Here is a 1,153,433-nt window from a genome sequence, read left to right on the forward strand (position 1 = left end):
TCCAGTGTGAACTCAGCAAAGTAATCCATGGTTGCATGTTTTACAGAATTTGCACACAAATATTTTAACATGATTAAGTTGATTAAGACCATAATCTCTTTCCACTTGGATTTTTCCTCCATTACACTTCTACAGTTAGTTGGTGTTAGAGTTGTTGGGAACACTTGGGAATCTGCTGGGGAACTGAATTTGGGAATATTAATACATTTAGTTTGGATTGTGGGATATATTTATGTGGTTTTCGGCATCTCCACAGTATGGTCACATTATTGCTTAAATTCCAATTTGTCTATTGTGCAACTCACCAAGCATTATACCCAAGATGCAGGGCCAGAGATTTTAAGACATGAACATATCCTATGGCTCCTAACACTGAAAATATGTAAGTAGTAGAGGTGAAACAAGATTTGAAATGTACAGCAGTAGCAGGTGGCATGTGGAAAATTATTCTAGGCATCAAAGACAAAGTTGCAAGAAGAATAATTATCTCTAATTCATGTAATTTCTCTCATAACAGTAATATGTTCAATAATATAGTGTATATGATTTTGTATAACTGTAAATGCACCAAACATTTCTTTCTTTTTGATGTAAACAATGTAAAATGGAATTTATCAGAATTCCTATTCGTAGGAAACAAACCTGTAGCAGCACCACAAACAGTAAGTGTGTGTGTGTGTGTGTGTGTGTGTGTGTGTGTGTGTGTGTGTGTGTGTGGGTAGCATTGCACATTTACACAACCTTTCTATCAATAATAAAGATCAACTAAACCAGAGGAAAGACTGAATTATCTTTTCATTATTTTGCATAGAAAAAATGATATTAGAAAATCATATGAAAGACTGTCAAAGAGAATGTTACCAACAATATAAGAAATTATGAAGGTGAGCCAGGCTGATAATAAAAAATACATTGTCTTTCTAGACTGTTATGCTTATAGTATTAGTCAATCTTCAAAAATCAGTAATTTGCATAATTTATTTTTCTATATATATTCATTTTAATCTAATTTTTATTCCTATTATTAAATCTTTTTCTTTAGAGAGGGTCCCCCCAAATTATGAAAACTTCAGATCCCACAAAATCTGGATCTGTCCTCGAGTGCCCACTATGTATCAGTTATCTGCTCATTCCTACAGATAGAGATACAGTGATGGATAAGAACCAAGTGCTGGCCCTCAAGGAGCAAGCTTAATGGGGGAAACAGATGAGAAAATAAAGTAAGATGGGGGAATCTTTCTACGGGGCAAATGTAGGTCCCCAACTTAGTCTAGAGGGCTCCTAGAAGGCTCACTAAAGGAGATAATTGTCAATACGTTCTCTTCTCTGTCTCTTGAGACCACCTGACTTCCACAAAAAGACTGTAATTCATAATTTATGTGATAAATGAGAAAACCTGAGGTTCATCACACTGTAACTGAATTGCCATTCCCCAAGCATAAGTACTATAGTCCTCAAAAGTATGAGAATAACCTAAAGTGCTGATCCTTGAAGCATTTAAACTAGGATGCAAGAGTAGTTTAGAAATGCTAAGCTTTTTTGTACTGAAAAGTCCACCAGAGGGATAAACTTCTGTATATATCTTAGAGCAGAGTATTTACTGTGTGGCAGGTGGCCCAGGAATATTAAGACAGCTGTCAACATCAAGGAAAGCACCAGCCCGTGAAAAAGCAAGCAGATGGATTGGGGCACTTCACTAGCTGCCTCCTAGAATAATAGCTCTGCGTGGCCAAATGAGGCAATGTCATGCTGCCTAGGGCAGCAAAAAGCTATTACTGAATATAGGCATTCAATTAGGAGATGGGGTGGGGGAATATCCTCCCCTTTCTTTTGTGTGTACACTCAAGTTTTCATTAAGAACCACCACAGCAAATAAGAAAGGGAAAAAATGATGTTAGCATTTATTTCTGTTACTTTCTGATTATCATGGTTTATAACACAGGGAAATAAATGCCTGTCTTGTTGCTTCAATGAGAACAGATGGTAAATTTTTAAGTAATTGGTTATTCCAACTTCTATGAGACGCATGACGTTTTATTGTACTGTTTTTCTGGTTTTATTTGCAGAACATGTGGAGATTGAGATCTTTCAAATATACATCTTTAATGCTTAAATTAAGTAAGATATGTTAGTCTGACCTAAATTACATTTACACTTTTCTCTTTTTGATATGACGATACAAAGAGAAATAAGTTCTTTACAAAGATATAACATTAACATTAAAAATTAAATATGTACCTTTCAAACAGTGCAAAATTTGCTAATATTTAAATGTTGTACTCTTAAAACTATACAAATAGAAGGAGGATGTTTTTGGCAAACTCATATTATAAAATGTATTCCGAAATAGTTGTTCACACCAATTCAGTTTGATGTGTTCTTTATCTAAGTCAAATGCTATCTGAAATATAAAGACATATGTAGAATATTAACTTTTATTTCTGTAGCTTCATAAGCATAACATAGATCATGGTTCAAAATTATAACTTACTATTACATGAGAAATTCAGCCTCTGTATTCTATTTTCCCAAAATATTTCATCTGAGTACATAGACTATGAACTGTATTATACATGTCTAATATACAATATTAAATGCATCTATTCTATAAAGAACAGTCATTTTTGGACTATACTATATTAGTGTTGATTATAAATTTTGTTTCTTAGGGCTTCATGAAACAAAGCTTTACAGTAAAAAATAAAAAATGGCTTGTGAATTAGCTTCCTTTTTTTTATTTTGATGTTTTATAACATACATATCTCAGAAGCCTGAGCTCCCTTACTATGGACACTTTGTTCCCAGTTTGATTTGCTGCAAATTGTTTAAAAACAAAGCATAGAGGCAGCTGCTATTGTGAGCAAATGTTTTGATTAGGGAGAGAAAGCAGCTGGAAATGCTACATGCTGTCACATAAGATAAACCACTGTTTTCACATGGGGACTTTACATAATCTAAAATTGAGATTAAGATTATTTCCCTTACATGAGTTTTTCCTCCATAGAATAGAATAACTTTGATTATAATCTGGAATGATGAAGTAATGAATATAACGGTGAATGTAAACTTGATATACTTATCTATGGAAATCTTACTCCATTCTGAAATAATATCATTAACAAACTTTCTGAAATTTTCATTTTAAAATATGGCTAAATGTAATAACAATAAATTCATATGGAGCTTATGTTACCAAGTGTTATGGTAGATTATATAATTTTTGATTTTTTTTAGACATGTGGCAAGTATATTTCTCAATGACCCCACTTTCATTTTGGAAAATTTGTATAACTTAACTGGCTTTGCAAATAATGAAAAAAAGCACCAGACATCAAATATTTTCATTAGTCTATCCTACCAATTGAATTCCTTCCCACTTCTTCTAGTCAACTTTTCATTGGTAAAGGAAAAAGAGGAGTTACGTATTAAAAGAGGTCAAATGGAGGACAAGAAGTTAGGTTCTATTAGTTTTTTCCCTTACTAGAAATTTTTGCCCTTTTGCCCTCTGGAAATTTCATCAGTGAGGCTGGGGATACTGAAATGTGTGAGTGTGTTTTTAATATATGTCTTTTTTAAATTAACATGAAAAGATGTAATAAGTATTATTTAATGTACTTGGACACATTTTCACAATTATTTCTCACTTTGAAAATTACTGGAAGAGATGTTGGGTACTTGACTCCCAGAGGACAGTAATTCTATCCAAGACCCCGTTATGATGGGGTTTGATTAGATACTGCAGAAGCACTCTGTTTAGCAAAAGACAATAAGCAAAAGGAATGATATTTTTTCACAAACTTTCAATAGAAATATTTTGACTCAAATATCAAAGTAAAAAGATGGTTTTCAATTGATTTCATATTAATAATCATTCTTAAGTTTTCATTTTTTCTAAGTTCTCTATCTTCTATTTTATTTTTATTTTATTCAGTTCCCTAAATAAGCACCTCTAAGTAGTCATTTCAATATAGGTCATTTGGTTTACTTTTCATACATGTAAATGTATTGACATGGTGCTTTGAATTATCAAGTCTAGAATACAATTAAATGAATAAATTGTTTTTTATAAACCTCACAGTTGGTATTAATTTTAAATAACTCAAAAAATTAGAATGATGATTCCACTTCTGTCTGGTTCAACAGGAACTCCACTTCAAATGATCAATTATGTACATCATCAAATGAAGTAGCTGACCACATCATAGTATAATACCTGTCTCTATAAAAGCATTAGCCATAATGCAGCCAGAGGGAAATGGAAACAAATGTATTCACTTGAGTTCTGCCATTTTCATTCTAGTTCTTCCTACCACTTATCTATATTCTATGGCTCCATTTGCTCTCTGTAAGTTGAATAAAATACAATCTAGTTTAGAACAAAATGTATCTTTAAATAAAATTTAACAAATAGCCACTGGCAAAACTCTTCCTTAGTAGCTCAGGAAGGTAGATAAATAAATAAAAGAAAAGAAAAGAAATAAAAATATTTACTAAAAAGCGTATTAATCACTGTACATTTCAGAAAAGTCTATAAATAACTCTACATTTCAGAAAATCAAGAAAATGAAAACTTCTTAAATAAAGATCTAGATCAAACCTAAAGATTATTGACTTGGTATTCATCCTCTGTTGTTAGCTGCTTAAAACTTGATTGGGAAAGGTGGTCATAGGAATATATATATTAAAAACAAAGCAACAACAATAAAAATGCCAATATCCTATCCGCAAAGTTATTTTATACTATCCACCCATTCAACAAACATTTATTCAATTCTTTCAGGCAATGTGTTTCAGAGCTTAAATACAGACTGTGATCTACCCTCAAGAAGCTCAATCTCAGAGCAGGAAACATACAAGCAAGCAACAGTTGCAGGATTCCAAGACAGTGTGATATATATGAGCCATGGGAAGTATGTACTGTCATACCTCCTCTCACTGCACTTCACTTTATTGTGCTTTGCAGATACTGCACTTTTTATTAATACAAATTAAAGGTTTGTGGCAACCTTGTATTGAGCAAGTCTATTGGCATCATTTTTCTAAAAGCGTGTGTTGACATCCTGTCTCTGTCACATTTTGGTAATTCTCACAATATTTCAAACTTGTTCATTATTATTATATCTACTATGGTGATGTGTGATCAGTGATTTTTGTTTGATACTACCGTTGTAATTGTTTTGGGGCACCATGAACTGCACCTATACGACAGCAAACTTAATAAATGTTGTGTGTGTTCTGATTGCTCCTCTGATCAGCAATTTCCCCATCTCTCTCCTTCTTCTCAGGCCTCCCTATTCCCTGAGACACAACATTTTGAAATTAGGCCAATTAATAACCCTACAATGGCCTCTAAGTGTTCAAGTGAAAGGAAGAGCTGCACGTCTCTCACTTTAAATCAAAAGCTAGAAATGATTGAGCTTAATGAAGAAGGTATGTCAAAAGCCAAAATAGGCTGAAAGCTAGGCCTCTTACGCCAAACAGCCAAGTTGTGAATGCAAAGGAAAAACTCTTGAAGGAAATTAAAAGTGCTACTTTAGGGAACACATGAATGATAAGAAAGTTAAACAGCCTTATTGCTGATATGGAGAAAGTTTTAGTGGTCTGGATAGAACATCAAACCAGCTACAACATTCCCAAATCCTAAATCCAGAGCAAGATCCTAACTCTCTTCACTTCTATGAAGGCTGAGAGAGGTGAGGAAGCTGCAGAAGAAAAATTGGAAGCTAGCCTAGTTAGCTTAATTGGAAGCTAAATTTTAAGTTAGTTCATAGGCTTAAGGAAAGAAGATATCTCCGTAATATAATAGTTCAAGGTGAAGCAGCAAGTGCTGATGTAGAAGCTGCAGGAAGTGAGCCAGAAGATCCAGCCAAGATCACTGATAAAAGTGGCTACACTAAACAGCATATTTTCAATGTGGATTAACCAGCCCTATACTGGAAAAAGATGCCATCTGAGACTTTTATAACTAGAGAGGAGAAGTCAATGCCTGGCTTCAAAACCTCAAAGCACAGGCTAACTGTTGTTAGAGGCTAATGCAGCTGGTAACTTTAAGGTGAAGCACTGATGTTGATGTACAGGGAGATTAATGTTGTTTTCATGCCTGCTAACACAGCATCCATTCTGCAGCCCATGGATCAATGACTAATTTCAACTTTCAAGTCTTATTATTTAAGAAATACATTTCTTAAGGCTACAGCTGCAACAGGTAGTGATTCCTCTGATGGATCTGGGTAAAGTCAATTGAAAACCTCTGGAAAGGATTTGCCATTCTAGATGCCATTGAGAACATTTCTGATTCATGTGGAAAGGTCAAAATATCAACATTAACAGGAATTTGGAATAAGTGGATTCCAATCCTCATGAGATGACTTTGAGAGGGTCAACACTTCAGTGGAGGAAGTAACTGCAGTTGTGGTAGAAATAGTAAGAGAACTGCAATTGAAAGCAGAGCCTGAAGAAGTGACTAAATGGTTGCAATCTCACAATGAAACTTGAATGGATTAAGAGCTATTTCTCATGAGTGAGCAATACAAAGTGGTTACTTGAGATGGAATCTACTCTTGTTGAAGATGCTGTGAACACTGTTGAAATGACATCAAAAGATTAAGAATATTGTTTAAATTTAGTTGATAAAGCCATAGCAGAATTTGGGAAAATTGACTGCATATTTTGAAAGAAATTCTACTGTGGTTAAAATGTTATCAACAGCAGTGGAAGGAAGAGTCAACTGATGTAGCAAAATTTCATTGTTGTCTTATTTTAAGAAATTGCCACAGCAACCCCAATCTTTAGCACCCTGGTCAGCAGCCATCAACATGAAGGCAAGACCTTCCCCTAGCAAAATGATTATAACTAGCTGAAGCCTTAGATGATCATTAACACTTTTTAGCAATAAGGCATTTTTAAATGAAAGTATATACTTTTTCTTAAAGATATAATGCTATTGCACATTTAATAGACTAGAGTATGGTGTAGACATAACTTTTGTATGCACTGGGAAATCAAAAAATCCATGTGGCTCAATTTATTACTATGGATACATTCATTTTATTGCAGTTGCCTGGAGCTGAACCCATATCTTAGAAGTACATGAGAATGGGGAGGAGAAGGTGCCTAACTATATGACTTGGGAAACTGTGCCTGGGTCTGGGATAGATTTCACAAATCACAGCTGTGGAAGCATGAATGGAAAACTCTCCACTGGAACCCAGTTAAACCACTATTTACCAGATTTTAAATCTATTGAAACAGATTTATATTAGGAATGTCACACTAGTCAAAAAGCAATATCAAGGACCAATAGGAGTGTACACAATACTAGCCCAACCATACACACATAATTAATATTTGCTTGCTGTCTGATTTTGTGAGGAAATATGACAGTAAATAAGTGCTACTGCATTGTGAATCATCAAATACTATGTATAACACAAGGACCTACAAGGGCTTTGGAATGTTAATGTGAAACTACCTTTAAGTGAACTCTTTGCTACATTCTCGTGACCTCCTTTAAAATAATTGCATAATTAAAAACTAAATGACAGTGATAAGGTATGAGAAATACACAGGCAGAGAAACTGCTGCACTGATCCTAATGCGGCCTACGTAATTTGAGTTTACAGCTGCCAATTACTGCCTGAGACAGGTTAGACCAGTAAATCAGGCAGGAGAAGTCTTACTAATAACCAAATATCTAATTTAGGACTAAAATCAAGCATATACAAGAATCAAACAGTTTGACAGTTGTTTGGCATTCTTACATGAATTGCCTTCTCACGGTTATGGTCTGGAACTCACTCTAAAGTTATCAAGTTGATAGTATCACTATTGCAAAATCCAGAAAGTCACCTAGTCCATCTTTATGATTAGTGGTTAAACTGTTCTTTTTTTAATTGGTAATAATACTGTATTTTTCTAATATTATATCCACAAATTTTAAGAATTTTGTAATTCATATAAGTATATTCACATTTCCCATATTGGTTACCATGATCAACATATTCAAGCATTTGATTTTTATAATGAATATTACTGTTTCAGACATTCTTTTTTGAAAATAAATTACTCATCTACTGCATTGTATTCTAGTTCTTTAATATATAAAATGCCATTTGCTGTATATTACTATTTCATATAAAATTATTTTTTTCTAAATTTTTATTTTGAAATTATGTCAAACTTATTGAAAAGTTACAAGAATAGAACAAAGAACCGCTTTTATTCTCTGAACCATTTGAAAGTATGTTGTCAAAATGATGTTCCATAAACATTTGAGTGCAGATGTCTTTTTTATAGAATGTCTTTTGTTCTTGTGGGTAGATGCCCAATAATGGGATTGCTGGATCAAATGGTAGGTCTACTTGTATTCTGTTTAAGGTATCTTCATATTGCAACCCAAGTGCCCATCAATACATGAGTGGATTAATAAAATGTGGTATATGTATACCATGGAGTACTACTCAGCTATAAGAAACAATGGTGATATAGCACCTCTTGTGTTTTCCTGGATAGAGCTGGAACCCATTCTACTAAGTGAAGTATCCCAAGAATGGAAAAATAAGCACCACATGTACTCACCAGCAAATTGGTTTCACTGATCATCATCTAAGATCACATTTAGGAATAACATTAATCGGGTGTTGGGCAGATGTGGGGGAGGGAGGGGTTGGGTGTATATATACATAATGAGTGTGATGTGCAGCATCTAGGGGATGGACAGGCTTGAAGCTCTGATTCGGTGGGGGGGGGGGCAATAGTAATATACGTAACCTAAACTTTTGTACCCCCATAATATGCTGAAATAAGAAAAAAAAAAACCCGATGTTCCAACATACCTAAATACTTTGATGTGTAACTCTTACAAACATGACCGTTCTCCTAAAATGCTAACTGCAATACAACTCTCAAAATCAAGAAATTAATGTTCATGTGTTCCACCATTTTATCCTCAGACCCCATTTAAGTTTTGCCAATTGTCTCACTAGTGTCCCTTACAGCAAAGTTGATGTAGTCCAGAATCGTGTGCCACATTTAGCTGTCATATCACTTTAGTCTCCTTTATTCTGTAAAAATTCCTCAGTTTTTCCTTTGCTTTCATGACCATAACACTTTAGAACATTATAGGCCACATTCTTTGGGAAGCAGGATATCCCAACATTTGAGTATATTTGGTGTTTTCTTATGGATAGATTCAGGCTATGCATTTTTGGCAAAAATATCACAAAAGTAATGCTATATTCTCATTGTGTCAGGTGGTACATGATTTTGATTTGTCCCATTATGGATGCTGTTAACTTGGATCACTTGACTAAGGTGATGTCTGCAAGCTTTCTCCATTGTAAAGTTCCTTTTTTTCTCTCTGTAATTAATAAGTATTTTCGGGAGAGGTAGCTTGAAGGTATGTAAATATTCCATTTCTTGACAACATTTCATCATTATTTTCAGCATCCATTGATGTTTCTAGACTGAATTAATTATCATCATTATGGTGATTTTTCTTATTCCATCATTCTTTCCACATTTATTTGTGTTTTGCTCATTTTTTATTGTTGGCTTCTTTTTATTGGTATGTAAGTGTCTTTATATATTACATAAGTTCTTTATCAGATGTATGTTTTTTGGATATTTTCTCCTGTTATACAACTTGCTTTCCATTTCTAAAAATTGGATTGTCTGTCTTACACTTGGAAAGAATTTGCCATTGTTAGGAGAACTATTCTATAAATATGAGTAGGGTCAATTTTGTTGACTATTTTGATTCAGATCCATCTGTGTCTCCTGAGTTTTTGTCCAGTTATTTTATCAATCGCCAAGAAAAAAGTGTTAAAATATCCTACCACAATTGTGGAATTGTCTGTCTCTTCCCTCATCTGTCAGTTTTTGCTTTATGTATTCTGAAACTTTGTTATTGGGTGCATACACATCTGTGACTCCTTGATGAATCATAATAAAAAGTCATTCTTTATTTCTGTTAATCCTCTTTGTCTTGAAGTCTATTTTACCTTATATTAATATAGCCACTCAAACCTCCTTACACTTATTGCTTCCATCATATGCCTTTTTCTATACATTTACGTACAACATACATGTATCTTTTATATATGAAAAGCATCTCTTGTAGAAAGCAGAGTCATTTGTTTAAATCCATTCTGATTATTTCTGCCTTTAATTCTAGAATTTAATTTAATTACATTAATTCTAATTATTGATGTAATGGTATTAAGGGCTATTTGTCCCTTCTGTATTTTGTTTCTTTGTTCCCCCTTTCATTATTATGTGGATTATTTAAATATTTCTTAAATTCCATTTTAATTTATTTTTTTGATATACCTCTTCCATATTTTTTAATAGTTGCTCTAGAAATTATGATATACATCTTTAATTTACACTGTCTATTAGAGTTAATATTATATCACTTCTTGTAAAATGTAGTGGTCTTTTATCACCTTTCCCATGCTTTTTATCATAGTTGTTATATGTCATTTATATTACATCTACATTATGAACCCCATAAGAATATGTTGTACTTTTTGCTTAAATATTCACACATGTTTTATAAATATTAAAGAAAAAAGTCTTTTATATTTACCCAGATATTTATCATTTTATTACTTCTTGAAAATGAGATTTTCTATTTGGTGTCATTTTCAGTCAGCCTGCATAATTTTTTCTTAGTTTTTTATCTTAGAATTCTGGATTAACTTTAATTTCTTCTTTCAAGATTTTTACGTTTTCTTTCAGTTTTTTTTTTAATACTACTGTATCTGGCATGGGCAGTTTCTGACAAAAAATCCACAAGAGTTTTTATCACTGTTACTCTGTATACACGGTTTTTATTTCCTCTAGATTTTCTTGTTATTTTCTTTGATTTTCAGCAATTTACTTTAGTATTAATATATCTACATTTATGTATTTGTTTGTATTACATTTACTTGTTTTATATTTCCTCTGTTTGGGGTTTTCTGAGCTTTTTAAATCTGTAAATTATGCCTTTCATTCAATCTGGAAAGGTTTCAGCCATTATTTCTTCAGAACTTTATTCTGCTGTATTCTTTCCTTTTTCTTCCTGTGGGACCCCAAATATATATTTTAAAAAAAAAAACCTTTTTATATTATCCCACAGGATCCTGAGGCTCTGTTCGTTTTTCTTTCAATATTTCTCTCTCTCTTTTCTCCAGATAGGAAAATTTCTACTTATCTAGCTCCAAACTCACTACATCTTTTCTCTGTCATTTTCATTATTATACCTGTAATTTAAAATGTCAAGTATTATATTTTCCAGTTCTATAATTTCATTCTGGTTATTTTTATATTTTCTATTTTTCTGCTGAAAATTTCTATCTTCACATTTATTATAAGCATATTTTCCTTTACCTCATTGATCAGAATTCTGATAGCTGCCTTACAGTCCTCATTTGGTCATTCCATTCTAATCATCTCAATTTAGCCTCCATTAATTATCTTTTCCCTTGAAAATGGGTTCTGGTTCTTCACATGTCAAGTATTTTTAGATTACATCTTGGGTATTTTATTATTAAGCTGTGGAGATTGTAGATTCTATTATATAACTCCAAAAAGTGTTGCCACCTTTGTTTTATGAGGAAAATAAATTGGTTAAACTCAAACAGAAAATTTGCAATTATTTAGGTCTTTTATCACCTCCTCTATCCTTTAATCATAGTTGTCATCTGTCATTTATATTACATCTATATACATTATTAACCCCACAAGAATATGTTGTGCTTTTTGCTTAAACATTCACATGTATTTTATGAATATTAAAGACTGTGTACATAGTAGACATCACTGAAATCTTAGTTCATTCTTTTAGCCTTAGCTGAAAGCGCATTTGAGTCTGCCCTGTTTGCACATGGTTTGGGGCTCAGCCAGAGAATTGGAAATATTTACACTTAAGAGTTTTAGGTTCCCATTCTTTGGATTTCACCTGTACCATATCCTCCTCCCTTCGCCCTCCAGTGGCTTCACTTGCCCCATGCACTGTCCTTTTCTTCTTCAAGACAGAGACACAGCAGGTTCACCGTCAGATTTTAGTCCCTGTGCTATGACTGTGGTCTGCCCTCAGGCTAAAGCCTTGAAATTGGAAACTTACTCTATTGCATACCTCCCATCAAGTTTCAACTCCCCTCCAAAATATGCCTGCTTTTGTTCATTCTCAAGATCTTTCAGGTAGTTGGATTTTTCTTGTTGCCCAGAGTTTATAGTTAACATTTGTGGGAGGGTTGGTCTATTAAAACATATTCCATCATACCAGAAGCAGAATTCAGTCTAAAAGTATTTTTAGAACAATGAAAAAGATCACACTACTAGCCTAATACTTCATGGTTATAAGCTTAAGAATATCTTCAGGAATAGAAGTTAAATAAATTTACATATAAGAACAAGTAGTTAATTATTGAATAATTTAACATTTCATTTACATTAATAAATCAAAATATTAACCTTCACTTACATTTCATTTCTTTAATATGCACCAAAAATCCATGGACCAAGGCAAAACTTACACACACTCTTGGCTTACATATTCATTCATTCATTTGTTCATTTAAGAAATATGGACCTACAATATTCTTGATGAATACAGTTGCAAAAATCCTCAACAAACTACTAGCAAATCAAATTTAATAGTACACTAGAAGTATCATACACCATGAACAAATGGGATTTATCCCTGGGATGCAAGCATGGTTCAATGTCTGTAAATCAATAAATGTGACACCACATTATCAGAATGAAAGATAAAAGCCATATGATCATCTGAATAGATGGAAAAAAGCATTTGGCAAAATTGAACATCCTTTCATAATAAAACTCTCAACAAAGTTAGTATAGAAAAAATGAACCTCAACACAATAAAAGCCATATGTCATAAACCCACAGCTAATATCATACTCAATGGTAAAAAGCTAAAAGCTTTTTTTCTAAAATAAGGAACATGACAAGGGTGCCCACTGTTACCACTTTTATTCAACATAGTACTGGCTGGGTTTGTCATATATGGCATTTATTATTTTGAGATAAGACCCAAACTACAAGGCTATCATAATCAAAACAGCATGGTACTGGCACAAGAACAGAGACACAGACCAATGTAACAGGACTGAGAACTCAGATATAAAACCATCCTCATATTGCCACCTGATCTTTGACAAAGCAGACAAAAACATAACACTGGGGAAAAGAATCCCTATTCAATAAATGGTGCTGGGAAAATTGGATAGCCACATGTACAAGATTAAAACAAGATCCACACCTCTCACCGCTCACAAAAATCAACTCACATGGATAACAGCCTTAAACCTAAGGCAAGAAACCATAAGAATTCTAGAAGAAATTGTTGGTAAAGCTCTCATAGTTATTAGCCTAGGCAAAGAATTTATGAAGACCCCAAAAGCAATCACGGCAACAATAAAAATAAATGGGACCTGATCAAATTAAAAAGCTTCAGCACAGCCAAGGAAACTATCATCAAAGTGAATAGACAACCTACAGAATGGGAGAAAATATTTGCATGCTATACATCCAATAAAGGACTAACTAGAATCTATATAGAACTCAGGAAAATCAGTAAGAAAATATCAAACAACTCCATTAAAAAGTGGGCAAAGGACATGAACAGAAACTTTTCAAAAGAAGATAGACTAAATGGCCAAAAAATGTAAAAAAAAAAAAGCTCAACATCTCTAATCATCAGGGAAATGCAAATCAAAACCAAATGAGATATCACTTAACTCCAGTGAGAATGGCTTTTATCCAAAAGTCCCAAAACAACAATGTTGGCATGGATGCAGAGAGATAGGAACTTTCATACACTGCTGGTGGAACTACAAACTAGTACAACCTCTATGGAAAGTAGTATGGAGCTACCTTAAAGAACTAAAAGTAGAACTACCATTTGATCCAGCAATCCCACTACTGGGTATTTACCCAAAGAAAAAAAGACATTCTGTCAAAAAGACATCTGCACTTGAAAGTTTATAGCAGCACAATTCATAATTGCAAAGATGAGGAAACAACCCATGTGCCCATCAATACATGAGTGGATTAATAAAATGTGGTATATGTATAACATGGAGTACTACTCATCCATAAAAAATGATGAACTATCTCTTGTATTATCCTGAATGGAGCTGGAGCCCATTCTTCTAAGTGAAGTATCACAAGAATGGAAAAACAACCACCACATGTACTCACCATTAAATTGGTACTAACTGATCAAATTAGTGCACATATGGAGGTAACATTATCGGTTGTCGGGCAGGGGAGAGGGGAGGAGGGGATGGGTAAACCCACACCTAACGATTGCGGTGTGTGCTGCATGGGGGATGGACATGCTTGTACCTCTGACTCCGGCGGTGGAAAGGCAATTTATGTAACCCAAGTGTTTGTACCCCCATAATATTCTGAAATTAAAAAAAAAAAACAACAAAGGTAAGAGGTAGTATATATACATAATGGAAAGAAAAAAGAAATACTGTCATTTGTGACAAAATGGATGAACCTGAAGGACATTATGCTAAGTAAAATAAGGCAGACACAGAAAGATAAATACTGTGTGATCTCACTTATATGTGGAATCTAAAAAAGTTGAACTCATAGTAACAGAGAGTTGAATGGTAGTTACCAGGGACTAGGGGGTCAGGGAAAAGGGAAACTGTCGGTGAAAGGGTACTAACTTTCATTTACAAAAGGAGTGCATTCTGGGGACCTAATGTACAGCATGGGGACTATAATTAATAATAATGTATTACATACGTGAAATTTGATAAGAGAGTTGATTGTGAGTATTCTCACCACCACCACAACAAAAAGGTGAGGTGATGGATATGTTAGCTTTATTGTGATAATCATTTCACAATGCATACGTGTGTCATTTTCTCTGGCATCTTTCAACCTGAGCTTCTGAAATCTGTAGGCTATGCCTTTCAACAAATTGTGAAAATTTTTAGATATCGTTACTTCAAATATTTTTATGCACTATACTTTTTCTCCTCTTCTAGGACTCTGATTACATAAATGTACCCTTTTTGTGTTTTGAGACAGAGAATTGCTCTTTTGCCTGGGCTACAGTGCAGTAGCATCATCATAGCTCACTGGAACCTTAAACTCCTGGGCTCAAGCCATGCTCCTGTCTCAGCATCCTGTATAGATGGGACTACAGGTGTGTGTCACCCCACCCAACTAATTTTGTGGGTTTTTTTGTAGAGACAGGGTCTTTCTATGTTGCTCAAGCTGGTCTCAAACTCCTGGCCTCAAGTGATCCTCCCACCTTCACCTCCAAAGTGCTAGGATTACAGATGTGAGCCACCATGCCTGGACAGTAGTACTATTTTGAAAGGAATCTTTTTTCTGAGCAGTAGGTCTAAACAGTGGGCTTAAAATAGTAAACCATGTGTAAACATATGTGCTGTCATCCAGGCTTTGTTGTTCCATTTATAGAGCGCAGGCAGAGTAGATTTATCAAAATTCTTAAGGGCTCTAGGATATTTGGAATCAGCATTGGCTTCACCTTAAAGTCATCAAGGGCCTTAGCCCCTAACAAGAGAGTTAGCTTGTCCTTTGAAGCTTTGAAGCCAGGCATTGATTTCTCTCCAGCTATGAAAGTTCTAGATGACATCTTCTTCCAATAGAAGGCTGTTTCATCTACATCAAAAAACTGTTATTTAGCATAGCCACCTTCATCAGTTATCTTAGCTAGATCTTCTGGATCACTAGCTGCCACTTCAATATCAGCACTTGCTGCTTCACCTTGTATTTTTATGTTATGAAGATGGCTTCTTTCCTCAAATCTCAGGAATCAACTTTTGCTGGCTTCCAACTTTTCTTCTGCAGGTTCCTTACCTCTCTCAGCCTTCACAGAACTGAAGAGAGTTAGAGTCTTGTTCTTGATTAGTCTTTTGCTTAAGGAAATGTTAAGGCTGGTTTGTCCTTCTATTCTGACCACTAAAACTTTCTCCATATCAGCAATAAGGTTGTTTTGCTTTTTTACCATTCGTGTGTTCATTGGAGTAACACTTTTAATTTCCTTCAAGAGTTTCCCTTTTGCATTCACAACTTGTTTAACTGGTACAAGAGCCTACCTTTTGACATACCTTGGCTTTCTTTCTTTTTATCCCCATTGACTTTTTATTTATATCTATTCATGTGGTACTACAATTTTGCTACATTGATATATTGCATTGTGGTCAGGGCCTTTGGTGTATACATCACACACGTTGTTACCCACCAAGCAACTTCACATCATCCACCCCTCTCCCAGCCCACTCCCACCCCTCTGAGTCTTCATTGTCCATCTTTCCACATTCTGATTCCATGGGCATACATTACCTACCTTGGCTTTCAACATGCCTTTTTCATTAAGCTTTTTCATTTCTAGCTTGTGATTTAAAGTGAGAGATGTACAACTCTTCTTTTCACTTGAAACTTAGGGTTCATTATAGGGGTAATAATTGTTCTAATTTCAATATTGTTGTGTCTTAGGGTATAGGGAGATCCAAAGAGATGGAGAGAAAGGGAGGAATGGCTGATTGGTAGATGAGTCAAAACACATTTATTAAGTTTTTTATCTTTAAAAAATATATTTTTTTAAATTTCTAGAGACAAGGTCTCACTCTGTCACCCAGGCTGGAGTGCAATGGCATGATCATAGTTCACTGCAACCTTGAACTACTGGGCTCAAGTGATCCTCCTGCTTTAGCCTCCTGAGTAACTGGGACTACAGGCATGTGCCATCATACCTGGCTAATTAAAAAAAATTTCTCTGTAGAGATGGGGTCTTGCCATCTTACCCAGGCTGGTCTCAAACTTCTGGCCTCAAGCAATCCTCCCACCTCAGCTTCTCAAAATGCTGGGATTACAGGTGTGAACCACCATAACTGGCCAAGTTCCTTATATAGGTGCAGTTTGTGGTGCCCCAAAATAACTACAATGGTAACACTCAAGATCACTGATGACAGATTATCGTAAGACATGATAACAAAAAAGTTTGAAATAATTGCAAGAACTACCAAAATGTGACAGAAACACATGAAGTGAGCCCATGGTGTTGAGAAATGGTGCTGATAGACTTGCTTGATGCAGGGTTGCCACAAATCAATTTGTAAAGAAAACACAATATCTGAGAAGTGTAATAAAGGAGGTATGCCTGTAATTAGGGAGTTACAGTATTAAATTATTTTTCTGATTGCAGTTTATTAGAGTACTACCTTAATATATGCCTATACATTAATATTAATTTAGCCCCTTTGAAGAACAAATTGAAATAGGGCTAAAGGAAAAAAGGATGAAACAATAAAACCATGAATTAACTGAATAATATCAAAATTTATTTAGAATAAGACACTCTTGGCATTACAAAGTTTCATTCTGTTATGTAGAGACCTGATGTAGATACCCCTTCTCAATTTGTTTCTGGGAGGTAGAATACATAAGATTGAAGACAGATATTTAAATAAATCTAATAAAAATAAGATTGTAATGAAGTTAAATACAGAATACTACATAATAGTTAAACCTAGGTAAGGTCTTCTTTGAGGTGCTAGTAATTTCTTTCTTTCTTTCTTTTTCCTTTGAGACAGAGTCTTTCCCTGTCGCCTAGGCTAGAGTGCTGCTAGAGTGCTGAGGCCTTAGCCTAGCTCACAGCAACCTCAAACTCTTGGGCTCAAGCGATCCTCCTGCCTCACCCTCCCAAGTAGCTGGGTCTACAGGCATGCACAGCCATGCGGGGCTAACTTTTTTCTATTTTTAGTAGAGACAGAGTCTCATTCTTAGTCAGGGTGGTCTCAAACTCCTGACCTCAAGCGATCCTCCTGCCTCAGCCTCCCAGAGTGCTAGGATTACAGGTGTGAGCCACTGTGACCAGCCAAGGTGCTAGTGATTTCAATGTTAGATTAAAAGGAATATAAATGTAGGCTTACTAAACATAGTTGTACTTTTATGCTTATTCTATTTAGGGAAAACCCATTAACAGAAAGAGTAAGAAGCTGTCCACTTAGCATGACTTGATTGGTATTGATGTAAGTGGAAGGTTTCACCTCAGGCTTGTCCTGATGTCTTTTAAGAAAGAACCATAGTCTCTTTCTTAAGTTTATAGCCATTCCTCACACAGACAAGCTCTGTGATCATTACTGAATATCTCTGCTTATTGTATCTGAAGATCTAATTAGCAGAAAAATATTGCCCCTTGCCTTTATGTAGAGAGACTAACATTTCCTTTTCAGCAGCAAACATACCAATATCATTTCAAAAATAGTCCAATGTTAGAAATATTTCATATAAGAAAAGGCAGATTTTAACATTAACAAGATACATGTTGATAGAGGGTTTTGGAAATCTTTTTGTTTTTAAAAAAGTCTTGTCCTGCTATGCATATATGAAATGAAATTATTCACACTATGGGGGGGGAGGTTTACAATGAGAAAAGAGATAAGTAATATTTTATGAAACTATAAACTTACCAAATTAGTGGAAAGTAGTCAAAACTATAATCATTTAGCACCTAAAATGCATTAAAAACTGTATTAAATAGGTATTAAAGTTCCCATAAATGGTAAGACATATGAACTGATGTACCTTTTTAAGAATTACAAAAATAAACAAAATTTAAAAATACCTAAAACCTGGTAAAAGCAACATACTTTCAGGACACATCTATAAAGCTGCCCAAGAAAATTCCAGGGAAGGGATAACTGAAGGAAGTGAAGTGTGAGCTTCCTATGACCTCGGAAAGGTGCATTCTGACACACACACACACACACACACACACACACTACACTGAGCCTGAGAAGACACAGCTTGAATATTAAATGATTAAATTAAATTTAACTGGAGAAAGCATAAATCTATTTTAATAATATTTTACTAAGATATTATGGTATTTCATAAAATATTTGGAAAGATTTATAAACTTTGTCAAGACAGAATAAAAGAGATACTCAGTCAAGTCCTTTATGGATATGTTATTTCTCCAGGAAAATGGCAAAAATTTAGAACACTGAGGCATAACTGTCAAATATTTGTAATTAAGTAAATATTTTTATCTGTGGTTGTCACATGTGGTCACATAACTTAAAAAAGCGAATATACACAAATTGAATTTTGAATGTTTCTACTATAAGAAAGTTTAAAATTTTTCCCCTGAATGTCCAATAATTTAAATCTATGAAACAAACTGATAATAGATTAACAGGAATAAAAGGAATACAAATTTTATTACATGCACATGTATGCATGGGAGTCACTCGAAATACAAAACCTCAAAAAAATGGCCAATAGTTGAAGCTTTTATACCATCTTGAGGTTACAAAAAGAATGCAGGCTTGTGGCATAGCCAAAAATGAGTTACGGTGGTAAATGAGGTTATGAGGGCAAGACAGAGAGAAGAGGACGCTTGGCTAGCAAAGGTGGTCTTGTTAAGTAGAGGAAACCTCACAGGTAGCAGCCCTTAAAGAAAATAGATGATAAAGGCTTCTTTCAGACCCTAAAAGGTGCCATAGTCTCAGTTTATCTTTCCTATATCTAGACAAGGCAGGGCCTCAGAGAAAGCTTGGCAGCATCTATACAGATTTTCTCCACAGATGCAAATCTCCCCCACAAAAGACAGCTTTGCAAGACTACTTCTGTTGGCAAGGCCTCTGAGTAGTCATCTCAAAATGTTAAAGAAGTATATTTTGGGGTAAAGTGTTTTGGCTTCCTTCACTATATTCTACCATATACATTCAAGCCTATCAATATGAGTTACCATTTATTTTAAAATATTGGTAAAAATCATGGGAAAATCTGGAAGTCCAAACTGGGTACAATATGTATGTTAAAAAATATGTAGGAAAAATTCTTCTAGACATTGGCGTAGGCAAAGAATTTATGACTAAAGCCCCAAAGGCAAATACAACACACCAAAAATAAATGGGACTTGATTAAATTAAAAGGCTTCTGCACAGCAAAGGAAATAATCAACAGAGTAAACAGACAACCTTGGGAATGGGAGAAAAATATTCACAAACTACACATCTGACAAAGGACTAATATCTAGAATCTACAAAGAACTCAAACAAATCACCAAGAAAAGAACAAACCACCCCATAAAAATGCGGGTAAGGACATAGATAGAAGTTTTTCAAAGGAAGATAGACAAATGGCCAACAAAAATATGAATAAAGGCTTAACATCACTAATCAGGGAAATGCAAATTAAAACCACAATAAACCATCATCACCTTACTCCTGTCAGAAAGGCCATTATTAAAAAGTCAAAAAACAACAGATACTGGCATGGATGCAGACAGAAAGGAATGCTCATACAGTGTTGATGGGACTGCAAATTAGTACAACTTCTATGGAAAACAGTATGGAGATTCCTCAAAGAAATAAATGTAGACTTATCATTCCACCCAGCAATCCCACTGCTGGGTATCTACCCAAAGGAAAAGAAGTCATTTTATCAAAAAGACACCTCCACTTGAATGTTTAGTGCAGCACAATTCATAGTTGCAAAGAAGTGGAATCAAACTAAATGCCTATCAATTCATAAGTGGATTAAGAAAATTTGGTATGTATATACCATGGAGTACTACTCAGTCATAAAATGGAATCAAATATTGTCTCTTGCAACAACTTGGATGGAATTGGTGATTATCCCAAGTGAAGAATCTCAAGAATGGTAAAACAAACACCACATATACTCTCTAATAACTGGGAGCTAATTGATGGGCACACATGAGCACAAAGAGATGTAAAAGTCATAGGAAATTAAGAAAGGGGGAGGGTAGAAGGGAAGATGTACCTTACCTATTGGACAATGAACACCATTCTGGTGACGGACACACCAAAAACCGTGACTGAAGCATTATAATACAAGGTATCCATGTAACAAAAACATTTATATACCCTTAACATTTCAAAATTAAAATAAATTAATGTTTGATACTTCATCATCTGCATCATCTCTTGCCATCCATTTAAATAAAAGAAAAAAACCCTTCAGAAGGCCAGGACTGATACATATCAACCTTACTGGGAAAAAGAATTTTAAGGAGCATCATTTTCAGCAATTTGCATCTAAGTTTTCATCTTTAATAAAATTATTTAAGGAAGTAATTTCAAATTGTTTTATTTTATTTTAGAATAATCTTTAGCTTTTTTGAGAAGCCATATAGAGGGTAAGAACACAGATTCTGGAGCCAGGTCTCCCAAACTCAAAATCCGGGTTCTTCCATGTATTTGCACTATGACCTTAGGCAAGTTACTTAACCTCTATTGCCTCATTTTCATCATCTTTTACAGGGGTCAGCAAACTTTTCATGTAAAAGGCCCAGACAGTAAATATTTTAGGCTTTATGAGCCTAAAATCAGTCTCTATTGCTCCTATTTTTTTCTTTTTTTAATCATTCTTTAAAAATATAAAATCATTATTAGTTCAAGGACAGTACAAAAACAGGCTAGCAGTTTGCTAACCTCTGACCTTTATACTAGACATAATAACAGCATTTATCTTGTTAACTGAAAAAAAAAATAATGAGGTTTATATTTTGGAAAAAGAGACTTATTTCTCACAAAGGGTTTGCAGCTCGCAGTGGCCATCCTGTCAGGTTGGGAAATGGCTCCCAGCCACAAGCCAGATATAGGTGCTTCAAGGGAAGAACAAAGGGAACAGGATTTTATACTGAGTTGGGTGGCTAAGTATACATATTTAACAAGCTATAGAAGGAGTCATGAATATTTATGCAAAGAGAACTATGTGCCTGCGCAATGGGGTTTTTGTTCTTTTATTAGGTCCATGTTTAAAAATGGCTGCCCTCTATGTCAAAAAGGTGAAACAAGGACACAAAAACCTACTTTGCACATGTTCAGTAGACTGTTAAAAGCACTTTATGGTTGATGTCCTTTTATCAGGAAAGAATGCTGGTCTGGCCCTTAAGGAAATAAAACCTGATGGCCATTCCATCATGGCTGTGAACTCAGTTTTAAGGTTTCTCTGGGGTCCCCTTGGCCAAAAGGGCTCCGTTCAGTCAGCGGGAGCTTAGGATATTATTTTTAGTTCATAATCTCATAGGTTTGTTATTATAATTAAATGAATTAATATATGTAAAGTGTTTACAAAGTGTGGGCAGATAGTAAAAGCTATAAAATGTTCATTATTACTACTATATTTTTAACAAAATTTTATTTTCAAAATACCCACTATTCCTGGATGACTTTGAGCATTCTTCGGTGATTTGAAACTTGGAGAAAGATTTACTTTGTCTTTCTAGTTTATTCTAAATCACCAGATAAGTGTAACACGTGTGTTGCTAAAGCTTCTAAATGTGGCACTAAAACTGAATGATGGGAAGGTCAGTAATGGTTCTGAGGCAGTACTTTACCTTGCAAACCCAAGCAAGAGCATCTACACTGAGAAAGATTCACTGTGAAAATGTAATAACTGAGCAAACTGAAACATTGTTAAAGTCAATAATCTTTTCTCAAACATTGTAGTATTTCTTTCTAGTCACAGAAGTATACAAACCCATTCATTTAGATAAACTTTTAGTATTAGTCATTTTTTTAAACAAAGAAATAAAGGAATAATCAGACAGCAGAGAATATACACAGTTAATATACAATAGTTATAAGCAAGAATTTGCCTTATGTATTGCAATGGACTGAATGTTTGTGTTCTCCCAAAATTCATATATTGAAATCTTAACCACTATGTGATAGTAGGAAGTGGGGTCTTTGGGAGTTAATTAGGTCACAAGGGCAGAGCCATGTGAAAATGTAATGGGATTAGTGCTCTTATATAATAAAAGTGACTCCAGAGAATTCCCTTGCCCTCTGTCATGAGATGATACAACTAGAAGACAGCAGTCTGCAACCCAGAAGAGGGCTCTTACCAGAAGTCAACTGTGCTGGCACCCTGATCTCAGACTTCCAGCCTCCAGAACTGTGAGAAATAAATTTCTGTTGTTTATAAGCCACTCAGTCTATGGAAATTTGTTATAGCAGCCTTAACTAAGACAAGTATTCTCAAGAGTAACTGCATATATTTATGGAAATCACCACATGGTATAAAAAATTACAAAGGAAAAAAAATCCTAAGCAATCAGGAGACAAATCATAATTTTTAGCAGATGACCTAAAAATGAAAAACAAATATATAAAACTCAGCCCTTTTGTGATTTATAAAGCACAGGCTGTATAGAGCCACATACAAATATTTAAATGCAAAACATATGATAAGTTTTGAACATTTTATACGTGTTATACATGTTATATTCAAATGTAATACTTAATGAACTAAACTTTATAACAGTGATTCTAAATATGAAAAATACTTGCTTCAGCTTTAATAAAATGCATTTTAATTGTATAATATGCTAAACACAAATGCAATGGTTCCTGTGACTACAGTGTTGCCAAACTTGCATTTATATAATCTTCTCATGGAAATACAGAGTAGGAATGGCTGTTAGACTATAAACTAGATCTTGGTAATCATAGAAACAAAGGGAAAAGTCAGTACTTCTCTTTTTTCTAAATATTTGCATAGGTATGAGTTACTATACTTTGCAGAATACTAAGTATCTTAGTTATCAAAATAGTTTTAAGAATTATTTTTATCAAAGTCATTTATGTCCAGAGTTTAAAATCTGAATAGTGTTAATAGCCTTAAAATAAAAACAAAAACAAAGAAAAAAACCTCAGTAGTCCCTGTCTCTGACCTTCTTCTCACTACCACACCTCTGGTTTCCTTCCCCAGTAAGAGCGTTTGCAATCATTTTAGTTACTCTTCTGACAGATATATCTATATTTCTAACATACATCATACTCTTGTCTCTTGAATCATCCATATTAAACAGATTGCTTGGCTCTGAATCCCAGTGTCACCATTTATTATTAATATTAATAGCTCTGTGACCTCTGGCAAATTATATAACCTAAAATTTTAAGGCCTCAGTTTCCTAATCTATAAAATAAGATAGTAGAATCACCATTGCCCAGGACTATGCCTGACTAGTAGATGTAGAGATGTTCAACATACATTGAATAAATAAATCCAATAATTCAAATAAATAAATAAACCAAGTTAATGACCTAAAATCATTTACAAATGTTTGACAGTAAAACACCAAATAGATATTAACACAGCATTATTTTTTTCAGCATAAAGAGAAGCACACTAGTTAGTACATTACATTTTATGTTTTATTGATGGTGACACATAGTAAAAATTTAATATATATTAATTACCCATGGTCCCTTATAAATATTCAAAGTTCTTTTTCACAAGCACAATACATACTGCAAAGTCATACCATAAACTAAACTTTAAAAAAGACAATTTAAAAAATAAAACACATTAAAGATATCATAAATCACGATGGGATACTGAGATGGCTTAAAACTCTGACTTTTAAACATTCTAATCAGATGCAGAGCTTTACTTATAATTCTAGAGAGGCCTTTTGTGGGAGGACTTAGTTTTCAAATAATGCCAGATTAGCATACCTGAAGTCCTAGGTTCTTAAAAAGGTCAGAGTCCAAAAATGCAAGCTGAAGATTACAAAGTATTCTTAGATATATAGATATCTTTCAAAAAATGTAAAGTATTCAATTTGCCTTAGATACATTCCTTGAATTGAAAATTGCTGGGGTTTCCAAATGTTATCTTTTCATGTCTTCACAGCCTGGATCTGATCTGATAATAAAAACAAACAAAAATTATCCGTCTGTGTAGGGTAAAATCTATTTTCTAAAGTAATCTAAGACAAATCTATACAACACAGTAGAAGCTTATGCATATACCTGCTTTTTAAAATTTTTATTTTTTATTTATTTTTTTAGAGATGGGGTCTCCCTATGTTGCCCAGGCTGGACTTTAATTCCTGGCCTCAAGTGATCCTCCCAGTTTAGCCTCCTGAGTAGCTGGGACTATAGGCATGCATCATCATGCCCAGCTACACCTGCTTTTTTAAAAGCACAATTTGTATTGTAGTTTTTATTTTTATTGAAGTTGTACATGCACTTAAAGAGTCAACGAGTTCTACAAGGTTCCTATGAAAAATATAAGTACCTTGCTTCATCTCTTCTTCTTCCCCTTGCAGAGGCAACTACTTTCAATTCTATTTTAGGTGAATACTTGTGTATCTCTAAATAATATACTTTTATTATTATTAATACTTCTTGAAATATCAGTTCCTTCAATGTAATATGAGGCTTCAGATCTCTCACACTCCCACACTGCTCCTATGAAACCCTCACAATACTTCTAATACGCCTATTCTCCTAACATAGTATTTTAGTCATTATCAATATGATAACTATGTAAGTGCCATTCACAGCTGAGACAGATGGTTACATTTCCTTTCCTCTACTACTTTTTGTTCCCCCTGGAGTTAATAATTGTCTAGCCCACCCCATCCAACTCATCTGTTTAGTTTTTTAAAAATATATTTAAACACTAATTCAATCATACTACTCTCACAGTTTAAACCTTTATTATAATGAGGCAAATTTAAAAAGTCCATCAATTTCATCTTTTTGAAGAACTCTCCCCTAGACACTTACAAAACTCTCTACCTTAGACCAGTTGTTTTCTTAGGACATCTCTTTTCATTATTGGTCTAGGATCTCCATTTTAATATCCTGGGGATTCCTTCCCCCACTCTCTTATGTCAGTTTTCCTGTTTCATGATCCCTTATTTTTCTTTTCTTTATTTCTTTGATTTTAAGGTGTACTTTTCTCAGTGGCTACTTTAGTAAAAGGCATAAGAAGTAATTTTTTGAGACATAACAGAGTTGAAAATGTCTATATTCTACTGTCACAAATGCCTGTCTGATATTGCCTGAGAATATAATTCCACTATTTCTTTCTTGGGCTTTTTCAGGCATTGCTCAATTATCTTATGGCTTCCAAATTGTTGCTGTTGAGAAATCTGATGTTACTGTGTTTCCACATCCTTTACATAAAATCTGTTACTTTTTTCTCTTTGAGTTTTTCATTTCTCAGGAAGCTTGCAGAATGCCCTGTTTGTAGTGCTGAATTTTAATAATGACGCATGTTGGGGTGGGAGTACTTTTATCCACTTCATTGAGCTCTTGAGAGGCTTTTCAACTGAAAACTGATCATTCAGTTCTGGAAAACACTGTTTGACAATTTGCTACCCTCTATTTTCTCTGTTCTCTCTTTCTGAATTTCTTATTGTTTGGATATTGGGCCTCCTGAACATAGCCTCTCACTTTCTTTTCTTTCCAATGTTTATTCTTTGTCTTTTTGCTCTACTTTCTGGAAGACTGTCTTTATTTTATCTTCTTTTTTATTGAATTTTTCAATTCTACTATTCTATTCTTATTTTCCAAAAACTAACTTTTTTGTTTTTGTTTCAAGTTGTACCCTGGTCTTATTCAAGAAATATCTTCTCTTATCTCTTTCAGGATACTAATAGTTTTATGAAATGTCCCTACATAAATTCTACTTCTTCTGAGTCGCTTTTCTTGTTTGATTGTTTGCATTCCCATATTTTTCATAATGTTTTCATTCTCAAATGCCTGGTGATCCTTTTCCATCTGCTCACATGAGTGAACACTAAAAAGCTGATTGGAATTTGGAAATCTGTAGGAAGCTTGTCAAATGTGGTCTTCATTCTAGTGTGTCTGGCTAAGCCATTTCCTTGGGAATCTCTGAGATTAATACCTTTAGTTTTATTTTTTCTTAGGCTAGTCTGATTCCTAAAAGATGACTCTTCCTATTTCTTGCCTACTGCCAGCATTTCTGGGAGACATAAGAGAAGGCAAAAGAGGGTGTGTACCTAAGGTTTTCCAGTCCAGGGACATTCTCTTTGACTCGTTGCAAAGAACCAACCTGAAATCTTCTTTTGGGGGAAGGATGTTCAACTATGTTCTTCTCTCTTCAGCTATACCTTCATCCTTATTTTTTTATTTTTTTGAGACAGAGTCTCACTTTGTTGCCTGGGCTAGAGTGAGTGCCATGGCATCAGCCTAGCTCACAGCAACCTCAAACTCCTGGGCTTCAGCGATCCTACTGCCTCAGCCTCCCGAGTAGCTGGGACTACAGGCATGTGCCACCATGCCCGGCTAATTTTTTCTATATATGTATTTTTAGTTGTCCAGATAATTTATTTCTATTTTTTTAGTAGAGATGGGGTCTCGCTCAGGCTGGTCTCGAACTCCTGACCTTGAGCGATCCACCCGCCTCAGCCTCACAGAGGGTTAGGATTACAGGCGTGAGCCACTGGCCCCGGCCCATCCTTATTTTTAATGTCCACGAATTCTGAGCCTTTCCAAGGATCTGCAATGTAAATTAGGCTGCTTTCCAGCTTTCCCCTGCTGAGAACTCAGCTTTCTCAGGTCTGTTAAGTCATTTAATATTCACTGGATATCCAGCTTTCAAAATTTGGTTGCCATTTTCACCATTTCCATTCTTTTTCCTCATGTAGGTTAATGTCTTTTTAAAAAGTTCCTTTATTGTTAGTGAGAGCTGGGGAGGGGATGAAATTAAGTGTGTATGCTCAATCGTGTATCTTTCATTGGAATACTCATGCACATAGTTTATAAAAGTCTAACATCAACATCTGGAAGCATTATTAACCTTTTCTGTGCAGATTAGAGTGATAAAATGAATAAGTTTCATTAGTTATTTGGGAAGATTTCTTTTAAAAAATACCTCATTTGAAAGTTTCAGAGCTAGAAAATTTATAGTTCTGCAATAGTTTCCATATATTGTTTGGTGGCTTTAAAAAATACTTAATAGTTTACTCAAAGGTTCTTGTTTTTGAGTTGTAATTATTATATAGATGTAATTATTGAGTCTCTTTCCAAAAGAAAAGAGAATTATCTCATTAAATGTGTCATTTTTATTTCAACAAAAAGTTTCCAACCTTAAACTTAAAATAATAAGATTAATTTGGCACAAAATGAACCAAAGGCCTTCTTGTTTATCATGCTAGGAAATTTCAGAATTCTGGAAGCAAAATGAAGAGCTGTAAGTTCAGAACCTCTTTCACAGATTCACATAAATGCCTTTGGCTAACACAAACTAGTCTCCTATATTTATTGCTACTTATTTTGCAAAATAGGTTTTTATCTCTTTGCAAATTGAGAGACAGGTGGAAACATGAAAATGTAAATTATTACATTGGAAATATGAATAAAGCATCCTCTATTTGAAAGCAAACTGATAGATTTTTTGATCTATGTATTTAGATTCCTCCTCTATTAAATAAGGTTGTTAGGTAAGAGGGTAAAAACATTTATTGAGTGTTTTCTTATGCTAGGTACTTTAACTCACACAGTATCTAATTTAATCTGTAAAACAATTTATGACATTTTGTCTTCTAATTTTACAGATAAAAAAATTATCTTCACAAGATAATAAGATATATTAGCTAATAGGTAGAGAGGTTAATTAATAAGTAGTGAAATAAATGTGCTGGGCTTTTTACTACTAGTCCATGATTTCTATGTACAATAGGGATTGTTCTATGTACATACTGTTCTATGTACAATACTACTTACCTTCCAGAGGACTGTTGTAAAGGGTACATAAAGTAATATGACAACACAAGGACACAAAATTATTTCCAACAATGTGCCTTCTTTACAAAGACTTGGGAGGTAAGACGGATAATGGATCAGAAAAGTCGAAGAAACAAAAAATTAGGTAGCAAGACCAGAGTTAGCAATTAGTACTCTGATGTTGGATCGTTACTGACACCTAGTGGTCTGACTGCTACAGACAAAATAAAACTGGGGTGCAGGGTGGGGGGAAGGGATGTGAGAGCTACAGTTTAAAACACCTAAGTCTATCAACCTATTTTCAGTAAGTACTGTGCTTTGAATTACTTTATCATGAGTGATAGTAGGGTTTCTGTCCATGCTATATCTTCACTGTGATCAAGGGTAAGCACTTTGTAAAAGAATTCCAGGCTGAAAATATGCTTCTGGTATCTTCTCTATAATCTGCTTCTGGTGGGAATCCATGCCATAACCTTTACCACTTCTCTACCACAGTCTAAGAAACTCAGTCAGTGGGTTCACAGAAAAATCCCACTAGTTCCTCTGAAAAGTACTAGAGGTTCTCAATTAAGTTTTACTTAATTGTAAAAGACAATTAGAATGTTCCTTGCAGATTAGTAGTAAATGTCATGACAACTACATAAATAAAAAAAAGAGTGAAATACAGTAGTGTCTGCAGTTAACTAAAACACAATATTTTACTAATAATACAACTATTTATGAAATGTGTATTTAGTACTTTAAAACAAAGAAATATTATGCCTTTTTATGCAGGGGCAAGCAGGCTTCTCTTAGATTCACCCTGATTGTGCTACATCCCTGCTGTTGTTTCCAATATTCAGAAGAGGAAAAAAATTCACACATAACTGGCATCAAAAGGTTAGCGTAGAAGAATTTATAACCACAAGATTACAACTAGCATTTATAATATCTTATTAGTCACCCTTGCTCAGGGCAGAGAGATTCCCAATAGGATGATGTTCAGTTGTTATGCTCACAATTGGAAATTTTTGACCTAGCCATCAGAATCCTGCAATAAAGACCTACAGAACTTGGTTTCATTCACATCCATCTGTCTATTGCTCTGTGTGCTTTATGCTATTCCTATGGCCAGTAGACAATGTAACCTTAGGGAAAAAGATATATCTTAATTTATTCCCTGATATAGTAAGCCTGTACCAACCTATGATAACTATTTTGATGAATAACACAAGAACTGAAAATATACAAAACATCAATAAAATAGTATTTATAATACTAACTGTAAGTGTTAAAAGTTGTGTATACATGCTATGTATAAATGGAGTTACATATGGAGTACAGCATGATTCTTAAAAGATACATGTAATTCATATTTTAGCTATTGACAGTAAGGTCTGACATTTGTCCCAAAATTTAAATGTGCTTCTACTGCTAGATCTGACAGAAATTTGTTGCCATAAATTAAAATTTTTTCTAGATTTGTTATATATACTGACTATAAAGATACAAACACTTTATATAAGTAAATCCATTAGAAAAAAATGTGGTAGAAGTAAATGGAGCAAGGTATTGAATACTTACTGTATTGTTTTTTCTGACAGCAGAAATAAATGGAAACAAGAGGAAAAAGGCAATGATATAATAAAAATAAAATTAAAAAAAGAGATAAACATATGAATGGAAAGGAAACAAAGGCTGAAGATACGTAATATTTTGTGATGTACCTTGAAGCCAGTCTACACCTTCTTGCAATCCTTCTCCTTTTATGGCATCACTAGCACTGCAATAAAATCCATAAGAAATATATCCATTTCATTATAGCATAAAACTGTAAGAATAAAGGATTATAATTTTCCTATATGGAAAATTAATATATTATAGTAACACATATCTGAGCAAAACTAGTTAAGCATTGATATTTAATATAAACAGAAAATAAAAAAAATAATATAAATAGAAAATGAAAGTCTGTGAGTGCTCAGAAGCAAGATAGGAAATTATTTATAATTTTTATAGATATTTTGAAAAGTATATCATTAAAAAGTTATTATTCTACAAATAGTTATAAATAGACTGACATTAACAAAACAGTGGTGGAAAAGTTTTATAGAGTCCACTATTCTACTTTACCCAGCCCCAATGGTTCAATAATAGCATTTATTTATTAGAAATGCTTGACTTAAAAAAAAAAAAAAAACAAGAAATGTTTAACTTAGTTTATAGCATATAGCCATAGGATAGAGTCACTTTATTTAAAATGGAATTTGATATCTAAAGGGTATAAGCCCATAATTATAGCTTTGGTAAGATGGGAAAATAAAACAAAAACCCAGTAGATTTCAATCATTGTTTTATATTTACTAGCTGCAGGGATCTTCTTCTGTCTTCAGTTTTAGCACCTGTGAAATGAGGAAATACTACCATTGACCTAATACAGTTATTGTGAAAATTAAATATTTGAGGTCTATATATAAAACACCTAAAATGGGATTTCTTCCATTGTCTTTCCATTCTTAAGAGAGTACACTTAAAGCCTTATGGTGACAATTTGTATATAATCATACTAAAGTATAAAAATTAAAATAATAAAAGGCAGAGGACTTTTAGAGCATCAAATAATCTTTTTCAAAAATGCAGACTGATAGTTTCTCATAACATGTTACTGATCCAGTCATTTCTTTTCAAAATATAATGACTGTATAACAGTGATATATATATAACTATAAAAAATTAGATTTTCTGAATAATTAGGCTTCCTTTAGTGTGGTGAACCATGACTTTAAAATGTGAAACTAATCAAAAGAGAAATCACTTCTAAAAAATTACTTATTAGACTAAGAATATGGCATATCATGGAATTATTTTAAAATAGGAAGACAGAAACAAACAGCATGTGATACACAATTATTCAAAGGAAACTATTGATTATCCATAGTAATAGCAAAACACATCAGTAACTGATATACTTAAGTCAAGAAAGGTTAAGGCATTACACATACCTAAAGTTCCAAACAAGTAATACAATAAAGAAATCCTTCCCTTCTGGCGGAGGTATCACTACCCTACTAAAAACCCTGCATCTTCTCCTAACAAGTCCCAAATGTTTGCATTTTACCTTTCCTCTCAAATAAATCATAAGAATAAAAGTCTAAGTCTTCACTTTGTTCTACAAGGTCTTCTGTGAAATAGTCCCTGGTTATTTCTCAGTGGCCTTATCTCCTACAATTTTCTCCTAGATGGCTCTGCTCCAGCCAGCCTGGACTTCTTGCTGTTCCTGGAACATACCAGATACATTCTCATCCAAGAGCCTTTTTCTTGCTGGTCTATCTGGGAAGCTATTCCTTCAAAGCTTCACATGAATTGTTCCCTAACTTCAATTAGGTCTTAGAGACAGAACAACTCTTATTCTCACACTTTATTTTTCTTCATCCTCTTAGCTGATATTTTATACACTTATTTACTCATTATCTGTCTCCCCCACAAGACAGAAAATAATTAAATACATATATATCATGCCAGAGACTAAGTCAAAAAACATGCATGAAGAATAACACAATCAGACCCTGAAAATCAGAGTTGACTCTATGTTTGGTACAAGAGTCAAACATAAACCACAAAATTTTCCTTTAATTTACCAGACTATACTTTTCTATGATCTTTTTTTTTTTTATTGCCTAGTAAATTTGCTTGTACCTAAGGCAAGAGACAGGCAATATTTTCTCTCTATATCACTGACCTTTATATCTAAAACTGGAAAAGAAGGGTATATATATTTTCAATTTTATATACGCTTTAAAAAATATTCCCCAAAATAACAAACCTAACAAATGAAACTCTAATTTGAACAAGAGATGTCCAGTGTGAATTAAGGAAAAGTCAAAATTATAGACAACTTAAAAAGAAATACTTGGCATTCTTCTACAAGTTACACAGAAAATATAGAAACTGGCAATATAACATTCCACATCCTTATAGTACCTGGACATTACTTTTTCTTTCACAGAGAAATATTGAGATGTCACAATGGCATAAATAGATCTTCTAAAATTCAACTGCTAATTATTTTAAGTAGAAAGAGACTCAACAATTAGACTGTTTTTGAACATGCACTTTCTATCAAAGTAGTCACAATACTTAATACAATACAAAAATTATTCTACTTTAGAGGTAATCAGTTGAGGTATGACTTAGAGAAATACAAAGTTTCTATCTCAAAATGTTTCTCTATTCAAAATCCCACCTTTCCTTACCCATTAAATACCACAGGATCTCAAATTCCAACTCAAGAATCATTTCTTAAACACTTACTTTTCCTCTGATAGCAAAATAAGGAAGGTTTTACTTCTTGAGATATGCAGTGTTTTGCTCCTGGGGAGAGGTGTTGGAAACCTTGAGTACTACAGAATTTCAAGGACTTTCTCAAGCTATATGCTATTACTGTTTCTGCACCAAAACTAGCTCTTAAAGTTCTTTTCTGAGTGTCATTACCTCCTTGCTTCATATTCCAGTTTCCCTTCTAGAGGCAGTGGATTTTTCTGCTTCTATGTCCAACCTTTCCCCATATATACACTTTCTTTTAGAAAGGGGAAAACTCTGGCAAGGAAAGGACTTCTTGCAGCAGGGAGAGGTAGGTGGGTAGGTGGGTAGAAGGGAGCTTAAAAAGGTAGTGCTAGACTATATAATATGCAATCTCTGCCTGTCCTTGTTGGAATACGTTGGGAGAAAGGCATATTGAAGTTAAATATATTAGTAAGCGACTGGTTTCCAAATAAACAATGCATAATAATTTCAGAGACTATTTATTTAAGAGCTCAACCTTATTAGTATGTCTAAATAAAATAAAAATTTCCATTTCTATTTATTCTTCTTAACAAATATTGTATACCTATTATATACCAGGTACAATCACTATTGTAGGGGTTACTGAAGTGAATGGAAAAAAAAAGAAGAAGAAGAAAAGAAGTCTCATAGTAATAGTGACTCTCCCGAAGTACAACAGCAAGCCAAGAAAATTATTTTAGAAAATGATTCAGACAAGTAGGGGACACAAGTACACAACACCCTGAGGTGGAATTGTGCTTGGCTGATTCCATGTGCATAACGAAATCAGTGTAGGTATAATGGGCGAGTAAGTGAGCTTTTAAGTTATTCCATTATAAGAGTTGTTTATATTTTTCTGTCTCTAAAAATATTTGAAAAGGTTTTAACAGTAATATATTCATGAATATCTGCAACACCACAGCTGTATAAAACAAAATCCTTAGCTTATTATATTCTACCAGAGGTCAGAAAAAAACCCTGAAGCTTCGAGATTTTTCAAAAAGATAAAATAAAAAGTAAACATAAAACTTTACCAAATGTGCCATGGTTTATCTTTGATGTTCTCTAAACACAGCAATTGAGACACTTTTACAGATGTCACTGCATCTCTAAGATCCATTTTGTTTGCAAAGAATAGGATTGGAATTCGACGATGTTTAATATCTAAAAGAGAAAACAAGACTATCATCACACTTCCAGCTTTTTGAGTCACTTTGCCCCAAATCTTTAAAACTGAAATCCATGAAATTATTTTCCAATCACTCCTTTCTATATCACACATACATAAACATTTAAAGACACATACTGTCAGGCATGTATTTGAGCAAAAAAAAGAAGAAAAGAAAAGAAAAAAGAAAATTTTAAAAATACTTCTTCCTAAGATCATCCATCTGTCCTCTGTTTAAGAACTTTAAACCAAAGAAAGGTGGGATGGGAGTCGGGGGCTCAACACAGAGAAGCACCTACACAAAAGGGTCAAATATTTTGTTTGTTTCCTTTTCAATGTGAACAGAAAGGAGGCAAACTTCAAGTAGAAGAGAAACTGCACCCTAATTTTAGTTTTTAGTCACCGTATTACAAGTAACAAGCTAGATATTTTAACATGATATTTTTACCTTGTTACAATTTTGGAAACAATTTGCATTGTTTTGAATAGATAATACATTGAAATAGTTCAAAACACAGAAGACACAAAATGGTATACAGTGTAAGAATCTCCCTCCTACTTTTGTCCCAGGCCATCCAATTTCCCTCTGTAGAAAAGGCAACCCATAACATCAGTGTCTTGGCATCTTTGTAGAAATATTTTTTATACTTGTAAACATAATTATTACACATTATTTTCATACAAATAGCAGCAGACCAATCTCATTATACGTTTATTTTTTCACTTAATTATCTATCTTGGAGATGGTCCCATATTAGTACATATAGAGTAGCTGCTTCATTATTTTAAGTTATGAAATATTCCTTCTTTTACTACTATGTACCATAATTTAAACAGTACCCAACTGAGATATATTTGCTATCTTTACAATTACAAACAATACTGTAATGAATACATGTGTACACAGGTAATTTTGCACATGGGCCACTATATCTTTACGATAAATTTGAGAAGTGGAATTACTGGGTCAAAGGATATGTAAACTGTTATGATAGATGGTGATTACCAAACTGCTTTTCCTTAAAAGCTGCATCAATTTACATTTCAACAACAATGTATAAGAATGAGTGTTTTCACTCCCCTAGCCAAAAGAGTGTTATCAAACTTTTTGATATTTTCATATGATGGGTAAAAGTGTGATCGTAATATGTGTACTTGGATTTTTTTTTTAGAAAAGCCAAGAATATTCTTTCCATACATTCAAAACATGTTTAAATTTGCTTTTTTTGTTGACCCATTTTGTCATATCTTTTCTCCATTTTCTATTAAGCTTTTATTTTCATATCGATTTGTAGGAACACAAGTAGTACAGAAATAGCCCTATAGCCATGATATGTGTTGCAATATTTTCATTTGCCTTTGACTGCATATGGTACATTTTGCTATTCAAAGACTTTTTATCACCTTGTATTTTTTTTAAAAAGTTCATACATATTTCAGCTCAGAAATTCCTTCCTTGCAAATGTATCCCATAACATAAAAGAATTAATACATAAAGATACACAGACAAGGCTTCAGTTGAAGAAGCAAATGTTCCCATTGTTTTTGAAACAGATTTTATAGGAACTATTTCATTTTATTAGTCAACATTCCAACAATTTTTGGGGAAAAAGTGGAATGATTAACACAAAGGGAATGCATAATCAAAAATGCATTATCAACTCAGATACAAAACTGATTAAGTTTTAAAGTGAAAAAGTCACATAAAAAGTATAGGCTGGGTAAGTTTTTTTTCCAAAAATTTGAATAGCTTGGGGTTATCCAATAAAAATACAAAACATACTGTGGTTAAGTGTAAGAACTGTTAGAATGCTCCACACTATTTTCATTCCATTTCTAACAAACTCACAATCCTTTTAAACCACTATTCTTTTTTAAAAAGTCCTAGAACAAACACTACTTAATCTTTTTGACTTGAGTAAGGCTAGAAATGCAAAGTTCCACAATACTTACTAGAGCATTGTCTATAGTGGTGGGGGAAGGGGCAGGGGAAGAATATCCATGAAAAGGTATATGACTGAATAAACTGTGGTATGCTCATAGTACACCACATTAGGCATCATTAAAAAGAACAATTATATAATTGTATACAACTTGTCTTGGAAATATTTCCATCATGAAGTGCTAATTGAGAATAGGAAGATGCAAAAGAGTGTAAAGAATATAATCCCATTTTGGTAAATAACAATGACAGTCCACAAAGCCCTCAGCCCTATAGATATTTTGGGGGGTTGTGCATATGTGTGCATGCATTTGTGTATGGTATGGTATGTTAAAAAACTACCAAAGAAAAAATACCAAAATACTTGTATCTTGGAAGACAGACAGACACGCACACATACACACATAATGATACACACAGAAGAATGCGTGAAAATACAGAAACCAAAATAATTTTAATGGTTGTTGAAATAGAGATTTTAATTTTCTTTATTCTTTTTCCATCTGATTTTTTTTTGTTATTGTCACATATTTCTGTAATCAGAAAAAAAGGGGCATACTTATTTTTGAGAAAATAAAGGTTAGAGACCTCAAGAACACTGCAAAAAGCTTTAAAATTTTAAAAATATGATGTAGGTAAATATATTATAAATTCTATATAACTAATGTTTTGAAATTCAAAATTTTAAATAAAAGATGTTTATATAATGTAACAAGTACTCTTTGCTGATACCAAAGAAAAAATATCACACATATAAGGACCCCAAAGCACAGATAACATAGACTGAAAGACACACACACATACCTGGATGATTCAGAAGAGTATCAAGTTCTTCTTTGGCCACAACCATTCTCAATCTATCACTACTATCAATGACAAAAATAATGGCTTGTCCTTCTCTGTATAATATAAAGAAAGCGAAAAATTAAAGCTACACTTATAAATTTTTCTGTTTATTATCCATTTGCATTTCCTAACCTATGTGTTATCTCTTCATATTCTATGTCCATTTATCAAAGAGATTTTGATTTTTTATTATTATAGTTTATATGATTGCTATATTAACCATTAGTTGTATTTCATGGATAACTAATTTATTTCATGTATAACATTTCATTTGCGTAATATGGTAAATTTAATGCTATTTCATATATTAAGTTTTTGTTTAAAAATTAAAAGATGAGAAAATGACTTAAAAAACTATAATCCTACTACACAGATATAGTCAGTATTAATATTTTTGTATAAATCAATTGATACTTTTCTGTGTCTTTTACATATGAATATCTACATCTGTATTTAAAATGGAATCCTGCTGTTTTATACCTTACCTTTGTGATATATACGTAAATTTTCTTGATTTATTTTTACAGTATTGTTTAAATTACTTTTACAAGAAACTCTAGAGGTCTACATTTAGACCTCTAGAGTGCTTCTCAAATATTTTTTACCATAAACCATAGTGAGAAAGACATTTTACATTTAGATGCACTAGATACACAAGTATACATAAATATATGTGAAATAAAAGCCTTTCTGAAACAGTATTTAAAAATAGCTTTTATTTTATTCTATTTGTTTTTTTTTTTTTGAGACAGAGTCTCACTTTGTTGCCTGGGCTAGAGTGAGTGCGGTGGCGTCAGCCTAGCTCACAGCAACCTCAAACTCCTGGGCTTAAGCGATCCTACTGCCTCAGCCTCCCGAGTAGCGAGTAGCTGGGACTACAGGCATGCGCCACCATGCCCAGCTAATTTTTTCTATGTATATTTTTAGTTGGCCAGATAATTTCTTTCTATTTTTAGTAGAGACGGGGGGGGGGGGGGGGGGGGGGGGGGGGTTCCCGCTCAGGCTGGTCTCGAACTCCTAACCTCGAGCGATCCACCCGCCTCGGCCTCCTGGAGGGCGCCCGGCCTTATTTGGTTTTTTTTAAGCTGATAGCCAGAGAACTGATTTAAGGATTCACTTAAGGATTTAATGGATCATATTAGCACTTCAAAAATCACTGATTTCTCCGCACCTTTCTTTTAATGGTTATAAAAAATTCCATTGCATGAATGTATCATCGAAACTTGTGTCAAACCTCTGTTGTTGGACTATTAGATTACTTCCAATTCTCATTATTGTAAAAAACTTTGGAATAAATATCCTCCTATGTACATTTATTCTAAAATTCCTTGATGCTTTAAGATTTTTTTCTTTGGAGTAAAATTTCTACAACTACATACATAAAGTTTTAGATAAACATTGCCAAACTGACCTCCAGCAATGCTGTATGAATTTATATGACTATCAGTATTTTTCCCCCTCCCTTGCCAGCAATGGCTATTATAATTCTTTTCAATCTTTGCCATTCTAAGAGCATATTATCTTGCTTTGTAGTTCATTAATTGCTAGTGAGGTTTAATATCTTTTAATATATTAATTGGACATCTATATATTTTTTGTGAATCACTTATTTCAGTCATACATTAAAATTTTAAGTTGAATGTCACTAGTAATCAAATAAATCAAATGAATATAAAAATAAAACTTTTTATATACCACTTGCTATCATTTAAAAAATGACAATGCAAATAGATTATCATGGTCACATTATTATTAGATTATTATTAGTGGATATAGAAACTGGGACAATCAGAAATATCTAGCAAGAGCTTTAAAAATCACTTTGAGCCAGTGATTTTGTTTCTGGAAATCATTGTAAGGAATTGTGAACTGTGGCTAAGATTTATAAAACAAGATGTTAATTGAAGGACTGTTTATAATCTTCCAAAATTGAAGAAAGCAAAAGTAGAGAAACAATTAAATAAGTTTTGGCATGGCTATATGAAAAAATACTGGGCAGCCGTTAGAGTTATATTCATTGTATGTTTTTTCTGATTCATCCATAAAAAAGCAGGATACAAAATTACACATGGTATACATAATTTAGATGATTGCTTTCTCTTTAATATGTAATTATTTATTTTAAAAAAGAACATACCAAAAAGATTAATGATGAATTTACAAGTACTTTTATGTGAATTTTTAAATATTCTTTTCCATATTTTCTAAATTAAAAAAAATGTACACCCCTTATATTTTATACTTTATTACTTTCCTATATTATAAGAATAAAATGTAAAAAAATATACGATATTTAACATGATAGAATCATATAAATTAAAAAGTAAACTTCCATTGTAATCTTGCTGTTCCCAAAACAAACGCTATTAATGGTTTGGTGGATAATCCACTAACACTATATACTAAGTACATATTCATATTAAGAATAATATTTTTCTTTACATAACTGATGTGAAAAAATATAATTATAAGCAACGCTAACACACACATCTTTCTACGTATACCTTTGCCCACTAGTCCTAGCTTTAGGATACTTTTCTGAAAGTAAAAATGTTTGCTGGAGAGTATGAACATTTTTCATTTTAACAGATATTTATAAATTACTTTGAAGAAGACATTACATTCTGACTCAAAGGAGTGGCTCACTTTGACAACAGTAGACTTTAATAATCTTTTAACCTTGTTTCTGTTTAATAGATTAAAATGTATTTGTTTTTTCATAATTAGAAAAATATAGAGATAGAAGAAATAAATTTAAATTATTGTAGACTTCTCAGTAGTAATCACCTTTGTCATCAATCCACATTTTTTTAAATTAATTTATTTTTATTTTATTTCAGAATATTACAGGGGTACAAATGTTTTGGTTACATAAATTGCTTTTGTACCATTTGAGTCAAAATTATAAGTGTGCCCATCTCCCACAGAGAGTGTGCATTGTACCCATTAGGTGTGAATTTACCCATCCCTCCTCCCCTCTCCCTCCTGCTTGATTTCTGATGAATGTTATTTCCATATGTGCACATAAGGTTGGTTGATAAGTTCCAATTTAATGGTAAGTACATGTGGTATTTGTTTTCCCATTCTTGTGATACTTTGCTTAGAAGAATGGTCTCCACTTCCAAACAGGTTAATACAAAAGGTATTAGTTCACCATTTTTTCATGGCTGAGTAGTATTCCATACACACACACACACACACACACACACACACACACACACACACACACATTTTACTAATCCACTCATGTATTGATAGGCACTTGGGTTGTTTCCACATCTTTGCAATTGTGAATTGTGCTGCCATAAACATTTGACTCAATCTACAATTTAATCACAATATTTCAAAATTCATAGATTTTTTTTCCTAAAAGATTCTGAAGAAAAAGGAGCTAAAATCAGGAATAAAAAGTTTCCGTTTTTGAAGTACCATTTTTTAGGTATTTTTGTTCTTCGTAATTAAAATAAATATATTTTTTAAATATAGCTAAAGTAAATATATTTTTAAAAAGGAAATTATTTATCAATTAATTAGAGGAAGAATTTAAAAATCCTGTACTGAAAACTAAAATAGAAAAAAAAAATCCCACTTTTCCCCAGATAATTTAACATAGAATACCACAAACTTGCCACTTTTCTTTTTCCAAGCATATCTGAAGTACTCTCATTTCTCTCAACCTCAGAAGTACTCTGGATCTATATGATTTAAATAGGCCTTCAATTTATTAACTTACTCACTAAAAAGAATATCTTGAATAAATCTCCATTGGTTCATATCTCATTTGTTCTCACATTAGCAGGAAGAATTAATCAACCAAAATCTAAATCTAATCAGGCAATCCTCACATACGATTTCAAGACAGGAAATTCATAATGACAAAGGGAGTTTAGTCAAGAGATACTGTTTTTAAGTTTCAGACTCTGAAGGTGAGTTACATTGCTCCTAAATGAAGGAGTCCTAGCAATACTGGAAGTTAACGAATTCATTTTAGTACTAATGCAAATCTTGAGAAGGTATAATAATACATTTGGGTCCCAGTAACTTGGCAGCTGTTAATCTGAAGTACAGTTGTCCGTCAGTATCAGTGGGAGATTGATTCCAGGACGCTCCTAGAATATCAAAATCTGCAGATGCTCAAGTCCTTTATATAAAATGGTTTAGTATTTACATCTAACCTATGCATAGCCTTCCATATACCTAAATCATCCCTAGATTACTTATAATACCTAATATAATGCCTATACATCATTTCAATCTCATGGATTCAACATAGTACTTGGTGCATGACAAATTCAGGTTTTGCTTTTTGAAATTTAGTGGAATTTCTTTTTTTTCCAAATATTTCTGATCTACAATTGGTTGAACCCGAGAATGCAGAACCCATAGTGAACACTTGATTTGCATTTGCTGAAAAATATCTTGTTTAAAATTGCTCATAGAACAAAAGGATCAATTGTTAGAGAATATTGTTATTTTTAACTCAATTTTAGTCAATATTTACTAACCTATATGTTAATCATCATATTAGAAATAATCTGAATAAGAAATAATCCCTTCCCTTGAGGAATTCACCATTAAAGAGGAAAGAGTTATGGTACATGATTTCAAGACATAAATATGATTACAGAGATGCAAATGGACAAAGTACTGTGTCAACACTGGGGACAGAATAACTTGACAAAATGGTGAAACTTCAGAAGAGGTAACTTTTGAATTGGTTATTAAAGCATGAATATGTTAAGCTCAGACTGAAGACAAATAAGATAGAACAGGGCATTAAAAACAGAAAGAACACTACATACAAAAGCCTAAGGTCATGAAAGACCTACCTGAAGCATTTGAGAAACATGTGAAGTATGATTTATATTTTTTTACTTCGAAAATGCACATAAATTATATAAAAAATAAACATATACAACTCAGCTATATCATTTGAATCTCTAATCATTACTGTTAATAAAATATAACCATCTAGTTAAGCAACATTCACAAACGTACTTACTTATAATAATGTTCCCAGAGATTTCTGTATCTTCCTTGACCTGACATGTCAAACACTGTAAAAGATAAACTACAAAAAAAAAAAAAGTGCAAAGCATGACTACATTATAAGTTAACTTTTACTTAAACTTTTAAATTGTTCTCGGTAATCACCCTTGATATATAATATTCAATGTGGGCCAATTTTTAAGTAAAAAAGGTCCATAAAATGAATTTTTTCATATAAATATGATTTTAAATAAATAACTAAAAAGATGTTTTCTTTGCTAATGAAATGATCAGAGTTTGCCTAAACTCAGAATTCTGAAAAATAAACCAGAAGTAGTAGTACAAATGTTAATACCTACAGGCTTCTGAAACAACAATTTACTTTTTCTAAGAGTAGGAGGAACGATCAAGTAGATCTAATATTGTTATTTTTCACCCACAACTTCTTAGTTACAGGGATAAAGTAAATTACCTGGATGATTTGAATTTCTCTATGCTGAATCCTATTGTTGGAACTATATCTTGAGATTGAGCCTTTAAGAAAAAAGACAAAGTTTAGAACTTTGCAATTATCAGAGTTGAATTTTTCCTCAAGTTAAATAAAAAGTGTTTGGATTTTCCATTTCTAAAATCTGCCACTAAGGACATGATAGGATTAAACAAAATTATCATTTTTTCAATAGGATCACTGTGTATAAATTCCTTACAGAGATATAAGGTTTACTAATTATGAATCTGTATAAAGTGTATGTCTTCATTAACATTTTGTGGCTTGCTGCAAGTTACCAAGGACTTAACATGTTTTAAGTGGTTCAATAAGTCACCTCTAGTTCACATGCAGGACTTTCTAATCTTTCAACACATACTTATTCAGTTTATGTATGTTCAAGACTGCCCTCATGTCTAGATGGCCCCTGCTCTTGTGGATTTTATAATCTAGAGGAAGTAAAGAAAATAAAAAACTAAGTAAAAAATGAACACAATTTTGGACAGTGATAAATGCAAATTAAGGTAATTAGGGGTGGGAGGCAGCAGGGCAGGAAGTGGTGGGAAGGATGGCATGGAAGAGGGTGCTCAGGAAAGGCTTTTCTGAGAAGGTGACATCTGACCCCAGAATGAATGACAGGAAGGGGAAAAGGTATGACAAGTTCTTGGTAAAGAATCTTCCAGTCAGAGGAATCAGTTAGTGCAATGATCCTAAGGCAGGAAGGAACTTGTCACTCAGGAAAAGTAGAAAGCCTGAATGTCTACAGTGTATTGAGTAAGTGAAAGAATGGTATGTTGAGGTAAGAGAGGTAGGCGCTTGAAAGCCAGGATAGGCAATTCTGTGTAAGGAAGAGACTGAAAGAGGGGGTTGGAGTACAGCAGAAGACCTTTTGAAAAGTCCCATAGGCAATTAAAATGGGTTATACTGACAACTTGACTCATCAAATGCCTCCTGGCACTGCCATCATCAAACATGTTCCTCTGTTTAAATAAAAATCCATCCACTTTCTGATACAGATGCTTCAAAGGTATTCTTGACTCCTCCTTTTTTACATTCCATATATAATTTGCTAAGCTTTATTGTCTTATCTCACTAACTTGGTCAGACCCTTATTATTTCTTGTTTTGAATAACCACAACAGCCTCCTAATTGCTCCTAATTGGCTATGATACCTTGGATAGGTTACTTTTCTAAAACTGGCTTTCTCAAACGTGAAATATATTATTATTATCCTTAACTCATAAAGTTACTAGGAGAATTAAATGACTTAATGGATGCAAAATACTCAACACAGTAAATATTCCACAAATGTCTGGCATTATAACAATTATAATCACTGATTTCAGTCTCATCCCCAGTTTTTTTCCATACTGCCACAAGTACAACTTAAAAAAAAAACTTTCCCTTCAATGCATCTTGTTGCTTTTATGTGAAAACAGGAGTAGCAGAGGGGAAATTTTTCCCTCACATAATTATGTTCACTCTGATAGTCTACTTCTGGAAAATTTAAATTCAAATGGGAAGACAGAAGCTGAAGACTCATTGAGGCTTAGTCACTTCGAGTAGTAACGTGCTAGTGAAAAGCCACTGTCCCCTCTGAACTGCCCTGGTTTTGCCTTTCTGAGGTTTGCTTATTCAGCTTTTCCTTCCATCCATCCTATGAGCTGTCCCAGTATTTTTCCAAAAATATCTTTCTTTTGTTTACGTTAGGAAAAATTTATTTCCTGATACTAAGATTCCTCCCTCACGCCTTGGGGTTCCTTCATTACACAACCTTTGGAATAGAGTTTCTTATTTTTTGTTATTCTCCCAAAGCCCACCATTTTGATTTCAAGGATTTTTAATATATCAATCATGATAAAATCATTAGTTATTATTATGAGAAAAAACATACAAATAACAAAACAGTGAGGAAGTTAAAAGTTTAAAAAATCTCAGATCTCTTCACTGAACTGTAATTAGAACATTTGCCTAGCCTTCCCACAATCACCTAGCTTCTTCACAAACTGTTTTTATTTCCAGAGAAGCTCCACCTTACATTAATATTTTATTTGCAGGGATAAAATTCATAAACTTTTTCTTCACATTTTTTCTTTTTCTCCTCTGACTGTAGATTGAAAAACAAAGGGATAGAAAAAGAAATTTCATGCAATGGAAACCACAAAAGAACAGGAGTAGCCACACTTATATCAGATAAAATAGACTAAAACTCAAAGACTATAAAAAGAGATAATCAAGGTCACTATATAATGATAAAGGGGTCAGTTCATAATAAGGATATACTAATTGTAAATACATATGCACCTAACACTAGAACACCCAAATATACAAAACAAACATTAACAGATCTAAAGGGAGAGACAGATCATAATAAAATAATAGTAGGGACTTCAACACCCCACTCTCATCAATGGAGAGAACATCTAGATAGAAAGTAGTTAAACTGTACTTTAAACCAAACAAACCTAACAGACATTTACAGAACATATCATCCCAAAACTGTAAAATACACATTATTCTTAGCCTATGGAACATTCTGCATAATAGACCATATGTTAGGCCACAAAATATGTTGCAACAAATTCAAAATGGTCAAAATCGTATCAAGTATCTTTTCTGACAACAATGGAATAAAATCAGAAATCAATAACAAGAGGAACTTTGGAAACTATATAAATACATGAAAGTTAAACAACATGCTCCTGAATGATCAATGGGTCAATGTAGAAATTAAGATGGAAATTTGAAAATTTCTTAAAAAAATGAAAATGGAAATACAACATAACCAAATCTATGGGATACAGCAAAAGAAGTACCAAGAAGAAAGTTTATAATAATAAACTCCTACATCAAAAAATTGGTACTAATTGATTAAAATGTACATGTACATATGGAAGTAACATTCATCTGGTGTCAGGCAGGTGGGAGGGGGATGGTGGGGATGGGTAAATTCACACCTAGGTGTGTACTGAGCGCTATCTGGGGGATGGGCACGCTAGAAGCTCTGACTTGGGTGGTGAAAAGGCAATTTATGTAACCAAAGTGTTTGTACCCCCATAATATTCTGAAATAAAAAATATATAGGTGGAAAAAAAAAGCAGACAGATTTAAAATAAACAGCCTAATGACACATCTCAAAGAATGAGCAGAGCAAGAGTAAACCAAATCCAAAATTAGTAGGGAAAAAGGAGAAAATAAAGGTCAAAGCACAAATAAATGAAATTGAGACTAAAAAATAAATATAAAAGATCAATGAATTGAAAATCAATGATCAATGTTCGAAAAGATAAACAAAATTGACAAACTGTTACCTAAACTAACCAGGAAAAAAAGAAAGAAGACCCAAATAAATAAAAACAGAAACAAAAAAGGAGACTGGTACCACATAAATCAAAAGATTATTAGAAACTATTATGAACAACTACATACCAATAAATTGAAAAACACAGAAGAAATGGATAAATTACCGGACATACACAACCTACCAAGATTGAACCATGATGAAATAAAACTCTTGAACAGAGCAGACCAACGATGAGTAATAAGATCAAAAGAGTAATAAAAAGTCTTTTATCAAAGATAATCCCAGGACCTGATGGCTTCACTTCTGAATTATACCAAACATTTAAAGAACTAATACCAATTCTACACAAACTATTCCAGAAAACTGAAGAGGAAGGAATACTTCCAAACTCATTCTACAAGGCCAGCATTACCCTGATACCCAAACCAGACAAGTACACAATAAAAAAAGAAAACTACAGGCCAATATCCCTGATGAACATAGATGTAAAAATCCTCAAGAAAATACTAAGAAACCACATACAACAACATATGAAAAAGATCATTCACCATGTTCATGTGGGATTTATCCCAGGGAGACAAGGATGGTTCAACATATGCAAATCAATAAATGTGATACATCACACTAACAGAATGAAGGAGAAAAACCACATAATCATTTCAATAGATGCTGAAAAAGCATTCAAAACATTCAACATCGTTTTACGATAAAAACTCTTAATAAACTGGGTTAGAAGGAACATACCTCAAAACAATAAAGGCCATTTATGACAAAACCACAACTAATATCATAATGAAAGGAAAAAACTGAAAGTCTTTCCTCTAGGATGCCCACTTTCACTACTTTTATTCAACATGGTACTAGAAGTTCTAGCCTGAGCAATTAGGCAAAAGAAATAAAAGGCATCAAAATCGGAAAGGAAGAAGTCAAATTAGCCTTGTTTGCAGATGCCATGATCCTTATATTTAGAAAAACCTAAAGACTTCAACAAAAAACTGTTAGAACTGATAAATTAATTCAGTAAGGTTGTGGAATACAAAATTAACATACTATTAATAAAATCAGTAGTATTTATATATAACAACAGTGAAAATAAAGCAAGAAAGTAATCCCATTTACAATAGCTAAAAAATTTTAAAATACCTAGAAATAAATGTAACTAAAGTGAAAGGTATCTACAACAAAACACTATAAAGCATTGATGAAAGAAATTGAAGAGGACACACACACACAAAAATTGATAGCCATTCCACAGTCACACATCAAAAGAATATTGTTAAAATGTCTATACTATATAAAGCAGTTTACAGATTCAATGCAATCCCTACCAAAATACTAAAGACATTCTTCACAGAAATAGAAAAACAGTCCTAAAATTCATTTTGGTACCACAAAACACTCCAAATAGCCAAAGCTATCCCGAGAAAAAGGAACATAGCTAGAGGTATCACACTCCCTGACTTCAAAATATATTATACTACAAAGCCATATTAACCAAAACAGCATTGTTCTGGCATAAAAACAGATACATAGACCAATATAGAGAACGCAGATATAAATCTACATCCTTGCAGCCAACTCATTTGCAACAAAGGCGTCAAGAACATACATTGGGAAAAGGAGAGTCCCTTGAATAAATGGTGCTGGGAAAACTGTATAACCATATGCAGAAGAATGAAACTAGATTCCTATCTCTTACCATATACAAAAATCAAATCAAAATAGATTATAGACTTAAATCTGTGGCCCACATCTATGAAACTACTAGAAGAAAACATATGAGAAATGATTCAGAACATTGGTCTGGGGACTCTGGGCAAAGATTTTTTGGGTAAGACCGTAAAAATACAAACAACAAAAGCCAAAATAGACAAATGGGACTATATCAAGCTAAAAAGCTTCTACACAGCAAAAGAAGCAATCAACAAAGTGAAGACACAACCTAAAGAATGGGAGAAAATATTTACAAACTATCCGCCTAACAAGGGATTCATAACCAGAACACACAACAGAACTCAATAGCAAAAAAACCAAATAATCGAATTAAAACATGTCGAAAACCATCTGAACAGACATTTCTCAGAAGAAGACATACAAACAGTAAACAGGTATAGGAAAAATGCTGAACATCACTAATCATCAGGAAAATGAAAATCAAAATGATAATGAGATATCATCTTACTTCAGTTAGAATGGCTTTTATCAAAAAGACAAAAAATAACAAACGTTATGAGGATATGAAGAAAGAGAAACTCTCATACACTGCTGATGAGAATGTAAATTAGTATAGCCACTATGGAAAAGAGTATGGAGGTTCCTCAAACATCTAAAAACAACTACCATATGATTCAATAATCCCACTGCTGGGTATACATCCAAAAAAAAAAAAAAAGAGATTTCTGTATCTCATGTTTAGTGTAGCACCATTCACAATAGCCAAGATATGGAATGAAACTAAATGATCATCAATGGATGAATGAATAAAGAAAATATATATATATACAATTGAATATTATTCAGCCATACGACACCATGAAATTCTGCCATTTGCAGCAACTGGAGGTCATTATGTCAAGTGAAATAAGCCAGGTAAAGAAAGACAAATATCACATGTTCTCACTCACATGTAAGATATAAAAATGTGGATCTCATGGAGACAGTGGGTAGATTAGTGCTTACCAGAGGCTGGGAAGTGAAGAGGCGTAAGGGAGATGAAGAGACGTTGATTAATGGGTAAAATAAACAGTCTGATAGAAGAAATAAGACCTAGTATTTAACAGAACAGTAGGGTGGCTATAGTTAACAATAATCTACTGTATATTTCAAAATAGCTGGAAGAGAATAATTCAAATATTTCCAGCATAAAGAAGAGGTAACTGTTTGAGATGATGGATATCCAAATTACCCTGGCTTGATTATTATACAGTGTATGCATGCATAAAAATACCACACGTACCCCACAAATATGTACAACCATTATGTATCAATAAAAAAGAATATAAAACTGGATGATGTGACAATGAGAGCATGAGTGCTGGGAAATGGGGGAAAGACTGAAATTTTAAAAGAAAAGTATACAGAGTTTGTCTTTAAGAAAATGACAGCTAAGACTAGATTCTTGAAAAGAGTGATCAGATTAAAATATCCCCCGCTCTCTCCCTATTCAGTTCAGAAAATGCCAGCAACCTCAGTACCTTAATAGTAAATAAACATTAGGACAGCTTAATATTAAAACTAGTTTGGGCCTAGGAAATAGCTACTTACCTAAAAATTGATTTTATTTACCCCCCAAAATGGGAAAACTTTACAATAAAATGAGATGTGTACTTTATATGAAATAGGCATTTCCTATCAGAGCGTTGTAGATTTCTATAATTAATTCATTTAATTCATTAAAAATAATGTTCCAGTAGTGGATACAAGCTCACAAGAGATTCTTCTTGGGGTCAGAGTAGGAAGGAAGCAAACGTAATATCTATACCTGAGTAACAGAGATTTGGGAACCTTTAAGAAGGCCCACTGCAAGTGGCCCCTTGGCTATTATCACCAAAAGACAAAAAAAAAAAGGCAAAGCAAATTACTTTGCTCTCAGGACCTGGAGGTCAAATTTTCTAATAAGACAGGATAGCTGCCTAAGAATAAGGCTCAGGAAGTGGTACCAGGAATTAGGAAAGCACTGTTAGGTGGGTTTTCTTTATACGTAGCAGAATCTATCTATAACTTATATATCATGTTTTGAATGTGCTGGCTTTATATATTTGTTACTAAAATAGTATGTTCATATAATTATTGCTTAAAATCATTTTGCTTACTATTACTATTACTCATACCACACTTTTGGGAAAAATTGTCTCATTATCCATAGAACCTATAAAAATGATTTCTTTCTCTTTGTTTTGCTTCTCCTGTAGAGGGAACTAAAAAGAAGGCAATGCAACCTAAAAGTAAACAGCAAATTTGTGAAGATCTTCAGGGGAAAAAAAGACATTTGAAAAGAATATTCCAGCTTAATAATCAAGATTTACCTATATACTGCAAAAAAAAAAAAACAATGCAAATTATGGCTGACTGATATTTTTTTGTTACTGCAAGGTTAACAGAATTTCATAACATGACTATGAAGTCATAATGTGGAACAAAATAATTGTGCATATTAACTTTTTTAGTGGCAGAAAATATATAAAGCATTTAACAAAGATACTTACATTTGAAGGCTTAAGTTTGTTAATGATTGTTGTTTTGCCACTATTATCCAGCCCAAGGCACAAAACATGAACCTCCTTCTTCTTTAGGCCGAGCAAGCCTGAAAGTTTGTCTAGCAATCCCATAATGTCATTCAAATATTTACAAACCAGCTGCAAGTAAGAAAAAAATATTTATTACCCAAAGGTACCTTAAGTATGGAAAATATTGGTATGTGTATAAAAAATTCAATAATTTAAAGGCATATGATGATAGTGTGAAAACTATGTCAATGTAGCTTTGCACTCAGTAAACAGAATATAAGCTGATTACCAGAAAGGAGCCTTAACTGATAGCAGATTTGCAGCTTATAACACCTGGTAACACAGAATGATGTCTTTGAAAGAACTACATTTCTCATTGTAATTTACAATATTGAAGAAGAAAGTGTCACCTTAAAGACATCTGGCAGTCTGTTAATTGTGATACTTGAAAGTATCTATTAATTAGGCTGCACCCTTTCTAGAAAATCTGGAACAATGTATGGGCAATGGAGTTCATGTAGAGTCTGATGCTTGAAGCTCAGAAAGCAGAAGGCAGACCGGAGAGCAGAGAAAAACTGAGATTTCAGCTACAGCTTTTGAGCTAAATCTTTACCCAAAGCCAGCCCCATTGTTATATTTTGCAATAATATGAAGTCATAATTAATTCACAGCTTTTGCTTGCTTGCTTGGTTAGTTTAAGTTTGGGTATGGTTTTCTATCAGCAGAAGCAAAGAATCCTGATATTCTTACCCATATTTCCCCTTAGCCCTTGCGTATCTCTTTGTAAATCACCACAAATTCATTTGGGAAGAATGTGATGTATATACACACAGAAATTTATTGAACCTTATTAAATATCTGTTCTCTTAACTGTAACTTATCTGGAACATCCTACTGTTTTTTTGTAAGTGTTAATGTAAAAGAACCTTACCATACTAGTATACAATAAGTATATTAGTATACTAGTATACAAAAGTAAACACTGATCTTAGATTTTAATTTAGTTTTCTCTAATACCACAAAAGTTTCTTTGCTAACTTGTCCCTAAAGTGTCCATTTTGTTTGTTCAACTCTAGCAACTCTTAGGAAAAAAATTCTTTCTAATGTAAACTTTTTAAAAGACTTTATCAGCAATCCAAAGATATGAGTATTTTTGAATTCAAACAAAACTGCTGTGGACATATTGCTTGTTATGTGATAACTTTAACGCTGTTCATATTCATCTAAGGTACTGTTAAATTTATACTTCAGGTTTTCTAAACTTTTCAAAGGAATTCGCTTTAGGTCCATCATCCCCCAAAACATTACTATATGGTAGGAGGACAGTTATCCTTTTTGCCAGTCCCCAACTGTTGCAGGAACTGTCACAATATAGCTGTGTATCAAATATTCCCCATTACTTTCTGAACATTCGTTTTCAAAGTTCTCTAAATATTCATCTCATCAAACTGATTTATTCTCATCTCCATCTAAAATTCCATAAGCCTGTCATATCACAGTTCCTTCAGTATTTATTATTCCATATGATCCCAGGCAAGGGCATGCCTTGAAGGATGTGACACTGCAGCAACTTAACCAACAAAAGACTTTAAAGACAACTGCAACTGAAAGGAGGCTGCATAGCTGACATTTTGCTTAGGCCCCGTGGGAGATCATTATGGGTAGAAATTTCAAAACTGAGTTTCAATGATGTGTAGAAAACAAAGAGTGCAGTGCCATACCCAAGAGTGGGTGTATAACAGAGCCACATTTGTCTTCCTCAAGGGATGGGTTTGATCTCAGTTACTTCCATTTGTGCCACTTGAATCTACTTTTCTTCTTGTATTAGAGACTCAAATCTCAATCCACTTCTTTCAATTTCAGGTTAAGTAGTAGCATTTGCAGAATTTATTTTAAATTTACCTTCTGATGTGAAACAATTCACACAGATCATCTTAATTCAAAGTTAATTTGCTATTACTTTATTTATTGAACTAAACATAACGATAAAAATGCTTACAGCTCATTTTACATTTTCATGCAATTTTGAGTTCATTTTTTAAAAATATGACCACTTCTCATATCTCTCCCCTCTGGGCATATATTAAAAAGCACTGGTTGTCTAGAGCTTGATGAATATTTATTTTTCATAGTATCTTGTATTGTGACTTTCTATCCCTTTTCCAGGGATTATCAAACACCTGATATTTGTTACTGAAATATTTTGAGACATACTTTTTACAAGAGAAGTCAGTTTTTCTAAAAGATATAATCATATTTATTGATTGCTTTATAAATATTATATAGCCATACATACTTCTATTTTTTCAGTAATTATAATTTTCCTTTTATAAGTCTACTTTCCGCATGCATACGTAAAGGAACTAAAAGAAAAATCAAGACACTCAACATTTATTTATCCTGTCTTAAGTGCACAGTGGGAGATACAATTTTTTTCTGTAGCTTCCTACTCCCATAGCCATGATTCTCAACCCTGGCTGCACTCTGCAATCAACTGTTGAGACAGAATTTTTGAGAATAAGAACAGGGTATCTGTAGTTTTAAAAGCTACACAGTGTTTCTGATGGACAGGCAGTATTGAGAACTACTGGCTTTCAAAATAAAGTTCAAAGTTCCATAGATAGCTTTTAAGGTTGTTCACAATCTGGCTCCAGTCTACCTTTCCAGTTTCTTATCTTACTGTTCCCCTCTCTATGCACACAGCCAAATTCTCTCGACTGTTCTCTGAAAAAACTGCTTTCTGAAGGATTACATGTTGCCACAGAAGTCCAGAAGAATTAGGATGTCATCCACAGCTAATAGCTTAGAAGGTAAGCTGTAGAGAGACATAGTGGTCGGGCAGAGAAAACACCATTACTGGTACTTTGTATGCTTTAAATACATTTGTTGGTTGAATTGCTGCATACTCTTACTACCCCAAATAAACATTCTTATTTAGCTTTCGGTTTTGATGATGCAATTTCAATTATACTTTCCATACACCAAATAAAAAGGGCCAAATTGAACAATGTTAAAATCAAACAAAAATTCGCCCAAGCCAGTTCAATTTGTTTTCTAGGGCCCCTATTACCGCATAAGCACACTTCTTTTTAACCTCTCACACACACATTAGCAACGACTACCTGCTTGGAGTGAAAAACGTGGGAAAGAGCAAAGAGGAACTCTAAAACCCACGGGGCGGGGTGGGGGAGTGGCCACTGGCTACAAAAACCGGGGATGCGGAGATACCTGGCTTTTGAGGTTAGTCCCGCGAGCCCAGGAACTGGTGAGAAACAGGAACGGACGCACTCACTCGTTTTGGTCTCTGGGATGGAAATCTGGTGCGGAAGTCCCTCAGCCTTCTTCTCTGTGCCTCCACGGGAACGCTCCCTGGCACTGAGCACAGACGCCTCCACAAGCTGGGAGAACTGGCAGCGTCTGCAGCAGCCGGAGCATCAGTCGCTGAGCAGGCGCCGGGGCAGGCGGCGTTCCCTTGGCAACGGGAGCTTCTTCCGGTCCCGAAGCCACGCCTCTCCGGGCGGTCTTAGCAGATCAGCTTCTGTGTTCTAGCTCCTGGGTTCGAAGAGCTCCCGAAAAAGGCCAGAGGCATGCCGATGAACCGTTAATTACAGGAGATTTAAGCACAGGTGGCGAGGGAACTGCCGATTTTCTTCAAGGAGCCTTGCAGTTCCCGGTGAAGCATGATGGGAGTCGTAGGCGCTCGCACAGCCTCCTGGGAAGCGTGTGGCGCCGCTTGGGCGGCTTGCGTGTGACTCGGCGCTGGTCCTCCGCGAGACTCCACGGATCCCCGGGCTCCGCTTGCTGTGGCGCCTAGAGCGCAGTTCCCGGGCACCGGCGCAGCGCGGTGGCAATGACTGCGAGACGCAGCTGCCCCGACTGGGGCATGTGTGCGCGGGAGTTGCCCCGCTGCCCATCGCCCCGGCTCTCCCGGTTCTGATAGGCTTCTGACCCTGAGTCCTGGAGAAGTAAAGCAATTAATGTAGGAAGGGAGAGGAGAGAAAATCGGTGTTAAAAAGTCAAAGGCATCATTCAGCAAAGGTAGTTTTCCTGTAAACCTGCTTCTTAGCTGTCTGGTCTCCTGAAGAGATTTCCAGCAGGCATAATCTCCCGTGAGTAGATTACAGTCTCCAGAATCAAATCGGCAGGTGGTCAGGAAGGGCATTAATAGTACTTAAGGTTAGCCACCTTCTTAAATTGCGCTTGGATGTTATAGTCATAGTAACAAATGATCCTCAAGTTGAAAATATTTAAACATACACGGTTCCCCACATTTTTATTACTACGTTTTCCAACGCGCAGACTACAGATGCAGTCGTTTTAAAGATCTGGAAATCTTTTGTTAAATTTTTAATCTGCCCAGCCCCACCAGCCTCCCCTGCTGATGAATGGCTTTCATGATTTAAACGTTCCTTAAAGAGGAATTTTCATCTCTTCATTTCCCTTGTTGTCCATGGGTATAGGATTTTTTTTTTTAAATTTCCAACTAGCTAGTGTTATGTTTACTACCCTACCTGTACTCTGGCCTGTCAGTTAATTTGGCCTTTTAAATGGACTAGCAGGGTGAAAAAACAGACTGAATGCTACATAGAAGGAATTTTGGTAAAGTAATGGTGGTGGTCGGGAGGGTTGTACTTATACAATTATGGAGGTCTTTCTTTTTCACTTCTCCAAGTTTCCAAATGTGGTTATATTATTTTTAAAATTAAAAAAAAATGTGGTTCTAGGATAGTTACTCTGTGGATGCATATGCAAAAGTATTGACATACAAACGTCCTTGTAAAAATAAAGTATGTGGTGGTTGGGGGGAGAGTCCCACCTAGTCAGGAAGTTGAGGCAGGATCATCTTTTGATCTCAGGAGTTCCAGGCTGCAGTAAGCTATGAGTATGCTCTGTACTCCAGCCTGGGTGACAGAGCGAGACCTTGTCTCTAAGAAAAAAAAAAAAATCATAATAATAAAATATGAAAATATATTGTTTCCTTGTGGTCTTAGGCCAGTTAACCTTTCTCTATATTTCAGCTTCTTGGCCTTCAGAAAGATACTATTTATCTCATCTGGTGGTTTTTAGCATTAAAGAGGTAACATATAAATGTTTGGCACATAGTAGGTGTTTAATAAATAATTTCTTGTCTTTTGTCCCGAAATTATTTTTCTGTGAACGAAATTGACCTAATCCCTAAATATGATTGTTCTTTAATTTCTGACTCTGAATTCTACACTGAATGCATTGACAGGGAAGTGTTGATCATTTTTCTGTGTGCCTAGGTGTTGTAACTCACTTAGATAAGAAATGGAAGCTAATTTGCTTATAGCCAGAGTATAACATTTTTTTTCCTAGAGATAAGTGAAGATCTTATATTCCACAAAACTTTCATGGACAGACTTAATTTTTTCTGTTTGGAGTTGATATTTTCTGCCCCTAGTTTGAGTTCTTGTTTTTTTGCTTAGTATAAACCATTTGGTGAAAACTGAAAATATAATGGGCACTTTCAGCATCCAAGTTCTCAGTAAACTTAGGCAGATAGATAATTCTTTAAAAAACAAAATAAGTAAATATTTGTCTTAGATAAGTATAATTTATGCGATGGTTTATTATTGTTATTAGAGATGAAAAAGTGGTCATGAAATCTACTCAGTAATCTAGAAAATATCCTGAAAATGTCCACTTAAAAAAAAAAAAAACAAATACTTCATATGATTGAATCTTGTGTTTTGGTGCTTTGCCAACTGAAACTGCTCTAAAGGGTACAGTCAGAGGCTTAGCATAAAATTGTTCCACTTGATTTAAGAAGTTAGTTTGACTCTCTTCATTTTATTATGAGAATAATAGACTTTAAAAATATTATGTGGTCTTCTTAAGGCTGCCAAAGATACCTGTAGAAGAGAAGAGAGTTTTAAGTACTTTCTTGCCAATTTTAATTTCATATTGGCTTTTGGAACTATAGTGGGAAAATTATAAAAAAGATGAGAGTGAGATAAACAATGAATATAGCACTATTCTGATTAATTCCCAATACTTTTAATGTATTTTCTTAACAGCAACATTTACAAGAGTATAGAAAATCCTTTATAAGGTATTGGAAATTTTTAGAATAAACATTGATGGTCTAAAGCTGTGTTTAAACAGTTTAATGTTATGTGTGCCTTTTTTTATCTGCAATTTGTGTACAGTATTACCTCTGCAGTGAACAATTTAATTCATTCAGCTCTCACAAAATATTTTGTCCATATAAAATCACTGCAAAAATATGTATCATTTATTTATAGTGATTTATGTGAATTTATAGTGAGACCTTAATGACATTATTTTGAACAATACAACTATAATTTTGCATCCAGCATTACTAAATTATCTAAAGAGCATCTAGATTTAGTAGACCAAAAAAAATTACATTAAATATACATCAATAAAAGAATACAAAAAATTCACAAATTCAACCACTGGGACTATAACTTTTATTTGCTAATAGATATTTTAATAAACAGGCTTGTTCCATCTATAAGACCCTGATAATGCCTCTTAGGAAATCATAGAAAAATAAAATACAATAGTTAGTAATTTGTACTTTGTACAAAAATCTTATTATGTTGCTCAGCAGGTAGTTTTGCTAAACACCATATTCTTTCAGCAAATAGATGACATATGTTGTGCAGTTCACCACAAACAAACCCTCATGTTGAGAGCTGAGCATTCTATAACACTATTAACTTGTAAGCATGCCAGAACATGTAAGTTTACATGGAACATCATAACATAGTAGATTTCTGTAAGATGAAAACAATACCACCTTCAAATAAATCTGGACTACTTCACTGTTATAGTGAAGTAGATAATAGGTAGGATCGTAGTTCAATTGTTAACACCCTTTTACTGTGCTCATCCCTCTACCATATTGTGATTACAACCAGAAAAAAGAACACAGCTGTGTGAAGAACCTGAGTGGAAGGCATATATTGAAGCTCTAAATGGTGATATAATACCAAAGAGAAAAAAATAATACAGTGCTGCACTTCCTTATTCTCACAAACAGATCTTTCCCCCCTTTTGTAAGAGTAGCTGGTTACAGTGCTAAATCCTTAATTGATAAATAGGATTATGACAAGTTACAATGGTACTTTTAAAAAATCATTTATACTTACAGGAAGGAAAAATATTTTCAGCTATAGTTTTTTATTAGTCAAATATATCTCTACAAGGGATTAAATGTCTCAACCTGGACAGATGTTATCTAGGTATTTTATACAAATGTACTATTTAGTGTTCAATTAATGATCTTTAGGACTTGTGCTACAAAGATTTTTATAGCAATTATTTTGGGTGCACTGAAATTATTGATATCATCTACCATTTAAAATTTGATGTGGCCATTTAAATATTTAAAGTGTTTAATCAAATACATATTTGTATTTACACATATATCTTTATATTTTGGCTATGCTAGAACAGCAAAAAAATGGAGTGCAACCTTATTCCATTATTCACAATCTAATTTCACATCAAATCCAAAGAAAAAATATGCAGCTTTAAATTCCAACACATTGAATTACATATAACTTGGATATACATATAACTTGGATATACATACAAGAAATATGTATATATCTCTAGAAATAATGCACCATACACAATTAAAAGATCACATCCTTCCTATAGGATAGGGAAGGGCACAATGAGTAAAACAACCATATTGCCCATGTGTTTTCCCTAAGTGACAAAAGGTATTGATGTTTTTCATATGAAAACAAAATAATTTTTACTAAAAGATTAGTTTCTGTTTATCTTTTTTTTTAATTCAGATGATATCTCAATACCCTCCAAAAGATGGTTTGAGAAAAGTAACAGGCTGAGTACACAATATACATGTTTCAGGATTAAACTAATTTTAATTTTCATAGGCTTTGAATTATAACAAAAATGTTTTTGCCTTTTAACCTGTAATAGATAAAAATAAATAAACATTAGAAGTATCTGTGGCATTGAGAAGTCCTCACTTAATCTCTACATTATGGAAAATACAGAATTCAAAGTTTCAGGTCTCAAAAGTATTTAGTAAAGATGCCTTTAAAATGTTTTCTACAATAGATTTCCTCCTATTATGTATTACACACAAATACCCACTATGTGTGTATGTATATATACATGTATAAATGTATATATATGTTCATTTTCCCACTCTCCAACTGCTCACACATCTCACCTCCCACCTATACTCCCCAACCCCCATATCAACTTTTATCTTATTTTTGGTAAAACTACTCACAGTGACACCTTACCTTTTTATCGTAAATCTACCAACCTATCTGCATATTACACACTCTGCCTTCCCTCTCATTGGAGTTCTATGTCCATGCTCCTATCAAAAAAGAACTTCCCTACTTAGAATCTGAATCCTAACCCTCTACCTCTCAAGGCCATTGATATAATGATGCTTTTCCTTGCATAGTCAATTTTCACTTGTCTGCCAAATTGTTCTCATTAGTATATAATACTCTCTAACATCTTTTATCTGAAAACAAAAACAAACTCTTTTAACCCCATTTCTCCCTCTAGTTACTGTCCTATTTCTCTTTCCTGATTTACAACAAAACTTGTTGAAAAAGTTGTTTATAGATACCTACTCCACCTTATTTCCTCACATCTCTTCTTAATCCACTTCAGTTAGGCTTTGACTTCACTATTTCATAAAGACTGCCCTTGTCAAAGTCATTAATAACGGCCATGTCGCCAAATTCAATGGACATTTCTTTGTTCTAATTTTGACTTCTTAAAACCATTTAATCCTGGTGACCGACTGCATTTCTTTTTTCTCCACATTGCTTTATACTCCTCAGTTTCCTCTGCTGGATTCTAATTCTAACTTCTAAACATTGAAGTGCCTGAGAGCTCAATCTTGGGCCTACCTCTCAAGAGACTTTTCCTAGGTGATTTCAAACTTTATTAAATACATGTATATTTTGATGACTTCCAAATCTTGATCTCTCTCCCTGATTTCTTGATTTTTCCTTGTAACTGTCATATGCAGCTGTCTACTTGATATCTCCATTTGAATACCTAACAGACATCTCAGACATAATGTTGCTAAAACCAAACTCTTGATTTTTGCCCTCCAAACCTGCTTCTCCTTCACCACTATCAATTCAGTTGCTTATTCCCCAAATGTAGAATTTGCCTTCAATTTTTCTCTCTTCTTCATGCCTTATCCCTAGTCCATTAGCAAGTCCTGTCTTCAAATAGATACAAAATCCATCCATTTCTCTCTATTTTTACCACTTCTACTCTAACAAAAGCCACTTTTTTGCTTGAATTACTCCAACAGCCTCACACATGCTCTTTCACCCCATCTCCTTTTTGCTTCTCTTTGCCTCATCTGCTGTGTACCAAGAACACCATTCTCTCTATTCTCAAACACTCCAAATTCCCATACCTTAACTGTTGCCACTGCTTGGCATGCTCTGCCCCCGAATCTTCTCATGACTGCTTCCTTCATGATTTTCAGATATCAGTTTAAATGCCATGTCCTTAGAGAAGATTTCTTTTGCCTCTTAATATAAAGGACCAACAGCCATGCTATGTAACATTGCTAATTATCATCACAACACATCATTATTTCTTTGTTGTGTGTCTTTACTACTAGGAGGTCAATTTCATAAGACAGGGAGTTTGTTTGTCTTGGTCACTGTGCATCCTCTGTTCTTGAAATAGGACACTAGTCCATGGTATTGTTCAATAAACATTAGTTGAATGAATTAATGGATTTACAGATAAGTATATTTCTAAAGTAAATCAGTATATAGGTATATGTACTTATTTTAAAATTTAGGAATATACAATTTTGGACCAGCAAACAGATATGACTGCTTTTAATTTTTTGTTGTTATATTTGTTATATAGTGTAAAGAAGTTAACACAGCTTTGACTAATTTTTTGTTGTTTATAAAAATTAAATTATAAATACCTAACTATTGCATTTAATGTTAGAGCTATCAAGGTTGCAGGGTGGGAAAGGGAATTTTGTTTTCTCAAAAAAATTTTTGGAAACTCTGAAAAAAATAAACAGATTATATAAAAATGGAGTGGCTTCTCACTCTCGTTTGAGGCTTCTGATTTGGTGAAATTTTTTTTAATAAAATCGGAATAAACAGTAAGCAGTTAAAACTAACTATAAAAAAATATTTATTATTTCAAATTCACAAAGTTCAATGGAGAATTTTCTTTTTGTGTTTCCATTCATGAGAAAGTAAGAGAGTTGGTTTTCTCTAGCAAAATTTATGGCCTATCTAACCAATATTATTTAAAAGAAGAATAACTTCTAGCCACTATGTTATGACATTTGGTTTCACTCTTTGAGAACTGGAAAGTTACAAGCATTATGAGACTGAATGGAAATATAAAATATAAAGTGGCTCTTTTTTAAATACTTAAAACAACTGGAGTGAGAAGGCAAGGTCAAAATATATCACATAGAATTAAAATGTAAATACCGTATTTTTTAAACATTTAAGAACATGTATAAAATTAGTATAACTGCTTAAAAGCATAAATTGATGCTAAAAGAGAATGTTTTCAAATCAATTTTTTTTCTACATCATATATACTATTTTTACATTTAATAATAGGAAAAAAACCTTAATTACCAACTGGATAATTTATTAATATGTTTAAAGTACAATGACAGTTCAATATTCCATGTATTATTGTTTGGATTATTTTGGCAAATTCTTTGATTATATATGTCTTAGAAATCAAACTAATTAACAGGATGGAAATGTTAAGAATTGTGATCACTTGGTCTATTAATGAAATTTTTAAAAATAAACTTTTCCTATTTTTGATATTTTGATAAGATTTCTTTCTAATTTTGCATATCGATATATATTTTAACAACTATTAGTGGACTTATTGAGATTCCCATCTCAAAATGCATTTATTAATAGTTTCAAAATTACCAGTAAGAGTAACATGACAATTTTTATTCATTCTTTTCTAACAGTTTTTTTAAATGAGGTAACAATTTTAATACAATCTCCTCCTTATACTATATTACCTTTTAGTCTTTTCCTTAAGTTTAATTGAACTTAGTCTGCTGCCATGTTCTGCATTCATGCTCTCATTCTGATTCTTCAAAAATGAGGTTACTATAGCAGGTATAACATAACTAACATTTTAGGAAACATAGACTGTTAGTTAACAATTATTCCTTCAAAATTCAAAATTAAGCTGTCAAAGTTTTTACTGTATACAAAATTAAAACTAAGTATAGATCATAAAAAATATCTCTAAGGTATTTAAACCCTGTATATATTCAAGTTTTCAATGTCACAATCCAAGATGGAGTGTGATTAATAAAATGATTAATAATGTATCAGAAATCAAGCACACACAGTAATCGTTAAAATCAAGTATCACTCATATTCTTATGTGTTAGCACTGCTCAGGTTTTGTACTCTACTCCCCCCAAAATACTCCCATTTTACAATTTGATTGTTTTTACTCTTAAAGGACTAAAATTATATCCAAGCTCCATTTTTTGGTAAGAAGAAAATGATATTTTTGCATAGCATGAATATATTAATACAATTTTCTTTGAAGACGTATATTCAGCATGGAAAGAAAGAGCACATTAAAGTAAATTGAAAACTTCAATGACAAACATATATACACATTAAACCTTATTTTCCATGCAGTGCAGAAATTTCAAAAAGCCCCAATCATTATTTATTTTAATATTGTCCATGATATTCAGCATTGTCTTAAAGATACTTTGAGGATATTGCAATAATAGCTCTAGATAATATATCAATAGATATTTAAACAAGTTAAATTTAACAATGCTCACATCAATCACATTGACAGAAAAAATAGCTCATTAAGTTACAAGTTTTTTAGCAAATGAGTGGCCATTGATTTTGTCATAGAGCTTCTAAAGACCACAATTTTATGCAGATTTATTTTAAAGTCAAAAATAGCATATGGAAATAAATAAAGCATGCACAGTTAAAGAAAAACTTCATTATGACTTTAATAATGCTATTACTGGGTAGATGAGAATTCTAAAGAGAGCAATATTTATCACTTTGTATGAAAAATGAGTTAATAGAATTAACAATATTCTGGCGTTTCTGATTAAGTTAATGAAGATGTGTTTAAATGAAAATTTAACAAAACCAATTTTATCTAAATGCATACAGTTCATTCAACAAATTACCAAATGTAGAGAGACCTTTAATTATAAAAGCAGTGGAAGAGGACATTTCAAATTAGGTAAAAATCTTAAAAGTGTATTGTTTACTCATCTTTATGAATTAGCATTATTCACTCATCTATTATGATTTCAAAAAATTAATGATATTGGGTCTTTCTAGAACAAAGGCAAATTAAGACTGTTCTAAGGATGATGATCTATAAATGTGGAAAAACTTGTATAGAAATGTTCACATCAATATTGCTTGTCACGTAAGCTTGTAGTTACACATGAAAACAAAGTTATCTATCTTCGGTTCCTAAAGCCTAAATATAAAATTTGAATCAGTGATATGAAAAATGGTGATTCTTATGTCCTTGGAGTTTTCTTAGTGATAATGTATTATTTTGGGATAAAGATAGTTCTCATTTCAAGGAGGGATAATAATATGGAGACATACTAACTAAATAGGAATCCTGAAGTAAGATTTTCCTCCCTTTATTATTTTGTAGAACACTCTATCTCAGTTGTTCTGATTTATATTTGAGTTGATAATGTATTACCTAACCAAAAGTGAGTTTATTATGACTAATGAAAGAGAGTTAGAGGTTATAAATAGTGGAGAAATACAGATAGGAACAGAGTTTTACTTGAGAGAAGATTTTCATTAATTTCTATACTTTTCTAATTTAGAACTCCTGGAAAATTGTGTTGTTGATTTAAACTTTATTTTCTCATCAAAAGTAGAAACCACATCTTTATATTACACTTAAGATCTGAGCTATCTTTTATCCTCATATGTCTGGTAATTTTTTTAATGCCTTTATCATTCTTAAGGATGAATTAGTTATTTCTAAAGGTAGTGGGAATCTTCTTTGAGATTTTCTCTATAATGAAACAAATCAAAAACTCTCTTAATGACGTAGAGATTTGGTACTATGATTAACCAGTATGAAAATTCAAGCAAGAACCATCTTTTGTTTTGTTTAAAAGGAAACTTTGCTTTCCCTGGGAAAGTGAAAAAATATAATAGAATAGAGGTGACTTGATGTCACTAAGAGATACATAAACTTTGTAGTTGACAGATTTGCCTTTTTTTATTTCAATAGATTTAGGGGGTACAAGTGTTTTTTGTTATATGGATGAATTGCATAATGCATAAGTCAGGGCTTTCGGTGTACTCGTCACCAGAGTAGTGTACATTGTACAAATTCCTTTTTAAAAGGTGAAGTTTATTCATTTAGTACTGTTTGCCTCCCTTAGTAATTAAAAAGTTTTCATTGTTGTTTCATTTTTAAATACATTAATGTGGAATCAATACTGATTAAACTAAATATAAACTTTAAAGTTTAAAGCTAAACATAAATTTTAAAATGTATCTTAAAATCTCAAAATAGCAAATGTCAACCAAACAAAAACACTTTCGAATTAAAAGCAGGGAACCGAGCCTTTCAATTAAGATGTGTATATATATTCTTTTTTATGAATTTTGTATAAATTCATTATTAACATGAATCTAATTATTAGTCAGAAAAAGATTAGTTAAAACTACATTTTGATGACCTGTGTGTTCTTCTGGATTTTTTTACCTTTTTTTCCTAGAAAACATATATTATTACATTATGTGACATCCCTTTATAACAAAAAAATTTAATATTTATCCTAAGACATCTTTGAAACACCTGCCCAATACTTGTTTTTTTAAGAGACCAGTAAGACAGAGATGGGGTATTTACTTATGCAATATAAGATGTTTCTTTTCCATTATTTCCCTTAGTAATATGTCAGATAGGGTCATCATCTGTTTTCCTTGTTAAATGAATGGAGTTTGAAAGGATTTTATACAACTATTGCATTTTATACTTATTATTACATTTACTAGGACCAGTGAATTAGCTTAGTCAAGAGATTACTCCAGAATTATTTTTGGAAAAGGGCTAATGTTTTTTAATTGGAGGTACCTTTGAGGTTGTAAGTTCACATATGAATTGAAAGGTTTGCCACTGGACAAAAAAAAATCTGTGACTCCTGATGAGGATCAACTGTAATAAGAGAAGCTGTCTGTGATACCACTTTGTGCCCATGTGTGCCCATCACTTAGCTCCCAGTTATTAGTGAGAACATGGTGTTTTTCTTTTCCTGAGATACTTCACTTAGGATGATGGTCTCCAGTTCCATCCAAGTTGCTGTAAAAGACATTATTTCAGTTTTTTTATGGCTGAGTAGTTCTCCTTGGTATATACACAGCACATTGTTTTATACACTCATCAATTGTTGGGCACTTAGGTTGATTCCATATCTTTTCAATTGTGAATTGTGCTTGATAAACATTCAGGTATACTATCCTGGTGAGGGGTACACTAAAAGCCCTGACTTCTTATACATTCATCCATGTAACAAAAACACTTGTACTCACTTAATATTTTGAAATTTAAAAAAAAAAAACTGTCTTAGAGAACCCAGAGTATGGGGTATTTGGGAAAAATTCTATGGGAATTTGAGGTCCAAAATATTTCTTTCTGTAGGGAATTGCAAATCCAATGCACACTGAACAAGTTCCTATCTATCTATATGTCTGTGTATCTATCTATCTATTTATTTATATTCTATGGAAAGAGCTAACCCCTAATAACATGGTAACCATAGCAAACATCAAATAAACCTCAAAATTTTAAGTTTAAAAGGCTAGGACAGTAGAGGCAAACTTATTTTTGTGATAAAAATTTTATGCATACATTGATAGGAGACGCTACATAGGTATTTGTTAAACTGAACTAAATAAAGTTTACACTGCCTTTGATGAACATTATAAAAATTAAAGAATTGTTGAAAGTGTTAATCATGAAAACCAAAAGTAAGATGTCGTTAGTGCCTGGTGTCTTGATGGAAGAATACCCTCAATTTTACTCAGGGTACCCCTCTAACTTTTGGAATCTTCATATAAAAATCATTTAAATATTTTTGAATTGAATGTGAAGTAATACGAGTCTCTTTTATTTCATGGAATATGAGCTTGGAAAAGTTAAGGTGATGATACCAAAGGAAGAGATACATCTGCTTCTAATCTCTTTGCTATATAAAGACATGGACACCAACTGTGATTTCATAATAACGGTTTTTGATTCTTAAAATACTAATTTCTTTTAAATATATAATAAATTTCCTTAGCTAAAGCTATAGAAAAGGATCATCATCATCTATTTCAAAATCACTTTCCAAAGTACTTAGTTTGCAGTTAAGGAAAACCCAGAACACATACCCTTTGTGAGAGCAAATGCTCTCATTTATGCTATAGGATCCAAAATATTAAAGTATAATTTTTGCTACCCCTCCCAGCCAGCCTTTTCTAAGGAGATCTATAAAATCCTTTCAGATTTGCTATGCTACCTTTCTTATGCTGACAGAGCATAAGAAATAAGTGGGGTGATACTAATAGAAGCTGAGAAAGGAAAAAAAAAGGATGGGGGAATTAAAGAGAGAAAAACAGAGCTGAGAAAGAAAATTTGGAACATTTAATAAAGGAATAGAAAAAAGAGATCTAGCACTGGTGAAAATTTTGAGATGAGAGATTTGACTGATGCCTTGCAGAGTAGAAATGTGGTAGGGAAAGACATCAAAACAGATTTTTAGGAAATGTGGTTGGGTGATATGTTATATAATTCATTCTTCACCATCTCTTCAGAAGAACTTTTATAAAAACTTTGCCTTTCAAGGACTGGATTTGGATATACTTTCCATTCATGGTCTGAGATAGGCCATAAAGCTATAGCTGGAAGGTAATTTTATTCAGGTAATAGTTGGATAGATTTTATAAAGTAATGCAGAGTGAAAGAAGATGTCTTTTTTTAAATTACAGCATGCATAATTTAATTAACAATAGTTATAACTCAGTGCAAAAGTGCTGAAATTCTTGATTCTTGTTAAGCCAAGAGTTTTGCAATTTCTGATTACCTTTTTTAGTTTGATAATTTAAACACCTCATGTCTCTCCTTGATTGTACATTGTTGTTTACACTTTTCCAAATATGCCTTATATTATAGATATTGAGTTCATTATAGACTAGAAATTGAATATCTAGAAAATAAAATAAAAATGGTTTCTTTAACTGTCTGATTAAAAGAAAACCCTCAATAGTATATAGATTAAGAAATTTAAAATAAAGCAGGTACTTGAACGTATATGTGTGTTTTAGTTATCAAAGATAACTCTTAAAGACTTGTGATTTATGGAAGTTACTTATTTTGTTTTTATAATTAAGTTTTATGCTTTTGCATATTAAATGGTTTAATCACTAAATATGGCCACCAGTAAATCTCAAATGTTTCATGTAAAATTTCCAAATAAATTTGGCATTTTAACTGTTAATATTCCTAGATATTATAATACCCCTGGGATCATGGGGTCCACGATTGGTAGGCAGTAAAGAAATAAATATCCTTATATTTTAATATTTCTGTTTAATTTTATACACATATTTCAAGCTTCCCGTGAACATTATGGGGTTCAAAATTACACTTTAGATTATTATGCTTATGATTCTGAAAAACAGAAATATAATTTAAAGAAATTTTGAAGGAGCTATGGGATGAGGGACAAAGCGAAAAGGTAGTTTTATAACACCATAAGAAGATGTTAGAGAAGAGAAAAAAAGAACACATTAACCAGATATAGAATAGGCTTTTTTAAGAAAAAAGTTCTTACCAGAGAACTTTAATCTTGCAAACACTGAACTCCCACCCCATAGAAGTTTAAATACTTTAATAGAATTTATTTCATCATGGTATACAGATGTTGTTGACAGAGTCCTCTGGAGGATCATTTTATTCTATTCCTTATTTTTCTAAATACCTTTTTTATATTATAAAAATAAATATATGATTAATAAATTTAATCTGCTTTACATCTGTTCTTATTTAATATATATTTGAAGATAGGTAATATGGAAATTTTATATTTCCTCTAAATGTATCCAGATTTGTGTAAATGTATCAAGCAAACTGCAGATAGTCTATGAGTGATGCACCACCGTGCAGACTGATGGCTTAAAAATGTTGCTAGCTATTTCTGACACACTTACTTAAAAAGTGATGGATTTCCCACTTTTTCCTTTTTTAGTATATTGTAATAAATACTCTACAGATTCTTCCTTTTAGCTCTATACTTTTGTTTGAAATAAGAAAAATTAAGAAGCTGTGGTAGGCAAAAACCAGGAGATAAGTCAGCAAAAGAAAATATGCAGTGGGATCTAGTATAATGGGACAACCAACAACATCTAAAAATAAGGAAAAAAGAAAAAGTGAGACTCCTTTAACTGAAAGAACATTACTATCACCAAAAAATGTAATTTAGGTAGAAATCTGAGAATGTGGGTAGGGCACCTTTATCTCTGAGATCCAACAAAAGCTGATTTATTAAATTAGCATCTTTAGACAACTTGCTGTGTTTTTTTTCCCCTTAATACATTCTCCTTACTCTTCCACCTAGCACAGTAGTCATCTTTTTAGCTTTACAGGGAGCAGCTGATTTTATAATTGAATTTGTACATCAGATAGCATTGTTTTGATAAGCTGACTCAGCTTAATTCACTGAAAAATATATTTGCCTTTTTTTGCAGCCTCTGAGAAGATTGTGACAACACACCATAGCTGTGTTCACATTTTATGAAACTATATTATGGACCCAGGTTGACACTAATTTCTTAGAAGGATTGGAAAAAAAGCTCAGCATGTTCATGTAACTTATTTTTTCAAACAAAACATAAGAATTATTCACTTTGCAAAATGTACCAATGACAATCCACTAGATGTGTTTCTTTTCTTGGCCCACCATAGAGATACCATAAAATTCTGTTTCAATTAAATTAATTAATCATTTTACATTAAATCTAAGGGTATAAACTTATATATGTTATTCAAAGCAATTCTACTGAGAATGACTAATTTTCTCAGGGCTTTGATAATTACTTTTGCAAACGTGTGAAGATGAACCAAGAGAACAGTCATGGGTTTATACCAAGCTTCCCTCTACAAAAGCCATTAGATCAATGAATTCACTCTTGATTGTTTCAGGGGTGCTCTTTGTAAGGTAGTAGAGAAATATACTATAGTTAGTAAAAAATTAGAGGGGCAAAGCCTTTAAACTACCACTTACTATGAAATATGTAGGACGCTATAAAGTTGATTTAAAAAACTGAAAAACCCAGGCTTAGAAGATTTAAAAGCACAGTATTTCTCTCCCTATCCCTCCCTAATAACTCCCTTCTTACTACAGTCACATCTGACAAAAATTCACTATGTGTTATCACTGGTCATTTCTGCAAATAATTCTACAATATCAGGCACCACCAGTTAAACAATTAAAAAATAAAGTAATAATACAACCCATAGAGTTGAATGTAATTACCTAAAAAACCAACATTTATGTCAATTTGGAAGCTACTTGATCACAGAACATGAAAGAAAGGTCAACTATTTCTTTCTCTTTTACCATCACACTCTAAATACATCATTAAAGAACCCACACCTGCATAAATTCCTCTAGGTTAAGTCCGTGAACACTTCCCATATACTGCTATACAAAGTTACACATCCATGCTGAGTTATTTACCATTATGTAGTGGTAATCTGCAGTGGGCCAGGGTTTTATCTGCAGGTTATTCAGAGAGGACTTATGTAGCATGATTTTAAAATCCAGGTTGGAAGCATAAACATAAGGTGTGTGCCTATAGTCTGAACAGAAGACTGCAGTTTGTAAAGTGATGTTTGGAGAATAATAAGAGAGGGTAGTAGAAAGGATATCTTTCATTTTAGAAATGCTGAGGCACAAAACACAGGTGCTTGTAGTACTTTCATACGTGAAATCCTTTCTCCTGTATGTGCATCATGTGTAAACGTAAAGTCTGTATGCTGCTGACTATTCGTCTCTGGTGTCCAATGAGTATGACTCCAATTCTTCTAATGTCACTGAGAGAGAGAAAGAGAAAGAGAAACAGAAAAAAGAGAAAGAGAGAATATGAATATTTAGATCTGGTAAATGCAAGAGAGAAAATGAATATTTAGATATATTAAATATGTACTATGTCACATTTGTCAAAAATTGTGTAGCTTAATTGTTAAGCAGAGATATAAATGAACAGCAAGAGTTTGTTATTTTTTTCTCTCTGGCTCCATAGAATACATTGAATTAATCTCAAATTTAATGATACAAAGAAAAATTTCATATCCAGGTATCTATGTAATATTAAGAAATTTCATAGGCCTAAAGGCTATATAAGATAATTATATAAATTTACAACAGTATTAGCAAAATGGTGAGTATGTAGGATAGAAGGTATATGTGAACTCCATTTGATTTCTCATAGTCTTTCAATGATCTAAAAAAATGCCATTATGTTGAACAGTATGAAATTGCCATTACTATCTTCAAACAGTGGCAATTTAATTCAGCTCAACCTAATCATTTTAGTATCCAGTCTTTTAAGCACATGTTGAGCATTTTTATTGCACCTAGGCAAAGGATAATCTTTGAGACAGTGGAAAATGGTTGCTCATTATAATATGCAAAAGGAGCACTGAAATGACATGATAATATTGCATTAATTTGATGAAGGTAATAGGAATTGATTATGCAACATTAGTATATGTGAATAATAAATAATTTGCCAAGGTAAAACTACATGGATATAAAGTCTATGATGTGGACAAGAGTAATAGGCATTTTAGAAAGCACTTAAAATATTTTAAATAGCTATTTCAAATAAATATATTCCTTCAAAAATAATAGCTAAATGTGTAATGTCCAACTTCCATTAGAACGATAGAAATGGTGAGGAAAGACTGGAAATTATATACTAGCTTAAAAAAAGGTGTGCTTGATATAGCATTTAAATTTATAATCCCCTGAGCAGAGCATCTAATTATAGTAATAAACCTAGTACTACTTACTCGATGCTCATTCTTGAAATTAGGTCAAAAGTTGTAAACCCTGCTGCCATGAAGTTATTCTTATATTGCCCCATCTTTATAGAATCCAGCCAGTCACCAACTGTGACAAACAAAGGATATTCAGGAACTTCACCAGGAGACTCTGGCATTCTGTAAGGAAGAAAAAAAAAACCCATAGAGACCATTTAAAAGCCAGATAAAGCAAGAATTATCTATTTTTTTCCCTTTTATAATACTCTTTTTTGTGACAGATTTTTACTATTAAGATTATTTTTAAATTTCAAAATATTAAGGAGGTACAAATGATTTTATTACATGGATACCATGAATAATATTTAAGTTGAGGCTTTTAGTGTGCCCATCACCAGAATAGTGTTCATTGTACCCAACAGGTAAATTTTTGTACCTTACACCCCTCCCACCTTCCCCACTTCTTGGTTTCCATTGTCCTTTACGTCTGTCAGTGCCTGTGTGTCCACTGTTTAGCTCCCAAATATTAGAGAATACACGTGATGTTTGTCTATTCCTGAGATACTACACTTAGGTTAATGGTCTCTAGTTTCATCCAAGTTGCTGCAAAAGACATTATTTCATTTCTCTTTATGGCTGAGTAGTACTCTCTGATACACACACAACCACACACACGCGCACACATATACACCACATTTTCTTTATCCATTCATGAATTGATGGGCACTTAGGTTGATTCCACATCTTTGCAATTGCGAATTGTGCTGTGATAAATATTTGGTGCAGGTGTCTTTTTATGTAAAATGACTTCAACCTCTAATCCTCCATCTAATATTATCCTTCATTTATAAAAAAATCTCTGATTTTTCATCTTATTCAAGTCAGTCACTTTTAAAAAATTTATTTATCAAATCAGTCAGTTTTATCTGGTGAAACATTTGTTGGTTTCTTTTGTCTTTTTCTGCTTTTTGCTCCTACTGGATCTTAGACTTGATAGATCTTGAGAAGACTCAGATATTACTATCTCCTTTTCCACTTTTTTCTCTTGCATAAAATTGTGTTTTGAAACACAATAGCTTATCCCTTATCCCTACAAGGAGAGTAACTAGCGGGAGGCCATTCACTCTTACCCTTTCTGACCTTCCGCTCTCCATGTCCTTTTACCTTTTCCATATTTGCTAGGATAGCTCTTCTCCCTTTTTATGGCGAATTCATTGGTCAAGCCTCCATTTATTTACTCTCAAACATTCTGCGAGAATTTACTATTTGTTAAAAAGTAATTTCTGCCATTATAGAGTTTAGTTGCATGAATAAGATTTTCATGCATACAAGCATAGGGTACTGTAGCCTAAAGCACAGATAGTAATGAGGCACAAAACAAAGCAAAAGCAAAGTAAGGTTGGGTTAAGAAAAGGAATCCACCATTGATGGGTCTTAAAGGCAGTGATACAGCAATCTTTATTTTTGTTTCTAAGATCTGATGTAAAAGGTCATTCCAGTTGGAAATATTTTTGTAGTTTTAATATAAAAATAATATAAGGGTATTACTTTGAAAGGCTAGGGTATATATATATATGTGTGTGTCTGTGTGTGTGTGTGTGCTAACATACATATATACATTTATATGCTATATATAAGAAATAGTTTTTATATAAATATAAAATAGCTAAAGTCAGAGGGAATAAAAATGGAATTAACCTTAGAAATTATAGTAAAAATAACCCAAAATTGTGTATTTAAACCATCTTGACAATAAATTATATTATTTTGCTTATAAAAATATGCAAAATTTATATTAAAAATATTTTGCATGTTTTAAAAAATAGTAGTAAAAGTGCATTTATATTAATAGATGTGTTATTAGCCCTCTAGGGTAATAAATATGTCATCTTAAGAATTCTTAGAACTAGAGTTTATATTAATTGGTAAAGCAGTAACAATCTTTTAAAAAAATATGTTTAATGTTTGAGTCAAATTAGTACTAAGTATTGAAAAGCATTTTTATTAGAAGTTAATCACTGAATTATTTTCATTAGAATATTGAAGTTTGTCCAACTTTCATGTACTTTGTTTTAAAAAATTTATAAAGTTAAAGAATGAATGAATCCATAGAGGCTAAAGTAGAGCCATAGTTTTTAATATTCATATTTGGAATATTTCATCATAATGTGTTTATCATTCACATTTAAACTATTTCAGCTTTAACTAGCAACTGGTAATATATGAGCACACATAATTAAACCATATGAAGTAAGAATTCCTCTACTGTGAAACAGAAAGGCATACATGTAAGTATATGGGAATGGGAGTTAGGTTCTAAGGTTAATGCTTAACGTGAAAATTTAAAATCCTTAACAATCAAAATTGCCTTTAAAAGGACCTGAGTCTTTCAGGAGCACAAGTTGTATATGTTACAACTCCCAAAGACTCTCAGAGGTGCCCCTTGGAATTCAGGACAAAGTTCCTGCTAAAGGCCTAGAATTCATTCCTTTGGTTTTTCTTTAGTTGCTACGTTGACTTCCCTTTTTCTAAACTGAGGTCTAGTTGAAGGTGGAGGTGGGGGTGCACAGGGATGACAGGGAAATTCAGGGGCTTTTGCTCTTTATATATAATTGGAATTTGCATAAATTAAATGCATGTATCTTATGATTACACTTTAATCCCTATTGAGTGTAGTTACCCTCAATAGTGACTTCTGTCCTTTTTACCACCTCTCAATTCTATTATCACATTTCCTGTTTGAGGAGTGTTAAGCCACATTCTTTTCTCCCATACTACATATTGGAATGCTATTTGATTGTGGGCTGTTCCACTTTAATTAATATCAGAATGATTAATAATTTGATCTGAAACAAAGATTAGTCATGTTTAAGGTCAAAAAGCTATCATAGCATCTACCACCAAATACATGAATTGTTGCTATACTTCTTCAAGGTTTCCTAGGGGTGTTTATGTTAATAAGTATCATCAAATAAAAATTCATATGTAAAAATAAAATAATAAAAGTCTCTGTGGCAAACAAAGAAGTTTTTTAATTGTAGCATTTTTCAGAGTATTCACTACTCTAATGTGCATTTTAAACATGTAAGATAATTCAAAATAGCTTCTGCATTATTTTCCTGAATTATTTGACCAGTTTCTATGGCATACAGTTTGGGAAAGCCTGCTATACTTTGCTAAGTTTAAATATCAAAATGACCAAGATACCCTTGTTGCTTATTTTTTTTATTTTTATATATTTTTATTTCAGCTTATTATGGGGGTACAAAAGTTCAAGTTATATATATTGCCCATGCCCTCCCCATCCCAAGTCAGAGCTTCAAGTGTGTCCATTCCCCAGACAGTGTGCATCACACTCATCATGTAGGTATACACCCATCCCCTCCCCCCACCCCCACCTCTATCCGATACCCAATTGGTGTTATTCCCAAATGTGCACTTAGGTGATGATCAGGGAAACCAATTTACTGGTGAGTACATGTGGTGCTTATTTTTCCATTCTTGGGATACTTCACTTAATAGAATGGGTTCCAACTCTCTCCAGGAGATGAAAAGGGACTCCATATCACCGTTATTTCTTATAGCTGAGTAATACTCCATGGTATACATATACCACATTTTACTAATCCATTCATGAATTGATGGGCATTTGGGTTGTTTCCACATCTTTGCAATTGTGAATTGTGCTGCTATAAACATTCAGGTGCAGGTGTCTTTTTTATAGAATGACTTTTGTTCTTTTGGGTAGATGCCCAATACTGGGATTGCTTATTAACATAAATAAAACCACACATGTTAGAAAATTGAATGTCCTATTTCAAAACAATGTGGCTCTCATATCTTTTAATTACTTGTCAAAGTAGTTTGTTGAAAGTGAACAAAATTAAAAGAATTTATTTAAATGACTTTCCTGTCATAGTCTTAGACCATTCTCAATGCACAGACATAGTCAGATGACTTCCACTTCTCTTTCCTGAGATAACACCGGAATAACTCTTGAGCTTTCACAATTTCATGTAATTGGTGAGTGGACATGTAATTTGCTAATTTTATGTCCTTAGTGTAGAAAGGTCATGGAAGGACATTCTGTATATTGTACGACTTAAATGGCCTATTTCCCTGTTGAAAAGCATCCACTATTTGCTCCCAGAATGTTTCAATACTATAATTCCCTTTCTCTACACACCTCTTTTACTCTTTGGCCTCTATATGACTGCAATGGCAGTTGATTTAGTAAGGTCAGGGTCCTCTCATTGTTCACAGCCACTGTGCAATAACTTTTCTTTCACCTTATCTAATAACGAAGTTGAAAAATGCTGCTATTTGCTGGCTTCGAGGGCTGGGTACCATCATCCTCACATGAATTCTCTGGAATATTACCTAATAAACAATAAATGCCCTTTCTTATCAAACATGTACAATGATAAATTTAGTCTGCTATTTGCTGAGGATGTAGAAATTTCTGCTATTTGGTGATTAGTGGGTACTGCCTGCCTGAGAAATGTCTACAGCAAAACCTGCAGATCACATTTAAAAAGTACATATTGTAGAACAGAAGGTCAAGGGTCTACTTTTTTCCTCAGAAAAATGAGAATGGGCTAGCCTCAGGAAATTTCAGGTATAATTATGGTCAATTTATATTACAGAAAGGGCTGGAGTATAGGCATAATAGGTAATGTTACAGTTTAAGGGGCGATAAGTATATAATCCTAATGTATCTAAATATGTAAAAAGTGAATAGCTCTGATAGAGCCCAGAAGTTTTTATTCTAATGAGCCCTTTGAGTTCACAATAGTACTAGCCTTTTAACTTAGAAGGTTCTTAGATAGGTTATGAATATGCATCAATACTGCCATTAAAAGGCAAGAAGGCTTTTATCCTCAAAACTTTTCTGTGTTTTATATTTATCACGTAAATATAATAGTAATAGATATATTAAAATGATTTAAGAAAGGTTATATTTTGAGAAACACTATTACAAAGTAGAGTACTATTTCAATACGAAACTTTCACTAACTTACAGGCTTTTCTATCCTTACTACTTTTTTTTTTCTAGCTCATACATTTATATATGGTTAGCAGAAATGTACAAGGAGGGTCTATTCTATTTCATATTGTCTTTATTTTGAATATTTATAAATATTAATATTTTCATGTTTCAACAGTCTTCATAATCAAATGAGTATATAATATTCTATATGTTGATTGCTTAATAATTTGTAATTCCCTAAAGTTAGACTCTTAGGTTGCTAGCATTTATTATACATGATTATGCAATCTTAAACCACATATATTTTTGCTTCAGTTGAATTGCTTTCCAAATGGGGAAAAATCCATAAGACAGAGAATTTTTTTTTTTTTTTTTTTTTTTTTTGAGACACAGTCTCACTCTGTTGCCCGGGCTAGAGTGCCGTGACGTCAGCCTAGCTCACAGCAACCTCAAACTCCTGGGCTCAAGCGATCCTACTGCCTCAGCCTCCCGAGTAGCTGGGACTACAGGCATGTACCACCATGCCTGGCTAATTTTTCTATATATATTTTTAGCTGTCCATATAATTTCTTTCTATGTTTTGTAGAGATGGGGTCTTGCTCTTGCTCAGGCTGGTCTCGAACGCTTGAGCTCAAACAATCCACCCGCCTCGGCCTCCCAGAGTGCTAGGATCACAGTCGTGAGCCACCGCGCCTAGCTGAGAATTTTTTTAAAAGTGTAAGTGAAAACTCTGATGGCAGGAATCATCTCTTATACATCTTTCTATTTTCTGTAGGCCCTAGCACAATGCTGAAAACATTAGAGTAACTCATTAAATAAGTGATACTTTAGACTTGAATATTAAATTCTCTGCAGAAAAGTTTGATCCATTACAAGATGGACCAATCTTAATGAATAATCTGTTTGCATTTAATTCCAGTAAGTTTAAAAAAAACTAGAAAAATAAGTGCCTGTTGATATAATGGTCAACCTATTAAGGAATATGCTGTTTATTTAATTAATTCCTTGTATTGTGAAAATAGTTTTTTATTTTCTATTTATAGTTCACAGAGTGGAGGAAGAGGCAGCTATAGGTGGAGTCAGGTGGCACTGAGTTGAGGGCTCATATACAATTATAACCAGACTTAGAACTACAACAGCACATTCACCTTATTCAATATCACTGCTTTTACATGAGTTTCTCATATCATTACTCAGAGACTGCACTTCAAACTATTCAGTTAATATATATACCTGACCTTTTAAGGAAGAAGTTAATCAGATAAAAAAGGAAACATTGCCCTCTTTACAATTAAGACTAACATTCAATTTGAATGCAAGTTAAATTAATAAAAGAATTTTGCTAAATAAAAATTTTTAAAGTGTAATTTTACTCGAAATGCTATAAAATCCCAAATGCCACGTGCTATATATCATATGGATATTTCATGTTTGTGGGCAAGATCTATTTATTCAAAACAGTGACTCTCCACAGCATTAAATTGGAGAAATGAATTATTTTTTGTCAGACTTCTATTTTCATCAAGTTGTTTCATTCAGTTGTTTTTTTTCTAATTGATATGATTGTTTCATTCTCCTAATAAAGCTAATAAGTGGCAAATGGTATGGAAAATGACAAATTTTCAAAGAAACTGTTAAAAGTATAGATGTATTTGAACATTAAGAGGGATAGATGCAGAACAGGAATAAGACTTTTACAAAATCTCCTGTGATTCTTAGTATCCGGCACATGGTTCCTAAAGCCAAAGTAATAGATCAGTGAATCTCAAGGAAAGCCTGTTTCTGTAAGAAAATAATTGAGAGTCAGGAAATAGATTTCATATTAAATGCCAACTGCAATTCATTGGCAGTGGTTGTCAAAATGTGGTCATGAAAAGTATACCGAGGCAGCATCTGGGCTCAGTGGGAAAGAGGACTGTGAGATTAGTAATGTCTGCCATAGCAAGGAAAAGAAACAAAACATGTATTTGCCAACATTGGAAAAATTTAATATATAGAAATGCCTGAGGATATAATTCTGGAACTATGTTACTGCCATATTTTCCTCAAATTCCTATATTGTTACAGTTACTACTTTCTTTTTTCAAATAATGTTCTTCAAGTGTCTGGGCATTGTGGGAGAATGTTTGAGTGATAGATGAACAAGCGCTGATTATGTACTACCTATATGGCATTAATCAAGAACTTTTCAAAATGAATGGAAAATTTTATATCAAATTGCTGAATGTTATTGCACTCAGAAGATAGCATTATTGGTGCATTATTAATTGAATGGAGGGGAGTAGTACTATTCAGTCTTAGAACATTACACACCATTCTCTAAAGCAGAGGTTCTTAATTATGGTATTATTAGTATGAGCTTTTCTCTAGCTCAATGGTTTACATATTATCAGAAGCCAAGTGCTTGAAAGTTCTATGATAGACTTATATGTACTAAAGAAGGCGGTGCTTGCAATTACCAAGAGTTAATATTCTATAAGATCCCTAACAGTGGCCCAGTGGGTGGTAAGAATATTCATTCACAAGGTGCCTTGGCCTGGGCAGCAAAACATGATTTCTGATGCAGTTGATTATCACAGACTGGCGCCATCCATCTGGACAGCTGCTGCCCATACCTGGCTGACACCTTTGAGCTGATAGTCAAGAAGCCCATAATCTGGAAAATTCTTTGTCAGTGACAAAGACCTAGAGCAGGGATTAGAAGAAAGCATTATTTTCCCATTACACTGCAGCTCTGTCCCAAAGGGCATTGGCTGGCTGACTGCCATGTAGTATACTCAGTAGTCTTCCCCGTGTGGAGGAATGAGGGTGAGGGTTGAGGATGGAGAATGAATATGTACGACAGTGTGGGTGGAGGTGGGGGAGGTAGGGCTGGGTGAAGAGACACTGTGTGGTCATTGAGCCACATAGTGCTGTTAAACTATAGGACCCCAGATGTAACCCTGGACTCTGTGGGAGTATGCCCACTTGGGGCTGGGAGCAGCTACAAAGCAATCCTGAAGGTTGGGGGAGAGGGAGAAAAGGGTGTTTCAAAGTGCATGGCTAGGCACTGTTTCAGATGCTGTTCTACACAAAACCTTGCCCTCAAGCTGGGTCCTCTCTCCCAGGGTCTGTGCACCACGACAGCTACAAATAATTCTTTAAAAGGTGGTGATAAGGCATTATTGTAAAATGAAAGAATGTGAGGGTAGTTTGAAATTTGCATTTATGAAAGGATGATGGCCTATATTAATATGGTACCTTTGTGAATTATTTTTTTTACCATTAATTGGATTTAAGATTGTACTTATAATGTTGCCACCTTCACTTGTACAGTATATCCATATACTTTCTTGGGTAGGAGAGAAAGCAAACATGTTGGGAACTGCACAGAGCTCTGAATATTCCCATAGGGAGTGCATCAGACACAAGAATGTCAGCAGGAAAAGAAGGTGAGAATTGCTGCTCCAAATAATGAATGGCTTCTCTGACCAACACTTTTTCAATTAGGCACTCTGACTTTGGAGAGGAAAAACTGCAGATGTAATGTTTATGAAATTTCCAATATGCTAATATAAGATTATTAAGCTTTGGGTGTCACAGCCTTCCTCATCCTCCTTTGTCATCTTCATTTCTTCCCCTCTTACTACTATGTCAAGAGAAAGGATAAAAGCTTCTCAGGTGAATTCTTGAGAAAAAAGCAATTGGAGTGGAATAAAAACCACGGACACCTAGTGGATGAGAGAGTTATGTCAGCATAGAAGTGTGAGAGAAACCTGGGAGCTTGGGGATACTAGAGGAAAGGAGTGTGTAGGAGAGTTTCGTAAGAGTTGCTGTGGATTACACACTTAGACCCCTTTACAGGTTTGACAGATATATGGGAGGAAAGATTGAAATTCTGCACTGTGTCATGTTTCCTTAACCCAACATCACTCTGGGACAGACAGCTGGGTTCTGCGACTTGGGAGATGGAGCGGCAGTGTCATCGTTTCATAAGCATAAAGCAAACCAGGCATCTGTGAGCTAACATTGCTGTCCTTTAGTCTACCACATCTCTTTCCCCTAAATAGTCTCAGTTCTCTGGGATCAGAGATAGGGTGGATGGGTGGTATTGGGGGTCAGGAGGTATACCCAGGGAGCCCATTCAGGCTGCTGTGAAAATAAGAATGTTGATAAAGGTTCAGGCATTCTAACCTTAGAACCCTGGTTCTTTTTGTTTCTTAAGCAAAACTATATTAATGGCACAAGCTGTAGCCCATATGTCTTTGTCAGAAACAAGGAGAGCATATCAGTCACAAAAACTTCCATTTGGTCTCCCAGAGATTAGATTTTAGAATTGAATCAAGCTGCCAACTTTATATAAAGCACCCAGCTCCTGGCCTGCGTGTGGTGGTGGTCTCACGAAGCCCGCCGCTCTCTGGCCTGTTCCGCTGGATTGCTGCGCACCCCGCTAAATCATAAACCTCTGGCACCCAGACACACCCTTCATTTTGAGGTGACCTCTGGATCCTTTTTACTTTTTAGCATTTTCTCATTTTAGATCCTTCATCAGTATTTTCCAAATACAATGATCATTCACAATCTTGAAAAAGCAGAGAAAAAATTGTTTTACCTGCTTTTCTTCAAAAAGGACCCTCTTACCTGCCTGCTTCTATAGCCGTAGGACAGTCAGACAGCTTTGTTGATGGGCACTGGCTGTGGAGTCTATTGACCCTACACCACCACCACAAAAGGCCCAGACCAAATGATTTCAGTTTATAGATGCCAATGTCCTCTTTCATTATTGCAGACTTACTTCATGATCCCTTTCCACTATTAATAGTTCTTTCACTTCAGTGTTAAAGCATAACCAAGTCACTTTAATAAAACATACAAAAACAAAAAGCAACAAACATTTCCTCTAACTACTTCTCTTTCTCATCATACAGGGTTCTTGACATAAAAAATCAGTGCGATGTATTGCTCCTCTCTCTGACCTCATAGTCACTCCTCTCTTGCAATATGTCACATACAACTTCATCGAAAATGCTCTTGCAAAGGCTTCCCATGAACACCTGAATACCTCATTGCTAAATCCAACATGCTCACTTCACATTTTATTTCACTGAAGCTTTGTAAAGCCATGGGCATTCTACTCCTTGAAACTCTCTTCCCTTGGCTTTTGTAATACTGTTCTTTCCCTGTTTTCTTCATCACCTGTCTGGCTCTTCTTTCTCAGTCTCCTTTGGGTACTCTTTTTCAGTTCATTCCTTAAATCTTGGCGTTCCAGGGGTTGCATTCTTTTCCTCTATTTATTTGCATTCTTTATGTTCTCTGCTGGTTGTCTTAACTACATTTAATGCTTCAGCTACAATCTATATGCTGATGATTTTCAAATCTACATATCTAGCCCAGATCTTTTCACTTGAGGTTCAACCTATAAATATAACTGCCTAGATGTTCCACAGACATTTCTAACTCAGCATGCTCAAAATGGCCTCATTTCTATTCTAAAAACTTGTCGCTCTTCCTCTGTCTGTTAGTGGTAATACCATTCACCAGTTTTATGAGAAAGAAACTTGATAAACGTCTTTGATTTTTTTTATCGTTTTCCCTCCATATTCAATCAGTGATTAAGATACTTTGGTTTTCCTAATAATATTACTATTTATTATTAGGAAATAATAATAATAAATTCATTCTCTTATCTCCTAACCCCAAGCTCATTCCCATTTCAGAAGTCAAGCCCTACTCTTTTCTAGCTTTGATTGTTGAAATTGTATAACTGTCTCTATTTCCAGTCTTGTTCTTTGTTTTGTACTCACAGTCTAAATCATCCCTAGAGTGATTTTTCAGAAATGCAAATGTGATCATGCCATTCTCTTGCTTGAAATCCTTCAATGGCTGTCCATTGCCTTCATGATAAAATCCAAAGTGCCTTTCCTCCCCTTTACTGCTTCTTTTGTTGGACTGCTTTAGGGAAGATGGGCTAGAGTAATAGTTTAATCTCTAGCTATTTCATGCTTGGCTTCACTTTACTGAGGCTGCCAATTAGTGATTTAGAGGTGAACTCTTAAGTGCTGTGCTGTGAAGTGAGCCTTGGCCTTGAAGAGATCAGCCTACTGTCACTAAAAACCTGCACTGACTTGAACCTATAACCTGAAGTTGAACGTCTATAAAGCTCCTTCACTATCCCCTGAGTCAGGAAAGTGAGCTACAGAAATGCTTGGTTATTTCTAGGTCCTATTTGGCCTAAATGAAGAAATATATCTTTGATTTTCTGATATTTAAATTGTAATATTTTCAGACATAGATGATAGTCTTTTTTTTCTCCTACTTTTCCTGCTCTTATAATTGCTTTTCACAGAGAGGTGAGTAGACCTTCTCAACTCTACTGACTTTTGCAAAATGGTGCATGAGTGGCTTCATTTTCTTGTCTTGTCATCTGTTCTTTCTGATATAAAGAATGGAAAGTAACAACAACTGGGTATGATCATATCAGCAGGGAACATCCTTGGTCCTGGTTGATTCACAAATTGCCCCTGTCTTGCCTGCCATTTCAAATACAGGGACAGAACATGTAATGGACAAGAAAATTAAAGGGGCTGCACATATACACAAACTCTACTTATAAAGGTAGGAAAGGATCAGTAAATAAAAAAAGGCTATAAAAATCTCAAAGACCCATATAGGAAAAGATATAACCAAAGTAATTCAGTATTTAGAGAGAGAGAGAAAAGAGAAGGGGAATCTGTTTTCTTATAAAAAAATCAATTTTTTATTTAATATTAATAATTTACCTTTTCAGCAGATAAATAAAATATGATTTATACAAAGTTGACAACTAGGCAATTATCAAGGCAAATTTTTCCCTCTCTACCTGTTATTCTTGTTCTATAGCCTGTAAGAAATTATGATTATCAAGATAAAAAACTCAACATTATTCATCTTACACAAGGATGTCCTCCACCAGGGTGTGAAGGGCACTGGGATTGCGGATGAGTTTGTCAAGGAAGCTGACAATGTCGGTAAATTTTGGTCTGTGATTTCTCTCCTTCTGCCAGCAATGGAGCATTAGTTGGTGTAGAGATGCTGGACAGCCCATGGGAGCTGGAAGTCTGTACCCTTCTTCAATGGACAGAATGACCTAAATGCAAACATACACAGATTATTCTCTTATTTGGGGGACAATAACATATATGGTAACTTACAATTCCTTTTTTATACAAGCAGTAGAAACAAAAATAATAGTAAGCATGAAAACCACTTGTGAGCACAAGAGGTCTAAATAAGGATAAATATAAACATTGTGAACAAAAACTGCAAGTAGCTCCATTGCACCTGCTCACCCCACCTGAGAGGAAAATATGTTTTAAACATGTGCTTCCAGTACACAGAAGGTAGGTTAAGTTTCATTACAATCTCAAGATTTTGTTTTTCTGTGATTTAGCTAGAACATCTCAAAATCCAATTAGAACATCAGAAAGTCAGCATGAGATTGATGCATTTAGTACAAACTACATGTAACAAATGTTTTAAGAAAAATTTAAGCAAAATTCTACTGAAGCACTGATTTCCTGAGTCATTTTTTTATCCTTTTATTATAATGACAATATGTATTCTTTTTCCAACCATGATTCATTCCTTTTTTTGTTATCATTTATTTAATTCCTCTTCTGGCTTTCCCTTAGTCTGACACTGACCTGATTATAAAGTCATTCTTCCATAACTTCCAAGGTCATGTAATCCTTGAAATACTATTAATGGCTAGTTTAAGGCCACAGAGCAATAAGAGCATTCAGCCTGATTATTTCTGGGCCAGTGTGCTCCAACAGAACTTCTGTGATGAAAGAAATGGTCTCTTTGTACAACATGGTAGCACATAGTCTCCGCACATGGCTACTGAGCACTTGAAATGGACTAGTAGGCGAGAAACAGAATTTTTAATTTTAGTTAGTTTTAATCAATTTAAATTTAAATTTCTATAGCCACATGTGGCTAATGGCTACTGTATGGGTCAGTGGAGCCACAGGGAAAGGAATCTATGTAAGAACCGAAGTTAAGAGTAAAAACGAGATAACAATAAATATCTCTCTTGGTATTTAGGAAATCACATACAAGATAAGGTAGGACATTCATCTGTTGAATACATAACTTACTTGTGAATTTCCTAACAATGTGATAAAATTGACCCTGAATTTACGTAGCTTAGGTTTTTATGAAACATTCAAAAGTATTCACCCGAACATTTATTCTTATATTATCTCTAGGAGAAAGATAAAGGAAAGGGTTTATTACCCACATTTCTGAGGTGGGAAAACTCACCTCTGAGAACAGACTAATACTTAAAGACAGGCAAATTTAACCTTACCCCGGCCATGCCCCTTTCTAAAATCAGAAATGTAAAAATGCAAATTAATTTCTTTTTTAATTGATACTATTTGACATGACTCTGAAATATTTTTAATTTATGTTAGAGACAGTTTGCAAAAAAAGGAGCAATAATATGCCTTCAGGAACCTCTTAACTGCTAAGTTTTAGCTTTCTTAGTAATAGGGAATTTCTCATAATCTCATCATTGTCTTTGCGACCAGAATACTTTAGCCTGTCAGAATACCAGCAATTCTCTACTCATTTTATATTCCATTATTGAACAGGATTTTTTGTCATATGTTTTCTGACTACTCTTGCTACCAACTGGGCTTGAATTTTAAGACTTTTTTTTTTTGCACATTTTAGTAAAACAGGATGTTTTAACAGGATGTGTGTAAAAACACTTGCAATGCATCAAAACTATTGCAGATAGCTTGGAGAAGTAACTAAGAAAAGTAGGATAGAATTTCATTATAGAACAACTTTGAAATTTGACCCTTGGAATGCTCAATAGTCAATTTACCACAGTTACCTAATTATAAATGCATGGAATAAAATAGGTGACAAGTGAGGTTATATTCTGAGAAAAAAAATAGCTGCCTTTATTGCATATCTACCACGTACTAGGTGCTTTGCATATTTTTCTTCATTTGCTGGTTAAAATAATTCAATGTGGTACTTATTATTGTCCTCATTTCTTAAATGAGACAATTTAAACTCAGAAAAGTTAGGAAGCTTGCCAAAATTCACATAGCCAGTAAGCGGCAGGGTTGGAATTTGAACTAAGTTCCTTTTAACTTCCAAAACTTCCCTCTGACCATTCCCTAGAAATGCTTTTCAGTTCTCATGATATAACATCTTTTTCTCTAATTATATCTTACCCAACACAATTTTAGTAGTGAATACCATGTTACCTTTTGTCATAGCATCTGCTAATGGGACTTCAATATTTTATTTAGATTCTATATTTAATATTCTGGGTAAATAAAAAAAATTTATTTTATAGCTTGCAAAATGTAACGTCGAACTGAACCAAGTCATTTCTAAATGGTACTGAGTCTTGTGCACATTTCTATTATTGTAGCCATTACATTGCATTATAATTTTTTCATCTGCCTTTCCTCTAAGGCTAGACATACTTGAAAGCAGGAATTATGCCTCCATATTTTGTCTGCACATGATTTAGTACCATGCCTGACACATTAATAAATATTACTGACCTAAACAGAAGCTATTAAAAGAAATGTTTGGACTTGTCTTGATAGAGAAGCAGATTCTTAGAAAACTTCGAGTCTCAAGGTACCAAAACACAGTTAAAGTGCAAGCATGAGAGCACTGGAGGTCCTCTTTGAAGAAAATATTAATTACAAACATGATGCATCAAGCACTGGTGTCCAAAAATAATTTCATGATGTCACTTTGGTTTGCCTGGACAATGAGTCAGATAAGACTGGGCAGTTGCTCTTTCCTTGGAGGTAGGTACTTGACCCAAACTCAGGTTCCTATAAGACCGGTGGCTGCCTCCTCCTGTCCAGAGGGGTTACTATTTCCCATTGGCTGCAGGTCCTCAGCTGCTGGGTAGCTGACTTTCCCAGACAACTCTGGTAAACAGGTGGCACCCAAATCTAGACTGCTTAGCATTAAGCAGGCTGTTTATTTCCTCCTGACAAAGTTGCTCTCATGCTCGTCCTGTAAGAGGAGAGAATGTGAGAGGGTAGGTTTCCTTGTCTGAAACCTTTTTACCCATCATATGTCCAGCAGGTGTCTGGTTCCAGCATACCCCTCTGTGTGGGCAGTGGGAGGCTCAGGACACAAAGGACGTTGCTTCTTGCTGAACTCTGGCTTCTAAGTTTCCTCAATTCTTTAACTTGTGACCTTGTGAAATTTGTTTTGAGCCCTGGCTCATTGCAGCTTCCAAACACAAAGGAACCCATCTTATAGGAAAATAATAACAACAGTGACAATGATAAAAACAGGTAATGATTGAGAGCTCTTGAGTACTTTCAAATGCCAGTTCTAAATGATTGTACATGTATTAATTCTTTTAATCCTCACAATTTTAAAAGGTAGGTACAATTGTTATCTCCATTTTACAGACAAACAACTGAGTTACAGAGGGGTTTAACTTGCCTAAGATCACACATCTGAAAATTCTGCCTTCAAAGGCAGCCAGAGAAGAAATTTCTATCTTTTAAGCAATTCACAAAATTGCTTAAAACATATCTTTTAATGGACTTTTTAATTTATTCATCCAAACAGATACATATTAATCACTTTAAACAAACTTTTAACCATTCTATGTGTAAGGGATAAGATAATGGGTAGGATATATCTCTGTCTTTAGCAAACATATTATTTAGTTCAAGAGTGACCAAGGAGTACAAACATGACAAGTGCCACATAGAACAAGGTGCTATGGAAGCATGTGGGAGGAATACCTAACCCAGCCCCAGGAAGACTCCTCAGAGGAGGTGAGCTGAATCTTAAAGGATGTGTAGAAGGCAGCGGGGTCAAATAGGTGGGTTGAAGAAAGGAGATGTGATCTGGAATGAAAGTAGATTTATGTGGCTAGAACAGAGTCCTCAAGAAGAATGGTGAGGTTTGAGGCTGGGAAGTTAAGTAAAACTATATTTCTTGAGGTCATGAATGACTTAGCATGCCATAAACTTAGACTTTATGCAAAGGGGAAAAGGATTTTAGTCAGTAAATTATATTAGATTTTCCATTTAGAAGAGCTCACTCTGCTGCACTGTGGAGAGTGCACTGGAGAGTCAAGGGTGGCCAGGAAGGGGGTTTACAGTGGTCCAGGCCAGGAATCAGGATGGCTTTAGTGGAGGCAATGGCCACGGTGGGTGTACAAGAATTGGACTGACTTGACAGGACTGGGCTGAGATCAGATGTGACAGTAGAGGGTGGAGACAAACATAACTTCTAGGTTTTTGGCTTGGTCAGCTGGTAAAGAGAGAGGACAGAGGAGAAGAAGCAATTTGAGGGCTGGGGTGGATGATGAGTTTCGTTTTTCTGTGAGCTTTCTGGTTTTAGATTCAAGGAAAATATATGCCTCCGAGGGCTTATTATGTGTCAAGTTCTGGGTCAGGTGTTCTTTAACACAGTTTACCTTATTTAGGTCTCAAAATACCTTATTATGTGAATATGATTATACACATTTTATAGGTGAGAAAATCAAAGCTCAAACTGATTAATGGATTGGATCAATATCACATAGCAGATTTTGGTTATTAGCCCTTTATCAGATGTAGAGCATGCAAATATTTTCTCCCATTCTGTAGGTCTTCTAAATGAAGTATTGCGAGAATGGAAAAATAAACATCACATGTACTATTAAATTGGAACTAATGGATTAACACTCGTGCACATATGGTAATAAAACTCAATGGAAATCAACCAAGGTGGGGGTAGGAGTGGATAGCTAAATTCACACCTAACGGGTGCAATGTATACTATCTGGGTGAGGGCATACTTATAACTTTGATGCAAACAGTACAAAAGCAATTCATGTAATCAACATGTTTGTACCCCTGTAATATTCTGAAATTAAAAAAATCACATAGTAAACAATTTCCTGAATAATAGACTAATAATATCATCATGGTAGCCTCTGAATTGCAGTAGAGGTAGAGAAAATCTGTCCTGAGTCTTGAGCCACATTCCTGACTTATTCCCTCAGGAGTAGATCTTGAGCCCTCTCTGTGTGCTCTCATATACTCTGTGCTATGACTTCCATATCTGCAGTTCTAGCTCGGCTTTCTCTCCAGATTTCTATATTTACCACTTATAGGATATATCATGTCATAAAGGTGTCTTGGATTTCTTTATGCAAAACTAATCCTGCTGGTCCTTTGGGATTTCTGTCCTTTACAAAGGGGTACCATGATTCTTCCAGTGACTCAAATTAGTGGTCAGGCCGGGTGTGGTGACTCGTGCCTGTAATCTCAGCACTTTGAGTGGCTGAGGCAGGAGGATTGCTTGAGGCCAGGAGTTCAAGACCAGCCTGATCAACAGCAAGACCTCATCTCTACAAAAATAGAAAAATCAACCAGGCATAACCCTTGCTACTTGGGAGGCTGAGGTAGGAGGATCACTTATTTGAGCCCAGGAGTTTGAGGTTGCAGTGAGCTATGATGACACCACTGCACTCTAGCCTGGGCAACAGAGTAAGACCCTGTTTCAACAACAACAACAACAAAAAGTCAGTGGTCAGGGAGTCATTTGGGCCCCTGTCTTTCCTGTTGCTGAAAATTAACTTAAGTCATATGGATTCTACCACCTTCACACATTTTAAATCTGATCCATTTTTTATCCTTTCTCCAAATGATTTATTTCCCATTTTGATCACTAGAATGGCCTCTGAATTGGTCTCCTTGCCTCCTTTTTCCCCCTCCAGTTACCCCCCACAATGCAATGGAAGCAATCCTACCGAAGTGGAACTGTGATCACGTTCCTCCCACACTTGAAATTCTACACTGGCTCACCATGAGCCTGACTCTTGGTGGTCCTCACCTCTGATTGCATCCCATTTTACCGTTGGCTCTGGCCAATGCAAACATTTGCAGTCTCTCAACTTGGGTAAACCGAGCTCTTCCAAAGCAGCAACTGTTTCTTTTTTCCATATATTCCTGGCTACTAGCACAGTGTCTTGTCAAGTCACAGAATGGGGCTCCACTTGTCAGATATGTGATTTATGAAAGTTGTATTTTAGGATTAGCTTGAGAAAGCCCATATTAACCTTTATCTTCATAAACATTTCTTTTGTGGAAAGTTTTGCTTTATAGGTACTTTCTGATTTTCTGATTCTTTAATTAAGGACTGACAGGGAGCAGTATACGGGGCACTTTGTCTAAAAGACTAATTGAGGTTTGTTGCTTTAGAATATGAAGGGGTGATAATTAACTAGAGAGAATTTTGTAACAGTTTGGTTTTATGATATTCGTAGGCTGTCATCCTTTGGGAGAAGAGTTATACAAGGTTATACCCTTATTTAAAACTGTAAGAAGAAAATTAAAATAAAGTGAAAAAATATGAAGATGACTGCAATGATAATTTCCATGCAGAGTTAGAAGGAATTAGATTCTGTCTGAAATTATTATCTACAACCTGGCTGGTTATTCTAAATAGACTATACCGGTTCCTTGTCATTGACACCACAATTTTTAACAGCCTAGAATCAACATAAGGCTCAGTTGGGGCATGAAGCAGGCTGTTCTGCTCTTGTCGAATCTGATGAGTTTTCCAATTGTGTTGACTGTTTCTGAATCAAAGCAGGCAGTGTGCATCTTTTATTAGGGAAAACAAGGATTAGACAGTCAATATGAAGATGCTGCGATGTCTCTGAACAATACCATTGAGCAAGGACTGCTTGGGCTGTGCGGGGTATCACAATTTTTAGGTTATAAGGCTGGTAAATATCTCCAGAAAGAAGCACATTGAATTTAGCTATGCATACGTTCTTTTAAAAGAAACTGTCTCAAAAATTTAGCAAGGGCTGAAAAGTACACTAGTAAATGGAATGTGAAATGATTTTATTTTTATCTTCCCTCTAAATATTCTTCATGACTTTGTGGAAAACCTATCATTTCAGTTAAAAAGGGGGATAGTGAAGTAAAGGGTCACAGTATACACTTACTTTTTGTGATAATGATTAGTTATATAGATTAGGATATTTCTATACATAACACAATAACACTGAAAACACTGGTAATGTATTTTCCTGGTGTGCTATATAAAGATTCTGTCTACATGGGCAAAAAAAAAAAAAAAAGAAAGAAAGAAAAAAGAAGTGGTTATAAGTAAATAACACTTAAAATCTTATACTTACTTTCTCATTCAATGTTTTCAACATACAGAATTTATAATTCAGTTAAAAGCAATCAAGACCCAAATGAAATTTAGTGTACTAATGAAAAACAATTAATAGAAAAAAGAGGTTAGGGTGATGAAAGAAAGAAAATACTTTTCAAAGGCTAATTTTTTATTTAGTCTAAGATTTCCTTTTTAATGTCAAGATTTCCTTTTTATCTTTAAGATAAAAACCCTGCACTTAAAACAGTTTTCAAACCTATTTTTGGAAGTCACAATAGAATGTCAAGGACCTATATAAAATGGAGAGTACTTGTCTTTTAGAAGGTCACCACTTTTCATATTGTTAAATGAGTGCACAATTTGGGGAACAATATGAAGTGTAGGACTCTCATAGGTTAAAAGGTTGTCAATTTATCATTTAGAAAATCTTGATCCCTGAGAGTTGAAAGTCACACTTCTTGAGAATAAGATAACTAACACCTTCCATATAATTCTGCTTCAGTTTGTAAGTCATGGAAAGAGCATTGGTGAAAGAGTTGCCTGAACTGCATCTGAGTCCTAAGCTGTCACTAACAAGCGCTGCCTTTGGGCAAGTCTCTATCTTCTCATCAGTAAAGAAAAGAGGACTGGATTCTGTTTGCAATAGTACCTTTCATCTCAAAAAGCTGTTTCTAGAGTCATTGAAACTGAAGACAATCTATGGGAACTTTGGTAGCATCTCCAGATCTGGAGTTTCTGTATCTTTAACACAGGATTTTGTCTTCATTGCAAGGATTGTTTCCACAGAGATCTGAGTGCTTACATGGGCCTCTCTATGGAGACAATAAACCAGGTACAACCAGAGCATGCCCTTGTAAACCAAAACTAGGCAGATGTGGGGCAGCATGATATTTCTTACTAGGCTAGTTTCTCTACAACAAGTTACACTTTTTGAAAATATAAAGACAAATCCCAAATCTGCCTTTTTGAAACCATTTTTTCTGTAAGAAGCTAATGTTCTTAAAATTCAGGACTATTTCTCAAGAACTCTCCAGGAATAAAATATGTCTTCACTGGTGCTCAAACACTTTGAGATTTGGGATGAGAGCTAAAGCAGGGAGAGAGAGGCAGCTCAGTGTGCAGGCTCAAGATAACATGTTCATTCATTCATTCAACAAAAATTGATTGAGCACCTACTGGCCCTGCACTGCTCAAGATACTAGGGATTTGGTGGACAAGAAGATGAGGTTGGAATTTATAGTCTAGTGGGGGGAGAGAAACAATAAAAAAGAAAACAAGCAAAAAAAAAAAGTTTTTAAAAATATTCGATATTTTTATTATCTGCATAAAATAATGAACATATGAACAAAATACTTTTAGAAACATCCCACCCTCTAATTTTTACACATGAGGCAACTGGTAAACAGAGTAGTTAAGTGATTGGTCCATAAGCACATAGCTAGTTAATGGCTGAGTTGGAGCTGAAATCAAAAGAACTATTACCAATATTCTTGTGTGGTAATCATAGCCATCCCCCCAAAGGACCACTATAATTTCTTGACTTTGTTCTTGAAGCATGAGTTACTTTAAAAGATGCCAATTAACAAACGTTGTTTCTTTTCAAGTAATCATTTTGATTTTAGAAAGATATTGGATAACTCTAAATAGTACATTTCTCAGGTACCCTAAAAACATCTAAAAGCTATGGAAACACAGTTTAGGAGTACAAAGGAAGAGGGGATTTAAAGATGCCCTCTGTGTAAATGCTCCAAGGGGGGTAAAAATGAATAAAAATCACAAGATCTAAAGAAAGTAAATATATTTCTTCCAAATAGAACTTGAAAGTATAATTAACTTTTAATGAAAACATTGCTGGCATGTATACATTTTCTAGTTTTGTGCTTATCTAGTTAAAAAATATTTCCTTTGAAAATTACACTGTGATAGTACCATATTGGTTACTGGTTTCCTCTACTTGGAACTTAACTATTTGAATTATTTATGATGATGATTGATTACATCTCATAATATTCCCAATTACTCTTGCCTCTGTAGCAACATACATCATGCTAGTGTAATTAGTATGCATTTAATTAAAATCTTGCTGTTGCTTATGTACTGAGAGTAGGAATTACTTAAAAATTGAGAAGAGGAAGGCCTTTTGGAAAATTGCTTTGGTAGAATATATATTCAAATAAATGCAAAAACTCCCTCTGTAATATGGAAGGTTGAAATGATAGGAATGAGCCTTTAGCAATTTACTGTATCTTACACAGATCATTACGCAAGGACCATTACATAATAAAGTAGAGTTTGGAAAATCTAATCAGAGACAAAAATTGGAAATGACTGGACTCTCTGAGTCATAAAATCATACTGCATTTCTAGGTAAGTGGATTCTACACATCCAACATTCTTGGCTGAAGTATTGACCCATAATTGAGAAAGGTTATAGAATTATGAGGACAAATAGGAAATACAGTAAAAGGTTATTTTCTTCCTTCTTAAGTTTTGAAAAAAGGAATCAATTCAGATAAGGTCAAAAGGTTGTTTCCAACCACATCACCTATAAAAATAAAACTCTAAAGATAAACTCCATTTTTTTTTTTCCTTGGGTAAGCTTCAGAAAGCAATCTAGAATAAAATTCATTATTATATAAAAGCTTTTGAAAAGTAAAGAGGGGGGAAAAAAAAGATGACAAAAACATTGAGCCAGCATTATGTTTCCCAGTAAACCTCCAATGAGATGCTCCCTGATAGTTGTTCTGTTTCAGGGAAGCTACACTGGTTCAGTAGCATATGCCTAAATGATACCATACCCACGAGGCATTTGGGTTTCAAACTGCTTCTAGGCGATTTTTGTTTTGTAACAGCATCATGTCAGGAAAACAAAACAGAAACAAAACAAAACCCAAGACTCCAATCTTACATTCAGATCATTAGCTTGAGCTAAGTCGCCTCTCATTTAAGCAGTGCTAGATTTTTCCCTACATATTGGCTCTGTGGGGATTTGGTTATTTAATGTTGCCTGCTGTTCGTGTTTTGCTTCCATTTTCTTCTGTTAAGCACATTACACCATGTCTAAGTACTGGAAGGAAGAACCCCAGTGCCCTTGGTGTCATCTTTGAAGCTTGTATAGCTCTAACATTACAATGTACTACCATTATGTAGTGAATGACAATTATTTTGAACTTGGATGAAAATAACATAAAACATTACCTTGAAATACCTCATAAAAAAAGAAAGAAATCTTCATATGCTAGAAAGTAGCAAGGAACTATGTACCTTCAAGGCCTGCCTTACCTGGAATGTTTCTGGTAATAGGCTAAATATGCCAATCAGTAGAATGTGATTTTAAGCTACTGCCTTAAATATTTTTAAGAAGTATAATAACGACATGGTACATTCTATAAATTTTTATTATCAAGACAAAAATATTGCAGAAAAGATTTATATTTCCAAACAACTATGAGTCAATCCATATTCTTTTGCTAATAGGAAATAATGAAAACACTTCTCTTGTGCTAAAGTAGCATGCATAATTAGAGATGATTTGATTTCATTATGTACAACTTTTGTGGCATGAAGACTCCTTTGAAAATGAGACCTGTACAGTTTAGCTTAGTGGGTAAAAGCATACACTTTGGAGTAAGCAGGGGGCTTGAACTTTGGTTTCACCACTAGCTATGTAACCTGGGGTAAGTTACTTATACTTTTTCAGACTCAGTTCTCTTACCTAGCAATGGAAATAATAATAGTTAAATCAGAGAATTATCTTAAAAACTAAATGAGCTAGCAATCTAAAATACTTGGCTCTTAATAAGCTCAGAAAATCCAAGCTATTATTTCCATTGATTAATTAAACACCTTCTATGTACCAGATGCTTTACATACATTATCTCTAATTCTTTCAAATTCTGCAGTTGGATAATTTGAACCCTGGTATGGACAATATCTCAGAAAGCTTAACCCACTTGCCTAAGATTTTATAGCCAGTGAATTGTATATCTGAGATTTGAAGCCAGATCTTTCTAGCTATATAGCAGTGGCTCTTAAATGGTTGTGATTTCGACCCTCATCTTCAACTGGGCAATATCTGAGGACATTTTTGGTTGTCATAACTGGGAGGGTGCTACTAGCGTCTAGTATATAGAGGCTGGAGATGCTGCTAAATATCCTATGATGCATAGAACACACTCACCCTCCACCCCCAGCAAAGAACTATCTGGCTCTAAATGGCAACAGTACTGAGGTTGAGAGACCCTGTTTGTTCTAAAGCTCTACTGGTTTTTCTAATATAATCTGCTGCCTCATTAGAATACAGTGATGTACAATATCAATATTTTGGTGCCATTTGATACTGCAATAAATAAAGATGCTCTTGAAAACAATGTATACCAAAAGAAAAAGAAAAATATAATACAGCTTCCAGAGGCACAACTGCTTTTCTTTGGGTAATTTCCTCCTTAGTTCATGTGATTATGGGGACATTGCCAATTACAATGCTCCACCCACCTTAGAATGAACAGAATGGCACATAAACCTAGCTGGACCAATCATAGTATCCATTTCCCTGGCATGGTTTTTGTTCAGGGTTTGTCAGGGCCCTAACAGAGCCAGCCAGGGTCTTCTCTGGGACTGGTATATGACTTTTCACAGAAAGGTCTCATTCTGCTGGGTTACTAAGCTGGAGTGCTGAGACCTAGAGTATAAGAAAAAGATAGCAAAGAAGAACTTAGCACTAGGAGAGAAGGAGTTCAATGAACCTACAGAAACACTAAAAATCTTGCATGATTCCTTGGATCCAGCAATGTTGAACTACATTCTTAGTTTCATAATGAAAAAATTTCCTTATTTTTGCTTAAGTTTGTTCAAGTTGGATTTCTGTCACTTATCATAAAAAGAACCCTGAAAAATAGAGTCTGCATGCTTTCTTGGCATATATATTTTTAAAAAAACAACTATGTTGTGTTCACACATGTTATTTCTATTTAAAAAAAAAGACAAAAGGCACAGCATCTACCCTTAATGACCGTTCATTCTATTTGGGGGTGGGAGTAAGACTTACAAATGCCAGAACTTCATCTCTTTACCTAAATATTAATAGTAAGTTATTTGAGAGTGAGGACTGGGTTTCCTACATCCTTATTCCCATTCCACATGCACACTTGGTCCAATGACTGGCACATGTTTAATAAGTAATTGTTGAATGGCTAAGCAGATGGCACCTACTGTTATTTTTTGTTAGGACTTTGATGAACTAGTTCTGTGCACTCTGTTTTTTTTCATTTCCTTTCCTTAATGTACAATACCACTGACCTTTGCAAAACTCATTGTATTATTCACTAACACAGACACAGACTCTGCAAACTCAGAATTGTTCATTGTAATAAAATACACAACAGTCTGCAGAATGGAGAAACTATTTTATAAATACTATTTGAAGTTTCCTAAACTCATTTAAAATCATAAAGCATGGTAACATTCCATTTGATCTGTGCCCATAGCTTTGTTAAACTCACCAAAATGTAGTAAAAATATAAAATATTCAAACAAAACATGGTTGAATTTGTATTGTCTATGACATTACTTTCTTTATTTAAAATAGACCTTGCTTAGAAAAAAAATCAAACGTAAGACTATATTTTGACCAAATAAATGAAAAATGCAGGGCAGAACAGCCAGTATTTGGAAAGAGCAGCTGGGAAATTTGTGATTAAGTTATTTCTGCTTCCTAACAGGAATTCTGGTTACAGAATCTGTCACAGATATGCTGACTTTCAATATGTTAAGCTAAACAGAATTTCAACTGTCTTTACTGCAGCAGCAAAAAATACTCACAAGATAAATAAAAGATTTACCTCTTACTACTTTCCTCTAGTCTTGTATTGATCCGAGGACCTCAAGGTTTGTTTTTTCCCCCTAGACTACTCCCTTCCTACTTTCCCCTTCCTTTTCTCAGATTCTTGCTTGAATATTCTTTGGTAACGCACACCAAGACTGTGAAAATACACCAGCTTAAAACCCTACCTTGGCCTGGAAAAACAACCAAGTTCTTGTGCTGTGAGCGTTGGCAATCCTGAACAAATGAGCATAGGCTTAATGTTGGGAGTCTATTCCTGGCTGCAGCAGCTTCTCCTGGTTCCAGATAGAGTCTCCGTGGCCAAATGAAGTTTAATAGACAAAATCACTCTCTAAATGGTCATCTTGGACACTGATCATCAATATACATGGCCAGAATGGCTGGGTAAACTACTGATCAAGATCCAGGAGGGGAAGGGCTGACAACAGGGTTTGGACTACGGTAGGTAACAATTAAGAACAATTTACGTGGTGGTTGATGATGAAAACTACACATTTGGGCTTTTTCTTGCAGAAGCTGTTCTCCTAAAAAGTCTGTCTTGTGGCCAGGCATCTTCATCTGTACCTGCTCTGCTCTGTGGAAGTCCTCTCTAATTTTTGGCACCTTCACAAAGATTCAGGAAAGTCCTGAACATCAGAAAACCAATCTGAATCATTCCTTTGCTGAGAAAATTGTGATAACTATTTCTCCAGAGATTATAAAATCATAGCATGTTACTAGAAAGAGGGACATTAAAAAATCATCTAACCCAGTGCATTTATTGTATCTATTAGTGATGAAACTGAAAAGTTTCATGACTTTCATGGTTGAAGTAGAGTCCACATAACCATGTCTGTGGTTACTAAATTGGCAGTACAACAATCAAAGGAGCAGGAAAAGCCATGGAACTTCTCTTTGTATTTATGTGGATCATCCTATTATAAGAAGGACTATTTTTGAATGTCTAATAAGAATGACTAATTATGACTTTTATGACCATAAAAAGATGACTTTCACAAATGTATTTTGTAATATATATGATACATTTAAATCAACTTCCCAGCATTTCTTATCCTTCTGTCTTGCTTCCCCCTGCCCCCAGCCCATGGCAGTGGTTATTATGTTACATACTATGTCTTTCACGTATTTATTTTGTTTATAGTCTGTCTCCCTTCCATTAGAATGTAAGTTCTGTGAGGGCAAGAAACCACTGCCCCTACATAGGGAGCTACATGGACTGTAAACCAAACCACCATGAAAGACATAATTATTCCCTCTTCTCTTCTCCTTGCCCACGACTTATTCTTGAAGTTTATCATAATTATTCCAAGAGTACTGACAAATCACTTGCTGTGTGATCTTATGGAAATCATGCCACTTTTCTATGCCTCAGTTTCATAGTTAAAAAAAAAAATGATTGGACTAGATAATTGTTATGGGTCCATTCCAGGTGTAATATTCATTCTCTGATGTACCCCTACTTCCTAGAATGGAAAATGCACCCAATAAACATTTTGAAATGAATATGTTAGTACTACTGTATATGATGTGCAAATAAATATAGATATGTCACCTGTGGATGTTTAAGAACTTCTTACTGATACAGGCATGTTATTAGTAAAGTTTGAAGTCCTCTGCAACAATTATTAAAAATTTTAAGTCTTTCAGGGAATTTGTTAAGACAAGAACACAGTAAGATACTAATTAAGGAGAGTACTGAAGTGCAGCCTCTTCTGCACAGTGATGACTGTAACTCATCTAGAGGAGGACTTTTCATTCTGGAGATTTGCTTGAGTGGCCTATTTTAGTTGAGTCAAAATAGGACAAGTAGGCAAGCAATATCTTGGGTCTAGAGTAGAACAGGAACTATGGTGACTAATCCAGGGCTTCTACTGCCTTAGATAACTGGTTAAAAACAAACAAACAAAAAGCTGCCCAAAATATGAGTTCCTTTTGGGAGTGAAGGAACAAATTTCTGCTTCTGGAATTGAACTTTAGGAAGAGCTGGAAAGGCAGTCAGAAAGTGCCCCAAACAAGGCCCAATGGCAGGGAAGAGCAATGGGTTATTTCCAATAAAATTTTCTGATAAATAGCATTCTCTAGCCAAATGACGCTGATCCAAAAAGTCTAAGTGTTGAAGGTGGAGCAGAGGTTGCTGGTTGTGGGACACTTTGTCCTTAAGGCCAGATGTTCTGCAGGACCCAGCCACATTGGCTCTGTGTTTTGATGTTATGCTTTGGAGAGCAGTGACTGGGCAGTGTGTTTGACCTAAACCTGCTGCTGTGTAGGTTTCTGGACGTGGCATTTTCCAGTAGGCACCACAGGACTAAGCAGGAGTTAGCTTCAAAAGCAACACTATATGATAGGAAGAAACAATAGCTATGGCCAACTAACCAAAATCCAGTCTTGTCTATGCCTGGCATTAGAAAAGGATAACTTTTCTCTGTGATTGAGTAATAAGATACCTGGACAATTTGAAGTTGGGATGAAGCAGTAAGGTGTGAAGTGTGGAGGTGTGTGGGAGTTATTCCAGCGATTAAATGGCAAAAAGAAATGAGATGTGGCAATAATTATACTCTGTGTGTTAGGGATTATTTATAGTTACATCATCTTTGTTTTCACCTGTAAACATTCAGAATCACATTAGAGGTGATTTCCCATTATCATTGTCTCAGAAACTATCAATACTTTCAGAAATCAAGTGGGTAGACAAAGCCTGAATTCCAAAATAAGGAAGTGGGAAATTAAAACATATTGTTATCTCTGACAGCACACTCATTTGCATTGTCTGAATACCCGCATCTTCTCTCTACTGTTTCTACCACTGTGAATAGGTCATAGGGGTTAAATGGATGAGCTATGCTGTTCTATAATAGTATCAACCACCAAGGTAATTTTTATAGATAAAATATAAACAAAAAAGAATGCAGTAAGGATCATATATCTCAAAAGAACCATACTAGATGACACATTGAGAACATATTGCCTGAAAACATGCACTCTTTTTCTTCTAAATAATATCTAGTCTAAATTTACTTGCTCTTTACAGTGTTGCATTGAATTGCCCTAAGGAAGAAGTGAGAGATAAACATTACTCTTTCTTTGTTTTACTTGTAGGTCAAGGCTGTTGCATAAACACAGTAATGCCGCATTACAAGTGTGGAAATCTCCTATGTAAGATGTGGATCAGGTAAGTACATGGCACAGCCCATCAGCTGACTTTTAAGACACCAAAGCTCAGAGTGAAAGGTTACTCAGCTTTTTAGACTCAGCCATAGACCCTGTGCACTTTTAGGAAAATAAGGGTTAATCTGAGTGAGGACAAAAGGCATATTTCCCCCTCAAAGCTAGCACTAAGTTTACCTTCACAAAACGGTGGTTTAACCATTGGTAGCACTTACATCTTGGTTAGACATTTCCCAGTAAGGTCTCTCTCCATAGGACATGACCTCCCACATGACAATGCCATAGCTCCATGCATCACTTGCTGAGGAGAATTTTCTGTAGGCAATAGCTTCTGGGGCTGTCCACCTTATGGGGATTTTCCCACCCTGGAAAAGAAATTGCAGATTTCTTAGCTGGCTCGCAAGTGTATTGTAAAACAAAATGGTATTCCAATTAAATATCTTTGTTAGAAAGATCTAAATATTTCATAACAGCATTGGCATTTTAAATTAAAATCAAAAGAAAACCAGAATAATGTTAAAATGTCAGAAATATTTTTTCTCTAATAGTTATTCAGTGAAAACAGCTTTAATGGGAAATAAGTCACACTTCAGAAATATTTTATTTCATTCATTAGAGAAATTTATTTTTACTTTAGATTCACACAATTAAACCCACTATTATGCCATTTGAGGAAAGTTCCAGATTATAGGACATTAAAACTAAATATCATTCAACACTCATTAAACATTGTATTGCATTTATAAATAATAATGAGAATAAGCTCTAACTTAATTGAAGACAAGTGGTTAAATACAGAATTGAAATATTCAGTGCTTTCCAGAATTTATTTCTGTTCTCTTTTTTCCCTTTTCGTCTGCTATGATTATATTTATTTTAAATGAAAACCTTCTTTAACAGTATACAAGAGCACCTTAGAAGGATAATCTTTCTTACAAACACTTTAAGCTAGTTTATATTTTTGTTCTTCAGTGTTCAATTTAACATATTAATATATTAAAGAGATTAAAATGCATGAATTTAATCTATAACGTTCAAGTATTAAAGCCCGTCATTGTGTTACACTTAACTTTTATTAACATTTATCACATTTTATCTGTTGAAACACTCTATAAATCCCTTTTTACTGTAATGACAAGAATAAAACAATTCATCCATTTGATTTACAATCTTTAAAATCTTTGCAGCTCGGAATCGCGAGCTGAGCGGAGGAGAGCGACCCTATCGCCACTAGATGGCGGAAGAGAACAAGGAGCGGCTTCCGATTGCTGCTCTCAAACCGCGGAGAGGCCTTAAGTTCACCGCTAAATTATTTTCCACCATCAGCGCCCAGCACAATGGGATTGTTTCCACATTTATCAGCATTTTCATGATCACATCATCTGATCACCCACTGTACGCAAAATCTGATGTTAGGGGGAGCAGAAATGGAAAGAATTAAAAAGTGCGTTCCTTGGCCCTTGAGAAACTTAGGTTAAATATCTTTAAAGGTGAAACTATTAATTGAGTAATCTAAGTATTACTTATTTAGTAACTGAAACACTATGCACCTGAAGAGAAAAAGGATTCCTCCGAAATGGAAACAATTTAGGTTTCACAAGGCAAATGAGAGCATTAACGGGATTCTCATTGCAGACTCACAGCATGGAATTGTTAGAGGGAGCCTTGGGGAAAACACCTTGATTCTGAGCCCCTGGTTTTACAGGTGAGCCAGCTGCGCCCAGGGTTTAGAGATTTGAAGGATTAGAGACTTCTCTCCACATTATTAGGCACCTGATGTCTGCATTATGGGGCACTGATATAAAAACGCAGATACTTCACCATACGGGAAAAGTTGGGTAACATGGAGTATCTGTAACCATGTATCAAAGCAGCATAATGGGAGGGAGCCTGAAGCCTGAGGTTTTCATGTCTTGGAGCAGAGGTTAAAGGCAGCACCAAATTAAGACTATGAAATTAAATTTATGCAGTTGTTGATAGTCGTTTAAGAGGGTGTTGGTGGGTAGGGAGTTGCAAGGGGAGAGGATTCATTTTTGGATCCAAAGTAGAGCTGTGATATAAAATTGGGATTTACAGTTAAATTTGAGTTTCAGATAAATAATGATTTTTTAGTATAACTATGTCCCATGAAGGATTTTTTTTTGGTCTAAGTATGTCCCAAATATTGAATAAGAAATGTTTATACTAAAAAAAATGTCATTCTTATCTGCAATTCAAATTTAACTGGATACTCTATAACTCTATTAGCAACCCTAATCCAAAGCATTAAAAAATTTCAGAAATGGGAACATTGTAAATGACTCAACTGAACATGCCATGTTCTAAAAAAACTGGTGTGGTCTTCACAAGGGGGTACAGATACCCCTACTTGTATTTGTGCACCAATACTACAGCTTCCTTTGTTTTTTTGTGTGTTTATGCTAAAGTGCCTCAGTCTTGTGGCTCTGCATGTTGAAACCACTTAAGTAAGATTCCAGCTTGGTTCAAACATGCAAGCTACACTTCCAGAGAATAAAGACCAAATCTCTAGATTTGATCCCAAAATAGATGTAACAACAGCAGTCTCATCTGGCATATCTGACTCTGAATTTTTCCTTGTCTTGCAAACAACGTACAAAAGTGTGAGTTGCTAGTTTTCCTGGCTGTTCCTTTGCTAAATCTTTGTGAGTTCTATTAAGATAGGTCAGACAGCAGAGTTATTGGTTATTTTATGTTCATTTACTCATTCACTTATGATATCTCATATAAATGATTCACATGTAAATTTATATATAAATTATAACTTTATCACCTTCCTTCATAAAATTTTATTTTTTATTCAAGGGGAAGGTATTACAGAATATTTGATTGATTAATAGCATTACCACCTGTTGTGGACTGAATTGTGTTACCCTAAAATTCATATTTTGAAGCCCTAACACCCAATGTAACTATATTTCCAGATAGAGTTTTTAAAAAGATAGCGAGAATTAAATGAAGTCATGAGGGTATAGCCCTAATCTAATGACTGGTGTCCTTATAAGAAGATGAAGAGACATCAGAGGCATGGAGGGACAGAGAAAAGGCCATTTGAGGACATTCTCAAGAAGACGGTCATCTGTAAGCTAAAGAGAGAAGCCCCTGGAGAAGCCAAATTCAGCAACATATTGATCTTGGACTTCCAGCCCCTAGAACTGTGAGAAATAAGTTTCTGTTGTTCAAGCCACCCAGTCTGTGGTATTTTGTTATGGAAACCCTAGCAGAGTAATACACTACTCAATAAAATACCAAATTTTTTTTTCAAAGTATTTTGTTAAAATGAACACTGCAAAATGGACAGGACATCTTTATTTCAAATTATATTCCAAGAGTTGTCTGTAATGGAAAGTGTGAGCTAGCATAAATCTTAAAATATGAAAAAATTAGACAGAAGTTTAATGTAGTAAATACAATTCTAATGAACAAATATGCATAACATGAACCTGAACCATATTCCAATATGCACAAACTGGAATAATTCTGAGCATATATGGGATAGAGGTAAGGAAGCATGTAATTTCTTTTTTCAGTGAGAGGATATATACTGGATATAGTTTATATCTAATTGCAAGATGAGGCAGAAAGGAAGAAGCCCTTAAGACTATTGCATTGACTCTATTTCCTACATTACAGGAAATGTAAAAGGCTAGTTCTTTTTTTTTTTTTAATTGAATGAACCAACTGAAACTTTTGTGGCTTAATCTCATCTACATGTTTTTGCCCATGATCTTGAATCATAGACAAAGGTAATACACTAAGGTACTTTTTTCCTCAAAGCATTAACCACCAGATGTTTGTTTCAGGTTTCAGGAATGAACAAATAGTACTTTAGATTTGAAATCACAATCATTGGAACATTACATGTTGCTTTACCATATGTTTATGAGAGAGAAAAAACATTACCGAAGATGCTAATCAAAATGACTGAATGTAACTCAAAAACCTTTCCATTTACTAATATCTCCCTTACAGAGCGAGCGTAATCACTTAGGGAACAAAAGAGAAAAAGGAAGTAAGCAAACTAGATCGCTACTGAAATGGCTATTAGTAAGTCGTTTTTGTTTTCCAACTCATATTCAGAGACTGTTGCCTAATGAGGTAGTGGGCTGTAGCTGAAAAAGTGCTGAAGACAGAACCAAGAATACTGTATACTTATACATTCTCATATGCCCTATATCCCCGGAGAGGAGTTGCATTATTGGTGCATTTAACATCTGAGCTTTAGAACTTAACCCTCTAATTTTCAGAAGAGGACCAATCAATTGAAATGTTGTAAGGTTATAGAGGCTGAATACTGAAACCAAAAGGAAAAATTCCATAGAGAAGCAAGAACACTTAAAAAATGTCTCTCCATTTCTCATTCACTGGATTTGATGGTTATCTTAAAGGTAAATGATTTGAACAGACGATAATCTGCCTGCAGAATTTCCTTTTCTCATGTCCTCAGTCTGTCTCTGTAGTACTCAAACTTTAATGAGTATAAAAATTATGGTACATAAAACATATATAGTATGCTTGAAGAATAATTTAAGAATTTTCTAAGGGCAGTTTTGACTAAACAACACTTTTGCTTATGAACTGAAAATTCTAAACGAGAAGCAACTCTACCATAATTCATTGTATGACCTTGGGAAATCTTAACCCTTGGAGAACTAGATTTCAGATCTGAAAAATGAAAGAATTTGAATTAATAGCCATAAGATAGTAAACTGTAATGAGTTTTGATATTTGCCCACAGTGCCTCAGCTCCCATTCAATTGTAAGGAGATGGGCTACATGAGTTGGTGCCTAGACTACGTGAGCAGACTGCCTGATGGCCAACAGCAAAAGAGACAAGCACACTGTGAGGTTCCTTATATCCTAGGCCAATGATTGATGGTCACAGTGATATCCTGAGTGGTACGCAAAAGGCAAAGTAACTTAAACACTGTTTGTTTAAGAAGACAACAAAATGAATAATACATCTTAGAAAGGTATGGAACCAAGACATTGACTTTTCCCCTGCTTTTTGTTTTTTAACTCTTAATGGGTAACCATTGGTTGTTTGGAAAATTTATTATACGGAGCCTTCCATGTCAGATGAAGAAGGCATTAATGTGCTTGCTGAAGGATTACCTTATACTGTGAATTCTTGTCGGTGGGATTATCTGTGGCAGAGGTGGTCTTGCTCAAGGAGCATTGGTGGAGGGGTCAGTGTTCTGGGCCCTTCTGCCTTAATTCACTATGGAGTCCCAGGAAGTCAGAGCAAATCACAGAAAGATCTCACATACATTAGTCATACAGACAAACCTCACTACGGAGATATTCTTCTCTCTCCTGAGAATCACTTATCTTGAGAAATAAACCTATTTCTTGAGCATCTCTTCCTAGTTTGTATTCCCAAATCAATAAAATACTACGGTTCAAAATTATATTGTGCATGCCTTTTAAAACTACATCCCCAGCTCCTCTCAGAGAGGCATGTACACCCCTCCTTCACTGAGGTGTACTAATCTAGGGCAAGTTTGGTACTCTGTGAAGTTTTATCCTTTGCTGAAATATGGGGACACTATTTGGTTATTTGAAGAAAGACTGAGGACTAAGAGTGGAATGAATTCATTTATAGTTACAAAGGAAAAACTTCTCATATTTTGGCTTCTAGATAACATTTATTAAGTGGATTCATGAGATAGTAGACATGAAGCATCTCTTACCTGCCAGCACATGGTAAACACTCAACAAATGTTGTTTCCTTAATTTACATATTTAAAATTCGTCTTTTCTTTGGACCTGCTTGGCTTCCAGCAGAGATCAGCATCTCAGTCCCCTCATCAGACATCACTGAGCCCACCCCCTCCCTACAGTGCCTTCACTCAGGGGTGATCGTTTTCTCAAACAAAGGTTTTAGGGATCAGAGGCACAAAGTCAATTCTGCTGATACACAGGCTCCGACCCAGTTCTAGTAATTCAGACCTTGTCTTGCTAGTCCAAGGAAGTCTGTGTGTCTTGGTCCAGTGAGTTTGGTCCCATGCCTAACTAAGCTTCTGCCGTTGTCCTGCCAGTGCCCTTCCGAGACTGAAGATACATCTTATCCATCTTAATATTTCACAGGTAGAATTCTGCCATCAAAGAACATTCCTTATAGTTGGATGTTGGCAGGCCAGACTTCTGCATGCAGCTTAACTTGCCTGATAATACAATAATAGTCTCTGGATTTCTTGATTTTCCTGAATGTTTTTCTTCTTTGTGAGGTCATGGCAGACTAAATAAGCTATGAAATGTCTCCTCCCAAAATGTATGTGTAGACACAGTCACACATTCATGCAAATGCATGCATGCATGTGCAAGTGTGTGTACAAATACACGCAATTTTGCATCAATGTCATGGGAATCACAAATGTCAGACTAAGAACACTCTTACTATAAGCAAAAAACCTCCCTTTTGGCACAGTATTTAGAAACTATCACTTGTTCTTAACTATCAATTTTTACAAGATGATAAACACTGTAGAAATCTATGGTAAACAGACTGTTTTCTGTAACAAACATATGAAGCTAACCTTTGTTACAATGTTCTATAAGACAAAGACTTCCTGAAGGTTGTCCCTGTTGCAGGCTTTCAATGTCTGTGCCAAGGTCCCGCGTGAGGGTGTTCACTGAGGTCTTAGGGTCTTAGATTTTATGAACCCAGAGCTCACCACCTGTTTGGCCTTGAGCTAAAAAAGGCCTGCAGTTTGATTTTTCAAGGCTAAGTTTTTTTTTTTTTTAAGTGCATCTAAATGTCTTCAGACAGGGCGCAGGCTCCCGAGAGCTTCTGCCCCACCCTCTCACCACGTCTTTTATCAGATGCTCTTGCCCCATATCCATTATCTTCCTGGCTCCGTAGGCATTGCTGTCCTTCTGCCCACTCTAACGCTAATCCAATCCCCCTGTTCTGATTTTGAAATAAACAATTACCTACTTTTGAAATTTATTTTACAGCACATTTTTCATAAAGAATAGGGGCAGATGAGAAATGATTTCAAATAAACATGAATTGCTAAATCACCAGCTTTGTTTTCTACCAGCTAAAAAATTCTTAACTACGGAAAAACTTTCTCATTCTCCTCTCTTCACACTATAGGCTTGGAACTACACTATATTTTAATTCATTGTCTAAATGTATAAGCAGCTCAGTGAATGCTAATTTTTTTTGTTCCTGTAATAAAACACTACTTATCATACTATTCAAATCCTGAAGAATTAGGATCCTTTTCACCCACTTCCTCCCAAATTGCTCCTGAAAATAATTCATCGCCATCTATTCCTCAGTGCTCTCTTTCAGGGAGAACATAGGTGGGTGCTACATCATTGAGTGAACAACACTGTGCTGGGGGACATCTGTTAAATTAGATTTTCTATTCCATCCTCTAAGGTAGATAATGTAGGACACAATGCTACTGCAATGTGGGAGAATTAAATATATACATTATGAGGATTGCCACCGTATCTGAGTGTAGGTAACTTAAACACTGCTGACAGTATAGGCAATTTTTTCAAAACAACCCATCCCTGATTATGACTTTGCAAGTATCCTGTATGGTAAAGTCCCAGGGGGATAGCTGATAATAACAGAGCTCAAAATACAATTCCCACTCTTCTCTGGACAGCAGTACTCTTCCCTAGCATCTCTCTTGAGTTATTTTCTCTTTCTCTTTCTTTTTCATCCAGCTCTACAGAAGACTAGCTACCCCAGCCCTCCCTCCCCAGTGTATTTTAATAAAGTTTTTTAAAGCTTCTCATCTATAATATTTATGGCAAAGACCTGTGGAAATTAGCACAGAAGTAATAGTTTTAAAAAATTTGTGTCATATAAATCATAATAGGGAAGTGAGGGATTATTTTAGGCCATTAGCAATTGTTAAATTGATATATTTAATATATTAAATCTTTAACAAAAATATAATTCTTCATGTATATAACATTTGGAAGTTTACAAAGCATTTTTATCTAGTGGCCTCAAATTGATATGCAGCACTAAAGAGTGAGTACTTTGCTTTCTTTTCAGGTTGTACTGTGAGAGTAATATAATAAAAAAAACCAGTGATTAATACCTGTACCATCTGTGATGGCTGACTTTATGTGTCAACTTGACTGGCCTATAGGCTGATCTGACAGCTGATAAAACATTATTTCTGGGTGTGGCTGTGAGGGAGGTGGACGGAGGGTGAATTTTCTCTCTTTTCTGGAGCTGGGACATCCATCTTCTCCTTCCCTTGACATCAGAGCTCTAGATTCTTGGGCCTTTGTACCTTGGGGACCACACCAATCTTGCCCATCCTCTTACCCCCTTCTCAGGCCTTTGGATTCAGACTAATTACACCATCAGCATCCTGGTTCTCCAGCTTGCAGATGGCATATTGCGGGACTTTTCGGCCTCCATAATTTGCATGAGCAAATTCCCATAATAAGTCCCTTCATATGTCTATATATATCCTACTGGTTCTGTCTCTCTGGAGAACCCTGACTAATACACTATCTATCTCCATCCATGGTTGGATGATATTTATTTGAGGAAAAATTTAGATCCTGTCATTAGGAAAATAAATTGCATAAAATTGCATTCCTATATTTATACTAGTATTATTTGAAAGCCCTGTTTAAAACAAATATTCAAAAAGGATGGAGAAAAACGTATAGAACTCTGAGGCATACACAGGGGTGACTCTCATAAATCCTGGGGTGCCTGCTTTAGAGAAACAGCATACAATGTGGAGAAAGAAAGCAACTATGGAGCTGAACACTTGACTTCTCATCTTTTTTTTTTTTCGCTAATTTGTTCTGTGATCTTGGGCAAATTTTTTTCTGTAAATTGAGGGATTAGTCAGTGATATGTTGTTGTTCATATGAAGGTCTAATATTCTATGATTTGTTCATATATGTAATACTCCAGTGAGTTAAAATAGAAGGAATAATCTTCACTCTAAGGAAACACAGAAAGAAAGGGTTAGTGCAAAGCTCAGTAGTTTCCTGCGTCATTGTTATGCCCACAGGCACTTTATGCATTAAATCAGACTCTTCCTGACAGATCCACAGTGCTTTCAGTGAACATATCTGAAAGTCAGGTCTTCTTTTGTAGCTGTTGCATGTAGTGGTGTGATACATCAGTTCAGAGTAAAACAGTGACCTCAAATTACCATTGTCAGAAAGGCTAGCTCTGGCTAAAATCCAAGAAGAAGAGACAAGATGACAGAATGACATCTTTAGAGGCAGTCTGTTTGAGACCAGCCACTCAGACTGATGAACACTCAACCAAGGAGAGGCAGAGTCTTCTGAAAGAGTGAGGAACATTACTCTATGGGAAGGGCAGGGCTGAGAGGTCAACACCCAAAGGTGGGGAAGAACTTGAAAAAGAGTTTAGAAGCACCTAGAGCTAGGAAGACCCAAAGATGTTTAATAAAAATCAGTCTATTTTAAAGGTAGACTTTGGCTGAAATAATTATTAAAATGCTAGTATTTTAAGTAGGTTTTCAAAAAGTTTTTTTTTTTTTGTAGAGATGGGGGTCTCTCTACTTTGACCAGACTGGTCTTGAACTCCTGGCCTCAAGTGATCCTTCTGTCTCAGCCTCCCAAAGCTCTAGGATTACAGGCATGAGCCAACACGTCCAGCTTTGAGTAGGTTTTCCAGTTGGGGTAAACTGATTAAAGAATGGAGGACAGTTTATACTTATCCTCAGGTTCACAGTTGCTAAAATTTACACCAATTTTGTTCATTCCATTCTTCTAATATAAAATGCTATCTTCTCAGCTATTCTCCTTTCTAAAGCCAGTCAAGTCTTCAGATCCTAGTTTGTTCATGACCAAAGTGATCACTCCTATTATTCCTGCCTGTGACACCCATTGTCTGCCTCGCTCACTTAGCACTTAGCATCATATGCCTGCTAGGTACTGCTGTTTGGCTTCCTAGTGGGTGTACTGTATTTCCAGAAAGGTTATAAAAATTGTGAAGGGTCTTTTATTTTTCTTTGTAATCTACTTTACAGTATTTAGCATGGTGCTATGATTATAATATGAATTTAATGATTATTTGCTGAGAGGATGAGTGGATGGAATGAATTAGGCAAATGATGCAAAATGAAAAGCATAGTCTCAAAACGATACTGTATAAATGGAATTCAAATTTCACTTTTTAATTCCTTCTCAGTCATCAGTATGAACTTGGTTAATGACAAGGAAAAGAATAGAGGGGGATTTCTTAGTCTGAATTTTCAGTTTATAAAGGGCATCACTAGAAAGGCACTTAAGGTCATTGGTGGCATTCATTCATTCATTGCCTTAGTCTTTCTTTGATCAAACAAGTGTTTTGGGATTTTATAGTGTTTATTATTTGTATGCTTTATTTTTTGTATTTCAGAATATGATGGGGGTACAAACATTTTGGTTACATACGATGCCTTTGAACACTTCTCTCATGCCAGGTGCCAAAGACACAATGAAGACATGCTCCTTGTTTTCAGTGAGATTCTGTTACAGTAAGAGAGACACCAATGTAAATAAATAATGGCAGCACCAAGGGTAAGGGGACTAACAAAAGTCTGTACTGGATTTGGCAGCAAAAAAAAGGATGGATCAACTCCTTGGGATGGCTGTGGGATGAGGCAGAAGGCTTCATAATAATGTTTTAGGTAGAGCTGAAAAGAAAAGTAAATGTTTGACTAGTGAGGCACAGAAGCCAGGCTTCCTTTCAGAGAAAACAGTGAATTCACAGAGCCGGGAACAAAGGGGTGGAACAGCACTTTACATCCAAGGAATTGAATTATAAGTTGTCTGAAATTACTGCTGCTTAGAGTTCAAGGAGGAAACAGATTACTGTGAGGTTGGAGACATCAGCAATAGCCTTGTCACTGAAGGCTTGATTAGACATTCAGAATAGCAGGCAATGGGATTTCACAATGTTACTGTCACTTGAAATGGGTTCCTAGAAAATTGAATCTTACAATTTGGGTTGCATCTGTCACTATTTCTATATGCAAAATTATATACATTTTGGTTTGATTTTCTTTCTGTTTGTTTTGTCCTAATTTTGTTGTGGCTTAAAAATCTGCATCTTGGGATAAAAATGATATGTTATGTTTTTAATAAAAATAAAAGGATAACAGGGATCCTAAATATTTCTTTTGACCTTTTGCATTAAATATCTAATAAAAAAATAAAATCACTTTAAATCTGGCAGAATCACCTGCAATAAAGGTGTGCAATCATGCATCATACCAAGCAGGTTGAAAGGTCTAATTTTACTTGCATAATATATTCACTGTTTTATAGCAGACTTTTACCAGTGAATACATTTTGGAAAAGCAATGCCTTTTAAAACAAGCTTCCAGCTTGTTTTGCTCAGGTTTAAGCATATCATTTGGGTTCTGAAGCCTTGTTCATTGTGGACAGCAGATGGCTCTGGAAGATATCACTGGAGAATGAATGGCATAACATGACAAAATCTGGATGTACTTGGCTGCAAGTAGAATGAAGCAAGAAACAATTTCTGTCATCTTCAAATGATATTACAAGCCAATGGCAAGGGACAGTTTTAAATAAAAGAGGTTTTATCTAGTCATGGGGTGAGGTCTTTTAAAAGGTCAATCCGGATTTCTAAGAGCCCTTTCCATTTTTACCTTGAATGTCCCCTGGCTCTTTCTTATTTTACTCTATATTCTTGTTCTTGATCTGTTGTTGTTATTTTTTTTTTGTTCTCTATTTTCTTGATTTCTTTCATTCTGCTTTTGCTGACAAATATTCATTGTGTGCATACACTATAGATTCCCTGAGTCGGGAACTTTGTTTGCTTGTTTTTTTGATGTTTTCTCAGTGCTTAGAAATGAGTCCTAACATAAGAGATATTCAATTAATATTTGCTAAATGAACATTGGAGATATAGCATAAGATCACAACAGTGCTAATCATCTCATGGGTAATAAATCATTTAGTATGGCACACATACTAAATGATGCCATGGAATGTGAGAGGCACCATGATAGTGGAGAGTAAGGGAAGGCTTCCAAGAGAAAATGAAGACTAGGCTGTGACCTTAGGAAAGACTGTAGTTCAGTGAATAAAAGAGGAGTGAAAGAGGAGGGGATTGGGCTTGGGGGAGGGAAGACTGGTCAGATAGAGAAAAGAGAGAACATAGCAGTTTTAAAGGTACTGAGAGAAGTTGAGCACAGTTGGAGAGCAGAGTGTGAGACGGGTGGGAAGAGAGATGAAGCTAGAGAAATAAGCAGGGGAAGGATCATGACGGGCTCCCCAAGGCATTGAGAGAATGTGGATCTCATCTTGTAGCCATGGAAAACCATTGAGAGGCTTTAAGCAAGGGGATGATAAAATCATGGTTTTTGTTTTGTTATTTTTTTAGATCACTTTGGCTACGCTGTGCATTGCTGACTGGGGAGGGGAGGGAAAATAGAGGGAAGTGTAGACAGGAAAATCTTGCCATCTCTAAGAAGTTAGTAACATTATTTCATAATTTATGTGATAGTCACATATGACGCCAAATTTTTATACATTAAAGACATTGATTTCAGTTCCTCTGATGAGATATTTTCCATATCACAGGGGAAAAAATGGAATGACATATACTCTGCTTACCATAATATAAACAGAGAGTCCAAATCAATCATGTAAACAAAGTTGAGGAGGGAATATTTAAAAAATTAATTTTGGAAAAGTTTGTTTTCAAGGACCATCACATACTATAGAAGCACCATTTACATATACTTTAAATTTATGTATTAGAGTACATATTCTGTATGAGAAAGGGTTCTCCAGAGAAAGATAAATAGGATACATACAGACATATAAGAGGAGATTTATCATGGAGGATGGATCACACAATTATGGAAGCTGAGTAGTCCTATGATATGCTGTCTGTAACAGGGACAACGAGGAAAGCCTGTGGTGTGGTTCAGTCAGAGTCTGAAGGCCTGAGAACCAGGAGATATATTGTAACTCCTAGTCTGAGTCGGAAGGCCTGAGAATGGAAGGTGGAGTGGCCGGGGCTGGTGTAGGTCCTGGGTCTGAAGACCTGAGAACTAGGAGCTCTGATATCTGAGGACAGAGGAAGATGGATGTCCCAGCTCCAGAAGAGAGGGAATTCACCCTTCCTCTGCCTTTTGGTTCTATCCAAGCCCTCAGTGGATTGGATGATGCCCACCCACATTGGTGAGGGCAGATCTTTACTGAGTCTACTGATTCAAATGCTAATCTCGTCCAGAAATGCCCTCACAGGCATACTCAGAAATAATGTTTTACCAGCTATCTGAACATCCCTTAGGCCAGTCAAGTTGACACATAAAATTAATCATCACATCCTCTAAGGACCTGCCAATTATACTAGAAAGATTTCCTATAGATATTTAAAATTAATAATGCCATGTTTAAAAAAAAACAATCCACCCTTTCCCATTGATTTCATAATGTTTTTTGTATAATTTAATCTATACTAAATTTCTAGTTTAAGTAGTTTGCCTGAAGGGAAAGAATGACAAGTGTCCAACTTTCTGTTTTTGTGTTGTTTCATTTTGCTTTCTCACATATAGATGTGTACTGGGTATAAGAAGAAAGAAATTTCACTCAGGTTGTTTTTCAGTGTTCTCATTTATGAAATTAAATAGGACCAATTTTTATTTTTCCCCCCTGACAACAAATTTGCTCAGGGCAAAGGACTTCACATGACTCAATGTTGGGTGGACAAAGGTCAAGTTGCTGAATCAATTCAAGAAATCAAAAACAGCAGTTATGGTTACCATGAGCTTCATCCATTATTTAAGCACCAAACAAGATAATTTGATTGTGTTTTTGATATAGTGGTTTTCATCTATACACTTCAGTCTGATTTTTATTTTGGTTTGGTTTTTTTTTTTTTTTAGTTCACTGGTGATTTTACAGCCAATGGTGACCAGAAAACAGATGATGTGTAAGTTACTATTGTATTCAGTTCTGTTTGTCATATTATTGCTCTAAGTAAACATCTTTCACAGCTTTCAACTTGTTCTCATACCTGTCTGGTAAACAAAACTGAACTTCAAGCAGAGCCCTGAGAATTCAGGAAAAAAAAAGTATCTACTTGTAGAAAAATACCTGAGATGTTAAACCCAATATGCTATTTCAAAAAATAACATCCTATTTGCAGAAAAGTTCCTTTCATTTGAGGATGGCTATGTTCATATTTTTCACTTGAAACATGAGCTCAGTCATCTCCAATTAGTCTTGGGTAGACGTTTGCTAGCAGTACACACCCAGATCCGTTGGCCCAGTTTTACATTATTGACAGGCTCCTCCCAAATGGCTTCTTTCTGGAATCCAGAGGAAGTTTCATGTCAGCGTTGTAGTGCATTAGCGTGGCTGTTAGAAATGCTTCCCAAGGGCAGACTGCTTTCTGCCTGACTTCAGCCAGTGCTGTCAATCTTTCTCTTTGACGAACCCTAAAATGATCTCACCCTCCCTTTCCCGAATATCTCTTAAAAAGGAAAGATTAACTTTTATGATTTAAGGAGAAAGAGCTGTCTTAAATTTAGTGCAGCAGGTGCTCGTGTTGTTGATGATAAAATGGGATGATAGGTTAACTCTATTAAACTTGGGTTTCTTTATTTAGGATTTTTGTTTGTTTGTTTTAAGACAAAGTCTTAGACATTTTTATAGTTCATTCTGTTAAATGATGGAGTTTACAATCTAAACTGTCAAAAAAAAAAAAAAGGGTGATTCAATCAACCCATGGGGGTTGAAGCCAGAATGATCTGCACATCACCTCCTAAAAGTACCAGTGGTTACATTGGTATGATGATAAGAGAAATAATGATTAGCTTGCTGTACCAGTATATGACAGAAAAATTCAAAAATTCATCATTATTAGACATTATAATAAGGACAATATTACCTTTAAAATAAATGGAAAAAACCTACTTCTAAAAGTTTCTCTCTGTGCTTAGATTTATAAGTCAAGGTTGTTTTTAAATTTTTGCTGAAACTTGCTGTAGCTCTTCTTGGAAGCATCATGTTTCTAAGAAAATTCAAAACTCCACACTTTTATCCCTTTTCTAAATGCTCATCTATTTTGACCAGATGCTTAGTTTCCAAAAGTACTATGGAATTTAAACATTGCATCCATCCCTTACATAAAACTTTCTCATTTTGTCAAATGGGAACTTTCAATAAGTAATAAAAATCCTCATTAGTATTTTCCTTATACCAAATCACTGCAGCATTAAAAGAGAAAAAAAATTTTTCTTCTATTCTAACACATCAATCTTTGCAAAGTTGAAAGATAATAAAATATCTGATAAAAATGCATAGCTTTGACCCTCAAAATCCATGTAAGTGAAAGGGGAGTGAATATTTCTGAATGCTAAAATTCATACTACAATAATTTTTTCTTGGCAGTCTGATTTAAAGAGCTTTATATGACAGTCAAGTTATACTAGCCTTGACAGTACTACTGGGTGAAAAAGATTCAGGACTGTTTTTATATTTAATTGGAGTGTAAGGGTTAGATTGTCAGAGCAGGATATTCTTGCCAGTTGTGAGGAGGGACTACCTTTGAGAACACTGAAATTTGGAATATAGATGCCTGATATTATTTTTAACTTGTCACTCAATTTATAAATTTGGGGAAATGGATTAGTATCTCTATCCATTATTCCTATCACCTATAATTTAAGGAATTGACTGCAGTATACTTGATGTGGGATGGAAAGGAAGAAGGAAGGGATTACAGGTGAATATAAATGTTAAATTATAAGTAAAGTTATACTGTACAACAGTCAAGAAGGTAGGTATATCATTGTTAGACAAAGGCAAACAGTACTCATCTTACATTTTACTATTAAATGAAATTATATATATGATTGATAATCTATGAGCAAAAGAAATACATTAAAGGAGACTATCAAAATATACAAAAATTATAGAAGTTTTATATTTGTTGCTAATCCATAATATGTATTAAATATAAGATATAATAAGTGTGTAATACATTTTTACTGAAAAGATATAACTGTCAGTGTACTTCAATTCAGGAAACTTAGTAATTAAGTGACTTGTTTGGCCCTCTCATCTGACTCCTTGCCTCATAGACTTCTGATCCGTCCAAGGTAGAATACTCAGCCAATACTAAGCTCCTTCCCAGGCTTTGGAACAACTCTTATCTCTATACAGGGAGCTCCTGTAGCTGTAAGACTCAACACTGAATCACCCATGTGGGTGTCCCCATCTATTAGCTCCTGCTTGGCTCTTTGAGATCAATCCCCATCCAGTTTTCATATCTGGATACTTGTCCTATGTTTATCTGGTTATAGGTTTTATCACAATAAACCGATACTGGAATTCTTGACCCTAAAACCCAGACTGTGTCTAGTACAAAAATTGTTCACCTTCCTGAACTATCACTCATTACCAGATTTTCTGGATAGCATGCTCTTCCCACCAACAGGGAAACCCTTCTCTTTACCCCCTGACACAATCTACCTGCCTCCCGGCCTTTGGCCTGTGATGTGGTCCATGTGGGGTCGCCAAATGTTCTACTCCTTCCCAATGCCTTTTCCACCCTTTAGCCTGCTGTGTCAGGGCTGTCCTGTCCTGGTCAGCCACTGATGGAACACTGGCTCTGAAGAACCACATTGAAAATCTACTGGGTGTGATCAATTATAATATGCAGGACTGAATGTTTTGTGACATTGAAGGAAATTATATATATATATAAAATATACATATACACATACATATAGGTGTAGAGTGTGTGTATTTCCTTTTCCTTTATATCCCATTCTCTAGATGCTATTATGCCTTATGGGAGATATTTCTTTCTTAGTGGCCTTGACTTTAGATATTCTGTTCAGCTCAGCTAAGGAGGTTGATTTCCTAAAATCACAATTATTAAGGAATATGTCAGTTTTTATTAGCTTCACCTGCCTCTTGGACCATGATCCTTGGACCACTTGTCTTGGGAGTGCCAGGCCACCCAGTCAGGTCCCATCAGCCCAGAATTTGTGACTTCTACCACTTCTGGACTTGAATGATACACTGCATCGGGGAATGTGAAATCTGGCATCCCATATGGTCATTGAAGGTGCCAGCTCACTCCTTGGGAGCAGGAGAGAATTAATTCACAATATGACTAACATTGGTCAAGCGGAAACAGACAGAAAAGAGTTGCACAGGGATCTCCATCTTTCTTGCTCCTTCCCATAAATGGATTCAGAGTATGGTTTCTCTGTACTGCCCATTTGGAGCAAGTTCTGCATGGTTAGTGGACACGTCTCCCAATGGTTGTGTCTTTTTGTGGTCCACATGAAGAAGCAGGAAGCACTGTAATATATCTTAGTGTTGTGTCACATTCTTCCTTGCCTCACTTCCATTTTCCCTTTGTCCAGCTGCCCTGGTTTTGTATTAAATACCTCCAAAATAAAGCATCATCCTTTTAAATCCTTTTCTGAGGCTCTGTTTTCTAGGGAACCTGTGCTAAGGCAGTTGCCATAGAATCAATATTTCTGTCATCCCTTGAAAATTCAGGGAACTTATTCCAGTCATAAAGCAAGTTCAAACAAAATATATTTAGTTAAATGCTTATCTGAACATGTGTTGTAGAAAATTGTGGCATAAGGGAATAGCAGTAAAAGAAATTAATTTTCATAAGTTTTCTGGACATTTTTTGGTCATTCTGAGAAGCACAGTTTATTCTTGCAGGCTTTGCATTCTTGCTGAGTTTTAAGTTTTAATGTCTGTGTTGGACTTGGGAACTGCATGTCAGGTTGCTGTTTTTATGTTCAAAATTTCTCTACTTACTATACTGTGCATAAAAGTGAGCTTAGGCTCTCGAGTCACACTGCTTAGATCTGAATCCTGGCACTGCAACTTATGAGCTGTGAGTCTTAGGACACATTTTCTTAACTCTCTATACCTCAATTTTCTCATCCATAAAGTGAAGATAATGATAGTATAAGTTTGTTGTATGGATTAAAGAAGAGAATGTACCTGAAATGCTTACAATGGTACTGAGCTCACATAAGAGTAATTATTAGTATTATTTCTTTTCATATTTGTGTCTTTGCTAAACACTTTATAGAACACACTGATGAAAAAATTTTTGTTATTTCAAAATGAGAAACAACGTATTAATATTATACCTGTTTTATATACTTTATCTTCACCAAGAGGGGATGCATCATAGTAATTGTTACTAGGAATAAGTATCTGCAGAGACTTAAGGGGAATAAACTAGTTCTCACAATGGAATACCCTGAAATATATATTTCTGAAATCTGTCTATATACACCTGGGTGTTCTCTTTTATAGTGACTGATGTTTCTTTTTTGTACTCTATCTATGTCAGAATTTCCAGAATTTGATCCTGTTCTCACAACTGACCATTGCCTTTTCCTTACTGGTTGTGTAACATTAATTCACTTAAACTTTCTAAGCCTCCATCTGCTCATCTGTAGATGGAAGATAATAATTCCTCAGAGACATATTTACTTATCATGATGCATTTATTGCTGGGCACTGTGCTATGACCAATGGACACAAAGACAGATAAGGTACAGATCCTGTATTCAGTTTACTATGGTGAATAAAAAGAGTTGTCACCATTTTCAGAAAAATAAAATGAAGGTCAGAAAGGGCAGGAAAAGTTTCCAGGACAACATGGCTGGCAAGTGCCAGAGCCAACATTTACATACAGGCCTCTGTCTTCAAACTAGTGCTTCTTCCATTCCATAATACTATCATCCTTTTGTCAAAACCCAATAAAATATCATGAATAAATTATTCCATAAATGTTAAGAGCTTTACACATTAACTCTATTGTGTTATCTTGAAATTTATTATTTCACCTTCTTAAGCACTAGAATTTCCTCTTTCAACATTGAGGGGTAAAAGACAAGCTTCCCACAAGGAAGAGGAATTTGTAGGTGGCAAACTACAGTTTTACAAAAACACCTTTAAGTCAAGTATTAGATTGGAAGCAGTTTGATTGCCACTAATTGTTTTCTTCTTAAGACAATGACTATTGTCTAATTCTTTATTAGTAAGGAGATGAATAAAACAAATATACATTAGCTATTTTTTAATGCTTTGCATCTATCCTTAAAAGTCATTAATATCTTACTTCACTTAACATGCCAATAAGGCTAAGGCCCAGAGTATATAAAAGGAGTGAGAATACTCAGTCAACCTATTTTGGGGGTTTTCTTGGAAGCAGTTTGGGGAGGAGAGCCAGCGGCACCCTCACCCGTGGGATAGATTGATATAAAATGATTGCTGGGACCCACAGAGCTCCACATCCTGTCCATTCAGTCAAGTATATTAGGTGCTCTGGAAATTGATAACACACCTCCAAGCCAAATTGAGCCTTGACAGGTTGATGCCAACTTCATCATGATCTAACCAGTGGATCCCTGGAAGCACTCTAGCACAGGCTGCCCTATTGAAATTGCACACATAAATCAGCTGCAGTAAAAACTCCTTTCATGACCCTGAAACATTTCTTGAGGTCTTTCACACATCCATCTTTTGAGGTTTTCACTACTGACGAAGAGACATATCACTTGTTCCTAGAAGCCATACACTCTTGTATCCTTGCCTTTTAGGTTACAGAAAACGTCCTTCATTTTTTATAAAATGATGTTAAAATAGGACTCTTTCTGTCTCAATTTTGGTTGAGGCCCCAAAAGGCCAAGGAGAAAAAAAAAATAATACCTAGCAAGTATCCTATGTTGTAAACCTATCCTACATTATTCCAATGATTGAAAAGGAGCTTTAGAAACAAAAGAAAAAATATATTGGTTTTTGATCCCTTGCTCCATACCCAGATCACTGAGGTGGAAGAGGTGAGAATCACTATTTTTTGGAGAACATAGCTGGAGTGTTGTGGCACCCCTCATATTAAATCTACTGAGAGGCCTTGATAAAACAAACCCCTGGGAGAAGTTTTATTCACCACTAAAGTTTGGGAAAATACAAGGCACTTGTTTTGAATCCACGCCTGGAAAAGCTTAAAGGAGAGACACTGGTTGGTTGGTACCTGTTCTAATGAGAGAACAATAGTAGGTAGTTCTAAAACTAAATTTATTATTTAGTGCTCATACTAAATGTACAATTAAGTATCATAGTTACGACATGCACACTGAAGCTATGAACACCAACAGCTGAGGCTTGGCTCTCCCAACACTGGGTCTTGTAACACTGGGTAAATCAATCTCTCTATGCCTCAGTTTCTTTATCTGTAAAATTAGGATAATAATACTGCCCTCCTCTTTTAGAAAATTTTAATAAGTTAATACATGTAGCAATGCCTAGACCATGGTATATGCTCAGTATAATTTAGTTACTATAATTATTATTGAAGTAGGATACAGCTGTGCTTTCAGTGACATCAGGGCAAAGGAGTATATTCCCTGTGGATCAGATATGAGCCTTGTGGGATGGGGCCAGCTTAGGTCTTTTTTTTTTTTTTTCAAGGGGACTTTGTTCAAAAGTATAAGACACTTACTAGGATAAGGCGGTGGCAACAGAGAGGGGAACATCTGGAAAACAGAGACGAATGAGGTAATCTTAAGTCATAAGCTCTAAAAGTCATGGAATCTGTTAAGAAGCCCTTAGGAAAGGGAGGTATAAGGATAGGAAGGAGGTCCCCAAAGAACCTGTGAAAGTATTCCATGAGAGAAAAGTCAGTTTTAATTACCTAGGGAGCTCAGAGAGCATCAGTGTCAGATCAAGAGAGCATCAATCAAATGAGATCTATCTTGCTCTCCATTCTCCTCCTCATAGACCCTCTGAAGATCAATGGGTCAGAGACCTTAGCTAGAAAGCGTCAGGGAAGAAGCAGAAATATTAGCTCATGAGATCATAATGGAATAAGCACTACTGGGAAAAATGAAGCTGTTTTCTATTTGCAATCCATGGTGTCTGGCTGTTTTAACCTAATATTATAGTTTGGTGTCAGACTTGTTATATCTGAGGTTTTGAATACAGAAAGTTATAGGAAAAAATAATTAATTTAATTTAGCAAGTATATTTTCTGTGCCTAATGTGTACAAGGTTTTGTGCAAAAGAAGATGCTATAACAGAAGTCATCAGTTTATACTCTGAGTAAATTAGCTGTCACTCACCAATGAAGTCTAGTGATATGTGTGGTTAATTCAGTGATTTGGGACATAATGCATATATCATGACAAAGTGTTACCAGTAGACTGCAGATTTATAGGATAATCAGTGCTCTTACAATAGATGGCTTCTTGTAAGGAGTTCTCAGGCTTCTTAGAGATAATTAAGTAGAACTATACCTGTCAAATGTTTGAATAAAGGACAAAGGATGACTTTTGGTTTATATTTAAATATCCACTCTGTCTACAGTAATAGTATTTAAATTGACAGTGCTTTTACAACCTCACCTCATGGACTCATCTTTCTTTAACTTGTTTTCAGTTTCAAAGGACATTTTAATATACCACTATACATGAGTTCTGGCACTAGAATATCACCAACCCTATTAATCAACAGAATATACTTGTGGTTTTCCATAATGGTATCATTTTTTGAGTAATACAAAATCAGATAATCTCTCACTGATGATGTATCTCACTAAATCACTCTCTGAGTGCTGATAACATAATGACAATAACATATTAGCATAATTCATCATCACATGTACCTTTGCTCTGGGGATGTTTTATTGTAATGTATAATACACTGGCTGTCACACTGATGATATATTACAGCAAGACTTCCTCAGGAAAAAAACTCATTTTGATGGAATACTACTCATATCAGATGGTACTGCCCAGGGATAAACAGTTAAAAAAAGTTTGACTGCATTTGCTATAGAATTTGCATGAAGGTCAAAGGCACTACAAATAGTAAAAGAGAGTTTGAAAACAACAGGTATCTCTCTGTCTGTTATGGAATAGTTTCTAAAAGTTCAATTTTAGTTCCAAGTAGGTTAAAACAGGTTTTTATCCTTAGTAAATATTTGATATCCACAGCATTGACACTATACAGTGAAAGTTTCTGCAGCCTGCAGTACTACTCAATGAATTGACTCTCTTAAAGAAGATGTGGAGCTTGCCTGGGGAAGAGGTGGGGTGAATTCCAAGGACAGATTAAAAGTGAAGACAATATATTATAATACTTTCCCTGCAATTCTGCTCCTTGAGCTACCCCATAGAATATTGGATATGAAAGGGACTCAGATATCATCTATCCTAACTGTAGCCCAGAAAGAGTAAGACTTACTGTATGATAGTGAGTGGTGGAGTAGTACTAGAAACTAGGTTTTCTGACAACTGTTTGTGCTTGGTATAAAATAGTCAAAGTTAATGTGGACCATTGTGACTTAAATAGTTAAAATAGGGAACAAATTTGGGAATAATATGCTAGGTACAAAGGAGTTCTTTAATTCTATTACCTTAGATGAAGAGCTTTGTGCAAATCAATGTGACCTTGACCTAGCACAAATGTAGCCATCTCCTAGACAAAAACAATGATGATGATGATGATGATAGCTAACATTTATTGAGTGTTTTTTACTAGGCATTTAGCTAGACATTTTGCAAATATTACCTTATTTTGCCTTTTTAATTTGCCCAAACACTTGCTCTAAGACATGGACTCTAGAAAACAATGGTGTTAAACCACTATGCATAATCTTATCAACATCATTTCTTCTTCCATACAAAATCCTTGTTCAAAAGCGAAACATGGCCGGGTGCAGTGGCTCTTGCCTGTAATCCCAGCACTTTGGGAGGCCGAGGTGGGAGGATCACTTGAGGCCAGAAGTTTGAGACCAGCCTGGGCAACATAGTGAGCCCCATCACTACAAAAAAAAATTTTTTAAAATTAGATGGGCATGGTGGTTCATACCGATAGCCCCAGCTACTTGGGATGCTGAGGCAGGAGGATCACTGGAGCCCAGGAGTTTGAGGCTGCAGTGAGCTATGATTGTGCCATTGCACTCAGCCTGGGTGACAGAGCCAAACCTTGTCTCAAAAAAAAAAAAAAGAAAAAAGAAAAAAAAGTGAAACATACAAGGTTCATATGTTTTTCATGTAATCACTTTTGCTGATAATTATATCCATGAGATCATCCTAACTAAATTATCCAAATAGAAGAAACAATTGTCCCTTAAAAGAAACTAGATATTTATTTTATTTATTTATTCCAGGCTTCTGATTAGAAAATGGTTTTATTTAAACAAACAATGGTGCTGCTGATCCCAGAGGTCTGAATTTCTCTGCCAACAATTTATGTGCCTCCCCTTGTTCAGTTGATGCTCCTCAGCATTTTCCCTGGTTGCCTAATTTAAATGACAAGGCACCCACGTAGGCAGGCCCCCTGCATCTGCTTACGCTCTGTGTAGGGCAGAGCACTTCATGCGTGCTGTCTTCTTTACAAATGCCTGTCTCACCGAACCAGACAGCATTTTCCTCATGTGCTTTCTTTCTTATTATCAGACCATCATGAAGCCTTGACAAGGGCCACTTACCAACCACACGTGTCATTCCCTGAGTCACCATCATGGCTGCAGTGTAAACATTCCAGCTGACCCTAAGACATGTGAATCATATTACAACTTTTAATATCTCAGTAGATGCTCATAATGCTCTCCTTCATTCTAAAGGTCAGGTAACCATTGGTAATGGCAGAGTGCACACAGGATAATGATCTAATGGGTAATGCTATTTAGTGTGTGACTTTGTGAAGAAGCTGCCCATATGTATTTTTTAATTTGAAAAACAACAGGGCAGAAAATTGAGGTCACCGATAACTAAGCCACAGTCATCTGAGTATGAATGGAAAGCATAATGTGTTAGGAAAGTTTTTCAGCAACTTTCCACTACTATGAAAAGATGTCACTGTAAATCAAAAGCAAATAAGTCACACACAGAGATGTTTCAGTGCTTTTTACAAGGCACTGTAAATCACTTGAATTATTCAGAAAATGGCAGTGAGGTCCAATAGAACTCCTGAGCTAGCTGGGATTCAGCACAGGAGGGTCAATTGGATTAGGACAAGGATAGCCTTTTTAAGATTTATGATATTTCTGGCAAGTGTACCACAAAAAGGCCTGGGTCAGAAAAAATAAATAAAAACAAAACCTTGGTTTTGAAATGTCTTCCAAGCATCTTATTTAAAAATTCTGATCCAAGACTGATTATTTGCAAAAGGTTTACTACATATTCCAGAAGTTCTTCTTCATAATCTTTCATTGAGAAAGACTTAAAAATAGGAGAGTTAATTATATTCAGCCAGTCAAATTTTGCATAACTATTAAGAACAGGAAAAGGAAAGACAGATGAAAACAATCTGCTTTAACAAATTTGGCAGTAGGACAAAATCTAAATAAAAAACATTTCCCATGCAGTGAAAAAGGTACTGACAATGGATTCCATGTTTTATAGTCTAAATTATTTAGATTTGGGGACAGAGAGGTGAGTTTATTAATTTCTTAGGGCCATGACCACTAAGGAAGCCTCTCCATAGTACCTCTGTGCCAAAATAAACTCAGATCCAAAAAACAATTATGATTGTTGGGCAAAGCTTTGAAAGTAGCAACCATTTCCTTAGTTCTGTGAATCCTTTCTATGACTGCTCTTCTCTAGTTTTAAGGGTTGCTTTAAGTTTTTACAGTTAAAAGTTCAAGGCAAGAATTTCAGAAGGGGCTAGAAGTGGATTTTATCCTTTTTTCTCCTTGGGATGCCATGTGGTTTGTGCCCTTCCAGAATTAATCACATTCACATCAATGTCAATTTACAACTATTGCTTCACTGGATATTTTCGTGCAGTGAGATAAATAAGTTGCTATATGAACTGAGTGTTAGGGTTATTAGAGTATAAAACTCAAATATATACTTTTCCTTAAACAACAATATTTAAAGCTTAGAGATGTTTTAGAATGTGAATATATGTATATTTATAAAAGTCAATAACCATTCCCCTAACCACATGCATATTGTTCATTTTATGAGATCATTTACTAGGCTATGTGTAATTCAGGCCAAAAATAAATATCAACAACAACAAAAAAATGGGCTAAAAACTTTATATCTGGACTTTAAAAATTAAACCAAGATGCAAGGGGCCCACAATAGCCAAAACAAGCTTTAAAAAGTACAACAAAGTTAGGGGGTTCAGATTATTAGATTTTAAAACTTACTACAAAGACATAATAATCAAGACAGTATGGTACTGGAGTTCTATTCAGCCACAAAAATACAATGGTTATCTAGCACCTTTTGTATTACCCTGGATAGAGCTGGAGCCCATTCTACTAAGTGAAGTATCACAAGAATGGAAAAACAAGCACCACATTCGCTCACCATCAAATTGGTATTAACTGATCAACACTCAAGTACACATATAGTAGTAACACTTATCGGGTGTCAGGCAAATGGGAGTGGGGAGGAGGGGATGGGTATATTCACACCTAATGGGTGTGGTATGCATTGTATGGGGAATGGACATGCTTGAAGCTCTAACTCAGGTGGGGCAAAGGCAATATATGTGATCTAAACATTTGTACCCTCGTAATATGCTGAAATAAAAAAAAATAAAAAAAAAGACAGTATGGTACTGGCATAAGAATAAACGTACAAGTCAATGGAATACAATAAAGGGTCCAAAAATAAATGATTATAGATGAATGTTTATGGCCAACTGATTTTAGGCAAATGGGCCAAGATAATTCAATGGGGAAAATAGTCTTTTCAACAAATGATATGGGACAACCGAACATCCATATGCAAAAAAAATGAAATTAGGCTCCTTACACCATATGCAAAAATTAGTTCAAAATGGGGACCAGATATCTAAATGTAAGAGCTAAAATTATAAAAATATTAGATGAAAACATAGTAGTATATCTTTGTGACCTTGGGTTAGGTGGTGATTTCTTAGACACAACAAGAAAAGCATAAGTGATAGAAGAAAAATATAAAGTTCATGTCCCAGTAATTAAAAATTCTGTGTTTCAAATGAAACCTCCAAGAAAGTAATAAGAACAACCAATAGAATGAGAGGTAATATTTGTAAATCATATGCTATCTGAAAAGAGACTTGTATCAGAACATATAAAGGAGTCTTATAACTCAACTGTAAAAAGACAAATGGCTCAATTTAGAAAATAGGCAAAGGATCTGAGTTTTGTTTGTTCCAAATAAGATATATGAATGGCTAATAATCACATAAAAAGGTGCTAAACATCATTAGTAATTAGGGCAATGCAAGTCAGAATCATAGTGAGATGTTACTTCATACCCATTAGAAATGGTCATAGTCAAAAGACAATAACAGGTGTTTGCAAAAATGTATTGTAATGAGAACTCTAATTCATTACTATTGATATAGTAAGATAGTGCAGCCACTTTGGAAACAACTTTACAGCTTCTCAAAAGTTAAACAGGGAGTTAATTTGGTTAACTATACCATGACACAGCAATTTCACTTCTAGGTATACCAACAGAAATGAAAACAGGTCCACACAAAAATTTGTAGGGTTCATAGCAACATTCTCCTTAATAGCCAAAATGTGGAAACAGCCCACATGTCCTTCACTGATGAATGGATAAACAAAATGTGGTATAGTTATGCAGTGGAATATTACTAGGCAATAAAGAAGAAGGAAGTATTGATATATGCTACAACATAGATGAACTTTGGAAACATCATGTTTAGTGAAAGAGGTCAGTCATGAAGGACCACAAATTGTATGATCTCATTTGTCCAGAACTGGCAAATATATAAAAATAGAAAGTAGATTTGTGGTTGCCTTGGGCTGCAGGGGAGTCGGAAGAGTATAAGGAATGACTGCTAATGGGTATGGGGTTTTGGCGGGGGGGATGATGAAAATGTTCTAAAATTAGATTATGGTCATAGATGTACATATACAAAATATACAAATAATCATTGTAAACATATAAAAAATCATTGTATACTTTAAATGGATGAACTTTGTAGTATGAAAATTATATCTTAATAAGGTTGTTTAAAACAAAATGCAGCAATGAGAAAGGTCGGCTCACTCAGCTCCTGGAACTAGGTTCTAGGTTCCCAGCTGCTCAGCCCAGAGTGGGCAGCTGGGAGGGACCAAGGAGGTGTCATTTTCGCCTGGATCAGGTCCATGGAGATGCCTGCCCAGCACCCTGGTCAGCTCTCCCCACCAAAAAAATTATCCTCCTGAACAAAATTAATTGTTATATATCTAGCCAAAATCAAACCTAACATTTTTTCAGCACATTATCGATTCTGATGGACTTGAACATACATGTTATTATTACACTCTATTACACTGAAAGGACAAATTGTTGGCAGAACCATAGTTCCTGGGCCTTGTAAATAAGCTGAATATCACAGATGCTTGAATGAACACAAACCATGTGGCTGATCTCGAATATAAACATCAAAGTTTACTTATTATTCTGTGAACTTTCATATGACTTTATAAGTTCCCATTACCTGCAGATGGTATTATTTGGCAAAATGTGCCTACTTCACATAATATCTGATGTTATGAGTTTAATGTGTGTAAAAGTAAATCAAACATTTAAAAATCTTTGATTATACCAACTTATGAAATATTATAGCAAATATGAGGCATGTCAAGGTTCATAGGAAGAACTTTGAAGAAATAAAGATAAAAACTATTTTGAGTATTTAAAATATTGGCATAATCTATACAGTTGGTTTACTCAATGAACAACAACAAAGTTAAAAATGCAAAGAATATTTAAAAATCTTCATTTAGGATGGTGGTATGGTTCTTTTATGAACGAAAGGGGCTTTACTCTTTTAATTAAATCATTTCTTTCCCATATGTAGAAGTGGGACAAAATACAAGTTAGTCTTTTAAAAAGTTAAAATCTCTTTTAGAAAAAAATTGGGTAGACGTACATGTTACTTTTTAAAAAAGTGGTCATCCATTTCAAAAGAATCATATTACTAGTTTTATATCAATTTCAATAAACTGTGGTAGGAATACATATTAATAGTATTCCTTGATCTAAGTTGAAGACACGAAAGACAAATAGAAGTAGAAAATTACCTATCAAATAACAGAAGAAATATACTCCAAGAAATAAAGGTGGCTTTTCTTGAAGTTTATTGAAAGACACAATTAGAAATTGCCCATATGGGGAAGACAGAGTCGTAATTGATACTTATGGTGGCTTGTGTCACTTGGTCCTCCCTGACCTGGCCGTTGCCCCCTGGGAGGGAAACATACTTCCCTGCTTCGGTGACTTTGAGCCTGACAGGAGGCCTGTCTGGCCAATGGAATGTGAGTGAGGAACATGTGTCCCACCCAGCCAGGTCTTTACAGTGCTTGCATTGTTTGGCTAATCATTCTGGCATTTCTGCACTGCACCGTGCACCATGAGAAGGGCATGCTCCTGAGAACTGCTGCTCCTTCAACCTGGGTCCCAGCCTGACAAATGTGGAGTAAACCTAACCCTAACTGACATTTTAAGCAGAGCTGCCTCAGCTGACCTGCAGACTCCTGCAGGAGAAATAAAGGCTTCTTATTGTCGCCTCTGAGATTTCTGGGTGGCGGCCTGTTATGCAACATTATTACAGAAATTACTCTTTATTTCTTATTTGTTTGCTTTGTTTTCCCAAACTTTCTATAATACTAAAAACATTAATAATTTCAACAAAATTATATAGCATCTGCTGCAAAAGAAACTATGTGGAAAGGTATACCTCATGCCCAGAAAGGAAAATACAGTACAAAATAATTTAATTTACTCTTGATCTTTCCTCATAACTCCTCAGAGTCTCATTCTGAAATAGGGACTATATTTATTACATTTCATTATATTACAATCTCTGACAACTTACAATGAATAAGAAAAGCTTGCTTTCAGTTTGAAATTCTTGAGAAATGCTAAAATTTTTGAATATAACATTATAGCAACATTATACACAACAGTGTCCAATAATATTTTAACAAATATACAACTACCCGTACTTCTACAGAGGAAACTGAAGACGCAGATCAAGCTAAAATAGACCCTAACTAGTTGTGGAACATAGCACAAATGTTATATTTCACTGTTTTTTCCCTAGTGAAAGATCCATGGCAGACTAATACATATAGAGCATTTGAAAAAGATGTAATTAGAATAGAAAGCAAAATAAGACTTTTGACATTGAGAATGGAGATAGGCTATCATGCCAGTAATTAAAGTTTGTTAAAGTAACTTTCATGAGCAGGAAAGATATTGCAGGGGAAAGGACTTTCATTTGTCCTTTTCATGCACCATAAGAGACAAAAAGCCTGACACACAAATCATTGCAGGTGAAGTACAAGTAAGACTTTCTACCGGATGGCTGTAAACAACTCTCAGAATTGTGAGAGCCAGGCACTGCATTTCCCCCACAAAATATGGGAGATTTTTTTTTTCTGTGCCATAGGTAAACAATCTATACCTTAAAGCCAGTGAAGGTAGAAAGATACTTAATAACAGATGCCAAAGAACACACACTCCAAGATCCACTGTTCCCTGATGGTTATAAATGCATCTCTTTACTATAAGTCTGAGTGATTTCAGTGAAAACACTTGAAATCTTATCTAGGCGTAAAGCTATAGCACCATGTGTCAGTGCAAACAAATGTGGGCACAAAAGCCAGGAAAGATAGGGCATGTCAGCTGTAAACATATCAGTGAATGAAACCAAAAGGTCTTATGCAGTAGAGAGGATGTTAAATAAATTCACAGGCTGAAGGCTGTAATAAACATATCTTGGCAAATTACAGTCTTGTCCTGTGCTATAAAATCAGGCATATATGTAGAGTTTGAATTTCAGAAGATTTTGAGTGTGTCTTATTGAATCTTGCATTGCATTTATGCGTCTGATTTACAGCTGTGATTGTGAGTTCCTTGGGGATAGATCTTATTTCTATTTCTCTCTCCAATTCTTAATACTTGCCATCTACCGGAATGCAATAAATTTTTGTGAAAGAGAAGGTGGAAACAAGTACGGGAAGAGGGTGAAAAGGAAGGAAGGAAGGGAAGGAAGTCTATTGATCATTTGCAATGAGTCATTCTGTTAGATGTCCAATAGATGACCCTTTAGTCTTCAGATAATTCCTACTTCCAGCCAGTGTTAGAAAGTTCCCTCCTATCTTTCCCCATGAAACCGACGTGACAACACATCATAAATGAATGCTTACATTCATTTATAATTTCTGAACGTGCTTTGCAAGGTTTGTTGAATGAATATAATGAATGAGAGTTTAAGCTGTGTTGCCCATTAAACTAGAGAATATGTGGATCTTGCTTGTGTTACTTGTCATGATTTCTCAGCAAGAACATAACGCTTAAGGTAATGCCATTTGCTATTCCAGGGCTCAGGGATGTACCAAAAAATTTACGTCAAAGGAAGTAGAAGCATAGTGGTTAAGATGTGGATTGAGCCTGGATTTGAATCTTAGATTTGCATTTTATTATTTGTGTAATCTTGGCTAGTTACTTAGCTTTCTCCATGCTTCAGTTTTCCTTAACTAGTGATAATAGTACTTACAGCAATCATCATTGACTGTTTACAAATACCTGTTCTTCTCTGTTTAAGTAAACAGAGGGATTGTTTTTGCCCACTTCTTTGAAGTTAGGCCTGGCCGTGTGACCTGCTTTGGTCAACAAAACGTAGGTGTAAATAATAGTTGTCACTTCTAGTCAAAGGTTTTAAGAGTCAATGATACTGACTATGATATTATTTTCTATAAAGAAATCATTGGCCAAAATTTGGTTTTATTATTAGTAGAAAAATTTCTTGAAGTTTTATAACATTTTATAGATAATGTCACATAAATTTTTATGATGGTTGTTAAATTGGGGAAAACTTATCACTTTTCTTTAATATATTAGCTGTTATAGGCAAACTTGCTGTTTGTAGTACTGCTACAGAATTTGTGCCCTACAAATACAGGAATTCTGATAAATTCTGTTTCATGCAACACCCACTCAAAGTGAAAAAAAGGCATGGAGCTTTTAAAATTGGATGCATTGCATCATCAAAAATATTTTTGACAGGAGAGATCTTCTTCTGTTTTGATGGACCTTGATAAGAACTGCAGCCTCTACTTACAATTTTACATATCTGATGATAGAAAGGATTTTGTACAGACTAGTTTTCAGCTCCTTTCCTTTCAGTCCTTGTTTCTCCTTCACTATTAATACTTTGGGGGCATACACTGTATGGCACGTTCCATCACAACACCTCTGGCCCTGCACCTTTGGGTCACCTTGCAGTGACTCAGCATGGTGGGCAGAGAGTGATTTCGGGAAACCATTCCTATACCAGGTGGCTAGCAATAACATTATTACACAACAAAGTGACTGAGAAACAAATGAATATATCCCACTGAACTCCAAATAAATGTATTCTCAGCTCAACTTTCTGATAACTGCATTCCCAAAATGCTCATGGTCACTTCAACACTGAGAGAAATGTGATAGAGGGTAAGCCATTTAAAGGGGAGTCAGCAATTTTAACCAATTGCAGTTAAAATATCCTACTTTTGTGAAATTTTTAATAATATATTATCGCATATGAATGTATTTCTAAAGCTTTTCTTTGGTCCTTCCTAAGGCCTTTAAAACTTAAGCTTTGTTAACTTCACTGTAAATTTGCTTCTATTCTTATGATTATTCTAACATTCATTCATTCATCCATTTATTAATTGGAAAATATTTGCTAAATGTGTAACACGTATTGAGCATGAATAATAATTAAGCACATACAAATGTGAATATGAACTAGCATGCATTTTCAGTGAGCATATATTTTCACAGGGAGGCCGACATGTATATAACAAGCAGTAAATGCAAGGAGCGGGAGACACTGGATACTGTTTCAGGTCTATCCAGTAAACATTCACCAAACTATTTCTTCTTTTCAAGCAGAACCCAGCTTATGCTGGGTAATCCACCCTATTCCATTTGGCCATGTTCACAAAACCATTTGTGATAATCCCATTCTATTTGCCTGTGATTGATTTAGGAACGGGCATCATTAGCTAACGTGATACGAGAAGAAATCAGCTGGGGTGCTTCTGGGACTGCTTAGTGAACAATTCCTCTTCCTCTGGAAATACTAAGTCTGGGTGGCATGACTAGAACTGCAATAGTCATGTTGCAACCAGAAAGAGAGCTAAACTGAATACAGAGGGGCAGAGGAGAAACAGGGAAAGAAGGAAAGGGGCTTTTGTGGGGTTGCTGAGTAGCTGAATTAATTAGCCCTCGAGCTACCCTGACCCTGCACTGACAATGCTTCAGGGAATTTAGAATTCAAAAAGAAAATTTTTAATAAGCTAGAAAACCTCAAATTAAACCATGACAAGCTTATTTTTGCCAACCACTCTCCTCTCTGTAAAATTGTGAAGTTTCATTTTCCATTACTTGAATTCTGTTCCAAGTATGAAAAGCAACTGAATACCTCAGAGGGTGATTTGATTATCCATTTTATAGTTACTACATCTGCACTAATGTATTGGGGGTTATTATGCTGTTTATTTTCTATAATTTTTCCCAATTAACAGTTATTACCAGAAGCTATCTTTGTTAAATGAGTATTGTTGTATATATACATATATATAAAATATATATATAATATATATATGAGAATGTGTATGATATGAGGCAGACAACTACCGAAAAGACAGCTCTTTTTTTATACAATGGTCAGGAAACTAAAATATCACCTTAATGCAATTAAAATGGTACATATTCACAAGAGCATGCTGCCAATAAAGTCTGAGTTACCTAAAATTAGTAGCATTTAGCTTAATTAAAATTATAATTCAAAAGTATTCTAAGACCTCTTTTTTCTTAAAGGAGCAACAAATTTTTGTAAAGGTTTCTGACTGACAAATGTAGATACAACCAAGAAAAATGATATCTGGGAAAGCACTATTAAAATTTCTATAAATCTTATGAGAATGCACTCGAAATAGAAGGGAAGCTTTTTGTTGTCAGTGGTGCTTGTTATTAAGATGTAGTCAGGTTACAGCAAGTCGCTGACATTTGTTCCTTTTCAGCTGTGAATAGGTGGGTCATCTCTGTTTATCAATTCTTACAGTCCAATATAGGAGAATGCATTTTGTTTCAAACAATTGAATAGTGACAGACAAGCTGTCCATAGAGTACACAGATGACAGATCAAGAGGAAAATAAGCTCTTAGATAGTTTTTCAATGTCCTTCACTGGAAAAATAGCCATGAGACATGTGTACTGTGCACAGTGGGCTTCCGTGTTAGTGTTCATGCTACTGGAAAATGTATTGCTTGAAATACTAATGCACCCTCTATTGAGCACAAATGATTCAACCACAATTTAATAGGGAGATCATTACTTCTGCAAAAGGATTTTCAAGATGAGCAGTGAGCAGTTATAGTCTATGGAGGAAATCGAGACATTACTTGCTCAGCATTGTAAAACTGCATGGCAGTAGAGATAGTGTCTGTTCTTTATGACAATAGGTGGAAAGGTCAGTTGAAAAAAATAGGAATGTTTCAGGTGTGTTGTCAATCAATACTAATACTTGCATATATCCTTATTAATCCCTAGGTATTGTTTATTTCTCTTAAATCATTTTATTTTTAGCCTCCAAGGGTGCTCCAGAAAATAATCTACTGAGGGATCAGAGTTGAGGCATGTCACCATCATCTCCACGCATCTTCAACCTGTTTAAAGCCATGATGGTTTTCATTATATCCTTCACTTTCCACGGATAGGTCAGAGTTCCCTCTGAGAGCTGGCTACTGCCTCATAGCCTACCAGGTGGTAAGAGCCACAGACTATATAAAACGGAAAAGGAATAAACTTAATTAATTTTAATTACTTATTTTGATGTGCTATCCATTTCTAAGGAAAAATTTGGCTGCTTAAATTACATATTTGATACATTTTTGTTGCAACTGATTCAGATTATACAGAACTATGTAGAGTAAAACATGTTACATGTAATGTAGCATTTTGTTCAAAACAGATTAATGAACCAAATACTTCTGTAGCTTAAAGAGCCTTTCTAAGTCACAGGTTTGTTCATTCAATAAACATATACAAATTTATATAAATGTTGTTATGCTCAAGTTTTTAGTTTCTAATATGCTTTTAATTTCTTCATTTAATAATATGTTTTGGAGATCTTTCTAAGTCAACCCACTGAAGTTTGCATTATTTTTAATGGCTGTATAATATTCTATGGTATGACTATATAATAATTTAAAATCCCTATGTTGGAGGATTTTAATTTGTTTATAATTTTTCTCTATCATTAACAATGCTGCTATCAATATCTTATATATGTCTTTGTTCTCATGTGAAAGTATTTTTTGTAGAAGAGAGTTCTAGTTGTCTAAAAGTTGCAAATTAAAAATTTGAGATACCGTCAACTATTCTTCAAAATAGGTTTATCAATTTATATTCCCATCAACAGTGTATAAAAGTGCTTATTTCCATTTATCCATGCCAGCTCTGGATATTATAAATCCTTTTAATTTCTTCCGGTTTGATGGTTGAAAACACAATCTTGTTTTAGCTGGCATTTTTCTGATTACTAGAGATGTTGAACAGCTTTTCATATATTTACTGTCATTTGTATTTCCTCTTCTGTGAATTCCTCTTCCTCTTCCCATTTTTTTCTATTTGGACATTCGCTTTTTTCTTATTGATCTATGAATCTAATGTCTTATCATTTTTGTCTTTACTTACTTGCCTTTTGTTAACCCTCACATTAATATTGTATATTTTCTTACATTTATGTATGGTAGAAAAGTTATAAAAAATGTTTAATAGATATTCATTACAAAAGTAAAACTCATAAAAGTAAAAAGGCTTTTTACTTGTTCACTTTTTTAAAAAAACACTTAATTTCATGTTCCCTTTCATTTAAAATACTTTGGTGTGCCAAATATTTGAATGACAAAGAGAGAAATTCCAAGTCCCAAGATTAATTTTTTTCTTCATTCATTCATTTAAAAATATTTGTGCCACAAGCTGGGCTGGACATGGTGAATATAATCTCTGCCATCAGTTTGGTCCTAGACAAAGGGATACTGATATGTAAATGAACCATGATAATATAGTCAAAGGCATGTCTTAGGTCAAATGCCTAAATCTGAAATCACTGAGAAGTGGGGAAAGCCAACTATTTGTCACTCTTCACATTTATTGAAATGTAATTCATTCATTCAGCAATATTTGAATATCTATATTGCAAATAGTAGATAAATAAAAATAAATACAGCATTAGATGCCTCCTTCAAAGAACTGAGAGTCTAACTAGAGACACAGATACATACATGTAGAGAGATCCAAGGCAATATCAACCATGGCTGGTGGTACACTTGTGGGCCGGGCCTGTTTCCACATGGGCAATCTCTCAGAGAGAGCATGGTTAGGGATAAGGGAGGGAGCATTAGGGGCCTGACATGTTTCCAAATCCTTACACATCAGAGAAAAGTGGTAATTCTGAGTATAAATACCTATCGCTCTAATATCTTGGTCCATTCCTACCATTGGGTTTATATTTGAATTGTTTGCCGACCTGGGAAGTAGGAAGGGAAAGCTGAAAGTCAAAATTGACAGAGATTTTCATTAAAACTCTCTAAGACATCAACGACACAGGAAATACTTTGGGAACCCTGTAATCAAGTGTAACTCGAGAGAAGTGAGATTGACTTCTCTCAGCATTTCACAACAGAAAACCATGTAGCAGCATTTCCCAAAATATGTTCCACTGAAAATAAAGTGAAAGCAAAAGGTTGCACAGGTAAATAACTTTGGGTCACAAAGGGTTAAACAAGTGTCTTAATGTTGGGTCGTCTGAGACCCTTTAATAAGTTAATGTACCTTGGTGAATCTCTAGGAGAGAAGTACTGAACTGAAATTAACTTAAATACAGAACCCTTTTTGGGGTGTCTCAGGGAAGCATTGCTCAGTGAAAAATGCTTTGGCATATTGAGGAGTCTGGTTTTGCAATGTACGTACAAGATTCCTATCTATTCACATTCAGGACAAGATGAAGGTAAAAACCAAAATAGCTGAAGTTATTTACTCTTAGGTGTATTTAAAAGCAAATGATTGACTAGGGACTGAATTAAACATCTAATTATATTCCAGTTAATGATTCTTTCATTAAGCATGTGCCATATTACAGTACATTAATCAGGTACGAGATACTTAAAATTACTTTTAAACAGCTTCCTGCAACCTTGCTTTCATGCCCACCAGTACCACAGAATGCACTTCACATATTAGAAACAGAGATTTATTGGTCTGGGTACTTTGGGGAACCAACACACTTTATATGCTACTCACAGAGTTCTGTGATTATCTTCCAGTTCAGGGAAACTACCTGACTGTGTGTGGCTAAGCCCTCCACATTCCAAATTCCCACTGAAATGAGGAAAGGGATTGAATAGACTCCAAATCACTTGCTAAAATCTTGGAAATTGTGGGGAAAGAGAAGTAAAAACTAGGCAGATTCCAATCTGCCTCACAGTTGGCAGGGATACAAAATTTGTTTTTAAAACAATTTAAAGGAAATCAATAGTAGAAAAAATTGCAACACATAATTTTAAATCACTGATAATATACAAGCAGCTATTTTGATTAATATAACAAAACTAAGACCATAAAAAAGATAATTTGGAAAAGATCTCAGAAGTAACGCTAAATGTATAAGTTATCACAATAAATGAAGATGGATTAAAATATTTACTAAAAGATAGAGACTCAGATTGAGTCTTATGCACAGCCACCTAATTATATGTTATTTGTAAGACATATATCTAAAACAACATGATCCACTAAACTCAAATATACAAAAATGTATAAAAATATTTCAGGACAATCAAAAGTAAAATAGGGGTTTGTATTATTCATATCCAAAATAATAAATTTTGTATATCATAAAATTTTGTATATCAAATAGCCAACATCAAAATATATAAAGCAAAACTATTAGAGCTCTGAGAGAAATGGGACAAAACCACACTCATATGGAAGATTTTATTAATACCTCTCTGAGTTTACATTCTAAGCTTTCAGGTAAAGATGCTAGTAAAGTTAAAAATAAATTACCTTTTTAGGCTTCCTTGCCTCCATAGCAGGAGTGAGGAAGGGCTCCACATGCCTCCAATATCCATCCATATCCTTGCCTTAAAAACAGCAGGACCAATCTCATGGGCCCCTTATGTCCACTCTGTCATTGACCATAGGAAACTCCAGTCTCCTGGATCAACTCTCATCTTCTGCCTTCTGCACTTCAACTCTGAGAGCCTTCCACTGTGCCCTCTGGATTTCATGGCCCATAGTCAATCTTTTCTTTGATATTTCATCCATCTTATTGTTAACCAAAAACTAAATTTTCCTTGAGAGCACATCTTCCTCTCTACAATTTTCATGTCATGGCTGTTTCCTTTAGTCCTACAGGCCATATATGTTGGGCTGGGAGAGGTATTTTCCTCATTCTACCTTAACACATCCAACTTTGGACCTCAAGTCACCGGACAGCTGTCTTTGTTGCAGTCATCTATCAACATCTCAAGTTATCCCCACTTCTTGAAGACTTTTGCTTCTGAATCACAGTCCCTCTCTCCAATACTACTCTTGTCTTAATTTTTATTGGTTTTATTATACGTGTAAATAAATTTCCTTTTTAACTATAGTTCTTTTAATTCCTCTTCCTTTCCACCTCATATCAGCCATTCACTTCAATGGTCATACTCTAGACCTTGTCATTACCAAACTGCATTGCTTCCTTAATCTCAATGTCAAGCATCTCATTCTCTAACAACCACATTTTATCTTTCTTTCTCATTTCGCTAGTAGTTTGTCACTAATAATCCTTCAACTCCTCCAAGTCCAGGAATCCTTGGATCCTACTAGTTTTCATTCTACTTAACCCCTTCATGTCCTTATTTTGCCACTTAGCTTAAATTTCATAATCAATCATTTTAATAATTCCCTTGAAAGCACTTTTAACTTCCTTGACCCTCTTTTGCTTTGTTGTATTCATTTGGCAGAAGCCCAACCCTGGTTAATCCAATTGTCTGCCTACTCCACACCTAATCTACACATGCCATTGACCATGGTTAGAGAAAATCATACATTCTGATGGCTGGTTTCACTTTAAATTCATGACCATTAACCTCAAGTGAACCTTAAGGACTGCCTTGCAATCATATTTCATTTCCCTTAGCTCACACTTTCTAAAAGAAATATAATGTGGGAGTAAGAAGGGAAAAATAAGCACCACATGCACTCATCATCAAATTGGTTTCACTGATCATCACCTAAGAGCACATTTAGGAATAACATTAATTGGGTGTCAGGCAGACGTGGGCGGGGGAGGGGATGGGTGTATACATACATAATGAGTGCAATGTGCACTGTCTAGGGGATGGACACTCTTGAAGCTCTGACTCGGGGGGAAGAGGTGGGCAAGGGCAATATATGTAACCTAAACTTTTGTACTCCCACAATATGCTGAAATTAAAAAAAAAAAAAAAAGGAATATAATGTGGGCAGGGCACAGTGGCTCAGGCCTAAAATCCTAGCACTCTGGGAGGCCGAGGCAGGAGGATACTTACAGTATTTCTCAATTTGGATACTAAATTTTCATCAAAAATGCTTGATCTGTATTTAGACTTCATGAAATTTGCTATTAAAACCACAGAGTTACATATTCGAGCTTTTACAAACATTTCTAAAGTTTTTAAAAAACTAAACATGAGTATCAGCTTCTAAATCAAAATTAAAATTAATTAAAATTAAATTAAATTTCAAATTCAGTTTCTCATTTGCACAAGTCACATTTCAAAGTGTTCAACAGATACATGTGGCTAGTGGATGCCACATTGGACAGCAAAACCTTATAATTTATTTTCCTACTCTTCTAGGTGACTATTCCATATCTTATTCTTTCTTCTTAAATTACTAACACCTCCTCCCTCATCCTCAATTTTAGCTGATTACATTTCTAACATAACAGAGAAAACAAAATCTTTCTGAAAAGGACTTTGAAAGAAAGATATGATTATATCTGGACCCTTATGTATTCTGTTTTTTTTTCCAGTACTAGAGATGAACAGTTCACACTCCAATCTAAAGCCAATCATTCCAGTTGCGCACTACATTCTATTCCCTTTTGTCTACTCAAGGATATAATTTCAGGAAGACTATTCTTTCTTTCCTGCATCATCTATTTTTCCCTTCCCTGAGCACACAAACACCTTTAAAAAAGTTTTATTGACATCATTTTTCCTTCTAACTAGTGCCCCATCTTTCTGCTTCCTTTGATAGCAAACTCCTCAAAAGTTATTTATACTTCCTGGCTTTGAGGTGTCTACTCTCATGTTCCCTTAAATCCAGTCCAATTAAACCTTTGCCTCTACCACTTTACCAAATCTATGCTTTCAAAGACACCAATGACCTTCTTGTTGCTAAATCAAATGGTTAGTTCTCCATCCCCATCTTGTGTGAATAACTCCTTCCTTGGAGGAGTTCCTTCACTTGGATACCAGGGCACCACTCATTTTGGGTTCTTTTTCTACCTCTCATCTTCTCAACCTCTCAGCTCAGAGGGCCCAGTACTCTTCTCATTTTCTTGGCAATCTCACACAGTCTCATGGCTTTGAATACCACTGATATGCTAGTGACTCTCAAATCTGTATCTTTGGTGTGGACCTCTTCCTCGAACTCCAACCTTTCTGCTCAACATCTCCACTTGGCACATCAAAATTAACATATCCAAAATTAAGTGGGTTTTTTTCCCCTCCATGACTGATCCTCCATGCATTCTTCCCTTTTAAATTGCCCAGGAAGCCCTGGAATTTTCTTTCATGTCTTCACTTTTTCTTATATCCAATGCAATAGGAATGCTATTGCTGCTACCTTAAGAATACACCCAGAATCAGATCACTTTTTATTGCGCCCATTTTTTTTAACTCTGTGTACATTTTAGAATTTGGAGAAGGCAGTCATTCTTTTACCATTGAAGTTAAAAGACTCTAGGCTGACATCCATTATAGCAAAAGTCTATTTTTACGTAAGATTCAATTTATCTATAAGGTTTCCTGAAGTTCAATGAAAAAATCTGATGGAAAACTTAGTTTTGTTCTTATAAGGTATATAAATACACATTCAGAGTTTATAGAGAACAAATGTTCCAGATTAGGTTATTGCCCCATTTATTATAAAAGTAATTTTAAAGTTATGCTGATGATCTAGGTGACCTATGACCTAGGTTTTGGTCTACTAGGGTTCAAAACAAGAATTGTGCTATGTAGATTCTTTGGGAGGTCCCTTTGCATTTGGCCTTTGATGCTCTTTAAACTTCCCATTCAAGGCTTGCACATTTTAACTGTAAAACAAAAATTGAATCAGGTCTCTAATTGCTTTCTGCAGTTTTTGTTGGGGATTAAAAGAATAACAATGTATTGTTATTTCTTAGTTTGTCTCCTGCAAAGCATAAGCCCAGAGATGTTATTTTCATCTGATTGAGAGTAAAAGTCCCCATATGGCTGTGCGTCTTGACATATTAGAATCCTTCAGGGTTCTAACTGCTCACTTAACCTCACTCAAATTCTGATGCACGCCCCACCTCCTGGCTGAGAACTCCTGATGAAGTGAGTGAAAAATGGCCATTTGTGCCACAGCCTTGAAATAGACCTGGATAGAAAAAGATGTAGAACCACTGGCTTACAAGGTTGTGGTTTCAGAGACGTGCTTTAGATGATAGCAGTGAATAACAAACACAGTGCCTGCTTCAGCAAATGGTTTTCCTGTCTCCTTTTAATTGAATCAGTCAGTTATTAGCCTCAAATAACCATTTCCTAAAGTGGTTGCAATAAGCAGAAGCCATTGTACTGTACTTTTCAAAGACTTGATTCAAACTCAGTAATTGAATTTTCCTGATTCCTCTAAGTCACAAGGGCTACAACGCTGGCAGAAACCAGCAGAGTCTAGTCCTGCCTAAAGAAAATCTGTTTTCATCTCCTTTAGGTTGAAAATGCAGAATATAGGTTTAATTAATGAATAAAACAACTAGGTAAATTGTTTTGTTGCCTAAATAGGAAAATTATTTTGTATAGCAAGAAGTACCCAAATATTCTGTATGTTCACATAGATAAAACTGAATTGCTTAAAATAAGCGCATTGCAACTGTTCCTGCCTATACTATGAAGCATTAGTAAATGAGCAGGTATAGATCAATGTAGCCTTATTAAAATCCTTAGGTGGATATTAGAATTATGACAATATATACAGGTGGTTAGAATGTAGCTCCAGGTACTTAGAAAAGAAACATGGTATTGTTAATATGGTTCCATATCCATTCACATAGACATTATTTCTAGGGCAATGAATCACTACCTAATCATCTAGATTTTTATTTTTCTTGGTTTAGTGTTGTGCTTAGCTTTTAGGTTTCTTTCTGTTGTTCTGCACACACATCATTTTAAGTATAGCTCTATCTTATAGGATGCATCTTTTTTCCTTTGGAATATTTTAAAATACTTTTCTAGAAAACCCTTTATACCGTACTACTACCTAAGTTATATCATCCAAATCAAAGACGAAATATATTCTTGCTAATAGTAGGCAAAGTTATAATTTAAAAATTATTGCAGGAAGCAAGAGGCAGTTTTTGTTAGAACATTCAGATAAATGTCAGGCTAAAGCTGGCTAATATGGCCTCGGCTTGCCATGCAGGGGCATGAGCCCCTTGCTCCTCAATGCCCTCAGAAGTGCATTAAGTCTGAAAAAATAGGTTCTGACAAAGATGGACTTGGCCAAAGGGCCCAGTTAATAGTGGTCCTTGGAATAAGGTTCACCCTGATTTAGGGGACTATTTTTTGGGAAATCTTGTTGGAAGTCCTCGGGTTGTAGCAAACCTATTCTTACATATGACTCCGAGTGCGGTTAATAGCCTCACCTGATCCTTTGGGGCATCTTCTATCACATTAGGTTATATTATTGGCAAGACAACCCCACACTTTGCTGGATAATCACAAAGGAGGTTCATATTCCAATAACTGTGAATTCAGCTCATCTTCTCTCATTGAGAACTGAATGGGGACATTATTCACTCAAAGCAATGATTTTATCTCCTCTCTTCCTCTGTTTTCTGTCTGGAATTTGCTGGAATATTCATGCCACTTCCCTTCTTGGGCAACACCTATTGGCTCTTCCTCTTCCTTCTTTGTCTCCCACTTCTTGTCTCTGTCTCCCTTCTTTAAGCTTTTTCACATTGACATTATGGAGATAATGCCTCAGAAATGGACTTTTGCAAACCAAATACATTCAACTTTAAAGAAAAGAAGTAGAAACTGGTGGTGAGAAAGGGATGTGAGGGTAGTTACTCTTTAAAGAGGTTTCTTGATTTAAAAAGAGACTTCTCCACAGGGTTCTGTTAATTGCCAGCCTTCCCAGGGACTTTATATATGGTCAGATGTACAGGAATGTGCTTTGCAGAGCTTAGTTCTACACCCTTCTACTGCGAGGTATGGATAAATTTTACCTGATAAGGTCTCCATTTTGTTCTCACTACTGAGATCATTTTCACTTTGGAATGCTAATGCATCAAAGCTGAGGTTTTTGATTTGAAAAACCCATTTCAGTGAGATCAATTTTAAAGAAAAATATATAGTTTAGTTTTTTAGAGCAAGGAATAAATTTCTGCTCTCACATGACCTTGAGAGTAGTCACTTATGCAAAATGGTAACAATAAAATCCATCTCACTAGGATTTAAGAAGGGCTCATTCCAACAGGTTTAAAGGTATTTTTTCTCTCCCTCCCTCATTCCCTCTTTCTTTTTCTTTTCCTTCTTTCTCCTTCGTTTATTTCTGTCTTTCTTTTAGAACTAAAGCACAGTAGGGTATACTTCCACCCTTCTTCACAGATTTGGCTCTTTTGCCTCCATGTGACCTTCACTGTTGTTTCATTAATAGTACAATTGTCCTTTTCCACCTAGAGTTTCCCTAACTCGCCTCCCCTTATGCCCTGCACAAGTAAAAAGAATTATAATAAATAAATCCCTGATGTTAAAAGCCAACAAAAATACACCTAATTTGCAGAAGAAGAACCGTTTGGAAAAAGGACTGGTCAGAGCAAAACACTGTTCAGAGAGGCAACGAAAGAGAGAGAAGCATGGGTTTATCATCATGAAGGCAAGAAATATGCAGCAGAAAGTAGCGTCCTTTACAGTTGGACATTGGAATATTATTTGGTAGACCTGTAAAAGCACTTTGGGTGATTTAATAGGTAAGACCAGATCTTGAAATTGGAATTGAAAAAGACTTATTAGATAATTTAGTCCCTTTGGCCAGGAAAGGAACAATACAATATTGGATCTAAATTTAATTGGGATTTAACTAGATTTTTTGAAACTTTTTCATTTTGCATTTAGAAAGCACCAAGTGTTTATCCTTTCAGGAACAGTGGTGGACTGCATGATCCAACAGTGCATGGTATATCCTAAATCAAGTTCTGAGCAGCCACAGTGGGGCAGTCAAAGGTGTCAGACTGGAATGAGAATCTAAACAGCTTTGCAGTGTACACAGGGAAGGAGGTTAAACCTTTTGGATAGAAAATGATCAGAATCATAGCTTCTGTTTCTACTTTTTTTCCTTTTTGACATTGAAAATCTATGCTGGGATTTCATCTTTTGCCCCAAGACTCTTACAGCAGTTTCTTGACAATTCTTGCTTACATAGAACACTTTTTTTTAAAAAAAAGTATTAAATCATTTTGGCCTGAGTCTATCCAAAGCCAAAGGTGTTTTAAAGTACCATCTTCCAGGCAAACAATACCAAGATTACAACAAGGAGATTTGACATTAATGAATAATAAGGCAATGTGTAAATTAAGCATATTATGTTTGACTTCTAACAAGGACTATTCCTTTTGCATAATCCAATTGAATATGCTCTCACAAACTCATATTTTCCAACACATAGCTCTCATATGCTACTCTGCAATCATACAAAAGATCAAGCTAGGCTTGATTAAAAAGGATTACAGTGACTAGAAAAGAATTTTTCTCAACTGCTATTTTCTTATGAAAATATTATAGAAGTCCGTAGTCTTCTCATCTGTCATTATTCTTTCTCCCTGTCACCTCCCCCCCCCACAACTTGCCCCAGCCTTTCTGTGATGATAGAATTGAGAGAGAGAGAAGCCATATGATCAAATAGAGTGAGTGGCTAGTGGCTATTTGTGAACCTGTCAAATCCAAAATCTCATGATCTCAGCCAAAGTTCTGCTCACAGTAAGCTATTTGTGATATAGACAGGCCAAGTTTAGAATGAACCACACCAATGAGATGAAGGGTATCAGTTACAATTTCACAGATGGGAAAACTGAAACTCTGGGAGATAGTACTAAAAATGTATGGTCAGTAACTGAGTTGACACCACACAGCAGTCAACAAGGATTTGGAAAGAAGCTATTCATAATATGGACTCTCTAGAAGATCCTCTATGAAAATTTAAACATCGGTGTTCTTAGAGATCCTTGGTCATCCCACAGATCCCAGATCTGATGAGTAAAATTCTCCTTTGTAGAAGCCTTAGGGATCCTGAACAGATGAATAGCAGCAGTCTAGTGAAAAAATTAGAGAAGCTATCATAATATCTGTTTTAAAGAAAGTGTGTAGTGGTGGTGGTGGTGGTGATTTACAAAGAACCTTTCTGGATAGTGAACAGACTACAGTGGAGTCGTATGTCATGTGCAAAAAAAAAAAAAAATCAATAAGATATTAGCTATCTTTTAAATCAGAGTTTTTTTGTTTTTGAAGGCATTATGAATCTTCATGCCTTGTACATAAATTACTTGAAAGTGGGTAATCTGGGCCCTGTAAGTTGCATGACCAGATCATTAGCTATATAAGAAAGAGGCTGCCATTTTGTAAGAATGGTCCTAAAACTTGATATGCATATAATCAACAGGTCAGCTTGAGTTTGGCGATAATATCCTGGGAAACCTCAGAAAACCCTATGGAAAGAAAGATGGCATGAAAGAAGGAAAAAAATGACAAAGTAGGTAAGTCTTTTTTTACCTGGGTTTTTGACCTGGGGCTAAAGATGGCCAAATATTCTGTTTTCTACTTATATTTGTGGATATAATTGAGAAAAAAGGGTTGCTTTTGTCTCTTTTTGTTGAATTTCTTCCCAACTTCAGACAAAGATATCAGTCAATGGTATTTTCAAATCCCCAAGGGAAGCAATTTTTATACCCCATGCTTGATTATTCAATAATCCAGTTGTATTTATGGTGTTTATGTAAATATTTAGCAATATGCAAGTTACTTATGTAGTATTTTATTTTCCAGAAAACAGGTAAGGTCTTGTAAGGTCTTTTCTGTGTTTGCTTGGTTGGTGAATATTATAGCTAACTCTTTATTATCTATAGAAGGGATAATTCTTTTAGGTAAGATATATAATATATTGCACAGAAAATCCATCAACCACATTCCAATATGTCTAGGAACTGGGCCTTTCATCAAACTTACTAACAAGTTGCAAAAGATGAGTGATTTGTCCTCCAGAGAAATAGCCAAATGCATTAAGGAAAAGGCAGAAGCAGCTGAGGGCTTGGATAATCCATCAGCTGGTTAATTCACATCTGAATAATTGAGAGTTTGCTTTACAGTTATTGAATATTTATGAAGGTTCCACAATGTGCTGAAAAGTAGATGTAGCAAGTAAAAATGCCAAATAAAACCAAACTGCACACAGATTTGGTTTAACAGATTTCTTATTAGTTGATTAGAACAAACAACATAGAATGTGTTTTCAAACTTCAGTGTGCACAAAAATCATGAAGTAGGGGGTGTCTGTTAAAATTGCAGATTTCCAGGCCAACCTCAGAGGTGTTCTTCTAGAATCTGCATTTTAAACAACGTACTCCAGATTATTCCTGAGCAGGTGGTCTAGAAACTACTCTTGGAGAAAATATCACTCTAGATAGTGACAGGAAAAGCTTGTTTCCTGGGAGGCACAAGATAAGTAACCAGAGATACACTGAACTTACAAAATGAAAAAAGAGAAGCAGCCAAAAGGGAATGCATATTAGCATAAAGGATAGCATGGATTAAAAAAAAAAAAACGAAAAAGAAAAACAGGAGGATAGATAATAGAACGATGGATGTCATAAAAGGTCTTAGTATTCTAAAGATTTCCTATAATGCTCTGATGTCTGTAATTTACTGAAAGCTACTGCAGGGTCTATAGCTAGTGTAAGTTTTACTTTAGGTGTGATTAGTTACTCCTACTGGGATCTCACAGCTCAGGGATGGCTCACTAGCATTTTAAAAGGAAGCCTAGACCCCACAGGGGGCTGACACACTGATTTGGCTGTTTATACTGAATCAAGACCAGAAGCTTTAATAATTGAACAATGAATGTCAGGAAAGAAATTTCACTGGTTAAATTAGCGGAATCTTAATCAGCATAATGGGTTTTAGAAGTGGGCCCTCATTGGTGCAATCAGAGGCATTGAAGATATGTGGACTGGCTAAACCATTTGAGAGAGGATATGGGAATGTAGAGAGGCCTATGGCTAGCCTGTCACCTGAGGGATGGATTCTAATCCTGAAATAATCCCTAATGGTTCAGGCAGTGAGTCTGTGGATTCCTGACTACCTGGACAATAAGGATCTTGGACCTGGGATGTTGTTTAGGCTTCTTCGAATTGCTTTCATCAGGCAAGACGCTTGAGTTTCCCCTATTAGAATGAAGATTTGGGGCTTCATTGAGTTTATAGAACAAATCATATAAAGGTATTTTACCTGTTTGTTAATATTTATTTGTTATTATTTGTTTAAGAAATGTCAATATATGAGGCAGAATTGGTCTAACTTGCTCTTATTTTACCCTGAAGCAAGATTGTGAAGGCAGTTGCTAACTCTCAGCCACCTCAAGTATTTTGGTGGCTACAACTATCTACCAAAAACACCTTTTGTGAGTGTCACGACCTAACTTGCATAGACCATTCCCAACACAAATGCAAAAAAAACAAAAACAAAAAACAAAACCAAACTTCAATTAGAAGAGAAATTTGGTGACCCTTCTCCTGGTGATTTTTTTTCTTGTGAGAAAAATTGATAAAGCAACTTACAGTTTATTTATTGTTCTCTCATAAGGCAGGAGCATTCACTGTTCTGCTCATCTGGTCCCAAGAAAATATGAAAAGGGTCAACAGAGGCTTGAGCAGAAGTAGTTTCCAAAAGCAGGCAGCTTCTTCTGGGTTACTCACCTCTCTGATTTGATCCACGAAAAAAAGCAAATATGAGAAATGGAGGTAGAATTTTGACCTTTCAGACACTGACCCAAGGTACATTCCAATGGGCCATGCTTTCCATGTTATTTAAGAGGTTGCCTAAGCAGTTCTCTGCAAAGGTACTTTTTCTCTTATTTTGATTGTCTCAATTCTCTCCTTCCCTCACTCCAACTAGTTGCTGTTTCTTAAAAAAATAGATTTAAAAACTAATCAGAAAGCTCTAGTTGTATGTTCTCCAATTTTCTCTGCTTAAATATTTTGATATAACAAGATGCTTTCAGCATATCTGCCTAGAAAAGAAGTTATATCAGTTAATACTTTTCACATTTATTTATATACAGGCACTTAGATATAAAAATGTTCAAATGTGTTGCATGATAATTTGTTTTTCTACAGTATAAATGAAACTGTAAATGGAAAAATGGAAATGTTGTATCTACATATTTATAGCAACATCTTTCCTGAGGTGATACTGTATAAAATAAATTCAGAACATGTAACTAAACACCCTTCCATGTTGAATAGTAAAAATATCTGTGAGGTCATTTCAAAATATTAAACTGTCACATCATGGAGCAGCAGATTAATTAAACCATAGACATTGTGAATGTTTAGGAATCTTACTCTAAAATGTCACACTTTCAATAAAAGTTAGAGATTTAGTCTGGTATTCTGTCACTTTTATAGTTGTATGATTTATTAGACAATGTTAACATGCAGAGAGAAAGTAAGAGATTATCTATAAATAACTTTGTATATGTTTGCCACAACTTGCCAGCTAATTATCATCTTGAGATGTGATGGTTCTGATTAATAAATCAAAAGGGAAACTCAATTATGAATGCATGCAATCAAACTTCATATGGAAGCCAAAATAAACCCGGCATTTGTAAGTCAGAAGAACCCATTAAGGAAACTAATATGGTAGTGTTCCAAGGCACATTGTGTGGAAAATGATGCTCTCTAGTTTAATAGAAAGAGGTAAGTGAAAGAATACTTAAAAGACAAACTGCATGAAATATTGCATATGACAACAGGACACTAACAGAAATGAAAGGCTCAAGTTGAAAGAGAAATGACAATGCCTTCAATTCTTTGCAGTTAAGTTTAAGAAATATTTATTGAATAAAAAGCCAAAGCTTCTTCACCATAGGGTTGTTTTTAAATCAAGGAAAGGCAACCTCTCATTGATTCTGATCTCCGACACATGGGATTGTTATTGGTTGAATTCTGTTCTCCCAATTTCTTATGCTGAAGTCCTTAACCATCAGTGCCTCAGAATACGACCTTACTTAAAAATACAGTCATCGTCGATGTAATTAGTTAAAATGAGATCACAATGGAGTAGGGTGGGCCCTTATCCAATATAGCTGATATCCTTATACAAAGGGGAAATTTGGACACAGAGACATGCATACAGGAGAATGTTACATTAGCATGAAGGCAGAGATAGGGGTTATGTTTCTACAAGCCAAGGAGCATCAGAGATTGCCAATAAACCACCTGGAGCTAGGAGAGAGGCAGAGAATAGGTTATCCCTCACAACCCTCATAAGAAACCAAGCCTGTAGAGTCCTTGATCTCAGACTTTTAGCCTCAGAATGCTGAGACAATAAATTCTGTTGATTAAGCCACCCAGTTTGTGGGTGGCAACCCCAGTATAACTTTGTTATGGCAGCCCTAGCAAACTAATAACAGATAGAAATAACAATAAAAACACAATCTCTCTCCTCAAAGTGCTTACAAACAGTTCTATTGTACAAGTTTATAGAGAATTCTATTGGAAAAGTTTTGTCACATAAACAGCAACATTTAGGAGTCTAGAAACAGAACCAGGTAAAAGGGGAAGCATGTGCTACTCAGGGCTGATTTTTGACAAGGATGAAAGGGAATGGAATGGATGATTCAAGGCATTAATGTACATTTTTCAAATGGTGGACTGTGCTATCCAGGCTGGGAAGACAAGTAAGGGAAGACCATCCGGAAGAGAATGTGTGTTGATGAAATGGATAAAGCTAGGAAAAGTGGGGTCAGTGGGAAAAATGGAAGAATAGGTAGTTATAGAATTTTGTTTTAAGGACTTCCATTCTTTTGGCTCTGGCTTTGGGTAGATGTGCTTTCTATAAAGGGCAAATATGAGGAAGGAGGATCTTTTTAACATTTTAATATGCTAATATATGTCTCAAATTCGAATGAAAATCAGAGTTGTTACCCTATCAGTCTTTCTAAAAAATTTCCTCTTAAAATATTTCAAACACATAAAAGTCACATAAATGACTAATATGATGATCATCTTTGTATCTACCACTTTTCTTTAAAAATACAATATTTCTAATACAGTTGAAGCCCCAGGGGTTCCTTTTCCAAGTCTCATTCCTTCCCCTGACTCCAACTGTATGGTACTCCCTACTCTGAACTTGGTGTTTATCCTCCTCACACATTCCTTTTGCATTTCCTCTCAGAGTTGTCTACAGTCAAGAGGGCCAGAGTCTATATACCCCATATCCCTGCTCATCATTGGTCAAAGACTGTCCCTCTCCTTGGATGTAAATTCCAAGTTGCTTCCCAGCTCCTTTTGTCTGTAGAAGAAGTGGGTGCCCGCAGCCTTTAGGGCTGTTGGAGTAATGCATGGAAGCCTGTGAATACATTAATAGAATGGTAAAGGGAGATGAAGACCTAGAGGCAGCGTACTGTCATATCTGCTACCTGCCCCATCACACGGATACATCACACTGTATTTACCTATTTTCTTGTTGGTGGACATTTAGTTCAAGTGAACATTTATTCTAGTTTTTAACAATAGATGCTAAGGCTATGTCATAAAAATAACCATTTTTAAACATTCCCTAAAAAATGCACTTCATTTTGAGATTTAAGAAATAATATATCTCCCATAATATTTTTCTCTAAGGGAAATCAGATGAAGGACAGGAGACGGATAATTCTGGACTGTTGGAGATGAACTGAGCTGGGAGAGGAGCCAGGACATGTACTCACGGAGGGCAGTTGGTTTTGCTGCCCTAGGTCTGAATGCTCGGGGTGAGGGCTCCTTACTACAGTCTGGGACAGGGCCCGCAACCTGGCCTGCTAAGAAACTCTCACCAAAGAAGAATCCCTTTTCCAGGGTGCTTCCAAGCCCTTTTTAATCTTCTAGTTTACACCTTACTTAATCCTTGGTTGTTTTATTTAATGTTTTAAAATATGTGTTTTACCTTTATTCTCTTTTCTTGTCATGCATTAAATTAGTATTTATTAAAAATTTTTAAGGTGAGAATCAGGAGATAAAAGGGACAGGCTGATTGCCTAAGCCCAAAGCAAAAGAGGCTTGGTATTTTTTCCTCCTTCCATCTCCCTTTTCTTAGCTCTTAGTTTTGAGATGCTATGATACTGCTAGAAAGACCTTCATCTCTTACTTGAGCTACAGATGGTCTCTAGAACCTAGAGGGAAGCCTATGAGATAGGCTAGTGGCCTAAATCACACACACACAATGCTTTTGACTCATGGCATACACTGGGAGAAGGATAGATTTTCAAACAAAAGAGCAAAGTATTTTTCACAAATTTGCTGAGGAGCAGCCTCAGAGCAGTGCTGAATTTGCATACGCAGATCATGCACTTTATATACAAGGACACTCGTGGGAGAAAATCCAAAACGTGTAACCCTCAAACTTGTGTAGGTTTGTGTAAGCCCAAAGAGAAATTCAGAAGGTTGTGATTGGGAAGTAATGTTTAAGGAGGACCTCCGAAATGAAAGCAAACCTCACTACAACTTTAGTTTTAGGATTCTTTTACTTAAGCACTGGAATTTTCACTTTAATGGCTCAGTTTAAGAATAACCAACTAACATACAACCGCCACCACTGCAAACACAAACTGATCTCCTTTCAAGGCAGAATTTCACAACTCTTTCAGTTTTAAGTTTTTTAAAAGTCAGCTAGGATAATGTAATTTCTAACAGGTTTTTTAGTCCCAATATATGCAAAACCTGATTATTCCACTTAAAAATTATAGAATTTACATCTTGAAAACCAAAGTTTTCTGAACTATGAAGTGTCTCAGTAATAGTGCCCCACCCAACATAAATTCTAATGTTCTATAAAGTTTTTTGAGTGTTCAAAGCCAGCAGAGGAGGAACTCTTGAACCATGTTAACATCTTAAAATGAACATGGGAACTTGAGACACCTCCAAGTAAGCTGACCATCATTAGGGAGCCCAGTCTTAGCTACAATTCTTTTTGCTCTGAAATTGTTCTGATAATGTTATACAAAAAAAATCTTTCTTGATATTTTCCATTTATATGAAAAATGTAGTGTATAATAAGAGGCGGCAGAAAGATACTTGGAGGTGCTATGGCACCACACAAAGAGATGTTATTTCTGGATTTATAAAAGCAGCAGGGAACTAATATTTTCCACTTTATTATAGGAAGTAATTCACTTTAGAAATACAGTGAAAAATACCATACCAAAAGTGTACTTTGAGCAAATATACTGATAAAAATGACAAGATATAGAAAAGACACATTGAAAACTGGAAGAATTCACATTAGACCAAAACAGGACTACTGTCTTATACAATTTTTACTTAGAAGAAATTGGGATTTAATTTTAGGATGTCATTTTTTATATGTTGAATAGGCCTGTGGTTAATTTAATACATTTATTTTCATAACATGAATTTAGGCTATTTTAAGTAATCCCTTTGTCATTCCAATGAATCTGAGAGGGGTGTATATCTACATGATGAGTGCAATGCGCACTGTTTGGGGGATGGACAGGCTTGAAGCTCTGACTTGGGCGGGGGATGGGCAAGGGCAATATATGTAACCTAAACTTTTGTACCCCCATAATGTGCTTAAATAATAAAAAAATTAAAACAAAACAATGCTCTGCAGATATTGTCATCTGTCAATACCTACACTGGCGGACCCGCTCTGGTATGATAGCTAAGATTCTGGACGCAAGGCAGGCAAATCAGGCAAACTTCCAGAATGCTGTTTTAATGGGGCCTATTTCTATCAGAATGTGCCACATTCGTATCTCATTTTTGTTTTTCTCATTCTTGTTGGTCTATCTCTTGTAAATTGTGGCCTACCTCACTTCTCCTCTCTTCTGTCTTGCATTGTTTCAGGCAAGCTAAATTCAAGCTGCATTGAGTGAGGGACAAGAGACTTTACAATCTGGTCCCAACACCTTTCAAATTAGAAAGTTCAGATGCATCTGAACTGCATTTCCTGCCAATGTGAATGGCAGGATGGCTACAATCTAGGGAGTAGCAGGTCATGATGAGTTTTTAAAAACTCTTATTAGAAATGATATTGGTAGAAATGTGACCTAGATTAGCCTTATAAATTGAAAGCTAGAAAGCTAGCAAAAATGCATATATAGTGATATTAAAAAAAATCAGGAGGACAGCACAAAATACCAAAGGGAGTATAATGAATGATATTATATATGATTGTTATTATAATCCTCTTCCTGTCAATGTTTTATGGATATTCAAAAGTAGGAATAAAAAAACCCATAGGAATATTTAGGAAGAAACAGAATTTAAAATATCACAGAAAATATACTGATCTATTCTTGAGATTTCCTTATATTCCTGTTTCCAGAAAAGAAAAATGACCATCTACAAATAGTTTCCTGTATGATCTTCCAAGGTGCTAAGATGCCTTATATTTTTCTGGGCTATTTCCAATATTTAAACAAATTGTAATGGTGGTGGTAGGGTGGGAGGCTCTTACTTCAACAAATGTGTTCTAAACTCAGTATAAAGTCTATGGTAATGCAAGAAAATCATTGAAAATTGTTTTATTCAAATTCACTAACATATAACCATTCTCACATCTAATAGGTAAATTAATGTGAAAACATATCCATGAGGTTGAGAAAATATACCCATAAAATAAATACCACTTATTTTTCAAAGTGGTGCCTGCAATAACAAAATTATTGTTATCACTTCTAGTAATTTTCCCAGTATAAGAGAAAATTCACTTTGGTATAGTTTATATTTTAATATTCTCTTCAGATTTAATCTTTTACTGTTTCTCTCTTTATTAGTTAGGGTTTAATCAAGTTGTTGGTTTTTTATAGATCTGTATTTTTTCCCTATGTGTATCAATTAGATTATAAAGTAGAGGACAATTTGATGTAAGCTACTGAGGCCAAATTTGTAGATGCTCTCACTGCCTCACATCTGTCTTTGAAATCATGGTTGCCCTCTTGTCCTGTGGGAAGTTTTCATGGTCTCTTCAATGTTCTCAAAACTATTAGTTTCATTCATATGCAAGAAAATTTAGCATTGGCATTTTAAAATGTCACTGAAAAGTCTGCATGTTTTATTTTCTTTTCCATGTTTCTCTCTACTCCTTTCTTTCTTCCATCTGATTTGTTCTAAACACATGCTTCTTTCACTTATTTTAACAATTCCTTTTTCTCATTTTACATTTGATCTTTTCACTGGGGTTATGTTTCTAATTATAGCTTAAGTTTTATAGATGAAAACACTGAATGAATAAATTTAAAGTCCATTACTGGAATCCCAATTTAAATCTGGGAAGCTTCTCAGCTAAATATTAGGAGACAATCAGTTTCCTCTTCTCCTTCCTCTCTGGGTAAATAGTTCAGGGTCATTAAGTTTTAATAAACATACCATGTAAGTAAAATCCTCATTTATCAGGATTCTTTAAAATGTGTATCTTCTCAGACAATATTAAACTAAGAAAAACAAAATTGCTCTTTGATTTTCAGAAACCTTTCCAAATGTATTATGTCCCATGCATTCACCACAAGAGGGCACACCTATGTATTAATAAATGCACTATGAGCCTTTGGTAGCATGGTTTGATGATGATTTTATGAAGATCTTGTTTTATCATGCTTTTATGTCTTTTTTTTCCCTTTGGTTTGTACAGTTTTTCTAAAGTGATCGTCTGACTACTGTAGTTTCTAATGTTGAGAATGAATTTCGTTTTAGAACCAGAGGGATATTCTTGACCAAAAAACTCTGGAAACTGCAATTCCAGCAGTTTCTTCTATTTCCCATAAGGTATATGGAGTTCAAACAAAATCTAATCATTTCCACGTACCTTAAAACACCAGCAACTTTAGAGATATTAAACGTTCAATGACATGATTTGAAAATATGTAATTGTTTTAAGACTCTGATATAAAATTCAGCACCTGAGGCAACTGAATAACTTCGGTGTCTGAGAAAAGTTTTCATGTTTTGGTCACAGGTTATAGTTATATAATAGCTTAAAGCATTTTCACAAAATTTTATAGGCCTTCAATAAGTTCCCAGGGAGGGGCATACACTTTTACATCAGTCACTACTGGAGAAAAATGATTATCACAGATATCTTAAGAAGAAGAAACTGCAAAAAGAAGGTAGCAAAGTAGAAAATACTGAATTCATCAAAGGTAACAAGAAGAAAACATCAGGGCTAACAATTTCACCCTTTATTATGAAGTATGTTTTACACTAAAAACTATCTTCTATTCAAAACTGAAAAAAAAATACATGGGCTAGATAGTATAGCATAACACCAAGAATAATGTCAGGGAAGTTATTAATTTTTATTATGCAGTATGTTCTTATTAGTGTAAGTAGAACAACTCTAGCTTCCAATCATCCACTCCCATCTCCTCCTCTCCCATCTCCTTTCCCACTGTATGGACAAATCTTTTACCTGCTTGTGACTTTTGTCTTATCTAATGATGTGTAAGGCTGGAGGGGGAAACAATTGCATATGTGTCTAAATTGTATTAGAGCAGTTAATCAAGATGGAGCCCTAAGATAACCTGTTTCACAATCAATTGCATGTTTATTAAAAACCCAGATTTCCAGATCATATCTTGCTACTCTTTCCTCAGACCTACTGAATGAAAATGAATCTTTGGGGCTAAAATTCGGAATCTTCATCTTAAATAAGTGTCTTAGGTGATTCATATACCGTTAGTCTCAATAGTGGCTAGGACTCATACTTTAAATTATTATCTTGTTGTTTCTTATAATATTCCTGTACAGAGCAACAAGATTTATTAATTCTATTTAAGATGTGGAAACTGAGGCATAATGATTTTAAATCAGTGACCCATGTTTGTTCACTGAATGGTGGCCAAAATGAGATTAAAATCAGAGCTCCAATTTAAAACCCATTATTTTTCTACCATATTATTTCTACAGTGTTTTATTCATTACTTAATGACTCCACGTCCATATTGGGCTACTGAAATGCCTCAATTATGAAACCTAGAGAGGATGGGGTGCAGAGAAGGGTGTAAAATAGCTTACTCCTTGACTTCTTTGTTAGTTGCTACTTTATATAAGAATGCAACTCGGTTCTATTGAATTTCTGCTTTTCCTTTAGTGTCAATTATTTTTAAAAGCAAATGTATCTTCACCTTAACTAAGAACCACAGCCAGAAAACTTTCCTACAAAAAACCTGAGTCTTTAGAAAAATATATGCTATAACATTTAAATTTAAAATGTTGGCTTCCATTAAAGAATTTTACTTTTATAGCATGTATGAAAAACAAACTTTTGAACCACTAAAAAGAACCAGGTAATGATTCAATTTCTATAAAAAGAAGAGAGTGAGGACCAGAATGTGTTAGGACCTAAATTATGCAATATATACACGCAAGAGTATTCTAGAAAACATTATCTTTATATATAATTCATTTAGCAGCTACTTATTTGTGACACATATTACACAATGATTAAGAGCATGGTTAAACAACTGAATAATGTACATGCTTTATGATAATATCCTGTTCTTATTGCAGGTTTAAAGAAACAAAAGTAGGTATGGTAAAACTTTGTGCATTTATGTTAATGCAAACAAGGCACGATATGTATGTATGAAAATATTGATGGATCATGGATACATTCAGAGGTGTTCCTTGCAAAGAGAAAGAGGCCCAAAGGAGAGACTGGGGAATAGCTCTTTTCAGTCATTTTATCAGTGGTTTTCTTTTGCTTTCCTGTAATGAACCATGCCTGCAAATATTTGACCTATGAAAACACGATCAGTAAATAGCTCACCCAAACCAACCAAGGAATAGCCAGGTGGGAAAATACAGTAAATGGGGAAAAAAGGTCTTTATTTCATAATAAGGATACTGATAAATTTCTATCATGCTTGGAATTCAGTATTTTATCTCTAAAATGCACACTTTGAGATTCTGTAGTGCTTTCTCTAGTTTGGATCTCCTAATGATAATTTATAGGCCTGGAAAAGTTGATGATTGTGGAGCTTAATGGTAAGCCCTGTGGTGACAATGAGGAATAGGTATTGAATTTGAAACTCTGGAAGAATCTGAGGTTTCTTGGAATACTGCCCAGAATTCCATTAAAAAAAATCAGTAATAGTAATGTTCATTTCCTTAGTATCTTTATTTTTCATTTAAAAATAAATGTTGCCCAGTGAAATGACCTTCAGCTATGCTTTTGATTAAATAAATAAGTCTCATTAAAACAAACTACTAATACAAGGGAGAAGAAATTTTAAATATACCGATCAGAGGCATATATTGGAAGTCTGTCAGGAACTATTTCCTTCTCTATTTTTTATAACATATATTGTTTTCTTTCCCTTAACATAGCATTAAAATATTATTGTAGAATAACTTTCAAAATTTGAAAAACAAAATTAAAAAAATTCTGAGATATGTTTGCATTTGTAATATGTATCGCCAGAGACTAAAAGATATTTCTCTTTGTTTCTTAGCCTTCAAAGACTTTCAAGTACTGCTGTCCACTGCCTTCTGCAAGGGTCTCAGAGGTGAGAGATAAAAGGACTTTGCATACGATAGAAGAGAATTTGCAGTGGGAAATACATAGTTTCCCATGGAGTAACCATGTGACTTGTGTATATCACTTAATTTCTTTGGGCCTCAATTTCCTTATCTTTAAAAACAACACATTATGTGTGTGTGTATGTGTGTGTGTGCGTGTGCGTGTATAATTTCCAGGCACAAGATAGCCCAAGTCTCTCCACCACTCTTCATTTTTTCAATTACCAGCCTATACCAAGCACCATCATTTCCTGTCCAGGGTGGTGCAAATGGATCTCTTTGTTCTCTTCCTGTCCCTCTGCAAATCATTCTCCACATATCACCCAAAGTGAGCTCTTAAAAACACAAATCTTATTATATCATCTTCTGATTAAAATCTTCCAATGGCCTCCCTTATAAATAGAATATAATTTCTACTCCTTTCCACAACCTTTGAATTCCTATAGGATCTGAGCCCTCTGTCCTTATTTCCTTACCACTCTCCCCTGCTTCTCAGTGTGTCTCCCATCCTGGCCTCATTCCTAGTTCCAAAATATGCCAACCTTGTTCTCACCTTATGAGCTATATTTGTTTTTTCCTCATCTTAGAACATTCTGATTTCAGATATTTTCTTGGCTGGTACCCTTGTAATTTTCAGGTCTCATTTCAAACATCACCTTAGCAAAGAAGCATTTCCTGGCCATGCCTTCTAAGGTACTGACTCATTTCTGTTTTTTATTTTTTATTATATATTTCCAGTATTTATCTCACTGAGAATATCTTTTTTTCTTTTTAAAATTACCTTTATTTTTGCCATACTCAAGACTGTAAAGTGCATGAGAAAAGCTTGTTTACTGGAATATCTCCAATGACCAGAAAAGTGTCTGACACAGGTAGGCACCAATACACATATGTTATATAAAATTGCACGGTGTAATTAAATATTCAATAGCATGATAATTTAATGTCTCTCTTCTCCCCAGACTCTAGCATTTTTTCAGCTTTACTGAGATATAAGTGAAGAATAAAAATTATACATATTTAAATTGTACAACTTGATGTTTTGATATATATGGTGAAATGATCACCACAATCAAACTAATTAACAACCATCACTTCACCTAGTTACCTTTTTTTAAAAAAATTTCTGGTGAGAACACTTATGATCTACTTTCTTAGCAAATTTCAAGTGTACAATACAGTATTGTTAACAACAGTCACTATGCTGGACATTAGATCTACAGAACGTATTTATCCTAACTGACACTTTGCACCCTTTAACTAACATCTTCCCATTCTCCTCTCCCCTCAGCCCCTGGCGACTACCATTTCACACTCTGCTTCTGTGAGATTGACTATTTTAGATTCCACATATAAATGAGATCGTACAGTATTTGTCTTTCTGAGTCTGGATTATTTCACTTAGCATAATGTCTTCCAGGTTCATCCATGTTGTCAATAATTGTAGGATTTCTTCTTTTTAAAGGCTCAATAATATTCCACATGTTCTTTATGCGTGCATTCATTTTGTTTCTGTGTCTTGGCTATTGTAAATAATGCTGTAGTAAACATAGGAGTATAGATATCTCTTGGAGATGCTAATTTCATTTCCTTTGGTTATATACCTAGAAGTGGACTTGCTAGATCATATGGTAGCTCTGTTTTTAATTTTTTGAGAAATCTTCATACTGTTTTCCATAATAGCTGTACTAATTTATTATTACCACATACAGTGTGCAAGCATTCACTTTTCCTTATATCCATACCAATACTTGTTATCTTTTGGTTTTTTGAAAACAGCAATTCTAACAGGTGTGAGGCGATATCTTATTGTAGTTTTATTTGCATTTCCCTGATGATTACTGATGCTGAGTGCCTTTTCTTACACCTATTGGCCATTTGTATGTCTTCTTTTGAGAAATGTATATTCAGGTCCTTTGCTTATTTTTAAATGAGGTTATTATAATTATTTTTATTTTTGCTATTGAACTGTATGAGTTCTTTATATATTTTGGATATTAACTCCTTATCAGATATGAGGTTTGTAAATATTTTTCCTATTCTGTAGGTTACCTTTTTATTTTGTTGATTGTTTCCTTTGTTGTTCAGAAGCTTTTTAGTTTGATGCAATCTCATTTGTCTATTTTTTATTTTGTTGAGACTCTAATCACTTTTGTCTTCATTACCCAATTTATTGATTTTTGTTTTCTTACGGAGGTTTCAAATGTAATTTATCTAGTACTTCTTATATTTTTCTTTCCAGTTTTTTTGTCACAGGAATATAGCATCCTTTTGACATTAGAGATGAAATTAGTAATTAAACATTAGTAATGACTTTATTTCCTTTGTTGGTACCTTTGAAACTCTAGGTCTAAAGTCAGCAGGTTTGCATACATTGTCCTATTTTGTCTCTTTTTCTGCACAAGCAAGATGAGCCAATGACATTGTACTCTCTGCTTGCTAGACATCTGGTGATTGATCTTTCCCAGTAAGTAAATTTAGTCTGGGTTTATTTTAAAATCACTGGGAGCTGGGAGAGTAACTCTGAATTGGACAGTGTTGGATGTTGCTAACACAAAAACAAATAGCTGTTGGTATTTCCTGTGATTCTTGGTTAATCATCAGGGTGTGTATGCCAAACATCTTGAGAACTGTGACTGGCATTTGATTATTTCTCATTGATCAGCATTTAAGTTAGAAGAACTAGATGTATTTCAGATGTTTGTAGGTACTAAAATATGTTATTTTATTAATCATCCATCTTAGATTTTATCCAGGCTATAGGCATCTTTTTGTACTCAAAGCATTTGGTAGAATGCTTTCAGAGATTTTCCCCTGTGCTTGTGAATTTTCTCCTCTGCTTGTGAATAGCCTAACCCATGGTGGTAAATGCTTTAACATTTGCTACATTTGTTACTTTCTATTGATAAATTTTCACCTGTTTAGAATATATTAAAGATTGTTTTAGGCTTACTCATTTGATGAGTTGTGATTATCAGTGATATCAGAGAAGAAATGAATGTAATTTCACTGAAGACAATGTACTTTGTACTTTTAGTTGCAATCACTTTCTTTCTACCTGTTTCTTATTGGTTTTATTACCAGTAATTAATTAAGCAGCCATTAAGTAGTTAGTGTATTATTGTAGCTGTTGGAAACCTTTCAAAAACATAAAAGATAAATCTCTTGCTCTCCACAAATATCAAAGGTATATTACCTTAGACAGAAACAAAATAAAACAACTACTTGTAAGTCATATGCCAGATCTTGAGTGCTGAAAAGAGTTTCTCAGGGTTCTCTTATATTAAATAATGCCTTACGAGGTCTAAGGTCTTTTGTAAAAAAATACATATTGGAGAGACAAAAGGATTACACTTAAGGGTTTCTTTCTTTCCTTTTGTACAGGCTTTGTACAAATAAAAGATAGAGGTTGTTTCAAAGCTTGGCTTGACTTCTTAATAGTATGTATGACTGAGCCAGATGGATCCCTCTATCTTCACAATTTCTGATGGAGCTTTTTATGTCATTTTTTCCTGTGTATGTTAATCTTTTCTAGGTGCTTTGCTACAAAGAGCTCTGTAATTATCATAAACCATTGTTTCCCAAGCTTCAGAGATGAAGGCTTTTCAGGAAATAATTCTGTAGATAGTAATTTCCTTTGGTGTTATTGATTTCCATTTCCATGTTATGCTTAAGATCTGCTGTTTTCAATTCACCCAAGTAATATATTTCATAGACGTTTAGTGCCCTTTGATACCACCATCTCAGACAAGTACCATTAGGATTTTGGATCTCTCAGCCTGTGATTCCAGCTGGTATATGCGGTGTTCATTCCTGGAACAGTTATTAGAGAAGACTCTTTGCATTTAGCACATGTTTTCTCTGGTTTGTTAAGCCTTGTTGTTCTTTCATCTCCATTGCTGTGGAATTGCTTTCTGACATATAGACTTAAGGTGTAGAGACCACTAACTCTGAGGATATACCTTTTATACACTAAATCATTAGAATTTCTTTTGCAAAATATTTATATTGAAAAAGGTAAATAAAACCTGTCAGACTTTTCATGAATTAATCCATCAAAACTTGCTTGTTCAAGAGTACTTTTTTTCCCTTTAAATTTAGGAAATTCTAGTATTGGTCCATTGATTACTTCCTCTTCATCTAATTATAATGATCTACATACTTGACTGATTTTGATTGACTATGATCATACTATCTGTCCAGTGAGAACTTTTTTTTTTTTTTTTTGGTGAAAAGTCATTTTGTTGTTTTTCCTAAATGGCATAGCTCCTTTCTTGATGATGAATTTGGTTCATCCAGCCTAGATTTTATTGTTTTTTACTCTTTCAAAGTTTATTTATTCATGATCTTTTTTACTGAACAAGAAGTTATTTAAATCTTCACATTATAGCATTCTGATAACATTGCTATTTTTCTCACTTCTTTTCTTTACACTCATGCTGCTGAATTTAGTTTTGCCTAAAAGAAACTGCCATTTCCTTTACTTGAATTTTTAAGCAAATTCTGTACAGGAGCCTGTCCTTATATTCTATTTATGCTGCTCTATGTAGCTTTTTGCACGCTAGCAGTTTTCATGGTCTTCTTCCTAAGGGCCTGCCTTTGCACCCAAAGCTGTCAACCCCCCCTCCATTTTTAGCTCGGCTAAGCCTCAAACAAAAATTAAAGTCATTCTTCAGCTTGGCCCTGGTTGAACTAGAGTAGACTTAGAGTAAGCTATACATTTTATTACATGTTGTATCTTAGCACAGTACCAGCCACACCAATGACTTGATCAACAGAGAATCCCATGGTAAGATTTCAAAGGATAAAATTTTATTCTTCAACATCGAAGAAATCAGAAACATTTCTCTGTGCAAGTCCTTTTATTCAGTGCATTGATTATTGTATAATTTTAGTTGAAAGTGTTAAACTTTTTTTCTCATTGCATAAATTTTTATACCATTAATTTAAAAGAGACAAAATGAGTGAAAATTCTGAGTATGTTTTCCTAAAAGGTTAAACATGATCTTCAGGCAAATCTCAACTACTTGTGTTAAATTAAAACACTTAAAGAGAGAATAGTAAAGGATCTAGAATAATTTTTATCTGACTTGTATTAAAAAATATTCTTGAAACTGGACATGTCTCAAGATTTAAAAGTTCACTTCAGGAAAATCACTCTAATTCATAAATGCTTGAATTATGCAAAGGAAGACCTCCCCCTAATTTTATGCATTAAGTATGTCCCCTTAATGCTGCTTCATTATTTGTTGTAATTATCTCCATGTTGGGTATAGGCTGTGCCTTCTTAGACTGATAGGAGATTTGACTTTTTTCATATTTTATGTGGAACAGGGGAGGTTAAGTGTTGGAGCTTGGAAGAGGTCCTATGAATGCAAAGTAAATAGAATTAAGATGTTAACAGAACTGTAATTATGCAGATTATGTGTTGTCAGTAATGAGGCTCTGTATTTCAACAAAGAAAATACTTATGTGCAATTGCTGCTGTCAAAGAAAAAAAAACAAAATTTGCCATGGATAACACAAAATGAATGCAATTCAAAATTAAAATCAAGGCTTCACAAAGTTTTTAACAGGTATTGCAATAAAATGATTCTTCTATTTTGCTTTGATCTTTAAAATATAAGATAGAATTTACTCATAATGATTTTTAAAAAATCTGAACATTAACTGCCATTATATTTTAAATAAAACTTATCTCTTAAAACAGATGAGTGTGAGCCATAATATATCTTTTAATGTTCTTTTTAGGTAAACAGGATCTCATTTCCATAATTGAGACCAAAAAGGCTTAGCATTTTCAATGTAAGTTTAAGACTGGGTTGCCTAGCAATGTATAAATGAAAGAGTCAGTCCCTCCTCTGGAACTGGTTATAAAACAGTTGTCCATGTGAATGTGTGTCAGTTCAGAAAAGGAAGTGATTTCTTAGTACCTGAATTATAAGCAGACAGAAGAGCATGTAATTCAATGAAAACAATCCTGTCAGTAACTTTTATGCAGATTAATTTAGCCAAATAACACTAATTATATATGCATTGCTAAATGTGGGTCATAAGCACTTACCAGTCTCTCCTAAGTGCTTGGTAAGCTTGTAAGAGCAAGACCTCAGTTCTCATCTAGATCCTATTTTTTTCCTTCTATTTTTGATCCACAATGTATATTTCTTGGTTTTCATGTCATTACCAGTTCTTAAGGTCTCTTTTCAAAGGCTTGATGTACTTTAGCACAGGGCTTAAATGCTTTACCAGAAAAATCTTGTCTTACTCTTGTTGCCTTTCATGATGCATTGTTCACCCTTGGTGTTTGCACATATGCGAGTCTTATCATATGCTGTATTTGGTTATTCTTAGTCCTGTCCCTGTGTAGCCATTTATCTCTTCTCAACAACCTAGTTATTTTTGGTTATTGGTGCAGGACAGTTCTTTGTGTGGTCTTGGACAGACTCAGTTCTCCTCCCTTTCTTGTTTGTAATTACCTAGAGGAACTGTAGAATATGTTGGGAATGTAATACCCTTATATAGGGTGGAACTGTCTAAAATGCCTGGATTTTGTTCCTGTCCATTCTCAGGAATGTCACATCTTGAATTCAGGAGTAAAACTGCCCAGAACAGTCCAAGCTTTGTTCCTCTCTCCCTGGAAGCAGGATGTTCTTCAAAGCTTTGTCCAGTGTGTTCTGTGGCCTCTCAGGTACATAACCCAGGGTGGGCTGTCTTGCAGAGTCCCCCAGCTGTGGTGAAAAGTAGGGCATGTGCATCAAGACTCATCCACCCTGGGTAGCTTTCTTGAGCCTTGGGAGATGCATTCACAATGGACCCAAGACTTCTGTCCCTTGTGGACTATCTGTAAGTAACAAACCTACTTCAAATAACTTGTGTGACTATATTCTGACTTACTGGATTCAGACAAATAGGTAACTGATGCATGGTGGACCTACGTAGTGGCTCAGGATGCAGTGGGCATAAGTGTATGGACTCCTGTTTGTAGTGCTTAGCATAGTGATGATCTTTTGATCTTTGCTATTCTCCACAGAGTGGGAATCTTCTCTTGGGATTGGCAACTAGTGAAACTGCTTCACAATTGGCCCTCCAAAGAATAGGGCCTGAAATATGCCACCGCTATAATAAACTATGTCAAGCACACAATGAATGAATGTGTCTTAGCCATAGAGCAGGGCACACAAAACACTCAAGTTGTAGGAAGAAATATTAGAATTTCTACTTATATTTAGTTGTAAATATCCTTCTCTTTAGTGCATTTTATAATGTAGATAACACTGCCATATATTACATGTATATGACTTTTGAATAGGGCTCTAAAGGACTCAGTCATTGTTGGAGGGTAATCTCTCTTGTCACATCTGTTCTGGTCTGGCCACTCCGGTTCTCATGGCCATTCTCCTTATCTGCACATGTGGACCAGTCCAGTACCATTGACAGCGCTGGGCTCACTCTGCTCACTCTGTCTTTCCAGCCTGTCTTCTTTAACCAGCTCTGATTGCTGTTGGTTGCGGTATGTGGTTCCCTAAATTGGCAAAGTCATCGTAACAGAAAATGTCTATCTATTCTGCCCCTATTTTGATTAGAAAAGGATAGCTTCCATGTAGCACACTGTTCTAAAGATATTTTTTCCCTTGAAGATTACAAAAAAAATAAAAGTATGCCAAAAAACTCAACCTTTATCCACAATGTCTTCTTGTTCTTAAACCCTCACAAGCTCCCTCTCCTCCAAACTCTTGCTGATGCATAATTTAAAAACATTTACAAATAACAAGGAAATAGCAATTATATTTACACAGCAAGAGAAAAATCAAAATCATCTAAGGTATAAGACGTGTTCCAAGATAGTTATATATAGATACAACTTCTAAAAAATTGAATCATATTTTTAAAGACATATCAAGGGAGCTTGCTCTTTAAAGTTATTTTCATGTAGATACTTTTATAAAACAAAGAATCATTTTCATATAAATGATCATTATTTCCATGTATTTTATTATACAGAATATGCTTGAGTTGAGGTATCGCTTCACTAGGCAGTAAAGTTTTCTAACTATATAATTCCTTTTAACAGGAAATATAAAGAGTGTTTGGGAGCTGAATACATTCATATAAAGCTCTAAAAGTTTTCTACAAAGTGTCAACGGCATGCTGATGCTCATTCAGCATTATCTTGATGACTCAGAGACAGAGTATCTGTGAACTTTGGTTATAATTTTGCTTTATAATCTAATGCCATCAGCCAGGGCATCTCTAACAGGGATCCTCTGTCTTGATTAATGGCATCTCCATTCCACCAGTTGTTTAATCTAAAAACATTAATGTCATCTTTAAATTCTCCTTCTTCCTTACAATTTGTAGCTAATTAGTTATCAAACCTTATAAACTATATGTTCACAGTGATTTTTAATTCTCTCCCCTCCTCTTTATGCCAACCACCATTGCCCTAGTTAAAGCCAGGTGGCCTTTCCAATCTATAGAAATAATGCCTAACTGCTCTCCCTGTTACCAAGTCCTCGTGTCCTTCAATACTTCCTTCCTTTCTTCACACTGTTATCAATAATATCTTCTAAGACTGCAGTCTCCAACCCTGGGCTGTGGACCGGTACAAATCTGTGGCCTGTTAGGAACCAGGGCGCAGAGCAGGAGGTGAGCAACAGGCTAGCCCCTGAAGCTTCATCTGTATATACAGCCATTTCCCATTGCTCATATTATCACATAAGCTCTGCCTCCTGTCAGATCAGCGGCAGCATCAGATTCTCATAGAAGTGTGAACTCTACTGTAAACTGTGCATGTGAGGGATCTATGTTGCATGCTTGTTATGAAAATCTAATGCCTGATGATCTGGGTGGAGCTGAGGCAGTGATGCTAGCACTGGGGAGTGGCTGCAAATACAGATTATCATTAGCAGAGAGGTTTGACTGCTCAATAAATGTAATGCCCTTGAATCATTCCAAACCGCATTCTCATACCTCCCCACCCACCGTCTGTAGAAAAATTGTCTTCCATCAAACCAGTCTCTGGTGCCAAAAAGGTTGGGGACAGCTGTTCTAAGACATACTTTCATTTTTGTTATTCCCCTATTTAAATAAGTCAATATCTGTCTTCAGTTGCTATTAAAAAAAATTTAAAAAACCCTCAGATTTCTTGGAGTACCACTCAGGTACCTTCACAATTACTTCTGAAAAACTTGGGCCCTCCACTGTTCTTGGCCCCACACTACCATTAAGATGCCCATTTACTTCTCTGGATTTCCATGACTTTTCTCTTTCTCCTTCCTCTGTCTGGACTACCTTTCCTCCAACTGTCAGCCTAATGAAATCTTCTAAGACTTGGCTCACATTTTGTCTTTTTGTGACGCCTTCTTCCTACCTCAGTAACATTGCTTAATGCACTGAATTGCAAGGATGCATTAGTTTGTCTACCCTGTCAAAGCATAACATCTTTGAAGGCAAGAACTTTGCTATTTTAAGTCTTGAATGTCCATGTTCATTATAAAGTGAGTCCTCTGAGCAGTAAGACTTTAAAAAAATATAACTTGATTACATTATATGCCATTTAATTGATACCTCTTAAATTCAGAGATTTATTTCTTAATCAAGACATAATCTGTAGCTTTTCACAGGTACTTTTTGGAGTGTTAATATTCTGGTTACCTAATTTGCTATTTAATCCTGCAGTCTGATCTAAATTTAAAACAGCCCTATTTTAGGCCTCTTAGTCTCTATAACGACACAAGACAGAAAATGCCTAGAGTCTAGATGTCAAATTTGATCTGACAAACATATATATATATATATAAAATAATTTAAGTTACCTACCAATTTTATTACTATCTTAAATTTGATTGCTAGCTTCCCATTTTAAAAGGCAGTTAAAATATTATTTTATAAGGGATTTCTATATAGGCTTACAGCCAAGGAGTCTAGTAGTTATTTCCTATTTTAGTCTTTTTGCAGATTGATTTGTTGCAATTTTTATAAATGTTATAATTTATAATATATAAAATAATTTTAAACACTATTCTCCACTGTTGGAAATAATGTGCTAAATAGAAAAATTTTATATGCATTGTTCTATAACTCCAAAAGTTGTTTTAAGTTATACATTTATAAAAATAAAAGAGAGGAAAATAAAGACCTTGAGAAAAATAAAAATAGTTATGATATTTTTCAATTAAAAATGGAGTCAAAATGCTTTTTCTAAAATAAACAAATCATTTTCAGAATTGATAGACTTTTTATGAAGTTTTCCTGGTCAAATTAAAAGATCAATAGATAGTGCTACTTTATATATTGGAAAATGAGAGATTAAATTATTTGCCTTAGAACTATATTTCTTTGTTGAAGAAATTGTGAAAAAATCATTGATGAATTAATATAGAGCATTTCTACAAAGCAAATAGAGTAAGGGTATAAAATATTCTATTCATAGTATTAAACCTTCATCTATTCTGGAGTAATTGAATACAGCAAAGTTTCAAAAAATCTCATAGAAAATGAAATAAAAAGGAACTAAATAATGGAGCTGCATCTTTCAAAATAATATGTAAAGTTAGAAAAGGAACAGAATAAAAACATCTTGAATAGTTTTATTGACTTATTTTTTCATTGAAACTGATTTTCAAATAAGTTAATAGTGAGACTTTGTTTAAAAAATAACAGGATATAATATAATTTTACAAATAATAGTTTTAAGATAACTCTACAGAGACTTTGAGATTGAATTTCTCAAAACAATAACCAAAGAGATCAATGAAATGAATTGGCTTAGGGCATTCAGAAATATTTAAACTGTTCATGTGATGAATTGAGATTATGTAATTGACAGATGATAGTTTTGTTCTACAGTTGTAAACTTTTATTCCTGCTCACATTTTCCTCAAGTATCATTTAGAAAAAGGTATAGCGTATACTTACATATCTCCAGAGAAACCTATGCTGTTCATTTTAAGATATGATCAGATCATTCCATAACATTTGAAAAACAAATCATTTCATAATCACTAAATTACTATCATTGAGTTAGTAATGGATTGCACTATATGTCTATTGAACTCTATATAACATAAATAATTATTGAAGCAACAAGAATTCTTCAGGCAAAGACAAGTCTGTTGTGAGGGCAGTCATGAGATGTACCTCAAGTGTGATATTAAAGTCCCAGCACATGAAAGAAAGAAAACAGTCAAATATAAGTTTCAAATTTTTTTAACTAGGGACTCAGATAAGGCAAATACTTCCCGATTAAATAATGATGTAAAATTAGCAAAATGATAAATGAAAGCAGAACACTGGGAAAATGAAAACAGAATTACTCCAATAACACTAAAAACAATAAAAGTAAATTATATTGAGAAAGGGCGTATAACTTACAGTAGTTGTATAAGCAGCTTCTGGATCATCTTCTAGCACTCGAGAGAGACCAAAATCAGAAACTTTGCATACTAGGTTGCTATTGACCAATATATTCCGAGCCGCCAGGTCCCGGTGCACGTAACCCATGTCAGAAAGATACTTCATGCCCGACGCGATGCCGCGGAGCATGCCGACCAGCTGGATGACTGTGAAGTGGCCATCGTGTTTCTGCAAGAGAGTCACATCGTTTAATTTGATTTATTCGAATGCAGTGTGTATACGTATGCATTAAATAAGATCCTTAAATTTAATTTGCTGGCTCCATTGAAGACAAGCATCAAGTTTGATGACCATTTACAATTTTCATAAAGAAATGTAAGAATTTGACTTACAAAGGGAAGGGAAAATCTAGCTGGAAATGATGAAGGAGAACTGAACAAAGGACAGAAAAGAGGCAACCAAATTAACTGCCAGAAAAAATGATGTGAAAAACTTTAGGTAATAGGAAGGAACTAAAGTCAAATGAAGTAAGAGCGAAGGCTACCAAGAAAGAAGAATCTACTTTCCATAGTTGTGAGCTTTGAACCAGCCATACACGCGGGCAGAAGGGCAGCAAAACCTAGGATTGATGGAACCTGTGTGGTAACTAGAGACACTGTGAAAAATGGGAGTCAGGCCAGGTCACTCAAGGGAAAGAAAATATGATGGCACAAGCAAAAGTTTAAAGAAACTGCAAGAGAAAGAAAAAAACACAAGCAAACAGAAAATAACTAGATTTTTCCTTTTTCTTTGTTTTGTTATATAGGGAAAATACAAAAGAAGCTGGTGGCAACTGATTGAAAATGGGACTATTTTAGCTTTTGGTTAGGGCATATTAAATTAAATAATATGAATAATGAGCAAGGCACGATATTGGTATATAGTAGTAAATCCCATCTTGTTCCCTCCACCTTGATTTTAAAATAATGTTTGTTTTTTTTAAAAAAAAGAGTAAAAATAATCTAATTGTCATCTGTGCAAAATGTATGCACCAGTGAGACCAGATACAAATAGTATCTCTTAAATCAGAAAAAATGAAATAAAAATTCTTAAGTTTGAAAATAATGTATATTGTTCTATTTATTTAGTTACTGTTGACTTTAATGGAGTTATAGAAAAATTCTCAAGTTGTTTTTATGTATCAGGCAAAATTTATTTATGACTGATTTTAAAAATGAATATCTGTAAGAGACTATAGGGTATATTAGCTTATGCTGTATAGGAGAAGCACAAGTAAGAGTATCTTAAAATTTTTCCAACTTAAAGCAGTTTTCATGAACACACATCTGATTGCAAACCATAGCATAACTCAATCACAGGGATGATCTGACCGTATCTGTCATAGTGACATAGTTTCCTATACAATGATGATTCATTGTTCAGACAAATGAATAAGCTTATACTACAAATGAAATAAACTTTCTCTTACTATATCAACTTATCTCCCTGATAGCTCTGTGATAATATCTCCTAACTTAAGTGCAGAGTAAGGAAAAGTATACTCTCCTAAAATAAACACTCTTACCGTAAGAGTATCCATTTAAGCAAGCTCTTCTGTATAATTAATGTGTAAAAGACAACCTAGCAAAGAAAATCTTTGGTGTTATTAGCTCTTTATGTTTCTAATCCATCTTTTTAGACAGTACATTATTAGATGAAGTCTACATCTTCTATCATGTACTCACATACCTCTCCTCTATTAGGAATCTCAAAACCTTTGAGTAGAATTGAAAACATAAATTCTTTTGGCCTGGGATGAATTACACTAAATTTAAAAAGGTTTCTGTTTTACCTTTACAAAAGTGAAGTTGCCTTGTATCATAAGTTCTAGTCAAGCAGAATTTCTAAGTAGCAGGAAGTGTTAATGGGCCCCCTGAAAACTAAAGAGTACCTCAGTTTACTTATATGTGAGATGGAAATAGAATCATCTAACTCAGAATTGTAGGGAGAAGCACACATAAGATATACAGCACAGATTCTGACTTATTTTAGTAACAGTTATTATTTAACAAATCCTTGTCATTATTATTATTATGTGTAGTTTTTATAATGTTAACATGAGTCAGAAAATTCTCCTCTTACTTTCCTGAAAAATTGTCAACATAAGCTCCTATATGAATAAAGAAAAATAATTACTTAAGACCAGGTTGAAATTTAATTTTATGTCTATTCTGAGGGTAGCACAAAGCACCAAATTACTTTTTAACAGCTTTATTGAGATATAATTAACATACCATAAATTCATCTTTTTAAAGCATACAATTCAATTGTTTTTAGAGTATTCACAGAACTGTACAGCCATCACCAAAGTCAATTTTAGAACTTTTCATCACTCACAGAAGAAACTCCATACTCACTAGCAATCACTCCCCATTGCTCCCCAATCCCCCCCAACATCCTAAACCACCACTAATCTATTTTCTATCTCTATAGATTTTCCTATTTTGTATATCTCTTAAATGGAATCATATAATATATGGTCTTTTGTGATTGTATTCTTTCACTTAGTATGTTTTCAAGGTTTGCCCACATTGTACTATGTATCACTATCTTAGTCTTTTTATTGCTGAGTAAGTTTCTATTCCTTTTGTTTACATTCATCAATCAGTTGCTGGACATTTGGGTTACTTCTACTTTTTGGATATAATGCAAGTTATTTTTAATTAATTATTTTGAATATTTTTGTCATCAACATTTGAAGATATTTTGATTAATTGCTTTCATATTAATCATATGATAATCAGAGTTCTAATATCAATAAATGCTATCATTAAAAAAATGAGATTTTTATGTATGAAAAGAATCTAAAAAATGAGATTTTGATGTATGAAAAGAATCTTTCTCCATATTCTGCCATTGTACTTTACAGTGTAGTATATTTATTTCTAATTCACTTGACCAAGACTTTTTTAGGGGTCCATGGAGTCAAAATTATTTTCATAATAGCACTAAGATGTGTATCTGCCTTTTTTCACCAGGTTGATATTTGTACTAATGGTACAAAAATCTGATGGGTAAAACTTCAGGAGTCTTAACAGATATAGGAATCAGGGCAGTAGCATCAAACCAAACTGTAATAGTATCCTCATATTCTTCTCTGCCACATGCTTGAACAGAAAGAAAGAAGAAACAGCTGGTTTCTCTTAATAATGGTGAAGCAGTAAAACTTATTAATTTTATTAAATATTGATCTTTGATTATACACTCTCAGGAACAATACCTGTTAGGAAGAGAAGAAAGCAGGATTAGGCAGCAGGAGAAGTTCAAGTGCAGTGCATTCACTACAAAGACCTTCATCCATCCCATGGGATAGCCTGTATCTGAGATAACCCTTTGGAGTTGGCCCAAATTGAGGAAAAGGACTGGGCCCTTCTACTCCCACATCAATCAATCATTGGATTCAGGCTGCCCCTGTAAAGGGGTCACGGCCTTGGGTGAGGTGGCTTTCTCCAGCCAATGGTTTTTCCTAAAGACTCAGCTTAGAGCTGTCAGCCCCCAAAACTCTACAGTCTGTGAGAATAAGGGAGTTGATCTTGAGAGCTCTCCCAATAAAATTCCTGCATGAAAATCTCCTTTTTCTAATGTGTTTCCCAGGGAACCCAGCCTGTGAAAATCTCTCTCTCTCTATCAATCATCTACCTACCTACCTATCTATCTATCCATCATCTATCCATCCACTCATCTATCCATTCATCCATCCATTTTCTGCAGATAAAACATAGGCTTGATGAAAGAAAAGCTCCAGAAACAGTTATATATTCCTTTGGGAATGCATTTCTTAATTTCTGCCACATGATTATAGGGAAAAATAGCTAAAATTCATTAAACACTACAAACCAGTGACAGACTAAGCTCTTTACAGGTCTCTCATTTAGTCTTCACAATAACGATATTATGTTAGTGTAATCATTATCTCCATCTCATAAGTGGTCAAACTGAAGGACAAAGAGATTTAATAACCTAGTAAGTGGTGGAGTCAGGATTTGAATCTAGGCAATCTAATTCCAGAGCCTGTATTCTTAGCTAGGAGTTGCTGGAAAAAGAGCTGGACAAAATTTTACCTCACTCTGGGTTAGTTTGGGCAACACAATTTGGCATAATGAAGCAAGGTCTACAGCCCTCTGAGACCAACAAACCAAAAATAAATAAGAACACTGCAGATAAACCAACAGATGAGGATCCATTCATCTATGTCTGGCGAGAGGAACAGCCGTATGTATTCATACATAAAGTGGCACAAATCTATTTCTCTACAAATGATGTAACTCTCTTCTTCAAACAGAATCTATATTCCTTTTTTCTAATTCTTGTCAATAGAGCCTCCTCAAGTTTGTTTTACATATTAGTGTCCTTGAATACATTGGATAGCTAATAAATGGTGACTGAATTAAATAACCTTTGATACTGTCGTGTAGTGCACTGGTTGCTATTGCTATATTGTTCTTATTGTCTTGTATAAAACAGATTGTTTTCTTTCCTTAAGCTAGGACATGGGTTTTATCCCTTTTACGTTGCATTTCTATTACAGCATCCACCATACTGCCATGCATTGTGTCATAGCTCAATAAATATTAAATCAAATTGAATTGAATTGTTTATGAGGGGAGGAGAAAAATGTGAGAGTGCTGAGATTTAATATCTTTGGGCTTCCTACTGAAGATTAATCAAAAAGAAACTATGAATTTATTTATGACACATGTTTTTTTTTCCAGGAAGACAGATTCAAATGAAAGGGAGTGAATGTGGCATATTTACACACTGCATCTCAGAGCTTAGTAGCTAGAATTCAGTTTGTCTTCATCCTTCTCTTTGCTCTCTCAACCTGATTGCTGAGAAACATGGAGTTTATCCCCTCACTGACAGAAAGTGTGAGCCTGATTGGAAGGGATTTCTGAAAGCTATACATAATAATGTCTACTATTTCTGAAAGCTGCAGACCTCCATCAGACCCTCTTTCAGACCTAGAGCACAGCATCCACCCGATCTGAGCAGTCACCACATGTCACATTGTCTCTGCAGTAACACGAGCTCTTCATAGTGGTTTTCAAGGCATTGCCTCATGAGTTGCATCCCACAGACTCTTTTTTTTTTTATTTCAGCTCATCATGGGGGTACAAAAGCTCAGGTTATATACATTGTCCACGTCCCACCCATCCCCCTGAGTCAGAGCCTCAAGTGTGTCCATTCCCCAGACAGTGTGCCTGGCACTCACCATGTAGTCATACCTCCATCCCCTCCCCCCACCTCCCACCTCCCCGAGTCAGCACCTTCAAGCATGACCATTCTCCAGACAGTGCACAATGCACTCATCATGTAGGCATACACCCATCCCCTCCCCCCACCCCTCATCTCAGTCTGATATCCAGTTGGTATCCTCCTCCGATATGCATTTAGGTGATGATCAGGGAAACCAATTTTCTGGTGAGTACATGTGATGCTTGTTTTTCCATTCTTTGGATACTTCACTTAATATAATGGGTTCCAACTCTCTCCAGGAGAACCAAAGAGATGTCATATCACCATTATTTCTTATAGCTGAGTAATACTCCATGGTATACATATACCACAGTTTACTAATCCATTCGTGGATTGATGGGCATTTGGGTTGTTTCCACATCTTTGCAATTGTGAATTGTGCTGCTATAAACATTCGGGTACAGGTGTCTTTGTTATAGAATGACTTTTGTTCTTCTGGGTAGATGCCCAATAATGGGATTGCTGGATCGAATGGTAGGTCTGCTTGAATCTGTTTAGGTATCTCCATAATGCTTTCCACAGACTCTTGAAGCCTCTCAGTGGTCCATTCATCTTAGGCTGAGCACAAGTAGTTAGACTAAGCTTAGGACAAATGTAGGATTTGAGAGCCACGTTATCCTGAAACCATTATATTACTGTCTAATAATATTTTTAAAAATATATATATTCAGATCCTATGAAAACATAAATCTCACACTGTGATTTGTTTAAAACCCTTCAGTGATCTTGAATGACAGAATAAAATGCAGTGTCTTCAACATGAATACAAAGATCTGACCCTTGCTCATATCTTTAGTCTCATACCCTTATTCTGCTATTTTTTTTGTGTTCATTTCACCCCATAACATGTCATTTTACATCTAATGTACATTGCTTATGCAGTTCCCTTTTCCAAGAATGTCATTCTAGTCTTTTGTCACCTGAGTTTTTCATGACAAGTATCATCTCTCCTAGGAAGAGATGAATTCTGAATTGCTGAATTGCCAAGTTCATTCTTTGAAACCACACTCATCAAGTACCTACTAAGGACCATATATTGCTCTAGTTGCTAGTGGTCAGCATGAGAAGCAAAACAGAAAGATGCCTGCTTCAGTTGTACCTTATATTTAATTGGAGATAGAGAAATGGACAATAAATAGGTAAAAAGTAAATGAGATAATCTTAAATAATGATAAACTATAAAATAAATAAAATGGAATAATATAAAAGAGAATGACTTCGTGGAGCCTGAGAATAGCTCCCAGTATGTACAAATGGCTTAAGTTAGGAAGAGTTTGGCATGCTTAAGAAATGGAGACTAATGGGCATGGAGCTTGTTGAGTGAGAGGGAGAGTAACGGGGATACTAGAAAGCTTGGCAGAAGCAAAATCAGGAAGGGTCCTGGAGCCATTATAAAGAGCTTGAAATCTATGAAAACTATAATGAGAAGTTAGAGAAGAATTTTAAATGGGGAGTGATATACTCTGGTTAGCAGATGGAGAATAGAAGTGGAAAGATTGGTTTGGAAGCTATTAGAGTAACATAGGAGAGAGATATTGGGTGCTCGAACCAGGTCAGAGATCTATTTTAGAGGCAAAGCCAAGTTGGGCCAACTTTCTTTCTCTATTACTCTCAAAGCACACTGTCTACACCAACGTTGGCTAAAACCATGTATGTATATGTATGTGTTTGTCTCTCCCATTGGCTTGAACACAACCTCTTCTAGGGGAATGAACATACCTTATTTTGTTCATCTTTGTAATCCCAGGGCCTAGCACCATGCCTGGCACACAGTAGCTATTCGATAGACTGGATTGAACTGAACCAAATTTATTTATTTTTCTCCTAAAGGAGTGAAGCTCTTCAAACTTTTAGCATGCAGTAAGATATTTTTCTTAAAGTATTTCTCATGAAAAGTTATATTTGCTATAGCAGATTCTTCGTGAAGATCATGAGTGAAGAAGAAGTATCAAAGTATTGACGACACTTGCAGTCATCTCCACTTTTGAGAGGAAGACTCTTTGATTATGACTACCAGATTCCTATATTTTTGCTGCAGAGTGAGGAAAAGGGAGCTAAATACCTTATATAGATTTCTTCTATATTTTTTTCTAATCTTCACTGGAAAATCAGTGGTGTTGACCCACCAACCAGATAGCCTTAGAGACTATCAAAGATCTGTGGACCATAATATAAATCACTGTCCTCAAACATTCTTGCTGAAAAATGTGAAAGACTCTTTATATAAAGCAGATAATTCTAGTGATTCTGTGTCCTAAAAAGGTTAAATATGAGTGACAAACAATACTACACCCAGTAGATGATAACCTGCTATTCTTGAGTAGAATTAATAAAAATTGCACATCACTCATTTGACAAAAATTTACATAGGATCAAAATCACAATGCAGTACCTTGGTTACCTATAATAAATAGATTGCCTTTTGCAGATTCCTCACAAATCTGATATAATAAATACTATCAAATAATGAAAGTTTAAGCTCAAAAGTGAAGTTTGGTCATATGTATATCAAAAGACTTTTTGGCTCACTAACTGTGAGTTGTAAGAAATGGAATGTCAAAACAGAATGACAAAATTAGAAGGCTTAGCTGAAGACTTGTAAAATTATTACTTCCAAACCTTTGACTAACCCATTTTATAAAATGGCTGTACACGAAATGTACCTTACTAAATGATCTACAAAAGACTGAGGTAGACAAACAGTAGATACTATAAGTCTCTTGTCCCCCTGTTTTTGTGTTGCTAGAGGCCATTTTGAGAAAACCAGACAGCAGAAATACAAGGGATTCATAAGAGACAGAGGATGAGCATCTATGAAGAGCCACAACAGCAGAGAGAAGCCAGCCTCTGGGTTCCTGATTGTTACTTGGTCTAAAAATATCCTTACCTGCTCTGTCTGTGTGTTTTCACATCTTTTTGTTTTCCGACCTGAAATTCTGCCATTAACATTCTATTTAGGTTTGCATATGCATGTAAAAGATGCAAAATCATCTGGAGGAATTAGAATATTATTTGTGAGTCACATACTAGCATGAATTACTCTAATTTTATCTCCAGCTAAGACCTGTGCCAATGAGAGAATGGGAGCTTAGATTAGGATGGGGTGATGGTCCAGGTTACAGGTGAATTTAAAAGGTGAAAAAAGGCCTAACCCAGGGGCAGGAGGGAATGGGAAAACATGCTACGATATGGGATTTCTAACAATAAAAGCTGAATATCTGAAGACATGAAGAAAGGGGTAGATGACATAGAAAATCGGTCTTTAAAAAAATTTTGCCCAGGGCAAGTTATATAGAGGGAAAGGCAACAGAATTATCCCATTTTTGAAGAAAACTCCTGGCCCTCCTCCCTTTTGGAAGTTACATCCTATAGCTGTAGTCTATGGTAAAAGAGACTTTTACAGGTTTGCCTGGGGACTTAAGCAATATTTTTAAAAGAAATATTTACAGGAAAATGCATTCTGAGTTCTGAACAATTGATTTATAAGTGACTTTTCAGAAAACATTCCTTGGAGGATTACTTCTATAACTTAAGTTTAAAGTTAAAATTCAGTTTTTATGTATTTCTAAATCAAAAAGTTGACCAGGCTATGACTTTTTAAAATGCTCTTGAATTTGAAAAAGACATGGCTAGGGTTATTTATAGGTTTGAAAAGACCAAATCACTCTTGTTTTAAAATAGCCATTGAATAAATAAGAGTCAATATCTCCTCTTGGTTCTTGTGGTTTCCCCAGTTGAAAATCTTATTATAATACCCATTAAATTCTTTAAAGCTCTTTCTCTTGTGGCCATCATGGATTTGGAACTTAAGCTAAGAAGAGTTGTATTTTTAGTTATGGAAGAGAGAGGCCACCAAGAGTAGAATCAGAAATTTCAATTGTAAGGAAACTAAAATGCCATTTCTAAGATACTTAAAAAATTTAAGAAGAAAAGAAGTAGATATGGATTCGTGAAGCATGGCAGTTGGATTTCAGAATTACATTTTAAGAGCTTAAAAAGAATCTGAATATAATATAACTTTAGCTTCTAAGGCTTACTACTGAATTTGCTTTTTTATTTTTTTTAGTTAACTTTTTGCTTAGGTTTGTATGAAGGCAAATCTATACTAGCTACTGTGTGCTGCATTTATATAAAGTCAAGAAAATTTAAAGTTGTTTTGGCTGGCATTTGGGGCAGGTTGTCACAGAGTGCCATCATCTTGATAAAGCATCATTATAGTGTATCAGAATTACACAGGGAAGTTTTTGCAGAATATATCTGCTTGTGTCTGCATATGTATCTTGTAAAATCTTTCTAGGATGATGATTCTGGTTTTCATGCATGGTTGAGAACCATAAGTTTTAGATTTAATATTCAGTTCTATAAATTCAAAATGTCCTGTATAGTCCAAATGTGGGGATAGGAGTGACTATAGATGAGTTCAGGAAAAATGCACAAAATTTCTCTATATATCAGGATAATTATAAATTATATATAATTAAAAAATAAACCTGAAGTCCTATATGCAAAAGGGCAATTAACAAGGAGAATTATAAAATACTATTTCATGATACTAGGTAATAAAAATGACACTCCACATTAGAGTACTAAGATGTTTAAAGAGATCAATTTAGGCTATTGGATGTTGTTGCTCTATTCGTAATCTAAAAATAAAAGTTCAGCTATCCATATATTTGGCTCTGAGCATACCATGCTTTCAAATATTTGGATGTTTAGTGTCACACTATTTTTACAATAGTATTTAGCATTAAGCTTACACAGGTGCAGTAAATAGTATTATTCTGCATAAAGATTCATATATTTTTCTGTTAAAAATATAATTAAGATGTGATTCAATTATGTTTTTGTTTTAAAAATATTTATTGGTGGGTGAATGCAATTTTATTTTTTCTACTGTCAAAAAGAAAATAAATGTGATGTAGATTAATTTCACTCTTATACCACCCGAGCAAAAATATGATCATGCACACACAATTTACAAGAAAAGTGTGCTAATAAAATACAGCTCTTATTATTAATAAATAACTATCATAAGGTAAAATGCCATCTTTACCAGATTTGTAATTTGAGTACATAAATATTTAAAAGATCCCTTTAATTTTTTAAATTAATATTTGCTTTGCATTTGCTCATGGAAACTCTTCAAATGGCTCACATTTCTTTTGAAATGCTGATATGCACTTATATGTATTATTTAAATACTCATATTCCTGAGTTATATCCAGATTTTTTTAAATGGTAAAAATTAAAACTATTTTTAGCCACCTGAAAAAATAGACCAGGAAGTAACAGACACTTTACAAACTCTTAGTGACATCTACTGATGTATAGTAATGTATAGTATAATAAGAATAGATGACATCAGTGATATCTCACTATGCGCTAAACACTGTTCTAGGGGTTTTATGTCTATTAGCCATGTAATACCATAATAATCACAGTAACCTTAGGAAGAAATTATTGCCTATTATTGACCTTTTTTTGTGGATTACAGTTGCCCTTGAATCTTCTCTTTTACATACTTTATCCAATCTGTGAGCAAATCCTATTGGGTCTATTTTCAAAATGCATTACAGAATGTGGCCATTTCCCATTCAACTCCACTACAACTATCCTTGCCTAAGCCATCATCATCTCTTGCCTGGATTATTATTGCAAAAGACTCCTAATTTCCCTGCATCCATTGGTGCCTCACTGCAGTCTTTTCTCAGTATAGCAACCAGAGTGATCCTTTTAAAATATAGGCCGGGCGCGGTGGCTCATGCCTGTAATCCTAGTACTCCGGTAGGCCGAGGCGGGTGGATCGTTCGAGGTCAGGAGTTCGAGACCAGCCTGAGCAAGAGTGAGACCCCGTTTCTACTAAAAATAGAAATAAATTATCTGGACAACTAAAAATATATATAGAAAAAATTAGCCGGGCATGGTGACGCATGCCTGTAGTCCCAGCTACTGGGGAGGCTGAGGCAGTAGGATCGCTTAAGCCCAGGAGTTTGAGGTTGCTGTGAGCTAGGCTGATGCCACGGCACTCACTCCAACCCGGGCAAGAGAGTGAGACTCTGTCTCAGAAAAAAAAAAAAATAGCAATAAAATACAGTAGATCATCACCTTGTGCCTCTGTTCCTGATCCTACAATGGATACCTGTATTACCTAGAGAAAAGCCAAAGTCATTATAATGGCCTACAAGGCCACATTTCAGTGATTTTCCAACTTAGTTGCATATTAGACTCAGCTGGGGGAACTTCTGACAAATACTGTACCTGCTATATAGACCATAGCCTCTATTATCTCCACTCTTATATTTGGGGAGTTGAGTGTTTGTATAGAGCCTATTGTTTATGGTCCAGCATTTTAATGAATCAGCTACTCTTCTTTTTAACTTCAGCAATTATTCCAAACATTCACCTCAATATGGAGGTTTGTCCTCGAAGTTCCACAGAAACTCTACTTCTACTTTGTGTAGAAATGTAACAGCATCAGGTACTATTGCCTTCAATTCATGCTTGTTCCTCACAAACTTATCTAGATCCACAACACACAGTCCCTCTGATCTTGGAAGATGTGGAGGCTTCTTCTGTTCAAAGTCAATCCTTCACCAGGGTCCTTGATTTTATACTTTTCAATCTCCGGAGATATTTTTCTTTATCAATTTATTTTCTTTAATTCCTCTTCTTTGTCTCCTTCATTGTATACATTGCCTAAATTTCTTCTATTTAAACCTCCTTGATTTTATGATACAACAATTATGAACATTAACAAAACTAATAACAGACCAACAAAATATATGAAGCAAAAACTGATAGAATTGAAGGAAGAAATAGACAGAATACATAGTTCTGCAATAATAGTTGGAGAATTTAAAATCCCACTCTCAAAAATGGATGGAATAACTAGAAAGAAGATAAGTGAAAAAAACAGAGGACTTGAACAACACAATAAACCAATGAGGTTAACAGACATGCACAGCCTATGTGATAATAGAACACACATTTTCCCCGATTGTGTATAAAAGCCCTGGACTTGATGGCTTCATTGGTGAAGTCTACCAAACATTTAATGAAGTAACAACAATCCTTCTGAAACTTTTCCAAAAAATTAAAGAGAAGGAATACTTTGATTCATTTCATGAGCTCAGGATTGCTCTGATACTAAACCCAGACAAAGACACTGCAACCAAAGGAAACTATAGACCAATATCTCTTATAAATATTGATGAAAAAAATCCTCAACAAAATACTAGCAAACTGAATTCAGCAGCATATTAAAAGGATTATACACCATGACCAAATGCAATTTATTCATGGAATGTAAGAATGGCTCAAATATGAAAATTGATCAATTTAACACACCATATTAGCAGAATGAATGGAAAAACAAAACACATGATCATCTTGACTGATACAGAAAATGCATTTGAAAAAATCCAACACCCTTTTATGATTCAAACACTTAACTAACTAGGACGAGAAAAAAACTACTTTGACATAATAAAAGCTATATATAGAAAACTCACAGTGAATATCATTTTCAACAGTGAAAGAGTGAAATCTTTTTCTCTAAGATCAGGAACAAGGCAAAGATGCCACTTTCACAATTTCTGTTCAATATAGTACTGGAAGTTCTAGCCAGAGCAATTAGACAAGAAAAAGAAAGAAAAGGTATCCAAACTGGAAAGGAAAAAGTAAAATTATCTCTGTCCACAGATGATATTATCTTATGTGTAGAAAACTCTAAAAATTTCATGCAAAAAATATTAGAACTAATAAATGAATTCAGCAAAGTAGCTGGATACAATGTCAACCACAAAACAAATTGTATTTCTGTACAGTAACAATGAACAATCTAAAACAGTAATTAAGAAAAGTTACATTTTTTAATAGCATTGAAAGGAAACCAAAGAGGTGAAAGACTAGTATAATGAAAACTACAAAACATAACTGAAAGAAATTAAAGAAGATATAAACAAATGAAAAGATATCCATATTCATATGCTGGAAGACTTAACATTGTTATTATGTCAATACTACACAAAAAGGTCTACAAATTCAATATAATAATCTCTATCAAAATTCCAACAACTTTTTTTTTTTCAGAAATGGAAAAATTCACTCTAAAATTCACATGTTATTTCAAGGGAACTTAAATAGCCAAAACAATATTAATAAAGAAGAACAAAGTTGGAGGACTCAAACCTCCTGATTTCAAAACTTAGTTTAAAGCTACCAGTGTGGTACTGGCATAAAGACAGACATATTGACCAATGGAATAGATTAGAGGACCCAGAAATACACTTTTGCATGCATGGTTGCTATGGTTTGAATGTATGTGTCCCTCCAACATTCACAGGTTGGAATCTAATGTGATAGCCTTAGGAGGTGGGGACTTTGGGAAGTGATTAAGTCATGAGAACTCTGCTTCTCATGAAGGGGGTTAGAGGTCTTATAAAAGAAGTTGAAGGAAATGCCCTAGTCCCTTTTTGCTCTTTTGGTCTTCCACCATATGAGGACACAGCTTTTGTCCCTTTCACTATGTGAGGATGCAGCAAGAAGAGGCCATCTTGGAAGCAGAGAGTAAGTCATTAGCAGATACTGAATAGATACTTCTACCCTTGGTCTTGGACTTCTCAGCCTCTAGAACTGTGAGAAATATATTTCTATTATTTATAAATTACTCAGTCTGTGGTATTTTGTTATAGCAGCAGGAAAGGACTAAGACACTGGTCAAATGATTTTTGATACGATGGTAAATTATTCAATTGGCAAAGGGCAGTATTTTTAACAGATGATACTAGGAAACCTAGATATCACCATGCAAAAGAATCTAAAACCATATACAAAAGTTAACTCAAAATGGGTCAACAACCTAAATGTCAGCCCTAAAACTATAATATAAAACTCTTAGAGGAAAACATAGAACAAAAGCTTCATGGCATTTGATTTGGCAATGGTTTCTTGGATATGACACCAGAGACACAGGCAACAAAAGAAAAAACTGACAAACTGGATCTCATGAAAATTAAAATGTTTTGTGCATTAAAAGACACTATCAGCAAAGTCAAAAAGCAATTCAAAGAATAGAAGAAAATATTTGCAAATCATATATCTGCTAAGGGATTAAAATCCAGACTGTATAGAGAACTTCTAAAACTCAACAACAAAACATCAAGCAACCTTATTCATAAATAGTCAAAGGACTTGAATAGATAATTCTATAAAACAGGTGTACAAATGGCCAATAAGGACATGAAAATATGCTGAACATCACTAATCAATAGGGAAATGCAAGTTAAAACTTCAATAAGGTACTCTCTAAAATTCATCAAGATAAAAATAAACAAATACAAACAAACAAAAACAGCAGAAAATAATGTGTTAGTGAGGATGTGGAGTAATTGAAATCCTTGTACTCTGTTGATGGAAATACAAAATGTTATGACCACTGAAAAACATTATGGTGGTCCTCCAAAGAGTTAAAAGTAGAATTACAATATGATCCAGCAATTCCACTTTTGGATATATACTCAACAAATCGAAAGCACAGTTTTGAAGGCATATTTGTACACCCATGTTCATAGTAGCCAAAAACTAAAAGATGCATGTGACCCAGGTATGAATGAATGAATGAATAAGCAAACTGGGGCATATGCCTACAATAGAATATTATTCAAACTTAAGAAGGAGATACTGACATATACTTCAACATGACTAAACTTTGAGGATATTGATGCTAAATGAAATAAGCCAATCATGAAAAGACTAATACTGTATGATTGCACTTATATGAGGAACTTAGAGTTGTCAAAATCATAGAGACAGAAAGTAGAATGGTGGTGGTGGTTGCCAGGGTCTGGGGGAAGAGAGGAATGGGGGATTATTATTTAATGGGTATAGAGCTTCAGTTTTATAAGATGAAAAGACTTCTGGTGATAGATGGTAGTGATGGCTGTACAATAATATGAATGTACTTAATACTGTCGAACTGTACATCTAAAAATGTTAAGATAGTAAATTTTATGTATATTTTATCACAATGAAAATTAGAAAATGCTTTTTTATTTCAGCATATCATGGGGGTACAAACATTTTGGTTACATGTCATGACTTTGCCTCACCCAAGCCAGGATTGGAGGTGTGCCCCTCACCCATACAATGCTCACCATGTCCATTAGTTGTGAGTTTACCCCACCACCATCCCCCCAACCCCCAGTGAATATTACTACTGTGTGAGCACCTTAGTGTTGATCAGTCAGTGCCAGTTTGATGGTGAGTACATGTGGTGCTTATTCTTTGGAAAACCCTTTCTTTCTTTCCTTCTTCTTCTTCTTTTTCTTTTTTTTTTTTTTTTGTCTACTAGCAACTGAATTATCTCTTGCCTTGACATCTCACCTACTTTTTCTGAAAGGAATCATCTCCACCTACTACTTCCTGTCAGTCTTTCACTTTCATTCTTGCCCGCTGCAATCTGGCATCTGCCCGGACCAGTTAAAAGTGTTCTTGTTGAGATCACTGAGGACTTCTTACATGCTAAATGCCATACGTGCTTTTCAGTCTCTGCCTTTCAGAATTTCTCTGCTGCACTTAACACAATGGCTTATTGGCCTCTGCCTGAAATGCTCTATTTCCTTGGGTTTGGGGACTCCATGTTCTTCTCTCCCTTCTTGTTCCTCTTTGACCACTTGTGCTTAGTTACCTTTGGAGACTAGACCCACACTGCCCCTCAGGTTGGTATGGCCCAGAGTTCCAACCTTTTTTCTTTTTTTCTTTCTAGAAAAGTTCTTCCTAGGAAATATCATGGTTTGGGTTTAATAACTGCCTTTATGCTACCAACTCCCAGATCTTTTACTTTAGTCAAGACTTTCCCAGTGAGATTCAGATTTATATTGCCAATTTCTGTCTGGACATTTTCACTGGATGTTCCACAGACATCTCAAATGTAACATGACCAAAATGAAAGCCATCATTTCCTTCCAACTACTAGTCTATCCTGTTTCTCCTTTGTGTCTTTAATTTACCTGGTAGCACCACCTTTTACTCTTCTTGCTCCCAACCATACTTCCCTGACCATATTTTGAGCTATGTTTTCCTTACTCAATTCAGTCCTGCTTGCTTTTTGTCTCTGTTAATTTCTCTTAGATTTTTGGCTTAAGAATGACACCGCTTCTTGTTTGCCCACGTGATTGTACTTTGCAAAAAATTTAAGTACATTTTCTCACATGACAAAGAATTTGAGGTTTGAGTAGAAGGCTGCAGTGTGAACACAGTACATCATCTTTAACTGAAGTCAGTGGTATTATATTTTGGTATGACTAAATTTTGTAAATGATAAACAAATTCACATTCAACAAATGTTACAAAATAGAGCAATAATTTTTTTTGGTTGACATGTAACATCTCAAAGTTTTAAAGTATTTTATAACTATTTTTATTTGGATTGCTAGTTAATATTGTTATAAAAATGGAGGTTCTAAGATTTAGAGGCAGGTAGTTTCCAGGTAAGTGTCAAAAAGTGTGTTTATGAAATCCATATATGTAGTTGCAGAAAGACTGTATAGGGATGATGGTCAATACATTAATGCACACTAATATTTCCTTGGAAAACCTGAAAAATCTGAATGTTGTTGATGTTGTGCCTTCTGGGCAGGATGGCTGATGATTTGATTGCTAAATCAGAATGTATTTAACTTTAAAATTAAAAACGTACACAGTGGCACACACACCCCTCCTCTACACACATGTATGTGCACACACATATACACAAGACTGCACACCTTCCCACTGCCATATCTATCTGGAACAATGTCCACAAGGATCCAAAAAAACATGAGATTTACAAATCTGGAACAATATCACAGCCAGTCAGCCACCAGCATTGGCACTAGATTGTAATCTTGTACTTAGTTGTGCTACGACTCCTTCATAATAAAATAGCAGATTGAAGTGCTTTTCAAATGGTGTGGGAGACCAAAAGGAAATCTTTTCTGCCTCCAGTAAGCACACAATGCTATTAATGATCCATGGATGACTCCTCTACCACACAGTGCATTTAGCCACTTCTTTTTTCCTGTGCTTATGGAAGCTGTGATTATCAAATTATAAAGCATTGTTTGAAAATGACTTTGCTTTTAAGAATTTATGGGCTATATATATTTATATATTTTATTTCTGCTTGCTATGGGGAGTTGAGTGTCTGCCATTGACATAAAGTTTCTAAAGCACTTTGAATTTCTGGGATAGAAGGGATAAGATTACAAAGAAGTGTAAGAATATTAAAGAAGGGTAACACAAAAGTATTGACCCTATTTTTTCCATTCATTTGATTTTTTTTCATTATAATCATATTATTTTTAGAAACTCTATGTGCAGAGGGGACACAGAACACATGGGGAGATAGTAGTGAATTCATAAGGAAAAGTAGTAAGCAATTTAATAAAATAATGCATAGTGTATGAGAACATGGCTTTTTGAGTTATAGGAACTTGAGTTTGAATCCTCACTCTGCCACTTACAATGTGTCATGCATTATTCTATAAGCTTTATAATAATCAAATCAATCTTTATAAAAATTTTATGAGGTGAGGTAGGTGCTGTTCATATCTGTATTTTATAAGAGTAAACAGAGGTACAGAAAACTTGGTTACGTGCCCAAGGACACGCAGCCCATAAGTGGCAGTCAGGATTAGCGAAGTGCTCAGGTTTTAATGGTAGTAATGGCAGTCACCATCAACTGAACATTTACTTTTTTTCCTAGACTCTCTGATAAGGTCTCACCTACATGGTAAATAATAAGAGCTAAAAAATTCTAGCTTTTAAAATTCAAATCATAAAAAATACACCACTTGTAAACATATAGTAGGATGTGCATAAGTAAATCTTTTATTTATAACATATTATGGTTTCTTTATTACATATTTTAACTGATTAATGATTCAGCAGAATAGAGTTTATAAATTAGGTGAAAAACTAACATTTATCACCTAATATGCTTGTGGAAGTCATTTGATCCAATTTTCTGCAGCAATTTAGATTGAATATCTGCTACATTATTTGCCATTTTATTCTGCTCTAGGATCTCGCTGATACCAAAAAGACAAAAGAAAAAAAAAAAAAGGAAAAGAAAACCAACCTATCCCAAACATCATTAGATAATGAATCATTTTGATATACATCTGATAAAAATGAGTTTTGGAATAAACATAATGAAAAGACATAAGTATATGCGCATTTCAAGTACTGTAGGTGGTCTTGATACATTATTCTAAAATAATTTGGAACAGGTGAAATGAATTCAAGCTATAAAATAACACATTCTGGGAATGGCTACAGAAAAGAACAAACAGTTCATGCCTCCAAATACCTTTGAATTTCATTTTGTCTTAAAGATCACACTTGGTTGAGAATACACATTGCACGAGTCGTATTGCTCTATAATAATGTGACGATTCTGCTGAATTCAGCTTCTGGTATTGAATTTGGACATCAAGTCCAGTCACAGTGTAAACATATCATCACTGCTAACATTGAAGAAGTTGGAAGAAGAGGGCACAGAATCAAGAAAAATAAATGAAAATGAGATCAAGAAAGAAAGGTGAGATGCAAATGGAATTTGTTCGAATAATGTGGGGCAAAAAATGAAGTGAAGAAAGAATGTTTTATTTTCACATGAAAATAAAGAAGAAAAATAATATAACAGATTCCAAATGGCAAAGTCCAGCCATTTGGAAAGCAAGAAAAATGGTTATGTCTTTTTCTCTCTTCTCTCGTTGTATATAAATATAGATATATATGTATGTGTATATACATATAAATATGTATATATATGAATACAATGAAATGCAAATATGTGACCTCCACTGGGGATGAAAAATATTTACTGTAGTGATTATTTTTAGATTTCACTTTTTTCACTACCAGTGAATATTTTCATGGCACAGGATGGCTTTTAAAATCTTAAACATATTAAACGTGCACTTTGAAACATAGCTCCTGGTGCTTCTCAGCTTTGTTATTTTGTACCACTATATAAAATAAATTGTTTTCTGTATACGCTACACTTTTAAGGATAATTTACTATAGACAGAATGCTTTTTAAATTTGCATTCTAAAACAAATCTCTGCTAAAGCAGTTTTTTTTCTTTCTCCTTTTGTTTTCTGAATAGTCAGCCAAATGAACTTAAGAGGGACAAAGTTGATAGAAACATATTTGTGAAATGAACTTGAGTCATTGTTGGTAAATATATATCAAATTTATGGAGTTTAGCATTATAGATAGTGCATGAAATATATTGAATAGTTAAGTGTGACAAAGCAAAATGAATGGCTGTGTGAGGCAATTGATTTTTATTTAATCTCTCTCTTCATGATAGCATTATTTGCAGTGTATATATATGTATATGTACACACACACATACATACCTGTGTATGTGTATATATGTCAAGTGAATTTATAGGTAAAATCAATTATATTATTAAGTGTACATCCTCCCCCCCTTAGTAACACTCTAATGTATCACAGTATCAGGGAAATGGTACCCTAGAGAAAATGCTGCTATTCTTCACATAAAATTCATGAATAACATTATGCAAAAATTAATTTATGATAAATGATTTAAATATAGAACTCAGAATAGCTTATTTAAATGCCATCAGAGAAGAACACCTCACCCGCAAAAAGGAGTCTAGGGATCCATTCTCCATATATTCTACCACAATCATTACTGGTCTGCCTGCAAAAGAGCAAGAAAACACACAAGGATTAGAGCAATTACAGAAATATGTGCTGCAGTTAGGAGATATCCAGCTGTGGCAGCTAAATTATTTGTCTTTTATTAATAGGAATTTCATTTTCCAATCCGCTTCTATAAAAGTACTCATATTATACATAGACATTTCTCTATTTCTTTATAGCATTTTCTTTTGAGTTCATAAAAGGGACAAGAATTACAATATAAATTACAAAGGAATTAAGCATTTCTTTTCCTAAAGCCCTGCAATCACTTGTTTAGATTATGTTCTTTTTGTCCTCTAGTTATTCCTTAAAAGACAAATCAACAAGCTGAAGTCAGGGTTTAAGCAGTTACTGTAGCCACTTTTGCAGTTGTACAACTTTCAAGGCTGTACAGCAGTTTGGGCTGACTTATATTAGAGTGGGGAATTCTGAAATATTTCTAAGGCAAATCATGAAGGAGGAATTTATAAATTCTCTTTAAGAAATTATAAACCATCAGTCATAGTCTTATTTTAAAGGATTTAAGCAGAAAATTTTAGTAGATTGATGAATGCTACAAAGTTGGTAGGATTTGTATTATAATAGCTCCTGATCATGTCTTTATTGGACATAGATTTGATCAGCAGAGCAATGAAGGCAGTACAGAAAAAATAAGTCAGTCTGATTTTATAGTCTAGTACAGAAGCTAAGATCAGAAACTGAACATTATTTATTTCTCTTTTATCATATCAATTGTTATAGTTCCCAATACTCCTCTATTAGGTAGAATATTAGACATAAATAACTTTGATTTATTTCAAAGAAGAGAATGCGTTTGTTCTGCCCAATTTCCCAAGTTTAAAATATAAACTCATTTCAGATAAAGGGGAAATGATATTCACCTGAAATAAGTATGTATGACATATTTACATTTATATCTATATTTCTCACTGCTCATTGGAATTTTTAGCAATTCAATCTGCACTCTGCATAGTTTTCCTTACAAACATAAAGAAGATCTGGAAAGAAATTGTGTGTACGAATAATAGAAATATTAGATCTCATTGTAATTCAGGTCCCTTTTATGAACTTAAAGCATTGTGGGTTAGAAAGGGTGACCATCACAAATTGGTACGATGTATGCAAATACTAGATTTCACATTTGAATCTATATTTTAAAGAAAGATGTGTTAAAGGTTAAATGTAGTAAAAAAGCCCCAATTTATCATGCATAAAATTAGAACTCAAAGTTTTCCATTTGTAGTGAATATTAATGTATATCCTATAATGTTCCTCAAAGTCATTAATTTTACCCAAATATGAATAAAGAACTTTATCAGCAATTATTAAGGTCAAATGAACTGTCAGCACTCCTGTGGGCAGGGATCTAGAAGATTCAGATTTTAAACCTGAAAGATCATCATTAAATTTTTTATTTGGCCATTGGTTTCAGAGAGCGTGGAGATAGGAGACTGATGCAAACACTTAGGTAAAAAGGTGGGGAAAATAAAGGTCATTTTTGTACTTAAATATAAAAATCCAGAGACCAATATTCCAGTTTGAATGATAATGGATTATGAATGTTAAGGGGAAAAGCTGAGTGATTAAAATGATGCCTGATTTTTTCCCCTGCCTGAAATTTCACATCTTTTTAATCTGTTTTGTCCACTGCTGCCAGGAGAAAATCTTTGTTTTTTTAAAAAAATTTATCCTCCCCTTAAGAATGCCAGTCTTATAGAATAAAAAGAGCTTATAAGCTCTTTACTTGTATTGCTACATACCATTATTTTTCCTATTACACAGATAAGGAAATTGAGGGATAGAAAATTAAACTACTTATCCAAAGTCAAATAGCTAGTAAGTGGCAGTTTCAGGCAGTCTGTCTCAGAGCTTTTGATATTAACCTCTATACTATAGGTGACTCTCAGGCAAGATATATAAATAAGAGCTCTTAAGTCTCATCTTGTTAGCCAATTCTCTCCAGAGATGGACTTCATCTTTCCTAAATAGCCTTAGCATCCTCTGCTCTATCAGTTGTCATTGCTTATACTTGTTCAATATTATATCCTTTTGCCTTTACTTTTGGTATTCACCTTCCCAGATTATCTCTCAATTTGCATCTCCCTCTAATCTCACCACACATGCCACCCAATCTCCGGAATTTATACACTGCATCTCTTCCTTGAAAATCTCGCAAGGTGATATTTTTCTTATAGCTGAATTTCTGTCACACCCATTGTGTGCACTATGAAATGCTGTGCCTAGTTTTATATTAAGTTGTTTTTCTTTCTTATCTTTCCATAAATGCTTTGTATCCCCATTCACTGAGTTTCTCAAGGTCACTTCCCATAGAGCTAAGCATAGTAGATGCTTTATAAAAATAAGTTAATTTTTCATGTTGATTTTACAATTCTTAAGAAAGTAACACTAAAGTTATTTCAGCAAGATTCTGATCTATGTGAATACAAAGTACTTTGAAATTAGTTCTATCTATAACTCTTTGGGAGATACTTTAGGCAGTCTTAAAATTCATCAGTGACAAGTTTCATTTTCTCATTAAGAATAATAAAGAATCAAATGAAGACTCCCCTGGCTTCTTGTGAATTAGAAGTTTCACATTTGAGCTCTTCATTTTTTGTATTTTGTGCAGTACCATCAATTGAGAGCAGCTGTTAATTGAACTAAGAAGCTGTTTTTTAGACTACTGACACTGGCATCTAACCTGTAATTTGTTTACTAGTGGTTGTCTATAGGGAAGTTAGTTATACCGTGAAGATTATAAGCAACTTTACAGTTCATTATTATATGTTATAATCAGGAAAACAGATAAGTATAAGAGAAATTATGAAAATTAGGATGCTATTCTTTAGATTTGTTTTAGGTGAGAGAAGTCTATTAGTAACTGTGGTATTATTTTTCAATACATAAAAATTACAGATTGCATTATTGGTCTTGGAAAATATATTTGGAAGTAATTTATTTCAAAATATTACAACTTATTTCCTTTTGTATAACATTAGCCAGTTGCCCCAGTGCCTCATGGCACAGAATCATCTTAGAATTTGAGTTTTATTAAAGTCAATGGAAAAACTAGGCTTCTTGAATGTTAGCCAATTCTCAAAATCCCCAGATTGTTTTTAGAAGTCTTATTGGTTTGATTCAAGAGATTTTCAAAGGTACTTCTGCGTGACACACAAAATGAATTTCTTAGGTTTTCCTTCATAAATAGCCCAGAAATGGTTATGAATATTTTAAACTGCATTAGAATGAGGAGCCTCTAAGAAATCACTTATTTATATTCTGCAGACAATGAATTGCAAAATGCCTTATCATCCTTTTCTGTTATAAACGAGAACAATTATTTTCTCTTATTGACACTTTTAGGGACTATTGGAAATTATTTGAAAAATATATACTTATGATGATTTTGATAAAGGTAGTGTGCAGAAACTATATGATCATAGGACAATACTCTTCTCATGTTGCTAAATAAAACAAAAGAAAAGCATTCCTTAAATGTAGCATAGAAATCTTGGAAAGATATTTTGCCAGTGAAATAGTCTTTTTATTTTTTTCTTGCCTCAGAGAATATTTGTGAAAAAAGAATTGCAGAGATTTAACATTTTCATATAAATAATGAGTTTATGCTGGATGTAGTATTTTCTGTTAGTTTGGCAATTTCTAATGTGCAGTCAATAAAATCAACAATCGAAACGAATCTCAACAACCTCAAAACTGTATTATAGATTTCAATCATTCTAGTTTATTTAACATTCTATCATGTCTATATTTTGTCTACCAGGTAATACAATTTTTAGTGATAACTTAGATTGATAGAGTATTTTTCCCCCTAGATGCAATTCAGGAATCTTTGAACCGGTTATTTAATCTATTTCTACCCTCCCTGTTTCTGCTGTAGAGATAGTTGATTATAATTATAATCTCAAATGGATTTGATAATAAATGGAATATTCTTATCCTGCTAAGGCATTCATAATATATGGATGATACAAATTTGAACACAGGTATATTATATTAAATCATTGCTTTTATTCACATAAGTACTAAAATTAAAGAATTATTCTCCTCTTAAAGTATTGCCTTGTGATTATCAGATCATGTTCCAAACAAATTTCATTCTCAGTGAGTCTGAATCCAAACTTTTAACACTCTCCCTGAACTTTCTTTTCCTCTTACAACTTTTTTTTTTTGTTAAAACATCACCATCCATCTAGTTACCCAGCTTCGAAACCCTACTGTAATATTGGACTTCTCATTTTATTGAACCCTTTTTAGTCCACAGATTAAGTTCTGTTGATTCTATATAAAATCTATTGTCACTGCACACATTCTGTCTTTGTTTACTCTTGCTTGACATATTCTATTGCAACAATCTTTTACTGGTTTACTTACTCCTATTTTTGTATGCCTTCCCAGACTAACTCTTGTACACCATTATTTTTTTTTTATATTTGCCTTTTATACCTATATATGTAAATCTGTGTAATATGAACCAATGGAGAAAGAAACACATTCTAATAACATATTCTCAGTATTTGCTTACAAATGTGTTTCTCTGTCAAACTCTTCCATTCAAGGAAAGAAAACAGTTTATGATGCATCTTAAAGAAAGTATGCTTATATATTTGTCTTTGATTGCTGGATTTCTCTATGCAGCCTATCAGAGCCCAATACAATCATTATTTTTGAACATTCAGTGATAGATCAAATAATTATTTAAGATGCCTACAACATAGCAAGTACTCTTTCAAGTTCTAGAGATACATCCTCAATCAATACAAGATCCTTCCTCTCATGGGGTGTAGGTGGAAAGGGCAATAGAAGTAAGTAGACATTCAATTACTTTAAGCACTAATTTCTCATTTCCTCACTTAAAGACTGTTATTTATAGCATTGTTTTCTGCAGGATTAAAGTCTAAACTGTTTAGTAATTAAGGTCCTTTACAATCTCTACTCTACCTTCATTTCTAGTGTCATCTTTTACCTTCCCTATTCCCCTACCTCCTGTTTTTCAAATTCTCTAGGTGACTCATAATTCCCTGAGTATGACTTGTATCTTCCTCTCTTCTTTGAAAGACTGCCCTCTCATGGCTTCCACTTGGTAAAAATCATATGCTTAAAAAAAAAAAAAAAAGTGTAAATACCATTTATTCAAAATAAATTTTCCCAAGAATCACTTTCCCTTTTAGGAAGTCTTTATTTTTTATTTACTTTCTCCTCCCTTTACATCTTAAGCAAACAATTATATAACACTGATGGTATGGTATGGATGTTAATAACCTGTCTACCTCGATTCTATAGTAGCTTTGAGGTCAGGACTTGTTCTTAGTTTTTCTCTGTTAGTTTCACTGTCTGAGCACAGACCCAGACACAGAGTAGGTGCTCAATTTTATTTTTTGAGTTGAATGCCAGAAGGAACACACACATAAGGATGTTCTCTAATAATTCTAGACCTAGAAAAGATTTACTGAAATAATAGAATGCCAAATCAATAACTTTTTAATCCTAAATTACTTGCATTATAAAAATTATGGTTTTGAAAAAAGAACAAAATTCATATTTCAGCTCTGCTACTTATTAATTGCATTATTTTGGACAAGTTGTTTTAGCTTTGAGTCTCAGTTTTTACATCTATAAAATGAGGATAATATTACATACCACATAAAATTTTTGAAAGAATTAAATGAGAAAAATGTACAATTAGCACAACAGTTGTCACTCAAAAGTGTTGGTGTCCATCGACTTTCCTTCTCTTTTGTGCACAATTATCTGCTTCCTTCTTACATTTGTCCATCATGTAGCAAAAAAGTTTATAAAAAGTGGATCATTTTTATATTTTATTGAGGTTTGGTATTGCTATGAAAAGTCTTTTACTTTCTATGACAAAGTATAATGAAAGTTTAAATGATTGCTAATGATATGTTTGATACGATACACTACATTTCTAGTTTTAACATTGAAATTCTTGCGTCCCAGGCAAACTGGAATGGTTGGCACAAGGTACCAAGGGACAAGCTGTGGGATTAGAGTCAGATAACCTGATAGTGAAGAGTTTTTTCTACTTTGGACAAGTGGCCTTTCATAATTCATTGGTCATCTCACTGTCTTTGTTTCCTCATTTGTATATTGCATTCTTCTCATTTATATATTACAAATTCTTCATTTGTATATTTTTATATTATTATATGTTATATATAGTATATTATTATAACCTCCTCCATAGGGTGGAGGGGAGATTAAAAAAGATAATGTATTTAAACACAAGACTAGAACCTAACACTAAATACTGAATCAACCAATAACAGCTGAATCAATGAATGGATATATGTTGCGAATTATATCTTGCCTTGCTGAGTAGATGTTGAATCCTAAACCAACAAGTGGTTTGCAGAGATAAGAAAGTTCATTGCTGAAAATGATTAGGTCAGTATATTTCGGAGCTCTCTTGATGGGTCTCAAAGATCCATTAAGATCCGATTTACCTGAAATCGACAGGTTTGAAGTCGTTTTAATGGATAAGATGGTTTCTCCTATGCTAAAGTAAAATAATCCAAATGAGCATTTTCCTACTTTAAATAACATACTATAATATATAGTTTCTTAAAAAACAGCTTTAGTCAAAAGCAGGTTCTTATTCCCATCTAACCAGCTATGTTGTGTCTTCTGTTCTCTATTTACAGATTTGTACCTGTAACATGTTTTATGGTTAATCTGGAATTGATGGTTTTAACCTTAGAGCTATTTGAAAACCCTGAGTTTATGTAATCACTATGTTTATTTTGTTCCATTTTTTTCTCTTAATTCCTTTCTTTTGTTTTTTAAAATTTCATGGTGATCCAAATGCCCTAGGAGAAATGCTGAAGAATAAAATACTTTAGTGATAAAAAAGCTGAACAGAAACTAGGAGAGGTGGTCTGCAACTATGAAGACAGGAGCATTCCTTAATTTAGATTTGTTTTAGAGTAAATAAAAGGTGTGAAGCTAAAGAAAAGAAACAATTTTCCTGCCAGCCCCAGGGAGCAGAAGCATGCCATCTGCATCAATTAACTTTAGTAATATTCAGTAATGTCCTTCTTTCTACTAGAAAATATGATATGGCCAAAAAGTTTTCTCCTTATCTAAAAGTATCATGTTGACCATGACAGTTACTGCCAAAGATGCCTGATGTTGGACTGTGTTTTCAATGTAAGGCACCAACCAAATTGCAAAATGTTTAAAACACGAGTTTTTAAGAATGGTTTTCTTGATTTTGTATTACATCCATGTTTGGAAAAGTAATAATGATAATAAAATTAAACACATGTTTTGAAATTATTTGTCACTTTTTGTTTTCCAACTATTATGAAAGAAATAATTGATTATGCAATAACCAATAGTATAATTACTATTAGGTAGCAATAAACAAAAAAGAGAGCATTCTCATGCTTTGAAATAGTCTATAATATCTAAGTTCAAAACTAAATTAAACTGCCTGTCAAATAAATAATTATATGCTGCTTTAGTTCTTTATTTCTTTCTGTGAATACCTTTTGTGCAGATAATTTTAAAATCGATACTAAATTTAAATCAGCATATATGTATAATAACAACTTTTTATAAGTTCTTCAATGTGCCAGGCACTGTTCTATGAGTTTTGCATGTGTTAACTTATTTAATCCTCACATCAACCCTGTGGTGAGTGTAATTATTAGCTCGATTTAGTAGATAGGATTACTGATGCACTGAGAGTTTAAACAACTTGCCCAAGGACACACAATAGACACATTGCAGAGCCAGGGATTGAAGCCAGGTAATCTCGCTACAGAATCTGAATGCTTGGCCATTTTATTATACTCCCAAATAATACTTGGCTCTCCATTAGTAATTTGGAGAACATAAAGCATTACCCTAAATCTCTGTGTCTCCTAGAAAGGCATTACGAACTAGGCATTGCGTCACTCCCAAGGATGTTTTGTCAAGAAGTTCTAGGACTTTAAAGGCCAGCAAAATCCCAAAACATTTGATATAAACAGGAAGTGTATACTAAGGAAACTGGCTGGAAAAACCTTTAGATGTTGCTTTCCCTATCTTCCAAACATCAGTCTGTGATAATCATCTTCAGATTCCATTACAAATTAATTTATTTTAAATTATCCTTATATTCTCATAAAAGGCTTATAAGGACGAGGCTTAGCAGCTGACATTTCAGTTGTAAGAGGCATTTGTGAGAACATTTAAGAACAGCAATGTAATATGTTTTTGCAAAACCTATGAAGAAGACATTGGGGATACTGTTACATTCTGAATATTTTAACAGAATCTCTAAGATTTTGGTAGAAAGCACCATATTTTCCAGCAGTATTTCAAATGCTATGCTTTGCTTCTGGCTTCAAAAGTGTCTTTTGGTTACATAAGTGTTCAAATATTTACCTTTCTGGTCTTCTGTATCATTCACTATCAAAAGAAAATTACCAGAACATTTAAAAATAAAACAAACCTCTAGACAGGATATATTTAATGTATCCTAACTACATAGGTTATTTATGGAGAGATTTTAATTATAACGGAGAAAACATTTGTTAAATGAATCATACATATGATATAATTAAATCACTGACTACTTTCCTCTTTTTCCCCCAGGCAAATTACTATTTATTTTTAAATCTTTTCTGCAACTCTTACAAGATGTTTAATTTTTTAAAAAGTTCAATTTTGTTAAATATACTCTCTGCAAGACCTCTGTGAATTGAATTATGAAAAGCCAGTATAAGGCAGCTTTCATGGGGTGTTGTCCTACAGAGCAAAAGAATGGAGCTGAGACGTGTTTCAGACCAGGACTGGTCTGTCTCCATGTTACTTGTGTTCTCAAGTGGGCAGCAGCCCGTGAGGGCATGTATGCCCCTCTGAAGGGATCAACATGATTCTCTGGAGAGGAAGAGACATCTGAGCAGCTTAGTTGTTTATTATGTGTCCAATTAAGGAGAAAACACACTAACAAAACCACCTCAACCAATACAAATATTAAATACTGATTTATATGAAGACTCAGGTAATTTAGCAAGCTGTAAAAGTTTTTTCAGAATTTTTTTTTTGTGTGTGTGAAGAAAATGAATCGGATGAAGCTTTCAAAAATGTTGATAGTTTCTTTGAATAGGACCAAAACAAATGGCACAATCTGTAATAATAAAACATGAGGATCTCTAGGGAGTGGATATGTTCTCAACAGAGAATTTAAGTAGCCACATATACATAATATCTACATTTTTAAGATGCAAACTTATTCAAATTATATTAAGATAAAAGAAGCATTTCTGCTAAAAAGAATGTTTAGTTAAGGCCAAAGGCTAAAACTATTTAAAGATTCTGAAAATAAGGAAGTAAAAAAGAATTAGTAAAAAAACCCTGGGAATTATTTAAAGGCTCTTTTAAGATTTTTCATGTCTTTCTGGTAGGAAAAAATAGAAATTCTCTTTGTAAATACTCTAGAGCTTGATATCAGATGCATCCTGCAGCTCTGTGGGTTTTTTTTTTTTTAATGTACTGTCAGTCTAACATAAAGATGATGGTGCTCACCCATGTCAGTTAAGTATAATTTTATACACAGACACTGAATTCTTAAGAACAAATTGTTCCTCATGTATGAACTTCAGGGTGTCCAGAGACCTCCTGAAATTGTATGTAAACATTTATATATAGGATCAAATGTCCATTTTCATGGAGAAGAGAGTCTATAGCCTTCATCTGATTTTCAAAGTCAGGGTTGGGGAGGGCGGTTAAAGAATCACTGGTCCTTTATAACAAAGAGTCTTATTTTTGGCCAAGAAACAAAGTAAAATCCATAATAAATCTAAGTCCATGACCTGTACCACAATATCAGGATCATCTGTACATAGGAACCTTTAAACTCAGACTCTGTAATGGATTAAAGTTTTTATAAACCGAATGTTATTTGAAAGTTTAAATTATACCTTCAATTTTGCATATGTTCCTATCCTAACTTTTCTTATTCCAAGTGACATCTTGAACTTGCCTTCCTTAAAAGTTTTAAATTATTTTCTAACCTTTGTGTATTTCACCTCAAGTAAGCCAAGAAACCAAAGGATGAGTTACATGCTCTTTGGAACCGACTTTAAACAATAAAGTGAGCCGAACGAATGCAACCTTGACATTATCTGCTTAGCCTCATTTGTACTCATTATAAAATACATCCTAAACAGGTGCTTTAAAATCACCCTCTAATCTAGCACTAACATCACTGCAAATATTTTAAAGGGGTTGTTTTGAGTTGTATAACTAGAACCACGATCATGCATCTCACCCTCCTTGTGCTTCGGTTGGTTGGGCGTGTTCTATTTGTTATTCTAACAGTGACCCTATGTTCTCAACCTCTCTCATTCCTGAAATAGCAATAATCTTGGTCTCCTGCCCAGACCTGCCTAAGATTCCCCTTCCTAGTTTTTTAATAGTTGCTGTTCTGCAGGGTTGCCTACTGAAGCCTGCAGCTGAACAAACTTTAGGGGAGGAGCATTCTCCAGGGAGAACTGTGCTGATGGGTATTCAGTAAGGCCTGGATTGGGGCTTGAAATCATGTAAATGGCAAGGAATAAAGAAAGTAGGAATTACTATTCCAGATAAAGGATTTTCTTCTGATTATAGTTTACATTTTGAATGGTTTATTCAAGATTTTACTTTGCACATTTAATCTAGTTTTTGTTTCCCTTCATAATTAGCTTTTGGTTTAAGTAGATCCACACACTCACTCACACATACCTCATACAGGGTAATTGGAGACATTCGCAACTGTAGAAATGTCTAAAATATATACCCTTAAATTAAAGAAGATTTTGCGTCCTCCTGAAGATCTCTTACTTCAAGAGTAAACCACTGTATCTTATGATATATAGACTTATTACATCAATATTTTGTTAAAGACAAAATAAGGCAATTGTTATACATGCTACAGAAAAAGAGGCAAGAATCACTATTTTTGGAAGAACTATAGCCAATAGAAATTTTTTGTCACAAGTGATTAATTCTGAAATTTAAAATTGTGGATCTAAAACAAAGTTACTGATTTTTATAATGCCTGAAAATACGAAGAAATGAAATGGTGTACTTTGATTTTTCTGAACTGTAGTTTGATTATATTTAAAATGTATATACTTTTCCACTGTTGATTTCCCTTGGAACATTGAATTTGTGCCAAGTTACCTTAATTCATTGTATGTTCCTTCAAAGTCTGCCACCTAGTCTTATATATTTGCTTTTCTACAGTTCTCTATATGCATCAAAACCTGATAATATTATATTCATCAGATCCTAGATTTTCTGCAGCTTCAAACTTATTTATCATTCCTGGCTCATTTATAACATCCAAACCATATGTTTTCTTAATAAAAACATTTTTTTGACTGGTAACAATGCATGCAATATTTTCCCTGACTCCATATCAGATAGGATTTCACATGAAATATGGAAAGGAAAATATTGACAATCATTGTTAATGGACTGTGAAGACATTTTAATATTGGCTCAAGACTGCACATCCTTTGTTATAGAAATGGTATAGTTAGATATGTCACTGGTTTATAGAAAACTAGACTGTGAATTCATTTCCTGACATGGCTAGTCAGGGGATGGTGGTGAGGATATGAATCTCTTTCCAAAGGACAAATAAATGAATAATATTAAATATTATTATTAATTATATACTCAGGAATTGCAAATCAGGTTTTCAAATCCTCATGTATTTATATTTCTCCTGTTGTTTGATTCAGAGTAGCAGAGAGGGAGTCTTACTATATCTGCCATTTCCTTTGAATGTAATACAAGTTATACAATGAGGAAAGCTTGGGTAAAAATGTCAGGAGGTGTTATATATATAGCATGGTATTTCAAGCACAGGCAGGCAAATTGAGATTGTGCTTCAGAGGGACATTCCCTGGACAACTAAAGAGATTCCAAGACTAACCACAAGGGAAGTATTAGGGAAACCTCCAACACTGAATTTTTGCAGAATTTATCTATTTCTAAATCCCAGAGGCTACCTATTTCCTATGTTCTCTCTTTTATAGACTTCCACTATAATTGACAAAGCTTGTTAGTTTAAGGCATGCATTTGAGTTTGGTCTAGGACCTAATCTATATATAAGAATTACTTCATTAGTGAAAAATATTATCAAATCTCTCACAACAGAAAACTCACACAAAAATGTAAGCTAAAATTTTGTTGATCTCTTCATACTCAATCCTAAGATATTATTTTCTCACTAATTTGCAGGTAATAAATATGCCTTTATGTTTTATAAGTTAGTCTAGTTTTTATTTATTTATTTATTTTTTGGAGACAGAGTCTTGCTCTGTTGCCCAGGCTAGAGTGCGGTGGCATTAGTCTAGCTCACAGCAACCTCAAACTCCTGGACTTAAGCAATCCTTCTTCCTCAGCCTCCTGAGTAGCTGGGACTACAGGCTTCAGCCACCATGCCCAGATAATTTTTTCTAAATATTTTTAGTTGTCCAGCTAATTTCTTTCTATTTTTAGTAGAGACGGTGGTCTTACTCTTGCTCAGGCTGGTCTTGGACTCGTGACTTCGAGGGATCCTCCTTCCCCAGCCTCTTGCAGTGCTAGGATTACAGGCATGAGCCACTGTGCCCAGCCCAGTAAGTCTAGTTTTTAAGATACATTGTAAAGGTTGGATCTTATGTAAATGTAAGATATCATATGATGTCAGATATTACTGAGAAAATGACAAAGAATATTGAATCAATGAAATTTCCCTATATTACTTCATCACTATTAATGCATAATTTTATTTTTTCAATGCTTTTATTATTCTACTTTCATTTGTATATGACAAACAGATGAAACTGCCAAAAATATAAAGGATATGGGTAGAGGTAGAGTCTGTCATAAGGTGAGCCACCAGTGTAAGACTATGTATAATCAATACTCCATGGTATATAAAAATGTTCTGAACTACTTTCAAATACTGTTCGACCACAGAATTAAGTCAAAGAAATGAATAGATGGAGCAAAAAGAGCAAGCTAATCATTTTAGATTATATGCCTGATAATCCACTTAAAAAGGGAACACTCATTGTTTTCAAGGAGGTAGAATTTGATTTAAATAGTGAGGAACACAGTGGGGTAGGACTCTGCTTTAAAAAATATAATTTTAGAGTTATGTCATTCTAATATTTCCTCTCCTTCCACTTCCTTTTCTCTTCCCTACTCTCCTCTTTTCTCCCTCCCTCTCTTCTCCTCTACTCTTTTCTCTGGTGATTTCTTACTTCATCAGGTGGACTGCAAAAGATATTTCATTAAGTATATTACTATAATTGCTGGTCAACTTTCAGCTAATATTTCCTGGTGTTTTTACTAATCTGAAACTAGGTATAACAACATTTTGCTATTTACTATAGCCTTTCTAGAAATGAAAAGTTAAAAACAGTTGACAATTGTTGCATTAATACTGATTTCAGGTTTGTCTGTTTTCTGGGTCATATGATTCAATGATCCTCTTATTATGGCAGTATAACAGTAAGTACTGTAGAAATATTGCTCTTTGATAACAGCATGTTATAAAGCATAAAAACTATTTTATACAATTCATAGTCATGTATCTCATTTAAATTTGATTGTTATATGTAACTGGAAACAAAATTATTAATGGTACCCTCACTAGAACAGGTTTTGTAATTCCTTGAATGACATAGAAAATGTCTTACAAGACTCTCAAAGTACTATGACATGTAATCAATTGGTAGAAAGAAAAATTAATTGCTACCCAGTGATCATCAACCTTCAGCCAACGATTTAAAGTGTCATGGTATGAGCCATGAAGGGAACTGCTTCTTGCCCTCCAATTGATGTCCTAAACCTGGAGAGTATCAGTTCAGCTATTAGATGGCAAAGACATACTTTAGAGTTATTTTTTTTTAATGAAACAATAAAAACCTCTCATGATTACTGCTGCATTCCTCTTTGCACAAAATTATAAAGGAAATACTTGGGAAATAAGCTATAGTTGAATGGGAGAGGATTAAAATTATCTTTGAAATCATAGTAGTCATTACTGAGAAGTATCACACAAAGTGTACAGGAATGACTTATCAAAATGATATAAGCCAGGAAAAGTGAGTTGAGTTAATTTCAGTTTGAGGGAAGAGGACGAGTTTAGATCTATAAATTTTTTATGAAGCAATTTTGTTATATCTGATTTGTATGTAAGTCATGAAAACTGAACTGATTTTTCTCTCCTATGAGAGCTGGAGGCAAATTTGGCTGAAAGCCTAGAAGAATAGAATGCTAGAATGTTCTTTTAGATCCCTCTCTGGAAAGTTGTTTCTGTTATTTGTGTTGTAGAAAGATCATCTTGCTTCTGTCATTCTCAGTGGCTAAATGACATGTTTTTTTTTTCTTTTTCAGTGATGCTGAGTTACAAGTCACTACTAAACTTCATGAACTTCATAATATCATTTCTGCCAAACATATCTAAATTCACCAAGATTTGTCATTAAGAGTTAAGGGTTAAGCCATTAAACTATAAATAATCCGTTTATCTTTTCAATTCCAGTCACTGAGATATCACATATATGAAAGCTACATTTTTATATTTTTAGTCAACTCTGAGACCTCAGCTTATGTGGATTTTTTCCCAGTCCTTTGGAACAACAACAACAACAACAACAACAACAACAAATTCCTGTGCAATTAATAGCATTTCTATTTCTAAGGAGGAAAAAGTTTGGCATAAGACCCATTAAAATTAAAATTGCTAATCTTTTAATTCACCTAAATAAAAGAATGGTTTCTACTCTATCAATGGCATTGTTGGCCACAAAGTCTCCAACCATATTAGTAAATTATCCAGTGATGAAACCAAGTGACATCAAAACATATTTATTGTTACTTTTTGTATATTTTAATTAGGTAGACAAAGGTAATTGAATGGCACAAGAAAAATAGTACATAATGATTTTAGGATTTTTGTGTATAAAGCAAGAAATATACCTATTGGGAACTTGTTCTTATTAGATTTTCCAGTCTATTCAAATGTTCCCATTACACTGTGGGCTGGGCCAGCCCTCCTGAATACATTATTGTAATTATCATAATTTGTAGCATTATTATGATAAAACCAGAAGAATTATGATTAAAAACTCTAAGAATCAATATTCTAATTCAATTTTGCTAAGACACATAAAATATAAAGTGAGCTTGCATCCTTCAGGTACAATGGAACAAGGCAGCTGGATATTTTACTAAATGACAGGGAAGAAACAATTTGTGATTATAATCATGCCACGGATAATCCACAAAGTGTTTTAGTGCACTTTGAAATTACATTTTAAAATGCTCAACATTCTATATTTTGTTTCTCTCATTGGTAAGATACAGCTTTGGTCAGATTGATATTTTTAGGGAGAACTACAGATTAATTTTCTTTCTCAAAAATTTTTTCCAAATTTGCTACTTTGTGGTTTTTTTTCTTCATTTTTCTTTAGTAAAATGGTACTTTAATTAAATCTCTATAAACTCACCCAAATATGGAATTACTCTTTCTGTCAAGAACACTTAGTTTTTAATTCTTTTCTGGTCAATTCCAAGTGGCAAAGTGGGTTAAATTCACTTTTATTTTATTCTTGAGTTATGAATTTGAGATTTGAAGCTGTAGTTCTTAAGTAAAAATTTTCTCAGAAGAGGCAGCACTATGTTAATTGGGTGCTCAGAGTCCAGATCCTTATTGCATTTTCTTTATGCTATTTTCACGCATTAGATTTCACAAATGTGGTTCCTGCATTTAAAAAGTCATTTGCATTCCCTTTTAAGAATGTACTTCAGAAATATTCATTTTTGTATTGTGGAGCTATCAGTTTTGAGCATAGTCCTACTGGTGTATATGGTGGCAGAAAACTTCACCTGAAATACCTACCAGCAGGAATCCTGGGGGGCAGAGATCCTCCCCCTGGCACTGGATGCGGGGCCTGGATGCTATTTAAAAACCCTGCCCTCAGGAAGCTGGGGCAAAACGCCTCCACCCCAATGGCCGGGAAGGATCCTTTTAAGAGATAAAAATTGGCATTAATCAAAGTCTTCTTTATGGAAAAGTTGTTGATCATTTACTTGGAATAAAACCTCAAATTAACAAAGACATCAAACCTTACAAGAAAACTATAAAATTAAAGGGATGGGATACATTTACTCATAAATTTGTAAAATCAACCTCTTTTCTTAAAAAGAAAGCTACTCTTAACTAGTTACAATTAAAAAGGGTTTAGAAGCATCAGGATGCTATTATAAAATGAAAATTTTAAACCTATATTTTAGAACATAAAATCTTGCCATGGAATGATCAAGTGAATATAAACACCAGTCATTGATGTTATTTGGAGAATTCATGCCCTCGTGAGTTATAGGCATGCAGGAAATAGCCACAATGAGATCTGAGATCTAGGCTGCATCAAAAGGAGCAGTGCTTTACTCTAGGTGTATCAATACTAACGCCTAAAATAAGGAAAACTTTTATACCATACAGTAATTACATGTTTTTGAAACAAGAAAATCAATGTACACAATTATTAATTTGTTACACTTTTCTAGTATGGACAAGACATGAGAGTTTGCAAAGGTAGAACCATATGCTTTTTCATTTTTTTTTTTTTTTTGAGACAGAGTCTCACTCTGTTGCCTGGGCTAGAGTGAGTGCCGTGGCATCATCCTAGCTCACAGCAACCTCAAACTCCTGGGCTCAAGCGATCCTCCTGCCTCAGCCTCCCGAGTAGCTGGGACTACAGGCATGCACCACCATGCCCGGCTAATTTTTTCTATATATATTTTTACCTGTCCATATAATTTCTTTCTATTTTTAGTAGAGATGAGGTCTCGCTCTTGCTCAGGCTGGTCTCAAACTCCTGAGCTCAAACAATCCGCCTGCCTCGACCTCCCAGAGTGCTAGGATTACAGGCGTGAGCCACCAAGCCCGGCCTGCTTTTTCATTTTTAAGAAGGATATTATGAAGCTACAAAAAAAGTAAACTGCTTGGAAATTTATCCATGAAATTATATAATGAACCATAGAATAAAAGAAGGTCAGAGCTAGGAAACACTCTAGAGATCATCTAGTCAAAATCTTTCATTTTACAGACTAACAAACAGAGGACTGGTGTCACGTGGTGGTAGACTACCAGGATGAACTGTTCCCACTATAGAATAAAAATAAACAATGAACTAATTCTTATCCGGGAGATTACTGTTCTCTGCATGTGAGTTAGATACCCTGCACTTTGGAATATTAACGTCACACTTTGGTGTCTTAATGACTCGAGAGATATTCAACATCACTCAGAAGAAAAGTTAATAGACATGCAACATCAGTGAATAGGCAGCACGGGCAACTGATATGGCCAAAGGTGAAATCACAATAGCTCCCTGAAAGCAGGTTACAGTGATGGTTGTAAGAAACCGATCTCGTTCAAGCCGTCTGAACTCCCATCAAGCAGAGCAGCTTCACATGTTGAGTCCTGCGGTCTTTCCTCCCACAGCGAGATTTAGCAAGTCCTATGTTTATGAAGAGATGTCATTCTGTTTCTTGACACACATTTTCCACCAAAAATAAGATAAAATTTGAAGCTTCTTTGAACTTGGGTCAGAATTAAAGGGACTGGTATACTATATATATCTTGCTTCTATGGAAAATGTTATTAGTAAAGAAAAGCTGGCATTTTTTAGATCTTCCGGAATGTTTTTATGAAAGAGCAAAGTTACAGTGTGTATTTTAATGGGTGAGGCCCATACATTGTGCATTGGAGTAAAGAAAGCATAGAAAGAAAATCACATATGGTGGCTACACTAGTTTTGTTGTTGATTTTATGGGGCTTTAGTAAAATGGTCCTGTCAGGCAGAGCTGGAGTCCCTTAAACATTAAGAGATGTGGCAAAAGTGCCAAGTGGTAGGCCAGAAAGTGCTCTGAGGTAACTTTCAAGGAACAGTGAAACTAATTTCTCCTTTGTGATTGCATGAAATGTTTGTCATTGAACACAAAGCTAATATACGCTTGTGTGCAATGTTTCCCACAAGAGGAATTTTCCACATTGCAATGTTTCATCATTGTCTGGGTAAACCTTCATAATGAAGGTGCTTCACTGAATACCAGGTGGAGGTAATTATATCATATATTTATATGGCATTCTTATTTAAAGTTACAAAATAAATGATATTGTTACAATAGGGAAAATAATTACAAGAAATGCAGATTTTATTATATGCTGTGAAAAGCTAAAATAATGCAATTTTAGCTGATTAGGGATTTATTGAAGCCAAGTAATAGGAAACTCGGTTCAAGAATATCAGATCATAAAGAAAAAGAATAATGATCATGCATAGCAAAGAAAAAAGGATATAAATGAAATTATCTTAAAGGAAATTTGAAGAAAAACAAAAACATGTAGACCAGTGACTCTAAATAATGTTAATATGCTACACATTTGGAGATTTTTGTCTGAGTTTTTGTTATTTTTGCCATTATTCAAAACTGTAAAGTTAGAAAGATGCCCATTATGTTAACTTTGAAAGAAACTAAGTACAAATATTATTTTATTGCTATGATTACGTTGATTGCTGTTTTTATTGTTGTGACAACCTGTCATATTTAATAGCAGCTTTCATTTTTCTAAACTTCCTGCATCATTCATAATGGCTTTGTTATGTTTCTTTACCATGGGTAAAAAGGTCTTTCATCTATTGTGGCATCTCTTCCTTAAAGAATTTTCACTTTTTATAGCTGAAAAAACAAAAAAACAAAAAACAAAACCCAGAAAGACCGTGGAACATGAATACATATTCGACTGAGGTATCATATTATGTGATAATAATGCTTTATCATTTTTCTCCTTAAGATCAGTCATGTCAATAGAGATTGCATGAAATATTACAGCTCTAAGTTTTTGCAATTAAATCAGAAAAAAATGAAATTCTTCTTTATTATAATTCCCTTATTTCTTAATCCATAAGAAATTAAGTTTTGGGATTTTACATGAAATAATTTTGTTTTGGTTTGTCCAATTGTTCAAGTTGCTGATTCTCTCTGACTGGTTTATATTTTTTTAAAATGAATTATGGAATTTATTAATAAATTATATTATTGCTGAAGAATATATACAATATATAAAATCTGTAGCAGGAGAAATGTCAGTTTCCATTTTTTTTTTTTTTTTTTTTTGAGACAGTCTCTGCCACCCACTCTGTTGCCCAGGCTAGAGTACAGTGGCACCATCATAGCTCACAGCAACTTCAAACTCCTGGGCTCAAGTGATCCTCCTGCCTCAGCCTCCCAAGTAGCTGGGACTATAGGAACATGCCACCATGCCCGGCTAATTTTGTCTATTTTTGGTAGAGATGGGGTCTTGTTCTTGCTCAGGCTGGTCTTGAACTCCCGACTTCCAGCAATCCTCTCACCTCGGCCTCCCCAGAGTGCTAGGATTATAGGTGTGAGCCACTGCCCCCAGTTAAGTATTTTATTTTTAGGTACATTCAGTAGAGTATTTATTAATGTAAATTAGATTTTACATGTAATGAGAGTATTTCTCTAGCCATTACAAGTTCAAGATTTAAAATGTGTCACTTCCCACACACTTTTCTAAAACTTGAATACATGAGTTTCCAGTTTGTGAGTGATCCTGAATCTCTCCCTAGTGCAGTGGTTCTCAGTGTTGGTGGTACCTTCCTACTTAGGGAGAGCCCTGAACTGTGTGACTGGGAAAGGCATTTCAGGGTTTAGTGAGGGGGGGCGCAAGGCATTGCAAAGTGATATACTCCCTGAAAAAATGAGAATTCTTTCTCCAAATACTAGTATCATGCACTGAGAAATACTATGAGAGTAAAGAATTGTAAAAAAGTTGCTAGGTAATAGGTCATATAATGGGACACAATGTGAAAAAAGAGGTTAATGTGGCCATGGCCTGGATTCTGTCATCTGGCTTGATCAATTAGTGGAGCATTTTGATTGCTCAGATTATCTGAAAGTAAACTGGCCTACACAGTAACCAGTTTTCAAATAATCATAATAAAAGATATTTAATACTTAATGCTCTATGAAACAAAATGCCATTTCTAATTTGATACTGTAGTAATTTCCTGAAATAACTTTACATGGTAAATTAGGTATCATTAAGAATTTGTGTAAAAGAAAATAAACCAACAATGATCTTAAACTCTTTGTCCTTTAATTTTGTCATCTACAAAATGAATAATATAACTGATTTTACCTCATGGAGCTATTTGTGGGGATTAAATGAAAGCAAATGATCATAAATATAAGCCAATCTTATTATTTAACAGTCCTAATGTTTTTTAAAGAAGAAATTTTTAGGTGGAAGATAAAAATAAAGATAAAAATTGATGACATTTTCTAATGCAGATCTTCCCATACATACACAAACCCCTAATAGATGAAATCCCTTCTTTGAAGATTATGAATCAATAATTTAATTTTCATGCCAAAAAGTTTAATATTAATAATAAGAACAATATCCCTATAATATGAACTTTTGAGATATGGCTCCTTCAAATTATTTTCATTAAGTTGAATTTTTGCAAATATCCATAATGTGTAGATAATGGGCACATTGGCTTAATTAAAGACAAACAATTTTGAATTGGAAACTTCAAATACATGAACATGCACCCATATTTGAGGTGGTATAGGAAGATTAACTTGCTTGTTATTATGTTTGGTCCTCCTCTATGATAAGTTTACTTCATACCAGTGTTTTCCAAAATAGGGGGCTTGGGGTGTACCAGCAGAGTGCGTGCAAAATAGGCAGTAGAAAGAAAATACTAGAAATTCTATGTCTATTTATGCTTTACTTTATCCTTTAGTAATTGCTATGTTTGTGTATCTTTCGTAAACATATATAATACCATACTAATTCATATAAATAAATTACAAATAAAATATACTAATAATAGCCCCTGTAAAAGTTGCTCAAACATTTTTATTGTTAGAAGTGTGTGGTATGAGAATTCTGGAGATTACTTGTTAAAGAAATAAAACAGTGAGAAAAATACCGAAGTATGGATGAAGTAAATAATTCACTTCAAGGGCTTGAACAATTTGGATAAGACTTTGATTTTACCTGTTCTAAGACAATGATCTTAGAAGACCATGCTACTCCTTACACAGTGGTTCTCAACCTTGGATATACATTAGAAAATATGTAATAAAGGCCCAAGTGAGCAAACAGAATATAGAGAATCTATTCAACTCTTAAAATGAGTTCTTTATCAACTACACTATGAAAAGCAAGGATGATATGATCATATCTAAAAAGAGGGGGCCACAAAAAATCACTGAGATTATTAAAAATATGGATTTCACTCATATCATTACAAACCTGGCCATAAATACATAGCATTTTATGTATGTTGTGCCTGTGTGTAGTGTGATTATTATGTGAAATCAAGTATTGAAATAAACTTTATTAATGATTAGAACCTTAATTGTTAAATTCTGTACCATTAACATATAAAGTTAATATTTTAAAATATTTTCATTTCATCCTTTTATTTTATATTTTATATATTTTATAATAAACATACAAATATAATAAATAAAATTACACACATATATGACTTATAAATAAATAAGTATCCATTCAGTGGTGATTTTTGGCTCAAAAATGTTTACTGATAGGGACATGACTAAAAATTTGGAGAGCTGAGAATAGAGTTTGTATGCATTCAGAGGGAAGATCCTTTCTTCAAACTTGGGCATTCAGTATTGAGTTTTGTAACTGGCACATAGTAGCCACTCCATAACAGTGTTTTGGATTAATGACGGCACTTCTGTGCTATACAAACAGTAACTTCAAGGTGCAAAGATAACATAGTCTATTAAAACAAATGCTATGCCAAGAGCTGCTTTCCCTGAGGAAGGCCCGCTTGTGAATCTTCAGATTCTCTACCTCTTTATCTATCTCCTATCTCATTTCACTTGTCCTTGCTTTACCAGACTGTGTGTTTCCCTCTACTTGTGTGAACTAGTGTTTTCTCTCCTACAGGCTTTTCTCTTCTTTTTCTAGTTACAATAATTTATAGAATTATACATTCCCTCCTGTACTAAGAGAAGTAAAGAAGAAAACCATAAACCTGTCATGAGCAAATGCTTCTTAGTTTTATGTGATGATGGATGAGGCCATAGACTCAATATGCATAACTTTACATCACCAATGAGGAAGACCAGGAACAGTATGAAGACACATTTCATGGGAAGTATTGGAAGAATGCATCTTTTACTCCATGGAGACTTTTATTTTGGATCTCTTTAACTTATAACATGCAGTCTAGGAAAGACGAAGCTGCTCTGCCTATTGTGGTAAAGAAAAGATTACTGTTGTTGCTGTGATTGCCTTTGGGGTCTTCTTTTTTTTTTAATTTCAGCTTATCATCATGGGGGTGCAAAAGTTCAGGCCACATACACTGCCCATGTCCCACCCATCCCCCCGAGTCAGAACTTCAAGCGTGTCCATTCCCCAGACAGTGTGCATTGCACGCATCATGTAGTTATACCCCCATCCCCTCACCCCACCCCCATCCCCCTGGGTCAGAACATTCAAGCTTGACCATTCCCCAGTCGGTGCGCAATGCCCTCATCATGTAGATATAAACCCATCCCCTCTCCCCACCCCCCACTTCAGTCCGATACCCAATTGGTGTTATTCCCAAATGTGCATTTAGGTGATGATCAGGGAAACCAATTTGTTGGTGAGTACATGTGGTGCTTGGTTTTCCATTCTTTGGATACTTCTTCATAAATTCTTTGCCTAGGCCAATGTCTATAAACGTTTTTCCCACATTTTCTTCTAGAATTCTAATAGTTTCATACCTTAGGTTTAAGTCTGTTATCCACCATGATTTGATTTTTGTGAGAGGTGAAAGGTGTGGGTCTTGTTTCGGTCTTCTACATGTGGCTATCAAGTTTTCCCAGCACCATTTATTGAATAAGGATTCTTTCCCCCAGTATATGTTTTTGTCTGCTTTGTCAAAGATTAGATGGCTATATGAGGATGGTTTTATATCTGGATTCTCAGTTCTGTTCCACTGGTCTGTGTCTCTGTTCTTGTGCCAATACCAAGCTGATTTAATAACCACAGCCTTGTAGTATATTTTGAAGTCTGGTAAATTAATACCTTCCATTTTGTTCTTATTGCCTAAAATTGCTTTTGCTAAATGGGGTCTTCTCTGGTTCCATACAAAGCATAAAATTATTTTTTCTATATCTGTGAAAAATAATGTTGGTAATTTAATAGGGATTGCATTGAATCTGTAGATCACTTTGGGCAGTATAGACATTTTACCTGTGTTGATTCTTCTTATCCATGAGCATGGTATGCTTTTCCACCTGGGATATGATTAAATTAAAAAGCTTCTGCACAGTCAAAGAAACTGTCACAAGAGCAAACAGCCAACCTACAGAATGGGAAAAAATTTTTGCATGCTACACATCTGATAAAGGGCTGATAACTAGAATCTATTTGGAACTCAGGAAAATCAGCAAGAGAAAATCAAACAACCCTATCAAAAAATGGGCAAATGACATGAATAGAAATTTTTCAAAGGAAGACAGAAGTATGGCCAACAAACATATGAAAAAATGCTCAACATCTCTAATCATCAGGGAAATGCAAATCAAAACCACAATGAGATATCACTTATCTCCAGTGAGAGTGGCCTTCATCAAAAAGTCCCAAAACAATAAATGTTGGTGTGGATGCGGAGAGACAGGAACACTCATACACTGCTGGTGGGACTGCAAACTAGTGCAACCTTTATGAAAAGCAATATGGAGGTACCTTAAACAGATGCAAGTAGATCTACCATTTGATTCAGCAATCCCATTATTGGGCATCTACCCAAAAGACCAAAAGACATTCTATAAAAAAGACATCTGCACTTGAATATTTATAGCAGCACAATTCACAATTGCAAAGATGTGGAAACAACCCAAAAGCTCATCAATACATGAGTAGATTAATGAAATGTGGTGTATGTATACCATGGAGTACTACTCAGCTATAAGAAACAATGCTGATATAGCACCTCTTGTATTTTCCTGGATAGAGCTAGAACCTAGTCTACTAAGTGAAGTATCCCAAGAACAGAAAAACAAGCACCACATGTACTCACCATCAAATTGGTTTCACTGATCATCACCTAAGAACACATTTAGGAATAACATTAATTGGGTGTTGGGCAGATGTGGGGGGGAGCGGATGGGTGTATACATACATAATGAGTGCGATGCGCACCATCTAGGGGATGGACATGCTTGAAGCTGTGATTCGGAGGGGAGGAGGGGTCAAGGGCAATATACATAACCTAAACTTTTATACCCCCATAATATGCTGAAATAAAACAATAAATAAATAAATAAAAGAAATGATTGCTGCCTCATTGTGGGGCATAAGGTGGGTCAGCTGGGAGTTCACTATGTTCATCTCTGATGCGAACGAACAGAGGATGCACTGATTTGGGTTTCAGGAAATGAAGTTGAATAAGTGGATACATAAATGATCAAATGAAAAGTGACAAATTGCTCCTTAGGCAAATATCTGGCTAGGATCTAAAGGAAGTACTCTGCTTGCTCAATTGCTTCGTAGGCTAATAACAACTTCCTATGGCTAGAAGGGAGCTGATTTTCAATTAGGCTTAGATGTGAAAAATACCTATTCATGCATAACTCATTCCTTTATCTTTTATCCATTTGTTGACTTATTTATTCCATAAATATTTATTCCATAAATATTTTTTTCTGACACACATTTTTAATACAAAAAATAGGAAATCAAATATTTTTGACATGACACTATTATCAGGAAATAATGCTAACTAAAGTAAGTCAAAGATGCAATCACAGAATTTTTCCCACTTGATAAATTCTTATAAGTAAATAAATCCCTACAATTAAATTAGTATTTTCCTCTTTACTTGCATTAGCTAACCTCAATCCAGATTGTTCAGCACCAAATACAATTAAAGATCATGTGACCATTACTGTTTTGTTTGTTTTTACCTTTTTTTTTACTGCTTCAGGTCACTGAAATATGAGTTTTATAGATTTCTCATCCTGTTGTTCAATAGGTCACAATAAAAATATTGAAGCAAAAAGGGCAGTTTCATGGCTAGATTTTTATGAAGTATTTCTTCAGTGCTGTTAAAAAGAAATTTTCAGCTTTCCCTGAGTTATTTTTTAAACATTTAAAACTTGTAGAACATGTAGGGTAAAATTATGGTTGCTATAAATTATTTTTTTAAAAGCTATAGCATTAATAAGTAGAATTAAAATATTTGGAAGCTAATTAAGAATAAGACACTCATTGAAAAGTACATTCAAATTTATATTTAAAATAGAAGTTCTTTGACTTTTTTAAAGTATATATTTTAAATGTCTGCGTTTCCTTACTGTAAAATGATGAACTTGTACTAGAACTTTCCTAAGTTTCCTTTAAGCTCTAAAAGTTTGTTTATATAAGTTTTATTCCATTGGCTACATTGAAAGAAGCTAAATTTTCTCCAAATGTGGGTGTTATGTCCAGTAGCTTTACCTATGTTTATATTCAGTGGGACTTAGAATGGTAATTACTAAAAAACTGTCCTGAATAAATTTGTAATCTACTGATATACCCAGAAGGTTTAACAATAAAAATGCCTCGGTTTGAGGCCAGGCAGAACCTTGAATTCTGATGCTACCATTCATTAACTGATTAATCTTGGATAAGTTATTTACCTTCTCTGATACTCAGTTTCCTCCATTTGAAGAACGGAGCTAATAATGAACATACTGGTTTATTGTGAATTATATGAGAAGTGTGTATTGGTGACCAACAGTAAGTGTTCAGTACACGGGGGATAAATATTTTTCATCTTTCTCCTTTTCCTCCTTGATTTCCTAAACTTGACCTGCCATTTCACGTCTCCATACCTCTATTATATTCCCTCTGCCTGGTTTGGCAGGTATCACTTTCTCTATCAAAACATGCTTGACATACCTGTGGAGAACTCACTCGCTCTTCTCTCCTCTGTGCCTCCATACAGCCTTAGGTATTATAATAGAGATAAAACACTATCATACGTACAGTATTTATTTGTTTATAATTTCATGGTACCAAACTCAAATGCCTTTAGGGGCCAGTCAGATACAATAAGTATATCAGGTTGGTGACAAAGTCATTCAGTTGTACTGAAGGGTGAAAACTCTGACTAAAGACAATGAATTCCAATGTTTTAAGAAACACTGTCAAAATCAAATAAAGCATATCTCTTGGATGACTTCAGCATGCGGGCTGCCAGCTGGTGACTTCTGGCTTACCCGTTAGGCTGTGAACCCTTAAGAATAAGGATGAGTCATGCATGCATGTCTCATTGACACGCCCAGTCCCAGAGCTTGCATATATTAGAAGCTCAAGGTAATATTTATTTAAGTGAATTAAAATAGTCTTTATATGAATAGTTCAAAGGTAGTTTGACTTTGTACAATAAGAGACTGAGTTTTTTTCGATGTCAGAGCTTTCAAAATCATGTATACTCTAATAATATGAATATCCTCAAGAATGTGTGTAATTATTAATGTTCAATGAGACTGGTGACTTTCCACTTTAAATGCTTATGAAGAGCTAGTGTTCAGGAACCAGGAACAGACTAAAATTCTAAAAATTCTAAAATTCTAAAGTTCTTTTATCTATGAAGAGATGAAAGGGTGAACTGAACTTGAAAAGCATGTCCTTCCAACTGAGCCACCATACAGGCTGCTTTGGTTGAGAGATTCTTACAGCTGTTTCTTTTTGAAGCCATACTTTTAAACCACACGTCCTTTAAAAAATGCTTTTACACCTCAGGTGCCAAGGAGTCAGCTAAGGAGTTGTTAAGCGGCATTTATCAACATGTATGAGAGCCAGATCTATTTAGCTCTGCAGCCAAAGTGTGCTATGTATTTAATATTTATGAACTGTGGGTATATCTGTCACATTATTAAAGTGAGGTCTGTGCCTTTAGCACACCAGATAAAGAGGTCATGAGGCAGACTGCATCCGCCTCTTTGTAATTTTCCAAAGTGGCCCACAGACAAGACTGGCCATTCCTTGCTAGTATGTATCCTGCTGTCACATACATGGCATTGTTTCTCTCTCATAGACAAAGTTTGAAAGAGAATGTTCTGGATTTAGTTTCACTCACAGATATAATGATAACACCCTTAGCAGCGTTATCTACAAACAAATGTGCTAATGCATACCAAATATTTTTCACTTAAGGCTATGATATTTAAATGCATTTCAAAGTGTTAGTTTTTTCAGGTTAGAGTGGTACCCATTTGGCATTTATATAGTGAGAATGAGGTGGCAGGATAATTTGGTTTAGTAATTACCATGTTACTATTTAATTACCATTTGAGTGGTCTTGAAAATAACCAGGAAACACAATTAGTCTTGAAAATAATTAAGAGCAGCTGACAGAAAATGACACTAAGCAAGTCCCTAATACGACTTTGCATCGCCTCTGATATGACAAATGTGTGAGGTATGTATCACCATGGTAATGATGGTAGTGTGTTGGTGGCAAAGATATGTCCACTTTTGCAGATGGCCACTTTCTCCCTGAGGTAAGCATGTGGGATGTCATTCCACACCCCTCCTTGCAGCCATACATGGTATAAACACTCCCGTGGACACCTCCCTGAGGCCTTCCAGTTTAGATTATGTCACTCCTCAGTTAACAATTTCAAAATCTCCTTACTGCTGAGTACAAACCCAAGACATAAGAATGGTTTCAAAATCCTTCACACTTATTGCAAACACACTAGAAGATTCACTGTTATTTGAACGTGTTGTTCACTCCTTACGGTACAATGTGAGAATACCCCATCTTGGTAGGACTCATTCTAAATACACTGCTCAAATACCACGTCTTCTAAGAGACTTTCCATTTTGTCACTGTCCTTATCTGTCCTCCCTCAGGAGGCAGCGAAGTTGCAATTGGGAAGAGCACAGGTGTTGGAGCAAGAGGGATACAGTTTCAAACTTTGCTGTGCCAGAGCTTGGTACATGACCTCATGCAAGTCACTTAAATGCCCTGAGCCTCGGTTCTCATTTTGGAATGTGCAAGGCATAGTATGTTACCAGCACAATTATGCAAGATACTGTTTACAAAACAGTCACCCAAGTAAGGCTTTACTACCCATCTTTCTTGGTTCTCTTTCACTTACAATGCTATTATTAATACATTTTTCCTTGTAGTCATTGTAGTATAGTTATTTTTCTTCATGACATATCTTCCTATAAATTCTTTGAAGAAGCTTTTCTTTTTTTTTTAATTCAGGATATTCTGGAGGTACAAACATTTTGGTTACATGTCATGCGTTTGCCTCACCCAAGCCAAGGAGACAGTCTTGCCCTTCCCCCACACAGTGTGCTCTGCTTCCATTAGTTGTAGGTTTACCCCCCTCCCCCACCCCACCTGACTGGCATCCAGTAAGTATTACTACAATGTGAGCACCTTAGTGTTGATCAGTCAGTACGAATTTGATGGTGAGTACATGTGGTGCATGTTTTCCCATCTTTGTGATGTCTCACTTAGAAGGATGGGCTCAATCTCTGTCCAGGATAATATAAGAGGTGCTAGTTCACCATTGCTTTTTGTAGTTGAGTATGATTCCGTGATATACATATACCACATTTTATTAATCCACTTATGTATTGATGGACACTTGGATTGTTTCCACATCTTTGCAATTGTGAATTGTGGTGCTATAAACATTCGAGTGCATATGTCTTTATTATAAAAGCTTTTCATTTTTCCATTTGCAATAGAACTTGTCATGGTATGTTGCATATAGGGGGTCAATTGTGAAGGTAACATTTGAAAATGGGAATTATAAAATATACTCATGCTTTCCTTATTTTTGACAGCATTATTGAAGCTGTCAATGATAACAACTTCTAAAGGTGAAATGATAAAATTCATGCAACTGGTTTAGGAAGTTAATCAAAATATCATTAGAGTCCTACAAATGTGATGACAGGTAAAACCACTCTCAGACACCAAAGGATACAAACAGCCAGACATAGAGCTTCCACACATATACTCTGCTGCATTTCTCTTAGTTTTGCATATGTGCCCTCTTATTATGTATTTAAGGGACAGAGTGAGAGATCTTGAGGGCAAAGCAATTGGGACTACTTATGTGAGCACGAGAGAAAAGAGAGGCACTGAGAGAGATGCTGTTCTGGTGTGGGGTGGAGGGGAGAGACCAACTCAGCATTCATTCTCTGCAGGCCTAACTCTCCTAGATGTAAACCAGCCAATTCCATGTAAACTATGGCCTTGAAGCAAAGTAATAATAGTGTGTTGGGCTCTATTTTCAAATAAGGTCATAACTGTAAAATGGGATTGAAAAGAGTCAGGCATTATACAGTTTAATGTATCTTTTAATTTTTATTGAGGCTATTCCTTTTATAAGCTTGATGACATTGAGGCTGATATTCATTTAACTTTCACATCTGATCTGAGGTAACACTCTTTCCTGATAATAGCGAGAAAATGGAAATAGACACAAAGATGCCTGATCTTATTACCCTTCAACCACATTAACGGGGTATGTCAAGGCTGCCTGGAATAATACCTCCATTCACCATCCTCTAGCCTCTTGCTGTGCCACCATTTACAACTCTGTTTACCATTAGGCCATCCCTGAAAGCCCATTAGACTGAGTTCAAAATGAGGATCCAAGTACATCCTGTTCCATGATAATATTATTGAAGGAGATTTCTTTATAAAAAGAAAAAGTGAGGAAAAAGGAGTAAGCAGGTGTGGTTCATTGCTGAAAATGCCCCTATTAGTGTATTCTTCAGAGCTAGTTCCTAGACAATTTCAGACTCTGGTGTCATTAGATTACTGGTTCACTTAACACACATGCTTTTTATTACATTTTAAACATTGGCTTGGATGTAAATTTGGGTAGTTTGCTAAAATGTTCCACTAAGGGTGGTGAATGATTATAGCTTCAGAATACGGTGACAGTGTAAGAAAAAAAGCAGCTTCTGACATGATATATGTGGAAAGGAAACCATTTGGAAGCAGTTTGAGTGCATTTTATTTCTGCATGGACTCTTTGGGCACCCAGCCACTTTCAAAGCATTATTTAACAAATTATGGCACCACAAAAACTATTTTATGCCCTAGATGTTAGTTTTCAAGAGGAACTGATAAATGTCTGAAGTTTTAATATCTAAGAGAAGAACAGGACTGAGTTAAAATTAAGAGAACATTTATATTTGCAAGTGAAAAATAAAAACTTACTGCTTTCAAAGTATTACATTCAACTTTATTGCTATTTAAATAGGCTCATTTTATGTACATATTGTTGTGTTAATAGTTAAAGAAAAAGATGCTTTTTTATTGATATTTTTAAGAAGCCAGATCATTTTACTATGTGATGGTGAATTTATCACCAAATTTTACAGTTTCAGAATTTAGAGAATAGTGATGCACTTTTGTTTATATTTGACTTATACAAAACCCAAACAAAATGGGCTCTCTCATTTACCTTTTATATACTGGTATATAAATTCTGAAGTGGTGCAGATCATTGTGTAGTCTTTGGGAGAATACTGTGTCATATGAATCACCGCATGGCATTAGTAAGGTTGGGCCAGTTGAGAACTGGGGAGATGAAACTACTCCCTGGAAGGAAGCTGTTCACCCATGCGAGGCAAATTTAGTGTGCAGCATGAAGTAATTTACTAAAGGGTACGCTTGCTGGTGCCCTAAAAGACTTAATTCACCTCAGCTGAATGAGCATTTGGATCAAACTCAATCATTGAGAGTTGCTCAGTCATACTCAAAGGCATACCGATTTCAAATTGAATGTTCTTTAATTGAGTGCATATAGCTCGGCAATAACCTGGGTACAGGGTTGGGAAAATAAAAAAGGGAGTAGCCTAATTAGGAAGCTGCATTTAAATTTGCTTTCAAATCACATCTTTGCAGCACTGAGTGACAGTGACCTAACGAAATAAAGTATTTTCAGGGGAGGCAAAAGCAAGTGACAATATCATTGCTTAACTGTAATCACAAACTCTGAGTTTGGAGAGAGTCCCAGAGAGTTTGTGTTTAAGTATGGATTTAGCTATAATCTAGCAAACTGTATTTATAGAAGAGAATTTCTGGCAAAGATAAATACTGGATAGTGGAATAGGCTTGTCAAGAAATAAACAACGAAGGGGAGATAGATTTTTGGGCTAATGACATATACAGATAGACCAAAGAAAAATGGCTGTATAAAGAGGTGTGTATATGTGAGTATGTTTAAAAATATTGATTGACCAAACTTTTAACACATTCTTATACAATGAACAAATGTATGACTTCTTTACAAAGGTTCAGTTGAATGAAACAAAAGCTTTACTTCCCTGACATTTTTTCTTTGATTTATAATGTATATCTAGTGGAAAAAATTTAAGAATAATCTCTACTATCTGAAAATATCCAGTCTGGAAAAACCTTTTAAGAAGACTAAATCAGCCCCCAAAGCACATGTCAGGCATCCCACAAAAGGAATAATCTCAGTTCATACTTAGTGACCAAGGAAAGTCCTCTACCTCTGGTCATGATCTGACCTCATGGTGGCAGAGACTGACAGTGGCCCTTCAATATCTGTTTTATTTTACTTAATTTCAAAACTCCCAATTTTAAGCTGGCACATGGCTGTCCAGAATAAAGACCAAATTTTTCCAACTCTCTTATGCATCCAGATGAGGCTGTGTGATCAATGAGTGTTAGTGGAAGCAGTGGTTGCAAACTTCAGGAAGTATCCCTAAAACGAGGAAATAGGATCACACGTGCCTCTTCCTCCTCCTGGAAGCATGCAGTTTAAGCAAGCATCTTGTGCAGTGTGCTGAAGATAACTGCCCAATATGCTGAAGGAACCTGGGTCTTTGAGGGTCAGGAAGCAATCCTACCAGCTGTATACTGCTTACCTCTGGAAGTTGCTTCTGTGTGAAAGAAATAATCTTTATATTTTTAATCCACTGTTATTTGGGATTTTCTGTCACTCACTCCAGAATCTGACCCTAAAGTGATAGTTTGATTTGTCCTCTTTTAACATCCTGGTCCCCAAATTAATTGTGTCGATATCCTCTGATGACTTTATCTCATGCTTAGATTTTGAAACAGTCTTCAAGGATGTCACTTTGGCTGTTCTAGACCATTCTTTTTCCTCTATCTGGGCAATTATTTAAAAGTCTATCCACCAACCCAGATGCCACTCATCTGCCTGGATTGTTCTCAATCTGTCATTGCATCACAAAATGAATGAGAAGTGAAATCACATTGTAAGGTAACTAGCAAAGCCCCAGATATTACTCTACCTCTTTCTCCTCCACTAAAGAAAATGTAGGGAGAAAAACAGGATTAAGAGTGATATTTAGATAAAATGGCTTAATATACTTTTTTAAAGAAAGTATTTGCAATTTTTGTTTTGTTTTCTCTATTATTAGAAGTGAATAGCTAGAGATACAATTCTTAACTGGTAATATTATGAGGTGCCTTGACACCTCAGCCAAGAACATTGCTTTAATGGGTCCTGACTCCTGGAGAGTCATTGACTTTGACTTCCTAAAGGGAACAGGAAAGAGTATACACATTGGTAACATTTTTTTTTGGTCAGTTTTAACAAGATGAGAAAGTTTTTATTCATAAATGTGTATCCAAAGCTTAGCTCAGTGCCTGATGCTTAGATCCTCAATGAATGGAAAAGAAAGAGAATGAGAAAGGAAATAAAAAGTCTCAGAAATCAATAGCTTATCTTCCTTCACTATTAAAAGAAAATTCCATCTTTAATTGTGAATAAAGTTTTGCTGTAGGAAACATCTGTCTCTGTTTTTCTCTGTACACATATGTATTTGTTTGCTTTGGATAAGTCTTGCTCAAAATTTTCTTTCTTTGCAATTTTATTTTCCAGTTCCACAACTTCCAACTCTATGTTTGCAATTTTGCTTTCAATCAAATATTAAGTTTTAAAAGAATAAAGAAAAAAAGTACCAGTCCTCTCAGTCTTGCCATCCTTATACCAACATAAGTGCCCTTGAGATGTACTTCTACATTAGCCTGTTCTTTTGCTAGTTCCAAAAGACTGTAATTTCCACAAAGGCCAATATTTCGTAACCTTGTTCACTGTATTCTAAATACTTAAAAACTGATGAATGACTGAGTAAATCGTTTTTATCTTATATATTCTACCATGATTTAATATAAACTTTTTACTTTTGACAAAGATGAATTCTGATTAATAAATGCAAACATTTCATGGGGCATTTCTAATCTAATTTTAATGTCACAGTTTTATACACGAATGAGGTTTAATTTTCATCTTTCAACAGTAAAACAAAGTCTATAGATTAAATAAAGATGGTATGCTTTGAACTTAGACAAATAAGTGGCCTGCCTGAATTGAATCCTTCTTCCACTTAAGTTCTATAACCTTGAGATCAACTTAAGGACAAAAAATATTGCTGACCCCCAAAATGCAAGCTTGTCAAGACTTATATATTAGTGTGCACCTAGGGCATTCTGACAGAAGATATTCCATAAAGTTTTGAGACTTCCAATTGAGTGTGAGCTGCTCAGGCTGCTTGGTGCGTGGGATGGAAGGAAGGTGGCAGGGGTACAACTCTTTAGTGGATAAAAATGATAGCCCTTCTCTCACAGTGATAATATACTCATGTCATGTAAATGTAGCTGCTCCCTGGATTACTCAAGGACAAAAAATCTACTGAACAACTTCTTATGGAATCTAGACATTTCTTGAAGCTTTATAGCATATTTAGATGGAACTCATTTCCCATCAACTCCCTCTATAGAGAATGAGCACTTTTTTCTTGGAAAAAAGATTTGACAGAAAATCTTTGATAGTTCTCTTACTCAAACCCCCAAATTCCTCAGGATAACAAGAGTCTAGGAATCACACTTCCTATAGTCCACTCCCTGTTGTCTCCCCCTCACCCTCCACATTCCTTATCTCAGTGAATGGACTTGACCATTCAGTCAGTTGCTAAGTTGGAAACTTGAAGCTCATTTAGACTCTTCCTTCATGGCTACCTTCTAATCTCAAGGGGGGTGTCCTATAGACTCCATGCAGTAAATACATATCTTTCGTAGTCACCCTCTTCTTTCCATCTTTGCTACAATTACGCAGACTTATTTAAGTTCATCCTTACTGTTAACTCTGGATTATTGCCGTCACTTTTTATTGACTAACCTGTCTCCAGTTTAATTTCCCCCAGTCCCTCTTATATTCAACTGTCAGAAAGATATTCCTAAAGTGCAAATGTGCCCATGTGATTTCCCTGCTAAAATCTTTCAAAGGCTCCCCACAGATTTAAGAATAATGCTTACAATTTATATTACACTGCAATACACAAACTATTCTTATTAACATTTAAACAAATTATAACAATTAAAATTCCCTTTTATCATTCATCTGATCCCATCCCCCTGCTGTTGTCACTTTGATGTGAACTCTCTCAGATGTTTTTGGATGCCATACTTGCTTATATATGTAGATATGAAAATTAATAGTTTTGTGAGTTTTATAAAAAAATGAGATTACACTATATATATAGTACTTGCTTTTTTAAAAATTTCAGAATATTATGGGGGTATAAATGTTTTGATTACATGAATTGCTTTCATACAGACTGAGTCAAAGTTATAAGTGTGTCCATCACCCAGATAGTGTGCATTGTACCTGTTAGGTGTGAATTCACCCATCCCCTCCTCCCTCTCTCATCTGCTTGATTTCCATTGAATTTTACCACCATATGTGCACATACGTGTTGATCAATTAGTTCCAATTTAGTAGTGAGTTTATGTGGTTTTTGTTTTTCTATTTTTTTAGGATTTTTTAAATATATATTTCAAGATATTATGGGGGTACAAATATTTTGGTTACATGTTATGACTTTGCCACATCCAAACCATGATTTGAGGAATGCCTTTTCTCCCCTAGAATGCTCATCGCATCTATTAGTTGTGAGTTTACCCAGCCCCAACCTCCTAATCCCTGAAGACTATTATTACTGTGTGAGCATCATAGTGTTGATCAGTTAGCGCCAATTTGATGGCGAGTACATGTGGAGCCTAATCTTCCGTTCTTGTGATACCTAACTTCAGAGGATGGGCTCAAGCTCTATCCAGGAGAATATAAGAGGTGATAGATCACCATCATTTCTTATAATTGAGTAATATTTCATTGTAAACATATACCAAATTTTAATAATCCACTCATGAACTGATGGGTACTTGGGTTGTTTCCATATCCTTGCAATAGTGAATTGTGCTGCCATGAACATTTGGATGCAGATGTCTTTATTATAGAATGTTTTTTGCTCTTTTGGGTAGATGCCTAATAGTGCTATTGCTGGATCAAATGGTATTTCTATTTTTAGCTCTTTGAGGTATCTCTAAATTCTTTTCCACAGAGGTTGCACTACTTTGAAGTCCCACCAACAGTGTAAGAGTGTTCCTGTCTCTCCACATCCTCACCAGCATTTGTTGTTTTGGGATATTTTGAGAAAGGCCAATCTCACTGGGGTTAAGTGATATCTCACTGTGGTTTTGATTTGCATTTCTCTAATGATTACAGATGTTAAGTATTTTTTTATATCTTTACTGGCCATTATTCTGTCTTCTTTTGAAAAATTTCTGTTCATGTCCTTTGCCCATTTATTGATGGGGTTGTTTGATTTTTTCTTGTTGATTTTTTTAAGTTCTAGATAGATTCTTGTTATCAGCCCTTTATTGGATGTGTAGAGAGCAAATATTTTCTCCCATTCTGTAGGCTGTCTATTCACTCTAATGATAGTTTCCTTGGCTGTGCAAAAGCTTTTTAATTTGATCAGGTCCCATTTATTTATTTTTGCTGCTGCTATGATTGCTTTGGGGATCTTTTTCAAAAATTCTTTGCCTAGGCCAATGTCTGAAAGGGTCTTCCTAACATCTTCTTCTAGAATTCTTAAGATTTCATGCCTTAGGTTTAAGTCTGTTATCCATCTTGAATTGATTTTTGTAAGAGGTGAGAGGTGGGGATCCAGTTTCAATCTTCTGCGTGTAGCTATCCAGTTTTCCCAGCACCATTTATTGAAAAGATATTCTTTTCCCCAGTGTATATTTTTGTCTGCTTTGTCCAAGATTAGATTACCATATGCCGATGGTTTCATCTCTGGATTCTCAGTCCTGTTCCAAAGGTCTATATCTCTGTTCTTGTGCCAGTACCATGCTGTTTTAGTTACTATAGCCTTGTAGTACAGCTTGGAGTCTGGTAGACTGATACCTCCCGGTTTGTTTTTGTTTTTCCATTCTTATGATAGGTTACTTAAGTGGATGGTCTCCAATTCCATCCAGGTTGTTACAAAAGGCATTAGTTTACCATTTATTTTTATAGCTGAGTAATACTCCATGATACATGTGTGTACATAGACATATACATATACCACATTTTATTAACCTACTCGTGTATCAGTGGGCACTTGGGTTGTTTCCACATCTTTGTAATTGTGAATTGTGTGCTATAATCATTACAGAGCCAGTATCACCATGATACCAAAGCCAGGAAAGGACACAACAAAAAAAGAAAACTACAGACCAATATCCCTTATGAATATAGATGTAAAAATTCTCAATAAAATCCTAGCAAACCGAATTCAGCTGCACATCAAAAAAAAAAAAATAATCCACCATGATCAAATGGGCTTCATCCTAGAGATGCAAGGATGGTTCAACATATGCAAATCTATAAATGTGATTCACTGCATAAACAGAAGCAAAAACAAAGATCATATGATACTCTCAATAGACACAGAAAAAGCACTTGAGAAAATTCAGCACCCTTTTATGATAAGTACTTGCTTTTTAATGTTTAAACTTGATTCTGTGTTTTGGAAACTCTTCATGATGTTAATCTACCTTCTTTTCGACTGTATCATAATGCTCACTAGGACAAATATAAAATAATTTATTTCCTTCCTGATGAGTATTTAGGTTATTGCACACTTGAATATGCATATATATCTGGAATAGTTACACAGATGTGGAGTTCCTGAGTTAAACAACATGGACATTTAAAAATATGATGGAAACTTCCAAATAGTCAACCAGAAGTCTACATGAATATATCAACAGTAAATGTAAATATGTTCTAATTTCCCCATGTCCTCACTAACACTGATAGTATCAATCTCTTCAATTTTTACTAATCAGGTTAAAAATGATTTAATTTTGATTTTAATTTCCATATTACTTGCTATTAGAGAAATTGAATATATTTTATCATTGTATTTATTTTTATAAAAATGAAAATTTTTATATGAATATTAGCTGTTTATATTGGTGACCCATTTTTATATAAGGGGGTCTTTTAAAAATGATTTGCAAGAATTTATTTTATGATTTGCATATTAATCTTTTGTTTAATAACTATTATAGTTTTTCTCTATCTTTGGCTTTTTCTTTATCACTTGCTTTTTTACTTGTCAATATCTCTGGTCACACCTCCCAAAACTGGCTTCATACAACTTTTGCTCCTACAATACTCCTACAATGAGAAAATATTTATAGGTCTGTAATCCTTTTAAATCTGTTTCACATTTTTGTAGCTTCTTCCTATATGCTTTTTCTGTTAATAATATACCCTTTCCTTGCCTTTCTAATCCAGCTAACTTTTTGTTTTGATTTGTGTTTGTTTGTATTATTTAAATGACTTTTTAATAAAAATTTCAACAGGTTTAGGAGATACAAGTGCAATTTTGTTAAATGGATATATCGTATAGTGGTAAAGGATGGGTTTTTAGTGTACTCATCACCTGAATAGTGTACATTGTACCTAACAGGTAATTTTTCATCCCTCACTGCCCCCCCCCATGTTTAGAGTTTCCAATGTCAATTATTCTACTCTGTATGACCATCCAGCTAACTTTTATGAATCCTTCAAGACTCTGCTTAAGTGTTACATCTAGTAAGAAACTTCCTTGTATTCTCTTTTTTATTTATACAGAGCCAATATGCCTGCCCTGAGCCTCACTCATTCATCTATCGTACATTACCATCCTCAGGTAAAGCTTTACCTCTCAGTACTATTAGAGGTCTATACTCTTTGAGAGTAGAGACTGAGCCTCATTTGTATTAGGATTCTATTCACTGCTCAATATGTGTTTGCTAACTGAATAACTCTGTAAGTGCAGCCTTTAGCATAGATTATTAAAACTATTTCTCTGTTTGATAATGAAATTTGGATTTCTCCAAGAGGAATCCATAATTTTTCTCAATTAAATAAATACTTTCTTCTGAGTTGCTTAAATAAAGATAGAGGGTAAAAGAGACTTGGTCCACATTACATAATATGTTAATAGATAGAATGGAAAAACATATCATGACTATCATTCAAGCAAGAGATCATGAAATTAGGAAGAGCGTGGACATCCTTGAACTATTCTATTTTCATCTCTGGGAGACTATGCCATTTCATTGTTGGGATTTCCTAATTAATGTTAAATCAGCACAAAATTTGTCTTCATGAAACATTCATTTGTATTCCATTCACTGGTCTTAATTTTGCCCTCTGAAGTTGAATATGGCAACACAAATGATAACTAGAGAGATCTAGTCTCTTTCCTTCCATTTTCTACCTAACTTCTTGACTGTGGGTTAACTGTATCTTTATCTAGCAGACTCTCATTTTAAATATCTCATTATCCTGGTTACTTTTCTTTGAGAAAAACTACACTTTGTTAATGCTACCCTTAAAATTGTCATTTGGAACTGATCATTGTACATCATATGTGGACTTCCAAGAGTAGACTATAAAAGGACTCTTTAATTTAAAAAATAAAAAGCTTCTCTTTTCATATTAATACAACCTAAAATACAGTTAGCTTTATTCTAATAGCTGTATCATACCACTATCTGTAATTAAACTTGTGGCCAACCAAAATCTACTGGTATTTTTCAGTTGACCTGTATTAAAGCCTTACTCTACTTAACATAATCTAAAGGCACATTGTTTTATAGTTATTCTTTTAAGTTCCTTTTGTTGTTTTGGCCCTAGTTAAGCATAATGAATTCCTTGTATACAAATAAGAAACAGATTGAGAAACTCATTAACACTATTCTTTAAATAATCCAACAATTACCAAATCAACTCATTGGGGGGGGCATAGAAATTCAATATACACATAGTGGTTACTAAAAAGCTGCAATAAGAGTTTAATATTATTCTTTACTAAGAAACTTGACTGTTTCCTTGCCTTATATTTAATTCAGCACTGTCATACAGATAGTAGTACAATATGATTTATATGGATTTTGTTATGAAGACGTGGGCAGAAAGTAAAAAATTCAGTCTAATATAATTAAAGGGTATGAGCTTTGGAGTCAGATAAACATGAATTCACCTCATGACTTTGCCACCTACTAGCTGTGTGATATTGAACAAATTACTTAACATTTCTGAATTAAATTTCCTAATTTGTGAAATGGGAAAAAATAATAATTAGCTCTGCAGTTTTAATGAAGATTAAAGAAACCACATATGAAAAAAGTATAACATTATCTGTCACATAGTAGGCATACAACAATGGGCAAACAAGAAAGAAATCACATAGGGAAAGTTGATCTCTCCTGAGCCAGCTATACAACAGCACAGAGGAATCCAAAAATAAAAATATGTCACACTTGTATACTTTTCTGAGACCTAAAATCTGGGAACCAGAAGGCCAAGAATCATGTGGAGTATCATTGACTATGCTCACACTCCATTATTTGGCCAAGGTCCCATATTACTGAGAGTGCTTCATAACTCAATAAACATATTAAAATATATCAGCATAAAACAAATTCAGAAAAACAGGAAAAAGGATCACCTAAGAGATTAGTGTTTAAGGTGACACAGGCATTAACCAGAATATAGATTTTTGGTCCAAGAAAACTTCTACTTTAGAAAAATTGCCAAGATAAAGAGGATAGCTTGCATATATACATAAAATGCTGACTGAGGGAAAAAAGTAAAACTGGATCAAAATAACCTTATGGTTTTATGAACGGAAAGTGGCGGCAGAAGCATACTGAAAAGCTGCTGGTGTGCTATACATTGCAATGGTGGTTCTGAGTCCAGAGCTCCTTTGCCAGCAAGTTTCATTGACCTTCTATATTTCACATTGACCTTGATGTTTATAAATGCTGCGGGGCTTGGCAATTAGTCTTTTCTGAACTGAGAATTCACTTCATTGTAGGTTCTTAATGTTTGATCTCAATTAAAAGCTATTCAACAGCAAATTCATGGTGAGTCGGAGTAACAGAAAAATTTGGATCTAATGCATGTCTGTTGTGTGGTTATGAAATAGAAGAACGAGTGTTCATTATGAGTTTGGAGGCAGACTTTCTTTTGGTCTTAGGGAAATAAGATTTATGACTTACATGTAATTTTGTCCTTTGAAGGTTACAATGTAATGAAATAATAAGAAAAAATGGCATTTGAGATGATAACGCAGCAGCCAGGTCACTGAGAGAATGACTTTTCTAAAGGTACAAGAATTTAGCTTGCAAGTCAGCTTCAGAATCTATCAATTAGCACTTAAATTTTGGAGAAATTGCCTGACATATGCAATTGCTTCAAATGAAAGCGTTTTTAACTTTAAAACTTTTTTTCAAAGGAGTGTTTTTCTCTTGAATCTTCTTCGTGTCAACCCCTATAATCTCATTTCTACCACCCCACCTCTGGCCCTTACTACCCTTAATTTTGACTACTGTCAGAGTCTGCTAATTGGTCCTTCTGCTTCCACTCTTTCCTGATTAGGTTTTATTGAGTTCCTGGGCCACCCTGGCAGCAATATTTTTTAACAAGTGAGATTGCTGTCCCAAATGACACCTCCCTGCTGTGACACAGGTGATATATGTATATGTGATAACACAACCATGTGCCCAATTTTGTTCATTCCAGAATCCACCCTGTATTTAGGCTTCCAGTTACAAACTCTCCTTTTCCCTGGCTATAAATGTGCACCATCTTATTCTGACCTTTCTCTTGCCGACCCTTTCACTCTTAACAGAATCTGATGATGACTTCTTTGCTGCCACATTCCGTGCATTTAGACTCTACAGTTGCTTGTGGAAGGAGATTATTTCCTGGAAGTCTGGCCTGAATTTAACCTCTAGTTTGTCCAAGTAATTCTGCACACCACCCCCTTCGGGCAGAATTGTCATCTTAAAAATCTTCACAACTTTCTATTACATTTTAGGTAGAGTTAAGATATGGTTTGGCATTTAAGGTTTTCTATCACACCTTTCCAATTTATAGCCTGGTTCCTCCCATATAAACCTAATGCTTAAGGCAGATTGAGGTGTTGGCCATCTCCAAAATACAGGAATGTTCCTGCCCTTGGACCTTTTCTGACACAGTTTCCCCTGCTTGGAATGCCTTCCATACTGTCCTTTTGACTGTACAACTTCCAGGAGTCCTTTAACTCTCGATTCATGCCTCTTTTTCTCTATAAAGTTTTCCTAGCCACTTACATCTATGAATTCCTTATATTTGTATACTTACCACAAACTTATTTTATTTTTATTCTGCTTATTGTGGACCTATTTAGCTAAATCATAAAATCTCCAGTGGCAACTGGGTGGGATAAAAATAAAATAATGATAGTACAATAAAATTAAAAATAAAAATTAGTAGTACAACCTGGCAATAATGCCAGTGGATTCTGCACGAGACACCCTTTTTTTTTTTTCATGTAGAATTCAACAGGGTTTGAGTCAGCAAAAGCCACTGTGACTTACATACCCCTCATGAGTCCTACATTCCAGTACACAGACAGAAAAGCCTTGGAGTAAAAACTGACTGCAGCAAGCATTTGTCCAACATGCACTAGGATAGAAAGAACTTTGTTATTTTCAATAAATACATGTATTTTTATGTGTATACTGGAAACTGAAGTACCAGGAGCTACAGAAATGCAGTTCATAATTTAACCTCAGAGTTTTCAATATACAGAGACAGAAAGAATAAAAATTCCCTCTAATTAAAGCAAAAGTCTTACCTCTAATTTTTGTCATTGAAAGTATTTTTAAACAAAATGTATATAGCAATTACCATACTCTCATTTCATCTTCGTAATATACTTTTCATAATATAAATATATATTTTATTAGTTTTCCTAACAACCTAGTAAAGAAGGAACTATTACATCCCAATTTTTGCAGAGAAGTAAATTGTCCAAAATCACCTAAATAAGTGACCAAGCGGGAAATCCAAGCAACCTGACTGTAGAGTCTATCCTTTTAGCCACTGCCAATGAATACAAAATCAAGCATTTATTTACTTTCAGGTGAAATACTTCGCAGGGGGACTGTTGGACTCATTCACTATTTACTCTTGCATTTGTTTATTTATTACTTTACTTTTTCATTATTCATTAATTCAGCAGACATTTACTGAGCACTTATTATGTGCCATATATTGAGATGCACCATAGAGAATCCCTGCCTTCATAAAGTGCTTGGGGAGACAAATTTCTATAAAATAATGAGGGTAACACAGCGCTTTAGGTGCTATGGTAGTGACAAAGACTTCATCCTCTGACCAAAACTTTAGTCAGGCTCCTGAGTCCTTTCTGACTAGGCCTGAACTTGGCCTTCCCTCTCTGTTCTTACAGAATCCAGTTTGAGCAAGAATCCTGCAAAGTCAGTTTAGCAAAAATCCCCACCCTTTGCATCAGATCATCCTGGATGCCTTATCACACTGGCCTGTCTTCAGCAACAATTCTATCAAATCACTTTAGCCAGAACCCCCTTGGCCTTGATGTTTACTCTAAGTGTAGTAGTTTCTATCCACTGATCCTCATCCTGGCCCTTGGTTATAAATACCCACTTGTCCTTACAGTTGAGTCGAATCTCTCTCCCCCCACCGAGAGACCCATGTTGCAGGGGTTTTTATACCTATTACCATGGCCCTCCTTAAATAAAGTCTGCCTTACCATCTTTAACAAGTGTCATGAATAATTTCTTTTTCTTTAAGAGTACATATGTGAGTAAAGCACAGTGGGAAAAAAAGGAAGTCATGATTCTACATGGAAGAGAAAAGTCTTTATTTGAACCTAAAAAAGGTAGGTATTCAACACCGAGAAAGAGGAGAAGGGCAATTCAGGCACAAGGAGATGCTCTGAAGAGCATGGTGCTCTCTGAGTTTTAAGTGGCTGAATTAGAGCTGAAGCATGCACAGCAATTAGCACAAATGATTCTAGAGAGGAAGCAAGTGCCAGATCAATGGGGGCCTTGAATACTCTGCCAAAGAACTTGGACTCTTTCCATCAATCTGTGGGAAACCTTGAAGATTTTTAAGCAGGGGGGTAATGTTATCTGTTTTGCATTTTATACAGATCACTTCTACAGCAATGCACAGGATGGATTGGAGGATAGCAAAAACGGAGGCAGGGATGCAAATTATGTGATTCTCTGTAATTCAGGAAAGGAAATGATGAGAGATTTAACTAGTTAGTGTATTATAAATGTTTTTAGATTTTCTATATATTTTGATGTTTTGACATCCTAAAAATCTTTCTGGCCATTGAGAGACTGACCCTCCAGGGACTAGCCAATTTTCAGAGATAGCAAAGGACTCAGCCTTGAGCAAGCTTCTGATATATAAACTAACCAGCCCAGAGCCCAATCTCCTCCACCTGGCCCATACACCCCAGAAGGCAATATTGCTCTGCTTAAGCATTACAGGGCCAGGAGCCAGGCAACTAGGGACCACCCCTATAGCCCAGAGCCCACCAAAATTCAAACTAGCCAATCCTAAATTGTTCACTACCCTGCCTTGCCTTTCCTGCAGAGACCCCAATAAGGGCTCTGGCCTAAACCTTCCCCTGCTCCTATCTTCTGCCTCCTGGCCACCCTGGAGGCCCTAGCTGGATTGCTGTGCCTCTGTCTTCAGGACTTCTGAATGTAATAAACTTTGTTTTTCTGTGTCTCATCTTGTGGCTGTCCCTGACTGACTATCCCATAAAAGAATACAAAGAGTTAGTAATGGAGATGAAAAGGGGGAGATAGATACGAGAATGAAGAAGTAGAAGCAGGAAGCTTGGTTCTGATTTAGACATGAAGAGTAAGGGCAAGGGATGATCTGTGGTAACTTCTGGATTTATGATAGGGCAGAAGCATATTTGGGGGAAAGATCATGACTTCTGTTTTGGACATGCTCAGTTTGAGCCGTGCGTTTGATATCTAGGTGGTGAAGTGTACCCAGCCATTGTGTAGTTGAGAGTTCAGGAGAGGACTATTGGCTGTGAATATGAATTTGCTATTCCTAGAATGGTCATTGATGCCCGAAGTAAAAAGAGAACTGACTGCTAGCTGAATGCTGGGTTCCATCAATACTGAAGGGCAGAGGAAGAGGACATAATAAAAACAGAAAATAGCTAATCAGAGGGATAAGCAAAGAGCTGGGAGAGAAGGGTATCAAGTAAGATAACTACACTACTATATTAACTAAAACAACATGATACTGGCACAAAAATAGAGATACAGACCAATGGAACAGAACTGAGAACCCAGATATAAAACCATCTTCATATAGCCATCGAATCTTTGATAGAGTAGACAAAAACATACACTGGGGAAAAGAATCTTTATTCAATAAATGGTGCTGGGAAAATTAGATAGTCACATGTACAAGACTGAAACAGGATCTGCACCTCTCAATTCTCACAAAAATCAGCTCATGGTGCATAACAGACTTAAACCTAAGGTATGAACAGTAAGAATTCTAGAAGAAAATGTTGGAAAAACTCTTATGAACATTGGCCTAGGCAATGATTTAATGAAGAAGACCCAAAAGGCAATCACAGTAACAACAAAAATTAATAAATGGGACCTGATCAAATTCAAAAGCTTCTGCACAGCCAAGGAAACTATCATGAAAGCAAACAAACAACCTACAGAATGAGAGAAAATATTCACATGCTACACATCCGATAAAGGGCTGATAACTAGAATCTATTTAGAACTCAGGAAAATCAGCAAGAAAAAAATCAAACAACCCCATTAAAAAGTGGGCAAAGGACATACAGAAACTTTTCAAAAGATAGACTAATGACCAAGAAACATATGAAAAAATGCTCAACATCTCTAATCACCAGGGAAATGCAAATCAAAACCACAATGAGATATCACTTATCCCCAGTGAAAATGGCCTTTATCAAAAAGTCCCAAAACAATAAATGTTGGTGTGAATGCAGAAAGATAGGAACACTCATACACTGCTGGTGGGATTGGCAAACTGGTACAACCTCTGTGGAAAGTAATATGGAGATACCTCAAAGAGTTAAAAGTAGAACTACCATTTGATCCAGCAATCCCACTACTGGGCATCTACCTAAAGGAAAAAGACATTCTATAAAGAAGACATCTGTACTATAATGTTTATAGCAGCACAATTCACAACTGTAAAGATGTAGAAATGATGCAAGTGCCTATCAATACATGAGTGGATTAATAAAATATGGTATATGTATACCATGGAGTTCTACTCAGCCACAAAAAACAATGGTGATATAGCACCACTTATGTTATCCTGGATAGGGCTGGAGCCCATTGTACTAAGTGAACTATCACAAGAATGGAAAAACAAGCACCACATGTACTCACTATCAAATTGAGATTAACTGATCAACACTTAAGTGCACATATAGTAATAACATTCATCGGGTGTTGGGGAGGTGGGAGGCGGGAGGAGAGGATGGGCATATTCACACCTAATGAGTGTAGTGTGCACCGTCTGGGGGATGGACATGCTTGAAGTTCTGACTTAAGTGGGGCAAAGGCAATATATGTAACCTAAACATTTGTACTCCTGTGATATGCTAAAATAAAAAAAATTTAAAAAGTGGCAAGTGCTATAAAGAGCTACAAGGAGATGTCCAAAATTAATCCAATGATTGTTGAATATTCTTAGTTTTAAAAGTGTCAATGGGTTTAAAATACGTAATACTCTATTTTAGAAAAACTGAAATACTTTGAATGTACATAATACTTTCAAATTTAACTATGATTGACTTCAATTTGGCTGTGTTAGTTTCCTAGGGCTGTTCTAACAAAGTGCCATGAACTACACGACTTAAAATGTCAGAAATGTATTCTCTCACAGTTCTAAGGGCTAGAAGACTGAATTCCAAGTATCAGCAGTGTTGATCCCTCCTCCTGAGGGCTCTCAGGGAGAATCTGTTCCATGCCTCTTTCAGCTCCTGGTGGTGACAGACAATCCTTGGTGTTCCTTGGCTTGTGGGTGCATCACTCCAATACCTGCCTCCATCTTTACATGGCCATCTTTTCCCTGTGTGTCTCTTTCCTCTTCTTGTAAGGACACCAGTCATATTAGAATAAAAGTCTACCTTACTCTAGTAGGACCTCATCTTAATTTAACTAACTACAACTACAACCATCCTATTTCCAAAAAGGTCACATCTGTGGTACTAAGGGAGGGGTAGACATTAACATAACTTTGAGGGGGACACAGTTTAATCACTAACAGTAGCCAACATTATGATGAACACTTTCAAAATACTCTGTATTATTAGCTTCATTTTATAGATGACATTTCTGGATTTCTTCTATTGTATTCTGTGTGAATGATGTCCCCCGAAGTTGTACACTATGACAGGCTTAGATTTATTTTTGGAACATGAGCATTTATTTACCAAGCTCTTTTTTCTTCATCAAATCATTTATAGGATTGCAATGATCAATATATTTTTAAAATGCTTTACATATGAAGAAAGCAGACTCAGAAAGCCTTGGAAATTTACTTAAGGTCATAAAATTAGATCTTGCTTCCATTCCCAATGCTCTTTCTACAACAATACAATACTAAATGTGCCAGATGTTATATCATCTGTAGAATAAAAAACGAAGCCAATCAAATATAGTAGACATCTGCTTTTGCTTGTCTGCAATCCGTTTTTCTGTGGTCTTAGAAGATACATTGATTTTCCTTAAAAACCACCCTTTCCCTTTTCTCAGTTCATGTGGTTCCTATTTGGTAGGGATGTAGTTTAAATCTACCTTTCCATGCCTGTTGAGTTCTAGAGGTGGATCTATGATATCTCAGGGCACTGAGGCTCAATTCCAGGACTTTTTTTTTCCAACTATTAAGGAACAAAGGCTAATATTCACTGAAATTGAAATGGGTAAGTGGTTAGCCTCAAGATACAGAGGGCTTCCATACAGTAACAGCTCACCTAAGAGGAAAGCCATTATAGAGGAAAGCAGAGCTAAGAGACTGAAAGCACCTAAGTCTTTTCTAAAATCCTAGATCCAGCCATACCTGCAGCTAAATGACCCTGGATTTCTACGGATAGTTATAAGAGCCAATAGATTCTCTTTGAATTAAGAGAGTATGACTTGGGTTTCTGTCATTTCCCATTGAAAGAGTCCTGACAAATACATTTTGTAAATTAACCCAGATAATCAATATATAAAATTGACTTCAAGTCATTATTTTCCAAGATGGGATTCGAACTCAATGCTATTGCTATAATCCTAGTTTTAGTAAAATGTATATGATTTTTTTATCAGAATCATTCTTTACAGCTGCAGTCCCCAACCCCCAGACCAGAGACTGGTACTAGTCTGTGTACTGCTAGGAAGCAAGCTGCACAGCAGGAGGTGAGTAGCTGGAGGTGAGCAAAACTTCATCTGTATTTACAGCTGCTTCCCATCACTCACCATCCCATCCCTGAGCCAACCCCCTACCCCGTCTGTGGAAAAATTGTCATCCATGAAACCAGTCCCTGGCACCAAAAAGGTTGGGGACCACTGCTTTAGAGTCTTAGGTTTTTATTGAAGTTGAGGTAGTTTGACTAGATAGATTTAGTACTAAGATACTCTTCCAGCATTTACTTGGTAAATTCTGCAAAAATTCTTTCTTTCTGTATGAGATCTTTCAGTGGCAAGAACTTGAGATTTAAAAAATGTTAATAAACTTGTAATAATATATATTTCTGATTTATAAATTTTGATATTTTCTTACACTATTATCTAATCCATTCAAGGTACATTCTGATATGCAGTTACTATTAGTGTTCATTGACTATGACTTGTCACAGAAATATTTAGAAAGCAGAATTTTAAAGGTTTCTCTTCAGAATTTGTAAATCATACAGTTATTGAAATGTATATTTCTCTCTATTCAAAAATTGTAATCATAGATTATAATTATAATCTGTAATGCACAATTGCTGAACTTTTTTTCTTTGAGCTAATTTTTTAAAGTATTTATAGCATGTGCTTTATAAATCATGGCATCTGGTTAATGTAGGGGCCTTCAGGGTGCTGTTCTCGACTGGTCAGATTCCTTTTGATGTTTGTTCATTTCTTCAAGTACTTGTGAAAATAAATTCTCTTATTTTTTATGAATTTTGGCAGGAAATTTCATAGACTTATTTCTCACCTTTATTACTTCCCGGTCAATGACTTTCCCCCTAGTGTATGGATTGAATATTATGATTATCAACTCTATGCTGGTGAGTGTCACATCTATCCTTCATTTTCTACTCCTTTTTCTGACATTGGAAATGGAATGTTATATTTTAAGTTTTTTCTCCTCTTAACATGTTGTGTATGCCAGACATTTACTTGAAACATGCCTAAGCTTTCATTCTCTTATAACCTCTGATTATCTAGCAATTGGTCTGAAAGGGTGTAATAGCTGCCGACTTTTTCCAATTTATCATTATCCTCAGAGATCTTCACACATTTAATAGTAAATCTCTATATTGATCAAATCCAATAAAATGTTACAGTTCTCTTCCTTTTTTTTCCATGTACATAATCCATTATGTATGAATTGTTTACCTCTTGGGAAATGAAAATGTTGGATGGCAACTTTTGTCATGACCTGTGTGTATCATGGTTTTTAATACGCACTGTGACTTGCAATTTTTGTCTATTTGTTGTTTCTTTAAAAGTTAGCCCTTTTACTCAGCATCCAAAATACGTAATTTTGACAATAAATTTAAGTTTATAGTAAGGAAAAAGATAAGTGTAATTGTTTATAATACAATATCAGTAATATTATATTTTATGTTTAAAAGTCTTATATAATAAAATTATTATAAAATAAGCACATAGTTACAAATGCAAATTCTTCAGAATGGTATTAAACAACAAAAAGGTCTACTATCCTATGTAACCCTCTTGCTCCTCAGAGGTAACCATCTTTTTTAAATTTCTGATTTGTTCTTCTAGGGATTATAATATAATTATAAGTAACATGTTTTACGGGTATTTTTTGATTTGTCTGATTTAGATAGAATCAAATGACTCCTTACTAAGTTATTGACTTTTTCCTGAGTTAGTTTTGTTAATTATGTTTAGTTTTTCCCCTACTAATTAACTTAATGCTTTCAAATAATGTTCCAACTTCTATTAATTGTTCCATCAACATTTGGCTATGTGAAATAAAAGCATCTGATGTCCCTTTATTAGCCTCCACCTTCTGAATTGTCAGCTATATAATTACTTTTACGTGTGTAAAAGTAACTATCTGTAACTATTAATATCATTTTGTTTCATTCTTTGCTTATAGATTGATTCTGAACATTTGATACCAATGAACAGGATTCATAATAGATTGCTTACATAAAATTATTCTCTGTAAAACTCAGTATTGTGATTAATTCACAGAGAAGGAAGTACAATTCTATTCATAAAACTGCCCATTGAAGGAGAATATTTCAGATCTCAAGGTGAAATAATGCATAATTCTTATACTCCATTCATAAGATGGATTTAGTTTGCTTCATATTTGGACTAGGAACTTTCTGGTAAATATATTTACTTTTTCTGAAGTTTTCAAAGAAAAAGTTCACTTCTCTTCTTGCACTCATATAATTTGTCATAAAAACAGCTAAAGTGATGGGTTTGAACATGTAAATTTGATGCCACACCTCACTCAAAAATTAGCCATCATCCCTAGAAAAAAATTTGCATCCTGACTCTTGCTTGTATGTTCCCATATGTTCTGTCTCCTTCTTACTTCTCTGATCTTTTCTCCTGCTATGTTCCTTGTTCACTGTTTCTGCCACAATAGCCTGCTTGAAGTTCTGTGGGACATTCAAGGTTTTTCCACCTCAGGGACTTTCTACTTGATTTTCTCTCTATCTGGAATATGCTCCCAACAGATTTTCACGGGACTTCTTTTTACCTTACGTCCCTCAAACTTCACATTCTCAGAGAAGCCTTTCCTCATGCCCAGCTTTAAATAGTCTCCCATCCTCAACCCCTCCATACCTTAATACTGTTTTTATTTTTCCTTTTAGCAGCTGTCAACCCATTACATCATATTATGCATTACAGGCATACCTCAGAGATATTGTGGGGTCAGTTCCAGATCACCAGAATGAAGCAAATATTGCAATAAAACAAGTCTTATGAACTTTTTGGTTTCCTCACACATATAAAAGTTGTATTTACACTATATTGTAGTCTATTAAGTGTGCAATAGCATTATGTCTAAAAATGCTCATATTAAATGCACATAAAAATACTTTATTGCTAAGAAATGCTAACAATCACCTGAGCCTTCAGTGAGTTGTAATCTTTTTGCTGGTGGAGGGGCTTGCCTTGATGTTGATGGCTGCTGACTGATCAGGGTGGTGGTTGTTGAAGGTTGGGCTGGCTATGGCAATTTCTTAAAACAGACAAAAATAAAGTTTAGTTCATTGACTTACTCTTCATTTCATGGAAGATTTCTCTGTAGCTTGTGATGCTATTTGATAGCATTTTACCCACAGTAGAACTTCACTCAAAATTTGAGTCAATTCTTTTAAACCTTGCTGCTGCTTTATCAACTAAGTTTATGCAATATCCTAAATCCTTTGTTATCATTTAAACAATGTCCATAGCGTCTTCACCAGGAATAGATTCCATCTTAAGAAACCATTTTCTTTGCTGATCTATAAGAAACAACTCCTCATTTGTTAAAGTTTTATCCTGAGATTGCAACAATTCAGCCATCTTCAGGCTCCACCTTGAATTATAGTTCTCTTGCTATTTCCACCACATCTGCAGTTACTTCTTCCACGGAAGTCTTGAACCCCTCAAAGTCATCCATGAGGACTAGAATCAGTTTCTTCCAAACTCCTATTAATGTTGATGTTTTGTCCTCCACCCACAAGTCACAAACATTCTTAACGACATCTAGAATAATGATTCCTTTCCAGAAGGTTTTCAATTGACTTTGCCCAGATCCATTGGAGGAATCACTGTCTCTAGCCTTATGAAATGTAGTTCTTTAATAAGATTCAAGGTCAACATTCCTCCTTGATCTGTGGGCTGCGGAATGAATGCTGTATTAGCAGGTATGACAACAACATTAATCTCCATCAGAGCTCTTGGGTGACCAGGTGTTAATAAGCAGTAACATTTTGAAAGGAATTCTTTTTTTCTGAGTGCTAGGTCCCAACAGTGGGCTTAAAATATTCAATAAACCATGTTGTAAACAGATGTGCTGTCATCCAGGCTTTGTTGTTCCATTTATAGAGCACAGGCAGAGTTGATTTAGCATAATTCTTAAGGGCCCTAGGATTTTCAGAATTGTAAATGAGCATTAGCTTCAACTTAAAAGTTACCAGCTGCAGTAGCCCCTAACAAGAGAGCCAGCCTGCTCTTTGAAGCTTTGAAGCCAGGCATTAACTTGTCCTCTCTGGTTTGAAGAGAGTTAGGGCCTTGCTCTGGATTAGCCTTTGGCTTAAGGAAATGTTGTGGTTGGTTTGATTTATCCAGACCACTAAAACTTTCTCCAAATCAGCAGTAAGGTTATTTCACTTTCTTATCATTCATGTGTTCACTGAAGCAGCACTTTTAATTTACTTCAAAAATATTTCCTTTGCATTCACAACTTGGCTAATTTGGCATAAGTGCCCTAACTTTCAGCCTATCTCAGCTTTCAACATGCTTTCTTCATTAAGCTTAATTATTTCTAGCTTTGATTTAAAGTAAGAGATGTGTGACTCTTCCTTTCACTTAAACACTTAGAGACCATTGTAGGGTTATTAATTGGCCTAATTTCAATATTATTGTTTCTTTAGAAATGACAAGGCCTGAGGAGAGGAAGATGAGGGAAAAGGTGGTAGGTCGAGCAGTCAGAACATACATAATATTTATCAATTAAGTTTGCTGTCTTATATCAGTGTTGTTAGAGACACCCCAAAACAACTAGAATAGTAACATCAAAGATCACTGATCACAAATCATTATGATAGATATAGCAATAATGCAAATGTTTGAATTATTGAGAGAATTACCAAAATGTAACACAGAGACATGAAGTGAACGAACATGTGCTGTTGGAAAAATGGTACTGATAGACTTGCCTAATGCAAGGTTACTATAAACATTCAATTTGTAAAACATGCAATATCTTTGAAAAGCAGTAAAGAACTGCACAATAAAAATAAGGTATGATTGGCCTGGCAAGATGGCGGGTAAGAAGCAGCCCCTGTGCATCAATCTAAAGGAGAGAAGAAAAGTTCCAGGTGGATGCCTACCTACTAATGGGCCTTCTTGGAGAGAGAGCATTGTGACACATCAGAGAAATGACAGGGGACAATCAAAGTGAGGAGAATGTGACAGGGTAATCCATTTGGCAAGATTGGAAGGTACCTGGGGGAGGCATCCACATGTGGGGAAGGACAGGAGGAAAAAGCACTGGAGCTCTACACTCCCCTGTGGACACTGTTACCCGAGCTGTGAGGTGGTCCCAACCAGTGCTGCAGACCTTGGACTGATCAGGCAGTTGCTTGGAATCTGTGCAGTGACATTGCACCAGAGAGCAGGCACAGCAGGAACCCAGTGATGTCAGTTCCTGGGTCATTACAGGTGACAACAATGTGAGTTCTCGGGTCCAGGGCTCTTGGTATACATAGGGCTTGGCCTTGCTGCAACCACCCCAGCATTCCCCCAGCCAGGCTGGGGAGGGAGCAGGGAGAGTGGATGCTCTCATTCATCCATGACAGGGGCCAGAGCACCCCTCCTTTTCACAGGGGAATTGAGGAGAACAGGCACCGCAGACACCACCTGAGAAGTCCCATGGTGACTGCCTCTGTGGGTCTGGGGCAGGGGGAGATCCCCGGCTGCTGGAGGCCCAGCCCTGAGCCCCTGCCCCTGAGGCTCCAGTGCCACTGCCACCAGGTCCCACAGCCCAGGCCCCAGTGGCCTTGTCCCTGAGGCTCCTGTGCTGCTGCCTCTGGGCTCTGTAACCCCACCCCTGAGGTTCATACCCCCCACCTGGAGGAAATCACCCTTTGGTCCAACATTCCTCCAAGTACCTCCTAGCTGCGAGCCACCATTATGTCTGCAGCCCTGACACCCACGGCCGGTTGCTGCCTAGATAGCCTTGCCCAGCTGCCGCTGTTACCACTGCAGGAAGATCCAGGCAGAGCAGTCTCCAGCAGCACCAGCTTCTGTGGAGAGAGGGTCTCCCAGGCCCCTGCCTGAGCTCCTAACAGCAGTGTAGAAAATAAACCACCAGTCCACATGGAGATAATCCAATACCGGCTTGGACTGTGACAATTGCAGGGGAATGGGACAACACATAACAGCTGCAATACGGGCTCTCAGTGCATCTCCCCTCTCCTGCCTAATCAATCTTCCAGAAAAGGTCACAAAAGCACCATATAGGGACTTCTCCATCTTCTCACTAAGTCGGAGAGTTCCCGGCAAAGGATAATAGGTGCGCTGCAAACCTATGTGCCTCGAACTGAGAGAAGAGGTTTTGGATGAGAAGAAAAAACTCTGGCAACAATAAAAACAAAGTTAATTTGACACCCCCAAAGGGATCACAGTAGATCTACAGCAACAGATCTATCCAAAAGGAAATTGTCAAAATGTGAGAAATGGAATTCAGAATATGGATGGCAAATAAGATGAATGGCACTGAAGAGAAAGTTGAAAACTAACACAAAGAAGACAAAAATATATTTCAGGACATCAATGAAAAAAATGAAAAAGTCACTAAAGAGATAGAAAAAATAAGAATTTACACAATATTCTACCCCAAAACTACTGAATGTGCATTCTTGTCACCAGCACATGGGACATTTTGTAAGGTTGATCATATCTTAGGCCACAAAACAAGTCTTGGCAAAGTCAGAAAATTCAAAATCATATCATCTGTCTTCTCAGACCACAGTGGAATAAAATTAGAAATAAAATTCACAGACCTCATAAACAGAAGCAAAAATAAAGACCTTATGGATCATCTAAATAGACGCAGTAGAAGCATTTGGTAAAATCCAGCACCCTTTCATGATAAAAACCCTCAAACTCTAGATATATAAGGAATATACCTCAAAATTATAAAAGCAATATATGACAAACTCATGGCCAACATTGTACTGAATGGGAAAAAATTAAAAATAATACCCCTGAGAACTAGAACAAGACAAGGGTGCCCACTGTCACCAACTCAATTCAACATAATACCAGAAGTCCTAGCCAGAGCAATCAAGCAAGAGAAAGAAAGAAAGAAAGCATATCCGTACCAGGAAAGAGGAGGTCAAACTAGCCCTATTTGCCAACAATATGATATTGTATCTATAAAAGCCTAAAGACTCCACCAAAAGACTTCTAGAATTGATAAATAAATTCAGAAAAGTCTCAGGCTACAAAATTAAAGTACACAAATTGGTAGCATTTCTATATGCCAAAAACAGTAAACCGGAGAATCAAATCAAGGATTCAATAGCATTCAGAATAGCTACCAAGAAAATAAAATACCTAAGGAACATACTTAACCAACGAGGTGGAAGATCTCTACAAAGAGAACCACAAAACACTGATGAAAGAAATTATAGATGCCACAAAGAAACGGAAAAATATTCTATGCTCACGGATTGGTAGAATCAACCTTGTTAAAATGTCCATACTGCCCAAAGTAATATGAAGATTTAATGCAATCCCTTTCAAAATACCAACTGCGTATTTCACAGATCTAGAAAAATAATCCTAAACTTCATCTGGAACCCAATAACATCCTGAATAGCCAAAGCAATCTTGAGCAAAAAGAAGAAATCTAGAGGTATCACATTACCTAACTTCAAATCATCCTACAAATCTATAGTAACCAAAACATCATGGTACTGGTATAAAAGCAGAGACATAGACAAATGGAACAGAATAGAGAACCTCAAAATAAAGCTATCTGTCTACAACTAACTGATTTTTGAGAAAGAAGACAACATACGTTGGGGAAAAGAAGCCCTATTTATCAAATAGTGCTGGGAAAACTGGATAGCCACATGAAGAATCAAACAGGACCCCAATATCTCACCATATACAAAGATAATTCAAGATGGATAAAAGGTTTAAATGTAAGGCATGAAGCCATAAAAATCCTAGAATAAAAAGTAGGAAAAACTTTCTAGACATTGGCCTCAGCAAAGAATTTATGACTAAGACCCCAAAGGCAAATTTCACAATAACAAAAATAAATAAATGGGACTTACTTAAATTAAACAGCTTCTCCATAGCAAAGGAAATAATCAACAGAGCAAACTGGCAACCTACAGAATGGAAGAAAATATTTGCAAACTATACATCCAGTAACAGGCTAATATTCAGGATCTACATAGAACTCAAATAAAACAGCAAGACATAATCCAATAACCCCATTAAAAACTGAGCAAAAGACATGAACAAAGTTTTTCAAAAGAAGTTAGACAAATGGCCAACAAACATATGGAAAAAATGTTCAACATCACTAATCATCAGGGAAATGAAAATTAAAACCACAATTAGACACAATTTTACCTCTGTCAGAATGGCCACTATTAAAAAGTCTAAAAACAATAGATGCTGGCATGGATGTAGAAATAAAGGAACACTGAGACATTATTGATGGGACTACAAATTAGCACAACACCTATGGAAAACAGTATGGAGATTCCTCAAAGAAATAAATGTAGACCTACCATTTGATCCAACAATCCCATTGCTAGGTATCTATCTACCCACAGGAAAAGAAGTCATTATATCAAAAAGACACCTGCACTTGAATGTTTATCATAGCACAATTTACAATTGTGAAGATATGGAATCAACCTAAGTTCATATCAGTTCATGAGTGGATAAACAAAATGTGGGGTGTGTGTGTGCGTGTATGTGTGTATACATGTACACACATACACACACACACACACACACCATGGAGTACTACTCAGCTAAAGAATCTTTGAACCCACCTATAATCTGTAAGCCCCAGCTTGGAGATGTCCCAAATTTTGGGGCCAAACGAATGTATATTTTCCAGATACAGATTTATGATTTTACCTGCAATTTCTATATCCCTACAATTTAAGAAACCAAACTGTAACCAGGATACTTTAGGTTCATTTTCTCAGGACTTCTTGAGATATGTTTCCCCAGCCTTTGGTCACTTATAGTCAGTTCAGAATAAACTTCTTTAAACAAAACAAAACAAACAAAACAAAAAATGAGATATGCCTGTATTTGTTTATTGTCTGTCTGTTAGACTCTAAGGGCTTTAAGGACCAGGCCTTTGCTGACTTTTTATGGATTCTATATTCTTAGCTTGTCCTATTCTTCAAAACAAAGCTATTCAATGGATATTTACTGAAGAATGAATGAAAGAAATATGCTCACCATATCACCAAGATCACTAGGCTTTTCAGCAATGCTGAAAAGTTCTATGTCTGTGTTGTCCAATACAGTAGTCACTAGCCATATGTGGCTACTGAGCACTGAAAATGTGGCTAGTGTGACTGAGAAATCAAATTATAAATTTTATTCATTTAATTAATTTAAATTCAAATGTCAATAAGCACATGTGCCTAGTAGCTACCTTTAGATACTCCAGTTTCTTTCTTTCTTTCTTTCTTTCTTTCTTTCTTTCTTTCTTTCTTTCTTTCTTTCTTTCTTTCTTTCTTTCTTTCTTTCTTTCTTTCTTTTTCTTTCTTTCTTTCTTTCTTTTCTTTCTTTTCTTTCTTTTCTTTTCTTTTTTATTTCAGCATATTACTCGGGTACAAATGTTTTGGTTACGTATACTGGTTTTGCTTCACCTGAGTCAGAACTTCAAGTGTCTCCATCCCCCAGACGGTGTGCACCACACTCATTAGATGTGTATATACTTCACAATCACATCTGTTGAACAAAATTCATACCATTCTTATATTTAAAGACATTATTTTGAAGCCCTAAGACTACACTTCTGATTTAAACCAATTGTTCTCAAAGCATTTTGCATGGCTATCCTCCATTTTTATTTTGTGCTCATACACCACTTAAAAAAAAATCCAAGTCTTTCTTATCTCATGAATTCTTCTTTTATTTCAATGTTGGTTTCAGAAAAGGAGGGTTTCTTATTTCTTTGCATGTCTAAACAACTTTTCTTTGTTTTGATTTTTGACCCTCACTGGATATAGTTTGGCTTGAATTTTGCTTTTCTCTTAATGGCAGCTTGTTCTTGTTTTGTAGTTGTGATATTGTCCCCCTCTCTTTGAGAACATCAAATGGACTTTAAAACAAAAGAGATTTTCTCATGTTTCTTGAATAATTTTTATGGTCATTAGTTGTGTTTTTACCTCTTGTTGCTTCTCATTTGTGTCTGTTTTTATCATAATCTGGTAAACCTGGTTGTCCATTCTTCTCCATTTTCCTGAATGAGAGAGCTAAGAGCTGTCGAATGGCAGTTTTAACTTTAGTATGTGCTAATGAATGATGAACCGGCAAGTCTACCCACGCCTAATCTCGTGAAAAAATGAGAAAGACTTACTTTCGGGTGGCAGCACCCACATTAGCTCTATTTTGCTCTTCTGGTATCTTGCTTTATGTATCTCTTTGGAAGGCCTTCTTCCCCTCTTAGCCCAGGGGTATACACCACCACTTTCAGTGACTCTGATGTGTGGGAAGGAAGTGATTAGGGTGGGCAACAAAGGTTTGGTAGAAATTCCTTCAGTTAGTCACTCTCAGTGCCTTCCCAGCTCCACCACATCTGCTGATTCAGAATTTCTTTGTAAATAGAGGAATGGTTCCTAACAGTTTTTCTTATGGATTTTTGAGCTATATGCTCTGCCTTTTCTGGTTCATCTATCTATTCAAACCCATCTACTCCCTATTTGTACATATTCATCAAAATCTCCAGAGTTCTCTCCTGCTATTCTCAATACTAATTCATATTTATTGTCTTATCTGCATTGTCACTATCATTTCAATGGAATTATAGGAGTAAGGTGAAATTAATTCAAGTTTTCATCTTTCCCTTATTAATGGCTGTGTGTATTCTGTAATACTGATTATATGTATTGTGAAATATTGGTAATACTGGTAGTTTGTTTTTCTTTTACCTGTTCTGGAAAAATCCCTTTTGTCAGCATTATACTGTTTACTCTGAAATCTCCAAAGTCTACTGTTCATCCTTATGTATGCCATGCATTAATTGTAGATAAATTCTGTTATTTCCAATATTTTTAAGATGATGACACATATTTTGTTCCTAAATTAACTATGTGCATATCTCACATATATTGGTTAGTTTACTGTCAATTTCTACAATTTATCAATAAGTACTATATTAAACAATTATGTAAAACAAACATTTTAAAATATAAAAGTTATTATATTTTGCTTCATCATTAGTATGTGTAGAAAAAGTTCAATATAACAAAGATATTCACATTCTAATTTTGGATATTCTTTGTAAGTCCAGGCAAAAAAAGACCATGATACTTATTTTTATTTCACATGTATCAAATACTACATGTATATTGCTTATATATATTGAAACCTTGTACTGCTTCCTAAGAGTCCTTGAATTTAAAGACTTAGATATATTTTACCAAAGATGTATAAAGTATTGTTTTTACTTCTATTTTTTATATAATATTGCCTTATACACACACACATATATATATACATATATATATATATGTATACACACACACTTACACATAGATATATATGTAGAGGGTGGAAGTATAGCAGAAAGCATAAGGAAGGGGAGAAAAAGAACAAAAGACAAAACACTCATGGCTTTGGGAGATACAAGAAAGAAGTAAGCAAACATGAGGGAGAAACAATTAATGATATTTAATATTTGCTCGTTGACTGAATGGAAGATAGCCAGTGGCCTGGTATAAGACTCAGTTCTCTAGCAGAACCTGAGGGGAAGATGCCAATCCTGAGACTGTCTTAACAAACCCAGAAGCTGAGTGTATGGTCTTACCACAAAAGAGGAAGTTGCACTGCGGCCAGCTGCCTGTGGATATGGGAAAGCCAGAACCCTGGGAATAAAGTGGCCTCTCTTCCTCCACCCCCTCCTAGGTTTTAGTAGGTAAGCTCTACACTAGAAAAAAAGTCTAATTAATATTTAATTGATTGCCAGATCTACTTTACTTGTCCTGCACCTGTGCTTAGGGAACTTTTCAACTTGAATCCGCAAAGAACAGTCAGGTGGAGTTGAACAAAGGAGGCTGAGCTGAACCACCAGAGCAGATGGCTCACCTAAAGTAGATATAGCTGAGGAAATATATGAGTCCTTAAAAATGTGTGATGAGAATTATTAAGGGGATATACTAAGACGTTATTAAATAAAAAGGAAAATGACCTAAAGAAATTTAAAAAGACAAGGACGCTACGGAAAACTCAATACTCATTTTAAAACATATAGATTCTCTTAAAATCACATGAGAATGGAAGATCTTGAGTGAAGATATGAAATATAAAAGGGATAGATTCAGGATATTCTGCATATTCTGTCAGTTCCAGCAAGAATGAAAAAAAAAATAGAGGAGAAGTAATTTTCAAAGAAATAACTGAAAAAAAAAATTACTCTAAAGTGGAGAAAAAAATGAGTTTTCAGCTCTCAAGGAAACACTGCAAGCTAGTCAGCATTAATGTAAAAAAGACATATTCTTATACATATATGATAAAGTTATACATTTCCAGCCAGAGCTAATAGGATAACATTAATGCCCCTGGTTAATAATGAGTTATTTATTCCAAGTTAATAAAGAATTACGAACATGAACAGGCAATTATCAGATGAAAAAGATAAATATGGCTAATAAACTTATAAAACAATGCTAAATATCACACAGTCAAGGATATACAAACTAACACAATCACGGGATGCTTTAAAATCCAATCAGATTGGTAATAATTAAAAAGATAGGTAGCAGGTAAAGCTAAGTAAAATCAATGGACATTTTTATTATTTTAAGAGAATTCTAAATTGGTACAGTATTTTGGAAAGTAATTTCCTAGTATTTTAAAAGAAAACCATATACCCTTTGACTCAAGAATTACACTTTTAGGAATCTATCCTATGATAATAAAAGCATGATCTGGATGTAAATTATAGCATAGTTTATAACAGAGTGAAAGGTTGAATAAAATGCACCTATTTAATATAGGGCAGACACAAAAATGAATATTATACTAATTTGGAAAATGATACTGTCTTAGCAGAGGCTATCAACCCACAATATCCATTATTTCATTTTTATACTATAACAGTACCCATTATTTTAATACAATTTTTAATTGAGATATATATTCACATATCATAAAATTCACTCTTTTAAAGCATTTTTAGTTCTGTGATTCTTAGTATATTCACATAGTTGTGTAACCATCGCTATTGTCTGGTAATATTTTAGAATATACCCTGGATTTGCTTTGATCAAGTATAGTAAGACATACAGACCTGAAAATAACGGTTATGAAGAAAGAAGTTTTCATATTCACAGATCCCTAGAAACAAGAGGCACAGGACACCATGCAGGGCCACCCAAGGAAGCACCAGGGTTGATGAGGAGACAGAGGGAGTGAGGGGGAAACTTGTACAAAAACCTTTCTTGTGTTTTTTTTTTTTTTTTTTTCAAGAAAGGAATGGGGAGGCAGGGTAAGCAGGCTAAGTGAGTTTAGGACTGGATAGCTAGAATAATTCAGTGGGCTTCAGGGTGTAAGGGCTGCCCCTAGGTGTCCTATACCTGGCCCTGGAGTGATTTGGACAGGGCAATAACAGCTTGGTATGTGAGAGCTCAGTAAAGGAGGACATTGGGGGAGTGTGGGCTTCACTACATGGTCTACATATGAAAGGCACATTTGCAGGTGAGGCCTTTACTATCTCTAGACATTGGTCTATCCAGTCCTGAGAGTGGCATTCTATCCAAGATCAGCTAGACCCAGATGTCAAAACATCAGAAAATAGAAACTAAAATGGTATGATTAATACAGAGAACATGACCACAAGGATAAAGACTACATTTTCCAGCCTCCTTTCCATCTTTTCTCAGCACAACTCTCAAAGTGTTTTGTTTTGAGATTTAAACAAACTTACTTGCACAGCAAGATTCCATTTTTGTTCATGAAACAATATATAGAAAAGCAAAGATATAGATGTGTCTATATACATTTATAGAAAATTTGGGAAGCCTATCTAGATTAACAGGGGTTAACCCTAGGGGGATGGGACTGGATGGTAGAAAGATAATCATATTTTACATTTAACAGATAACTTTTTAATGGAAGGTTTATGATTTGGTTTTACTTCTTATATTTTTGGTTGCATTCAAATATAAGAAAATAAAAAAATCCATTTATTTTCTTAGCTCCTTTTATAGGCAGCTATTGAAAGAAAACATAATTCATAGTTAATGAACAATTCAACCATGGTTACACAAAGTTGTTGTTGCCAATAATGTATCTGTTTTCCTAGAATATTGACTTTCTTTCTATTCTCTTAGTTATTTTATGAAACATGCTACAAAGCTAATAGCATATATTATTGTTATATATAGATTATACATACAAACATGGAAAGAATTACTATTGTAACTATCAAAACCAAATAAATTACTTTTCTAGAGTTTTTTTTTTTTGAAATCCATATAGTAAACATCAATTACTTTGCTGTCTTCTTTTTGGAAATGCCCTTTGCTGATTCCAAGCTATTTTTGTCAGACTCTCGTTCAATGGAGGGAGGTATGTGACACAGTCTGGCCAGAGCTTCCCATTCGCCTGGACACAGTGATTACACCAGATGGGCATGTGACCCAATTAGGGACACTTTAGTCACTAGATCTGCAGAGAACCATCTTCCCCAACAAATGGAAAGAACCTGCCTGAAAAATAAGCCAAGGAGAGTATGCAGAGAACAGTAGTAGAGGCCGCTTCCTTCCTTCCTCCCTTCTTTCTTTCCTCCTCTTCCCTTCCCCTTCCCTTCCCTCCCCGCCTCCCTTCCTCCCTTCTCTCATCCCTTTCTCTCTCTCTCTCTGTGCCACCATTTTCTGTTTTGTGGTTTCAGTTTTATTTAAGCCCCTGGATCTAGCTGTCCTTGGATTACTTTTAGACTTTTCAGTTATATGAAACTCCAAATACTTTAGTTTTCCCATAAATTAGTATGTTAGTATATGTTTGATTTATGCCACTGATTAATTTGTTATTTTATTTGACATTATGTTTCTCTCATATGTTTTAATAAACTGTTCTAACAAAAATATTATGCATACACATAACACATTCCATTTGTAAGTTAGCCAACTCACCTGCAAATTGAGTTTCTTAGAAATGAGACCTAATTCATAGGCAGAACCATATGAAATCTCCTATATTCAACCATTTTTAACCTATAAAATGACAATGTCATAAAATTGTTAAATTCAATATAAGGAAATCTTTCATCATAGTTTAGGAGAAAAATACCAACACCTGTTTATTGTAGAAAACATGGATGATATAACACAAAGATGAAAATGAAAAAAAAAATATTGCAACACTATAACCCAAAGATAAACACTATTACATTTTTTTGTGTGTTCTTTCTCAGGTAATAAACTTGGTTTAGAAAGTAATTTTATTGAACTAAAAAAAACACAAGTTGATGACGTTTGTTATTTTGAGAATCCATTTATATTAAAAAAAAAACTTGCTTCCTAATAACCACACTTTGTAAAATTAGCTTACCTAAATAAAATGTTCTGCTTTAAGCTTTCCTTAAGGTTCATTTTATTAACTAATTTTTACACAGGCTAATCCATCTAAACTGGAAAGACTTCTCTATAGAATTCCCAACATATGCAGTATTTGATAATTCCATTATTTACTACATAATCCCAACTCCAGAGTATTTAGATTAATTATATGCCTGGTTTATAAATAATTATAAAGAGATAGGAATCCTATTATATCCAATTTGATATACTATAAAATATTTTACAAAACACATAGTTCTTCTTTGGTCTACATTTTATTTCTAATTTTAAACTGAAAAATTTATTTGCTTTAAATAATCTATACTTGGAAATGTGCCAAAATAAAGACATGAATGAAACTCAAAATTCCAGAAATTCTAGTATTGAATTGTTTTAATCATGTTGTTCCATAAAAAGAAATCATTATATCAAAAAGATACTTGCATTGTGTATGTTTATCACTGCACAATTTACAATTGCAAAGATACAGAATCAACTTAAGCGCCCACCAAATGATAAGTAAAGAAAATGTGGTTTACACACACACACCCACACACACACACACACACACACACACCATGGAGTACTACTCAGTAATAAGAAAGAATGAAATAATGTCTTTTGCAGCAACTTGGGTGGAACTTGAGGCCATTATCCTAAGTGAAGTAACTCAGGGACAGAAAAATAAATGTTGCATGTTTTCACTTGTAAGTGGGAGCTAAACTAGGGTTACACAAGGACACACAGAATGATATAATGGACATTGGAGACTCACAAGAGTAAGAGGGGAGAGATGAAAAAAATACCTTTGGGGTACAATATACACTACTTAGATGATGGGTACAGCAAAAGGCCAGACTCCACAACCATACAATAGGTACATGTAACATAATTCAATTTGTACCCCCTAAATTTATTAGTATTTTTAAAAAGAAAAAGAAAAAAAATGATTCATTCATTTTTACAGCCACTTAGTGTTGAGGGACTACTTCTGTATATGCCAGTACTTCTTATGATGTAGGATCTTCTCAGCACATTCCAGGAGTGAAGCCCATGTGATTTTATAAAGTTATACATACACTGGAAGAAAACAGATCAAAGATATAGGATAAAGAGTGTCTGAGAGTGCGGAGGAAGGCTACTTTTTATTTAGGTAAAGTTTTCAAGGTTTTCAGAAGGCCACCTTGTGAGGATATGTGGGAAGATCATGGCAGTCATGGAAAAAATGTGACAGCCCCGAGGCAGCAGAGATATTGGTGTGTTCAAGCCACACAGTTGGTCTCAGGCATAGCAGATTAGAAGGGGAGAGAGGGAGAAGAGCACATCTGAGAAGTAAGTAGGGTCGATAATCTTGTAGGCTAAAGTAAAAACTGGATTTTTGTTGTTATTGTTTTTCCTAAGTAATTTGCAAAAATTTTGTACCAAGAACACTTTGGAGCTGAGAATGAAGAATGGGTTGTGGTGGGGGCAAGAAAAAAAGCAGGATGAGCAATTGAGTTTCTTTCATTAGTCCAGGAGAGATTTCTTTAATTCAAAGTACTAGAGAGTCACAAAGTAGACATTAACATGTTCTCCAAATTCTCAATTTAACTGTATCTAACCTGACCATTGTGAGTAATGCTTTTGTAGGACACAATTCAGAGAAGAAAAAAATGTTATGAGATATTAAAAACACAAGAGGGTGTAGATTTTAATATCCAAAATATACACTATTACTTGATAATATTATTTTATTATTTCTACATCAGTGAAGAGGTGCTTTATGGACAAAATTTAGAAAGTGCAAACCTAGAACAAAGCTGAAGGCATCACTTTACCCGACTTCAAATTAAATTACAAGGCTATAGTAACCAAAACAGCATGGTACTGGAGTAAAAATAAACATATAGATAAATGGAACAGAATAGAGAACTCAGAAATAAAGCCACATATTTACAGTCAACTGACCGTTGACGAAGTCCACAAGAACATACCCTTGGGAAAGGACATCCTTTTTAATAAAGGGTGCTAGGAAAATAGGATTGTCATATGCAGAAGAATGGACCCCAGAAACTGGACCCCTATTTCTCACTATATACAAAAATGAACAAAGGATGAATTAAAGACTTAAGACCTGAAACTATAAAAATACTACAAGAAAATCTAGGAAAAACTCTTCTGGACATTGGTCTAGGCAAAGAATTCATGACTAAGACCTCGAAAGCATGGACAATAATAACAAAAATAGACAAATGAGACTTAACTAAATTAAAGAGTTTCTTCACCACAAAAGAAATAATCAACAGAGTAAACAGACAACATGCAGAATGGTAGAAAATATTCACAAACTATGCATCCAACGGGGGACTAATACCAAAAATTTACAAAGAACTGCAATGACTCAACAAAAAGCCTCCAAATAATACCATTAAAAATTGAGAAAAGTGCATGAATAGACATTTTCAAAAGAAGACATACAAATGACAAGCAGGTATATTAAAAAAAATGCTTAACATCACTAATCATCAGAGAAATACAAATAAAAATCACCAAGTGATATCATCTTACATCAGTCAGAATAGCTATTATTAAAAACTCAAAAATAACAGATATTGGCAGGATGTGGAGAAAAGAGAACTCTTATACACTGTTGGTGGGAACATAAATTAGTCCAACCTCTACAGAAAACAGTATGGAGATTTATCAAAGAACTAAAAATAGAACTACCATTCAATCTAGCAATCCCACTACTGGGTATCTACTCAAAGGAAAAGAAATCTTATCACAAAGATACTTGCTTTCATATGTTTATAACAGCACTATTTAAGATAGCAAATATATGGAATCAACCTAAGTGTCCAAAATAAATGACTGGATAAAGAAAATGTGGTATATATGCACAATAAAATACTACTCAATCATATAAAAGAATGAAATCATACCTTTTATAGTATCATGGATAGAACTAGAGGCCATTATCTTAAGTGAAACAACTCAGACACAGAAAGATAAATACTTATAATCAGGAGATGAATAATGTGTACACATGAACATGGACATAGAGTACGGAATGATAGAAAATGCAGACTCAGAAAGGCGAGGTGGTGACAGGGGGATGGATAACAAGAAATTACTGAATGGGTCCAATGTACATAATTTGGGTAATGGATGAGCTAACAGCCCTGACTTCACCACTGTATAATCTGTCCATGTAACAAAATTACACCTGTACCCCATAAACTTACACAAATAACAAAACAAAACAACTAATATTTACTGTAATACCTACTTCTAATGCTACCCACTGAGGTTAGCAACTTAGTTTTTTTTTGGTAAAAATTTATGGGGCATGAAAGGAGGGCCAAGATGGTGGACTAGAAGCAGTCTGCAATCAGTGCTCTTAAGGAGAAGATTGAAAGATACAGGCAGAAATTCACCTACAGATGGACTGTCTCTGAGAGAGCATTGTAAATCAACAGAGAAGTGACTGGAGACACCCAAAGGGAAGGAAAGAGAGGTGGGGTGATCTGCTCAGAAAAACCAGAAGGTACCTGAGGGAAGTGTCCACATGTGGGAAGGATCAGGGGAAAGATCCCTGGGGTACCACACTCCCCAGTGGACACGGCAACCTGGAGGAGGCTCCCCCACCACTGCAGGCTTCTGAACTGATCACAGGGCAAATTGGAGACTGTGCAGTAGTATTGCACCAGAGAGTGGGAACAGTGGGGTCCACTGTTCTCACCCCTAGAATGTCCAGTCTCAGAGGGTTGATTCCACTGTAGCTGCATCCCTATTAACCCTGCCATGGCAGGGAGGGTGGAGGTTCTCATACGAACTGGGACTGGGTGCCATGCATCCTCCAGACACCCCCTACCAGCTATCTCCAAGGGATCCAAGCAGAGCAGGCTTCCCTGGGCCCTCAGCATCTGCCACTACCATCTTGCCATCTAGGTAGTGCTGCAACTGCCACCTGAGTAGCACCACAGCAGCTGCCACAAGTTGGAACCTGGGTGAAGGGAGAGCCCCAGCCACCTTCACTTACTGGCGGGGCATCATGCATCTCCCTAGCCCTGTCAGCTGTGGGCTGCCTGGCCACTGCAGACCGGTGAGCTGCCCTGCCACTGCCCACTTGCACAGTGGTGATGTCTAGGCTTTTAGTATAACCATCATCCTGAATTTGAAGTAGGTTTGTTTTGTCTTTCTGTGATTGACTTAGCAAGATTCTAAATTGTAGTACGGCTTTCATCATAACGTCTATGAATAATATGTTATTTTTTAAAAGAGAGGTTTTCCCTATTATAAGGGAGATATTTGTAAAACAAACAAAAAGTGCTTATTCCATTAAATTTACAACTAGGTTCTTCATAAGCCATTGAAGGGATTCAAATTTGATTTAGCAAGGGGCTTGCTCCATTCATACCAGCCTTTTTTTTTTTTTTTCTTTCCTGGCCAGTTCTCAATTTCTTAATTAGTATAAAGAGTAGGTCCCTGTAATAAGACTGAAGGGTAAACTGCCTTAGCAATTAAGAATTTTCCTCTAGCAAAAATCTGGGGAATATATCAAAGAACCAGAAGCATTATTTCAGTTATAGGTACAGCTGCATTTGTCCCATCTTATAAAAATAGTAATTTTAAGTTTACATTTTGTAAAATTAAAACTTTCATCATTTGATAACCATAGTCTTCCAAATTTTCCACTTGGAGGTAGTTTGTGTGAAATATTTTCTGAGTCTGTTATCAACCAGCTCTATGACCTAGGAACATTGTTTCACTTAAGCAGAATAATTTGGAACATTAGAGTTGACATGAGGGAAGCTTTTGTTTTAGCAAATTTATTTAGCTAACATTTAAGAAATAATTATATTAATTACAAATCCCCTTTTAGAGAAATAATTAATTTCTCCTTTTTTTTTTTTTTTTTTTTAGACCAAACTGAGAAACCTCAGGAGGCTGCCCCTTGAGTGTACTTCTCTTTAAGGTGATTTCTCTTTGCTCAAGTCCTTCCAGAAACCTAGTCCTTCCTTTCCAGACCTGTCTTCCTTAGGGAATATCCTGGAATTTCTTTCAATGAGATCTAATGTAGGTTAAATGAATAATTAAATCAAAGAAACTGTACCTAATGCAAGGCATTCTTGTGTACTATCATTTCAGTGTAATGGAATATTTCAGCCATCAGGTATATAAAAGAGTAATAAAGTTACAGAGGTGTGATAGCTTGTTGTATTTATGGATGGCTATTCCAAATACGATAGCATGTTTCATATAATATATGGCTATGCCAAATGAAAACTGAACCTATTTCAAAAGAATCATGCTTACCTAATGTTTAGGGGAAAGGTCAATGCATTATTTTCAGGGCTAAGAATTGTGAAACAGCCATTGCATCTGAATGAAAAGGAGAAAAAAAATCAGTGATGTGTTTGGTAGACATTTGTGATGGGTGGAAAATGAAAAAAAATATACCCACTGTGATGGATATAACCTAATAAAAATATCAATAAATTCACATCATTCTGTTGCTTTATCTCAATCACGAGTGAACTAAGGTGTGTCTACTTTTATTTCTCAAGTCTAAAAACACAATTTTGTACTATATTTCTGTATTCATTCCAAAGTTGGGACCTAGTGGTATAATATATAAGATATAGACTAGGTAATGTGGAGGAATATAAAGATGAATTAGTTATGGTCCTACTTTCAAGTTGATTCTGGTCCACAGTGAAAAAGACATGTACTTAAATAATTGTAATGTAGAGATAGTTAAAAGTTCAGGATAGAAACACACCTAAAATGTACTTACTGTTCAGAGGTAAGAGAAACTGCAAAAGTACAGAGAAGCACAATTATGAGAAAAGTTGCCAATTTCATTCAAATGCAATTGATATTAGAGAGTGTTAAAATTTAGAATTGAGCTTGAAGTCCTTAGAAAATTAGGTTCCTTCTTTGTATTCTTTCTTCTTTCCCTTTTTTTTTTATATGTGCATCAACATTTTTTTTTATTTCAGCTTATCATCATGGGGGTACAAAAGTTCAGGCCACATACACTGCCCATGTCCCGCCCATTCCCCCCGAGTCAGAACATTCAAGCGTGACCATTCCCCAGAGAGTGCGCAACGCACTCATCATGTAGTTACACACCCATCACCTCTCCCCACCCCCACCTCAGTCCGATACCCAATTGGTGTTATTCCCAAATGTGCACTTAGGTGATGATCAGGGAAACCAATTTGCTGGTGAGTATATGTGGTGCTTGTTTTTCCATTCTTGGGATACTTAATAGAATGGGTTCCAACTCTATCCAGGAAAACAAAAGGGACTCCATATCACCGTTATGTCTTATAGCTGAGTAATACTCCATGGTATACATATACCACAATTTACTAATCCACTCATGAATTGATGGGCATTTGAGTTGTTTCCACATCTTTGCAATTGTGAATTGTGCTGCTATAAACATTCGGGTGCAGGTGTCTTTTTTATAGAATGACTTTTGCTCCTCTGGGTAGATGCCCAATAATGGGATTGCTGGATCGAATGGTAGGTCTACTTGAATCTGTTTAAGGTATCGCCATAATGCTTTCCACAGGGGTTGCACTAGTTGGCAGTCCCACCAGCAGTGTATGAGTGTTCCTGTCTCTCCGTATCCACGCCAACATGTGTTGTTTTGGGACTTTTTGATAAAGGCCATTCTCACTGGAGTTAAGTGGTATCTCATTGTGGTTTTGATTTGCATTTCCCTGATGATTCGAGATGTTGAGCATTTTTTCATCTGTTTGTTAGCCATTCTTATATCTTCTTTTTAAAAATTTCTATTCATGTCCTTTGCCCACTTTTTGATAGGGTTGTTTGATTTTTTCTTACTGATTTTCCTGAGTTCTAAATAGATTCTTGTTATCAGTCCTTTATCTGATGTGTAGTATGCAAAAATTTTTCCCATTCTGTATGTTGTCTGTTTATTCTTGTGACTGTTTCTTTGGCTGTGCAGAAGCTTTTTAATTTAATCAGGTCCCATTCATTTATTTTTGTTGTTGCTGTGATTGCCTTAGGGGTCTTCTTCATAAATTCTTTGCCTAGGCCAATGTTTGTAAGAGTCTTTCCTACATTCTCTTCTAGAATTCTAATCATTTCACACCTAAGATTTAAGTCTGTTATCCACTGTGATTTGATTTTTTGTGAGAGGTGAAAGCTGTGGGTCCTGTTTCAGTCTTCGACATGTGGCTATCCAATTTTCCCAGCACCATTTATTGAATAAGGATTCTTGTCCCCAGAGTATGTTTTTGTCTGCTTTGTCTAAGATTAGATGGCTATATGAGGATGGTTTTATATCTGGATTTTCTGTTCTGTTCCACTGGTCTGTGGCCCTGCACTTGTGCCAATACCAGGCAGTTTTAAGAACCACAGCCTTGTAGTATAGTTTGAAGTCTGGCAAATTAATACCTCCCATTTTGTTTTTATTGCTTAAAATTGCTTTTTCTATACAGGGTCTCCTCAAAAATAATCTTTTTTCCCTTCTCTTTACCCTTTCTTTCTTCTTTCCTTCCTTTCCCTTTTCTTTCCATTTTCCTTCATTCAAAGGTACTTATTGTTTAATGTGTGCTTAGCAATACACTAGGAGCCATGACAAATAAAGTCTGTCTTCAATAGATCATAGCTTCCCCAAACCCCTATCCTAATACAACACAGGATTTTCCTCTCTATTCAAAAGCAAAAACATTTAAAACGTATATCAGGGGCATATGTTAGAGATTTGGGGAGGGGGAGATTAAGGGGATAATAAGGGGGAATAGAAAAAATGTTAAGATCAAGTTGAGAAAATGGATGGCCAGCACACTGTGTTTAGGGATTTATTACCAGGCTCATCATAAACCAAATGAAACTGTTCCAGAGAGATTTTGGCTGCTCTGAGTACATGAGACCAGCTTTGGGAGCCAAGTGACAAATGGAAGCACCAAGTAGATGAAGGAAGCCTATCTATTCTCTCTACTCAGCACAGAGCCAGGTAAAATTGTGGGGCCCAGATAAACCCATAAATGACATAACTTTGTTCTACTAATGAGTGGGTGAGTTGGGCGCAGCCTCTAAAAGCGCTGTGGGAGCGGTGTGTAAGTGAGGGGCCCCCAACAGGGTAGGAAGGCAGTGTAGATGCCAAAAACATCTGAGGGCTGTTTGAAAAAGCTGCTGAAGACCTAAGGGCTAAGAAAACAGTAGACTGTTGGGTCATGCATATAAATGGTAATTATAGTCAACCATTTTAAGTGCAATGTGGATATCTAATGCAGCATAGAGACTAAGAAAGCATGTTTCATGTTTGCTGGCTTAGTTAAGGATGAGCAGGGCAAGGGAGAAGGAGAGTTTTCCAAGAGGGCCAATTATGATCAAATCTTTGGAGTAAGAAACCACGTGGGGTATTTTGGGTAACTATTAATGATTCACTGCTAATAGAAGATAAACTAGGAAGCAGAAAAAGCAAGCGATTAAATTAAAGCTATGTTGTGAGCAGGGGCCAATTAATCATCCAGAATATTGAAGTTTATATTCAGGAGCTTGGATTTTTTCTTGTGGGTGAAGGAAATCCATCAAAGGATTTTAAAGAAAGAAGGGAACTTTAAAATGAGGAAAAAAACATGTTATATCATAAAAAAATTTTGATCCAACAGATAGTACTGATATAGCCCATATGCAAAAAAATGAATCTTGACCCATTCCTCATACCTTACACAAAAATTTACTCAAAATGGACTATAGAACTGTATAGATAGTATAAAACTATAAAATTTCTAGAGTGCAGGTAACAAGTTTCTATATATACCACACCTAAAGCATAATCCATGTAAAAAATCATAAATTAAATTTTGTCAAAATTTAAAAAAAAAACCCTACTCTGCAAAAGGCATTGTTTAGAGAATGAAAAGACAAGGTAAAAACTGAAAAAAGATCGACAAATCACATTCCTGACAAAGGGCTGTAATCAGAAAATATTTTTAAAAACTTTAAAAACTCAATATTAAGAAATAACCCAATTTAAAATATGGGCAATAACCTGAAAACACACTTCATCAAAGAAGATATATGGATAAAAAGTAAACACATAAAAAGATGCTCAAAGTCATTAGTTATTAGAAAAAATTCAAATTAAAATGACATTAATATGCCATTTTTATATTCACTAGAATGGCAATTTTTAAAAAAAAAATGGCAATACCATATGTTGTCAATGATGCAGAGCAACTGCAAATATCATAATTACTAGGGGGAATGCAAAAGGTAACATCTTGTTTGGAAAACAGTTTGTCATTTTCTTATAAACTTTATGACCCAGTAATTTATTCCTAGGTATTTACACAAGATAAATGTAAATACAGTCATGCGTTGCTTAATGATGGGATATGTTATGAGAAATTGTGTTGTTAGGTGATTTTGTTGTTGTGCAAACATCATAGAGTGTACTTATATAAACCTAGCTGGTACACCTAGCCTCGCTGCTGTATAGCTTATTGCTCCTAGGCTACAAACCTGTACAGCATGTTACTGTACTGAATACTGTAGGCAATTATAACACAACAGTAAGTATTTGTGTATATAAACATATCTAAACATAGAAAAATACAGTAAAAGTATGGTATAAGAGATAAAAATGGCGCACCTGTATAGGATACTTTTCCTGAATGAAGCTTACAGGACAGGAAGTTGCTCTGCCTGAGGCAGTGAGTGAGTGGTGAGTGAATGTGAAGGCCTAGGACATAACTGCACACTACTGTAGACTTCATAAACAATGTACACTTAGGCTACACTAAATTTATAAAAAATATTTATTTTCTCCAATAATAAATTAACATAAACTTACTATAACTTTTTACTTTATAATTTTTAAATATTTTAACTTTTTGGCTCTGGAATAACATTGAACTTAAAATGCAAACACACTGTACAGCTGTATAAAAATATTTTCTTTCTTTAAATGCTTATTCGATGAACTTTCTTCTATTTTTAAATTTTTTAACTTTTTAAACTTTTTGCTAAAAACTAAGACACAAACACACACATTAGCCTAGGCCTACACAGAGTCGGGATCATCAATATCACTGCCTTCCACCTCCACATCTTGTCCCACTGGAATGTCTCAGGGCAGTGCCATGCATGGAGCTGTCATCTCCCATGATAACAACGCCTTCTATAACACTAACTGAAGGACACGCTGAGCTCTTTTTAAGGACATGTCACTCTTTTCAGAATTATGTCCATGGTGATTTGCTTGGTTTGTTTCCTTTTTTCATCATATAGTTGCTTATAAGCAGATAACGCACCATGAACATTCTTCTCTATTAATGAAAACCTTTCAGTATTGGGATCCATGTTTTCAAACTTTTTAAGGAGCTTGTTGAGGTCTGCAAAAACCTGCTACTAAAAACTTCACTGTGAATTTTCTTGGAGGTTTTTCTTCCTTTTCTTTTCTTGAACTTTTCTTTTGCCTCTTGGTCAGCTTTGTATTCTTGTTCCAGTTGTAATAACTCCTCATTAGTTAATTCCTCAGGAACCACCCCTAGGAGCTCTTCAATGTTACCCTCATCCACACCCAGGTTAAAGTTGTTTGCAATCTCAATCACAGCCTTATTGATCTTTAGTATTTCCTCATCCTTGGCAAATCCTTTGAAGTCATGGACAAACCTGAGTGTTTTCTTCCAGATGCTATCCATATGCTCCTTAGTGCCATCACTCCAAGTCCAACCAAGGTTCTTTTTTTTTTTTTTTTTTTTAACAAACAACAGAAATTTATTTCTTACATTACTAGAGGCTGAGAAGCCCAAGATCAAGGTTCTGGCAGATTCAGTGTCTAGTGAAGGACTGCTTCTCCATAGATGGCCGTCTTCTTACTGAGTCCTCACATGGCAGAAGGGCAAGGAAGCTCTCTGGTGCTCTTTTTATAAGGGCAATAATCCCACATACCAAGCAAGGTTCTTAATGCAGACATAGATGTTATCATCCTTCCAGAATTGCATCAGGATCTTCTTGGTGTCTTCCTCAGTTGCAGCAATAGCCTGGGCAAAGGTCCTGCTCAGGTCGTAGGCCTTAACAGCTACTATAACTGCTTGATCCTGGTTGTATCAAAGAGGTGGCATTTGGAGGAAGAAACACCACTGTGATACGGGGATAAAGATCACCAATAAAAGGAGGATGTGTTGGAGCATTACCAACAGTAAGCAAAATCTTGAAAGGTATGTCATTCTCCAAACAGTACCTCTCCATTTTTCTGGCATAGCAATTCAGGAGGGCATTTTGGAAGAGGGGCTGGGTCATCTATGACTTCTGATTGCTCCTGTGGTACACCAGCAGTCTGCGCTAATCAACGTTCTCAAAGGCCCTGGGGTTCTCACTGTGCCAGATCCCGAAGGGCTTCGATTTGTAGCCTGCAACATTGCCCTCAAACAAGACTGTTATCCTGTCCTTAAAAGCCTTGAAATCTGGCATTGATTTGGCCACCTATGGATAAAAGTCTTTTCAGGCATCTGTTTCTGGAATAGGGAGGTTTCATCCGTATTGAAGATTTGCTCTGGCAAATAATTTTCCTCCACAATGAGCTTATCTCGAGTGTCCAAAAGTTCTTCAGCTGCCTTCACATCAGCACTCACATATTTAAAATTCACTACCACTCACTTTCAATGAATGTATGAATGTAATGAATAATGGTTCTTGAATTGTTTAAGCCACCTCAGCTAACAGTAAATTGAACATCAGAAGTTTCTCCATGTCTGATACAGGCCCTTCTCCAATTTCTGTTAATCTCATTGCCTTCAATAAAGCAGATTTTTTATCAGTTTCTGCCACTTTGTTCTGCTCTTTAAGATCATACCTATGGTGGAATGGGACATGCCTGCCTGGTAAGCAATAACTGTCACTGATTTTCCAACTTCCTAGTCCTTAATTGCTTTTAATTTCATTTCCAGGTAAATCACTCGACATGCATTTTACTGGCAACATTAGCAGTAAATTTTGTACACTTAGGGGCCATGGAAAACAACACAAGATTAAATCTAGCACAAGAGAAAATGATGCAATCAAGGGACAAGGTAAACATGAGATGTATGAGGCTGCTGCTGGAATAATGCCACACACAGTTTTACAGTAAACTTTTTGTTTAGTGAATAGAAGTAGACTCTAAAATAATGATAAAAAGTGCACAGTAGTAAATACATAACTAATAAGAGTCATTTATTATCGTTATCAAGAATTACACACTATACATAACTGTATGTGCTTTATGTTTACATGACTGGCAGTACAGTAGGTTTGTTTACACCAGCATCACCAAAAACACGCCAGTAATCCATTGCACTAATGATATTAGATGGCAACGATAATACTAGGTGACAGAAATTTTTCAGCTGCATTATAATTTTATGGGACCACCACTATATATGATGCCTGTAGTTGACCTAAGAATAGTTATGTGGCACACAACTGTGTATGTCTACATACAAACCTGTACATGAATGCTCATAGCAGTTTTATTAATAATCAGCAAAACTAGAAACATCCCCAATGTCCTCCAACCACAGAATGCAAAAAGCAAACTATAGCGCATGCATACTAAGGAATACTGCTCAACAACAACGTACACGGCTCCATCTCAAGGGCATTCCACTAAGTGAATAAAGCCAGACACAAAAGGCTACAGATTGCAAAATTCCATTTATGGAACATTCTGAAATATAGCACTTCTCTAAAGAATTCAGTTAATAAATACAGAATGAAAGAGAAAACTATAAAAATCAACATTAGAATACAACAGAAATAATTGTCACAGGCAAGATCTACTTATGGATGATAAAATATGTGGGCAAAAGTTTGAGGAGAAGCAGGATATTTGCACAGTCTAAATTATCTCTCCCTCAAATATTTATTATCTTAAAAGGGGGAAAAAGTAACTTTATGGTGGAATAATCTAGAAGATACCCCCTTAACCAAATGATCCATGTTATACCCAGGAATAAGGCATGAGGGCATCATGTATCCCCTGATAAGATGCACTGAGAGGCATACATAATTTCTGTGATGTTCCTGCCAAAAATGTATAATCACATCTAATCATGAGAAGACAATAGACACAACCAAAATGAGGAACATTCTACAAAATAACTGATTAGAATACTTGAAAAATGTCAAGGTCATGGAAGACAAGGCAAGACTGAAGAATTGTCACAGATTGGAAGATACTAAGGAGATGTGATAACTAAATGCATTGTGGAATAGAAAAAAAAGGACATTAGTAGAAAACCTGATAAAACCTTAGTGAAAGTCTATAGTAAATACTACTGTACTAATGTTTATTTCTTGGTTTTGATAATAGTCTTATGGTTATGTAAAATACTAAAATTAAGGGAAACTAAATGAAGGTTATATGGGAACTATATTATTTTCACAACTTTTTCTGTAAGTCTGAAATTATATAAAAATGAAAATTTAAGAAAAGTCATGGTAACATATTCCAACAACAGCAGCAGCAACAACAAAACAAGCATTAAAATATTCATCATGGGATTAAATGAAGGCCTTGCTAGATTTCCATTCATTGATTTCACTGATAATTTTTTTATTAGGAATCACATAATGAGGGGACCCATAATAATTTTCAGTGATTAAGGATTTTACTGGTCTTTGACCAGCCCTACATAAGACCATTATAAACTTGGTGAAGGTTTCTCAGAAATAGTTGATTGCCTTATCCTGCAGTGTAGCAAATTAGTTCTTATTTTGCTGAATTCATAGATTCAAATTCATGCTCGTTAATATGGGTTTATCTATATAGCCCTCCTCAAATTTGGATTTAGCACACTCTTTACCCAGAACAAATCATATCATTAATGATTTGGGAGGAGTTTTTAATTTCTGAAAATGAACAGATTCCTCTCTTAAAATGGCTTTATTCAATTTTATTTAGAGGTATTAAAAGGAAACAGCATGTATGAATAAAATTCTAGTTACATTCCCTTTTCTCTTTTAGCTCTTACAGTTTACAGTGTTACCTTCACACTGAGAAACTTGTTACTAGATTTTATTTTTTAAAGCTGTTACTACTTATTACAGTCTACCCAATAATTAGCAGGATGGTTTAGGGGCAGACAAAACCAGAGGAGAGAGCAGGGTAGAGGGAATTCTAGGGAGGTTATTAGAATGAATGACCTTGAGAAAAACCCATGTACTTAAACTGGAGGGACAAAAATAAATTCCTCCTACATACAGAAGAGTTTATTCCCTCTTCTGAGGAGAGAAGTACACTCTGGTAGAGAGAGAATCATCTGGTGATCCCAATTAGCCCCAGTGCTGCTTGAGCACAGTGTGATACACAGGGCCACCAGGCTGTGTCATCTTGTTACTATTTGTTACAGTCATTTTTTGTTTATCAATATGTACACATTATAATTCCAAATGGCAAATACTTCACCGTGAATGTCCTGAGAATCCATTGAGACTCTAGAAATTGTGCAAGAATAATTCATCACTGTTTTCAGCAACAGCAAAAAGTAATATTAAGGGTGGTAGGAGAAAAGATAAAGTATAGAAAATCACCATTTCCTCTCTTTCTGCTGCTTCCCATCTTTTTCTTTTCCCTCAGGTTGCATCTCTTCCCACTTTCATCCTACCACTCCTTCCCTCATTGATAACAATGCTCTTTGGGGCTGCAGGTGCTGTCACAATCTCCGGGTTCCTGAGTCCTCAGTGATGCTCATAATCTTTCTAACCTTTCCTGGTCCATTTCTGTCACATTTTGCTCAGGAGCCACTTCAAACATTCAACAACTCTTCAGCCCTCTATCTACCACCTCAGCAAATGATCTTTCCTCTTACATCATTGAAAAATTAAACAACAACAACAACAACAAAAAAAAAAAAAACAAACAAAAAAAACAAAGACTGGTAACTTCAGAGAAAGCTGAGCTTCTAGATACCACACCTTTTTCATTTCACAGTGATTTGCTTGTGTACCCATTTAGGATCGGCTTGGTACATTTTTTTCTAGCTCCTTGAGGATTTAGAAAATGAAGAGAAACATGAGAGAAATGAGAGCAAGTTTAGAGACATCTTTGTCATTTAGCTTGAATGCAATCTAGGATTCAAGAAGAATGGTGAAGAATGAAACCAAAAGAGCTAGACCCAGGGACATGACCCAGGAGGGAAGGAACTTTATGGCTCTCTTATTCACTGCTGAACACCTAATGCTTAGAAAAGTGCCTGGCACATAGCAGCTAGGCACATAATAAATATTACTTGAGTGAATGAATGAATAATTGAAAGAATGCTAAACATTTGGAATTTAAGTAAAAAATCAACACAATCTAATTTGTATTTTTAAAACTATCAGTCTGATTGTAGCATGCACATGACTTACTTTGTATCCATTGCAATCCGGCCTCCACCCTTCCAATATGCTATATGGACTGTGCCCTTCTCATTGCTCTATCCAATGGATGCTTCTCAATCAGTATCTTACTTGGCTTCCCAGCTCATTTTATTCTAGTAACATCTCTCATTTTTAGAAAACTGTCCTTCCTCTTTCAGGTTGCTCCTCCATCTGTTTCATAAAATTCTCTTCTTCAGTCTGCCTGCTAATGCTGCTTCTCCTGAAACTTCTGGGTAATCTCATTCTCCCTATGGTTTTAATGACCAACCATAATCCACCTGTCGAGTACTCCTTATTTTGCACCTGCAGCCCAGACCACCACACAAGGTCCAGAAGCCTCCTGGAAGTCTTTAACTAAATGTCCCAGGTACCTCAAACTTAACATGTCCAAATAAAAATTCATTATTTTCCCTGTCCATCTGTTATTTCTTCAGAATTTTCTCTCTATCCTCTTAGTTAGAAAAACCATTAACTTGGAAGTCATTTGAAACTATCTACTCTCTCTCATTCCTCCTATACAATCAAGCAGTCACTGAAGTCTCTTAATTATTTCCAAAATTCAAGATCTTGAAAATAGGTCTTGAATCTATTCCTTTCTTTTTATCTTGACTTATTTAATCAAGAGAAATTTTCTCATTATTTTTCACTTGTATTACTACACTAGACTCCCTACTATTTTTCCTGGAGTTTTTCCTTTCATTATGTAATCCACATGGTTAATAATTTGCTTTAGTCTTTTTTCTGCTCCCCTAACATGTCAAATTCTTTCTTAGACCAAGGGTTTAGAACTAGTTGTTTCCTCTGCCTGGAATACTCTCCCACCACACCTAGCCATGGTTTGCTCCCTCCCTGCATTCCAGTTTTTGCTCTTTACCTAAAATTATATTTATATGTTTAGATTTCTTTTTGTCTTCTCCAGTAGATAGTTCTGTCTCTTTCACTACTATACTGGTAGTGACTAGAAAAATGGGCACTAAGTAAATATTTGCTGAATGAAGAAATTAATGAATAATTGTGTCTAAAACAGACATGCCACACTATATTGGGAAATAATGGCCTACTTATATATTGCTCCCAGTGGACTGTCACCAATAAATGAGCTTCTCAAGAGCACTGAGACTTTTTCTATATTCACTAGGTTTTAATCAGCCATAGTGCCTGATACCTTCTGGTGCTCAGTAAATGTTTCTTGAAAAATATAAAAACAAACTAATAAAAAACCTCTTAATCTACCTTAGCTAGTAGAGGAGCTGAATCCCAGAAAAAAAATCTAATGTCTATTATTAGAATCATATTTACAGAATATTTTACTCTCTAAAATGTAGATTACATATATCCAAACCTTGATTTTGCTTACAGCGAAATTTTAGCTATAAATTTTCTACTTTATAGATTGTAAGTTGAAAACTTTATTGAAAGCACTTTTTCTTTGTTTGTTTGTTTCTTCCTGAACTTTTCTATCTTCTTCTTGGATCATCCATATGAACCTGAAGTTGTAACAAAGTTGGAGACGGGGTGATAAGTTATCACTGGCACAAATTTCCTCACCAATGTCTCACAACTCTTCTTTTGGCAAAGGAATGTAATCACAAAATATTAGGGCTAGATGTGACCTTTAGTTTTTTTTAGTCTAACCTGCACTTTTCAATCTTTTGTGCAAAAAAAAAAAATGAGGTGTAAAAAAGTTATGTGACTAGCCCAAATATAACGAGGTGGAGAGCAGGTATCATTTGAGTGGCAACAGTAATGCAGTATCTTGAAGAATGTCTATTTCTTGGCAAACAAAATACAATTCTGGGATCAGAGAGGCAGTTCTTGTGCACGCACTAAAATGTATTTGACTGGCTTGAATGTACGTTCTTATTTAGATTCCATGCAGATCCACCAAGACTTTCTGGAAGGAAAAACTCATAATATTATTGAGTACTTAAAGAGGACTTGAACAGGCCAGAACTTTTTTGCTATAGCTTCGCTATTGTCTCATGGAATGTTTAAGGAATGTTCTATGATGAAAGAAAATTATGTTTGCAAATTTGTTTGCTTTCTTGTTTGGCTTCTATTACTCTTTGCTTGATTTGCGATTTATTTGGAACATGGTTAATATATCTAAACTTAGTTGTTATTCACTAAGCTTGAAGATAGGCACTTTATTTTCTTTCTTTTTGGTTCTTCTATCATCAAGAATTCAAACTGCAGGGCTCAGTCTTCTGAAGTGTGGTGACTGAACTGTATTTCTTCACCACTAAACCACAATTCTGTCTTTTTATTAAAAAATAGCTCTTTCTCTTTTGGTTACATATAAACATATATATGAGACACTGGTGTATACCTTACATGTTACAAATTGCTACTGTCCATGCTACTAATGGTTACAAGTCTGTCCTCTAACTAATGGCTTCTATTTGCTTCTTGGAGAAAAAGTATGTGCTAAGCATATGGTTATAGGTCAATTAATCTCTTTTAATATCAGTTGTATCTTAACAGGTTAATGAAATTGTGATGTATATCAAATAAATAGGTTCAACCTTTATCAGATATACTTTTTGTAGGATACAGCTTTTAATCATTTAACTTTCAAGTTTAAAATAAAAGCAGTTATATATCCAAATATGAAAGAGAGAAAAGTCTTCCCCAAAACTTCATAATACATATCTCTGAGAGATAAAACATATATAAGATAAAAAGTATGCATATTAAAAATTTATAAAGGATCTGATGAAGATTTTGATCTGTAATTTGTATTACTTTCAATTCAGAGTCTAGGCATTTATTTCTCAGAACCCCAGGATACTCTGCAAACATTCCCTCAAAAGCCTCTATTGCATCTTTATCTTCATCTGTATTACCTTTTACGCAATAGGGTGCTCCTTAGGGAGCATTAATTGCTAGCTCTCTCTTAGCTACTTAAGGGCAATCTTGGAAAAAAAAATTACCACGTATTTATGGGAATGAGGCATTCATTTATTTATTGCCTTCTCCTAACAATCCCATAGCAATTGAATCAAGATGGTAACAGTATAAACGTGTCCACTTATCTTTGCGGGGATTATCCCTTTCTTCCTCTCCACCACCCACCTTGGCGGCACCACATTGCCCTTATATGGGCCACGCTCTTACAAGTTAATGCTAAAATGCTGTTTGCCACTCAATAGCACACTGAATGTATCCTTTCTCAATTTTCATATAACAGAAATGGAATTTTATTTTCTTTTTTTTCTTTGAAGGGCATGATAGTTTATTTTAAAAAATTGAACCACACTGATCATGATGACCAGCATACACATGATAATGGCTTTTCTCTTGGGTATTAACATTGCAGTATTTTTGTGTACTGAAATGTTTCAATAGGACCAAGAACTTAGAGAATAAGGATCTTAGATGAAAAAGAACGTTAATAATTCTGATGTCCTCCCCCACAGAATTTAAACCCCTTATGACGCAGTGGCATTGTAACGTTACATAGTTATGAAGAATGAAAGTTCTCTTAGGAACAGGCAGCATGAACTTATACTTCCTTGCACTTTCATCTTTAGTTTTATAATTTATGTCCACCCTGGCTAAAGTACAATCATACAAGACACCTCAGATAATTTCCATGCTACCATTTCACAAGTTTAGTCATTTTACTTTAAAAAAAAAATCAAACCATCAAAATAAAGAGGCAAATAAAAGTGAATTTCAAATTATTTGAAAAGCATAGTGATTATTTGTCCAATACAGACTCAAACTTAAATTAAATGCTCTATTTATAATTTCCAAACTTCTGCAATAAAATTAACATTTATATATATGGGTTTTGTTTATAGAATTTATTTTGTAATTAACAAGAGAAAGTTACTTTTTAAAGAGCAATATATTTGGTTACAGTTCCACATACCTGTAGTAAAGACAAAGCCACATGATAGTAAATCTGGCTCTAAGTAACCTAAGTGCAGACTTTGTAGACCTCAAAACCCATGAAGGATCCCAAAGAAGCTGGCTGGACAAAAGCCTGCTGTGGATGCCTTTTTACTCTCATAGATTGGGATTACCTAAATTCAATTTGTTCTCTGTTTACAACTCCAACTAGAGCAGCAATGCGACTTTGTGCCTTTAGACTTGGTTTTTCATTTCTTCCCTCCTCTCCCCTCCTTTTTAAGTAAGACACAACTTTTCTGATTGAAAGAGGGAAAGGCCAGTGCATATAATGACAAACTGATGATAACCTCATGTTGGCAGTGGGGCTGGAGTGGAAGGATCAGCTGTCATTGATCTGCACAGCAAGTATTATCTCCTGATAAGATGCTCGTGAATACAGAGGAGTGAACTCAGTGCTCTTCTTGGATACAAAGTCTGTTAGGGAAGAAATGGTGCCACTATATTCCCTTAGATGCTACAGCAGCATAGCTTCTTCACACAAGTGTCTCTTTCTTTCTTTTTTTTTTTTTAAGATATGGAACAAGGACTTTGACTTGTAGATCATAAAAATTTAGCTAAGTATAGGTCACTAATGTCATTTTTAGATGAGATTGTTAAAGTTATAAAGCAATCACTGTGTTGGTTGTTTGGATGCTTATGTGAAATGAACTATTTCAAACTGGCAGACAAGTGCCACAGAATATCATATTAAACCTATTCAGTTGATTTAGGGTAAATGATTTCTACTGTTTCATAGGGCTATATATTTTTCCCTTTCATATACTTTAATGTATGTGTATGTATATATATCTGAGAGATAATATGTGAATAAAACACATAGGACTATATAAAAAGACACATAATTTGATTTATTGAAGGAAGAAAATAGAGATCTGATACCTTTCAACCTTTGAATGTATTTTTGGACACTTTTTTCCAGATATTTTGTGCATAAACACATATCAAAGGACCTCAACATCATACTTAAATTGTTATTTAAAATGCTCTGCTAACTTAACTTTCAAATTATCTTTTGCCTACCAGAGAGATAGAAAACAGAAATAACTTGAAATGTTCATTTTAAATCTATGACAAGGAAGTGAGAAAATATAAAAGAAATAAATATTAATAATATGCTATTTCTTCTCTCTTTTGGATTGTAATCTTTACTAGGTACTGTAGCATAGATGGCTCTTTCCAAATTTGACATTTTAGGGATAATTTATTTTACTCTAGTCAAATATTTTTTCCTATTTTGAAAAGTAGTATTATATTATTTAATTCAGGTTTTTATTTCATGTTATTTAATTCAGATGAGATAATTAATGTGTAAAACTTTCATTGACTGTCATAGCAAAAGCAAAAAAAAAAAAAAACCCACAAAAAGAAAAAACAACATGAGTTTTAGAGTGGGACAGACTTCACTCTGAACACCATTCATGCCACATACTCTGGGTTAGAGGCTCTTAATGTGGGTTAATTAGCCTGTCTGGGCCTCAGTTTTCATCTTTAAAATGTGAATAATGACATTCATAAGAGTTGCTGTGAGGATGAAGTGGTAACATATATGTGTAAAGTGCTTGGCACACATAGTTCCAATGATCAATACCATTTAACCTGGCTTACTATGAGATACAAAGGATGCTAAATGCATTATACATTTACAAATTTAATTCTTACAGTATTCCTGTAAGGGTTATTTTGGTCCCATTATACAGATGTATAAATAAGTATAGAGATGTTGATTAATTTAACCATAGCTGCATAATAAGTCTTAAGTTGTAGGAGCAGAATTCTAACTGAGGTTCAGCTATTGGTCATCTATTGCTCTCTAAAAAACCATCCAAAACTTAAAACAGCAAACATTTCATTATATCTTATGATTTTTGTGTTGATAGGACTGAGGTGGGTGGTTCCTTTGCTCCATAAAATGTCAACCACAGCTGCAGCTATATGATGGTGTGGTGGTAGAGTTGGGTGTGAGGTTGTAACGTCTGAGAGGGTTCACACTCACAAGACTGGCACTGAACGTTGACTGTCTTCTGGGAACTCAGAGGGGGCTGTTGACTGGAGCACCTCAATTCTCTTCTTTGCGGTACTGCATGTAGCCTCATCATGTGAATTGCCTTCACTCAGCATAGAGGCTGGTTTCCAGAAAGAAATGTTGCAAGAGAACAAGCTCCACTGCGCAAACATGTAAGATGCCATCACATGCATCACTCTTGCTAATGTCCCATTGACCAAGGTTAGTCACATGGGAAGGACCAGAGTCAGTGTGGGAGAGAATTATGCAAGGGCATGAATACTGAAAGGGCCCATTAAGGCCACTAAAGGAACAGTTCACCACAACACTTGTTATCAGAAGCCCTCTTTTCTGTCCTCCAAACTATCATGTTGTCAATAATCTTCTGTTCCCCTTGGGCAGCATGTTGGCCAGTCAGTGCCTTTTGAGGACTTAGGAGTTTCTGACACAGAGTCAATTACATGTTTTTAGTAAGTTTTTACACTTTCCTGCTTCCAAATAAGACATAAAATTTCAATTTTATATAGTTTTGAAATAAATTTTAGTTTTATGAAAGAAAAAAAGCCTCTCTCAAAGATTTAAGTTATTTTTATGAAATTTTTAATGCTATTCTCTATTGGGTTTTATGTCGTAATTCATTAGTGAACAAAATAAGGAGAAATACTGTTACATTTTATGCCCCATCATTATACAAATAAAAGTGAATATGTAGCAATCATTTCTTAGAGTTTATGACGAATTCTGGATTTTTTAGAAATTTCCTTTTAAAGGAATAACCTTTATCCCATTATTTCTGTGAAAGCAGAGTTTTTTCTTCAGAAATTATAATCTTTTCCTTCGTTTTATATAAATTATAATAATTTCTATTGCCATTTATGTAGATGGGATTCATATAGAACTTTCTGTTTAAAAGTTTTACTCCAGATAAAGCATTCTATTTGTATAAGAAATTTATTTCTAAAGTAGAAGTATTTTACCTTAATAACCCAAAATATTGAGATTGTTTTCCTCTGTTAGTATTTATGTTTAGAAAAATATATGTAACACTTTACTCTTGATTCATCAAAGTAAATTAACAATGATTTACAGGTAATATCATTTCAAAGCTGTCTGGTGACCAATGCAAACTCTGATAATGTCAAAACCAAGGGACAAGACTCTGAGGGGTGATATCAGAAGACGATATCCACACTAAGTTATTCCCTTAATGACTGTGATATTATTATTAAGTCTTTTCTTTTTCTTAAAGGAACTGAGATAGATATCTGAAAGAGGTAATAAAGAAAATCAGTAACTCACTTTTTGTGACAACACCTTCTAGGCGAATGATATTTGGGTGGTCAAACTGACCCATGATACTAGCTTCTCTTAGAAAATCTCTTCTTTGTCGATCCATGTGGCCGCCTTTCAAAGTTTTAATGGCAACTGGGATCTCTCTTTTCCCTGGTGTCTTCAAACGCCCACTGCAGACTTCTCCAAATTCACCTTAAAATATAAACAAAAGCAATTATTTGTTTAAACGGAATATTTATATTTAAGAAGAGTCAAATTGCCATACAGTGACATCCTTTTTTGTTTAACAAAAGGACCCTCATGTGTGTTATTTTCCTATAAAATTTCTTTCTTAAAAATTAAGTTTGTAAAGATAATATGCTTGACTATAGCATATATAATAATGGAATGCATTTTCATACACTGTATCACAGGCATTACCATTAATGGATATTTCTGATCTGCTGAGAAATCATGACTAGCAGAATAAGTAATGCTAATGTAATTCCATAGAAAAGCAATCACCGTGTAGTGTTTCCTATTCCTGTTCTCAATTCTGATATATGGGCCAAATGCTTGATCTATTCAGGGAATCGATTATGCATGTGTAGTTAATTTGATCCTGTAGGTCATATGCCTGGGTTTTATTGATAATTAGAAATCAATGTTAGGGTCAATTGGTGTATGAACATATTGAAAAATCCACACCAAACTCAACTATAACAAGTGATTACACAAGCTAAATTACAAGCCACATGGATGTCTCTATTAAGTTGATTAAATAATAACCAAATATTAATCAAGCATTTACAATATACATCTCCAGTGCTAGAGCGTTGTGAGTTTCAAAGAAGTATAAAACTTGGTCTCTGGTCTCAGGAGCTTATTATCTAGTAGGGGAATTTAGATAAACATAAATGAAGCACAAGGAAGAAAGGAGATAGGAGGGATTATTGTGGAGTAGAAGTCATAGTCTTTCTCTGTGCAATGCAATAAATTCAACAAAACTTGAAATTCCAGACTCAATTTTTCTAGGGCTGATTACCTGCATTTATGTAGGAGCATATTTGATGTTTTATCCCCAATTTAATGATCTATAAAGTGAGAATAATAAAACCTTTAATAATCCTATAACATCCTTTTCCTGTAAGGATACTGGGAAAATCAAGAGTGACAATATATGTGAAAGTGCTTATAAACTTAAAGTACTATTCATAAAGTACTTTAAGTTATCTAAATGTTTAGAAGGATAAAAGAAATAAAAATTAAAATATCTTCAATTGGTCTGTTAGCAGCTCTGTCAATTGTATGTAATATAAGTTTAAGTGTAGAAGATCATATTAAATTTCTGAAGTGCAATAGATTTTAATTATCCATGTTTTATTTGAACAACTTATCACAGTCAACTAAATGCTGACTATACATGCATATTAACTACCTTTTGGTGTAGATACTAAGATTTTTTAAGGTTAAAAAAATAACGAGGAAGGAAATAAGGCAAAACTTTGCTTTCTAAAAATTATGTGTACACATGTACATTAGACACAGAAAGCAGTCTAACAAGAGGGTTTGTTGTCTATTTGTTAAGCAAAGAAACAAGCAAACAGAAACCGCTGACTAGACTGTGGTTCCTAGGAAATTCAGTGCATATGATACTGGGGTTTTACAAATTTTGCATAAATTTGTCATCCATCAAAGACAAAAATAATCCTTTATACTTAATGATACTGTCAATTTCTTGGAGGATAGATATTCTCATTTCTATCTATTTTCAGTTCTTCTTGTAATACTTTTGATTTTTTCAAGATTTTCTCTAGTATATAAAATATACCAATTGATAGAAACTTTCAATATTTTTCTACTGAGACCCAAACCTTGAGAGAAAAGGTGTGTATATGTGTTTAAATTAATGTCCGATATATCCAGGTCTATTAAAATACTTGAAATTTATTCTCAGATCATTCTAACTTGTTCTAATGAATATCCAGAATAAATCATTTTTCTTCTTTTTTCTTTTATTTTGTCTTAATACGTCTGCTAGTATTTATAAAAGTTCAGCAATATTTAAAAACCTCTCACCTGCAATGCACCCATAATCCATGTGATTTTTCTGTTCACATTTCATAGGAATTCAAATAAACTTTTGAATATAATGAAATGAATGAGAACTCTGTTGTTTTTTTATCAAGACAGACATCATGGTAATTTTCTTTGGTTTTCTGTTGTCTGAAATTCATGTATCTTATTAACACCAGGCAGGTATTTCCTTCATGTCAAGCTTTGCATGATCAAGCTGTTATCACACTTATTTCAGTGGCACTAAATATGGTTGCCTCAATTAAAGATCTGAGACTCCTAGTACATTCTTTAGGCAAAGTCCAAAAAGCTCAATCACACAATGTATTAAAACTCTTATCCACAGTAGGCATAGGTGTATCATACATATCAGGCAGACAGGAGGAAATATTTTGAATTAATAAACAATTTTGGATATTGCTTGAGACTGATTCATTATGTGATTGCCCTGGTAGCAAGAGTGGAGGCCCCGTATATAACCATAAGTAAGAGAAATGATCCCTCAGTGAGATCTGTGAACATTTATATATATGCGTCAGTGTTATACTGATTAGTATTAATATATAATTAACTCCTTGGCTATAGGGATATGATATTAACTTCTTTTCCAAAACATGGTTGTGATAATTAATGGAAAGCTTGGACTTACATAGATAGTGCTTATCATGCGCCAGGTCTAAGAACTTAATATATGTTTTATTCTTCACAACAAATCTTTGAGATAGGTACTGGTAATTACCTGATTTTACAGACAAGGACACTGAGGTACGTGATCTAAGTAACTTATCTATGGTGACACAACTAGAAAGTAAAAGAGCTGTCTGTCATTTGAACCGAGGTTGTATGGCTCCAGAGTCCATGCTTGTAACACTATTCTCTCCTGTCTGAACTGTTTATCATCATTAATATTTTCTTGTGTGAGTGTGCTAAATTCTCAATTGGTAGCAATGGTGTCTTCAAACCAACAAGTGCATGGAGTTCAAACACATGAACTGGATATGGACAGGTGGATGGAAGAATAAAACCATATCCTAGAAATCCTTCACTACTGAATGAAAATGGAGACTTTGCTCAAATATGATATATGTTAGATAGTCTGGAAAAATCACTACAGTCTAGTCTAGTTTCAAGAGAGCAAAGAAAATCATATTTAGGGTAATCGATCTTCTGCCACGGATAGCCCATTCACTAGCTAACAACCCTATTTATCTCCCTGGATGTTGGTAAAACATTTCTGGACAAGCAATTTTGTTGTATAATATACTGAGTAATATTAAAATATCAATTAGTATTGGATTTTCCACATAAGGCCCATATAGTTTAACTAAAACTGGGAGGAGAGGGGAGGGGAGAGTCAGTGAAGGATAGTTTGTTTTAGAGGACCCTTATATCAGGATCACTTGGCAGCTTTCTAAAATTTCACTCCCCACATTCTGAGATTCTTGTAGTCCCCCACCTCCAATCCTTCGAGAGTCACTGAAGCAAAGAGCCACACTCCTGATGATCTTTTATCATATCTTTCAGGTGTGGTGAAATGTTTCTTTGCTCATACTTGCTGTTTCCCTCTGACAAGAATGATTCCCTCAAGTTGTCTGTCTTCTTCCCCTGTCTTCACCCTCCTCAGTCCTTCTCTATGTTGATGGCACCTTATTAGCAGTGAAGGCTGAGATTTGATGTCCCACCTTCAGGAAACTGAAGGTTTCCTTGACTAACCTATCTAATTTAGCCACCCACCATCAACAGGTCCTTTTAACTGTAAAAGAAAAAAAAAAAAATAGCAGCCTCTGATATTTGGAAGCTGGCCTGGCTCTCAGAGCTAGGTTATTTTATTCCCCTATTGGATATAATACCAACCTCAGACAAGGCTACTTTGAGGTCATGATAAAATGAGACAGAGTAGAGACACTTCATAATTTTTGTCTAAGTCCAGACAATGGCAGGGTCATTGTGCCACTCAAGAATACCAAACATCCCCTGTCTCTTAGCTAAAATGAGTGCTACTTTTTTTTAGAACAATTATAGCTTTATTCTCATTCTAGTCTCCCCTCCCTATAGCTTAGATCCATTAATATACTACTAGGGGAAATGCTCCCTGACATGCCTCTGAGCAAAGATTTTTTGCATATGACCCCAAAAGCATAGGCAACAAAAGCAAAAATAAATACATGGGATTGCATCAAATTAAAAAGGTTCTGCACAAAAAAGAAAACAACAGAGTGAAGAGACAACCCATAGACTGGGAGAAAATATTTGTAAACCATACATCTGATAAGGAACTGGTATCCAAAATATATAAGGAACTGAAACAACTCAATAGCAAGGTAAACAACACAGTTTAAAAATGGGCAAAGAATCTGAATAGACTTTCCTCAAAAGAAGACATACAAATGGCAAATGGATATATGAAAAAATGCTCATCATCACTATTATCAGGAAAATGCAAATTAAAACCACATAGAGATATCACCTCACACCTGATAGAATGGCTACTATCAAAAAGATGAAAGATAACAAGTGTTAGCAAGAGTGTGGAGAAAAGCGAAATCTTGTGCATTGTTGGTGGGAATGTAAATTAATACAGCTATTAAGGAAAACTATATGAAGGTTTTTCAGAAAAGTAAAAATAGAATTACTATATGATCCATCACTCTCACTTCTGGGTATATATACAAACGAACTGAAATCAGTATGCTGAAGAGATATCTGCACTCCTAAGTTCATTGCACCATTATTCACAGTAGCTAAGGTGATGAAGCAACATAGGTGCACATTATTGGATGAAGAAAGTGTGGTGTATATATACACAATGGAATACTATTCCTCCTTAAAAAAGAAGGAGAATCTGTCATTTGTGCAACATGATGGAACTGGAGGACATTATGCAAATGAAATGAGCCAGGGACAGAAAGACAAACACCGTATGATTTCTTATATGGAATCTAAATAGTTAAACTAATAGAAGTAGAGAGAAGAATGGTGGTTACCAGATGCTAGGGAAGGGTAGTGGATAGGGAAAGGGAAGATATTGATGAAAGAGTACAAAGTTTCAATTAGACAGGAGGAATAAGCTTTAGTTATCTATTGCATAGAATGGTGACTGTAATAAATAATAAGGCATTGCATATATCAAAGTTGCTTAAATACTCTGATTTTAAATATTTTCACCACAAAAACAAGATAAGTATGTGAGGTGATGGATTTTTAAATTAGCTTGACTTAATCATTCTACAACGTAAATATATAACAAAATATCACATTGTACTCCATACATATATATAATAATTATTTGTCAATTAAAAATAAAATTAAAAAAAATAAAATAAAATTTAAAAAAAGGACACCTAGTACTAAAATTGCCTTTGCTCTCTAGTAGCATCCAATCTAGAACATATCCCTGCTTCCTTAGACCATCTCTCACATAACTCACCCAAAGCCCCAATCCTATAATTAGTTCTTTCTAACATCCCCCTATCGACACACACTATAGTTTGCCACGGTGTGTTTTCTCCTGCAATAAACTCAACTTGTTAAACTATAGTGCGTTCATGCTGGACTCTGGCTTGAGAGTATTACCATACTTACTGCATAGCACTTTTGACTATTTGAAATGATCATTAAAATCCATTTTTAACATGCTTACTGATTTCTTAGCTGTCTTCTCATTTCAAACACTTCCCCTGATCTCACCCTGTCAACACTATTCTAAGTCATGAAGGCATGGGCCTTGATTATCTCTATTTTCTTTTGTATCCATTGCGTGCTTGGTACACAATAAACACTTCTTTAATATTTGTTGTATGAATGAAATAATTGAATGAGGGGAAAAAACTACTCTAGACCTAAAGTTGGGATATTTTAGAGTAGAGGTAGAAGTCAAGGAATTTTCTAATATTTTAACATTTTTAAAATTTACATAGTATCTTTTGTTTTTTTTGTGTGTGTGTAGGGTTCGAGGATGCCTCAAGATTTCTGTCTTTAGTTTTGTCTTTTTTTTTTTTTAAAAAACTTAACTGCACAGAATTCATTTTCCTATTGTGTAAAGGTAATAGGAAAATATTTTTAAGTATCATATAAAGAAGGAATTAAAAAAGATGAGGCATAGAGGAAAAACACATAACATGAGATTTTTAATTCAGTTCTAGAGAGACATGTTAGTCTCTTGGGATCTTAAGGTAAATTCCATTATTATTAATGTTATCAGGAGAGTCACCTACCTAACTGTATTCACTGCCTGTCAATCAAGGATGAACTACCAGTATTCTTATGATTAATTCTATCTGATTTCTTCCTGATGCACAGCACACCTACATATGAAAGAGAGCACCATTTTAAAGAAAACTTATATTCAAACACCAATTGAATTGATATTTCAATGCTTCTGATTCAATGTCACAGAAAGGTTCAACACAATGCAAGACTTCTAATACTAAATGAAGCTTATTTAATAGGAGGAAAGGACTAAGACATGCAGCAGGACAGGATCTTAGAAGTTAGGACTTCTATTTCTGGCTTCACCATTAATTTCTTTTATGGCATTAGATGAAGTCACTTTACATTTCCTGAGTTAGTATGATTGTGGGTGGGTTAAGTACCTACCACCTATTCACTTCTTGAGAGATAATAGATAAATGCGTAAATATTTGCAAAGCTATCTGTGTCTTAGAAAAGTTCCACGTAACCACTGAGTCTTTTAAAATTATACTGATACCACAGAGGATATATTAAATATGCTACTCCTTCATTGCTAGGTCTGCAAAGTCTAGGCCAGAAAACAGGATCGCTTAAAGACCTGAAAATGAATTTTTAAATATTCTTATCAAACAATGGTTAAACATTTCTTTAGTAAGTTAAGTAACACATTAACAATTTTCTTTTCACACCATATTCTAAACATTAGATAGCGCTTTTTTCTTTTTGGGCAAGTTTTTATTCTTTTTTGCTATAAAACATGTTCCCAAATATAGCACCGCCCTCAAGGAGATTCACATTTTCTCTACCCTTAAATCATAAAGTCTAGGACATGACTTACTGAATACTCTTAATCATAGTATTTTTGATTTTCCAAGCTCCTTGATACCTTTACCCTTAGAACACCTTTTTGATCCAGTGTATTAGCCTCTACCAGATGGCCTCTCATGCCACCTGCTTTCTTGCCTCACGGTATATTGAAAAAGTTCTTCTTTAGAGTAAAAACTATTTGCATTTCAAAACTAGCTCTGCCTGATGAGCTATCAAAATTGATTTTCCATTCTGCCACTAGAAAGATCCTGTTAGAAATCAAATCAAACAAAATAGTCTTTGTGACCCAGGGAAAATTACACAATGTCTTTGAGTCTCAGTTTCCTTTATCTATAAAATGTGACTATCTGTTTTGTAGAGTTATAGGTAGTAAAGGTACATAAAACACCTAGGACTGCCTCTGGCAGCTTCTGTTATTGTTACCACCCGCTCCACTACCCTTTGGCCACACACCTCCTGCAACAGAACCAATTCCACCATCCGCCCGTTCTCCGGCCTTAGTCACGCTACAGGACACATTTGGAGAATTGGATAGTAGTGTTACTAGAAGTGTAAGGTTCTGCTCTCAGCTATATTCTCTTTTTAGTATATGTAGTATCTCAGATTAATATCTTTCACCACCATCAACTGCTGCCTTTAGGCTAATAAGTCCCAAATCTCCATCTGTAGTTCAGCCTTCTTTCTTGAATTCTGTACTTGTATAATCACCTGAAAGTCTCCTAAGGATCATCTCCTATATTAGTCAGCTCAGGCTGCCAAAATGAAATATCACAGACTGGATAGTTTAAACAACAGGACTTTATTTTCTCACAGTTCTGAAGGTTTTTGGAAGTCTTCAAGATCAAGATACTGGCCAATTTGGTTCCTGGTGAAGGCTCTCTTCCTCGCTTGTGGGCAGCTGCCTCCTCACTGTGTCACATGGCCTTTCCTAGATGTGTGTGTGTGGAGAGGAAGTGATCTCTGTCTTCCTCTTCTTATAAGGCCATGATCTCATTTAATCTTAATTACCTCTTAAACGCCCTATCTACAAATATAGTCAAATTGGACATTAGAACTTCAACATATGAATTTTGAAGGGACACAATTCAGTCCATAGCATCTCCTAAAACCCACTTCTCTTTCTTTATCCTTAATTCATTTAGTAGTTGTGGTTTGTTGAATAATGGATCTCCAAAAATGTCCACATTCTAATCCACAAAATTTGTGAATATGTTACCATATTTAGCTAAAAGGACTTTAAAGATGCATTAAGTTAATGACCTTGAGATGTGGAGATTATCCTGGATTATCCAGGTAGGCTCAGTGTAATCTCCAGGGTACTTATAAGAGGGAGGCAAGAAAGACAGTCAGAGAAGGAGGTGGGATGATGGAAACAGAGGTAAGAGTCAGTAAGAGATTTGAAGATGCATGTTGTTGACTTTGAAGATGAATGGACAATAAACCAAGGAATGCAGGCCATCTTTACAGGCTGGAAAAGGGGAGGAAACAGATTCTTTCCTAAAGCCCTCAAAAGATACCAGTCCTCCAAAACCCTGACTTTTGCCAGTGAGACTGATTTTGGAATTCTGACTTCAAAAAATGTATCATGAGAGCAAATAGACAACCTACAGAATGGGAGAAAATATTCACATGCTATACATCCGATAAAGGATTGATAACTAGAATCTATATAGAACTCAAGAAAATTAACAAGAAAAAAATCAAACAACCCCATTAAAAAGTGTGCAAAGGACATGAATAGAAACTTTTCAAGAGAAGACAGAAGAATGGCCAATAAACATATGAAAAAATGCTCAACATCTCTAATCATCAGGGAAACGCAAATCAAAACCACAATGAGATATCACTTAACTCCAGTGAGAATGGCTTTTATCAAAAAGTACCTAAACAACACATGTTGGCATGGATGGGAAGAGATAGGAACACTCATACAGTGCTGGTGGGACTGCAAATTAGTACAAACTCTATGGAAAGTAATATGGAGATACCTCAAAGGGCTAAAACTAGAACAACCAAAGGACACGCTTGAGGCTCTGACTCAGGGGGATGGGCGGGACATGGACAATGTATATAACCTGAGCTTTTGTACCCCCATGAAGAGCTGAAATAAAAAAAAACAAAAACAAACAAAAAAAAAAACTAAAACAACCATTTGATCCAGCAATCCTAGTACTGGACATAAACGCACAGGAAAAAAAGACATTCTATAAAGAAGACATGTGCACTAGAATGTTTATAGCAGCACAAGTCACAATTGAAAAGATATGGAATCAACCCAAGTTCCCATCAATTCATGAGTGGATTAATAAAATGCGGTATATGTATACCACGGAGGATATTGAGCCACAAAAAATAATGGTGATCTAGCACCTCTTTTATTATCCTAGCTAGAATAGAGCTGGAGCACATTCTACTAAGTGAACTATCAAAAGAATGGAAAAACAAGCACCACGTGTACTCACAATCAAATTAATATTAATTGATCAACACTTATATGCACATATGGAGTAACAGTCACTGGGTGTTGGGCAGGTGGGTGGGGAGGAGGGTATGGGTATGTTCACACCTAATGGGTGCAGTGTGCACTGTCTGGCGGATGGACACACTTAAAGCTCTGACTTGGCTGGGGCAAAGGCAATATATGTGACCTAAACATTTGTAACCTGGTAATATCCTGAAATAAAAAAAATATACAAAAATGTGAAATAATACATCATGTTTTTTTAAAAGCCACTCATTTGTGGTAATCACGAATGGCACTTAGCACAGGGCTTAGCACAGAGTAAATTCTCAGATATTAGTTTTCATTTTAAGCTAAACAATATCCTTCTTTTAAGCACAATTTCTCAATACTCTCTAATGTTCCCTTTTGCGCTCTTCTCTTAATAGCATTTCTCTGATTAATTGTAATTTTCTTTTCATTTATATCTCTCAGTAGACAGTGAAAATTTTTTGTTTTATTTAGCTTTTAATTGACACATAATTGTATATATTTATGGGGTACAGTGTGATGTTTTGAGATATATATATACACTCATATAAACACACACATACACATTGTGTAATGATCAAATCATGGTAATTAGCATATCTACTTTTTCAAACACTTGTCATATAGTTGTGGTGAGAACATTCAGAATCCTTTCTTCTAGCTATTTTGAAATATACAATAGCCACCCTACTGTGCAATAGAGCACCAGAACTTATTCCTCCTGTCTAACTGTAACTTTGTACTCGTTGACCGTCTCTCCCCAGCCCCTGCTTCTCCCCAGCCTCTGGAAACCACTATTCTACTCTCTTCTGCTATGGTATCAACTGTTCCACATAAGAGTGAGATCATGAGGCATTTGTCCTGTGCTTGTCTTACTTAGTTCACTTAGCATAATGTCCTCTAGTTCATCTATGTGGTTGCAAATGACAGGATTTTGGTTTTTTTTATGGCCAAATAGTATTCGATTGTGTATGTATACCACATTTTCTTTAGTCATTCATCCTTGATGGACACTTCAGTTGATTCCATATCTTGGCTATTGTGTATAGTGCTACAATAAATACGGAAGTGCAGGTATCTTTTCAACATACTGATTTCATTTCTTTTGAATATATACCCAGTAGTGGGATTGTTGGGTCATATGCTAGTTCTATTTTTAATTTTTCGAGGAATCTGCACATTGTTGTTCTTAATGGCTGTACTAATTTATATTGCCACCAGCATACACTGTGAAATTTTTGAGGACAGGAATTTTGTCTTGTTTTTAATCACCTAGTGTCTATTGTAGTGAACACTGTGGGTAACTAATGCTACTGCATGATTGATTAGAAAGATGTACTATGATAGAAACCTGAATCAGTATTTAACTCTCTATATGAAAGTGTGCACTAAACACTTTCAAGAGTTACTTGAGAAGGCAACCATGAGAGAATACCATTTACCCCAGTATGTGGGAATTTCTGCATTAGCACAAATAAGACATTTTGGAATTCAGTCAGGCAGTAAAAGTGATCAGTATTCGCAGTGGAGGGCTTGTGTTTAGACAACCATGACTAAGAAGCTAGTGGATTATCAGCTGCAGTGGTCAAAATGCTTTTAAAAATGGAAGAAAAAGCATCTTTCCAAAAATACACAGGTAATTATTTTGATTAAAAAAGCCAGTGAGTAATTCTGCATTACTATTAAAAATGATACTATGTAAGGCTTTAACAGCAATAAAAACTTTGCATAGCTTTAATATACTAGATGTTTATAAATAAAACTATATTATTAGATCATTTTATCTTAAACTAAAGAAAATATTCATAACCACTAACACCTTTGCAAATTAAACCATGATTCAGAATTATAGGCATTTTAATGCGATTTTATTTATTCTTCAGGTATCATAAGAGGCAGATGTTCTAATAGAATAATAAACATGAAAAAATTTTTTTGCATGTTAAAACTATATTTTCACTAATATAAACCTTGTTATTTTAGGTAAAATTTCATCCAGTCAGGTTGTCTCTCATAAGACATTTATCATACATTTTTAAAAAGTATATGTTTCATTATTTTATTTATTAAAAATATTTTTTTTACCAAGTCCTAGGTTGCAACTATTGTTATATTACATATACATCTGGGAAGGAAATGCTGCCAATTAAACTACAAATCCTGTCAATTATAAGAAGCATTCCAAATTCAGTGATGTTAAAATGAATGAGAAATGAATAAAAAAAATGTATCTTAGGATTAATGAAACACGTGCTGGCCATTTTTGTTAGGTTGTCTATATCATTAAAAAAATTATTTCATCACTTTTTTTGGCTTTGCTTCAACAAGAATAATGTAAGTGCTTATTTGTTCAATTACTATAATTGAAATTTTAACAAATTTTAAATTATAAAAATGTTGCTCTATTATAACTCATATGGCATTTAATAATAAAAGCAGGCTTATAAAAATACTAGAAAAAATTGGGACTAATTTCATTTTTTTAAAAGGAATTTGTTAAAATAAGTTGTATGTAATAATATGAAAGCTATATATGCTATATCAGTAAGTGAATATAAAAGATCCTTACATATATACATAAAAATATTATACAGTGTGATTAACACTTTAGGAAAAGAAAATATAATCCTTATGCTTAGGGAATAGATTAGAAGGAAATATACCAAAATGAGATTGCATTTCAGTTATTTGGCCTATAAGTAAGATTGTCTCTTCATTCTAACTTTTTATATTATAATTTTTTGGTTGATATGTTAGGAAAAATTAATCTTCTAATGTTTTAATAGTTTATGACAGATGAATAATGCATTTTGGGAAAAAATTGTATAAAATATTGAAAAACTTGGTAATTAAAAGATTAACTCCATTTCCCAGCATTCTGGAGAGCTGAAATTTTCACGTACATATCAAATTAAAGTCTTCCAATAATTGTGGGGAAAAAAGTAATAAATAAGGAAGATTTTACAGTATCTATAAATACTAATATAAATAATGAAAGTAATGAAAGTTTTTGAATTTTCTAACAAGTATTTTCTAAAAAGAGATAAATTTTATTCTTAATCTAACATAATGTGAGAATTTGGACAGTCATTAATGCCGTCAAACTTTAAAACTCTAATATAGGACAATGGTGACAAAAGTAGCAACTCATCTTAATGTTTGAACACGAACATGAGAGCTTTCTTCCAGATAGTTCTCCAATTCATCACTACATACTAAAATTTTGCCATTAGATGTTAGCTTCCAGGTACAAGAGCATTCCAACTGTTTAGTACCAGATATTTTTTAAAGTGGTTTTGAACTTTGGGGCATGTTTTATGTATAAAAATCTCAGTGAGTTAATTATTAAAAATACTAAAATCTTCCAGTTTGTTTACATGAGCCACTTATGGTCATAGAATTAATTAATTCAAGGATGTCCAGAAGATATCCATCATTTTGGAACCTCAATAGGAGACAAACACACTCTTCTTCATGATGTCTACTACCACTCTCATGGTTGAGGTGAATTACTGCTCTTATCAGTATGATAATACTACAGTTTTCAAGGATATGAAATAGTACATGAAATATGGAACTAGAAAATTATAATTTCATCAGTCTGGCATTCTAGGAACATGCTTCTGAAGCAGATCCTTAGATTTTTTAAAAATGCATACATTTGGGATGGTACTTACAACTTCAAAGTCAATATATTTTCTGCATCCTCAAAGACATGGATAGCAGCAGCCACCAAAAATTAGACAGCACCACTTATCATGTCTGAAAGGGAATATAATGGCATCAAGTCTGCTATTCTACTTGAGCTCTGCAAGAGTATCCGGTAAAACACAAAAATAACATCTAGTCCTGTTTAGCTCAAGAAATGAATGACAGTTGTAAAATTATTACAAATTTCAAGTACTTGTTAAGCTTAAATACATTGTATTCTGTCAGTCAAGAGTTAAAGGAAAAAGTATAGAATTTAAAAAGTAGGTCAATGGAAGACAGAAGTAAAGGGAAATGCATTTGTAATAATGTAAATAAATATAAGTCTTTGAAATTGACATTAATAAACTATAGATTTTTCAGAAACTTTTAAAAGCTTTTTGTGGCAGGCATATAGGGCTGCAAGGAGAGCAGAGAAAGATACTAAATATTTGTTCTTGTTGATGTTTCTTTTTCTTTTTTTCTTTTGTAAATAATAGAAGGCTGGGCAATTGCTTTGGATTTCACTGCACAGAAAACCACAAATAAAGGAAAATCTGATGGTGTTCATGTTCATGTTAGTGGAATAAATGAAAGCTGCCTGTCATGTGTCATGGATGTTATGTTTCTTTTTGATTTGGAAAGAACAACACTCAGTAAAAAATCCACAACTGAAAAGTAAAATATATCGTATTTAGTCTGCATACACAAAGAAAATTTTATTTGAGATATCATAAAACTGGTAGATCCACACACTAGCTGTTCTTTAGATAAAAACAGATCAGTCTATTTCTCTATCCATCACTTGCTTTTATGTTTAATTTAATTAAAAGTAAGCATAACATGTTCTTTAAACAAAGTATTTTGAATAACATGGAGTACTAATCTATTTTTAATGTTAAATATTAAAGTTTATCTCAGAAAATGCATTATAGTAATCTTGTTTCATGTTGTAAAAAAAATGACATGGAATGGTCTTAAGGCTAAAAAAGAAGGGAAAAGTGAAGAAATCAGTATATATTAGAAGAATATACTTATTTTTGAGGGATCTCCAGTATTTATCTCATTTTGTAGACCAATGAAAACATAGCCAGCCTGATTTCTGGTTAAGATGGCAAAGCAAATGTTTTTATCTCCTTTCCTTCTCTGAGGCCCCTCTAACAATAGAAAAGGAAAACACTAAGTGTAAACCCTCAAGGACAAAGAAGACAGAGACAGGACTCTACTGGATGAGAGTCCAGCAAACTTTTGTAGTAATTAAAGTGACAGTGGAGTATTGATGGGGGTAGCAGGGCATAAAAAGGAACACAAGAGGTTGATTTTGTTGACAAGAGAGCAACTCACATGTAGGAAACGTAGACAGACTCTTGGTTTAGGTGCACCTTTTATGGCAAAGGGCAGGAGAGAAACATGGGCCCCAAACAGGGCAAGGGTGTAGTTTGAAAGTTTTACAAGGAAGAGTTGACCACTAATTTCCACAGAATATCAAAAGAGTCTTTTTTTTAGGAAAAAAACAAATGAATATGGCCATGCAAAAGAAAAAAACACATACTGGCATTGGAGATCTCTAATAAAACAGTTCCCTTACCACCCAAAGTGAGACCCACAGTAGACATGCCTGTATTCTCACACAGACCCTCCAATCAGAGCCTCATGTATAAATATGACCAGAAAGCCAAGGATTGCCAGATATGTGAGAAGCATCTTCAATACTAAAGAGACAAGCAAGAATAATTAAATAATCAAACAATAAGCAAGGAAATTAGCAGAAACAGCAGTGGTGTGTTACAAGGTATTTCATCTATCGATAAAGATCTGAGGTTAGGAGTTTGAGACTAGCCTGGGAAACATAGTGATAACCTGTCTCTTAAAAAGTAAAAAAAAAAAAAAAAATCAGCAGAGCTGGGGCATAATGGTGAGCATCTGTAGTCCCAGCTACTAGGGAGGCTGAGATGAGAGGATCACTTGAACTCAGGAGTTGGAGGCTACAGTGAGCCATGATTATGCCATTACATTCCAGCATGGGCAACAGTAACACTTCATCTCCAGAAAACAAAAAAGAAAGATTTTCCCAGCACCGTTTATTAAATAGGAGTTCTTTTCCCCAGTGTATATTGCTATATTGCTGTACACTTTGTCAAAGATCAGATGGCAATATGTGGATGGTTTTATATCTGGGTTCTCTTTTCTGTTTCATTGGTTTATGTTTCTATTTTTATGCCAGTACCATGCTGTTTTGGTTACTATATCCTTGTAGTGTAGCTTAAAGTCTGGTAAAGTGATACCTCCAGATTTGTTCCCTTTGCTTAAGGTTGCTTTGGTTATCTGGGCTCTTTTCTGGTTCCAAACAAAGCATAGAATTATTTTTTCTAGATCCATGAAAAATGACATTGGTATTTTCATATGGATTGCATTGAATCTGGAAATCACTTTGGATAGTATGGACATTTTAACAATGTTGATTCTGCTGATCCATGAACATGATATGTTTTACCATTTGTTTACAGCCTCTGCAAATTCCTTCCTCAATGATTCATAGTTCTCTGTAGAGACCTTTCACCTCCTTGGTTAAATATATTCCTAAGTATTTTATTTTCTTTGTAGCTTTCATGAAAGATATTGAATATTTGATTTGATTCTCAGTTTGACTGCTGTTGGTGTATAGGGATGCTACTGATTTCTGTACATTGATTTTGTAGCCTGAGACTTTGCTGAATTTATTTATCAATTCCAAGAGTCTCCTGGTGGAATCTTTGGGGTTTTTAAGGCATAAGATCATATTATCAGCAAAGAACAATAGTTTGATCTCTTCTTTCCCCATTTGGATACTCTTAATTTCCTTCTCTTGCCTGATTGCTCTGGTTAGGACTTCCAGCACTATGTTGAATAGAAGTGGTAGCAGTGGGCATCCTTGTCTTGTTCCAGTTCTGAGTGGGAATACTTTCAACTTTTCCCCATTCAGTGTGATGTTGGGTGTGCGTTTGTTGTATATTTTGAAGTATGTTTCCTCTATGCCTATTGTATAGCCACATGTAGAAGATTGAAACAGTATCCATATCTCTCACCACTCACAAAAATTAAGTCAAGATAAATAACGGACTTAAATCTAAGACATGAAACCATAAGAATTCTAGAAGAAAATTTCGAAAATCTCTTTCAGATATCAGCCTAGGCAAAGAATTTATGAAGAAGACCCCAAGGGCAATCACAGCAACAATAAAAATAAATAAATGGGACTTGATTAAATTAAAAAGCTTCTGCACGGCCGAGGAAATGAACTTCTATGCCCAAACTACTTATTGTATTTATTAAAAAAAAACATTTTCACATATAAAAGAATCCAGAAAACACAGTAAATAGACAACCTACAAAATAGGGAGAAAATATTCACGTGCCATACATCCCATAAAGGGTTAATAACAAGAATCTACAAAGAACTCAAGCAAATCAGCAAGAAAAAATCAAACAACTCCATTAAAAAGTGGGCAAAAGGGGTCAAAACAATAATCACAGCAGCAACAAAATTAAATAAATGAGATCTGATCAAATTAAAAAGCTTTTGCACAGCCAAGGAAATTATCATTAGAGAGAATAGATAGCCTACAGAATGGGAGAAAATATTTGCTCTCTACACATCCAATAAAGGGCTGATAACAAGAATCTATCTAGAATTTAAAAAATTCAACAAGAAAAAATCAAACAATCCCATCAATAAATGGGCAAAGGAAATGAACAGAAACTTTTCAAAAGAAGACAGAATAATGACCAGCAAATATATAAAAAAATGCTCAAAATCTATAATCATTAGAGAAATGCAAATCAAAACCACAATGAGATATCACCTAACCCCAGTGAGATTGGCCTCTATCAAAAAATCCCAAAACAAAAAATGATGGCAAGGATGTGGAGAGATGGGAACACTCTTACACTGCTAATGGGACTGCAAATTAGTGCAACCTCAGTGGAAAAGAATTTGGAGATATCTCAAATAGCTAAAAATAGAAATACCATTTGATCCAGCAATAGCACTAGTAGGCATCTACCTAAAAGAGCAAAAGACATTCTATAATAAAGACATCTGCACCCAAATGTTTATGGCAGCACAATTCACTATTGCAAGGATGTGGAAACAACCCAAGTGCCCATCAATTCATGAGTGGATTATTAAAATTTGGTATATGTACACAATGTAATATTACTCAATTACAAGAAACAACAGTGATCTAGCACCTCTTATATTTTCCTGGATAGAGCTTGAGCCTATTATCCTAAGTGAGGTATCACAAGATCAGAAGAACAGGTTCCACATGTACTTGCCATCAAATTGGCACTAACTGATCAACACTATGGTGCTCACACAGTAATAATTTTCTCCAGGGACTAGGGGGTTGGGGGGGTAAACTCATAACTAATGGACATGGTGAGCATTGTAGAGGGGAAGGGCATGCCTCTAACCTTCGCTTGGGTGAGGCAAAGATATAAAATGTAACCAAAATGTTTGTACCCTCGTAATATCCTGAAATAAAAAAATAAAACAAAATAAAATGATAAAAAAGTGGGCAAAATACATGAACAAAAACTTTTCAAAGAAGATAGACTAATGCCCTATAAATATACGAAAAAATACTCAACATCATTAATCATCAGATAAATGCTAATCAGAATCACACTGTGATATCACCTAACCCCACTGAGAATGGCTTTTATCAAAAGTCCTAAAACAATAGACGCTGGTGTGGATGCAGAGAGGAAGGAACACTTATACACTGGTGGTGGGAATGCAAACTAGTGCAGCCTCTGTGGAATATATTATGGAGATTCCTCAAAGAAATAAAAGCGGTCCTACCATTTGATCAAGCAATCCCACACTGGGTATTTACCCAAAGGAAAAAAGTCATTTTATCAAAAAGACACTTGTACTTGAATGTTTATTGCAGCAAAATTCACAATTGCAAAGATGTGGAATCAACCCAAGTATCCATCCATTCATGAATGGGTTAATAAAATATGGTATATGTACACCATGGAGTACTACTCAGCCATAAAAAATGAATTAATACCTTTTGCAACAATCTGGGTGGAACTGGAGACCATCTTCCTAAGTGAAATATGGCAAGAATGGAAAAACAAACCCCACATGTACTCTCTATTAAAATGGAACTAAGTGATCAGCACTCAGGTGCACAGATGGAAGTAAAATTCAATGGAAAGCATGCAGGTGGGTGGGGGGAAGAAGGGATTGGTGAATTCATATCTAACAGGTACAATGTACACTATCTGGGTGATGGGCACACTTACAACTTTGACTTAAGCAGTACAAAAGCAATCCATGTAACCAAAAGATTTATACCCCTCTAATATTCTGAAATTTAAAAAAAAGTGAAGGAAAAGAAAGATCCAGATGCTGAAAAGCAGAAAGAAATATTGATAAAATTAGAGAGATACCTAAAAATTAAAATGATAGCAGAAAAAAATGAACTCAAGACATGTCTTGAAAGATTTATAAATATAGTTGAGGAAGTCTGCTAGAAAATAGAACAAATTTGCACCAGCAAGGAACAAACCCAAACATGAAATATATGAGCTTAATTCTTAGGAAAGCAAAAGCTCAATCCAGGGGTTCCATACATGACTGACAGAAATTCCACAGAGAATAAGAAGACACAGGCAAGGAAATTAGCCAAGAAATAATACTAAAGATTTTCAAAGAACTAACATCTCCAGATTGAAAAAGCCTGTATATGCACAATGCATTAATATGTCATTACAAGGTAGGATCTTCCTGGCATAGAACTTGTCAGCAGCAGTACTGTCACCTAGAAAACAGTAGAGCAGTACCTTTAAAATTCAGAAGGACAAATATTTTTAACTTGAAATTCTATGCCCAGAATAATTATTTTTTTCTATTTATTGAAAAGACATTTTCACATATAAAAGAATCCAGAAAACATAATTCCTCTGCAAACTTTCCACTTTTAATTAGGAAGCCAATTGAGAATTAGCAAAATGAAGATGGTAAATTAAGAGAGGAGACTATCATCGTATACTGAAAATAATGGTTCCAACTTAGTTTAAGGGACAAGGAGAAAGGATGAGACCTGTGCATCAGTCTGAACGGAAGCAGGTGGAGAGAGGCTTTAGGAGTGCAAGTACTAGCAGAGTCTGGGTACACTGAATGATGCTCTAGTCTAGAGCAGTCTGGAGTAGGGCTTGGCAAACTTTTTCTGTCAAGGGCCTGATAGTAGATAATTTAGGCTTGTGGACAATTCTGTCTGATACAAGCACTCAATTCTGCAGTCATAGCACAAGAGCAGCCATAGACAATAAGTAAATTAATGTGTATGGCAGTATTCCCATAAAACAGGCAGTTTGGTCTGTGCCATAATTTGCCTGCTCTAGAGAAGCTCAGCCATAAATTTCCAGTAGCATTACCAAGAGGATATCAGAAGAGCAAACCTACTCAGATTAAAATGACATCATTAAAAAGGACCTACATAAAATTCAGCAGTCAGGCTCAGAAAGTCTAAATCTTCCTTTTTTTCCCAGCTGAGCAGAAAATGGTATCTGACTACCACAGGTTTCCATATTGGAAATCTTAGCAGAATGGGCCAAAAGGTTTTACAAACATGAGTACGTGTTGCATAACAATATTTCGGTCAATAACAGACCTCATATACAACAGTGTTCCCACAAGATTATAATGGAGCCGAAAAATTCCTATTACCTAGAGACAGTGTAGCCTTTGTAACGTTGCAGTCATAGCGTAATGCATTACTCATGTGTCTGTGGTGATGCTGTTGTAGACAAACCTACTGTGTCAGTCGTATGAAAGTATAGCACATACAATTATGTATGGTACAAAACACTGGATAATTTTAATAAATGACTATGGTATTGGTCTATATATTTATTATGCTCTACTTTTCATCCTCATTTTGGAGTGTACTTCTTCTAGTTATTAAAAAAAAAAGTTAACTGTAAAATAGCCCCAGGCAGGTGGTTCAGGAGGTATTCCAGAAGAAGGTATTGCTATCACAGGAGATGGCAGCTCTATGCATGTTATTGCCTCTGGGAGAAGGAGGGAGAAGTGGGAGAAGATGTGGAGGTGGTGGACAGTGATACTGATGATCCTGACCCCGTATAGGCCTAAGCTATTGTGGATATTTGTGTCTTAGTTTTTAACAAAAATGTTTAAAATGTAAAAAAAAAAGTTTACAAATTTAAAAATAGACAAATCTTGTAGAATAAGGATATAAAGAAAGAAAATATTTTTGTACACAATGTGTTTGTATTTCAAGCTGAGTGTTATTACAAAACACTCAAAAAGTTAAATATAATTAAAATGTTTATAAAGTAAAAAGTTACAGTAAACTCAGTTTATTATTGAAGAAAGAAAATTATTTTTAGAATAAATTTAGTGTAGTCTGAGTGTACTATAAAGTCTACAGTAGTGCACAGTAATGCCTTAGGCCCTCATTCACTTGCCACTCACTCACAGACTCAGCCAGCACAACTTCCTATCCTGCAAGCTCCATTCATCATAAGATGTACCATTTCTTATTTTCTGTACTATGTTTTTATTGTATCTTTTCTACTTTTAGATATACAAATACTTACCATTGTGCTACAATTGCCTACAGTATTCAGTACAGTAATATGCTGTACAGGTTTGCAGCCTAGAAGCAAATACCATCTAGCCTAGGTGTGTAATAGGCTATAACCTCTAGGTTTAAGTACACTCTATCATGTTCACACAACAATGAAATCACCTCATGATGCATATCTCAGAGCACATCCCTGTTATTAAGCAACCCATGATTGTATAACAATTTGAAAATAAGCTGTTTGTACATTTTGCATTTTGACTATAGGTAGGAAACTACCATAAGTATAAAAGTAGCACTTACATTTGTGGCAACAAGATATAGAGACAAATATTATATTTAAATAATCAATACATCATCAGTTACAAAGGTAACAGCTATATTGAGAGGAGAGGGGATATGGGTGTTATCAGGATGCTAAATCTCTATCTGTGATAACAGGAAGTCAATAAATAATGTCTAAGGTTAAATGAATATGGAAGTAATATGAGAATTAAAAAACAGAATCAGTTAAAAATCCTTGCCACAGATAAACAAGAATTGAGGTTGGATGGAAAGTTAAGAGAGGGAGTGGTATCCTTATACTTTTCATTACAAGCCCCTCTATTTTTCTCTATTTTTTTTAGATACGTGAAAATCATTTTGATTTAAAACTTAAAGTTTCTTAAAAAATGGAGTAAAACAAAATGTCTCTATAATTGTAATGAAAATCTGTCAACCTTCAATCCTTTTGACTACTTCTTTTGTAAAGAGTGCTGTTAAACTTCATAGAGAAAGGGGAAAGCTGCCACTGTTCTCCAATACTATAGACATTTGTTCCATCAGCCAACAAGTGAACCTTAACAGTTTCATACATCAAATATAACACCCACATTTATTATTTTTTCAAATTTACTTTTTAAAAAATGAAATTTAACTCTCTTCCCTACCTCTTCATTTTTCTCTCCTTAGTCATATAATGGCTTCTGAAATAACTGGGCCCACTACCCAACAGTGAGCTGAGCAAAGCCTTCTGGACTTTACTTATAACTCCAGCAAGCAAGACATCCCTGCCTATTCTTGGGCAGATTTCACTTTTGCTCTCCTTGTCATGCACATTCAGAAATGGGGCATTGTGACTTACGGATTTGCCTTCCATGAGGCAGGGCTCTACATTACTACTGATCTCTTATAATGTCTAAGTTCACTTCTTGTCTTAATAGGAATTATAGATAATGGGGCAAAGAAGTGTTACTTAATATATCAAGAGCATAGTGATTTTCATCAAACAGTAAGAAAATAGCCCAGGTTTTCATTCTTGTCTTAAAAGCCATTTGATTTTTCCATATGATCTCAACATGTCAAATCCTCTCCCAGATATTCCTATGTTCTTTACTTCCATTATTCTAGTCAAAAACCTGAGACTGGTTCTGTGTGCCTTGGTCTCATGAATCTGTGCATTCTTACTGGTTTCTCTGCTATCAAGCACTGCTTATCTAAATCTTTCCTCCACACTGACATTAGAGTGATCATTTTAATTGCAATCTATCTAACTCTAAAATCAAATTTTATTTGTATGCCTTTTCTCTGAGAAGCTAATGTACCCATATCAAACCTTCATCACAATACACAACCCTCAGAATATATAAGGGGAATCTTGTCCCCCTCACCTCAACCCTACACCAGGGTATAACCCTTTTGAGAATCAAGTCATGTAACAGATAAATAAATACTTATACTTGTAAATTTTATATCCATTCATTAAAATTTATATAGTCCCTACCACATGCCAAGTACTATTTAAAGGGCTGAGGATATAGTAGCAAATAAGAGAAAGAAGACTGACAGTAGAAAAAACAAAACACACAGATATGTCAGTTGCTAATAACTGCTATGGAGTAAAAGCAGGTAAGGGAGAAGAGGCATTTGGAAAGAGGGTTACTACTTTATAAAGGACTTGAACGTCCTCTCTGATAAATTCACATTATCACAGAGGTTGGAGGAAGTGAGGGAGTGAGGAAGGAGCCATGGTATTACTGGGGCTAAGAGCTTCCCAGTTAGAGGGGAAAGGTCTAGAGACAGGAGTGCACGCAGTACATTGAGCAAGAGCAAGGACACCAATGTTGCCAGAGCAGTGAGTGAAGGGGAGGCTGTGGGAGGCAGCATAGAAGAGGTAACTGAGGAGGCGATCAGGCTTTTACTCCAAATGGAATGAAACATTATTGGCAGTATAGAGCAGAGAGGGACACAATCTAGTTTATATTTCAAATGAATCTTCCAATTCCAGGGTTCTATGTGAGGTGAACGTGCCACAGAGCAGTGGAAGGAGCGAGACCAGGAAAGATGTTGGTGGGTTGGCCAGGGTAGTACCTGTGAAGTGGTCAAAGGTGGTTGGATTCTTGGACATATTTTGAAGGTAAAGCCAACAGGGTTTGCTGATGCATTGACATGCCACCTGAAAGCATGTGAATCATGCTTCAAATAAGGGAAATTTGTATTCTTACGCTAAAGAATGATTTCATGACAATAATCAATATCCACATTAATACTGGTCCTGCCGAGGCACTTGGTTTTTCAGTGCATCAGTGAGCTTAGAGTTAGGTAGTGGTAATTCCCTCTCCCCCTACAAATCACAGAAATTCCGATCAGCAACTGGAACACAGGTTTACGTCATGGAGTTGGGCAGTGACTGCAGACAGACAGATTGATAGAGGGCTGGAATGAAAGCAAGGAACACAGGCAAATTCACCCAAGATAGGTAGAGATTGTGTAATAAAGGACAGTTTATAAAGTAGCAACTTTAAAAGTGCCAGAAGATATTCTTATAAAGGAAGTATAGATTCCCAAATGTAAAAGGTTACGTAATGAAGTCGTAGTTAAAAGAGCATGAGCTCTGAAATAAGACTACTGTGGGGTTAAAACTGGCTTTACTATTTATAAGCTCATTCATTTGGATGAAATAATTTAATCTAAGTCTTACTATCCTTATCTAGAAAATGGACATATGGGAGTTTGTGATTTGTAGGGTTGTAAAGACTAGAAGAGATGATAACATGTAAATCTCACCTAAGCATGTGAACATTTAATAACTCTTGCCTCCTATTAATATCAAAGAAAGAATATCTTTTTTGATAGGTTGAAGCAAGGAGGGAGCCTTAGGGAAAGATTTTGGCAGAAACAGAATATCAGAGGTTTCCATCTAAATAAGGAACTGCATTAGACCACACAGAAAGTCCATGTGCTTCAATTCTCAAACAATCCTTTCAGAACACACTTTCCCATTCTGTGAATTTATTTGCTCCACCAGTAAAGAAATAAATGAGAAGATACAAAAGATCATAAATTCATACCTTTCTGCCTTTTCCCATCTTTCACAAAGTCAACAGAGCTGTTACTTGGACTTAGCTCTGAATAAAGACTGATGAAGTGTAAGAAGTCGGGACTTCGGGAAAAACTGACCATTTTCATTTTAAGATATGTAACAGCCTAGGAAGAAAGCACTGAGCATAATCGTAGGTGTTAAACTTTGCAGTGACAGTTAAAAAATTGTGCATGGTTTGGGTATAACTTATGATCAGAGATTCTATAAAAAGCGCAGGATAGGCATCTATAAAATACAGAATTCCAACAATGCAAACATAATTATCCCAATGAACAAGAAAATTAGACTAACTAAATAATTGTAGCACAGGGAGTTCTGAGTTGTTATGATGAGGACACAGCTAACTTGCAAGGCAGAACAAATCACGGATGTTACCGGGAAGGACAATAATTGTCCTGGCTGATCTAATTAAGATGGAAAAGAACATGAATAAGTTAGGAAATTTTACTTATAGAAGCACAATGAAATTTAACAGAAATATTTATGAGTGGGAATATGAAAAATATATAATAGATTTATGTAGAGAGTATATACGATTTACACAGATATATAATGTAAGCATATACAAGTGTTTTTTTCCAATCTATGAATATTTTATTTTTTTAAAGTTTGTTTGTTTATTTATGTATTTATTTATTTATTTATTTCAGCATATTACGAGGGTACAAATGTTTAGGTTACATATATTGTCTTTGCCCCACCCAAGTCAGAGCTTCAAGTGTGTCCATCCCCCAGACAGTGCGCACCTTAACCCAATAGGTGTGTATATACCCATCCCCTCCTTCCCGCTCCCACCTGCCCGACACCTGATGAATGTTACTACTAAATGTGCACATAAGTTAATACCAATTTGATGGTGAGTACATGTGGTGCTTGTTTTTCCATTCTTGTGATACTTCACTTAGTAGAATGGGTTCCAGCTCTATCCAGGATAATACATCATTGTTTTTGTGGCTGAGTAGAGCTCCATGGTATACATATACCACATTTTATTAATCCACTTATACAAATGTACTGTTGCACTCAATGTAATAAGGTCAATTGGACAAGTATAGTAAAAGGCCTGGCTTAGTAGCAACTCCTCTGAGCAAGATCACTGGGGCTAAGCTGGGAGTAAGCGCTTCCTCTGCCAACAGTGTGGCAGCTGTTCAAAAAGCAAACGCAAACTCAGGCTGCATAAATTGAGGCACAGCAGGAAAGGTGCTACCCCTGTGTTTTTTTTTTGTTGTTGTTGATTAGAAAATATTTTGAATATTGGGATAATTCTGAAAAGACTTAGAGAAAAACTCTAGTTCTTCAGAGGAAGGTGACCAGAATGATGAAGTATCCTGAAATCATGTCAGATGGAAATGGTTGAAAGATGTAGACAATTTAGGCTGGAAAAAAGATTTATGAGGGTCACATGCTGTCTTCAAATATTTGAAGGGTCATGGTGTAGGGTGGAAGAAAGATTAGGTTTATTATGTATAAGTCCAATTCTGCAGAACAAGTAACCAGTGGGTAGTATTAGAAGATTATATAAGAAAGCACACTTTTATTCCCAAATATCCTTGATTCATTGGAACTGTTCCCAAGGGAATGGGTGGTCTGGTGAGGGAGTGAACACTTTCACTGGTGGTGTTCTGATAAAGACTGGATGGTCAGTCAGAATATACTTTATCTCATTTGCTTCTCACATCAATCGTGAAGGAGCAAAGACATTTTATTTTTATTTCACAGATAGGAAAAGTAAAGCTCAGAGAGGTAAATTGGCTAGTGCCTCTTCTTGTAATTTAAACTGAACTTTCCACTTGTCCACTATCCTGAGTGGGCAAGAAGTTTGAAGGACAAATATAAAATGAACTCTAAATTCTAGGGACAAGATCATGAAAAGACAAAACTTAGGTCAGGAAGTGCTACTCACTGTGAGGAAAAGTTGTAAGATTTCTAATCATAGATGGATTAACTGGTTACAGAGAGGGGAAAAAAAAAACCTTTGGAAAGAAATCCTCTATATCTATGATATAAATATTGTTTCCTGATAAGATTAATGCACTTCTCCATTGTAATCAGAGAATGGTTGACATACAATATGCACTGATGTTAATAAAGGTTGTGATTAAATGTTGAATACTGATTTTTAAGTAAAGGTTCTAACAACTGTTGCATGCACCTTCTAAAAAGATAACCTGATCCAGAATGGAAGCTTCAATTGTACATTGAAGAGCTTGGTCTTAGCTTTGATACTAAATTTATATTTTCATTGTAGTCTTAACAGCAATCACATCAGCACGTTACATGAAAAGTAACTGAAAATGTACCATCTGTACAGATTCTACTCAGAGGGACCTGCTGCTCTCTCCCTTCCCCTGTGGCTCTACCACACTCTGGACACACTGGTAACCATGAGATCCTCTTTTAGCTCTTGGCCTAAACCCAGCTCTAAGTCCAGATCCCTCCCAGTAAGACAAACCTAGCACGGATTCCCTTTATGAATTTCCAGTTTTCATTCAAAATCTGCCAATGCAGGTACTCAGACAATAGTGACTAAATTTCACATCAGCTACTATCTCATTTTCTCTTCCCCCAAATGGATTGAATTATGTTCCATCAAAATTCATATGTAGAAGCCCTAACTCCCAATGCAATTTTATCTGTAGATGTAGTCTTTAGGAGGCAATTAAAGTTAACTGAGGTTATCAGGGTGGGGCTCTAATCTGACAAGACTCTGTATGGCCTTATAAGAAGAGGAAGATCTCTCCCTCTTTCTCTCTATCTCTGGCATGTGAGGACACAGTGAGAAGGTGGCCCTCTGTGACTAGGAGAAAGCCCTCAATCAAAACCTGACCATGCTGGCACCCCCATCTGACACCCCAGCATCCAGAACTGTGAGAAAATAAATTCGTGTTGTTTAAGTCACCTAATCCATGGTGGTTTGTTATGGCAGCCTGAGCTAATACACACAAACATACAGGTACATCTATATGTGTATGTGTATATGTCCATGTATACACACACACACATGCATGTACACGTGTGCACACATATGCCTGTAGATCCACATTTTTCCTTTTTCTTTTCCTTTACTCAATAAAAGAAAGCTATCTTTCCTCTTTTCTTTAATAACTTTGAAATTTATATGTCATTATAAACTAAAAAGTCACCAACCTAAAAGTCACTAATAGCCATAAAGCAGAACTAGAGTTACATTTGCATCAAGAGGAGAAGCCTAGATTTTGAAGAAAAATTAGATATAATAAGAGCCAATGTCATCAAACTCTAAAATATCTTGAAAATGTCCAATATTCCTCTTTGCAGTCTCCACACCTCTTATGCTACCACTTCTATTGTTCTTCCCCTTTCTAAATTGCCTTTTCTGCATCTTCACATTCTTTACCTTCAAGAGAGGGTTTGAATGGCTAGTGCAATCTCCCTAACGCAATCTGATCTCCTAGTCTGGAGTGATCTCTAGATTCTTTGAATATTAATAGTAATTTATATGTATATTTTGTTCACTTATGATCCTTCTTCTATCTTGTCCTATTTATCTCCTTTCTACTTCTCCTTTCTGCTTTATATATTACAATTTTCTTAGTTTTCCTGTTGAACCTAAGCTGCTTTATTACTTAATTTTGTGAGCCTCTTAGTACCTAATCCAAGGCTCATTACCTAGTAGTTGCTAAATAAGGAAAACATTAATATCATTTGTTACAGGTACAGAGTAAAATGGTCTTTGAGGTAAGATAGCAAGTAAATTCATAATCTGTTATCCATATTAGGTTTAAAAATAATGATTCACTTTTTAAAAAATATATCAGCTATATGGTAGATTGTAAAAAATGGCCACAAATTCCTCCCTAACCTATATGTATGAACCTTTGCAATGTGACTTTGCTGTTCTTCTCATCAAGAAGTAAAATCTATTTCTCCACCTCTTTAAATCTGGGCTGGGTTTGTGACTTGCTTTGACCAGCTTAATATGTCATAATTGTGATGTGGGAGTTCAGAGCCAAGGCCTCTTAACTCTTGCTCTAACCTGCTTGGCACACTGCCTTGAGACTGCCATGTCTACTCCCTTGGTGGAGGAGAGGTCATATGAAGTACAGTTATCTGTGCTGAGACCCTCTAGCTCAACCACCTGACATCTATCACTCTCTAGTCATGCCACCTGATGATGGCATTTACTGGAATGAGCTCAGGCAAGACTAGCAGAAAATGTCCCCGGCCCTGGCTGAGTCCAGCACAAACTATTGACCCACAGAGTTATGGGTAAATTAAATGCTTGTTATTTGAAGCCATTCAATTTTGGGATGATTTGTTACATAGCAATAGATAACTTAGACAGGCTACAAAGACAGAAGTCATTAGTTAAATACATAGACAATTAGATTGAGAACACAAGTATCACTACGGGAACAATCAACTAATTATCTTGTGCCAGACGAATTACAGTATGACATAAGCAAATCCTATAATCAAATTTATGGCCTTAATTCACATCTTACTGTTCACCAATGTAGGATGCACATGGTCCTTCAGGAAGCCTTATTGAGTGTATGGCATAATGAAATAATCTTAAAGCATAAACAACCTTTCTCTTCTTTGTAAGATATATATTCAGGACTGTATTCAATTGGCATCTAAACTTATTCTCCAAATTGTATTCTGAATAAGAGCCTGCCATCTTTAATATATTCATATTAAGCTTAAAACTCCAAATGATCTTCAGGTTTAGAAGCACTTAGTATACTATAATGGACATGTTATGAGTATAAACTTAATGATAGGTGTAAGGTTTACCCACTCAATCCCCTTGCAGGGCCAACACTTTGTGCCATTTGGAAGTATGATGCAATAGGCCTGGGGATTGCTGGGTATCTATTACAATGAGAACTAAAAACTCTGGTTACACTAGAGACATGGCCACCTCAGCACAGATATAACTCTTATAAACATTAAAACAAAGCTTACTCTTATATTCTTAGAATAACTTAAACTCCCTTTACGAAAGAAATACCTGGTAAGTGACCAGGACTCAATATAGTTATAAGAAAAGGAGAGGGATCTCCCAAAATCTGATGATGGTTTCCCAACAGAGACCCTCCTGGTCAGTTGGTCATCTGACCCCCTGACTGTATCCAGCTCCAGCTATCAGCCTGCTTCCACTATCTGTCTCATAAGCGCACTGCCAGAATAAACTACTTGAGCATCCAATGGTATTTAAAACTCATTATGTGAATCAGACCGGAGGGGACAAATCACAGGACATATCACAGAACCTCTGTGGATGCTGGTTAAGTAGGACCACCTGAGAGTCCTAAACATGACAAATCAATACTATATGTGGTAGAGAAACTTCTAAGATGGCCTGTAATGACCCCTGCACCCTGGCATTCATGTCCTTGTGTGATCTCCTCCCTTTAGTGTGGGCTGGGCCTAGTATCACACTTATAGTCACTAGAACATAGCAAAGGTGATGTGATTTCACTTCCATGGTTAAGTTATAAAACATCGTGACTTCTGTTTTACTAGCAGACTCTCTGGTTGGCTTTGATGAAGCAAGCTGCCATGTTGGAGAAGCCCATAAGGCAAGAATCTGAAAGTGTTCTTCAGCCAACAGCCAGTGAGGAATTAAGGGCTTCTCTCCAATAGTCCTCAAAGTACTGTATTTTGACAGCAGCCATATGAGTGAGTTTGGAAGTAGATCCTTGCCCAGCTGAGCCTTACACGAGACCTTAGTCCCAGCTGACATCTTGATTGCAACCTTATGAGCAAGCGTGCAGGAGCTAAGCCATGCCTGAATCCTGACACTGACACTGTGAGATAGCAAATGTTCTTGTTTTAAGTATTAGGGTAATCTGTTATGCAGGGAGAGATATTTAACATACTATAGTAAGATAAGGGGTAACAATTGCTGCTGTTGATGTGTAGGTCTTCTTCCTTTATTGATTCTCAACCTTAAGAGAATATCATTCTCTTTTTTTTCTATATAATAAGATGTATCAGTCTCCTCTATATCCTTGAAGTACTTTTTTGAAAACAGAGGTCAAGTTTCCTTCATTTCACCAAATATTTTAGCAATACACACATTAGAAGGAAAAAAACAAAGACAGAACAAGTTTGAAAAATTAATAAATTCTTTGTAAGTTATAAAAAATTCTTTAAAATTTCATTGCCTGTCATACAAACTCAAATCAAAATAAAATGTCAATGTAATGTTTTCATTATGATTCTGTATTTTGCTATGTAAATACAAAGGCATATAATAAATCTTATGATTTTGGTTTAATATGTCAATTAAATTTATTAACACAAAGTCATGCAATAACTATAATTCACAAATGTCCTCTATAAATTTGTTCTTCTGTCTTATTTTTTATTTTGTGTATATAATACATTTAATGTTATATTATTTTGTGTCCTTTAACTTACACTTCATTAGGATTTTTGTGATAACCAGATAGACATAGTCATTTAAAATAATTACTTAGAATAATTCAATATCCTTTTAGCCATTCATTTATATTTACTCATTTACTTATTTATTAAACACATATTGATCAAATTATTACTATGATGAATTAACTTGCAAGATCGGGGAATCATACGTAGGATAGCAAATGTGTAATAAATGGCTACCAAATAAGATATAAAGTGTTGAAATATAAGTAATCATTCATAAAATTAATGAAAATTAACTTAAAGCCTATTAAATTGATATATAGTCCTGTTCCTGATAGTAAATCTAATTTCTTAGATGTAGAAGGAATAAATTGACAGACTACTTACAATAGTTTTCCATTAAGAAATTTAAATAGAGAGGGGGCAGAGCAAGAAGGCTGAATAGAAACTTCCAGCAATTCTCCCTCCCTGTGAACACCAAATTCAACAGTTATCCATGCAAGCAAGCACCTACCTTCATGAGAACCAAAAATTAGGGGAGTAATCATAGTACCTGGTTTTAACACTATACCAAGGAAAAAGGCACTGAAAAGGGCAGAAAAGAAAGCCTTGCATTGCCTATGCCACCCCTCCCTAATCCTTCAGCAGTGTCACACCAGCATGCCTAGCAAAGAGAGATCTGTGTGCCCAAGGGAGTGAAAGTGAAATAATTATGGGTCTTTGCATCAGAACTCAGGGCTTCCCTGGCACAGGGGTACACAGCACAGGGCCAAATTCCACCAGCACCCATGGAGGAAGCATTTAGACCAACCCAGCTAAGGGAAATCCTCTGCTCCAGTGGTAGAAACATGAGTTCCAGGTAGCTCTACCATCAGCTGACAAAAAGCAGCCTGGGTTTTGGAATAAATTCATAAGGCACTCAGGCCACAAAGGCTGCAGGCATTGGGCAATTCCTAAGCCTGTGCTGGCTTGGAGCCAGTGGACTTGGGATGCACATGACCTAGTGAGACACTAGTGGCAGTGGAAAAGCCAGTTTATATCACCCCTCTCCCAACTCCAGGCAGTGGAGTTCAGGGACAGTCTTATTTTACCTAAGGAAAGGAAAGGATTGACTTCAGATGACTTTGTTTTGCAACTTGGGTGCAGAGTCACAGTAAAATAAAGTACCAAGCAGACTGATGAAGCCCCTGATTCCAGGCCTTAGTTCCTGGACAGCATCTCTTGACCAACTATGGGCCAGAAAGAAACCTGCTGCCCTGAAGGGAAGGACCTAGACCTGGCAGAATTCACCACTTGCTGACTAAATAGCCCTTGGACCTTGAATTAACATCAGAGGTAGCCAGGCAGCAGCGACCATGGACTTTGGGTGAGACTGGGCTGGCTTTAGGTGTGACCTGGCACAGTCCCAGTTGCAGTGGCCTTGAGGGAAAGCCCACATCACTCCTCCCTCAACTCCAGCAGCCCAGCAGAGAGAGTGAGGGAAGACAATGAGAGACTCTGCCTGGAAATTCAGGAAATTCTCCCATATTTTACCCAAGTCCACCAAGGTGGTACCACCAGGAATCTGCAAAAGTCATAGCATTACTGGGTTTGGGGCATCCCAGTGCTGATAGGACTGCTGTGGACAAAGGCTTAGATGACGAAACTCAATTCCTTTTGATATGTTGTAAGCCTTCTCAAGAAGGACAGGTTGAAACAAAGCCAGACTATAAAGATTAGAATAAATACCCAACTCTTTAAAAAATAGCCAGACATCAACAAATATCCACAAGCATTAAGAACATCCAGAAAAATATGACCTCAGAAAAAGAACTAAATAAGTTCTGACCAATCCTAGAGCAATGGAGATATATGACCTTTAAGACAAAGAATTGAAAATAGCTGTTCTGAAGAAGCTATTTTCAATTTGAATTTCAAGCCAACACAGAGAAAGAATTCAGAAGCTTCTCAGAAAAATTTAACAAAGAGATTGAAGCAATAAAAAAAAAAAAATCAAACAGAAATTCTAGAGCTTAAAATTTAACTGACAAATTGAAAAATGCATCAGAGTCTCTCAAGAACAGAATTGATCAAACAGAAGAATTAGTGAGCTTGAAGATAGGCTATGTTGAAAATATACAGTCAGAAGAAAAAAGAAAAAGGAACAAAAAAGAATGAAGCACACATACAAGATCTAAAATATAGTCTTAAAATGGTAAATCTAAGAGTTACTGGCCTAAAAGAGGAGGAGGAGAGAGAGATTGGGGTAGAAAGTTTGTTTAAGGAAATAATAACAGAGAACTTTCCAAACCTAGAGAAAGAGATCCAATGTTCAAGTACAAGAAGGTCATAGAACATCAAGCGGATTTAACTCAAACAAGACTACATAAAGCAGTTGACAATCAAGTTCACAAAGGTCACAGATAAAGAAAAGGTCCTAAAGGAAGCAAGAAAAAAAAATCACATAAAGGGACACCAATACAGCTGGCAACAGACTTCTCAGTGGAAACCCTACAGACCAAGAGAGAGTGGCATGACATATTCAAAGTGCTTAAGGAAAAGAACTTTAATCCCAGAATATTATATCCTGCAGAAATATCCTTCAAACATGAAGAAGAAATAAAGACTTCCTCAGACAAACAAAAGCTGAGAGATTTTGTCAATACCAGCCCTGCCCTATAAGAAATGCTAAAAGTAATACTTCAATATGAAAGAAAAGGAAGTTAATGAACAATAAGAAATCAACTGAAGGTATAAAATTCACTGGTACCAGTAAGTACACAAATACAGAATAACCTATTCCTGTAATTGTGGTGTATAAACCATTCATTTCTTGAGTAGGAAGACTTATAGTCAAATCTATCAAAAATAATAATTACAATAACTTTTTAAGAAATACATAGTATAAACAGACATAAATTGAAACAACAAAAATCAAAAAGTGTGTGTGGGAGGGATGGAGTGAAAGCATAGAATTTCTATGAGATTTCTCTTTGCTTGACTGTTTGTAGGCAGAGTTTAGTTGTCATGTGTTTAAAATAATTGGTTAACAAATGTTTTTTGCAAGCCTCATGGTAACCTAAAATAAAAAAATCTGAAACAGATACACAAAAAATAAAAAGCAATACATTAAAACACACTACTAGAGAAAATCATTTTTATACAAAGGAAGACAAGAAAAAAGGAAGAAAGAAAAAGAGGACCACAAAACAACCAGAAATCAAGTAACAACATGGCAGTAGTAAGTCCTAACCTATCAAAAACAATATTGAATGTAAATGGACTAAACTCTCAATTAAAAGATATATAGGGCTGTCTGTATTAACAAAAAAAAAAAAAAAAAAAAAAAAAGGATCCAACTATACCTTGTCTCCAAGAAACCCACTTCACCTATAAAGACACACATAGACTGAAACACACATAGACTGAAAATAAAGATATGGAAAAAGATATTCCATGCAAATGGAAACAAAAAAAGGGCGGGGGTATCTTTATTTCAGATAAAATAGATTTCAAGAAAAAAAACACTGTGAAAAGAGACAAAAAAGGTCATTATATAATGAAAAGGGGTCAATTCAGCAAGAGGACATAACAATTCTAGATATATATGCACCCAACACTGGAGCACCCAGGCATATAAAGTAGATATTATCAGAACTAAAAAGAGAGATAGACTCCAATACAATATTCTCTGGAGAACTGAATACCCCACTTTTAAGCACTGGACAGATAATCTAGACAGAAAATCAACAAAGAAACATTGGACTTAATCCACAGTATAGACCACATGGACCTAAGAGATATTGACAGAATGTTTCACCCAACAGCTGCAGAATACACAGTCTTCTCCTCACCTCATGGATCATTCTCAGTAATAGACCATATGTTAGGCCACAAAACATGTCTTAAAAAATTAAAATCAAACCAAGTATTTTCTATGACCACAATGGAATAAAACTAGAAATTGATAATATGAGAAACACTGGCAACTCCACCAACACGTGGACATTAAACAATATGCTCCTGAATGACCAGTGGGTCAATGAAGAGATTAAGAAGGAAATAAAAAAAACTCTGGAAATAAATGTAACTGAAAACACAACATAATAAAACTTATGGGATACAGTAAAAGCACTAATAAGAGGAAAGTGTATAGCAATAAGTACTTACATCAGAAAAGTAGAGGAACTTCAAATAAACAACCTGATGATGAATCTTAACTACAAAAATAAAAGCAAACCAAATCCCAGATTAGTAGAAGAAATAATAAAGATGAGAATGGAAATAAATGAAATCGAAACAAGAGAGATATAAAACATCAATGGAACAAAAAGTTGGTTTTTCGAAAAGATAAGCAAAATTGACAAATCTTTAACCAGACTAAGAAAAAAAGAAGATCCAAATGAATAAAATCAAAGATGAAAAAGGAAACATTACAACTGATACTGAAGAAATTCAAAGGATAATTAGAGAATACTATGAGCAGCTATATGTCCAATAAGTTGGAAAACCTAGAAGAAATGGATAAATTCCTAGATACATACAACCTTCTAAGGTTGAACGAGGAAGAAAATCCAAAACCTAAATAAACCAATAACAAATAATAAGATAAAAGCAGTAATAAAAAGTCTTCCACCAAAGAAAAGCCGAGGACGTATTGATAACTTCACTGCTGAATTCTACCAAGCATTCAAAGAAGAACTAATACCAAACCTATTTAGACTATTCCAAAAATCAAGGAAGAAGGAATACTCCCAAACTCATTCTACGAGGCCTGTATCATCCTGATACCAAGCCAGACAAAGACACACCAAAAAAAGAAAACTATAGGCCAATATCTCTGATGAACACAGATGCAAAAATCCTCATCAAAATACTACCAAACTGTATTCAACAACACATTAAAAAGATTATTCATCATGATCAAGTGGGATTCATCCCAGGGACGCAAAGATGGTTCAACATATGCAAATCAATCAATGTGATACATCATAATCAACAGCATGAAGGATAATTGTTCTCATGGAGACAGACAGTAGTAGAATAATGGTTAACAGAGCCTGGGAAGGGCAGTGGGAAGGGGCGAGGGGAATAAAGTGGGGATAGTTAATGGATACAAAATTCTAGTTAGATAGAATTAATAATATTTGATAGCACAACAGAGTGACTATAATCAACAGTAAATTAGCATACATTTTTAAATAACGAAAAGTGGAATTGGTATGTTCCTAATACAAAGAAATGATAAATGCTCGAGGTGATGGATACCTTCATTTGATTAATACAGATTGTATGCCTGTATTAATAAAAACATATGTACCCTATAAATATGCCTACCATAGGAATAACTACCATATGCCTATAATAATTAAAAATAAAAATAAATTTAAAAAGAAATGAAATAAACCCATAAAAATAAATGAATGGATAATGTCACTTATATGTGGAATCTAAAATAGTCGAGCTCATAGGAGTGGAGTAGAATGGTGGTTCCCAGAGGCTGGCAGGATAAGGTGGAAGAGGAAAGGGGAGATGCTGGTCAAAAGGTACAAAGTCTCAGTTAGACAGGAGGAATAAATTTAGTGATCAACTGCACAGCATAGTGACCGTTGTTAACAATCATGTATTGTATATTTCAAAATTGCCTGAAGAGTGGATTTTAAACCTTTTCACCACAAAGAAATGATAAGTATGTGAAGTGATGGATATGTCAATTAGCTTGATTTAATCATTCTATAACACAATGTATATATATATATAATCATATTGTACCCCATAAATATATACAATCGTTATTTAATTAAAAATTAAAACAATTTTTTTAAAAGTGAAAAAAAGACATTGAAATAAATTTTCCTTTGTTAAACTCATTTCTTCTTATGGATTGTTAAGCTTATAGCGAAAGAAATATACATATAATAAATATAATCTTACATGATATAGGAAAGAATGAGTTTTGAGTTTATTTAATTAAAAAGAAACAAAAGAATTTCTTGATATGGGTATAGCTCAAGGTATCAACAGGAATGACATTTCATTTTAATTACTAATTTTCAACTAACTCTCAAAATCATATATATTATGCCAGTTACCTAAGGCATTGACTGTTGAATTCTTCATTGGCAGATATTTTAGTCACAAAGTATTTTGAAAGTTGATTAATGAGTGTCATTCATCTCAGCAATCAAAATTGAATATAAAAAATGTATTCATTTCCAATCCAATTGTCACTTTTTACTTTCATTGAGAGTCTATTGTATGACAGGTTCTAAATATGTGTCACCTCTGATCCTTCCTTTAATCCTGTAAAATTTATATTTTTAATGAATTCATTTTATAGATGAGCAAACCAAATTTCTGAAAGATTATCAAGTTGCTAAAGTTCACAGAGTGAGTTAGTAGCAAAGCTGTAACTCAAACCTGCGTCTGTCTTGCTTCAGTCTGTGTGTTTCCTATTCATATCATAATGTGCACGAAGAACGGGTAAAGCTGATCTTTGACTGTATCATTTGATTTATAAAGTAAAAGGCACAGAGGCCTTGCCAGAATCTTTTGCTCATCTTATTTTTAGTCTATTGGTTATGCAAAAGAGTTTTCAAGAATACAAAAGACAATTAATCTGACCTCTACCATAAATACTTTAAATTGATGGACAAGAACAAAACCTACATCTGAGAAGGTCATCTCATCTAAATAGAGAGGAAATGGGCCATAAATACAAGTTTCTTTCTATAAAAAGAGAATTGTGAAACCACATCTAGAATTCTTCCTACATTTCTCATTATTATATTACAAGAATGTATAATACAACTGTAAAAAGGAACAAAAATAATAAAGGGGATAAGAAAGCTTCTTTAAGATAAATAAAAAATAATAGATTCTAGAGTGAAAGAAGAGGCTGGTCGGGTTGGGAGAGGCCGGGGAATTGGAGAGGCACATGAACTAAACATCATGCCTTGTACTTTGGCAAAGGCAAATGTGACCTCAAATGATGGCAATAACAAAAGCAAAATCTTAACCAAAACAAATAAATCACTGTGCTGACAATCACTTTTTATATACGGTTTGTCATCCTTTTGACTTTCTTTCTTTTACCTGTAGATGATTGCTGAGAAACCAACAGTTAACTTCCTGGACTATTCTAGGAAGAAAAAAAATATGGTGACACTAAGCCTAGAGAAAAGAAGGCTGATAGTGGATGCAATAATGAGTTTTGTATAGATAAAAGGATAGAATATGAATGACAGGCAGATATTATGTAGTTCCACTGAGACTAGGGAAGAGGGAAGGTCAAATGTAAGAAAGGTGTTCCATGGGCTTAGAGACACAAGAATGATTTTTTTCAATATAATAATGTTTCATAATTATAGATACTCTGCTAGGTAAGTTTTTCTTCCAATGGTTTAGGTTCAGTACTGCCCTGAAAAAGGGATAGCCTTTTGATGACCTTTTCCAGACCATGATTAAAATTTAGTTTACCGGCTTTCTCATTATCTTGCAAGGTATGAATAAAATAATGATTCTACCCTAATCTGACTTGGCACTTGTAGCCTAGGAATTTCTGTTTTAAAGTCTTCTTCCCACAGTATTTTATTTTATGATGCAAAGAAGTCAAAGCAGATCATCTTGATAGTCTCCTATGCAACAGAGCTGCTCACTTCATTTAAATGGAAATGTGCATTTTCATGGAAATTCAGCCCTATATCGATGAACAAAGATAAGCTGCCACTATTAAACAGAATAGTGATATACAAAAAAAAAAAATAATGCCCTAAAAAACTCATAGAAAACAGTGAAATTTATGGGAAAAGATAGTGAATGTTAAGAATATATATACAGATAAATTAAAATTTTAAGGTTTAGTCATATAGTATTTGGATGGTTAGAAAACTGAAAATCTCAGGACAAAGATCGTGGAAGGCAAGCTGAATACATGTATCTCCGATGAGCATAGTGACTTAATATGAAAAACTAAGTAGCACATTACCTTTCATAAGTAAACATTAGCCATCTAATAAACATTGTTTAGTGAATGTGTAAATAAATGTCTCGGGTCAGGTATAATATCATGCTCTTTTCCTTCTGAAAATATTAATGTGGCTGTTTTTACATTCTTTTTTAATAACTCATTTAAGAAATATTTAATGATTGTATATTGTGGTCTCCCAAATAGAAACCTGGAACGCATTCTTAACTGTTTCTTTGCATGTATGGTGGTCTTGTAGATTTTTACTCAGCAATGAATTGTGAATTTAAGTATTTTTTTTTTTTTTTTGCTATTCCTACTGTCAATGCCTTAGTCCTGCCTGAATATCTCTCACTTGGCTATTGTTATGACCTGAGATCTGACCTCTCTCATCTTCCCTACCCTACTTTACCTGTGTCCAGCATTTAAGTCATGTAATTGATATTTCTAAGAGGACTATCTAATGCACACAAATGATGAGGAAATGGAGTCTGAGAAGGAAGAATCAATACATGGGGAACAAAAAATAAAGGATACATGACAACCTAAGGAAAGTATTTATGGTTAAAAGTTGAGCAAGTAAATAGTTGTGCAAGTATGTCATAAAATTACTTAACTAATGATTTTTCTTCCATTTGATTCAGTGATGCTTTTTCCATACTGCTGTTGTAGGAAATATCTATACATTCGCCACCAATTTGTTCCACATACAAACACAATTTTAGAAACACGGCTGCTATGGTTTGAACTCCCAGAGTTCATGTGTTGGGAATTAAATCTTTAATACAACAGTGCTGAGAGGTGGGACTTTTAAGAGGTAATTAGGGATCTGCTCTCATGGAAGATTAATGCAGGGAGTTTGTTATAAAAGGGGGAGCTTGGCCCCCTTTTTTCATGTGATGCCTCTACCATGTTATGACAGCAACAAGAAGGCCCTCGCCAGATGCCCTCCATCTTGGACTCCCAGCCTCCAGAACCTTGAGTCAAATAATTTTATAGTTATTATAAATCACCCAGTGTGTGGTATTCTACTACAGCAGCATAAAACAGACTAAGACAATGACCTAAAGGAGTTAATCAACAGAGCAGTACTGGCCGGGCCACAAAGAAGAAAGTTATGTTAAAACAGCTTTGTCTTCCAAAGCACTTTTATTTTCATGATTTTTGTGGAGATGGATAGTAAAAGGACTCTTAGCATACTGTCTGAAAGTTGAAATAGTCAAAAGTGAATAAAGATTAAAAAAGAGACACCAATGAATAGGACTGACTGTATGGTTCCCATACTCTGTCTTTGTCAAATGAGAGAAATCCCATTATGACTTTCATTAGAGGTCAGAAATAGCAGGTGGAAAATGATATTAAAATAATCTCTTTGTACTTATTTTTTGCTTTTGAGGTATGCATTATACTTCTTTTAGAGAAAAATTATATTTTGGTTAAAAAAATCCAAAAACTTAAAAAGTTTATTTATATAGTTCATACTTCAGATAGATACTTGATTTTCTCTTTCAATATTATGATTTCAGACAATGGCATTTTAATTTGTGCACAAAGTGCTACAACAGAAAATGCTTCTACTGTAGTTATGTGAGTATGGGACAATAGAGTATAAACAGATTTTTTCTTGGGGGGCCAGAAGAAAGCCAAATATGGTGTGCTATGGAAATTATTCAATCTCCTTTCTTTTGTATTCCTTTGTTGACTTAACACAAATTCTAAAACTAAATGAATATAATGCAGTCACTCTTTTCAATTATGCCTGTTGATATGATCTGTGTTGTCAGTAGGGGATAGAGAATCTGGTTCCATTCTGGGTCCTTAATCTTTCTGATAAGGCAGCCTCTAGCTGACAGTGCAAGGATTAAGTGCACAGGAACCATGTGTGAGCTTTCAGAGGGAGACCTGGCCAGGCAGGAGATGAGATGATCCATTGTGCATAGGGGATGGAGTGGAATCAGGAAGAACTTTTTACCAATGTCTCTGGGATTCTTGAGGTAGTTCTAGTTCTAGTACCTGGGAAACAGAGTTAGCTTCATGGACGTGAGACTTGTGAGGTCACTTAGAGCTTTGAGTTTAGGAGGGGTCCTATAGGTGGTTTAGTTCTCTATTGTCACTCTATTCTTAATAATTTTTTTTCAATAACGGACTCCGCATTTTCAATTTATACTGGATCCTGTTATGTAGCCTGTTCTGGGGAAAAAGGGTTATGAAAGAGACAAAACTTCATCAGCTGCTTTCTTTTGGTCCTTGTAAAAATATGACACCTGGCTGGAATGGCCATGCTTGGGTCTCTTCTGCTCTCTGTAAAGGATTACACAGATATTCACCATCTAGAACCTACATTCCCCTTCAGGTTCTACTCTCCCTTTTCTATTTTAGGAAAACACCCTCCTCAAACCTTTTTAGTTACATACATGGCTGCCCTGTCAGCAATTATATTTCCAAACTCTCTTGAATTTACATGTGTCTATGCAATTTTATTTGGACCATGGGCATGTAAATAGATGTGCTGGGAATTTCCATGTTATTGTCTTAAAGACAAAGCCAAAGAGACTGAACTCTTTCTTTTTCCTTCTCATAGGCAGGGAAGGCAAACGTGCTGGTGACCCAGCTTTGATCATCTAGAGGAGGATGACATGCTACGGGAAGGCAGAGCAAAGAGTAGAAGGAACTCAGGTCCTTACGAGACCTCCTGACTGAGAGTTCCTCTGCCACCATTGACTATTCACCTTGGGTCAAGCATTTGAAAGGAATAAATCTGTATTCTGGAGTGTATTTGTTACATCAGCTTAGGCTCTGCCATAAGTAGTGTTCAGCATAAATTCTTGTGGGCTGATTTACCATAAATTTCTATTTATTCAGAATAGTTGAATAATAGTATTCTAAGCACTGAAAAATTCTACATAGGGAGAATTATTAATTTGCATTAAAATGACATAAAACTATGTTGAACCAAATTTTATTTCTGGTGGTTCTCAGAACTTGTCTGGGTCTTGCAGAGCCTCAAGGTCATCATTATGAATACTAATTATAGTATATGTCTATAGATTTGGGGGCTTGAGTAAATCTATAATAACCTTGTGACAAACTCCTGAAACTGCATTTTCAAAATAAATTCCCGAAGCTCTCTAGTTTCATTGTAATTTATCTCCATTATGAAGAAAAGATGATAGAATGTTTAAAATAGCTTTTGCAAATTTCCTCATTGTTTGAAAACAATATGTACACTTATATCCTTCATAAAAAATAACATGACAAATATAAGATAATTTTACTTTTCACTTAAAATTTTTCAATGACTAAAACTGCTTAGATTTAAAATAGTGTGCTGATAAACCAGTTACAAAGCCACTAAGGAATCATTTGTCCAAAACTGTAGATTTTACATTTACCTGCCCCAATGACTCTCTCAATGCGAATTCTTGAGGGATCAATCTCCTTGGCAAATTCATGGACTGCTACGGATGGGTCTTCGTATGTATCTGGATCAATGTAAGTTTTAATTCCTGGGAAGCGTACTGCAGCAAAAAAGAATAATTGATTTAGTTAAGAGTATGTTAGTAGTCATATATCTTGTGAATATTTAAAGTGGAAAATGACATACTGAAGTAGTCAGTCTTATTAATTCCTTAAATTCTCTCTTTTTTTCCTATCCCACCCTCTCTGCCCCCATTAAAGCTTTGACTACCTGTGATCAAAATTTTGTTTCTGGCCAGGCGCAGTGCCTCATGCCTGTAATTCCAGTACTTTGAGAGGCTGAGGAAGGAGGACCTCAAGTGTGAGGTCCCGTGTTTGAGACCAGCCTGGGCAACATAGTGAGACTCATGGTGGTGTATGCCTGCAGTTCTAACTACTTGGGAGGCTGAGGCAAGAGGATCGCTTGAGCCCAGGAGTTTGAGGTTGCAGTGAGCTATGATCATGCCACTGTACTCCAACCTGGGCCACGGACAAGACCCTGTCTCTAAAAAAATAAAATAAATAATTTTACTTGCTTTTAATGGAACATGACCTGGTGGTTTCATAGAGAGAGTGAGCTGACAGGTTCCAGAAAACACATTTTTTTTATATTTCTGTAAAAAGTTTAACCATCTCATTCATCCAATGAAATACCAATACATTTCACGTCTGATCTGGTTCAGGACATGAGGAAAAAGAGACATAAGCTTCCCTGCAAAGCAAGCAAGCCCCATAGAATCCTTCCTCGACCCTCTGCATTCTAAGGCACTAGGTTCCCTGAACTCATGATGCATTCCTGTGGTCTCTCCCTATTCCAGAAACCCTCAAGCAGTAAAGAACAGACCCCCTGACAGTGACAAGAAGGGCCACTTGAGATAATGGCCATTTTCTGTGTTTTTGTAGTTGCTTCCATGGCCCAACTGCACATAGTCCTGAAAAAAACAACTGGCTTGTCTTTCCTGGTGGGAATGATGGGAATCAAAGGCCCAAATCTGGTCACTGGTTCTGTAGCTGCTGCCCTTTCCTTGGTGGGGATGAAGTGCTCACAGCCTACAGTTACAATGATGAGCAGGAATGGCTGGAAAACATGAATGTGTACTTGTGTATTCATTTGTGAATTTGTAAGTACCTGAAGACATCATAGATTGCCTCTGCCTGTGAATATCCCTCTGTTTTGTTCATTCATCTCTTTCTTTCGTATTCTTTTATTGAGAGACAAGGGTCTCACTATGTTGCCCAGGCTGGTCTCAAACTTCTGGGTTCAAGGAATCCTCCTGCCTCAGCCTTCTCAGTAACTGGGACTACAAGTACAAGCCACCTCGCCAGGCTGATTGATTTCTGTTTTCCATCATAGATTTCTAGCCTTTGGAGGACAAGAGATCATTTCTTATACATCTTTCCAAATACTTTAGGTATGTTTTTATAGGTAATAAACACACAAGAATCTGTAACTAAATACAAATTAGTAGAGATTAAAAGGCCAATGTGAAATTTGTGGCAGAGTAAATGATATTTAATTTTATTACTTTTTAGATTTTGAAAGCCATATATTAATAATGCAAAGAGTTAACTGTTGTTTGGATCTCCTTAGGAACATGCTTTTGCAAGAAAATCTCAAAAGCAAATGAAAGATAATTAAGTTTAGAGGAGTGATGAAATGCCCATTATTAGCAGTAATTTCCTTCATTAGTTCTTCTATGCCCATTGCCTTCATTTATACATTTTATCTACTATATTCTTAGTGCTGCATATGCACCCATGAGAAAATTAGCATTTCTCAAAATAGCACCAGAAAAGCTTATTTCTAGGCACACCTAGACCTGACACTGATTTTGAAATGCTATACTTCCCGTGACTTCACACAGTTTAGGTTGGGAGAAAGTAAAACATATAGCCTGTACCTCAATTTTTATATTCCATATGGTATATTTATAACTTAGCAGGATTTGTGATTTTTGATTGAGTTCTAGAAACTCAAATCTAATAGCTATTACTAGATGATTAGTAGTTATCTAATCAGATCTGTGGTCATGTTGATAACATTACTTTAGGCACAGACAACCAGCATAATTTATTAAGTTATAGTTTTAATAATTAAGTCATTCAATTATTTTAGGTGGTACATATTTCTTTAGAACAAATGGATTAGTTAATATCACTTTTTTCTTTTAAACATAATATGTGTAGCATGGGAAAAAATCAACCAAACAATTCCAATTTTGAATATCTGGTTACTTATTTAATGTATTCCTGTCTTCTTAAACATCAGTTTATTTTTCTTCTGCCTCTTTAGCTGTCTTGGGTTATTTTCATTGCTTCTTGCTGTGCCCATCTGGTTTAGTTTATGCTAAACTGCTATTTGGAAAACAGATGATAAATACCTCAGGAGCACCTTTTCCCTCTGCATCTCAGTACTAAATGCCCTGCTGTGAATCTTAAGGTTGCCCAGCATAAGTCATTGGCCCAGGTGTCTGGATCCAGCTTCCTGCAATCTGTTTACAGCATTGCCAAGTATTGGCTCTCTCAGCTGTGCCAGTCTCAAAATTATTGTACAAGATATGAGAGCTTGCTAAAAATGCTTAAGTCTTGGCCCTACTCTGGACCTTCTCAGTCAGAACCCTGCGGTGTAAGGGGGAAACATTCTAATGCAGATGGTCCTTAGGCCACTTTTTGAGAAACCACGTGAGCCTTAGAAATAGCCCTAAACCATCCCACCACATTTATAATTTCCTCACTTAAATCCTTTCCCTTTCTTAGAGAGTGAATATAGATTGAAAAGTCCCTTATACCTGTTACATATTATCTCTATTAGATCTCTAATTAGAGAACATCCGTTTCTTGTTAATTCAGTGTCTCAGGACAGAAAAACTGTCTTGACAAAGCAGTTTGCTGTTTGGAGGTGAAGGTGGAGGTGGGTGTTGGGGAGGACAGGATGGCAATTATCAAACAAACTGTAGCGGCAAGAATAGGTTGCTTAGGAAAAGATCCCTCGAATGAATATAACCTTGTAGTCAGTCCAAGGATTTCATACATATTCTAAGAATTAAAGAGCTGATATTCTTTTTTAGTGTTAATGAATTTTAAATTGATTTATGTTTGAATGACAGTCCCTACAAAAAGGAATAAAGATTCCTTAATATGTCTATATCTAATGCTCCACTAAATAAAACAAACTCATGTTCTGGAGCCATTGTTAGTGGTAAATAACTAGACATAATCACTTATATTTTTAGCAAATTTAGTCTGCTGTGTTGAGTATTAGGAAAAAGGTATTATCATTTAAAGAGAAGCAAGTGCAATTTCCACCAATAAACCTAGAAACCAGATGAAAGGCCTTAATGCTTGAAAGGTTGAAAGAGATTTTTTTCTTTCTTTCTCAACTCAATAGATACAAGTTTAAAATGAACTCTTGAAGTGCTGGAACAACATAAAATAATAAAAGGGAGTCACTGCACTACTTACAATGCCCATTCTGTAATTGGTTTCTTCTCTTCTCTTCTGACTTCATTTTGGCCTTTATGTACCACTGACATCTTTTGAAAAGGTAAACAGAAACTTGTTTTAAGAATTATGTTGGATAAGAACCTAAATCAATTAAAATAAATATCATCTATGAACAAAGTTCTTGTCATAAACATTACTTTTAAGAATATCTTTATAGCATGTGAAAATACTCCATAGAAGGCTGCACCTCAAAATTAGCCTCAGATAAGAATAAAATACTGTCAAGTAGATTGACCCAAAAGATAAGAATTTTAGAAAATATTTTACAATCAGCTATACCCATCACTTCATTTCTTATATGACTTCTAAGAGTCAGAGTTGGTAAAAAGCATTAAAAGTCAAAATAAAAAAAGATGTTTGAGTCAGAATCTCAGAAATTTAGACATTTTCCATTTTCAGTGCTAAATAGCATAATGGTTTAGCACTTTTCTTTTTTAATATCTAAATTTTATAGAGGCATATTCTGTTCCTTCTCTGGACAACCTTGTTCCCATGAGTTCTTCAACATAAATAAATTCCTCATTATATGATTTGATGGTTCATAAAATTTCTAATTCCTATAATTAAACAAAATACATTTGTAGTACACAATCTAATCTTTCAACGTGAATTTGACGTCACATTCCATGGCAAGTTGAGTATTTATTCAGAAATGTCTTATAGTTTCCCTACCAAAGTGTTTAAGGGATAATTCAAATTTTTTTTTTTATCTCATGTAACTTAAATTGTTCTCTCCAGTGCACAGAATGTTACAGCAGCTTCTGATGTCATATAAATTGCTAAAATAGAAATTGAACGCTGAAAATAATTTAGTACAGTTTTGTTGTTGTTGTTGTTTATCATTAAATCCTCTTTTTAGGTAGTATTTTCTGCTCTGCTCTTTCCATTATCCCAAATAAAGATCTTTGGGCTCATCTCTCAAGTTTATTAGGCCAAACTTAACTTAGACTACAAAGATTGAAATGTTTCCTTTTGAGTTTTTCATATTTACATGTTAAGACAACATTTTCTGATATTTTAATGAAATGCTTTTCCATACATGTATATGTTATTTGAATCACTGTTTACTGAAATACTCTATGAGAAAATAAGGGGTTTACCTATGTTCTACAAGATACATATAACTGTAACTTTATCCAATTTTGCAATATATTGAGTCACTATTAAATAAAATGTCATTAAAATCAAAATCAACTTCCATGATGAGCAGAGTTTTTTTTGTTTGTTTGTTTGTTTGTTTTTGAAAATTAGGGATACATATGAGCCTGCTGTTAAATAAAATCATATTTAAAACAGTATTACAAACTTCTTCAAAGGAACTTTCAAAATGAAAAACAAAAAACTTTCTGAATCAAAATTAACCATCATATCTAAATTATAACAGTCTAGTTAACATGATATAATTTGTTTCTTTGGAGTTAAGATCTCATTATAGGACCTCACTGTATTTATCAATTGAATAATCTTTCTGGGCTCCAAATCCCATTGTCTTTAAATTGTGTGCAACTCCATGATAATTACAGTATTATCAAGATATAAGAGGCTCCAAATTCACAATGCACAGGCAGCATTTATGTTATAGAGATCAATTAATATACAGCAGCGTTTATTCTTTTACTTATTTTTTTAATAAGGTTTGCTAAAAATGTAGCAATGCACAGAATATTGGCAATTTGATTTTTTTTAAGCTAACCAAATTGTCATTGTGACTTTATATGCAACCAAATGCTTTTATTTTTTTCTTTTTCAGACTTACACCATTAACCCTCACTAAAAGTTTTTCTCTTTCTATCTCTCTCTCTTCTCTCTCTTCTCTTTATTCTCCTCTTCTTTTCCTCTCCTCCTCTTTCCTCTCCTCCCCTCCACTGTCCCTTCTCCTATCCCTCCCTTCCTTCCTTCTTTCCCCCATCTAATCCCTCTTCTTGCAAAGGAGTCATAGATAGGATTAGAATTTTGCCCTTTTTTCAGCAAGAAAACTTAGAACTACCAGAATGTAAGGTTTTTGTTTGTCTGTTTTTATTAATATAACCAGTTGACCCTTGCTAGTGATTAAGGTTTCTATAGGCCAAGTTTGATATTTGTAGACTATAGTCTTGAACATGTGGTCTTCAGCCTAATGGTTAATTGGTTTAGAGACTTCAATTTTTTTTCTGTCAACTATAAAAAATGGGTTGTATCAAAGCTGTGATGATGGAAAGAGCAGTCAAAGGCTAGCTCTAGGAGTAAAGGGAGAAAGTCATAGAAGAATGCTGGGTAGCAGTATCTGGCGGTAGCAACATGGTGTTTCTAAACTAGTACTTTTATTAGGATGGAATTATCATTATTTCCTGCACTCTTTCAGGTCTATTTTTTGTTTTCTTAGCATGGTAGCCAGGATTACTCTATTAGCTAATCACCCTCCCGAAACAAGAGACCCTTAGACACTTATTATCAATTTGAAGAACATTACTATGCCTGTTAATATAGATGAAAATTTTAAGGGGTAATTTAATTTAGGGGTAAAGTGACCCCTTTACATTTAATTTCATAAAGAAGTCACCATGTTAACTCAACAATGTTAGGATATTCATATTTCTTTGTTTATTCATAAGTTCTGTAAAAGTAAGTTTGTTATAACTAAATTTGATACACTCTTAACAGACAGCCAGTTGTATTTTATCAGGGACCCACACTTGATACATGCTACCAACTTGTCAATTTATTAATCCACAACTTTTAGTCTGCTGTCAAAGTTGTATAATTTTTCATGTATGCAAATACCCTATAATTTTAAAATGAATTTTAACAAAATATTGGTCCCTAAGCAGAGTTTTAAAACAAATAAAACAAAGGGTGCTTATAGTTTACCCAGCTACTGCCCCTGAAGTTAGCTATTTATTATTTCTACTTTTTATCATATATGAGGGTTTTCTGTTCCTGGTAGTTTGACTTTAGCTGTAGTCAACATAAATATGTATTTTTGGATGGAATTTTTACTGCAGGTTTAAATCACAGCACCAGTATTTTGAATTATACATTTGTTTTATATTATCAAGAAAACTCTTGAGGTATTCTTTTGTGCCCCTATTCATAGCTAGAAGGAATATTTTTTTTCTCCTTGTAGGAATAATCTGAAGATATCTGTGATAACTGAGAAAAGTCTTGGCCAAAGATCAAGGATTAATTAAGAAATAATACTAATTCTTTTAAATAATTTCATATATTTTATCATCATTTGCATCTCTGTATTGTCAGTACCTGGCTTACAGTAATCATCCAATATATTAAAAATCAATAAAAGGCTTTAATATATGGTCATACCAAACCTGTGTATAAAAATAGAAAGCTAAGGTGGCAACATGGTTAGACCAGCTAGTCAGGATTCAAATCTAGGTCTTTTGCTGTGTTAAATTTATCATTACTTTACATTTTCATCCATATTACTCTGAAGTGGGGAAGTACTGAATTTATAAAAACAATATAATTCTAATATAGATATTTTCAATATTTAATTGATAAAATATCACATTTCCATAACTCTAGGTTTATAAAGATTTTTTATATAAGTTGTTGTGTCACTATGTTGAATTATTTTTTCCATGCAAAATTTCTTTCATGGTATAATTTGACTATAGTAAAGGAAAAACTCAGAGGTAACTCACTGAGTACAAATTTATCATTCACAGCTTTCAGACTGCTTTTGTCAAGGTTTTAGAGGTTTCCATATTCAGAGACCTGTTGATAGAACCAGTGATGGTGGTTATGTTGCCATATATAGTTTGCTGTGGGAGCAGAATCTGCCAGGATCCCTCTCTATCGCAGGTGTGCTTTGTTACATTTAAAAGCATTTGAATACATAGTGTATAAAAGGAGTGGCTATTCACAAATCTTGTACATAATCTGGTATGGTTGAGTTACCTCCCAGTGATTAAGAAGAACAGAGTGAGGATGACAAGGAGAGTGAATCCCCCGACGGCTGCAGTGGCTATGACAAGAATCTGCCCTTGTTCTGCGGCCATGTCAGAAGCTGAAACACAGATACAATATTAAAATTTCCCTGGGTGACATTGCACTATCAAAATTATTTTACAACTTAGCATAATAGAACCTTGAAAATATAGTAATAGATATCAAATAAGCCTAACGTTTTTGGCCTTTATTTCAGTATTTGACATATAAGATTCAAGCCCAAATTAAATGAGCTTAACAAATGAGGAATATTGAGGTCATAACCCACAACATAAACCTTTCCTATTCCTTATAACAATATCAATAAGGTAGATGGATTCTTAGCACCCCACATTTTAAGACTGAGTATGTGTTGCAAAGCTAAAACAGGAAATAACCTAAAGGATTTTGTTTTATATAATGGCTCATTTTATTTCTTCTTAAACACTTTCACCAATTGACCAGGCTTTATCAACTGTTTTGATATCTGTTTACACAAAGTGGAGAGACTACTGTATAATTTCTTTTAAGAATAAATTTCCTTCCTTATATTTCATAGAGCTTAATTCAAACATTGATGTTATACATTCCTACCTCTACTACAGCAAAGGTTATACATAGTAGGTGCTTAGGTATTTGCTTGGTAGTAATTGGAAAAATTATATTTTAAAGCTTTCTTTTTTGAAGAAAAGATCAGATAATACATGGCAACAACACATTACTTCTTCATGGACAAAACTGTACATGAAATCCAGATGGGCTGCATGTTTTACTAATCTCCCAGCAATCTTTTAAAATATATTAGTTCAATTAATTCAATAGTACTTACAATTTTCTGTGTTACTAAACTTTAATCAGATATAATTTTTATTGGGTGGGATGGGCAATTGCTTAATAATAGAGGTAATAAAACTGAAGCACAGAGAAATTAAAGAACTTGCCTAAACTCACATAGAACTATGACCAGAATTCAGGCTTCCAGGCTTTTTTTCATTTTCCTTCCTATACTATAACTCACAGTAATCATTCAGTTAATCATCATTATTGTAAAATATTAAATCAATCAGTCCTTTAATATTCCTTAACTTTAATAAAACTTGTTTTAATTTTGACTACTATAAATAGTATCTATTAATCTCATCAGTTATAGAAAGCAAATTGAATCAAAGTATATAACTAAAAAGCAAAGTGCATAATTCTCTACCACAATAACCTATTAAACTTGAGTACTTTAAGGCTTTCATAGAAGTAGATCTTTTTCTGGAAATTAAGTATGTAGTATACTGTGAGCAAATTTATACCAAGAGTAACACATTCTCATAAAAATGACATATCTACTAGAGAATGTCTGAACCTTAAATGCTATTGTCAAGTCAGTAAGAAAACAGTTATAGCATTTAAGAGACTTTTAAAGAAATGTAAATGTAAATATAAACAACAGTCACTTAATGTTCAGTTTTCAGTAAAAGAAATTTATTAAACTTTAGAATTAGGTTTTAGCCACTGTGATTTAATCATAATATTTTCAGGCAATCTATTACAATGTTAAGTTTTAGCTCATAATGTGTGTAGAGACAAGTTAAATAGTTGCATCTTATCCAATAAATAATGCACTAAAGCTTTTTTATTAGGTCTTCAATGAATTTCTTAATCTTCAAAATAGCACTGACATAATGGGAATTAATGTTGTGCTCTAAAATGTCACATTTTCTCATTGAAAATTATTAAATAACAAATTTTAAGAAATAGAAGTTCTAGAAAACAACATTAACTTTTTGAAGATAAAAAAGATGGCATTTAAAAAGAAAACATTATTTACTTAGTGACTCTTCCATTTGTAAAATATATAATATAGTTCAAGAGTTTTGAATCTGGAACATATATTTTCACAGTAGTTAGGTATCTAGTAATGTATTTGAAACTATGTATTCAAAGTGCAGATGCAGGAGAAGATTATGTAATTGGGTATCTTTTGAAAATCAGATTACTTTGTTATAGAAAAGTATTGCTTGAAAAAGTGTTGCTTGACTTAAATAATTACTGAGTAAAATAAGTTTTACTAATATGTCCCCTTTTGCACACTTACATATTTGATTACACATTTGTGAACTTTAATTAAAATTTTAATTGTATAACTGAATATTAATTTGTGACACTTTTAAAAATGCATATTCCTGTGTAATTGTTTCTTAAACCTTTATTCTAGGAATCCTAAACACTCCTCTGTGGAGAGTAATATACAAATAATTTGAAAATAAGAGGTTTTAGTGAAATACACTATTATAATGGAAATAAAATGCTATAGATGATGAGGTTAAAATGATTATCAAATCATCATCAACATCATCATCTTCATCAACAGTCATCATTTATTTTATAGTAAACTATGCTTAGAGCTTCAAATTCATTATCAAATTTATCTTCACAATGGTCTTGACAGGTAAGTACTATTATTTTTCCTAGTTTAAGTGATTATATTACTTTCCTAAGATTATGCATCTTGTACAAATGAAAACTGCCAATCCAAATCTGATTTACCTATCTCCAAGCCCATGCTATTATGAGTATTTTAAACCACCATTTTTTAAAAACAGGAGAATCAACTAAACCCAGCTCTTTTGGTTATCCTAGAATGATCATAACTCTGCTTGACTTTGATTTCATATCTGTAAAAGGAGAATCTTGAATTAAATATTCTTGTCACAATATTTTATAGTAATTTTACTATGACACTGTGTTACCCTTTAAGGCTACAATCTAATATTGGAAAGAACAAGATGTGCCATATGAAAGTAAGAACACTCAGGGCCTGTACTGCAGCTCTTGATCCTGATAGGAATAATTTCTGCCTTTTATCATATTAGTGTTGGCTCATTACTGAGCTCTGACTTCATCTCAGGACAAACTCCAATGCCCTTAACTTTGTTAACAAGGGTCTGTATATATATCTTCAGATTCATCTCATCATTCCTTAACTACACTCAATTTCCTCCATTTCCTTGAATGAGCCAAACTCTTAATCTCTGGCCAATTCCTAATCACTCCTCCTTCGTGAACATCACATCATTTGGGAAGCTTTTATTTGGTTGTTTAGATTTGGTTAGGTTCCCAGACACATGTTCCCATAGACATTTAAACTACTCCTACCAATAAAACTATCATATTTTACTAAAATTACTTTTTTGTAATCTGTCTTTTCTATTAGACTGCAAGTTCCATGAGGGCAGGAACTTTATTCATCATGGCATCTGTAGTAGGTTAAATGGTGATACTCCCTCTCTAGAACCTCAAAAAAAATTGCAGGAGAAATTAAGTTCCGGATCTTAATCAACCTGGATTGACAAGTGGTCCCAAATCCAATGACCAGTGTCCTTATAAGAGACAGAAGAGGAGAAGACAAAGAGGAGAAAGTCATGTGAAGAGAGATGCAGAGACTGGAGTTATACAGCCATAAGGAGACACCAGAGGTTGGAAGAGGCAAGGAAGGAGTCTCTCCTAGAGCCTTTGGAGGGAGCATGCTTTTGGTCTCCAGAACTGTGATCTATTGTCTTAAGCCACCTAGTTTGTGGTAATTTGTGACAATGGTTCAAGGAAATTATACAGTATCCAACCCACGGGGCTTGATGTAGTAATAATAGCTAAATATTCCTTTGAATGAATGGACTGAACAATCATTTGCATTGGATGATTCTCGTAAAGAAAGGTTAGGAGTGATACCCATTGCCGCCCTTCCCTTTGATATGTGAGGAAGATTTACCCTGAGTGTCTCTATACAGTGTATGTGAAGAGAATACTAACACTAATTTATTCACAATACTTATTTAACCAGAAGAATCCAATTATTCTGAAGACAACACTTTCTGGAAGGTAGGCGCTACTAGAAAATTCAGACTTCTAGAACTTTTACCAGGTTGAGAAATTAAGCTCATAAATATAAATCTAAGACTAAGAATTTATTAGTTCATTCAACACGTATTTATTTAACAACTATTACGTGCCAGACACTGAGGTAGACACAGGGGATACAATGATGAACAAAACAGACACGGTTACTATGCTCATGGATTTATAGTTCAGTAGGGTAGACAGACACTGAACAAAAAATTATAAGAGTAATTATGGAAACAAAAAGGAGTTATGGAAATTATGGAAAGGAATTATGGAAACAAATCTTTAAGGTGTTGGAGAAGAATAAGCAGCCCCTGGCAGTGAGTCAGCACTCAAGAAGTTTGGAAAATATAATGTATTGGAAGAAGTAGGAGGACGAAGAGGAAAAGATGTTTCCTGGCTAGAGGCCTCAATGATTCAATTCATTTAAATGGACACTTAGACAAACAAATAAGCAAACCATGAAATTATCTACCAAATGGGAGCCATAACAATACAATATAACTATTAATACAAATTTCTCTATTATGAAAATTTGGTTGTAGTATTATCCTATTCATTTTTTAATCTTTAGGAGAAGCTTATTACTCATTACTTTGTAGGAGAAAATATATCCATAGTTTATTTATATAAGTAGCATCCACAGAGAGCAAACTTTTCCTTAAAAAGAACCATGATGAAATCAATGGTAAGAAATGAAATTTATTTGTGACTAGCTGTTCCTTTGCTTAATGGAATGAAGTTGTATTCTTAGAAAAAGATAAGTATAGTAAAATGATGTATTTCATTCTATGCTTTGAAAAGAAGTACACTTCCTTAAGAAGAAGCAATTGTCTAAAAAGAATTTTGAAATTGTTACTGAGGAAGGACTAAGCACCTAGACAGTGCTTGGCATAAGCTGGGATAACATTATTAAGTAATGTTTGCTTTAGTTGTTTCTATCTAAAGAGAAAAAAGTGAACTTTTTGGAATCCAAATACTTAAGAAATAGATTTCATGTCTTTAAGAAAGTGTGAGAGAAAAGCAATTTTGCTATTTTTAACCAAAGAATTTTCTTCTATGGAGGCATATAATTTTGTCTCCCTGTAATCAAGATTATTCTAGTTTATATTTACATTTCAAAGTAAATCTGTTATTTGTATTCTGTGTCATTTTCTGTGGAAGAGCTTTTTAAAGTTAACTCTTTTCTGTTATGAATATCTTTTTAATGTTATTGAAGACAGCGGTTACATGATTTTTGAATAAAGCATTTCTCAAAAATGTTGCCCAGTGAAGTAAATTGTCGTCATCATTTCACTAAAATGATTTTTTTTTAAGTGCAGCACAAATCTCAACAAAGTAACGGACTTACAATACTCAGTAAATTAATTTTAAGGTATACTGACAACGAATACGGGAAAATTCTCCTCTTCAGTCATACATAGAAAACTTTATGAAGACCTAGCAATACATAATGGAGATTAATTAATCTGTATACTCTCAACACTGCATGCTCATGTAGGCATGAGTATGAAATACAAATGAAAACTGAGAAAATGTTTCTCCCAAATGAACATAATCTTGTGACTTTGGAGATGATAGTTATTATTTTAGCCACATGAACTTAAGGGCATGGGGTCATACTTGATTTTGCCTTTCCTTACAACTCCAAATCCAGAGTCAAATTTTTTAGCATGTGTTAATTCCCACTAGCACAGCCTACTGTCAGACTTCATCCCCACAGGAATAGACTTTATCTACTAGGTTGCACTTCCAGTGTATCTTCCCAAGCCTCCCACATTATGGGGTCAGATATTTATTCTTCAAAATACTATTTTAAAATATTCAGAATCTTACCCATTGCCTAAAGGGTAAAATCATCCCTTTTCAGTGGTTACACCATTCTGAGAGCTGTCCAGGCATGAAACCTGGGACTCAGCCCTTACACAATTCTTTCCGTTGCCTTCCAGGTGATCAATCCTGTCATTTCTACCTTTTAAGTATTTCTAAGATTCTCCCTCATCCTCTCCAATTCCCACTGCTATTTTCTTAGTTCAGGTACACATCTTATCACATTTATTTGAAATCAGCTAGATGGCAGCCTTAATTATGTGGAATGCGCTTGAGCAACAGCAAGCAAGGCAAAAAAAAAAAAAAAAAGAAAAGATGCTCTGAAGAGACAGCTTACTGATGCTCACAGGCTGAGTTTAAGAATGCATAGTTTACTCCATAAAAGAGCTTTGAGGCCTCACACTTTTACTTAGGACATATTTATTGATTTCCAAGTTCACACAACAGTACAGTAGCAATAGATTGGAAATCAGGTGGTGGTGACAGGGTACCTAAAGAGAGAGAGTTGAATAGAAATGCACACTGCTGGTTGGACTGACAGAAGAGATGGGGAAACTGAAAATCTGACATAAGATTCCAAAATGTGCACTCGTCAGGAGGCAGGAGTTTAGGATCTATCTGTCCTACAAAATTCAAGGAGCACCGAAAGACTATGTTATAATTCAACATATTCATGTGATCACCAAGGTCAATTTAAAAATACTGAGATAAGTCTAAGATATTTTATTTAAAAGGGCAGGAGTTTGTAGATCCATGATTAGAAAAATATATGATTTCAAAGTATTTAAATGTTATAGAAATAATAATACTTTTAAGAACAAACCACTGGCTGAAAAGTTTAACTAACACAATTGGCTCATTTTCTGTGAGTTTTTTGGCACATCTCAAATACACTATTACCTTCCTGAGGGCAGGGCAGAATAATATCTTTCAATTTTCTATATTACGAGGGATTAGAATAATGCCTGACACAGTAAAAGTATTAATAAATGTCCAGTGTTCATGAAGAAGTGATAAAGAACACATTCTAGATATAAGAATAAAATGTTCCTGGCTAAAAAATACTTTTTAAATTTGATTTGTGTGACAATATTAATGCTTAAAACACATCATGTTTTAGTTTCAGAAATGCTCCCTTCTATAATACATTGAATTTTGGAATTTAGTACATTCAGAGATAAATTAATAGAAAATAATGAGTCAATTTTTCCCCCTAAATATTCCTGCCTAGGTTTTGAATAAACTAAATATTTAAAGGAAGAGGTATCAAAATGGTGTTGTCTTAATGTCTTTCTTTTACGCTCATTGAATGTATATTGCCATCTACCAAGAGGAAAAATACTTCTGAGATTAGAAATAAAAGAGAGCTTAATGTAGATAAACCTTAGGGATCATTTCTGTTGAAGTAGAGACCCGTAGCAGGGAGTATACTTTTTTCAGAAAGTGATTTCACAGGTGTGCCTTCTTCTACTGCTCTGCCACTTCTCCAGAAACAATGCAATTCAGTACATCAAACTGTGGCTACATCGAGACACCAAAGATTTCAAGATTCACTCCTCTTGATGACCTCAATTTACTTGTCAGATAAAAATGCCAAATGACATGGGGATAATTGGAAAATGTGAATTTGGTACAACTTGATGGAGAGGCAGAAGCAGAGGCAGGTAGTGCAACATGATGAAACACTTTGTCTTTTTTTTTTATAAGAGATTCTTGTGCTCATTAATGAATGGTTAATATGCCTCGCCACAGATAAGCTTCATGTGACAAATTTCAAAGAATGAAGAAAAGCAATTGAGGCATCTAAACATCTGGAACTATTGTCAACATTCTAAATGTCAAAGATTTAATTTATAATTGTCTATTTTTCCTGTTCTTACTGGCAGTTGAGATAGGTCTTTGAGAGCATATTTTTGCAATTCAAATACTTGTATCTTCATACATACAGGTTTTTAATTATTTTAGGTCTGATGTAGGATAGGATTTCCTTACAAATTTCACAAATTCCCTGGATCACTGACCTGGATACAGTGATGTTCAATTTCAAATACTATTCACTGTGTACCATAATATTAATAATGGAAATTTGCATCTTGGTAAGCATATCTATGCACTGAGGTTATAGCCTCTTAAAATAACAGTTACTGTGGTTTGAGGTAAAGAGCTTTGTAATTAAATGCATAGCCATTAGGGATGACAAATTTCATAAGGCTTATAAACTCAAAGATTTATTTAGAATTTATTTTTCATAAAAAATAGCTAAAGAATGTAATCTTGATTAAAAACACATATTAGTTTATTTAGAACAAGCTCTAGAAAATTTCTTGAGGAAATTCTCATTCACTGACTCATTATTCATTCAATAACAACAAAATATCCAATATTAATAATGTGTGAAACTCTGTAAAATAGAGCTTGGGGAGATTAAGAAAACTAAAGCATGGTTTCTTGCACTCATTGAAGTCTCTCTTTAGGGAGGGAGATAGATGTGTAAATCTTAATTGTAATTTAGAAACACTGTTGCTAAAATGCAGGTATGTATGAGGGTCATAAGAGAAGATGGGAGAGTGGTAACCTTGCCAGGAAGAAGTAAATGAAGGTTTATAAAGGGGAATGTTTCTTAAGCTAAATATGAAATGATTAGAAGAAACTGGCAAGTCACCAAGGTGGTGAGTAGATATTGCGACATTCTAGTTTGAAGAAATATTACAAATAGTATGGAGTTGCAAAACAGCGCATCTTCAGGAATTGTTTATATGCACTTCAAGATGTCTGAGACATAGACCAAAATGCAGAAGAGGAAGTTGGAGAGATAGGCAAGATAGGCAAGAAATAGATTATGAAAATTTACACCGACACCAGTTAGCATGCTTGTGTTTTTCTCAAGTTATTAGTAATACTCAGGTTCGGGAATAGAGTGGATACAGATGTAAATTTACTCAAAGTTGCAATTTTTACTGGAGATATAAACTCTTACAAATATAGAGGAAGACTGCCTAAAGATAATGCCAACAGACAGGAAAACAGAACTTAGACTGAAAAATTATTGGGGACATTGTTGGAGAGCCTGGATTTGGTCTGAATCTCACACCACCCTCTTGACTTTTCCGTTGCATGAGGTAATAAAGTCTCACTTTTCATTTAGTCAGTTGGGATTTTGTCATTTGAATTTGAGGGTCTTATTTAATACAATAACCCAGAGAAAATAATTTGATTGCATATATATTCTAATATGGAGGGGGGTGGGTAAACAGGTGTTTATATTTCCAAACTAGATACTAGTTTTCATTGTTTATTACACTGCTTTGAGCTGAATGTTTTCTAACTTTACAATTTTGTTTCTGTTTTGATGCTAAACACATCTTTCTGAGTCTGGCCCATAACTGGATGGATAGGATTGGAAGGGTAAGGTGAAATGGAGTGGGATTGTTTTTACATTTCTAAAGCAACCTTTTGCTATACAATGAATATCAAATGTTGTGCCAGGAGAGATTCTGATTTCTTTTTCTTAAATAGACTGATAGCTTCAAGGGGGGAAATCAGTCCTGTCTGTCCTATATTTAATGGATCTCATGCATTGATTTAATAAAAATTACATGGATGTAACAACAAACAAAGAAAAAGAATAAAAACAAATGAGCAGACAACATTGCTGGCAAGTTTAGCATGACAGTGTGTCAAAATCACAATGTGGGAGAATCTGTCCAATTTAAACTTATCTAATTATAAATTCAATACCACCAAAATACTGGAGCTAAATAAATTCCTGTGGAAGGCTTTCACTTAATTTTCACAGTTGTTAATAACACAGATTTGAAGCTACAGTTATCCCTTGTTTGGCTTCACTAGAAGCGTTTATGCAAGCACACGTAACCATGGATGCCAGGGGACCAATTTCTCTTAGCTTTATGGACCCAAGTATATTCCCTTAAGTAATTTAGGGCAGAGGCATCTAACAGGGACCTGCTACTGCTTTGCACCAAAACTCACTTGATCATCCCTTTAAAATGAGTCAGTTCTAAGGAAAGCTTTTGGATCATTGGTTTTTGTTTTGTTTTTTCCCTTGACATGGATGGCATGCACTATTAGTCCTAACAAGGCATGCTTCAAAGGATGAAAGAATGGCTTCCCTTTCTACATCATGATATGTGCCTATGGTTTTCATATCCAAGTCACATCTATTACTTTTTATTTCATAATCTCTTATGCACTGATAAGACACTTTTTAACCAGCCCCATTTAGCAGGCTCACTGGGTGCTCCGGCCCTCTCTGCCCTCACTTGCCCCCTCTACTCTCCCACCAATGGGAGGGTCTATATTCTTTTTTTTCTTCCCAGAATCTTATGAGGGTACAAACGTTTTGGTTACATGAATTACTTTTGTACAGTTTGAGTCAAAGTTATAAGTGTGCCCATCACCCAGATAGTGTGCACTGTACCTATTAGGTGTGAATTTACCCATCCCCTCCACCTCCTCCCACTTGCCTGATTTCCATTGAGTTTTACTAACATATGTGCACATGAATATTGATCGATTAGTTTCAATTTAATAGTTAGTACATGTGGTGTTTGCTTTTCCATTCTTGTGATACTTCACTTAGGATAATGGTCTCAAGTTCCATCCAGATTGTTACAAAAGGTTCGCCAATTTTTTTTATGGCTGAGTAGTACTCCATGGTATACATATACCACATTTTATTAATCCACTTGTGTATTGATGGGCACTTGGGTTGATTCCACATCTTTGAGATTGTGAATTGTGCTGCAATTAACATTTGAGTACAAGTGTTTTTTTAATAGAATGTCTTTTTTTCCTTTGGGTAGATACCCAGTAGTGAGATTGCTGGATCAAATGGTAGTTCTACTTTTAGTTCTTTGCTGTGTCTCCAGACTACTCTCCATAGAGGTTGTACTAGTTGTTGGAAGCCTGTTCTTAAGAACACAAAACTACTTACCTCAAACAACCTCTAACCAATCATCAGAATCAATTCTGGAGAAATTCAAAGGGAGCCTATTCTACTTAAAAAAGATCCAATCCTATGGTCCTACAAAACTGTGGCTCCACCAATTTTCTCTGATCTTCTCAATTATTTAGGTCATGCTTCTCCATAAGCCACATTTGTGAGGTTTTAGGAATAGCATATTCCTTCAACTTACTACTATTATTTTCAAGAATATAAGATTTTTTGCCTATGCGTATTGATCTTCCACTTAATTTTGATTTCATTGCCTGGGAAATCGAGTTAACTCAAAAATGAGGCTCAGTATCATGATCAGCAAATGTGGGAGTAGATACCCCTCTAAAACTGAACTAAAGGGGAGAAATTCCCTGACATACCTGTTTGCCTTGTCATGTAACATAAAACAGTATTGTGTTTTATTTGTTCACTTTTAAACTAATGTCTTCGCGACACGGTACTGATTTTAGACAAAATGGGTATTTGCCATCATGGCAGATAGAAAGATAAGCCTTTTCTGAGATGCTGATGATATGGGTTTAATTTCCAACAACTAGAATTGATTTCAGGATACAAATAATTCTGCTATCCTACTGCTGCCAGAATGAATTGAGCACCGTTAACTTTATCAAAACGAAAATCATTTTCTTTGGCAGACAAAAGGCAATTGATCAAAACTCTACACAACGAGACAAGCTATTTCCATTTTGTACAAACATATTTTTTCCATAGCTTATCCAGGAAAGCATGCTGCAGAGCTATGCAGTTCAATATAACTTTTTCCGTGGGAGCATTACTCCTCAGGTTTCTTTTTGATGACTTGGAACACCTGCTTTGAAAAATTTCCAGGCCAGAATCATCTTTTTTCACGGTATCCTGTGGTGTGGGACTCTGGGCTCTCAATCTAGAGTGTGTCTAATGATGGCAGCAGATTCAAATCTGCTTCCTAAGGACAATCTGTGCTTTGCTGCAGCCCATTTCAGTGCAAATGTGGAGAGGTTTTATTTTTACCTCGGCAAAAATACTGGTTGGGCTTCTCAATTTTTGTAGCAGAAAGATTTCTATATCTCTTCTCCTTATTTTTATGCCATTTGTATCATCTATTGATATGAAAGTAAGATATTCACGTTCTAAGCCCTCATTAAAAGACTAACCTCAAAATTCTTAGTAAACATCCTCAGGGGTATCTGTTCAGCATTGTCTTTGAAAACTGCCTCCATTCTACAATGTAGGGCCTTGGAAGATTATTCTCTCTTGCTGTGGCACCCAGTCATATGAGTCATATTGGGGATGGAGACCTGACCCAAACTGGACCTACCTCATTTCACCTTCCAGGATTTGGGATTAGGGTTCACAATCAGTTTAAAAGCTTTGGTGTATGGCTGAAATTAAGGGAAATGTGATTTATAAGCCAGAGACATCTTTTCCTAAAGGGGCATTGATGAAGGTAAAACTAGTCTTTAGGGAGCAAAACAGAGATGAGTGGCTATGTCGATCAAGAAAAAGATTGGCTGTCTTTGTCTTTGAGAGTTTTCCAGTTTCTTGTTTAAATCTTTTCTGAAGCCTGGTCAGGAACACTCTTGTATCCCTCTTTGCCTAACCTAGCTTGTGGTGTATATGATACCTGCAATCAAACGGTTCTATTAAGGTATTCTAGTTTCAAGTTCCTAATAGACAAAATATCTGGAAAAGTAATTTGAAGGGTGATTCTTTTCATTCACTTCCTAGGTATAGTTTCCCTTTTAAAATCTGTGTGTATGTAATGAATTAAGTAACCTTACTTTCTCTTTCCCTTTACTCTCACCATGGAAAAATCATCATCAATCAGTGAAACATTACCTTGGTTTTATCGAAGGTTGTGGTCAGAAAATATCATATGAAAATAAACAAACAACTTCCACATTTGTGGAAGAAACTCTGCTTGAGGCCATTATCAACACCCTCTGTATATCTTTCCTATAGTATTGAATGTGTGATAACTTTTCTATTCTCTGGTTGCTACCGGAAATTTCAGAGGCAGAGAAGGTGCACACATGTGCATCTCTAGTAATAATTATCAAAATGAGACTTTGTTCCCTTTTGTTTTTATGGACCCAATTTTTAATTTCTAGTTCTAATTTATTAAAAATTTTGTTTATATGTTTTAAATTGCCTAAAATGTTCTTCGGAAAAAGGGGAAATGCAAATAAAAATCAACATTCCTTTGATTAGTTCATCAAGCTTTCAGAGAACATATCCTTATAAAAATTCAGGGCAATCTAGATGTTATCATATATATGAGGAAAGTCATGCTACTTGCTGCTTAAAACATTAAGCTTCTTTACCTCTAGAACATAAAATTTGACTATCCTTGTAATTCTCTCTTATCCCTATTGAGTGACATTAATGACTTAGATTAGTTATATATGTTTGGGAGTATTCTTTTAAATAGGAATTAGCTGTCAATGATAATAGAAGGACTCATAAGGCATTCTGAGCTACAGTACAGAACATGACAGAAAAAAGAAGAATGTGCTACAGATAATTAGAAAGCCCCAAGTCTTTTTGATATGTTCCCACTTGGTGCTCTGTTTGTCTGCCAGACAACTTGGATTAATTTGGAATAGCCTTTTTTTCAGTCATTATGCATGATAAAAATGTGATTTTATAAAAGTTAAAATATTCTCAAAACTGCATTTATCCAATAATTTGAAACAAACAAGATATTTCGTGCTTATATTCAAAAAGTAATAACTTCTAGTTATTAGCCCTTTATCGGATGTGTAAAAGACATGAATTTTTCAAAAGCAGATAGACAAACGTCCAACAACATATGAAAAATGCTCATCATCACGAATCATCAGGGAAATGCAAATTAAACTACAATGAGATATTGCCTCACTCCTGTTAGAATGACTTTTATTAAAAAGTCCAAAAACAATAGATGCTGGCGTGGATACAGAGAGAAAGGAACACTTATACACTATTTGTGGGACTGCAAGTTAGTATTACCTCTATGGAAAACAGTATGGAGATTTCTCAAAGAGCTGAAAAGTAGACCTACCATTTGATCCAGAAATCCCACTACTAGGTATCAACCCAAAGGAAAAGAAACCATTTTATCAAAAACACATCTACACTCAAATGTTTATTGCAGCACAGTTCACAACTGCAAAAATGAGGACTCAATCCAAGTGTCCATCAATTCATGAGTAGATTAACAAAATGTGGTATATGTATAACAAGGAGTACTACTCAGCCATAAAAAAGGGTGAATTAATGCCTTTTGTGGCAATTTGGAAGGAACTGAAGACCATTATCCTAAGTGAAGTATCTCAAGAATGGAAAAACAAACGCCATATGCACTCTCTAATAAATTGGAACTAACTGCTGAACAAACAAGTACACAGAGGAAAGTAAAAGTCATTGGCAACCAAGCAGGGGGAAGGAGAGGAAGGGCAAAAACCCACCGAAAGGATATAATGAACACTATTCAGGTGATGGGCACATTTATAGACCTGACTCAAGCCATGTATCAAAAAAATCTGTGCCCCCTTAATGTTTTGAAATAAAAAAGTAATAGCATAAATAATGCTTATTCTGAGCCAAAATACAGTTTTCAATAAACAACTAAGTTTGCTTTTCTTTGGATTGCTTATTTCTGGGCAAGGAAATCAGTTAGATGGCTACTTATTTAATTTTTAAAAATTTATAGTGGGGTAGGTGGCTATGGGTCCATAAGTCTTTTCATTGTTACTTGAAAACTGAAGAGGATTTCACAGAGGGTGCCCCAGGGGAGATCTTTTGCCAGAATTACATTCTTTTTCTTTTCTTTTTTCTTTTTTTTTTACGGAGATGGGTAGCATCCGTTTCACAGCACAGAGTGGTCCAAAAATCACACTGGACTCAGTAAAGGAGTTTCACTCAGAAGAAGGGTAGTAATTACGAATATTATAGTAACAAACACTTTGAAAGCTTATATGTTATCCACAGTTCTAAACACTTGATATGTGTTAACCTATTTAGTCTTTTACAACAATCATATTAGACGGTATTATCACCTCCATCTCACAGATAGAGAAACTGAGGCACAGAGAGGTTAATTAACTCACACATGGTCAAATAATTAGAAATGACAGGACCAGAACATACTTAGAGATAGTCTAGTTCCAAAGTCTGAGATTCTAATCACTATCCTATGTTGTCTGTTTGCACTGAGACATTTTATGTTTTAAGTATTTAAAAGAAAAGTAGACCAACTCTTAAATGATTTGATTACTCTAGAAACAGGAGAGTGGTTCAGTCTACAAGGTGATTTGGCTGGAATAGAGCTGATGGAAGCTTCCTAACTTGTCCACTGTGCTGGCTAAGAAGTTCTGGCATCTTAGAAATTCAAATGTGGAGTTTCCTTGGCTGAAATTTTCAAGTGCTTAAGCCCTGGAAGGTCAATGCATCTTGGGGAATTCCACTTACCCTTTTGTGTCACCTATGTAAATTAAGCAAAAAGTAACATCAAGACTAGCTAACTAGAATTACGGGTAAGTTAATGCATATGAAAAATAAAATGTCAAAGAGAAGAATAAAAAAATGACTTGATTGCTATTGTAGGCTGTCTATATGCAAGAAGATAATAGATAGTATTTTTTTAAAAATATACTGTTTTGAAGTTGATAGATTAGAATTTTAAGGTTGGGAATGAACAGCAATGATATCAGCATTAGTAATCAGCATCTATGAGCTCTGACCACATGAGTGCTGGCTACTCTGCTAAGAACTTTACAAGCATTGAATCACTGCATACTCATAAGGACACTAGAAAGTAGGTGATATTCTCATCCCCATTTACCGTATATGGAAACTGAGGAACAAAGTGGATAACTGACTGGCTCAAAGTCAGATATTTAGGAAGTGCTAGAGTCAAGATTTAAATCCAAGGTTAAGTAAGTATAAAACTTGAGCTTTTATACAAATTCTTCTTTGGTAATATACTTTAACTGTTTATTTACCTATCAAATACCTGCCAGATTGAAATCCATGAATCAGTTGCTATCATAAAACTTTTCCTTCTTTCTGCTTCCTTTTCTTTAGGCCCAAGCAAGGTAAGGCTCTCCATGATTCTGTGTGTCAGATACTGCACTGAGTACTTTTCTCACAGTAGGAGGCAGACACTCCCTATCCTCCTTCTCAGCTTTACTCTTCTCCAGAGCATATCTCATCATCTGTCTTAGGTGAGTTCTACAGGGGCACAGATTCTGCAGTGGAGCTTTGTGTGCAGCAAGTTTACTGGGGAGTGACCTCAGCATGAACACGTGGGGGAGTGCGAGGCAGAATGCAGCAGTTGACCTGTCATGTGAAAGCTGCAAAGACCTCAGCAGACCCCAGGGAGTTTTGCAGCTGGGATAGCCTTTCAGATTTGTCCAGAATTGAAGCAAAGCCTTTATACCTTGTCTTCACCAGTCTTGGATTCTGATTGCCCATTGGGAGGGGCATGACCCTGGGGCATACAGCTTCTTTTGGCCAGGGGCAAGGTCAGCAGCTATGAGACTTCAGCCATGAGCCTTTAGCAGGCAGAACTCCCACTAGCTGGGTCCTGAAGTCCGGATCTGGGCAAATTACCACAGCTCTGTACCACCTGATATGCTATTAATAAATATTTTGTTTATTGTTAGTTTATTATTTTCTTCTCTCTCTAGAACCTAAGCTCCAGAAAAGCAGGGATTTTTGTCTATTTCTGCTATATTCTAAGCATGTAGAACAGTACTTAGTACAGAGTAGGTTCTCACAAATATTTGTTGAATGAATGACTGTATAAGTAAATACACAGATTTCTAGTTTTCCCATGAGGAGGCCAAAGCTTAAATTGACTACATTACCTTCCTTAGGCCCTAATACCTGGGGAGTGGGCAGAATTTGGATCCAGGCTGGTCTGGCCCAACTCTTTAATTACTTTACTAGGAGAAAGGGAAGATAACCTAGCACATTGCCTTTATTTTATTGATGAGCAATTAAAGTCTAAAGAGAATCCTCATGAGCCAAGAGACCAAGTCCTATGTCGCCTAACTGAATGTAGCATTTTGCCTTCATCAGTTAGAACATACCACATAATCTAGCCTGAGAGAAGCCCGTGGCACCTTTGTGTGGCATATTAGTCTTGATGTCTAACTTTGCTTCGCTAACATATATCCTTTACCTCTATGCTATGAAATTCATGAAATTTTCCAGCTAACTTAATTTCCAGGATTTCTGCAACTGACCAATTTTCTTTGAAGTTTGACGTGGGATGGCTTAACTCCAGTTTTCCCAGGAGGCTCCGGTGAACAGGTCGTAATTCACTGTATCTTGAAAGTCCAAGACCAAATATGAACTGTCAAGGAGAGATATGTGGACTTTCACGCTGGTGGAGAGCAAGCCAGCTTTAGAATTTAAATTGATAATTCCCAATGTTCCAGCAGCATCTTTGGTAGGTGAATTCTTAAGGCTAAGTCTCTAGGGAATCTGGAAGTTATGACAGCTACAGAAGTGTCAATGAAAAAGAAATTTGGAAGGTTTTTTTTTTTTAAGTGTGAATAAAAAGAAAGTGAGTAAATAATTAGATGTGTTAGCAATGGTTCTAGGAAAGTCGGTTGTGGGAAGCTTGCTCTGACTGGCTTGCTTGTCTCCAAAACTACAGATAGCTGGAAGCAAAATAAAAACCCAGGAAATTTTGTCCTCAGTAGAAAGATAAGGATGGCATTGCATGGTTCTCATTAGCCTCATGTCTAGTATTTCTTGTACCAAGGTCATCACCCCCACTATTGTTTAGCCCAATCTTGTACTCTCTGATGATGTAATTCTCTAACTAGAGCAGGCAGCAGAATCAGCCACAGGGCTTGTCACAACAGAATGCTGGGTCCCATCTCCAGAGTTTCTGATTTAGTAGGTCTACTGTGAGTTCTGAAAATCTGCATTTCCAGTGGCACAGGGCCCCCACTTTGAAAACCACACTTCTAGCCATACTGACATTCTTCCAGTTACTAGAAAGCTCCATGCTTTCTTTGATCTCCACTCCTGCACACAAACTGTTCTCTCTGTCCAGGACAGAACAAAAGCTCCCTAATCCTCTCACCTTGCCCTCCACTCTCACTTCACCCCCAGCCACTTTCATAGCCAAGTTTTATTTACTTAAAGTCTCCTTGAAGACATTTATTCTTTTCAGAAACTTTTCTTGACACAAATTTGTTTGTGTTTATCTCCTTGTGCCCACACAGTACCGTATATTGGAATCTTGTTTAATTTTCTGAACCTCTCACAGGATTTTGTGAAAGGAGGGAACTAGTTGCCCTTTTCGTCTTTGAATAGCCAGTGCCTACTTCTGTATCTGGCCCATCCATGAGTATGTTTGGATAAAGTGAAGGGATGAATGATTAAGTTAAACAATTAAAATTTCTTCTGCTTGCTTTAGCTTTTACTGCTTCTCTTAAGTGCCCTATACTTTCATTAAATTTAGAAACAAACTATACGAAATTTTAAAATACATTTTTTTTACTTCTAAGGATAATAACTTATGCAAAAAATAACTAAAATATTGCTAATTTCATTCTTTTACCTCAAAATGGGAATAGGAAGTGTGTATGAATGCAGAATATCTGTATTATGTATCTGTATATATATACATATGTATGCACACATAGATGTGCTAACTTCAGTAAGAAATATTGCAATGTTTATTATTGACAAACTTGCTGAAATTGTTGACAAAATTATTTAGTCTGGTTTCTGGTTATGTATCTAGCAAATATAAGATACTAATTTAACAAAAAACAATAGTGCAAGAGCATCTTTAAATGAATGCTCAGCTTTCCAAAAGCATAAGAGAATATGAAATTCAGTTTATTGTGAATCAATTATTTTATATCTGGGAGAAAGGTTGCCATACTCTGCTACTTTGCCTATCTTTATAGTACAGTAATATGCTCACACATTTCATATTTGGGTTTGTGCACATACAGCTAAATCTTTTAAATCTTAAAAATCCTGTGATTTTGCCAAGAATTCTTGTTACTCAATTTAAATTCACTGAACTACTGTTTCCCCTGAAAAAGTAAAGTGTAACATGAACACTTAAGCTGCTGCTTAATTCTTCACACAGCCCTTCGTAAAGCTGGCTGGGTTAATTTTTATACACACCTGTCCATTCAGTATTGTGACTTCATGGTGAGGTAAAGCAAAAACAAATGTCTTGCACTGGGTTAATACAAATTTTAAAATAATTTTTATTGCACAGTAGCACCATGCAAATTTAGCGTTTTCAAACTATGACTTCATGTTTTGACATAGGCATATAATATTTAATATTTATATATTTTATATAAAATACTTTTAACCTGATGGACATTTTGACAACCCTTCCATTCAATTCTCAGATTTTTTCAGCTCTGAAAAATGATGAATTATCACATGGATAGAATTTAAGTGGGAAATCAAATTATAAAAAGAACCAAAGCCGAGTGCTGGGTCATCCTTCCAGTATGTGACTTCCCAAAGGATAACTCCATCCCAGCATCATGTGTTTCTACCCTTTCTTTGCATTAATAAGAACATTTATGTATCATTGCTATGGCACCCTATGGCTAGCTAGAGCTCCCCTAATGCTTTAAAACACCATTCTGTAAGTACTTACTGAACAACACAATACTCCTATTCTCTTTTTGAGCTTAGTACATGATCATGCAAGAGATGAGGGTGAGAGGTCAACTACACTTAAGAATCATGTCAGCTGTTCTGGATAGCCCTTTATATGGCTATAATAAGAAATTTTTTTTTTCACTTTGCCCCTGATGCATCTCTAACAATTAAAATATGACATTAAAAAAAAACACTTGAAAATACAAGTCAATAAAGCTGATTTGTGTAGTCTAAAGAATGGCTCTAAATCTTCAAGTATTACACAGAGAATATATTTTTCACTAAAATTGTAACAATTTGAAATGTGTAAGGAACATTTTTGCTTTCTTGAAGAATTCAAGGTTGTAAAGCCAAAAAGCTTGACAGAAAAATTCAGGCAATTTATATGATGGACGATAGAAAAAAAACCATCTCAAATCAAGTCAAATTAAAATCAGACTTCGAGAATGGCATAAATAAGGCATTCTCGTACTAAGTCTCTAGTGTGGTTTAGTGGTGAGCTTCCTGAAGACAGAGACCATATATTATTTTCTTTGTATCCCCAGCATTCAGTATACTGCCTGCAATTAATGCAGGTACAAGCTAAACAAATAAAAGACACTGAAAATATATGGGTAGAATAATAAAATACATGCAATTTGTTTGCTATAACAGATGTATGTTCATTGAGTATTTACTGTATAATATTAATTCATTTGATATTCATTGAATGCTTTCTATTTGTCAGGTGAATGCAAAGCAACATAAGACATATAAAAATGAAAAAGAAATGCGGAAATATTCGTCAAAAAGTACAAGCCTTCAGTTATAAGATGAATAAGTTCTCAGAATCTAATATACAGCATGGCGACTATAGTTAATAACACTGAATTTTCTACTTGAAATTTGCTAAGAAAGTAAATCTACACTATGTACACATACTCTCTCTCTCTCTCTCTCTCTCTCTCTCACAGGAGAAAAAAAAAAGGAGAGAAAGATAAATGATCCCTGATCCCAAAAAAACTTCCAGTCAAGGAATGATGGTTTCTATAACAGAGAAATAATATTTTTATATACGTTGCCATATGTTATTGGCTTAAAATAAACCTACCTTCTGTATTAAGAAATAGATTCACTGATGTTTGTTACCTCTCTTTTAGACATGGGCCAAATTTTAACATTGCATTTTAATAGGCACATTTTACAACTTTTAAGCACCTGTTAATAGTTAATGATTTTCTTTCTAGCCCATTTAGCAAAGTTATGATCTTTAATATTTTTCATATTAAAGCTTTCAAGCTGTCTCATGGTACATAAGCCTGGTTCCCATCATTCAAAATCCTTATTTGATCTAGGCAAAATTGAAACAAAGTATCTTTTTGTCAATGCTGTCTCTCTTAAAGGAATATTTCCATTTCCTGTGCAAGTAGTTACTATTCATCAAGACCTTGCTCATTTAAGTAAATGATACTAACTGCATTATTTTGGCCCTTTGGAGTGTTATATGTGATCTGTTATATATGCATTCATCAAGAAATCTGCATTAAAACAGTGCATAGCTCTCTGAACTTGATCCATGGTGACTCATAAATAAGTATAGTCCTCTGAAAAATCTGTCTATATTCAAAGACACATTATTTTAAGGAGCAATATAATTAAGGAACAGTGAAGAATAAAAAATAATCATGTAGAAAATTAGAAGTAATGACAAAGGTGAACAAGAAAAGTGAAAATACTGAATGAGTTGAAAGGAATCTCAGTCTTGGTTCTGAGCATTAGTATGTAAAGGGCCTAATGCCATAATATCCCCCATTCTAACACATACTACCTGTGGAAAAGTACTGGTAAATTACCATACTTCTTTGTGCTTTGGTTTCCTAATCTGCAAAATGGGCACAATAATAGGACATACTTCAAAGGCTATACATGTTTTAGTAGCCAGGAGGAACAGAATAGTTTTGGAACATAATTAGAACTCAACAAATATTATGTTGTTATGAAATCTCAGTGTTGGAATTTACATTAAACATTTATCTCAACCTCCTAAACAAAGCAGGATTTCCTTTCTGGCATGCTGAACAAGTACCCAGCTACCTTCAGCACAAATTCTTATTATGACGGGCCTTCATTACCTCATAGGACAGGCTACTTTGTATTCAGACAACCTAACTACTAGAAAATTCTTCTTTCCCACTGATGTTTGCATTTAGATAGCTATGGCTGCCAACAATGAAAATGTGCTATTGATTGGAGATTATTTTAAATTAAAGTCTTATATACTGGAATTTGTCCTCTTCTGGGTAAACTCATAAATATTAAATCTGCCTCCTGCTTGATTAATTAACTTTTTTATTACCCTAGCAGGGTCAGGTGGTCCTCTTTCTGCTTCACGTGCCACCATTAATAATCATTCCAAAATTTCTGGCTGGTGTTAATAATGATGTAGCTAATTTCATCCTAAGTAATTGAAGCAGTACAGATTGTGTTTCAACCAATGGACTAGATCAAACATAATAGAGGTTTTTAAAAAAGGAGTTTAAGGATTAAAATGTGTTAACCAATACATCATTTTGCTTTACATTAAAATGCCCCCCAATTTTAGAATTAGCAGTTAATTTGCAATTAAAATTGCATATATTATGTTTCTACATAACTCAAGCCACTTACAGCTTGTTATCCAAAATAAAGCAAGCAATATCACTCATCTGTGGCAAATAAAATTATTTGATCCTTTCTTTTTGGATTGGTAGGCAACATACTATTCTTTCATATGTTAGTTTTTTGAAAACTGTATTTTCTTTGTTTGATTAAATGCATATTAGAATCTAACTATGTGCAAGATATTTTATAAGACACAAAGATATATAGGCTATAGTTCTTGAGCTCAAAGAGTTTATAACTTGTAAAACATTCAGCCCTTGAGCAATAAAATATTTAGAAAGTTGTAGGATCTAAGAGTAATGATTTCTTGCTGAACTGATCAAGAACACATCAGGCAGGGTAGCATGTGAGATAGAACCACCATTTGTAATGTGATCATTTTCTGAATATTCCAGTTGGAAGTCACAGAACCACCTTAGATATGATGAGGATACAGATCATTTGAAGCATCCAAATAATCTCATTTTCTTATAGTATATGTTAACTTGAGGGAAATTGATAGAAACAATGTCAATTTATATTAGATTTAGATGGAGGCTTCAATATTTGTTGAGAAATTAATATTTTATTCTGTAAAAATACCCACCAATTTAGGATTTTTAAGTGTACAAAGTGGAGAATAGAAAAATAAGTCAAATGGGGACATAAAGAATTCATTAGGGAAGAAAGAACTAGAGATGCAATCTTGCACCTTAATTTTTCGGATTATTTCCCACCTGTAAATTGTTAAAATGAATCACATTGCTTAAATATCAAACCATACTAAAATAGCTATATCTTATGGATGGTTTGAAAATAATTAAGTGATTAAGTTCATTAATTTGTTTCTACATACCACTCTTTGTATAAATATGTAAGACATAAGATTTTGTTTTGAAATACCCACTATAATTTAATAATTTATAGTTTGGCTTGTTAATATTCATGATGATTTTTGTATGATTATTGTATGTAATATAAATTTAGACAATTACCACTACTTCTGATAAATAATACATTTAGAAATGCTGACAGATGCGACTTTTGTGCTACAAAACTGATTTATGTAGCCTACAGGTGAAAGCTTAAATTTACATGTTGTTAAAATTTTAGCTATAATTAATATTTTCAGGGAAAAGGAGTGCATTGTTTATATATATTGGCAATATATTAATTTTCCTGGGTCATTTAGCTAATTATTAAGGCAATAGAAGAGGTAAATTTTTAATTACTATATGTAAAATTCTAACTTTCTTTCAAAAATTAGCTTTAAGCTCTCTTTTGATAGCTCAGAAACTATTTTCCAGTATTTCAGCAAAGGTGCAATCTGCCTACAATCTAGCAGAATATATTTTATTTTGGTTTTAAAAATGAACATATAAAACTATTTTTTGTTATTCTAAAATGCATTTGAATATTAGATAAATTTTGGTGATGTTTTAAATGCAAACAAATGTTTGATTTCCTTGTCTTTAAATTATTTTTATTACTTTTTAAAAAAATATGTGTAATTTTAACAGATTATTGTTGCAAATGTATCAAAAACATTTTTTCAAGCAGTTTATAAGGTATGGATAATATTATTAATGATGTATACTATTTTTTAATCTCATCTTTTTCTCCATTGAAAAGTCCAGAAAATAAGCACAGAAATAATAACAAACTTGATGTAGTTAAAATTTGCATCTTAGCCATATGATCGAAAACAAAACAAAACAAAAACTATACTTGGTTATGTGGGTGTGGATAAGTGTGTAGAGAGTTAACACTTTGAGGCATACTATAAATTTTATTTTAATTTTGAGAAGGTTCTCATTAACTTCTAACACCTATCTCTCTCATCTATCTTTTATGAAAATTCACATGGATTATTTTTATATTCTTACTTTCTCAACTACTCATTGTGTAGTTTATTGTAATTTTGTTACATCTATTCTAAAAAGGGAAGGGCAATCAAGGACAGTACCTAATAGAAAGGCCAGTACACAATAGGCACTCAATAAATGCTGTTAGTGGACATATGATCTAACTGTACACTTAGTCCAGCAAGAAATTAGAGGACACATGGAATTTGAGCACTAAAACGCAAAAGGAAAGTATTTTGTAACTACATATGAGTGAATATACATTTATCTACATATTTATCAATTCTATTTTTCTATCTCCATATATACATATGTAATGAGGTTGTTCTATAAACTTAGGGAGAGAAGAAACTAGTTACTCTAGTTCAAATAGACTCATTTTATAGCGCTAGCAGTCTTAATTAGTAATCTTTACATTTGTTAGCCAGTTTCCACTAGCATATTCTGATGCTGGGGAAAAAAAACCAACAAAAAACAACCCAAGCACTAGTCTGGAAGTGCAACAGGGATCACCATGATTGTTCTTCAGATGCCACTATGTTTACAGAGCACTAGGGGTCAGTTAAGAACATCATGATTTTGAAAAGGAATTATTTCATATTTTATATTATTATCTTGTTGGTTGTTAGCAAACTAGAAGTTGAACAAAGTAAAATATGGCTAAAGAGAATTGGATTATGAACTATATCATTTTGCTTACTTTAAAAAATTTGAACCAGACCATCGAATGAGAGAGTACCTAATCACTCCTCCCCAACCCACACCAAATCCATATGAATGTATTATAAAATTATTTAATTAAACAGAATACAGAAGAGAACTTAATAATAATATTGATGTTATGATATTTCAAGCAGCACTTGAGAAACAAAAGCTGTAAGAATTTAAACATGAGCCAGGAGAGTATGAAGAGAAAAAAACTGATGCCATCAATTGAGATGCATATCATCATATTCCTAAATTTATAGTCAACCTACCCATATCCTACTTTGGCATTATTCATTGAAGTTCTCTTTTGGGTATAAACAGCATGCTTGGAAAATGTAATTTAAAGCTAACCAGATTTTTTTTAAAATGATCCTTTAGATGATTTCCCCTTAGGCTATAAATTGACTCAGGAGCCATTCTATATACTCAAACTCCAAGTTAAACAAACATACTTTGCAGATTCTTCTCAGACATTTTGTCTCTTCAAGGGTCTGATCCAAGCCACTTTCATGGACTTAATAAATCAGTAATTCAAGAGTCCCCCATCTTCTGCTGCCACTGTCGGATGGTTCTAGGGTTCTAATTTTGTACCTTTACTCACTAGTTACCAGATTTTGGTAAAGCTACTTAAGTTTCTAAAAAGAGGTGTAATCTTGTCAGAATCAAATGAGCTCATGTGTGTAAACTGCTCATCATAGAGTCTCCCACGTTACTAGTCCATTATTATGTCATCTCTAAGGAATTACTATAATAAATTTTCTACTCTTGAATTATTATATTAACACAGTATTTTAGCAATGATGGAAAGAGATTTTTATAGTGATGTATTTGGATATTTTTTTCATAAAGGTGTACAGAAAAATCAACCCCTATTATCTTTACAAAAATACCAGTAACATGGATTTCTGAAAGCCAAAAAGAATTCAATGGTAGAACTGAGTTTAGAAATAGTAAAAGATTTCAAAGTCTTTGTTACATAATATTGGAGCACCTGATTCTCTTCATCTCCCATTTTGGTTTTAAACATGTAGAGGCTATGGAATTAACGTGGGTTTCTGATTAAGCCTATGCATCTATATTTAACTTATAATGTGCATTTCAGTGTAGTTTGTCTCCTGACCACTGTTTTTATTGATCTGAGATGAAAAGGCAAAGCTGCACAATTTTGAACTAACTGCCAAAATCATTCATTCATGGCTTTATTCTCTTCCAAAGTTTTCATTAGTATTACGATGCCAGGACTGGCAAATAAGTAGGTTAACACCATCTATTGAGATTCTATGTAACAGAGACAGTGATGAATTCTGCATAAAGGGATATATTTGGGCCACATTACAATTGAGATCCGCAAGGCATTTCATGAAAGTATTTAATGACAGCACCAAAACAATAACTGAAATGACTGTATGAGTATTTATATGATCAGAATCCCATTTTAAGAAGCTATTAAAAATTTGCGACACCTGGTTTTAAAATATCAGGTCAAACTGGAATGGCATTAAATTAACAGCTTACTTTATATCCTTGTGTGAAACTTACTTTCATCTCCTGTTTCAAATTCAAATTTCTGACTGTAGCCACTGTATCCTGTTGCAGTCCTCACTCGGATATGAAATATGTACTTGGTGGCTGGCTTGAGACCTGTGATGATGACACTGGGGGCCTTGGACCTCGTGGAGGAATAGGTGAGCTGCTCATGCTCCTGGCGGATAGAAGAAAAGGAGAAAGGAAATGAAGCAGAGTCACTCTACCTGTTCCTAGAGACATTCCAAAATTAAACTGAGGAATTATGCTCTGAATATCAAAAGTATTGATTACAAAGAGGTAGAAGCATGGTTTCCATAATTTAGCATTTAATCGTTTGTCATTATGATGCATATGATATGGTCCTGATTTGGAAATTTATCAAGGAAGATGATTAATCTTATGTAAACTGCACTTGTATTTTTGGTGATTTAGATCTCTGATCCAAGTCTAAGAAATGGTGGTGGCGTGAGAACACGTTTACACAGAATGGCAGCTGCATCTTGAGCAAAATGGGCACGTCAGATCAGACCACACCAGCAGAGTGCAAGGAGCAAAGGTGGGAGAATTCAAGTACCCGCTACTCACTTCTACCCGCAGGTAGTGCCAAAATGCCGGCGCTATCCGTGGGTAGACCTGTGGGTGAAAGGAAAAATAAATTAATTGTTTTTAAAGTTTGAAATCTTTTATCCCCAAATCAATTGTTTTGTTCTATAACTCAGTGATTCCCCAGTAGTAAAAACTGAATGTGAGTCAACTTTAAGAAATAAAATGATGAAATTTTCCCCTTGAGGGAGAATTGACTCCTCCCCTAGCTACTATACCTTATGTTTAAACATGTACTAGTTACACAGTGATTGTGAGGTAGATTTAAAAATAATCTGCCCATGAAGGAGCACTGAGGACATAGAAAGGTATGAAAGACTTACCACACCTGAGGAATCAGAGGCAGGGCTGGAGGCTTGGTTCTCAAGTCTCCTGAGTCAACTGCCAACTACCTCACTTTACTAGTGAGAAATGAATTTGCCAGTGTATTCCGAATGATCTAATCAGTCAGGAGCTTTTAAGTGGGCTCATTATCTCAGAACAGGATAGTTCATTTTATTAATACCTGTCCATATAAGACATTGTCCACAAAATCCTGGTGGTGGGGTCAAATTAAACTTAATTCTGTTTTTGTACGGAATTATTACTCTATAATTTTACAAAGGTATTTTAATAGAATATTTGAAAAAATTATGTTTGTATGAAAAAAATTCACAGGTCAAGCTAGGTCAACAAGTCCTCAAGTTAATTTCCATTATTCTCATCATAAATCTAAAGATGGAGACTCTCAGGAATGGAAGTGACTTTCAAGGTCACTAATTGAATCACCCATTTGATGCTTAAATTCTAACTATAATATTTCCATCAAGATTTTGTTTAGGGTTTGCCTGAAAACCACTGTTGTTTAGGAGAACTTCCAGACTAACAAACCAAGTTATAAAAATATACACATATGGAGAATGTGCCAAATTTAATTTATTTGCTGCTGATGCTTTAAGATTTACAACTATGGAAATTATTTCCCTTAAGCTACTTTTGCAAAAAAAAAAAAAAAAGTTCTTATCTTATAGATTATTTTTAAACTTTATGGTCTTATTTATCAGAACCTTATATGCTATATGGTTATTCTGTGTCTAGCTGAATAACTGAATTTGCCATTTATACCCCAAATAATAAATCTTTATTAAATATAAAGTACAAAGAACAAAATGAGTTAACAGCAACATTTTAAATTATAAAGACAAACCAGAATAAATGCAGCTTATATTTATCTCTAGGTGATTTTGAGATTTGAAAGTAACTAAATATTTATCCACCTAGCATAAAATGTAAGGAAATAAAGTCTATAAATCATTGATGGCTATATTTTCTGCTAGGGGTTAAAAGCAGGAGCTTGCTTATACCAAGGCCTTTATAATTAAGAAGGTTAAAACCTATGATGTGGAGAAAAAAAAGTTTGTAGACTATAGAAAAGCGATACTGTTTCTGGTAGAAATTTGCAGAGCATTTGGATTTTTCATTTTCATGTACAAGAGGAGGCTATTCCAATTTTCACAGAATTTCTGCAACTTAAGAGTTATGGTGCATTTTGAGTGATGTTTCAAAATACGAAATGATGACTGAGAGAAAAATTTTAAAGCAATGAAAAAAAAAAAAAAGGAATTTAGTCTTATCCCATTATCCCCAAAGAGAGAAGATACAATTCAAAAGCTTACTCTTAGAATGGTCCCATAGTAATTATACATTACGTCTGTTGCTTCACCAAAACATAGCTAAATAGTAATTACCTACTCACTAAAGTTACAGCGAGTAAAGGATGCCTTTTGCAGGCAGCTTTTAGCATTTCTGTTGTTATGTATAAAAGTGTATCTGTAGCTACATCCCTGGGATAAAAATTCTCAAGCCCTAGGAAGGGTGCTTAAATGGTTCTTTATCCTGAATCACTCACCACCAGGGTGACAGATGCTGTCTTGTCTTATGTCTTGACACTTGCTAGCATGATGAGGAAGAAGGCTCAGAAAGAAGCAGTTAGGAGAGTCCCTCTCACAGTACATAGCAGCCCTCTCTCCTCCTGGTGTTTCTAAGCACTTGGGAAACCAATTTAGCTTTTATTCATGATAAGCATAGGCTACTATTATGCTGGAACTTTGGCCAATCACGTTTCTGTTGACACATCAACTCCGATTCAAAGTTGCTATCACCAGGTAGAGACCATGCTTTGCCACAGAGCCATCTAGATTTTTTATTTGTCCTGACAGGCTGAATTCTGAACATATTTGAATAGGGTATGTGATATATTATCAATCAGTGTAAAGTATTTACTAATTTCCAAAATTTTTTTTTAAATTTTTTGTTGCAGATCCAGGATTATTACTTGCACACTTTCATGCATTGAGACATGTTGTTAGGCAGTAAATAAACGGCATAAAGTGAACCTCCGAAGGTGTAACCCCATTGGTTGCCAAGCACACTGAACAGTGGATAGTGCAGTGCATGCTCATTGGCTGACAGCACTGGCAGTCCTGTGCACTAATGCTTTCTGGCTGGAAGTGAAACAGCTTATTCTGCTACCTCTCCTTAGATGAGTACAGAAAATAGCACCAATTATAGTGAAAAACATATAGTAACAACGAACTTTAATATATTGGTAATGTATATCATTTCTAAAATAAAAAATATATATGCAATTTCTGTTTTATATATTTGCATCCACATTAAAAAATAGTTCAGAACCAAATAGTGAACATAGGACATTGTCAATCAGGTGTGCACGTATTCTATTCTAGAGAGACTGATCTTTTCTCATGGTTCTCTTCCCATGGGAAGATCCCATTGCTTACACTCAGTTACTGCTCCTTCCCAGTTACTGAGAATCAAGGCTTTTCTGGGAATCCAATCTTATTCTTACACTGAACCTTTCAGTTACCTGAAATACTGAATTTAGCTTTATTTTTATAGGTGTCAACTTTTCACGGTAACTAGAAGGGCCATTCTTGCTGGAGTCTGGCCCCTTTAACATTCGATCTGAAAACTATAACTTAGTGAAAAGAAATAGGTTCAGATGATCAGTCCCACAATCAGAAGTGACATGGCCTATATCAATGGAGGGCAGGTGGAGGGAATTCTGAGTTGGAATTCTCCTGTCTTGGGCTTGATTCTAACTCTGTTTCTAATGTGTATCTTGGTAAGTTACCATCACAATTTTGATTTACTCCTATGGAAAATTCATTCATTCCACAGACATTCATTGAATTCTCTCTATGTGTAAGGTTCTAGGGCACTATAGTAGGTACATCTTACATAATCAACAAAGTTCTACCTAGAAATTAAATTTCTATAATTATTTTTATGTCAGAAATGCAGGTCTCTCATCTTCTGCTGTGAATGATTCTCACATTTCTCACTTCCCTCTCTTGGGTTTACCATTCCCACTAATCAGAGTAAATTAAATAGCATAGCACAGTGGTGGTCATCTTTTAGATGGTTTCCTTTCTCTTAAAGTCTTTGGGTCCAGTGGGATTTCTAAAAGGTGTCACCTCTTCATTTCATTTTTAAATTTTAAATTAATTGAATTTATATATGACAAAAATTATGTTGTAAACTTTTCTTCAACAGACATGTTGATTGGAGGATATAACATTATAACAACCATGATTAACGTAGTGCTTTATAATTTACAAGGTGTTTTCACACACATTCTTTATGTAATCCTCATAATAATCTTGTGAAGAAGAACTGGTAATATTTTTATTCCCATTTATGGTGAAACTGGTCCAGAAAGAATAAGTAAATTACCAAAATGAGTGAGATAACTGGTCAGTGACTTCTATTCAAGTTATGCTTTTTTCACTATGCCCTATTTAAGCAAATGTATCTAGAGTCAATATGCCCATAGATTGGACTTTGGGCCAAACTCATTTTGTCCACACTTTATGTCCCTGGTTATCTAGCCACTATAATTAACTTTAAATTTAACATAGACTATGAGCCACATAGTAATGAATTATTGGTTGACAATTAGAATACTTTTATATAAATAGTTTCTCAATTGGCGGAAACATTTCTCAACATCAAAATGTATTAACTAGTTATTTCCAAGATAAAATTATTTTAAGGTTAACACATCCATGCATGCTGATTTTGTTTTTTATTTTCTTTTGATATCATGACATATTGACAGATTGTAGGTAATATAGGAGGCTTATAACTACCCAATTTGACATGAAATATACAGTATTCTTGTTCAGGCCTGGGAACAGAATTTGTTAATGAAGTTCAGGAAATTCTTTTAGACTTTTTGATATATGGAGTTAACTGCTTCGCTTCAAGTCATACCAAGTTAAAACTATCAGGAATAAATTAAAGTGCTATTAATATTGAGCACTCTACTATCAAAATCATTGTATTTTTTTTTTCTTTTTAGCAATGTCCCAATTAAGGCAATAGTAAGACTTTTGTTCTGCTGGCTTGAAGACTGAAGCTATAGATTGTTTGAGAAAACAAAATAATATTAAAAATGGATAGTAATGGTTTTCCTAGGAGTCATCTAAGTCATTTTTTATCTCTTCTCTCTCTCCATTTCTATATCCATGTTCCTCATCTTGCCTCTCTGTCACACTCACAAACACACACACATATTCATCAAACTGTGGAGATGTCTCCACAATAATCCTCTCAAAAATAAATTGAAACCACATTTAGAACATGATTCATTATCTGAAGGAGGATATTTTTCCTAGACAAATCAAGAATTGCATGGCCTAGAAACAAAATTGGAAAGATTACCAAAGAATCTTATTGCCTAAACTATGGTATTAGCAAATCTGAAAGTATTTTACTTGAATGAAAGGAAGATATTTCATACAACTCTAGGAAAAGGAAAGCTTGTATACTAGACTTGGTCAGTGTTTTATAATTACTTCCCCAAAGGCAGAGATACTGGAATATGCTTGACTTTATTTTACTGGTCATACAAGAATGAATCTTTAGGGGAAGCTACTCATCATACCACGGCTGCAAGATTCATTAAGATTTTTCATATCTCTACTTTGATGTTGCAATCTCCTGATTACTATTGTGGATTTTCAAGTGTAGAAGCAGACATAAATATACTTGTTCCTGGAAAGGGCAGGCTTCCCTAAAACTAAGACATGAACATTCTGGGTAGCTTTTCAGTCTCTTTTTGGATTTAATGAGAATGAGTCAATCCCTGGAGAGTTCTCAAGTCTGAGTGCACTCCAGTTTCAAGATTTACAAAATAGAATACAAGAATGAGTTGTGTAAGCCCAGGAACTGAAATTATAGCACTTATGTAAAGTAGACATAATCATAAAAGAGCTTATAGTCCTAAAAAGTCATCCATTTTCATTCTTGTATCAGTTGCTTTGATTAATTCTAAGTGTTAACCTACTCCTTTTTCAGAACTCTTTAGAGGAGAATCTTATTCTACCCTAGCCAAACCATAAAGTATACAGAAAAGGTTCTCTCTAAAGCATAACTTAATTATCTTACTGAAATTTAAAAATAACAGTTTTTTTATATGTAGAAAATTTCTCTCCTAAAGATTGACTGTAATAAATCATTGTTTCTCTCTGCTATTAGGAATGTTTACCTAGAAATTCTAAGAAAATTAATTGAAAAAAATAGAACTAATCAAGAGAAATCAGTTAGGTAGCCAACATACAACTATCAGTTTTCCTATACATTAGTAATGACCAATTAAAGTTATATTTTAAATATTCCATGTCCTATGACAACAGAAATCTTATAACACCTAACTATATGACACGAGAGTGTGTAAGACCTACATGGCTACATCAATGACAATTTACTGTAGGAACCAAAAAGAGAATCTCTTACTTATTTTTCTTGTCTTATTACAATGCTAAGATTGTTAGTAGAATATTGCAATATATCAGTAAAAGCAGGGACTTTATTTTTTTTCTTTAATGGAACAGCTTCTAATTCTATTATTGTTAAATATAGTTATATCTAAATTAGGTTTTCAGTAGATGTCAAGCTGAGAATTTTTTCTCTTACACTGTAGTTTTGTTTGTTAGTATTTTGTTCTTAGAATGTGAAACAGATTCTGGATATTATAAAACAATTTATCTGCTTCCAAATCAATTATATGTTTTTCACCTAATGTAACACATACTTATCAAGAACTATTCTTTCATTCCTAAGATAAATCCTACCTGTTAACACTTGTTCATAACATGTTATAATTTTTATGATAATTTTAGATTCAAATTTGATAATATTTCAGCTAGAATTTTTTTATTTTATTTTATCTTTTTTGAGACAGAGTCTCGCTTTGTTGCCCGGGATAGAGTGAGTGCCCTGGCGTCAGCCTAGCTCACAGCAACCTCAAACTCCTGGGCTGAAGCGATCCTACTGCCTCAGCCTCCCGAGTAGCTGGGACTACAGCCATGCGCCACCATGCCCGGCTAATTTTTTCTGTTTTTAGTTGTCTGGCTAATTTCTTTCTATTTTTTAGTAGAGATGGGATTCTTGTTCTTGCTCAGGCTGGTTTCGAACTCCTAACCTTGAGCGATCCTCCCACCTCGGCCTCCCAGAGTGCTAGGATTACAGGCGTGAGCCACCACGCCCGGCCTCAGCTAGAATTTTTAAACTTATATTTATAAGTGATTTTAGGCTATAGTTTTTTTTCCTTTTTTTCTATTTTAAATATTTGGCTATATAATTTGGTTATGCTATATTTATAGAATGTATTATGAAACTTTCCTTTTTTTAATGTTCTGCTTAACTGATACAACATGGGAATTACCAGTTCCTTGAAAACTTAATTGAAATGGAACATTCTGGTGGTAAATATTTGAATAGCTTTTAAAATTATTTTTATACTACATTCAGACCTTCTTCTTATTTTTAGTAATTACCAGAAAAACCTTAAATTTATTGATATAAATTTACATCTAGTCTTGCCCTATCAATAAACATATCTTCTATAAAAATACTACATTTTTCTCATCTTAGTCCTAGCCAAACTTGTTTATTTGTTCAGTCTTTTAAAAACACTGGCTTTCAATTTTTTTTAAATCAAATATACTTGATTCTATTTCATTAATTTTTTATTTTTCACTTGTTCATTTCTTCTCTCTGCTTTGTTTTACTACATTGGTCATATTCCACAGTTTTGGATATATGTATATCTTAATGCCTTTAATTTTTAAATAGTTTATAATTTAAGTCTATTATGCTTTAATATATTATATTATAACTTAAGTCTATTATGCTTTACTATATTATATATTAATAATACTTAAATTTTTCAAATGAATTTTGGGGTGGGGTGTGGGAATTTATTTTCTTAAAGTTGTTTAATTTTTTTACGTGATTTGCAAAGAATCTTTTCTGCTATGAGGAATTTATTGAATTTTTTGTTCTAATGTATGGTCAATACCCGTAAATGCTTTGTAAGTATTTGAAAATAATGGGGGAACTTTCAGAATTTTAGGAGCAAGAAAATTCTCCATTAGCCAGTGCCTGTGAGGTATTTTATAACCTTCCGGTATGACTGTATATTTATCAAATTTGCCTGTTTCAGAAAGATTAAAATCATTCAAAGAAGTACAAGAATGGTACTTTAATATTATAAAGCCATTATGCAGTAAGAAAATCTAGACATCTTAAACAAAATAATTTCTACATTCTTTGATTCTAACCATCACTAACACTTACTTTTATACCATCTGGTCCCTTCCTCCACTTATTTCAATGTATGTCAGTATATAACCCCAAGTAGACTGAAATTTTATTAAAAAATATGGTCTATATTCTCCTCAGATAACAAAACAAAACAGAACAAAATGAAACAAAGGAGTGTTGGATGCACAGTCAGTGTTTGGTAAATGTCTATTGATTGATACCTGCAAAGCAATACTAACCGTTTAACACATGGTGTATCTGGTGCAGCTTTGGTCATATATCATTGGGAACTGAACTACTAAAACTGCAGCTCCAACATAGGAGCACACGTTGGAATAGCTTCTACCTCACACTGAATCTCCTGTGACCAGCTCTAAATACACCCCATCAGTACCAGGAGATGGGGCTGGCCAATTGCTCCAGAAATAAGAACACGCTAGAATGATTATAGATTTCTTCTCCTCGGTCATTTAACCCATGATGGGGAGGAGCTACAAAGAGAAAAACTACATTTCAATTGAAAAACCTCAGCTTTCCAGGTTCCTGCCTTTCTGAGGCTCACATGTTCCACCCTGCTCTTAGATTCTGCATTTTGATATCCTTCAATAGAAGTCACAATTAGGTTCTGTTGCTGGCAACAAAGAAAGTTGCTTTCTTTTCTCACATTCATTAAAATGTAGAAGAAAGAGTTTCTAATTTGAGGAGAGAAAGGATTAAGAAGATCAAAGGTTGAGTGGTCTAAGTCAGAGGGTAGAATGCTCTGAAATGTTTTACTTAGGTAAAAATTAGCCACTGCTATGACAAAATTACAAAATATGCATATGTAAAAAATATGTAGAGGTAGTTATTCCAAGGACACAATTACTTTCTGACTGCACTCTGGAAAAGAATCATTTAGTATTCCATGACTATAATTTACTACAATCAACTCTTGATTATCCCCAGTAATCCAAAATAGGAGATAACTCCAAATCACTTTGAAATGCATTCATGACTTTTTTTCATATATTCCTTCCAATTTGTACCTTGTTTCACATAAAATGAAAATTAAATGCATTCCTGAACATTAAATGTTGAGTAATAGTAGAAGATGGCATAGGGGTATACCTGATGATAGAGGAATATTGATCTGAAATTAAACATTCATAACCGATTTTCACAAAACAGATAATTGATATGAAGATAATTAACTGCTTAAAATAGTGGTTAAATTTACTGTTAGGGGACATGGCCTAATTATTATAGTATGACCTTCAGAAAATACTGATGCTAGAATGAGACCAACAGAGTCCTACTTGTAGTCAGTTCATCTATGAAAATTGGGAATGTTATACCTATATCAAAGAGTCAGGCTTGTTGTATGGATAAAGCAAAATAATGTGTAAAACCCTTTCACAGGCTCCAGCAGATGTGTAAAATAGCATTATTTCTTTCTTTTAGGAGCAATTATCAATAGGTGGTGCATTCAATCCAGGGCAATGATAGGCTTGTGCCTTAACGGTAATCCTGCAGATGCTGTGAGAAGCCTTTTTAAAAATTTTGTATGTGTTTGCTGCCTGTTAACCTTTGTATTCCGACTGCTTAATACTGTAGGAATACAAATATATATTATCCCAGCTACTTCGGAGGCTGGGGCAGGAGGATTGCTTGAGCCCAGGAGTTGGAAGTTGCACTGAGCTATGATGACCCCACTGCACTCTAGCCCGGGCAACAGAGTGCGACTTTGTCTCAAAAAAAAAAAAAAAAAGATATATAATATATATTGATTACACAAATACATATTAACACATACTGAAGGGTCTCATTATATATTATCCAAATTATTGAATAAAAATTTAATGAATTGCTCCATAAGTTTAGCTCTTAAATTCTTAAATGTTGTTATACCAACTTAAAATTTGCATAAATGAATGACAATTCAAATAAGAGATGAGAAAAATTGTTTTTGCATGCTTATAGTACTTCCATAATCAAAATGCAATAATATTATGTCAGTATAGTGTGCTGTGTTCTTAGGAACATTGTGGAAAACATCCAAGATTATACTTGCTAAAAATATTTGACAAAATAGTATGCTTAAAAAAAACTAAGGGATGTGTTGAAATATCTTTTAATACATATTCTTAATACTTATTCAGTTTTAGCTTTCCCATCTGTCTTCCTGTACCTACCTTCATATAGATGGGATATAGATTTTCTCCTGTTCTCTACCACTCTATAAATATTTATAATGGTGTTCAAGTAAAAATTAAATGTTTAAAGTTTGATACTGCTACCTGAAGAAAGTGCTTTCATTCCAAAATTCTTTAATGATATGTCTTAAAATTATATCATAGTCAAACTACAAGTTTAAATTTGTCATGTATTCTTAAAATTTTAGATAATTTACTAGAATTTTAAAATCATGTGTAAATTTGGTGATAAAAATATTAATATACAGGTAGAAAACATGGGAAAAATAGAGAATAAAACATTTAAAGACTTAATATTTATTATAGTATTGATGATAGATAAAATGATTTTATCTTAAAGGGGGAAACTGGAAAAGAAAAATCATATTCATCATAATAATATTTGAGGATTAAACTAAGAATTTTTAGAAGATTTATAAATTCCTACTGATATCGGTAGTTTAGGCCAAGTAGTAAAATATCCACATAAATGCTAGCTAAAAACAACTTTATTATAAAAATTAACATATGTTAGCAACAAATGCTACTGGAGGAAAAAAACCATACTAAGTATCTTTGTAAACACTAATACACATATGTTGATTTCCTCAAATATAAATGGCATTCCAAATGTCAAACTGAACATTTTCAAGATTAAATCATCACAATATGGCAGAATGGAATGGCATAGACTAGAAAGATAACATGTGTACAATCCTTTGATTAATTATATCTAATTGTAGGATGTGGATTAAAAAACAATGAGGGTATTGGTAATATATGTTTTAAATAAAAAAATTTAGGTGATGGATATTTTAATTTGCTTCACTATAATAACCTTTTTACTATCGATATGTATCCTATAACATCATATATATGTTAATTATACAAAATAGAAAGTATTTAAAAATATAGAGTAGTTAAATATTTTTACCATAGTGCTAACTAGATTATAGGATAGCTAAGATAAATGAAAGACAGCAGAAAAAAAATCTTTGAAAATGAAGTTACCAGAGAGTAAATGCAGTTGGATTGGCCTCCTAAACTGTCCCTTGGTTGCTAGATTTTCTAACAGAATTAAAGTAAATAAGGAAGATAAGATGGGTAGAATTTCACTAGAGTGAGAATACCAGTAGAATATGAGAAAACATTTTATAGAAATGTCTCCACTGGAAAACAGCACTGTTTATGAATATAGGTAAAGTCTTATATTCATCCAAATCAGCTTCAAAACATAGTGTTAAAAGGGCTGCTTCTTGCACTGAACAGGAAGCAGAAATTCACTTAAATGTGCATGCATGAGAATTCCTTACTCTCATTTAGAATAGGGAAGAAAACAGTTTTGGAAGATTTTTCATTTTTATCTTTGCCACTTAAATATATTTTGTCACCATAGTGAAATTTTTAATATTTTTACATTTGTTTGATGAGTCTTAATTGTGATTTGATGACAGATACATTTGTTTTGTTCAAAACTAAAACTAAGATATCTATTAAAATTGATCTACAAAGCTACAAAGCAAAATTTGTTTCAAGAAACAGTCTCTCTTCCCCAAATGAGATTTTAAACCTTCTTTATAAGTAATATAGTCTTAACTTGAAAAGTTTCCTACTATACTCTAAATAACCCAGTATTTTCAGACAGTAATCTAACTCATTCATTGATTTTGAATTTTCCTCATAGGACATCAAATGTGAATCAAGAAATACATCAAGATTTTTAATAAAATAAAGTAAAATATAGGTATATCAAGATACTATAGGCCGGGTGCAGTGGCTCACACCTATAATCCTAGCACTCTGGGAGGCCGAGGCGGGTGGATCCCTCGAGGTCAGGAGTTCGAGACCAGCCTGAGCAAGAGCGAGACCCCGTCTCTACTAAAAATAGAAAGAAATTATCTGGCCAACTAAAAATATATATAGAAAAAATTAGCCGGGCATGGTGGCACATGCCTGTAGTCCCAGCTACTTGGGAGGCTGAGGCAGTAAGATCGCTGAAGCCCAGGAGTCTGAGGTTGCTGTGAGCTAGGCTGATGCCACAGCACTGACTCTAGCCCGGGCAACACAGCGAGACTCTGTCTCAAAAAAAAAAAAAAAAAGATACTATAACTGGGAACCTAATATCTCATCACTGAGAGAATATAAGTAATATAATGCTAATACATACATTGAAGTAATTGACAGCTTCCTGCAGGCCACATCTCCAAGACAAAAGGTTTTCCTAGTTCCAGTGTGGGTGTTTAAAATCACAGAAATATTTAAACATGTAAATTACTGCAGATAGTTTTAAATGCAAGTAGAGGAATTCAAGGTAAGGCCATTTTTAGAAACATTATTTTAATCTGGATTATTATCAAATGGTGAACATATTTATTTACTTATTATGCACATAAACTGGTTTTGAAATCAAACTGGAAAGAAAATTACCTATGATGAAGCACTAAGTTAATTTAGGGTAAAATACTGCTACAGCGAAGAGGTCTCTGTTCTGCAGAGGTCATAAATGTTGCCCATTTTATAATATATTTCAGGTAGTATATATTTGAGGGTTGGGGGTGCTAGTAATGAATGCTTTTTCCTTAGACATGCAGGCATCTCCTATTTTCAAGTTTGGATAATTGGATCTGTATAATTATATCCTATCTGTTATAAATACATTGTCACAACCCAATGTGCAGTCGAGATTCAGATTCAAAGAACTGAAAAAAAAAAAAAAAACGCCTTTGTAGAAGTTTTCTTTTCTTTTCAACATTTTTTTCTTTTTTCTTTCTGCTTTTGATTTACTTTTATGAATTAACTATTTTTTACTCCCCGATATGTCCAAATACCATTCTCTAAATATACTTTGAAATTTTAGAATGTCATACTCAAACTTAATACATTTTCTTTGGTCCAGTGCTGAGAAATGCTTATTTTTAAATTAGTACAAATGGGAAGCAAAGCAAATAATGTTATGAAGGCCTAAAATCAAGTAGCATAGCAAAATAAAGATGGATACAAATTCTGTTACACTCTTCTCATTGAAATGTTGTGTCTGCGTTCCTTTCATTGAATCCAGTCTAGTCTGTGATTGATTTGACCAGTAAAGTAGGGCAAAAATGATGTGTTGCCAGTTCCTGGCCCAGTCTCAAAGAAAACTGGCAGTTTCCACTTTTGTCTTGGAACTCTATATTGCACTGTAAGAAGTATGGCTAGTCTGAGAAGGCTAAGCTACGTGGCAGCCCAAGAGAGTTAGGTGGAGGAAGAGCCTTAGAGAGAGAGGACAAGGGACAAAAGAAGGGAAGAAGGACAGAGGGAGGGAGGGAGGTGGAGAGAAACACAGGCGAGGGAGGATGGGAGGAGAGTGACAAAGGATGCCTAGCCAATCTGCAGGTGTTCCAGCTCCCAGGCAGTATTTTATCATCCCAGCTGAAGTCCTAGATGTGGAGCAGAGATGAGCTGCTCCTGCTGTGTCCTGTTTATATACCTGACTCATAGATTCATAACATATAATATTTATAAATTATAATTTTTAAGCTACATTTTGGGGTAGTTTGTTATGCAGTAATAGATAACTGGACCAAGTAAACATGAATCAACATTTCTAGGCCCCAATTCTAATATGGAATTCATTGATCCTATTTTTTTGTTACTACATTGGCTGATGGTATTTTGTCTTAACACACAAAACTTAATCAACTTAAATATCTCAATTATCTGGTTCTTTAGAGAGATTATGACCTTTTAGCCTGAAATGACAGGTTAAATTATTCAAAACAAATCAGTTGAAAGTATAAACAGAACATAATGTGGTTAATTTTTTAAATGTTAACACTTTCATACTGTTTACTATGTTGTAGGCATTAAGCACTCTCAAAACTCAGAAAATCCTCAAAGTTGCTCTACGAAGTAGGTATTTTCAATGAAGAGACTGAGCTGCCACTGCAGCACCTCAGGTAAGTTGCCCAAGGTCATTCAATCAGTTAGTGGGAGAGCTTGGATTTGAACACAGGGAGTCTAGTTATTCTATCCTGCTATTTATTTATATAGCTTCCAAATGAAGTATTGCAATAAAGCTAAGTATTACTAAGAAATTTACATATTATATATGTTTTATATTCACTGCTTTATAAACATATTGAGAAACAGAGATGTAAAGAAAATAATTAATACAGGCTGTATGTACAGAAATAAACCACAATCCAAATCATAGTATAAGAATCTTTGAAATCGAAAGTACTTAGTCTAACATATGAATTTAAGGTTTAAAAAGATTATATTTTGCTACTATTTCATGAAATTTTCAGTCCTCAAGTACAACGAGTGAGCTTCAAACACACATTTATCACTTTTTTTAACGGAGAAGGCAAAAGGCTCATTAGGAAGAACAAGACTGTTATTTCTTCCAACACAACAATGAAATTATGTTTTTCCTTCATACTGAATTTAGAGGACATCTTATGCAATAGATGAAAGACTAGGAACTCTCAATGCTTTAAACTGAGATTTCTAATTCTGGTATGGTTTTCTATAGAATCTTATATTTACCGACAAATTGTTACTTTACTATTTAAAACACTAGATTGGAATTTGGAAAAACAGGGCTGTCTTTCTGTGATTCACAAGACAGGTGAACTTCAGCATGTCCTCTTATTACTGAGCCATAGCATAGCATACTCAGTTCAAAAATGATCATGAGACCTTGGTTCCATCTACCTCACAATATTGTGATGGATCAAATAATAATGCATGTGAAGTGATATTAAGGTGAAACATCCTCCTCAAATGTAAGATAGAATGATTTTCATTGTTGTTGTTATGTAATTAAATAGGTGTCCATATTGTTGGTGGAAACATTTGTCACTTGGAGGCATACTATTTTAATAGTGAACTGTATTTTGAGTTAGTGGAGGGAATTATGTTGGTTACTTAGTAAATTAATCTTCAAGAACCACAGAAACTGTCTTCTTTTTAATTCCATGTCAAGAAAATCAGTAGGATAAATCAGCCAAATACTCAGGGGTCTGGGACCATTGGTGATTAAGTGGGCAGTTGAGATCTACATGTGGGAGTAACACCAATGTCTCAAGATATCTTCAGATGGCAGACTCTCCTTTAGAGCCAGTTACTTGGATCTCAAGTCAGTTACCTGTACCTGTGCACATGACCAGTTGACTAGTTGTTAATGTAGCCCTCATTTGTACAACAGCACCATTCTGAGATTTAAGAGTAAAACATAGTGATTTGGAATAATCCTTGAATATTGTCTGTTTCAGAAGCTAAGGGGGACTATACATCTGGCAGGTACCTCTATCTATCTGCCATACTGAAGTTGGACAGCAGTTAAAAACCTCATGTGCTAACCCAAAATTGAACTAAGTCTTCAGAAGCACCACATGGTGGTCTTTTCAAAGTATAAAGCTGTTAAATACACTAAAATAAGACGGTTATGATGGATAATTCACTAAATAGGAGGAAAATTACCAAGGAGTTGTGGATACCAGGAGTGGTAATAGTTATACACATTTAGGCACAACTAAATTAGATAGGACAGAAAGATTTCATCTGTCCACCTGCTGTGTTCATCCATGAAGTAACAAGAATCAAGGGACATAAGGAAATAATGATGGTACTGATTACCTTGTTTAAATGTCCTTGTGTGAAATGGAAGGATCAAACACAGGTTTTGGGAGCAATTTGCCTTTGCCAACTGAAACTTAGCCAAAAACAATTAATTTATATTACATTCAACCATGAAGAACTTCAGAATACTTCCTCAGCTAAAATTTTACATTTTCTAATTATAGACTTACAATTTTCTATTATTAAAAGTTTGAAAAAGATCTAAACTAATTTCATTTTTTACTTTTTTTAATCATTCTGTAGAAACGTTGATATTTCTAACAGAATTTCAGTCCTCAGTTTCTAATTAAAGTGTGTATATATATATACGAATATAAACCTGTCTTTTTCAACATATATAAACTGAGACAACAAAATTTCAAGGATGAAAATGTAAACAAACCCAAATAGTGTAAAAAATTATCAAGAAAGCTAAAGGGAGAGAAACAACTTTTCAAATATTAGAACCCGTATAATAAATTATTTTCTCATTTTCCATTGATATATTCAAGTAATTGGATAGAAGTTCTTATTCTTGCTTTTTCCCCTAGAAATATTTGATCAGTATAGATTCTACAAGGTCACTGCAAATACATGATATTAAAACACAGCCAAATTGTGTAGCAACATAAATGTTTTTATGAGCAGCAGGTGTATTCTTTGAAAGATTGTAAAGCTATTAACAGCTCAGTAAGGAGTACATAATAATAGGTTGTTAACTCAGCCTCTCTTACAAGAGTACTGAGAAAGGACATTTTGGAAGCATTAAGACAAATATATTTTAAAAAGTATCCAATATGAATGCTTCATGATGAGAGGTTCATTTAAATTTTATCTAATTAAAATAATGAATTTTGTCTTCTTGATTTGAAGATGCTCATCCAAAAGAATTATCTAACTATGGTTAATAAAAATAAAATTATAATCTTGAAGCTAAATATATTCTAGTCATGATAAGTACTTGAAATGAATCTAATTTAGATTTTTTGCAAGTTGCAGGACTTGAGGCTTATTCCAACAAAATCTATAATATCTAGCACAGGGATCTGCCATCTAAAAATTTATTAAGCCTATTTCAATGAATGAAGGATGAATGATTTCCTAAGATATATTAGGTGACATTTTAATTGCTCATCTTAGAAAACTTACTTGTGATTGGACTCCCATAAAGTCACCTCTAGGTATTTGATTCCAAGTTAGAAAGACTTTGGTCTTATTATTTTGTTGGAAGTATTAATATTTTCTTCCATAGTCACCCACTTCTTAAAATCATTTAAAATATTCTTTTAAATTTACAAAGAATGAGGGTGCCAAAAATGTTTCTGGTTCTAGGTTATTTGTGAGGCATAGAATATTTTGTAATGCCCAATGAGATATATGTACTTTGTTAATTTTTCCATCAGTTTGAATAAGAATGCTGTAATTAATTCTTTTAATTTGATTTAGATATGAAACAATATATATTTAAAAATTAATAAAAATAAAACAAAACATATTTACTTTTACATTTTTTTCTCCCTTAGAGCCCTTGTTTCAAACTCATACTTGAGTGAAATTAACAAACCACACATCAGAATGGCAATGTTATTTAGTAAAAAAATTAGAGTGATTTACTTTGGCACTAAGGATTAATTTTCCATAACCCTTATTCTGAAAGTAAAGAACAAAAGATTCAGAGGAAAAAAGGATTCATGCATAATTTTAAAATGATATTTTCCTATTATAAAAGTATGAATGAGCTAAAACACACATTTATGTTTTTATAATCTCCTCACTTGCCAGCAACAAACTTTGGCTTAAAACATTTCCCGAAGAGTTGGCATGGAACATTATTTTCAAGGAATATGTGTCATTATAGCCAAGAAAAAAAAAGCTTCCTAGTTGTGTAAGTGTGTAAGTTTAGATCTTCTGAGGATCACACTCCAAAACAATGTTGAAAGAAGATATTTAAGGAGGGAAACATCTGTGCATGTCAAAGAGGTGAGGGATAAAAAGGAGACAAGAAGCCCTCTCAGACCACAATGCAGGTCTGATGCCAGTGAAAAGAGAGGTGAGGAAGCAACCACAATGAGATATCACTTAACTCCAGTGAGAATGGCCTTTATCAAAAAGTCCCAAAACAATACATGTTGGCGGGGATGCAGAGAGACAGGAACACTCATACACTGCTGGTGGGACTGTAAACTAGTGCAACCCCTGTGGAAAGCATTATGGAGATACCTTAAACAGATTCAAGTAGACCTACCATTCGATCCAGCAATCCCATTATTGGGCATCTACCCAGAAGAACAAAAGTCATTCTATAAAAAAGACACCTGAACCCGAATGTTTATAGCAGCACAATTCACAATTGCAAAGATGTGGAAACAACCCAAATGTCCATCAATTCATGAATGGATTAGCAAAATGTGATATATGTATACCATGGAATATCACTCAGCTATAAGAAATAACGGTGATATGGCATCTCTTTGGTTCTCCTGGAGAGAGTTGGAACCCATTCTATTAAGTGAAGTATCCCAAAAATGGAAAAATAAGCACCACATATACTCACCAGCAAACTGGTTTCCCTGATCATCACCTAGGTGCACATTTGGGAATAACAGCAATTGGGTATCGGACAGAGGTGGGGGGTGGGGGGGACGGGATGGGTATATACCTACTTGATGAGTGCGATACACACTGTCTGGGGAATGGAAAGGCTTGAAGTTCTGACTGGGGGGGATGGGGGAGGCGATGGGTGCATACCTATGTGATGAGTGCGATGAGCACTGTCTAGGGAATGGACACGCTTGAAGCTCAGACTCGGGGGGATGGGGGGGGCATGGGCAATATATATAACCTGAACTTTTGTGCCCCCATAATGAGCTGAAATAAAAAAAAAGAAAGAAAGAAAGAAAATGCCTCAGAAGGTAGTCAGTCCCCCTGGGAGAAAGTCTTGACCAGGCATTCAGGATCTCCAAGAGGAGACTGCCCCTTAGAAGAGTTCTGTATTCAGCAAGAAAGGCCTGGTTCTAAGTACCTGGGTCTCAGGGGAAATGGGGCTTCTAGGTGAACACTGAGGTGGATCCTGAAGGTGTGGCAGCTGGAGACCCTCCTTGTAGCATGTTCTCTCTTAAAGGGTCAGTACTTTCTTGGCTGTCACTGAGATCAAATACATTTGGAAAACACTAAGTTAAATAAAGTTATATAGGTTCCTTGGCTACAGGATTTTTCTGAGCATTCAATATGCCCACGTGATCTTTGAAATTCCAGAGATGAAAATAATATGCTACATTTTCTAAATTGATTTGACTATGCAACCCTATGGTGGTAAAATATTTAGTGAGATTAGCACTGCAGTACATATTTTGGGAAATATTAGTTTAAAATATATTAATATATATTCTAAGATAGTATGAACAATATTGTAATGGTTAATGGTACCATTAACTTGGATTTATTTCTGTGTTCCTTCCATACTCGATACCCTACCTCTTTCACAAAGATATTTACTAGCCTGAATTTTGTGTTTATCATATCCTTGCTTAAAAAATTAAGAGCCATCACATCTGTATGGGGTGTATAAATATTACATTGTTTAGTTTGGTATGTATTTGAGCTTTCTACAAATATTTTTATATTGTATATAGTTTTCTGGGGTTACATTATGTTTCTAAAGTTTATCATTTTGTGGTATTATTATTCATTCATTTCACTAATAACACTATTCATATTTTACTATACTATAATTTACTAATTTTCCTGATAATGAAAATTTGGATTTTTTTTTTCTATTTGAAAAATGCTTCCTTGAACATTCTAGGACACTGTCTTGATCACACATGAAAGATTTTGGGTGCATATATATGTACATATATATATATCTATATATGTATATAACAAAATTGCTGAGTCATTGGATACTGGATATGAAAATGTATAAATTTATAAAATTATTTTCCACAATCATTTAGCAATTTTCACCCAGTATAGCAATGTAAGAGTTCCAACTGCTCCACATCACCTCAATTCTTATAAATGTCAGATTTCTCATTCTTGCCAATCTAGTGTGTATAAAATTTTCTCATTGTGGTTTTAATTGGCAATTTCCTTATTACTAATGAAGTTGAGCATCTTTTCTTTTAAAGCTTGACATATAGGTCTGATATAGGTTTTCTATTGATTTGTTCTTTTACATATTGTTTTATAGGATTTATGTATTTTGAACATTAATCCTTTGTTAGTTGTATACATGGTAAATATCTTCTCCCAGTTTCTGTCTTGTCTTTTTATAATCTTAATAGAACTTAATAGGTCTTTTGAAAAAAAGGTTCTTATAATGAATTTAATTAAAATTATCAATTTTTCTTTTAAAATAAGAACTTGCATTTCATTTATGAAATCTTTTCTTTACAATGTGAGAAGAGATTATTCCATATTTGTCTTCTAAAAATTTTAAACTTCTTCCCTTAGAACACTTGGTCTTAATTTTGATAAATGATATGAAGTAGGAATCCAGTTTCTTTTTCTTTTTTCCCTCCAGTATAGATTACCCTACACCATGCAGTGAATAGGGCATACATCTCCTAATGATCTGCAATGCTACTTGTGTCTTATGTTTCGGGTCTGTTTATGTGTGGGTCTGCTTCTGGGCTTTCTGCTGTGATACATTAGTCAAGTTGTCTCATTCTGCAGCAGTATCACTCAGCTTTAATGATTATACTTAGGATAATTCTTTATATTTGTCAAGGCATGTAATCTCGACTTATTTTTATCAGAAGTATCTTGGTTATTTGTGACCTCTATTTTGCTTCTCTCTAACAATTTTAGAATCAGTTTGTCAATGTCTACAGAAAGATCCACTGGAATTTTTATTAGAATTGCATTAAGTCTATATATCATTTTGGGGGAAAGCTGACTTTTCTATGATAATCTCTTTTTATATATGAATGTGGACTCTATGAGTGTTTTAATTTCTTTCTATAAAGTTTTATAAATTGTTTTGCATGTATTAAAAACTAATTTAGACCTATTCTCAAATACATTACAGATTAAGTTGCTATTATAAATGTAATGTATTTGAAAATTATGTTTTCTGTTGCTGCTGGTGTGTAGGAATGCAACTAAATTTTTATGGTTAGCCACTTTGCTATAATCTTATTATTTAAATATGCATGTAGATTTGGGGAGAATTTCTATGTATAGAGTCATATAATCTGGTATAATCTGAGTTTTCTTTTTACATATGTTTTTATGTTATTTTACTCTTATTGAAATGGCTAGATCTCCTAATATTTAGTAGAAACAATTATAATGGTCAATTTTTATGTAGTTCCTGTTTTTAGGAGAATTAGTATAATGTTTCCTAAGAAGAATATTTGCTTGATTTTAATTATGTCAAGGAAGTTATCTCCTTCACATTTTCCTTTTACTTGTCTCCTTGTGCTGAATTCTGGGTGATATTTTCAAATAAATCTTCAAGTTTACTAAATGTCTCTTTTTATTAGTAATTACCAGTATGATTTTATTAGTACACACCTGATAAATTTTATATAGAATGTATGACTGTTTATTTAATGATTTTTTTCTTAAAATTGTTATATTTTTCTTTTTAGAAGTTCTATTTCTTCCTAATCTTCCTATTTTTGTTTCTTTCTTTCAATGATTGAATTTGTTATTTTTTAAGCTTTCCAAACATAGTTGTTCTATGTATGATTCTTTAATGTATGCAGTCCTTGGGATTCTAAAGCTGTTGCTGAGTGTTTCTGCTGATTTACTCATGATTTTTTTTTTCCCTATTCTTGGTGGTCTTTCATTGTGCTATTATTGCCTAAACATAATCTGCTGTGTCTTTGAGCCCTAGCTTTTGAAAGCTTTCCTCTAGAGAGGATTTACTTCTATGTCTGTAAGAAGCCAGGGATACTGCAGAAATGGTGCCACTTTAGCTCTTCTTGAGCATCTTGGCTCAGCACAGGAGTCCCAGGATCAGTTCCCCTTCCCAGCAGGTGACCAAAGATGCTGATCCTGACAGTAGTGCTCTCAGGGCACTGAGAAATCTGCTCTTAAAGAAGCCCACCACACCAGACTAGCAGCTGTGTTTCTTCTCCAACCTCAGATATATACATATTTTTGATCAGGAATGGTAAATTCTTAAAATTCTCCCTTAGCTTTTATGAAAACAAATTCCCATCAAGAGTATGTCTTATCCATATCTAGTTATTTTGCAAATGAAGAGCCTTTTGAAATATCTAGTCTGGCATTATTCTATTATAGAAGGAAATAAGTCGCTTTCTAAGAAGACTATGTGACACAGTACCTTTTTTGTCAATTAAAAAAAAACACATAGGGAAAAGAAAGTGGAAGTTCAGGAGTAACAAATAATTTGTTCATGGAATCACTATTTCTCTACTTTTATTGAATGATTACATTGTGTTAGGCAAAGTGCTAGTTTCTAAGCCTGCAAAGATATATTAGATATGAATCCAAGAGAACTCACAACCCAGCTAAAGGTCTTCAGTAACTTGCAATTCTCTTTTGTCCTGGCAAAATATTCTTTACTTAGCAAATGTCATAGATGTTTAAAATAGAAGAAAATTATATGAAATACATGTGTGGACTATAATTGTTTTAAGATATATATTTGATTATGGACATACATTCCCTGGAATGTTTTAATATTTGAAATAATGTAATATTTTGTTTTGGAGTCATTCCAAACTAAATATTTTTGGAAATAAAATTTATGAATCAAATGTACTAGTTTATGATTGTGAAGATTTTAAAGAAAGAATTTATAAATGCCTTTGTTGATCTGAGCATTTGAAAAAGGGAAATAAATACATGGAAGGTGTAAAATTGATTAGTTTTCTGAGTGATAGATTGGGTAGAAATAATTGAAAGCTAAAATGTCACTAATGAAAAACATATTCTTTAATCATGAAAGGCAAGAGATTTTCAATGTGAATTATATCTTAAGAATATTTAAGCAATTTTTTTTTTTTTTTGGAGACAGAGTCTTGCTCTGTTGCCCAGGCTAGAGTGAGTGCTGTGTCGTCAGCCTAGCTCACAGCAACCTCAAACTCCTGGGTTCAAGCGATCCTCCTGCCTCAGCCTCCCAAGTAGCTGGGACTACAGGCATGCGCCACCATGCCCGGCTAATTTTTTCTATATATATATATATATTTTTTTTTTTAGTTAGCCAGATAATTTCTTTCTATTTTTTAGTAGAGACGGGGTCTCGCTCTTGCTCAGGCTGGTCTCAAACTCCTGACCTCCAGGAATCCATCCGCCTCGGCCTCCCAGAGTGCTAGGATTACAGGTGTGAGCCACCGCGCCTGGCCAAAGCAAATTTAATAAAGTCCTGTTTAAAATGTTTATATCATCCTTAACATGAATCTGCAGTGCTAAAACAGGACACATGAAGATGTATAATAAATATTTGTTGAATTTGTGAAGGAAAAAACGGTATACTGGGCTTTTCTCTGCCGTCTGTTTCAGCCGTATTTCTTCTTTCCTTACTATACTCAAGCCACAGTACACTTTCTCTTTCCTTCAGCTTGCCAGGTTCCTTGTCTTGGATTTTTCACACTTGTATTCCCTTTGCCTGGAATCTTCTATCCTCCGATTTTGCCATAGTTGTTAATATTAAATACCTCTCCATCGTGGGTTTGTACCTAAGCCAAAAATGAAAATGTTTCATCTCTTTAATTATTTAAAGTTTTATCCACAAAATTTTATTATAGCAATTCATTGAACTCTAAATTATTTTTTCTTTCTTTTTTTTATTTTTTGGACACAGAGTCTCGCTCGCTCTGTTGCCCAGGCTAGAGTGCTGTGGCTTTAGCCTAGCTCACAGCAACCTCAAACTCCTGGGCTTAAGCAATCTTCCTGGCTCAGCCTGCCAAGTAGCTGGGACTACAGGCATGTACCACCATGCCTGGCTAATTTTTTTCTATTTTTAGTTGTTTGGCTGACTTCTTTATATTTTTAGTAGAGACGGGTCTCGCTTTTGCTCAGGCTGGTCTCCAACTCCTGACCTCGAGAGATCTTCCCGCCTCGGCCTCCTAGAGTGCTAAGATTACAGGCATGAGCCACTGTGCCAGGCCTTAACTCTAAATTCTAATATAACTTTAGATTGCGAAAGAACCTTGGATTTAATTATCAGAGGACCTCATGGTGTGAAGAAAATAATTCTGGATCTGCTGTCAGACAGGTAGCAAAAATGTGTAGCTTACGAACTGGTACATGTGGCTATTTAACACATTTTAGTTTCTTTACTCTTCCCTTTCCTGTCTTTCTTTTTTACTATTTCTATATTAAAACAAGATATTAATACAAGATGAAGTGTCATTTGTAATAAGAAAGAAGTGGATATTTTAGATTTCTGTATTCCATAAACTAGGATACTTTCTGGCAAAAAAAAAATGGTTCAGAAATTTCTGGCAATTAGGTGAAATTAAGAAACTTTTTTTTTTTTTTACAACTATGTAACTCCAAAATTTGAAAATTAAATTTTCCACAAGCAAAACTCAAGTAGGAAAATTGAAGTGCTTCTTAAAAGACTATTGAATAAATCAGCAAACAGTAACTTCAACCAATGCTTTTGAACACAGAATATAGGCATATTCTTGAATTTCAGTTCATAGGGGTAATTTTTTTCAAGGAGCTTAGATGGTATGTTACTGATGCTTTTTTACTGATCATTTAATTTATCAAAGAGATAGAAATCAGACATGGTACATGAATGTGATTTGAAATGTCCATTTTGTGGTCTGCTTCAAATAAATTCCTTAAATGAATTTCCTGCAAGTACTAGATTTCAATTCAGTTCAAAGACAAATTCCCTAACAAGTTCTTTTGATAAAAGCAAAAAAAAAATCCTTCCTGTCTACAGACTGTCAAAAACTGGTGGAATATTTAAATCAAAGGATATATATATATATATATATATATATATATATATATATATATAGTCAAGTTGGTGACTATTACACAGTAGCAGTTTAAGTTTGTTTTGGCCCTTGCACCAATTTATAAACTCATCTCAACAAGTATCTTGCCTGGGACATTTTCTAACATTTGATGAAATTTTGTTCAGTTCAAATTTTGCCTTCAGCTATATCTTCTTTTAGAAAATTTTACCAGCTTCAAGGTGTCAAAGGAATAGATAAGACAGAATTATAAAACACCACTCACATCTGGAGACTAATTAATATTGGATGATTATAATAGGACACTCATCGACTAATCTTAAGAGAAGAATAATGTTAAGAAGATAGAATGTGATAAGTTAAAAACAAAGGAGTTGATAAATGCAGATGCCCAAGCCAAGCTTGCCTTAGATTACAGAAAACTACTTCTCATGACTTTTTAACTGTTATTTTTTCTGTAATTTTTCATTGAAAGCAATGTCATCACACTGTTTGCTTCATTTTATGAGAATTAATGTTTGCATGACAAATGGCACTAATGGAAGAGGACTTTGAGTTACCTTTTTAGAGCAAAGCCACCTAGATTAGTCTGTTTTCCCCAGAGTGACCCTTCTGTTCTGCAAGAAAGACAATCAGGAAATGCTCTCCAGGCCATTTTAATATGAAATACAAAAGCTCAGAAATCCCCTCTAAATAATTGAAGGCAACCATTAGGAGTATAGCCAACCAGTCTCTTAATGGAGAGGTCATGAGGGACAATCGGCATAGAACCTCTCTGAAAAGTCCAAGGAACATTTGGTGGTTTCTAATTGATTTTTCTGGGCAAATTTCCTCTTTTCAAATAGTAATTATATCAGTGTCATTAATAATGGCTGTTGCAAGGGGCTTTGCTTTACCCTCCAAGGCAAAAATTATATCTGGTCAAAGAAGGTTCATAATTATTTCTACTTGTTTGAAGCAGAATACAGACTTAGTTTTTTTCTCCCTCATTTGAGAATCTAAGACACTTAAATCTACCCTTGAGGAATGAGGATAATAATAGCAGAGCCGGGAAATGAAGCAGCTTACTACACATCGCTTACTATGTGGGAATAAGCTGAAAGAGTTTTGCTGTAATAGTTTAACTCCCAGAGCACTTTTGTAGTAATTATTTTTTTTTCTAAATTTTGAAGGTCTGATGCATTTCTTGAAGATGTTAAGTACCTATCTAAATTAGAAAAGGCATTTTCTAAAAGAAATTTCTTTTTAAGGAGATGTACTGATTGGCAATTAGAAAAGATGAAACCAATATCCCAGAGTTCAGAGAATTGGCTGAGGCAGGGAAATGCCTCAGCAATAGCCATGCCTTTATTAAGATATTTATTTAAATATATTAGATAATACAAATCCATACAGAAATTTCCTGGGACATGGCCTTTCTTGATTTAATTTTCTATTTCAAAATCGAACATTAATTCTACCATTATATAAAAAAGTTGGGCTAGGATGTATATTGAGGATTTAAATCAATCTCTCTCTCTCTCTCTCTCTCTCTCTCTCTCTCTGTCTCACACACACACACACACACACACACACACACACACACACATTCATGCTACTTTTTTGGCTAATTGTTCCATACTATGAGTTGATTGAGTTGATCTATTTATCTTCCCATGACTCCTTATACAACCATGTGACACAGCACTTACTGTTTTTGATACTATATTAATTCAGAAAAAAATTAAATATATTTTTTACACACAGGAGACTTAAAATATTTTATTTTTTAATTACCTAAGAAGGTACTATATTGGTTCATATAGGAATGATTTAGGAATCTCTTTTATAAATTGAGTTTTCCATTATCTGTACAATATTAGCAACTTTTCTATATATCTTTGATATTTATGAATAATTACATAGGGAAAGAAGACTTCTGTTGTTTACAAACATGGTTTTATCCTTGTGTGAAACTGGGGAATTTTGCTCTCATGGATCTGGTCTACTTTAACTACCAAAAATTATTAAAGTCTTACAAGAGTCAAAGCAACATAAATCCTTAGAGCTGAATGTGAGGCCAAAGGTATAAGTTTTCCTATATTTAACCTTTATAATTAGCATAGGGTTGCTAACTTGAAAATTTAGATAGGTTGTTTATTTTACCTTTATTTCACACAGAAAGATCCTATATTGGCTATTTAAATGATATGACTCAGTGATTTGGGGAAAAACAGATTTGTTATATGTATGAAGTTAAAGTTAATATATTAAATTTTGAATAGCATAGTCTAATCTTCCAGGGAAATTCTAAAAAATGAAATGGCCATATTCATGAACTGTCTAGAGTGTTTCTTAAAACATGGACATTTCAGAATAGGTACACAGCATTTCATCCCAGATAATTTTCTGTTGAAGCCAAAGTGAATCACCACAGATTCTGCCAGCAGCTCGATGTGGTGGCCAGTCTTCAAGATTGACTCCAATAATCCCCACCTTTTGGTATTCGCATTTGTATGCAGTCCCCTTTCATATTATCCCAGGGTTGGCCTGTGTGACCAATAGAATATGACAGAAGTTATGGTAACTTCTAGGATTAGATTATAAAAGACACTACAGCTTTGGTCTTGAATGTGCACTTTCTTCCAGATGGGATCAGGCTCACGTGACAAGTCAATGAAGCTTCTTACCAACAGTCATGCCAGTGAGCTTAAGAAACAATTCCCTGGCCTCAGTTGAACCTTCAGCTGACTGGATCCCACAACAGGATGACTGCAGCTCCATGTGCGACCTTGAGTCAAAACTACCTGGCTAAGCTACTCCTGGATTTTTGATCCTCAGAAACTTAGTGAGATGATACATATTAATTCTTTTAAGCTGCTAAGTTTTGGGGTAATTTGTTATACAGCAATAAAAAACTAATACAGTTGATCTGAAAATGAAGTTCATTCAGTATCTTTTCCTATAAGGGTAGCCTGTGAATCACATTTCCCAACTGGTGGTGCTTTCTAAGAAGAGACAACATAGAATATTAAAAGAGCAAAAGCTTTGCATCCAGGACACCTGAACTATGGTCTTGACCAATATCACATAAGCCACAATTATTCTGGGTCTGACATATATATAAATATATATATTATATATAATATATGATATATATGTGTATAATACATATGTATAATCAGAGAGTTAAATTAGCTCTAGTGACCATTTCTATTGTTAAATTCTATAATTCTAAGAGGACTCTCAGTTTAGGAATCTCTTTTATAAATGAAATTTTTAATTACCACATATTGACTATTTATCTATATATCTTGATTTTCCTGAATGATTCATAATTAGAGAGCAAAGACACTATTGAAAAGATGGTAAATGAGAGAAAGACAATATTTGCCTGTCATATGTCCTCTGCATAATCTCCTTTGGCTGTTAAGGAGTAAAAAGAAAGAGGAAGAAGAAAAGAAAACCATGAAGGCAGGTATGAATTTATACCAACTAGAGAATAAGGAAATAATAAAATCTGCCAAGATAAGTAGAAGATCATACTTCATGAACTGTTCTCATGTGTGACACACTTATCTTAACTAGAAGAGTAAGAATTCTGAATCAAAGCAAAATATAATTTATGTTATAATCAATATATCTAATACATCCTTGGAAAATACAATAATGAAACTATTTTTTCCCATGTTTACGGCCATACTTTGTACATTAATACATCTAATTTGTAAGAATATTTTTCTATTTCTTAAGTATCAAATGTTTTGCAGTTTATAAAAGATGTAAATTTGTATTTTAAGAAATCAATTACATGATTTCTAAAACTAAAATGTTATCACATGCTTATACTAAAACTTTAGTTAAAATAACATTATCAATCAACTGGTTAATAGTGATATGGATGGTAATTTTAAATGTAGAAACTGGTTCTGCTCTGCAGTTTACATATTAGTTATTGTCTTTATATCTATTTAACATATTACTATATCATCTATAGAATCGCAATAATTTGGTGATCATGCTTGCAGCTTTGGTAAGATGGTATTTTATATGAGTGACAAAATTTAAAGGACCTTGTGTATGAGGACTGGAACCGTGATAAAAACCCCAAATGGTACTGATATTGATACTAATGTCAATTTTAGCAGATTATATGCATTCAATGCTTACTTTCTCCAGGACATTAAGTGAAATGACTTACATTCAAAAGTCCCATTTAATTTTTTCATCATAATAGCTTATGTAGTTATTATCATTTCTCTTCTAACAGATGAGGAAATTTAGGCTTAGGAAAATATGACTACTTGCCTATGGTCACACAACCAATGAGTGTTAAAGCCTAGATTCTGAACCCAAGCCTAGATTCTGAACCCAAGCCTAGGTCTGTCAAAATCCATTATGACTAGATAGATAATTACTTCCTTTGAAACTCAAGGAGTTGAAAAAGAGCTTGCTGGCAGAAATTGAAGCAAAAAGAAGTTTAAGGGCTTGTGTAAAGTCTGCAACTAGTTACAGACAGAGTTGATAATAGAACTATATCCAGTTGTTTTATTTCAACTGGTTTATGATTTTATAGTACATTTTTGTTCTTATGTGTCAGATACTTTATTTCATAAATATTAAAGAGCCACCAAAAATTAAATTAGAAACATAAGAAAAATGAGATAATCAATAGTCTAGTCATTTTTAATGTTCTATCAATATCCAAATCTATTTTTATTAGTTTATTAATTTGCTAGTTGGTTAAAGTTTAACTGGTAATCATTAAGTAGATAGGTGTTTCTTAGTTAGCTAGCAGCTAATTAACTTGTTTTAAATGAGTTAATATAGGTGAAGTACAATCAGTAAATATTACTATTATTTGTCTTTTTCATAATCCAATTAAGGTATTAACACCAAGATTTTGTTCACTACCTTTTGTTCTGTTCAAACCAGAAAAGTAGTTTCAAGAATGATAAAGGTGAAAACATTTTAGCTTCCAACTCACTTTTTACTTGATTTCTAAGTTATTTAACAAAATCAGATCTTGGCCTTGCAGTAAAAAAAAGTTTCCTCAGTCTAACAGTGCATGTTTCCTAACTCTGAGTACACTACAAATCTTGAATGTTAGACTTCCTCTCTGGCAGTAGCAATCTGCAAATCAAGTTAGATACAAGAGGCACAGAGTAGCTCACATGTTTCTTAGGGGAATTTTTATTAAAAGATTACATTTTATTTATAATATTTTAATACTTTGAAAGCTATAAAACCTAGTAAATTTTGTACTTAAAGTGCACAGTTTACACACACACACACACACACACACACACACACACACACTTTTCACAGAAGCACTTATGTGAGTGGAATATATCAAAGAAGAAAAGCAATTAAAAATCTGATAGGCTATCAAGAAAACTTGCTACTCTGCCTTATCCTCTCTATATGGTCTATATTTTCTGTTTTAGGATTTTCTAATAAATCCCTGAAGAAAAATAAAGCCAAATAATACAACTCTATAAAAAGTCACCTCATCTTCTTTAGGAAATCTCTGAAGATAAACTTCACAATTTTTTATACAATTATAGGCTTCAAAATCCTCAGAAGAAATAAATGTATCTTTGTTCAAATTATAGATTTTCTTATTAATGCCAGAGTAAAGAGAGTAGCAATTTTATATCAGAAAAAAAAATGAACATTTATGAATTGGTAATTATGTTTGTACTTGTAGCCCCAAAAGAAAATTATTTAAGGAATAAGCAAAAATATGGTTTTATTTTTTACTGCATTTGCAGTAAGCAAATCTTGCATTTATTTCCAGGGAATATGACTCAGTCAACACTTTGGTAAAGCCAGTAATCAAGGGAAAATTTGCTAAAGGTTAGATAACATGACCTAGTTGGCAGCTCTTATCTTAAAATTTGTAGAAGAAAATCTGGTAAGATTTATCTTTGGGTATTATATAGCAGCGTTTGGTCTTTTAAAATATTAGGATAGAAAGTTAGATAGCTGCTCAAAAGTAGCAATATTGTATTTACATTTTCCACTGATTCTTTGAAGACTGACTGTAATTTGAATTCAAGGCAATGTTACATTTTAAAAAATGGTATCTGTTTATGGAATTCTCATTTGTTTGATTTTCACCAAGCTAGATCAGAAATTTAGAGGAAGTTTGTATTTGTGTCCTTGTTACACCCCTGAAGGAATTTTCTGAAAGAAAATAACAGAAAAATACTAATTTTGCATATTCCAAGGCTACTCTGATTCTTGGTGGGCATTAGTCAAAACACTTTACTTAGAACAGTTCCTAGTATTTGTCTCCCACCACCCCCTGCTGACTTAAAAGGGCACTGTGATCTGATAATCTATCATTGTAGGTAATAACCTCTATACTCCCAACCTGTGTGCCACATTGCATTATTTTCTTCCCTTTAAATAATAAGGATTCTCTAAGAGGAGGTGAAAGTTTTTTTATGTGAGTAATTAATCATTTTTAAATAGCTTTGTATTTGTTTCTTTTTTTAGAAATGCAAAACTTGGTGGCAAAATATGTAGATTTCCAGATTGTTAAGGAAACGATTACTCTTTCATTATGTCTTTTATGTACTTCTCTGTAATTTAAAAAAAACGTACATTGTATGTTTCACATTTTCATTGAAAACATCAAATTTTTCATTCCTTCATTGGTCTTACTTGGTTATTTCCTATCACCTCACAAGCAAAGCAAGACACAATAAAATAATAAGCTTATTCAATCATGGAATTTCAGAATGGGAAAACAACTTTTGTATTCTAACCTCATCAAAAAAGTGATAAAGACATGGAATTCAGGGAAGGGATGACGAAGCAATTTAAGAAATATATCAATAGGAATATGGAAGCAACTGATTATAACTGTAGGATGTAAAATTTAATTAAAATGTGGAATTTAGAGCTGATTGAAATAGGGAAAGTTAGCAGAAGTGTGATTAACGTGCAGCCCAACCTAGCTGTACAGAAGAAGAGAGCTAGGACCCCAATGCTGGTGACTACGTACCACCAAAAGAATCCCAAGCCCTCTGAACAGCAGTGGAGAGGTTATTGTTTTATTGCTCTTGGAAACCAGAACATAAACTTTTGATACTCACTATGTTTATAACCTTTACTTCAGTATATAACATGAGATACTGATAGGGTTCAGGACATGCCACCCCAAAATATGGCACCTTGGCATTGAGAAAAGAGGAGAGCAGGAAGATCACTCTTTGACTTCCTGCTCTTTCAGCTGAAGCAGGTCAAAAGACCCTCATCTTTATCTCCAAAGACACAGAGGAAAGGAACATCTTTATCTCCAAAGACTCAGAACAGAATCTGAACAAACGGGCCTTACTAAGTTCCTCCAGTTTATTGCCATTAGATCATAACTCCTTTGTCTAATCATACTTCTGCAGGACTGTTCACTCTTCATCAGACCTAATCATAAAAATATAGAAGTTTCCCTGTTTATCTGGGTTTTCATATCTGAAGGCTTCCATGTCATGCAAAACTTATATTAAATAAACCCATATGCTTTTCTTTTGATAATCTGTTTTTTTTTTATAAGGACCCAGCCATGAGACTAGAATGGAACAGATATTTCTTTTCCCTTACAATATATTCAAAAGTTTGAATGAAGTTTATTCAGAGCACTTAGTTTTACCAACTTCCTCCCACCTTTCTTGGATATACCAAATCTTTAACATACTAAATACAGCTTCTATAATTTTGAACAAATTCATTCTTCAAACCAAACCAAAGATAGTATAAATTTATAAAACATGAGACACTTTAAAGGTAGTTAGTAGACATGTGCAGACTCTGTGTCATAGTGTAAATACATTTTTAATTTCTTTCCATTTGATATGTTCATAACATACAGATGCTGCTGTTGACGCAGTACTGGCACCAGTCCCAGGCTTGCTACTAGGAGAATCTCTGCCAAAGGCTCTGAGGGAATCTCTGGGCTCACTAAACCAGACGGGCTGCCACAGAGAGTGTGATGTTTGCTGCACAACGTGGAAATTAGGTATGAAATCTTTATAATGAGTGTTTTTATCAGTAAATTCCCTTGATGTCCATTTTCTTTCAGGTAATGTTGTTTTAATTAGTACAAAATTCTCATATCCAATTTCTCTGTGGTGGACATTGCAGCAAAAAGGAATTATGGGGGAAAAAAAAGACAAACACAAAAACTTTACCAGCTCAGGAATTTGCTGATTCCATTAGGAATGCTGAATTGTATCTGACACTGACTTGGTCCTTTATTTACTGCATTTTGCTTCAGGTTAATATTTTTGGTTTTGATAGTTTGCAAATCATACATCTACAGAAGTTCTAGCCAATTATAAAGATACAGTAATATAAGTTCATGTGTATGTTTAGAGGGTTGTGATTATTTTTCCCTTTATCTACACTTGATTAAATAAGGTGAAAGAGAAGCAGGGCCTCTAGAGACTCACAACTCAAAGCCTGGACCTTGGACCATGACATCACCTAGGAGTTTGTTAGAAATGCAAAATCTCATCTTACCCCATCCCCACAATTCATCAGCTCGGCCCAGTCAACTGTATCATAATCTGTTTTCAGTAACAGCCCCATGTGATTCAGGTGATCCATGTGCACTTTCCTCAATCACATGTTTCTTAGTTCCTTGTATAACAACCACATGTAGGTTTATATGCAAGTTTACATTAAGGTTTACAAAAACATACCAGTTAGATGGTCATAGGGGAAGGAGGATGCAGAGAACAAAGGAGATGTGTTTCTGTACCTAAATAATGGATGTAGGTAAGAGTAGCATTCCTAGAAGTAAAGAGAAAATTCTTTTCCTCCCTTGGGCAAACACCTAAGTGAAGGAAATACAACAAAAGAAAATGAGGAATGTATATTGTGTAAGAAGGAAGGATTTTTTCTTTCTTGTATTGATTATTGCTACAATAATTGTTTCATATATTTTTACACAAAAATTCATATTTACTGATTATATATATTTAGAAAAATGAGGGATAATTATTGAATTATTGTCTGTGGAAAAACTATCTTGAGGAAGTAGAATGAGAGGGGAAGGGAGGAAGAAAGAGATATGTCACGTAACACATGATATTGAAGAGTATGTGACTTTTAGAAAAGACACAAAGACTTCAGCTTTCTCTCAAAAGATGCTACTTTAAATCATCCCTGAGTAATAAAAATATTTCCCATAATGAAAAGCTTTTCACAAATCTCTTCATATTTTTACTAATACACTGTTGTCAGTGGCATGAAATTATATATTTTAATTAAAGCTCACAGATAGCTTTTTTCTATAACCTGTGAACTAGGTGAAACATTGGCAAGTTATGTTAATTCAGTATTTTATATAAATAATTATTGACCATCTGGATATAAGAAATGCTTCCTTTCTCATGATGAGTTTTCTTAAAAAACATCTAAAAAGTGCTGACTGTGATAAAAATTAACTAGAGCACTTTGAGGAAAAGACTTTACGAGTCGCAGTGTCTTTAAATACTGGGTATAAGAATAACGAACTGTTATGGGGAATTCATGTTTGCAAAATGAGCTACCAGTTGATAATTAGCAGAGCTATACAACACCCTGGTGAGATAGGTATGTTTTATTCCTGCCATTTTACAGATGCAAAATGGCATCAGAGAGTAATGGAGTGTTGGGCCTCAGGGAACCTAGAAAATCAGCATCAGCAGAAAGCACTGACTTCTGAGAAATCTACTGTGTTGCAAGGTAACCACTCACTCACTGGCTGTATGATTTTGGTAGAGTTACTTAGCCTATGTGTGCCTTAGTTTCCTCATCTGTAAAATGGGAAGAGTCATAGTATTTTCCTCAAAGGGTTCTTATTAGGATTAAATTACCTAGTCCATGCAAAACAATTAAAAGATAACCCGGCATATCATTGGTCAACAATTTGTGTCTATGAATTATTAGCTATGTGCCTTTCTGAGCACTGGGAATATGAAAGTGAATAAAGGAAATCTGCCCTCATGAGCTTACATTCTAGTTATTAACAGAATGTTCTCTCTGCTGGTGGACATCTGTGTATGAGTCTTTCTTACAAACAGGTAGAAATAAAAAGTTCTCAAGCATTGCTGTTTTTTTTTTTTTTTAAGTTGTTAGAAGTGTTTTTACACTAGCTAGATGACTTCTCAATTTCCTGAGAATGAGCTCTGAATAAAGAGAATTTTACTAATTCAGCTAGTATGTGATTGAAAGGAAATAGCTATGTTAGGTACAGATTGAGGTTTGAAATAATCTTTTTTCAGGGACTCAAACCAGTGGAGACTCCTATACAAATGTAAATAACCCTAATCAAGAATAATTTTGATAAAAATAATCGCTATAGTCCGAGTCTTTATGTCCTCCCAAAATTCATATGTTAAAATATAATAATAACCTCCCAGGTGATGGTATTAGGAGGTGGAGTCTTTGGGAGGTGAGCAGGCCATGAGCGGGGAGCTCCCTTGCCTTTCAGCGAGGAGAACACAGTGGGAAGACAGCTGGCTGCCTCTGCGCCCGGCAACCGCCCTCGCCAGACACTGAATCTGCAGGCACCTTGATCTTTGACTTCCCAGTTTCCAAAACTATGAGAAATAAATTTCTGTGTTTAGAAGCCACACAGTTTATGGTTTTTTATTATAGCAGCTCAGCCAGACTAACAAAATAATAAGAGAATAAAGAAGCAAGAGAAAAAAGAACAGGAAACGAAGGAAGAGGAGAGAAGACAGGGTGAAAGAGGGGAAGAAAGGACAAGTTAAGAATGTGAACAAAAAAGGGAAAGCAGAAAGTGAATAGAGATAAGGGAAAGGAGCTATGGTCTGAATATTTTTCCCCTCCAAAACTCATGTTAAAATTTAATTGCTATTAACATAATAACAGTAGTAAGAGGTGGGGCCCTTAAGAGGTGATGAGGTCGTGAAGGCTACACCCTCATGGGTGGGATTGGTGCTGTTACAAACAGGCGGGTTCAGCCCCCTCTTGCCCACTCCATACCCCCCCCTCTTCTCCCCCCTGAGGAATAGCATTTCTCCCTGTGGAAAATGCGAAAGGCACCACGCTGGAAGCAGAGATGGGGCCCTCACCGGACACCAAACCTGCTGGCACCTTGCATCTTCCCAGCCTCTAGAACCATGAGAAATACCTTGCTGTTCTTTATATATTACCCCGCCTCAGGTATTCTGTTATACCAGCAAAAAAATGCATGAGACGAACGGTAGGTTTGCTGTTCAATGGGATATTTGATATCTTGTGTGTGCAAGAGGGTTGGTATCATTTTGAGAGTGAAGACTGGGAAGTTGGGAGCAGATGATGTCTTAGTTCCCTGATTCTAAGAGTAGTAGGCTCTGTTTATGGAGAAAAAAATTGTTGGTTAATTAAATAATAAAATAGAAATTTTTGTTGTAATTTATATGTGACTTTACTTATTAAAGTATCTTTTCATATTCGAACTGTATTCATCTGAGTTAAAGGAAAATCAAAGGCCATTTGAGTATGAAAAAATAAAAGTAACTAAAAATTGGGGAGTGTAATTAACTGAATAGCGAATATTTTACTAATTATAACCAGCAAAGCAATATGTCTCCTTTCCTAAATACCACTCTTATGCACACACAGCAGACTCAGAGACATCCGCCCTCTAGAAAAAAATGATAACAGGGTCTTAATTTTATAGATAATTATGACATGAAGAATACTGATGCCTGCGGTGAAGTATTCTTTAAAATGTGTATTTAATTTTACTAGACTTAAAGGGAAAACTACAGTTGTGTGATGGATGGAATAACAATGGAATAATATATCTACATAACAGTATAAAAACAAACATATTACCATTTGAAAGTAGGTAGGACTGTAAGAGATTACCTTTCCTCATCTTATTTTACAGATGAGAAAACAGAACTAAGAAAACTAAGGTCTGAGTCGAACTCAAATCTTTCAAAACTCAGACTAGTGATTTTTTCCAATGTATCACATTCTCTGAGAAAAGGTCACTGGTAACAATAGCATGTTGTTTTACCTCAGATATATGTAGACACCTACATTCCAAGTACCTTAACTTTTTTCCTGATTTACAGAATAATGCACTTAAAACAATGAGAACCTCAGAAAAACAGCATAAATTCCTCAGAGAATTGTGTAAATATTGATCTTTGTGGATTAATTATGAGTATAGCAATACACAGTGACTTTGATTAAAAGGAAATGCAAGGTTTAAATGCCATGGTACTGATATTAAAGACTGAAGAGGATATGAATATTACCACGAGCCAAAGATTAATTCTCCAGTAGCTTTTCAATCATTTAGCTATCTTAGTTAATAGTTGGTGCTTCAGCAGATCAGCTGGAATTATTAATACTTTTACCTGTTTCTGTTCCTGTTCCCATTCTCCAGCTTCTGTGTGTTTTGGTTTTTAAAGCTGTACCCATGACTGACTTTCTTTAGGAGACCTAAACTTGGGCTGCTGGGGGTATGTACAGAGAACCAGAAGTGCCTAAGATTTTTTTCTGCATGACATATATGCACTTCCAGTAATGCCTGTAGCCAGGCAGGGAAGTCCAGCTTCTTTGTCTCCATAAAATAACCTCTGAGATGTAAGTTAGAATCCAGACCTTCCCTTGGTCACACCAACTTTGACTGGCACCTTCCTTCACAGTCTTGCTGATCCTATTCTCTTACCAGTTGTCCTAGGAGCTTTCTTAATTAATCACTCATATAAAAAATACTTGTCTCAGGGTCTGCTTTTGGGCAGACAACTAGTAAAGACAAATACTAATGCTATTTAGGACCCATCCAGCCATATGAATATTTATCTGCATTTGCTACCTCTCTCTCTCACCTGCCCTCTCTGCCTCCACCCTCCCACATAGGCAACACTTCAAACAGCCTGGTATGCATCCCATTCTGTTCTATGTTTCTTTAAACTTACATAATCATACAAAAATGTACACTGAAGGAAACCAAAATATTTCTCTCTAAATTACTGGAGGTTATTGAGGTAAAAAAAAAAAAATGGTTAAAACTTAGGGGCACACTCTACCCCTACTCTCTGCCTCTCCCACCCACAGATGGGCTCCTTTATAATAGCAGCTTATCAGCCCAGAAACAGAGCTCAGGGACATCAGTGGGCACCAGATGATATAGGGGCAGAATTCACTATTCTTAGAAATTTACTTTCCCACGTTTTCCCACCTTTGGAAGTCTGAAGAAACTCTCTTCTTTGCCTTGTCACTATATAGGATTTATAGCTCTTTGTTAAAATACTTTTTTTTCTAGTAGAAACATAGACCAATGGAAAAGATTAAAGAACCCAGCAATAAAACTGTATAGCTACAACCAACTGATTGTTGACAAGAAGACAAAAACATACACTGGGGAAAGGATGCCCTATTCAATAAAATACTTTTTAGGTAAGGCCCCTATGCTTCTGCCATGAGAGAGAAATGCTTTTCAGCTGAGGCCCTTCCCTTGTGATGGACATGGCACACATTAGTGAACTACTTTTTGTTGTTGTTAATCTGACTTTTGTTTCAGTTGTGTGCCTCAACTAAGAATTTAAAAAAGGAAAGAAAAGAAATTATGCCTTCTCCCCTACAACACACAGGAGGGAGTATTTGTCTCCTCAAAATGGGATCACATGTATATATAATTCTTTGTATCTTGCTTTTCTTACTGAATAATATTTAGATCCCTAATAAAGAAAGAAATTAGCACTTTTAACTGAGTTTCATTGTAAGTTGCCCTAGTTATAAGTTATTATAAATTTTTTTTGCTTGGAATGAGAAACCATTTCATAGATACAGATATATAAAATATATACCTAGAATTTGAAGACATAGTAGAAACAAATTTTAATGTTGTCAATCATTTTATGTTCTCTCTGAAAGGTTTTGATATTCTAACATCTTTGATTGGTTGCCTATACATTGTGTATCTATGTGTGAAAGGATAATTATTTAGTTTATGCATAATTCCCATGCTATTATTTTCTGATTCTGTGTTGGATTATTTGCCAAATATTTCCCCAATGCTTGCTTAAATGATTTTTAATACTGAGTTAGTGCTTTTTATCTTTAGGTCTAATTATAATTAATCTTTGCAACCAACCAAGAGAGTTGATATGTTTATTTTCACTTTATAAATATGAAGTCTAAGACATAGGGAGATTAATTAACTTTTTCCTGGCCACAAGCATAATGAGAGTCAGAGTCAGAACATGAATTAGAAATCCTTGGCTTCCACCTCCCTGTTTAGTCCATTACCACTGGATTATTGCCATTTTCTTACAAAATAAACCCCTTCATAACATTATCTATTCCATAACTAGAATAGAATTTATATATTAATGCCAAATATTGCACATCTAAGAATAAACATGAATATTATGTTAATTACTATTATTTAGATCTTATTGATTTCTACAAATTTGATTGGATGACCACAGTTCCCTCTTTAATCTGTATGATTTGTCCTTACTTGAAAATATTGCAAACTATTTTCAACCTGAAACATACAAGGTATAAATGACTATAAAAAGAGACAGTAATTTTTCTTTATGTTAAATATAACCTTTATAGGACACAGAGAAATATTTTGATTCTGAAAAGTTGCTTGCATATTTGTGTGCATTGCTTTTTAAATAATCGTAAATTTTGTGTGCCAGAGATCTATTTAAACTAGTAGACTGAAAACATATAATTTTTGTGACAGCATGCTACAGGTTGTAACATTTGAAAGGCTAGCTCAATGGATTTCTGAGCACGTACTAGCCAGGCTAATTTGCAGAATCTGTAATCCAATTTATACTCAGTAAATTTCTCCTTTCTTAGGCCATGGATTTATCCATGTCAGTTAATGATAATGACAGTTTTCATTGACTACACAATGCTAAAATTACTACAGTGCCCCAAATGGATACAGCTATGCTACTAAGTTGCTTTTTCCCTTTATCAAACCTATATTTACTGAGAAGCAGTAGAATAAAGAAAGGCAGGTGTTATAGTTTGAATGTTTGTCCCCTCTTAAGCTCATGTTGAAATTTAATTGACACTGCAATAGTATTAACAGGTGGAACCTTTAAAAGGTAATTAGTCCATGAGGGCATTTTCCTCATGAATGGATTGATACTTTTATCATGGAAGTGGATTTGTTATTACAGGAGTGGGTTCATTATAAAAGGATGAGTTTGGCCCCCTTGTGCCTCTCTCTTACTCTTTCTTTCCCCTTCAGCCATGGGATGACAAACCTAGACGTTCCTCATCAGATGCTGGTCCTTCTGTCTTGGACGTCCCAAGCTCCAGAACCACGAAGTAATAGTTTTCTGATTATTATAAATAATCCAGTGTATGGTGTTCCATTATAGCAGCACAAAATAAACGAAGGCATTAGGGTTCTATTTCTCCTCTTGCCTTATATTTTTTCAGAGGAAACCTAGATTTCTTTATAATGTTTCCTGTTTGTTTTTATTTTTGAGACAGGGTCTCACTCGTTTCCCTGGGTAGAGTGCAGTGGTGTCATCATAGCTCACTGCAACCTAAACTCCTGGGCTCAAGTGATCCTCCTGCCTCAGCCTCCCAAAGTGCTAGGATTACAGGGGCGTATGATTATCCTTTGTTTCTAGTAAAATTAAGTTACAGAAATGCAAGATGTTCTTTCTTATTGTAGTATACCACTGGAAATTACATATAATTTTTAGATTTAATTTTTTAAATTTGTTGCTCCCTTTTGTCAATATTCTAGAAGTAGGATATCATAATTGACTATGTGGTCTACTGTGATATTGTTGCCAAGAATATATCATAATGGTGAGGAATAGGGGCAAAAAGCATAAAGAAAGAACATAATACAATAAATGTAAGAAAGTATATAATTTAAGGAAATATAATAATTGAGAACAATTTTAAAAGATAAAAATGGAAATGAGGGTTAACAGTTGCTGTATCAACTTAATTTTTCTTGTTAGCTTCTTATAAAATAAAATAGCTGACCTGAATATATTATTAAAAAATGTTTAATTCATAAGCTATCCCTTAAATCCATTTATCCCTTAAATCATACTTTTCAAATTATAGTGTACTGTAACTTTAAACTCATTGGCAAAGAATATGGACTAATCAAACTTGCTTTAGGTTATAGTAATTCAATATCAAAATTTCTTCCCAACTGAATTTTAGAAACAATGCCTTGGCAACCAAACTGTAAGTTAAAGGAATTATTACTTCTTACTGTATTATAAAACCCCCTAGAGTGGATCATGACACAGATGAACATCTTGCATCTTCTAGTTTAATCTGACATAAAACAAGATAAATTAATTAAGAAATTATAAACACACTAGTAAGTTGGAGAGGTTTCAAAGAACAGTAGGTGTGAGATTAGGCCAAAGAAGAACAGGTTTTAAAATAAAATAATATAGTATAACAACATGCTCAATATATACATATATATGCATATATGTAGTTTTTTAGGAAGCACCAAGTAAGACCTACTTTCTCATAGTACTTGATCTCGTAGTCCAGAATGGCTCCATTGGAAAAAGCAGGTGCTTGCCATGATAGGGCAATGCTATTTTGGGATGCCCAGTCCTTCCTTACCATACCTATCAGGGACGGTGCTGAAAGGAAAGAAAATAACTAAGAATTAATTGGCAGGAATCATTTTCTGGAATCCTTTAATATTTTCTCTTCCAAGGAAAACATTATTTTTGTTGAAGAGGACACAAATTGTTGATGTCAGATTAAGATAGCCCTAGGATCTGTGCAATTAAATACAAATAAGGTATTAAAATATATTCAGAAACACTATTAGGGAAAATAGGAAAAACTCAAATATTCCAAGAGTAAAGACCAGAACTCATGATCTTTGGTTTTATTAGAGGAAGACAGTTTTCTTCAAACTGACTTTGGTCATAAACTATGATATGAAGTACAATATACTTGGCTCCTATATTTTATCAATTCTTAATTTCCTACAGAAAAAAACCCCAGATTCTGAAATTACAAGATAATTTATAATACTTTCTTTCTCAAGACATCTTAGTATTTTATAAAAGTTTATATCAAGAACTTCATAATTATAATAGATTAATGCTTATCAATATGAGGATTACTTCTGCATGGTTTCTGTGACATTTTAATAAAATTGAAATATTTAAATGTGGAAGTTATTTTCAGAATCATGTCTATCTTATTTTCCTATATAACATTATTTTAACACAATCCTGATAAACCTTGTGTTAAACTTCCTGTATTTAACTAAAATGTATACATCATAGATTTTCTTTGTACCTTTCACAAAATAGTTTTCAAGTATTCTAATTTTTAAAAACAGTAGTGTTTGATATAGAAGTTAAAATTCACAAATAAAAAAGAAATCCAAATTAAACTACACTGAGATACCATTTCTCATCTACCAGACTGGCAAAAAAGCCAAAAATTTGGAAATCTACTCTGTTGGCTAGGCTGTGGGAATAAAAAGTGCTTCAGGCCAGCCCGAGTAAGAGCAACTCCCCATTTCTACAAAAAATATAAACATTAGCTGGGAGTGGTGGCATGTGCCTGTAGTTCCAGCTACTTGGGAGGCTGAGGCAGGAGGATCGCTTAAGTCCAGGAGTTTGAGGTTACAATGAGCTACAATGATGCCACTGCACTCTAGCCAGGGCTATAGAGTGAGACTCTGTCTCAGAACAACAACAACAACAACAACAACAACAACAACAAACACTTTAATACAACTGTTGGTGGAAATGGAAAATGGTACAACTCTTATGAATGGAAACCAACAATTTAAGGCAAATTTTATATTCATTTATACTTTGCCTTTTGGAATCTCTTCCATAGACCCACTGCACAAACTCAAAGTGATGTATTTATATGACCATTCACTGAGATTTATTGTAAAGATTGTAGTAATCTAAATGTCCATCAATAAGGGATTGGCTGAAAGACTATGCTACATCCACTGGAGAATTATGAAGTTGTAAAGAAATTATGGCTATCTATAAATACTACAATGAAGTTATGTAAGGATATGTTTTTAAGTGAAAAAAGTGAAGAAAAATGGATAATAACAATGTAAGGATAAACCTAAGAATAAAAAATAATTACAACAGTTACTCTTAGGGGATGGGAGGCTATTGGATATATATACCCTATGTACACCATGTTTTGTTAATCCACTCATGAACTTTCAGGCACTGGGGTTGATTCCACATCCTTGCAACCGTGAATTGTGCTGCAATAAACAATCAAGTGTAGGTATCTTATTGATACAATGACTTCTTTTGTAGATACCCAGTAATGGGACTGCTGGATGGAATGGTAGGTTTACTTTAATTTAGTTCTTTGAGGACTCTCCACACTGTTTTCCATAGAGATTGCACTAATCGGCAGTCCCACCAACAATGTATAAGGGTTCAAGCTATTCTACCAGGGATAAGATAGTATTTCACTCTGGTATTAATTTGCATTTCTCTGATGATTAGTAACACTGACCATTTTCTCACATTTGTTGACCATTTGTCTACCTTCTTTTGAAAAGCTTCTGTTCATGTCTTTTGCCCACTTTTTAATAGGTGGTTTGGTTTTTCTTGCTGATTTGTTTGAATTCTTTGCAGATTCATCATATTAGCCCTTTATTGGATGTATGCTTTGCAAATGTTTTCTTCCATTATGTAGGTTATTTGCTGTGTTGATTATTTCCCTAGTTGTGTTGATGCTTTTTAATTTAATGAAGTCCCATTTATTTATTTTTGTTGTTGCTGTAATTGCCTTTGGGGGTCCTAGTCATAAATTCTTTGTCTAGGCCATTATCTAGAAGAATTTTTCCTACATTTCTTGTAGAATTTTTATGGTTTCATGCCTTACACATTTAAGTCTTTTATCCATCTTGAATTAATTTCTGTAAGTGGTGAGAGATAGGGGTCCTGTTTCATTCTTCTGCATGTGCCTTCTGCATATGCCTACCCAATTTTCCCAACACTATTGAATGGGGCTTGTTTTCCCCAGTGTATATTGTTATCTGCTTTGTCAAAGATCAGTTGGTTGTAGGTAGATGATTTTACATCTTTGTTCTCTGTTCCATTCCATCAGTCTATGTCTCTATTTTTATACAAATACCATGCTGTTGGGTTACTACAGCCTTGTAGTATAGTTTGAAGTCTGGTGAAGGGATGCCTCCAGATTTGTTCTTTTGTTAAGATTGCTTTGGCTATTTGGGATTTTTTCTGGTTCCAAATGAAACATAGAATTATTTTTTCTAGATCTGTGAAATATGACATTGGTATTTTGGTGGAGATTACACTGAATCTGTAAATCACTTTGGAAAGTATGGACATTTTAACAATGTTGATTTTACTGATCCATAAGGATGATATGATTTTCCATTTGTTTGTGCTATCTGTGAATTCTTTCCCCTTTTGTAGTTCTCCTTGTAGAGATCTTTCACCTCCTGGTTAAATATAGTCCTAGGTATTTTATTTTCTTTGTAGCTATTGTAAATGGTACTGAGTCTTCGATTTGACTCTCAGTTTGACTGTTACTGGTATATAGAGATGCTACTGATGTGTATACATTGATTTTGTAACCTGAGACTTTCCTGAATTTATTTATCAATTCCCGGAGTCTTTTGGTGTAGTTTTGTAATTTTCTAGATACAAGATCATATTGTCAGCAAAAAAATGATAGTTTGACCTCCTCTTTCCCATTTGGATACTCTTTCTTTTTTCTCTTGTTTGATTGCTCTGGTTAGGACTTCTAGTACTATGTTGAATTGAAGTGGTGACGGAGGGCACCCTTGTCTAGTTCTAGTTCTTAGGGGGACTGCTTTATTCGGCATATAACCAGAAGTCCTAACCAGAGCAATTAGGCAACAGAATTAAATAAAATGCATCCAAATTGTAAAAAAGGAAGTCAAATTGGCCCTGTGTGCATATGACATGGCCTTATATATAGACAAACCCTAGGACTGCAAAGAAAAAAAATTCTTAGAACTGATAAACAAATTGAGTAAGATATAGGACACAAATTCAACATACAAAAATCAGTAGCATTTCTATATACCATAAACAAACTAGATAAAAAAGAAATCAGGGAATCAATCCCATTTATAATAGCCATAATAAATAAATAAAATACATAGGACTAAAGTTAACCAAAGAGGTGAAAGAGCTCTGTAAGGAAAACTATAAAACACTTCTGAAGTATTAATAATTGAAGAGGACACAAGTAAATGGAAAGACATCTCATGTTCATGGGTTGAAAGAATTAATATTGTTAAAATGACCATACTACCCAAAGGAATCTATATATTTAACACAATCCCTATCAAAATTACAATGACATTCTTCACAGAAATAGGAAAAAAAAATCCAAAAATTCAAATGAAAACATAGAAGACACCAAATAGTTAAAGCAATCCTGAGCAAAAAGACCAAAGCTGGAGGCATCACACTACCTGACTTCAGCAAGTGGCACAAAGCTATAGCAACCAAACATAGTACATGAGACATAGACCAATGGAACAGAATACAGAACTCAGAAATAAATTCACCAAATTACAGCCAACTCACATCTACAAATTGGTAAAAATATATATTGGGGAAAGGACAATCTCTTCCAAAAAATGGTGCAGAGAAACCTGGATATCCATGTGCAGAAGAATGAGGCTAGACTCCTATCTCTCACTGAATACAAAAATCACTCAAAATGGATTAAAAATTTTAATGTAAAACACAAAACCATGAAACTACTAAAAGAAAACATTGGGGAAATGCTTCAGGACTTTGGTCTGTGCAAAGATTTTATGGATAAGACCTCAAAAACATAGGCAACAAAAGCAAAGCAAAACTAGACAAATGGGACGATATCAAACTAAAAAGCTTCTGCACAGCAAAGGAAAAAATCAACAAAGAGACATCCTGCAGAATGGGAGAAAATATTTGCAAACTATTCATCTAACAAAGGATTGATATCCAATATGTATTAAAAACTCACTCAACAGTAAAAAAAATCAATTAAAAATGTACAAAGGATCTGACTAGACATTTCTGAAAAAAAAAGAACACATACAACAGCCAACAGGTATATGAAAAAATGCTCAACCTCACTAATTATCAGGAAAATGCAAATCAAAGTCACAATGATATGTCATCTCACCCCAGTTAGAGTGGCTATTATCAAGGAGAGAAAAAATAACAAATGCTTGTGAGGATGCAGAGAAAATGGAACTCATACACTTTTGGGAGGAATGTAAATTAATACAGACGTTATGAAAAACAGTATGGAGGTTCCTCAAAAATCTAAAAATAGAACTACCATATGAACGAGTAATACCACTACTGGATACATATCCAGAGGAAAGGAAATAATTGTATCAGATATGCGCACTCCCATGTTTATTGTAGCACTATTCACAATAGTCATAAAAAAGAATGAAATTCTATCATTTGTTGTAACATTGATAAACCTGGAGGATATTATGTTAAGTGAAATAAGCCAGGCACAAAAAGATAAATATTGTATGTTCTCACTCACATGTGGAAGCTAAGAAAGTTGAACTTATAGAAGTAGAAAGTAGAATAGTGGTTGCTAGAGATTGGGGAGGAGAGGGGGCATTGGGAGAGGTTGGTCAGTGGATAGAAAATTATACCTGGATAGGAAAAATAAATTCTAGTGTTCTATAGCATGTAGGTTAACTATTGTTATGTGCATTCAACAATAATCTATTTTATATTTTCAAATAGCGAGAAGATTTTGAATGTTTCTAACACAAAAAAATGATAAGTATTTGAGGTGATGGATATGGTATTTACCCTGAGTTGATTAACACACAGTACATACATGTATCAAAATATCACACTGTACTCCATAATATGTATAAGTATTATGTGTCAATTAAAAATAATAAGTATATAAATAAAGAACCAATAAGCTTTGGGTAAAAATATCCCACTTTCATGTTGACAGGGAATAACATGGGTGGAAGAGAGTGTGTATTTAATGAATTCATGCTCACTATTACACTAGAAACTACGCTTGGGTAACAGCAGCACATAATTTAGTGATTCAAAATAAAATATCAGTTTGTGGAATATGTTCTTATATAGTAGCCATATGTACTATGTTTGCCGTAACAAATGAAGGATATTTAAATATAATTACATAAAGTTTTACCCAAGTCAACTTCACCAATTAAATTTTAACAATTAATGCTAAAAAGAAAAAAGTACTCAGATAATTCACTATTTCAATTGAAACATACTATTAATAAATTAACATTAACAAATATATCCGTGTTGGAAACTGCGTTAATGTTTTTGAATTATAGTATAATAATGTATTACATGGTGCTTCATGGATAAATTATAACTTTAAAGTGAATCATACAAATTAGAAGTTGATTTAAGCATATCAATTCATCATAATTTTTGAAAATGGCCTTTTCGTGTATACAATCTTATGGTTTTCAGTTTAATGTACAATGTCATAAAGTAATATTACCAGTGTATTAAATTTTGCCTCATAATTATTGAGCACTCAGGTCAGCAATATAATCCTTGCAAAATTTATAAGAAATTCAATTATAGCAACAGCATAACAGAATGACTACTGATAAAAATATAGGTACTATTTTTCTATTTCTAATTCTCTAGTGGTCAATTAATTGTACAGGTACATCACCTAAATTTTATTAGTCCTATAGTATAGTTCTATAAAACAGAAATAAAAAAAATCTCTTCTCTACCTAGATTTTTCACTTAAACATGGACTTCAGGGTCCAATAACTATGCTACACCCTAAACCCTCTTCACTTTTGCACATGCCTATCATATTTTAAAATCTATATTTGACATAGTTGTAAAATATACACAATTTTAAATAATTCCATTTATTTTGACCAATACATTCTAAACCCCATTCCATATTGTGATATAGTCTATGTAATTATTAATTTAAAATATCCAAATATGCTGATATTTTATCAGGTCATTCCTCTGATGTTAGAAGTTGAAGTTTCCAATATTCTATTAGAGTTGCCACATTTCATGTACAATTTTTGGTTTTGTTAAATTTTTTATTGAGAAAATTGCTTTATATAATTTGGATTTTATAAGCCATAGTACATATTAGCATATTGCTTTTGAAAAGAACTGAATAAATATGCATTAAGCACACTTTTTAGACAGCTAATAAATCAAAGGTTTTTACATCCATATATAGTAGAAACAATTTTTACATCCATATATACCCTCAAATGTTGCATTTTCTGTTTTCACAGAAGTCAAAAGTATATAGAATTTCATTTTAAAATGAGGCGTCAATATATGAAAACTTAAGAATTTGTTTTGAATACATTTAATGAATTTGTTTTCTTAATAACCCAAGTTTATTTATCTGAACCTGACCTATTGTTGTAACACTGTAGTACCAATGAATATAAAGTAGAAAATATAGCATATACATTTATTTCCCACATGAGAAAAATGATATTAGGACACAGAAGGGCAACTATTGATTTTGTACTTTTGATGCTAAAAAGTCAGGGAAGGAAAGAAATAAGCAGGGAAATAATATCTTATGGAGTTTATAAAATCATAGGCTTATGGAACAATTTGAAGACTTGGGCTGCATTTTCTTGAGTAAGAATTAGGTATTCAGTAGAGTTTTCAGTATAATTGTATTTCTGATACACATCCTTTCTTAAGCCTTCAAAATCTTAGCTTTGACCTTCAAAAAAATGATTGTTGACTAGATTACTACATTCTTTAAAATGGTTTTAAATACAAACTTTTCTGATTGCTACATTTTCTGAATCTCAAATAGTTTACTAAACACTATATAACAAAAATTTGAAAAAATATATATAGGGGAATTAGTTAGCAAAAGAGATCTTATTCACAATTATATTTTCTTATGCTAATGTGGAGATACCTGAAGAAATAGTAAATTATTGTAGTTAACTATTTTGTTCCCAATTAAGATTTAATTTTTATTAAATATATTATCTTATTCTAACTTCACAAATCTATAGAATGGAAATTGTCTGCATTTTAAAGATGACAAAGCTAAAGTGCAGAGGTGTTGATCATTCATTTAATGAGGGGTTGGGAAGATGAATTTCAATTTTAACTCAAAGTATAAAGAAAGAGTTGGAAAATTAATGTTTTTGCTGCACTGCCTCTCAAAATTGACTCCAATTTAGTGTTTTAATATGTACAAAATTAAAATCTATGCTCAAAACTAGAAGAAATGAAATATCATAAAGATCCTTGTTGCCTTTGAACATGTTATTTTTATTTTTAATACTATTCAAATTCACACTATGAATTATTAGATATATGTCTTCAAAATTTCAATCAAGATTATATGGGTTATAAGATTATGTATTTTTCTAAAGTTGTACTAAATATTGCTAATTTTAGTCATCTGAGGGGCATACTAGGCATATGAATGTTTATTGGGATGTGTACATGTGTACATGCTTGTGGTATATGTGGGTATGCATGTTTTTGTGAGAATGAGAGAGGGAGACACTGCTACATACATGTGTTTGTGACAATGAAAATCTTAACAGTGGATGCTACGTAGTAAAATCTTGGTATTAGGATAGAGCTTACAAGCCATTTAATACATTTTTTCAGCAGTGTAGAAAATCCCTCAACATATCCCTGACAGTTGATTATTTACTGCTTGCTTCAGCAGTTATATTGAATACACTACTTCACACGACTATCCATTCCTTTTTGAAAATCTGTAGTTGTGAAAAAGTTCTCACATGGAATCATTGACATCTTATAACTTCCATGTAGATCCTAGTTCTGACCTTTAGCATAAATGGAATAAACTCTTCTGCCTTCCCTCATCTCTCATCTTCTTTCTTCTCTTTCCTTTTTTTTCTCTTTCTTCATCCTATCTCTCTTCCTTCCTTTTTTTTCCTTCATTTATTGTTTTTGTGCTTTTTGCCATCTTTCTTTATTCTTTTCTTCTCTGTGCCTCTTTCAGGAAAGGCATGTGTTTATGGTTTTTTTGTGTGTGTGTGGTTTAAGAGAAATGAGATGTAAATAAAGAACAATACTATAATAAAAAATATAGATTAGAAAGTACAAATCAGACCAAAATTTTAAGACCATACGACCTTTTTTTCCTTTCTCTTTGCCAATGAACTAATGGGTATAATTGCAAAGTAAGAACACATAATAATGTTTCTTCCTATGTATGACCAAGAGAAAATATAACAAATACCATAATTTTACTTGTGCAATTTTATAGATGTGATACATGCTTATCATGTTAATATTTTTTTAAATCCAAGAGCATATTTTTAAATATTTCTGACCTATATCTTGTTTTGGAAATTTTGTGCTTTAGATATCATAATATAGCCTAAGAATATCTACCTCATGTGCTTTTATTTTTATGTGTTTTTCCTTGTAATCAGAGTTTAATGATAATATTTATTGTTATCTACTTTCCACATTTGGCTGAATCCTGGTTATGAGTTTTAAATATACCCATGAGACATATGCAGCAGAGTTGATACTTTATGTACTTCCTTGTTTCTTTCTTTTTTCTAAATCTGAGATAACATTGTAGTAAGTTAAACCATGTGACAGTTGTGGCAACCTGAATAATGATCCCCAAATATCACATTTTAATTCCCAGAATCTGTAAATGTTCTCTTATGGCAAAGGAACTTTGAAGTTTTGATTAAGTTAAGGACTTTCAGATGGACAATGAGCCTGGATTATCTAAGTATGCCCAATGTAATTGCAAGTGTTGTGGTAAGAGACATATATGGCAGTTTTATTTTTAACTTTTTGAGGACTCTCCATACTGTGTTCCATAATGCTTGTACTAATGGTGTATAATTGTTCCTCCTTTTCCACATCCTCCATCAGTATTTGCTATTTTTTGTCTTTTTGATAATAGCCATTCTCACTAAGGTGAGATGATATCTCATTATGGTTTTGATTTGCATTTCCTTGATGATTCATGATGTTGAGCATTTTTTCATATATCAGTTGTCCACTTGTATGTTCTCTTTTGAGAATTGTCTATTGAAAACTTTTGATCACTTTTAAATTGGATTATTATTTTTTTGCTATTGAGTTGTTTGAGTTCCTGATAGAGTCTGTGTATGAATCCCTGTTGCATGTATTGTTTGTGAATATTTTTTCCCATTCTGCAGGTTGTCCCTTCACTATGCTGATTGTTTCCTTTGATGTGCAGAAGCTTTTTAGTTTCATATAATTCCATTTGTTCCCTCAATGTGTGTTGTTGGTGCATCTGGAGAAAATCAGTTGGCTATAAATTCTTGGATTTATTTCTAACAGTCCAAATACTGGGTATATATCCAAAGGCAATGAAATCAATATGTCTCAGAGATATCTGCACCTCCATGTTTATTGTAGCACTATTCACAATAGCCAAGATATGGAATCAACCTAAGTGTTAATCACAGATAAATGGATAATGTGATCTATATACAAAACAGTATACTAGTCAGCCAAAAGAAAACAAAAAACACAACCCATAATCCTGTCATTTCTGACAACATGGATAAACCAAGACAACATTATGTTAAGTGATATAGGCCAAGCACAGAAGGACAAATACCACATGATCTCACTCATATGTGAAATCTAAAAAAGTTGATCTCTTAGAAGTAGAGAACAGAATAGTGGTTACCAGAGGCTGGACAAAGTAGGGTAAAGGGAGGATGGGGTGAGGTTTGTGAATGCACTCATTGATACAGTTACAGTTAGATAGGACAGATAACTTCTGGTGTTTTACTGCACAGTAGAATGACTTATTTAAAATTAACGTATTGTATATTTCAAATTAGCTAGAAGAGAGGATTTTGAATGTTCTAACCACACAGAAATGAAAAATGTCTGAGGTAACAGGATGTGCTGAGTACCTTGATTTGATCATTATAAAATGACTACATGTATCAAAATATCACACTGAACCCCCTAAATATGTAAAATTATTAAGTGTCAATTCAAACAAAATAAAATTTAGAGGGAGAGAAGCAGAAGAAGATTTGTTTACAAAATAAAGGGACATAACCCAAGGCTGGTAGCCTGTAGAAGCTAGAAGAAGGAACCGATGTATTGTCCACGGCAGGAACGGGACCTCCTATGTCTTGATTTTAGCCCTGTATGACTCATTTTGGATATCTGACATCTGATTCCTGACAGAACTGTAAAATAATAAATATATGCTGTTTTGAGACACTAAGTTGTGGTAATTTGTTACAGTAGCAATAGGAAACTTAAAATGGTTCAATTGATAAATCTTTAAGACCTCAATTTTGGATGTTTGTCATTCAATTAGGGAAAGTGGGTAAGTCTTAAATAATAGGTTTCTAAATCAGTGATAAAAAGACATCTATTTAACAACCTAACTCATTTTACATTTGATTACGTTTTAAAAAGTACTCAGTCTGTTTCCTTAGAAACTACTATTAGGTACTCTGGACCTACAGATTTTCCTTATTTAATCTACAATCTGTCAGGTTTCTCTCCTCTCTACCTTATCAGAAAAGGGAGATATTTTCATTTCTCTAATTATATCACCTTCAATTATAGGTAATATAAGATTAATTTTTTTTCCATTTTTCTTCAGAGTTAATACTGTTCTGATTGTTTTTAAAAAGCCTTTATCTTTAAATTTCAAGACCCTTTGCCAAGGATATGTTAATATCTAGTAACATAATGCTTGCTCACTCTTCCTACTTTTTCCTGCCATGCCAGTGTGATGCTGGATAAGAGTTTGATAAAACACTAGTGAAAAATATGTGAAAACATTTGTTTGATAAAATGTGTGAAAATGTTTGCTTGATAAAACACTAGTGAAAAATATGTGAAAACTCTCACTGCCTGGGGAGGCCACAGTGAAAAATCATTGTATTAATGATGAGTCAAAAATGGCACAGCACTGTCAGCGCTTAATCATACTGAGTAAGACCTGATGAGTTATCTTTAAAGTTCTTTAAAGCATAATCTGTGCCTTTTAAATTTCTCTTTTATTGTTCTTATGACTGGCTGATTTAATATGCTCACTGTTAAGTTTGTCTTTAGGCTACTGTTTTCAGTAATTTACACTATACCCATCTATTGACTATTTAATTCCAGAAGCATTTGAAAGCTGTTCTGAAAAGCATGACAGATGCTATAAAATGCAGTTTCTTTGAAATATAAGAAAAAAATGTATCCTCAAATTAGACCAATCTGAGATCCTTCTGACCTTAACTTGTTATGTTTCAGTAAAAAGAATAAATGCTGTACCAGTATTTTCTAGGAATTTGACATAGGCTATTTCCCCAAATCTTAGAAAGTTGGCTTGGCCATAGGAAAAATTCAAGAATTTGACCTTAACTATAAATAAATTCCTTATTTATAACATTCCATTATATTAAAATCAAAAACATTCATTTCTAGTAATTCTTCTAGGTCAAAGTACTATCATTTGAACTGTACAATCATGTAAATTATATATGAAAACTATAGATTTTATATTTGAATATGGTTTGAAACTTCTGGACCTCAAACGAAAAGTTTGCATCATGTTTCAGGTATGAGCTAATTTAAACACTATCAAAAAGGGAAAAATTCTATTAAAATGATCAGGAAGTTTATTAATAAGTAAATGACTAAAATCTTAACTAATGTGGAAAGGAAGCAGCTAAGTGATGAAGCTTGCAGAAAGGTAAATCTTTAAAATATTCTGGTATAATGAGTGGATAAAATTTTATATACAAATTTTATTGCATTTTTTTTAAAGTTTAGAAGTGTAAAGAAATCCATACATTTAAAAAATTATATACACACACTCCCACAGAGGCATGGGCAAATAAGTGTGATAAATGAGGTGGCAAAAAAAAAGCTACAAAATAACATGTATGCCATAATTCCATTTTCTTTGTAAATAGCAAATACTCCCAAATCATACATGTGGTTATTTTTATATACATGCATGAATGGATTAGCTCCACACTCTTAATAAAGATTTCACATGCTAGTCTAGTAAAACTAGATACAAGAGCAAAAAATAAAAAAATCTTGACATTTTCAAGTAAGTTCTGCTTTTTAAATTATAGTAACAATTATCCATAATTTTTGAAAGTACTTTGAAAGGAATATGATTTCATTGCAAAGAGCCTAACTAAACCTAGTCTTAGTTCACATGATGTTCTGAATATTGTTTCCAAAATATAATTCAAAATGTAAATACTTTTCAAAAAATTAAGCCTAAGCATGAATATATTTATAAGCTATAACCATAAAGTAATACATGTGACTTATCCTTCAATTTACATGATGACACGAAATTGCAGTGAAAGCTAGCTGAAAGGCCACTGGCTTCAAAAGTATTTTAATCAAGAAGCTTTATGAAAATTAGACTTATGTATTATGGATTTGCTTACTGGACATCTCAAGAATGGAAACAATTCCTTGCTTTGTTGTACCCCTAAAGGTGCATAAACAGACAAGAAAATTTCAATCATATTTTGGGGCTGTGAAACAACCCATGGATAACCTTGGGTGCTTTACAAGAGAGTTTAAAGACTTTTATTCATAATATAAAATAAACTAGCAACAATTATATTTTTCCTTAAGATAAACACAAGACTAGCTTAAGACTTCTTGGATCACTTCAGATGGAATGGATTTTTATGTCTGAATTCCTAAAACATCACTGTCTATTCCTCATGACATCTAGCAATTGACTGCCTTTATCTGAAGCTCTCGCTCTTCCTCCTTACAGAATGCACAAAAACAGATTGTACTGCACTTTTTAACTTCCTGTGCTCTTTCACATATATTAAGTCACCTAATGTACACTGTAACTTTTTAGGTACAGTTATTCTCATTTTAATTAGGAAACAAGATCAGACTGGAAAAAAAATTACCCACAGTCACATAACATGTAAAGAGCAGACTCCAAACTTTTAAATGTAGCACTTACAAACCAAACAGTACTTGAGCAATTGTGGTACATTTAAAGCTCTGAACCTTCCCTAAGACCTAGTATAGTGCCGCAAAACACATTAGGTAGCTTTCATTTGAATATCTCTTTTATTCAAAGTGTTTAAAATTTGTTTCAGGGCATATCAGACACTGGCCCTGCCTTCTGTGGTTTTGTTCTGTAAACCCTCTAGGACATGATGTGAGGACTGTCCAATTAATTTATATACTCCACGATATGACCACCATTTTATAAAATTAGAATTAATGTAAGGAAAGAATAATAATAATATATAATAATAGTACTTGTAATGCCAGAAAATAAGGAAAGTTTATTTCAAAATGATGAGAGTTTTGAATATAAACTGCCATTAAAAATTTGAAATGTAGTATGCTGTGATTCAATTGTATAATATTAAAATCCATCTTGGATTTCTTGAATTTTCAATACTTACTATTATTTAACAGTTTCATTTCAAAAAGTATTTGGATTGAAAAACAAAAGCAAAAATATTCTAATTTATTTGATTATTAGTTGAAAATGCTCCCTTTTCCTAATTCTCAACCCATTCTTATCATCCTCATACCTCCTCCATCCCATAAACTGTAATAGCACTTTTACAAGCCACAGTTTAATACCTATTTATCAGTAAAATTCTATTAACAATTGGTAAACTTCTGCTGGATTACATATATTTTATAGGGTTATATAAACTTACTCTAAGATTCTATATAATGTTTTCTGTATAACCTAGCTGTAAGTTATTTTAAAACCTGCATTTTTGTATTTTAATATCTATTGCTTTTGGGAGGGAAATCTATTTTCGCAATACAGTATATACATGTGTATATATGTGCATATATGCATATATATGTGTATGTCTTTACGTGTGTGTATGTGTACATATATGTATTGTATGTATATGTATGTATATTCTAGAAGGTATAGAAGGTGAGAAAGTGCTTATACTGCTGGCCACTCAAAGGAATGTTGAATGATCTTGTCACACCGATTCAGGAAGATGCTAGTATTCCTGCCAATTTACCAGAAATTGGAATGCGAAACTGCTTTTGTTCGCTCATTAAAGAAATAATGAAATTCAACAGCAGATTCATTGTCATCATTCCTGGTTCAAGCTCAGAGAAATAAATCTTGATTCTTTCTTGACGGAGGTAGTCTCTGTGTAGGACAAGTAGCCAGGGGCTCCCACAGCTGCCTTGAAACATTCATGGCTTCCTGAGGATATGGGTGATTTCTGTTTTCATCATTGATCAAATAGCAGAGTAAATCACGGAGGTAAAGTAACACCTGGCTGAGCCCTGTGTTTTCCTCTCATTTTCTCTAGTTAGTAACTGTTGTTTACAAATCACTGACTACATGCAGAGAAGAAACTTGTGTTTTCTCATATTGGCTGCTAGCTCATAATTTCTACTTCATGTTCTCACAGTAGTTTCAAAGGCATTCAAGGCGTATGTCACATTTTTACCCCTGATTTTTGTGATTCCTTTGTTAACAATGGCATGGCTCCATATTTACTGCAGAAGTTAATAGGATGCCAAAGAATTTAAAAAGTTAAATATGTTCTAATTATTATTATTCATAATGAATCACATTCTAAGTTTTTGCCATAATTTTACACTTTATTTAAAATGCAACATACTGTGCTACATAATCTTATTTTTTTTCCTAAATTATATGTCTAGGGCAAAACACGCATAAAACTCAATTTTAAGCTTTTTATTCTACACATTTGCAAGATTTGTTTATGTGACCAAGAAATATTTGTATATTTCTTGTATATATGAAAAATACATAAAACATAATATTAATTAAAAAATATTGGAATTCAGCCACATATAAATCTGAATATTCAAATTACATTAGGTCAGGTGTAAGAGAAGTGGTTGGAAAACAAGGAAACAGAAATATCTGATATGTACAATACTGACATTTAATTGGCTCACAGTGCCATGGCCATATCAACAGTGTGCAGCTGGCACTCTTCCATCCGGCTAATGCCGATGCCATAAAGTTTTTATGTATTTTGAGCATCATTCTGCATGTATGTACTGCTATTCTTAATAATTTTAGAATTACTATAATTCTCATCGTGATCTTCTGCTTTGAATTAAGAGATCAATTTCAATCAATGGTCACTCTTTTTCCTATTTTTACACTGATTTGTATAAATTTCTCTTTTATTTGTATTTGTAGCCTTTAGTTGCCTTTATCTCCTTCTTGGGAAGCCAAACCTTTGCTTAAAGACAACTGGCCTATCAGGCTCATAATTGCCCTCATGTATTGACTAAGGAAAGACCTCTGTTTGCTGGACGTTTCCCAGATACCTGCAATGATGTTTTGGCCTAAAGCTGTGCTTTAGAAAAACCTGAGGATATTTGTTCAGATCAGTTTCCTCATTCAGTCCCTATCTCCCTGAATTTTAGGTTTCTATACTGCCCTCTACACATTATGCACGTCATTGTCCAGTTGAGTTTTTCTTAATTATGATGGGCACATAATAATGGTATATTTCTATAGGGTTCATGTAATGTTTTGATACAGGCATACGATGTGAATTAATCAAATCAGGGTAATTGGGGTATCCATCACCTCAGGCATTTATCATTTCTTTGTGTTAGGAACATTCCAATTATACTCTTTTAGTTATTTTAAAGTATACCCTAACTTATTGTTGATTATTGTCACTTTGCTGTCCTATCAAATATTTTTCATTCTATCTAACTATGTAACTACAGTTTTGTACCCATTAACCAGCCCTACTTTATTCCCCCCTCCCTGTTACCTTTCCCAACCTCTAGTAACCATCATTCTACTCTCTGTCTCCATGAGATCAATTGTTTTTAATATTTAGCCCCACACGAGTGAGAACATGTGATATTTGTCTTTCTGTGCTTGGCTTATTTCACTTAGCATAATGTTCTCCAGTTCCATCCATGCTGTTGCACATGGCAGGATGTCATTCTTTTTGTGGCTATATAATATTCCATTGTGTATATATCAACAATTTCCCCAGCTGAGGTTTGAAGGGCTCTGAAATATACCACTGTGAAGAGTTTTTTTGCCCCCAAAATTTCCCTTATCTGCCTAAAAGCAGAGCCTCTCCAAAGAATTCAACTATCATAAATCCTCTCTCCAGGAATTCAGCAGCCAAGGGAGACTAACTCTTATCACTAGACAGAAGAAGTCAATACTAGGGTAAGAAATCATTGGAACTGGCATTGTCACAAAACTCTCATATCTCTCATCTATTCTCCTAAGTACCCATTTATCTTTCTTAAAAATAATTTGTTTTCTCATAAGGGTAGTTCTCTCCTCCCTTTCCCTTGTGAAGACAATATGTAAAGCCATAAATTCTAACCACTTCTGAGTAATATTTTTCTGTGAACTCCTGCTCACATATGTGAATAAAAATCTATCCTTTCTGAATGCTAATTTGTGCTTTGTCAGTTTCATTTGCAGACCCCAAATCACTGGACTAATAGTTGAGAGGGACAGTGTTTCCTTCCCAACAGTTTCACTTCAATGGGCATGGGTGCAATGCTAGGAGCGTAATTGTGGATGGTTTTGTTGGTTCTGAAGTGTTCATGAGAGAGACTGACTGAAATGGTTGCACATGTCAATGTGTCATTTTAGGTAATGTATAAGGTACATCTAATAAAGAGATATTTGGAGAGATTAGAGAGAACTCCATAGGACAACACCTTAGGGAGCAGAGATATATAGATAGTGGATCTTTGAAATAAACCTGGGTCTAAATTTCTCACCCATTTTATTTCCATGTGATTAGTTTCTGTGTGGTTTTCCCCTACCTTCATACTACATCCTTTTATTATAGACTCTCTTATGATATCTTTATGATAAAAGTATGTTTAAATAGTTACAGCTAGAATTATTAGGATATAGGTAATTTTGATACGCATATAATATTGGAATTTTCAAAAAAAGTCTGTGGCTTCATACTATGTTGGGAGTGACTTGGTTCAAATGTGACTTTTCAATGCTTATATCAAATATCCACATAGAGTAAAGATACTCAGATAAGACCCTTGAATATAATTCCTAAAAAAATCTCTTTTGACCTCTTATATAAAATGGCTCCACATAAAGAGGTGTTGATTTTTATGGTTGTATAAGTATTACTAGATTTTGAGAACACTGAGAAACACATGATGAGTTAAAGCCAGTTCTTATCAGCTTGCCAGAAACTAATGTGCCCATCTTTACTCTGTGTTAAGTTTGGTAGCTTGAAATCAGCCATGATGAAGTTATTTACACTACAAATTGATAAACATTGCAAATCAGGCCTTTTAAAAAAGATATGTATTTATTTTTGCCCTGGAGAGCCAATTTTTAAACACTTATCAGCATATTGCTGCTCATATCGCAGTACAGTATTTGCCAGACTTAGAGTGGTTTCAACATTGTTCTTGAAGATGTTGATAGATTTGCCATGAAGAAGATATTTTATCTTCAAATAAGGACTAAAAATTTTAGGTTAAGCAAAGTCATTGTAAATATTCAAATGAAGGGAAATAGTATGACTTGTTTCTTTTATTTCATGTTATATAAAATGGAAAGCTATTACTGTTACCATATTCATAAATTTTCGGAACATTGGAATACTACTTTGGGAAAAAAAATCTTAGTTTAACTTTTGAAAAGTTTATTCTGTTGTGTCAGGCTCAAGAGTTAGTATCGACTACTGTCATGTTGTTGGCATGTGTCAGAAGGACTGTAAAGCCTTTTAAACTTTTGCAGCAAGACTAGATCTCCTCCTCATCCAGATACGCTAGTAACCACTGAGAGGTTAAAGCTACAAAGGAGTAGGGAATGGCAGGATTATCGGGAGAGAGCACAGGCTTTCCTGATAAATGGCACCACAGTGCTGTGTTTAAGTGCGTGAGCCTTGGAACCAGGCTACTTGGGTTTGAATCCCAGCTCTGCTACTGACTAGGCATATAACTGTGATTAATTTATGTAACCTCTCTGTTTCCTCAGTCTCTTCTTCTAAGAAATGGAAATAATAATCTCCACCATTCAGGCTGTGAGGAATAAATATATTATTTCATTTTAAAAGTCTGTCACTTCATTTAAAGCACTTAAAATTAAGACTGACACACGGCAAACACTCAAAATAGCCATTATTATTGTTGTAGACAAAAGACAATGTTGAATAAACACTGCAAATGGTCATAAAAGTCATTTCATTTAATCTTATAGACTATTTTGGAATCGTCAACATTATAAATCCATGAAAAACTTACATGTTCCATACACTAAAGAGCCACATTTCTGCATGTATGAGAAAGTTTTCTCACATATTTCCCAAAGGATATTTTTCAAACTTGAGTATCTCTGGTAAATGCATTTGCTACCTCGGGAATCATTTTCCAGAAAATTATATGTTTAGAATTTTAATAAATACTGCATAAGTAAAGGATTCTATAGTTAAATACATTTTGGAAACCTAGATTGAAAAAAAGCCAAATGTTTTCTTATTGAGGAAATTATCAGAGCTTCTAATGTGCTACTCCACTTTGTACATGGTGAGTATAGTAATATAGAGTGCACATTCCCTTTACTTAATTGACCAAGGGACCACTTTTTTAAAAGCATATCACAGGACTAATACTCTATAGAAATACCTTGGGGAATGCTAATCTAGAAGATAAGTCCAGGAAATTTAGACCTTTATTCATACTAATATACTTTCTTGGAATTCTCCAGATCATGTTAATTGCACATTACTGAACATGCATAAAAATTTCATGCCATCCATTGGTACTTGATTAATTGAAAATACTAGGCAACAAATCATGCCAATATGCTAGAATCTAATTTGCAGTGCATGTGTTTTCAATGAACAGTGTCAACAATATGAATTTAGCATTTTACTTGTTATAATTTCATAGATACTTGTTAATCAAATATGATCAATGCCTTTCTTCCAATGTTTCTAGATGTATCAGTGTATGTCAGAGAGTTTTGGCAGAAGACAGACATAATTCCCACAACAGGGGTACAATTATTCCTTGTTTAAGGACATACAATGTCAGTATCCCCATTAGAATCAAATTTCATATGACTTTGAATATGCCATTATAAAAATATTAATGAGTCCACAATGCGTTCTCTTTATCAACATATTGAGGTCCTAATTAATCTTTCCATACTATAGAATAAACCCCTAGCTGTGGGTCAGGCTGTTTAGTAAATTACTGATTAAATGCACTGATGATATCCTAGGACCTGAAAAATTAATGTGGCTTTTTCCTTCAGACTAGATGATACTTATTTGCTAAAAGGGTGTGGTTGAATTGATGGTCATCCTAGCACATTTTTAGATCCTCAGGACATGAGTAGATGACTTCCTGTTTATCTTAATTACTACTATTTTCTGAATATACATCAGTATTAGATACTATTGTCTCTTCTCAAGGAATACAAGGACTAAAGTTAAAAACACAAGTAGTAAAATTGAAACTAGATTGCATCTATATTATACATTTGGTTGAAAATCATCCAATTCATGTTTCCCTGTTTGTTTTGATTTTATGATATTAAAAACTCATTATATTTTACTTATTTTATTCTCATAGTCTTTTTTTTTGTATATAACAATTGTTGATCCATTTCTGTATGAACCACGAGGTAGCTGACTGTATGACTAGTGCAGATCACTAAAGTTAAAAATGCTTTAGTTATTTGAAAGAGCACATCAATTGAGCACTACTGGGTATGCCCAAGTCAGGGTGGATCCTAATTGCTTTGACAAATATCCTGCTGGGAAATTGATCTTCAAAGATTCCTTAATGCCTTTTTTTTTAACCCATTTACTTTATTTTAAAACTTCAAAGTCTTCCTTTCTATTAATTATCACATATACTCACAAACACAAAGAACAAAATGCTATGTTTTATTCATCTAAGCAGGGTATATAAACACAGAGATACAGCAAAGATGGGAACTTATTGAAGCAAAGGTCATCCTCTGTCAAACAAGACCATAAGAGACTTTTCTTTTAGCAGAGATTTCATGAATATTTTATCTGAACATTTCCATGAACCTGCTGTAAAAGCTATGTTTCTTGGCATTTATTGGGGATGTCAAAATCAGTTACTGTAATTTAAAACTTTTGCTAATATTGTATATGTATCAGACTTTCATTTAAAACATGCTCAACATCCATACAATAGTTCATCTAAAACATACATTTCTAAAGAGTTAACATTATAACATTATAGGCATTTATACTATATAAAATCAAATTCTGCATTATTTTATTTGTAAATAAATATTATCTTGCTTCTAATACAAATCTGAGAGTATATATGAAAAATAAAAATAAAACAATGAATAACTTAATTCTCTTTATCTGAATGAGAACAGAATGATTTCTCCATTAAATGCTTCCAATATTTAGGTTAAGTGCTAAGCAGTCCCCTGGGCCCTGTATGGTGAAGGGATCATAAGTCGGTCAACCAAAAAATAACCACAGCTCACAACCTACTAAAGTTTCTTTAATTTAATTAGGCATGATTATTTGGTATTTCTAACATTTCTAAGTCCTCACAAAATGTTGCATTTGCATATGATATATACATCAGCAAAATCTCTAAACCTGCTAGTGTTCTCACTTGCTGAAAATCAAAAAATTATTTTGAGTATTTACCTGATGGCTCTTGTGAAGACAGAGGAATAAACTGAAAGCAGGATATTTGTGTCTTTAACTTGATTTTTCCGTAAGTGTGACATGTCCTACTTAATAGAGTATATAATGTAGGATTTCAAAAAGTCTAATCTGGAGTTAGATTTTCTTGACTTTGAATTCTGGCTCAGCAGCTTAACTCTTGGCAATTCACCTACTTTTTCTATACCTCATTTTCTCTTCTATAAACTGAGAATACTTATAATGTCTACCTAATAAGGTTATTAAGGGAAATTTAGTGATATAATCTGTATAAAGTGACTAGCTTAATGCTTGGTATATAATAGGCATCGATAATAAATAAGCAGGCTATTATTCTCTTTATTATGCTAACTAATCTTTTCAGAAACTTTACGTAATAGTGTATTTTTAAAAAATTTTATCTTACATATTTCTTTTAGTTCAAATGTTCTCAAGTATATTGCTTTTAAAATTTACTTTTTTGTTTTTATTTGGTAAATATAAGTCAACTAAAATACTTGTATTACAAGATTGAAACATTTTGAAAATTAATAGAAGTGCTATGTCATGTTAAAGCCAATATAGTCTAAAATTAATAATAAAGGTCAGGAAGAAAACGTCATAGTCATGAAAGGACAATTGACTAGATTGAAGAGAAAAAGCATCGATGTGAATAGAAAGTTGCCTTTACAATCATGAATAAAATAAAACTATGCTAAAATAAAACTAATACATTGTATGTGGTAACCTTTGAAATTGTGATAAGTTATAAAGCAGATATTTTAATGATTGGATATTTCAGACAGATTAATCTATCTAAAAAGGAAATTAAATTTTTTTCACTGTTACAATATTGTTAAAATGACTATTTTGCAACATAAATCAATTGGAATTATTTTCTTAGATGAGTTATACTTTTAAAATATTCTATGATTAGCCTATTTGAGTTTTTAAATTTGATTTACCTCATACCTGAAATGTATCAGGAAGCACTTTTTTTAAAAAAGAGTAAATGGGTATTCATTGCATATCTCAGACTGTTTCTATTTTCTTCACACAAGAAATGCAACTTGTTTTGGCATGAAAGTCTTGTATCACACCATTTACCCCCTCAATACCTGGTGTACTTGAAGTGGGGGATTCATGGGTATTCTTTAGGCAAATGGTGAATCTTATCTTGTGTGCACAATTTTATGCACACAGGTACATGTGTGTATTTTATGCCTTTATTAATGTAATCAGTGATTTCTAGACGTTAAAGAAGTCTATATATAGTCAGCACCTTCTAGAGTTTATTCTAGTTGAGTATAAATCTGATTACCTTTTCTTTAATAACTTTTTTATCACAAAACCTGCAAGATATATATTTTTAAATCCTTGTGTTGAATATATACGTACTAAAGCAAACATGTTTTCAGATCATATCTAGGCAAATATGAATGCAGAAGGTCTTTTAATTCTGAAGACAAATCAGATATTAAAATTCAGGATGATGAGTTTAGGTTGGTTTTCAATTACAGCTTCTTCTCTACTCCTGGATTCTTCCTAAGGAGCACCAATGTACTAGAGTTGTTCTCCATTCTCGCGTGAACTTATGTCTCAATGCTTTAATCCTGGATGAACTTGGTAAATTTGTTTGCCACATTATTAGTTTGATTTTTCATTTCTGCGTGTTATTTCCTCTCGTGACAACTTTTATTATTCTTGATCATGCATTGTTTTTCTGCTGTCTCTAATTAGATCATTTACCTCTCATTTTACATCCAGCTTTTTTTCACCTTATGCTTTTGTCCCTGTGAGATCAAAGCACAATCTTTTGAAAATCTTAAATATTTTTCTAATATTCATTTCCAGTTTCTATAGGAAAAATTTTCATAGGTCTGAACTGCCTGATAATCATCTATATTACATTCTTTTCCCTAGATCTGAAGTATTTTTAATTGGTCACATGATGGCTTTTGTTGTTGTTAACTATCTTTTGAATGAATGAATTCTCTCTAAGCTTTGGCAACATACAGTGCAGGGGGACCAGGGGGATCATATTTGTTTCACTTTTCCCTGTGCATCCTACTTTCATTTGCTTAGATCCAGAGCTATGATACAGGTGGATGTGCCTGGATTTTCAGGTTCTCGACAGTTTTTATCAGGTGTAGTTCTACTAAATATTCTCCTATTCCCATGACCTGAGTGTTTGGCAGTCTGAAAATATGGAATCTGTATCACAGAATCATGAAATACTATTACTTATCTTCTTGTCTACCCTACGTCACCCCCAGCATAATTCATCATTTCTTGGGATTATTCTCTTTACTTCCTGATTTTCTGTAGAGTGTAAATCCCTTGATGAATGCAGAAAGTAATGACATGGGCAGAAGTTTTTCTGTCTCAATTAAGCAACATCCATAAGTGCAAAAATGACTATCCAGCATTCTGCTTTAGACCTTGAATTCTGAATCAAAATAAGACAGTGGGAAAGCCTGAAAGCTCTCTTTACTTTCAGACAAATAAACTGATAAGATTATTCGATCCTGTTTTTTCTGCTTTAGAGATTTAGAGAATGTTTCAGTTTCTGCCAACATACCGTTAGCCCTAAATTACTTCATTTCTGTGCGTTTTCTTTCTTTATTTTGTTTTTATATCTGCTCTATAGATATTTTAATGGGAAATTAGAGCACACGGTCAACAAGTTCTATTAGCCACATGGTCTTCCAATCAGAAGCCTGCTTATTTCATTTTGAATACTTCCAAATATAGTTCTATTTGTCTTTTCAAAATAATTCTGTACTTTAGTTTTAATAAAATTAGTACCTTTGAGGGAAAAATCTGAATCACATTTATCTTAGAATCTCTTTCCATTACTATTAGGGTGAATTATTAAAATTTAATATTGTTCTTTTACCTTACTGATGCAAAACTTATATATGACAAACTGTATATATTTAAATTGTACAATTTGACAAGTTTTAATATATGTTTTCACCTGTGAAACCATCACTATAATCAAGATACGGGACATTTTTATTCCCTGAAAAAGATTATTCTTTTTCCATTTGCAATCTTTTTCTCCTTCACCACTGTCACCAGAAATGTTTTCTTTTACTATAGGTTAGTTTTCATTTTTTAGAATTTTATATAAATGAATCGTGCAGTACATATTCCTTTTTTTATATGGGTTTTTTTCTTTTCTTTCAGCATACTAAATTGGGATTCATCCATGTTGGTGCATGTATTAGTTATTTATTCCTTTTAGCTGCTGAGTAGTATTAATTATTAATATTTCAAGCATTAATTTCATATCTATAGTAAGGGTTCAAATATTTAAAACAGTTTTATTTATTTACATGATACTAAAATTTTCTCAGGAAATTAAGCTGAGATATATATATATCTGTAAGATATGCTTACCATCTTTTTTCATAAAATATGTCCTTAATTTTCTCCTTTAAAATTAGAAAAAAATGATTAATTTGCTTGTGGTATAAATAAATAAAAATAAGAAGAAAATGTCGCTTTAAACAGTACAACAGAATAAATTATGCTTGATAGCTTTTGCCACCTCAATCTCTTCCCCCATCTCACCCTGACCCAGGAGTTAATGGAAAGAAAATGTGGTAAAGCTGCAATTTAGTGTTATAGTTTAACATACTAATAATTATGGAATTCACTAAATTCTTCTCCCTGGTATTTTCTAGGTAATGTGGAAGAGGCTAATCTTACATCAGACACAACAGAAGTGGGAGGGAATAGTTTAATTATTACCTGAGCTGTTTATTTTAAAAAATACCCTTCCTTTTATTATGCAAGGAGAAAAGTAGAGGCCTATGTAACAGGACGACCAAGTGTACACAGAAAGTATAGTATATGTTTACTAAACTTCATGAGTTGGCAAGTTTTGTGTTGGAAAATGAGAGAGAACCTTTACTTTGTGGAGAAATGGGAAAACTAGAGAGTAAAGAAGGTGGTACAATCATAACCACATTTGTCATGTTCAATGTTGTGTACCAGTACCTGAATAGGCCTAACACATGGTAGGTTTTCAATAAATATTTGTCTTATAAAAGCATTATGTCGAATAAGAACTGTTGACAAAGACCATGCAGTCTTGAAAGCCAACCAGAGGTTGCATATGTCTTTAAAGAATAAGGTAAATATTTAAATCCAGTAGTGAAAAGTTTGGAAGAAAAGTAGGTGTGTAAGGTGGCTTGTCAAGATGAGGAGAAAATGGCATTGTGGAGAATATTTAGAAGGCTACTGCAGTAATCCAGGCTTTAGGCCATGGGGGCCTAGGACAGAGAGGTAATAACAAATACCAACCAGCATAGTTAATTTGGTAACTGAGTCATGATTAGTAAGTAAAAGGGTGAATGTGTTAAAGGTAAAAGAAGGGTAGGAGAGTAAAGGTTCTGAGTCTGAGCAACTAGGAGAATTAGGATAGCACTTGTGGATACGGGAAGCTGAAAGAAGGAATTAATTTAGAAATAAGACTGGAGAGGTATATGAGGTTGGGAACATTGCCTTATGCTTTAGTACTTTATTTCTTTTTAATATTTAAAATATATAATAAGCCTAGAATATAGGAAGCATTGAGAAAAGCAGCAGTTCAAATAGTTATTACTTTCTTAAGTAAAGGAAAATAAAATTGGAGGATATATTTTGGTCTCTGAAAAAGCTTTGAAAAGTTTTGCCTCTAGTGAAAAAAAAAAAAAAGTCATGGATCTAACAGTGAAACCAAGAATTTTCTTTTGTTTTAAGAATTATATATCCAGCAAATACTTGATATAAATTATTTTCAACAATTTTACATATCAAACCAAAGGAATTTTTTGAAGATGAGAAAAAGTTTGTGGTGCACAAAGGAATAGAATGAGATAGCTCATGGCTTTTTAAACTTACTACAATATATGAAGTCTTAGTGATGTAAAGCAAAATAGCAATAAAAGACAAGTTCAAAATCAAATGATATTTTCTTTAAAAATGATCACCTCTCTCTTTTAAATCACATTGTAATATCGCAAAAGCAGTATTTCTTATTACTGATACTACTTCCTGAAAGGCTGAATAGTTACTGACTTTATAGCTGATGAATTCAAATAACAAGCCATTCTTGTATCAATTTTCTGACTTCAAAAGTAAATGACCTGTGGAATAATACCCTAATATTACCTTTTCTTTTCAAATGACTTACATTCCTTATTAGCAAAGGAATCTATGTGATCATAGTAACTGGGAACTTATACATTTTCAACCACTTGACTCATCAGAAAAGAGGAATGTTACCAGCTTATTCCCACAGACTGCTGCTGAGATTGGTATTTTATGACTAGGCTGCCATTATAAGGCTAAATTTCAGAAATGTGAGATGACAGACATGGTACATTTTTAAAATTACAAAAATGATAGAAATGAAAAACTAAATCTCATCCAAAATGTACCTAATTTTATTATATTCACTTCATTTAAAAGACACATTTTAAGTAGGAATTGTAAATATACTTTTCACTTCAAAATTGCATTTCATAAACAGGAATTACTAACAGAAATAGAGGCAAATCTGTTTTATGATGTAAATCATAAAATGTTTTAAAGAAAAAAATTCAAGTAAAAGCCTTCTATTTGTTATGAAATTTCATACAGTAAACAAAAAAGTGCAAAAATGGAATGGACATCCATATATCACCACCTACTTTTAACAAGTGGGAACATTTGAATGATGCAGTTTGCGTCTGATTTTGTGTAGCTAAAAAAAACCTTTCCAGATAAAAGGGTACCTTTTGCAACATCCTTAGTCAAATTCTCTTGCTTTTATTTTACCCTGGAGTAACCATTTATCAGGAGTTGGTATGTATCTTTTTATTCATGTTTGCATATGTTTATAATCAGTGTATTTATCAATAGAACAATGCATAATATATGCTATATGTGATATGCAAAAATACAATACATATTGTATTATATGTTATGTAGCATAGGATTGTTTGCAGTGTTTTTAAATGTTACTGAACATGAATTATATTATATATATTATGTCTTTAGTTCAGTGTTACATCTTATAAATTTCCAAATTTATCTTATGTTAATGCGTGCACATCTGGTTCATTCATTTTAATAGCTAATAATAAAATATAAAATATTTTATTGCATGATTGTACCAAAAATTGTTTACTTAACCCTTTAAACATGCGGGTTCTTTTCGAATTATTGCTATTAGAACCAGTACTGCATTGAGTATCTAACAACATCTCCCTGGGCACATGTGAGGATTTGTTTAAAGTGTCAATCTGAAAATAGAACTGCTGGATTGCAGGAAGGATATACACATTATTATACGAACTTGATCTCCAAAGTGATTGTACTAATTAACGTGTTCCTCCAGAATATATGAGAGTTTGCTTTCCCTCCATCTTGTTCTATATGCTTACTTTTAAGGCATGGATTTAGAAATTAACATAAAGCATGCACTTACTATACCTAATATTAGCGAAAATGCTCTGCTGGGTTTGGTATTTATAATGAAAAGGCTTTAGGACCTATGAATCCCTCAAATGAATGTGGGATGGATAAATAAATATAATTCTTGCATGGATTAAACATATTTAACTATAGCAAAATTAAGCTACAGACAGAACCAGGCTTTTCATCCCCCACTCCTTAGTATGATAACAGAAATATTTAATAAAAGGAATTAGAATTCTCCAGTACCCAAGGGAGGAAATAATCAGAAGACTAATAATAGACTGCAGCTAGACTTGCTTGCCCCACATCCCACCTCCAGCTCTCATTAGCTCATGATCTTGCACAAACTCTTGATCTTATTCAAACTCTTTGAACTTCAAATTCTCCTCTGAAAAATAGTGATTGTAAATGTAGCAATATAATACTGCTTCAAATATATAAATCAAGTAACATTTATAATTCAGATAACACAATGTTTAGCACAGAGAAAGTGCTAGAAATGTTCTTTAATCATTCTGTGTGACATGTTAAAGTCAATAAAATAAAAACCTTTAATTATAGAATAGCCACTATATGTTTTCCTCCTGTCCTTTAGATTCGATAGTATTTTATCTAATACTGTGCTATTAATTAGCATTTAACAAATATTGTCTAACAAGAACCCTGAAGTTCACTTTTGTATATACTTTGACCTTACATGGTTTATAAATTATAAAGTACAGCTAACTTGCTGGATGCATTGATAATGTAGTTCTCTTTATAAGAGTGGCAGGAAAAAAATAGCAGAGAGATATGTTGGGCCTATGATTTTTCTGTATTACACTATGAGTTGTTTGGGGTCAGAAATTTTATTTAAATTTCTATGGTTGGCATATAGCCAGCATTTTTATATACCAGATGGATTAATGAATGACTGTAGAAATAATTACTAATATTTCTTCCTGTGCTGATTTTCAGGAAAATTGTATTTTCCTTGGCAGAATCAAATCATCTTCATAAATGGAACCACTAAAGCCTCTGTTAATGCACCAGTCAGTTATCACAAGTAGCAAATTATAAGGCCAACCTCAATTGGGTTGAGTTTGCTATCATAGCAACTGCAAACGCCATATGGCTAAAAATGGGGAAGGGTGAAGGAATGGCAGGGGTTGCGGGGTTGGGTAGTAAAAGGATCACACTAATGCTTTGCTTTAAATTCCAAATCCATAAAAACTTGTTTCTCATTCTATTAGGCAGTATGGGGGCTAAAATGTTACATAATCCCTGCTTTCTCAAAGCTACCAGTTTCATGGAAAGTATAAAAGACTGAAAAATTCTATTTTTTTCCACCTGGTATATTGTTGTTATATAGTAGCAACCTGAAAATAAAAGTAATATACTCCAAAATTTGATAAAACAGTTGGAACTGTAGGTCTAGATATTGTTCGCAACTTATAAAATATAGGAAGAACACATCAATTATCAGTATATAAATGTTATTAAAAAGCCAGATAAATTACATTACAGTCATGAAATGTTTCACTGTATCAATCAGTAAAACTCATGGATCACATAACAAAAGGAAGTCAAAGGAGCAAGGAATGGAAGCCCAGATGAGAACCATACCAGATTTAAGGCAAGAAGCTGATGCTTCCGTAGTCTCGTCCATGCCAGTTACTGGAATCAACATTTATCCAGTTGCTAAAGCTGAAAACTTGGGAGTCAAGCATGAGTGCTCCATTTTCCTTAATTCCTACATATCCAAACCATTGTCAGCAAATCCTGTCAGGTCTACTTTCAGAATGTATCTGACTCCATCCACTTTTCCTCATCTCCATTGCCGCCATACCAGTCCCAGCCACTTTTCTAACTGGTTTCTTTCCTTTTACACTTGACCCCTTCACAAAACTGCCAGCCTCATTTTTTTTAAAGAGGTAATTCAGTTAATGTCACCTGTTTAAAAACTTTCAGTATCTTCCACAATGAACTTAAAATATAATCCACATTCATTACCTGAATACTCTGGCTTCTGTGAGCCCCAAATTCCATCATTATATTCTGACACTTGGCTTCATCATTCACTATAATCTGGATACAATTATCCTCTGTTGAGATATGGAAAATTCTTTTCCCAGCTCAAGGCTATTGCCTATGCTTTTTCTTGTTTCTGGAATGCTGTTCACATGGCTGGTTTTTTTTTCAACCTTCAGATATCGGCTTAAACATCAACTCTTTAAAGAGACTTTCTGTGATCTCTATATCTAAAATAGGTTAACTGATCTGTCATAGCAACCAAGTTATTTCTCCTATAATTACAATGAGTAAATAATTATTCATTGAGTTACTTGTTTATCATGTTTTCCTCCCACTTGAGTATAACGCTGACCATTATCACAAGCAACTGGGACTGTGCCTAGCATATAATAAGCACCTAATGCATATAAGTAGAAAGAATGAATGAATGAATGTTTTATTGTATGCCTCTCTAGAGATTTTTAAAGAGGTTAACTGGTAGATGAAGTTGTAATTTTGAAAAGGCTTTTATATATTTCATTTTATTAATTCATTCATTCTGAAGACATATCACCACTGAAACAGGCTGAATTCTTCAATAAATAAAAATGTAGCAAATATAAACCCAATAAATATATTTCATTAGCTTTGACTAGTATGTATGGTTTACAAGATAAAAAAGGAAACCGTTAGTTATGCAATATGGCTCATGAAAACAAAAGTGCTATTTATCTTTGCATAGGCATTTATATTTTCAAATTCAGTAAATTTATACATGAAGTATTGCTGGCTTATTTTGCTATATTAATGATGTATATTTATAAAGAACGAAATATGTTTCAAAATTATTCATACACTATATTTTAGTAGAAATAAAAATGATTTGGTTTCTCATTTTAATGTCAGTGTATATACTAGTCTATTTTCTTTTTTAAAATAATAAAATATAATGAAGACCATGGAAATTAAAATGTTTTCATATTGAGATTAACTGGTATTTGTCTCAGAAAAACAGGTAGTTTCTGGCATTTGATTCTTTATAATATTATTAGGGAAAGGCTTGAAATATTCCAGATGGGTTCAGTGTTTACCAACATATGGTAATGTTGTCAAACAAAAACCATGTAAATTTTGAGCTTTGAAGTCAGAACCTTGAGCTTGTCAAAGTATATATGAATTATTTAAGAAGTGTGAAAGTATGTTACATAAGAAAGTAGAAAATTAGAAAAATATAGTCAGGCTGTGTTTATGCATGCTATATTACTTTTTATTTGTGGCCTTCTGTATTTTAATGTTTTGAGTTTTTAAGATATTATGTCTAAAGTAGAGGCAAACTTCACTGGAATATTTAATTATTCTTTTCAGCATAGATGTTCTCATTAGTTGTATTATCCTGACAATGTTACTTGAAACCTCCCCAAATGCTTCCTAGGAGCAAGTATACCAATTAGGTTACCAATAGGAAATAAACAGTATATTCAAATTGGAATAATTTAGGAAGGGTTTATAAAAGGGACTGCTTACAAAGGTGTGGACAAGTCATAGGGGAACCACCAGGATAATTGTGATAGAAACAAAAAAATAATACAAAAAACAATACAAAATCAAACACCCAAAACAACTGTTATCACCTTTGGGCCTAAAGTAATGCAATGAACAGTTCACTGGAAAACAAAAAGAAGAGTCAAGGAGGGAAGCTGCCTGGAAAAGAGCAGTGACCTGCCACCCAGGGACACAGCCAGCCCGAAACCACCATCCAGGAAGGAAGCCGGGAAAAGAGGTACTGGGACCTCAGTATCCTCACAGCTCAATACAGTACAGTCACGTAGTAGGCTGGGTCTGAGCATCTGACCTGGGGAGTCAACTTATGCTCTATTTACTTTAAAAATGAGTACTTTGTCAGGTTAAGGATGTTCCCTTCTACTCCTCCTTCGCCGAGAACTTCTTATCAGGAATGGATTCTGGATTTTGTCAGATGCTTTTTCTACATTTACTGAAAAGATCATATGATTTTTCTCTTTCCGTCTGTTAATATGGTGAATTACATTGATTTGATTTTTATTGTTGACCAGCCTTGCATTCCCAGGATTAATTTCAATGCCCATTATCATTAAATTTTCAATAAAACTCTAAAATTAATATCACATGTATTGGTACTTGAGGGTGTGTAACATAATGTAAATATAAGTAAAGTGTTTTATCTGAAAAAAAATGAGCATGCAATAAAACGGAAAGTGTTAATCATTCACACATTAATGATAATACTATATTACTCTATTTTAGTATATGTAACATAATAGAGTGCAAAGCTCTTTTGTTTCTATTATCTCATATGTATCCTCACAAAAGCACTTACAGGTTAAGAACATGGGTTCTGGAGTAAGATTTACTGGGTTCAAATCAGTCTCCACTTATCAGCTATGTAGCTTTGGACAATTTCCTAATTTATTTACTACCATTTCTTCATCTGTAAGAAGGGGATGGGAATATCTCCGATGGTGTTGTGGGAATTCAATGAATCAATACATTTAAGCACGGAGAATAGTTCCTGGCATGTGGTAAGTGCTTAGTAAATGCCAGCTCTTCTTATTTCCCTTTCACAGGAACAGAAGTGAAATTCAATGAACTCAAGGGATTTAAGGCCTTGTAGTTTTCAAACAGTGGTGAGAGTAGCATATACTCACATTTTCTGCCTTACAATCTAGTGCTTTCATATTTTACATAATTGAATAATCATGGTCTATTGTTTTGTTATGTTTTTCCAAACACTTTTTGTTGGCTTTGCTATCACCTCTGATTATTGCATACCCTCATTCAGTATTTCCTTTCTTTTCATAGGGTAGTGACGAAAAAAAGTAATGGTGTATACCATGGTGATTATCTATAATTCCAGTCTAATGTTAATTACTCTATTAACAATAAACTCACTCAGATATAGCATTTCCACATGTGGGCATATGACCACAGTGCATCTTCATTAGTTATCTAAATGATCCAATCTAATTCTTAATTTAAAAAGATGGCTTTACTTCTTCAAATATTCCGTAACAGGAGAATTTTAAGCTGTTGCCTACTGGATTTATTCAGTGCCTTGATATCAACACCATGAATGCTGCCTGATGCATAGTAGGGGCTGAATAAATATATGTTGAATTAATTAACTAACAAAAGTGGTCCACCTAATTTATCATTTTTACAAGAAAACTGTCCAGAACACTAAAAAGACCAGGAAAATGGGACTACCTAGTTTAGATGGAAATGCAGAGGATAAATGAATCACAAATAGTTAGAATGGCCTTCAGTCAATGTGGTCTTTCAATATAAGCCAAAATAATGCCATACTGAATTTTTTCAGACAATGTACAGATAGTCTGATTAATTTTGAGCATGTTTCCATAACTATGGTGAGGGAGAAATTTTAATGGTATAATTGTTAATTTTAAATCCACATTGTAGCAATTAACAGTTTAACTCTGTAGAGTGAATGAATCTTACTCCACATGAAGGGTAAGATTCTTTTTTATCTTATAAAACATAATTATTGAAAAACAAAATGAAACCTCTCACTGAAGTATGAAAGTACAAAGTTACCTTTTATTTAAATTGCCATGGATTCTTTATATAAGAACTATAGGACTATAGGACGGAGCTTACGTTCACTACTGCAAATAGAGGAGTAGAAAATATAATCTATTAATATGTCATCATGGTTTTTTCCATCATAGTATTTTAAATATTTTGCTAATGATGGCCATAGGGTAGTGTTTAGAAGAAATAAAATAGGACATTATAGAGCCTAAAGCTCGTCTACGCTGAGTTTTTAATTGCTTTGGAATATCTTTATTCCATGTAAAGGAATGTCTTTAAAATGTCTCTAAGTAAACTCAATATTGTATTGTAGCAGTTCTAAATATGATTGTGATTATGACTTTTAACACAAAATGTAAGTCATTGCTTTTTGAATCATTATCAAATAAGTAATCTATAGCTTTAATTTTCTATGAATGCATTCTGTATATCAAAGCTTTAGTAAGGTCTCTCCAGTTACCAAGTAATTAATAATGTTTTATGTTAGCATGTTAATTCTCCCTATGTCTTTGTGATTCGATGAAGTATTTTGAAACCTAAACATCTCAACTCTCCTGTTTAAAGCCTACATCAATCTGAGAGACGGTATTTTCTTGCAATGGACAAATTGCTAAAAACAGTTTAGGATGGACATGCCAAATTTAAATCTTAAGTTACATTTCATTAATTGTTTGAAGTGATTTCCAAAACAATCAGGCCCATTTACATTTTTTTAATTTTAAATTTTTAATTATTATCAGTATATAACAGTTGTATATATTTTCCAAATTCCAAAATAAATTATACATTATTTAAAAGGAACTTTATTTTAAGGAATCAGGGCCTTTTGATTCTTCTAATGGATAATGCTTATAGTTTGTGTTAATATTCATTTCAATTCAAGGCTCCAGAGTTACATGGAAATTATGTTTTCATATTATAAATCTTTTGCATATTCTGTTACAACATGATTTTAATCATTATGATTAGATTATTTCCTTGAAAATTTGCTAGTTGTGACACAATCCTAAGAAACTTTATCATATAAAAAATAGTCCTCTGCCCTTTTCTTACCTATACATCAAGTTCACTCTGCCTTTTTTGATATCTCCTGAAATACTTATAATAGCAGAGTGTGAAGGAAATTCCTGTTTATTTCAATTGTAAAAGAAAAAAACTAAAACTTAAACAAATTGGTTTATATAACACCTACAGGGTCTATCATATTAAAGTACAATGCCCTCAAAGAATAATTACTGGATATTAGACTCCATTCTGGCTTTCTCTGGGTTCTCATACTTTTTTCTCAAAAATTTCTAATTCAGGACTCTTTTATTACCATAGTAAAATATACATAAAATAAATTTACCATTTTAACCAGTTTTAAAGCATATACTTCAGTGGCATGAAGTACATTCATATTGCTATGCAACCATCACTGTATTCCATCTCCCAAACTTTTTTCATCTTCCCAAACTGAAATTTTGTATCCATTAAACAAGAACTCATTTTCTCCTCTCCTAGCCCCTGGCAACTATTAATACTATTCTACTTTCTATCTTTATAAATTTTACTACTCTAGGTACCTCATGTAAGTAGAATCATACATTATTTATCCTTTTGTGACTGGCTTATTTTACTTGGCATAATGTCCTCAAAAGTTCAGTCATGTTGTAGCACGTGTCAGAATTCCCTTCCTTTTTAAGGCTGAATAATATTTCCTTGTATGTATATACCACACTTCATTTACCCAATCATTCATTCATTGATGGACACTTGGGTTGCTTCCTCCTTTTGACTACTTGTGAATAATGCTGTATGCACATTGGTGTACAAACGTGTTCAAGTCCTTGCTTTCAGTTCTTCTGGGTATTTATCTAGAAGTGGAGTTATTGGATCATATGGTAATTCTACTTTTAATTTTTTGAAGAGCCCCCATAGTGTTTTTCATAGATAATGTAGTTTTTAAACAGTAAAATGCATAAAAATCAGAAATGAAAAAAACAAGTTAGTATGCTGCTGTAGATTATAAAATTTCATGCTAAAATAGACGAGGTTAATTATTAACCTATCCATTATTTTATAATGAGACAGATACACTGGAGGGAATTTGTGAGTTGCATAATCCTGGTATCCTCATTCCCAGGCCAACAGCTATCCTGTAAGCTAACACTTCAATTTAATGCTAAAACCTTAGTTATGATTTTAGCAAAAAAAAAAAAAAAAGCTTGGATAACCTGTAGAAATAATTTACTTTTGTCTTTGTAGCACCTGAGATTTTCCTGATATGTAATGAGGGGCAATGTGGCATATTTATCACATTTGATATCTTCTATTAAAACATCTTGCATCTGATGTTTAAGAATTGCTGTCTGCTGAGAATTTTTAACCTTAAAGATTAACACCTCCAAATTACCTCCTATACTAAATAAATTACACTCACACACAAAGAAAAATCTACAAAGTATAACCACAGTGAATTCTCCTTTAATTCTATAAATAAATAAATAAATAAATTACTTCTATTTCAAACATAAGTTTTGTTCTTTTTTCAGAAGCATTAAATCAATCTTGATGAACTTTCACACATCCCTCTACTTTACTAACTAGGACCACAAGCACCATAACAGATTAGACCATCTGATTAAAATAAAAAATGAAACTGACACCTTTACTTGGTAGTTTGCATATTTCAATAGAATTCCCTTCAAGTTAATTAATGTGTGAATACTTGACTATAGATTGAATTAAGCCACAAGGTTCTTGTTGCTGTACTTTTCAGAAAGTAGCATAAAGCAAAGCATACCTAAATAAGATTAACATATTATATTAAGGTTCCAAAATTAAGGAAAAAAATCTGAAATCATAAAAGTGAAATCTTGTTCGCCCATAAACATTATATACAAATTACATTCTTAAATTACTATTTGGCCTAAAGTGTATAAAAAAGTAATAAATGTGAAATGATAGATATTATGAAAACCTTAATTTCTCATTTTCTGAAATTTAATTCTAAATATTGCATGTAAAGGGTTTTATGTCTAATAACAAAGACTTTTGAGTTATAATGTATTGTGATTTTATTATAGATATATGACTTAAAAGAATTCTTTTATAAATGCATGTGGGCATGCTCATAGATAAATCAATTGGCAATACTAAATAACAAAATGATATACATTAATCTCTAACCCAATGGAAAGTTACTCAGACCCATTAATTTCTGTGAAAATGAGAAACATCTAAATCTTCAAGTTATTTGCTCTTGTTGTATATTGAAATACTCTACTGTATCATATTTCTTATCAATTTGTACTTAAATGATTAGTTATGTCGGCAGTTGTTTCTCTCCTTTACCCAAATGAACATTCCATGATGGTATTGACCTTGTCAACCTTATTTATTGCTTTATCTTCAGTGCCTAGCATAGCTTAGCACATCTGAGATGTTTAAGAAATATTTTCTGAATGAAGAAAAACATATTTTTAGTTCAACTTCCTGATTTCCTTTAGGTTCACCGCCTCATTTCTTTCAGATATGATGTGATGACAAAAAAAAAAAAAAAAGTCTTTTAGTAGGCACCCAAGCTGCTATGGTTTGGATATTTGTCCCCTCCCAAACTCATGTTTAAATTTAATTCCCCATGTGGCAATATTGAGAGGTGGGTCCTTTAAGAGGTGATTGCTCTCATGAATGGATTAACACATTCATGGATTGATGAATTAATGGATTAATGGATTACCATGGAGTGGGACTAGTGTCTTTATAAGAAGAGGAAGAGACACCTGAGCTAGCATGCTCAGTCCCCTCACTATGTGACGCTCTGCACTGCCTTGAGAGTCTGCAGAGTCCCCACCAGCAAGAAAGCCCTCACAGGATGTAGCCTCTTGACCTGGGACTTAGACTCCTTAAATGTAAGAAATAAATTATTTTATTTGTAAATTACCCGGTTTCAGGTATTTTGTTATAAGCAATAGAAAACAGCTTAAGACATAAGCTAAATTGCATGATTTATATTAAATTTCTGTTGCTATTCATGGCAACGGTTCCTGCACCTGGCATCCTGCACAGCACTGAAGTTTACCCCTTACTGTTAAAAAGAATTGATCACTTGATCATTTTTTTTCAAAAGACTCAAGCTGTTAGACCAAGATTATTTTGGGGATGCTATTAGAGCCTAGCAGGTGAAAAAAAGCAAAGCTATTTATTAACACAGTTTCTTACTGATAGTTACAGCAACTTTAGGTGTACACATTAATGAGGCAAGCTGTCCAGTTTGTGCCACAAATGATACACACCTATGAAATTTTTGTGCTGTTTACACAGAAAAGAATGAGACTCCCACTAGATGTATAAAAACAAAGTAATCCCTGCTCCCCATTGGATGGAAGATTCAGCAAGGTGCATCACAATTACAATACTGGGAAAACAACTCAAAAGGGCACATCTTATTGATGGAAGAGAGATGAGTGATGTCTCCTACAGAGACACGTTGCTCAGTGAGCCTCATTGAGCTACAAGGGCCAACATAAGCATATATAGAAGCACTTTAGCATGGACACTGGCTGAGTAATTAGGGAATGGATAAGGGGAGATAGTAAAGATTGACAAGAAAAATACACGTTTTTGTTTGCTTACTTAATTACTTTTCTCTTTATACTATAAAATATACTGACATTATGTCCTAAATAGCTGATTCCTTTGATTTCATTCAGAGTTACATACATTATCTTTTAAATATATTTTATTTTCTCAAATGCTATTAACCAAATGCAGTTTAAGTTAAATAATGCAGAGCAAAATTCATATGGTCATAATCTTATTAAATTCACAATGTGAAACAAAGACATATGACCTCATCCTTTCTTATGATCTCATTCAAAACAGAAAAAACAGTAGAAAACAATTTATTCTGACTACACAAAATATGAAAAAATGAAAAGTAACGAAATGCTACAAAATGTGTGACCAAGTTCATTGACAATATTTGAGGAAATTTAAAAATTCATATTCAAACTTTGTTTTCATTAAATCTGTAAAAAGATACTAAAAATCAATATACAGAGGATTCTGGGAAGATGGTGAAGTAGAGAGCACCAGAGATCTGTCTCCTCATTTAGGCAATAGTTACACTGGCAGAATCTGGCTGATATAACTATTTTGGAACTCTGGAGTCTATTGAAGGCTTGCAACATTCAGCGGGAGATTTGGATGATAAATTGCAGTTAATTTCAGTCAATTTCAGATCTTAACACAGTCGCAACTAACCACTCCCCACCCCTAGCCCTGTGGCAGGCAGCTGTGCACTTGTTTCTAGAGCAGCTTGCACGCAGCTTGTGGGAGCCAGGCTGGGCAAAAAAGACTGTGTACTCCAAATATCAGGGATCTGGGCTCTGATTGCTAATTGCTGCTTGAGATCACAGAGGTTCAGACAAAGAGGCCCCCACTGGCTGAAATGACTTCAAGGAGATTTAAGGGGTTTGGTATCATTTTTTTCCTCTTCAAGTTTCTCCTTTTTCCCATTTGAGAGCCTAACATTAAGGACTAAGACATTCAAAATCTACTTAATATGAAGGGAAAATTAGAAAGTGATCACACATACTTAGAGAAAGGCATAGGTTCAGAAGTGACCTGCGAAAGCCTCAAGTTTACACTCCAGGCTGATCCTTGGCACAGAAAAAGCCTACAGCACTCAAAAAACCAAAACCAAAAACTAATAACAAAAACAGCAAACCCTGGTGAAGAGGGAGAATCTAATTTCCAGAGTTAACACAATATTAGATTCAAATATCCGATTTTCAACAACAAAATCACAAGGCATGCAAAGAAATAGTAAAATATGATCCATTCAAAAGAAAAAAAAGTCAGCAAAAACTCTCCTTGAAAAAGATCTGATGGCACATTTGTTAGACAAAGACTTTATAACAACTGTCTAAAGACACTAAAAGAACTAAAGGAAGATGTAGAGAAAGTTAAGAAAACAATTTATGAACAAATTGGAAATATCAATAAAGAGATAGAAAAACCTAAAGAGAAACCAAAAAGAAATGTGTAGCTGAAAAGTACAACTGAAGTAAAGAATTGGCTATAGGGATTCAAGAGCAGATTTGAGAATGAAGAAAGAATCAGTAAACTTGAGGATAGGAGAATGGAAATTGTCAAGTCTGAGCAACAGATAAAAGGTTGAAGAAAAGTGAACAGAGCCTAAGTGAATTGTAGGACAACATCAAGATGACCTATTTATGGATTTTGGAAGTCTCAGAAGAAGAGACAGAGAAAGGGGAAATGAAAATATTTGAAGAAATAAAGGCTGACTATCCTCCAAATTTAATGAAAGACACAAATATAATTATCCAAGAAGCTCAACACGCTCCAGATAAGATGAACTCAAAGAGACCCACATTCAAGTTATCCTCAGTAAGATTATCAATAGATTTCTCATCAGAAACTTTGGAGGTCAGAAGGCAATGGGACAGTAATCTGCAAAGTCCTAAAAGAAAAAAAACTGTCATCCAAAAATTCCTTATATAATAAAACTGTCCTTCAAAGTGAAGGAGAAATTAAGATATTCCCAGATAAAGAAACCTGAGGAAGTTCATTACTACTAACACTTGCTCTGCAAGAAATGCTCAAATGAGTCCTGCAGGGTGAAATGAATGGAGATTATGCAGTAAACTAGAAGCCATATTAAAAAAAAAAAAAAAAGATTTCAATAAAGGTAAATACATGTCCAATTCTAAAAGCTAGTATTATTGTACAGTGGTTTGTAAGTTCATGTTTTGTTTTCTACATTATTTAAGAAACCAGTACACTAAAGAAAACAATTATCTAAAAGCTGGTATTCTCATACCTTTAGTCTGTATTTTGTTTTATATACCTTAAAAAGCTAATGCCTTTAAAAGAATGACTACTTTATGTTTTGGGGCATATATTGTATAAAGACATAATTTTGTGACAATAACTAAAAAGGGGTAGGGATAGATCTGTATTGGAACAGAGTTTTTTATGTTATTGAAGTTAGGCTGGTATAAATTCAAATGAGAATGTTATAACTTTAGGATGTTAGAGGTAATCCCCATGGTAACCACAATGAAAACAGCCACAGAATACACAAACAAGGAAATGAGAAAAGAGTTGAACAATTTCACTATAAAAAATAAACACAGAAAAAGATAGTTATGCAGGAACTGAGGGACAAAAAGTTATAAGGCAAATAGAAAAAAAATAGAAAAGGACAGAAATACAGTTGACCCTTGAACAACTTGGGTTTGAACTGCTCAGGTCTACTAATATGCAGATTTTTGAAAATAAAAGTTACATAGAGTGTACCTGCCTCTCCTGCCTCTTTTTCTACCTCCGCCACCTCTTCTGCCTCTGTCAACCCTGAGACAACAAGATCAATCCCTCCTTTTCCTCCTCCTCTTCAATATAGTCAATGAGAAGTTGATGAGAATAAAGAATTTTATGATGATCCAGTTCTCCTTCATGAATACTAAATATATTTTATCTTCCTTATGATTTTCTTAATAACACTTTCTTTCTCTAGTTTGCTGTAAGAATACAGTAAACAGTGATTGACACATATTTTGCGTATTGAACTTTCCAGTCTCCAGAACTGTAAGAAATAAATTTTTATTATTTATAAATTACTCTGTGGTATTTTGTTATCACAGCAAAAATGGACTAAAATAATGGAAAAGGAAAGACATTGTGGCATCTGCGACAACACAGATAAACCTCAAAGACACTATTCTAAGTGAAATAAGCCAGTCACAAAAAGACAAATACTGTATGATCACTTCAGTGAAGTTCTTACAGTTGTCAGAATTGAGACAGAAAGTAGAAGAGTGGCTGCCAGAGGGCTGGAGTAGGAGGGGATGAGGAGTTATTGTTTAATGGGTATAGAATTTCAGTTTTACAAGTTAAATAGACTTATGGAAATGAATGGTGGTAACGGTTGTACAACATTATAAATGTATTTAATACCACTGAACTGTACACTTAAACATGGTTAAGATGGTAAATTTCATGTTATGAGAAAATAAATATTTCCTGTATTATTCTTTAACACTATGTGTCTAAGGTTGATTATTGTAAAGCTCTTAAATTTTAGAATTTTTTTTCACTTAAAAAATTTTCCCACTTAAAATCTCAAAGGCAATATACGTAACCTAAACATTTGTACACCCATAATATGCGGGAATTAAAAAAAATTAAAAAATCGCAAAAATTGAAATGCAACTCTAATGTAAGACAAGTTGAGATGGAAAATTTTATGAAACTAGTTTTAGTACATTGAAAATGGACTACTGTGGCCTGAAAAAGCATCTCAAACCATCTAACACAAATGACGACTATACACATCACTATTAACCGTGTCACCATTTCCTATTCAAACATTGTCATGACTTTTTTGGGGGGGATCCAATAAGAGAATTATATGAAGTAACAACCCTTATAGTCAGAAATAATTGCAGAACTTTGAAGAATTGGTTATTATAGGCACTGAAATATGATTTAGGTAGCTTTTTAATAGCAAATAAAATATTATTTTATTATCTGGTGTTTTGAGAAAGTTTATTTTTCTGGTAGTTTTTCATTTTCATTTTTCACTCAGTGGAGTTTCTCTTAAATCAGATTAAGGTCCTATAATCAAGATTTCTATTTAACTAAAAGACAGTCATCTATTTGTGAGTGACAGGAACTTTCTACTTTCCAAGAGGGTTTTACTCAAGACAGCTCCATCTTTTCTGTTTATACTTGTAGCTTCTAGCAGCAAGAATTAAAAATTAATCTGCCTACATGCAGAAAATATTGAATAACATTTCAGTTTCTATTATGCTCTAATTTTAGCTGGTGAGAATTTTTTCCCCCTATTTTCTGTTTTCTGCACCTGGTCATTTGAAAACCTGCTTTGCCCTTATTCTTTGATATTGCACATCCAGTCCCCTGTTACTACCTAAGTTCTCACATATTACTCTGTTTAATCAATGTTGTTGAATTTTGTTGGCATAAAGTTGCTCATAGTTTTCTCTTACTGTTATATAACGATTAAGATCCACAATGATAATACTGCTTTCATTCATGATATTGGTAATTTGTGTTCTCTCTCTCTCACTTTTGCTCTCTTGCTATCTTCATTAGGTGTGTATAAACTTGTTGACTTTCAAAGAACCAGCCTTGGCTTTAATTGTCTGTATTGTATGTTTTCTATTTAATGGATTTCCACTCTTATCTTTATTGTTCTTTCTTTTTGTCTACTTTGATTTTCTTTTCTCTAGCTGAAGTTTAAGTTATGATTTAGACATTTCTTCTTTTATGATGTAAGCATTTGAAACTCCACATTTTCCTCTAAACAATGCTTTGGTTGTATACCACAAATTGTTGTTTATTGTATTTTAAGTATTATTATTAATTTCCAAGTAGCTTGCAATTTTTTTGATATTTCTTCTTTGTATTATTTAAAGTGTGTTGTATAATTTCCACAAATTGGTTTTAGTACTGTATTGCTATTGATTTCTAACTTAATTCCATTTTAGTCAGAGAGTATCTTCCCCATTAATTCAAACCCTTTCGAATTTGTTTCATGGTCCAACATATGGATTACTTTCTCTGACTGCTTTCAAGACTTTCCATGTATGTATGCATGTATGTATGTATTTATTTAGGCATTGGCTTTCTTTGTATTTATTCCTCTTGGGGTTTGTGGGCCATCTTGAATCTATAAATTTATATTTTTCACCAAATTTGGGAAATTTTTTTTTTACCTTTATTTCTTCACTCATTTTCTGTCTCATCCTCTCTCTGCTCTCCTGAGACTTCAAATATACTTTTGATATTGTCCCCTGGATCCTGAAGCACCAATCATTTTTAAAAATATATTTTCTTCTCTGTGTTCTTCAGATTGGAATAATGTCTAGTGATCTATTTTCAAGTTCTCTGACTCTTCTGTCATTTCCAATTTACTGTTAAGTCTATCCACTCCATCCTGATCATTGTCTTCATTAAGTCTAGAATAAAATTATAGACTTCTGTATTGGTTTATGTGGTTTCTTATTGTCAATCTTGCTTTTATGATCCATGCTATATACATAGTTCCAGTAATAATGGGGGTCATGTTTATTACTAAATATTTCTTTCATGTGATGATCTGTCTTTAATTGTAATGATAAACTAATAATAGACATACAATTACACTATATTGGTAGTGGTTAATACTCCCATCTTCCCCCCACTAAAGCCCTGATTTCTAGATATTATGAACAAAAAAAAAGTTTTCTTCTATCATTTATAGGTTAACATTCTTTTCAGGAAAATTAAGTCAACTTGTATCATATATAATTTTCTTCTAGTGATTAGGAGTTATTTTCCAATTCTAAAATAGCTACTTCTATTACTTCAAGTTAAAGATCAACCTCTATTTTTAATTTTAAATTCATCAGAGTAGATTGTCTCTGTTGGTCATTGAAAACTATGAGTCATTTCAGGAAGGGAAGAAGTGATTTTTATAAATTTGTTTTTATTAATAATTTCCCTTACTGTGTATCTTTCAAAAAAATTGAACATGATAAAACTTAAGACTTCGATTTTTTTTTGCCCAAATCAACAAGAGTTAAAATACATCTCTCTGGGATTGCTAATAATTTTATCCTGTAAGAAACAAAAGAAAGTATAACAAAAACAATAGAATCCTTTTTAGTTGAAAACTAAATGCACATTGCTAGGATTTAGGGTTTGATGACATGTTTAGTCACTGTTTTATAACACTGAATAGCCTAATCCAAGTCACCTCTGAGTTGAAAGTTGGCCACAGTCTATTTTTAAAATTTGAAATCATTGTATAAGAGCTCTGTTGGCATGCCAAATGAGTTTTGCCAGCCCATTCCCACCGTATCAACTAACTCTTTCAATCGACAAATTGCACTTTGGCATGAACAGAAGGATGGACGTCTGCCACTTTTTTGGTCCCTAGTAAAATAGCTATGAACATATGTGGTATGTTGTTCATTTTTAGAGCTTGAGGATAGCATGTTTAATTATACTAAAAGGGCAAAGAATGATGGTGAGCTGAAGACCAAATAGGCTTTGCAAGAAATGTACAAGGTCTTTTAGCAAGGACTATTTATGCCAGGTTGGAATTCCTTGACATTTCATATTTCACTTTCATCCCACAGGTTATCTTTGTCTTCCTATTGTTAACCTTGCCTGATTAGAACCTGTTAACAAAATAAGAGAGATTAGGTTTTTTTTTTTTTTCCTATTAGGACTTCAGACACAGAAAAAGCACAGGACAAACAATAGGGAGCCTGATTTGGAATGGATATGAGGCACATTTTCCACTGATGAAAGCTGTCCAAAAACAGAATGGGATGCCTTGGAATTTGTTAAGCTCTGTGTCATAGAAGAATTTAGGCTGATGCTGTACCATATGAAGAAGCTGTTATACAAAAAATGAAACAAATGATGAGGACTGTACTAGATATGTGCTGAGGTGTCCTCTAGAGTATCCTTTAAGGTACACCTGTTGTATACAAAAGCATTATTTTCATGAGACATTAAAATCATTTTAATTTACTCTTTATTGTGGCCTTTCCACAATAGGCATAGTAGGGCCACTCTCTCTATCAAATGACCTAAAATGAAGTCTGTAAGAAAATATTCAGCACAACAAATGCATTGGATGGGTCTTTTAAATTTTTCTATATGGTGTTAGTCTGCAGCAACTAATTACCTTGTTAATTTAAACCTTAAACAATAAATACCATTACATATCTTTCTAGCATGTTTCAACAGTTCAACAATGTCTTCTAGGGCCTAGGGAATTTTATCCTACTTCCTCATTCTCAGTGCGAAGGCTTTTTATGGTCAAACTTTTTGCTCCAGAGTTACAAGACCAGTGCTAACATTTCAGATATCCCATCCTTTCTCAACATATCCAAAGCTGGAAGGCTGAAAAAGGGCATGACAACGTTCTTACTCCAATGCTTATGTCTTTTCTTCTGGAACTAAAATATTTTTCCAGAAGCAACTTAGAAGAATTACCCTGGCACATCAATTATGAGAACTAGGTCATATGGCTCCTCTTGGACAAAAAACTGGCAAAGGAGGACAGGATTACTGTTATTAATTTAGACTATTGCTTCTTAACTAAGAGTGGTACTGCCCCTTAAAAGATATTCAGAAATTTTTAGGAACATTTTTTTTAATTGTCATAATGCTTGGGATATAGTGTTCAATTTGAGTTGTGGGGGCCAAGAATAGTAAATATGATGCTATGTTCAGAAAGTCTTGCTCAATGAAAACTTTACTGCTTCTAAAGTCTCATGGAAAGATTTAATATGGGCAAAAATGATACTTGTCCTTGGGGCTTGGCACATTGCTGCCTGAATAAAATTGGGTTTATGATGGTAAGACCTAAAAGGATGCTTTGTGGTTAGCAAGTAATTATGTCTGCCACAATTTGTATGCTTTCTCTCTATGACTCCTTCCTTTATTTTTGTACAACTCTGAAACCACATAGGAAATGCATATATAAAACTCTAAATACCTAGTGGAAGATATTATATATCACTTTGACTTGCTATTGTTTTGCAAAATGCTCCACATGTATGCCTCAATAAATATTGTTGCTGACAATGGCATGCGTGGGGGTTGTTGATTAACCTGAAGAGAAACATAAGTGTACCTGGTGATTATAATTGTCAAAGCATTACTCACATACTTGAAGTTAGCTCTAACCAAAAGCCTGAACTTTGATTTTTTTTTTCTTTCATATAATGGAATTTGAATGCTTTTCAAAACTAAAATCCTGATCAAAGATAAGTCTAAAGGCAATGTTTCTCACTTTTATTAAAAACCTTTATAAGAGTAAAATGGAATTTTGATATAAAATAAATTGAAGAGGGATTTTAATAATGCATGGAAATTTATACCACGATAAATTTTAAGGATACATGAAGCAGTGATGGGAAACATGCTTTAATGTTCAGATAAGTACTAAATAAAAATTAGAATATATAAACTATTTTCATAGGTGATATAAAAGGACTATTGTGAGGAAAGAACCACGAAAAACTACTAAAATGCTGAATTAATTTGTTAAGGTATTTTAATTATTTCTGGTAATTGTCCACTTGGTAAAATTATATTAGCATTCTAACTAAACCTGAGAAGGATTGCCAGGTCTACTCCCTCACTTCCATAAATATGACTCTCTTTCCCATGGAAGAAAAAACATCTATGATTACTCATCTGAGTCCCGTATCAACTATGTATGCTCCCAGACTCTCCTGCTCTATGACCTACCTTATGACAAGCTTAGTGGACATATCTTTGATCAATTCATGGTGAAAATCATTACTAATATTAATGTACTTAATATTTTATCTAACTTTTTTAGTTTCCTGTATTTATGCAACTTTGTAAATTTCATTTGGTAACTTTGTACTCACTCAGCCAAGTTACACACAATTAGTTGCTTAAATTCTTTTTGAATATGATAATGATAAATTACCTTTTCAAGTATAGTAACAATTCTCAAGTGACCTGAAAAAGTTACTCCATAATAAAAAAGTTTACTTCATTTTATATGTGGAATCAGGCCTGTTTATAAATAACTTGGTAGAAAGTAAGATTAAATCTATAAAGATCTGATTTATTTCTGGCAAGTTTTAGTATGTTAGCACATTAACTTGGTCTTAAACTCTTAAATTAGACAAGAAAAAATCATTTATAAAATTAAGGAGTCATCCAAGAGTCAGTATATGGATATCATTATCAATTAAATTGGCAATACAATATCAGAGTCATCTGTATTATGAGATTTATATTTTTAAGGATACATGTAGAATCTTAGAAACATATTTGGCTTATGACATTATATTCCTCATAAAAAATCATATATTCTGTTATTGCCTGCTATAATTTTCATACTATTTACCCTTTAACATTAGCATAAAAATCATGAATCTAAAATAATTTTATTTCCTATACAAACACAAAAATAGGATTGTCAAAAAATTAGGTTTGAATATCTATCAGTATGTTAAATAAAGGACAGCAGTTTGGCTGGTGCTGTAAAATTTTAGAAAATCACATAAAGCTATGTAGAGTAAATTAACTGTGGAATATTTGTGACTTTATGCTTCTTTAATTAAAGGTATCTTGTTTTGATCTATGGCCCTTAAAAAGAGTCAAGTTTTAACTTAATTCTTAAATGTAAAAAAAGTACTTGCCATAGAAATTCATTTTTGAAATTGCTGAAGTTTATGAAAAGAATCTTTTCAACTGAAAAAAATACTTCAGAAAACCTCATAAAATTTCAGCAAGGAAGTTGATGCACCACTGAAGTTGGTCAAAGGTAATGACTAATAGCTTCTAAGAATTACTGATTTAGCATTTATTCTCTTGACTGATTTAACCACAACCCTTTCCCCCTCCAAACATTTTTTTCTCAGATGGGAAATTAGAAGAAATAGCTTCAAATTCATGTCTATTGGTACACTGTAGTCAGTTTCAAATACTGCATTACCTTTCCCAGAATTATTGTGTGAATACATTCTTCTTCAGCAATTTTGTGTAATTAGCTTCCTTTTTCTTTTGGTTTCCTGGCTAAATGTTTTAGAATACAACTTTCTGTATTTAACTGTCTTCTTCAAGGATAATGACTCTCTTGAAAGAGACTTTATTTTTCCCAGCCTGCTATATAAAAACTGTGTATCCGAGAATTTTTAACATATGGTTGCAGACTTTGAAAAGAACAACACAGAAACTTGAAGGAGATTACTATTGATTGGTTGATGAACTGAATATGCAAAGTAAAACAAGAAGTTAGGAGACCCCATTCTCTGGAAAAAAAGAAAAAAGAAAAAAAATATCAAAAGTCTTGCTAGTTATCCACAATGCAATATAGATTTTTATAATGAAAGGAGGGGTAGAACTGATAGAAGATTATTACATTAAGTGGCAGGATTTAATCAATACAATCTTTGTGACAATTTATTCAAGATAGTCTTGAGAAAGATTATGACCTGCCATCATAATGCCAGTGGGTACTGGGACATCAATAAAATCTATTGATACTTTGAGAGGCATTATTTTTATTTCAGTTACTCAAGATTCAAAGCAGCTATATCCTGGATCCATCAGACATGATAATGCTTATACTTTTATCTCAATTAAATTATAAATACTTTGTGGGTAAAGGCTACACCATGTGTTTTTGTATATAATACATATACAAAAATGTGTTTTAGATATAAAATGTACATATATATTTAGAATTTAGGATATAGTGCTAATCACAAAATAGATACCCAATATTTACTTTTAAAAATTATTAACTTGATATATTCACAGACATATTAAAATATTATCTAGTCAATATCAACTACCCATAGATCAGCATATTTAACATGAATACACTATTGGTGAATGGTGTAGAATCCCCTCAGTCCACTTGAACCCAACTAGAAGACTCAAATTGTCATCAGACTCTCATTCATTCATTTATGGAGTCCCTTTATGTGTCAGGCATTTTATCAAGGGACAAGAGAAGATATAAATCAGGAATAAAAGATTCTTAACAAAAGTACCTCATGTCAGCATGGAGCCATTCTTGCTTCTCCCTACTCCTGGCCTGCATCTTAATTTCTTTATGATGATGTCTTGATCCATGATGTCAGTTTTTAAACAGTTTGTTCTGACCTCCAAATATTTGTGAAAACATATTCTAAGCAGTATTCTAAGTGCTACACTGTCAAAATTTATGCCAATTACATTCAGTACATACCTTTACTTACCTCACTTTATTTTGGCATATTCTTGATTTTATGTACATGTGAAATATTTTACTAATAGTGCACATGTTGGTTCCAACTATTTTTTTTTTCTCATTGGGCTTCCCTTCTCACTTTCCCTCACTCTTCTATTTGACTTCCATGAAGTAAAAAATGCACAATTTACATTCTTGCTCAGACTTCTAACATTTACTCCAAACTTACCATTTGGCTGTAATATTAATACAAAAATCCAATCCTTTTTCCTTCCATCCTTCCTTTCTTCCTCCCTCTCTCCCTTCCCTTTATTTCTCATAGTTCTGGCGGCTAGAAGTGTGAGATCAAGGCATTGGCAGATCTGGTGTCCATTAAGGACACTCTTCCTAGTTTGCATATGGCTGTCTTCTCCTTGTATACTCACATGGTAGAGAGGAGAGGGAGAGAGAGGGAGAGAGAGAGAGAGGGGAATAGAGAGAGAGGGATAGAGAGAGAGAGAGAGAGAGAGAGAAACGGAGGGAGGGAGGGGAAGCAAGCTCTCAGTTGTTTTTTCTTATAAGGTCACTAAAGCCATTATGAGAGCTCCATTCTCACAGTCTAATTACCTCTGAAAGGTCCCACCTCCCATAACTATCACATTGGCCTCAAAATTTTGGTGGGACACTCTTCAGTCCATAGCACTCTAACCCTAGCCCCCCATAATTCATGCATTTCTCACATATAAAATACAAACATTCCATCCCAACAGTGTTACAAGTCTTAACTCATTCCAGAATCAATTCTAAAGTCTAAAGTCCAAAGTCTCATCTCAATATCATCTAAATCACACATGGGTAAGACTCAAGGTACAATTCATCCTGACATAAAATTCCCTTCCAGCTGTGAGCCTATGAAACAAAACAGGTAGTGTGATTCTGAAATATAATAGTGGGACAGGCATAGCACAGACATTGCCATTCAATAAAGGAAAAATAAGAGAGAAGGAAGTGGTAATGGGCTCCAAGCAAGTCCAAAACCTAGCAAATCAAACCCCAAGAAATCTTAAGGCTCTAAAATAATCCTCTTTGGCTCACTTCTCTGCCTTCTGGGCCCACTGGAGTGGCATGTCAATGTCACTCCCTTTGCTCAGTACGGCAATTTTGTGGTGGTCTTGTCCAGGCTGTAACTCTGCTGGGCCCAGGTCTCTACTGGGTGGTGCCAACCTCATGGCTTCTGATGGAGGCTGTCTCCCCTCTTGGTACCTAGGTGGTGGCCCTGATGATCTCTGAATCACCTTTGGAGTCCTTCTTTTCTTTCCTTGACAGATAGCATACATTCACAATCTTTCTTTATTCCATCCCATTTTCTCTGTTTCTTTTAGTCCCATCTAGCATTGTTTATATCAGAATCTCATCTGCATCCCTGGATTCTTGTAGGATGGCTGATTAGGTCTACAGTTCACTCCCACACTTATCTCCTTATCAAAGGTTGGTCCCCCATACCCTTAGTGTTCTCCTCCAAAGATACTTTCTCATTTTTTATCATATGGACATGCTGAGAATTTTCCAAATCTTTAAATCTAAGTTTATTTTTGCCTAACAATTCCATCTTCAATTCTTTTCTTCCTTCTTGGATTTTACTATACGCAATCAGGAGAAACTAAGGTGCTCCTTTGAAATTTTAATTAGATGAAACTTTAATTAGATGTCTCCACAACTAAATACCTAATTTTATCCTTCACAAGTTCTACCATCCAAAGAACACTAGAACACAAACACAACTCACCCAAGTTCTTTGACACTTTATAACAAGGATTGCTTTTCATCAAATTTTCAATAACATATTGCTTATTTCTGTCTGAGATCTCATCAAAATGGCCTTTACCAACAACATTTCAGTCAACATTCTGTACATGATTTTTATCTGTATTCTCTAAGAAGACAGAAGCTTTCTCTGCAGCTTGTTTCATTTTTTTCCTGAGCCCTCACCAGAATTGCTTTTAAAATTCCCTTCATAGGAACATTGGCTTTTGCTAGCATGTAACTCAAAACTCTTCCAGCCTCTACCCATCACCCACTTCCAAAGCTGCTTCCATATTTTTAGGCATTTGTTATGGCAGCAATCTACTTCTTCATACCAATTACTGTCTTAATCATCTCAGGCTACTATAACAAAATACCATAGACTGGGTGGCATAAATAACAAATATTTATTTCTCACAATTCTGGAGGTTGGAAGTCTGAGATTATAGTGCCTACAGATCTGGGGACTGATTAGAGCCCTCTTTCTGGTTTGCAGACAGTTGTCTTCTTATTGTATTTTCACGTGGGATAGAGCAGAAAAAGAGAGAGGAAGCAAGCCCTCTTGTACCTCTCTTATTATAAGGGCACTTATCCCATTCATGCAGGCTCCACTTCATCACCTAATTACCTCCCAAAGGCCCCATCTCCAAATACCATCAAATTGAGGGTTAGGGCTTAACATATGAATTTTGTGGGAACACAAACATTCAGTCCATAGCAAACCTCAAAGTCATTGTAGTCAGACCAAAGAGGCTACAGACTTTATGATTCAATTTGTATGACCCGGAAAAGGTAAAACTACATAGCCAGAAATCAAATCAGTGATTCCAGGACTGTGTTTAGAGGTAGGCGGTTGCCTGGAAAAGGACATGAAGAAAGTTGTTTGAGTTGTGGCAGTGTTCTGTATCTTGATTATGGTGGTGGATACACAGCTCCATATATTTCTCAAAACTTACCAAACTGTAAAGTTAAAAAGGGTGAAGTTTACTGTATGTAAATTATACAATATTTTATTTAAAAATTGAGATCAGAGATAAGATTTATTTAAAAATAAAAGCACTTATAAGCCACATTTGCTCTGAGTTCTGATTTTGTGAACACAGGGCCATGAGGATTAGAAAGTATAAGGAAGAAAAAAGACTTCTCTGCTCTTCGCCCAATAATGATTTTAGGCAAATTTTTGAAAGCGTCACAGTTACCTTTCTCTATTTCTCTCTATATTCCGCTATTCCTTTCTCCAAGTTCAGAAAGCTTGGAATATTAATATCTTTGATGTATTCAGCTCTAATATGTAGCTTTTATATATGTCTACATTTTTTGTCCTATAATGTCGTATTGTTCACAATTGTCTACTGTCTTACCCTCTCCTCTAATGCACATCTCTGTCAGTGAAATTCTTTCTCAGTAATGTATGCAGGGAAATGGCTTTTGTTGTGCTAAGATAAATAATTGAAGGCATGGAACACAGGAAGAGACTTTGAGAAAGACAATATACCTCTTTTAAAAATCCGTCTTTAATTATTGTGTCATTAAATCAAGTCAAAGCTTTTGATTACATATAAAAACATTAAATTATATATAAAGATAAAATATAAAACATTATATATAACTTAATGTTTAATAAATGTTAAACATAATATATGTTAAAATCAGACAGTGAAGGAGAAAATATTAATATTTTTGCCTGAAAGAACAAGCATAACATTATGGCATGACAAGGGTCTTCAGCTGCCGACTCAGTTCTTTTTTCTTTGTCCCTTCTCTCACTTTACTTTTAAATTCACAGAATGTCTTAAAGTTCCAAGTTGTTTTTTATGAGAGCCACTGTGGCTAATGCTGTCGGTTACCACAGGCATTTTCTCCTTCTTCCTTGCTAACAAAGGTAGATTTCATTCACACTTTGGATGTTCATGTGCTTAAGGGGAGACTGGGTCCACTCTGTCTCCGACAACGAAACAGCCAATGTAATTTTATTTCCCTTGCTGTGAATGGCTTCATGGAGGAGAATTTGGGTAGGGCTTCTGATAAAGATTTTTCTCACACTTTAAAAGGGATATATCTGAGTAAGGTGGTAGGGGCTGAATTGTGTCCCCCGTACTAATTCACGTTTTAAAACCCTAACCCCCAATGTGACTGTATTTGGAGATAGGGCCCATGAGGAGGTAATGAAAGTTAACGAGGTCATAAGAGTGAGGCCCTAATCCAATAGGGCAGGTGTCCTTATAAGAAAAAGAAGAGACATCCGGACTTGCTTTCTCTTCAGGATGAGAGAGGAAAGGCCACGTGAGAACACAGCAAGAAGGTGGTTGTCTACACATGAAGAAGAGAAGGGTCACCAGAAACTGAATTCGCTGGCACCTTGAGCATGAACGTCTAGCCTTTAGAACTGTGAGAAAGTAAACATCTGCTGTTTAAGCTGCCCAGGCTGTGGTTTGGGAAGACTAGTAGGTGAGGGAAACACCCACCTTCTCCTTCTAGGCTCTGGACATGGCTGGTGAAAATGTGACGACCGTAGCTTCTGTGATTATCTTGAATTCATGAAGGAAAAAGACTGGGGGTAAAAGCCAACAGGCTGAGAATATTAGTTGGAGAATTAGAATCTGGGTCCTTGATGATTTTACTACACTCAGGTATAAGTCAAACTTCTGTCTCACCACCCACCCAGCCTGCCACTTCTCATTTGGATTCCTACCTGCTTAACTCCTGACTGAGGGAGCTCCAGTGATGGTGGCAGTGATTATTTCAACCATGGGTGGGTGTGAGAGTACAAAAACCACAGAGACTTCTATTTATACAAAGGTCTTTGGTCAGGAAATGCCTGAATAAGAATATTTACTGTTGGAAAACTCTCAATGTTTAGCCTAAATCCTTCATGCTATGTTGTTTGGAATAAGAGCCTTATCTTTTGTAGCACTTGCCCTTAATAGACTATAAATATCCATCTGATAAATTTATCTATTTTAAATTTTCATCTGGAAAAATATATTTGGGTTATCACTGTTTCACACAGATCCCAAGCCCTGTGACAAGCCAGCTGGCTCTGGCCCAGCTTGTGACTTTTCTTGGCAGGAAGAAGGTTTGGTTCTTAAAAAGCTCAATGGGATCTAAGTTACCAGAGCTCCATTCTGCTGTATGCCCTTCTGTGTCATCACTGAAGGCCACCTGCCCACCTCACAGTCCTTGTCACTTGGTTCAAGGAGGTTGGCTGCTTCTGGCCAGGCAGAGTCATGAGCTGTGGGGTGCCCAGGAGCTAGCTGTAAACTGATATTTGCCTCTGCAGTATGTGTTGTTTATTCTACTATTCTGTGGCCTAGGCTTATAGCAATACACGTTTGATTTTGTCCTAAATCCTATGAAAAGCCCTTCTTATATCTTTTAATCCTAGTAATTATCCTAAAGTAGAGATTGGCATCCTGTTTTACAAAGACACAGGTAACTTACCTGAGGTCATCAAAGTGGTAAGTGGAAAAGTCAGGATATAAATCCAGATTAGTCTGACTCCAAAGCCCATGTTGTAAAATAATTCAATCTATCACCATCGTAAAACATTACACGATAGAGGGGAAGCTCAGATACTATTAATTTTCTTCTCTCCAGAATGAAAATAGGAAGAGAAAAATAGGAAGGAGTAATGAAAAGCCAGAATCCTGAGTGATCAGACTGAACACCAGGCAAATACAATTTTTCATAATCTAAGTGCTGGACCTTGTACAGGTTCAGCCATGAAGCATACTAGAACCATAGAGGTGTATCTGTTGTTTATATCTGTCTAGCACACCTGTTCCCATTTTTCTTATAATAGCACACACTAGCTTCCCCCACACTCCTTGTGATTCTGGTAGGACTTCTCATCTCCATTCCCTTGACTAAGTGATTTGTCTACGACTGGATAGGTTACCCAAGCCAGGACAATCACAGATCAATAAATCACTGGAGATGGTGATAGGTCAGCCCTTTCCCTTCTCTGAGATAATCAAGCAGAGGTGATTTAATACTTGGTCAGTACATAGCCATGTTCCCATACATTGGAAAGAGCCCATGTAGTAGCAGAGAATGGGTGGGGAAGATGAGAGAGGCAGAGTCTGAGAGAAAATCCTGGTGGTAGCTGAGTTCCTGGTTCCAGTCTCTGATGTGTTTGGAGATAACTTGGTTACTGTAGCAAGCCTTTCAAGCTTTTCGATTATGTGAAATGTCTCACACAGTGCCCTTTCATTAAGTCTCCCCACCATTTTTTGCATTTCCATCACTTGCAACCCAAAGAATACTAACTATAGTAGATCTCATGGGCTGATTAATGTGGCTAACACTCTGACTTCAAATCACAGTTTCCTAAGTGATATGATAAATTTGCAAACTGAGTAAAATTTCAAGTATTTGATATAATGTGTGTTTGCAAATCTTCTGAAATTTGTAGACTGTGGTGATACTTGGAGTCAGCTATTATGGGGCTGGCAGCATATTTGTTTCTGAGATTTAGAGAATGATTCATTTGAGCTGAAATAGAAGTGTTTTCAGAGCAAGACCATAGTGAACATGTTTAAAGTCCAAGCAAGACTTCTAAGGATGCATAATACAAAATCAACAAATATGTAGTCATGTGATGTGGTAGATGCTCAGAGAGAGGTTGGGGTAAGGATGTGTTTTAGGGACCCTACAGGTGCCAAGGGATTCATTTTTGGCATGATGTACATTAATCAGGCATGTGACAAAGGAAATATACTGCATGGCTTCATCCAGCTTTCACAGGAACCCACTGTGATCAGACATTGTGACTATGATGACCCAAGTTTGGTTGTGGATCTGACTACCAAGATCCAGTCTTAGGTAGACATGTAAAACTGTATTATACCATGTGGCAGAGATATGTGGGTAGAGGATCCTAGAGGATATACTTTCAAAGACTAAAAGGTTTTACTTGATTGTGGGAAAAACAACTATTTTATGATATTTCCTTATATTTCCCTAGATCTGGTCTTTCCTTTGAGCTCAAAACTCATAATTATAAATGCCTATTTGATATATTCCTTAGAAATCTGAAAGTTACCTCAAATTTAACATGGCCAAATAAAACAGTTCCTGTGTCAGTATTTCCTAGCTTAGTAAATGCTTATACCATCCACTCACTGAGTGGCTTAAGTCAAATATCTGTAAGTCATTTTTGATCCCTTTTTTTAATCTAATTCTCCTCTGCCCACCTTATCCAGTTCATTATCAAGTTCCCATAGTTCTTAGATGGTTAAGCTATCCCAAACCAAATACTTTTACATGTAAGAAATCAAGTACTCTTCAGAGGACTAAGAGTGACTTCATAAGTTCTCATGGTATACATATGATTACAATGATATTCCTATTAGTTTATCAACTAAACCTTTCAATTTAATTTTAAGAAAACTCACCTTTCTGAACATTGTGGTTCTCATGCTATTAGCTGATAGAGCTTTCCAACCTGAGAGACTCATTTTTGTAATTATAGTTCAAGATTAGTAGATAGGTGGCATTCCTGAGGGTTAGTTTTACCTCTTTCCATCATACCTTAAAAAAGTTTATGGCATAAATGTTGAATGAATCCCAATGAAATGTTTGTTTTGTCGTATATCTTTTGTGTTGTGCTTCTTGAAAATATATCCTGGACAAACCCTGACCTGGTAAAAATATAATTCATTTTATTTCTTTTCATTCTTTATCCCAGTGAAATGGGGAGCAAGGGAAAAGTTGAGAATGATTAAGAAGAGACATAGAATGACTTAGTAAATGGGTAAGGCCAATTAAAGTTTTGCACTCCTCAAAATAATGAGTGTCTGGGACTAATGAAAAAAATTTTTAACGTCACTTAGGTCTTTAAACATGTAATTTACTATTTGAAAAATCTTCCTCTGAAATGAGCAGTGACTTTAAAGAAGTTGCAAATTTGCTTCATAATAAGTAAGAAATCAGGTATATCACCTGCTTGTAAAAAGTAAAGCATTATAATTTACTTATTTCATCCTCTGTGATGCCAGTAAAATCAATCTGTGATTCGAAACTCATGCATGGTATGGGTCTCTCTCACTGTTTTACAAAATTTTTTTTAAATGTTAAGATATTCTAGCATTTTTAAAGTATTACATGAGATTTGGAGAGAACATTGTGTAATGATAAATTTTGTTAAATGTCTTTTCTTACTACTTTTATTCATCACATAGTCTGGTTTTTTATTATAATAATTGTTCAACATAGTTCCATCCTAGCTAGAAAAAGCACCAACCTATTTTCTAGACCTTAGATAAATATGTGAACCTTGCCTCTTGAATGTGTGGCAATGAGGAACGTGATTATCTTTTGTGCATTAGTTTTTCTGCCTATAACATGATATTATCCCATGTAGGTCATGTGGTAAGAGATCTTTGTGATATTCAGCTGTCTTCAACAAGATTTGTAAAAATGCAGTAGAATTATGATTCCTGAATCTCTCTCTTGATCTTTATTTTTATGAAAATAAAACTTCTGTAAACATTTCAGAAAGACTAGACAGAAGAAATCACAATAAATCCCCCATAGAAAGAATGCATTAGCTGTTAGAATCACACACACACACACATATACATACATACATACATATATATATATATATATATATATATATATATATATATATATATATATACACAAGTCCTATGTTAAATATAGGACTAAAATCCAACATGGATAAAACCTGAGATGCATTTCTTTACTGGCTTTGCCACTTTGTTTCATAGAAATCAATAATTAAAACAAACTTGGAGACATACAGAGACCACGCCACCTAATGACAGCAGAATACTCTTTATTCAAGCACCCTGCTATGGACAGAATTGTATCCTTCCAAAATTTGTTGTAGCTAGTGTGATGATATTTGGAGATGGAGCCTTTGGGAAGTATCTACTTTAGATGAGGTCATGAGGATGACATACTCATGATATAATTAGTGCCTTTTTACGAAGACATCAGAATGCCTTTTTTTTCCTCTCTCTCTCTCTAAAACATGAGAATGGAGGAAAAAAGCAGCTACCTGCAAACTAGGAAGAGGACCCTCACCAAAACCGGAATCCACCAGCACCTTAACCTTGGACTTCCCAGCCTCCAGAACTATGAGAAATAAATGTTTATTGCTTGAGCCCCCCAGTCTATGGTGTTTTGATATAGCAGTCTGAGATGACTGAGACAGTAATTGGTACTAAGAAGTGAGTGTTGCTGTTAACAAATAACTAAATATGTCAAAGCAGCTTTGGAAGTGGATGGTGGGTAGAGGCTAGAAGAATTTTGAGGTACATGCTAAAAAAAAAATAACAACAATGCCATGAAGGGACAGATAATTCTGATGAGGGCTCAGAAAGAAAAGAGGAGAGCTTTAGACAAAACTCCTATCTTCTTAGAGACTATATTAATATTCATGAACAAATTGTTGGTAGAAGTCTTTGTTCATTTGTGCTGCTATAGCAAAATAACTGAGACTTGGTCATTGGTAAAGAACAGAAATTTATTTCTCATAGTTCTGGGGGCTGAGAAGTCCAAAGTCAAGGTGACAGGATTTGGTGTGTGGTAAGGGCCTTCTTGCAGCATCCTCACATGGCAGAAAGCAGAAAGGCAAGAGGGATGGATGCTATGTCCTCACATGGCAGAAGAGTAGGAGAGCAAGCTAGCCAAACACTGAATGAAGCCTATTTTATAAGGGCTTTAATCTCATTCATGAGCGAGATGACCTCATGGCCCAATCACCTCTTAAAGGCCCAGGATCTTAATACCATCATCTTGGCAACACCTGGATTTTGGAGGGGATACATCCAAACCATAGCATTCTGCCTCTGGCCCCTGAAAAGTCACATATTTCTCACAACTAAAATATATTCATTCCATCTCAACAGCCATCTCAAAGTCTTAACTTGTTCCAGCATCAGCTTTAAAGTCTATGTTCAAAGTCTCATCTAAACATCACACAGATCAGAATCAAGGTATGATTCATCCTGAGGCAAATTTTCCCCAGTGATGAGCCTGTGAAATCAAACAAGTTATGTTCTTCCAAAATACAATGGTGGGACAAGCACAGGACAAACATTTTTCGTTCAAAAGGGAGAATTAGTAAAAAACAGAGGCATAATAGTTCCCAAGTAATTCCAAAAGCCAACAAGGCAAAATACATTATATTTTAAAGCCAGAGAATAATCTTTTTGAATCCATGCCATGCCTTCTAGATATGCAGGTGTGGACGTTGAGTCTCCAAGGCTCCAAAGGACGGCTTTGCTAAGTGCAGTCCACCCTTCAGCACTCATGGGTTGGAGTTAGGTGACTGCTGTTCTGCCAGTTTGGCATTGCACGCTTGTAGATCTATAGGTCTTGGGTATGAGGGGCAGATCTGCATTAGAATTCAGGGAGGAAATACTTGAGGTGGCCCTGGGGAGTGTGCCCTGAGGTCCCTGGGTACCTTGAGACCCTCCCTGTAAAGGTTCTACCCTCAAGGCCTTGGTACTCTAGGCCTATGATGGGCATGACAGCCTTGAAGATCTCTGAGATACCTTTGGGAACCATCTACCATTGTCTTGATGAATAGCACCTGGTAGCCTTCTAGCCATACTAATCTGTACTCATGGTTGGCCACATCCTTGGATTTCTCTATAGACACGATCTTTTATTCTTTACATGGACAGGCTGAGAATTTTCCAAATCTTTACATTCTGCTTTCCTTTTAATTATAAATTATATCTTTAAATTTTTCTCTTCTTGTCTTTTTTTAAATTTCTTTTTATTCAAGCATATTATGGGGGTACAAATGTTTTGGTTACATATATTGCCTTTGCCCCACCCGAGACAGAGCTTCAAACGTGTCCATCCCCCAGATGGTGAGCACTGCACCCATTAGGTGTGTATATCCCCCCTATCCTTCCCCCTACCATCTACCCAACACCTGATGAGTGTTATCACTACATGTGCACCCAAGTGTTGATCAGTTCACACCAATTTGATGGTGAGCACATGTGGTGCTTGTTTTTCCATTCTTGTGATACTTCACTTGGTAGAATGGGCTCCAGCTCTATTCAGGATAATCCAAGTGCCCATCAATACATGAATGGATTAATAAAATGTGGCATATGTATACCATGGAGTTCTACTCAGCCGCAAAAAACAATGGTGATCTAGCACCTCTTCTTGTCTTTTACTATAAACAATTAAGGGAAGCCATGTAAATCCTGAACACTTTGCTGCTTAGAGATTTCTTCTCCAAATATCCTATTTTATCTCTCTTAAGTTTTGCCTTTCACAAAGTCTTAGGACACAAACATGAAGATAATTCAGGCAACTTCTTTGTCACTTTGTAACAATGATAGCCTTTACTCCAGTTTCCAATAATATATTCTTCATTTCTGTCTGAGACTTCCTCAGAATAGTTTTTGCTACCATGAACACTTAAGTAATCTCTAAGAACAATAAGGTTTACTCTACAGCTCTTCTTTTCTTCCGATCCCTCGCCATAATCTCACTTAATCCTCTGTTCACAGCAATACAGGCTTTTTCCAGCATTCACTTTAGAACTGTTCTAGCCTCAATCCATAATCCAGTTGCAAAGATGCTTTTACATTTTTAGGTATTTGTTATAGCAACATCCCACTCCCCAGGTACCAGTTTCTATATTATTCCATTCGTACTGCTACAACAAAATACCCGAGACTGAGTAATTTATAAAGAACAGAAACTTATTTTCTCACAGTTCTGAATGCTGAGAAGTCCAAGACCAAGGTGCCAGCATTTTTAGTGTCTGGTGAGGACCTTCTTGAAGCATCCTCACATGGCAGAAGAGCAGGAAAGAAAGCTAGCCAAACATTGTGGGAAGGCTCTTTAATAAGGACCTTAATCCCATTCATGAGGAAGAGCCCTCATGGCCTAATCATTTCTTAAGGGCTCTGCCTCTTAATACCATGACATTAGCAACAACTGAATTTTTGAGGAAACACAGTCAAGCCATTGTAGTAGAAATATGGATAATAAAGGCCATTCTGGTGACATTTCAGATAGAAATGAGGAACACAACATTGGAAACTGCAGGAAAGACAATCCTTCTTATAAAGTAGCAAAGAGCTTGGTTGAATTGTTCATACTGTACTGTTTCGTGGAAGGTAAAATTTGGGAGGGATGAAATTATATATTCAGCAAAGAAGATTTCTAATCACATTGTTGAAGATGTTTCTCGGTTCCTCTTCCCTACTTATAGTAAAATGCAATGAGAGATGCACAATTGAAGACAAAATGCTAGCAAAAATGGTACCATAATTTAAAGATTTGGAAAATTTTTAGTCTATTCATATTGCAAAATAATGGAGAAAACTTGTTCTAAAAAGAACAGAAAGAGTGTGGTTAGTATCCACTGCATAAAAAGCTCATGGATGCAACTCATGAACTCAATCAGCCATTTCAACAGCAGCTGAGAATAGAGATGCCATTATACCAACAATGATACAGCCAGTTTGAGCTGAAAGAGATAGAGAAAATGAGATAGAATGAAGGCAGGCTGTCGGACTTCTTGGGTTCTACAAGATGGACCATGGAGTTATTTGGCTTCAAACCAATATGCACTATCTTTCAAGAAAAGGGAAGAAGGACTACAAAAGCAATTCTGAGATTATCAGATCTGGCACTTACAACATAGGCCCAAAGTGTACAGACATGTGGGGAGTGGGAGGAGGGTTGCTTCCACCTCAGTTTTCAAAAGGTGGGACTGTCACCCATGCAGAGATCTAGGGTGTGGATCAGGCCCATTGAGCCAAAGGGACAGGGCTGCTCCACTGAGCCATGACAGAGCTGTTGCCATCCCAGAGATTCCAGACAGCAGAGCATCAAATTAGAAAGTACTAACCTAGAGTCTTAAGGCCTAATGGAATTTTCTGTTCTAGGTCTTAGACATCCTTGGGACCCATACCATTTCCTTCTTTCCTATTTCTTCCTTTTGGAATAGGAATTTCTATCCTATGCCTAACTCACTATTGTATTTTGGAAACACATAAGATGTCTGATGTTAAAGCTTTATAGTTGGAGAGGAATTTTACCACAGGATGAATTTTACCTTTAGTGTCACCCATCCGTGATTTAGATGATATTTAGACGAGACTTTGGACTTAGACTTTAGAATTGATGCTGGAATGACTTAAGACTTTTGGGGCTGTTGGGATGGAATGTTTGTATTTTGAACATAAGAACCACATGAATTTTGGAGGACTAGGTGTGAAATGCTTAGAGCTGAATGTTGCCTCCTTAAAATTCATATACTAAAACCCTATCCCCCCAAGTGATAGTATTTTAGATGGGGTAATTAGATCATGAGTGTCAGGTCCTCATGATGTGATTAGTGGTCTTATTAGAAGAGAGACCACAGAGAGATTTCTTTCTCTTTTTATCTTCTCACTCTCTACTTTTCTCTCTGCCACTTGAGGTTACAGAGAAAAGTTAGTGATTTGCTATACATGCAATACCTTTGGTCACTCATCAAGGGCTAAGTATGCTGGCATCTTGATCATAAAATTCTTAGCCTCTAGAAGTGTGAGAAATAAATGTCTGTTATTTAAGCCACTCAGTGTATGATATTTTGTTATAGAAGCTTTAATTGACTAATACACTCCCACAGATCATATATTAATGCAAAGATTGACTATATCAATGGCTATAAAACAAACCTCAATAAATTTAAAAGAATTTACATCATATAGAATGCATTCTCTAACCATAATGGAATCAAATGAGAAATCAATAAGAGAAAAACAATATAAAATAGAAAAACAATAGATAAATCACCTAAGTTATAAAAGTATAAATTCAACAACTTGGAAGAAATGGATCAATTCTTCAAAAACCACAAATTACCGAATCTTAACCAAGATGAACTAGCCATCTTAATAGCCATTTAACTGTTGAAGAGGTTGAATTCATAATTAAAAAGCTCTGTAAAAGGAAATGTATAGGTCCAAATGGTTTCACTGGGGAATTGCACTAAATATTTAAAGAACTAGGTATAATACAGAATTGCATTACACATGGACAAAACAATGGTCATATTCCAGTGTAAAACTACCCAAAAGCTAAAGCTCAGAGCTCAAGTAAAACAATAATACAAGAAGTAAAAACAAAGCAATAAGGTACTAACAAACAGGATAAATATAATAGCATCTCACATATAAATTCTGTCAATAAATGTAAATGGTTTGAATTCCCCACTCAAGAGACATAGGCTGGCTGGCTGGCTGGCTGGCTAAAAAAGTATGAGTCAAGTATCTGCTGTCTCCAGGAAACATATCTAACCGAAAAAGACCCTTACAGACTCAAGTCAAAGGATGGTAAAAAAATTCCATGCAAATGGAAACCAAAAGAAAGCAGGTATACCCATTCTAATATCAGATAAAATTGACTTTAAATAAACAAGAATAATGAAATACAAAGATGATTATTATATAATGATAAAGGGAGCAATTCAGCAAGAAGACATAATAATCCTAAATGTTGATGCACCTAATACATGAGCACTCAGATTCATAAAGCAAACCCTACTAGACCTAAGTAGAGAGATAAACAGCAACATTATGATTGCCAGGGACTTGAACACCCCACTGCCAGAATTGGACAGTACATTCAAGCAGAAAATAATTAAATAAACACTGGACTTAAAGGGAGAATGAAACAATTGGGCCTAACAGACATTTACAGAACATTTTATCAAAAAACTATCAAATGTACATTTTACTCATCTGTACATAGAACATTCTCTAAGACTGATCATATTTTAGGCCACAAAACATGGCTCAACAAATTAAAAATTAAAATCATCCCATGTATCTTCTCAGACCAGAGGAGAATAAAACTAGAAATTAACTTGAAGAGAAACACTCAATTCTACAAAAAATCATGGAAATTAAACAACCTACTGCTGAAGGATTACTGATTTAATGATGAAATTAAGAAAGAAATTAAAGGATTCCTCAAACTGAATGAAAAGGAGGACACAAGCTATCAAAATCTATGGGATACAGCAAAAGCAGTCCTAAGGGGAAAATTAACAGCCTTAAATTCTTATAACAAAAAGACAGAAGATTACAAATTAACAATCCAATGACACATTCTCAAGAAACTAGAAAAGGAAGAGCAAATCAAGGCCAAAGCCGGCAGGAGAAAAGAAACAGCTGAGGTTAGAGCAAAACTAAATTAAATCAAAATCAAGAAAATTATACAGAAGATCAATGAAACAAAAAGTTGGTTCTTTGAAAAGATAAACAAAGTAGATAGACCTCTTGCTAGATTAACTATAAATAGAAGAAAAATAGAAGAAAAATAAAATAGAAGAAAAGGCATCAAATATGCTCAATGAGCAATGAAAAAAGAGATAGTACAATTGATACCACCAAAACACAAAATATCCCCTGTGAATACTATGAAAATCTCTACGAACACAAAGTCAAAAAGTGGAGGAAATTGATGAATTTCTGGAAACACACAACCTCCCAAGACCCAATCAGGAATAAGTAGAACTCCTCAACAGACCAATAATGAGTGATAATATTAAAGCAGCTATAAAAATTCTCCCAAGCAAAGAAATCCCTGGACCAAATGGATTCACAGCTAAATATTACCAGACATACAAAGAAGAGTTGGTATACATTCTGCAGAAATTATTCTATAACATAGAGAAAGAGGGAATCCTCTCCAATACAGTCCATGAAGCCGATTTCCTTGACACCAATGCCAGGAAAGGGAAAAACAAAAACAGAAAACTACACACCAGTATCTATTTTGAATATAGATATAAAAATCCTCAATAAAATACTAGCAAATCAAATTTAACTGATTATCAAAAAGATAATCCACCATGACCAAGTGGGCTTCATCCCAGGGATCCAAGAATGGTTTAACATACGTAAATCAATGAATGTGATTCCCCACATAAACAGATGCAAAAACAAAGATCATATGATCATCTCAAAAGATGCAGAGAAATAATTTGACAAAATTCAACACCCTTTCATAATAAAAACTCTCAATAAATGATGCATAGAAGGAACATATCTAAAAATTATAAAAGCCATATATTACAAACCCACAGCTACCATCATACTGAATGAAGAAATGTTGAAAACATTCCCAGTAAGAGCTGGAATGAGACAAGGATGCCCACTGTCACCAGTTCTATTCAACACAGTCCTGGAAGTCCTAGCTAGAGAAGTATGTCAAAAAAAAGAAATTAAGTGTATCCGAATAGGGAAATAGGAGGTCAAACTATCACTTTTTATAGACAATAAGATCTTATACATAGAAAACCTCAAGATTCTACCAAGAGACTCCTGGAATTGATAAATAATTTTAGCAAAGTCTCAGGTCACAAAATCAATGTACATATATCAGTAGCATTCCTATGCACCAATAATAGTCAAGCTGAGAGTCAAATCAAAGACTCAATACCATTCACAATTGCTACAAAGAAAATAAAATACATATGAATATACTTAAACAAGGAGGTGAATGATCTCTACACAGAGAACTATGAAACACTGAGGAAATAAATTGCACATGATACAAACAAGTAGAAAAACACATCATGCTCATGGATCATTAGAATCAATGGTGTTAAAATATCCATACTACCCAAAGTGATTTACAGATTCCATGAATTCTCATCAAAATAAAAAATTCATATTTCACAAATTTAGAAAAAGATAATTCTATTCTTCGTATGGAACCAGAAAAGAGCCTGAATAATGAAAGCAATCTTAAGCAAAAGGAAAAAATCTGGGGACATCACATTACCAGACATCAAATCACACTACAAGTCTATAGTATTTAACTCAGCATTGTATCGGCACAAAGATAGAGACATAGACCAATGGAACAGAACAGAAAACCCAGACATAAAACCATCGACATATCGCCAAATGATCTTTGACAAAGTAGACAAAAACATACACCAGGGAAAAGAAGCCCTATTCAATAAATGTTCTAGGAAAACTGGATAACCACATGCAGAAAAATAAAGCAGGTTCTGTATCTCTCACCATTACAAAAATTAAATTCAAGATGGATAAAGGACTTAAATGTAAGACATGAAACCATAAGAATTCTAGAAGAAAATGTTGGAAAAGTTCTTCAGATATTGGTCTAGGCAAAGAATTTATGAAGAAGACCCCAATGGTAATCAGAACAACAACAAAAATAAATGGGACTTGATTTAGTTAGAAAGCTTCTGCACAGCTAAGGAAATAATCAACAGATCAAAAAGACAATCTACAGGAGAAAATATTCCCAAAGTATACATTCAATAAAGGACTAATAACCAGAATCTACAAAGAACTCAAGCAAATCAGCAAGAAACAAATCAACCAATCCCATTAAAAAGTGGACAAAAGACATGAACAGAAGCTTTTCAAAAGAAGACAGACAAATGGCCAATAAACATCAAAAAATGTTCAGTATCACTTATCACTCATCATCAGGGAAATGCAATTTAAAACCATATCCAAGTCAGAATGCCTTTTATTAAAAAGTCCAAAAACAACAGATGCTTGGCACAGATGCAGTGAGGAAGGAATGCTTCGACAATGTTGGTGGGACTGCAAATTAGTACAACCTCTATGGAAAACAGTATGGAGATTTTTCAAAGAAGTAAAAGTCAACCTATCATTCGATCTAGCAATCCCACTACTATCTACCCAAAGGAAAATAAGTCATTTTATCAAAAAGACACCTGCACTCAAATGTTTATTGCAGCACAATTCACAATTGCAAAGATGTGGAATCAACCCAAATGCCCATCCATTCATAAGTGGATTAACAAAATATGGTATATGTATGCCATGGAATACTACTCAGCCATAAAGAATGACGACTTAATGCCTTTTGCTTCAATTTGGATGGGGCTGGAGATCATTATGCCAGGTAAAGTATATGAAGAATGGAAGAACAAAAACCACATGTACTCGCTACTAAATTGTCACTAACCAATGAGCACACATAGGCATAGAGGTAAGTAAACCTCCACAGAAATCAACCCAGGGTGAGGGGGGATGAAAGGTTGGGCAAAAACCTACCTAATGGGTATAATGAACAGTATCTGGGAGAGGGGTACTGTCATAACCATGACTCAAACATTATAAAAGCAATCCATGGAACCAAAATTATTTGGAACCTGTACCACTTTGAAATAAAACAATAATATAAAAAATGTTTAAAAATTAAAAAAATAAAGAACTAGGAACAAATTTACCCCACCTCTTCCAGAAAATGTCTTCTTTAAGAGAGAACACTTCTCAACTAATTTTTTTGATATTACCTACCCTAATACAAAAACTATTCCAGTAGAGTTTTAAAAAATCAATACGACTAATATTTATTATAAACTTAAATGCAAACATCTTTAACCAAATATTAAAAATCAATTCAGCAATGTATAAAAAATTACACACCATGACCAACTGGAATTTATCCCATGTATGTAAAACTGGTTCAGCATTCAGAAATCAATGTAATCCACTATAATGACAAGCTAAAGAATAAAAATCATGATTATATCAATTGACACAAAAAGACCATTTGACAAAGTCCAATGCCCACTCATAAGAAAATACTCATTAATTTAGGAATAAAGGAAAATCAACTCAACTTGATCAGGAGCAAAGCAAGGATGTCTACTCTACCATTCTTACTCAACATAGTACTGTAAGTTCTAATCACTGCAATAAGCAGTTAAAGACATACACAGTGGAAAAGAAGAAATAAAATTCTTATGGTTGCAGATGGCATGATTGCATAAAAACCTTCAAGGAATATACAAAACACAGAAACCAAAAAGAACTCCTATAACAAATAAGTGAGTTCATCAAGCTTGCAGGATACAAGATCAACGCATAAAAATTAATTCAATATTTATATACTAAGAATAGACATGTGGAGGCCAAAATTAGAAACTCAATATCATTTATAATTGTTAAAAATAAAATCAAATGCATACATATATACTCAACAATACATGTACAGGATCTGTGTGCTGAAAATTACAAAGAGTTGATAATAGAAATCAAAGAATACCTAAATATATGGAGAGATATACTCTGATCTTTGGTAGGAAGACTCAACATGGTAAAGATGTCAATTTTCCCTAACTTGACTTATAGGATGAGTGCAATTCCTTTTGAAATCCCAGCAAAGTGTTTTACAGACATAAACAAATTCATTCTAAAATTCACATAGAATAGCACAGACCCTAAAATAGCCAAAACAATCTTCACAAAAAAGAATAAAGCAGAGGGAATGACCTATCTGATATTAAGGCATGTAAAATAATCAGGATAGTATGGTATTGAAGGAAGTATAGGCATATAAATCAATGAAACAGAATGGATAATCCAGAAATAGATGCACACAAATGTGACCAAGTGATTTTTGACAAAAGTTCAAAAGCAATTGAATGGAGTAAGTATGTAGCCTTTTTGACAAATAATGCTGAAACAAGTCGGTATCCATAGGCAAAAAAATGAACCTAAGTGTAAACTAATACCAACTCAAAATGAATTACAGACTTAATGAACATATAAATTTACTTAAATGCAGTATATAAAACTATAAAAGGTTTAGAAAAAAGCATGAGCAAAATTTTAGGATCTAGGGTTCAGCAATGAATTCTTAGACTTGAGACCAAGGCACTATATCAAAAAGTAAAATTGATAAATCAGATGTCAACAAAATTTAAAACTTTTCCTCTGTGAAAGCCTATGTAGTGAGGATGAACAGAGAAGTTACAAATTTGGAAAAAATATCTGCAAACCATATATCTAACAAAGGAGTAGCATTTAGAATACATAAAGAACTCTCAAAACTCAACAGTACAATAAACAAACAATCAATTAGAAAATTATGAAAAGAATATGAAAAGAGATTTCACCAAATAGACACATGGATGGCAAATTGGTTCATGAAATTATGTCCAACATCAATGGCCACCAGGAAAATGAAAATTAAAAACACAAATATATATAGCTACGTATCAAATATAATAGCCAAAATAAAAATGAGTGATGGTACCAAATGTTCACAAGGATGCAGCGAAATTGAATCATTCATATTTTGCTTGTGGAATGTAAAATTGTACAAGATACTCTGGAAATCAGTTTGACAGTTTCTGTATACCTAAACATGTAATTTCCATAGGGCCAGCAAGTCTTCTCTTGGCCTTTCTCCCAGAGAAATGAAAACTTATGTGCATGCAAAAACCTGTACATAAATGTACATAACCATTTTTAATATCTAAAAACTGGAATTGGCCAAGATATTCTTCAACAGACAAACGGTTTAACAAACAGGGTACTTGTATACCATGTAATACTACTCAGCAATAAAAAAGAAAGTAGTACTGATACAACTTGGATGAATCTCCAGGAAATTCATATCGAAATGGTGAAAAAAGCACATCCAAAAATGTTATATACTGTATGATTCTATTTACATAATATCATTAACACTATAAAATTTTAGAAATGGAAAAGAGATTAATATTTTCCAGTGTTTGGGGAAAGAAGAAAGGGGATGTACAGAGGTGAATGTGATTATAAAAGGGTAACACAAGGGACCCTTATAGTGTTGGTACTGTTCAGTACTTTTATACACAAACATACACGGGATAAAATTTTATAGAGCTTAACACACACACACACACACACACACACACACACAAAAGAGGACAAGTAAAAGTGGGGAAGGCTGAATAAAATTGGTATTGACACATCAATGCCAATATCCTGGCTGTGATATTATACTATAATTCTGCAAAATGTTACCATTGAGTGGAAAAGTGGACAAAGTATACAAGGGATCTCTCTGTATTTTTTATATTATAATTTCATGTGAATCTACAATCATTTCCATAAAAATATCAATTAAAAATAAGAATTGCACTTAAGAAAACTTAACATACAAGCATACAGTTAGTAAATACATAAAACAGAGGATGGTTAGTTGGATTATAAATTGTTTTTATATTTTATAATATAATTTATTGCCTATTACTTTTACAAATAAACTTTCCTAGCACATTCAAAATATAGCTGAATTTAAAAGTGATAAGTTTTCCAGGCTCAACCTTGCTCATAAAACAAAGACTGATAGCTTCATTGGCAAGAGATTTGTTTGCAGTATTTGGAAGACTGAACTCTACACTTGCTACTAAGAAGCTGTTCTATAGTAGGGAAATCACTGATAGAAGCTCTTTTTTGAATTCATAAAGCTTTGCCATACAACATTGTGCTAAGGAGTATCAGTGGATAGGTTAAGGCAGTTTTAATGCAAATTAAGACATTTCTCACATTTCATTTCAGAGGATCTTCAATGGGGCAAATCATATTTCTTAGAAATTGCATCTGATTTCCAGTGCTTTCTTCTACTATTCTAGCAGTTCAACATTTTGTTTAAAATTATTTTGTCCTTTGCTGTGGGAAAGGTTTTCACTGTTTCATATGTACTTCCAATTTCTACCAATACTGTTTGCTTGACTGAAGACTAAAAAGCTGAAACTTCTGTAAAGAGCACACATTTCTGCCTCAAGTTATGAAAGTTTAAGCTCCTTAAGTTCTAAGTGGTTTCTAAGGGAGTATTCTTAATTTAATTTTCCTCAAGAATGGGCTGAGGGCAGTTAAATCTCTGCAGATGGGGCAATTTTCACATCCTGGTCAGATTATTTTCCTTATTAAGTCTTTTTTCTCCTTGCTTGATTACTTATATTACCTTATAAGGAGAGGAAATTTCTAGACACAGAGAAACACCACTGATGTGCACACACTGAAGACAGACCATGCAGGGGACATAGGAAAATGCAGCCATCTGCACGGCAAGGCAGAGCCTCAAAGGAAACCGAACCCTCCCACACCTCAGTCTTGGACTTCCAACCTCCGGAACTGAAGAGAAATAAATTTCTGTTGTTTCAGCCACCCAGTTGATGGTACTTTGTTATGGCAGCCCTAGAAACCTAGTAGAATGATTTAACCTACATTATTCCCTATATTATTAATGCCCATTTTACAGATGAAGAAATTGAAGCATCGATATTAAGTGAGATCTCTGCTTGAGATCACATAACAGTGAGTATAAAAGTCTGGGATTAGACCCAGACAGCCTGACTCTAGAGTAGTGTGGTTAACCATGATGAATATCATTCAGAATGGGGTAGCTCACATTAGAAAACGCTGGAATGTTAAACTAATTCATTCATATTTAATTTACCTATTAAATGTTTAATGAATGTGTATATGTAAAAAACATTTACACATTAGTATAAATTCATCATATATTTTTCCTTTAGACAACGTGGAATCTTGTAGCAAAGAAAAAAGATATACATAAAGAAACAAGTTAGAAGAAAGAAAGAAATATATCTCTGAAGGGTGAAAATTGACTACAGATACTCAGAGAAAGGAAGATCTCTTTGCTCTGGAAGCTTCAGGAAAGTCTTGGAATTGGAGATGGTGTTTGAGTTTTCATTCAGAATATCTTTCAAGTTGATATCTGTGAAGATTGCAATTTACATGAGCACCCACAATAAAAGGAAAAGGGAAGAATCTATGAGGGGACACAGTGGAAAAAAAAAAGTTTGGAAGTATGCAGTGGAATTGAATTAAAAATTCTTTGGAACTCCTTAAGCTTTCAGCTTGCTATGAAGAGTTGGTCCATCAACTGAACCTGCATTTTCCTTTTTTAATCTAAAGAGAATATTACATACAGCAAACCAGCCTTTGACAAAGCAGACAATATTCACCGGGGAAAGGAAGCCCTATTCAATAAAAGGTGTTGGGAAAATTGAATAGTCACATGCAGAAGAATGGAACAGGATACATATCTCTTACCACTCACAAAAGTCAACTCAAGATGGATAAAAGAATTAAATGTAAGGCATAAAACCATAAGAATTCTAAAGAGAATGTAGACAAAACTCTTCTAGATATCAGCCCAGGCAAAGAATTTATGACTAAGACTCCAATGGCAATCACAGCAACGACAAAAATAAATGAGAGTTGATTAAATTAGAAAGCTTCTGCATAGCTAAGGAAATAATCAACAGAGCAAAGAGACAGCCTACAGAATGGGACAAAATATTCGCACGCTATATAGCCAATAAAGAGCTAAAAGAGTCTACAAAGAACTCAAGCAAATCAGCAAGAAAAACCAAACAACCCCATCAAAAAAGTGGGTAAGGACATGAACAGAAGCTTTTCAAAAGAAGATAGACAAATGGCCAATAAACATAGAAAAGATGCTTAACATCACTAGCCATTTAAATATAAATTAAAACCACAATGAGATACCACCTTACTCCTGTCAGAATAGCTTTTATTAAAAAGTCCCAAAACAATAGATGCTGGCCTGGGTGAAAAGAGAAAGGAACGCTTACACACTATCGGTGGAACTGCAAATTAGTACAACCACTATGGAAAACAGTATGGAGATTCCTCAAAGAACTAAAAGTCAACCTACCATTGGATCAAGCAATCCCACTACTGAGTATTTACCCAAAGGAAAATAAGTCATTTTATCAAAAAGACAACTACAGTTAAATGTTTATTGCAACACAATTTACAGTTGCAAAGATGTGGAATCAACCTAAGTGCCCATCAATTCATGAGTGGATTAACAAAATGTGGTATATGTCTATTGCAGGAGTATTACTCACCAAATAAAAGGATGATTTAATGCCTTTTGCAACAATCTGGATAGAACTGGACGCCATTATCCTAAGTGAAGTAAGTAAAGAATGGAAAAACAAACACCACATGTACTCGCTATTAAATTGGAACTAACCAGTGAGCATATGTGCACAAAAGGAAGAAAAACTCAGTGGAAATCAAGTAGGTGAGAGGAGGAGGATGGGATAGACAAAAGCCTACCTAAGGGGCACAATGAACCCTATTTGGGTAATAGGCACACTTATAGCTATGACACAAACATTACAAAAGTAATCCATGTAATCAAAAACATTTGTATCCCCTTAACATTTTGAAATAAAAAACATTAAAAAAAGATATTGCTTCAGTTCATAGATTAAGTAAATTAGAGTCAAATTCAGATTTACATTTCCATCAGTATCTTATTTAATCTGTTTGAGTAGTAATTTTCAGTTGCTATACTGTTCCTCAGTTCTATTTCAGCTTTTTATATTTCCACTAAAATATTACTATCTATAATTTCTCCTGTGCTTTCAAACTGTGTTTTTTTTTTCCTCCCTGTGGTGCCACTGAAAGATTTTACTTTCTTTCCAGTTTTATTCTGCTTAAAGTCAATAGCGACCATTTACATTTTACAATCTTATCAGACCTCTTGAAGTTATTTTTAAAGTGGAGATTTGAATATAGAATTAAATGCATGCTTTGGAAGACATTTTTGGAGGTTTGTCTTCCATAGAGCACAAAAAATTTTAAATATTTCACAGGTTTCATGGGCAGAGTGTGTTTTTCTTTTTAAAGTTCCATGACTTAGAAACAGAGCTTGATACTGATTTATAGAAACACGACCATTTGACACACTAACTAATGAGATTATTTTCCCCCAATATTCTTCTATCCCTCATTTTCAAGTATATCTGCTTTATTCCAAACTTAACTCATATTGGTTTGTTAATAAGTTTTGTTCACCTATATATGCATATATATTCCTCTCGTATGCATACTCATTTTTCCTATCTTGCATTACCCTCTTTTGTAAGAATAAAATTATTCCGAATAAAATTAATGAACTTATTAAAATATTTCTATAATTTAACAGTCACAATTACATTTCAGAATTTTTGCAGAATTTCCTCTAAAAAAAGAATTCATTATTTGAACTCTTTTTATGAAATATATACCTTTCCAGAGACATTCTCAGTAGCAGGATCAAATGCTTAGAAAATTTATAGTGGCATGTGGAGTAGAGTATTTTGTTCAAATTTATATACACAGTTCTTGAAAGCTTTTTTTTAAACTACAAGGGAAGATGATACCCTAAGGGGTCTAATGTTCTTTGTCATCCACCTGAATTACTTCAATTAACATTAATACACATGCTAGCATAAGAGCATCTGCTTTGAATGTATAAATGAAAGTAGCAAATGCCAGAATTGAAGGAAAAATCTGATTAAATAATACACTAGGCAATGTCATTATTCAGGCCAGCTCTCATTAGGGGGATTGTTCTTCACTGAATCAAATACCATAATTAAAACATTAAAGACTTTAAAAAAAGCTTAGTTTTTCCATTCAATTTAAGGAAAAAAATACATGTCACTAAAAATGTAAATGCTTTTAAGTACAGTGACTTGGTTTTAAATCATTGCAAATATTTAGAATTCAAGAATCATACGAAATAAATCTCTGAATATATTTTTATAGCATGGCATGTCTTCTAGGAACATTTTTTTTCCAGCCAATAGAAAACTGCTTCATTAATAAATGAGATATAAATCATATTGTGATGCTTTCTTTCCTTTTAAATCAATTATTGTTGCTTTGATAGCTAGTGCTGGAGAACATGAAACCCAGATCATAGTTGCTTATTTGCCATGGAAAGCCGTGTCACTTTGAGAATAGTGGGTAACTTCTAAAGGTCACCTTGTGTGTATTGCCATTTTCATTAACAGTACTTTTCTCTGCAAATCTGGTGACAGATGGAGAGATACTTGAAGCTTCTGGGTTTGCCTTCCATAAACAGAAAATGTTAGCATAAGAATGATTAAGTGGAATTCACTGCTTTTTATTTTTACTTTAGCTAGTAACATAAAATTTAAAATATTTCTCTAATTCAGAAGCTTAATAAACAAATAGTCAAGCTAAATGATATTTTGCAGAGTATAGCACTTAATTTTTTAAAATTTTAGTTACCTATGTGGTATTTTAGTTAACCTATGTATGGATTATCTCAGTTTGAAGTTACTTTTTTAGAAAGAAAAAACAGTAGTGAAAAAGGCTCAATTCTTCCTCATTAGCAAATGAAAATAGAAAATTATGTTTTCATAGATAGAACCTGCAAACAGGGCCAGCTTCGTGGACATCCAACTTGTGTAGTCACAAAGGGCCTCATGCTTAGAAGGGCCTTCTCCTTAATGTTTGCTGCCATCTTGACATTTTTAATAATTTTTGAACATAGGACTTCACATTTTCATTTTGCACTGAGCTTTGGAAATTATATAGCCCATCCTGCCTAGAAATATGATTTTTATATGCTGTTGGCTGGTTTGGAACTTGTCTACAGTAACACAAATAATTTGCTGACTCTCCTTCCAATTTTTACACTAATAAAAGTCAATCTATTCACACATAAATTATTCACTGTTCAATTGTGAAGTCCTAGGTTTATTTTTTTAACACATTTCAAATGTCATTTTTAAAAAGTTAAGCAAAAGAGAGACATATTTTCAGATGATATTTTGGTCACAGACCCCATTTGGGCTCTTTAAAACTCCATTTGTGCCCCACTGCAGTGGGGACAGGGGGAGAAGAAAATATGAAGACTCTAGTTTGAAAATTTGGACAAGACACAACATTTAAATGATGAAATTGAATTAAAATATTGATTTCTGACTATATCCTAAGTAACTGGTAGTGTCCCCATCACCTTCTCAACTAACGGAAACTGCCAAGTCAATTACATCACTTATAGCCCAGAAACTCCTTAAATTAAAATTATGCATGGGGTTAGTGTTTTATAGCCCAGGTAAGGAATCATTGACATCTAAAACCCAAAGTGACAACCCAATTTACTTCTGGGGGAAAAAAGAGCAATCTGGAAACCTCTGGGAAAATAAGTATGATAACTCTAAGCTGAATCATTTCAGCATTGATGAATCCAGCCTACTGCCTCTAATAGATAAGTAGTAAACTATTTCTAAGATTGCTGTCCCCAAACAATAAAAGCATACCCTTAAACCAGACATGTCCACAGTGATGAATCTTAGATGAAATCATATGAAGTGTCAAAATAAAGGCAGAAAAAAATCAATAGTTGTGCAGATGAAGCTATGTAAGGTCAATAGTTTCATAATGTTTGTGACAGGCTACCCATGTTTTTTGTGTGACAATATTTTTTAATGTGCAATAGCTCTAAAGCACTGAAAATTAATTTTTGAGATGGAATTACCTCTTGACAAGGATGTAATTAAATTCATACTTTTTTTTTTTTTGCCCCCTGAGAACACAGGATGATGTGGGTAAATAAGCTGCCTCTTCAATGTCAAAAATATGTCAGGTTTCTAAGCTCAGAAAAAGAGAAGCATCCCTTTGGTCCAAAGGAGTGTCATCTCTCTCTCTCTCTCTCTCTCTCTCTCTCCCTCTCTCCCAGTTTTCTGCTATACTTCAGCAGAATCACAGATTGTGCTGGATCCTCTTCCAAACCTCCTACAAACATATGTCTTTGAAGGCCTATGCAGTTGAAAAGGAACACAAGATTTGGATAAGGAGCCCTTTTATGTTTCTGTGAAAAGAGGGAAGGAGGTGATAAGATGTTTCTCTACAACTATTATTTTGCTCATTGCCTCTCTTAAGGAAAACATTCAAACCTTTACTCCACTCCAGAGCATACAGAATTGATTTGCCAGCAGATTGGTAATTTAGTATATTTCAGACTCCACATTGCATTTATTCATGATTAGCCTTTTATTTTGTAAAAATAACTTAAAGCTTTACTACAAGAAAGGAAAGAAAAATACAAGTATAACTTTCTTATTACTTAAACTGCATCTGTTCATAGCACAGCAAGAAAATCATGGAAGATTGACATCTTTAAAAATATCCCAGTCTGAGTTAGTCTGGAGAACCAGTTTACTTATGAAATATATTGTGTTATACTAACTATTTCTGTGTTCTCTGGCTTACATAAGATAACTTTTTATTTACTGAGAGTAATAAATACTGAGAGTGTGTGGTTAAGACTATAGACCCATGTCAAGGTTGAAGCAAAATGTTGAAAATTGAGAAGAAATAGATAAGGAAAGAGGGTGAGGAGGGAACTAAGCAGCTCTTTAATTCCTGATTTTAGAGAGAGCTTTGAAAATGAGATTTTGTGAAAAAGGGTTGATGTCCCATAGTCAATATGCATTTTCAAATAATTAGTTGCTTATCTGAATTCCAAAACTACCCCTAAAATCGTGATATAACTAGTGGAGTCATACTTTGTATTTTCTATTTAAAAGTTTTCATTGTCTCATTAATTTCACCAATTAAAATGTAGTTTTTTCTTTAGACTCAGAATATAGAAATACTTTAAATAGTATTAAGAAAAAATATAGTCTTTATATGCAAAATAAAACTTGTTTCTGTTTTTTAAATAGTGAAGTCATATATACAATTTTTTGATTCCACATTTGAAAGTAAGGAAAGTGTTATGAAAATGCTGAAAAGGCCTAGAATGCTGAAGTGACTAAATAATAAAAATTAGAAGTTATTTATAAATTTTATAATATAAAAATATAATGTTATTTAAATTTAAAATTGCTTTTTAACTGAAGTTTTATTGTGAAGAAAGAATTAAGATCCATTCTTCTTTCTCAAAGAGGACACAGCTCTATGAATGGTTTTAAACTGAAGTAAAAGGCTGGATAAATTCTACATAAGGAACTGTCTCTAATAATAAAAGTACAAGTGGTATTGTAAGAGAAGTTCTTCCAGAATATTAAACATAAAGGAACAGATTAACACCAACCTTGAATCAATTAGTTTTGTCAAGTATGAAATCATATACCTTACTCAAGTCACTTCCCTTTTCTATGTCTTATTCTAGAGAAACAAACTCTATTATTGGAAAATTGCTCATTTTTTAATGTAACTTACATAAATAGCTTGATAAATAGAAGGAATCTCAATATTTTGTTCACTTGAAAGAAACCACTCAAGTTACCAACTGATATTTTATCAAATGATTATAGTTAAATTTTGTTCGATAACTTTAAAATCATATGTTGATTATAATATTTATATAATATTAATACTATTGGCAGCTCATGTTCCTGTCCATCAATCTAATTAAGAAATACTAAGTGAGCCCAAGGAGTTGAGGAGGATGTGACAAATCCAGAGTTTGATATCCATATATTCTACCAGGTTGGTTTGCTGTTTCATGCAGTATGGTGAAATAAGATAGGAATTGAAAAATGTCTACAACATTAGCTTTTAAAATAGTAGTAATAGAAGAACTTAACAAGAAGAGGTTCAGTTGCCGAGAAGAAGCCAGACTATAGTCAGGAAGTAATGACAGTGATTAAATCTATTTGTTCAAAAATACCAAGTGTGAAAAGAAACACAGGGTTGGATGGATTGGTACCAAAGTATAAGTTCCAACTAGAACTGAGACATTAAAAGAATATCTTATCTTTAAGTGAATTAAGATTAAGAGATCTCAGTTATATAGTTGGAGCTTTGCCTCTGAACTGATAACTGATTATAAGCAAGTCCTTTGAATGGTCTAAGCCTAAATGTCTTCATCAATGAAATGGAATAATAACACCTTATGGTTAGATTTTTAGTGCCCATCAATACATGAGTGGTTTAATAAAACGTGATATATATATATATACCATGGAGTACTATTCAGCTATAAGAAATAATGGTGTTATGGTACCTCTTGTATTTTCTTGGACACAGCTTGAACCCATTCTAAGTGAAATATCCCAAGAATGGAAAAAGAAGCACCACATGTACTGACCATCAAATTGGTATTAGCTAAGCAACACTTAAATGCACATATAGTGGTAACATTCATTGGGTGTTGGGCAGATGGGAGGGGGGAGGAGGGGATGGATATATACACACCTAATGGGTGCAGTGTGCACCATCTGGGGGATGCACAAGCTTGAAGCTCTGACTCAGATAGGGCAAAGGCAATATATGTGACCTAAACATTTGTACCCCTGTAATATGCTGAAATAAAAAAAAAAGATTTTTAGGACCCTTAAAATTCAGTGTCACATGTCCTCCCATAGTTGTCATCTTTACATTTTGAGTTTTAAAACTATTCTGGACTTTAACATTATAATGCTCCATGATGACATTATTTTGTTTCAGTTGGAACCTATGATCCCCCTACAGATTTACGTATTTCCCTCAAACAGACCTCAGCTCCTGATGATTCTAAACTCTCAATTTTGTATCCATATACTGAGACCCAGTACTCTGGCTCTTGGGTCCTTTTCATGAAAGAAGAGGTAATTTTCAGAACAACTTTCTACAAATCTTCAATTTAAGTCTCTACTGGCAAAACAAATGTAATCTCCCTGGTTCTCTTTTCACTTAACTCTCATTATAACCAATAGTTCTCCCGCTTCCATGTGTGTCACTCCTTCAGATTCTGTGTGGCCTTGTACTCTCCTCCTAGTGCACTGGTAATTCCCAGCACCATGTAGCTCGAGAAACCATTGCAGACCCAGCAATTTCTATGACTAATTACCTCATCTTCTACAACCACCGCCTATATCTATTTGTCCTGAAAAATGTTTTAGATGAATGTCAGACTGTGCATTAGGAATAGCTAGGATCATTATACAGTTCAGTTTCATGGGGGCACAAATTATTTAAAAAACCCTCCATATATAATAATGAGTGTCAAAAGGAGCCCAAAGTTATGACTTTGTAAATAATCTAGTATTAGTTCAGTCTTAGGGGTGTATCTCAGAAAAGTAAATGGGAAACAAATAATAAAATTATAAGATAACTTCCAGGAGAAATTTTGTTACTCTGTTATCATGATTACCATGAATATTAAACAAAGTATTAAAATAGAATTTGCTATGGAATTAATAGTAAATACATTCTTTTGAAGTTTATTAACGTATCTCTGAGGTTGGGTTACACATGAGGGCAAAAGAGAATTGGCTCATAGTTATGAAGTATTTCTTTTACTTGAACTTTTAGAACTGAGTAGGGGGAGAGTGCTACAAAACTGGTCATCTCCACTAGTTCTAACCATTGACACCAGGTATTTTGTTGATCTTCTTTGGGGAGATAAATTCTTCCTATGGAAAACCATCACAGGAGTGACAGTGAAACAGTGGCCTTTTCCTCATCCTCATCACAATTTCTTTTTTTTTTTGTCTGTCCCAAGATGGCAACAATAATCACTATTCAAGCTTACAACATATATATGCATTGTTTAAGTATTATAAATTGGTATTTCATAGAACTAAAAGTATATTAATGAGTCAAAGAGTTAGTATGTAGGTGAATATAATCTTTTTAGAGTTTCTCTACTAATCTCTTTCATTTTATTGATGAAACACTATTATCTATAGTGAGGAGAAGTTTACCCCTATTTTCCAGGATCACCCAGGTAAATAACAACACCTGTGCTGTTCTTGTCTTTTGAAATCCAGTAAGAATCTATTTAGTTTATAAACATTCTTAATTTAATTAAAGTTTGCTGACAACCTCCCAAACCATTTGTGAAATTCCCATTTCTCTTATCTTTCTCCAATTCTCAATATACTACTTGTGAAACAAAATTAGAAATAAAGTTGATTTTATAGTAGAGTTGGTATTTAAGCTAAAAAATGTGAATAGTTCTAACGTAGGAAAATAAATCCGAATCTAAAGATAAATAACATAAATTTACTACATCATTCCAAAATCTATGTATATTGATATCTGAATCATAAATATGTTTTCTAGTGGCAGGATATGGATTATAACACTATACTCTTAAGGGGATCATCAGAATAAATAACATGCAACACTTTAGAAAACGCAGCAATCCCTAAAAAGATGTCTTACTTGTAAGGTTTTTCCCTTGTGGCTGGAACACTATTTATTACTTATTTTTTCTTGTTTGGTGTTTGCTGGGGGTGGGGAGTGGGGCACAATGCAGTACATACGATTTTATCTGATCAAAGGGTGTTTTCATCTTGCGACTTTAATGTTGGAAATGAAAGTTGTCAGTTGCCAATATTATTTTTTTAATTCAGCAAACCTATAATGATTTTAACCCAATTATTGTGTAATTTTTGGTCTGTCTGTTTTGGTCTAAGTGAAATAGCTAGCTAGGAAGACAGCTTAATATTTTTCCATATCTGGAGGGAAATGTATTTGACAGAACTTAATCATTGTAATATTATATCATTTTAAATCATTTAATATGACTCAATAATTTAAGGATTCTAAATGATATTTGAGAATCATCAATTATATACAACCCATTAGCTATATATTTAAGCAAAGGAATTCTGTAAGCATTTTTAAGTAGACTCAGTTCTAATAGGTTTGAGTTTAATGAAATACAACTTCATGAAATAGCATTACGATTATAGTTTGTTTTGAAATTTTACACAGCCTTACAGAAAGATGCAAATGATGGTGGAAAGAACATAGTATTTAAAATAATAAGACCTGAATTAAATACTGGCTCTGGCACTTTCCAGTGTGTAAAACCTTGTTTTCTGTAAAATGGGAATAACAAACATTTCATAGGGTTGTTAAAGGATTAAATGATGTAATATCTACTAACACTTTTGTATGCTTTTTTTTTTTTTTTTTCTGAGACAGAGTCTCACTTTTTTGCCCGGGGTAGAGAGAGTGCCGTGGCATCCAGAGTAGCTGGGACTACAGGTATGTGCCACCATGCCTGGCTAATTTTTTCTCTATATATTTTTAGTTGCCCAGATAATTTATTTCTGTTTTTAGTAGAGACAGGGTCTCTCTCAGGCTGGTCTTGAACTCGTGACCTTGAGCGATCCACCTGCCTCAGCCTCCCAGAGGGCTAGGATTACAGGCGTGAGCCACCGTGCCCGGCTGAGTTTTGTATGCTTTAAACCACTTTATACATGTGACTTTATACAAATAATAAATTTTCACTAATGTTCCCCTTATCCCCCAGGGAAAGCCACTTTTAAGAAATGCTATGTATGAGTGAAAGTTCAGTGCATGATCTCTAAGTAACATATCTCCTATATTTCACGTTCTTTGATTCTAATTCTTCCCTTTGTCTATCATCCTTTCTCTTCACAGACAAGTTTTTGACAGAGGGAATCACACTGACTGTTCATACTTCTTTTTCTGAGACCAGTGAAGATATTTAAAAAGTATCCCATTTTGGAAGGGCAAGAAATTTAAGTATGTAGTTGTATTTTCTGTGATTATGCCATGACTGTATGCCAAGCAATTAAATTCATCAGGCATACAGTTGTATATTCTTTTCTGTTCCTTATTTGGTTTACATAAACTTTATTTTATGTGACCGTTATTTCAATGACCTACAAAAAGTGAAGTGTAAAGGAGATAGTGGTTTGCTATATGTTGGTGTCAGTTTCTTAGATGGCAACATATATTGTTTAATAAAAATCTGAATCTATAGGATTTCATCCACAACACTGGTAAAAGACCATTGGAATTACAGTTAATCCTTATATTTGCAATCTACTGTAGAGAACTTTTTCTTCCTAGGAAGAATGCAACCAGCTTGATCCACAATGGTTTATCTATTTCTACCATGGCAGGTGTGTAACAAGAAGTTGCACACACTATGAATTTTGAAGTGGTGCTTTTAGTCATTGTAGGATGCTTTGTATGTATGAGTTATTTTGCTCTGCGCATCCAATGACATGGCTTTTGCTAGATAAAGATGCAGTGCTGATGATAGTTTTAAGACTTTGTGTGTGTGATATTGGTTGCTATCATGTTCCAATAAGTTTGGATTAGAGTTCTAAACTTTTTCAATCAACCTTTCTTCATGTAATTTTGACCATCTTCGACTTAACTTCTATCTTCTCTGAGACTTTTACCTACCTAATATCTACTTCATTTATTCCTTCTACTTAATTTCTTTTTTCCCTTCAACTTTTAACAAACACTTTAGAATTTATTCTTGTATAAAAAATAAGTTATGATTATCTGTCTCATATTTGAGCTTGTGATTCAGTATGAAGATTTTCAGTGCATATCAGTGGTATCAACTATTCAGCTTTTGGATACTGAACCAAAAAGTACAATTCAGTATGAATTAAAGATCCACAGCTGAAGAAATATAAGATATTAGCTATTATCTTTAGCATAGTTTCTAGTGAGTCAAGATCCACTAACAGTTCTTTTCAATTGCTGAATTCTAACATTCCTTAACTTTTATGCAATTCTACTGATTAGATAAAAATAGAATCTTAAAATTCATTCATATGTAACCTGAAAAGAACTTGAATAGCCACGCAATCCTTTTTTTTTTTTTTTTGAGAGAGAGACTCTTGCTCTGTTGCCTGGGCTAAAGTGAGTGCCGTGGCGTCAGCCTAGCTCACAGCAACCTCAAACTCCTGGGCTTAAGCGATCCTACTGCCTCAGCCTCCCGAGAAGCTGGGACTACAGGCATGCACCACCATGCCCGGCTAATTTTTTCTGTATATATTTTAGTTGGCCAGATAATTTCTTTCTATTTTTAGTAGAGACGGGGTCTCACTCTTGCTCAGGCTGGTCTCGAACTCCTGACCTCGAGCGATCCACCCACCTTGGCCTCCCAGAGTGCTAGGATTACAGGCGTGAGCCACCGCGCCCGGCCAAGCCAAGCAATCTTAAGCAAAAAGAATGAAGCTGGAAGCATCATACTCTCTCATTTCAAAATATATTATAAAGTTATTGTAATCAAAACAGCATGGTACTGGCGTAAAAACTGAAACATCAACCAATAGGAAAGGATAGAAAGCCCAAAAATAAATGTCAAATTTATGGTCAACTAATTTTTGACAAAGGTGCCAAAAACACACAATGGGGAAAGGACAGTATCTTCAATAAATGATGCTGACAAACTGAATATCTGCATACAGAAGAATTAAATTGGACCCTTATTTCACACCATATATAAAAATCAGAACAGAAAAAAGTCTTAAATATAAGACCTCAATCAAAAGCTACTAGAAGAAAACATAGGGGGATAGCTCCATGTCATTGGTCTGGGAAATGATTTATTGGATAGGATTCCAAAAGCACAAGCAACAAAAGCAAAAATAGACAAATGAATTTCATAAAGCTAAAAAGCTTCTGTACAGCAAGGAAAACCGAATGGAGTGAAGAGACAACTCATTGCTTGGAAGAAAATATTTGTAAACCATATCTAAAGCCAAAATATATAGGGAATTAAACAACTCAATGGTAAGAAAAAAACATTACTCAATTAAAAATTGGGCAAATGATCTGAACAGATAATTCTCAAAAGAAGACATATAAATGGCCAACAGATACATGAAAAAATGTTCAGCATCTCTAATCACCAGAGAAATCCAAATTAAGATCACAATGAGATATTGCTTCACACCTGTTAGAATGGCTTTTATAAAAAAGACCAAAGATAACAAATGTTGACAAGGATGTGGAGAAAAGGGAACAGTTGTACATTGTTGGTAGGAATGTAAATTAGTATAGCCATTTTGAAAAACACTATGGAGTTTCCTCAAAAACCTAAAAATAGAATATATAATATCTATTCTAACTATATAATCCAGTAATCCCACTGTGGATATATATCCAAAGGAAATGAAATCAGTATGACAAAGAGATATCTGCACTCACATGTTCATTTCATCATTATTCACAATACCCAAGATATGGAAGGAACCTAAGTGTCCATCAACAGAGGAATGATTAAAGACATGTGATATATATATATATAAACAGTGGAATACAGCCTTACAAAAGAAGAAAATTGGAACTAGAGGACATTATGCTAAGTGAAATAAGCCAGACAGAGAAAGACAAATACTGTATGATTTCCCTTATATGTGAAATCTAAAAAATGTTGATCTCATAGAAATAGAAAGTAGAAAAGTAGTTACCAGAGGCTGGAAGAGAGGGGAGAGGGAAGGATGGAGAAAGGATAGATGTTGATCAAAGGGTAGAAAGTTTCATTTAGACCGGAGAAATAAGTTTTAGTGATCTATTATGTTGCATGGTGACCACAGTTAATAATAATGTGTTGTATATTTCAAAATTGCTAAAAGAAGAGATTTTTAGTATTCTCTCCACCAAAAATGATCTGCTGGTAAGGTGACAGAAATGTTAATTAACTAGACTGAATCTTTCTCTAATGTATAAACATTACATTCAACACCATACATATACACAGTTATTATTTGTCAATTAAAAGTAAATAAATAAAAAATTTTTTAAATAAAAATGATACTACAGAATAAGGTCAGTCACTGTAATTTTATTGTTTCTTTGCATTTAAGTGACTGAGTGTTAGAGGAAAGAAAATTACAGGATGTCAAAAAGGAATGATATAATACAGAAGTATGCATTAAGTCATGTGTTTCCATTGTCCACCATACAGGCTATGGGAATATTATAAAGATGAATATTAAAAGCATAAAGGGAAAGAAGTTTTTGAAACTATGTGTGCATAACATTTTTGATGCTCATTTATTTTAATTTATATGTGGAAAATTCTGAAAATAAGCCATACCAATCAGCAACAGAATAGAATGATTAGCAAGGCATTGCATTCAACTAGAAACCTGGGATTGGTAATTATAGGTATTAAAATAGAAGAACTTGAAATCACAATGTAGACAATGGCTTGGAAAACAAGAAAGAGCATTCATGTGAAGTACAAAACATTTTGAAAATAAAAGGAGAAGCAATGCTACTCTGAACCACATTAAATCATGTTTTGAAAGCACATTATAGATCTCCCACTTCTAGTCACATATAGAAAGCCATAAAAGACCAGAACTTTCACTGTAACAATGAGAAAACACAAGATAAACAACAAAAATCAGAGTTGTCAGAAATATGTTTAAAAATTTGGAAGAAAATGGGAACATAGATGGAAACACTGAGAAAGAGAAACAGAGAGAGAGAGACTAAAATGAAATGTTAGAACTAAAAATATAATGTATGAAATGAAGATTTCATAAATAAATCAATGGAGCCGAATAGATTCCAAATCTAATATAGTCATTTGAAGTTTTAAATTTCATTGAATTTACAAATGCAACTCAAAAAGGGAAAGGAAGGTCTTTTTAGTAAATGGTGCTGGAGCAACTTGGTATCTGTACACAAAAATACAAAGCAATGACCCGGATCAAGTATGAATTTCCTCTTTTTTTTTTTTTTCTTTTTTGGTGAAGGCATCATCCAAATGATGATTCATAGTACAAAGGGTTGTATTATGTATACAGTCAAGTCTTCGGAAAGATCAAGGCAGCCAGAAACAATCATCAGAGTTTGAGGAACACAGGTAAGCTTGGAGACAGAATATAACAGAATAATTACAGTACATCAAAGATACATGTAAAATTTTGCTTAGATTCATTCGCTTTTAACCCCTTTATCCCAGAGAAAAGTTTTTTAGGTTGCTAGAATTCCTGTCTTCAAGAAATAGAGACCATATGCTGTCAATATTTCCATGTTTCATCACAGAGAAGAGAACTTGAGAAAAAATTTTTCAAGTTTTTGTATTTCAGCATTCAGGCTTGCAAAGGAATCCAACTCACCAGAGGTGGGAGGGCAGCTAATTTCATGGTGCCTAATACCACCTCTCTTTCCTTCTGTATTACTCATCAGGTTGATCAAGCCGCACCCAGGGTGAAAAGGATAGTTAGGCACATACTGATATCTAACCCCAAAATATCTCAATCTATAAAACATAGATTTTTGTAATGGGGTCATTTGGCCATACACATGGATCTTAGAGAGATAAACAGAGTCACTACTTAAGCTCTTTCAAGGAGAAACAAATAGTTAATAAATATTGATGGAATGACTTCTATATTTAAAACATTTCTTAGACACTTTGGAGGCCAAAACATTAAGTGATAATCTAGTTGGAAAAGAATTCATCAAAACTTCATCTGTTGAGGATTAGCATTCGTTAAGGATTTAGGATGTGTAAGCTGGAAGGGTATGTCAATGCTATTCCTCTCACTTGAGACACTAACTTCAAATTTACTACCAACACTAGCAGTAACATACAAGTGTGATCAGACTCTTTTGTGCCTGCAATCCTATTTATAATTGAGCACCAATTTGGAGGACAATAATGATTATCAAATTGTGCATGCTATTCTCAAATTCCCACAGGAAGAAATTGACCGTGTTTTCATTGAGCTTGCAGGTTATTCAAGAGTTAAGGTATACTTCACAAAGTTCATTTTCATCTCAGCCTTTCTCAAACTTTTTAGTGGTTCTTAGTGGTCTGTTGTGGCTTACTTTTTCCAGATTGAGAGAGCTTTTTTTTTTTCAAGTTGATATTCATTTCTTAACTGCTTTCACAACACCCATTGCCTGCTAGCAAACCCCCTGTGAGTAAGTATTCCTTTTATTGAGTAAACACATTTGCAACACTAACACTTCTAACCAATATAGTATCTAAAAAGTTAAGGAGGGATAGAGTTCTGAAAGGCAGGTTCAGACGTTTGGCTTTATCCTGAAAGAAAGACCCACCGAAGTCTTGTGACTAAAAAGTTACATAATCAATGTATTTTCTCAAGATTTATTAAGGAATCTTCACAATAAATAATGGTTTTCAAAAGTGTATTGTGAAGATATTTGATAGTTCAGTGACTTATGGTGGTTAGTTACCATAAACAGTTAAATCAATGACTTTTAATAAAAATGCTCATCTTTTTATTTTTTTATTGTCTTTAAATTACAAAGGTGGTTACTAGAAGCATTTTGTTTGCTCATCATAAATTTTATTAGATATTTCCCCCAGGGTCTCATTCTGTCAAAATGTATTTGCTGATTATACCTTTTCCTGAGTAATTACACAGAGTATTATTGAAATTATAATAAAATGTATCTTCTAATTAGTGAAGTAGCTCTGGGAGTAGAGAAATAAAAAAAAAAGATAATTAAAGACATAGGAAGTTCTTGAATATGTTACCAATAAACAAGCAATTCTTTAATTCAGAACCTATTTTCAGTATAAAGATAACTTACATATTCAATTTCTGTTATAAACTGTATTTTTTAAGTATAAAAAGTAATTTTAGCCTGGGCATGGTGGCTCACAGCTGTAACCCAAGCACTTTGGGAGGATCCCTTGAGACCAGGAGTTCAAGACCAGCCTGGGCAACGATAGCGAAACCCTGTCTATACAAATAGTGGAAAAAAAAATTAGCTGGTTTGATGGTATACACCTGTAGTTCTAGCTACTCAGGAGACTGAGGCAGGAAGATCACTTAAACCCAGGAATTTGAGGTTACAGTGAGCTATTAATATAATCACACCACTGCATTTCAGCCTGGGTGACAGAGTGAGACTTGGTCTCTTAAAAAAAAAAAAATTAATATTAGAGTTTTGTACTTTCTCATTTATATATAAACACAATCTTCTTATGACATACTTTGCATTTAGTTTGAAATTATCAAATTATTTTAATGTCTCTTAATAAATCTGAATCTTTAAAAAATTTCTAGTATAATATTTACCAATGATACAGATTGGGAAACTAAAAGTGCCTTGCCAAAGTTCTTATGGACAAGTAAACAGCAAATTGCCCAGTGTTCTTTCCAATAACTTACAATAGTGTTGGGTAAAAATAAAAACTTTAAATGTTATTATGTGTCTATATGACAAAAAATAGACTCTGTGTTTCTGTTATAATGTTAAAATGGTTTTACAATAAATTTTATATATCAACTCAAATTTTACACCTCATTCATTTCCTTCATAATTTCTGAACTGAACTTAAAATAAGTTTATAAAAAAATAAAATATACTAAAGATCAAATGTACATATTAACTATTCAGAAACATATTGCCTTTGTTATGTAAACTAAAAATAAAATCCTAAACCCCCTGCCAACTGAGCAGACCCCTTCTTATCTAAGGGAACCCAAGAAAAACCTTAAAACTGAGTTCCTGGCCATGCAGGGAAGGGAGGTCGGACACCCCTCCTTATACTCCCCCACTTTTGGAGTTTAAACACACCAGCATTAATGTTAAAATAGAAATAGTACAACTAACAAAACAGACTCTTTGTGGCAATAAGATACTAAATTTCAAAGAGAACCTAAGACCACGCAAGGTAAAGGTTAAGTCAGACCTTATGAACCATTGAATCTCATTAAGTGTTTTTTTAAATTAACCCAGCATAGTGAGGCTTACTTTCCAACCTGACTCTGGTGTAACATCACATGACAGACAGCAGACTCCCTTATCTTAATTCAAGCCAACCTTTCTACTGATTCCAAGCCTTTAGACAAATCTTTATTTCTTTAACCAGGTATTACACATCAAAGAATCTCTGAATCCACCTATTACCTGTAAGCTCCTGCTTCAAGATGTCCTGCTTTTTCAGGCCAAATCAATGAATATTTTCCATGTATTGATTTATGATTTTACCTGCAATTCCTATCTTCCTAAAATGTATAAAATCAAACTATAACCCAGCTACCTCAGGAACATTTTTCTCAGGACCTCTTGAGACTATGTTCACTGGGCCATGGTCACTCATTTTGCTTCAGAATAAGCCTCTTTAAATTATTTTACAGAGTTTGTTTTTATTATTCCATTAAGAGTCATTATGCAGTGGTTTTGTTTTTAGTTCCCCCATACCAAATAACAAAAGCAAAGCATCAAGAGCATAAGCGAGAGATACGCTTTTGCACACTGACTTAAACTGACATACGTTGAAATAAATCACAAATTTCCCTTTCCCTAAAAGTTCTCTCTGGTCTCATGGGACTGAAATAGCCAAACTACTGTGTTAAGTTCAGTTTAGATTAAGAATCATCCATTGTACATGTATGATGTGCCATGATCTAGGTTAGATTTTTGCACTTAAATAATGAATAATAGCTATCTAAAATTATTAAAATTGTACTAGGTGAGTTAGACATTCAAACTAACAATTACAAAACAATGAAATAAATTCTGTAGCAGAAGTTTGCATATAATATAGCAGAGTACAGAGAGGGAGTGTTCATTTCATTTTTCTGTGTAGGTCATTTTATATTTCTGTGTAGATCAATGAAGATACCACAGAAGTAAAGCTTGAGTTGGATTTTGAAAGATAATTAGGAGTTAACAGAGAGATAAGATGGCAAAAGGGATTCTGCGCAAAGAAAACAGATATGTGAAACAGTAACAGCATAGTATTTGAATTAACTATAAATGTACTCAGCATTAGTAGTTTGTAAAGTAGAAGGGATGGAAGAACAGTAGGATTTGACTATAGAGGTATAAAAGGTAAGATTTTAGAGAACCTTGCTTGCTATACCAAGTATTCCAACATCTCTTTTATAGGTGGTAGGTTTCTACTGAGAGACTATAAAGAACATAGTTACAGGTTATAATTTCTCTTAGGCAGTTGGGGGAGGGACAAGTTTGAAGGAAATAAGAATGGAAAAGAGATTACAGTTGATTACTATAATCATACAGATGATAAATTATCATGGCTTGAATTAAAGAAATGAGTGGCATTAGAAAGGGAGAAGGCAGGGGCAGATTTTTAAAAATATAATTTGTAAAACTATCAAGAGCTACAGACCAATGGTTGTTGGTAGCAAGAATGAATATAAACATTTAAAGTTGGATCCCATGTTTCTAGTTTTGTATATATTAATAGTAATGAAAGCAACCCAAGAAAAGAGATATCAAAAGAGAAAAAATAGTTGGTGTAAGAGGAGAAGACAAGAGAGGACACTACAGTGAGTCATATTTTAGATATGCTGAGTTTATGTCATCCATAATAAATACAGATTAACCCATGCAGTTGAATATTTGGGTTTGGAGCTTGGTGGAGAGAGATGGGTTGAAATAGATTAGAATAATTAGTAGAATTTCACAGATATAAAATCCAAGCATGCCCTTTAACAGCAAGAATGTGCTGTATTTCTTTTTTACCTGAAAGACACAGAGGATATATTTTCACATGAAAAAAAGAATTCCTTGAAAAGATGGAGATTCACCCTTAGTGACAGAAAAGTACCATAAATCTGACCCTAAGAGTAGATATCAACTTTAAAGAAAAAAGAAAAAGGAGGGAAAGGTAAAGACAAAAGTAGAATTTCCTGGCATCCCAAAATAACAACTAAAACATGTATCTCGGTTCTGTCAGAGCTGGTATGACAGCTATGCATGGGTAAATTTATGCATTATATTCTGATGGGGATCTGACATGTACAGCGCATATGATAAAAATAGCCCAATAACACATTCTTATCAGCATTGTCTTCATCATAATCAATCATTATAATAACCCTCTGGGCACGTTCAGCTTACAAGTGTGTGCACACTGATTTTACAGGCCACTTACTGGAGGTGAGGTTAGAATTTGAATCCAGGGCATCTGACTCCAGCTCTACTGTATGGAATTTCAAGAGCTAAGACTTTGTGAACACCCTGCAGTTTAAACTGGTCTCATCTGTAGAAAGAGTGGGCAAGGCTGAGGAAAACAGCATCCAAACAGATAGTGAAAAGGTGTGCTGAAGTCAGAGGTCATCAAATACTTAGATATAAACAGGTTTTTCTAAAATAAAATACAAAGGAATGTACTGGGAAAGAGTTAATTAGATGGACTCTGCCCTTAGAACCAATTCATAAAAAATATTTCAAAGCTCATTTTGATGTGACATATCTGGCAGCTGTCGTCAAGATTTTATTTACAAAACATAGTGAGGGAAATGAAGTCACTGCATGAGGTAACAGCAAAATTGACCTCAAAACTTGAGGATAGCCTCCTGTACAATTAGAATGTGAAAAATGTGAAATGAGTCATTTGTGGAAATAACTTACTTCAAAAAATGTTTTACATAATTGATAGCCATGCTTGGGAAGGTACCCAAATTTCAGTCAAAAGTAGTTCCTTCAATTCCTAGCATCCAACATCTTAAGTATATTTTACAGCAGTAGTACATGCAACATGAACAGAAAATGGGAGCATACTGCGAAAACTTTCCCTCTTGCCTGTTTCCCAGTCACCCAGCACTGTAAGTTGGGTTTCCTGAGAAGCACACACCTAGAGAAGGACTCTGGTGTGTGTGGTTTACTGGGAGGGATCCTTACAGGCACAGGGGAAGGACATGAAAAGATGAGAGAACACAGGGTGTGTTAGAGAGCACTGCACTGGTGAGGTTACTGCAGTCCTCAGGAGAAGGGGTAGAACAAATTTCTTCCCTCTGAAGAGGCAGCTGGAGATGTTTATATTCTAACTTCCATTTCTCCTTTCTGAGGTCCACTCCCAGAGTGTGAATGCCCTAGCACTTTTAGCTTACCTTAAGGGTAGGCCTGCAGAAAAAAACCCTCAGGTGTAGAATTCCCAGGCAATTTAAATAGACAGCAGAGACCTTAAAACAAACCAACAAACTGCACACCAATGGGATATGGATGGGCCTTGGCAGTAGCTGGTGACATCGTTTCCTTTCTTCAGACTGTTCTTATTTTGTGTGAATGTGCCTGAGTTTCTTTTTGTATGTGTTCTTCCTATACACATACAAACATACACATACAAATATGAGAAATATGATGGAATCTCCTTATGTCTTTGTACATATGCATAGTAGCATCTGATACTCTAAATATTGTTTCATAACTTAATTTTTCACTAAATAATATATCATGCATATCTTTCCAATTGAGTATCAAGAGTCTCCTCATTTTTATTTACACTCAAATAGTACCCTATTGTCTATCTGTGTCATAATTTATTCAGCCATTCATAGGCTTGCAGATTGTTTCCAATCTTTGTTATTATAAACAATACTGTTTGAATAATCTTGGAATCTTATATTTCAAACATCTGCGAGTATATCTTAAATAAATTCCTAAAAGTGGAACTGCTAAGTCAAAGGTATATGGGTGGGGGTGTGGGATGTGTGTGTGTAAAGAAAGAAAGAGAGTCTAATTGCTCTCTGTTTATAAAGTTGTATCAATTCACACTGCCATCAGCAATGCATGAATGTCTATTTATTTGCCTTATTGATTGTTAAAATCTTTTAAGATTTTAGGGAAATTTAGCTGCTTCATGAGTCTCATATATATCACTGTGTATCTATATGTTTCTTTATATCTATGTCATCTGTATTTGCATTTATCTTTGCCTTTAAAATTTGCTTGTGTTGGTTTTTGCCATGCAAAAATTTTTGAAATTTATTGATCTTTCTTTTTGTGAGTTTTAATTTTGTGTCACAGTAAGAAAAGGCAAAGTAAGAAAAGGCACAATAAGAAAAGTGTAAGGTTTAAAATATTTATTTCTTGATTTCTTCTAGTAATTTTATCATTTTATTTTCTTAAATTTTTAAACCTTCACCAATTAGTAATTTTTTCTGGGAAAAGATGTGACACATGGATCCAAATTTATTATTTTTTTCAGATGGTTCCCAGTTACCATGATATATGAAATTATCCATCTTTCACCCACCAATTTGAAAGGCCACATTTACCATACACTAAAATCTCAGATATATTAGTCTTATTTTTGATTTATTATTCTAGTGATTTTTATATTTCTTTGTGTTCCTACAATTAATAAGACTTAAAGATATGTTTTAACATCAAATATGGATAGCCTTTCCTTATTACTTTTCTTTTAAAGATTTTGTTCCTGGAAATTCTCATTTTTTCCATAGAAACTTTGATAGAATATAATTACCTACTAGTAATTTTATTAGCAATGTGGCAATTTTTTACATTACCATGGAGAGAATAGATAACTTTCTGACACCGAATATTCATTGAAAAAGCATGTACATCTCTCCATTTGTCCAAGTTTTCTTCTGTGTTCCTAAGGAGGATTTAAAATTGTTCTTAATATAGATATTTCACACTCTTTTTTAATTTTATTCATTGGTAATTTATACCTTTCTATCTACCATATGTTTTTGCTATTGTAAATGGGCTCGTCTCCCTTATATCACCTGATTGCTGTTTGTAAATGTAAACGCTATTAATTTCTATATAGTAGTTTTGTACCCAGTCGCTTTACTGAATTTTCTTATTGTTTATGGTATATTAAAAATCCTAATTCTGAATAGATTGTAAATTTCATCAAATGTCTTTTCACCATCTATGGAGACAAATAGAATTTTTTCCCTTAGATTTTTGATTTTCGAAAGAAGAACAACATAGGTCAGAATAGAAGTTCACAAAAGACAGTTATTCAATAGGTACAGATTTGTCAATGCCCTTCACACTTCTGGAGAGGACAGGCACAAACAAGGTGGCTGCAAGAGAAACAGTTTACTTTTCAGGCTTAATTTTTGAGCGTACACATAGGTTTGTGGGTTGATGGCAGCAACAACTGCTGAACTCTGATTCAGTGAATGCCAAGGCATTTTCCCATATACTGAGTATGATCTCTTTTAGTGTAAATTAATAATAGTCACTAATAAATTAATAGTGATGGTAGTAAATTAATTCTGTAATAAATTAATAGTTAATTAATACATGTATATAATGAGCACATTGACATCCTTATTTCTTTAGAGTTGCATGAGTTTGGCTGAGCAAGACTCATTCTACTTCAACATTATACTTTTGTTTAAAAATATTAGTTTTTCTGAAAAGTTGTTATAAATTTCTATAAATGAAGGTGCCACAAAGTTACAACTCACTGGTGAGAGCCTGTCCAGGTAACCAGGTAATTAAAAAATTTCATCTCTATTTCATCTCACTAAAACTGTAGGAGTGACCTAGAATCAATAAAAATATTCTTTTTATACTCTATTATTAGTAATGGTGTTGGAGGCACCTTTGAGCAATTATTTTTTAAAGATAAGCTAATAGGTATTATTGTTCAAAAATGTAAACATTTTAATAGCTTTCAATAAATATTACCAAATAACAGCATTTATACCAATTTTTACTTTCACGAGGTATGTATGACAGTGCATATTTTGAGTGACATTTACCAGCATTAGACACATATATCTGTATGAACATATAAAGATATAAATATATGTACAAAACTCTGTATACCTATGTTTTCCAATTTGCTAGATGCTAGGTATACTTGTAGTCATTTTTACTTGCATGTATGATTATTTCTAGGAGTATTTTCTTCCTTTTTTACACATTTCTATAAAATAACCTGTTAATATACCTTTTTCCATTTTCAAACTGGTTTTATTTAGAAATTGTCTGATTTAAATATTTGAGTTCTTATATGATAAAGTTATCAGAATCTATATATTGCCCAAATAATTATTTTATTTTAATTTAATATTTTATTCATGGAAGTTTTAAATTTTTATACGGTTACCTCTACCTATTTCTGTTTTATGGAATCACAGAAATTTTACCTACTCAAGAAGTTTAATAAGTGTTTAATTCTATTTTCTATAACTTGACATACATATATACATATAAATGTAATTATATTAGGGTTGTCCAGAGAAACAGAACTAATAGGAGATTATCTCTGTCTGAGGAGTGGGGAGAGAGAAAGAGAGAGAGAGGAGAGGAAGAAGAGAGGGGGAAGGGGGAGGAGAACAAGGGCGGGAAGGGGAAGACAGACACATTTTAAGGAATCAATTCACATGATCGTGGGGCTGGCAAGTCCAAAAATCTGTAGAACACAGGCTGGAAATACAGGAAGGAGTTGATGTTGCACTCTAGAGTGCAATTTCCCGAGGGCATCAGGCTGGAAACTCAGGCAGGCTTTCTATGTTGCAGTCCTTAACTATGGGAAACTTTAGTCTTTGCTCCTAAGACTTTCAACTGGTTGCAAGAGGCCTACTCATATTATGGATGGAAATCTACTGTACTTAAAGGCTACTTATTTAAATGTTTATCACATCTAAAAAATACTCACCCTCCAAAAAATAAACCCAAAACAAAACTACTTTCACAGCAATATCTAGACTGGTGTTTCACCAAACAACTGAGCATCATAGACTAGTCAAATTTACACATGAAATTAACCAGAAGTAATCTAGTTGTGTCTTGTTTATGCAAAATTATGAGGTAGAAATCTCACATGATTATCTCAGAATTGTTAATAAGTTGCTAATGATGGCCCACCATGAATGGAGATGCCAGACTTCCTTAGTTTAACATGAAGAAAAAGATTCAAAGGCTTAGGGCAAATGGAATGTTAAAGTGGACTTGTCACTTAAAAACCCACTCACCCACACTTGGAGGGTCTAGAAGACACACCTTTCACCAAAACTTTGAGAAACAGATTTGTGATGGGAGCCCCAGCATCCTGGAAGAATTCTGTGATTACTCCTGTTTGTAGATTGGACCTTGCAGTGGGAACTGTAGTCATTCAATCAGAAAACTTACATGCAATGGAAACAATTGGATCTCAGGGTAGCAGGGGCCCAGTGGCAGTGCTCAATTATCAAAGGCAAGGTGGGTGTAGTTACCATAATGGATAAGAGGGAAAGCAATGATCAGAATAGTCTGACTCTTGCAGATCTATGGCACTGGATAGTCATGGTGTTTCTAGAAATGAAATAAATAAGAAGCTTACTGAATTCTTACTTGATCTGTATAAGCAGAAAACTTTCAGGTCAAATGCACAAAAGTCTAACTTGGGTCATAGAAACAGAGAACCATGCCCCCTTAACCAATTCTTAGACTTGAGTCAGTTTATAGACCCAGCCTCTCCTTTAAGGATCCTGATACACTATTGAAAATTTATACTGTTACTTTTTATCCCATCCTTTCCTAAAGGAACCTACAGCCTTTTACCAGAGTGTGCATGGAGAATAAAGAAATAATCAAACTTTTGGGGACTACTGGACACTCTGAGCTGACACTGATTCCAGGATATCTAATACATCACTATGGCAGTCCAGTGAGAGTAAGGGCTCATGGAAGTAAGATGGTTAATGAAGTGTTAGCCCATGTCCAACTCACAGCAGGTCCAGTGGGTCCCTGAACCTTCCTTTAGTCATTTCCCCAGCTCCCAAAAGTACAATTGGAATAGACGTACTTAGTAGCTGGAAGAATCTCCACACTGGTTCCCTATCTGTGGAGTAAAGTCTACTATGATGGGAAAGACCATGTGAAAGCAACTAGAACTGTCTCTAGCTAGGAAAATAGTATATCAGAAACAATATCACAACCCTGGAGTGATTGCAGGAATTAGTGCCACCATCAAGAACTTGAAAGATGCAGGGGTGGTGATTCCTACCACATTTCCATTCAACTCACCTATTTGGCTTGTGCATAAGATAGATGGATCCTGGAGAGTGGTAGTGAAAATCATAAGCTTATCCAAGTGGTGACCTCAATTGCAGCTGTAGTACTGGATGTGATTTCATTGCTTGAGCAAATTAACACATATCCTGGTACCTGGTATGTAGCTATTGATCTGGCAAATGCCTTTTCTCCACACCCTATCCATAAAGCCTTCCAGAAGAGTTTGCTCTCAGCTGTCAAAGCCACCAGTATACCTTCACTGCCCTACCTCAGAAGTGTATCAGTTCGGCAGCCCTATGTCAATTTAGTTCACAGGGATCTTGATCACTTTTGCCTTCCACAAGATATCACACTGGTTAACTGAGATAGAGTGGAGCAAGATGGCCGAATAGAAACCTCCAGCAATCGTTCCTCCCCATGAACACCAACTCCAACAACTATCCACACAAGAAAGCATCTTCAAAAGAACTAGAATTCAGGTGAGCAATCATACTACCTGGTTTTAACCTTGTATCAAGGAAAGAGGTAATGAAACGGGCAGAAAATACAATCTTGCATCGCCTCTGCCACCTCTCCCCGATCTCCCAGCAGTGCCAAGCCAACACATCCAGTGGAGAAAGAATCTGCATGCCCGGGGGAGGGAGAGTTAAGTGATAGATCATGGGGCTTTACATTGAAACTCAGTGTTGCCCTGGCACAGGGCAGAATTCTGCTGGTACCAACAGAGGGAGCATTTAGATCAGCCCAGGCCAGAGGGAAATCCTCAGACCTGAAATCCAAGTTCTGGCTGGCCCTACCACCTGCTGACAAAAAGCAGCCTAGGGCTTGGAATAAATTCATAAGGCACTCAGGTTACAAAGGCTGCAGTTGTTGGGCAATTTCTGCAGCTGTGCTGGCTCAGGGTCAGTGGACTTGGGGTGCATGTGATCCAGTGAAATACCAGCAGCAGAGGCAGCCAAACCAGTCACCCCTCTCCTGACTACAGGAAATGCGGCTCAGGGAGTCTTCTTGCACTTGGGGAAAGGAAAGGAAATTGCTCAGAGGACTTTGTTTTGCAACTTTGGTATCAGCTCAATCACAGTAAAATAAAGTACAAAGCAGACTCCTGAAGTGCTCAATTCTAGGCCTTAGTTTCTGGATGGCATTTCTGGAACCACCCTGGGGCAGAAGAAAACATGATGCTCTGCAGGGAAGGACCCAGTCTTGGCAGGATTCACCACCTGCTGACTAAACAGCCTTTGGGCTTTGAATAAACATCAGAGGTAGCAGGCAACAGTCACTTTGGGTGATTTTGGAGGCAATATGTTTCCCATTTTGGTGTAATATTCTGGGCCATCTACTGAGTGGCCCAAAAAGCTGCTAATTTTGAGGGGGCCCCAAATAGGAGAAGCCCCTGCAGTGGGTCCAGGCTGCTGTACTTAGGCCATACAATCCACCAGATCCAATGATACTTGAGATGTCAGTGGAAGATAGAGATGCTGTTTGGAGCTTTTGGCAGTCCCCTATAAATGAACTGTTGCAGAGACCCTTAGGATTTTGGAGCAAATCCCTGTCATTATCCACAAATAATTACTCTCCTTTTAAGAGATAGCTCTTAACCTGGCACACAGGCCACCAAATTACCATGCAACCTGCGCTGCCTATCATTAACTGGGTGTTATCTGACCCACCAAGCCATAAAGGTGGGCATGCACAATAGCACTCCATCATCAAATGGAAGTGCTATATAATTGATTAGACCCAAGCAGGTCCTGAAGGCACAAGAAAGTTGCATGAAGAAATGGCCCAAATGCCCATGGTTCCTACTCTGTCTACACTGTCTTCTCTCTCTCAGCCTGCACCTACAGCCTCATGGGGAGTAACCTATGATTAGTTTATAGAGGAACAGTAGAGCCTGGTTTGCAAATGTTTCTTCATGATATGCAGGCACTACTTGAAAGTGGATAGCTGCAGAACTTCAGCCCTTTTCTGGGACATTCCTTAAGAACAATGCTGAAGAAAAATCTCAATGGGCAGAGTTTTGGGCAGTGCACCTGATTATGCACTTTGCTTGGAAGGAGAAATGGCCAGACTTGCAATTATGTAGTGAATCATAGGGTATATCCAATGGTTTGGCCAGATATAACAGGGATGGAACATGATTGGAAAATTGGTGGCAAACAAATCTGGGAGGAGGTATATGGATACTTCTCTTAGTGGGAAAAGGATATGAAGATATTTGTGTCCCATGTGAATACACACCAAAGAGTGACCTCAGCAGAGGAGGATTTTAATAATTAAGTGGATAGCATGCCCTGTTCTGTGGAAACCAGTCAGCCTCCTTTCCCAGCCACTCCTATCATTGCCTAATGGGCTCATGAATAAAGTGGCCATGGTGGCACAATGGAGGCTATGCATGGGCTCAGCAACCTGGTCTCCCACTCACCAAGGCCAACCTGGCTACAGTTACCACTGAATGCTTAATCTGCCAGTGGCAGAGACCAACACTATTACCTGGAGTGATTACCCAGCAACCTAGTGTCAGCTTACATTGGACTGCTTCCATCATGGAAGGGGCAGCATTTTGTCTTACTGGATTAAACACTCACTCTAAATATGGATTTGCCTTCTCTGCACTTAATGTTTCTGACAAAATTATTAATAACATCCATGGAGTGAAAAAATGCCTTATCTACCATCATGGTATTCCACGCAGTGTTGCTTCTGACAAAGGAACTCATTTCATAGCCAAAGTAGTGTGGCAATGGGCTCATGCTCATGGAATTCACTAGTTTTACCATATCTCCTATCATCCTTAAATAGCTGGCTTGATAAAACTGTGAAATGGCCTTTTGAAATCACAGTTACAGTGTCTGCTAGGTGACAATATTTTGAAGGGCTGAGGCAAGGTTCTACTGAAGGCCATTTGCTCTGAATCAGCATCCAATATATGGTACTGTTTCTCCAGTAGCCAGGATTCTCAGTTCCAGGAATCAAGCGGTAGAAATGTGAGTGACACCACTCACCATTACCCCTACTGACCTACCAGTAAAATGTTTGCTTCCTGTTCCCATGACTTTATGAGCTGCAGGCCTAAAGGTCTTAGTTCGGAAGGAAGAATGATTCCATCTGCAATGATTCCATTCAAATGGAAATTAAGACTGCCACTTCAGGCTCCTTATGCCTCTGAGTCAACAGACTAAAAAACCCTGTTGGCTGGAGTGATTGATCCAGCCATAGGGAAAGTGGACTATTACTCCACAATGAAGGTAAGAAAGAATATCTCTGAAATACAGGGGATCCCACAGAGCATCTCTTAGTGTTACCATGCCCTGTGATTAAGGTCAATGAGAGACTATAAAAATCCAATCCAGGCAAGACTATGTAGGGCCCAGACCCTTCAGGAATAAAAGTTTGGTTCATTCCACCAGTTAAAGAACCGTGACCAGCTGAGGTGCTTGCTGAAGGCAAAGGAAATACAAAATGAGTGGTAGAAGAGGGTAGTTATAAATACCAACAACAACCACATGACCAGTTACGGAAATGAGGCTGGAATTATCACGAGTCTTTCCTCTCTATTTTAAGAATATGTTTGTGTATATATTGTATATATACATATGTTAAGCAAATATCTGTGTCTTCATCTCTTTCCTTACTTTATTATGTAATATAAGATTCATTAACTTTATATCAGTATTTAAGTATTGTTGATTTTATATCATAGTATTTAATTATGGAATATCATGATAACAGTAAACATCACCCAAGGACTTTATCTTCTTCTCCTGGGGAAGGGATTAGTGTGTGTTCATTTGTATGCAAGATGGCTGTATCATGTTATGCAGAACTACTATGTTGCTATTAGTATTTATTTGGAGGTTAAGTATGATTTAAACAGATACATATGGATGCCAAGTTGACAAGGGGTGGATTTGTGATAGATAATTTTAGGTATCAACTTGACTGGATTAAAGAATATGTAGACAACTACTGAAGCATTATTTCTGGGTATGTCTATGAGAATATTTCCTGAGAAGATGGGCCAATGAGTCAGTGGGCTCAGTGAGGAAGATCTGCCTTCAGTGTGAGCAGGTACCATCCCACAGATTAAGGGTCTGGTTCTCTCTCTCTTCTGGAGCTGGGATGCTCTTCTCCTGCCCTTGGACATCAGAACTCCAGCACCTCTAGCCTTTGTACATTAGACTTACACCAGCACTCCCACTGGTTCTCAGGTCTTCAGCCTCAGACTGAGCTTTACACCATCAACTTCTCTGGTTCTGAGGCTTTCACACTTGGACTGAGCCATGCCACCAGCATTCCAGGGTCTCTTTAGCTTGCAGACAGCCTGTCATGGGACTTCTCAGCCTTCATAATTATGTGAACCAATTTCCCTAATAAATCCCCTTTTATCTCCCCCTACCCTATCCCCATATCTTCTGTTGGTTCTGTCTTTCTGGAAAGCTGTGATTAATATACTATTTAACACCTTGTTTGAATTTCCCTATTTTATTATATTTCTTGGTATCTGAAATAGTGAGTTTTTTAGACCATTCCTTTTTCAAAATTTTTTTAGACTTTTTTGCCCTTATATTATTCCAGAGAGATTTCACAATTTTTTTTATATTTAAAATAATATTCCCTTTGGATCTGGATTAGGATTGCATTAAAACTGTAAATTAATTCACAATAAATTATATTTATAATATTTAGCTTTCCAATACCAAAATCTTTTGAATTATATTAATATTTTTATAAGTGTTTCATTATGAAATAATTCTACTTCCTTAAAGTTACCTATTATCTTTTAAAATCAGAAAAGAGTTTTCTTTAGTGTTCTATATGTAATTTAATTAATAATTAAATATTTCTTCTCTTTCCATCTCTTGGTTTCATTACTTGAGTGAAGATTCCATTTACTTCAACATTAAGTTATATGGAAGTCATTATTTTTATCACATAAAATCATAACTTTTTGCTTGATGTAATTATTTCCTAGAAAAGCCAACTATAAAAATTGGGTATATAGCTAATAAAATGCTTATTAGGTGAATGCTTACTTTTTCTGAGTCCATAGTATAGTTTATGCCAAAATGAGCAAAATTTCCATTGAGTATAGAAAATTTTAAAACATCACATATTGAGAATTACCTTTTTCTCTTAAATGGGAAAGGTAACATATTCTCTGAGAAATAAAAGAAGGCAAAGAACTTGCTGACTGAGTCTTTAATTTTCCTGGCAAAGATCAAACTGTCTACTAACCAGAAATATTGAAGAGGTAAGCATTGTGATTCCATTTCTGACACTTTATTTTTAAAATGTTGGTGCCTATAATTAATGTCATAAGTCACTAGATATGATGCTTTCCTATGCAAAGACAATATATACCACTTAAAGGTAGCTGTCACTTTTGACAGTAACTAAAAAGAAATGCCTGTGGTTAAAAATATCATTGCTTAAGAAAATCTCGATGTAAAGGTATCAGGGCTTAGGGAAATTTCTGTGGAAAAAATAATATACAGTGGTTTAGGAACAAGTGTTAGTCTTTATTTTTTAATATTTTATTATGAAAGAGCTGTTGCTTCTTACTGCTTTAAGAATGGTTTTGCAGAAACAAAATAAATTTACAAATAAAATAAAAAACATCATACTAAATTCTCTTTTTGCAAAGAGGATCATTAAATTGCACATGTCATTGATAAAAATAGCCCAAAATTATCAATAGGCCTTATTCTAAAATGCTAGAAAGGAAGGAAATATGACTCTAACTTGGCAGAAGCTTGATGCATGTGAGTCGAAAAACTGTATCAGATTTCAACATGAACTTGAAAGCAAGAAATTTAGTCAACAATTCTCTTATAAAAATCATTACCTGGCAAATGGAAATTAAAGTTGGTAGTAAAAGAGTACTGTACATATGCAAGTCACTAGATATTCATTTCTACCATAAGCAGTTGTTATGATTCCTCTGCCGTTCTTCTGCTAGGTGATATGGCTTCAAATATGATTTAAAACAATTTACCAGGTTTCTCAGTCACTCAATACATGGGTGAGTAATCTATAAATATTACAGGAAAAGTATCAGATTCGTAATATAATTGTAAGTTAACCATTAATCAAAATGTAGGATTTTTTGGACCACTGTTTTAAAACAAACTATTCGGTAATCTAAACAAAGAAATTCATATAAGAGCTTTTATTTATTTAATTAATATTTGTTGATCATGTCATGATTAGCAGGGAGAAAGATGTGAACAAACTGTCAAAGTACAGCATGATGTGACAACTGATTAAAATGGCTAACAGCACAGTCTCTGGAGCCTGACTGCCTGGGTTTGAAACTTGGTTCCAACACTTGCAAGCTGTTTAAGCATGATAGACAAGCTACTTATTCTTTTTCTGCCTCGGTTTCCTTCTCACTAATACGGGAAAAATAAGTATTTCACAGTATTTTTGAGATAAATGAGTCTATATTTGCAAATCAATTTGAATATTGTCTGACGCATAGTGATAGATATGTGTTGTTAAATAAATTAATAATAAACAATCAAGAATCAAGTGGTAATAATTAAATCTAGTTTGTCAGCATGCTGAATGTATGGTGATCCTTCCCCTAAATTCTAGAAGACAAGTAGGCGTTTGACAAATAGCAGGGAAGAACATTCTGGATTGTGGGATAAATAGAGAAAATAGAAAATATTTAAAGTTAAAATGTGCTTTCTATGCAGTATTTCTCATTTTCTTTTTTTAAATACTCTGCCAAGATCTGATAATCTCAAAGTAATGGGAGAAGACATACAAGCCGTCATTGCCAGGACTGAAAGCAATTGCCAGGATTACTATTTGGACCAACAGAAGCTGGAAACTAGGATCTCAAAGGCTGGACAGATAGTTTAACTCGTAGACATCGATTCAGGATGGCTGGAGGTCACCTGCTGTAAGAAGCACTGTGTTTTCAGTGGGGCTTGATGGGAGATAGCATATCATTTCAGGCTTCTTACAGGATGCAATTTTCCTGAGAATCTCATGAGGCAAATCCAAGATGCCAGGGTAAATTTACAGAGATGAAACTACTATCTTTTTTCCTTTTTTAAAATTTCCTTCTCATGACTTGAAAGTACAAAGGTCATGCTTCAAGCCTGCTGGCATGTAGCTCTCGATTCTAAACCAGTTTTAAGTATAGTGGCTTTCTTTGCTCTGAACCCTGTCCCTTTGGTAGGCCAGGCTAATCCAAATTCACTCCAGAATGCACCTCATTGAAGAGTTCTGACTCAGGGATGGGATTTAGAGGTATCCTCGTATTCAGAACTACAAAACGAGGTATCAAAAGCTCTAGACACACATCCCACTTCTGTGACATATCATTGCAAACATGTCCATAATTTACCAAGGTTGATCCACTGTCTACTATGTATGTGTGTGAAAGTGTGTTCATGTTTTGTGGAAGGGAAATGAAAGCAGTTATTAATATTTGGATGATGAGTGTGCTTTGTTTGAGTGATTGGGGTGGGATGTGAGCACTGTCTTACACAAAAGTCAGGAGTAATGTCTAACAAAGACACTGTCCTTTAAGCTGGATATTGATAGATGTTTTTGTCTTCATTCAAGTTACAGTTATCATTGGATTCAAGTGGTTTTTAATTGAAGCAGATAAAGTGAAGCTTCATGTATTTTTTTTTTTCCAAGATCCAGTCTTGCTCTGTTGTCCCAGCTAGAGTGCAGTGGCGTCATCATAGCTCACTGCAACCTCAAACTCCTGGGCTCAAGCCATCCTCCTGCCTTAGTCTCCCTGAGATTATAGGCACACACCACTCTACATCCTGCTAATTTTTCTATTTTTAGTAGAGATGGGTCTCATTCTTGCTCAGACTGGTCTCAAACTCCTGAGCTGAAACAATCCTCCCACTTCAGTCTCCCAGAGTGCTAGGATTACAAGTGTGAGCCACCGCACCTGACTGCTTCAAGTATTAAGTAACTGTTTTTGTATTGTTGTTAAATCAACCCCAGGTTAAGCCAACCAAATCTTAGCATGGTTTTCCTTTATTTATTTTGGATTTTTGTAATAAAAAGTTATTATGATAAACAGAATAATAAAGGAAAATATCAAAAGTGGAATTTATATCTAATCTTCTTGAAACTTAGTTGAAGGTTTGTTAATCCTTAATTTCAACTCTTGAGGTTTTATCTGATTTGAAATATTCCTATGAACATTCAGAGTACAAAATATTTCATATATGGTGATGGAATCCTAATTACTCTATTATGCTGTATGAATGAAACAGGTGGCTAATAAGTTAAGCAAGAGTATGCAATCTATTATTGACTAGGTTCAGTTCTACCATGCTATTCCCTAAAGGCCATGTGTTTCTTATGAAATATGTTGAATAAAAACTTTCTTTTCTAGTGTAGGCAGAACCTCAGAAAAGTTAAATGATAATTTATATTCTGGGTTTCAAGGAATCTATATATGATATACCAGTTTATTAAGAAGAGAAGAAATTCCCTGAAATAAATTTCCTTTTTAACTGGAAAGAATATAAAATCATACACACAGTTTGTAGAAAATTATTGAATCATACAAATATATTCTACATCATGGGTCTCCTTTTTATAATGGCTCTAATGTTGATGGACACTCAGTGCTATTAAAACTTCCTTTTAGATAAAAATAAATAAACATAAGAAAAATACTCATCTACTCTTCTCAAATGGCTGCTTCAGGCCTTCTAGGAAGCTTGTAATATGAAAAGATCTTTCCAAATTAAAAGAAAACAAAGTTTCTCATATATAATATCCTTTGTGCTGGTTTTAGGCAAAGTGATGCTTTTCAATCCTTGGGGTATCTGTCTCTAGTCTAAACCAGTTTTTTTGTTCTTATCTGAGTTTTTAAATGAATAGCTTACCTAAATAATTAAAAGATATGCTTGAATATGGCTACATATTCCTTGAATAGGAAAACTATGAAGTCTAAAACACAACACACACACACACACACACACACACACACACACACACACACACACACACCCACCTCCTGACCAATAATGGAAAACTATCTAAAGGGAGTTGAAGAGAAACTGAAGTTTAGTAGACTATATCATAAATTCCTATCTGAAGAAGTAGAAGGATGAAGCCAGATTCCATAGAATTTTTGTTCAAAGAAACATTCTATTTTGTAAGCATTGAGAAAAATTTTATAAGATTAACTGGCAACATTTAAAAAATGCATTTCAAAGAAATGAACATAATCACATCAAAATCAGAAAAAGTAGTACAAAAATGCAGTGATTTTTCAAAGCTAAAGTGGAAGACTGTGTTAAAGTTAGAATTTCAAATTCTTCATCAGATTCTACATATTTATCAGGAGTAGACACATGATTATTTTCTTTCCTGACATTCAGGAAAAAAAACATTTCAGTGGTTACATTTGTATTTACAGAGATTTGATGAAGATTGTAATTGTTCAGAAGCAAATCAATCCAAAAGTATTTCAAAAGAAATGTGTAGATTATTGTGAATAATGGTTATATTTATTACTAAATAATAAACTGAATAAATAAGTAATCTTTTTTTCTATGATTAACAGAAAATTTGCTTCTGTTTTATATATTTGGTAAGTAAGATTAAATCATGAATTCTATCACATTATAGATAGTTTAGATATGTGCTAAGGTTGAGAAAACTATTTAAGGAGGGAACCAATAGTTCATTTTTAAGAGAAATTGTCAAGTGAGGTAGCAGCCTCACACAGTAATTAATTATTTACTAAGTTCTCCCCATGTCCTAGAGACTGTCATCTAAAAATTAAACAAAATGCTGTGATTCCTTTGGCACAGTGATAATTGTTATCTAATACGTGTGTGTGCTCAGGAAAAAGTGCAATCATAGTCACACTACAGTTAATTTGTAAAAGTCTTAACCCTATTATTTCTTATAAAAATCAGCCATAAAACTTGATCAAAGCCCATCTCTAGGTTTGAAATCCCCTTTACTGGGACAAATCCAGGAGATGATGACAGGAATGGAAATATAATGCTTTGGTAAAACAATAAACCCTTAGATAAGGCAAATCTGGCATTATTTTTTGATACAAAATCTGTCAAGGGATAAAGAAAAGGAATAAAATATAATTGTCTTTACAACTTCTTTAAAATATTCATCATTTATTAAGGTGTCAAAAAGGATGTAAGAAATATAAAGACTTCAACATGCTGTTTTCACGGCAAGATGTACTTATGCTGTGTATAGTGCTTAATCCATCTTAAGACATGGACTTTGCTGTTCGCTACATTCTCTAGTTACCTTCACATTAAATAGTATCATGTGAACTGTTGTAAAGGCCTATCAACTCCATTTATTTTATACAATTACAATAATCAAAATAGCATTTCTATTATTTAAATTTAGAGCTAGAGAAAATATTCACTTAAAAATTGACATCAAAGTGAAAATCAGGAGAAAAGTCTTCAAGATGCCTGACTAGAGGGATCTGGCACTTGCCTCCTACACAAAGAACAACCAAAATAGCAAGTAGATAATCACACTTCAAATAGAGCACCTAAGAGAGAACAATGGAATTTAACAGAGAAGTGACAAGAGACACTAGGCACAAAAGGAAAGGGAATTGAGGCAGCTAGCTCAGTCAAGATTGGCTGGGAGCCTAGATGGGCTTCCCAGTGTCTGGAAAGTAAGTGAGAGTTCTCAGCAGTCTCAATTCCTACCGTGGACTCCTGAAACCCTAGCCACAGGAGAGCCTCTCTACCCTCACAGGCTCTGAGATTAGCATAGGAAGCTGCCTGGAGACCACATGATGGCATTGCTCCAGAGAGGGAGCCACATTGGGTCCCACACACCCCCTGAGTTCCAAGCTGCTGCAGCATAGAACTTTTGAGAGCTCAGCCCCTACCAGACTGCATCTTGACCTGGGGCCTAACAACCCTTGCATCTCCACATCTCTGGAGCCCTAGTGACATCAAAAATTCCCCCAAACTGCTAGTCCTAATACCATTTAAATGCTAAGCATGTAAATCAGGAAAATTTTAAAAGATATTGTATAATTAATGTATACCTCTTTCTAGAACTAAAGTGTTCCATTTTTAATAATTAACTATTCACCATAGATAAAACTAAATTAGTACACTATAATGTATGCTATTGCACTAGTATACAAATTAAAGATTTAATATATTTTTATTCATTGAGAAGACAACCAAATGCCCTTGGGGATATTTTCTCCCAACTTAATAGCAACTGCAATGAATTACTATCATAGCAATAAGGTGAAATCTGGAATAGCCCACTATTTTTCACGTCATGTTATTCAGCGCTTCTATGCCATAGTGCTGAACCGGCACTTCAGAAATGAGTGTCCCCTTAGTGTATGAAATCAGCACTCACATATTTGGAGATATTGTTTTTAGAAAAGCTGATTCAGCAGAGAAATAGAGGTAGTAACTAGAGCATACAATTAAAATTTATAAACAAAAGAAATTGGAATGGAGACACAAAACAGGACTCATGGGTAAAGAAAAAAAGTAAATGTAAATATTTAAAGAGAGAAGATGTTCTAAGAATAAGATGAAAGATTAGAAGAGAAATGAGAGATTACTGTTCTTAAACTAACAAGCCTGTCTCTCTTTGCAAAAAAGGGAAAAAAAGATACTAACTTTAAAATGAAACTTCCAGTGACTTTTGATTCAAAAGTAAAGGGCAAAGCACAAATTTCAAAAAGTAGTAAAACCATAAAGATTAAATACATTTTGGAAAGAAGTATTGACTCTACTTTTCTGCAAAGTAGGTGTATAATGTTAGAAAGAGTAAATATTTAAGTTTCTTTAAAAATTGTAAGGATATATGTTTTGATATAGGGATTTATTTATTCAAACATGTATTGTTTATTAAATGCTATTGAGTTAAGCAATGCATAAAAAATGAAAATAAAGAAAAATGAAAGAACTTGTATTTTCAAGATTAGAAAAATAGGATTATGAAACCATGGAATTTGTTATATTTCTAAATTGGAGACAGGTAAATTTACTTTAGAGAGTACCTCTAGTTGACTATTTGGATTGAGAAATGATGCTCTGCCATTTTAAAAACTTACTCTCTGTAACATTTTAATTATCACAAATAATGTATCCACTTGTCATTTCTTAATAATAATTTTATTATTTTTAATATACGAAGTATAGATTGCTTAACCACCTTTAACATTATAACCACTATTTCTATGGGCTATTTTAGAAAACTAGATTCTATCATTTTCTTTGTAAGTATATCACACAACGAAGTTCCAAAAAAGAAAAGAAAATTTAAGATATAAATTGGCATAATTATATTACTTAATGAATATTGGTCATAACTTAGGAGATATTTAGCCCTATTAATCTTAATATACACAAAATAACATTTTATATGTCAAATATCAGACTACAAAACAGGACTAAAATATTTTCAAAGTTCATTTTAACTTGTCATTTTTGTTTTCTTTTTGGAGACAAGGTCTTACTCTGTTGCCCAGTCTAGACTGTAGTGGCCATCAACACTGGGCTCAGGAGATACTCCTGCCTCAGCCTCCTGGGTGGCTGGGACTACAGGTGTGCACCACCATGTCTGGCTATTTTTAACATTTTTTTTTTGTAAAAACAGAGTCTCGCTATGTTGCCCAAATGGGTCTAGAACTCCTGGACTCAAGCAATCCTACCACCTCAGCCTCCCTAAGTGCTGGGTTTGCAGACATGAGCTACCACACCCAGCCTAAATGTGTCTTTTTTTTTTTTTTAACATAATGTAGAATCATCTACTTGTATGCTTTTTTTTTGTTAATGTTGTTTGTTAGTTTGAAAATTCATATTTCAAGTCAATAATAGAGAATAATGTAGAATCAATAGAGAATTATGAAGAAAATATTTAACAAAGCATTTTGATTGTGCCAGTATATCTTAGTTTATTTATTAAAGTATTAATCTTTCAGTAGTATCATTTGTTTATATAATGACTGACTTGCTGAGTATTTGCTGACACTGTCTTTCAATATAACCTATTGTAAAAAGATTGATAAGAAAGCAAGCCTACATGGATACTGTAAATATTGTAAGAAATGTAATTTTAAGGGGTAATGTGTTTAATTATTGAATGCTACGTACATAAACATTCCTTGACTGTCACAGAATATGGGAAGGAATGTAGAATCATATACTGTCTTGAAAATCTTAATCAGCCACAAACTGAGCAGCTATTATGTGTGCCACATTATAAAAAAGTTTGGTTAAATTTTCCAAGTTTTTCTGATTTATTCTTAATAACTTTAAATTTTTTATTGAAAATAATGTACAAAGATTGTAAAAATTTCAAACCTAATTTAAATGTATAAACCTTGACTGATTAAAAACTCCCTTGTACCTCAATTTATTCACTTATAAAATAAGGAAAACAACCGTTACTACACCCAGGCATGTTGTGAGAATTATGTGTGTTAATATACATAACCCCTTAGCATAGTAACCTTGTCCATAGAAAGCGCTGAATAAATATAACACATAGTAATGATGATGATATTGATAATATTGTTATTATTACAACCTCAATTTATTTCACTTGCTTCATAAATTTAATCACTTCAGGCTTCTTTTTGGGTATTCTATGTAATTTTCTATAGTTTGGAGTAAAAATGATTGGAAGTGCAGTGAGAGACTCATTGGGGGAAGAGGCACACTTGATTAGGAGATTTAGAGTTTGCTCTCCCTTAGCAGTAGGGAAAAATGTCTAAATTTACTCATAGAAGGAGAAATGCAAATTAAAATAAAAATAAAATGAATGCAAATTAAAATACAAATTAAAATAGGATCCATCCTTCTCTTTGGCATATGTGCTTCCTTTTTCCCCAGAGAAGTTATAAGTTAATTGTATTTATATGGATAATTCTAATAAAGAAGTGACCTTAAAACACACACAAATACAGACTCATTTTGATTTCATGATTGCAATTTATACTGCATCTTTATAAACTGTAAACAAAATTCTTCTTCTCCTTCTTTTTTATAACTTCTCTCTAGTGTCATCTGGTAACACCCAACCTCTCTCCCTCATTACAAATGACCATGATAAAGGAGTTTACCTAATTTTGAAATAGTATAGAATTTGCCAAGTAACTGAACTACTGATAAAAGGCAAAATGTCTATTATTCAAAGGATCAATTGCCAAAAATGAACTGTCTCACCTGTTAGGTTTATTGTTTGAAATGAGAAAGTCAAATTGCTTGTCTTGTGGAATATGTTTAAAATGCTCATGGTTACACATCAAAAATTGATAGAGATCTAACTCAATAGTCTACCTTTGAGATTTTTTAGTTTTATTTTTTTGTTTTGGCACTTGCCCTCATGTTTGCACAATGTACAGAATTCAGAACATTATAAAGAAATACATAAGGAAAATATAAATATAATAAAATAGTTTATGAACATTTATATATGATAGTCCTTAACTCTATAAAAATGTTCAGATTATTGATACATGAGGTCCTAAAAATCATAGGTGTGCTAGAAGAGACCAGAGAAAAAAATCTAGTTCAATCTCTTGATTTCATAAATGACAAGCAAAAAAAAGTTCAGAAAAATGAAGTGCCTTGGGAAAGGTTATCTAGATGGCAGAGTAAAGGCTAGGATGTGTTTATCAGTGAGTCTTATGTTTATTGTGTTTCAACATTTGTTTGCTTGCTTATCCTATGTGCATACATATATATGTGTGTGTATGTGTGTATATATATATACATACACACATATAACTCAAGATTCTCTTGCTTTGCTAAACATCAACAATAGTAATGTTGTTTGAGCACTTACAACATGCCAGAAACTACTGTAAGAAATTTATGTAACTGCATTTAATCTTTACAACAATCCTTCAAGGAAGACAATATTACCAGTCCTTATTTTATAGATAAGGAAGTCCAGTTAAGCTATTTTCTCATAGGTAGACCAACTTTTTTTATAATTTCATCCTTAAATTATTTCAAAGTGCTTTGGAGCATATAGTTGTTTGTAGTAACTTCTACTCTTAAATAGGATTAACAACATCTATGAATTGGATAGTGTTTGATCTAACATTTGACCTTTCTTCTAAAGAAAATTTGGAAGTGAAAATGTCACTCCTGTCTTCAGTAAAAATCAACATTAAACATTTAATCTTTTCCATCTTCCTCCACCCTTGAATCCACCTTGATCATAACCAGTTATCTTTGATTCTCTGCTTGGCTTCCTGCTTATTATATATTGTGTAACTAGATTTGGACCTTCTTGTAAAGTGCTCTTTCACTTTGCTTAATTTCACTTTGCCTTATACTTTAATTTGCACTTCCCTGTTCTGAACTGCTTGTTCTATAGGTTCTCTATTTTCTGCACTTGAGCCATCTGTCAGCACTCAAAAGATGCTTACAATGACTTATTTTTAAATTTTTAATACAGCCACAAATTATTCACACTTGTTAGAGTGACATTTCTTCTTATAAAACGGCACACTTTTGTTAGGTGGTTAAAGTGTGTGTGGGTAGGATAGTTGCTATTTATTTCTTTTTCTAACATTCAGAATAAGAACACTACTAATAAGTGCACATATAGTAAAATGTCAATATATTAAAAAATATCATATTTTTCTTTCCAAACAAATATCTCTAGACCATACTGGAGGTAAAGCAAAACCAGGATCGGATGTTCTGGCTCTTTTCTTACTTAGTGATTTGTTATGCTTTCATTTTTTAACCTGATGATTTAAGAAACATTTTAATTTGTCTGAAAAAGATCCACTGAGAGGTTATGTAAATGTAATATAGATTATAACTGTTGGGGAAAGCTGTCTCATTTGTGTAGTCTTTTACCTCTTTGCATCTCCATAAGAATGGGTGTTGGGACTGGAACACTCCTTACCAAGAGATAAAGAGCCCATACAACTTGGGCTAGGCTTATTGCCTTCTGTGGAAATATCTTTCCCTGTTTCATACTTACGTTTCTTTGCTCTGCCTAAACATGTCTGTCAATGACTCTCTCTCAGGAACACCCTCAGCTTTAAGTATTTCACCCTTTTTAAGGGAAGGAAGAGAAGTCAAGGTCCTTTTGCTGCCTGCCACACAAGAGGGGTGCATACAGGCCAATAGCCCTGCATCAGCTGCCTAGAGGAACCCACTGGCCATGGGGAATCTATACCCACTATTGGAGCTGTTCTTGCCCTGTCACTCTCTTCTATATGAGTAAAGTATAGCTTCATCCAGTGCTTGACTGTGTTGTGTTTTTCTCGGTGACTCTGATATCAAGATGCATGGGGCAGAACTGTACGGACTTCTGTTGGTGGTTGGCATAGTGATAATCTTTGCCATCCTCCATATAGCTTGAGTTCCCTTGGGAACTGACAACCTCTGCACAGTGTTCTGCTTGACAGTTTGGTGCGGCAAGCAGGGTCACCAACAGAATGTACCGTGCCATTATGGATAGAAAAGGGCTTGTAATTTATAAGGCCAAGTTCAATTTATAAACTTTAAAAAAACATTTTCAGGGATCCTTTCTTTCAGAAATAAAAACACTGCCTATATAAAATTATCAATTAAAAGATCAGCATTTGTCTTGGACACACCTTTATGTCTATTTTTGCAGCAGAAAATTACTCTTCCTAAATTCAAAGTAGTGTTATTTTTTTTCATACAAATAAACTCATAATATTTAATAGGGTAAATCAAACTATCTGTCATTAGGTCTAAACTTTGATTTTAATTTTCTCTGTATTTGCTTTAAAGAGACTTATGAGAAATCAAAATAAGAGAGGAAATGAAAGGCATACATAATGATCATCTTTTAAGAAGTGACCATTAATAGCGAGGATATGGAAACAACCTAAGTATCCATCAATAGATAAGACAGAAATTGTAGTACAGTTATGAGCTGCACAATGATGTTTCGGTCAAAGATGTACCACATGCACAACAGTGGTCCCATAAGATTATGATGGAGCTCAAGAATTCCTATCGTCTAGTGACATCAGAGCTGTCATAGTGTAATTACTTTTTGTAAACAAATAAATTTAGTATAGCTTAAGTAAAAGGGTTATTACAGTCTCAAATAGTATACAGTAATATTCTAGTCCTTCACATTCCCTCACCACTCACTGGCTCACCCAGAGCAACTTCAGTCCTGCAAGCTACATTCATAGTAAGTGCTCTATATAGGTGGACCATTTTATCTTTAATACTGTGTTTCTACACTAACTTTTCTATCTTTAGATATAGTTAGATATACAGTACTTGCCATTGTGTTACAATTTTCTACAGTATTGAGTATGGTAGCATGCTGTTCATGTTTGTAGCCTAGGAACAAAAGGCTACAACACATAGCCTGGGTATGTAGTAAACTACATCCTATATGTTTAAGTATGTGGTACAATGATCGCACAATGACAAAACTGCCTAACATGGCATTTCTTAGAATATATCCCTGTCATTAAGTCATGCAAGACTGTCTCTCTCTTTCTACCTCTCTCTTTGCATATATACGTGTACACTGGAATATAATGTAGCCTTAAAAAAAGAAGACAACATTTCCATTTGGGACATGGGTGAATCTGGAGGACGTTATGCTAAATGAAATAAAGCAGACACCTAAGGGAAAGTGCTGTGTGATTTTATATGTGGAAACTTATTTTTAAAAAGTCAAATAAATATAATCAGAGAGTAGAATATTGGTTACTAAGAATGGAGGGAAGACTTTATAGTTAGGTGGGATGAATATGTCTGAAGATCTAATGTACAGAATGTGGACTATAATCATATACTGAAAATTTGCTGAAAGAGTAGATTGAAGGTTCTTTTCACACACACATGGCAACTATGGAACGGGATAGATATAGAAATTTGTTTAGTAATCATTTTACCATATATATAATGTTGTACACCTTATATAAAATAATAAATTAAGTACTGATTTCTGCTACTTAGGAAAAACTGAAAATATATATGACATTAATTAATTGGCTTAATTTAAATTATATAAAAATTTAAAAACTGTCAAAATTATAAGACAAACTCTGGAGGACTTTTTAACTTTAAAAATCTTTAAAAGAAGTTAAAGACAGAGGTACACAAAAGGGGCAGTATTGACTATTTAGTAAAATTTATTTATTTCAGTAAAGTAAGGAGAGGACTCAAAGGTTTGGTGAGTATGGCTGTATATTCATAAATGTGTCAATCCAGAAGCTCATCCATTTCACCGGTACATCAAACTATTTATATTTAGACAATCCAGGTTAATGCCTGGTGTACAGGTATAATTACAGCTTCCGCTTTCATTTCAGAAATGTCTCAGTTTGGATATAAATTATATTGGTCAACTCAGTCCCTTGATCACTCATTATCCAGCCATTACCCTCTAATTGTTACAGGTGAGGAAGTTAATGACTACTTGGATCCCCAAATATGAGCTATGTTCTGGAAAGGCTATATATAATACTTCTTTTGAATCATCAATGGTTCCTTTAATTAGATACCAGTAGGGTTTGGGAAAATCAAACCTTTAGCCATAGACGACTTTTTTACTCTGGGAATCAGAGATTGACCTACAAGCTATCTGTCGTGGAATGATATTTAATGTATATGTTCATAAGATTGTATATCATGTCTATGAGTGAACAACTTAAAAAAGAATAAAAAATATTTTGAGTTTGCACTGGAGACATATTTTATAGTTACTATGTTGGAAAATACCATGAAGATGCTCTAAACTGGACAACCCTGCTACTGAGTTTAAATGGTTAGGTAAACTTAATAAAAGTGGTCAGTCTTGATGCATTTCTGATTTGTTGTGGCTGCAGTAAGATGGACTAATTCAGTTGTGCTTTGAAACTTTGAATGCTTATCTGTCAAAAAGGCAGAATGCAGTTGTTTAGAGAATTATGTTGTCTAAGGCAAATCTGACCTGCTTAGTAAGAGGAAGCATATTCTCTTCTAGCATGAAAAATTACAAATGCAATAATATACCTTATAGTGAGCCAAGATTACATGTATTGTTAATTTTTGACAAGACTGCTAACATGCTTTAAGCACAGAAAGAGGTCTATGGAAGATAAAAAGATTTCTTAACCCACAGGGAAAAATGATGAAAGTAATATACCGTAAAGGAGATGCTTTACCAACATACTCTTGGTTCCTTTTATGCATTCTAAAACTTGAAAAGTCAAAACAGTGTGTTAGCATTTGTAGGGGAGTCAGTAGAAATAAAGATTTTTGCAAAACATTTGCATTATATTCAAAAATTATTTTTGGCAGTATTTTTTGCTTTCTCTAACTGTGATATCAACCTAAATACTGATGCTTTTAAATGTGATCATTATTTTTAAACTTTTCTGAAAAGTGCACTTCTATTGACAATGCCTAGGCAACCAAAATTCAAGACATGGAAGATTTATAAAGCATGTTCTAAGTACATGTAATACTAGATTGTGAAATTAGTAATGAATTTAAAGATCTACGAGCTTTAGTAGCTGAGTATTTTAATTTATGAAAGACAATTACAAAAAGAAAAATTCAAAATTACATTATCATACATTGTTAGCTACATTTATTAATTAACACCCATTGTTTAATTTCTTACATTATTTCAATTACATGAATAAAGATCTGCCGTTTCTTTGTTGTATACTTTGTTTCATTCATCCAACAGGATGGTGAAGGATACAATGATACAAAATATATTGTTTCTACCCTTAACAAACTTGGACTTTGGTGGAAGAGAATGCTGTGTATGCAAATGAGCGTAGGCCATGGTGCAATGTTATAGGAAATTTAAAAAAATCCTGATGCTCAGACATATTCCAGTTGTGTTACATCAGACTTTCTGCAGTAGAAACCCAGGCATCTGTGCTAATTTTTAAAGCTACCTAGGTAGTTCTAACATGCAGCTGTGGTTGATAAACATTGCTGTGGAGCTTTGCTACTCAAAGTGTAGTAGCACCAGCAACACCTGGGATTTTTTTAGAAATGAAGTTGCTCTGGCCCTACACCAGGTGTAGGCAATCACAATGTGCATTTTAACAAGATGTCCAGGTCATTCATATGCATATTAAAGTTTGAAAAACACTGCACAGAAATTGTGAGAAATGGGGGCAGATACATAGAGCTAGGGGGGAGATCAAGAAATGGATTCCTGGAGTAACTGACAAGTGTGAAAAAGGGGAAGATAAAAGTAAACAACTTAAAGAGCAAGGGGAAAAATGAAGATGACAGTGAGAGAACAGACGAAGAAACAAAAAATGCTTGAAATGATCAACAATCCTCTGCAATATGTAGCTCGTAAATATTTTCTGACAACTGATTTATATGTAGCTGAAATCTGAAAACTACTGATTGGAGGTGGGAAGTGGCGACTTTCTCAGGGTCGGTAGATCTTTGGGTAGGTAAAGGAATGCTGTTCTGAGTTGTAATTTCTTTACAAAACCATTTATTTGGACAGAACTAGCCCTAGCTGCTTCAAGAAATGTCCTCCCACAACATGAGCAACTTGTTAGAAACTCAAATGTTCAATTTTATTTTCTTAATTATAAAAATAACTACTCCTTTTTAGAAAAAAAATATAGAGAAAATATAAATAAAAATCACTCGATAGTACAAGAGAAACTATCATTAATATTATGATCACTATTGAAAGGTGGCCTCAATAATAACCTATTTAACGGAGGAAAAATAAACAGAGAAATAAACTCACAGCACATAATTGTCCCTTTGAAGAAAAAACTCACAACTAACCTGATTGTATTAGTTAAAACACCTGTGGCCTAACTTGTTATCTCTAAGAGATGTTTCTCGGCCTTGAAGAGCCCTTAATGGAGCTCCCTGCTCCACTTCTCTGCCTCAGTTTCTGCCAAAAAAAACAGATTTCAGCGACTGAGATAACCCAGCCTCACAGAGGAGAAAAAAAAAAAAAAAAGAAAGGAAGAACACCTGCAACTGCTTAGCTGCCCCTTCTGTTATCAGGCTGCTGAAACAGAGAAAAATATGCCATTTTTACTCTTCAATAGCATCAAGCAACTTTCCCTCAATGTCCCGGCATTTTCACTCCTTCCTTTGTGTGCCGTTGCCACTGCCTCCTTCTCTCTTTCTCTTACTTTCTTTCTCAGGAAAATAAACACACTTTACTTCTGTATATCCTAATCACTGTGTGAGAAATCTTTCTCATCCTGCATATGAATTCCACACCGTTTCAAATATATTCACATTATTCTTTCTATGAATATGTCTTCCTCTAAACATAGAGCTTATGCAGATTTGTGTACTGTTTTTAAACAAATGATCATTGTATTATGAGAATTCCACCATTCTTTAAAAATTGTTAATAGAAATATAATTTATATCAGTGTTCATAACTTATTAAAGCATTTTATTATTTTTACATTTTTAATTTATGTTTCAACATTTTTGTAATTTTTGGGTCAGAAGTAAAATTACTGAGTCAAAGGGTATAAATATTTTAGTGTCCTAACAAATATGTTAATATTCATTTCAAAAAGTTTAGACATATTGAAACTCCTATCCACAGTCAATGAGAGTTTTATCTTGCAATAACTTTACCAGTATCAAATATTACACATTTTTGAATCACTACTGAATTTCACAGAAAAATAATTTTTTGCATTTCTTTGCTTAAAAATGAAAGCAATTGTTTTAATAATGTATAAGTAACTTTTGTTTCTTCTTTTTAAAGGTCTTTAATGTTTTGATCCATTAATGATTGTGATTTTAGTGCTTTTCATGATTTAGATTTATAGACTGATTTATATTTATAGAAAAATATACCAATTCTCATGCTTGTTGCAAAAAATTTTGCCTTTTAAATCTTATTTTAGATATATAAAAATCACTTTTTGTGTGTGTAATATCTAATCTTTGCTTTTGAAATTTTTCTATTGCTATATGGATTACTAAAATTTTAGCACCTCTACATAAGATAAAATCTGCTGTCAGGTTTTTCTAAAATTACTTAATGTTTCATGTGAACTTTTAAGCATTTAATCCATATGGATATATACATATATAGTGAGCTTTTCATCCCATGGAGCTTACTTTAAAACACGATTATGTAGAGGGAATGACAGAACAGTTACAAGGCTAAAGTGGAATAAAAATGATTGCCTAGCGTGATGGAGATGTAAATTCCTGGACTTTCTATCTAAAAACAAATCAAATTCAAATTGCTCATTCCTTATCTTTGAAAATTTGAAAAAGTTTTCTTACCACTAGGCCCAATAATATATGATTTCCTTAATTAGGATTTAAATCAACTGTGTTACAAATAAAAAATATAAAAATCTCCCAACTAGAGTATTATCTTTGAAGTAAGCCACCTTACCCTATTATTTATACTATTTGATGGTACATTGTTCTGATTATGGAGTATTGCTTAATAAATCTCCAGCATTTTGTAACATAGAACTATTTACTTAATAAACATTAAAATACTAAAAAAACCTAACATTTTTAGCATTTCTCTAGAAAATCCATTCTTTATTCTTTTAATGAAATACAATCTTATTATAAAATATTCTAGAAATAAAAAAAAAAAAAACTACCATTCCACATCCCAAAAATGACCTCTCCTAAACTTTTGCTATTTAGCCTCCTAGCTGCCTTCTCTAACCCCAGAAATAGAATTATGTTCTATATACTGTTTTATTACTCATTTAAATATTCATATTGTTAAATTTTCTCAGAATCTTTCTTTTAAATAGTTCGATTAACAAACTTGTTAAAGATTACCATGACAGACAATATAAGTTAGCTTATTCAATTTCCATTTTCACGTGTGTTCTCTGTTGACCTTTTATCCTATAGGGATTGAAATGCCCCAAACTTGATTTTCCAGCCTGCCTTGAGGCTAGGGATAGCTATGGGGCCAAATTTTGACCAATAGAATCTAAGCAGACGTTTGCTGGTTATTATTTGATAAGAGTTTCCCCCAGTGAAAAGGGACAGAGGGGATATTATTGCCATTTTGCTGTACATCATTTTCTCGGCCTGGAAAACATCCTTTTCTCTGTTGTCTGGAGGTGCAGCTGGCATCTTTGCAATCAGGTGAAAGGGAGCCAACACGTTGTATGATGAAGCAGAAATACAGAAAGATTCCGAATCCCTGAATTATCTCTGAATTGTTCAACCCTCTCTGGCAAGACCCTACATCTATTCTTGCTATATGAGAAAAATAAATCTTCTTTATTTAAGGAACTCTTAATTAGATTTTCTGTTACTTTCAGCATTGCTAACTGGTAAAAAGGTACTTATCTTTATTCTCAGCATTTTCAGACATAATTCCATAGAAATCTCTCTATTGCTCATAAAACAAAGACAAGAATCGAATATTTGTTCTAGTTAAATGAGTAAAGAGAGAATAGTTACATAAATCTTTCTTGGGCCTAGAATTCTCTAAATTTAATGCTACCCCACTGTGTCCATATATTTCATGATTTTTAGACTTAAATACCTTTATTTTCTTTCATTCGAGTTAGGAGAGGAAAATGAAAACAAAATGTCTGAGGCCAAAGTAAGTAAACTTCAAATTTAAAACATAAAATGGAAAGAGATAGTAAATATAAACATAAGTTTTTTCTCATTTATGTAATCACTCATTGTAAACCAACATTTATTTGAAGGTCTATTAAATGACACATATGGTACTCTCAGGAAAGATGTGGTGAATAATATTTTTATTTTATTTCCTTCCTTCCTTTCTATTGATCTTAAACTCTTCTAATAGGGGCTGGGCTCTGACAAGCATTATGAAAGCAGATCATAAATTGGATTCTAGTTCTCTAGTGGGTGTAAGAGGATCTCTGACCAATGAGGACCAATGTGGACCAATGCATCTGTGTTCAAATAAAACATTAAGAGATTTCCCACCAATATGGAGCCCAATAGAAAAAAAAATAGTAAGAGAAATAAGAGAAAAAATATATTAATTTGTTTAAATTGGCTTGTGAAATAGTTTGTTATTCAATTACTCTTTCAAATCAATAAAATATTCACAAGTATAGAAAACCATATTCACAATTTGAACATGCAAATAAAAATGTAGACAACTAATTTTCACTTAAAAAGTAGATTAAACTCATATTTTAACATTAAAATAAAATGCTGTGGTTATAAAATACTATAGATCTCAATAATTCCATCTCTGATTCTATTTCATGACATCACTTTTTTATTCCTATTTATTTCTAATTGAGAGTAGAGTATAAACTGACCTCATACATAAATGACTTTATATGGAAATCTCTGGAGAAATATTCATTTACAGGCCCATCTTTTACAAAATAAAAGCAAAATATCAAATTCTTAATTTTTACTGTTTTTGGTATTATATTTGTACCACATTTTTAGCTCATCCTTTACCTAGTTTCCCAAGTTTCTGAACCAAGACAGGGTTCAGAAAAATGTTATATGAATAAGGTTGGTTCAGTATTTTATATCTCAATGGTTCAAATCGACATAATATTACTGTTCTCTAATATTTTACCAGTGTACCCAGGCTTTTGCCAACAGCTTTTATTTGGTACTTACAATTTTTTTTTAAAGCAACAATCAAATAAACTGAAAGGTACAGAGCTGAAATAAGTTGTACTTGTTAGTGTTAGTAAAATTTCCACAAAAGCCTAGCTTTATTATTTTTAAACATGAGAACCCCTGTAAGTAATGATCATTTGAAAATAATTCCTGTTAACTGGAAATGTTAGCATTTTACTTTTATGCATTACATTTAATTCAGTTTTGTATTGCTCATCCTCAAATGGAGTCTGGGATAAGGGGAACCAATCAAATATGATAAAGTAAAGACCTTTCCCCTGATAGTTGAGAGGATTTTGTTTAGGTCATGTTAAAATTTAAGTCACAATATTTTAATTATGTGTATTCATTTACATAAAATTGGTTATACTTCCATTACCACATTAGTTACTTAAGAAGAACAATGTATCATGGTATTTTATGAATGCTAAAAGCCTTAAATGTCCTTCATGTCCCTTTAAAAATATTACCAGCTATTTCAAAATATCTGTTTCTAAATAAGAAAACCATCTGAGGTCTTTGGAGAATCTTTCCTCTTCCTTTCTTCAGATTTTAAGTTATGGGCATATTAATCAAAACATCCCTTTACTTTACCTACGAATATAAGGTTCTAGCATCTAGGGAGGGAGGGGGGGTTCGTAAATTACAGCCCATGGGCCAAATCCAGCCAATGCCCGCTTTTGTAAATAAAGTTTTATTGGAACACAGTCATGTTCACTCATTTATATACTGTCTCTAGGGCTACTTTCATGCTATAAGGAAAGAGTCGAGTAGTCTGACAGAGACTATGTGGCCTGCACAGCTGAAAATATTCACTATCTGGCTCTTTATAGTAAAGAGTTAGGTTCTAGAGGGACACATAAAGAGATCTGGCATCTTCATAAAATCTTCACTTTTTAGAATTTGAAATAAATACTGGAACTGTCCTGTTTATGTCATGAAATAGCTTTGGTACAGAAAACTACAATGATGTTCTAATTTCACTCAAATTTGTGGACAGAATCAGAATGAGAACCAGGAGCTACAGATCTTTAGTCTCATTTCTATTCATCACATTATACTCTCCTCTCTAATATCTCACCTTGTGATTTTTCTTCTTTTACTTGGTGTGTTACAATTATACCAAAAGATGGTATAAATTAGAAAATAGCTTTGATATAAAATTCTGTGACTTAAAAAAATATTCCTGTATCTTTTACAAACATATTGATACATTTAAATTAAATTTCTTATTGAAATTATTTTGTAAGTATAACATGCTTTATATATTTATATAATTTTAAGTTATTATAAGTAAAGTAGTTGTACTATGAGTGCATTTGTTTGCAAACCTTATTTGCTTAGGGTAGTGTGTGTGTGTGTGTGTGTGTGTGTCTGTATTTATATCTCCTCTTTAATTAGAAGATATTTTATTTAAAAATCATGAAAATTTAACTTAAAAGTACCTTCCTTTATTTAATCATGTATTCCTTTATTCAAAAAATATTTATGAATGCCTCCTAGGTGCCAGTCACTCTACTAGGCCTTGAGAGTACAACAATGAATTTGATTTATTTTTGGTTAGAAAGTGAAAATTATGCAGATTGGCTGTAACAACACATTTAAACACTTCTTTAAAATATTTTTGTGTTCCCTGGCAACACATCTATAAACAAGTTTATGGTGTAGGTATGGAAGTGTGGTCATTTATAAACACCAATTGATTTTGCTTAGCACTTAACTTCACCTTTTAAAACAAAATGCTAATTATACATACTATGATATTTTAATTGACTAGGATTAAAACAGCAAAAGGAATATTTGACATTTATAGCTAGTTTTACTATAGAATTTTATATCAGTTCTAAATTATAGATATATTTACACCACCTAATTAGAAAGTAATAAATTATTTTCATGAAACTATGAGTCATAAAGAATATTCAGTTATTCAACTGTTCATCTATTCATACACTCAGCAAGTACCTACTTGTTGTATTACTAGGTATGCCTAGCATGAGCCAGGTTCTGTTGTAGGCCCTGGAAATATAGCCAATAAACATAACAGAAGTCCTTGCACGTATGGAGCTCTTATTAAGGCAGGTGGGAGGCAGAAAATAAACATTTGAGTAAGTTGGGGAAATAATGATATGAACAAAGTTAGGAGTGGTAGATATGAAAAATTATAATTTTAAATAAATGGCCAGGTAATGTTTCTTTGACCTAGTACTATTTGAATAAAGACCTGAGGTGGTAACAAAAAAACAAACAGAGGCCATGCAGTAGGAATGTGTCTGGCGTCTTTGGACAACAGCAAAAAGCCCCAGCATGGCTGGACAGAGTGGGTGGGATTATATCAAATACATTTCTTTTGTAATTGACACAATATATGTATGTTTAGAGGTTTACCAGGGAATATATGCATTCTAAATTTGAAGTCTTATTTTATTAAATATAACTTTTAATATTATAGCTTTTCCCCTAAAATTTATAAAATGGGTCATATTATAAACATATGAGCATTAAGAAACAGCAAAAATACTTGTTTTAGGACCAAGATCAAATATAATGAAAGAACTAAGAATATTTTTTTTTATTATAAGGAGAGAAGGATAATTTAGAGTTTCAATAGCTTCCTTTGATTTACAGCTGCCTCCAATTTAGGCAAGACATTGTGGTGAGAGGCTGCAAAGCTCACGCTCTCCAGTGATAGCTCAGAAGCCACCTGTGGTCAATAAACTTGCTGTGGTGGCTAACCATGTTATCTACAGAGTCAGCTAAAAGCTATTTTAATCTTTCTGTTTAATCTTTATTTTTTTGATGAAAGTATGTTTCTGGTTTGCAATAGGTAAAGAAGCAACAAGACTGGTATGAATAACTTATGACAAAGTATTCATAATTAGGGTTTTGTGGCTTAGAACAGCCACTCTCACTAGGCCCGGGTCTCAAAAGGTTGTCCTAATGGTTAAGAGCTCACTCCTTTGGACCCAGACTGCCTGGAATGGGCAAATTCTAGCATGTCCATACCTTAACTGGGTGATATTGATATTTTACTTAGTCTCTCTGTATCTCAGTCTCCTCATCTGGAAAATGTCAATAGTAACATCTCATTGGGTTGGTTTTATGACTTAATATAAATACAGAACTTGGAACAGTGTCTGACACATTAAGCACTTCGTAACTTTATCCCATTAAATGAAGGTTGAACTACATATTTCTTAAGATTCATTTGAAATCCAAAGAACAAGTTCTTTCTTGAAATACTTCCTTTTTCAACACCATTAAAAATCATTAGGTCAAGTAGGAAGTCACTTAAAGAAGAAGCTGTTATCCAATAAATGTCTACAGACAATAGGGGCCACGGAGTCTAGGTATAGAAACATAAATGAGAGATTAGTTAAGAATTATGTGATTTATGTCATCTCTAGGTTTTTCAGGTCACATTAACTTAAAGTGCAATTAGCCATTTTAGCACGTCTGTCATGAGAAGAGTCGACAGGCATTTTAATATCTGGTCAGCAGTGGTAGAGATATGTGTATCTGAGCCTTCTCCTCCTCCCTCATCTATTGTGTACATACCAAGATTCTGCTGCATCTGTCAACGCACTTCCTTGTTTTTTAGACTAACAAAGCTATTCTTAGATGAAGTCCATTTTCATATACCTGGACTCATCCAACCAGATGAATAATAAATGTGGCCCCCCTTCTTTTGCCTGAACTAATCGTTATTTGTACATCTCTATTTTCTAATATTTCCTCTGGGTATCCTGTTAAGGTAAAACACAGCTTTATGATGTCCTTTCCAATCAACATCAGACTATTTGTTTCAAGATAGTAATTAACTTCCTGCTTAATTTGCCACACTTAATTTGAAATTAGGCATGCAAGGCTATTAAAAACTGCAGTTGTGGTGTTTGCATCTGGCTGAGGCAGTAGCCACTGGCAGCCTTGATTTATCACTCTTCATTTAAATTCCTGTGCCAGTGATTTTACTTCCTAAATGCTGTGACTGGCATTTATGGATTTCAAAATCAAAGTGAAAATAAGCTACAGTTAAGAACTCAACCGCTCAGATCGATGAAAAACAGTCTTAAAACTAGATGCCCTGCAGTTAAATCCTAGGGGCTTGACCAAAAAGTGCTTAGTGCACAGAGATGTTGCTGTGGGAAGACAACCAGTATGCCACTCTAATGGCTGTTTATAAATCACTATCAAAACTGTGCATCTTGTAACAGTGCCATGTAAATTTGCTCCCAGGTGGAAACTATTTTTTGCTAAGCCTTCCTTAAAAGAACCCCCCAAAGTAAGCTTCTCTCTCTGGCAAATCTCATCTTTGATAATTCAAAACTCTTTATCCAGCATTGCTCATATTTGAGGAAGCAGACTACTAAAACCTCGTCTATAATTCTGCATGCAAAATTGTCTTCTAAATTGAATGAGCACGATCCTATAACTTTCTTATCAAAGACTGACTGTGATGTAAATCTTAACTCAGTGCAGAAGCAGACATGAAGAATTTGGCTTTCTACAATCCTGACAGAAACAAATTGTGAAAATTTATTTCTCCTGCATGGCTTCATAATCCCAAGGTTTACCTTACACTCTTTATGAGGCCAATCCAAATGCTATTCTTCCTTTAGGGTAAAGATCTTCCAGAAAGTATTCCAGCTCCAGTAAGCTTTTCTCTTTTTACCTAAAGCGTTTCTAATCTCTAAGTTAATACATATCTTAAAATATACTTCCTTTCATTCTTTCCTAGCATTTTTTGGTCTGCTAATCTTGGCTTCCTAATTAGAGTAAGTAAGGTTTTTGAGTAGACCACACTATCTTTTCCTTTCTTACCTGTATATGTGATGGAATGGATCATTCATGCATTATGGCTTAATACATGTTTGTTCAATCATTTGTTACTTAAATATTTACTGAGCATCTCCTTTTTATGTAATACCGTTCAAGGATTCAGGGATAGAATGAACCAAATAATAAAATACACTGAGAAAATCCAGCCCTCATAAAGATTACAGTCTACTGTTGAAAACCAAATTATATTTAGAAAGTATTGCATCATGGAGTTAAATGATGGAATAAAGAACACACACAAGTCACTGTGAAGAAAGTTACTTAGGCATAATCTTGGGAAATAAATTTATGATAAAAGCAAATGAGAAAAAAAATTGGTAAGGTTGAAAGTGAGAGTGGAGTGTGAAAAACAAAAAAGAAAGAAGACATTCTATTGTTATGCCTAAAGAATTACAATTGTTTCTATTTACATGGTCAAGTTTTTAATGTAATACATTTTTTATTTTTCAAAAACCATAAGGATATTTATTTCTTCTCACTGACAGTCAAAGGATATGGACTTGAACATGTGAGGAAATATTACTAAGACACTTCACTTTCTAAAAACAATTGTACAACTTGAAGTCACCACGGCAAACTTTCAAGAATACCTCAAAATATTACAGTGTAAGGCCTCTGGGAGGAGCTATATGCATGAAAAGTTAAAATAAGATTTTAGGAGTGGTATTCTTTTTATTGGAGGTATAGAAAAAATTTTGCATATTTACATACAAACTGTATTATTTTAATTAGACCAAGTGTTTAGAATTATGTAGAAGGCTGATTTTAAATATGAAAATATTGTACACGGTTATTGACTGTTAGAATGCTCATCATGTTATCTAATGCAATACACTAATTTTGTAGGTAAAGCATCTAAAGTCCAGAGAGATTAAATGACTTGACTGAATTCACACAACTGGATAGTAGCAGTTTGGGGACTAGAACTCAAAGTTGATCAGTTTCTGACCAGCTGTTTCCTGGCTCTATAAATGAATAAACTACTGGGTATTTCAACAGAAAAAATAGTGGCATTATGAGTTATAAATCCATGAGTATGCAGATGGTAAATAGCAGACTAAATTATATACACAGGATGTATAGAAATTTGGGGCCCTAGAGATCCATGAAACCAAAAAGACAATAGTCCCTCCTGTATATTTTCAGGGCATTCATGCTTAGGTTTACACAACAGAACACAATGCCTTCTGTAGATCTGTTTCAGGATGATAAATCTAAAAACAGAATGCTTCTTGTTAATGTTCTTAGTGAGCACTTTACAACCAAGGGGTAAAACTATCATGGCATTAAAACTTTAAAAGGTTCCACTTTAAGTGTTGTAGAAATTCCGTGTGTGGGGCGGTGAGGGATGGGTGTGGTAGTATATGTATATATATCCACACATCGAATTCACTAATTTATAGCAAGTACATATTTAGTGGATAGATTTTATGTGACAGGAGCTATGGTAGGACATGGGGATTTACAATTCAATAGTTAAGACTGACATGTAATTGATATGCATAGTATAGTAAGTACTATGATAGGGTAAATATAAAGAGCTATAGAAGGATAAGCAAGGCCAGATCATGAAGGACTCTGCAAATCACTTTAGAGAAATAACCATAAACACACCACACAAAAGAAAACACTGCCAACATTTCACAATTTTTCTATTCATTTTCTCATAACTATATTTATACACATCAATTGTCACGTAACTGGGGTGATGGTGTATAACTGAGGTGATGGTAACCCTGCTACACTTAACACAATAGTGTAAAAATTATTCTCATTCATTAATCTTGTTATTCCATCTTACAGATTTAGTGTATTTTACTTTTTATTTATTGTTGCCATTTAGGATATTTATACCTTTCCCTATTATAAATAATGCATATTTATGCACAGAGATAGTTTTTCTACCTGTATTATTTTTCTTATATATTGATGACATATATTAACAGTAGTGGGTTTCAAGAGTATAATAATTTTAAGGTGCTGGATACACACTGCCATATAATTTTGCAGTTACTCTTGTAGTGGTATGAGAACTTTGACTAAATCATACACCAAGCAGACATAAGCATTACCATCTACCAAAAAAAATCAACATGTCTAATTCAATCACAAGAATATTACCAACCATTACTGTTTTAATTAGCATTTTCTTTGATTTGTAGCAAAAGTGTTTTTTTTTTTTTTAAACACATATTAGGCAATTGCAATTTCTTCAGAGAATTGATTGCCTTTGTCCTTTGCCACTTTTTTTTACCATGGTCTATTCATTATTCATTACAGATATTTTTCCCTGCTTACTATTTTTTTTTTTTTTTTTTTTTTGAGACAGAGTCTCGCTCTGTTGCCCGGGCTACAGTGAGTGCCCTGGCGCCAGCTTTGCTCACAGCAACCTCAAACTCCTGGGCTCAAGCAATCCTTCTGCCTCAGCCTCCCGAGTAGCTGGGACTACAGGCATGTGCCACCATGCCCGGCTAATTTTTTCTATACGTATTTTTAGTTGGCCAGATAATTTGTTTCTATTTTTTAGTAGAGATGGGGTCTCGCTCTTGCTCAGGCTGGTCTCGAACTCCTGACCTCGAGCGATCCACCACGCCCGGCCCTGCTTACCATTTATTTTCATTTTGCTTATACTAGCTTTTGATGTATGAGATATCTATTAAACCCATCTGTCTTATGCTTTGTAATTTTTTGTATTTCTCTGTTCATTATTTACATATTCACCTATATTTATCTTTTCTTAAGATTTTATTTTTATCATTTATCTGTTTAATCCTTTGGAATTTGTTTTAGGGTATTTTTTTAGTTAGCAATCTAACTTCAAACATTTTAAATAATAATTTTCCCTCAACAAATTTTATTCAATGATGAATACTATTCCCTGTGGTTAGAGATATATTCTTTATCCCATTATCAAATCTCTTTGAGTATTTAGAACTTCTTTCAAGGCTATCTCTTCTGTTCCTTTGATCACAAACTATTTTTATGCTATCCTTGGAAAAACTAATTCCTGAAATATGAGCTAATTATTCATTAGTTGATTTTGATTAAATATACTTCTCATGTTTTAAGGGGACATTCCTGGATGAGAAACCATGTTAAAAACAACCATATCCAAATGAAACAACACTATATTTTATATTTTTATAACACCTTCATTATCCCACCAACAGTTGACATTTTCAATATACAAATACAACACACTGAAAGTTTGGAAAGTATCATTGAAAAGAAAACTTTTACGTAGAAAACGTGGAATAATGAGAAAAGCAATGTTATTGAAAAATGAAAATTTGAGGAGTCTTCACTGTCACCCTGGGGAGAGTGCTGTGGTGTCAGTCTACCTCACAGTAACCTCAAATTCCTGGGGTCCTCCTGCCTCAGTCTCCTGAGTAGCTGAAACTACAGGCATACACCACCATGCTCAGCCATTTTTTTTTCACTTTTAGTTGCCTGGCTAATTTTTTCTATTTTTTTTGTAGAGACAGGGTTTTGCTCTTGCTCAGACTGGTCTCAAACTCCGGAGCTCAGGCAATCCTCCCGCCTCAACCTCCCAGAGTGCTAGGATTACAGGCATGACCCACCACACCTGGCCAAAAAAGGACTTCTTATGCCAAATCCAGTACAGGAATACCATCTGTTTGGCATATCTGGGTTAAGTTTAGACAGTGAAGATTCTGAGTATTTGGTTGTTTTAAATCCCAAACATATTTATTCTTCTTAGTTGTTTAACAAACAGGCAACAAAGACTTTAGCACTTTTTGACTCTAAAATGATACTACAGTTTTCCTGAAATCAAGTCCCTACTGGCCAAATTTATGTAAAATACAGTATAACTCTTCTCACACTGTGCCTATTGTGCTTCTGACACCTTGACAAGCCTTCATTGGTTTAAAAGTCACACAAAGGCAGGTGTATGAATTCATTCTTTCCACTAGGGTGGGGAGTGAGGGACCATGAGCCACCAGAGGGAAAAGAAAAAAAAAATAGAAAACACAGAATGAAATTAAAATTAATAGAGATGGAATCAGAGAAGACCCCATATAGCAAAAGCAATCTTATGCAAAAAGAACAAATTGGGAGGCATCAATTTATCAGACTTCAAGCTATACTAACTAAAACAGCATGGTACTGGAACAAAAACAGAGACATAGACCAATGGAACAGAACTGAGAACCCAGATATAAAACCATCCTCATATAGCCATCTAATCTTTGACAAAGCAGACAAAAACATACACTGGGGAAAAGAATCCTTATTCAATAAATGGTGCTGGGAAAACTGGATAGCCATATGTAGAAGACCAAAACAGGATCTGCACCTCTCACAAAAATCAACTCATGGTGGAAAACAGACTTAAACTTAAGGCATGATCTTATAAGAATTCAAGAAGAAAATGTTGGAAAAACTCTTATAGACATTGGCCTAGGCAAAAAGTTTATGAAGATGACCCCAAAAGCAATCACAGCAACAATAAAAATAAATAAATGGGACCTGATCAAATTAAAAAAAAAACTTCTACATATCCAAGGAAACTATCACAAGAGCAAACAGACAACCAACAGAATGGGAGAAAATATTCGCATGCTACACATCTGATAAAGGGCTGATAACTGGAATCTATGTAGAACTCAGGAAAATCAGCAAGAAAAAATCAAACAACCCTATCAAAAAGTGGGCAAAGGACATGAACTGAAAATTTTCAAAAGAAGACAGACTAATGACTTTCAAACATATGAAAAAATGCTCAACATCTCTAATCATCAGGGAAATGCAAATTAAAACCACAATGAGATATAAATTATCTCCAAGAAAAATGGCCTTTATCAAAAAGTCCCATAACAATAAATGTTGGCATGGATGCAGACAGATAGGAACACTCATACAATGCTGGTGGGAATGCAAATTAGTACAACCTCTATAAAAAGTAATATGGATACCTCAAAGAGATATAAGTAGAACTATCATTTGACTCAGCAATCCCATTACTAGGCATCTACCCAAAGGAACAAAAGACATTCTATAAAAAAGACATCTGCGCTAGAATGTTTATAGCAGCACAATTGCAAAGATGTGGAAACAACCCAAGTGCCCATCAATCCATAAGCAGATTAATAAAATGTGGTATATATATACCATGGAGTATTACTCAGCCACAAAAAACAATGGTGATCTAGCACCTCTTGTATTTTCCTGGATAGAGCTGGAACCCATTCCACTAAGTGAAGTATCACCAGAATGGTAAAATAAGCACCACATGTACTCACCATGAAATTGGTATTAACTGATCAACACTGAAGTGCACAAATAGTAGTAACATTCATCAGGTGTTGGGCAGATGGAAGAGGGGAGGAGAGGATGGATATATTCATACCTAATGAGTGCGGTGTGCACCGTCTGGGGTCTGGGGGATGGACACGCTTGAAGCTGCCTCGGGTGAAGCAAAGGTAATACTCAGAAAACCTACATAATTTAGTTACTTTTTGCGTTTCATCCATCACTGTGGAATCTTCTTTTATTTAGAAAATGGATAACAAAATTATATAATATTAACATTTTTAATATTTTAGTTCTAGCAAAGAAATTATTTTCTCATAAGTTGACTATATCTAATATTTACTTTTAAAGTATTGATAAATTATATGGCATGACATTTACCAATAACCAATATTTACAATTTCATTAAATCAGTATTAAGGCAATAATGTTTAATGAGATTTTAACATAAACCAACAAGACTTTATTCTCACTGTGTTTTGTCAAAATTTGACATAAGCAAATAATTAATCCCTTTAATTTATGCTGCATTCAAACTAATAGAGTACTTAAAAATGTACTTAAAAATGTGTTATATGTTTTTAGCATGTCTGCATTAGAACCAGCTTAGTTATAAAAAAGAATCTATAGCACCCTGTAATATCTCAAGATTAAATTTTATGGATTCTAAAATAATAAATTTTTAAATAAATACTTCCCTGTTTCAAGGATCTGAGCTGCAAATGTTAAGGCTTTGAGCTATAAGAGAAAATTGAAACTCACTGTTCATCACCAGGACCTGTGCACTATTTAAGGTAGTGAGTTTCTTTTTCTCTTTGCCTCGAATGTTCCCTGGAGGCATTATGACTGTTGTTAGAATGACCTGTGGAAGCACTCAAATTTTGAAAACAGCACTCTAATTTTTAAAATCTCATTCTTCTTTTGGAGAGTCTTTTCCTTTCAAGCCTAACATTTCCATAGCACTCACTTGAGAGAATAACTGAGAGTTTCTCAGAGTATCTTGCAAAAAAATGCATCCAAGGTGTATTCCTGAAAAATTCTTTGTTTGATATAGTTTCACTCCTCTGTGGCTCTTTTAACATTTGTGACTATTCATACATAACACTTCTCCAGTCTACTAGAAATACAGAATTGGGGATGAGTGGAAGAAGCTGGGATCAGGATGATAAACTTGCAAACTGAATATAAGTAGGCATGATCTAACTGGAATGTTCTATTGATGGTCTTGCTGTCTACAAAGTGATGATGCAAAGAATGGTGACCTTCCATCTCCTGAAGTACAATTTCTTTTTTTTTTTAATTTTTAATTTTTTTCTATTTCAGCACATTGCGGTGGTACAAATGTTTAGGTTGCATATGTTGCCTTTGCCCCACCTGAGTCAGAGCTTCAAGCATGTCCATCTCCCAGATGGCAGTCAAACATTTCTACTGGCAATTTGAAGATTTTAGGTGAAATATATGGAAGGCCAAACTAAAAGAGTCAGTTAAAAGATACAAGAGGATTGATAATCTTTCTTAGAGATCTCTGAAATAGGATAAAAATAACATTTATTTTAGAATGTATATGTGCATCCTGCCTGATGACTGGTAGCTGAACTCTACATTCTCTTAAGGTTCTTTCAAGCATATAAAAATTGTCACTTTATAAGTGTAAAACTAATATGAGCAGGCAACAATTAGGTAAATAAAATTCAGATGGTAGAAAATAATTTATTTCAAGAAATAATTCTGTACATCAGTTATAGTTTAAATTTAAATACCTAATTAAGTTGCATTTCAAACAGCATTCAGTTGTTCACCTCTTAATATGAGTATCTCACATATTGTAGAAAAGGTAAAGACGGCAGTTGAACATTTTAAATATTCACAACTGCTCAGCACATTAAACATTTATTCTCATAAAAATAGAATGAGAAACCTCCTCCCAATTCTAGGAATATGAATGTGTAATTCCTGTCTATAACTGATCAACATGTTTATGACAAATAATAAAAAACTTAAAAATACCAAATTCTGAAATAGGGCATAACTACTAAATAAACAGGTCCAAATGCAATCTAAACTCATAGACAGACAATGGCCAATCATCCACTATTTATATAAAGAAGTCTTGAAATACGAAGTTAAAATTGGGGGGGGGGGTTATTCATTCACATGAGCATTATAAAGTAAAAAGTAATGCATATTTTAGAGATTTAATAATTGAGCAGAAGATTAAGTTTTATAAAGACCAAATGAAAGGGAACAGCAAACACATTTATATTTACATATTACAGATATATTTATCATCCTTGCAATATTATTTACTTGCTTTAATGAAAGATTAACAAACATGTAAGCTGAACCATAGTTTAAAATGATGAATACAAATAATTTAAATGAGTTATATCATAATTATTTTGAAGAAAATGCTTTTCTATTTAGGACACATCTTGAGAAGTGACAAAGATAACAATATAGAGCAGAGCATAAAGGTATCAATGACTGAAATCTACCCTCAGGTCTATTAGTACGTCAAAATAATTAGAATAGCATTAGGCAAATAATGGAACTATCTCTCAATTTTTTGTTTTTAATTTTTCATTACTAAAAGCTTTTCTTGCTGCCTAACAGAATAAATGTGTGGTCAAACAACTCGACTTTCTTTCATAAAAATAGATAAGTGAAATGTCAACATTCACTGCCTGTCATATCACTATTTAATCATTTATAACTTTATACATATTTTAAGGGCTTGTGTACTAAGTAACATTTCACTCCGGTCTTAAAATGTATATTGAATCAGATATATTTAATTTAGGTTTTTTCTCTTTTTCTTTCTTTTTTTTTTTTTTTAACTTAGGCAAGCTCTCACTTCCATATCGTAGAGAATGAAAGACTGTTAGCTGCACCACAGCAGGCACCGGCTTTCATACACTCAAACATGTACCTTTCTTATCACTACATGACATATAGCACAGTACTTGGTGTGTCACAGTCACTGACTACATTGGTTTGTTGAATAATACAGGTAAATTGGAAAAACAATGACATTACTAGTTTGAAAAATGTTTTCAGGGCTGGCTTCATGAGTGTGTGATTTGTGTATTGCACAGCTCCCTCAACCCACTTAGAGTTTAATGCTCACTAATGACATCTTGAGATTCTTTTGTCTTTGCACTCATGTTTTGTTAAGTGAAGGCTAAGGGGACAATGCAGCACATGCTGGGAGCTGGAAGCCCAGGCTCTAGTCAAGGTCTAGCTGCCATCACCTCACTATACCCACAGGACAGGTTCTCCCTGGCACATTCCCCAACTCTCAGCCATGCAGGCTTCCAATCTCAACCCCTACCTCATGATTGCTGCCACAATCCACTTGGGTTGGGTGAATGTATTGACCTCAGTGGAGGGAGGACCACATTTCTGGGTTGCCTCCTATCTCCAGTGGGAGATCTGCACATCATGGGAAGGAGCTAGGATGGGTCTCCTGACACGGGAACATCTTGGGGTGTGTGTGTACGTGTGTCTGTCTCCCTGGGAATTTGGGACAGTCTTGAGCATCTGGGCGTGTGTGTGTGTGTTTCTGTCTGTCTCCCGGGGAACCTGGTAGAGTCTTCATTGTCCTGCTCAAGTATCCCTGGTGCAGAGGGAGTGCTACTTGGGCAGACTCAGCGTCAGAGGGAAGGGGATCCTGTCTTTTTCTTTCTAACCTTTCTGAGTCTGGCTTCCTTGAGACACCCTTGGAAAGGAGGAAGTTGGGGTGAGGGCAACTACAGAAAAAATTGTATAATTTTTATGATTTCATTGTTATAAATACAAAGCATTTAAAACTGGCATTGAGCAATATAAAGATAAATGGTCGAGTTTATCCTAATAATTTGAAATTTTACTTTTTCTTTACTTAGGACATTAAATGGCAAACAAAAAGCACCATGACAAGTTGAGAGAGAGAAATCATTGGAGGAAGGAGCACTATATTTTAGCACATTTTATGTCCCTTCTTTTCTGCTTCTTGAACAAAGGGTTCTGCATTTTCATTTTTTACTGGACATCACAAATTATACAGGTGGAATTGACTGTTTTAGAATCCAAACCAAATTGAAAAGTGTTGAGGAATATATCAAAGAAAAAACATTACTTAATCTAAAGATGTTATATGGCATTTTAGTCTGATTAAAAGGTCAGAAATTAGTTTTTCAATCTTTATAACTAAAGTATTTTTTAAGCATGAATATTACATTCTTAATGATCAGAATAATCTGTCAACCTTGAAAAAATTTGTTTTATTGCTACACATTAATGTGTTTTCAATCCTTGTAAATATTTACTGGAAAGTAAGAGGCTTTTAGAAAACAATTAAAAAATAAAAACAGTGTTTAATAGTAACCACAGATGAATCAGTTATTCAAATCAATTTATGTTGTAGGTAGAGTTTAATGAAACAAAATTGGCTCCATTTTCAAAACTAAGAACTGTATCAAAAATGGGCTAAACAGTTTGTGAGGCATTTGTCTAACCATAAGGTAGAGCCTTATATCAGAGGATAGTTATAAATTATATGGAGTATGATCATACACACTTATCTTCAGTTCAGTTGGAAATCTGCTAACCTGCTTTATTTTTACAGGATTTAAAGTATATATAAATAACCTCTACTAATATTTTTTTAATTTGTACAAATTGCATTAAAATTGTTAATGTAATAGTAGAGGCATCAAAACAGCAACAAGGTCTTATTATTTTATACTAAAGAAAATACATAGTCATCTTTCCTGCAAAATGTGCAGATGAGCATGCCTCCGAATAAACAGCTGATCACTATAAAAGCCAATTGCTTAAAATCAGGTTTAGGATTAAACACATTTCTCTAGCAATGTGTGATCATGGAGAAAAAAACAAGATTACTATTAAAGGATGGTTTAGTGTTGACTAAAACCTTTTGTTGAAAATTCTGTAGGTATAGCACCAGAAGATTTACTGACCATGAAATTTAGTGTATGTTAAAGAATACATGTGTAATAATAATTTCTTGTTACTTTCCGGACATATTCCTACTTGAATTTAACGCTTTACCCTTTTTATGCCTGGAATAGTCTTTTTCTATATATTCATAGGATTTTCTCTTCAATTCACTATCTCCTCAAGTGTCATGTTATTGAGAAAGGTGTTTTGGTTTCCTTGCACAAAAATTCCTCCTCCATTTGCTCTCAAATCCCTATTCATTCTACTTAGTTCTTCTTCATGGACATATCACTCCTTGACACTAAAATATAATGTCTATGAAAGCAGGGTATTGTTAATTAGTTGATGGTTTATCTCTTTTATTGCTATATCTTTAGTATATAGTTCTTGGTAAATAGTAAATATTCAATATATATTTTTGAATGAATTAAATGTGTAAATGAAAGATTGATTCCTATCATCTCCAGTTTCTATTAGTGCAGTCAACAGTTATTTATTGTTACAGGTAACATAAGTTGAGGATGTTCTTAATCAAATAATACATCATGTTTGCCCTTAAGAAGCTTACATATTCGTTGGGAAGGCAAATTATTAAAAAATATATGATTATGGTCCACTGAGATAGTAACAGGGTAGTATTATATATAATCTTCTGAGAACAGTTGTTCAATTTTATACCTACTGACTGGGAGCCGAGATATTGACAAACTCTTGGGGAACTAATTTCTAAGGTCCAAAGCCCTTTTTCTATATCATTCAATCACTCAAAAGATGCATACCACAAAAAGACTAGACTTGGAAGTAATTCGATGTTTCTCAGAAATAAAAAAAAAGTTTACAATCATCCAGACTCTATAATTAATATTTGGCTAGACCTTAAAGTTATTTAGTAATGATTACCAGATTGACATCTCAATTATCTTCCATAAATATTCAGTGTGCTATTCAGGGGAGAAAGGAAAATTTTATACTTTACTATATCTGTACCTCTTGACTATGCAATTTGCTTATGTTTAAGAAATATGAAAAATACAAACAGTGCAGCTCTCTCTTATTTAAAACATAGTTATCACATATTTTTAAAAACAAAACAAAATATTATGCCCCTGGCTTATATTTGGTATATTTTTAGTAAGCATTTAAAACTTTTATGCTGATTTTTTAAACTTTGAATATAGTTGCCCAAGTTTTAGAAGAAATATTTGCTGTCAACATTTGTGTTTATGTGGCAAATCACATGAATCACATTTATGGATTTACATATATTGAACCATCCTTGCATCCCTGGGATGAAGTCTACTTGGTTGTGGTGGATTATTATTTTTTTTTTTTGATGTGCTGCTGAATTTGGTTTGCTATAATTTTATTGAGAATTTTTACACCTATATTCATAATGGATACTGTTCTATAGTTTTCTTTTTTTTGGTGTGTCCTTGCCTGGCTTTGGTACCAAGGTGATACTGGCTTCACAGAACAAGTTGGGGAGGATTCCTTTCTTCTTGATGTTATGAAATAATTTCTGCAGTATGAATGCCAATTCTTCTTTGTAGGTCTGATAAAATTCAGCTGTGAAACCATCTGGTCTGGGACTTTTTTTGTTGGAAGATTTTTCATTGCTGCTTCCATTTTGTTGCTCATTATTGGTCTGGTTCAGGAGTTCTATTGCTTCCTGGTTGAGCCTTGGGAGGTTGTGTGTTTCCAGGAATTTGTCTATTTTCTCAATGTTTTTGAGTTTATGTGCAGATATTTGGAGTCCTACTCATCCATAAAAAATGAATTAATACCTTTTGTGACAATCTGGATGGAACTGGAGACCATCCTCCTGAGTATCAGAAGAATGGGAAAAAAAACATCCCATGTACTCGCTATTAAATTGGAACTAACCAACCAGCACTCATGTGCACAGATGGAAGTAAAACTCCTGAAATCAAGAAATCAAGCAGGTAGGAGTGGGGAGGAGGGAATGTGTGAAATCATACCTAATAGGCATAATGTATACTGTCTGCGTGATGGGCATAACTCAAGCAGTGTAAAAACAATCCATGTAACCAAAGCATTTGTATCCCTGTAATATTCTGAAATAAAAAAAAAATGGAAACACAGTGAAGACTGTGAGAGATACCCAGAGATAAAATACATTAAAATGAAAATATAAAGACAAATGCTTACAGACAATAATTACCTACTCCAGCAGCATGCAAAAAGTTGGCATTTGAAATAGACTGTATTTCCACAATGCCATGAATGTAAATCAAATAGACATCTCAAGTTTAGAGATATATAGTGATTTTTGTTGATTTAAATATATTTTCAATGTTGGTTTAATTAATTATTGCTGCCAGAGAAAATATATTAAATCTGCAATCAAAATGTGAGCCTAAGGCAGATCTATACAGAATAGTCACTGAAGGGCAGAGATTGGGGTGTTAAATCTATATTTTAAGAAGCCAATGAATCGGACAGCTCACTTCTGACAATTGCTTTAAAGACCCTTTAGCAAATATCAGCAGAATTGGTTTGTAATTTAGCATGTCTTTCACTTTGAACATGGTCCCTAAAGGTTTTTACGCATGTCAGGATATCTACAAACACAATTTGTTTCAGGTCGACTATCCATGATTAACATTTTCCTTTACTGTCTAAGACCTAAATAATTACTTTTTACTGAACTACGTGCCTTAGTTTTCCTATAATGCACTAAAGATTAAAATCAAATATTTTCTAGGTGTTGCTTCCTTGTTTGCTCTCTAAATGAAACACCTTTGAAGACCATTTAAATAAACTATGAAAACAGAAGGCTGCAAATATAGCTCTTAGGAATTATAGAAGTCAGTTAATTAAGATTTATTGCAAAGATTCCTAATTATGAGAGTCATCGTCTTAACTCTATAATCTTATTTATCAACCAGAATCAGAATAATCAAGGAATGTTTCTCCCTAACTACATCTAAGTGGTTCTAAGTGATTTGGAAATTTTTTTTTTACATTTGTTATTTGTAAACAGGGAGCAAACAATTAAGGCAGAGTTGTTTAATGTGGTTTCCTTAACATTTCTTTTTTGTTTGTTTGTTTTTGAGACAGAATCTCACTCTGTTACCCGGGTGAGTGCCATGGCATCGCCCTAGCTTACAGCAACCACCAATTCCTGGGCTTAAGCGATCCTCCTGCCTCAGCCTCCTGAGTAGCTGGGACTATAGGCAAGTGCCACCACTTCCAGCAGAGACGGGGTCTCACTCTTGCTCAGGCTGGTCTCCAACTCCTGAGCTCAAGCTATGCTCTTGCCTCGGCCTCCCAGAGTGCTAACATTACAGGTGTAAGCCATCGTGCCCAGCCAATGTTTTTTAAATATGTTAAAAAATACATATAGTCAACTACATGAAAGAAAAGCTAAACCAATGCAAAACTTCTCTAATCTTCATGTTCCACACTATACATATATAGAGTAGTAAAAACATAATACATTTATATTTTTGGTCTCTAATAATTTTTCCATACTCGTAACTATGAACTCATGAGCAATGTTATTATTCTGCTGACTTTCTTTTCTCTATTTGTGTTCCCGGTAAGGCATCAGAATCTTCTCACAAGTGTTTGATTCCCCCAACTTGTTTCAGCTATTTGCAGACACCCCTCATTTTTCCAAAATTTATGTGAACGTTTCAGTTTCTTTCCCAAATCCTGCTGTACTTCTGCCATATACCATCTTAGATATCATCAGCCCCTAATCCCTCAATTGCTCAACCTTTGCTTGGTTCCTTCTGCTCAAAATTCTTTCCTTTCTCCCAGCCTCATTTTGCCAAATCACATTCTACTTATCCCTTAGAATGAAATTTAAATGCTGCTTCCTCAGGAAGAAATCCTCTTATCCTCTAAATTTGGAGAATATAGGTTGTCAGAGTATCCTAAGCTTCTCCTTGGCAGGTCTTACAACAATACCAATTACATATTTGTGAAATTAGTTGTTTATTTTCTGCCTCCCCACTGGACTTTAAGGTTTATAAGGACTCACTCACTATGGTACTTAATGTATACACTAAAATATATGTTGAATAAATTGAAAGCTTATACGTAATACATCACTTTTCTCTTTTAGTATAAAAACAATGATGTATAACCTATAGATAAGAAGGCAAAGCATTTTAATGTGATCACTTAGTCCAATGAAGTTGTGTTATCAGATAACTTTGAAATATCCCTCCTAAGTCACTTGAAAAAGAATTCCCAAAGATACTTCAGTTGGAGTGATGGGAAATCCCTTCCTCTATTTTGCAGCAATAAAATTATCTTATTTAAGGCTGGCACAAAATGGTGTTACTTGAAATCTGGTTCTGGAATATCCAGTTTCTATAAATTCCTTTTCTATTCAACACCAGATTCTGACTCCTTCAGATATAGAAAGAATAACTGATACATCCACAGAATGAATTATTTATAATGTTACCCTTGCCCGGAATAATTGCATTTTCACAAATGTGATTCTCTAACTTTAGAATTTCATGCACAAGGAGAGAGGGCCATTTTGGTATCTCTCAAAATTATGACATGAAAGTAGTTGCTTATATATAAGGCTGATCATAATATTTTATTAAGAAATATGTCATAATAGTTTAGGACTTTTATGTACTGCCAATGTATTTTGATTCTTTGTAACTATATCTAAAACAAAGTCCAATTAAATAATTTCTTAATATTCAACAAAGTTAAATTTATTGGAGAGGATTTCTTACTGATACTCTCCTTCCAGAATGTATAGTAACAATATATGGATACTATATCTTCTTTTACATGTAATATACCTTTTATTCCCCATATAGCAAAATGATTTTAATATATTACCTCATTTTAAAAATAAAAACAACTTATATTCTGTCTCTTTGATAAGTAGACAGACTAAATGCACTGTCTTTATAATTATAGAATGAAAGACTGCTGTATGAAATTATGTAACCATATTTATATACATTTTACTTAAGGTGATATATTTTTCCCCAAATTGTTATTTTTGTCCTATAGTTAAGAATAGTTGTACTGGGTTGTATTTTTGATCAGGTGGTAGCAATAAAAAGCTTAGAAATAATCTGCTGAAGCAGAGAGGCACAGAGTCCCTAATCTGCTTTATGTTGAAGATTTTGTTGATACTACAGGAAATGGGGAAAAAAAAAGAGGAAATAGGAATTCCATTTTAAACAACCATAAAGCAAATTCTATGGTGTGGAGCTATTTGCTGAGTGAAGGGGAAAATTACATAGTGAATACAAAGACTGTAATTGTACAATACTATGTGGGTTTTCTTAATTTATTAGAGGCATTTCTAAAGATTATTAGCAAAGTAAATTTATGCATAATATTTTGAATATTCACATACATTTCATATATATTGTAGAATATTAAAGTTTTCTTCCTGCACATTTCATAGGTTTAATAATGTTTTTTAAATTTGCATTTTGAAATAATTATAGGTTCATGGAAATTTTCAAAAGAAAATATACAAGGAGGTTCTGTACATCCTTTACCCAGCCTCCTCCAATGTTAAATACTTGTATAAATATAGTTCAACAATAAAACCAGGAAACTGACATTGTTCTAATCCATAGTGTTTGTATGTGTATATATATATATGTGTGTGTGTGTGTGTGTGTGCGCGCACACGCACAAAGCTCTATCCGATTTATCATATAGCTCCCTGTAAATACCACCACAATAAAATATATGCTAACACCACCACAAGGGTTTCTCCTTTTACCCCTTCATAGCCAAATTGTCCTCCCCCCAATCCCTTACCACTGGTGACCACTAATCTTTTCTGGATATCTAAAATTATGTTAAATCAAGAATGTTATATAAATGGAAGTATATTGTATGCAACCTTTTGAGATTGATTTTTTCACTCAGCATAGTGCCTTTGAGATTCACTCAAGTTGTGTGTTTCAACAATTTGTTCCTTTTTATTGCTGTGTAGTATTCCAGCACATTCAACATATTGTACTTTAAATATCACCATATGCTGCCTTAGGGTATATTATGGGACGAATTGTATTCCTGAAAATTTATATATTGAAGTCATAACCCACAGTACTTCAGAATGTGACTGCATTTAGATAGATCTTTAAAGAGTAATTAAGGTAAAATGAGGTCATATGAGTGGTCCCTTAATCCCATATGATTAACATCCTTATAAGAAGACGAGATTAGGAGATGAGGCACAAAGGGAAAGACCATGTAAAGACATGGGATAAGATGCACATTTACAAGCCAAGGAGACAGGTCTCAGAATTAGATCAACCCTGTCAACAATTTCATCTTGGATTTCTAGCTGGCACAACTATGAGAAAACAAATGTCTGTTGTATTTGTTATGGCTGCCCTAGCAAACTAATGCAGTATATAAGAATAGTTTATCTTTATACATTTGCCTCATACATAAGTGTTCATTTACAATACTTTCTGCTATAAGGCAATCACTTGTGTACCCATATAATTTATGAATGCCTCTCAAAGGAGTTTTTTACATCTCTGAAGCTTTTCCCATTTCATGTTCTGCAGTATAATTATATTATGGGGGAATTAAAGAGAGGATATACTTGTAAAAATCATAGGAGTGTTCCTGCCTGACTATATTGTAGTAAAAATCTTTAGTGTTATAAAGAGAACATTTAAATGAAATCATCAGATTTTTATAGATAGTTTAACTACTTTTCACAAACTGCCTATAGACAATAGCATTTGAACACATCCCTAGATTTTTCTGACTATTTCTTTTTAGAGTGGATCATGGTTAAATATGGTGGCTAGCTAGAATGCTTTTACAAGACAGACATGAATTATAATTGAAATAAATTCTTACTGTTGGCTTTATTTGACATGGAAAAGGGATGGCAGCATAAGTGGGACAATTGAAATTCAATTCATTAGGCAAAATGTTATTGGTTTCTGATTTCCATTTGTAAGTAATATGGATTTACTTATTAAGATATATTAGTGTATGATTTTATCAAAAACAAATACATGTTAGAAGGAAGCATTTCATCTTATTAACCATACTGCTAAGAAGTAATATCAAAAATATCTTTCTGCATCTAGAGAAAGAACAAGAACTACCACCAGAAAATTACCTCTTTAGAGTATGGCATACAATTGCATTGGACTTGTGAATATAGGCCCATTGGGAATATTATGCATCAAAAGGAATCATGAGGCTATGTTGAGAGAATAGCAGTGAAACTTACCATCTTGATCCGTGGTCACTGTGATAGCTGTGAATGGCTTGGGAGAAAAACTCAACTCAGAAACTCCATTCATGGCTTCTATTTCAAAGGTGTAATTCACGTGAGACACAAAGTCAAGCACTATCACGGAATTGTTGATCAGGCCAGTATGTCTTGGGATGAAGCGGAGTCCTCCACCACAGTCCTCACACTGGCTGGTGTCTAAGCCACATTTCTTACAGATTACACTGTATGTGAGATCTTTTCTCCCTCCTGTGTCACTTGGTGGGCTCCATTCCAAAATAAGGGCTGTTTCATTGATGTTAAAAACCACATTCCTAGGAGCTGAAGGTGGCCCTAGAGAAAAACAATTAAAAAACAAATGTACATGTATAGGACAATGAATTACACTATCGAAAACTTCATCAATAAATACTTGCTGTTCTTTTGTATTATTTTGATCTTTTTTCCTAATGGGAACTATAAAAAACATATAGTTAAAAATATCTGATTAAGTCTAGTAAGGAAGGAGTCTTTAGGGGTGTGGATGATCTATTAATAATATTCTAACTTTCTGGTATATGAATTCCAATATTTAATATCAAAAATAAGCACATCTCCAAAAGATATGGTAATTATGTTTTTTAAATGTGTTGACTGAAAAATACATAACAAAAAGTATTTTAAGTTATTTTATGGCCTTGATTACATCCTATTAATTAGATCACCATCCTCAAAATTGGAAAAATATAGCAATATACATATATAAAACATGTTGTGTTCATTCTTTCAGTCTTAATACTATGACTGATGTATAGATAACATCCCTATTCATTACTGTTGAAAATCACTATGGATCTTTTCCCCAAAGGTTGAGAATAAATGACCCTAAATTTAGGGTAGACAGACTATTTGGAAAAAGGGGAAAATAAATGGAAATTGGAGGCAACAAAAAACCTACTAAACATAACTAAGTGTGTGCTTAAAAGTAAGTGTGTCCCTAAAAGAGGTTCACATAATTCTCTTATTTGTCATCAAGACTGCATAAACCAAGTCAGTCCCAAGGAGTGGGTGAGCATCTGCTTTCTATTTTTCCATAACAGATCATACTCCATAGAGTACTTAATAGCCTTTAATTAATCCAACCTTTTCTTAAAAGTATGTCAATAATCCTTTACATTTGTTTGAGTCCTTTTACTCTCCGTTCCATAAACTTCATTGAGCAAACATTATCTGAAGGTCTACTAGGTGCCAGGCACTGTGCTAAGTGCTATATGTGAAATATCACAGAATTCATATTCTTTGAGAAACTATACTTATGATAGATACTTTGAAACATAATTCATTATATAAATGACTGGTGAAACAACATTCCTGCCATATTTTAGAAGGCTTCATTTTAAGAAATTTAAACCAATTCTCTAAATTTCTGTTACCAAGGAAATTTGCTTAGAGAGTAGGAAGGAATTTCTTTGCAGCATGCTCTCCTAGAAATTAAAGTTTTGATATAGGACCCTTTTGGATTTCAAGCTACAATCATCCATTCATTAAATAAATGTTTTGTTTGGTGACTACTATGTGGCAGATACTCTGGTAGGTCTTGGGTTTACAGTGGTAAACAAGGTAGACATTATTCTTGCTTTCTTGTTATTTACATTTTACTGAATGGGTAGATAAACACACACATGTAAACAGATGAATAAAATTCAAATTATAATAAGTACAATTACAAAAATTAAAGGACAGGAGCTAAAATACGAACTATTGGGGATATCCTACTTTAGATAACATTATGAGAAAACCTCATGGTGTGGTGAGGAGAATGTGCAGAGGTGTGGGAAGAATATCACAGGTAGAAACTGTGTAGTTCTTTACTCAGGAAAGATCTTGACATAGTCATGGAACTATCAGAAAATCACTGTGGCTAGACTGCAGAAGGAGAATGCATGAAGTGAGTTTTAAGGAACAGGAAGAGGCTGGATAATGCAGTACTGCTGGGCTCACTGGAATGCATCTGGATATTTTTCTATGTACAACAGGAAGAAACTGACAGATTTTATTTATGGATGTGATGTGTTTTAAAAAGAGCAGTCTGGCTGCATTGGGGTGAACGGTCTGAATGAGCACAAGGGACACAGCAATGAAATCTGTTATACAGTGCTGGAGTGGCATAATATTAGTCATAAATTTACATGACTGTATTGGGTTTGAGATTTAGGAAATGTTATTTTCTTTCATCTTTTTGCCAGATCCTGATGTCAGCAACCTGCAGGGTAAGAACGTCAACTACTCATATGTGTAGCACCAAAGCTAAACCTAGAAATGCCATGTGTAATTTTTCTAAAAGTTGCTGGGTACCTTGCTTTATGCCATTTCATGTTCCAGAGGATTTAAAGAAGTGTCTGCTTTCAGAAAGAAAAATATGGAGGGGATTATAAACTAGAGCTCAGGGAAAAATGTAGCTTTTTACCTCCAACGTATACATATGCCTGAGAGATAAAGATTAATTATTATTATCATAATAATGTCTTCCTGCAGAATGACATATTCATATTGTTGGTCTTTTATTTATAATGGAAAACATGAATTATTATTCACTTATATTTCCATGACTAGGAAGAATGTTATCAATTATGTGTTATGGGTATCTACAAGTATATAACTATCTGCCTGGAGATACTTAAAAAAAACCAAAAAAACAAAAAGGCCAACACCCTTCTTACTCAAGGGTCCTCATACCAATTTGCATGACGATTAAATAGCTTTTTAATTGCTGTTAAATTATGCCAGCTAAACTGTGATTTCATGCAAATATTAAGCTGTAATGACACGCAGTGAATCATTTACTAAGATTTAGAACTTGGAACAAAGAGAGACAATTAATTCTAATCCTCAGATTCAACTAAATTATGTGTCACTGGGCTTTTATGAATGTGGCCTGATTGCTTTGTTATCATTTATAAATTACACAAAGATTATGTGACACATTGAAAAAATAACTTGGCAGCAATAACACTTTTGGAGACATCTGTATTGAAAACTCTTAGGGATTTCCTTATGTTGATTTTTTTTTCTTTAAGGGAAACAAGTAATTCACACAGAAGAAAAGCAATCTCCACTGCTTATTCTCCAAACGGACATCATAAGAAAAGGGCAATTATTCTGATTTGCAACCAGTTGTTTTTCAAGTCCATAATATAATAAAACTTACATTAAAACTACAATTTTGTTTCTACTAGTTTTTTTACTATTTTATTTTTAACTAGTGTTCTATCAGAAAACACTTTTTTGCCTTCAATTTGGATTTCCCCTTTATACATTCAAAAAATAAAGGGATAGTGTTCTACCAGTGAAACTTACGAGAAGCTTGTACCAATGTTCTCTTCTCTTTCCAGAAAAGCGTCTGGCCCTGCAGGCCCTAATCTTCCTCTCACAGTAACAGAGGTCAAGCATGATATGATTTTTGTTTTAATTCATTTTAAATTTTACCTAAATTGTTTTTAAACATAATAGTGTTTCTCAAAATTATGTCCTGTGCAATATCTTAGCCTCATTTGATGTTGCACAAAAATCAGTTTAGTGCTCTTCCGGCAGACTGATGTTGAAACAAAAGTACACTATTTGCTTCACTTTGTTGAATCCAACATTTCCCAAAAGTTTGTTCATAGGATTTTATTTTACAAGAAGCATCTGGAGTAATACTAGCATTCAGTAGAGCACTCTTAAATAAAGGCTGAGACATAAGTAGAGCAAGCTAAAGGGACATACACATCAGTTACTGCATCAATTGGTGTAGATTTATGCTTTATTATATTGCAGAAATACGTTAACTCATAAGCAGGAATTTTTCATATTGACTGAAGAGTGACTGACTATTCACCTATTAACTGTATAGCTAACTGTGTTTTGCAGATGTCTTTTTTAGCCTTAAGAACAATGAAAATTTAAATGTCTGAAGATATCAATTATGAAAGACTATTTCCTATTAAGCTATATTTTATCAATTCTTATGTTACTAATAAGTGGGAGCTAATAGACGGGCACACATGAACACAAAGCAACATAAAGGACTAGCTTCACTAACTTAATGACTACCAGGAATGTAGTAGTACAGTGTCCTAATGCAAAGCAAATTCATTCATATCTATGAGTTCACAAATGAAACAAAAATTGTTCTATATTAATCCATGTCAAAGAGAATATTTAGAAGAACACACTGAACCATGTAGAGATGTTTAGGTAAATGCTTTGCAAATGAGATTTTAGAATTTACTATAGAAAGATAAATACATAAGTGCAAATGATAAAGTACATCTCTAGGCATTAATATTGTACTAAAAATATAAGTTGTCTGATCTACACATAAATAATTTAAAATGCTAAAATTCATTTCATCCTTTGCATCAATATTAATTTCAACTTTTATATATATCCATATTGTTAATATAATGTCCTTCTTATATAATCTTTTAAAATGTATTTAATAAGGCTTCTGCAAATAGAATTTTGTATTCTATTTCTTTAAACCACTTCTTGCTCTAAGTTTTGTGCATTAAATATTTTCTATTTGGAAATGGTTGACAATCACAAAACTGGGGCCCCAACCTCAACACAGGAAGAGAACATATCAATCTATTCAGTAAAACGTTAGGTTCAGGAAAGTACCATAATTATGTTAAGGTTATGAAGTTCATTAGTGATAGAATAACACCTAGTCTTTTTATGTTTAGATTTTTAAAAGTTCTATTACCTTGTATTCAGCTTATAAAGTCTGTTAAATAAATATTTAAAAAGTACGCTTGACTTCGAACAATGCAAGTTTAAACTGAGTGGGTCCACTCAACCAGGAAATTCTCCAGTGAAAGTTACACCTGGTGTGCCTGCCTCTCCTGCCTTCCCTCTCATCTCCTCCACCTCATGTGCCTCTGCCACCCTCAAAAGAGCAACATCAACCACTCCTCTTCCTCCTCTTCTTCAGTGTGCTCAACATAAAGATGAGGAGGATGAACACCTTAAGAATGATCCATTTCCACTTAATGAATAGTAAACATATTTTCTCATCTTTATGATTTTCTTAATAACATTTTCTTTTCCCTAGCTTACTTAATTGTAAGAATATTATGTGAAATATGTGTTAATCAACTGTTTATGTGATCAATAAGGCTTCTGGTCAACACTAAGCTATTAGTAGTTATTTATATATGTAGATTTTTTATCACACCTGGGGGGTTGTTCCTCCAACTCCTGCATTGTTCAAAGGTCAGCCATATATTTTGCATACTTCTTTGCTTTCAAAGTATTGTCAAATACATACCTTTAAAACATACAAATCAGTGAGTGATTACTGCCTTCCTACAAAAGGCAATATTCCTTTAAATAATGCTATCTTAGAGGAATTAAATAATTTTTATCCAGAAGAGCAATGGAAACTTAAGTGTTCAAAGTAAATGCTGGTCAAAATTCAGCAGCATGTGCACTTCAAATCCTATGCATTCCACATAGCAAAATGGATTACTTCTCATTATCTTTAATATTCTTGCATCCACTTTCAGTAACTAAATTGATATCTAAAATTAAAATTTGTTATTAATGTTTTCATAGTACCATGAATCAGGATTTACTTTTTTTTAGATTTTCTTTTATTTCTAAAATTCATAGTTACAGAAAACATTAGAAAAAGAAATATAATGGGCAAAATAGCATTCATTTCCAGAATAAAACTAAACTTCGCAGCTTTGTCTAGAAGTGACTTCATAACTAGGGCCTGGTCCATCCTTTAGCCTTTTGCTTTTTTTTTTTTTTTGGAGAGACAGAGTCCCGCTCTGTTGCCTGCGCTAGAGTGCAATGGCATCATAGCTCGCTGCAACCTCAAACTCCTTTGTTCAAGCGATTCTCCTGCCTCAGCCTCCCGAGTAGTACACGCCACCATGCCAGGCTAATTTTTCTTTTTTTGTGTAGAGATGGATCTCACTCTTGCTCAGGCTAGTCTCAAACAATCCTTCTACCTCAGCTTCCCAGAATGCTAGGATTACAGGCATGAGCCACCATGCCCAGCCAGCCTCTTTTTGCTCCCTTTTGCTGCATCTTGATGCCTTGCCAAATGCTGTTCCTAATTAAACTCTTTTCGCTCTGTGGAAAATTCCTACCCATCCTTCAAGTTCCAATTTGCTACAATTCCATGCTATTTTTCTGGCAGAATTGATCACAATTTTATACCTCGTAGGCATGTATTTAAAAGACACAACTAACTTTAAGGAGTGTACGTAGTATTTCACATGATTTATTTCATTCAATCTTCACAATCACCCTGTAGGGTAGTTATTTATAACCCCATTTTATAGAACAGCTGACCGATGCTTAGCAAATAATGTACATATTACACTGAAGTATTTGTGTTCATGTGCACAAGTCTATGCTTGTCTAGCTTGATCCAAAGGCAACATGTGTTTTAATTAAGAATTGAACAGAATGCAGGCTTTTGTGCAATTCTCTAAGAATTATATTTCACATAGTACAAATTTTTAACTTTTAACTATATATTGGAAAGCAGAAGGTTCAAAGTTATAACCTTTGTAAGAGCCTGTTGTTACTGACTAAAGATAGACCCACATGACATGAAAATCATTTGAAGTGGAAGGGAATATTTATACTATATAAACTGTGATTAACTAATAAAGAACCATAGCAGAATGGGCAGCTACCATCTCTCTACCCTTCAGGAGGGAATAAAAGTTTCTCAAAATACAGTTCCACAGATAGTTAAAAACTTAGAAAAAAAAATTGTATCTCCAAATTTCTATGTTATAGAACATAGGCATAAATTTAGCTTGGGAAAGTTCCACAACAATAGTTATCAACTATCCTTATCAATGCAGGGGGAAAAAATCCCTCAATATAAACCCACAAAATAACTGTAAGAATTATAGAAATGTGTTATACCTGTGCAGAAAAAGAGCAAACAGGTAAAACCACATGCATGATAATGTACACTAAAATATAAATAATGACCAGCTGGTCTTAGATATTTGAGTTAAACACTATCCAGTTTTCCTCATACCATGAAAAAAAAATCATGCTCATCTGCATATAGCATTTTCTCTGTTTGAATCAATTACTTTTAAATGAACACCCCTTCAAAATGGAAATAAAAAATATGAAGAGGGTAAGCACTGTCATAATTCGGGAGGGAAAAGCAAAACAATGAATGAGTAGATTCAAGCAAATTAATAAACTTTCCTCAAAGTGAATAACATTGTAGGAATAATTATGGATGCTTTCTTGGTAAATGGTCTGTTGTGTACAGGTAGATGATATCGAGTGGGGCAATCTCTTTGAGTTCCAACTGTAGAGGCCCGGAACAGATTCACACAGGCAAGAGGTGGTAACAATTCTCCAACATTAGCAGAGTGACCACTTAATATTTCTTCCTATAGAGAAACCTCTCCCATGTTTTTCAGTAAAAGAACCTCTGCTGAAATAAAAATTAAAGTATTTGTGTTTGGGAAACTCCACAAAACTGAAGTGATATATCAGTAATCTATATTGGGGAAACTGGGATTCATCACATACTGTCTGTTCAATATGTAAGGGTCACTTTAATTTCAAAAATAGGGCATTGGTATACACTGAGTTAATATTTACAGTTATTTTCAATAACAAGTCTAATATATAACACAGCCTGCTGAAGGTAAAGAAAAAAATCCATTTCTGCAACTTCTTTCTTTCTAGCCTTTGCAAAATTGGAGATGCTACATTGTGTCAAAAATGAGTCACCTAACCAATCAGTTGTGCTTTTGAATTTCAATTGTGAGATGGAAAACCAAGGAGCCAGAATGGTTTTCTACATTCTATATTTAAGAAAGAGAGAGGAAAAAAATAAAAAGACGGGGAAAAAAAGAAGCGATAACACGCAGAACAGTGGTATTTGGATTGTGAGCATCCTGTACACACCCAGGAGCGGAGACCCGGCTAGAACAGCTGAATAAAGGAAAGAACACCTCTCCTGCTGCACTTCAATCACGATTTAGTCTACTCAGAATAAGAGAGAATAGTGATTTTCTCAAGTGGCCAATTATTCCAGCAATAAAGAAGCGATGCTTTACAATGTTAGCCTTAGAGCAAAAGTAAATTCACGTTTTACACTTTCTTCCCAATCACTGTCACTGTATAAAAAATACAAAGGCACGATATTTGCCCTGTATTAAGAATAAATTTGCAAGAAAGTGTTATTAGAAACAAAGTATTTGATTGCATATTTAGATGATCAAAACAAAAAATCCTTAAGGGTATGCATTGGAATTACCCATATATATGATTTACATTTTATGTGTGAACTTTTCTGTATAGGTAACAAATGCTTGTTAAATGTGTTAATCTTCTAGCACCTGTTCAGTAGCTTTAGCAAACAATTCTCCTATTGATTTAAATGCATGAGAAACATCAACATAAAACTGCTAAGACCATGGCATTTTATTTTTTCTGACCTCATCCACATATTAGACTCTTACTTCATTCTTCTCCAGTCGCTCATACTCTATCTTCTCTGCTTGACAAGTACTTTTTTAGTAATTCTTATTTGCCTGCTTTGTTGCTCCAACGTCAGTATTTTTCCCTTTTGGTCTGGAAAAGCCTTAGTTATTTTGATAACAGACTTTTTGGCAGGCCACAGAGTCTCTTGTGCTCTGAACTGTTCCCAGAGGCTTCTCTAATGGATCAAGACCTGATACTATGGATGAGAGTTCTCCACAGCTCATTCTTTAAAATACAGGAACCTACATTAATGAGTCACCTGAGAAATACAGTTAAGAGGTTACGAAATAGATTAAGATATTAAAGAAAACATTCAGCATTTCATTTTAAATTTCTTATTCCTAATTTATTTTATATATTTTGCAGTTCATAGAAAAGGGACACAATGAATTAGGAAAAAAAAAAAAAAGGCCCAACCTGCAACTATGTTGCTGGTATAACTCTGTATCAGAACTTTTTGAGAGATCCTGATATAGTTAAATTTGGTGAGGGAGGGACAGGCCAACTCGGACTTTGGATGTCCTTAGATTGACTTACAGTTTTGGCAAAGAAGAATTGAGATTCGAAAGGCTATAAGCAGAAGTGAGAATATTATCAAAGATTTTTTTTTATTTTTGTTAGTTTCTTTTAGAAATAATATTTCTGATAGTTTCAAAGGTATTTGGGAGGGATAGAAGATTAAAGGAACCAGACTTGCCAGGAAATTATTAAATTAACTCATAGGGGAGCTGATAGCCTTAACTAAAAGGATAAGGCCAGTAATTGACACGAAAAAATGGATGGAAGAAATTCCAAAAAGTAGAGCTGATAGGACATGCTGGGACTGGGGCAGGGGTTATGATTATAACCTTTCTGGCTTGGATGCGTGGGTAGATAAGTATTTGTCAGAGTAAGGAAACAAAAGCTAGGGTGGATGAGCAGGCTGAGAAGCAGTAAAATTGGCTTTTGCAGGCTGAACTTGGAATTATTAGTTCATTAATTCATCAAATATTTAGTGTCTACTATATGCTAGGTGCCACTATGAGTGATGAGGATGCAGTTTAGAAAAAGAATCCATGATCCCACAGCCCTTGTGGTCTAGTGTGGGTAGAATGACAGCAACAAAGAATTGTACTGATAAACCAGGTATTTTTAAAGAGTGATATAATCCATAAAAAATAAAACACAATGGCATAAAAAAGAGTAACTTGGAGGGATCCTATTTTTGAATATGTGGTCAGGAAATGCCTGTCTAAAGAGCTGATATTTGATGCTGCATTACAAAAAGAAAACCTGAAAAGGAAGACCTAAAGGGAGGGCATTTCAAGTAGAGGAAACTGCTGGCTCTGAGCATGAGAACAAGCTGATCGTCTTTGAAATCCAAGAATTTAGTAATCAAGGAAAGAAAGATATAATATAAAATCAGAGATGCAGGCAGGTTTCCACAGTTTGTCAGATCCCATAATCAGTTGGCTAGAAGATTTTGGACCTCAGGAGAGAAGACTGGGATATAGATAAAAATATAGGCATCATCTGTCTAAAGGTGATATTTGAAACTATGGGAGAGAATGAGAACATATGAAAAGACACGAATGCAAAGAAAGGAACATGAAGAAAGTTAACATTTAACAGGTGATAAAAAAAGAGAAACCATCAATAGAGATTTTTTTTAAAAAGTGGTCATGAAATTAGGAAGGTGAAGGAGAGACTGCAATGTCTTAGATTAAAATAAAGATTATTTTAATTTAGATTTCAATAAAAAGAGTGATCAACAGAGATAAATGTCATGCATAACAGGAGAAAAATGTTTCTAACACAAAATAGCAATGATCTTTGGCAAATTTTTCTTATACAGTTTACTTGAAGAAAATCTAGCTGCAGTAGAGTGAACAGGAACATCTGAACACAATAGAGTAAAAAGCAATTTAAAATGTAAAAGTAGCCACAGCCATTAAAGACTGTTTTTCCAAAGTATTTGTTTTAGAGGAGAGAAAAGTTGGATTGGGAACATTCTTTTATGATAAAAATGTGAATATATTAATACATTATAAATTTTAAGGACGGAGTTAGTAGAATCAAAAAGTCAGAAGAGGAAATAATCACCAGGCTCAGCAGAAGATCAAAGGATCAGATCATTCCCTATAATTGGAGGGAATAGCTTTGAATATGAGACATCATTTTTTTTAGGACTGTAGCTATTTGAAACACCTAAAAATATTTGTCAATATGTGTCATAGGGTTATGAAATTAAAAGACATTCATCTCTACAAACACAAAGGAATTATAAAACTCTTAATGGTGAAATCGCTCCAAAAAAAAATTTAAGTGTGTTGAGGAGGGCACTAAGAAACAGGGCTTCTTAGGGTATTTAAAATGAAATCATTTATATGATCATATACTACACTTATCTATGGAATTTTTCCCTACGAGGCCACTTATTGGCCATATGTTTTGGTTAGCCAATTCCAAAATTTTAGTTTTTCTTATTTTTATGTTCAAAATGGTTTTATCATACACTGAAAATCCTATTTACTTCTTTCTTTATCCTGATACAAAAAAAGCTACTTTTTAAATCCCTAGAAGTTTCTCTAAAAGCATTGTTTTGAGGGCTAAAACTGACAAAAACACCAGAAAGTGGTAAGAATGAGTGTTTACCTAATCCAAATCCCAACCCTTAAATAATACACTATTAGAATAAAGGGAATAAAGAATAGTAAATTCATAGAAATACAGGATCTAGGAGTTAAGGGAATTTATATCTATTCAAATTTTGCTATTGCTTTTAGTTAATGAAAAACAGGAAAAGTTGACTGCTTATTGGAGTCTTGGCCTCAAAAGTTCTATATCCTTTTGAGTCTAATTGTTCAACAACCTCCTAACTTGTCATTTTCCCAATTTTCTTCCCAAGAATCTAATCTTTTAAGTTTTAGAAGCCATGATGCTTTGGAGTTTATAGTCCTTGCTTACTTAGGGTGCATGTATTATAATATCTGCTAGGGTCATTCAGTACTAGTCAGTATAATTCAGAAAACTTCACTGGTATCAGATAGGCTTAGAGGCACAGGACTTAATATCTTTTGCAAAAAGGTCTTAAAAAATCTACATTTTTCTTTTCATTCTGTAGGAATACAAATGATGGAATGTGGGAGCTTAGCATAATAGTATCAACATACAATATGTAATAGTTTGAATTTTAACTTAATAGAAACCCTTTCAAATGAATTATAAGAGAACAAGTTAATAATAACAAACATTTATGTATCACCTATGTGCAAGCTATTATTTTTGGCAGTTTAAAAATATTAACTTATTTGATCAGTGTGATAACAGTATGAGGTATGTATTACTATTATCAATAAAGATGGTGCAACTGAGGTTAAGAAAGTTTAAATAATTAGCCCAACATGACATATCTAGTAAGAACTGTTGCAGCTCAGAAAATGATACCCCCAAGTATAGTGCTTTGGCACGTTGAGTGTTTTGAATTAAAGGAAATTGAAAGGCTTCAGAAATCAGACTCAGAATCTAAATCTCTCTCTGACCTTCCCCTGCCCTGACTCTCCTTTCTTTCCCCAGGCACCAGTAGGGGCTTTCTCTGCAGTTCCCTCATTTATTTAAGGAAAATTCCTCCAGAAGAAATGCAATTGTCTTCCTTCCTTAGGAATCTCAACTGAGGAAAGAAAAGAACTTTCATCTGAGAAATATGAGCCTTTCCAAATTATTAGGCCCAGAGAGACATTAAAATGAGACAGCAATCATGTCCTATCCGGAGCCCGCTCCCCTACCCCTGCCATTGAACTATGTATTCATTTCTTGAAACTGCTTGTGTCACAAGTAAGTAGAAAGTAACCTAATAATGCCGCATCAGAAACTATAACCCACACTCTATAGCTTAACAATGTATAGCCAATCACTAATCAATGTTACTTCTATAAATCAGTGAGAATTTCTGACAAAACAACTTTGTATCAGCCCACTCCCAGTATTTTTGTTTGTTTTTTGTTTTGCCTTTAAAAATCTACTTGTGACTGCTGCTAATTGGAGTGTACATTCAGGGCAAGTTGAATCTATGTCCCTGAGGTCCAATCCTCAAGCCTGGCCCAAACAAACAATCTAATTACATTAATTTTGTCACAGCTCCTTCCTTTTAGGTCGACATACCTGGTGTAGTCCTTAAGATTCAGGGTGATTCCCTGTGACTACCCCACGCTTCTCTCTGAAAGCCGTGCTGAGCACCTGCACATTCTGTCTTAGGTCTCCCTGCCTTTGGACAGGAGATTTCAGGTAAAGAGCTCTTCAGAGTCTTTTTTCCGCCTCTGTCTCAGGGTGGTGATTCAGGTCAAAGTTTCTCTGCTCCTCCCCACAGGGGAGGTTAAAAAATTGGCAATTAGGTAATTAGGTACCGGTGGTCTCCTTTTACGTAGCATGCGTTAAGCGTACTGCAGCTGCTTTCCTATTTTTGAAATTTAGGCTTGATTTTTCATTTGTGACCAACTCTTATTAGTTAAACACCAGCTGGTTTTATGTACAACACTTATGGGGCACCTTCTTTTTATTTTATTTTTTTAAAGATTTATTTATTTATTTATTTATTTATTATTTCAGCATATTATGGGGGTACAAATGTTTAGGTTACGTATATTGCTCTTGCCCCCTCCGCCCGGTCCCCCGCTCAGTCAGAGCTTCAAGCATGTCTATCCATCCTCCAGATGGTGCTCATCACACTCTTTATGTATGTATATACCCATCCCATTTTTCCCCCTCCCATCTGCCCGACGTATGGGGCACCTTCTTATAGTTATCTAGGAAAGTGGACCCACCTAATCCAGGATGGTCATAAGCAACAAAGACCAAAAGAAAAATGGGAATCTTTTGAAATATCTAAAATAATTTATTTGCATGCACAATTTAAAAAGTTGGTTTTAGAACCAAACTAAATAGGAGATTTATTCCCAATGGCACCTAAAAAGCTTCTAAAAGAAATTCTGAGAAAATCGCTTTCATTTAGGAGATAAACAAAAGATATTCATCCCCACCACCTGGGGAAATTCTCCAGGTCTTGGACTTCCTCCCTGAAATTCCTATTGTGGCTGTCCCAGAGTTACTATGAACTCCTTCTGTTTCTGGGGGCTGCTTGATTCCCAAACCACTCTTTGCTCGATTAAAAAGACCACACGATGAACAAGATGGGTTTCCAAAATACACCTTTGTTGCCTAGCTGACAAACTGATTAGAGCAATAAAAGGCAATTAAAAGACTAATAGTCTAAAAATGGGAAAATGAATAAAAATAAAACCACTGCGATTATAGATGTGCAGATCCAACAAATTTTTTCTAAACCAGGACTAATGACTGACACTGATGTAGAAATGCCAACATCCAGGAAATTAGCTAAGCAGCATTCCAGCTGAGATCACATCTGAAATAAGTTAAAATCCTTCAAATGCTCAAACTGCTTGCTTTGGATCCCCCCAGCCCCGGCAAGAAAAACAAAAACAACCCAAAGAAATAAAAGCAATATAGCCGTGGTCTGTTGGCTAGGATTCAGTGCCTTTCCTGTGTACTAGGTTTAATTCCTGGTCAGGGAACCAGTTCCTTTTGGTTTGATATTTGCATGACTTCTGACTTTTTAGGATATTGCTTTGTCACTTAAGAGGGTATCTTTGGTTAAAAAAAAGATTCAAAAGCCAGACATGTCAGCTGTCCATCCCAGTTAAAATACAGTAATAAGAGATTTAAAAGGATTTTTTTTTTAAAAGAGCTCTATGGTCAGAAGTCAGCTTGATTAAAAGCTGACATTCAGGCTATATATAGCTTATATAAAAGCTGATATAAATCAGAGCTGTCCAGTTGGAAAACAGAGACTAAACTAAAAGCTACTTAATCTAAGTGAAATTGCTTGGTCCCTCTGTCTGCTTTCTTTCTTAAGAATTGTTCTCCCATTTACTTCTCCCCATTCTTCCTCTTTGCTGTCTTTCGTACCACATAAAAGGATCAATGGGAGGACATCTAATGACTCAGACACCTTAAGAAACATAGAAAAAGGCACTACTGATGCTTTTTGGGGGTCCTCTGTCTTCCTATGTAGTCTAAAAAATAATGGACAGATTCCTTGCAGGTCTAAAACTCTACTCTCTTTTGTATTGTGTTACCTGATCTCTTTGGTTTTGGGGGGTACCAAAGATTACTTTGTACAGTGAGAGAGAACTTGACCTTGGTGTGCGTGTTGACTGGTGAGAGCTGCAGTTTTGGAGGTGGCTAAGGGCAGTTGTTTACAGAAAATGGTTACCAGTACAGGGGGCTAGTCATTTCTTTGTGTACTGAAATAAATATGTGGTTTAAACATTTAGAAAACTGTCTTTGCAGTGAAGTGCACTGTGAAAACATTGCACACATTTTTCCTCTTTTTGGAGACTCAGGATTCAACGTAAAAGTGGAATCCTTGAATCTGTAAAGGTCTAAATGCTCTGCCTTCCAACTGCACCTGACTTCTACATATTTAAGTTATTAAGCCCTAAAAACTGCAAATGCTTTGTTGCCCCTGTTCTTTAAGGAGCTCTGTGGTCCACTAGGAAAACAGATGAAATTAATATCTAATAGAATTGGTCTTCTTATACAATCCTATGGTAAATTCCTACAATTTTTTTATTACCTAGACATCCATTTTCAGTCTTTCTCTAACACACCCAAACTCCTTCTTGAAAAAACTTAAATTTTCTCTGTCTGAACTTGGAGATATAGATTGTTACCCTGCTTTCTCTAAAACTCAGTGAAGGATTGGGCCATGTGGGAAAAATAACCTTTCACTTGTTCCATTTACAAAGTCATAGTTTGAATACAGCTATACTTTTAAACTGGTGAGTTTTACTGGTCTTATGGCAAAAATTCTAAAATTAAAACTATAAAGTCTGTCTGTATCTTTATGTGTACATGTATATCTGTCTGTATGCTATCTACGAGAGTATAATATTGAGTTATAAATAAATGAGCACTCATAAATTAAGTCTAAACGCTTTTCAAGTTCATGTGACTTTAGTCATCTTTGCTAAATAAAGATAGTTTAAAAATTATTGCTAAAATAAAATATAAACATCTTCAAAATTTAATTTAGACATTTTTGCATGGGTCCATTGGTAAGGAAGGTTCGTACTTTCTCTGCTAGATGTTTTAAGGTCATAAAACTGTTGCTTCTGCAGTACTTTTTTTAAACTTGCTTAATTTGTCTGTAAGTTAAAGCTGTAAGCGCCGACTGCTGTGCTCCTCCAAAGCCTTACGCACATCTTACTTACTACGAGCTCTTGTTTTTAGTTTCAAGCCTTTAAATTCTGAAGTCTAGACAGGTGACCATGGTAATGCGTAGGGACAACACTTGGATCCTATCCTCCCTAGCCCAGCTGTGTCTCTTGGCCATGCTGGGAGAGATTAGATGCTCCAGGCATTGTCTTCACAGCTCTGTCCTTTGTCGAGGACACTGCCTATGGCACATAATTAAAATTGCTTACTTTCTAGGTTTTTCACTAAAGATAAGGGTTAGTAATAGTTATTGTAATTAATGTATGTGATTAAAACTACTCGAAATGAAAGAAACAATTCTATATGCAAAGTGTTAAAACTGTCCTTTACAAATTAATAAAGGGGTGCAGGGCAAAAGCTGTGGTAAGGGCCTCAGCTTTGCAAAGGCACAGGCATTGCCACAAATAATGATGATAACCAGCTGCTGTCCCCCAGTTTACTTTCCTATAATTGCTACTCAGGAGTCACATAGCTGAGGGTCATAAAGAGTCTTAACTTTCCCCGTAGATAACATCACCTTTGTCTTTGAAGGCTAGTTTTTGAGTTATCTCCCAGGCCCTACATTCCGGTGGAACAGCTGACCTACCCAGACCAGGGGCCCCTAGCAAGGAACTGACTCAACTGGTATTGCCACCTCCACCCAAGAACCTGCTCACTCAGCAAAGAAGGCAATTTCTACCCCTCTGTGGTTCTGTCATGAACACAGCCAGCTAGCAGACCCCATTGCCTAGAATTTTGCCTGCCAAACTATGTTTAAAAACCCTCTCTCTCCAAATTTTTGGGGAGATGGATTTGAGAAATACCTCCCATCTGCTTGCACGGTGCCTGCAATATAAAACTCTTCGCTGTAAACATTGCTTTCAGCGTACTGGCTTCTTCTTGAGCGCTGGGCACTGAACCTGGTTGGGCTATAACAGTGTCTAAGGAAACTAGGATGTGTATTTGATAAGAAAGGCTACACAAGGACATGGGAATGTAGTTTTTGTTAAAAGAAAAGTAATTTTGCCTAGTTTAGAGGTTTTAATGATTGTTTTAAACTGAAGGAATAAAAACAATGATAGATAAAACTGAACGGATATAGAAAGTTGGTGAAAGAAAACGAAAGGAAATAGAAAAAGAATAGTAAAAAGTTATAAAATGTTTATGGAAATCTTACCTGTACTCAAAACCGATTAAGAGTGAATGGATTTGTTCACAAGATTTTATTGAAATTAGCATCAGCGTTAAAAATACACTTATGCAAAGGTAGAATTTGGTTTTCGCTTTTGAAGAAGATTTTCATGTAGTGTTAATATCAGATAATAAAATATTTTTGTTTAGCTTTTGAGTAAACTGCAAAAAATAACAATCAAAAATAAAGAGAGGAGAGAGGAGATAGATATTTTGTTTGCCTAATGTTTTCTTTATTAGGTCTTATGATGGTTTGAGAAACTGAGTCTCTATCAAAGAGTAAAGGTTTTTGTTTTTTAAAATATTTGAATTATCACTTCAGTGAAATTAATCATTATTGTTTTACAGTGACCTGTGATGCTGTTTTGAGCAAGTGTTTTAAACTTTTGATATTTGACAAATTTTCCAAAATCAAAATTTCCAACTCTAAGTTCAGTCTTTTTTACCCCAAAGTAGCTACTTGGATATTAGGATCCCTGGAAGTCCAAAAGAGATATATTAGGTTTATTTGGCATGTTAAAATCATACATGAAGCATCATAAAATACGAAATGGTGTTTAACTTTCTTTGGGTTATATTTGTATAAATGTGTTATTAATATGTATTCCAAAATTATATGAGATTCCTAAAATTCTGATATGTCTTAGTATATGTTATCAGTCATAAGTATGGTTATTATGTTAAATTGTTATAATTGTGTCTTTAACCATGGCTATTCTAAAATTTTGTAATCTACGTACAATTACTGTTTCACTTTGATTCTTCTCAAAAAAAGGTTTATAGTCAGCTATGTCTAAAATTTGCTGCTTCTTTAAGGAAACTTATGGAAAGGACTTTAAAAGTAGTCTTGAATATAGGTTTCTGATAACTCTGGTGATGATGCCATTTGAATAGAAACATAAAACTTCCAGGATTCTAATTTAAAAAAAAAACAAACCTGATGTATTCATGAAGATTGCTAACCCAACATCAAGTAGAACAAGAATTAATTACATGGGACTAAGCTAATAGAGAAATGAAATAATTGTTTAGGGAAAACAGATTCCAAAAAACGTGGAGGGATTGGCTTTAGTTGGAAAGGGACAGCCTTCTGTAATTTTGTAGGAAGGAGAATAGTTACATAGATATAGACAGGTTTATAGGTTTTGTAGTAGGAAGGTAAGGGAATTCATATACAGCCATGTGTTTTCCCTGTGAAGTAAACAATAATTTTAGAGTACCTGTGAAACACCCGAGGTCCCAGTGGAGACTACAGCCAGTAGGTGGAATTCAGGAGGAAGGACTGGGCAGGAGACAGGAATGTGAGCCCCACTGGACAGATTTTTTTTTTCTTTCTTACTTTCTTTCTTTCTGGCATACAAATTTTCTTTTTAGTTATAATACTTATGTGCATTGTATTTCCACCATGTATCTCTCATGGATTTACTTCTGAGAAAACTAAATTATTGATACTCTGAAGATTAGGTATGATTAAACAAGTGACAGGAGCCAAAGATCAATGAATTTGACAGGACTATCTAGGAATGAGCCTTCTTGATGATGAGGGACATCTTGACACTCAAATTTTGATTATCAATGCTTTCAAGAAGAAAGATTTTTGATCAAAAGTGGGAAAAGGGGAAAGATAAGAACGTTCATCTGAGGAATAAAATGAGATAGCAACATAATTTAAAACAAAAAATTAAATTAAAAAAATGAGACAGCAGTCATGTCCTGCTCCTCCGCCCCCCTTTGAGCTATGTATTAATCTCTTGAAACTGCTTGCTATTGCCTCAAATAGGTAGAAAGTAACCTAATAATGCCACACCAGAAACTATAACCCATACCCTATAGCTTAACAATATATAGCTAATCACTAATCAATGTTATTTCTTTAAACCAGTGAGAATTCCTGACAACCAACTTTGTGTTAGATCACTCCTTGCCCTGTCTTTTTGGATTTAAATATGCACTTGTAACTGCTGCTTATTGCAGTGTATATATATTCACTGCAACTTGAATCCATGCTCCTGAGTTGCAATCCTCAATCTTGGCCCAAATGAGGTCTCTACTTAAATGTATTTTGCCTGAGCTTCTTCCTTTTATGTCAACACAACAAATAATCAGGAAATATTAAGCAGTGGAGAAGTAAATAAAGTCATCATCATGCTCAGACTGACTTTTCTTCTATGCTTCTATGGACAGTTCCAAGGGATTACCTGGGAGATTTTATCTGCCTAAGACAACAATTTTTTTTTTTTTTATAGTGATGTTCTACCCTTCACCTTCCTACCATCTCCCTGAGAGCTCAGAGAAACTTTGTCCCAGGCCATTGCTATTTGGGCTCATTCATTTCTCCCCAAATAATTTACTACCCCTCACAATTGCCTAACTCCCACACCCCATTTCCCTTTCTTCTATGAAGAGGGTAGATAAGCCTCAACCATACGGGCCTTCTTTGAGTCTCATATTTTATATGGTTCCCATGTTTACGCATGTTAACAAGTTTGTATGCCTTTTTCTCCTATTAATCTGTCTATTGTCGGTTCATTTCAGTGACCTACAGAAAAGGTGGAAGAGGAGATTTCCCTTCGTCCCTATGACACCAAGATTCACTCCCAGATAATCTGGTTCTAAAAAATGGTACACTTCCTAGTGCACTATGCTGAGTCTTGTTTTAAACAAGGCAAATAATCCCTTAGGAAGTAGCAGAGAGAAGCCTTGAATGAGGAGCTTCCTGTGGCTGGACTAGGGAAACCTGACAAAAACTCCACATTTCACTTTTCTTTGGGGGTTCTCAAAGAGAAAGAAAAAGAAAATCATTGTCATGATCCCTGATGACAATGTAGGAGACCAAAATATGCCACCCCAAAATAAACTGTTGGAGATCAGAATATGCCACTCCAAAATATGACTCTAGGAGACCAGAATATGCTAGTTCAAAATATGCCCCTTTGGCATCAGGATTATTTTGAGCTGATTATTTTGAGAAACTGCAAGCACAGGAGAAGCTTTGAAAACAGAGTAGAAGTTGCCCTTTTCTAAGGAAAACTTACATCTGCAGGAAAAATATCTCCATTTTAAGTGTTTGTCCCTCTCTTCTCAGGAGGAGAAAAATGACTGAATCACTGGAAACTGTCACCCATGAAGAAGGCACTGACTTAAATTTGCCTAACTAACCTTATCCTTGTTAACTGTACTTTCCTGGTCCCTTCCCATTACTGCCCCCCACAACATCCTTCCTTCTTATTTCAGTTGAGTACTGTGTTTAAGCCTGAACTCAAAGCCACCACTTTGAGATTTAGTCATTCCCTGCATGTCTCCCACATATATGTGAGACAAACGTGTTAATAAACTTGTTTTCCTTTCCCTTGTTAATCTGTTTTTTTGTTACAAGAGTCTGTCCCAACTGAAAACTGTGAAAGGTGGAGAGAAATATTTTTTTTCCTACCCTACAGCAACAATGGCATGCTCTTTCCTGTCTAAAGCTCTCCCCAAACATAACAGAATTAAACCTTTCTCTGCTTCTACTTAGTATAGCCAAAGTAGGCCAGCATTTTAAAATTGTAATTTATAATGTCACCCATTACAAAAGGAAATAAAAAGGAAAGCAAATTCAAGTAACATAAAATGATAAATTGAAAAATATACATATCTGATTCAACAATGACTGACTAGATTACCATGCTTATAGATCGTGTTGCATCCCATATTTATGTCCTTCACTTGTTTCTAACTCCAAAGAACTCTAAGCCATCCTAACTACCCACTGTACTACTTCACTAAAGGGTTATGTTGATGGGAACCAATTTATTACTTCAATTTATCAATTGCCTATTTATGGCCTCTTAAGAAAATAAAAAGAGGAGATTCTCCTCTATCATTCACTTAAGAAGCTCCATTCAGTTTCTATGTAAGTTTTGAGAGACACTTGCCTGGTAGGACTGTAACCATTTGAAATACTACCATCTACCTTATATTTTGTCCACAATACAATAAAATAATAAACAGTAATAATACCAGAAGTATTATATATGTATAGTAATAACAAAATTTTCCTGTTAAAACTATTTCCACAGTCAAGTGAGAACTTACAATTTTCCTTTTCCTATTTATATATTCTCGGTTAAAAAAAAAAACAACAAAAAAAACAAACTCAAGTAGTATTTCCCAGACTGTAATTTTCTGAAGAAAGTAGTCACTTAGCATTTACAATCTGAAAGCAAAAATTACATCTACTAATGAATGTGTTGTATTTTTATTAAATGTTTTCTATAAAAATATTTTATAATAAAGTCTGTAGAAATGTAGAAAAATCTATGAACTACATCAGGTAAGTTAAAAAAAATGGGACATCTCCATCATTGTCCCTAAGGAATATGTGACATTACATAATTCTCAATTTATTTTTGCTTCTATGGAATTACATGAAAGAAGCAACATTTTGGTACCAATTCATTGCCAAGAAATGCAAATTTTCACTATGATTATCTTACTTCTATATCAAACAAGGTGACATTTTACTTTTGTGTAGCTTAGCAATGTATTAATATATTCACTTTTGTTTTTTAAATATACAGATATTTTACAATATTTTAATAATAGAAGAATATAAATAATTTGAAATTCTCAGTGATCCATTAAAATGACCTTCACATTTAGATTTAATATTCTATTGCTTCCAAATAAAAAATCAGAGAGATAGCAAGAAGAGAAATGTGGACAAACTCAAAAATACCTTCCTTTAAAAATAAATGTCAAGGAAACTCAAACTTTTCTGCATAACAATAACACAATGACTTGTTTTTTTTTCAGTTTCCTCTGGAATCTCCCTTGCACATTAACTTTATAGTCCTAAATTGATGTACCTTAAAGTGGTCAAGGGTTGCAGCAAAGAACAGAAGTTTTGTTCGTAATTTCTCATGTATCCTTAAGCTGCTTTAACTTCCTAAGGACAGATTATAGTTACAGGGAATATGCAGGGCCTCAAACCATTGCTGCTATTTGTGTATCATGAATCAATATGAATTTTGAAGAGTAAACACATTCCTTATAAGCAGTTGAAAAGAAACTATGCTGACAAGAGGGAGAAGGTTTCCCTTGACTGTTATCAAAGGCAAATTGTATTGATGATACAGGATTTTGTACATTTACTTATTTTTAAAATTTAGAACAAAGAGACCAAAGGGTTGGGCATTGAATTTCCGAATCTAAAATGTACAGACTTACTGGTACATGCCATGGAAGGTGGGTCTTTTTCGGCTCGGAAGTAACCCTTTTCACACTGACAGACAGCAGTTGCTTCCATGTAAGTTAAACTGTGTGGAGGGCATTTAGAACACTTCGTGTTCCCGGCAAATGCTTTATAGAATCCTGGTCTGCAAGCTGCAAAAACAGAAAAAACAACTTTTTAGGTTATTATTGCTACAGTTCTTTTATTTTTACATGTACAATATATTTTAATTTATGCACACTTTGGATCTCAGAATTCAGTGTCATACACAGAGAAGTCAATATATATCAACATTAATATATCAACATTAATAAATGAAATCAGTAATTCAGAGTTAGTAACACAACTATGACTTTATATTTTAACTGATGTCATTAATTTTTAAAAGCATACCTCAAGCATATATATGCACACACACACGTGCACACACAAAGTATCAGTGCTTTCCTAAGTGTGGGGATGTCCATAATTGGCAATAAGGGAGACGATTTTGTATAGTTGTGGGGATGACATTAAATAATTGAATCATACTGTTCAAAATGCATTTACATTCTACTTCTCTCTCAGTCCTTCTGAGTACGGAAGGAGAAAATCCCAGTTTGGTGCTGGTGTCTTAAATACCTTTCTTAGTGGCTAAATTTTCTTTTGTGCATTCTATAAATGTATTTTTTATAGTTTATGTTTGTCCTATAAGATTTTTGATAAATGATTTAGTAATTCATGAGAAGAAAATTTATCAATTCTGTAAGGTAAAATCACTATTAAGAAGTTGGTTATTTAATATCAATACATTAGGAAGTGGTGGTACATGAATATAAAATCCCTCCTCAAATTTGCTGGTAAATTAATACTATATGGTTAATCAAATCAAAGACTTTATCATCAAAATATTTTTCTAAAACTGTGGAAATTCAGAGTATATAAATAACATATAATTAACCCACCTGACATTTTCATAATTAAAATATTCTTTAAAAGTATACTTTAAAAAGTATTTACTGTATTTAATCTTGACATAGTACAATGTATCATAACTACAAGACAATATATCATAACATAGTCACCAAGTCAACTTAAATATGTATATATAGTCAATAAAATAATTGTTTTTCATCTTTTATATACCCTTACACTTATTAGTGAAGTGTTCATAGGGAATTGAAGATAAACTTACATGTTTAATCAACTGTTTAACACAAAGCTCACACCTTCCTAAATTTCTGATCATAAAAGTAGAGCACATATAATCAGTTGGGAATCATTGAATTACAAACAAATTCTTATTCATGAAAGATGAATGAAATTATTTCTAGATTTTCTGTTGCCATGTACCTACTGATAAAAGTAGTAAGAATCCTAGAAGAATATATACAATATGATTTAGAAATGGTAGATCTATAAAATATAACACAAAAATATTCTCACAAAATTATATAGTAAATGATCTAAATTAAAAGATACAGTTTTCTATTTCAAAAATATGTTTATAATTTGAGGAACCTTAAGTGATTGTTTAAAATAACAATGACAGATACCATACATATAAAAGTCAAAGTAAATTTTTACAGAAAAACATTAAAAAGTATTAAAGGCACATTCAATATGAGTATAGTGATGGAAATATTGCTCATACTAATGAAGTATGTATGTTACAATTTTCCTTATAGATATTTGAAATCATCATCCCCAGAAAACTGAAATCAGCATATTGAAGTATTGATTGAAATACAGTGGAAGAATACTTTAAGTCACACAGACACACACACACACACACACACACACAAAGTATATCTCTGCTAAAACAAAAATCAAGAAATGAATACCCTGTTCTACACACACATTATTTTAAACATTGAATGGTTAGTCTATGTATTGCTAGCAATGTTTTGTTTTTTTTTTTATTCTTTTTTTTTAGCAGTCCTTTTTTTTTTTTTTTTTTTTTTGAGACAGAGTCTCACTCAGTTGCCCGGGCTAGAGTGAGTGCCGTGGCATCAGCCTGGCTCACAGCAACCTCAAACTCCTGGGCTCAAGCAATCCTTCTGCCTCAGCCTCCCGAGTAGCTGGGACTACAGGCATGTGCTACCATGCCCAGCTAATTTTTCTCTATATATATTTAGCTGTCCAGATAATTTCTTTCTATTTTTAGTAGAGACAGGGTCTCACTCTTGCTCAGGCTGGTCTTGAACTCCTGAGCTCAAACAATCCGCCCGCCTCAGCCTCCCAGAGTGCTAGGATTACAGCCTTGAGCCACCGCACCGGCCTTTTAGGCTTATTCTTATTATCAGAGAACTGGAAGACAAAGAACCATGAGAAATCCTAGTCGGCATATCATGCTGTGCAGTTCTCACCATTTAATGAAATATTAAATTTCATCTTGTGTGATAGGAACTGATATTAATATAATTGACTGTTTCTCCCTCATTGGTGTTCAATAGTCTGTAAGTTTAGATAAACCTGAATGAGTTATCAGTAAAATATGTGATCTGCATTATTTCTCAAGATAATAGAATTCATAAAAGAAATTTAAGAAATCGGCAAAGGCAGTGTTCTCCTAGATTCTGTTGTGCAATAAATTTTGTTGTCATGTAATTAGAGAAGGCAGAGAAGATTAAGGAATTTAAAAATAAAAAGATAAGAAAAATAACCCTAAACCTTACCAGTAAATAAGCGTACAGGAGAGATATTTTGTTTCTTCAGAATAACCTACTAATAATAAACAGAGATATACACACTTCAAAAGGTTTGTGGAAAAACAGAATTAAAAGATAACAATAAAAAATGTAAACTTTGTTTCTCAACATAAGCTTCTTTAAATTCAAGACAGTTTTGTAAGTGATAATTTCACCTACTTAATCCATTCCTAAAAACAGAGGGTTCTAAGAATTTAACCATGTCAATGCAGTCTTTTTCACATTATTAACTAAAGAAAAATGGGCACCATTTATAGATTTTTTTTAAAGATTAGGAAACAAAAAGATGTCAGAAGGAGCTAAATCAGAACTGTAAGGTGGATACCTAATGACTTCCCACTGAAACTCCCACAAAATTGCCCTTCTTTGATGAGAAGAATGAGCAGGAGAATTGTTGTGGTAGAGAGGAACTTCTGGTGAAGCTTTCTTGGATATTTTTCTGCTAAAATTTTGGCTAACTTTCTCAAAACACTGTCAATCATAAGCAGATGGTGTTGTTCTTAGGCCTTGCAGAAAGAAAGCTAATGTAAACTGCTAATTTCTTTGGAGTACTGTCCCTATAAACTTTTCATAAAGCTCCAATGATTCCACCATGCTTCCACCCAAGATTTCCCATAAATTTGATGTTTGTTCTTGCTTCAATTTTAGAAATTCATATTGCCCCAATAGAGGCTCTTTTCCAACTGATATCTTATCTTTCTTAGTGCCTCAAACTAGATCCTGTCCAGACATGTTAGCAAGTTAGTACAAATTTATTTAGGTGCAAAGCAATTTTGAAATACATGTGTAGTTTTTTTTTCATAATATGCATTTTCCATGAACTTTTGGAAGATCTCTTATATATATACATACACACTATACACACACACACACACACACACACACACACGCACGCACTGGCAAACCCAGGTAAGTTGCCATTAATAAGCATAAAGTGAATGTATTAGATTAGTTTTATCTTTCACCATCTTTTTTGATTTATAGATTCATAATTTGTATGTTAAAGATAATCTGAAGAAAGTACATTCATTCAAGAGATGGACAAGTGTCAAGAATGGGACATTATTTGGAAAATAAAGTCATAAACACTTTCATAGTCTGAGGCTGGTGACAAGCAATGTTAAAATTCTAAAGCTGTTTCCAGTGTGAAAATAAGGTATAGATTTCTATTCTGCAAGTTAAGATAAGGTATAGAGACCAAGGTTTATATCAATAGTTTTTAGGATTAGGCCCAATTTTTATTTTTTCATTATAATTTTGAATATAATCTGGTAATAATACTGGAACAATAAAATGTTAACCATATTGTTTCTATAAATACAGATCACTCTTTAAATGGTCCAGCATTCTTCTCATGTGATTTTTTTTTTCTTTTTTTTGTAGAGACAGGGTCTCCCTCTTGCTCAGGCTGCTCTCCAACTCCTGAGCTCAAGTGATCCTCCCGCCTTGGCCTCCCGCCTTGGCCTCCCATCTGTAAATCTGTAAATCTGTGCTAGGATTACAGGTGTGAGCCACCATGCCTGGCTCTAATGTGATTTTTATTTAATTTTATCTTCCCAGGTTTATTTTGGTAACCATACTTAAGCCCACATTAATACTACTTTCTTCATATTTAGCACTACTTTTATTAATAAAAACTGTGCTTGGTAAATATATTTATCACCTCATTCCCAAATACCATGAAATGAGGTACTGTTTAGCTTTTTATCCTCAAAGCAGAGACTCTTATTCCTATTTCACTATTTTTTCTAAATATCCAATTATGACAGTTTCTCACTTTTCTTTCCTTATTCCTTCCTTGCATACTACAAACACCAGAATGAATTTACTTTTATGAATAAAGAAAAATATACTCAAAGAGAAAACACCCAGTATTTCACTCTAAGGTATATTAGAAATAATAGCTCCAGTAAAGCTGTTTATAATTATTGAGCATTCAGAATGAGCCAGGTGTTTTGCTAAGCACTTTGCATAAAACTTGTTGTTTATTCTTATAAAACTTAACTACAAAAATAATAAAGAATGTTGCCTTTGAAACTAGATTACATGGATTTGAGTTCGACTTCTGTATTTTACTAGCTTCATCATGTCAGCTAACTTATTTTTCTGTGCATCAGTTTCTCATCTGTAAATCTGTGCTATAGACTGAGTGTGTCCCCCCAAAATTTGGACATTGAAACCTAAATCCCCAATGTGATGGTATTTGAAAGTAGGGACTTTAGGGGGTGATTAGGCTATGAAGATGGAGCCTTCATGAATGGGATTAGGGCCCTTGTAAGGGATTGAACAGAACAAGCTCTCTGCTGTCTTACATGTGAGGACACAAGGAGAAGACAGCCATCTGCAAACCAGGAATGATGGAGACAACGAGAATAAAAGATAGCACCTAATTCAGGGACTGTTGTGAGGGTTTAATAAATGTACCATGTGTCAACTAATCAGAAGGGTGTCTAGCATTTTATTATTTAGATGAGGGAACTGAAGCTAAGTGATATTAAGTAACGTGCTGTGGCAGATTGTGTTTTCCAAAAAATGGCCCCAACAGTATCTTCCAAACCATATGTTATTCTGACAATATCTCATAGACACTCTTTCCATGAAAACCTTAGGTCTATGTTCCCTCCTTTCGAACCTAGCATGCTTGTGACTATAGTTGAGGTGACTTTCTAGGCTAGGTCATAAAAGGTGATAGAGCTTCTGTCTGCTTCTTTAAGATGGTTACTTTTAGAAACTACTCACTGTGTCAGGAGCAAGGCCAAGAAGCCATGGAGAAGACCATGTGGAGCAGAACTTAGGTTCTTGGTTCACAGCTCTGGCAGAGCTCCCAGCTGACAACCAGCATCAATTTGCCAGACAGGGGAGGGAGCTATCTGGAATATGGATTCTCCAGCTCCCAGTCCGGCCACCTCAGCTGACGCTGCATGGGGAAGAGCTAAGCTGTCCTTGCCAGCCTTGCTCAAATTACAGACTTATGAGCAAAATAAATGATTGGTGTTGTTTTAAGTCACTAAATTTCAGCCTGGTTTCTTGTGTAATACTGGGTAACTGGAACATTTGCTCAAGGCCATAGGTAAGAGCCAAAAGTTAAGGCTTGGGTCTGTTCTAATCTATACTCTGACTTCTCAAAATACATTAGTTACTCTTTATATTTGGAACACTGTGCTCATTTTGCAATATAGGGCAGTGATGGAGTGAACAACAGTTTTAAAGAAAAATTGATGTAGTATTTGGATTATAAATAACTGCTATAATAAAAACACTCTTTGGTGGTATTTAATTGACAGATATGGTTTTATCTAATGGTATTATATTCTCTTAATTATGTTCTTTTTTTGTAACAGGCAAAACTAATATAGTTTTATTCAGACCATTAAAAATATAAAAATGTATTCGACAACTTATATTTCATAAAATTGTTTTATGAAAAAAGTAAGACTTATTTTATCTTTCAACTGAGAATAGAAGAATACAATCATCATTAAATGGATTGTACACATTATTTGAACATTTTGACCAAACTCACTCATCACTGCTTAAAGTATCATATACTCTGCCCCTTAGGAAACTTTGACAACCATATCTTCTGCTGGCTTAGCAACGAATTTACAATCTGTTCTACAATCTGACAATTGTGAATATCCCACTGTCATGTATTTGTGGCATTTCTGTAGCTGGATAGTACAGAAACTAATATAAAAATTATTAAATTATAACTATAAAATTTTTACTGAGCAAGGAAAGCATATGTTTTTATGGAAAGTTATCAAGCATGTTGGTCATCATTATAATAATCACAATTTATTGTTAATTACAAATTGGTGTTTTACATATTTATTATATTTAAGTCTTACAAAAACCCAGTGAGGTAGGTATTTATATCCTCATTTCACAGATGAGGAAATGAAGGCTATAATAGTTCCTCAAGTTTACAGAGATGATATATAAGCAAGTCAGTCTCTGATTCTTAAGCCCAAACTTTGGTACTACATGTTGTCATTATATAAATATATATGTATATACACAAACATGCACATAGACATGTATCTACATATATAGGAGTGTGTGTGTATGTTTGTGTATGGTTAGCATATGAAGAAATTCATGGCAATACTTACTATATCTATGTCATTTTCTGTAACCTACCATTCTGCCATTGCAATTATCATACGCATGCCACATTTTGATACCTGTTATTTCTTATTTCATATAAAGATGTATGTTTTCTCAATTCCCTTGTAAATTATTTAATATTACAGTATAGGCCATTGCACTTGAACAATACTGCAGACAGACCAGGGGCCCAAATATAAGTGTATAATTGCTTTTATACATATTTAATCAATATACTTATTAGGAAAAATTATGTAAGAATATTATAGAATAAAACCTAGCAAAGCAGATGTTTAAAATACTATTTTTCTTAAAAATTATAAAAGATAATATGATACAATATGACAAAGTTTCAAAACTTTTTTTATCTAATCCATCTTCTCCATGAGTATGTATTCAGATAATATATGCTCATATTTATCATACAAGCTCAAAATGATTACTTGTATCATTGTTTAAAAGTTAATGGGTGATTCCAATGTATTTCTTCCATAAATAGCCCTCTATTTGACAGTAAAACTCTAGTGCTTGAATTTCATAATGATGTTTTCAGTTTTCTTGTGTGTTCATTATTGCAATTAGGGTTTTTATGTTGAATACCAACTAATGGATGTACCTAAATAATAGTATTTCATTTACCACCTTTCTATTAACATTTTAAAATAGTTTACCAAAATCTCGTGGTACACTTCATTGGAATGTTGCATAAATATTGAATTGAAGTAAACTGGAACAGCATCTTCCATCCAGTACGAGTATCTATATTGATTCAGCATGGTTTAAATATGACAGAGTCTCATGGATCACAAGGCCACATCCAAGGGTGAAATGCTGTATGTAGCAAGAGCAGACACTCAAGATTCAGAGCTTTCAATGCATTGCTCGCAACAACTCTATACGGCTGTGTAATCAGCAGAAACTAGGACATGCAGGTTTTACAGATGTGATGTGTCTGATCAGCATTTTGTTTCTTGTTTTGGCTCATATCTAGTTGCACACATATAGAGCCATTCCATATAGTAATGCTATTGGTGCAAGCCTGAATTTCCCAATGACTGTTTTATACTCAGGCAGATCATCTGTAAGCTGGTGCTTGAATAATCCAATTATCATAGCAAGCATGAGTTCTTCTGTAAAACCAGTTATAGCATTTCATGAAATTATAGTAAGTGTTTCTACTGGAAAACCTGAAACCATAACGACAGTTTTCTATTACAGAGCTATAAATCCATCCTATTAATCAGAAGCTGTATACATACAAATTTTGTGTAAATGTTTTTTACATATGTCCATGCATATATAAATATTTTTTAAACAGAGTAGAGGAATTCTTAGCAGAACCTTTTATGCAACTCCAAACTCTCTAGTTGATCTATTTCATATATTTTTATATCATATTTCCTTATGTTGAGACATCCTCTAGTCACTAAGGTAAAATAAGTTATTGGACCAAAGCAATTGCATTATCAACATACACATTTTTTTTTGGTCTCTCCTCTGTTCTAACTGCATATTTCACATCCCTCCATTACATAGGTATTTGATTGTTTCACAGTGGTTGGATTTTTTGACCATCTCAACACCAGAATATGAGCACTTGTGAAAGGCAACTTTTTTTGTACTAAAATTTCATCTTCTAAAACAGTCCTTAGTACATATTAGGTGTTTACTCATCCTCTAAGACAATGCTTAGCACATATTAGGTGTTTAATAAATATTTACTAAATGAATAACTAAATAAGTGGTATTTGTATTCTTTGGCTTATAAAACCAAAGTTTTTATGTTCAATTAGTATTGCTAAATTACATTCTGATACAGCTTCAAGGAGACAAGAACATTTGAAAAAGACGTGGAATTAACATAACATTTTACTATATCCATTATCAAAGAAATATCATATTCAAATGCTGACTATTTTGAAAGTTATTTGTAAATTGTAATGCACACTTTTATGCTGAAGCCTGCAATTTTAGAACTTTTGTCTCAAATTGCCATATTGATGAATATATTCAGCTCTCATGTTTGATTACATATTTTAATTTGAATGCATATATAATTTTCATTTCTTGCACCTTTACAAACTGAAGCATTAATATAAAAATAACAGTCCTTTTACAAGAACTGTTTAGGTAATACTACATTTTCAAGTACAATCATCTTTGATTATTCTCAAGTGGAATAACTTTGTTAAATGTATAATGAATTGTAGTTATTACTCATTCAGCATATAATAGAGAAGTAGGGGGTACAGTTTCTTTAAGACCTAGCCTCTGAAGAAATATGGAGTAAAAATCTCAACTTATTAGATAACATTAGATACTATGACATTACGTAACTCCTAAGTGGTACAGATAATAAACGCTTGGAGTTTCAACAAAAACACATTAATATCGGGTGGAGTGGCTCAAATCAGCTTTTTTGCCTCGAGTTGGGGTACTTTAATTGGAACTTTTCTACATAAAGTTAGAATCAGAAGAATGAGTAAAAGAGATGTGGAAATGAAAATGAGTATCCCAAATTCTATATACAGAGAGGAAATAAAGTTGTATAAAATGAAGAGTGGCTAGTAGGAAAAAGGACAATATAAAGTAGTTAATGGGGGTATTCTTTATCAAGAGTCTTATAAGACAGTCTAAAGAATTTCATATTTATTCTAAAGAAGACAGAAGTTTGTAAACTAGGGAGAAAACTTTTATTTCAAGTGAATTCTTTTGACAGTGTACCAAATTTGTTAAAGAGATGTGAGACAAGAAACAAGGAGACCAAGCAGGAGACCAAGGCATTGATCCAGACAAGAAACACATCAACTAAGCAAGAGTGATGGAGGTGAGACCAGAAAAAACTGGCATTGTAAAGAAAAGGGTTTTTAAAATAGTGTTTCATCAGACTGAGAGCAAAGCACAAGACAAATTTTAAGTGAAGTTTAGACTTAACTATTAAATATATTTATATATAAATATATTCTTAAAGATGTTAACCATATTTGTTGGGATAGGATTGAGGCTTTTGATATAGAAATCTTAAATGAAGTCCCGTTGGTTAAAACATATTGCCTAGTTAATTAACCCCTGCAAGTCTGAGTTGACTCTTCTGTAAAATGGATATGAGAATAGTATATACCTGTTGAGATTATGCATAATATAATTTATGTAATGTATTTAGCATGGTGCCTAGCTCACTATATGCAACTCCCTAAGGTCGATAAGCCCAAAACATCCCACAATGCCGAGAAAAAAAACTCTCCTGGTATCCCAAATACCTAGGAAAATAGCTGTAATGGCTCACCAAATATTCCAATCATGTGGGGGACTCATTCCAGGACCCCTGCATGTATGAAAATCTGGACATACTCAAGTCCTGGAGGCAACCCTGAAGAACCCATGAATACAAAAATCAACCGTCAATATACATGGGGTTTCCATCCTGTGAATACTGTATTTTCATTCTTACTTTGGTTGGGAAAAATAAGTGGAACTGCACTGTTCAAACCTGTGTTGTTTAAGGGTCAACTGTATGTCCTAAATGAATTGCCGTTTCCAACAAATAGAATTTAAAATGTATAGTATAATACTATATTCAATAAACATATTCTATCTTATGTAATCCCGAAAAGGCAATTTAGGATTCAACAGATTTATGTTTTAAGTTTTGTGATGTCTGATTTCATTAAAAAATTCATACTCAATATTATTAACTTTTATATTCCCTCATAGAAAATCAAACAAAAGGAAAACAAACAAAAACAATGGGTTAGGCTTTCTTTGTTCAATAAAGGGAATCCAGAAGAAAGAAGCCTTTCCAACTCAACAGAATAAAGGTGCTTTTCTGAAACAAGTAAATATAATTTTGTGGTCAGCTAATTGGTGAATTGAAGTCTAAGATTTACAACAGTCACAAACTCATAATGCCCAAATTTTATGAGTAATTTTAATGAAAAATATAAACCTGGTAGATAGTTCTAAAACATATCCAACAAACATTTTGTCCCTTCCCCATTTATGCTTTAGGAAGATCATATCTTTTAAACCACTTTAATCAACTGATCTTAAAGATTAGTAGGCAAAATGTCTGTTTAAGTGTACTCCCTTAAAACCTATTCTAGTGTAGATTCAGTCAACAAATCTGTATTGTATGCTGTTTATTCAATCAATTCTGCTGAATGCATAAAATGTCATTGAGCTATAATTTTTTTAAATTTCTCCATAATTCCTTTCTATGGACTTGAGTGTCTGTTCTTTTCCTCATGATCATGAAGAATAATTTATCATGGAAATCTAGGAAGTGCTTCTCTATACTAAATTCTCATAGATAAAATTTGTCTTTTATCAATCTCAGATATAACACAGCATTTAGGGGCAGAGACTGTAGAGCCAGATACCCTGGATTCAAATATTGGCCCATCCACTTATTAACTCTGTGACCTTAGGCAAGCTAGTTATTTAATTTCTCTGTGTCTCATTTTCTCATTTGTGAAATGGGTGTAAAATAGCACTTATCTTGTAGGTGCATCCTGAGAATTTACTAATACTTCTACAGCACTTACGGTATGTGGTAAGGGCTATGTAATGATTCACTTTTACATAATTTTATCTAACCATGTAAAGATCTTTATATTTTTGGAGCCAGGTACATAGGAAATAAATTGTTATTTGGAGAATGGATAACTACATCAATACCTAAGGCAAATATTTCATAATGTTACTATTCCTTAAATAAAAGAGCATTGCCTTTGATATGGATAAAATTTACTCTTTTCAAAATTCTAGGCTTTTCTAAGTTTAAAATATTCTGTGTTCAATAAAAAAGTCAGTTAGAAAACATAATTCTATAATATTTTATTATGTATTTCTCAGCCATAATTTCTCCAAAGCAAAAAATAGAACTTATGAAAATTTTAATCTATTAATGACTATAGATATAATCTTCTTCCGTATCACTCCTGTTTTACAAATGAGGAGACAGAATTTTAGAAAAATGAAGCTCATTCCTCAGAATTACACCTTGGATAAGTAGCTGAACTGGATTTAGAACTCAAGTCTTCTGACTCCCTGGACCTTGCTTTCCACCCCTCCCCCACCACAATCATTTCACAGATCTCTAGTCCTTAAGCATTTTATTATCTTTTTCTGGATCTTTCTCTGATGTCTTTTCTTCTCCTTGAAATATCATAATCACAACTACCCAAAGTATTTTTGCTACAGAGACACTATGATTTTGTTCAAAACTGGGTATAATATTTTGTTTTCTGGCAACTCCTCCACCCTTACGGATAATCTGTATTAACAGCAAAAGTCTTATGTGGTCTCCTGTCTCCAGCAGGCAAATACCCACATGAGTTCCTGTGGCTCTAACTCCAAAATAGACGTTAAATCTTTCCCGTTATCAGTATCTCCACTGCTAATACCCAACTCTACATTACCATCATTTCTTGCCTGAATTATTCCAATTGCTCTTTCTACCTTTGTCTCTACCACCTTAACACAGAGTTCTAATACTACAGTCAGAATGAACTATTAAATATATACATGAGCATTTAGGGGCAAAGACTCTAGAGTAAAGCACCTTTACTGCTTAAGCCTCTAATTGCTAGCATTATATTTAGAATAAAACCCAAATTCCTTACATGGCCTACGGGAAGTTCTGTACAATCTAGCCTCTGGCTACCTCTCCAACTCTCCTCCTTCACACCCATCGTGTGCCAGTGACTGGCAGTTTTTTTCCTTCTGGATTATCCCAAACATATTTGTGCCTTAGCATCGATCTTCTAACCAGTCACTCTCTCTCTATCACATCACACGTTCTTATTTTCGGCATATTACTACAATTTGATTTTGTTCATTTAGTTTACATTTATTGCTATTTTTGAGAGCAGGAAATATAATTCTTGTTTATGACTTATCCCTAGTACCTAGAACAGTATTTTCCAATAGGAGTTTGATCAATAAGTATTTGTTGAATGAGTGAATATGACTCTTATGGTCAACATAGGTTCAATAATCTTCTAGCTCAATAATTAGTAAATTTTCATTTCCTATTTGCTGGGGAAGTCATATGTCTTTTTGTGTGTGTGTGTGAGTGGTGGATCAGTTGTTTGTAATTATTTTTTTTTTACATTTTTTTAATTGCAGGGGTACAAATGTTTAGGTTAAGTTACATATATTGCCTTTGCGCCACCCGAGTCAGAGCTTCAAGTGTGTCCACCCCCCAGATGGTACACACTGCACACACTAGTTGTGAATATACCCATCCCCTACTCCCCTCTCCCACCAACAGGACATCCAATGAATGTTACTACTATATGTGTACATAAGTGTTGATCAATTAATACCAATTTGATGATGAGTACATGTGGTGCTTGTTTTTCCATTCTTGTGATACTTCACTTAGTAGAATGGGCTCCAGCTCCATCCAGGAGAATACAAGAGGTGCTAGATCACCATTGTTTTTTGTGGCTGAGTATAACTCCATGGTATACATATACCACATTTTATTAATCCACTTATGTATTGATGGCTTGGGTTGTTTCCACATCTTTGCAATTGTGCTGTTACAAACATGCTAGTGCAGATGTCTTTTTTATAGAATGTCTTTTGTTCCTTTGGGTAGATGTCCAGTTATCTTAATATTCTTTCTTCAAAATACTCTCAGGATATTTTTACCAGAGCTTGGACCTTGAATTTCTTTCAGTGCTATCAAACAATTTCAGCTATTCTCTCTCAGTTCTGTTGTAAATATGATCTTTGTTCACAGAAAGAGAGCCTATTTTCTGTGTATCATAAAAAAGTTTCTGGTATGAAGAGTATATATAGAGATTTCTATCTGAGGGGCAATACTCAGTTATGTCTGTTGACGTTCAGTAATTTTCCTTAGTTCATATCATGCTGTCCTCTCCATTACTCCGTCATCTCCTTAAGGCTTCATTTGCTCATATGGGATCCTCAGATGTAAAAGCAACATCATCAGCATGTTTGCTTATGTGTGTACCCATTAGAGTGCCTAGTTAAAGTACCTTCCCAACGATGAGCAATCAAAAATTATGAGCTGGTGATGAAGATTCTGGTCCTTATGTGCCTGTGTGCCAGTATTAATATTCAGGCAGTGAGGAATTTATGTCTTCACTGGGCATTGGGAAATGCAAGGCATTTGTTATATATCTTGCTGCATATAACAGCACTTTCTTAATTAAGGATGGAAGCCAGATTTGGCTTTACTCAATATATATTATTACCTTACAGATGAGAACACTGAGGCAGTGCAGTGTGATGAAAGATGCAAGCAGTTCGATTATAATATCTTGGTGTTACATAAAAATAGTATAATTCTGTTCTTTTAACTTGAAAATAAAAGCTACTAAATGACTAAAAAGAACTTAATATTTGGCTTCTGGGGTTTTCTAATCAATAATAATATTTTGTAGACATGTTCACTGTTCTTTAATAAATAAATAATGGTTGTATGTTTCATTTTTCTCTAGGAGATAAGCTAATGTAAGTCAGGTGACTTGCATAAATTGCACAGAGGATAAAAGTATGCCAATTAAGAATTCAAGAATTGTAGTAAAACCTTTTTAAAAATTTTAGGCTTCTGGTAACTTTCAATTTTCCTATTTTGACTATACTATGAAAAAGAACCAAAATCTTTAACAAATTATTTCAAATGGAGGAAACAAACAGAAATAATGCTTAATCAAAAGAATACTCAGACAAGTTTTTGTTTCTATAGATGTGTTTAGTAAGTAAATACTGCGATGATCTGAGTTAAGAGACATTAGAGAAACTGGCAAGGGTTACTACTTGATGATTTATTGGAAGAAATAAAATTTTCATTTACTGAATTCTATAAAATATAGTTCAATATGTTGTACATACTCATGTTAAAATGAAGTATAATTGTCCAACTGATAAATTAGCTTTTGTATTGTGTGGTTATTGAAAGACAGATAAAATTGACAAACTGAGCAATTAGATATGTTTTCCTCTGTTTTCTAAGATGCAGTTTGATTATAATTCCTGTGTAATTTCTGAATCAAAGTACCTTAGACTTTTTGGCCAATGTTTATAACTTAAACCAGCCACTATGCTTAGGCCTAATTAAAAAATAAACTGCAAAGAACTATCAAATTTTCACCTCTGCCCTTTCTCTGCCTCCAGCAGGCAGTCAAAGATATGTCCAAACTGGCCTCATATAAGATATTTATGAATATAACTATTTCCACTATTGGATTGCCGGCTCCTGGAATGCAAAGAGTATGCCATACCCATCTTTGCATTCTTTCATACCTAACACAGGGCCTTCTACATGGTCTGCTGAGCGCTAGTGAGCTTTCAGTAACTACTGAATTAAACTGAATGAGAAGAATGAGAAATTATACTAAGAATCTAGGTAATGGAGCCTGTCAATCAGGGTTTAACTAAGCAGTGCAGGTAGAACTGCTGAGTCTGCATGCTTGCATTGCTGGAGGGAACACAGGCACACAGGCTGCCAGATTGAGAGCACAATAGGACAGAACTATGTAATTTACTGAGAATTTAATATGGATTGAGCATGCAGTGAAACATCATACATGCACCATCTCATACAATCAATCACAGAAAATTTATAAGGTGGAAAGCGTTTTTCGCATTACAACACACTTGAAAGACCTGAGGCAGTATGTTGTGATGGTTAAGAAAGACTTCATGGATTCTGTGTTCAGACTTGAGCTTGATTCCTAGTTTTTCCAATTATAGCCTTCCTGTAGCACTGTCCCAGGAAGAACCCTGGAGGGGAACTGGCAAATATTTCTCAAAATGTAAAATGCAAGACACTTTGAAATCACTGTCAAACTTTTAATACTCCTTTTATACCTGAATCAGCACTTGGTGTTTAAGACCCTTCACAATCTGGTCCTGGAAGCCTTCATAACTTCTCATCTCTTGTATCAATCAATGTGGCCAACCTAAACTACTTCTTCCCCAAATATGCTCTGCACTTTCCAGAGCCTTTGCAAATGCTGCTCTTTAACGAGCTCAAGTCATAGTTTCTTCATAAGGTTGAAATTTTTTTTTTTTAAAAGGCAAGTGCTGGCTGCCATTGTTTTCCATGATTTATTTGTATCAAAGAAACTCTGTATTAAAGTTAATTCGTTTGTACCCTCATAATATCTTGAAATAAAAAAAAAATAAAGTTAATTTGTGGTCTTTCTTAGCCTCCCACACTAGCTAATGAATTCCTAGAGGTCAGAGACAATATCAGATTAATATTTATATTTCTCACATTTTAAACCATATATTGATGTCTAAAATTTGACATGAGTTTCTTTCTGGAAGGAGATAATCAGAATGCCAGGTTCTTAGAGAAGAAATAATGTGAGAGCTTGGTTGCAACAATAACTGTGTTTCATTGAAGAAATGATATATTTCCACAGAGGTTAATACTGCCCAAGATGGCAAAGCCAGGACTAGAACTTGTATTCTACTGTTCTAATTCTAATGCTCTATCCATCAGGAAATGTATGGTTCTAATCCTCAGGGACAGATTAGAATCACTAGGAACTTTGGAAACTACTGATGCCGTGGTTATTTTCCATGCAATTAAACCAGAATCTCTGGAAGAGACAGGGAGTAGTTTTCCAAGGCTGCCTGGGTTATTCTAATATACAGCCAAAGATAAGAAGTATCACTACATTATATGCATGTTTCTTATAAGTCCAATACTACATTTATGAATGAAATTAAGAAAAATAATACCCAGGAAATTGCCTAGACTAATTCCTTTTCCCCAGGCCCCATTCTATGAAAAAGCATCCATGAATTCTAGCTGTGGTTCATCACCAATTTAATAACATTAGATTAAATTAGTATACTACTAACAGTATACTAATAGTATACTGCTAAATAGTATACTATTATTCTCTTCAAACAAGATACTTGCTACTGGCTAAACCTGGGGAGGAACTAGAACTCTCTGTCTCTGACTTTTTCCTTATCTCATATGTGCCTGTGCGAACAACACCAGTGCCCTCAGGGATCTGGGTATACTGCTTGGCCAGTGGTCAACTGCAATTAACCAACCTCATTCAGGAAACAAGATCCCTATACTTACTTGGGCAACTAAGGAGACATCCAGCCATGACAGCAAGCTGAGTAAATGCTAGGCTCTCCTGAATCAGTCACCATTCAAGTAGAAGGCAATTATATATACATAAATACCAACTTTCAAGTCAGTGACAATGAATTTGTTTCCTCAGTTTTGATTTCACTCATATAAAGAGTATCACATTCAATGTTGAGTCTTTGCTTTAATGACTTTTCATTATAAATGGCTTTGTTTTTTTAAGAACACAGTTAGGCAAAGGAAAGAAACGGTAAGAGAATCTTCATTCTACTAACTTTGGTTTTTATTACCCTGTAAACTTCCCTTGGCCAGATGACAATCTCAAGGATTAAAGGGGCCAAAGCAAAGAGCTCACTTGTCACACTTTTATCCCCAGAGGTCCTTGTACAATTTGCTGAGCAATGAAAGTGCTATTTACGCCATATCTTGTGCAGACTTAACAAAAGCAGAGCCAGGGAGAGGGGCTTTAGTAGATATTGGGCTGGAATTCAGAAGCAGGAAGTTAGAGTAGCAAGCATGTGAGAACTAGGAGCTTACCTGAATCCAGAATCAAAGGTATGTCTGATATAAATGACAGCACCATGGGGATTCAGTCATAAACCTTTCTTTGTAGAAGTCCTTACAGCTCCAGCAATATTGCCAGACACTAGGATACCTTAAAAGTGTCTTTTAATTGAAGAGTGCCCTTGTCTCACTTTGGAATGAAGTTTCAATCCTTTACAAACTATTTTAAGAAGCTGACTTAGAATAAAGAAGGCAACAAGTAAAATGGTTAACAGAGGCTGGTGGGGAGGGGTATTGGAAGTGTCTAAGGACACAAAAAGGTAATAGCAATATATTATATGCTTTAAAATCACTAAGTGAATAGATTTTAGGTGTTCCCATAACAAAAAAATAAGTATGTGAGATACTGGATGTTAATTAGCTTTATTCAGCCATTTCACAATGTATATATATATCATAATATCATGCTATACACCACAAATATATATAATCCTTATTTGTCAATTAAGAATAAATAATAAATAAAATTATTAAAAAAGGCAACTAGGTAATCTTGAGTTCCTCCAGATATTGACTCAAACAAGAAGACAGTGTAAGATGTTTATCTGGAGAGTAAAGGGGCCTGACAGGGCGTGAGGGAAAATGAGATGAGGAAATGAAGGCAGGACATAAAGGGGATGTTGTGACACCAGCGACCAGTACGGGTGACTGGAGTTTACACCAGCTGGGGAAACTATGAGAGCAAAAGTAGTTTGCACCTCACAATTATCCCATATGAGGGGTAAGGCAGTCGGGGTGTTTTTACACCAATTTTTCATCAGTCATTCATTTATGGATGCTCTTGGGGGACATTAATTGTTTACAAACTAGAATCCAGCTGAAAGACAGTCTTCATGCAAAACATAAAGATACTAGCAGTTAAATGTGCTGGCAATTGGAAGTCGGGCTGGGGAGTTCTGAAGTGGTAACAGTGATATGGGACGTGATAGCATTATTGCAAGTATAGGTTTGCTGCTGTATACTGTTTCTCTCAGAAGTGTAATATGTCCTTGCTTAGCTCCTGCAGATATGCAGATTTCCCAAACTCTCACGGGCAGTCTCTATTGACCCTGCCCACTGCCTCTCCCAGGTGTCCCTAGCTTATAGCTGGTGCTTGGTCAGCTTACGAGGGATTCTGGTATTTCCATTCAGAGGTACTCAGATCCCCATCCACCTCATATACACTGTCACCAACAGTGAAGGGACCTCTGCTAGCGCATGAAACCCTGAACTCTTAGGATAGCACAGGAAATTTTTGGATAATCTCTAGGCCTTTAAAAAAAAAATATATATATATAGGTTATGTTTTGTATTATAAAAGTGGAAATGGTTTATTTGGTAAAAGCTACAGTTTCTGAATGAAGTAGAGGCCACACAATGACCCAAAATTTGAAATGGAGAAAAGTGACCCTAGAATAGTTCTAAGCTTCCCTTGGATCAAAAGCTAATAATGTCCAATCTCCAAAGTGGAAGCCCAGAAAGTCTACAATTAAAGGACTACGTGGTGAAAAGTGGGAGGAGACATAGAAAATTTTTGACGCTACATTCTATTCTATTCTAATAGAATTCTACTCTACTTCACTTTACCCATTTCAAGCCTAAATCATGACATGGAAATGCCCAAAACATTATAGAGTATTATAATTTTGTTTGGAGAAAATGACTAAAAAATTGACAGTAGGCATGGCATGTTTTTAATCTTGCTGTTCACTGTCTTCCATAAGCAACAATATTAATATTATTATTAATTATATTATATTATATTACTTATATTAATAATATAAGTAATATTATTTCAGACAACCTTCACCTGACCTAACTTTTCTAGGACCTGCTTGCTTCTGTGTTCTCCAAGAATGATCATGTTTTCCAACATATATTCCTTAAATAATTTTAAATATGTATTTAAAGAGCATTTTTGATATTGATAATCTTGACACATCTCATACCATAAAGTTTTAATAAAGTATGCAAATATAGATAACATCATTGATTTTTTACAGAGAGAAGTTGTTCTTGATGATATTATATTCACATTTCCAGACTTTATAGACACCTTGTAGAACAGTTTCCAGCATCACCCTCAGCAAAATAAAATGTAATAATCTCATGGTGGCAGAAAACTGCTACCATTAGTGGGCTGTCAATAATCAACTCTTGTCATTTTTATTATAAAAGTAATTAATATAATATATAAGTATATGATAATATATAATAAATCATGTTTTAAAAATTCAGACAATTTAACTAAAGTAAATGTCACTTGCTTCCTTTCTTAATCCCAATCTGCTCATCTTCAGCAGCCACTGTTAATTATCTGTTCTTCCGGATCTTTTTTCCTATGCAATTATCAACATATGTGTACAACGTATGGAAATATATAGTTTTATATTGAGTTCTTTCAACTATCAATATAACTCCTTACATATGTTTTCTCCAACCTTTTTTTACTTAACATACATTTGAGATGTTTTTCATTTTCATAATATAGATTAAACTCACAGTATAAATTTATCATATTTGATATAAATTGTTCTCATTTTTTATTTAAGAAATATTTCAAATATATGACAAGTGTGACACAGCATGTAATAAATGGAAACATTTCTCCATGATAACAGTTTGCCATATTTCTTTCTTTCTATAGCAAATAAAATATTAAGGATATTATTTAAGCTTTCCTCCCTACTCCATTTCCTCTTCTTTATTTTGCTGCCTCTTCTTCCTAGGTTCATTTGTTTCTTTCTTGTCCATGTTCTTATAAATTTTGCTATATAAAAGCATATAATAAATAATATAGTATGCTTCTGTGTATTTTAAAGTTTAATGTATACTTTACATATATTTTTGAAATTGTTTTCCACAATAATTTTGACTTATCCATGCTGATATATGTTGATATACTTTATTCACTGTAACTGACATTTAGCATTCCATTATATGAAAATAACACAATTTATCCATTTCTGTATTGCTGTTCATTTAAGCTGCTGAAAACTATTTGCTTGTAAATTAATGCTGTGATGAACCCCATTGTACATGCCATGAGTTATACATGTGGGAAAATTTTCCTGGAAAAATATGCAATTTCTGAATCATAAACTATGCACAACTTTACTAGATGTTACCAAATGTTATCCTAAAGTGATTTTTCAACAACAGTGAATGAAAGTTCTTCTTTTCTCACATCTTCAAACATAGTTGTCATATTTTGGATATTTGTCAATCAGATATGTGTCAAAAGAAATCTCTTGTTTTAATTTGAATTCCCTTTATATTTAGGAAGAGTGTAAAAGATTATATAATTAGTTATAATCATTTACTGCCCAAACTATAAGAGTATTGCCTCTCCCCATCCCTACCTACCCATTGACATTAGGTTTGATCCTGCATCTTACCAATGTAGTGGGGACAGAAATTATGCACAGCATTTTTAAGTAGATTTTTCAAGAGCCATCACATCATACCATCATTTTTCTTTTTCCTTTGCCTCAGAACAACATGTCCCAGAAAAGAACTGATCCTTCATCTTGTATTTACAAAATGTAGAAGAGCCATAGGGCTAAGCCCACAACTACCATAATGTAAACAAGAAATCATATTTGTTTGTTATAAGCTACCACTGAAATTTTGGGTCATTTGTTATGATAACATAACCTAGTTAAGACAAAATACATTAAAGAAAAAACATTAAATATGTGGTATTGTCTCCTAGGCCTGGCAAGGTAATAGTCTTAGGGCTGGAAAGATGGCAACTCATACTGTGGCCAGTAATGAAAAATTCAGTAAATTGGTAATACACCAGAGTAGCTTGTAGTTTTAGGTGAAAAGATTGGAACACAGAAAGATACTAATATGTTTTGAATGCTATTGGTTGTATTTGACAGTTTCAGAAAGTCACAAGCTCACAAAAAATGGCTGTTTCTCAAAGAGGAATAAAAGTGCATATAAAGATCCCCAGATATATAGCTTGTAGGGTGGAGAAAGCCAACTGGTTTTCATCTCCATCCATCTGACAAATGTTTTGAGTAGCAAAGGCTGCCCAGACTAACTCAAGGTGTGGGCTACCACAAACTTTGTTAAAACCTCTGGATTGATTAATTTGGCACCCAATAAATCTGTTTCATTGGACAAAATGCTCAGGGAAAAGACTAAAGGCAAGGTTCTTGCAAGAAGCCTTATAAGGTCAAGATTCTGGCAGTTGAGAGGGACATAGCTCAACACCAGTAATGAGTTTAGATACCAGTACATGGAACAGATTAGAGTTTAACGAATAAAAAGACAACTAAGTTCTTGTTGTGAGCTATACTGCTATGAAAGCTACCAGTCTAGAATAGATGAGTTAAAAACTTAAAAATAACCTTTGGACTCCAAATTCCATAGCTAGGAAGCAGGCTAAGAGGGCTGCTTAAGCTCTTGAGAAAGGCATATTTTCAAACACCTGCTTTCAGATATGGCTAAGGAGAATCTTGGGAAAGGAAGAATCTCTCAGAGGATGAAACCATGAGCCATGGAAACAGATTGGGGAGTTACAGCCAGAATGCAGGATTTAAGAATCAAAGAAAATCCTCTACTTCTGAAACATACTACATTGTATTAGTTGCCACTACTTTGAAAAATACCATGGCAAAAACATAATTCTATTACAAAATAATGATATACAAAATTATTTCAGATATATATTTTTTATAATTCTATCTATAAAACTATATATATATATATTACCTGTTTAAATGATGATTTTTAAGTTTCCAGTTAAATAATGTGCCATTATATTATTGTGAGACCAACTGATTCAATTTAAACTGTAACATAGAACTGAGGAACTCCTGTTACTGAACAGCTACTGAAGGCATGTCAGCTGCTGCAGAATCCATTGATTGCTTTAGACATCGATTGGTTAATTTAATGAAAAAGGAAGGTTTGGAGTCTGAACAAATTTACAATGCTGACGTGACAAGATTTTATCTGAAGTTATGGCCAGGAAAGTACATATGTCTGTCCATGTGTGCACCCACACAACATACGCACACAAAATCAACACTGTCAATAATGACTAACATCTTTAAGATTATAAGGTGAGGCCATTACTTTTAATTTAATTAAAGAAGACAAAAGATATTGACAAAGTAAAACCCTATCTAAAATAACCTGTTTTTAGATGAATTAGTAAAGAATATAAATAAGTCTGAAAATGTCTAGCTAAGAGGCTTTAATTTAGAGTTATGACACTATTCTAAGTCACAAAATATAGTCAGGCCAAAAGTACAGCTGTATAATAGCATAATTTAGTGAAATTTCATTTTTGTCCAATCTATTACAATGCTCTCTAATCATAAATGAAGTCATATTAATTACTAAGACATTTACTCCAGTTCTAGGTATTCAGTAAAGCTCTATGGTCACAAACTCATCACTCTTCACAGCAATCAAATGAAAATAGTAAATAAAAAAATCTACATTTAATACATAAGTGAAAAGATTAAAATAAATTTTATGGCTGTAATAACAAGTGAGTTTCATGTTCACTGCAAAAAATGTAGATAGTAAAGATAGGCAAAATTATCCTTAATCAGACTAATACAACATCTTCTACTAACATTATAGTATATATTTTAAAATATTTTTCTATATATATAATACTTAACTTTTGTGAACATACATGTATATATGTATATTCTACTATAAATCATTTTTATTTAATAAAATATAAATATATTTCTATGTTTTAAGTAAATTTCTATATAATCATTTTAATGGTTTTATAGTATTTAAAATATATGACAGGCCAGGCGAGGTGGCTCACGCCTATAGTCCTAGCTTCCTGGGAGGCCGAGGCGGGAGGATAGCTGCAGCTCAGGTGTTCAACACCAGCCTGAGCACAGTGAGACCTCGTCTCAAAAAAAATAAAAAAATATGATATATAGTAATTTAATTAGCCAATCTCCTCCATTTTCTTATGATTTTTAACAAAAAGATGAACTATTTTGTTGGAAAACAGCTAATGATCATTAGGATGATTTTCTTAGTATAAATTCCTAATGGGACTGTTGAGTAGTAACAAGCAATTAATTTATTTCACATATTGTTAAATTGCTAGCAGAAAGGTGTAATAGCTTTTTATGAAAAGAAATATTTTCCTGCCACTTATTACTCCTGAGTATTAACATTTTCACATTACTTAATTTGTAATTTGAAATTGTATATCATTGCTTTAATGTGTATTTATTTCATTTCCAGTGATAACATTTTTCCAATGTATGGAATTGTACTTAATTTTTAATTTAGACTTGAGACAGTGTGATGACATTGGGAAAAAATTACATTGATTCTGTGTGATTATACCTTCTCCTCTGAAAATGGCCATAACATATTTACTACTTAGGCCACATGAAAATCCAAGAGATACATATGTGAAAGACCTTTGTGAATTATAACTGGAAAATGTTATTAAATAATTAAGCTAAACAAGTAAGATGAATACTATCATTTTTATTTAAAAATGGAAAGCGTTTTCAAATAACTTTGAAAACAATATAAAACCTAAATGAAGAAAAAACAGCGTTTTCTTCTTCCATGAAAAACAAAAGAGAAATTGTCCATGTTTAAAAATTTTTATTATAAATTTTTGTCTTTATTCCTTCTGGCTTTAAAGTCCCAGGCATCCACCAACTTTTCAGTAAAACACAGGCTGTGGCCTTATGTTTACCATTCACATATTTCCAGTTTTCTTATTTAAAATGGAATAAATTAAGTCTACTGTCTTGTCTCTTATTAAACTATGTGGGAAGACATGTTTTTGAAATATCAGTAAAGAAAACATCAATGCTCTTAAGGGTGTCTTGCTAAGTCTACTTGCTTCTGAAGTAGACTTCTCAGAGCCACTTTCTTATGCACAAAATCATTAGGGATAGTTGAAACTGGACAGATTTCTCAATGATTCCCACAAGATTAAGATCTGTTCTGTCACCTTCATTAATCCTCCATAAAGGCAAAATACTGCTTATGTCCCAGAAGCGAAACTATGATATGCTAACAATTAAAAATTTATGGCTTCTGAAGAGCCAGTTGGTAAGAACCAATCTGTAAAGACCATCATTATAAAATTGACAGTTCTTTGTATTTCTTAAACTTTTCAGTATTGTTCCCCTTTAGATAAGTAAGTCTATAAGTATAATAATATTATTTATTAATAATAACATTTATTTTGATGAATATGATAATTACATAAAGTAATATAATTATAATAATAAATTTGAGGGAAAAAGTCAATATTCTGAGGAAATTTTAGTGGGAAAATTATTTGTTTCAGGAATTTTAAAATTAGTATTTTATTAAAATAAATTAGAAAAATATATTAATGTCATTTTAGATGTAGGAAAGAAGCCAAACTGACAAAATGTAAATGTGGGTTGTAGTTTTTTTGAAAACCACTGGGATATATTAAACATCTTCCAGAAGGGCAGGTACTAGGACAACTCCTGGGGACATGTATAGTACACCACACCTTTTCTCTGGGGTGTAGCCACCAGCATGATTCGTCTTCCACAAACTTTGGCAGTTATAATACTTCATTACAAGTTTCAATTTAAAGGAGATGGGATCATACTTACTTACAGCTGTGCCAACTGTCTGCTTATGTATGAATGTAATGTCAGAAGTCAAGGTTAAAAGGCACAGTGATGGCCTCTGGGGTATCCACTGTGCATTGGAGCCATGCAAAAAGAGGTGACACTCTAGAAAAAGCTTTAGGTTGCCTTAAACAGAACTGGTGTTCGGGCTATAAACCTAGCCTTTTGCATTTGCCTTTTTAAAAACGGTCATTAACCAGTGTGTGTGCCCTGTTGAGCTCAGTGTCAAAATCAATTTGCCAAATATTCTAACGATTATAAGTAGGCTATTTTAGATAACTTCAAATTTATGAAATTTAACTTATCTTGGTTTAAAATTATACACACATACACACACACACACACACACAAACTTCTGCTATCTGATACCGTCTAGAACAAACTCTTCAAACCAAAACATTAATTATTGTGCATGGTACTTGCATGATTTACTTTGCATACTAGGAAGTGTCAGTAAATAAGGAAATCAATAAAGGAGTAGATAAATAAATAAGGAAAGACTTAGAAAATATCTACACATTACATGTTTGCACTTAAATGTGTCATATGTGACTTTGGGAGGATAGTTAATAATTACAAATTTACACATTTAAATTAAGGAATCTTTATTTTTACCTCCTGTATGAATTATAGATTATACTTATCTGAAAGAGAAGTAGACTGATTATTTCACAAACATAAGCACAAAAGGAAACTTGCTGGGAATACTTGCAGAATTGAGACTCTAGTCAATGTTCTGTTTCCCTATACGATAGTTACTCAGTGTAGTTTTCCATATATCTTACAACTCTGCTGCCCTCTGGGTGTATTTTAGGACTAAAATCTGAATGATCTGGTTACAAATCCAATCTTTTGTTCACTACAGTCCAGGCCTCATTTTACTGACCATGATGGACTTACGACATACATAATTCATAAAATTTTTGATATTTTTCCACATTTGTCTGACCTTGGGAAATTTTTTGTATGAGCAGGTATTTCCACCAGTTCTTTAGCTTATGTTTATTTAAAGGTTTTAAAATAATATTTTTAAAAATGTAATGTAAATCATATTTCCAAAATATGCTAGCATACCATTTCTGACATTTAAGTTTTAATACATTTCAAAAGTACTTTATGACATTTTACATTTACATTTATTACCATTAGTAGGTTATTTAAACTTGTCTAAATTTAAGCCTAGATCCAGCCAAAACCTCTAAGACATCTTGAAAAATGTTTAATATATTTATATCACATATGGCATGTGAGATAATAGAAAATGACAAAAGATAGCAAGTCAAACTAAAGCATAAAATCACATCTTATAGAAATCTATAAGTTAATGAAATAATTTTATTGTTGTTCACCATGAATCACCTTTCAGATCAACAGTAACCCAAGGTCAAATCCATGAATAGTATTCTGTTTGTTCAATAAAAATGTAAATATTCTTGATTCCTTGAAACTACAACAGTTTGGTTGTGCTATGTAACCGGTCATTTGAGCAATAGAAAAGTAGATTGATGATGGTATTATTCAAAGCAAGCCAGCTGAGATACTGATAGAATACAACAGTATGTACATCTCTAAGTTTTAGAGCATTTCCTTTATTTTGGGATATGACACTTTTAAAATGTTATGATCAAAGCAGATGCACACAAACCTTCAGATACATATTCATGGATCAGAAGCAACACTTAAAAATGAACTAATGCAGTCCAAAAAAAAAAAAAAGTTTGGCATTGTGTCTAACTGTATGACTGGTTTTCATTTGCTTAAAGTTGTGTCTCAGCATTTCATTTTTCCTGTATAAGTACCAGTGAGAGGCTTTAGAAATAGCTATATCTCCACAGGAGATATAAAATAGCTAAGATACAGTTACTACTCCTGCATATATCATATTTTTTGAACCTCATGGGAGCACTATTGAAGCACTTCCTTCTTGATATTTCCATTTTGACTTGTATGATAGTGTAGCCTTTTTGTTCTTCTTCAGTAATCCCTCCGTAATTGTAATCTATAGTTTCCCAAGGTTTCTTCTTTTCCTTATATCCTCTCTACTCTAGTTTGGCTCTTGGTGATTTTTGTGGTTTCAGTCTCTCACAAATTACATAGCTTTATTTCAAATTACCTTTGGACATCTTACTTGATATGTATTTAAACTCATTATGTCTTGAATTGAATGAATCAATTTCTCTCTCCTCATTAACTACTCCCTGTCTAGCTAAATCTGTTTATACTCTAGTTTGCTGTAATTCTGGTAATAGCATTGCCATTCTCCCAATAACTCACAGTTGGATTTTGGAGCCAGGTATGGCACCAAACTCACCCAGACACCATATCAGACCATTTCTAAGAATCGTTGGTTCTATCTTTGTAATGTATCTTACATGTTTGTCATCAGCTCCATTCCTATTATTTCTATGTTCATTATTTCTTGTTTCTTATAAATATAGGTTACTGGATTCCTGACCATCTTTCTCTCATCTAGCATCTCCCCACTGATATTACTCTCCTACATCTTCCTATTTATGTCTTCCCTGACTGAAAAAAAAAGAAATTAAGCATTATCTTCTCTCACCTTTCATTCTATAGCAATTTCTTTCTATGCCTTTAGAATAAATGTCTGTACTTAATATCTTTTGCTCATTCATTCAACAAATAATGTTCAACATTTTTTGTTTCCATACCATATGAAATCAATGCCACTCATCACTCATGAATGTGTAGCAGGTACTATCCACTTTTGTTTTAGTTATCTCTCTTTTTTCTAGCTAAGACAATTTTTTCCTGGTTAGTTTCTACACTTAAAACCAAGTTTATGACTCTTTTTTTGCATTACAGAAGTTTCATTATTTATGATCATTCTACTTACAATGTTTTGACTATGATGATATGTACATTCAGTATATATGCAAAAATGCACTTTTGGTTTATGATATTTTCAGTTTACAATGGGTTTGTTGGGATGTAGCATCATTGTAAGTCAAAGAGCATCTGTATTCTCAGGAAAGAAAAAAAAGGGAGCTCTCAGGCCTCTCAACCAGCAATATGCAGAGTGCACATGTGTAACTCCTTGGAGTTTGTTTCTCTCACCTGCTGTCAGACCTGGTCCAATTTCTCCTATTCTCTTTTCATAATAAGCCTTTAAGTTATCAACTTTATACATCATTATACCTTCATCAAGGACTCATTCCTGCAGATTATACCTGAGGTATTAAAAGAAACTTCATAATAGTTGCATTTCAGCCTATATAACATGGACTCTTGATTCAATTATGTGCAAAAATGAAGTTACATTAAAAATAATTTTTACTTGCTCATGGCTTTCATCTATAAATCATAAAATCTCAGTCCCCCTCCTAAATCTGCTTCCATTTAGAGCTCCTGACTTATTCTTCATATCACTGAGTGTCTTCTACTTTGGTTCTTTTATAGCCTTCTGGTTAACACCCACATTCTGAATGGCATATGAAATCTTCATTAGGTATCACAAATACATATAGGATTACAATCTTTACAAATTTTATGTTTAGTAGGGGAAAGTGAATTCATTTATTCAAGGGAAACACCAAGATGAGGTAAATGAGACGAAGGGGGAAGATAAGAAGAGAATTAATGTGTTAATGGCTGCATTTTATGAAGCAGTAGTGTACAAATATCTATCCATGAACTTATATAGTTTGATTCTTTACATCTGCAAATGAAATGGAACCATGTGTCAGGGAATGAGTACGTAAAGTAGAGGTTTTAACAAGCTTCTGAAGAAGCATACAATGGAACCACATTATACATATGAGATACTAATAACATTTCAACTAGATGGGGAAAGGAAGTGGAAAAAGGAGAGAGAGCAGTAAAGGGAGAGGAAAGAGAAGAGTTGAATGATTTAAACACTAAAGGTAATTCAGATAGCCATAGCACTGAATAAAACGTGAGGATTCTATATTGACAGGAAATAGAAGAGAATCTGCTATTGTATCCTGTGTCTTAACCATTCTACCACATGTCTGATACATCTAGCCTGAGCACATGTGATTCCACACTGAGTGTAATTTCAATGCTTGAAGATGTGTGCATTTTACCCAGCTAAACACTTAACTAGTGGTTTATTTGCCACTAAACACAAGCAGACAACTTCATCTGGAGCTCAAATGAAGAAACAACAACTTATTTCAATGCTGAAGAAGAAAGTGACTGTGTTGGACATTTTGAAAGTTTTAAGACAGTCTGAAATTTGGTACATAAATGTTGCTATGGTATAAGCCTATACCAATGTAAAATGCCACTCTACATACACTAGAAAAAAAAGAGCATTAAGTGATATGGAATAAAGAACAGCAGAATTAGAATGTTTGGTGAGAATTAAAAAGTGGCTTTCTGGCCGGGCGCGGTGGCTCACGCCTGTAATCCTAGCACTCTGGGAGGCCGAGGCGGGTGGATCGCTCGAGGTCAGGAGTTTGAGACCAGCCTGAGCAAGAGTGAGACCTCGTCTCTACTAAAAATAGAAAGAAATTATCTGGCCAACTAAAAATATATATAGAAAAAATTAGCCAGGCATGGTGGCGCATGCCTGTAGTCCCAGCTACTCAGGAGGCTGAGGCAGGAGGATCGCTTAAGCCCAGGAGTTTGAGGTTGCTGTGAGCTAGGCTGACGCCACGGCACTCACTCTAGGCCGGGCAACAGAGCGAGACTCTGTCTCAAAAAAAAAAAAAAAATGGCTTTCAGAGTTTACAAACATGATATTTTGAATCACAGCAAAAAGAATGTAATGATTATTTTATAATGACTTTACACCAATTGATATTTCTAATTATGTTAGCAAAACTATAAATACAATTAATTATTTTTAGGATGTATGTTATCATGTGAAAAAGATGAAAGGAATAGAATTTATTTACTTTAAGAAAAAATCTAAAGTGGATTCTCTTTACTAAAACCATACAAAATTGAATTATATTAAAACCTCCAAATATTATTTAAATATTGCTAATTATGAAATCAAGAAGAGAAAGTCTAGAATCTTAATTTATGTAGTATTAAAATAAGTAATTAAAACTTCATAGCATTAAAATTGATACTATGGAAGTAATAATAAAAATGGTGAGCTATCTATTTCCTTTAAGGAGCTTAGGGCCTCAAAATATGATAATTGTCTAAACTTATTGTCCATTAGAATTAATCATTAATAAATACTGTTGATTTTATATAGATTATATACTAATATGACTTGGATAAATTAGGCTGTTCATGCAGGGAATCTCATTGAATATTATTCTTTAAACTCTGATAATATTAAAAACAATAGAAATAATCATTTATGACACCTTATATCTTAAAGCACAGAGCATTAGCAGCTGGTTAGCTTTGTTATTAATGCCCAGGGTTTTGAATTTCAAAATTAATGACATGTCTAAGTCAATTCTCTAGTTAATTTGTATAAGGATTATTTTAAATAAAAGTTTAAAAATCTGAATATCCACACTTCAACATATAGTAGAGAAAAAAAAACTAAAATAAAATAAATATTTATGGAGACTCCAAACATAAAAATTCAGAATCTAAGCAAAACAGAAAACACTGAAACTTCATTATAAGGAGGCTAGCACTACGTAGAAATTCTGAGGTAGAGGGAAGTTGATTGGTCACCATCTGTGTATTTCTTTCACTTTGTATTTTACTTTTAGGATGGTGGTATATGAAAAGACAAATGATCCTCAGAAGTATTAAAGTAAGGGATCTATGCTTTTGATTTCTTATCAGAACTATCTCTTTCCACTGTCTGAATCTTTCTATCTTTCTTTTAATTCAGTAAAACACAGAATATATTGTATTGCTTTAATATAAATAAACTGAAAAGATAGTACCCAAGACAACAGCATTTTTCATACGTGGATGGTGTCATTTATATCTTACTGCATATGAATGGTGTCTCTGGTAGATTGTATTATTATTTGCCAAAATCCCATCTTGTGGGAAGATTACATATCCATGCCTCAGTGAAGTGTGGTCATTTGAATTACTTTATCCAATAAATATTAATATAAATGGAATTTCCTGTTATTTTTGGTGGAAGCTTTAGGAACCTGAGTATGTTTCACTGTTTCCTTTTTCTTCTTTCATTCTGACTAGAAATTCTTAACAGAAGATATTTCTTCAACCTAGGACCTGGCATGAAGGTGACATGCAGTAGAGGATCAGCTGATCATAGCAGTGTTCATACAACATGAGAAAGAGACAAAATGTTGTTATGATAATCTGCTCTGATTTGGAGGTCATTTGCTACTGCAGAATTACCTGGCCCTTCCTGAGGAAGGTGGGACTTTTGGAGTTATGCAGTCCACACACTGAACAACTGTGCATGGCAGCCGTGGCACTGCACTCTAATTCTATATTCCAAAAATTCTTTAAAAACAATGACTCTAAAATATCTGCTAAACCTGAATAAATATGGACTTTTTAATCCTGAGAGAACAGTTTTAATTTCCATTTTAATTTCACTTTTCAACCTACCTTGATAAAGCATTTACTCAGCATATATATTAATACGATCACAGGCAGCATCCCCCCACCCCCTGTGATAGAAACCAGTATCAACATGTTTGTCATTTTACTTAAAAAAAAGGACATGCTTTCAGCTTTTCTATCCTGACTATAAACGGTGAAGGCGTGGATGTTTTGCTAATTATTATCAGGTATTTTTTAAAACTATAAAGTTTTTTTATGGAAAACTAATTGTTTAGAGTATGTACATATGCAGGACTAAGAACCATATGTAATGTCCTTCATAACAGCACTTATATATTTGCACATAATAACAACAGATGGTATTATCAAATGCCTGTTCCACTAAATTTAAAACTCCCTTTGGGAGGGTAATTACTTTCACAATAAAACAATCACCCAAATTCAATATTAAAAAAATATAGAGTTCTCTTAGAAGGCAAGCCTATTCCATACGAAAATATGAGATAATTCCTCATATTTTCATATGTACACAGAAATCTAGTCATGTACTTGTCTTTTAAGTTGAAACAAAAATTCTGTATTTGTCTAACTGCATTGCGAACCTTCTTTGTATAGAGAAGACTCATTGCAATTTGTATTGAATACTTAAAAATACATTTTCAAAGAAATCATTAATTACCAAAAGATAATACCATTTCAATTTCCAATATGAAACTCTTTACCTTTTAATTTCTAGATAATTTTTTCTACACAATGGTGCTCATTGGTACTAGCGAAATATTCATTCCCTTCTGCAGAAAACTTAACTAGCAGAAGCATAATGATCCCAGGCAATAACAATCACCCCTAGTCTTTCTCACTTCAGTCCAGACTCGTCTCTGCTTATTATGCCCTGACTCTTTTCTGCTCATTACCAGGCTCAGACATTCTCTATTCAGATATATTTGCTCTGATTGCCACTGCTCCATAATCTTAATGCAATCTGCAACTCACTGACGACTTATATCAATTAATTAAAGAAATGCTTATTATATACCTTGTAAGTGTAAGCCAATATGTATATACTGCAGAAGATATACTGTTGGTAATAATTTATCACCATCAGAAATAGGTATTATTTGACATTGAGAATATTGCAATAAACTATAAATCCCTGCAGTGGAATTTAGTCAAACTCTGGTGAAATTTAAGAGAAGAGGAAGGTTGCATTTTGTTGGGGAGTCAGGAGGGATTTGAGGAGATCTTGGTGCATAGGTGGTATTAATAACTTCAAGGAAAAGATTACAGGAAAGGAGTAAAGAAGTGCAGCCAGGGATAACAGCACAAGCAAATGGACGCAAACACAAACAGAAAGATGCAATTCAATTAACAATAAAATGGCCACTTTTGCTCTACGTCTGCATATGCAGGAGAGTAGTAACAAACATGCCTGAGATGGTGGGCTTAGATCATGCTTTGGAGGGTCTTATGTACTAAGCTGTGAAATTCACATTCAACTTAGTTGGTCGTGGTGAGAAATAAAGATTGTTAATAAGCGTTCTATTCTTACAGGGTTAAACTGGCCTCAGAATGTGTTGGAGACAGAAGTGACTGAAGAAAAAAGGTCCATTAGACACAGTTCCTGAAAGAGTGAATCGGGCCCTCCAACAGGATGGTGGTAGTGGAGTAAAGAGATGCGAATGGTGTCATGAAAGCAGAGCTGATAAAATCCAACAATGAATTTGTGAAAGGAGAGAAAGTAAGGGAAGCCTTTTTTACTTAACCATGAAGAAAAGACTGTTTCCCAAAATAACATCTGCCTGCAAGGAACCATATATGCCATCTGAACATAATATATCTTTGAATAACATCAAATACTCAGTATTTCCAATTGTCAATTTCAAATAGTATTTAAACCAAGCCTGTACTTGTTTTTGTAATTATAAAGGAAACAATAATACTAGTAGCACAGGAAAATAAAAAAAGTGACATAAAAAAAGCAGTTTAAACTTTCAGAAATCTAACAGTCTACATAAAACACATAAGAAATAAAATGAGATACATAAGAGTTACCATTGATTTGAACCTTTTACTAATGCCTGAATTTATGTCCAAAATAGCCATCTGTAGGTACATGCAGGCACAGAAAAATGATCTAATTAGATTTAACAATGCCAATGACACTATTCCAATAGTACAGGGAGCACTGAGAGTCTATGGCATGATCTGGCAACAGAGACATGGAAAACATCACCACTGGATACTCCTAATCAGTCATTTAGAAGAAGCAAGAATTTGGGTGATGCATATATTTTTGGATATTTTTTGTCAAACTAACACATGTAATGAGATCAGCTGGTTATTCCTATTGTCACTGGACACAGTGGAGAAAGAAAAGCTCAGGGATTGGAATTCCCAGCTCAAGAACCCGCATAAATTACTTAAAGGATTCTGAGTGTACCCTCGAGGATATTCTTATATCCAGTAGTCACAGAATTGAAATTGCTAAAATCCAATGCAGGATCTCATCCTGCAACTGGCTGATTTACAACTCAAGTGAACTCCCAGCTTTGCATGGTGTCTATTGTTAAAGTAAGGTCATTGATTGGGAAGGAATGGGATTGTGTAAATCAAGAATGTGGGAAGAACATGATGAAGCCAGGGACATGAGTTACTAAATTCTGATGAGTCTTGTTTGCTAGTGGAAGAGGCCTCCCCTCCACTGGAGTAAACTGCCTATCCCTATCTGAAGAGATCAGCCCTGTATTGCCTGAGAAAACACAGGCTATGGCCAGTGATGAGTGGAAGGTTAGAGACATGGAAGAAACATGATTGGAAAATTGGTGACTAGGAAATTTGGGGAAGAGGCCTCTTTGAGTGGGTAAAGAATGTGTCCCAGGTGAATGCACATCAAACTATGACCTAAGCAGAGGAGGATTTTAACAATCAAGTGGATAGAATGACCTGTTCTGTAGATACCAGTCAGGCTCTATTCCCAACCACCTCTGTCATCACCCAATGGGCTCATGATCAAAGTGGCCATGATGGCAGGGATGGTGGTTATAAATGGGCTCAGCAACATGGAATTCTATTTACCAAAGCATAGCTGGCTATGGTCACCTCTGAGCTTTCAATCTTCCAGCAGCTGAGACCAACATTGAATCCCTGATGTGGCACTATTTTCTGGGGTGATAAACCAGCTACTCGGTGGCAGGTTGATTACATTGGATCATTTCCTTAATGAAAGGGGCAGCATTTTGTTCTGACAAGAATAGAGAGTTGCTGTAGATACATATTTGCCTTCCCAACATGCAAAGCTTCTGCCAAAACTACCATATGTGGATTAACAGAATGCTCATCCACCATCATAGCACTCCACATAACATTGCTTCTAACCAAGGAACTCACCTTATAGCAAAGGAAGTGCTGCAATGGCTGCACACTCATGAAATTCATTGGTCTTAACATATTCCCCAACATTCAAAAGCAGCCGGCTTGATAGAGCAGTGGCATGGCATTTTGAAGACTCAGTTACAGTGCCAGCTAGGTCACAATACCTTGCAGGGCTGAGGAAGGTTTTCCAGAAGGCTCTATATGTTTTGAATCAGGATTCGATAGATAGTACTGTTTCTCTAATAGCCAGAATTCATGGGCCTAGGAATCAAGGAGTGGAAATGAAAGTAGCATCACAATTTACTAGTGACCTGCTAGAGAAATTTTTGCTTCCTGTTCCTGCAACTTTATACTTATATTCTACTTGCCTTCGACCTTGAGGTCCAAGGGCAGGAATGCTCCACCAGTACATACAATAATGATCCCATTGAACTGGAAGTTAAGATTGCTACCTGACAACTTTGGGCTCCTAATGCCTCTGAGTCAACAGGCAAAGAAGGAAAATACTGTGCTGGGGTGATTGATTCTGACTACCAAAGGAAAACTGCACTACTATTGCACAGTGGAGGTAAGGAAGGGTATGTTTGGAATACAGGAGATCCCTTAGGGTGTCTCTTAGTACTACCATGCCCTGTGACTAAGAAATCATTGGAAAATAACATCAACACAATCCAGGTAGGACTAAAGATGACCAGAGCCCTTCAGGAATGAAGATTTGATTCACTCCACTATGGAAAATAACTATGACCAGATGAGGTGCTTGATGACAGCAAAGGGAATACAGAATATGTAGAAGAAGGTATTTATAAATAACAGCCATGGCTATGTAATTAGTTACAGAAATCAGGACTGTACTTGTCATGAGAATTTCCTCTTTATTTTTCTTTAATTTGTTTCTGTGTGTTTAAATATTAATAGATAGATAAAACAAATATTTTTGGTTTCTTCCCTCTCTTACTCCCTTATCGTGTAACATAAGATATATTTACTTTATATCATATTATGTAAGCTGCAAGATATTAAGGAGAAGAGTAAACATCACTCCAGGACTTTATCTCCTCTTCTAAAATGTTAGTACATTTTGTTGCACACGGGATCGTTGTATCAGGTTAGGGGGAATTATGACCATGTTATTGTCTTTATTTGGAGATTATGTATGGTTTAAGGAGATGCAGAGGGCACCAAGTTGACAAGGAGTAGATTTGTGATGGTTAATTTTATGTGTCAACTTGACTGAGCCATGGAATGCTTGGACATTTGGCCAAACACTAGTCTGGATGTGTTTGTGAGGGTGTCTCTGGATGAGATTAACACTTGAAGTGAGATTAACACTCAGTAGACAGAGTAAAGTGGATCCCTTTCTTTAATGTGGGTGGAGCTTATCCAATCAATTGAAGACTTGGATAGAACAAAAAGGCTAAGTAAGAGGGAATTCCTCCCGCCTCACTGATTGAGCTGGGACATTGGCCTTTGTCTGCCTTTGGACTCAGACTGAAACATCAGCTCTTCTTGGGTCTCAAGACTGCCAGCTTTCAGACTGGAATTTATACTATCAGTTATGCTGGGTCTCCAGCTTGCTCACTGCAGATTCTCAAACTTCCCAGCCTCCATAATCACATGAGCCAATTCCTTAAGTTCACTCTCTCTACAGAAGATATATATATTAAATGTGAACATAGGAAACTCAGGGGTTAAAATACCTAGTTTGATATTTATGTGTACTGCTCAATAGTAAAGTTATTTTAGGTGCACATTGACTCTTTTGGGAAATTACACCAAAGGGGGGGAAAAAAACAATAACCACAAAAGTAACTTCTGGAAATTCACTCTCTACCCATAACGCTTAAAATAGATAATATCTTCAAGCAATAGAATTTACAATTTTCTTACATTTGGAAACTTTAGTAAGAATGTATTTTATTTTATAAAGACTAATGTTCATGGTGACAATAAAACAAAATTCCTAATCTTCATGGTGATGTGTTGTGACAACATAAAGTTAAACTGATTGACTAAGATTAAAGGACCTAATGAACACTCTAAAACTTAATACTTTCTCTACAAATTTGGATGCTGAGGCATGCAAATCCACTACAACAGAGGTATGACTTTTTATACTTTAAAGATAAGCTCTACATTTCCTCAGTATGAAACTGTACTTCTTAAGCAAGAATGGTTATAATCCCAAAAGTTGACATGCTAAATATTATATGCATAGCTAGTTTTGTCTTTAATTTAATTACTATTCTTTTTCATTTAATATAAGTTCTTCACCTTTAACCAAAAAAAGTACATTTCAAATGTGCATGAGAATAGGGTTGAATTTTTAAACACTGAGATGCCTACATTGAAATGGCCCTACTTAGGCCCTTCCTCAAACAGAAAAGTATTAAACTGACATTAAAAAGAGGTAAGAGTAAAACAAGCAATGTCCTTAAATTGTAAGAAGTGTGGATGACCTTTTCTCTATCACCGAACTTAAAATATCAAACATAGAGCATTTATGTTAATACCAGAGTAACTAAAAACTATATGGAAGCAAATTTGCTTATGCCGTAAGTACATAAATGTAGTTTCAGCTATGACATACATTTGCTAATAAATTTTATTAACATTTTATTTCATTATCTTTGATACTCTAACACTTTTAACCTCACATTAATCAGGGTTGTTTTAAATTGGGATCAATAGCTCGGTTAGTCAAGGTAAATTATTACAGATAATATATAACGTTCATACTAATCTGCTTAACATTAGTTTCATTAAATTAGATTTGGGAGGGGGGAAATTTTGTTAAGAATTTTCACTTGTATGTAAAATTCTAAGAATTATTCTTCATTATGTAATCCATTTCATATGTGGCCATTTACCCGCCAGGTCCCCTTTTCTTTCAGCATTCTGGTCAGATTCTGGATCAAACTCACATTTGATTAAAAGATTATTTAATCAATCCATTCTTAACATGAACACCCCTTGACTCTGAGCAGTATTATTGTAATTTTGGAAGATTATCCTCCTGTTTTCATTTACAGAGCTAATAAAATACCTTCACATTTGTATTACAGTATGAGGTTTACAGAATAATGGCACCCTAATCCTTGTGCCCATTTATTGATGAGCACTATGGGTATCAAATAAGCTGAATCACATTTGGAAGATTCTGTACAGCTGCAGCAGAGGAACAGAATTGAGGTCGTTTTAGGTTTTGGTTTAAGGTTCTTCCACTATAACAAAAAAGAGAACCTAATTTATTATTGTAAATGTAGAATTAACATTAGAAGTTGGAATTTTCTTTTCTTTCCTCAATATTATCTTTCTTGGCATTTTAGGAGAATCTTCACTTAATGTTTACATATTCTACTTTTAAGATAATAAAAATTTAATCTTATAATTTTCTTTTAGCTGTTATAAAATAACCATAATATAAAAGCTCCAAAGTGTTGAAAGTCCCTAGAAAACATATAGAACAGTGAGATACAACATATTGTTTATTTCATTTAGATTATATAGAGAGCTAGGTTGATTTCTTTGTATAACCATCTAATTTACATACTCAGATGTATGTGGTCTAACAATGTGAATAAAGTACGTATATTTCAGTTCAATTGCCTGAACTAATTCAGATGGCTGATCTTTTAACCAATGTGATTTCAGTATTGTCTTTTGAACTGACAGTCTTGAGGGCACCCAGTAGGGATTGTTCTTGAAAGTGTAGCCAGTCTTTTCAAAAAAATAGAATGAGGTTAAATGTTCATAAAGGTTGATTAAACAGATGCATAATAGTAGTCAATGTGTCACTATAAGTGTAGGTTGACTATACAAGCAATGAGAAATTTTAAAGGTGGAGGTGAAGAGAGAGATGTTGGACAAAGGATATAAAGTTTCAGTTAGACAAGGGAATACATTTTTAAGATCCCTTGTACAGCATGGTGACTACAGTTAATAATAATACAATGTATATGTCAAAAGTGCTGAGAAAGTAGATTTGAAATATTTGGATCATAAAGTAAATATGAGAGGTGATGAATATGTTAATTGGCTTGATTCAACCATTCCATAATATATATATATCAAGATATCACATTGTACCCCAAAATATATACAATCATTTGCCAATTAAAGATAAGATAAAAAAAGAAATTTTAAGGGCTGCACAGAAATAGACACAGAGGAAGAAAATAAAAATAAAAATCCATTCATTATTGTTTAGGGAAAAAGGCTAAACCTATCTTACCAATTTGTGATAATTTAGATGTATCAGTGTCCTGATAGTTTCCATTAAAGCCTGAATAATTTTTATGATATATTGGCATGTTAAATTTTAATGACAGCTTGATCATTTTAATGAAATAATGGATATCCAAATGAAAAACTATCCCCTGTTCAAAATATATGTTGTTTTTTCTGAAAACAAATAAGCAAAGGTTTTGTAGGAGATAGAGGCATTATACTTTAAATTTTTTCACAATACTCCAATTACATTTTTGTATTATGTCTATGATAACTGAGGTGAATAAACTTAAGTCAAGGGTTTATATAATTTTTTATTGTGTTTAAATTAATTTTGTAAGTTCTATTAGAAGAAAAAACAATAGTATAACTCTCTGAGATACCATACTAAAATTCACTAGGTTAAGTCTGCGAACATTTCTAGGGACCATCATTGTTCATTATAACTGACCATATTGGAATTTCTGAGGTGGCCAGAAGTAGAGGTTTAAGTTTGATCATATGCAGTACGACTTCCAGGACCAGAGTTGTTCTCATAGTTGAAAGAGTTCATATAATATGATAAAATTCTACCTGGCACAATTAGTCAAAGGTTAGGTATAAATAAACACCACTAGCATTTTATTAGATATAAATTCTTCCCAGTAGTTTTAAAGAAAAGGATGATTTAGGTAACTATGTTTATTACCCCTTTGAACTCTATTACTGAGATTTGTATTAAATAAACATTCATCAAATATCAATTATGTTTGAAAGTTGGGTCCTATCTAGGTTACTTATTTAAAACATGTATTTTACAATCTTTTAAAAAGTGATTGATGTTGTATTCAGAAAGCTTCTCAAAGGCACCACTTTTCTTTTATATTAATAACCATTTTCAAAATACAAGGTTGAATGATGACAAGGAGTAATTTCATCACATTGAGTGAAATGGAAGGAATGTTTTAGTTTAGTTTTTGGTTAAACTATTTATGTAATCATAATTTGACTGTCCAGAATTATATTTCCAATCAGTTATTGAATGGCTGCCAAGCACTTTGAAGACAAACTATGATACATAAAAGCTACATGTTGATTCTGATCTTATGAGAAATTATAAGCATTGTGTTTTTATGGAGAATAGTGTACATAGCAGATATTTAAAAGAGCCATCAAATTGGCAGGGGTATAGCTATACAATATATTAATTAAACTCAATCTTTCATTTTGTATGCTAGAATTCATTAGTTTAAAGTTTTACAAGGTATATAACAGAGGTGACTCTTTGATACACTTGCCTGTTTAGATTCTTAGAATGATAATTAGGTAATAAAGACTCATTTTACTAGTACAGTCTCTAAAGACACCAGCAAAGCATCTTGGCAGCATCATGAAATACAAGGCAGATGATGTTATAACAGAAAGGAATTGATAGGAAGCGTTAGAGAAAATGCTGCCTAAAGATGGTTTTAAAACTAAGTCCTAGAATTGTCCTGCCTCTGTCTCACCTGAGGAGAAAAAGGCATTGAGTTGGCCTTCCTTCTTATTACACTCTTATTTCAGAGGGACAGAAATAGGCATGTCTGCAGTCAGTATATATGCAGAAAAGAAGTAATCATTAAAGCTATCCCCATTGTTAGCTTTAAGAATCCTGTGGTTGTGCATCCAAACTGAAGTAAAAGATAATAAATATTAAGTAAATGTTAAATCATTGGTCAGACCAACATAAAAATTCTAATTTTACATATTATTTAACATATATAATCTTTCTTTGGTCAAAACCAGAGATGATAATATTTTAATTTTGCTCATCTATACATTTCAATGTTAGTTCTGTAATATTTTTTCCTTTCTGTTCAGGTATTCACAATTACTCATATAAAATATTTAATATATATTATTTTTCAAGAATACTATTAGTTTATAATTTGGGGAAATGGTTTTACTGCAATCAATTTTTTCACATAAATAATTTTTATTATAAAATACTAAAGGGACAGAGCTGTTACAGTAATAAATTTTACCTCCACCTGCTAATGTAAACTCTATTATTATTTTCATTCTCTGATTCTAAAATCCTTGGGAGAAACAACCCTAAACAACTTGTTAGTATAAATCTTCTCTGCTTCTCTTGTCAGGGATTATACTTTGTGAAATACATCCTTTGTAAAGGATCATCATCCCTACATAAATCCCAATTCTTGACATCCTGTTTGTCAATCATTAAGGTCATTAATCTTCAAGGTTATTTATGTCCCCAGGCAAGTTAGTTAACATCTCTGGACTCTAATTTATCTTCCCAAATTACACATGGAAATAATAATAGTATCTACCCCTTGGAGTTGCTGTGAGTATATAAAGCATTTAGCACAATGCTTGACATAGAATGGACACTCAATAAATGTAACTTATTAATAAAATACTAAATGTGATTATATAATATAACGTATTATATAATCACTGTATCATGCAAACTTAGCACTGATTGATAATAATATAAATTATAGATTATCAACATAAACTATAATAATTTTAATAATTGTGCCACAGTTATATTTATTATATTAATTAAAGTGGAAATAAGATATGTATTTCATTTCGAGCATAAAATTATCAGGAAATGATAATCTGATTGTCTAGACTTATGTTTCAGGTTACTTTCTATTTATCAGGAGCTCTGAAGCTTCTCAGTAAGGCACAAAATATAATTACATCTTTACTTAGTTATTAAAATGGGGCCACTAAGGCCCAGATAGTGCTAAACCCAGACCAGCAGACCTTATGTGGATTGTGTGTGCTGATGCCCAAATGGTCAGGTCTGAAAGAAGAAAGAGAATCTCTTAGTTGCATTGGGTTAGCAGATAATGACAGTTAAAGAAAAACTTTTGGATTGGCTTGTGAGGCTTTGGCACTTCTCACATCTGTATTTACTGTTTTCACTGTAAGACATAAAAAATATCCAGGATATTTTGTATTTCCTAAGTAGCCATCATCTGATATAAGATAAATGTATTTTATGATTATAATATAAGTGAGTGTCATATGAAAAGAGACAAATTAAAAGATCACTTCTAAGTGGTGTTAAATGGTAAAAATTTATAAAAAAATTATGATTAAAATAGGGCTATAAAGAATAAACTGGTTTTTAATAAGTGGAGATCCAAAACCACAGTATTTTAGGAATAGCAATAAGCAAAGGCATAGGTGGAAAATCATCGAGCCTATCTGGAGACTCAATCCAAGTTTCTGGAGCATAGGTTCTTAGGGGAATAGTGCAAAACAAGACAAGGAAGGTACTTAAAGCCAATACTGGGGAGTTCCAGCTTAAAGCACTTCAATTGTCCTTAAGCTTACCAGGATTCGTTCTATGACTAGCTTCTCCATTATTCATCTCAAGTGCCTAAAAAGTAGGTAGTGAATACTTGTAAAAATCTGAAAAATGAGTGAATTAGTGAGTTAAAGTTTAAACATTCATCAGTAAAAAAATGGGTAACTGTGAGATTTGGGTTAGAGTTGGACGTTAGAAAGAATAACCAGAGAGTAGCATATTATGATGAATTAAAGAGGAGGTTGGAATTTAGAGGAGCTACTAAAAGGAAACATTTTCAATGACTGAGGGAAGATGAGATGAGCATCAAGAACTATGAAGGGGCTGAGATTTATTCTAGTTTCAAGCTTGCATATTAGCATATCGTAGTCTCATGGATGCTTGCAGAAGACACAAGACCCTCAACCCCAGGATTAGACACAAAAGACTTTATTACTTGTAGCTGTAGAGGCAACCAGAGTATCAGCACCTGTGCTAGTTCCCCAAGTTCTAATTTCCACAAAGAGCAGTGACTAATGTGAATTCAGTGGGCTGCATTACAGGAGAGGAAACCTGAACTTGTGGAACTGGAATCTTTTATAACAGGTGGTAAAGTTGCTTAAACTTTGCCCCAAGTAAGACATTGACTTTATTTTACTGAATAGTAAACACATCTACCCTTTGCACCAGGAGAAGATGCTATGTCTTTTGTCTAGGGCTGTTAGATATACAAACATCTTGGAAAAGACAGCCCCCAAAAAAGTAGTTTATGAGACGTGCGGCAACACAAGACACCAATACAGAATTGTTTTCCAATAGTGAGGCCCTGAATTAGCAGGTGGGAGTGAAAATTCCATTCAAATAATCACTGCATTCATGTCATATTTTTGTGTTTTTATTTAGTTTACAGATCAAAATTTTAACTAGAGCAGGAGACTGTTTTTTGTTATATTACCTTTTCTCAAAGCCAGTAGAAAGAATAATTACTTTATTGCATCTATACCAAAGTTTATCATAACCTAGGAGGCACATGTTGACAAGAATAAATTATAAGTCAGAATTTAACACTTCTGGATTTTTCTCAAAGACAGAAGTTAAATTCACAGAGCTCAGTAAGTTAAATTTCTAGAACTTAAAATCTAAGAACAGTTTATACCATTCTGACAAAGTCTGCTTTATGTATATATATTATGCATATATAAAATATATATATAAACTCTATAAACTCTAATTAAAAACACTTATGTAGTAAGAAAAATGATGAATTCATTCTATGGATAAACTAAAATATCAGACTTGTGTTTCGTTCTGAGCTGTGAATATATTAGTAGCTCTTCTCCCTACTTTATAGATAATTTGAAAAATAACTGACCTTTTAAAAAATTAAGAAAGAAGAAAGTTGGCCACACATTCATTAGGCCCTGCCTAGTAAAGAATTTAACCATACCCAAAATAAGATCTGGCCCTTTGCCCTTGGCTTCTGGGAGGTAATCTCTAAACCTTGTAATACGTGCCCGATAGGAGTCTCTTCACTGGGTGGCCTTGGGTCGGCCAGGTAGTTAGAATGTGATTTAGGATGAGGGCTCTAAGTCACATCAACAAAGTGATTTAGGGTGGGCTTTGGGTCACCAATACACCTGGAAGTGTTCAAGACTGAAATCAGTCACATGGGAAATCAATCATGCCTGTGTGATGGAGCCCAGTGGAAACTCTAGACACTGAAACTTGAGTGAGTTTTCTTGGCTGCCAATACTCCGTGTGTACTGCCACATGTTCAGTGCTGGGAAAGAAATGCTGTCTTGACTCCATGGGGAGAAGACAAGTGGAAGCTCCACGTTTAGAAACCTACTGGACTCTACTTATCTTAGTAAGCTCAGACAGGTATAACCGAATACCACAGACTGGGTGGTTTAAACATTTATTTTTTAAAAATCTGGAGGCTGGGAAGTCCAGTATCAAGGTGCCAGCATATTTGGTGTCTAGTGAGGGCATTCTTCCTGGTTTCCAGATTGTACACTCACATGGTGGAAAGAAAGCAAGAGAGCTCTCTGGGATCTATTTTACAAGGGTTCTAATTCCATTTATGAGGGGTCCACCCCTATGACCTAATTATCTCCCAAAGGCTACACATCCTAATATCATCCAAATAACATTGAGGGGTAGGATTTCAACTTATGATTATTTGGGGGACACAAGCATTCAGTTCATAACACTCCCCTATGCATTTCTTCTTTTTTCTGATTTTAATCTGTATCCTTTAGCTGTAATAAACTGTGATCATGAGTACAACTGCTTTCAGAGAGGTCTGTGAATCCTTCTAGTGAACCTGCGAACTTGAAAGTGGTTTCAGAAGTAAGCATGGTCTTGTGTAGACTGTTTTCCCTTTAACTTGCACAGGTCCTAAATCTAAATAGATATGTGTATGTATATATTCAGGAAATATTTCATCTTTATGTGGAACATATTTTACATTTTTATAATTTCAAAATTTTGATTTGCATATTATAATATGTAAAGGACAACATTCCATTTTATTTTTTATAATATATATATAAATATATATGAATGTGTGGATATGTAATTTGATGACATTCTAAAAATCTGTTTTCCAAATACATTTTAAACTTTTATTTTTACAAGTTAATAAACTTGACTAAGCGCTAGTTGAAAGAAGCATATTAATCTTAAAATACATATCATTATTACAGAAGTCTTTAAAACTTGAGCATATCTTACTTAAATATAAATTGATATTTAAAATGATAACAAATTTGATCATTTTTATAACCATCAGAGGCTAATTATTGTTCCTCTTGCCTATTCTAAGTGATTTTAGTCTAACACATTTCTTAAGATTTGCTATAAATTTAAAGAATTTCACATTTTGAAGTCTTTTCACAGGCAGTTTTTGAGGTTCCCAATTAGACACAGTATGACTTACTGCATAGCCCCGAGGATACTCATTAGTGGACATCTTATCCCTTGCTGCCTAACAAAGAGTTGGAGAAACCTTTCTACAAAAAGATGACAAGGTCAAATCTACCATACTGATTTCACCTTTTCTTTTTAAGAATACATTAGCTACAGCGGAAACAGACAAACTGACAGATGATAGATTCTTGCTGTAATGATGTGAAAGGCAAATGTCATTATTATTAATAAATGCTTATTATATGCCGACTGTGTGAAACTGTACACAGAAGATTGCCAAGCTTCTTTCCTAACCATGTGGTTTTGGATCCAGTCACAGCAATTTTTAGTTTCAGACTCACTTGGGCGGGCCATGTGCATCAAAGTCCTCTAGGTATCTGCATGTGAAAATATGTTCTCATTACTTCCCCTTAGCACTGTAACCTGGTGACAGTTCTTTTAGTCATGGGCCAGAGGAAGCAAGCCAAAAAATCCCTGTCATCTTCTAAATTCACAGCATGAAGCTATAACATTTCTTTAAGCCGCCTTCTTTTATTTCTGTTTCCTACTGCCAGTCTGACTGTCAAAGTCACAGCAGGAGATAAAATTGAAAAGAATCATCAAAGAAATCCATGTGCAGAATTTCCCTACAGGAGCTTTCAGCAAGAGGGGTAAAAAATGAAAGTGGCTACACTGACATTTGCCCTCCAGCCAAGTATTAATAAAAGGGAAAAACAAATGTATGCTTGCCCACTCCTCAAATATGTCCCCTGATATCAGAAAATGGAATGTTTCATTTTTGTAATAGATAAAAAGATCAATTGCTAAAACATATTTTGCTATGAGGGATTTTTAAAATATAAAAATTGAAAATGGTCCATAATACTTTTGTCCAGAGACAAAAGTCGGTGTAAATTTCTGCTAATTTTAAGGTCAATTTTACGTAAATTTTTGGAAAAATCATTTAAAAAAATACCTTCTTCAAAGTTTGACATAAAATAGATCCTTAACACAGTAGTGTGTGATCATGAAAGCATTCAGATTATATCAATTTAAAATCAATATTATAGCAAGTAGCATATACTAAAAGGAAACTTGCATTTTTAGCAATTATTCTGACATTTCATCCAATTTTTCAAAAAATGTGCATTTTTAAAATTTGAAGTATGCTTTTATTGGAAGTGTCTCTGAGTATATACAGTTTTTAAAAATCTCTATGTTGTGCTGTATTAACAATGAAATCATTTGTTAAGTTATAATTTCATTTTTATACATACTCTTTTTACTTTGGAATAATTTTAGATATCCATAAAGGTTACAAAAATAGTAAAGAGTTCTTAGATACCCCTCACCCAGTTTCCCATATTGTTAACGTCTTACATTACCACAGTACAAACTAAGAAATGAGCATTATCATATTACCACTAACTAAATTCCAAACTTTATTTGGATTTCACCAGTTTTCCAGATCCTTTTCCAGTATTGAACCCAGGGTACCACAATGCATTTAGCTGTCATGTCACCCCTAGTCTGTGACAGTGTCTCAATTTTTCCTTGATTTTTATGGCCTTGACAGTCTTGGGGAGTATCAGCCAGATATCCTGCAGTATGCTGTAAAATATATTCCCCAGTGTGGGCTTGCACAATTGCTTGTTTTTTGTTTGTTTGTTTGTCTGTTTGTTTGTTTTGAGATAGGATCTTGCTCAGTTGCCCAGACTATAGTGTAGTGATGTGATCATAACTCACTGTAACTTTTGAATTCTGAGGCTCAAGTGATTCTCCTGCCTGAGCCTCCTGAGTAGCTGGGACTACAGGCACATGCCACCATGAGAGGCTAAATTTTTAATTTTTTTATACAGAGAAAGTCTCACTATGTGGCCCAGGATGGTCTCAAACTTGTGGACTCAAGCAATCCTCCAGCCTCCATCTCCCAAAGTCCTGGGATTACAAGCATGAGCCACTATCCCAGCCCACAGTTGATTTTAGTCCTATCAATTTGATCAGTATTTCTCCAGTTTTGCCTAAGTATAATTGTTGCATAGCTAATCACTCAAGTAAATAAACAAAACATTATATTTCTTTACTAAAATGAAGGAAGTCGTACCTCCAAAAAGACTTGATAAAATTTTCTTTACTAGTTAAACAGCTTTATAACAAGAAATGTAATCAGGATGAGATTCATTCATTAAATCAATAAGTAATGCCACTTTGTGACTGGCATTGTGCTCTGTAGAGGGAATATAGAAATAAAAGATGGAGTTTCCTCAGGAAAGATATAGTCAAGAAAGGGAAAAAGTCAAGTAAACCTAAAATTATCACAGAGAGTGTGGGGGACTGCATGGGAGGTTAACATCTAGACATGCATAGACATTAAGACCTATAAAGGCAGATATCCAGGACTGTAAAAAATTGGATGTGCTTAAATATATGTTGTTTCCTTTATAAATAGTACCTGCACTTTTCTCTGTCAAGAAAGCTATGTAAACCATATCTGCTCAGGCAGAAGTGGTAACATCCAAGGTAAATTTTGTAGAATGAGTTGTGTTTCACCAGGGGAAGAGGTGAGGCAAAGGGTTTAGGCAAAGGAGGCAAATGTTTTTGTGTGGTTGAAGCATATGATGCCGGCATGCTTTGCCAATGTCTTTTGGATTTTAATGAAATGAAGATGGGAAGTTAAGAGAGTATTACTTTCCCCTATTGATTCTAAGTAAGAACATGACAAACAAGATTTGCATTTTTAATTTATTGATTTTTTAAATTAAAACAGAAACATATCAATCTGCACATTGTAAATGTTTTTTTTTTTTTTTCCTTTTCATTTCTTTTTTAGACTTCTCTGCATTTTTAGGAAGAGTATTCTGGCAGTGGTGTACAGATTGAACTGAAGGTGAAAGGAATTAAAAGCAGGGAATAATTAGAAAATTGATAGTATAATCAATCCAAAATAATAAGATTATGAAATAAGGATAGAGAAGAGTTTTTAAAGATAGGAAGAATCTACAGGCATGAATAAAATTGAATGTGGAAAATAAGAAAATAAGAGGAGAGGAGGTATCACCTTTGAATTTCTGCTTAGTTGATAGGGTGGCTAGTGGTGTGAGTTGCCTAAGATAGGGAATACAGATGCAAGGAGTGAGGGTGAGAAGAACGGAAATCTTTCAGTTTGGAACAATTTAGGTTTGAGATGCCTTAGTTTGAGGAAACAACATAGAGATGCCAAATAGGTTGATGATTATTGGAAATAGAATTAAGGAGAGAAATGGCTAGGGATACAGTTTGGGAGACATTATCATATAGATGGTATTGGAGATAATAAAAGTAGATGATACCCTTCAGCAGTATAGAGAATGAGAAAAAAGGCTGTTGCTGGAACTCTCAGAAAACATCCACATTTAATTAATGGGTGGAGGTAGATTACAGGGCAAAGTATACTAAGAAAGAATGGCAAGCAAGGAGAGAGTAAAACCAAAGAAGCCAAGATGCAGATTTCAATATTCACGGACAGAGATTTAAAAAGAAGAGAAAGATCAACAGTGCCAAAGCTTCAGAGAGACCAGTTAAAATAAGCACATTATTCTAAAATAATTTCCCATAGAATGTCTATATTGCATAATTTGAAAGGAGCAATCAAAGAATATACTAAATATTTGGTTTCAAAATAAAAATATGGCAGTAAGTCACTATCATTTTGGGATTAATTTACTAATATATGAGAATGAACCAATTGAAAAATCTTTAAGAAACATAAATTCATGTAGAAAAATGAATGCTACCTTATTTTTTTTAACAAAAATTGTATAACCAACACTTTCCTGAAATTGTTGGAAAGTGCTAAAATACATTTTGCTATTCTCTTTTAAACTAGAGTTTTTACCCAAAACACTGCTTTGTAAAAATACAAAACCACTCTTCTGGATTTATTTCAGCTAACAACAAACAATCTTCACATTTAAAAATGAATCCTTCAATAAATGTGGTTTGACACGAAATGAAAGACTTTTGCTGAAGAGTTCCAAGACTAGGAATTGCCAAGTTCTTCCAATGGCAAATGATTAAAAATTGTAAAAATATAAATAAGTGGTAATATAACCATGAAATAGAATGCTAATACAGTGCATTATAATATTTTCTTTACTGTTGTCATTTCCTAAAGCTAAATAAGCTATTTTAAGTTTAAAACTATGAAAATCAGGAGAAATAAAAATAGATAAGAAAAACCTACATACAAGGAAAATAGGCAACCAGAAAGTCTAAAGAAACATTTTCGATATTTAAAAAAAACATTTTTGCTTAAAAAGCAGAAAAATAAAATCGATTTGGATGAAGGAGAAAATCAAATCTGAAAGTACACAATATATAGAAAGTATTGATTGTGACATAAAGTGTGGAAAACACATGGAGAAAAATTAGAGTAAGTTCCCTTGTGTTAAAAATTTAGAGTGGAAGAGAGAGTTATATTTCACTGTGCATCTGTCAATGTTGTTTAATTTTATTTACTGTGTAAAGTTAGTATATTTTCAATGTAAAATAAAATTTAAGGAAAAAGTAAACTTAATATAAGGATAAAGGGATTTTTTTACTCCATATTCAATACAGAATTCTACATATAGACAGACATTTATAGATATGCAAAGACTCTAAACATGTATGTTCCACACCCTTTTTTTCAAGAGCTCAAGCAGCTTTGAGAAGATACAGTCCACGAATAGAAAAGCATTAATAGAGGAAAATGACAGTAAGAGGTCTGGAAACAAGGGATTCAGCAGAAGAACAGGCAAAGGAAATTAAAAAATGAGCAAAAGAAAATCTTAGGACAAAAAACTGTGTAGCAGACAATAAAACAAATACAGAACCAAAAATAAGACGAGATCCACAGAAAAAAAGTTTACAAGGGGGAAAAAGAAGGAAATAAAACATGAGGTGATTTGCCACGTGAAAACTTTTATAGGACATATGAGGAAACTTATTATGTTGTAAAGAAAATTAAGCATGCTAAAAAAAAAAAAAAACCCAAAACCACGGGAGGATTATTAGTCCTAGAATAAAATAATTGTGGAAGAAAAAAAATTATTTTCTTGTATGTTATGTGGCCCAGCAGAGAACAATATTTACTGTGTTATATCAACGGAAATATTAAATAAAGATTCAGCAATATTTGAGGAGGGAAAAGGAAGTTAGCTAAAAATATTAATCTACCATAATATATAATGTCTAAAGTTGAGATAGCAGTGTGTGCATTTCATTTAGATATGTGCAGATAAAAAACTGAAAAAAAAAATAGCTAAAAAAGAGAAGCTAATTGCCTCTGAGGAGTACGGTAAAAAATGACATGGAGTGCATAGGAACTGGTTTCTGTTTGTTATAAGCCTTATTTGTCCACATGATTTTAAAGTGTTTACATGTAAAGAATTTTTAAATGTGTAAAGTATATTAAGAGAAAATACGAGAAAAAACAATTTCCAAAAGGAGAAGATATTCGAACTCTTTGTTGATCAGAGAAATTTAAATAAGAGCAAAAATGAGAACAGTTATACCAACCCTGCTGACAAAAATGGGAAGTTCTGTGGAAGTTGTCACAATCAAAATGGAGTCACTTTTGTTAAAAACTCTCTCAAACAAGCCAGGGAAGGCCATGAAGAGAGGGTTCTCATGCACAAATGTCTGATAACAAGAACAGAATTATGAGAAAAGACTGCAAAAACCATAACCTTGCACAAAGGCCATTACAACCTTACATACACACAAAAAAATACTTGTGCCAGGATATCTGCCCAACAACTGCCTGCTCAGCCTCGGACTGGCATCACCCTTTTACTGATCCTTGTAGCTAAGCATAATTATCTCAAAACAATTATGTAGTCCTCCTCATTAAAAAAAAAAACAAAACTTTTGTTTTCATTACCTCCCCGAGTACTCACATAGCTCACTATAGCACATGTATTTACAATGCAGTGCCTATTCCCACCCTTCAAAAAAATCATTTTTAACTAGAATCTATGTAGTACTCAGGAAAATCAGCAAGAAAAAAATCAAACAACCCTATCAAAAAGTGGGCAAAGGATATGAACAGAAATTTTTCAAAAGAAGACAGAAGAATGCTCAACATCTCTAATCATCAGGGAAATGCAAATCAAAACCACAATGAGATACCACTTAACTCCAGTGAGAATGGCCCTTATCAAAAAGTCCCATAACAATAAATGTTGGCATGGATGCAGAGAGACAGGAACACTCATACACTGCTGGTGGGACTGCAAACTAGTACAACCTCTGTGGAAAGCAATATGGATATCCTTAAACAGATACAAGTAGACCTACCATTTGACCCAGCAATCCCATTATTGGGCATCTACCCAAAAGAACAAAAGAGATTCTATAACAAAGACATATGCACCCGAATGTTTATAGCAGCACAATTCACAATTGCAAAGATGTGGAAACAACCCAAGTGCCCATCAATACATCAGTGGATTAATAAAATGTGGTATATGTATACCATGGAGTATTACTCAGCTATAAGAGATAATGGGGATATAGCATCTCTTATGTTCTCCTGGATAGAGTTGGAACCCATTCTATTAAATGAAGTATCCCAAGAATGGAAAAATAAGCACCACATGTACTCACCATCAAATTGGTTTCACTGATCATCACCTAAGAGCACATTCAGGAATAACATTAATCAGATGTTGGGCAGATGTGGGTAGGGGAGGGGATGGGTGTATACATACATACATAATGAGTGCGATGCGCACTGTCTAGGGGATGGACACGTTTGAAGCTCTGATTCGGAGTGGGGGGCAAGGGCAATATATGTAACCTAAACTTTTGTACCCCCACAATATGCTGAAATAATAATAATAAAATAAAATAAAAGAGAGAGTTTAGGTTGACAGTTCTATAACACTTACTGCTGGTGGGGATCCAAGAAATCTCTGGAATCACACAAAATGAAGAAAAACAACTGATTACAGAGAACAACAATGTTATGTTTATACTTTCTGGTGAACTCATTCTGTTCAAAGAATAACTTTAGTATCTTATATTTAGCAAGATTTTTGAGGTATCTGTAGGAATAGTTGTTCTTAACACCTTCTCCAGGAGCTATATTAAGAGTCTGACCAAAATTTTGGAAAATGACTCAATGAAAATTTCCTCCTTCTGGTGTATCACCATAAGACAATATTATTATTGTACAATCTGTAACCTACTTTAGTCAGTATTTTTAAATAGACTTTGTAAATACAATAATTCATGATTTTAAGATAGTACTAGGTTACTAATAATGTTGAAAATCTAAGGATGCAGTTAGTTGTCTATTATTAATAAAGACATAGACAAAAAGGATGGAAAATCAGTAAAACCAGTTTCTAGACCTATTCTACTGGCACTTGCCAAATGCTTTATTTATTTTTAGTAATAAATAGCAATATAGTTTTATAAATATTTTGCTAAATTAACTTCTATGCATTAAAGGTGTCAAGATATTTAAGAGTTTAAAGAAAACAAACATGAGTACCTTTTACATTTTAGGCACTGTTATGAGCACTAGCATGCATTACCTTACTTAATCCTCTAAACAGCTTTAGTTTTGTAGGTGCAATTACCATCTTCAAGTTACAGATGTCCAGACAGAGACAAAGGCAGAGTTAAGTTGTTCGAGTTCAAAGCTTAAATCTAGATTTGAATGCAAGCAGTCTGACTGTAGCCTATGTTCTTGGCAAGTAAAAGCCAAATCTATGGAATGTAAGGTAAGAAACTATGGGCAGGAGGATTGTAAGCATTGAAAGAATCTGAAGCCTCAAAGAGGAGAACAAGATGCAGGAACTGTGTGAATACACATAAAAGGCAGGAAGTATCGCAGTTCAAATTGAAACCCTCCATATAATTTGAAAGATGTCAAGTCTCTGCTACTCATTTTTACCTTGAAATCATAAATGTGATCTACAAATTTATTATATATACAATATTTATATATTGACGTATTTATGGTTTTAAATATTATTTTTAAAATATTAAAGCATTTACAATCTAAATATGATTCTTTCCATGTGATGTAGCAATTCTTTTTCATCACATATAATCATGAATGTAATTGAGATTGTAGATGTTTTTATGTTATTTTCTTTTAAGGTGTCCTTCTTTGCAATGTGATTGACCATCCTCTTGAAGAACACCATCACAAATTCCATTATTGAAGAAATTTTGGTGTTAAAAATTTAAGTTTTTTCATATGAAGGTGTATTTAACCATCATACTATAGTTTTGCTGGATGTATGTTTATTTACCGTATACTACATTGATGGTTATTTTCTCTTAGCACTTTAAAGACACTACTCTATGCATGTATGGATTGCATTAGAGCATGGAGAAGTTTTCCGTTGACAGTCATTTTTTTATAAGTGATGTGTCTTTTTCTCTCTGGATCCTTTTAAAATCTTCTCTTTGGTATGAAATTTCATCTGTGTCTTTATGTATATCTCTTCTGCTTATTATATATTGAACTTCCTAAGACTATTGATTTGTATCTTTTATAAATTATGAAAAATTCTTAGTCATTATGTCTTCAAATATTTTTAAATCCTTCATTCTTTCTATTCGCTACTTCTGGAATTATTAATAGAACTCCTCATTCCACTGTATATGTCTTTAGATTTCTTTATTTCTTTATCTGTCTATGCTGCGTTCTGAGTTTATTCAGATTTATCTTCCATTTCACTTCTCTATTATGCTTTTTCTAATATGCTATTTAACACATATATTGAGTTTTATTATCTTTTTATTTATAAGTTTTTTATGGTCTCTCATTTTGATAGTCTCGATCTTGTTTTTAAAAAATACATCTATCTTTTAGTTCTTGAGATAGTTTATAATGTCTAGGCTATTTGTACATCTAGATTTGTTGATTTTTGTTTCTACTGACTCATAATAGCTTGGTTTCATGAATGTTGATTACTTTTGGTTTAGGAGCTCACATTTCATTGAATGTCATCTGTGGGAGTCCTAAAGGCATAGGTGGGAATGTTGTCCTAGAAAGACATTGTTCAAATGATTCTTTAGGGAGTCTCTGAGTGCTACCAACTGAAATCCCTTTTATCTCCTTTGAGGGTTCCTGTTTCAATGTGGAAATTTCAGGTCCAGACCCATTACTTTGCTAGAAGTCCAAGGGGTTCCACCTATTTGATGCAGTGCTGATAATAAACTTTGGTCTCAAAACGACCTCATTGTTATCTTAACACTCAGAGTTGCTGCTGTGGATTCAGCGTGCGACGGTGCATGTGGTGTGTGCCTGTATGTGTGTGTGTGTGTGTGTTTGCTTTTCAAGGTTTCTTTTACTTTCTAGCAAACTCAGCGATGCAATAGACTTATTTATTTATTTATTTTTTTGCATATAATCCAGGATCTAGTTAACTTTTATCCAGAAGTTCCTTCAGAGTATCTTTGTACCTATACAGCCCAACGTGTGGGTACTTTTATATCTTGCTACTCAAGACAAGGTGTGAGAATTAGCAGTATTGGCATCACCTGGGAACTTATTAGCACTGCAGCATCTCAGGTTGCAGTGGAAATATTCTGAATCAGAATCTTCATTTTTAACACAACTCCAGAGTGAACTGAATAACCTTTAAAGTTTAAGAGACATGACTCTAACAGACTCTTAAAATGTTTACTGATTATTTTAAGAATGAATAGTAAAAATTGAAGTTTGGATGTACTTTCTCCAACATCTTTTTGCTAGTTAGTTCCTACTTTCAATTCAACATCTTATTTGTGGGCCAATAAAATTTTTTGAAGTGGAAATAGTTTTTCAGTTTTTCAGATGAAGATAGTTCAAAGGGAAACAACAGAGGCTGAGTACTTGGACTCAATCAGTAAATTTGGGGGCTCTAGGATTAGAAAGCTTAACTGGATCTAAAATTTACAGGCTTGCAGAGATGAAATGATTTTTCTCAAGTTCATGCATCTTATAGCTGAAAAAGTCAAGTCTTGAACGCTGGTATTCTAACTTTAAAAGTAAGCCTTGTGCCACCATGTATATCCTTATCCACCTAGTTGTTGGGTATATATAGCCAAACAACTTAAATGTGTGCATTTCCAAGTTTTTATGTGCCATCTGTGTATCACCTCTGAAGGAAACCAAAATATGCCACCCTAATAGGCCACTTTGGTATATTGATTATTTTGAGCTGAAGGCACTTGAAAAACAGCAAATGCAGGGAGAGGTTTTTTCTGAATTCCCTTATCTGCCTAGAGACAGATGCTCAGAAAAGAACTCACTTGTCATAAATTCCCTCCCTGGCCTGAGAGTTTCATTAACCAGGAAACATCGACTCTTAGCACAGGAGAGGAGAAGAGAAGACTGTACCACACCCAGACAAACTTTGTCACAAACTATCATATCTCCTACCTATTCTTCTAAGAGCTCATTCATTTTTCCTAAAAATCACTCTTTCCTAAAAAACCACTCTTTTCTAAGTGGTCCCTGTCCCCCTCCACTTCCCCTGTTAAGATACAGGTAAGTTCTCAAATCTCACCACTTTTTGGTATTCACTTTTTTCCTGTGATGCCCCTGTGCACACAATAACAATTAATAAATTTGTAGACTTTTTCTCCTGTTAATCTGCCTGCTGTCAGTTTATTTCATAAAGCCAGATTTTGAACTAGGAGGACAGAGGGAAAATCTTTCCTCCCTTTTATCTCTTTGCACTCTCTACTGACTTTAGGAAAAGAAATTAAAAAAAAAAACTTATTTTACACCTAATTTCTTATGAAATATAAAAACAAAGTCAACTTTTTTTTCTTATTTCTATTCTTTTTTGGATACAGTTCAAAAATATATTTTTGGAACAACTAATCTTAGTCCATATGATATTAAAATGAATTAGTCATTTGTAGTTCGGTAAGATAGTTAAAAGCCATAAAGACTGACATATTTGTTTTTATCTCAAATACAATCCTATAAAAGAAGAACTTGAGAAAGTCAGTAAACACAATGTCAGTCAACATTTTTTTTTTCTTAAATGTCTGGTTAAACATTTTAAATTGGCATTTTATAAAATATAAATACAAATGTTTGATTCATGTACTCAGTTATCCTGAAAACTCTTCAGGATATACATTTCTAAATTCATAATAATTTATTCAGTGCTATTATTTGAAATTTCTATCTTCATTTATTCTGGTTTTATTCTACTTCTTGATTTTTTTAAACCAAATATATGCAAAATCAGTTAATTTGACATTTAAATTTTTTCATAAATACGCATTTTTCTTATAATACAATGATTTCTTCTAACAAGATTTATTTAGTGATTCTTTAGTTTTTAATCATAAAACATAAGCATAATAGATTATTTTACTTGGTTAATGGCTTTGAAATAACATCCAATATTAACATTTTGAAATACTTTCTCATATCTCAAATAGGTGATACATGATTTATCTTAATTGTTCTAAACTCTAACTGCATTCAAGAATCACATGGGCAGATTTGCACATATTTGAGTGCCAAAAACACTCATGAAATCAGTTACTGTACAATTTCTTGAGTGTGGAGCATAGATAACAGTACTTTATAAAGTCTCCTTATATGATTTAACATTTATCTAGAGCTAAGAACTACTAATCTGTCTTATTAAAGTTTCAAAAACACTTCTATCTGTAAAAATATCAAAGAAAGTCTAAATACATAGTTTCAGAAAGAGTATTGACAGAGTCACTGTTTTCATATATTTAACAAGGGGAAGAATATCATTTGGATACTAAATTTAATGCATGTGAATTATAAACCTTACATCAAATGACTCTTCATTTGTTTTTAACTGATAGCTGACTTTGTAGTCATTTTCTGCATGTTAAATGTAGGTAGGTTCTTTTTAAGTTCATGAAAATGAAGGCAAAACCAATTTTTCTTAGTTTAAATATAATGTTACTTTTCTAAAATCACCCTCTGAGCTGCTAATAGAATTTTATATATAATACTCTGTAGCATTAATCTACTATGCAATCAACAGCTTGAGTTATGTTGATATGCTTTAAAGGACAAAATTTAGAATTGCCTCTTGGGAACAAATTAAACTCATTATTGAAGAAGACATTTTTGACTTCTTTGATCTCTTAAGTGGTATAGGTGTTCATACAATAGTCTCATCACTTTTGTACTGTTAAAGTATTAATTATTAACATTAAAATTTTAATGCAAATTCCAAAAGGGAACACCATTGTGCTATTCCATGAATAGAAAACATCAAAACATCAGAAAGGTAATTTACGATTTCCTATTCTGTATATTCATTCAGATATATTTTACAAAACACATTGTGATTTTATGTTTGCATATTAGCATTAGACATAGGGATATTTCATGATAATTGTAACTTCATCTCCTAACACTTGAAAGTAAGCCCTTTTAGTCTTCAGAGCCATTCTATAATATATGTTTTTGTCAGCTGTCTTTTTTTCTAATAAATACTTAATGAAGAATCTGATAATTATTTTTCTAGTAACATATAAGACAAACCATATATGAACAAATTACATTTGAAAAATCTAGTCAAAACTCCTTTATATCAATTTATTCTTTCAAATGCTTTTTAAATGCTTTACATATCTGAAAGAAACTTGTTGCTTAGGCTTTGAGCAACTTTGTTTGTCAAACACTGACTACATGAAATATACATGGCTTAATCTAGTATTCCAGGCCCGAAATAAATCACTCTCCTAGTTTATCCACTTCTCTATTTCAGTCACATGCATCTGGCTACTTACTCCCACAGGTTGTCATGTATCCACCATCCATGTCCACTATCTTTTCAGAGAAATCTTAACCTTTGCCAATCACTGGAAGCCTTTAAGAATGCTAGTCATCCTCTATTTCCCATTCTATCACTATTTATCAATTCACCTAACATTCTATTTTAAAATTGTATATGAGACATTTTATAATCCCATAATGCTGTAACAGGAGAGAAAACTGTTAACCTTGAGTGGCTAGAGTATTATATCCTCAAGGGAAAATAAACTTTTCTCTATCTTATTAATATATATTTATTGAATTTAGTAGCAAGTTTACCCCTATGTGAAAGAATACTTGGATAATGCTTGTAAATCTACTTCGGGTGTCCACTTATCTGCTTCTCTGTAGTGTTCCACTCAGACCCACACTTTCCAGGACATGCTCAATATTCTATAGTTGTCCCTTTCCTCAGATTTGTATTCTCACTTGGGTAAAGTAATTTGATAAACTGACATTTTAGGGATTGTGCAATAAAACTGATAATAGCGTAATGTGTTAAGCGCTGCAAGGTGTGTTGTGATTTTAGAGGATATTTTTTCATTATGTCATTTCAGGCAGGGAAATAAGGTTGTGAAAAATAGTTTTAAGCAAGAAGATAATGTCAATAACTTTTTAAATATCATCACATAAGGAACCATCTACCTTACCAAGAGAACTACTTAATACAAAGGTAGAGTAAGATGTTAAGAAAAACAATAATGATTTAATAGTTTTTTCACCTCCTCTAATTTGAGATTTCCCCCAAATCAAATAATCACAATATGAAAAGAACTTTAAAGATAGCACTTGACATGGAGCACCTTAATCTATCCTGATTACCTCTCTTGGAAAGTATTGTATATGTACTTCAAGACCCTAAAACAGGCCCTGATATATGTCAAATGCTCATTAAATACTTGCTTTATGAAATAATAAATATATGCCTTGATTTCAAAATGGAGGCATGCTCTGTAAAGCAAAGGTTCTGAACTCTATAACTAATTTTCATACATACATATATATTTGTTTTCATTATTATCAAACTAATTTGAGGGCCAACTTCTTTTACTAGTACAATGGTATTCTCAGATGTTTCACACATGGGTAATATCACATTATTCTAGTACTATTATAACTTACAGGTTTTATAAATTTTAAATTTTTCTAATCTTTTTTTTCTTTAATCCTTGGTAGAAGATATACCAGTTTGTTTTTAAACATGGCAGATCACTTGGATTATGACTGAAAAGATCAGAGGTTGTTTGCCAGCTCTGGATGATTTGTTAACACATGGCTTGTACAATAATGTATAAGTAGATAGCCACACACTTTGATCAAGACAGCATCTTTCTTGCTTATTATTATTAGCAATAACAGAATATTAATTACTCCAGATGCCCGACTAAGTGGGAACTTTTCTGATTTTACCTGTTTTCTGTAAATATCCTGGCAAGTTTCCTAGATAATACACAAGGCATTTGGTTGAATCATTTTTATTTATTTGTTTGTTTGTTTGTTTATTTAAGAGATGGGGTCTCACTCTGTTGCCCAGGCTGGAATTCAGTGATGAGATCATAGATCACTACAGCCTCAAACTTCTGGGCTCAAGCAATCCTCCTGACTCAGCCTCTCAAGTAGCTGGGACTGCAGGTATGCACCACCATGCCCAACTATGGTTGGGTAATTGTAGCTTTCCATTTGTAAATAAGGTCATGTGTCATCTCTTGGAAAAATGAAGTGATTAAATTTCTGTGACAAATATTATGCAAGAAATAATTATAATAAAAATTGAGATTGTTCCAGTAGTTCATCTTTATTTGATTATCATTTTACTAAGGAATTTGGCACCAAGAACTTAATATTACAATTATTTTACATTTTCATTGTTATAGTTAAATGTAATAATTATTATGAATAAGAAATATTCTAAGGATACCTTGATCTATTTCTATTTTTTACACAGTTCTTTGAGGATATCAACAAATTAATGGTATCTTTTGTCTACTTTTTATCTTGTACCATCTACCACCTAGCAAATCATTCATTTCTACATGAACCCAGGTGTATATTACTACTTTCGTTTATATTTCTAAAGTCTCCATAGATACCACTATATACATTCACATAATAGAGACTTTTGTGTATTTTATACCATACATTTCTAAAAATCAAGCAAAGCACACATTTAGGAATTAATTTACATAACACTCCTTTTCTAAATACTAGTTTTTTTCTTCTCTGCTATGGCAATTCTAAATAGACTGCACTATTGACTTTTCCCCATGGAATGGTGGAAGAATTAACTATTGAATGATTAAAGATCACTTTGTTTAAATTAAGTGGCATATGAATGGTTACAATAATTATAACTACAATAACTTTTACTTCAACATATCCTCCCAGAAACAAATTTAGCTCTTATCACAAGGGAAAAAAACACAGTTTGGCTATAACAAGGAGAAATCAAGGGAGAATAAATAAAATACTTTTCACTTTTAATAGATCTAGAAAAGTACTTGTAGCCTAGACTAGACATAGTTTTATTAGAAGTTTTACATGGTCACCATTATTCACACCTACATTCCTTCATTTTCCCTTAATGTCAGATGAGTTAATGTGCATATTGACATGAGAATGGCTAAAGAATTTGTCAAACTGGAAAGATATATCAATAGGCTAGGAAACATATAAATTAGGATATATATGAATAAAAATTTTGTAATTCAGGCTATAAAGTCTGTTTAACATAATAGGTATGTTTTAACTGGTATAGAAAGTTGACAAAAATAGCACTCAAGATAGTCATTAAATGTGAGTCAATTGGAAAAACTTGTATAATGAAATAGAACATAGACATTAATAACACAAGAAGTTAAAATTATTCTAGAAAAATAGGGTTATGTCTGAATTATGACCAAGCCAATTTACAATAACAGCAAATTGGATTTAACTACCCATATGTACAACAACTGTGAAATCCAATTTGACAGATGTTAACTAGAGAACAAATGAAGAAAAATAGAATAAACCCGAGATGTTAAGATGTAGGAAGAGTACACAGAATACTGCAGACATATGCATAACCCAAGACAGAAAATAACAAAGGTTGGTTAGGAAATGAGTGATAGTTTCCATGTACTGCCATCATCACCACCAAAGAAATAGAGAAATAATTTAATGAACAAAATCCACATTGACAGATAATATTTATTTGGATCATGAGAGACCCAGAAATTCCATTTTGGTCTGTACTGACAAGGATCTCCTTGATATAACTTTAGGTAGGCTCCTCTGAGTCCACCCAGAGCCCCATCTTTGGGCATGTTCTCAAGAGCCCGGTTTTAGCAAAAATTCTGCTAAATTAATTTAGCCAGAATCCCCCACCTTTGATATCTGATCAACCTCAATATCTGACAAATCACTTATCACTCTTTGTCTCTCAGGAAATATCTGATCACCCTGGCCTGCCTTCAGCATGAATCCTATTAGGTCAGCGTAGCAGGAATTATCCTACCTGACTGGTAATTTTCCATCTACCCATCCCCAACCCTGCTCCTTGGCTATAAATTCCTACATTTCTTTATTATATTTGGAGCCAACCCGTCTCTCTCCCCTACTGCAAAACCCCATTGCAGTATCCCTACACCTGTTACTGTAATCCTGATAAAATCCACCTTTCCGTTTTAACAAGTGTCAGAAAAATTTTGTTTTTAACAGTACAGGACTTAATTAACACAGATTTTACCACTGTACTTTTACACATAAAGGAAATTATTTCTGAATGATTATAGCCTGGTGATTCCAATGAAGACATAAAAAGCTCAGGTAAGTAGAAAGGAAAATGTAAAAATATCTAAATAAAAATGTACATTTTTTTAGTGTCTGGAGTTTAGAAAGCTTGCACACCTAACAAGTTAGCTGTCAAGTATTATAACCCAACATATTAGCATAGAGGCAGATCGATTTGTAGAATTTTATAACCATTTCATCAAGATCATTACAGAATGGTCCTGATGGGATTCAGGATGTGCTACCTTCAAATATGGCATCTTGACATATGAACAATTTTAAGCTAAATGAATTTAAGAAAACAGCAGAAGCAGAAAGGTCACTCTTATCTTCTTCCAGCCCTTCCTCCATGAAGTAGGTCACAAAACTTAGGATTTCGTGATCATCCCCTGAAACAGATCATAAGACCCTCAGTTGAAAGGTGCCTTCCCTATACCTAGAGGAAAGGAACATCCTTATGTCTAAAGACACAAGGACACAACACAAATAAGCCTTGCTAAGTTCCTCCAGTTTATTACCATGATATCATACCCCTTTGTCCAGTTATATTTCTCCATGTCTATTTACCCTTCAGCAAACTTAGCATAAAAATACACACGTTTAACTGTTTCTTGTTTTTTTTTTTTTTTTTTGGAGGGGGGCTTCATTTCCTTAAGAAGACTTCTGTGTAAAACTTATGAAATACAGTTATATGCCTTTCTCTTGTTAATGTTTTATTTTGTTTGTTTGTTTTAGGGGCCTTAGCCATGAACCTAGGATGGTGAGGAAAAAATATTTCTCCACCTCTGCAGTTCTTTTCTTTTGGTTTTATTTTTTGTTTCTCAATTAGATCCAAGTGTTTTGTTGCTTCTACTGTGCCTCCTTCCATTGACCCATTCTCTTCTTTATATTCTTACTGAAGTGATTTTCACTAAATTAATATTGATCATTTAAACATCAGCAGAACTGAATATATAAGGTAGTTTCAGTTCTGATGGATTTAATTTAGGTATCCTGTATTACATCAAATACATGTTTTGACAAAGGTGAAGGCTTTGGATTTCCATTGCTTCTTAGTATAAAGCAGAACAAATGTAACTAACATTCGTAAGAACCTAGTAGCAGTTGAGTATAATGGGGAAGTAATTTGTCATTTTTTGGTGTGGCATATCTAAATTCCTAGGAGGAAGCTGTTTAGTAGTGATACAGTAATAATTTCTTACCATGCCACTTTATGTAATTATTTGGAGATAGTCTTGTGGTGGTGTATTGTCATTTGTCCTAATGCCAAAAGTAAAGTAATCTTGGATAAATTTATATTTTATTTTGCTTTTCAGACTGAAACAGCTGTTCAGAGTGGGAAAATTACTGTTTTCTTCTGCACTCTGGGAACGCGGGCTGAAGCCTCACACCTGGGGTTAGCTTTCCTGGGCTGTGTTCCAAGCCGTCAGTGCTGTGTTGTGGATTCTGAGACAAGAGGACTACAACCCATGGCCATTAGAATCAAGTGGGGGTAATAATTTGTTTTTGTGGCCACCAGGTCTAAATCAATAAGTCTCAAGCCTGGGTCAAGGAAAGAAACTATAGTGACTTTTCAAATGTTTAAGAGCCCAGAAATACTATGAAGGCTGAAAAAGCTGTCTTCTAAAGTAATAGGGAATCCCACACCTGCATGAAGATAGGCCTTTGTCTTGTAATCACAGCCTTAGGATGCCAGCCTCTTGCCATTTGATCATGGATAAGTTTCATTTTGTAATCTATTCACTAAACCAAAGCACACTGGGATGTGTGCCTCTGATTGAAGCCATTTCTCAGTCTTCTACAAAGATGAACCACATCAATGACATTTAATTATGTCATTATTACAACTGAAATAAATACTCTAAAACAATTTGAAAACATTTATAACTGGGTTTGAAATTCAGTGAAGTGGAGAGGGAGGGAGAGAGAGAGAGAGAGAGAGAGAGTCTTCTGAGCTATTTGGTCAACAGTCTATAATTAAAACTCAAATACATATTTAAGTACTATTGCCTAAAAATATTTATTTCACTTTAATCATTTATACATTTATCCACATGATTATAATTTTACAGTCATCTTTCTATTTCTTTTGAGAAGAGAGAAAAATCTAGTACCTATTCTAAATTTAGAAAAATTAAGATACCAAAAAGTAACCTGCTTTAAATTCTTACTCACAAGCTGGAATACAAATCATACAGCTCCATATTTCCTCTCAATGAAGACCCAATGAAGACGCACAAATATATACAGTGATAACAGATGTGATCTTAAATTTTCTAGAAATATTTCTACTTATTTATATAGTAGTACAGTATTTCAACTTCATGTTAGTATAACTGAAAAGAAAAACAGACTCATTGAATTGGGTGAGCTTCGTCTATAAAAATCCATCTATATTCTGTATATGCCTGAAGCTATCAATAGAAGCATGTTTCAATATATATCCAATATAAATACTTTCTCAGCTAAAGGTTAATGCTTGCCCTAAAATATCATCAGACTTTTAGTTCATAGAGGAAAATAATGGTCTCTTCTGGTGGCATTTTCTAAATAAACACAAAACAAGCAGGACATTGGTTTCTTCTGTCTTTCAATCTGATAACCCAAAGCCATGTCCATCTGCAAGACTCCTTTATGATATACTGTATTTCTCTAAGTAGTACTGCTGGACTTCTAATGAGGTAGAATCCTTCCTTTGACACTTGGGGGGTCAAGCGACTCCCAATTAAGATTTGCAAACCCTTTAAAAAGCAGGTCAGTCACTGTATTTAAGTAAGGATGCTTCCAGCAAGTCAAAAGATAGATCTGGAAGTGCCCATATCCCTTGCTGGCATTTGATACCTAACCTTCAAATTTCTGAGGCTACTAAAGACAGGTTGAAGCAAGCCCTTCAGCTACTGAGTTTTAGTAACTCCTAGAGTTAAGCACACATTTCTGCATACATCTTGCCAAGATCAGTGGGACTGTCTCAGAATCACTGAATTTTCCATTTTATCTGCATCCAGAAGCTCAGCTGGGGTAGAGATGGTACAAGTATAGGAAGAGTGGTTGCCTTCCTTCAAAATAATGTGCAACAGTGAGTCTATTTTAGGTAATTTGTGACAAGATATTTATTAACCTTACTCTAAAAGATATTAGAAGAAATAGTGTGAAAAACAAGACTAGGAAAGATCCAGAAAGATAATCCAGGTTAACATTTTCTTTCTTTTCTCTCTCTCTCTTTTTTTTTTTTTAAACAGGATGATTCTCTAATCAATCAAAGCCAAAGCCAGCTTCTCCTTCTGCCTATGATGACTGAAACTGTCCACAGCTCTGTACTTAAAAACACAGAATCCTTAATACAATACTCACATATCTTTTAAGACACTGCATTTATTGTCTCTATTCCTCTCTAAATTTCCTCTTGGTGATGATCAGATTAACACCAAAATGCATATAGAAAAAGGGTCTCACCATGGTGCCTACATGGTTGGCATTCAATGTTAGTTGGGACTGAATCTAAACTACAGGAATTAATAAAAAAGCAGAGAGACCTGCACATGTGCATGTAAGACATTGCACACAAATAGGATAAATTTCCATCCTGAGTTTCCTTATCTTCCAATTATATTGATTAGAATTACAGAAATTAGTGAATTTTTTTGTGAGAACTAAGAAAATTGAATATAACATAAATATATTAATTAGAAGGCTATGAAAGCATTCCATAGAAATAAAGCATTGCTGGTTCTTAAGAATTTATAGCTGGAAACTGGGACACTGTCACAGATCTAGAGAACTACTGAGGAGATCTCTCTTTCTTCATCTCTTTCTCCCACCTTCTTTTTCTCTGGCAGTGTGTGCTGCTAAATAGATGACAACCAGCTCTCAGGGACAGGGGAAGCCTGGTGTGGAGTGTTTGCCAAGTTCCAAGGTGAAATATACCACTATGGCCGATTTCAAACTACCACATAGAGTCAACCCATGTGCAAAAATTCCCCCAAATTTAGCAATTGGTTCTGCACTCTGTACACCATTCCTCTACACCACAAATGGTCTATTGGCCCGTACTCTGTATATATTCAATCTATCCTTTTGATTCTCTCTGAAGACTACTCTGTTGACTTAACCATTATGCACATGTCTGAAAACGGCTATTCCAGCCTCATCTCTACATGGTTTAACATTTCCATGATTCACGACTACCTTACCATGGGTTTCTATGTCCCTAATTTCTATGTTACAAAGTAGTATTTTATTGGCTTAGCCAATATCTCATGTGTTGCTAAATTTAAAGAAGGGAAAGTGCTGATGTCAATAATCCTGAGTATTACACAGCCAAAACTAAAATGCTGCTTATGTCAGACTGAACTCCTTACTTGGAGTACTAGTATACAAAGAAAGAAAAAAGATGAGAAGTTAGGCTATCATATACAAAAATAATTAACTGTGGAAAGATATAGAAGCACATGTACATTTTTATAATGCATTACTTAATTTTTAAAGAGAGGAATGTTTGAATGTAACTCAAGTATTAGCACAACTAATGGTATCAGCTATGTGCTATTATCTTACATTTTAAAACTATCACAAATATTGTGGATTTGTACCTAATTGGTGATTGTCATTTACTGTTGGATAAATGACTAAATGAAAATTGCATATATTAGTATCCCTTTTGACAACAAATGTAAAAGTAGCATAGCTTATAGCTATTTCTAAATCAGACAAAACAAGAATATTCTGGGGAGCAATCTGCATATACATAATGACAATGCTTTTTATATAAAAATATAAACAAGGTAGTGTTATAAGTATTTTTTCAAACTCTACAACATCAAATAACATTATCATCCATTTTATTTTTCAAAAAAATAGCAGGATTTGCTTTATCAATATACCATATTTTATACACATATATATTTATATTTTAACCATACAGTTAGATTATGGATTTTCCACTCTCACGGGCTTGTATATAAAGAATTTCATACAATTAACACTGTTCATAAGTGGCTTTTAAGGCTCTTGGTGACAAAAACACATTATCTGGATGATACACTCTCAAAATCCTTCAGCTTTTTATCATTTGTAGGTGTTCAGCAGTGAAATGTGTACAAGCTCATAATGAATCACCCAATTTCTCTAATGCCAGGAGAATTTTATCAGCCTAAAGATACTTGTAGTGTTTTCTTTCTTCCCACTAAAATACATTTTGGTTTATAAAAGGATTAACCACTCAGTGGAAAATTGGAACACATAAAATCAATAGATTTCCATGCTTACCAAATCAACATGATGTATAACAGCAGGTGATTCTAAAATCCATTAAAACACTCTGATTTTTAAAAAATATGTGTAAATTCAATTGAAAACCATAGGCATTTTGTTTTAGATTATGTGTCACGGAGATGATATTGTTAAAGTATATAGGCACAAAATTCAAGCTGATTTCTCCATTAAGCACAACACTTGGTGACATAAGAGAAGCAGTTGAGAATAGATCAAATAAAAAAGTACTAAAGTGAAGTTTCCATTCTTTGTTTTTTTTAAAGACATATCATAACTTCATGATATTATAGTAAATTTTAGATTATAACCTAAATCTAATATTATCAAATATGTAAATTATTCTACTGTACTTGTTACTGAGGTCATATCTGTAAATAGGTTTAGTTTATAGCATATTTTCATTGAATAATTAATGAAAAATATGTAGTAACATCTATAACCATCAAGTGGTTATAAATTCCCTGAAAATGTATAGAAAATGTTTAATGTGTATGCAGAGCCAGATCAAAACACCTAAGCATCGCAGACAGTTTGAAAAGTAGAGTAGGTTGGTAATCTGGTATTCTTCAACATATGCTCAATGTATCTGTTCAGCATTGTTTTAGAGAGGGAGCAGTTCCCTTTTCTTTAGGGAAAATAAAGAAATGGGGCACTAGCAGTAACACTCATCCTTTATCTTCTGTCCTGGATTGTAGCCCTATACTACCATGATCCTTGCAGTAACCTTGCTATTAACTGAATCCAACCTCTTGGGAAAGCAGTTACATCACCTTATGCCTTTGAGCACTATCTCTATGATATGGTAACAAAGGCCACAGCCAAGGGGATAACTGGGCTGTAAAACCCGTTTGTGTTTGCATTCTGATGCTGCCCAATAGGGTCCACCCGGAAGCAAGGATGTGCACCAAAGTGTCATGCGAGTTAGAGGTGGTCCTAACCTTTGAGTTCACCTCTCCCCAACAATCTTATCAAAATAAAACTTCCAGCTACATACAAGAGTATCACTAAGAAAAATTCCTGTCAGACAGTCTTCCTTGTCTCAAATATTCTAGTGGTATTTTAGTGCTACTCTTAGACTAGCACCTCAGACTGCCCAGCTGGCCACTACTTAAATCCAGCTCGTGAATGTGCATTTCTATATTTTTCTGGAGCAAGGACACATGGTTTTTAATCAGATTCTCTAAGGGATTAACATTTCCAAATAACTGGAAACTGCTTCCTTAGAATATTGTGAGGTTGGGTGCTATCAGCAGGCTTCGCACTTTAGGAGACAATGGGAAGAGGGAAAGCAGTGCATCTTCTATTTGAAGCAGTTTATTATATTGAAAAGAAGATAGACCTTGGTTTAACTCCATTGTCTCCCAAGAGCTGTGCAGTCCTGGCAGGATATAACATTTCTGAACCTGTTTTGTCAATTATACAATTCCAAACTAATAAAGATTAAGAGCTACTTATCATCTCAATATTAGATTAATTCTATCTTTCACATATTAAATGTTATTTAGAAATCAGTGTTTACTTTTATTTACACTATAACATTATTTTGAGCCAACCTAATATGATATGTTTATATTTACTTTTTAATATAGCATGAGTGCTAAAAGTTCTATTGCTTGGTTTGTAGGGGGAGAAAACAACTAATCATTGTATTCACACATCCCACCAAATACAAAGTCATGGTGTTATGATCTAGAAAATAACGTTCTTTAAATACATTTTGAAATTTTTTTGTCATCTTAAAAATAAGCTATGAGACAAAATTCCAGTGAAACCCAGGAATTTTTTAAAACATATATGGCAATTAATAAAACTCTTTTAAGGAAACCATGTTTTTTTTTTAACCAAGACATTTCATGTTTAAACTTATTTCTCCTGTTAGTAGATTTGAGTCTATTCATTATCAACTAGTCTTTCTAAATTACCAGGGAAGTTTTTAATTGTTAAGATTCTGTACTTCCTTAATCATGGAAATGTAGGTTATTAGTCAGTACAAGAAGTATCTACACAAAGTTGTACAAACTTTGTTGTAAAAACATGTAATATTTGCGTACTGGGTTTTATAAAACTTACCTGTACCCAGTTTCTAAGAATTACTGTTTTTAGGAAAAAATAGAACCATGTTATGTTTTATTTTTAAATCATGCAATTTATAACTAAAAATAAGATATCTACTTCATCAAAGCCCTAATTTTTATGAAATGCAAACAAAGTTAAGCACCTAAATTCATATTTATCCCATCAGTGGTAGAAAGAAAAATTTCTGATTCAAAGAGAGATATCAGATACATTGACAAAAAAAGGAATTTGAACTCCAAATGGGTAAGGGATCATGAGAAGACATCTAACTGCTCTACTTTAGTTCAAGTTTTCTGACACATTCCAGTGTCACAAGAAGAATTGCATGTGGTTTTATCAATGATTTTTAAGAAATAATGGGACTGGGAACTAGGTTGCAACAAGGAAGTGAGGAAATGAGTCTCAGCATTCAAAAGGGGAGAAAGGAGTCAATTTTTTAAACTGATTTTATATTGATCCTGAATGAAATTACATACTATAAATGAATGTTTAAGAGCTTTTGCGGGAGAAGGGTAAAAAAAAAAAAAAAAAAAAAAAAAAAAAAAAAAAACAAGCATCCAACATGGGTTTACCGTAAACCATTTTACATATTAAACACTCCCCTGCCCCCCTTAAAAATAAGATAAAAAACTAAAAAATACAAAAATATGGGTAACTGTACTTAAGTTCCTTTCTGACCTTTTCGTAAGTTCAGCTAACTCCATTTTCATAGGCAAAGCAAAAATACTTCTATTCTCTCCATTCATAATGATCATTCAGAATTCTCCTGTTTTTCTCTCTCAGTCTTCTTCCATTCCATTTTTCTTTTTGGCAGCTACTAGATTTTTCCTTGGATTTTAGCTCTGCTCTTTTAGTCAGTACTCTAAATTTCTCTGCCTTTGACTTTTTTTTTAAATTTCAGCTTATTATGGGAGTACAAAAGTTCACGTTATATATATTGCCCATGCCCCCTCATCTCCCCGAGTCTGAGCTTCAAGTGTGTCTATTCCCCAGACAGTGCACATCGCGCTCATCACATAGGTATACACCCATCTCCTCCCCCCACCCCCATCCTCCTGAGTCACAACTTCAAGCGTGTCCATTCCCCAGACAGTGCGCATCGCACTCATCATGTAGGTATACACCTATCCCCTCCCCCCACTCCCCACCTCTGCTGATACCCAATTGGTGTTATTCTCAAACGTGCACTTAGGTGATGATCAGGGAAACCAATTTGCTGGTGAGTACATGTGATGCTTGCTTTTCGATTCTTGGGGTACTTCACTTAATATAATGGGTTCCAACTCTCTCCAGGAGAACCAAAGAGATGCCATATCACCGTTATTTCATATAGCTGAGTAATACTTCATGGTATACATATACCACATTTTACTAATCCATTTATGAATTGGTGGGCATTTGGGTTGTTTCCACATCTTTGGAATTGTGAATTGTGCTGCTATAAACATTCGGGTGCAGGTGTCTTTTTCATAGAATGACTTTTGTTCTTTTGGGTAGATGCCCAATAATGGGATTGCTGGATCGAATGGCAGGTCTACTTGAATCTGTTTAAGGTATCTCCATATTGCTTTCCACAGTGGTTGCACCAGGTTACAGTCCCACCAGCAGTGTATGAGTGTTCCTGTCTCTCCGCATCCACGCCAACATGTATTGTTTTGGGACTTTTTGATAAAGGTCATTCTCACTGGAGTTAGGTGATATCTCATTGTGGTTTTGATTTGCATTTCCCTGATGATTAGGGATGTTGAACATTTTTTCATATGTTTGTTAGCCATTCTTATATTGGCTTTGACTTTTGATACTTCATTAAAACTTCAGTCTGGGTTCAGCTTTTTTTATTGCTCCTGGTCTTTGTGATGTCACTGCCACCTGTCTCACTAGTTGATGACCCTGACTGACCTGCACCCAGAAGTCAGGGTAACATCAACAGGTAAAATCACTCTATGTATTTTATCATGGCATTTGTTCAGTTTTCCCTTGTGATATCTTTGTAGGCAACATGTAGCTACAGAAATGTCTTTTAGATCCCAGTAAAGTAAGATGGACTGAATGTGGGCATATGAATGAAAGGTGCATGGTAATGGGTTAGTGCATAGTTTCATAATATCCTGGCTTGGGTCTGTTTCCCTCCTACTTTCAGTGTTTTATCACAGATTCAGGGGGAGTGATCATCAAATTGGACAGAAGACAAATTTGGGTGAATGAATAAATTTCCAAAGGATGGCTTAACAAACTGGGGCCAAATGAATGTATGGTATTGATATGAAGGTTAGGATTTCTAGTATAAAAAGGACTCAATTTTTTCTTGCTAAAGACTTGTCAATAAATAGCACAGTGAAATTGCCAAAGAGCTTTGTAATACTTAGTAACATCTAGAGTAACTGAGGAGATAGAATTGATCTGCTAGTAAACATGGGAAGTCAAAGAAGGAAATGAAAATGTATTAAACTACTGGGGTATTCTATGGAATAATTTAGACACCTTTTAATTTAATTTTCACCACAACCTCTATATTTGTTGCTAGGACTATTTTACAGATGAGCAAATTGAATGTTAGGGAAGTTAAGCAATTTTCCCAAAATCATGGGTCCTACTGCCTGGCAACAGGACTTTAAGCCACATTTGTATGATTCTAAAACATATGGGTTTTACACTATTCAGAAGGATCCTAGCAGGTACCCAAACTGAAATGAATATATGGTGAGGAGACTGGAAACCACTTTCCAAAGAAAGGAACTAATGTATTAAGACTAGGCAAAAGAAGATTTATGTTAGATAAAATCTTTATATTAGGATACTTCAAAAGACAGGGAATTAACAGTGTCTGGAAGGTTTAAGCATAGGCTAAATGAACATTTGCTAAATGTACTGTACACATTAGGTAGTTGATTGGACCAGATAGCTTTTAAGGTATTTTTCAACTAAAAGAAATTCTTATTCTAGAATATTTATAATAGAAAGGGTTTCAGAACTGAACCAGAGAGCGTACGTATGAGAGAAGGCAAGTGATGTTCCAGTGCATTTCTTAGGAATATACACACTGAGTGTACAGCATTCTGAATTAGAAGTTGACAGGTACTCTGAAATAGGTTCCAAAGAACCAGAAGACTTTGAAATAATCCTTTGTGTATAAAATTGCTCTGGTCACAGTAAATTAAAATTAATTCTTAATTTGGTATAGTCATTTGATGATTTTATTCAAATTAATGAATTTGAGCTCTTAGTAGCCTAATTACTTGATATAGTATTTGAAGATCAAAATGAAGTTTAAAAATGTAATTCTCCTATCAATGGAAATTTTTAAATAGATATTCATTGTACTCTTATCCTATGTCAAACACTAAAGGAACTGAGTATAATAATAAATAACACAGAGTTCTTTTTATACAAAGTAACTACCACATGTAAGAAATACATTTTGATTTACTTTTTAAGAATAATTATGCTGCACCATACATCTAATACTTGATTTCTTTCTATGGCCAAATTAATTTCTAGTGTAAGAAATCTTGTGAGATTTGCAAACAAACATACTCATGTTCACAACCTTGATTCAAAGCTAAAGTAATCAAAACAGCATGGTACTGGCATAGAAACCTACCTATAGACCAATGGAATAGAACAGAGAGGCCAGAAATAAATCCATTCATTTATGGTCAATTGATCTTTGCAGAGGAGCCAAGAACACAAAATGGAGAAAAGACAGTGTTTTCAATAAATGGCACTAGGAAAACTGGATATCCACATGCAGAAGAATGAAACTGGATCCTAATCTCAATACCACTAATCATCAGGAAAACACAATTAATATCACAGTGTTATCACTTCACACTTGTTAGAATGACTATTAACAAAAAGGCAAAAGATAAATGTTGGCAAGGATGTGGAGAAAAGGAAATTCTTGTACACTGTTGGAAGGAATGTAAATTTGTACAGCCATTATGGAAAACAGTAGGACGATTCTTCAAAAAATTAAAAATAAAGCTACCATATGATCCAATAATCCCATTTCTAAATATACCCAAAGGAAATGAAATCAGTATTTTGAAGAGGTATCTGCAGTCCCATATTCATTTTAGCACTATTCACAATAGTCAAGATACGGAATCAACCTAAGTGTTCATCAACTGATGAATATATGAAGAAAACGTAACAAATATACACAATGGAGTACCATTCAGCCTGAAAAAAAAAAGAAGAAAATCCTGTCATTTGCAACAACATGAATGAACCTGGAGAACATTATGCTAAGTAAAATAAGCCAGGCACAGAAAGACAAAATCTGCATGATCTCACTTACATATGAAATATGAAAAAGTCAAATTAATAGAAGCAAAGAGTAGAATGGTGATTGCCAGTGGCATGAGGCCAGAAGGAGAATGGGGGGATGTTAGACAAAGGGTACAAAGTTTCAACTGGCATGAATAAATTGTGGAGATGTACTGTACAGCATGGTGACTATAGCTGATAACACTATATTGTATACTTGAAAATTGCTAAGAGAGTAGATCTTATCTGTGCTTACCACACACACACAAATATAACTATGTGAGGTGACAGATATGTTAATTATCTTGATTGTGGTAATCATTTCATAATGTGTATAAATATATATCAAAACATTGTATATTACACAAATACACATTTTTTAAATTTGTGACTTATACCTCAATAAAGCTGTAAGGAGTAAAATAAGAGCAGGATTTTCTAATTGAAAATAAAATATTTAATATTAGTCATTGTTTTAAAGTGGATACATGAAAACAATCTGCCTTCTAGATTTTTTTCATTGTTTGTCATTATATGCTCTTGCTGTAGAAAAATCCTTCTTAAGTATTAGAGGAAATTAAGAAGAAAAGTTCTAATGCTGATTCATCTTGTGTTTGCCTTTTGGCCCAAACTCAAAAACTCTTTATATAATTATCGTCTTTGAAACTAGACTATAAGTACTATGATTTGCTTTTAGGCAGTCAGACAATAGAATGGTGATTCTGTTCAAAATATCTTTTGCAAGATATCGGAATGTTTCAATAACTTTTCAAATATGTTATTTGTGCCCCCCAAATATACTTAACTCTAGCATCCTAAAAGGCCTTTCATTCTTTAACAATATGGGGAAAAATTACTTCGAGCATAATGTTAAATGAAGGTAGGCAATGACTGCAGATACTTAAAGGGACATGCACCCAGGAAGAATATGATATAATGAATCTTCAACTCTTCTCTCTATTCTCTCCTTCCCTACCTCTCTGGGCATTCTCATCAAATTCAATGACTGCAGCTGAAGCCTTGATACTTATGATGCTGAGTTACAGCTGCAAACTTCCAACTTTATATAGAACAAACATATCTAGTTGTGTCAAAGTCATGTGGAAGGTGACAACATTTTTAAAGTGCATTAATATTTCCTGTCATTCTCAGTTCCTTTTCCTGCATAGTTTATAGTAGTTACTTCACCATTCACTCCAATAATTCCCCACTTCTCCTCTCCTATGTTTTTTTTCCATTTACCTCGTCTTAATTATCTCTCATAGTTTCTCCTGCCTTCATTCTTAGTTTAACACTTTCATCCTTGGATTATTTATATTGCCTCTTGTTTAGTCTCGTGCTGATAATCTGTTCTCTGCAATACGACCAAAACTTCCTGTCTGAAATAAAGAGGTTTAAGTCACCGTCTTTCTCAAAAACAAAAACAAAAACAACACAAACAAAAATTCTTAAATATCTATCCATAAAACATAGAGAAAAATTATTTTAAGATCCTCTGATGTCTGAATTTAATTTTTGTCCTTATCAAGTTCTGCTACCCACCATATACCCTATTTTCCAGCTATATTGGAAGTCTTCTTCATGCAGCCTCCCAGTGATGATCAGAAATCAGGCTTTTAAGCTCAAATATGACTCCTTCATTAAATCCTCTGTTAAGAATTAGTCTGATAAGCACTCATGAATTGATGACCACTTGGATTAGCACACATGTGCACAGAGGGAAGTAAAACTTAGTGGAAATCAAGCAGGGGGAAGGGATATGGGGAGGAGAGGATGGGCAAAAACCTACCTAACAGGTACAATGAACACTATATGGATGATGGGCACACTTATAATCCAGACTCAAGCATAATAAAATTGATACATGTAACCAAAAATATTTGTACCCCTGTAATATTTTGAAATAATAAAAATAGTAATTAGTTCTGTTTTCACTGTTCCCAATAGCACTGTTCACAGTTCCAGAGAACATTTATCCAATTGTATTAGACTAGCTTATATATATTTGCCACTATACTTGTGAGAATTTTGAGAGAAAAAAATGCAACTTATTAATCTTTGTATCCCTCATGTACAGAAAAGCAGCTCCAAAATGTTTCTGAATGAATGAACTCACAGCTAAGAAATACATTTTTTCTTTTAATATGACCTTAATCAATGGAGGAAATTATGATAACCTATGGAGTTCTAAGTAAGAATCTTACATATCCTAGAGATGAAACTATAGGATCCTAATGATTATTACTTATTTATATTTACTGAAGGAAGAGACAATTAATTGGAAATAAATTTATAGTAAACCTAGACAATCAAAATAAAATTCTTTTTTCTTTTCTTTTTATTTTTTTTTGAGACATAGTCTTGCTCTGTTGCCCGGGCTAGAGTGCTGTGGCATCAGCCTAGCCCACAGCAACCTCAAACTCCTGGGCTCAAACAATCCTTCTGCCTCAACCTCCCGAGTAGCTGGGACTACAGGCATATGCCACCATGCCCAGCTAATTTTTTATATATAGATTTTTAGCTGTCCGTATAATTTCTTTCTATTTTTAGTAGAGACGGGGTCTCGCTCTTGCTCAGGCTGGTCTCGAACTCCTGACCTCAAACAATCCTCCCACCTCGGCCTCCCAGAGTGTTAAGATTACAGGCATGAACCACCGTGCCCAGCCAACAAAATAAAATTCTAAAGTTGTGAAATGATATAAGAGCACTGATGATGAGCTAAGCAGATGTTCTATGTGATATGATTTTGCGGTGGTGTAACAATGGAAAGAGACATTAATCAAGTGCCTCTAATGTTATAAGTTAATCGACTAACAAAACTATAGTGAATTCAGTCATATTTGCTAGTGAAGTTAAAAATCTTTACATATAAGAAATTGTCTGTTCCAAATTATAAAATCATCATTTGTTGTTACTAGAAGATTTGCATCAAAATTTTCAGATTTATTTTTGTATAAATGAGGCTTAGTCATTATTAGAAGTATTTGATGTTGCAAGCTCTCCTAAAAGGGTCTGATGGGGCATGAAGAGGAAGAGGCCTTGCTCATCAAGAAGTTCCTCTTTTGCTTCTACTTTTGCTACATCTAATTTTTCCTTTCATGTTCTGAATGAATAGCATAATAGCAGCAGATGCTATGATAGAGGTGGTAATCACCTCCTCATGGTGATCAGGAGCTGGCCATCTGTCCCAAGATAACCCGAGCAAAGATGGGAATATTTCTGCAATATCCCAGTGCAGACAGTGTTCAGAATTAATCGGTAGATGAAATAGTGATTAAATTCCCCATTCTATCTCTCGTGACTCTATCTATGCATAAAATATTGTTTTTGTTTTTCTTTTCTTTATAGCTGTATTATGAGGAAAAAGTCTATAGGACATTCTTTCTACTAGCCATTTTTAAAAAGATTCAACTTTCTGCGTGCATGACAGTAAGAAATACAATGAACATATCCTTTGCAAGGAGGGAAGATAGAGAAATGCAGAGAGTGAGAGAAAGAGAGAGAGAGAAAAAAAATATTACTTTCAGGTGGAAAAAGGAAAAAAACAAAAAGCAAGGAGGACATGTTTTTGTGGATTCTTTGATTTGCCACACAGATCCCCCTTTGGAGGTAGAGGCCTTCATTACCTCAGCTGCAAAAATATTGGCTGCTGATGAAGCACAGTTCAGTATTTCTCCCTAGACTGGCTCTTGACCAGAGAGGTGGTTCTTCCACCAGTGGAGCCTGTAGCTCACATCCATAATTTGTCGATGAGGGGGACCAAGTGGATCCTATTGATTTCAATGAGGGACGTGTTTGAATGGCCGTTTTAGCTTCACAGCAATCTGTGGGATTGGCTGAAGCCCTATTTGCAACCGCATCTCAATTTAACTTCTCACTCTGCCCAGGTGCATGGTCCTCACTCCCTCACAGATGCTGTTCACCAGAAGACGCCCCAGTAAGTGGCTTGAATGCAAAGTGTGCTTCAGGGTCTATTTCCCAGGGAATCTGACCTAAGACAGGATAGCTCAAAATAAAAACAATGGTCATACAGGTAATTTTCAGAAGGCAATAACTTAGAAATATGACCATTATGGACAATTATTATCTATAGGACATGGCTGAACCTGAGGGAAACAGAAGCAGTGGAGGCTCCAATTAATAGCTGTTGTGGCAACCAAGAAATAAAGGTAGGTTAAGAATGGACAGTAGTAAGTTAGAAAAAACCACCTGGGTGTTGCATACTTAGGGTTCACAAATATAACTTGATAGAGAGGAAAACAAGGATTCCCATGCTGGGTCATTAAGAAAATTTAGAGACTGTTCTATCAGTTACTGGTAAGGGTAATGATTTGGAGGAGACAGTGACATCAGCTGCTTGGTGCAAACTTCAAAAGGAGGAAAAAATCTTAAAGGGGCATACATTAAGAAGCACATACAAAAGAGACACAGATCCATATCTGAATCCTCTAAACAAAGACCTATGAAATATTACTTGGGGAAAAGATGGTCCAAAATGTTTATTAAATCATCATATTAGGATAGAACAAAAGCACTCATAGTATATTGTTGCAGCCAGAAAGTTAGACTATGCTAATTAAACTTCATGTACAAAGTTAACTTGCTCATGCACTTAGGGACAACAGAAACTATTATCAACTCTGAACCAATAAAATTCTCAAATCCTAAATAAACTCTGAAAATATAGTACTTAACTTTTTTTCCACCCTCTCTAATGCCCTTAAATATGTGATTAGTTTGATAGGCCTAAATACTGTAGTAATGATCACCCAGAGATAATAAAATTATTTCTCTAATAGTCTTTTAATTGTAAATGACATCATTGAAGTCCAAAGCAGAATTAAATTTACTCAGAGTATCAACGAACTCATGAATAGTTGTGCTGTTTTAGTAAGTGACAGCTTTTGCATATTATTACCCATGATAACCTTTTGGAAGTTTCAGAATAAAGACATGCCAGCACATAAAATACCAAATTATCACTTATATGCAAGCAAATTGAAAGCAGGAAAAGCTAGAGATTAAAATTTCCTCTTTGTTTGCTATTCATGCAAATCATCATATGAATACCACATCTTTATAAGCCATTTATTTTTAGATAAAATATTGGTGAGAGAGTTTTAAGCTTTATGTAGCAACACTGAAATATAATTTGGAAATATATTTAAGCCACTCTTATGCCATCTTGGAGATGGGCAAATGTATTACAATTAGCAGTAAAATATAAAATTATAAAATGAAAAAAGTAATAGATAAATGATATTTATTTCCCTTTGAAATCGAGTAAAACTATAGCACATTTAAGTACCAAGCCTGGAGCTGTAATCTCTCCTCAATCAAGATGAGCATGAGAACCTTCCTTAAGTGGCAGTCTATGTAGAGCTTCGATTCCCTCATTGCCAGTAAGATGAATGCAGAAGATCAAGGTCTCTTGGACAATGCTATGTACTGAACAAAGTCCTTCAGGGATAAATTTATGCAAATATCACAAAGATCAAAGTCTCTTGGACAAAGCTATGTACTGAACAAAGTCCTTCAGGGATAAATTTACTCAAATATCATGAAGCTCTACTAAGAAATAAGTGCACATTGCTTGAATGGAGAAGAGTAAGAAAAATGAAAAAAAAAATCCAAAGAATCTTTGGAAAGTTGTAAGTTGAGAGAAAATATGTTACAATAATATAAATAAAGCCTTCCAGTGTGCATCTAACCAGAAAAGCAATTACATTTTTGTTTCTAGGGAAAAATATAATTTTAACGATTCATTTAAATGATGGTGACCTGCCCACCCAGAAGCTGTTTTTCCTTCCTTCCAATTTATCTGTAGATGAAAATATGTATTACATATTGCCACACAGCTGTCACTCTCTACTTGGCAGGAAAATTGAAGCTATGATAGCACATATTGCTTATTATGCTAAAAGCTGAAAACAAGTACTTAACTAGGTACAATGTCAAATACAATTTAAAAAAATTCACTCACAATAAATGAACATTATAATAATAGATCTTAAAAACTCAATTCAACAGATATATTTTATAATATGCAAAAAAGAAATCCATAAATAAAACCTATTTTTTCACATAAAATCCCACATTTGTAAATGAATCATTTTTGCTACTGAAAATAACCTATAAGTCTACACATGATGAAAAACTTCAGGTGAATAAATGAGAGGCTTTAATCCCTGAGTTTGGGGGAGTTTTCATTAAGTGTTTCAGATGCTCACTAGGTGGTATCATTTTCATATGTAAAGCTCTCTCCAAACTTTTTCCTAAAGGCCTCTAATAATAAAATTTCCAGGAAAAAAATTGTCTTTTCACTAGGATATAAATCATTTGTTTGAATATATGTAATAATCATTTAATCTATAGTACTTCTTCCAAATTTTGACAACTTGGTTCTAATCTCAGTAAGGTTCTGAACAAGTCACGTTATCACTCTGAATTCCAATTTCCTCTTTAAGATGAAGGGTTTACATTAGTGATCTAACATTTCTGAGTTTCCAAATGATAACAACAATAATAATAATTGAAATCTAGGACAATGTGACTTAACAAAAAAAAATAATTTTTAAAAGGAAAGTGAAGCAGACACAACAGAATTGTACCCCACTTGGGTGACCAGAATCTACCACGGACACAAAAGACCATCTCTGCCGCTGGCTTTATCACACAACCATCAACCAATGGCAGGGAGAACAATGACATGGCTTCTCTAGCATCTTACAACTCAAGCAAACAGGGTGTGGCTCATTCACACTCACAAGTACCACCCACCATCACCAAGAGTAAACTGGGGGACTTAACTCACTACACACTGTTGGGAAGAGGTAAAGACTGCAGGTCAGGGGTAACCTTCAAGGTACACTAAACCTGCTGAACACCCCATAGGCAACTCAGGGCCAGCACTCTTCTCCCTGGCATGCTCAGGGATCGATCTTCGGAGACCCAGAGAGAGGCCCATAAGCTGGGCCTAGCACCCCCAGGTCTCAACTGAGAGTTCAGACGAGAAGAAATCAGTGAAGGAACTCTGGAAACATGAAACATCAGAGCGAGAGGACACACCCAAAAGAAAACAGTAACTCCTTACCAATGGATATCAACCAAAATGAAAAGATTAAAATGACAGATGAAGAATGCCAAATACGGATTGTAAGGAAGCTCAATGAAATATAAGAGAACATAGAAACCCAACACAAAGAAACCACAAAACAATGCAGAGTTGAGTCTGATTTCTGACTACCATTTAGCTGTATGACTATGGGCTGGTGTCTGAAATTTCTCCTAAAAGTGTTGTGTAAATGGTAAATTACTATCAGGGAGGCACTACTATTACCATGTTTAAGTAACTTGTGCCCATCATCCACGCTCACCTACAAACGTTTTAATAACTTTATCCCTGTGAATGATAATAATTTCACCTTTTCCACAGAATGGTGTTAAAATGCAATGAATATGCAAAGTATCTTAACCATACAGCTGAAGATTAAAAAAAGTTAATTTAGCCTCAAGTGGTAAGAAATGTAGTAAAGAACATTTCAGTGTTCTTTAATACCTCGTAGAATTCCATTTTCTATTGATCTAAAATGTATTTTGACATGATGCCTCTCCTATACCCCAGCCCCTCCAGTCCCAATGATTATTTGAGTTGAAATTGTTAGGTTAACATATGATAACTTCTGTACTTATCACAATTATCATTGATAATTTGAGTAATTGTAACTTTTTGCCTGTCCTCTATTAGACCACATCTTCTTAGGGTCAGGAGCATTTGTCCATCCAGTTTACTGCTGTCAGCGTCTGTCACGGTGCCTTGCCCTTAGTCAATAAATATTCTGCAGCTAATGCATAAATGAATGCTTCACATCTTCTTGACATCTCCCTCTCCAAGGTCTCTGCTTCTCATGATTTTGCTCCTAGCTTCCTACTCCCAGCATGAAAACAACTCTGTACTTTATAAAAGCTAAAAAAGTAGCAGCTCTTAGCATCTTTACTTTTTTTTCTCCAAGTAATGGAGTTATTGACAGCTATTTTTCCAAGTCTCTTTAAAATTTAACTTGAAAGTGTTCATGAAGCTGTATATTTGAAGCCCTAACACCACTCTCCTTTCCTTGCAAGAGGAAAAGTTTTATTTTGTTTAGTTCCACTAGGCTGAAGTAGGCCCATGGGAGATTGTTTCACTTCATACCAAAACTAATTTATAAATCTAACATGTATTCCACCTTATGCCTAAATAGTCTTCACCCTAAACTTGAGTTGCACATGTCCGTAAAAGGCTAGACTGTAAGATGTCCACTTATGTGTTTGATCAGACAGCTTTCTCCAAGAAAAGAACTCACCCAAATAAAAGTGAATATTGCATAATTTTTGCTGTGGATGGATGCTTAAATTTGCTCATTCATTCAACAAATATTTGCAATCTAAATCAAATAAAGCATGATTTTTGCTCTCAAGCATCTTATACCTTAACGTGAAAAGCGTTGCAATAAATCAACAATTACGAAGGAATGTTACAAATAGAACAAAGAGGTGGTTATGAGTATCAGACTGTCATCTGTCACTCTAGTTGCCCTCTGCTCAGTCTCTGGAGTGTTGTAAGTGCCACTGGAATGGCTTCTACATTTGATATCCACCATAGTTTTGGATGCCAACATGGGATGCCAGAGCAAGAAAGGAGAATGTTGACTGCAACATTGTAGCTGCAAAAAAGTGTCCTCAGAACACATTCATGTTAACTTCTGAAAATTTACAAGAATAACTGGGAGTATTTGGAGGTAAGGTCAAAGTCCCAAAGAGGCTTACAGCAGCACCGGAAATTTTCTAGCTTGTTCAAGTTTATTTTGTTCACTAGGAAAAAGCCATTAAAAATGGGATAGGCTACCTTACAGGATGATGAATTCTCTGCCTGTATCCTCTCAAGCAGTAACTTCTGCCAGAATTATAATGGAGTGGGCAGGTCATTGAAATATACTCCCTTCAACTCTTGGAACTCATGAATCTATAATGTCATATAATGAGGAATTGCACATGTATTTTGAGTTAAAAATTGTGTTCTTTTGCTATTTACTATCTTTTTTCCTGGCAGTGTGATATATTTCAAAGAAACAGGGATATAAGGTCTGTAAATGCAATAAAGGTTGTGCCATTTCCTGAAGCCTATTCAGTATCATTCCCTGCCCAATTCTATACTAGAGTTGGAATGAATAAAATCTGCAAATATCAATGGTTCATGCTGACTAAGCTATTTCGGCATCCACTGATTGATTTTAAATGGGAACACTTGCCATCCAGTTGATTTTAACTATTGATAATAACCAGCATATTGTTTTCATGTGTTCCTTTTCCTACTGAGCTCTCCACTAACTTTCCACTAACACTCCCTTTCTACGACTTCCTGTGGTGGGTAACACCATGGCAGCTTTTACCTAGCATGCAATTTGCCTACGTTTGCACTGCATGATATGGGAAGTACCAGCTAGAATTATAAAGGTTTCCGAGACAAGAAAAGGTATCCTGCTATGTTTTGAATGAGGCCAAACTTAGTGAGCGAAACTTAGATCTCTTATGTACAATAACAGTTCTGGCACTTAGAAAAGTATCATGTAGTTTCATTTGAAAACCCAAGAATATAAGCTTTAAAATAAAATGTTTAAAATATACAACACATAATTTCACTAGAAATAGCCTTAGGCTAAAAGAACTTACAATCTATTTGAGGAAATAAAATAGAGAAAAACAATAAGTAACAACAAAAGATAGTATTCACAAAATGATAAATCATGTCGTATGTGCTATATTTAGTCTCTAGAAATTCAGCCTTCCTAATCCATCTTCTAGTGGAAGACGTAAACATGAAATGGACTTTGAATAAGATTAGAGATGTGCATTCCAGAATAGAAACATGGCCCAAAATGCACAAACAAGGGTCAGAACAGTTTGTATATGCAATAGTCATGAGGGTCAGTCAGTTACAAAGAGCTATCTTTATGGGAAATGGAAAGAGAAAAATGAGCCAGCTTACGAATAAAAGTGGAGAAGGTTCGATTCAGTAAACAATAGGAAAACAACAAATGGTCTTGAAGAAAGATGAGAAAAGAAGTGCATAACAGACGTATAAACGGAAACTGACATCCAAGATGACTTGGTTATGGAAGAGAGTAGGAATAGAAGCAGAGACCCTGAGTAGAAAACTAGATTGAGACCAGAAGAAACTGTGAAAACAGCTCTTCTCATTACTATTTACTTCTTGGATATTCAGGCAGATTTCCCTGAAAATAAAATACTACTCAATGAAAAGACCATTTAATTATCAACATTCACTTACATAAAATTACAATATTATATGCACAGAAGCCTGCAAAGTACTATGGTAGGAGCCTTTATTTAGTATGGTAATGCCTTTATTCATTCATCTATTTATTAAAACTTGGAGTACTTAGAATGGTCAAAACATCTGGTATCATAAAGATACAATAATGGTGAATTGCAGTCCCACCAGCAGTGTATGAGTGTTCCTATCTCTTTGCATCCATGCCAACATTTATTATTTTGGGACATTTTGATAAAGGCCATTCTCACTGGACATAAGTGATATCTCATTGTGGTTTTGATTTGCATTTCCCTGATGATTAGAAACATTTGTACCCCCATAATATGCTGAAATAAAAAAATTAAAAATTAAAAAATAATAAAAATAAAAATAAAAATAAAAAGAATGGTGAATTTTCTGTACTCATTTTCTTTGGTAATCCCACCATTATCACCTTTTCAAACTGGAACACTTTGATCCAGACACTTGAATTGTTGTCATTCTTTTCCCTCTATACACCTTTGGTGAATTATCAAGTATTTTTCTACTGTTGACATGTTGTCCGAATCTAACTGCTGCATTCCTTTTGCATTATCCTGAGCAGATCCTGTTGTTTCTCCTCAGATCCTAATAGAATAGCTTCTTCTATGGTCCCCATACCTTATAATCTCACTTCTTTCTACTCTCTTCTTCATACTGCCTGAAAGAGATTGCTTAAAAAACAAAACAAAAAAACAGGTGATTCCCATTAAAAACCACCAGTTATACCTATTTCATACCAAATGAAGCTTTTCCATCTCAGCAAAGCACACAGGCCCTTCACAACCTGGCTCCCATCTACCACGGAGGCCCTACTGCCATCCCTCTCCCCAGTCCCCTACTTACACTGAAATTCCAAAAGGCCATTATGTTTTTAGACTTTCCAGCCTTCATGATCTTACATTAAATTCCCTCACCATTTGCTCAATACCTGGAAAAATTCTAATACTTTCAGGAAAGTTCAAATGTCACTTCCTTTTATAAAGCCTTCCCAGCATTCCCAGGAAGTTTTACTTACTCTGTGCTTCCAAGTATTGTATATGTTCCTTTATTATAGAACTTTTAATGTACCTTTATATGATGTGTGCACCTGCTTTTCTCCCTCTTTTGGCAGTTATCCCTTCCAGGACAGATGTGATGTCTCAGTTATTGTGTATCCTAAGTCACTAACTAACACGGTGCTTGGCACAGACTGTCCTAAAACAGTTCTTGAATGAACAAATGTCTTTATCCTGAAACAATATGGAAGTTTTAAATTTATTCATTTTTAACAGCTTTTAGATATAATTCACATACCATAAAGTTCACTTGATTGTGCAATTCAGTGACACATAGTTTTCACTATATTTAGAGGGTTGTGGAACCATCTCCATAATCTAATTTTAGAACATTATCATTATCCCCAAAAGAAACTTTGTATCCATTAGCAATCATTCCCCTTTTTCTTCTCCCCCTAGCTCTAAACAACCACTAATCTAATTTCTGTCTTTATAGATTTGACTATTCTGGACATTCCATATAAATGGGATCATATAATTTGTAGTCTTTTATGATAGGCTCCTTTCACTTAGCAGATTTTATTTTTGAGGCTCAACCGCATTTTTATCAATGCATATCTCAGTCCTTCATTACCTTTCATTGCTGAATCATATGCCATTGTGTGGATATGCTACATTTTTTTTTATCCATGCAACAGTTGATGAGCATTTCAGTTGTTTTTGGTTATTATAGATAATGCTGCTATAAACATTTGTATATAAATTTGTGCATGGATATATTTTTAATTTCTCTTGTGGAGATACCTAGGAGAGGAAATGCTGCATCTTACAGTAACTGTTTAATATTTTGAGAACCAAATTGTTTAAGTTATTTTTGAAATAAGAAATAAATTCATATGATTCAAAATTCAAAAGGAAAAAAAGAATCTATATTGAAATTCCTCCCTCTCATTTATGCTGCTCTTCCATGGGCAAAAAGATGTTGGCAGGTCCTTGTGGAGATTCTTTATGGTTATAAAAGCATATACTTATAGATACTTTTCATTCTTTTTCTTCAGAAATTGTAGAATAGTCTATACATTGGTATGCTTACAGCATTTTTATATATATCTTAAACATTGTTTCACATCATGTACATAATCTTTCTTAATTTTTTACTTATGCTTTATTTGTTGTATGGATGAACTAATTTGATAGAAATATAGTTTTATTTTATAATATTTGGTTGGTATAAGCAGTGATGTAATTCATGACCTTGTATATGCATTATTTCACACCTGTGTGAGTAAATATAAAGAATAACATCTGAGAGTAGAACTGCATATATAAATATTTATTCCTTATTTCAAAATATATTTCTGAATAGCTCTTATTAAAGTTACACCACTTTAATAATGTGGGAATGTACCAGTTTCTCCACATTCTTGCAAACTCAGCATGTTAACAAACACTTTGCTTTCTGTCAAAATAATAGGCAAGACATTTTTGCAATTGTGAATTGTGCTGCTATAAACATTCAAGCGCAGACGTCTTTTTCATAGAATGCCTTTTTTTCCTTTGGGTAGATGCCCATGTGGTATATGTATACCATGGAGTTCTACTCAGCCATGCAATACAATGGTGATCTAGCACCTCTTGTATTTTCCTGGACAGAGCTGGAGCCCATTCTACCAAGTGAAGTATCACAAGAATAGAAAAACAAGCACCACATGTACTCACCATCAAATTGGTATTAACTGATAAAAACTTACGGGCACATATAGTAGTAACATTTATCGGGCGTCAGGCAGGTGGGAGAGGGGAGGAGGGGATGGGTATATTCACACCTAATGGGTGCAGTGCACACCGTCTGGGGGTTGGACATGCTTGAAGCTCTGACTAGGGTGGGGCAAAGGCAATATATGTAACCTAAACATTTGTACCCCTGTAATATGCTGAAATAAAAAATAAATAAATAAATAAATAAAATAGGCAAGACATTATAATATTGGAATATAGACTTTTTATATATTTATTTGATTATAAATATTTTTGAGTATTACTTTCTGTCTTTAATAGTCAATTGTGTTTCATTTCTCATGAGTTATCTGTTCATAGTTTCATCTTATTTTTCTACTTCAGTTCTCATGCTTTTTTATTGTGATATGAACTTTGTATTTAGGAAATAGGTCTTTTGATTATGGAACATACTTCATATATTTTCCCAGATTTTTTATTACCTTTGCTTATAGTGTTTTTTACTTTTAATTTTTTTTAAATTTTGCATGTCATCAAATTTGTCTTTCATTTTATAGCTTCTGGGTATTATTTTATTGTCAGTAAACCTTTTACAATATGAAATTATTGAAAAATAAAATTTTTCCTTGATTTCTTTTAGTTGTTTTGTGACACGATTTTTTGTATTTATTTATTTTTATTTTCTTATTTATTCCACCTGGAATTTCCCTGGTGTAACATGTGAGGTGTGAATGAAATTTTAAGTGGCTATCACATGATCTCTATTTCCTGAAAACTTCACCTTTTCCTTACTTTAGTTAATGCTGCTCTTTTCATAGCTAATCTCATGAGTGTGTGTGTGTGTTTGTGTGTGTGTGTGTGAGAGAGAGAGAGAGAGAGAGAGAGAGAAAGAAAGAAAAAGAAAGAAAGAAAGAAAGAAAGAAAGAAAGAAAGAAAGAAAGAAAGAAAGAAAGAAAGAAAGAAAGAAAGAAAGAAAGAAAGAAAGAAATCAACGTTTTGAATAGCAAAGTAATGTCTTGTTTTGGCAAAATGAATCTACTGACAGATTGCAAAGGAGATACAGAATAGGCAAACGTGCAGATACCTGGATATTTTACTTAGGGGAAGCATTTGTGGAGGTAGCACTTATATTTTACAGCTGACAAAATTATACAGCAAAATAAGAAAATATTTAGTCAATTTCAGTATTAAATGTTTTCCATCCCAAATGCTGAGAGGAGCCCGGCATATAGATTGGGTGTAGAAAATGGTACAAGAATCCAGGTTAGTCTCTGGCTATAGCAATGGTCACATAAAATATAGTTGCCACCAGTAGGACACTAGTGCAAGGTATGCACTCATAAGAAGAGATGCCTTATGTCAGGAACCCACATAGGTTAAAGGAAGGAAAATAAAATGTTGATTATGAAAGGAGGCAGCAGGAGGGACAGAGAGAGTTCCTAACCACATGATCTGAGAAAGCTGCAGACAGAACCAGGCAAACACTCCAACTAATTCTTTCCAAGACAGATATCCAAATGGAATCTGAGGTATGAATGAGATGCTGATACCCAGAGACTTGTCTTTCCTTGGTTAATTCTATTATTGAAAAAAATTAACATTGAAAAAAGCTTGTCATTTTCCATGAAGAATCTCTCAGAACCCCAAGATCTTCAGTTTTTATGCTCCATTGAAAACCCATAATTTCCGGTGACTTGGGCTTCTGTAGGAATGTTCAGGTATTCAGTAACTCCAATAGGTTGTTAGATGAAAAGGCAGGGAGTATGAGTTCATTATTATTTGTATTCATAAAGGTTTTCCATGTCCTAAACTGGGCAAAGTCTTAATCCAAGTTTAAGTTACTGACATCAGTAAATCTCTTAAACTTATTTATTAAAATTACTCTGACAATGAAATCTCACAAAATTTATAAATTGCCTTTCTTTTCCCCCCTTGAGAAATCTTTCAAGGTATCCAAGGTAAAAATCACTTCCCCATAAAGCATTTTCTAATGGGAATGGTGGAATTCTCTCTTCTGAGCATCAACTATTAACACAATAGCCTAGAAAGCTTTACTTAATATTGTTGTCCTTGAAACCAATCCTCAGCTGACACAATTGAGCTAAAAATAAAATCAAAATAATTCCAAAAATATTAAAAATGGCAAATAAGAGCTGCATAATTAAAAGCAGTTTTGGAGCTAATTGAATAAATACATTCACAGTGGCAGTGAAATAGGTTTTTGGATATCAAAATGAAATAATTTTATAGTTTAATACAGTTCATTAACTTTTAAGAAAACATGGAACACACATTATGTTATCTGTCCTTCGTGTTTTTTGTATAGGCTATGGGGTAGGAAGGAAGCAAGCAGATTTGACCTTAAAGATAAGAAGGAGAAAAAAATATGACCAATGAAGTTTATTGGCCAATATACAAGGTTTGTTCACTATTGTTTTTGGAGATATTACAATAAAATTTGCAATATTCTTTTAAGGATGTGTAAATGAACCAGAAATTTGGATTAAAAGAAATTCAGAATACTGGGAAGGCACAGAAAAAAAGGCTGAATTAGTTTGAGTTTGCTCAGTCTGGTGTAGTTTCTCAGTAATACTGGATAAACTGAGCCAGCTTAGTAGCTCGTCACTATACTGAGCCATTTAGCATCATGAAAATAATAATAATTATGATGGCTAAACAAATTAATATTTCCATTAATGTCTGAAAACACCTCCACATCTATTAAGGCAAAGATTTGTTTGTTTTTTAAATCCATGTTTAAATTAAATGCTGGTTTTGGGGAGCCATGTTACTATTTTTGAAAAGAAAAACAAAATAGATAATATACTATTTATTTTTTTATTCTTAATGTCATGAGTAAAATATAAAGGATTTGGGCTCACAGGTATATGGCACTAAATAGCCATGTAGATATAAATTTATAGTAATCATACATGTACATAATTGGATGTCTGTATCCTTTCAACAGCTCTTTATTAAATCTACAATATATCGGGCCCTAGAATTTTCTTTTTAACCTGAATGTTATTATATAAGTCATCCCCCTCCCAGACTCAGTGGCTGCATATAACAATCATTTTATCATATCTCACAGTTCCACAGGTTAGGAATTTGGTTAGGATTCAGCTAAGCCAAGCTTTGGTCCATAGAACATTGACTGAGGTCACTCTTTAGCATCTGTCTGATATGGACAGGGTGGCTAGAGAACCCTAGATTGCTTTACTCACATGTCTGGTGTCTTGGTGCAGATGGCTGGAAGAAAGGACTCATCTGGGACTATTAACAGAATTACTTACATATGGCCTTCCAGCATGAAGCTCACAGGATATGAGGGCTTCTTATATGGTGGCTTAGCGTCCCCAGACAGAGTCCAGAGTCTCCAGATCACCAGGTAAAAGAGGCAGGGCTTCCACTGAAGTCCCAGATGTCACTTCTGGCACATTTTATTGATCAAGCAAGTTGATAGGCTAAACAAGAGAAGTGGAGAGTTCTAATCGGGAGATAATATTGCCTCATCAATCAGGAAAAAAAAAACTGAGATTTAGGGTAGCTAAGTTTTATGTCAAAGAATACTCAAGACAGCAACTGGCAGAGCTGTAGCTGAATGCAGATCTGGCTGAAGAGCTACATTCCAACAAAAATAAAATTAAGATGAGAGTAAGACATTTAATTAATCTTTTGCAATAAACTCAGGAAGATAAATTTTTGCTAACCACTTTCATCTGTTTATGAAACCATAAATTTATTCTGTAAATATCAAGGAACATTATTGATAAGAATTTAAAAGTTTGATAATCTACAATTTCAAAAAAATTAAATACTTACTTAGATTTTACTTAATAGAAATCTAAAAGTAAAGCTGCGCCTTCGAGAAGCAGTTTCTCAATGCTCAGGAGTGTCCTGACATTGACCTCTGGGAAGGAGGCCGGATATAAAAACGTGCTTAAATGAATCGGAGATAAACAGGAACTCCAAATGGTCATTTAAAGGCTCATTTTGGGTTATTCACACACTAACGACAATATAATACACCCAGTCAAATATCTTTTATAACTTATCCAGAAATGAAATAAAGTCACTCAAAAGGTAATCAGGGACCACATACACCCACAAACAGCAAATTGGAGAGAAAGGGATGTATGTATCACAGTGACACCAGAACCAGGTTTTGCATTTGACCCTATGTTCACCGGTGACATTTTAGAAAAGCCACTCAATGTCTCTGAATCTTCCTTTGTAAAATAAAATTGTTAGAATAGGTATCTGCAAAGCTCACCCCTAATTCTAATATGTTCTAATTAATTCATTAATTTCTGAGTATTGTATTCATTTTCTCTGTGCCTATATTTAAATAATTTTTATGTTCAAAATTGACTGTCAAAGCTTGAATTGATCAAAAATATACGTATGATAACTTACCCACTGCAGTAAGGAATTACAAATCAGAGAAAATGTACCCCAAATTAGTTGAAAATTTGAAGCATAGTATATTATAAAATGGTTTTACATTCACAGACATTAAACTTCATTATCAAACAAATATTATAGACTATATTTAATGATGACCTTTATGTTAGTCTACAATAGACATGCTGTTTTAACCATTTATCTCATTTCCATTTCAGACTATTTTAAAATCTCACAATTTTCTCCAAAATAGTATTTAGGGGGAGGTTAGTATCAGGACAGAATATGGAGAAATAATTATAATAATAATGTCTAAAACATATGGACATTTCAGCCTAAAAAATTATAAATGGACAATAATAATACTTGGCACATAACTTTGAAGATGTTCAGAGTAATTGAAATTCATTTCAATTTTCTGAAATAAAGATAAAATATTTGGAGGCTGTGCTTTTGGTTATTTCAGTTGTCCTCCCTGGTTACTACTTATAACTCTACTCTCTGCCATAGCACAATGAACTATGTGCTGTCTTTGGAATAAGGCCTTGGAGTGAATCTCAGCCTTATTACCTAAGAGCTATATGATCTTGGCAAGTTAACTAGCCTCTCTGACTTTGTTTAACATCTCTCAAATCAGTTTGTAAGCATCACATAGGATATTGCATAGGGTTCCAGACACGGGTTCCAACAAGGGTTCCAGAATACCTTGCATCGGGGAAGCACTCAAAAATGATTGTTATCATCTCGCTGTGTTAATTTTTCTAGATGATAATCAAAAAGAAACTTATAGTATCCCATAAAAAAAAGATTTTTTTTTACTCGTGTTCATCAAAACTGTGTAGAAAGTGTTAAGCTCCATTGTGCTATTATATAGCACATCTTCATCTATTGTGTGCTTTGATCTATAGATGACTGTTGCATCCTTTATTCTATTATGATTGGAGGCATGAGATTAAATTTTGAAGTGAAAAAACAGCTTCTATTTATTAACTTTGATTTGCTGGTTCTTACTCTATTCATAGTATAGATGCTTTGGCCAATACAGTAGTGTCCTCATGGCAACTATGGCAACATATGGTCACTTTTAACTTGCCACTTACAAAAATAAGCACATACACTGTGGGGACACTCCTTTGTTCTTAATTTTCTCCTACTTCCAATGTCTTGCTAATCTCAGATATATTAGTCAAGGTAGACCAATGGCTATAACAAAGACCCCCAAAATCTCATTGGTTAAATACACTACAGGTCTATTTCTCACTCACTTCATAACCCAGTGGAGTCAGCAGTGGGACTCTGTTCCACATGCTCATTCAAGGATCAAAGCTACTTCCACCTTATGCTTCTCCTTATCATAGGAGCTTTGGAGTCCTCCACTGGATTTTCATCATCAGGGTGTGCGAAGAACGATGGGAGAAAGCTTGACAGGTAGTATGGATGGCCTTTTAATGGGACAGGCCTGGAAGTGACACATACTGTTTTAACCGACATTACAGTGGCCAGAACTGAGTCACATAGTCCCATCCAGCTACAAGATAAGATGGAGAATTTCATTAAGGCATCATGAAGAAGAAAAAAAGGGAGACTTTGATGAACATATAGTATTATTCTGGACACAACATGCCGTCAATTACTAAGAGATACTTATTAGGAAATATCTAATCTTTTAACAAGTGAACATGCTTATAGAAAGAAATAGGGAAAATATTTGTGAATATCAAAACTCAAATCTGCTTAATATAGCAGATTTCTAACAAAAAAAATAGTTCTTAATTTTAAAGACAAACGAGTATTTAGGATTTTAAATGGTCAAAAAAGCATTTCCTAATTAGAAATTAGAAAGCTGACAGGTAAAAATGTATAGATTTTTATGGTTGGCAAAGTATGATGGGAAAATTGTGGATCAGTGTGCTGAAAATATATACCCCATCTGTGATTAACAATAAGGAAGCTTAAACTAAATTAATGAATATACATGTTGACTTTCAGCTTCAATTCACTGGAATAATTACTTCACATTAACATATCAACAAGCCAGTAATCAACAGTCTAAAGTCTCAGGTCACTGACTACTTCTACAAATATATTTTTTAAAAATTGTTATTATTACACAGCATTCTGTGACTTTTCTGTCCATATTGTTACATGCTTAATTGCACAGAATCTTATAAATTCTTACGGAAAGTGTTTTCTTAATGTCAATTTTATCATTATGTTAATGAAACTATAATGGAACTGCACTCTGATAGCAATGTTGACAGTAGAAGCCACCAATTTGTTAGGAATCATCAAACAGCAGCAAACACATTCATCAATGGTGGACAGAAACAACATAGCAATTATATCTCTTTTTTCCTGATAGACATAGTGGGTTTGTACTGTTATAAACTATGATGTAGACTGCAAGATGTTCCAGATATCCCCTTTTGTTGGTAAACTTACAACAAAGTTTATCTTACTCCACTTACTACTGACTTTTTTGTCACTAGGGTCTTAGAAACAGTCTTAGAGGTCCAACCACTTTTTCGTCATAACTTAGGCAAAGATATTTCATGTAATAAACACAAACATTATAAATCTAAGCCACATGAAAATGAGTAATTCACATTAAAAATCTACTCAGACCCCTTCCGTTTTAATTTATTGTTCTATATTTTGCAAAGAATTGCTCGTTTCTTCCATAAATTGTGTTGACTATCCAGATATAATAAATAAGAAAGGTTATGTAAAATAAAGCAGGGACAGTTATGTAATCCTACAAATCGAAAGTTAAATCAGCAATTTAAGTTTATTATTTCCAACAGTCCTAGAAATGAAAAAGATTCAAGAAAATCAAAATAATCAGATACAAAAAACAAAGTGAATCATTTAGATGTTTTACAGACCTGGAATAATGGACTGATTAGAGCATGCACCTTGGAAGCAGACTTGGTCCAATCCCTAGGTCCAGCAATTGCTAGCTATGTAACCTTGGTCTTCCTGTGCTACATTGTTCTTATTCACAAAATGAGGGCATTAATGACACCACCTTAAAAAGTTGTTGTGAGAACTATCTTAGTTTCAATATACCAAGCACTAGATGGGTGCCTGGGATATTGTGAGTACTTTGTGAGTGGTGTTAATGTCCCTTATCTCATGAGTTCAGTTTTCTCAATTCAAATTTCTAAGCTTAAGATTTATTTTATCCTGTTTTTTGAAAATTTTAATTTGACAGGAGCAGAAATGTGGCATTGTTAATGATATTCACATTCACATTATTATTCTCATCACAAATGTGATTTAATAACCACTGCCTAGTTTGAATTCTCTTTTTGGATGTATTAGCTATGTACATGCTTCTGATTTATGTGCTGTGTCATTAAAATACCAGGAAGCATTTCTTAGCATTAAATTTTGTCGATTCATCAACTATTAAAAAAAGTTTATGTTTTTATAATAAAGTTTATAGACAGATCTGAGATATGACATGTTACATAAGATATGGGGTACATTTCAGTACTAGTCTTCTAATCTGGCAGTGAAGATATAAATTTTAATCAAATAACTAATATATAAAGCTTTATATTAAAAGTGTTACATAATGATTTCATTGTAAAAAGAAGAAACAATATGATTTATTTTCATTAAGATGGTCATTCAGCTACAACTAACATTTTAACATTCACAATACATTTTTTCTGTTTTGTAAAATCAGTGCTTTTAATTCAATTTTTTTATGAGCTAGAATATCTCCTTCCTTCCAAAAAATGTAACAATATATTATGTAACTAGATATATCTGAGATATCTGCTTGCATTGACTGCCAGGAAACAAAATTTAGTAATGATGTCAATATTGAGGGCTCAGTTATTTAAATTATTCTTTAGGGCATTAAAAAAAATCTTTCTTTACATTTTTCCTTTTACATGCTTTATTTCTCTTTTATTAATGATTTATTTTATGTTATTTTAATAAATCACCTAATATTCTTTATAAAGTACATATATAGCTTTAAATATACAATACTTACATTTAAAAAAACTTTTAGCTTCTTAAACTGTATTTTCTCTTTCTTCTCATAATATCAGAGTGTAAGAACACTGTTTCAATGAGAAACATTAGTGAAATGACCCAGAATTTGATTTTTTCTATTGGAATTGGCATCTTTATTTAAATAATTGTTGATGACCTTACATATTTTCAGGGAAGTCCAATGGAGGCAACATTAGGAGATGTGGATATTTAACCATGAGTTACTTATAATTTAGAAAGTTGTTAACAGGTGATACAAATTATTTGACTTGTTTTTCACAATATAGATCTACATTGGAATACAAAAACAAAAGTTTATCCTATATGCCTTATATTATATTAAGTACTAAACTTTATTTCTCAATTTTTGATTAAAATTGACATTTTTATTACTAAAACCACTCCTGATTATCCAAAGCTTAAGAAAATGTAACAATAATGTAAAAGAGGGTAGAATTTAGTGATGATTTTAGCTTTCAGTAAAAAATAGGGCCTGAATATACTGACATTATTCTTGCATGTCTCACAGAGAATTTAAACGCCCAGGTTGGCATAATCCATGACAGGTTATATTTTCCTTTTGAGTTATATTCACTGGTTTAAAAAAATCATAAGGCATGAGGTTGAAGGCCAAGCACTCTCAATACTTATGAGGTCAGTAAATCTCATTATTAATCATTACCCTTGAACATGTTTATGTACTGCTATGAAATGTTCATAGATTTAAAATATATACTTACATGATAATACTTTTAAACTACTCTACATATAGCTTTTCTATGAAAAATTCAGTGCTCAACTATAGGATATATATATAGATAGATAGATATGTATGTATATATAGATAGATATATACACATGCACACACACACACATACATTTTACGAATACATATAAAATCACTTTGTTAGACCAAAGTTAGAAATAACAGCATTATTGAATCAAAACCCATTGCCGCCATCTCAAAATGTCTTAATTGCTATACAATGAATTTCATATTAGGTCCTCAGTCCTCTGTGTCTTGTCCACCATCCCTAGTTTTGGACCTTCGAGTTCATGGTTCCAGATGCATCATGAGCCATCACATTCATATTCAGAGTAACAGGGTGGAAGAAAAGGACAAGAGGCAGAGGTTCTCCAAGCGTGGTCCCTGGACAGCAGCATCACCATCATTTTGGAATTTGTTAGAAATGCAAATTCTCAAACTTCTTTTTAGATTTACTAAATCTGAAATTCTGAGATCGGACCCAGTGATTTGTTTTTTAATAAGCTCCTCAGGTGATGACAATGTATACTTAAGTTTGAGAACCACTACTCTGAGGATATATCACAGAAGTTACATACATCATTTTCCTTCACATACTATTGTCCAGAACTTAGTCACATGGCCACATATAGCTGAAAAGGAGGATAGGAAATATTGTCATTATTTTAAGTAGCCATATGGTCAGCTGAAAATGAGGGATTTCATTTACCAAAGGGGAGGTCCAATAATGGTAAACATTATCAGCCTGTGCCACATAATTTTGAAAAGGAAAGGGAGGGGAATATAAGCAACATCTTGCTTTCTATAGAAGTAAAAAAGTCATTTTATCAAAAAGACACATGCACTTGAATGTTTACTGAAGCATAATTCACAGTCACAAAGATGTGGAATCAACCCAAGTGCCCATCAATATATGAGTGGATTAATAAAATGTGGTATATGTATACTATGGAGTACTACACAGCTATTAAAAAGGTGAACTAATACCTTTTGTAACAACCTGGATGGAGCTAGAAATGATTCTTCTAAGCAAAGTATTGCAAGAATTGGAAAACAAACACCAAATGTACTCACTATTAAATAGCAACTAATAGATCAACACCCATGTACATATATGGTAGTTAAAACTCAACAGAAATCAAGTAGGTGGGAGGAGGGTAGGGGGGCATGATGGGTAAATTTACACCTAACAGGTATAATGCACCTACCTTGGTGATGGGCACACTTATAACCTTGACTCAAACTGCACAAAAGCATAACGTGTAATCAAAATGTTTGTACCCCTGTAATATTCTAAAATAAAAATTTTTAAAAAGACAGAGTGCTACTTTTCTAGGTATTTCTTGGTTTTAATGGAAGCCTTTTTCTCTTATTTAATTTGTATGTCTTATACTAATCATAGAGAATGGAGATTGTTCCTCATTTTAAAGATAAGAAAACCAAGACTTCCAGATTATAGATTATTTTATTCAAGATCTCACACACCTTATAGGAGGAGTCAGACCTAGAAATCAGGTTTTCTTACCCAAAGTCCTCTACCCTTTTCATTACATCACATTTATTTATAAGGGCTAAATTCCTTTATCTTTAACATTTCAACACCTTAGTTTTTCTCTTTTCGTTTACTATCTCCCAAAATATTGTTTCCCAGCATATTTTCCCAATAAAAATGCTGAAGCCTTTTAAAACGTGAAAGCTAAGATAATAGTTTATGTAGCAAGACTACAAGAACTTCACAATTACAATACTAATCAGAATGAGATACACTTGACATTTTCCTCTGTTCCTTGCTTATATTTCAATCAATGAAACCTTGAAGAAATAACCAGATTTTAATAACTGAGAAATGTTAATAACTTGAGATAAATAGCTGCCTAGCACTAATATTTCTAAACTTTGATTTGAAGTTAAACTAATGTGACAACGCAATCTTTAAGAAACAATGACAACTGACGTTAAATTGTTGCTTGCTTGTTCTTCCGTTTAAAAACTGAGAAAATAGTTGTTATGACAGGAGCTATATTGAGAATGAAAAGTGATTAAAAGTTACTGTTTACTCTTGGTATCCTGATCAGAATATTCAACTCTGTTCAAATCACTCTTTTCTCTAACGTTTTGGAAATACTTATTGCCAGGGTTCTAACAACATAAACTATTTGATGATTTGCTTAGCATTTCAGAATTTCCACATGTAAACAAAAACTGCTATGTAGTTTACAAATATAAACTAAATATAACTTAATATAACACACATTAACAATAAGTATACATTATAGAACACAGAATAAAAGAAGATGTATTGAAAGATCAAATCAGTTTGATTCTACATCTCACATAGTGGACTCCTCATATCGTGTTGCACACAGGTTTTCTAATGCTGCAAGTCAGCGACCTGGAGGGTGATCTGGCTGTGACTTAGGCATTCTCAGAGGGAACCCCTTTGTTCTATGTATCTTGTGTCTGAAGCTGTATAGTTACTGACCAAAAGAACCATTTTCAATCTCAGAAAAGTAAGCTGCTTTTCCCTGATAGAGGCCCTAGGTATAAAAAAAGAAGCATTTGGTATCACTACTGCTATAAGAAAGAATGCTCATAAAATAAGGGCATAAATAAATACTTGCAATTTATGAAATGATAAGATTTAATCAGCATTCAGGATGAATGGAATAGAAATGTTACATTACTATAAAAAAGAGAAAGTGATCATTTCAGCTATATGGAGCACATAGCACATGATGACAATGATTATAACATGTACCATATATGGAGAATTCATATTGTGCTAGACCCTATGTCAAATATTTGGTACATTATCTCAGTTAATCTTCATTACTTATATTTCAGGGGTATTATTCCCTTTTTCAATCAGAAATAAGAATTATAGAAATTAATTTTTTCAAATCAGTTAGCTTGGCATGATGGCTAGATATCTATCAAAAATTTGTACTGTTTTTCACATGTAAAGTTACAGTGGGGAAGCAGCTGCATAGGCACAGAATAAGACCATAAGAGGCTAATACACATTATTAAAGAAAGAGCAAAGATACTAAACATTGGTAAAAACAAAGCTACACTTTTTCAGGAGAAAAGGTCTATCTTTTGTTTATTTAGCTACATGTTTTAATAATAGTGATATGTTAATTAAAAAGCCTGGTTGATCAAAAATATATTAAAATGTTAAAAAATCAACTATGAATATTCCAATTACATATTTTTCAGCCCTTGTTTTTATACAGGTAGGTTTGGTGACTAGTTCTCACCAATAAATAGTGGTGATTGTATCTCTGCCAGGCCAACATGTTTAATAAGCTAGTGGGCCTTCTCCATGTTCTCTTACTTTACCTACTAACTGGATGAGGAAGAATTTGAGGCCATACAGAAGGTTGGAGCTAGACATGGCAGGGACCTAAGCCCCTGAATTCTTTTCTAGAGGATAGCTGCTTTGCATTTCTATTCATTAAACCTGAAATATATTTGAGATTTTTTTCCATCATCTAACTCTAACATACAACCAATAAGTGGTGAAACAGGAAATAAACTCAATAACTAAAACATTGTTCTGATTTAAAAGGAAAAAATCCTAAGTTTGTCTGATTTTAAGACTCATGTTGACCCTTATATGTTCTCCAGATGTACCTAACAGGTCTGAGTAGAGCTGCTCAATATCATAATTTAGCTTCTTCCATAAGGAGTCACACTTCAAGTTGAATAGAGCACCAGTAACATTAGTAACCAGCTTTCTATATATCCTAAGAAGAAAATGTTATTAATAGTAACTCATCAAATGATGATGATGATACTTATAAGAATAATAGATACACTGAGTTGAATAAGCCAACTTTGTACATATATTTTTGTCTTCCAGTGACATAAATAGACTTCATAATCTGTACTCAAGAAAAGACTCAAACACCTCATTTTTACTCAGGCCTAAACCATAGTCCTCCGAGACAATCTACAGAATCCAAGAATTTGGAGGTTAGGGAGTGTAAATCTATATATTGATGGAGCTAAAACTGTGATCTCTATTTGATTATTAATATTTTGTTGATAATTTTCTCTCCTGTCATTACTCTCACTCCAACATTCACTATGATAACCCCATTGATTAGCACAATGATAGGCAAAGAATAAGATCTGGGTTTACAAAAAAACTGTTAAAGAATAAAAGTGGTAAGGATTTGTAAAATCAAAGCTATGCTTTCCTGAAAAAAGTTCTATCTTTTGTTTATTTAGTTACATGTGGTGATGATGATATATATTAAATTAAAAAAATACTTTGTTAACCAAAAATAAATTATAATTCATAATAAATTGAGAATATTTGGGAACACCAAATTTCCTATCACTGTGGTTCTCAAACATGAGAATCAAGTGGGCCTTCTCCCACCCTCCCATTCCTCACTAAGAAGCAGATGTTCAGGCCACATACCACACCACCATCTCAGAAGATATAGACATGGAGACTGGACATTTCTAGTTTTTAAAGGTTCACAATTCTTTTCCTTAAAGTACCACAAGCCAGAATGAAACACAACTAGACTGAACAAAAATATACAGCTTATACAACTGAAATATTCATAAAATAATAAATAGTTAATATTCAAGGAGTATATAGTGGGCCCACACTAAGTAGAATGTGGCCATTCTTCTCCTTTAAGCTCCACAACAATCCTTTAACACAGACATTAGCCTAATTTTACAGAATGGAAAACTGAAGGTTAGAGAGATTGAATATATTTCCCAAGTCCATGAAGCTATTAAATGATGGCCTCTGCATTCAACTTTTTCTGTTACATACAGAGTCTATGCTTTAAAACCTCTGTACGAACTTCCTATGCAACAAACACAAATATGTATGTAAACATGTATATATACAAATAAATATTTGTATTTATAAATATATACATATAAATATATGTATATACAAATATATACATAAATGGCTGTTCCATATAGTCTAATTTGCTCAGATACTTAGGACAACATTTGCCCTGAGTGTGCTCTTCCTAAAAACAGTGATCCAGTGTACATAAACTTCCACAAATGTTTGGCTTTTTGGTTATTGATACTCAGATCTACAGTAGAATAAGTCTTAATATTATTTTTTTCAATTAGTTTTAGGGACTCCCTTTGGCACTAATGTACAGAGTGGAAAGTGGCAAAGACTTCTGAGACTATAAAATTTTCCATATTTTGTAGGAAACATCAAAGGAAAACCTGTTTTGTAAAACATTTAACTGAAAAGTGATCAGGATGGGAGATCATATAACCCAAGTTTCTTGAAACAGTGTTGGTTTGTGGCAGCTGTCCCAGTAAAATGGGGAGAAGAGTACTATCTTAATCACAAGGCTTTCTGAAAATTAAACATAACAATACAAATAAAAATTTGGCAAATGGTTGTACCTGCTAAATACACTGTATATTTTGGATATTATAATTATTAATGGGTATAGGCATGTGTTAAAACATCTAACTCTTATTCTCTACAACATATATTTTTATATTTTTCTTGGTTCTAAAAGTATGATCTTTCTAATTTCCCTGAGTTTTATTCCCCATACTATCTAAAATGCATTTTGAAAAGTAAATCTAGAGTCTCAAAGTTTCTAGAAATTGTTTTTACTTGTGGTAATTTTGTTTACCCAATGAGTCCATTATGAATCCCAATTTCAGGTACACAATGTTTAAAACTGAGGTAATGACTCCATTACCCAAGCAGAAACATAATATTTTAGCTTTATATGTACCACACAAAAGAGAACATGGTAAATAGGTATTTCCTTTGTGAAATGTAAACAAATTAAACTCAGGTCATAGGAGGCAATAAATCAGAATTTGTTTTTTAGCCATTGTAGACTACCTTTTCCCTTCCATTTCTTTAATTTTCAAATCTTATATATATTGTAATTTACACAATTACTGTGCTGAATATATTGCCACACATTATAAAATTGAGAGCAAAATAAAAAATCACAATGTCTAACTATCCTATTCTTTATACTAAAATGACCAACAGGAGAAAAAAAGATGTGAATTTATCATGTGATCTACAAATAAATGTATAAAATATACAAAGCCATAATTCACATACAAAGAATCTATACCAATTTTTTTACTTTCAAAGGGTTTCACAGCATTTTTTATAAAATATCCTTGTCAAAAAAACGAACCGAAAAGATAAAAGAATAAGTAACTTACTCAATTTTGAAATACATGAAGTAGCAAATAGCTTGTTACAACTAAATTAAGGTAAATTCCCTATTCTATTTTCTAGCATTAAGAGAATATAATAATTTTGTGAAAAGGGCTCTTGATGTCTCTCTATTAGGACACAAGATATGAATAGCAATTACAATAATTAAATATAATTACATTAAAAATAATTAGTACTTAAACTATCAATTGCAGTGTACTACTCAGCAATTAAATACATAGATGAAGTTTCAGTATAACTTTCATTGCTCTGTTCCTTATTCAGGAAGTGCAGAAAATAATCTCCCTGTGTGTGTTCAAGTAAGCCAGCATTGCATCAGTTTTCCATGTTTTTGAAGCTAGATAGGTCATAAAACTTACGAATTGCTATTGTTTAATGGGTTTGCCCAACACTCTGGAGAAGTCACTTTTCTACTTCTAGGGATTTCTAGGATGGAAGCTGGTCCAGCTGTGGAGCCATGTGAATGGTGACATAAGATTTTATTATTATTTGCCCATTACAGGGTTTGAAGCTACTGATACTCAGATCCAGAAAAGAATAGGTCTAGATCATTTTGATATCAGTTTGTTTGGACAGCTCCATTTGAAAACAATGTCTGGAAATGGAAAACGGCATACTTCTGAGAATCTGGAATTCTCCATATTTTGGAGGGAACATGAGGGAGAAAGCTATTTTGTATGAGTTTTAGATTGTTGACATTCCGTCATAAGAAACATCACAGGATAAATAGGATCAAAGAAAAATGAGACCATAGACAGTTGATTCAGGAACCTTTTTAATTATTACAAATTAAATGATATTTATCAATGCTTATAAATGTGAAATGTGAAAAGTTTATGTAATATTTAGCATCTTATTAAGTTTTAATATTTTAAACTATTTTTTAATAATAATTTCTTAATTTTTTGTTTGTTTTTTAGACATAAGAATTGGACCTTGTATTTAATCAGTTCTCCCTAGTACAGCCTCACAGATTGTTAAAATATGAAATACTTCTCTATCAATTGGTAAATACCTGGTATCCAAACTTTCTGGATGACCACTCTGTCACACTAGTCTCTATCCTGGGTTTTCTTTATCCTCTATTCTCTAAGACTTGGCAAATAACCTTGGCATAGAGAAGGTGAGTAAGACTCGCTCCTGTCCTAAGGCCAGTATCTAAGGTTGGTGCCTTATAGGTTATAAAACATACGAAATGTTGCCCTTGGAAAGATGCTGTGCTAAACACCAGCAACCCTTTCCCCAAACTTCCTTAGTGCCTGAAGTGTCATACCTACATGTTGCACTTAGCTAGGACCCTCTCCATAGGGAACGTTGGGCAGTAAAACAGACCAAGCACTGGTGGAGTGAGTTAATGTATAGCATTTGGGGGAATTCAGCAACCCAGACACAGGGAGGAAATGGTAGAGGATGATAATCAAAGCACAAACAGATGAGGAAAAGCCAGCCCCTCCCAAACAGGCATTGAGATCTAAAGTGGAGAATAATCTAGAAGAGCAGGAAGAACCAAAGATGCTGGAAGTAACGTAGAGGCAGAGGAGATGGAAACATCAAATTATATTCCAGGAAATCTGTATCTGCACAGGTCGGAAACAAGACTGAGAGAAATGAAGCATGAAACACATGCCAGCTGTACAGCTGGAATTCCAGCATGCTTCTCCAGAGAACTAACAGACCTGGGGGGACAGAGCAGCTCTAGGTATTTAAGAATAGACAAAGAATGAGTCTCAGGAAAATGGACTGATCTCACATGGATAATCCTTGCTCAGTATTTGCCAAAACAGCTGATGAGATCAATTGGCTGTCAACTTATAGTGACTGAAATTCCAGTATGGACTTCTGAATCATATAAGACTTAAATTCAAGTCCTTGGACTTCCACTTACAAATTCTGTGACCTTAGGAAGTGAACATGTTTCCTTAATTGGAATTTTTTTTTTTTTTTTTTTTTTTTTTTTTGAGACAGAGTCTCATTTTGTTGCCTGGGTGTCAGCCTAGTTCACAGTAACCTCAAACTCCTGGGCTCAAGAAATCTTCCTGCCTCAGCCTCCTGAATAGCTGGGACTACAGACATGCACCACCATGTCTGGCTATTTTTTTTTTTTCTATATTTAATTCCCCAGAAAATTTTTTCTATTTTTAGTAGAGATGGGGTCTCGCTCTTGCTTAGGCTGCTCTCGAACTCCTGAGCTCAAGTGATCTTCCTGCCTTGGCCTCCCAGAGTGCTAGGATTACAGATGTGAGCCACCACGCCCAGCCTGAAATATGTTTTAATGGGAGATAAAAACACAGATATTTTTAAATTGCTTTGGACTGATCAACATTCAATAAATGAGAGCTGTGCCAATAATGATTACGTTAAATAAGGAAACTTCTTTATAAGAGTCCCTGATATCTTGTCAGTTAAAACTCCTCTTCTGTCTGAAGAATGGACAGAGGAAAGTAATTACTCACTACTGTCATTTGAGAGGCTCTAACTGAGGAAGCAGTTAACACATTCCACTTTAATATACAGACCCCTGCAGTGGATATAAATGTGCTCCACATTACTCAGGTGAAAAATAACTTGCACCTCTTCATTTTCCATTTTCTAAGTCAATTAAATATGGTTCTGAACACCCACCTGCCTACTTAGGGGGCCCTTCCCTTTTTGTTAAGAGCAAAAAGCACCTCTGGCTTCGACACAGTACAGAAATCTTGGGAAAAGAGATCAGCTTTCCTTTCAACTAAGATTTTCATCATCCAGGTTTCTTTGGTTTGACCACCATGCCCACTCTCTCATGCTAAATTTAGCCAGTGGGACTTTTGCTGCTCTTTCTAAGCTATGAACTTGAGGTTCAGTCTTCAGACATATACCCCCATCAGAAGTCAGGACACAAAATTCTCGTCAAGGTAACCTCTAGGGCTGTTGCAGCATGGTAGAACAGACGAGACTCTGTATAGAGAAGCTGCCCCACAGCTGGCCTTAATTTCTAGGAACCCACCTCACCTAGGGCCAGCATAGTCCTGGATCTTCTAGGCCATCAAGATCTTTTTCTTCCCAAAGGTTAGTCCTTCTTTTTTTTTTTTTTTTTTTTTTTTTCTTTTGAGACAGAGTCTCACTCTGTTGCCCGGGCTAGAGTGAGTGCCGTGGCATCAGCCTGGCTCACAGCAACCTCAGACTCCTGGGCTTAAGCGATCCTACTGCCTCAGCCTCCCGAGTAGCTGGGACTACAGGCATGAGCCACCATGCCCGGCTAATTTTTTTCGTATATATATTTTTAGTTGGCCAGATAATTTCTTTCTATTTTTAGTAGAGACGGGGTCTCACTCTTGCTCAGGCTGGTCTCAAACTCCTGACCTTGAGCAATCCACCCGCCTCGGCCTCCCAGAGCTAGGATTACAGGCGTGAGCCACCGCGCCCGGCCAGGTTAGTCCTTCTTAAACAAAAGCAGTGTAACTGCTGTCTGACAGAAGTAGTGTCTAGACTGAAGGCAAGGCTGCCTTATGACACACCCCTGGGAAAACAAAATGTAAGTGTGTTTTTATCTGACTGTATTCAACATATTTTCAGGGATCCTAAAGCAATGAATTCTATTCCTATAATAATAATTGCATGCTATTTAATTACTCAACTTAGTTTTAATAATATATATAATTCAATGATGAGCAAAAATTGAAACTTTTCAAAAAGTTATAAATTATAGACTAGTATATTCTTTAGATATGTAAATTAATACTTCATTAAAATTTATTCATCATAATAATAAATTCCCCATGTACAGAATTTTTTTATTTTTCCCTCTGGTAAAAATTAATTCAATGATTGTTATTTAAGTATATTTTTAAACATTTAGGGTGTTCAAAATGTTAAAGTATAACCAATGAATGGTAAAAAATAACTGTTAACATATGTATGCATATAGGTATGTCTAAGTGTATGTGTGTATATTTATATTTATATTTCCTGGTAAACCATGTAACTTAACACCTTTTCTGTTTTCTAAGTGAATCACTGTAGATAATGGGACAATGATAATTTTGAAATTACAGAGCTATATTAAAAACTTGATATACTATATATAAGATAATTAAAATTTATGTTGCTTTAAAATGCCAAATATTTTAAAATCAATGAATTTCAAAGTTATTTTTCAGTATGTACAATGCAGGTAAACTATAACTTGAATATTTTCTCAGTACATATCTAAACTATAATCAAACGTAAATACTGAAGGAGATGAGGCCTTTGTGACTCAAAATATTTAAATTTCACATGAAGAAGACAATATTATAGTTCAAGACTTTAAGATAACTTTTACATAATGATGTTGCATTAATCCGATAATTTCGAGAGGAAGTTAAAATAATATTAATTCGTGACATCACATAAATAAACAGCTCCCAAATGTGAATTGTCCATTTTATCACATCAATTTCAAAGAGAGGACTTCTCAATTTACTTTATAGAGACTGAAAAAATATACTTCAGTTGGCTAACTGAAAAAGAGATGAAAAATATTTTGAGAAGTAAAAATCAAATCAAAGCTCAATTTTGTTTCTGAGGACTAAAATAAATAGTAAAGTGTAAATGAAACAGGCACAACAAATCCAATTATACAGTAACACTTAACTCATTACTCTATTTCGTCTGAGTATTTATAGGAAATTATTTTGAATAAAATTCTTAAGGTCAATAAATAAAATGTAAATCTGTGAAATGTACTATAATAGGCTGTAAACAAGCTACTGTGATGTTTAACTCATTTAAAGCATTTCTCAGAGTACTTTATTCTTCAGGACCCCCAAAGTAACTTGCTTAAGGTCACATCCAGCCATTGTATAAGAGAATCACTGCACATGAACATGTTGGCCATGTGCTGTCACTTTATGTTTATAGTTGCATTACTTTAAGTTTGATATAAATTTTATAACTAATTTTGTCAAAGTTCTTCAACCTCATTATTCAAACCATGATTTTATAAGAGAAATAGGTAGAGTTGGCAAGAAGAGAACATATATTTCCTATGACTGGATGCATGAAATGATATTTAAAGATGGAATTAAGCTTTCATATTAAGACCATATATATAACTTGTGTAAATTACCTTCCAGTAAAAAAAACAAAAACAAAAACATTCTTCATAAAATCTTAATTTACTTGCTCATATTAAGCGATGTATAGGAGCCAGGTACAAATCATTATTGGAAGTCATTTCAAAGTACAATATTTTGAAGTAATCATGTTTTGTGATCTTAAAATATTTTAATAATAAATTGGAACTATTCATAGAGCTTACCAGTGCTAAAAGTATTTCTTTTTAATTAGTCAAACCATGAATTCTAAGATTTTATAAAAATATTACCTTTAGACTCATAAATAGTTGTTGGAATGTTTAGATAACTAAAGTTTTAAAATAATGAGAACCAAGGAAGTAGGATATATGCTATTTCCGCATTTATTGTATCCAATAATGATGTGATAATCACATTTATCCTGTGATCACTGCTACCACTGAGCATACAAAATCATATGAAATACTATAGGGTTATTGGCAACTACTACACAAAATCCATTCTCTAGAGTATTTATGAATTAATAAAGTTTTTTTAAAAATTCCATAATCAATATTGTCTATAAATACAGCAATTGTATTAATACATTAAGAAAATGTGTCTTTAAATGAGACTGAAAGAATTCACAATTAAAGGACAAGAGAACTTAGAAAACTTATTAAATACATATAAAAAGAACACTCTTAAATATGCATGAACAAGGGCAATGAAACACAAATCACATAATTGGAACTAAGTGAGATTAGTCGGGAAGCCTTTTTGATTGGATGCAGAATGAGTTGGATTTAGAAAAAGAAAATGACTGGCAAACAGATATTGAGAGGAATGTCAGACAGCAGGAATGGTAAATGCACACAATGTTGGATATTGTCTGAATAAATTTAAAGTTTTGTCTCTGTTGCATTTGACCCAGTGAAAAGCAGACTTCGAGTAGGATGCAAAAGGTAGAGAACTCTCCATAGAATAGCATTTCTAGTATAATACCAAAGAAAAGTTAGAGGGAGGAGTGTGTGTTACTGTAGGGTAGTAGATATATGTGTGTATGTGTGTGCATGTTTGTATGTGAATGTTGTATAAGGACTATATGATAGATTGGACGAAGTCAAGAATTTTTGGTTCTGACACTTTTGTTGTAAATAACAAAAATAAATTTAGTAATTGATGATTTGTACATGATAAATAGCATTCTCTTGCTGTGAAATTTTGCAATGAATGAAAAGTAGTATAAAACTGTTTCCTTAGGGATATTGTAGATTTGTTCTCAATATAATAGGGGTCTCCTCTCTCTCTATCTCTCTGTGTATGTGTATATATATATATATATATATATACACACACATATATACACATGTACATATATACACATACATGTACACACACATACACACACATCTGTAAGAAATAAAAAGTACTGCTCCTATCTAAACTCTTGAAGAAAAATTTTAATAGTTTGACATGCATCTGCCATGCAATCTTATATGCATTTATACCTACCCACAAATATATAACATATACATAGAATTTCTATCTTTTTATTTCAATAGATTTAGGAAGTACAAGTGTTTTTTTGTTACATGGGTGAATTGTTTAGTGATGAAGTCAGGGCTTTTAGTATACCCATCACCCAAATAGTAACACTGTAAGTCACTTTTTGATTCCTCACTCCCATCCCAATCTCCCCCCTTCTTAGTTTCTGATGTCCCTTGTGCCACTTTGTATAATCATGTATATCCATCATTTAGCTCTCACTTACAAGTGAGTATATGAAGTCTTTTTCCCATTTCTGAGATATTTCACTTAGGATAATGGCCTCCTGTTCTGCCCAAGTTGGTACAAAAGACATTATTTCATTTCTTATGGCTGAGTAGTATTCCATGTCATATATACACACTCACATATCCACACAAGTACACATGCATATATATGTATATATACACTGCATTTTTTTTATTCACTCATCTGTTTATAGACATTTAGGTTGATTTCATATCTTTGGTATTGTGAATAGTGCTGCAATAAACATACAATAAAATCCAGCATCCCTTCATGGTAAAAACCCATAACAAAGTAGGCATAGAAAGAACATATCTCAAAATAATAAAAGCCATATATGACAAACCCACAGCCAACATCATACTGAATGGGGAAAAGTTGAAAGCATTCCCCCTAAGAACTGGAACAAGACAAAGATGCCTACTTTCACTATCTCCATTCAAAATATTAATAGTACTTAGGTCCTAGCCAGAGTAATCAGATAAAAGAAAAAAAAAAAAAGGCATCCAAATTGGAAAAGAGGGTGTCAAACTATCCTTGTTTGCTGCTGATATGATCTTATATTCAGAAAACCCTAAAAATTCCTCTGAAAGACTCCTAAAAGTGATAAACGAATTCAGTAAAGTGTTAGGTTGTAAAATCAACATACACAAATCAGTAGCATTTCTATACACTGATAACTGCCCAGGTGAGAACCAAATCAAAAACTCAATACCATTTACAATAGCTGCAAAAGAAAAATAAAGTATCTAGGGATATACCTAACTAAGGAGGTGAAAGATCTCTACAAGGAAAAGTATAAAACACTGATGAAAGAAGTCATAAATGAAACAAACAAATGAAAAACATGCCATGCTCATGGACTGGGAGAATTTTACGCTTTGTGTGGAACCAGAGAAGACCCCATTTAGCAAAAGCAATTTTAAGCAACAAAAACAAAATGGGAGGTATTAATTTGCCAGACTTCAAACTATACTACAAAGCTGTGATTATTAAAATTGCTTGGTATTGGCACAAGTGCAGGGACACAGACCAATGGAACAGAACAGAAAATCCAAATATAAAACCATCCTCATATAGCCATCTAATCTTTGACAAAGCAGACAAAAACATACTCTGGGGAAAATATTCCTTATTTAATAAATGGTGCTGGGAAAACTGGATAGTCACATGTAGAAGACTAAAACAGGATCCACAGCTTTCACCTCTCACAAAAATCAAATCACGGTGGATAAAAGACTTAAATCTTAGGCGGGAAACTATTAGAATTCTAGAAGAAAATGTAGGAAAGACTCTTACAGACATTGGCCTAGGCAAAGAATTTATGAAGAAGACCCCTAAGGCAATCACAGCAACAACAAAAATAAATGAATGGGACCTGATTAAATTAAAAAGCTTCCGCACAGCCAAAGAAACAGTCACGAGAGTAAACAGACAACCTACAGAATGGGAAAAAAATTTTGCATACTACACATCAGATAAAGGACTGATAACAAGAATATATTTAGAACTCTGGAAAATCAATAAGAGAAAATCAAACAACCCTATCAAAAGTGGGCAAAGGACATGAATAGAAAGTTTTCAAAAGAAGATATAAAAATGGCTAACAAACGTGTGAAAAAATGTTCAACATCTCTAATCATCAGGGAAATGCAAATCAAAACCACAATGAGATACCACTTAACCCCAGTGAGAATAGCCTTTATCAAAAAGTCCCTAAACAATACATGTTGGCCTGGATGCGGAGAGACAGGAACACTCATACACTGCTGGTGGGACTGTAAACTAGTACAACCCCTATGGAAAACAATATGGAGATACCTTAAACAGATTCAAGTAGACCTACCATTCGATCCAGCAATCCCATTATTGGGCATCTACCCAGAGGAACAAAAGTCATTCTATAAAAAAGACACCTGCACCCAAATGTTTATAGCAGCACAATTCACAATTGCAAAGATGTAGAAACAACCCAAGTGCCCATCAATTCACGAATGGATTAGTAAATTGTGGTATATGTATACCATGGAGTATTACTCGGCTATAAGAAATAATGGTGATACGACATCTCTTTGGTTCTCCTGGAGAGAGTTGGAACCCATTATATTAAGTGAAGTACCCCAAGAATGGAAAAGCAAGCATCACATGTACTCACCAGAAAATTGGTTTCCCTGATCATCACCTAAATGCACATTGGGGAATAATACCAACTGGATATCAGACTGAGATGGGGGGTGGGGGGAGGGGATGGGCGTATGCCTACATGATGAGTGCATTGCGCACCGTCTGGGGAATGGGCATGCTTGAGGGTGCTGACTCGGGGAGGTGGGGGGGGAGGGGATGGAGGTATGACTACATGGTGAATGCCAGGCGCACTGTCTGGAGAGTGGACATGCCTGAGGCTCTGACTCGGGGGGATGGGCGGGACATGGACAGTGTATATAACCTGAGCCTTTGTACCCCCACGAAGAGCTGAAATAAAAAAAAATAAAAAAAAAATATATAAAACAAAAAAAAATGAAAAAAAAAGAAAAATAATAGCATAAATGGTAGAATTTTTATTTCAAAATATTAAGGGGGTACAAATGTTTTTGTCACATGGATACATTGTATAATGCTGACTATGAAAGGCAACAAATTCACTGCCCTGAAATTGAATACAAGTTTTCTAAATGAAAGGTTTAAAGGGACTATGCATGGGTAACACCCTATGAACAATAAGACATGGATAAATAAAACCAGGGGAAAATTTAAGCATAGCTGAAAAACTGATATTCTAAACAATTTTCTAAGTGATAAAAAATGATTTACATATAAGGAGTATTTTCATCTTAGTATTCAATATTTATTTTAAAAATTATGTGACTAATCATAATAAATAATATAAAAATCAACTGAAATAAATAATATAGGCTATATAGCATATTCTGCTTCCTTCATGTGTGAATCTCATATCAAATTCATAAATATTTTTAGTAATAGTTTTGTATTTTTCTAGTATTAAAAGTAATATATGCTCCTTTTTAAAATTGGAAATAAATACTACATAAAATGTGAAATAAATCATAATTGCTGAGAGATTTTAAGTTTTCTTATCATAAAAAATGATCAACATGAGGTAATACATAGGTTAATTAGCTCGATTATTCCATTCCACAATGTATAGATATTTCAAAACATCGTGATGTACATGATAAATATATGCAATTTTTGTCAATTAAAAATTAAAGAAACAAGCCGGGCGCGGTGGCTCACGCCTGTAATCCTAGCATTCTGGGAGGCCAAGGCGGGTGGATCGCTCGAGGTCAGGAGTTCGAGACCAGCCTGAGCAAGAACGAGACCTTGTCTCTACTAAAAATTGAAAGAAATTATCTGGTCAACTAAAAATATATATAGAAAACATTAGCCGGGCAAGGTGGCACATGCCTGCAGTCCCAGCTACTCTGGAGGCTGAGGCAGTAGGATCGCTTAAGCCCAGGAGTTTGAGGTTGCTGTGAGCTAGGCTGACATGCACTCTAGCCTGGGCAACAGAGTGAGACTCCGTCTCAAAAAAAAAAAAAAATTAAAGAAACAAAGGAAGACAAAGATATTTAACTAAAAATAAACCCTTTTGTAACTGCAAAATACAACTTTCCAAAACACAAAAATAAACACTTAATATTTTGATAAATTTTCTTTCAGAATTTTGATGCATATGTTTAAAAGTCATTTTAAGTTGATACACAATTTTTTTCCCTAAATTTTCTTCTATCAAAATGTTGTCTGCATTTTCTAATGTTATAAAATTATTATTTTAATGGATGCATGAAAATTTAATTATTGTTATGATAATTATATTAAGTACAATGTTTATAAACAATCTTATATTTTAGACTAGATTATTGCTTTTTTCTTTTTAAATAATATAGTAAACATAAATTATATTTTTATGATTGCATATATTCACAGAATAGAAGTACAATCATATGGTTAAATTGTATGGAAATTGAAGTTCTCTTGCTAAACTGGCAAATCCTGTCCTGAAATGGTTATTTCTATTTCAATATATACTCACACTGGAAGAGTATATGTGTCAGTTTCAATCTATCCTAGCCAGAAAAGAATGTATAATAATTTGTAAAATATATTTTAGTTTAATAGGCAGATAAAGCTATCCTATTGAGTATTCTCTTTTATTTGATTATAATGATTTTGAACATTTTTATTATACATAGTAGCTGTTTGTATTTTCTTTATGTTTCTTTGAACTGCTTGTTTTTGTTCTTTGTTTAATCTTTTATTGGGAGGGTAGTGTTTTAATTTATATAAGTCCATTACATGTTAAAATCTTTAAGCCTTAATCTGTTAAATTATAATTTATTTTTAACTTTTCCAATGAATTTTGGAATATATTTTAAATTTTTCATCAGTTTGTGCCTAATTTCAATAGATCTATTCATTTTGCCTTAATATGTCTTTAAACTCCTGATTAGACAAGAATATTCTGCATTCTTATTCTTTTGTCTTCTTTTTAGTGCCAATTTGGCAGAAATCTTTCTATACATGGTAGTGTCATTTTATTGAGAAAAGCAAAACTAAACTACAGCAAAATATCTCCACCTTAATATGAACCATAGGCACAAAACTACACCAAAGCATTTTCAGTTTTTATAAAATAGTAGGTCATTATTTTTAAGACTGTTTCACACCTATATTTTCTGTTTCACACCTTATATACTTTGAAATATAGTTATACTATAACTATGAAAGTATATAAGCATATATCTATGTGCTTTGTCACCAATGCTCTAATTAAGCCCATATATTCCAAAAAAATGGAACAAGTGAAGTCTATAATTACTCAGTTTTCTTAACATTCATATCAATATGAATGCAATATTATTTTTAAATGAGCAAAATTTCAAACAGATAACAACATAGAAGTAAAATATCATATGTGTCATAAACATCCATGCTTTATATATAAGCACTAAATATTCTTAAATTGACAGTGTAGGAGAATATTCATTTCTCAGTGTGAGCTGCATTTTTGTAGTTCAATTTGTGAAGTCATCAACTGTATTTCTTTATGTCCAGTAATTTCTATTCTTATTACTATTATACATTTTTATGCACTCCTGAGTTTAGGTTCATTATACATGCTCTTTGAATATTCTTTTCCAAATGCCTCTTGCAAAAATAGTTACAGAAAATGCTAATTATGTGATATAAGCAGTTTTGGAGAGTTCTCTGTTTTAGATGAGGAAAACTACTTATTTCTGAGATGAATTTTGTTTGGAAAATAGCTTCATTACAAACAAAACATCAATATATGAAATAGCTTCTATATCCTGCCGTTAACTCCATCCCCTGCACACCCAAACTGAGCTGAAGCAGCTTGAGTTAAAATATATAATTTCCAGTACCATAGAGTTTTGCTATCCATTTTCCAATCAGGTCTGGGAAGGTAATATTATTTCATTAATTGAAATGTTAAAATAGATATTCATTGGAACACTGTATTATCCTTTAAAATGTGACATATAATAAATACTGGTACATTACAGGCACACCACAGAGATATTGTTGGTTCAGTGCCAGACCACTGCAAAAAAGTTAATATTGCAATAAAGTGAGTCACAACTTTTTTTTTTTTTTTTTTGGTTTCCCAGTGCATATGAATGCTATGTTTCCACTACACTGTAATCTATTAAGTGTGCAACAGCATTTGTCAAAAAATACCATGAGTATACCTTAATTTAAAAATACTATACTGTGAAAAAAGGTGGAGAGTCTTGCCTTGATGTTAATAACTGCTGATGAATCAGGGTGGAGAGTGCTGAAGTTTGGGGTGACTGAGGCAATTTCCTAAAATAAGATAACAGTGAAGGTTGCCACATCCATTGACTCTTCCTTTCAAAATAGATTACTCTTACATGTGATTTTATTCGATACTATTTTACCCAAATAGAACTTCTTCAAAAACTAGAGTCAATCCTCTGAAATCATGCCACTGCTTTATCAACTAAGTTGATGTAATATTCTAAATCTTTTGTTGTCATTTCAACAATGTTCCCATCATTTACATCACTAGTAGATTGCATCTCAAGAAACTACTTTCTTGCTGACCTGTAAAAAGCAACTCCCTTCACCCATTCAAGTTTGAGATTGTAGTAATTTAGTCACATCTTCAGACTCCACTTCTAATTCTAGTCATTTTGCTATTTTGACCATATCTGCAGTTATTTCCTCCACTGAAGTCTTGAACGCCTCAAAGTCCTCCATGAGGGTTGAAATCAACGTGTTCCAAACTCCTGTTAATGTTACTATTTTGGCCAAATTTCTGTATTGCTCTGTCTCAGGGAATAGGGAGGCCCACGGAGAGGGAGAGCGATGGGCAACCAGCCAGGAGGTGGAGCAATCAGAACACACATATTTACTGATTAAGGTCACTGTCTTATACCGTGCAGCTCATGGTGCACAAAACAATTAGAATAGTAATATCAAAAGTCACTGATCACAGATCACCATAACAGATATAATAATAATGAAAAGGCTTGAAATACTGTGAGAATTATGTGAAGTGAGCACACACTTTTGAAAACAATGAAGCCAATCCATTTGCTTGTAGCAGGGTTGCTACAAATCTTCGATTTGTAAAAAATGCAGTTATCTTCAAAGCACAACAAAATGAGCACGATAAAATGACGTATCCCTGCAATTAATTTACGGATTATATAATAATAAAAGTAAAAAAAGAAAAAATATCATTTACTATTCACTATACATGGTATAATATAAAGTATGTTTTTCATCATGACAAATATTATGCCGAAAAAATGTTAGTATTTACTTTAATTTAGGAAAATGTAAGTTAGAGTGTCACAGATTTTTCTAGAGGCTGAGCACATCATTACTACCTTTGGAAGTTTGGCATCATACCTAGAGGCCCCTTAATTAATCAAATGATTGCAGTAGTAAAAATGTGAGCACAAAAAATCAGAGTTAAAATAAAAACTGGAAAAACATTAGAACATGTGATATTTAATTATCCAGTTTTCCTAGCATACTTATCAATATGAATATTATCTTTTTTAAAATGAGTAAAAAATTCAAATAGGCAAAAACAATAAAGATGTGGAACATCCTATATGTCATACTCCATCTGTTAAAATTCTCCTTCACCCAAATCTGTTCTATTCTGTATGATTTTAGCCTCTCAGAATTGCTTTCATCTCCCCTCTCTCTACTAACTAATAATGTTCCAGAGTTTTGTGCAAAGCCGCAGGTACTCCTAATTACTGGTGAAATAAATAGCAGAAAATGGAGAAAAAAGTTCCGTTTTTTTCCTACAACCACAGAAAAGCAGATACTATTCTACATCATATGATAAGTTTTGATAATGTGGTACATTGAGAACATTCTCAAAGGTGTCAGTTTTACTCTTTAGTTCTGGGTGGGGAACATTTTCATGTGGGAAGGCCACATGAATTTAGCTGTAATCATATAAAGCCACATTCAAGAAACTTCAAATAGATATACTTAAAAATGTACATTATTTTGTAAATATCTAACTAGTATGTACTTAATAATTTCAAAAAATGGAAACTATTTAATTTTAAAGTTAACTAACCTTTTAATGACTGTTGTGTTTGCTTTTTGTTGGGAAGCATTTCAACATTTGGTTGCAACATGGAGGCCCGCAGTTTCAGTTGATCCTCTAGATGGGTATCAGTCATATGTGACCTTAAGGGCATCTTGATTTGGGTTAGGTAGGAGAATGTAGATTCACGGTAATAAGTGGTTGAAAAGCAGGAAAACATTTTTTGGGCATGTTGCCAAAGGTGTAGGTATTCTACTACAATTTTCAATATTTCAATTGGATCTTTCTTAGCATCAAACAATGACTTTAAAATGTCCTCTACTGACAGCTCAATCAATTCCATCTGTAGTTCTTTAGGTGCTTTCTTGATATCAACCAGGTGAGGCTGAAATACTAATTTGAGTGTGATGTCATGATTCTCAAAATTAGTGAACCTTTCATTGTATTCTCCAATTAACAGGTCTATAATAGCTGTGTTATTCTTCAAATGATTAACATATATTATCATGCTCATCAATGACCTTTTCTAACTGCGGAAAATGTTCATCTGAAATTTCCTTTGGAAGAAGTATTTTGAAAAAAGATAACTTTTATAGAAATGCTTGGATATTTTGCCACATATCACATATAGATTTAGTTTTACCTTGCAAAGAAATATTCAAGTCATTTTGATTTGACATGATATCACACAGAAATGCTGCATTTCTACAGAAATCTTCTTTCAATAATTCACATTGCTGATACTGTTCTTCATAAAGTTTACCTACCTGTTCTCACAGAGACAAAATTTTGGCAAACACCTATCCCTGTGACAGCCAACACACGTTAGAATGACATGGCAAATCCACACTGAATATCTCATCATTCAACGTTAGTATTAGGGAAGTGAGGACGTTGTGTTGCATTTGCACAAATATAGTTAAAAATACTTATAACCTATTGCAAAGTGTCCCTGCACTGAGTCAGTAGTGTTTATTCACCTCACATGATTGAATAATATCTATTTTCCTTTTGAAGTATTGCATGAAGTTGTTCTGCTAGTTGAAGGCTAATTCATGTTGCCAAACAGTTATAGTTCTCCTTGAAAGAGACAGTTGTTTTTGTTAATAGTTTGAAACATTATTATCAGGGTCTAAGCATCCTACAACTTTGACAATGCATTCTTTCACAATTTCTACATCACTGGCTTCCCTTTTTTCCTGAGTATATAAGCTATTTTATAAGTTGTTTTAGTGGCATTATTTCCAGGTCTTATTGCTGCTTGAAAGAATCATCTTTACTTTTGCTTTTCATCTTTTCATTTCTGAAATACAACCTTTTACATCTCTCCCTCTAATTTAAAATGTTTGTGGTCCTAATGAGTGTTATAATGCTGATGAGCATTGAATTTCTTTAATGTTGATATGGCCGTATCACGAAGCAGGCAAATAATCTACTCTTTAGCAAAAACAAGATAATATTGCAATTCCCAATCCTTATTAAAAAAATGTTTTCTTCCTTTAGCATTCTCTTGGTCTTCTTTGACATGATGGGCTGTTAAGCAGACAGAATTAAAAGATACTGTCAAGCTGTGTAGCTACTCACAAATTCCGCTTTAAACAGAAACACAGTGCACCATTTTCAAAAGCTGATAACAGACTGGCATACTTGACTCCCATAAACTCTAGTCAACCAGCCTCGTACAGTAGTGGTGCCAGTCAGGTGGAGGAAGTTAGAACTAAATCATGAGTGTATCAGCTGTCAATTTAGCCCCCATGGCTTACTCATGTTCTAATTTTGCTAGTCAATATGGGAAGATTATTTCATTGAAACTCATTTTATTCTTTGGTATTTTAAATATGTTTATTTTAAAAATAAAAAATACAAAAGATGAATGAAAATATATAAATAAAAATAAAAGGATTTGTTCTGTGCAATTTGGATTCAGTCAAAAAGACACACTTAAGGACCTAGAAGGCCAACATGTGGCCTTAAGGCCGCAGGTTCCCCACCCCTGCTCTAGTTCATTATGGAGACATGTATGAGAATACATAAAGCTGTTCCATTTCCATTTATTAGACAGTACTTGGAAGTTTCAGTGGACCTAAGGAAATATTTTTATTTTTTATTTTAAGAAAGCATCTTACATTTACCTTTTACTTATTTATTTACTTACATTATTTGTATAAAATTATGAAGCACAAATGTAATTTTGTTACACAGATAGATTGCATAGAGGTGAAGTCAAGGCTTTTTGGGTATCCATTACTGGAATAGTATATATTGTACTCATTAAGTAATTTCTCATCATCCACTCCCCTGCAAACTTCCTGACCCTTCCCAGTTCCCATTGTCTATCATTCCACACTCTATGTCCGTGCCCATGCAGTATTTGTCTATAAATTTAGTTAGTTAGTTTATCAATTTTATTTATTTTTTTTGAAAAACCAACTTTTTGCCTCATTTTGTAGATCTTTTGCATTGTTTTGGAATTCATTTCATTTAGTTCTGCTCTGATCTTTGTCATTTCTTTTCTTCTGCTAAACTTTGGGTTCTGTTTGTTCTTCTTTTTCCTAGTTCCTTCTGGTTAGGTTGTTAAACTGTGATTTTTCTACTTTTTTATGTAGGCATTTAATGCTATAAATGTCTCTCTTAGCACTGCTTTTGCTGTCTCCCACAGGTTTTTGTATGACATGCTTCCATTTTCATTTGTATCAAAATTATTTTTATTTCAAAATATTAAGTGCATACAAATGTTTTAGGTTACATGGATCATTTTTATAATGCTTGAGTCACAGCTATAGGTATGCCCATCACCCAAATAATGTTCATAGTACCCATTAGGTTGGTTTTTTCGCCTCCTTTCTCCCCACCTTCCCCTGGTTGCTTTACACTGAGTTTTACTTCCCTCTGTGCACTTGTGTGCTCATTAGTTAGTTGCAATTTAATAGTGAGTACATGTGGTGTTTGTTTTTCCATTCTTGTGATACTTCACTTTAGGAGAATGGTCTCCAGTTCCATCCAGATTGTTGCAAAAGGTATTAATTCACTTTTTATGGCTGAGTAGTACTCCATGGTATACATATACCACATTTTATTAATCCACTCATGTATTGATGGACACTTGGGTTAATTCCACATCTTTGCAATTGTGTACTGTGCTACCATAAACATTCAAGTGCAGGTGTCTTTTTGATAAAATGACTTCCTTTTCTTTGGGTAAATACCCCATAGTTGAATTGCTGAACCAAATGGTAGGTCTACTTTTAGTTCCTTGAGGAATCTCTATACTTTTTTTCCATAGAGATTGCACTAGTTTGCAGTCCTACCAACAGTGTATAGGCGTTCCTTGCTCTCTACAAGCACACCAGAATCTCTTGTTTTTGGACTTTTTAATAAAGACCATTTTTACTTGGGTAAGGTGATATTTCATTGTGGTTTGATTTGCATTTCCCTGATGATTAATGATGTTGTACTTTTTTTAAATATGTTTCTTGGCCATCTGTCTTTCTTCTTTTTAGAAGCATCTGGTCATGTCTTTTGCCCAGTTTTTAATAGGGTCGTTTGTCTTTTTCTTGCTGATTTGCTTGAGTTCTTTGTAAATTCTGGTTATCAGCCCTTTATCGGATGTGTATCTTATGAATATTTTTTCCCATTCTGTACATTGTCTATTTGCTCTGTTGATTTTTTCCTTAGCTGTGCAGAAGCTTTTTAAAATTTCTTTCAGGATGTTTTACTGATATTTTTTTAAATTCACTTTTAAAGAGTTTAACTGATTGCCATGATACTAACAAACATTATTAGACTTGGCTCTCCTCATGCAGTCTAAGTAATATATTTCTAACACAATAAGAATAGCTCTGTAAATGTAATTAAACAAAATTAATTACGTGACAAAATCTCTGAAGTTTCTTTTCAAGAATAAGAAGAGGGTACTGTCTCTCTTGGCTCCTTTGCCTTAGAATGTATGTATTCAGATTGTGGAAAATTAGGGGAGAGGTTATAATATTGCTTAATAAAGAAATCCTTTTCATTTAATATGTCATTTATCAAAAGAAACAATGAGTAAGGTGAAGGAATAACTTGATGAAAGATATACAATTTGGATGCCAAGGATTCCCTGCTCTGCTTGATTAAATGAAAAAAAAGCAATCTCATATAGCAGATGTACATATCAGACACCTACAGGTTCTCATTTTGACTGCAAATCTAAGTCACATGTGGTGCGGAGTCCCATAGGTAAATGAAAAAGCTATCTCTAGTTGTAGAAAGGATAACAGAAGACAGGATTAATATAAGAGGGCACTTTGCTATAGTACAAGCAAGCAAGCAGTTATAGAACTTTTGATGTCAAAATTAATCTAAGGCCTGGAGTAGAAGGCCCACATGCTGTGAGCAAAACACATCCCTCAGTAGCCTCCTGAAGCTTAGACAAAATTCATAGTTAATTTAAATGCTGACTGGTACCATCCCAATGGGAAAATCTAAGGTTACATTAAGAAGGGCTTGATAGCAGTTGATATTCAGATGAAAAGTTACCACTGATAATGGGCAAATTCTGCTTCCTAGAATCCTTTCAACATTTTCTATAGTGATTTATATAAAAATAAGTGATTTGCAAATTACTGTAATCATTAATGAAGTTACCGTTTGTATTTAAAGCCTTATTAACCAACTGAACATATTTAAATTGTTCTAATTACTTATTACCTATGATTCTCTACTAGTTTCTGCCCCTGTGTTAGTTTCCTAGGTCTACCATAAGAAAACACCACAGCTGGGTTGTTTATATAACAGAAATTTATGGACTTACAGTTCTGGAAACTAGAAGTCCAAAATCAAGGTGTTCACAGGGTTGATTCCTTCTGTGAGGGCTTTGAGGAAGAATTTGTTCCATTTCTCCCTCCTAGTTCCTTGGGTTATAGATGGCATTCTTCCTGTGTCTTCACATTGTCTACCCTCTATGTGTGTCCGTGTATGTGCCCAAATTTCCCTTTTTTTATAAGGACACCAATTGTATTGGGTTAGGGCCTACATTAATGACCTCATCTTAACTTGATTAGCTGCAAAGATACCTATTTCCAAATAAGGGTTCACGTTTATAGATACTAGGGATTAGGACTTCCACATTTTTATAGGGGACACAATTGAATCCATAAGTCTCTAAATACTGGAGGTAAAAAACACACTGCTATAAATAACATAATTTATTTCAATTATTTTTATTGTAGGAGTAAAGAATGGTTGGAGGTGCAAATTGTAGCAAGCTAGAGTAGTGGTAGATATGTGAAGTTTTGAAAGAATGGCCTACGTTGTTAAAAACCACAGGAATGGCTCAGGAAAGTCTCCCCACGTTTTGAGAATTACTGACAAATAGAAGATTTAGTCCTATTTTTAGTCCTATTTTTAGGGTGGGAGATACCTAAATTATTGATAGGGTGTTTTGGGGAAAATAACCACCATAATCACCCTGTAAAAGTCTAGAATACCAAAGTTAATTATATCAATTTATGGCAAATTTTACACAGGGCTTTGTTATGCCAGTTAAATTATACCATTTATTTGCTTCATTAATTAATTTGATTATTTGACAGACAATTTTGAGATCATATTCATTATATCAGGCACTGACAAGGCACTGTGGACACAAAAACACATTGATCATCTTCTCTCCCCTCAACGAAACTATAACTTAGGTTATTCAGCCTACCCAGAACATCTGTTTTTCTACAAACAAAAGTAACTTTGAACAATAGCAGTCAAACTATTTCCCACATTGGCACACGTACAAGATACTCCTAGTATGCACAAAACATTCCCATGGATGTATACAAGTTATTTGCAAAATGAAAAAAATGTATGGTAGAAACACTACATAATTCCAAATCATTACTATATTAATATTCCCTGAGAAACAGTCACTGACACTGTACTGATTATGTATAATGCCTCTTCTTCTCCCACACAGGAATGCATAAGTGACATTACAGAGATAATGTTGGTTCTACACTCTTTTGTTTAAAAATTATTCATAAGCCTCAATAATTTATTATTAGAACTACATTGCTTGTAATATGCCTTACAGCTGATGTGGACAAACCAGTCTAACAAGATGTCCCGGTTAAGGTCCTCGGTTCAGAGAATACAAGTGCTGTTAGTGGACCTCATGGCCTCCCAATTCCTTGTGTTAGGAAAATGCTGCATGTTTTAATGCATTTAGCCAAGTAAATTGCTAACTATAAAATACAGATTATATATGTTGTTTTATTTTGGTCATTCACTAATCAAGAAATATTTATTTAGTGTTATGTTTGAGGTACTCAGTACCTACCCTTGTAGAATTATATGTTAGTCAGAGATATAAACAGTAATGAACAACAAATAGAACAAAAATAGATGACAAAGGTAATCTTGGTTAATGATAAAAGCTCTGAGGAAAACCAAGAGATACTATAGAGTAACTGAGTAGTCAGGTGGGAGAAAAGCTTTTAGATCAAAGACTCAAGGAAGGTTTTCCTGACATGTGGTCTGAGATAGGAATGACAACAGAGTCAATCATGCTTCATCTATGGCAGAGTATTCCAGGAAAAGCAAGACCACACAGCATGAAAATGTAAAAGGATGTTAGAGAAGCAAGAGCTGGCCTCACTCCTTAAAAACTCATTGTTCTTATTACACATAGAGAATGTATTTTTAATATGCACTTTCTTTTTTTCATTTTCCTTTTGTTTAATTACATATTGAATTATAATATTTAATAACCATAAAGTACTATTAGTAACTGCTTTGTATGTTCAAACTTATTCTAAGAATGAGCAACAAAAAAGTATATTTTTAAAAACCTGCTTTTGATATTGTATTTAATTCAAAATATATGTTTATTTTGCCAGAAACATTATTGTGTTTAGAGCTGTTATATGCCATATCATTAGACTGCCAAATAGATGCTGACTGGAGAAATCTTTGAATGGAATTATTTCCTAACGAGGAGTTAGAGCTCCTTTCCAAAGTAAGGTGGTAAAATTTCTAGAAGAAAATTTCTCCTAACTTTAAAAGTTTTCTCACTTTTTCTGACTCTTCATGACCAATGGAAATAATCACATGGAACTACCTGCCTTTGAGTTTCAGTAAAGAATACAGCTGACACTTTAACAACAGGAGTTTGAACTATGCAAGTACACTTATATACGGATTTTCTTCCACCCCTGCCACCCTGGAGACAACAAGAACAGCCTCTCTTCTCCCTCCTCCTCCTCAGCCAACTCAGTGTGAAGACAAGGAGGATGAAGACCTTTATGATGATTTACTTCCACTTAAAGTCTAGTAAATATTTCTCTTACTTACGAAATTCTTAATAACATTTATTTTCTCTAGCTTACTTTACTGTAAGAATACAGTATTTATACATACTACATACAACATTTGTGGTAATCGACTGTTTACATTATCAGTAAGGTTTCTGGTAGGCTATTAGTAATTATGTTTTGGTGGAGTGAAAAGTTATATGTTGATTTTCAACTGTACAGGGGTTGGTGCCCCTAACCTCACCGTTAGTCAAGGGTCAGCTGTAAATGTGCGTGTGTGAATGTGTCTGTGTGTGTCTTAGTCAGTTTGGGCTGCTCTAACAAATTACCGTAGCCTGGGTGGCTAATAAACAACAGAGATTTAGTTCTCACATTTCTGGAGGCTGAAAGTCTGAGATCAGGGTGTTAGTATGGTCAGGTTCTAGTGAGGCTCCTTTTCCAGCTTACAGACTGTGTGGATTTCTTCTTATGTCTACACATGGTGAAAACAGGGTTAGAGAGCTCTCACCCTTTTATAAGGGCACTAATCTCATCCTGAGTTTTCCACCCTCATGACTTAATTACCTCCCAAGTCCCCACTTCCTACCCACATCACACTGGGGGTTAGGATTTTAACACATCAATTGTGGGGGTCAGGGGAGAATACAAACATTAGATCCAATGCAATACATATACATATATGTGTGTGTTCCTGAAAACTCTGACTTTTTTACTTTTAAGCAATGAGTATTTCTTTTTAATGCAAACTATTAATAGTGAGAATGCATATACTTGTTTTCTAAGTGCTTCTGGTAAAGGCAGTTACTCATCTCTAGCTTGCTGACTTTTCTGTTCTTACAGCTGTATTTCAAATCTTTAGCTTCATATTATAGAAGCCTCTATTATCATAGTCCTATTCCCTGCCATGTCACAGGCCTCTCTTAGCTTCTTTCTCTTTACCTCCAAAGTTATCCATGAGATCATGCTCTCAAAGCCTCTTTCTATCTCAGAGAAAGAGGTGCTTAAATTTCCTTTCACACTGAACACCTATACTTACATTCTGGATTCTGTCCCAACCTTTTCTTGTTTCTTGTTCTATCTTTTTCTTTCAGTGTTTTCAATTTCTTTTCTTTTTCCCATCAGCTCATAAAAATAATTGAGTACGATTTTTCCACCATTAAACAAATAATCCAAAACATTTATTTATTCCCAACTCTTTATTGAGCTAGTGCCACTTATCTCTCTCTTCCTGACACATTTCAGTAATAAGCCTTCTTCCTTCCTACAACCCATTCTTATTATAGAAATGGTTATTTCATGATTAATTTATTAATCATGATTAATTTATTAATTAATTTAACTGTTCCAAATTGTCAATGTCTTGTTTTTAGTCTTCATTCTACTTTACTTCTCTGCTTCTTGGAAATTTCTGCTCTTGTATGTAATGCTACTACATGCTAATCGTCCCTCGATTTGCTTATGCCGCTTGGCTTAGGTTCCCTTACATTCTCTCTTAGCATCCCTTTTTTCTCCCACTATTGCTTCTCTTCGGTATATATACATATTTTTCCTGGAGAATTTCAGTATGAATCATTCCTTCAACAATTACCTAGTTTCTACTCACTTCAAACTTTATATTTTGACTAAAGACTTCTCTTTTCAGCATCAGCTTCCAATGTCCAGCTTTCATTTTTCAATTATAATGCAACCTTTATATCTCTCACTTCACAATTAAAATACGGGAGATACTAGTTTTTGCCTCTTGAATATAAAGCTCCATATACCATAGATTGTGTCTTATTCGTCTTTGTATTCCTGATGCAACACAGTACATGGTAAACATAATAAATATTTAACAAATTTAATATTAAGGAGATTACATAATGTAAATTTATGAAGTAAAGTATCCTATTTAGATTTTTGCCTAAGCCAAACAGACACTGGCAGATAACATAAACTCAATAATACATACTTTTGAAATTTACCATTATTTACTGAAAATAACTGAGGAAAAAAGGAAAAGGATCCCAAAATGAAAGATATACCATAAAGAGAAAAAAATCTTCAGTCTGGAGAACCTTATTACCTAAAACACCATTATGAGAGATATCAGTACAAGAAATAAAAGCAAATTTCCCTCCTTGACTTATTAAATTTGTTAAAGTAGGTGTCTGTCCCTATATTCTGTCTGCCCTTTCAGAACAACTGCATTATCATGATGATTCTTTTTTTTTCAACTTGCCTGGGTAAGTCCTGTCTACTATTGCTCTCATTTGTATATACTTGGGGAAACATTTAGAACTCAGACATGTAAAAACTTGACTTTTGAATTAGCTTCAGTAAAACACAAAATAAAAACACATACTTTTAACTAATCTATACCCTGAAATCTCCCTAATCCCTAAATAGCTGACTGGATGTTTATTATGCTAAGACCTCAATGAGGCAGATTGCTACAAAATGTAGGAAAAGGTAGTAGCCATAGGCATCTATTTTGATAAGATAAACCTCTCCTTCTCTTGGGTCTTCTCAACAGAAACTCATTCCATTTAGAGAACACTAGCATGTCTTCTGTAGGACGTGCCTGGAAATAGTTTATGAAGACTTTCTCTTCCCTAAAGTTCCTAAAACCTAGAAACCCCAGGACATATGGCCTATTTTACAACTGAAGTCAACAGTATAAGTGACTTTTTAAAACACAAATATACAAAAAAGTACATTCAATTCATATGTTGAGCAATCCCTATATCTAGTTTTCATTATAGAAATTTTCACTTTGGGGATTGCTTTACGAATGTTATAATATCTTCTGTGTAGGTTCTGTAGAGGAGATCCTATGGTAGAATAGGTGTAGAAGTTCCTGGAAAAACAGGCATTGTCAAATACTCCATGGGGCCTATGGTAGTTGAAGAAACACTCTTAATTAGAAACAAATTACAAAGAATTAACTAGAAAAATAAATGCACTAAGTGTATTCCCTCTTTGATTTTATTTATTAGAACTATAATGTATCTAAAAATACACATTACCCATTCATTTATTCATCCATTCAACAAATATTTATTGGACAACTGCAATGAGCTTCTAAAATTTCTGACATAAAGGTAATATTAATATCAAAAGGGAGCACTAGTACTTGGATTAAAAGTAGTTATTAGAGTTGTTTCTCAATCATTAGTCATTAGACAATTATTTTATAATTATAAATATCTGTGTCCCATATGTATTATTATTTACATGTAATGCTTTAAAAAATCAAGTTACTTTTACAAACTAAGATTTATAGTTTGTAAAATATAAAGGGTATCATATTCTCTGAATAAATTAGAAGGCAGTCATATAAAATTAAAAATGAATTAATATTATAAAATCTTGGCTCATGTATCAAATAAATACATTTAATGTGAGAAACTCACACCACACTTTGGAAAATTTGACTATAGGAAACATTTGTGATAAGTAACACTGCCTTGAAATAGTGTCTTTTCCCAGTGTTAACTATTAGAGTTTACTTTGACGTTGGAAATCAACCCTTAAAAGTTTTTAAATTACCTTCCTCGCAAACAATAGATACACAATAAGCTGAATTATAGAATAAACATTGCATAAACCTCTTGAGTTCCACACACTTGAATTTTCTTAGCAGAGTAAGTGCATCTTCCTATTAAGAGATGATTATATTTTTAAATAGAAGGCATCTGATTTTTCATCTAAATAAAATTCATGTATTCTAAAGAAAGTCTCTTTTCCTTGATTTGGTAACATGCATATTTCATGGGCTGTACTTTGAAAATTTAACCAAGAGATTCAATGTGATTACTTCAGTAACAATTCAATTTGAAATGTCAACTATGTTCAGCATTTAAAAATTAATAGCTAAATCCCTTTAAAGATCAGGGAAATTTTGTTCTAGCTTAGAATAATTTTATAGCTTTATGAATCTTCTTGTGCATTGTTTGCATATTTTAAACTATTGTGAATAATGCACTCCCTGTAAAGGCCCATTAGTTCAAAGAATTTTGACAGTCACAGCACAAGGTATTAATTTTCATACTAGATACATACTTTCTATTGACAGCAAATTTTTCAAAACCCAAATATACTTCACTTAAATTGTGAGTATATACATTTTGAATAGGTTAGAGTAGTAAACAACCATGAAAAATACTGAGAATTTAATCAAGCTTTTTCTTCTGCTCACTTATTTGCTTTCTGGGAAGAGAATAGTCAGTGCAGGAAGAATCCTGAAGCAGCAATCATGGTGAAACAAATGCTGGATAAAGGGATCTGTGCATTGACAGAGCTTCCTCCAGAGGCTAAGATTACAACAATTCTGAGAAAAAGGGGAGGGGGGAGTCTCATATGTAATTTTAAAATGTAAATAGAAAAAACGTTGATCAACATTACTTGTTGGTAGCAGAAGCACTTGTGACTTAAGTAAGATTAATGAAAATGTCATTACTCTTGAATGGCACTAATAAGGATAGGCAGAATTTTTTCTGGGCTATCATGATCATCTTAGAAAATCTAAAATAACTTATTCAGCTATTCAATCAAGAAACATTTATTATTGAAATTCTACTACGTGCCAGGCTTGGAGAGGTATTCAGAAAATAACAAAAACCAAAAATAGTCTCTGTTCTCTTGAAGCTTGCAGTTTAGTGGGGGATATGGGCATAATCAAGCACTGTGCATTAATATGTAATTACAAATTGAGATAAATATTAGGAAGAAAAGGAAGTTGGCTTTTGAGAGCATTTTGTAAGAAAGTAATATTTCTAGGACTCTTAGGTGAGAGTGAGTTTCTCTGAAAATTTCACAGGGGCACACTTTTAATTGTTGCTCATGTTATTTAGACTACTTAGCTCAAATCATAATAAATCTGCTATTTATATTACCACACATGGTTCTAAGAACTTGAGGATTCTATATGAATTGACAGTTAAAGAAAAACAGAGTTAATTCTATGACAAATTTATTCTACACGTTTTCTTCCTTGGATTTTTCTCTACAGTCTCAGAATATATGCACAAGTTTAGCCCCTATTTCTTTTTTTTTTTTTTTTTTTTTGAGACAAGATCTCGGTCTGTCATTCAGGGTAGGTACCATCATGCCTCATTGCAGCCTCTCCTGGGCTAAAGTGACCCTGTCACCTCAGCCTCCTGAATGGCTGCCACTACAGGTTTGCCACCATGTAGCTAATTTATTATTATTATTATTATTATTACTATTACTATTATTGTGGAGATGGGTTTTCCCTATGTTGCCCAGTCTGGTCTCGCACTCCTGGCCTCAAGTGATCCTCCTGTCTGAACCTCCCGTGTAGCTGGGATCACAGGTGTCAGCCACCATGCCTGGTTTAGATTCCTATGTTTATAAGGTGCTGGATACAGAGCCAAGATTCTTTTCATACATTATGCATTGGTCTCCAACCTTTTGGGCATCAGGAAATGGTTTCATGGAAGACAATTTTTCAATTTTTCCACAGACGGGGTTGGGGGTGGGGGGTGCAGCTGAGGGGGTGATAACGAGCGATGTGGAGCACAGTGCCTGCAAATACGGATACAGCTCGCTGGCCTGCCACCTACCTCCTGCTCTGCGCCCCGGGCTCCTAAATTCCGTGGGAGACAATTTTTCCACTTTCCCCTCCCATGTGTCCATAACCATCTGATCTTGGTTTCCCTCCCGGATGCTATTTGTAATACCTCCCAGCACTCTGTAAACCATTGTGCTAGTTATCAGTTTATTGTCCCTCAACTCCAAATTCACTCTTCATTACTTGTTCTGCGAAAACAGAGGTGGGCCATTCAATGCCCGGTGACGTTATTTAAGCCTTGTCAGAAGAGGGCGCCGGAGAGACACTGGAGAAGGAAGGGTTCCTTCCAGTATGGCGCTCATGGGCTGCAAAGTATGCAGCTTGTCTAGCACCTGCTCCAGCATTTGCTTCCTACAGTGCTGGCAGGTTCCTTGTCCAGCATATGGTTCCTGCAGCACAGGTGGCTATTTTAGCATAGATTCTTGTAACATACAGAGCTTTTCCAGCACCTCGTTCCTATATTGCAGTGACCATCTTTCCCCATACTCTTCCAGGCAGTTTTGTAGCCTCTGGAGAGACATCTGTCTGTGAAGAGTTTTCCTTGGCATATTAGTGGCCCAATTTCTGGCAAGTTCCAGCGGGCTAATTTACAGTAAGTTCCACTGGCTCAGCACCGCAGAGACGCTGCCACGCAGTGATCGTCGCTGTGCCCTCTTCAGCAATGTCTGGATCTCAGCCCTGGGGGTGCAGGAAGTTTGTAGGGGGGGATCTTCTAGGAGCTCTATCTCAGCCCTAGAGCATCTACTATTCCTTTCTGCTTTATAGTTCTCTTTACTTCTTACTGCCAGTCTCAACTCATTCAAATCCTGTTGTAGTAAATAATTTTTTATCTTAAATTTTTCCTCACCAATTTATTATGTGGTTTCTACCTTCTTATTATATTCTGACGGATACATCATCAATGTGATACTTTCAATTCCTAAACATACTAGGCTACATTACAACTATAGGCTGTTGTATGTGTCACTCTGTCTTCCTAGCACACCCATCTTCCATTATACATGTGTGCAATTCGTGTTCAGACTTCAAGACACAGCCAAGCCATATATTCACTGGAAATCTTCACCCCCTTTCTCCTTTCCACTACCCAAAGACTAAAAGGCTGAACTTCCTTCCTTCTCCCATTCATCATATGATTATTTCTGTCATGTTTCTTACTATACCTACATGTAATTTTCACTTTTGCTTATCTACTTCCCCAACTAATTGGGAGCCTTTAAATGGTAGATAGTGTACCTTTTCATGTCTATATTTGCAGCACCCAGAACAGTACATAGTACATATTATAGTATGCACTGAAATGGTTGTCAAATAAAAGAATGATTGAATGAGTGAATGATCATTCTTTTCTTTCCTATCCCCTGCTTAATCTTGTCTCCCTCAAGTGCAGTATTGTTTAAGTGACTTCCAGAGATGGGGTATCCAAAGCCCATTTTTTTTTCTTTTTTTACCTTCTCATCTCCCTATGCTTTCCCCTGGGTTTCTTTCCCCATCCTCCCTTACTATAAACATATAGTGGTAGTGTTAAATCAAACATCCATCTTAAATCAAACATACATTGTTTTCTGGGCATGATTTCAAATACTATCAGCATCCAAGACATACCAGAGCTTCACCTTCCTTCCAACTACTTAAGCTAATCAAGGTACCTTTGAGGTAAAGAACAAGAGGAAGACAAGCCTGGGCCCAGAGTATAATATATAACTCAGTTTTTTATACATTTGGATATGGACATTTACCATGACAGTGATACTTTCACCTAGCTAACCAGTTTAATGTGGCCTATTTTTCCACTATGCATCTCTTTTGTAACTACATTCTGATGTTAGTTCTGAGCTGCAAAAGAAACTTCTTTTTCACATCCAATTCCTGTCCACCGCCAGGTCCACCTCTACCTGTCATGGGATCTACACACCACGTCTGATTCCTGTCACCTCATGTGTTGATGTTTGGGTCCTATAAGAAAACCTTTAGCTACTTCTTCTTCATCTAGTTTCTTAATGTCTATTGCCAAGATTCTGTAAGGCTTCATTCTGTTGAAATCTCTAATCTACCCAACCCACCATTATCTGTTTCTCTACTTCAGAATTTCTATTCTTGGGTTTATTAGCTAGATTCTTGGGCTGGGTGTTAATCTCACTTTCTTTAATAATGCAGGGTATTAATTATCATTTTGAATGTGTAATCCTTTGTTAAAAGAAAATCTGTGAATGAAAGAAGAAATGTATTTGACTTTTTTTCAGCTGGTATATGGGTCATCCAAATCAGTCATGAAATTGCTTTTTTTTTAATTCTAGAGAGGTAGTACAATTGAGTAAAGTTAAGTTTTTATTATAATATATATGTTCATTTGATGAAATGATATAATTACTTTATGTTCTCTCTATATATTCTCTAATACTTTAGGTTCCTTAAATTATAGCCACAGAGTATAATAAGGTATTTAATATCATTAATATAAATGTTACTATCTATACCATATTGGTTATTTAACTTCTGTTTTCTTGTCTATAATAAGAGGAGAACATCAAATAGAGGATTAAATGATACATGAAAGTATCAGAGTTAATGTTTTAAACAGAAGAAGTATTCAATAAATATAAGCTCTTCTTTACTATGAATATACTCAATATATTTGTCTATTTCCTGTTACTTGAGAAATGAATTTCAATAATTATTAATATTTATTGAAATCTAATTCTTTTGTAAATTATTTTTAGTTACATGTATAATGAATCTGGTGCTAAATTCTTGATCAGGAATAGAACTTTCAACAATAAAATTGTTTGAGTAAAAATATGAGCTGATTTATGATGATCTAATTGGTTTCATAATTCTCAGAAATGAATAGGCAAAAAGTGAGATTTTCCTGTGTCTCCATATAACAATACTCTTGATGAGAATATAGCTGAAATAATTATTCATCAAAATAAAACATAAAACTCTATACTAGTCAAACATCTTGCAGGAGTTGCAATGTGTGCTACACTTATCAAATCCTAAAATTATTATCTTCCCCCAAGAGACAGGATTGCCTTAAAGGATATTAGGTTTACTTTCCAACCATAGCATTTAGAATGCAAGAGAAAGAAATGTGTTTTCTTTTGAGACAGCTGGTTTTATTTTTCATAGGCTATTATTACAAAGAAAATCATTTGAGAAGAAAAAAATTGATTCTCAGATATCTGGTTCAATGACTCTGATAATCAGATACCGAGAGGTGAGTATTTGCCTTGCTTTCTTCTGAGGTCTCTCTCTCTTTGCTCCTACAGCCCTAAAAACAATAGTTTTCCTACTCTCCATTTGCTTTGCTTTTGTATATTTTACTTAAGGCTTATCGTTTGCCTTATCTGTTTTTCTTAGTGTTTGATCTAAAGACTCCACTGCTTAGGCAGAGATAATCCCCCCTGAACTGCCCTAGTTATGAAATGAAAAACCCAAGTTCTTGAGGTTAGCTTTCAGTTGAGATCAGAAAGACATTTTCCCTCCAGCCTTATTCTGAGCCTTTTGTGTTTTTGATAAATTGCTTTGTATACGAAAATATAAAACAATCTTACTGACATAAGATAAATCACTAAGGAGACTCCATCAAGCTTCCTCTATTAGATCATTCTTCAAATCAGTAGCATTGATTCACATATCTTTAAATAAATTTTTAAAGTCCAGTTGAAGGCTAAAAATGATTAAGAAGAAGGTAACTGTGATTTGTTAGGGTATTTATATAAGAGAAATTAAGCTAATGATTAATTAAAACTTATTTCTTGATTATTTGAATACCTATATTGAAAATAATAAAAGGACTTGGCAAAAATTTCCTACTCTTAATCAGATTATACTAGAGTCACATAAAAAAGCACATTTGAGTTTTATATATATATGTGTGTATCTCCATATATACCATATATAAACATGTATACCTTTGTATATGTAGACATGAATGGTTTTTTTTTAAGGACAAATGCAGATTATTCAATTTTAGAAAGACATAAGTTACTTGCCTATTTTCTCTATAATGCATTTGAATACTATAAATTATGTTCATGTTTCACAACTAAAATATGGTAAAAATATTGTTTAAATTAAAATAGGAAATCCATAGAAAAGTCAATATCATTATTTGGGAAAAAATGAGAGTGCAACATATAATAAGCCCAAGAACAGAGTAAAACTAGATCATTCATCCTGTACAGAGACAGAAACTTTAGTGCTTACCAATGATAAAGGATCAGGGTCTAAATTAAGGCTTCATTATAAGAGTGTTCAATTCTCTCCTCCATTCTAAGAAATAGAGACAGGAAGTTCTTTCATGCCTGAAGCAGAAGAGAGAATTAATATCTAGCTCAGCTATAGACAGTGGTCAAAGAGTATCCTACTCTTGTATGGGTATTAGGAGTATATCCCTTCTATAAAATAAAAAAAATTACCGTGACTATAATAGTTGTGGTAGGTGCCTCTACCAATGACTCTCAATAAATCAACTCTCTTTATGAAGAGTTGATTTTTACCCTGTATATTCCCCTCACACAATGACACTGGGCTTGGTAACGTGTTTTGCTTTAATTAATGTGACATAATCAAATGTGACCCGAACAGAGGCTTGGATGTCTTTTCAAGTGGGGCTTGCTCTTTTGAAACATTACCATCAACCATGTAAAGCCTTCTTGAGGAGGAAAGATCATGTGGAGAGGAGACCCAGTTATCCCAGCCTCCTCAGCTGGGCCCAGCTCCCAGGCAACCTGCTTGCTGTATGCAGCTGCATGAGCAAGTCTGGAAGAGCCCAGAAATATATAAATGATATAAGGAACTTTTCCTAATAATAGCTTCTCTATTAGGAAGCATGGGATAGGTTTAGGTATCAAAGTTATTGATTTTAAATATTGATGTATGTGGAGAAAGTAGGTGGCAGGATAAAGTTAATTGTGATGAAATATTTTTGGCATCTAGTTTAAAGTAAAATCATACTTAGGCCACTATTGTTTTGCTTTGCATTGTTTCTAGCCCACACCAGTATGTATTTGTTGATCGAATGCAGGAATGGATTATATAACTTTCTGAAATTTATCTTTGAACAAGGCAAAAGATAGGAATAAAAATCACATATATTCCTTTTGCCCTTTAGAATATTTTCTCAAATTTTCCTATTAGAAGTGTATCTATCATTTATCTAGAAGCAGCAAGAGTATTGGTAGCAGCAGTTCTGGTTGTGGTAGTAGCAGTCAAAAGGAGAGGTGATATGTGTAACACACTGTAATAAATATCTTACCTAAATCATACTTCACAATAGAACTATGAGAAAAAGAAGGAACAACTTTTAAAATTCCCATTTTATGGAAAACTTGAAGGTCAAATGAGGATGCTGGGTTGCAAACCCAGGCCTGATTAACTCCAAAGGCTAAGATCTCAACCATGATGCTAAAATGCTCCCACCATTTTACATTCATCCACACTATTGATACAGGGTTTTGTGATGGCTGGGTCCAGATTCAAGAAATACTTCTATTACCAACACTCCAGGAGCACAGATCTATTTAGATAGTTTCCACTTCTGGGTGCTAGAAAAGAGACCAAGAGTTAACAAGAAGTAATGAGACTTGAGAGCACAAACATCTCCAGACTGAGGGAGGAAGTCAAAGTGCAAGACCCATTCCTCTCATCTCTTATGACAGTGATTCTGCTACTGATCATAGAATGGTGATAAAAGAAGTTTGTGTAAATGCTTAAATGGGGCTTCTCCTTACAAGCATTAATACATACGAATGTCAAATTTATGGTGAACATATAATTTTTTATCTAAACCAGGACACATGAGAGGGAAGAGGACATTATTAATAAGTATAATATCATAAGAGGTGTAAATTGTGACTAAGACACACTGGATTATATAGTAGTCAAAATAGTCTTAAGGTAGGTTTGGGATACTGCATCGTCTATTCCAGTGATACTGTCAGTCATCATGAGATGAATAACATTTCCTAATATTCTGTATGAAGGATTGATCTTGATTTTCTCTAAACAATAAAGGCACTAGAAGGATGGTATTAGCATTACAGTAATATTAAATGTCTTTTGTAGAAGAAAGTGTTAATAATACTTGGCAAATCTTAAGTATAGAATATGTTAGCATAGAATATGTTTTAAGTTGCACAGGAAATTAAATAAATTTGCAAATTAAAATATATTTTGTTGATTTTGTAACCTTAGACTGTGCTGAATTTATCAATTTCAGGAGTCTCCTGGAGGAATCTTTGGGGTTTTCTAGATTTAAGATCATATCACCAGCAAAGAATGATAGTTTGACCACCTCTTTCCCCATTTGGATATCCTTAATTTTCTTCTCTTGCCTGCTTGCTCTGGCTAGAACTTCCAGCACTATGCTGAATATAAGTGGTGGCAGTGGACATCCTTGTCTAGCTCAAGTTCTGAGTGGGAATGCTTTCAACTTTTTCCCATTCAGCATGATGTTGGCTGTGAGTGTGTCCTATATGATTTTTATAATTTTGAGATATATTCCATCTATATCTATTTTGTTAAGAGTTTTTATTATAAATAAGAGCTGAATTTTGTCAAATACTCTTTCTGCATCTATTGAGATGATCATATGATCTTTGTTTTTGCTTCTGTTTATGTGTTGAATGACATTTACGGATTTATGTATGTGGAAGCATCCTTGTGTCTCCAAAATAAAGCCCACTTGGTCATGATGGATTATTTTATTGATGTGCTGTTGAATTAGGTTTCCTAGAATTTTACTGAGAATTTTTCCATCTATATTCATCAAGGATATTGGTCTATAGTTTTGTTGTTATTGTTGTGTCCTTTTCTGACTTTGGTATCCAGGTGATACTGGTTTCATAGAAAGAGTTGGGAGGATTCCTTTTCCTTCTTGATGCTATGAAATAATTTAAGAGCATTCCTACACACCAACAACAGTCAAGCTGAGAACCAAACCAAAGACTCAATAGCTTTCACAATAGCTACAAAGAAAATGAAATACCTAGGAAGATGCTGAACCAAGGAGGTAAAAATCTCTACAAAATGAACTATGAATCATTGAGGAAGTAAACTGCAGATGATATAAACAAATGGAAAAACACATCATGCTCGTGGATTAGTAGATTCAACATTGTTAAAATGTGCATACTACCCAAACTGGTTTCCAGATTCAGTGCAAGCTCCATCAAAATATCCATGTCATTTTTCACAGATCTAGAAAAAAATAATTCTATGCTTCATTTGGAACCAGAAAAAAGCCCAAATAGCCAAAGAAACCTTAAGCAAAAGGAACAAATTTGGAAGCATCACTTTACCAGATTTTAAGCTAAATTACAAGGCTATAGTAACCAAAACAGAATGGTACTGGCACAAAAATAGAGACAGAGACCAAAGGAACAGAACAGAGAACCCAAATATAAAATTATCCATATATCTCCATCTGATCTTTGACAAAGCAGGCAACAATATATACCGGGGAAAAGAATCCATATTCAATAAATGGTGCTGGGAAAATTGGATAGCCACCTGAGAAGATTGAAACAGGATATTTATCTCTCACCACTTACAAATATTAATTCAAGATGGATAACAGACTTAAACCTAAGACATGAAACCATAAGAATTCTATAAGAAAATGTTGGAAAAACTCTTCTAGATATTGGCCTACACAAAGAATTTATGAAGAAGACCTCAAAGGCAATCACAGCAACAATCAAAATTAATAAATGGGACTTGATTAAATTAAACACAATTAAGCACAGCCAAGGAAACAATCAACAGAGCCAACAGACACCCTACAGAATGGGAGAAAATATTTTCATGCTATGTATCCAGTAAAGGGCTAATAACCAGAATCTACAAAGAACTCAAGCAAATCAGCAAGAAAAAATTCAAACAACCCCATTAAAATGTGGGCAAAAGACATGAATAGAAGCTTTTCAAAAGAAAATAGACTAATGGCCAATAAACATATTAAAAATGCTCAAGATCACTAATCGTTGGGGAAATGCAAATCAAAACCACAATGAGATGACACCTTACCCCAGTCACAATGGTTTTCATCAAGAAGTCCCAAAACAATAGATGCTGATGTGGATGCAGAGAGAAAGGAACGCTTATACACTGTTGGTGAGAATGCAAACTAGTATAAACTCTGGAAAATAGTTTGGAGATTCCTCAAAGAAATAAAAGTATACCTATCATTTGATCCAGCAGTCCCACACTGGGTATCTACACAAAGGAAAAAAAGTCATTTTATCAAAAAGACATCTGCACTCAAATGTTTATTGTAGCACAATTCACAATCGCAAAGATGTGGAATCAGCACAAGTGCCCATCAATTCATGAGTGTATTAATAAAATATGGTACATGTATACCGTGGAGTACTACTTAGCTATAAAAATGAATTAATATCTTTTGCCAAAATCTGGATAGACTAGAGATCATTATCCTATGTGAAGTATCGCAAGAATGGAAAAACAAACACCTCATGTACTCATTTTTAAATTTGAACTAACAGATCAGTAAAACTCAGTGGAAATCAAGAAGATGGGAGGGGGGAGGAAGGGATGGGTGAAATCATACCTAACCGGTACAATGCACACTGTGTCATGGATACACTTAAAACTTTGATTCAGGCAGTATGTGTAACTAAAATGTTTGTACCCACATAATATTCTAAAATAAAAAAAATCATATTTTATATCAGATCAAAATCTTCCTAAGTTAAAAACGTAAAATCGAGTTTTCTACAGTGCTCTATTGTTGCCCTCTGGTATATTTTTTAGGCATTAAACTTTTCATTATTGTCATCCTCAGAAAATATATTATTTTTATTTAAAAATAAAGAAATCAAAAGTGTGCTAAAGAAAAAATATGAGAATGCTATTTAATATTATCATAGTCTGAACATATGATTTGTTCTTAGAAAAATCATTTCCAAGTGTATTATAAGAAAATAGATGCCTAGAGGACAGTTTTTCCCCAACATTACATTTTATTTAACAACCATTCTGTTTTCTTAATGTCTCTTACTAGTCAAGCACTCAGCTGTTCATTTTAGTGTCAGTCAGCAAACCCTTGTGTATTTCCAGATGAATCCAATTCCTGAAAGATTATAAACCTTTCTAAAAATTAATGACCTAGGCAAAAGTCCTTCTATAAACAAACCATTTCTACTCATAAATCTTAATTAATAGAGGTTTTTAAGCTAAGATTTCCCAAGTACCCTCTTTGGATGAAAGATATTCTTTTATTCTTTGCAACTATATCATAATACATTTGCAACACTCCTAGGACTTAAATGAAGTAGGTTATGTATAAGCTTTTTTTTTTCTCAAACTTTAATGTGCATAAGAATCACTTGGGAAGTTTATTAAAAATACATATTCCCGGTCTACATATTTAGAGGTTCAGGTTCAATAGGTTTTGGCTAGGGTACAGGAACTTTCATATTTAATAAGCAATGTAGGTTATTCTGATTCAGGTTGCCCTAGAATATATCTCTGATTTAGTACTTTTTAAGTGTTAGTCTGAAATATTTAGTAGGAGGAAAACAAATTAAATGTGTTGGTTCAGTTCTTACTCAAGTACTTTGAATCAGGTAAGTCAATGCAATTTAGACTCAATTTTTTTAAAAGATAGCTATGCAAAATCATCCTCATTATTTCCCAAAGGGGGAATTTTTTTTTAAAGTGACCAAAATGAAAAATGGTGGAGAGAGCAGTGGGAAGAGGTAAAGGTACCATTATCCTTGGAAACGTTTATTAAAAAAAAGAGAAAAAGTATCCACAAGAACTACTCAGTTACAGTGAAATCTAGAAATGTTAAATACATATACAAACATATAACTTTCATGTAAAATAGGCTAAATAAAGCAATAAGTATCAGATAAAAATTAGAAAAGGATTTTATTTTTCTGAGAAAACCTTTCTGTAGTAATAATTAGAATAAATATTTCTCCACTGTTCATTATTGTTACAGTCAAGATGTTTTTCAAAATAAAATGCAAACATTTTACTATCATTTTGGTGTGTAATGATATAACTACTTACAAAGTGAACATTTATTTCTCTCTTCATTTAAGCAGTTATTTAAGTTTAGTGATCATTTATCATATTTTATAACATTCCATAAGGATGCATTTATTAAAGTGTTTTAAAAGGGAAAATCAATGAAAGTAAAATAAGAATAAGAATGCCCCTTTTTTGCAAGTTACAACTCCATATTCTTTTCTCTAATGACTAATATTTATTTTCAGTAGCCTCATAACGATCATATGTTGTGAATACCAGAGGGAATATGGAATTAGCGATTCATGTAACGGATCATTCTAAGGAAATATTAAATTTGTAAGTCTTGCAGTGTCTCTTTTTAGGGATTCAGGTTTCCTAATCTGTTTTTGTTTGTTAAATAATTGTCACAAACTGTTGGTTTTTCCCCATCTACTTGCTTTTTCCATCTGCTGGTTGCTTAGAATTTTGTCATCTCATTTGTAGAGTAAGCCCCACAGGAATTGGTCACCACCTAACCATGAAAGATACAAAGGGCAGACAGCGGACAATGGTATAATAGAAGGAACATCAGATTTGAAGTTCTAACTCACATCTAGGTCAGGTGAAACACAAAGGAAGATTGAGGTTCTGAAATTAAATAATTTGGGGCTGACTTTAACATAAAGATACAGGCCCTAAAATAGGACTCATGAAAATGAGGTACCCTGAGCCTTAAGCTTTGTTGGCTACCTGGTAACTTTGCCTCTTGATAAATATTCATGATCCCCCGTTCTGATAAATGTAAAATGAAAGGAATAACATCTGCCTAATCTACATTATCAAATTAGTGAAAAGAGTCTAAATCAAAACTTGCATAAGAAATAGTGGTTCATGGTAAGGCTCACTGGGACTAGTACCCTGAACCCAAGCTGCTTGGGATGTGTCCACTTCTGCATCACCATCCTGGGTTCTTGGTACCTTCTTTATAGTCACTCCGGATTTCCACATTGCTTGATTCCTCTGTCAGTTATAGTCTAGTCAATTTAGTAATTATTTATTAAGTGCCTAATGGGTTCAAGAAACTAATTTCCATTCTCTCCTTTAAGTCTTGCCAACTCTGGCTAATCCTCGGCTCCACCTTAATTCCGGCACATATTCCCATTCACCACTTTTGGTCCCAGGGTTCTGCTCAAATTTGGCTTATTAGTCCTTCTTGAGACTAGACCTACCCACATGTCCACTCTGTACAGAACCTCTACCCTTACTCTAACACTTCACCCTTCCTTGTGTTCTATACTGCTTGCCATTTATTCCCTGAAATGACCTTAACTTTGACAGATTCAACTTAAAAAGGCTCCATGATAAAATACCTTTATCACTTCATTCTGAGGCTATTGTAATACCCTATGTAAGGCTACTAATTAATCCCTATGCCTTGAACTTTTCCAGTTTTGTCAAAATTCTTCTGTAAAGGGCCAGATAATAGTTCAAGCTTTGCAGAGCATGTGTCCCAACTGTAATTCTCATCTCTGCCATTGAAGCACAATCAAAAGAGCCACAAGCAATTCTTAAATGAATAAGCATGAATGTGTTCCAATAAAACCATATGTATTATCATTTAAATTTGAACTTTGTATAATTTTCACATATCGTGAAATATCTTTCTCAACCTTTTAAGCATGTATAAATCTTTCTTAGCTCTCCAGTTTGTCAACACTTGTTCTATGCAATCTTGTACACTGCTAGCAGGTTCATCTTCAGAAAACACTACTTTTATTGTCACCAGGAATTCTGGTTCCTTTAATGCTGCAGGACCTCCTCCTTACCATGCACTTCAGAGGCAGTTTTCCTGGCTTCTATTCTGAATTACTCTTATTTCCATTACAGCATGTGCCCTGTGTTCTTGGCTGCTGCACTTGCAACTCATTTCCCATCTACTGCACTTCTTGGAGGGAAGCCTAGCACCACTCCTTCATCCCTCACATTTTCTTTATTTCCATCCCCCACTACAGTTCACAATGAGTCTTTGGTTAGATGAAGGTAGACCTCCCTGGTTAGAGATGGCTTTGTAGACAGGATGGTTTGGGATGTTAAGACTTGCTTACAAGTTTTCCTAGGTGGCCTCCCTAGGTTTACTAAGTCCTATTGGTGGAAACAGAATGTATTATGTGATTTTCTTATTTAAAATCCTCTATAATCCCCTGCTATTCTTCAAATGAAATCTAAATACCACTCAGGAATTGAAGTAGGTTTGTAATGGCTCCTGACACATTTTTGGCTTTACCTCTTAATCAACAAATTCAATTAACTTAATTTATTTAAAAGACCAAACACAACTTTGCTTTCTCATACATTCAGTGATGCATTCCTCCATTTAATTATTCACTTAGTCAACAAGTACTGAGTGGCTACTATATTCCAGACATTATTAAGGTAGCTACAAAAATATAAATAGCACAGTCTCAGCCTTCAAGGACCTCAGACACTATTGTGGACAAAGAAAAAAAATAAAAGTCATTAACAGCTACTATAACAGAAGCATCACTTCTTAAAGTAGGGAGGTAGGGAAAACTTTCTGTAGGGAGGTGATATTTGAACTGTGAACTGAAAATGGGTAAAAATTTACTATGCCAGAGATTAGAGGAAGGCATATGACACCATTCGATGATAAGAGGGAGGGATGGGGGATGTATAGCATATATGAATGTGACATAGTGTAGAAGGGTATATTCTAGAGCTGGACTGCTTGGGTTCAAATCCAAATTTTGTCATATAATAACAATATGGACTTAATCAAGTTACTTTATTCCTCACCTGTAAAATTGAAAAATAATAGCATTTATCTCATAGTGTTTTCATGAGGATAAAAAAATGTATACTTGGCATATAATAACAAAATAAACATTGAATAGTACTATTATTTTAATTATCATAATCATCATCATCATCATTTTGGATTCTGCAAGTAGTTCAATATGGCTAGTGGATGGAGTATTAGATGTATGATATCATATACAGTAGTATAAACAGACTATAACATTTGGAAAATACCCTCTACTATGTTGGCTGTGAATAATCTCAATGCTCAGGCTGCAATCTGAAAAAATTATATCAGAATCTCTAAGAGTGAGACCTAAACATCAGCAAAGCTTTCCAGCTAATTCTAGTGTGAAGACAAGACTAAGAATGATGAATTAACTGGAAGTGATCTTCCTTCTGAGAACTATTGTAGCACTTATTACGTAACTTTGAGGTGTCATATCTAATAACAAATGAGTTTTAAAAATACAGATTCCTAAATTCCACTCAGAGAGTTTTTTGGTTCTATGGCTCTGGATTGAATAAGGTCAAGGGATATTTTTTAAAAAGTATTCCAGGTTATTCTGACATAGGTGACATGCACATCAGACTTTGCATAACATTGCACATCACTCATATGACACATAGCATACAAAGCCTTGCGCTGTAAATATTCTGTACATTTTTACCATCGCTACACGATCACAATTTCCTGGAAGGTAGGGCCAGGTCTTAAGTACCAGAAACCCCAAGCCACACATAACTATACGCACTATAGCTTCTTACAGAGGAGATTTAATAACGTTTCTTTGTTCAATTTCTTGGAGGAAAAAAAAAGCAGTTCTCTAGTGACACTTTCCAAACTCCACATGTCCCAGTGGTTGTTTTTAAGATATTTTGTCAGCAGAAATAAAACTATTAAGGCTATTTAGTGATAAACAAATGAGTGATACATAGCTTATTAATTCTCTCACAGATTGCCTCCAGTAGGTATTGCCATTCTCAATTTTCACAATTCTCTGAGGATCCTGACAAGCCTGCCTGAAATATTATCATCGGACATGTTTCCTGGATATAAGCTCATTCTTTCTGACAACATCCATATTTTCAATCAATAGAAGCCTCTTTCAAAAGGATTCTTCATAAGAGGGCTAAGTAAACTCAAGTTCTATATATTAGTACATAAATTTATTGAGTGAATTCCAAGGTTATGCTGAGAGTCACATTTCTATGTCTACTTTATTCCTAAAAGATCAGGCTGAAGTATAGAACGTTGATGCTTTTGTGGCAAAAATTTTCCACATGGGTCGTACTCAACAAATGAGCAGCAATCTTTTAGATTTCCTGTGTAAGTCAATGAGAACTTAAGATAAACAAATAAGTAAAGAGAGAATCGTAACAGGCAGTGGCTATCCCAAGCCATCCTTGTTCTCAATTTAAGGAGTAGCAGTCTCACAGTCATGTATTTTGGAATTGGAGAATAATAGAGATAATTAACTCTATGTATTTCCTTATCACTGCTTGAAACTCTACTTAAAAATTTATTTCTGATGACCTGAACTCTATTTTAGTTAACCAGTAATTTTTAATGCTTCTCAAAGCAATACAGTCCACTTTGGGGAAGCATATCCTTCCCAACCGAAATTGTAACTTTCATACTCTCTTCTAGGCTTACCACTGGCTGTGCCTTTTAACCTTCTGACACACATCCCAGCCCAAGAGTCACATCGCCCAAGAGCCTATAAAAGGCCATGGAGTCTGTCTGTTAATTGGTAGATGAATTACTTTTAGCATGTCTGCTTCTCACCTTTTGCTCCAAATCTTCTCCCTAGTCAAGCTTCCTTGGGTACAATATTTGCTTTTGTATCCATAGTCTCTCTCTCTTCCTGGTCTCATTTGGACCAGGAAGATTTAAAGACAAATTATATAAAGACAGTTTTTTTTTTCTTACTCTTGACACTCTTTCAATTTCTTTGAAATTTCAATGTTTTTTTCACTAAGAAAATAGCTAAGATTTGGATTTTTGTCCCTTCTAAACCTCAAGATGAAATCTGATCTCCAGTGTTGGAGATAGGGCCTAATGGGAGGTGTCTGGGTCATAGGGGTGGATCTCTCATTAATAGATTAATACCTTTCCCCAGGGGTGGGTGAGTTCCTCATTCAATTAGTTGTCATAAGAGCTGGTTGTTTAAAAAATCTGTCACCTCCCCCTCACTCTCTCTTGCTTCCTCTCTCACCCTGTGATCTCTGCATACACTCATTCCCCTGCATCTTCTGCTATGAGTGGAAGCAGCATGTGGCCCTCACCAGATGTCCTGTCTTAAAATTTCCAGCCACCAGTATCCTGGGAGAAATAAACTTTTTTCTTTATGAATTGTCCAGTCTCAGCTAATCTTTTATAGCAATACAAAAATGGACTGTGGCACACATTTTCCAAATAATTTGCATATGGCCAATATGCTCTGGCTGAAGACGACATAAATCCAAATTACTAAATACACTTGAAAACTATATTTGCACTTAAAATTCAACATGATGCAACACCATCACTGTAATTTTTACTGCAAATCTGTTATTCTTCCTAATTTCTCTAAGGGATTCAACAAATTAACAGCCATACTCACTCCAATTTAAATTGCCAGGATAATGTTTCACTGTTCCCAAGTGTTTATTGTAGTAAACTCCTAACCAGTCTCCTTGCTTCCACTTTGCTTCCTTTAATCTATTTTTAACACAGTAGTAGCCAGAGTGATCTTGTTAACATACAAGTCAGATCATGACACCTCTCTCTTCAAAGCTGTCCAATGTCTCATCTCCTAGGAAGAAAAGTCAAAACCCTTACACTAGTCTTACCTGGGAAGTGACTCTCCAGTACCTCTCTGATTTCATCTCCCACTCACTCAAATCCCATATTCTTCCAACATTCTTCTGCCTCAGAGCATTTGTTTTTGCCATTCCTTCTACCAGGAATAACCATTTCCAAGATACTCCAGGGCTGACTCCCTCACCTCCTTCATGTCTTCAAATATCACCTTCAGAGTAAGCCCTTTTTTGATCACATTATATAACATTGCACACTCCCCTCCACTTGTCATATTTTTTATTCCCTCTTCACTGTTTCATGTCTTTCTGTATCTTCTATTTTCTAATTTATTATATGTTGTACTTGTGATTTTTGTTAATTACCTGTCTCTCCTCCCCACTATAAATAAGCTCTTCAAAAGAAGGGGGTTTTGCAGTTTTATTCACTATTCCATCTCCATCACTTTCCAGTCAATGAATATCTGTCAAATAAATGATTTCCCTGTATATAAATATCAGAGTCCTCGTGACTTGACCCCTATAATTTTTCTCACATCAATCCCATCCATCACTAGTGTCACAGGTCAGAATGATATTACATTTTGCTGGAATTATTTTCTTTTTCATGAGATTTCTCACTGATCAAATACATCCTACATCTTGCTGTGAGAATAATTTTTATGCACAATGATGTTTGATGCCATTGTTTAACAAATAAAACCCAAACTCCATAACATGACATTCAAAATACTTTTAATTTGAAAACTAGGAGTCACATTCAAGCCATTTGTGAACGTTTCCCAATTTCTCACTTTGATGTCTTAGCTCACATGCAGTGTATTGCAACAGTTCTCACTCTAGTCCTTGCTTATTAAACCCTACCCTTCTGTAAAGCCACTACTCAATTATTACATTCTTAGTGAATTAGTCTCCCAGCCAAAAATAATTTACTCAACAGATTCAGTGATAGAATAATTAGATTTGCTTGTCATAGTTTTCCTATTACTTTACAAGCACTTTACCTAAAATGTCAAAATAAATCTTCATCTTAGGCAGTCAGTATGTTGTTTTATGGAATTATTTATATGCTCCATATTTGAAGTCTTCTTGATTTTAATAAAAATATGTTGTATATCTTTATCAACTTCATTGATCCATTATTGAACAATTTTGGAACTTCACTTGTCAATAAGGCCATTGTGAATGTTTGTCAAATGTCTTGCAGAAATTGACATCAACTACAGCATTTCTCCAGTAATTTACTTTAGAAGGAAAATTAAGTTACTTTGATATTTTTTTTAGTGAACTTATGCTCCCAATGGTCACTGCTTCATTCTTTCCAACTGAATTTAATAACCCATCCTACTATTTAAAAAATATTAGTTAGATTTCAAGCATATTGCACTGCAGATTTAATTTTTTATAAATAATCTGTACAAAGTTTTCCTCTCTCAAGATTTCAGGCACATGATATGGGTTTCAAATGCCTTAAATCAGATTGTGGATAGCATTGTCACCTTTTTTTTTTTTCTGGTTTCTTATATCTTTCAAAACTTTAGATATTAATCAATGTGTTCAATGTTTCTCTTTATATTTTGTCTTGATGGTTCTTATTTAAGAAATCCATATGCACCCTATCATTATAACATAAACAAAATCAAATCCAAGTAGGAAAAAACCTAATATAAAAATAAAATATGTAAAAACATTTAAAAGAATAGAATATCTATGATGATAGGGTACATGTGGATTTCCTAAACAAGAACAAGCAAAACACACTATAAATAAAAATTTTGAAGTGAGCTACTCATTTAGACAAATTGTAAATCATTTTATAAACATTAATGTTATGCACTTACATATTTTGAGTATTGAATCTTCTAATCTATGCGAGTGGTAATTTACTTAGGTTTTATTTTTTGACCTTTAATAAAGTTGTAATTATTTTCTAATATTTTTGCAGGACTTGTTTGAATTTTTTCCCCCAAAGACCCTTATACTTTTAGACGATATTATAAATGGGAACATCTTTTCAATTATAATTTCTGATTGTTTTTGGATGGTAGATAGAAATACTACTGGCTTTTGTAAATTGATTATGTTTGGTGAACTGCTGAGCTTATTGATTTGTATAGTTTATTGCTCAATTATTATCTTGAATTTTCCATACAAATAATTATATCTCTAAATAATAAAAATTTCATTTCCTTTTCATCCTTAAATGTTTTCTATCTTTACAGGAGAAAATTATAATTTCCCATTTTCCCTATGTATGGTGACTTGGGACACCCTGTAGAATGAGGGCCCTGACCAAAATGTTGAACAAGGCAGTATTAGTGAGCCTCTTGTCACACCCCTCAATTCATCTAAATTTTTACCATAAAGTATGTTTTTGTAATATATCCTTTCTTGAATTAAGAACATTCTATTCTATTTCTACTTTGCCAACAGTCTTTATCATGACTAGGTGTTAGAATTTATCAAAGGATTTTCCTTCATCTATTGAGATGATCATATTTCTCCTTTAATCCGATAAGGTGATGAATTACATTAAAAGATCTTATGTCAAAATATCCTTCAATCCCTGGGATAAAACCAACCAGGTCATGCTGCATTACTTTTTACATACTTTCATACTTAGGCTTCTATTTTCTTTAGGATTATGATGTCTTTATTCAAATGTGAAAATGGTTTGATTTCTTTTTTTTTTATCCTCCCCTTGTGTAGATTTGGTATTAAGGTTATAAGTTAGGGAGAGTCTCTCTTATTTTCTAATCAGTAGAGGAATTTGCATAAGAAATGTTCTCTGTCTTAAGAGATTTTGTTTCCTAAAAATCATACTATACTTTCCTAGAACATTCATTTCCAGAATCCTAGATATTTGTTTGATAGTCATTTTCAGAACTCCAAAATCTTCACCTCCTAAAACTGTCTTCTGGTTATTATGCTTTTTCTTGTATTGTGAAAATGAAATCTATCAAGAGAATGTCCAAATACTCCCACCATCACAAGTATCCTCATACTTATATCTGTACCCACCATTTCAAGAAAGGGAGTGGTCAAACATATGGATTTCTGACAAACACGTGGTCATTTAAAAATCATAACTGTTATGAAAATGTATAGACAAAGCATGTTATTCTTGTGTAATAGGGCTATGGGTAATATTATTTTTGCTATTCTTTATTTTATAAAATTTCTATACAGCTTATGTATTCCTTTAATCAGAAAACAACGTAATTAGAAGTTTTAGAATTTCACACTACATTTATCTATTTTTGTGTTACTTATGATAATTTCTTTTGAGCATTTGACTAGCTTTCTTTTTATTGAGAAGAAGAAAAATCAAAAAAGTCAAAGAAAAATGAAATGGATAAAGCAGTTTAGTGCTTTGTATCCCTCATAAAAAGACTATGTCAGATAAATGTTGACTATATGATTTTTGCTTTCTGCTGTTTATGGTAATTTATCATTTTGTGACATTCCAACCCTTCTTAATCATATTTCAATTAGCTTTGCATGTAGCCATCTGTCAGAGAAATAATCTTGATTGAACTCTACTATGGTACAAAATACCAGTATCAGACATCTTTTTTTTTTTTTTTAAATGGTACATTTGGGAAAGGGAGCCTATTTTTTTAAACTGTATATTAATGAATTTTATTTTCACTACATAATGTTTTAGATATCACTGTCGATATCACTTGAAGTCTTGAAAATGGCATATTTTATTAAAATGTTTGCATCTATATGTAACTACAGAATAAAAAATGATTCATAGAATATTACATATGAAAATATACCAATAACTACATATTTAAATTTCTACTTATTCAAATGGATATAATCCTTCACAATAAAAGTTTCTTCTATAAATTTATATGAAAAAAGTTTCCTTAAGACTTTCTAAAGGCTGACTAAGGGGGAGCAGGGGATGGGTATATACACACCTAATGGGTGTGGTGTGCACCATCTAGGGGATGGACACACTTGAAGCTCTGATTCGGGTGGAGCAAAGGCAATATATGTAACCTAAACATTGGTACCCCTGTAATATGCTGAAAAAATAAAAATAAAAAACACCAAAAATCAAATTTCTTGGTGTTTACCTTAACACATATACTTAAATTTTTTAAAAAGTTGGGGCAACTAAAATCTTTGTAGTTTTTCCCACTTTTTTATTTCATTTATTATATCTCTAAATTCTAAGGTGTAGTCTAACAATTATCTGACAGTCAAAATCTGCTTAAATTTGTATACCACATATAAATCCAGAGATTTTTTTTTCCTAGCATGCAGTTTATTTGGTTGACTGATCCCTTTCTTTCTTTTTTCTTCATTCCTTCATTTATTTCTTCCTTCCTCCCTATCATCTTTCATTCTTTTGTTCTTTCCTTCTTTTATTTGTTAAATATTCTAACAGGCATCGTCATGCTAAGCTTAAGAATGGGACTAATAAGAAGGAGATGGCTGGTAAACTCTGAGAGGTTAATAGAAATCCATGTTTCACCTTAGGAAAGTTGTAGGATCATTCTATCAGTTTTCTTATGCAAAAATCGTTTGAGACTTCCTACCTTACACAACTTAAAGGGATAAATGCAATCATGTATGTAAAAGCACCATACTTGGCATATACCAGTTGATTAATCAAAAATTAATTTCACATTCTTGCTTAGAGTGTTTGATTAATGAATAAATAATTACATTCAACATGAAACATTTTTAAATTGTGGTATTAACAAAATGCTAAAGAAATACAGAAGAAGGAATGACTAAATCTGCAAAGATAGGTTATGAATATTTGGCTGAATTGTAAAGGATAAAAATGACTTTGCAATGTACAGAGGCTGATCAGGTGGATATTCCAGGTGTGGAGAGCAACATTAGCAAATGTATGGAGCATAAAACTATATTGACCATATGGAGAATATACATGGTTGAAGGGTAGGGTGCATCGGACAATTACAGAGAGATGATGTAGGAAAATAGCCTGTGAAGAACCATGAATGCCCTGAAGGAACTTAGTGTTACATATAAACCTCAAATTCCCAACCAGTATGGATACTGATCCCTTTAGCCATCAAGGCTTTTGGGCAGGGCCTGGGGCAGCCCTTCGGGTCAATCACCTTTAGCAACAAACAGAGATATGTTGATCCCAGGATACTGAATAGATATATCTTTCCTATATGCCAAGATATCTCTATAGACCTTATAATAAAGATTTTGATTTTTATACCTGCTAAATATTAGATGCTTCTTATCTTGACTGATATTAGAAAAAACAATGGTCACTGAGGAGTCAGACAAGCAAAAGACTCTTACTAAAGAGTAATCAGCTCACCCAGGGTGGGAGAGTGGAAGTGAAGTGATCAGCTGTGGAGCACACTTTAAAAAGGAGCATCACGTTATAGCTTCTACAGTTTGGTCCAAGATCAGTTAGTGATCTAAGTATTTGCTGAAGAGTGTCAACATGGAAAATGTCCCGATTCTTGGAAAGGTCTTCCATGGTTCCTGATACATAAAGCGCCTCACTTATGTTTTATAAATGTCTATTATATTCCTGCTCAGAGGATTAAGGTAGCCTTATGGGACATATGGCTTAACAAAGTTCCAAAGACCAGGAAGGTTTGGTTTAGGTATACACAGCTGACTGGACATCCCTGCTAAGGGAGAGTTGGCCTGTCTGTAGAGCTACTGCTGAGATATTACATCCTCTCTCAGGTTCTACATTGGGACTGAGATCTAAGCTATCTTATCACTGATTCATGAATTATAGAAAGTAAGACCACTGGGTCAAGTCCACATATTTAGGAATTTCAAAAACAAAGAATAAAAGTCCAGACTGCCTTTCCTGGGGGGAAGAAAAGGTTAGGATTAAACAAAAAAAAAGATGAAACACAAGATCAGAGCAGTACTTTATATGAGTCAGTGGTTGCAATAAGAGAGTTGCTTCACTTTGCCACTCTGTTATTACAGCTACCTTTGTGCTAGTTACCTTCTGCTCCAAGGGCTCACCTGCTGAGATCAAGCTGGCAGGGAGCTACATTGCTAGGCTAAGTCATCACACCAAGCTCTAGACTGCCTGATGCAAAGAATGTGAGTGGTAAGGGAGTTGTCAAGATTTTAGTTTGATCTGTTTGTACACGGGCAGTATGTCTGATCTTATTGCATTGGTTAGGATGTAGCTAAGTCAATGCTTTTCTGCTCAGAGCCTGGTCCGAGATTCAAAAAGTCCACAGCCCTTCCTGCTGAGTAACCTTGCCTGCTTGAAAGCAGGAAGTTCTCTAATAACTGGAACCAAGGATAGATCTACAGGGAGGCAAGCACCTAACATTGATATTTCAGCTCTATAGAGAGTTCTGAGATTTGGAAACGTCTAATGAACATTAGCAATGAGTATGGTCCTCTTCAATGGTAGGAGTGAGGTGGTACAAATTTTAAGAATTCAGGGAGAGTGGGATAAGAGCTACACTAACTCAAGAAAGGGATTTAGATCTTTGATATTATGCCCTGAATGACTATAACTTATCTATAGGTCCAAAGCTTTTAAAGTTTGTCTCTCTGAGATATAAAATACCAACTCATTCAGTGAATAGAAAGGCAAACATCAGTACTGAAATAGAGTCAGATGTAAATATGTGGGTTTGGTAGCAAGTAGTCTTAGAAAGGTCATCCTTCCCTAGGAGGTTTGTATCTGAGTTATAACAGGGAAAAATTCTCCTAAATGACAATTCAGATTAATCCATTACATGTACACTATTACCAAAGAGTAGTCTTGGATTCCAGGAAAAATGCCCCAAAACTCAAAATTCTCAGTTCCATTTGCAAACCCCAGGCATTATATCTGAGAGACAAGGATTGGCAAACACCAGGCAGGGTATCTGATTTCAAGGAGTTAATGGTCAAATGGCAATTATATATAAAAGCATGGGATACATGCTCTAAAAAAGGATTGCAGGTAATACTGCAGGAATGCACAGGAACAGTGAGAAAGTCAGCCCAGTAGTGGTAGGATCATTGATTAGGATGCTTTTGCCTAGGATTCTTAGAATATAGGAAAGAAAAAAAAAAAAACCCACTAACAACAATATGATAATGCATCTCAAGTTTTTGTGAACAAGTAAAAATAGAAACAAGAAGTAATTAAAAGAAGAAGAAAAAGTGAAAACTTACCTGTGTAAGGGTAAAGGTTATTATAATTCTAGAGTAAATGGTCCTTTGATGTTACATTCATTTTAAAAGTGTTAGCATTAAATTCTAAACATCAGAGTTAACAATATATTTACCATTGATATATAAAATGTTTAATCCATGAGCACACATAAAATAAAAGTAAGCAGGAAGAGCAAATGGTTAATTTCCCACACCATGGCAAACAACTACATCACTTCTTTGATGTTACTAATTATAAAATGAATTATCTCTGAAGGATTTGACATAGCCAAAGAATTAAATTATTTTGTTTCAGGAATCATCTCCAGGGAGAATATGAATACTTGGATCATTACAGTTATGTTAAAATCAATTTGGGTTTGATCAGTAAAAGAGAGTTGAAATAATAATATAGAAAACACTCCAAGGAATTCAAGTTCCCATAACATGAAGAATTCATAATAAGCTTTTCTATCCTGGAGAGCAAAGGCCATGATAAATTGAAAATGTTTTGCACACCTTAATAAAGATCTATTATCTTTTGTTTGTTTCTGTAAAACCTATTTTTATATAAAATCTCAGACATAATGAAGTTGTTTTATGTTAGGAAGTATGATCTATATTTAGGATGTTAATTCAAAGCACTTATCAGAATTCCCACTGTATAATAATCAGTCTTTTGTGATTAATATATTTTAATGTATCTTTCCATATCTGAGACTTAAGACCCAAATGGATAATATCTCAAAATTATTTAAAATAAAGGCAATAACAGTTAAGAATTCCAAGTGGACATCAAGACTTCAGTGCTGAATAAATTTATACATTTGTAATAAGTGGCATTATAATTATTATCACTATTATAATTAGCAGGTGTGGTTCTCATTTAACTACTAATCTTTAACACTGTAGTTAATACTGTGTTCCAAACAACAGGTTGATAGATTATGTTTTGAATTGGTCAGTTCTCCTTCTCTTTTCTGAGTCATCTTTCTTCTTCATTGTCTTCTACATTTTTATTGAACTTAGTAGTATAAAGGTTACAAGGGCTGACTTTGAGACTGCAATTTGCTCAGTGTCCAATTATATTGCAAGGACTTACTACCTAATAGTTCTTACTTCAAAGTGTCCCCTAGCTGCAACAAAATGTCAGGATCAAAAGGTAGCAACCAGCTGCCACTTATTTTTAACTCTTTACTACCTGATACATGTAAATTTTACTTTAAACATGCACCCTACTTAATGAAACAAAAGAAGGACTAAATCAAAGCACTATCATATATTTTGTTATAACAAGGAAAAATTCAGATACATTATCAAGTGACTAATGTATCAAAATGAATTATTAAGCCAATATAATTCTAAAAGTGGAGATCTCAGACAAATGAAGAAACATCAAACTTTACAGATAAAAAGTTGAAAATATAAAGAAAAAAAAATTTTAAATGGAATATGTTATATAAATCCTATAATTTGAAGGCTTAAATTCCCAAAAGAGAACTATAAATAGAGAAGATTTTTTTTATTAAGGCATGATCCATTCCTTTAAATGTATTCCCTTTTTTAAATGGAATCTTGAGAACTGTTATCATAAGATTTCTAGATACATGAGATCAAATACAAACACAAAAGGAACAAGTAGTATTTACAATACTAGAAGGAGCATATCAGTGTTTCAAAACACATTTGTGGAGATACTAAGAAATAAAGGATGATACAATTGCATTATGTGAAAAGTCCCAGCACATATAAAAATTATACATCACCAGAGCTTGCTTCTCATCAGTGCATTCTACACAAGAGAAAGCATTCTGGTAAGGAAGCTGAACTCCTGAAAAGGTAAGGTGCTTGCCATAACACAAGAAAAAAGACAGGGAAAATGTGATCCGAGATGCATAAGCCAGGATAACAGTAGAAATTGCTGGAGTGCTCATGTACTTACTTCTTTTGGGGAAAACTGAGGTGTTTTTGACCTATAATAATTATCCTATATAAAGAATTATTTCACTTGCTTCTAACAGGATTTCACTTATATCTAACTGGATCCTTACAGAAACTCTAAATCTTAATTCAGAGCAAAATAAGAAATGGTGTTTTTACCTATCTCCCCTTCCCAGTATCCAGTACAATGAACACTATTTGGCGATGAACGCACTAAAAGCCCTGACTTAAGCATTATAAAAGGTATCCACGGAACAAAAACATTTGTATTCCCTTAATATTTTCAAATTAAAAAAAACAAGTGTATTAAAAAGAAAGTAGAATTTACATTTACTTTTAAATTACTCCTAGAAATCTGAAACTATTAATATATTCTGAGAATACTGCATGTAAGAATATGGCTACAATTTTATTTCTTTCAAAACAAATTTTATGCCTCAAACAGCACAGTGGTCAAGGACTGTTTCAAATTGTGATTTGAGGAACATTAGTTGAGAGGAAGTACAAGAGGACCTCTCCATCTAACTGTTTCATATATTGTAGTTCAATAAACAATTCAATTTGGAACCTAAAATCTGTACTGTGTATGTGTGCATATTCATTTTAGTAGACTGCTTGTGCTACTTTGAAAACAACTGGTATAGGCAATGCACTAAAAATAATAGGTCAACCTGAACGATGTTAAGCAATCAGGTAAAGGAAAAGCCAAAAACCATTTGCTCAGACACAACTGAATTCTAAATGGTTTAAACAACAATTTATTGCTGGAGGTGACTTCAAGCAAGGGATAATGCCTTTAAAATAACACATTTGCTGATACAGAAATAGAAAGAGAGTCTAATAGAAACTGGAACTTCTTTTTAGAAAATTAGATGAACTGCTCACATTATATTAAATGTTGCTTTCACGGACAAAAATATTTTTATATATTAAGCTATAAAAATGAAAATATTGAGGTCGTGATCATGTTCAGACATGGCACTGATAATTATAAATACTATAAAACTCTGCCCAATGAACAGAAATAGAGTTTAGTTTGCTTAGATCTGTTCACATTAAAAACTCCTTAGTAGTCAGGAAGTACAAAACTCATCACTAAGATCATATGATTTATTTCACAGAAATATGAAATTATAATTTAAAAGTTATATTTTCATTTTAATCAGAGCAATTTGATTATGTCACGAAAAGAATTCTCAAATTAAAACTTGTCAAGAAAATGCTTTGTTCCTGAAGTGCCAATGTAGAGGAATTAGCCCGTAGATTTCAAATATCATCTTATTAATATTATGTCACATAAAGGGGCATATCATGGTCAGCAATAAGTTTTAAAAAATAAATTACATAGGCAACTAAAGTAAACCTTTTGAAATCCAAAATGGGAGTAGCTTTTGTTGTTGTTGTTGTTAAGAATAATTCTTAGAAAATGTTATTTGTTTTATAAAACCACAACAGATATATCTTTTTTAATATCAAAATTTAATTACTTAACAAAACATATATTATAATTTTGTGGATGACTAGGCATAATAGTATTGTTCTTTTACATTCTTAGAACTATGCAGGTTTAACTTGGTGCTCTTTATAAATACATGGTCTTATTAAACCCCAATGCCATTTCCATAATGAACATTAAGTTTTTTATTTGTCTTTCATTTTAAGAAGATGTTTTGTTTTTATATGAGGTGACATTACTCACCATCTTTTCTAGTTATTAGGTTAAGCATACGTGCAATTTTCTACACAGTATGTTCAGCATTCTGATAGTCTTGTTCAGCCAAGCACCATCATAAGATTACCACTTTTTATGGTTAAAACCAGAATGTGTTTATTTGTTTGTTTTCTTACCAGTGATCTTTAAAAATTTTGTTTTGAAAATCAATTTTAGAATTTTCTTAAAATATCTATGACACACATATATATATATATATATATATATATATATATATATACACATACACACACACATATATATGTGGTGATGAATTCAGAGTGTTACTTTATAGCTTATTGTGATAACTGACCACCTCACCTACGCTGCTAATGTTGAAAATTTTCCTAGGTTAAATTTTGTCTACATTATTATCTTTAAGTTTTTTTTTTAAATTAGAATGATCTTATTAACATCAGTGCACACTTAGAACATTTTAACTACAATCACTGTGATTAAAAATGCAACTTCAATAAATTAGTGCACATAGGAAAGGTTAAATTTTTATCCCCTAAGCCACCTCATAGCAACCTTTCTGAGTGTACTGCATGTCCAGCAGCCTCCTCATACAACTCCTTGCTCAGTATTTTCCATATTCCTGGTTGAGATATTGCTATATTCCTAAGAATCTCTTAACTTTTATTCAAAGCATCCCAGTCTACCCTACGCTAAATAACTTTTATAATAAACATTATCTCATAACTACAGTCAATCAGTATTCTCTAACTCTTTGGATTTGAATTGGTCACATCATACTTTATTATGTTAATATTGCACATGTCCTTTTCTTAATAAATTATAGACACACATATACACAACAACTACAAGGTTTAAAAAGAAAGATGGAAAAACTCCCATAACTTCTCTCATCATAACCAATAATATACACAAATCTTATGTAATTATATTTATAGTTAAGATAATTTTGTATTCTGCTTCTATTCCTTAAATTTTAGCATAGCCATAATATTTTATCCAGTGGATACTTTTCTAATTAATTCCTTGAACTTACAATTCCTCACTAAACTAAATTTAGCAGGGCAATAATTATAATAATTTATAATAATTTATGAGGTAATAATTAGGCACCACACATATCTCCACACCCAAGTTCTAAGAGTAGCTAAACTAATTGAAAAGATTGTGCTAGATGTTCTGGAATGGGAAGGGTGGTTAGGAAAACTTTAGTAGGCAAGGAGAGGGAGGAAAAAATGTTAGAAGACTGGCAGGGGTTACAGAAATTGCGGGGATAGAAACCCTGCTCCATGGCTCTAACTCTGGATAATAGCAAGACAACAAAGGAGTGGCTACTTGAAGCACCAAACAGGCTAGCTTCTAGGTACAGGGTGCCTCATCCTCTACAAAGATGGCCTTGCTCAGAGATCAGCAGACCTCTAAATGGTATAGGCTCTGGTGTTATCCAGTATGGACCAATGGAAGATGATTTGGGTGGTTTCCCTGATATATAGGTATTGAGTTAGGTTCTGGCAGCTTGGCACAATTATCTAATAATTACTCAGGTTAAATTCCTACCTTCTCAGCAGAAAGGTACCCCACGGATAGATTTAGATTGATCTGAGGCACAGAAAGAGATATTCATTACACAGCTAAATATTTGGACTAACATTCAACAATAGTAAACAACTCACTCTGAAAAAGAAGTCTTTCTGTGTATCACTTATTCTTCTAGATTATTCCATTGACAATTTCATGGTGGTAAAATTGTTATGTCAAAGCATAGGGACATTTTTGATAACCCTTGAAATGCACTACCAAATTGCTGATCCAAAACCCTGACAAATTGATACCACCACCATCATCATACTAGATTTAAATGATACCATTATTATTGATTTTTGGTTTGTTTCAGTTTTTATTTTTAATCCATTGGTTAATAAAAATAGTGCCTCCATATTCTCTTATATTTATTTACTTCAAAACTAGTGAGGTGAAACTATTGTTCTTGTTTTATTCTTTAAATAACCTTTAATGAGATATGATTTATGAAAGTAAACTGCAGTCAATTAGATGACTGTAAAATTTGATGAATTTTGATGAAACCACCACAACAGAGTTACAAAATATTACCATCACCCCTATAAGTTTCTTTGCCCTTTTGCAATTCATCCCTCCACACACATCCTGCTCCAGTTAATGATCAGTCTGCTTTCTGTCGGAATAGAACAATTTACATTTTTGGAAAATTTATACGTCATTCAGTATGTATTTTTTGTGCTTCAGTATATATTCTTTTCTAGCTTCTTTCATTCAGCATAATGACTTTTGATAATTACTATCAGTATTTCTTTCAATAAAAAATATCTTTTTATTAAAATAAATCATTATTTAAAACAACACATGGGTGTTAAAAATTTTACAATCATATGTAATATATGCTAATAATTATAAAAAGTTGTAATTATTATATAATAAATATTTTTACTTATAGTAACAATCTTAAATTAGAAGTGGGAATTAAAATGGAATTTAGATACTTTGCTCACATTTATATTCTATCACATTTACATCTAGATAAGAATATTTTAGCAAGGTGAATATTTACTAATTTTTCTGTCTATATTCAGTCAAAAAGTGAAGTAAGATATTCCATGTATATTAGAGATTTGTTGTTACTTTGCAAGAAGCATAATGTTAAGTAATATATTAGAACCAAATCAATGTTCTAACCTTTGTTTTGGTTTTACTTTTAAAATTGCAATATTTCATTTATTTCTTATTTTTAGATGCTTGAATCTATTATATACAGTAATTAAAAGGAAAAAAAAACTTAGATACATGCTCATACTTAAAAAAAAGAATTAATCAGTTCAAAAATTAAAATTATAAAATGATATAAAGTGTATATTTAATTATTATTCATAAAAATATAAATATCTTATTAATGAGTTGTGTTAACTTATAAGAGAAATCATGTTTAATTTATACTGTTATTAGTTACAGCACCTTTTCAGGAACTTAAAATCACATAACATCTATAAACAGCATATAATTTTTTAATAAACTGAAAAATCATCATTACTTTTTAATCTCTTTTACAAATAACACTTAATTGTGAAGAACATTGCAATTGTTTCAGAAAAAAATCAACTTAGCATTTCTTTCCTTGCAGAGAAAGAGAGAGATAGACGATATTCCACAGCTAATCATTGTAACACAGATAGTCTTCCTGAATGTTTTAAGTAATCACACTATAATTTCCTATTTTGATATACATAGTGATCACACTACCTATTAAAAAGAACAAAAGGAAGGAAGACACTTTTATCATTACCAGTCACTATACTCAATATTTAATCTATTATTGTCTCATTTAATCCTCCCAACAGTCACAAGGCAAAAGTATTATGTTCATCTTGAAAATAAGGACACTGTTATTTAAAGTGGTTAAATAAGTTTTACGAATTCACCCAGAAGATAAAAGCTGTAATTTATTTCTGCCCTCTATGTAGCTGGTTACTAAACCAATTTTCATTTTTCTTCTCTCTATATGAACTAAACCAGTTCCTTCAATCTCTTTTCAACGGACCAATCAAGCATTGTTAATCCTGCCCTCCATATTCTTTTATTGTCTTTTTTTCCCTCCCATATTCTTTTATTTTCTACTTTTGGAATAACAAAATAAACTATCAAAATCTTTAAGTGATGCTAAACATGTTTAAAATGATAGTAACAAAAAAAATTGGCCATTGACAGTTTTAATGGGAATTGTGATACAAAATTCTACCTTGGGGCTCAGGATATGGGAATTAGGAGTGAGTTTGGAGGAAAGAAATTTGTACCCAGATTGGACATCATTCTTAAGAACTATTAAAAACAGAAATGTGTCATCAGCAAGATATTTTACTGCAACCACATAATAGTAGTTATGGCCACAAAGGAATGTTAATAAAAATAGACTTTCTCTAAAGGCAGTATACCTCTGAAACAGAAATTATTTCCTCACAGTTCTAAGTGGAACTGAGACCATTTTGCAGTAGAAGGTTGGGTTTTGGTACATTGAACCACCAACTGGATTCACTTATTTTGAGACAGACAATTCATTAACCTGTTAATGTTTATTCATGCCGATTCTTAGCAGACTAAAATTAGCTAAATTCTACTGGGACCAGTAGTCTTCAACACATTCTCTTGTAAAAAGTGGAAATAAAGTTTTTCTAGCCAGTTGCAAACTATTGTCAGGGCCTTTTTCATTTTCTCAACTCTTCCATTAATCCCAATTTACTCAATCTGTCTCTCTCTGTCTCTCTGTCTCTCTCTCTCTTTCTCTCTCTCTTCCTTAGTGGAATTTTAAAGTACTTCTTATTAAAAATGTTTTTTCTAAACATTGCTTAATAAAGATGAGTGCTTATAAGGTCAAAGGTGGTGCTATGTTAAATCCTCTATGTACATCATCTCATTTAATCCTCACAAAAACCTCATGGCATAGGTACTGCTATCTCCCCTGTACTGCAGTTGTTGAATAGCTTCCTCTGTAAGTGGCAGAACTGAGCTCTGAACTCAGCCAATCTGGCTCCAGAGCCTGTGTACCTCATCACTAAACTACACTACCCACTCGTAAAATTACACCTATGGAAGCAGCATTGTCAATAAGATCATAACTAACTCTTTACATGAGTTTATTGTTATACAAAAACTATTTACATTTTGTAGTGATTACTGAAAACAGAAGGCTTGTTATTAAATAGCATTTTGTTTTTGTTTAGTTTTTAGATAATTTTGCAAATAAAATAAATAAGAATGAAGAGTCACTTAAAGTAATCTAACACTAATATGAGAGAAAAAATGCCCAGGAAGCAATAAGGGAGCAGTTTTGCAAATGCTACCTCTATGTGGGTAGAGACTGTGTCTTATTCAATGCAGTATCTTTGAATGAAACACCTGGATCACAGAAAATGTAAGTTAAATGAATTAAGTAAATATAATTCTTGATTTCTTGATTTTTAAAATGTGGAGTACATTTTTTTCTGTTTTAGATTCTAGGCTTTAGCTTCCCAAAGAAAAAAGTAAGAAACAAACATCCCTGTGTTTACTTTATGCTTTGTTTAAACTCTTCATGTTTGAGAATCTAAAGTGTTTAACTATCTTCAGATCAATTAGATTTAAAATATGTCAGAAGATGTGTGCTAATTCTAAAGCTTAAAATTGATTTATTCATAATGCTTACAGTTGACAGCCATAAAATGACAACGTTCTTTATATGAAATCATATCAAGCTATAATAAAGGCTTACTAATTATATGTTACCACCCCTTCCCATGACTGGGATCAATACTTTATTTTGGCACTAGTGGATTAAAATGAGTAAGAATTTAAACATATGGGAAATATTTGTATATTTTGTCATTTGAAAGAAAACAGTATGCATTTGAAAAATTAGGCTGATCTTCTTCAATCTATGGCCTTATTCCTATGCTAGATCTCAATGGAATGAGAATAGCAGATGGGAACATAAGGTATATTTATTTTTATTAGGACTTTAATACACAAATTGTTGTTTATAAGAAATGAACTGACCACTAGATCTTCTCATAATAATTCCTCTAAGGAAAAAGAAGAGGCAGAGACAAAGACAGACAGACAAAGACAGAGATTGTGAACTCTGAGAGGGATAAGCTTTGACATTTTACTTTCCTATGTAATGTACTCAAATGCAAAATATTGCCTCCATTAAAATGCATAAAAATCAATTTCAGGGTATGAAGTGTAAATGTTGCAATAGATTCATTCTGCTAATCTTACAGATGATCCTTTACTCAGGGTGATATTTGCCTTTATGCATAATTGAATTTTATAACTCTTCAGCAGAGAAAATTACTTATTTCCCTACTGGAGAATTTTTATCTAAATGAATATAAATAGAAAATAATTTTAAAAGAAACACTGTCAAATATTAAAAAAAACCTAAGTTTTACTTCTAAGGGTTATATAATATAAAGGTGAAAATGTATTTTCCATGACAATAATTTTTAGTCTTGTTTGCTTATATTATATCTAACCTTTCACTAAGTATATATAGTAGTAAAATAAGAACATGAAAACAAGTTTTAGAGGGCAAATGATAAAGATGAAAATAAGTTATAAGAATAAAGTACTTGAAATCCAAATATGGTTCTGGTTAGGCAGAATCTCTCATGGGAAAGAAATTCAAACTTGAAAAAAATAGATATAAAGGCAAAACAAAATTGAAGTGTAAATTAAAACATTTAAAAAATATTCAAAACAATTATAAATTTAAGAAGTTGTGAAAAGTATGAAATGCTTGACAATTTAATTTCACAACACTTGAGAGTATGAATGAATAACTTAACTATTAGTAAAATAAAAACAGAAAAGGAAAAGCAGTAAAGTGTCTTTTTATATAAAAACCCCATTTTAGGCAAAATATGTACTGTAATGTAGTTATGATATAAAATGCTACCTTAACCGAATGTTGAATGGGAATCTTCCCATAACCTAGAAATTTCAACAAAAGCTGAGATTGCATTTAATAATTTCTAGGAACCTATACTTTTAATTCACAAAGTTTCACAGTTGGGGGCAGCTAACTTAAGGAATGTTTTAATGCCCCCCGCCAACCTAGCAAATTGAACAATGAGAGAGAATGGCCTTTGGGGAAATGTGAAGTGAGGTTTTGTCAAAAGAATCCCTCATAAATTTGGGGTTAGCTAAAATTCCTCTCCAATTTATTAAATCATATCTATTCTTTCTTCTAAAAAATTAGTGAGCCATTGGATCCACAGATATTTCACTGCTGTCCAGGAATGAAAACAATGAGCAATGAAGAGGAAGAGGTGTTGAGAAAAGGAACTCTAGTGAGTAACCCAGCCTCATATTTACTGTTTGATGAAGCAAGGCTATGGACTACCCTTGGGTGGGATGGCTGGAAAGAAGGCTGCTGGGCTTAAGCAGACCCGCTAATAGATACTTAAGCAGGTAACCACAAGGAAAAGGTACCCTAGCAGCAGACTTTGTTAGGTTTTAATGAAGCATAAAGAGATGAAATAAGTGGAGCTGAATCTTTACCTGCCTCTTCAGTGATCCAAGCAATGGGACACTTCTTACATAATTTTTAAAGGAAAGCACATGAATGCCTCCTGGAAGTATAAGCATTGGGAGGCCAGCCACACACAGGATATTTGGAGTCAGTATCAGCCTGAGAAGCAGCAGCAACCAACAAAAAGAAGTTGACAATCTCATTGAGTCAGATGAGAAGACATTTGCCCACTCCTGTCATATAACAGTGTTGGCATCTAGGCATTAGAGAGAGAAGGGGTGTCTGGAAGCCACCCACCACCCAGTGCTCTTAAAGTTACAAGAGCTGTCATCACAGATGATAAATGTAGAAGAAAACTTTCAGTGGAACTTGAGATTGATGTTTTAAGATGAATAAGTAATGGAATAAACTAATAACCCAAGTAGCTGAAAAGTTATGGCATTTGTCCAAGTAAGAGTTAAGGAAAATGCCACCTATTGAGAAAATAAGGGGAGATGTTTCATTATAACATAGCTGGGGGCAATTACTGGAAAAAGTATGATCAACAATTTAAATAACTGCATGTTGTGACTCCTCAAGAAACCAGTTGCTCTTTTCAGTGATATACTTAATGTATCATTACTGTGTTCTTTTTCTGGAAACATCATGGATCATAAAGCTCAGGTGTCTACCTTTGAGAAATAGCCCATGAAACTTATTGTTACTATCTGTGGCACATTCAGAATAGTTATGCCCATAAGCCAGTGTATTGAAAGAATGGATTCATTCAACAAATGTTTTTTCAATGCCTTATGGTATGTGCCAAGCACAATTCTGGATATAGTGATTTCAGTGTTGTGTGAACACAGTCAGATAGATATGCCCTAGGTCCTGTAATGTTACAATGGGAATAATCAATAGTTGAGGAAGAATTCTCTGAAGAAATTATATTGGAAATAAGAACTAAATGATGAAAAGACAACAGCCATATGATGACCTGAGTGGCAAGGGAGAAGGCAAGGTGTTATAAACTGAATTGTGTCCCCAAAATGCAAATGTTTAAACTCTACCCCACAATGTGACTGTATTTGGAGACAGGGCTTTTAAAACGATTAAGATTAAATAAAGTTATAAGGGTGGGGCTCTAATCCAATAAGACTGCTGACCTTACAAGAAGAAGAGATACCATGAGTGCCAGAGCACACAGGAAACACCATGTGAGGACACCATGAGAAGGTGGCCTGCTGCAAGCAAGGAAGAGAGTCCTCACCAGAAAGTAACCCCACTGTCACTCTGATCTTTGACTTCCAGCCTGCAGGACCATGAGAAAATAAATTTCTGTTGTTGAAGTCAATCATTCTGTAGTGGCCCTAGCAGACTCATATAGAAGGGGCAATAATTAAGCCAGAGGAACCAACAAATGAAAAGGTGCTAAGGAAGGAAGAAGCTTAGAGAGTTGTAAACACTGAGTGATTTAAGAGTGTGTACAGTCACAGGCAGTGAGGCAGATGGAGATGAAGGTGTAGAGACAGGCAAGAGCTAGACTGTAGAAGGAGAGGAGTGCTACTAAGCCAGGACCATGAGTTTGGATATTATTTTAAAGATAACATGAAGCCAAAGGAAGATAAAAGACAAGATTAGCTGCTCTTCAGAGAATGGATCATTGGAGTTCAAATTTGGAACTGTTAGGCTATTGAGTCCAAGTTTGATCTATGAAGGTAACAGTGATCACGAGAAGGGAATAGATTTGCTGTACATTTTGAAGGTAGAGTCTATAGAACTTGCTGATGAACTGAAGAGAAATAAATGTCAGTTGCCTGTCTGCTCACTCTGGAAGCAAATCTCTTCATTCTAGTAGTGACATAGAGACTGCAAGCTTTAGATATCTATGCTGAAGGTTTTCATAAATTGTGATTCATTAAAATCAAGAAAGCCTTTGTCAACAGTAAGCATAGACTCTTATGGGGATTATATTCAAATTATACAAAGACAATTAAAAAAATAAACCCTAGGTTAGGCGCGGTGGCTCACGCCTGTAATCTTAGCCCTCTGGGAGGCCAAGGCGGGTGGATCGCTCGAGGTCAGGAGTTCGAGACCAGCCTGAGTGAGACCACGTCTCTACTAAGAATAGAAATAAAAATTATCTGGACAACTAAGAATATATATAGAAAAAATTAGCCGGGCATGGTGGTGCATACCTGTAGTCCCAGCTACTCGGGAGGCTGAGGCAGTAGGATCGCTTAAGCCCAGGAGTTTGAGGTTGCTGTGAGCTAGGCTGATGCCACGGCACTCACTCTAGCCCAGGCAACAAAGTGAGACTCTGTCTCAAAAAAATAAATAAATAAATAAATAAATAAATAAATAAATAAATAAATAAATAAACCCTAAAGGTTGGTTTTAATACTTTTACCAGCTTTCCTTCAGAATGTAGCTCTTTATCCACAGGGCTAGGAGAAGTTACTGTACTAGATCAACGTGAATCTATTCTGTGAAATCTCTGCTGGGTAATGCTCAGAGCTTGTGCTCCATGAGCTGGGAAAATAGCGTTTCTCACATGATAATCCTATTTCTGATCATAATAATATAATTCTTAACTTTCTATCCTTGTTAGCATTGATTGTTATAGATTTACCTCCCCAGTCTGCATTTTCTTGACCATTTATCTATGCTCCAACAGACTTAGGTCATCTGCAGGCCCATTTCAGTAATTTTTTTTTTTTTTTTGTAAACCGTACTGCCCTAGAAAATGATTTTTCTAGCTTGGCCAGGGGTACATGACATGTTGTCTTGTTGTTTTAATATAATGACCTGATCTGTGAACTTCCTGCATGCATTATTCATATCTTATTACTGTCAGTGGATCCAGCCATATCTATCAATCTCTCTCTCTCTCTCCCTTTCTCTCTCTCTCTCTCTCTCTCTATATATATATATATATACACACACACACACATACACACACACACACACACACACACACACACATATATATTTATATATAATATGTAATCTCCTAGCATTTATTCTGAGGGTTTGCTGGGTTCATCTGATCTAACACGGACATGGCAGGGCGACTGCTTCAGCATGTGGATCTTGCTAGGCTTGGCTCCTCATTGCAATGCAGAACTCAGTCTGCTTTAGCAAATACTGGGAAAGGCCTTCTCATTGTGTTGACAGAGGTTCAAGAGAACAAATAAAAACCGGCTAGGCCACTTAAGGCATAGGCTCAGAACTGGCACACAGTAACTTAGACTCTCATTGCACTAGTCCAGACAAATCATATAGCTGAGGCAAAAGTCAGAGAGTCTGGAAAAACACTCACCCTTTAGTGAAAAGAACTGCAAAGTTATAAGGGAAAGAGCAGGAATACAAAGAGGGAAAAAGAACCGGGGTCAATAATTCAAATGATCCCACCTTTATTCAAAATCACATCCTGTATTTTGATATCACAAATGTATTCACTCATCTCTAATTGCACAGATTAAAACAAGTGTATAACTGATCATGATAGACATATCTTTTAAGGAAAAACAAAAATATAATAAGTATATACATATCTATATACACATATATACACATATACATCATGTGTATATATGTGCTCTCTAGTATATTAAAAATCTGTAGAAATTAAATCTTTCAGGACTTCTTTTGACCACAGTGGTATAACAGAATAAATTTATACTCCCTGCTGAAACAATTATAAAAAGGACAAAAATACATGAACCCTGAGAGTAACAAATAAAATAATGTCAGCCTTATTATTGCTCCAAGCTGTGCCTCGAGGAATTATCCAGGGTACAACAACACAAGGAGAGGGAAACCAGGTGAAGACTGACAGTCTTCCCGAGTTGAGGAAACATAGCGGGGAGTCTGGGGAAGCTAAGACAGCACAAGGTTGCATGAGACAGATTACTTACGAGGAGAGCAATGAAAAAAGACAAAACTTTGACAGATCTGCAGAATGCCCCCTTAAGTACTTGGTCAAGTGATGATTAGTACACATGTGTGAGAAAATTACCCAAGGCTAAGAAAAGAACCACCCCAAAGGATTAGAAAGGTCTTGTTTCAATACTAGGAAAAAACTTATTCGAGCATTAACTGTGGACCAACTTTAAGCAGTCCAAATTGCATGTAAATGGAGGCCCCAAAAGATATGGGAATAGAAAATATAATTGAAGAAATAATGAACAAGATATTGGTGTTTGGATGTAAAAATAGATCAATAGAATAGAATAGAGTCTAAAGATACTCATACATATATGCTCAATTTATTTCTTTCAAACGTGCAAAGATAGTGGAGAAAAGACAGTCTTATTAATTAATGGTGCTGGAACAACCAGATATCCATAATGAACAACAACAAAAAATAAATAAATTTATATCCGAACATGCCAGTACATGAAAAAATACACGCTAAAATCCTAGACCTAAATATAAAGCCTAAAATTATAAAACTTCTAGAATAAAATATAGAAGAAAAGCTTTCTGATTTTTAAGTTAGGCAAACAAAGGCAATGACAACCACAGCAGCAAAAAACCACCACCACCAAAAAAAAGAGCAATAAAGGAAAAAAGAATAAAATAGCCTTCATCAAAATTAGGAACTTCTGTTCTTTGAAAGATGTTGTCAAGGGAAAGAAAAGACATGACACAGAATGGGGGAAAATAGGTTCATATTATATATTTGATAAAGGACTTGTTTTGAGAATGTATAAAGAATACACAAACTCAAAGATATGTAAACAACCCAAGAAAAATGGGCAAAAGATTTAAACAATCACTTTACCAAATATGACAAATAAGCACATGAAAAGATGTTCAACATCTTTAATCACTGGGAGAATTAAAATTAAAACCACATTGAGATACCACTACACACCTGTAGAATATCTAAAATTAAAAAGACTGATCACCTGAAGTGTTGGCTACGATGTGGAAACAATGAAATATTCTTACATTGTTGGTGGGAATATAAAATAGAACAACTCTTTTGGAAAATAGTTGGCCTTAAAAAAAATAAGTACACATCCACCATATGACCCAGACATTTCACTCACAGGAACTTATCTGAGAGAAATAAAAGCAAATGTCCAGTTAAAGAGTTGTACACAAATGTTTTTAGCAACTGTCTTTGTAAAAACCAAAATGCCTATCGACAAGCAAATGGATAAATGACTAGTGGTACTAGCAATAAAAAGTAATGACCTATTGATACATGCAAGTATATGGATAACTGTCAAAATTATTATGCCGAATTAAACAATCCAGGCAAAAGAATGCATACTGTAAAATGGTCATAGTATAAAATTCCAGAAAATGTTAATCAATGTGAAGAGACAAATGCATAGAGATATAGTGATTGGCTGTAGGGAGGGGCAGGAGAGAAGAATTACAAGGGAGCATGAAAAAATATTTGGGGATGATAGATATGCTCATTATCTTCATTGTAATGATGGGTTCACAGCTTAGATGTGTCAAAACTTATCAAATTGCATACATTTCAATTTATTTTATGCCATTATACTTAATAGAGCTGTTAACAAATAAGACTTATTAGATTTGTCTCTATTTTTAATCAAATTTTGCACATTTTATTTCAAAATACATAAATTTTAGAATGGAAATAATCATTCCTTGTTGTCTTTTAATATCTGTTTTACTTTTTTCCTGAAATTGGGATATTCACATTAATTAGGCAATGACCTCTGTAAAGCAAAAAAATTACCTTTGTGAGAACTCAAGAAATTCTTGAAGGCAATATATTTTTCTTATTCATCTGTTAGGTTATTGAGTATGAAATATCCAATTTCCTTAAGTTCTAAGTTTGACAGTTGATATCTCTGACATTTCACTTTGACATTTCTTGTTTTATTTTCATTGTGAAGGTACACCCTCAGTCTTGAAAACGCATGGTTTGGCTTGTGATTATCTTTCACAGTTTTTTTAGATCAATTTTTGTGAAACTATGGATAAGTTAAACATTCATGTTATTTTCGAATATGAGTTCCATTGTGGAACCAATGCAGTGTAGACCGCTTGAAATAAATGAAGCGTTTGGCTAATGAACACACAGTACGTCAATGGTTTGAGAGGTTCTGTTCTGGTGATTTTAATCTTTAAAATAAGCCACGTGGGCAACCTGAGACCAAGGTGGATAATGATGAGCTGAAAACTATAGTGGAAGCAAATGCATCTCAACCTATGTGCGAATTAGTAGCAAGGTTTGACATTACTATTCCAACAATATTGGGCCATTTGAAATAAATGGGCAAGGTAAAGAAGCTGGGTTCCATATAAATCAAATGAGTGTCAGAAGAGAAATTGTCTCAAAGCTTGCCTTTCATTGCCGTCACAACATAAAGGTGAACCATTTCTAAACCATATCATTGCGTGTGATGAAAAATGGATTACTTCTGACAATCACAGGTGTTCAGCACAATGGTTGGATAATAATGAAGTGCCGAAACATAGTCCAAAACAGAATATTCATCAAAAAGAGTTAATGCTGTCTGTGTGGTGGTCCAGCACTGGTATTATCCACTATAGCTTCATGAAACATGGTTAATTGATTATAGTGGATGTCTGTTGCAACCATGTGGATGAAATGATGAGGATGCTTGTGATTGAGCAGCCGATTTTGGTCAACAGAGACAAGCCAGTCCTCTTGCAAAACAACACTGGACCACATGTTGCATAAACAACACTGATTAAACTATAGCAGCTGGACTTGGAAACTCTCTGTTATCCACTGTATTCGCTAGACTTTGCACCAACTGACTACCATTTCTTCCAGGCTTTGGACCACTTCTTGCAAGGAAAAATATTCGATTCTCAACAAGCTTGGCAAATGCCTTTTGCGATTTCGTCACCACTGGCTCAACAGGCTTCTTTGCCGCTGGCATAAACAAGCTACCGTTAAGACATCAAAACTGTGTCAATACTTTAGGCACATACTTTGATTAATTGTACTGCTTCTTGCCTGACATATAAAAAAACTACAATTTTGATTTGAAATTGAACATTTCGTATTTAATAACCTAATATAAAGAATGGATTATGGAAAGCCAAAGAGGAAAAATTATTTCAAGTTATCAAAACAAAAGAGATCTGAAAAATAATATTTTTAACAGAGTATGGAGAAAAATGTATGGATTCTGTTGAAAATACTGATATTCAGAAAAAAGTCTTTGAAATTATTGCCAAAAATACAGATTTTTTTCAATTAAAATCAGAAATGTTAATTTTGTTGTTAGAAGGTACATAAATTGTTTAAAGCCATAATGAGATGTGTGTACTATTTAATTTCTATATAATTGACTATTTGAATATACATAGTATCAAATAAAAACAGTAGTGTAGTAAGAATAAAAACTGGTAGAAATAATTATTCAACCAGCAATAATTAAGACCATCATTTCAAAAATGTTCTATATGCAAAAAATGGGAAAATGATCTAAGATTTTAAAACACACACTTGAATTTAATTCTAATTCAGTACTGCCATACTCTCTTCTTCAGTATGAGTGGACCCATATTATCTCCTGTCAATTCATTTGTTTATTATGTGATTCATCACAGGCAGGAAACATCTTAGAATGCCAACACCTACTATAAGCTGTTCTAATAAGACACACATCTCCAGTGTTTATTTCATTTACCACTTTGTGATTTTTCCTTTTGTACTTCAAGATTAATCAAGCTGCTGCTTTTTCTTTGGGAAGAATGAAAAATGGAAGAATGAACAAACTGCAAGTTAGCCAAATAATGCAAGTATCCCAAGGAAAGGCAATAACTGAAGCCATTCTGAAATGAAATGTAGAAGTGTTGAATATTCTTAAATGTTTTCCCTTAATTAAAAAATTTCACTTTCCAGAGATCTTCACCTATAAGTGAAGTTTTTCTCTTTGTAATTAAAAAAAAAACAATCACCCTTTTCTGTGAGCCAAGTGAGCTCAGTAATGCTCTCAGAGACATGGGAGCCACTTTAGATATATCCATTCAGATGGTGAGCTCCACCTCCTGGATGCAGGGTCACACTCTCCAGCACCATCCTGCTCAAGAGCATCCATCCACTCCTCTCCTGAGCCCCTTCCAATCCGCACTACTATATTTTAATTTACCCTTTTTGGTTATGAGTTCATACCTTTCACAGACACATCTTATTTTAATTAAGCATACATATGTACTCTTTTTAACATTAAAATTGGAGATGGGAACAATTTAGTGGGTTTTATTTATTCATTTTTTGCCCTCCAAACACTTCCTCTTTTATTCTAAAAGCATATACCTTTATTTTGGCATTGACAACGTGGTCCAGACAGATCCTGATAACTTTCCTGTAGTAAGAAATGGAATTAGCTATAACCCAAGCACTCCTGGATCTTTTTGGAAAAGAATACAGATGTATGTAGTGTTTCTGGGGGAAAATTTCACAGCTGTTTGTAGGGCCTGTTTAGTGATGATAGAGCTGGAAAAAATAATTTTAAGTTGTTCCTTGCACTGATTTTTCCAGTGTAATAAATATTTTCCTTTCGTTTCTTAAAGAGTAAGTTTTCATCAACTAGTAACTTTTCTTCTATAACCTTGACATAGAAGTTTACTTTCTTTTTCAACATATATCTTTATTCCTAATTTTAAATCATAATTTTTTATGAAATGAGAGTAAAATGTTGGCCAACAGAAGCCAATGATTTGATAATTATTTTCTTCTCCAATCATAAAACTTTTGTCAATAATCTTCAGTTTAATTTACTTTTCCCTGGAGTGTTCATTAGATCTACTGATGGCATCATTTTAATTAAAATTAACACTTTCATCTTGCTTATGAATACATAAAAGACAAACTTTGATATGCTGACCATCTGGTAAAACAGTCAGGCTGTCACAGAAAAATTAGGTATTTTTTCAAGAAATACTACTACTCCTTGGACAACAGACAGTAAATAAATAAACATGTATTGTTATGACACTCTGGAAAATAATCTCAAAAAACATTGCTATATCCTTTAGGAATTCATAAATACTTTGATCTTCATCCCTTTGAAATAATATTCATTTAAAGAGACATTCCAACTGCAATGTTGGACTCTTCAATGTTTCATTAGTAGGTATAGAATTATTACATGATATGTTTTCAATTTAACGCACAGGTATAAATTTATGTAAGTATCACTAACATCTATGTTTCAAAGATCACAGTCCCTTTTTAAAAATGCCAGGCATACATCAAAAAAGTAACTTTAATGGAAGAAGAGATGTATTAACTATTATTTTCTCCCCTTCCTCCAGTCACGTTTTTTCATATTTATCCAAGAATATATGGAAAAAGGAGGAAAAGGAAGGAAGGAAGGAAGGAAGGAAGGAAGGAAGGAGGAAGAGGAAGAAGGAAGGAAGGAAGGAAGGAAGGAAGGAAGGAAGGAAGGAAGGAAGGAAGGAAGGAAAGGGGTAGGAGAAAACAGGGAAAGAGGGAGGAAGGAAGGAAGGAGCTCTTCTGTTTGAAGAGCAAGACTCTATTCAAATGGTTAACAACATTAGTTAGACATACACTCCTTAGAAGGAAGATAATAATGCCCATAGTGAAATATTGAAAATTATTAAGATTAAATATCAAATGATGTTTTCACATCATTAGTTGTGATAAATTAGAATGAATAGCTTGAAAATCTATCTATCTACCTACTTACTTATGTACCTATCTTAAAATACAACAGGTATAAGAACAGGAAAATATCACAATTTACAGGAAAGTTTAATCAAGTACATAATATAAAAAAACTACAAATATAAATAAGCATGATAATAAAATATTAACCATACAGCTTAAAATGATTTCTTTAAGGGAAAAAAAAAATAAGTGAGATTGGTCAGGGTGGGTGGGAGGAAGCAGAGAGAAAGAGAAGCATAAAGATAAGCAAATGACAAAACACAGTATTAATGAATTTGTAATGGGGCACTACTGAGGATCCATACCAAAAACAAAACAAATAACCAAAACAAAACTCTTATGCATACATAGGGCATGACACATAACATGCATTATAATTTAAATGAAATTATCATTTTGGTTGAAAACAAAGATAATTACATCTTAAGCAGGTACAATATGTTACTAATTTTAGAAATATCTTTGTAAAAGGATTCTTGTTCAAGATTATCAACAATGTGGGGAGAATTTCAAAGAATGCCCATTTTAAACATATTTTATAACATCACAAACAAAATATTCAAAATTGTGACTTCCAACTCTATCCAGGAGAACACAAGAGATTCTATATCACCATTATTTCTTATAGCTGAGTAATACTCCATGGTATACATATACCACATTTTACTAATCCACTCATGAATTGATGGGCACTTGGGTTGTTTCCACATCTTTGCGATTGTGAATTGTGCTGCTATAAACATTTGGGTGCAGTATCCCAAGAATGGAAAAATAAGCACCACATGGACTCACCATCAAATTGGTTTCCCTGATCATCACCTAAGTGCACATTTGGGAATAACACTAATCGGGTGTCAGGCAGATGTGGGGTGGGGGAGGGGATGGGTGTATACTTACATGGTGAGTGCGATGTGCACTGTCTGGGGAATGGACACGCTTGAAGCTCTGACTCGGGGAGGTGGGGGGAGCAAGGGCAATATACATAACCTAAATTTTTGTACCCCCATAATATGCTGAAATAAAAAAAATTGTGACTTCCATGTGGCTGCATGTCCCTTCATAAAAGCAACAGCACAATTACTTAAATAGTATTGTGTGGCAAGGTCCTGTCTATTGTTTGACATGGACAGTAGTAATTAGTAATTATCAGCAATTCATAGTTTCCCAGGATGTGATAGATATGCAATAAATGTTTGTTAAGCCTACATCAGATCTTAACAAATATGTATCTGGAATTGCTGAAAGTTCAACCTAATCAGAACGTAGGGAGAAAAAAATGGGAACCCACTGAGAATTGAATTTATTTAGTCACATAAAGTCTGTTTTCTTATAATTTCTAAGTAAATAATAATCTGAATTTTATTTATTTGGTTCTGTGCATTCTTTTACACACACACATATACAAACATAAACTGTTAACTCACCAATTTTTTTTTAATTTCAAGTGATTTATTGATAAATCATAACATGTAAAAGAATAGTTACCATGACAAACCCTATTTTATATGGTGCATCAATGCAGTTTATTGGGGAATATTTGACAAATAAAAATTGTATATATTTAACTCACCAATTTTTTAACAAATACATTTTCAGTGTTGGGCATGACAAAACTAGGCTAGATGTTGCAGAATGAGAATTAGCTAGTACCGAAGAGAGTCCTCAAGAAAGGTGGTCTCCCAAATCAATAGCCAGCACTGAAGTACTAATAACAATCCCTAAGGAAAATTCACACAAAGTACACTTATACACCTCTATGTTTTTCACTAATATAATATTTTCTCTCAGATATTTCTGCCTTTTAATAAAAACCTAATTCTGGTTCCCAAGATAGATCAACATGAAATCCTTAATTGGATGCTTTCAAAATTATATTCCTTAGCACAAATGCTTTGAATAAATGACTTAATGAAAAGATGGCTAACTTTTGAGGAAAATATTTCCAGTAAAGGTTTTATTCTATGTTTTTTTTTTTTTTTTTTTTTTTTTTTTACAGAGTCTCACTTTGTTGCCCTGGCTAGAGTGCCGTGGCAGTCAGCCTAGCTCACAGCAACCTCAAACTCCTGGGTTTAAGCGATCCTACTGCCTCAGCCTCCCGAGTAGCTGGGACTACAGGCATAGGCATGCGCCACCATGCCCGGCTAATTTTTTCTTATATATATTTTTAGTTGTCCAGATAATTTATTTCTATTCTTAGTAGAGACGGGGTCTCGCTCAGGCTAGTCTCGAACTCCTGACCTCGAGCGATCCACCCGCCTCGGCCTCCCAGAGGGCTAGGATTACAGGCGTGAGCCACTGCACCCGGCCTCTATGTTTAATTGTGAAAATGCTACACACTAACTGGCTAAAAATAGCAAGTTTGACAACTTTATATTTCTCAGATACACATTAATTTGCCTGTAGAGCAGGGAGTTCTGCAAACACTATCTGTAAAGGTCAAGATAGTAAATACTTGAGGCTTTGTGGACCATATGGTCTCTGACACAACTACTCAGCTCTGTTGTTGTAGCTTGAAGGCAGCCACAGACAATATGTAAATGAATAAACTTGGCTGTATTCCAAAATCTTTATTTATAAAAACAGCTGGGTTTGGCAAGCAGGCTGTGGTCTGCCAATTCCTGCTATAAATTATTACATGATATTAGAAATAATCTAGGATTTTTCTTTGGTTGACCAGAACCCATATTTAACACCTAGATGATGCCTTCTTAAGGAAACAAACAAAAAAATAAAAACAAATTGTGGAACAGTAAATTTAATACTATAATACTTGAGTAATATTTCTTTCACCTTTGCTTTTATTCTTCAAAAATTACTATTACATAATAGTTGTAAACTTCCATTAAAATCCTCATTTGTATGGTACAAGTCAGCATCTTTTGTTATAACTTTGTCTAAGGCTTCATTTTTCTGCAACAAGAAATTCTCTGTGGACTGACTTTGCTCCCAAATAGATCTCTGCAATGAGGTACAATGGATGCCTATTTCCCACATTATAAAGAGAGCTGTCTTCATTTTGAAGGTGATTCCTCTGGGACTCAGAAAGAGGTGACAGTTCTGGCTCTCATCAAAATCATAATTGCTTCCTCTCCCCAATCTCAATCCCATTAAAGTGGGAATGAGTGAATTAAACAATCTACCTTTCTACCTTTTAATCACTGATTTCTATTTTATCACAGTTTACTTTATGCAATTTAGTCTATTTTTAATATTTTTACTTGGTACCACTGATAAATATTTCTCCTTAGAAGTTAATACTATACATTTTAAATATTTTCCCTTGAATACATTTTATTATCTGCTATGACTTTTAATTATATTGTTCTTTTTAAATAGTCTTCTACATTTCATTCCAGTTATTATTTTGTATATAATTTAGAATTATTTTTGCTGAGTTCAAATTGGTAAAAACAATAAGAAGTTTGAGTGTGATTTGTTTACAATTCTAAATTAACATTTATATCTTCCAAATATTTAAACATCTTATCCAAGAACACAATATGCATATCTAGTAATTCTATTCTTTATATCACTCAAAACAAATTTATAATTAATTGCATTAGATAGAATATCCTCATCTCAATTTTAACAGAGTTAAGAAAACACATATAATTCAACATTAAAGTAATAGTTCATCAAGACCAAATTATTTTATTGAACTAATGATGGGTCATCTAAGAAAACATAATAACATATCTCTTCAATAGGTAAATATGAAAATTTTATGGCCATCTCAATAGATGAAAGAGAACATCTGAAAAAATTTAAAAACCATCATGAATAAAAACATTTACCTAAGTAATGTATGCTATTTCTTTTATAGGGTAATTTTGAAAATTACATTAGTATTTCATATGCATGGTAAATTAGTTCACATTAGGAATCTGTAATTACATGTAAATACACACATATACAATTAGATTTAAGAAGAGCATGCTCTTGGTCATAACTCAATTACTAAATTAATAGAGAATCTTTAGAAATGCTCTTACATAATCTATCTTTATTGCCTTTTCAAAGGTTTACAAATTAATACAATTTTTAAAAATATATTATTTATTTCAGAGTATTATGGGGGTACAAATGCTTTGGTTACATAAATTGCCTTTCCACTCCCCGACAAGTGTGCCCATCTCCCAGACAGCGTGCACCACATCTGTTAGATGTAGATTTACCCATCCCCTTTTCCCCCCTCCCACCTGCCTGACACCCAATGAATATCCTTCCCATATATACACATTAGTGTTGATCAACTGGTACCAATTTAATGGTGAGTACATGTGGTGTTTGTTTTTCCATTCTTGTTATATATCACTTAGAAGAATGGGTTCCAGCTCTATCCAGGATAATACAATTGTAGTTCATCATTTTTTTTTTTATGGCTGAGTAGTACATGATACACATATACTGCAATTTATTAATCCACTCATGTGTCGATGGGCATTTGGGTTGCTTCCACATCTTTGCAGTTGTGAACTGTGCTGCTATAAACATTCAAGTGCTGATGTCTTTTTTAAAGAATGTATTTTTTTCCTTTAGGTAGATACCCAGTAGTGGGATTGCTGGATCAAATGGTAGTTCTACTTTTAGTTCTTTGAGGTGTTTTTACATTTAAATTTATTAAAAATAATTAGTCAACCTAGAGATAAAGAATATAGGCTCTTTAACTGTGGTAGAGTAAAAAATACCCCATCCTGAATACTAGTTAACTGTAAAACAAGAATAGATATAAAACAAAGAAATTAGGATATTAGTTATTTTAAGAAAAAAGACCAAAAATACTGTGATCCTATCTAAGGAATTCTATCCAAGACAATGGTGGTTTATCTCTGTGCAACAAAACAGTGTTTGCATCTTTCAAGAGGTTTTCATGCCTTTTTATAGCAGTCACTTTTGATACTGTCAAGTAATGGAAATAAATCATGCTTTTTCTTTGTCTGCTGTTGAAGATATAGCAGAGTTTGTTTTTATGGTCCCACAGTTTCCATCAATTGCTGGTACTGTGTGCTTCTTTATATGGTGATAGTCCTTGAACAGAGTACTGGCAACTGGAAATCTCCATCCCTTTAAATTTATCACTACTCCATAGTTCCCTGTAAAACTGAGACTACCATTCCAGTAATACTATATTCTTTATTTATTGAGATGTATTTTAAGAACAACAGTTTATAGTAAACTCGGATTGAAAATAGTAACTAGTAATTAGAATTTATTTTTTATACAGAATCATGATGGGGAACTATTTATAACTAAAATTTTCTATTGCATACTATTATATACTAATAGGAAAAAAAATCAAGTTAAAAATAATTACTTCCTAAAATGGCAGCATGTATAACTGAAAACAACAGTAATTTCTTAAATTTTATAAGAAGTCAGTGTTTCAAACAACTCAAAAATATTATGAATGTCCTCAAATATCACCATAATGTACATCTGAATTTATTTCCACTCCCCAGGAAATCACAGTTACTATGTTACTATGATTTTATTTAATCAAGAATGCTTTTCTCACAAAGGATAACAAGATTTTTTAAAACAAAATAAACATTTTAAGTGTATGTATATCAGATGCCCAATTCTTCAATCCTGTCCCATCCACCTTTTATTCTATATCAAGTTTTTCCTTTGGTTTTTATTTTGACAACATATTTCTAGAAACTTAAATTTTGTTGTCCTTTTAAATATACTTCCCTGGAGCTTAGAAATGTGAATATTCTAAAATTACAAATTATTAAATTTTTGTTCATACGGAGGATACACAGTCAATCACACCTCTGTAGTGATGCTAGCTTTGGATATACAGTGAAAGAACTTAAAATATGAAGTTAGTCCCTACATTTAAGATATGTCATAGTTTTACTATTTATAGTTGTTACAATACTTCAGATATAACTTTAATATGTATTATGTCCACATTTCTTAATATGTTAATATCATACAATATGTTTGATAAAATGAAAAGAGGTATCCCTTTCTTTGCCATTATACATTCAATGTACTACACAATATCAGTGGAAGGTTTACCACAAATGTTCCCTGTTGTTATTTGTAGATTCTATATGGAAATAATCACATCTTCTTAAAAATAAGTAAACTCTATTACTATAAAGAATAACGTTTTAATTCATAAAAATAACTTTTAATGTTTAATTTGGTATACTTAGTTCAGTTTACATCTTTTTTTTAGATAGTAATATTAAAATTATTTTTTTTATTTCAGCACATTATGGGGGTACAAAAGTTTAGGTTACGTATATTGCCCTTGCCCCACTCCCCCGAGTCAGAGCTTCAAGCATGTCCATCCCCTAGACGGTGGGCATCGCACTCTACATCTGGTTTTATAGAACATTTATATATCTCTTAGCTTACTATCAGTTGATCAAAAAAGAAAAATCCTGATTATCTGTACTTAATATAGCCTAACATTAAAGCTTACACTAAATACCTTTATTCATTACATAATTTTTACAAGTATGGAAATTGTGGGTAAAACTTACATGTCACTTCTATGCCAAGACATTTTAGAGGCAGTTTGTACTTTATATGTTCTTTCTTCTTTCACTCATTGGTTACAGATTATGACAAATCCATAGTAATAATAAAGTTACAAATGGAAAATGCATAGTTCTATTATTTGGTGTGTGAAGGAAAGCCATCAACAACCAGCAATACCTTGGATGGCAATGTGAATGAAAAATGAACTTTTACATTTTAAGGCTGTGGAATTTGAAATTTTCTTAGTTACTTTAACTTTTAAGTAATACTCTAACTCAAACATAAACATATACATGTATTATACATTCAATTAAGGGGTATAACCACAAATACATATATATGTACACATGTATACATATGGGTATATATACCCTTCAATTGGGATATACCCATAAGAAAAAACTAAAATAAGTGGAATTAGCTAAGCAGTCATAGGGCAAGTGACATGTAAACTATAATAGGAAGCTTTGGAGAGATGGAAATATATATTATACAATATTGATACTCTTGGTAAAACTTTGATCTGTGATAAGTTGGAAGGCAGAGCAAGAGGTATGACTTGTGTTGACTACTACTTGATACATTTAGCAAGAAAAGAATATTTGAACCCAACAAAAAGGAGATAATGATAGAAAAAAATGGCAAGTATAAAAACTGTTAATATGTCTTGATGTATCTAAGTATTGCCTTTATAAACCTATAGATTTTGTTCATTTAAAAGACAGAACTAAAATTGTAGGCAATATTCACAAGAAAAATGGCAATTTCAGTGGGTAGCATGATGTATCATGTTTGGAAAGAAAACAGGAGTACTGAATAAATTTACCCCCTTGTAGAAGTATATGTGTTAAAGCCCCTATACAAATATTATTTATAGCTTTCAATGCAACAGAGAATGAAATAGAGACTAAAATTGATATTAAATATGTTAAATAATTTACTTAAAATTACAAGTGCAAGTCAGTTTATATTTTAACCTATTTTTAAAAATGTGACAAAGAACAAACTAAAATGTAGTCATAACTTGTTTTATTGTACTCCGTTTTAATTGCACTTTGCAGATATTTCATTTTTTTTTACAAATGGAAGCTCTGTGGCAACCCTGCATGGAACAAGTCTATCGGTATCATTTTTCCAATAGCATGTTTTCATTTTATGTCTCTGTATCACATTTTGGTAATGTTGGTAATTCTAGCAATATTTTACACTTTTTTATTATTATTAAATATATTATGGTGATCTGTGATCAGTGATCTTTGATGTTACTATTGTAATTGTCTGGGCCACCACTAACCACACCCAAATAACTTGGCAAACTTATTTGATATGTGCTGTTTGTGTTCAGACTACTTCACTCACTGGCCATTCCCCCTGCTGTCTCCCTCTCCTTGGGTTTCCTATTCCCTGAGACACAACAACATTGAAATCAGGCCAATTAATAACCCCAAAGTGGCCTCTAAATGCTCGAGTCAACAGAAGAGATTCACAAATCTCACCATAAATCAGAAGCTAGAAATGATTAAACTTAGAGATGAAAACTGGGATAGGCAAAAAGCTAAGCTTCTTGTGCCAAATAGTTAGCCAAATTGTGAATTCAAAGGAAAAATTCTTGAAGAAAATTAAAAAGGCTATTCCAGTGAATGAGTGCATGATAAGAAAGCAAAAAAAAAAAAAAAAAAAAAAAAATCCTTATTGCTGGTATGGAGAAAGTTTTAGTGGTCTGGATAGAAGACCAAACCAGTCACAACATCTCTTAAACCGAAGCCTAATCCAGAGCATGGGCCTAACTCTCTTCAATTCTATGAAGGCTGAGAGAGGTGAGGAAGCTACAGAGGAAAAGTTTGAAGCTAGCAGAGGTTGGTTCATAAGGTTTAAGGAAAAAGCCATCTCCATAACATAAAAGTACAAGGTGAAACAGCAAATACTAATGTAGAGGCTGCAGCAAGTTATCCAGAAATTCTAGTTAAGATAGTTGATGACGGTGGCTATACTACACAACAGATTTTCATTGTATATAAAACAGCATTATACTGGAAGAAGATTCCACCTAGGACTTTTATAACTAGAGAAGATAAGTCAATGCCTGGCTTCAAAGTTTCAAAGGACAGGTTCACTCTCTTTTTAAGGGCTAATGCAGCTAGTGACTTTAAATTGAAGCAAATGCTTATTTACTATTTCAGAAAGCCTAAAGCACTTAAGAATTATATTGAATCTAATATGTCTGTGATCTATAAATAGAACAAAGCCTGGATGATAGTACATCTGTTTACAACATGGTTTACTGAGCATTTTAAGTCCACTATTGAGAAAAACTGCTAAGAAAAAAAGATGCCTTTTAAAATAGTACTACTCATTGACAACACACCTAATCACTCAAGAGCTCTGATGAAGATATACAATGAGATTAAAGATGTTTTTATGCCTACTAACACAATATCAATTCTGCAGTTCATGGATCAAGGAGTCATTTTGACTTTAAACTCCTATTATTTAAGAACTATATTTTGTAAGGATGCCATAGATAGTGATTCTTCCGATGGATCTAAGGAAAGTAAATTGAAAACCTTCTGGAAAGAATTCACTGTACACGATGCCATAAATAACATTCATGATTCATGGGAAAAGTTCAAAATATCAACATTAACAAGAGTTAGGAAGAAGTTGATTTCAGCCCTCATGGATGTCTTTGTGGGATTCAAGACTTCAGTGAAGGAAGTAACTGCAGATGTGGTGGAAACAGTAGGAGAACTAGAATTAGAAGTGTAGCCTGAAGATGTGACTGAACTGCTGCAATCTTATGCTAACCTGAATGTATAAAGAGTCACTTCCTATGAATGAACTAAAAAGTGGCTTCTTGAGATGAAATCTACACCTGGTACAGATACTATGAACATTGCTAAAATGACAACAAAACATTTAGAATATTTCATCAACGTAATTGATAAAGCAATGGCAGAGTTTGAGAGGATTGACTCCAATTAAGTTCTATGTGGGTAAATGTTATCAAAGAACATTGTATGCCACAGAGAAGTCTTTCTTGAAACGAAAAATCAATTGATACAGCAAATTTCACAATTGTCTTATTTTAGGAAATTGTCACATCCATCTCAATCTTCAGCAACCACCACCCTGATCTGTCAATAGCCATCAACATTGAGGCAAGACCCTCCACCAGCAAAAATATTATGAATTTCAGATGATTGTTAGCATTTTTTCAGTAATAAAGTATTTTAATTAAGCTATGAACATTACTTTTAGAAATAATGCAATTGCACACTGACAGACTATAATATAGTATAAACATAGTCTTTATATGCACTTGGAAACCAAAAAAACTGTGTGACTTGCTTTATTGGAATATTCACTGTATTGTAGTAGTCTAAAATCAAACTTACAATATGCCTAAGATATGCTTGTAACTATTTGACTTTGTTGTTTATTTTTGGAAATAATATCTTCTATTTTTAGACTCCTTCATGCTTCTTGATTTCTTATTCTTCTAAAGACAGATGAAAGTCTGGAATTGCTTCATGAAAAAGCATCTTTGTTTGGAATTGAAGGTTATATTGTAAGAGTTTATATTTAGTGTGTGAGAACCTTTAGAAAGTGAAAATACTACCCGGGCCAGTAAGTCTGCCCTTTTTTTCTGATCCCAATCTTACCTTTCAGCTTTTCATCATAGCCTCAAACCCCCTTATTTAATGCCAGCAAATCCTGGTATCTCAAATTTCTTTATGCTCTCTGCTTCCACAGTCATCTCTGATAACATGATTAGACAGAAGATCATAAACATGGAACATAAATGTTTCTGAACTGTAGCAGAGAACTGTGCCATGAAGCCTTAATAACAACACTCTTCAGGAGATCAAATCAATAGCAATGTCACTAAAGGCCCTGCATATCCCATTCACCTATGTGAACAATAATGCAATGGTCCGAGAATTACCATTATCCTTTTCTCCTGAATTTTAATACAGTACTAGGAAAAATAAATAAATAAAAGCATGTCTCTAGAAAGAAGAGAGGTTTTAAAAAATTCTCAATCTGTAAGAACTTTAATTTTCATAGGCAGATATTAATTTGTTAAATTATATCATGTGATATTTAGGCTTAAGGAGGGCATCCTTGCAGTATATATGTATTCTCGGCAGGTATAAAATTCTAAACCCAAACTTATATCTCCAAGTACAAGTACCACTACCTTAATGAGATTCACCCTAAATTAATGTTCAAGAGGAGCTTATTAGGGATTCATGTCACTTCAGAACTCACAAGACTGAACAAAAATTGCATTCAATTTTGCATGTTAATCGTTTCCAATTATTTCTTCCATAATGTTAAAACAGTTTTAGATATATAAAGTCAAAGACTATTTGATGTAAATTGGTACTGTACAAATCAACATTATTTTTAAATTTTAACCTTTAGGAAAACTGACATTAGGCAGAATTAAAACAATTAAAAAATTAAATTTGTAACATTAAAAGGCCCAATATGACAGTTTTAATTATGAATGTATGAAATAAAACTAAAATAGTTATGAAAAATAAGTTGAGATTTGAGAGATTTGAGATAAGACTAAAATATCACTTATTATGTATAATACAGTAATCTTAATTATTTATTTGCTTTTAGATTTTTAGCAAACATGCTTAATATAATGTTTCTGTTCATTCTAGCCTAATTGATATCACAAGAATAAGAGTGTGCCTCTCTCTTCTGTGCAACTAGGATTTGAATCTGGGTATACCATAACAATATTATGCAGAAAAGAATCACAAATTCAAACATTTGGTAGTATAGCTGTTATGGTAAATAATACATTATTTAAATGCAAGTAAATATACATCGTTCATTAGCCATGGATAGCACAAATAGATATGGATTAATTCTATTTTAAAACAGCTTATTGTGTCTTTGTTGCATAGCAGACCAAGAATTTTCAAACTCATTCAAGCAAACTATGAAAAACCCTTAAGCCTCACTGTAATTGTTCCCGTGTCTCACCTTTGAAAGCAAAGTTACAGATAAATTTATATATTTTTCCATCATCCTCCACAGCCTGAATTTCAGAAAGGATGTGTAAATCTTGTTCTATTAGTGCCCATAACAGATTTCCCAAAATAAACACAGGGCAAAAACAGCCTAATTAATAATGAGTAATTTAGGGCACCTGTGCTTTAGGTTTGGCAGGCAGGAAGAGTTAAAGCATAAAAGGGCAGAGATGCCTGGAATGAGGAAAAGCAAGAGAGAGAAGAAAGGGATGGAGTGAGGAAAGGAGAATAGAAGCTAGGAGGGAGGGAAACACAAAAAGGCCAGATTGAGAAATATCTGGGCTTGAGTTCTCAATCTAATATTAGTTACTATTGTGTGGCCCCAGGGAATTAAATTTTGTTCTAGGTAATTTAGTGTCCTGATTCATTAAATGACGGAAGTATTTTCTAGGGTCCTTCAGATCTAAATTATTGCAACCCTTCCTGAAGAAAACTCTGATTTCACAGAAATGAAAAGAAACAGAGAATTTCACAGAAGTACTAAGAGGTTGTACCTTTAACTACTCAGTGTCTTGTGATTACTCATCAATACATTTCTTATCCTTTATTACACATGTGATTTTTAAATACACCTGTTTTATCTAACAGCCCTGGTGAAACAGACATGTACATAATTAGCACAAATTGTAGCACAGAGGAGAGAAGGCTTAACTTTGTGAAGACTCAGATATATGACATTTGTGTTAGACCCTGAAGGATGAATGAAATTCCATCACAAATAAAGTTAGAAGAAAGGGGTGCCAAGAAGCTAGATAAAATATGAAAAGAGCAAGAGATATTAAAAAGACAAGGGTTGCTCAAAAGACGTAAAAACAGAAGGCAGAATTTGCTGAGGTTAGGAAATGGGACAAGATGTCAATAGAAGCAATGATAAAATTACTGTCAGAGGATTTATAAAGGGGCAATATGAAGCATCAAAAACACACATGTAAATACTCTAAAATGGAGACTGGTGGGAGTGTTCGATACTTATCTTTTAAAATGAAGTCTCCACATCCACTCTGACTTCCCCTTTGCTTGTAAATAGCAATTTATTTTATTCGATTAGAATCAGGCAAATATGTTTGTTTTTAATCGTTTTTACATGTATTTTATCTTTAGTTGATTATAACCACTACTTTATGGATAAGAAAACTGATTTAAATGTTAGTAAGTCATAGCTACAAAATTCAAATTTAATTCTTTCAATTTCTGCCATCTGTTACAAAGTGATGAACATTTATACTGTGCCTACTCCCTCAAGTTTCTGCAATAAAATATAACAAAGATAGCAAGCCATAAAAACTATCAGAAGCTCTAGATAAACTGATGCTGTTTATTATTTGCCCAAAAGTTTCTTTGCCAAACAATTGAAGAAATTTTAAGACATAGAAATAAGAATAAAATGTCACACAGTAAATATATTAAGTTAAAAAAACATCTAGCCATCATGGTTGGTCACTTTAACCCTGTGTTCAATGCCATAAAAAATACAAACATTTATAAACAGCTAAACACATAAATCCTTAGATTATTAAATTATTCTTTAAATATGTTTAAAACTTTTATTATTTTTACTAATAGCTATATTCTACCTAATTTAAAACTTGTTAAAACTACATGCTTATTATGTGTAATATATTTTATCCTCAGCTCTTATTGTTTTTCCAACTTCACTGAATAATTATTTGTAAGTATGAATTTTTCTTCAGTTTACTTTTCAACGTAATGTCTTTTTAGATTCCTCCAGGATCATTTATAATTTATTTTTGCTCCATTATATATCCTTGTAGGTGAATAAAAATTTTAGATTCAATCTATATTGATAAATTGGAATGAAACCCACTTTAATAACGAAATATTAGAGAAAAGCTAATTCATACTTTATAAAATATATATGATAGATTTCTCATGAAAATATTAATATTCTTCAGTTATCAAACATAATCATCACTGGAGGATCTGGTGAACTTTTGAAGGGTCAAGAACCCAAGTGCTTTACAAATAGATAAAGCCTTTAAAAATTCACGTATATTACCCATGACTCTTATATGCATACAAGTATGTTTTTTGCTTATTTATATATTCTGATCCTTTATTTTATTTTATTTTATTTCATTTTTAAATCTTTAATCATTATGGATATATAAGAGCTGTATATCTTTATATGATACATGTGATGTTTTAAAACAGGCATATAATGTGAATTAATCAAATCAGGGTAATTGAGGTATTCATCATCTCGGGCATTTATCATTTCTTTGTGTTAAGAAGTTCCAATTCCATTCTTTTACTTATTTTAAAGTATAGTCTAAATAATTGTTGATTATAATCACTTTGTTATTCTATCAAATGTTACTCATTCTATCTAACTATATTTTTGCACCCATTAACCATCCCCACTTTATCCCCCCTCCCCACTTCCCTTCCCATCCTATGGTAACCATCATTCTACTCTCCGTCTCCAGGAGATCAATGATTTTTAATATTTAGCACCCATGTATGAGTGAGAATATGCAAGTTTTGTCTTTCTGTGCTTGGCTTATTTCACTTAATGCAATGTTTTCCAGTTCCATCCATGTTGTTGCCAGTAGCAGGATTTTTCTTTTTTATGTCTATATGATAGTCAATTGTGATATGCACCACAATTTCGTTATTCATTCATCTGTTAATGGACACTTGTGGCAATCGAAACCTTGGCTATCGTGAATAGTGCTACAATAAGTATGGGAGTACAGGTATCTTTTCAATATACTGAATTCCCTTTTTTTGGATACATACCTAGCAATAAGATTGCTTCGTCATATAGTTCTATTTTTAGTTTTTTGAGGAACTTCCATACTGTACTCTATAGTGGTTGCACTAAATGCTCCTCTTTCTCCACATCCTGTCCAGCTTTCATTATTGCCTATCTGATAAAAGGCATTTTAACTGGGTTGAGATTATATTTCATTGTATTTTTGATTTGTATTTCTCTGATGACTAATGACATAGAGCATTTTTTTATATACCTGTTGGCCATTTTTATGTCTTCTTTTGAGAAATTCCTATTCAGATCCTTTTATTATGATACTTTTTAATGAATGTGAATATAACATTGGTAAATAAGTCAACATATTCAATATAGTGCTATTAAAAAAATCTTACAAATAAGTTATCATTTAGAGGGAAATATCTCTAGTATGATACTATTTACCAAGAAATAACTGTATTTCTACATTTGCATTTTGATTATGGATCCTTAATGGAAATATAATTTAATAGATTCTATTAATCAGGGTTATATAAAATATTTAAGTGTATATATTTATTAGATTAATAAGTCCTCACCAAATTAATCAAATAAAAAGAGAAAAATGTATCCTTTTGAAAACTATGGGTATTTCATTATTACAACAATGTGAAAGGTAGAGTTGTTAACTAACACTGTATGATGTTAATATTTACTGATAATTAGATCTTATATAAATACTGCTATTAATATAAAAAGCTAACATGTTATAGGGTGGGAAATTGCACTGAATATTAGCAAAAGATAGTAATAGCAAAGGATAAATTGGTAAGGTCAGTATTCAACCACGAAACATTTAACACCCATATAAACTAGCCTATAAGTTTTTGAAATAAAACATATATGAATTCCTCATTTATGTAAATATAATTCCAGTTATTGTTTTTGAGACAGGGTCTTGCTCTGAATTTCATTTAAGAACTATTCAATTATTGCAATTCAATATGAAAGAAAGAATTATTTTTAAATTGTCTTTAAATGTCATAGTTTCTATAAACAACCAAAGCATAAAGATCATGCAAATCTCCATTTTGAATCCCCAGTGCTTTTTTTTTTTTGATGCCATTTATGTTGCTTTCCTTTATAAAAATTAGGTGAATACAGAAATTCATATTATTTAACTACTTTACTGAAAGCAATATGGTACAATTTCCTACACCTTTCCTAGGAGGAAAAAAAAATCAGCAATTTTCTTATAGTTAATATGAATCCATTTTTTGCATAATTGTCAGGAATAGCATTCAAATATTATTGGAAAATAAATGTATAACATACTTACTTTCTAAAAATGATCATTTAAAGATGATCATTAAAAGATAAACTATTAAATGTTTATTTCTTACCATGGCAAGAACCTTCAACTTCTTCATATCCGGTACTGCAGATGCACCTTCCAAGAGGGACCAGCCAGTCTCCATCAGCTCCACAGTACAGTTTAGGAGTGTCACGCTCTTCCGCACTCTTCACGCAAGAGCCCCGTACTTCAACCAGAGAGGAAGAATCAACCCTTGGGATGGTATCAGGAAACATGGCCAAGTTCCGAACAGTGAAGGGGCATTTTTTGTAGAAAACTCTGACTGAAACCAGGGCAATGCATGCCCCAATGTCTTGAAAAGCCAGGTAAAATCCTTTTCTTTCTATCGGCCCCACCTCACGAATTTCAGTGTTGAGCTTGAGGATGCGATCACCCAAATCCATCTGGGTAAAACTCTCATCAGCAGCAATTGTGTCGATCTTTGTATACTGGCTTGGCTTGAATTTAATTCCATGGGATTCATCTGATTCCATATAATACAGATTAAACGTTTCTTTGCAAGTCCCCAAGACCCATGGGATGCTGTTACAATCCCTCAGTGTGAACTTCATTTCCACATAAATTTTCTGAGCTGCATCACGGGAGATCCAGTTTGTCCGAAGCCAGTTGTTCTGGTTTGGTTCCATTACATTACATACCTGGTACGTATGAATGGGCCGATTGTGTTCATCCATTTCCGTGATGGCATCCCACTGCAAGAAGGGAAAAATAATAATTACATTATAAAACCATAGTGGTTAAACAGAAACGATTACTTTCCAATTTTTTCTTTTAGTGAAAGAAAAATGATTAAAAATGATACAAATGAAGCTCTTCAAAGCAATAACGCAGGAGTGCTTAACCAGGAGCCTTTGGTTAAGAGTGGGTTCTGGAATCAGCTGGCCTGTCTTTCCTTCCTCCATACTAACTGTATGATCAAGGGAATTTATTTTTAATCTCTATTTTTCTCAATTGTAAAAGGGAGTTAATAGTACACGGTTGCTGTAAGGCATAAATAAGTTAAATATATGTAAAGCACTTAAAATAGTTCCTGGAACCCTATAAGAACATTAAACAGCATCCATTATCTGAACAAAAGATAGACCATGACAAATGCACTTCAGTTTTCCCATCTTTCCTCATGTATAATTTGCCAGAAATTGAAGTATGTTTACCAATATTCAATTAAATATTTATATGGCTATTTTGATGGGAAATAGACACACGAAGTCTTTAGGATTATTCAGGAAATATTTACCAGGCACTATTCTGAATACTGAGAATATAGCAGTTAACAAGCTGAACAAAAACTCCCTGCCTTTATGGGGCTTATCTTAGAGTGAGGAGAGACAATATAAGTATAAATGATTAAACTGAATAATATGGTAGAAAGTATAATGGGGAAAATAAGCCAGGTAGATGGAGAGGAGGGTTACAATTTTAAATAGGGTGGTAAAAATGCCTTACTGGGATGGTGGCATTTAAGCAACGTTTTAGAGATGAGAGAGTGAACCTTGCAAAGAGGACACAGTAAATATAATACCTGAGGCAGGAGTGTATAGGTATATGTTAGGAACAGTGTGAGTGGGCATTGGAAGCACACTAGGTAATAAGGACAGAGGGTCAGAGAGGGGTCAAGAAAAAAGTATTTATCAGCATTTTAAGCATGTTGGCATTTCCTCTGAGCTACATTATTATATTATCTTCACCACTGCATCTTTACATACAAGCATTTTGCCACTTAATTTCATAGAAAGACTTTGTTTATTCTTTTTTTTAGAAATTTAATAAATATTTGAGTGCCTTGAAATCAGTTGGTCTCATCAGTATTTATATATTTACTATTGCATAATTCTATATTGTAAATTTAGGTTGTAATTGTATTTAATTTGTATAGTTATATCCGAGAATTTCCAATAAATGAAAAAAACATTCTAGTAACCTTATAGCCATGTGGGGAAAATATATTAGTTATCATAGTTTATCATTTCTATTAGAGTATACTGGAAATGATAAATGGTTTGCTATAGTGAATAAGTATTCTATTTCTTGATATCATACTTCAATGATTTATAATAAGATTATTTAACACATTCTGCTTGCATTTTCTCATTTTAATTGGCTGTAGAGAGTTACTTAATCAAAGCTGGTTGAATTTCAATTAGTATAGCTTCTAACAGAATGACTACTTTCTTCACTATATAGGACTATTATGCCACTAAGGACTTTTAATTATATAATGTAAATTTCTACAAATAATTTATATTATCCATGAAACAAAATTAACTACAATTTCTAACTAAAAATTTTATTTGTAAGTTGCTTGCTTGAAATTCAGAAACCATTTCTCATAAAAAGAACAATGAATTCTTTTGAACTGTGGATATTTTTACAAAATACATTCATTGTTTAACAGAAGCAATTCAATAATTTCATGGAAACACATATGAAATTGCCCATCTAAGTATCTTTCATCCTAATGTATCATGGGTCTCACGTTACTCTCACATTTAAATTTAAAGGCAAACCAGAACTCTCACAGCTCATTTAGACTGCCAACTAATCATTCTGAATATAACTGTGAACAAAGATAATATTAAATAACAAGAAATCCTGGAACTGTTAAAGTCAATATCTAAAATCCTAAGCATTTTACTTATAGGAGAGCCTCTAAAGTACTCATCTACTGATTATTCTAATGCTGAATAAATTTCAAATCAGACTTGATTTTGTTTTTCAGGTAATGCAAATATGTAATTATTATTGTCTATACTACATCCTCTCCTATACCATATGGGACTATAGAACTATATTCCCAATAAATTAGAGTAATTACATTTTAATGTCTTCAAACTATATCTCTTAATATCAATTAAAGTATTTGCTGTGCTCATCAAACATTTTCTTCTAAAATGTGAGATTAATTTAACTAAAATGTGAGATTGCTTCTTGTTTGGAAAAAATAATTTATGAAATTATAAATTTCTTTATTTAAAAATATTTTGGGTTGGGAGATGTTTAGGTGTAGAGAAAGGTCAGGAATAAAAAAAATGTAATATATATTGTAATATATATTCACTGACAGGACCGAGCTAAACCAAGGAATAAAGAAATATGCAAATACACACACATAATGTGAAATGTGATTCTTCTCAAAGACAGTGCATAAGGATACTTAACAAAATAATGAATCATTTTCTATGTCAAATTTGTGATGTTTGATGAACAATAGTGTTTGTTCTTCTCTCTTCTTTTTTTAAAAAAAGGGAAATCAAAATTAGACTCATGTACCCAGTCAGAACAGATCAACTGGTAAATTTCATCTTATCAAGGATTATAGAAATTCATTTATATTAGGTATATAAAATTGAATCTAAATGCCTAAAATAAGAATATAAATTCAAGACTAAAATAGATTTAAAAGGCCATGAAATTTACTATAAAATATATAACCAGTAGATATAGAAATTATAACAGATTTTAGATATAATGTATCTTTTGGAAATACTGCATTTATATATACAGTTTACCCTTGAACAACAGAAGTTTGAACTGTGCAGATCTGCTTATATGCAGATTTTCTTCTACCTCTGCTATCCCTGAGAGAGCAAGACCAACTCCTCCTCTCCCTGTTCCTCCTCGGCTTCTCAACATGAAGGCAATGAAAATGAGGACCTTTATGGTAATCCACTTCCCCTTAATAAATAGTAAATATATTTTCTCTTCCTTATGGTATTTTTAATCACATTTTCTTTTCTCTAGCATACTTGTTTTACAAGAACACTATGTAATACATATGACATACAAAATAGGTATTAAGTGACTGTTATCAGTAAGGCTACTGGTCAATTGTAGGCTATTAGTATTAATAGTTACGTTTGTGGGTAGTCAAAAGTTAGATGTGGATTTTCAACTACACAAGGGGTTGCCCCTCCCAACTCTCGCATTGTACAAGGGTCACCAGTAGTTATATTTGTCTTTATGCATATACAACCTTCAGTTATAATTTTCAAATATTAAAATAAATAGGGACACTAAACATCTATGGGCCCAAGGCAAGAATGTGAGCATGGAGGCTCCCATACTATTTGCCTAAATATTTTAAAATGATAAATCATTCTTCAAATAAGATCAAACCTTAAATATATTTTATTTCCCTACTTTGTAAAGATACTTTAACACTCTGAGAGGCCAGGTTCATTTCTAAAATACTTGGACTCCTTAGTATTCCATGGCAGCTTTTGGTGGTTCATAGAGTGCCAGCCTCTAGCCTTACTCAATCCCATTCTATTACCTTCCCCGACTCTACCTCTATCTCATACCATGAGGAGTTTCACATATGTACATGTATGAGCATCTCAGCCCTCCTATATAAACTGTATCTTTCCCTTGGTACAAAAAGCTGCCAACTTTGGTCCTCCATTCAATATAGGCTGAGCACATCAGAGCACAATAGACCCATTGGAGGATGGATCCCAATAAGAAGCCATGATGCTCCTGAAGGTAGACTTGAAACCATTTGAGCAAGGAATTTGGGGGCTCTTGAATATTTATGGTATGGTATAGAAAGAAAGCATAAATTCTAAGTGACATATTTTCTCATCCCTCAAGTTCATAGTTTTATGAAGAGAAGTGTGGCTAGAAGAGTATATGGGCAAGATCATCTAAAGCTCTAGGCAAAGAGCTGGGTATTCCCTTCCTTGATCTAAAGATGGTAATGATTAAAAATAATTTCACTTGGAATGTCAGATACTTTAATTATTCTTTAACATCAAAGAGAGTTTAAAACCTTCTATTATTAGGTGGTTAATGTAAACATTTACTTCAAACAACTTTTTACCTCATAATTTGTCAATTACACATCATGTGTTAATAAGCAAATAACAATATTTAGCAAATTTATAGTGTGTGTTAAGTTCCATAAGGAAAATAAAGAAAAAGGGTATAGAGTTTGGTCTCTTGGACTTATATTAATACCCTTAAGTTACTAAATTATGAAACATAATTGATAGTACAGCTTTGAGTGTAACAACTAAACAGTATATAAAACATATAGTAAGTGATCAAAGGACAATAACACTCATAATTGTAGTGGTTTGGAAGGCTCAGTCAAGAACGAGGCACCTGACTTGAACCTTACAGAATTATAAGATTCAATAAGGCAGAAGAAGAAAAGTGTTAGAAGTTAATGTATGAAAAGTAAGCTAAGGCCAGGTGGAGTGGCTCACGTATGTATTCCTAACACTTTGGGAGGCTGAGGTGGGAAGATGGCTTGAGGCCAAGATTTGAGACCAGCCTGGGCAACATAATGAGACTTTATTTCTACAAAAACTTTAAAAATTATTTGGGCATGGTGGCACAGGTAGGCCTAGCTACTCAGGAGGCTGAGCCATGAGGATCACTTGAGCCCAGGAGTTTGAGGTTTCAGTGAGCTATGCTATGGTCAAACCAGTGCACTGTAGCTCAGGCAACAGAGAAACCCTGTGCCCACCCTGTCCACCGCCCCCCAGGAAAAAAACACTAAGCTACACGCATACACTTTTAAGCAAATTTATCTCTGTCACACTTAAAGTTTCTAGTCCTACTTAAAACAAACACATAACTTATTCTCTAGCTGTGAAATGTTTAGAGGTACATAAACCTGGTAAATGTATTAATTATAGGATAAGATATTATCAAAACTGTCATTAATTCTGCTATTCTATTGGTCACTTTTGTCAGCTGTTTGCTTTTATATAATAGATACTGAACCCAAATATTTCAACTCCTCAATATCATGTTTGCTTTTTTAAAAAATATTTTTTTTTATGTAGGGCTTAAAATAAAATACAAATACATACTAATTCACCAATATATAATGTAGAAAGCTCAATAAAGCAAAGCAAAGCAAAGCAAATCATACATGTTTTTGCAGAGAACATCTTGAAAATTATTTCTGTTTTTATGGCATATATCAGTAGAACAGAGAGCTGCTTCTGTCTTATAGTCATTTTGTGAAACCTTTTTTTGGGATCAAGGAGTAGACAGATGTATTACAAAGTGATAGATGGAAAAGTTTTGTAATGCAGTGTCCTGCTCACTGAGAAATTTTAGTTAAGTGAGAATCAGTTGTATTCCAAGGGATTCTTTCTTTCACATGTTACAAGATATCCTGGGATGTAATGACCCCTGATGCAACCATTTGTATACTGAATTTACATTTCTCAAAGCTTTCTCACAAATATTAACTCATATTGTTCTCATCAGTCCAATAAAGCAAGACAGATATTTTCATTTTCATGATATCAATAAGGAATTCAATGCCTACAAATTAAAGTAATTGCCCAGCACTTCATGGACCATAACTAGAACCAGGTTTTCTAGCTTTATTTTCTGTATTCTATGATGTTTTGAGATCTATCTCTAAAAATCTTTCTGAGAGAAGATAGGGGCAGTGTGGGAGACTGCCCCTCCCAGGGCTATACAAATCTTAGACACCAAAGGGCCGAGCCTGGCACGGTATCTTTTGTATGAAAGCCAACCACTCCCAAGTCTATAGCTGCAACCACCTCCTTTATCTGTCTCTCACACACCACGTCATTCATTATTTCTCCTGGCCTAAATCATCCTAGGCCACGTATCAGGCACTTAGAAGCTAAATCCCACAGGGATTATTCAAACTAGCCAATCCTAAAGTGTTTGCTCTCCTTGATTTACCTTTCCTGCAGAAACCTCAAAAAGGGCTCTGGACTAAACTTTCCCTTCACTCCTGTCTTCTGCTACCTGACCGAAACCTGCTGCTTCCTCTGTGGCCCTGCATGGCATGTACTGATCTCCTTCTCTAGGACTTTGCAAGTATTATAAATTTCTTTCCAGTTCTCATTCTCATTTTTTTCCTGTGGCCACACTGACTTTATCATACCATAACATGTACATCTATAGCCATATGGGTCGTGAGACATTCCTTCTGGCTACCCTTTGAAGGATAACTAATTCTTGCTCAGCCGAAAGCTTTCATTTAACAAGAGACTCTCAGTGGCAAAACTACCGCACACAGCCACTCTTTGATCCAAAAGAAAAAAAAAGACTCATAAAATGACCATAAGACAAAAGATACTCTCTGTTCTACTTATCCAGGACATAAGAACAGATATAGGTTGCAAGATATTCTATTCTGCAGAAGGATGTAGGGTTCAAGTTTTGCTTTACTAAGCTGTTTTCTACATTATATATTGGTGAATTGTTTTATATAATGGTATTTTAAGTCATAAAATAACAAAAAAAAACATGAGAGGGAAGAATTGAGATATTTCAGTTCAGCGCCTATTAAATAAAAGCAAGAAGCTGACTGAATTGATCAACCTTAGAAGAGAACTAATGACAAGTCTGATTATTTTTACTCTGTAATGTCTATGCTTATCAGGTTTTTGTGTATCTAACTATTTCACAACTGTAGAATAAGTTATATGTATATTTGTTTTTAATAGGAGTAAGGAATTTTACTCACTGGATATACATGGTGCAAGGCTAAAGTTGCCAAGAATATGTGCATACAGCTCTATAGCACTTAAGAATATTTCTCTATTGAAGACCTTTTGGACAGTCCCATTTAATGTGAATGTTTGTTAGAAGTGATAGGAAGTATAAAGAGCTATGAGTAGTACTTAATGAATTTATGCCTGAGGGTTTTCTAAAAACTCATCCTCATCCACACAAGAATGTTTGTTTCCATAGCAAGCTAAATAAACTAGGCCAAAAAGCTGAATTCCTTCGGGGCATAGAAAGTTAGAATAAGGAAATTAATTCTTAAACAGCTAGCAGTCATTGAGGAATCAGATTGCTTTCTTTTCTTAGAGAACCAAATAAGGCAATCAAATAGCCTTTCTAGACAAAGAATATTCAGATAATATGCTGGTAAATTGATACATATATCCAGTGTTCTAAGGAAAATTTAGCAAATTTATACCTTCCTCCCTCTGAAAATCTTCAAAATTCAATAAGAACATAAAGTTTTATTTCAAAAATAAACTCTGAAATTTTAAAATAAAAGCAGTTTGTTTCTCAACATAGAATAGACCAGTGAAAAGCTAACTGTATTTTCAAAGGCAGTGATAAGTCCTGATAACTTACCCAAAGAACATAGCAAAATAAAAGAACAATTATCCTCAGATTAACATGCTCACTTCTGTATCTCCAGAGAGAAAGGGAAGGGGGAAATATCATACCCTGGATACCTTAGGACAATAAACAGCTACAGGGTAGGTCTGATTATTGAAAAAAAAAAAAAAAAAGGAGAAGAAAAATCAGTAAAACCCAATGTTAAATATTATGCTGATAGCAGATAATTAAAAAAGAAGCATTCTAATAACACTGAAGAAATGAACAGCTGAATGAAAGTATTTTGGTTTTGAATTTTACCTGGCTTCTAAAATAAATAAGTACTTATTTGTATGTATATAGAATCTCTTTCCTCTCTTCCCCTTTATCTGTTGATTTTTGTAATCACATGCTGAAATATTCTGTACTATAATATTAAAATTATCATCCTAAATTTATTTCAGCCTCCATTTGTAACAGATCCAATTATAATATAAAAGGAGAAGAAATATTTGGGGAAAATATCTTTCTTCAAAATGTGGTTATGATAAATACATAAAGGGGGAATATGCAAAGGAAATAGAATATAATAAATGACCATTTTAAAAATATAGAATTCAAAAGACCAAATGCTAGCAACATATTGGTAGATGATTCATTAATATAGCAATGAGATAGCATATTATTATTCATACTTTTTCCCAAAAGGCAATTTAAAGATAGGTTAAAATAAAACAAAGAAACAATAGATAAATGATAATGATAAATTTATAATTCCTTAGTTAGATATGATAACAAATTATTTCCCCAGATAAACTAAATTTAAATGGGAAAGGGATCCAGGAAAGGGAAGAAAATAAACTTTATTCTAAGAATGAGAAAGTAGAATCATTAAGAATGAAGGGAAGCTTCATTTGGAAAAATGGCACATATCTGATTTGTTCCAAACATTCTTCATCTTATCTTGCATAAGTGAAATAAACTAAAGTTGTTGAATAGTACACAGGCATCTCATTATGCAATTCCGTAGTGGCTTAATTTTTAAAACATACACATCTAACATTTTGCATCAATGTAAAAGGGGCCTTCTTATTCTAATATGGTATTTTCCCCAGAACCACTTAAATATTCACTTTGAGTCAATATAATGACATAAACTTAGGAAATTAGTGCCCTGAATTCCGCTGCTAGGCATGTAGTTAATAACATAAGTCTGTTTTTTGCAGCAGAAAAGTGAAGGCTCTGCATTTAAATGATAACTAGTTTTGGAGCATAAAACAAGAAGCAAAATGCATCAGTGCAAATATATTTCTGTTTCACTTTGGGCAAATGTGAAACTTTTTTATTACCACTACAAAGATATTTAATAAAAAACGTAAGAATTCAAGGGTATATCTCAAAGACAACTGCTGAGACTAAGTAAATTTTACAATTAAATTTTTACTTTGGTAGATTTGTTCTATTAACAGGACCAAAATATTGCAATACAGATAATTTCCACTAATAAGCAATGATTATCCCATTAAAAAACTGTCATATATTCATGAAGCTTAAAAATTCTCGGAGTACATCTTCTACACATCCAATGGCTTTAATTGATATCATAAAAAGTTGAGATTTTTACTTAACTAATGAATAAGATGTTGCAAATATTATCTTTGCATATTTATAGGATTTCTACAATAAAGAGATGGCCAATATTCATCTTATTTATCTTGTCCTATGTTCAACAATCCCTGAATACTATACTAGGTTCCATAGGACGTGCCCAATATAGGAAGGATAGAAAATCTCACAAATCATATTTAATTTGATTCTTGTATGGTAGAGAGAATGAAGCATCTTATCCTGGTTTTATGGATGAGGAAACTGATTTAAAGGAAGGAACTGACTCACCTGTGTTTACAAAGAAAACAGAAGAATCAACACTAAAGGTGTTTGAAAAGTTATGTTGGCCATATGAAGGCTTTAAGCTAAAATAAATTTAGGCAGAATGCAAGCTCTATGAGGCAAGGACATTGCCTTGTTCATCATTGTATCCTCCATACCAGAGGGATACAATACCAGAATCACAGGAGGTTCTTAATATTTATTGAATATACAAATGAATAATAGAAGGCTTAAATTCTCACTAAAACAATTCTGAATGCTTCCACTAATGGAAGACCTACTACTGCTTAGGTCAGGATTCTAAATATCACACATTATTGAAAATATGTAAACTTACAGCAATCTCCTAGTGACCTTATTTTAGAGATATCAAAATGACTTAGGTGAACATAGACATATCAGATGATAGCTAAAGCCTGAACACATCAGATGACTCACTGAGCATTATGTTAGTGCACAAGATTTTAAGTTAGCCTGAGAACTCAGGTTTAGAAATAAGAGGTACTGTGTGTGTGCATGTGTGTGTGTGTGTGTGTGTGTGCATGTGTGTGTGTGTGTTTTCAAGATGGGAAAGGAGAATGAGAGGAAAGTGATATTAAGAATATGTGTCTGTATCAGGAAAGAGAGTGAATTGAGCAGGTGATATAATATTCAGTCTGCTTAGGAGGTACTGAATACAGAAGGACTTTAATAAAAAAAGGACGATTTACAGATCCCTTCAGATCATCTACCTTTGTTGTAATTATTAACATCTATAGCCTTGACTCTGATTAACATTCTATTTTAACTGAAAGGTATACTATTTAAATATAGTAAACTATAAATTGGTAATTCTTTTAAATATCAAGTATGGAATAAAAGAATATTCAAACTTCACATGCTAATACACATTGAGAAATGAAACTCTTGAGGGTATGATGTTCTTATAGAAGAAAATTATTAATGAAGAAGAAAGTATTTAAGCATATTTAATGCTGATGAAAGCTTCAGTAAAATAAAGAAGTTCAATGTATACTAGATTTGTTAACAAAGAAGTTATTGATGGCTACGACAAGAAAAGGTTGGGTGGAGTGTCAGTGTGGGCAGGAGCACAATCTTCCTGCAGAAATCTGGAAAATTGATTTCTTATTGTAGACATGCAATGTGTAAAATAAATTTATAAAGAATCTTTCAGGATAAGACTATAATTCGGTACATACCTTACTAGGTTATATTCTGAACCATTAATATTGCCTTAACACTTTATAATAATATAGAATTTTACTTGAGTTTTCAAAATATACTAGACTTTCATAATTCAATTAAAATTATAACTTTATTTAGGACTTCAGTTCCATGGGAATCGTTCCTGGTAGGTCAAAGCTTGCTTGACATCAGAATCCTACAAATGAAACTGTATCTATGATCACCAGCCACTTCATGGTTTCAAAGTGAGGTCTGTCTGCATTAATTGACTTAAAGACAGAAATTATATGTGCCATATACGAAAGTCTGACTAGAATAAATTATACTATTCTATAATAATTAATTTTGTGTGGCATATTTGTATTTAATGATTCTTGAACACAGCAGGCAAGTGCATATATAACAGGAAAATTGTAATACCATAGGCACTATTCTCTTAAAATAACTCTGCGGTACTGATTTCCAATTGTTAAAAAATTATTTTAGAATATCAAATTAGTAGAAGTTAGAATAGAAGTTTTAAACTACTAGGTTACACCTACACACTATTTGTAATCTCACAAATTATTAATTACCCGGAGTGTAATTTAGATGTACTATATTGTTTTGATAAAACTGTTTAAAAGCACTGTATGCATTTACATAGAATCTGACACAATTATTACTGCGCAATAAGGCAAACAGTACAATAAACTTATGCTGTTATTTCAAATAACCTTTAGAAAAAGTTTCATTTATCTTTTCTTAGGGAATAAAAAGGAAAAAAAATATCTGAGGCTAACTAAATAACAATGCTTAATAACCATTCACTTAGCAAACTTCAAGGAAATAAACTATCCCTGAATATTGCACATTATATTCCATAGAATAATAAACTAGAATTGCTGCAAGCATAGCAATAAAGAACCTTATGATGCATCACATAGAGTGTTAAGGTCATGTTGGGAACATAAATCTTTCAGGTTTGAAATACATTATATGGAACCAATGCACTTAGGTAATTTTGTACATAGGTTCTCTGCAACAGACAAAAATGAGTGTATGTTAATTATCACTTATATTCCTTATAATCCAATATTCTTAAGAGATATAAAAACCTGAGGGTTTATCAATAAGTATTCATGAAATACCTTTTACATGAAGACATTCTCAAAATGCATAGAAAATATGTATGTGTGTGTATTTGCTGATATTACAGTTTTCTCTGTGAAACTTTACAATTTAAATCCAATTTAAAGTTTGCAGCTAAATCCAATAAGCAAAGCAATGCACATTTCCTGAGTATTTAAAAGTCAAAAGGACATGGAATTAAGCTAAATGCTACAAATAATTAAAAACATATGGTTTCCACAGTCAAGAAGATTACATTCAAAGTCAGTATTATCTCTAACATATACTTAAAGGATCTAATATATACTTAAAACGGTTAATATTTAGAACAATAATTTAAGCTAAATGCAACAGTTTATAAGTTAATAGAAAAAATAAATATATTCACCTTAGAAAGTAGAAGAAATACTTCATAGTATAGAACAAATTACACAATAATGAGTCATAAAGGGAGAAGAAAGATAGTAAACACATAAATAGAAGGTATATAATAGCTCATAACAGAGGACAAAACATACATGTCAGTTATCAAACAATAATTGTTAAATATCCATTTGTAAAATATTTTATAATAAACAAATTCCAACTGCAACCCACATGTTAGCTGTGAATCCACTCTCCTTCCAGGCTTTCTTCAAGAACATCAAATTTATCTTTACTATTCAGATTATTAAGCACCACTTTGTCTCCTGTTTCTAAACTTGAACACAAAAATCCATCAAAATGCTTGACAAACAAATGATCTTCCAATAATTAATACACACACACACACACACACACACACACCTGTTATTCAATTGAATGTTGCTAATAATGGTAACACATAAAGAAAATAATCCAAAACAGTTAGGAGTAAAAGGAATTCCTAGAACAGTTTGGTACATGATAATTGGTAGCAATCATGAAAAGTCTGGCAATTTAAGAATTTTAAGAAAGTATTTAAGAAATTGATGTACTAATTCCTCATCTAGAATTTTATTATCAGATAATAAGTTGGAAAAATAGTTATAGCATAGTAAAATGACTGAATGCCATTTAGTCAGTAAAATTCATTTCAAAGAAGACATTCAATGGCTTAGAAAAGTGTTCATCATATTCTATTAAATGCAAAAATTGACTTATGAAACAATAGGTTAACAATAACCTCAATTTTGAAAAAATAATTCCCTATATAATATATAAGACATTATGTTATAATATATTACCTAAAATTGTGTATTCTATTAACTTATTATGTTTTATGTAACCTATATATTATATAATAACATAGACGTTTGTGTGTGTATTCACAAAGTATAGAAGCACACACACAGCTGACAAAGATCTCTTTGAAACCTGAAACAACAGTGATTATTTTCAAAGAAGGGATATCAGTGAATTTTCTTTCTTCTCCATGATTTATAAATTTTCCATAATTTTTATGCTTATATAAGGAAAAGAATGGGTATTCCATGTGTAAGCATGAAACTCATAAAAAATACAGATTCCATGCACAGAAAACTAGAGTCTCCCGAATTAATTCTAGGAAATTCATATAATTCTTGTTTTTGAATTTTTAATTTTTTTATTTCAGCATACTATGGGGGTTCAATGTTTAGGTTACATACATTGCCTTTGCCCTGCCTCAGTCAGAGCTTCAAGTGTGTCCATCCCCCAGATGGTGCACATCACACCCATTAGGTATAAATATACCAATCCCCTCCTCCCCCTCCCACCTGCCCTACACTCAATGAATGTTACTAACAATCTCACTTGCTACAAAGAAGTTAACAAATCTCTCCTCCATGAAAAGTAGTAGCAACAACAATAAAAACATGGCTAAAGCTAACTTGGGAAAAGATAGGTAAACACTCCAAACCTTGAGCCAGAGGGACTTAAATGAATTCAACCAAACACTTAAGGATAGTTAATCTCATTTAGCTATCTTTAAGTCATTGTCTCAGCTTCAGAGGCATTTTTCTGTACTCTGCTTTGTGGTGCCAGGACTAAGCCCTGTGAACCCACATTTCCATGTTTCTGCTTTGCCAGCTGGTTCCCTATAAGGGTCTCGTAAGACCTGCTGAATACATGGGAGAACATCTGATGCTCTCGAATGGATTACTGTAATCTGTGTCACGGACAGGATACTTTAATACTATAAAGATATCAATTTCCCTCACATTTATCTATACATTCAATTCAATTCTACTCAAAATACCAGTTCAATATTTTAAAGAAATTCAGTGAACTTACCCTGACATTTATAGAAAAGGATACCATTTCAAGAATACCTAAGTCATTAAAAAAAAAAAGATCCTAGAATGATGAATTGCCCTACTGATATTACAATATACTGTAATTCCATCGTAAAATGTGTTTTACCACAATAACAGGGAAGTGAATCATAAAACACAACACAGAGCTCAAAAACCATGTTTATATAAGAAGTAAATATCATATAAAGGGTATATACAAAATCATGTTTCAATTGATTGAGATGTTCAGTAGAAAACTAGTTCACTATATGAAAACAATAAAATAAAACTGTCCTTTGGGTTGATTCCCAAAGGACAGTGATCTAAATGTGAAAAGTGAAACTATAAAGTTAATATATAGTATAAACAAATGCCTATGATCTGGGGCTTGATAAAACTTCTTATATAAACATCTGAATTAAAAATATAAAGAAAAAATTGGTAAATTTGATAATACAAAACTAAGGATTTCTACTCAGCAAAGGACACTATAGATAGAATTGATAGTTGGCAAATTGGGATATGTCATTTGTAATATTAATACCTATAAGGGAAAAATATCTAGACCACATAAAGAATTTTTTCACATCAATAATAAAAACACACCTACCTCAATTTTTAAAAAAGGCCCAAAGGCTATAAAAACATTTTTCAGAAGACAAAACAAGTATATGAAAAGATTCACAAACTCATTAAAACTTAAGGAAACTGAAACAACATTGGAATAGCATTTTAAACTCATTAGATGAGCAAAAATGAAAAAGCTCTCTTTTCAAGTATTGTCAGATATGTAGTTAATAAGAAACTTTACATATTGTTGATGAGAGAGTACACTCTGGCAGCCATTACAGAGGACAATCTGCTGGCACATAAGTATTCATATACACCCTCACACATACATATGTTCCAGAAAAATATTTGGAAATGGAAGAAATATTTGGAATAACTGAAAATGTATTGGTACAGTTAACACAGCATATTTTCTGGTAACTAAAAATTGGAGGCCTCACTAGGAATAAATAAAACGTAGTGGAGAGGTGGGGCAGAGCAAGATGGGCAAATAGAAATCTCCAGCAATTATCCCTCCACACGAACACCAAATTCAACAACTATCCATGCAAGGACGCACCTACAGAAGAACCAAAGTAATAACAGTACCTGGCTTTAACATTATATCCAGAAAAGGGGCATTGAAGAGGGCAAAAAGAAAATTGATCATTACCTATGCCACCTCCCTCTATCCCCCAACAGTGCAGTGGCAGAGCTCCCAGTAGAGAGAAGTAATCTGTGTGCCCAGGGGAGGGAGAGTGAAGTTATTGTGGGACTTTGCATTGGAACACAGGGCCACCCTATCACAGAGAACCACAGCACAAGGCAGAATTTTGCCAGTCCCCACAGAGGGACTTGGCCAGAGGGAAAATCCTCTGCCCCAAAACCCAAGTTCCAGCTAGCCCCACCACAAGCAGATAAAATGTAGCCTGGAACTTGGAATAAACTCATAAGGCAGTCAGGCCACAAAGGCTACAGTCCTTGGGCAATTCCTGCAGTTGCACTGGCACAGAGCCAGTGGACTTGGAGTGCACATGAGCCAATGAGACACCAATGGTGACAGCCAAGCCGGTGCCTGTGTCAGCCCTCCCCCAACTACAGGTAGTACAGCTCAGGTAGAATCTGCTTCCACTTAGAGAAAGGAAAGGGAAGAGTTCAGAGAACTTTGTTTTGCAACTTGGGAAGGTAGAGCCATAGTAGAATAAAGTACCAGGCAGTCTCTTGAAGCACCTGATTTCAGGCCTTAGCTTCTTTTTTTTATTTTTTATTTCAGCTTATTATGGGGGTACAAAAGCTCAGGTTATATATATTGCCCATGTCCCGCCCATCCCCCTGAGTCAGAGCCTCAAGCATGTCCATTTCCCAGACAGTGCGCCTGGCACTCACCATGTAGTCATACCTCCATCCCCTCCCCCCACCCCCCACCTCCCCGAGTCAGCACCTTCAAGCATGACCATTCCCCAGACGGGGCGCAATGCACTCATCATGTAGGCATACACCCATCCCCTCCCCCACCCCCCACCTCAGTCTGATATCCAGTTGGTATCATTCCCCAATGTGCATTTAGGTGATGATCAGGGAAACCAGTTTTCTGGTGAGTACATGTGATGCTTGTTTTTCCATTCTTGGGATACTTCACTTAATATGATGGGTTCCAATTCTCTCTAGGAGAACCAAAGAGATGTCATATCACCGTTATGGCATTTCTAGACCCCACCCTGGGCCAGAAGGAAACCTGCTGCCCTGAAGGGAAAGGCTCAGGCCTGGCAGAATTCACCACCTGCTGACTAAAAAGCCCCTGCACTTTGAATAAACATCAGAGGTAGCCAGGCAATAGTCACCATGGGCTTGGGGTGAGACTGAGCTGGCTTCAGGTGTGCCCTGCTGTATAGTCCCATCTGTGGTGGCCACAAGGGAGTGCCCATGTCAACTCCTACGGCACAGCACAGAAAGTGAAGGAAGCAAGTGAGAGACTTTGCCTGATAATCCAAGGAATTCTACCATATCTTACCCAAGTCCACCAAGGCAGTACCACCAGGATTATTCAAGAGTCATAGCATTACTGGCCTTTGAACACCCCCATTACTGATATGACTGCAGTGACCAAAAATTTAGATCACAACAATCAATTTCCTTTGAAAATCTGGAAAGCCTACTCAAAGAGGACTGGTTCAAACAAATCCAGACTGCAAAGATTATAATAAATACCTAGCTCTCCAATGTCCAGCCATTGACGAACATCCATATACACCGGGAACATCCAGGAAAACGTCACCTCACCAAATGAACTAAATAAGGTACCAGTGATCAGTCCTAAGCGATGGAGATATGTGACCTTTCAGAAAAACAATTCAAAAGAGCTGTCCTGAAGAAGCTCAATGAACTTCAAGATAACACAGAGAAGGAATTCAGAAGCCCATTAGAGAAATTTAACAAAGAGATTGACATATTAAAATAAAATAAAACATAAATTGTAAAACTGAAGAGTTGAACTGACAAACTGAGAAATGTATCAGAGTCTCTCAACAGCAGAAATGATCAAGCCAAAGACAGAATTAGTAAGCCTGAAGATAGGCTATTTGAAAATACATGGTTGGAAGGAAAAAGAGTAAAAAGAACAAAAAAGAATGACGCATGCCTACAAAATCTAGAAAACAGCCTCAAACACAAAAATATAAGATTTATTGGTCTTAAGGAGGAGGTAGAGAGAGGCATTGGGGAAGAAGTTTTATCCAAAAAAAATAATAACAGAGAACTTTCCAAACCTAGAGAGACATATCAATATTCAGCAACAAGAAAGTCACAGACACCAAACAAATTTAAGCCAAACAAGACTACCTCAAGGCATATAATAATAAAGCTCCCAATGTTCACAGATAAAGAAAAAGTAATAGGGGAAGCAAGAAAAAAAAATAACATATAAAAAAGCTCCAGTAAGTCTGGCAGCAATCTCCTTAGTGGAAACTTTACAGGCCAGGAGAAAGTGGCATGACATATTAAAAGAGCTGTAGAAAAAGGACCTTAAGCCTAGAATGTTTTATCTTGCAAAAATGTCCTTTAAACATGAAGGAAAAATAAAAACCTTAGCAGACAAACAAAAGCTGAGGGATTTCATCAAAACCAGACCTGTCCTATAAGAAATGCTAAAAGGAGTTCTTCAATATGAAATAAAAGGGTGTTAATAAACAATAAGAAATCATCTGAAGGTACACAACTAACTGGGAATGGTAGAACACAAATACAGAATACTCTATTGCTGTAATCACAGCATATAAACCATTTATATATTGAGTAGGAAAACTAAAACACCTATCAAAAATAATGACAATAATTTTTTTGAGAGATAAATAGAATAAAAAAATATAGATGGAAACAACAAAAGTTGAAAATGGGGAGGGGCGATGCAGTTAAAGTGTAGAATTTCTGCTAGACTTCTCTTTGTTTATTTGTAAGCAGAGTTCTCATATGTTCAAAATAATTGGTTATAAAATATTTTTTGCAAGCCTTATGATAACCTCAAGTCAGAAAACCTACAACAGGTTCACAAAAAATAAAAAGCAAAAATTGAAACACACTACCTGAAAAAATCACTTTTACACAAAGAATGTCACGAAGGAAGGAAGGATTACAAAATAAAAACAGAAATCAAATAACAGTATGGCAGTAATAAGTCCTTATCTTTCAATAATAACATTCAATGGCAAGAGACTGAACTCTCCAAAGACATAAGAGTGACTGAATGAATAAAAATACAAGACCCAACTATATCTTATCTATAAAAAACTAACTTCACCTACAAAGACACATATACTGAAAATACAGGGATGGAAAACAATATTCCACGCAAATGGAAACCAAACAAGAGCAGGAGTAGCTATTCTTCTATCAGAGAAAGTAGATTGTAAGACAAAAACTGTAAAAAGGGGACAAAAAAAGATCATTATATAATGGCAAAGGGGTCAATTCAGCAAGAGGATATAACAATTCTAAAAATATATGTACCCAACATTGGAACACTCAAATATATAAAGCAAATATTATCAGAGCTAAAGAGAAAGTTTGATTCCAATACTCTAATTGTTGGAGACCTCAACACTCCACTTTCAGCACTAGACAGACACCCAGACAGAAAACCAAACAAAAAACCATTGGACTTAATCTGCACTATAGACCAAATGGAGACCTCAACACTCCACTTTCAGCATTAGACAGACACCCAGACAAAAAACCAACAAAAAAAACCATTGGATTTAATCTGCACTATAGACCAAATGGTCGTAAGAGATATTTCATTCAATAGCTGCAGAATACACATTCTTCTACTCAGTTCATGGATCATTCTCAAGGATAGTCCCTATGGTAAAAACAAAACAAGCCTTAACAAACTCAAACAATTTGTAATCATATCAAGTATTTTCTCTGATCACAATGGAATAAAACTAGTAATCTATAATAAGAGGAATATTGGAAATTATACAAACACATTGAAATTGAGCAATATGCTCCTGAATGATCAGTAGGTTAATGAAGAGATTAAGAAGGAAATTAAAAAATTTATAAAAACAAAATGAAAACACAATATATCAAAACCTATGAGGTATAGCAAAAGCAGGAATAAGAAGAAAGTTTACAGCAGGAAGTGCCTAGATTTAAAAAAGTAGAAAAGCTTCAAATAAACAACTGAATAGTGCATCTCAAAGAACTACAAAACAAGAGCAAACCAAACCTCAAAATTACTAGTGGAAAATAAACAATGACGATCAAAGCACAAATAAATGAAATTGAAACCAAAAAGACCCAAAATATCAATGAAAAGAAAAGTCATTTCTTTGAAAAGACAAACAAAATTGACATACCTTTAGCCAGACTGAAAAAAAAAAAACAGTGAGAAGATGCAAATAAATAAAACTAGAGACAAAAAAGGAGACATTATAACTGATACAGTAGAAATTCAAAAGATCATTAGAGACTACTATAAGCAACTACATGCCAATAAATTGGAAAACCTAGAAGAAATGAATAAATTCCTAGATGCATACAACTTACCAAAATTGAACCAGGAAGAACCAGGAATAAACCAATAAGAAATAACAAGATAAAAGCAGAAATAAACAGTCTCCTATCAAAGACAAGCTCAGGACCCAATTTCTTTGCTGCTATATTCTACCAAGAATTCAAAGAAAATTAACACCAATCCTATTTAAACTACTCAAAAAAAAAAAAAATCAAGTAGGAAGAGATACTCCCAAACTCATCCTATGAGGCCTGTAATACCCTGAATCCAATACCAGACAATGACACAACAACCACCAAAAAAAACATAGGCCAATATCTGTGATGAACATAGATGCAAACACCCTCAACAAAATACTACCAAACTGAATTCAACAATACATTAAAAAGATTATCCAACATAATCAAGTGGAATTCATCCCAGGGATGCAAGAATGATTTAATATATGTAAATCAATCAGTTTGATACATCATACCAACAGAATGAAGGACAAATCCATCAGCATCAATTGATGCTGAAAAAGCATTCAATAAAATTCAAAATCCTTTCATGATAAAAAGTCTCCAAAAAAAGGTATAGAAGGAACTTATCTCAACAAGATAAAAGCCATATATGACAGATCCACAGCTAGTATCATACTGAATGGAGAAAAACTGAGAGCCTTTCCTCTAAGATCTGGAATAAGGCAAAGATGCCCACTATCACCACTATTATTCAACATCCTACTGGAATTTCCAGCTGGAGCAATCAAACAAGAGAAAAAAATAAAGGGCATCCAAATTGAAAAGGAGGAAGTCAAATTATACTTGTTTGCAGACACTATGATCTTATATCTAGAGAAACATAAAGACTCCAAAGAAAATCACTAACAGAACTAATAAACAAATTCAGTGAAGATGCAGGATACAAGATCAATATACAAAAACCAGTAACTTTTCTATATGCCAAGAGTAAACAAAATGTAAAAGAAACCAAGAAAGCAATCCCATTTACAATAGCTACAAATAAAATAGAATAGTTTTGAATAAACTTAACCAAAGAAGTAAAAGATCTCTATAATAAAAATTATAAAATATTGATGAAATAATTTGAAGAGGATACAAAAAATGAAAAGATATTCCATGCTCATGGATTGGAAGAATCAATATTGTTAAAATGTCCATACTTCCCAAAGCAACCTACAGATTCAATGCAATCCCCATCAAAATACTATTCCTTAACAGAAATAGAAAAAATAATCCTAAAACTGAATATGGAACCACAAAAGACCCAGAATAGCCAGAGCCATCCTGAGCAGAAAGAACAAAACTGGAGGAATCACATTTCCAGACTTCAAATTATACTACAGAGCTGCAGTAACCATGGTGCTGGCATAAAAACAGATACATAGGCCAATGGAAAACAATAAAGAACATAGAAATAAATCCAGCCATCTATAGTGAACTTATCTTTGAAACAGTTGCCAAGAACATACAGTGGGGAAGGGACAGTCTTTTCAATAAACGGTCCCAGGAACACTGGACATCTATGTGCAGAGGAATTAAACCAGACCCTTATCTTTTGTCATCTACAAAAATAAAATCAAAATGGATTAAAGAATTAAGTCTAAGACCTGAAACTATGAGACTACTAAAATAAAACACTGGGGAAACACTTAAGGACTTCTTGGTGTAACACCCCCAAACACAGCCAACCAAAACATAATTGGACCAATGGGATCACATCGAGCTAAAAAATTTCTACACAGCAAAGGAAACAACCATCAAAGTATAGAGACAACTCACAGAATGGAAGAAAATATTTGTAAACTACCCATCTGACAAGGGATTTATTACTAGAATATATAAGGAGCTCCAATAACACAACTGTAAAAAAATCAAATAATCTGATTAAAAAATGAGCAAATGATCTGAATAGACATTTCTCAAAGAAGACATACAAATGGCCAACAGATGTATGAAAAAAATGCTCAACATCATTAGTCATAAGCAAAATGCAAATAAAAACAATGAGATATCATATCATCCCTGTTAAAATGGCTTTTATCAAACAGGCAATAACGAATGCTGGTGAGGATGTGGAGAAAGGGGAACCCTCCACTCTGTTGGAGGTAATGTAAATTAGTGCAACCACCATGGGGGAGACAGTATGAAGGTTCTTCAATAAAGTAAAAATAGAACTACCATATGATCCACCAGTCCCATTGCTAGGTATATGAGCACTATCTGGAAAGTATCCAGCCATTGTTAATATAATGAGTATGGTTACATGGCTAGATATTTTGTGGACAGCCCTCATTTATCCAAAAGAAGGGAATTCAGTATCTCAAAAAGATATCTGCAGTCCCATGTTTATTGCAGCACTATTCATGATAGCCATGATTTAGAATCAACCCAATCCATCAATGGATGAATGGATAAAGAAATTGTGGTATATATACACAATGGGATATTATATAGCCTTAAAAAATAGAATTCTGTCATTTGGAACAACATGGATAGAACTGGGCCACATTGCATTAAGTGAAATAAGCCAAGCACAGAAAGACAAAACTTGCATGTTCTCATTCATATGTGGGAGCTAAATATTAAAACAATTGATCTAGAGACAGAGAGTAGAATGACGATTATCAGAGAAGGATGGGGGGTAAGTGAGGATGATTAATGGGTGCAAAAATAGAATGAACAATATTTGATTTCACAACAGTGACTATAATCAACGATAAGTTAAGAGTATACTTAAAATAACTAAAAAGTGTAATTGGAATGTTTCTAACACAAAGAAATGATAAATGCCTGAGGTGATGGATACCCCAATTACCCTGATTTGATTAATCCACATTGTATGCTTGTATCAAAATGTCACATGTACCCTGTAAATATATACAATTATTAGGTACCCAGAATAATTAGAATACTTTTTTAAAAATAATATAAAATGTAGTAGAACCAAACAGCAAAACATGTGCATTACTTAGTACTAAAAGAGTAAATGCACTCCTAGCAACAAAAATAGATTTTAAAATGCAGGGATGATAAAAAAAAATAGCAAGGATAAAAATGAGAACTACTGTAAAGTCATTATAGAAGTCAAAATAACATATTTACAAAACAATTCACATTGTCTAAGAACATGTGCTAATTAAAAGTTTTCAGTGCAAACACAATAAAACAATTGTTTATGGTAAAAGAAGAGGAATGTGAGTAGGAAATAGTCTTAAATAAATAAAGTCAAGAGAATACTTGCATATCCCACTCATGATAATGTGGCATTGAAATAAGCAATCAACTTTAAGAGGCAGCCATGATTGGGTTTTCCAGCATCAGAGCTCACATCTTTTCCAGAAAGTGGTAAGACTAACTGGATCTTACTTCCTATACGTGAATAAACCATCCTACAGGTTTGGAGATCTGAAAAGAGTGAGCTTCTTTTTAATCTGGGCAAATTGGGGAGTAGCTTTGCAATCTCTTGGGGATATGATGCTATTATTTTACCCAAAGCTAGTGTTTTGTAAATACTGATTAACATAGATGTTGTTATTCACTTTATATATGTAGCAGAGATTATAGCTTAAACCATAGTATTTTTTTCCACTACTTTGTGTTTTGGCATATCTGTTCACTTTTGTTTAAGGAGCAGTAGACAATAGAAAGAACTCTGCTACACAATAGATGGTGACTTTTCTGGAAAGGGACTCAAGTTGTCTCCACTGTAGAAAAAGAAAGACTGAAGCATGCGTGGCAAACAACCACACCCAAGAGAAGTCTTTTCACTGGATTTTGTTTCAACAAAATGTCAATACTGGTACAGAATTCCTGCAAAATGTTAAATGAAAAAGAAAGCCTACTCAAAGTTGACCCAGTAACAAAGTCCTCCACATGAGAAAGTTGGAAAGAAGAGGGTTTTTGAGTATAAGTCATTGAAAGAATTGGTTGTGGCTAAGGATTTGGAGAGCATTAAAGTTTGTGCATGGGGAGATGAAGACCTGAGTTAGCCTAATTTAAATTTTCCTATTGGTGTTTTATATGAAAATCACTAATTAATGCAGCTATTACTACATTGGTGCTCAATATATGAAAACTCTTCTGTTTATTCAGATTATTCAGAAAAGTGCTTCTCAGTGCTTCCTCCTTTTTCATTTGTTTTCTCTTACTCATCTAATTTTCTGTTCATTTGTCTTTGGCAAACCACTATGGAGAATGATGAATTACTAAATAGGACTCAAAGGGCACACAGAGGTGAATGAACAAGTACAGTAAATTAGTAAATGCCGTCAAGGACAATGTTGCCTCTCTCCGCATAAGGCTGTTCCTGCCTGAATGAGGCTAATTTGTTTCACCTAAAACAACATATTTAACTTTAAAGGGGAGGGTGAACATTTTCTGTGACTCTTTACAGTCTAACAGAGAGAAGTAACCTTGAGATTATTCACCTGCATTTTAAGTTACCAATTCTTCTGAGGATGGAATCTCTTTCTTTATCTGAAATTGTATTGCTGGAGTGGACTCAGAATGTTATCTAGTGAAACATTCCAAAAGTTGTTTTAGTATTTAGGACTGGGAGCAGAACTGGAAATAGAATGAAGGTCACCATTATTACCCCTCTCCATTATATTCCCTAATTCAGTCTCTATTCTTTAATCTATCCTATACACTACTTCACTGTAACTTTCCTAAAGCATAATTCTTATCACATTAAATTCTTGCTTTAGAGAAAATCAGGTCTACACACTTCCTTGAATGGCATTAAATACTCTCCATGGTCTAACATCAAGTTCACTTCTCTGTGGCAGGTACTGCCAGGGCTTTGCCCCTTTCCTCCAAATTTTCAGGATGCTCTAACATCAACTCTTTATGTGAAGGCTACTTTTTTAAAATTCTTCAAAAGTACAGAAGGCTTCTCTGTGTACATACCAGATGTGCTGAGGAATTTATGAGGAATTAATACCCCTAGAGGTAAAGCCCTCAACAAATAACCTCATGAAATTTAGTGTATGAGACATGCATTTTATTCCAGTTCCCCAAATATCCTGGTAGGGTTAAGCTTCACTTATCTATGGTATTAAGTAGCTTACTAGACCACCCTTTACTGCTGCCATCCTTTTTATGTATCACTTCTCTCCAACCCATGCTCCCTGCATCTCCCAAATAAACCACTGGAACCCAAATTCTTATCTCAGCATTAATTTATGGGGGGACTGTAATGAAAGACACTTGGTATGAAAATGATTCTAGGAAGCAAGTACCCCAGTGCCTATATAACTCACTGGCTAAATGGCAACAAGAACTGCACTGCTGGTGGTAAGTGAAATAGTGATAATCCTTGGCATTCTGGAGTGTCTCAATTGCTAACATTGTTACATGTGGTAAACTGGGATATCATACAGGTAGAAAGGTTGTACTGGTTTATGTTATATCTATGATTGGAGAGAGTTGCTCTTTATTAGCAAAGGTAATTATAAGGAGAGTTGTTACTGTTAAGTGTCATCAATGCACTAAAGGCAGAAAAATGACACTCAATTCAGCCTACCTCCAACTCAGGGCATGGTGTGAAACACTAAATATTTATAATAGTATTTCTAGAGATACTAGTCTCCTGCAGCCAAAAGGCAAATAGGTGTGCAAACCAAGATCAAAACCTGACTGAGGGCCGGGCGTGGTGTCTCACGCCTGTAATCCTAGCACTCTGGGAGGCCGAGGTAGGTGGATTGCTTGAGGTCAGGAGTTCCAGACCAGCCTGAGCAAGAGCAAGACCCCGTCTCTACTAAAAAATAGAAAGAAATTATCTGGCTAACTAAAATATATATATAGAAAAAATTAGCCGGGCATGGTGGCGCATGCCTGTAGTCCCAGCTACCCGGGAGGCTGAGGCAGAAGGATCGCTTAAGCCCAGGAGTTTGAGGTTGCTGTGAGCTAGGCTGACGCCACGGCACTCACTCTAGCCTGGGCAACACAGCGAGACTCTGTTTCAAAAAAAGACAAAAACCTGACTGTGCAAGGAACCAAACTACAGATAAGGATGAATTCATAGTCTCATTGTTATCTCTTACATTAAGGTAAGGATGGATAGGGAAGATTCTAAGTTACAGAATGGAAACAGATGGATGGACATATTTGAGAACTTGAATCCCAGATTTCCCTAAAGCCTGTGGACCTGCAATGGTGGCTCACTCACTCTTGCCAGAGGGAGGCAGCCTGGGGGACATAAGAGACCTCACTTCAGGCAGAGTCTTGCAAGATGAATCCTGTCCTCTTCAAGCTCCCCCTTCCCTCCCTTATTAAGACTTATAGGGTCAATTCTCAGTGTAACCTAACTACAAAAGTATTCTCCCTTCATTGGAAGGGAAGAGATTATTTTATCAAAAGAACTGCAGTAATATTACAGGCAAGAACTGTAAAACCATGCTTGGGAAGAAATCTTGAGACTATTGGACAAAAGATGGAAAAATATAAGGCCAGATAAGAGGGAGTTGACTTATATGAGTTCACCTATGAGCTCAGAATTTATGACAGCTGGAATTAGTCATGTTATGCTATTGGAATGCTTCTTGCAAGTATAGGGGGAAAATAATGACTTACAAAAAAAGAGGTAAAAGTGCCTGTACAAAGTCTGATGCGGTGGTCAAAAGATTCAAAGAGATGAGTCTGTTAGAACTGATTTATTAAATAACAATAGAGAATCCACAAGCTATGTTCTTGTGATGTCCCTAAAGACAAACTCTTCCATAAAGCAAAAGAGAAATGTGCTAATGAGAACATCCCCATCTTGAAAACCCAGTTGTCCTTTGTAGAGCCTATTTGAAGGTTGGGGTTAGGGTCTGCTTATGAAACTGGTTCCCTAGTTTCAATAGGAATAATGTGATTTTAGAATAGCAGAGGCCATATGGCAACACTTAACCTATAAGAGGGAATGTGGATATAATTGCCATAAGTGTCAAAATGAGTAGACAAGCTTGAATAACAACCAGGAGGCACTGATGCATAGGAATCTATGGCACTAGCTAACAAATCATTATCTTCCCAGAAATGAAATAGATGGGAAGCCAATAAGGATACTGTGGGACCTACAAACAGGGAGCATTTCAAGAACAGGTGACATCAAAAGCTGTCAGCTCTGAAATGAAAAATCATTAGACCACTTTCTACACTACTCATCAACTAAAGAGCATGCCAAGTCCCCTAGAGGAATAAACACACACTTCAAGATAGTCCTTCACCAAAGAATTCTGGAGAATTGCTTCACAATTCTTGTGAGTTAACCACCCTGGTAGGTAGTTGACTCTGAGGCAGTTCCCAAATATATTACTTGTACTTGTGTCATTTTCTCAGGGTCTGTTTATGGTTAGGTTCCAGGTTTTCTGCAAGGTACGCTATAGCCAAAACGAAACAGTTATTTTAACTTTTTTGCTACTTTCTCATTTCCCTTGTCCTAATATTTCTCTTGCCCTAATATCTCTCTCTACTCATCCAAATCCTATTCATACTTCAGGAAACTCTCAAATTCTACATGTTAAATAAGCTTCCCTAATCTCCTCAAGCAGCAGTGTTTTTGTTTGTTTTTGGTATTGTTTATTTTTCTGTTTCATGAGTATTTATTAATGAGAAAAAACATTCAGAACAATTGGATATCCACAGGCAAAAGAATGAAATGGCACCATTTTTTACACCACACACAAAAATCAATGCAAAATGGTTCATAGACAAATGTAAATACTAAAACTATAAACATCTTAAAAGAAAATATAGGAGTGAATCTTTGTCACTTTTGATTAGTCAATGGTTTTTTAGATATGACATCAAAAAGAACAAGCTACAAAAAATAGATTAATTATACTTCCACATAAAAACTTTTGTGCTTCAAATGATATCATGAAGAAAATAACAACCCACAGAATGGGAGAAACTATTTGAAAATCCTATAATTGATAAGGGAATTGGATCCAGAATATATAAGTATTCTGCCAACTAGACCACAAAAAGACAAATAACCCAATTAAAAAATGGGCAAAGGATTTGAATAGACATTTCACCACAGAAAAGAGATAAATGGCCAATAAGCTTATGAAAATCTCTCAATATTATCAGCCATTAGGGAAACACAAATCAAAACCAAAATATGAAACCACTCCACATCCCCTACGATGCCTATAAACAAAATAGCAGAGTAATTGGAACACTCACACATTGCTAGCCAGAATGTAAAATGGCATAGCCATATAAAAATAGTTTGGAAATTTTTCAAAATGTTAAACATAAAGCTACCAAATGACCCAGCACTCCATTCTTAGGCATATACTCAATAGAATTTAAAACATACTTCCACACAAAAAATAAGTACATTAAAGTTCACAGCAGCATTATTCATACTAGCCAAAAATGAAAAAAAAAAAACAACAAAAAAAAACAAATGCCCATTAACTGATGAATGGATAAATAATATGTGGTATATCCATAAAATTGAATAGTGTTTGGCAATAAAAAGGAATGCTAAAGGAATAAAACGGAATCACACTGCAACATGGATGAATCTTGAAAACATTATGCTAGATTGAAAAAGCCAGCCACAAAAGACCACATATATTGTATGGTTCCATTTATATAAAATGCCAAGAATGGGCAAATCTATAAAAACAGGAAGTAAATTAGTGTTTGCCTAGGGCTCAGAGTAGGAGAAAGGAATGACTGTTAATGGGTGCAGAGTTTCTTTGGGGTGATATAAATGCTCTAAACTTTGTGTTGATGCTTGCACAACTCTGTGACTATACTAAACTCATTGAATTGTATACTTTAAAAGGGTGAATTTTATACTATGTGAATTGTATTTTTATTAATAACATTTTATCAATAAATATGTTAAATAATAATATTTATCCCTTTCCCTCTTGTGCATCATGTCTATATTATTTAAGATTGTCCAGCTGAAAGTTGAACAATCTTAAGTATAAAGGAAGAATTGACTGATTTCATAGTACCTTAGGAAAAGAAGAGGTAGAACTAGTCCCAGGACAGGATGAATTCCACAACTTAGATGCTGTTAGGATATTCACTCCTATTCTCAAGTGGTTGTTTATTGACTTTTTTCTGCCTAACAGCGCAAGAAGTTTGTCCTTATGGAAGTAAACACAGATACAAGAAACTCAGGGCTTAAATCCTTATAATCCTTCTCAAATTTAGACTTTGGACCTATGTAGGCTTGTTTTCAAATCTTAACTCCATAATTTACAAACTATGTGATCTGGAAGATTTATTTTAACCAATTTTTAGTCAATAAAATAAAAATAATAGCACATATTTTTATACATAATTCCAATCATTTAATGAGATAACACAGGCAAAACTTATAGATAATATCTAATATGTATTATATATTGAAAATAATTGCTCTTAACCTAGCAGAAATTCATCCGTGTCTGTGAAGGGAGGTAGGCCCTGAACATAATGGTCAGGAACCATTAAGTCGGATCCAGAAAATATAAGTATTCTGCCAACTAGAAGACAAAAAGACAAATACCCAATCAGTCAATCAGACATTCCATTTTAGAAATGTGAATTAAGAAACATGAGATGGGAAATGGGTTATGAGTGGGAGTACTAGTTAGCCTCTGAAAATAAATCTGAAAATGTGTTATATAGTGTGATTATAAAAATGATGAGAGCTAAGTGGAAATTTAGATTATGAAAGAATAGATTACTGAGAGTAGCTAAAACTATAAATTGTTCTTATCACTTTTTTATGCCTACATTCTCTCACTAACTTACTTACATCTAGAGCCCTGACCCCTGCATTCAACTTCAAACTCAAAACAGCAGCCTTTTTGACGTATGTATTTATATTCCTAATGGGCATCCCCCAAACATAGTTGAAACAGAATTCTTGATTCTATCCTCTACCCTTCCTCTCCTCTGCCAGTCTTACCCATCTTGGTGCATGCACAGATAGCCAAGGCAAAAGTCGAGGAATGATCCTTCATTTATGCTTTCCCTTCATATCTGACATATTCAACAGCTGGTCATATTAACTTACCTTCCTGAACATATCCAACATAAGTAAATTTTTCTCTGTGTTGCTAATAACTTAGCTGAAACCATCACCACCTCTTACTGGCATTACTCTAATTGCTACCCAACCAGTTCCCACTCTTGCACCCTCATAATTCATTTAATAATCACAGTGGAACAAAAGTGACCTTTAAAACATAAGACAATTATTGGGGAATTCTCATGAATATGAAGACTGAATTTCTGTAATAGAAATAACCAACAAATGTGTACTTCATGGTAATGGTTCACTACCATCCATTTGTCCCTCAAACGAACATTAAGAATGTCATGCAACTAGCCAGTGCAATAAAATGAAAATCATTCAATAAATATTACTGTCAGCAATATTATTAATAGTATTTATTGAATGAAGACACCCACTGTACTAAAGACTTTATATGCAATATAACACTTAGTCTTTACAAAAATTCTTTGAAGTAGGTAATATTATTATCCACACTTTAACATATAAAGAGGCTGTTATGTTTTTTGTGGCTGAGTAGAACTCCATGGTATACATATACCACATTTCATTATCTAGCACCTCTTGTATTACCCTGGATAGAGCTGGAGCCCATTATTCTAAGTGAAGTATCACAAGAATGGAAAAACAAGTACCACATGTACTCACCATCAAATTGGTATTAACTGATCAACACTTAAGTACACATATAGTAGTAACATTCATCAGGTGTTGGGCAGATGGGAGGGGGAGGAGGGGATAGGTATATTAACACCTAATGGGGACAGTGCACACCATCTGGGGGATGGACTACTTGAAGCTTTGACTCAGGTGGGGCCAAGGCAATATATGTAACCTAAATATTTGTACCCCTGTAATATGCTTAAATAAAAAAGAGAGAGAGACTGTTACAGAAATTGAGTTGTACATCCCAAAGCCAGAGAACTAGCAAATGACAGCACTGAAAGTCAAAATCTTAAAGGAAATATAACAGTAGAGCATGAAGAAAGAATCTCATATTGGAAAATATAGAGCATTCCCATAGCTGAGACTTCAGGGATACTCTGGAGATAGCTGTTATGAGGTACAACTTCACTACATTTTCTCTATATTTTGTGGTTTAATAGCTCTGTTGATGGGGGGCTCTTACGCATTCGGGTCATTAGGTTACCTCTCTACTCAGGTTGAATAATTAACAGAACTAAATTATTACTTTTCTTTGCCCGCTTCTTTTCTTAATTACTGAGAATTCCAATGTGACTTGGTTATCTACTCCCAAGGATTCCATTATTTTCACAACACCAATCAGGGCTATGTTGACAGGAATTAACAGCTGACTGAAATTTAATAACTTCTGTTATACTTTTCAGTTACAAGATTCTTTGAGTCTCTGATACAATCCCAGTTACAGATTCTCTACATTGTGAAACAGGAAAGTTTTATGAAAAGTAAGTGAAGTATATTTCTGCATACATAAAAAGGTTTCCAAATGAGAGAGGCCTCATTTTGTAACTTTATTTGGTTCAGATTTTTAAAATCAAATTTAGAACCTCTTTGTCTAATATGGTAATATCTTCAGCCATTCAACACTGTCAACACATATTATTTTCTCTTTTTTTTTTATTTTTCCAGTATTCTGCAACTTTACAGATTTCTCTTCCTTCTGGATCTTACGTTTTGATCTACCAATGCTATTGCATTACTGTTATCTAAATCCCCTTCAATGCCTCCTTATTAACATTCAATTATTTTTAAAAGCTTCCAAATCATTCAGCACATTATTCTTGCTCTGTTCTATATACTTACAGTTAAGTCTGTAAGTATTTTACTTCATCCAATTTTTACATTTTTCATTACTGTGATTCAGATTTTCTGTATCTTTTTTCTCTCCTGTACTGAGGGTTGTGTATCTGGAAAACTTTTTCTCTCTTTTTATTAAATTTTATTTTAATGCCTTCCTGATCAAAGGGATAATTCTCTTGCTAAATAAATGCATCCAGGCCTTTGTAAAATGTCTCTTCTAGCTTGACTGGAGTCTCTCTTTCTGGAAGTTTAAGCTCTGTAACATGCTGTTTACTTCCCATATCTTCTTTTTATTCCAAAGTTATAACCTTTAATTAGAAAGAATGAAAATGGCACTGAGTCCACCAGTTTTCCTCCTAGAACCTTGAAAACCTGACTGTTGTATTCCAGCTTTAGGGTAAGTGTGTTATTTGTTTCCATTTGAATTCCGCTGGGTTAGCAGTAGCTTAGTCAGTTCAATGGGTCATAGCTGTCTGGGTACACTTAACCTTTTTAATTCACTCATCAGGATTAGTTAATATCACCTATGTGGTCCTTACTAGTGATTTCTCAATAACCTTCCTGAAGAGAGGAGAATGTGAAGGGAGTTTCTTCTAATTACCAATCTCTAAGCTGCCTCTCTACGTGCATGGATTGTTGCTTCTTCAGAAGGCTTAGGAAGATACTTTGAAGAGATTCTTACTTATTGAATGATGCTCTAAAATTTCTTCTCATGTTCATTTTATACTATGGAACACTTTTCAATTTAGCCACCTTTTGACACTGACCTGCTGAAGCATTTGCTCAGGAATGCAGGGCACATGTTTACTCCATTTCGTACTGAATATAAATTCACGTAACTACGAGAAAGGATGCATTTTAAACATTTTAGCCCTCAGAGCTACCAACAAATGATTTCTCAGCTGATTTCTTCAAAGCATTTTTCATATCACACAAACCACAGTTTGTATTTGCTCCTACTTTTGAGTAATTCCTTTCAACTGACAACTGTTTTTAATTAAAATGCATTCATCTGAAAACTCATTAGCATAATGTGTGAGAAGTGGAAAATATTAGACTTACTGACATAATGAGTTTTTGTTCATTATATATACTTTTAAAACATTGAATTCCATCTGTGAAAGTTAAAATAAAGATTATTCAATAAAAAGTACCAACCTTGACCCTTAATTTTTAATTTCTGCCTGCTTCTGTAAATGCATAAGCACAGTATTTTTTTTAAAGACCATATATTCCTTTCTGCCATTAATGTTTAAATTTACCAAAACTGAATTAAGAAAACACTAGGAGTAGTGGTCCAAGTATTGAATAGAAACAAACTTAACTTCTACAAGTTTAGTGGAAATTATCACATGCCAAAAACTGTTCCCTTCATCTTCCTTGGAAGCTATGCATTATTGAATACCATATATATTCCTCACATAGACATTTAAAAGCCATAAACAGCATAAATGAATATCAAGTCTATTCACATATACAAATAAAATTCATATTAAAATACATGGAAACCTGAATAAATGTAAGAGATATAACATGCCCATGGATAAAAACACTCAGTACTGTGAAGATATGTATGGTCTGTCTTTCTGAAGGGCGCCTTGTTAGGACATATAAAATTAAAAATTTTTATGCTCTTTGATACAGTATTTCTATTATTAGAAATATGTTCTACAGAAATACATCACAAGAATGTTCACTGAATAGTATTTCTAATAGTAAAATATTAGAAACAAATGAGTATCTACAATAGGTGAATTGGTAAATTATGGTTTATCCATATTTTAAAATATAGCATAGATGTTAACAGCTCAATAGTCAGTCCAATCATCAATATTTCATTTGATAAGTAAATATTCAGAACCGGTTATGCGTCAGAGAGTGTTCAAGATGTAGGGTGCATATCATTGAAAATATAAGACAAATTCCTGCTTTCACATAACTTTTATTTGGTGATAGCTTATTTAGGAAGAAAATAAATAAAAAATATTCTTATGAAATATCAGTGGTGAAAGTGCTACGGAGAAAAATATAGTGAGGTAAGGTAAGGAAGCTGTGAGTGAATGAGGGAGGTGTTCTTTTATATGAGACAATTAGGGAGCACTTCTCTGATGTGGTGATATCTTAAACCTTACTGAGGTGGAAGTCAAGAAAAATCTGAATTGAGAGCATTAAAGAAAGAGGAAATAGTGGGATCAAAGGACACAAGCTGGAAGCAAGCACAGCTTATCTGAGAACAGCAAGAGGCCAGTGTGACAAAAGCTCAGTGTGCAAGATTGGGAACAGTAAGAAATGAGTTCAAAGAGGTAAGATCACTAACGGTCTGAAAGACTTTTGAGAAGACTTTGAGTCTTACTCTTAATCAGATTTCAAGCCACTGTTGGGTTTTGTCATGAGGAATAACAAGGTCTGGCTTACATTTTAAGTGGGTCATTCTGGTTTCTGTCTTGAGGCAAGTGAAGAAGGGATACCAGCTAGGATGCTACTTAAATAGTACAGGTGAAAGGAGATAGAGCCTAGATTAGAAGAACAGCAGTATAGGTAATTACTGGAGATATATTTTAAGGTTGATCTAACAGGATTTGCTAATGGTTTGAATATGAGGTGTAAGAGAAAGAGGGAATGTCAAATGTGACATTCTGAAGGCTGCCCATTATATATTGTCAGGTGAGATAAAAGAAATAGTAAGAAAATATGTGGGATTGGTCCATTTTTATTTTTTAAAAAGGTATAGCAAGATAAATACCAAATTTTAACAGCAGAAAGATATGTATAATTGGCCATTTTTACTTAAAAAAAAGGTCTCGGAACATAGATACCAAGTTTTTCCTTCTATGAAAGGAAGGAGCCAGAAAGTCCCAAATTTTACTTCATGGACTTTGGTATTATTTGAGTATTTTATTGCTGGAATGTTTTATCTGTGTGATTTTTAAAGCAGTTTGAAAAGTCTCTCAGTGGAAAAAGTAGAGGTGATAATATGCATGTCGGGTTTTAAAATTACAAGTAAATAAAATTCTGGCAATTGACTTGTCATTTTCAATAATATACATAAATGCTAAATGAATTTCCAAATATAACATCACAATAGACAGTGATTTGAGAGTTAGAAATGTAAGCTTGTAATCTTTATGTTTAATAATATAAATACTAAATTAAATTACCATATACAATTTCTCATTTGTTAAAAAAATAGAATATTTGAATGATATACTACATAGCATGGGAAACCTTAATAGAATCATAGTATGCTGGAAAAACACGGGCTATGAAAAATCCATAAAATCTTGAATTCAAATACTGTCCTTGACATTGGGTAATAGTTTGTTTTCTATTGCTACAACAGAGTATCTGAGACTCGGTAATTTATAAATACCGAAGTTTATTTAGCTCACAGTTACAGAGGCTTGGGAGCCTGGTGATAGCTTTCATACTGAGTCATGCCGGAAGGTCAATCAAGTGCACATGAAAGAGAGCAATGAAGAGGGATGAACCCCTTTCTAACAACTTCCTCTCACAAGAACTAACTCAGTCCCATGAGAACTAACTCAGTCCCATGAGAACTGCATTAATTCCTTTATGAGGGTGGAGACCCCATGAACAAAACACCTCTCCAAGGCCACATCACCTCAAGATACCATTACATTGGCAATTAAATTTCAACATGAGTTTGGGTGGGGTAAAACCACATCCAAACCATATCAGGAATTGAGTTTAGAAAAATATATCTACTCTGTGCTAGGCACTGTGTTCACAGTGCTATCAGGCAATTCAACAGAAGTTTCAGACCACAGCTAGCTCACTTTCTTGTCTGGATGGTGTAGTGATGAATGCTTAATAATGACAGTCTCTCCCTGGTACAGCGTAGAACAAGGGAGTGTGTACCCAGCCTGGATGCTGAGAAAGGATTACATTTTCCAAGAACCTTGACTGTACTGTCAGGATTAGGCCTACCTACCATCCCTGTTCTTAGCTCAAACCAAGTATACCATCATTTCCTAGGTTACCGAGAAACAGTAAATCAACTCTTCTCTTTGACTCCTATCATTCTTCCTTTTTAATACTGTGATACTTTTCATGACTTCCCCAGGTCATGGAGATAGCTTTCTCTCAATTGCTATAAACATATGAACTATATTCATTTTGCATTTATAATATACTTTATAGTCTTCTGTTTTCTGTTTTTGTAAATGAAGGAGAAGGTACATGATATGATTTGGAAATTTCAACCAAAAGATGTGATTTAATCCTTGGCTTTAACATACTCATTTGAGTAAATTAAATTAGTTGTTTAAACTTATTAATATCTGACCTTTAGCTTTATATCAGTACAACTGAACATAAAATATGGCTTTACAGGGTTGTTATGAGGATGTTATAGCTCCACAAGTGAATATATTTGGTAAATCATAAAATCAAACATAATGTAACTAAGAATTATTATGATGATGATTATAATGATGACTTATAGAATTTTATTCTTAATAGGATATGTGTAATAAGCATCTTGATGTCAAGGATTGTCTCTTAAATACTTCAAACCTCCCAGCAAAGAATTATGTGCCTTTTTACTAGGAGGCATTAATAAATGAGTAGTTAATAACAAGTATTTTGTAAATGATATAGATGTATCAAATAACTTAGTTTTCATTAAAATACAAAAAGCAAAACAAAACTAACAAAGATATATTTTGATTTCTTTATATCACAAGTAGGAGATATAGTATGTCAGAATAAGGAATTAAATCAAGTGATAGGTAAAAAGTAATGCTAGATAAAAAAAAGTAGAGGTCATGGAACTAGTGTCTAGTTGTCAGCCATTATTAACCATGCTGAAGAAAACTTGCCTTCTTCTAGAGAATTTCTCAATTATTTTTTCTTGCAAATGGATTTAAAACAGTGAAACAATTAAGGAATAATTTTTTTCACTATGATAATACCAATATCAATACTGAATATCAGTCCTACACTAAGTAAAAATAAAAAGCAAATAAGTCAACACTAAAATATATTCCATAAACAAAGAATACTAAAAGAATAAAAGAAAAAGCTGTGTTAAATTAGAAGAAAATTGTAATTAGCTATTACCACCTTTCCTTTCCTTTTTTTTTTTTTTATTGAGACAGAGTCTCACTTTGTTGCTCGGGCTAGAGTGAGTGTCGTGGCGTCAGCCTAGCTCACGGCAACCTCAAACTCCTGGGCTTAAGCAATCCTACTGCCTCAGCCTCCCGAGTAGCTGGGACTACAGGCATGCGCCACCATGCCCGGCTAATTTTTTCTCTATATATTTTTAGTTGGCCAGATAATTTCTTTCAATTTTTTTTTAGTAGAGATGGGGTCTCGCTCTTGCTCAGGCTGGTCTCGAACTCCTGACCTCGAGCGATCCACCCGCCTCGGCCTCCCAGAGTGCTAGGATTACAGGCGTGAGCCACTGTGCCCGGCCTACCATCTTTCTTAAATCACTAATTCCAGTAGAAAATATTTCAATGTTTAATTTTGCAGATCTAGCTAGACATAGTAGATACTGGTAGAAAATTAATACATGAATACAGAGAATGGGAACTATGATGTGTATATAGCAATATATATATATAGTAATGAAAAGTTGATAAAATTGAACTTGGACACATACACTGAAACAGTAATACTCCAAAAATAATTTCATAGAATCAGGAGGCTTGAGAGTTGAAAAATAATTAGTTATTAAGAGTAAAAGTATCTTTGGAAGATTATCTCCCATGAATAATGATGATTTGTTTCTCTTCAACTTCCATTGTTCAGTTGTTTCAATTTTAAAATCAATTACCATAGTCATTTTTCCATGAACTAATATATTACAGCTGAGAAAAAGTCACAGTCCTGACTTCACAGAGTTGCAAACTCGTAAGGAACGAGGCCATGAATCAGTACACCTCATTACATCAAGGGCAAGGAAGGTTACACCAGTATTGTGCATGGGGTGCTATTGTGGCCCAGGATCAGTAGGGACTAACTCAGCCTAAGAGGTCCTAGGCTTCACAGTACTGAAGGCATGGCATCAGTATTTGAACTAGGGCATGAGTATTTTTGGCCAAACCAAGAACTAGAAAATGAGAGAATCTCTTATAGGTATAGAGAAGCACATGAGAAATTATTCCCACAGGATGTTAAGATGGGCATTGTGGTTAGAACATTAGGCTAACGGGGAAAGAAGGGAAATGATGCTGGAAATGTAGCCACACACCAGGTTTCCAGGAACCTTTAATGTCTTCTAAACACAGTAACTTGAAATAATAAGTCACTGAATGTTTTAAAACAGAAGTCTCCTTGAGTAGAACTTTGTTAGTTAGAAGACATTGCATGGAAAGAATAAATCTTAAGGGAAATGAGGGATACAAAAGGGTTTAATGCTACAACTGTTGAATTTGTGGAGACAATTAACATGATCGTGATGGTCCTCAGATAAAGTTCTGGACTGTAGGAAATATTTTTATAAATATCTAAATTTCTAAGATCAGAGTAACCGTAAATGAGATGTTCCAGAGTAAGTAAGTTTAAGCAGTAGAAGAAAAGTCGAGGAGAAAGGTGAAAACAATGACATTTAAATACCGGTTAGAGAAAGAAAATAAAGACGATTTAAAATTTTATTTGCATTTAGTCAAATATTTCATGAATAAAATAAATTTCCCACATACCTCTTTCCTTCCCTTTAATATTTTTCAGTCATTTGAAATTATTATCTATTTTAAAACTACATTTTTGCTTATAATCCCTATTAATTATAGAGGTTCAATTTTAAGTACTAATAGATAACACTATATAACTGTATTATATGCACTTTTTAATTCTCAAAAAATCCCATGAAGTCATTATTATTCTCCTAACTTTACAAATAAAGAAACTGAGGCATAGAGTGGTTAGGTTATATACCCCAAATCACACAGCTAATAAATAATGAAGTAGAGTTTTGAATCCGTAGCCCATCTTCTCAACAGCTGCATTATATTGTCTTTCTATACACTGCGTAACTTTTACTACCAATAGCTACTTTTGTTTTGTGTCATCATTTTTGTTTTAATAATTTCAGTTAAATTCAGTATTAGAATTAAATTCAAAAGAAGTAAAAAAGTACCTACAATTCCTCCTCTATTTATCAATCAGTAACTTTACCAGATTCTCATTTACCTTGGACCTGGGATACACCTACAAAGCAGCAGCAGTAGGTGTATCCCCACAATCAAGTGCAACAGACAATAGGATTCATGTAACACTAAGTTTATTTAGCATTATGACAAAGGATATAGGGCCCACAACTAAATACCCTAAATGGCGATAGTCGACAGCATAGAAGACTCCAAGGCGTGGCTTCCAAATGTCTCACTCACTCAAAACTTAGAACGCACACGTTAGAGGAAGAAATGCAAGGTGGTTGAAGATAACCTCAGTTAAGGAAAGCCATTTTCTCTGGGGCCCCTAAATCTATTATACACTGCTCCATTTCTCTGGTGCACCAATACTTGTTAATTAGTAAACAACCTCAACAATTAGGTATATAAATAGTTTAGCTCAATAAATAGTAACCTGGACAGATTTTCATTTATCTGCTATAAATTTCTTGAATTTGTGGTATAAGAAAGCAAGACCAAGACAATATCACTAATCAACTGTAAAGACTTTCCCCCCATTATAAATTTATATAATAACACAATAAAATAAGTGTTCATTTATTTTTTATCAAAATGCAATTAGATTTTAAATACTTGACTTTTTTTTCTTGAAACAGACTGACACAAAAGAATATCTAATATTTTTTCCCCTAACTTTCATAGAAACAAAGTAATATCAATAAGATTTGTTATTGTATCTTCTTACAGCTTAAACAATGAACTGATCCTTAAATCTTGAAATATATTTTAAAATAGCCAAAATTACACCAAGATCAGACATGAACTGTCACATAATGTACTTTGATTACTCACAAAGAACTTTATGTAGTAGTTGATTAGCAATAAATAGAAAGTCTCTTTGATGACTTATAGGATACACAAAATCAAGGGTATATGAAAATAATCTATAAAACAGTCCAACTTTTCAATGAATATATCTATTTTAAGATTCATACAAAGATAAACTTTGTCAGACTGTAAACAGAAAAACAATTTTTGCCACCCTCATATTTATTTAAAAATGGTTGGAGAAAATATTCAAAGCATGTATATGTTTCCAATGAAAAAATCGCAGGTACATTCAGACAATGGAATATTTTCAATGATAAAAAAATATGAGCGATTATGCCAGAAAAAAACATGGAGGCACATAACTAAGTGAAAGAAGCCAATCTTAAAACACAACATACTGTGATTCTAACTATATGGCATTCTGGAAAAGGGAAATCTATGGTACAGTATAAAGATTTGTGGTTGCCAAGGATTAGCAGGGGCAAGGGATGAATAGGAAGAGCACAGAGAATTTTCACTGCAATAAAAATACTCTGGATGATAGAATAATGGTGGACATGTGACATCTTAAATTTGTCCAAACCCATAGACTGTACAACAACAAGAGTGACCCTAATGTAAACTACCAGACTAAGTGATAATGATGTGTCACTCACTGTAGGTTCATCAGTTGTAGCAAATGTACCACTCTGATGCAGAATGTTGAAACCGGGGAGGCTGTGCATGTGGGAGGGTATATGGGAAATCTCTGCACCTTCTGTTCCATATTGCTGTGAACCTAAAACTGTTCTAAACGATAAAGTCTATTTTAAAAAAAGAAAAAAAAAATCCATGATGAATTTTACTGAGAACATGCTGATTTCATATAGTATTGCCATACTTCCTCTTCTTCACATATATTTTGGGATCTGATAATATTTCCTGTGTACCAGAATTATAATGATTTTGAAAGTCACATATTTGTTCTCTTTTACTTTTCTATAGTCTTTAAGATATATTTGTTGACTTTAATCTACTAATTTTATTTATAATTATAGATTTATATATGTTCTTCATTTACATATATAAATCTATAATTACAATATGCTACACTAAATGTTTTAAATTTATTGTTTTTCTTAACTCTCAAAAAAACTCTATAAAAGTAGGTAATATTTTAGTTATTTTACAGATTAGGAAACTAAATATGGAATTGTTAAGTGATCTTACTAAAGTAACACAGGTCTATGATTTTATTTTTTAGGGTTAGTAATTATGCTGCATATTTGAATAAGCTGAGAACCCATCATAACTCCAATGGCTTATATAACCTTTATTAGAGGCTTGGTCATATACTAGTTAGCTGATCATTAAATTTGCCTGGCTGTGCAGCTGAGACAATACAGGGTGAGTGAAGACTACTTCATTTCAGGGAACTCAACAGCTCTGGGGTGTCATGTTGGACAGCACAGGTCTATACAGGAAAATGGACTGTTGGGCACATTGGTGAGTATGGAATGAGAAAATCCACTTAGGAGGCTATTTTATTAATCCAGGGAAAAGTTGATGGTATCACGGACCATAGTGTTTATAATAATGGTGGTAAAAGGCAATCTAATTCTTGATATATTTTTAAGGTAAAATCACAGAGATTTGTTGTTCCATTGATTGTGCAGTTTGAGAAAAATATAACTTCACATATAACTCCAATTTATTCTTTGGAGTAACTGGAATGCTGGAATTTCCCTTTTACAGAACAGTAAAATCTATAGAATGATTTACAAACTTTATAAGAGGGTGGATAAGGAGTTTAGTTTTATATACTGGATAAGATGCCTGATAGACATCCAAGTTGAATAGGTATAGCTCTGGATGTACAAGTCTGAATTCAGAAGAGAAGTCAGGCTGGAAATTCAGGATTCATTAACATTTAAAGCCTTGAAACTGAGTAAGACCATATAGATCATATATATTAATAGTATTTAATAGTATGAGTTAAAGTTCTGATCCCTCAAAGAGAAAGCAGCCTAGGAAATGGAAAACATAAGAGGCAAAATAAAACAAAGTGATGTATAGAAGCCAAGTGATCCAACTGTTTCAAAAAAGTGACAGTTAAAATGGATGATGAGGGCTGTTGATAAACCAAGTAAGAGAAAGGTTAAAAATTGACTTCTTAACTTGACAGTGTGAGTGTTACAGGTAATTGTGAGTTGAGTTGTTTTGATGAAGCAATTAGATAAAAGTCTAATTGGAGTGGTTTTGTGAGAAGATGGTGAGTACAGACAGCTCTTTCATAAAGAGGTAATAGAGACAATGTATAAATATTTTTTCCAGAAACTTTATAGAGAAATGTACAGTGTCTGGAAAGGGATAAATATAGCATATTTATAGGCTGATAGATATAATACAATTGATGATATATTAGAATAACACTATTGATATCAGATAATATATATCATACATTGCATGATTTATCTTTCTTATATTTCAATGGTAATTTCCAAAATCTTAAATATGCTTCCTTTGTTATGTCCTTTAATTTCATTTCATAGATAATTTTTACAATTTCTTGCCCAGTATAACATAGTCTGCTAGCTTTTCACTTATAATTTTTAATACCATTATGTGTGTATACACATATGTATCAGTATTTATCTATGCACATATTTACACATTTATCTGTGTACATATATATATACACACACACACAAGCATATACATACCCAATAAACAAATAGATACAGATATAGCCTCTACTATGAGACAAAATGAGAAAGGGTTAAACTAAATTATCTCTTATCCCTCAGACTGTTGCTAAGGAACTATAATCCTTTTTTATAACCTGTCTGGAGATTTGCTTTATTCATTGGGAGAAAAAAAAGAAAACCTTTATTTATAGGTGCTTTGGGTACTATTGCTTATTTTCACGTCACTAACCATAAAGTGGATCTATTTATGACCAGTTCTTAAATGAAAAAATATGTTTAATTCATTAATTCAAACTATTTATTGATTAACAGGTTAATGATGTTGGTTTTCTTCTGTTACAACCTACTAGAAAATTTTGTTCATTCGTTCATTTTCCTTAAATATTTCTGCCTTGTTTCTTTTCAATTTTGCTAATCCATACAATACTCTACAGCAGCCAAATTTATCAAAGATGTATTGATTATAAAAACTTTATGTTTAAATAATTCTGATAACTGGACAGTTCAGGCCCACTGAGAGTTTTTTCAATGTAAAATAAAAAGTTATCAAAAATTTAAAATGTACTTTTGACCACTATTCTAGGTCTGCCCAAGGCAGCATTGTCTCAGGCCATGGCCATGAAGAAAATAGAGTAGCCACACATACCGAAGTTGCTTCATAGTTTCCAGAAAGATGGGCTCATAAATTCCTTTGAATTAATAAATATAAACTGTTAGGAAACAATGGCCTACTTTCAAACAAGTTAAATCCCACGTTTTGGCTAAGTATTTATTTTTACCTAACTTTGTATTTTTAGCTCTATTTACAAAGTTTATAAGTAATTAATATTTAAAAATCAACTAATTAGGCGTCATGGAGACAGAATGTAAATCATGTATTGAGGTATGATCACTTCTCTCAAGGAGTTTACAATTTAATGGTAAGGAAAGAACAATAAAACATACCCCCTTGAAACAATAATTATAATATAATGACAATGTGACAAAGGCTATAAACCAAGTATAGATTACTTTATATTTTTTTCTGTTAAAACTGACTGAATGAATTATAAACAATTAGAAATGTCCTAAAGTTTAGAAATACCACACTTTCATTAACTAGAGGTATAGATATATAATATTTTATCACTAGCTCTTATATACATACAAAGATAATTTCTACTTTTTGTGCACCTATTATTGTAGGATTTTGCATGCCTGGAGTACTACCTATTGCTTTTCTTGGGTCGCTTATTTATAAATTAACTTCATTTATTAGTTTTCGTATTATGTTCCTATATTCAAAGTTTAAATTATTTTTTCTATTCTTCATGTTCATAAATTCTGATTATTGTTAGGCAATTATGTCTTTAAAAAGTCTTAACTGTTTATGTTTTAAAATACATTATGTATACTTGTAATCATTATGTGCAACCTCTCTTTATAGAATGGCTATAAACCCCTCTTCATCACAATGCATTTCAATATTCTGAATAGAGATTCAGAACATTTGCAAAAATATACAAAACCTGAAATTTAGGGTTTTTTTTAAATTTTGTGCTTTTGTTTCTTTTGTTTTAATTGACACATAATAATATTTATAGGGCACAGTGTGATGTTTTGATACATATACACATCATGTAAAAATCAAGTTAAAGTATTTAGCATATTTATCATTTCATACATTTATCTTTTCTTTGCACTGAGAACATTCAAAATCCTCTCTTCTAGCTATTTTGAAATATACTATACAATAGGTAATAGGTAAATGGATAAAGAAAATGTGGTACACATACACAATGGAATATTATTCAGCCATAAAAAAGAAGGAAATCTGTTATTTGCAGCAACATGTATAAACCTGGAGGACATTGTGTTTAGGGAAATAAGCCAGGCACAGAAAGACAAATACTTCATGATCTCACTCATATATGGAATCTAAAGAAGTTGATTTTATAGAAGTAGAAAGTAGAATAGTGAATACCAGAGGCTGGGAACGAGGAATGAATAGTGAGAGATAGGTTAATGGGTACAAAGTTACAGTTAGGATTAATATTAATAAGTTCTGGTGGTCACTTTATTTCACAATAGAGTGACTGTGAAATTTAGGTTTTGAGATTAGTCTTACAAAAAATGCCCTTCCAAGGTCAATTTGCTAATCCTTTGTCTGTATCTCCAGAGTTCTCCCAGGGTTAAGAAATGAACATATGAATACTTATTACTGTTAGACTTTCACTTAAAATCAAAAGCAATATTATAAATTTCTTTGAGCTTGAGATATAGAGAAAAGAATTTTAGAAGTTACCTACTACCATTTATATAGTATACACAAAAGAGCTTTAAAATTTTGATATAAATTTTTATAATTTAACTTCATAATCATAATGATTCATAAGTTAATATTCTTTGTTGTTTATATAAAACAGACAGGTGACTTCTTTAAATTAGCTAATTTTCATGCTTTAAAACCATTACATTTCAAATATATTTCTGAAAAGCCAAATGTTTGTCATTGGTAGTTTTAAAAAACAAGAAATAAATGTTAAGTTCAAAATGTGGACTAAAATGTGGACTTTTTAATGTACTTAACTCTGGGGCCTAAAAAGACAAATTGCCATAGAAAAAGAATCTTTCTACTTAAAAATATATGTTACAAATGAATATGTTGTTTTCCTAGAAACTTTTCCAACCTGGCTCCTATGGAGCTGCAGCATGTACATCCAGAGGAGAAGTAACATCAGGGTCTGGTGAGGTGGTCTCTTCAGTGCCTTCTTGAATTTTCCCCCCTTTTAGCAGTGTTGAAAATAGGTCTGGAAAAGCATAGGAAAGCTATATCAAATTTTCCTTAGGAGGTTTTTTGCATACTGTTTTAGCAACTTTGCACAGTGTAGGTGCTATATGGTATGACATTAAATATTCATTTTCACTAATGAGTCCTCCCATGTCAAATTAATAATATCATCAAGTTAAATATAATTATATTGTATTAAATCAAATTAGGATATATCTGGAAATACACATTTGTGAATTAGATCAGAAACATCCTTAGATGTGTAGTTCTAACTACACATACACATATACAATTTCTAAGGAAAGGTCAACAATTTAGGATGTTATATTTTATGCAAAATGAGATATGATGCTTCAGGAAAACCTGGGAGTTTTGATATGTCACCTTTATAGGTCATATTTTCAAAAATATTTAAATATATATTCTTGTACAATCTAGAATATATAAAATGAATTGCCTAATAAAAATTATTTCCATGTATAATACATAGAATATATATGTTATATATACATATATTTATATAATAGTTACATATATATGTAAATGTTTAACCAAAATTCAAACATCAACAATTATGTTTTTAATCTTGAATGAAAAATATAATATTGTATCCTGGAACTATATACCATTCTTAATTTGTTCAAATAATTTGTTTATTCATAATTAATTACAAATAAATCAAATATATTTTTCCAAAATCAAATATATATTTTATTTGATTTTCCCCAGTATTGACTATCTGTTGGATAAATTATTGATAATTTTCTTAAAAATTCTTTCTAAAAAACATAAAATTTAGTTAATCTGAGTATTTTCTTCAAGTTTAGTGAAAATGAATATAGTAATAAGTATTTAAAGAAGAGAGATTGCTAAAACAGTAACCATTAATCTAAATGTTCTTAGTGTTACGAGATCATTTAAACTTGTAGAAGAGTTGAGTAAACATTAGAGAACCAATACCATTTGGATCCTTATATTATGATTGAAAGTGAATATAAATTGTAAATAGTATCACCTCCCTATGTCTTTATGTTGCTAGTGTATTAAAAACAAATAACAAAGACTAAATTTTATAATGCTGGAAGCAAAGAAAATATTTAAAGCTATCATTTTTTTTTTTTTTTTTTGAGGGAGAGTCCTACTCTGTCACCTTGGCTACAGTGTCGTGGCGTCAGCCTAGCTCACAGCAATCTCAAACTCTTGGGCTCAAGCAATCCTTCTGCCTCAACCTCTCGAATAGCTGGGACTACAGGCATGTGCCACCATGTCCAGCTAATTTTTTCTATATATTTTTAGTTGTCCATATAATTTCTTTCTATTTTTTTAGTAGAGACAGAGATCTCACTCTTGCTCAGTGAGGTCTCAAACTCCTGAGCTCAAAGGATCCATCCGCCTCGGCCTCCCAGAGTGCTAGGATTGCAGGCATGAGCTACCTCGCCCGGCCTTAAAGCTATCATATTTAAAGGGCTTTTTTTCTAACCTATGTTTTTATATTTAGAATTGATAGTCCTTTAGAAAAAGGACATTTGAGTTATATGATTCTTTTATGGTATTTAATTTGTTAATATTTCAGCTTCATTGGTCTTCCTAATTGCCCCTTCTTAATTTATAATTTTAAGTAAACTTCACAAATACTTGAAAACATTGTAAACTAACATAAACAATATAAAGTAATTTTTACAAATGTTCTTGTATCGACTTACCATATGACTATAACATAGCTATACACAGGGTAAAACTTAACTACTTAATAAGTAATTTGTTTAACAAAACAGAGAACAAGTAAAAATATATACTTCTACTTGATACATTTTGTCTTATCATTCTAGAACTCTATATTTCATTATTTCAAAGTCATGGTTAATAAAATAATAAGGTATTCAGAAAAAAATTGGTTCTGAAAAATTACTTATGGAAGTGGTAATTTACAACTAAAATTAGAAATACCAAATACGTTAATTTCTTTAACAATAATGGCAGAGTAAGAAAAAAAAATCATAAATAATAAACTTTAAAAACACAAATGAAGATTAAAATTACAAGGAAGAAAATCTGATAGAAATTGACACTAACCTCACAGGACACTTAAGTTAAAATAAAAATAATGCAGTCAGTCAAAGTGAAGTATTCTACTTACAAACAACCTTCTTTCTGGCTTAAATATGAGCACATTTTTTTCCTCTATGAATAAAACCCATTAAAACAGGAAAATTTATTTCACATTTTAAAAGAGAAACTCTATTAACAGCTTATTTTAGCATAAACAATATTGTGGGAGAAAAAAACCTATGAGTTAACAACAGAAACTTCTAAGGTGAAGGTGTTCACCAACATGATCCTGCAGGCATTTGAAGGAAATTATTTAACACTGAATGATCAGAAAACTTGATCAATTGAAAGTGTGGTCAAAAAAGTGTGACAAAAAGTATACAAATAGAAGTTGGGATGTCTTAAAGATCAGTTGCAACATAAGCACATGAAAGCTTTCCAACTTATCTACAAAAATAAGAGTTCATAAAGGATTCAGTGTTAAACACTGAAGATACCAAAGTTAAAACACAGAGAAACAGTAACATTACTTTGATTTTTAAATGGGTTCTCACAGATTTCTGGCCAACAGGTTGTCACTTTGCACAAAGAAGCCAAATTCAAAAGACTGAGAAAAGCAAATTGTGGAAGAAAACAAAGAAAAACATTTAAAAAAATCCTGCTGAACAAAAGTACAATACATCAAAAACATTTTCAGAGATAGAACAGAAAAGCCCAGCATATTCCACAGGTGAAATTAATGAAAACTTCACTTTCCATGAGTCAGTCATTAAATATAGGTTCTACAAGCTGCAGGTGCTGCAATGGACTGAATGTCTGTGTCCCTCTGATGGGATTCAGACCACAGGGACTTAGGGATGCTGTGTCTGAGGCTGTGGGAGGAAAGAGGTGAAGGAATTGCCTGACCAGAAGCCTGAAATAAAGGCAGATGTTAACTGCCTAGTTGGGGGACACATATCAGCGATCTGGGAGTACAGCAAAGCATGCTCCAACCTCAGAGCCTAAGAGGTCTCATGGCTGAAAAGCCTCAGAGTGGCCTGACATGAAAACTTCTCTTGGCTGTAGAGGTAGACTGTCATATGTCAGCCTGGGAGAAGGGTCTTCAGGCTTCCATTGTTAGAACACCGGGCCAAGTTCCTTTTCTCCCTTTCTCACCACAATGCCTCAGTTAATGTAAAACCAGTCTCCCAGTGGAAAGCATGTAGTTTCTTTGTTCCTTGATCAAAATGGTCACAGCTACTGAAGTTAGAAGATTGATATCTATGTACATAGCTTTAGCTTGGGATAAAATTAGCTTACCTTGATCAAAAGTGTTGTACCTACTGAAGAATTATATGTTTTTCCGTTCTAGAAAGGAGAAGGGAATTAGCTAGGACACCTTGTGATTTTGGGGGGATCCCTGAGACCTTTGATCATTGTATCCCATGATTTTTTCGCATGAGATCATTGTATTTTGCAGCATGGCAAAGAGAATAAAAAGCAAGTGCTGGGTTTCAGACATTGCCACCTGGCACAAAGAGTGCTGGTGGTCCCTTGATTTCCCCACTGTTTTAAATACTATTTCTGTGTCTGTTTTTCTGTTTCTTCCATCTCTTGCAGCACATTTTTCCTGGGGACCCTATCTTTATCAGGGATGTCATGAACTCCCGATATCCCTTCAAATGTCACATGTCTAAAACCAGTCTCCAATGTGATGATATTTGGAGATGGGGTCTTTGGGAGGTGACTGAGTTATGAAAGTGGAGCCCTAATGAATGTAATTAGTGCTCTTATAAAAGATACTCTGGAAACTTCCTTCCCCTTTCAACCATGTGAAGACATAGCAAAAAACAAAACAAAACAAACAAAAAGGCTATGTATGAACTAAGAAGTAGGCCCTCACTAGAGAATGAATATGCCAGAACCTTGATCATGGACTTCCTCAGCCTCCAGAACTGTAAGAACCAAGTTTCTGTTGTTTATAAACTATCCACTCTATGGTATTTTTTTTTTTTCAGCAGTATGAACAGACTTTGGTTTTGTAACAGGAGAATAATGACATATTAGCATATTATTTTTCTCTTTAGAAGATTATGTCAAATAATTATACTTTATGCACATATGTACTAATTGATAGTGGAAAATATTTAAATTTTAAATATCAAATTGTTTAAGGAAATTTTATTCAGGATATAAGTGAGAGAGTATGAGCTGCAGTTTTAAGGAAGAAAAGTGGAACTTTCTACGAATATTGAATCCTCAAGTGTTAATATGAACAAACACATGAAACAAGAGAATGATAGCAAGCTCATGAATACCATACTGTTGAATCAAATGAGGATTAACACAATTAGCTGACAATAAAATATCTTAAATTACCCAATGAGAGTGGAAGGCAATAGAGGATCAATGAAAGACCACTGGTAAGGTGACACGCAAGGACTGAAACCAACCTGAATTTAACAGTGGCATACAGAACAAAAGGGCAGGTAGAGGAGAAAATTACAGTAACGAAAGAGGATACCCTGGTGGAATAAATTTTGGAAAATCTATGACAATCAAATTTAAAAATTGTGTATGTGTTTGTGTTGGATTGTTTATTTTTATAATTCAAACTTATTTCAGTCTTTACCATTTTAACTTGGGAATACTACAAAGGACTGAATGTTTGTGTCCTTCTCCCCTACTACGCAAATTAACATGTTGAAATCCTAATCCCCAATGTGATAGTGCCCTCATAAAGGGACCTCAGAGAGCTTTCTTTTGTCCTTTCCCCCATGTGAGGATACAGCAAGGAATGGAATGGGCAGTCTGCAACACAGAAGAGTGCCCTCTCCAGAACCTGACTGTGCTGGCACCCTGATCTCAGACTTCCAGCCTCCAGAACTGTGAGAAATAATTGTCTGCTGTTCATAAACCATCCAGCCTATGGTACTTTGTTATAGTGTAACAGAGGGAATGGCCTGAAAAAAAATGGCAAAAATATTTTCTGTCTCTTTAGAAACATTCCCCCTTCCTTTTTGAGAACGAAAACCTGCATATCTGCCTCAGACCAGTGATTGGGAAGGGTAAGATAATGTCTTTTGCTCTTTGTGCTATAGGAGATGGATGACTCAGCCCAACCTGGCAAATGGAAGTCCTGGGTGGAGGTTAAATGATTGTCTTCAGGCAGATGGGATGAAGATGGGACAGTCAGGATCATCAACAGTAGTTGAATAGCAATTGCCTGAAGCTGAGAACCCACCCTTTAAAAGCTCTGTATTTCTGCTTATTGTTAGGATGACGGCATTTGAGACATGAGTCTCCATCCTCCTCATTTGTTGACAAATTAATAAACTGCTCTTTCCTTCTCCTCCAACCAGTTATTCTCCTTCTTCTGATGCGGCCAAGGACAAGTGTCAAAGTTTTGGTAACAACAGCAACCCAAATGGACTAAGACAAACACCCACCAGGTATGATGGGCTATATGCCCCCAATTTTGGTAAAGTATGTCATGGGACATGTCTCTCTCTCCCTCTGTCCAGTGTACATTTTAGATAAGAGTGGCCTACAGTGAAAAATGTAATATGTGACAATGAGAGACGATTATGGTAGAAAAATAGGAAGATTTTTCTGTTGAGTTGCTATCTTACTTCAGGCTACTCTAACAGAATACCACAGACTGGGTGGCTTAAACAATAAACATTTATTTCTCACAGTTCTGAAGATTCGGAAGTCCAAGACCAAGGTGCTAGCAGATCCAGTGTCTGGTGAGGGTACTATTCTTGTTTTGCAGATAGCCATCTTCTCATAGAATCCTCACAGGGCCAAGAGCAGAGAGAGAGGAAGTAACCTCTCTTTGTATAACATTTAATCCTATCATGAGGGCTCCACTCTCATTACTTAATTATTTCCCAAAGGCCCCACCTTCAATTACCATCACACTGGGAATTAGACTTTAAGGTATATATTTGGGAGGACATAATCATTCAGTGCATAGCAGCTGCCACTGCAAATACTGCAAGCCTCTCAGTAAATTTCCACATCCAATTCTCTGTATTTATTCTTGGCTTAATAAGGGGCACAGGTAAAGGATGCTTCAGGAGGTAGGAAAAAAGCTAAGTCCTTAAGTTTTGGGAATGAAAACACACAAATCCATCACCTGCTCTAGTCCCCATTAGGAGTCTGCTGACAGAGTGCAGCAATTCCTCTTGAACTCTGGGAATTTTCTACTCGACTTGTTCCACCCTAGAGTGATAACTCTGATTCACTCCTGAGAAACTAACTGCATTTCCAACCTAAAAATAAAGTACAAAACTATTCTAACATTAAATTTCATTTGGTTTTATGTCATCATATTCAAGGTATTTAGAACTGGCTAAAAAAGAAGAAATTAGAGTAAATATATAAATAAAAACATCTATATATGATATTGGTAGAAGGTGAAAGTAACATGAAGCTATATGATATGATGGCAACTTGGGAGAAGGGGAGCACCCCAAAAACAGTCTCAAAGAGTCAGAAAATAAATCTTAAAACACAAACTTAACAGCTCTATGATTTCAAATGATGTTAAATGATTAGATGTTAGTTAATTTAAAGGACTGTGGAAAAAACTACACTGGGATATTTTTAGTTTCTGATAAGGGCAGAATAGCTTAGATTGGGCTAAGACTTCTGCTAATAAGAATAAATTCTGGATGTAGGGGAGAATGAGAATACTTGAAAGAGGCCTAAGGGAGGTAGAAAGTAAAGGGGACACCGTTGAAAGGGGAAACCCTTGAATGAGAAGTTTCATATTTGAGACACCCCATCCACCCTCCCCGGAAGGCATGCCCCTGTCTTCTCTTCATGTGAGGGAGGGTAGTGGCAGGAGGAAGTTAAAAGACTCAAGCAGAAAGCTGCAGTTTTATTGATCCTGTTGAGGAATCAGAGGTTGGACTTTTTTGGCCAATAGAGCACCTGCAAATTGGGGTGGAGGGTGGGGTTGTGAGGGGGACCCACAGAGGTGTGAGTCCAAAAGCTTCATATCCTTAAACATTACCTGACCTCTTAAACTGCCTTTGTGCTGAGTGATACTAAACGCAGCCCAAGGAAAACAGTTGAAAGTCTGAAGGAGCTTAGTAGAGATTTTAGCACCCCAACTCCTAAGGGAGCTGAGGGTTTGCATTTCAAGTCCCATCAAATCCAAGAGGCTTTTTGCAAAGTTTACACTCTCTGGTTTTCCATAGATATAACAAAATACCTATGTCTTCAGAAGAAAAGCCTTATCTCCTGACTAAGGATTTGTCTCCACAACCTAGTAAAACTCAAAATAGACTGATATCATCCTAACGAAGCCTAAACACAAGGCTTCAAAAAATCAAGGTGAACTGTGAACAAATTAACTGCCTGCTAGAAGACAAATCAAAAGTTTTTAGAAGAAAATGGACATATCCAGAGTCTCTATATATATCATCCATAATGTCCAGTGTACAATACAAATTAACTAAATGTGAAGAAATAGGAAAATGTGTCTCGTTATAAAGAGAAAAATAATCTGTCAATTGAAACAAATACACAGACTAGATATTGTGATGGGGAGGACTTAAAAAAGCTATGATAAATTTCTTAAGGGATCCATAGCAAAGATGACTAAAATGAATGAAGATACTGAGATTTATCAGGAGAGATATGAAAAACTACAAAACATAACAAAACAAACAATGGAATCAAGAGCAAATTCTGGAACAGAAGAATGCAATATCTGAAATAAAAAAAATCTGTCAGTTAAAATTGAAAACATATTGGGCAAAGAAGAAAAAACGATCAGTGAACCTGAAACACAGGTTAATAAAAATTATCCACATTGACATATACAGAGAAAAAAAAATGTTGAGAAAAAAAGAAAAGAAAAGAACATCAGTGAACTGAGGACCAAAAGGAAGACGTCTTGCATACATATATTTGGAATTCCAGAAAGAGAGGAGAATAAATATTGTTTAAAAAAAATAATGACCAAAATTTTCTAAATGTCATCACAGAGAAACGCACATATTTAGGAAGCTCAGTGAATTCAAAGCAGGGTAAAAACAAAAAACAAAAACAAAAATATTGGTTCTTTTTAAATTGTGGACTTGGGAGATTTTAATCACAGATATGACCTGTTTGTTATGAAACCAAACTAAAAACTAATACAAGAATCATTTTATAAATGGTTACAAAAGTGCAAAGTTATTGAAAGAGTGGTTTGTTCTGAATTAATAAGAGTATTGAATACTGGATAATATCAGGGATTTGAGTTTAGTATAAAGCATCAAATTAAAAATGTAATAATAACCTTAAAATACTTACAGAAAAGTGTAAATATTATATTTGGCCAAATAATGCTAATGATGTGGCTTCAGTTTCCTTTCTTTTTGTACATTTTATAAATATACTTTTAAAGCATCACTGTTGGTATATGCCATTCCTCTTTTAAAATCACTTATAGATACTGCATTATTTTTTTCTTGGTGTGGCAGAGTAGGATGAAGATATGGAATCTTTCTAACAGGATGGAATACTTAGCTAAAGATTAAAATTATATAAAATACTGAAGTTCAAAACCATACATGGAAAACATCTTAAAAGTAAGGGTGATGGAGAAGTTCTGAGAACTAGTAAATGGCATGATCAGACAATTTACAAAAAAAGAAATACAGTAGTCAATTCCAACGATTAACTAGAAAGTAAAAGATGGCAAATCAAAACTTTTAGCCTATTAAATTGTCTAATATAAAAAAGCAATATTAATGCTATATGGTGAGTTCCAAAAAACAAACTTAGTAAAATGTGGGGTTGCATCATTGACAAATTTATAAAATGGGTATTGCTGCATAAAATGGAAACTACTCCCCAAACGTGTAATATCCATATCTGCATTATTTCAAACAATCTTACTGTAGGTTTTCACAGTATTAAAGAAAAATTACTACCTGTGGTGAAATAGATTCTTATATGGCCCTAAATAGAAGTATATTAATTTCATGTTTATTATTTGCCAAGTAATTTTTGCACACTTGGTATTCTTGTGAGCAAAGCATGTAAAAATCTTAGCCCTTGAGTAACTTACTTCTAGTAGTTATATGTACCAAGAGCTTTATAATCAGTAGATTATATGGATGTAAAGAAAATTTAATTTTAAGGCTTATTGAAATAGATATTTTAAATTATTATTGATCCTTATGCAGTTCTTGTGGCTGACTACAAACACAGTTTGCAAAAATTCTTTCCTTGAAAAAAATTACTTGCATAAATTCAGATGTTTCAATAAAACCAAAGTCCCAGACCAGGTTGTATTTGTGTGTGTGTATATATGTTTATGTATTTTGAGGTGTGATATATAAAAAATAAAAATTCCATAACCTTCAGATATTCATAAAATATTGGTAAATAGTATTATTTTTGTTGTAACAAGTCTTAAACTTATTTATTATTTACAATTCAGTGACTACATTACCTTAAATTGCTTCAGAGCCCTTTTCATAAATTGTTAAAAAATTTGTCATAAAATACTGTCGGAGTAAAGCCATTTCTTACAAATGATGACAACTATGGTATGGTCACTTCCCGTTACATAACAAGATAATCATTACAGTGTTATTTATGGTACCCCAAACAAATTATATATCCATACTCTCTCTCTTCTCTGATTCCTCAATTCACAATTAGTTGTTTCATGCATTAAACTTTCCTCCAATATCAATTTGATATTTATAGTCATAAACTTATAAATTTCATTACTAAATTTTTCTGTCCCAAGAAGCTTTCAATGTTTTAGACTGTCTTGTACTTTCATAATAATTTGCAACTTGATAGGGAATCTTTTCTACTTTCTCACTTCTTACAAGGTGTTAATGAAACCATACAATTACAAGAGAATTCTGTTATAAGTAATTTCATTTGCATAACTTTGGAAATCTAAGTAGAGTTAGACCAATTCTAAAAGCTACACTATTTGCTCTCTAGATATTTACCTGTGGTAAAGTTTGTATTCTAAAATATGAAAACACTTAAAACTAAAATTTTTGTAAAAATTAATGGTGGGTAAAAAAAGGTCTGCAACTTTTGAAACTTGGAAATATAATAATTAAATATATCATTAGTAGAGAAAATATATACTGAGGCAATTTAATTCCTTCTAGATCCTGCAGATTAATTCTATTGAATATTCATCTTTTTCCTTATTTCTAATTTGCATGGTTTAAGTAATGTGAATATATGTTAAATACTAAAAAAAAGTTTCTTTTGATAAAGTAATTAAATGCAAAAAGTAGGCTGGATAACAGAAGTTCATTCTATTCTATAATATTTTTTAAACATGTTTTATTTTGAACAATTTTCTCCCCAAATGTAAAAGATACAGAAAGATATAAATGTGAATGAATTGCATTGCTTAGATTTAGTAATTACAAATATCATGCTACATTTTTATCATTTGTAGTATTTTCAAAGTAAATTTTAGATATCACAATGTATTAATTCTACAAACTTTAGTCAGCCTCTTTGAAAAATGTAATTTCCTACATAACCATAATATCATTTCCATATATAATAAAACTGACATGCATTCTTTAATGTTATCTAAAAAGGTAGCCTATTTCAAATTTACCTACATGTCCAATCAAGGTCTGTATCTCACATTTAGTTATGTCTCTATTTTTATAACCTGAATAGTACTTTTCCTAAAATATTTCACCTGGTGATTTTGACATTTCTTGACAATCTTTGCTATATTAATTATTCAATTAAATTTTGAAAAATGGTGGCTTCTAATTCTATCATTACTTCTGTATTTAGTAGGATGTATTTTTCTTTAATAAAAAGCTATCCCTCATCAACTGTAATCATCTGGTTATCCAGAAATAGGCCTTCTACTGGAAGATGAGCCTAAATGTTTAATTATTCCCTTTAATTATAAATTTTCAGCTTAAGGATGTGATATATTAAAAATCACATCGAACACTGCTATCATTGAGTTTTTGTAATATATACTTGCTAAATGATATCTTTTTTTCTTTTCTTTTCTTTTTCTTTTCTCTCACTTCCTCCCTTCCTTCTTCCTTCTTTCTTTCCTTCTTTCTTTCTATTTCAATAGATTTAGGGGGTACAAGTAGTTTTTTGTCACATGGATGCATTTTATAGTGGTGACATGTTTTTCCAGATCAAATTATATATATAAAATCCTTAGTCTTAAAATATAACATAAGTGGTCTAAAAAACAACAGTGCTATTGGATATCTGTATGAGAATCAACTTTCTTCTCTTATACAGTGAGTTAATATCCTTAAAGAATTTTGGCAAAGATGACTTGAGATTACTGTCCTTTGGTAAACCATAACATTTGGTTTAAATAAAATTTTGTTCCTCTTAAAGGCTATATAAAACAATGTCTCAAATTGTATTCAAAACTGGAATAAATGTTGAGATCATATCCATATCTCATTAAAATATATTCTTAGATAAAAAAACTGGAATAAATTATTTCTCTTCTATGATGTCTGTGAATTATAATTATTTAAATTTTCTTGGGAAAGAACAAGAAATTTTATTTAAGTTCAAGCTACTTTATGGAGCTCTTTATTTAAATAAAAAGGGGGGGCATCTCCCCCAAAACACACAAATATACAAATACACACATATATATACCCTAAAATTTATATACATACTAAAATCTAACGTGTTATAGACACACTCACAAACATACACGCAATCATTAACACCACCACATAGGAAGTCCTCCTTAAAAGTTTCCAAAATACAGGTAATTAAATTGCAAAAGAAAGATCTACATATCAATACAAGGATATTTATCTAGATGTAAACAAATTAGCTGGTTGGTTTGTTTTTATAAATGGAAGTTAATTGACCAAGAGAAGTTTGACACTAGCTTTTAAGACCAAGAGTAGGTCTTTGGTACTAAGTAGACATTCAGTAAATATATTGTGAACTGAATAAATGAATGCATGTTTTCATTTTCTTCACTGTACTGTAATGAAATAGGATTTTTCTAATAGAAGATGAAAATTATACCCTTAAATTCTTTGTACTTTGTCCATCAATTAATCAAATTTCTATCAATTAATTTGATTTAATTTTAAAGTTTAAATTCAAATATCTGTGTTCTAGAAAGAGATGTCATTAACAAAGAAGATTCATATAATCACAAAACAGTTTTACTAAATGTTTTTAATATTTTCTTCCACCAAACATTTATGATTAGAAGAAAACATAAAATTGACTTCTGTTGCTTTCTCCCGTTTCCTTATTTGTAATGCAAATATTTTGACTAGTCTTTTAGAACTCTTTGCCTACACCAAAGTCATGTCTTCTGTTGTTTCTGGGTCCTAGAAGCATTATGGTTTTAGGTTGTATACTACTACTTAAAAATTATTTTTCAATGATATTTGAATGAAATAACTGGGTAATTAGCAAAGGAAAATTTCGTAAATTTCAGATATACTCTCAAAAATGAAGTGTGATTTTTATGCACTCCTTTTCTTCTTCTATAAAGTAGGATAATACTTGAACCAAACAGAATGGACAATAATGAAAAAAAATCCAAACTGTACTTATTAGGGCAAAAAGCTTGCAGCAAAGTGATCTGTCAAATGAAGAAATATTAAGAAAAGTATTATTAGAGATGGACACACATTTCTACTTTGGCTAAAGGCATAGACTTCGATATCTATGAAATTTTAAATAGTATCCAATACCTAAAAATTAATAGTCAATTATAATCTCTGCCTCAGTAGACTGAATAAAGATAGTTTCTCTTATTGAAATAGACATAAATGTGAAAAAACTTCCCTAAAGCTAAATTAAATGAAGTAACTAAATGAGTCATTTTAAAGTAAGAGACAACATTCCTTCATAGATTATATTAATATACTTCTATGAATTTCCATGAAATCTATTATCCTGCCACAAACTTTAATTGAATTCCTTCTAAAACTTTTTTATTTTATATTTTATGTACAGATGTATAAATTTAATCCTTGCTCTCAAACTTGAATCTATGTCCTTTTGTCATTTCTGAAAAGATTCTTTAATTTTGAAGTTGATGATACTTCATATTTTCCCTGGTTTGCAAAGTAATATTCTAATGCGTGAAATAATTATTTACTGTTAATATTAATGTAAAAAAATACAATATATGCTTCAATTTAGAAAACAGTAGACTTTTTTCAATTATAAACATATTAAAAATGGCTACATTGTATTGTTGCCCATATTTTATTTATGAATAACACAGTAGAGTGAATAAGGAGTAACTTAAATTTGGCTTTATGTTAACTATAAAATTTGCCTTAGATTGAGAAATTGTGACAGAGATATTTTATAAAAGTAATACTTTCTCATTTATACATTTGGATTTACTTTGAAAATTAATTCAGGAACACATCAAATTCATTATATAGTGTTATAACTTAAAGAGCTCCCACTCAAAAAAAAATCCTCTTGTTTATTAGTCAGAAACCTAAATACATAAGAATGTGAAATAAAGTAATGAATCAAAAGTCATATGTCATACTTCCGAATCAGTACAATTGATTTTTGGTTATCCCTAATATATAACCTAAAATCTGAACTATTTTTTGAAAAATAAGAAATATTACTAAGTGATTATATAATTATAATAAAGACTGGTAGCACACATTGAGGAAAAATATCTCTGAAAATGACAAATACTTCTGAAAGCACCAGTTCAGAAAATCAAGACAACTTACATTTAACTCTATAAAATACTCAATTATGATTTTTAAGGTTTCAAAATAATGAACTTTCTACTTTTGCTGCTATAGAGTGCATAAATTATTACAGTCTCAGTGATATAGTAAGTAATTTAAAAGGTTTATAGCTAGAAACATTTTTTCCTAGTAGGTTAGAACTAAAATTGCGTAAGATTTTTCTGGTCATTTGCTTTATAAATTCAAACATTAACCTTCTTTATGAGAACCTGTACAAAATGTTCTGTAGCAAAATCTATTTGAAAAGAATTTCTTGCACATCCCTTGACCATCTGATTTTTTAGAAATTAGAATACCTTCCTCTATGTTTTATAAACACGTCAAGTCAATGTTCAGAGCATGAAATGCATATTTATTTCCTCTAAAACATTAAAGCCAACTATAAATTACTTTAAATAAAATACTATTGAAACCCAATTTCAACAGGCCTTAAAAAGCAAGATGACAAAGCATAAAACTCCACTGTGTATGATTTTTAATGCATTTCCTACCCTTATCTCCTTGCTGCCTTACACATTGCCTTCTATCACTGAAAGTTCAAGGAACTCTACAATATGAAGAAATTTTAGCCATAAATCAATGCATTTTATATTAATTATCACTGATAGTGCAACTTCTCTCAATTTATTGTAACATAACTCTTTAAATCTTAAAACCAAAGATTTAAAATTATACTTTTCAATGTTTTAATAACATTAGACTATGAATATTTAATATGCAAATTTAAAATGTATTTTTATCCAGTTGGAAAAGTATGGAATTGATTGCTATTTTCCTCCAAAATCTATTTTATCCTATAGCATATGTGTAAATTTAGTATAATTATCTATTAATATAAATTATAAATTTTTTGTGCTCCAATGTCCAAGCAATGCAAATCTGAACCATGACTGAGTTGCATTTAGTGGTCATGACTGGCAAGGTGGGATGCGGGGAGAGGAAGTATACTAGAAAAATGTAAAATATGAAATAGTAAGAAAAAGTGTTATTTTAATGATATTTTTAAAAATAAGCTTTGTGTATGTGTATACTGGGTTCCAATGTAAACAATATTGTATCTACAGCAAAAAAAACTCATTAAAAGATACTATGTAGGAGAATTTAAGGAGATCTGTAGGAAAGATAGTTCTTTAGCTGTGATTATAAAATTAAAATATATTGAAGGCAGTGTAGTGATTCACAAATACTAAATCTCTCAACGCTTTTGTAGATTACTAGGCATTAGACTCTACAAATCAACGAATAAAATGTACTGATTTCTCATTTTGAAAATTGTATGAAGTTATTCAAATTGGGTCTTGCCATTTGGGTGGGCTTCTTGTATTTCCTGATTGCCCAGTATTCTGAGTTCACTGACTCTCTGTTCTGAAGACCTAAAATAATAATATTTTCTTCAGGTGGTAAGAAGTCATTTAGTCAAATAAGCAACCTTCTATGCATTCTTTGCTATACCAGCCAACTTACTTCCTACCCTCTGGGGACAGCTCTTTCAAGCTATTCATTACTCACTCCACACTGGGGTTCCTATCTCTTCTGTCCTTTTCCTTGTGACACCTTGTTTTTACTATGGGTCCCTTGACCACTGTCACATGCATTTTTTTTCTCAAATGTTAAGTAAGTACATCAGGACTTTTACTAACCTATCAACTAATACCAACAATACTACTATGTAGTAATGATACAAAATAGGTAGTAAAGATGCTATAAAAAAGTAGTAAGGTAATAAAGTAGTAAAGAAGTTCCAAAAAAAGGAGAGGCCAACTACTCCTGAAAGAAGATTCCAATTACTCCCTATATTTACAATTATGAGAATTGTCAGTTAGCTATTATTAATACTTCTTTCTCCCTTACACAGATCAAAATCACCATCTCTCTCTATCTACAGTTAGACATCTGTTTACAATGTTGATAGCTTTTCAAAGATTCTGTCCCAACATCCTAAATCAAAAAGTAAATTTAATTACTCCTTTTAGGTGTCCCCAGCACTAGGAAGCTCAAATATTTCCACATCATTCTTTACCCATCCTTAAATGTGGGTAGGTCTATTCTCCATCTTCTCTCTCTTTAGGACTTGAATACTTCATAACCCATTTAGGACTTGATTAATGACATTTTAAATAATAAATTATTAAAAGGATGACATATTTAAAACCACATTGAAATAGAAAGTATCTTTAACATTTTAATTTATTAAAGACCTACATCTCACCATTTTGCATCTCTAGAATCATAGAAACCTATGCAGACACAATAAAATAGTGGCTAATCCTATTTCCAAGAAATTTTTTTTTTCTCATACATAAAACTGGGACAAAACAGTACATATTTCATAGGGTTCTTTTTCAAACTAAAAAATAATTAATGTATATAAAGTCCTGGGGACAATGTCTGGAACATAGTGAACACAATAAATGTGTTATCACTAAAATTATTACTATTACTTTTGCAATTGCTATCATTATCAACTTGATGTGGGAGGTCTACGACACTCAATATACACTGAGGGAAAAACATGTATTAGAATGAGACATATTTTTATATAAATCCTGACTCCCTAAAAGAGAGATACTGGTGTTATGGAAGATATTTTATGATACTTCATGAGCTTCAGTTTCCTTATCTATAAAATGAGAATAAAAATAAATGATAGAATTTTTGTGAAAATTAAATTTGAAAATATTGGTAGAATAGCAGGTAAACAATAGACATTTCTTGAATTTATTCTGCTCATCAGCTCCCACTCAAACCAAATAATAGCTATCTGAAATTATTCCTCTGCATGATGCCAGTAATTTCATAACTTCCACTAGGGAACAATGGTTTTCTTTAGGTAAATAGCCTAAATTATTTCATGTACCACACACAGAAATGAAACCTGTCATTAAAATTAAAATACAAATAATTAATACACACGAATAAAGAAATGCACAACTTCAAGAATGAAGAAATGAATGTGATTATTTGTGACATTCTCCTTGTCTTAAATTTTAACTGTTAGTTGCCATTTACTTTGACTTCCTTTTCCCTTATTTTCCTTTAAAAATGATGTAACTCCTTTTGTCACAGTGCTTTTAGCTTTTAGAAGTCCATGCCTTGGTGTGCCCATAATTTTTAATAAACTAGTAGATTCAATCATGGTGCTTGTATCTAATATGTAAATGCTAATGACAAAAAAGCTTAATTAACTTACTCATTAAAGGTTTTATTTATCACTAACTTTTTTCATTTTTGAATAACTAATCTGCTTATGTAATTTTGCTAAAATGAAATTTGATTATTTTTACCTCACAATTTTCTCTTAATCTAACAAAAGAACATAGATCATTTTCTTTAACACACTTTTAATTTCTGTTTCAGTAATAGAGTGTGGAAAAAATCAAATTGGATAACTTTAGATTATGATAAATCTTCACATTTCCCTGGCAAAAAAATAAATAAATAAAAGAAGATTCTCTCAACTTTCTTTTCTTTCTGATTAATGCCTTATTTCTTTTGATAGGAGTTTCTCTTCTAAACTCTACCACATGGTCATTTAGTTCCACTAAAGATCATGAAGTAGTGTGCTAATACACTGCATGAAATTTAACTAAGCTGGGTTCTCTGGGGCTCCTGTTCCCTACTAAGCACAAAGCATAACTTTAAGAGCTAAAATTAATTTTGTCTTCTTGAAAACCAAAATTCTAAATAGACTTCCATTTGAATGTAGGTACTTTATAAGTACACTTGTTGGTGTTATTCATAAATGGAATGACATTTTTTAAAACCAGAATAATTACTAATCATTGTCTAAAATCATATTCATTTTCTACCTACAAAAATTTATTTTTTACATGAGGTAACATTTCCTAAATAGAGAAGAACCTACTTATCATTGATCAAGAAAATTAAGTAGATCTTTAAGAACAGAAAAAAGATAGTTATGTCCAATTCATTTATCTTCTGATAGTGTTTTATCTTTGTTAACAAATTACAAATAGCAATTCTGTAATTATACTTTAAAAGAAACTCTGCTTATTCAATTCTTTCTCTCCTGGCATAAAAAATCATTTGAGGCTGGGCATGGTAGCTCATGCCTGTAATCCTAGCACTCTGGAAGGCTGAGGTGAGAGGATCACTTGAGGTCAGGAGTTTGAGGTTGCAGTGAGCTATGATGATGCCACTGCACAATATCCAGGGTGACAGAGAGAGATTCTGTCTCAAAAAAAAAAAAAAAATCATTTGAAAGTTGACATGTAACTATAGTATAGGGGATCCATAAAAAATAAAAACTTTTTTAAAACAGTTGCAATAAGAGGAAGAAATACATATAATTAGCTGCATATTTGATATTGTTAATTATGTCTCCATTAAACACCTTGCTTGAGATATGGCCATTAATTTTTAAAACATTCATTATTCACACACAACATCACTTATTTTCCTCAGTTTCTACTACAATACTTGGCACACGTAGGCCCTTAATAAACATTTATTAAATGCATTCAGGGAGAAAAGAATGAGAACGAGGTTAAAATTGATAGTGATTTTTGAAAATTTTTAGCTAAATTATTAGTTAATTTTGAAAACTGTCTTATCTGTGATACTTAGATCCCTGTAAATTATTTATTCATTACATACTTATTGAGCAGCTACTATATGAAAGGCACTGAGACAGACACTGAAGGTACAGCAATAAACCAGACAGTTTGACCTTACTATTTTGGATATTATGATGCAGGAGGAAGAATAAGATATTGAGCATCTACTCTCATAATTTATTGTTTCATTATAATTATATCATGCATTCTGAAGGCAAAGTAAAAACTGCAAGGTGAGCATAAATAAGGCAGATATGACCAGGTTTGGGAAGTTAGAGAATTGCCTCCTGAAAAAAATTTTAAAGTGAATAATATATGGTAAGATGGAGCAGGGACTGAAGCCACAGTGATCTTTCTTAAATATGAATTAGATTATGTCACTCCCTAAGAACAAAATTCAATTCTTTACTGGAACATATGCAAGGCTTTTCAAAACTCCTCTCTAATTGCACTTTACACTGCTTATCCTTCCCTCAAAAATCAAGCTACTAGCATATTAATGTTTCTTTTCTTTAAGACACTGTGCTTTCTCTCTTGCTTAAGAACTCATGAATATGTCTACAAAAACCTTTGTCTTTTCAATTTTTGCCTAACTAAATCACCCACATCCTTCAGATCTCCAATTAGATGCTGCTTCTCTAAAGGACGTCTTCTCAACTTCTGTGGTTGGGATAGGTACCTCCTCTGTTATTTCATAGTTCCAGTATTTTTCATATCACTTCATTTATCTCACAATACTGGAAATTTCTGTTTACTCTTCTATATCTCCTGCTAGGGTATAAATTTCATGATGGCATGTCTATTAGTTTTACTATTGATTGGTACATGTTTCCTGACATACTCAAAATGTTCATCCTATTTTATTCACTTCAACATGACAGCACTCTCTATTGGGGCAACCAAATTTTAGACCGTACTTACAGCATTACGACAGGGTTATATCATATATATTTAACGACTGACTGAATGGGGTTAGAAATAAAGATCTTAAAAAAGAGAGAGAAGATTGATGTATCTGACAGGAGTGGTAAAGATAAAACAAACAGAAACTCTTGAGAGGTGAATCATATTTTTTTCTTTTTAAGCATATTTCATTTATTTATGCTCCATCTTTATCCAAAATTGAATTTAAGATGGCTACATTCCGTTTCAGATTTTTTATGTCTTCTAGTTCTTAGGCATCTAAATGAGGCATCCTATATTCAATAGAGAAAAGGTAATAAAGGGTGACAAAAATGATTTTAGAAAAATAATATAAAAATGTATAAAGAGCATTTACATATATACATTAAAATAGGTAGATTAAAATACTTTTTAAAGTTTTTATAAAATGTTCCAGCATTATTAGCAAACTTATTCAAATTACACATAGAGCCAGCCATTACCAGGTTATAATATATAGCCTAGTAAATGACAAAGTATCATCAATTTTATTTTTAATTTTCCAGTGTTTATTAAAAATATTTAAAAGGTATCAAAAGTTATAAGTAATAATATGGGAAAGACAAGAGTTTGCCCAAAACCGTGTTTGAACAAATGTCAAACTTTGATTTTATTAATTTCATATTTTTTACTTTGAAAAAATAAATTTTTACAAATATCACTAAAGGTCATATCCCTTGCTCTATTCCATGGATATGCTCAAAGCTAACTGCTATTTTAAAGTTGGTTGCACTTTTTATATTTTACTATATATATCTATATTTTTTCTATTAAGATACGTGTTCTTAAGAAGTTAAAGCCTTCTACATTAAAAAAATATTATTCCATTAAAATTAGATTATCTTGAAAAAGATTAAGTTGGGGCATCAGTGTTTCTGAATACAAAATAATAATTTGAATGACTAGAAATAGCATTGACTTTCTGACCTATAATCATAAAATATGTGTTTTCAATAAAATATCTAACTCATTTCTGATAATTTTTATGTTTATAATATATACTCATTAGATTTTAATAGAAAACTTGTAAAACTGTAGCTAAATAAACATTTCCAACTATATGTGTTGAATGTTTATAAAGCTAATATTTTAATATAATAGCCAGCAACATTTTGCACTAAATCCAGCTTAATTTTCATATAAAAGTCAAAATGTTACCAACATATTTTAAGCAAATATAAAGTAAAACAATTCATAAGGCATTCAGAGGCATAAAATATCATAAATGTAATAAAAATATTATTTAAGAGCAAAACAATGGCATAGTGGTGTATGCCTGCAGTCCTAGCTGTTCAGGAGGCCAAAGCAGGAGGATACACTGAGGGTGTTCAAGGCTCCAGTGAGCTATGATCGTGCCACTGCACTTTAGCCTGTGTGACAGGATAAGACCCTATCTCTAAATAAACAAATACATTTTTAAAAAGAGCAAAACAATGTTCTTTCAGTTGGCAATAATTATTGTGGTCTAACTATGGGCCAGAAATTCTACATTCAGACAGACTCTATATGAAACTCAAGCTGGATTTAGGGGGAAAATGTTGATGAGTATTATATTAAACAAGATAGACTTCATGGAGCTTACACTGTTACGGGAAAATCAACAATTAACTAGTGCCAGCAAGAAAAGAATGGAGGATAAGGGGATAGAGAATGATGAATTGGGAAAATCATTTTAGGCTTGGTAAAGCCTTTTCCAAGAACCTGACATTTAAGCGAAGGGTTGAAAGATGTGAAAAGACATCACGTGAAGACCTTAGCAAGGAACATCTCAGACAGAGAAGAGAACAAGTTTAAAGGCAAGTTCAAGGAATAGAAAGAAACCCAGCACGGTTGGAGCAGAGGGAAGAGCAGAGTCACAGGTGATGAAGCTACAGAGGTAGACTGGGCCTGGTCACTACCAGGACAATAGTACCTCCTTTGGATTTTGATCTAACAGTTGAGGAAAGCTATTGCAGCTGTTGAGCAAAACAGTGATATGATCTAATTTTAAAGGATCACTTGGTTACTGTGAGGATTATAGGACAAGAAGTAGAAAGAAGAGAGACCAAATATCAGGCTATTGTGAGGCCAGGGCTAAGATAGTAGTGGTTAAAATATTAGGAAATGGTCAGATTAAAGCTATATTTTGATAGTAGAAAGGGATCAAGGCTGACTCTCAGGTTTATTGCCTGCACAATTAGGTGGATTATGTTGTTGTTTTTAAATGTATATAACAATAACACAGGGTCCTGTCTGGTCCTGTATAGCACTTGCATCAATAATTTCTATGAACATGCCAAGGGCACACCTAACACACTTATAAACAATGCAAAACTCAGAAATATTTTTAGCTCAGTATAAGAAAGATTTTAATGGCACTCATAGTTATCTACAGACAGACTGGGTACCCTCAGTAATTAACAAGCTAATGGAATTACCTAAGCATACATGGACTAGTCACACCACCAAATGGAAAGATGGAAGCTTAGATTACATCTAGGCCAACTCCCACATCGTATGATTGAAGAAATGTGTGCCCAGAGACACACAGAACCTTGTTCAAGGTCAAGCATAAATTCAGTAGTGGAGCCAACATTCATAACTCCCAACAAGAGTTGTGTATTAAAAAAGTTCAGGTGCTAGGCCAAATGTTCCAGTTATTCATATAATATAGCTTTTGAGTTAATCAGTTCACTGAGATTTATCATGTCTTTTGGCTTCATTCACTCATTTATATGTTAAGCACCTTCAACATAAAAGGCACTGTGCGCTTCTTCATAAGATGTAATATTGGAATATCTTCAAGTTATTCCATCTTTAGTTTCAAGGTTATAAATAAATATACACAGAAAGTAGAGTGTTATAAACAGTTGACTCATATCCTTTTGGAAAGAGGTAAAATATAAATAAATTCAGTAAGTGAAACCACAGATACATACTCTTATTTTTATTACAAACGTGCATGCATTGTATAGTTGGTTTAAAATCTTATGGATGGATACTGTCATTCCCAAATGCCAGTAAGAAAAAAAATTAACAGAAAAGAATAAAAAATCAATCAACCTAGTATTGAAAGATTTTGTAAGCAAAACTGTAGATCCATTCATTATGTTCTATATATTTCATCAGGAGAGTGGGACAAGTGGTAAAAGTCACCTTTTATAAATGTCAATTTAGGGGGCCTACTTTTGTCCATTAGTATTTCCTTAATACTCAATTCCCTTCTCTTTCACTGTTTACCACTTCCTCCCAAATTCCAGAGATTCATTTATGTGGAAATCAGTGTTTTGCAAAGCTACATCTAATAATCTTATGCTCGCAAAACCTTGTATCCTTTCTCATACCTCCATTCCTCTGCATGTTCTGGTTTCTCCTCTCTATAGTGACCAAAATTCTACATTTCATTTCCAAACTCTACTCTTAACTTTCTAGAACAAAAAGTGATCTTGAAAACTCTTTGCCTCTTATTCCATGCTTGTCCTAAGCCACCTACTGTGGGATTCTGCTGCTGCTATGTAGTCTCATGGACCACAATGAGAAACATAGAAAATTAAGACAAATAAATTATGTGGCTAGAAATTGTGGGCAAAGGTGCAAAGACACAAAGGTGCAAAAGCACACAGCATGCCAAGATGTCTGAATTGAAATAGCTTTAATGAAATGAGTTCCCTTGTTGAAAGAGTGTTCAAGATGCTCAATGGGTAAATAAGTGAGACAAGAGGGTCTTGATGTATTGTGTTAGAACATGTTAGAGCATGAGGAATAGGGTTCTGAGAATAAAGAAACAGAACCAGGGAAGACAAAAGCCTGGGCTTAGGTAAAACTTACCAAAGATGTCTGACACTTGACTCACTTCACATACAGTGTTGGTCTCAGAACAGAGTGGAAATCTGAGACTGCAGGATCTGCAGAAAGACAAGTAAAAACAAAGAGAGAGACAGAGAGAGAGTAGGGAGAATGGAACTTATCTTTCTCCCACTTCTCTCTCTTGCAATATGCTTATCAATTTCTTGATAAAAGAATATGGATCATTCAGTTTTTCAAAAAAGGAAAAGTAGGAAAAATTAATATTTTTTGTAAATTCACTTGGGTTTTCACTGATTTCTCAATATGATCTCAGTAGACCTATTGTATTCAGATTTAGTAAGATGTAAGACAATTTTTGGAGAAAAAGTTGTTTCCATAATTGTGAGCTTGGAAACACAAATCCTTATATATGAGTACACATGCACCAGTGCACATACACATTCCTACATTGTTTAGATATGTACTTACAAAGTTATTTCAATTAAATATCTTAAATTATAAGATTCTGCAATGTGTAGGTAATCTAATGATAAAATTCATAGCTCTGACAGCCTATGAGCTGTCAGAATATTTAAAATATTCACTTATGGTAAACTAACACCAACTTCTCTTCTCTAGTATCTGTGGAGATCATCACTCTTGTCAATCCCTAAGATACTAATAAAAACCTGATGAAAATAATTATTAGACCTTGTAAGTTTCAAGCTTTTTCTACAAGTTACAAATTTTTCTACAAGTGACAAAACAGCTGAGATATTTTAGTGCAGGTACATTTACCATTCTAGAATCCAGTGCTACAAAATTATTAAATGCTTAGTTTTGTTTAGATAACCTTGATAATCTTTAACTTAATTTTATACTTATTTCCTTTGCAGAAAGATATAATAATATCCCATATGATTTTTTAAACCTGTATTTCTACACATAATTGGATGAATTCAGGATGCTGGCTGACTAAGCCAAGTGCCATGGAGTGAGAAACTGCATGCTTAGCCTAATAATTCTGAACATTAAAATTATAAGCAAAAAAAAGTAAAACAAAGGAAGAACATTTTATATTCTATTTAAAATAATTTTTGAAGAATTTTAAAACAAAATATTGCTATGACATAAGACTATATTTCATAGAAGAGGAAAGATCTTAAGAACTTGGAGTTCTTCATAGACCCAAGTCACACACAAAATATCTATAATTTAGTGAAACTCTATTTGCAGTATCATAAATATGTTCACTGAAGAATGTACTTTGAATTCTAAAGCCATTTTTCATTGAAATTTTAAATAACTAGGCAATTAACATCTTAAAGCACATGTCACATGTACTTTTCGCCTTCCCTTAGCAAGATTCTCATAAAGAGTAATGCCTGGAAAGAATATATGACTAATATTTTTGGTTTTATGCTTTCTGGAATGTATTTGCTTTATAATATATACAATGGCAATCAGCATGAACAAGGACACTAATTCAAGGTCCTTTATCAGTGTTGTCTGTTTATAATTTTAATTTGACCAGTAAAACATAGTTTTAACTTCTTTGAAAGCTAATTTTTTTTAAAACATTTTCAAATTTCATTTTTAATAATTATGGTTAAATAATAGCTATATATGTTTTTAGCTAATTTTCTTATGTGCCAGAAGCTTCATGCATATCACCATACCATCCTGTACATCAAATTTAGAAGTATTGTCATCACTAGAATTCTGACAATCTACAAATATCTGCTATATCTTCTGAACAGTGTTTTTCAAAGAGTGGTCCACAGAATATCTGAATCAAATAGGCTAATTGTTACTAATGCAATACATTGAAATTCTCTTTGAAAATTCAAATTTCAATCTATTTTTAATCTATGTCTTTAGATGACTTATCTTAACCATGCTTAAGTTTTAATGTACTCATAAGCCACAGTACTTGCTCCATTTGACTCAAATAGTCAATGCCTGTGATGAGGGATCAGTGTAGATTTGGTTTCCTATGGCATATGTATCATCATACACACCAATTCTTCTGACTTTACATTTGGCGTAAATCTCCCAATTTGCTAGAGAAACTTGTTCTTATCTGGCTATAATCTGAATTTACTTCAAGTTATATACTTGTATATGCAAAGTGAGTTGAAAGCTATTTGTTCTAAAATGTATGTACTACAAATATGTATCCAAATGGCCACAGGGCAGTTTTTCACTTTTTATAAATTATATTTAAGACTATGTACTTTGGTGATAAAACTAAACTGTATCATTTGTTTATCTTTGAAAAATCAAACTGTAAAGAGCTCTCTCACCGAAAAAAAAAAAACTCTTCAAATTTCTTTCCTCACCAAGAAATTATAACATGCCATTAGAAATTATTTTAATTTACATAAATTTACTGTAAGAAAGACAATCTGATACTAAAATAAATTAACTTTAACAAAATGAACCTCAATAAAATATTTATTACAAAGCATCTTCCTAACTATTTCCTTGTAAGAAAGGTTATTAAAATACTAAGAAGTTATGATGATAAGTTTTTGGGAAAAAACTTAATGGATATTTTGAAAACATTAAAACTATTCAATTGTCCCATAAAAATAACAATACTTCCAATATTTAAATCAGCATCAACTATCCCATATCTCATTTTATTTATAATAAAAATTACACATTTTAAGAGTGATTTTCCAAGAAAAAATAACTTATCAACACTGATCTGTAAGCTAAAACACCCATCATAAATTCAGATTAGTTCCCAGAGCAGGCGACTGGCACCTCTTTGTCCTCAACCACGCCACTTTTGCCCTCGCTCCCTCTGCTCCAGCCATGCTGACTACTGTCTTTTTCCCCAACTTGCCAATCATCCAGCTAGAAGGGCTTTGCACTAGGTGACACCTCTGCTAAGAACACTCTTCCACAGATATCCAGATAGGTAGCTCACCATCCATTTTCTTTACAGTTTTCCTCAAACATTACTTTATCAATGAGATCTCCCCAACTCCAGTGCCATTTCACTATCAGCCACTCTTATCTCACTACCTTATTTATTTATTTATCTTTAGTCCTTATCATAACACTATTTTACAATAATTCACACATGTAATTATTTTCTTTCTCTCTCTGCTAAAATGTGAGCACCATGAAGGCAGAAGCTTTCTCTGTTCTGTTCACTTTTGAGTCCCCAAGGCTTAAATATATATTTGGCACATCATAGATGCTCAATATATGCTTGCTGAATAAATGAATACAATTAGTAGCTGGAATTTTGCAGAATCCAAAGCTACCTGACTCCCTGTTAAATCCTGTCAATAAGAGACACTGGTGGGAAATTAAAAGCAGGAGGAGAAAAGGCATTTTTTTCCCTCCTCTTCTGCAAGGCTAGCACAGCAGCCTCGGCAGCGAGTGCTCGCTGGCTCTGGCTCGGGCAGCAGCAACTGAGACGTGGACTCCCAGCAATAGCCTAGATGAGTCTAGCAGCTTCAGTCTTGCTGAAAAATGGAGCATCAGTAGTTTCAATAGCAGAAGTAACCGAGGCAGCACTCAGTCATAGAGTTCTGGGTGACAACTTTCCTTTTGCCTCTTCTAGCCCTAGGGGTAATAGTAGTTTCCTGCAGTAACTAATCTTTATGTATTAATATATTCACTTCCCCTTTTACTCCTCCATCCTTCTAGTACTTTGGAATAAATTTCATGTTTTAAATTCCCTCTCTTTGAATTAACTAGGGAGGTTTTTGTTGTCTTGGCTACTTAAAACTGGTAGACTGCTTTAAAAATAACTTTTGGCCAAATATCTACTCCACAGCAAGTGTGCTCACTCTTCACAAGGCAGCAATGACGTTAAAGAATGCTAAGCAGTCTCCACCACCCTAGTATAATACTTTCCATAGCCTTGTCACACCTTTATACTGTCTTTCTAATTTGTAATATGCTGACATATTAAATTAGCAGTAAATTTTGTGACACTGGCATAATTATCCTCACCTTCTGATATCTTTAAGTCCCTACACTGTATTTGAAATACAATAATTAAAAAATATTTTTCAGGACAATGTTTAATTTTTCTTTTAGTTTTACATATCCCACATATTTAGTACCTGTTTGGCAGAATAGATACATTCATGCACATCAATCATATACAAATAGTTTCTAATACTACCATTTCTATGACTTGTTAAAAAATGATTAGTGGTGACCTGAAAAGTCTTAAAAACCATAACTACACTTTCAGGATCTCACTAAGAAAATGAAACCGGGATCTTCCTTGTTTTCCTCGGCAATAAGAATTTTGTAACACACCCTTCTCTCATTTTTTACCTAAGGACCAAGACATCATTTTCATCCATTCGGCAACACAGAAGACTTGTTCCTTCATTGTGAGTATGTTATAAGTCATGTGGTTTTATTCTTATTCTACCTCTTATGACAACCAAGATTTTAATGATTATATCCTTTTTTAGAGGTTGAAACATTTTCCTTATTTATCATAAAACCATAAGAATGAATGTAAATATCATCCACAATTCTATTACATTTTGAAAAATACAAACTAAAAAATAAGTGTCATCTTTCCCAGAGTCCCCTCAGTCCAATTCTGAATCCCCAAAGTAATAAGATTAACATGGTATAACCAATTAGAAGACACCAAATACTTTTCTATGATTGCATGTATATTGTGCATACATATATAGTGCCAATAATTTTTACAAGTATTTTACAAAAATAAGGTCATATTATACACAGTCCTAAAATACATTTTTTCAATTAGCCACATAGACATCATGGCTATCCTCCTGAGCCTACATATATAAATCTGCCCATTATTTTCCCTATTTTTGACAGCCAATATATGTTCTATTTCCTTATTAGTATGCTCAAATGGGTGGGCCTGCTGCTAGCCACATGTCTATCCTTGGATTAATTTAAGGTACTCATGGCAGAGAGTATCAGAATCTCCTGGCTGCTGGGAGTCCCATAAATTGACAAAAACTATTTAGGTCATTACATATGAAATGTCCAATTTCAAATCAAAACTGTGGTTTATTATATCTCAAACAAGAAGCAATGTAATTAATCAAAGTAAGTGCCTAAACTATCAATACAGTTTTGCCATCTTAACAGTAGCTTGTTTATGCCAGCAGCAAAGAAGCCTGGATAGCGCATGGCAATGAAATCCTGAAAGGCGTTTTCCAGAGCTTGTTGAGAATTGAATATTTTTCCTTGCAAGAAGTGGTCCAAAGCCTGGAAGAAATGGTAGTCAGTTGGTGCAAGGTCTGATAAATATGGTAGATGACAGAGAGTTTCCAAGTCCAGCTACTGTAGTTTGAGCAGCATTGTTTGTGCAACATGTGGTTCAGCATTGTCTTGCAAGAGGAGTAGTCTGTCTCTATTAACCAATCTCAGCTGCTTAATCATAAGCATTCTCATCATTTCATCCAATTGGTTGCAGTAGACATCCACTGTAATCGATTGACCAGGTTTCATGAAGTTGTAGTGGATAATACCAGCACTGGACCACCAAACAGACACTATTAGCTTTTATTGATAAATATTCTGTTTTGCACTGTATTTTGGCACTTCATCTTTATTCAACCATTGTGTCAAATGTTTGCAATTGTCAAAAATAATCCATTTTTCATCACATATCACAATACGGTATAGAAATGGTTCACCTTTATGACAGCAATGAAAGGCAAGTTGCAAGTTGATTTTTCTTCTGACGTTCATTTAATTTATGTGGAAGCCATCTAACCAGCTTCTTTACCTTGCAGATTTTTTTCAAATGGTCCAGTATTGTTGTAATAGTAACATCAAATCTTGCTGCTTATTCATGTATAGGTTGAGATGGATTTGCTTCCACTAGAGCTTTCAGCTCATCATTGTCCACCTTGGTCTCAGGGTGCCCACATGGCTCATTTTCAAGATAAAATCATGAGAATGGAACTTCTCAAACCATCAGTGTACTGTGCATTCATTAGCCACATCCTTCCCAAACAGTTGGTTATGCATTTATGTATGTTACTATAATCTTTTTTTTTTTTAATTTCAGAAAATCACAGGGGTACAAATGTCTTGGTGACATAAATTGCTTTTGTACTGTTTCAGTCGAAGTTATAAGTGTGTTCATCACCCAGTGTGCATTATACTCACTAGGTGTAAATTACCCATCCCTTCCTCCCTCCATCCTCCTACTTGATTTCTGATCGATGTTATTTCTATATGTGCACATAAGTGTTAATTAATTACTTCCAATTTAATGGTGAGTACATGTGATGTTTGTTTTCCCATTCTTGTGATACTTCAAAGAATGGTCTCCAGTTCCACACAGGTTAATACAAGAGGTATTAGTTCACCATTTTTTAATGGCTGAGTAATACTCCATGATATACATATACTATATTTTATTAATCCACTCATGTATTGATGGGCTCTTGGGTTGTTTCCACATCTTTCCAATTGTGAATTGTGATGCTATAAACATTCGAGTGCAGATGTCTTTTTTATAGAATGTCCTTTTTTCCCCCTTGGGTAAATACTCAGTAGTGGGATTAGTGGATCAAATGTTAGTTCTACTTTTAGTTCTTTGAAATATCTCCATACTCCTCTCCATAGAGGTTGTACTAGTTTGCAGTCCCATCAAGAGTGTATGAGTGCTCCTATCTCTTCACATCCACACCAGCATTTGTTGTTTTGGGATTTTTTGATTAAAAGCCATTCTCAGTGGAGTTAAGTGATATGTCATTGTGGTTTGTTGATATTTTGAGCTTTCTACGCTGCACTGGTTCAATAACGGAACTTATATATGAAAAGAACATGAATTTTTGACTTATCCATGATTTCACTAAAATTGCTCTTAACAAAAAGTTGGAAAGATAATCACAAGCTGAACCCCTGAGTTTGCAAGACGGACGGTGTACCTTCACAATAAAAATAAAACAAGAAGGTGAAATGTCAGAGATATTAACTGTCAAACTTAGTACTTAAGGAAATTGGACACTTCATATTTAATAATCTAGTATCTGGTATTACTAAAGGTCTTATTCTTCATGAGTTTCCATCTCTATTAACATATTGCCTCCATATTTCATAATTTATGCAACAGAAATGATATTAGTTCTTTCCACTCCCAGCCAAATATATAACTAGAATACTGATCACCATTTTTAATACAATAGTATTTCATCTTTTATTTCAAAATATAAGGGGGGTGCAAGTAGTTTTTTTTTTTTTTTCACATGCATAAACTGTATAATTCTGAAGTCAGGGCTTTTTGTAGTGCACCATCACCACAGTAGTGCACATTGTATCTGATAGATCACCACTTTCTATCTAGCCAGAAAATCAAGTTTATCTTCAACCTGTGGCCTGTTATGTTAATGCATTTTGGGTCAAAGATTCAGAATGAGGCAATCCATGGATATTTCAGTTATTTTCATTTTTTTCATGCAAACACTGTAGGTTTTGCATAATAGCTACAGGACTCAGTAATGATGCCATTAATCATTTGTTCTTTCAAATGTTTCCTCATGTCCTCCCTTTCATAACAAGCAATTCTTTGAAATCAGTCTTTGAAGGGCCATGACTGACGGAGATGAATAGGGTACTTAATCGCATTGGCACATGCCAGAACCCATTTCTGTGGCAAAAACACTCCAGGTAAAGTTTCTTATTCAGTAACACTCCATAGATAATAAAGAATTTCCAAAATCCAACATCTCTTTCCACTCTTGCTATCATAGCCAGTCTCTGTGCCTCAGAAGCACCTTCTGCTTCCTTTCCCATCTTCCAGTCAGCCCTCCATACCCACGGGTTTCAGAATATTTTCAGTAATATTCTGATGATTTTAAGTATCATTTAATTTCATTTGCAGTAATACAAACAACTGGGATTAAAAAAAAAGACATGAATGCAAGAATAATATTTAATTCATTACATGTGAATTTTAAATTAAACAGACAGTAGCTTTTACATTTTCCTCCAAATTACATATGTAGTTTTTCTCCTCTATGGGATTTTGCAAAACAGACAACAGCAATATTCATAGTCATCTCACTGCATTAATACCTTCCTCCTTGTTAGTTCAATGACTGTGAAACTTTAACTGGGACTGAGAGAAATTATATCTGATCATTACTTTTTTTCTTTGTTGAGGCACGTGAGAAATGCAATTATTTAAATTACCTACAAAAAGATCAGTAGATTGATAAATCTAGCAGGATTCAATGTCCTGTTTATATCAAGTACCCCTTGATGAGAATAAGTTTACTCAGAATGTCAGATGTTAACACTGAAGAAAGAGATGGACACTGAAGTACTGATTTCATATTAAATCAGCCTATGTATTCGATTGTCACATTGCTCTCCCTTAAAAGAGCATAAATTTTATATCATTATGAAAATTAATGATATATACTAGGTTGAATGGTGTTCCCCAAAATTTCAGGTTTCCCTACAATGAGTAAATATGGCCTATTTTGAAATAAAGTCTTTGCAGATATAATTATTAATATTAATATCATGATGAGGTAGGGTAAGCCCCTATTCCAATGACTGGTGTCCTTTTAAGAAGGCTGTGTGAAGACACAGACACACACAGAAGGAAGATGGATGTGTGAAAATGGGGGCAAAGAGATGCAGCTATACACCAAGGATCCCAAGGATTACGGAGAAATACGAGATGCTTGGAAGGCGCAAGGGAGGACCCTTTCCTAAGCCTTCAGAGGTGCCATGGTTTTGCCAATACCTTATTTCAGATGACTGGCCTCCAGAACTGTGCAGCAATAAATTCCTATTGTTTTAAGCCAACTAGTTTTTGGTCATTTGTCACAGCAGTTGTGGGAAACTAATACATAACATAGTATATATGAAGTATATAATTCCTGATTAGGTTATAGTTTTAACTAGTCATAATGGGTTACTGAAATTATCTACAGATTACATTTCTTACATGGGTACATACAGATTCATTGGCTGTACATTTAAGTAATTTGTGAATGGGAAAACACTGGGAATAAAAGAATCTTTCAAATTTTTGAGTGATAATTTTTATCCCAAATGAGATAAGTGGTAGTTGGAATAAGGAAATGAAAGCAGGAAATTATTGCTGAGCTCATAAAACTATCCTCATCTATTGTTTATGCTAAGACAGATTTCTTCTATTAGCTATGTCTTTCCCACCTCAATATAAAACTATTTATTATCCTTAGCATGGCTCCACATAAAAATATTTAAGTCACACTGCAAATATTCAAAATAATTATGTAGGCAGAGTTTATTACTTTAATATTTTTAAAATAGTTTGGATAATGAATACTAAAAGATAAAACATATATAAATGCTGTATTTCCTTGTTTCTAGACATTGTGCCACTTAAGTGTTAAAGTATGCACTATTAGATGCATCTAGTTCCAATAGATGTTTTCCTTCTTGAGCAATACTTACTTTAAAATAGATAACTGCAACAACATTGATTTCATAAAACCCAAGTAATGTAAAACATTACAAAATCAATATTTTCCTTTTTATTCATTTTTAGGTTTTAAAATCTTAAGGCTTTAGAGTTAAAAAATTATTCATTGAAGGATAAGATGTTTCACCTTGACACTAAATGGTAGCATTAGCTAGTTCACCAATGAGGACGAGTTCATTCCCTCATAGTACACTTTCCATAGGCAAAGGGAGAAATTACCAATTTCATATATCCTGAGATGCCAAGATATCCTGTGAAGATTTCTGTTACATCATTCTCATTGTCAATCAACATACTCGCAAATATTTATTAATTTTGGAAACCATTTGGAAAACATTTTACATAAAGTCACTGAATTGTTACTTTAATTTTAAATTACCAACCTACATCCTTTATTTTGCTGTTTTCTGTATATACATAGCTGCATTAGAGCTTCTGTTTATATTTGTTAACATCTGCTCAGGGACAAATGACACATTTAGTATTATACAGAAGGAACAAATTACAGAAGAGCATATATTGAGGACACTGGATACAGAGCATATTACTGAACAGAGTAAGTCTCTGAACAGAAGAGTTAGCCTAAGAATGATAATACATAAAGATACATTAATGACTGAATAATATCCTCTCTGTTTCCTAAGTGTAAACCCAAAGAGATAAAAGCAAAGGTTAGCTTGCCTTCTGCCTTTACCCAGTGTGGTCAGGTGCTAGCATTCACCAAGATCTACCTGAAAGTGAATAAGACAATGAGTAATAGCTGCCCTAAGAAGAAATTTGGTGTGCTAATAAACACAGCAAGATCACTACATGGCATCAAGAACCTTGATAAACTTTGTGTGTGTGTGTGTGTGTGTGTGTGTGTGTGTGTGTGTGTGTGTGTGTAACTAAAAATTGGTATAAAACTCACGAAATACAATAGGTAATTGGCAATGAATGCCAGTGGATGCTTGTACAAAAACTTTATCAACAGTGTATTGGCATTTGCAGAGACCTTAGCAGAGAATGACAATAAAATATAACTCTAAATATCATACTATTTTTATTACAATAAAACTGAACAATCTTTTCATAATCATTTTTTTCCTAAAGTGCTATAATGATATTTGAGAAAATAGCTATTTTAATTTTGTGGTAGTTTTTTAATTACTAAGGGCAGAATACTGTTCACACAATTTTAAAAAAGTATAATCTTGAATGCTTTTTTACAAATGGGTTCGTTTTAAAAATTTAAATAGATTGCACTGTTCAAACTAAAGAGCTAAATGAAAAATTTACAAAAATGAACAGGTATACAAAAGACCCTCTATTCAACAGGTAAGAGTCTTAATTTTTGTTATGCTTAATTTCCCAAAGCGATGTCATAATTCCTTGCTAAAACAAACATCAAATGTACTCACCATTAAATTGGAGCTAATTGATCAACACTTATGTGCACATATGGAAATAACATTCACTGGAAATCAAGCAGGTGGGAAGGGGAAGGAGGGAATGGGTAAATTCACACCTAACAGGTATAATGCACACTATCTGGAGCATAGATAGACTTTGAATCAAACAGTACAAAAGCAATTTATGTAACTAAAACATTTGCACTCCCATAATATTCTGAAATTAAAAAAAAAAACAGAAAGAGATAAAAATGTAAAACTCAAAAATCAAAATAGCATAGCAAGGATAAAAACAAAATAAGAACTTCTTAGAAGAAAAGTAACCCAAATGCAAGCAATGGGGAGACTTGATGTCGCAGGCCTACTGAAAGCAAGACCAAGGCTCCTGGCTGGGAGCTTTAACTCTTCCAGCAGGGCAAAGAACTAAAAATCATTCACGTGAGACCGACGACAGGGGCCAGTCTTACTACTTTTAGCTAGACTTTTTACTCCATTTCATTTTCTGCCTCAACACTTGAAAGTAACAATAAGCAAACATATGTACTGAGCAATCTACAGATTTAGTTTGGTAACAAGGAATAAAATATGCTGAATAAATTTAAGGTTAGAGAAGGGAGCAAATAAAATCAATAAATGAAACATAAAGTAAGCATGGATGAAAAATAATTTCCCAAGATAGTCTGAAAAGATTGGTAATTATATTTCAGATGTTAATAATATAAAACCTACTTTATAAAAATAAAAATGAAGGTGAGAGGGACAGAGTGAAATGAAGCAAAAAGGAGAGGATAGCAAAAAGAAGCAACCAGACATATTAGAAATTTATATATACAGTCATGCATCGCTTAACAATGGTGACACATTCTGAGAAATACATTGTTAAGTGATTTCATGGTTATGTGTACATCAGAGTGTACTCACAAACCTAGATGGTCTAGCCTGCTACACACCTAGGCTACATGGCATAGCCTATTGCTCCTAGGCTACAAAACGGTACAGCATGTTACTGTACTGAATCCTGCATGCAATTGTAACACAATGGTAAGTATTTGTATATCTAAACATATCTAAACATAGAAAAGGTACAGCCAAAATACAGTATAAAGATAAGAAATGATACACCTACAGAGGGCACTTACGATGAATGGAGCTTGCAGGACTGGAAGTTGCTCTGGGTGAGTTAGTGAGTGAGTTGTGGGTGAATGTGAAGGCCTAGGATATTACCCTACACTACTGTAGACTTTATAAACACTGTACACTTAGGCTACACTCAATTTATAAAATAATTTTTTGTCTTTAATAATAAATTAATCTTAACTTACTGTAACTTTTTTACTTTATAAACTTTTTAATTTTTTTAAATTTTTGATTCTTGTAATAACACAGCTTGAAACACAAACACATGGCATAGATACAAAAATATTTTCTTTCCTCGTATCCTTATTTTATTAATATAATCTTCTTCTATTTTTATTTTTTTTAATTTTTGTTAAAAATTAAGAAACAAGGCCAGCACAGGGTCAGGTTCATCAATATCACTGTCTTTCAGTCTACATCTTGTGCTACTGGAAGGTCTTCAGGAACAAAAACACGTATAGGGCTGTAATCTCCTACAGTAACAATGCCTTCTTCTGGAATACTTTCTTGAGGACCTGCCTGAGGCTTCTCTTGAGAAAGTTGGAAGAAGACGCTCAAGTGGCAAACAACTTTAACCTAGGTGTGGATGAGGATGCTTCAAGGAGCTCCTAGGGGTGGTTCCTGAGGAATTGACTAATAAGGAGTTATTGGAACTGGAACAGGAATGCATAGCTGAATAAGAGGCAAGAAGAAAAGAAACTGAAGGAGAAGAAAAGGAACTCCCAGTGAAATTCACATGGAAGAGTTTGGCAGGAGCTTTTGCCTTGTTGATTTTTGCCTCATCCTTGGCAGATCCTTTGAAATCATGGGCAAATCACTTGAGGGTCTTCCAGATGCCATCCGTACACTCCTTGGTGACATCACCTCAGGCCCACACAGGGTTTCTGACACAGTCACAGATGTTGTAATCCTTCCAGAATTGCATCAGTGTCTTCTCAGTGTCTTCCTCAGTTGCAGCAATAGCCTAGGAAAAGGTCCTCTTAAGGTAATAGGCTGGAAAACTGCTATCACTCTTTGATCCATTGGGTTGGATCAAAGAGGTGGTATGTGAGGGGAGAAACACCCCATTGATACTGGGATGAGGATCACCACCCATAAAAGGAGGATGTGTGGGAACAGTATCAACAATAAGGGAAATCTTAAAAGGTATTTTACTCTCCAAACAGTACTTCTCCATTTCACTGACATGACAATTAGGAGGGCATCTTGGGAGAGGAGCTGAGTCACCCATGACTTCTTATTGCTCCTGTAGTACACTGGCAGTGTGTGCTTATTATGCTTGAAGACCCTGTGCCAGGTCACAAACGAATTCAATTTGTAGCCTGCAAGACTGCCCCAAGCAAGGCTGTTATTCTGTCCTTAAAAGCCTTGAAACCTGGCATTGACTTGGCCTCATTATGGATGAAAATCCTTTCAGGCATCTGTTTCCAGAAGAGGGAGGTTTCATCCATATTGAAGGTTTGCTCTGGCAAGTAATTTTCTTCCACAATCTGCTTATCTATAGCTTCCAAAAATTCTTCAGCTGCCTTCACATCAGTGCTCACAGACTCACCACTAACTTTCACATTATGAGATGAATAATGATTCTTGAATCATTTAAACCACCCAGAGCTAGTCGTAAATTCAACATTGTAGTAGGATCCAGCCTTTTCTTTGAACATCACATATAAACTTTCTGCTTTGGTCGTGACTGTCATGGTGCTGAGAGGGATACACTGCTGTGTCTGGTCTTCAATCCAGGTCATTAGAAGTTTCTTTAATGTCTAATCTAAGCCTTTCTGAAATTTTTGTTAGTCTCATTGCCTTCAATGAAACAGATCCTTTATTATCTTCTGCCACTTTGTTCTTGTTCTCCAAGATCATGGCTATGGTGGAATGGGACATGCCTGGCTGATGACCCATAACTATTACTGCTTTTCGACATTTCTAGTCCTTAATTGCTTTTAATTTTGTTTCTGGGTCAATGATTCCATATGGTCTCTGACTGACAATACTAGCCATGGACATTTTATGCTTAGGGGCCATGATGACTGAAACCGTACAAAATCATATCAACACAAGAGAAAATAATGGAATCAAAAGGTGCCATAAACATGAAATGCATGGGGCTACTGCAGGCATAACATGGCATATTGTTTGATTGTAAACTTTTTTAAAAAATAAGGAGTACACTCTCAAATAATGATTAAAAGTATAGTATAATAAATATATAAACCAGCAATATAGTCATTTATTACCATTATCAAGTATTATGTACTGTATATTTATATTTGCTACACTTTTTATATGACTAGCAGGTTTGTTCATACCACCACAAACATGTGAGTAATACATGACACTATGACATTATGATGGTTACAAAGTCACTAGGTGATAGGAATTTCAGCTTCATTTTAATTTTATGGGACCAGCATCACATATGTGGTCCAACATAACTGAAACAATGTAATATGGCATGTGATGGTGTATGTGTGTGTGTATACACACACACATGCCACATAAATATATAAATGTAATACGTAAAAATTATAGACTCTATAGCACATGCATATTGCTTGAAATAAAATCAGGCCATGCTAAACACTAGACTGGACAAAAAGTGATTAATAAATTGGAATAGGCCGGCCGCGGTGGCTCATGCCTGTAATCCTAGCACTCTGGGAGGCCGAGGTGGAAGGACTGCATGAGGCCAAGAGTTCAAGACCAGCCTGAGCAAGAGAGAGACCCTGTCTGTACAAAAAAATAGAAAACTTAGCCAGGTGTGTGCACCTGTAGTCCCAGCTACTTGGGAGGCTGAGGAAGGAAGATCCCTTGAGCCCAGGAGTTTGAGGTTACAGTGAGCGCTGATGACTCCACTGCACTCTACCCAGGGCAACAGAGTGAGACTCTGTCTCAAAAAAAAAAAAAAAAAAGAAAGGAAAAAGAAATAAATTGGAATATAGATTAAAATATATTATGTAATTTATCCTGATTTACCTACAAGGAAAGAAAGAATTAAAAATTACCAAAAACCTGTTAATAAATACAGAGAATAGATTGAAAGTTTTCAACATTTATCTCATGGAGCAGTAAGACAATGGAATACATGGAAGGATAATATTTATGAATTTTCTTGAAGAGAAAAAAACAACCAAGAAAACTACATGAATTCTAAAATTAAAAGAAGATTCTGAGATTTGAGCAGCTGTTACCAGACAATAATGCTTGCCAATTATTGTAGGAATTTCCCTCCATATCTGACCCCCAATTATGTCAGTGTCAAGTCACATGGTCAATGCACAATAAGAAGTGATGTTTCACCTTAGGGCCAAGGCATAGGGGTATGTGTGTGCATCCTATGTGTGTCATCTGTCTATATGAGGTCATTGGCTATAGTTTCTTAGTCAAACATGAAACTGACCAAAGGCTACTAAGATTTTAAAGAAAATTTTACTTCCAAATAAATGATACATCTGCAATGAGCAAGTCTTCTCAAGTCTAAAGCAATCTGTTGGCCTCCAAAACTGTGTCAATAGGCTATGAAACCTGTGCATCTCAAAGAATAATTCTCCCTCTAAGGCCCACTTCAGTTGTGGTTATAGATAACAAAAAAATTTCTGAAGAGCAGAATTAGAGACCACAGAACACAATAAAAAAGGGAGTCTCTCCCCGGGTACAGAACAAAGTATATGGCTAATTACACAGATTAATGGATTTTTCTCAAATCGAATACACCCATGTGGTTGTCATCACATCAAAAACAGCATATGACCAGCATCTTAGCAGCCCTACTTCTGGCTCCCTCCAGTCGCCAATATCCTGACTGCCTTTGCCTGTTTAAAGCTTACATGCATGGAATCACACAGTATGCACTCCTTGGTTTCGGTTTCTTTTGTTCAGCAATATATTTGTGAGACTGCATAATACTGCATAAAGACATACTTTTTTCAATTTCTTTGCTTTACAGTATTCTTTTTTGTGCCTAGACCACTATTTACCTATTTTACTGTTGATTGGCACATGTATCTATATCTCTTTGTAAACATGTGTATGCAATTCTCCTGTGCATATATCTAGAGGAAGGACTGCAAGGTTGCAAGGAATATGTGTGTTACGATTTAATAGATATTGCCAGTTTTCCAAAGTAATTATACCAATTTTCACACTCACTGGTAGTATATGAGAGCTCCACTTGCTCTATATCCTCTCTGAAATTTCACATTCTCTTTTCATTTTAGCCACTTTGTTATGTGCATACTGAAAACTCATTTTATTTTCATTATTATTCCAACATGTCTGCTATAACAATTTTCAAACAAAAAAGGGTTTAAGGAAATTTACAATGAACAGTCTCAAATCCAGCCCATAGATATAATTAACATTCTACTGTACTTTTTAAAATCATATATCTATCAATCCTTCTATATATCAAATTTTATTTTTTGATAAATTGTAAAGAATTAAGCCCCTTTCATATGTCCATTGACTATTGGCTGTCTTCCTTTCTCTAATACCCAGTCAAATCTGTTTGTCCATTTTTTTAATCATCTGTCTTCTTGTTAGTTTGTAGGATTTCTTTATACATTTTGAATACAAATCCTTTTCCAGACAACTGTATTGCAAGTATCTTCTTCCAATCTGTAAGCTGTCTTTCACCATTCTTAATAATTTCTTTCAATAAAAAGTCTTCAATATTAATATAGTTTAACAGTAAATATAGTTAATATAGTTCAATTTATTTTTTATGTTTTTTCTTTTCTTTTTTGGGTTCTGTTAATAAATATCTGCCTATTCAAAATTCATGAAGATTTCCTTTAAAAGCTTTATAATTTATCTTTCACATTTAGAACTCCTATTCATTTGGCATTGATATCTGTGTATGGTGTAAAGGGTCAAGATATATATTTTTTTCCATGTGGATATCCTATTGACTCCAGAACCATCTATTAAAAAATATTTTTCTCACCTTCTTGTGTATCAGGCTACCTAATACATGGTGAGCCTGTTTTTAAATATTCTAGTCTTTCCCACTAGTCAATTTGTCTTTGCACCAATATCACACGGTGTTAATTACTATAGCATTATAATATGTTTTGATATTTTGTCCTATAAATGTCTCAGTATTGGTATTCTTTCAAATTTTCCTGTCTAGTCTTTGAAATTGCATAAAATTTTAGAATTGGCTTTCCAGTTGGTACATACACACAAAACAAGTAACCAAATGGAAAATAACAAGCATTGGTGAGGATGTGAAAGAATTAGAACCCTTGGTACATTGCTGGTGAAAATATAAAATGGCTCAGCCACTATGGAAAACAGTTCTATGGTTTCATAAAAAGTAGAATATAGAATTTGGATAGGACCAAGCAACTCCCCTCCTAAGTATATACCCCAAACACTTAAAACAGGTACTCAAACAAATACAGTTACATGTATGCTTATAACATCACAATTAACAGTAACCAAAAGGTGCAAATAACCCAAATGTTCATTAATGGATGAATGGATAGTCAAGCTGTGGTATATATTAATACATACAATGGAATAGTATTCAACCCTAAAAAGGAACAAAGTACTGATACTTGCTACACCATAAATGAAACTCAAAAACATTATGCTAAGTCAAAGAAAACAGACATAAAATGTCACATATTGTATAATTCCATTTATATCAAATATACAGAATAAGTGAATCCATAGAGGCAGAAAGTAGATTAGGCTTTGCCAGAGGTTAGGGAGAAAGGGAGAATGGGGAGCAACTGCTTAATGGGTATGAGGTTTCCTTTTGGGGTGATGAAAACATTTTGGAACTAGATAGAGGCAGTCATTGCCTTCCTTTCCTGCAATATTGCAAATGTACTAAATGACATTTAATTGTTCATTTTACAATGATTAATTTATGTTATGTCAATTTCAGTTCAATTTTTTAAGAAGGACAAAAAACCAAAACAAACTAGCTGATACATTTCTTTGGGTAGCATTCATTGAATCTATAGGGTATTTTGAAAAATTTGTATTGTATATAATAGTGATTCTTCCAATCTGTGAACATGCACATCTTTTCATTTTTATGTCTTCATTTTCTTTAAAGACTATTTATAGTTTTCAATGTGGAATTCTTACACATCTTTTCTTAGATTTTGATAGTTTATTTCAAAGTATTTGTGTGCTTTTATTTTTTTTTGATTGACACATAATAATTTTACATATTTATGAGGTAGTTATGTTGCATAATAAACAAATCAGGGTATTTAACATATCCATCACCTCACACGTGTATCATTTCTTTGTGGTTAGAACATTTAAAAATCTTCACTTGTAGCTATTTTGAAATATACAATACAATATTGGTAACATAGTCACCCTACTATGCAATCAAACACTGGAACTTTTTCCTCCTAATTATAATTTTATACCCATTAAACAATCTCTCCTTATCATTCCCTGCCCTCTACCCTCCCCAGACTCTGGTCACCACTAATTTACTTTCTACTTCCATAAGATCAATTGCTTTAGATTCCACATATGAGTAAGACATCATGTGGTATTTGCATTTCGGTGTTTTTGATGCTATTGAAAATGTTTTACTTTTTTTTGTTTGTTGGTAGTATATAGAAATAAAATTGAATTTATATATTGACCTTGTATCCAGCATTATTTTCATTGATTTTTATTTGAATTACTTTTATAAGCAAGGCAAAATGTTGGAAGTGGATCTTTAATGAAATAAAGAAATATGGCAACATTCATATTTTTCCACTGAAGTTTTATCTGCTTTTACCTGTTTTTCAGATTTCCACTGAAATGAAAATATAATCCCACAAAGTCTTAAACTTGATAGATAATATATCAATTAAGCTAAGCATAATGCTAATAATATGTTAAGTGCTCTGTGAACTTTTTTGAAATATATTTTTCTATAGTAATACTAATATTCAAAATAATTAATCAACATATTCAGTTTTTCACTTCAACGAATATTTATTGACTGTCTATTCTGTGCTTACAATTAAAGTTAAATGCTGAGGATAAACTAGTAAAAAGGTAGACAATATTTGTGAATATTCACTTTATATGTTTTTCACCATTCAAATTTTATTCCTTCTCTCTGGAATGGATTATAATTGGGTGCTTAGAGATTTTAAATCTTAAAAAGCCATTGGAAACCATCACATAAATAATAGTTTGTAAGAAAAAAAAACATTATTGGAATGTTATAAACTTATATATCTAGATGGATATATCATAGGTGGGGACTATGTGATGATATTCAATGACATTAGCTCATGATAGCTTCTAGTTGTCATATGCACATTATTACTGCATTGAAAATTAGTCTATTAAGTTACCAGTCCCTGGGATGAAGCTTTACCACTATTCTTCCTGAAGTCAATAAGGTTTTGCTTGTTAATATGCCTACTTTCTCTTTCACTTTCTATCTCTTCTTGCTTGAAACATTTCTCTCTCTTTCTCTCTCCCTCTCTCTTTCTCTCTCTCTGATTTACAGTTATATGCGCCTTCATACATTTCTTGTAATGTTCCCTGCAAATTCTGTTCCCACTTCCTAAGAAATATTTTCTTTCCATCTTTTCTCTTCTTAGTACCTAGTTTTCCTTTGTCTCCCTTCTATATAGTCATTTAGAGAAGCCCGTTTTTTTTCTATTTTCTTGACTAGATTAAATCCCTTATTTTAAACCCCAGTGGCATCTCTCTTTTACAAAACTTATGTTTGTTTGCTATTTTACACTTACCTATTTGATTAATGTCTGTCTGTCACTACTGGGTTTAAGTAGCATGCCTTTGCTACTTATTTCAGTCTTAACATCAAGCATATCAGCTTTTGACGCATAGTTCTGGATGGATAGGATGGATTGGATGGATGGATGGAAGGATGGATAAATGAATGAAAGAACAAATTAGGAACTCATAAACATGGACAATTATTTTTTTCTATAAATCACAATTTCTACCATTTGAATTGAAACAGGCTTTCCTTCTTTGGGATTTCTTATATCAGTTATAAATAACATCTCTTAGTTATCTATTGATTCTGCTTATACTTCCTCTTTCTAATTTAAACATGTAATTGATTTTTAAGGTGTTTTTCTACATATATCTAATATATGTCAATGTTATATATTAACTGTGAATTTCAAAGGTGCTGTGAAGTCATTATCTGTTAGCACTTCTAATTTTTGATTATTGGGAAAATATTTATCCACACTGAGCCACACATACATCATTTTAAATTTACACAGTAATTACAATTTAATAAAATAAATATTTGAACACAAAATATGCATTTAGTAAATGTTTATTTTGATAACAAAAGAAATATATACATACTTTAAACAACTGAAAAAATAGAACATATTAACAAAAAACAAATGTATATTTTCATGACCTATAGGAAAAAAAAAACTCTTAATAAGTGGCTTTATTTTCTTTCATGTTTGTAGCATAAATATTTTTTAATAAACATTAGAAATCTTTTGCTCTTTATCTCATTTAACATCATTTAGGGTAACATTCTCATATTATTGAAATTTATAGCATAAATATAATTTTAATAGTTGTACGATATGGATCTATATTATCCTAAAGTGATTTCATCCTCAAATTTACCTTAAGGTTCAAGATAGCTTCTGGAGCCCCAGATACCATATTTACATTCCAGAGAGCAACGGGACTATGTATCAGGTAAAAGGGTTTACTCTTAACAGTTGAGAGAGCTCGTTTTAAGCAGCCTTCCTGTAAATTCCACAAACGACCTTCATTTATCTCTCATCAGTTCACACGTAGTCTTTTGGTCACAACTGGCCACAAAATAGAATATAAACTATAGGGATATTTTTTAGTTGGTCACACCACTGCCTCAAAATCAAAGTTCTGTTAATGACAGAAGAAAAAGGAGAATGGATAGTGGATAATATCTAGTAATTTAATCAGTTCAACTAAAATCCATTTCCTCTCCTTTCCAGGCTAGCTCACATTTCCTAGCCTCCCCTGTCTTTAAGTATAGCAATATGAATGGGTTATAGCCAACGAAGTATGAATAGAAGTACTGTGTGGCATTTCTAAACATTTTAGAAGCAAAGTTACCCTCTCTACTGAGAGGAGGAAGAGGAGCTCCTGCCAAGTGGAAATACTCACTTTAATCTATTACAAAAGTGGGAATAGTTTTATTTTGTGTTTGGATTATTATACACTTGGGATTTATTTGCAATAACAGTTGGCATGACCCAAACTAATATCAGAGAGATAATATAATTTATTATCCAAATAAGGACATTTTTCAAAATAAATATGGCACAATCAATAATTATTTTAAGACAACAAAAATGAACCAGGGAAGTTCCAGGCAAACCAGGACTTATGGTCATCCAAACAACTAGTATAATATTTATCAATAGAAAGAATAAAAATTACCTCTAATATGTTGGTTGTACATAATTCTTTACTGCAAGAAATATATACCAATTTTCACTGATAGCCATAAAAGAAATTCTTTCTAAGGTGTACCAGAAAGCATTGCATTTAATGTAAGGGTATAATTTGTTTATATTAATAACATTATTAAATTGAACTATCAAAACCAACAACACAAATTTAATTTTCCTTCCCAAACATGGTCTGCAGGATGCATGAACATGTGAGGAAAATATGCACACAAATCCTAGTTTCATTCTTTAATTTGAAAGACTTCTTTAATTTCATTGAAATATTTTTGTATACATTACTACTTAATTATGGGGGAGATGCAGACTAAGTTAAGCATTATATTTGTTAGCACAACAGGTTTTGTTCTGCTAAAATAAAACAAAGTCAAACCATTTTAAGAACCTATATTGCTTCCTATGGTACATTAGTTCAAAATACTAATTGCATGGAACACAGATTACAAAAACCTATTTAACATTTAACGCTGACCTATGCTTTTTGAAAGCTTGACTGGTTAGTATAAATTCTCTAGGATTTGCAGTCCATCTATCATCCATTAAAAATCCATATGTTCTACTTTTTATTCTCATCTTAATAACAAGGTGCAGGATTAATAATCATCTGGGGTTAATATTTCCCACATGTGATTCAGATCATCAACTGTTCTAAACCAGTCATTAATTCTTTGGAAGTGTATTATTATGTCTTGATAGGCATCGCTTAAATAGCTTTAAGATTTTTTATAGTCTTTTTACTCCGTAGGTAAAATATCTTTCCCTGCCACCTTTAAACTGCTATTTTACTGAGAAAATTGATAATAAGAAAATGGATTGGATTGTCTAAACTACAAAAATAAGAGCACACTTTAAACTTTCTACCTGTACTCATGACCAATGATGAATAAGAACACAATTCAATTTTCACAACCATTTAATTTTTTCACAGCTGATTCTACCCAAAGTTAATACCAAATTATTCTAGCTCCAATTAGAGTTGCAAAATATAGCCTTTAACCAATATCTTATCTAAAATAATTTGTAACTTATACATCTATTTAGCTATTCGATCAACTTTTATTGAGCATCTCTCTTATGCCAATCACTACGCTGCCTAACTGACAAAGCAATAAAACACACAATCCATTACTCTAACCGTTCATGATGAGTAAGAGACAGGCATTTAAATATTGTGAGATAATGCTACGATATACACTGAATTTCTGCTGTCCCAGAAAAGGGGTTTTCTAATTCAACCGTCAGCAGTATAATTCTTCTAGAAATGGTAGAGAATCTTCTGAGTCTTAAGAGACCAATATGAGAAAGCTAGATAGAGAAGGTGGGGGTTGGAATAAAAAGAGATAAAAGAGAACTATTCAGATAGACAATAGCAAGGTCCTATATCCAGATACAAGAGCAAGCAAGCTACATGCATAAACTACCAAATATGTATCTTTCGAATAAAATGGAAGGTAGAGGTGACTGAAGGTCAGGGAATATCAGAAGATGAAGACAGAGATACAAGTGCTTGTTAAATGGTGGGTGGGGATCCTTAATAGGTTAGGGACATGGATATGATTAGAAGATCCCTTCTGGCAACAGGATGAGGAGAGGATTGGAAAGGTTGGGGGAAGGGCTTAAGGAAAGTCCCAAAGCAGGTGAACAATTTGGGACACAACCATGGTAATTTGGAGAGGAAATGATGAAAAGTCAAACTGGATGATAGAATAATAGATGCAAGTGGTGATAGACTAATTTGAAGGAGCTTTCAGAGTTGTAAAACCAACAGGATTTGGTAGTCGGTTGCGGAACATAAGAATAAATTGATCACTTAAAATAGCAATCAAATTTATAAAAATATCTAGTCTAACATTTCAACTAGTTGTTAAGAAACTTACTAATAATCCCCTAGGGTTTTCTAAGAGAATTTAGAATTCATACATGCTTGCTTTGGATTTAGAGTATACTTTTTATTCATAAATTAAACAGTTTATAAATATTTGTAATGACTCTAATTAAGACAATTAGAACATGCTGAAAAAACCAGAATCCTAATTTATTTTTTACAATATGGGAATTCATTTTAAAAGAAACAACTGGAAACTTCTCTTGGAAGTAGGAGACTGGAATTTAAAGCTTTGTAAGTAACTATGTAAAAAATACACAGAAAAAAGAAAATATTATTTATATACATCAAGGAAATCTGGCTTAAAGCCTGTACCTTTGAAAAAAAAAATGTTTACCAGAAGACATCATCAAGGCTATTTATTAAAGAACAGTAGGCATACTGGAAAAATGAATTCCATACATACTTTCCAGCTGCCCAGAAAATATAAAGCTAATTACATATTCACAGATATCAGTTACACTTCACATCTGATTTCCTAAGTCATTGTTACCTGTTTTTCTGTTACTTCTTTTCCTTACATAGAATTAATTTCATCATTATCCAATACATCTTCCTTCAACTAGTGAAAAATTAGGCAGCAATGTATTTTCTTTGCAGAAGTTGCTATATAGAAAGGAATATTCTGAGATAGCAGAGTGAGAAGTGAGACACAAGACAGGTGCTACGGTATTAAATATTTTAAAAATTATGGGCACTATAATAAACCACGGGTATTCATTCACCTGTTTCCCTGTATTGCCTGCATGCAGGGGAGGTCATTTACAAATGCATGAGTTGATAAAAGAAAGCCAAACCCAGCAGCTCTGGATGATTCATGTTCCTATTTTCTCCTCAGTGAAATTTTACCTTCCATGGCCTTTCCTGCTTCCTTTTCTGCTTCAAGAGTACCAGTGTTTCACTGCCTTCTCTTTGTTATTATTATTGTTGTTGTTATGTTTACAATCTGCATGTACAATCTGGCAGTCTAAGTAAAAGAAATTCACTCTAAGAATACCTAAGAACTATATCTGGAGATTCAGCAACCACCTGCCAGCATCTGAGGTACTGACTACCCAACTCTTTCCTTTTCTCATTGCTTTTTCTCTGCATCTGCTATGTTCTCCTCTTACTACTGAATGGGTTTCCTTTAACTGCTGTTTTTCCTGCTTTCCTAAAACTTTTACTTGCACATGAATTGGGTTTATCACAGCCCCCCTACTCTAACCCTTCTACATGTATCTTATAATGTATCTTTGTGGCAGAAGTTTCTGGTCGTTATTTCCCCTGGGCTCTTGAATTAGAAATCCTTAATTCGTAAAAGAGGAGTCGGATGAATTTAGCCAGTTAGGGAAATCCACATGAGAGAGGTGACAGGTAGCTGGTCAGCCAATGAATTGGGTGTCTTTAGATTACATGTCCACCTTTGTCTCAATAAGGTGTGGTTGAGGGCATTGTGGCACTAACAGTAAGACTCTTAGTTGGACAATATACTTGGAAGACAGTTTGAGAATGACAAGCAGTCTAATATTCCTGACATAGCTATTTCTACATGATTTTTTGGACTGAGACTAGTCCATATTTTACGCTAAATTATCCTATAGTCAATAATAGACATGCATAAAGACACAGTAAATTATTATATATGAGGTACAAAGAAATAAATATAAAAGAGACGCATTACAGGAATATTTCTTTAGTTCCTTTCTAAGCAAACAAAATATTAAAACAATCTAAATATGGGCCATATATTCTTATGACACTAACTAAACATCTGTGAATGATTAACCATCCTTAGCTATGGAATATCCTTTTGTCCTCAAAGATGAATTAATATTTTGAGTACTTTTCAATAACTATGTATCTTTTAACACAAAATCCATGTCTTTCTACCAACTCTGTAACTAGATTAAGTCTGCTCTTGATCAGCCTTATAGGTTTACACTCTCCACAGCATTAATTACAATGTCAAAAATTAATCCATGGTTATAGCTACACTGTAATGGCTAATAGTCCTGGCTTTGTAATTGAGATGACGCTAGCTTTAATACCACTTCCTTAAGTTAATGTCACCACAAACTTGCATAGGTTCTCAAACTTTTCTCTGGCTCATTTTTTTCATCTATAAACACAGTGCTAACAATATTTATTTCCCATAGATATTATTAAGATTAAACAATAAAATATGTAAAATGCTTAAGTGCAATTCTTATGGGAGACCCATGACACATTAATAATTTGGCTATGTGGGGCAGAAATTTACATGGTTCTTCCTGTGAAGTCAAGATATGTGGAAATAAATTTCTGAGAGCTCCTGGGAGTTCCACAGTCTACTGCTCGACGTGCACACCACAGGAAAGCACTGAAGTCTTCCTTATTGATTTGTAAGGAAAAATAGTAATAATGTCATGCAAACAAACACATAAAAGCTTGATTTACTTTTTAGATTAAATGGGCTTGAAAATGAAGCCAAATGCTCCTAATAGTGATTGAAATAAGGAGAGTGAAAATTTCAGACAGTTCCATGCAAGGAAAAGAAGATTGGGGAAAATTAAGTGAAATCATTATTTGTGAAACCACTTGAGCAAATGCTTCATCTAACTATATAGTATCTGTGAAAATATATATAATAATATGTAATATATATAATTAATATGTAGTATCTGTTGAAAAGACAATATTTTGCCCAGTCCAGCATGTAAGGAGTTTAGAAGTAGCCTCACTATTACAAGTAAAAAGCTGAGCAAACTGAAAAACCAACACCTCTTCCCAGTTGGAGAAGTGAGGACACAGGGTAACATGGCCTGCAAAATTGGAGAGACTGACTTGTGGACAAGGAGAATCATAACTTAAGGAAACAGAAACCCATGAGTAAAACTGCGGAAACCTCTCAGGGTAGGAAAGCCTAAACTATAATTGACAATTCCTGAGGCTCACTATGAACAACTCAGAGTTAAAAACTCCAGGGCAATGCAGTCATAGAGAGTCTCCACACTTTTGGAAATTTTATCTCCGTAGCTCTACTATGTCTTCATAGTGAGCGTCAGAGAAAATCTCCTCATGCTTCTGACCGAGGGAAGGGAAAATGAGCCACTGTGAAATAATCCGAAATCCTCTGTTTTTCTTAACGTGGCCTGCTATCAGGAGAAACTATTTTATGACAGCCTGATTGTCGGGGTTTTATCAGAGCCTAACTGACCTGTGGGAAGAGAATACCCAACTCTAACTATCTCTAGCCTTCTATGCGGAGAGGAGAAATGCCAAAGTCAAGCCCCTCTAACCATCCTGTCCCACCTAAGCCGGGAGTGCTGAGAAGCACTGGTGAAGTTCACAGGCCAGGGTCACAAATTCACCAAAAGACTGAGACCTAATCATAGGACAATAGAAAGTTTTCCCTCCCCTACAGCTTACCACTACATGACTAAAGGCCTATTTACTGAAGTCCTTTTTACCCAATGTATCATGTCCACTTTCAACAAGAAATTACAAGACATACTAAAAGGCAAAAAACACACTTGAAGAGACTGAACAAGCATCAAAACCAGAGTCAGATATGGCAGGGATGTTGGATTTATCAGAACACAAATTTAAAAATAAATGAACTATGGCTAGAATGCTAAGGGCTTTAACAGAAAAAGTAGACTACATGCCAGAAAATATGGATAATATGGACAGAGATGGAAATTCCAAGGAACACTACAGATGAAAAACACTGTAACATAATGAAGACTGCCTTTGATGAGCTCATCAGTAAAGCGGACCCAGGTAAGGAAAGAATCTCTGAGGTTTATGATATGACAACAGAAACTTCCAAAACTAAAAGGCAAAGAGAAAAAAAAGACTGAAAAAAAAAAAACAAAAAGAATATCTAAGAACTGTGAGAAAATTACAAAAGGTATAGCATATGTGTAAACAGGAGTATCAGAAGAAAAAAATGAGATAGGAACAGAAGCAATATTTAAAGCAATAATGAGTGAGAATTTCCTCCAAATTAATGTCTGACTCCAAACCACAGATCTTGGAAGCTCAAAGAACACCAAGCAGGATAAATCTCAGAAAAACACCACCTAGGCATACTGTATTCAAACTTCTGATAATGTTCTCATGCAAAAAAAAAAAAAAATCTAATATAAAGAAAAAATCTTGAAAGAAGCCAGAGAGATAAATCACCTTACCTATAGAGGAGCAAGATAAGAATTACATCCAACTTCTCCTCAGAAAACCATGCAAGCAAAAAAAGAATAGACAGAAATATTTCAAGTGTTGAGAAACCACCAACCTAGAATTCTGTACCCTGTGAAATTATCCTTCAGAAGTAAAGGATAAATAAAGACTTTCCCAGACAAACAAAAATTAAAGGAATTTCTTGCCAGGTGACTTGCCTTTACAAGAAATGTTAAAAGCAATTCTTCAGAGAGAAGGAAAATGAAATACATCAGAAACTTGGATCTAAATAAAGAAAGAGAGAGCGCAGGAGAAGACAACATCAAAAGTCGCCCTCCCTGAACACAGGAGGCCTTCTACCCTAGATTGCCATGTGTTCCTTTCTGTTTGCCCACAGGATCCACAGGAGTTCTCCAGGTAATTATGAGCTCACCTCTACTGACAGTTGCTTTAATGGGGACAAGCTGCTGAAAGGAGTGGTCTCAAGAAACAAAGGCTGGGTTTGCAGACTGTATTCCTCCAGCTGCAAATAAATAGAAGAGAAAGCTGGGGTACTTAACATGATCTTCTTCAAATAGACTCAGCTATCCCATGGGTCTTTGTGTAGGAGGAGGCTGTTCGTTTACAGGTCGCTCTTAAAATATTATGTATTTTAAAGTATTATGTTTCATTTATCTGTCCCTTCTACATTAGTAACCAGGTTTACTCTTTTCTAGAGAAGTGCTTTCAGGGAACAAATTAAGCTGAGTAAACTGGCCTTCAGATTCTTCTGAGTAATTCTAATGTAGCAGTTTTTCATCTGCTGTTGCACACTTGAGTTTCACATCTAAGGTCAGTGGATTTGTCTGTTATTACCCTCGATATTTGCTTTGTGAATTCTTGGTTGTGAGGCTAACTTAGTTATATGTAATCAAAACATATGCTATATGTATCAAGCAAGGCTGAATTCACTATTCACAGTTAAAGATCATAACTACTGTAGAAGGCTTCATATATCTTTGTATTGACCACACATCCCCAGTCACTACCTCCACTACTCAGAACAGTATTTTTCACATTGACAATGTGCAGTGAAAGATTAAATATATAAGTTTATACTTACATTATATTTTTATTTAAATGACAAAACACTCAATTTATACTTTCATTTTGTTTGTTTGATGAAGGTACAAAATATAATATTTTCGTTTTGGTTCATAAGAAAAAAATATTTGATACGTGATGAAAATGTGATTCTGTAAAAAGAAGTCTATATAGGCATCTCTAGATTTTTCATGACTTTAAAATATTTAGGGTTATTGCAGTACTTTTAACAATAATATTTATAAAATGTTTATTATGAACCAGACATTTTTAAGTTCTTTACATATATTAAATGATTTTATCTTTCCAATAATCTAATGAGATGGGTACTACCAGTATGCTCTTTCCTTTGGACAAAGGGGGATTAAGATCTCACAGCTATAAAATGTCTTATAACATTGATATTAAGGAAATACACATTTAGATCATTAATTAATTCACAAAACCTAATGTATTTATTGAAATATGAAAAAACATAATTGAAATTAACATGCTGGATATTTAGAACACTACTATTATGTTGTGAAGATTTTAAGAAGAAAAATAATATAGATACCAATTTTGAAAACAGTAACTAAATCCATCTTTAATAACAAAAATTATCACCAAGGTTTATATTTTTAGAAAGAATTCAAACACGTACTTGGTAGTTTTGGATAATTTAAATGTATTATAAAATGAATCAAAATATAATACTGAAGTCTTATGATAAACTAATTCTTACTACATGAAATATAAAAATAATATAAAAATAGGAATTATTCATTAGTAGATATTCTCTATCATAATAGATCCAATCTTTGATTTTTCATCTTTGGAACAATATTAGGAAAAGATGGGCTGTAATTTAGGGAATAAAGTATCTTTCTACACAGATTAATTATAATCTATGCCTCTTTTATTAATAAAAAATAGTTATTAGGTACACATGACTTTTATTTAGACATTCATGACATGTATTCCTATTTTCCAAACTGTGCATATGAATTTTATGTATCAACATGAATGGACTAAGGAATGCTCAGATAGCTGGTAAACATTATTTCTGGATGTGTTTGTGAGGATGTATCTGGAAGAGATTAAATGCATTTGAATCAGCAGACTGAGTAAAGATGATATGCCCACCCTCATGAATGTGGATGGGCCTCATCCTAAACATCCTCATACTAATTCACTATGTTTGATACATATGATCACATATCTTGTATTATACTGCATTACTCAAGCCCTAATGATCATCTAAGCCACAGCACACACAATAATATATATATGGTATTCAAAACCAATATTTGGCATCTGAGAAAGACAAAGTTTTCCAATCTCTAATTGTGATTATCAAAGTAAACTGCAACCTAATATCCAATAGTGATTTTTTTCTCCTAACATTTAATTTTGTCCTAATTTTTGATTAAAGGGTACTCCACTGTAGAAAAGATATTTGATACGAATACTAGAGTGCCTATATCTAAGCCCAGTACAGCTATGTAACAAAGATCTGATCCATCATGTATACATTAAAATGAGTTTTTAAAACAACTTACTGGGTCTGAGATAAGCACTATCTATATCAACTTAGTGAAATCATAAGTCTTTCACGATATGGCTTAGCCTGTGATTAAAGTCTTATTTCCCACTGCATGCCTCCACTTCAGCCATATAATTATTTCCACTGCATCCCAACACTTCAAATGATTCTCAACATGTCTAAAACTTAATGCATACATTTAATATTTTTTTTTGTCCTTTCTCAATCCATTCCCTTCACCTAGAAGGTACCTTCTACATTTTTTTCCTACCCCATATGTGTTTCAATCCAAGTTTTAAAAAAAGAGTTAATATGTTATTTTTTACTCCCAATTTTCTCTAACCAGAATTAATCTTTTTAAAATTATTCTTTCATAAAACATTTCTCAAAACTACCTGAAAACACTCTCTTTGGCCTAATGATTGTGTAAAATTATCTCTGCCCTGTAAGACTCCTTGAGGGTAGAAAAATCTGTCTTAAGCACACTAACAGGGTACTTGGCACACAGGAGCTTAAAATAGAAGTTTATTAAATTGAATTCAGGACAGTACCTAAAAGAAAATAAAGTATATTTTAAATGTTGACATAAATGAATTGACAAAGGTTTCAGAAAATTAATATATTCTGTTTTAATTTCTATAAACCAAAAAAGTCATTTGCTCATTTCTTCATTCTTTTTCCATAACCACTAACAATGGATGCTTACTTCCTACTCAAATGACCTCTTCTGGGTATGTTCACAGGCACATGGTGACTGCCTAATCCTATACCTACATCAGCATGACACTACTGATAGAATGACTATTTTTAAGTAAAAAAAAAAAAAAAAAGTATGGAATCATTGGTTAAATTTGTTATGTTTTATGTAGCACTTATAGGATTTCAAAAATATCTTAGTTCAATTCTTTATAGAAATACATTTTTTTTTTTCTTAGAGAAGGGGACTCTCTTTGCTGCCCAGGCTAGAGTGCAGTGGCAATTTATAGGCATGGTCATAGCCTATGACCTCGATGCAGCTTCAAACACCTGGCCTCAAGCAATCCTCCTGCCTCAGCCTCTTGAGTAGCCTGGACTGCAGACACTTGCCACTGTGTCTGGCTAGAAAAAGATATTTTTCAATGAAAAAGTTATTCCTAGGAAATACATTATTTCAAACATGCCAGATATACTTTATATCATATATTCCCCACTATACGTAATCTACATTTTTTTACTCATGACATATTTGTAAAACTGACTAAATTAATGTCAGTAAAAAGGTAATTGTTAAAATGGTCATTCAAACTGGCATGACTCAAAAACTTTATACAATTTCAAACAGATATAATTACAGTTGTAAGCTACGAATATAAATGCTGATTTAAAACTTATAAACTGATTAACAGTTCCCATAGATCACAAATTATTTAACCTATACTGATGTCTAGATTATTTTCATTCTTGGCATTTTAGTAGCCTTTTTTTTCAAAATTCTTCATCCTTACAGCCTAGTCCCTTACTTATTTTAGCCTATAAATAGCATTAAGTGAAGCTCCGTTATTACCAATCTATTCCCTTCATTATAATTGAAAAAAATCTAAATTGTCTGTTTTCTTTAAAACTTATTTATGTGATGTATACATTTTGTCATTTACAAGATTACACACACACATATGTAGGAAAGGTATTCTAGAAAAATTTTCATTCCTTTCTTAAAAGTAACATGATAAACATGACCTACTTAAAATACTCAACAAATACAGATGTTTATTTATTTTAATAGAAATAAGATAATGAAATAAAAGTATAATTCTAGTTTAAGATATATATCTCAGAAGCAGTTTGATGAGAGCTCAAGAAGAATAAAATGAGAATTTCAGAAAAATAAGATCACAGAGTATAAAGCAAAAACATCCAAAGAAATAAATAGTCTGTTACACAAAGAAAGGATGTTTTAATTCTTCATAGAATATTTTAGTCAGAAAATACATGTATAATGAATAACCGTTAATATAAAATGTCAAATTCAAACACTAATATGTGACAGATTCTAAAAGAATAAAATATGTTTAGATCAAATTCTTTCAAATTTAAATTTGAAGATATAATACAAGAAGCAATGTAAAAATATCAAGAGTATTATGAATGAGAAAAATAAAATTTCTTTAGAAAAGCTAACTCAGTGTATTTGAAAACATTTGACTGCCTCTATTATTGAATATTTTGTTTAAACAGACAAAAATCTAAGTAAAACTCTTCACCAACCACCTTTGTTATTTTAGCTTAATAAGAAAACAAGAAGTAGAAATACAGAGCAATGTGAAAATGATATAAAAGATATCAAAACATATAAAAAGTCAAGTACAATCATAGTTAAATGTTGGTACCTGAAAAACTGTATTTTGTAAATTACACATCCTTAAAAGCTTCAAATACAACTACTTCCAGCTAACAAAAACTTAATCACAATGTATCTTTTTGCCAAGTTCAAAAAACACATAATGCTTTAGAAAACATATTTTCTATTAAAACTAAATTATATTTGTAAAATCCGCTGATGTTATGATACTCTAACATCATGTTTGTGCACAAATACTCAATGAGCCTATCAAGTTTCACATACACAACATATATGAACTTACACATATTAATTTCTTTCTAAAGGAAATATATGGGAGGTATGCTAATGTTACTATGTGTAAACACAGCATTAAAAAACAATTGCAAATTGAGAAGAAAGCAAGGATGTTCACATATCACCCCATCGATTACCAGTTCTAATTGTATTTTAATTTGTTCTATGGGATTTAATTTATATACCAAACTTTATAATAAATAGACTAAAAAATCCAGTGTTCTTTAATTATTATGAGACCCTAAAAACCTAACAAAGACAATATTAAAAAGATATTTAAACTTACCCCATTTAATGGATATGTTTTCCATCCTAGCTCTCCCAGCACAGTTGTTGTATCAAGCAACACAACTGAAATTAAATACATAAAAATACTTTCATGAATTTCTCAACTAATGCAAAAATATATTAAAGTTATTTAAATCATTAATGTCAAATACTCTTACTATTATATACTGAACTAGGTTTAAGTAGTTTTATTATCTACTTTTAAAATTATTTATATATTAAATATTAACATATAATAATACTAAGCAATGATAAAATGCATAAAGTAGTTACAAGGTAATCTTTAAATACATAGATTTGTGTTTAACAATGCTAAATGAAACAAATGATTGAATAACATAATTACCAAAGTCATTTTTAATAGCAGATTTTTAAAAGTGATGAAGTAACTACCTTTGCTTTTTTCCTAAACTCTCACATGTAGTCTTTTAACACCACATTAAAGAAAAAAAAAAAAACTATATTAAAGCAGGCTTGTATATTTTCTTTTTGTGTTATCAATAACTGGACCTATATATAATCAGCAAAGTATGAAAACAAAACTAATTTTGAATAAACCTACTATCTTTAAAGCACAACTACATTATTATTATAAATTCTATGTAGTATACTTACTGATACAGGATGCAAAGACAAAAATAAAAACCATTTGTCTTTTTCCCTGAGTAAAAGTTATTCATAATCCAGTCAAAAAGACATACATGTAAACAAGTAAGAATATATTCTATTAAATTACAAAATAGAAGACAATACAACACCCTAGCAATTAAGTTGGCTAAAGTCAGGAGGGCAGGTCTGGAAGAACTTCACAATTTGAGATTTCACAATTTCACAGATGGAATCTGAGCTAGGCTAGGATGAGAAGGACTTCAATCATGAGATGAGACATAAATACTTTTTTTTCTTTTAGAATACTTTTTATAAAGTCACTGAGATATAACTAAATCAGTTCTCAGTCGCTGGGGTGGGGACTAGGAGTAGGGGTTATTTTGGGGAAGTGAGATGATAGAAATGATGATAGAAGACAGATGGAAATCAACGGAGGAGTTATTGTGCAATGTTTACAGCCAGTAAATGTACAGTGCTCATGATTCAGCAATTCTTCACTTTTAACAATTACCTCCCCAGATGCCAGTAGTCCATGGACCACACTCAGAAACAATGCTTTGGTACCCTCGTCATTAGTTTTGGTTTTGCACTTTGTAAAGGAAGTGGGTTTTTTTATTTGTAGCTTTAAAAAATGTCATTATGAGTATGTTATTTGCCATCTACTGTGTAGTGTGTATTCTAAGGATTCTATGGCTTTTTGTAGTTGAATCATGGTGAAAAATTTTATTGTTATGTTTTTAAATATGAAACTATCCTTAAATTTCTCAGATAAATTTTACTTACTGCAGAATATTCTTTTAGTATTGTTAAAATCTATCAACTAAACATACATTTGTAAAACTAAACTATAATTTTTAATTAATTTTTATTGTGGAAAATTCTCAAAAATATTTTTAAAACTAGAGAAAATAGTATAATGGACCCTCAGGTACTCATCAGTCAGCTTCAATAATTATGAATTTATGGCCAATCTTGTGTCATCCACAATTTTTTACCTACTCCCCCACTGCAAGATTTCTTTGAGATAAATTCCAGTAATCATTTCATCAGTAGAAACTTAGGCATGTATTTCTAAAATAAAAACTCTTTTAATATAACTAAAATATATTAATTTATTAATATAAACAATAATTCCTAATGTCATCAAATATCCATTCAGTGTGCAATATTCATTATAGGCTCAATTTATTTTAATGGTAAACCAAGACCCAAATAAGTCCCATACATCACAGTGAGTTGGCATTCCTCTTTATGTGTTTTTTTAATCCAACTATTCCTTAACTTTTTTTCAGTTAGACTTATTGAAGTATGTTTTACTTACAACATTCACCACTTTTAAATGTACATTTCTACAAATTATGATAACCCCTACATTCATGTAACCATGGCTACAATCAAGCTATAGAATATTTTCATCACACTAAAAAATTTCTTGTGAACCTTCATAGGAAATCCCTTGCCTACCCCATCCTCTGGCAGCCACTAATCTGATTCCTGTCTCTATAGTTTTGTTTTGTTCCAAATGTCAAATGAATAAAACCAAATAGCATGTAAGCGTTTTTTAGCCTGGTTTATTTCACTTAGCATAATGGATTTGAGATCCATCTATGTTAATGCATGTTTCAACAGTCAGTTCCTTTTTATTTCTTAAAAGCATTCCACTGTATGAAATTCCCTAGTTGATGTACATGTGGGCTATTTACAGTTAAGAATATTATATATAAAACCACTATAAACTTTCACATATACATTTTTATATGAACCTATGCCTTTCTATCTCCAGGGTAAATAGCTAGAATGAGGATTACTGGGTTTTATGGAAAAAGTTTATTTTTTTTTAAGAAACTATCAAAATAAATTCCAAAATGGTTGTGAAATTTTACATTCCCAATAGCAGAATATATGGTTTTCCCCTTCTCCACATACCAGGACTTAGTATTGTCCAGTTTTTTAAAGGCACTCTAGCAGGTGTGCAACAGTACCTCATTGTTTTAGTATACACTTTGCTTAATGACTAACCAGGTATCTTTTTCACTACCTGAAACAGATTTACTGAAAACATAGGTTGTTTTGTACTACATTCTAGATTTTCCTAACTGATAATGAGATATTAAACATGCTCCTCCATTCCCTGTATTTTCTTTAAACTGTTAGATATATCTAGTGGCTTGATTAGATTCAGGTTCCATTCATTCATTCATTCATTCATTCATTTATTTATTATTTAGAGACAGAGTGTCGCTTTGTTGCCCTGGCTAGAGTGAGTGCCGTGGCGTCAGCCTAGCTCACAGCAACCTCTAACTCCTGGGCTTAAGCGATCCTACAGCCTCAGCCTCCCAAGTAGCTGGGACTACAGGCATGCGCCAAATTTATTTTTATTTTTATAATAAGTAAGATGACTCCATTGGTGGTGTTTCTTAGTCCTTATACCAGAAAATAGGAATGATATGCTTCCTATTGTTTACTAGAGACATGTTAAAAGAACTGGGAACCAACTTGCATAGGCTTCCACTGGCAAAACATGGATAATCTGATATACACAAGGTTAATGACTGTAAGGGATTGAAATATGCTTAAATCTATACACTCATGATAAGATATGCCTATTGCTAATTGACATAGAATTTTGGAGAAGCATTATTTTTAGAACTGGCAAATAAACTGAAAATGAAACAGTTATTTTGCTTTTTCTATATGAATGACTTCTGAATAGTGAAATACTTAATGAAAGGAGATTCTTTTTATTGAAATACTCCAGTTAATAAATGAAGAAGGAATGACTGAATTAGGCTAAACCATTTGCCATTCCTAATGAATATATTTAGCTAAGGCTTTCCCATAGTTGCTAACATCACAAAAAAAAATATAAAAGAAAGGAAACATACAGGGACAGAGCTTTTAAAAAGTCTTTTTTTATAGTTTAATTTACTCCATATTAACATACAACTCTAATAAAACAGGAAGTAACAGAAGTAATAGAATACATAGTAAGATTGAAACACACCCACAGTGACATCTGGGTGTATCATTCAGTGTAACAAAAATAATTTCACATATTAGAGAAAAAGATGAATTAAAGATTGAAAACTGTAAAGCTTATCTTAGTATCAAACAAAAGTTATTTTTATTTGTAGGACATATGATTCAAAAGAATTCAGATATACATAATATCAATATCTACACTTTTGGATACTCAAAATTTAATTTTACTCATCTAGCACATTTATATTTTTAAATACTTTATTATTTCCCTAGCAGACTGGGAAAATAATGATCCTAATTCACAGTCACTGTAATAAGGACTTTATATATACTCTCTTCTAGTCATCTCCAAATTGTCCTACAATGATTTCTTTTCCCTATTTTAAATAGATCTTTAATTTTTAATCACCATTCTTCAATGATCTGATCAACTACATAAAGAACTATAATTTTCTTCAATTTAGAAAAGGATCTAAATTCCCTTTTATGTTACTGCTATCTACAGAATACAGTCAACATTTTCAATTGTTGATAACCCTATTTTCTCTTTTTAACATTTTTATTAAAGTATAATTGATACACAGCTGCACATATTTAATGCATATATAATTTTATGAGGTTGAACATAAACAAACACCCATGAAAATATCACCACAATCAAAATAACAAATGTATTCACTACCTGCAAAATTTCCTGCTGCCCCTTGTTATTCTTTTTTGTTGTTTGGTTTGATTTTTGTTGTGGGGGGCTATTTTTTTAGGTATGTGGCAGTGAGATAGACAACCACAGACTCTGCTTAACATAGAATCAAAAGCCCTTAACCAGCCTGATCAAAATCACTAGAAGAAGTTAAGACCAGTGGAAACCAAGATGGCAAAGAAATTAGCTGCTGCTTGACCTTGCAACTTGTTATAATATATTAGCATGCTAAAAGAAACTCCCATGGACACCATGGCAGTTCTTTATAAAATAAAGAAAGGAGAAGGATACTAGTTTTAGGAAATCACTGCCCCTTTCTAAAAAATAACATGAATATTCCTCCCCTGCTTAGCCTATGATTAAGCCGGTGCTTAAATAAAAAAAAAATTAACAGAAAAAAAAAAAAAAAAAAACTACCACCACCATCAAAGGTCCTGCTCTCCTCAGCAGGGAGAACTAGCCTCTACTCTGTGGAATAGGTCTATATTTCCTAAATATAACTTGCTTTCACTTTACACTGTCAGCTTGCTCTTGAATTCTTTCTCACATGAAGCCAAGGACCACTGGACTTGAAGTAGATCCCAGCACTGGGCACCACTTTCCTGTACTAGTAATAACATGTAACATGAGATTCACCCACTTAAAATTTTTAAGTTCACAAAATATGCTAACTGTAGGCACTATGCTGCATAGCAGATCTCTAGACCTACTCATCTTGTATGATGGAAAATTTATACCCATTGAACAACTACTCACCATTTCTTCTTTCCTGCAGCCCCCTCACAACCACCATTCTACTCTGCTTATATGAGTCTATTATAGATACCACATATAAATGGATCCATGCAGTATTTCCTTCTGAGACTCGCTTATTTCAGTTAGCATTATGTCCTTTAGGTCCATCTATGTTGTTGCATGTGGCAGAATTTTCTTCTTTTTAAAGGCTGAATAAAATAACTGTATTGTATGTATACATCATAATTTCTTCATTCATTCACTGTCAATGAACATTTAAGCTGTTCCCACATATTGGCTATTGTAAATAATGCTGCAATGAACATGGAAGAGTCGATAATCTCTTTGAGATCCTGATTTCAATTCTTTTGATATATAAGTGGGATTGCTGATTCATATGGTAATTCTGTTTTGTAATTTTTGAGGAATCACCATACTGTTTTCAATACTGACTATACCAATTAACATTTCCAGCAACAATGTATAATGGTTCCCTTTTCTCCAAATCCTTGCTGATACTTGTTTTCTTTCATCAATTTGACAACAGCCATCCTAACAGATGTGTGCTAGGTCACATTGTGGTTTGATTTGCATTTCCTTGATGATCAGTGATATTGAGTATTTTTTCATATACTTGTTGGTCATTTGTATGTCTTCTTTGGAAAAAAGTATTTAATTCTTTGGCCCATTTTTTAAGAGGGTTATTAGTTTTTTTCTTTTGCTATTGAGTTGTCAGAGTTCCTTATATTTTTTGGATATTAACCCCATGTTTCATTTTTTTATTACTGTATTTATAGATGAGTAAAATTGAAGATCAGAGAGGTTAGGCAATTTTCCTTGAGATCACAAAGTGATAGATTTGTATTCCAACCAAGGAGACTTATTCTCAAATGCTCTGCTCTAAAACCTTTAAAAAAGTATTGTTTTTATTCCTACCTTTGTAAGATTAAATACAAAACTTCATTATTTGCTTTCATTTTTTATTTTTGTAGATGTAGAGAAACATCAATATTTCCTTTGCCAATTTTTAAATATTCATAGGCTTGGTTCTAATTTTCTCATTAAAGATTTCTATAGAAAATTAAACAGTATTTCCTATAAATCATCATCTTTAAATCAAGGGGTTTATTGCAGTAGAACGTTCAAAAATCCCTAATATGTATTGAAGTCTATCAACAGAAATTAACTTTTCATAAATTTTATATAGAAATTATGACCAATTAATTGACTACTTTATCTAATTATTATTCTTTCTAAAACATATTAGGCTGCCTTGTTCTCGGTATTGATATAATGGTAAACTGTGAAGTATTAATATATTCACTTCAAAACAAGTAAAACAGGAAAATATGTATATACCTACAACAGTGTAAATGCTTAGGAAATTTTTGTTTGTTTGTTTCTTAGGAGCTTCCAGAAAGAAAATTTACCTAATTCCTTTATTTTCAGTAAATCGCAATAATATATCTAAAAAAAATGCTTAAAAACAATAAAAATTCAAATTTGCATTTCAGATAGGTGAATGATACTTTGATATTAAAATAAAATTTAGATTTTTGGATATTTTTAATACCATTACATGTAGTCCATGTTTTAATTTTATCATGTTTTTTACATTCAAAGCCCCCACAAATTCAGGTTTTTCAGGCACACTAATTACACTGAACCCAGCAAGGTGAGAGCTCCTCCTGCTGGCTTTAAACAAAAGTTATCTAGTCTCTCTACAGGAGTGCAAAAACACTAAGCCCAGAAGGAAAAAAAAAACATTATATGACAAAACTTCAGTAAAAAGTCAATACTTTTTTATTTTAATTTCACAGCAATATTTTAAATATCAATATTAACAACTATTATTTATATAAAAATACAAATGAGAATATAATTATATAATAAATGAGAAATTGAATAAAACTAAAAATAAATAGTAGGCTGGTAGCATCAAAATAAAGTTTGAAAATATGTATTTTGTGTCATAAGCAATATAATGCATAGAATATAGTTGTAAAACCACATACAATTTCCCTGTTAACATTTAGGAAAATATTTTCAGCATATTATATTTCTATCTGAAAATATCTTTTATCAGTGTTTGCTTTATTCATTCTTTGGGAAATTATAAGAAAATTTCATTGTGTTTTAAAAGAAAAATCAAAGAATAGAGACAAATTTGATAGTACTGGATTAAATATGAAAGTAATGAGTACATAAGATCAAAAAGCTCAATATTAATTTTTTGTCTTTAAATAATTTATCAAGTTTTTAACTACATTACTTTTAATAAACCCAAGGGATATCAGTTTTAAAATTAGCATATTGATTTATAGAATAAAAATAAACTCATCTTTATTCAAACTGACTAATAAAAAGATGAGTTTTTTTATATAACGTTTTGAGAAAAATTAAACAAGGAGGAGGTAAATTAACCCACTAAGAAATTAGCTATTCTTTTAGGATAATTTTGTTGTACAAATTCAGTTAATGGTATGTGAATTGAATACAAAGATTTATCAATATTTATAAAAGTTATGACAGTCATAAATACATGTTTGGAAACTTTCTCTAAAAAACGTCATGCAAAAAAAGCAAAGCATTTCTTTGTAGAATCATTCAATTTAGAGCCCTTAAGGCTCAGCAAGGAAAATTAAGTTATTAAGTCACTGTAACAACAGCGGTAGAGGTTTATGGTAGTCCAACGTTCTACTAATTGTAACACATCCTTCCACCTCCCATCGCTCTAATAAAAACAAGTAAATAAACAAAAGAAATACTTCTGACAGTATAACCAGACACAATCAGAGAATACTTCAAATTATAGATACATATAAACAAACATGAACCCTTATATGTTCAATTTTATAAGTAGTCCATTTGAATGTGAGACTGTTTAAATGTATTAAACTGATATTTAGGTTATCAAATTAACTAATCCAGTTTTGACATAATTGCTTATTTTAGGTTGGTACAAATCAAAGCTTTTTACTTCCAGTTCTGTATACTATGGTTATCTACTCTCACATTGACTTGGAATCAATATTTAATTCCCAAAGAATCTAACATAGATTGCTTTAAATAAACATAGGATTATAATGTTTACCCTTGGTTTGTCCCTCTGCGTATTGGTTATTATTTTTTTTTTTTGAGACAGAGTCTCACTCTATTTTTTAAGGTAACACCTTCCAAAGAGGAACAGAATAAAATAAAGTCTAGCACTTTTGAACTTATACCCTTCAGCTTTTTGCTCTACTAGAAAATGTATTTTTTCAGAAAACATATTCAAACTTCTGTCTCCGTCCCTTCCAGAAAACAGATGACTCCTTTTTAGTTCTGATGCAAAAATAAGCTATAAAAATTAGAAGTTCTTTTTGCTCACTAGTACCTTAAACAGAAAAAAAGGGCAAATAATCAAAGCTGTATGATATTTTACCTAATTCACTTACTTTGAGGATAAATCAAGTTAATGAGCTTGCTATTATTTAGAAAGCAAGTTACAGTGTAAGAACTACCACTGAAAAACTTATCCAAAAAATGAGTGGTTAATAGTTGCTTAAAATATGAGTAGTAATCTTTTCTTCTTGACTTTCACAACTTCTTATTTTGTTCTGTCCAAGAACCTCTAAATTCTCATCCTGTTAGAAAGCACTTTATTTGCTCCAGCCTTATAATCATTCCTGAAATCTGCCATTACCAGCACTTACCACAGAGACCAAAGGAGAGCCCAGGTGTGAATTTTATCTAACACAAGGTCAATAAACTACGGGTTCACTCCTTTGCTCCTGAGCAAGGTCATTAAGACTTATAAATGAGTCCCCTCAAGAGATGTGCTTTTCCATCAAATTGTTCAGTTATCTCCATGGTTAAAAATAGTAAAAGAAAAGGAGATTTCATGTGTACCTAATTAACAGCAATACATGATTCCTCTATTTGGACCTCTTTAGCACTTTCATCTATATATAAATTAGGCAGCTTCATTTAGGATCTCTATTATTTGCATTTATTTTAATGATGAAGTGATTAAATAGGTAGAAAACACTATTTGGCTATAGTCTTAGATTTTCTAGGTTTGTAATATATCTAATCAATGTTGTGAGTTTCTCATCTCTCACACAGAAGTGCCCATTTAGCCCAAACCATTGAACATGCTCCCCATTGCTTACATAGCATCAAAGACTCTTTGCCTTTCTGATTCTATTCTTTCTTATATTTCCCACTTGTCTTTCATGGGCTTTTGAACTTTCCAATTTTTTGGAAGAATATTATGAAACCTAAGGTTTGAAATACACTTAAATCATTGGTTTTATAGCCCTGGTAAAAGGGATTAGGACAACTTACTTGAAAGACAATATACTGACCATCTCAATGTGAAACCATTTCTATGTGGTGGAAGACAGATCTGAGAAAACTACTGAAACTCTTACTTTCAGAAGAAACAATAGTGGCTTGTATTTGTATCAAAAAGGAAAAACAATAGCTTTTACTTGACTCAAAGAAAAAATTTATATAAATAAAAGTTAATCTTTTTTTTTCTTGGAAATTGAAGGAATTTGTTTTTTGTTTTCTGGCAGTGTTTTTTCCCTGCATTACATTTGCATGTACATAATGAAAATAATTTAAGATCACTCACTAGGGCATACAGAGTGAAGAAGTGTTACTTGATTTTGCATAATACATTTTGTGTCATTTCAACATTTATTGGATTTCTGTTATATTTAAGACTCTATATTGGGCATTGTAGGATATAGAAAATCCATTAGACTTTCTAAGATGCCTACCTTCAAGGAGTACACTTGTCATTTTATCAGTTCCACTAAGGATTTTTTCAACCCACATGTCATAGTTTATTCAAAACATAAATAGCAGAACAGATTAAAATGCCCTTATTTAGAAGGTGCAGACAATGAAAGACTGCAGCTATTTAGTAGACTGTGCAGAATTAAATTACTATTCTAAAGGGCAGACATCCAGTATCACATCATCAAAAATCACCATCAAAACTGTCAGTAATTGGACTACTTTTCTAATTTTCTATAGAAGTGCCAAAAACTAGACTGTATAAATGCATCCCAGGAATCAACAGGAAGGGAAATAGTTTTCTACCTGTAGGATACTCTCCAAAATAATCCCAAGTATAAGAAATGTGTGCTGAATTTTTCCAGAGAAAAAGAGTGTTTTAAATATAGTGGGAGATTTTAAAAAATGAATTAAATATTATCAGAAGTAAACATTTTTCTCATACAAGCTTTTTCCATGAGAAATAAATTACTAGGCCAGGCATGATGGTTCACGCCTGTAATCCTACCCTTTGGGGGGCCAAGACTGCTTGAGGCCAGGAGCTCGAAAACAGGCTAGGCAATAGTGAGACCCCGTCTCTATTAAAAAATGAAAAGTATCAGCTGGGCATGGTGGCACGCCTATAGTCTCAGCTACTCTGGAAGCTGAGGCAGTAGGATTGAGTGAGTCCTGGAGTTTGAGGTTACAGTGAGCTATGATGAGGCCAGGGCAATAGCCCACTCAAAAAAGAGAGACCCTGTCTTGAAAAAGGAAGAAAAAAAGAAAGGAAGAAAAGAAGGTAAAGAAATAAGAAATTACCAGGTAAAAATTTTAATTTTTATTAAATTTTAATTTAATTAAAAATTAATTTCAAAATTCATAATTTTGAAACAAAAATATATTAAACAACTTTGAACGAGCAGAATTCTTTTGTCCATTAAAATTACAGCAAAATCAAGATACCACAACAATATTACTTTAACTTAAAAATTAATTCTGCCAACAGAGTATGGGATTTACAAGGGCAGAAAGTTAATGTGTGTGCGTGTGTATGTGTATCTGTTGAATAAAATGAATGAATAAATGAATGGATGAATTGGGTCAATGGAAGGTAACATGGACAAGAAGCTCATGTCTTGGGAGAAAGCATTCTTACCCAACTATTGAAAAAACAATACAGAATAAGTAGGAAGTCAGGTACGGGATGGAATGTATATAAATGGCCGTTATGCTTAGTTTGTGATGAGGAAGGTCAAGAGCTAATTACATATGATCTCTCTGAGATGTGCTGAAGGGGCAAAGTGGTCTCTAGGAAAAATAAAATTAAAATAGACATGTAAACATTTGTTTTGAGCACAGAATGGGTTGTGAGAAGACACAGATCTGAATCTTTTGGAATCCTCTTTTCTAAGTCAGCCCCAACCACTTCAGCATGGACTGCCCTGAGGCTGTCCACTCTCAGTCCAGACCCTGTGCATCTGTCCTCATCTCAAACTACGCACAGTGTTCAAATTGCCCCCTGTTATCTGATATCCAGCTGAAAGCATCCATCATACGAAGAAAACAATTTAACTAAAATAGCACACAAATGTATTTATGTGTACTCATTTCCATTTTTTCCTTCTGTGCTACTCATTTATCCAAATTAAAATTTAGCTGATTATAGCACTTTTCAGGTGACAATGACTTGGGACTCTTTCATGGCACACCAAAAGTCACAACACAAAAGAATTTTTTTATATAAAAATATATTGAATAGGAATTCCTAAAACTCCAACTTCTAGCATGTACCAAGAAATTTCCTACTGTTTATATTATATCTTCTCCCATTTATTTCCTGGGTTCTATTATTTGCTTTAGTATTGTTTGCTTGTGTAATCTTGACCAAGTCACAATTCCTATTCTTCCAATTCTTGGGAGTTGTGCTGCCCTAAACCAAGTAATTCTCTAAGCTTAGAATCTACCCTAACCTGGCTCTCAATCAACTGTGATCTTGTTAGCCATGCTACTAGGGTAGCATGACTTAGTATGTAAAAATAAGAGTAACAGGCAAAAGTTTGCTTGTTGTGTCATGGGTCATGATTACCACTTCTTCAACCTCTAATTTTATCTTGTTTTGTTTTGTTTATTTAGAGACAGGGTCTTTCTCTGTCACCCAGGCTAGAATAGCACAACTGTAGCTCAATGCAGTGTGAAACTCCTACACTCAAGTTATCCTCCTGCTTCAGCCTCCCAAGTACTTGGGACTACAGGTGCATGCCACCACATCCAGGTAATTATTTTATTTATTATTATTATTTTTTATTTTTTGTAGAGATGGGGTCTCACTTTGTTGCCCAGGCTGGTCTCCAACTCCTGGCCTCAAGCAATCCTTCTGCCTTGGCCTCTCAAAGTGCTGGGATTAAAGGTGTGAGCCACCCTGCTCATCTAGCCTCTCTTGTTAACTGACCCAATCAAGGAGTCTTCTAGAGAGATCTGAGGACAATTTGCCATTTTATTGTATAGTCCCCCATTCTCTTTTTCCAGCTGATTCCAGAAATAGTATCCATTCTCTAGTATCTTTAGTCTCTAAAAAAGGTAGAGCTGAACTGACACTATTGAAGACTCTTCTATAAGCAACTAACTAAACTCTATTCATGAACACTCATATGTCACAGACAATTGCACATTAAATAAGGTTACTGGATCATGAAAATTCATTATCTATTCCTACAATAATACACATTCTGGGGAGATGCTACAAAAGAATAATTTAAATAAAAATGAAATTTTCTAATTTTTTTACCCTAATTTCAACATCCTTGACTACCTAAAGAATGTTTTTGTCTTCTGAGTAGCTAAATTGGATTGCTGTAGTTTGTTAAGTAATACTGCCTGTAGAACAGGATAGTCTATAATGAGAGAAATGGGCTGGAAAAATGTGAAGACTTAAATAAAATATTAAGACAACCAGTTGTCATATCATTTACACATTAAACAGCTTTCAGCACAATTATTTGATAAATAAAATCATGAGAATTATGTAAGACAACTTCCTACTGGAAACTACTGAGGAAATGTCAGAGCAAATGTGATGCCAAGTTTAGAGGCACATGAACTGTAAGACAGCTGATCTTTTTCAGCATATTTCTGTACTACAGAGAAGTCAGGAGGAGAAATGGTTCATAAATGAAACATTTACAAATGTGACCCATGCCAAGAGCAGCATGGCTTCATTATAGAGAAAAGAATGACAGATGGAAGCTTTATGGTTGGCATTAAAAAAAAAAGTATTATTATCATTACTCCATAGGCAAGAGGCAAGTCATTAAGTACTACTGTCAAATTGTTTATCATCAGAACATTGTGCAATAAAGTAAATGCAAAAGAAATTATGACATTGTAACATTTAGGCAAATGAAAAATATTTTATGTAACATGGGTTTCCCAAGTATAATTAAGCATAAGTAGTCAGATGTAGGTTTTCATGTGACATTGATCAATTTTCTTAACTTAATGATTATCCAAGACAGAGATTAGGGCAAAAAATGTATAATGTTGAGAACTCTTTTGTTGAAGTCATCAGGATCCAAATTTTGTCCTCAGCTTTTATGGCTGAGAAGCTTAATTTTAATTTTTCCAAGGAGGTGTGATCATATTTTAGGAGACTGATTCTTGCTAATCAGGCATACAGAAGACTCATTTATAAATGAGAAGGATGATTTATTCACTGATGATTTGTCTCTCCAGGGAATCTGCTTCTCTTTAGGTAAAACCATTCAAAAGACCAAATTATAGATCAAAGATTTCTTGGAGAGTATTAAATTACTGGAAAAGAGTGACCTTGTTTTACTCTTAAAAAAATCTTCTATATCTATTTTTATTTAATAAAGGATTTTATCCACCCATTTCAAAGCTCTCAACTTTGAATAGTGCTAAAGAAACATTGGAAAATTTTTCTACTTAAGGAAACTGTTTTTCAAATATAAGTATTGCCAACTACAACTTTGGCATTTCAAACATTATGTACGAAACATGTTACAGTTCCCATAGTTATAGCCTATCTTTTATTGGCTAAATTTTGGAAGACCTAATTTTGATTTTTTGCAAAGAAAATTGGTTCTGTCTGTAGACTTGCTTCATTTACAAAGTAGTACGTGCTTTTTTTTTTTTCAAGAAAGATTCTTACATGTGAGCAAAATCCTAATTCTATGGATTTATATTGTTTTAAAATAAGGACAGAGGATGACATTTGCTGACCATACTCTATGACTTCTGGAAGAATCTAAACTTTTAAGCATGAAGTCCACAATTAGGTGGCCAGGTTGCTTCTATCTTCAGTGGCCCTTTAAAGATGTAAATATGCTGCAGTTCTTATTTTTACTGACCGAGAAGAGTTTTAAAAATTTAAAACCATTGATTTATTGATGAAAATAACTCCTGAGTAACTTAATAGTTTTCTTCTACCTCAATGGCTTATATTTTATCATATACTCTAAAACTGCCATATTTTGAATAATGCACAATTACAAATTCTTCAGGAATCTGTTCTTTATATTCTGTATCTTCTTACTTTTCAGAGAAAATTTATCAGTTTTGGGATTTCCACTATTATTTCAATGCTGTCAACCTCTAAAACAGTATCTCCAGCATGAATACCTCTCTGTTATGCTTCAGACACTATTCAGAGGCCCCTCAAACTTAATATGTTAACATCAGAGCCCATTGTTTTCCCATGAAATGGGTACCACTTTCTGATTTCTCTGTTTCAGTAACTAGCACCTAGTGTTTACCCAAGTATACAAATTATGAACCTGTATCCTATTTTTGACTCATCCCCCACCATTCACAATCAATCAATCAGTTTGCAAACTGGTTGTTGTAGTCAGAGTAATGCTCCCCAACCCAAGTTGCCTATGTCCTAATCTCACGAACCTATGCATATGCTAAATTATTATACATAGCAAAAGAAAATTAAAGTTGCAGATGGAATTATGGTTGCCAATCAGCTGACATTAAAATAGGGAGATTAAATTATCTGTTGCCCATGTAATAACAAGGGTCCTTAAAAGTAGAAGAGAGAGCCAGAGAATCAGAGGAAGATGTGAGTCCAGAAGAAAGGCATAGAGAGACACAACACTGCTGGCTTTGAAGATAGAGGAATGCAGCTACGAGCCAAGGAATGCAGGCAGTCTCCAAACCCTGGAAAGGGTAAATAAATGGGTTCTCTCCTAGAGCCTCCAAAAGAATGGAGCATAGCCCCACTAACACCTTGATTTTAGCCTAGGGAAACCCGGGCCATACTTCTAACCAACAAAACAGTAAGAATAAATTTGTGTTGGTGAAGCTGCAATATTATTGGTAATTTGTTACAGTAGCAATAGAGAAAGAATATAGCAAACTTTCTAAATCACCTTCAAATCTATGGTTTTCTGTCCTCTACCCACTCCATCTCTAAACTGTATTATGGTCTCTTGGTCTTCTTCCTCTTATCAAACTCAATGCAGCCTCATCGGTCCGCCTAAATAAAAATTTGATTTCTACATTCTCTGTTCAAAATTCCTCATTCTTACTTCAAATTCCTTCTTATCATTTATAATATGCTCCCAAAATATTTGCTACAATGTGCACTTATTTCTTCCTTTATATGTAAACGTATATATGTAACATTCTATCAGGTTCTGAGTATAAATTTGAATCAAAATAAACATCAACCCTGCTTTCAGGGTGATTATAATCTCATGTGAAAAAAAGTATAAAAATAAATATATAAATACATATTAATATTCTGAGAAGTGTGATGAATTTAATTTAGATTTCAAACATGAAAAACCTCTAAAAAAAGTCATGATTAGATAGAGTTGAAGTATTCTATAAATACCTTTTAGATTTATGATGTGGTTTATAAAGAATTGGAGAAGACATGAAATAAAAAATAATTAATTTAACTTGGCATTCCCCTCACTTTTTAAATTATTTTTTATTTCAGCACATTATGGGGGTACAAATGTTTAGGTTATATATATTGCCTTTGTCCAACCTGAGTCAGAGCTTCAAGCATGTCCATCCCCCAGACAGGGTGTATCACACCCATTAGGTGTATATATACCCATCCCCTCTTCCCCCCTCCCATCTGCCCAACACCCAATGAATGTTACTACTATATATGCACATAAGATCCCCTCACTTTTTTGACACTAAGCCTCTTTTGCATCGAATTTATACTAACATTCTATGGCAAAGTGTTCAAGGGAACATCGTTTGGAAACTGTTGCCTTACAAGGTATACACCAAATTCCTCTCCATTGCATGCAGGATATTTCCTGGCTTGGTCTCAATTTTGCTGTAAATCTAAAACTGCTCTTAAAAATGAAGTCCTTTAAAAATTTAAATAATTGAATAGAAATTGAATAGCAAAATGAAAATGAACAGATGAGGAATTTAGAATTTAGAATAACTAGATACATACAAGTCTGCAGTTAGTAAATGGCTCAAAATGTGGATAAAAATGAATAACTGAAAATACACACAAAAAAATATATATAGTATACTTTCAGTAGCTGCAAAATATTGAGAAGAGTACATTGGAGATGGAATAGCAAAGGCCCTGTGATTTTATAAATCCAGTATTCTAAAAGCAATAAATAATAACTTTGTACTTTTGTATCAGATTGTATCAAAGGACGATACTAGATCTGAGTCAAAGCACTAACAAAGCAATGATAATGATCTTGCAATTCTGATCACATGGGGAGAAAAAAAGGAAAGAAAAAATAACTACTGGAAGGAAATCATAATGATTCAGGAGCTTCAACAATGTAAGCAATATGAATTTCAACAGGAACTCATTAGGGAAGTGAGTGTATGTATAAAACTAATCTGAAAGCATACATTCAAGATTATTTCAAATATAAGTTAAAAAAAACCCTTATGAACAAGAGCAACTATCTATTCAGAATAAAATAAATCAGGTAGTGCTCTTGACACAGAAAATAGTAAATGCATTAGGAGCACTGAGGTTGGAGGATGGCTAAGGACAAAAACCATCAAACGACATTTAAAAAGCATTTAAAAAGAGCTATAGAAGTGGTTACACTATATTTGAAGTTAAATATAGGAATCCTACTGATTTGACACTTTCATCTTGAAGTAGCCAGTATAATACCTTTTACAGGGGTCCTATTTGGTTGGGTTTTCACATAAATTCAAACTTTCCAGAAAGTTTCTTTTATTAGACACTAGATATATTGAAACATCAGAAAATAAAACAAAATATTGAAAAATCCCCAAACCTATTATTGCTCTGAGGAAATAGTTATAAATTTTGATGATATGCCTTTGTGCCTTAGAGGAGCAAATTATGAATACAGGGAAATATGGAAGCCTGTATGGAACCAAGATTTCACATTACTACTGGAGAAAGAATCCTCTTTTTTCTCAATAAGAGCCAAAATGACAAAAATCATCAAGACATAGATTACTCTGACCATGGAGTTAATGGCAATTACCTGGTGTATCCTCAATTATAAGGGCAATGATATCCAGTCATCTTATTATATTTACAGAGAAATGCATGGCATTATCTTAACATAGTTTTGGCACTCCAAGGAATTCCATAAAGCAACTGTAAGAAAAGCCTATTCATTGAATAGTGCTGTCTAAGGCTCCAATCCCAGATAAAGAAGCTACTGATAAGAGAAACACCAACAGATGCAGTTATCTGCCTCCTGCTCATCACCTCTGTCCAGATCTATAAAGTATTCTGTAAACCCAAGAATTGCACTAGGCAAAGTATAAAGTAGAGGGCAACAGGCTCATGGGCAGCAAATCATTTTGCATTAGGAAGTAATTTTGGGGTGGTGAGCAAGATAATTCAAAAACTAAGTAAAATACCATACTATGTAAAATCCTGAAAAATAAGGGAACTGATACCATTTAGTAAACTGATCCAAAGTTGTGCATCTGAGGTACTTAAAGAGACAATTTTGACTTCATCCTGTCCAGAAGATTAACTTCAATGACCACTGTCTTGATGTATAAGAGTACTGGACTCATGTTAAGAAGAACTGGCATTTCCATTTTTTCCATGAAAAATTAATACTCCAGTTGCTCCAAAGCAACTCCAGAATATTACACATTACAATAAAATGCTCTTACCATATCACCACTAATGATTAAACTAAAACATCTGGTCAATTTATACAACAAAACATAATTTGTAAGTGTGTGTTTCTTCATTAAAACTTTCTTTACTTATGTTCCTCTTGAAGATGGTATTTTTTTCTCCAGTATTACCTAAATTCAACAATTATTCTGAACAACTCTCAAGTGATCAACATTATGCTGCTGGGTCTCTGTAGGATCTTGCCATTCATTGCTCAAGCCTTTTGTTTCTTACCATTCCATCCCTCAAACTCAGTGCTCCAGCCCTTAACTGAATTTATTTCAAGTGCTCAAGAGCAACAAACTCTTTGGGCTTTCCCACAAGCTACCAGTCTCTCAACTTCATAACTACCTCCTCACCTTCTGGCTTAGTTTACATGACAGATTCTGTTACAAGCATCTTCTGATATCCTTCTCCTAATGGTAAGGAAGTGAAATGTTTAATGGACTTACTTAAACTAATGCATGTTCCATCACCAAAAGGCATGACTTTATCGTAACTCTCTATTCATTTATCTCCCTGAGAAGACTAAGTTTTGTGAGTTTAGGGACTTAAGTCATCTTGTTCATCAACTTTTTTCTGGGACTTAGCACAATGACCTATCAGAAGACTATTGTCAGAGTCCAGGTGAAAAATGATGGTAGCCTTGGCAAAAAAAATTCTCCTAACTGACCAAGGCCATAGTGAAGTGTCCCTCCTCTAAACAAACGTAATGCATCTAAGTCAATTTTTACTTCTCATTGGAAACTAAGCATATATATGTTTATATTATCTTCACATTTGTTAATCATTATCTTTATCACTTTTTAATCAGATCTGTACTGTTACTTTCAGAAATATATAAAATAACTTCATATCACACTTAAGGAATAGGGGGCCCAGAAAGACCAGGGTACTTAATAAAGATCACTACTACTACAGATTAAAATTCCTAGCTCCGTACTAATGTATATTTCTTTTCCCACTATGCCATAACAATTCTATATTCTTACCTAGCATTCATGCTTCTAGATGGCAGGAAGATATAGTATATATCTACTGTAACTATGTCACATAGTTGTTAAGGGCATATTTGATTATATTAAGTGGCTATTTTTATTGAAAGAGTTGGATTTTCATATTATTTTGTTTTATATATTCATTTATTTTATTTTACGTATATTTTTATTTAACTTTATTTTCTGTCCCTCTTTCTTCAAAAATTCTCTGTAAGCTAGTTTTACCCCATAGTCCAGTGAAATCTCAGGCAGTAGCATTAATTTACCACAACATTTTAGTCATAAAAATATCCTATTATAATATAAAAATTTAAAATATTTAGTTTAAGAAAATAACAAAAAATGAAAACTCATATAACTCTATACTTCTTTCCTCCATCAATTTGCTTTTGCTGATAGCCTGTGAGCTTTCAGTATGAAAGGGTATGTCTTTAGATTCTCCTCATAATCTGCCACTCACTGGATGCCATTTTTGACTCACCAAGTTCAAGTCAATGGGGTGAGTGATTAAATAGATAGTGGTACAGTTTTTCATGATGGGTTCAGTCTTGATCTGGCTTTGGTGTCTTCTGAGATTGGAGCTAATCAAAGCTGACTCTCACGTAACCATTTTATGGTCCACATGGAAAACTCCAATTATGTGCCTCTTCCAATTGGTTATTTTCAACTTCCTCCTCAGCTCCTAGATCACATCAACCTACCAGGAAGCCATCTGAGAATGTGAGGCACTATCCTTACTAAAGGGTTCCAGGACAGTTTCTTCCTTAATTCCATATAGGAAATGGAATGTAAACCTCTGACTCCTACACACTAATTATGGAGCTCCCTCCTGGTATAGTGCTGCTTCTGCCTCTGCTCTTCTTTATCAGGCCACCTAGTCACAGACTCCCCCAACATCCTCATGTGTCCTAATTTGAAGTAAACAGAGATCAACCTTTGAGTCACCCCTTTAGTGACCTCTGCACTAAAGCATCTCTTTCCCACCCAAAGCACAATTCCTCCCAATCTCTCCAAATTCAGTCACTTAACAATAGTTGAAACCAAAAATCTGTAATGCTGGAAAAATATGTATTTACAAACTTTTAATTATGAGCTGCACTTTATGATTTGAAAGTATTGGTCCCTATATATTGTTCTTGACCTTCAAATTTCAGCTGAGTTTAAGAGTCTTGTTTTTTTTTTTTTTTTTTTTTTTTTGAGACAGAGTCTCACTTTGTTGCCTGGGCTAGAATGTAGAATGAGTGCCGTGGCATCAGCCTAGCTCACAGCACCTCAAACTCCTGGGCTTAAGCAATCCTACTGTCTCAGCCTCCCCAATAGCTGGGACTACAGGCATGCGCCACTATGCCCGGCTAATTTTTTTTTTCTATATATATTTTTAGTTGTCCATATAATTTCTTTCTATTTTTACTAGAGATGGGGCAGGTCTCAAACTCCTGACCTTGAGTGATCCACCCGCCTCGGCCTCTCAGAGTGCTAGGATTACAGGCGTGAGCCACCACGCCCAGCCAAGAGTCTTGTTTTAAAATACTGTATTATAACAGAATAATTTCAGCTGACAATTATTGAATGATTCCTGTGTGTCAAGCACTTTGCGCTAAGCATGTTCTATACTCTCATTAATTATTTATTTCAAAATAAATAAGGGTCCTACTAATACCCGCCTCATACACACAAGTTAAGAAACCAAAGTCCTGAAGAGGTAAAGAAATATCAGGATGGTTTGTGTCACTATTATCATTCATTTTGAAAGAAGTTTAATTTTCATCTTGATTTCATCATTTACTCAGAAATCATTCAGGAGCTGGCTATTTAATTTCTACGTAATTTGTATAGTTTTGAAAGTTCTTCCTGGAACTGATTTCTAGTTTTATTCTGCTATGGTCTGAAAATGCGCTTGATATGATTTTGACTTTTTAAAATCTATGGGGAATTGTTCTGTGGCCTAGGATAGGGTATCTTGGAAAATGTCCAATGTGTTAATCAGAAGAATGTATATTCTGCAGTTTTGAGGTAAAATGGTCTGTAAATGTCTGTTAGGTCCATATGTTCTAGAGTCTAGTTTAAGTTCAGTGTTTCTTTGCAATATTCTGTCTTGATGATATGTCCAGTGCTGTCAGTGTAGTGTTGCAGGCCCCAATTATTATTGTATTGTGGTCTATCCCTTTTCCCAAGTCTAGTAGCATTTATTTTATGAATTTGGGACAGCAATGTTAGGTGCATATGTATTTATGATTGTCATATCTTCATGTTGGATTGATCCATTTATCATTATATAATGACTTTGCTTTTTGTGTGTTTTTTTGTTTGTTTTTTTATTATTGTTGGTTTAAAGTCTATTTACCTGATATAAGAATAGCTACTACTGCTAAATTTTGGTTTCCATTTACATGGAATATTTTTTTCCACCCCTGTAACCTGAGTCTATAAGAATCTTTATGAGTCAAATGGGTCTCTGGAAGGTGGCAGATATTTGGGTTGTGTTTGTTTATCCATTCTGCCAGTCTGTATCTTCCAAGTGGGGCATTCAGGCCATTTATATTCAAAGTTAATATTGATATGTGAGATACTATTTCACTCATGTTGATTGTTGCCTAGTTGTTTTGTATTCTCCATTGTATTACTGCTTTATAAAAGCTGTGAGTTTTTCTTCCAAGTGTTTTTATACAAGTGAATATCAAACTTTCATTTCAATGTTTAGAATTTCTTGAAGCATTTTTTGTAGTATCTGTCTATGGACAAATTCTCTTAGCATTTGCTTGTTTAGTAAAGACATTATTTCTCCTTCATTTCTGAAACTTAGCTTTGCAGGATACAAAAGTCTTGCTGGACAATTTTTCTGTTTAAGAAGATTAAAGATAGGACTACAATGCTTTTTGGCTTAGAAGATTTCTGCTGAGAAGTTTGCTGTTAGTCTGATGGGTTTTCTTTTACAAGTTACTTGATGCTTTTGTCTCACTGCTAGTAGGATTTTCTCCTTCTCATTGACTTTGGCTAGTCTGATGACTATATGCCTTGGTAATGTCCTTTTTCCAATGAATCTCCCAGGAGTTCTTTGAGCTTCTCGTATCTGGATGTTTAAATCTCTAGCAAGACCATGGAAGTTTTCCTCAATTATTCCCTCAAATAGATTTTCCGAACTTTTTGCTTTTTCTTCTTCTTCCTCAGGTATACCTATGATAAAGCTCTGCACAGCAAAAAAATAATAATAATCAACAGAGTAAATAGACAACCTACAGAATGGGAGAAAATATTCATAACTGTACATCCAACAAAGGGCTAATATCCATAATCCAAAAGGAACTCAAACAATTCATCAAAAAATAAACCAATAACCCCATTAAAAAGTGGGCAAAGATATGAACACTTTTCAAAAGAAAATATACAATGGCCAACAAACATGAAAAAGTGTTCAACATCACTAATCATCAGGGATATGCAAATTAAAACCACAATGTGACACCATCTTATGCCTGTCAGAGTGGTCATTATTAAAAAGTCAAAAAACAATGGATGCTGGCATGGATGTGGTGAAAAGGGAATGCTTGTACATTAGTGTGTATGTAAATTTGTACAACATCTATGGTAAACAGTATAAAGCTTTCTCAAAGAACTAAAAGTAGACCTACCATCTGATCCAGCAATACCACTACTAAGTATCTACCCAAAGGAAAAGAAGTCATTATATCAGAAAGATTCCTGCACTCATATGTTTACCACAGTACATATCATGATTGCAAACATATGGAATCAACCTAAGTGCCCATAAAATGATGAGTGGATAAAGAAAATGTGGTGTGTGCATACACACACACATATACTATGGAATATTACTTATCCATTTAAAAATGAAATAATGTCTTTTGCAGCAACTTGGATGGAACTGAGGTCATTATCCTAAATAATGTAATTCAGGAATGAAAAAACTAATACCACATGTTCTTACTTCAATTCATTTGTGTAACAAAAAACCACTTGTACTCCCTAAATCTATTGAAATATAAAAAAAAAAAGAAAAGAAAAGAAAATATATTATGAGAAAATGACTCCTTCTCCTTTGGGCCCTAATACAACAAGTACAGAAATACAGCAATAAAAGTCAAATGTAAGCATGTGGAAAACAACAACAACAAACAGGCCAGGAAGCACAGCTACTAAGAGCCACAAATGTTTGAATTTAACACCAGGCAGCTGTTCTTGCTTTAAAGCCCAACTACCCAATCACTCTGCTTAAGACCTCTCTGATCTCATAAATGACAAGAGAATAGGAAAATGTAAAAGTAAGGGAAATACAGCAGCTTATAGTGCTAACAGTGCTAGAAGAGTGAAAGGGAGAAAGTAATTTCTAAGACTGGAGATTTTAGAGGGATCCTGCACTCTCTTGGTTCCCTGTTTGAAGGATTCTAATAAGCAACTATAAAAAATTAACACAGCAAGACTTAAAAGTTTATATGATTTTGTGTGGATCTTTCCCTGACATAAAACCAACAAAATAATTATCTAAGCATTTATTTAGAATTTTAGAAATAAAGTAGCACAAAATTTGATTGTAAATTAAGTTGATTTTATAAGGAGTCCCACTTTTTTGCCTAATTTGCCACAGTATGAAGTGAATAAATACTTATCCAGAGACATCCACATTTCTATTGAACAATAAAATATTTAAGCAGGCACTTTTTAAGCTATTACTTTTGAATTTTATAATATTTCACACCTAAATCTGCTCAACTGGTCTGAGGTAGTGAACAAATCTTATGACAGAAGGCTGTGGACATTTGTATTGGGTCAGCAATTTCTGAATTAAGCCTGCTGGGAAGCTAAACTTCATGTCTTCTTTACTTCAGCTTTGAAGGCTACTCAAGAAGACAGCTTTACCTTTTGATAAGCATATATTTCCCCCTAGGAAATTTCCATTTTTTTTCAAATTGTTCTGGGAAAAGCAGTTACTGTGTGTTATGCAGACCAAAAAGGAAAATTACAGCTATGTCACTCAAAAATGACTAGACCCTAATGTTTTCATATGTGTTTAAACTAGATTATTAACCTTACAAAATTTTATAAGAAATATAAACATAAAGCTATTCAGAAGATCTAAGAATAAGCACAATGACTGAAATCTAGTCTGGCATGAAGTGCATCATTATTCATTAAGAATATAAACATAAATGTGCTCCTAGGTGATGAGCAGTGACATGCTTGAAGCTCTAACTTGGGGGTGGGGGGGCAAGGGCAATATACGTAACCTAAACTTTTGTACCCCCATAATATGCTGAAAGAAAAAAAAGGAAAAAAAAGGAATGAAAGAATGGCTGGAATAAAAAGCAAAAAAATATATATATATAAACATAACAAATTTACTCTATTTCAAGGAATTTTTACACATTTAAAAAAATCATTTAGTATTATATAGCATGGCAAAGTGTGTCAATCAAATTTTCAAATAAAACTTTTAAAATATGAAGGTTTAAATATTTTTATAACAATTGATTTGCTAACTAATAATTTTCACAGTCTTTAACATATTTTCTTAGGTTTTATTAGAAATAAGTTTTAGATATGACCAAATATTTATTAAAGTAGAAATACTAAAAATGATTGAAAACTTAAATCTAGCATTATCACTTCTTTAGAATTTTAATACACGAATTTAATTTTATTAGGGGAAAAACATAAAAACTAATAGTAAAATCTGACTTGTAACATGAATTTAATGAAATATATGTATAAATATGAATGTGTAGCCATACACATACAAACATAACACTATTTAGAAAAGTGATTCTTCTTTAGCAAGCCCATCTGGAAGGAATGAATGCATTTCCTGCCTACTGCTAATAGTAGTCCAAGGGACTGTCCAAGAAAACTGTGAACACTATAACACATGCCCCAATAAAATTTTCTATCTTCTTAACATTGGTTTTTGTACAATAACTATCAAATAAGCAATTAATAATGTGTAATGAATGAATAAACATGACCTGTTTTATACTACCCACCCCTACCTAGATTATCTGACCAAATCAAATTGTGAATGACTGGCAATAAATTTATTGAATATCCTTTGGGGGGAAATTGAACTTTGGCTTTGTATGAGATTGCACAGTTCCCAGGTGTCCAAAATATGTTATTGTTTCATGTATTTATTCCCTATTTAGCAAAAATAACTTCTTGTATAATTCTCAAAGATTATAACCCTCGAATCTCATGAATCCTTTGTTTAAATGTTCTTCATCTCTATTTAAGCATAGGATGTCTAATCAATTCTGTAAGAGTATGCTTCTTCTTAAGAGAAGTATTACTCTATTTTGCATAACAACAATGAAAAATATTAAAACGTGGCTTGATTGTAGAGGATTCTTAGAGTTCTCTTTGTGTCATCTTACCATTTTGGAAGAGAAAAAACATTAATGTACCAATCTATGTTTTAACATTTTACTAAGATTTAGATATAATTTTTTATTCATGAATGAAATCTGGTTAGGATTACATATTTGACTTATAAGCAATAGAAAACAGTGTTTTCTTATGCACAATAAAACAGTTGAGGCAAAAAAATAAATAGACCTTAACTCTACTGGATTTGGGAGAAAAATGAGAAATAAACAAGGCCTCTGAAAGATACCAGTCAGCATGTTCTGATGGCCAAAGCTGGGGTCCACACTAATAGCACTGCACCAGGATCAAGGAAGAAAGATTGTTATAATTGTTACAGTACAGATGAGACATAGAACCCAAAATACTCGCAGGGGCACCTCCATATCTATAAGTCAAAGAACTAGATATGAGCCCCAGGAGTATTCTGGGCATGGTCTAAGAACCATCATTAGGATTATTTTCCTCCCCAGCTACGGTTATAGTAAGGAATAATGACCACCTTGCAATCAGTGATATGGGATGGGGTAATGGGTGATTGGAGCTACTTCTATAGTTTCTTTCTTGGTATACAACACCCAATAAACAGTCCTTGCTTAGTTTATTCTAAGTCTATTTTTTGGTTGAACCAAGTGGGAAGTCTAGCTGGACGTATTAAGCTTAATTAATTTCTTAAACTACTAAAGGAGCAATTGTGTATCACTTCCACATTTAAATGTATGAAATTATTTACTGATCTAATTTTGTCTCATTTTTCCAAATATGTTTGGCTTAATATAACAATTAGAATAGAAAATAATTTATTTTACCTCCAGAGAAGGAAGCTATAGGTTCACAGTCTCCTCTATTTTCACAAGAGTATTGATTTTCAAAATGTGATATAAAGACCATTTGTATTACAGTCATCTGGGATGTCTGTTAATAAAGCACATACCTGGGTCTTACTGAGTCAGAATCTCCTAGGGTGGAGACATGCAGTCTGTGTCTTTCCTATCTTTTCATTCATTCATTCATTCATTCATTCATTCATAAATAAGCTCCTCAGGAAATTCTTAGGTGCACTATACTTTGAGAATCATTGCTATGGGTCACTCACTTTCAACCTTGTTGGCTACGTAGAATCAAAATATAGTTTACATTAGGGACCAGTATATACAGAATCGAAGCAAAGATTGATAAAACAACACTTGCTTTTGGTATAATTTTATATTTTCCATTCTCTTTTGTTTTATTTTTATATTTATTTTATTTACTAACTCATTGGTTCATGACATACAGTTTGAAAAACACTGCTTAACAGATGTAAGCTTTGTGGGTTTTGTATTTATCAAATATTTATAAATCTATAACTTTTTATCTCTATAATTTTATTCTCAAATATTACAGGGAATCTGATACATTCATCACTCACATTTTAAATATTAACAGATGTTCTAATACATTCATCACTACTTTGACATGATTAGCGAACCACCACTAGATTTCACAATATATCCTGGATCTGTAACTATAAATTATAGCCAGTTCTGAATCAGGGGAATAGATGCTGCGGAATTCAATGTATCCAGTAGACCCATACCCTTAACAACAACAAAGCCCTTCACCTATGATTTATTAAGGATATACAGAAATATGCTGGGTCTTCTTTTCTAGTAACTCAAATCAAAGAGTACTTGATAAGATGAGGATATAATTAATGTATTAGTTTTCATTGCATGTAAAGATTAGAAATCTATCATTAGAATTCATTGACAACTGTCAGGAGGATGGGCAGAACAAACAAAGTAAGATAAAAAGATAAAAACCCCTCAGTAATCTATGGAGAACAATCACCAACCAAGACATTTGGACTGACATCAGCAGAGAGGCAGCATCAAAGTTACAGATGTGGGGACTTTTTTGAATTTCTTGCCAGACATAAGTCTTTGCCTTACAGCACATGAGCCATGCTGCTGAATAAAAGTTAATTGGGCACAGCGTGAGACTAACCCTAACAGAATTGTTCACCAAATTAATGTCCCCTTTAAGCCTCTACCTCAAATTCCTACAGACTTACTTATTATACTTGGAGAAATGTAACTTACATTTTTGACATGCTGCCACTTAATTATACTATCTAAAGAGGATAAATCCATTAAAATCTGGAAATTAATTATCTTCTTTGATAATAAAACTACTTTCTTAAAGTCATTCTTTCCTCTTTAAAAAAATATCACTCACAAATCCAAAAATATTTATTTTGTCTTTGTACTAACATCTGTGCTGGGAAGACAGGAGTCACCATGACAAATAAACACACCTTCATGGAATGAACACATTCATGGAATGAATATCTTATTTCTTTTATTTACACATGTTCAACCTTATCCTAAATTAATATATGGTTTATATATCACTTAATTATTTGGTCTCACATAGACTATATGAATTGGGGATCAGCTTCCTTTAGAATGTACTTATGCCTGCTAGGATCACCTTGGTTGACTTTTTATTTCAGCTGGTATTCCCTCTGTATCACTACCTGTGTTGATCCCTCATACTCTCTCTCCCCTCCAAGTATATATCTTAAATGTGTTTCTTACTCTTTCATAGGTCAATTTATGTTGGAGATATCATCAGGTTATCCCATAATTGATTACAGAAAGTATTTGTTTTTATTTAGACCTCATCAGATGACCTGGCATTGTTAAATTTATCAGAATTTTACTGTTCTCTGCTAAAAATCATCCCACAACTCTAAACTAGCTAATCATAATTCAGATATTCCATACATTTAACCTTAAAAAAGTGAACAAACCTAGGATAGCAAATTTGATTTTTAGTATAGGAATAATTCATGGTTTATTTAAAGATACTTTGGATTACTCAGAATTAGTATATACTTAAAATAATTTTAAACATTCTAAGAGAAAATTATTTTCCAAATATTCACATCTTTTTCTAGACACATTTTGAATATACCTATGTAAATTCAATTTGTATAATCTCATAAATATATCATCATATTTGACATCTCTATAACATAAACTACATACGGCAAGACCTTTATCTTTGGGAGATAAAAGCAGTGAATGTCAGAGCATGACTAGTAAAAGAGTAGCATATGTCCAGAGGTTAGTCCCATTATAAATAGAACTAACATAGAAGGGCAAAGGAATAATGCGTGACATATATTTTTGTAACTAGTCACAGGGCCAGTCACAGTAAGTTTAACTAGCCATTTACAGGGCAGAACACGAACATTGGAACTTGAAGTAAATGATAACTTCAACAGGGCAGGTGATTGGGGTTCACGTTTATATTATAGATACAAGTTAAAGACTCAGGCACAAAGCTTAAGGAAATCTCTAGGATTTGTTCTTTAGAGAAAAGACAGAGAAGCATAAAGATATAAATAAATATGCAAGATTAACCTAACACCAGAATCACTGGTGAACTGTGGCTGTTTGCGGCAGTTTTAAAGCAATAAGTCAAAGCTACTCCTATCCTCCAGCCTGGATGGGAACTGTGTCTACATGTGGGACTTAAATGGGCCTAGGTGCACACAAAGAAGCATTTAGTGGGAAAGAATTGTATGGGACCAACACATTTTTTACATTTTATACAAATCCAAATATATTAAAATAAAGTACATAGAGTAATACTGTTTTTTATTTCAATATTGAAAAGTATAAGTTAGAGAAGTAGGCAATTAAAAAAGAAAATTTCTTATTATTAACTATTGTTATTGTTAAAATATACTTTTTTAAGTTGTTACATAAACAAAGGCTATTCCAGGGTATAGTCACAGCAATAATCCACATGCCCTAAAGTGAGCCTATTTTTGGCTGGCTGCCAATTCAAATAATAATCGTACTTACCAGCATTCCTTGCTCCTCATTCCCATACTATCCCTTTATTCTGAAGTCTTACAAGCGAAGTTTTCTTGCCAAGAAAAAGTTCATGAGTTCTGCACACTAATACCCAACTTCATTATCACTATCACTACCTGTTCACTTCCACTTCACTGACAGAATTATCTCACAGAATTGACAAGCATCCTCTTCCTAACTAACCTAAACTAAATCTGACTTTCTTTAAGAAAGAGCCCTACAATAATTCCCAATCTATAATTTGAGTGTTATTTGAATAAACATGTGTTTCAAACAACATATATCATACAAATATTCACGTATTTACACACTCCCTCAGCTATCAAGTCCCAAATTATTTACATTAATGTCCAAAATGGAAAACCAAGCACTGAATCCTTATTCTTGAAAGACTGAGGAAAAAAAACCCTCTCCGATTAATAAAGCAATGGTAACAGGTTGATCAAGAGTATTCTTTCCAATTCAACCTCTCCACACTATATTTTCATTAACAAATATATAAAAAAAAGAAAAGAGTAGAATGATGGTTACCAGAGGCTAAGAAGGGTGATGGGGAGAGGGGGTAAAGTAGGCTTCATTAATGGGTGCAAAAATGTAGTTAGTTAGACAGAATGAACAATATTTAATCGTATAAGAGTGTGACTATAATCAACAGTTAGGGTATTTTAAAATAACTAAAAGAGTACAATTGGAATGTTCCTAACACAAAGAAATGTTAAATGCCTGAAGTATCCATAATAACTAAAAATAAAAAAAATTAAAAGAAAAGAAAACATGGTGAGGACACCAAAACAAAACAAAACACATATACTGGTAAACACACACACACAAACAAAACAAAACAAAAAAACAACCCCCAAATATCTAAGAGCAGTAATAACCCTGGAAACTAAAAGCTTTACTCTGACAAGCTGAAAACAACAGATGACATTTATCAACTTGCACAAAGGAAATCCTACACATAAAGAGAGATACTTAGAAGAAGCTAAGTATGAATTCTGCTATAGTGAAAGCATTTGTGTCTGTTTTTATTATTATTATTATTAATTGGAGTTCTAGTAGAATACCACTTTAAATTTTCTGACTGCACAAAATTTTAAAGACTTTGAATTGAAAACTGCGCTGGGAGAAAAGCTGACGTCGATTTTAAAAATATATGTCAAGAGTAAAAAGTCATATATACAAACCCAAACACCCTCAACACAAGGTGTTAAATAAATAGATATTTAAGCTGTCAGATCTGGACAAAGTGATGCTTCTTATTTTATTTGCTGGGGGATTTTCTCCACATATTGAAAGTGGATACATTAGGAAGATAGGTCTTGATAAAATTAAAGATTTTCTAAGAGGCAAAGTAAAACCAGTTATGGTATAACAAGTCCTTAAAGGTCTTAACATCCCTCACCATATGCAATGGATTAATTACTGGGAGAATGTTAGCGTAAAGTTGAAATTTTAGGTGTATCTGTATTTTAATCTAAATTTAATATAAGCCTGTTTGTAAGATTAGAGTTAAAATGTAATGCTAAAGAAGCAATTAGAGGTTGTGGAGGGAAGTGATACTTTGCCGGAACTTAACCTCTCAGATACAATCTTCTGGAGAGCAGTATCACTTTTTATTTTTTTCTCTTGTCAGCTCTAACCCTTGTCCTCCCACACCAATTACATAATTTAAAAGTTCAGGGAAAGGACAGTTAAACACTGGTTTAGCAGATGCATTCTTTGTTCTTGTAAGTGTAAACCTCATTAATTCATCTTGTGGTCTGGGATGAGGTTCCCATTTTCTTTTAGGAGACTGATAGCACTCTGGTTCAGTCAGGCTTTGATTAAGATTTTCAGAGATGACATTTTCATGCTTACGACCTCCGACCTGGAGTAGTGCTCTTGCCTGAATCATATCTTCGTTTTGGGAAGAAATCTCAAGATAGATGGGAGCCTGCCTCTCAGCAGAGAATCTGAAGGAGGGTAAATATTTCTTCTCCTGCCTTCTTGGCAGCTATAACACAGGCACATGACATAAGAGTACTCAATAGAACATTCTAGCCCAGGACTTTTAATCTGGAGTGAGTGATGGTAAGAAGCACAGACAGAATTAATTTCAACAGTAGTGGCAAGAACAGCAGCTTCAGTGTTCTCATGGCAGTGCTGCCAGCATCTGATACTAAACCTTCCTCATAAAGATATGCAAATTAATGCACTGTGATACTAACTTTTACCAAACATTTTAGAAATACTAACTTTTACCCAACATTTTAGAAAGATGAAGTATTTGCAAATATACACTATTGTTGAGTATGCATCAAAATAGGCTAGGTATGTTGTAGAAAAAAATGGCAAATGTTCAATAAGGCTAAAACAATAGATCTTATTTCTCACTCAAATTATATCTGCACTATGACAGGTAGTGACTCAGAAACCAAACATGCATGAGGAGCCACCAACCTGATCATTGCTAGTTGCCATGGAAGATGGAAAATGATCCTCTAGAGAGTGTCACGCTGGCCCTTAATGTAACAGACGCATTACTTCTGATCTAAATTCACTGGATAGACTAGTCACATGGCCTCACCCAATCCCAAAGGCAGTTAGGAAATTCAATCCTAACATGTGTTTGGAAATTAGAGAGGCAGATACATTGTATAAAAATATTAATTACTACCATAATTTTTGTTTTTACTTTTAAACCTCTCATAGGTTTCCTTGCAACTTCAAAACAAAAATGAATTGATTTTTTTTTTAATTCAGTATAGTCTACTCACTTGATTGCCACAGTGAGGCCAAGGGAAGTACACCTCCATCTCTTTCCTCTACACAGTCACTCTAATGGCTCTACTAAATTCAGATTTCAGTATATTCTTTGCTTTGATTTTGTATTTTTCCTGCCCACTCAAGTACTGCACCTTCACCCATAAGATTGGGTCAAGTCTGAGTTAGGAAGATAAATCACACCACTAACCCATAAACAGACAGTAGTCAGCCAGCAAGCAATACATGCCCCTAGACTTTCCTCTACCACCAATTCCACTCAGATCTCTAAAACTTTGTTGCCATCACTCTTGCTCACAACAATGAGCCCAAGGTCCAGAATAACAAAGGCATTTTTAATTTTCTGTGAGAGTGGTTTGGGCCACTGGCACACTTGCTGACATAATAAAGATGAAAACAATAGCATTTTTGTGATGTCTCCCTTGACCTTATAGAAATCAAGAGTGAAGAGAAAAAGGAATAATTCTTAATAGACCAAGAGTAGAGATATAATAGATATCTCTACCCACCTCCAAGAGGTGACATGTGCATTTTGACAAGAATGACTTGGGTAACTGGTTACCAAAAGGGCAGACAGAGGAAATCACTATTGTTCCCTGCTAAATATATACAGCTATCCAACTTCCAGGCACATGGTGTGACTGTACTTCTTGTACCCTGGTTATGAGGCCCAAACATATGATTAGCTCTAGTCAATGAGTTATGAGCTAAATTTCACACATGACCTCTGAACTGGAGTACTTAACGTCCTGTGCAAGATTCTCTGAAATCCATCCACTCTTTCAATACACATTCCCACCCATTTAGTCTAAAACTCTGTAATTTCTTCCCTGAACAATGACAATAGTACCCTAACTGGTGACTCCTGTCCCCTCCAACCACTGTTCATTCCGGGTCCAGAATAATTACTTTTTAAAAGAAATTGGATTACTTAATCCTCCTCCTCCCTCTAAAACATGCCAATAGCTTTATTATTGTGCAAACAAATGTCTAGTAAGTGCCTACAACATCAATGACCTACCCAACAATTAGGAACAATCTACCAAATCTTAATAAAACTTACAAAGTTTCTGAGAAATATTTTTTTTCCTCATGCCTAGTCTATCACAACTATTGTTTAACTGACACTTCTGATTCTACCCCACATAATGTGTTCCTCATTTCCAGGGAAAGCATTTAAAAATATTATTCTGCTATATACTTATTTCTTAAAATCTATGAATGGCTTCCTCAGTTAAAACAACGGTTCCCAACCAAAGTCTTCTAAAATCCTTAAGTCCCTAGGGGACATTAAGTATTCAATGCACAAATACAAACTTTTAATTTTGGATTTCCAATTGATAGTTTTTAAGACAGTACATAAAAATTTTCAAAATATGTCCCTTTAAAATGGAAACCATAGGCGTACAAGCTAATTGTCAGTGGAGATACAATGAACACCCAACCAGTCTCTCTCATAGTAGAGAACCTCTAGCTAGGGGAAATTTTTCATTCTCAGTGAGATTGTATTAAATATCTACCCATAAATGACCATTCATCAAAGGAGAAAGGATGACAAATACTGATGTAGAGTTATGTTAAAAAGATAAAATATAGTAAAGACTGTACATATGTAACTAATTATTCATTTATTTGGGAGGCACTCTCAACACACAAAATGTGTTATTCACAGATGAGTACTAGAAACTTCAGTGTAACTTCTTGTTTCATTATTTAGAACTAGATGAACACTATAAAAATGAACCCCTGGGAATTTCAATGTAAATTTGATACGTTTCAAATATCAAAATATGAAGAGGTTTTTATTCCATATTAAGTAGACACATTTTAATTGACATATTAAAATATATATTTGAATTATAGAAATATCATAATTATACTTTTTTTATTTTTATTTCTGGATATTATGAGGGTTATTATACTTTTAATAATCTGAAAGTATATATTAATTCTCAAATAAAAAGATGAAATATTGCCTTGTATTTTTATTTCGTTTTCAATTAATTTTATTATACTTCTTAATAATATAATAATCAAAATGCCTTTACCCAAGGTTGTCATATTAAACCAAAGTGATTAAATCAGGTATTATATAAAGGTATTGAAGAATCATAGTGAAAGGGGCCCAAAAGTAAAATATTGTTATATTAAAACATGCTGACCTGAAAAACAGCTCAGGATGGCCTTATTTTGCAAATGCTCCCCTATCTCCAATCCATCCTAGCACCCCAAATGACAACTCTATTAAATTAGTTGCACTTTCACAGACATGCCAAGCTCTTTCACTCTACGTCTTTGAACGGCCTTTTCCATCTTTTGGAAAAGCCCTTTGTTGCTGACTTTTCCTCATTATGAACAATGTTATTCAAGACTGTACAAGCATTATCTCTTGTGGAAAGATTTTGTTGACTCTTCCAAACAGAGTAAGTCTCATCACATTTCCTCATCCTCCAGGAAATCCTGCACATATTACTACTACAGAGCAATTACCACACTGAATTATAACTAGTTTATATATTTCTCTACTCTGTGCTCATGAAATATGAGATTTTTAATTAGAAAAGCCATTTCCATCTGTTTCCAGAATATAATTTGAAGATACAGGGCACACTTCTATTTGCTGTATGATAGCCAATATGAAAAGTCACCTTCATGTCCTGACATTCGTATCAATGAATTCTTGTCCTCCCCACCTTATATCCCAGTTTAAATGCCTTCATGCCTTGCTGCCTTCTCTTTATGATCTCACTATCTGAGTGGTCTTGGGTAAGTTGCTTGACCTCTGTGTGCCTCACTTTTCTCATTTATAAAAAGGGACATAATAATGGTATCTACTTCCCAGGGTTGAAAAGAGGATTAAGTGTATGTAATCCATTCAGAATAGCAGAGTTCCTTTCTCCTTATTCCCCTATTTCATTTTGATAACTCAGGACAAGACTATTTATCTTGGCAGCACAGACTAAGGCACACTGTCAACGGCTGCAGCTGGGCTAAAGTGTGCACAACCATAATCACAGTGACACCTGACTACAACAGGCTCACCTGCCCTTCCTTTCCCTATTGTTTTTCTCCTTTGTGATTCAAGAGGGAGACAGGATGGCTCATCTGTTTAATGCCAATATGAATCACAGTTTCTGGAATTCAATTAATGTTTGTTCAGTAAATGTGGAATGGATGATTAAGTGACTTGATCGACAATGCTTAAAGATGTTCCAACATTGCTGTAAAACAGTAAATGAAATAATACAATTGTGTAGCACTTCACAATTTTCAAAACATTTTGACAAACAATATTCCATTGCTACAACCACCATGTAAAAGAGAACATTCAAGGATTATCAGCACTTTACCAAGAAGAAAACTGTGACTCAAAGAGATTAAAATATTTGCCCAAAGCCACAAAAAGACCAGTGTCAGTAGTCCAACCTAATTAGTCTGTTGGTGCCAACCTATGAAAAAGGCTATCATTAATATTTATTTAAGCATCTTCATCTGTTTCCAATGACATCAATAAATTAGCAAAATTTCAGTTAAATATTAATGCCCTAAATGACTTTGCCTGATATTTACTCATGTTCCTGTATGATGCTGAGAAAAGTGATTTTATGATTAGAGGAAATGAGAGAAGAGAGTCTAAGACCATATTATTTATGAAAAAAATTCATACAGATAAAAGCTACTTGTGAAGTGTGGCATAGTTCATGTAAACACAAAGTTATTTTTTAAAAAATACAGTCTCTATATTTCAGAGTTTCTTCTTAAATTGAAAATCAAACTCTTTTTCATAAATGATGCTGGGAAAATTGGATTTCCATATGCAGAAGAATGAAACCAGACCTATATCTCTTACCATATATTATAAAAAATCAACTCAAGATGGATTAAAGAATTAAATGTAAGACCAGAAACTGTAAATATTACAAAAGAAAACCTTGGAAAAATTCTTCTAGACATTGATCTAGGCAAAGAATTTATGACTAAGCCATCAAAAGCATAGGTAACAGAAACAAAAATAGACAAATGGGACTTAATTAAACTAAAAAGTTTTAGGACAGCAAAAGAAAAAATCAACAGAGTGAACAGATAACCTTCAGAATGGGAGAAAATATTTGCAAATTATGCATGCAACAGGAGACTAATACCAGAATTTACAAAGAACTCAATTTAACAACAACAAACACCCTCAAATAATCCCATTAAAAATGGACCAAGGACACCAATAGATATTTCTCAAATGAAAACATACAAATGGCCAAGAAACAAGAAATAATCTTCAACGTCACAAATCACCAGAGAAATGCAAATTAAACTCACAATGAGATTTCATCTTATACCAGTCAGAATGGCTATTATTATTAATAAAAAGACAAAAATCAGATGTTGGTAAGAATGCAAAGAAAAGGGAACATTTACACACTATTGGTGGAAATGTAAATTAGTACAGCCTCTATGGAAAATAGTATGGAGACATCTCAAAGAACTAAAAATACAGCTACCATTTGATACAGCAATCCCACTACTGGCTATCTACCCAAAGGAAATTAAACCTTTATACTAAAAGGATACCTGCACTTGTGTGTTTATTGCAGCACAATTCACAATTGCAAAGACATGGAATCAACCTAAATGTCCATTATGGATGACTGTATAATGTATTATATATATACAACATAATACCGTTCAGCCATGAAAAAATGAAATCATGTCTTTTGCAGCAACATGGATAGAATTGAAGGCCATTACCTTCAGTGAAACAACTCGGAGATGCAAAGACAAATATTACATGTTCTCATTTGTAAGTGGGAACTAAATAATGTGTACACATAGACAGAGAGTGTGGAATGACAGACAATGGGGACTCATCAGAGTGAGGGGGTGGAAGTGGGGTAGATGATGAGAAATTACTTAATACGTGCAATGTATGTACTTTGGGTGATGAATACCCTAAAAGGCCTGACTTTACCACTATGCAATATGCCCATGTAAAAAATTACTACACTTGTATCTCATACATTTACACAAATCAAATTAAAAAAATAGTCTCAAGTATATTTCAGAGTCTCTTCCTATATAATTTACCTTTATCAAATAGAACATAAGATGGATTTTATACAACTAGTGTAAGAAATAATCATCACCAATGCTTATTTCCCCTTAATACCATAGAATTCTCGGCAATATTTTTTGTATAATTTTTCTTGCCAGAGTTCACTGTGCATCTCCATTTAGAAATAACAAAGTTTATTCCACCATACTTGTTAAGGAAATTAAACCAAAAAACTATTAAATGATTTGTCCATGGTCACTTAGCAGTTATTGGCAAAATAAATTGATTTCATTGATGTCAATGAAAATTCATTTTATATCTTATATGGAAGTATAATATTCATGTAAGAAAAATAACATAATTTAGTGCCTTGTAGAGATTCTAATATTCATTTTGCCAATAACTATTATGTGACTATGGATAATTTGTTTAATATTTTTTGATCTAATTTCATTCAAATCAAAATTACAGAGTTTTGCTAATCATCTCTGGCTTTCCCTCTATTGCTAAATTCCTATTTTGTACACCAAACTAGTCAAATCAATCAATGCATAAATAAATTCCATTTTTATATTTTATTTTTGTTTTTCTAAATTTTTTTATTTCAGCACATGGGGGTACAAATGTTTATAAAATACAAAGAAAGTACTGCATTACTTTAGAAAAGCAAAGCATCAGTCATTGCAATCATTTCTAATAAGAGTATAAAAAAGTCAAATGTTAAAAAAAATTACCACTTGAAAGTGAACATATATTTATATTTTATATTAAAATTTTAAAATTGAATATTTTGACTCACAAACTTTTCTAATAAAAATACAAACCTTTTCCCACTTTATTTTCCTGTACTACAAAGAATCAAACACATCTCCGAAATAATATATAAATATATTTGGGGACTATAGAGGTAAAGTGATAATGTTATAATATACTAATGAAAGTAGTTTACCATGAGGTCCACATATGGTCAGCACACAATTTGTGCTCTAGGCCAAATAGTCTACCTTTCTGTTTGTCTTTGTCTTCTTTTTTTTTTTTTCTTTTTTGTTTTACTAACCCTAGAAGCATACAATTTTAAGTCTCAATTAAATTATTCCAGTTAATGTTTTGATATTAATTTCATTCTGTTCTGTCTTTGAAGTATTAATGAAAGACTTAAATCTGTATGTAGCATCATTACAAAAACAAAAACAAGTAATACAGTCATTCTATTAATATATCAGAAGTTGAAATAGGGAAATAGCTAGCCTGCCAGCTTCAAGATCACTGAAGAAGGCAATCAGTGTGCCTTATGTGAAGGCTAACCCAGTGGGCATGTTAGAGGAATTCATGAATGTGCTGCTCACCAAATAATGCTTCCTTTGACTATCTGTAAATCATGAATAAATATATCAGCATATCACTTTGATATTTTTTAAATCTAGTGCATCCTCATCAAAATATAACATTTCAATAATAAAAAAGAATTTTCCTTTCACATCATTGACTGAAATAACTAAAAAAATAATTCTGAGGTGACTAACAGCTAACAAAAATCTAACTACTAAAATCCATCAACCAATAGTTACTGAGGTCTATTGCATGTTCAACAGAGTCTTAAGAGTCAGAAGAAAGGTGTTCAAAATTTACTGCAAGTCACATTTACAAAGATATACCTGGGTTGGACCCAAATATGGCATTTTTTCAAAAGTCCCCAAAATGATTTCAATGGTCAGCTAAAGTTGAGAACTTCTGGCTTCTCAGGATGAAGCACAAACCACTTAGCATAGCATTCAAGGCACTTCATATCCTCACCCCATCTACGTCTCTTCCTTCATCTCCTGATGCACTCCTCCTCACAGTCCCCACCTGGTCCCAACTATTTACCAGTCACTGCCCCCTAATATTATCATGTGTGTCCTTCATGCCCTTATATATGATACTTCTTTTGTCTGGAATGATCTGTAACCACTAGTCATCTGATGAATAGCAACTCATGTTTAAACCCTCATCTAAGCATCACTTGTTATACAAAGTCTTTCTTGATATTTGAAAGTAGACATGACCACCCCTTGCTTTGAAGCCTTTGATACTCTGTACATTCATCACCACAGCTACAACAGTTGCCTCTACCCACTTGACTGTCCCTTCCTATTAGATAATAAATTCATGGAGGCCTAAGACTAAGTTTATTCCTACTTTTATTCCCAATATAGGGTCAATAGTAATATATTTAATAAATGTTGGTCATGTTAGTAAATTTTAAAGGTAGGGATCTAAGTTGTATTTCCAAATCTATAAGTAACTTACTAGCCTGTGACCTTGAGCAAATTACTCAAACTCTCTGTGCCTTAGTTTATGAATTGCTACCGAATAGAAATAACATGACCTATTTCTTAGTTCAGATGTGGGAACTGAATAATGGCCTAAATTGCTTAAAATATAGTAATAACTTGATTAAGGTTTAGCTATGACATTATTGTAATTGTTGTTATGTGACCAGATACCCCTTCATATATCCTATCTATAAATCTCCAAAACAAAAATGAATAGCGTCACTTTCACAATATTATAGACAACTAAAGCAAAGCCAAGATACTAAGCCATATCTAAGAAATTCATTCTTAATAAGGCATAGGACTGAGATTCAGCCCTAGGCCTATTTGATTATGCAACTCTGAATGGAGTAAAAAATTGAAGAAATACAAGGAGATACAAATCAATCACCTACTGACCAAACTTTAACAGTAAGCTATCTCTGCTTTATGAATGACTATTTCTTTTATTGAATCCAAGCAGAAAACTCCCCTTAACTCATTTTTAGTCACTTCTTAAAGTGGGAAGGAAAAATAAAAATCAGAGGTTCTAGGCTTTTACCTGTCTATCCGTGGCAATTCAGAAAAACTTTGACATCTCAAGCTTTTCATTATTGCTTCTAATATTTCAAACTGTGATATCAACACAACTTCTAAATACTTCCTATTTATTCTAACTGTCCTTTCTTGTTTTTGCCTTTCATTCATTTTTGAATAGAAAAATCCAAGTTATACATGACTTTTCCTTTTTTCCCAGCTATGGGGAGAAGGCCATGCAGATTCTCCATTATAGTCTCTGTGTAAGGAGAATCATATATTTCTTCCACTTTTTTTTCCTGTTTAATGCACTAGTATTCAAATGTTATTTTTCTTTGTGAATTGATGTGTGTGTAAACGGTCATCACTCAAACAAGCGCTGCAGAGCTCTTCCTTAAGATTTTCTATCTTCCTCCAGAAATTTATTAAGGGAGGCACTTTTTTGGGATTTAAATAATTTCAGACTAATGTATATGGCATTATAATTAATAAATTCTTAGATCATGATTTTTTCAACCATATTTAATCATAGTTATTCTCTTTATTTTGTTGCTGTTGTTAAGTCAGACAGTGTTGAAGGAAAGCAATACCTTAGGCTCCTTTCTCATACAACACCCTTGCAAAGAGGTCCCAAGCTCCATGTTGTTAGATCTCTTAGCATGGTTTAGCTTTATTAGGCTATATCTCTTTCACATCCTAAGAAATTATGTATTTACTCAATTCTCTTACCTTTAGACAGACAACATAGTATGTTTCTTAAGAATGCAAGCTATGGAGCCATAATGCCTAAATATAAATCCTAACTCTGTATATTGGTTTGCTAGAGCTGCCATAAGAAAGTATCATAACTGGGTGGTTTAGAACAACAGAAATACATTCTTACAGTCCAGAGGCTAGAAGTCTGAGATTGAGGTGTTTTCAGAGTTGATTTCTTCTGAAGGCTATGAGGAAGAATCTGTTTCATGCCTCTTTCCTAGCTTCTAGTAGTTTGCTGGTAGTTTGTCGTGCTTGCAGATGCATAACCTCAATACCTGTCTTCATTGTCACAAGTTGTTCCCTTTGTGTGCATGTCTGTGTACAAATTTCACCTCTTATGAGAATACCAGTTATATTGGATTAGAGGCCTGCCCTAAAATGCTATGGCCTCATCTTAACTAAGTATGTCTGCAAAATCCTATTTGCAATAAGGTCATATTCTGAGGTATTGGGAGTGAAGACTTCAACTAACATATGCATTTGGGGAAGACATAATTCAAGCCATAAGACTGTAACTAATAACATTTAAGTTACTTATTTTGTGTCCTAATTTTCTCATGTATAAAATGAATATAATAATGATAACATTCACTTTAAAGGGTTGTTGTAAGGATTACATAATTGAATACATTAAATTAATAAGATTGGTACTCAACAAAGAGTACACTACTACATGTGGGCAGCTATTTCTGGGAGTAGCTTAAAGAGAAGTAATCTTCCCTTTAATTTTTCCTTAGATGAAATATTTGAACTCTTACAATCCAAGTCCCTTAAAATGTCAGTTACTGGTTATTTTAAAAATATTAGGCTTTGAGGTGTATCAATTTTGTTCTGTAGTTTAGGGATCAATTTATTTTTTAAAGCATAATTGTCTAGGGAAGCTGGATCAACACTGGGAATAATATTTTGTGGCACAAATTTTCTCCTATTAACCAAGTAAATGGTAATGACCTGAATACTGTACAATATTTTGAATGCACTGAAATTTGGACATAGCATAAACCATTTGCTAAAAGTCAAATTTCTTGCAAAATAAAGGTTAGAAGTTCAGGTAACTTACATGTTTCCTTATCTTCTATAATGTAGAATAAGAGTTTTATCATGACAATGGATGTTTAGAATTGTACTTGGGGAAAAACAAATATACGTGAGGAGTTTGGCTTCATGATTCTATTATAATATGCCTCCTACATTGATAATACTCTATTAAGGGTAGTAGCAAAATGACACCTAACTCTCCTGGGCTGAAGTGAGAAACTCTATAGACGCTTAATAGACAAAGTCATATTCACTTCTTCATTGAGTTTTTAAGAGAAGGTCAAAATGCTAGAAGAAATTATTAATATTTGGATGGTAATATTACATGATTAGTGATTAGATATATGCTGGGTTTTGGCCATCCATTATCTATTTCACTTGTTTTAGTGACAGCATTTTTAAGGAATTACTTGCCTCACGTAGCATTCATTTGGCATGCTAAGGCTGTCAATCAAGAAACCCTACTCTTTCTATGATGCAGGAGCTCATGACCAAATTGAGGAAAATCATATTTCCTCTTGTAGCATTGAGATTTTTAAGCTGAGTAATACAATGACAGGAAGCAAATGGCTTAAATCAATTCAGCCCAGTGAGGCTAATGGTTAATCCTAATGCCTAAATCCCAGATACTGTCCTGGTTACTGTCCTTTTCTAAAGTTGATTCTTTAGGACACTCTTTGATTCTGTGGGTTATCCAATATCTTATAAATAAATTTATTTTCTGCTTATGTTAGCTAGCTTCATTTCCTGTTGCTTGCAAAGAACTTCAATAGATTCAGATAGGGATATCCAAGTCAAAGTTTCTCAAATCATCTACATCTAAATCATGTAGACATGCTTATTAAAAATGAACAATCCTATATATTACATCAGACACACTAAATCCAACTCACTGGAGTGGGTCTCAGGAATCCTTCCTTTGGACAAGTTCTGCAGCAATTCTCATAGACACTAAGCACTGATAGTTGCCATGCTAGCTCCAAATTGGAAGAACATCAAAAGTAGCGCACATGAAGGAGGGGTCAGGGGATGATGACTCAAACTGTGTGGTTTCTCGTTAGGTACTTAAGTTTTCATTATTACTCATTAATCAAGATGACTTATCCAGTGCTTAACACACAGTTTAAACGTATTAGGACAAATTAGTAAACAGGCAATAAATGAAGCAAAGGCTCATAGTAAATGGTCTTATAGCCACAAAAAATAATATATATAAATAAAATGAGAGTAAAAGACAATATTACTTAAAGTCATAAGTGTTAACTTTTGATTTTAAAAATATGCAAGAAATATATATAATCCAGGAAAAGCAATTCTTTTCTTAAAAAATTGGCAGATAAAATTATATGTATTTATCACATACAACATACTTTTTTAAATTATATATAAATTGTGGAATGCTTATTTGTAGCTAATTAACAAATGTATTATCTCTCATATCATTTTTGTTGTGAGAACACTTAAAATCCACTCTCTTTGCATTTTTCAAGAATCCAATATATCATCATTAAGTATAGTCACCACACTGTACAACAGATCTCTTGAACTTATTCCTCCTATATAACTGTCACTGCATATTCTTTGACCATCATCCCTCCATTTACCCCTCCCACCTAAGATATTTTTCCAAATAATTGTTCTATTCTTTTAAAACAGATTACCATTATTTATAAGGGATGTAAGTTCAGTATTTTTAAATATTGTCAAGACATTAGTAAAAAGAAATAATATTTAAATTTAGTATCTTTGCATTTAATATTTTAGGAGTTGCTTGAAATTCTTGTTCCCATTTAGAAAACACACAGATCTAACAGGCTTAAGACCTGCTTTTTTTTTCCTTTGTGGTTATTAATATGCCCTATCAGCTTTGCCAAGTAATTTAACATCCACATAAATTCCATTAGTAAAATAAATACAATAATTTATGCTACTTACTTACCTCAGAGAGGTGGAATAAAAAAATAAAGTGATAGAATTAAATTAATATACACAGTTGAAAAGCATTTGGTCTTCTTTTTCTCTTTCAGAATTTTACGGGGATACATATGTTTTGGTTACATAATTTGCTTTTGTACAGTTTGAGTCAAAGTTATAAATGTGCCCTTCACCCAGTTAGTATGTATTGTACCCATTAGGTGTGAATTTACCCATCCCTTCCTCCCCCCTCCCACTTACTTGAGTTTTACTTCTGTATGTACATTTAAGTGTTGATCCATTAGTTCCTATTTAGTATTGAGTACATATGGTGTTTGTTTTCCCATTCTTGTGATATTTAACTAAGAAGAATGGTCTCCATTTCCATCCAGGTTGTTACAACAGATACTAGATCACCATTTTTTTTTTTATGGCTGAGTAGTGCTCCATGGCATACATATACCACATTTATTAATCCACTCATGTATTGATAGGCACTTTGGTCTTTTCTACATCTTTACGATTGTAAATTGTGCTGCTATAAACATTTGAGTGCAGGTGTCTTTTTAATAAAATGTCTTCTTTTCTTTTGGGTAAATACCTAGTAGTGAGATTGCTGGATCAAATGGTGAGTCTAATTTTAATTCTTTGAGGTATCTCCATACTACTTTCCATAGAGGTTACACTAGTTTGCAGTCCCATCAACAGTGTATGAGTGTATCTTTCTCTCCGAATCCTTGCCAGCATCAGTTGCCTTGGGACTTTTTGATAACAGCCATTCTCACTAGAGTTAGCTGATATCTCATTGTGGTTTTGATTTGCATTTCCCTGATAATTAGAGAGATGGAGCATTTTTTCATGTGTTCTTTTTTGTCTAGTATGTCAAATCCTCCATCAACTAGTGGTACATTTTTATATGTACATTAATAGGAAAGATTGATGAATGTAAAACATGTTTGAGATTTTCAGAGAAATGTCCTCTGTAATCAGAAAGCCCTGATGCTATCCATTTGTTTTGAACCTAAATTAGAATTTATATTCTAATAACTACACTTTCAAGGAAGTTATATTTGGAATGCTTAATGTAATAGGACCTGAATTATAGCAGAAAAAGTAAAAATGTACACATACTTTAAACATATAGTTCTTTTCATTATACCACTAAAATGAAATACTTAGAATTATGTGAACCACTACACCCTAGTGAAAAAAGGAACTTAAGTTTACAGAATAGCAGTGTTTCAGCATGTACATGTTCCCACATGTATGTGTAGACAGATAATATTTTAACACTGGGTCAGAGTATAAGTAAGTGCCTGAAGATTTATAAGAACTATTGTAAGCCACTGTTGAAATTGTGAACAAAATATAAGAACTCAAATTTCACATACAATATTGTTTTCAAATATATTCCCATTTCTTATATAAGATACTCATAAACATTTAATATAGGATTTCAATCTTCAAATCAGAATGTTGAAAAGAACAAGGTGACAACAGGGAGCAGATGCTGTATCTATCCTCACTTGAGGTAAAGAAAATAGTTCTTATACTGCCTTTGGTTGTTATATTCTTAAAGAAGAAACACTCATTAATTGTTGAATACCAAAATGTTTTAAAATCATCAGTAAATCCCAAGAACAGGAGGGCAAGCAAATAACCACACCTCTTTTCTTCTGAGTACTTATGAAGAACACACACTGCTCCTAATCCAGCTATTTCTAATATAATTTTATTGGAAAGCAACATCATATCGTGGCTAGATCACAGATTTTTGACAGGAACTAAACTTCCTGGAGTTCAAATCCTGACTTGCTTCTGCTTAAGTGACCCCTATACCAAGGCCTTACTCTCTATGCATCAGTGTCTTCATCTGCAAAATGAGATGGTTGTATTTAGTTGTATTCCTTTCCTTCTGTACTACCTGGGGTTATTTTTTTCCCTTTATAAGTTTCTAAATATAAAACCCACGATCATCCTCCACTCTTGTCAAATTAAAAAAAAAAATTTTATAACTTTTAAGCAAAAGTATTCTTGATAAAAAGATGACCTTTATCAGCCCAAGATAAATTGTGAGGTGCTTGTTCTGCCTGCCACAGTGTGCTCTCTTAAACAACCATTATAGAGTTGGGCTGGTACAGCTTCCAACCTTTGAAACACAGCCAGTAAATATAATCTGAGTCTGGAGCTTTGTTTATGGGATAATGTAGGGATCTATTTCCTGACCCTAGTGAGCCCAACTAGTTTGTATAAGTCACTATATAAGTTATTTATACACTATATACATATGTGTATGTATATATACATACCTTTTTTTTTTTTTTTTTTTACAATTTCTCTAGATCTGGAAGTGTAGACATTCAAAAACAGAAACTCATTTGTCAGTGAAAGCATGTGATCAAAATCCTCTGGTTACTGAAAATCAGGAAGGATGTAAAGTCAGCTCTCGGTTGCATGTCAGGCAGCAAGGACAGCCTAGGATTGGTGACAGTCACTCCAAAATGTGTTAGGAAGCTCAGTATGATGAAGCCATGGAGGTGCTGGGGAATAGGACAGTGTGGATAATCCAGGAAGATGGAGACGGAGACAAACAAAGCCTAACTCCTTCACTTTTGCTAAAGTTCTCCCCTATTTTCACTTTGACTGGAAATAGTTAAATCTCTGATTTCAGGGCTCATTTCCAGGAGCAAAGGACAGGTGGACAAGCCAATCTATGGACTCATAAAAATAAAGGTGAAGCTAGTGTGCTTGAAGCATATGAAACAGGATTTCATATTATTAAGGTTACTACTTTTCTTTATTATCCCTAAAATCTACCTCTGATATATTTAATCTGGGTTTCCTAATAAGAGAATTAGCATACATAGTAGGTACATAGGTAGTTTTCTTTCTTTTTTTAAAATTTCTTTATCCTCTGTAAATTTTCTGTGGGAATGCTGTCATGTTAGTAGAGCCGTGTTATTTCCTCTGACAAAATTAGGAATTCATTTTAGTATGAGGTGGGAAAAGAATTCCTGATTCAGCTGCTGTTCTGAACAGTCTATGTACAAGGAGAGGGAAGAGTTTTTGTAAAACCCCACTTAGCTAAGCTCTGATAGCTTCAGAAATTTTTTTTCTTCCTTTTTTTTTTCTTTGGGGATGGGGGATATGATCAATCAATCTTTTTTCCTCAGAGAATTTTTTCCCTATTTTTTAGGTTCTTATTTTTCCAGAGTATAACAGACTGATGAAATTTTCAAAATGAAAATGGTGGGGGTAAGGGAGGAGTTAACATCCTATCCACAAAAACAACTTCAAATGGAACAGTAAGAACAATAATCCTCATTTTAAATTGTCTTCATGGCCACTCTAAAGTAGTCCCTGAACCCCCATCAGACTGTTCCTCTTCCCAGCCATATTTCCTTGATCTCCGTCACCTCTCTCATGTTCTCTCTTAGTAGCAAAATAAATTTATCCACTTGTCACATGGAGGAATTTGGGACCCCTGTTGATGCACATTCCCTCATTTAAGAAATTTTTTCTAACAAAGGAACTTATCTTTGTAGAATTATTTTCCTATTTTGAGGCATTTACTTTGAATTCAATTCTTCAGTTTTATAAATAAGGCTGAGATGAAAATCCTTGTATATAAATCTTCACCTGTCTATTCCTTGTCATTTCTCTTGAATTTAAATTCATAAAAGTGGAATTAATGGATTCAAGTTATGAAAATTTTTCAACATTCTGCTTAATTGCTTTCTAGAACACTTTATATCTTCAAAAGAAATGTTTGCCATCAGTGCATCCTCTGAGGCATGATATATTAACCTGAAGCCACCACATATATAGAAAATACAGTTAAATAGGATGAGAAAAGGCTCTCTCCACATTTTTAATAACTCGGAAAATTAACTGATAAATACACTTCACTCCATAAATTGTAAACTACTCCAAAAATATTAAGTGTGGAGGAATGTAAACTGGTAAAGGAAACTTCCTTCCTTTCACATGAAGAGTCATCCTAAGTTCTTACTCAAATTGTCAACCCTCTTTCAACTACTTTCTAGTTTTTTCCACTCAAGGAGAAGTTTCTTAGATCTGGACAATATTAGAAGACATATAAGAAGACATCTCTATTATGTGTTTGGGGCTTCATGATCATTTCACACCTGCAGTAAAGCCAGATGCACCTGCTTTGGGGTCAGCCTCATTCAGTGTAGTAAATGCCCCTCCTAGACCTGAGCCTTTCTCTCCCCCACTCTCTTTCACCTAAAACCGGTGTCAGCCATTCCTGTGCATACAGATATTAGATAAGTCGATTTGGGTTGATTTAGGTTTAAATTGGAAGGTAAGTAATCTCATTTAAGAGTAAATTCCAGGCCGGGTGCAGTGGCTCACGCCTGTAATCCTAGCACTCTGGGAGGCCAAGGCGGGTGGATCGTTTGAGCTCAGGAGTTAGAGACCAACCTGAGCAAGAGTAAGACCCCTGTCTCTACTAAAAAAAAAATAGAAAGAAATTAGCTGGACAACTAAAAATATATAGAAAAAATTAGCCAGGCATGGTGGCACATGCCTGTAGTCCCAGCTACTCGGGAGGCTGAGGCAGAAAGATTTCTTGAGCCCAGGAGTTTGAGGTTGCTGTGAGCTACGCTGATGCCACGGCACTCTAGCCTGAGCAACAGAGTGAGACTCTGTCTCAAAAAAAAAAAAAAGTAAATTCCATTAGTTGTAATTCCACAAGTGACCTTTTATCATGGAGTTTATCACTAGTATAGAAAGTACTTATACAGTGATTGGTAAACAAGTATTTTATTTCACAGTTGCATGTTGATTAAAGTGTACATGAATCTTCAGAAGCAAATCTCAAAAGGGAAATATAGTGATGAATGAAAAAAATTGAGGGCTGAACCCCATCTTGATTTTGAAACTATAATAAACACAATTTAAAGACAACTTGGGTAATAACATGACATGCGAAAGTGGTATATAAAGAACTTAGACCTAACAAAAGCATAAACTACGATCATTCCAAATTAAAAATACCTAACAGAGATAAATGAAAAATAGTAAACTCGTATAAAATATTCCCTATCTTTGCATACAAATTTATATTTTAAATCAGAAGTCGAGAGCAACTGCTCTGAACAGGATAATCTTGGACTTGGACAATAAATAGATCATTGACAAATGCATTAAATATAAAATCAGTGTTTTTTTCTTAGTTTTACATGTACCATTCAAGTCTCCTGGATTCTGGTGCAATATCAAAAGAAGAACCTCCAACCCAGCTAGTGGTGCATTTGGACAATGGGATCCATATCACAGTGAGTATTGTGTGTGTGTTGTGGGGTATATATAAAATAATAATCTTTTACAATTAAGGTATGAAAACTCTGAAAATATCTCCAATTCCATAATGTCTGGTTTAAATCACATTCTGACAGCCTAAGTAAATAATCTACTATCACAAAATACTTTAAAGACTTATGATGTATACTCTGGCATAGAATTAAAATAACTTTTATGACATAGCATACTCATATTCATGGTGTTGTATAATGATTAAAGGAAGAAAATATATTAATATAACCTTATGGAAATATGTATTTTCATAATTTAAAAATAATGCCTGCACTTAGGTGTCATAATAACAAGATGCACGCAAAGTGATGAATTTTCTATTAGCTTAATCAGAAGATTTATAATTTTTTTCAACTAATTATTTAAAATATACCAGTTTTATCAAGATCTATAATTATTTTGGAAATTATTTTCAAAACTATATTATTTATAAGGAGGAGGGTCATAAAATGCTGGATTTTAAAATAGAGGTATTATTATAATATAGAAACTACATTGATGGCTTTCACTGCTTTTTGACATTCTGAATGTACAAATCTAAATGTCAACAGCTAATCATGGGTAATCTGCTATTGATTTTTCTCTGTTTAAAAATACCAAGTTCTGGCAGCAATTTCTACCTCTATGTGCTTCTCAAATATAAAAATACAGGCTCTATCAAACAATAATTTAACTAATTTTTAAAGATAAATATTAAAGAATACCGGAAATTCCAAAGTTCTGAAACACTGCTAAAAACAAATATTTAATATAGTTAGGAAAGGGAAAAATTACAATAAAACAAGAATTTAACGTGATAGGAGATGGTAACCCCAGGCATTGAAGAAACATTTTAAATAGCATATAATATAAACCATACAAGTACTGTCAATTTTACATTCATCTAAAGGTAAAACAATTAACAGATAAAGCTACAAAGAATCTATTAAAATTTAGATTTGTATTGTTTTTAAAGGTATCCTATCATTAAATATAATATTTTTAAAGAGTAAGATAAAATTTTTATTGAAAAAGCAAAGTAATAACACTTACAAGTTCTATGCTCAATGTAAAATATCATTCGCTTGAATATTTATTTTTATCTTTATATGCAGAATGAGTTTTAATCTTTAAATGCAGAAAAACTAATTCAAAGTTGCTTAAAAATGGCGGTCTCTAGGAGTCACTGATCATAATTCTTACTATTTTCATATAATCATGATTATAAATTTCAATTCATTTCCCAAATGTAACTCAAGCTTTTCAAGTTATCAAGCTTATTTGTTTGTAAAATTTATATTATTTCCCTTCATTTTATATTTTTTATATTATATTGTAATTTCAGGCACATCTCCTCAATTTTATAACATTGTCCTTTGGCAGGGTGTGGCAGATCTTATTTCATTTCCAGGAGTCAAAGTCATAGCTGACATAAGATTATGAACAATATATTGAATGAGTATATATTCTTAGTATGTCCATATATTAATTCCCAGATCCTGAAAAACAGTACTTTTCATCTCTGTAAACAATAATTCATAAATGGAAACTTATCTATAGAGCAGATAAATACATAATACTTTGATATATATTATACATTATTTTTTTAATTATTTAGTGAAATATAAAGAGGTTCATTAGCTAAACCTTAAGCTCTCAGAAGTTAGGGCAGTAGCTCCTCTTTGTACTTCCTGTGCCTAGCACAGTGAAGAAACCTATTAATAGTAGGTATCAAAATATTTAATTTAAAATTTGGATGAATATATACTTATTGTATAACTAGGTTGAGAATAGAATAATATTTGTGAGCAAAGCATAGAGATTAAAAACTGAAGATTTTATACCTGAGAAATAAAAATAAAACTGAACAGACAAAACTCCCAAAGGTAACTATAGATATATTGCAATGAAGAAGTATTTGAGAATCTTATAATGCAAACACGTCAAACATTTTATCTGTTTTAAGGCTTTGTAGCATTTTTAGAAAAAAAAAAGTATAACTTAGCTTTAATAAACCTATTAAAACTTTAGAATACTAGCCTTTAAAATAGAGTCTTTTTTTACATTTTATTCATTTTTTTATTTCAGCATATTATAGGGGTACAAAAGTTTAGGTTCTTAAATTTTAATTCCACATTTCTGGTTAATAGGGTTCTTGAAAAACCTAAAAAACATTGCATCCATAAATAGATTTCTGGCCATAAACTAGTGAATAGTATAAAGGTTTATACATGTGTAATTTTTATTAAACAAACTAGCAGACTGTTATTTTAATAACTTGGGTGAACTACATTTTTCTAATCTATAAAGTGAAGTTATTATACTATAAGACTATAAGACAATAAGTTATTGTACTGTAAGTACCTTTTTGCTGTGATATAGCATCATAAAAGTAACAATAAAATTGGAACATGTTAGTATGTACTTATTTTTAAACCATGTTAAGCAAGATGTTATACCAACAGCATGCACTTTTAAAGTTTTTCTGTTTCTTTCTAGATAAAAATTAAGATCTCTTTCTGACCACTCCCTCATTAAATTGATCATATAAAATAACAAAGGTGACAGTGAACTTTCTTTATTAAATGTTCTAGTATTCTAAAATTTCCTGGGTATTCTAGTCTTTGGGTTTTATTGTTGTTGTTGTTGTTGTTGTTGTTGAGGCTTTATGCTGATTGCTAACAAGTAGACCAATACGTAGATTTCATTTTATTAAAAAAATTGATACACCTCTTCTGGTTTTGTGCAATGGAATCTGTTCATTCAGCTATTTCTCATCACACTTAACGTCAACTACTAGTTATTTTTCACTTGCATTCACAAGATAAATATTATTTTAGTATACTTTAACTCCAGAGGAAAGGTGGAATGAATTTTCAATGTTTAAAAAAAGTTTTAGCTACGATTGTTTGTCATCAATGAACACTTCTATACTTGCAGAGATCAAGGGACATAGACTGTTGTTCAACATATATAACCAGGAATCATCTTTAATTAGCAGGCTCATTTTAAAAATAATACCATGATTCAGCTGTTTTTCTACCTCTATTTTTCTTTAACCTTTGATATGTTTATAGATATTTAGCTACTGCATTATATTTAAAAATCAATTTCAGTTGTGTGAGATATAAATTCTTGGAACAACTTATTTATTGTCTCCATATAATTAAATTTCCTAATTACACATTTAATTTCAGTTACATTTACAATAAATTAAAGAGTCATAGCAATATAAAGGGCAATATGTCTCTCTATAAAAGTAAAAATTAAGGTGCCATTAAGACATAATTCAACTCAAATTTGGTGGCAACCATTTCAATTATTCTTAGATAATTCTTAATTGGAATACACATTAACACAATGCCTTTTTATTTCCTAGTAAACAAAATATTTCTCTTTATTAACTTTCTTAAAATACACCTAATTATAATTATCATAGGTAGGTAAATTTCTATTTATTTTTTAAATCATGAATATTTTTATATTAAAAGCAAATGCTTTTCATTAGTCTAGGTGTTATACTTTATGTATTATCTAAGAATGTGTTTCCCTTTGCAATGCTCATGCACCACAAAATACAAGTACCATAATATAGTACAGTCATGTGAAAGAACACATACTCTACTGTTATGTTATTAGTAAATTCATATAGGAAATTATATATACAAACATTTATGTATAGTGCTCAGTTTATACTAGATCCAGATATCCACAAATACGCCTAACGTTATAAGAGCAAAATAATAGATTATGTATTTTTATCTCCTTGACATCCATTTTCTAAGGCAATGTCATCTCATATTTCCTATGATCAAAAAGTAGGACTTTTATACCTGAAGTTATGAAATGAAACAGGAGTAAGAGCAATGAGTTTTTAATTATATCAACCAAGTACAGGTCACCAAACAGGCCAAAAGCTGGAGGACTTGGCAGTGTCCTGGAAAAGTAGCTGAATACATTTTTCAGGACATGAACTTGAAAACTCACGCTTTCATCCCAATTATTTCCTCAAAGCTCAGTTAAAACATACGGTTGTTGCTATTTGAAATTGGAAACTTAACATCTTCAACATGAAATACAGTTTTAATAATTAACCTACAAAAATAAACACAACAGAATAGGCCAGTCTAATATATTTTGAATAAAAGCTCAACTCACATGTCAATCCATGAAAATCCATTAATTGTGCAAAGTATTTATTTTTTGTACACATGAATGTTTGTAAAATGCATATTTATACATTTCCTTTTATGTAATTAGATAGAACATTTACTGATCCATAAAATTAACATTAGAAGATTCTTGTGAAGCAATTTACAAATAAAACACATAAAAATATGGACAGCAATTCTTTACTCCCTTTCCTTTCTCCCATGCAATCTCATTTACTGTATAATTCTTCATCTTATAAAAATCAAGTAAATATCAATTACTTAATAGTATGCAATTTCAACAGAGCAAACTGAGATCCTAGAGGGCAGACACCGTGTATGACAACCTTCATGTAGCATCATTACCTAGTATAATGCCTGATATTTAATACGTGGTTGCTGAGTGACTTATTTTCTTAACATCGAGATAAAATTAGAGATACTATTCCCAAATAAATGGTACATATTTTATATTATGAGGGTTAATTAATATTGGTATATATTATTATATAACAAATGTGTTTTTAAAGCTTTTCTACTTGATTATAAATTCAGTTTTGAAAAAAACAAATTTTCCTGCCAGATCTGGAAACAGACTGGAAACTCTTCACAGGATCTTATGTTCTTGGAGGGAAAGGTCTCCTTGAACTTTTATATATGGCAAGTACATTGCCTAACAGATAGCAGGCCTTTAATTGCTATCTGTTTAAAAAATGAATCATATAGTTTTAGAATATTTATAATTGAAAACTGAAACTGTATATCCCATAATAAGTCATATTATTTATTGAAAGGGAATAACTATAAAAATAGTATTTTGCAGAACATTCTAAAGCACTAAGATTTAGAATGTAAGATTTACCACATTTGAGTATATATTTAAACATATTTAGGAATGTTTAAATGAAGTGTCTCCAGAATATGAATTTTGTAAATGTATGCTAAGAATAGAAGAGTGTTGTTTAAGGTAGAAATTTTTATGCTTATCTATATTTAACAATTATTTTCACATAGTATTAGTAAAAAGCAACTAAAATAATGGGTAATTAACTGGTCAGAGAAAATTTTAATTTGCATGAAATTTACTGTTGTTTAGTTAAGAGAGTAACAGTTTCTTCCCTTATCCCTGTCCCCAATAATATCATTAATTCTGTCTTCAAGAATATCATATATTCTAAAATTTCATTTTCTTGGTCTTGCTGAAGGTTTAATTTATTTTTGTTCATTTAAACAAAATGCAGAAAGAAGAGAAGCATAATGGCAAATATATGAAAACACATCTATTTTTTTATCCAGTTTCACAAAGAATTTTGATTTTAAACAACAGTAATTTGATCCTAACAGAGATGAATAAAACTGGCACATATGCCAAACCCTCAAATATTGCTGCCTACTAACTAAAAACTAGGCTCTGTTTGGCTGAGTATCTGGCCTTGTGAGGATTTTCCTACCTACTTGTGTCATCATCACTCTGACAAAAAAATAACTATATATGGAAAGTTATCATGTCAGAAATGCACCAAGTTTTATTTGTTGATCCAATATGAGTTTATATTATGTCCAATGCTTAGAAATAGCGCGATTGTCCTATTAAGATTATTTTAAATCTAGTCAGTTTGAACTGAAGAAAGTGGGAAATGGGCATCTCACCCTTGTTATATATTTTTGCTCTACACCGTCCCTTGCTCCCTTGTCAATTATCAGTATTTATATATCAAGATCATTTTAAGGCGGAATAATAGAAAATTCATTTGGGCTTTTTGCATTTATTTCTCTGTAAGCACAAGACAGTCCCATTAATTCTACCTCCAAAATATATCTCAAATCTATCTTCTCTCCATCTCTACTGTCACTGCTCTAGGACAAGCCACCATAACCCTCCTCCTGGACAACTGCAACAAACTCTACTCTTGCCATCTTTCAATGGCTCTTTGCTCACTAGCCATAGTACTCCTAAAATGTAAATTGGTTCATTTTACTCAGTCGGTCAAAATCTCCCAATAGCTTCATGTTTTACCTGAAATAATATAAAAAGTGAGCTCCTTAACCATGGACCATTTTCTACTCTGTAGAATCTGCTTTCTGACAATCTTTCAGATCTCCCTTTCTGCAACTGACCTCCTTGCTCAGTAAGTTCTGTTCCAGTCACAATGGACTCAGTTTTTCAAATGTGTCAAGCTCCTTTCTCTTCAAGACCATTGCTCAGGCAGTTCCCAATACCTCCTATAATGCACTTCTTCCCACTCTGTAAAATTAGCTCTTTTTTATCCCTGAGAATGAGGCTTAAATGTCCTCCCTACAGACAAGCCTTTCCAACTGTTCCATCTAAAACAGCATGTCTCTCTTACTGTTTTCTCTCTCAGCACATTTTTCCTTCCTCCATAGAATTCCTAAAATCTTTATTGTTTTTTTCCATACCCAAATTCCATGAGGGCATAGAACATGCCTGCCTTATCTTTTTTATCCATCATCTAAATTTTAGATTCTAGAAAACAATACTCAATAAAATAAGGCAAGAGCAGAAGTAATATGTTTTCACTTGGTGGGGGGGGGAGGGGATGGAGGTATGACTACATGATGAGTGCCAGGCGCACTGTCTGGAGAATGAGAACAGATGCGCTTGGGACTCTGACTTGGGGGGATGGGTGGGACATGGAAAATGTATATAACCTAAACTTATGTACCCCCATGATGAGCTGAAATAAAAAGGAAAAAAAAAAAAAAAAGAAATGATGTCAGTATGACGAAATTGTAAGTTGAATAGAAAGATGTAAATGTATAAGCAATTTAATCCTTCTGTATGAGTTTAGTTTGATTACATGATTGACAATGTACATTGGGCAAAGTCAACCTATTTTAATCACTTAACTATATATATTTATCTCCAAAAAATGTTGAGTCAGGGGTACAATGAAGACATTTCCACTACTGTTTGCATTTGGTTGAGGTACAGTTTAAAGTAGGATCTATTCTTTAACCATTTGGGACAAATGGAGAATATAGTCAGAAATATTTGTGTTTGTGGGAGGGTGGACATTGAGATCGTATGATACACAAAGAAGTCTGGTAGAGGAAAATACAGAAAATCTATGATGCCTTTTGTATGTAAGTAGTTTATACTAGGAATGATTAGTGAAGAAAGAAAATGAAAGGCTTTCAACTCCAATATTTTTCTAACATTTATTTGTAATATAAAAGTAACACAAAAGTAAAAAGATGTAATTTAATGATTAATTTCTCTTGTACTATTGAATATAGATTTTTCCTCTTAGAGAATTCATATAAAAGTGTTTTATTCACGTACACTATATTAGCTTTTACTATATTCTTCTAAGTTACTTCTGGATTGAATAAGAGATCCTTAATGAACATTGTATAATTTTTGACCAAGAAAAGGTTTTTAGATATAGTCTTATCCCAAACCCAGAACAAACAACATGTAAATAGTCACTGCTAGATCTGCATAAAAATGATATTTTATCTTTCTACTTTGGGTGATAATCATTATGACTAATTATACAATGACTTATTTCATCTTGTAAATGTACAATAAAATTATATTCTAAGTTGTATTTATACTTATGTCTAATAAGAAGGCATGTGATAAAAATCTCTTACATTTTTACAACTATGAATAGTTTATCCCTGAAAACTAATTTCATCTAACTGAAGAGTCTTTCAGAAATATTCTCTGTAAATTATCCCATTTTCCTAATTTAACAAACTTTTTAATATTTTCAGAAAAGTTCATTCTTAGATATTCTTATAAAAATCCCAATTTCTCCATTTCTATAAATATGAGAATAATATTCAATCTTACAGTTTGTGAGCAATACTCACAGAAGTTCAACTAATTTTGGGCCATAAATTTGGTTAAGCAATTATTTTTCTGCTTAGATATGTTTACTTGTATTTACCTACAATTCAGTGGATTTTGCAGTCAATTCACTCAAATTAATAAATTCAGTGAAACCAACACTATTGTTTTGCTTGTGTATTTTATATGTCACTGAATTGCATGGGTAGGAGGAAATTGATTCACACAGTATTGGTAGTAAAATAAGTTGACTACTCATGTACCCATACAATATTTTGACCTTAATTAGTTGAGTATGCTATCACATTGTTTTTTTTAAATGAGCCACACCCTGAGAGATGCATCAACTCATTTAGGCTATAAAGTACTATCTGCTGTAATATTTGAATAATTGGACCTCTGGTGGCTACTAGCCACTGTAATTAATATACATTATATGGTGAACTTCTACATGAAGCAAGATGGTGTTTTATAAATATATTCATCTATGTGTATAGTGCAGAAATGAAAAGTTACATATCTTGAGAAGATAAAATAGTGTTTTAAATAAAAATTATCAACACCCAATTAATACTGTGGTTTTCAATATAGGGAAAATTTATGGAATATGAGAAAGATTTGAACACAATTCGTGTTTTCACTTACTTAATCAGATAAAGTGATCTAGGAAACACCTTTACTGTCTGATCAATTCAAGTAGGTTTGTGTAATAGGAAGAGAGAGTCAAATTGATTTATTTTGCCTTTACAGTGCACAGCTTCACAGCCTGTTAAAAGATAACGGAAGAGATTCTCTCTATATGCAAGTTACTCTTAGTAGCATGTTCAAATAGTGAAGTAGTTCACTTTTTTGTCATTGTCATCATTTTACCTTGCCTACATACAGAAAACAGGCAGTTGGATTGGGGGGAGGTGTGGGGAGAGTGAATCCATTCTTTTCAGCCATAAAGTATTTTATAAAATTTGGTAAAAATAGATACATAACATTAAAATTTTACTTTGTAAATGTCTCTAATTAAGAAGGAAAATTACACAAAAATGCAATTTTGCCCTCTATAAAATAACATTTAAAAAATAAAATATTAATTCCATTAGTCCTTAAAGTGAAAAAATTACTAGGAAAATAAAGTTCTCTAATCTAAACATAAACATTATTACCAATATTTATTTTATGTGTATGAAAATCAAATTTATATTTTACATTGATTTTTCCATATTGTATACATATGGTAATTCTACAATGTCCTATGTTTAAAAACTGATAAGCTATTTTTATTTATGTAATCTATTTATGAAACTAAACATTTTTTTAAATCTCTAAAATGTTCATTACAGTAACATTTAGAAGGTTGGCATTCATTATCCATTAGTGTGATGATTTCAGTATTTGGAAGTTATCTCAATTTTATCAGGAAAAATTTATGATCACTATGATTTTAGGCAGTTAAAGGCATTTTATAAACAATCATTTGTGTCTGATGAAAAAGTCTGATCACACTTTGTCTATAATCTTCTTTTGAAAAACTATGCCAAATTTTATCCAAGTTAACCTTTACCTACTATCCTACCCAAGTGTATTCTTATGCACAGCCTGTGTTTCTAATGTATTAATACAAATTCAAAATAAGAGTTTAAGTATACAATGTATAATTCTCCTATTTAACTGATAGGAAAACCAGGTAATACTTATTCACTAAGTTAAGCTAATTAATAAAAACAAATTACATATGGTTGGCATATATTTTAAGTAAAACCTCTTTAAATAGTATGAGGAAGTCATTAGATAAGCAAATAAAAATTACCACAAGAGGTTAATAAAGAACACTATGCACTTAAATTTAATGTGAATATCTGAAAGGTCATACTTTAACAGGACACGTTTTGGTAGAATGGTACTATAGTCATTTTGAGATTCAGATATGTGTTTTATTTATGTTACTATCTCCAGGGCCTAGGGTGGTTACTGATGTATCACAGGTACTTAAATAAATATTGTTTTAGGAAAATTATTGAGTAACTGTTGTAAACTTCTAGTAAACTTCTTTAGTGTACCTAGATACTAATATAAAGTACAATATAAATGTCTGACTTTCCAATTATTAAAAATTGTTTTCTCTCCCTAAAATAAAAAAGGTCAAGTAAATAATTACATATTTTTTAACAATCTTCTATTTTCAAAGAGATAAAGTAACTACTTCTTTGATATTTAATACCAATAGTCCTTGAAAACAAATGAGGGATGTGGTGTGAAAGCATACACCACCACAACAGAGTGTGGCACTATAACTAGCACTTATTAGGTGATATATCTTCAAAGTCATGAGGGTTATAGCTGGTTAACAAAATCACCTATCTATTTGTGATTGCACTCTGTCAGGCAAAAAAAAAAAAAAAGTAATAATTAGGAAAACATGCCAAAAGTAACAACTGTATATATGAGAACCCAATACTGATTCTGAATACTTACATTTCTAAATAAAATGGTCATATGTTTATGACAAAAAAAAGCTGTGTTATTTACTTGCCTTCTCTTAACCTTCTCCCCCTCACACAAAAAGTGCACAGTTTCAAGCCATGTGACCTCCATTTTTATAGCTGGAAATTATTCTGAGACCCTGGAACATATTCCTTATATGTTAAATGGTAACTGTAATTGACCACACTGTTTTATATTTGAAGTCTTTAAAACAGTGTGCGATAACAGGTGACATATTGGTGGTCCTCACAGTGCCAGTGATGGCATCAAGGCAGGTACATGCTGGAAAACTTTTATGGTTGTTCGATGTTAAGTCTAAGCGTATTTAGAATATGAAGGTGATATTTTTGTAGATCTTTACTCATAGCAGAAATTCAATCAGATATGTTTAATAAAATTTGTTTGACTAGAAGGAAAGAAAATGCTCAGATACACTAAGTGCTGTCCGTCACCTTTCACACACTATTCACTTTCCTTCTACCACTTTATCCACGGAAACAAAGTCCTCCAAGAAATCTGTCAGTGACTGGACTTTTTGAATACGATATTCACAACTTGGAAATTTACCCTTAATGCTTATCTACTCGTTGCCTGCAAGAAAGAGAAACCACAACGCAGATCTGTGGGCATCTGGTCTAGGAATAATTTAGAACAAGTCTACAGCCAGTGGCTTGGACAGTAGACGGGGTACAAGGGCTGAGGCTGGGCGAGGGCGGCATAGAGCTACTAGAGAAAGGCTGATAATTGGTCACAGGGTATACCGGGAGCAATCTGCCTTTCAAGAAGGCATGTGGAAGAATCCACACGTTACCCTGGTATGAGCGACCGCCAAGGGCCAGGAGTCTCCGTTAAGTCTGTGCCACAGTGCCTAACCTCCCGTGGAGACAGCGCAGCGGGGAGCGGTCCCACGGCCGCCAGCGGTGAGACCCAAGTACCGCTGATGCTCACGCATCGGCACGAGACCTTTGGAAGCAAAAAGGATCTTGGCTATGGTAGCTCCTGGGGTCGCCAGTCCCGGGAGGTGTAGACAAGGCTTTCTGGTGAGGAGACACCCTCGACCCCCTCGAGCCCCTCATGTAGCAAGCCTGGGAGAAGCTGACCCCTAGAGGAAGTTACCTGCAGGAGGCGACCAGTGCCTCTGGTTCTCAAAGCACCCTCCACCTCCCTGCCCCTCCTGCTTCTCCGCCCCGTCCCTTACCTTGGTTGTTGGAGACGTGACTGCAGTCGCCTGGCCAAGCTGTCAGCAGAGGCAAGAAGAAACCAAATTGCAAAAGAAATTCCCGGACTTCGCAGCCCCCCATGGCTCTCCCTGGATCTCTTCTCCTCCGCCTTAAAGATAAGTGGCAGCAGCGCAGGTAGGTGTTCTGGATAGAGTGGAGGTCCTTGCCCACGTCTTCTTCCTCCTCCTCTTCCTCCTCCACCCGGCCCGCAGGGGGTGTCCCGGGGCGCCCCCCGCGTGAGGTCCCGGGGGCGGGGCACGAGGGTCCAGGCTGCCCAGGTGCAAGTGCAGCTGCTTCGGAGGAAGACGCTGCCTGCGGTGCCGGGGAGCTCCTGGAGGCTGGAGGCGAGCGGAATTGCATCCACCACAGTGTCCCGCTCGCGCGAGGACTATTCACTTGGGCCCGAGAGAGCGCGCGCGCAGGAGCGAGCTCGGGCTGTGGTTTGGGGGAGGGGAGCAAGGGGCGGGGGAGCGCTCACGGCTGGGGTGGGGGCGGGGAGGGCTGGCCAGGTGGGGCGGACAGTTCCGACGGCCCGAGCGCCTCTCCGGACTGAAGTGGGCACTTGCAGAGCCAAAATCAGGGAAGGGGCAGCAGCTGTGGAGAGGCGTGGGGGTCACGGGAACTTTCCTCCGGCCGGTTCTAGGAGAGCTGAGCGAATGAGGCGGCTCCGTGGGGCTGCGAGTGTCCGAGAGAGCCGCGGACGGAGCCCTCAGCCCCTTGCCCGAGTGGCGCTGGCAGGGGCTGGCACCGCGGACACGTCCGGTTCGGCCGCGTCTGAGCCGCGCCCCGGCGGTGACAGCCGCTTTCCCGGCATCTCTGAGGCCGCACTGAGCCCCCCAAGCACTTAGCCCCCCATTCCACGGGACCAGCGCCGACTGTTTTAAGAGTGGTCAGCTCCTGACTCCGCCTCCCCCGTACTTATCCACATTTCCGCCGCTGGAGGGGGCGAGTGCTGGGGACAGCGCTCCCGTCCCGGGGAGAGCTTGGCGGCGGCGGTCAGCCCGACCGATCCTAGCGCGGGGCGCCCAAACTTGCCCACCAAGGCGGGCGCCTCGGCTTTGTGGCCGTCTCCGCCGCTCGGAATCTCAGGAAAGCGAAGGGAGGGAGGACGCTGCAGGGGGGAGTCATATCAGGCTGCAAACCGGCGGGTGCCCGGCACCCGGGTTCGCCGAGGTCTTCGCGTCGCCATGTGGCGGTGACTTCGCGGTGGAGGTCACGAGCATTGTCGCAGCCGTGGCGCTGGGATTCTGTGGACCCCGAGCGCCCGCGGCGTGGTGGCGTCGGGCCGCGAGCTCCAAGCAGCCGAAGGGTCGAGTGGCGCGTGGCCACACGCAAAGCAGCGCCGAGCGCGCTCGCTGGGGGCGGACGGCTCTCCCCGCGCGAGCCGCCCCCTCGCGGCTCCCACTCCCTCCCGGCGCTCGGGGCTGTCGGAAGACGCGGCGCTGGCTACGTGGTGGGACTCCACGGCCCCCGCCCCGGGGCCAGGTGAAGGGGCCTCGGCGTCCGCGGTCCCCGCGACCTCGTCCCGCGGCCTCGGCGGGTGCAGAGGGCAGGGACAGAGCCCAGAGCGCTGCGGAACTCGGTGAAGCCCGGCGCTCCCTCGGCCTGGCAGCCAAGCGCGGATGCTGCCGGCTCGGCGCTAGAGGGGGTTAGTCGACAGCAAAAATGGTTCCACTGCCAGCAGGTGGAGATAGATGGGTAATCAGACAGGAGCCCAAAGCAAGGAGCAAAGCTCTCGGTCTAAACTTACGCGTTTGTTAAGGGCGCGCCAAGGAAACCTTACCGCTGGGGTCGGGATTTCTGTGATACCATATTCGTTATTATTATCAACATCATTTTCTTTCTTGAAAGCACTTAAGCTATCACAGTCGAGTGAGGGTGAAAAACCCACTTCAAAACTCATCCGAATGTTTTGAAGAAATGTTGATGGCAACGGGGAAAAGTGGACCGAGAAGAGAAAGTCGCCGTAGTTTAAAGAGTAGACGATATTTTCCAGGTGGGCAGAGGCACAGGAGGGGAATGGCACCGTGGCAGGGATTGGGAGAGCAATAGATGAAGGAGCAGAGAGTCAGCGTTCGACGCTTACAGAGTTCTGGACGTGAAAGGAGCCTCCCATTCGATGCGTTTCAGCGCTGCAATGTTTGTGTCATGTGCCATAGTTGAAGGGTTTTCACTTAATACCTTACAGTCAATTGGAAGGAAAGAGAAGGAGAGCAGGAGATGCCCCACATTTAAAATTCTGCTGCGTGGAGAAAAATGTGAACTGCAAGTGATTTCGGGAATGTGAGGTTTCCGATTGGTGACTGTACTTTCACACTCATTACAGATTCATACACTCCTTCTCTTAAAGGTGTCCACGCCAATTTGAAAACCACTTACAGAAAGATAACTGTGTGGAGTTTATATATCGGTACTTAAAAAAGCAATATCTGAGTTTGCTACTCATTTTACCACTCTCACTAATATTGACTGCCTTCATGAGCATTTCCAAACTCAGTTTACAGTTTACAAAACTCAGTTGTAAAATATAAAGATTCAAAATAATATCTTTTTTTTTTTATTTCAGCTCTTCATGGGGGTACAAAAGTCTACATGATGAGTCCCAGGCGCACTGACTGGAGAATGGACATGCTTGAGGCTCTGACTCAGGGGGATGGGCGGGACAAGGACAAAATAATATCTTTCTTTTTATATACTGTCAAAATATATTTCTATGACCTTTTTGCAATTAAATTATCATTTTTATGTATTGACTTACAGCGAATAATTCTATAGTTTCATTAACAACTCACTGAAAGAAAAATTCTATTGAAGAAGGCATTCCTTATAAATGCCCAAACTATATTACTTACTGGTAAACGGAAGGAATGTATGATACAATTTTCTTAGAAATGTAAACTATGTGAATCTATTTCTAGAGTTTTATTTTTTAAGTTAGCTAGACTTGCAAGGAGATTTATTTAATGGAACATCACCAAAAGGAAGTTATTTCAAAATAATCCCTAGCATAAGAATATTTTAAAATTGAAGTTTAAAATCAAGTTCTGATGTTTTGCTTGAATGTTACATTTTAGGGGATATATTATAAATATAGAACACCAAGAATCTTCAATTGAATTTAAAGAGAATGGTTCTAATGGAAAAGAGGCAGGGAGGAAGAAAAGAAGGTGAAAAATAAAGAGGAATAAAGAAAAGCTAAGGCCCATTTCTAGGACTCACACTTAGTTACAAATCATGGCACAATGTATGAAACATAAAGTGTTACATCAAAGTAAAAATAGCAGCTTGATTAACCCAAATCTTTACCCCGCCCAAGTAAAATTCACCTACAATTCACAATTTTTGTTTGTTTAAATAAGCCATAGTCAAGCTTGACATAATATCCTAATATATATTTCTAACTCGGTCAGATAATTCATAATTATATTCTGATTTTTTTAAGAAAAAATAACTACAAGATTTTTCTCAGTATTAAAACACTCTTCACATATTTAGATATATTTAGATATTGTCTATTGCATGTCCAAGAGATAATGACCTCTTAAGTAAAAACTCATCTTAAAAAAATGAAATTATCATGACCTTTGACTATACCAAGATTCCATGAGTTTTACATTATAATAATTTCAAAACATGATTTTAAAAGGAATTATCATAACCATTTGACCATTTCTGTGTTATGCATTAAATATATGTGTATATACACACACATAAAATGTATATATGCCTATTATTTCAAAAATATTTTATTTAGCTCCTTTTGTGTGTTCAATTCTCTTCACTCAGGGAATAGTTAACAGTAAACTACTTTGTATGAGTAAAACTAACTTGTTTTATAAAGCTAGTATTTTATTTAAAATATAGTCATGGTTATCTTATGTGAGCTAGAAGCAATTGCACTTAACATAAATGTAGTTCCTTTTTTTATTTTCTAGCCATGTTGATGTATTTGCTGATGTGACAGTTTCAAAATTATAAGCTACTCAATGAACCAGATGCAATATTCATGTAGATTTATCTGTGCTTGTCTGTTTGAATCATACCCATATTCAGAAAACCATTCATGTTTCATTTTTCAGAACTACATTGTTCACAATTCTTTTGATCTCTCAGATCATTGTTTTTCATGACATATATGGTCTGGATTCAGGTAAGAAATGATTAAATTTTTTGTTAAATAAAGGATATATGACATCAAAAACTAGTCTCTTTTTATTTATAGTAGAAATAACAGTATTCACAAATACCATTTACTTTTTAAAATGATGGAAAGAGGAGAGACTTAGCCTGCAATTAATTCCTTTGAGAGAAAAAAGAGAAGGAGGATTATAATATTTAATACTCAGCATGTTTCAAGGCTTGAGAAAGTTTTAAGTATATTATTCTGGTAGAAGAGTAAATTAATCCATTTACAGCAGCAATTTGCATTCTCTAAGGTCAAGGTAGAAGAAACATAAATAAAAAGAGTGTTGATTCTCAAATATGTCAGAGCATCAGGTCTTAAAAGATTAGGTTCATACTTTGAAAAGGCCCAAATGCACAAATCTTTTTTGTTAATATAAAATGTAAAGACATACTGCAGACGATAAATATTATTGCCATGCCATCAACTTTAAAAAAGAAATTAATTAAAAGATTGTATTGAATATGTTTTAGCATACAAACAGGTAAAGTAAAAAAAAATCTTCAAAGTCTTATATAGTTAATTTGAGGATCCTTGCTTTTAGAAAATATGTAATTAAGAGAAAACGTACACATTGTTACTTCAAAATTTTTACTTTAATATTAGGAGGCAATTAATATTTTTCTGAAAGAAGACATTCAAAACAAGTGCTGGGTAATTTACTTTATTGTTAACATATTAAATTTTAACACATTGCCACACTAGAAACAATTTTTTTCCTTGGGGCCACAGTGTTTTATTATGAAAATAGAATAAAAACCTCAAAAACAAAACAATCCTCTCTAATTTATGAAAAATTTGTTATTTTTTATTGTTTTCTGTGCATGAGTTATATGCAACTTGAAAAATAGTTCTTACAGCTCCCAAGATGAGACGTGTGAGTTACATATGCTTCATGAGGCCTCAGGGCCTCATGTGTAAATTAAATACAATTCACATGGCAGTGAATGTGTTAAAAACTTTACAGAAGAAAAACGCAACTTGAAGTTGCATAATACGTAGTATGGTTGATTGTCCTATGATAACTACATTTTATTCTTTTGTTGTATGATATGTTATAGTAAAACAAAAATATGTGTATATATATCATATACCTATCATATTTATATCGTATATTTCTCTGTGTGTGTCTTTCAATGAAAACATTCTCTCTAATACTTTTCTAATTCAGTAGTCATTTACCAAGATTTTCGCATGCATTTATGCTGAGCCCTATAGGGAAAGCACAAAGACTCTGAGGTACTGTTCAGAAGTTTGTATTATATTTCATGGCATACATATGCAGATTATTCCATTAAAAATCATTCTTTGTGATTCTGTAATAAAGTTCCAAATTCTTATAGTTACATGAGAGAATAGGAATCATACCACACCTCTAAGGCATGGATTTCTACAATTACTTGAGAAACTGCTTTTGCTTGAGTTAAACATATTCGGTATGGATTCATTCATCCTCTGAAGACTAGTACATAAACTTTTGCTAATATTACAAGCAATATTAAAGGTTATGCACAATGGCCAAATAATTCAAGTAGATTCAATTAATTTGTTTTTTTATTGAAATTGACTTAATAGTCTGTGTAGCATTAATTATATTTAAATTATGTAGAGGATTTTTAAAATGACATATTTAAATTTATTTCAATTTTACTAATAACATATTAGTTTACCTTTCATGCCCTGAATGACCAGCTGTGTCAAAACAACTTTGTTTTCATTGAATTATAACAAATATCATTAAAGAGCATATTCTAAATATCAAACAGGCAACAATTGTTGATAGAAGCAAAATTACCTTTAAAGATCTTTATATATTAAAATATGTCTGATTATGCCCATCATAACAAATATCACATGAATATTGTTATTAGTTTTTATTCAAGTATTCAAAATAGAAATATAGTCAAAATATACCTTGTATTTTGTCTTGTATTTTGCCTGCATTAAGACACTTTATGCCCTGCTTGGGGAAAATGCAATGCTGAGTTATATTATACAAGAATTTTGGGTATGTCAAATTCTTAAATGTTTAATCCATTAAAATATTATCTATATGAATAACAATTATCAGCTAAACATTTCAGTTATTTTGATATCAATAATACAAAACATGCTCTTTTACTACAATCAAACTGGGCTAGATTAAAAGTGTCAGATGATGAGAAGTGATTTCTTAATGCATTTTTTAAGCTGTACTTTCTGGGTAAATTTTTCTTATAAAAATGTTTTGTAATATTTTATTATAGTTTAGTTTGCAATCAGGTACCATGTTTGCATTTTGAATATCTATATTTCTGTCTTATATTAAACTCAAAAAAATAAAAGCACAAGTCTTGAGAGACACTTTATTATATTCCATGTGAGCTATGGCAACCCAATAAAAACTTAATATGCCCAATATTTTCCTTATATATAAGGAGTTCTATATCATTTTAATTATAGTGTGTTTCTTTTGTCATGACTATTCAAATGTTTTCATGGAATATAAACATTTCTTAAAATAATTTTATGATTATTAGATGACTAAAATTTCTATGGAACTCACCTATTCCAATCATTTGACAATTATTAATAGCATATGATTCTTCAACTTCTTTCCTTACTTTATATATACATATATATATCTATCTTTCTCCAATCTTTTAAAGGACTTTGAAAAGTCTTCAAAGAGCAAAGAATGTCTCTTTTACATCTATCTACAAAAAATATTTACTAAATAATGATGTTTTTAATAATTATATTTAAACTTTTGGTCAAATTTGTTATTTTTGTTAATTTTTTCATAAAGAATAATTTAATACTACATATTTCAACTATGAAAAAAGTAGTTAATTGCCCCTCTTTTGTTAAAGATAATAAGTATTTCTATTGCTATTTGGATCAACATAATTTTATAAGTTATTCTATATGAAGAATATATGTTGCATATATGCTGATCCTGTGCTGAATTGCTATGAAAATGGTCATTTGACTACTTGGGAAACTAAACTGCACTAGAAAGCCCATGTGAGACTCTCTTTGTATTTCAGTGTTAAATTCCTTTCATGATCCATAGTATTAGAAATATACTTAAGTTCATAATATTTGGAATTAGTTTGTGATATCTTTGCTATTTTCATAGGTAAAAATAAAATTTTCTGTATTATTGAAAACAACAGGAAAATGAAAACGTTGTTGCTTAGCTTGGTACTGATTTATAGACAGAGACTATTCTACATTTAATTGTTCCTGACTTATTTTGTATCATGATTTGAAATATATATGGAATAGAAGTATAACTATGCTTAGTTTTGAATATTTTTATCCAATGGGAAAAAATAAGAAAGTTCTTATTGAAAATGTGAAAATATGTGCAATTTTCAAAACAATTAAGGTTTCATATTAGTTATCTAAAATAAATGCTACTTATTAACACTGCCTAATAGAACTTTCTGCAGTGTTGGAGACATTCTATATCGGTTCTGTCTGATATAGTGGCCACTAGCTGTTTGTGGCTTTTGAGAGTTTGAATGTACCTAGTGGGACTGAGGAACTGAATTTATAGTTTATTTATTTATTTATTCATTTATTTTTAGAGACAAGATCTTGCTCTCTTGCCCAAGCTGGAGTACAGTGGCACAACCATAGCTCATTGCAGCCTCAAATTCCTAGACTCAAGCAATCCTCCTGCTTCAGTCTCCTAGGGCACTGGGACTACAGACAGGTGCCACTATGCCCAGGTATTTTTTTTTTTTTTTTATTGTTTTCAGGCATGAGTTCTCACAGTGTTACCCAGGCTGGTCTCAAACTCCTGGCCTCAAGAAATTCTCCTGCCTCAGCCTCCCAAGTAGCTAAGATTACAGGCATGAGCCACTGTACCTGGCTTAGTTCATTTTAGTAAATTTAAAGAGTCATATTTGGCTATGGCTACTGCATTGGATAGCACATAGTCACTTTTAATACCTCCACATTGATAATGAGGAAAAATAACAAAGGGATTTGAAAACTGTGGAAACATCAATAATGCACATAGTGTGACCTTCTATAAAAACAGCTCGTTCTTAATATAGAAGTTTTATCAAGCACTGTCATGCTTAGCACAGTTTTGTTTATCATGAACAAAAATGAAGCTTACCTTGAACACTAACTCTGTTCCTATATGTCTTTACACTGTCCTCAAAGCTAGCCTGATTTGATGTGCCTGTTGCATATCACATTGAGTTGTTCAGAAGTCATTAAAAGTAGTCACTCTGATACTACTATATGAGTAGAAACTCATAATATCTTTAAGAATTATTTCAATTATAAATAGAATTACTTGTCTAATGTGCCTAATTTTTCATGCTACAATTTTAAATACTAGGAGCCCCCATCACTATGTCTGGTACACTGTCCTGTGTCCCACAACACCATAGTGACATAAGAGACTTAATAACAGTAGTGAAGGTTCCAAAATTAATACACTTCCTCAGAGATTTGTCAAAGAGGCAGCACAATTTTTTTTATTTGGATTCTAGTGTTTGTCTTTTTGTTTTGTTTTGTTTCATTTTTCCCCTTTTTGACATTTTGATTTACATGTAAAAACATTATTAGGAATCCTTTTCCATGTCCATAGATTTTAAAAATATAAAAATAAAAAAAAATAAAAATACATGAAAGCCAGACAACCTGTTTACCACTGTTCCATTTATTTTGTACTTAAGTTTGTCATTTGATGGTATCCTCCTATAGCTTTCATTTGTCATAAGCACCAAAGTAAAAAATTTAAACATAATAAAAATGTTTTCATCTCCTAAATAAATCTTGAAATATAAAACAAATCTGTTATTTTTTATATTATTTAGCAAATAATTACATAGTATTTACACGGTTCCAAGTACAAATATTAATCTCAGACAATAATTATAAATATGAATTCAATAAATCCTCAAAACAACACTCTGAAGTAGTTGTTATTATTATCCTTATTTTGTAGATTGGAAAGCCAAAGCACAGAACTTTCCCACGGTCACCCAGCCAGTAAGTGGTAAAGCAAGGATGGCTGTGAGCCCAGGCAGTCTGGCTCCAGAAGCTATGCTTTTCATCACTATGCTGTCTCGCTTGTATCCCTTACTGTTCACCCAAATATACACAAGTATGAACGTATATAGTTTGTGTGTATCTGTGTATTCATTTATATAAACTTTACCTAATTCCATGAAATTAAGCTTAGATCATGGAATATTTTCAGTGACTCTCCTTCCCAATGTGACTAAGTTCCCAAGTGACCCCATTCTGTTTTCACATTGCCCAACATTTACACATTTGTGACTCTTACAGAATATTCTTTCTCTTTTTTAAAAAATCTTTTTCTTAAATGGCACCTGTCTCCCAAAGCTACTAGCTCATACTTATTCAGCTATTATATTTGTGTTCCATATGGAGCCTCTTCTCAAGGCACTGAGTAAAGCAATGAATAAAACAAAGACTGTTACAACTTATTCACATAGAAATTACATTCTAGGGTTAAAATGTATTAAGTGCTTATCATGCAGCTCACACTGTTCTAAATGCATTGTATATGCTAGATCATTGAATATTCACAGTCCTTTGAGGTAAGTATTCTTACTGTACCCATTTTATAAATTATGAAGCCAAGCATACAGATTATATGCTAATAAGAGGCAAAACAGTGATTCTTATAATACATTTTAAAGAGTGCTCTCTCTTCTCTTTGTAATGCAGGCAAGGGTATATGTCATCAGAGAGAATACTAACCTTCTGTGTGTGAATGTAAAGATTACTTCACATATGTACTATATGTGGCTAAGAAGCTTTAAAAATAGAAAAAAACTCAAGGATAAAACACCTATGGGTATTTTATCCTCTTGCCATTATGAAAATGATAACATGATTATGAAAAAAACATAAATAATTACCATGTCAGTATTCTTTGTTGTAAATTTAGAGCAGATTTTTCTCTTTAAGTTACCCTTTTAAATTTTAACAGTAACATAACATTATCATAGAATATGTGGAAAGTTGAAAAGAAAAATAACACCTTTTTATACTACTCTAGCATGATTATTATTATTGGTTTAGTACATTTATTTCAGACATCTTAACCTACCCCCTCCCAAATATATACGGTAAGGTGGTTTAAACTATATCATGCATTCAAATGCATATCGCATTTCAAAATTTCCACTAGTTACTTGACTTTAAAGGATTTCAGGTTTGTTTATACATAGATGTCATTAAGAGAATTAGGTAAAAGGATAACAAAATAACTAATAAATACAGGCATTGCCATGTGAGGGCAATGATGCAAATGTTATAAGCCAAATAGGATTTTTGTAGGTTTCATGATTTTCAGAAAATTATTCAACATTATCAACATATATAAATAATTGCATCAATGCAGAGTTTTGAAGTGTTGAAATGAGGTGCTGCTGTTGCTATGTTTTGCAAGATGTTTTAATACTATTTTAATATTACATGGCAATGGGGGAAGGCAATGCTTTTCTTAAAGAAGAAGTCCTGATGTGCTACTATGACAGGAGTAAGAGAATAATTCCCTGAATTGTAGATTCAAGGTAAAAATACAAAATAATTTAAGCTGATCTATTTCTTTTTCCCCTGCCTCTAAATATTTTCTTTGTGCACCATCACTCCTTTCAAATACACAATTAATCTGATAATCCAATTTTATCTGTATTTGCCTGTAGAAAAAATAAAATAGAAAGGAATTTTTTTATGATATGAAAAATGAAAGCAAGTGAAGCCATGCTATTTTAGAGAACATTATTTCATCAATGGCTTACAATAGAACAATCGCAGTAGCAATGATAAACATCTGAAAATGTGAGGCTTGGAGAATAAATTACCCCAAATCACACAGGTAGTAAGAGCCTCAGCATTTGCTCATACTCTTTCTATTTAACCTGATTGTTGGCTGACAACAAATGCTTTCTGAATAATTATATTTATCATTGCTAATTCATGTGTTTTTTTAAATTGCCTGTAACGTAGTGCCATAAAACAACAGGGTTTGTCTCTGTTATACAGTATCAGGGCCTTCAGCTCTGAAGACTGAAAGGCTGGGGATGACTCAAAGTGTCATCCCACATGCCTGGTGGCTGATGCTGGCTGGAACCTAAGCTGGGACTGTCAATCAGCACTTCCACACTAGGCCCTCCATGCGATGTGGGTTTCCCTAGAGAATATAGGGCCCACAACTCAATGGGAGAAATATGAACCTCACATTGTAAGAAGAGTTTACATGATGGAAGATCTTTTTATGGCCACTATGGAAAATATAATCTATTGTTCCTGAAAATGTCTGATTTTCCTATTAACACTTAAGTGATAAGTGTTAAGTTTGACAGTTGATATCTCTGACATTTCACTTTTACACTTCTTGTTTTATTTTTATTGTAAAGGTGCATCCTCAGTCTTGCAAATGCATATTTTGGCTTGTGATTATCTTTCATATTTTTTAGAGCAATTTTTGTGAAACCATGGATAAGTCAAAAATTTGTGTTATTTTCAAATATGAGCTCTATCATGGAACCAGTGCAGCACAGACAGCTCGAAATATCAATGAAGCATTTGGGAAGGATGTGGCTAATGAACACACAGTACGTCAATGGTTTGAGAAGTTCCATTCTGGTGATTTTAATCTTGAAAATGAGCCACATGGGTGCCCTGAGACCAAGGTGGATAATGATGAGCTGATAGCTGTAGTGGAAGTGAATTCATCTGTCAACCTATGTGTGAATTAGCAGCAAGGTTTGGCGTTATTATTCCAATAATACTGGACCATTTGAAACCAATCAGCAAGGTAAAGAAGCTGGATAAATGGGTTCTACATGAGTTAAATGAGTGTCAGAAGAGACATTGTCTGGAAGCTTGCCTTTCTTTGCTGTCACGACATAAAGGTGAACCATTTCTATACCATATTGTTATGTGTGATGAAAAATGGATTCTTTTTGACATTTGCAAGCATTCTGCACAAGGGTTGGATAAAGATGAAGTGCTGAAACATAATCCAAAACCAAATATTCACCAAAAAATGCTAATGCTGTCTGTTTGGTGGTACAGCACTGGTATTACCTACTACAGCTTCATGAAACCTGGTCAATTGATTATAGTGGATGTCTACTGCAACCAATTGGATGAAATGATGAGGATACCTGCAATTAAGCAGACAAGATTGGTGAATACAGACAGGCTAATCCTCATGCAAGACAATGCTCTACCATGTCACACAGACAATGCTGCTCAAACTTCAGCAGCTGGACTTGGAAACTTTCTGTCATCCACTGCATTCACCATAACTTGCACCAACTGACTATCACTTCTTCCAAGCTTTGCCCCACTTTTTGCAAGGAAAAATATTCAATTCTCAATAAGTTGTTGGAAACACCTTTCACAATTTCTTCACCACTCACTCTCCAGGCTTCATTGCTGCTGGCATAAACAGCTATCATTAAGATGGAGAAACTGTGTTGATAGTTCAGGCACATACTTTAATTAACTGTACTGCTTATTGTTTGAGATATAATAAACTACACTTATGAAATTGGACATTTCATATTTAATGACCAAATAGTCTGTGAAAATAAGATAGAAATGGCTGCAATGAGAAGTGCCTGAACCTCAATTTGTTGGGCAAGTAATCAGTGAGAAACATGAGAGAATAGTCCATCAGGTCATCTCAAGTTAAGTCTCATAGGGACAACAATAGACCAAGGAACCCCAGTGGTACAAAACAGAAGTAAACACCATTCTGTAGGGAATGTGGAATGAGTCATAAAGATCCATTTGAAATAAAGATGCATCTTCTTAATTCAAAGGAAATATTAATAACTCCATGAAAAATATTGCTAGAAGTGAAAATCTCCAAAAATTCACAATATCAGCTCATAAGAAAGTAAAAGCTCATTATTAAACCCTTTCCAGAACCAGAAAGGGAGAAACCACCAATTTAAGTAAAAATTTTCTTATCCCCGAAATTTCTTTTCTCTCCTAATGGACTATACCACAGCCAGAGTGGAAAGTCTTGAGGATGAAGAGAGACTAGAGATCCACTGCATGCCTGAACCTAAAACCAAGTAGCTCTTTCAGAGTTTTCAGTGTTTAATGTGGAAGTAGAGTTGGAGGAGGAAAGACATTTCTTACAAACTGAAATTTTTTGAATTAGTGTTTAATTAGTATTTGATGAAAATTTTTTATTCTAAATTGAGTCTATGATTATTAGGTTAAGTGTGTATCTGTTGTCTAAAAGAGAACACTCATGGGATATGCCAAATAATATGTCCATTTATGGGGACTATTTCCTTCTTCACTGAAAAAAAATTAAGTTCACAGGAGGAAATCAAAACAAATTTTTGTTTAGATGACATCTCATGAGTCATATGCTTAACCCACCAGTGTTATATGTGGCTTACTTTGTTCTGGTCTAGTCTATCAGTCTTCCAGAAATATGTCCATATTTCTATTCAGCTTAAGGCCTGATTCTGGTACTGCTGTTAAATTACACACTTTTATTCTTTGCTACCAGCAAGGAGAGAAAACATGCATTCTCAGCTGACCTCAAATCCCTGACAGAGGAATACCCAGAGTTAGACTGCTATTGAATACTGAGCACCAGGTTTGTCAACAATTTTTGTTTCAAGTCATTATAATTTCATTTTCAAAAATGGGATTTCTGCTATCATCTTGCTGATTTTCTGTTGAAATCCTTGCCTCACTGTCTCTTCCAAGATTAGATAATGCCTTATAGGATAACAGTAACTTATTCTAGGTGATAACCTGTTTGCATGTATTCAAAATATCACTTTATACTACTGTTGATATAGGAAATATGGAATGGACCTTGATAAGTCCCTGAGACACTGCAGTTGGCGTTATTCAACCTACACACTGCCGTTCAGAATTACAGATACACAAGTCTGACTTTACCTGGTTGAAGAACTGGAAAAGTATTACTCAAGTGGTAACTCTGACAACAATAGAAATATTAGAAACATATTTAAAGCAATCTAAAATTATCATTTTCTGGGGATTCACTGGATGGCAATATAAAACTTTCTAACTGCTGAAAAGGGTCATTTGGCTTTGTGGGAATGCTTTCAATTTAATAGTAAATAACAAAAACTCTACTAATTTTATACCAACAAAATAATGAGATAAAATATTAACTAAACAGTCCTATAAACAAATTGTCATTGCAATGATAATTTTCATTTTAAGAGTAGATAAATTTGTTGATATTTAGCAAGAGAGAAGATATTAGCATGAACTAGTGAGAATATTTGTAGGCATCACACAATAAGCATATTGAAAATACTCCTGAAGGAAAAATTTAATAGGATACCTTATTAAAAAATGTTTTCTTGTAGAGAGACTTATGCTGTTCTTAACAATAACTGATAAGACCCTTAGACTGAAATAATTCCAACCATAAGATATTGTGATTTTCCCTCAATGTTTGAGGATAAAATTGTTAATATGGTCAACAGATCTTCCAGATAGCTAGGCAAAGGAAGTACTAATATGACTGAGGGTATTACTGCTTGCTTGGGAGCTGTGTGAAATATGATGGATAAAACAACACAATTATTCTTCATGTTATTTCTAGCTTTATACAAGATAAAGCATTTCAATAAACTTAGCAGAATATGATAAACAAAAGTCATATATGCAAAAATAGATGTTTATCTGTTTTTAATATCTGTGTATATAATATATGCTTAATATAGCTTTATTAAATGAAAATTTTATGTTCACTAAGTATCTTGGCAATCTTGTTTTCATTGACAGTAACTGGTCAATAGTGAAACTGACAAGGTAGTTAATAAACATATAATGACAAAAAAAATAATGATTAATTGATGTCTCTTTCATTGCTATTGTATGAAAAAACAGTATTAATCTTCTTTAAAGTAAAGAAGACTTGTGTACCTGTAATTCTGAACAGCAATGTGTAGGTCAAATAACCTCAATTGCAGTGTCTTGGGGACTTATCAAAGTTCATTCCATATTTCCTATACTTCCTATCAACTCTAGCATACAGTTATATCTTGAATACATGTGAACCAGTTACTACCTAGAATAAGCTACTATTATCCTAGAAGGCATTACCTAATCAGGAAGGAGACAGCGAGGCAAGGATTTCAACAGAAAATTAGCATGTAATAATTTATTTTCAAAATATAAAGGGTAAGCTCATATCTACCAGGTTCCATAGAGAGACACTTGTGAGTGGAGGTACATGTAAATTGTAATTTTATTTACACACTTGAACAGTCTCAAAATTACTTATTTGGGGATGTTTTGGTTTGATGTGCCCCCTGCAACCCATACCCATACAGTTGTGGTATGAGTTTTCATCTGTGTGAGAATAATGGTAGAAGGCTTTTATTATATCCAAAGATGACCATTATCAATCACTTCCTTCTAGAATACACATACTCTTCCTCACATGGCAAAGTTGAGTTTAATTCCTCACCCCCTTGAATCTAGACTGCCTTGGTACTTGATTAACCTATTAGAACACAGTGGAAGTGATACTCCAGGACATCAAAGCCAAAGAAGTCTTAGTTTCTGCCCAAGCCTCTTGAAATGCTTAGGATTCTGACTCTTGGAACATGGCCATCATGCTATACAAAGGCCAAGCTACAAGGGGAGGGCATTGTAGGTGTGCTGGTTGACACTGCCAGCTAAGCTCCAAACTAACAGCATCACCTGCCAGCTAAGTAAGTCAGCCATGTTGGTTGATCATGTTGGTTGATCAGTCAATTAATCTGTTTGAAGATTCCAGCCCCAACTGCATGAGGTACCCTGAGAACAAATTGCCCAGTGGAGCCCACTCATCTCATAAAATCATAGGTGGTAATAAATTGAAACTATTATTTCAACAAATTGAAAGATAATAATAAATCATGTTTAAAGCCACCACCACTTTTTTGGTAATTTGTTATGTAGCATTAGAAAACTGGAACAATTCTCAATGAGCATTGCTTGTTATCCAAAACATGTGGTTTTTCTTCCAAACATTGACTGATATAAAATTGAGACAGTCTTTTTTTGTTAAAACAAATAAGACATACATAGCAAATGTAACACTCATCAATTTTAAGTTCATTCTGCTGCTTTCCTAACTTTACAAATCAGAGACATAAACACACAAACATATGTTCTTTAGTTTATAAATATTTTAGGAAGAAATTAAAATTATATTCATTAATAAATTGTTTCTCCTCATGAATTAAGAACCCATACTGAGCTAGATATTAGTAAGGCTGGTAGTGTATAGGCTTAAGCTGTTATGTTAGCATTTAGGTCTTAATACACCAATCTATTTTAGGAAACATAACAAAAAAGGCAAGACTTATTCTCATTATTTTTCAAGTGTTTGGACCAATAAAGTTATCCATGTTTAAACTTAAAACATATCTATTGTCAATGACCCTGAAGAAAGATATATATTCTTTTGCATTTCAAACATTTTATTTGCATTTTGGGCTATGTTTATTTATCCCCCCAAAATTGCCAAGAGAATTATACTTTCCTTTTAATGTGATGGTTTTACCATTGCATTCTTTACAATTTTATGTCAAATTTGTAGAAAACCTGCATTTTAAACCCTTCCTTATTTCCTACTTTCGTTTCCTCCTTCCCTTTGTTTTCTTCTCTTCCTCCTTTCCTCTTTTTCTAATTTATCAACATCTCTTTTGATTTCATGTTTTAGAAAGATGACTGAAGTAAATCAGAGTATTGGGATTCAAATGACCTAGTTTCTCATCTAAATTCTGTAAGTAACTGGATTTGTAATCTTGGTCAGATCACTTACAATCTAGAGGCCTAAATTAATCCCTCTGAAACTTTAGGGGATTAAAAGAGATTATCTTCCTAGCCCTTGCTGCTTTAAAATTACACAATTCAAAAACGTGTAAAACAAGGCAATTACAAGGTAAACATCAGAAGCTAATTTGGAGAAGATATAAAAATGTATCAAGCACTTAGTATGAGTTACTTACTGCAATGAACTATAGTCAGAATAAAAAAGAAAATAACTTTAGGCTGTCTAATTCTTATGATACAATAAAGGAAGGCATAAAACTTCTCTATGGAAATGAACTTCAATTCACTGACTTGTAGGTGAAATTAACATGATTCCCAGGTACATGTAAGAGATAATTAGGTAATATAATTAAAACTGTATTCAGTTGCAGTATTAAAAGTGAACTTTCCTGCCGCCCGCATAAACGAGACACTGAGGAAGGAAATCGCAGAGCATGTAAATAGGTGGAAAACCATACCATGCTCGTGGATCAGAAGAATCAACATTGTTAAAATGTCTATACTGCCCAAAGTTATCTACAGATTGAATGCAATCCCTATTAAATTACCAACATCATTTTTCACAGATATAGAAAGAATAATTTTACAATTTGTATGGAACCAGAGAAGACCCCGTTTAGCAAAAGCAATTTTAAGCAACAAAAACAAAATGGGAGGTATTAGTCTGCCAGACTTCAAACTATACTACAAAGCTGTGATTATTAAAACTGCTTGGTATTGGCACAAGTGCAGGGACACAGACCAGTGGAACAGAACAGAAAATCCAAATATAAAACCATCCTCATTTAGCCATCTAATCATTGACAAAGCAGACAAAAACATACTCTGGGGAAAAGATTCCTTATTTAATAAATGGTGCTGGGAAAACTGGATAGCCACATGTAGAAGACTAAAACAAGACCCACAACTTTCACTTCTCACAAAAATCAAATCACAGTGGATAAAAGACTTAAACCTTAGGTGGGAAACTATTAGAATTCTAGAAGAAAATGTAGGAAAGACTCTTACAGACATTGGCCTAGGCAAAGAATTTATGAAGAAGACCCCTAAGGCAATCACAGCCACAACAAAAATAAATAAATGGGACCTGATCAAATTAAAAAGCTTCTGCACAGCCAAAGAAACAGTCATGAGAGTAAACAGACAACCTACAGAATGGGAAAAAATTTTCGCATACTACACATCAGATAAAGAACTGATAACAAGAATATATTTAGAACTCAGGAAAATCAGTAAGAAAAAATTGAACAACCCTATCAAAAAGTGGGCAAAGGACATGAATAGAAATTTTTCAAAAGAAGATATAAAAATGGCTAACAAACATATGAAAAAATGTTCAACATCTCTAATCATCAGGGAAATGCAAATCAAAACCACAATGAGATACCACTTAACTCCAGTGAGAATGGCCTTTATCAAACAGACCCAAAACAATACATGTTGGCCTGGATGCGGAGAGACAGGAACACTTATACACTGCTGGTGGGACTGTAAACTAGTGCAACCCCTATGGAAAACAATATGGAGATACCTTAAACAGATTCAAGTAGACCTACCATTCGATCCAGCAATCCCATTATTGGGAATCTACCCAGAGGAACAAAAGTCATTCTATAAAAAAGACACCTGCACCCGAATGTTTATAGTAGCACAATTCACAATTGCAAAGATGTGGAAACAACCCAAATGCCCATCAATTCACGAATAGATTAGTAAACTGTGGTATATGTATACCATGGAGTATTACTCAGCTGTAAGAAATAACGGTGATACGACATCTCTTTGGTTCTCCTGGAGAGAGTTGGAACCCATTATATTAAGTGAAGTATCCCAAGAATGGAAAAACAAGCATCACATGTACTCACCAGAAAATTGGTTTCCCTGATCATCACCTAAATGCACATTGGGGAATGATACCAACTGGATATCAGACTGAGGTGGGGGGTGGGGGGAGGAGATGAGTGTATGCCTACATGATGAGTGCGTTGCGCACTGTCTGGGGAATGGTCATGCTTGAAGGTGCCGACTCGGGGAGGTGGGGGCTGGGGGGGTGGGGAGGGGATGGAGGTATGACTACATGGTGAGTGCCTGGTGTACTGTCTGGGGAATGGACACACTTGAGGCTCTGACTCAGGGGGATGGGCGGGACATGGGCAATATATATAACCTGAGCTTTTGTACCCCCATAATAAGCTGAAATAAAAAAAATAAATAAATAAAAATATTTTGAACTAGATGAAGATAAAGATACAACTTATCAAAAAAAAAAAGTGAACTTTCTTTGTATTCCCCTAGCACCACAGGCATTCCACCACCGTGAACATACTGACTTCTATGTTTACATATTTTTGTAATTTATATGTCCATTTGTCTTATAAACTGAAACTTCTAGGAGTAATTGACCATGTCTTATTTAATCTTTTATTCCTAGACCCTACACAGTGTATGGGGCATTCAATAGGCTCTCGGTAATTTTTTTTTTTGTAAAATAAAAAGGTACAGAATCACTTTTCAAATGAGTATTTCTAATATCATTGCATGAATGATAACAAAGCCATATAGTTAAATTATAATTTAGGAAAAATGTCTCTGTATATTTCTGACAATACAGTCAGGTAAGCAACTTTGTGTTGGCCTAATTTAATATTTGTATAAAGATTTTAGCACAATATAAAGAAGAAAAAAATTGTCCCTTCAAGAGCATTTTCCCAGAAATGAATATTTCATTTGAGTTTCTGAGAACTACCAGTTGTTAGGTCCAACATAATAATTGACACTAGTAATTGCAGTATCATATTTTACGTTTTTGACTATGACTATGATTCAAAATTAAATACTTAAGTGGTAGAGTTAGCATTTTCCATGGCAATTTAGGATTTTGAAACCAAAGGAAAAAAGACATTGTAGAAAAAAGACATCTGGACTCGAATGTTTATTGCAGCACAATTCACAATTGCAAAGATGTGGAAACAAACCAAGTGCCCTTCAATACATAAGTGAATTAATACTATGCAGTGTATACATACCATGAAGTTCTACTCAGCCACAAAAACAATGGTAATCTAGCACCTCTTGTATTATCCTGGATGGAGTTGGAGCCCATTCTGCTTAGTGAAGTATCCCAAGAATGGAAAAACTAGCACCAGATGTACTCACCATTAAACTGGTATTAACCAATCAACACTTTAGTGCACATATAGTAATAACATTCATCAGGTGTCAGGCAGGTGAAGGGGGAGGAGAGGGTGGGTGTAGACATACCTAATGTGTGCAATGCGCACCATCTGGGGGTTGGACACACTTGAAGCTCTGACTCAGGTGGGGCAAAAGCAATATATGTAACCTAAACATTTGTACCTGTAATATGCTGAAATTAAAAAAAAAAACAAAAAAAACTTGAAATGTATTCTCTTTCAAGTGGAGGCCTGTTTTATTCTTTATCAGGTTGGATCAAAAAACTTCTTGAAGCAGAATTTTTTTCCCGAGAATATAGTTTAAAAGCTTCCTAAGCACTTAAACAAATGCTTGGATAAGATAAGTTTGGATCAGAAGCAGAAAATTAACAGTTGACATCATCAGTTTTCCACAGCCTGAGAAACTATGGCTTCTGCAGAAAATATAAGAAGACCTACAAAGCTATAAGGTGCAATCTTTCCTCTCTGCCTCTCCCATCTCTAGTCACTGAAAGAGCTGATATACAGATGAAATATTTGATATTTCAAGTTTAAGAATGTTGGTAAAATTTAAATATTTTTAACTATGATATCAATGATGCTATGTGACTATTTCAGATAGTGCTTAATTAATTTTAAGCTGCTTTTGGGGGAGAAATATTGTATAGCAATATGATCTTCCAATTCTAGATTTTCTATAGGTGAAGTATTGGCAGAATTCTGACATTTAAGTTTCTAAAAATTATTTTCAGCTAATGGGTTCTTGGAGTATGGATATAACGTTTGACTCTGCCAAATTGGTTCTAGACATCTGCTGGCTCTCTGTGCTCATTAGTGAGGTAAACAACTCTCTTATAGATAATGCGTATAGAATATGTCACCAGGAAGATTTGTCAGCAAGTTTCTTAATGCTTGAGAAGATATGCTTTTGTTATTTAAGCCAAATGTTTCTGAATTTAGCTTTTAATAATAACTGAAATTAGTATAGCTACTTTTATACTTGGCCCTAATTGCTGAAGGTTACATATAAATAAATTATTAAATCTTACATATAGATAAGTTCATAATATAAAGCATTAGTTATTATGGACAGAGCTTGCAAAAGCATAAATAGAAGTGTAAAAGCTCAGGTTTTTTATTCTGCGTTCATCAGTATTCTGTGTTCCAGGAAAGGAACTTAAGTGTTGATAAGTTTAGTAAAAAAATAAACTCCACAGAATCATGAAATGCAATATTTTCCTTTTGAATCTTTAGGTTGTGTGGTCCCCAGTGATTTCTTATGATTGCTGAGGTAAGGCAGGATTAACTCATAAGGATAATGCTTTAGAGTTTTTATTCCTCTAGTGGAGGCAAGTATAGAGTCTTCATAGTACACTTGAAAAAGAGTTAATTGGATGCCACACAGATGGTGATGTTTCATGAATGGTAAGATTGGGATGAGGGGTGAGGATCAACAACAGACTGGGCTGCATTAGGGAGAAGGTGTATAAATAAACCTCACTGAGTTAGGAAAGTGATTCCTATCAATGTTAGTTCTTCAACTTTCATAGACAAAAGTAAGCATTCACCATTATCTGGGTAATCAAGTGAAAGTTGAACAGAATGATCCTGCAAATTGTGAAATCTGAATGGTTAAATTGTCAATAAAGTTCAAAATGTTCAGGATTAAATTAAGATCTATTAAGTTATTTAGTATTTTTTTCCCAATGTTTGTATAAGTTGAGACTAGTGCTATCTCATTTATCATTACAGAACTATGTAAAATAGTCTCAAATATTTTGCTCAACTGTATTTCATAGTTCAGATATTCCTTTGTTGGGTAATACAAAAGTAAATTAAGCAGAATCATCTCCAAGAGGCTCTAGAATTCTCAGGGCCTGCTTATTAAAGGTGGCTATGATATCTGTTATTCTAAGTTAGCAAAATTCACATTTTGTTCTATAAACTCAGGTGCAAAAGTATGACATTTCTTAATTTTGATTTCGGGTTTTTATTTTGTCAGAAATATCATCTCATTATTTCAGAAATATCCACATTCCTTTCTCCAGGGTTATGCCCCTGTTTGTAAAGAGATTTTATTATTGTCAGTGACGGTAGAGGTGGTGTTAGAGATATTTAAACTCTGTTTTGGTGTTAGGGACATCCGATTTCAGTGTTGTCCATTCACACAAGCTTCTGAGTAGACATGCTTCATCTTAGGTTTTTCTCAACTGCCTATCCATTCTGGTTTCAGCTAATTTTGTATTATAAAACTTTAAGCTTTGTCCATGTTACTCCTGGGTACATGGAACTCATTCAGTTACTCCAGTCCACTCTGGGACATGCAAAATTCTATGAAAATGTCTAAGAAAACATATCTGTTGCTTCTATTAGGTCCTTCCAGTATGTCTTGATCTCCAGTGAGACTACAGTTTTATAGCTTTGTGTAGCTTTTACACTGCCCAAAGGTGCCCAGCCGAGAGGGTAGACGGAGACTGAAATATATCTTGGGCAGTCTACTTGCCAAGCCCTTCTCTCTGCTACAGGGGAAAAGGTACTTTCTATTTTACAGAAAGGCATTGTGTTTTCCCTAAGATGTAAATCTTCATTCTCCCAGACGAGGCACCTTTTCTGATACACAGGAAAGTGATATATGGCAGCAGTGGCCCTGGATACAGGTATTCTTCATTCTTATAACTCAAACCATCTGTAGGGGGTTGATATTTTCAATCCTGTAACCTGTATTACTAAGTCTAGGGAGTTATGCACAGAATGAGGCTTTTTTCAGGAGCCTATTTGCCTTTAGAAGCTTATCATTCCCCCTCTGATATTTCTGAGACATTCTAAGGGATTCTCATACCACAGTGGTATAAAATGAAATCAATTCCAAGAGGAACTTTCAAAATTACACAGTTACAAATTTAAAAACCTGCTACTGAACCAGCTTTGGGTCACCAAGGAAATAAAGATGGAAATAAAAAAAAATTTGAATTGAATGACAATGGCGACAAAAGCTACCAAAATTTCTGAGATAATAGAAAAAGCAGTGCTAATAAGGAAGTTAATAGCACTAAATGCCTACATAAAAAATACAGAAAGATCACAAATTAAAAACCTAACATCACACCTCAGGGAATTAGAAAAACAAGAACAAACCAATGCCAAATTTAGCAGAAGACAAGAAATAACAAAGATCATAGCAGAAATAAATAAAATTGAAACAAACAAAAAAAACAATACAAAGAATCAATGAAATGAAAAATTGGTTCTACAAAAAGGTAAACAAAATTGATAAACCATGAGATGGATTACCCAAAAACAAGAAGAGAGAAGATTCAAATAAGCTCAATCAGAAATGAAAAGGAAGGCATTATACCTGATACTGCAGAAATATAAATCATCAGAGACTGCTATGAACACCTCTATGCACACAAACTAGAAAAACTGGAGAAAATGAATAAAATTTTGGAAAAACACAATCTTGCAAGTTTGAATCAGAAAGAAATAGAAATTCTCAACAGAACAATAATGAATAGAGAGATTGAATCAGCAATAAAACAATCTCCTAACAACAACAAAAAAGCCCAGGACCAGATGGACTCAAAGCTGAATTATACTAGACCTACAATGAATAACTGGCACCCATCCTACTAAAACTGTTCCATAACATTAAGAGGTAGGGAATCCTACCTAACTCATTCTACAAAGCCAATATTCTGATAACAAAGCCAGGAAAAGAAATAACAAAAAAAGAAAGCTAAAAAGAAAACTTCATGAACATAGATACAAAAATCCTGAATATAATATTAGCAATCCAAATCCAACAGCACATAAAAAAAAGTAATTCACCAGGATAAAGTGGGTTTCATTCTAGGGATGCAGGGATAGTTCAGCAAACATATGCAAATCAGTAAATATGATTCACCAAATAAACAGAATTAAATACAAAAACCATATAATAGATGCAAAAAAAGCATTAAATAAAATCCAGCACCCTTTCATTATAAAACCCCTTAAACTAGGCACAAAGGAACATATCTCAAAATAATAAAAGCCATATATGAAAACTCAAAACCAACATTATTCTTAATGGGGTAAAGTTGAAAATATTCCCCCTAAGAACCAGAACAAGATACAACCTATACAAGGACAACTACAAAGCACTGATGAAAGAAATTGTAGATGATACCAGCAAACGGAAAAGCATTTCATGCTCATGGATTGGAAGAATTAACACTGTTAAAATGTCTATACTTCTCAAAGTAATCTACAGATTCAATGCAATTGCTATCAAAATACCAACATCATTTTCCAAAGAGTCAGAAAAACACCCTAAAATTCATATGGAACCACAAAACATCCTGAATAGCCAAGGTAATTCTAAGCAAACAGATGCAATCTGGAGGCATTACATTACCTGCCTTCAAATTATACTACAAGGCAGTAGTAACCAAAACATCATGGTACTAGTATAAAAGTAGACCTATAGACCAATAGAATAGAAGAAAGAATCTAAAAACAAAGCCAAAAACCTACAACCAACTGATCTTTGACAAAAAGACAAAAGCATATGCTACAGAAAGGATGTCCTATTCAAAATATGGTATGACAAAATTGGATAGCCTCATGCAAAAGAATACATCTGGATCCTTAACTCTCATGTTGTAAAATACTTAACTAAAGATGGCTTAAAGACTTAAATGTAAGACCTGAGAACATAAATATTCTTAGAAGAAAACCTATCCTTGACATTGGCCTAGGTAAAGAATTTATTACTAAGACCACACTAATACCAAGAAAAAAACAGAAAATAAATAAATGGGACCTGATCAAATTAAAAAGCTTCTGCACAGCCAAAGCTACTATCATGAGAGCAAACAGGCAGCCTACAGAATTGGAGAAAATATTCACATGTTACACATCTGATAAAGAGCTGATAACTAAAATCTATATAGAACTCAGGAAAATCAACAAGAAAAAATCAAACAACCCTATCAAAAATTGGGGAAAGGACAGGAATAGAAACTTTTCAAAAGAAGATAGGCTAATGGCTAACAAACATATGAAAAAATGCTCAACATCCCTAAACATCAGGGAAATGCAAATCAAAACCACAATGAAATATCACCTATGGGCCGGGCGCGGTGGCTCACGCCTGTAATCCTAGCATTCTGGGAGGCCAAGGCAGGTGGATCGTTTGAGCTCAGGAGTTCTGGACCAGTCTGAGCAACAGTGAGACCCCCATCTCTACTAAAATAGAAAGAAATTATATGGACAACTAAAATATATATATATAGAAAGTTAGTCAGGCATGGTGGTGCATGCCTGTAGTCACAGCTACTTGGGAGGCTGAGACAGGAGGACTGCTTGAGTCCGGGAGTTTGAGGTTGCTGTGAGCTAGGCTAACACCACGGCACTCTAGCCTGAGCAACAGAGTGAGACTCTGTCTCAAAAAAAAAAAAAAAAAAAGGAAAGAAAGAAAGAAAGAAAGAAAGAAAGAAAGAAAGAAAGAAAGAAAGAAAGAAAGAAAGAAAGATCACTTACGTCCAGTGAGTATGGTCTTTATCAAAAATTCCCAAAACAATAAAAATTGGTGTGGACGTGGAGAGATAGGAGCACTCATACACTGTTCGTGGGACTGCAAACTAGTACAACATCTGTGGAAAGCAATATGGAGATACCTCAAAGAGATACAAGTAGAATTACCATTTGATCCAGCAATCCCATTACTGGGCATTTACCCAAAAGAGCAAAAGACATTGTATAGAAAAGACATCTGCACTTGAATGTTTATATCAACACCATTCACAATTTCAAAGATGTGGAAACAACCCAAGTGCCCATCAATCTATGAGTGGATTAATAAAATGTGGATTAATAAAATATACACACCATGGAGTTCTATTCAGCCACAAAAAACAATGGTGATCTAGCACCTCTTGTATTTTCCTGGATAGAGCTGGAACCCATTCTACTAAGTGAAGTATCCCAAGAATGTAAAAACAAGCACCACATGTACTCACCATCAAATTGGTATTAACTGATCAACACTTAAGTGCACATATAGTAATAACATTCATCGGGTGTCAGGCAAATAGGAAGGGGGCAGAGGGGATGGGTATATACACACCTAATGGGTGCAGTGCACATCATCTGGGAGATGGACACACTTGAAGCTCTGACTCAGGTGCGACAAGGACAATATATGCAACCTAAACATTTGTAGCCTGTAATATGCTGAAATAAAAGAAAAATCAAAAAAATTATGGTAAGAAAATCCTTTTAAAAACATTATCTATATTTTATTTTCAATCTTGACATGGGTTATGAGATATCTCTCCCATCATTTCAACTAAAATCCGAGTGTGAATATAATATTATGATTACAGTAAGCTAAATGGTCAAATTTAAAATTTCATTTAAAAACGAAACAAGGTACTTATTAATTTACATTTCAGTAAGACATTATTTGGTTAAAAAGGAAAATGTGAGAGTGAATGAAAGCCAGTTTAATTACATCAATATTCCAGAGATTTAGAAACGTCTTTTTGACTCATTTATCTTATTAGAGCTTAGTATTGCCCTTCTACTTGTCGGTTTAGAATTAGCTGTAAATTTTTTCTGGTTATATGTCAGTCTTTCTCTTCATTTTCAAACTATTTTATTTTAAGTGAAATGTGGAGTAAAAAGTGGCTTAGACAAATCTGTACATGAACCTTTTGCTCTGTCACTAATTAGACGTATGACTTAAAGAGTTTTATTACTTTCTAAGTTTTATTTTCTTTAAAGTAAAAATGATAAAATCTGCTTTATAAGCTTATTGTAAACCAATTTGATGGATTAACAGTTAAAGCATATAGCATAGATTAGGTTCTCAAAAATTACCTGCCCCCTCCGTAAAACTGTCTCTTTCAAGTTGGAAAATGTAATCTTTTTATTTACCAATCATAAAATAAATTTAACACAAAGAATAAATACATTACATATTAGAGAAAATCAATATGGCAACAAATGAATAACTGATGAAATAACTAATATTGCAACAAATGAATAATTGCTAATTGTCAATTTCATTAATAAATTTTAAAATGGTTTAATGTGTCTTCTAAGCACTAAGAAAAATAACCTTTTATTTATATTACAATGTTCACATCAGATGCCACTAGAGGGACTTGTATTATCAGAAGTGTCTTTCAGAAGCATCAGTAGGAAATGTACTAGGACAATTTATTAAAGTGAAAATACCAGATCGTGATTTCTTGATTTTGAACTTCAACATTGTATGCGAAATAAAAACTATTTTCCTGTATTGATTCATTTTATTTTATAGACTTCATTTCACAATAATTGATATTTTGTACTTTATTAAGGAGTATATTTTTACTTAATATTAAGCAATTAAAATAATGATATTTTGGATATGACGCTAAAAGCACAGACAACAAAAACAAAAATAAACAAGTGGGACTACGTGAAATTAAAAAGATTCTGCACAATAAAGCAAATAATCAACAAGATGAAAAGCAGCCTATGAAATGGGAGAAAATATCTGGGAATAATTTATCTCATAAGGAGATAATGAAAATGTATTAGGAATTCATACAACTCAATAGCAAAATACAAAATAACTTGAAAATATATTGGGCAAATGGCATGAATAAAAATTTTCCGAAGAAGACTAATGTCCAACAGATACATGAAAAGATGCTCAACATCACTAGTCATCAGAGAAATGCAAGTTATAACCACAATGACATATCAGCTTACACCTGTTAGGATGGCTATTATGAAAACAATGAAAAATAACAAGCGTTGGCAAGGATATGGAGAAAAAGTAACCCCTATACGTTGCTGGTGGGAATGTAAACTAATACAACCATTATGGAAAATAGTATGGTGGAACCTCAAAAAATTAAAAATAGAAGTACTGTATGATTCAGCAATCCCACCACTGAGTATCCATCCAAATGATATGAAATCAGTATGTTGAAGACATAACTGCACTCCCATGTTTACTGAAGCATTATTCACAGTAGCTAAGGTATGGAATCATCCTAAGTATCTATCGATGAATGGAAAAGGAAGGAATTCTCTCCAACTTAGTCTACATAGCCAATATCATCTTGGTACCAAAGCCAGGAAAGGACACAACAAAAAAAGAAAACTATAGAGCAATATCCCTTAGGAATATAGATGCAAAAACTCTCACTAAAATTGTAGGAACTGAATTCAGTTGCAATCAAAATAATAATAATAATAATCCACCATAACCAGGTGGACTTTATCCCAGGGATGCAAGAATGGTTCAACATATACAAATCTACAAGTGTAATTGACCACATAAATAGAAGCAAAAGCAAACACCATATGATCCTCTCAATAGAAGCAGAAAAAGAATTTGCCAAAATTCAGCACCCTTTTATGATAAGAAAGTCTTTTTTGATTAAGAAGTCTTAATAAAATGAGCTTAGATGGAGCACACCTCAAAATTATAAAAGCCATATACAACAAACCCAAAGCCAACATCATACTGAATGGGGAAAAAAAAATAATTGAGAGCATTCCCACTTAGAACTGGAGCCAGACAAGGTTGCCCATTGTCATCATTTCTACTCAACATAGTGCTGGAAGTCCTAGCCAGAGCAATCAGGCAAGAGAATAAAATTAAGTGTATCCAAATGGCGAAAGTGGAAGTCAACTATTGCTCTTTGCTGATGATATGATCTTATATCTAGAAAATCCCAAAGATTGTGACAAGAGACACTTGGAATTGATAAATAAATTTAGCAAAATCTCAGGTTACAAAATCAACGTACACAAATCAGTAGCATTCCTATATACCAACAACAGTCAAGCTGAGAATCAAATTGAAGACTGAATACCATTCACAATGGCAACAAAGAAAATAAAATAACTAGGAATAGAATTAACCAAGGAGGTGAAACACTTCTACAGGGAGAGCTACAAAACAGTGAGGAAGGAAATTACAGAGGCTGTAAACAAACAGAAAAACATGTTATGCTCATAGATTGGCAGAATCAACATCATTAAATTCTCTATACTACCTAAAGTGATTTGCAGATTAAATGTAACTCCCATTAAAATATCAATGTCATTTTCTGCAGATCTAGAAAAAATAATTCTATGCTCATATGGAACCAGAAAAAAAGCAGCATAGCCAAAGAAAACTTAAGCAAAAAGAACAAATGGGGAGGCATCAGACTCCAAACTAAAATACAAGGCTATAGTAACCAAACAGCATGGTACTGGCACAAGAACAGAAATATAGACTACTGGATCAGAACAGAGAACCTAGATATATAACCATCCTCATATTGTCATATGATCTTTGATAAAGCAGACAAAAAACATACACTGGGAAAAAGAATCCCTATTCAATAAATGGTCCTGGGAAAATTGGCCAGCCACATTTAGAAGACTGAAATAGGATCTGCACCTCTCCCCGTTCACAACAATTAACTCACAATGGATAACAGACTTAAACCTAAGTCATGATACTGTAAGAATTCTAGAAGAAAATCTAGGAAAAACTCTTATAGATATTGGCCCAGATAAAGAATTTATAAAGAAGGACCCAAAACCAATCATAGCAACAACAAAAACAAATAAATAGAACCTGATTAAATTAAAAAGTTTCTGCTTAGGCAATGACACAATCAACAGAAGGAATAGACAACCTACAGAATGGGAGAAAATACTTGCATACTATACATTCAATAAAGGGCTGATAACCAGAATCTACAAAGAACTTGAGCAAATCAGCAAGAAAAAAATCAAACAAACCTTTCAAAAAGTGGGCAAAGGACATGAACAGAAACTTTTCAAAGGAAGATAGACTAATGGCCAACAAACACAAAAAAATGTTCAATATCTCTAGTCATCAGGTAAATGCAAATCAAAAGCACAATGAGATATCACTTATCTCCAGTGAGAATGACTTTTATCAAAAAGTCCCAAAACAATAGATGCTGGCATGGGTACACAGAGATGGATGTGGAGAGAAAGGAACACTTATACACTGTTGGTGGGACTGCAAACTAGTACAACCTCTATGGAAAGTAGTATGGAGATACCTCAAAGAATTAAAAGTAGCCCTACAATTTCATCTATGAATTTCACTATTGGATATTTACCCAAAGGAAAAAAAGTCATTTTTATCAAAAAGACACTTGTACTTGAATGTTTATTGCAACAAAATTCACACTTACAAAGATATGGAATCAACTCACATGCCCATCAATATATGAGTGGATTAATAAAATGTGGTATAGGTATACCACGGAGTACTATTCAGCCATGAAAAATGATGAACTAATACTTTTTGGAAAAGTATTACTTTTTGTAAAAACCTGGATGGAACTGGAGACCATTATTCTAAGTGAAGTACCCCAAGAATGCAAAAACAAACACCACATGTACTTGCTATTAAATTTGAGCTAACTGATCAATATTTATGCACACTTATGGAAGTAACATTCAACGGGGATTAGGCAGGTGGAAGGCGGAAGGAAGGAAAGGGTAAATTCACACCTAATGGATACAATACACATTATATGTGTAATGGGCACACTTATAACTTTGATTCAAACTGTTGGTGGGACTGTACGAAAGCAATCCATGTAACCAAAACATATGTACCCCTGTAAATTCTGAAATATAAAAAAAAGAATCAATAAAGAAAATGTGGTATATATACACAATGGAATACTATTTAGCCTTAAAAAAGAAGAAAATCCTGCCATTTGGGACAACATGAATGAATCCAAAGGACATTATGCTAAGTGAAATAAGCCAGACACAGAAGGACAGATATGTTATGATTTCACTTATCTGTAGAATCTAAAAAACTAAAATTCATAGAAACAAAGTGTAGAAGGGTAGTTGTCAGGAGTTGAGGTGGTGGTGGTAGAAATAGGGAGATGTTATTCAAAGAACACAAACTTTCAGTGGTAAGTGAATAAGTTCTAGAGACCTTATGAATGGTATGTTGACTATCGTTAAAAATAATATGTACTTGCTATTTGCTAACAGAATAGTTCTTAAATTTTTTGGCTACACACACACATACACACACACACACACACAGACAACTATGTGAGGTGATAGACGTGTTAATTATCTTGCTAGTGGTAATCATTTCACAATGTGTATGTATACTAAAACATCACATTTACACCTTAATTACATATAATTTTTATTTGTCAATTATACCTCAAAACAGCTGGAAAAATTATGCTTTGAGAAATAATCCTTTAAGAGTTTATATTATATTGTTAAAAAGAGGATTTCTTATAGTGTCTTAGGTAGCTCTGGCTTATTCTTTTTTATTTGGTGTCACTGTATTGTCAAAAAAACCCTTCACATATTTTCACAGTTGCTTAAATGAAGACAAAATCAATGATTCTCTTCAGATTACATTTAATAAATGGCATTCCATGTAACACTTTAATATCAAGGTGATATTCAATGCAATTGATTACATATTTATTAAGCAAATACTACATTGAAGGAACTCTGCCCTAGATACAAAGATGATGAGATGCACCAGACTTGGTCTGTATAATTTTAAAAAATGACAATTTCCTACATAAGTGTGTCATTTGGTAGATCAAGAAGAAAGGGATGACACTCCAATTAGGATAAACTGATATTTAATTCATAAAGCTACTTATTACAAAGTAGTGGGCATAAAATAGGGAAACTTCAGGGTGAGTAATCCAGGACTCTAGTAAAGAGTGAGGAAGCCATTACAGAAAGGGTAGAGTCTTGTGGAGGGGACTGTCTGGAGAGCATTGGTGAAATTAGGTCAAGGAATACAGTCAGCCTAAGATGACTTCAAGTGGAGGGAACTAGGAAGATAAACACCTCACTTCTCTTCCTTTTCTCTCCTGTTCTGCCAGCATGCCCCATTGGGGAGCTCGTTGATTGAAAGTCAGCTTTCAGAACAGAAATCAGAGTAAGTAAGTTTGGAGAGTGAAACCACAGGGACAAAGAGAAAGTGTTTGGCAAAGAAATAAAGACCAAACTGCTGTTTTGAGTTCTGAATGTAGGTGTAAGTAATTTTCTATGGGAGCTTAAAGTAAAAAGTAATTAATTATGTGTTTGAGAGAACTAGGAACATTGAAGGAGAAAATGATAGGGCATTTAAGATAGCTGAATGATAAAGCATAAATTGTTAAGAATAGACAGAAGTAATGCAAAAAGTGTAATTTGGTTGGAAAATATTTTGAAGTGCAAAAACAATGGGGCTTATCTATGTATTTTCTACAAAAAAAAATTGTGTGCGTGTGTGTGTGCATGCTTAATTTTTAAATGCAGTGAAAAGGCCAAAATTAAAATAGCTTTACTATCATGAACTTAATGTTTTCGATAATTTCTTTTTCTGTTATGTTTTTATGTAGTCAGGTATATTTACTTTACCAGGTATATTAAGAAGGAGCATTAAAATAAAACATGAGTTCCACATGATGATCATTTGATTTTCCTTTTTAACTTTATTTTGTATTAATTAATTTTCTTAAAGTAATAGATGTATCTGGTTTAAAACATCAAATAACACTAAAGGCTAACAATAAAAACAATGGTAAAAACAAATATCAATTCTCTGGTCATGCTCCCTTAGCATGTCCCATTCTCCAAAGGCACATAATCTCCACTTTTAAAGAAATTTTTTATATGTACCTCAGATGTTTATGCTACGAAGAAACTATATCTTGTACTTTCAATCTAAGATTTGTATGCATGCAAATTACATAAAAGGAATCATATCATGCATGCTACTTTATGTTTCATTATCTTTCTTTTGTTTTTGAGTCATCAGTACCTCTATTTCTTCTTTTTAAAAACTTTACCTCCCTTGACATCTACCACTTATTCCAGCCACAATCTGCACCTGTCATTAGCTTCTCCCTGTGCCATGACCAGGCTCTAACCTATGCTGGGAACCAACTTTTTGTTATCTCCTTTTCTTCTTTTGACTCATGTAGCATTATACATATATGTTTATATCTATATATATCATACACATATACATGAAATATTTTGGTCATGTTTTGATTTTTTAAAAGCTAAGATTACATTACACATTTTAATCTTTCTATTTTGACTCAATAACACCTGATGGAATTATTTTAAATCAATTGGAATCAACATTCTTTTTAATGGCTTGGATAATGGTTAATGTCTAAGGTATGTCTTCATTTACTTAGCCATTCTTTTATTGAGGCGCATTCATTTTGTTTATAATTTTTGTTACTATGAAAATGCTTATATATATATATACACACACATATATACATACATATATGTATGTATCATTACACATATATCCCTGTGTACTGCTGGGTTTATATATATATAATAGTCTATATCTAAATAATAGAGATCATCCTTGGACTGGATTATCATTAACTTTTTGTTTAAAAAGTCTATTTCTATCTTGCTTATGTTTCTATTGCACATATTATCAGTATAATCAGGTGTCATTTTGACATTATTGATGTAATTGTATGTTTTGTCTTTCTTAATTTGTTGATGAAATACATCTACTGATAAATTGCATGCAATTTTAAGATACTTGAATTACTATTATAAACTGCTCATGTTCATCTAGATTCTACCTTGCAGAACCACTTAAAATAGTTTAAGCAGAAAATAAATTTACTGTAGTATATAAACAATTCAGTAATCTCCAGTAGAGTTCAGAGCTTTTCAAACTTTTTCAGTATGAAATAAGGAATTTTGTTAAGTGTAAAGAATTAATACATAAAATATATGTGATCTGATTCATATAGAAATACATATTTTCTCATGAATAATAGTTTCCTAAATACAAGGTGTTTTCAAGGCAAACATAATTTTTAACTTAACATTGATGTCTTATACTTTGAACCATTTGGGGGATATATATATTGTTTAAATATTTCTCCATGTATAATTAATTTTCTATGAAATTAAAATAGCTATTGTAAAATTTAATATTACATAGCATATAAGTAAACACATGTTTTTGAAATCAGAGGTGGTTAGATAAGGTTGTCACTTTAGCATTTTTCATGATATAAATTAACTATTATATAAGGGCAAAATCTCTTGGAGAAACAACATAGAATAAAATAACTCTGTAAACAAACACCTGAAAGACATAGTAATGCTAATGTGTTACAATGGGTTTTTATATTTTTAAAAGTCTGTATTATATGAGTTCTATATTATAAGTAGAGATATTCTTTTACATTAATTAGTGATATGACCTTGAATAAATCACTGAATTCTTCTATGCTTCATTCTGCTAATTTGTAAAGTAAAATAATTTACTTGAATAACTGCCGATCTCTTTCCAATAACAAAACTCTGAAATTCTAGGTACTATATTTACAGAAAAGAGAGCAATAGCAGAATAATTAACAGCAAAGTACTTGTTAAGAATATTTCTCTTTTGTTTGATTAAAACATTTCTTAGTTAACCTCAGATTTTATCACACTTTATGATTTTAAATTTCATGATGAAAATATTTATTTGTTCGGCCATTAATGTAATTCTAAAAAATGATTATAATTATAAATTTCATGTGATGTGTTAAGTAAAGATTAAATCTTTTCTTTTCTTTAAAATGAAAAGTCTTAGGAACATTTAAAGTTATATAATCTATAATATATTCAATCAAATTATCCTGAGATGTTTAATCAACACGATTAAATGTGGCTTTCAGTGTTATACATAAGTTCAATGAAGAATGGAGATTTTATATTTAATTTACACTTGCCACACTTTGCTAATTTTTTCTTTTATTATATGCAATTATTCAGAAAATATGTTGAATCAGTTTTTTCTCATTTTAAAAAATTGTATAAGTATGTTAATTTTTAAGTTACTATTAGATAGATATTTTATTATTGCTGTTTTTCTCTAAGAGCTGAAAACATTGCCCCAACTCTCTATACTGACTTCATTTGTGACTTGAGTATATAATAATCATATGTACAGTTTAGTAGGAAAAATATTAATAGATTTTAGGCCAATAGATAATAGAGTATTAATGGAACAAGGTGGTTGATAACCGTGGTAGGCTAAACAGTGGCCCTCCAAAGATGTCTCCATCCTCATGTCAGAATCATTTCTGTGTGTGAACTTACATGGCAGGAGGTACTTTGCAACTGTGACTAAGGTAAGGATCTTGAGATGTGAAGATTATTTTGGATCATTTGGGTGAACCCAATGTAATCGCAAGGGTTATAAGAGGGAGACAGGAGGATCAAAGTATGATGTCAGAACCAGAGGTTAGAGTAACATACTTTCAAGATGAAGGAAGGAGGCCACAAGCCACAGTATGCAGGGGGCCCCTAGAAGCTGGGAAGGGCAAAGAAATAGCTGGAAAGCTCTAGAAGAAATTTAGCTCTGATTTTAAACTTGTGATCTCCAGAGCTGCAAACAAAAAATTTGTGTTATTTTAAGACAATAACTTTATAGTACTTTGTCATTACAGCAATAGAAAACAGATCCAATAGCCTCTTAAGTGTGGTTCCTTGATGCCTCTATTTTTTCCCTGGATCTCTTGTCAATCTTCTGAATTCAATGCTATAAAAATCCAATATTTCTATTAAGCACAGTATTATTTTATATTATGAAGCAAATGAAATAAATTAATTACTTCCCTAAAATAATGCTATAAACTGTTTTTTCACATAATAATACATCATGTAAATTTTACTTCAAGGAAAATCTAAATCATTTCATTTCATAGTTACGTAATATTTCATATTTTGAATGCTTTACAGTTCAACCATTATTCTGTAAACATATATAAGATATTTCCTTTAGAAAAATCACCTAAAGTACTGTAATAAAACTCAGTTGTAAAATAATACATTGATTTTACCTTTAAACCTTTAATAACTCGTATATTGTTTTCTATCTTATATTTAAGATTTCTACTTCTTGGACAGTTTTGATAATTTGTATTTTGCCTATAAATAAGCCATATGGCCTACATTTATATTATTATTTTATTATTTTCTTAAGAATGATAGATATTAGTCTCTCAAAATTTGTATAAACTCCTATTTCATGGTTTTGGCAATATCTTCATTTTCCTTCTATAGACATAGTGTTAGAACCGGTTCCCCATTTGGCCCCAGGAACAGAAGGCTGGCTCGAGCCAGGGTCCAAGGCCCAGAGCACCAACGCAGTGGTCTCTTTACGAACTAGGACCCTGCCCTGGGGTAAAAGCTAAGCTTTTATGCTTTTCAGTAGGTTACATACGTTGTGCACACCATTCCCCTCCCCCCTTAGTTCATTTGCTCCTTCAAAGGTGGCTTGATTGAGTTGTCTCCTGATTGGTTGGCTCCAAGGTGCTCCACGTCCCAATACTTTTCCAGCTGTTTTGCAGAGTCATTGGGCGGGAAGAGGACCCATCCCAGGAACTCGTGACTTAGGCCCACCCGTGTTGGGGAAACCGAAACTTAGGCCTGTGTCAGGAGATTCAGCCTGTCATGGAGTCACTCCTGCTCCCCCTTCTGCCCTTCAATAGATACACCTGTATGTTTGCATTTGTGTGCATGTGTATTTTTATTTATTTTCCTCTTTTAATCAATCTACATTTGTGTTATTTAATATACTTATGTTTTTAAAAAGAAAATTATTTGTATATTTTACTTATCCTATGTTGTTCTATTTAATTATTTTCAGCATTTACTTTTATTAATTTTCTCTTTTTACCTTTGGTTTAACTTCTCTTTTTTTCCATTTATCTTAGTGCTTTGTCTCATAGACTTCCAACCATTAAATTGATGTTCTAGGCATCAGTGAGGAGAAAGAGAGAAGGCAAAATAGGCAAACCTCTGAGTCTGGTCAGCAGCCATTTTAGTAGCCTTCCAGCCATCACGCACAGAACCTCTGCACACATCTATTGCTTAACATGTGGTCAAAGGGCTCTTTCAACTGCAAGGCAGAGCAGTAAATGTGTTTTGTTTGGGTGCATTGCTGCTATGAATTAAATTGAATTTCTACTACTGAGGAAGAAAAATAAAATGTGCTTTTACTCCTTTTCTATTTCTAATAACTTCAAGGTCCTAGATTTTATTGAAATCCATTTTGAAATTTTCCTTCAGTTTGTCTCATTTATTTTAAGAAACCTTATTTTAAAGCACTATTGTAATTTTTTGATCATAACATTATCCATTTAGAGTCAATTATATAAATTGCAAGAGACATTACCACTATTTTCCCAGTATGATTTTCATCTTTTATAATATCTTAGGTCTGATTTTCTGATTTAATTGTCATTTGGTTATTGTATTTTCATGATTTTCCTCAGAACACATGGCTGATATATTCTCTGAACCCATATATATCTGTAAATGTCATTCCTTTTCTCTGATGGTTGAATAGTAATTTGAATCTATCTCCTTTTGTCTCAGTAGATAATATTTCATTAACATCTAAGTTTTAATATTATAAATACGTCAGATATTAGTCAGATTCTCTTTCATTTGAAAGTTACTTCCTCTTTTAGAAGCTTATAAGACTTTCTATTTACTATTGGAATTCAAAAATTTCACCAGGATATATCTAAGTTAATGACCTTTTTTATTAATCCTTTCTGGGACTTAGGGAACCTTTTCAATCTTCAGGCGCACAAGTTTCTTCAAATAAAAGAAATTTTCTCTATTTGTTTAAATATTACCTCTCCTCTATCACTTCCTTTATTTTATTTCAAGATCTCCTTTTATACACATGAAAATTCTCTGTCTCTGCTCTGAATAATTCATCTTTTCAGTAGTGATTGCCATAATTTATGTTGATTCTACTTGTTTTGTAATTCTTTCAATCGATCTTCCTGGCGAATTTCACTTTCAAGCATAATTATTTTTATTAGTTCAACTGTTGAAAAATTTAAGTTGAAAATTTTTACTTGTTTTTGTTCTACAAATTGTTTTATATTTGATGTCCCTGGCATAGCATATTATTTTGTTTATCTAGCTTATCTGACATTTTCATCAGTTTCACTTCTTGTGAAATGGCTGTTCTCTCCTCGGTTTTTGAGTTCTGTTAGTTTTCTTTGCTTGTTCATGCTTTGAAACACAATGACATTGCAAGCCAGATTAATCCCTGCTAACATAGAAATGAGCCACCACAGGAACTGGGTGCCACTCAGACCATCAAGACAGATACATTAATGGTTCTCCAGGTTTAGTAAGCATCTCAGTCATGACAGCAAGGCAAATGGAAACTTTCCCTTAGGACCCTCAAAATTCTCCATTGGTTCTGTCGTATCAGAGAAGTGCAGAATAACGGTGTTGGATCTAGCTCTCAAGGTCAAACCAAACCTGCTCTATATTATTTGAGAGGTATCTCAACCTCCAGTGCACAGCACCCATTTACACTATTTCTTGTAAGAAACCATGTATTTTTTATTTGCTTGCTTTCTGTTTTTAAACAGAAAATCTTCTTCCCCGCTTTTTAATCTGTGTGATCTGAAAGAAAATGATCCCACACCAACTTTCATGTGAGAGTGCGTGACTGAAACCATAGTCATCAGTATATTCTATTCAGGTGGCTCAAAGAATGGTCACCAAGCAGAGTACAGTCTGTTTAGGCACAAAACATTCATAGAATGAGAAACTTACTTTCCTTTTGGATTCATATTTGAAAGGAATGATCTGGAATAAGTGGAAGTTCTCTTTGCATCATACATAGTTTTTTAAGTCAGCACAGAGGAGAAAAAAGCTGAGAAAATGCTAAGGAGTTTAAAAAATAATTTTTGAAAAAATCATAGATACTGAGTTTTCACAATCTAAATAAATTTGCATAACTCAAACCTTGATCCAGAAACAGTACCATCACCTCAGAAGCTGCTTTTATGTTCCCTTCCAGTGAATCAGTAACATCCAAGGGAGCCAGTGTCCTGCAGTCTAAAACTATAGATTAGTTTTGCCGTTTTTGAATTTTCTATAACTAGAATATGTGACTTTTCGTCTGAATTCTGTAGTTAAATATTTCATGTGATGCATTAATATTGTCACGTATAGTTATAGCTTGTTTATTCTTATTGATATGCTGAATTCTATTGTATGAATATACCAAGATTTATTTTTTCCTACTAATAAACATTTAGGTAGTTATCATCGGAAACTATTATTTATATTAATGTTATGAACATACTAGGACAGTTTTTTGGTGAACATATGTATACATTTCTTTTGGTCTATACTTGAGCATGTAACTACCAAGTCAAAGGATAGGCACATTTTCGGCTTTAGGAGATGCTCACAATTTTCCATAATAGTTAAAAGAATCCATACTCTCATCAGCAATACATGAAAGTTCTATTACTTCCACATATTTGCCTATACTGATATTTTCATTAAAAACTGTTTAAATGTTCATTTTTCTGTTATTTGTCACCATTTTTTTAAAAGACTTCGTGTTTTATTAGCTTTACTTCTCCGACTGTTATCTTATGTAACAGAGGAAATTGAGAAAGAAGATTACTCATTCATGTCAAACCCCAGCCACTATTTTTCTGGAAAATTTAAAGTATTTATTTCAATATAAGAATACAGAATACACACACACACACACACACACAGAAAAAAAATATGTGTGTTTGTGTATATATGTATATATGCATATATATGTATATACACACTGTATTAAATACCTTCCTGTCATGTCAAAGTAACAATAATAACTATATAGAGTCTATGTTCATATTTTTGCTTTAGTTCTTAACCCAAAGTAGTTAATCTAGTTGTGGGGTTATATGATGAACTGATGAAGTGAGATTGTTTTATGGTTGAACACTGACCCTGTCCTACCTTTGATTACTGGTAAGTTTAGACCATGTATTCATTGTGTTTTCTAAACAAGAAATGAAAAGGAAAATAATCGTGTCCTAATTGTCTCTTCCAGAAACTTGTGATAATAAGAATATTTTTTCTTTGGGTGTTGAAAATTAAAGACATTATTCTAGAGTAATTATTATTTCTTGAATTGAAATAACACTATAGATGTAACTATTATGAAATAGCATATGTTAGTGCATTATTATTGAATATATAAATTCACAAGTAAATTTTAAATGTGTTGCTTAAAATTGAGGTTAAAGAAGTTTTCTAGTAACTCAGTCCCCAAATCACTTTGGCACTTGAATGATTTTGTAAAGATGCTGAATAAACAATGGACGTGAAATTGAAGTGGAAATATCTAGCTAAGAGTCTTTGGTCTTCTTATCTACTACTCCTGGACAAACTACAGATTTGAACTGTGGTCAGAAGAAATAGCTCTTCAATTGTTGTTGTTCCCAAATGCACATTTGAGATCAACAGTCAGAGTAGTTACTAGTTGTCTCATAAAGACTTATATGCCAAGGAGTCAAGGACTTCTTCTGCTAGCCTGGTCTAATATTTCTTATTCAGGTTTTTCAGTTATGCTATAAAGCAAGCATCTTTACCATGTCTTAGAATTAATTGATTTAATCTGTAGTGTTGATGCATTCGCAGAGATCTTCTAATAGAAAATTAAGTAAATTTTATCAAGCTTGGCACTTTTGAAGGAAATCTATTTCTGTAAGTAAGACAGAATTGTGAGAATATAAAACAATTAAGGAAAATTTAATCAAAAAGCTTTAAGGCGGGAAACCTCAGCAAATTTCTAAGCAATACTATTTACAGTCTAGATAAGTTCACATCTCTTTCATGGCAAATTATGATATTTTCATATACAGTATTATTTATTTATATTTATTTCAGTCATGCTTAATATATAATTTTAAGTGGCTAAGGAAATAATTGTAAGACTATTTTAATGTATGAAACATTGCATTATCATTTGATACTATAAACAATTTCCTTTGCCTTTTTTAACTTATGATAGGTGTTACTGGTGCTTGAAATCATTCCATTCTCTTTTCTTTCCATGGCATATGGGAGGCTGTATTTCCTAAGTACCTTGCTATGAGATAGGATCGTGTGCCTAGTTTTGGGCAACAGAAAAAAAGCAGAAATGACACTTCTCCAATTTTTCTCTTTTCTCACTCTAGTGTGTTGGCCTCAGGATGCTGGAGTTATGAAATCAAAACAAACTAATTTTTTGAGTCGTCTTATAGAATGCAGTTCAATTAGAGTGTTGTCTAGGCCAGTAAAAACTTGTTAAAAATTCAAGAATCTAACTTTTGGTCATTTTAGCCAGTGAGATTTTGGGGTTGTTTGAAACTGAAACATATCCTAACCTGCCCTGACTTAATATATAAGTCAATACGATGTATAGTATAACTGATGACACTTAGAAGTTCATTTTGTCCTTGTATTAAGACTTCCATGTAAAGTTTACCATTTCTTCCAATTCTTACTAACATATCGCTGTATTATTGATGATACAGCAGTCAAGGTCAGGAAAACTTTACTGTATTAAATTTCTTTGGAGGTTCACTGTACTTTTGTAGTTCACTGAATTTTTTTAAGATTTTGGGATATTTGGATTAACATCTATTTTAGCATTTTTAATAGAATGGATAAAAGAAATATCTTAGTCTCATGTTGTATAGATGTGCAATTAAAGATTCTGATGTATATCTGATATCAAAATTTTCTAATTAATTATAAACAATAAAAATAATAAGAGCTAACATTTCTTGATTATACTATGCACTGGGCCCTATTGGTACTTTATACATAATATCTCATTTAACCCCTCCCTGTGCAGTAGGTACTATTCTCGTTATGATATACATGGGGGAATTGAGGCACACTGATATCACTTTATTTTCCCAGTGTCGACCACTAAATAGCAAATGCAGAAATTCCCACACAGATTCCAGAGACAAAGATCTTACATGATATGTTAAATATCTAAAAATGACTACCAAAACCTTACTTAATTATTCAAGAAATAATCTAAGTTGCTTCTTTACTTATATTTATTTTATCAGTTAATGGGCTTTATGTGTCAAGGTACAGAAAACAAGACTCAGATTTTTGACTCAGGTTACTTAAAAGTCCAGGGAGACCTCTGACTTCAGGTAAGGCTTCATTCAGACTCAGGAGATATAACCAGGCCTCAGTTTCTCTCTCTCCAGTTCTTGGCTCTTTTCTCTTTGAGTTGGTTCCATTTTCAGACAAGTTTTTTCCTGGGATCAACAAGGAACACTCCAGGCTCCATCCTATTTTCCATGCAACAGATGTCTATTCCAGTGGCTTCATCAGAAGAGGAAGGAATTTTTTCTCTCCTAAAAACAACAATGAGGATCTCCTTGGTTGCACTAGTACTGTGATCTGCTGATAGGCTTAAGCCACCCAGGAACCTTTCTCCCACCTCTCTCTGGAGCTGACAGTGGAAACAATGTCATTCAAACTTTGTGGCTGAGAACTGAAGAAAAGTGAATTTGTCAATAGGAAATTTGAATATTAATGTTGAGACAGGAAAGAAGCAGATGTCAGGGAAGAACCAATAACTGTGCATCCAGAGTCTTACTGTCTTGCCTGCATTTTAAATTTCCTTTTCTTTCTTCTTCCTTTTTTCTTTTTAGAGATAAGGTCTTTCTCTGTGGCCCAGGCTAGAGTGCAGTGGCTGCAGCATGATTATAGCTCACTGCAGCCTCGAACTGCCGGGCTCGGGCCATTCTCTCGCCTCAGCCTTCTGAGTAGATGGGACTACAGGCACAGGCTACCAGGACTAGCTTATTTTATTTTCATCAATTTAAGAAGTGAAATTAATGGATAACCACTTTTTAAATGCACTTCTAGACTCCTGGCTAGAGTTTTCATTTCAATTTTATATTCATTATTTACACAAAATGCCTTTTAAAACATTGAAAATGAATTAATATTTCACAATGCAAAGTGCCAGAGAAATGCAAAACTTCAAAATAAACACCCATATGTACATTTCCAGAATGATTGTCATGTTGGCATTCAAATACAGAGATAGTTTCCTTGTAAATGTCTTAAGAATCTTGATTTCCCAAATTATTCATGTAAAACAAGCATGTAAAACAAGCCAGCATAATCATGACTGAAATACATTTGGATAAGTCTAGCAAAAATTCTGCTATAGGTATCAAAATGGTTAGGTGTGTTCTCCCACTTTTCATAGGAACAAAGTTTATAGAGATAGTCATAATGCAAGTATCTAATTCCAGTGTTATTCCTCTTTAAACATAATGATGGGAGGTTAGGAGAAGAAAAAAAAAACACAGAACAATAACACTGATTTAATACCTATTGTCTTCCAGATTCTGCAATATGTAATATGATATGCAAATTCACATATCTTATTATATTTTCACATCAGCTCTTTGGAAGTTGGTATGTCTTAGTGAGTTACACAGCCTGCTGAAATGAACAAAACTGGATAGTTGTAGATCAAACATTTTGAAAATACGTTTGTGGAAAAACAAAGTTCTTTTAAATTCTGTCTATTTATTATTTTTCGGTTTGTTATTTGGTCAGAATCTAAAGGAAGTTAGGAAAAATGGTTACTGAATTTTCATTCCTTTGAAACATATGCTAGTTTAACTAAAATTAATTTTTATGCAGCTTGTACTTATAAACAATGAATACACGTGCTGTGTTCAAGATTTACAAACACAGTTTGACAAATATTAAAATAAGAAGGTCACCAGACTTTTGAGGAAAAATGTAAAATTATATAGGCTAATTTAATGGCTCAGTTTCTAAATTAGCTCCTCTTCTATAGAAGAAAGCTCTTGTATCAATATTCCTGCATAACTAGCCATTCCTAAACTCAGTGGGTTTGAATAATAATAATTTAATTTTATACACATGAGTCTGAGTTGGTGCAAGTAGTATTTCTAGGCTTGACTAGCTTGGCTCCAAGCTGTCAGTTGGGCTAATGTTTGTTCCATGTATGTCTAATTCCTCTGGGATCAATAGTAGTTGGGATACATATGAGAGGTGTGAATGGAAGCATTTAATGCCTCCTAAGGAGATCACAAATCTCCACACATTAGAGAAAATCTGGTGTTCATTGACTGAAGATCAAGCAAAAGCCTTACAAGAAGTGGAGGCCTTTCCATCTTGGTGCTTGTTCTCCTCATATTTTGCCTGCACCTGTCTTTGCAATATCCAGGTCAAATTTTTGTAAGAATTAAATAAAGAGGTATTGCCCTTGCTGCTGAAAGAAGGTGATTGTTCAGGGAAAGAGCTACTGTATCTGGCTAACATATACTGGCAATAACTAAATGACATGCATGGGAATATGGCTTATGAATGTTGGACCAGGAGCCAAAGAGAACATGGCTGGGTAATAAAGAGATTTTGAAAATGAGGGTAATCTTTCATAACCCTGACAAAGGAACATGTCTGTTTATAAGCTGTTGAAATGAGACAATTGGAAATTTAGATTTAAAATATGAAGGCTTATGGTAAAAGAGGTAGATTTACCAGAACTGCTTTGGAAGCATACTGAGGAAGGGCTCAAAAGATTTAGAATGCTAGGTTTGTTAGAACTGATTTGTTATATAAGACAAGAAAAAGTCAGCTGACTAAGTTCCCTGAGTGGACCAAGAGAGCACTCCAGTGATTAAAATGATAAAAAAAAAATATGCTAACAGAAGAGGGAATACCTGCATCATTGAGCTCAGTGGTGTATTTCTTCTGTAGACCAAGGCTGATGACAGGAAATGCTGTTATGTGACTGGTCTCTCCATTGTCATTTTGGACTGTGGATTTCCAGAATAGCAGAGGAAAGGTGGCAGCATTTAATTCAGTGGCAAGGTGAACATAATTGCATAATTGCATAAAGTCAGAAAGGCTTTGACAGTAGCCAATAGACCTATGGTCATAACTAATAGACCATGGTGTTCCTAAGGACAAAACAGATGGGTAGCCAAGAAGTATATGGCTTAACTTGTATAACCCAAAATAATCAAGAGTCTGCAAGCAGAAAGCTGATGTCAGGTATGAAAAGGGAAAATCCTTTTCCTAGTTTCCATACTTGATTTAATTCACAGGCATAAAGTCCATTGGTTAAAAGGGAAGCCATGACCATTGAGACAGCAGCCTGAAATGCCATACAAACATATTCAGTAACTATTCACCCAGTATCTTGCCAAATGGCCCAAATATATTTACAAAAACTATACAAGAGGGAAAGAGAGATACCAATATCTTTCTAGGCTTGTGGATGCTGGATGTTAGGTAACATGGACACCAGAGAACACAAAATGCCATCATAGCCCCTTGTTAAAAGTGAGGTTGTACAAAAGTCAGATGATTAATGGCAACATGACCTTTGTTCATGGTGATCTTGGGTCTAATAGGCCCATAGGTCTATATTGTGGTTATTTCCTGGTTCATGAGTAAAATAGCAGGGCGATTTTCAGCTGGAAGGATACTCATTTTGGTTACCTGCCTTGTGGAATAAAAGTCATTATGGAAGAAAGTCCAAGCATCTGAACCTATCACCACTGGGCAGGTTAGTAAATAAGAAACAATACTCCAACCCAAGTAGAAGCAGAAAAATATATGTCAAACACTCTAATATTTAAAGGATTCAGATGTTTCCTTCAATTATTTAAAGAATGCAATTCCCATAAAAAATTTAATTCACTGTGATGATTCCTGTAAAACTCAGAAAGTGTGTGGCTGCTGTTTCTGGACTTTCATTAACTGAACCGAGTGTAGCCCAATCACAATCTCTGTGTGGATGTGCTGTCTTTACCAGAGCAGACAAACAGCCTCTGGTACTTGGTTTGCCCTGCTGATCTGGAGAATGTGTTGATTCAAAGCAGTTTACATTTACTTGGGGGATATAGCAATGTACACTCAACACATACCCCCAAGACTATGCTAATCTCTTGTCTTCAGCATAATAAGCAAATAAACAGAAGAGATGTTTACTGTGTTGACATTCCAGAGAACAGCATTCAGGTACACCATATTGATGACAACAGCACTCTAACAGGGCCTGTAAACCAGACATGGCAAACACTTTGCATGGCCTGATGTGTTACAGTCATTCCAAAGTGAAGACAATAAACCCTAACCAGAGTCCAGCATTTGATATATTAACATGGTTTTATAGGTCAGTTATCTGGGACATACCAAAGCATTCTATGTGCGCCAGCTGTGGAAGTTCTGTTTCATGCTACTATTTAGCTGAATTTGACTACTGCCCTTATTCAACTATTTTTGTCTTATTCTGTGCGTCCAAGGCTGAAGGAATAGTTGCTAGCTGGGCATTTTCTTTTCTTGGCAGAGTGTGGGAGTTCCCAAAGAGGTGAGGAGAAATAAACTATGCCATTTAAGGACTTAGGCTTGGAAAGGGCACACTGTCACCTCCACCTACATTCCATTGACCAAAGCAAGTCACACGGATAAGCCCAACATCATTGGGACAGACAGTTTATACCATACCCTCCAAAGGAAAGAAACTGTGGCATCACATACCCCCTACTAATTAACAAAGGTAGTTTGATTTGCTTTATTACTTTTTTTAAAAAAGTTATCTCCTATATATCCATGTGCATATGGGTATAGCATATACTATATTTGAGAATACTGCTCTGGCCCATTTATTGGTTAATTCAGAAAGCTAACAGTTTTTGAATGGGGTTCAGAACAAGAAAGACATCTGCAGCAAGTTTAAGCAGTGCTTGAGTCAGAGGACCTGACAAATTCAATGTAGGTAAGGATACTATGTGAAATCTCCAGAAAGCCCCCATGGGAGAATAGCAGTCCAAATACTTGGTGTTCTGGAGCAAGAAAATGCTCTCTGAAGCAGAGAATTATTCATCATTAGCAAATCAACTTTTGTTTCATTACACCCCCTAATAGATATTGGGTGTTTTAACATGGGCTACAAAGTGGGTATGTTATCAGAGCTGTTCATTCAGCTCTACCAAGTCATAAGGTTTGGTGACACAGCATCAATACACTATATGCAACAGTACATTAAGTTAGGACATCAATAAGTCCAAGGTTTACAAGAAGTTACACAAACTTCTCTTAATGGCATAGACCCAATATCATACACGTCCATTGCACTAATACATCCTCCCCAGTTGACCGCACAGGTATTGTAGGACATTCCCTATAACCACATGACACAGGAGAAAAACCAACTCAAGGTGGTTCGTGGGTGTGTCGGTGCTATTTGCTGTTGAAAGAGGAAAATGGATTTCTACTACACTACAACTCCACTCAGAATTAATCTTGATTATATATTATAGCAGTGAGAGGAAATCTTTCAACTTGGCAGGTCTTTGAGGAGTATATCTGGCCATCAATTGTACAAATGGGGAGAAGTTGTTGGAAATAAGGATGTCCAGATTTTGGGGCACTAGTGATTGATTGACTTAGGTGTTTGGCCAGAGGCCTGGAATGATCATGATTGGAAGATCAAAGAAAGGGCTCAGAAAGAAGTATGTGATTTAACTTATAGGAGAGAGCAGGAGGAGTGTAAATATCTGTGTCTCCAGTCGATGTCCTGCATGGTGCTTCCACTGAAGGAAACAAACCAAGCAAACAGAAGAATAGGACAACTTGTCCAGTGTACATCAGTCAGTCTCTGTTCTTGGCCATCTGATGCTTAAAAAATGATCCATATCTTGGTGACAGAAATGGAGGATATAAATGGGCCTAATTACATGGGATCCCTCTCACCAAGGGTGGTTTAGCTATTGCCAATGATACATGTTTAAAGTGTCTACTGACAAAGACAGAGGCTGATTCCTCAAAATGCTACAAACCCTGCAAAGACCAATAGGCCATAGGGTGGCAAGTTGATTACTTTACACCCTCTACACCCTAAAGGGCCAGCATTTCACCCTTACTGTAATTGATACATATTTCTGATATGGCGTTTCCTTCGCTGCCTGCTGCCTCACCTGGACCACTATCTGAGAGTTCACAGAATGTCTTATTTACCTAATGGAATCTTATAAAATGTCACCTCAAAACAAGGGACTCATTATATGACTAAGAGCACATAAAAGTGGGATACAACAATCTTACAATACACCATATCATCACCACCCAGAATCTGCCAGCCAGATAGAAAGCTGCAATGACACTTTTAAAGTATAGTCAGGGTACCAATCTGGGCATGATGTCCTATGGGTTTAGGATGCAAGTCTTCAGGATGTAGTGTATACTTTGCATTAATAGCCATGATATGATGCGGTGTTTCTGATAGTTAGAATTTGAGACTAACACCCTGCCTTGTTCCTAGGAGAGAAAAGACAAGAAGCAAGGCTCTGCAGTAACTGCTCGGAAATAGGACTCATGCTCTTAAGTAGATTAGAACATAATTCAATTCACATCTATGTGGAAGACTAGTTACTCCAGATCAAAATATGAATGATAACCATTGATGGTATCTATTAATAATAATGACAATAAGAATAATATACTTGTAATAACTAGGAGGTATGGTGACAATGGCATCACCTGCAATTTAGAGCTCTAGAAGTGGAGGAAGCAGGCAGGTAACTGTAGCCGAATACCTGCTACCTTAACAGCGGTGTTATCCTGTCAAAACAAATTATTATTTCTACGTCTCAGTTTCCTTTTTGTGTCAAAAAACGAAGGCAATAGCTTCAATTCACTTGTGGTTATTTTGAGAATTAAATGAACCACTGCTTGTGAAGTACTTAGCACAGTAATGGCCTTACAATAGCCATTCAGTGTCTTTATCTATTTATCTATGTATCTATGGTCTTTTCAGTGTTTGTAGCATTTTGAGGAATCAGCCTCTTTCTTTGTCAGTAGACAGTTTAAACGTGTATCATTGGCAATAGCTAAACCATCTTTGGTGAGAGGGATCGCATGTAATTAGGCCCATTTATATCCTCCATTTCTGTCACCAAAATATGGATCATTTTTTAAACATCAGATGGCCAAGAACAGAGACTGACTGATGTACAGGATGTACACTGGACAAGTTATCCTATTCTTCCGTTTGCTTGGTTTGTTTCCTTTAGTGGAAGCACTGTGCAGGACATAGACTGGAGACACAGATATCATCACAATTGTTGCTATTTTTAGAGCAGTGCTGTCTTTGCCTTATTAAATAATACTGATTTTGTTTTTAAAAGAAGATAGTATGTTGCAGTAGTTGTTACTGAAGATTTGGGGATATTTAAGTCGAAATTTTTAGTTTTTAAAAATATTCATAAATTATTTCTCCCTACTATGAATTTCATCATATATTTCTTTAATTACAGTAGATATATCACAAGTACATCTACATGATTACACTTAAATATTTTTGCTCTCCTGATGAACCACTATAAAATCATTAAAAATAATTGTGACCACATTTAACAGACATATTTTTATTCTAGGATGAGGCAATTCTAACAAAGTGCAATTTTTTTGAGGCAAGTCTGTGCTTTCCTCTCCTTCTAATGACCCACAGATATTTTAATCTAGGAGTTAGGTTGCCAAGCAATATGCCTGCTTTACAAGGTTTGGCTTCATGTTCTACTTTCTTCTGTATAATGTTCAGAGCTAACATTGCTCATGTAGATAATATACAACCTTGATATAATAAGTGTCTTAATACAATGTATAATTTTGAACATTACTCAAGGTAAAGCACTCTTCCTAATAATTATTTGTATTGATTTGAATTCACATTTAACCTATACAAATGCATGCGTTATTATTTTACTTCAGCCAAAATGGCAAATAATGATATTTGGTTGAAAAAGTGGATTATTTGTCCCAATCATACTTGTATAAGTTACATTACAGTCATAAAAATCAACAGTAAGTTTTTAAGTTAAAATATACATAATAATAAATTGGAAAATAGTGTACATTAAACATGCCATACTTTAGTGTAGTTGTCTGTCAGTGAATTCAGAATATAAATGCAGTTAGGCTTTTATAGTTGAAGAGGGCAGAAGCATCGCTTGGAGAAATCTTTCAGAATTTCAGCAAATATTGACCATTAGCAAATTTTCTCAAGCTAAAATTTTATTATGAATATTCAACACATTGTTATAAAGCTATATTAGTTATTATAGCAGCATTGTGAATAAAAAATGTCCCAGGGAATAAAAGTCTTTTGTTGATATATTCATGATTTTTTCAATGTACCTGTTTCACTTAGAGTTCTTGGTCAAGAACAATAGAAATCAATTCTGTGTGAATTAAGCAAAAAATAAATTTATTGAAAGGATATCAAGAAGCTGAAGTAATCAATGGAAAGACAAAAGAGTTAGGCTCTGAAAACCACCATGATCTGAGAATCTAATATGCACAACAGCCAAGGAATAGCGTGTTAAGGATGCGTAGCTGGCTAGTCAATAGTGCTGAACTCTCCACTACACTCTGGCCAGACTCCTGCCATGGCCACCACATTGAGTCATTCTTTTACTATCCCTTTTGTCTTTTGCATTATTTCTTCACTATGTGCATTCCTGGGAGGTTTATCTAAATGGCTATTCATGCTCTGGCTGTCACAAAGAGGGAAGAAGGAGTATGTGGCTAGAAAAGTTACAGGGTTATCAAATCTTTTCAAAGCATGAGCTGATATTGCATGCAAATGACAGAGACCTTGGTATCAGATATATTGAGGACACATATAAAATATTTACAATCTAAGTAATTCAGGATTGTTAATATTATATTCTAAATGCCACCATTTTATCTACGTCTAGAATTGTCTTCTTTATGATAAATACCATTCATACTGGTGGCACACAACAGCTGGTTATCTTCATGAGGTCTAACATCATGAATGTATTACTTATCTGGATATTGAAACCAGAAACAGTGACTATTTGTTATAGTAAAATTTAGACCAATATAATAATAATACTTCTTCTTCCTTCTCTTCCTCTTCCTCTTCCTCTTCCCCTTCCTTTTCCTCTTCAACAGGGACCTTGCTCTGCTGCCCAGGTATAGAGTACAGTGGCATCATCATAGCTCACTGCAACCTCAAACTCTCAGGCTCAAGCAATTCCCCTGCTTCCGCCTCCCGAGTAGCTGTGACACATGCCACCATGCCTGGCTAATTTTTTCTATTTTTTGTAGAGATGGCATCTTGCTCTTACTCAGGCTGGTCTTGAACTCCTGGCCCTCAAGCAATCCTCCTGCCTTAGCCTCCCAGAGGCCTAGAATTAAAGGCATGAGCCACCACGCCTGGTCTGATATAACTTTAGAAGTAAATATACCTGGTTGACATCATTTACCATTTTATTACATTTCCTATTTTTGTAGACCCTATTGATTTTGCCTTAATAATCAATAGTACTATTGTGGGCTTCCTATTAATCTTAACAATATTAAATCATTAGCATACATCCAAATATTTCTTTATAAAAGATAGGTGCTATAATGATTATTTACATCTAGATTTACATTAATAAAATTCTTTATAAAGAGGATGACTTAAGTAGCAAGTTACCATGGTATTTAAAGCTTTCCTATAGAAATATAGGAAACCATGTATTCTGCACCTAATTAATAAGCATAAATATTGCTCAATCCTGGGATACAACGGATAGAGTAATAATCTCATAGGCACGAAGCTGCCAGTTGAGCCCAACCAAGGCTGTCACATATGGTTGTGTAGTCTGTTAATAGCACAAAGGAACCTAGCAAAGGCTCGCATCTACCTCACTTGCTCATCAAGCCATGTCAATCTGGTGAACATTTATCCACTCTTAGGAGGAGGGTGTTGAAGTCATTGGAGGGTCCTGTATGAACCAGTGGTAGACTAATACCTTGAGCCCCTTCCCAAGGTACCAACGATTTCATTTGGCTAATAGCTTGACAAATCTGTGTCTTAGGATTTCTTCCTTGTTTGCATAGTGTTGAGGTTTGGCAGAAAATCTGGGGTAAATATTTTAGCCTAAATGACTCCTTTGACGGTTAGCAAGAGTCCTCCTCCAGTGACTGTTTCCAAATGAAACATTGATAGAATGATATTGATTTATATTGATTTATGTAAATGAAAACATTTATGTGATCCCTAGAGAGGTATTTTTTATTTGACTTATTACCTTTGCTCCAGGACACGGGGACAATTTTTCCCTTTCATAAATTTCCTAAAAGCAAAGAACAATTACATAGTTGTCAAACAAGAAAGAATTGTTATTTTTTAATAGGAAGGACCTTGTTTCAACAGAAATAACTTTACATATCTGTGAATATACAGTCTCATTTTTTTTTTTTTGGCCTCTGCAGATCAGAAGTATAGAGTTTTTCCTTTTTCAACTCTGTTGGACAGCTCTCTGTGGTCTACTATTTCTCTACAGTAGAATCAAGAAGTGGTTCTCTACTTGTAAGTTGAAACTCAAATCTATAGTCTCAGATGTTGGGGATTCCAACACTTTCTTTGTATAGAAAGTCTACCACCTAAATGACTTCCAAAATGAGTTATATTTTCTCCTCCAACTGTTAAAAATTAAAGAGCGGAGTGTGGTGAAATCATCTATTGCCCAACCTTCTAGAAGAAGGAAATAGTTAATATTAGACGCGATTCTGAGAGATAAGTAAGACTATGAGGAAAACATGCTTAGGAAACAATTATTTCATGAATTTTAAATTTTGCTGAGATATCTGACAAGTGTCTATTTTGTCAACTGTGAACCAGTTTTTTTTTTTTTAAACTTTAATAGAATAAACAGCAGTATGACAATACCGTGAAACAATGCTCTGTGTATGTGAGGTAAGAGTTTAAAACATTTGCAATATGACTTATGGATCACTCCAACAAGAAATTGACTTGTTCTGAAAAACTTTTTTTCCTTATGTTGGACTGGCAATCATACTAATAAATGTCTCTTAATTTTGGCAACAACATGGAGTAAAAAAGTAAATTTGGAATTTCAAATGTCTATGTCTAACTCAAAATGAAGCACATATGGAGGTAAAGACGGTATTTATGGGACATAATTTTCTATAAGTATACATTTTGGGATGAGTATCTTTAACTGGGAATGAATATGTTAACTCATGGAACTATTGCAGGTTTTCATAATTCCAATATGCATTGAACTGACTTTGAAATTTCAAAGGATTTAAAATCAAAGATCTTGACCTCTTAGAATTTATAATCTAAAACAGACTACTAAAACAGAATAAACAGATGTAAAAATATTTAGGGGGTAGCATTATAAAAAATTAACATATTAGCAAAATATAAGTTTCTATTTATGTCACTTCCAATTGACTATTTTTACTATATAATAGTAGAATGCTTATATGGGGTGAATACTTTCTCATTTCTTTTGAAAATAATTTAGAAAAGTAATTTCTTCTATTATTTCCCCTTTTAATTTGAATATATACACCTATTTTATTTTTGGTTTTGTTTTATTTTAAAACTTTTATGGCAATAGTTTTGTTAAGCAAAGATTATATTTCTCTTTTCAGGAAAGATCAAAAGTAAATGGTTATGTCAAAAATAGCTGCTGATAAAAGATCTGGGATGTATTTCTTGACCTGACCTGAGGACCTTCATAACCCTCATTTTTCCCCAACAAATTAATCCTTATCCCTTATCTTTATCTTCTTCCTACCTCTCTGGCAATACATTACATCTAATCTTGAAAGCAAATTCCACAAATATGAGCTATTACCAAACTTATTACTATTGCAGGCCAGCACAGAGGAATGCAGCCTCCCTATTCTGTGGGTTCTTGATTTTCATTCATCCTCTTTATCTCCCCACATTATTATCACACACATTGTTTCATAAATGTAATCAGTTTGAATGAGTATCAGAACCAACAGACAGGAGAAAGAAAGAAGCAGGATATTGTGGCTGCAGGAATGAAAAAGCCCGCAGCCTGTCTGCTTTGTCTCTGCAGCAATGAAGATGGGTGAATATTTTAAAATAGTCAATAATTATTTTTTTAGTGTATTCATACTATCTCCTCTTTTTGTGAGGACTGCAGTCACTGCGCCTCCTACTTTTTGTTCCAACATTGCAGTTGATAGGGACATAAAGAGAGGTATCACAAATATTTATGAACTGGATTGAATAAATTGAAAATGGGGACTAGGACACACCTTATCTGACATTCTGTTTCCCCTACATCTGGAGTTAAAACTTGATGGTTTAATATTCTTACTACTGAAATTTAAAGAAAGGATATCCTACATATAATCACATGTAATCAATTCCAAAATTTATTCCACTTTACTTGTTTCTTATAAAAAACAATGAAACATTACTTTCAAAAAGTCCACACATTTTCAGAAGAAATTGAAAAATTGCAAACGATTCTGATTAAGAGTTTAAACATTAAATTCTGATCTCTATCTTCCAAAGGATGGTCACAAAATTAATGAAGGTAGGCATGGGTATCACCAAGTTCAATGCTTCTGTTGAAATGCTAGCAAATTATATCCTCTTAATCATATAGTTTGGTCATAATTTAGAGAAGTTGACACCTAAAATGATATTTTTGCAGTATATTAATACATAAAAGGGCTTGTAAGCCACTGGATTCTGACTTCCCAAATATCACCAACATAATCTGCTCATAAAACAGATTAGCGTTTATTACATACCACAGTAAGGAAGAAGACCACCTCAGTAGAACTCTAGAACTGTCTCCTAGGGGATGGGCAAGAATCATTTCTGTTGACAATTTGCACCTTGATTTGATATGGGTATATCAATGTGAGGAGTGAGGAAGTTTAATTATTAAATAGAATTGGGTAACACTCGTCATGTAATACTTTAAATTGGTAGAAACCAAAAAAAACAAAGCTTTGGGGCCTAGGGATCCAAAAAATTTCAGGATGTAAATTGTTGATACCTTAACAAAAGTCTTCTGGAATAGTAAAGTTATGCTAATGAAGGCAATGGAGTAATAAAATCATTTTATTTTAGAAAATAAGCTGTGTGAGGGAATAGGTGGTTTTGATTCTTAGTATCCAAGTTATAACTGTACCCATCAATTCTTAACAAAAATTTAATTACCAAGACTGAATCATTGTTATAGTTGAAGGTGGTGTTGACCACATTCTATGGGGCCTGAAGCTTATATGATTTTATAAGCTCTCTTATAAAAACAAAATACAAAATTATGGAATATAATTAGGTACGTGGCCTTGAACAGTGCCTTTGCCAGTGATACTCTTCATTACTCTCAGGGTAAATCACTTCTGAGTAGTATTGTATTATAACACAACAGTTAAAATTTTCTCCTTGGGTTACAGCTTCACAGATTTAGAGTCAGGAGCTCTGGCTGGGAAGAATGGAGTATGTTTGGAAACTCAGGGCCTGTATTATCCCTTGGAGAACATTAATCCAAGGAGGAAAAAGGCATAGAAAATCACAGTAAATCTTAAATTCACGGGCAAATTAGAGTGTACTGCTCCCAGGTCAAAACTGAAAGGATAAAAACCGGTTACACAATCAAAAGTGAAAAGTGGATAGACTTTTGCAGATCAAACGAGACTAGCAATCAGGATGAGAAAATCTTTTTTAAAAGGTGAACATGAGTTTGTTATGGGTAAGCAGTATGAGGTGTGAATGAGGAAAACGGGTCAGAAATTCTTTCTAGGACAATCTCTGTGATCTTCATATCTCATTATGATGACTCTCATGATTCTAAGACCACCTTGCCAAACTCTAGTTTTGATGTTTCCATTAAGCATCGTGACCAATATTGAACCAATTTTATCTCCTGGGATTTTAAATGGATTTTCCAAAATTTCAGTCTCTTTCAGAACACCTTTACAATTTTGAACATGTCCAAGTATTTCCTGTGAGACTGTTTGGTTAGTTTTGATTAAATCAATTTTTTAAAGATAAATATTTTATGAAAACTTTATATCATTTAAAGAATACAATCACTTACTACAAATAGAAGCTATGAAAAATAAATTAAAACAAACCAAGATTTTAAAATTTGAGCTAAATATTGTTTCCTAACAAAGGCTCTAATAACAAAATCTACTTTCTCTTCCATGAAGTGATATTAGCAAGTATTAGTGGCATGTAAAAGGCATAACAGCATATTGACATTACCTTTGATTTAATCAGAAGATTGAAAGCAGCTTGAATTATTTCTGTGTGTTTTAGTGTTATTTAGTGCATGTCAATCTTATGCACATGTCCCTCATTGCAGAAAACACTTTTGTAATGGATAACCTTCATTACCAAGCGATAATGACGTAGTGAGATTTTAATCTTTACCTAAAACGGTGTATTTACTTTCATGCTTTTAGCCAACATAGCTGCTAGAGACATGGTAATTTTCCATGGACTAACGAAATAAGTAGTGTTAAATCACAGACATTAATGTTGATTTTACACGTCAGTGATGGATTTCTCTGATCACAGCATTGCCAGTATCTTAGTCCATTCAGGTACTGTAATAAAATACCATAAACTGGGAAGTTTATAAATCAGAAAATTTATTTCTCAAAATTCTGGAAGCTGGGAAGTCCAAGACCGAGGGGTCCATAGTGTCTGGTGAGGGACTATGTTCTGGATAACTTGTTGTAGCCTCTACATCAGCTCTTGCTGCTTCACCTTGTACTGTTATATAATGGAGACAGACTCTTTCCTTAAGCCTCATGAACCAACCTCCGCTAGTTTCAAACTTTTCTTCTGCAGCTTCCTCACTTCTCTTAGCCTTCTTAGAACTGAAGAGAGTTAGGGCCTTTCTCTAGATTAGGATGTGGTTTAAGAGAATTCTTCCTTTGCATTCACTACTTAGTAAACTGTTTTCACAAGATACCGAGCTTTTAGTCTGTCTTGGCTTTTGATGTCCCTTTCTCAATAAGCTTAATCATTTCCAGCTTTGGTTTTAAAGTGAGAGATGTGTGACTCTTCCTTTCACTTGAAGACTTATAAGACATCTTAGGATTATTAATTGGCCTAATTTTCATATTATTGTGTCTTAGGGAATAGGAGGGCCTGAGAAGAAGGAGAGAGACAAGGAAACAGATGGTTAGTGGAGCAGTCAGAACATGTGCAACATTTATCAATTAAGTTCACTGTCTTAAACAGGTGCTATATGTGGGGCTCCCAAAACAATTGCAACAATAACATCACTGATCACCCATCACCATAACAAAGGTAAAAATAATAATAAAGCTTGAAATGCTGTGAGAATTACCAACATGTGACACAGACACATGAAATGAGCACATGCTGTTGGAAAAATGGAGCCGATAGACTTGTTTGATTCAGGGTTGCCACAAATCTTCAATTTGTAAGACACACAGTATCTGTGAAGCACAATACAGGGAAGTGCAATAAAATGAGGTGTATCTGTAGTGTGATTTTTCCTTGATTCTAATCTCCTTGATGTTTCCTGGTGGATAGAAAGATACAATTTGAAGTTAACTGTTGACTTCAGGATGTGTTTGCTTCGTAATCCCATCCTTAGAGCCGTCCTTTGTAGATTTGATTGCTGACATTTACAACAATCTTTGAACTCTGGTAATGTCAGATAAAAGAATTTAACACTAGCTCCCAACTACTGAGATTAAGTTTTTTAAGGCTTTCTTTTCTTATGGAAGATAACCACAAAGTTTTAGTACCTGGCTCAAAACAAGGAATTTTTTTTTTTTTTTTTTGCTTCTATAGAGAAAGACAGTTAAGGGATCCATAGTTTTGGGGAAAGACGCTTTTTATCTTTCTCTTATTAAAACTTTTATTTTTACTTAAGAACTTCCTTTCAGATTTTGTAAATTCTTAGTGTATACAGTAAATTATATATGTGACTTTTTTAAGTGACTTCTACTTATGTTTTTAATGTGCAGTTGGATACATTAAACACTGAATTCATTTGAATAGTGTTGAATGTTTTTTAATTTGTGAGGAAACTTCTTCATAAATATATTTTATTAACATTATTTTAAATTGACAAATCATAATTGTTTACATTTATGGGACACAATGTGATTTTTTGATATATGTATACAATGTAGAATGATTAAATCAAGCTAATTAGCATAATATATCCTTGCTTTACTCATCAGTTTTTATGGGGAGACATTTGAAATTTGCTCTCTTAGTTATTTTGAAATAAATGGTACATTATTGTTGACTCTAGTCACCCTACTCTGCAAAACTTGTTCTTCCTGTCTATCTAGAATTTTGTACCCTTTGATTAACAACTCCACATTCCCTCCCTCTCCATCCTCCCAGTATCTGGTAACCATCATTCTGCTCTTCACTTCTTATCAGTTCAACTTTTCTAGATTCCACATAAAAGAAATATTATGTGGAATTTTCTTTTTATGGTTGGCTTATTTCACTTAGGATACTGTCCTTCAGATTCATCCATCTTGTCACAAATGACAGGATTTTTTTCTTTTTTAAGGCTGAGTAGAATTTCATTGTGTGTATATACCACTTTTTCTTTACTCATTTATCCATTGATGAACTCTTAGGTTGATTTCCTAGCTTGGGCATTGTGAATGATGTTGCAATGAATATGACAGTACAGATATCCCTTCAATACATTGATTTCAATTCCTTTGAATACATACCCAGAAGTGAGATTACTGTATCATAAGGTAGTCCTATTTTTAGTTTTTTAAGAAACCTTTATATTGTTTTCCATAATGACTGTACCAATTCACATTACTACCAACAATGTACAGTAATTCCTTTTCCTCTATGTTCTTGCCAATGTAAATCTTTTATCTTTTTTGATAATAGACATTCTAACAGGTGTGAGATGATATCTCACTGTGATTTTAATTTGCATTTCCCTAAACATTAGTGATGTTGAACATTTTATAATGTTCCTGTTAGCCATTTGTATGTTTTCTTTTGAGAAAAATCTGTTCAGGTCTTTTGCCCATTTTTTCATTGGGTTATTTGTTTCTTTCCTATTAAGTTGTATGACTTCTTTATGTATTTGGGTTTTAATTCTGTATCACATGTATGATTTGCAAATAATTTTTCCCATTCCTCGGGTTGTCTCTCCACTTTCTGAATTGTTTCCTTTGCTGTGGAGAAGTTCTTTTAGTTTGATGCCATCCATTTGTCTATTTTTGCTTTTGTTGCTATATTTTTGGGGTCATATCCAAAAAATCATTTCCCAAACCAATGTCATAAAGTTTTTCTCCTATGTTTCTTTCTAGTAGTTTTACAGTTTCAGGTTTTATATTTAAATGTTTACTCTCATTTGATTTGATTTTTGTGTATAATGTGAGATAAGGATCCAATTTCATTCTTTTGCCTGTGGATAGCCACTATTCCCAACACTATTTATTGAAGAGGCTATCCTTCTCCCATTTTGTGTTTTAGGTACTCTTATTGAAACTCACTTGAACAATTTCTAATGTGTCTGCTTTTATGCCATACCATGCTGTTTCAATTACAATTGCTTTATAATATATTTTAAAATCAAGGAGTGTGTTGCCTTCACATTTTCTCTTTTGCTCAAGATTGTTTTGGCTATTTGAAGTGTTTTGTGTTCCATACGAATTTAAAGATTGTTCTTTTCTATTTCTGGGGAAAATGACACAGGAATTTTGAAAGGAATTGCATTGAATCAGTAGATCATTATGAGTAGACATTTTCACACTATTAATCTTTCAAATCCATGAACAGAGGATACTTTTTATTAATATTTATTTGTGTTTTCTTCACCTTATTTCATCAGAACTTTATAGTTTTTAGTATGCAATTCTTTTATCTTCTTGGTTAAATTTGTACCTTATTATCTTATTTTTTGTTGCTATTATAAATAAGATTGTTTTCTTAATTTCTTTTTTGGATAGTTCATTATTAGTGTATAGAAATACTATTTATTTTTATATGTTAATTTTGTATCCTGAAACATTACTGAATTCATTTATCAGTTCTAATAGTTTTTGGTGGAGTCTTTAGGGTTTTCTATATGTAAGATCATATTGCCAGCAAATGGAGACAAATCTACTTCCTCCTTTCCTATTAGGATACCTTTCATTTCTTTCTCTTGTTTAATTGCTCCGGCTAGGACTCCCAGTACTATGTCAAACAGACATGATGAGAGTGGGCATCTTTGTCTTGTTTCTGATCTTAGAGGAAAGGCTTTCAACTTTTCACCTTTGAAAATGATGTTGACTACATGTTTGTCATATAAAGCCTTTATTGTGTAGAGGTACATTCCCTCTGTACCTAATCTGTTAAGAATTTTTATCACAAAGCAGTGTCAATTTTTGTTCAAATGATTTTTTGCATCTATTGAGATGATCATATAATTTTTATCCTTCATTTTGATAATGTAGCCCATTATATTCATTGAGTTGCATTTGTTGAACCATCCTTGTCTCCCAGTGATAAATCCCACCTGATGACAGTGAAAGATTCTTTCAGTCTGTTGTTTATATATGAACTTTTTTAGTTCTCTTAAGCCATTTATATTTTTCTCTATGGAAAAAAATTGATAAAAGAAATGCACATAAACTGCAATTGTGTATTACATGAAAATAATGCATGCAATTTGAGAAAATAATTAGTATTTCAGAATAAAGAACTAATGTGGGAGAGTAGGAAGTGACTAGGAGTGTAAGAAAGGCTTTTGTGTAGGAGGAATGGGTATGATTTCTATAGGACTAAAACTGCAAAGTGGTATGATGAGATTAGGTATTTGTCAAGTTCACTAATTATGGATAATGACAATATTAATGGACATGACCTGGCAGATTCCTATTCTAACAGCCTTGTGGAGAGAAGGTAGAAGCATGCAACCATGCCCAGCTAACTTTTCTTATTTTTTTGTAGAGCAAAGTCTTGCTGTGTTACCCAGGCTGGTCTAGACCTCCTGGCCTCAAGCAATCCCCCCACCTCAGCCTCCCAAAGTGCAGGGATTACAGGCATGAGCCACCGAGCCCAGCCTTGACAAACATTTTAAGGGTCACACAAAAATTATGTTTGAGAATTTTAGTAAGATCACTTTGCACAGTTTCAGCTTACACAGTCATTTTTATAATATCGATGTACTTTGTACAGTGAGGACGTCCTGTACTTTTAAAAATGTACAATTATTGGCTAATGTCACATTTCATTATATTACAAACATAAGGCTTTTGTTTCTGAATCAAATATTAATAACTAGTGTTAATGAGTTGGAGACTGACAGAGAAATATCTGGAAGAAAATCTGTTATAAATACTCTTATGTATTACAAGTAGTGAAACAAATTACTGTGCTTTAGCTTGGAGAATACATTAAACACAACATAGTTATGTTCTTTTTATCCTCACTATTTTTCAACAAATTTTGGTTAAATAATTTACTTATGCACAGTTTGAAAACACTGATGATCTTTCATAAACTAAGGCAACAAATGTATGCACTTAGTAATATTTTTCAATTTGTACTGTGACACAAGCTGTAGTGGTAAAATATAATTGAAGGATGAATACACAAGAAAGCAACTTCTTCTGCCCTTTGAAAATTATCCTATTCTATCACTGTTCTCTACACCAGTACTGCAGCTGCTTTCTTTGAAATGGTACATAATTCTTTTTTCTCTCATGCTTTTGATTATATATATATATATATATATATATATATATATATATATATATATGATTCTGGCAAGACTACCAAAAACAAAAAACACACAAAATAATTACAAACAGAAAAAAAATCATAACAAAACTTCAAGAACATTTGTTTGGATTCTGTTTATTCTTTTCCTGAATTTGTTTGGCTAGCCAATGAAGCAAGGGTTTTCTAAGTCTAAAACTTTCCTCGCTATGGAACCCTGAATCCCTGCCTGTCTCTGTGGGGGAAAGGGACAGAGATCAGCAACTTAACTCTGCGTTTGCCATTGCTAGGTGGTGCTGTTCTTTCTCCCTAATTATAAGCCCAATTTCCTTGCTGGGTATACAGGAAAATCTGGAATTAAGGTAATAGTTCTATAAGCAACTAGAGCAGCCTCACTACCTAAGAGGAATGTTTTCCTCCATTAAAATTGTCCCTGGCCTTTGAACCCAATCTTAAAAAACATATAAAGAGTAATGGACCCATTAACTATCCCTACTTTATCTCCCCCTTCTCCCTACTCTTCTCAACCTCTGGTAGTCATCATTCTACTCTGTCTCCATGAGATCAATTATTTTTAATATTTAGCTCCCAGATATGAGTAAGAACATACAAAATTTGTCTTTCTATGCTTGGCTTATTTCACTTAACATGATGTTCTCCGGTTCCATCCATGTTATTGCAAATGGTAAGTTTTCATTCTTTTTGTGGCTATATTATATTCCATTGTGTATATGTACCACAATTTCTTTATCCATTCATCCATTGATGGACAAGTTAGGTTGATTCCAAATCTTGGCTATTGTGAATAGTGCTGCAATAAACATGGGAGTGCAGATACCTTTTCGATATAGTGATTTTTCCCTCCTTTGGATATAAATTCAGTAGTGGGATTGCTGGGTCAGTTCTATTTTTGGTTTTTTAAGGAACCTCCATATCATTCTCCATAGTGGTTACACTATTTACATTTCCCCTGACAGTGTACGAGGGTTCCCCTTTCTCCACATCCTTGCCAGCATTTGTTATTGCCTGTCTTTTTGACAAAAGCCACTTTAACTGGGATGACATCTCACTGTAGTTTTGATTTCCATTTCTGATGAATATGATGTTGAGCTTATTTGCAATACCTGTTCAACATTTGTATGTCTTCTTCTGAGAAATGTCTATTCAGATCTTTTGCCCATTTTTAAATCAGATTATTTTATTTTTTTCTATTGATTTGTTGGAGCTCCTTATATATTCTAGTTATTGGTCACTTGTCAAATGGGTAGTTTGCAAACATAGTCTCCCATTCTGTAGGTTGTCTCTGTTTTTGTTGCTTGTTTCCTTTGCTGTGCAGAAGCTTTTTGCTTCATGTGATCCCATTTGCCCAATTTGCTTTGGTTGCCTGTGCTTTGTGGGTAATGCTCAAGAAATTCTTGCCCAGGCCAATGTCTTGAAACATTTCCCTAATGTTTTCTTTTAGTAGTTTCATAGTTTCAGGTCTTAGAATTAAAACTTTACTCCATTATGATTTAATTTTTTGTATATGGTGACAAATAAGGGTCTGGTTTCATTCTTCTGCAAATGGATATACAGTTTTCCCAGCATCTTTTACTGAAGACACTGTCCTCACTGTACGTTCTTGACACCTTTGTCAAAGATAAGTTCACTGTACATGTGTGGATTTATTTCTGGGTTCTCTGTTCTGTTCCATTAGTCTATGTGTCTGTTTTTATCCCAGTGCCATGCTGTTTTGATTAGTACAGCTCTGCAGTATCAATATAATTTAAAGTCAAGTAATGTGATTCCACTAGTTTTGTTCTTTTTGCTTATGATGGCTTTGGGTTTCCTGAGTCTTTTTTGGTTACATATAAATTTCAGGATTAATTTTTCTATTTCTGTGAAGAATATCATTGTATTTTCATAGGGATTACATTGAATCTGTAGATAGTTAGAATGAACAATGTTTGATAGCATAACAAAGTGACTATAATCAACAATAAGTTAGGGTAAACTTTAAAATAATTAAAAAAGTGGAATTGGACTGTTCTAACACAAGGAAGGAAATGATAAATGCCTGTGGTGATGGATACCACAACTACCCTTATTTGATTAATTTACGTTGTATGCCTGTATCAAAACATGGCATGCACCCTATAAAGATATGCAACTATTATGTACTGATAATTTTAAAAATAAGAAATATTAAAAAAAAAAAGCATTAATGGGTGCCCTTCAGTGAGGTCTCCACATTTTGGTGCATAGTAAGTTTTGTCCGAAGCCATGCTGAATCTTTAAAGTATTTATAGTTTTACAGCAATAATAGATAACCGAACTTCCAAGCATATAGTTATTAGAATTTGATTAAGCCTCATGTTTATGTAGGATCTTTCAATCTTATTCTATACTCTTAGGAATGCATGAAATGTCACCTTATATTCTAAATAATTTATTGTATCTGCTAGGATAGGGCTACACATAAAATATAAAGCATCCAATAAAGTTTGAATTTCAGGTTAACAACAAACAAGTTTTTAGTGTAAATATGTTTCATTAAGTATTTGTAACACATTTGTACTAAGGCTTCAGGTTTCTTTTCACCAAGAGCTAGATTATTTAAGTAAAGCAGAAATATATTCTGTAATCAACTTATTTGGATATTTTTGTTTGATAATTTGAAAACACAAACTATAGATGGTAAATTTGAAATGAAATAAATGTGCAGGGTCACTTTCTCTCCTCTCTCTCTCTCCCTGTTTTTATATATAATGCATATAATTTATATATAATGCATATAATTCAATATATATTTTATATATATAACTTAAAAATGTATATTTTATTAAAAGAAAGTGAACATTTCAGGATATTTTGCATTTTACTAACATTTTAAAGAATATTCCACTATATTTAACACTTATTTCTAAAACTGTGAATCATGTTACTTCAAAAAGTTAAAATTGTTGAACTCTTATTTTCAAGTGCACTTTAATTGAATTTAAATTAATTTTACTGAATTGGAAATAAATGAGGCATTCACTTAAATATAAATTAAGTTTTAATGTATCATTATACCATATATACTATCAAAAAAAATTAAATCCTATAATGGTAAGCTTTAGGAAATACTATTTAAAACAAAAAGTCAAGCAAAATAATTGCAAAAAACTGTATTTGCAACCTTTGAACTCATTCATTTTTGCCATAAGTGTCACACTGAGGTGAAAACTATATATTTTTTAACCATTCTTTAAAGTTAAAAGAAACTTGAGACAATTTTAGATTCTTTAGAGTTAAAAGAAATTTAGGGCATTTTTAGATTCACTCTAGGACTTTGAATTACAACAAACATTTGATTACTAGCTCTGTCTTTGGAAAATTCCATGCCACTTTGATTATTTGAGAATTAGCAGTTTTCATACTTCTGGTCTTGGTACGTCTCTGTTAAGTTTCTCATTCTTTATTTTGCTAGTCTCATTTCTCAGCTCCTTGAAAGCTTTGTGACAGATTGCTTGTTGCCCATCAATATCTAGTCTTCCATTTATCCATAGCATCAAACTAAGCACTACATTTCTCAGCTTCCTATCCACCTAGGTACAGATATTTGACTAAGTCGTTAACAGTAGAAAGGAACAGAAATGCTTTGAACCAACATAGGTCTTTCCTTCTCCCTGTCTAGCAGATAATAGTAAAAGAAATAGCTTGGTTGGACCCTGACATGGATTTCACATGTTGAGGATGACAGTGCACTCTACTACACTTGGTCCACTTACTGCTGGACTTTAACATAAGAGGGAAATAAACTTCTATTTAGCTGAAACAACTAGTATATCATTCTGTTTAAAGCAGCCTAATATATATTTCAAATTTTTAACTATAACTTTATTTCAGTACTTGGTTTGAACCTCATGGGTATACTTTCTTGGAACTCATGGGATCTGAGGTCTACAGGAAAGAAATTATTTTTCTGTATTTATTTTCTTATTCTTGATCTTGGTCTAAAGATGGGAAAAATTGATCAGTTGGTTGAACATTGCCAGTTCTATTTTAACTGCCATTTAGCATAGCTTCTTGGGATTTTACGATTCCCCTTTCTTCCCTTGATAAAAATTTGTGATTCCTCTAGCAGCTACATCTGTATTAATGTGACCCACCCCCGGTTTCTAGCAGAATGACCCAGAAGAGAACTCCTGCTAGAACTTCCTTCAGTCTTTTTCCTGGTAATTTGAAATTTTGAACAGAGTATCTGAAACAGAGAGGTGTTGAAGCTTGGTTTTTGCATTATTTCCTTATATTGGTGAGTAATTTTTGTCACCTCCCACTAAATTCCTTGTGTTTGGAGACTTGCAACCAAATAGGAACATATTTGAGACCTAATTTTGTGCTTTGTGATGGCTATGAAACTTTAGCCCTCCTTGCATGATATGTATTTCCTTTGACAGTGATGATCCACCTCTAATGTACTCTCAGATACCATCTCCTAGGAGGGAAACGCTGTCTAAAGAAGTGTCCAAGTACCTTTACATTATGATATATTTCTTCATTATGAAGAGGATTGTTGTTACTGTTCATTCTTTATTCCCTTCTTACTCCCTTTTTGGAGTTCTTTATTTATACATCTTACATGATTTTAAAAAATAGACATTGAAATATCATTGAAAAATAGTATGAAAGAAGAGATATTGTAAACTTCCAGAACAAGTTTCATGACATCAAATACAACAATTTGCATCAAATTGTATTTGATGCAATAAAACTAGTTTTATTCATAGATGATAGTCTGTGTAAGTGCACACACATAAAGGAACAGAAATAAATCCAAATATAGTCATCTTATGTTGGTAATTTTTTAAAAAAGGAAATCAAATACCTGTCACATAGGTAGGACCAGTTTAAATATCATTCTTATAACAAAATAATGGGGGAAATATTTTGTGATTTTATATGTCATTTTTCTTTCAATTATGAGATGACCTAAGTTTTGAGCATCATTATAAGATCTGAGTATATAAAAAGGAGTGTGATGTGAAAAGATTCTAAAGCCATAGCACTAATGAACAATATTACCACCCAAAGATACTTTGTGTTATCTTGGATAAAAACAGGGCATCCTATTTCATATTGTTTCATGCTTCACATATGAAATGTGTTACTTTTTCAATTAGCTGCTACTTTAATTTTAGTTTTGGATATTTGTCAATCTTTTACTTTTGTGCGGTATGGGAATTTGATGCAATAAACTAGCAGTAATTGTGTATACTTTTATTCCAAGGCAATAGCGGCATAGATGATTGGAGTAATTGATATATTTGAATTGGTCACTGTATTTCTGGATTCTTATTTTGTATGAATTATTAAGCATATATAGCTATTAGACTAGACCCATATTATTTAATCTCATCATTAAACTCTGTAAATTGTGATATTATTATAACTATTTTAAGGCAGAGAAAGCCCCTTTAGTAGAAAAAGGAAGTACAGTTTAGACAGTTCAAGTAACTGAATTAGAATTAGACAATAAGGAAATGGCTATGTCAGGATTTGAACACAAACTTTTCTTCATCTAATGACTATAGGCTAGTATTAAATGGTACCCCACAGCATTTTAACAAGAGTTAAAAAGTTATGTTTCTTTGTCTTCTACACTGAGTTCAGAAGAACAATTACTGTCACCTTTTTAAAAAAATCCAAGGCACAGTATTATATGTATTACTTTGCTCAATAAATATGTTAAATGCATGAATGTAAACTTGAATGCACTGGTGAATGAATGCATATTTTGTGCATAAATAGAATGAATTATTATTATCAGATTATGGAAATGTTTCTTATGTTGTTAGATATTTTGTTACATTTTGATAGTGATGTCTGTTAATCCCACTAATTGTATGTTAAGACATTTCTACTATGGTAACTGTAATGAGATTTGCCAAACTTACTGTAAAACCTACATTTATGATCTAGATTCTGAGAGGTAACAAGACTACAAAATTTTCAACTCTATGCAAGTTCTATTGAGTGCAAAAAATAAACATGGGTTATGATTGTTAAATTTCTATCAATCACATGGACTGCAAAACATTTTATAAACTCAAGACAGGGATTGACTGAAGATTATTTTGTGGATATGGTACAGATAAAATTAGTGTTCTTATAATGTAAAACATCTCCAGTTACTATTAATATAATAAGAGATGGTGAAGTAGTGTGAAGAATATTTTATATTTAGGAAACCCATACTCCCTTACAAAATGTTCAGATGATTTAGATAAGCAGTCTAAATTTATGAAATTCTACACATTTTTAATGATTAAAAATATTTGTTAGAAAAATGGTCTTTCTCAAATTGTGGTTACTAGATGCCAAGCTTCTCAACTTCCTGGGATTATAAAAAATGTATTTATAAATTGTGCTAGGTAAATATTACAGGCTTTATTTTTTAGCTACGTGAGTGCTATAAAAATGTCACTACAGTGTCTCTTACTAGAATACTTTAATAAATACTTAGCAGATGCTTCCACAGTACCAGCCCTAGAGATTTATACAAGAGATGATCATAGGTATGTTCTGGCCACAATCTCTCACGCTGCTGCTATCAACATTGGTGCTTTGATTTTGGCAAAACTCACACCACATTGCTGCAAGATGAAAAGCTTCACTCCATGGTTTCAGGCTGCTTAGTGTCAATTATGCTGGAGAGAATTTATTTTTTCCCTTGTGCCAGACGTGAAATGGGTATCATAACTATTCATCTCATTTTCTTCAGTTTCCAGCTCTCTTAGGTCTAGGGTTGTGACCAGTTCTATTTTTTTTTCCCCTCAGCAAAGTGAAACTGCAGAGAGTTTCATGCCAATCACTGTTACTTCTTATTTCTCTTTTATTTATGTCTGCATCAGTCAGGGAAACAGTTCATCTTTATATCAAAATTGTACTATTTCTCTGCACTAGAATGTTTGCAGCTCTAAAAATTTTTCTTCCTAACATATAGCAAATCTTTGGGGAATGATGTAGAGTTGAGTAGTCTTTTAACTGAGGATGCACACTATCTCTTTAATGTGGGAGGGTGTGCGTGCGTGTCTGTGTGTGTGTCTGTGTGTGTGTTTAAAACCTTTCCCAGAAATATTTAGGTATTATAAGTGAATTGAGATGTAACGGCTTTCACATCTTTCCTCTTTGTCCCTTCCCACTCTTGAGGGAATCAGCCATTATCAGTAGGCTTCAGAAAAAGATAAAAATGTTTATTATGTCATAATCTCCTGTCTCTGAAGGAAGTATGAGTAAGGTTTCAGTTTCTTTTGAAATTTCAGGAGTTCTAGGGACCTTTCTGGAAATGAAGGGATTTATACATGGAAGGACTGATTTCTGGTACTTTCCCTCATGGTCTTGCTCACCACCTACCTCAAATTCAGAAAGGTTTCCTTTTTCTTGGGTAGATGAATGCCTCTAAGTCCTTATTTGATGTCTACTAAGTAGGCTCAAGGGTGAAGGTACAGACTTTTTCCTAGTTATTACATGAAGAGTAGAGTATCTTAGAGAATCAACTTGTCTGCCTAGGTCTTCACTAAATTTCAAGCACATACAGCACTGCCTGTTCTAGTAGGCATTAAGTATTAAATTAGTGAATAAATGAATTAATGGAATTAGAGCTAAGGAAAGGTATCACATGATTAAAATATTTGTTAGTGTCTTATGTTAACCTAGTGTTATGCTCCATTGAAGAGATATATGGAAGGTAGAGTCCAAAAGCCATGAAATCTACCCCACTGTGAAATTCTGAGTACTAATTATAAATCTTTCCTGAGACTTCCCTACCCCTTATTGATCCATTTCTCCTTCTGCGGTAAGGTCTCTGTTTAGGTCTGTTATCAATCTATATTGGACTAATTTCATGCTCATGTTCCTTGAGCAAGCATTTCTCTCTCTCTCTCTCTCTCTCTCTCTCTTTCTCTCTGTTGTCTATTTCATCTGACTCTTTTTTTTTTTTTTCAGCTCATCATGGGGGTACATAAGTTCAGGTTATATACAATGTCCATGTCCTGCCCACCCCCCCGAGTCAGAGCCTCAAGCGTGTCCATTCACCAGACAGTTTGCCTGGCACTCACCATGTAGTCATCCCTCCATCCCCTCCCCCCCCCCACTTCCCCAGTCAGCACCTTCAAGCATGACCATTCCCCAGACATGGGGGGTGGGGGGAGGGGTTGGATGTATGCCGACATGACTCTTTTTTTTTCTATCTATTTTTCAATAATCTATTTGCTCTATCTGTTATCTTTCCTTAGCTAGAAAGGCAGCAACAAGAGTAAGGAGCAGATATCTTGGAGCCTAATTACTGCTGGTTCAATTCCCAGGTCTGCCATGTGCTAGTTTTTTGGAGTTTGGTAATATCTTTGTGTTTCAGTTTTCTCATAGGTAAATGAAGTAACAATAGTATGTATATTATGTAATAATTAAATAAGTTAATATGCATAAACCCATTAGAATATAATATAAGCTTATAAATAAATAATGTTAGCTATTTCTATTTTCAGTTATATCATTCATTGTAAATTATTTTTCTAATTTAATTTCAGAGATTTGGGAAGATTGCTGAAAACTCTATATAGAGCTTTAACATGTTTTAGAAATGCTAATACCAGTCCCAACAACATTGAATGTATGGCAGAACTTTTGTAAAATTTTAAACCTCTCATTTGCCATTTACTCCTCAAAACAACTTATCAGTTACATACTATTATTTATATTTTACTAAAAACTGACACCTATATAATTAAGTTTATGATGTATATGAAATGTAAGCCCAGATATGTTTACTAAAAAATGCACTTACTCATATTAATATATGCTTAGTGTAATATATTGTTATAATGAAGAGTAAATAATCATCTGTTAGGGATATTACAAAGATAATTTCTGCATTGTAAGCAGATTGGAATATAACCTGTAAGTTTGTCCAATGTTATGATTTGATGGTCATAACTTAATTTATATAGAAATTCATGTATACTATAGATCATGTTATACATTTCCAAAATATAAATATACAGAATAGATTTTATATCACAAGTTGGATTAGTATATGGTTCTTCTTTTCTGTTAATATAAACTCCATTTTATTAACAATTAGTATATCTACATAGCTATATCTAAATCATCTGTATCTATATCTATGTCTATCTACTTATCTATCCATATATGTACTTTTAATTATTACAGTTGAGTAATTGTATAGTCCATAGATTAATATTTTTCAAAATACCTTCTTATGCCTTGGGTTTTACAAGTTAGCTTTAGTGATATGCTTACAAGATACATGTAATCAACAATAGGCGTCTAGAACATTTTCTTTTTCCCTAAAATGTGTGCCAAAACAACATTCAATTTGTCTCAAAAACTTTTCAGGTTCACAAAGAACACTACCATATTGGAGATATTGAGAAGTACTACAAAAAGTAATAATATATCTCTTCATTGTCAACACTTTTTGATCTTGATATTGTTTCAGAGTGTCACGATCAACAGCTTATGAAACTCTTGGAGAATTTTTGTTCAGATACTTATTACCAGGGGAATATTGTCATCATGAATTGACTTTAATATTATTGATTTGTTAAGTACCTGAACTCAGAATCATAATTTTGAGTTTTAATGATGTGATTATATTTGCACATTGATTTTTGCTCTTTGGTGTAAGATAATATAATAAAGTAAGAGGTATCATTAAAATATAGGTGAAAGTTATGTTAATGTAACAGTGTAAATTATTGACATTTTGTCTACTCCCAAAATAGTCACTATGTTTAGAATTTACCAACAAAGCATAAAAGTATTTTAAGGTAAAATCAATATTTTCCTGAAGCTTAGCTTATGAAAGATATTATATATTAAAGAGACTTTAGAACCATCCATTTAGGTAGATCTGCCATTTTACGGGTATCAATATTCTTTTATTTTAGAGGGAATTTATAAATTTACCAGATATTTTTATAGCAATGTTCTGAGAATACAAACCTTCCCTGGTTGAAGACCTTAGAGTAACTTCAACTAGGGTTGTATCTTAATAAGGAAAATGTATATTTTTCTTAAAACCAACCACCTTTGTGGACATTGACACACCATATAATGGGATGAGATCTCAGCATGCTTTGGGATGAAAACTATAGATTTTGACCAAGGAGGATGAGGCTTAACCTCCAAAATAATTGCAAATATGATCACATTTAGTGCCACGATGTTAGATATCATCTAAAAGCATATTATTTCAAAATTTTTGTTTTCACCAGGGGCTCACATCCAGCTGTGTACTCATCATCTCCACTTGGAAGTATATCAAATTTGTCAAACATAATAGGTCCAGAATGGAACTACTTATTTTCTCTGACACACCTGTTTCCCCATAATCTTTCCCATCTAAATATGGAAACTCCCTTCTTCCAGTTGGCAAAAAAGGGGGAAAAAGAAACCCACATGTTCATCCTCAGCTCCTTTCTTTTATACATGACCATTAATCCTTTAGCATATTCTGTCTACATCATGTTCAAAATTAATTCAGAATCACACCTCTCAGCACTACCAACACTCCTACAATCCTACTACATGTCACTGGCATTTACTGCTTGAAATGTTAGAGCATTCAAAATTTTGCATGTGGTTTAAAAAATCTTTATGTTGTACAAAGACTATAAACATGTCTAAAAGCCATATCAAATGATATCTTTGATGGAATCATGGATAGATATAACAATGGCTATTAGAAGGATGTGAAAAATATCACAAACTGGGTTTTATTGGATCATGTCATTCTATATTGAGCAAGACTCTCAGAAAAATTCAGAATATCAGGGTTCAAAGCAACTTTATTTAGACTTCAGTGAAGTGCTAAAAGAAGAGATATATTTAGCCTCACACAAATCAGTATTTTCTAACATCACTAAGAGAGTACTCTCTGGCTGAGAACTACAATCACCAAATGGCTATAAGCCCAGAACTCTGTTGCTCAGTAGAGTTGGACCAGCTGAAGTCTCTGCCCCAAACAAGATAAATGGAAGCAAAAGAAAGGAGACAATAGAAGTAGCAGAAGTTACAATTTGGGTCAGGAGAAATACAATCTTCCATGCCTATCCAAATTACTGTACTTTCTTTTAAAATTTTCAATAAAGATTAAAATGGGTATAAGAGAGATCATCAGAACACTGAAATTTGTTACTAGGAGATTCAGAGATTATAAATCTATATGAGTTTTGGCTTTGTTTAGGGCATCATGGGACAGATTTGATACCTATACTACCAAATTTTGAAGTAAATATTTCAGTCAGCTTTATCTAAAACAATATGGTGTAACAGACTGCCCCAAATATCAGTGGTATACAAAAATCAACCCAATTCCTTGTTTTAAAGAGAGACAATCTTTGAAATGCTGATTGGTACATGAAGAGTTCCCCATCGTATCAGGCTGAGTCTTAAAATTGCGCCCTGCTGGGTTTTATCTGTTTCCTTATAATACTTTCTACTGGCCCTTGCTGCTCTCTCCTGGAAGTACTTTCTTCATAAATCACTTACACCTGAATCCTTGACTCACAGTCTGTTTCTTGGAGAACAAGATCCAAGAAACACCACTTTAATTCTTTTAGAAGTGATGGGCTCACCATCTTTGATTTGATCTGTGCCTCCAGTTGCATTTATTAGACATTCCCTTGACTTTCTTAGCCCCCAGTATTCACATGAACTTGATTCTTTTATTGAAGTAGGTAAACACTTTTATTTTCCAACCAAGTTCCAGATTTTCTGGGATTTCTATATTATCTCCCAATTTTGTTTGCAAAACAAATTGGCCATTATCCCTCTGAGCTTGTACCTTTTAAAAAAATTACACTTTATCAAATATAGCTAATAGGAGCTAGGGGATGCTTTCAACAAGATTATTAGGCATATTTCCTATTTTCCAATTTATTGTGGGCAATAGTTTTAACAACTGTTTGACCACTACATAACACATGTATCTGATTTTCAGTTCCCTTTAACAATTTTTTTAATGTCATCTTTCAGTCTGCTATAATTGTTACTTAGTCTCCTACTGGCCCACAGTCATTGCTACACATCTTAAAATTTTGCTGTGACAATACCCCATTTTTGGGTATCAGTTTTGTCACTAACATTTGTATTCCTAATAATGCCTTATAAAAAAAAACACTACAAAATTCAGTAACAATAAATAGCAGGTCTTTATTTCTCACTTGCATCTCTGTAGTTTGCCTGGGATATGGAATATGTAAGTTAAGACTATTAGCTTGGACTTGGTTAGTCTTCTGTGACCAGTGGATTTTCAGGGTCATGATCTTCTCATGATGGTGGCAGAATCACCAGAAAGCAGCTCAAATAGATTTATTTATCTTCTCAAATCATGCCAGCTATTATGCCATTGGCCAAGAAAGTCATAGGACAATACCAAATAATGAAGTGAGGGATATATGCTACCTCTTGTAGGAGGAAATGCAAAGGCACATGACAAAGGGCATGGATAAAGGAAGGAGTAAAGAAATGGGAAAAATAATTTAGTCTACCATAGCTGACTATATGGCTAGGTATCTTCAAGCAGGAATGATAGAAGTTGGCTGATTATTCAATCCCTTGTGCTCCAGAACTCTCTGAATAAGAGTACTGCTAAATTGATATAGTTCTCAGAAAGACACCTTGCCCATGCACACCCCAGCTATGACAATGGAGGGCAACGAACAAAGAATGTTTTCTCAGAAAGAAAAAACTAGAAGCTTCCAGATCGACTGACCAAAGAATTTACTACACTGCTGGAAAAGAGAGTTTTTGCATTACTATCCAGTTAAAATAGGTGTTATGGTCAATGGACTCTGTATATTCTGTTCAATCCTTCCCATTTCCAAAGGTAAGCTATGACTCATGTTGTTATTACCATAGGATAGTACAAATTTGTAAGAAGATGAATCTACATTTAACCAAATACAACTAGGTCATAAAGGGGCACATGAAGAGACTTAACAAACAAAATGGAACATCTCTGAGGTATCTGGACCTGAGCATAGAGGCATAGCTGTTTGAAACTTTGGGTTTTCTCCTTTAAGGAGAAAGTAGATTGGTGTTATAATAGCTCAGGTATTTCTACAGGCTAATATGTCTTCCTATGAATTCTGTATACCTTGATAACTTCATAAATACTCATAAGTTTATGAGGTATGTAAAAAATAAATCCCAAAACTGATGTTGGGATTTATAGAGTTGGACTGTAGAAGATCTTATAATTATTCACCAACATCCAATCTATCCTACACCAATAAATTAACTACATGATTTGGGTAGAATTAACTATACCCTCAATTTCAGGACTGGGTCCTTATTGGTCTAAGACAATTAGACTAATGCAAACTACATTGCCACATGATAAATTCAAAATAGACATGTAATCTATGTGGTCTATCAGATTAAAATTTAGAAGTCTTATTTGAAGGTTCTGGAAAGAGGTGCATTCTATTCCAGGAAGTGGATAAGAGAACATATAAATCTCAAGCATTACTGGATCCCAAAATGAAGAGAAAGCTAATATGAAGGGAACACAAAGTTGAATTTAGGTGGATCTCAGATCAAATTTTTTCTGAAACCTGACCAATACTGAATATTTTTAATTAGAAAAGTCAATATACACCTTTTATTGTTTATGGTGTTTCATTTATTTTTTTACTTCAAAACAACTCATAACTATAAATACAAGCGTGAATAACTATTGATGTTTTTATGAATTATAAAAATAATTTTTTCTCTATTTGTGAAATAGTAAAATTGTTTAGGGCAATATAGGAACAGTACCAAGAACAGAAAAAAATAATCTGTACTGGGTAGTCACATAAAATATAGAAATAAATTTCAATGCTATATTTTAAGTTTATGGATTGGCTAAAATCTCAAGTGGAAAGCTGACTGAATATATGTTTTTTGGGGTCCTGAAAGTTGTACCCTCTGAGTGATTTTAGTAATTATGATGAAATGTTGATACGAAATGCAGAAGTGAATAGAAAATTCAGTCAACACAGCAGGTGACTGGCAATTGAGAGACATGAGGAAATATCAGGCAAGTTTGGGATAGACCTCATATCTCCATTATGCATGAGGCAGACTTCCTATTGGGTCACTAAATTAGGCCCAAATTGGCAGCTGGCTACAGACATATATTGTTGGTATAATTTATTATTAGAAAAGACTGACCAGTCCCTGTGGGGCAACTAGTAAATAGTCTTTGTGATATAATTTGATGTGGTTGGTACTAGTTATTCAGTCCTTATAGCAGCATATTATTTCCCTTACTATTGGTAGGTACAGTTCTAGTCTGATCAGAGTCAACCCTTTAAATGTATTGCATGTACTACGCATTCTCTAACAGACAGTTAGGCTTCAGAGTTTCCTCTTGATAATAAATTTCTCTAATTCACAAATCGTTAACACAGAACTCAAATGTACTACAGCTTCAGCACTACTAATCAGAAAATCCAAAATCCAAAATGTTCCAAAATCTGAAACTTTTTGAGTATTGACATGACAAGTGGAAAATTCTACACCTGACCTCACCTGAAAGTTGTTTTAAATGAAGTCAAAACATTGTCTCATGAACAAAATTATTAAACATATTGTTAAAAATTACCTTCAGGCTATGTGTGTAAGGTGTGTATGAAATATAAGTGAAATTGCGTGTTTAACTTGGGTCCCATCCCCAAGATATCTCATTATGTATATGCAAATATTCTAAAATCTGAAAAACAATCCAAGATCTGAAAATCTTCTGATCCTAAGTGTTACGGATAAGTGGTATTCAACCTGTACTTATAGTTTACATAATTGCCCTAGGCAAATGACATGGTTAAATCTAGGACTTTTTTTATTTTAATAGTTTATGTACTATCTTACTCTTATTTTTTTCATTTTATTAGATTTTTGTAGTTACTGAATCAGGCTTACATGAAGGGAAACATAAAATAATTTAAATGTATCAACTCTAACCACAAATCTTTTCAAGTTAACTAATTTTATCATGTAAGAAGTTGTGGCTATAAGGTGGTTTAAACCTTCTTACCTTTCCCATGGCATGATCTAAAATGCAATTTTTCAACTATACTTAATCTGTGGGTGATTTCTTATGAAGGACAATAAGATGGTAAGGAAATAGAATTCACTGGAACAAATTGATGACATAAACTAAATTAATGAATATTTGCCTTGATTTTAGTCACAAAATATATTCTAGAGCTTCTTAATGGTAGGGAGAAATGAATGCAGTAAAGATAAAAACATCCTATTGATTTCTGTTAATAATATAACCAGAAATGGAGTTCATTATCAGCAAATTAGCCATTTTCAAGAAAAAAATATTTTCTGCAAATTCTTGTATTTCCTCCACTGATTGCTTTTATCATGGGATGTAGTAGTATTTACACTGAGGCAGCTTCAATTCATTAGTGAGAATTATTTTTGGTATTTAGGTGCATGAAAACCACCTCTACGTCATGCATTCAGAAACTCATGACTATTTCTGAAAGAATATAATCTTGTATGTAGTGATGTGTGTATAGGTGCATGTGCATATATTTGTATGTGTATATCTGACTCTAAATAGTATTCCTTGACGACACCTCTTAAAATAGTGGTGAGTGGGGCCATCAGATGACCCTAAGCGCATGAGATTATTTATTAAGCCTTAGATTCAAATAATAAAAGTAGATGTCTTAACTAAATGCATATTAATTATGATATTAATATTAATGGCAACTGGAAATAGTAAAAAGAAAATCTGAATAAAGGCACCCTTATAGGTAAGTTTTTCCTGCTGTTTCTCCTTCATGCTTTCTTGTCACTAACCTTCAGGTATGAAGCTGAAGTCAGGGGGAGAAACTTACTGCTTTTTATTCTAATGGACCATGGGGAGAAGAAAGATGTAACAGTAAAGAAACAAAGGCTTGAGACCTTTTGCCTTTATTCACAGTTTAGACTCTTGGAAGATGTAAAATTTTGGGTCTTCCTGACAGCACCTCCCACCCCAATTTGACCTGAGGAGTGTCTGCACCAAGATTTTTGGTTTTGAACCCTGGATAGTCTGGTAGAAAAAAGAAGTTTAATGTTACCAAATGTTGCTGGGGTATTGCTGAGTGGGGAAAGTTAGGTGAGTGAAACACCAGCAGGCCTTCCTTTAGCCATATCATGGCAAGGGGTGAGGTGACTCTGCAGCAAAGGACAAGGAAAGGTTCAGTAGTGAGCCTTGGTCCAGACCTGAATTGAACCTGAGTCAGGCACAGATCAACATCATCCTCTGGGTAAGTTTAAGAAGAATAATACATCATTAATTAAACCAGCTTCCAACCAGGGCCATGGAGATCAGCAGAGCAAGCTAGTTCAGGTGGAAAAGCTGTAACCTCAAATATTTTTTGAGTTCCCTTGTCTCTTTCTCCTCTCTCTGGTATTCCAATAATTTGTACTTATACATTTTGAAATTATTCCATAGATTTTGGATATTTGTGTTTTTTTATTTCTTTTTCAGTTTATATTTCAACATAGGAATTTTCTACTCACTTCAAAGACATTCTCCATTTGTTACAGTGTTTTTCAGTTCTACTTTTTCTTTTGATTATTTCTTAGAGTTTCCATTTCTCAGCCTATATTACTCATATGTTCTTATAAGTTGGTTACTTTTTTCATTAGAGCCCTTAGCATAGTAATCATACTTATTTTAAGTTTCAGATTTGATAGATCCAGTATCCCTGCCATATATGAAATTGCTTTTGACTCTTGCTTCATCTTTTAACATTGTTTCCCATCTCCCCTTATCTTTACCATGTTCTGTAGTTTTTTGCTGAAAGCCAAGCATGATATATCAGGTAACAGGAACTTAGGCAAATAGGACTTTAATTTGGGTTTTATGTTAATCTTGCCAGAAGTTGGGCTGTATGTAATGGTAGCTTTAGGTACCAGAGGCTGCAGTTTCCTCTAGTGTCCTTTCTGTTTTCTTACTCTCCCCTGTGTTTGGGAGATTCCCTAAGCATTCCCTTTTAAATACAGTCTGAGCCGTCTGGCTCCTTCAGATGTAATCCATTGATATTATACTGTATCCATGTTGATGTGTTGCTAAGGTGCAGGAGGAGAAGAAGCAGGCTATAATCTTCTGATTAAGTGTCATTCTTTTAGTAGGTCTCTGTCCCTGGTGACCTCAAGTGTTTCACAGCTGTCCCCTGCTAAATGATACAGGAAGGCTAGAAGGCTGTAATGTCCCTTCCTCTATGTCAGCTAAGGCTCAAGTAAATTTTTTCTCTTGCTAGGTAGGCCTTTGTTATGATGAACACTCTGGGCATATTTCAAATGTTTTTCTTACTCCACCTTTGCCCCAGACACAAGAGTGTTTTTGTCTCTTCATTATGAGAATATGGTGGGGTTCCTGGAGTTTAAAACTATAAAAACGTGGGAGCTCCCTAAGACTGAGAACCTCAGGAGTTTCTCGTGCTCACATTAGTCTATACACGACTCCAGCAATTTGTCAAAGTTACCATGTAAGTGTTTCTACCAGTCCAGGGCTTTGATAGCTTTTGATTCTGGTAAGCAGATCTAGGCTGTGCTTCTTTGTATTTGCTTGTCTCTACACATTTTGGGTTGGGGTTTACCCTAAGACCTCAATTGTCTGATAACTCCAATTAAACTTGTTGACTTTCAGTTTGTTCAGGCTTTTATTTGTTATAAGAAAGGAGTGATGACTTCCAAGGTCTTTATATATGCCAACGCTAAAACCAGAAATCAATGATTTTTTTTTTGCAGGAAAAAAATCTATATTCTGCTGAGGCAAATAGTCCTGTATTATAGTTTAATATTAGTCTAAATAATATTTTGTTCCATTATCAAAGAATGAAAGTGCAGCTGGGTCTATGAAAATCTATGTCCTATTCTGCAAACACGTTTGGTGACAGGTTACTTAAAAGCAAGTATAATAAAATGCCTATATAATAAGTCATGTAAGGTTTACATATACTTTTAGATTAAATTTAAATTTTTGTGTAATATCTTTTTTTTTTTAGTTTTTAATTTTTTGATTTTTTTTTTACTTCAGCATATTACAGGGGTACAAATGTTTAGATTATGTATATTGCCTTTGCCCCACCCAAGTCAGAGTTTCAAGCATGTCCATCCCCCAGACAGTGTGCACACTGTACCCATTAGGTGTGTATATACCCATCCCCTGAATCATCCACAAATCATGCTACCATTATTGTTTTCTCTAAATAAACATACCAAAATGCCAAACTGTTATTCATTTTTCTATTTTAAATGAAATAGATGACTAAAAACATGTATTAACCTGAATTTTGAGGTCAATATACTGAACTATTTATTAATAAAGTAATTTTGTTTGAATTAATATTAAACAAAATCATATTATTATGCTTGTTCATCCAGTTAGAATCTTTTAACAAAGCATCTCATCAATGAGTTCATGTTGTCTTCCTTTTTATTATCAAATCATTAATTCAATTTTATAGCTCTTTATACGTTTATCTCTGAAATTCTTATGTCTATAGATATTCTACTATTAGAGAGGGTTTTTAAATTACTGCATTTGAAAATGTAGCCTTGGTAGATATGGTAGAAAGTCAACTGAAATAAACTGAATATGAAGTTCTTAGTAAGTCATTTGAAATTAAACTTTTTAAAACTTTGATATTCAAATCTATAATTAGATAGTCTTTCTAAATATTAAAATATATAATTGTTTTACCTGTGAAAGAATTCAGCTTGATGTATTTTCATTTTATAGCTGATTTTTATATCATGTTATTTAAATGCCTATAATTAATTATTGGTATGGGGTAGATTGTCCATATAGTGTTTTTCTGGCTTAGATTGCCTCATAGATCAGATAAGCTATGGCATAGTGTAAGTTTATGCTTTTATGCTTATTATTTATAATACATTAAAGTTCTCTTACTGGTTTTATGTAAGTTCTTCTGAAATAAGGTTTCTTTTATTATTGTTGTACGAACATAAACAATGACATTCGTTGCAGTATTGTCTATATTAGATCTTAAAAGTTTTTTTTCAAAGTTAAGATCATAATAGCAAGCACAACTTAAGAAAGGGAATATTTTGTTTATGATATTTATTTGAATGAAATGTAAAATAAGAGAATTACTACTGTAACAAAATTTTTAAAATAAGGCATAAAAGTCTATTTTATTATAATATAAAAGGCACTGTGGTGAAGGAGTCTAGATTGATTGAAGAGAAAAAAGCCTTCACAGGAGATTTGCAGTAACTGCCTGATTTGATTAAGTCAAAAGCAGAAGGAGATGGAGAGAAAGAACAGAGAGATTTATATCTAACACATATACAATATACATTCATCTTCTTGCTGCAATAATATGGCCCTGAATATCACACAAAGTAAGATAAACCACCACATGGTTTACATACATGAATGACATACTGAGTTTAGCAGTATGGTCTATAGATTATAGAATTCTAGTGGGGCTACGGCTTCAGTATCCATACAAGAGAGCGTAAATAGAAATGATGCTCATGTAGTCCATTGTTATAAACTGTCATGTGCTAAATTATGAGAGCCTTCTTTTACAAACACATATATACACATTCCCATATACAAGTGTGTACAAGGAACTCCATATACTAACTAACCATTATGTCCATGTTATTCTTGTTAAATTATGGAATTTATTCAATAAATAATTATCCAGTGTAATTATATTCTAGGTCATGTTCTGCTCTCATGTGATTATATTTTAGTGGGAGAAGAGTTAATATACAAGTAAACACAAAAATACAAAGGATTAGTTCAATGCTTTAAGGGAAATATAAAAGACAATAGATTGGAGAGTTGGGTTTCTTCCAATTTCTTATTTTCTCTCTCTTTAACAAAGGGGAAACACGTTACAAATGGATTAAGGGCCACATAATTTTGCATCAGTGCCATGGTCTCCCTTTCTTTGGATTTCACTGCTTTTTGATTCTTTTGTCTTTATATATAAGAAGAGTTTAGATAATGATGGCTTGTTTCAGTTCATGAGATTCTCCCAATGTAGAAAGAAGTTGTGTGCAAATTTGGCGACTTGTGCTCTAGATTTTAGAGAAACTCTTTTGTACATTTGCTTTCCTTTTTCTGACACTGCTTTTTCTTACTCTTATATAACTTTTTATTTATGCAATAATGAATGTGGACCCAAACAGAAAGGGTAGGTTTTTGACCAATCATGCTTAATCTTAACAAAAGATGAAAATGATATCAATGACTTTGAAAAAAAATAAATCCTCAACTAGGCAGTAATACGTTACCATTTGGACATACGCTTTTCCACCTGGAAACTGTGGTTGTCATGGAAGTCTGGATCAATTGAAAGTCCCAGGTATCCTAGGTGTTAAATATTATCTCAATTGTAGATATTTGACAAAAAATGTAGGAATAAACTTTATGATATCTAATGTTATCCTTTTAAAATTTTAGATTGTATTATAGGATTAAATCATAACTTTTTTGTATTTTAGCTTATTAGGGCACATTTTTTCTTATTGTAAAAGCTAATATTTGTCCCTTCTAGAAACTACAAAAAGTGCCACTAAACCAGAAGACAATAAAACCTGACTCACAATTCTACTGCCTAATATTAAACTTGGTTAAATTTTAGGAAAGATCTATATCCCTTAATCTGTTTCTCTAACAGTTTGGGATTGGAATGTGATTAGATTGTTTTATGATACTCCTTTGTAAGGAAGAATCATGAATACCCTAAATTCCTATTGGGAATCCAAGAATTTCCTGAGTTGTCCTTGGCCTGGCCACTCATTTTACCTGCAGGAGTCCTGAGGAAAACTATTATTTGTTATGTAATGAAATATTTATCAAGAATCTAGTATATGCAGAAAGTCTTTCAGAAATATTGGGGATATAGCAATGATCAAAAAGTTTCTGCTTTTACTGAATGTACATGATATTGGAAGAAGACATACAATGAACCAATAAATATATACATATGGAAATGATAAGGAAATAAAATGAAAGTAAATTAATATTTTATTATCATCTGGGGTTTAGACATCAAGTAACAATGGGGGATTCTATTAAATTGAGCTGAACCATTGTAAAACTGCATTATCTTTAATATTGTCAGTTCTAAATAGTCAGTAATAAAACAACGTTTATTTAGTACATACAATATGCCAGTATTTTAATCATTTTACATGGATTTAATTCTCACAATAATACAGTGAGGTGGATAAACAGAGAAGTTAGAGTGTTTGATTTCAAAATCCCTGCTTGTAACCACTATGTTTCATAGTGCACTGTGTTGAGTAATAATATTCCAAATGTGATCCTTTTGTATTGGAAGAAAAAATTGTATCACGTTTAGTTAATATAAATATAATAGGAATTGTGATAGGAATACTATTGAAGCTTAAATATAATAAATCATAATAAGGTGAATATGATGTGGTCAACAAGATTGTCCTAGTAAATAAGATTCAAAACAAGAAGTATATATTATTTCTATATGCTTATTTCCTTTAAAGTGGGGTCAGTGAGCTAAGTAGATTTGGGAATCAAAGAATTAGAAAAAACACTTCGGCAAAGATTGAGCTGCAGTGTACCATTCTCAGTTACCCTAGCAACAACCTCCCTTAGTTTAATGGTTGAGGAGAGTGTAGTTTTCAATTAGATGGGATTACCTTTAAGACTCACACTTTCAGTCTTAATCTTTTAAATCATTGATACTTCTAGATATAGAATAGATTTAAAGACTTTTTCACTAAGAGTTGTATAGTATGTTTATTAAATTTCCAATTTAATGGATTCAGATTGTGGATATTTAATTTTTGTCAGAATGAAGGATACTGAATTAGATAGCAGTGTATATAGGATTTTATTTTCAGAAAGTTTTTATTTCCTTTTGTAAATAGAAATTTTCATATACTAACTTTGGGTTTTAGCTGGTCAACATATTTGAACTGAATATTTCTAAAGCAGAGATAACAACGGACTGACCAACACAGTCCAATAAATGAATGTCTAAATATGCAGTATTTCCAAACATTTCCCTTCTAAGACAGCTAAGATAAATTGAAATCCCACTCCTATGATTGGATTTTGGAGGATAATGAACCAAAGAATGGAAAACCACAGATATCTGATGTGATAACATTTGGAGAAGGGAACCAGTAAAGTAGAGGGTACTATAAAAATTCAGATCTCTGATCTTACACTTGGACTACTATTGCTGGTAATTCATGTATCTACTGAGAATGCAGCACTGAGGCTTAATTCTATTTTTCTAGCTTTCTACCAGAATGAAAGATTAGGTCCTTGAAGCTGTGTCTAAGGAGACACTATCTCCATGAAATTTAGGTACATACTTTGCTTGGGAGAAGAACACCTATTATAAATAAGTAGGAAGCCAACTAGAGGTGAGAAACTGTGTGCTTAGGGTCATATCTAGAAATTTTTTTCTTTTGTTTTCTTTTTTGGCTCATAGAAAAAAAAATATCTTCTATTTTAAGTGTTTAAGGGCTTAATGATGTTGTCAAAAGTGTAAAAGTTTTAAAAGGTTTCTATAAATCACTTATTACCTAAGAATTCATTGTCTATCATAGATAAATTGAACAGTGTAGCATTTTAATTATTTATACTATACCTGATTCCAAAATGGATTTAGCATACCCTAAAGATGTTTATTTATTTTAATATTTCAGCAAGAAACACACAGCACACACATGCACTCACACACAAAGACCACTAAATAGTCATTCCTCTGTATCCATGGGCTCTGCATCTGTGGATTCAACCAACTGCACATGGAAAATATTCAGAAAAAAATAAATAACAACACAAGAGCAAAAAAAAAAAAACATAAAAAAATACAGTATAACAGCTATTTACGTAGCATTTCCACTGTATTAGGTATTATAAGCAATCTAGAGATGACTTAAAGTATATGGGAGCATATGCATAGCTTATATGCAAATTCTATGCCCCTTTATATCAAGACTTCAGAGCATCTGGGGATCTTGGTATCCCCAGTAGTGGTAGTGGAGGGGTCTTGGAAACCAATCCCCTGCAGATACCGAAGGAGGACTACAATTTGAACACAAAAGTCTAAAATTTCAAAGGAGGAAAATACTTCACAATTTGTTTTATACCTTGCACCCTAAATTTATAATTGTAAAAAGTGAGACTTAAAAAGGTTAACATGTAAAGATTACTCAAGGCTGGTTTCCTGATTCCCAGTTCATTGTTCTTTCTTCCACAATAAGAAAGCTTATTGCATGTGAGATTTTTCCTCTTTAATCCCTGTGTGAACCATGTGTGCTGCTTGTATCTTGTTTTCTCCATTTCCCCTCTATCCGCATTACTGTGCTTCTTTAATCCACAATTTATTTTTACATTCTTCAGACAGAAAAGCTAGGATATTCTAGCAGTACTTGGGTCACTGCATGCAGACTTAATAGATATAAGGGGAAAGAAAACTTTTTTCGTAATTATCTATAGGTAGTAGACATGAGAACGACAGCTACAATTCTACTTCATCTTTTCTATTTCTTGGTGTTATAAATCAGTGCATGGAGATATTAGCAAGTTTTCCTCTTCCTGGTAAATATATGTAAGAATGTGTTAATGCAAGAGCCCTGCTCTAGGTAATTGATCTAATTTATAAAATTCCATTTTACAAATGAAACTATGCCAAAGAATTCTGTTGTTATTTTCAACTTCATTCATTTACTCGTAATGCTTGAATGTATTATATTATACTGAATTACCATAAATCATTAGTTTTTCCCTTTTTGACTAGGTCTTTAACTGCGCTTTTTCATTTTTGCCTCATTTGTCTACATGACTAAATAATACTTCTCTCTATAGTTTGGTTCATCTAAATGAGATATGCTACTATGATGGAAGTAGTCAATTATCTTTTCAGAAATTTAAACACATTTCTCAAATATTATATTAAAAACCTCTGAATATAATATGAAGACCTAAGCAATTTTTATACTTGGGTGACTTCAGAACGAATTTTGTAATCATGTTTGATATCTGTGTGACATGAGAACAGCTATGACTAGGATTTGAACACATTTAAAGCAACTGAAGCCTATGTATATGTCAGTTTTATGTCACTACTCTATAACACAAATGCTGAGGTAAATAATTGCAGAAACATTCAAGCTGAGAAAAGACTTACTGATAGTCTGGTTGTATAGCATCTAATCATTTCCTAACTTACACACCAATTAACAAAGTGGATATCAAATTTATTTATGATCACTTGTCACCTGCGGTGACCAAGACATTGAATGTACCTAGGAGTTACCTAATGCAAAAATATTATTTGAAAAAGTTCAGGAACAGAATTCCCTTTCTCAGTGTGGTCTATTTCATTGTTCTAGTTGTTGGAAAGTTCTTAATATCTCATCTTATTTCTCTATAAGTTCAAGTCAAACTTAAGCCAGACAAATGATATTAATATTAGGTTGGTTGAATGAGATAAAATTTTCTCAGAAAATATTAGATTTAATGAAAGCTGAAATAGCTTAATGACTATGAAGTTTAATTATTCCATAATTTCTTAAACTTTTAAAATATTTGGAATGTTTATGCATGTCTACACCCAATTAGAAGTAAGCTTTGTTAGGACATAATTCCAATGTTAATAAAAAGTCTCTATTATCAAGTAAATTTGGTATAATACACATACTTTTTAAATATATTCTACAATCAATGATTCATAAGGACCATTATTATATAAAAAGCTTGAGAATTCATATAGACATGAAGCCTATCTAAATTTGTTTAATCCAAAATTCCAAAATGCATGTGACCAAAAAATGTTTTTAAAGATATGAATAGCTATTAGCAATTGGAGGGGAACTCATTATAGTTTGGGAAATGCTGCTTTAAGTATCAAAGCTCACTTGGTTACTTGGTCTGTCCACTCTAGGCACTAGTATTTTGACTTCAGTTGTCAGTTCTAATCAGCTGGTTCATAAATCTTCTAAACATACTATGCAGAGAAATTGCTTAAATTGGAAATTTATATATAAAAAATAATTGAGAATCATTGGTTATTCAAAGTCGATGGATAACAATGTATAATTTTCCACTTTGTAATATAACACTAAGACAAGGTACCAAGGATCCAATCAAATTAAAAACGAGTCTCAGTAAGGAATTAATGAAATCCATACCTAGCTATAGCTAAGTGAATTATTTCTGCTACATCTAGTCTATTTTAATTTCTTTTCTTTCATAGTCTCTAGGCTATTTGGCCAACAATGTTCAAGCAAGTATCCAGCACAGGCTTTTGTTGTCACTTTTGATTTCCTTAATCCATCCAGTTAGATTAAAATACCCCTCTCTTTATCAAAGCATTTATCAAATATTCTTTATCTGTTTACTTTTGTGATCCCTCTATTTTTCTGTTCTCATTAGATTGCAAACTCCTTTAACTAAACAATTATAGGATTTTGTTTTTCATTCAACTTATAATAATTTAGCGTGATATATCTCAATGTTTGCTTTTTGAAAATTATACCTCCTAAAAGACAAGTTTTTACTCTTTCAGTTTATATACAATGTATGGTAATTACATTTTAAATTTAAATGTGGATTATTCATAATACAGAAAACATATCCATCGTTTTTGTTAGTAATACATTTTCAAATATAGTTTTGCCCTTCTGTTATCCTTTCCTGAACACATTTGCTTCTCTCCCAACCAGAGATAGCTAAGCTCATAGATTTGTTGTTCATTATTCACATTCATTTCTTCATAATTTTCTATATATGTGTGGATTTCTAAGCATTATGCAAAATTGCATATTTTTGTATAAATGGAATATACTGATGTATGTTTCTTCAACTTGCTGTTAGCACATTATATTTGTGAGATTTATTTATACATATAGCATTAGTTCATTGCTTTTTACTGCTGTGTAGCATTAAGTTATATGTATAAGCTAAAATGTATTTAACTATATTCCTCTTGATAAACAGTAAGTTATATTAAGATTTTTACTTTGTCTTTTTATTTTTTCATTTGTTTATATATAAACTTTTGCTATTCACAAAGAATGCTGCTCAAATACATTTTTTAATTTTTTTTATTTCAGCTCAAATACTTTTGTACATATCTCCTTATATTACATTTGTGAGAGTTCTCTTGGCTATAGAGTGAAATTGTCAGAGTAGAATTGTCAGGATTGTAAAGTATGTATTCAAATTTACAACATATATTCAAATTGGCAATGGTGTAAAATTTCTGTCTGTGTGATTGTATTTTATATTTGAAATCTAAAATCTGTATTTGTCTCAGAAGAAAAAGTTCATAGCAGATCTCATTCACTCCTTTCCTACCTGGGCATACATGTGGGAATGAATGGCCTTGACTGTACTATCTGGTAAAATACCTATAACTTTGACCAGAAATTTTTAAAAACATTTAATAATATGTATTAGCTGAAAGATATGGTAAGTTCCTATCTGTAAGATTGTATTAGCAGTACATATTTAAGCTGTATATTTTTATTATAATAAAATAAACATATTATAGATTTATGGGTTATGTATGGTCAAATTATTATTTGCATAGTGAAGGGAGGATAAAACAAAGGTGTCTCCATACCAAAATGGTTTCTTTGAGAGAATTTTTTGCATATATTATTCAAAAATGGCATATTAATACAAAACCAAAATACAACCTAATTCAGGAAGACATTTTTGGAAGTTGCATCAAACAGTTTAAGCTTCCTTCAAAAAGAAGTTCCATTTGTACCTGGTGCTTACTTCTGTTGAGTTTTTATTGAAGTTAGTTGTTGGGTAAAATCTATGACTTGTGTGAGTCTGGTTTGACTACTCAGTTTAAGGTTCCTTTAAAATGAAATTGTTTGTACCTGGTGATTACTTGTGTTGAGTTTTTAGTAAATTTAGGTGTTGGATAAAATTTGACTTGTGTGAGTCTGCTTTGCCTATTCAGTCTTTGATGTTAATACAAAATGTATTTATATTTTATTATTTTTTTAATATTTTTCACTCATGGTGGCTTATATTTTCTTGCATGCTATGGAATTTTATATTGTGAAATCACAATTGGCTAATATTTATATATGAGAAACCTAAAATATTTGAATACCTTATATTTTTAATTAAATTTAATCCATAATTTAAAACTGTGAACAAAATAAACCAAGAATAAAATACAGACTTATATGGATTCCCTTATGAATTCTTCCAAATGTTTTAATAAGAAATTATAAGCAAACTTGAAAACTTCATAATTTATGGGGAATTTATTCAAGTACTTAGACTAATTTTGCTTCACTTGTGGGGAATAACTATCCCTCAACTACATTCTATTTAGATGCTGATTAACATATCCTGAGAGCAAGACCCAAATAGATAAAAGCATTTCCAAATAACTTATCTGCAACACAGAACAAAACTCAAGAATATTTATAGAAATACAAAAAGATGCATTAACCAACAAAGTAATATTACTTCGATCTGGCATTCAATAAAGAATACCAGACATGCACAGCAGCAGTAAAATACAACATATAATCAGTCCAAAATCTATTGAAACCTACCCAGAACTGTCAGATATTAAGATTAATAGAAAAGGAAATTTAAACTTAATTGTATTTTCTATATTTAAAGAGTTAAATAGAGCCAAGGAAGAAAAAAATCAAATTCCTACTTCTGGAGATGAAAAGTACACTGTATGAGATAAAAAATACACTGGGTAGAATTAGTGACATGCTTAAAGCTCTGATTCGGGTGGGGCAAGGGCAATTTGGTAACCTAAACATTTGTACCCCCATAATATGCTGAAATAAAAAAAAGAATTAGTGACAGATATGATACCACAGAGTAAAAGATTATTAGAAATGAAGACATAACAAATAAACTGTCCAAAATTAAATATACAGAGAAAAAGAATTTTAAAGAAATGAAGAGCATTACTGAGCTGTGGCACATCTTTGACCTAACAGATGTAAAATTGGAAGAGAAGAGAAAGACACAGAGAACAGAAAAAAAGTTTAAATAAATAATATTTAAATATTTCAAAAAGTGGTAAGAACTATAAACCCGTTGGGGTAAAGGCTTGGTGAACCCAAGCACAAGAGAAATGAATTGAACTACACAAGACATATCATAATCAAATTGCTAAAACCTGTGAAAAAGAAAAATCTTAAAAGTAACTAGAGAAAAAGGGCATGTTATACACAGAATAAAAAAAAAAGATCTCAGTGATTTCTCATAAAAAAATTCAAGTCAGAAGGTAGTTATTTAAAATACTGAGATGTGGAGAACTGTTTTATATGTTTACTGGCCATTATTCTGTCTTCTTTTGAAAAGTTTTTATTCACATCCTTTGCCCGTTTATTGATGGGGTTGTTTGATGTTTTCTTGTTGATTTCCTTAAGTACTATAGAGATTTTTGTTATCAGCCCTTTATTGGATATATAGAAAGCTCATATTTTCTCCTATTATGTAGGTTGTGTATTCACTCTAAGGACAGTTTCCTTGGCTGTGCAGGAGCTTTTTAATTTGATCAGGTCCCCTTTGTTTATTTTTGTCACTGCTGTGATTACTTATAGCCCTGGCTTGAGTGAGGCAAATGCATTTCATATAACCAAAATGTTTGTACCCCCATAATATCATGAATTAAAAAAAATACAATGAGATATCACCTAATTCCAGTGAGAATGACCTTTATCAAAAAAAGTCCCAAAACAACAAATGCTGGTGTGATGTGGAGAGATTGAAAACTCTTACACTTCTGGTGGGAATACAAATTAGTACAACTCCTGTGGAAAATAATTTGGAGATATCTCAAAGATCTATAAGTACAACTACCATTTGATCCAGCAATCCCACTGCTAGTCATCTACCCAAAGGAAAAAAAGACATTTTATAATAAAGACATCTGCATTCAAATATTTAAGGCAGCACAATTCACAGTTGCAAAGATGTGGAAACAACCCAAGTGTCCATCAATACATGAGTAGATTTATAAAATGTGGTATACATATACCATGGAGTACTACTCAACTACAAAAACCAATGGTGAACTAGCACCTCTTATACTATCCTGGATAGGGCTTGAGCCCATCCTTCGAAGTGAGGTATCACAAGAGTGGAAAAACAAATACCACATGTACTCGTCATCAAATTGGTACCAACTGATCAACACTAAGGTGCCCACGTGGTAGTAACATTCACTGGGTGCTGGTCAGATGTGGTGGGGTGGAGGTGGATAAACTCACAACTAATGGATGTGGAGTGTAATAAATGGGGAAAGGGCATGGTTGTAGTCCTGGCTTGGGCGAGACAAAGGCATTATGTGTAACCAAAATCTTTGTACCCCCATAATATTCTGAAATTAATAATAATAATAATAATAATAAAGTAAAATACTGAAAGAAAAAAATTAGTCACAAAGCCTATACAGCAAAAATATTTTTCAAAAACAAAGGTGAAATAAAGACTTTTTTGGACATACAGAAACTGAAAAAATTCATCACCAGCAGTTCTGCCCTGCAAGAAATGTTAAGAAAAGTTCAAGCATAAGGAAAATAATCTTAGATGGAAATGTGTATCTATACAAAGGGTTGAGGAGCACTGCACATGGGAGAATTTATAAAAATTTTTCAAGTACTTACATCTGTGTAAAAGATAATCAACAATAATGAAAATATATTGTGGCATTTATAACATATGCATAATATATGTCATCAATATCATAAGTCTGATGGGGATCAATGGAAATATTACAAGGTAAGATTTATATGTTATATGTGAAATGGTATAATAATGTATTCATGTAGATCATGATTAGTGAAAGATAAATACAATAAACCTTAAAGCAACCAATAAAATAATAAAACAGAGACTTGTAGCTAACAACACAACATAGGAGATAGAGTGGAATAATAAAAAAGTCCAGTAAAATGAACACAGATGGGAAAATAGAAAACAAATAAAATATAAATGGTCTAAAGATCCTCATTGTAAGACATTCACTTTAACTATAAGGATGCAAATACATTAAAAGTAAAAGGAGATTAAAGGCATAACATGCTAATACTAATGCAAAGCAAGCTAGAAAAGCTGTATTAATAGAGTAGATATTAGAGCAAAGATTCTTAGCAGGAATTAAAGATTATTTAATAATGACAGATCTTTCAAGAGGAGATCATAACCTTAAACATTTATGCACTTAACAGTAGAAATACTTTAAATAAATATTATAACTTCTTGTCATAGAACTTCCTTTCCATAAAACAAGTATCAATAACTTTAAAAATATTCAAGTCATATAAAGTATGTTCTTTGAACATCATGGAATTAACTTATAAATCAATAACAGAAAGCTATCTGGAAAATATCAAATATTTAAAATTTAAGCAATACACTTTTACATAACCTAGGGCCAAAGAAAAAATCAAAAGGACAATTAGAAAGTAATTTTAACTGAATAAAAATGAAAACACAGCACATCAAAATATGTGAAATTTCACTATAGCAATATGTAATCTAAAACATGAAATACTTAGGGATAAATCTGACGAATAATGTGCAAGTCTTGCACACTGAAAACCATTATATAAAACATTTCTAAGAGAAAATAAAGAGGACCAAAGAGTTTACATGTTTCATTATTATTAAGATCTCACTTATTCCCACATTGATAGATTCACTACTATCATAATCAAAACCACAGGAGGCGTTTGTTAATAAAAGTTTTGAGAAATTGAAAGCAATTTAAAATTTGTATGGAAATGCAAAAGACCTACAATAGCCAAACTACATGTTTTTAAATAAAGGAGAATTATGAAAAATTAAACCTACCTGACTTCAATATATATTATAAAGCTACCGTAATCGAGATAGTGTGTACTGTCATCATGATGGCCAAAGAGATTAATGGAACAGAATAGAGATTCCAGAAATAGATACAAACATTTATAAATAACTGGTTTTGACAAAGATGGACATGTAGTTGACTGGAGAAAGGTTCAAAGATCCATACAGAAAATTTGGGAGTGGTAGATATTGTTGTGATTTTACTGTGATGATAGTTTCACTGGTGTACTTATATATATATACATTATATATGTATATCAAAACACCAATTTTTTTCACTTTTTGTTGCAGTTTATTGTGGATCAATTATACTCAAATTTAAAAAAAAAGAAAGGAGACTTTGCAACAGAACAATAGAAGAAGTGTACGTGGTAGGTTAACGATGGCTGAAAAATCTTTATTGCTCTTCTTGTTAAGACATAAACTTTATTATTCCTCCCCTGCGAAATGGGCTTGTCCTGTAACTTTGTAACAAGTAGAATATGTCAGAAGTAATGCTCTGCCAAGTCCAACATAGCTTTTAAGAGAACTAGCTAGCAACTTCCACTTTTTCCTCTGGAAACATATGCACTGGGAGAATCCAGCTACTATATATGTACTCCAAACACCCTGAGACAAACATTCAGGGAAGAAGCCACATGGAGAGGCTGCATAAAGACAGAAATGCATAAAGAAAGAAGTGACTGTCCAGACCCTATCTGTTCCACCCATTCTTGAGAAACAAAAATTAAAAAGCAAAAAGTAACCCCCACAGTGGGATAAAACATTCCCAACATCCATCTCTGACAAAAGTTTTATATCAGAATATGGAAACAACCCTTAAAAATCAACAAGAAAAAGACAACTGAATAGAAAAACAATGGGCAAGTATCTTCAACAAAGATTTCACAGGAAAAAAATTAAAACAAATATTTACAGGAGGATATACAAATTGTTATTAAACATATTAAAGGGTGATCAGCTTCATTAGTCATCAAAGAAATGCAAAACATACCACACTGAGATAGGTCTACACATTCAGTATAATGGCCAAAATAAAGGAGACCGACCTCGAGTGTTGGAGTGGACAGAGAGCAACTGAAAATCTCATATACTGAGATAGGAGTAAAAATTGGTGTATTCATTCTGAAAATCTGTTTGGCATTATTTACTAAAGCTGTACATATGCATACACTATGACCACAGATAGACACACAATAGAAACGTGTCCTATGTCTACCATGTCATGCATTAGAATGTTTATGGCAGGAATATTCACTATAATATTATAACAGAATTCAGCAAATGCCCATTTAAAAAAAGCATGAATAAATAAGTTGTGGTATATATATATATACCATGATGAAATATTGAAAAGAGATGAAAATGAATGATTTACAACTACTCATAGTAATATGAATCTAAGAAATAAAATGTAGAATTAGAAAGCAGGGCAGTTGTTTATTCTGAAGGATGTAGTGATCTTAACTAAAATGAAGCAGGGGAGTTCTTGTGGTGGTCTTGGGGGTTCTTGATCTCTTAAATGATTTTTTAATAATTTGCATACATTCAGGTTCACTTTGTGCTGTGAAGTCCTATGGCTTTTGACAAATACATAGAGCCATGTATTCACTATTACAGTACCATACAGAATAGTTTCACCACTCTAAGAAATATCATGTGCTTTGCCTATTCACGACCCCCCCACCTCCTGCACTCCTGACAACCACTGTTATCATTTTACAGTCTCCATAATTTTATAGAATCATACAATATGTATGAGACCACACATATTGAATCATATAATATGTAACCCTTTAGATTGGAATCTTTCACTTAGTAATATGAATTTAAGATTCATCTATGATGTTGCATGGATTAATAGCTAATTCAATTTTATTGCTGAACAGTAGTGCATTGTATGTATATAAAAAGTTTGTTTATTAAGTAACCTGTCAAAAGACATGTTGTTTGCTTACAGATTTTGGTGGTTATGAATAAAGCTGAATCCTATTGCAGGATTTAGTATGGGCATAAATTTTCAAATTAGTTAGGTAATTACCCGGGAGTGCAATTGCTGGATCATATAAGATTACGCTTAAGTTTATAAGAACTGCCAAACTGGCTTCCAAAGTGGCTGTATCATTTGCATATTCACTAGTGGTGAATATGCAAATGTTCCTGTTGCTTCTAATTCTCACCAGAAATTGGTATTGTCAGTTTTGGGGTTTTAGTCATTGCAACAGATGTGTAGTGGTATATCATTTTGTTGTTTTAATTTAAATTTCCCTAATGACATATGATATTCAGCACCTTTTTATGTTATTTGACAGTTTATAGCTTCTTTAATGAAATGTCTATTTTGATCTTTTGCCCAATTTTTAATTGGGTTTTTGTTTTCTTATTGTTGATTTTAAAGACTTCTTTATATACTCTGGATACAGTTCTTTTTTTCAGATATGTGGTTTGAAAATATTTTCTATAAGTCTATTGCTTGTCTTTTTATTCTCTTAACAGTGCCTTTCACAGAGCAAATATTTTTAATTTTAATAAAGAACAACTTATCCATTTTTCTTTCATTTGTGCTGTATCTATAAAGTCATCACCTAAAACAAGTTCACACAGATTCTCCTACATACCTACGTATTCTCTGTGAAGTTTTGTAGTTTTGCATTTTATATTTAGGTAAATGATCCACTTTAACTTTTGTGTTAAGATTCAAGGTTTATTTTTTTCCATATGGACTTCCACTTTTCCCAACATTGTTTATTGAAAGACTATTGTTTCTCCTGTATGCATTTCAAAATTCAATAAATTTCTTAAAAAACAGTTCAATCTATAAGCAAATATGAATTAATTAATTTCATTTTACCAAATTTTTATTTAACAAAGTAGACGATGCCCATCATGGAAAAATGTTAACAGGCAGGTGATGGAAAATAGGTATTTATAATGCCTCAAACTGTGGCAAAAGGAATAATATCTGTAATTTAAAAGGAATTATTACAAATCAGAAAAAGGGCAACAACCCCAATAGAAAAATTGTCAAAAATTATATGCAGAAATTTATGGAAGTGGACTCTCAAACTTTTAAATGTACTAAGGGAAATGATAATTAAAATAATCATGAGATATCACATGACCAAGCCAGAAAAAAATCAGAGTTGGCTATTGCAAACTATGTGGGGATATGGCATTATAAGTATTCATAGACACTGCAAATTGGATTACAATTGGAGCAAACTCTGGCAAACCAAGTAAAATTGACTTGTGCATATCCTCATTAGGACTTAACAATTCTACTCCTGGGTATTATTCCATGGAAATTCTAACACAATACTATAAATGAGCACATATGAGGATTTTCATTGTCCTAGTATTTGAAGTTTCAGCAAGTTAAAAGGCAATCTGGGTGCCTTCAGTGGGAAAAATGTACTGTTTTCAAACAGGGTATTATGCAAAGGTTTGAAATAAACAATCAAATGTTATTTTAATTGCACACAAAACAAGATACATAGGCTTTAATTAAAACAACGAGAAAAAGGATGAGATACAAAAAAATGCTATTTATATAAGCTTAATTTCACTCTCAAAATATAAAATATGTTTTGTGAGAACACATATGAGCCCCATACATTAAGCTATTAGAGTGGTTGTTTAGGTGAAGAAAGATAGGATATAAGAATAAAATCTAACAATTAATTTAAAATGATAGGGAAAAGTAGGAAAAAATGAGATTGTCCAGGAAGTAATACATATGTGTGTGCATGCACATGTATGTGTGTGCAGGCAAGTGTTTATGGAGTTGTGGAATCCTTGTGGTGTTAATGTCAAACGTAAGGCTCTTCAGAACTTCAGATCAATTTTGTGCTTTGAGATGTCCAATATAAAGAGGATTGGATGCATGTGGGCTGCAAACTAAAATACAATGGGAAAGTAAATTCTACCTTTTTGTCCAGTAGCTCTTTCACTTTAGGGTAGCACTCTTTTATATTGACCCAAGATCTTTTTTTCAGAATATTTTCCAAAAATACATTTTGCCCTTAGGATGAAACCTATTTGCTAGATGATGTATTGGTCCTTTCAAATCTATATCATTCGAGACTATGTCAGGATTTTGTCATCATTTTAATTTCACAATCTACCTTTTATGATTAGAGAAATGTGTTAACATACTTTAAGGTTGCAGTGAAGAGCACAGGCTTTTTTGTCAAATTTGAGTACAAATGTCAGCACCCCTATTTCCTAACTTCCTGGGAAAATAATAATACTTAAATTTTCTCAACCTGTTTTATTTTCTGTCAAATACTGTGAAAACAAATGTGAAGGAACATGTTAAGAGTACAAATCTCAATAAATGTTAATTCTCTCCCTTTATTTCCTCTCGAATTGAATGCATTATCATGACATGGTCATCATTTTTTTAATTTAAATAAAGTTGTAACAAATTTTGCCTATTCCAAGTTAAATTATGGTAAAATTAAAATTCACGAAAATATCTTAGTGGAGAATAGCAACTAGAAGGACCTTCTTTTGGTCAAAGATATCTCATCTTTTGAATTTAATTTCTTTATTTTCTTATGCTAGTAACAAAGTTATCTAAGATAGCTATAGTTTTTAGTAGTAGTCTAGTAGACTAATATTTCATAATTCAACATTTACAAAAATATTTCTTTGGAATTATATACGCATATCATCAATATATCTTTGCTAGTTAGGCACAAGCAGTTTTTAATCTAATGAACATATAGAAAAGAGATAAAAATAAATTATCTAATTTTTGAGCATTACTTTGTAAATCAATTTCTAAATAACTTCCAAAGAACTTTTATCAGTTTTAGATTTATCAAATGTTAGTGTAGAGCACATTTATCATTATTATATTTTTGGTAAAAAAATATCTTCATTTATTCAAATATTTTTATTAATAGACTTCATTTTTTAAAGTTTTAAATTTATAGAAAAAATGGGAAAATAGTACAGAGTTCCCATATGACTCCTTCCTTTGCGCAGTTTCTCCTATTAACATTGTGTGCAGTATAGTACATTTGTTATAATTAATGAGCCAATATTAATATATGATATTATTAGCTAACATCCATAGTTTATTCACATTACCTCATCTAATGTTCTCTTTTTGTTCCAAGATTCCATCTAAGTTACCATATTGCATTTAGTTGTCATATCTCCTCTTGGCTGTGACAATATCTCAAACTTTCCTGGTTTTTGATGACCCGGTCAGTTTTGAGTACTGACCATACATATTATAAGATGACTTTCTATTGGAATTTATTTTATGTTGTTTTCATGTCTAGACTAGGGTTATGGGATTTTGGAGGAAGAGCACAGAGGTAACGTCATTTTCATCACAGATATCATTGTACATACTATCAACACAATTTATTGCTGTTCATGTTGACCTTGACCACATGATTAAAGTAGTTTGTCAGGTTACTCAGTTATGAAGTTACTCTATGTTACCCCTTTCTATGCTGTACTCTTTAGAGGAAAGTCACTACACACAGCCCACGCTTATAGAGTGGGGAGTCATGTTCACCTCCTTTAGGGTGAAATCATTATTATTTTGAAAACACTTATTAAAAACTTACCACACACAAGATGTTTCCCTGTGTTTCAGAAAAGTATAAATTAGGATTTAAGATGAGATGAACAAGGGGCAAAAAGAACAATAATTCTTTTGAGGATTTTACTTATGTTCTGTCTTTGTTTCAGTGTCTTGCATCACTTCATCCTGTCTCTATTTTCATTTACAGACCTCAGAGTAGTGCCTAGCCCAGTTTTGTTTTTTTTAATTTCAGTAGTGTTGATATTTTGGGGTGGATAATGGGGATTTGCTGTTGGGAAATGGGCTGTGCATAGTAGGACGTTTATCAGCATCCCTGGCGTGTACCCACTAGATGCCAGTAGCATGCCCCCTATACTTTGTCCCAGCTATGACAACCGAAAACGTCTCCAGACATTGTCAAATGTCCCGTGGATGTTGAATTGACTCTCTTAAGACCACCGCTCTAGACTCTTATTCATGTTCTAAATTAATTCCTATTTCTTTCACTTATACATTTAACAAACCTCTTCAGTTGCCAATAAATATCTCAATACATTTAAACATTTCCCAGATTATTTTTACTCTCCAGCTATTTATTATATTTGAAGCTCTTGCTACTCTCCAGAATGGAGAATTTTGTCCTATGTCTCCAAATTCTGAAGAAAACATATCAAAAAGACTCATTTGTTCTTTAACAACACTTTCCACCCAGTTTTATTCTCTTTTATTTAAAAATTCCTCCAATTTGTGTGTCAAATGGTATCATTATACCTCTGTCTTTCTATTTCCTAATGTCAAAGTCATTTCTTTGCATTCATTGAGGGATTTTGCATCTGGCTTTCCATCACAACCCCTGCCAGTAATATTCCAATAATGGAATGCCAAAACCACAGATTCTTATGTCTAACCAAAAACCGAAATGTAGCAATCAAATTTCTGAGTAGGCAGCTGCTTCCTTGTATCATCACCTTCATTCATTCATGTTATCCCATAATATCCCCCCCCTCTATTTCATTAAACTTGTTTCTTCCCACATCCTCATGCTTCAGTTCATCATCTCAAACTCTTTCACTGAACACTATCAACATCATACCTAATGTTTGTCCCTACCTTCTATCCTACTTAATTTATTCACTACTACTCTGTCAGTGTATCTTTTCAGTTTGATCGCATTTTTACTGCAGGAAAAGTCTTCTACTGCTTCCCATTGCCTGACAAGTGAGAGCTAATATAGCCATTCAAAGACCTTTCTGATTTGGTTCTTATGAATCTGAGGCCATATTCTATATGTGCTCTTCTATACTTAGAAACTCTGCACTGCAGTTTTACTTTTTTTTCTGAGCTGCCTTCCAATGTTTATTTGTATTTTAATAATATTGTTTTATTACATAAAATAAATCATCAAACTTCAATACACTATAACTATAAATATTTATTTCTCATATATGAATTTGTGTGCTGACTTGGTACCTCTACCCAGGCTGTAGCTTCTTAAAGTCTGGTTCTGCTCCATGTTTCTTCATTGTTAACCAATGGGCTAGCTAGGGCTTTTATTCTCATGAAGAGGGTGTAAGCTCATTACGATGATTAAAATTATATGATTTCTCATACAGCATAAGGATTATCGTTTCATCCCATATTTTATTAGGTGAAGCAAGTCACATGGTCGGGCCCAGAGGTGAAGATTAGAGAACCACCTACCACCCAAGATGAGGCCATGGCCACCATGTGCATCGGGAAAGGATGAAGAATAGGGCCAATGTTTCCACCTACTGAGAATTCCATGCACTTTTATACCTCTGTTCCTTTACATCTGCGTTCTCTTTGCCTCAATAGTCTTTCATTGCTACCTTTGCAATCTGCTAAACTCCTAATAATTATTCAACATGCAGCTAAATATCATTTTCTGTAAAGCTTTTCCCTTTTCAAACAGGCAGACTCAATTTCTTCTTTTCTTTTGCTATGATAGATAAATCTTTATACATTCTTCTTTGACAGATGCTTTATTAAATCATTAAAATGCTGAAAAAACTATTATTATCTATGTACCCAATTACTCCACAGAGCAAATAGGGGATCTTTTAGGTTAGGGGATAGATATTCCCTTTGCTGTGCCCATCGTGTATACCTATCAAAAACTGTAGAAAGATTAGCTAAATTCAACATCTTCTGTATGAATAGACAAAATTTCTGATAATATCTATGAGATATAAAACTTATGGATAAGGAGGTAACAGAAAATAGAGAGGGACAATTTTGTAGTTTTTCTGCTATAAGACCCAAGTTGATTGTATTATTCTATATGACTTTTAAGGAAAATAAAAGGTCAACTATACAGAGATAGAGAATGAAACAGTGGTTACCAGTGGAGGAAAGAAATGAGGAGAGCTAGGCCAAAGGTTACAAAGTAGCAGATATGTAGAATACAGCTAGTGTGTCACAATAGTACTATAAGTGATAAAATTGCATTGTATTAGAGATTTTTGTTAAATAAATGGATTTATCTGCTCTTGTCACACACACACAAGTAACTATGTGAGGTGATAAATTATGTTAATTGGCTTCACTGTAGTAACCATTTTACTATCAATATGTATCCCATAACCATACATTGTAAACCTCAAATATACACAATAGAATTTATTTTTTAAAAAGAATATATATTGGTGGCTATAGGACTGATACACCAATCTCTGAGGACAGTTTGCACAGATGCAAACAGAGAAGTTTTATAATTGTAGAAGCTGACCAGATATAAATTAGATACTGAACAGAAGGCCATGTTAAATAAAATACAAGTAGAGAGATACTTACAGAACATTATGTGGAAACTCCAATCTTCATTATTCAATAAGATAATTTCAACTCTCCTTACATATATCTAATCTTTATTAAGGCTAAGATAGCCAGAAAGCAAGCCCACCCATTTGACATCAAAAAATAAAGTCAGAAAACAACCAAACAAAATTAGAGAGAAGTTTGGAAATTAAGATTTCGCAACTTTACTTCATGTTTGTTAAAATAGAGAATAGTACCTAGATTGGTTTCCTACAGAAAGATAATAAAATCTGTGATACAGGGATAAAAGATGAACGCCTGTTTCAGATAAAGGACTGATAACAAGAATCTATTTAGAAATCAGGAAAATCAGTAAGAAAAAATTGAACAACCCTATCAAAAAGTGGGCAAAGGACATGAATAGAAATTTTTCAAAAGAAGATATAAGAATGGCTAACAAACATATGAAAAAAATGCTCAACATCTCTAATCATCAGGAAAATGCAAATCAAAACCACAGTGAGATATCACTTAACTCCAGTGAGAATGGCCTTTATCAAAAAGTCCCCAAACAATACATGTTGGCGGAGATGTGGAGACACAGGAACACTCATATACTGCTGGTGGGATTGCAAACTAGTGCAAGCCTTGTGGAAAGCAATACGGAGATATCTTAAACAGATTTAAGTAGACCTGCCATTCAATCCAGCAATCCCATTATTGGGCATCTACCCAAAAGAACAAAAGTCATTCTATAAAAAAGACACCTGCACCCGAATGTTTATAGCAGCACAATTCACAATTGCAAAGATGTGGAAACAACCCAAATGCCCATTGATTCATGAATCGATTAGTAAAATGTGGTATATGTATACCATGGAGTATTACTCAGCTATAAGAAATAACGGTGATATAGAATCTCTTTTGTTCTCCTGGAGAGAGTTGGAACCCATTCTATTAAGTGAAGTATCCAAAGAATGGAAAAATAAGCACCACATGTACTCACCAGCAAAAGACAGAGGAGGGGGATGGGTGTATACCTACATGATGAGTGCGATGTGCACTATCTGGGGAATGGACACGCTTGAAGCTCAGACTCGGGGGGATGGGGGGACACGGGCAATATATATAACCTGAAGTTTTGTACCCCCATAATAAGCTGAAATAAAAAAAAAAGATGAAAGCGAGAAGTGGTGCAATTTGAGGTAATCAACATGGCCTGTAACTAAGGTGAATAGCTAGTCACAGTTGTATTTGTGTGAAAGGGAACTATTGAATTAGTATGCCATATAGATACAGTCAGTGGTTTTTACTTTTATTTTACACGTAATTTAGTCTCATGACTCAAAAATGCCGCTGTTACACGAAATTATTTTAGACATACTAACCAAGCTTCCAGAGAGCATCACTGGCAGTATTGGTATTAAAGAACATATGAAATATTTTCAGTTTATTCCCTATTTTTACATCATTTTTTTCTATTGCATTTCCTAAGGAGGCAACAAAAATTTCTTTCTGTTTTCAAGTTTTAAGTAATAAAAAAAGAATTTTCATCAAATAAGCTGTTTTACTTGAATATTGAATCTGTGCCAACAACTAAATAGACTACATTCAGGTTGCAAATCTACCAGCAAGTAAAATCAATAAAAACATGAAATTACTGGATTTATGGTTCTAACTAATTTATAATGGTACACAGTTGACTTGTTGCTATAGTAAGGTATTACATTTACTCCACTATAAGATGAATACATTACAATTAGCTATTAATTTCAGCATACTTTCATATATTATTTTCTTCTGTACAAATGAGACCTGTTTTGATCTCTTTCTCCCAACTGTATATTATATTGTTAATCTTTAATCTATTCTTCCCTAAATAAAATGTAGTGAACTAAATGGGAAACAAAGAAGTTTTCCACAATAATGCTGAAAATTTGCAACTCATCATAACTACCAAAAAATTCTTATTTTCTAAGGCAAGTAAAGAAGGGATACAAACCAGAAGCATCTCATTAAACTAAATTCTGAGGTTAGACCTTTGCTATAAAAGTTACTTTTATAATAATCATCATACTTCCATGGGCAAAATTTTCTATTTCAGTGACAACTAACTGGCAGAACAGTTTAAGATGTTTCATACTCATATGCAAATGGAAAACAAAAGAGGCACGCTGTCTTTGAATATTTGGGCTGCTATAACAAAATACCATAAGCTGGTTGACTTACAAACAACATAAATTCATTTCTCAGTTTTGGAGGCCAGGAAGTTCAAGGTAAAGACTTCAGCAGATTTGGTGTCTGGGTGAGTGCCTGCTTCTTGGTTCATAGATGTCTGTGTCTTCCCTCAGATGGTGGAAGGGGCATGGCAGGGCACTCCCACTTATGAAGGCTCCCCTTCCATGACCTAATCACATCCCAAAGGCCCCACCTCCTGAAATCATATCATTGGGGATTAGGTTTTAACATATGAGTTTTGCAGGGACACAAAGATTCAGACTATAGCACACCAGGTGAATAATACTCTTACATCGATCAACATTATTGAAGTTTTACTGAACCTCAAAGACAATTACTTTCTTACAAAATAAAAGACATTGCTTTAAAGCAATATGCATTATATATATATGTGTGTATACATGTATACACACTCATATGTATTTTTATATACATATAATTCAATTTTTATTCAATTTTTTATATGTATAAAATTCAATTTTGTGGTGATCAAATGACTTGTGAGGGAAATGTCCTTATAATGGAAGAAAGAATGCTGGCTATTTCTTTCTGAAACATATGATTTCTATAATGATTCTTGCCACTCTGGATAGGTCATTTTTATTCAACCTTTCTATAACTATACTTGTCATGTAAACTTAGTTTTCATTTGTCAAGATTTTACAGAGCACATCTGTGTCAAGTACATGTAGTTCTTCTGAGTATATTACATATGTCTGATCAATTTCTCAAAATGTAAAAAGCAAACGTTTGTGATTATTATTGCTTTAGAATTTTTACCCTTTTCCTTTTTGTGTCCTTATATTTAGATTTTAAAAATGTTTACAACTACTGCTTTTTTAAAAATATCACAGTATATACAGTTGAATCTTGGTATTAACCAACATAAGTAAAGGAATTAATATAATTCCTTAAGGCATACTGAAATATAATATCCCAAGGAATATACAAATATGTTCTCAGGGAATCTAGTAATACCTTCATAATAATTTAGAGGCCCATCATTCCAGATATTATTAAGTTATATAGAGCTAAGCATTGATAATATGAGCTAATTTGGGGGCACAAATGCTAGTAAATCAAATAGTTTATTTAGTTATTTAGGAGGTCATCTGATACAGGCCAATGTTTCTAAATAGGCCTGCATCTAACGGACACAGGTAATTATTTGTAAAGCTTCCTTTGATCCTAGGATTTCTGCCAATGCTTCAGTTAGGGTCATACCTCTGAGTACAGTAACCTATACTATGTCCTAGAATTACATAGTTCACTCTCTGCCATGGTAAGGCCAAGTTACCAGCTGGAATAAGACTTAATTCAGGCCCAGGATGATGGACTGAGAAATACATCATAAGGGACTGATTATCCAAGAATCACCATTTTACAGAGTTTACTTGCTGTGCTCAATGACTTCCCTTCACCACTTTCTCCTTTCCAAACTTAGAGGATCTCTGTCCACTCTGACCAAATGCCCATGAGGGAGGGAGGTGGAGTAGATGGCTTTGTGGTCCTGGTGACCATCAATATTCCATATCTGTCAGTAAAAAAAAATCTAGATACATTTTCCAAGAGCTCACCTGGATGAAGATAGCTATCCATGGAGCACAGTGTAGTCATATGAAAAGTTGTAACCGTTTACAAGGATTACATAAAGTTTTAAGCATTTGCTTATTCAATGTTTTCAAAGGTTAATCTAAAATGTTTCTACTAGTGTTGACATTAAATACATAAACTAATTTATGTCTTAGGCATTTATCCAGAGAAATGGAAACAGAAATATGGCAGATTGTGTGATGACTCTTACAACTTCTGATCAGGTATTGGATCCATTATTCCACTCACTTTCCATTGGTAAAAATAATGTGGTCAAGTCCCACTTCAATGGGGCTTGGGAAGAAGTCTCTTACCACCGCAAGTCCCATGGCAAGGGGACAAAATAAAAATCCCACATGGTGCTATGGTTTGAATTGGTTTTCCCACACCAAAAATTATATTGAAATTTAATTACCAATGTAATAATGTTTGGGAGGTGGGAACTTCAAGAGGTGATTAGGTCGCTAGGGTAGATTAATGTCTTTAACATGCGTTGGGTTAGTTAGTACTCTTGACACTCTCGTGAGACTGGGTTGTGATAAAGTGAGTCAGCCTCCTTTGTCCTCTCTTTTGCGTGTACTTGCTCATGCTCTTGCATGTGCTCTCACCACATGATGCCATCTGCCACGTTATCACACAGCATGAGGCCCTTGCCAGTTGTGCCTGTCACATCTTGAACTTCCCATCCTCCAGAATTGTGAGTTAAATAAGCCTCTTTTCTTTATAAATTACAGTTTCAGGAATTTTGTTATAGTAACAGAAAAGGGACTAAGAAAATTGTTTAGTCCTTTGCAAAAAGTGGGGCTATTGCTAATAACAATACCTGAAAATGTGGCAGAAACTTTGGTAGAGTGATGGGTAGAGGTTGGGAGAATCTGGAGAAGCAATTTGTGAATGAAGCATGAAGGCTGATTCTGGTGAGGACTCAGAAGAAAAGAAGACTAGAGAAAGCCTGGGACTTCATAAGGTCATACAAGTGGTCTTTACCAGAATATTGGTAGAAATGTGGATAGTAAGGGACATTCTGACAAGCTTTCAGATTGAAATGAGGAATATATTATTTGGAATTGGAATAAAGGCTATTCCTGTTATGAAGTGGCAAAGAACTTGGCTGTGTTGTGTCCATGCCTTAGGGCTTTCTGGAAGGTGTAAGTTAAGAATGAGAAACTAGGATTTATTGAGGAAGAAATATCTAAGGAACAAAGTGCTCAAGATGCTGCATAATTACTTATGGCTATTTACAGTGAGTTACTGGAGCAAAGGAATGCATTAAAGACAGAATTTATAATTAAAAGGAAAGCAGACTGTAAAACCTGGTAAATTCACAGCCTGACCATGTAAAGGACAAAAGTGTGTTGTTACTAGAATACAGTGAGGGCATAGCTGAGTAACCTGTTACCAAAAAGATTGGCATGAGTAGAAGGAAACCTGGTGCTAATCTTAAAGACAATGAGAAGATGTCCTCAAAGGCATTTCAGAGATCCTTGAGGCTGCTTCTCCAACCAATCACAGACCCCGAGGCCTAGGATTGCAGAATGGTTTTGGGGGAGGGCATGCTGCTCAGGGCTGCTCTGAGTCCCTGGTCCCTGCAGCTCAGTGAAGTGCTGCCCAGCTGCTGCCACTGTGGCTTAAGTGGCCCCACGTGAAGCTCATCCCATTGTTCCAAAATTTACCAGCTGTTACCTTTGGCAGCATCACACCATGGCTCAAATAGGCACAGGTGTGGCTCCTGTTGTAACTTATGAGGGCTCGAGCAGTAAACCTTGGTGGTGCACATGTGATGGTAATTCTGCAGGTGTGCAAAATGTAAGCATTATGGAGGAATGGCTGTTTCCACCTAGATTTCAAAGGGTGTTGCAGAAAGCCTGCAGGCCCGGCAGAGGCTCCCTATAGAGCAACGCCTAGTTGAGCCGTGGGAGTGTAGCCACCCTTGAGACCCAGAGTTATAGAGCTACTGGCAGCATGCAATACCAGCCAGAGAGTCGAAGTGTGGGGTGAGCCCAGCAAAGCAATAGGAGCAGGGTTGCCGTCTTCTCACCTCAGTGTGCATGGTTGATAGTCAAGGAGTAAAAGGAGATTTTTTCCAGCCTTAAGATTTAATGCTACCCTGTGAGGCAGGAGCTCTGTGGCTAGCGAGTGCTCCGGTGCAGGATTCGGAAATTGGAAGAAGAGGAGCGAGTGGCAGCAGGCAAGTGAGAAATGCTCTTTATTTTTTTTTTTTTTTTTTGAGGGGGTGGGGTGGGAGGGAGGGGTGCAGTGGTTAAGAAACCTATTGCCTACACAAATGCATTTTCCCTTACATGGCCTACTGGGTTTCAAACTTGCTTTAGGCCATTTGTTCCTTCCTTCTTGCTCATCTTTCTTTTTCAGAATGGGAATGTGTAACTATGCCTCTTCTGCCATTGCATTTTGGAAGTAGTTTGTTTTTATTTTACATGCTCACAGCTGGAAGGAAGGAGTTTTTCTTAAGTCTCAGATTAGACTTTTGACTTGACGCTGGAACAAAATTTTGGGGTCTATTGGGATGGAATGATTGAATTTTGCGTGTGAGAAGGACATGAGTTTTGATGGGCCACGGACAGAATATTATGGTTTGAACGTGGTTTGTTTCCACCAAAACTCTGAAACTTACCAGCATCTAGGCAGTGAGCTAAATAAACCTCCTTTATTTATAAATTCCCAGTGTCAGATATTCTATTGTAGCAACAGAAAATGGACTAAGATAAATGGTTATGCTTGAATTCAAATGGATTGAAAAGTGAAATCATAATATATTCTTGGAATGAGAGAACTTGACATTTGTGTAAACTAAAAATAAAATCCTAACCACCACCCCTCCAAGTGAACAGACTCCCTCTTTGCCAAGGGGACCCCATATAAAAACCCTAAAACTAAGTTCCTGATCATGATAGAAAAGGAGGTAGGACATGCCTTGTTATACCACAATTGACCAGCATTAATGTTATAATAGAGATCATAAGACTGACAAAACAGACTTTTTGTAGCAATAAGATACAAAATTATAAATAGGACTTAAGGTCTGCCTGTATAAAAGCAAACTGTAACCCGTCTGCCCTGAATCATTTTCTCAAGACCTCTTGATACCACATTTCCCATGCCATAGTTATATTGGCTCAGAATAAACCTCTTTATTTTACAGAATTTGTTTTTTTTCTGTTAACATTTATGTACAGACCAAAAATTATTATGTAATCTTTGAGCTGGTGGCAGAAACTTTGTAGGAACAATAGTTTGAAATTGTTATTTAGAAACAATCCTACCACCAAAAATGAGTTGTCTTAGTTTTTATAGATTAGCATCACATTTGCACCTTGACTTTTTTGTGGCTACATGACTGTTTAAGATAATTGGGAAAAATGTCAACTTAGAAGGGAGTTTTACATATATGTTGTGGATTTAAAAATGTGTCCAAAGTTTCTTTTGTGTTAAAATATTAAAACTTATTCATGATTAATGAATCTTTTGTATTTATGCAAATATATAAGCTTTGAAATTACCCAATATTTTCTTCTTTCCTAGCACTTATGATAGACGTTGTTGGTTAGATAATCTAAGAACTAGCTATTCCCAACATGTTCTTAATTGTTAATATTGAAATATGAAGGCAAAAACAATAGATTAAATATAGTCCCGTTTGACTTTCAGCCAAGGTTAGCCACTATAGACTAGGTGAACATATAAGAAGTCTGCTTGAAAGGTTTATGGATATTTTTCTTTTTCTCATTGATAAAATGAGAACATTTCTGGAAAAAAGCCCCATTTTCTTCTGGCCCCTCTCCCTTCTTGCTGTGAATGTCTTTCTTAGTCATAATTCCAGGATCTGAAATCTACTTGTAAGTATGGAACAAAAACATTGGAAAAGAAGACAAGAGGAAAATCTAAATTCTCTGTATTCTTAAGTGGCTGAATGAATGCTCAGAACAACCTGTCTGAACTTCTTTTCAAGTGAAAAAAAACCCTCCCCATGTTGTCTAAATCCATTACTTTTATTTACTCTTATTCACAAGCATTGCTATTTGATACACTGTTCTCAGAAACAAGTAAAACTATCTCTCTAAACATTTAGCTATTTTGCTGAAACAGAATCATGATTTCCATCAATTTCTAAGAAACTATAATTAGTTAATTTCCATGAATCAATGTCTTCCTCAGGGAATTCACTTTTATCACAAATATATATATGTGTATGTGTGTGTGTATATATATATATATATGATATATGTAATATATAGGAAATAGCCATTATATAGATAAGTCAATATTAAAAATATAAATTCATTAAAAATACTGTTTCTTTTCTTTACTAATGTTATATAAAAAGAAATAGATATATTCTTCTTTTCTAGAAAAATTGATCAACATGAGTCTAAGCACTACTTTTTAGTTGCCTCTGGCATATTTTATAATTTCATTGGTAATATTAAAATATTGAATCAATCCACAATACTTGATTTAGAGCTTATTGATCCAGTGCTTCTTAAACTATCATTAGTGAATTTTCTTTGCCTGTAGTAATGTAAAAATTGTGTCTTTTGAAAAAGAATAATGATTTTTACAATAGAGAAAACAGCCTCCTTTATCTCTGCCACCTGTATGGATTAGGTTGGATTTATGTAGTGAAGCAAAGGGTGAACTGGAATAATCTAGGTTCTTAGTTTAAGCTCCCAAAACATTTTCACTTCAATATTTTTATAAAGCATTTTATATTTCTTTAGAACATTTATTGTTTCTAAAGGCTTTCACATATATTGTCATATGGAATCTAAGAAGAATTTCATGCTTGTTTGAAATATTAACTCTATTTTTCAGGGGAGGATATTAGGGTTCAGAGATGCCAAGCAATTGCTGAAGCTCATGTAATTATTAATAATAAATAAGTGACAGACCCAGACTTGAATTCAGAACTTTTGACTTCCAGGTCCTTTGATAATTTTCAAAGCAAAACAATACATATCAAGAAATTATCTATGGAGTTTCCATGATTTTCTCCTTGTCTTTGATTTTCAGCATTTTTATGATGGCGTATGTTTGTGGTTCTCTCTGTGTTTACCCTGTTTGAAGTTTGTTGAGATTGTTGGATGTGTACATTATGGTTTTTCATTAAATTGGGGGATTTTTCAACTGTTATTTCTTTGAGGTTTTTTCTGGCCCTCTCCTTTTCTTCTGGTGGTCCCATTATAAGTATGTCCATGTGCCTGATGTTGTCCCACAGTTCTCTGAGGCTCTTCTCTTTTCCTTGACTTGCATAATCTCTACTAACCTACCTTCAAGTTTTCTTATTCTTCTACAAATTCAAATTTACTGTTTAGCTCGTCTAGTTCCTTTAGTTCATTTTAAATTTTCATTATTATGACTATTTAATTCCATAATTTCCATTTGATTCTCTTTTATAATTCTTACCTCTTTATCAATATTCTCTATTTGATGCAACCTTGTCATCAAACCTTCCTTTACATCATCCATCACGTTTTTTGTAGTTCTATGAACATGTTCATAATAACTACTTTAAAGTCTTTTGCTAATAAATATGACTTCTGACCTTTCTCACAGGCAGTTTCTGTTGGCTGCTGTTTTTTCAGCGTATGGGTCATACTATCTTTGTATGTCTTATAATTTTTTGTTGGGAACTGGACATTTGAGATAGTATTCTATAGGGACCCTGGATACGAGCTTCCTCTTCTCCTCTGGGTATATTTTTATTTTCTTGTTTATTTCTTTAGTGACTGGATTATCTTAGTGAAATCTAACCTCCCCCCACTATGATATTGTTCCTCAATGAGATGCACATTTGAAAGCTATGCCCATAGTTACCCTGGGAAGACAGCGTTGGTAGGACTGTATTTTTCCCTGACCACACCCAGCTGTTAAACTCCACTAATTGCCTAATTGTTGGATGATTGCTATATTATTTTTGACAATGCCCTTGGACATAATGTTGCTCTATATGATGTTTCAGTCAAATTCTAGCTTTTTTAAAGGAATTGCATCTGAAGTCAGGGTTTGAATTTTATTCTGACTCAAGGAGGGCTCTCCCTAGGTGTCTTAGCCCCTCCTGGTTCTGTCCTGCAACTGGCCCATTTACAGTTTACTCTGTCTTGAATCTCTGATCAGTTGTCTTTTACCACAACTTCCACTGTTCTTGAGAATACTTTAGGCTTGAAGTTCTTTACTTTCTCTTGGAAATAGTCAGGTTTGTTGGGAAGACGTTAGGAGCCAGCTGTCTGTTCTATTCTGTTTCTCCCCCTTGGCCAAAATCTTTGAGCCAGAGCTTTGTAGCTAAGTGTGTGGGTGGAGGGCGGACAATGGCAACTTTCTCTCTGAGTGATATTCCGCTCTGACAGCGATGGACTTTGAAGGAACTGGGGCCTAGTTCCTTTTGACTTACCTCTTCTGGCATGAAATAACCACCTCATGAGCTGAGCAAGGTTGACTAGGGCCCACAGATTCTCAGCATGCCACACGTAAATGAGGTCCTCTGTTCCACAAGACTTCCACTTTGCAGCTGTACTTGCCCTCAGCAACAGATTGCTGGGGAAGCATATGAGAAATTCTTATATTCTGCCTCTCCCAGTAAGAAAGCCCTCGATTGGGGCACTAGGGAGAGAGGGGATTCTATGTTCTTGACTGCAAGTGTCTGGAGTGAAGTCTCTGCTTCATAGATTTGGGAGAACAGTTAGAGTAAACACTCTGGATTCAAATATCACAAACTACTGCCATTCTTACCAAATTTGTGTAGATGTTATTAAAAAGATGTTGCTTCAATGTCCTTAAGACCATTTTCAGATGCTTAAGTGGTTGTAAATTTTTTTGTTTGGTTTGACCTGGGATCAGGTCAGTTAGAGCACAGAGCTCCTTATGCTATCAAGCAAGTTGATTTCCTCTGTAATAATGTTGGTGTTTATTTGTAGATAGGGCTAAAGTGAAATGAGAACTAATAATTTGATTAGAGGTCAAAATAAAAGCACTGTAATGAGTCAGAGTTTTGCATATATTTCTGATATGAACAATGTAATTTTTTAACTTAAATATGCTTCCATGCTCTCAGTACAAGTGAAAATATGTAAAAATATAAATGGAGCTCAATCTCTGATTATAAATATAAATATGCAAATTTCAACCTATTTGTGGAAATTTAAATATCCTGTATTTTTTCACAAAGAATAACTATGGTAGGAAAAATTAATTTAAATAACAAAAATCATCCTAAATAATAGATATGTAAATCATGTATTTTATGTATACATTTGATATTTTCCTTTTTTCTTCTGAACTTCTGCCAACTTCTTATCTTTCACTATGATACCTAAAATACGAAAGTAAAATCACCAGAAGAAATTATTTTAAGGTCAGATTAAGATTTTGGGAAAAATGTATTTTTATGTAAATATTAAATCCATTCCGTGGAATGTTAAGAGGCTCCAATTTTTAGTAAATAAGACCAACAAAAACTCAGCAATTCCTTAATAATTATTCAAGAGAACAATAGGATCTGATTTTCTTAAAATCTTCTAGTTATAATTTATTCTTATAAATCAATGTCTTAGGCCCAGGTGCATGGCTCATGCCTATAATCCCAGCATTTTAAGAGACTGATGTGGGAGCATCACTTGAGGTGAGAAGTTTGATACCAGCCTGGGCAACATAGTGAAACCCTATCCCTATGAAAAAAAATGAAAAAAAAAAAAAAAAAGGAAATAAAAGATTAAAAAATTCAGTTTCTTAGCCATAATTTATTTATTTTTTTAATTTCTTTAATTTCAGCATATTATGGGGGTGCAGATGTTTAGGTTACGTATATTGCCTTTGCCCCACCAGATCTTAGCCATAATTTAGACTAACATAAACATGGACTACATCATTCTGAGTAAAGTATAAAAAATAATTTTTCTACATATTAACTTTTCTCATTAATTTTCATTTGAAAACCAAATGGAATTATTGCATAAGAAATCAGTATTAAAAATAAATAAGCACATAGATTTTACATTTTATAAAGCATCTTATTTATTTAATCTTAGTTTACCAACAATTACATGAGTGACATTATGAGATATTATTATTTAGCTCCAAAGAAATAATCTCTATACATTCATACAACTAGCATATAAATGAGCAAGTATTTCTCAAAGAAATAGTGTTCTAGCATCTTTTAAAAAAGTAGAATAGTATATTTTATCCCTTAAAAGGAGATGGGTGTAAACTATAAGGGATGGGATATATATTTTATATATATATATATAAATACCAACTAGTTTTCTTTAAATAAATATATGTACACAGATATAAGTACCAAATCGTTTTCTAGTTAACATCCTAAATATCTTTTAAAAGATGAACCAGCATGTTGCTTTATTGCTCAGAAGGTGGAAAAAAATAAGTAACAATTTAGATAAAAATACAAACTAGACAGAATTTAAATAGATATTTTACCACTTCAGTCCTAACATAATTGTCATTATAGAGCCAAAGATAAGTCAATATGAACCAAATGTGTATGACAGCCAACAAAAAATATTATTCCCAATGTCTATAATATTAAAATCCCACTTTTATAAATATTAAAAATATTAATTCCAATTTGAAATCCAAGAAAAGTACTACATCAGTCACATTGTTTGAGGGCATATTAAATTAGTAGATTTATTTAATAAAATCACCTGCCACAGTTGCAACATTAAGGGGAAAAAAGCTATAATTGATCATTGTTTGAGAACCTAAAAGAGAGAAGAATGAGTTTTTATTTAAAATCAATGTCTAATAGAGTTGTGTGTAAAATAAAATCCATAAGTTGAAAAACATAATTCATTGGACAAGAATTTATATTTTATTTGTAATTATGGGTACATAATAATTGTATATCTTTATAGGGTACATGTGATGTTTCATACAGACAAACAATGTGTAATAAATCAGATTAATTAGAGTGTCCATCACCTCAGGCATTTATTATTTCTTTGAGTTAGGAACAGTCCAGTTCCATGTTTTTGGTTTTTTTGAAATATACCCTAACTTATTGTTGACTATAGTCACTTTGTTATGCTATCAAATATTGTTTATTCTATCTAATTATCTAACTATTTTTGTAGCCATTAACCATCACCACTTTATTCCCCCTCATCACTACCCTTCACAGTTGCTGGTAACCATCATTCTACTCTGTCTCCATGAAATATATATTTTTTTAAATATATAGCTCCCACATATGAATGACAACAGGCAAAATTTGTCTTTCTCTGCTTGGCTTATTTCACTTAATATAAAATTCTCCAGTTCCATCCATGTCGTTGCAAATGGCAGGATTTCATTCATTTTTGTGGCCACATAGTATTGCATTGTGGATATGTACCACAGTTTCTTTATTCATCCATTGATGGACACTTAGATTCCAAATCTTGGCTATTGTGAATAGTGCTGCAATAAACAAGGGAGTGAAGATACCTTTTCAATGTCCCAAATACTCCTCCTTTGAATATATACTCAGCAGTGGGAATGCTGGGTCAAATGGTAGTTCTATTTTTAGTTTTCAAAGGAAATTCCATACTGTTCTCCATAGTGATTGCACTAATTTATATTCCCACCAACAGTGTAGGAGGGTTCCCCTTTCTCCACATCCTCACCAGCATTCATTATTCGTTCTCTTTTTGACAAAAGCCATTTTAACTGGGGTGAGATGATATCTCATTGTAGTTTTCATTTATATTTTTCTGATGATTAATGATGTTGAGCATTTTATCATAAACCTGTTGGCCATTTGTATGTCATCTTTTGAGAAAAGTCTATCCAGATCCTTTGCCCATTTTTTAGTCTGATTAATTGATTTTTTGCTATTGAGTTGTTGGAGCTCCTTATATATTCTAATTACTAATCCCCCATCACATGGGCAGCTTGCAAATATTTTTTCCCATTCTGTGTGTTGTCACTTCCCTTTGTTGATTGTTTCCTTTGTTGTGGAGAAACTTTTTATCTTGATGTGATCCCATTTGTCCAATTTCACTTTGGATGCTTGTGTTATGGGGGTATTACTCAAGAATTCCTTGCCCAGACCAATGTCTTAAAGCATTTCCCCAATGTTTTCTTTTAGTATAGGTCATTTAGTATGGAATGTCCAATTTTGAATAAAAAATTTATTATATCTCAAACAAGAAGCAGTCAAATTAATCAAAGTATGCTTCTAAACTATCTACACAGTTTTGTCATCTTGATGGTAACTTGTTTATGCTAACAGCAAAGAAGCCCGGAGAGCAAGTGGCGATGAAATTGCAAGAGGCAATTTCTACAGCTTGTTGAGAATTGAATATTTTTCCTTGCAAGAAATGGCCCAAACCCTGGAAGAAGTGGTGACCAGTTGGTACAAGGTCTGATAAATAAAGTGAATGACAGTGAGTTTCCACGTCCAACTTCTGTAGTTTGAGCAGCTTTGTCCAGCATGTAGTCAAACATTGTCTTGCAAGAGGATTAGCCTGTCTCTATTGACCCATCTTGGCTGCTTAATCACAAGCATCCTCATTATTTTGTACAATTGGTCTCAGCAGACATCCTCTGTAATCGACTGACCAGATTTCATGAAACTGGAGTGTACAATATCAGCGCTGGACCACCAAACAGACACCATTAATTTTTTTTGATGAATATTCAGTTTTGGACTGTGTTTTGGCACTTCATCTTTACCTGGCCTGCATCCAGTGTCTCCACCACACTCTAAGCTCCCCACTGCCCCCAAAGAAACTAACATAAAACAAACTGAAACAAACAAAAACCCTCAGACTTCTCTGTTTTCCAGGTATACCATACTTTCTCATGGCTTCATGACTTTGAACATGTTCATCCCTCCATCTTGATTTCCTTCCTTTCTTGTCTCACATCCCACCTGCTAAATCTTTCCTCTCAACCTGTAGATGCATGTTTGTTCCATTTACAGCTGTATCCTTAACACTTAGTTCAGGGGATAGAACATGGCAAAAGATTAATATTTGGTGAACGACAACCTTCAATGCATCTTTCAGGCCTCGCCTCAACATGGCTTGGATGCTGAGGTCCTTCTCTGTGTATCGTGCTCTTCATGGTTGCGGTAAATATTTGAAGACATAGATTTAACTTCCTAAACTTGAAATGTTTGAGAATAGTGATTTTGTTTTAACAATTCTCCTGCCTTTACAATTCATGATCAGTAAATATTAGCTAAGTGAAAGAACAAATGTTAGAATCATATGCAGTGTCCAGAGTGGCAAATGTGAAAGTGAATATGTTTTCCCATATAACAGGACTTAAAAACAATTTTAGATTATGACAGGAAATTTATTATCAGACTGCTTTAAAAAAGTCATTGCAATAATATAAACATTTTTACATAAGAATATCACCTATAAGACTATGTGCGACTTTCCTAAAAGTGACTGATTATATAATGAGCACAAAAAAAGGAAAGCCAGGGGAATAAAGAGAGCAAAATAGAGTGTAAGGTGAGAAAAATTTATAATAAAAAAGAATACCTGGGAATCATAAAGTAAAAAAAACAAAAAGGTATATATAATGTTTGAAAGCAAGAAATAAATGGGTAGGGGTTGACATAAGGGAATTGTGACAATGGTTCATATGTGGAAGAATTTTTAAAAAAATCCCTGTCTATATTTAAAAACAAAAAGTAAAATGTAAAGCTTATTATATTATCTTTTAACATAACTCTTGGCTTTACATAAAACAAAAAGTTTGCCAAAAGTAGTTTTTAAGGAAAAATTAACAATTTTAATTATTTTAGCCACAAATATAAGAAAGCATGATTCTTTTAGACAAAGATCAAGACTTAACAGCATGCTTTATTTCAGCAATATTCATTGCATTAATGTGTAAAACTCAAACCTGAGCTCATTTACGATTGAATATTACATGTATTATGGAAATTCTTTAGGGTGTAGAGGAAGAGGTTATCATTGTGTAGCTTTTCAATTACATCAATTCATAGGAATGGCAGAACTGTAATTTTATATAACAATCTTTGAGCAAACCTAAATTCAAGTTTAAATATGCTTCATGCAAAAGTTTGAAGCAATCAAAATCAAGTGTTCCTCCCCTCTATCATCTTTTTATTCAACATGTTACTAAACAAAACCTTTAACTCACTTTTGTGCTGAAATCAAAGAAACTTCACTAGGGATCTAGGGTTTTTATTAAGCACCTTTTATGTGCTAAGCCCTGGCTTGGAGACTAGGGATGTAGACAAAAATGACATATAGCCCTGGACTTTCAAGAATTCAATCATCATTTAAATAAAGGAAGAAGTAGATATATAAATTTCAACATAGCCTGGTATGTACAAAACTGTCCTAAAGCTTTTACAAGATTGGAGGAACATAAAGGTGACCCTGCATGAATGAGATAGGAAGATCTTTGGAGAGAAAGTCATGTTTGTGTTGTTTTTTTAGTAATATTAGTAATTTTTCTATTATTCAGTGGCAAGGAGAAAGGGAGCATTCTAAACAAAGAATTGTTCAAAACCACTGAGTAAGGAAAGGATATGTGTGAAGATTAGTGCAAGTACAGTGTTTCTGAATCTGAGGCATGGGGGAAGCTGTGATGGAAAGAGTTCCTGAAGATATATTGGTATAAGCTTCAACAGGGCCTGAGTGCCATCTGCCAGGAGCTCAGCTGAGCTAGAAGTGAGAGAGCTGAGCTGTAAGATGTCTGGATAGTCTATTAAATCAAGGAGCCAAAAATGAAAAAGGTAAGTCTTTAATCACCTACTGCAATGGTGTAAGTATGAGGGTAAAATCAGAGAAAACTTGGACTCCTCCTGTTGAATTTTGCCCCATGAAACAGTGCATAGGTTAAGTGGATCAGAGAAGATGTGTGGGTCATCTCACTCGTGAGGGAGTCTCAAACAAAAGGTTCTAGCAGTTTTATGGACCTTAAAGTAAGAGAGAGAATGTGGGAAAGAACTTGGTGTGGAAAAGTACTGAGCATTGAGTCAGAATGAGAAATATGTCTTCAAGTCCCCCTAACCCCCAGTTAGGAGGGTTTGGCAGGGGCACATGAGAATGACCTCAGCCAAGGCCTCAGATGAAGAGACCTAGGAATAAAGCAGCCCTGACGTGGCTAGGAATGCAAAAATGCAAAGAACATGACTGGCCAGGTGGGGCTGAGTCCTTGCTGCAGCTCCCTTCAGAGACTGTAATGCACTAGCTGTATACTATATCTGGTGCTGGGAGGGCAGCTTTCCCCTGAGGCCTGCCTCATAAAGCCTTTGTAATCACTTATTTTGGGGCCTGAAATATCACACAAAGTTTTTTTTCACCAGAATATGGACTCTTCACCGTGGTAAGAGCAGTTTACACATCATGATGTAGACAGTGGGAAGTGTAAGCGATTTTGAAGCATGAGAGTAGCATGACTAGATAAAAATTTCAGGCAAACAACCAACCCTGATGACAATGTGAGAATGAACTGTGAGGGCTCTTGCAGACAAGAAGAATGGTTGGAAGACAGTCTCAATAATTCAGGTATACACTTTGAAACTTTGTGAAGACCCTTTGTCCAACTAAGAAGAGCTCCCCAGAACAATTTCAAAGTCAGGAATTCCAAATCTGAGAATTCTAAGCCACCCTTCTTTCAACTCCTCTGTATTAAGTAACAGGATACTTAGAATTGCGATATTGGGTTTGCTTTTTTTGCCTGCATCTGTACTTGTTGCATTTCTTCTTCTCCATTAATGGTTGAGAAGTGGAAATTGAGGTCAAATGTTTTCATGTATTTATTAAGGATTCCTAATTGATACTCTTACTTGGAACTCCCAAAGCTTCTTTCAGTATCTGACATGGAGATAGTATGATCGTGACGTTTTTGTATAACGTAAGGGCTCTGAAATCCATTGCATAGCTGGTTTTCTAGATATTTGTTCTTGCAGTTGAAATGATCAAAAGTGTTTGGATCAGGATATTGTATTTATTTTAAAAAGTAGCAGTGTTGCAAATGCTATAAACTAATTTATCATGAATTTGTGTGTTTAATTATAAGTTGATATATTTACACATGTATTTATATTTGAAAAAATATTAACGAGTAGTAATAGTGTAAAACCATATCATATGATTTTAGAGTTGCTATGGTAATTTGCCTTCTTAGAAAATGCAATAAATGTGTGGAAACCTGCAATGGTTGCTTACCAGATATTGGAAAAATAGTGCTTACATTCTATTTTTTAAGAAGATCTGCTTATTCATTGACTTTATTGTAAATTGCCATACATTTGTAGAGGATGAAGTATTTTAAATTAGCATCAATTTAAAAGAATTATAATTATCATAGATATATTTTTAATAATTAATGAAGTATACATCTAAACAAATAATCAAATCCTAATAAGACTTCTTTGAAAAGATCTGTGTAGAATGCCCAAAATCCACAGCACTGAAAATGCCAAATGTTGGCAAGGATATGGAACAAAAGGAAATCTCATTCATTGCTGATGGGGATGCAAAATGGTACAGCCTTTTCCAAAGAAGACGATTTGGTAGTTGTTTTATAAAACCAAACATACTCCTACAATATGATCCAGCAATCTTGCTCCTGGCTATTTACCCAAAGTAGTTGAAAACTTATGTCCACACAAAGACCTGCATGTGGACATTTATAACAACTTCATTCAGAATTGCCAAAACTTTGAAACAATCAACATGTCCTTCAATAGATGGATAAGCTGTGGCACATTGAGACAATGGAGTATTATTTACTGCTAAAAAATGTATGAGCCATCAAGCCATGAGTAGATATGGAGGTAACTTAAATGCCTATTATTAAGTGGAAGAAGCCAATCTGAAAAGGCACCATACTGTATAATTCCAACCATATGATATTCTGGAAAAGGTGAAACTGTGGAGATAGTAAAATGATCATGGGTTTTCAGAGGTTAGTGGGGAGGGAGGGATGAATAGGCAGAGCACAGACTATTTTCGGGGCACTGAAACTACTCTGTATGATACTGTAATGGCAGATACATGTCATTATACCTTTGTTCAAACCTATAAAATATACAACACCAAGAATTAACCCTAGTTTAAACTATTAACTTTCGGTGATAATGATGTGTCAATGTAGACCCATCAATTATAATAAATATGCCACTCTGGTGTGGGACATTAAAAAAATCTGTAAAAAGACAAATTTTTGACAAATATTATTGAGAAAGAAAAGCAGAGAAAAAGTACAATTCAATAACATTATTAAAACAAAAAGAGGCTTTAAACTTAGAGAATTTCCCATTATTTGTACAAATTTTCTATTAAATAAGATATAAGAAAAATAGATTCTTTCATGAGAAAATATATAATCCAGATTTTTCAGAAGTGAACAGTAAGTATAAACTAATAATGTGGAAGAAATTAAAAATATAATAAAACATATTCTTTAAAAAATAAGGCTTATAAAGATGTAAATGTCCAGATTACTTTGAAGGAAAGATAATTCATAGTATATGATTATTGTTCAAAACATGGAAAAAATTGGAAAATTAATTGTTTTTCAAGCTAGGATAACTGAAATGAAAACACTACAAAGATAACAAAATACAATTAAGCTATCAGCCAAATTAATTTATGTGCATAGATTCAATATTCCTAAATAAAATGTCCTCAAATTCCCATCAGGAATCATTTAAAAGAAATACTTACTTTCTGAGGAAGTAAGAGGTAATCTGGAAATGCAAGAATGACTGACACTAGAAAGTCTTATGAATGTAATGCACTATATAAAAGATTAAAAGAATAAAACGTGATAAGCTCCTCAGAGTTCCCAAAATGTTTAGCAAGACTAAACATGTATTGGTAGCAAATTCTTTAGAAACAAGGATTACAATAAAGTTCCACAACTTTATTTTGAGAAAATGTTTTTAGCAGAAATTTACATCAAACATTATACTTAATAGTAAAATGTTAGAATCATACTAATTAAAGTCAGGAATAAGGAAAAAAATGCCACCATTTTTACTAAAATGGAAGATGAAACAGGAGGTCTGAACCAATGTATTAAGGGAAGGAAAAAATACAAAGCATAATTGGAAAAAGAGAGTTAATATTCTCATTATTTTCATAGGAAGTGCTTGTCACCATAGAAAGCTCAGTAAAATCAACTAACAATATGATTTAAGACAGTCCAACAGGGTAGCCAGAAACAAGATCACCATAACAATAGTGTTATAAAATAAAAATAACTAAGTAGAAAATGTAATAGCATAGAGATCCCAAAACAATTGTAAAAATATATATATACATATACATATATATATATATAAAATGCTCAGTAAATGTGCCTAATAAGACATGCATAAGATCTTTATGGGAAAATTATAAAACACTACTGAAGGGAGTAAAAGCCCTTCAGTGAATAGAAAAGTCAATTTAATAGATATAAAACTCTATATTTGAAAGATATCAATTATTAATATATTCCAAGTTTAGTCTATAAAATTATTACTACCCTAATCAAAATTCCAAGTTTGTTTTTCTTTTTTTTTATTTCAGCATATTACAGGGTGCAAATGTTTAGGTTACATATATTGCCTTTGCCCCACCCAAGTCAGAACTTCAAGTGTGTCCATCCCCCAGATAGTGTGCACCACACCCATTAAGTGTGAATATACTAAGTTTCTTTTTAAACTGAAGTGAGTCTTGAATACTTCTTACATTCATAGATGGAAGCGTGATTATACCAGTACAAGCCAGATAAATTCTACAGAAAAGAAAATGAAGGGATAGGACGAAGGAGAGGTAGGACATGGTCTTGTCCTTCAAACTATTAACATTTTTAAAAGTATTGTAATGAAAATAATACATTATCAGAATTGAAAGAAAAATTAAGTTGTGCAACATATGGAAAAATCAAGAATTAAACACTAAAAGATGAAGATTTGATGTATAATGATGATGGCTTTCAAATTCAGAGAAATGATAAAATATTAAATAAAATCATAACAATTCACAATCCATTTAGAAAAAATCAAATGAGATATTAACTTCAAGAAGTATTAAAATCTAGGTTGAAAATAAAAAATGCTAAGATATTTGAGGAAAAATTTAAAATGTATTTAGGATTTTATATTCCATAACTTCAAAGAATGAAGCATAGGTTCTGACTTGTGGGATAGGAAATACCTTGTTACATGAGACAAAAATATTAAAGAAAAAATTGAAAAATTGAAAAGACAATACAACTTAGAAAACAATTCACCTTGGGAATTAGATCAGTGAAGACTTCAGAAAGAAACGTATCATTAGAATTAAGCTTTATTTTGGATTTTGAACAGAAAAATTCAGGAACAAGTAAAGTAAGAATGAAAGCATAAGATGTATGCATGTCAGGTTTGAAAAATTATTCAGACTGACTGGTGTTCCAGATGCCCAGTAAATCTATTAATTATGAGTTTAGTAGTGGAGGAAATTCCATTAAATTCACCTCTGATTTATCTGCTAATAATTTTAAAACCATATATTTTCAATTTATCTTAATACTATTCAGTAATATAAGTAATTCATTCTAAAATGGATCCATTCATTTAGACTATGATTTAAATAGTTTACTTGTGCATAAAAGTAAAAAAAATCCAAACAAAAGCAATCAGATGATATATGATTTTATGTGGCTTTGGTAATCAGTTTCAGAATATTCCATACATCTTTATTTTTAGAACTGATTAGCTTCTTTTCAGCTATTCCTGGAAAGAGATGTAGCCATAGTCTTGGACACAAAGGGCTCTGATTTACCCTGAATTCAGAAATGGTAAACAAGAACCAGATTTAACTTGATTTCATCTATACCTGCTCCCTTCCTGGTTATCTCAATTCCGCTCAATTTCACTTTTAGTGTAGAAGTTACAAAATAATGTTTATTTCAATCATGTTAAATTTACTGGAGGATTAAAGTGAGGTACTCAAAGCTTTGAAATTAATATCTTAAAGTGATATTTTCTGCTGTTGAAATGGTTATATGCGTACTATATCTACCGAGTTAACACTTGGCTATGCTAAATCTTAAATTATTTAGAAATTAGCATAATCAGGCAAAAAATTCTTAGCTACAAGTCAATAGTGGAGGATATTTTAATATGGTTAGTTGCAATGTGTCAATCTCATGACTTTTATAGCTCAGCTAAAATTCCTACAGGCCTCTCTGGCATTTTGAGTCTCTGTATTACATTTATAGGTAATTTAATTAAACTTGAATTTAATATTTTTATTGACCTAACAAAGCATATTTAGTTCAAATATAATGTAACCTAAATTGTGAATGTAGACATTAGCTAAAATTCTATAGAACACTTTTCATTGCAATAAATTTACAAATATAAAATCTTGATAGACAAGTATCATGAATGCAATTTTCTTGAAATCTTGCCAATATTTGGAGTCATTTCAGTCTATGTATTTATGATTGTATATTTAGGCATAATAAGTAATATTATAATAATACCATGACTATATTAATCTTAAATTTTATGTACTCAATAACATGTAGCCATTATTATTTGCCTGTAATTGTTCTAAGCCCTTCATAAATGTTAACTTAGATAATTACTATAACATACCTATAAGTTTAGTTCTAATATCCTCATTTTCTGACGAGGAAGCTATGGCACAGAGAATTAAGTACTTAATTTGTACTGCAGGAAAATTGTGGCGCTTAGATTACAACCTTAGCCAGGATAACTGTCCAAGATCTGGATCTTGCACCCCAGACAGTCTGCTATACTGTCTTTTATTTATGCTTGAATATTTGTTTAAATTATTTGCCAAACATTTCATTCATTCCAAAGAAACATTATGTTATTTGTTTTACCCAATATCATATTGGTCTACGTTTTACATTTAAAAACATTCAAGAAGTTTATTTTACTGCCTCTTTAGGACTAACTGCATTATCTGCTGGATACTCTAGAGGTCACTCTAAAAATTTAATACAATTGAGAGATGTATAAATTTCATATACTCATTTCATCTTTTAAGTCATAAACCCTGTTGTAGAAATTTTGTTTTCATTTTAATATTGTATTTCTTCTTAGTTTTATGTACTCATCATGTGCAACTTGTTAAGCTAAAATTTAAACAGATGCTTCAAATGGTACTTTAATATAAATATAAATACAGATAACCTACAAATAGCAGATAATGTATTTTTAAAAAGCTTTACAAAAGACCTAGCAATTGTCATTTCAAATGCTTAAATTAAACTAGCGAGCAATGGAGCATGTTAATTTTGTTGTAAAAGTTATATTCCAAAGATAAGACTTATCCGGTGTGGGTTTTCCCAGGATCAGAAAGTTGAAATGGAGGCCACCAGATAAGGAGTCCATTCTAGAACAAAATTTTTAAGCTAAACCCAGACGTATCTGTGAGGTTATTCTTACAGTTAGAGGAAAAGACAGCAATAAAACACTTGGGAAAAAACAGCAGAAAAATATATATTAGGATATTTTTTACTTTATCCCACTGAGTATAGGAAGAATACAGAGAGTCAGCATGTTGTGTGTGTAACAACAGTGGTATCACACCTGGATAAACAATCTATTTATCCTCTTGTGCTCTCTAAGGATGAGATACTAAATGAGGAAAAATAGCAGAATAGAAGCATCTATGTGTTTAAGTCCCTGAAGGACACAGCCTGATATAGAAGCTGTTGTTGGAAAAGGGAGACATCTCATTGATCAAGGAGAAACATTGCTAGGTTTTATATAGTACTTTACTGAGGGAAAATAAAAATAAAAGAGAGGACAGAAGCCAACAAGTATGTTTCTGTCAACTATGGACATCTCCAGGGAAGAATACAAAGTAAATTTTCTCTTGTAATCAATACACTGTGACCGCTAAACATGCAAGATTAATCAGCTACAATCTGAGTAGCACATTGAAATATGTTAAAAAGGATCAAGGCTGGCTACATAATTTGAGGGTCCAAGGGCAAAATGAAAATGCAAGGTGCTTTGTTTAAAGAGCAGGGAAAAAAAGTGCCATTACACGTACTTCCAGTCTCTCTCAACTTGTATTGGTGGGGTTTTTTTTATTTAATTTCTAAATTAAAAATTTATATGAATTATTAGCATGTATTTTACCACTGTTGTATGCAATGCCAATTCTAAATACAAATACTAGAACATATAACTCATATACAGAATTACTGAAATTACATAATTTATATTTCATAGCTTGTACGTGTATATGTTTTTCTTTTTTACTAAAACAGTGAAATTTTTTTCACTTCTTGATACACATACATTTTACTAAAAGCCTCTACCTTCAGTTCGCTGATAAGTAAGGAAAAGATTGAGAGGAAAAAAGAACTGTGTGGGTTGCACTTTCTTTTCCTTTCCATCTATGTCATCATTTTCAGCATAAGATGTTCCCTAATACAGGGAAGTAATAGAAATAAGAAAGAATATAAAATCTTCTTCATTTCTATGAAGAATGACAAAGAACAAAGAATATACTCTGTCATTTCTGTTTCTTAGAATGCTACTGTCTTTCTACATTTGAAGCAAATTCATACTCTAGTGGAAAGTGTTGCTTGTCTGGGTGGTCATGGCCTTTGGTTACTCAGTTACACACAAAACAAACTACCTTCTCACTTTGAGTCTCACCAAACTCCCATGCATCATGGGTTCACTGGAATTTTGTGCTATGGGGATCTCGAAACTGTATACACTATATTTGAATAAAGTGACATGTAACAGTGGACACACATATTGCAAGATATTTCTCCACTACCATAACCATATTCCATTGGAATTCACTTCAAAACATAAATTCAGAGATGAAATTATTAAGAATTTCAAGATCGTGACAGCAGAGCATAAACCAAGCATGGAAACTTTCTCAACATGAGGCCATGTGAGACCGAGGTTGCATGCTCATGAATCCATCCCTGTTAAAGATAGTATTGCTCTTTACATAAATATATGAGACTAGGTTACAATACATTTTAAGGTTAGGTATTTTATTCCAATATGTATTTTTCAGGAAAATAATTTCAAATAATAAGACTCATTCGTAATATTAATGTAAGTCAAAATAAATGCAAATATAAGTTGCAAATCAGATAGAACTTCTCTTGTAGCTAAAGCAAGTGAAAGTGGCACAGCTATGGTGGGATTGGGTTGGACAACCTGAAAAGAGGCAGAGCACAGCAGAGGCAAATCCAGTTGATCATCATTGGGAGCAACATGGGGAGAGAAAATGATTTCTGATGAATCTGTTTGTGAAAACCAAATCCAGAGGTAGATCTGGGGATGTTAAGATGAAACAGAGGCACCTTGGGAGAAAGGCTAAGGGGAAGTAATTCAGGTATATTAGCCCTACATCTGGAGAGTGGGCTACTGGGTAGAAAGAATAACCAGATAGTCAACAGGGTGGGGAAGCAGGATAACATAATTCAGAATGAGTGATTGGTAAAGGAAGTGTGGAGTGCTGGTATTGGGATGTTGAAGTAGGAAGGAGAGCTCATTTTGAATAAAGCATGTATTAGAAATGGATGGAGCCATCCCACAGGGTGCTATTGAGGTCAGCTGTATTGGCACTCAAGAGTCTTGGAGTCATAACTAGCTAAGTGGCCATTTAGTTCTAGAGAGTTTACTTGCATTGTAAATGACAAGGTTGGTGTGTATGAGACTGCCTTGCCATCCTGCTTAAACAGAGTTGTCTTAAGACAGGATATTGCTGTATCCACAGTAGCCAGTTACATGTGGACCTGGACCCTGATAAGATTTGGGAGGACAGATTAATATAAAAAAGATAGGACACATGGTTGGATATTGTAGTCAAATTCTTCTGGGACCAAATTATCTAGATAAATACCTGTATGATTCCCTTTAGAAATAGACCTTGATTTCAGTACACTTGCTGTCCAATCAAATAAATGGAAAGGAGGAATAACCAGTCTAATTATTGACTATTAAACAGTAATGTTTAAGAAAATGAATATAAGGCCGGGCGCGGTGGCTCACGCCTGTAATCCTAGCCTTCTGGGAGGCCGAGGCGGGTGGATGGCTCGAGGTCAGGAGTTCGAGACCAGCCTGAGCAAGAGCGAGACCCCGTCTCTACTAAAAATAGAAAGAAATTATCTGGCCAGCTAAAATATATATAGAAAAAATTAGCCGGGCATGGTGGTGCATGCCTGCAGTCCCAGCTTCTCGGGAGGCTGAGGGAGTAGGATCGCTTAAGCTCAGGAGTTTGAGGTTGCTGTGAGCTAGGCTGATGCCACAGCACTCACTCTAGCCAGGGCAACAAAGTGAGACTCTGTCTCAAAAAAAAAAAAAAGAAAAAGAAAATGAATATAAAATGCATTAGAAGTTTAATGATGCATTTAAAAAATCTGCCTGGAAATCATTAAATAAATACTGGGATCTTTGGTAAACAAAAAAAAATTACTAATCACATACACATACATTTTCTAGCTATCTCCTTAGCTCCTATAAGAGAGTGAATTAGAGTAATAGTAAATTGAGTTATAGAACAGGAGGAAGTTCTTACCTTCTTAAAGGTTCTTGTCATTCAAATAAAGACATTCACACATTGTTATGTTTCCTAAATTTTCATCAAATGAAGCAATTAGAGCATATAAATTGCCTAATATGTAGACACTATTTTAATATCTTCTACTAACATATCAAACATTTCATTTATATATTATTTTATATGAATATTGCAATTTACCAATGAGGAAACTGAAGACAAGTTACATAATTATCAAATAACAGGCACAGTATTTATATTTGCTGATTCTAGAACTCAATCACTGTTCATAATGTACTTTGCCTATTTTATAACATACAGGGTTGGTAAAGCTAAATTTACATATTTTATGGATATAAAATGTACACTAACAGCAGAAAATAGTCTTAGTGATGTAAGATTTTGTAAGGAAGTTTTCCCATCTCCCTTGTCTATGCTAAACAAGATAATGTAGCAGCCATATTCAGGCAAAGTTGTGTGTGACATTAAAAAGCCCAAGTTTCCTCCCCTCTGACAAATTAGCTTACAAGGTAATCCTATTCAAATGCTTAGGCTATATCTCAATAGGCTCGTCATTCTTTAAGATAGAGGACAACTATTTTTGTTGGAATTAATGGATTGTTAATGGGGCTTTGCTTGGAATGTTTGTTTAGGACAACTGCTGAGGCATTTTTCTGACTCAACTTCTGATGTGAGTTCACCAGATACTCTCATTCTTTACATTTCTTTTTCATCTCTTTGTGCTGTTTATTTGAGGGAAAAGGCACACCAGTCTGATTGGTTAGAGAAAACCAAAATTTTGGTGGGAAAAACTCTACTAGATGTAATCAAAGAGAAGAATTCTGAAGAAACATGTTCCTAATATTTTTTTTTAGGGAAACAAATTCCATTTCTGAGATACAGACACTCAGATTTATATACACTTTCAAAATGTGTTCAGTTTTAAAACATTTTCCAATATGTAGCCATAGCCAAAGAAAAATTTAGATACTCAAAAGCTTTAATCATATTTAAGGAATTAGAATTTTAATTTAATATCTTTAGAATATCATTTTAAATAGATTAATATGAGATTATATGCCCCAGAGATAATGAAGGGGTATTTTGAGAAATTTAGGAAGCTGGTCAAAACTTCTAGGAAAGATTAACTATATGATGACTATTTTACTGAGAGCACATACAATGATTAATACCATTATTATTACAGAAGTTCCTTTTTCCTAAGCAATGATGTGGAAAGAAGGGAAACCAGGAAATAACAAAATTATGCTGTGAATTTATGGCATTTAATGAAAATATTTGCCTTTAGGTTATGTTGTAAGTGTCAAAGTATCTGATCTAAGTCTTGAAAACTATACACTCAATTTTACTATTTAGGTGAATTAGTCTGGATCTTAAAAACAGGAACAATTTTAAATGAGGGATTTACAAATAGATTTCCAAAAATATGTCTACAATTATATAGTCCTTGAGGCAATTCTAACTTTCTCGAGCTTATTCTGAAAATAATGGACATTTTAAGAGATCATTAAATCAGATTAGTTATGCATTTTAATACATAGCAAACTCTTGTTTACACAGAATAGTAAATTGGAAGTAGTTTGGTTAACTTAGAGTTATAGTATAATCCATACTTACATTATGACTTTTCAAATAATTAGAATACAGTGAATTGTATTGAACATAAATTTTATACTAATGTAATCTGCCAGTTTTTGACTGATGTTTGCTTCTCTGATGATATAATGTATGTGACATTTGGCAGAAGATTCATCATATACATATCTAGATATTTATATCTAGAATGTAAATTTCTTTTAAAAACACAACCTTGGGATATCTTAATAGCTGCTTTACTTTTGCCTGAAAATGTCCATGCAAAGTTATGTTTTTAAAATTTTGTTTAGGCCATGAAATATATTGAGGTTTTCTTATTCTACTTTTTCTATACTCCTTATTGTCTATTTCTCATATATCTCCAGGAATAAAACTCTCAGCACATATTTTCACTCCTATATTATAGGTAGGTATGTGTACATATGTGTATGCATTTGTATGAATATATGTGTGTCTTTACTTCCTTTCTTTGTCTTCTCCACATCTGATACTTTTACTAATTATCTCAAATCCCCCATTTTCATTATTTAACTCATTAATTTATCAATTTTATTCTTCTTTTTAGTATGTCATTACTTTCTTCTTCTATATTTGTATATTCCCATAGTCTATAAATGCTTTCAGCCATCCTAAATCCTAAAAACAAAGATAAAATTTTTTATTCTTCCCTTCCTGTCTGCTTAAATTCTTGTTTATATTTCTAGGTTACAGAAATCTTTGAAAGAAAGCCTCCTCCTGCTTGATACCAATCTACAATTCCTTAATTCTCTTTTATACATAATTCGTCTTCACTATTTTGCCAAAACTGCTTTCTTATAGTTCACCCATGACTACCTAATGGTAGAATCCAATAGCCCATTTTCAAAGTGCAGGACAACTAAGAAAAATTGAATGAAGCACCCATTTCTATAAACAACTTTTATATTAGGTAGTGTACCACTTGCTGAAGTAGTACACAAACCTGCATATACATAATGGTTTAAGCACAGTAGAAATTAATTTGTCATTCTTGTAAAGCCCAAAATAAGTGTTCTTTTTTTTTTTTTTTTTGAGACAGAGTCTCACTTTGTTGTCCGGGCTAGAGTGAGTGCCGTGGCATCAGCCTAGCTCACAGCAACCTCAAACTCCTGGGCTTAAGCGATCCTACTGCCTCAGCCTCCCGAGTAGCTGGGACTGCAGGCATGCGGCACCATGCCCGCCTAATTTTTTCTATATATATTTTTAGTTGTCCAGATAATTTCTTTCTATTTTTAGTAGAGACGGGGTCTCGCTCTTGCTCAGGCTGGTCTCGAACTCCTGAGCTCAAAGGATCCACCCACCTCGGCCTCCCAAGTGCTAGGATTACAAGTGTGAGCCACCGCGCCGGCATAAGTGTTCTTACTTGATGTGTGCCTCTCCTCCAAGTGATGACATAGTCATGACCATAATAGTCATTTTCCGTCTTATGGTTTTGCCATTTTTAACACATAGATCCAAGGTTACTCTGCTCACTTTTTTAAAGCTGTTGAAAATGTAAAGAATATTGAATATTGTGTGTAAGTGGTACTCACTCGTTTCTCTCATATTCCATGGATTACAGCTTACCCTTTAGCCACATTTAATTGCAAAGAGGGTAGGAAATGCACAATAGTGTCCAGAAAGAACACAAAATGAATTTGTTGAGCATATGCCCAATTTCTGCCACATTGAAATTTTCCTTTTGAGTCTTTTCTTTCTTCCATCCGCTTCCTTAATTTTTGAATTCTTTCATTAAATATGGAGATTTCAGATGGGATTCTATCTGTAGATGACCTGAGCAACCTCTTACTATGCCTCTAACATTGATAGTAAGACAGAACATTCTATTACAAAGAGCAACAAAAACTATTAATGTGAGCTGACTAGTTACACAGAAAGTAATACAAGTTTTGCAAACTAAAGATTGATTTTAATCTCAAGTTATCGAGGGATTCACAGGGGCTCCTCTACCCTATTAAGTTCTACTGACTAGCCACTAAATGGGCGTGAATAGACTGTTCCCATATCCAGGTACTTTCAAACTGATCACATGTTAGCCTTTTAATATTAGAATTGTAAATAATATTAGTCTTTCTTCTAAGGGTCCACTTTACCCACCCGGGCCCACTTTACCCACCCCTCCTCTTCTACTCTCTTCATTCTACCAGTTCACATACATAAAGGTTGTTGTTTGACATGCTTATAGATTAATCCATTTATTGCAATTTAGTATTGCTACATTCTGATAAACACAATTGTCTGTCTGTCTGTCTCTCTATATATATTTAAAATTTTACTGTGTTATGGTTTCATTCTGAGCCACTCTTCTATGAACAGATAATTCTATCAATAATGTATTTGTTATAAACTCGCTTCTTTCAATGTAGGAGGAAGGCATTGCATCATAGTACAATTGTAATTTCTTTTAATTTTGGAATACAATAAATGTGTATTTGTTGAATACGTCACCTGATTCAATTATTCTATGATTATTTTAGTAATTATGAATATTGACATAATTTTAAAAATGTATTCATTAATATTGGGATTAGCTAATTATTAAGAAAGCAAAAGCCATAATAAATTAATTTAGTTAACTTAATCACAGTAAGAGACAAATACTGCCTAGACCCAAAGTTGCTTTTTAGCATAGCTAATCTAGTTAAACTGTCTTCATTAATTTGCCAAGAGTTATAAATCTTCATTTGTATTGTTAAAGGAGCAAAATATATTGTTCAATTTTATTTCACTTAGGTTTTTTTGAAAATAAATGACACATCTTTATTCTGGGAAAGTGGAATCCATATAGAAGTTATTGTCCACAGTTTCTTTAACAATTCATCACTATATCAGTTTTTTAGCATTTCAAGTTTGAAGAGTTTGATAACATTAAAAAACATATTCTCAATGGTAATTTCTATTGAAAAAAATTTTAAATAGTTCCATTTCAGTTGAAGGGTAACTTTTTTCCAAGAAGTTTTCAATTCACCCTCTGCTGTACCTGATATTGCTTCCATATTAACACTAAACAAGGAATCAGTTCAAGATATTAGAATGATTCATAAAGTATCAATAATGCAATATACATTTGTGAAAAGTGTTCTCATTGTGTTAAAGAATCCTATAATTTAGAAAGACTGGAATTATGCTGATATAGTATTATATTAATATATTCTGAAGGCAAAGATAATGCAAATTTTTACCTCTTCATTGAATTCAGTTAGTGGAAGATTTATATATGGTACCAGTGGGATATGCTTATCTATTTCAGAGATACCAATTTCTATGTGATTACATGATTCAGTTTAGCTGTGTAAAATGCATTAATGAAAACCAATTACATTATGGATAGCATGATCATACAATTTGCTTTACTTTGTAAAATACAGGATTATGTTAGGATTGAACTGGTATAATCATTAATAAAGTCTCCTGGCCTCAACCAATCCTCCCTCCTCAGCCTCCCAAATTCTAAGATTATAGTCATAAGCCACTGTACTTGACTCCCTTTGCTCTTAAAGTGTCCCGTTTTGAATAAGTAATATACTTATTATTGGATGATGCATTATACAGTTACTTTAATTTTTAAAAAGCCAATTTTAAAGTTATAAATGTTATACTTAATATCATACAAAATTCAATCTAGCACCTCTTGTACCATCCTGGATAGAGCTGGAGCCCATTCTACTAAGTGAAAAATATTCATCTTTATTTCTTTCTATTAAGAAAAAATTTACCTTATTTCATTACCATATCCAACTTTTATACTGAAGTAAATTTTAAATTGTTTTATTCATTTCAAACATCAGTGCTTTTTCTGTAAAGGAATCATATATTTTTTAATTCTGGAAAGCTCTAAGTTATTTCTTTAAACCCTTAATTTTCTTTACTCTCTCTATTTTTTTCTTCTGAAAATTGTATTAGTCATATGTCTAACTTCCAGAGTTTCTTCTCATCTATTTTTTACACTTCTGTATTGTTGTCTTCATAGTTAGTTTCTATTTTGTAGTTCTCTCTTTAATTATGTCTTTTTTAAGAGGGTAACCTATACATTTTATTTTATATCTTTTGTTTTCAGCAATTATTTTCAATTATTTAATGGATTCTATTTTTTCTTTGATTTCTTTGAACCCATGGTTAGCTCAGCTTTCAGATCTGACACTTTGGCTTTCCCCAGTGCTTTTGTCTCTAACTCCTTTTGGTACTAAGACCCTGGACATGGAAATTTTCAGAGATGTAATAAGATTACTCATGCTCTGGATTTTACATGGAGAACCAAGTTTCTGCTACACTAAACATTACATTAATAGTTAGGGATTTGAGGCATTTTGAAGTATATTTCTCATCCTGATATACATTTGATGTGTGCAGCTACAACTTCTAATTAGCTAGGACAAGGAAATCTTTTAGCCATTCCTGATGTGGGCAGATTTTCTTTCTTTTTCTTTTTTTATTTCAGCATATTATAGGGGTACAAATGTTTAGGTTACATATATTGCCCTTGGCTCCCCTGCCCCCACCCCCGAGTCAGAGCCCCAAGAGTGTCCATCTCCCAGATGGTGCATATCGCACTTATTATGTATGTATATACCCATCCCCTCCCCCTTCTCACATCTGCCCAATGCCTGATAAATGTTATTCCTATATGTGCACTTTGGTGTTGATCAGTTAAAACCAATTTGATGGTGAGTAGATGTGGTGCTTGTTTTTCCATTCTTGGGATATTTTACTTAGTAGAATGGGTTCCAGCTGTATACAAGAGGTGCTATATCACCATTGTTTCTTATAGCTGAATAGTACTCCATGGTATACATATACCACATTTTATTAATCCACTCATGTATTGATGGGCACTTGGGTTGTTTCCACATCTTTGCAATTGTCAATTGTGTTGCTATAAGCATTTGAGTGCAAATGTCTTTTTTACAGAACATCTTTTCTTTTGGGTAGATGCCTAGTGATGGGATTGCTGGATCAAATGGTAGATCTACTTGTATCTCTTTGAGGTGTCTCCATATTGTTTTCCACAGAGGTTACACTAGTTTGCCATCCCACCAGCAGTGTATGAGTGTTCCTTTCTCTCTGCATCCACACCAGCATTTGTTGTTTTGAGACTTTTTGATAAAGGCCATTCTCACTGGAGATAAGTGATATCTCATTGTGGTTTTGATTTGCATTTCCCTGATGATTAGATTTTTTTTTGTTTTGAAACTCAACTATGTACTTTAAAAAATTCTAATTACTAATTTATAAGGTTTATATTTTTGAAATATGTGTGTGTGGAGTGTGTAAAAATGTGGTATGTGTGTTTGATGCATATATTTATAGTACTATTTCCTAAGTCTGCTCAGTCTGCCATTTGATCTGGAAGTTCCCAAATTTGAAGTTTGATATTTGGAGTTTAAATGCAGAGCAGATAAGTCTAATAAGTCATTTTGAAATGATCACCAGTTTTGGGTAAAGTTCTATCTTAAGTTTTAGAGTAAGCCATCAAAGCAAGTAAATGAAGCATAATTATTAAAGAGATTATCATTGAAAGAGAGAATTTAGCAGAACATTTACAATTTGATTATCAAGCAGCAGAAGAGAAGCCACTAAAGATTCTCAAAAATAGAGTAAAAAAATTAGAAGGAAAGAGAGAAAAAGAGAGTAGTGTGTTAGTCACAGAATCAAAGATACGAGAGATTTAAAGGAAAAACAATTGGTTTGCGTTACTGAGACAAAGTAGACTGAGGACTGAGAAAATTTTTCTTGTTTTTTTGATGATTTATTATCTGATTATTAATAAGGAAGATTACTATTTATCTTAAGAAATACAGTTTCAGTGACATACTGGCATGGAAGCTATTTGATAGTTGATTGAATCTATTGAAGTTTTTTTTTTTTTTTTCAGTCAAACCAAATATATATTGACTACCTGTTTGTCATATACTGTTCCAGGTAATTGGGAGTAAAAGAGAGTGTCTGTCCTCAGTGAGCTTACATTCCAGGTGGAGAAGCAAATGATAAGCAGGTATAACAAAAATATATAATGAATTGGCCCTTTGTATGGGGTCATTAATATATAACATCACAAAATAATGGGAAAACATAAGGAAGGGAGAAAACAATGAAATACAATTATAGTTTTCAAAAGGTATATCACAGATAGTTTATGGAGGTGAATAATGAGTAATGCTCTAAGTAAAGTAAGAAAGTCAATGTGTTATGATTTCCACAAAAAAGTTTAAAACAATAAAATTTAGTAATTTTTATAATTAATAAATCTGTTTGAATTTTCAAATTGTTCCTAAAACAGATGTGATGTTGATAGAAGTTATTTGTTTTTATTAATATATTGCTTTAACTTTTTTTTTTCATTTGTCTTAATCCAGTTGGGCTCCTATAACAAACTACCATAGACTGTATGGCTTATAGATAACAGAAATTTATTTTTCATAGTTTTGTAGGCTGGGAAGTCTAAGATTAAGGTCTGCAGATTTGGTGTCTGGGTGAGGTCTTGCTTTTTGGTCCAGAGATGACTATCTTCTCTCTGTGTCCTCATGTTACAGAAGGAGAAAAGGAGTTCTCTGGATTCCCTTTTATACGAGTACTAATCCCACTTATGAGGCCTTTGTCCCTTCATGAGCTAATAACCTCCCAAAGGCCTCACATCCAAATAGTACCACATTGAAGATTAGATTTCAACATATAAACTTGGAAGTGGGGAACACAAAAATGAAGTCTATAACACAGTTTTTCATTTTTGTCTCCATTTTCCAAGTCCTAAAATTGTAACTAAGAAAGCCATATCCTCATATTCATAAAATGCCTCAACTTTTGACTTGTTCTCCTAATTTGTTGTCAAGGTGAAAAGAAGAAAAATTTTTGCTGTACAACTTGTGGTTGATGTGGCTAGCACTCGCCTGCATCCAGTTCTCCTTTTTTTCTAGACCTAGAGAAAATGTACTTCCTAGTTACCCTGGAGCAAGCAGGGCCATGAACTAGTTTTAGACTAGGCTGTGAGTGGAAGTAGAGCATATCACATCTTGTCCACCCAAAGCATAGAAGAGCAACGTGTTGTCTCCAGGAATACCTCTCCTCCATTGCAGCAGTCAAAGAAGCCACCCATTTCAGATTCTAGATCTATAAATTTGTGGAGCTTCTGTTAGCTTGAATAGCTGAGTAATAGCTTAGGAAAGTATTTCAAGTAATAAACAAATCTTTCTTTTGTTAAACCACTGAGATATTATTTGGCACAAGAGCTCAGGTTACATATATTAATAGAAGTCCCATGAGTGAAATACAGTGAGTTATCAGATGAACTGTTGGGGGAACAACTAGGAGGAATGAAAAAAAAAGTAAAGAGGTAGGATAGGGAGATGAAAACATCTGGCAAAGTTTTCTGGATGTTGCTTATCTCATTTGAAAATGTTTCCATAGGAGTGTTCCAGCCTTCTCCATCAAAACACCAGCTCACCTCAATACACCAACTAATTCTAGTCAAAACCATGTGAAGCTGTGAAATAATCCAGCCAAGTTTTACCTAAATTCCTGGACCAAAATTATCATGAAATATAATAAAATTATTGTTGCTTTAAGCCATTAATTTGTGAAGTAGTTTGTTACCCAGCGAGGGGTTACTGTAATAGCAAGGGTTGCAAAAGGGGAGAATAATGAGACATTTGTAGGATATGTAAGAAATAACAACATGTAGAGTTATAAAAGTAGCGGGGGAAAAGCTTTGAATTATTAAATTATTAGGAGGGAATGCAGCTCATAATAAAGAGAAAATAGAAGTTTTCAGTAAAAAGGACCAATGGTAAAAGTTAGAATGATAAACCATATGAACACTAATTAGGAACTATTAACAAAAACGTAAAGAATAAATAAGAGCTCCATGTGCACTGCCTTAAACCTATAGTTATTAATATTTTCAAAGACTTGGGAGCGGATGAGTAAGCATTTCAGGGACTATCAGCGAAGAGAAGCCAAATTATAATTGTCCTTTGTGGCTTCCGATAACTTCACCGGAGTACAGCACATCAGGAGTGGTTAGTGGTAATTTACACAAGAGCATGGAGTAAAATAGAATCCAAATTTGGACTAAAATTACTGTGGCTTCCCAGTTGGAAGAGTGGAGGATGTTATGAATAAGGGTAATAAACTTAAAGGGTAATAAATTTAAAATTAGGCAAACATTAGAGGAAGAGTACATTGGAAGTCACTAGAGTTTCCCTGATTTCAGAAAATACTGCATTTAAGGGGGTGTGATAAAAATATCTCTTTGTTAATCATGAAGATATTGAATTAGTGTCCTGGTGAACAATCAAATACTCTTACAAAAACTAAATTTTCCTCACAAAGCATTCTGTTGTATCTTAAATTAAAAAGACCTTGAAGATAGGCAGTGAGCTATAGAAGTCTAAAAAAAAAGGTGCTTTCTCAGATTGCTGTGTCTTTGAAATGACCAGTATAGTAGAGTAAGTATCTCAGTCACATAGGGGGATTTATTTGACCAATGCCTTTTATCTCCATTTCTCTAGCAGAGGAAATTCTACCCCATTTCATTTTTTACTCACAGTACTGCCATAACAACGTTCAAATTCATTGGCTTAAGTTTTTCTTCTCTTATCACATTAACAGTACTTTCCGATACAAGAAAAGGTGGATATCAACAAACTCTTGAAAGGGAAAGGAATAGGGGTAGGAAAGGAACTCTAAAGTATACAAAATCCAGGTAAGTCTTTAAAATTCCAGAAAATCCATTCAGTGAGATGAATGCATCCAAAACATAGGGCACAGTCAAACTGCTATAATAGTGGATAAAATAAGCTCAATACTTAATTAAAGTATTTGAATTTTGTAGAATTCATATATAAAGTTATGTAGAAGTTATAGCAATCTAAGAAGGTTGTACAAGCCCCTGTCCTCAGGGAAATACAGAAGAGGCAACTCTAAGCCCTTGCTTAGAGACACCATGAGCATTAGAGATATACAACTTTGGAGGTTTTGGCTGTCAATACTCGGGTCCTTTAGCACCTGTGGCTGACCCCTGTGAAGGCAACCATTTGACAGATTCAGGTTTTGGAGTTGTCACATCCCTGAGGCAGGGTCGTGTTAGAGACAGAACTTACATTCAGGTTGTATTCACTTAATAATTGTTAAAATATTGAAGTATTTCAGTACTGACTCCAAGCAATGTGGCTCCTCTGACAGGGACTCACGTTCATCCAGCAAATAAAGAGTTAATTCCAGGCCTCTATAGAACCCTGTTCTAACTCTGATTTGTCTTGATTTTGTTTAGTCAGTACTTATGCTGGTTGTTAAATACTTTTATCTCCAGAATTCAATACTCTGAAAAATAATTCTGGCAAACTTCTCTCAGCTATCCTAATTTGGAGAGATGAGAGTTGAATCTATGATCTATGCAATAGATGTAATTTGGCTTATTTTAAGAACAACATCATTTTGAGTTCAAAAGTGATAGATAGCAAAGTTAGTATTAAGAGTGTAATACATGTATTTTTATCACTGAGTGGAATAATTTGCTCATTGCTTATTTTTTTAATTGTGATGTTTGCATTATTGTTGTATTTTACTTTTTTAATTAGTCACATTAAATGTCAATTCAAATTAGCAAAGAAGAAAACATAATTACTGTGATTTAGCCTCATTTTTACTCTGCCATCCTGAAATGCAATAATTTGAATTAGAAAAAAATATATATTGAATGCATAAAGTTTAACCCTTATTATATTAATAGTTGCACAGTGAGACTGACTTATGCTGGGTACTGATTGAAAAGCTATCAATAATAACAAGAAAAACGTGTGCTTAAATTATGCTTACACTTTAGTTCTTATAAAATACCTGGCAAGTTATGAGAGAATCATTGTAACCTTATTGTAGGAGTGATTCTTGTTAAAATACAAATATCCGTTGATGGAAACTGATACAAAAACATTAATTCATTGAAATTAGATTTGTTCTAAGGTAAAAATACCTAACAATTGCTTGTGCTAAATGATAGGACATCCACAAATAATGAAAAAATAGTGATTTCTTAAAGGAAGAAAAATATGCTAGTATTTCTGCAGATAATCTTGTCATAAAAACTGACTTTACTAGGAGCTGAATATGCCCCTTCTTGCTTTTGATGTATTTTCATAGATGGTTCACATCATCCTTCCCAGGTCTCATATTTTCGATTATGTTCATAATGCTGACCTTAAATGAATAATATGTTTTAACCACAGGAGAGAGTTAGAAAGTTATGATATCCTGAACTGAAAATATATTAGTTTTTTTTCTTCAGCATTTCAGGCAGGGAAAGATGTCAGAAAAGTAAACACTAGAGAGATCTTGCAATAAGAAAAAAACCACTAGAAAACTAACCTTTAATAAAGTTCACTCAGGAACTATTCTTTAGGGCCCATTTATTCAAATTCCATGGATAAAGAAGTGATGACTTGACTTTTGTTTGACTCTGATAGTAAGTTTTCCTTCACTCAATGTAGATACAACCATAGAAAGCACCATTGCATTTTATCTGTTTCTTGGTATAGACTATTTAAAATGTAGGTACACACTGGAAGGGAGATAAAAAGAATGATCACCCTTCTAAAATTTATTACATCTAGGGAAACAATGCTAACTTTTGAACAAATCACCCTAAATTAGTATTGCAGTAAAAATCAAAACAATTGCAAACACTGCATTCCTGTTATGAGGTAATTTTATATAATTTTATTGTGTAGTCTTGTTATTCCACTATTGGAGTATTTATTTATTTTCTGGATTTCTATGTCTTCCAGGGTTATATATTTTAGAAAAATTTCATTTAATATGTCCCAGGGCTACATATTTTGGAAGAATTTTGTCCCTCCCCTTCTACCTCTTCCTAATAAAGACATGTGCTCCCTAACTTCAGATATGTCTTATAATTTGAAACTCTTTTCAGTAGGCAGTCAACCTATTCATTCTTAATCTTTTTTTTTTTTATTTCAGCTCTTCATGGGGGTACAAAAGCTCAGGCTATATACATTGTCCCTGTCCCTCCCATCCCCCTGAGTCAGAGCCTCAAGCGTGTCTACTCTCTAGACAGTGCGCCTGGCACTCACCATGTAGTCATACCTCCATCCCCTCCCCCACCACCTCCCTTAATCTTTATTGAACAATGTGATGTACCTATTGAGAGCTAGAAATATTAAATGACCTCCATACATATATTAAAAACTTTGATCCTTATTTGTTCGCCTGGGTAGATAAAAGCACAATTTGATAGTTATTTGATTTTTCCTTTCTCTTATAACTTTTACATTGATTAAGTATGTAAAACTGAAGAATATAGAATAATTTTAAGGAGTTTGATCATTACTTTCGTACCAATTCAAAAGTAAGTGATATATTTTCTATGTTAGGCTATATCAAGGTTATAATCGGCCAAATTGTCTAATATTGTTGATTTTAATCTTGATCACTTGGCTGAGGGAGTATGTTTCAAGTCTCTCCACTCTAAAACTGCTCTTTTCCCCTCCTTCCACACTGTACTCTTTGGAAAGAAGTGACCATGCACAGCCATAGTTAAGAAATGAGGAATTATGCTCTACCTCCTTAATAGCAGAGTGTCTACAAAAATAACTTGTAATCCTTCTGGATGGAGATTCGTCTATGCTATAATAATTATTTAACTTTTTCTAGATGAAATAAAAAAACTCTAATTATTTTGGTTCTATACTTTCTCAAGAAGAATATACCTGCTAGAACCTGGGCATTTATAAGAGATGCATCTGACTTCATGAATATCAAACACATTGAATATGGAAATATTTGAAGAAATCTCTGCCACTTTTCTTAGATCAAATTTCTACTGACAGTCATTTATTTTGTTAAGAACTATTTATTGAGTCTCTAATATTTTCTAGATAATCTTATAGGTTTTGCAAATACATTATTAAAAAGAAAATGCCACTCTCATAGAATTTATATAGTAGTGGGGGATACAGGCAGTAAATAATTAAATACAAGATAGTATGCCATATGGTTCTAAGTGCTATGGAAAACATAAACCAGAGAACAGGAGTAATGAGTGTTCAGTTGCTATTTTAAATAACGTACATTGAGGTAACATTTGTGCAGAGAATGTACAGAAGTGATGGAGGAAGCCATCTGGAGAAAGCATTTTAGGCAGAAAGAACGGCAGATACAATGACCTGGTGTGTTCTAGCATTAGCTAGGTGAAAGTATGGCTACACAGTATAAAAGCAAAGAAAATGAAGCCAAAGAGGTAGTGGTGGTGGGGTGGTAGTAGGAACTAGACCATCTAGGTCTTTAAGAAATTGTAATAATTTTAGATTTAAATCTAATGGAGATAGGAAGCCATTGAATGGTATTAAGCAAAATAGAGATGTGATCACTACAAATTCTGGTTGCTAATGAAATGTAGGGGTAGCAGAGATATCACTTAGGAGGCGATTGAAACTATCTAGGCTAGAATTTGATCATAGCTTTGACAGAGGGTGACCACATGTTCTGCTTTGCTTGAAGTCCCAGTTTACACCTGTTTTTCTGATAAATGTTTCTGCTTATGTTGTATTCCTGAAAATGTACCAATTGGAATGACTTTATGGTAACCTTGTATGACTAGGATGGTAGTGCTGGAGGTGGTAAAAACTGATCAAGATCTGTATATATTTGGAAGGTGTTATCAAAAGGATAGGCTGATGGGTTGGGTAAAGGCTGTGAGAAGAGAAATCATTAAAAAATAATTTCTGGATTTTTTCTCTGGACAACTGAAAGTATAAGTTTGCCTGTTATTGAGATATGACAATCACATGAATAGCAGGATGGGGTAAAAATTTTAGTCATGGTGAATTTGAGATGTCCGTTAACACTGCTAGATAATCAGTTGTACATAGCTATTAAATTTAAGTTAAGGGTCTAGTTAGATAAACTTTTGTCAACATCATGTTGTGGCAGAAGAGTAAAACCTCCTGGGATGGATTCAATGGTGAAGTGAAAGGGAGTAATTGGAAATGCAGAAGACAGTGCTATCAAGGAGTTTTGCTTTAATAGGATACTAGTAATATTTACCTCCTGGAGTTTTAATGATTATTAATGTTCTTCAAAGTATGTCCTGAGTATTGGAAGAGCCATCTATGTAGATATTAATATAACTAAATATTATGACTAAGGTTAGCATTTTGACATGTAATTTGAAATTGAAATTTTGGGGAGAACACAGAAAGAATGATTTGGTTACAGTGATGATATACAAGCATGACTGTTCTTTCAAGATAATTTAACTTGAGAGGATCCCTGAGGTTTACAAGACTGAGCCAATTCTTGGTTAAACACAAGAGGAAGGTGAAGATAATGTCAAAGAAATTGAGAATGGAGGTGATTCTAGTGATGATGGACTATGAATTACAGGAGGAACAGTGACAAGGGAGGGGAGTTTGGGAGAGGTGAGGTTGAGAGCCAGAGCTGTATGGACTGGGTCATTTGGAACCACTTAGGCTATGGGGTATAATGAGAAAAGTTCCCACGGACACAAGGTGAGTGGTCAATATGAGGCTATAATAGTGGTTGTGGGTGAGAAGAAAGGAGAAAGAGGTTGCCAGGTAAAAGCAGATCTCTCATACTCCTCGTCACCGCTGCTGCTGTAGGAATGGAGAGAGGCAATAGCAGTCTTACCGAAAGAAAACGGAATTCTGAGACCCTGCTTTCCTTCTTGCTTATGGGGAAAAGAAAACCAGAATAGGAGCAGCTCATCAGAGTGCTGTAATTTCTTCTTTACCTCAGAGCACACAGAATTGTGGGATTGACTCATGAGTATGACCAACACAAGAGAAGAGGCCGGACACATACATGAGAGGCCACTGGAGCTCATGTCTGCTGTATAGAACATATCAGCATTCCACATGCCAACTGCCCCATCAAATGTCATTAAATGATTTTTTTATTGTATAGATAATTTTATTTCCCAGACCTTATAAGCAATGGGGAGATGACAATGGTAGAGTTGTCTAAGAAAATCAGTAGAGCGGAAGGAACTCCATGTTTCCAGAGAGCTGTCCATAACAGGTCGTATTAATCAGGTTTCGAACCTGTATATCAAGCGTCAAGAGGAAGACAAGCTTGGATCTGTAGCACTGTTGCAACATAGGAACTGCCCTAGTATGAGAGATAGAAATTTTAGTAGTTGCTGTAAGTTGTAAATACTGGGAAGAGAAAATTTAAAAATATACTGTTAAGAACATTTAATATATAATGAGCTATGTAAACTCCAACACGGTCATTCAATTAAAAGCGTGATAAAGATCTGTATTATTAAAATTCAGATTTAGCTTTTTCATGATGACATCCAGCTGTATATCAGTGATATTAAGAGATTCATTAAGGTATGTTTGATTACTTTTTATCTCTCCATAGAACCCCTGTGCCAATAAGAGCGCCTAGAACACAGAAGAATTCTATTAATATTTTTGAATGAGTAAATAAATGGTTAAATGTCTCCCTTCTTCCCTCTAGCCTCCATCTCAAATACATGTCCCCTGAACATAATATTTATAATAGAACTTTAGAGTTTTTCTTCTAAGTTAAAATAGAAAGCTATCCCTTCACAAGAGAAATGGAACATTTAGATATAATTTTAGATCAAATAGCAATATAAAAATTTAACTGAGAAGAGAGGAAAGCTTAGAATTCTCAAGTGAGTTAAATATGATTCCAATCTCATAGTCTTCCATTTTGCTTATTTAAAAATTAAACGATTTGTCATCAGTTAATAAGAATGTGTTCCTTTCAAAAATATCTTGGAAATAGCATTTGCATAAGATAAACAAAGCCAGGCTCTAAAGTTTTTTGGCGTTTATCATATCCATGGATTTTGAGATATTATTTATGAAGTTAAGAATCATTATAGCACAATGTGATTATGGTGTTTTCATGCAGGATGCTTGATGATCCAGAAGATTTGCAGTGTCAAGTGGAGAGCTGTAATGGGCTCCTTGCTCACCATAAGCCAGATGACTTCAAAATCTTTGCATCTTAATTTGATTTGAAATACTCAGCAGTCATAACTTTTGAAGAAACACACTAAATTATAGTGCAATGCTATGTGATTTAAAAAAAAATCTTTTGGAAACAGAACCTAAAATCAGAACCATCAGTCAATGTTCCACTTTGATGTTTGTTAGATAGTCTCAAAGTGTACACATGACTCAGAAATGTTTTTTACAACAGAAAGTCCTTTGTAGCATTAATTTTGAGGCAGAACATTTGATAGGTTTTATAAATACACACACACACACACACACACACACACACACACACATGAACATTAATAAGGATGTGTAAATTACATCCACAACTCTTAATTGGTGCTATGAGCAAGAGAAATAGAAGCTTAAAATATCTAAATGGTTACTATGGCAGTAAAGCAGAAATTTTCTCTCATTGTAAATCAGATTCTAGGAATCAACCTAGACTTCATAAGTTAAAAGTAAAAAGCAATTTACATTGACTAGGCTAATAAGAAAATAATAAAAAAAATTACCCTACCAAATTTCCTGTGCTAAATATATATGTTTGGTTATTGTTTTAATCACTGAATATGTGACAACTTATAATGTCCTACTTCTTTGCCACTTTCACTACATTTTATCTAAGTGAATATTTAACTTCGAAATAGAGAATTCCTTGCCAGAGACCAATTTAAATAAAACTACACACTCATATTTAGGTACTCAATAATCATATGTACTTTAAAGACTCTTGAGTAATTTCAGAGATCCTCCACATTTAAATAAAGAATACTTGTCACAACAAATCTTAACCTAGACATTTCAAAAAGTTGTGCCATTCCCTCAAAAATGAAAATAATTAAAGCAATAAATAAAAATGTGAGTAACAGAGAGGACTATATTTATGTTTCTTTATTGTGCTTCTGTGTATTTTCCAGAGTTTTGAAATTCATCATGAGGTGGATTATCTTTGATATTGAACCTTCCTATATATTAATCTGTATCTTCATTTATTTAATCATTATTTTTACACACATCAATTTAAAAAAAATTGCCTATACAGATCTCAATATATTTAATTAGATTTATTTCTATATTCCATATGGACTGCTGTTTCTGTGAACTGAGTTTTTAAAAATTTCATTTCAAAATTAGTTTTGCTAAGGATAAGTAGTATTGATTTTTATATTGATTTTATATATTTTAATTTTGCTTATTTAGCTTTATCATGTCCGTAGATTCTATCAAGTTTTCCATATTGCCAATCATTGCAGAAAATTATGACAAAATTTAAAATGATTCCTTTATAATACCTATATTCTTTATTCCTTTTGCTATTTTTACCAACCTAGATAGGACTTCTGGTAAATATGCTATTGAATAGAATCCATGATAGTGGGTAATTCTATTTCTTGCTTTAAGATAGTATTTTTACAATTCTTTTATCACACTGACTTTTGCTACAGATTTTATTTTATTTTACTTTATTTTATTTTTGAGACAGAGTCTCACTTTGTTGCCCAGGCTAGACTGAGCGCCATGGCGTCAGCCTAGCTCACAGCAACCTCAAACTCCTGGGGTCAAGCGATCCTTCTGCCTCAGCCTCCCAAGTAGCTGGGACTACAGGCATGCGCCACCATGCCCGGTTAATTTTTTCTGTACATTTGTAGTTGTTCAGCTAATTTCTTTCTATTTTTTTAGTAGAGATGAGGTCTCGCTCTTGCTCAGCCTGGTCTCCAACTGCTAAAGATTTTTGATACATAAATTTTATTACGTTAAATATATTTTCTTACAATTCTGTTGTACTAAAAGAATTTGTCATAAATGAACTTTAAATTTTATCAAATTATTTTTTTCTAACAACCACTAAAATCATTTTTTAGGCAATTCATTAAAAGATGTTCTTATGATACTAGGAATAATCTCACCTGATCATAGTGTGTGCACATGTCTGTGTATAGAATCATATATACATACATGTTACTGATGTTCTATTATTTATGTTTTTGTGTTTATAATCATAAAAGGAATTGCTCCATAGCTGTCTTTTCTCTCAATAAGGTATCAGCCACATTAGGGCAGGTAATCTGCTTTACTCAGTCTACCAGTTTAAATGTTTATCTCACCCAAACTCACCATCACAGAAACATCTAGTTATAATACTCAACATCACAAATGGCCTACTCTAATTATTACTGTTATATTAAACTAGATATATAAAAATACCTATAATTTTCTTGCCTTTTAAAATATTTAGTCTATATTCCAGAATAGTTTATCCATTTCTTAAGCTTTCAATAAATATCAACTCAAAAATGTATTATGTAGTCATGATGTTATCTTTGTAAATAGATTATTTACTAATGTCCCATTTTTTGTCATTTCTTTTGTCTCTTCAGGTTTTATTTCTTGACTATCAGTTATTACTCTTCTCAAAGAACTAGCATTTGATTGTATTGATAGTATCTATTATTCCTTTGCTTTCCATTTAATCTCCTTCTGTTTTTATGATTACATTTTCCCCTTTCTGCTTTCTTTGATTTTCTGTGTTGTACTTGAATTGAATACTTAGCTTATGAATTTCATACTTTTTTATAATATAAGTATTATGACTATTATACTCTAAGTATCTCTTGTTGCAATTCTCAAATTTTTATAGCTTTTCATTTTTGTTTAGATCTGAATATTTAGTGCTTTACTTTATGATATCATCTGTAACTTTTGAATGATTTCAAAGGAGATGGTTTGGGGATGATTCAAGTGCATAACATTTATTGTGCAGTCAAACCTCTCTGCTAATGATAATCTGTATTTGCAGCCACTCCCCAGTGCTGGCATAGCTGCTTCAGCTCCACCTCAGATCATCAAGCATTAGATTCTCATAAGGAGTGTGCAACCTAGATTCCTCACATGTGCAGTTCACAGTACAGTTTGCACTCCTATGAGAATCTAATGCTGCCCCGATCTGACAGGAGGCTGAGCTTATGTAGTGATGTGAACAATGGTGAGCAGCTGTAAATACAGATAAAGCTTCCGTCACACCTGCTGCTCACCTCCTGCTTTGTGGCCCAGTTCCTAACAGGCCACAGACCAATACTGGTCCGTGGTGGGGGACGGCGGGGGTGAGGGGGCTTTGGGGACCAAAGACATAGATAATATCTAATTCTTAGTGTTGTTATAAAAAAATAAAATTATGTAGAAAAATTTGTTCAAAAGCCATAAAGGGGCCATATTCCAGTTTATAATACATACAGTAGGAGTTAAATTATACTCTGAGGAAAAAGAAAATACAAATTATTTCTCAGTAAGTTATCTTCATGTTGGATATTTCCTTTATCTATTTTCCTCTAAACGTCGTATTATGAACTGCTTTATTTTTAGCCAAATATTTTTCAAATTTTTCTCTTATAACCAGTGGTATAATAAATATGATTATCCCTGTATACTTCAATATCTGTGTCTTCATTTTTGTGGGGGATTCTTGAACAACTGTGCCAACAGATATTTGTTTTAGAAATTTCAATAGATAATGTCGATCAAATTCTAACCAACAATGAATGGGAGTATTCAATTTTCTTCAACCTCTACAACAGGGGTTGTAAATGAGATTTCAGAGGATAGAAATTCTAGGAGTTTAGTTTTTAGTTGTTGAATTTTGTGTTTCAGATTAATGCTCTGTAAGCGAAGGTAGGAAATTCTGAGTAATGAATGTGTACTCACCTTTATCACTGACGCTGGAGAACTGTCTTGCAGGCACAGATGTTATTTTCCCTCTTCCTACCTCTCTGATCTAATTTCCTCCTACTCTTCTCTTTTAATCAACTCATTTCAGCTACAAAGGTTTCCAGTTGTACTGTCTCAGAGCCATTGGACTTTGCTGTTTTCTGCTGCAATGTTACTTTCCAAGAGAGGTTTTCCCAAACCACCTTTATTAGTTTCTTAGAGTTGTCATAACAAAGTACCACAGTACCTGAACAATAGAAAGTTATTTGCTCTCTATTCTGAGGCCAAAAGCCTCGGATCAAAATGTTGGGAGTGTTGGTTTCTTCTGAGGCCTCTCTCCTTTACTTACACGTGGCAATCTCTTCATGGCATCTTCGCATCATCTTCCTTCTGTGCCTGTCTGTATCCAAATCTACCCTTCTTACAAGGACACCAGTCATGGCTTAGACCCCACCCTAATGACCTCATTTTAACTTAATTATCTGTCTAAAGGTCTTGTATTCAAATATAATCACATTCTGAGATACCTGGGATTAGGATTTCAGCATATGAATTTGGGGGGAACATAATTCATTCAGCCTATAACGATATCTATCTTTCTCTACGTCAGAGTCACATTATTATAATAATTATTTTGACAAAATAAGGATGACACCTTCAATACCCATTTTCAGAATTAATTATTCACTGTTTTATAATTGTAAGTAGACTGTATCCTATTATTTTTATGGGTATAAGAATCTGTCATATATATTTGGATTCTGAATAATAACCATATGGTTAAATATATTCACCACTTTATAATAAAACCATTCAGTCAATTCAGCATGCATTTACATATTGTATGACTAAGATTTGCAAGTCATAATTTTATACCAGTGCTTTAAAAAATTCAATTTTATACAATAATACTTTGGGTAGAAAGATATGGTTTCCTATTAGTGAAGGCTCATAAACAGGCGGCTTGTTAAACATTTGTTGGAGATATTCTGGAGTGCTTGGAAGCTTTAAATTGGGAGTTAGATGTTTTGGAAATTCCTTCTATGTCTCAGAAATGATTATCTTATTCATTCTAATAGCCATATTTCTAAGCTCACATGTGCATAAAATAACTTTTTTCATTTTAAAAAGATGATCTAAATTTATTCTGTAATGTCCATCTATAAAATCATGCAAAAAATTAAGTTTTCAAAACATTTTGGAGCTATTAATTGAAACATATGCACACAAACACATACACAGAGTTATTTAAGCAAACTTGCTGGTTACGTAAAATGTAGTTGAGTTCCTGATCATATAGGTCATGAATTATCCTTAGATATGAAACACATTCTTATGATTTTAATATGCTGGGTGGCTTGTTATACTACCTGAAAATACGAAGTAGCATTTTGGTAACTTCATACTTGTGAGGAGAACATCTTGTGTGTATGTGAGTGGAATTTTAATTGAACAGATGGCTGTTACAGGTGAAGACTAAATAATGAAAAAAAATTCCAACTAATTTGAAGTGGTTTGTGCTATAATATTTGATTATGTTCTTTCCAGGAAGCAGAAAACACTTAGAAACATATACCTTTAGAAGTTTGTAGAAGCAGCTTTATACATGAAAAAAATATACAAATATCTTCATCACTCATTCATTCATTTGTTTACTGGCAGAATTCTGTAGTCAATTAACACAGCTTAAATGAAGTACTCATCTCAGCAATCATTACATTACAAATTAAATTTTAGTACAATTCAATTTGTATAAGTGGCATCCAAGACTGAAGTGTTATTGGCTAAAGCATCATTGTCATCTCAACTGTTTTTTTTCCTTTGATGAGATGAATTAGCCTTTTTTATGATGTTTCCTATAAGAGAAAGATAGATTATGGAATGGTTCATTTTCCTACATTTTTGAGTACTTCATTTAAATAAATTAGATCTTAAACATAATCTTACATTGGTGTCTGGATGGTCATAAATATGTAAGAATCATAAAACTCTTGTGAATCTAATTTACAAATAAGGAGAATATATTTTATAAGTTACATTTTAAACCTGAGGAAGCCTTTTAAATATATGCTGCATTGAACAAAGACCATACTGATGCATTTAAATCACTTAATCTTACTCTTTTATGGTCAAATTCTGAATTATGATCATTTTGAAATTGTAATTTGTAGCTAGAACAGATGTGTAAGGCTTAGCTGAATATGAAATGTCCATAAAAGTAATCTCAGTTGTTAAGTGACTGCTCACCTACAAAAGGGGTTTTTGTTCATTGCAGTGGATTTAAAACTAAGCTAAAGTACTTAAAGAAATATTTTAAGTACAGGTTCTTAAAGCATGCACGTAAAGCCAGATGATTTACTAAGAATGGATATGTCCTTTCACAAGTAGAGTTCATTATTAACCGGAAAATGAAGATATTTATGAAATAAATATGCGTGCAAATTGTAATCTCTTGGGGTTGAAACTCCTTATGTTAAAAATAGGATTTTTAAAAAACTTGACTAAATATGAATTTTAAACAACTTTGAAAGTTATCTTCATTCAACATTCAGCCCAATTCTCTTTTTAAAACCTGACTGCATATAATTGATATTGGCTTTTATTTCTAGGAATTTTCTCAACTGCCACATTTCCAATTAAACTATTTTGTTGTGCCAAAATAAATAAAATAAATCCAATTAATTTTACTAAACAATCCTTGCAATTATTTAGTGATCAACTTTCCTTAGAGTCATACATTTAACTCTGTAACACATACAAGGAGTTTGGAAGGACAGGGGAAACTTTACCGGATACTTCCCTGAATATTAGACATTTTATATATTATCTCATGTATTTTCAAAAGATCATGTGAAGTAATAGCCAGGATTCAAACCCAGGATTCTATGAGTCCAAAGCTTTTGACTTTTTAAAAATATATATTATGTAAAGTAAATGAGACTACAGAAGAATATTTTGTTGAGAAAGCTATAGCCCTGAATGAATGGAAGCTTCCCCCTACCCACCCCGAAAAAAGTCTAAAATGTCTCAGTAAAGACAAATGGGCATGCAAGAATTTATTTAAGGCAAAGAAGATAAATAATGAGAAAAATTTTACAAATAGTTTGAAATACATGTTATATCAGGAGATGAAAAGAAGCACCTTTAGTTAATAATTATCTTGCTATTTTATACAGAAAACCATGATTATGAGCTATTTATACTGATGTGAGGAAAATACCTAATCCTGTTCACATGCCCCCTTCTCTCTATGTGGTTTTCCCTCACACCATGTAGGTAATCAATTTGATTAATTTCTGGTTTATCCTTTATCACATTTTTGCACTAGTAAGTAAATACATATATTCCTTATTTCTCCCTTCTTTGTTACATGAAAGCTTGCATATTATATATACTAATTTGTAATTTGTTTTTTAACAATTTACCACTTTATACACAGAGATCTTCTGAATTCTTTTTACTTCTGTGTAGTTCTCATTTGTTTGGATTCTATAGTTTAATCAACCACTCACACAGGTATGGACATTGGATTGTTTCCAAAATTTTCAATTACAAATCATGCTAAAATGAATTATTTTGTGCATATGCATTTTTTGCCTTGTTGGAGGTGAATCTTGAGGGTAAATTCCTAGAAATAGATATTCTGGGTCACAAAGTAAATGCATATTTAATTTTGTTAGTTTATTGGACAATTACTTTCCAGAAAGGGCTCTAGCTTTGTCTTCCCACTAGCTCTGTATGAGAGTGTTAGGCTCCTCTTAGTATTGCCAATAGAATGGGAGGTCATTCTCTTTCATTTTCACCTGAATGAAAGGGAACATAGAGAAAAGAGAGAAAATAGAACATCTAAATAACCTCAAATTTATTTCCTGGTATTTTCTGAAAGATGTGAAATGCTATGAGAATGAAACTCAAACAACAAAAAGGATTGTTTTAGAAATAAATTATTACTGCTGATATGTTACAAAAGAGAAATATTGAAAGAGAAATTAAAAAAATATTTCAGAGAATAGAACAAGTGATGGTATCAAACCCATGAAAGATTAAAAACAATGATGGAGACAAAAACAATAGGATCAAAATAGTACTTTTGGGAAAAAAAAAAGAGATAATTCAGCCAATGAGAAAAAACTAAGTAAAATACAAAGGAATGAAGATAAAATGATATTGAAAAGATCAACAGCAATACTTGATACTAGAACACATGAAACAATCATTTTTAAATACTGAAGAAAAACGACTTTTAAAATCTTGAATCTTATACCCAAATTATGTGTTACATGCAGGGTGAGATGAAGATATGTTTCAATCTGATATGACTCAAATATTAATAACCTATATCCTCAGATTCTATCCATTGTGATTTTCTAGCAGAGCAATTAGTAAACTCATAAATAGAGTGATATAGGATAAATTAAGTAGTGTATTAACCCCAGGAGAACTGAGAAGGGAAGTTTAAGTATGACAGTATTTCAGCCACCTAGAGACTCATTTACTTTGCATTAGAATAGGAGAATAGAGGGCTCTGGGAGGGAGATACTAACAAATAAAAAGGAAAGGAGGATTTCATAGAATGTGTCATGTATTTAGAAATTTTATTGTAAATATAATAGGCAAATGATAGATTTGGTGGAAAATTGGACAAAACAAAAAAATGTAAAGAGGTATGCATGTAAAAGTGACTCAGATATTGTCTCCAAGAGACCGTTAACTATATATGACAAAGTAAAACAGAAAGCATTTATTCCATTAGCAATGAACAATATTTACATAATCATTGTATTGATTTAATTAGTATTATCGATATAAGTCTATTAGGAGAATGCAGAAGATAAAATAATAACATAAGATAAAATTTTAATCTATTATAAAGTATAATGATAAATTGATATATTAAGATATCTTTCAAACATATAATTTAGAAATATGGAAATAAATAATAAAAACAGCTAAACTTTTTAAAAAATTACCTTTTCCCTTGAGGAAGAAGCCAAGAAAAGAGATGTGTCAAAGATACCAATTGGGTACAATGCATACCATTTTGGTGATTGGCATACTAAAAGCCTTGACTTCAGCATTATACAATTCATCAGTGTAACAAAAAATACTGTATTCCCTAAATCTATTGAAATAATAAAAAAATAAAGTAAGGGGAATAGAAAAAAAAAGATTATTGACTTGTCTTTTACAATATTGACAGTATTAGATTTTTATAGTGATTTGCTTTTAAGTAAAATATATTTTATGTATTTAAATAGTAAAAGGAAGTATTTAAGATAAATTATTTTACATAGGCACTACTACCAAATTACATAATTAATACAAAAATTTTGTTATGTAATATAGTAAAATATTTTAATGTAATTATAATGAACTCTGAAAATATTAGTAGCAAAAATTAGCCATAATTTCTCATGCTTTAAAAACTATTTTATAAATATTTAATCTATTTCCCAATATCAGTACTCAATAACAACAGATAGTAATGATAATGGAATAAAACTTGCACTTTACAAAAACAACTGAAAGGAGAAAATGGTGGAAAAACAAATCAAGAAATAATCAAAAACTAATCAGAATTTTGTTTATTCACTCAAAAGATTTAAATTAATAAGTATGTTTTTTTCCAGTTTGATTTATCAAAAGTTTAAAGTTAAACCCCAGATTTTTCATGTAATTTAGAAACTGTAGGTTTATTTTACTTAATATGACTTATGATTTTCAAACTATATTAGAATACGTGGACCATTATTTTTCAGATTTATAGTATTCACAAATACCCTTATAAGACACATATAAACCTCAGTGTTGTACATGTGTTTCCAAGCAATAAATCCTGAATTTTAGCAGGGATTCTAGTGTCCCACAAAAGATGCTTGAAAAATACTAGATATCATTTTTATTTATATAAAATATGTAACATATTTATAACCATTTTTAACAAATGAAATGTTTTGAGAAGGCCAAGAGTAAAGAAACTTCTTAACTTTGTTTAACCCAATAAATCCTAAATTATGTCTTTTTTCAGAAAAATATCATAGTATATCATTTTTAAAAATGTTACTCCAGTGAACAAATTAATTGAAAAACTTGAAATGTCTTTGAAAACTTTAACTTGGCAGATGAATGCATGCATTAACCATTGGTCAGATAGCTTCTTGCAATATAAAATTCGATACGTATTTTGAGCCTTCATATTTGATTGATACTGACGGGAATTTGTTCTTGTTTACACATACCATATGAAGGGTTAGAACAGAGAGCAATGAGTCAGATTCTTAAAAAGCATATCTGAGGCTATGAGAGCTATAGAAGGAAAGCCTGAATGTAACATGGGGATTCAGGAAAGGCTTCACTGTGGAAGGGAAATTTGAGCTGAGATATCCAGGATAAATCATGAACAATTAGTTGGGAGTTTGAGGATAGAAGTACATTCCAGGCAGAGGAATCAGCATTGACAAAAGCCCTGAATAATGCCTGGAATAATTAAGGAACTAAAAAAACTCTTAAGGGTGATGAAGTAAAACATGTAGGTGGGACTCCAAAGGTGAACAAGCAATGTTAGGCAAGGACCAGTTGCTGCAAGATTTTATAGGAGATGTTAAAGATTTTGGTTTGTACTTTAAAGATGGGGCTGAGGACTGAGGAGGGCGAGATGATGATTCATTTTAGGTATTTAAATGGCTTAGGTATAGACTAAAGGTAAATATAGAGTGAATAGAAATGTTGAATTAGGTTGCCATTGTTTTACCTGTGGACCCAAGAAAAAACAATAGGGAACATGTATGTTGGGAGGCACATCAGGGAAGTGGCAGAGGAATAAATAAGAAGGTGTGTTTGAGAGATATTTAAGAAGTAAAATTAACTGAATTTTAGTGGGCTATTTGAAATCGGGGCAGGGAATAAACTTTTCAAGAGCAATTTCTTGGTTTCTGTCTTGCAAAGCTAAGCATATGATGGTAGTATGAACAGAGATAGGGAGCACTGGAAAAGGGGGCTCTGGGTGAGCACGTGTGTGTGTGTGTGTGTGTGTGTGTGTGTGTGTGTCTGTGTACATGGATAGAGGAAATTATTAGGGAGAGGAATTATATGTTTGTATTTTAGGTATGTATCAACAAAAGGTCTAGTTAGAGGAAAGAAATAACACCAGTTATTTTAACACAGAGAACATAATATGAAGAATGCGTAACTAGGTATTGACAAACTGAGCAAAAGAACAAAAAGGCAATGTTGATATATCATGGAAGTAGTAACTGCAGGAACAGCTATCTCTTTTATGCTTTGTGGATTTAAGAGATAAGGTTGGAATTATTGAAAATTAAAAGCTTGTGGGAGGATACTATGGGGTTTAGTCATAGACTTATATAAAGAGAATACTACTTGGTTCATTCTAGTTTTCTGAAGTTTGGTTGTTGTGGGGGGAAGTCAAATGGGGATGTAGTCCTGTATAGACCATGTAGAAGATTCAAGCTATTGGTTGTCTCTGAAAGGACCCAAAAAGATTATTTTTGGGATTGTTGGAAAGACAACAAACTGGATCAACTACTACTGCTGGTTTCAACTGCTGCTATCAGGAGAAAAACTCATTGCTAAGGTGGCCCTATTAGCAACAGGAAGGAAGCAGCATGATACTGCTTTCTCCTCTAGCCTCAGTCTTCTCCAGCATTCACAAATCGTAGAGACTAACGAAACCAGCTATTCCCTTAACTACTTGTGTTTATTTGTAGTATTATTGCCAGATATTATATCTTTATAATTTTGTTTACTTTCTCTTCAGTGATACGTAAGCTTCACAAGAAAGTCTTTTTGTCTGTATGTTTTATTCACTACTCTTTCCCTACTACCTTGAGTGAAATGTACCCAGTAGGTACTCAATAAATTCCTGTAAATTAAGGAATGAATGGGTCTCTTAGCTTTCTTGGATGCCAGCTCTTCACTCTGGTATCCTACCCATTGTTTATGGCAGAGTCCTAAACTTCTACCTGTTGTTGACTTTCTGCTTCATATACCATTTTTTTCCATAATGGACAATAAAATTATTATTCTGATTTCATCTCACTTTTAGGCACACAATATTTCCTGTTAACTCTCTCACCACTTATAATGCCTGTGTAAGAATGACTGAATATGCATTTTTGTGGACATATGGACAGTTAATATAGCAATCCTTAACTACAGTTTCTTAACTGTAGTTGGTCCAGAAAAATTTTTTTCCAGATTTTATTTTTATATAAACTAAAATCTTTGATGATTTAGGCTTTTTTTGTTTATTTTACATTGCTATAATAGACTTATAAAATTTTAAATGTGTTTAAAAATAATGGAATCTCTTACTTTAATGAATTAACCTATTTTCTGCCAAAACACAATTTATAACATCATACAATCATAATTTTATTGTTTCTTGTGTTAGACATTTTCCCTTGAAATATAATCTGTACTCTGAATAATAAACCAAATCCTCCCCCTGAAATACTCAAAATATACTTCTCTACTAATCATAAGATGTTTTGACAAATCTGTGTTTTATGAGCTGAACTGAGGCTACAGTGCACCAGGATCTATAAAGGAAAGCATTCTCTGTGGGGACCTATATATTTCAGATAATAGTGGCATAATTTATTCTTTTCCATTGTGAGAAGATATCTTGGCACTACTATTAACCAACGTATAAAACACTGAAACAGGCAAGTTGACATTTTTACTAGAGTTCTATGATCCCATAATTTTTTTCCTTGACAGTACTTCTCCTAGAGATCTTTAACGGGTCCATTTTTTTCTTAAATAGTTGCTTCCTCTTAACCTATTACTAATATTGGAGCATAAAATAATGTATAAATAATTTTGACCTTTTCCTTCAAGGTCCAGTGGGACTTGGCAAGCTGTACAGGAGTTAATAATGTTGCAACATTTCTTTGTTGGAAAGCGGTACATAGGAGTACTTTTTTCTCGTTTTAAAACTTCTATATTTGTTGGATCCAGAAGAAAATATTTTCTTTAAGTAGAAAATTTTTTTTATTTTTTGGGGAAACTAAAACTGTCATTATTTTAATAAATTGTAGTATTACAAAGAATTATCAATGAGAAATATCTGTATTTTAAAATTAGACATATACTACTGATACAATCAATTCTTTAATTATCATTAAAGTATATACTGTAGAATATTGAAGAGACTATCCAAATAGTACTTTGGTGTCTCTTGCTGCTGACTTTACACCTTCTTCAATTGCAAGTGGTGTGCTTTAGAGAATTCATTTCATCTCAAAATATGTAATATTAAGTACCTAATAAACACAAGGTATAGTTATTCATGTTTCCTGTCTTCAAGCAGATAAATATTTGGTAGGGCTAATAAAACAAGCAAGTAAAGCAATGTGATGTTGGCTAGAATATAAAAAGTTATTGACTAAATGGATTCTGAATAAGTTAATGTTCCATTTGGTTAAGAGGATTAGGTATAATTTTTTCTAGAGTGGTATTTGTATTAGGACAGGGTTTTGAAAGGCGGAATTGGTGAATGAATGCAGTGATGTAGGATGCATCAATAGTACAGAATTAAGTGAAGGAACTGTAGAATATAGAGGGGAATAATATTACAATAAGATATAACAGAGAGATAACATTTAACTATGATAAGGTAAAGTGTGAATAGAAGGAATATGAATCTTAACCAATCAAATATAGAAAATGATCCATAAAGGAAAGTTAACATTAACAAATTTCTTTCAAGCCAAGTTGACTTGAAAAACAGTGGTGCCAGTAGCAGTCAGGAGGAGGGGGAAATATGACCTTAAATGTGTTCAACAAGAAGTCAGAAATTTTAATCTGGAATTTGGGGAGATAATAAATTGGCTTGTCAATTTCTGTAAAGTTTATGTTTAAATGTATGAAAATTGTTTGGTAGAAATTTAAGGAGATTTTTTTAGAAGATTGATTTTTTTCAGTTTTTCTTTATTCCCAAACTAGATATGTTTTTTTTGGTTGATTTCCTACATTACTTTGTACCACATTTGTTTGTCTTTTCCCATAATTATTTGTAAATTTAACTCACCATTCTATTTGTCTGAATGTTCCTTGGGGGAAGAAACTTTATCCAACTTTCTATTTTCTTTAGTGCCTTTAGCAATGTTTTACAAATAAGCAACAAATATTTACAGAACAAAACATAATAAACTAAGAACATTCCAACCTGGAAATTTAAAGACAAGCTGCTTAAATCCAACTCACCTTGAGTTCACTAGTAAAAACTTCAGGATAGCAATAATTTTATTTTAATGGCACTACGGCAATCTTCAAAAGTAGGACCACTTAAAAAACTGAACAAAAGTAGAAACAAGAGAAAGGATGACATAAATACAAGTAACCTTAGTTTCTTCATTCCTCATCAGCATTTCTTCATTAACAAGTTTCATTAACTATCTTCTTCTTGTTAGCATGGCTCATAAAGGAAACTTCTCTATCCAATAAAAGTAGAGTGGCCTCCTCTGCTTTCATTGGATAGAGAAGGATTTCTTCCTCCCATAGATATATGGCTGCTCCTGTTATGGAGCTCAGCTGCTACTCCAGTAGGACTCACTTTTGCACTTTAACCTCTCCCACTGCCTCTCCAAATCACCTGCTAATCTAGTATCCACTGCCCTCTGGGAAATGCTGTTCACACCCTGAGTAGACATTAATCACCTTCAAAGTGACAGGTTGGTGTGAGGCAGATAAAATGCAAGGTTGCCTCAAATGCTCTTTTCTGTATTTTTCTGGGCTCATGGGAACACTTGATTTTCCAGTCTCTCCTGCAGTTAGGTGACACATTGTGATTGAATTAAAGGATTGAATTATGAGTGAAAAATGACATAAGGCACTTCTGGGCCAAAGCAGTTAAGAGCTAGTGTGCCTGCCTTAGGTTTCTTCTCTTTTCCTACCATTATGACCTTGGAGATAATGTGATTCAAATGCTTTAGCTATAAGTTGGAGAAAGACTTCCCAATTGAAATCAGATTTATTTCTACGTTTATCCAACACATAGCATAGCTTAATTTATCTTGACAAACATATGGAGAATTTTTTTTTCTTATTTTTAATTACCATCTTAGAAAAAACTCAAAAGAGTTCTATGTGTACTCACATATTTTAAGAACTTTAGTACAATATCTTTTTTGGCTTTTAATTCCTGTTTCCTGCCCGCCATGGGACTGAGAGATAAATCCATTGAGGTCTAAGCCAAGAGTTACACCTGTATGATAGATGTTGCATAATACACATCATTTCCCTTTAACTTAGAAGAATAAGGCTCAATATTAGGCCACGTTTGTTGTGCCTGTCTCCTCTTATCCTAGGACCCCTGTCCTGGGAGTTAATCAGACATTTCCTGAAATGTCTGTGCCTCACCACCAAACAGAGCCTGGGTGCCAGTTTTCATCCTAACAAGACAAAGAATAGCTTATTCAGTCATGAACACTGGTAAATAAGTATTTGAATAAATTTCATAATAGTAACATTTGAAGTTTTTCCTTAGTATATGTGAAATTAGAAATTGTATAGTAAAGTATTCGTGCTTTCATGGCTGATATAAGTTGAAAAATATTTTCCCATCATTCTGTGAATAACACAGTAAATAGAAAATACTACAAATGAAGTGTGACATATATATCCCAGAATTATTTTACTAGTAGTTTTTATAGTATATGTTAGAATTTAAGTTTGAATAAATTTTATGTTCCCATATTTAAAATCTTATATTTTCCTTATTCATTTAAAAGAATTTGAGAATATAATGAATTTAATATTTTAAAATCTTGTGTTAATGCATCACATTGCTTCTCATTAATAATCATTTGAATATGACATTAATCAGAGAAGTTACAGTAATTTTTCTGATTAGGATAGTTTTCAGATAATCAAATAATTTTCTTTTCTTTTTGATTAAGAGAATTATGAGTTTAATCTTAATTGGTAGTTTAAAAACCTATCCTTAAAAAATTTCTCTGGAGAAAAACATCTATTTTCCTTTAGGAGAGGAAGTAAAATAGATGTTTATTATTAGATGTTTATTATCACTTTAGATAATAAAGCTCTTCTCTGGTTTTCTTTTCCTGGTTTCCACTGTTCCATTTTTCTCCCACTGTGTCCAGTGTCTTCTTCCATGCTAATGTCTGTAATATACATTTTGGTTTTTGAGACAGAGGTCATGTCGTATTAATCTTTATATTCCTCTTAAGCATAGCTATACTGACAAATAGGCCCTCTTATTACATTTTCTTTTGAAAGAATGAGTAGGTGAATTAGCACATATATGATTGAAACCTTAAGCACTGGTTAGGGATCCTTGTGTCATCAACAATAACTTGCACATTCCTATATCTATTACTGAAAAACAGAGTTTGGAGAATCTAGAACCAGATCAAATTCTTCTAGCACTAGCAGAACCATTCCATTACAACATTGAGTTAAACTTGGAATAGTCCAGAGAAGACACATTAAAACCTGTATGAATTCCGATTGAATTTGAATGACCTTTATTCACATGCCTCTTTAGCAACCTCCTTCCCATGATCATAACCTAGAACTCATTTTCCAAAACCTTTTCATCTCTGAAATCAACATTGTACTCTTTGAACACAGGCTCTCATTTTGCTGTTCTATCACTATCGCAATGTCGGTAGTCATCTTTTCAGTTTCATCAATCTCTAATTCCTTTTCTATTTGTCTCTCACTGCAGTCTTCTTTATCCTTTCTGTCCAGCCCAGATCTCATCATCTAGGAAATCGATCAGTCTCTTACTGTTACACTCAATTTTATTGCTCTTTCTAGCCTTTGTGTTGCAGCTGTTCTTCAATCCCCAAACACATATGCTTCATCTTCAAGAGAGTAACTTTAAATTAGTTTTGGATAAAATAGTATCACTATATGCCTAGATGAAACTAAAATTTTTGTTCTCTAATTTTAAGGGGACTGCTTACTAACTCCAGCTTCTCAATACTTTTCACTCTTTCTTCAAAGTTTTTACCTCATAACTTCCTCTTTACTTCCATTATGTGACCTTTCATTATGCGACATTTCTCACTTTTTAGGTCATCAGGCACGTATTCTCTTCTGCTACTAACCTCCAACTTTTCTTCATATTTATCCATTTCTCTATTATCAACAGAAGAAATGTCCCTTCCCTTTAGTCAAAACAAACATACCTACCTTTATTCTGAATGCCATTTCTTCTTCAATTACATCATATAATTCTAGAACATTTTTTGATAGAAATTCAGAGTTTTTATTATTTAATAATTAAATAATAAAACTGAGTTTGAAAATTTGAATATGTGAATGTGAAGGCCAGACCTATAATTTACAGAGATAGAAATTCTTTTAGGCAACAGCCATGTATGGCATATGTGTATATGGTATATGAATTACAAGGAAAGCCCTACCTCAAAGCTGTATCTATAGAACAAATGAATCAGGATTAAGTCAATTAGCACATTGATTAGTTTCAGTATTGTCATATGACAAAAAGACATACTGAAATTTTTGCTAGGTGTTGTCATTTTCCAACAAAATTTAAATGAAAGAGGATATAGGACCATATGCTGCATCTATCTTGAAACAATGAGTGGAAATCTGGCTAAAAAGGGAAATACTGGGGAGGAGAAAGGAGATAAGAAAGAGAGAAAATCTGGTGACACAAGACATAATTTGAGTACCTTTTAAATCCTGAATAAATCATTCTTAGTCTTTTACTTAGGTAATTTTGGTTCTAGTCATTTGGAACTATAAAAGATCTCACTGAAATATTAATAGTATTTAATATGTAATAAATGTTTATTGATACTTGAGATTAATTGATATTTCAATTGACTCTGTCTAATCATAAACCATTACTGCTCAATTAATTACTATAATTTTGTATTACTTTTTAGTATCTTCTACAGTGTGACCCCTTCACAATATCTCTAAAAAATTTTCTAGCTATTTATTTTGTTTTACTAGATCAAATTCACACTCATTTCTTGTTGCCAAAATTAACAAAAGCCATAACAAAAGTTAGGGTAAACTAAGTAAAACAACAAAAAATAATGAATAAACAAACTAAGATTTGATCAGAATCACAATAGATTTCCACATTAATTTGTTAGGAATTTTCATTTCCACTTTTGAGATACTTACAGAAGAACATATGATTTTTATATACCTATTTCAACCTCCTTTGTGTACCTCAGTGGATTTTTATGATCTCTCTTCATGTAAGTATTCACATTTCTAGCTTATTTTTTTATATTGATATAATAAAAATATTTTTATTAAATAATTGAATTTAGGAAAACTGGGATTGATTGAATGACATATGAAAATAGGCAACAATAAGTAGATGGGAGTCTTCTGTTTGTTTACATAATTGAGAGTTCATTTGTGATTGGACTTAAGTCCCCAAAGGCAATCACAGCAACTACAAAAATAAATAAATGGGACCTGATTAAATTAAAAGGCATCTGCACAGCCAAAAAAACTATCACAAGAGTAAACAGACAACCTACAGAATGGGAAAAAATTTTCACATGCTACACATCCGATAAAGAACTGATAACTAGAATCTATTTAGAACTCAGGAAAATCAGCAAGAAAAAATCAAACAACCCTATCAAAAAGTGGGCAAAGGACATGAATAGATATTTTTCAAAAGTAGACAGAAGAATGGCCAATAAACATATGAAAAAATGCTCAGCGTCTCTAATCATCAGGGAAATGCAAATCAAAACCACAATGAGATATCACTTAACTCCAGTGAGAATGGCCTTTATCAAAAAGTCCCATAAAAATAAATGTTGGCATGGATACGGAGAGACAGGAACAACTCATACACTGCTCGTGGAACAGCAAACTAGGCAACCTCTGTGGAAAGCAATATGGAGATACCTTAAACAGATGCAAGTAGACCTACCATTTGATCGAGCAATCCCATTATTGGGCATCTACTCAAAAGAACAAAAGACATTCTATAACAAAGACGTCTGCACCTGAATGCTTATAGCAACACAATTCACAATTGCAAAGATGTGGAAACAACCCAAGTGCCCATCAATACATGAGTGGATTAATAAAATGTGGTATATGTATACCATGGAGTACTATTCAGCTATAAGAAATAATGGGGTATAAAATCTCTTATGTTCTCCTGGAAAGAGCTGGAACCCATTCTACTAAGAGAAGTATCCCAAGAATGGAAAAATAAGCACCACATGTACTCACCATCAAATTGGTTTCACTGATCATCACCTACGAGCACATTTAGGAATAACATTAATCAGGTGTAGGGCAGATGTGGGGGGGTGGAGGGGAAGGATGTATACATACATAATGAGTGTGATGAGCACTGTCTGGGGGATGGGCACGCTTGAAGCTCTGACTCAGGTTGGTGGGGGCCAAGGGTAATATATGTAACCTAAACTTATGTGCCCCCATAATATGCTGAAATAGTAATAATAAAAAGACTATAGTTGTAGTTTGCAAAGTAAAATGAAGGATTCAACTAAAACAGACTTGTCATGGGGTCCCACCTCATATAAATGATATTATAATGAGTAAAACTACTTATTACTCAAAAAAATTAAACAGGAATCCCTGGTGGCTGACTACATTGGGCAGGGTTGGGATGGATGAGATATAGCATTGCTTTCTCATTAAAAATATTGAGATCCGACTTGAGATTATACTAACTTTGTGACCTTGAATATTTAGGGATATAGCAAAACTCTTGTTCCTCTCAATGATTTATTTATGTTTCTTCAAATAAATTAAGTTCTCATAATTTTATATTTCATTCTTTGGCCTCTGTTTTCATCACATGGATGGAGGGATATCTTGGAGGTAGTAGATGTAGGGCCAGGGATCAAGCGTTTCTTGTAACTTTTGAGTTAATTTTTAAGGTATCTCATGAATGTCATTTTTATGTACTTACTGTTTCCACAGATATGTATATAGGTAAGTAGAAATTTTAAAACTTCCCAGAAATATAAATGTAACACATGATAAATTTCCAAAAAATATGATTAACATAAATTTTATTCATCAACCTAGTTCTCAATTCCATGTATATTGTTGGCTGCTTTTATTCTAAGTTCTTTTTTTTTTTTTTTTTCGAGACAGAGTCTCGCTCTGTTGCCCTGGCTAGAGTGAGTACTGTGGCAGCAGCCTAGCTCACAGCAACCTCAAACTCCAGGGCTTAAGCGATCCTACTGCCTCAGCCTCCCAAGTAGCTGGGACTACAGGCATGCGTCACCAGGCCTGGCTAATTTTTTTTTTCTATAGTTTTAGTTGGCCAGATAATTTCTTTCTATTTTTAGTGGAGACGGGGTCTTGCTCTTGCTCAGGCTGGTCTCGAATTCTTGACCTCAAGTTATCCACCTGCCTCGGCTTCCCAGAGTGCTAGGATTACAGGCTAGAGCCACCGTACCCGGCCTATTCTAAGTTTTTAAATATAAAAGGAAATCAAATAAACTAAAAGTTTGTCAAAAGAATTTCTATTTCTTAAGAATACTCAAATTTATATTGATTAAATACCAATAATTTGTGAAGTAATGGTATTTTGAGTAAAGTGAGATTATACAAATTGTGTTGATTTAAGCTTGGCAACATTGATACTGATTTTTAAAAATGTATTAGCATTGATGAAAATATTAAATCTAGTAAATTATAGATAAGTTACTTTATTTTTGCTTCTTATTTTATGGAACAAAGACCTTTGAAAAATTAATTATTAAAATGATTTTTAAATAACTTTTCCAGTAATTTATAAAAAAAAAGTATAACAATGTTACAATATCTTGAGACACAAGAACAAAATATACTGATTTAAATTATCTCTTGACTAGCACTGGAAATAACATTTAGCACAGTGATATTTAACATGAGAAGTGTAATATAATAAGTTTGCATGTGAATATCAGGTTAGTTTTTAAAATTTTTTGACTTGTTATAATTATTTATGCATTCTGAATTCAAGAATTCCTTTTTCTTGAGTTTTCAGTACAAGAAAAATCTTGGTGCAAATGAGAAACTTATATTTTACTCTTTCTCTTATAATAACCGATTTTACACCAAATTTGCAATATTTCTCCTCTTACATTCTCTGAATGAGTGAGCCTTAGGCATTTTTCTTAGCAAATTTGCAAGAACATAAAAGAGAAAGACATGGAGAAATGAATATTTCATCATGAAATCTAACCTTTAGAATTTCAGCATAATATGGTAACATTATAGTGATAATTTGTTGATTTCAAGTTAGTATGTATAAAAGAAATCCTAGTGAATAGAGAGAATAAAACTCAAATTGCAGTATTTTTATGTTTTAGATTTTTTGAGCTTTATTCATAAATCTTAAAGATCCAAAAGAAAGTGTATTTATACTTTAATGTAATAGCCCATCTTGCTTTTTAAAAAATTCGTGTTTCCATGGTATCTTTTCTATTCTTTAAACAAATTTTAGGATAATATTAGATTTACTGAAAAATTGAGAAGTTCCCAAATATCCTGTACCTAGTTTTCCCTACCATTAATATTTTACATTAATATGGAACTTTTCAGCATGAGAGATTCATCTTTTCTTCTACCCAATTTACTTGTTCATTCAATCATTTATGCATATCAGCAAGGACTCATATTTACTTTATACTTTGGGCTATAGCCTAATATTTATTTTGTAGCTCAAATTGTTCCAGCTTTGGCCATTAAGAGATCTTTCTGATGGCTCTTGTATCTTTTCCATGCCACCTTAATGCAGATTTACTTACTTATTTTTGATCACCTCCTTACTTTTACTGGCTCCACAAGATGTTCCGGTTTCATTGTGTATATTTCCTGCCCAAGTCCTAGAATTGGCCATTTTTCCAAGAAGTTCTGATTTCTTTTACTGGATAATGGTATTAGATAAATATATTGGCCCTAGATCAAATCTTAACTACTGGAATGTCATTGCTTCTAAGTCATCTCAACATACAGAACAAAAAAATATATGTGTGTATACTAGCTTGTATGCATTACAAAGTATAACAAAATGAAACATAATAAAATCCACATCAAAACTAATAGAAGATCAAAATATATCACTTTCCCTCCAAAGAATCTCCCAACAAAACAAAAATCTCCAAGTGATAAATATTTTATACTGAGAAACAAAAATATTCTAACATACCACATCTTATTTCAGTTATTTTTTTAATCCACAAACTTTTTTTTATAATGTTCCAAATAAGATTATAATCACACATTATAGGGACCAAAAGTTTTCCTCATTAGCTACCTACATTGTTCAAGAACATATCATGCATCACATTATAATTATACTAAAAATAAATAAATGAAAGACCTTAATAGATTTACACTTGAGTAAAAGAAATGAGTTATTAAAATGGAATGAAACAGCTCATATTCTGAAAGTAATATTCAAACAGTCTTTTTTGATTGAAAATTTACAATGTAAAATTAAATTTCTGTTTCCTCACACACATTAGTATACAATATAATAATATAAATGACAGAAGCTCAGGAGAAAAGGGTCCAATGGAAAGACCACAGTACATTATAATGTTTTAAAGCAAAACAATGTGGCTAAACTCTACTCTTTGGCTGGCGTCAACATTTCTCAGCTATGTGAGATATGTATGTGAGATATAAATCTTACTGTGTTTTAGGATTAGTTAATATTTGGGTTTTCAAAGTACCTAAGTTCATAGTAAACATTATGTTTGTGTTAAATTTAAAAATTAGGGAATAGGAAAGGAGTAAGTTGGAATCAGGTTTGGAGTTAAGTTTATTACCCATAACACAAAATGTAGGCAGCAGGTAGAAGAGGTATTCTTTCCCAAATATTCTCTCCAATCTTTTAATCTGATGGTTTTACCATCCCTAGGTTCTGGATCTAAGATGAATCTTCTGAATCTTGCTGGAAGTTAAGAAAAGAAAAAAGAGAGAAAGGAGAAGGGGACAAAATAATTTAAGAGCCTGCTCAGGAGGTTTATTGACTATTTCCACTGACATTCCACTGGCCAAAACTCTTTTTTTTTTATTTCAGCATATTACAGGGGTGCAAATGTTTAGGTTACATATATTGCCTTTGCCCCACCCAAATCAGAGCTTCAAAAGTGTCCATCCCCCAGAGGGTGTGCACTGCACCCACTAGGTGTGAATATACCCATCCCCTCCTCCCCCTTCCCACCTACCTGACACCTGATGAATGTATTTACTCTATGTGCACTTAACTTAAGTGTTAGTCAGTTAATACTAATTTGATGGTGAGTACATATGGTACTTGTTTTTCCATTCTTGTGATATTTCACTTAAGGAGAATGGGCTCCAGCTCTATCCAGGATAATATAAGAGGTGCTAGATCACCATTGCTTTTTTGTGACTGAGTAGAATTCCATGATATACATATACCACATTTTATTAATCCACTCTTTTGGTCACTGTTTAGACAAAAAGAATCAAAACATTTTCAGCAAATAAAATTCTAAAGAAAACAATTCAAAATAGAGCAAAAAAACTTTAAAAAAAACCCTCACAATTCTAAAATGTAAAACAAATATATTTAAACAAAATGTTTATACTTAAAAACCAAACAAGTCCCAAATGAAAAACTCACCACACAAATGGAAAAAAAAGCAGGAAGATATGAAATGATACTTGATTGAGCCTATAGACCAGAATGGATGAAAAAGACAAAATAATTTAAAACTAAATACTAAATAATATACCCAAATGATGATAGATTTAAATTAAAATCTAATTAGATGCATTGAGGAAATGAATAGCCAACAGAGCAGAAATTAAAAACATGATTTAACAGGTGTAAAATGGCTCAGAGAGATTATTATAGATATAATAATAAGAAAACCCTATGTATTATATCTTGGAATTGGTGGAAAATTAAAGCAAAGGAATAAACAAATTTTTCAGGTAAAATCTAAGAAAAATTTTGAGAAACACTAAAAGATTTGGAGCTAGATTTTTGTCACAGCCCTCTTTGTACTGGGAAATGTGACCTGGTCTGACTTACTTCAAGATACATTAAGTAGCTGAGTAGTACTCTATGGTATACATATACCACATTTTATTAATCCACTCATGTATTGATGAGCACTTGGGTTGTTTCCACATCTTTGCAATTGTGAATTGTGCTGCTATAAACATTTGGGTGCAGTTGTCTTTGTTATAGAATGTCTTTTGTTCTTCTGGGTAGATGCCCAATACTGGAATTGCTGGATCAAATGGTAGGTCTACTTGCATCTGTTTAAGGTATCTCCATATTGCTTTCCACAGAGGTTGCACTAGTTTGCTGTCCCACCAGCAGTGTATGAGTGTTCTTATCTCTCCGCATTCACGCCAACATTTATTGTTATGGGACTTTTTGATAAAGGCCATTCTCAACTGGGGTTAATAGCACCTCTTCTATTTTCCTGGATAGAACTGGAACCCATTCTACTAAGGAAAGTATCCCAAGAATGGAAAAATAAGCACCACATGTACTCACCATCAAATTGGTTTCGCTGATCATCACCTAGGAACACATTTAGGAATAACATTAATCGGGTGTTGGGCAGATGTGAGAGCGGGCAGGGGATGGGTGTATACATACATAATGAGTGTGATGCACACCGTCTAGGGGATGGACACACTTAAAACTCTGACTCGGGGGGAGAGGGTGCAAGGGCAATATACGCAACCTAAACTTTTGTACCCCCATAATATGCTGAAATAAAAAAAAGATACATTAAGTAAAACATTTAGGAATTAAAGGTAAAGTTTTAATCCTACAGATGTCAAAGCAGACCTTTCAAGGGAAAAAAAAATCAGGTTGGCGTCAGAATTTTGACAGCAGCACACAATACTGGACAAATAATGGAGATGCATTTTCAGGAAACTCAAGGAGACAAAATGTAACCAATAAGTTAAGAACCATCCAAGGTGTCCTCAATTAGCAAGTCCTCAGAAGATTAATTTTTTTTTCACAAACAAGGTCACCAGAATTACTGTACTCTCTAACTTCATCAGAGGAATCTTGCAGAAGATAAGGTTTATTCAATTAAGAAATAAATGGAAAAATATAGCAAAAAATAGCTCTTATAGGATCTTTGATTTTTATATTAACACTTAGTCATGTGGACTAAAGACATTGCCTAGCATTTTTTATATATAGTTTTGGACCTGTGACTAACTTAAAGTTAGTGAGATATAAATAGAGGTGATATGCTGGTTCTATAATGCATCTTTAAAGTGATAGGTCATGCCCTTGTCTTCTTCACTTTTTTCCCTGTTTGTCTGGAATGCCTTTGTAACAATAGCTAGAACTACAAGAGCGTTTTAGACCAGGTGGACAAAGAGGGCATGCATTCTAGAGAAAGAGCCTAGATACCTGACAGAATTTTACATGTAGACTCTAGAGTGTCTACATCAACATGAGAGGTAAATATTATTTCTAACTTTTTTGAAGAGACTGTTACTTAGGGATTTTAATACTAGAAGTTAAATTCAATCATAATTAATACAGAGCCAATCTATACAAGCCTGGTCATTTACACCATGTTCAAAATTATCCTAAGTGTAAGCAGAAACTAGTATGGCTTTGCTGAGGGGTGGGTATTTACCAAGTCAGGGAACAGTGGAAGTAAATAAGAATACTTTTAGCTGAATCCACATCCTTGATTTGTGCATATATGAAGGTCCCACCTGTTGAGGTTGTTTGCCAAACTGGAAGATCACAAATTTGCTTAAGGTTACTGTATTTAACAGTTTGTTCCTGGCATGGAGCTTGATCAGAAAGGAAGTATTTTACTGTCAAATAATTATAGTGATCTCTTTTTTTATTGGGAGTTTTAACATTCAAATTTAAAATTAATCTTATAGGGTTCTATAGCTGTATATATGATTGCAATGTGAAAAATAAGAAGCAGAGGAAGGTTCTTTCAGTTTGGATTTTTAGTAATTCAACTTTAAATATACATATCTTTTAAATAGAAAATTCCATATTAAGAATAATCAAACTTTTATTTTTATATTGTTTCTTAATTTATTTCAATTTGTTTTCTCAGCTGTCCAGTTTGCAATATTTGTTTTAATGTTATCTTCTGTACTGTTTTCCAAGTTTGCTATTAAAATTCACCAAACTATCAATAAAAATTCCGGAGACAGAACACCCCACATTTAGGTGAACTGACTTTTTTTTTCATTCCAAGGCTGACAACAGACTAATTTGAGCCAAATTAAAGTTCTAAATAAAGCCAACCAAAAAAGGCAGTTCCTTTTTTTCTGAAATCTTGGTTTAAAAAACTATACATGACAAAAAACTAGAACAGAAGTCTAAATAACCATTTATCCTAAGGATAAACAGATGGATTTTGGAAAGTTTCTAAATAGAGAGCAATATTTTTATTCAGGTTTTTTTCTATTTCATGTCATTCTGGAAACATATATTTTTGTGAAATATTAAGATATTACTTCAAATTAAACAAGGTGGATTAGTTTTTTCCTATATAATCTTTAAGGCTGTAATATTATAATGTTTGGAAAAATTTTCAGTTGATAATCTTTTAAAAAATTATGCTCTGCAATTATAATTTTAGACCTTTCTTCAAATAGGTTATAGCTGAAATAAATTGAATCACATCAAATAAAAGAAAGTTCCATAAATATTATGTGTTCTGCTATGCTTTCATACCTGAATGTGATGGCAAACAAAAATCTCAGTACTTCTCTTTTGCCAGGTTTCTGACTTGGACACCTGAAAATGTTCTGGACACTTGAAAATGTAGAGTGATTACAACATTAGGGTGGCTCTTTTATATGAGAAGACAGAATATTTGGAATTGTTAGAATTTTAACAAAATTTAGCAACTTGATGACAAGAAATAAAGTTTTATCTATTAGTAAAACAAACAAATAAAGGAAAAATAATCTGAGTTTCTCTGCAGGGATGGAGAACTTTTAATGTTGGGGTATAGATATAATTTTGCTGTTTTGGTATTGAAAGGCACTTCACATCCTGCTACATATCAGTGCTTTCTAAATTGTGGTTGACAACCAAATCATACAAAAATTCTCAACAAAATCTTGAATTTTATGCTACTTCCTCCCCCTCTCCAAGTTATCAAAATCATCCTTACTTTTTCCCAAGAATATTTGTCAAGAATTGGGAGCTAACTGTATTATTATTTCATAAAATCTCTATGTTTATTGGCTTTCTAGATGTTTGGTCTTGATTTGCTTAATTATATTGTAGACAATTTTGTTTTTAAACAACAAAAGAACCTCAGATCATTTGTAAACAAAGACATTTATAACTTTGCTTAAATTTTAGATGTTTTTAGATATTGGTGAGACAAATCTTTGAGGTAAAGATCTTGCATGACTCTTTCAGATATGGTTGAAGAATATGTGCTTTTTAGCCAAGTCATCACTATGGCAGAAGAATCCACATGTAGATTTAACAATGGTGGGACAAAAATTTCTGTAGCAGTGAGTTAGGTATAAGGAATTCTTGTCAATTTATCTGCAAGGAGAACTGTGTACTCCCTTTAAAACAATGAGAAACTCACAGAGGGTGATGTTTCTTTATATGCTTTATTATTAAATGTTGTTTAAAAATTCTTTACTGACATAGTCAGGGTCAGTGATGCATATTTTCCTAAAGATTATTTAATCCACACGAAGTGAAGTGGTATGAATTTAACTCAGCCTTGGAAAATCTTTTCTATCTTGTTATAGGCCTATCCTATGACAACTGTCATATGGTGATTTGGGAACTCTTATAGAATTTATACCCTTAATGTGGATTTACAATATTGTCAAAAAACCAAATGTTAAAAATCAATTAGATGTGAAAGATGATATGCATATTTACATGGCAAAGATCCCCCTTAAAATTCTAATATTTAATTTATACACAAACAAAAGTAGTCTTCATGTTGATGTTGAGAAAAAAAATACTTTTTTTTCCAAACTAATATTCTTTTCAACTGATTTTCAGTAGTTAACATTAGTTTTTCCCATGACAAAATTATTGGGAGAGAAACATATTTTTAAAATACTATAAATGTTCTACCTAAATAAAGGAACACTATGTGTAGTGCAACTAACAGAACTGCATATCAAATGTTACATGTGCAAAATTAAGTATGAAACTTTTTTATGGAGAGATGTTCATAGATATTTAGTCACATTCTCAAAAGGTCTTTATCAAAATTTAAGTACTTTCTTGAGACGCTTACGTTGTTATTGTTTCCTGTTACTGTATATGATTGAGCTTATGAGAGGTGCTAGACACTTAAAGGCAATTTTGAAAAGAAAAATAGAATATTTATTCTTCTTTTAAAATACTTGGCCCTGTAAAATATCACTGCTTATGGTACTAAAATTTTTTTTACATGTTTAGAATGAATTATTTACATCATAAATTGATAGGAAAATCAAAAGAATTATCATTTTCCTTATATTTTTATAGTAGCTTGAGTTCACATTGACTCATTAGAGAATACATCTCCTTTGATTTATAAATATATACATAGGTACAATATAGTGTATTCAGTATTTTTTAAAATTCCTTTGTGATATCTCAATAATAGGAGGCCTCACTTGAAAAAAGAAAGCTCTTTCACACAATAAGATAAATATTTCTCAAAGATCAATAGAAGAACTAATTTTGTGGTGTGAACAAGGTATATTTATAAGACTAGATATTTTACAATACGAGAAACACACTAAAATGTTTGTAGAGAGAAAAATATCCTAATTTTCTGCTATACTAGCATTTGTAGATAGGTAACATAAAATCTTCTGTAGTTTTGAAACATAAAATGACAATTGATAGTGCTTTTTAACCACATTATATTGTTAGAAAGAAGAGCAACTTACAATAAGACATATTTCTAAAGGCTATTTCAGTTTATTTTTAAGGTATTTTACTTCCCAAAGCCATTTGGAATAAAGAGAAAACAAAAGCCAGGAATCGAGAACATTTATTCTTTGAGCTTTTAAGTTATTACATTGTCTATTATGATAACAGACCATCTGAAATGATTAGTCATTGAGGACATGTTTGGGGGAAAACCACCTTGTTCTAGAAATTGTACAAGATCAATAAAAATATATAAAATCTTGAAGAATTATTAAAATAATTTCTAAACTGTATAGGGGGCTTATACAATTTTTTTTCTCCCCTTTACATATATATACTAGAAGCTGGTTGTCTTAAAACATATAAGATCCATATACTAGTCTGCTCCATGAGAAAAAAAAAAAACCTTATCTCTTGTTTATTGGTACAATATCATGGTTGTTGGGTCAACATATGAGTTGTTGAACCATAGCTATGAAGAATAAACCACTATATAAATGAAACAATTAGAAGGGAAATAATATTGAATGCATGAATTAAACATGAATGTTAACGAATTAAAAGGCATAAAAAATGAAAGAATTTGATTTATGAATAATGACTAGTTTATAATTGATTTTATTCTTTAATTAGAAAATATTTATTTCATGTTATAAAGTCCATTCTTTGAGTATAATAATATTAAGGTCCTGGACAAAGTACGTAGAATGTTGGAAATGAAAGCAATCGTAAATGTATCTACTTTAATTACAATTGTAGAGATAATTGAGAGTTGCTGCTATTGATATAGATGATGATGAAGGATCTGATGATGATAATTAGTAAGATTGCTTATAAAGCAACAATTTGACAGAACCTTTAAGAATGCTAATTTTTAATCTTTTATAGCAAAAAGAATAAAACTGTTTTAAGGCCCACAAGGAATCTATGAGCAGGAATTGTATTAGGATATAATCACTACTTCCTGAAATTTATAGTTATAGATATCTGTCAGTTAAGCCAAAGGCAATGAAGAAAAATGATATATGTGAAATCAAATGACCATTGGACAAATTCACTAAGGAATTAAGCAGAACTCCAAATTTCACTTGACCAGCCCCTTCTCTGAGTAGGCATGTACTTTGCAGAAATAAACTAAATGAATGAGGACAAAGGTTAAAGATTTTTAATGTCTAAGCAAATTTTATTATGGAACACTCATGTCTGTGTTGAGCTACAATGAGATCTGTATAGGAAACTGATAGCAATAAGGGCAACTTATTCATTGCTCAAAGCCATCAGTGTAGAATAAAAAATCTCATTGGCATATCTCATTTGGAGCATTACTCCCTGTTGTAAAAACTACAGCAGCATAAATAATTTATTCAGTTGAGGAGTCTACGAGCCTAAAAAGGGCAGAGCTAAGTTTCTACTCTTATGTTACAGCAGAAGAAATCAGTGCTGGCTGGTGGGCAGGAGCTTCAGAATGAACTTTGCCCTATCACAGTAAGTACAATGGCAGCACTTGAAGGAAATTTCTCTAGATAGCAAATATTCTGGACACCTCCAGCTTTGTGACTATACTGTCAATACAGCAGGTTGCTCTGAGCCATCTGTTTCCAGTAATAGTTAGGAACTTACAAATTTTCAGGAGTAGTTGTTCTAAATCCTAGGACAGAAGCAAATAGCATTTGTTATTTCAATAAGCATCTGGATGACTTTTGCCAAATAAAGAAGGAATAACCTGAAGAGAGAAAGAGAGACCTTAACTTTCTGCAATTTGAGCACGGAAAAGATCTGATTACATTTCTGAAACATTGCATGAAGGTGGGGATTGAGGATTTTATTTGTACATAAAGCTATAAATCCGAGTATCATTGAATAATAAGAAGAAATTAAATAACAGTAAGTGGTTAAGGACTCAAAGCCATTTTTCTCTTATTGCAAAGTCTGTAATCTTCTCACCATTCCTTCTTGTCTTTGAAATGAGAGACCAGAAAGAAAAATGATTTATTCAGATGAGATAGCTTGAATTTTCAGAAAAGTTTAATACTTTAAATGGAGTACCACAGAGGGGTGTGGAACAAAGCTTGGAAGTCACTGGTGCTTGGCAGATGATGATGACAAAATAATACAATAAAGTCTTCACCTTTTAAAATGCTTTTATAATCAAATAGAAGACCAGCTTCAAAATCACTTAGGAAAATAAACTCTATTAAAGTTCTGTAATGTTCTGAAAGATCTATTTGAAATGGACAGTTTTTGGCACTCTGTTTTCTGGAAATGTTCTGTTATGCATTGATTATAGTGCAGCCTATATAGGAAATTTTATCATTTATTTAATTTTTATAAGAAAAATGCTTGGTTCAGGATACTTGTTCCTTGTTTCTGTTTGTGTTCTTGATTTTCCATGCCCCTTACTTGTCATACAATTATAAATTTTGCATGTTTTTAAATGTTGCTACAGAATCCTATGTATCTGTGGCATAACTATGCTAAACTATGTTACCTCACTTTTTTTCATCCCTAGTTTTCCTTTCTTCTATTCTTAAAATCTGTAGTTCTTGTTATGCTGAAGCTACTGCCACATGTGGACCTCCCTTAACTAACAGTCACTAACTGTGGATTAAGTCCTTGCTACTCTCATGACATGGATTTCCTCCACTCGGTAATCATTTTCTCTATTGTCGAACAGGCTGAGTAGCTTAGTTGCTTTAAGTGAGTATATAATTATTAATAGTCTGTGCTTCTCCCATGTTCTTTCTACACAGAGCTTGAGAATTCTTTTTGACTAATGGGAAGAAAACTTGAGAAATTTTGCCTATTATTCCAATAGAAATAATAATAGCTAGTGTTACATAGTTCTTAATAAGTTCCAGACACAGTTATATTTACATTTATTACTTATATTTCTTTAGGGAGGGGAACTCAAGAGTTTAAGTAACTGGACCAAGGTCAAAGTTTGTATTTGGAAATGACATTTGAACTTAACCTTAAATTATTTAAGATAAAAATTTAAAAAAAAAGAACAAAAGAAACACCAGGCACAAGAATGTTAATCAATTATGAAAATGTATGATTCATTCTTGAAAATGCAAATCAGCCAAAAGGTAGTTTAAAATGAAGAATGGAGATTTTTGGATTTCATAATGATGACTTCAATATTATATGAATAAATTACTAGAAAATTAGAAAAAATAAATTAATTAGGATATTAATATTGTCCTAATTAAGAATCAATATAAGGCTAAATTTAGGCAAGAGTGTGGAGCTGGAGTGAGGAAGATAATAATAGAGATAATTATGAAATTACTTATTGGATGGAATCAGAGAGTGAGAGTATAGAAGGAATGAGGAATGCATACAGGGAAAGGAACCCAGACAACGGACTTCAAATATATACATAGAAATGATGCTTAACATGAATTAATAAATAATGGATTTGAATTCCAAAAAAAAAACTTCTATAGAGAAGAGTCAATATTCATTACTTAAATTATTGGCACCAGCATATCTCACAGTAGCCAGCTTCTTAAATTAATCATCGTGTTAAACATAAGTATGAATAATAAAATGAGAGCATAATGTTTCCACAGTTTACTTCTATGTCTTGGAGTTTAGATTTTTGCTTATTGTGAAATTATTTTAAATAGCATATGATAAACAAAATTGCACATTTGTACATATAGCTGACCCTAAAGTGATGATTTGCAAATCTTTGGCTTTGATATTTCCTCAGTATTACTATGAACTTGAAAGTGACAGCTTTTTAAACTTTTGTGAACACTATTTGAAAAATATAATAAGTTGTCTAAATGTAGCTAGTTATCACAGAATCAAGAAATAGAAAAACATAAAAAGCTTTCTCAAGCTCTGCTTCAGAAGCTGGAGCATCTAGGAAGTTAGTCCAAATTCGTAGTTGAATCAGAGACATACAGATACATAATCTATCCTTTTGCATTGATCAACAATTAACCTTCTGATATGACTTTGCTTCCCATTTTTGCATATTTTTCTACAGTTCTGGAGAAAAATTGTTTCTCACTGTAAGTTAGTGAATTAGAATTTTGTTTATTCAGTTGGCTTTTTATCATTCTGTTGTTTTAGCTCTTGAGCTAGTATTCTATGAAAAAGCTGAGTCATTTAAATATTACGTTTAGGAACTAGATACTAAAATTAACCTTATAGAGTTTCAGCTAACCCTCTTTGAAGCCAAGATAGAATAGACAGTTTTCCTTCCCACAATAGAAAACGGTCTCTCCCAAACACATATGACTAAGATGTAAATAAGCATCATGTGCTGTCATCAAGAGGAAAGAAGGTATAAGTCCTATATTTTATTGAGCATCTAGTGTGTACCAGACACTTCACTCATAACCAACACATAAGGCAAATGATGCTACAAGTTTAGAATCCCTTAACTGAAATGCTTGGGACCAGAAGTGTTTTGGATTTCAGGCGTTTTTTGATTTTTGGAGATATCTCATTACATAATGAGATATCTTGGGTACAGAACCTAAGTCTAAACACAAACTTCATTTATGTTTCATATACACCTTATACACATAGCCTGAAGGTAATTACATAATACTTTAATAATTTTGTGCATAAAACAAAGTTTGTGCACATTGAACCATCTAAAATGTCACTATCTAAAATACCTATGTGGACAATCTGGTTGTTTGGCATCATTGTTGTTCTTGACTCTAAATTTATATGCTACTAATAAAAAATCATTTTTTATACTTATTCACACATCAGGACTTAACAGGAAAAAGCATGACATACCAGCAATACAGTAAAAAAATAACGTGTTCAAGGTAAGTAAGCGGCACAGTAGCATCACCGAAATATCTATATCTGCTATTAAACAACAGCAACAACAAACAATGAGAGGCTTTAGTCTTTATCTGTAATGCTGTATTTTTTAAAAAATACTGTACATTGTATTTTTTTAAGTAAGAAGAAATATCAGAAGCATTTGAGGGATCAGGAGGTGAGTCCCCTAGGGATGGGAAAGCATTCTACTGAATGGCTTTTGGAAATATTTCCTCCAGAGTCATCTGCCTCATTAACAACAGTCTTCTTATCTTAGATAGAAGTCTCTCTTTGATTTTTATAAGCTGGCATGATTTCTTGTTCTGTTATGAATGCATGCTGCTCTGGTACAAAATGTTTGTGAAAACAATCAGAAAAGGCATCCCTGGTGATTCATGCCTTTTTGTTAGCACAATAATAGACTGGTAAGAAATTCACTCCTTGAAAACAGCAAGGATGCAAGCTTCTGCCTGTCACAGCAAGTTTGTGCTTAAGTGTGCCTGCTGCATTAGCACATCCCAGCACAGTTATTCTGTTCTTCGCATACTTAATTCCTGTAACGGCTCTTTCATCAGCTTTAGTCAGTATCTTTCTAGGGCAATAATACCAAAATAGTGATGTTTCACCCATTGGCATTACAGATTTATTCTGGCATCAGGTTTTTATTAGCAATGACCTTGGCAAACTAGTCAAAGAATTTCTCCACTGCTTAGTGATCAGCAGATGTTTTATCACCACAGATCTTTAAAAATTTAATTCCATGTCTTTTCTTAAATTTCTGCAGCCAGCCTGTTGAATATTCACAGTTCCCTTCAATTTTCAGTTCATTGTGATAGATCTTTGCTTGCTTCATAACCAGCATACCATTAAGTGGCATGTGTTCTCTATGATATTGACGGATTGACTCTTTCAGTACATGATTGAGATCTTCATTTTTAGTTTTATACAGTGGTTTTCCATTTTTCATTAACTTCTTTTCATCACTTTCAGTATAGAACATTAATAGTTTACCCCTCCTATTTCTTCAAGTCACATATGGTAGTCATTCCAACACCACACTCTTCCATAAGACATTTCACATTTACATAGCTGTCCAGATTCTCCAAAAGTTTGACTTCTGTGTTATAGATAAATATAAATGCTTCCTCTTTTTTTATCACTGCTACCTATAGGGATATCTGTAGGATTTTTTTGACATTTTCAACAATTTCTTTATAACACAAAGCAAAGAATAAGCAAAAAACCACAGTGAATAATGCACATAAGTCTCAGCCACATGTAGGGCATCATAGGGAATAAGGTCTTGGTGTGTCTGGCCTGTACAAGTACTAGTTTATTACCCTTTGTGGTCATACTTTCATGGGGGAACCTGGGTGTGCACAGACAAAAATATAGCGGAGCTGAAGGGGGTTGATAAGTTTCTTTTTCCTTTGGGGATGCTGAATACACTGTGTGATGAGTGCCTGCATCTTGACTGTGACCTATCACATGAAGTCAGGTATAGAATTTTCCACTTTTGGCATCATATTGGCGCTCAAAAAGTTTTAAATTTTGGAACACTTCAAATTTTGGATCTTCTGATTAGAGTTGCTCAACCTGCATTCTGCTAACAGTGAAGATAATTAAAATTCATAAGTATAATCAAAATTTGTTTAAGGTTACTAAGCCAGGGAAGAGAGCCAAGATTCTCTATCAGGTTTAATGGGAACAATATCAATTTTCTTTCTAATGCACTTTGGGAGCTTTCCATACAATATTATGGCTAAACAATCACTTCTACTACTAACTTGTTGAATAGGTTCAAGGATGGCAAAAGTGAGAGAGATCCCAGACAATTCAACTAAAAAAATAAAAACAAAAATAAACTTATAAACTTAATACTGAGTTAAAATTTACTCAATTTTGTGTGTGTGGATTTCAATATAAACAAACATTGTATAAAAATATTTCAAAATATAAAGAGATGGGTAGTCTATGATCTGGCCTTTCTATATCATAAAAATTAGCATATCCAGTTCAAAAACGACAAAATTTTCCCCTAGTAATTTATACATTTCCTTCAGATATTTAGCAATTATTAATAAATATACAAAAATATGTGAAAATAACTGTTAAATACTATTTTAGCTAAAAGATAATTAAAATAATAAACCTCCAATTAAGCATTTTTCTTAACACAATTTTTAAACAAAACCATTGTGGTGATTAATGTGTCAACTTGATTGGGCCATAAGGTGGAAAACAGAGACAATAATTGAATGATAAAGATAAATTGTTTTCTTCTGGTTTTCACTCCAATATGTGAAGAGGATATTGTCATACCTATTATTACACAAGAAAGTTGGAAAACCTAAAATTCAAAGACTTTTCTTGGAATCAACAGAGAGCTAAGGTTTTGAGGCAAACCATGCCCTCCCCACACAGCCCCTTCTTGGAGACACAGGCAAATTGAGAGAGTTATAGCCAATATCTGCTTACCTGGAACAAAAGCCAGTGGAACCATAAACTAGTAATTTTATCCATTGCTGGAGGTTCAATGTGGACTAGCTTAAGAGTGAGAAAATCCTACAGACAACAGTCTTAAGGAAGGTCCCAAACTTTTATGAATTTTGTTTCCAGGAATTCACCAGGTTCTCATAGTGAAGATCCAAGAAAGATTCCTTCATGGCTCTGGCAAGGGGAAAAGTAATTATTATGAAATAAACTCACAGTATTCTAAATAAAGACCTATTCTCTAGAAAATGAGACTTTGCCAGAACCTTAACCCAGATGGGGCAGGACATTCCTCACACTCTTTTATCCTCTAGATTTTCTGTAACATCTAAGGGTGAAGAGGGGAAGCTATACTACTGGAAAAACATTTGTAAAAATCACATCCCTGAGACACAGTCCCTTGAATGCCTGAGATTTAATTAGAAAACTTTAGCACAAATCCTATCCTGCATACCTTCTTACCACAAAGTAGTGGTGAGAAGGGCTCCAGCAGGGGAAGAGAGTATTGCAGCTGAAAGAGCTGCAAGACACAGATTGTCTCTTAGGAGGGGTTACTTGGGGAGCCAAAAACTACAGAGAAGACATAAACAAGGACATAAAAAGAATTTGAAGCCTGTTATGCTTACAGTTACAGGAAGAATTAAAAACAGCCCAAATCCCAGCCAGATAAACATCAATCCTCACACTAAATGCCTCAATTCCTGTTACTTGGTACCACATATCTGACTTTCAACAAAAAATTACAAGACATGATAAAAGGCAAAACAAACCATATATATGTGCGTGTATGTATGTGTGTGTGTGTGTGTGTGTGTGTGTATATATATATATATATAGTCTGAACAGATAAAGCAAGCATCAGAAGCAGATTTCAAATTTAATACCAGTGTTAGAATTATCAGGGGATTTTAAAATAAGTATGATAATATGTTAAGAGATGCAAAGGAAAAGTAGACAAAACATAAGAACAAATGGGTAATGTAAACAGAGGGATAGAAAATCTAAGAAAGTATCAAAAGGACATGCTAGAAAAACACTGACAGATATGAATAGTGTCTTTGCTCATCAGTAGACTATATATGGTCAAGGAAAGAATCAATGAACTTGAAGATAATAGAAACTTCTGAAACTGAAGTGCATATAGATAACATAATGGAAAAAATAAGAATAGAACATCCAAGAACTGTGGTATAATTTTAAAAAGTATAGACAGTATTTGTGTAATTGAAATAATGTGGGATGAAAAAGAAGGCTTGAATAGAAGAAATATTTGAAGTAATAATAGCGAAGAACTTCCCATCGTAAACGGCAGACACTAAACTACAGATCTAGGAAGCTCAGAGAACACCAAGAATGATATAATTATTCACAATATATTCACAATGGATACATTGTTAATAAATAGTACATATTAATCCAATAAGTAATTTAAGCATTACAATTATTCAGGCTTAATGATATAGACGTGACATAGAAGTAAACAATAAATTCAATATGGAGGAGGAAGGCAGTAAATGAAAAAAAGTACTTTTCTTACTGTATGGTAATAATTTATAAGTTTCATTAAGAATTTTAAAGTTAGGTGAAGAAAAGGATTGGCCTGAGAGGTAAAATTTTAAATAAGGCTGTAAGCTCTGTCTCACTGAAAAGGCAACATTTAGGACTTGTATGTGGGAGAGCAAATCAGCCTTACATCTGAGGAAAGAGAGTTTCAGGTGGATGGTACAGCAAATGATACAGCCTATAAGTGGATGGGTAACAGACCTGTTCAAGGAGCAGAACGGAGGGCAGTGTGGTAAGAATGGAGTGAGCAAAGTGGCAAGTTATAAAAATCAAGGTCAAAGATGCAACAAGGGCCAGATCTTGTAGTGCTCTGGGGACCATGTTCTTCATGACTTTGTGAATGAAATGGCAATTATTTGGGGGTTATAAGCACATATGCATTTGATCTAAATTTTATTTTGAAAAAAACACTTTGATAGCTATGTTGAGAATAAATTTTAAGGAGAGGACAGTGAAAACATGGAGAACAAATAGGAGATGATGTATTGCTATAATCTAAGCAAGGGATTTGATTAAGGTGTTTGCAGTGGAACTAATATCAGCATCAGCAATTGGATTCTGTTTTTTTTGAAGGTTGAACCAATACAAAAGCCTGATGGATGATTTGCAGAATATAGGAGATAGAAACAAGTCAAGGATGATTCAAAGATGCTTATTTTGAATAATTGGAAGATGGAGTAGTCATTAACTGAGAATAGGAAGACTGAGGATGCAGCAATTTTGTGGAGAAATATTGACTTAAATTTAAACATACTGATTTAGAAATGTCTACTTAGGCATCCAAATGTAGCAGTAGAGGAGGCATTTGCATATATGAGTCTAAACAACGAGCGAAAATACACATGATCATGATTAAATAAAGGAGAGCTATCATACTATAGAGATATTTAAACTCATGAGATCTTTAATGAAGTGAGTATAAAAGAGAAGAGAAAAGTTCTAGGGCTCCAATGCTTTAAGAAGCTGGGGTGTGGGGGTGGGATTAACAAGGGAGAAAACCAATAAGAAGGTCCACATATACCACATTTTTTTAATCCACTCATCTATTGATGGGCACTTGGGTTGTTTCAGATCTTTTGAGCATGGGGAAGAGATGCCTGAGGTTTGAAGAGAAAGGAGAATATGAAATAGTGGGTAATGGTCTAAAATAAGAAGAAAGTGGATGGATTAGACAAACATAGACCAATTGCCGAGCATTACACAGGGCCCATTTGAAGTTTGTATCATGGTATCATCGTTATTTCTTATAGCTGAGTAGTACTCCATATCTCTTTGGTTCTCCTGGAGAGAGCTGGAACCCATTATATTAAGTGAAGTATCCAAAGAATGGAAAACCAAGCATCACATGTACTCACCAGAAAACTGGTTTCCCTGATCATCACCTAAATGAACATCAGGGAAGGATACCAATTGGATATCAGACTGAGATGGGGGGTGGGGGGAGGGGATGAGTGTATGCCTACATGATGAGTGCATTGCACACCCTCTGGGGAATGGTCACGCTTGAAGGTGCTGACTCGGGGAGGTGGGGGGGGGGGAGGGGATGGAGGTATGACTACATGGTGAGTGCCAGGCGCACTGTCTGGAGAATGGATATGCTTGAGGCTCTGATTCAGGGGGATGGGCGGGACATGGACAATGTATATAACCTGAACTTATGTACCCCCATGATGAGCTGAAATAAAAAAATAAAAAATAAAAAAAAATAAAATAATGACATGAAACTCTAAAAAAAAAAAAAAAGAGTGATGTTGTCAACATGGTTGCATTTTTCCTAGCTATTTTTAGGTATATGAGTACAGACAGAAAACCAGAGAAGAGTGAGTTAAACCAGATGGAGTTTTATTTTTTGACTACAAATTGTAACTACTCCCTAGACCTGATAAGAGCTTGAATTTTTTCCTCCTATATTTTACATATATCACATGAACATATAAAACTTGGCTGTAGCAGTGTGTGAACTTGAACTGGAAAACAAAGCCCTTGTTTGATAATATGAAAGTACTGGATGAATGCAAATCACTGTTCCTATGTATACATGTGTTTTTAAGTGCAACCTAAAATTAACTATTCAAAACTGACAAGTCATGAAAAAAAATAATGATAACTAACCTTTTGAGCACCTACTTGGCACTTTTATAAGCAATTTACCTATGTTAATTCATTTAAACATAAGAACAGCATACTGAATTTGGTATAAGAAAACTAAAGGCACAAAATATAATTAATTTGCCCAAGGACAAATGGCTTATAACCTGAGGAGCATTAACTAGAACTCAGTCTAGCTACAGAGCCCAATCTCTCACAATGGACTGTTTTTGACTTTTATATAATTGTGGATTTAAAATTTACATCTCAGAAATTCTGGTGTTAATATAAACTTAAACCATAATGGAATGAAGCATGCATTAATCCATAAATGTACCTTCTTCATTAAAAGAAATTTCAAACAATTTTAACATAAATTCAATTGATTAAATATTTTCTGGGACACAAAAACAGATATTTCATAAAGTATGGATTTGATTAAAACAGAGACTCTTCACAAGCCTTGTCAGGTTTTAATATTTTCACCAGGTTCTTAATGAGGAGAAAATGAAAAAAAAATTAAAACCTTGAAAATAACTTTAGATATTAGGCCTAGAGAATCAAAGGAATATTTCTATGAAAATATTTTATCAAAGTGTAAAAGTGTACTTAAAGCGTAACTATGTCAATTCTTTATCCAGGAGAGACAGGGAAAGTTGAATGAAATATACAGTCAATGCTGACCTGACTTTGCTCCAATAAACCAACAAATATTTGATTAAAATATTTGTGTTGTAAGGTGGAAATCATGAATGAGATCTCTTTAACTATTAGTCTACGCATTAAAATAACTAGAAAATTTCCATAAAATATTTGAAACAAGAATCTCCTTTGGAAATTCTAAATTGAGTTACCAGTGAAATGCTTGTCTACTTATTACAAATGTTCAGCATATTCTATTTAGGTGTCAGCCTATGTATTGATGACACAAGATATAATTTTAATTTTGCCATTAATGAATTCATCATCACATTTCTGATCCACAGTTTCTTGAGGAACAGTTTCTTGCATCTTGGAACAATTTCTACATGTGGTATTTGAAACCTAGTGATTCCCATTGAATAGAGCTGAGCTGACCCATGACCTTGGACTCTTTCAAGAGTTGTCCCAATATGAATGCTCAAATTCACCAATAATCAAGGAATTACATATAAAAGAACTTGGATGTATAGACTCTAAGAACTTATAGTAGCCTTAGCTATTTATTTTCTGCATAGAACTTCCAAATAAATGAAGTCTATAAATATTCTTAGAAAGAAAATATAATTGTGAATACTTCCTATATGTGATAATTCAATTCTATTTCAAACATAAACACAATAATGGGTTATTTTACATTTGAATAATATATTAAATTTTATATGAAAGAAGAAATATCTAATAATATCTAATAATCAAATAAAAAAGTTAAAGAGTGTGGGAGGCTTATTAGACATTGTCTATTACATTAAATTCTCCCTAATCAAAACATATCTTATTGAGAGAAAATAAATTTAGGATGTAGAAAAGAGTATAGTATTTGATATGATTAAATATAGAAATTTTTTACATAACTATGTGGCATTTCAATTGAGTGGGGAAAAGTGGATTTACTTAATAAATGGGCCATAATAACTGGTTATTTACTAGGAAGAAAATCACCTCTGTAATAAACAACAAATAAAATTGAACTTTCAAATAGTTTCAATTGCCGAATTTAATTAAATGAGTATAAAATATACATCTTAAAATTTTAGTAGTGATAAATTAAATACATATAACTCAGAAAGATTAATTTGGTAAAAATTAAAATTATTTACAAATATATATTACAAAATAATTCAGAAAATTATGATACGAAAGGGGATAATATCTAAGCTTTACAACACATCCTTACCAATTAATTAGAAAAAGACAATAAACAACAGAAAAGTGGAAAATTATATAACTAAATCATTTCAATAAAGAGAATGTTCAAATGGTCAGTAAATATGGGAATCAATGATCAAATTCACCAAAAATGAGGGAGTTGCACATTAAAGAAACAATATTTTTCATGTAACAGATTTATGAAAATTATAAATTAATGCAAAAATGAATAAGTAAAATTAAATTACTTGATGTTGAATGTAATGACAAAAACGAATAAACTCATCATTACTAGTGGGAATGTAACTTTTGGAGTTATTTTGGAAAACACCTTCTTAATATATATCAAATTATAAATAGTCATATTTTTGACACAAAAGTCCACTTATGAACTCTGTTGCATATATACATAAGCACCAAAACATAAGAATATATAAAAACAATGATAGTTGCAGCATTACTGATAAAGACAAAATCTAGAATTACAGTGGATGTCTATCTATTGACACGTCTGAATAATGATTCATCCACTTAGTGTATAACCACCAATATTGTATAACCACCAATGGCTGCATAATGCCAAGATGCAAAAATGATCCCATTTTTGTAAAGTAAAAAGTGACAAAAATGTATACAGGTGTACATGTTACTATAAGATTATAAGTAGACTTACTTCAGATTTAACTATTTAAACACACACCTGTGTACATATATATACTCATGTACATAAAAAATATATGAAAGATTTGTCATTAAAATGTTAATTGTAGATTTATTATGGTGATATTTCAGACTATGTTAACTTTGTTCTTAAACTTTTTGTATTAGATGAGCCAATATAATATAATCAGGCAATAGATGGAAAATTTTTAAAAATGAAGCTATTTATTTCAAAAAATAAAATATAGTAAGTAAATCTGATACCTGTGGAGCCGAAGGAGACTACGTGGCCTTATTCTCGTTCACCCGGAGAGATGAGCCATGGAAGTGAAATAAGAGAAACACCTACAGCACGAATAATCTTTATAAAATAAGCGGAATTAAAGGGGACACATAATAATTAATTCTTAATGCTGAGGGGGTCATTTTTTATTGTTCCTTATATAAGCTACCTCTAGCTTTAAAGATTAACTTTTAAATTGCATAGTTTAAATGAAAAGGAAGGAGGAAAATAAATCTGGTAAAACAAAGATAAACTAGCCTTATATAAGAAAACAGATAGGTTATGTTTTATAATTTCCCCCTGCCACTGTGTCCTAGCAGTTAAGCTATGATGTATCAGTTAAGCCAGGCAATCAATCAACTCATAAGCCATAGCCATAGCCATAGCCATAGCCAAGATCATAGCAAACATAGTTTAACACCAGATCTCTTTTATTATATAAAGGAACATTTTTCTGTCCAATTTAAACAGAGAATAAAGTTCTCATCACACACTGAGAGTCTATCTAAGACAACACATAAAATAAAACAAATAGGGAAAGTTTACATTAAAAAGTTCAAATAGATGTCGATAAGATTCAAGAATAACACTAAAGGATTTATACTCCAAATTTCAGCTTTTAAAATTTTTATTAGAGGGTAGTAAAAATTCTCCTGCAAAACAAATATCTTATATTGAAATAAGATATTTATAAAAATGTCTGTAAGAAATAAAGTTCATTATTATTTTTGGGATACAATAAGCAAAATACAAGTTTATCTAAAGCAACATTTGAAACTTATGTTTTCATTTATTAATAAAGATTTTATAAATATTCAGGAACTTTTCACACATTAGAGGCCAATCAAAGATAATATCCTGTGCCAAACACATTTAAAAATTATTTTATTTGCAAACATAATAAAATAAGGTATATAAAAATCCTTTTGTTTGTTTCTAATTTAAATTATATATCAAAAATAAAAAGTTACAGTTAGAGGAGAGGAGTGTGGTTAAAGGGTTATGAAATCCTTGACTACCTTGATAAAAGTTGGGCATAATATTTTTTCTAGTTTAGAGAGTAATTGTTTGCATAATGCAATCTGAAAAGTGTTGTATAAAATATGGTAGAATGTTTGAGATAGTATAGAATTGGGGTTGTGATCACCACCTTTAGAGTTAAAAAGATTTTACTTACCCAATCACTCTGAGAAAGTTATTTATCTTGACCTCAGTCTTAGTCCATTTTGTACTGCTGTAACAGAATGCCTGAGACTAGGTAATTTACAATGAATAGAAATGTACTTGGCTCATGCTTCTGGAGCTGGGAAGTCTAAGAGCATGTTGTTGGCATTTGGTGAAAGCCATCTTGCTATGTCATAACACAGCAGAAGGAAGCACATGGGTGAGAGAGAGCACATGAGAGAACAAGAGGAGCTGGAACTTTTTATAACAAACTCAGTCTTACATTAATGAATCCAATACGGATATAACAATAATAATCCATTCCTGAGGGAAGGGCACTGATTACCTAATTATCTCTCTAAGGTCTCACCTCTCAACACTGTTGCAGGGGGAATTAAAGTTACAACACATGAAATTTATGGGACAAATGTAACCATAGCAGCCTCATTTTCCTTATATGTGAGGTTATTACAAAAGAATAGAAGAAATAATATATTCATATCACAAATAGGATCTAAAAATGAGACTTCCTCCTCTTTTTCTAATCTCTCATTCAGTTTTAAAATAATCTTGAAATGTACATCATGTCTGAGATTAAAATATGTTAATGATACTTTTTATTCTATTTGATTTTAATATTCTTGTTACCTATATATTACTGTTCATTTCATCTTTATTGTTATATCTTGCCATTCTTTTCCTATTGCTATCTTGAATATATTTTCACACAAGAAGTTGGAAATTGCTATGGTTTGAATGTGTGTGAGTTTGTGTGTTGGAAACTTAATCCCCAATGAAATAGTATTGAGAGGTGAGACCTTTAAGAGGTGATTAGGTCATGAGAGCTCTGCCCTCCTGAATGCATTAATACTGTTAAGGTAGAAGTGGGGGAGTAATCTTCAGAGTGGATTCCTAATACAAGGACAAATTCATCCCACTTCCCCTTCTTTGTCACACATGCTCTCTTGCCCTTCCACCTTCCCCGATGGAATGTAGGCCTCCCTACCCCCACCTTCAACTTTCCAGTAAGAAATAACTCTCTGGTTTTCTGTTTATATAAATTACCCAGTCTTCAGTGTTCTGCTATAGCAGCACAAAATGATCTAAGACAAAACATGATACCCTTTCATTTAATTTTTATTCTCATCATTGTAATAGGGAAGTTCTAAATATTACAAAGTGCCAGGTTTATCTTTATTCTCAACAACCTATGAATTTTGGAAGAAGTTTACATCTGATTCAGTAAACAGGGTTAAAACTTTTGATGACCCTGATATACCACTGTATATAATTCCACTTAAAATTGAAGTAGCCCTCTTACAATATGGAGATTAAGTCAGAGGGATAAATATTAAAAATGTGATAATTTTAATTTTTTTGAGATATGGTATAACAATTTCTCAACAATTGACAAGAACATATATGAATATATTTTGCTAATTTTTACTATGAGCATTTATAATCAGTATGCATTTTGGTGTACTTTTTTCAGTATTTGCAACTCTTAGTCTTGAGAATTCTAAGGGGAAATGACATAATGCTTCTTTCCAATATTTTTAAAAACTATGTTAACCCTTCAATATTGCTTGAAGAACCCAAAAAGATTCATAAGACTTTCAAGTATTTTGTTGAATAGGTAATTAACAACTATGTAATTCAACTTATTCATAAAAATCAGCAAACTGAAACAAACTGAGTTGAAATTATTTGATCTTTTCTTACATGGATATGTCTTATAGAAATTCTTTTGTTGCTTGACACATGAGTGTTCTTAGCCTAAACAAAGCAAAAACTCACATATGTTTAATATCTTTAAGGTCAAAATATACATATTATATTTTTATATAATTTTATCATTTTATATTTTATTATTACAAAATTTATCTCCTAAACTTTAATACACTTTAACAAAAGTGTTAGTTGAAAACAATCTTTGCTATTTAAATTTAAATTTAAAAGTTAAAATATAGTCTGAAATATCAATTAATATTAACTATAGTATATTTAGTTAAGGGTTTATAGAGAAGGATAATGTCACATTTAACCTGATAATTCTTCTTTGCTTTGAGCAGTTACCTTAAAAGAGTCATTAACAAACATATCATTCCCAATGGAGTATTTTCATTGGCTTGAATATCACAAATTTTGAATTTTAATTAGGAACAAGGACCCAGTTTAGCTTAATTTTTAAGGAACCTGCAAGTCCAATAATAAATAAGCATTTATTAAGCACTAACTATAAATAAAGCACGATGCTAAATGAAAACAAAAACTGTTAAAACTACATTTTCTTACTTTTGTAGACAATAGGAACTCAAAAAATACGAAACCATAAAAGACCAATTATGTGGTAAAATTCAGCAAATATTATTTAAAATTCACAATCTTGAACTTTGAGAGTTAATATATTGTTTCAAACAGATCTGGGATATTTATATGAAAAAATAACTTTCATCATTTGAAATCAGTCTTTCAGAAGAAAAACACTTGCTTTAAATTTATTATTATAAAGCTTTTTGAAGGGGAAGACACTTTAACACTCAAATTTGAATCTAAAAGCTAACATTTAATTTAAAAGCCCATTATTAATATAAAAGTGAGGCTCAGAAGAAAATATGTGCAAATATCAAGTTCTGGAATCAACCGGAAGGGTATATAAATTTACTGTAAAAGGGGTGATTGCAAGTGTTTGGTCTATAAGTCCTGTTGTAGACATTTTAATATACTTACAGATTTTCTGTGAAATGATTTCCTGAAATGCCTTTTAATTCATATGACACTTAGTTTATAAGTGATTTGCAGAAAGTCACAAATACTTTCATTTTCTTATTTCAGCATTTACCTTTAACCCAACTGTTCCTTTAAAACAGAAGCTTGGCTTTCTGACCTTTGTTTCAAAGCCTTAGAGAGGTTAGTCAATAAATGTTTCTTGAATTGAATTTACTTCTTTTCCTAAAACATATACAAATAGTTTTAAATAACTATTAATGAAGAATTAATAGGCAACATATACTAACTATTTACCAGATAAGAAGCACCATGCTAAACACATAAATATTATTTTATTTAATTTCTACAATAATTATTTGAGGTTTTATATATCGAGTTAAGATTGTGTTTGGCTAAAATTTACAAAAAACTATATACTTAATGCAGATAGGTACTTATTTCTCTCAAAAACAATTAAGGAATGTACATGACTGCTCTGTTGCATAAAGTCCTCACAGACTCAGCCTCTTTCTAACTGACAACATCATGGTGAGTGGGTGAGCCGATGGTGGGTAGTGTGCTTGAGTTTGGAAAGGAAAGGGGAGAAGAAAAAGATGTGGAAGGAAAAACCAGCAGCTATTCAGAAACAGACACATGATACCCTTCATTTGCCAGCCCTAGTCACATATGTAAATATAACAGAGAGAAAAATAGGAAAAGTTGTCTTCATTTTGGAAGATTATATATCCAAGAAAAAAATATTTCTATGGAAGAAGACATGGGATATTAATGGAACACTAGAATGCTTATTTATATATTTTAAGAATACACTCAAAAGGTGGTGGCTCACACATGTAATCCCAGCACTTTGGAGGTGGAGACGGGAGGATTGCTTGAGCCCAGGAGTTAGAGAAAAGCCTGGGCAACATAGTGAGACTTCGTCTCGTCAAAGAGTAAAAAATTAGCCAGGTTCGTGTGTCCCACACCTGCAGTCCCAGTTACTTGGGAAGCTGAGGCAGGAGATTCATTTGAGCCCAGGAGTTGGGGGCTGCAGTAAGCTATGATGGGGCCACTGCACTTTGCTTGGGTAACAAAGCCAGACCATGTCTCAAAAAGAAAAAAAATAAATACTCAAGAGATGAAAATTTATAATTACCCAAAGTTGATACAATTAATAAATGGCAAAGCACATTCAAACAGAAAATTTCTCACTAAAATTTTTTTTAACTTAGGAATTCTTATGACTTCCCACCGGGTTTCTATAGGGTTTCTATATGCTGTATTTATGTTTTCCAGGATTATAATGGGAAAGAACATTAAGTGTAAAAAAATAAGTGAAATACAGAGAAACCTCCCAAAATAATAACTACCTTATCTTACCAATCATAAATGATAATTGCTACTGATTCTGGTGCATTACATTTTAATATATTTGTTTCTCTGTGTGTTTTTCATGGCTTATCAAATAGTAGCAAGAAATTACAACTCTTAGAGAATCAAGTCATAGTTTTAAATTGGACTGTATAATTAATTAATTTATGACATATATCCCTATTTTGTATATAGACTTCTCAATTGCTCAATTTATTGTATTTCTTAAATAGACAATAAAGAAATGTGAAATATAAAAAATAAAGAATATTAAATGTTAGACGAAGTAGAAAGAACAAGTGGTAGAATCAAGTGGTGCTGAGTTATAAAGACTGAATTTATTCTGAGAATCCAAGAATTTCATTACTTTATAATTAGTAAAAATGATTTGACTTATGTATTCCAATTCAGAATATTTTGCTAAATTCAAGACAAATCTGAGTGCATGTGTTACCAAATCTGAATAAATGTATTTTACCGCTTCTTGACAGTTACTGATTGCATAAATTCAAAGTGGAAGTGACAAGATCTGCTAGTTCCAATAATACTGCTGTGAAAGAAGTTGGTGAACAATAGATAAGAAAATAGATTTATTATATAACAGCATTTCAAGGCATAAGATTTACACAAATTGCTTTAATTCTTTATAGTGAAGGTGACATGATATTTATGATTTCTACCTTAAAACTGGATAATTGAATTACAGGCTTTAGTAACTGAGAATATATATTAGATGTTACTAATGCTAACTCTCCTTATTTTTCTCTTCTTCCTAAACACATGGAATATTAAAATTCTAAGCTTTCTTGTAACATGGTAGGAGCATGTGACTATTTCTGGCCAATGGATTATGAAAAAACTTGGTAGGTGTCATTTCTGGGGTGAATTATAGAACAATTGATTGGACTTAACCATATTCTCTCTTTCTAAGCTGCAGCAAATGGCAATCATATTGTTGAGCCCCAGTCAACTTCGATCTGTGAATAGTTACTTGGTGCATTGTGCCCCACCATTGCTCAACTCTCTTGCATTGGACATCTAGTGCAGAGGAGGAAAAAAAGAGAAAAGTAAACCTATGTTGAATTAAGACTTTGAGATTTGGGATGACTGTATTTTTCTGTCAGTAAAACTAGCATATTACAATATGATTACTGCAACTTGGAATAATTAAAGCTGTAAATATAAAATTTAATCTCTGAAATCATAGAAAAATGTTTATTATATAATATTAACACAAATATTATTTCATAGTCATTTGTTTCTGGTGTGGATCAGATAATTTCTCTGTCAGTTTATGAAAATATGAAAGGTTGAATTGTAATAAATATGTGTTACATGTATACGCATTTTTTACATGTAACTACAAATTTATTTGATATATTATTAATATTTTGGCATAATATTTAAATAAGTATCATGGAATCAGGGAGACAAAGAAAGCATTCACTTGTTGACTTACCATAGTGGGTTACAAATTTAGTGATCTATATCTTCAACATTCATACCTAAAACAGAAAACTCTTTTAAAAATATAACAGTGGCATCCTGTTTCTCAAAGTTTCTTGTTAACCAATTCATCTAGACACTTTGAAAAGCAGACATCAAACAGAAAACCAAATTTCTCACATATTGTACTATAGATTGAATATTTGTCTTCCCCTAAAATTCATATGTTGAGATCTAAACCCCAATGTTATGGCATTTGGAGGTACAGTTTATGAAAGGTGACTAGGTCAGGAAGGGGGAGTTTTCATGAATGGGATGAGGATGAGGGCCCATATGAGAGGGTGAGGAGACCAGAGTTCTTCCTTTTTGCCAAGTGAAGACACAGGGAGGAGACAGCAGTCTAAGAACCATATGTAGACTTTGTTGATGCCTTGATCTTGGACTTCCCAGCCTCCAAATATGTAAAAAATAGATTTCTGTTGTTTTCAAGCCATGGAATCTATGCTATTCTGTTATACTATCCTGAATGAACTGAGATAAGTGGCACAGATTGTAAGGAAAAAGTCTTCTAATTTTCAATTCAAAACCAAACATTTGGTTTTACAAATCCAGACTTTAACGCACCGACTGCCATTGAGTTGTATTTAACTTAGCCTCGTTTTGAGCCTGGGACCACATGAAGCAAAACCCTGCAGCTGGTTCGTGGAAATCTTACTTTTTGATGTTGTATTTGTTACAGTTAATATTTATAATTTAATTCTAAAAACATGGATTGCATTGCATATAACTCACAAACAGAAAACAATAAAAAATAACAAATTAGAAAAGATCATTTTGTTTTAATAAAACACCTTGGCCCCAGGGAAAATTTTTTTCTAGTGCAGCAATCAATGTGTTAAACATATTGTATGAAACCATGTTTTTTGTATGAGTTGTTGCTTTGAAAATTAGATGCATACCTTAAAAGAAATAGCAGAGAAAAATTCCCTTCTTATTTCCAGCAGTACAGTAGTCTTTCATGAGATGTTTAACATATTTTTGTCAGGAAATCTAACATTTTGTTTCAGATAATCTGGTTTGCTTCTCTTTTTGAACGTTAGGGGAGAAGAATATTGGCCCCTTCCATTTGATTTTCATCCCATAGAATCCAAGTGTAAAACAAGCTAATACTGTGGTACTCTGCATTATAAAATCTTCAGCCTTAATCAAATAGAATTCTGTAAGGGAATTAAGCTATAACATACTTAGACATCCATTAAACATAATAAATTAACTACTTTTCTATAAAGCTAGAATGGCACTAGTTATGTACCATCCTTAAAAATTTGAGAAAATAGTAAAATCATTTTCTTTATCCAGCAGAGTAGAGAATGCCTCCAATATCAGTCCATGTTATCTATAGGATAAAGCCTAAACTTCTAAAGATGGCCTATAAAAGCCTCATTGACCTAGTCTTGGACACCTTGCTTGCCCAGACTTGTCACCAGCCCTTGACTCTAGCCTACAAGGAAATAGTTCTGTACATATGCAGTGATGCTTCTCATTTTTACTACTTGAAACATTTTTGTCAGTTCCATTTAGCAATGTAATACATATTCATCTTCTTCCCCAACAGGAAGCTAGCTTATTGCATGTTTGTTATTCTTGAATTAAGGCTTGTCTAGCAAATGCCAGTCAACTCCACAATCCTTTTAATTATTATTGTCTCATGTCTTTCAGATGCTGGGGCATTTGTACAAGCCAAGGCATTTCCACCTGTATTTCATTCCTATTTATCTACCTCAGAAGAGCCTCTTATTAATGGAGTAGCTCCATCATGCCAGAGCATAGCATCCTGCCATTGCTTGTCACCATCCCATTCACACCAACAATATAGTCCTTGTTAACATTTGACCAATGAGGGATGCAGTTCTTAAAGCTCACTCCAAAGAACTGTCTCTAATGCTACTTCTGGTAATTCTCTTAATGTGCAATCCATTCATCCCCCCAACACCCCCCCCACCACAAAAAGAGGATGGTGAGACAAAGTCTTATATGTGGTTTGTTAATTTGAAAGGAATCCCAGCAAACATATGTGAGTAAGTAGGGAAAGTGAGACATTGAAGTAAGGAATAGAATGTGTCAATTATTCTAAGGACACTCTCTGAGAAACTATTTGGAACACATCACAATTGTCTCAGCAGAATACAGGAAGCTAGGACAATTATCTACCAATACCAGCCCCTATTGTTTGCAGGATTCTTACGGTGTGGGTGTGTTAATTTCCCCAGTATCCACCTTGAACCTAGAGTGGTGGGTGAAGCAAACTTCCAAAGTGCTGTAAAGCTTTCATACAAGAGGTTTCAAGTGAAGCTACTTAGCCTACTGGTTACTTTGGACTGTAGATGCAGGTGTGTCCGGGTGGCCTGAGCTGTTACAGGGCATGTCATTGACAGTATCTGTTATATTGCTACAAGATTCTTTGCATGATGTCATATATTTATAACCATTAGTGCTATAGTTTCCATGTTAGACTGAAAAAAACTTGAGAAAGGAAATTACATATAATAGTCCCTGGTACAAACAGTTCAGTATGTTAACTCTCAATAAGGCATATCAATTCAATTTCCTAATTGGTTCTTGAATTTGCCTTCCTGTCTTTCCCCAGAACCCTACATATTTCATCATTTCTTTGTGCTTGAATACTATAATATCTTTATAACTGACTTTTCTGTAACTTATTTTCCTTTTTCCTAATCCAACTTCATTGTAATAGTGTTCTTTTTAGAAGTTAAACTGTATCATTATTCCACTGCTTAAAGTCCTTAAAATGACAGCAAGCTCTTTATATTTTTATGTTAGTAGCTGCCATTTATTAAGCCTTTAAGCCTACCAATTCAAAGAACATTACATAAATCATCTTATAATTTTACCAATATTATAAGAAAATAATTTTAAGATTTCAAGAAAATGTATCTATGGAGGAAGAAAAAAATTTAAGGCCAATTGCTCTTTGAAATGTTTATATAAAACATAGGTCACACCAATCTTTAACAAAAATTAAGTTTGTGTGGCATAAGTAACTCATACTTCTTTGGGTGTAATTGCTGCCTGTTATTTTAGGGCTTTAGCAATGTCACATCCTACAAAATTCCTCCAGTGTTTATGAGCATTCTTTAGGAGTAACCCATGTAAGCCCATGAAACTGATGTGTCAGCCCCCAGGGCACATGACAGCCTCTGTAGATACTGCTAATGAATTGAAAACCTAAGGCACGAAACTATTAGAATTATAGAAGAAAATGTTGGAAAAACTCTTATAGACATTGGCCTAGGCAAAGAATTTATGAAGACCCCAAAATCAATCACCATAACAACAAAAATAAATAAATGGGACCTAATCAAATTAAAAAGCTTCTACACAGCCAAGGAAACTATCACAAGAGCAAACAGACAACCTACAGAATGGCAGAACATATTCACGTTACACATCCAATAAAGGGCTGATAACTAGAATCTATAAAACTCAGGAAAATCAGTAAGAAAAAAATCAAACAACCCTATCAAAAAGTGGGCAAAGGACATGAACAGAAACTTTTCAAATGAACTAGACTAATGGTCAACAAACATGAAAAAATGCTCAATATCTCTAATCATCAGGGAAATGCAAATCAAAACCATGATGAGATATCACTTATCTCCAGTGAGAATGGCCTTTACCAAAAATTCCCAAAACAATAAATGCTGGTGTGGATATGGAGAGATAGGAACACTCATACACTGATAGGAACACTCATATACTGCTGGTGGGACTGCAAACTAGTACAACCCCTGTGGAAAGTAATATGAAGATACCTCAAAGAGCTACAAGTAAAACTACCATTTGATCCAGCAATCCCATTACTGGGCATCTACCCAAAAGAACAAAAGACAGTCTATAAAAAAGACATCTGCACTTGAATGTTTATAGCAGCACAATTCACAATTGCAAAGATGTGGAAACAACCCAAGTGCCCATCAATACATGAGTGGATTAATAAAAGGTGGTGTATGTATACCATGGAGTACTACTTAGCCACAAAAAAACAATGATGATCTAGCACCTTTTGTGTCATCCATAGAGAAATGCTGGCTAGCCAAAAAAATATCACCTGAACTAAACAACGTTTTGCAGGATGTGAAAAATCATCAACCACATTAAATCATATGTCCTTAACTCACATCTGTTTTCACACTCTGTGAGGAGATGGACACAGCACAAACGTCTTCTCTTATATACAGAAGTGAGATGGCTTTTTAAAGTTAGATCACGGGCCAGAGTTTTTGAGGTATGAGAGCCACACCAGAGGTTTCTTTTAGAAAAACAGTCACCATTGGCAGCACATTTCAGTGACATAGAATGGGTCACAAAACTTGCTAACATGTATGACATATTCAACCTGCTCGATGAACTCAATCTGTCACTTCAGGGGAGAATCACAACTGTGTTCAAGTCAGCAGATCAAGTGGTTGCATTCAAAGCCAAACTGAAATTAAGAGGGCAATGAGTAAACATTGTAATTTCTGACATTATTCAAACATTAGCAGAGATTTTGAAAGAGACTGAGCCAGGGCCTTCTTTCTCCCAGCTGGTGCATAGTCATGTATCTCAGCTCTCAAAAGAGTTTGGGCATTACTTCCCAACCACAAAAGATCCCCAAACTGGGAAGGAATGGATCTGCAACCCATTTGTGAATATGCCAGGTGAATCTGCTTTGTGATAGAAGAGGATCAACTGCTTGCGATTGCAAATGACAGTGGCCTTAAAACTGTGTTTGAGACAACTTCAAATTCTGGATTACAGTCAAGGCAGAATATCCTGAGATTGCCACAAAAGCACTGAAAAGCCTGCTTCTATTTCCAATATCCTATTTTTGTGAACTAGAGTTTTCTGCAGTTACCGCAACCAAAATGAGATGACGAAGTAGACAGGACATAAGCAACACACCTCGGGTGTCACTGTCTCCCATCACCTCCTGATGAGACCATCTAGTTGCAGGAAAACAAGCTCAGGGTTCCTACTGATTCTACATTATGTTAGGTTGTAGAATTATTTCATTATGTATTATAATGTAACAATAATAGAAATAAAGTGCACAATAAATGTAATGTACTTGAATCATCCCAAAACCATCCCCCACCCTGGTCCATGGAAAAATTGTCTTCCATGAAACTGGTCCCTGGTGCCAAAAAGGTTGGAGACCACTGCATTATACTATAAAAAATAAGGAAAATATCAAAAGTACAATATCTTATATAATATCTTCATAATTTTCACATTACTTTCCTATATATTTGAAAGCATATAAAACATATATTTATTTTTAAATTTAATAAAGCATAAAGATGTTATGAAAATAAGCTGATTTAGTTCCCATAAATTTAAAAGTCTGTTCTGAATGCATACTTTTTTAAAATACATAGTATGTGCAAGATACATTACTATATGCTGGGAAGGTCACAATTTTTTTTTAAGGTACAAGAGACTAGAAAGTATATGACTGACTGAAGATCAATTCAGAAGCATGTGTTCATTTTCAGAGGATATAGAGACATGATTGAACAATGGTTTAATCTCTTCAAGGGAAGCTGTCCACAGAAATCTACAAAGCCGTATTTGCCACATTTCTACCAAGAGTGGCATAGAATTTAGAGAGCAGGGATTGTATATTTTAGAAGTCAAGCTCTTGAGCACAGTTAATAGATTGTTGCTTTTTGAAATTGCCTCATCCTACTGTGGAATAAAAGAGACATCCTTCAAAGGGAAAACCTATAATGGTCCCCTGCCAGGGAGGTCATGGAGAGGATTTTTGTTTTGGAATACATAACCCTCAATATCCCTTAGTGCTCTAAGTTTCTATGAAGTAATATTATTTTCTGTCCATAACTCATGTCTCTGGCATGATTTATTTTCAATTTATGTGTATGTTAGCTATAGAACTTGCTCTGGGTTACCTTCAATAAAGGAAAAGTCAGTAGATAACTAATGAGATTAACATTATAATAAGATTTTTAACACAAACACTGAGCCCACCAAGAGAAGAAAATATTACTGAAGCTAGCCAGAGATAATCATGTAACAGAAAATCTGTAAGGTGGGCAATCCATAACCAGGTACTTAAAGCATTACTAGATGGGATCTTGGAATTTGAATACAAAGATGATAGAGTGCAGCTTGTGTGAATGCTTTTATGCTATTTTATGCTTTACTCCAGCAACGTGTGTGAGACACTGGAAAGCTGAAAATTCAGGGAGATGCTGTTACAGGCTGGTGAGAGAGTAAAAGAACAGCAGAAATAATCGGATTCCATGTTAGATCTTAGAAAACAAAATTTCCATCAAAATTAGTAAGGACGTTTCAATAATAATAGAAAATGTCCTCAAAGGTGGGACATACTTAAGGGAATATTGGATATTGAGTAATCAGTCTTGAGTTAGCCACTTTTTAAAATGTACTACTTTAAACAACCAATGTTACCTCCTCATCTGCAAATTATGGTTATTAATAATAGCTTACTAGGGCCATTATGAGTGAGGATTTAACTAATTAGATGTAAAAATATCTGAGTACATGTTAAGAAACTCAGTAAGTCTTAAGTGATTCTGAAACTGTGAGCTAAAAATGACAAAAATGTATTACTGCTTTATAAATAAGGAATTTTGAATCATTCTTGATATGCGTGCATTCAAATAAAGACAACTTGACTACTTAAAAGGAAATGTCTTTTACTTACATCAAGGTTGCTCAGCAACACCTTTAGTGCATCTTTGAATCTGAATATCAGTAGCATTACCACATCTTTTTCCTAATCTTTACCATAATCCTCTCCTGTGGCTCTCATCCCATCTGATGTGATTCATTATTTTTTCAAAGTACAACCCACATTTACTCATCTCTTAACTTATCCATAAACCTGGCCACAATGTACCCTCACCCATCCAATATGTGGAAGCTAAAAGATGAATGAAGAAATGGGCTTTGATCCAAGGATAGAGGGAGATTCTGAATTATTTGAGGCATCATTTTAGGCTTAGGTAAGGGGAAGAGTTAAAACATGTATTTTACATACATTACTTGATTTGAAACAAATACAATATTGTTATATTTGATCATGGTTATTAGACATATAAAATGTCCTAATAACTATAAATATGTCTTTTAGAAGTTGTGCTGAAAACTATTGACACAGAGGCTAATAGGTATAGACTTGTAGGTAGTTGGTAGTTGATAAGATATCACTACCTCCTAGTGCTGTTAGTGGAAAAAGTGAAAAATTAGCTCAAGGGTATTGGGGTTTCTTCACCTGAAGTAGCCTTTCCCCAAGTAAATTTATGCATATTGACTTTATGTCCAAGCAAAATGGTGATTCCATATTAAAGAAAACATATTTTGCAAAGAGATGATGATTCTTCATACATACAGAATGTTTACATGTGGACTTTCCTAAAATATGAATGATGCCTAATTCATGAATAAATTTCAAAATCTTAATGTTTATCTTTAGTAGGTTATATATGATTATTTCTTCCATACTAATTAATAAATTAGTGTGAGAGAAGTGGGTATCTCAAGACTTTTCTCAAGACTTCAAAATCAAAGAGACAGGAATTTAAATCTACACTTTGAATCTTATTAGTAGTATCCCTTGGGCAAATTACTTATCATCTCTCTGACTCTCAATTTCTTTTATCTCAAAATGTATAGTAATATAACTTAGCAAACAAACTTTCTAAACATTGATTTACAAAATAAAAGGGCCTGAGAAATAGTAGCTATAGTACTAGACATACGGTAGATTTCCTTAACAGACAGAAACCAATTCATTTATTAATGTTAATGCTTTTAATAATTGTATTGAATTAGGCGTTCATTAGTATGTTTTAAAATGTGATATACTATAATTTTGTAATACACAATAGTAATAGGTAAATTTATTATATAATTTTATTATATACAAAGTGATTTTATGTACATGATTTCATTAGATTCCACCAAAAAAGCTCATGAGGTAATTACTAAAGTAAAAATAATTATATAATTTTATAAATCTAAAAAATTGAAGCTTGTAAAGTGACTTGACTGAAATTACAAACATAGTGAGCGACAGAGTTAGGACAAGAACCCAGGAATTTTTACCTCCATACTTCATTGATTCCATCAAAATATTGCACAGTTGTAATAATTTTTAGGTTTTGGGGAAATAGTTCTTAGCAAGAATGTCTCTCTCACTACATTAAGACAGTAAAATAGCAAAATATCTAACCATTGTTACGAAGTTTCCATTAGTGATCAATTACAAAAAACTGATGACAGTATAAGTAAAGATAATCCCTCTCTTATTGCTATTCCATACTAATTAATAAATAATACATAATATTTTCCCAGTTTTATATTCTGAAATAAATTTTCTATATAGATAACCTAAGAATTCTGGACTACTTTGTAACACATGACACAATATCCATGCAAGAATTTGTGTTTACTTTGCAAATCAGCTTTTTACGTTCATATGGTAAGTCAGTTTGGTAATTGTGAATCAGAGCTCACAACCTGAAATAGATGAAATAATGTTTTAATTTAATTGTTTAATTGTTTCATTATTTAATCTGTTTAATTGTTTTCATTTAATTCAAAAGACAGAAAAATCAAAAAGAAGGTGGATATTGAACGTTTCCATCATGGAAGAGTCAACTCATATATGTACAAAACAAACCAGACCTTGGTTCCATTGTACTGTATATTTTAGTACTATATTCTATGTTCTATAATAAAGTGGAAGAAACAATAGCAGTTTCACACATTTTAAAAGTCTGGTTTAAAGAAAAAAAAAGACCTGAATATTAAAATTTTTCTGAACTTATCCCCAGGAGAGTTTATTATAAAATCTTAATGGCATACCTATTTTGTACCTTGTTAAGTCTTCATACACATATTTTACATCATTTAAGACTTATTATTAGAACTTCAAATTAAATATCTATTAAAAGTTCAATCATTATACAATCTGACAGTGGCCAAGGGAATTTTTAATAGCTTAAAAAGCATGAGGAATATCACCATAATAATATGTGTGAAACACTATCTCATAGATGGACATAAATAAGAGAAAGTTAATATTATACATGTATACTTACATATACATATATAATATATATTCAGTAGGTATATTTATATTTATTATCATTTGTGCTCTATAATTACTATGATTCTACTTCATTTGAGGTTACCTTAATAACTAAAATAAATTAAAAGTGATTAAAACAGATTTGACTAGATGAATCCCCAAGTTTATTCATTGCTATAGGTCAATTTTAAAGTTTCTAAAATATACCAGTTCTAGTCAGGGAGAATCTTAGCACAAGCAAAGGAATATGAATGGGAATTTTTCCCTAGTGCATTGCATCATTCTACAGAAAGTTAAAATGAATATTTATTGAGTACTTGCATGTGCTAAGCACTGTGCTAAATGATTTGCTTACCTTTATCTTTTTTTTTCATTTAGTTCTCACCTAGCCCCAAAAGTGTAAAAGCAATGCTTTTTGCCAGTTATTTATGGCTTGTGAGTAGCTTGACAAATTTGCTCACCTTGCTTGCTTTCTTTTTCTTATCTCTGTCTAGTTTGTATCTCTCTTTACAGGATGGGGTTCTGGGGGAGAGTAGTTGATGATAGTTGATGACTGAATAAGTTGGATTATCCAGTGTTTGAATTCCAAAAGATTGGGTAGAAATGCCTATGTGTAGCCACCAGGAATGGAATGAAAAAAAGCCCTGAAAAACAACAACAACAACAACAACAACAAAAACCGTAGGAAACACCAAGTTTCAAATCTGAAAAATTGCAATTAGTATGCAAGTTCAACAAGAAAATAGAACAAAATCAGGTAAATAAAACAATAAACAAAGTTGTTTGATAATAGAAGAAATTGAGTTGGATTAGAAGTAGGTCAAAACCAAATTAAAATACATGCTAATAGTATACAGAAAATTGGGAAAGGTGGTTGACTCTGGGGAGAAGAACAGTTGTGGATAACATTAGATCAAAATAAGTTAAAATTTACTTTTTCACCTCTGTGATAACCATTAAAACAATGGCAAATGAGTTTATGAATTCTGTGCTGTTTACTCTTTGTTTGTCAAATTCAGGATAGATCAATTTTCTTGCTTTGTCCTATTCTTTCCTCCAGAGGGCTGACATTGCATGGGCATTCTTGCCTTTTTGTTAGCTTTGTCTATTGGATGGCTTTGGCATCATATCTGAGGTTAGGAGAATAAAGATTCCTCCTGTTCCAATCTTTCCTGCCTGTTATTCCATCCCGCTAAGGCTATACACATTGGGCAGCCCATATTCGATGACTCCAGGCTCCAGCAACTCCATTTCCTCTCTTGCCCTTACAAACTGTAGTATGGTAGATATAAATACAAATATACAAGTAATTGGAATAAATGTTAATGGACTAAATATGCAATTTAAAAAACTGGGATTATCAGAAGGGGAACAAATAATAAGTGAGCAATCTGCAAAAAGTACGATCCATCCACATTACTGAATACAGATTCTTAAAATACTTTCAGTTAAATACTTGAACATGTAAGTCAGTGGTCTGCAGCCTTTTTAGCACCAGACCAGTTTCATGGAAGACAATTTTTCCACTGATGGTGGGGGTAGGGGGCATGGTTTGGGGATGATTCAAAAGCGTTACATTTATCGTGCAGTCAAATCTCTCTGCTAATGATAATCTGTATTTACAATGGCTCCCCAGCACTAGCATCACCACCTCAGCTCCACCTCAGATCATCAGGCGTTAGATTCTCATAAGGAGCGTGCAACCTAGATCCCTCCAATGTGCAATTTACAGTAGGGTTCGTGCTCCTATGAGAATCTCATGCTGTGGTGACAGGAGGCGGAGCTTATGCGATAATAGGAGCAATGGGAAGCGGCTGTAAAAACAGATGAAGCTTTGCTTGCTAGCCAGCCGCTCACCTTCTGCTGTGCAGCCCACCTGCTAACAGGCCACGGACTAGTACTGGTTCACGGGCCTGGTTGGGGACCACGGATATAAATACCGACATAAATAACTGAGTTAATCTAGCTTTTGTATCTTGAAAAAATAGTCAAAAAAATCTCACCAGCCTGCATTTGCAACCTTGCACAGTAATACTGAAAATCCTCTCATCAATGAGTGGAATCTATTTTTTCAATCCGTGAATCTGGCTTTGAGATTTATTTTAGGCAATGGGACATTGACCAACATGTTGTAAGCAGAACCTTTCAAAGCACATTCCTCTGAGGTTTGCTCTTTCTGTTCTTGGGAATTCTGTAAACACATGTGAATGAGACCAGGCTAGCCTATTGGAGAGAAGAGGCCCCAAGAATGGGTGTGTTCTAATGGACAGCCAGCCCCTAGATAAACTAGAGACTAATTGCAGATGTAAGAATGAGCCAGGCTGAGAACATCTGAGCCTGGCACACACCAGCAGTACAACTGAGCCCAGGCCAAATTGCTTACCTACAAAATGATTAATAAACATTTAATGTGTAAAGCCACTAACTTTTTAAAGTAGTTTATTATAAAACTCAAGGTCACTGAGAGATTAATTAGTAATAATTCCAGCAAATACATTTAGAATCATCATACTTGAAAAAGTGAAGAAAATCTAATTGATTTTGGGAATCCAAAAGTTATTTCCAAAGTAAAAATATTTTTTTTCTGAGTAGATTGTAGGTTAAGTTTATTACATAAGGGTAAGGCTGTGACTCATTGAATAATTTAAAATCTCCATATCTATTTTTTTATCTTTAAAATAAAGAAATTGAAGCAAGATTATCATTATCATCTCTAATATCTCATGGCAGTTTCATGGGAGTAAATTCACCTTAAATGTTGATTTTGATGCTGAATTTCTGAATCACAGACCAATAACAAAACTACTGAAAGAGGAGCACCGTTCTAGGTCTCAACTCTCCAGAAAGTAAATGAAGTGTTGTACCAAAATTTATGGTCAGAATTTCTGCATTACTTCCATTTTCTTGCGAATAAAATAAGACTCTTCAAAATTTCTATCAGGTTTTCAATTGCAAATTGTTAGAATCTGTGGCCTTTTTAAGATATGGCAATATCAAGCGAAAATTAGATAGGAAAAGATAAAGTAGGAAGATATCAAATCCTTTTCAGGTTTACAGAAATCTTTGTTGTGCTAAGCCTCATAAACAAAGTGCATTCCATCAATTACCAGTACTAATATTACCAAGGTGTTGTTAGAAACGTAGATATTCTTCAGGCTCTTTCTTCTATTTTCTGAATTGGCATCTCTAGGTGTTATAAATTACCAAAATGTTTTTGAACCTTTAATGTATTTTGAATCACCTAAATTCTTATGACCATAAAACCAAAATACAGGCATACTAGGTGTAATATGTGACTTTAATCCATATTATTATAAAGAATTACCAGTGGTCAAATATATCATACTATGATGAATATTGTTTCAAACAGCTTTTTATAAATTTCATTAATTGACAGCTCTTTGGCAACATGCTTAGTAGAGTACCTCACCATAGAAGTGCTTAATTGATATTTGTCATTGAATTGATGAATCAATTAGATCTATTCTCTTTAACAATGGGCAAGACATGTTATTTTAAATCTTAAAATGGAATTAGCTCTCTCTATATACACATACTTTATATATGTATAAATATAGAGGAACGTTAAATTTTGTTTCACTTTGTTATGTAAACTAAATTCAGGTAAAATGAATTAAAAGATTATATATCAGTCTTACTGAATGATTAAGATTGCTAAGAATTCCTAAGACATTCAAAATAAAAACTGATTTATTACGTCAATTAAATCATATCTATAGTGATGGAGGGCATATTTTTCTCTCACTCATTCTACATTGTACAGCAACATCTGTACTTAATATATATTCAGTGGGTTATATGTTCCCTGCTGACAAGAACAAATAGGGATAGTTACATTAGATATAAACACTTTCTTGGGAAATTTTTAAATGTTACATAAGTTTGTAAATTGATTTATTATGCTGTGTACAAATTGTTAGATTCTTAACCTCGTGATTAAAAATTCAATGCGGCACTGCTCCTCTTTTATTAAGATATTGGATATCCTTACTTTGCCAGGTGAATTTTTTTTAATAATGCTTTCTTCTTGGCCTTAGAATTTTAAGCCGCCTAAGATTAAAAAAATATCACAGGGATCAACTGGTATATTTACCAAAATGTGTAATAGGTCATCTCTTGAATAAATGACACCAAAGATGTTGGTGTAATCTCAGCTAACTGCAAGTCATATTTAATATGTAACTTAAAAATCTGAATCTGAGAAAAGGAATTGCCTATAAAAATTAATAATAAATTATCAGTATGTTTACCACAATACCTTCAAAATTTTCTGCTGTCAAGAAATAAATTTGAACATTGACTATATAGATTTCTCATTTATTTTGATACTACATAGAATTTAGTGAATCTTGTAACTTTTTTCATCATAGTGTGCTATCAGCCAAGTGCTGTTAAAGAGTATATGAAAAAGCCAAATGTATTGAAAATGCATAATTAAGTCTCTAATTCTCTTAAAAGTTATTTATATTACTTGGGACATTCTTCTATAGGAAACTCTAGGCAGATTGTGAGAAGAAAGTGATCAAAGATATCCCATTAACAATAACCAAGATTGCTTCTCAATAAAAATGCATTAATAATATGGCTACATCAAAATTTCACTATAGAAGAGACAAGGTCAATGGCATAAATGAATACGGTATATACTGAGAAATGAGATTGAATTAATCATCAATAGTTCCCTTGAACGTTCAAAAGAAATTTAAGTCAAATTAACATATTATTAAGTTATCAGAACTATCTAAATAATACATAAGAGTTGCATAGTGTTCTACAATTTGAGTTTTTTTTAAAGTATATTTAACATTTACTTCATTTCTAAATGTCTCTGTCATGGTGGAACTTACTTTATTCCATGTATAGATGATAAAATTGTGCTGTAAAAATCTGCAAACTAGTATGACCACTATGGAAAGTCATATGGAGATACCTCAAAAAACTAAAAGTAGAACTATCATTTGATCAAGCAATCCCACTACTAGGCATCTACCCCCCCCCAAAAAAAAAGACATTCTATAATAAAAATATCTGTACTCAAATGTTTTATAGCAGCACAATTCACAATTGCAAAGATGTGGAAGCAACCCAAAGTGCCCATCAATACATGCATGGGTTAATAAAATGTGGTATATGTATACCATGGAGTACTGCTCAGCCCCAAAAAACAATGGTGAACTAATACCTCTTGCATTATCCTGGATAGAGCTGGAGCCCATTCTCCTCATTGAAGTATCACAAGAATGGAAAAACAAGCACCAAACATACTCACCATCAAATTGGTACTAATCGATCAACATTTATGAGCACATGTGGAAGTAACATTCATTGTATGTCAGGCAGGTGGGAAGGGGAGGAGGGGATGGGTATATTCACACCTAATGGGTGCAATGTGCACTGTCTGGGGGTTGCATGTCTTCTTCAAGGACTTTTAGGTACTACATGCTGGAGTTGGTTCTATCAGATATTGCTGGGATATGCTATAAAATAAACACCCTAAAATTCTTGGTGACTTTACACAGAGAAATCTTTATTTCTCTGTCATGTCACCTTCATCTGCTGTGACTTAGCTTTGGGATGCAGTTCAGAGCCAGGTCTGCAAATATGTCTTCATGTATTGCTACCCCAAATGATAGAACTTCATGGGACATGTCCTTCTTATAGCATGGGGCACAGGAACTAAAGAGCTGGTGGAAACTTGTAGTGTTACTAAAATGTCTGGTTATATGTGGTATACATCATGTTTATTCACATCTTGTTGGCCAAAGTGAAGTAACCATGCAAATCAAAGGGAATTAATAATATGTTAATGGAGCAGAATTGTATAATCTGCCTATAAAGAAAGAAGAGGGAATAATTGAGAACAATAATACAATATACCATTCAGAGTTTCATAAACATGTTTTCTGGCATAAACCTACTCTCTAATATACTTTATGCTCTGTCCACTGTGAGGTATATAAAAGGAAAACATTTCAAAATGCTAGGGTAGGTTTTGATCTAGTTTTACAAATAAGCATCCATAAAGGAATTATCTATGAAAAATTAAAAGGTGGATTCCAAGCAAGCTCCTGGGTATGGTAAAATGTACATTTCCTAGGAATTCAGGGAAAGAAAAATTATTTTGTCTGCAGATGGAAGAAAATGCTGCATTGAGAAAGTGAAGATTGAAATGAATCTTTAAATGATAATAGATTTTTATTGGCAAAGAAGAAATAAAACATTTAGGTGCAAAAAGGAACATACACATACAGAATATTTGCCTCATTTAGGGGTTTAAAATATTTTTGAAAGAGGGAGGATACCTTTTTCCTAATGAGGAAGATTTGGTCATTTCTGTACATGAGAAGGTTCAAGAGAATCTCAAGAGCATCTATGTAGATATCTGATTCCAAGCTTCCCATTCCTTCCTTTTCAACGTCCTGATATTGGACACTTGCTAAAACCAATATTTCAACATTTTCTGAATTTCTGCTACTTTTAGGATTGAGTCCTGAGTCTGATCCACACATTGTTTGCACTTAGGCTACGCTATTTGAAGACTTCTTTTTTAAATGCTCCCACAGAGGCCTTTGGCTCTCACACTTTTTTTTTCTAATTAGGATTTAATTGCTTAAACTGGTAATTTTCTCCCTTTAAAGAATCAGTAGTACTTAATTGATTAAGAATCCTTATATTATTAATATTTTCCCTCTACCTCTCTAATGTTAGAGATAAGACAGTCCATGTCCTACTCTCCACCTGTAAAAATCTCAGCAATCAGATTCCACAGATGTTAAGAACCATTGATGCTCCACTGTGCGGAGACAGGATTCTCATTACTCGCTCACTGGTAAGTAACCAAACTCCAGAAGCCTTAGAATTGGCTTCTTTGGGCCATTCCTGGAAACATCTGCCTTAGATTGGGTTCCCTAAAAGCAGAGACTGAGACAAGGATTCAGGCACAGAAGATCTGCTGTTAAAAGGAACAGTTTACATAAAATGAGCAACTCAAAGATGTGGTCTCTGCTGGAGTCTAAATGGTATGAATTGCAACACAAAATTGATTCAATCTTATAGCAAAGGAACCTGTATTTTGTATCCCCCTTTTAGTCAGTCATTGGTTGTAGGCTGCCTCTGGAGGGACAAAATTCTCTGATTAGGCAGTGCCTGTTTTGCCAAGGGTATCTCTCCAAAGGAGAAGGAGGATTCTACGAGCCATCAGTGGTCAACACTCATAAAAGCTGGGGAGTAGGTACGCTGGCCCAGAAAAGGGGACTTGCAACTCTGCTATAAGTGAAGCATGGCAAAAGTTAACAATTAAATTTTGAAATTAATGTGTAATTTCATAAACCACAATCTAGCAAATAGTTGATATTTCATTTTACCAAAAAGTGATAAAAAAAAATCTATACTGGGTATGTTTTATTTTATTTTAATAACTAGTGAAATTGAGATATTTGAAAATGATATTACATTATAATCTTTCCTTATTTTTGTAATCTAAGATCATCTATTACATGTTTTATATTTAGTAATAAGAGAATATTTAATTAACTCTAATAAGTTGCTAAATCATTGGTGACATAAACACTTCAAATCTTCTATCTTGGATACAAAACCAAATAGTCTATATCATGAAAAAATTAATGTGGATGCAAGGGAAGAATATTCTTGATTATTATGTCATATTTATACAGTTTTTGTTAATAATTTTACTTGAAAATTATATTCCCTTATATCTGAGATATATGTGAATATAAAACATCTATAAAACACAATATGGAAATAAGTTTTAATATAAATTGTTTGGGAAAATCTTCTGGAATAACCAATAAAGAAGAGGTGTAGATGCTGGGCTTTTATAAACTTACCAATCAGAGCCCAGCTGTCTATAGGCAGGAGGCTCTACCAACAGCTTCTGTCAGTACCCTGATAAATTTAAGAGGATTTTAGTCATAATGGGGAGACCGATGAGATGCTTTATTGTTAGTGAAGATCTTTCTTCTGCACTAGATTTATCAAGTAGGTACTCATTACCGAAATCACACCACTCATTATTTCATCTGTACACTGTTTGCTCATTTGTGCTTCCAGAAGAGGATGAGAAATTTCTAAGGATAAAAGGAAGTCCATGAAATGGCGATAAAAATTTACATTTTTATAGCACTGTATGGTCTTTCAACCATTGTCACATTTTCCCTCTCATTTGATTTTTGCAACTGCGTCATGATGTTGGCAGGACATACCATGTGTGGATTTGTTGTTTGTTTTGTTTTATGTTTTTTATGAAAAAAAAGACATTCAAACACATTCAAGGTAATATATGAAGGAAGTGTTCAATCCAAAATCAGACTCTAGTCCATTCCCTGGTATCTCCAAAGCCTTTTAACATTTATGATGTTACAATGTTTTCTCCCAACAGATAACAAAGCATTTCACAAATACGTCTGTAAAAGATACCTAGCATTATTTTCACTTTAAGCATGAATTATATAAATCGCATAATGCTATAAGTTTAATAACACTTACAAAGTTAAGTAGGCCCCGTTTGATACTTCTCTGTATTTGGAGAACAACAGTTTTACTAATTACTATCTTTTCAGTGGTTAGCAGCGGGACTTAGATTTGGCTGAGGATTTTAGCAATGGAATATTACTTAGTAAAGTGGTTTGAATTCAGGAAGCAAGCTAAAAAGTGTGGCAGAACAATTCAGAATACTTTCCCGGCAGGAAACAGTTTAACATATTCACTCTGTTCAATTGACTGCACAGTGCTGTTATGTCAGCTGCTTAACTCAAAGATCGCCCAGTGCTTCTCCCCTCCCCTCTAAGGAGGAGGCAGCAGGTGCAAAGATCAAGTTCCTTTCCTGATGTGGAAACACGGCATTCAGCAGAGTGCGCAGGGACTCAAATCAAACAATAGTTGTCAAGAGCATCAGCCCTACAGAAAAACTGCCAACCTCCTGTACTCCCCAGACCTCTTCACCTCCAGCTTATACCATCTTCCTGTTCAGTCTAATCTTTAGGCATGATCCCAACAGCGGGGAACAAACAGCAAGGGTTCAAGACAATAAAGAGAATGAGACAGTCAGATATTTTTATGTGCATTTAGAAAACTGCATGCTCCTAGGGGTGTTAGAGTTGGGAAATGCACTCACTATAAGGCAAAAAGGGGAAATCGGAAGGGGTTAATCTCCAGTCTCATTATGTGGCAGCTGGTTTAAATCTGAGGCATTGTGCTCATGCCAGTCTCAGGCCTAGGTAATTCATAATAGCCTAAAGTTCCAATATAAAAAGCACATAGCTGCAGGGAGACTTGTCAGCTTCCCTTACACAGCCTGTCATTTCCTTGGAAACATAATAATTAAGATGTCTGGTATAACTGCTTCTGCCAGAAATATTTTTAGATTTCAGCCCATTTCAAGAAATTCTAAATTCAAGGAGAGAATTATTAAATACCACATGACAAACTAAGGAAAGTACTCTTACAGGTTTGTTCTGTCAAAAGGAACAGATACTTCATCTAAATCTCTTGACAGTAAGTAGAGAAATACCTAGACTTGAATTAAAAATAAAAGGATTGGCATCAGTTAGATTAGAGCAAAAGCAGATGAGATGGGAAAGAAATATGCACACTTAATCAAAAAGCATTTTCTCAGTCTAAAAGATTGACACAATTTTAAAGGTAGAGCGACATCATCCCCCATCCTCATATTAATGCAACTGCCTTTTCTGATTATCTGTATTATTCGTAAGCAAACTACTTATCTTAGCATGGGGGCACTACAGAAGATGTTATTCAGTATCCATTTGCTTGCAACTATCAGAGGAGGCAACCCATGAACTTTTATAGTGAATTAATTTCCTGTAGGTATAATAAAACTATTTTTAATATATATACGTGTATAGCATCTCCATATCTGCCACATCTATCTCTACATCTATTTATCTATCCTTCCATCTATCTATCGTCCTATATTTGCTTTTATCTCCTCTTCTCCAATAAAAAGTGATCACCTTCAGAGCAGGGAATTTACCTGTTTGGTTCACTGATATTTTCCTTTACCTGATTCATAGTAAGCTCAATAAATACTTGGATGAAGAAATAATGCACTTACTGACTGTTTTATAGAGATGTCTGATCTACAAACGTATTGGATTGAATAATGTCCTCCTCAAAGTCATGTTAGCCTGGAACCTCAAAGTGTGACCTTATTTGGAAATAGAGACTTTGCAGATGTAATTAGTTAATGATCTGGAGATAAACTCATCCTGGATTTAGGGTGAGTCCTAAATGCAATAACTAGTGTCCTTATAAGAGGAAAAAACAGAAAACCTTGTGAAGATGGAAGCAGAAGTTGAGTGTGTGCTGCCACAAACCAAGGAATGCCTGGGGCCACCAGAAGCAAGAAGAGGCAAGGAAGGATTCTTCCCTGGAGCCTTCAGAGAGAGCATGGCCCTGCTGACACCTTGATTTCAGACGTCTGGCCTCCAGAGAGAATACATTTCTCTTGTTTTAAGCCAACTATTTCATGGTACTTTGTTATGGTCAGCCATAGGAACTAATACAATAGAGAAGTACTTTCTGTATTTCAATGGTTTGACCAATTACTGCTACAAGAAGAATTTGCAAGTGTCTACTCTTCCGAGAAACTAAGCAAGATGTGTGGGATACAGAGGTGAGTAAGATTAAGTGGTATCTGAGGAATGTATGTTTTTCTAGGGGTGATAGAAAAACCACATAGACAGTTGCAAACCACAAAATAAAAAAATTTGGAAAATAATGGAGACAAAATGAAGCTATGACACGAGGCCAAAATAAATACTTCATTATTTGTGACAATCTGAGAAAAAAGTTGGCTCCACTTTAATATGTATTCTGGTTTCTTTGATCTTAAAAGACAATATGGATACCAAAAGTGTGCGTGCACATGCACTCCCCCCACACATTTCTGTGTGTAGTGTGTGTTTGTATCTGTGTGTGTGTATGTCACAATACTATTGCACTTGTCAGTTGTCTATCTGTATTTGTGTGTTTGTATTCATATGCATACACACATGCATACACAGCAACACATATATACTAAATAGATGAATATATAGATAGAGACAGATTACCAGACTGCCTGGCCTAAAGTAGAGCTCTAAAGTTCATAGTTGTTTCTTTGTCCTGACCCGGTTTTCAGTTGCCCTAATTTTGAATAACTCTGTTACTTATTTGAATTGTTTACTTCCAGATCTCCAACTGGATTAAACATTTGCTGATACGAGCATTCAAAAAATGTTTTGTCTGTCTATCTCTAATTTGCAATGATCAGTTTTTAAAGTTATTGCACCAGCACACACCATTCTCTGATTTTTTATTCATTATTTTTATTTTCTAAATTTTGCTAAAGAAATCAATGCAGGTTACCAAACTCTCCTGTCAATTACACCATTCTGCATTTGTTAGCAGGTCCTCCTGCCTTGACTGGGAGGGTGCTTTCTCGGCTTTTATGATCTCCTATAAGGAGGTTATCATATTCTTGTTTAATGGCTACTTTGTATACTCTGTTCTGTTTTCCTAAGCACCTGTCCTTTATGGTGTTTTACCTGTCCCTACCAAATGCAATGAACTTTCTCTCTTTGGGCATTCATTTAGGCTCTTATAGCCTTATGTGGCTTCTTTTGCCAAATATGTATCACCCCTTTGCCTAGAGGCACACAGCATTGCATGCTTAATAAAATAGGGAAAAGTAGGCAGCCATATGTGACAAGGCTGGACCTTCAGAGATGATCCTCATGAAAGTCTTTTTATTCTTTCATCAAAGATTATTTCAAAAGTACATTTGGTGAGAGGGGATCAATGAGAATGAAAGGCTAAAATAATTAACCAGAGTTAGAATATTTGCCCTTACAATCTTGAGAATATTTTTATGATGAGGATCCTTAGGTCCTCGAGTACAATTTACAACATTTTTCCATCTAGTCAAAGAGTCGGTGCATCTTAGAACATACACCATATAAATAATGTAATTGTTGGGATGATGGTCTATCAGTATTTCCAAACAAGTAAAAATTAATGTTATATTTTAAATCTAATGCTTACATTAGCACCTAACATTTGTATGTTCTATTATTGTTCCCCAGAGCAAAATAAAATCTACCCCAATATTAATTACTTACATTCAAATTTGTTTTGGGAGATGGTAATTCTGGGAAGAACATATTTAAAACTTTTAATAAAAGCTACGAGGTCAACAATTCACTATATCAAATATTGAATACCAATATTTTATGATATATGTTTGTACAATTGTGTTTTTAAATATAATTTTAAATTATAGCTACAAAATAATGCTGTTTTAATTATTTTTTTAATTTTTTATCTTTTTTAAAATTTCAGAATATTATGGGGTTACAAATGTTTTGTTACATAAATTGCTTTTGTCCCATTTGAGCCAAAGGTATGTGTGCCCGTCTCACAGATAGTGTGAATTGTACCCATTACGTGTGAATTTACCCATTGCTTCCTGCCCCTCCCACCTGCTTGATTTCCTATGAATGTTATTTCCATATGTTTCTATGAGTGTTGATCGATTAGTTCCAATTTAATGATGGGTATATATGGTGTTTATTTTTCCATTCTTGTGATACTTCACTTAGAAGAATGGTCTCCAGTTTCGTCCAGGTTAATGCAAGAGATATTAATTAGTTCACCAATTTTTATGGCTGAGTATTACTCCATGGTATACATATACAACATTTTGTTAATCCACTCATGTATTGATGGGCACTTGGATTGTTTCCACATCTTGGCAATTGTGAATTGTGCTGTTATAAACATTCGAGTGCAGGTGCCTTTTTTTCCTTTGAGTAAATATTTGGTAGTGGGATTGCTGGATCAAATGGTAGTTCTACTTTTAGTTCTTTGAGGTATCTCCATTCTACTTTTCAGAGAGGTTGTACTAGTTTGCAGTCCCACCAGCAGTGTATGAGTGTTCCTATCTCTCTCTGCATCCACATCAACATTTGTTGTTTTGGGACATTTGGAAAAAAGCCATTCTCACTGGAGTTAAGTGATATCTCATTGTAGTTTTGATTTTAATTTCCCTGATGATTAGAGATGTTGAGAATTTTTTCATATGTTTGTTGGCTATTAGTCTGTCTTCTTTTGAAAAGTTTCCATTCATGTCTTTTGCCCACTTTTTAATGGGCTTGTTTGATTTTTTTCTTGCTGATTTGCCTGAGTTCTTTATAGATTCTAGTTATCATCCCTTTATTGGATGTATAGCATTCAAATATTTTCTCCCATTCTATCGGCTGTCTATTCACCCTAATGATTGTTTCCTTGGCTGTGCAGAAGCTTTTTAATTTAATCAGGTTTGTTAAAATGTCTATACTACCCAAAGTGATCTACAGATTTAATGCAATCCCTATTCAAATACAAACATCATTTTTTACAGATCTAGAAAAAATAATTCTATGCTTCATATGGAACCAGAGAAGACCCCTGAATATCCAAAGCAAACTTAAGCAGAAAGAACAAATTGCGAGCCATCAATTTACCAGACTTCAAGCTATACTACAAGGCTATAGTAACCAAAACAGCATGGTACTGGTACAAAAACAGAGACATAGACTAATGGATCAGAACAGAGAACCCAGTTATAAAAGCATTGCATCTTGTCATCTGATCTTTGACAAAGAAGACAAAAGCATACACTGGGGTAAAGAATCCCTATTCAATAAATGGTGCTGGGAAAATTGGATAGCCACATGTAGAAGATGAAACAGGATCCATACCTCTCACCACTCTCAAAAATCAACTCATAATGGATAACAGACTTAAACCTAAGGCATGAAACTATAAGAATTCTAGAAGAAAATGTTGGAAAAACTCTTATAGACATTGGCCTAGGCAAAAAATACCCATAAAGCAATCACAGCAAAAACAAAAATAAATAAATAGAGCTCTGGTTTAATTATAACTTAATTATTTCTATGTGGGCATCATGTCTAGGTTTCAAAGATTCACTTATAATTCTTCACAGGCACTGTTCTGGGATAGTATCCATGATTTTCTACATTCATCCACACTGTTGCCAGCCTCACCTTACAATTCTCTTTTGGTTAATATTTTACTTTCTATTTACAATTTTAAGTCATGTTCACTACTTAAAAATTGGTTTAACTGTCATTTCTTTTTAGAATATTTTTAAAGGTATAAAGTATAAATAAATATTCTTGGTTTTGAAAATTGAAATACTTGACAAAAAATCAAGATTCTTGAGACTTTTACCATAATAATGAAGTCATTTTAGTGAATTAGCTGTATAATGGTTTAATTCTCCCTAATGTAATTGTTAAACATCTACTTAGAGACAACCAACCAAATCTTCAATTAATAGTACTATTATATGCACTATGTCCATAAAGATAGAACACGATAGACATGACTAGAATATTACTATGTATATTTGAGGTGACTATTGCTGAAAAGAGTTATTTCAAATTTTAATTTCATTGATTTTATAATGTGTAGCCAATATGCAATTAAATTTGTCACTAGAGGCAAAAATATCACCAATTCTTTTTGTAATTTGGAAATACTTATGCTTCTCTCCATTCATTCTTGCACACATCTGTTCAAAGTTAGAAATATTCTTCCTTTTTTCTCTTATGACTCTTTGCTTGCACTCTTTAGCTTAGACTACACACTGAACTGCCATTGTTAGCTTACATCTCTGCTATTTCCCAGTGTGTTAACAACATAAGGGCAGAATCTGATGTATTTATATTTGAGTCCTTAGCAACTGCAACAGCTTAGAGTTCAACTAGACAATCTCAGCATTTTATAAATAAGGATGTTTGAGTTTAAGGAGGTTAAGTGATATTTGCCTTAGAAAATAAAGCTGCCACTTGACAATAAGCGAGGCCTTTGCTTTATTCTAAACTAGACATTGATGATAATGATATTGATAGAAAACTATGAATGATTTTTCATTTACCAAAGTTGATCTTTTGGCCAGAGGTAGGCAATGTCACACAACAATGTTTAAAACAATTTATACCTGCCATTGTAATATCCATATTGCTGATTATCCATAATAAATTATTTCCTGATAACCACTATAGTCTGACTGAACTCATTTTGCCACCAATTGCTACATTAGAAAGAGAACTGATTAATTTTAATTATAAAATGTACTAAGTATAACTATTAAACTAAATTTCCCTCAAATTTCAAGCATAGGAAGGAATGAATGTTGAAGGAAGCTAAATAACTGGACTGTGTTTGACAATTTTCTTTGAAATGTCTATGAGAAGTAATTGTATTAGTTTGCCTGAGATGTTTAAATGTGATTGATTCATGGTTATTTCACGGAAAACTTTCAGTTTAGACAATTCTACAGGCCCTGTATATTCCTTTTTTTTTTTTGTTCTGAGTAACAGTATCCAGTCCAGAAAGCATTCTTTATGCCATTTATCTATAAAAACTTTCTTGCTGTGCATTAGTTTTATTCAGTAATACTTTTTACTACCCACCAAGCAAGGCAAATCTAGGGATGAATAAATTTCTTATTGCTGTCTCTAGATAGCGCAATATACCAAGTTCTTCTGAACCAATTCTTAGGACATTCCCAGCCTTGGCAAAGAGATTATGGAGGAAATATGACATACCAGAATTTAATTTGTTTTATAACTGAATTCTTGCCCACTCTGATCACTAAGGATGGTTTTACATGCCATTGAAGGAAAGATACTCTATTTCCCATTTTGACAATGCTATTTTCACAACCTCATTCTTTGTAGCCCTTTATGACTTTTTCTGGAACTGAAAGCTGGACCATCTGCCATGGGGGTGTCTCTTATGCTGCCTTTTCCCTTTGATTTTCGCAATCAGAGTAGATATGCTGATTAACTCCCTTCAAATAGACATCAGACATTGTCGTTAAAAACTCATCAATGAAATAATTTTCAAGATTGCATTTGTTTCCATGATTTTCCCACAGGCCTTTTCAATAAAAAGTGAGAATTCTCACTTTCAAAAAATGTAAAATTGTCACAAACTTCAACTCTGACAATTTTATTCTAAATATAAGTCATTGTTAAACTATTACAATAAAGTTGCCAGGAAGCATAAAAAGAAAACAAAATTGGCAGTAGACTATGTGGTCATAAATATACTCATAAAACCCTATTCCTTCTATTGAAAACCCAGGATATTACTATTTCAGTGGTACCAAAAGCAATAAAAATCTGAATTAGTTTAGATCTATCTTTGTATTATCATCAAGAAGAGCTTTTCAGCTTTTCCAAAAACTACCAAATGGTCATAACAACAATAAAATGAATACGTATTTCTATAAAACCAAAACTATGATTATGCCTTTTAGAAGTTACCATAAAATTTTAATAGAACAAAACATCCCTTCTAAAGATTATGTTCCTTAGAAAGAGCCAAATTTTGACAGTGGTGTACAAATGTTGCAAAATAAAATATGTTTTAATAATTACTACTCTAAGGAATAACAAAATAAATTTTTCAATAAAATTAACATAATTTTATTAGAAGCAAAACAAATTCTAATATATCCTTCCTTGCTTACCTTAGATACCTATGAAATTGTGGAGTTTGGCTTATAGAAGATTAACTAGTTTTGTCAATATGATTGTGGCTACAAATTTAAAGACCCTTGGTGTGGTTACAGTTGCATACTATGGGGTCAGTTCTGCTGCATGGGACTCAAGTGGGATGTGTTGGGAAAGTTAGGTCTAGAAATAAGCTCCTCCTGCCCTAACATAGAATATATTTATTATATTTACTATATTTGTGTTAATTAGTTCTTTAAAATTCTATTCCTATATCAATCATAATTAGTTATCTATCTTTATATTGCAGGACAAGGTGATATCTTAATGTGTATTCTTTTATAAATAATAAATAGAGTCAAATGTTATTTATGCTTTACATCTTTTTAAAAATTTGCTATATTTTTAAAGTACCATTGTTAAGTCTGGATATGGATTTTTCTTCTTGACATTCATATTTCTTACAAGATGGCATCTTCTGAGTTTTGATACGTGAGCAATTCATTTTAGAGGAGAATATATTTAAGAAAACAAATTTGATGGCATGCTGGAGAACATTTCAGTCACTCCTTTTTACATCAGCGAATGGAATAACCATCAAGTGTCTGAAATACTTTTCTTTAAGTACCAAATTTAGTACTGATTATAACGTAGGCACTTTTGTAAAATCAACTGCATTTATTTTGTGACTTCATGGAAAGAATTTATCAATGTAAATGTTTTTTTTTTTTTGATGCTTGAGGACTTCTAGCCTCTACAACTGATAATTAATTTGGCACAACAATAAGTCTGTGTATGTTGTTCCAAGCCACACAATTTGTGGTAGTTTGTAATGGCTTCCCTAGCAAATTAACGCAGCCTCATATACTGCTATTATCTTGAAGAAACTGAGGCAGAGGTGTTATATACTTAATCTAATGGCACATAGTAGTATATATTAGAGCTGAGGTTAAACCCAACAATCTGACTCTAGAGACTAAACTTTACAATGATGCAAAACTTGCCTTGTGGAGATGTTCCTGAAGTGTAAGGAGTTATCTTCTACCTCTGTACTTTTATCTGATGCATAGAAATGAATACTCTTCTTATAATAATGGAAATATTTACAAAACAACTTTATAAATTATACTTTGTAAATGTTGTATTTGAATTGATAAATTAAGCTTTAGATATGCTAGGAAATATGCTTCTCAGCCTATCAGAATGGCCACCCTACAGGCTGTTACCTTTTATGAAAAATGTAGTTCTAGCTTCCAAATTAAAAAAATATATATATGTATATATATATATGTATATATATGTAATACACACACACACACTAGTTTAATATTTGGAATTTATGATAAACTTCATATGTACGATTTTTACATTTTATGAAAGATAAGTAAATTTTCAGAAAATTACTCAGGGTAGACTATTAAGTCATTAATTAAATATCAGATATTCTTAATGACTTGAAAAGCTGGTCACTCTTCAATCAATATATTTGTAAAGGTTTTTGACAAATTATGAAATTTAGAAGAAAGCCATTGTTTAGCTTTTTATCTCCAAATACAGTACAATATTCCAACTGTTCTTTAATATGATATATAGAGATGTGATGTACCAAATAAATGTATTTGGTGATTTATTTTTGCTTTACTCTTCTGTTTTTATGATTATTTAAATTTTAAACACAAAACACCTATCTTTCCATAAATAATAGCTGTAAGAGGGAGGATCTAAACTAGATTTACAAGTTTAAGGAGACATTGCAGTGGCTGTGTGCTAAATTGGCTTGTTTTTAGAGCTGTCTTTTTTTTTAAATCTCAATTTAACCTGAATTTTTACTTATTTTTTATTTATTTATTTTAGGATACTATGGGGCTACAAACATTTTGGTTACATGTTATGACTTTGCCACACTGAAACCATAATTTGAGGTGTGACTTTTCCCCCCTACAGCATTCACTGCGTCTGTTAGTTGTGAGTTTACACAGCCCCACCCCACAACGTCCCAATCCCTGAAGAATATTATTACCGTGTGAGCACCATAGTGTTGATCAGTTAGTGCCAAATTGATGGTGGGTACATGTGGAGCTATTCTTCCATTCTTGTGATACCTCACTTCAGAGGATGGGCTCAAGTTCTAGCCAAGAAAATATAAGAGGCGCTAGATCACCATCATTTCTTATAATTGAGTAATATTCCATTGTATACATATACCAAATTTTATTAATCTACTCATGAATCAGTGGGCACTTGAGTTGTTTCCACATCCGTGCAATAGTGAATTGTGCTGCCATAAAGATTCGGGTGCAGATGTCTTTATTATAGAATGTCTTTTGTTCTTTTTAGAGTTGTCTTAATCCTTAGCATCTCCTTATGCTGTAGTTCTGTGCTATAAATCTCAAAGATAATATTATATTAAATATTGAATGTTCCTTGTAATTACTTGACTTTAAAAGTACTTCTTACTTAAAGAGTTCAAAAGTGATTTTACTTAATACCAGCTAAGTCAGAGAAAATAGTATTCTTATTTTAGGGACAAAAAACAAGCATCCATAAAGAAAATCATTTCAGAGGTCATAGAAGTTATCTAATCCCATCATCTCATGCTGTAGAGGAGGAATTGAGGCTCAACAAAATGACATTTGCTGGCTACCTTCCTAGAATGAGTTAGTGGCACAGCTTAGAATAGCAGCATACTGGTTTCTTGACTCTCATATTTATGCACTTTGCACTACTCTGTCTCATGACTTCACTGTGTTAGAAAATCATTTTTTAAATCCTCTTGTTCTATACCCTGTCAACTTTGCCATGTACTCCTAATCATTCAAAGATGAGCTAATGTTTGGTATAGCTATTTACAAAGACTACTCATTTCTTAAACATTGTTGTTCCTGCCTCTGCACTGGAATTTTATATTTTTTTATTGAGAATGTATTTTTTCTCAAATGATAAATTTACTGTTAAACAGGGAAAATCACCTTTCCTCTATTCCTGTTTCTGTATCTGTTGCCCTCAAGATATGCTCCCTAATTAGTCAAATGGTAGTCACCTAATTAACTGAACTTTAATTTTGATCTGTCTGCTCACTACTTTCCTCTTGAGTGAAACAAGCCCTCAGGATATGAAAGCTTGTAATAATAGTTTCTGAATGTGAAGGATTATAGTCCACAGAATGCCTCAACATTTTATTTGTCATTCAGCCTTTTCCTTGCCTCTTGCTAAGAAAGTACTATTTGCCACAAGAGTGTGATATTTATCTGCCTTACCCTTTCTGACCCAAGTAAGCTCATCATTGTCCAAACTAGATTATAGTCACAGCGTGCACACTTTCTCTGTTGAAGGAAAAAACAGATGCCATGTTTCAAACAACTTCATACTAAATATATTTTTAAAGAAATAAAGAACAAAGCAGGGGTATATTGGGGCATCCCTCTTCCCACTTACTTTTTTTTAAAATGACTCAAGCACTATGGGAAAAATATCTGTAATGAGGGTGGAAAATTGTCTTGGGTTAGCTGGATTTGGATGGTTGGCCATAAAAATACAGTGATGGGACCACCTCAGTTTCAATTATGCTGTCCACTGTCCGAACCCATTTGCCATAATTTTGTCTGAGAAGTGTGATCATATGGCTGTCAACTGAATTCTGGGAGTTGCACTGAGAAAGTAAATTGAGTTTAAAAAGATAATTATATTCTTTTATAAATACCTGTTTTTCTCCTTTCCTACTACTCACATGCTTGGGTGAATGGGTCCCATATCTCTTCTTTCAGAACATAGCTGGAACCATCTAGGAGGGAGGAGACAATATATTTGAATAAATCTTCCTTAAAAACATGGTTCTTCTGTAGAATAATGCATCTTTCCTAAGCAACATCGAATGTCACAGAGATTATCTTAGCAATTGACAGAAATTATATTATTTAATGTACATCAATGTGCGATTTGGGGAAAATAATCTTTGCAGGTCACATTGCCCTTAAAACAGAATGCTCATCAGGGAAAAGTAGTAGTTTACATCTTTTCATATTGCATTCTGCCAAATACTTAGCAATACAAGTGATTTTCAGCAATCTTAGAGCAATTCTCCTCCCGGATTTCAGAAAAAACAATATTTTCATGCAAAAGTACTCAATATCGCATATTCAGAAAACTCAATGATTGATTAGCTGATCTGTCACTATGATGCTATTCTCCCATTCATTAATATATTCGATGACTATTCTCCTAGGAAATAAAGAAAAATAGTTTTTGCCATTTAAGGCATTAGCTAATCATGTGATTAAAATGAAGGGCACCCCTCTAAACAGAATTCAACTAAGGATTTTAGTGAGTATATAAAGGTCTATCAAAAGAATCTCCAAAATTGTTGTTGTTGCATTCCCTCCTCAGCTGGCTAGAATTCATAAGATTGAGAAGATAAGACACTGAGACTGTTTTAACATTTATTCCTCAGTTCAACTTGCATACATACATATTATCCAATACATAGTCAGGCAATATATTAAAAAATGAATCAGGAAATACAGATGAGTAAAGAAAAGGAAAAAAATCACTCTGAATCCAACCACAAAAAGTTAGTTTTGTGTGAACTCTTTTAGTTTTTTTCCCTAATTTTAAATAGATATACTATTGGCATCACAACACACTCATTCTATAATTTACATTTGTTACTAAATATTTTTATTATTCTTTGTCAAGAAGCATATAACTACATTTTCATTTTATAGGGCTACATATATTTGAATAGTTTTCACATTTCATAATTTTGATGTGCAGACTTATCTGCTTAAATGAATTGTTTCCAAATTTATCCAACTACAAAAATATTTATAAATAGCCTTCTTATGCATGTGTGTTTCCACACTTCACAGATTATTAGTATATGATGAATTTGAAAAACATAATTCTTTGGTTTAGATATTTATTTTTATATTGTCTAGAAAAAAGTTATATCAACAGATACTTTTATAATATGAGCATAAAAATAATATGTAATTTTCCTTTTTTAAATTCTGCATTTTGATATATACTAATTCTGATATTTCATATAGACAATAGAGTATGTTACATATATTTTCCTTAAGTGGTCCATCACGTATTCAACATGATTTACATAAAATTTCATCTTCAGCATACACTACAGTGTTTTCTGTATTTGGATATTTTCCCAGATTTTCTTTTTAATTGATTTTTGATACATTTTGGTATTATTGCTATATATTAATGTACTATTTTCCCAGATATTCACATCTAAATAACCACTTTATCTGTCAGTCATTTCAAGAGCAAAGATATTACAAGAAAAGTGTTTATGTACTTCATTCATTCTTCCCTCTTCATCATTTAGAATATTCAGAAAGATGTGTAGACTAGGGTGTATATTTAATAAATTTAATGATCATTACTATTTTACCAAGAACAGTTTTAAAAGTGAAACTGGCATTTTATTTTCCTGTGAGTGCATGGCTTTTAAGAATACAGTGACCAAAAATATAGTTTGGTGTCACGGCCAAAATTTATCCTCCATTGTTTTTGAACCATCACTGAAAAATATTAGCACAGTGAAAACAATAATGCCTTAGTATTATTATGAAAATAATTCCTACCTTGGGTCTTCCCACCAAAGAAACCTGGAGTCACCTAAGTGTCGGCAAATCACAGCTTGTGTTCTGCTGACCTAATGAGAATGATTTAGACATGCAGTTTGTGTTGTCTGTAGAATTATTCTTACACCAAATATCTATTGAGCACTTTTCTAATTTGTGAGGATATCAATGAACAAAACACTGAGTCAAACTTATTACTGTCTTTTAAAGAGTATGATGCATATTCTCCTTCTGAAGCTTTAGAGTTTTGATATAAATAATCATGGTAATATAAAATATTGAATAGAAGCTTATCAGGAATATTAGAGATGTGATTCCCAATAAATTTATTTTTGTGAGCACTTCAGTTTTAAGTGTGGCTTTAAAAAATTGGTAGTTGGTTCATTACGGATGCATTTTTCTGGAAGAATGAATGTCTCTGGTATAAAATTTGTTTCAATTTGTTTCAAGTCTCGATCCCACTCTGAAAAGTATTCATTAAATTAACTATTTAGTAATATATAATAATCAATGTGTATTATGGTGCTGTCTACTTTTTAGAGAGTGAATATCAATGAAATTTTGTCAGCCAATAAAAAACAAAGACAGTGGCTTAATCAAATATCATAAAGGATCTGATCTTAGTACAATTCCCAGAATATAGAGCTTAAATCAATGGATTGATTACAAAGTCTTCTTATGAGTTTCCAGTATTTTCTCTCACAAAGTCCCACTGAAATACCTATGGCAGGAAAAAATAGAGCAAAAGTGAAAATCATATAATTAAACAATTGGAAACCAAGACTTATGTATGACCAGCCTATTCCTAAAATCTAAGAAGATTTTTCACTAAGTAAAAGCAATTGGAAGCATATCAACAAACTTAATTGGTGACTCGTGGTTGTTACACTGTTTAGTTAGAGAAGTATGGTTCTAATGGTATTAGCTTAGAAAACACAAATCTTCCCAGCAGATTATTGCTTGCTGGTTTAGAGGTGCTTTATTTTACTAACCACAAAATCTTAGAAACCAGAAATAAAGTACATTTTTCATCTTTATCAACTTAAATTCAAAAACTTTGTAAGACTACCTTTCTCATATTCCATTTGTCAGAATGCTGAGTAGGAACTGGTGGCCGTAGTTTTCAGCTAGAAGTTACAGACCCGCCACATAAGATTTATAGGTGGAAGCCAAGTCAGAAGGAGCCATGGGACAATATATTTTCAAACTAAAATATCTAAAAGGCAGTCCATACTGAAGCAAGAGAACAGAAGTCCAGGAAAGTTGTCTGGTGTAAGGGTACTAAAGACATCAAGCTTTATGTTAAGCTTGAGAGACATCCATCCATTTTAGGCTATAAATTAGACAGCAGGATGCTACAAACCCCTGGTGGGTTTGAGCTATTACATCTGTGGATATGTATATTACAGCAATTAGCCTACGTTAATACAAGCTTAACTTAGATTGAAAGACAAAAAGTAAACTACTTGGAAAGCTAGACTGAAAGGAACTAGTATTAAGCATATGCTAGATTGGGCCTGGAGAGGTCTGAGATGGCTTCCCCTCTCGGGTCAGATGTGTTATTATTGCATAGAGAGCTTTCCCTTTTTACTACACCCTTGGCAGTGGAGGAGAAGGGGTGGGTGTGGGTAGTAGTGGAGATGTGGCAGTGGGTAAGGGAGCAGGGGATGAGCCCCTTGATGTGTCCTCAGGAGCACCTGCACAAGTGGGCAGAGATGGCATCTGACCCAGGGAGGATTTGTCAGCTCGCTGGGCCCTGGGTATGTCTATTATCTCTGTTCTATCAATGAACAGAGGACAGCAGGCCCATGCATAGATCATAAACAGGAACTTACTGGCTCAATGGCATGCTGACTTTTTTCTAAACTAAAAGAATAAAGATTTTTATTGAGCACTAAAAAAAAAAAAAAAAAAAAAAAAAAAAAAAAAAAAAAAAAAAAAAACCATGCTACAAACCCCAGATGAGTAGTGGGAATAGGAAAGGAATAGTCCTATATTTTCCTCCTTGGCAGACACTCAGTCTTTTGGGGCATCTATTTTACCAAAGATAAATAAGCAGAAAAAATATAAAAAGTCTAAAATATGGAATATATTTTGAAAAATAAGAGAAAAATATTACTATGTCATAGATTTGTAGGGAAAGCTGCCCCAAGTTATTTGACTAAAGGGAAAATATTTATAAAGGTTAGATTTAAGTTCTTAATAATATACATGGAAATATCACCTCTATGAATTGAAAGTGAGAGGTCAAAAAGCAACATCTGGAAGAATGATAGCAGACCCAAGATATATAGCATCCTATTGAGCACTCATATGGAAGTGGAGAAACTAAAAGGTAAATGAAAATGAAATAGCAAAATTATGAGCTATTCACTTTGGAGGCTGGCAAAAAACACAATATTTCTCAGAATGTGTTGAGAAGTTCTTCCAGTGTAGCAAGTGTAAGGCCAGTAACACAGACTTTGTAAGCATGAGATAGCAGGCACTGGAGATAAAATAGATACAAGCTTATATTATGAGTTTATTAACATAAAGGAAAGAAACAATAATCAAACTTGTAATAGAAAAAGGACAACTTCCTGATTGGACAAATTACTAACAGTGTTTACTAAAAGTGTTTAACAAATATAGACAAAATTAGTGAAAAGACAATGAGATACCACTTAACTCCGGTGAGAATGGCCTTTATCAAAAAATCCCAAAACAACACATGTTGGCGTGGATGCAGAGAGACAGGAACACTAATAAACTGCTGGTGGGAATGCAAACTAGTGCAACCCCTATGGAAAGCAATATGGAGATACCTTAAACAGATTCAAGTAGACCTACCATTCGATCCAGCAATCCCATTATTGGGCATCTACCCAGAAGAACAAAAGTCATTCTATAACAAAGACACCTGTACCCGAATGTTTATAGCAGCACAATTCACAATCGCAAAGATGTGGAAACAACCCAAGTGCCCATCAATCCACAAATGGATTAGTAAACTGTGGTATATGTATACCATGGAGTATTACTCAGCTATAAGAAATAACGATGATACGACATCTCTTTGGTTCTCCTGGAGAGAGTTGGAACCCATTATATTAAGTGAAGTACCCCAAGAATGGAAAAACAAGCATCACATGTACTCACCAGCAAACTGGTTTCCCTGATCATCACCTAAATGCACATTGGGGGAGGATACCAATCGGATATCAGACTGAGACGGGGGCGGGGAATGAATGTATGCCTACATGATGAGTGCGTTGCGCACCGTCTGGGGAATGGGCATGCTTGAAGGTGCTGACTCGGGGAGGTGGGGGGGGAGGGGATGGAGGTATGACTACATGGTGAATGCCAGGCGCACTGTCTGGAGAATGGACACGCCTGAGACTCTGACTCAGGGGGATGGGTGGGACACGGACAATGTATATAACCTGAGCCTTTGTACCCCCATGAAGAGCTGAAATAAAAAAAATAAAAATTAAAAAAAAAAAAGGAAAAAAAAATTAGTGAAAAGAGAATCACAAATTATATTTTGAGGGACAGTGACAAAAGAAAAAAATAACCAACATATATCCACACAAAACTGCTTAGGTTTCGTAAGATTACTTTCAAAATAAAACCTAAATAATACATATCAGATTACCTTCAGGATTCATCTCTGAAAGACTAAATGTCAGGAAAATGTTGGTCAATATTTAGAGGTTTTAAAAATTTTATGTTAATTGTTTGTTACCCAATAATTCTGATTTTAGATACAACATTACATACACAGAATGATCTCAACTGCTTTCTCAGTAATGACAGAAGAAAAAAGAGTAAATTTGCCAATAAAAACCTGTATCAAGAACAGGTTTTTCTTGCCCTGGCCTAAAAATTTTACCTCTTTACTTGCTGTGGCAAATGCATTCCTGTTTCCAGATGGATGACTCAGAATCTGTAAGGCTGTTGATATTAAAATTTCATATTATTTTACTGTCTGCATTTACTCTGATTCTGTTCTCCTCAAGCAAATTTTTGCTTGCAAATTAGCTGCCAATGTAAGATACCTACAAAGAGAAAATTTTTTAGCTGGAAAAATTGTGTCCAGATTTCCTTTGAAGTTATAATTTTGTAGTTCTTGACTATGATATATGGCTTTACACCAATCTAGAATATTTTTTAAAAAGTGAATCCATCCCTAGGGGACAAAAAATACTTTTGGTTTGTGAGAAAAGTCTCTGTCTAAAAGACTTAGGGCAAAACTTTGAACTGTGAAATATTTACTAATGGGTGTAAGGCCTCTGAGGATCTGACTAACTGGTTTTTACCTTTCTGATTTAAAATTCTACTTTAGTTATTAGGTTACAAGCATCAGTTTATTGAAGTTCATAGTAACATCAGGAGAAAATTCTACTTTTTCTTCATGTTTTGTGTGGGATAATTGAGCCTCCAAAATGATAGGAAAACTGACAGTGTTCATATTTTGCCTTCCTGAAAGCCTCTTTAATTAGCATATTCTATAGACATTTGTGCATTATGTAGACAATAGAAATTCATTTTCATATAAATTCCACCACTATCTTTAAAATCCTGCTTTGGTAAATTGAAATTCATTGTGCTCATTTTAATTCCTGGCATTCACCTACAAAGCAAATAATATAAACATGTTATAAATGCTTAAAAAATGTTATATCTTGAAACAAATAATATGGAGGTTTCTGAAATTTGATGTGAAATGAAATGTCCATAAATCCTGGATTATTCCAGCAACGCTTTCATTGCCCCAACTTCTCCTAGACATATATTCAATGGATAAAATTGGAAATAATAGAAGTTACAGTTTTCTTACTAGTATCATCAGTGAAGTATCTATCATGTGTTAAAAAACATAAACTCAGATTTTTAAAGTGAGAAAGTATTGTTCATCTTAGGCATACGAAAACAATGAAAAGGATAAGATGGGAAAGCTTTTCTGAAAATGTCATTCTAAAAATGCCAATTCCTTCATCAGGGTTCCAAGTCTCGAAATGATTCACTGTGGCACTTGTATCTGCCTTCTGAATAATATCTCCTTTTTCAAGAAGTATAGTCCTTATTTTCAGCTGAGGGACTTTCTTCTTTCCATTTTTCTTCTGTAGATCCTTGATGAATATTGTGCAAATCTAACTACAGGATTAGTGGAAGTTAGTTATCCTTTGGCTAGAGGTGCATACTGTTAACATTCATTGAATCACACATTGGAGGATGTGACTACGAGAATCGTTATATTTTATTTGGATAGAGGAAAATGAGACTGAAATGGCACGCACAGAAAGAACAAATATTTTCTTAAATTGAAGCTTTGAATAAACCTAGGAAGTGAAACTTGCCATCACATCTCCTTACATCTCTGAAATAAGGGACTTTTTGAAGTGGGACTGCTGAAGTCAGGGAAAATTGTTCTGTCAATGTGCTAGTTCTTTGGTGTGAGTTATATTTCTTTTATGTGGAGAAAAAGATGGAATTGCTTTTTGTGTTCATGTGCAAGAACTCCATGGCAAAAGCCATAATGGAAAATAAAATTATCTTTTTTCATCTTGAGACACAACTGTGTGTATCAAATTACTACAGCTGCATAACTAATTATTCCAAAATTAGTGATTTAAGATTACAATAAACATTTACGATCCCTTCCAATTTTTGAAGGTCTGAAACTTCTGGCTGGGCTGTTCTGGAACTGGGTCTCTCAGTTCAAACTGAGATTACTAACATGCATTACAGGGCTGTAGTCTTCTGAAGGATTGACTGGGGCTGGAAGATCCACTTCAAAGTTTGCTCACATGCCTGGCTGGAAAATTGGTGTTGAATATTGGTGAGAGCATCTGTACAGGGCTGCTTTCATGTCTGTATGGCATGTTGGATGGCTTCTCCAAGAAGTTGATAAAAGAGATGAAGGCAGAAGCTTCACTATCTTTTTTGACCTTGCCTGAGAAGTTCACTATCATGTCCACAATATCTAACTTTTTCAGAAATCAGCCTTATTCATTGTGGGAGGAAACTACACATACACTTAAATACAAGGAGATGAGAATCATTGAAGTCTGCCTTGAAGACTGGTTAGCACAGTCCATTTTTTGACCTTGGATGATTCATGCCTTCAAATTTGCTCCCTCATAAAGAATCAACTCTTTCTCTTCCAAGGCTCTCCAAATTCTATTTCATGTCCAGTATTCGCTCAAATACAAGATCTTTTCTTTGAAATCAGGTTCAGGTATGGGTGAGATGTCTTAGGTGTGGTGCCTGGAATGCAGATCTTCTTGATCTGAGGACCTGTGAACTAAAAACACAGGTTCTTGCTCTCTGCTATCCCCATAAACCCAACAGACAATGGTGGAACAGTTATAGAATAACTGACATAGACCTTCATATTTATAATGAGGAAAAACGGGAGAGACAAAGTAGTCCCTGTTCCATAACATTTCTGCTATCTAGAGTGGCACATGTTGCCAGCTCCTTGATTAGGGTGCAGAGTCTGGGAATGGTATATCCTGGTTCTCAGATCTGTCCTCTGGATAATTACTCCTTTTTCATGAAATGTAGCTTGTGCTGGATGCTGAGTACTGACTTTCTTCAGTCTTTTTACTGCCTAGAAAAATTTTAATGCCCAGTAGATTTTTTCATCTTATTCTGTCATTGTCCCTTACAGTTCAAGCTGGCAGTATAGTACAGTTTTCTTAAAATACTTTTGGGATCTCCTAGGAATGTTATTGAGTTAACTTCACTAGACAAAAAGGATATCTGCAAATACTTTGAGCTAAATCCTTCCCTATGGGTGCTTCTGCTTGGGCTGCTAAGGAACACTGCCTTGTATTCTTCGAAGATATTACTTAGTGCATCAGATCTCTGAGGCACTACCTATCTCTGAGATTTTAATAGAGGATTTTATTGACACACAAGGCTTTATCATTAGATCTTTGAGGTAGACTTTTAAAAGATGCCCTAATCTCTGAAACCTGTGAATATGTTCTAATACCATGGATGGCAAAAGGTAGTTTTGTGATATGATTAAGTGAAAGGTTTTAAAATGGGAAGATTATCCTGGATTGTCTAAGTGGGCCCAATGTATTTACAAGGGTCCTTAAAAGGGAGCCAGGAGAGTCAAAGTCAGAGAAGGGGATATAATGACAGCATCTGAGGTCAGAGTGATATGGCCATAACCCAGGGAATGTGGGCAGCTGCTAAAACTGCAGTCCCCAACCTCCGGGCTACAGACCAGTACCAGTCTGTGGCCTGTTAGGAACTGGGCCGCACAGGAGAAGGGGAGCGGCAGGTGGGAGAGCCAGTGAGGCTCCATCTGTATTTACAGCCACTCTCCCCCACCATCCCTGGAAAAATTGTCTTCCATGAAACTGGTCCCTGGTGACAGAAAGGTTGGGGACCATTGCTCTAAAATGCTGAAAAGTGTAAGAAACAGATTTTCCTCTAGGGCCTCCACAGGAAACATGGCTCTACCAGCATCTTGATTTTAGCCTTTTACGACCTATTTTGAATTTCTGACACCCATAATTTAAGATAATAAATTTGTGTTGCTTCAAGGTCTAGGTTTGTAGTAATTTGTTACAACAGCAATAGGAAACTAATAAAACTGCATTTTCCTGAATATGCCTTGGATTTAATCTTTGACCAGGAGACATTATTTAATTTTAACATAGAGGCTAAGAATTTTCAAATCCTGGAGCTCTTTGCTTTTTTATATTCAATGATTCTTTCTTTGTTAAAAAAAAAACAAACAGTTTTTTGCATTATATTATAAGAGTCAAGAGGGAACTAGGTGGCATTTTCCACACTCTGCCTGGAAATATCCTTGTCTAGATCACACAATACATTAAGCATTTTATTTCCTTTCCTAACTGTAACAGACACATTTTCTTTTACTACACAGGCTTTCTCATTTCCGATGACTCAGAAGTCACCCACTGCCATATCCACAATATCCTATTGGTGTCACAAAGCAACCCTATTCTGTATGAGAGGGGACTATACACCGATGTGAACACTAGAAGGTGAAGGTCACTGATGGTCATTTCGGAGAGCACCTGTGGCTTTGAGACCATCAGTTATATTAGCAATTATATTTCAAAAATTTAAGAGGACATAGTCAGAATGGTACTTTCTGAATCTATATTGTATACTAATTTTTATCATAAGAGCTAGCATCTTCATCTGTTTGGGATGCTATAACAGAATACTATAGACTGGGTAGCTTATAAATGACAGAAATTTATTGCTCATAGTTCTGGAGCCTAGACAGTTCAAGATCAGGTGATGGAAGATTTGGCATCTAATGAAAGTGTGCTTCCTGATTCATAAGCAGCCGTCTTTTTCACTGTTTCATCCCATGGTAGAAGGGGCAAGGTATCTCTCTGAGCCTTAATCTCATTCACAAGGCTTTTGCCTTTATGACCTAATCACCTCTCACTTTCAAATGCCCTCCCATTAGGTATTAGGTTTCAACGTATGAATTTTGGGGGGACATGAACATTCAGTCTATAGCAGGTAGTATAGGTATTAAGTATGGATTTAAACCAAGAGGTGCCCTCTTTTTTTTCAATTACCACATAAGTCCTGAAAATGTGTCATCCAGAGGCCAGAATACACTTTTGCAAGAGAGATAATGTAATTGTGAAGGCAAATATTTTAAGATTATTTGATAAGAACAAGACCATTTTAAGGATCTTTTAAAGAATAAAACGACATTGAGGACGGACCTCTTAGGGTCTCAGGCTAAGTTTCCAAATGTCAGAGGCAATAATAAATTTTTGCCCATGGAGACAACTGAAATCATGACATTACCACACTTACTCATATAGCACAAAGAAAATTTCCTTTCTTGTTAAATATAAATGTTAATCATTGTGTTTGGGGTATTATTTATACCAGAGTACCCTTTGGTTTACTATTAGTATGTCGATTTTTAAAAAGTTTTGTGTGATTTCATTTTTCTTGAATGTTTATTTTTCTGTATTTCCATGATGCTATAAAAACCTTATCATTTACCTGATCACTGCTACCTGACACAATAATATAACATTTCATATGCATTTGAGGCAAATATTGAGAAATTTTGCCATTTATTATAAATAATCACTGGATATTTATGTAAATGCTTTTCTGAATGACAGGATAGGATAAGTTTTGTAAGGAACAGTTAATTTCAAAAACAATGGAAAGAAATTTGTGCTATAGCTTCATATTTTGTAGAATCATTGAAATAATAATTCAAATTAATTATTTATACAAGTCAGTTTCAAAACTAAATTATTAGGATTTTAAAATAAAAATGCTATTGATAACTGTAAGGCTAATTCATATAATGACTATGTTAGTTTTCTCATTACAGTTTATCAAATATTTTATTTACTTTTATTCTATTTTTCTATAGCTAATGGAAATTTTATTTAGTTATTTAAATCATTTGCTTTCTTTAATATTATATTGAATTACATCTAAAATGCATTTCAAAGGTATGGCTAAATCATATTTTGATTTACATAGCAATTGCATTTACACTATTTCTTAGTACAACATAATATGCTATTCTGTAGAGCATCAACATAAAATTTTATTTTATTTTCAATTATGTTCATGTGTCTCAGTGCTAGTGTATCATTATAACAGCTCAGAAAAAATAAACTTGGAAATGTATGCTTGGTAAATTCACATCATTAAATAAATCATTTCAGTGTAAAATAAAATTTTTACTAAAATGAGACATTTAAATTAGTATAAATCAAGGTTTATAAAAACATTGTGTACTTTCATTATATCCCTAGGAAAATTTCGACTAGTCTTTTCTCTTGCTATATTTCTCATATAATTCATCTCACCACTGATAGACTGTTTAAAAAATACAACTTATAAATCACATTTTTCCCTCAAATTGGTCTTAATTGGACAGACACACAAAGTAGCATGATGATGTTTTGTTGATCATTCAAATGTATATGTATACGCAGCAAACACCTATCTGATATAATTTCCACATTTTCAAAAAGCCAACCTGCTACAAACAATCTCCCCTGCTAGACTGACATGCTCTTCCCATTTTCTGCTCTAACCATCATTCTTTAAAACATTCTTTTGTCTCTGGATATGTGAAGTGAGCTATAAATATGACATTTAGATTGTTAATACATTCGGCCATTAGCAACAATGAGTGCACATTCCTGAATTAGTTTGTCATGAATGGTCAGAGTCTGAATGATTGTAATACAGGCCAGGTAGAATGTCCTGGGCTATATTGGATCCGGAGTGTTGACCAAGACGTGCTGACTGGCATAGACACCAGAACAGGGAAAGCATACACACAAAAAGGTCAGGGTGAGGACAGCCAGACTTCAAGTTGGATCCAGGGATGCCAGAGGGGAGGTGAGAGGGCACTGTAAACAAACTTGCCCTATTTCAAAATTTCGCCTACAGCTGTAACACACCTCTGAAAATATCTCATCCCTGATTTGTGCCTGTCACACCTGCCATTTTGACACAACATTACAGTCTATATCTTTTTTACAGAGTGAAACCCACTTGCTACTAACTTCCCATTCTCATGCTTTTTAAAAATCTCCTTGTCTTTCCTTCATCTTGTCTGATTTTGGCCTCTAATTTCCCCTTGGTGTCTCCTATACTTAATTGCGTTAGCATTTAACTTTATAATTGACTTCTATTCCTTTTCCAACTTAGTAGCTCTTCATTTCTCCCTTGTGATTCCTCACCTACAATTAAATATCTCTTGGCAGCTGTGATTTCTCCCCATTGGAGAAAAAGGAAAAAATAATAAATTAAAGGTAAATGTAAATTTCTTAGACAAATACAAATACTAATAATTAATTGGAAGAGCCACAAGATTGTTGGATGCCATATATAAAATAACTTAAGGTATGACTAAAATAACTAAACAGATCTGTATCATTTGTGTGTGGATATATTTATTTTCTAGCTAACCCAAATATGCTAACTCAGATATAAAAATTACATCAGAATGAACCAACCATCTGATGATAACCTGAATCTGAGTATCATTATATTATATCATGTTGTTCTAGTTCTGATCATTTTAGAAAAAAGAAAAGTAAAATAAATCAAATTTATTGGTTTCCCAAAACTTTCCTCTGTTCTATTTTTTCTTTAAAGAAATATCAAGTAAAACTCTTTTTTTCTTTTTTTATCAGTAAGAATTAACTTTAAGCAGAATTCATAATGTATGGAAAGAACACCTCGTAAGTTTCACCAAACACTCACTCACAAAGCAAAGCTATGAACCACTCCTGATTTTTGCCCCTCAATTCCACATTCAACGCACTAGCAAGTTCTTTGGCATTATTTCTGAAATATATTTTAAATCTATCCATTTATATCCTTTTCTAGTGCCACTGTACTCGTTCGAGTGACCATCGTCTCTTTTCTGAAGTACTATAGTGGTCTTTTACTTTTTTCTTTGCTGTTTTCATGCCTGCTGTTCCCGCCAATCCCCTAATTCATCCAGGCAGTCTTAACATTTCTCTTGCAGTCTGGTTAAGCCTATGAGCTGTTTCCCAGTATAATTACTTTTAAAATAAAATGTTTGGATTTACAGGAAAAATAATTATGTTCAAAGATCCCCTAAATTATTTCTATGCAATGATTTACATTTTAGTAAATCAATTTATGTTACTATTCTCTTCAGTAGAATCTCATTGAGTTAATAGAAAAAGTAAACGACTTATCTTGACAGACAAGATCCAACTGACCTATCTCTCCAATATCTAACATTCTGTCCCTTGTTTACAAGTCTCTAACTAAATATGTATCCTTTTCCTTCACTATCCAAATTCTTTCTTTCATTGTGGCCTTTAAACTTGATGTTCCCTGTTTCTGTCTCAGATGTCACCCTAAATCTTCTGCCAGTCAGTACTATTTATTATTGTACACTTAATATCTATAAAATGAAGATCCATAAAGTATTAGTTCTAAGCCTTTTATTGATAAAATTAGAAATGAAAAATAGAAAAAAACATCATTTCATTCAAAAGCCATTTGTTGAAAGCTTTATTCCAAGAACATTAGATTTTTTAAAAAATGATATTTGCATTGTGTGACTATTTTGACTCTTTCCAACACCACATGTAATATATTGAATTTGGACATGATAAAAATAAAATATATTTTCTTCATAAGAGTTATTGACAGATTTAAATGACAGAGAATGGAGTTTTTCATTAATCTTTTCAAATTGCTTTGTCTATACTCCTACAACATATAAAAGAATAATCATGTTAGCAGACAGCTTTTTCATACACGCACGCACATACACACACACACACACACACACACATATATATGAAAATCCCAAAATTTAAATATTAAAACAGATTACTTTGTGGCCTAATGAAGTATGTAAAACATAAAGTTATCCTTTTGCATATGCTCTGATTAAATTTAGTGACTCATGAATATATCACTGCTTAATGGGCTAAGCTCAGCAGTACACAATAATCACCAGTAAAAGAAAAATGAGTTAAGACCACTAACTGCCTGAAAATTATTGAAGGGTAGTTCAAGAAAAATTAAGCTGGGCATGAGTTATTTATGAAAAGAGTCAACTGAGACAAAGTGCTATAGCATTCATTAAACTAATGAGGGGACACTCCTAAAATCACATTTTAAGGGCATTTCCTTAGGGTCAGAATTCAAACTAATGTCGTTTTGTTTTGATGTGGTTCATTTAAACTTAGTCTGACATTTAAAATAGTGGGTGTAATATGACCAGGAAAAGAAAAGGGCTATGAGTTTCCTACCAGAGGATTAAAAATAAAAGTACAAGTTCCATCATAGTATAGCTTAAAGTTCTGATGAAATTTGTTCAGATATTTTTATGTAAAATGTTGAAACTTTGCCTATGCTGGGTAAGTTCTTTGGTGATTTTTCTGCATTTGATCTTGGAGATTAAGTGTGGATTAAACAGCAAATTTTCTCAACTTTACTTGCAAGTAGTGATATGAGTAAGAAGATGAAAATTTCACACATGAAGTACAGTATATAACTTATAAAGCATACCCACATATACTTGCTAATTTATCTCTTTCCAAAGAATATATTTATGCCAGTAAAACTAAGATGTGTCTCAGTCACATGTATTTTGTATGTACACCTAAATAAGGAGAATAATTCTGTTTCATATAAACCCAAACTATGTGACTCAATTTTGGAAGAAAAATAAATAAATGCTTTCATTTTCTCAGTTATTTTGTTATTTTACCAACATAATACAAAAAAAATAAGTATGAATTAACATAAATAGCAGCATAAGTGGCAGAGGCATTGGAAATAATGAAACTTTTAAAATGTGATCAATAATTCAGCTCATATAAAAATCATACAGCTCTGTGTACTTTAACCTATTCTTGTCTTTATCAGTCCAGTATTTGGTCATTTAGAAAGGTGCTTAGGAAAATGCTTATAATTGCTAAAAAGACATTGTGGGGGAATATTCAACAAAAAAATGGACTCTCACTATGTGGATATGTTCTAAATTGAGAATGGAGTAAGGCACAAGCCAGTTTTAATCGTAAAAGATCATGGTCATAACATGGCTGTTTCTTGTGTTAAAAAAACACAGTTAACTATAATAATTCAGAGATTTTTGAAGACCAATGACATATTTCAGGGCTATACTTGTGACTGCTAAACAGGTTTTGAACTTCCCTCACCCTGTGTTTAAAATGAGGACATTGTTGGAAATATCCATATATGTGCTCTGTTTGGCTTGTCTCACACAATTTGTTATCCTCAAGAAAAGAAGAAAATATTATATAACAGCATTTCTTCACTGGGCAAAAACATCAACTATGACAAAACCGTTATAAGTTTATTTCAGCTAAGGCCCCTCTAAGGTTGGCTTGACCACTTTATAATTTCTATGTGTTTTTGTTGTTTTTTTTAAATATTTGAGTACACTATGGGAAGCATAGATGTGCTTTTTGTTAGTTGGTCAAGAAAAAAAATACATAAAACTTTTACTTTCTAAGTAATTGTTTTTCCTAAATAACGTGCTAGGTAACAAATACTGACAATACCTCTTGAGTGTTAGGGAGTATTAAGTCATGATCTCTAAAAATTTTCACCACTGTGCTACTTTATTATGACAGTGAAACTTTTGTCCCAGAATATAGCAGTCAGAAGATACTGATACAAATAGTTCCAAGAAACCGGTGGCTATGATTCACCTATGCATCATGATCCAGTTTTTTTGCCTTCTATATTGTATCTGTCACTTTTTACCTCTCCTGTCTGAGGCCATTGGGGAATAATAATTCATTTGTGCTGTTCATGTTAATGTTAACAATGGCAGCAACACCACAAGTATATATTTAAGATACCAATTATTGTTTCCTCTGGATGTTGAGAACACTGAAGCCTGAAGTTAGTAAATTGTCTTTTACAGGTGGTGAATATTTATTTCAATACCAATAATGTTGAAACATCAGTACTCAATGTGCTTAGTCTTTGTTTTCTCTCTTTAATTTCCATTTACATGGAATTTTTTTAAAATTGTGAACTTACCTGGAGGACAATCTTGGAAACAGTAAACACTTTCTACTATGTAGAATCACTTTTCTCTCCATCTGACACAATGACCATGAATCAAATTTATGAGATTCTACCTATTTTTTCCTTAGGGTGAGTTCCTTATTAGGAAACTACTTATACCCGTTTGCCCAAACTTGACTTCTAGGCTGAATACAATGTGGTTTTAAACTTGAATCTTTGCTACTCTGAGCTATGCCAGTCAATTTCCTTGACCATGACATGAAAACAGACATAAAAATCATTTTGAAACAAGAAGCCATAAGCTATATTCTGTTGAATATTGCAGTATTGGCTCAAAAAGCATGTCACAGCTCTCTTTTTTCCTTTTATAACCAGAATTATATTCTCAGGCTACTCCACTTTAAAGATACACTGCAATTTATTTTCTGTGAGTTAATACTGGCTTCTTTTTAAACTTTTGCTCCACTTAAAGAAAAGAGGAAGGGAAGGAAAAATATTATACCAATTGCAATGTTTGATAAGTTAATCTATTGGTGTGTGTATATGTATATGTGTACATGTGTATTTAAAGCAACAGCAGGTATTTTTGAATGGAAAACCAGAAAATAGAATAGGCAAATAGATAATATCATAGTAAGAAAATTCTCCATTCATTTTCTATATCTTTCTAACAATGTTAAATAAAAGTTATGTTCAGTGGTATTCTCTTGTTGAATATATGCATTATCCCCAGAAAATAAATGAACTATATCCAATGATATTAACATTGCAACAACAAATGCAAAATAGGAAAAGTAGAGTTAATGCACAATTGTATCATTTACACTTGTTAATTTATTCTATGCTTTTTGGCCTAGATTTGCTCTGTTAATTTTCAACTATATTCAGTCCCTCTTAGACTAAGCATTGGTTTTTGGCTTTTTCAATGTAATCTTAATTTTCTTTGTTAACTTTGGCTTCCTAGACAAATTACAAAGTCAAAATAAACTAAATTCAACCATCATATGTTTGTTGTTTTCTTAGGACATGACATTTATCTCTAACTAATAGATTTTTGGTTTTCTACTAACTGCGTAACAATTGATTCTCCATCCCATTTTAATAGCATCAAATTCTTTACCTTGAATTTGCCGTGGTTAAATGTCATAGTAATTTTTCACCATAGCCATTTCCTTTTTGATACTCACATTTACATTATTTCTGACAAATAAGCAAGCATCTAATTGTTTACAAAGTACAAGATAATGCATTGATTATTTGCAATAGTGATTTTCATATTTATTTATTTGTTTGTTTGTTTGTTTGTTTGTTTGTTTTTTATGAGACAGAGTCTCACTCTGTGGCCCTCGGTAGAGTGCCGTGGCTTCAGCCTAGCTCACAGCAACCCTAAACTCCTGGGCTCAAGTGATCCTTCTGCCTCGGCCTCCCAAGTAGCTGGGACTACAGGCATGCGCCACCATGCCCAGCTAATTTTTGTATATATTTTAGTTGTCCAGCTAATTTCTTTCTATTTTTAGTAGAGACAGGGTCTCGCTCTTGCTCAGGCTGGTCTTGAACTCCTGAGCTCAAAGGATCCACCCACCTCGGCCTCCCAGAGTTCTGAGATTACAGGTGTGAGCCACCGTGCCTGGCCTGATTTTGATATTTAAAAAGAAATATTAAAATACTTCTATTCTATAATAATTTAGATTAATGGTTTGCTCACTTTTTGGAACTCCAAGGGCAACGTGGAGGGCTAGCAAAGATCAAGAAAGTAGTCTAGACTCCACACTTACAAGGTTGTAACAAGGAGGCTCAGCCCCTCCCCCCAATGCCTGGGGTGGTATTAGTGAAGGTAAAGCAGAGAACTGGGACTTTCATCTCCACTGGGCTGTAATAAGCCCCCAAGGTACCAGTAGCAATCCTGTGGAGAGCCTGAATGTCCACCCATACCTAGCAATAAGATGGGTGCAGTTACCCCTTGCTATGTGGTCATGTCTGAGAGAGCCTATTGGGGGCTCTCTCACAACTACTCAGCAGTAAGGAGGCCACTTCTCCCTCCTGCCAGTGGAGTTCACATGAAAATCCTAAATTCTTCCACAAAAGGAAAAAACATTTTCTAGGCCAGTGATCAGGTATGAAATAGGCATGGGATTTTTCAACAAGTATTTTCAACATCTGTGCTTGAAACTATTTTTGTTAAATGATTTAAAATACATGAGATCAACCACATAGAAATAAATTCACTCAAATATAAGCTTTTCTAAAATTGGAAGCAGGCTTAAATGAGGACTCATCTATTCATATTTCACTAGAGTCCTCTAAATACAATGATCTGTAGATATTTTCTTATTGTCTGGCAAGATGACACAGAAGTACTTGGGCCTTTGTAATAGGAAATTGATAAGAAAGAAAAGAAAAGAAAGAAAGGGAAGGAAGGAAGGAAGGAAGGAGAGAAAAGAGAAAGAGAAAGAAAGAAAGAAAGAAAGAAAGAAAGAAAGAAAGAAAGAAAGAAAGAAAGAAAGAAAGAAAGAAAGAAAGAAAGAAAGAAAGAAAGAAAGAAAAGCAAGGAAAGAAAGGAAAGAAAGAGAGGGAGAGAGGAAGGAAGGAAGGAAGGAAGAGGGAGGAACATTTGAAGAACAACTTCAATACGCTTTTTCAGATTATAGAGAAAAAGACAAACTGATGAAAATGAGACAAGAGAAAATGATTCTAAGCACTTGTGGAAGAAAGTGCCAAAATTAGATTTGCTTCCTGTTGGCATAATTGGCCATTAACAATAAATACAGACATAACATATGAGTAACTAAATCTTAACCATATTCTAACAGAGAAGTTATAGAAAGAGACCTAACCTAAATACAAACTAGGAATAAATGTTTATATATATAATATATATATATATATATAAAGTCTCTGATCAATCTATGAAAAAATAAACAGTAACAGGTTGGTTCTGTATTTCTCTTCATATACAGTAGAATATGTGACTTGTATGTATTATTTTGTTTTATTTTCATGGAGAGTAGTTACTGGGGCTTAGTATATTTAAAATACATTTATACTACATCCATACACAGTAGTCATCATTTGGTTTGGTAGAAATTTATTCATTGAATACCTCAGTGACTGTGAACTTTCTTATCGAGTTTATTTATTTAAAAAGATCACATCAGACAGGTGTGTAGAGATAGTATTTCATTTAGTTTGTGTCTAAATTTCTAAATTTTTAATAGAATTTTTGTTTAGAATATTTTTAGGTTCACAGAAAAATTGATGGATAGTACAGAGAGTTTCTATACACACCCCAATCTCACAGGCACAGCCTTTGCCACCATCAGCATCTCATACCAGGCGGTACATTTGTTACAACTGATGAACCTACATGGGCACAATATATTCGCACAAAGCCCATAGTTTACATTAGGGTCCACTCTTGGTGTGGACATTCTATGGGTTTTGACAAGTGTATAATGACATATATCCAGCACTATACTATCACGCAGGATAGTTTCACTACACTAAAAATCCTCTGTGCTCTGCCTATTTATTCATCGCTCCCTCACCTGAACTCTGGCAAACACTGATCTTTTTACTGTCTTTATAGTTTTGTCTTTTCCAAAGATGTCACATAATTGGAATTATATAGCATGTATATAGTCTTTTCAGACTTGTTTCTTCCACTTAGTAATATGCACTTAGGTTTCTACCATGTCTTTTCATGATTTGGTAGCCCACTTCTTTTTAGCATTGAATAGTATTGTATTGTCTAGATGTACCAGTTTATTCATTCATCTAATGAAGTATGTCTTGCTTGCTTCCAAGTTTTGCCAATTCTGAATGAAGCTGCTATAAACATTCATGTGCAGGGTTTTGTGTGACTGTAAGTTTCCATCTCACTTGAGTAAATACCAAGAAGCACAATTACTGAAATATATGGTAAGTATATTTAGTATTGTGAGAAACTGCCAAACTGTCTTCCAAAGTATCTGTTCTAATTTTGTAGTTCCACCAGCAATGAATGAGAATTCCTATTACTCCACATCTTAACCAGCGTTTGTTGTGAATGTTTTCGATTTTAGCCATTTTAATAGGTACATAGTGGAATTTCACTGTTGTTTTATTTGCAATTCTATAATGACATTTGATATTAAACATCTTTTCATATGCTTATTTTCCATCTGTGCAACTTCTTTAGTGAGGTGTCTGTTCAGATCTTTGGCTCATTTATTTCAAATTAAGTTGATCATTTTATTATTGTTGAGTTCTAAGATTCCTTTGTATATTTTGGGTAACATCCCTTTATCAGATACATCTTTTGAAAATATTTTTTCCATTCAGTGGTTTGTCTTCTCATTCTCTTAAGAGTGTCTTTCATAAGGCAGAATTTTTTTTAATTTTATTAAAATCCAACTTATCAAGTATTTACTTCATGGATTGTGCCTTTGGGTTTTTTTTATCTAAAGTATCATCACCAAACCCAAGATTAAGTCTAATTTTGTTTTGTTTCACATATTTGAAAGGCAAATAAACAATATGTATCAACAGTGAATCTTCTAAATGGCGCCCAGGACCCAAAAAGTTGACTCATAGTAGGAATATTTTATAGAATATGAATTGTTAGATAATTTTTATAATAGATACAAAATGAAAAGAATGTGTGGTTAAATATCACTTAGCTATTTGGGTACTAGGAGAAGGGTATGTAGGTATTTAACCGATCATCAGTTACATTTTGACTCTGTATTTAAATGCACACCCCTCACCCCTCTTCCTCCCTTCTCCCCTACACACATTTTCCTCCTTATTTGAGCTGAACTCCTTACTTTGGTCAATCTAAATCTTGAATCTCCTTCTTTCTGAAGGAAGAAGGAGAAAACTGTTGTCTTCTTCTTTGGACTCCTTCGAGTTTCTTGAAGGCATATAGGCTAAAGCACCACACCCTCAGTTACATTTGTATTATTTTAAAATTGCTTTCATATTGCTTCATGTATGTGGTTATTATCCTCTAGATGCAAATATCTTTGTGCAGTATAATAAGGCTTTCTTTTAGCAATTTTCACATTTCACTGAAGCCATAACTGAGTCAATATATAAATTCTGAGGATGGTATAGTTAGCAGATACCAGATACTGTGCAGCTGTAGAAACATGGAGAGAGACCTGGTTACTTTATGTCTTACCAAGACCCCTTCCTCCAAACAGGATGAGCAAAAGCTGAGGATGAAACAAAACAATAGAATGGGGAAAATTGTTTCCCAGGGTAGAGTTCACAAAAAAATTATTATTTATTATGTGGGAATTATAGAATAAGAATTGCTTCCTGTTAAGATTTGATTATAAAAAGATGACATGAGTTCAGAGAGGTATCCCTGATTACAAGTATTTAAATAAACTTCAGGGGATGTGCTTGGGAAATGGTCCTTAAGTCAATAAGAAAGGAAAAGCTTAATTAAAAATAACTCCTTAGTCAAGAAATGAAAAAGTCTGATTAACATTAATATATTTAATTAATAATTAGATTTACTATCAGATAATTTATTCACTTTTTATAAAAATAGGTATTCCAATAACTTGTTAGTATCTCATAAAATATTTTACAAAAATAATTGAAAAGAATGTCTATGAAGATCTAAATTACTTAAAAGTATTGAAAGTTATTTCTTTTATAATCCTCATAAATAAAATATCACATTCAATAACAATTATAATTAAAAGGAAACATCTTTGCATTAAAAAAAAAACTAGAGACAGAGATCCATCACTGAATTCAGTCACCTGAATTACAGCTCCTGTCATCTTGCAAGTAGATCAAAAAATGGGGAAAAAATAAAGAACATATACTTACGCACTTTTTAGTAAATTAAGACATCCTTGGTAAAACCATTGGTAGAAAAAAATGCCATTATATATGTATAGTATATTTTTTAATTTCACTAAAGTTGAGCTTGACCATGACTTGCTTTTTAGTGGAAGTGAATCATCATAAAGGTCTTCACCTTCCTTGTCTTCACATGGAGTAGACCAGAGAGAAGGAAGAAGAGGTATTGGTCTTGCTGTCTCATGGATGGCAGCAGTAGAAGAAAATCCATGTGTATAGTATATGCGGTCAGGAGCTGCATAACGATGTTTTAGTCTGTGATGGACTGCATATATGATGGTGGTCCCATAAATTGATAATGGAGCTGAAAAATGTTTATTGCTTAGTGATGTTGTAGCCATCACAACGTCATAGCACCATTACTTTGTTTTTTTTATAAATTTACTGTAGCCTACATGTATAGTGTTTATAAAGTCTCCAGTAGTGTACAATTATGCTCTAGGCCTGCAACTGCTCACAACTCACCTGCTCACTCAGAGCAACTTACAGTCCTACAAGCTACATTCATGGTGAGTGCCTTATAGAGCTGTACCATTTTTAAAAAATCTTTTATATTGTATTTCTACTGTGCCTTTTCTATGTCTAGATACAAAATATTTATCATTGTGTTAAAATTCTCTACGGTATCCTATACAGTAAACATGCCTAGAAGCAATAGGCTATGCCATATAGTAGGCTACTCCAGGTAGGTTTGTGTAAGTACACTTTATAATGTTTGTACAAGGACAGAACTGCCTAACAATGCATTTCTCAGAATGTATGCCATCATTAAGTTACATACATATATATATACTTTATATATATATATATATACTTTATATATATATATAAACCTTTTGGATATATTTGCATCACATATATTTATATATTCATAGGATAAATAAATATCCTAAAAGTAATTTGTGGCTATTGAAATCTTTAGCTTCCAGAGTGACACTTCCAGATTTGTGCTACTTGTATGTGCAGGTTAGAAATAAGGAAAATTTTCCCAATATTACAGAAATTAATAATTTATCAATGGAGTTGTATGTTTTCTTTGAGACTACTTCAATTTATTGCACTTAGAGGGGCAAAGAATTTTGAAAGCAGTCTTCTTCCTTATATTAAAAGTATAATACTTCATTCAAATAACACTATTTTTCATATTGCATATTTTGAAAACTTGTAATTGAACAAGGAAACAAATATTTCTTTTCAAATATTAATAGATTTAGTCTGGGGCTTAACTCTGGTTTCTGTCATAGATTTTTATATTTGAGGGGCATTTTAGCCTTCTATACAAGGGAAAGGCATTTATAGATCTACAAGTATTGTGCTGCCCATTTGGACCTAGGTATCTCTAATGAACAATTTAATCTGGAAAACATAAAGCCTGGCAGACAATATTGTGATTCTAAGTAAGTTTATTTTGTGTGTTAATTAGGAATCCTTAGGTTTACCATACAATGTCATTTACGAAGAGCCTTCCTGTGAGAGTTCCAAGTGATTCCTCTGATAACTCTCAGAAGGATTCTGGATATTCACTGTTTACCGATTCCTCCCAGTTAAATCTGTCTTCTGCTTCTCATCCCACTCACACAGTTTTATTAGCCTTTTTGAACTTCAACCTAGAGTGACTTCTTTCTGATACAAGTTAAACTCTAGTAAAGCTAAGGTTTTAATCATTGGCAATTAGAAGCAGTCTAATCCAAACCCTATAGTATTTCTTCATTAGATTTTCTAACTCACACTCTGCCTGTGATTAGCATATAGCAACTATTGTTTGTAATTTTCCTTTGGTAAAGCATGTTATTAGCAATTTTTCTATTTTAACTATATCTGAATCATTTTAAAACAGGCTATTTATATATCCTAGCTTTTACCATGTTTTAATTTATGGATACTTTATTGAAATAAAATAATAGTGTTACAGAATAGCACTTAACATTTTATAAGCCTTTGTATGACGTATGAATTTATAAATTTATTGAATGAATGTATGCTATTTTGTAAGTATGCATTAACTTAATAAAATAATTGTCTTTGTAAGAAAATTTATAAACTGAAGAATTACACTGGAAAAAATTAAAGATAATATCCAATAAGTTTCTTTAAGTCTTAAAATAAAACATGCACAGTGCTCCTTTGGAAGCAAGAAACAATGAAAGAAAGAAAGAGCAGTGAATGCATAAATAAATACTCTGGTTTACCAAAGAAAAAATTGAGAAGAAGAAAAGTAATGTTTATACACCTATTTACAAATTATGGATCATTTTTTAAAAAGGTGAATAAATTGTAGTAAATAAAGATATTGGTAAAGAGAATGTAAGGATGGAGAAATGTCCATTCAAAAATTCAAAAATGAAAACTGTCCCATCAGTCAGGATCAATTCAGGAAAACTGAAAAAGGAAGTAATTAATTCAGGTTATTGTTTTTTGTTTTATTTTGGTTTTTGTTTTTTTTTTTCATTTTTTCAGGTAAAGGAAGAGCTTAAAATGCAAAGAAGATATGGTGTGGCCAACCAGAAACTAGCAATGGCAGGGTAATGGTTAATTTTATGTGTCAACTTGGCTGGGCCAGAGGTGCTCAGATATCTGGTCAGACATTATTCTGGGCATTTTTGTAAGGGTATTTTTGAAGAAATTAACTTTCAAATTGGTAGATTAAATAAAGTATTAATGTATTGCCCCCTATACTGTGAGTGGGGATCATCCAATCCTTTGGAGGCCTAAGTAGAACAAAAAGGCTAACCCTCCTTGAGTAAGAAAAATTTTGTCTTGGTTGACAGCCTTCAAACATGAGTATCATCTTTTTTTTTTTTTTTTCTGCCTTTAGACTTGAACTGAAATCTTGTCCCTTCCTGGGTGTCCAGCTTGCCAGCCTTTGGACTAGAATTATAACATTGACTCTCCTGAGTCTTCAAGTTGCCAACTCACCCTGTACATCTTGGGACTTGTCAGATTCCATGATCCCATTTTTTATTATAAATATATGTTCTATTTCTCAGGAGAGCTAAAGGGAAACTATCTTCATCCCTACGGCTAGAAGGGCAAAGGGATCAAGTAGTGTTATCAGAGGGAAGGAGCTGGGGCCACACAGCTGAAGTTGGAAACCTGGGTGGTGGAAGTTGTGACTATGATGGAGTTGCTGAATATCAGAAACTGGAGCCATGGAGAAGAACCAGTCTCTACCAAACATGCTACTCAATGCAGTGAGTGAGAAGAATACCCGGCTTCTCCCTTCCACTTGTCCTCCAATCATCTACCAGGACCTCCCACTGTCTGAAGAGAGCTGGATACAGTTTGCAAGAGTCAGGAGAATTGTTTCCAGTCACCATAAAACACAGAAAGAGAAGGGAGAATGGATCTGAAAGGAAAGGCAGATGAACTGCACACCTGTTAAGATGTAAAGCAAAGCATTACTATCAAAGATTTTCATTTGCATTGAAATATATGAACATAAAGAAGAAACATTGAAAGCATTTAGAACTCTTTTCATAGTACTTTATATATCAATAGATTTGTGTATTACATGAATCGCCTGGATAATACAGACCTTATAATTTTACATTATTTTATAATATAGTTCCTTGTACTGCTAAATTATATTATAAAAGAGTTGGGGAAAATCGTTACAAAATAAAAGCATTTGCACAAATGTATAATCATTTTGACTAGATGAAAGAGCAGGTTGCTGTTGTGGAGTGAGTAAATGAGCAGGAGCATTAGATGAAGCATGAGACTATGTAGGAGTCAGATTATGCACATTAAGAATTTTATCCTAACTGTAATGGTAAACTATTAAATTGTTTTAAGCAGGGAAATGATATAATCATATTTTCACTTTAAAGAGACCAACTGTGGTCACTAAGTGGGAAATGTACTGTAAGAGTGAGTGCGTAATGGTAATCAGAAAGAGTCAGGAAGTCAATCATTCCAGGAAAGGATAATGAAATCTTGGACAGAGAAGATATTAAAGAAATGGATTGGAGGGACACTGTAGGATTGAATAATGGCTCCCTAAATATCTTTTCCAGAACCTGTGAATGTGGGAGGTTGCATGGTGAAAGGAGCTCTGTACATGTGATGGAATTTAGGATCTTGAGGTAAGAAAATTATCTAGCGTTGTCTGTATGGGCCCAATATAATCACAAGGTCCTTATAAGACAAAGGAAGAGGAAGGAGAGTCAGAGTCAGAGAAGGAGATGCAATGATAGAAATGGAGGTCAAGTTGCAGAGAGAGAGAGAGATACTTAAAATGTTACACTGCTGGTCTTGAAGTTGTAGGAAGGGATCACAAGCCAAGGAATATAGGCAGCCTGTAGAGGCTGGAAAAGGCAAGGAAACAAATTCTCTTCTGAAGTCTTCAGATGGAATGCAGCCTTATCAACACATTTATTTTAGACAGAAGTGTAAAGGAACAAATCTGTGTTGTTT

The 1,153,433-nt window shown here is 33.8% G+C and overlaps 2 protein-coding genes and 1 long non-coding RNA gene across 5 annotated transcripts; 1 reads left to right on the forward strand and 2 right to left on the reverse strand.

The window, feature by feature from the left end:
* Positions 1 to 24,187: 24,187 nt before the first annotated feature.
* On the reverse strand, positions 24,188 to 53,411 carry ARL6 (ADP ribosylation factor like GTPase 6). 2 transcript variants are annotated; one of them, XM_045557595.1, is made up of 8 exons: positions 53,019 to 53,411; positions 49,770 to 49,919; positions 42,246 to 42,307; positions 41,787 to 41,855; positions 36,743 to 36,837; positions 33,863 to 33,992; positions 30,233 to 30,288; positions 24,188 to 24,690 (listed from the first exon to the last, which is right to left on the reverse strand). In XM_045557595.1, the coding sequence occupies exons 2-8, from the start codon at positions 49,890 to 49,892 to the stop codon at positions 24,665 to 24,667; spliced, it is 561 nt and encodes a 186-aa protein (XP_045413551.1). In that variant the 5' UTR covers positions 49,893 to 49,919; positions 53,019 to 53,411; the 3' UTR covers positions 24,188 to 24,664. The 2 variants fall into 2 exon arrangements, with proteins under 2 accessions (XP_045413551.1, XP_045413559.1); XM_045557603.1 differs by having other exon boundaries at positions 53,083 to 53,267.
* A 15,407-nt stretch (positions 53,412 to 68,818) lies between these two features.
* EPHA6 (EPH receptor A6) lies at positions 68,819 to 904,854 on the reverse strand. 2 transcript variants are annotated; one of them, XM_045557615.1, is made up of 18 exons: positions 904,473 to 904,854; positions 843,981 to 844,045; positions 742,753 to 743,416; positions 554,779 to 554,934; positions 532,621 to 532,956; positions 389,001 to 389,125; positions 347,642 to 347,804; positions 321,563 to 321,671; positions 317,624 to 317,694; positions 314,098 to 314,223; positions 272,169 to 272,354; positions 202,424 to 202,549; positions 186,446 to 186,507; positions 166,511 to 166,720; positions 98,248 to 98,397; positions 81,786 to 81,979; positions 69,915 to 70,064; positions 68,819 to 68,933 (listed from the first exon to the last, which is right to left on the reverse strand). In XM_045557615.1, exons 1-18 carry the CDS (start codon positions 904,852 to 904,854, stop codon positions 68,819 to 68,821), a joined length of 3,390 nt encoding a protein of 1,129 aa, XP_045413571.1. The 2 variants fall into 2 exon arrangements, with proteins under 2 accessions (XP_045413571.1, XP_045413581.1); XM_045557625.1 differs by lacking the exons at positions 68,819 to 68,933; positions 69,915 to 70,064; positions 81,786 to 81,979; ... (6 more) ...; positions 843,981 to 844,045; positions 904,473 to 904,854 and adding an exon at positions 162,537 to 162,659 and having other exon boundaries at positions 321,563 to 321,663.
* Positions 784,627 to 815,352, forward strand: LOC123642497. Its single transcript, XR_006736472.1, has 3 exons — positions 784,627 to 784,675; positions 793,345 to 793,434; positions 815,333 to 815,352. It is a non-coding gene; the product is annotated as an uncharacterized LOC123642497 (long non-coding RNA).
* Positions 904,855 to 1,153,433: the final 248,579 nt, after the last annotated feature.

Source organism: Lemur catta, chromosome 1 (genome assembly GCF_020740605.2).
Source record: "Lemur catta isolate mLemCat1 chromosome 1, mLemCat1.pri, whole genome shotgun sequence".
Taxonomy (NCBI): domain Eukaryota; kingdom Metazoa; phylum Chordata; class Mammalia; order Primates; family Lemuridae; genus Lemur; species Lemur catta.

Coding starts and splice junctions, on each gene's coding strand:
- ARL6 (XM_045557595.1), bottom strand. CDS start 49,892: ATGGGATTGCTAGACAAACTTTCAGGCTTGCTCGGCCTAAAGAAGAAG. Junction 36,838..41,786: donor CTCTGGGAACATTATTATAA/GTAAGTACGTTT, acceptor TATATTATACAG/AGAAGGACAAGCCATTATTT. Junction 24,691..30,232: donor AGGTGTAGACTGGCTTCAAG/GTACATCACAAA, acceptor TTTTATTATCAG/ATCAGATCCAGGCTGTGAAG.
- EPHA6 (XM_045557615.1), bottom strand. CDS start 904,854: ATGCAATTCCGCTCGCCTCCAGCCTCCAGGAGCTCCCCGGCACCGCAG. Junction 743,417..843,980: donor AAACATATCCATTAAATGGG/GTAAGTTTAAAT, acceptor CCCTTCTTGCAG/TGGGATGCCATCACGGAAAT. Junction 70,065..81,785: donor CTGGTGGAGGACATCCTTGT/GTAAGATGAATA, acceptor TCTTCCTTACAG/AATGCCAGAGTCTCCTGGTG.